This window comes from Rhinatrema bivittatum, chromosome 1, assembly GCF_901001135.1.
Source record: "Rhinatrema bivittatum chromosome 1, aRhiBiv1.1, whole genome shotgun sequence".
In the NCBI taxonomy this organism is placed as follows: domain Eukaryota; kingdom Metazoa; phylum Chordata; class Amphibia; order Gymnophiona; family Rhinatrematidae; genus Rhinatrema; species Rhinatrema bivittatum.
The window spans coordinates 796,384,402-797,537,834 of NC_042615.1; the positions used below are offsets into that span (position 1 = coordinate 796,384,402).

The 1,153,433-nt window shown below is 43.4% G+C and overlaps 1 protein-coding gene across 1 annotated transcript; it reads right to left on the bottom strand.

The window, feature by feature from the left end:
• Positions 1 to 231,248: 231,248 nt before the first annotated feature.
• On the bottom strand, positions 231,249 to 729,427 carry PIK3C3 (phosphatidylinositol 3-kinase catalytic subunit type 3). The gene is given in 26 exon segments (XM_029581010.1): positions 231,249 to 232,651; positions 256,810 to 256,935; positions 348,971 to 349,061; positions 392,689 to 392,857; positions 446,442 to 446,516; positions 454,520 to 454,604; positions 455,198 to 455,262; positions 455,683 to 455,752; positions 455,839 to 455,967; positions 467,730 to 467,861; positions 475,256 to 475,372; positions 485,481 to 485,586; positions 505,085 to 505,152; positions 529,475 to 529,513; positions 529,515 to 529,566; positions 535,274 to 535,428; positions 544,759 to 544,944; positions 561,910 to 562,002; positions 572,497 to 572,601; positions 573,416 to 573,487; positions 631,857 to 631,952; positions 641,904 to 641,990; positions 673,095 to 673,224; positions 706,969 to 707,112; positions 722,839 to 723,027; positions 729,217 to 729,427. Coding segments are annotated over 26 exon segments (2,664 nt in total). The 5' UTR covers positions 729,285 to 729,427; the 3' UTR covers positions 231,249 to 232,636.
• Positions 729,428 to 1,153,433: the final 424,006 nt, after the last annotated feature.

Below are 1,153,433 nucleotides of genomic sequence, written 5' to 3' on the forward strand. Positions count from 1 at the left end.
GCGGGCTACCCCCTTGGCCTGTTATAGCTTCAGCTGGCTGAGTAGATCTGGGAGGCCCCAGGAAAAAAGAAAAATAACTGAAGGGTTTTTTTTCTGCTGTTGCTGCTGTGGGTTCCTGCCTGTGCTTCCCGCTTAGGTAGGAGATTCCAATGCTGCCACCATAGGTAGTTACTTGGTCAATAGTAGCTTGGAAACAGCCAGAAGGAATAAGGAGACAGACTCTGGCTGTTTCCTTTTATGAAATTTATTTACAGTGAACAAATGAAGTGTAAAGCAAAACAAACATATGATGCAGCTCACTTTAAAGTTCAGGTAGCACAGAAACTTCACAACAAGCAGGTTTTAGTGTAGGCTGTCTTCCTGCCTGTTCCCTGGGGTCTCCCTAATCCTTCTGGGCCCTGTCTTCTAATGCTGAGATGGGACTTAAGGAGGACCAGACCAAACAGCTATGGCCGGTCTCTTTAGTTGGTCTGAGGGAATTTCCTGTAGACTCCTTCACAGGGATGCAAGGTACGGATATCTCCATCTTATCCTTCCCCCAACTGCAATTTGAATACTCACTCCCTTTGTTGATCTCGCATTTTATCCCTGTAACCTCCCTTTCTTCCTATTTTATCCTTCTCTCCAGTTCCGAGAACTTCGTGCCCCTAATCAAAGATCTCTCCATCTCTCCTTTTCTCCTTTTTCCCCATCCCTGTTTCCTGGTCCTCTTCCTCTTATTTCATTCCTTCTCAGTATTCCTCGTCTCCCATCCTTGCCATCCTCGGTCCTCTCTCCTTCTCCTCCTACATCCCCAGTCCTCCCACATCTATCCCCAATCCTCTCTCACTTTCATTTCCCCAATCCCCAGTCTTTCTTATCTTCTCCTCATCCTTGGTTCTCCCCCTCTCTCCTTTTCTTCTCTCGATCCCATATGTTTGTATAGCCATTCAACAAAAGGGCACCAGCCATTCCTGAGACATGTGACATTTTGAAGTTGCTATGGTGCCAGTCTCTGGGCCAATTGGCACCATTTAAAAGGTGAAGAGCAGGGACAGAAAGCAAGTAGGCATCCCTTCTACCCCTTTTACTGCATAGGACTCCCTCAGAAGGGATGGTTCCCAGCCCTCAGCACCTCTAAGAACATAAGAACATAAGAAATTGCCATACTGGGTCAGACCAAGGGACCGTCAAGCCCAGCATCCGGTTTCCAACAGTGTCCAATCCAAGCAACAATTACTTGGCAACTACCTAAACACTAAGTAGATCCCATGCTACTGATGCTAGTAATAGCAGTGGCTATTTTCTAAGTCAACTGATTAATAGCAGTTAATGGACTTCTCCTCCAAGAACTTATCCAAACATTTTTTAAACCCAGCTACATGAACTGCACTGTAGATTTACATATTGTTTCCCTTACAGACATAAGTTCAAATTTGATCATGTTATGATCACTATTGTCAAGTGGCCCCACCACTGTTACCTCTCTCACCAAATCCTGCATTTCACTAAGAATTAAATCTAAAATAGCTCCCTTTCTCATTGTTTCCTGAATCAATTGCTCCATGAAGCAATTGTTTATTCCATCCAGGAATTTTATGTCTCTAGAATGTCCTGATGTTACATTTACATTTACCCAGTCAATATTTGGGTAATTGAAATCTCCCATTCTTACCTGATTTCTCTTAGCATTTCATCATCTGTCTGATCGTTTTGGCCATGTGGATGGGAGTATACTCCTATCACTATACTCTTACCCAACACACATGGGATTTCTACCCATATAGATGCTACTGAGCATTTAGACTGCTATATGATCTTTATCCTGTTGGACTCTATACCCTCCCGGAAATAAAGTGCTACACCCCCACCAAGTTGATCCTCCCTATCATTGTGATATAATTTGTACCCTGATATAGCACTGTCCCATTGGTTATCCTCTTTCCACCAAATCTCTGAGATGCCAATTATGTCTAACTCATCATTCACTGCTATACACTCTAACTCTCCCATCTTACTTCTTAGACTTCTGGCATTGGGATACAGACATTTCAAAGTGTATTTTTTGTTTGTATTAACAACCTGCTTTTCACTTGATATGGATAATTTGGAATTCTTTAGCTCAGGTTATTCTTTACTTATAGGCACATGGACTATGTTTGTTTTTATTGGAACCTCTCTGTTGGGATGCCCTAACTCTCCTGTTTCATTAGTATCCTTCAAAGATACACTCCTGCTGAGTGATTGTCGGCTTTCCCCCTTGTTCTAGTTTAAAAGCTGCTTTTTTCGAGGGGCCCCAACAACTTATTTTTGAGTGGGTGAATGGAGGACCTTGGCATCACTTTTGCAATCTGTTTTGGGGCAGCTCCAGAGATGACCCAAGTCGAAGTGGACCCGGGCTGCAAAAAAAAAAGGAAATTAAAGTACCAGTAGGGAGGGAGGGTATAGGTTTTGAATGGAGGACCTTGGCATCACTTTTGCAATCTGTTTTGGGGCAGCTCCAGAGATGACCCAAGTCGAAGTGGACCCGGGCTGCAAAAAAAAAAAGGAAATTAAAGTACCAGTAGGGAGGGAGGGTATAGGTTTGTGTGGGGGCCCATGGAAAACATCAATATTTGGATTGTTTGATGTGACCTTGAACCGGGAGGAGGGGGGGGTGTTAGGTGGGGAAGGAGTGCAACTGGGACAGGCTGCGGCATGGGTTTCTAAACAAAAGGTTTCTAAACAATAGGGCCGAGCATTAGATCTCAGGGGTGGGATGTCAGGGAAAGTCGGCCCGCAATTTTTATTTTTATTTTTTTAAGTTTTACTACTCCTCTTAACCGACTACATTCTTTCTGAATAAGGCCGGTTAAGATTAAAGATATCCAGGAACATGTTCCCGGATAACTTCATACCTGCTCTCGGACACATCTAGATTTAGGCCAAAAACGTATCTGGGTAACTCTTAATATTGGAGTTAGCCAGATATATGTTATTTGCCTATCTCTGCCCCCCTCGATGCCTCTGACACTCCCCTTTCTTATTCGGCTAATTCTTAGCTGGATGAGCAAGGGAAATATTCAAATCAAGGCATTTTCGTTACTTGTAAACCGGAATGATTTGTATTGCATACAGGAATTCCGGTATATAAAAATTAAAAATAAATAAATAAATTTAGATGGATAACTTGTGAATTATCCATCTAAATGGCTTTGAATAGTGATTCCATACTTGAAATAATTAAGAAATGTATTAGATTCCCTTGGGTATTTGTTTAAGTTATATGCAGACGATGTGCAATTTTATATTCTGAGTCTGACTACTGGTGAGTTCCCATATGCTGCGTTTTCTCATAATATGTCTGTTATCAGTGATTGGATGAGTGAAAGCGGGCTTGCATTAAATCACGCTAAAACAATGATTTTATGGTTAGGTCAAAGGGTGGCACCTTTAAATTATAAGGTTATTCAGTAGCAATAAGCAACAAAGCCTGGAATTTAGGAATAATATGGGAAACCACTCTCTCTTTAAAGTTTCAAATTAATAATGTTGCTACGACATCATTTTTCAAACTGCAGATTACTGTGCACTAAGATCTAGTTTACTTATTGGTGGATTTTGATTAGTAGCTCAGGCTATCATATTAAACAATCTGAAGTACTTAAATTCATTTTATTTAGGATTGCCATATTGTTATCTATGAGTATTAGATTTAGTGCAAAAGGCTGCAGTTTGCATGATATATGGGTTCCGCTGGGGTACAAGTTTAACGTTCTATAAAAAAGAACCAGATTGGTTGCTAATGAAAGAAAGAATTCAGTTTAAAGTATTAGCTTTAGTGCACAAATCAGTTTTTTCAGAAGATTTTTGCCTTTCTAACTTCTTGGATTGGTAGATACCCTCATGTAGTTTGCGTTTGCTATCCCAGAATATGTTTGTTCTTCCTTCTGCTTCTCGATTTAATCTGCAAAGAAGAAGACAACAAGCATTTTCATTGGCTGTTCCATTTTTATAGAATTCATTACCTTTAGATATAAGGCAGGAGCAGGATTATCTAAAGTGTAGGAAGAATATCAAGGCTTTCTTTTCTTGTCTGGGCATGTTCTAACACTTCTGGTCATGTTTCACGAAAATCCTAGTAACGGAGTATTTGTACTGCTTGCGCAAGTATTTAAAATCTGCCCCTTAGGGCATTCTGGGGCAAGTTCTGAAAGTACTTATCCATTTACATATTTTATAAGACAAAAACAAAGAAATATGATGTCAGAAAAAGACTGGATGGCCTATCTAGTCTGCCCATCCACAGAACTGTTCAACTCGATAATCCCCATCATTTCCTCAGAGATCCCGTGTGCTTGCATTCCATGCTTTTGTGAACAGGGATGTGCAATTGTTTGAAATGAAATAGGAAACCAAAATGACATTTCCTATTTTGTTTCATTATTTTTTCAATTTGGAATGAAGGAAAAATCAATGAAATTTTGTTGGTTTCACTTTCATTTCAAATTTGTTTTTAACATTTTTTTAAAAAGCTGCAAACCCCTACCAGTTTGGGTCAATCCAGGGCCCTGGAGGCCCTGGATTGAACCAGAGACTTCACTGAGAGTCCCAAGGCCTCCTTGGGACTCTCAGTGAAGTCTCTGGTTCTCCCTCCCTACTGGTACTTTAATTTCCTTTTTTTTTTTTGCAGCCCGGGTCCACTTCGACTTGGGTTCCTGGCTTCTCATGTCACTTAGCAGCTACACTGGAAGCATAGGCTTCTCCGCGTAGGCATAGAAGCCACGGGCCCGGGTTACAGTAGGTCACTACCACGACCCAGGCTGAAAAAAAGAGGAAATGAAGGTACTGGAAGGATGAGAGCGTATAGGTTTGGGTTGGTGGGGGCCTAAGGAAGACATCAATATTTGGCTCAGTTATGGCTCAGCTAATGAGGTGAAATTTGGACTAGCCGGGGCATAGCTTTTTAAACAAAAGGGTGAAGCATTGAATCTTGGGTGGGGGATGATAGGGGAAGAAAGCTTGTCATCTTTTTTTTTTTTTAAAGCTTTTACTCTCCTCTTAACCGGCTATATTCTTTAGCTGGATAACTTATCTGTTCAACAACTTACTGAATATGCCCCCCCTCCCCCCATATGTTGAATAAAATAAATGACAATGATGAGCCCTGTGGCACACCTTTAGTTGTAAAATACCATGTCTGAAGTGAAGTAGCTCAGTCAAATGTGACCGGAAGCACTGCAACACCCCTCAACCCATATAAATGAGGGCATTAACTGGTACTCCCTGAAGCAGAGAGACTGTATTTCACCAGCGTACCTTTCTCAGTGCTGGAAACTTAACCCCTGGGTCAGAGCTGGAGTTAGGTTTCCAGTGATATGAAAAACATATGAAAAAAGTAAAAAAAAAAAAAAAAAAGTCAAGAACATTCCGGGTAAATGCTAGCTGCAGCTGCTGCTACTTAACTAGATACATACTGATTTATCCGTCTAACCCGTGCCAAATAGTCAGCTAAGTTCTGAGTTATCTAGCTATTTGGCAGCTGCTTCCCGCTGTCAGAGAGATGGATAAATCAATATTTATCCGGCTAAGTGGTGGTGGCAGCTGGTCACGTAGCCTGTCAGGCTTGCCTCCACCCCCTTCCCAAGTTAAAATGTGTGTTTGGCTTATTTATTTATTTATTTATTTATAACTTTTTCTATACCGAAGTTCAAAAAACAGAGTTAATTATCACTCCGGTTTACATATTAACCTTGAACGAACAGTGACAAAAATTGTCTTACATAGAACAGGAGGAGAAACTTGGATACAACATAAGTAAAGGGAAAATATAACAAATCGAACTGTTAAGAGCTAAATGAATTGTCTAGTTGGGGTGAAAAGGAGAAATCAAAGGGAAAAAGGAGAAATCTAAGGGAAGGGATGAAGAGATGGGGGATGGAAGGAATGTGGGTTAACATTGCTTTAATGAGACAAAAGTCAGTACTGGATATCTTAGGCAGAGTAAAAAGGTGAGCTTAGGATTCTCCGCTTGGGAGGTGCGTCCGTGAAGGAGGTGGCCTTGACAGTTATGAAAAGGCTTGTGCATATCGCACATTTTAAAGTTTATGTGAGTTTTTTAAACTCCCAATGTATTTGCATGGCATTAGCTTACTGCATCAGGAGTTAAAATATATTTTAAGCTGAGCCTTAAAACCGTGCGCTAAAATCAAGTGCACGACGTTTTAATGCTCAGCTATCTGCATCGGTCTGTTTGTACATAGGCTAAACTAGATGCACAACCTGACTTACAAACCCTGCTCTTGTGCATCTTCATGAAATAAACAAAACATCAAAATGTGCCTATTACCAGAAAAACTGAGATGGGAATAGAAATATCCACACTATCAAACTGAATGACCTACTTTATTGGTTCTCTGCTGCACAGATCTGGGGCTTTAACGTAAATGTCAAATATAATTTGGTTCTAGGATACATGATAAGATGTATAATTGTGCTTGGGAAAAACATTGCTAGGCTTGAGTTTAATGTGCATCTGTCTAAGAATACATTACATAAAAAAATAACTTCCTCATATGTTATAGGAAAAATCCACAGTTAGAAACAAAATGCTAACTCTTTTGGTACTGGATGAGAATCACTAGCAGCAAATGCTGGTTGTTTCTGACCATTGTTAATTCTACTAGGAATATTTTGTAACAGAACCTTCCCCTCTCACTGCCAGAAATAATATACAGACTAGTATTTCCTGCATGGCTTAAATGTATTTTCTCTTTCTTTCTTATTTAAATTTATAAGGTACCCTGTTTCCAAGCAGTTCACAGCAGTGTACATTGCTGCTCTGATCTTCAATTTTGTTTCTTAAACCTAGCTTGTTTGCTTTCATTTAATTCTTTACTACTAAATGCATCTATTTTTTCTTTCTTTCCCCACAGTATTTAATTTGTTGAATTATTTTCGCTCTCCAGACATATCTTTTTACTTTAGCAATTCTCTAATTTGGAGGCTGATATTCAAAAACCTGAGAGGTCAATTTAGGTTTTAGGTGCCTAACACTGGGGGCCATACTTCTAAAATGGCCATTTTAGTGTTTAAAATAGTGTACTCTTTGAACGGGCCAAGTGAATATTCTAAAGGATGACATTATGTGGATACTGCTGACGTCATGTGCAAATATAGCGCACAAACCCCTCCACCTGGTACTGGTACTGGGTATTCCCTGCCACTGGTTGGCAGAGAATACCCTATATAAAATATAAGTACCAGGTGGAGGGGTTTGTGCGGTATATTATACATACAGTTGGGGAGGATCTCGTTTTGAAACGTGCAAATATAGGGGCGGATTTTAAAACCCCTGTGCGCCGGCGCGCCTATTTTGCATAGGCCGCTGGCGCACGCAGAGCCCCGGGACACACGTAAGTCCCGGGGCTTCCTGTCGGGGGCGTGGTGGGGGGCGTGGTGGGATGACATGGCATTTAGGGGGCGGGGCGAGGCATTTCGGGGGCGGCGATGTGGGCATGGTTTCGGCCCAGGGGCGTTCCGGGGGCATGGCCGCGGCCTCCGGAACAGCCCCCGGGACCGAACCACGGAGCAGGGCAGCCGGCCGACGCGCGCAAAATTACGCCTGCTTTCAGCAGGCGTAACTTTGCCGACAAAGGTAAGGGGGGGGTTTAGATGGGGCCGGGGGGGTGGGTTAGGTAGGGGAAGGGAGGGGAAGGTGGGGGGAGGGCGAAGGAAAGTTCCCTCCGAGGCCGCTCCAAAATCGGAGCGGCCTCGGAGGGAACAGGCAGCGCACGCTGGGCTCGGCGCACGCAGGTTGCACAAATGTGCACCCCCTTGTGCGCGCCGACCCCGGATTTTATAAGATACGCGCGGCTACGGAGGCGTGGCCGCGGCCTCCGGAACAGCCCCCGGGACCGGACCATATGTATTTTGTTTTAAATAATTTATGATGTTTTGCTTTTGACTTGTTTTAATGAGGCTTATTTCATTTGTTTTCATTACATTGTTATGTTTTTATGTTTTATGTTATTATGTACGTACACATTGTGATCCGCATTGAACTAATAGGAATAATGGAATACAAAATGGTTTAAATAAATAAATAGTTACATAGTTTTCATAACTCTTCAGGCAATGAAAATTCCTGGGACTCACCCACCTAAAATATCTCGTACAACTAAAAGGGAAAAGGGCGTACATTCGAGGGTCTCCCCATAAGTGCATTAAGGATGGAAGACTTTGCACACATCCTCTGGTTTTTTTATGCACATTCTTAGCTTAAATTTTTACAGAATATCTTGGCTGTCGTCAGTCCAAATTCTGAGTATTGCAGAACGCTGCCAAAACAGAGGGGGCAAGTTTTAAACCATTGGGTCAAAGTCTGCGGGTGCTTTTAGCCTGCAAGCTTTGTACCAATCTTCAAAGTAAAAATATGCACGACCTCTTGTTTTGAAATTTGCTGCGACATTTGCACCTGCTTTGTCTGAGGGTGTGCGTTTCATGGAAAACAACACCTGTAGACTTGAAAAAGCAATCCTTAGACATTATTTTCCTCCCCCTGCCCAAATACCTCCCCACCCTTGGAATGCTTCCTCTCACTGCGAAAAAAAAGTGCACAGGTCATAGAAGAATGTGAGTGTTTTCAGCTGCAATGAAGGAGGGCAACTTGCAGAGAGTCAATTAACAGGGATAAAACACTCTATTCTCACGTAATATCATTTAGAAGATTGTTCTCCGAATGATCTGCTGCAACGTAAATTGGAACAGGAAGGTCACCAGATGGAATAAACTTCAGCCAGAATAGTTGTGGACACAGTTGGCTTGGGAGGCACTAGGAAGCAGAGCTCGGTTTTAAATGCTTGGGGGCGGATTTTAAAAGGGTTATGCGCGTAACCCCAAAAACCCACTTCTGTGTGCGCCGAGCCTATTTTGCATTGGCCTGGCGATGCGCGCAAACCCCGGGACGCGTATGTCCAGGGGCTTGGAAAAAAGGGTGGGAAGTGGGTGGGGCGGGGCGGGGCAGTCTGGGGGCGGGGAGTGAGCGTGGCCAGAGGTCTCTCCACTGCCGCTGGGCCCGGGGATCGCTCGCCGGCACTCGGCTGGCGCCCGTAACCTACGCCTGCCCGGAGGCAGGCATAAATAAAAAAATAAAGGTAGGGGGGGTTTAGGTAGGGCTGGGGGACGAGTTAGATAGGGGAAGGGAGGGGAAGGTGAGGGAGCGCGGAAGGAAAGTTCCCTCCGAGGCCGCTCTGCCGCGGAAGGAAAGTTCCCTCCGAGGCCGCTCCGCCTCAGAGGGAATGGGGAAAGCCATCGGGGCTCCCTTAGGGCTCAGCGCGCACAAGATTCACAAGTGTGCACCCCCTTGCGCGCACCGACTCCGGATTTTATAACATGCATGCGGCTGCACATGCATGTTATAAAACTGGGCATAGATTTATTTATTTATTTATTTATTTATTTATTTAACAGCTTTTTTATACCGACATTAAAATACACATCATATCGGTTTACATATTAACAAAAGGATGAAATTACAATAAACAGGGATGGGGGGGGGGGGTAACTGGATAACTGATATCATAGTATGTAGAAAAAAGGGAGGAAGAAAACTTAACAGAAAGGAACCAATAACTAGTGAAACGTTAAAGATGGGCGGGTTGGAGACCACGTGACCTGATGAGCGGGTAGGCAGCAAGCTCACCACGCTCCCGGCTCCCCCGTCGAAAACACCTCCTAAACCGGCGATTACAGCGTGCATCGTGGCGGCTCCTGTGGCTACAACACCACACCAAACCACCCTAGATTCTTTTTTCAGTGGCGGAGAACCCGGGATGGCGACCAAACCGCAACGCCGAGGCAAAATCTCGAGTAGGCAGGCCGAGGGGAAAATGGCCACCGGACCCCCGAGCCCCAGCCCGCCGGCTGAACCTGCTGATCTTGTGGGAGAGGTTGCAAAAGCGGTGGTCCATGCCCTGGAACCCCGTTTCACGGAGCTGGCCCAAAAAAATAAACTCAGGTAATGAAACTTTGCAAGAAATAAAAACTCTCAAGTTGCAGATACGCAGCAGCGTATAGCTGATGTGGAAACCGAAACTCAGAATATCCTGCAAAAGCAGGAAAAGCTTGTAAAACAAGTGCATTCCCTAGAAGAGAAGGTGGAGGACTTAGAAAATAGGTCAAGAAGAAATAATTTAAGATTCGTGGGCTTTCCAGAGACTGTTCCTGATAAAGACCTGGTAAAAATCTTAGAAACGTGGGTACTGACTGAGCTGGGCTTGACGGAGCTCTTGGGCAGAATCACAGTGGAAAGGGCACACAGAATCGGGCTTAAAAAATCTGACGCCATTAAACCTAGGGTGGTGATTGCGCGCTTTCTGAACTTTTGTCATAAGACTGCGATTCTTCAAGCCTTTCGGCGCAGTGCAAATCTTACGTATGATGGCTGTAAAATAATGATTTTCAAGGATTACTCGGCAGCTGTGTCTGCTAAACACCGAGAGTACTCGCCTCTCTGTGCCGATTTGGTAAATAGAAAAATCGGATTTATGCTACAATACCCGGCCAGACTCCGGATGGAACATAATGGGGCCTGGCACAGCTTCGAATCTGTGGAAGCAGCAAAACAGTTCCTGGCGAGCGACACCGCTCTGAAGTGAAAATAGCACTAATACTACTTAATGGCTTACTTTCTATTCTCTTTTTGGGATGGTTGAAGTTTCAGAGATGTCAATTTCACATTCCGTAATTATTGTCTTTGCACTATGTTTGTACCAGACGAATAATGCCATGCAGGTTACTTGTTGGGCTTTGTCCTAGTTGTTTACACTGAGCGCGACCAGTCGATGGGAGAGCCGATCAGGCAAATCTGTGGTCTTCTCCCTCCGTTTTTATGGAGGAGTTAGGTGTTCATATATATCTTGGGTTGGGAGTGGGTGGGGAGGGGGGGAAGGGAATTGGGGAAGCGCTATATACTCTTTAACTATGCCACGACAAAAGTTTTGTGCACATGGGGAATTGTTGGTCAGTCTATGTGAGTACCAGAGCAGGCTACTAGGAGCCCGGGCGGCGATACCTCTAGGCTGGGAGGGGTATGCTCCATGGGTTCAGATGTACGGTATACGGAGCATTTACGATGTTAGTTCAGGTATAACCTATGGTTGAAAAGCTCCGCTGTGTCTCCTGGAATGTAGCAGGTTTGGGATCGCCCATCAAGCGGGCTAAAATCTTACAAGCATTGCATCGACACACAGCAACAATTGCTTTCCTACAAGAGACACACCTGACTGCTTTAGAAAGCCAGAAATTGTCCCAGGACTGGGTAGGGAAGGTATTTTTCTCTCCTGCCCAGAACAGGAAAGGGGAAGTGGCGATATTAATTGGGAAAAATGCAGTGTTTGAGGAGGCTCAGGTACTTGCTGATGAGGAGGGCCGTTATGTGCTGGCTATAGGGCGCTTATATGGCGAGGAGGGTACGTTATGCAGTGTATATGCCCTGAACGTGTACCAGCACAGTTTCTTTACCTGTTTAACACAGGTCATCACACAGTATAGGAAAGGGCTAGTATTACTAGCAGGTGATTTCAACCAAGTGGCAGACCAGGCATTGGACCACTCCAATCCAACGCTACACACTAGGCCTCCCACTAGAAAAGGGATACCATTTCTTTGTAATCAATTACAGTTAGTTGACCCTTGGAGAATTTTGCATCCAGAAGAGAGAGACTACACTCACATCGCTCGAGCGCATAATTCAATGTCCAGAATAGATTATATCTTCACTACCCCACATGGTTTTACCAAAATAGCCACAGCAGAGATAGGCCCTGCTGAGTGCTCGGACCACGCTTTAATATGGGTAGATGCATTCATAGGAGGCCCGAAAGCTTCTAAGGCTAGGTGGCGCTTTCCTACTCACCTCTCTGAGGATAAAGATTTTAAAATCTTTATTAAGGAGAAATGGAATAATTATATGTATCACAATTCCCAACATCAAGGTACTCCAGCTTTATTGTGGGAGGCTGGGAAGGCGACTATGAGGGGAGAAATCATTGCCTATGTAATACGACAAAGGAAAGCCGCTAGTAAACAGTTAATAGATTTGGGTATAGCCGTTCAAGCGGCGAAGCGCACAATGATAGCACACCCCACTTCCAAATCTAAACAGAATTATAGAGACCTAGTGGTCACTTTAAAATGTTACATACACCAAAGGACACAACAGGATGTCCTTTTCCATTCACATAGGCTATATAGGTTTGGTAACAAGATGGGTAAACTGTTGGCTAATCAAGTCCGCGCCCATAGAGGTTCAGCTTTTATTGCGGCCCTTCAAGATCGACAAGGTCATAGACATACGTCAGGCCCTAAAATTTGTGACTTATTCAGAGAATTTTATGAAACTCTGTATTCAGAGGAACCTCGGCCCCAGGCAAAACAAATAGAGGAAAATTTTTTCCATTCTTTATCCTTGCCTACTCTTACTCTGGAACAATTGGAATCACTAAATGCTCCATTCACTGAGAGGGAAATCTGGGAGGGAATAGGGGCTAGCCAGTCTCACAAGACCCCAGGTCCAGATGGTCTTAATGCTGATTATTATAAGCTATTGAAATCCGACATTGCGGGTCCCTTACAACTTTACTTTTCCTCGGTAGCTCAAACAGGGTTTACTGCGGAAGCCACTATGGCTTACATCACAGTCCTCCCAAAAAGTGGTAAAGACCCACTATGCCCAGCTTCTTACCGCCCAATCTCACTCTTAAATTATGATGTCAAATTATTTGCAAGGATTCTAGCTACCAGGATGAGTGACATCCTTCCCCATTTAATATCCAGTAGCCAGGTGGGTTTTGTAAAGGGCCGGAAAGCCAGTAAACATATTCTAAGTCTGTGGGCTGCTATGATTCACTGGAAAACTCGGGCAATACCAGCATTGGCAGTGGGATTCGATGCTGAAAAAGCCTTTGACCGGGTAAACTGGGCTTACATGTTTTCTGTACTCCAAAGATTTGGCTTTCAAGGGTCGATCTTCCAAAATATTTCCCAACTATATCAGCAACCGCAATCCATTATTGTGGCCAATGGATTGTTGTCGTCCCCCTTTGCATTACATAGGGGAGTTTGACAGGGATGCCCACTTTCTCCTCTGTTATACATACTCACGTTAGATCCATTTCTCAGGGCGATAAATTTGGACCTGGAAATTGAGGGTCTACGAGTGGGGGGAACTTGTTTTAAGGTCACTGCGTTTGCCGATGATGTGCTTATATTTGTTGTAAATCCCTCAACCTCCTTACCCCGTGTATTGGAATTACAGACTCTATTTGGCCAATTCTCTGGTTTAAAAATTAATATAGACAAATCAGAGGCCATTGATGTTATGAATAAGGTACGTGGAAGCTGGCAAGGGACTTTTCCTTTGAGATGGGTAACGGTTACGATGAAGTACTTGGGAATTCACATCCCGACTGACATCAGTAATCTCTATGCTGCTAATATCCTCCCTCTACTCGTTAAGACCAAACAGAAGCTCAAGGATTGGATGGACCTGCCGCTATCTCTTTCTGGTAGGATACAACTTTTCAAAATGATTGAACTTCCAAAGTGGTTATATGTCATGCATATGCTGCTGTTATGGATAAAACGTCAACACATTTTGGAATTACATTAGGCTCTCCGCCGCTTTCTTTGGAATGGAAAAAAAGCCAGGATCAGTTTGGCACAGCTTATGCGCCCCTTGACAGAGGGTGGTTTGATGTGCCCAAATATCCACCTATATAATGTTGCTACCTTACTGTGTCAGCTACAGGACTGGATTGCAGATACGGAGATATTGATGCCAAGAAACCTCTTTCAGGACTGGTGTAAACCTTTTGAGTTGTGCAACATTCTGGTGGTTCCGCAATCATTACTACCTACCCATATTAAAGACTTTCCTTACTTTGGGGCTTGTCGTACAGCATGGAAGAGTTTATGGACACAGCTACACACCTCTTGGAAGACCCTGATGTTTGCCACCATTGTGGGTTTGCCGGCGTTCACACCTGGCTGGGAAACCTCTGCTTTTTCGCATTGGGCCGCAGCAGGGTTGCGACATGTGCACTAATTATTTGACCCGGTGGGTAGCCATCTTTATTCCTTTGCGGACTTACAATCCCGATTTGGCCTCCCTTCTGCTTCATTTTTTGCTTACTTGCAAATCAGGCACTTCTTGACGACTTGGGGCAGGCCAACCACTACTCCTGTTCCTATTCATGGGACCTTGCAAACGTTCCTCAACCTCAAACGCTCACCAGGAAATGCTCTACTATGATCAAAAAAACTTCACCTCTTGATCACCACGGATAGGACTACCAAACTGGCAGAACTATGGACTCAAGACCTACATAGTCCAGTCTCTCCATCTCATATAGCCAATGGATTCAAATATCTAGTCAAATATGCGGAAAACGTACAAATGAGGGAAATTCAGTACAAGCTATTGCATAGACTCTATATTTCGCCTAATCTCGCCTACAAATAGAAGATGACTGCATCATCCGCTTGTCTTAAATGTGATATGGAGCCTGCCACTTTGATTCACAATGTTTGGGAGTGTGCCGCAATTCAGAGATTCTGGGCCAAGATCATTCATTACCTGAGTGGCATCTTAGTCTTAAGCCTGCCCCTGAATCCGCAGCTTTGTTTACTACATCTCATCAAAAATACGCTTCCCGGACCGCCTAAATATCCTACGTGCCAATTCTTGTGCAAGGCCTTCTTGTTAGCTACACAGACAATACTTACTCAGTGGCTAGCGAAGGAATCTCCGTCCCTAACGCAGTGGTGATTAAGACTACATAGACTAGCCATCTTTGAGCATATGTCGGCCAGAACATCACCTTCTCAACGATGTTATGATCTTTACCTGGACATCTGGAACCCGTACTTACTATCCCTCAACGCTAGGGCTCGCAGCAAAATCCTGGCCTCTTCAGTTTGAATGTGCCACTACATCACCAGTGTATTTGGAGACTTTCCCCATTTATAAATATATGCTGCTCAAGCTCTTAATTGCAGGCAAGGCCCACTACAGAAACGGTCTATCACAGCGGCTCAGGAGGACACAGGTCGGCCTCTGCTTTTTCCTGGAGAATTCATGGAACGCAGACTATACAGTTCCCTTTGACTGATGACTGGTTACTCTGGGACTAAGGGGTTTACGTTCTGCATTCCTCTCTCTAACACTGTTCCACTTTACTACAATTCCACTCTAATGTTTGTGGTAATTATAATGTTTATTCTACACCATTTCGATAGCGCTTGGGGTAGGGGGGGATGGCTTGGGAGGGAGGGGGTGGGGTGGAGGGAGGGAAGGCAGATTGGCAAGTAGTACCATGATGTTATGTTACTTCAATGTGGATGGTTACAGGTGGCTCACTCTATCTCTGAGGTTTATCTTCGATTTATATCGGGCTGCTCTGGTTTCCTGTCCAAAGGGAATCTCCAACCTGTTTATTCGTATCTACGATTGTATGTGATCAGATTTTTGTTATTGAAAAATGTTATAAAGTTTTAAAAAAAAAAGATGGGCGGGTTGCACGCACAAATCTACACCCGCACGTAGGTTCGAATATCTGGCCCTTGGGGTTTAAATCAGGCTGCCCATAGGAATTTCCCTCTTTGCCCGATCCACCTGTCTCAAGGCTACTCATCCTCCCTCTTTTTGTTCTTGTGGATTGCTGAATCTTATATGATATGTTGTCTTGTCACAGTTTGGGGGTGGGAGACCTGAGCCACTTTTGCTGGTTGGTATTAAGGCTGTGGCACTGCTTAGGCAGGAAGCTAAACCTGATGATTTGGGGCTTGGTGGATGCCGATCGCATGCTGGGGGCTGTGTGCTGGACATGTGGCCGGGGGGGGGGGGGGGGGGGATGGCCATTGGCGGCTATTTCCCCAGGGAGCTTTCTCTGCTTATTCATGGCAGGGGAGGGCTGCAATGGAAGGTGATGGCTCACCGGAAATATTAGGTAGGTTGTTGGTGGCCAAGGCTGGGGAAGTGGTAGTGGGACACCCTGGCTTTGGGGTAGGGGTGCGTCAAAAGGTTACACAATAAAGCTGCGGCCATATCAAAATGTTGTCGATATTTTCTTAAGAGGTTGTAAGGGAATGGTGAGTGTGGATGGGTCAAGAGGTCTCCGCTACCCATTCAATGATTTTCTTCTTTGTTAATGAAAAAAAAAAAAGCAATGGCAGTATCAGTGATTATGAGAGGCTGAAAGAAGACCAGACATTCACAGAGTTCAAGCTTTTTCTAATGGACTAATACCTCTCCTTACGTGGTCATCTATAAGTAATCGGAAGACAATGTTAATCCTCAGAGCTCCTCTGAAAATGTGCCCAATTTGCTTTTTGTTTAGTGTTTTTGCATGATTGTCTTCTCTGGCAAAATGTTACATACTTTTACCTTTCGTTGGGGAAAATTTATCAAGGTTTTCCTACTGAGATCTATAGGGAAATAGGTGGATGAAATGCATCCAGTCTAGTTGACTTTTTTTACTTTCTGGTTTTCACCAAGTTTCAGTAGCAACTCGACTTTATTGCAATTTTTATTTTTATTTCATTTTGTAATTGTTCTTTAGCACCTATGGCTCTGTGTTCATGGCAATTACATAAAAATGTGGTATTTCACTCAGTTTTATATGTGGAAATCAAAATGTCATTGTGAAGATTCAGAACAGATGGGGAAAGGTCAAGGTTTCTTTGTTGCTAAGTGTGTTTCTATAGCAACTACAACATATGTGTGTGTGTGCGTGCAACTGTTAGCAGTGTGCAACTCTTTGTTCCAGTGGCTGCATCCTTAAACCAGCAAACACATCCCATGGCAATTTAGGGGAGGGGGTCCTCTGTGGGAGACTTAAGCAAGGAGCTCAAGCAGCAAGTAGGCTCCCTTGGTTTATTATCGTCCACGGAAAGCTTGGCTTCAGGGCTATGAGGGCAAGCACTAGTCTGCCCAGGGATATCAGTATCCGGCTGCTTCCCTTCCTGAGCAGCAGGTTGCAGCTCACCCTTCTCCATAGCTGCTATCAGTTCACCTCCTATAATAAAGACACAGGTTGAGCTTCCGATGTGTAGCTTTGTCTCTTTGGCCCAGCAGTGACCTTCAGTAACAGACAAGCCAGGATTCAAAAGTACCTCTCAGGGAAGTTTAGGGAAATAAGCATTCAGTTGCCCCAGGCACTTGTGCATGCCATCTCCTCCCGAGCCCAGGCTACTGCCGCACCAATGTTCAGCTCCCCTAAGTAGAGGAGGAGGTCTCAAAGGGAACTTGAGTCTGGACTGGATGATCAGCAACCTGCTGAGATCCAAAGTAACAGGACTGCATTCTGTGCACTCCCTTACAGGCTCATAACGATGGTTTGATTTCCGTAGATATAGGTAGTAAGCTTACCCGAGCCCCCCTTATGTTACTCTCATCCCTCTCCCTGGCATTCTTCCCCTTCAGCCTCATTGCTGATTAGAGGGCATCATGAAAATGTCCGGTCATCAGAAACATGCAAACATCCTCACGGATTCATGACTTGACAGCAGTTTTCCTGGTGCCTGAAATACTTGAAAGCTTTCTACAGGGTAGGGAGAGAAGGCACATTAAGATTAAATATATGGGACCCTGATCATCCTGTTTTATTTTAGCCATTTCCCATTCCAGCGCATTCTGTGTTTTATGGGTGAAATTCTCCAGTGCTTTTCCCACACGTTAAAGCACGGTTTTATGGGCAGAAATGGGGTTTCATAAATTTGCCCACTTGATGTGTGGATAAACTTGTGCTCATATGTCATGTTCAAGTGTAAGCTACCCCAGACTGCACGGAGGGACGCGTTCACTGAGGCAGAGCAGGGCGCACAGCGGGCATAGCATACGCAGCCACTGTTGGTGGGATAATTTATGAAAGCAAACATACACGCACATGTTCCCTTTGCAAAAAGTGGTAACGTATGTGTGCATTAGCCATGATGTTAAAAAAAAAAATTATCCTTGAGGAGGGCAACTTTCTAACTTTGGGCAGAAGTGTGAAATCTGCAGGTGAAAATGGAGAAAAGATTCCTTAGCAAATTGTGACCTAGATTCATCATTTTGCTGTAAATATAGCAGAAATAGCGCCCGTGATAAAAAAAAAAAAGGGGGCGTGGTCAGGGTAATTTTCCTTGTACCGCATACTTTTGTTTTGCAACGCGAGTTAAATTTATCACACCCACATTATTTTCACATCTCAAGCTGCAGAGGCTCACTTATAATTGAACTTTTTCTACCACTGTAAGAGGGGGCATTATGAACTCGGGGTGAGTTTGTGGGGTGAGTTGGGTTTTGATTGCACTATATCCCTAGCTGCAATCAAGCAAGGTAGAGAGTACATGGTACAAATCTACTCTTCTTTCACCTTTCATCCCTCCAAATCTTCACTGATGGTAACTGATGATAACTGTGCTGCTCGTACGTATGACTGTGCATGTTAAACTGCCCCCCTAAAACCGAACTCACCCCACAAACCTCACCCTGAGTTCATAATGCCCTCTCTTACAGTGGAATAAAAAGTTCAAATATCAGTGGGCCTCCAGAGAGGCGCTCTCTCTCTCTCTCTCCCCCCCCCCCTCTCCTTCTCCCTCTTCCTCTTCCTCCTCGCCTCTCCCTCCTCTCCCTCCCTGTCTTCCTCCTCCCTCTTCCCACTTTAATCTCCCTCTTCCTCCTCCCTTCCCTCTCCCTCTCCCTTCCCGAACCAAAAATTGCGATAAAAATGTGTTCTTCTGGAAACGCACAGCTAACGCAGGCACAACACATAGAAAAAAGGTGTCAATATTTCTAGCATTAAAGCCTGCATTGCTGTGCGTTATTCTAACACACGCCATGCTAACTGACCCTCATTTCCATTTTTTCTGCCCAAACTCCTCCCACTTGAATACAATTTTCAAATTTGCATACATGTTTTGCGATGCGGAATTTATCACATGCGTTATGGTGTTATCAACTGCATAAGGGCCTTAGTGCTAGCGTTTAGGCCCTAACACAATTTGATAAATGACCTTCTATGGGCCGATGTAATAAGGTGCTGCGGGTTTGTACGCACATTTTCCCATGCAAAGCCCTATATGGGGATATAATAAGGGTTTCTGCGTGGGAAAAAATTGCATACGATCGTGCTCACAGATCCATAGTTATTCCTGCCCAAATGCATGCTAACAGCATGCAAAGGAGGTGATTAGCTAATCAGGCAATGCAGGGAGCCGCGCTAGTGCTAGTTTGGGTTTTTTAATGCGGGCTTTTTACCTTCATGGTCAGGGCACAAGTTAAGTGTCATGGTCAGGGCACGAGTTAAGTGTCAGCGCCGACTCAGGGCGCCCGAGCATCCTGAAAACCATTTAGCTTAGCGTCTATCTCGGCATCCGAGTGGCCAGCTTAGCTAGGTGCTTTTCTGGGCATCGGAACACCACCTTAAGGTACATCCCTAGGCGCTTTTTTGGGCGCATGATTGTATAGATTCGCGACCAAGTAAGCACCAAGCTCAGTGCTCAAGTGGCAACAGTAGCTAGGCGCTCAGAAAGGCTAGGCGCTTTACTGGGACCCTACTAGGCGCCCAGAAAGGCACGTAGCTAATCTTGCCACTCAGGTGCTGAGCTAGGCGCTTACTTGGTCACGCCCGAGTGGCAATGGTAGCTAGGCGCCTTTCTGGGCATTCGATCATGCAGACATTTCTGCCACGAACAGGAGAGCACGAGCGGCCTGATAAGTGGCTGATAATCGCCTGGCTGAGCGCCTATCTTGGCTTCAGAGTGGTAGCTAGGCACCTTTCTGGGTGCCCGATCATATAGATTTGCGACCTATGCTTTTGTGATGTTTATATTATTAAATGGGGAATGTATACTTTCTATATTTTTATTCATTCAATTTTTCTCTACTAATTTTACCATGCTGATTATGGTCCTAGACTATTTTTGCCTTCTTTTGTTTTTGTTTCTGCAGAGATTCCTTTCAATGGTGTACTGCCAATGATGTTATATTACATGTCACTTGCTCCTCCCAATGCAGCCCTAGTGAAACTCAGTTCCTTGTCGGGGACTAATGTTTCAATAAATATTTGACTACTTGGAATTAATGTTTCTCTGCTATTTAATTGATTGTTTGAAAGTTACTTTTGGACCTTTTCTACCTTGTCGCAATACACCTGCTGGATTCATTAATATTTAGTGCGTTTGCTCGTTGTGCCACACCTTGTTGTGGCTTTTTCATCTATAACAGGGTACCATCAAGCTAGGGTTGTTAGGATCCTGCCTGTGGGCCTAGCCACAGGCAGTCCCACACCTGAAAGTCCGGGACCGCCCCCAACGCCTCCTCTCACGCGGCCCAGAGGCCGCCACCACCACGACCTCTTCCTGGTGCAGCCCAGAGGCTGCTGCTGATGCTCCACCCTCGTGGCAGGCAGAGCTGCGTTGCTGAGCCTTCCCGCAACAGGGAGCCGCTGCTGGCCTGCTCTCCCTTGCAGCAGGAAGCCACCGACATCAGGCCCTCCTTTCGTGGCCTAGTGCTGCTTGTCTGCTCCTCTTCACAGCATGGATGCCGCCGACGCTGTCCTTGGTTCTGCCTCTCTCTAGGCGCGCGGCCGCGCCTCTTCTCTTCTTTTAAAGGGCCAGTGGCGGGTAAAGCCCTGCGGCCCTCACAGGTGACATCATCCATCCTCGCCTGGACCAGCCCTATAAAAGGGCTCTGCTTCAGTCTCTCAAGGCCTTCGAATCTGGTGTGCACAGTGGTCAGTGGTCTTCCTGCCGGTCCAGGTCCTCCATGGTCATCCTGTGCCTTGATGGATCTTCGTTCCTTGTTCTTCATGTTCCTGGTCTCCTTCATCTTGATGTTCTTGGTCTCGTCCCTCGTTGGAGCTCCTTCGTCGCTTGTTCCTTATTCCTGATGTTCCAGATGTCCTGTTGTTCCAGTGTTCAGATGTTCCTGATGTCCGATGTTCCAGTACTGACTCCATCAGTCATCCTCGTCTTCAGCTCTTCATCCACTTCCCAGGTTCCTTGTCTGTCCACCTTTCCTGGCGTGCTACTGTCATGGTCCATGACCAGCCCATGGCGGGCTGTGTTGGGCGCCTCGTGGCAGTGCGCACATGTTATAAACTAAACTAAACCTTGCTTTTCCAGCAGTCACTAAAATCTTTTTTTCCCTTACTCTCTGACCTGTTACACTTTAAACTTTTAGACTGCTCCTGTAATAATTTAACTTTAAATTGCCCTTGCACCCAGGCCCAGGAAAATGTTCTTTTCTGTTTTCTCTCCCTGTGCTTCTCTTGCACAAATCAGACTCTGCCTCCTCTTTAATAACACGTTTCCAAACAATGAGAAAAATGTTTTCCTCTTCCTTTTTGTCTGTCTTCCTCCCTTAGAGGCTTGAGTGCTGCTCTGTAGAACCTTTAAAGCAATCAAGCTTTCAAAAACTTCCTGTCCTTTTCTTTTTTTTCCTGGAGGCATGGATCTCTGGCTGTACTTTGTTAAGTGCAGAAAATCCCCAAGCTGACACCATAAGTGGCACAACACATGAGCACTCAAGACTTTTTCAGTGCTTTAAATCTTCAGTATTCACAGAGAATTTTTAGTCACAAAACATTTAAGCATTCCTATTCTCCAGGCTGCTTCCTTTCTTTACTCACAGTTCTGTGAGCAGCTGGCTTCTCCTGCACTTCCGGTCCTCTGTCTGCTCTCCTCTGAGGCTATATTATATCCTGCTCTGGGAGCCATCTGGTACCCATAAGGTTCTGTCTTGAGGTGGACTGGGATGAGAGGCAACTGGGATTGCTCATTTACATTGTTCGGGGGGGGGGGGGGGGGGGGCAGGCATGCTCTTTCACAGAGCCAAACATTATTGCACTTTTCCTGGGTTGCCACATAACTGATCATCCCTTTTGGTGAGGCTCTTTCCTGGCCTTTTAGAAATCTATGGATGCCTCACCCTAGCTTTTGGAAAGAGACCTCATTTTTGAGGTAACTCTTTCCTTGGAAACCCCTTGCATAAGGCTCCCATCTTTGCATTAGACCATAGAGAGATACTAGGTGTTAGCAGTATATCACCATTTTGCTTCCTTCGGTTTGTGGAGCTGCAGTACTCTCTGTTATGCATCTCGACGAGATGCCAAGCACCATGTGGTCATGGGGCCAAAAGCTCCTTAACCCTGGTGGCCATTTTCCCTCCCTTCTTTGTATTCCAGCATGTGGGTGGAAAAGCCTTTTTAGTTACCCACTTTGTTTAACACCAGCAGTCACCTTTTCCTAACCTAAGGAGTAGCTTCTGAATCTAAGGCCGTCTAAGCACTTACCCCCATGGCAGTGATCTGCTTGCTGACTGTAGGTTCTTAGGCGTGCCTTCCAGGAAGCCTTCATCCTTCACAGGTCCTTTTGCACCCCACAGGTGGAGAAGAGCTCACCTTCACTTTCAATAACTAGTAGGGCAAGTTTCCTGATGACTCGATCCCGAAGTTGGGCTTGCAAGCAGGATATACGATTTTGTCTATATGCCCACCCTAGCAGAGCCATAAATAGCTTGTGCATGAAAGTATGCAGCATTTATATAAAAGCAAAAGTATGTGTATTCTCTAATGGATGTACTTTTGGAAGTGGAGATATGTGTATTTTTAAACGTGCATGGCTCCAGCCGCACAGGTTTTAAAATATTTGCTAATATCTCCACAAGCCCACTTAAGCATGCAAATGGTATACCTCACCATAAAGGATAGGATATGGACAGCCTCAGTTCTGTTCCTTCATCAGAATTAGTCTTAAGCCTTTAATAAGACCCTTTTCCCCTAACAAAATAAAAACATAATGGGCTGGATTTTCAAGGATTTACGCGTGTAAAGGGGGTTACGCGCTCCAGGCCTATTTTATAAAGGCCAGGCAATGAGCGTAAAGCCCCGGGATGCATCTAAGTCCTGGGGCTTCAAAAAAGGGGAAGGGAGGGGGAAGGGAGGAGGAAGGGAGGGGGCGGGGAGGGGCAGAGGCCTCCGGCACAGCGGCCATTTGCTGCTTTTTCGGAGGATTGTGTGCTGGCAGGCTGCCGGCAGGCGCAAAAGGTATGATAGAGGTCGGGGGGGGGGGGGGGTTGAATAGGGCTAGGGGGGTGGGAAGGTTAGGGGAAGGGGTGGAAACGATAGAGTAGGGGGAAGGGAAGTTCCCTCACAGGCCGCTCTGAAATCGGAGAAGCCTGGGAGGGAACGAGTGAAGGCCGCAGGCGTCGGTGTGCGCGCCGACTCCCGATTTTATAACATGCATCACTGCCTCCTCCAGTTTTGTATCTGGATATTCTCATCCCTTCAGAGAAAAAAATGGAAACAATTAAGTTCAAATATCATAGTCCCAAAAGGCCTGCTTACTATTAGCTTGGTTTGGACTTCTTTGAAGGCTTGCACACACTCTAAGCATCTTAAATGCAGCCTCCTGGTTTGTTTGGGTTTTTTTCTTGCAAGCTGTCTGTTTCTTTGACAGATGCTGCTAGTGCTGAGCTAGAGGCTCTTGTGTCCCCTTAAGTAAATTCACTAAGTGAAGCAGCAAATGCTTTCATTTGTGCTTAATCTCATTTTCAACTAGAGCAGGGCGTCTGAAACTCTGGCCCCTAAGGCCCGGAAGTGGTTCAGCTTTCAGGATAACCAAAATCTATAAACTGACCATAAAAGCAGAGCTGTTGCATGTGATGCATATTCATTCCAAAACAAATAGGTGCCGAACAATTATTGCAGATGTGCTAAAACTCCTGTTTGTGGCAATCAAGGCTCACGCCCTTTGATCCATGTGCTGACCTTTAAATAATCTCTCAGAGAGGGGAGAGTTGTGCTGGCTGTGGCTGGTTCCAGCCCTCCCTTTTGGCTGGGCAGACTGGATGGAACATTTTGGTCTCTGTCTGCTGTCATTTACTAGGTTACTGTGCACTGTTGCTTTTCATTAAATATTCCATTCCCAAAGCGATTTTCTATACAGAGCTGGCGTCATTGTTGTTTTTAAGCTGGGTGGTGTAGCTTTCCCCTACTCATGCTATAAATTTGTGTTAAGTCATACACGGAAGCTAAGATCTGGGAAGGGAATTTGCAAGCATGTAATTATCTTGTACAGTACTATGTGCATTAGCAGATTTAGCTAAGTAATAGTATAACTTATATTTGAAGAATTCAAAAAAATCATTTTAGAAACCAAAGAGTTTCTTATACAAAGTAGTTCATGCTATGGTATTTAATGAAATTTAAGTTTATTGTTGCTTTTCAAACTTTTCCTTTTCAGCTCTGACTAACTTGTTTACACCATTTTATTCATTAAAATGAAATAATAAGTGCAGCACATTTGCTATGAAGCTGCATGTTTAACTGTGCACTTACAGTAGCTTGGAAGAGAGAGTGGTTTAATATGGTTGACACCTGTATTTAATTAGAAAAATGCTGATCCTGAAATCATTTGTGTTAGTATGGGTCTTAATTAAAAAAATTAAAATTGAAAAAGTTGGGTGGGAGGAGGAGGAGGGGGTTCTATTGCTATTAATTTAAGACGCAAGCACTGTTGTTGTTTTCTTTTTAATCAACCAAGGAATGGATTTAATGAAGAACTTTCAGGGAAGCCCAAAATAAGCCGCCGAAGCTTATAACCAATCTGGCCATGCAGCAAATTAGGAGGAAGTATATTAATTAGAAGACAAAGGCATATTAAAAAGAGAAGAGTTCAGGAAAGTGCCAGTGTGAATCAGAAATAAGGAGTAATAATTCTAAGCAAAAAGGGTTGTTAAGCATTAGTTATCTAGTCATTCGAGCACTGAAATTATTTTTAAAGCATTGTTATTATATATACACATGCTATCACATTGTTACAGCACATATGAGGCACTTAACAATTGTTGTGAGATAATCTGACGTGTAGAGACCACTGTAAGAGGAGGCGGCATATTCTTGAATTGACTGGAATAGTGAGAAGTGACAGAACCTGCAAGAAGGTTGCCCACTCATGCAGGGAGAATAAGGGACCGGAAAGAGCCACGGTGTAGAAGTGGCAGTAGTGAAGCCTCCTTTGCAAATCTACAGTAGCTACAGCATCTTCAAGCATGGCAGAGTAAACCTGTCACAGTAGTCAAAGCAACTCTACTTGTCAACAAGAGATGCATGGGCTTTTCCTCCTTTGGTGTTAAAAGTGCTGTAGGTATTATTTATTTTATTATTTATTTATGTGTTTGTTTTTATATACCGATATTCATCCAAGAGTATCACATCGGTTTACATAATATCTAGTGAGATAGTGTGATTACAGGTCATACTATCTTTCCATTGAGACATTGTGAAACTACAGCAAAGTATAGTTTTGTAAGGAGAGAGATATAACATTGTGATAACAAAAACAGCTTAGTTCCTCAGGACATCCTGCTGTGATTTCTTTGCCACATAGGCATAAATGCAGAGATAAGAATCTCTCTTCATTTGCTGGATAGGATGGCTTTATTCACAGAAAGGCTGAGGCTAACTTTCAGGATGTAAATAAGGGGCAGTAAACAATGATACATTATTCAGTAGGGTACTGCTCACTCTTAGGCAGGTAGCAAACTACTTTCTAACTTTCGTTTCCACTGTCATTTAAAGTCATTTTCAATCAATGCCAGTATTGTCCATAGACATTGTTTTGTTTTAGCTTTTCACTCTGTAGATCTGGATATCCAATATATATGACCTGTTTTCAGCCCATCACATAACTGGTGCAGCTTTCTCAATGTCGCATCATCTTTTAATATGTCTGATACAGCTTTGCATATTAGTATCTTGTGCGCTCAGCACTTATTTTATTTATTTTAAAAAGCTTGTTATCTGCATACCCTTCACTGTTCAAAGCAGATTATACATATTACATTCAAATTGTAAAACACAAAAATATATAGCGATAAAAACATAAAATTACAATAAGCATCATACAGAATAATCATAACAATAGGACTATGACATAAAAGTAGATTTCTAAAAGAATATGCCAGAGTAAATCAATAAGACTTTAATTTTTTACAAAAAACTTGATAATCAGATTCAAGACACAGCTCTAAAGAGAGAATATTCTATTCTGTGGGACCTACAATGGAAAAAACTATTAATCTTGTGCATTGCAATCTAAACTCTTGAATGGAAGGAGTACACAATAACTTTTGAGCTTTTGAGTGGGTAAATGTATTGAAACCTTGTCAAATAAACAGCTATACTCATTTTAAATTGCTTCATGTACAAGAGAAAGTCGCTTGAATTGGGATGACTGCATAATTGGAAGCCAATGCAAAACCTGCATATGAGGTTTCACATCTTCTCCTTGTTTTAAACCAAAAATCATTCTTACAGCTGCATTCTGGACAAGTTGTAAAACCTTTAAAAAATATTTGGGCAAACCTATAAACAAAAAATTACAATAATCTACCATACTCAACACCAGAGCTTGACCCAGTAACTGAAAACCCATAGGTGATAAACAATTATATAGTGGCTTAACTAGGTAGCCTTTATAAAATGCTTGCTGGAAACACTTTTGAACTGATTGCAAAATGATAACATACCAACCACTATCACTCTTAAGTTCTGCATTTCTTCCACCAAACAAAAACTCTTTTCATTTAATAACCCAATAGTATTACAAGGGTGTTCTCTATGGCCTAACCAGAGTGTGGTAGTCTTATTTTCGTTTAACAACAGTTGGTTGCTTAAAAACAAAGTTTTAATGACCACATGACGTTATTTGAATTGATCTGTAGGGAAGACCCCATGGAATAAAAAATTGCACATCATCAGCATAAAGCTTATATACAACTCCCAAAGAATCTAACAAGGACCACAATTAAAGAGGGATGCCGATAAGACTGACCCTTGGGTAACTCCAGAGGTCACTGTGAACCAAGATGACTCTGAACCCTTATATACAACCTTCTGATGCCTATTTGTTAAAAAAGAAAGCCATTTTAATATGTTTTCTCCTACTCCAATTGCTTTAAGGTGTGCTAGTAACAGTGTATAAGAAATTATATCAAACACAGTTACTACATCCAATTGGATTAGCTACCTGGAACAATGTTTATCAAGCTTACACAAAATTTCATCAAATATTATGAAATTGATAATCTTTAGCTCCACAAGGGATCGTGCCATCTCTATTGCAGGTCCCTCATGATGGAACGCATTGCCCACAAATCTCCATCTTGAACCATGCACCTCCAAATTCAAAAAGAAATTCAAGACTTGGCTTTTTAAACAGGCCTAACCTGACTAACTTCCCCGTTTCACACCCACCTGAAGTGACCTCGTTTACTTGTCTTGAACCTGTGTATACAGTATTGATTCTGTATCCTGTTTACGTACATGGTTATTCTCGATAGTTAGTTCTGTTATTGACATTGTTTTTTACATATTTATTCTGTTGCACTGTATGCTACAAAATTTTGTAGCCTGTCCATCAGAATCTTGTTTAACATCTGATTCACTAAGGTGAAATGTAGAGTGTATGATGGCTATTAGGACTTCCGGTAGTGCCATCTAACTGAGCGGTCGCAGACACGGATAGCTCCGTGTGGGTCCACATTTCTCCTTCTTCTATTGTACTTTTTGATGACTTGAATGGCTTGAATTTTGGTGTAGGTCCTGCCTAGATAGTTGTACTTGTTGCGCTGCATGGACGAGAGCACCAGGGGGCGCTCTCCAGCACGGGATGAAATGTGTGCCCTTGCGGGAAAACGTCCTTACCCTGAGCCTTGACCAAATCTGCATGCTTCCTTGAGACCACGAACACAATGATGGTCTCTGCATGGTCTTCCGACCATTCTAAACCCTTTCGGACTGCCGCTAGGGAGTGGCGGGAAGCAGCAGGTCAGACAGAGAACAAGGCAGACGAGGACAAGACACAGGACAAGGATTCAGACAAAGACTCAAGGCAGGCGAAGACTCAGACATTGGACTAGATGAAGGTTCAGGCATTGAGGTAAACTTGGAAGGAGTGCTGCAATGCCACACACCCTACACACCCCAGCCGGGATGATCACGGACCACATTGGAGGCGAAGCAGCAAGGCTGGCATCAACTCAGGGTAGCATTCTCTGAAATGCTCCCTGTTCCACGCGCAGGTCACCAGAGGCAGGCAGGCAGAGCTCCGGAGTCTCAATGCGTGGATGAGACGATGGTGCAAGGAAGAGGGATTCAGTTTTGTTAGGAACTGGGGAACCTTTTGGGGAAGGGGGAGTCTCTTCCGAAGGGATGGGCTCCACCTTAACCAGGGTGGAACCAGACTGCTGGCGCTAACCTTTAAAAAGGAGATAGAGCAGCTTTTAAACTAGAACAAAGGGGAAAGCCGACAGTCGCTCAGCAGCGCATGGTTCGGAGAGAGGTATATTTAAAGAATACTAATGATGCATTAGAATTAGGGCATCCCGACAGTGAGGTTCCAATAATTAGAAAAGTAGTCCAAGTGCCTGTAACTAAAAACTCACCTGAGCTAAAAAATTCTAACATCCCTATCAATTAAAAAGCAGAATAAAAATACAAACAAAAAACAAACTTTGAAATGTTTATATGCTAATGCCAGAAGTCTAAGAAGTAAGATGGAAGAATTAGAATGTATAGCAGTAAATGATGACATAGACTTAATTGGCATCTCAGAGACATGGTGGAAAGAGGATAACCAATGGGACAGTGCTATACCGGGGTACAAATTATATCGCAATGACAGAAAGGAGCACTCGGGAGGAGGTGTGGCGCTTTATGTCCGGGATGGCATAGAGTCCAACAGGATAAACATCCTGCATGAGACTAAATACAAAATTGAATCTTTATGGGTAGAAATCCCTTGTGGGTCAGGGAAGACTACAGTGATAGGGGTATACTACCGTCCACCTGGTCAAGATGGTGAGATGGACAGTGAAATGCTAAGAGAAATTAGGGAAGCTAACCAAATTGGTAGTGCAGTAATAATGGGAGACTTCAATTACCCCAATATAGACTGGGTAAATGTATCATCGGGTCACGCTAGAGAGATAACGTTCCTGGATGGAATAAATGATAGCTTTATGGAGCAATTGGTTCAGGAACCGACGAGAGAGGGAGCAATTTTAGATCTAATTCTCAGTGGAGCACAGGACTTGGTGAGAGAGGTAACGGTGGTGGGGCCGCTTGGCAATAGTGATCATAATATGATCAAATTTGATTTAATGACTCGAAAAGGAACAGTGTGCAAATCCAAGGCTCTCGTGCTAAACTTTCAAAAGAGAAACTTTGATAAAATGAGAAAAATTGTTAGAAAAAAACTGAAAAGAGCAGCTACAAAAGTAAAAAATGTCCAAGAGGCGTGGTCATTGTTAAAAAATACCATTCTAGAAGCACAGACCAGATGTATTCCACACATTAAGAAAGGTGGAAAGAAGGCAAAACGATTACCGGCATGGTTAAAAGGGGAGGTGAAAGAAGCTATTTTAGCCAAAAGATCTTCATTCAAAAATTGGAAGAAGGATCCAACAGAAGAAAATAGGATAAAGCATAAACATTGGCAAGTTAAATGTAAGACATTGATAAGACAGGCTAAGAGAGAATTTGAAAAGAAGTTGGCTGTAGAGGCAAACACTCACAGTAAAAACTTTTTTAAATATATCCGAAGCAGAAAGCCTGTGAGGGAGTCAGTTGGACCATTAGATGATCGAGGGGTTAAAGGGGCACTTAGAGAAGATAAGGCCATCGCGGAAAGATTAAATGATTTCTTTGCTTCGGTGTTTACTGAAGAGGATGTTGGGGAGGTACCCGTAATGCAGAAGGTTTTCATGGGTAATGATTCAGATGGACTGAATCAAATCACGGTGAATCTAGAAGATGTGGTAGGGCTGACTGACAAACTGAAGAGTAGTAAATCACCTGGACCGGATGGTATACACCCCAGAGTTCTGAAGGAACTAAAAAATGAAATTTCAGACCTATTAGTAAAAATTTGTAACTTATCATTAAAATCATACATTGTACCTGAAGACTGGAGGATAGCAAATGTAACCCCAATATTTAAAAAGGGCTCCAGGGGCGATCCGGGAAACTACAGACCGGTTAGCCTGACTTCAGTGCCAGGAAAAATAGTGGAAAGTGTTCTAAACATCAAAATCACAGAACATATAGAAAGACATGGTTAATGGAACAAAGTCAGCATGGCTTTACCCAGGGCAAGTCTTGCCTCACAAATCTGCTTCACTTTTTGAAGGAGTTAATAAACATGTGGATAAAGGTGAACCGGTAGATATAGTATACTTGGATTTTCAGAAGGCGTTTGACAAAGTTCCTCATGAGAGGCTTCTAGGAAAAGTAAAAAGTCATGGGATAGGTGGCGATGTCCTTTCATGGATTGCAAACTGGCTAAAAGACAGGAAACAGAGAGTAGGATTAAATGGGCAATTTTCTCAGTGGAAGGGAGTGGACAGTGGAGTGCCTCAGGGATCTGTATTGGGACCCTTACTGTTCAATATATTTATAAATGATCTGGAAAGAAATACGACGAGTGAGATAATCAAATTTGCAGATGACACAAAATTGTTCAGAGTAGTTAAATCACAAGCAGATTGTGATAAATTGCAGGAAGACCTTGTGAGACTGGAAAATTGGGCATCCAAATGGCAGATGAAATTTAATGTGGATAAGTGCAAGGTGATGCATATAGGGAAAAATAACCCATGCTATAATTACACAATGTTGGGTTCCATATTAGGTGCTACAACCCAAGAAAGAGATCTAGGTGTCATAGTGGATAACACATTGAAATTGTCGGTGCAGTGTGCTGCGGCAGTCAAAAAAGCAAACAGAATGTTGGGAATTATTAGAAAAGGAATGGTGAATAAAACGGAAAATGTCATAATGCCTCTGTATCGCTCCATGGTGAGACCGCACCTTGAATACTGTGTACAATTCTGGTCACCGCATCTCAAAAAATATATAATTGCGATGGAGAAGGTACAGAGAAGGGCTACCAAAATGATAAAGGGAATGGAACAACTCCCCTATGAGGAAAGACTAAAGAGGTTAAGACTTTTCAGCTTGGAGAAGAGTCGACTGAGGGGGGATATGATAGAGGTGTTTAGAATCATGAGAGGTCTAGAACGGGTAGATGTGAATTGGTTATTTACTCTTTCGGATAGTAGAAAGACTAGGGGGCACTCCATGAAGTTAGCATGGGGCACATTTAAAACTAATCGGAGAAAGTTCTTTTTTACTCAACGCACAATTAAACTCTGGAATTTGTTGCCAGAGAATGTGGTTAGAGCAGTTAGTATAGCTGTGTTTAAAAAAGGATTGGATAAGTTCTTGGAGGAGAAGTCCATTACCTGCTATTAAGTTCACTTAGAGAATAGCCACTGCCATTAGCAATGGTTACATGGAATAGACTTAGTTTTTGGGTACTTGCCAGGTTCTTATGGCCTGGATTGGCCACTGTTAGAAACAGGATGCTGGGCTTGATGGACCCTTGGTCTGACCCAGTATGGCATTTTTTTTTATGTTCTTACGTTCTTATTAGAATTCAAGATGGCAATAGGTACTGAAGAGAAGAACATCAGGTCAGACAATGAAAGTAACCGGCCAAAACTCCAGGTGGCCCCATCCTGAACATGAGCCTCAGGAACCCGGAGTGATCAACGTATCAAGAAGGTCAACAACAGGAGGACAACCCCTCCGACCCGGCTTGGAAGACATATCATGAAGGTATCCCAAAGTTGGACTTGAAGACGGACCACAGGAGAGGAGCTCCGGAACCCTGAACATGAAGAATATCAGTTGAGAGTGAAGATCCAGTATGGTACACAGATGGACGAGGAAGATCTTCGATCCGAGATGAAAGAGACTCCAGATAGAGCACTAACACCCACAGCCGGGGAGGAGGCTGCGGTGGCCAGACCGGCCCTCAGGCTATCCACCGGAGCATTGCCCACTGGGGGCTAGGCATAGCCGGAGTCCAGAGCATCGAAGGAAGAAGATGAGTCTCCAAAGCAAGGATCAAGGACATCTGGAACAGACTCCCCGGACACTCGATGAGGAGCAGCTGGGACAGACGAAGCGGACATCCAGAAGACTCCAGAACCAGGAGGGACAGAGAAGAACATGGGTACCCTCGGCTCCAGAGATGGAAAAATCCCAACAATGCCGTACACTCCCCAGCAGGGGTGGTCACAGACCACTGGGCCACTATGCGCCCTACCAGTCCAGCCGGGCTGGTCGCAGACCACGAGGGATGGGAAGACGGAACCTCAGGAACCTCTGGATTGGAACTGAACATCAGGATACAGCTGGAATGGAAATATCAGGATAAAGCTGGAATGGAGACATCAGGGTACTGAAGACATCACGAAGACAAAAGACCAGGAACATAGAACATGAAGGGAGGAGGAATAGCCTAGTGGTTAGAGCAGTGGGCTACCAGGAGACCAGGGTTTGGGTCCTGCTGTCGCTCCTTGTGACCTTGGGCAAGTCACTTTACCCCTCCATTACCTCAGGTACAAAACTTAGATTATAAGCCCTCTGGGATAGGGAAATACCTACAGTACCTGAATGTAAACCAATGTGATATTTCAGATCGAATGTTGGTAAATAAAAACATCAAAGAAGTCAGGAACAAGAAATGGGATCCCAGGACAAGGATGCCAGGCAGGAGCTGGAAACAGAGATCCTCAGGAGACCAGCTCCAGGAAGGAATTTGCTCCTTGCAAAGGTGAGGAAGGACTGACAGTGGAACCCTTTTGTAGGCTGAAGCAGGAAACACCCTGGGAGGAGGTCAGGAAGGAACCACACCTGCACTGGCCCTTTAAGAAAGGCAGAAAGGCACAGCTTCGCCCCTAAGGAGGAAGCAGGAGTAGCAGCACAACCCTGGACAGTGGCCCTGCTATGACGCTGAAGGCTGCAGGAGAGGAACCAGGCCTCAGGACAGGCCCCGACGTAGGAGGTGGCTTCCTGCCGCAGAAGGTGGAGCAGGAACAGCTCCAGCTGCCAGGCGAGTCCGGGGATGCAGGCCTTCTTCCCATGGAGGGCCCAAGGTAGATTGGTGGCCTCCAGGACACATGGGAATGATGTAGGCAGCTCCATGCAGCAAGATAGACACAAGGACGGCCTCTGGGCCACAAGGGAGGTGGAGGCGTGGCTCCTGCTACGCAGGAATGGTGTCGGCAGTCACTGGACAGCTTGAGGAGCAGTAGCGCAGAACCATGCCGCAAGGGAGATCCCCGGCACGTCTCCTGCTGCGCCGGCATGAAGACAGGCTCCTGCTGCTGCAGGAAACCTCAGCGCAGCTCCAGCCGCAGAGGAAGGGAGGTGGAGAGCGGCCTGTGGCCCCTGCCACAGGCTGAATTGTAACAGTACTGTGAACTAGGTAATTTGGAATGTTGACACAAGCTTCTTGTATTACTACAGATAATGGGAAAGACGGTGAGAAAATTCTGTTGGTTGAACCTAAAATGATGACTTGCCCCTGAACTCTCTCTGGCAGAATTGAAAGAAGATATTATTTGAGATATCTCAAAGAATGTTTCTACTGCTCTGACTGATCAACTTAACACGCTATATTCGGCGATGGAAGACATGACAGAGAAAGTGAGTGGCCAAGCTATAAAGATTTCAGAGCTAGATAGAGTAGCTGCACAAGAAATAATCATGGATCAGCTCATTGCACAGTTGGCTGACCTTAAAAAAGAGAATGTGACTTTACAGGAAAGGATTAAAGAGCAAGAGAATAGAGCATGACAAATTAATACTCTTGTCATTGGTTTCTCAAAATCAGTCAAAGAACATCATCTTCTACAGTTTATTCAAGTATGGCTTCCTGAAACTCTCCCTTGAAACTGAGCCTATTGTGGTCAAATGGGCATATCTCGTTGAGAATGAGATATACAGAGAAGAAGATTTGAGACTTAGACCCATCACTGAATTATGCCGACAAGGTCAAAATTATGAAAGCCTATCAAAAATGCAATAACTACTTGGAGCAGGAAGAGGCTAAATTGCTTCTCTTTGGTGATTTTTCTGCAAAGGTTTCAGAGGATTGTCACAAAATAGCACTTATCTGTTCAACTCTACATCGAAAAGGAGTGAAATTTTCTTTTCAGTTCCCTGCAAAAATATGGGTGTTTACAGATGATAGCTATTAAAAAGTTACAAAGTGTGTTTAATGCAAACTAGTGGAAAATAGTGATTGCACTTTACTAGTTCTGTATGCTAGTAAAGTGCACCACTACATTATTTAGCCCATACATAGTGGGGAAAGTGAGGCCTTGGAGGTCCCTGGCCCAAGAAATATTTTAGAGGATTGAAGGAAACCCCAGCTGGGCCTGGCTCAGCATAGTCAGGTAATGGCTTAAGATTTACTCCAGGAGGTGGAATCAGAGGGACCCAGAGAGGCTCAGATGCGAAGCCCCTGGCCCAGACTTGGTTTCAAGGGGCAGGAGGGGGTTGGAGGTCCTCGAGTGGGCCACTTTGAAAAAAGAATTTCCACAAAAACAAAAATGCCTGAAAATTTGCAGATATTTTCATGAGAAGACATTTTTGGTCTATTCCACTTGGAACAAAGCGAAAAAGTCCTCATTTGTACCTTTTAGCATATTTCTCTAAAATGAATGCACATCCCTGTTTCACAGACAGTTTTGGCCATTTGACATTTGCTCAGAAGCATACATGTACCAAATTTCAGTGCTAGAGAACAATATTTTAAACATCATGGCGGTTGATTTTGGGCAGTCATTACCACTTTAAGTAGTGAACCCAATATAGCAACTGTAATGCTGACAGAAACTGTAGATCAGGTACATAGAACTGCCTTACTACTACTATTTATCATTTCTATAGTTCTACTAAACGTATGTAGTGTTGTACAAATAGACATAAGCGAAAGTCCCTTCTTCAAAGAACTTATAACCTAGTAAAGACTACCACAAAGGACAAAAAAGAGTGGTCATGTAGTCCCCTGGGCAGCACAGAAACTGAAGTACCTTGCAGTATCTTTCAAGTAAGACTGCTCTATCTGCTTCCTCTGCATAAACTCTTTGCAGGGTTAGGATACAGTGCATGATCATATCAAGAGTTATCCACTATGGGGATGCTGAGTTTTGAACTAAGGTCAGGCTTGGCGTTGTGTGTTTGCTCGGGGTCTGCTAGTATTTGTATTTGCCCTGTGGTCTGTATTACTGAACTGACTATGAAAAATGACAAGTCTCACTATGTCTTTTTGGGAAATAATGAAAAGCTATATTTTTCTGAATAATATATGGTATGAAAGAAAACTAGCGAAAATAGAGCAAACAAATTATAATATATACACAGCAGGTGTTTCTGAGAACACCTGAGACAAAATGACAAAACGCAAGATATACAGTATATCAGCACAATATGCAAAAGCAATTTCCCCAACTGATAGTGTGTAATGTTATACAAAACCTAGCAGAAACTGTCACCTTTATCTGAAAGGTGTCTCCTTACCCCCAGACAGGTGAATCAGCAAAGCAAGCTCTCTTCTTGGAGACAAATCAGCCCAGGAGGCCCCCCAACCTCGGTTGATGGTCTCAGATTTTATACCTCTTAGGATTATACATACTCAGAATGGATCTCTCTGTTCCCTTCTTTTGAAAAATTGCCAAGTTAGGAAATTTTACTATGCATGCATGTACCTTTCTGATCAACGTGCTGTCTTGCCCTGGGTAGTTGTTGCCAGCGGTGACCTTGACTAGGGCAGGGAAAGGGAAGAGAATCTACGGGTGAAGAAGGAGGGGGAGCTGTGCATCCAGGCTACTTCTAGCAAAGGGAGAGAAGGGAGGGAGAAAGAAAAGAGCAGGGGGGGCTACCCACAGCCCACAAGCTTGTGTGTTAACTTTTGCTATGCAGTTCTCCTTTCTTCCTGTAATAACAAGATGGACAAAGGTGGGGGGCCAGAGGAGACACAGAACTGCCTCACTATGACACAAAACTGTATGCAACCATTATAAAAACTATAATAGCATTTTTCTCCCAGAAAGAAAATTATTATACAAGATGATACACTAATACACTTGGGGGTAGATTTTATAAATGTACGCACGGACGTACTTTTGTTCGTGCACCAGGCACGAACAAAAGTACGCTGGATTTTATAAGATACGCGCGTAGCCGCGCGTATCTTATAAAATTCGGGGTCGGCGCGCGCAAGGGGTGCACATTTGTGCAACCTGCGCGCGCCGAGCCCAGCGTGCGCTGCCTGTTCCCTCCGAGGCCGCTCCGAAATCGGAGCGGCCTCGGAGGGAACTTTCCTTCCGCCTCCCCTCACCTTCCCCTCCTTCCCCTCCCTTCCCCTACCTAACCCACCCCCCCCCCCCCCGGCCCTATCTAAACCCCCCCTACCTTTGTTGGCAAATTTACGCCTGCGGAAAGCAGGCGTAAATCTGCGCGCGCCAGTGGGCTGCTGGCGCGCCATCACCCGACCCGGGGGCTGGTCCGGAGGCCTCAACCATGCCCCCGGGCCGGCGCCACACCCCCGGGGACGCCCCCGAAATGCCGCATCACTCGTGACACGCCCCCCGATACGTCCCTCCATGCAAGCCCCGGGACTTATGCGCGTGCAGGGGGGGTTTGGGGTAGATTTTCAAAGGGGTACATGCGTACCCCTTTGAAAATCTACCCCTTGGTGAGAAAGGTGGTTTGCACTACCTCTGCTCTACAATCACTGAGCGCGTGGCACACCTCTGTCATTAAACCTTTCAGGTGTTTTCTGTATATGCACCTATCTGTATTCTCTCCTGTATTGTCTGTAAATATTAGCTCATTCTGGGAACCCTGCTGTTTCTTTCCTCTTTCTTTATGGTGTATTTCACTCTACTGCCCAAGAGTGGGCAAATAAATTCACTCTCATTATTTCTGGCATTTTTCTAATGACAGATGAGTAACATATTCACTGTAATTGATTTTAAAAAGTTTTAAACCAGATCATTCAAGAGGAATTATCCTTTTTGATTCTGTTAACATGTAACTTATTAAATATGGGGGTCATTCATCAAATCACGTTAGGGGCCTTATCGCGGGTTTTAGGGCCTTAATACCCATGATAACACCATAAAGCATGTGATAACGCATTGCAATATGTGTATGCACATTTTTAAAATTTAGTCAAATGGGAAGAGTTTATGAAAATGAGGGGTGTTTAATGTTGAGTGGGATAGCATAATGCATGCTATCGCAGTATTTAACACCAGAAATAACTACACCTTTTTTCCTGGCATTATGCTGTGAGTTATGCCTGAAATGGGATTTGTGATAAACATCGCATATCCCATTTGGGGGGGGGGGGAGAGAGACTCTGGGGAGGCACACATATTAGGCAACCTTTTATACCACTGTAAGAGGGGCCATTCTGAACTCAGGATGAGGTTTTGGTGGTGGACTAGGTTGGGGGGTCAGTTTTACATGCACAGTCAGAGGTACGAACAGCACAGTAAACATCAGTGAAGAATTTATGTGATTTAGAGTGAAGAAAGGTATAAAAGGATTAAATTTGTACAATATGCTCTCGACCTAGCTTGATGCATTTTCTACCTAACTGCTATCAAGCTAGGTTGAGAGTACAATGTACAAATTACTAGTTGGCCCTCTTACAGTGCTATAAATAGTTCACTTATATGAGAGCCTTATAAAGAGCCTCAATCTCTCTCTCTCCCTCCTGCAGCCCAAAATATAATATCAAGTAAATTACCCTTACCTCACCCCTTTTTTATCGCAGGCACTATTTTTTGCAATTTATAGCAAAATAATGAATCTAGGCCTATTTGACATTCAATGGAATGGGGGGAGGGGTTCTTGAAAGATCGCATCTCTGATTTTACCTCTAATGCTAATAGTTGACTAGGACATTGAAGGCACACCCATAACCTAGTACCATGAGACTATCAAGAGGCTGGCATTGTCCTATATAAGTGCAATTACCAATAAGTATTCCTCAGTATTACAAATGGAAACTATTATATTCATCTAGTGAAGCTGGTTAGAGCAGTGGGCTACAAACCAGGAGACCAGGGTTCAAGTCCCACTGTCACTCCTTGTGAACTTGGGCTAGTCACTTTACCCTCCATTGCCTCAGGTACAAACTTGGGTTATGTATCAAGCTGTGCTGGTGTTCTAATGCAGGTTAAACAGCGTATATCATGAGATAGAGCAATATCACGTGATATATGCAATATTATGCATTTCTCCACCCAGACTGCCTCCCCTATTACAATGACCTTCTTTGCATGTAATTTGTATGCATGAATAATACAAATGCATGCAAAGGTGGTCATTAATAGGCAATTTGATGTTAATATTTGAGCACGGCCAACCGAGAAAGTTGTCAGCTGCGATAAAATAAAATCACTATCTGGGAATGCATTAAATGTGATGCAAGAGCCCAGGTCCCTAACACAGGTCCTGAGGCTCCCAAATTACACTTAAAGGGCCCAGAACCCCCCAAAAAAGCAAGCCACAGCTGAAATCCAGTTGAGCCGGGGTCAGGGCTAACCCACAGCTCAACTCAGGCTGCCAGTTGAGATGGCCTCAACACCCCAAAAAGTTCAAAAAGAAAAAAAAAAGAATAAGTGCCATGTGAATGACGGCTCCCCACCTCTTTCATCAATAAATGAAACTCCCACCCCCTTCCTATAGAATTATTGTAGGCAAGGATGCCCAACTCCCACCCCTGCCCCAAGAGCAGTCTAAGAGGTTGGGGTATAGGGGCCTTACTTCCCTCCCAGCTCCAAAAGATATATGAAACTCAAATGTGTTCAGTGTCCCCCCCAAAAGCCCCATTCTTCCGCACCCTTAATGCCCCCACGCCCCCTCCTGCACCCCGAAAACCTTAATAATTGGTCAGCAATCTCTCAAAGGGGTCCAGGGTGCTCCCTAGCCACAGACCCCACCAGACTTTGCCCTATCCATGTGATTGGGGAAAGGTCCAGGGGATTGGGCCCAGGCCACGTGGCCTAGCTTTGATCCCCAGACTTTGCCCTACTTACGTGACAGGGTTACGGTCTGGTTGGTGCCATTTTGAAAAAATAGCACCAATGGCTAGGGGATGCCCTAGGCTCCTTTGAGGGATTGCAAACCAGTTGTTAAGGTTTGGGGGTGCAAGTGGGGCAGAGGTTTGGGGGGGGGGGACACTGAACACAAATGAGTTTTCATTCATCCCACGGCCATCTGCCAGGACACCACAAGATGCCACCTTCTCCCTCAGTTTGTGCACATGCGCCCCTTTCAAAGCCCTGTGGTAGGACGGTCTCGGCAGCGCCGCCCTGATGTCAGCCCTGTCGAGTTATTTCAATTCAGAAGATTAGCAGCACAGCGCCTAAGCAACGGGTCGTCCTGCCTGTCACTGGTGTTGCTTGCTCCTGCCGCATTCCTGCCTTGCTCCTGTCCCTGCTGTGTTCCTGACTCAGCCATGCTCCTCCCTTGTTCCTAATCCTGCCTTGCTCCCTCCTCACCTGTTCCAGTCCAGCCTTGCCTCTTCCTGCCGGTTCCTACTCCCTGCTTTTGCTCCTGTTCTTTCTTGTCCTCGTTCCCTCTCCTCCTTGCCCCTATGCTTGATCTCTCTTTGCCTCACCCTTGTCTAGATACTGACTCTGCCTTGCTCTCCACCTGCCCTGGATAGTGAAATGCCTTGATCTCCACCTGCCTCAGCTCTTGCCTGGATATCAACACCATCTGACTGCTGCCTGCCCTGATCATCCTTGGACCACGCTGTGGACTTTTGCTTAAGTCCTGCCGGTCTCAGAACCCAAGGGCTTGACCTGAGGAGGGAAGAGGCTGATATATAGTGAAGACTTCTCTTAGTCCCAGCCAGTAGCGTGTCCGTCTGCTGTCAACGTGGACCTAGCCCATACCCCCGAGCTGGGTAGTACCAACCATGCTACAGCCCAAGGATTCACACTCCATGATAATGTTTAAACAATAATAAATCTACTATACAATTACTTGCTATGTTTTCCTGTTTAATTAGATGTAAGTTATTAAAACATTTCTTCTGACCAAGTGACCAGTTAATAAAATCCTGCTGTTACTGACTGTTGTACACGTGAGATTGTGCATGTGAGATGTACTGGCATGTTGCATGAAGCCATTTGTTGCATATGAAGGTACCTCCGTAAGGAGGTACAAATATGCCTGACATACTTTTGTAATGCGCTTACTTGGTTGCAAAAGAAAAGAGGCTTTCTTTTTTGGTGTGGGAGGTGGTGTTCTAGAAGCTTCTTTGGAAACTGCACATCTACATTTCAGGCTTAAAAAATGCATTTAAATGGTAGGCATACAGTTAAAATACATACTTGTAGAAAAACTGCCTCTCTCCCCAGTTTAGGGAAAATTATGCATGCTGTCCATAGTGCATTTTTTTCCATGGGGAAAGAGGGCGGTGCTGGGAGCAGGACTGGGGCTATCCTGCCATTTGCACAGGGTATTTTCAAAATGGGGATGACCATTGTGTATTCTTCCTGGTGAGGAGTTTACATCTGTAAACTGTTCAAGTACTTTGATGCCCATGATCCACACTGAAAAAGGCATTCTCAAAGAGAAACCCCAAGGGGAGTTTCCCTTTGAAAATTGGATTTTGTACCCATAGATCTGCAAGCTACGTGGGTGGGGAGAAGGTAAAAATAACCTTCCTCCTTTGCACATTTGCAAGTCTTCACCTCTTAACCAGGATAAAAGACCTGAGCTCAATCAAGACATGAATCAGAACGAGTTCTGAATGGTAAGGGTCTATAAAACTCAAGTCTCTTTTCAGCAGCCTGGGCAGGGTTATCAGGTTGGCCACAGCAAAAAAAAAATAATAATAATAATTTTTATATCTTAATCAAGTTCCATGACTTTTCTCACAATTCTTGTGCCCTTGGCTAATATCTTCAGCAAATAAGAGCAAAGCAAAGAAAGAATGGCCTCATATATTTCCCTGTTCTGGAAGTTTGCCACTTCTTTAAACATTAATGAAGGAAACAGAAGACTGTGAGAGGGCTGGTGTGAGGCTAGATTTATTAAAACTAATAAATAATCTTTAAGACTCCTAGAAGCTATCTATTACAGTTTATATCCGAATGACTTCAGAGATTAGAGACTATTATTTCATTGCTTTTGGAGAATGTGTATAACAGCTGCCGGGGCTCCTGTTCCAAAAGCAGTCAAACTGAAGAGCAACACTTCTCAATGCATGTAACTGTAAGGACCATTGCATTACGAGGAAACGGCCACATTCAGTTCTATGGAAAAAGAAAAGCCAATCACGGAAAAGTCGCAGGATGGGATGCCCGCAAACCCTGCCGACCCTGGAGAAAACGGAATACTTTGCTGATTGAAATAACTTCCTTCCTTCCTCATGGTCACATCTGAAGAAGGAATGTCCAATAAACAGCATCGACTTTGGTTTTTCAGAACAAAGGTATCAACAACCCACAGGCAAAAGTCAAAAAAGAGAAGAAACAGAAACACGAAAGACTTTAAAATCCTACAGCTGCCTCTTAATGACTCTGTTTTAAATATTTGTTGGATTTTGTGTCATTTTAGGTCATTTATTAAACTTGATGTACTGCCTTACTCCAAATAATCACAAGGTGGTTTACAATAAAATCATTTACAGAATGAAATACAATGCTAATTCTCATAACCCCTCCCCCATAGCCCCCCCATACCTCCCCTTCTCTATTCCCACACAATAAATCCCCATCCCCTACCCATCTGATGCTTAATTTTAGCAACATTAATTTAATCCTTTAAGCTCGTTCCCTCCTTCTTTTTTGCTTCCCAAGAGAAGCCACAACTAAATGACAGGTTGCCTTCAATGCCAAAAGAGCCTGAAAAGAAAAAAGGAGCCCTAATATTTCAAAAACTGGTTGCAAATTATTTAATTAATTTGATGGGGGGTTTAAACGGTGCCCTGACCAGGGTGCATTACAGAAAGGGAGCACAGTGCAGTAAACAGCCGAGCTCTGTAACAAGGGGTGTAACATCAGAGATTGGAAGGATAGATCGAGTCCTTGTTGATGTCCAGGAGAGAGAAGGGGGGAGGGGACCTGGTGCACAGGCATAGCTTGCTAACATTCATCTCCCGACTTAAGCCCACACCCAGGACAGCACAGAATTTAAGCAGTGAAATCTAGCTTCTCAGCGCTGATAAATTTCCAAAGATGTCAATCTAGCCACCTAACTGTATTTTTGAGCAGCTATTAATCTCTTTGAAAGTCTAGCCCTTGAGCCTGTACTCAACATATGTGGTTCATTGAGCTGCTTTCGCAGCAAGCCTCAAAAAGCAATATTTTCATATTATGCTCTCAAAACAGTACAGTTGCCAGTGAGAGATAATTTTATATCTTTATTTATAATAAGGTAATTCTCTCACTAGCATTCATTGGAGAAATTAAATAGGCAATGTCACTGGAGAGTCTCAGATAATGAATGGCTGTTAGCAGGGTGTTACAGCCATAAATGGGTAAAAAGGCAAGTAGCTTTGTTTTAGCCTTAACATGTATTGCTATATTTAATTAAATGCACAGTTAAATATACAACACCCTTACTCATTTATCCCCTTACCCACACATTCCAGATACATAGGTGAATAAATACAGAAACTTGATGAGCTCAGAAAAACAAGGGCGATAGTGTTGCACGGTGGACCCTTGGCCAAGACAAGGTTGGCACTACCTACAGGAGGGGACCTCCAGTAGATCCTCATAGTCGGAGGCAGGTATGCTCGGCGTGGAGATCCAAAAGGACCTTTGCAAATACCAGCCCTTGTTCCCCGCAGGTTGAGCCCTTGGGTACAAGGGTCGGCTGGACATAGGCGCGGGTCTCCAGATGATGATGAATGCCACGATGGCAGCAGGTGGAAATAGGCGTAGGGATGTGCATTCATTTGCGATGAAATAGGAAATAGAGACGATATTTCCTACTTTGTCACATTTCGGGGGGGGGGCGACGAAATGTTAAGAAAACCCACAAAATTTCGTGTAGTTTTCTTATCGTTTTCGGGGGGGAGAAAGGGAACATTAAAAAAACAACCCCAAACCCACCCCAACCCTTCAAATTTAATTAATTGCAACCCCCACCCTCCTGACACCCCCAAGACTTGCTCGACCCCCCTCAAGATGTACCGAAAGTCCCTGGTGGTCCAGCGGGGTCCTGGGAGCGATCTCCTCCTCTCGGGCCGTCGGCTGCCACTAATCAAAATGGCACCGATGGCCCTTTGCCCTAACCGTGTGACAGGGGCTATTGGTGCCATTGGCTGGCCTCTGTCACATGGTAGGAGCAATGGGTCCATCAAGCCCAGCATCCTGTTTCCAACAGTGGCCAATCCAAGCCATAAGAACCTGGCAAGTACCCAAAAACTAAGTCTATTCCATGTTACCATTGCTAATGGCAGTGGCTATTCCCTAAGTGAACTTAATAGCAGGTAATGGACTTCTCCTCCAAGAACTTATCCAATCCTTTTTTAAACACCCAAAGCCTTACAAACAATAACAAATTGGCATCGTTGGTCCCACTAGGTCAGCTGGATGGGTGGCCCAATCAATAAGGGAGGAGTGCGCCTGCAGCCACAGTAGTCCCAAGACGATGGGGTGAATTGATTTCTTGAGGATGAAAAATGGAATCATCTCATCATGCAGAACGCCGGTATGTAGTCAAACCGGGGTGGTGAATCATATAATCCGGCCCAGTAAGGGTTCTCCGTGGATCGAGGAGATCACAATGGGTGGAATCCTGGGTAGAGCAGGCAGACTTAGTTGAGTCACTAGTTCACTGGAGTTAGTTCCCACTGGAGCCTGGGTCCACCAGCGCCAGGGTAGGGTAGGTGCGCTGTGGAAGGATGAAGGAGACTGGCAATGTACATTGGAGAGCCAAAGAAGCACAGCCTAGGGTCGTCTCCCTGCTGACATCTAGGTTTGGTAATTTCCCTGCCACACTGGGCAGTGTGCCAAGAGATGACCCTTCCGACAACAATAAAGGCAGAGGCCCAGGATATGTCCATTCTTCTGGTGAAAGGCGGGTCCGACCCAACTGCATGGGCTCTTTGGAACATAGGGAGTTGAGTTTGGCTGCAGCACTCGGCACCAGGGGGCACGAGAAAGTTGGAGCCAGCTGGACTGTTCAGTGAGGTGTTCGAAGCTCTCGAAGCTGTTGCTGGTCAATTCTTCCCACCAGGTCTATTCAGGTCATTCCACCCATCAGGAAGATACTGGGCAGTGAGCTCATCCTTGATCCTAGGGGACAGGCCCTCTAATAAGATGCTTCAGAAGCTATTCTCCTGCCAGCCCAACTCAGTAGCCAGGGTAAGGACCTCGATAGTATATTCTGCCAGCATCCTGGAACCCTGCTGGAGGTGGAGAATGTCAGAGCCAGCCGCTGTTGGTTGTTCCGCGTTCCAACTCATCAAAGACCTGCTTGAAGATCTGCACAAAGCTTTGCAGGTCCTGTAATATTGGGTCATCATGCTCCCACAGAGGGGAGGCCCAGGCCAAGGCCTTCCCATCAAGCAAGGAGAGAATAAAGGTTATCTTGACACTGTTGCTGGAGAACTGAGATGGTTGAAGAGAGAAATGCATGAAGCATTGATTGAGAAAACCCCAACACTGCCTGGGATCTCCAGCGTACCAAGGAGGAGCTGGAAGACAGATGGTCGTAGCTGCTGCTGCAGTTGGAACTGGTACCGAGGACATGGAACCACTAGAGCCAACATAGGTTATAGCGTCCAAGCGGGCTATATTGTTTGGGCTAGGCCCGGAATGGCTTGCAGACCAGGAAGATCTACAGGAGGGGACCTCCAGTAGTTCCTCATCATCGGAGATGGGTACGCTTGGTGTGGAGCCCAAACAGGACCTTCACTAATACTAGCCCTCACTCCCCACAGGTTGAGCCCTTGGGAACCAGGGCCGGCTGAAGTTAGACTTGGGTTTCCAGAAGACAATCAATGCAGCAGGCAGAGGCAGGCATACTAGATGTCAAAGTAGGCGGCAAGCAGTGGTATCAGGAATGAGACCAAAGGTCAGGGCAAGCAGCAAGCGGAAGAACCGGAAAACAGGTAAATGGTTGGGGCAGGCGGGAGACAAGATAAAATCCAAGAACGTACCGAGGTCAGAACCAGAAGTGCAGTCACGGAGTGGAAAGAGTGAAGCAGGGACTAGGAACAGAGGCAAGGCAAGAAGTGGAACACGGAGGGAGGAACTGGAACATGGAGGCAGGAGCAACCAGCTACTCTGAAGCAGAGCGGGTCCTGTTGCTGAGGCAGGGAACTGATGGTCAGGAAGGGTTTAAACAGCCCCCTAGCCTGATGTCATCAGCCAGGGTCGCGGGAAGTTCCTCCGCTGCTAGCCCTTTAAATAGCAGTAGGAGCCACGCGCGCACCTAGAGTGGCTCGCAGCTGAATAGGCGGCAGCAGCATGCGAGGCTGCAGGCACTGAAGAGCAGGGCCGAGCAGCACAGGGACAACTGGGAACCAGTTTGGCCTTAGTCGGGGCAGGAGTGGGTCACCTGCTCCCAAAGGTGAGGGATGTCATCCGTGGACCTCCACGGCCGACAAACACATCACATAGTTTTATTGGCTACAAATAATGCACCTGAGTCCCAAAGCGTAACTGGGTGAAACTCCAAACACAAATGCCTTAGAAACCCATGTGACCTGATCCAGTGAGACAGACTACTTTCAACCCAGCTAGGCTTCAGACATCAACCAGCAGAGATCTACCACCAAACCAGTTCCCCCACCTAAATCCCACAAGAGGGCCCCCTTCCAGCATGGCTATCCAGCCAGGTCTAGCAGCCATTATTACATGCCTTTTGCAGCAGTGCTTACCAGAGCCTCCAGTGTGGTCCCACACCACTCCTAAAGACTTGGTACCCCATAGAACAGATGTTACAACAGAATGTCAACAGCAAAAATAGCAACAACAATCTTACAACAGATAATAATCAATGGCTGAGTAGGGGGGCAGGATCACTAACCTTGAGGCTGTGGAAATTATTACAAACTTTAATAGGACATGGAAACGGACTTGTAATGTGGGTGCTCATAGGCCCTTAGTTGAATTGAAACACTTTTTGATATGTCACACAAGAAGCCATTATCCCAGTTCTCCTAAGTTTTTGATTTTTGATCATAGACAGCCTTTAACATTATAACATGCCATTTGTGCTACGACCTTGTACTTGGGGGTGGGGGTGGGTGTGGGTGTGTGTGTGTGTGTAAGAATGGGAGCTTGTGTGTTTAAGGGAGTCTATGAGAGAAAGCATGAGCCTGTGTGTGTGTGAGAGAGAGAGGAAGGAAAAAAGAGAAAAGGACAGAGAAGAAACAGAAATAGAAGAATGACCCTGGAGAAGAAATTAGGAAAAGACTGACAAGGGAAAAATGGAAAAAAGAGATTGGAACCAACTGATTAGTAAAATAAAAATATCAGACAAGAAAGGTTTAAAAAAAATATTTTGAGTATTTAGTGATTGGAATATTCCATATTTGGGTATGTGCATTTCTTATATTTTTGTATTTTGCTCTTTAGATTTCTGATATTCAGCATTTGGTTTCTCAGGCTATTTTGGTTTTTTTTGCATGTTTATATTTCTAATTTATTTATTTATAAAATTTTATATACCGTAGTTTAGGGGGTTCCATCACAACAGATTACATAGATCCAAAAACAATATTCAAATAAAATCCACAATAAAAGACATATTGGGTTAATACATTGTTAACTGTCTAAAAATACATTAAAATAAATTAAATGTAAGTAAGTAAGTAAGCTTGCTATTTCATCTGGTCAATCTCATCATAGGCTTTGCAAAATAACCAAGTTTTTAATTCTCTTTTAAATGTTTTCAGGTTCTGCTGCAATCTTCAGTTTCCTGGTAATGTGTTCCAAATTTTTGGTCCCACAAGAGAGATAGCCCTGTTTCTAACCTGTGTTAGATGTGCTGGATCTAAGGTTTCTTTGTGGGGTATGTAATCTTCTGTTCCTTCCCCAAAAATTGTTCTGTGTAGGTTGCAGAGAGCTTTGTATTCTATGCAATATTCTTTCGGGAACCAATGTAATGAAATCAAGAGCGGTGAGATATGATCATATTTTTTTGTGTTGGTCAGAATCTGTGCTGCAGTAATTTGAAGTACTTGTAATATCCAAATTATCGATTGTGGAAGTCCTAAAAGAAGTGCATTGCAGTAGTCCAAGCTAGAGAACAGTAAAGCTTGAAGGACTGCTCTGAAATTATTTTGGTCTAATAATGGTTTTAAATGTTTGAGAGTCTGTAGTTTATTATAACCCTCTTTAATTTTGTTGTTAATATGTTTATTTAAGTTAAGTTCAGAATCTTATATCACGCCTAGGTTTCGTGCATTCTTTCCAATTACAAGACTCATTTTATTATCTTCTGCAGTCAGTAATGGGGTGATGGAGAAGGTACAGAGAAGGGCAACCAAAATGATAAAGGGGATGGAACAGCTTCCCTATGAGGAAAGGCTGAAGAGGTTAGGGCTGTTCAGCTTGGAGAAGAGATGGCTGAGGGGGGATATGATAGAGGTCTTTAAGATCATGAGAGGTCTTGAACGAGTAGATGTGACTCGGTTATTTACACTTTCGAATAATAGAAGGACTAGGGGGCATTCCATGAAGTTAGCAAGTAGCACATTTAAGACTAATCAGAGAAAATTCTTTTTCACTCAACGCACAATAAAGCTCTAGAATTTGTTGCCAGAGGATGTGGTTAGTGCAGTTAGTGTAGCTGGGTTCAAAAAAGATTTGGATAAGTTCTTGGAGAAGTCCATTAATGGCTATTAATCAATTTTACTTAGGGAATAGCCACTGCTATTAATTGCATCAGTAGCATGGGATCTTCTTAGTGTTTGGGTAATTGCCAGGTTCTTCTGGCCTGCTTTTGGCCTCTGTTGGAAACAGGATGCTGGTCTTGATGGACCCTTGGTCTGAGGCAGGTTGGCAATTTATTATGTTCTTATATCCTCTGACAACAAATTCCAGAGCTTTATTGTGCATTGAGTGAAAAAGAATTGTCTCCGATTAGTATGTCCCGGGGCTTTGCTAGGGGGCGTGTCAGGGGCGTGTCGGGGGGGGGGGGGCGGCACAATGTTCGGGGCGTTCCGGGGGGTGTGATACTGGCCCAGGGACGTTCCGGGGGGCAAGGCCAAGGCCTCCGGACCAGCCCCCGGGTCAGGTGATGGCGCGCCAGCGGGCCACCAGGGCAGGCATAACTTTTGCGATAAGGGTGGGGGGGGGGGTTTAGATAGGGCTGGTGGGGTGGGTTAGGTAGGGGAAGGTGGGGGGAGGCAGAAAGAAAGTTCCCTCCGAGGCTGCTCTTTGCACCGAGTGCACACATACAATCTCTTACCAGCGGGTAAAATATCATACATGTGACACTCAATGCAAAAGACTGGAAAGCCCCCCTCTTGCTGCTGGACTGCTGCCTTCATCTTAGTTTTATTGAGTTCCTAGTTAAGTTTAGGATACTAAGGGAGTTGGAATGAGAGTACTTTAAATTTACAGGTAAATTTACTAATTAATCAGCTAGTGTCCTACAAGGGATGATTAAACTTTCAATAAGGGCTGGTACAATAGTATGATTTAGATAAGACCCTGATTGATTTTTAATGAGAAAGTGTCTCATGCCTAAAAATCAAGGATTGAGTGATTGGGAAAGACAGATACTAGAATTAACTATCTCTAGCTTGCTTATTACCTCAGACACACACAAACTCTAAAGAATATATCCCTTAATTTCACCTTTCACTAAACTTTTATAAGCACAAACATTTCTGAAAGCTATACTTACTAATCCTCTTTAATCACTGTTAAATTAATCTTTACTCAGTTAATGGAAGGGTTTGAGATTCAGTGCGTGCTTCCGGTCCTCCTCTACTGCAAAGGGTGCAGGGCCTCTGGAAGCTGGGGCTGTGGAAGTCAATCCCTGGATCGCTTGTGGTGACCTCTGGACTCTTCTCCCGGGGCATGCTGGGAACAGTATGCAGATAAGCCTTCCGGTCCATGATCAGACCACGGTACTTCTGTATATGTTGTATTTGAGGGGCTAGCAATTTTAAAATTTATGACCAATAGTTCAATTATTGGAGAAATGTTATGTTCTAGTAAACCCAGCAGACAATACAGTAAACAAACTTGAAGATCATTAGAACTAAAAAAGGCAACTTCATAGGGCAGAGAGATATCCGTGGGTATTAATTTCAGTCCCCGATCTTTTTTGGCAATAAGCATTAAACCTCCTCCTTTACGATTTGGACGTGGGATTGAAAATACTGCATAGTCAGGAGGTGCAGTTTGATTTACTAGCACTGTATCAGTTTTTTACAGCCAAATTTCAGTTAAGGCAAAGATACGAGGCTTCATTTGCTCTAATAGGTCTGAAATTATTACAGTCTTTTTCATTGCATATTTATATGCATCAACATTAGTAATAGGCAGTTATTGACCATAATAGTATTCTGAGATTGAATATTTGTTAGAAATCTATTGCATGGTTTCCTTACATTGCTTCTTACACTCTGGGGCAGATTTTAAATACTTGCGCGAGCGCGTACTTTTGTTCGCGCAGCAGGCGTGAACAAAAGTACGCTGGATTTTATAAGATACGCGCGTAGCCGCGCGTATCTTATAAATCCGGGGTCGGCGCGCGGAACGGAGTGCACATTTGTGCAACCTGTGCGCGTCGAGCCCAGCGCGGCCTGCCTGTTCCCTCCGAGGCCGCTCCGATTTCGGAGCGGCCTCGGAGCGAACTTTTCTTCGCCCTCCCCCCACCTTCCCCTCCCTTCCCCTACCTAACCCACCCCCCCCTAACTTTTCGCGCGTCGGCCAGCAGCCCCGCTCCGTCCTCCGGTCCCGGGGGCTGGTCCGGAGGCCTCAACCATGCCCCCGGGCCAGCCCCCGAATCGCCACGTTGTTTCGGGAATGCCCCCGGACACGCCCCTGCCTCCCCTTTTCGAAAGCCCCGGGACATACGCGCATCCCGGGGCTTTACGCGCGCCGGCGGCCTATGCAAAATAGGCGTGCCGGCGCGCGCGGGCCTTTTAAAATCCGCTCCTCTATGATTTCCCTTATTCCTTATTAGGTAAGGGTCAGTCTGTGTTCTGCTTGTGTGTGACTGAGGTGCAGTATTGCTGCTAATGTGCAGTTTTTCTGTAGCAGTCCGGCTTGTTCTGTTACCCCAGTAGGTGGTGTATAAAGGTTCTAGGGCCTGGTGTAGTATTTGCATTGCTGCTTTTTCATAAGGTTGGTGTTGCTTGAGTCCTGAGAGTCAGTGCTGTATGCATTGTATGGCAAGGTTCTAGATGCCTCTTTTTTTTTGATGGGATTTGTGTTACTTCACAAAATGTTTATCAGTGGAGAGAGTCTTTTTGCTGAGGTGACACCAGCATTTTAATATATTTTTTTTCATGTTGGGTTGTAATATGCTAAATAGCTAGGGTAATTGTATGCACGTAGTTTTTTATTTAGTCACATGGCAACAGCAAATTTTCTGGTACACACCAGCTTCAGCAGTCACCTTATTCCCGTGCTCAAGGGGTCTGAGAAGCCATGGGATGGCAGGCCAAGTGCCATGTTATATTTGGTGGCTGCAGGCCCAGTAGTTGCCTCTCATTCCTGTGCCATTTTAGAAAGAATTCTGAAGAACAAAACAGTATACTGAGCAGCCAAGAAGCCAGACATATCTATGCAGCTCAGTTTGAGTGGCACTGGTTTTGAGTTAATTAACAAATCTACAGGTTTCTGATTTTTTTCTCCTTTGAAACCATCCCATTATTCATTGATGAGGGACATTAGAGTCTGAATTGCAAATCATAAATTACAAGAAACAAAATACCTGACTGGGCAGCTAATATGCTATTTGGAAAGCATATTTTTGTCAATATTTCCACAGGAGCACAAAGCAGATAATTTTAATTATTGACAGAAAATTCATTAGATGCATATATAGAAAAGAAACACACACACATACACTCTTATTAACTATATGCAACATGTACTCAGAGCTCATCTCTGGGTCTGCATTGTTTTCATTTCCCTTTGGCTCAGGAAAAAGCCAGAGACAAGGAGAAACAGTTAAATGTTTTAACTAAAGCTAGAACTGTATATTTATGTAATTTACACTTGAAAAACATTTTTCTTCATTAATTATGAAACTAACATTAAATCAAGTATGCATTAAAAGAATGCAATGATCATTTTTCTACAATTGTCCAAGTGATTTCTTTTCTTTTTGTAACTGCCCAGTCTCTTTCTTTAGAGTTCAGACTTTGTGTTACTTGTAACTTTCTTCCTTGATAGGGGGTCCAGTTCCTGAAGTAATCTTCTTTAGGAGTATTCTTCTGGTTCCACAGATTATAGGAGTCCATTATTACGTTTGACAGGAAAGTTTTCTCAACCTGAGTCCTGCAACCCACTCAGATTTGCACTGGCCTCTGACTCCCTGCTGGTAGTATAGGTTTGCTGCCTCCTTTAGGATCTGTGCAGGACTGAGAAAACCCCAGCTTCCTGCTGGTTCTATGCATTTATTCCACTGAGCATGTGCATTGCCCTTAAGCATGGCTGCTGTAAAGCAACAGCATCCAACTGAGCATGCTCTATTCCCTTCTCTCTCTCTCTCTCTCAAGGCTTCTTAAAGAGAAACTCGCTGTGTAAATACAGTCCATGTGGGTCTGCATATACAGCTGCTAAGTCTGTCCCATCATCCCTTGCTTAATTACACTGAACCACAGTCATTATTTGGAAAGTGATTTCATAATACAGAATAGACGTTTTTGTACACTTCTTTCATCTTAAGAAACTGAGATATATATGTACTTTGCCAGAGGGAAAAATTTCTATAACTCACAAGATAGCCTTCACCTTTCATTTCCAGACCTATGAAAATTCCCATTTAATGTAAATTCTGCTGACTGCATACAAATCTAAAATCCAGGTCTTTTAGTGTTTCTTAAACTAACAGTTCTTACAAAAATGTTTGCATCACTGACAAACAAAACTATTAAAGTTTCCCTTTTGCTCTAGTGTATTTCATTTCTGGAAATAAATTCTGTTTTAGAAATCAAGAAATCATGAGCAAAGCACAAAAGATCCTTAGTTGTAGGGAAGCAAGAGTAAAACTGGATTTCAAGTACGACCTTTGATTTTGCAGCAGGAAAGGAAAATGGCTAGCTGGCGATATACATCGCCATATGTACCTAAATTCTAGGAGCATAAACAGTTAGTCACATATTCGGAGTTAGCCGCTTAACCAATGTGACTAACTCTGGTTTGCCCATAGGGCTGTCCTAAAGTTGACCGGTTAGACATATTCGGCTAACTTTAAGATAGACAGGGATATTTGGTGACATGGCTGCGTCACTGAATATCTCCATTAATTTAGCCAGACAGCTATAGCCAGCTAACTTAACTAGCCACTCCGCAGCAGAAAATGTAATGTGCATGCTAAAAGGCCACTAATCAGGCCATGTACGAAACCGTACCATGTATACACAAAAATGTCTCCAAAGTGTGCACCCATATTAGCATGCATGTTAGCCCAAAAGTGTTGAACATCTCAGCAATTTTCTCTCCTGAGTACTAAATACCATGTTGAAGCTATGCAAATGATGCACACATACTAAACAGAGCTTACTCAGGCTTCTTTCCTTGTTCACTCCTCCTCCTTAGTGAAAACTTATTACAACAGGAAATTGGCAGAGGTGCTGGTATGAAGACATGGTTCAATGATTGGGATATGGCCATTCTGGGAAATAAATTATTAAGAAAGGACAGAGAGGAAAGAAAAGGGGTGTTATGGTTTTGAGGTGTTGAAGTGGATTCTTGGGTACTCCAGTGATGGCCACTCCTACGGGGAGGAGCCTCGTGAGGAACCTCAGTACTAGGCTAGACTCTATACAAGCAGACACAGAGAATTAGTATTTATTATACAGCTTGGTGGTACTGCCCAGGGAGCGGGCAGCAGTGAGGTAACTCAGTAGAAGTAGTCCAGGGGTCCTCAGGCGAGGAGACCAGTCCCACACTCGAGTAGATGGTAGTCAGCACAGGGTCCTAGAGGAAGGTCCTGGATGCAGACTCCGAGCACTGAAGCTGAAGGAGAGACAGACTGATAGAGTTAGTTACTCACTGAAGAAGATGTAGTTATTTATTTATTTAGAGAATTTTATATACCGACAGCCGTTTGCACATCGTATCGGTTTACATATAACTTATAACTATTTGGCAATGCCTTTACATTTTTTGAACATTTACATTTTTTGGCAATGCCTTTTGTTTTTGAACAAAGCGTACAAAAACAAAAAACAAAAACATATAACTTATAACTATTTGGCAATGCCTTTACATAGAACAGGAACAAAGCATACAAAAACAAAAAAGATAGCTGTATTGATGAAGATCCTGACAGGCAGTAGTAGATCAGTAGTAGGCAGGCACCAGAGTAGGAAGAGCAGGCCCTCAAAGAGCGAGTACCCGATATCCAAGATAGGGACCTGTAAGAGAGCATAAGGGCCCCCGAGGAGCGAGTACCCAGGTTAGTGATGAATTACCTCGAAGGGCAGAGAGAGAGCTTCCTGTGGCAGCTAGGAAGCGGAAGACCAGCTTAGTCCAGAAGCATTCCAATCCAATCCTTTAAAAACTCGTATAATTGAACACAAGAGTGCCCTTGTGCGCCAACGTATAGAAGCGCCGGTAGTGCAACACTGTTTACAGTTTTGTCATTCTTTTGAAACATTACATTTTGCGGTTATTGAACAATTGACACCTAGCAATAGAGGGGGGGGATTTTGACAATTATCTTTTGCGTAGGGAACAGAAATGGATTTATTATTTTGACACCGTTACTCCTAAGGGCTTAAATAGGGAAATTGATTGGTTTGTTTTTTGAGTTGTTACAGTGTGGGTCCACTAAGATTTAGTTTCTTTGGCATGAGTTCTGGCGATGGTAGTTGAATAAGGGCTGTGTTAAGCAAATGAAGCGCTTGTTCTTCGGATTTTGATGCACTATGGGGCGGATTTTCAGAGCCCTGCTCGCGTAAATCCGCCCAAAACCGGGCGGATTTACGCGAGCAGGGCCCTGCGCGCCGGTAAGCCTATTTTACATAGGCCTACCGGCGCGCGCAGACCCCGGGACTCGCGTACGTCCCGGGGTTTTCGGAGGGGGGCGTGTCGGCAGCGTTTTGGGGGCGGGTACGGGGGCGTGGCTACGGCCCGGGGCGGTCCGGGGGCGTGGCCGCGCCCTCCGTACCCGCCCCCAGGTCGCGGCCCGGCGCGCAGCAGGCCCGCTGGCGCGCGGGGATTTACGTCTCCCTCCGGGAGGCGTAAATCCCCCGAAAAAGGTAAGGGGGGGGTGTAGACAGGGCCGGGTGGGTGGGTTAGGTAGGGGAAGGGAGGGTAAGGTGAGGGGAGGACAAAGGAAAGTTCCCTCCGAGGCCGCTCCGATTTCGGAGCGGCCTTGGAGGGAACGGGGGGAGGCAGCGCGGCTCGGCGCGCGCAGGCTATACAAAATCGATAGCCTTGCGCGCGCCGATCCAGGATTTTAGTGGATACGCGCGGCTCCGCGCGTATCTACTAAAATCCAGCGTACTTTTGCTTGAGTCTGATGCGCAAGCAAAAGTAGGCTGATCGCGCTTCTTTTAAAATCTACCCCTATGGGTTTTGTAGTTCTCTAGTTTTCAGCGTTTCTCAGAGGATGTCCGGTGACGTAGTCATCGGAAGTGGGATTTAAATGTTAGCTAGATGAGGATGCCTTCAGAGACGCTTTGGCGCCATATTTGAAAGTGTTGGGTGAGACAGTGTTTGTCCGGGTAAGTGTTTTTTTCTGTGACGTTGACAATTATTCTTGAATCATTTTCTGGCGGGACAATATGCTGTGATTTTGTGGGTTTGTATAACTCAGACGATGTGCACTGTTTGAATATATGTTCGTTTGTGTTTAAAGGTATTGAAGAATATTGGCCGTTCTGATTAACTATTCTTGAGAAATTTCCCCTGATGAAGATTGTTCTCTGCAATCGAAACATGAATCATGTCGGGAGCACTTTAATCTAGACTTCATGTTGAACTGGCTAAGTATTCCTCTTTCCAACATTTGTTGTTACAAGTTTTTAATGTGGTGAGAAGCATTATGAGCTTTGTTCTATATTAATGGATATACCTTCTTCTGGGTGATTTGAAAAACGTTTTGGACAAAAAGATTAGATATTTAAATAAAGTTACTAACTGGGATGAACAAATGACAATAAATGATTGAATTTTACATTTTGCTTTGTAAGCTGATTGAAGCTTGCGGCCCATTGTGAGGCGAGAGGCTGCAGATTGAAACTCCAAAGCGAATATTTTATGATATTGTCATTTGTCATTATTTGGGTTTGATGGTATCCACTGGACTTTGATCCTTTTCCCTCTCTTTGTTCTATTTTTGAATCATATTAGAGAGGTGTTTTGCCTTTGTGGTTGTTTGATTATGTGTCATGGATATAGATGTGTCATGAGGACCTCCTAGGAGGACCCTAGGAGGTCCTCAGGAAAATCATGGCAAAAACCGTCGCTGTTGAATTGAATTATTTTATGTTTTCCCATCCTAGAAATTTTAATGGAAGATCACCTGTCCAAATCTGTGTCTAAGACACAATTAAGATTCCCTCCCAGAATCTCAGCTCTACCTCCTATCATGGAATACTCCATAACAATATTCGTGATAAAGGAATGATCGTGTTGCACTGGAGGTGGACCCTTGGCCTGGTGCAGGATTGGTATGGCCTTCTGGTCGGTCGCAGAGAGTGCCTGCCACCAGAATGCGGAGCACACAAGGAGACAGAGGCTAACTGGAGCTTTACCAAAAACAGTTCCAGGGTTTCCGCAGGTTGAGCCCTTGGGTACCTGGACCGCCTGGACTTAGGTGGGACTCTGGTGGTCTCCCAGAGAGGTAGCAGAGGGTTGTGCCCACCACGAGCAAGGGTGCATGGCTGATGCAGAGTGGATGGATTAGACCCGAACTGGAAGCTCTGGAGACCTCAGGGAAGCAACAGTTCAGGAAGGTTCTCCGAGTGAGACAGGCAGCGCCTGTGGGTCTAGCCAAGTGGAAGCCGCAGTTGGTTTCCTAGCAGGTTGGTCTAATGGTCACAGTAGGCCAAAAGAGAGTGCCAAGTGAAGCACAAGGGTCAGAGCCAGAGTATCAGTTCAGGAAAAGTCAGCCAAAGCAGGGGTCAATACCAGAATCAGTCCGGGCGTCGTCAAGGCAAGCGAGGATCGGTTCCAGGCGGCAGACAAGAGAATGGTCAGACAGGCAGAGGTCAGTACAAAAATTCAGTCCAAAGAGGTACTACCTGAGAAGGATACAGAAACACACGGAGCCACTGGGAATGGGAGCCACAGGAACATGGAGACGCTGGAACAGGAGATGCTGGAACAGGAGACACAGGAACATGAGAACACTTGGAACACAAAGGCAAACTAGCACACCAACAGTGTCGACCCAATTGCCAAGGCAAGGTCCTGGGGCAGGGCCTCGCCTTAAATAGTAAATCTATGTGACATCGTCAGGAGGTGCCCCCCCACGGGTTTTCCCGCCTTGGGCCCTTTAAAGGGCTGCACATCGGCTGCGCGTGTGCCTAGGGGCATGGTTGAGGACGCCGATGACACAGAGCCCCAACGGGAGCTCCACCGTGAGGCCTGTGAGCAGAATGGTGAGTGGAGAGCCCGAGGACGCCGTTAACTGGCTGTGGCAGCAAGGGAGGGGTGCCTGGAGATGGTGGAAGGAAGTGCGAGGTGAGCAGGCCTGGCCACAGTGCCAACGCGGCCGGGAGGCGCAACAGATCGTATAGATTGAGCGCATATGAGGAAATCAAAATCATCTCCTTTCCCAAAAGAGTACCCTTCACCTTGATAATTCTCCCCTCCTTATCACTCCAAGAATCCAGAAATAAAAAAGAGACCTGATTGTGTAATAAAATCGCCACCCCCTTTTTATTGGTAATGCCAGAAGCATAAAACACTTGGGAATAGCAACCCCTACGCAATTTACCATGCTCCTTGTCAGATATATGAGTCTCCTGAAGGAAGATAATTTCCCCTTGAAACCGTTGTATATGGGATCAAACCTTTTCCTATTTGATTGAGGATCCTAAACCAGCTACATTCCTACACATATAAGGGATCTGCTTATTTATTGAAAAACTTTTATATATCGACTTTCATAGACATATCACATCAGTTTACAGGTAACAGGGGAGTAATATTTGAACTGAGAGGGAAAGATAAAGTTACATGTAACAGGGAAATAGATGAACTTGGGAGAGTAGGAGAAAATAAATGGTCGAGACCTAGGAGAGGAGTGTTTGGAAATGGTAAACTGCAGATAGGAGTGTACACATAATGAAGAAAGGAAGAATATTCCTTGGAAGCCCCAGCTAAAAATAGTGAGACATCATGAGAGGTGAGAAAAGTAGTAATAATTAGTATTCCATACTGGCATAAAGGATGATGGAAACCACACCCAGGAGACCATGGGCAGCTGTGTCAAACCTAGCAAAGTTCACCTTGCTGAGTGTCAATTACAAAAATATAAGCACTGCAGTCCACTCCGATGACTGCCCTTCAGGGACCTGAAAATGGCGGTCCGAGCAAGGGTGCACTCAGATCGAGGCAGCCAACAAAATTTAAAAAGTCCAAGGGGAGAGCCACCCCAAAAACGTAAATGCAACTTGTCCGTGCAAGCAAACTGAAATATCAAGTAGTAAACAGCATCCTCAGGCTCGTTATCTTGCTATTAATAAGCAAACGATGAATTCAGCAAAAAAAAAAAAAAAAGACACATTCACACACCAGCTCCAGTCATACAAAACGAAACCTCAGGTAGACACCAATTGTTCCACAAATTGATTCACAGCAATGGGGGAATCGAATACATGTACCTTGCTGGTATATGAGACCAGAAGTGTCACTGGGTACTGTAGTGCAAATCACATTTGTTTAGACACCAGTTGGGAGCAAACAGAAGTGAATTCTTTTCTTTTGGAAGCCTTTCTGGTGGAAAAATCTTGAAGAATTTTAATAGAAGAATTCTTATATTGCAGTTGAGGTACCCGAAGCAAAGCAGACCAAATTTTCTGTTTGTGATCGTAATTTAGAAATCGAGCGATCACTATCCTCGGGCAAGAGTTGCCATTTTTCCTAGCTCCCATTCTATGTGCGCATTTCACCACCAAGACAGGAAGGAGTGATAGTAGATTCAGTGGCTCTGGAAACCATGATGTTAAGATGGAACCCAGCTCGGGAACCTCACAAAGCTTAAGTTATTGCGGTGCGATCTGTTTTCTAGATCGTCAATTTTCTCTTCCTGCATTATGACTAATTTCTTTAAAGTTTCTAACTGTCTCTTTGAGCCTGATTATCGTGCTCCACCAAAGACATGCGGCTCTCTAGAATCTCCATCCTAGGGCTAAATTCCAATAAGGAATTTTGCAGGTCAGATATTTGTGCTAATATTGTGTCTAACTTGACATTAAGAGCTGCAGTGACCACTTGCGTGATTGCACTCACCATTGATAAATCGAGGGCACCTGATTGGACCTTGTCCGTCGTCACCATGGCCATTTTGGAGTCCTCAAGATTAGCTTTTACTTTGTCCCATTTTGTGGCTTTCACCAGCATACCCGCTGGAGACTTTGACATCTACGTGTCGATGCTCATATGCTCTACAAGATAATGTGTTTTCCATAGCATTTAAAAGTTGAGATCAGCCAAGATATAGTAGATTGGGACAGGAACACCCGGAACCTACAAGAAACACGTCCTCACCAGAGCATCACGTCACGTGACCCCTATTGATGGTTTTGCATGCAGTCACCATAGGCAAAGATTAGCTTGTCATCCTCGGTATCTGGATCCTAAATGTCTGATGTCTGGTGCTAGGCATCTTTCATTGCTTACCCAGTTCATAGACATCTAATTAATTGGCCTACCAGATTTCTCATTAGGTATGATAATCAGATGGACAATTTGCAATTGGCCTTCCAAATATCTCATTAGCCTTATGATAATCAGAGGGTCACTCTGCAATGTCAGCAAGTAATCAATTGGCTAGAGTTCATTTCAAATCTGATTGATGGCAAGGCTGTCAATATCAGACCTGAATTGGTAATCATGTCCTGCTTAATAAAAGGCCCTCAGTTTTATATCTGTAGTTGCTTATTCAGACATCTTCCCATGCTGTGCTGAATTCAGATCTTGTCTCAGGTCCTTGTTTATTTCATGCTGGCAAGTCATGTCATGCTAAAATATATTTTTTGTGTGATAGCTGAAGCAGTTAAACTCAGATCTATCTTATTGACCCATTCCATTCCTCCCCTTTAGTTTCCTTCTTTTTCTTCTAACTTCTGAGTTAGGAAATGCCTTTGTGTATGTTTCTGCTGTACAGGATACATCTGTAAGGGCAGAAGTTAATTGCCTGCTCTATGAAATTAATTCACTCTAAGCTTAGAAAGAAAAAATACAATATAATAGAAACAGAAAGTGTATATCTTGTGAGGAGCCCCTTACATATATACCTTTATAGTGGCACCTTCCTCCATAGCACATGGTGCCAGACCATACAACAAAATGGCGCCATCTATTCTGGAGGAAAGCACCAAAGTAGCGTCACTGTGGCACATCCTCTGAGTAGAGGACATCATTTTTAGTCAAAAGAAGACAATGAAAGGCTTGGTCCTGGAACTCTGGGCTTAGGTCCAGGACCCTGCAACAGGACCCTGCTTCAGCAGGACCCCACTTCGGGACTAGGCCCAGGACCCAGTTCTTGAACCTGGTCTCAGGCAGGCCCCAGCATCAGGCCCAAGCCTGGGTCTAGGCCTAGGCCTCAGCAAAAGGACCTGGCTTCTGACCAGGCTCCAGTATTGGGCCTAGGCATAGGCCAAGGCCTGATCCCCAGTGATGGGACCTGACCTCAGGCCTGAGCCTCAGCAAATATAACCTGGCCTCAGGCAGAGTCGCAGCTTTGGGCCTAGACTTAATCCCAAGCCAGGACCTCAGTGACAGGACCCAGCCTCAGCCCAGTACCATTGTTGGACTCAGACCTAGGTATCAGACCAAGGAATAGGCCTCTGACATAGACTTCAGACCGGGTCTGGTATTGGGCCTAGGTCTAGACCCAGGCCCAGGCCTCTGACAGACCCCCCAAGCATTGGACCTATTCCTAGGCCTATAGCCTAGAATTGAGCTTGGCTGACTAGACCACACCTCAGGCCAGGTCATGACATTGTGCCTAGGCTGAGACAATGTCACCCAACCTCCACTGAGCACTGGTATCAGACCCGAGCCTAGGCAGGGGCCTCAACAATGGGATCTGGCCTCTGATGGGATCCAGCATCAAGCCTAGGCCTAGGTCCAAGATTAGGCCTTGGTGACAGGACTAGGCCCAGACCTGCTCCTGCCAGAGTCCCATTTTGGTAATAGGGTGCACTATTTCCTGAAAATTAAAAATTCCTGAATGTTTTGTTTTCGGCAAAAAATAATCAGTTGCCTGAAATAAAATGAAAACTGGCTCATTCATCCCCTACTTCATTTTTATTTCAAACTAATGCTGCTTGCACATCCCTAATCTTCAGGTGAAGATAACAACTCTGATGTAGCTATGGACCGGTTGTAAACTTGTTCAGGGAACCACAACAGCCAGAGACAGATCACAGAAACTAATGCAAAAATTAAGAGGATTATCTATAATCACATGGATTCCTGAAGATAAAAAGGATATAATTTACTGCTATTCTTATGCCAAACACACTATGCAGAAGTCTGGATGTAAGGTTCTCTGTTTTTCATTCTATACCCCAGACAGGCTGAAAAAGATGGGTCGTAAAAATTATGACAACTGTTGGCAAGAATGTGGAGAGAGGGGGAATTTTCTTTCATATTTGGTGGACTTGTCCCAAGATACATATCTACTGGACAGATGTTCTGTCATGGATTCATCACTTTATCTGAGTGCTTCTGCCGCTAGCCCCTTAGTTATTATTTTTAGGCAAGCCATAAGGGGAGTTTTGCTTATTAACCAAAAGGGTATAAGTTTAGCAAACCATTTCTTAGTGGCTGCCAGACACAATATTGCCTGTTATTGGAGATCATTTTCTTCTCCCTCAATATCTACATGGATTCAGTTACTGTGACCAACTTATACAATGGAGCTCATCACCTTTCAACTGTGGGATTTCCATCAAAATGTACCAAATTTAAAAATTAAAAATTAAAAAAAAGTACCAAAAATGTGGGCTCTGCCTCTGAGTAAGATGGGTTCTGTTATGGAAAATATTGAAAGATGACTTCATTGTTGGTGCAAAACACTTTTTTGTATCCTCCAGTAGTTCTAATACTCCTTGATAAATATCACTTTCTGTCAGACTGTCATAGTTGGTATATGTGTTAACATGTTTTCCTCGTTTTTTTTCTTGCCATATTATTAATTGCAAATTTCAATAAAGTGTTATTAATTTTAAAAGATTATTCCTTATCCAACACAGCTTTTCTTGTCTTCTTCGGATAATAGAAGGACTAGGGGGCATTCCATGAAGTTAGCAAGTAGCACATTTAAGACTAATCGGAGAAAATTCTTTTCCACTCAATGCACAATTAAGCTCTGGAATTTGTTGCCAGAGGATGTGGTTAGTGTAGCTGGGTTCAAAAAACGTTGGATAAGTTCTTGGAGGAGAAGTCCATTAACTGCTATTAATCAAGTTTACTTAGGTAATAGCCACTACTATTAATTGCATCAGTAGCATGGGATCTTCTTGGTGCTTGGGTAATTGCCAGGTTCTTGTGGCCTGGTTTGGCCTCTGTTGGAAACAGGATGCTGGGCTTGATGGACCCTTGGTCTGACCCAGCATGGCAATTTCTTATGTTCCTACATACTGTTACATAGAAACAAAGAACATAGAAACGACGGCAGAAGAAGACCGAATGGCCCATCCAGTCTGCCCAGCAAGCTACGCACTTTATCCTTTTTTTTTTTTTTTTTTTTAATCTTTTTCTATCACCCACCTGTTACTATTGGCTTCCAGTACCCTCCAGCCCTAATTCCCCTCCACCCCACCACCAATATAGAGAGCAGCACCGGATCTGCATCCAAGTGAACATCCAGCTCAATTAGGGGTAGCAACTGCTGCAACAAGCAGGCCACATCCCTGCCCCATACTCTTACCCACCCCTGGTTTTTTTTGTTTTGTTTTTTTTGGAGATGGCAGCCCTCCATCCTTCCGCTCCGTGAAGGTGGAACACCAACCACTGGCATCCTGCTCTGTGAATGCCTCTGTGGCTACTGGAGGTGGACCCTTGCGCTTAGAGGTGGACCCTTGTCCTGGAGCAGTGTAGAACGGCTCCCTGGTAGGAACCAGGAAGCACCTGCCCCAGGGGGCGGAGCACTGGAGGATACAGAGGCTAGGATGAGCTTCACCACTGATAGCCCGCGGTCCCCCCCCCCCCCCCCCCCCCCCCGGTGGAGCCCATAGGGACCTAGGCCGCTTGGACTTAGGTGGGTCTCGCAGGGTCTCCCGGAGAGGTAGTAGAGAGGCGTGCCACCGAGCAGCAAGGGAGCGCGGTCGGTCACTAGGCTGTAGGTCTGGAGAACCAAGGAAGGCCAGTACAGCGTAGACAATGACAAGGCAAGGGACAAAGCCAGAATCAGGAGACGTGGTCAATGGCAGCCGGGATAAGAATCCGAGGATCAGTCCGAGGAGTAGTCAACAAAGCAAGGGACAGGTTCCAGAGGTCAGACGAGGTCACAAGGCAGGCAGAAGTCAGGATCCAGGCAGCGAGCAGAATGGTAAAGGAACAGGCAGAGGTCAGTACCAGAGAGACAGTCCGAGGGTACTACCTGGAGAGATAGGACAGACAGACACTGGAACAGAAGGATGCTGGAACAGTAGGATGCTGTAACAGTAGGACACTGGAACAAGGCTGGAACAAGACTGTGAACACAGAGGCAAACTAGTACACTTACAGTGCCGACCCGATTGCCAAGGCAAGGAAGTACAGGCAGGGACTTCCTTATATCGTACGTTCAATCAGGGTGCGCCGCGGAGCTAGAACCTGCCCCTGGCCCTACAAGAGGCCAGGCAGTCCGTGCACGCGCACGTAGGGGTTTGGCCAACGCCACCGAGGGCACCGAACTCTGGCATGAGGCCTGGTGCTCAGTGGAAGACCCGGCAACTACCGCCATGGGACGCCAAGGCCTGGAGGTGCTCGCAGCTGCCGCTGGGGAGGCCGACCCATGACCTGCAGAAGAGCTAGCGAGGTGAGCAGGTCCGTGCGCGGACGGGGCGCGCAACACATACCCCACCATCACTCCTCTCTTTCCATGTCTAACCTAGGAATTCCAACTGGCTCCAGATTTTCAGGACAGGTTGATCCACTCCTGGTTTTACCCCATTGCGTGGAAGGACCTGTACTTCTGATTTCCCTATTGTACTCCTTAAGAAAAGCAAAACTGCATACAGTGGGGTAAAACCAGAACAGGATCAACTTGTCTTGAAAATCTGGAACCAGTTAGCAATCCAGTCTAACCAGCAAGCATTGTAATAATCTAAAGCTGCACACATCCAGCCTTCTTGGTCCCCATGGTCTTTTTAAACAATAACCTGTTACCATCACCTGTCACACAGGGGAGTTGAGCTTTATTTAAATAACTGCAAATTTAAGAATTTTCAATACAAATCATCTTACATGTCATGTTATATTTCAGTGTATGGTGGTCAGGACCCTAGCCTTTAAGGTGAATTTTAACATCCTGGCACATGCATTATTTAGGGCAGTGATGGCTAACCTGTGACACGCCGAGACGTTTTTGCTGACACGGGCAGCGTTTCAAGGACTATCGGGATTTTTTTTATTTTTTTTTTAATCGGCTGCGCCGAGCCTTTTCTTTTTCAGCTGCGCCAACCCTTTTAAATTTGTTTTTTTTAGTATCCCCCTACCCTCCGGACCCCTCCACCAATGCCCCCGGGCGCAGGGAGGCTCATGTGGCGCAGCGATGAGGCTCAAGACAAAGATCGCGTTTAAACGCGCTGATGCTCCTCCTCCATCCTGCCTGTGCGGCCCTGGAGGTAAACGTTGCCGGAGCCGCGCGGGCAGGAAGGAGGTGAAGCATCAGCGCGTGCAGAAGAGAAGCAGCATTTGCGTTTACGGGCCGCCGCGAATTCCAAGTCGCAGTGGCCCGAGAAGAGGAAGAGGCCCGGTAGCAGGGCCGCCGCGGCCCGAGAAGATCAGGGCCGCTGCAGAGCCCATCCTGCGGCGACCCGCGAAGAGGAGGCCCAGAGGTGAGAGAGAGGCTGAGGGTCTGTAGAAAAAAAGACAATATAAAAGGAATTGGCAAAAAAATAAGAAAGGGAAGGTGGAAAAAAAAGCCTGTGACCAACCAATTAGAAAATTAAGATCAGACAGCAAAGGCAAAAAAAAACAAAAAAAAACTTTTTAGTGATTGGCACATGTAATCTTTGGGAATGTGCAAGAATAGCACTTTCTCTATGGATCTCACAATGTACGAGATCAGCATGGAGAAAGTGGAAGCCCACGGCGCCTGCACAGAGGAGGCAGCAGAATGGGCTTCAGTGTCAGTAGCAGCAATCGGCACCTCCCCAATAGCCATGTGGCAGCAGTGACAGTGGCAGCAGAGGAATGAGAGAGGTTCCAAGATTGCTGGCAAAAGAAAGAGAGGGGGTCTGCCTTTAGTGTGTGCATGTGTATGAATGGGACTCTGCCTGGGGGTGTATGTGTGTGAATGCATGGGTGCCTGCCTGGGGGTCTGTGTGTGTGAGAATGAATGTGTGCATGCCTGGGGGATGGGGAGGGAGTGGTGTGAAAATGAATGGGAGCCAATAAAAGAAACCGACTGACAGATGAAGTTTGTAACGCTTGCTTGGACTTGAAGTGTACGAAATACCAACCTTCAATTGAAGATTTAGCCAATGAATTTCAGCAACAAAAAAGTCACTAAGCAGGTAAGGTAAAGAATTATTTGTTTTTGCTTTATTAATAAATACAGTACATATTAAAATTATAACTTTTTGTTATTGATTAGAGCTACAAATATCACAAAATTATGGATTTTTCTAGAAGTGACACACCACCCGAGTTATGCTCGGGTTTTTTTTATGAATTTTGACACACTGAGCTCAAAAGGTTGGCCATCACTGACTTAGGGTCTTATTTTCAAAAGGATGTTGCCTTTCACACGGAATGGAGGCACCCTTTTAAAAATACACTTGGTAACTAAAATGTTCTCTCTGCATTGTTCCTGACATTCATACATTGAGCCTCCTCCATCTCTACAGAGAGTTACATCAGTACATAAAATGCATAGGCATTTAGAAACAAAGGGAATCTCTATTCAGCCACTGTCTAGCCAAGCAAGTTAGCTGGATAAACTAGCCAGATAGGTTTATCTGACTAACTTTAAACCATCTGAATAGCAGGTCTAACTTATTTGGCTATCTTAGCCAAATAAAGCTGAACATTGACACTTATCCTTCAAAGTTTGCTCTGCTCCGGAATGCACCATTCCTTCCTAGAAGAGAGGCGGCCACTAAAAGTAGCTGAATATGAAACAGAATCACTTAGCGAGATAAGTCTGAACTTATCCAGCTAAGTGTCACTGAATATCAGCCTCAGAGAGGGAACTGGCTACCCTTATGCCCCATGGATCTTTAACTTTATAAAATTACGCATAAGTTACACCACTTGTCATAGTGGACCTACACGCATCAATTTACTTTGAAAATTATCCCAGTTTAGAGCTGAAATTAGTTTATACATGCATATAATGGAGCACTGCTCACAATGCTAAACAGTAAATAGTTATTATTGTATGACCATCATATCTATAGAGATGTCGATCATACTCATCATTACTGGAGTGTTCTCAGTCTGAATTAGAATGTGTCTGAGAATGAGATATAATCCTGGGTCATACGTATGACAATGTTTCAAATTTTTTAAATTTCTCATACAAACATGTCCATTCTTGGTACCGAGAACATTGACATCAATACAGACACCATTTTATATATATGTATAAATTAATCTCAACTCTACACAAGGTGAATCATTGATTATGTCCTTACATTTTTTCACCTTTTGTGGTTTATCATTAACAAGTTTTTTTTCATTATCTCTGCAAAACTATGCACATACAATTACACCTGCTATTTGGTGCATGCAAATTTGCTGAGAGAATCTACATGCATACATTTTAAAATCCAAAAGTGTGCAGATAAATCATAATCCAGCGCAGACTCCACCTACAGAATGCCTCTTCTCTATGTGCATACAGTATTTATAAGTCTAATTGTGTATCATTTGTGCATAAGGTAAACAACAGAGGGATGCAAAGAAGAGTTGCCCATTGGAGGTTGTAGAGTCAAACAGTAGCAGATTTCCAAACACCCGTGATAAGCACAGAGAATCCTTAGTTGTGAAAAAAATGAAGGAAAAGCCAGAGATCAACTGTTTTCTATGGCATTACACCAGGAAGTAGATTGGGCAGACTAGATGGGATGTATGGTCCTTATCTGCTGTTATATTCTTTGTTTCTATGTGAACAATGTACTCAGTTGTGTTAATGCTATTGTAAGGTTTAATATGTACAAAAGTGCTGTTAGCATGCACAGACTAGGTTATGTACATTGTCAACAGTCTTAATGTGTGTGAACTAGCTTGTGAAAGATTTAATATGAAATCTATGCTAATGAGGTTAAAATATGCAAAATGGCTTGTTATCTATTAGCGCAGTGAAAAAGTACGTACACAAACTGCTTTGCAGACATAGTTACACAGCTTAGCTACACCTCAGGAAGGTATAGCTATGTTTTTGTGATACTGTCCATATGTATGGATATACTTCACTGCCTGCCTCATTGGCAGGTCATAAATGTTGGCCATTAATAGCCAATGTAAGCGTCCTTTATTACATCTGTCCCTATGTTTGCAAGAGAATAGGGGTAATAAGAGAAGAGAACTTTAAAAAATGTGTGGCTATATCCCATGCATACTCTGAATACCTGGCAGATAAATTGGCACTGTGTTTGTGCAAAATGCCTCATTTCATTACGGTGTCTATCCAGAACAGCAGCGCTTTGGAACAAGGGGTGAACCATCTCAGTACACCATCTGTCTAAACAGAACATACTAATCTGTCACTTGCAAAGACTTCAGATCTATTTCATCTACCTGAAAATCACTGCATCTCAGAAAATTGTGTGCTCAATTCATCCAAAATCTTTTTTTGGCACTGGGAGAACCAATAGTGGAAAAAAACAACCCAAAAAACCTGGAGTAACATTTGTTGTAAAAGTTATTCAGCAGACAATATTCATCATGATCTGAAAAGTATATCTGAGGAATGCAAGAGGAAATGCCACAATAGGGCACTCTATTAACTCCCTCTATCTTGCCTGCAATCCACTATTCTCACCAATAAATGTGCACCTTTTAGTCACTAGGAGCAGTCTTCAGATATGAATATATTTATTCCTGTGCAATGCTGCCTTCAGTATGGGCTGGAGTACTGCTGCTGCCAACCCTCTACTATTACCGTTAACAGGAGAAATTTTGGCTCTTTTAAAACATTTTCACGTAAGGGGGAAACATAGGAAAGCTACCTGTAAGACATCCTTGTCTTTTACTCTTTCAAATAATACCGCAAACAGCATTTTAGAGAACCTTTCTCTGTTTTTACACGCTTTCTAATGTTGCATCTGGAGGGCCAGTGTCCGTTTTTCCCACCTAGGGATAATAGTGAATCCAGTAGTTGAAGGATTTTCTAACCCCACCCAAAAATAATCGTGTGGGAAAGCTAAATGTACAATATTGTGTGCATGAAACGACGTTTAATGAAACTGAATGGTGAAAGAGCAATGAAGGTTTCTCTGGCTGTGTATGGCATCCTTTCATCAAAACTCTCATCATGCTAATTATAAATATAATTTATTTTATGAATTATAAATATTATAATTAAAAAATAATTATAAATATTTTATTAATTATAAATCAACCTGTGTTTTGTAATAAAAACTTTGCGTTCATGTACAGAGAATTGTGCTATGTCTACAGGATCCTAACCTGACAGTCTGCCCGAACCTCTTTGCTCCATTCCCAGACTCACACTGGCTGGAGTTGCTGCAGGAAGCAGCCAAATAGGAAAAGTAAGACTTTTATGAGATTTATTTTTTTTTTGTTATGCTTTGAGGCTAAAGGACCTAGTTCTGTCTGTGTTAGACAGATTTTGCTCTGAGTTAGTCAGCACTCCAAAAAGGAGCTAGGTTTTTCTTTGATTGTTTTCTTTGGGGAAAAAAACAGAAAAATGTACCAGGTACTGGGAACAAGCAGCCGTTTGGCTACAATCCTCTGCAATAGCAAGTTGCCACACCCTACAACTTCTGTTCAAGTTCATGTTGCAAACCCAGTGTGCAACCCAGTCCTGAATCCTGGTTTTTGCACTCTGCCAGGAAGAGAAAGTGGATAGCACTTTCTCCCCAGTAATGGGATGAGTGTGCTCCATGGCATCAATTCCGTCTAAGACTATGCAAAGAAATGAAAGATGAGTTGGCCCGGGTAGAGCTGGAAGATCAGGTCAATGGCAGTATCCATATAGATGTGCAACAAAGAGAGTGACAAGGAGAGTGTATAGGTGTTTTTGTATGGCCATATCTTCCTACACCAAGCCCTCACTTGATAACTCCAATGAGAATCCCTTTGAACCATTGCAAGTAGATGCAACTCACTACTGGCAGCTGTGGTGTGGAGTCTTGGGCACTTCATGGCAGGGTTACCTGAAAGGTAAATGTTGTCTCAGCATCCTGTAAGCTGCACAAAAACATGCATGGCATGTTGAAAACGTCTCTTTTCAAGCTGGCATTTGATGAAACTATTTAATACAGTGACTATTATGATGGAAAAGCAGTATACATTTACTGGAATATCTTTATGTTATGTTTTAGTTTATGATGTGTTTTAAAGACTATGCATATTTTATTGTACACCACCTAGGTCTTTGCTATTGGCAGCTTAGAAATATGAATAAATAAAAAGCAAATAAATAATATCCTTGGCCCCAGGCAATAAAAAAAAACTAGAATGTGGACAAAGTTGATGAGGTAGGAAGAAAACATGGGGTCACTTCCAGGAACAGGAGTTTATGGAAAATCTCCACAGTACTGTTACTTCTTAAGAAACATTTATGGAAAAAACTTCATCATTCAGTTACCTCCCAAATGGGTGAGAGTGTAAGCCCTAAAACTTCCAAACTGGACATGGCAGTGATGCTTATAATACCTCAGCTGAGAGAGATAGTCATGCAACTTAAACGAGACTTGCGGTGTCAGAAGGAAACAGAACTAGACCTTTGGGAGGCGACTCAGGGATTAAGAGGAAGTAAGCACAGACCTCAAAGAAAGCTCAAATGTTTACAGCCTCAGAGAATTTTGTGTACCAGGAGTATTCCTTCTCAACGGAAGATGAGAAAAAGACACCGGCAGGAGGCGATCTTACACCATACGGAAACGCACAAGTGAACGTGGACAACTAAGCAGTAGCAGTTGCGACTTCATCTCAGAAAGAGCATGTTCCAGAAAAGATGAAGAACCATGACTATTAGGTGGCTTCTGTCCAGAGGCTGCTGCTAGGAAGTTTGAGTCATGCCAAATTGGAGAAAAGGGGCCCAAACATGGCTTCCTTAGATCGGGACCTCACAAAATCCAGAAGAGACTTGAACTTGTGGACTCAGAGGAGCTAGATCTGAGCATCTAGGAGCACAATTTCCCCCACATTAGACCAACACTGGGTTGTGCTTTGAAGTCAATAGGATAATTATCCCTAAGACCAGACTCAGAGGATTGAAACTCCATTTTCTCAGAACACAATTTCTCCAGTGTCCAACCAAAACTGGCTGGTGTCTATAGGTCAGCAAGCACACTAAAGCCGTTGAGGGCATTGGCTCACCAATCTCTGTGGTTTTAATATAAGATTTTAACCATGCCTAAGAACATAAGAAACTGCCATGCTGGGTCAGACCAAGGGTCCATCAAGAGCAGCATCCTGTTTCCAACAGAGGCCAAAACCAGGCCACAAGAACCTGGCAATTACCCAAACACCAAGAAGATCCCATGCTACTGATGCAATTAATAGCAGTGGCTATTCCCTAAGTAAACTTGATTAACAGCCGTTAATGGACTTCTCCTCCAAGAGCTTATCCAAACCTTTTTTGAACCCAGCTACACTAACCACATCCTCTGGCAACAAATTCCAGAGCTTAATTGTGCATTGAGTGAAAAATAATTTTCTCCGATTAGTCTTAAATGTGCTACTTGCTAACTTCATGGAATACCCCCTAGTCCTTCTATTATCCGAAAGTGTAAATAACCGATTCACATCTACTCCTTCAAGACCTCTCATGATTTTAAACACCTCTATCATATCCCCCCTCAGCTGTCTCTTCTCCAGGCTGAACAGCCCTAACCTCTTCAGCCTTTCCTCATAGGGGAGCTGTTTCATCCCCTTTATCATTTTGGTTGCCTTTCTCTGTACTTTCTCCATTGCAACTATATTTTTTTGAGATGCGGCGACCAGAATTCTACACAGTACACAGTCTCACCATGGAGCAATACAGAGGCATTATGATATTTTCCATTTTATTAACCATTCCCTTCCTAATAATTCCTAACATTCTGTTTGCTTTTTTGATTGCTGCAGCACACTAAGCCGATGATTTTAAAGTATTATCCACTATGATGCCTAGATCTTTTTCCAGGGTGGTAGCTCCTAATATGGAACTTAACATCATGTAACTACAGCAATGGTTATTTTTCCCTATATGCATCACCTTGCACTTATCCACATTAAATTTCATCTGCTATTTGAATACCCAATCTTCCAGTCTTGCAAGGTCCTCCTATAATGTATCACAATCCGCTTGTGATTTAACTGCTCTGAATAATTTTGTATTGTCCGCAAATTTGATAACCTCACTCATCGTATTTCTTTCCAGATCATGTATATATATATATTGAAAAGCACCGGTCCAAGTACAGATCCCTGAGGCACTCCACTGTTTACCCTTTATAATAACTTTGCTTTTTACAGGGATCCCTGGATTGGGTTATGATAAGGAAACTTCAAGTCGTTCTCTCAGGGAGGGGGAGAGGTGCTAAGGAAAAAACCTCTGAGAAAGGAGGTTCAGGACCCAAGGGGGGTTTCTGGAGTTAATCCTTGGAGAAAGGAGTTATACAAGAATTATAAAAAGATGGTCCTTGAACTGGGGTCTGTTCAGTTAAGGGCTAGTGCCCTGCTAATGAGGCCACAGAGTGTCTTAAATTGTGGCAGCCTCAAACCAGCGTTAGCCCAGGACACAGCTCCATCCTTGAGGATCAAGATTGGGTCTTGGAGGGATTAAGAAGGGGCTATAGCTAAAGGCCCCTTAATGGTTTTGGGCTGCATGGTGGAGCTGAATTCAGTTCTGGAATGCTCACGAAGCAATCTAATATGATCAAACCTGGACTATACATTCACAGTGAATAAATGGGTTGTTGGACCACGTTCAGTGCCAAATCTAAATAAACATGTGTCCTGCAAATAAAAACCCTTGCATTCAAATATAGAAGAGAACTATGTTGTATCCTTAGGATCCTAATCTGACAGACATGTGATGGAAGTTCACAAACTCAGGGAGGTTCAGTTCAGTAGATATTTAAGGTTATTATTAGAAAACTGCTCAGATGAACAAATAATAATGGTCACTACAGTTTTCTTGCCTTCTCTTTATTCCAGCCTCAAATTTTAAATTTAAAAACAACAGGTAAACTGTACCCTTCCAAACCTTAATACATCTTGAATGTTTTAGAGCGTTTTGGTCTGTAGATACTAGGGATGTGAATCGTTTTTTGACGATTTAAAATAATCGTCAGATATTTTTTAAATCATCAAAAATCATTAGAGTTGCGATACAATAGAAATTCCCCCGATTTATCGTGAAAAATCGTAAATCGGGGGAGGGCGGGAAACCCGGCACACCAAAACAACCCCTAAACCCACCTCGACCCTTTAAAACAAATCCCCCACCCTCCCAAACCCCCCCAAAATGTTTTAAATTACCTGGTGGTCCAGTGGGGGGGTCCTGGCGCGATCTCCTGCTCTCGGGCCATCGGCGCCATTTTGGCTGCCACTAATATAAATGGCGCCGATGGCCCGATAAAAAAAAAAAAACACCTGACCCTTTAAAATGACCCCCTTGACCCCCCCAACCTTTTAAAATTACCTGGTGGTCCAGCGGGGGCACGATCTCCCACTCTCGGGCCATCGGCTGCATTAATAAAAATGGCGCTGATGGCCCTTTGCCCTTACCCTGTGACAGGGCAAAGGTAGTGCCGGCGCCATTTTGAATATTGGCAATACGGTCTGAGTGCAGGAGATCGCTCCCGGACCCCCGCTGGACCCCCAGGGACTTTTGGCCAGCTTGGGGGGGCCTCCTGACCCCCCACAAGACTTGCCAAAAGTCTTGTCATACGGGCGACCGTCGCCCGTATGACATAGTGAGGGCAAAGGTAGCGCCGGCGCCATTTTGAAGATTGGCAATACGGCCCGCGCGCAGGAGGTCGCTCCCGGACCCCAGCTGGACTTTTGGCAAGTCTTGTGGGGGTCAGGAGGCCCCCCCAAGCTGGCCAAAAGTCCCTGGGGGTCCAGTGGGGGTCCGGGGGTGATCTCCTGCACGCGTGACGTCGGGACCCAGGAACCAAAATGGCGCCGGTGCTACCTTTGCCCTGTCACATGATAAGGGCAAAGGGCCACCGGCGCCATTTCTCTCAACGCAGTCGTGGCCAGACAGAGGGAGATCGCGCCGGGACCCCCCCCCCCCCCACTGGACCCCAGGTAATTTAAAACATTTTGGGGGGGTTCGGGAGGGTGGGGGATTTGTTCTAAAGGTTCGGGGTGGGTTTTAGGGTTGTTTTGGTGTGCCGGTTTTCCCGCGCCCTATTTAACGATACAATACAAATGCCCCTGACGATAAATCGGGGGCATTTGTATTGTATCGTGCACTCTAACGATTTTGGATGATTTTAAAATTATCTGACGATAATTTTAATCGTTCAAAAATTATTCACATCCCTATTAGATAGGGGAAGGGAGGGGAACGGAGGGAACTGAGGAAGGCTGTGCGGCTCAGCCCGCACAAGTTGCACAATTGTGCACCCCCTTGCGCGCGCAGACTGGATTTTATAACATGTGCGCATGTTATCAAATCGGGCGTAGATTTGTTTGCGCCGGGTTGCGCAAACAAATCTACGTCCGCACGCAGCTTTTAAGATCTGCCCCACTGTGCATTCACTTTTCTCATTCTTGTTTACCAATTTCCACACTTCAGGTAAATGCTTTCTTCAAATGCATTGAAAACAAGACACTTATTCCTCACTATCCCCTCTTTTGCAGAGTTACATACAAAATCAGAGAATTCACAGTTTGCTTCTTTACTATTTACTTAACACTGGATCATGATTATTCCCTATTATATTTTATGTCTTTTTGTTTTACACATTCTTTCCTCAGAAAGGTACTCAGATAAGTGTTTACATTTTCACATACAGAAGTTAAATATTATGGGCCAGATTTTAAAAGGGTTACGCGTGTAACGTGTCTTATGCGCGCCGGACCTATTTTAAAAAGGCCCGGTGACGCGCGTGAAGCCCCAGGATACGTGTAAGTCCCAGAGATTTACAAAAAGGGTGGTGCAGGGGCAGGGCGGGGCAGGCGGGGTCAGGCTCTCGGCACAGTGGCCATATTTGCCACTTGGCCGGCGCACACAACTTACTTCAGCCCCAGGGCTGAAGTAACTTTTGCAACAAAGAAAACAAAAAGGAAAAGGTAGGGGGGAAAGGGCGGGGGAGGTAGGGGAAAGAAAGGGAAGGTGGGGTGGGGGTAGGAAACGGGGGAAGACTGGGCGGCTTGGAGCGGGCTCGGCACGCGCAAGATGCACAATTGTGCACCCCCTTGCGCACGCCGACCTCCGATTGTATAACTTGCACACACAGTTATAGATTTGGCTGTACATCTCCCAAGCCAGGTGCCCACGCGCACCTTTTTAAAATCTACCCCTATATGTGTCTCGTATTTTACTTTTTTCTTTCAGAGCTCTGCTCTAGTAAAAATGCTCTGAGGGATTCTTCCTAATTCTGATCAGAATTTCAGTTATAATTGTGTTGCTCTGTCCGTATTTATGACAGTGAGGTCACAGTCTCAGCAGGAGTTTCTCAGTTCAAGCTGTGCTGCCGTCTTCTGGTTCTCTTGACTCATAATGTAAATCTCTCTTCCTATTCTTTAGATAAATCAAAAAACAAAACTATCTTTGCTGATACCAATTTATGACATCCGCAATATTAGGATTAGTGTGTTCCCTTAGGATCCTTAGTGTGACTGAATAAACTATCTAATGAAAATATTCTTAGTGTGATGGAATAATCTGTCCAATGGGAAAAAAAATGGTTTCCCTACCATCTAGATTTCCAATTTTACTTAAAGATCAGGTAAGTATCTTTTATACAACTATTGCATCACAATTCACTCATTTACCCTCACAGGGAAGTATGTCTGGCATTTCTGTCACTCCTATGATATTCCTTAAAATTATTCTTTAAATGTTTTTTTTCTGATGTTTTTTCATAAATCTGTCTCTCAGTCTGCACAGGCTGTCTTTGAGCAGGCTGACACTATCTTAAGGTGCCTCACGATGGTTAAGTGCACATTTTGATACCAAAGGTATGAATTTGCCGTATTTGGTCCAACAAAACTGATTTTTTATTCGTGCTCAGGGTTTGAGCACACGCTTGATGAGCCAGGGTTATCCATTCCACATCATTAAAAAAGCCTGTAAGAGGGCTGCACATGCATAGAGAATATGGTTGCTTTTAGATTTACAAGACAAATACTTCATCTATAGTATGTATATGTTCTGGATCCGAAGGAGGGAGCGCTAGGGGGCGCTCCCCATTGTGGAACGACTGGGGTGTGCCTTTGCGGTGAGTCAGAGCCTCATCTGGGAGAGACTGGAATTGAAGATGTGCCCAAGCCCCTGCCGACCTGCACAGCCTCAGTGAGGCCAACCACGCAAGGTTGGTCTCTGAGTAGTCCTCCTGTTGTGTTTGAGGCATTGTGGACCCTTGGTCGCAATGGAGATGACTCCACCCATGGGGAGGAGCTCCATGGGGAACTACTGCGATAGGCTGACACAGATAGCAGACACAGTAGGGATAGAGTCTTTATTGTACTGCTGTAAATAGATGGTCAAGCAGGAAGGTAAGGCACTGATCCACAAAGTGCCAATACGCTCAACGGGCTCAGAAGTATAGTCTCACCCAGATGTTCCATATAGGCAGGAGTCCGCAGTTCAGGTAATGCCATGGCTGGTGGGTGGAGTTGGAGCGCTGGATCGTAGAGGTACTCACAGAGTGAAGGCGTCTTCCTGATGGTAGAATGGTGGGACTGAAGGTCCTTGGTGCAGGATATGAAGTAGATAGGCCCTCGAGGAGCGAGTACCCAATGGTCCAATATCCTGGAAATGAATAAGAGAAAAGATCCCCCGAGGAGTGGTTGTCTTGGTTAGTGAGGACCCCGAAGGGAAGTTGGAAGCGAGAGACCCCTGAGGAGCGGGTGTCTAGAGCTTCTGCTGGAGCAAGACCCTTAGTGTGAAATTGGCATCTAAGCGTATAGCTTAGAGCAGGCAGAGTAGCAAAGCGAAGTCTTTGCTAACTCAAATTAGTAGCAGAAGCGGAGGCTAGATATACCCGGAGGAACTGACGTCATGCGGTGGGGCCGCCCATGGGTTTCCCGCCATGACGTGTATTTGAGCGTTGGAGATTTGTATTTATTTATTATTTTTATATACCGACATTCATCTGAGATATCACATCGGTTTACATTCAGGTACTGTAGGTATTTCCCTATCCCCAGAGGGCTTACAATCTAAGTTTTGTACCTGAGGCAATGGAGGGTAAAGTGACTTGCCCAAGGTCACAAGGAGCGACAGCAGGACTCAAACCCTGGTCTCCTGGTTTGTAGCCCACTGCTCTAACCACCAGGCTCACGCCCTAGGAGGCCACGGGAGTGAGCATGGCGGATGGGGACGCCCGTGCTGGTTTGGAAACACCAAGGCTCTTGGCACTCGGCACCAGAGACAGCCATTTGCCCAAAGAGAGAGAAAGGAGAGAAAAAGAGGTAAGGCAGAGCGGTCGCAGATGGCTGTGACCGACAGATGCAACACTTCCAACCACTCCAAGCTCTTTTGGACCTGCCACTGTGTAACGGCAAAGGCAGCAGGTCGGACAGGAGATAAGGGCGGATGAAGGCCATTGGCACAGGAATGCAGGTGCTGATGAAGACGAAGACACTGAGCTGAAGAAGACGAGGATGTGGAGCTTGGAACTCAGGAGACAAGACGTGGAGCTTGGAACTCAGGAGACAAGACGAGGCGAGCAGGGTCCCTCAGGCGCCCTACACAGCCGGACGGCTGGTCGCGGGCCACGCGGGGAGAGGGGCAAGCTCTGGACACACACACACACAGGTCAGCAACGAGGCAACCCCCTTGGATCCTCTGGAGTCAGAACAGGAACAGACTCAGAATTAAAACACGAAACTTGGAACCCAGAACTCGGACTTTAAAAACAAGGAACCTCCGGAAGCACGGGCTACTCAGGACTAGGGATGTGAATCATGTGCCCGATCGTTTTAACGATCGGGTTCGGCTGGGAGGGGGGGGGGGGAATCTGATCGTTACGAGATGTGAATTGGAATCGGTTCTGATTCCAATTCACATCACTAATTTTTTTTAGTGAGGCCCGCACCGATAAAAAAAACCCCACCCCGACCCTTTAAAATTACCCCCGTAGCCTCCCCCACTCTCCCGACCCCCCAAAAAACTTTTTACACATACCTGGTGGTCCAGGGGGGCCGCGGGCAGCGATCTCCCGTTCCCACGCTATCAGCTACGCTAAAAAAAATGGCGCCGATGGCCCTTTACCCTTACCATGTGACAGGGCAAAGGTAGTGCCAGCGCCATTTTGAATATTGGCAATACGGCCCGCGTGCAGGAGATCGCTCCCGGACCCCCGCTGGACTTTTGGCAAGTCTTGTGGGGGTCAGGAGGCCCCCCCAAGCTGGCCAAAAGTCCCTGGGGGTCCAGCTGGGGTCCGGGAGCGATCTCCTGCACTCAGGCCGTATTTATAATATATTCAAAATGGCACCGGCGCTACCTTTGCCCTGATACATGGTAAGGGCAAAGGGCCATCGGCGCCATTTTTTTGAGCGCAGCTGATAGTGTGGGAACGGGAGATCGCTGCCAGCGGCCCCCCTGGACCACCAGGTATGTGTAAAAAGTTTTGGGGGGGTGTCGGGAGAGTGGGGGAGGCTAAGGGGGTAATTTTAAAGGGTCGGGTGGGGTTTTTTTTTTTTTTTTATCGGGCCATCGGCGCCATTTATATTAGTGGCAGCCAAAATGGCGCTAATGGCCCGAGAGCAGGAGATCGCGCCGGGACCCCCCCCCCACTGGACCACCAGGTAATTTAAACATGTTGGGGGGGTTCGGGAGGGTGGGGGATTTGTTTTACAGGGTCGGGGTGGGTTTTAGGGTTTTTTGGTGTGCCGGTATTCCCGCCCTCCCTCTCCCCCCTCCCCCGATTTACGAGTTTTCACGATAAATCGGGGGAATTTCTATTGTATCGCGACTCTAACGATTTTTGACGATTTAAAATATATCTGACAATTTTTTTAAATCATCAAAAAACGATTCACATCCCTACTCAGGACCTGGAACATCAGGACTTGGAACATCGGGACTTGGACATCAGGACTGGAATACAGAACATCAGGTCAAGACAAGGACATCCAGTAGATATCAGGAATGAAGATGCCGAGCAGGATGCAGAGATGTCTTAAGGAGGAGAAGCTCCCAGGAGGACGGGCTCCTTGCCAAGGCGTGGAGTGAATGCAGGCAGAGCCCCACAGGTGAGGACTGGGGCATATCTGGCCACGGCCCTTTAAATGTAGGAAAAAGACGCAGCCACACCCCTTAGACAGAGAGGCAGGACCCTGGACAGTGGCAACCTGCTGCTGAGAGGAGCGGGAACAGGAAGCAGGCCTCAGCACAGGCCCCGATGAGGGAGGCGACTTTCCTGCCACACTAGGAGGGTCGAGGGTGGCTCCAGCCGCCAAAGAGGAGGCCTCCTGGCCTGCCGGGAGACAGCATTGGTGGTGGTCTGGGCCGTGGGAAAGGGCCGGCGACGGCAGCTTCCGCCGTGCTGGAGGGTCTGGGGGTGGCCTCCAGGCCACGGAGAAACAAAGAGCAGTGGCCTGCTGAGGAAGTGATTTTAAAATGCATATATACATGTGTACATGTTTTAAAATAAACTATTCGTGCGTACATGTGTGCACGATTTCATATTGATGTGCACACGTGTGTGCAAATGCCACCTTGCTGACACTAGAGCCCAATTTCCTTGTTTATTCCCATTTTGCCCACTTAACCAATCGGCCTTTCTAATCTCCCTTGTTACTTTGCCTACCTTTCACCCTGTTAGCCCAGACCACCTAAATCTTGCTAAGTAGGCAATATTTTTTTATTTTATTACTTAACTCCATCCTCAGCAGAAGTAAAGTTACACAGTAAAGGTCCCTGGCTTACGCTTATGAGTGTAAATAGGTACACACAGAAATCATGCCTCAGCCACTTCCCCCTCCCCCTCCCCCTCCCGACCATTCCCCACCCCCGCCCCTTATTCCCGAAAAAACTTTTGTGCACGCAACAGGAGATACACGCGTTGTTGTGGGCCTTTGAAAATCTGTGCGGCACGCACATCTGAGACACGTGCATATCTCCCAGTTTGGGCATGTGCAAGACTTTTAAAATCGACCAGGTTCTGTTTTACCTTTGGGACACAATCTACGTGGCAACTGTAATTTCTGGGTCTATCCAGGTGTATTTCTGCTTGTGGTAACTTGGGTGGTAATGGCTTAGAAACAGCCAGAGAAATAAGAAATAAGGGGACTGATTCTGGCTGTTCATTAAGTGCAATTTATTTGCAGTGGAAAAATCAAAAACAAAACCATCAGTGCAACTCACCTTAACTTCAGATAACATATATTCCTTGCACATAACAGGTCTTGGCATACGGTGAGTCTCTGCCTGCTCCACAGGCACTCCTTAACCCTTCTAGACCCTGCGTTCTTAAACTCTGGTGAAGGTCTCCTCCCTTCTCCCTGAATTTCCTATGGGTCTGGATCTTAAGCAGGGTGAGACAGCTGTGACTGGTCCCTTAAGGAAGTCTGAAGGAATTTCCTATAGATGCCCTCACAATTGGGCCGATACAGTAAAGTGCAGCCGTGGTTGCGCGGTTTTTAACCCGCTTTGGACGCACGTTTTGAGCGCATAAGACGGACGCGCGATTCAGTATCGGCTTTTACGCATCCTTAGCGCTTGCTGAAAAAGACCCATATCCATTTCCGCCTGCTGCATGTATATGTTATGTTAATGATCGGATAAGCTATTCCCCCTGATACAGTAACGCACACCCAAATTATCGTTTTTTTAACCAGCTTATTTACCGCATCTTTAATCTCTATATTTACCTCCTACCCTGATCCTGGTGTTAGTGTGGTGTTCAGTCAGCTTCGGACCGGACAGCGTAATGGACAACATGCATATATTGGCTCTGGCAATCTTTTTCATTCGCTCCGACCTTCACTCGACCTTTCATTCGCCCCGACCTTCATTTGCCCCAACCTTCACAGACGCCTGGATGTCCTTGTACATCCATGCTCGGAGGCCCCGACCTTGGACGTCCGGCCGGGCACTCAAAGCAGCCATGGACATTGTAAGGCAGCGGGGCCTCCCCTCCGATCATGGACGCCTGTAAAGAAGCGGGAACGTCCGTGAACAGAAGCTCCGACCTTGGAAGCCCAGGCGGGCGCTCAAGGCAGCGGCCATGGACGGAGGCCCCGACCTTCACAGACGCCCCAACCTTCACAGATGCACGGACGTCCTTGTACATCCATGCTCGGAGGCCCCGACCTTGGACGTCCGCCGGGCGCTCAAGGCAGCCATGGACGTTGTAAGGCAGCAGGGCTTCCCCTCCGATCATGGATGCCCGGAAAGAAGCGGGAACGTCCATGAACAGAAGCCACGACCTTGGACATCCAGCCGGGCGCTCAAGGCAGTGGCCATGGACATTTGGAAGACAGCGTTCCCGTCTCTTTCTGGGCGACCATGCTCGGAGGCCCCGACCTTCACAGACGCCCGAATGTCCATGCACGTCATTAAGCGCCCGGACGTGGAAGGTTGGGGGTGGCCTCCGATCAAGAACATTCGGATGCTCAGGGCAGCGGCCCCGGTGTTCATGCGGGGTCTGTAGAAAAGAACCATCCATTTACCTGCTGGAATGACATTTGAAATGACAGGCATGGCGCCAGCGAACCCTGGATACTGTTTAGCCGCTCTATACCGCTCTATACAGTAAAATGGATTGCAAATGCCTACCACTTCATAGGCGCGCTTTTGACACTCCTTTGCCGCCGCTTGGATTTGCATCTAATTTGAATACTGAATTGAGCAGCTTGCAAACTAAAATGTGCGTGCGTCAAAACGCGGGCACCCGGCTCTGCCGCACTTTTTTTTTATGCGTCGGTACTGCATCGGCCTGAATGCTATTTTGGAAACATTGTGACTTCACGCATACCTGCTGAGTCATGGGTAAATCTTAACAGGAAAAAAAGGGGGTGGTTTAGAGGTGTTCAGAGTTCAGAAGTAACTTGCTCATTAAATCACAGAAATGAAATAGCACTTGTCTTTTGTCTGTAGTTTTTGAGTGGAAGATCTGGATTAAATGGGGTGAGGTTAGGGTGGAGGGTCTGGGCAAAATGGTGGCGGTCTCAGCAAGCTGATGATTGCAAGAACGTGCACAAGTATTTTAAGAAGGGAAGTCTGCACATTCTTTATAAAATACGTCCCCACATATATAATTCAGAATTATTGCACATATATGTTATAGGGATGTGCATTCGTTTGCAACGCATTGGCAATCTGCAACGCATACTTCCCTATTCGTTGTATTCATGGGTTTGTGAAACGCATCGCGATCCCCCATGAATACAACATATCATATTAGTTTCATTCTTTTGGCTTGCAGTGATTTCTTAGCGGCCGTTTGAAATAGGAGATAACAAAAACCAGCCCTTTCCTGTGAAACATAAGTGACCTCACAGCCCTGTCACAGAGTGGGTCAGACAGGTTGGCAAGGAGACCAGAATGCATCATATCAGAGCTAAGCATTTTTTGTAATGCAGCCAATCGCCGCTCTTCCTCAGTGCTCTGTGAAGCTATTACTGATGATGCAGCATTTATACCTTAAGCACGTGGCGTGCCACGCACTTTCTTGGTAGGGATGGTCTGGGGAGGTGGTCCGGGGAGATGGCTGCACTCAGAACTAGTCTGAGTGTCTCAAATCTGTATTCAATTGCTAGCTACTTTGATAGAATTTTCCATTGAAAAAGATATTTGTTCAATATGGTTGCGGTGCTGCGCCAGCTAGCCATGCTTTTTCGACCACAATTTTTTTTATTGATCTGAGATGGTCTCGCTCTCTGTGCCACTGAGAGAAGCTGCTAGCAGTGGCATTTTTCTGCTTATTTTACCCCTTGGGGTAGGTTGCAAGCAGGATTTGGGTGTTGTGGGTGGGAGATATATTAAAATGCTAGCTACTTTGATAGAATTTTCCATTGAAAAATATATTTCTTCATTTTTGCTGCTGTGCCAAGCAAGCCATCCTTTTTATTTAACTGTAGTTTTTTTTTAAATTGAAAGACTGTTTCTTTGTGCTCTTTAAAGCCAAGAAGACATGCAGTGCATTCACTGGGCATCAGTGGGAACTGGGCAGTTTTTCAGACTCACATATATATTATTGGGACAGCAGTGCTCTCTGAAGTCAAATCTCCAGTGGGCCTCTTTTTTAGTTACAAACTTGGTGTGTGCATACAGCAGTCCCACTTTTAGTGTACATCCAGGCACAGCCTTGTGGACCTGGGGGCACTTTTGTAGATTCACTCTGAAGCCAAATCCCCAGTGGCTCTCTTTTGCAGTTACAAGCTTGGTGTATGCACACATACAGCCGTCCCACTTTTAGTGTACATCCAGGCAAAGCCTCATGGGCCTGGGGGCACTTTTGCAGACTCACATATATTGGGACAGGAGTGCTCTCTGAAGAGGCAACACCCAACAACAGTACTGCCATCTGGGGATGGTGGCAGTACCAGTCAGGGGACCCCTTTTTCCAGGCAGTGAAAAGTGGTTGAAAAGGAGCAGAGTCACCCCATACCCTCAGCCCCTTCTAGCAGTCAGGTGGTAGACCAGCAGCCACCTGCCATGTGGCAGAAGAGACAACCCACCATGGAGGAAATGGGGTGGTGTGCAGTAACACTATCCTGGGGTAGGAGGCAGGCAGCCTCAAATGTTGTAACCAGGAGCATTGAGGAAATGATTGACCTTGATGACCAGCCCTTGCAGATAGTGGAGAATGTGGGTTTCAAGCATTTGCTGAAGGTCATAGTTCCAAATTACAAAGTCCCTTCCAGAACTACATTTAGCAGAAAGGTCATCCCCAGCCTGTACAACCAGTGTCGCAGTCGCATCCAAGCACTGCTAGCTAAGGCACAGGGGAGTGTGCATTTCATCTGCGATATCTGGACCACCGTGAATGCTGCACACTCTTATCTCTCCCAGACAGCACACTGGTGGGACCTGGCTGAGGCAGGGGCAGGCAGCAGCTCTATTAGTGAACAAGTATTAGGGTGGAGGTGGGCTTTACTGCACACCCACCTGACGGACAAGGCCCATACATCAGCCAATATTCTAGCATGCATCAGACAGCTGCTGGAGGGCTGGAAGCTACACCAGCGAGGCAGGAATCCTCAGGCACAACAATGGTGCAATATCCTTTGTCACAAACAATGGTGCAATATCCAAAGGGTATTTTCAGAACATCCGATGTTTTGCACACACTCTGCACCTGGTAGTGAAGTCAGCTCTGGGGTTGGAGTCCAATCACCAAGAGAATGAATACCTGCATACGTTAATACAGAAGTGCAGGAACATAGCAGTGTACTTCCACAGAAGTGTGAAGGCGGGGCAGGTTCTCCGATAAAGGCAGACTGATTTGGGATGCCTCACCAGTGTCTCATTCAAGACATTGCCACACAGTGGAATTCCACCTTTATGATGCTGCAGAGGTTAGTGGAGCTGCAGACACCCCTTCATGAACATAGGTGTGAATAATCCCCTAGGGCATCATGATTGGTTAGTCATGAGTCAGCTGGTAAAAATCCTGCAGCCCTTCAAGGATGTCACGGAGGAACTGAGTTCCAGAAGTGCCACCTTGGCTGACATCATCCCTATAATTAATTTTCTGGAGGAAAATTTGGAGGGCTTTAAACAGGAAGAGGGAATGGCAGCTGAGGTGCTGCATTGTCTGGACATTTTTCAGGAGCAGGTGCAAGAGAGATTAGGGCCTTTAACAGAAGAGCACACATACATGCTCGCCACAGTCTGTGATCCCTATGTGAAAGAGAAACTTGTCCTCCAGTCCAATTGTCTCTCATTTGTGAAGGAACTGCTGTTAGCAAAGGTCCGTGATCAGGAGCACCATAGGCAGAGACAGATTAGGCATGAAGCAGAGGAAGAAACAGTGGCAGGCACTTCAGAGAGTTGTGCTAGCCCAAGCATGAGCAGCACTCTGACAGTAACAGCTAGTACCTCCTCCTCCTCCACTTCAGGACGCCAAAGGCAAGTTGCCCATAAAGAATTATCTGTTCTGCTATGGGCTAGAGAGAAAACAGCTGGCATGAATACTGTGCCTGTCCATCCAGGCCATATGTCCCTAAAAGGGCTTGACCTCTATCCTCGATTGCTGTGCCTTCCCATCCAGGCCTTATGTCCCTAAAAGGGCTTGACCTCTAATGGTATATGCCTGTCCATCCAGGCCTTATGACCATAAAAGGGCTTGACCTCTAATGCTGTGCCTGTCCGTCCAGGATTTATGTCCCTATGAGGGCTTGACCTCTATCCTCAAATGCTGTGCCTGCCTGACCGTCCAGACTTTATGTCCCTATGAGGGCTTGACCTCTATCCTCAAATGCTGTGCTTGCTTATCCATCCAGGCTTTACATTCCCACGAGGGCTTGACCTATATCCTCGAATGCTGTACCTGCCTGTCCGTCCAGGTTTTATGTCTCTACAAGGGTTTGACTTCGAATGCTGTGTCTGTCCGTCCAGGCCTTATGTCCCTAAAAGAGCTTGACCTCGAATGCTGTGCCTGTCCATCCAGGCCTTATGTCCCTAAAAGGGCTTGACATCAAATACTGTGCCTGCCCGTCCAGGCCTTATGTCCCTATAATGGTTTGACCTCGAATGCTGTGCCTGTCCATCCTGGCCTTACATCCCTAAAAGTTCTTGATCTTGAATGCTGTGCCTGACCATCCAGGCCTTATGTCCCTAAAAGGGCTTGACCTATGTGCCTGTCCGTCCAGGATTTACGTCTCTACAAGGGCCTGCCTGTCTGACCAGGCTTTACATCTGTTCAAGGGTTTGACTTCTAATGATGTGCCTGGCCGTCCAGGCCTTATGTCCCTAAAAGGGCTTGACCTGTAATGCTGTGCCTGTCCGTCCAGGCCTTATGTCCCTAAAAGGGCTTTACCTCTAATGCTGTGCCTGTCCATCCAGGCTTCTCGTCTCTATGAGGGCTTGACCTCTATCCTCGAATGCTGTGCCTGCCTGTCTATCCAGGCTTTACGTCTCTACAAGGGTTTGACCTCTAATGCTGTGCCTGTCCATCCAGGCCTTATGTCCCTCAAAGGGCTTGACCTCTATCCTCAATTTCTGTGCCTGCCTGTTCAGGCCTTATGTCCCTAAAAGGGCTTGACCTCTAATGCTGTACCTGTCTGTCCAGGTCTTATGTCCCTAAAAGGGCTTGACCTCTAACGCTGTGCCTGTCTGCCAGGCTTTATGTCCCTATGAGGGCTTGACCTCTATCCTCGAATGCTGTGCCAGTCCATCCAGGCCTTATGTCTTTAAAAGGGCTTGACCTCTATCTTCGATTGCTGTGCCTGCCCATCCAGGCCTTATGCCCCTAAAAAGGCTTGACCTCTAATGCTGTGCCTGTCCATCCATACTTCACGTCCCTACGAGGGCTTGACCTCTGTCCTCTGTCCTTGAATGCTGTGCCTGCCTGTCCATCCAGGCTTTACTTCCCTACAAGGGCTTGACCTCTGTCCTCTAATGCTGTGCCTGTCCATCAAGCCCTTATGACCCTACAAGGGCTTGACCTTTAATGCTGTGCCTGTCCATCCACATTTTGAATGTAAGAACATAAAAAGCTGACTTAATATGTTCGGAGCTTGCATATTTCATATGCTCAATAGTTTTCCTGTTTTTCATAATATGGGCCATGTTCCTTAAATCTTTCTTAGGTGCCAACAGTAATGTTTCTAGTTTTATAGAAAACTGGTGGTAGTTGCACTCTAGTTCATCCTCTGTCTTCCCATAGTTTACAGAGGCACTGTGTAAACTACAAAGTCAGCATAGGTTGATATTGTAGATTTTGGCGGGAGATGACGTTAGACTTCTTTTGGTACTAACGGCTGAACCCTCATTGCAAAGGGAACCCTCAGTCGCTGGCAAATCAAAATACTAATCCTTCACAGCAAGGATCCTTAATTAAAACAAACACACTTTGAAGTTTCGTGCTCCACTCTAGGGGCCAACCCATTCTGGGGAGCCCTTTCCTGCTCAAAGGAAAGGTACTCTCCCCGGGGTAGCTGGCCAGCCTATTTCTTAGTACCTGTTGACCCATGTTGAACCACAGTTCACATGGCACTCTGCTCCACATCTCCATGCTTTGAAGGCTCGTGCTCCCCTCTAGGGGCCAACACATTCTGGGGAGCCCTTTCCTGCTCAAAGGAAAGGGAACTCTCCCCGGGGTAGCCAGCCAGCCAGCCTCTCTTAGTACCTGTTGACCCATATTGAACCGCTGTTCACATGGCACCCTCCTCTGCCTCGGCCTTCAAGATTCTCGTTTGTATATCTGCTAACTCCAACAGATTTTAAAAGACCAGCGAGAGCTCACTAGATGCCAATGGAAACACCCCACTCTAGGGGTGAACCCATTCTAGGGAGCCCTTTCCTGCGCAAAGGAAAGGGAACTCTCCCTGGGGCCAGCCTGTCTTGCCTCTATCAAAACCACAGGGACCTGAGTTCCTCATCTCTACCAGCCTGTCTTGCCCCTATCAAAACTGCAGGGACCAGACTACCTCAGCTCTGCCAGCCCATCTTGCCCCTATCAGTTTTCTGCCACTCTATCTTGCTGCCATACACCAGATGACTCACTCAACTCCTTGTGGTGTTCTTGCCACTATCATGGTGCCTCAGTGTGTTGGTGCTGGTCTTTCTGCTGCTTTGTCCCTTTATCGGCTCCTTTGGTTTTTTCTGACACTGCTTCTGCTTGCTATGTTCCCCATTCTTTGTGCTGTAGGATGTTGATGCCACTTGTCTTGCCACTTTGCCTGTCGTGCTGCCTTCAAGGGTTCATGCATCTGTTATCGGTGCTCTCTTTTGAAACTGTGGTGTGTTTTTGACACTCTCGCTGCTGCTTTGCACCTCTGTTAAAGCACTCTTGCCACTCCTGGTACCCTTTTGTCCCTTTAAAGTGCCTTAGGGCTATTCATGTCACTTTGGTGCCACTTTGCCACAGTCTAAGTACCTTGGAGCTCTTTTCTCATTCTGATGATTGCTCCCCAGAAGTTTCATCAGAAATGATAAGAAAACTCCAATTCTGCAGCCAAAAATAGGCTGCAAATACTTTCCCTATTGACTTTAATGGGAAATTGGAAAACGAATAAAACTAAACAACAAATTGGTTTTCCTCCTATGAAACAAATGCAACGGATTTGGATCCCGGTGAAACAAATACCAAATCGAAACATATTTTTTCCTTCTGCACATCCCTAATATGTTATAATCATTATGGGTGTAAAATATATGTGGATAATGTTATAGAATAAACAGGGAAAGTATGTGTTTTCCTGCATTACAAATTTTACTCCTGGGGGAATTCTGCGCAAAATCATTTAAAATTTTGTGCAAAAAACTTAAAATTCTGTAAAATTCTGCGAACTTTATATTGATCAAAATAACACAATTTACCTGACAATCTTTAAGTAATTACATTTTAAATTAATACAGAGAAAAGGTATTACTTAAAGATGCAGAATTTTAAATATTTTGAGCAGAATTTCCCTAGAAATTCACTGTAAGAGTGTCCCTTCCACTCGTTCTCCCTACTCCCCTGGCCACTTTTCCCTCTCAAGCCCCAACTCCTCCACCTGCCAGTATCTCTCCCCTCCACCTCTAGGCTGAACTCCTTCCACTCTATTGCTAGTCCCAGAGTTTGACCCCATTCTCAGTGCTGCCCCTCACACAGGCTCCCTCTGTCGCTCCCTCTCTCACACACATGTTCCCTCTCTCCAGTACACATACACACACCCTCATACAGGCTCCCTCACTCTCTCTCACACACATGCTCCTTCTCTCTAATACACATACACCCATCCTCATATAGTCTCCCTCACTCTCTCGCACACACAAACACACACATCCTCTCATACAGGGCCCTCTTTCTTGCATACACACCCACATAAGCTCCCTTTCTCTCTCACGCATATATACTCACACAGGCTACCTATGTCTCTCTCTCACGCACCCCTTCACACAGGCTGTCTCACACATACACAATCCCTTTACACAGGCTAGCACCCTCACATACAAAAATCCCTTTTTCATAGACACAAGCTCCCAATATCTCACACACATACACACTCCTTCACAATCTCCTCATATAGGCTCCCTCTCTCTGAAACCCACACTCAAGCATCCCCCCCGCTCTCTTACCTCCCATGCTTTCTCACCCTCCCCTCCCCTCATATAGGCTCCCTCTCTCTGAAACCCACACTCAAGCATATCCCCACCCCCCTTTTACCAACCATGCTCTGTCTCACACTCTCCTGCTCTCTCTCACCCTCCCCTCCCCACACCCTCTCCCCTCTCTCACACACACATTGTGTGCTGTGGGACGAGCTCAATTCACGGTGAAGATGAAGGCACACGGGGGCCTTCCCTATTCGCCACGAGCAGCGCACCCAGGCCTTCATCTTCGCTGTGGCGTGCATCCCTGCGTGTGCCGCGGGATGCGCTCCATTCACGGCATGCTGGGGGGTCTCCTCTCCTATTTTCTGAAAATGGCAATTCTGTGCAGGGGCAGAATTCTGCGTTCTGCAGTAGCACAGAGTTCCCCCAGGGCTAAAATATATGCAAGTACTGCAATACAGGCATGTAACTTTTGGAGAAGAAATATGTGGCATTTTATAAATGATGTGGTTTACGCCACACAGTTGATAAAATACTAGAATAAATCTCTATGGGTCCACCTAATATGCAATTGGTAACTTAAGTAGACTATTAAAGTAGAACTAGAGCAGTTTAAAAATTGAAACTCCAGCAATTTTGCTCAATAATCAATTTTTTTTTACAAATTCCTTTTCAAACTACCTATTCCCAGCCAAATTTCTATACCTTTTGCATCAATCATGGCTATGATGCTGAATATGTAATATTCTAATTTTAAAAGGCACCATTCCTGTACATGTATTAGAGAAAACTTTCTCTCTTCAAACAAGCTCATTCACACCCACACACATTTTTCCAGCACCAGTGACAGCTCCCTGATTAATCTTGTTCCCATCTTAAACAAAACCTCTCTCTGTTATTTTATTTTACTGTTTCAATATGGAGCAACAGCCACATAAAGCTGTCGGCTGTTTTGTCTTCCTCAATCATGGTCTCACCCACTGGTTTCCCCCCACCCTGAGTTCAAGCTATTACCTTTACATCAGCTCTTGCGCTTAGAGCAGGGTCCCTCAAAAAACTTTCCCCATAACTGGGGAACCTCCAGCCACTGCATTTGTTTCTGGACCGGCTCAGTGAAGCTGTAACACCAGCAGTGATGCCAGAAAACTTCTGGCAATGTGTTTTTTTCAGCTGGCCATAGGATCTCCCTCCACAGCCCTCCTTGCAGCAGCAGGATTCTAGCCCGATGCTCCCCCATCCCTTCTCTGGCCTCTCAGCCTCTCCCACGGAGGCAATGCAGACTGCACAGCGACCTGGGTCTTGCTTCTGGGTGCGTGGCAGGATGTTGAAACAAGCAAGCCATATCCCCCAAGCCTGCGATCTGTTTTGTTTTGGGGGGTTTTTTTCCCCACCAAAGAAGCTGAACGGTGATGCTCTTCCTGTGCCTCCACCACCAGCCCAGCTGCCGCTGCCCATCTCATTGGGCAACAATAAACACACTGGGGCAACCTCGGTCCCAGCTATTGGGCTGTGCCCCCCCACCAGGACCTATGCTGGCACCTCAGGGCCATGAGAGCCCTGCGCCCAAATCACCACATTAGCATTCTTGGCACATAAGTAAAGGTGTACCTAGTCATCATATGGCGTCTAAAGGGCATCTAAGAGGCATTAATCCCAACTCACATATAAAAGAAAATTATTTTTATTTTCACAGTTATTCACAGAAGACCTATATATTTCTGACATTTCAAACAATGGCTACTATCTGGCTGATATTTAGAAGTGAAAGGATGTGTTATTGCTAAATTAATCAAGGATTCAGAGGTTAAGTTTATTGTACCATCAATAATATCATTTTCTGGAATCTACATTGCATTTTTACTACTTAGAATTCCAAGGGTGAAGCTCTCTAGTTTCTTTGTCTTCAGGTTTCTAATTGCTTTCTAGTTTGTAACTTTTAAGACTTCTTTTGTTCATGTACTTAAGGGTATGAAAGACTTTGGAAATTAATGCAAATAGATTTTAACTCTAATTTATTGGAATATTTTTGTCTGTAAGAGTTTTTATTTAATATTGAAGCATTTAATTTTTTTAACCAGTTTAGGTGCTAGAATGCATGGTGCAGCATTGCATCTTATTAACCTTACTTGCTATGGAGAACTGCTTTGTTACATAAAATAGCAAAGTATAATAGTATAAGTATAATTCTCAAAGGCTTTACAGGTTCTATGCAGGTGAAAAAAGGATTATAGACCAGCAGGGCAGGCCAGTCCTGCGCCACAGGGATAACATGGAAAAAATCGCGCAAAAGAAGGCAGGATGGGGGAGGGGGAGGGATGAAAGGGGCGAAGAGGAGGCAACGAGTGAATAGGAGGAGGAAGGGAAGGGGGGGACGAGTAACTGTGGCGGGGAAGCAGAGATTCAAACCTCGGCTTCCCATTGGTAGGTGCGGGCTGGTGACATGGCAGTGCTCCCTGCCACAACTACCAGGCTGAGCAAGGAAGAAGTGCGCTTGGCTAGTTGTCCTCAATCCTTGATATTAACGAGGAATTGGTTAGCTTTATTGGGTTCCAGTCCAGTCAGATATGAGGAGGGATCGAAAGCGAAGAGCGAGGCCTGATCCGAGCCAGGCTCCGCATGTAAAAGGTGGGCGTCTCGTGTCTGTAGCAGCGAGATTCTCGAGGCAGTTTTCCTGGGCGGCTGCACATGGCCCCCCTAGCTCCTTTAGTGTTCAGTTCCAGGCATCCAGCTCAGGCGAAAGTGGCCCCGAGGTAGGGCCTGACATCGGAGGAGAGCCATCCCTTAGCGAGGACCAGGCAGCGGCCGGGTTCCCGTTAGACCTATCCCCGAATGCATCAGGGCGGGAATTCCTATCTTCCCCTAGGCCCTCCAGAGTGCCGCCATCGCCGCTCCCCCATATCGGGTAGCAGCCAGCCGGAGGGGGAGGGCGACGTCGCAAGAAGTGCCAGCAGCAAGCAGGGCAAGGAGACCAATAAGGCTGAGGCCCTTACCCGTGGTAGTGGGGACACGGCTCCTGCTTTGAGACCGGTCAGAGGCCATGCGGTCCAGTGTGGTGCCAGCATCAGCAGTAGCAGGAGGAAAGCGTGCATGGTGGCGGAACCTGAGGACCAGGGAGGAGCCCGAACAGCCAGGGGTCAGAGCAGAGGCACTAACAGAGCAGGGATGTTTGGTGTGCGACAGGCCGCGTGGATCAGCCCAGCAGATATGCGGTGGGAGTGTGGTTGTCGGCCCCCAATTACTAGTTTGACGGGCGTTTGGGAGAGGGCTAGAGGGTCGGGTAATGGGGTTACGCCCTATAGACCCAGCGGCCCTATGGGGTTCGGGGGATGGCCAGATTGGTCCCCTGCTGTCCATGGGGGAGAAGTTGTTCCCAGAGCTCCAGGGAGAGTAGAGGACAGGCAGCTGCGATAGGAGCCTCCCAGAGTATATTAGGTATGAAGGCAGCCCGGGGGCTGAGGGGACCAGGGGACGTGTGAGGGCATGATTATAGGATGGATCCTGCGGCTGGTGCCTTTGTCTCCTCAGGTCATGCGGGCGTCGAGTATCCTGCCATGTCCAGAAGGGAAGCCTGGAGGGAGAAGCTGCCAGTTCGAACCCCAGATGGGAGGGACAGCAAGCAGCTCAAAAGGACAGAGAAGAGGGCGAAGTCACATTCGGGTTATATGGAGCGGCGGTGGCAGGTAAAGAGGGTGTGGGACAGAAACAGAGGGAAAAGAAAAAGGGCGTGAAGAGGAAGAGGGGTTCCTCCACAACTTTGAGTTCTGATTCTAGTTCCTCAGTGACTTCCTCCTCGGATACAAGTGCAGCAAGGGGTGGGGACGGTGGGTTAGGACCCAGTCAGGACATGGGGCATCCAGCCTTGGCATCCTTGATGGAGCTGTGGGAGGGGGTCCCTAAGAAATTGCGCAGAAGGATCAGGAAAAGGAAATATGTGAATATATTCCAGCTGCTGGAGGGCAGGAGAGGAGGCAGAAAAGGGAGGAAGAAGGGTAAGAAGAAGAAGAGTGGGAGCGGGGCGGGGCCCAAACTATCCAAGAATATCCTTAACCTGGTCAGGGAGTTCTTGAGACTAGCTAGCATGGTTGGGCATTACCAGCCCGGGCAGTATGGGGAACTTCTTCCATACGGGGACAGCATCCTAGGCGCTTTCAAGGATTACGAGGGTTGGGTTGGCTCAACTATAATGAAAAGTTCTGGGACAAGATGGCGGGGAATCGGTTCATGTCTTGGGGCACACAGGATATCAACCTCTGGCTTACACAGATGACTAACAAGAGTGCAGGGAACTTCAAGAGAATGGGGACTGGAGCGATGGGAGGGCCTGGAGCAGGAGCAAGCAATGCGAGTGGGAATGTCAGCTCCTTTCATGGAGCAGGGAACGCCATTAAGAGGAGCATGGCGCCGAAAGGGGTCGCCGGGTGCACGTATATGTGTTGGAGATTTAATAAGGCCACATGTTTGTTTCCTGATTGCAAGTTCCGGAATGCTTGATCCACTTGTAAAGGGGTGCACCCTGCGTCCAAGTGTGCCCAGCCGCTCGGGAGTGCCCCTACCAAAGGGGGCAAGCAGTAAGGGCACCTTAGAAAAAGCAGATTCCCTGGTAGTGTTTGCTCTGCTGGAGAGGTGGTTGCAGCGCTATCTGGATCGTCCGGCAGCGACGTTTCTTTATTTCGGTTTCAGGGATGGCTTCAGGATTCTAAATATAGGGCCTGGACATGGGGGGAGAGTGCGCAATGCCAGGTCAGCACTGTTGGAAGATGTGTCCGGGAACAAATTGAACGTGGAATTGAGAATGGGGAGGATTTCAGGGCCTTCTCATGAACCCCCTTTTCAGAAGATGCATTTATCCCCATTGGCGGTTATCCCCAAGAAGGCACTGGGAAAATTCAGGCTTATTTTGAATCTGTCTGACCCGAAGGGATCGTCGGTCAACGATTTCATTCCTAAGGATTGTTGTTCAGTGAAGTACACCTCATTCAATGTTGCCTTGGCTATGGTGAGATCTGCAGGGTATGGAGCAATGATTGCAAAGACGGACATTGAATCGGCATTTAGGTTGTTGCCTATCCATCCTAGCAGCATGCATTTGTTGGGTTTCTTTTTCGAGGGTCATTATTTCATGGATCGCTGTTTGCCTATCGGTTGTACGATGTCTTGTGCATTTTTTGAGAAGTTCAGTTCCTTTTTACAATGGGTTATGGAGCAGCACACGGGAAATCAACAAATGTTGCATTATCTGGATGACTTTCTGTTTATAGGAACCAGGGAGTCTCAAGGATGTAAGCAGTTGTTAGAGGGATTTTTGCAGGTGGCGGCACAGTTGGGCGAGCCAGTAGCGGCGGAAAAGACGGAAGGCCCCACTACCTGGATCACTTTCCTGGGAATAGAATTAGATATGGTAGAAATGGTATTGCGGTTGCCGGAAGAAAAAGTACAGTATAAACTAATCACCAACCAACCTCGTTCCCTTTATTCCAACGGTCTTCAACAACCAATCATCAAGGGAACCCCTTGATATGTGGTAATGTGTGGTAGCTATTTTTAAGAACAGCCACCATGTGACTGTTCCATTCAATAGCTCCCGTATTTTGCTCTTTAATTGCTTTATTCAAAAAATATTTTTTATTTATTTTGAATTTGTGTGCTTCGTGATTCTCCCCGGCGATCTGTCCGACCCACCCTGTGTGTTTCCACTTTTTTCAAGTACTTAGCTGGAAATGCTGATCAATTACTGCCCGCGCAAGTGGATCCGAACCCATAGAAACAGCAGTCATTGATCAGCATTTCCAGATAAGTACTTGAAAAAAGTGGAAACACACAGGGTGGGTCAGACAGATCGCCGGGGAGAATTACGAAGCACACAAATTAAAAATAAATAAAAAATATTTTTTGAATAAAGCAATTAAAGAGCCAAATACGGGAGCTATTGAATGGGACAGTCACATGGTGGCTGTTCTTAAAAATAGCTACCGCACATGACCACATATCAAGGGGTTCCTTTGATGATTGGTTGTTGAAGACCGTTGGAATAAAGGGAACGAGGTTGGTTGGTGATTAGTTTATACTGTACTTTTTCTTCCGGCAACCGCAGTCGTTGCTCGGGTCTTTGAATTTTGCTTGTAGGGTCATTCCCATGGGAAGAGCTTTCATTTGGCATTTGTCGGCAGCCACGGCAGGGGTAAGAGCGGGTCACCATTTCATTCACGTCACTAGGAAGATAAAGGAGGAATTGGCGGTATAGGAAGGTTTTTTGGAAACATTTAATGGAGTGTTGATGATCCTGGGCAGAAAAATTTTGAACCAAGATTTAGAGCTCTTCACAGATGCTGCAGGTTCCTCCGGATTCGGAATATATTTTCAGGGCCAATGGTGCGCGCAGCCTTCGCCAGAGGACTGGGTGCGGCGAGGCATGACAAAAAACATTACCTTTTTGGAATTATTCCCGATAGTGGTAGCATTAATAATTTGGGGGGATCAGTTGGCAAACCAAAGGGTGGTCGTCTGGTGTGACAACCTGGGAGTAGTGCAGGTAATCAATCGTTTATCGACGCAGTGCTTCAGGGTGTCAGAGCACTTATGAGAATTGGTCCAACTATCTCTGGCCGCCAACATAAGTATCAAGGCTAAACATGTCCTGGGCATGCAAAACATGGTAGCTGATGCACTTTCTCATTTTCAATGGAAGGTTTTCCGGCAGTGGGCTCTGAGAGCGAAGATAGAGGCGGAACCATTCCCGGAGTATTTATGGAACTTGGGGCGGATGAAGAATGGACATTGATCCAGCGTTCCGTGGCACCAGCCACTTGGATTGCTTACATAAAGGGAAGTAATGCAGTGACAGGTTTCATGCAAATGTACGGTTGGAACGGAGGGCCAGTACAAGAGTAGTTTGATTCAGTTTATAGTGTGGGCAAAACAAGCTGGCTATTCGTTGGTGATGGTGAGAACTCAGGTGGCAGGGTTTACTTTCTTCCAAAAGTTGAATGGTTGGGGGAACCAGATGTGCAGCTTTAGGGTGCGACGTGTGCTTGGGGGATGGCAGAGAGGAAGGGGAGAGTACTCTGATTCGAGGCGACCCATCCATTACGAGGACTTGATATGTTTGTCAGAACAGTTGGTAGGTGTGTGCTCATCCAGGTATGAGGAGGCGCTTTTTAGGGTGGCTTTCTTGTTGGCCTTTTTCGGAGTGCTGAGGATCAGTGAGCTGGTGGCGAAGTCTCAGTCAAGTGTAAGAGAGCTCGGGTTAAGAGTGCAGTGTGCACAAGTGTGCCAGGCATCAGTGACGTTGTTTCTCCCAAGATCAAAAACAGATAAAAAAGGGAGAGGGAAGTTTATTACACTCCTACCAGCACAGAGTGTCACGGTGTGTCTGGTCAGGGTGGCACAGGAGTACGAGGGGTTGTGTCCAGCAGTACCAGGTTCCATTTTGGTACACGAGGATGGCCTGCCTTTGGCCAGATTTCAGTTTGACAGGGTGTTAAGTTTGGCCATTGGCAGGCTGGGTTGGGATGCGAAGGGGTACAGCTCTCATTCTTTCAGGATTGGGGCGGTGACATCTGCGGCAGCAGCTGGTATATCAGACGCTGGGATTAAGAGCATTGGACGATGGCAGTCCAATGCATTCCGGGCATACGTACATTTGTAGGAGTGGTGCAGAGGGGTAGGGGAAGCGTAGGGAAGGGGATCGAGAGTTATGGGGATTATTAACAAGTGTGTCTTCTGTTGCAGAGTGCCTGGGGGTACAGCGTGATGCAGGGTGTGCCTGACTCGTGGGTCACTCATATATTCACAGGGCGCAGAGAAGAGCGCTAAAACACACTTACGGAGAACACCTCGACCTCGAGCTTGTGGGTTGCAGACTGGCATAGTTTAGTAGGAGGGGAATGGGTTGGGATGAACTCTTGCCCTACCTGCAGGAGCGAATGGACATGTGGGGAGTACCCAACCTTCTACTGATACACCTCGGGGGAAATGACAAAGGCTCCAAATCATTTCAGGATTTAATCAAGTGCATGAAAAAAGATTTGGCCCAAGTAATGATTCAATGGCCGCGGGTGCGGATAGGGTGGTCGAACATCATAGTCCATTTAAAGAATAAAGAGTAGGCACTGTGGAATAGCGGCATTAAGAACTTAAACCGGCAAATGGGAAAGTAGATGGGGTGGGAAGGGGGATTCTGGGTCAGGCATCAATGGGCATGGGAAGTGGAGGCTGAACTGTTTAGTGGGGATGGGGTCCATTTGTCAGATGTGGGGATGGACCTTTTTAATAACGCCCTGCAAAAGGGGTTAGAGAGGGAGATCAGCAGGTGGTAGGATGGCGCAGTGGGGGAACAAGTCTACATAGGTCGTCTTGTTTGTGGTGGAAACCCGAGCCCAAGTTATATTAGAATGCCTTGGTGAATTGGAGTGGGGGGGGGGGGGGTGTCTCGGCGCCCAGACCCGTCGGGGTAAGGCCTTTTTGTTCCCTTCCCCCCGGCGAGCCTGATCTGCGATCGCACAGACAGCATCACAGCACAACAGCTAAGTCCCTCCCTCCAGACTTACCATCCAATCGGGGAGACGAGAGGGATTTTAAATTTTACCTCTTTCCGGCGTCGCGCGCCTTTGGCGCGCGACAAAGGGGCTTGCCCCTTTGTGCGCCCCTTCGTGCAGCCCCTGAGATCATACTCTTTTTCATTATCTGCTTAATTCTCCTTTCATACCTTGATTAGAATTCAGCATATCATCTTTAAATCTATAAATTACATTGGCAACAAGATTCAAGTCAGCTGATTCGTGTAAGGGAGACGAGAATAGATCCCAAGCTTTATTCATCAACAGGAAAACAAATTGAAATTGTAATCCAAAATCTCCACAAACCCTGGAACCTCAACAGATAGTGTTCCCTGATCCTAAAGCCAGCTTCGGGTCAATAATAAGCCAGTTTACTGGCCCTTGAATCTTCATCTTCTTTGGAGCACTCGAGTAAGCCTCTAATATTCTCTCTATACCACACAAACAGATCAACATGCTTCTTGGTTTCCCTATCCCTATACATCACCATGTTTGCCATGGCGAATACTCCATACCAATCATCAAGAATCAACGTAAACATCAAACTAAGCCTCTCCCACAACACTACAACCGTCATCAAAGGCTAATTCCAATAATGATTTCACCAATCACACAATTCCTCGGCCTTTCTCTGTTATCTCTTACTCTATTCAATGCTCAATCACTTTAAAAAAAAACTCATATCTTAAACGACTACCTTACTGAAGTATACCCAGATATCTGTGCAATCACAGAAACGTGGTTTAAACCTTCAGATTTAGCTCTGTTAAATCAACTACCAACTCAGCTTTATGATTTTTTCTCCATACCTAGAACCAAAAGAAAGGGAGGAGGTCTGCTTCTCGCAGCCAAGAAAGGTCTAAGAATATCTTTACAACATTCATATACCACATCAAAATTAGAGCTCTCTTTCTTTAAATCTGATCATTTACAAATTGGCCTAATCTACGCTCCACCAGGATCTTTAGATTCTGACCCTTCACCAGTCATTGAACTCTCTGCCAAATACTTCAACCCAGACAAACCTGCCATCTTACTGGGTGATTTCAACCTACATGTCGATGCTTCACCACAATCCCCAAATTGTGTTACCCTACTCTCGGCTCTCAACTACATGGGCTTCACACAAATTATAAAAGCCCCTACCCACAAAGCAGGTCACACTTTAGACCTTATTTTCATTAATCAGTGCATCTCAAACACAAATACAATCACATGTTCACCTGTCCCTTGGTCGGACCATCAAATCATCAACACGACCTTCAAGCTTTTACAACATCCTCCACTTTCGTTCCCAAAAAACACTATTCAATTCAGGAAACCTTGTTCTACAGACCTTCTCATGAATCAGTTCACTAATGAATTATTACATCTCGATCTCTCCAACGCATCTACAGCCACCACCTCATGGTGCAACATCACCAAAAAGATCGCAGACATTACCTGCCTTTCCATCACAAAAGTAGTACAACCTTCGCCAGACAACAGGAAACCCTGGTTCACCCCAGAACTGAAGCTGCTTAAACAAGAGCTAAGAAATAAAGAACACACTTGGAGGAGAAACCCATCCCCCACAACATTAGCTATTTATAAAACCTCCCTCAATGCTTATAGGATCACCATACTGAGAACAAAGAGAGATTTTTTTCTCAAAAAAAATACATCATTTCATATTTGATTCAAAAGCACTTTTCTCCTACGTTTCAGCTCTCACTAAACCATCACCTCCTACCATTCCTGATGATCAAGCACTCAACAAAGCATCAGAACTAGCAGAATACTTTAAGGATAAAATTGACAAACTGACTATCTCTTTCTCATCATCTTTTTCATATCCCCCTTTCCCTCACATTACCTCACCTCAACTAAATACAACGCTGGAAACTTTCGAGACCACTTCAGCACTTGAGATAGAAAACATACTTAAAAAAATGAAACCGTCATCTCATCCCTTAGACACAATTCCTACTAACCTTCTCATCGCAATAAGAAACTCCATATCAAAACCAATTGCAGACATCATTAACTGCTCTCTCTCCCAGGGTCTAGTTCCTGACCAACTTAAATTAGCCATTCTCAAACCTCTACTTAAAAAACCTAACCTTCCAACCACAGATCCAGCTAACTTCCGCCCAATAGCTAATCTGCCATTGATCGCCAAAATTATGGAAAAGATAGTCAATAAACAACTATCTGAATATTTGGAAGAAAACAACATTCTTGTATCTTCCCAGTATGGCTTTCGGAAATCGTTAAGCACTGAATCTCTCCTTATCTCTCTTACCGATTCTATTCTATCTAATATGGACAAAAAACAACCACATCTTTTGATACTACTAGATCTCTCTGCAGCCTTTGACACTGTCAACCATTCATCTCTATTAAAATGTCTGGCAGATATAGGCATTAAAGGAACAGTCTTCAGCTGGTTCAAATCCTTCCTAGCAAATAGACAATTCAAAGTAAAGATTAACAACAAAGAATCACAACCGATCCCTTCCAACCGGGGGGTCCCTCAGGGTTCCTCCCTTTCCCCTACCCTCTTCAACATTTACCTCTTACCTCTATGTCATCTACTTACTAAACTAAACCTAACTCACTATCTCTACGCGGATGACATCCAGATACTCATCCCAATCTCAGAATCCTTACAAAAAACCTTGGCTCACTGGAACAATTGTTTGCAACAGATCAATCATCTTCTCTCCAGCCTTTGCCTCATTCTTAACAACAACAAAACTGAGATCCTAATCATCAATCAAGACATCAACATCAAACTTCTAAACCCAGCTGACCTACTCAACTCATCCACTCCCATATTAAATCACTCACCACATGTTCGAGATCTAGGTATCATGCTAGACAATCAGCTCAATTTAAAAAATTCATAAGCACAACCACCAAAGACTGTTTTTATAAGTTACAAGTCTTAAAAAAATTGAAGCCTCTTCTTTATTTCAACGATTTTCGGATGGTCCTACAAGCCATTATTCTATCAAAAGTCGACTATTGCAATTCGCTTCTCTTTGGCCTTCCATATTCATCCATCAAACCCCTCCAAATGCTACAGAACTCTGCAGCCAGAATCCTTACCAATACGAATAAAAGAGATCACATCACCCCCATTCTCAAGCTCCTCCACTGGCTGCCTATAAAGCAAAGGATCCTATATAAAGTACTCACCGTAATTCATAAATCCATTCACAATATCTCTCCTCTTCAATTATGTAACCAACTACGCCCTCACTCCTCCTCTAGACCCATCAGAGGAGCATATAAAGGCACACTCTATGTACCTTCAACAAAATCCTCGCATCATAAACGTGCCATATCTACAGCAGGCCCCATTCAATGGAATGCGCTCCCACCAGACATTCGGCTTGAGTTCTGCCACTCTTCATTCAAAAAAAACTTAAAACCTGGCTCTTTAGCCAAGCTTTTCCAGGACCATGATCATCATTTTTTCCCCTCCAACCAGCAAGAACATATCTTCTTCACAAACCCCCATTTTCCATACCACTACCTACTTCGGTATCTAATCTCTTGCTGCAGGACACTTGAGACTTTCTCACTTATACGTTATAATTTTTATGCTCAATAAGACCTGTCAACTTAATTGTTTAAGTCTTTTTTTTTTTTTTTTTTTTTTCTCCTTTATCTTTTGGTCATCAATGTTACAACGTTATTGTTAAATTTTGAACTTATGTACACTGTTCCAAGTTTCATAACCTTGTTCTATGTAATGCCTTTTGGCAATTTTCATGTTCTGTTTCAATGTAAACCGATGTGATCTTTATTTCATATAGGAACACCGGTATATAAAAATCTAAAAATAAATAAATAAATAAATAAATAGTTGGGGGGCTGCTACACGGGGTGGCCGGTGAACTACAGGGCTAAAGTTCATGGTCAGAGCTTGCTCTCGCTGGTTTGAGGTGGAGTAGGCGTAATTGGGGGAGGGGCAGCGCTTCACCACTGGGGAGAGGTGGTGGTGGAGGCCAAAGGGGAGGGAAAAGGGGGCGAATGGGGGAGGGGCATGTTGTTCATGTTAAGAAAGTTATTGTTTGTAAGGGCTCGGGTTAGGTTAATAAACTGCAGCCTATTTACAATGCCAAGTATTGTCTCCCCATGTTACATTTGTTTATGGTTTAATTAACATTGGTGTCTTCATATGTTTGGGCTTTTAGCTCATATTTGTTTATCTTGTTGATGTTTGCTGATTTACAGATATAATCACTTTCACTGATATTGTCTGTTGAATTGTGGTTAAGTCTATAAGGCTGAATTTTCAAAGCCATATATGTGACTAAACCTATGTCTTCCTACATAATTGCCCAGTGCCCACAGTTTAGGATAAGTAGCACTAATAACTTATCCAGCTACCTGACTTAATGGATCATTTATCATTTTGCGTTAGGGCATTATCACATGCGATAAGGCCATAATACGCATGATAAATAATGCAAAATGCATATGCAAATTAAATATTGAGTTCAAGTGGGAGGAGTTGGGCGGAGTAAATGGAAATGAGGTTCTGCTAGCGAGGAATGCGATAGAGTAACGCACACTATCATAGGATTTATCGTCGAAAATAACATCTTTTTTTTTGCGATACGGTGAAAATACCTTTTTATCGCATTCCAACGGCCGACATCACAGATCGTGGTGTTTATCACGCAAGATAAAAAGAGGTATTATAACAGACACCAGGCCTTCCTGGGACAATAAATCACCTCTTCTTACCTAGCCCAGCTTCCTAAAACTATAGGGGCAGATTTTAAAACCTGCGCGCTACCCGGCGTGCACAAATGTACGCCCGATTTTATAACATACGCACGCAGCCGCGCGCATGTTATAAAATCAGGGGTTGGAGCGCGAAAGGGGGTGCACACTAGTGCAACTTGCGCGTGCCGAGCCCTCGGGGAGACCAGCTAGCATTCCCCGTTCCCTCCAAGGCTGCTCCGAAATCAGAACAGCATTGGAGGGAACTTTCCTTTACCCCTCCCCACCTTCCCCTCCCTTTCCCTACCTGTCCCGCCCCCCAGCCTGAAAAACACCCCTCCCCCGGTACCTTTGTTGTGCAAGTTGGCAGGCGTAACTTGTGTGCGCCGGCCGAGTGCCGGCATGCGATCCCCTGGCCCAGCGGCCACACGGAGACCTCTGGCCACGCCCCTGCCCCTTTTTTCAAGCCCCGGGACATATGCGTGTCCTTTACGCGCACCACTGGGCCTATACAAAATAGGCTCGGTGCGCGTAACCCTTTTAAAATCCTCCCCAAAATGTTTGTGGAAAGTTTAATTGTTGGGGAATACTGGATGCTTCAGGAGGCTCGCCACAGACAACAACAAGAGGAACAACAACAACAACCTCAAGAACAGGCAAGGGCAGTTCCAAGCCCTCCTAGGGAAGTCCCTGCACCGGAGGCAGTGCCTGGTACACCAGTGGCCACAGCAGAGGAGATACAGGGAATGCATCTTTCCTCCACGAGCATCATTGCTGGGCATGCCAGAGGATTATGAGGTTTGCAGGTATTGCCTCAGCGCTCGGGCTGTCCTGGAATTATATGAAGAAATTCTAGGGGATTGAAAGGTCCCATGCTGTGTCTGGCCTCACCAAACTGTTGGTCACCCTCATGGCAACCGGCTCCTTCCAAATTACAGTAGGGGTCGTGGGGGGAATGTCCCAAACCACTTTTTCCTGCTGTCTGGACCAGATCATCACAGCTGTCTCCGACCACATTAATCACTTCATAGCATTTCCTCAGGACAGGCAGGACTTGATGGACTAGAAGAGAGGCTTTTATCCCTTCACAAACTTTCCCAGTGTACAGGGAGCTATCGACTGCATTCACGTGGCCATCATTCCACCCCGTGACGGGGAGGAGATGTATCGCAACAGAAAGCTCTTCCATTCCATCAACGTGCAAGGGTTCTGTGATGCTCAAATGCACATCCTTGATGTGGTGGCCAGGTACCCAGGAACCTCACACAATTCCTTTATACTTAGGCAATCGGGCCAGTGTGAAAATTTTGAGGACGGCCTGTACAGTGATGGTTGGCTCATAGGTAAGAGAGACGCTTCTTTGTCTATTCCATCTCTGGCTATCTCTTTGTGGCAAACGGCACGGACATGTGGTGGGGGACTGTGGGGGATGTATCAGCATCACTGCCATGACAAGTGGCTTGTACACTTATGTCTGCAGGCCATTGCCACAAGGCCTGCCTTTCTCTCCCCATGCTGCACAGGCCTGTTAATCTTGAGGTAAAACAATGCACTTGTCCTAAAGTTTTGTGTGTGGGCAGGCACTATACACTTTCTACATGTTCACTTTCAAAATTTCCCTGTTTCTATCGTTCCCTATTGGGAACAATGGAAATCTCACTGGTTAATCACAAGCTTGAAGTGTCCATACTGCTGGTACTGCAAGATCGCGTGTGGCCTGTTAGTGATGCGTCAGCAAGACTGACAGTTTTTGTTGAGCTTCACACAGCAGTATCCTGTGCATTTTGGGGCCAGGTATATTCCTTGTTTCAAGGCTCACAAATTGGTTTCTCTGGAGGACATAACTGCAGAGCAGGCAGGTAGCATTTTTTCTGCTCGCACAGGTGTGGCAGCTCTTATGTATAGCTTCATGGTTGGCTGACTGCTACACACCAGTAGCCTTAGCTCAGTTGCGAGGGCCTGGCACACATTTGTTGGAATCCCCAGACGTGATTTAGTAGTCAGGAAGAACAGAGCTATATTTGGCAACTTCTATCCTGTACATATACTGGCCCAGAACAATGTGACATGCACTTAGGTTAGGGAAATTGGACTTAAGGTTTTGGTAAAGCTACAGACTACCTTCTACCGTCTTATAGCAAGTAATGGCTAGTCTGCAAGTCACTGTAGTAGTAGTGATCTGCAAGTGACTGTGCTATGAATGATACCTTAAATCTGTCGTTGCCACAGGAGATTCTGGTTTTGGTTGCAGGACCTGGCTTCTCACCCCCATTCCATTCCCAACATGCAGGTCGAGCTACAATGAGGCCTTATATTCTACCCACTGTGTCATCAAATGCACCTTCGGAGTTCTCAAAGTCAATTTTGCTGTTTGGACAAGATTGATGGAGCTTTAATATATCCCCCACCCAAAGTTGGCAACATAGTGCTGCTCTGCTGTGTCTTCTATAATCTCGTTCTATGCCAATGGGGATATTTCTGGATCTTACATCGGATCCCTCCCCCCCCCCCGCACGAGCCGAGGACATCACGCTGAGAGGAAGCCAGCTTTGGCAAAACTTTATACAATGCTACTTTGCTTGATAGGCCTAACCTACCACATCCCCTTCCAGAGAAGGGAGGCCAGTTGAATGTTAGCTGCCACTCTCCTCTCTATCATATTTCTTTCTCTCACTGCTTCTCTGTCTGGGTCAGTGTGTAAGAGAAAACATGTATGCCTACTTAGGATTCCTCTTGACAATGGAGCAGTAGGCTGTACTTGAAAAACAGTAGTCAAAGTAAAGCTAACGTCAAAAACATGTGGCTGCCATAATGTGTTCTGCCTGATAGTGACACTAAAAGAGGCGAGTTTGTATATAAGAACATAAAAAAAAGTCCATGAAGCCCAGCATCCTGTTTTCAACAGAGGCCAAACCAGCCCACAAGAACCTGGCAATTACCCAAAACCAAGAAGATCCCATGCTACTGATGCAATTAATAGCAGTGGCGATTCCCTAAGTAAACTTGATTAATAGCATTTAATGGACTTCTCCTCCAAGAACTTATCCAAACCTTTTTTGAACCCAGCTACATTAACTGCACTAACCACATTCTCTGGCAACAAATTCTAGAGCTTAATTGTGCGTTGAGTGAAAAAGAATTTTCTCCGATTAATCTTAAATGTGCTACTTGCTAACTTTATGGAATGCCCCCCTAGTCCTTCTATTATCCAAAAGTGTAAATAACCGATTCACATCTACTCGTTCAAGACCTCTCATGATCTTAAAGACCTCTATCATATTTCCCCTCAGCCGTCTCTTCTCCAAGCTGAACAACCCTAACCTCTTCAGCCTTTCCTCATAGGGGAGCTGTTCCATCCCCTTTATCATTTTGGTTGCCCTTCTCTGTACCTTCTCCATCGCAACTATATCTTTTTTGAGATGCGGTGACCAGAATTGTACACAGAATTCAAGGTGTGGTCTCATCATGGAGCGATATAGAGGCATTATGACATTTTCTGTTTTATTAACCATTCCCTTCTAATAATTCGTAACATTCTGTTTGCTTTTTTGACTGCTGCAGTACACTGAGCTGACGATTTTAAAGTATTATCTACTATAATGCCTAGCTCTTTTTCCTGGGTGGTATTTCCTAATATGGAACCTAACATCATGTAACTACAGCAAGGGTTATTTTTCCCAATGTGCAACATCTTGCACTTGTCCACATTAAATTTCATCTGCCATACGGATGCCCAATCTTCCAGTCTTGCAAGGTCCTCCTGTAATGAATCACAATCCGCTTGTGATTTAACCACTCTGAATAATTTTGTATCGTCCGCAAATTTGATAACCTCACTCGTCGTATTCCTTTCCAATCATTTATATATATATTGAAAAGCACTGGTCCAAGTACAGATCCCTGAGGCACTCCACTATTTACCCTTTTCCACTGAGAAAATTGACCATTTAATCCTACTCTCTAATTCCAGTCTTTTAACCAGTTTGTAATTCATGAAAGGACATCGCCTACTAGGGATGTGAATCGTTTTTCAACGATTAAAATTATCGTCCGATAATGTTTATATCGTCTTAAATCGTTATAGAACACGATACAATAGAAATTCTAACGATTTATCGTTAAAAATCGTTAAATCGTGTTAGTGCGCACTAACTCGAGTTAGTGCGCACTAACTGAAAATGATACAAATAAACACTTTCCAGGTCACTGAAGGTCAGTTAGGAATGAATATGTGTTCCTATTGGCTGGCTGCCCTCTTATCTATTGATATTACCAAGGTTACCACTGAGGTGATGGTTGGGGGGATGGGAAATGGAACTGGAAACTAACGAACACCAACAGAAAATGAAACAAAGTGTTCACACTTCCCAGGTCAGTAAAGGTCACTTAGGAATGAATATGTATGTATGTATTCCTATTGGCTGGCTGTGCTCTTATCTATTGATGTTACCAATATGGTTGGGGGGATGTGAAATGGAAACAGTTGGAAGCTTGACAAAAAAAGTAATGTAATGATCAGCACTCACGTGACTAGAACTTGTTTGTTTATTATTTTTGTTAGCAGGCACCTGAAATGCTAGTGCATGTTGAATTTGCCAATCACTGTGCATTTTAGAAAGGTGGTCCTGGCTGGAACTGTACACAGTTCAAATATATGTAATTGATTGTTGGTAAGTGTATTTTTTAAGTAGCCACACTGGCACCAGTATGTTTACTTTTCCTCCTACTTAACTCACTAGCTCAGCTTTGTAAGAAGGGCTTCTCTGCTTGTGTGTTGTTTTTGTTTGGTGTGAGGAGAGCAGAAACATCAGATCTTTATTCAATCTACTATAGTCATCTCTTACAGTGCCCTATCCCTATTAATACCAGGAGTGTTGTGATCTTCCTGCACACAGTGCCCTAACCCTGATACCAGTCTGAGACAGCTCTCTCCCTGCATTACTAGTGAGAGGCTGGCTTCACAGACAGGGGGGAGCTGCCTGACCCTCACTCCTGACTTCCCCCATGTCCCAGCTAGTGAATGGTGTGTGGGTGAGGGGGGGGGGGGGGGAGGATGGTGAAGTCTGAGACAGCTCCCTCCCTGCATTACTAGTGAGAGGCTGGCTTCACAGACAGGGGGGAGCTGCCTGACCCTCACTCCTGACTTCCCCCATGTCCCAGCTAGTGAATGGTGTGTGGGTGAGGGGGGGGGAGGATGGTGAAGTCTGAGACAGCTCCCTCCCTGCATTACTAGTGAGAGGCTGGCTTCGCAGACAGGGGGGAGCTGCCTGACCCTCACTCCTGACTTCCCCATGTCCCAGCTAGTGAATGGTGTGTGGGTGAGGGGGGGGGGGGGGAGGATGGTGAAGTCTGAGACAGCTCCCTCCCTGCATTACTAGTGAGAGGCTGGCTTCACAGACAGGAGGGAGCTGCCTGACCCTCACTCCTGACTTCCCCCATGTCCCAGCTAGTGAATGGTGTGTGGGTGAGGGGGGGGGGGAGGATGGTGAAGTCTGAGACAGCTCCCTCCCTGCATTACTAGTGAGAGGCTGGCTTCACAGACAGGGGGGAGCTGCCTGACCCTCACTCCTGACTTCCCCCATGTCCCAGCTAGTGAATGGTGTGTGGGTGGGGGGGGGGGGGGAGGATGGTGAAGTCTGAGACAGCTCCCTCCCTGCATTACTAGTGAGAGGCTGGCTTCACAGACAGGGGGGAGCTGCCTGACCCTCACTCCTGACTTCCCCCATGTCCCAGCTAGTGAATGGTGTGTGGGTGAGGGGGGGGGGTGGATGGTGAAGTCTGAGACAGCTCCCTCCCTGCATTACTAGTGAGAGGCTGGCTTCACAGACAGGGGGGAGCTGCCTGACCCTCACTCCTGACTTCCCCCATGTCCCAGCTAGTGAATGGTGTGTGGGTGAGGGGGGGGGGGAGGATGGTGAAGTCTGAGACAGCTCCCTCCCTGCATTACTAGTGAGAGGCTGGCTTCGCAGACAGGGGGGAGCTGCCTGACCCTCACTCCTGACTTCCCCCATGTCCCAGCTAGTGAATGGTGTGTGGGTGGGGGGGGGGGGGGGGGGAGGATGGTGAAGTCTGAGACAGCTCCCTCCCTGCATTACTAGTGAGAGGCTGGCTTCACAGACAGGGGGGAGCTGCCTGTCCCTCACTCCTGACTTCCCCCATGTCCCAGCTAGTGAATGGTGTGTGGGTGAGGGGGGGGGGGGGTGGATGGTGAAGTCTGAGACAGCGCCCTCCCTGCATTACTAGTGAGAGGCTGGCTTCACAGACAGGGGGGAGCTGCCTGACCCTCACTCCTGACTTCCCCCATGTCCCAGCTAGTGAATGGTGTGTGGGTGAGGGGGGGGGGGGAGGATGGTGAAGTCTGAGACAGCTCCCTCCCTGCATTACTAGTGAGAGGCTGGCTTCGCAGACAGGGGGGAGCTGCCTGACCCTCACTCCTGACTTCCCCCATGTCCCAGCTAGTGAATGGTGTGTGGGTGAGGGGGGGGGGGAGGATGGTGAAGTCTGAGACAGCTCCCTCCCTGCATTACTAGTGAGAGGCTGGCTTCACAGACAGGGGGGAGCTGCCTGACCCTCACTCCTCCGGGGTATTGTGATCTTCCTGCACACAGTGCCCTATCCCTGATACCAGGGGTGTTGTGATCTTCCTGCATGCAGTGCCCTATCCCTATTAATACCAGGAGTGTTGTGATCTTCCTGCATGCAGTGCCCTATCCCTATTAATACCAGGAGTGTTGTGATCTTCCTGCATGCAGTGCCCTATCCCTGATATCGGGATGTGTGCAAGAAGATCACAACACCCCCGGTATCAGGAATAGGGCACTGTGTGCAGGAAGATCACAACACCCCCAGTATCAGGAATAGGGCACTGTGTGCAGGAAGATTACAACACCCCTGGTATTAGGGATAGGGCACTGTGTGCAGGAAGATCACAACACTCCTGGTATTAATAGGGATAGGGCACTGTGTGCAGGAAGATCACAATACCCCTGGTATCAGGGTTAGGGCACAAGTTCTAGTCACATTGACTGATCACATTACTTGTTTTGTCAAGCTACCAACTGTTTCCATTTCCCATCCCCCATATACTGTCAGTAGGAAACTTGGTAACATGAATAAATAAGAGGGCAGCCAATAGGAATACATATTCATTCCTAAACTGACCTTAACTGACCTGAAAAGTGTCAAATTGTATCATTTTCAGTTAGTGCGCACTAACTCCCAGTTAGTGCGCACTAACTCGAGTTAGTGAGCACTAATCGGAAAAAACGATTTTTAACGATTTTTTAACTAAAAAATCGTGCCTAAGACGATTTTCTTGCCCTGCCATACGATTTCTATCGTTAAGACGATATGGAAAACGATTCACATCCCTATCGCCTACTATCCCATGACTTTTCAGTTTTCTTAGAAGCCTCTCATGAGGGACTTTGTCAAACGCCTTCTGAAAATCCAAATACACTACATCTACCAGTTCACCTTTATCCACATGTTTATTACCCCTTCAAAAAAGTGAAGCAGATTTGTTAGGCAATACTTCCCTGGGGTAAATCCATGTTGACTGTGTTCCATTAAACCATGTCTTTCTATATGCTGTATGATTTTGATCTTTAGAATGTTTCCACTATTTTTCCCGGCACTGAAGTCAGGCTAACTGGTCTATAGTTACCCGAATCATCCCTGGAGCCCATTTTAAATATTGGGGTTACAGTGGCCACCCTCCAGTCTTCATGTACAATGGATGATTTTAATGATAGGTTACAAATTTTAACTAATAGATCAGATATTTCATTTTTTAGTTCCTTTAGTACCCTAGGATGCATACCATCCAGTCCAGGTGATTTGCTACTCTTTAGTTGTCAATCTGGCCTACTACATCTGGCCTACTACATCTTCCACATTCACAGTAATTTTATTCAGTTCGTCTGACTCATCACCCCTGAAAACCATTTCCGGAACTGGTATCTCCCCAACATCTTCATTAGTAAACGCGAAAGCAAATATTTCATTTACATTTAGTCTTTATTAGTAAACACGGAAGCCAACACTGTGTTCATAGCTTGGCCTGACTAGTGCCATTTGGCTTGCTGGTCCTCTACAACGGACTCCATGCTAGCTCTCACATGTGGATGAGATAGTGCCACAATTGTGATGCCACCCCAGCTGGCTCTCGAGCATGGAGAGTTACAGCTCTAGAAATGCTGTAAATATGAAATACCTCTGAAGCTTAAAGGCACAGCCTAAAGGTACAGATAGACACTTAAAGGTTTCAAAGACAGAGTTCCCATTTTACTGCTTCATTCTGTAGCTGAGAAACATGTGCATGTGAATTTATACACCTGTACTGGGGAGGCTGAGTGTCACATGGGCGTGCCAAGACACAGCTGATCCCACTGCCTCAGCAGTTTCAGAGCAACTGCTGAACACATTTTCCAACTGCATCCAGATTTACAGGACATGTTGATCCAGTCCTGGTCTTTCTCCCATGCATGCAGTCTTTGTTTTGCCTGGAAAAGCTATAGGGAAATCATATAAAATCACAGCATGTAATGGCTTCAAAACTAGGACTGGATCTTCTTGTCCTGAGAATAGGAGCCAGTTGCCAACCCTATTGCTGACATCAGAGTGCTCAAGTAGCAGGCCTTCACTTTAAGCCTTGGGTAAAGCACCTGTGCTACCTGGTGCCATTCCCACAATGCTCACAGGTCCTTCCAAGCTAGCATACCTCATGGTGGTTGCATGCACCCCTACACAGATGCACCCTACTACATCTAGCTAGACTATGTGTAAATGATAATGTTCAGAAGGTGAGGACCTTGACCACTGGGATGTCATGTAGGTTTAGTTAGGTTACATAAGAACATGCCATACTGGGTCAGACCAAGGGTCCAACAAGCCCAGCATCCTGTTTCCAACAGTGGCCAATCCAGGCCATAAGAACCTGGCAAGTACCCCAAAACTAAGTCTATTCCATGTTCCGTTGCTAGTAATAGCAATGGTTCTTTTCTAAGTCAACTTAATTAATAGCAGGTAATGGACTTCTCCTCCAAGAACTTATCCAATCCTTTTTTAAACACAGCTATACTAACTGCACTAACCACATCCTCTAGCAACAAATTCCAGAGTTAATTGTGCGTTGAGTAAAGAAATGCAATCTGGATATGTGGAGAGAAGAGGAACTCTGATCACGTATATGAAGAATCTCTGGAAGTCCATGAGTTGCTTGAAGAGGACTTGGTTGGTACTAGACATCACGCACCCCACACAACCCAGGCAGACTGGCCTCGGAACATGCAGGAAGTGCACCCTACACAGCCAGGGAAGGCTGGTCGCGGACCACGCTAGTGGTTCCTCACACAAGTTGACAGAGCTGAGTCGGTACTGCACATCACACGCCCATATACTCTGCCAATGAAGACAGGTCACAGACCACGCTGGTGGTTCCCCACACAGGGAGGAAAGGAAATGAAGTGAAGACTCTGACGAAGCCTGTTCCAAAATGCACCCTACACAGCTGATAAAGGCCAGGCAGGGCCACACCAGAACGGATCAGATAATAGAGTTCATTCGTGAAGTGGAGGCAGGGTGCAGACTCCAAGGATCCAGGCAAGGTTGAAGATTTGAGGTGATGCCTCTACGACGAAGGTTAAAATAAGAAGCTGGAACCTTTTGGAGACTTGTGCTGCCAGGATGAAGGTAAACAGATAAGGAAGACATCAAGACAAGGACCCAAAAAACAAAGCGGTAGCCGATCCAGTGAGCTGTGTAACAGTGATGACAATAGGAATCGGATGATAACAAGCCCTTTATTAAAATGCCCGACTCTGGCCGAGTTTCGCTCCCTTGCACAGAGCTGCCTCAGGGGCAATTCATTTTACCAGGACTTGATTTGATCAATGCGGAAAAATTGTATTGATTGTGCCTTCAGTGCCGATGTATTCTCAATCAAATAGACTTGATCTAATCAGCGTAGTGTTGCTACGTAGTAGCTGCTTTGAAGTAAAACCGTTCTATACTTGACAAATTTAAAATGACGAGCCGTAACTTAGCTGGTCAGCTGGTCAGCTAAGTTACGGCTCGTCATTTTAAATTTGTCAAGTATAGAACGGTTTTACTTCAAAGCAGCTACTACGTAGCAACACTACGCTGATTAGATCAAGTCTATTTGATTGAGAATACATCGGCACTGAAGGCACAATCAATACAATTTTTCCGCATTGATCAAATCAAGTCCTGGTAAAATGAATTGCCCCTGAGGCAGCTCTGTGCAAGGGAGCGAAACTCGGCCAGAGTCGGGCATTTTAATAAAGGGCTTGTTATCATCCGATTCCTATTGTCGTCACTGTTAGACATCAAGACAAGACATCTGGAGACCTTGAAACGAAGATAAAGACGTAGCGTGAGAACATCACAAAGACACGGGATTCTATATATAATGAAGTGCCTTGAGAAGCAGATGACGAGAAGTCCTAAGGAGGACTGGCTCCTTGCAAAGGCAAAGAAGGAATAAAGACAAGACCTTTTTATAGGCAGAAGAGGCGACTCCCTCAATGACATCACTGGTGGACTCCTCCCTTGCTATTCTTTTAAATGCTGAAGAGAAATCCGGCCTCGCCCCCTAGGAGGAAGCAGGAAGCAGTACAGGACCCTCAACAGTGGCCCTGCTGCGACACCAAATGCAGAAGAAGAGGAACTAGGCCTCAGGACAGGTCCCGGGATGGACGGCGGCTTCCCTGCCGCACAGGATGGACTGCTGGCGGCTCCATGCCACAGGAGATCCTGGGGATGCAGGCCCTCTTCCCCCGAAGGCGTGCAAGGTATGTCATGGCCTCCGGCCACATGAGGACGTTGTATGTGGCTCCATGCCCCAAGGGAAACAAGGATGGCCACAAGGGAAGTGGAAGCACAGCTCCTGCCGCGCAGGAAGCACGTTGGCGGTCTCCGGATCGCTTGCAGGGAAGCAGCGCGGCTCCGGTCACATGTAGGAGCTTCGGGGCCTCTGTGCCGCTTGCAGGTGAGACAGCATGGCACCAGCCGCATAAAGGAGCTTTGGCAGTCTCCAGACCGTGAGAGATAAAAATAGCGTGGCTTCCGTCGCATGGGAGAGACGTTGGCAGCCTCCGGACTGCGTAAGAAGAGAAAAGAAGGGGGATAACGTTCCCGGGAGGGCAGAATCGCAACACAATGTCATGGTGGAGATGGGAGCTAAATCCTTGACTGAGGTTTGAGTTGCTTCACTGCATAATGGATGGGTTCATGCAGCTCAGCCAGCAGAACTTCTCACTCAAGCAGCAGTCCAGTCTTCGACAGAATTCTAATAGCTGCTCATGTGGTCAGAACTGCGAAGAAACTTCTTAAATATTGGGATCAACTTTGTATGACAAGAAAATACAGCACAGTAGCCTGCTAAACTTTCTGAGTTACTTTCCCTTCCAGCCAGAACACTAAGTGAAAACAGACCTCGGCAGGTTGGAGAAAAGTTCAATTCGCAGTGTTCTTTATGTTTAGAAAAACAGCAAAGTCAATTTCCTCTTCTTACCTGGCCAGAAGTCAGAAGAAACTTATTTAAAGGCCTCGGAGAGGGAAACCCAAAGGGGAGGAGGAAATCCCACAACAAATTTCTCATGTTTAAAACCTCAAAAATATTATGATGCTTCTATTACTGGAGAGGGCATCTCTGGTCCTGGAGTGCAATGAAAGGGTCTGGTTTTCAGGATATCCCCAATGAATATGCATGAGGTATATCTGCATGCACTGCCTTATGTGCAATATTGGCCTCATGCTTACGCCTTGAGGATGTCCTGAAAACCAGACCCCCTTCGAGGCACTCCAGGACCAGAGTTGCCCACTCCTGTTCTATTACTAAACGTTCATATTGGGAAACTGAAATGTATGTTATGATTGTTATTCCTAAACTGCCTAGAACTGCAGATACAGAACTGCAAAAGGAGTAAGGGCTTCTGGCTGTTCACAGAGATGAATCAGTATCAGCAGCCTAACTCCCCTGCAATTTACACATCGAAAGGACCCAAAGCAGCTGAAAAGTGCATCCAAAGAAAATGCACTCAGAATTAAGACGAGGAAAAAAATCCAGCAGAAGACAGTTAATAGGGAAATTATTTTCTCATTTTATTTTAAAGCAAAGCTTTGAGTCCACCCAAAACCCAGGGAAGCTTGACCTAGGCCAGGATCGTTGACTGCTTGATAAGAAAAATGATCTGCCAGTGCAAAGCATGGTCAGATATGAAGATAAATTGCAGTACTGGGATTGAATGACTGATGGCATTGTTCCTATTCTGTTTAAATGCTAATATCTATTCTAAATAAAAATTGGAAGGTTAACTTGCCCCATGGCGTCAGGTTTGCTAAAAGCTATGCAAATATCTCACATTGTCATCCAGGCATCATCGATAACCCTGACATTTAAGAGAAAGGCTTTTGGCTTCTACTCACCCGGTGTGTCTCCAAGGATGTTAATATTTAGAAATTAAAAAAGTCAATGTTCAACAATTGTGTGCAAGAGCTTCTGACAGTAACAAATGTCAGCGGTTATTCCTGTCTGAAACGACTTCTTTGCATCATTGCAGGAAACGGGGAGAAAAGGCGGTACAGATCACTAAAGTAGATAGCACAAATTGCTTTGGCGAAGCCTACATTTGGGATATCATATGGTGCAAGACAGATATGCACAGAATCGAAAGCGAATCTATGCTCGCTCTCCTCGCAGTACAGATTCAGGATCGGCTTCCTTCTCCTTTTCCCTGAAAGTACTTGGAGCTGAGGAGTAGGAGCAGGAAACTGGGCAGAGAAAGCTATTAAGTCTGGGGGAAATTCCAAGGAGGGATTTCATAAGTTGATTGGACACAAGACACCCTTCCCCTTCCCCCCACCCCCATTCCCCATCCCCGCCAGCTGCAAAGCTGTTTACACAGACAGATCAGCCTGATATGATTTCAGCATAATTACCCTCATTATTTGATGGTAAATCCTTTTCAGTATTGATTAATGATCTCCTTTTTGTATGTTAGATAGCTTGGACTCAACAATCAGTGTTCTTCTAAGAAAGGTATTGTATCAGTAATATTATTCATTTTAATGTGTCGAAGGTACATCTTAGAACTGAAATTAAGTTGGCTGCCTTTAAAATGCAGAAATATACCTGAAAACAGATGGATTGGTACAGAAAACGTTTGTATCAATTTGCCAATAAGTTTAATGTAGCTTGTTTACTGTTTTTTATTTCATTAAAAGATTGTGTTCCCATCCTTTTGCAATCTAATTTTAACTCTGTTTAAAATAGAATCTGTTGGAAGGGCTTATCAATGCAGCAGTACTTGACAAATAATATTTAAATAACCAAGTTATCAGTTAAGACATATTCACTGCAATTTTTATTATTTTAATTTTTTTCTGAGGAGATGGCTGCAGTAATATTTTCTTTAAAAGCACATCCAGTTGTGCCATGCCTGGGATTGGAAATCTATTGTGAATCAAAATGATGATACGCTGCTCAACAGCACAACTCCCATGCACGGCGCACACCGATACATGGGTAAATCACACCCACAATTGAAAAGTGTATTCTACGAAGGTGGTCTTTAAAAACAGGAGGAACCGTCATAAAAGGCACTATGAGCTTGGGACACAGAAGGAGAGCTCACGGATGCAGAGGAGAGTTCCATTCATCACTCAAGAAGGACATCGACCGGCCAGACTCAAGGTGCACACTTAAGGGTTCTACAGGGAGTCATGGTTTGTGGCACCTGGCCAAGGATTGTAGGGATGTGAATCGTTTTAGGACGATTAAAATTATCGTCCGATAATTTTAATATCGTCTTAAACCGTTATGGAACACAATACAATAGAGATTCTAACGATTTATCGTTATAAATCGTTAGAATCGTGAGCCGGCACACTAAAACCCCCTAAAACCCACCCCCGACCCTTTAAATTAAATCCCCCACCCTCCCGAACCCCCCCCAAATGACTTAAATAACCTGCGGGTCCAGCGGCGGTCCGGATCGGCAGCGGTCCGGAACGGGCTCCTGCTCCTGAATCTTGTTGTCTTCAGCCGGCGCCATTTTCCAAAATGGCGCCGAAAAATGGCGGCGGCCATAGACGAACACGATTGGACGGCAGGAGGTCCTTCCGGACCCCCGCTGGACTTTTGGCAAGTCTCTTGGGGGTCAGGAGGCCCCCCACAAGCTGGCCAAAAGTTCCTGGAGGTCCAGCGGGGGTCAGGGAGCGATTTCCCGCCGCGAATCGTTTTCGTACGGAAAATGGCGCCGGCAGATCGACTGCAGGAGGTTGTTCAGCGAGGCGCCGGAACCCTCGCTGAATGACCTCCTGCAGTCGATCTCCTGCCGGCGCCATTTTCCGTACGAAAACGATTCGCGGCGGGAAATCGCTCCCTGACCCCCGCTGGACCTCCAGGAACTTTTGGCCAGCTTGTGGGGGGCCTCCTGACCCCCACGAGACTTGCCAAAAGTCCAGCGGGGGTCCGGAAGGACCTCCTGCCATCCAATCGTGTTCGTCTATGGCCGCCGCCATTTTTCGGCGCCATTTTGGAAAATGGCGCCGGCTGAAGACAACAAGATTCAGGAGCAGGAGCCCATTCCGGACCGCTGCCGTTCCGGACCGCCGCTGGACCCGCAGGTTATTTAAGTCATTTGGGGGGGGTTCGGGAGGGTGGGGGATTTAATTTAAAGGGTCGGGGGTGGGTTTTAATGTGCCGGTTTTGCGATTTTTCGATTTTTCACGATTTTTCACGATTTTTCACGATATTTTACCCCCCCAAACGGCAACAATACGATTCCCTCCCCCTCCCAGCCGAAATCGATCGTTAAGACGATCGAGGACACAATTCACATCCCTAAAGGATTGTCATTGTGATGGCTGACCTACAAAAGAGGGATGATACAAAATTATTCAGAGTAGTTAAATCACAAGCAGACTGTGATACATTACAGGAGGACCTTGCAAGACTGGAAGATTGGGCATCGAAATGGCAGATGAAATTTAATGTGGACAAGTGCAAGGTGTTGCATATAGGGAAAAAGAACCCTTGCTGTAGTTACACAATGTTAGGTTCCATATTAGGAGCTAACACCCTGGAAAAAGATCTAGGCATCATAGTGGATAATACTTTAAAATCGTCGGCTCAGTGTGCTGCAGCAATCAAAAAAGTAAATAGAATGTTAAGAATTATTAGGAAGGGAATGGTTAATAGAACGGAAAATATCATAATGCCTCTGTATCGCTCCATGGTGAGACCGCACCTTGAATACTGTGTACAATTCTGGTCGCCACATGGAAAAAGTTCTTTTTCACTCAACGCACAATTAAACTCTGGAATTTGTTGCCAGAGGATGTGGTTAGTGCAGTTAGTATAGCTGTGTTTAAAATAGGATTGGATAAGTTCTTGAAGGAGATGTCCATTATCTGCTATTAATTAAGTTTACTTAGAAAATAGCCACTGCTATTGCTAGCAACAGTAGAATAGAATAGACTTAGTTTTTGGGTACTTGCCAGGTTCTTATGGCCTGGATTGGCCACTATTGGAAACAGGATGCTGGGTTTGATGGACCCTTGGTCTGACCCAGCATGGCAATTTCTTATGTTCTTATGTTAACAACATACCAGGAACATAAGAACATATAATATATTATATTATATTGTTATTTAGTTAATCCCCAAGTTCCATGTAAACCGGTTTGATATGAATCTTGTCATGAAGATCGGTATAGAAAATGTCAAATAAAATAAATAAATAAAAATGTCCATCCAGGAACTTTATATCTCTAGCATGTCCTCATGATACATTTACCCAGTCAATATTGGGGTAATTGAAATCTTCAGGAACAATGGTGCAGGAAAGAGTTCTCACTTCCACAGAGTAGATAAAAATGTACACACATCAGGAATGGCTATTCACTGTCCCCTCTGTATCAGAGGATACGGCGAATAACTGTATTCTTCCTTTCTCTGTGGTGGGAAGCACGTTAGTGAAGATGATACGGCGTCACTGGTCCGCCCTTTCACCTACAGATTTATTTCAAGGTCCCCTGCGTTTTACTTTCAAGAGAGGGAGAAACTTACGGGATCGGCTGGTTCATACGGCTGCCTCTTGTTCAGCTGATCGGTCTAGTGCGCATGGGTTGCACAGACCCTGTGGGCGCTGCACAATGTGCAGTCATACTGAGACTCTGTCAGAATTTGTACACCCTATGACTGGACGGGTGTTTAAACTTTTTTCCTTTTCCGACTGTACCACAAGAGGGGTTATTTATGTCATTAAATGCCCCTGTGCCCTCCTTTACGTTGGAAAAACCTCCCGCATGATTAAGACACGCATGATCGAACATTGCTCGAACATCAGGTCCCTTAGAGTGGATGAACCCCTGGTCAATAATTGGTTACAATCCGGCCATTCCATCTCTGCTCTCTCTTTTCTAGTGCTAGAAGTTGTCCCGTGCCCCGATCGGGGAGGGGACTTCCCTGGCATACTGGGTCGGAGGGAGCAGCGATGGATTTTTACCCTCGATACTGTTTTTCCCAAAGGACTTAATAAAGACATAGAATGGCACCTGTTCTATTGAGAGAATAGTTCCGCCAGCAGTCACATCCCGCAAGAAGTTACACTTCGCGCCTTTTTTGTGTTTTAAATGGCTGTCAAGTTTGAGGGCGCTTGCGCTCCGGAGACTAACTTTAAAGGTATGTGATAGTCTGTGTAATGTTTTCACCGTAGTCTTTTGTTTCCACTATTTACCCACCTTGTTACTATGTTATATTGTAGACTGTTACTGCATATTGGTCCCTCCCGATGCAGCAAGTGCGAAACACGGGACCGTGTCGGGGGACTTCAAGAGATTTGTGTTATCACTGATGGAGTTGCCATAAATGAACTTTATCTATTGTGCGATTTTTGAATAAATATAACATTTTTATCTACTCTTTGGAAGTGAGAACTCTTTCCTGCACCATTGTTCCTGAGGATTTGTATATGTGCATGGTTTATGCTTCTTTGGATTATTGGGTAATTGAAATCTCCCATTATTATCGCACTACCAATTTGGTTAGCTTCCCTAATTTCTCTTAGCATTTCACTGTCCATCCTATCACTATAGTCTTCCCCGACACACAAGGGATTTCTACCCATAAGTCTCATGCGGGATGTTTATCCTGTTGGACTCTATGCCATCCCGGACATAAAGCACTACACCACCTCCTGGGTGCTCCTCTCTGTCATTGCGATATAATTTGCACCCCGATATAGCACTGTCCCATTGGTTGTCCTCCTTCCACCAGGTCTCTGAGATGCCAATTAAGTCTATGTCATCATTCACTGCTATACCTTCTAATTCTCCCATCTTACTTCTTAGACTTCTGGCATTAACATACAAACATTTCAAAGTGTGTTTTTTTGCCTTTGCCTGGATTAACCTACCAACTGAGGTTGTGGTAGCCAAAACAATGACAGAAATAGAGGGCAGTGGTAATAACAGTGTAGGGAAATTGCCATAGACTAACAGGCCGATTCACTAAACTTTGTGAGCATTAATTGTGCATATAAGTGGTTTTGTACACTGCACAAATTGGCACATTACTCAATAGAATCCACTAACATGTGCAAACACTTATGTGTTTTTACTCAGGAAACAACATTACCCAGTTTCAGGATTTTATGTAAGAAGGGGGAAGATCAATGTCTTCTACTAAGCTGCCCAGAGAAAACAATGATTGATACTGCTGCAAAAGTGTGTGTATATGGGGGGAGGCTGATGTCACCTACTTGTGTACCCTCGTATATTAGTCCTCCATAATCAAAGTGAAAGTATATCAAAAACAGAAAAAAAAAAGATATTTTGAAAACTTTTCACTGCTCAAACAAAATAAAAATAATTGATAGGGAGTATTTTTCATAATTGGCCACCACTCATGAAAGAACCATGTATCGATGCCACCATATCATCATCATCAAAGTCACCTTATCAAAAGTCCATGCATCCAGTTATTTTTATCTTTATCTGCACATAAAATTACTTAACTGATAACACTCAGTTATAAATGCTCTTCCAGAGTAATAAACAATACAATAGGCCAAGTTTTGAAGATGCTTCTTCCTCAGGGGAAGATATGTTCTCTCTCCCTCATCATAAGCAATATTCTTGCAGAAACGCAGCTGAGCTTAAGCAGATGAAAATCATGGTTACATGCTGGGAACACTATCCACCATTTTAAACATCAGCATGACTTGGAAAACATCCAATGAGGAAGCACAATTAGTTGGACCAATCAAAAATCAGCAATCAGATCAGGGAGAACAAATCCAGTGCTTCATTCAAACTAAAAGGAGCTGTAGTATTTAATTTAAAGATCCAAAAGTCCTCCCTAAGGTTGAGTTGTGTCACTTTATTGCCCTCACAATTCAGCATAGGGTCATAATTTCTATTATTTATTTTAGTTAATAATATTAATGTATCTGTTTACTTATTTAAAAAATCACCCAGACTTCCGGCGATGACGTGACGGAGGTGGAAGCAAAGTGGAAAAGCTCCGCGGCCCCGCTCCCTTGAATCACTAAAAAAAACGTTGTTTCAGTGCTTGTTTTTGCTGCCCTTACCTGGGGTAGGCTGTTGGAAAAGCTGCTGAGCACAGCCGCTGAGAGAAGTCGAGCAGGTAATGCGAAGGACCGGCGCCCGCTGTAAATTAGAGCGCCAACCAAATTGCCCACATGTAGCCAAGATGGTTGCTGCTGCCCCAACAGGGGAACCAGTGATGGCTTCGGTTACGGAGGAGGCCCTGCAAAAAATCTCATGAGTTACAGAGGCACTGGATGGCAGGCTATACAAACTCCAAACCGCAATGGAGGACATCAAGTCCACGGTAGAGGGGCATTCCAAGTGGCTAGACCTCACAGAAGGCACTCAGAGGCTTGGCAACCTCTGAGTGCCGTGTGGCGGATCTTCAGGGCCACCAATGCGAGCTGCTGGCCATGATGGAAGAGCAGGAGGATAGGGGCGGGTGAAACAACTTAAAAATTATCGGCCTCCCAGAAGAGGTGAAGGAAGGTGAGCTGAAAGACTTGAATGTAAAAGTGACTTCCGCAGCAAGTGGGCATAGAGTTAGCTGGTGAGCAACTTCAGTGTGAACGGGTACATCGAGTGGGCCCCGCCCATGATGGCCTGGGGAGGCCACAGCCTGTAATGGCCCGAATCATAAATTGGGGCCACAAGACGCAGTTATTGTGGGCGTACTGGCAGAAAGGGGCAGTGGAATATAAAGACAAGCGGCTGCTATTTGTTACAATCTCCTTCTCCAAAGGGGAGGAACTAACAATCTATTACGCTCGCCTCCTCCAGAGGGGAGGAGTTAGCAATCTGCTGTCGCTCACTCTGCCAGGAGGGCGGAGTTGGCAAACTGTTCTGCTGTGCTCCTGAAAGGGGAAGGAGTAGCGATATGACATGACCTGCTCCTCCAGAGGGGAGGAGATAGCTATCTGTAATTCTGTTAGCGAACAGCTGTTAGATGCTCCTGTAAGGAAAGGAAGTAGCAAGCTGTATCAATCTGCTAAGGAGTAGCAATCTGTTATGGATCAACTCTCCAAGGAAGAGGAGTTGGCAATAGGTATATAATACTTCGCTATTGAGATAGCAATCTATCATGCCCCCCGTTACGGAGTAGCAATCTGTATATCTAATACTTCCGTGAGCGGAGTCAGTGGTCTGTAGTGGTTGGCTCCCACAAGGTGACAATAGTGAAAGGAATGAGCACTTGGAGGAAATGGTGAATCCCTAGGCCGATGGCAGATGACAGCGCCCCCAGGAGGAGATCCTGAGAGGAAACACCAGCTAGGCTAGAATATGAGATAAACACAATAGTTCTTTATTAGACTGGAAGCTGGACCACCAGAGGTGGCAGTAGTGAGTCGCTGTGTCCGGCAAGGCTGAAGTCCTTCTGATACTGGAATATAATCTCTGGGTCGTGGAGCTGTAGAGAGAGACTAGAAGTAGTGAGTAGACAGGGTATACTGGATACAAGATGGTACACTCACAATAGTAGATGTCTGCAATGGTCTCTATGCCACAGAGAGTCTTCAGTATATTCAGGAACAGGAGCCGTAGGTGAACACTGGTTCCCACAAACAGTCTGTAATAAGAACTCACAATTGCTGTATATGAAATGGCTTCTAGAGTAGAATAGAGTCTGTATAAGATTCTAGGAACATGGACCCTTGTGGAGCGAGTACCGGTTCCTATCTGTAATCTTGCCAATGTAACTCTTGATCTCTGTACCTGCGATAACGTCTTGGACAGAAGGGAGTCTTCAGAGCAATAGGAATGTAGGCCCTCGTGGAATGAGTACCGATTCCTATGTAGTAGAACTCACTGTGTTCACGTCCACGATTGCTTCCAGGAAATGAGGAGTCTTCAGAGTGTTCTGGCAATCTTAAATCAAGAAGAGAGAGCGGAGCCCCCGTGAAGCGGGTACTCCTGGTAAGTTTGAAAAGGCCGAGCAGTGGGGACGGGTTCCCCGGCTAACTCAGATTGTTGTTGCAAGTATCATGGACTGCTGAAGCAAGTCCCGTTAGAGTTCCTTCCTAACTCGTTAGAGGTTAGCAAACAAAGACCTGTTAAAGTGCAGATGTATGACGTCACTACGGGGGGATGCCCCCGAGTTTCGTGCCCTTGCTGGTACAAAGTCTGGATCACGCGCTCGCCCTTACATCATCGGGAACATGGCGGATCCATAGCGTCAGGCCAGCCCGGGGGAACCGGGACCAAGAGGCGGAGAGAAGCCGCGGCTGCACTGTCCGTCAGAGCTGAAGGGAGTCAAGAAGAGGCTGAGAAGGGAGCTGAGAAGAGGCACGAACACAACACTATTGTTCACTGATTTCTCAGCCAGTACTGCGGCGCTGCGGAAAACGATGGCTCCAGCCTGTACAGCGCTCCACAAGCGGGGGATCAGGTTTGCCCTGCTGTACCCAGCAAAACTCTGGGTTCAACGTGAAAATAAGACTCTCTTTTTTGCCTCTAAGGAGGAGGCGGACGGGTTCTTGGAGGCCCTCCCGCAGATGGACTCAGTGTAAAAACTACTGGGGTAGATTTACAAAAACTGCGCGTTCGCGTACTTTTGTTGGCACACCAGTCGCAAACAAAAGTACGCTGGATTTTAGTAGATACGCGTGTAGTTGCGCGTATCTGCTAAAATCCAGGATCGGCGCGCGCAAGGCTGCCGGTTTTGTGCAGCCGGCGCGCGCCAAGCCGCGCAGCCTGCCTCCGTTCCCTCCAAGGCCGCTCCGAAATCGGAGCGGCCTCGGAGGGAACTCGCTTTCGCCCTCCCCTCACCTTCCCCTCCCTTCCTCTATCTAACCCACCCCCCCGGCCCTATCTAAACCCCCCCTACCTTTGGTGGGGGATTTACGCCTCCCAGAGGGAGAAGTAAATCCCCGCGCGCCAGCGGGCCGCTAGTGCGCCAAGACGCAACCCGGGGGCGGTTCCGGAAGGCGCGGCCATGCCCCCGAACTGCCCCGGCCCGAAACCACACCCCCGGGCCCGCCCCCAAAACGCCACGTCGATCGGCCCCGCCCCTGACACACCCCCAACACGCCCCCGACTGAAAACCCCGGGACTTACGCGAGTCCCGGGGATCTGCGCGCGCCGGCGCGCAAGGCCCTGCTCGCGTAAATCCGGGCGGATTTACGCGAGCAGGGCTTTTAAAATCCGCCCCATAGTGTTTCTCTGAGCAGGAACCTGCCTCTCAAAATTCAATATTTTTTTCAGTTCTTCTACGTTGTTGGACCATTGTGAGAAGTGTCCTCGCTGGGCCCCACCGCTAATCGTGGACCAGATTCACCTTCGCGTGGGCTCAGGAGGACATTGCTCCAAAAATTTCTTTTCTCTTCCTTTTTCACTGCTGGTGGCGGCTTGTTGGATGTGGAGGCGCAGGGCCAGTTAGGAGGCTGGTTCCATTGGCTGTGTTGATTACTCTTTTCCCTTCCATCTTCAGTTTGTAAAGTTTTCATGAGCTGGCTAGGAGAGCACAGTTGGTGGAGATCTGCTTTCATCATTTTATACCCAGGCAGACCTAACAGCACTCACTTATTGGGCTACTTCCACTACTCCCTGGGTCCTCTATTGACTTGTCCTCCGGCAGCTTTGGAGGAGTGTGGCAGCATAAATACAGGACCATGCAGCAACAAGGGATAGGGAGTGGAGCCAGAGAAGGGGGAGCCTAGTTCCTGATGGTTAGGATAGGGCCTACCCTGAGCCTCTGGGAACAGCGGGGGGTAACCGTTGGTGATGTGAGTTGTATGGTAGATTGATCTGATTGTAGGTATGTGTAGTAGCAGGGGGGGGGGGTTTTGGGGGGGAGGATGGGGCTTAATGGGATGGAATCTAGAGTTTAAGGTGACAAGTATGATAGTGTTTGCATCTTATTCCCCAGGGCCTAGGCTGGGGAGGCCTTGGGGATACTGTTGTAGGTGGGACATGGGGTCTCAGCAGGCTCTGGGTTGTCATTTTACTGCCTCCTCAACATTATTGCACAGGTTAAAATTGTTACTATGAATGTGGATGGCATTCATTCCCTGATTAAACAGGCCAAATTACATACCATGTTTAAGCGTATGAAAACGCAGGTGGCATTTTTACAAGAAACCCACCTGGGGGATGGTGAACATGCTAAGTTGCGGAGAGACTGGGTGGGCCAATGTTATTATTCCTCATATAACTGACGCCAGAGGGGGGTTGACATCCTTGTGCATAAAAGCTTGCCGTTTCAGCTTGCGTGAACATGTCGAGATGAAGAAGGCTGGTACGTTATAGCGGCGGGCGTATTATACCAGCACAAAATTGTTTTTTGTAACATCTATGCCCCTAACATATATTCCCATGGGTTCTTTGCTTCCCTGATAACTGTACTGGCTGACTTTTCGGATTATAGTCTGGTGTTGGGCGGAGATTTTAACACTGTTGCGAATAAGCTTTTGGATAATAACCCACCAAAACCTCCCAATGGGTCTGACGGTGCTGAGGGGATTAACTTCCTGTGCAAGGAATTACACTTGATAGACGCCTGGCGGGTACTAAACCCGCAGGATCGGGATTTTACCTTTTTTTCTAATCCCCACCACACCTACTCTAGGCTGGACTATTTGTTGGTCTTGGATCAGTGCTTCTCCAGAGTTAAGGGTGCCACTATAGGGACCATTTCCCTGTCAGACCACGCTTCTGTGACAATGGGTCCTTCAATGGGGTCTGGGGGCTAGACCCCCGTTCTCCTGGCGCATGCGGCCCGACCTCTATATAGATACAGGATTTCATGGGTATTTGCAGAAGTGCTGGAAGGAGTATGTTGACCGGAATGTTACTCCGGAGGTTTTCCCTGCGACAGTATGTGAGGCTGGGAAGGCGGTAATGCGAGGGGCTGTAATAGCTTATGTAGCCAAGAGAAACCGCCAATGTAATGCTGAAATTGTGAGACTTACTGAGGTTCTCAAGTTGGCCCAGAGTGCCCATATGATAGATATGTCGGCTGATGCTAAAGCTCATTTAGATAGAGCTCGAGAAGCGCTCAATAGTTTATTACATCAGAGAGCATCAAAATCTCTCAGATACTATCAGTACCAACTTTATAAGTACAGTAACAGGGCCAGTCTACTGATGTCTCATTTGGTCCGGCCTTGAGGACAATGGGCATCGGTGGTAGGTATCCGGGATAGGCATGGGATACACCAAGCCGCCCCTGATGCGATTGCGGCAAGGTTCATGGAGTACTATACGTTTCTATATGGCACCAAGCCTATGAGCTTTGAGACGGCGGAGGCGTTGTTTCACGGGCTTCCTTGGCCACGTTTGACGCAAGAGCACCTTACTGTCCTAAACCAGCCTATCACTACGCAGGAAATTTATGCTGTAATTCAGAAACTAAAGCTGGGTAAAGCAGCTGGGCAAGATGGGTTTGGGTCAGAATTTTATAAAATTTTGTGATTTAGTATTCTCTCCCCCCCTGCAGACCTATTATGAAGACCTACTGCACACTAATACCCTGACAGCACTCTCCAACCAATCTGTTATCGTTGTCCTACCAAAACTGGGCAAGTACCCCCCCTGGAGGTTGGGTCCTATTGCCCCATTTTGCTGCTAAACATGGATATCAAAATCATTGCCTCCGTCCTATCTGCTAGGCTAAATACTATTTTACTGTGCCTTATCCATGAGGACCAAACTGGGTTTGAGGTGGACCGCCAGGGGGTGTGGAACGTTCAACGCCTGCTGGCAGCGCTTAGCTACCAAGCAGAAGCGGAAGCACTGATCCTCAGCCTCGTCGCCGAAAAGGCTTTTGATTCTTTATCATGGGAGTATATATGTTGGGTGTTGCAGCAGTACGGTTTCACGGGTGTCTATCTGCAGTGGTTGAAAATTCTTTACAGTAACCCAAGTGCCACCATCTTGTTTAATGGAATGTCTACGGGGCCTTTTTCCCTACATTGTGGGGTCCGACAGGGCTGCCCCCTCCCTCCTTTACTGTTCATTTTGGCCTTGGAGCCTTTGGCCATCTGCCTTAGAAGGGAGCGGGCTATTAGCGGGATTAGCGTAGACGGCCACCCACTAAAAATGGCAATGTTTGCCGACGACATCCTACTCTTTGTTGGTAGGCCATGTACTAGTGTGCCTGCTATTATTACCCTGTTTGACCAATTTCATTTGGTTGTGGGCCTCAAAATCAACTACAATAAATAAGAGGCTTTGGCCTTAAATGCTACTCTCACGGACATGAGGGGTGGACCATTTCCCTTTCGGTGGGCTCCCGGTAAATTCAAGTATTTAGGGGTCTGGATCCCACGAGACTTGAAGCATTTATATATCCTAAACATCTCCCCCTGTATTGTTAAGCTGCAGTCCCAACTGGCAACCACTACTGCTCTCACTTTTTGGCAGATGTGCCTTAGTTAAGATGGTGTTGGTGCCTAAAATTCTCTACCTTCTACATATGGTTCCCTGCTGGTTGACGGTGGGTGATGTCCGGCGCCTGCACTCTAGCATACAGCACTTTCCATGGCGTGGACAATGAGTGCGACTTGCTTACACAGTACTGGAGCACTCTAGGGAGGAGCAGGGAGGGCTCAATGCATCAGACGTCCGGCTTTACAATGTAGTCTGCCAACTCCGGTTTTTAGGCTAGTGGCTTACGGGGTCTTATCATTATTGTGATGCAGGGATGTTGGCCCACATGATGGCCCTGGGGTCTCCTTTGAGTCTCCTTCAAGTCTGTGCGGGACAACGCCAAACTATGAATTACCCCAAAGTGTTGTTATACCCCTGTATAAGGGCCTGGTGGTGGGTGCGCAGGCTGAGTAACATGTCCGGGGTTAGGTCCTTGTTACTTCCCCTTTTGTGTAACCTAGAATTTTTGCCAGGCCGAGACAGTAGCCCAATATTTAAATCTTGGGCAGATAAAGGGGTAATGTTTGCCTTTCATTTGTTTGATCCTGAGTCTCATCTCCTGCTGGACTTTACACCTTTCAATTGCCCATTAAACAAATTTATGCCTTTCTCCAAGCCCGTCACTACCTGCAGTCTTTTGCTTGGACACCTGCTATGTTGGAGGCTGAGATGAAGTTTTCAACCACCATTTTTGACATCGCCTGCTTAGTGAACTCTATCACGAGCTGGAAAAAGCTGGGACAGCAGTATCGCACCATTGGCCATGCAGCCTGCTTGGCTACCCGATGGTCTGCAGCTCTGAGCTTTCCTGTTACTGTGCAACAGATCTTAGCCTGGTTTATGGCTCTCCATAAAATGCTGCCTGATCTTGGCCTCCGAGAAGTACAATTTAAAATTTTACACTGCCTTTACTATGATGATGTTAGGCAGTTTAAAATGCAGTTGGCTACGTCACCCCTGTGTAACAAGTGCGGTGTGCAGGATGGCACACTGCTCCACCGGCTGTTTGATGGTCAATTACTCCAGTCCTTTTGGGTGACCGTTTTGGAGGTGGTCGGTGCTTGTGTTGGAGTGTCCCCCGAAAATACAGGTCAAATGTTGTTAACCAGCGTATTGCCTAGGCTTCAGCCTGGGGGCCAATCGAAAGCTAAATTTGAACGTGTGGCTATCATGATGGCTTGTCGGACTGTCTTGGCTGAATGGACGAAGCTGCTGATAATGCCTTCGGTCGCTGCCTGGTTTGGCAGAATGGCTTCCTTAGCGCAACTGGAAAGATTGGACTTTCTGGCTGGCAAGCAGCAACCAGACAAAACCTGCTGGGCCAAGTGTTTCGATGCCATTCCTAAGGCTCTACAGGATGGACTGCGCATTAATGGTTACAGGTTGCACTGGTCCTCCAAAAGGGGGGGCAGGGAGGAGGGAGGTTAGGGTGTGAATGATGGTTGAATGAGGTATGCCTGTGGAGTGCATGGTCTGGGGTGGGAATGGGGGAGGGGACGGGTTTTGGGGGGAAAACAGAAAGTCAGGGATTGGTGGTATCGTGTGCCTTCTCTATTTGTTCTGTTTATATTGTTATATTTGTTTGTTACTTGTACTCTGGGTCCCGGTTGAGGATGTTTTTGCTGTCTCGGTGTACCACTTTCCCTGTTAATTTTGTTATTTTGACAAAAAAAAAAAATCACCCAAAGCGAATAATGTTAATATATATGTAATTCAATAAAGACACAGCGTGAATATCACTGGGAAATTACAGAAATCATCCAAAGAAAAAATGTCCCTTATGCCAAGATCTATGTGGGGAGAACCAAGAAGATGATTCGAACTCACCTCACTGAACACCGCAGTTGTTAAACTACCAAAAAGGAACAAGCCCCTTTTGTCTCACATTGCGTTGCTTTTCAACATTCGTTTGATGACCTACGGTGGGGTATCATTGAACAGAATGGTGAATTTCCCCGAAAAGAAGATCGTGTTAAAAAATTGAATCTATGCGAGCAATTTTGGATATTTTATTTAAATATCTATCACAAATATCACAAAAAAAAATATCTATCACAAATATCTATCACCTATCACAAACTTACACTCATTATTACCTTTTGAGTTTTTATCATATCATCACCATGCACTACTGTGTCATATTTATTCTCTTGGTTATTTATATTACCGCTCATATTTATGTACCGTCACATTCATTCAAATAGACTTATTTATTTACTCTGCTACACTATTACTTTAATTGTATGAAATGTATATTGCATTGTTTAACCTCTCCCCTCTTCCAGTTCCAAGTTAATTTTCCCTGTTTTATTGTAACTTTCTCACACCTTTTAATTGATTCTCTGTATTTAAAGTTCACAGTTGTATTGGAAATATTTATTACGTTACGCTATATTTTACACACATTGTTATTTGTAAACCGGGTTGATGTGATGCCTATCATGAAACTCGGTGCAACAAAAATAATTAATAAATAAATAAATAAATAAATAAATAAATAAATAAATAAATAAATATGGTAGCTCCCCGGGGCTTGAATTTAGAGATCGAGTGGTATTCATTAATTTGACAATTCATTTGTCAATCATTTCATCAGTTACGTCATTCTTCTGATGTTTCAAGAAATTCCCTATTTATCTGTCATTTAAACACATGCTCTTTCCAGTTGAGGATTTGCCACCATTTTAAGTGAACGCTGTCACTTCATGTGTGAGTAGAGATGAGAACAGTTTGTTTGCGATTGACATTGTTCTAAACTTTTAATTCATGTTTTTTCATTTTTGCAGACATGAAAGATATATCGTACAAAGAAATTATAATCAGATATATTTAATTTGAAGTTCCCCCTGATGCAGAAACAAAGGTTTCAAAACGTGGGATTTATGTTTGACCTATTAAGATAAGTTTTACTTGCAACTATAAAAATTGTCTCAAAAAAATGTTTGACAATTGCCAAATGATTTGATGTAAGACTATGAAGGTCAGTGGACCGGGAAAGTCTATTATGATGGTAACACATAGATCAGTGGTTCCCAAACCTATCCTATTGACCCCACAGTTGATCCGATTTTCAGGATATCCAAAACAAATATGCATGGACAAATATGCATACACTGGATCTTCAGGGAAAGCTATGAGAGTATCCCATTCTCCTAATAATACATCAGAGCTAATGGTTGGTAGAGGAAGAAGGCCATAGTGTGTAAAGATTTGCAGTGATTATGATTTCTGTTCTGTTCTGGACTGTGTACAGTTAAAATGCCTCGTATAAGTTTAGATCAACTGAAGAACATTAGTTCTAGGATACTGTCTTGTGAAAGACTTATCGGTTGTCACAGCATCACAAGGTCCATTTGCCACCAAAGTCCACATGGAATCGTCTGCTATCTAGTATGATATGTTTCATATTCATAAAGTTCTGTCATAAATCTTAATCTATTTTTTTCTCTTTTTTTTTTAATTCTTTATCATTTTTTTACATTACAAAAAACCAAATTTTTGCAAATAGGAAAAACTTCAGAAAGAAGAAATTAAATTTAAAAACACATTTTCAAAAAGTAAAAGTATATTAAATTCCTTACTTTCTTAATCCATAAATCAATATAGTAGTTAAACTGGATCTGAAAAACTTAGAGAGATATAAGTAACATCAAGTTAAATAGGTAATCACTGCACATCAATCAGTTATTTCTCAATTATTTTTTTACACATTCTTGGGAGATGAAGCAATTAAAAACTCCTATTTTTTCTCTTTTGTTTATTTCTCCTTCTGCTACCTCTTTCTTTTTTGTTCTTCCTTTTATCCTCTCTCAATTTTCTCTTTACCTCTTTCACCCTTTTAGATCATGGGATACTTTAGAGGTTGGTATTTTTTATAAGCCCAACAGAAATAAAATATATTATTGTACATTAGATTGTGTGGTCTTATAGGTCCCATCTTCATCTGCCTCCTACGTACAGTACTTTTACAATCATTTTATTTTATAATTTAAAGGCATATTCCTGAATAGTAGAGAATATTGCTGGCGTTATCTTTCTCCATGCTGTCTTTATGCCCAGAATATAACAGTATAGTATACATACAGTCTTTAGTGAAGCAATATAGTTATCCCAAGGTCAGTGCATCAGTTTACTGTCCTGTGTGTTTTGGAAGTGCTGCTTCGTCTTTAGCAGTCTGGAACAGTTTCATTTACCAAATTCCAGGATTAGAAATTATGGCCCTTGCAACCTCTCATGTTTAGAAAAGAAATTATTTACAGTTACAGGAAACTTCAATGAGATATCAAGGTTCATTTCCAATAGTATTAGCTAGAAATACTCCCAAGGCAATAAAATCAAAGATCAGTTTTAATAAGACAAGTGACCTTTTGTGCCTCTTCTCTCTGTCTCTTTTCCTCCCTTTCTCCTCACTGCTAGTGAAAACCTGAGAAGCATAATTAACACAGAACGTCCTCAGCTTCCTTTGAGAGCCGCAGACATCATAGGGAAAAGATATGACACTAATTTGAAGAAGACTGAAACTAAGATCACAGCAATGTCAAACAGAAGCTTAAAATTTTAACAAGACGTTTGCTCAGGTTTTCAAAAGAAACATCGGAGATCTGAATTGTTCTTACCAGGGCTCCTGGTAGCAGTGCAATGAATCTCATTTCTCTTTCAAGCTCTCCCCTCTTTGCCTCTCAACCTAACAGAGTTTCTCTAGAACTTTTCTTTATTCTCTCAAGTAAAAGATTACCTGCCAGGATTAGTAGAATTTCTTTTCCCTCTCTTTCTTCTCTTCATTTTGCGAGCAATTTTGAATTCCTTGCACTGCAACACAGACAATTCAAGCCAGCCCACACCGTGCTCTGTTTACAAAGGGAAATGGTTATTTCCTTTTGAAGATGGGCGGCCATAAAGCACACGTGCTAAAAGCGACCATTTTGCACCTTGTATTTGTATAGGCAGCCTGGTGAAGACGGAGGGATTAGGGATGAGAGAAGGGTGCAAAATAACATGCATACATTTGAAAATCCAATATGTATATATTGTTGTACTTCCTCGTCTTAACCATGCCCATGGGAGACCCATTTTTAGCCAGGCTGAAAAAATCCCCACATTCATTTAGGCAGGGAGGGGAGGGAAATGTTCAGCCAGGCCATGTTACCTGAATAAATGGCTTTAAAAATTTGCCAGTAGCATTCTATCTGGTCAAACAGGTACAGATAATACATCCTTATAGGTGTCCTCTAGCGGTAGCAGGCTCTTTCACAGGCTGTTGCCTCAGCTAATGACTGGTTGTTTCCAGGCAAGATAGTTATTTGAGTGTTCATCTAGGAGTCATCATAGCTTGTGCAGCTTAGGTGCTATCTTGTGGTTAATCTCCTTATTCTGGCAGGTGTGAATTGTACGCACCCTAGTCTAGTACCTAGCTTTAGAGGTCCTTGGTAAAGTGATCCTGTAATATTGTGGGCACTTAATCTCCCTAAGTTCACTGATGTGGCTATAAATTCTCTGCAAGCGCCCACGGCTCTTGAAACCTCACTCTATATGGTAGTTATTATTTTCTTATTGCAAGGTCTCCAGACCTAATTCTGTGCAATTTGGCAGATATATTCTTGAGAATCACATAATTTAATGTGGTCATTTCATTTCTCCTTACCAATGGGTTTTGTTTTCAATTTGAGTACCGTAGGCCATGGGCTGATAGAATTAATTTTGTTGTTTACTTGGCCAAAGTGGTTTTACTCTTTTCAGTGGTCTTCTGTTTAGCCTCTTGCCACTAATGGATGGCAGAGGTGCTATTTGGTAGTGGCTGATACCCTGTAGCAAAGTCTCAAGTCTTTAACCAACCCCATATTGCTTGTGCTTTGGTGTAACCAGGTATCTTGGGATGCCAGTCTTGAGTATGACTCTCGCCTATATTCATTTCTACAGGCAATTTTAGGTATGGTTAATCTGGGATCCTGTTCTTGTACTTGGGGTGGGTGGGCAAGCCTTGATGATGCTGAAGGAGTGATGTAGGAACATGGCAGTCCTATCACCATATCTCAGGCCTTCCACCATACATTTCAGGTCCTCTGCCAGGGATATCAGAGCTTGTCTTCTATGGCTCTGGCAACCTTGCACTCAAGGATGGACCCATCAATTTCTATTCTGAAATTCTATTCATGCATCCCACATGGGCTAAGCATCCTTATCTCAGAACTTGTGCTTCCGACAGGGGCCTGCCTTCATCTGTTTTTTTTGAAGTCTCCATGGCACATATAATTCTGCACGGGTTCACCTCAGCCCTTTAAGTGCCATATGCTATTCATCTGCTCCTCTCCAGTTATTATTTCTTACAGCACATTCCCACTTAATAAACCCTGTGGGTATCGGATGGAGGCCTTGACAGAAGTGTGGCAATATACAGACGTTTGGCAATATACAGCATGCACTACCATCCCTGAATGAAAGCAATCACATATATTGGTGCCAATCTTCAATATTCTCCATTGATTCCAGAGAGGCCGTGCTACCACCACAGGGGCAATATGCAGTATGTTTACAGCTTTATCAGGGCTTACCAAGTGTCTTCTCTCTGGTTAAGTCAAATTTGATCATATTGTCATTACTGTTGCCAACTAAAGATTAGTCTAAATAGGTTCTCCTCTTGTTAGTCCTTGTACCAGCTGCTCCATGAAGCAGTCATTTATTTCATCTAGGAACTTTGTCTTTCTAGCCTGTCCTGATGTGACATTCTCCCAGTCAATACTGGGGTAATTGAAATCTCCCATTATTACTGTGCTACTGATTTTGTTAGCTTTCCTAGTTTCTTTTAGCATTTCATTGTCTGTTTGTTTATTCTGGCCAAATGGATGGCAATACACTCCCACTACTATTTTATTCTCTTTTCACCTGGAATTTCTACCATTAAGATTCAACATTGTATTTTGTTTCTTGCAGAACTTGTATACTATTTAACTCATTGCTCTCTTTAATAGTGCCACCCTTCCACCTATTTGATCCAACCTATCATTTCAATATAATTTGTACCCTGGCATCACTGAGTTCTATTGGTTATTCTCCTTCCACTAATTATATCTACCTCTTCATTCAGTGCTATACACTATAACTCTCCCATCTTATTTTTAGACTTCTAGCATTTGTATACAGACATTCCAAAATATGTTTTTTTGTTTGTAACAACAATCTGTTTATCAGTTGACAAAGGTAATTTGGAATCTTTCTGCTTTGTCTGTTCTTTAATTAAAGTCACCTGAGCCACTTTAGCATTTATTGCAACCTCTCTACCGGGAGAGATTGCAAAGAGAGATAATATGGAGCACTATTTCCCCAGTAAACGTTTATTGAGCCTCAAACAAGGGCAGGTTGTAGTGCAGCTGGAGGGTCAATTTTGCAGAGTGCCCAGCCGACTGGTGGGGTTGGACATCTAATGTCATGAATACTGTGCTGTGCATTTTTGACCTATGACCACCTGACACAATATCAAAAACAACTAGCCTTCTACAAAAAAACAATTCTCGAAACCAAAAAAACATACTTTAGCACAAAGATAGAAAAACACATGAATAACCCCAGAACCCTGTTCAAAATAGTTGATAATCTTACCAAAGACAACGCAAACTCACCGGAGAATGTACCCGAAAACAGATGCAATGAAATAGCTAGATACTTCAATGATAAAATTGAGATCCTGAGAAACAAAATACCTATGACACCCAAACAAGAGATTAAAATGTGTAAGATATGTGACACCATGGTCCGAATTTGACGAAATAACCGACAACCAGCTTGAGAACATGATCAAGAAACTAAATCCCGCCCCACACCAAATAGATTCATTACCCAGAGTGGAAATTAAAAAGCTTACTGAAATCACCGCTCCAACTTTTGCAAAAATTATAAACTACTCCCTAGAAGAAGGATACGTGCCAGACACACTGAAAGGAGCAATCATCAAACCAATAATCAAAAAGAAAAACATGGACCCCCAAATACTAGCAAACTACAGACCAGTATCAAACTTACCTCTAATGGCCAAATTAATCGAAAAAACAGTACAAACACAGCTATCCGAGCACTTAGATAAAAACAATATCCTTTACCCGTCTCAGCACAGCTTCTGTAAGCACTATAGTACTGAAACACTCCTACTTGCTCTAACTGGTAATATACTAACGGAAAACAATATATTCTGATATTACTAGATTTATCAGCAGCATTTGACACAGTGAATCACATAATACTAATCAAAAGGCTTGAAGAAATAGGACTACAAGACAAAACAATCAAATGGTTCAGATCATATCTAAATAACAGAACATTTCAAGTTCAAATTAAAAACATGCTATCCGACAAGATTACCTTGAAAACAGGAGTCCCACAAGGGTCAGCACTATCCGCTATGCTGTTTAACATATATCTTCTGCCACTATGCCATCTCCTTGCTGGACTTGGAATCTTACACTACATCTACGCTGACGACATCCAGTTAATCCTACCAATTGATGAAACTATTGAAAAAAGAATAGGCCTAGCCATGATGTATCTGGAAATAATAAAACAACTACTAAACCAAATGGAGCTGATAATCAACATTGATAAAACCAAATTTATACACTTAGAAAGGAAAAGCATGAATATTACACAAACTCCAATATTTCTCAATAACAACCAACAAATTGACTTAGCAAAGAAAGTTTGCAATCTCAGAGTAATAATTGACAATGAACTAAACCTCAAACAACACATATCATTAAAAGTTAAGGAAGGATATGCTAAACTCATGATACTCAGAAAACTTAAACCATTACTATCCTTACCAAACTTTCGTACTGTACTTCAATCTCTGATATTTGCCAGCACAGACTATTGTAATGCCTTGCTACCAGGCCTACCCAACACTACAGTAAGACCTCTATAGATTTTACAAAATGCTGCAGCTAGAATTCTCACTGGAAAAACAAAAGAGATCACATAACAGATACACTCACCACCCTACATTGGCTTCCCATAGAACAAAGAATACAGTTCAAAGCACTGTGCTTAATACACAAACTTATCCACGACGATAAAGCAGAATGGCTGAACACAGCACTTAGAGTACATGTCCCACACAGAAATCTAAGGTCAGCAAACAGAGCACTCCTTCCCATCCCTTCTCTGAAAACCGCAAGACTTACCCAAGTGAGGGAGCGAGCATTGTCTCTAGTTGGTCCCATATTATGGAACTCCATGCCCCTTGACCTTAGACTCCAGAGCAATCATAAACTTTTCAAAACACATCTCAAAACCTGGCTTTTCATACAAGCCTTCAAGAAAGAAAATTGATGCAGGCAATTAATTAAGGATAAGCAGCATAAAGCACCGAATGCCTAATTTAATGCTCCTTACTGAATTAGTTCAACCTATTTCTTAACTGTAGTCAACCATCAGGACAAATTGCTATGAAACGCTCAGCCCCCCAAATAAATGCCTTTGGATATAAAACTCTTGTTTGTTACCGAAAACTAATGGCACCACCCATGTAATGTACGACCCATATTTTTTGATATAGGTGCCCTATTGTAAACCGTTATGATGGTGAATAACTTAATGACGGTATATAAAAACTCTTAAATAAATAAATAAATGACAGACTATCTAAAAGGTATGAGACACTTCAGCAGAGCTTCATGTGGCTGTAGTATGATCACCACCCTAGTGTCATCAGTGGAGTCAGAACCACAACAGTACCCACAATGGAAAGAAGCATGAAAAGAAGAAGAGGCTAATGCTAGAGGTTTAGGTGGACCACTACTAGTGATCACTGAGGGTAAAAGCACCATAAAATTCCTGGAAGAGGAGGACCGGCCTGCTGCAGTCATCAGTTTAGATTAATTGGATCTCTCTGGAGAGAAGAAAGTGATCTTGCCAGTAGCATGGGAGGTGGCTAGTGGATTACTCTGAGTTCTACAGGAGGCCCTGAGTAAGGTGGAGGCTGAGCTGCTGAAGACCATGAGTTCTCCATTGGAGACTATCACTCCAGTAAGTGTCAAAGAGTTGTTGGAATAGCTTATGGTGCTTGACATTAGCCTTCCAGTGAAGAAGGTAGCTAGGTTAATGGGCCCCGGGAAAGACAAAGGAGCAGACTCATTTGTGATTGTTGAGATGGAGCAGGACACAAGTGAACTGCCATCTGTTAGGATTTACTAGGGTCTGGGCCAGGAATCATTATTCAACCTCAACCAGTGCGGGCATGTCCACATGCAAGAAGGAAAAGTTCCTTGGAGGAGAATGAAGACTCTGGCTCAGACTTCCGCAGTTACAGGGTAAAGTACAGAAGAGGTTGTGGCATCTTATGAGCTTCCAAAGTAAGCTGGAATACAAGCAGCATCTACTACATAGACTCTGGTTCCTTACCATACCTATTACCAGGGAACCATGGAAGATCTGGGGCTGGAGCCAGGAAAGCCGTGTACGTTCAGCTTGGTGCAGCTCTGCAGAGCAGAGAGAGAAGTTGTGAAAATGTTGAAAACCTTTTGGGGGCTATAATATCCTTATGTCCCAAAGTGGGCAATGGACGAGGTGAAGAGAAATTGAGATCAATGGATTCACCAGAGGATTGTGGAAAAACTAGATGACAATCCCAAACTGGTTCATCTGAGTGAGGAAGCACCATTAATACCAGCAAGTGGTGGTTGGTGAGATTAAGAAATCTGGGCACATGAGAAGGCAGATACGGATGCACCATTTGGTGTATGTCTCTCCAGAAGGCAATGAGAGATATGCCATAATCACCAGAAGGCTGGGAGATGGGTTAGTTGAGGAGAAGCCAGACACTAATCATTATAAATGAGCACCTATATCAAGGACACTGCTGCTGAGCAGAACAAAAATAGCAATTGCTGCTGAGATATATTTATAGTTTGGTTCAAAGAAATTTTTTACTTGTTCTTGTTTTAAATAAGACCATGAGAACTACATGCAGTGAAGGGAACAAAGTATTTTCTGAGATGAAGCCAGCCTACCCAGTTGGACTTAGGTCCATAAAACAATTATGGCCTGCTTTTATTTCCTTACAGGTATAGAGCACCTGGTATTGGAACTATTTTAGCTAGCACAATGTCACTTATAGGTAGCCGAATAGGTTAAATTAGTTTCCCCAATTAATGATATTTGCAATAGTTCCTCTATCTCTTTGTTCTTATAATACCAGATACTCTCATAGAAAAGAATTAACTAAGGTAAATTTCAAGTGAATCAATGGTTTCTTTGTTACCAATTTTTAAATTAGTAAGGTGACATTAAGCATTACAATAATTCACTGTTTTCTCAACAATTAGTTATATTCTATTGCCAAAATAATTAAGACAATTTAAAACTCTTAAACAAATTTTCATTCAGTATTAAATATCTGCTTCTTTAAGATACTAAGCAAAAGAATGAACAATTCTGTATAGAATCAAATCTATGTCAGATAAGTATAATTTTCAAACACACCTTTAAATTTAACCATACATGCATGTATTTATGAACTATTATTTTTCTATGAATCAATTCTTTTAAAAAAAAATTTAGGTATACTGTGGACAGCACAAATATAAAACTTCAGGTAAGTATAGTTTTCTCTGAATTAATAAGATATCCTAGAGCTTGTATTTATGTGTCTTCTGTTATAATACGTATGCATTTAATTGCTACTGCTTAATGTGCTTAGTATCCTCTGTAGTTTTGCACATATACTTAGCTTATCTTCTCATGTATTTGGAGATGGAGCTTATGCATGTGGCTAGCGATCGTAGATTTAGTAGATAACCCGAGGCTGAGTTGCTTTAGATGTTGGTGGATTGCAACTAGCTAATTATGCTTGCATTCGCGGGCAAGATCTAATGTGAATGAATCTCTCATGGTGTTACTTCCCTCAGGATCAGTTGTTGGTTCAACTCTTGACCACGTCGTCTGTCACATTACCTACTATCTTTTCTTAAACAAATCAATAAGAGAAATCTATCTCCCTATTACTGACAGTGTTTTTCCTCTGACTAGAGTCTTGCTATGTGGGTTTGACTGGAACCTTAGAGGTAGATTTAAAAAGCCTTGCATGCACAAAAATGGCCACATACATGCGTAAGTGGGCCACATGGGAGCTTTGCAAATTTTAAATAGCCAGGAGCGGTGTGCATACATGAAATGTGCATGCGCCCAGAAAAAGTAGGCAGAAAAGGGACAGAGGATGGGCTTTCTACAGGCCAAACCAGCACTGACGCGCATAGCCCTTAATTTTCCTCAGCCAACATGTATTTGTTATGCACATAACTGCTACAGCTCCTCAGTAGGAGTAAGAGTCCAGTGAACATTGGGGGAGGGGGGTGAAAGAGAGAGACACACACACTCTTTCTAAGGTAAGTCTGATACTTTATATAAGGTCCATTGTAAGGGGCCCCTTTTTTTGGGGTAAGATTTCGAGAGGTGGGTTGGGGTTGGGGAGGGGTTATTGTAATAGAAACATTCAGAGGTATTCATTATAAAATTAACATTAAAGAATTTTAGACCTTATAAGTGAGGAAAAGGAGTTGATTTTTTCAATGCAGCTAGCAGAGACTGCAGTGTACAAATCAACCCCTCTTGTTAGAATTTTCATCACTTATAAGGTCTAAAATTCTTTAATGATATCAATTTTAGAATGAATACCTCTGAATGTGTCTGTAAGCACAGACGCCCAAACCCCAACCCATTTCCTGAAATCTTATCCTGAATCAAAGTACCCTTTACAATGGACCATATATAGAGCATTCAACTGAGCCTTAGATGAACGCTCCAGTCAGCCTGAATCTCTTCAGGCATAGCCTCTCGGTCAACTCTTCTAAGTCTGCCACTCTGGTACCAAATGTTCTGCTGTGGGTGGCACATTGTCTCCTGCTCCTAGAAATGATGATATGGCACCTCACGTGCATATCCATTTCAGGTAGACCATGTAGAAAGGAAACCACCACTCTGTGCCTCTGTTTGATGTAGAGTGCGCTGTTCTTCATCAGGCGCTATCTTTGAATTTTGGTTCTCATAGTGACTCTTAATCCTTACAATTTGTTCAAAACATGGGCTCGTGTCAGGCTGAAATGAGATGGGTGTTTTGAGTTGAGATGAGTTGGCGCTCCATGACAAAAAGGAACATTCGATAGAAACCAACTGGTGGTGTTTATTTGTCATTTATTCATAATGGATAAGTTGATGAACTATTACTACGACCATTTGGCCTGTAAAATAAAGGGCAGATTTTAAACTGCCCACATGCGTAAAACCCGGCCTTTATGCGGTTGGCCGGACCTGGCACATGGAGGGTGAATTTTCCAAAAGGCCCGGCCATGCACGTAAAAGCCGGTACGCACACAAGTGCCAGGCTTCCTGGAAGAGGCAGGCCGGGGGGGGTGTTCTGGGTGGGGGGGCAGGCCGGGACAGCACCATTGTTCGCTGTCCCGGAGACTCGCATGCTGGCAGTTGGCTGGTGTGCGCAACTTACTTCGGCTCAAGAGCTGAAGTAAGTTGCAAAACAAAGGAGAAAAAAAGAAAAAGGTAGGGTTTAGGGGGAGGAAAGGAGAGGAGAGGAGAGGAGAGGAGGGGGGAAGGGGAAGGGAGGTTAGGTAGGGGGTATGGAAGTTCCCTCTCAGTCCACTCCTTAATTGGAGCGGACTGGGAGGGAACTGGGAAAGGCCGGAATACGTTGCCGCCCAGAAATCACAAAAATCCTCCCCCCTGCGCACGCTACCCTCACATATGCGTGCGGACTATAAAATATGGCGCCCATGTGCGCACAGCCCACGGATTTTCCACGCATATGGTAGAAAATTGGTGCGTCCATGTGTGCGTACCGGGAAGCGCACACACATGGATGCAACGCGCACAAGTGGAAAATCTAGCCCTAAGTGTTTATTTGGTATAATTTTAAAAGTGTACAACAAAAAAGGAAAACAATATATGTGGGATATTACAGTAGACCAATGCATAAGGCAGAAGACAGTTAAAATGTTTAATTACATTTTCCTGATGACACCTATTATGATGGTCTAACTTACAATATTCAAACTTTTGGATGAGGTGAATTATTATGGTATCGTACTTTCTTCCACTCTCAATCCTTTTCATATTGGAACCATGGTTTCTGTATAAATGAAATAAAATAGTATATTCTCCGGTTATTTTGTTTAAATGAGAACACATAATTTAATTTTGACCCACCTGGATATGAGTATTAAGGCTAAAGATATTTTTGGTAACCTTTAATTTTTTTTATAACTCAACAAAATAAGTGGTTTTTAAAAGTGCTTTGGATACAGAAAAGTAAAGTTATGCTGACCTATCACCATAATAATTTCTCAACAGGGCTCTGTTGTCATGGAGTCTCCATGGAAACGGCTTCCCTAGTTACTTTATGCCCGATAGTAAGCAAACGGAACTCATTTTTCATGACTGGTAGGGAAGGTAATTTATAATAAAATTAAAACAATGTTCTCCCAATAAAATATGTGTTTCCACTAACACACAAAAGAAACACCTTAAACTCATCTATTCTTCATACATAATATCTCCAGAGCATTCATTCTCATGAGAACTCCTCAGAATTTTCTGTAATCCCATGTTTAAAGTACTGATTATTAAAGTTTTAATGGTCCTCTGGCCCCTCCTCACATCAGGTGTATTAATGTATGTCTTTAAAAATCATGTGGAAGCCTCTTGATAGCTGCCCATCAAAATTGCTAGGATTAGAAGCATTATAATTGGTCAAAACCATTGTTTTTAACTTTAAAAGTGCCTTCAGCACTCTGCTGGCCAACCGCTGATGTCAATGATGACATCATCAGGGCTTTAACACTAGAAATGAACCAGGAGCCTCCCCAAGGCTCCCAACTAGGAATGTGCATGGGAAAAATATTCATTTTCATTTTTGGGAGCTTTTGGGAATTTTTTCCCCACGGATTTCAGTTTGTGGATTGCTTGATTCATTTAATTTGCGAGAATAAAACTAATCAAACAATAACCCCCCCAAAAAAAGTGGCCAAAAAATGGCTCACGGGGGCTCCTGCCTGCCTGGAAAATTACCAGAGTCAGGATCCCCCCTGGCTCCCACTTACCCGGTCTGGAGTGGATCCGCTGCTGAGGCCTAGGCCCAGGCCGGAGCCTCGGCTTTGTGTAGGCCAATGTCACGGTGATCTACCATTCCCTCGGCCTACTTAAGGCTGACACCTCAGCTGAATCCAGATCAGACACCAGGGCCTGGCCCGGAGGCTGTGACCTGACACCTGAGCCTCATCCTATGCTGGAGTCCAGACACAGGCCCAAATCCTCGACCCAGCCCAGAGGTTGGGTCCCAACACCTATTACTCGGCATAGGCCAGAGCCTGGACCCAAGCTTGATGCCGTGACCCGGCCCAGAGGCTAGGTCCCGACGCTTGAGCCTTGGCATAGGCCAGAGTCCAGTCCCAGGCCCGACGCCAAGACCCGGCCTAGAGGTTGGTTCCTAATATCAGGTCCTAGGCCTGAACCTAGGCACGAAGCTGGGGTCTGGCCTATAGGCAGATCCCGACACCTAGCCCTCAGCCTCGGGTCAGATCCTGGCCCGAAGCCCAGCCTTCACCGCTTTTCTGTCATCATCCTCTTTTTTGTTCTGATGCCATCAGCTGGGCTAACTGTGGTGCATTCACCCTAGTGCACAGTGCTATTTTGATGTACAGCATTGTTGTACAATTGCCATACATGAAAATGGTGCCATCCATTGTGAATGTGCTGTAGTTAGTTTACTCCAGCGTAACCCCAGTGGACAGTGTCAGAAGAAAGAAGAGGACGACAAGGGAGCAATGGTGAAGCCTGGGCTCCGGGCCTGACCTGAGGCTGTTGTACCTGGACCCGGCCTCTGGGCTGGGTCATGGCAATGGGCCTCAGTCTGGGGTTCCGGCCTAGGCCGAGGACCAGGTATCAGAACTGGGGTCCAGGCATCGAGACCCGGCCTCCGGACTGGGTAGTGACATAGGGCTTGGGTCCGGGCCTACCGGCGCTCTGCGCGCGCCGGTAGGCCTATGTAAAATAGGTGCACCAGCTCGCAGGGCCCTGCTCGCGTAAATCTGGGCGGATTTACATGAGCAGGGCTCTTAAAATCCGCCCCCATGTTTTTAAAATTCATTTCAAATGAATGCACATCCCTACCCCTGGCACTGAGTGTACCTCCTCCATTGCGCTGTATGCAGCGGCAGATTTCTCAGGGCTGCCGCTGCCATTCTTGGCCATTTTGCATGATGGCCTGGTTTTTATTTATTTATTTTACATTTTTTTGGGCAGGGTCCAGCGCTGAACGGGAGATCCAGAGCGGTGACAGCCTAATAGGTTGCTCGTTCCGGCCCCTCCTGTGCAAGTGGCCGCTTTATTTTATTTTTTTCCTGTGCCAGCGGGAGTCTTCACTCTCCCGCGGCACTTCTACATACTGCCAAGCAGCTTGAAAGTCGCGTTGGGAGCCTCAGAGCGTCGTATTCCGGCTGTTCAAGCCGCTCACTCCAGCTCCCCGCTGTCTCTCACTCTGTCCTCTGTCTGCCTGACACGCCGTACTCTCCCTTCACTTGCGACAAATGCTGCTTTTAATTTACAATGCGGTCTTTGCCGACTGAGGCACCCGGCCTGTACTTAAAACCCCACCCCCACCTGCGGCCTGCGGAAGATGCCGCCTTTACATTTAAAAACACAGCGATTCAAGCCGCTGAGGCCAGACTTCTTCTGTCCGGCCCCTGGAGCTCCAAAAGAAATAAAATAATTTTAAAAAAACGTGACCATGTTCTCTCCAGCCCTGTATCAATGGGGCCTCTTCTCTTTATTTCTTAAATTGGGCCAGCGCTTCTTTGTGGTTCTCCTAAAACCCCAGCACAAACCAAGAAGGACAACGAAAACCCCAGGGACAGCACCGGAGCCAGGCAAATATTTATTTATTTGTTTGTTTGTTTGCCTTTCGACACTGGTGCGGTGCCTGAGTCCTGGAGTCTGCTTGGAATTGGTCTGGAATTCTACAAGATCAACCCTCAGAGCTCTGAAGAATTCTATTGACTGCACCTGCATTGAAGTCTCTCACTTATTACTTCCTGATAAGTATTATTGTTGCCCCGTTGGGTAAATAACTGGTTAATTCATTGGTTTTACAATATTAAATATTCATGGGAAAAAAATGAGACCAAACTGTTTGATTGTTTCTGCTATATTTTGTGCATTTAACTTTCTTTTCTTCCCAGTACAATAAGGAAAGACATACCAGTAGCCTCTGAAAGGGGATTTTCATCCCTGGACTAGTGTTCATTTTTTTTTTTTTTTTAATAAAATAATGACTACCTTCAAGATCTAGAACATGATACTGTTTCCTTTCCAGTAATATGCACCATTGTGATTGGACCAACTTTGCCCAGTGACAAAGATCTAATTATTGATATATATTTTAACGGCCTAGAGATTATTTTAGGATTTATATATGCAGTTTCACCTTAATTGGTGTATCCTGATGGATTTACCTTAAGGTATTACTTGCTTAAACATTCCTCTGTTGACTTGTTTAAAAGTTCCTCTATTGCACATTATTTCACAGAGTCTGTGCTTGTGTGTGTCACCGCCAAGTTGAAAGATGAAGCTAATTTCATCGTCTCACTGTCAGTGTCTTGTTTTGAGCAGTACCGGTATATTTGGTACAACTGCATCTGCTGCATGGCATCATTTATATGTGGACCTGGATATTGCCAGGGTTAGTTGGTTGCCATCGCAGTTGCTATTTTCTAACATAGAAAATAGTCTTAAGGTATGACTGTGGCCATAAATCGTTGTGTTGTGTTATGTGCATTAGGCGATGGCTTTATTTATTTATTTAAAGGCTTTTTTATCAGGGATGTGAATCATTTTTTGACAATTTAAAATAATCGTCAGATATATTTTAAATCGTCAAAAATCGTTAGAGCCGCGATACAATAACAATTCCCCCGATTTATCGTCAAAAAATCATAAATCGGGGGAGGGGGAGGGCAGGAAAACCGGCACACCAAAACAACCCTAAAACCCACCTGACCCTTTAAAACAAATCCCCCACCCTCCCGAACCCCCCCAAAATGTTTTAAATTACCTGGGGTCCAGGGGGGGGGGGGGGGGGTGTCCCGGCGCAATCTCCCGCTCTCGGGCCACGGCTGCGTTAATAGAAATGGCGCCGGTGGCCCTTTGCCGTTACCACATGACAGGGCAAAGGTAGCGCCGGCGCCATTTTGGTTCCTGTCACCCGACGTCACGAGTGCAGGAGATTGCTCCCGGACCTCCGCTGGACCCCCAGGGACTTTTGGCCAGCTTGGGGGGGCCTCCTGACCCCCACAAGACTTGCCAAAAGTCCAGCGGGGGTCCGGGAGCGACCTCCTGCACTCGGGCCGTATCGCCAATATTCAAAATGGCGCTGGCACTACCTTTGCCCTCACTATGTCATATGACCCCCACTCCCACTATGTCATACCCCCCCACCCATACGACCCGTATGACATAGTGAGGGCAAAAGTAGCGCCGGCGCCATTTTGAATATTGGCAATACGGTGCGAGTGCAGGAGGTCGCTCCCGGACCCCCGCTGGACTTTTGGCAAGTCTTGTGGGGGTCAGGAGGCCCCCCCCCCAAGCTGGCCAAAAGTCCCTGGGGGTACAGCAGGGGTCCGGGAGCGATCTCCTGCACTCGTGACGTTGGGTGACAGGAACCAAAATGGCGCCGGCGCTACCTTTGCCCTGTCATATGGTAAGGGCAAAGGGCCACCGGCGCCATTTCTATTAACGCAGCCGTGGCCTGAGAGCGGGAGATCATGCCGGGACCCCCCACTGGACCCCAGGTAATTTAAAACATTTTGGGGGGGTTCGGGAGGGTGGGGATTTGTTTTAAAGGGTCGGGGTGGGTTTTAGGGTTGTTTTGGTGTGCCGGTTTTCCCGCCCTCCCCCGATTTACGATTTTTTACGATTTAAAAAAAAAAAAAAACAACATGAAAATCAGATTTCCCTCCCCCCCAGCCAAAATCGATTGTTAAGACGATCGATCACATGATTCACATCCCTATTTTATATACCAATGTTCATGTAATACCGTGTTTCCCCGAATATAAGACAGCGTCTTACTTTCTTTTTACCCCCAAAAGTCCCACTATGTCTTACTTTCAGGGTATGTCTTATATTGGAAAAACAGTCGAATTTTTTAAATACCTGTTGGAGGGCCGCGTGGGTCCAGGCGGCTGGCGGCGGGAGCCGGGTGGTCGCGTGTTACCGTAAATCTAGGCCGCGGGCGGGTGGGCGCTTGTTCCAGGCGGCGGCGGCGGCAGGGGGGGGGGCGGATGGACGCGCGTTAAATCTAGGCCGCGGGCGGGTGGGCGCTTGTTCCAGGCGGCGGGTGGACGCGCGTTAGTTCGAGACGGCCGGCGGGCGGCGGGTGGTCGCATGTTAAATCTAGGCCGCGGGCGGGTGGGCGCTTGTTCCAGGCGGCGGCGGGGGGGGGGGGGGGGGCGGGTGGACGCGCGTTAGTTCGAGACGGCCGGCGGGCGGCGGGTGGTCGCATGTTAAAATCTAGGCCGGGTCGCACAGGCGCGCATTCATTCACTGCCGGTGGGCCCCCACCGGCAGTGAATGAATGCGCGCCTGTGCGACCCCTGCGATTCGATGCTCAAGGCAGTCACGTGCCGTGACGTCACGGCACGTGACTGCCTTGAGCATCGAATCGCAGGGGTCGCATTCATTCACTGCCGGTGGGGCTGCCCCACCGGCAGTGAATGAATGCGCGCCTGTGCGACCCGGCCTAGATTTAACACGCGACCACCCGCCGCCCGCCGGCCGTCTCGAACTAACGCACGTCCACCCGCCCCCCCCCCCGCCGCCGCCGCCTGGAACAAGCGCCCACCCGCCCGCGGCCTAGATTTAACACGCGACCACCCGCCGCCCGCCGGCCGTCTCGAACTAACGCGCGTCCACCCGCCGCCTGGAACAAGCGCCCACCCGCCCACGGCCTAGATTTACGGTAACACGCGACCACCTGACTCCCGCCGCCAGCCGCCTGGACCCACGCGGCCCTTCGACAGGTATTTAAAAATAATTTTTTTACTACGTCTTACTTTCGGGGGATGTCTTACATTAGCCGACCCCCCTAAAATTCCCACTACGTCTTACTATCAGGGGTGTCTTACTATCGGGGAAACTCGGTAGTACATATCGCGTCGGTTTACAGAGAACTAAAATTAGAAATACAACGAACATGAGAGATACATTGCACAAAGCGTACATAATAAGGATTGTAGAGAACCAAAGTTAGCATTACATAAAAAAACTTAAGAACTTAAGATTGTGCTATTTAAGATGATGCTATTTTAATTGGATTACAGCTAAATGTATTCAGTTGTCTATCATCAATTTACTTAACTGTTGTTAAATTGGTGTCAGGGACATGGGATTTTATGAGGGGTCTATGTAACCCATGGTTACTAGCTAAAGTGGTACTCCAATGCCGCTTGTGGAATTTTTAATGCTTATGTGCTGTTTCTTCTGAGCATGCTCCAATTTTAGTTGTGCTGCTCCTTGGAGAACATGGGACCAGGTGGTATCTCTGCCTCTGGCATGCAGCTCTAGAGGACCCAGCTCCCTGTAGAGCACTCATAAGCTCCAGGAAACAAATGCCAACCCTTTTGTTGTGACTCCTCTTGCTGAGGCATGTGGCAAATCATTCTGGTGTGAGCACCATGGAGTTGCGCTAGTTAGTGAAATCTCAGAGATATGAGCAGCATTGCCTAATGTGGATTGTCAAATTGCATCAGACAGCATTATTATCCATCGAGGCGCTGGCAGTTTTGGATATTTTATTTAATTGCAACAACAATCTCTGAATTGGGACCTCTGTTTCCTGTGTCATGTGTGTGAAAGAAAATACATGAGATGGACTCATCTGGAGTGAATCTTGTAGTTTTATTTTGGAGTTGCATGAGAGCATGAAGGGTAGAAGTGCCAGTGAGAAAGGTATACCCAAGGCCTTGAGAAATCCTGCTAATTATGAGAGACAGTACAGTGGCAGGTTACACCTCACCTGCATATAAATTCCATGCACGATTGGAGAATTAGTTATACATGTAAATTATACGCGCATACTTTTATAAAATGGAGGGTAAATGCATGAATGTGGCAGGCATGCATGTATATTCCATGAGCCTATGCATATACATTTCCCACCTCTGTCTGTACAATTTGTCATAGATAGAGAGTGGCATATGTTTAACTGTTTTGTACATATGCATTCTAGTTATGTATGTCTATTAATCTAAAGCCTTAGGCATCATGAGCTCAGGCCTAATACCATACAGCCACATTAAATACTTTTCTGTGATGTGATGACCTTTCCTTGTACAAAGAATATTTGTGCAGAGTATGTCATATGTGCAAAGAAGGTAAGAAAAATTACATCCAATGGCTTGTTCAAAGGGCTAATTACAAGGACCATTGTGGAAAACTCATTTTGCTTTGAAGTCTAAGTGCAGCACACATTAGCACCTTTGGGTAGTGCAAGCTGAAATTGCTTTTGAGATGTGGCTGCTTATATTAGTGAGGTATGTGTATGTGCTGTCTATTGTGTGCTATGCTCATACTTTGCACAATATATCTGGCAGGTTGTCAGGTACCTCAGAGCAATGTGATTGATTGCTTCCAGATGGAGCTCGGTGTTTTAGAAAGAGGATTGCTGATTGTTAATGTTGTACAAAGCACCAGACCCATGTGATCCTTCCAATATGATGAAAGAAGTTAGTCAGCTGCATGAAGAAAGACAATTGGTAAATGGCAAGCATCCTTAACCTCTACTTTATCAGTAATGCAATTGAGCAATCAGGTACAACAAAGGATTGCACATTGACTGAGGCATTAGGAAACAATAAGGGAAGGATATGGGATCACTCACTAGGAATTACTCGAAAGGGTCAGGCTCACTATAGGGCGTGTGGTGGTTTGGGTCCCCATTCTGTTGCTAAGCAGATTCTGGCTGAACAGACTGTCGGCTTTGTAGCAAGGACCAGGCTTCTGTGTGCTTCATGCATTACTGGGAAGAAAGAAAGAACTTTAATTTGTAGGACCAAAGACCGTAGCTGATGGGAACTTACTCCAAATCCCTGCATCAAGCTGTACAAGAATGTGTGGATTTACTATCCAAGAGTCACAGTGCAGCTGGGTTTTGTATGAGCAGATAATTAGTGGCCAAGCAATTATCCTACAATTCTGTGAAAGTTATGGAACTTTAGAGCGGCTTGTGAATAGTAAGCACAAACACATGCAAGCCAATAAAGCTGTTAACACGTTACCTCCTATGACAGGGATGTCTCTAGGTTAGAGGCAGGTGAGCTGGAGACAATGCAAACATGCCACAGGAGGAAAAAAGGAAACCCCCAGGGCACAACACACAGAGAAAGGAAAAGCTACAGCTTCCATCATGCCTAGAGATTGGGAAGCCGAACGAGGACCTGGGGGCAGGACCTCAGGGAACTGGGCAGGCCTAGATCCCAGCCCCTCAAGAAAAGATGGGGGCAATAAAGGGGAGGAAGAAAGCATGGTTCCTGCCCTTAGAGAGGCCACAGAGGAAGAGCCAGAGGCACAGTCAGCTGCAGCTGGAGAGGTTTCCAGAAGCAGAGGCTATGTGGAGATAAGCCTGTGAAAGTGAGAAGAGAAATTCATTTGATGAAAATGCTTCTTGTAAGGTAAGGTAGCTGAGTTATGAACGTCATACTGAGAGTGGTTATAAGACCACTGAAACACAAGATGGCCTTTGCAGGTAAGTGAGCCTGCAGTGTGGGGAAAAGGCACAGCAAATTGCTAAAGAAGTTTACTTCATGAAAGCAATAGGCAAAAAAAAATGAAAGAAAAAAAAAGTTATTAACATTGCGGCATGAGAGCTAGGGCAGTGTCACCCAGTTAAGGGAGGGATACCCGAGAGACTGTTTCATAGAAATGAGTAGGAATACGAATGTTACACTGAGAAAACAGATACAAAGTCCAGGACTGAGGTAAAACCGACAGAGATGCAAGACTTTAGCTTGGGGATTTCACTGTGGATGTATGAGAATGGACCAAAAAGGACTGTAATGGTTTTTTTCCCCCTCCCCTGGAGTGATATAACATTTTGATTTTAGAATAATGCAGAGCTACTTGAGAAAGATAAGTTGGAACTATGTTCTAAAGATTTGGGATTGCTTCACCCTTAGTGATACAACATGCTGATATCAGGATACGGCAGAGTTAACTAGGAAGAATAATTTAGAACTGTGTTCTAAAGATTTGGGCCCAGCTGAAGTCTACAGAAGTTCACACCTCTCTAATGGCTTGTGCAGACTTTATTTGCTAAACATGGAATTCAGTAAGGTGACCCGTTCAGGAAGATTGTTTCACTTGTGTCTTGCTGTGCCTGCTTTATACCATTTGAGGAATACATATATTTATTTTATATTTACTGTATTTAGCTCACACCTTTTCCTTGTAGCTCAAGGTGAGATACATTCAGGTACAATCTAAGTTTCTACCAGAGGCAATAGAAGATGAAGTGACTTACCCAAGGTCACCAGAAGCAGCAGTGGGATTTGAAGCCTGGCCTTCCTGATTCTCAGCTCGCTACTCTAACCACTAGGCTATTCCTGCAGATCAGCTGCCAACAGAGGAGATTGGGTAGGCCATGCTGCCTTACACCTTATGCATGCTCTCTGGGACAAATGGTATGCATAAGTAAGGACTGGTTTGGGAATGAGGTCCACCAGCTTTTCATGACACCTCCCGGTTGAGGGTTGACCCCGGACTTCTTTGTATAAGTGTGTGTATGTTATAGTAGCTCCTGAAACTGGGCTGAGTAAGGGGTTACATTATACCTTGTATGGAAAGAAAATGCAATAGGCCCAAATGTTTCAAAAATATAACACATTTTTGTATATAAACATGAATAAATAATTAGCCTTTCAATAAAACTATGGAGAAAGAGAAAGAATTAAGGATAGAAACTATTATAAAAGAAAAGGATCCCCAGGTTTCTGAGGAGGAGATGTCCTAATGGCACAAAGGGGCAGGGTATAACAATGCCGATTGCAGGACTACCAGCTCAAGACCAACTATTAGCCATTCCTGAATGGTAACCATGTGGCCATCCTCAGCAGCCAGCACCCTGAGGCCAGTTTGCATGACAGCCACATTCTGGCACAGACATTTCTAAGCTTCACCTATAGCTCCATGAAAGCTGAGTTCTGTTAGAGGAGCAGGTGCTTCTCCCTCAGAGCAGGCAATGGGAGGCTCCCAAATGGTTGTGCCTAGATGCGTCACTGCAATCTTGCCTTCCTTCTCCTCCTAGGAGTGGAGAGAAAAATGGGGGTTGACTCTACAGGAGGAAGAACCAAAGAGGGATAAAGGGGGTGTAGGATGAGCCTGGGCTACAGCCTCACCTTCTACTGGGGGTCTGGGATACAGACAGAGGCTTCTGGAAGGCGCTGTAGCTCAGGCTTGGTTCCCGCTGGTTGGGCTGGAAGCAGCAGAGAGGTGGAACCAGAAGCAGTTGGAGTGTCCTACTCCTTCTCCTCCTCCTCCAGAAGTATCTGTGAAAAGATAAAGATGTTGGAGTTCAGTATATGAAATAAAAAGTAGCAAGAGCCTCAGTTTGGTGAAAAAATGTGTGTTTTTCCAAAGTGTGATTTTGATATAGAGGGAGGGTTTGGGGAAGGGTAGGTGAATGAAGTAGTGATCGTGAGTTGCAAGCTTGTACCTGAGTAGTACAAGAGAATGAGGCTTGTATACGTCAGGGGAGAGCAGAATGGTCAGAGCACAAAAGGAGGCCCAAGTTGCATGAGCATGTAAAGGTGCCACTTTGAGAAGCAGCACACCCGGGAACTCTCTGAAATTGGCCTGGAGATTCTAGAATTTTAAAGTAATTGCCGTGTCTCCGGACCAACCTAAAAAAAACTCTGGAGCCTGCTGTAGAAGCAGAAATAACAAATCAGCTGGCCTGTACCAGCGGGAAGGGGGAGGAGACTGGACCTGCATTAATGGCTATTATTCAATTTTAATTAGGGAATAGCCACTGCTATTGATTGCATCATTAGCATGGGATCTTCTTAGTGTTTGGGTAATTGCCAGGTTCTTGTGGCCTGGTTCTGGCCTCTGTTGGAAACAGGATGCTGGGCTTGATGGACCCTTGGTCTGACCCAGCATGGCAATTTCTTATGTTCTTATGCAGAAAAGGAAACTGGCAGCATGGGACTTGCATAGTGGAAGGAAGGCAGTGTCGACCCCCAGCAGCTGAATTAGGAAGAAATCGGTCATTGCACAAGCCTGTTGTCCTGTGGGGGAAAGGAAGGAGAAGGCTGCAATCAGTGGACTCGGGGGAAGAAAGAGTAGGCTGCAATCAGTTGGATTTGGTGGAAAGAAGGTATGAGGAGGCTGCAATCACTGGTGGGTTCTGGAGAGATGAGGAAGAGGCTGCTACTGTTGGTTGGGAGGAGAGAATGATTGAATGTGTGTGGGTGTGAGAGAGGGGCAGAAGTGAAAGTATGAGTGTGCAAGAGGGAGCAGAGTGAATGAGCGTTTGAGGGAGTGTGCGTGGGGAGGAGAATGAAAGTATGAGAGAGAGTGAATGTGGGAGAATGAGCATGTATGTGCTTGAGAGTGAAAATGTGAATTAGTCTATACAAGAGGGAACCTTTATGTGCATACATATCCCCCTTCACGATAATTTCAGGGTGACCAGAAATCAAAGGTCCCCAGGTATGTGTGTGAAAATGAACATATGGGAGATAGTGTGTGTATATGAGAGAGAAAATAAAATCTGTGTGCAGCCCACCCCTCCCCCCAACTCCGCTTCACACTAATCCACGACAATCTCAGGGTGACTGCAAATCAAAAGTTCCCAGGTACGGGAAGCAGGCTTTGATAACTTTGAGTCTGTAGTGATTATTAGTACACAACAAAAAAACAGCCAGGCATACATATCTTAATTTATAAAAGAGATGCCACATAGTGGATAAAATTCTGAAAAGCAGCTTTCAGAGAAAACCACATAAAGTATAATCATAGTCCTATTTCCTAAATAGTACCCAACACACCCATTATGCAAGTAAAAAACTGAAATTTCATATAAATGTAAAACAAAACTTCCCTTATGCAGTCTTCAATCAATGCTCTTATACAGTCCACAGACAGTGCTCGATAGAGCCATGTTTTGATATTCTGCCTTAGCAGCACCAATCTGATAACACTTCAGCTGCATAAAATCAGGGGAGCAGCAGCCATTTTTGGTGTCCTTCATGAATAAGAAAAACACAGTATTTAAAAAGAAAAAACACATAAGAACTGTCCAATCAATTGGCAAAGAATTAGATGAGAATTGTAGATCAGCAGATTATAAATGATTTAAATAAATAAATTACATGATTATAATCAAAGAACTCTACTCTTATTCTCTATTCATCCCATGAGGCTCCACCATGCATAACTAAAAAACCCAGAATTGTTCTCTAAAATTCAAAAGACTCTGGATATCTCCCGGATCCTATTTCATTTGATCAAATGTATATGAATGTTCAAGACAATGTAACACCTGCAGAATGCATCTGTTTCTAACAACTGTGGTGCTTCATGAGTCTTATTTGAAATATCTTTGAGTACATCCAACTTACAAACATTGACAGGGACACAAAACAACATGTATTACATTCTTAGAAATACAATTAGTCAAATGCTGGAATTCAAAAACTTCCTCAGATATTGGATGTTGCTGCAAAGAACCTTGTTTGGTCTGTGAACAAAATTTACAGTTGCCACTGATATAATGGCCAACCTAAGAAATAACAAAATCCAGAAGATTAGGTAAGGCTGAATATACCAAGAGGTCACGTAAATTCCTTGCTCGAGAATAGGCAATACAAGAGGGATCCTTAAAAGTGGAGTAAAGAGTCATAATATGCCAATGCTTCAATATAATTTTCTCTCATGTGCTCTATTAGACAATTGTAAAACACAGGTCAGTTGCTCTTCAGAATTTTTATTCACAGACTGCACCTGTAGATCCCGACTGGAATACCTTGCACATAGGTCTGCCCATCTAAGGACACTTCTAGATATCCCCAGTCCAATAAATTGCATACAGAATAGCTGATTGATATTTAAACTCAAATCCGCCAGATTCAAAAATAATTGGCCAATAGGTAAACCCTTACACAATGATCTGGAATGACAAATCTTGTACTACAATAAATTATTTTTATCCAATGGCTTAGCATACAAGGTGGTCTTAATACAGTTGTCACTCTTGAAAAAAACATATCTAAATAATACATTTTCTGCTCATTCCAACAGATGTATAAGAGCATTGATTAAGGACTGCATAAGGGAAGTTTTGTTTTACATTTATATGAAATTTCAGGTTTTTTCTTGCATAATGGGTGTGTTGGATATTATTTAGAAAATGGGACTATGATTATACATTTTGTGGTTTTCTCTGATTGTGAAACATCCTAGATGTAACTTAGGTGTACGTACCTCTAACCTGCTCATGCTTCTCCCACAGCTGCTACAGCCAGTCCCCCTCAGTCTGTTAAGGTAGATAGATATGGAATGAGAACACATACGGAGGCACAAAAACCCAATCAGTTGTCCCATTTCCTTGCAGGAACCTAGCCTAGAAGCTAGTATCCAACTAACTTTAGACCTGTTCAACAGCATGTCTAACCTGTCTAGCCTAGTTATCTGGATAAGCAGCTCCACACTGGGACACCTCTGGCCCACTCCTTACTTAACCGGATAACTATTTAGCTGAATAACTTTATGCCCACTCACTTATGGGTGTATGTGCCAATTTATGTACACTATTGAAAATTATATTCAACATGCATCTCATCTCCCACAGAGCAATGTGTTCTCATCTCCCACAGACCGAAAAAAAAAAAAGTGAAATATATGGAAGGTCATGATACCACTGGCCTCAGACTTACAGAACAGAATAATGGTTCATAAGTCAGCTCTCAATAACCATGCTCTCTGCTGCTAAGTTTTATTATGACAAGAAGTACACACGAGCATTGTCTGCTAAGGTGCTATTATAGGACAATACTGTTGTAAAAGAGGAACTAATATAATGATTTCAGAGCTCATCTGTCCTGGGAGCATTGCCAAAAGCATGATCATAAATATCCAATAGTGAGGCCCTGCGTATGTAAACAACATATTCATAATTGGCTGTTTATTGTCATATTGCTTATGACTGATTGGCTGTGCCATATGGCATATATATGCTTGCAAATGATATACTAGGAAAATGACACATTGATGGAGAGGGCAATTTTCAAAAGCCATTTATGCATGTAAATGACTATTAAAAGCAGGGGAAAGGCAATCTGAACGATGCCCACCCTACATGCAGGTAAAAATAGCAGAGCTATCAACAACATGCCTACTTGTGCCCACAGGAAAAGTAGGTGGAATCAGAGGTTGAGTTAAGTTGGGGAAGGGAATGGTGATTGTAGTTTTTGCTTTTCAAATCTATGTGCATTTTTTTTCTGGGGCAAAGTTTTCATAGAAACAGGAAGTGTAAATGTCTGGAGGTATTTTTCCCATAGGCAATAAACAAAGAAAAAGTACCCGCAGACTTCACAATTATTCTCATAGTTTTGAAAATGGCCTCTATATGTCCTCATGCTTCATTGGCTGATTAATAAGGGATCATATTGTATAAACAGAACCCTTTTGCTGAGAAGAGGTAGAACTGGTCTCTTCTATGAAAGAGACCGGCATATTGCAAAGCCTTACTGATAAGCTTATCCAAATATTTTCATATATGTTTTTCACCTCCAGATGAGAGGAAAAATGAATCCTAGGCCCCACAAAATTTTGGACTCCTTGGAATCACTCAACTACTTCACAACCATAAGATTGATCCAGATAGTGCTGCCTTATCCACATCTGAAATATCTTACAGTTTGCACTCGATATCCTACAGTTTGCACTCGATAAGAGAGCTCCAAAAGCTTATTGAGGGGTTGAATGTTTGGCAGTTAAGATTCATTGCCAAAAAGTGCAGTGTCATGCATGTGGGTTGCAGAAATGCTAAGAAGCTGCACATGATTGAGGGGGTGGGAGTAAGAGACTGATATGCACTGAATGGGCAAAGAACTCTTGAAGGTAGTAAAGCAGTGAGACAAGGTGGTGACTAGGGCCAGAGTGATCCAGCAAGGAAATGTGAGTGATTATGACCCTGGTAGAGGTCATTGGTAGGCCTCACTTAGTGTACTATGTTTAGTTCTGGAGGCCATAGTTAAAAAAATAATAAAGATAGGATAGAAGTAGTCTAGTGAAACAGGCAACTAAAATGGTGCAGGGTATGCATCAAAAGACACATGAGATGAGACTTGAGGAAGATAAATATGTATAATTTAGAGGAGAGGAAAGATAGGAGGGATAAGATACAGACTTTTATATGCCTGAAAGGCATTAATAATCCATAGAAAGTAAACCTTTATCAATGGAAAGGAAGCTGTAGAACCTAGGGTCATGATATCTGCATATCCAGGGGCATAAGCTCATTAGAGTGTAAGAAGTGCCATGTTGGTCAGACCAAGTTTCACTGAGCCTAGCATTCTGTCACCTGGAGTGGCCAGTCCAGGCCAGAAGTACCCATCAGATCTCCAGCCTACCTGGAGATCAGATTGCATTTTCCCCTGGTTTTAATAGCCATTTACATGCATAAATGGCTTTTGAAAATTGCCCTCTCCATCAATGTGTCATTTTCCTAGTATATCATTTGCAAGCATATATATGCCATATGGCACAGCCAATCACTGGTTATGGACAGTTCCTTCAGAAACTTGTCTGATCCTCTTTTGAACCCCACCACGTTAGTTTCCTTAACCACATTCTATGACAACAGATTTCATAGCTTGATTGTGCGCTGATTGAAAAAATAGTTCCTATTATGATTTGTTTTAAATCTGCTGGTTGCTAATTTCAGGGAGTGTCCTCTACCTAGTGTTGTTTGAAAAGCTAAATAATTGTTCCCTATTTACCTGATCCACTCCACTCATAATTATATAAATCTCAATCATATCCACGTTGTCATCTAATTTCTAAGCTAAAGAGTCCGAATCTGTTTAGCCTTTCTCCATAAGGAGCTTTTTCATTACCTTTCTCTGTACCTTTTCTACATCTGCTATGTCTGTTTTGAGATGGAGTGACCAGAACTGCACACAATAATCAAGGTATGATCACACCATGGATCTATACGAAGGCTTTATGATATTCTCAGTATGGTTCTTTATTACTTTACAAATAATTCCTAACATTCTAATTGCCTTTTTGACCGCTGTCACACACTGGGGCAGATTTTTAAAAAATACGCGAGTGCGTACTTTTGTTCGCGCACCAGGCGCGAACAAAAGTAAGCTGGATTTTATAAGATACGCGCGTAGCCACGCGTATCTTATAAAATCCGGGGTCGGCGCGCGCAAGGGGGTGCACATTTGTGCAACCTGCGCACGCCGAGCCCAGCGCAAGCTGCATGTTCCCTCCGAGGCCGCTCCGATTTCGGAGCGGCCTCGGAGGGAACTTTTCTTCACCCTCCCCCCACCTTCCCCTCCCTAACCCACCCCCCCGGCCCTATCTAAACCCCCCCTTAACTTTGCGCGCGTTGCCGGCAGCCCCGCTCCGTCCTCCGGTCCCGGGGGCTGGTCCGGAGGCCTCGACCACGCCCCCGGGCCGGCGCCACGCCCGCCGGGACCCGCCCCCGAAACGCCACGTCATTTCAGGAATGCCCCCGGACATGCCCCCTCCCTCCCCTTTTCGAAAGCCCCGGGACTTACGCGCGTCCCGGGGCTATAGGCGCGCCCCTTTTAAAATCCGCCCCACTGAGCGAGAGATTTCAAGGTTTGCCCATAAGGATTCTAAGGTCTTTTCCCTAGGTGGTTACTCATAACAAGGAACCCAGAATCAAGTACCTGTAGCTGGGATTATTTTTTCCTATGTGCATTATTTTGTACTTGTCCATTTGCCATTTAGAAGCCTAGTCTCCTAGTTTCATAAGGTCCTTCTGCAGTTCTTAACAATCTGTTATTGTTTTAACGACTCAAAACAATTTTGCATCATTTGCAAATGTGGTCACCTCATTTGTCATTCCTTTCTCCAGATCATTTATAAATATGCTAAATAGCACAGGACACAATAAAGACCCCTGAATCACCCCCACTAATGATTTTGCTCCATTTGGAAATCTGACCATTTAGTCCTACCCTCTCTTTCCTGTCTTTTATCCAGTTAGCAATCCATAATAGGACACTGCCTCTGATCTCATGACCTATCAGTTTCCTAAGGAGTCTCTCATGAGGGACTTTATCAAATATATTCGGAAAATCCAAATACACTATATTAACCAGCTCACCTTTATCCACTTATTTACACCCTCCAAAAAATGTAGTAAATTGGTAAGGCAATTGGTTTCTCTTTGCAAAAACCATATTCACTCTCCCATAAAACCATATCTATTTATGTGGTCAGTAATTTTGCTTTTCCTGGCACAGATATCAGGCTCACCAGTCTGTAGTTTCTCGGATCACCCCTAGAATATCACCCTTAGAATATTTCTTATAAATTAGTGTCACACTGGCCACCCTCCAGTCTTCTTGGACTGTGGCTCTTTTAAATGATAGATGGAAAATGATCAGAACTAGGTCTGCAATTTCATTTTGGAGTTCCTTCAGAGTTCTTGGGTGAATGCCATCCAGCCCTGATGATTTATTATTCTTTAGTCTGTCAATCTGAGTTATTACCTCCTCCACTTTCACAATGATTTGATCTCATCGCTCAGATTCATCACTATCAAAATATGTTTCTGGTGTGGGTATAACCAAATGCATCTTGGTAAAGAAGAAGGTGAAGAATTCAATTATTTTTTTATGCTATTTCCTGGACTGTTCACTGAAAACCGTTTTTACCATGCTGCCCTTTTTCTAAGTGAGGTCCTAGTCACACCTCTGGACACGTAAATGTGCTGTACTGAACTGACCTTGTTTGGAGAACTCTATATTGTGTTATTTCAGGTCATTACATCTTGACATATGGACAGAGAATTTTCATTCTTCCTGGAACAATCAAGCAATCATGAGCAATGCACTTGGGTCTGCATATTAAATGTTACTTTAACTTTATATATTTACAGAAAGGAATATGTGTCAGATAAAGCATTAAGTTGGTAATATGTCTGTTATGTGGTTGAACAGATTGAAGGTTAACATTATGCGATTTGGAATGTTAACATGTTATAATTTTAATTTTTTTCATATAGTTTTCTTTGCTGTATGCTTTAAAAGAGTACATTTCAGCAGGGGGAATGCTAATACAAGTGCCAGTTAAAGAGAATTAAGGGTTGAGTTTAATAACATTTGGTTTATTTATTTGTTTGTTTGTTCAATTTTCAAAAGCTGGCAAATAGCAACAAATATTAGTTTTCTTTTTCCTGAATTTCAACTATTGTAAAAAGGGACATCTGTTCTGAAAGGAAGATCAAAGGGGTTAAGGAAAGTTAAAGAGAAATTAGCTCCAAGCTATGATGCATACTGGAGCACTTAAGGAGCTGGAAAGGCACTCACTAAAAGCCGAAGATACCTAAAATGGGAGAGAAATGTAGTAATGGTTCTTTTAAAAGCAGTTTGGTCAGGTTTTAACATTACAGAAAGTGTGTGAACATTTGTAAAATTGCTTTTTAGCTACAGAAAATGATAATACATGGGAGGGCAAAAGAAAAAGCATTTATCAAAATTCAGTGAACAATTTTAAAAGTATTAATAATACTTTTATTAATAATGCCATAGAAGTGAATAGATCTGCACGTCAGCAGCAGCCATCTGAATGGGATTTCCTCCCAGTATATCAAGGTCAGAGAGCTCCTGGGCCAGGTAAATGTTGCATTCTATACTGGTGAATTAGTTCCCAGGATGGAATCATCCATTTTGCTGGAGTGTCAATCAGGGCCTTTTTCTGCATAGCACGAGGTTTTTGGTTTTTTTTTTTAGGCCTTTGTGAATATTTGTTTTAAACTAATGCTCAATGCTTTGCAACTCCAAGTAAGGCCTCAACGGTTTTAACATTTTTCGTTTCAAAAAAGTATTTCAAGCATTTTGCCCACTATTTCTCTATCTTCAAGCTAACTTTGAGTGCATTTTTCTGAATTCCTCTTGCAGCTAAAGTAAGAAAAAAATCTTGAGTTATTATAGCTCTTCTAGCCATCTCTTTGCTTCTTCCCACTTTTCACCTTCTTTTTGGCATTCTTAAAGTGAACTTTCCACTTTCTTTTTGCTTTCTTCCCTGGGAGTTTCTAGAGCATGCCCCCTAGTGTTCTGGCTGTCTCTCTTCATCTGTTGCCTCCTGCATGGAGTCCAGACTCCATTACAGCTATATTGTACATACTGCTTCTCCCTTGCCTATCCTGGCCTGTTCTATTTTACTGTGCATTTCATGCATGCTATATGTGAGTTTGAAATAATTTGAGATGCATTTTTTTTTAGAAAGAAACTATATAAAAATGTAATTTCATTGTGGGGGCAATTTTCAGTAGACACACTGTTACAAATTATACACATGTGGACTTTGCTGCTAATTTTTAAAGGAAAACTACCCAAGTAATTTCCCTTTGAAAATTACCTGCAAGATGCATGCATAGAAAGTGCCCAGGTACTTTACACCTATTTCTGCAGGCAACTGATGGGGGAGGAAGGGATGACAGTCAAAAAGCACATGGTACCTAAGAAAACCAAATTTGCACAAGCTGTATTCCTCCTCCAGCCTAAACACATTCCCGGAAAGCCTCTTTTTTTTTTTTTTTAACCCAGCTAGAAGAATATATAACATAGTAATAAAGTAATGACAGAAGAAAAAGACTATATGGTCCATCCACGCTACCTGTTGCACTCCTGCTCGAGGGGCCAGCCACGAGCAGGCGCTTACCTCGGGGCCGGAGGCCGCTGCCATCCTCAGGCCTTCCAGTGCGGCAGGAGCTGCCACCGACGTCTTTCCTCAGCCAGGCAGCCGCCTTCGTGCTCGGCATGGCTGGGCCGTGCTGGTGCTCCGGAGTGGCAGGAGCCGCAGACGTCATTCCTGCTCCGCGGTCCGGAGGCCGCAGTCCCCGGTCTTCCTTGCGGATGGAGCCGCTCCTCAGCCTGCCTTCCGCGGCACTGAGAGCCACCTCCTCCGGGACCTGTGCCTCGGACGAGCCCTGCTCCTCAGCGGCAGCATTGTCGCTTTCCAGGGTCCTGCCCTTCTTCCTAAGGGGCGCGGCCGCGTCTTTCTCCTATATTTAAAGGGCCCACGGCCGGATATGCCCTGGGCCTCACCTGAACTCCTCCCAGGGCATCTCCTTATCTTCACCCTATTTAAGGGTCCTGTTTCCAGCCCTTAGTCGCCTTCGCAAGGGGTTAGTCCTCCCTAGGACTTCTTGTCTTCGCTCCTACTTGGCTTTCCTTGTTCTTCGTGAGATCCCTCGTCATTGTATGTTCCTGGTCTCTGCTGATATTCCATGCTCCAATCCTGATGTCCCAAGTCCTGATGATCCAGTCCTGATGTTTCGTGATCTAGTCCTGATGTTCCAGGTCCTGAGTAGCCCGTGACTCTGGAGGTTCCTTGTTTTTAAATTCCGAGTTCTGGGTTTCAAGTTCCGTGTTTTAATTCTCAGTCTGTATCCTGTTCCAACCTCGGAAGATCCAAGGGGTTGCTTCAATACAAGTCCCGTGTCTGATGTCCAGAGCTTGCCCCGCTCCCCTCGTGGTCTACGACCAACTGACCAGCCCGGCTGGGTTGTGTAAGGTGCCTGAGGGATCTTGCTCGTCCTCGTCTGAGTCTCCACATTCCAGAGTCTTCGTCCGCCCTTACATCCTGTCCAGACTGCCGCCTCTGCCGTTACCCAGTGGCAGGACCAAAAGGGCTTGGAGTGGTCGGAGGACCACTCAGAGACCAACCTTGCATGGTTGGCCTCACCGGGGCTGTGCAGGTCGGCAGGGGCCTGGGCTCCTGGTCTGCCCAGACGGGACTTCGTCTCACCTGCCTCGGCGCTTCCTTGGAACTCCTCTCCTGGTTCGCCGAGGTCCAAGGGCACACTTCTTCTCGGGATCGGGAGCACCCCCTAGCGCTCCCTCCTATGGATCCAGAACACTACCCAATAAGGAGACGATTTTTAAAAGCCGATGTGCGCCAATCCCGGGAGACATATGCGTGGCTGGGCTGCACGCGATGAGCGCATTTTCAGAGCAGCCTGGCCATGAGTGTATCTCCCGGTACGTGCGGACGTGCTGGGTTTTGAAAAGGGGGCAGGTTCTAGGCAGCATAGGGGCAGGGCAGGAGCTGGCTGGGACAGCGCCATTAGGTGCTGCCTCGGTGAAGCGCGTGCTGGGAACTTATTTCAGCTCCAGAGAGGAAGTAAGGTGGGGATTAGTGGTCAGGGCAGAGAGAGGAAAAGGGAGGAAGGGTAGTTAGGGGGTTAGGAAAGTTCCTTCCCAGTCCGCTCCTTTATTAGAGCGGATCAACACCCACACGTACAGATGTAAAATCAGGCGCGCATGTGTGCACGGGTATCAGATTTTATAACATGCGCATAGTGACACGTGCATGTTACAAATTGTCACTTGCATGTGTGCGCACCAGAAACCGCACGCACATGGACGCCCATCAGTTTCTTATGGTAGTAACTACCACTCCATACAGGTTACCCCCATGTTTCTATTCAGAGTAGTAACTGCCACTCTTTGCAGTTTCTCCCAAGTCTTATGGCAAGGGTAGTAATATTTACAATCAAAACCAATCAATTGTCAAACTCTTAACAAAATTACTACTAGCAACATTTTTACAGGGTGAGCAGCCTTCTTGATAATTCAGATGATGCTGCTTGAATATGCTTTGCTTTTAGACTTGGTCATAGAAGTAGTCCTGTCCTGTTTTTTTTTCCTAATGTCTGTGAATCAGTACCCTGGACCTTAAAAATCGGGGCCCAGTGTTTTCCAATTCCCCTTTTTCCATTTCCTCCACCGTCGAAGTGGAGAGTGATGCAGTTGCATCAAGAAAATCAAGACAACTTGGTTAAGGATGGTAATTCCTATGCCCTCTGCTAAGGGTAGTAACAGCTGCACCATGTAGGTTACCTCCATGCACCCTTTTCTTCATTTCTAACCACCAGCCTTTAGGGTCCACAGTATTTATCCCATGCCTGTTTGAATTAATTTACTGTTTTTATCCTCACCGAAAGGACATTCCAGGCATTTACCACCCTCTCATAGAAATATGGAAACATGACAGCAGAAAAAGTCCGTATGGCCCATCCAGTCTGCCCATCAGTACAATTCATTTAGCATTATAATTCTCATCACTTCCTTTGAGATCCCTGTAATTATCTCATGCTTTCTTGAATTCAGATTGGGGTAGATTTTAAAAATGTGCGCGATCGCGTACTTTTGTTCGCACATCAGGCGTGAACAAAAGTACGCTGGATTTTATAAGATACGCACGTAGCTTATAAAATCCGGGGTCAGCGCACGCAAGGGGGTGCACATTTGTGCAACCTGCGTGCGCCGAGCCCAGCGCGCGCTGACTGTTCCCTCCGAGGCCGCTCCGATTTTGGAGCGGCCTCGGAGGGAACTTTCCTTCGCCCTCCCCCCACCTTCCCCTCCCTTTCCCTACCTAACCCACCCCCCCGGCCCTATCTAAACCCCCCCTTACTTTTGTTGGCAGATTTACGCCTGCTAAAAGGAGATGTAAATCTGCGCGCGCCAGCGGGCTGCTGGCACGCCGTCACCCGACCCGGGGGCTGGTCCGGAGGCCTCGACCATGCCCCCGGGCCCGCCCCCGAAACACCGCGTTGTTTCGGGATCGCCCCCGACACGTCCCCTCCCCGCCCCTTTTACAAAGCCCCGGGACTTGCGCGCGCCGACAGCCTATGCAAAATAGGCGCGCCAGCGCGCGTAAATCCGGCCGGATTTACGTGTGCAGGGCATTTAAAATCCACCCCATACTGTTTTTGTCTCCACCACTTCCACTGGGAGGCTGTTCCACACATCCACCATCCTCTCAAAGAAATCTTTCCTAAGATTACTCCTGAGTCTATCCCTCTTTCAACCTCTTCTCATGACCCCGCAATTCTAGAGCCTCCTTTCCAATGAAGAAATATTTCCTGATGTTGGTTATGAGTTGTCTCCTCTGGAGTTTCATTTCATGAACCCTTGTTCTACTGTTTCTTTGCCAATGGAAAAGGTTCCAGCTGTGAAAGCCTATTATACTTGCAGCTTTTGTGAAAGGGACAATCTTCAGTCAGGGCGATCTATCCAGATACAGGCTTTGAAACTTGTTCTCCCAGTATAACGGTGAGTTTTAAGAGAGATGTGCATGCACAAAGTAGCAGATGTGTGCACAAATAGCGCATATTCATTTTGTAAACCTCACACATACATTCACAAGTACCGATGTGTGAATAAATGTGCTACCATAAACAAAGGGGTGAGCCAGGGGCATTCCTGGGTGGGGATAATGTTTACGTGCATTGATGCTATTTTATATCCAGCAAAAGTGACACATGCACAGCTGTTCCATGGGCATATTTATACCTGATAATTAACTGGTGTAACTCAGAATAAAAACTCTTTATAGCCAAATACTAAAAGGGTGAGAGGTCTGGGTGAACTGGGGGGAGTTCAGACTAAAGAACCAAAGTGGTCTTGATGACCTAGAGATAGACTGGGCAAACTAGTGGACTAATTGGTAAAACTGCTAATTTACTTTACATGTGAATGTTATAAAATTGGATGACTTGCAAGTGTAAAAGCCAACAAGTGCTAAGAAAAATACACAAATTACATTTCCTCATGTAAATGATTACAATTTAGAGCACAAATATGCATGCGTAACAGATGTCTGCCACTTATCCAGATAACGTTTTACTTACCTAGATAAGTAAAACCGCCACTTATCCGGATACGTCTTAAAAAGAGCTACGTAGCCCGATAAGTAAGATATATGAATAAGTCTTCAAACGCTAGTTATCCATCTATCTTACTTATCCGCCTATGTAGCTCTTTTATTTTACGTATCTGGCTATCTTACATAGCTGGATAAGTTGCCACAGGGCTAATTAGCTGGATATTTGTTGCCACTTAGCTGGACAAGTCAATTATGCAGGTATGTTTAAAATACATGCCATGAAGTTTTTGATATTCAAATATGTTGTTGGGCAGTCTATGCATATTTTATTATAGTGCAAACATTTGCACACATGATAGAAAATACATGTCCATAGGCATGCATGTCTATATACTCACTCGTGCATGTTTTAAAGTTACCTTCCCTGTTGGTAGAGTCTCCAATATCATGAAACTAAGTTCAATAGGTACAAGAATTGCTGATAGAAGGTGAAAATGGTATGAATATGTATTGGGGAGTAGGGAGTGATGGGTAGAAAAGCAGAATTCTAATTCCTGTATCCTTCTACGCTACAGATTATTCACTTATGTGGGTGTAATAAGCAAGATGAGGAGGCTCTACACAGTGTGCAATAAACACCCTTTAGTGTTACAACATAAGAACTACAAGTGGGAAAAGATCAACGAGTTGGCAATTTAAGCAATGGGTGGGCCTCCTTTGACTGATTGGTATAGCTCTTGCCTCTACACCAGAGAAAGTTTGTTGGTTCTAACAACAGCCAGTGGCATGTGGTAAGATTCAAAGAGGAGGAGTCAGGAAATCCCCATCCCATAGTTTCCCCCATATCTCCCCTCCTTTGCCCTGTTCAGCAATCTACCTTACCCTCACTAAGTCTCTCCACCCATCAATTTCCTGCTCTTTGGCTCCCGTCCCATCTCTGACTCTCTCTCAGCCACCTATATATTGCCTCCTTCCTGGCTTTCACTCCCAATCATCCCCCCTATGCGACCTCCCTATCATGCCAACATTTATTTAAAAATGTATAACCCACACATTTCAATACGGTTCATGGCAGCTTAAATAAATCACATTCTTAAATAGAAAAACAATGTAATACACCAAAAACGAGCAAGGAAAAGCATAAGACATCAAAGCAGATGCAGTCAGAAAGGCCAAATGGGAAAAATTAAAATGATTTAGAAGTGAATTTTAAAAGCTTGATGGGAAAATTAATTAGAAGCCAAGCTTGGGCATGCCAAGTGGATTTTAAAAGCTACTGAGATACATGTGTATCTTCCGCAGTGTGCACATACTGAAAGTTTGCAAAAAGGGGCAGGGCATGGGCATTTCAGGGTGTGAACCTAAGGTGTGCGTGTAAATACTGACGCGACCCTGCGTGCACCGAGGCCCCCTGCTATGGATACCATGTAAGTTAAAATGTATAGAAAACTAGGTGGACCTTGATAAAATGACCACGTACCTGGGCACAGGCCGATGTATGCGTGCAAATGTGCGCCGGTTTGAAAGTCACCGTCCCTCAGCACTGGGGTCCCCATATAATCTTTGAATGCCAAGGAAAACGGATGAGTTTTTAATGCTTTTTTTTGAAGGATTTCTGAGTTGAAGCAGTTTGTAATATCTCTGTTAAGCCCATCTATATTAAGCCCATGTATCTGATGATTTTAAGGTGCCCAAACAGGTGGATAAAGTGACGGTTAAAAGAGAGATGCTTGGCTGCAAAGGGAAAGGCATGCAGAAAAAAGGGAAATGATATTATCTCTGTATAAGTCCCTGGTCAGACCTCACTTGCAATATTCTGTACAATTCTGGAGTCTGCATCTTCAAAACGATAGAAACAGGATGGAGGGGGTCCAGAGGGCGGCTACTAAAATGGTCAGTGGTCTTCATTCTAAAGCATATGGGGATAGACTCAAAGATCTAAACATGTCTACTCTAGAAGAAAGTTGAGATATGATAGAGACATTCAAATATCTCAAAGGTTTTAATGCACAGGAGGTGAGCCTTTTTCATTGGAAAGGAGGCTCTAGAATAAGAGGTCATGAGATGAGGGTGAAAGGGGGTAGACTCAGGCGTAATCTTGGGAAATATTTCTTTACAGAGAGGGTGGTGGATGCATGGAGCAGCCTCCCAGTGGAAGCGGTGTTGACAAAAACAGCATCTGAATTCAATAAAACATGGGCTAAATACAGAGGATCTCTATGGAAGTGATGGGAGGAGTTGTGCTGGATTGCTTGGATGGATGGGCAGACTGGAAAAGCCATACGGTCTTTTTCTGCTGTCATGTTTCCATGCTTCTATGTCATGCTCTCGTCTCATCTCTTCTCGGGTGACCATTTTTATTGACCCCCATGGCTGCATTGTGCCCTCTTATTTTTTTATGGCCCTCTGGAAGTTTTTGAAGAATGAAGAGATGGGTCTTCCAACAATACTGGTCATCCTGCTCCCAGTCTGGCAAGCGGGGACACTTAGGTGCATGTGTGTTGGCACGCACCCAGATACATGGCCATTTTATAAAGTGCCCACCTTATAAAGTAGCCAGGACATGTGCATATGTGCACGCAATTTTAGTGGGCACTTGCCTAGCCACATAAATCCTGTTTCTACCACGTAAGACTTGGCTTTTCAAGCAGGCTTATACATGAACCGCCTGTTCCAACCCCCTCTCGCAAGGCACCCTACACATTCCCCCCCCCCACCTCCTTACCCTTCCCCGTCCCTCGTTACAGCACATGCCGCACCCTCCACCATGCTGACTTGTGTACAGCCCCTCACTCTTTCAGCATACTGTTCCCCTATACTATTTCCTTTTGTCTGTAAATACTTTGTCACTACATCTTTTTGACTGTAAATATTTTGTCACTGTATATAACTATATATGCCTTCATTTTCTTGACAAGCCTTCATTCGCTTACTGTTCTAAATTGCTAGTTCTAAGCTGTTTAAAATCCAGTTTCCAGTTCCCTGTAAAGCCTGTTTGCTGCATTTCGTTCTGTGTAAAGCGATGTGATGTTCCCAACGAATGTTGGTCTATAAAAATGTTTAAATAAATAAATAAAGACTTTGTTTTATTTTTTAAGTTTCACCTCGTCCATAGCAGAAGTAAACACATGCAGCAATGGGCCTGGGTGCGTACCTGGGCATATAAGTATTTACATGCACATCTCTTGGCCATGCCCTGAAATGCCCATGCCCCACCAAGACCCCACCCCTTTCTGAAATTGAATGAGATGTGCGCACAGCGGGAGATAAGCACTCATCTTTGTGGCTTTAAAAACTTCAGTGGGCACATACAAGTCCCAATTGTGCATGCATCTCCAATTTTGGTGTGCGCCAGGTTTTTAAAATTCACCATATAGTCTTTGGTTGCAGGCAGGAAGAGACACTGCAGGAGTCCTTGTGCTGCTTCAGCAAGTGGTGGGATGGTGTCCACAGTCACTAGATATTAATCCAAAAAAGTTAGCACATCGCATATTGGCTTTGTGTGATTGACTTGCACTACTGCAGTGCTTGCTACAAGATATCTTAGCAGACTAGAACTCTTTCCCTGAGCAACGGGAGGGCTTGCTGCTGTTGACGTATTTCTCCCAATTCTATGTTGTAGTTCAGTACATGGAACTTGTGAGAGTGTCCACATGTGTGAGTCCTGGGTCTCTTGGGGATTCACTGAATCCCTTTTTTATTATTTATTTTATTTAGTGCTTTTTTATACCGACATTCATGATACAGATCATATCATATCGGTTTACAAGGAACCAAGGGTAGTAACAATAACCTTAACATAGAAGAAGAGGCAAAAAGTTACAATAAACAAGGGTAATGGAACTTGGAAGATGAAGAGGCCAGAAGAAGAAAGGTAACTTGAAGGCTCTGACCAATGACCACATGTCATGAGTCTTAGCTGAATTTTCTCACAACTGATTCTCAGAGCTCAAATTCTTACTAAATCAGAGTCACTTTTGGAAACAGAATTGCCATTTTAGAGAGAGAACATTCTAGAGCAGTGGTTCACAACCAGGTACTCAAGAACCATCAATTCACTCTAGTTTTCAGGATATGTACAATGCACATACTTGAGATGCATTTGCATAAACAGGGGCAGACCAGACAAATATATCTGAAGTATATTTATTGTGGATTTCCTGAAAGCAGACTGGATGGATGGTCTCAGAGGACTAGGTTAAGAACCACTGATCGTTATAATGACTACACTAATTGTAAGGACGGATGAGAGAGGCCTGTAGAAGAGGTCTATGTTTCAACACCTAACGTCAACCAGGAGAGCCTATTGTCTTGCAAATTAAACTTCCATACCGATAAAGATAATAAATGATCATTTTATAAAAATAATGAAAAATTGTCACTGGATGTTTAATAATCAAGTGAACTTAACTCTCCTAAACTTAAGGAGAAAACCTGAGATCAACAGGGGTCTATGGCAATGCAGTTGGAATAAAAGTAAGCCGACTAGATGGGGCTAATGGTCCTTATCTGCTGTCATTTTCTGCATTTGTATGATTTATGAAACTGTATTATTACATGTACAAGAGTGACATCTTTAACAAATGCTCATGTTAACTCCCTTATAGTCTATGATCTCTGTGATTAATTTTCAGCCTCTGGGATAAAAGGCTAGAAATGAATATTCCTGTACATAAACTATAAAAAGTCAAAATGAAATGAGCCAGCAGTGTTTAAAGTCCCCAGAAATGGGACAATAAGAGGATTTATACTGCTTTTTAAAGCATTAATCATATTTTTTCTTCATAATGGAAAAGTCAGTCATTTATATTAAAATATCAACAGTCATTAAATTTTTATTTAATTATTACGAACCCTTTTTCTTCACATAAATAAAGTTTCAATTTACCTACTGAAGCTGGGTTTATATCCCACAAATAGGAAAAAAGAAAAAGATAACAGTATAGAGTGCTCTTGTTCTATCCCCAGTGAAGAAGGCAGAAGCACTAAAGGAAAGGAAATCCACACTGCAGAGGCAAGAATGATCCCTGGGGAAGAGCTCTGAAGAGCAGGAAGGCCAAACCTCCACCAAACTCACCTGTGAACTGCAGGAAGGGGAATGGCTGACTAAACTCTAGGGAGAAGGGATCTGTACAGTCCAGTAGTGCTATCAAGTAAGAGGAGAAGCCTGCCGTCCTACTGCCCTTCCCTCTCGATGTGAAAGGGTTGGGAAAACACATTTCTGGATCAACAAAGGTATCATGACCAAGGTAAAGGAATTTCTCTTATGTAATAGAGAGAACAGGGATACAGAAACTGGCAGGTAATGGCAGCCTAGCTAAAAACAGATGTATACTAAGGACTGGCATAGCTCACATGGAGAGTGGGCAGACACAAAGCTTTTGCCATGTTGATAAGACAAGCATGGGATGAAGAAGGGAGCCATTCTGAGAAGGGGCTATGCAAAGAAAGCTGTGCACCGGTCACAGACTCCTGGACAACACAGGACTGTCCATATTTAAAAGGGCCAGTGCACCCAACTTAATAATGCTGAGAATGAAAATTCATTAGGCAGAGGGCATGGGGAGTAATGAGATAGCAAATATTAGAAATACCCCGTGACACTACTAAAAAACAATTTTTCTTATAGTCCATTGTACTCTACAATGCACAATTCTCAAAGGTTTACAATAACTGAATCCCAGCAATAGGAGGACATGAATAAGCATGGCACTCATAAATAAAAAAGAATTGACATGCATAGAAAGATGTGAAAATTAACTGCTTGGTCCAATCTTAGCATAGCATTGCTATTGTGTGTGCTTCCATCGTTTGTTTGTTATCAGGCTTATGCTGTTGTGCTCCCCGGCCATGGCAGGCCCACAGCCGGGCTTACTCACCCTGACACCGGGCCTCTGGAGTTGGCCCGACCTCCTTGGCGGTGGTGGGCAGCCGCCTACATGCCCACTTTCCCTCTGTGGTCTCAGGACCCTCTTGTGCCACTGCGGCCTCCTCTGGGGCTGACTGGGCCTCCCCACATGCGCCGCAGGGAGACACCGCCACTTCTTCTTCCCTGGCTCATTAGCCTTAGGTGCGCGCGCGCGCGCCTCTATGGACTTTAAGGGGGCAGTGGTGGGAAAACCTCCCGTGGCCCCAGATGATGATGTCAATCAGCTTCCCTATATATGGCAGGCTCAGATGTTCAGAGCCTGCTTTGGCAACAGGTATCCACGCTTACCTGTTGTGCGCTTCATTGCTAATCTTGTTCCAGTACCTGCTCCAGTTCCAGCTCCAATTCCTGTTCCAGTACCTGCTCCAGTTCCAGCTCCTGCTACAGTTCCAGCTCCTGGTCCAATTCCTGTTCCAATTCCAGCCTCAGTTCCAGTTCCTGTTCCAGTACCCGTTTCAGCTCCAGTTCCTGTTCCTGCTTACCTTCTGATGGACCTCCTGTGCTTCCACCATCTGCTTGGACCTGACCTTGTCTCTAGCCGCCTGCCTCGACCCTCTGCTTGGACTTGACCTTGTCTTCTGCCGCCGTCCTCGACTCTCATCTGCACATCTCCGGGATCAACCATGCGGAGGCCCGCCTAAGTCCAGCCGGCCCCGGTACCCAAGGGCTCAACCTGCGGGGAACGAGGGCTGGTATTGGCGAAGCTCCAGTCGGCCTCCGCTCCATGCTTGGCCTCGCCTCCCGATGGTGGGGACCCATGGGTTCTTCCCCCATGGGTAGTGCCTACACCACCTCAGACCAGGAGTCCACCTCTACACCATATGTCTGTTGCATAGCAGCCATATTTATCTGGAGCCACAGCGTGACTCTGAGGTTGAGACTCAGCCAAGTTGTGCATGATGTATGCGACTTGGAGAACCTGAGGTGAGGTGTCACTGGATTTGTACTATGCATTGTTAATTCCATAGGCACCAGTGGTATACATTGGTTTAAGGTAATGCTATTGCTTGACAACATTTTTTATTTAGTTTGCCAAAGAAACCTGTGATTTGCTAACTTTGGATTCTCTCTTTCCAGTGTATATTTTTGTTGTTTTAAGCAGCTTTTAAAAATGTATTGTGTTGAAATTTTATGGAGGGAATTTAATTTGATTTAAAAATTAATATTCCACCTTTTCAGATTAAACTGAATCCAAGGCAGATCACAAGATTAAAATATAAACAATGTTTACAATTCCATCAGTACGAAATACAACACAAATACAAAACTGGCTGAAATATACCAAAGAGCACATATTATCTCATAGTATCAAGATTACTGTGCATGGTAAAAATACATATTACAAATCAGCAGAATACAGTATCATACACTCATAACCTATCAACAAACAATCTAAACTATGCCAAACGTTAACCACTATGTAGGCATAAAATTTGCCTACTCAACCCTGACCCAGTACCATAAGGACAAAACACAGACAAGGCCATCGGCCTGAGATAATAAGAACACTTAAATTCCTAAGAACATATAAAGCTAGTGAGCTGATATCAGACTGCAAGTGCACTATGGCATGCATTGGCCAAACATCCACATTTTTAATGCTCAGTGAAATACAGGTGTGGTTGTATTACATTGTTTCATTGTACTAGATATTATGCTGTATTTTGCTTTGGTATTTTTTTTTATGTAAAGTGGGAGTAATAAAATATTAATAAAAATAATACTTTCATTCCTTTAAATACAGTGGCAGCAAATTCCATATGCTAGAGGCCACAGCAGAGAAAGCCCTTTCCCTGGTTTTAACAAGATCCATATCTTTTAAAGAGGGTACTACAAGTCTTAAGTCATGACTAGATCTCAAGCATCGACACAGCTGATTCATAGAATGTTTGTCGCAGAGGTATTTAGGACTCATCTGATTAAAAGCACAGAATGTTAAACAATTAATTTGATACTTAAAGCTACTAGAAACCAATTTAAAGCCTAAAGCAATGGATTAGATTTCTCCCAGTGACAATGCCCATTCACGATCCTTGCAGCCAAGTTCTGGACCACTTGAAGTCTAGTTACTAGTTTCTTGGGCAACTCTATGTAAATAGAATTGCAGTAGTCTAGGTGACTGAGGATAATTGCCTGAATCACCCTTCTAAAATCCTCTGCTTGCAGTAACTCTCTTAGCTTCAGCTACCAAAAAGCTTTCATCATAATCAGGGATACCTCCAATATAAGAGCAAAGTCATGGACAATATCCAAATTTGATTTCTTTCTTTTTTTTTAATTTTATCATTTCAAACATTATAGCAAGATATACTTACAGAAAATGGGAATACAATAAATCATATACATATAAACACAAGATCCTAACTTTTAATCCTCCATTTTTACATTCCCCCTTAAAGAAAATTTTTAAGAAGGGAGCAGAATATAAAGGGAGTTTTACAAGTAACATATTTGCTAGAATCAGGCTTAACATTTAATAAAGACATTCATTCTTTATGATCCTCTCACTATGGCTAATTAACAGAGGGAATAATAACCCTCCTTGCATTTAGGAAGGATTTTAACTGCTCAGGGTAAAAGAAAATGAAACATTCTGTTGAAGACTTTACAACACACTTGCAAGGATATTTTAATACATATGAAAAACCCCAAAGCAGCTACTTGTGGCCTTAAGGCAAGAAATTCTCGACTCCTGTCCTGTGTGACAGGAGCAAAATCAGGAAAAACACGTATCTGAAGGCCTCTAAAGGGTAACTCAATATTCCTAAAATATCTTTTCATGGTTTCCGCTAAATCACTTTCTATTATAAAGGAGACCATTAATGTTGCACATTCATAGAATTCAGCTGATGAATCTTCCAAAAATTTGGTTAAATTCTCCTTATTTTCACTTCCTTGTAATATATCCCTATTTCTAAATGACACAGGGCCTCATTTTCCAAGCCGCTCACACGCGATAAGGGACCTTTCGCAAGCGAAAAGTCCCTTATCATGTGCGATACCAGGATGGGGGCGGAGTTGGCTCCGGAAGAGGAGGAGTCGAGGCATCACCAGGGCCGACTCTGCGCCAATGCTGCGTACAGTGAAAAGGTAAGGCCCTTTTCACGTCCACTTTCGCTCCCAATAGCTACACCTCCTATGGTGGCGCTATTGGGTGCGAAACCGGCAGCGATCGCACCGCGACGGTGCGATCGCTGCCAGCTAGCGCAGGCCCGCCCCCCGATTCGGCCCCCCCGCCCCTCATTTCCTAAAGTATCGCAGGCCTGTGATACTTTAGAAAATGAGGCCCACAGGTAGGTAATATATCTTATTCACTGAGGGACATTCACCTTCCTGAAATTTTAGACTTTTCATGAAATATTTTTTTTAAGTGATATAAGGGAGTTCGCCAATAATCTTTGAAAAATGTAAAAAAATCAGGTTTAAATGTCTACTTCTACTGCTCACTACTGCCACCTCTGGTGGCTTCATCACATTGTCTAATAAAAGATCAATCTCTGTGTTTGTGTATCCTAAGCTGAGCCTGACCTGTGGCCCCTCACGGGACTTCCCCCCCCTCCGTGGGCGTGGTCAGCTGCCACAGTGTCCAAGGGTCCACCCAAACCTCACTAACTATAACACCTATACATCCAACTTATGATTAACCATATCGTATCTGTCCTGAAACTCCCCGAGTGACTTCACTCATGCAGCCATAATGTCCCATGTCGCTTCCAGCGTGATCTTTTCTGGCTTATCGGGCATTTGAAAGCAGGGATGCTGAAAAACCTCACCCGCTTTCACCACAGGAGATATTCCAGCCAGCTGAAGTTCCTCCACCGATGGCAGCCGTCGCTCCTTCCAGAGACTCAGTCTCCCTCTCCCGTGTAGGAGTCGACATGGGAGACATAGAAGTTAAAACTTCCACTCTTGATACTCCGGAGCTCTCTGAGGACGGTAACAGAGCTTCGGCGTCCTCTGCCCTCTGACCTCCTCCTGCTGCTGTCACACTTGGCTCGTCATGGCTGTGCGATACAGCTGCCTGAGAGAAGCTGGGGATCGAAGCAATCGCGGGCAAATGATGATCCGGGGGGGCTCAAGGTGACTTCACCAGGTGAGAGACGCGCTCCCTCGCTAGCTCCCACAGCAGTTACTTCACTTCCCATTGAGAATGTCCTTGCAGGCGCAAAAGAAGTTATTAATCGCTGTGTTGTGGAAATCTCAGGTTCCGAAGGAAAGACACGGAGCTTTCCTTTTCACTTTGCAGGCATTTTATTGCTTGAAATAGTGCAGGTAATTGGAGCTCAGTGTGTCTGTGCCTGCTCACGCCGCCATCTTGCCCCTCTCAAATTTGATTTCTTTCTGGCACTGAAAAGTAATCTCATTAAGACCAAACCAGGGAGGACTTAGTAGGCAATGGATTGCCAATCCAAAGTACCTCAGTTTTTTCAGCATTAAATTTTAACCCATTAATGTTCATTCATGAAGTCACAGTAGTTAGTTGTTCAATAGATTCATGGACTTGGTATGCTCAGAATGCACTAGCAACAGAATCTGAATGTCATCAGCATATATGTATACCTTCAACTCAAGGCCACTAATTATAGCTCCCAAGCGCTGAAAGTATACATTAAATAAGATTGCTAACAAAGGTGATCCTGTGGGGTACCCAAAATAAGCAGATAGGGCAATGACAATTGACCCTCTGCTGCAATAATCTGAAACCTGTTAGATAGAAACGGCATGAAAGAGTGAGCTACAGTTCCCACACTAATAAGCCCCTTCACATGACTTTAATAAAATAACATGATCAACTATATCAAATGTGACTGATAGGTCAATGAGGACCTGCAAACCCAACCCGCCATCAGCTGCATTTCATTCAGCAATGAAATCAGTACTGGTCTCTGTACTAAATGATGGGCAAAATACAGACTGGGCTGGGCCTGAGAATCTTCTAGAAAATCATAAAACTGAATTGTTACATTTGCATCAGTCATCATGGCTATACTTCTTGCATATAGTAACATCCAGAGATTTTTTTTCAAAAGTGGCAAAGCATTAGCCAGCTTGAACAAATCTGTGGAGTTGTAGGCATTAATAATGATAATGATCCAGACCAGTGTGCATTCTGTAAGTGTCTCGAAAGCTACACTAGGCAGGGATCCAGTATGAATTACCTTTATCCAAATGAATAGTTAACTTGCGGATAAAAGCCTCCATCACCATATAAAAATGATCAAATGTGTTTGACTTTGAGTTCTTTATTTCTGTTTCTATTTATTCATTTGATTTCTCACCTTTCATAAAATATTAAAGCGAGTTATAATAATGCAATAACCATATTAAATTAATAATTTCTATACTCATAATGTAACCTTGGGATGGTTGAACCTGGATAGTGGTTCCAGAGGCAATATCTCAAATCACAGTTTCAAGTCATAAACATCCCATAATGTTAAAGTGTCTTACTTTAGCGTTCCTTGAGCTAGGGGAAATATAACATTCAAGGCCCTATGCATCGCAATGCTTAAGGCCCAGTTTCAAATTAATGTATACAGCAGCATTGATAACAGCACTGATAAGCATTAAAGTCACTTAGGCAGCAAGAAGCACACTGAAAGCTTACTTGGTTTCCAACTTTATTTTTAGTGAGATATTGTGAAATGTTGAAAATAGTCTTTACATCTGTTTATATTACTTATTAATGTTACAAGTTCTTCTAAATAAAATTTAACTTCTCAAATTTTGTTTAAAGTCTAAGATGGTAAAGTCAATTAATTCAGTCTTTAATTAGAGGGTTCTCCCATCCCATTGACATATGGCAAATTTAGTGCTTCCCTCCCAATGTAGTTGAAATATTAAAGACGAAATCCATTCGAATGCACAGTCATTTTTCTCTTACCTCTCCATACTGACTTTTCTCACTCTTTAGTCTCCTCACAACACTGGAATAGCACCATTATTCTTCTCTTTTTCCTTCTAGTATCAGAACCATACTCCTGATACTCCTGTGCTCTAAAAATCTTCAGTAGATATTCATGGGCCATATAGAGGCCCATCCAACTTCTTTCTACCTTTTCTTCTTCTTCCCCTTTGGATGGCTGTAAGTCATCCTTCCTCTGGATACTGATGATCCACCAGGTTCCATCAGACTGAAGCAACCTCTACCCACTATGGTTCAGGAATCTAAAAGTTGAATAGCTAGAGAGGATGGAATAAAACTCCCATATCTAAAAGTAACTGAAAATCTTCATAAAGGTTCAACAACGTAAATCAATTAGTAACACAGGGGACAGCCCTGAACATGCTACCCCTGAGAAGGGAAACAGAAAATTCACACCCTAAGATGATGGTCTAAGTATTTATTTATTTCAGAGGAAAATATATTTATAATACAGACAAACTCCTTTGAGGAATTGTTTTCATTTAGGATATAAGAAGTATGGTAATCTTTTTTCACATCCGAAGTGGCTTTTGTACTGTAACCCCCAGGCGGACAGTCCTGGATGAGGGCCCATAGGCAGACATCTTAATTCAGTTCTAAAGTGCTTAGTTCGGATAGTCCAAGACTTCCTGCAGGGGGAAGATTAACTTCAGGGCCTTTTTTTTGCAGTTCCTTAGCTCTTAACTGCCCCTTTAAACAGCACACACAATCTCATAGAGGTAGATAGCAGAAATAATCACTCTGGAAGTTGGAGTGCTTCCCAGCCAATCTTACTGAGATGGAATCAAAGCTCTTTACAGCTCATTGATGTTAGAGTCCAATTGATGTACACTCAATTTCCAATAAATATTTGACCTTCTACTTCCAGCAAATATTTATTTGAATCATACCAGTTTCTATGAGAATTTAACTCCTCCTCCTTCAAATTACACAAAGTTAAAGTTCAGCTCTTCCCATTAATCACCAGAATGATAAAATCCCAATCATCATGCCTCTCCTGTAGTCTTTTCTATTCACCTTTCCTCTCACCTGATCAACACCGGATTGGCACTGTGCTACTCCTCTCCTTCCAAGAGTGTTCTCACCTGGATCAGTAATGATGCACTCTGGATTGACACTCAACTCCTTCTCTCTGGTAATGAAGGGAATTCATTCCTCTTTGATAATACAGCTACTCCTCAGGTTCCTTCTAAGTAAAAGGCACCACTTTCTCAATATCTGAGCCCCTATGCCCTAGGGTTACTCAGGGAGCACACAAAAAAATCTCACTCAAAATGGAAATCAAATAAGAGGCAGGAAGGGTAGAAAAAAGCATCCTCCTCAGTTAAGAAAGGTCTGCAAAGCCTGGACATAAATTAGGGGTAAGGCACCCTTGTCCCTCATTCTTTAACCAGATCTCTGTCAAGAAAAATACCAAAGATCTTTCCTGGAAAAAAAATAATAATAAAAAATGGGGCTGACCCATAGCAAAGTAACTCAGGAAAATCAAACTAAGGATCCATGCCCTGAGATGGTAGCAGAGGTTTATATACAGTCAGAGCATACCATCTGCTTCTCTCCAAAACCCAAAACTATTACTAAAGTAACTACATCATTCTGCTCCCTTCCCAAAGAATTGGATCAGTCTTTCTAGCAGAGCATCCTTTAGGTCTACAACATTACTAAACCTGAGATACCAGAGATCCCAGGTCTTGATATTTCCTGTGCGACACCATGAACAAAGAAGCTGGTAGCGTTTCTTCTCAAATAATTTCAGTTCATTGGTAAATCATGGTGTAAGTACAAACCCTACTTAAAAGATCTTTCTTTTAAAGGATCCACCAGCTCCAATGTTCAACCCAGTGACTCACTGAAATTGCTGACCAGGGCCCCTACTGAATCATCCACCAGACTAAACAAAGAGCAGAGCATCCAAAAATTTACCCACATTTATTTTCCCCCTAGTTATTATTGTTAACAAAGCCACAGTTCCTACCTTTTTAACCTGCTGATAGTCAATGGAAAATCTGATCCAAATTGTGATTAGCTCCACCTACCATTCTGGTGTCAGGCGTTAACAAAAGATTTACGTGATCTGCCTCATGTGTAAGAAAATAATTTAACTGCAACAGATTCACTGCTGAAATTGCAACTAAAGAATTAACCAATTGCCATGTCTGAAATGTCTATTAAATTCCCCTAACATTAATAAATGGAGGTTGTTCAGAATTGCAATACAAGTGATGAGCCCCATAATAAAAAGATACTGCAATAGAAGGCAGAACTGTGGATATGACTTTTAGTAGCTGATATGAAACAATAGGATGGTCACAGTCTTATACAATCAGATTCAGAACGAATCATCCTGTGCTTTCTAATAAAAACCATAAATAAATAAATAAATAAATAAATAATAAATAATAGTTTTTATTCTTATAGAGTTCAAATGCTAGTAAAAAGTGATTTTTAAAGAAAAATATCTAAGCAAATTGGATCTTTATGAAAAGAAAAGGAGACTGGCTTCCAGAGATTACTGATTACAGCAATGTTCCCATCTCAGTATTTGGAACTTCTTATTGCCGTAATATTATTGACTACTTTGGGGAAACCTGAGAGCCTAACCACATATGGAAAGGACATTATGTGATGGACTACCTTTTACTGGGTTCAAACTCTGGTTCAATAACAAAGTAGCTTGTTTTATCTACTTTGAAACAAGGATTCGTGATATTGAATGTTGGTAGGACAATCCTTCATATTGTTAGGATATTGGGAGGCAGGGTTTGGGGAGAGGGGTATGAATGATGATAAATGCTCTAAAACACTTCTGGCAAGCTATATAGAGTTATATTTATAGAGTTACAAAGGTGCGGCTCCCGTTAGATGCCTCACAATTTCTTTTTGATGATCTTGGGGACCTATCTTTTCGGAACCCACATGCTAGACTCGGAAAGAAAGGCGCTAGTCTTGGCTAAAATGATAATTTAAAATAAAATTGGCTGTTGCCAGAAGCCCCAATGGCAATACAGTGGAGAAATGCTTTACATCAGATGTGCCTCATGGAAAATTACATAGAGGTAGTTTATACAACCATAAAGAGGAAAATGTTCTTGAAGGTTTGGGGTGCTTACTTACAGTGCTTGCCCCATAAGGCACAAATTCTAATATTGAATGATATCTCTTAATTCTCTTCCCTAAAATGCTGGTGTTAGTCCATCAAAGTTGTTGTTCTCTTCTTTGGGATTTTCTTTGATATCTGTAGGAGGGAGGGGAGGGAGGGGGATTAGGTTTAGAAATAGTGATTACAATGTACCTTTCTGATTGTAATTGTATGAGATTGTATGGCTGTTTTTTTACTTTATTGAATTTAAGTGTAACTTGAAAACTTAATAAAAAGATTTGAATATAAAGAAAGAAGTAAAAACGATTATCTTAGTTTCACTAAAAAAAAAAAATACTGTTTGCAAAGCAGCTGGGGGAATGTAATTCAGAAGTCTATTTCCATCCTTAGGCTTGTTTTCATCTGATCTACATTCCCCATGATGCAATGTTTACTACCAATGGAGGGAAAGAGCTCCAGTTTTTCAGTTTCATAAGAAATGCTGTTGGCCACTGAGCCTCATTTCACAGGACCAGGCCAGTAAGCCAGAACCACTAAAAGTACTGTTGATGCCAGTTGTAGAGATGGGAAATGTGGTGAATTGGTGGAAAACACTGAGAGGGAGGAAAAAGGGAGTAATAAGAGCTAGGAAGGAAGGATTGATGTAGATCATTTGGGTTGGAGAAGAAATACAAAATACTCTGTAGTGCACTGCTAATAAATGCAGCTAAAATAATTTGCTTAGGAAAATCGAAGAAAATTATTTTTCACTCAGCTCTGGAATTCATTGCCAGAGGATGTGGTTACTGCAGTTAGTGTAACTGGGTTTAAAAAAGGTTTGGATAAGTTCCTAGAGGATAAATCCATAAACTGCTATGACAGTCATAAATAAGCAACAGTAGCTTGTGATCTATCTAATGTTTGGATACTTGCCAGGTACTTGTGACTTCATTGGCCCCTGTTGGAAACAGGATACTGGGCTTGATGAATCCTTGGTCTGACACAGTATGGCATATCTTATGTTCTTATTTCTCTTTAATTTTTTAAATTATATCAATACTTAACTAAGGCGATACTCTGTTATCAATGTCACAATATGAATCCTATTTCATATTCATTTTTAATTGGTCTTGAGTGCTTGAACTATGTTCAAATGATGTGAGCATGAGCCCCTCCTGCCATGGTGTAACTGATGCAACCTCGTGGGTAAAACCCGAAGGTTTTTACTGACAGCAAGTGAATCAGTCTTTGCATGGACCAGACTATGACAGAGTCCAGGAAACTATGATTAGGGAAAAATCCAAAGACCACGCCTAAGCTGTAAATTAAGACAGACAAGGAGCAAGGTTGAGGTTGAAGCTGAAGATGGATATGGAGCGAGGCTGAGGTTGAGGCTGAAGCTGAAGACTTGGACAAAGACAAGATGGAGTTTTACAGGCTTCAAGAATGGAACAAGGCTGACAGGCGACGTTTGCTGAGGCAATGAAGAGATGGCAGGAGAGTCCTTATATAGGGCAAAATGTTGTGACATCGTCCAAGGGCGCCGTGGATTTTCCTGCCATGGGCCCTTTAAGATGGCTGACTTTGGGCACATGCATGCCTAAAAGAAAATCCAGGGGCGGTGACTATGGCATCATCCTGCCATGTATGCTGCTTTCTGGCATATTGTCATGGGAAGGCCCGCCAGTCAGAAAGTTTGTGCAACCACTCACGTACCACTCGCAGCAAAACGTAACAGTATCCTCAAGCCTCTTCTCTTCAGTTTCTGAGGAAACCTCAAAGGTACATCTTTACCATCAGAAAGCTCAGGGGATTTAATATGACATCTAGGGATTTTTTGGTGTTTGACTGGGCTGGAGAAACATACACTGGTTGATCCTGTTTTACAGACAAGGACCCTTTGGAGGGACAAAGACATGGCTTGTAGGTTCCAAGGTCATCATTTCGAAAGAGGACAGCCTCAGCAATGTAGGCAGTGGCCTCTACCCCCATGATGATGGACTTTAGAGGTTTGATGTGGTCAATATAATTGCAAGCCACCAGGGCTCCTGATCGTGTTTCACAGCATATGTTGGAACTTGATGTTTACTGGAGCAGTAGATTCAGTATTTGAGACAAGGTCATCTGGCATGGGTTCCCTGAGGATGAAGCAGCACAATGTTACTGGCAGGATGGCCCTCAGTGGTTCATCCATAAGGTACTCCAATCGATAGCTGGTTGATGGAGTCTAAGCCAGGGTAGTCATAAGAACATAAGAACATGCCATACTGGGTCAGACCAAGGGTCCATCAAGCCCAGCATCCTGTTTCCCACAGTGGCCAATCCAGGCCATAAGAACCTGGCAAGTACCCAAAAACTAAGTCAACTTAATTAATAGCAGGTAATGGACTTCTCCTCCAAGAACGTATCCAATCCTTCTTTAAACACAGCTATACTAACTGCACTAACCACATCTTCTGGCAACAAATTCCAGAGTTTAATTGTGTGCTGAGTGAAAAAGAACTTTATCTGATTAGTTTTAATTAGTCCAAGTACAAGAGGACCGAATGCCTTAGGTAACAAATAGAAATGGAGATTTTCTTGGTGAGACCCTAACTGCAAAGTGGTGGTCAAAGTGGCCACGGTCATATGACTGGGCAAGTGTTCTCCAAAAATAGATGAAATAGCACGAGGAATAGTCAGGCTAGTAGTTTTGGTTAGCCACATTGAAGTAACAATGAATCTTGAATAAAGTTGCCCCAGCTCTGGTATTAATTAAAGCTTTCATTTGAACTGAGTATCCCCCAAAGGTGAGGATGGTGAAGAACTGTCTTCCCAACAAGACTTGTTTCTTTGGAATTTCCCGGTCTCATGGGGTCGAGTCTGACAAAATGTCCCTAAACTGCACAGAAGAGGCAGAAAGAGTCATCTTCACCTTTGTTTTTCATCGACTGAAAGCCAGGTGTTGCTCAATTGCATGGGCTCCTTGAAGGCAATAAAATGTGGTGGTTCTGGGGTGGACTCTGAATGACTTAAAGGCTTGGGAGATACAGGGACAGCCAGATGGGAGCTCTTCCTCTCTTGAGCTTGTTCCTGAAATCTCAAATAAATTTGAATAGCCAAAGAAATAAGCACTTCTAGGTTCAGGGGAAGATCTGGAGTCTTTTAATCTCCAGGATAAATCTTGCAAAAAAAATGGTTTGGCTGTCTTCGCTCCAACCAAGTTTACAAGCTAGGGTATGAAATTCTACTGCATACTTGCTGACTGAGTGAGTGTCTTGATGAATACAAAGAAGCTCTGTGGCAGCAGACATCAGATGCCCAGGTTGGTCAAAGATTAGGTGAAATTGTTATGTGAAGTTTTACAAGTTCCTAAGGAGTAAGTCATCTTGTTCCCACAAGGGAGAAGCCCAGGCGAGAGTGGAACCATCTAATAGGGCCAGAAAAAACATAATTTTGACACGATCAGAAAAAAAATATATGCTGGCTGTAATTCAAAATGCATCTTGAAAACATTGAGGATACCTCTGAACTCCTTGGGGTTCCACTATACCACAGAGGTGGTGGAAGCTAATCATGGAGTCCACGGTCTGAATGGGTGCTGGTGCAGGGTTCTCCAGAGCTGGAATTAGGAATGAGGCTGGACGCTGAGCTTGTATCAACTTCTAAGCGCTGAGACATGTTCTGGAGTAGGCCATTTATCTGGTCGAGTTGCTGCAGGGCCTGTTGTATGAACCTGTTCAAGAGACCATTCAATTTGATATTTTGGTCCTGCATCTGGGTGGCCAAGGGAGCAATGGCCCGTTGCAGGGACGCATTCACCGAGCTCATGGCCTTAGCAACCTGTTGCAAAAGATGTGAGCGTGAGTCTCTCTTGCTGCAGTGCAATTGATGCAATCTCATGAGTAAAATCTGAAGGGTTGCACCGACGGCAGGCTATGACAAAGTCTAGGAAACTGTGACTACGGTTAGATCAAAAGACCAGGCCAAAGCTGAAGATGGACATGACGCAAGGCTGAGACTGAAGATGAAGACAGATGTGGAGCAAGGCTGAGGCTGAAGCTGAAGGCAGACATGGAGCAAGGCTGAGGCTGAAGTGAAGACCTATATGGAACAAGGCTGAAGCTGAAGATGGACATGGACATGGAGCAAGGTTAAAGCTGAAGCTACAGATTTTGATGAAGATAAAGCTGAAGACTTGGATGAAGGCAAGGTGAAGATTAGCAGCCTTGAAGAATGGAACAAGGCTGGCAGCTGAGGCAACAAAGAGATGTCCAGAAATCACTTATATAGGGCAAAACATCATGATATCATCCAAGGGCGCTGCGAAGTTTCCCACCATGGGTGATTTAAGACTCCTGACTTCGGGTGAGCACATCCATGCCTAAAGAAAAGTCTGGGAATGGTGACCTTGGTGGTGTCCTCCTGCATGTGCTACTCAGTGGCATCTCGTTGCGGAAAGGTCCGCCAGCCAGAAGATTTGTGTAGCCGCTCGTGTCCCATGAGTGGCAAAACATAATAAACTATAGAACTTAACTTTAAGGTATTTAAAAATTAAGCAGAAATTATACAGAATCTTTGTGCATTGTGCTCAAGAAAAAAGAAAGGCAGAAGTGCATGACGTATCAAGACCACATAGACAACTTTATCAGATAGATCTTTCCTGGAGTTTTGGGCATACAATGATGTCTTCTAATGTGCTTTAAATTTATTTGCTATTTATTGATTTATTTTATATCCAATCTTTGTGAGAACAGCCAGGACGGCTCAAAACATAATGATGGCGGCTTCTTAGAGGTCTGAAGCATCATATTTTTAATGTGGGAGTAAAATAAAGCACTTCAGTTTGCTACATCACCCAGAATACTGATTAGCCATTGCATCATTGTTTTGGGAAAAGGATCACATTTATAAGAGTATGTTTATGTGTAGTGAAAGCTCTTTGAAATCAGTCTGAGTGAGGCATTTAAACATTTAAACATTCTGCAGCACCCTCAGGCTTTTGCACTTGCATGTTTTGATTTTGACCTTGTGCTGAAGTTCAGAGGCAGTGAATTTATTAAACTAAATTGAGCTCAGAGACTGACAGATAATAAATAAGCCGGCATGCCATAATATATTTTAATATTCTCGTCTTCTCTCATTGTCATAGGGAATTTTCTCTTCTTTTCAACTATTTATTGATTTTGAACATTTTACCAAAAAAAAAAAAAAAAAATTAACAGACACAGTAGGATTTTTGGTTTTATTTCAGTTTTTTTTAACTTTTTATAGGGCATTTAATATTATGAGGTTGATGTTCAGCAGGCTGGTAAGCAGGAAAGTTACCTGGGTAATGTAATTTGGATATTCAGCAAGTGTCCAAAGGAATACACCTGGTTAAAGTTATCAGGGTAACTTTATGACAGCTATTGTTCTGACCAGATTTGCCCAGCTAACTTCAGTCAGGTAGTGCTATCTGCATGTATGGGTTTAAGATTAGCCTCACCCCCAGAATGTCCCCAGCACCACTTCTTTTCACCCAGCTAATTTTTTTTTGTAGGTAATGAGTTACCTAAACAAAATTTAGCAAGGGAATTGGGAGCAAAAATTATGAAATCTTGATTTTTATTAGGCATTACAAAAATTACCCAGACAAAGCCTTTGAATATATAATAGTGGAGCTATAAAATCAATGATTGCATCTTATCAATTAGGTTGCATTATTAAGGTCAGCTAGAAAGATTAGAGATGATTGTTCAATCTAACTTGCAGAGCAGAATCCATTTAAAAAATAAATGCTGCTACACCATTATTTGAACAATGTGATAAAAAAAAATATAGAGGTCAATACTGAAAGCCTTTGAATAGGCAACTTTTTGAGTAACATGAACAAAACCGAACTTTTAATATTTTCCCCTGCTAAGCATATTAATTGTATGCACTCAAAATGAGACATCAATAGTTGTATTCTGGTGGTGGGGCAATATTTTAGCCAGCAAGTGCACATATTCACTGCTCTCAAGGTAAAGTTATGCATGAAAGTCTGGTCAAAGAAATCAGCCTTACATTTCTCCAGGTAAAGATATGCACGGAACTTTATCCGTAAATACTCAGCAGGAGACTTATGTGCATGAATCCTGCTGAATATCCATGAAAAGTTACAAACGTAACCTTATGTGGATACATTTTTGTACCTTGCAGCACAAAGAATGCGTGGCAAAAAATGAATTACTGGTCAATACATCTCCAGAAATGTATTATTTTATATATATAACAAAACCACCTGAATAATTAATTATTACAGAACACTTCTGTAATTCAAAAAAACGAAAGCCCCGACACAGCCGTGTTTTGCCTCAAGCTACGTCAGGGGGTCAGACAGGCATTCACATCTATGGACAAAGAACAGGTTCAGTCAGTAATGAGCAGGAGGCTAACACAGAGATAACAATACCAATCATAAGAAATCTTTATAAAAACAAAGGATGAGGAAAGACTGACCAATTGAAGTAGAGACACAAGTATATGCACATATTAGAGCTCAAACTTTGTGAAAAACTAGAGCACTCAGTGCAGTTCAGATGTATTCCAAGCATTAAGAAAGGTGGAAGGACCGCAAAATGATTGCTGGCATGGTTAAAAGGCGAGGAGAAAAAAAGGCTATTTTAGCCAAAAGAACTTCCTTCAAAAATTGGATGAAGGATCCATCTGAAGAAAATAGGAAAAAGCATAAGCATTGGCAAGTTAAACGTAAAAAATTGATGACAGACTAAGAAACAATTGGAAAAGAAGTTGGCCGTAGAGGCATAATCTCATAATAAAAACTTTTTAAAAGTATATCCAAAGCAGGAAGCCTGCGAGGGAATCAGTTGTATCGTTAGATGATGGAGGAGTTAATGGGGCATTTAAGGAATATAAAGATTTCATGGAAAGACTAAATGAAGTCTTTGCTTTGGTGTCTATTAATAAAGATGTTGGAGAGATACCAGTTCCAGTAACATTTTTCAAGGGTGATGAGTCAGGTGAACCGAACCAAATCACTGTGAACCTGAAAGATGTGGTAGGCCAGATTGACAAAATGAAGAGTAGCAAATCACCTGGACTAGATGGTATGCATCCTAAGGTACTGAAAGAATTAAAAAATGAAATTTCATATCTATTAGTTAAAATTTGTAGCCTATCTTTAAAATCATCCATTGTACCTGAAGACTGGAGGGTGGCCAATGTAACCACAATATTTAAAAATGGCTCCAGGGGTGATCCGGGAAACTATAGACCAGTGAACCTGACTTCAGTTGCTTGGAAAAATCATGGAAACTATTAGAACAAAACCATGGAATAGATAGATAGATGGGATACAGCCAGCATGGATTTACCCAAATGAAGTCTTTCCTCACAAATCTGCAACATTTTTTTGTAGATAAAAATGAACCAGAAGATGTACGGTATTTGGGTTTTCAGAAAGTGTCTGACAAGATCCCTCATTGGAGGCTACTAAGAAAACTAAAAGGTCAAGGGATAGTATGCAATGTCCTTGTGCAAATTGGAAACTGGTTAAAAAACAGAAAACAGGGAGTAGGAATTAAATGGTCAGTTTTCTCAGTGCAAGGTGATGCATATATGGAAAAAAAACTCATGCTGTTGTTATACAATGTGAGGTTCCAAGTTAGGAGTTTCCACCCAGGAAAGAATTCCAGGCCAGTGGATAATACATTAAAACTGTCAGCAAACAGAATGTTAAGAATTATTAGGAAAGGAATGGTGAATAAAATGGAGAATGTCATAATTCCTCTGTATTGCTCCATGGTGAAACTACTAAAGATGTGAATCGGAACCAGAATCGGTTCTGATTCCGGTTCCGATTCACATTGTGAATTTTTTTTCGTGCGGTCCGACTGGGGTTTTTTTTTGTTTTGTTTTTCTTTTTAATCGGCTGCGCCCGAGCTGATAAACAAAAAACCCACCCCGACCCTTTAAAACATATCCCTTAGCTTCCCCCACCCTCCCGACCCCCAAAAAACTTTTTAAAATTACCTGATCCAGTGGAGGTCCTGGGAACGATCTCCTGCTCTTGGGCCGTCAGCTGCCACTAATAAAAATGGCGCTGATGGCCCTTTGCCCTTACCATGTGACAGGGTATCCGTGCCATTGGCAGGCCCCTGTCACATGGTAGGAGTAATGGACGGCTGGTGCCATAAAAAAAACGATTCACATCCCTAGAAACTACACCTTTAATACTGTGTGCAATTCTGGTTGCTGCAGCTCAAAAAATATATAACTTACAGAGAAAGGTGACAAAAATGATAAAGAGGATGGAATGGCTCCCCCATGAGGAAAGGTTAAAGAGGATAGGGCTGTTCAGCTTTTGAGACGAGATGGCTGAGGGGGGATTTAACAGAGATCTATAAAATCATGAAATGACCTGAATAAGTAAATAAAAATCGGTTATTTATTCTTTCAGATAATACAAGGACTAGGGGGGCACTCCATGAAGTTAGCAAGTAGCACATTTAAAACAAATCAGAGAAAATTATTTTTCACTCAACTCATAATTAAGCCCTGGAATTCATTGCCAGTGGTTGTGGTTAGTGCAGTTATTGTAGCTGGGTTTAAGAAAAGGTTTGGATGATTTCCTAGAGGAGAAGTCCATAAACTGCTATTAATAAAGTTGACTAAAGGAATAGCCACTGCTTATTACTAGTTCTTGCAGCATTGGATATATTTAATGTTTGGTTAGCTGCCAGATATTTGTAACCTGGATTGGCCAGTGTTGGAAATATGATGCTGGGATTGATGGACCCTCGGTCAGACCCAGTATGGCAACTTATGTTCTTCTAATGTACTGTTGAAGTACATTGATTAACCAATTGTTACCTTCATTTGCATGTTACCTCATTGACTATGTCATCACTGACTAATGAAATATTTGTGGCATCAGATTTGTTGGAGCCGTGCCTGGAACAGAATACTGAACAAACCACAGACTTTTAAGAGAATTGTTTAACCTGCTTATAGTTCCTGAATAGTACAAGCATCTAGAATCCCATCCTAGTTCTCCCACCTTGCTTCTTGTTTACACTGGAGTGTTTTGTCCCTAAAAGAAATAATGGAACAGAATGCTGAACAAACCACAGACTGTTAAGAATAGTGTTTAACTTGCATATAGTTTCCGAATAGTACAAGCTTCTAGGATCCCAGCCTAGTTCTCCCACTTTCCTTCTTTCTTGTTCATACTGGATTGCTTTCTCCCAAAAAGAAGTAATGTTGAAAAAAAATACAAGCTTCTCCTTTCATACCATCTCTTTTCTGGCTCTATGCCTTGCTGTCTAAATCTGTCCTTGTTACTGCCTGGCCTGATCCTGGCTCTCTAATGATGCCTTGGAGAATACCTGCCACTATGGATACTCTTTTGCCATCTTGCGATAGCATGGGATATCCATGCCACTGTTGGTGCTGCCTTTGTTGTTTTTTTAGTGCCTTAGGCTATTCATATAACTATCAAAGGTTCCTTTTGTCCCTCTCATGTTGCCTTGGGGATGTAGTTGTTTCCGTCATGTTTCTAATACACCATACTCTATACCTTGAGGGTTTTGATGCCGCTTTGCTGTTTTTAATAACCTGCAGTCTACACCCTGGAAGCCTTGATGCCGCTATGCTATTTGCCATATAATACACAATACACATTGGGGGTTTTCATACTTCTATGCTGTTTGCCGTACAATACACACTGCATCTTGGGGTTTTTGATGCCTTTCTGCTATTTTTCATACACTGAGCTTTATACCCTGGAGGTTTTGATGCCTCTATGAATTTTGCGAAACCCCACAATCTATGTCTTGTGAGTTTTGAGGCTGCTGTGCTATTTACTATGCCTTAGGGGTTTTCATGCCTCTGTGTTTTTCTTGATACCCACACTCTACACACTGGGGATTTGATACCTCTGTGCAGTTTGCCATTTAATACAAGCCACATCTTGTTGATGTTGTCAAACTGTTTTTGATACCATACAGTCTACACCCTGAGTTTTGATGCTGCTTCACCATTTGCAATACCTTGCACTCTATATCTTAGGGATTTGCTGCAACTCTGCCTTTCTGCCTCACTATGCTGCACTCATCTTCTAATCTGCAGCTACTATTAGCTTCGGAGACAAATTGCAGTGAACATCAACGTGAGCCTTATCTGTTTCTTCTTTATCTCACAGTTTGTGTGTGTATATAAGGAGTCAGTACACATATAGAGTGTGTAAAGTATTTTTGCAAACATCTTGAGAGCTGCTGGGTAAGGTATTGTACTGTATAACTGTAGTACATTGCAAAGGTATAGCCAGCAAGTAGACTGTGTGTGCCACTGTTAAACAGTCTAACTTCCTGCCTGGTAAACAGTGCCAAATTCCTTGCTGCATTGCTCTGCACCTACCATTTGTGATTTTAATTGCCACTGCCACTGATACTCTTGCTGCTGCTAATCCAAGCCAGTCTTTGTATCTTTGGGTGGTTCTCCTCTGCTCCAGCAGTCTTCAAAGTTCTTTTCAAATTCCCCTTCCCTTATGATACTTGCTGACTCTTGATTTTGCAATGGCAATCCAATACTTTACACAGATCTTAACCAACTAACTTTAACAGTTTTATACCTTCTTGTACTTGCAGCACCACTCATGGACCCTTGGGCCTTTCATGCAACACCTGATACCACTTTGCCCTTCTTGGTGCCTTGGGCTTTTGATGCCATGCTTTATTCCTGTCTGTATATCCTTGGCCTTGATGCTACTCTTCTTGTTGCATTCTGTACCTACCATTTGTGATTTTAAACATCAGCATTGCTGCTGCTCCAAACTTTTCTTGGTACCTTTGGTTGTTTCCTCCTCTGCTCTGTCTGTCTTTGAGATTCTTTCCAAATTCCTTTTCTACATGGTATTGTCAACTCTTGGTCTTGTCATTGCAATCCAATACATTACACAGACCTTTCTAACTTTCATTTAACAGTTTTATGCCCTCTTGGACTTTTTCTTCAAATTCTCTTCCCTTATGGTTCTTACTGAATATTGGTCTTATCAGGTATTTAGCCTTCAATGGATAATATCACAGCAAAATGCAGGGCATCAAAAGTGCTGTAACCAAAACTAGGACCATGCTCAATGATTATTGCTTCTCAGGTAATGGAGACAGCCTCCTTGTGTCATAGGTAAAAATACTGATAAACTTTAAGCTTCATTGGCAAACACCTTCCCTGTGGTATTCCAATAATTAGTTGTTGACTTCCATGATATCTTCCAATCATTTCAAATTAATGGTGTACAAAGAAAAACATGTTTTCTAAATTAAAATGATTGTGGGAAAGGTGAAAAGTGGATGTTATGTGAAAAGTGTACATGGAAATCTGTCCTGAGAAAGGATGCTTGGATAGCTTCTCTTCAAAGTGATTTAATAAGACTTTACCGCAAAATTAATTGGCGGTAAATAATAAAGAAATACATTTGATATGCTTATGGAAAAACAAAGGATTCTTTGTCTGAGCTATTAAACTGCAAAACAAAAGATTTTTCTATCAAAACCAAACATGCTTCCCCTCCCCTTCCCCTGTTCTCCCCAAACAAATCCACATTAGCTGGCCTTGAAAGGAAAGCAGCACTGAAAAAGAATATGCAAAGAGACGAGCTGAGGAACCATGTGAAGTATTGCAGAAACAGTGGTCCAGTGAAATGGAAAATTAAGTCTCCTCAGATATTAATCTGGGGTGAAAAGAACCAGTGGCTACATCTTATGAAGATTAAATTTAAACCCAAAAATAAAAAATAGAGATATCCATTCCTTCTTAAGGCAGTGTAAAAGCAAATGAATAGATATACGATGCTAGGAGTGTATGCCATATACATTTAGATTAGAACAGACCTCGTCAACTGTATAATCCAAGCTAATACTTAAGTCAAGGGGTCCATAATTAAAAGAAATCGTATAGGGAGGGAAAATCCACATAAAGTCCCCTTATGCAAATATAAAAAAATTGAGAAAATGCTCCATTAGCACAAACTGCTGCCTGAGGAGCACAGCATATGAACTGAAGCCAGTGAAGAAAATTAAAAAGGATTTCAAAGCCCTCAAGACAGCAAACAAAAAAAAGGTAATTAAACTCGGCCAAATGCCTTCTTTCTCTGCAGAGCTTTTTCATATCGTAATGCTTTATGGTTTTTTTCTCTCAGAAATCATTGTTTCATTAGATCTAGAAAAGTACTACTGAAAATCTTCTGTTTCTTCGAAGCCATACATTTTTCTTAATTTATTTTTTTTACAGAAAGTCTAAATAAACGTGCCTCGGCCTCAACTAGAACAGATAACCTTATCTAAAGGTCTAGTGACTGCTCAACAAAGGTCTTGCCAAAGGGCAAGGGAGGACCAGGGTCTCTTCTGAAAAAATTAATTGCCCATCCATTGCCTGCAGACCTACCACATACACAAGGGGCATATATGGCCCCTCCAGGCCCCAGCAGAGTGATTGTTGCACCTGCAGAACAATGGGAACAGGAAGCATATCAATGTGTTGCTGGTGCCTCTCCACTTTCTATGGCCTATTGACTCATCTTGCTGAGGAGAAGAAGTGGAAGAAGCAGCAGCAACAGCAGCATGCTGAGAATTGGTTCCTGACTTACAATGCCCTCTCTGAAAAGTTCCATGGCCCCCTGAATACCTTTCAGCTGCTGCCTTGTTGTCGAAGGCTATGATAGAAATGATTTCCAATCCAGAGGAATTTTATGGGGGGGCCATTTCTGATTCCACAAAGCTGGTGCCCCTTTCTCAACTACATGCATTATTCCAAAGGGTTGTATCTTCACCTCAATGTATATTTTTTAACAATATTAAATCTTCTTCAAATTTGGTTATTTTAAAAATGTTCCTTACATTGCTACTTAGTGATCATGGACCCTGAATTAGCATTTTCCTACCACATGGTGTGTTATCCACAAGGAAGGCTTGCTTTCTAAATTCAGAGTATTTAACTGTAGATTACTCCTTGCTCACTATTTGTGTCACTATTCTCTCTGATTTCACTGTGTGCCTTCATATTGCTTGTTCTGTGTTGTGATTTAGATATTTAATTGTTCCCTTAACATGGCAAATTGGTTGGATGTGTCCCTTCTTATTGCACGGCCTGCAGTTTGTCTCTTTAAACCAGTAGTCAAGGGGGCTGAAATGCCCCTTTCTAAACAGATAACATCTAGTACCCTGCTGAATAGGTTACTCCATGCCTTGATCTGCAGCTGGTTTATTCATGCCTACTTCTGTTCTAACTCTGGTTTGCCATTCACCTGCATCTTTAGGTACAGTATTCACAGTCATTGTACTTTGTACAGTATGAGGCTGACATTCAAATGCTACATAGCCACATAAGTACTAAGTAAGACGTATCAGGCTAAGTGCTGGGCTCTGAATACGCGATTACATTTAGCAATAGCCACTTAGCCAGATAACCAGTCAGTGAATGGGCAGTGGGCAATGGGTAAATTGAGCGACGCTACTTATCTGGCTAACTTAGGGGGCCATTTTCCAAAGGTATCGCTCGCGAAAAGGGGTTTTTCACGTGCGATATCTAAATCAGGGCGGAGTCCGCATCGGAAGGGGAGGAGTAGGAGCAGCCTCGGGGGCGGACTCCGCGACGACTTCACTGATGGCGAAAAGTAAGACTCCTTATCGCCGCCAGTATCGCGCCCAATAGTACCACCTTTCATGCCGGCTTTTGCAGGCCCGCCCCCCACTTTGCCCTCCCCCCCGCCCTCCGGTACTGGGCGATTCAGGAAGCCGGGCGAAGATAGAAAATCTAGGCCTTAGCCAGATAAGTAGCAATATTCAGATGTATGTGGGTTAAGTAAATAAAATAAAACACAAAGAACCGAAGCACTTGTTTTGTATGACAAACTCTTAAGCAACCAAAAAAACAAAGTATAGAACACTTTTTTGTGAGGTGCTAATATGCACACCAATTTTACAACTGATTCTAATAGAATTATATTTATCAGGAATGTTATATCTTTTTTATCTTTTTTATCTTTGTATATATAATAATATAATTTGAACCGCATCAGCAAGCCTGACAACGGCAGTGAACCCACTTGCCGTCCGGACTTCTCGTCATGTGCGGCAGATGTTGTTTGAATCTTATTAAAGTATGTCTGATAAGAGGCAACTCATTAGATATCCTCTGGATCCCGTTTTAAATGAAAAAAAGCATCAAGAAAGACCGCACTGTCCAAGCTAACACCCGACAACGGCCGGTGTTTCGCGATCACAATCGCTTCATCAGGAGTAAATATTCACAAATTCCTTCGTTGCGGCAGATGCTGTAAAAAGTCAAGAGGACACCATACTGTCAGTTCTGATAAATATAAAAAAATTTTACTTAGCTTAGTGTTGAATGTGGCACCGCCAACCTTTCTGTAGGACCTGATGGTCTCTCAGTATTTTCCAGCCATACGGGACAGGACACCCTAGGACGCCTTGGTCCTTTTAAAAAGCCCGCGCTTTTACGTATCTGATGACGTCATCACGAAGTTGACGTCCACGGATGATCATGTTAAAGAGTATTTGTCCAAATTAATCCAGAAGCAACTTAATGCTAATCAGTGGTAAAAAAAGAGATCAATCGAAGAAAAATCAAAGAAAAATCAAAGAAACACTTGCAGTTCTAATGCAGAGTTCAGCCCATCCGGTTCTACGGTCTGAAGTCGATGAATCCATCGCTGTTCCGCGCGTAGGAGGCGATTGTTAAAATTCCCGCCTCTCCAATTAGGAGACAATTGTTCCAGGACACACACTTTTAACTGTTCAAAAAGGTGTTGAAACGCCATACAATGTGCAGTTAATGGGGCAGTTATCCGACCGGTGGAGATACAGGAACGGTGTTCAATAAGCCTAGTCTTCAGGGCACGTTTCGTTTTGCCTATGTACATCTTATTGCAGGGGCACTGTATTACGTAAATCACCCCAATAGACCGGCAGTCCGTGAAATTTTTAAGGACAAAAGTAAAATTTGCACGAGTAAAATGTATCGCTGATGTTGTAATCATTACTGCACATACTGTGCATTTTCCACATGAAGTATGTGCTCCAATGGTTATTTTTGGTTGAGGCAACATAGTATCCGAATGTACTATTAAATCTTTTATGTTTGAACTCCTGGTAAATGCAAATCTCGGAAATTCATCAAATTCACGATGAGTCTGTAAAATATGCCAATTGGCAAACATAATCTGTTTCATTGTCTGGGTCATGGAAGAATACGGCAAAACAAAAGTGAGTGTTTCTGAGGTGTCTCTGTTTCGTGGCAGGAAAAGCCAATCTCTATTTGTAAATCGAGCGCGAGTGAAGGCTCGCTTCACACAGCGTGAGGGATAACCTCTGTTGATGAATCGTTCTGTAAGTGATGTGGCTTGATGCCGGAATTCATCTGTGGACGTACATAATCTTCGTAGTCTAAAAAATTGACTTACCGGCAGGTTTTCCTTCAGAGCGCGAGGATGTGCGCTACTAAAATGCAAAAAGGTGTTTGAAGCTATTGGTTTCCTATAAATTGAAGTATCAAAACCCAGATGTCTCTTCTGAATTTTTATATCCAAGAAATGTATCTCTGTGAAGCTTGTTTCAGAAGTAATTTTACCACCGAGGCTGTATACCAGTACTCTGTGTATGCTCCACAGTACTCACTATCTCAGTTTTCTGCACTACAGCACAGCCATAGAGGGAATCACTGTTCCAGTATCCTGAGGAACCCTAGCCCAGCTGGGCTTCATCTCTACTCACTACTGCCACCTCTAGTGGCTTCTCAACTCTGTCTAATAAAAGATATAACTCTGTGTTGTGTGTCCCAAAGCTGAGCCTGACCTGTGGCCCCTCACGGGACTTCCCCCCGTGGGCGTGGTCAGCTGCCACAGTGTCCAAGGGTCCACCCAAAACCTTACAAACAATAACAGTTTTTTAACCAATTTGTAATTCACTAAAGGACATTGCCTGCTATCCCATGACTTTTTAGTTTTATTAGAAGGCTCTCATAAGGGACTTTCTGGAATGCCTTCTGAAAATCCAAATACACCACATTTACCTTTAATTCATATGTTTATTTACTCCTTCCAAAAAATGTAGATTGGTGAGGCAAGACTTCCCTTGGGTAAATCCATGCTGGCTCTATCCCATTAAATGTCTATCTAAATGTTTTTTATTTTATTTTTTATAACAATTTCTATGATTTTTCTCAGCACTGAAGTCAGGCTCAACAACATTTTAAATATCGGGGTTACATTGGCCACCTTTTTAAATATCAGGGTTACTTTGGCCACCTTCCAGTCTTCAGGTACAATGGATGATTTTAATGATAGATTACAAATTAATTGAAATAGGTCTGAAATTTCATTTTTTAGTTCTTTCAGCACCCTGGGCTGTATACCATCCTGTCCAGGTGATTTACTACTCTTTAGTTTGTCAATCTGGCCTACCAAATCTTCCATGTTCACTGTGATTTGGTTCAGTTCTTCTGAATCGTTACCCTTAATAACCATCTCCAGAATGGGTATTTCCCCAACATCCTATTCAGTAAACACCGAAGCAAATAATTTGTTTAGTCTTTCCATGATGGCCTTATCTTCCCTAAGTCCCCTTTAACCCCTTGATTATCTAATGGTCCAACAGAGTCCCTCACAGACTTTCTTGTTCGGATATATTTTAAAAAGTTTTTATTATGAGTTTTTACCTCTATGCCCAACTTCTTTTCAAATTCTCTATCAGCCTGTCTTATCAATGTCTTACATTTAACTTGCCAGTGCTTATGCTTTATCCTAATTTCTTCTGATGGATCCTTCTTCCAATTTTTCAATTAAGATCTTTTGGCTAAAACAGCTTTTACCTCACTTTGTAGGCATGCTGGCAATCATTTGACCCTCCTTAATACGTGGAATACATCTGGATGGCACTTCTAAGATGGTATTTTTTTTAACAATGTGCATGCTTGTTGCACACTCTTAACCTTAGTAGCTGTACATTTCATGGTTTTTTTTAAAACTATTTTTCTCATTTTATCAAAGTTTTCCTTTCAAAAGTTTAGTGCTAGAGCCGTGGGTTTTACTTACTGTCCCCCTTTCTGTCATTAATTCAAATTTGATCATACTATGATCACTATTGTCAAGTAGCCCCACCACTGATACCTCTCTCACCAAATCCTGCGTTCCACTGAGAATTAGATCTAAAATTGCTTCCTCTCTCATCGGTTTCTGAACCAATTGCTTCATAAAACTGTAATTTATTCTATCCAGGAACTTTATCTCTCTAGCATGTCCTGAAGTTTCACTTACCGAATCAATATTACTGCACTACCAATTTGATTAGCGCCCCTAATTTCTCTTAGAATTTCACTGTCCATATCATGATTTTGGCCAGGTGGATGGTATTATACTCTTATTGCTATACTCTTCCCCAACACACAAGGGATTTCTACTCATAAAGATTCAATTGTGCATTTAGTCTCTTGCAGGATCTTTATCTTATTGGACTCTATGCCATCCTGGACAAAAAGCACCACTCTGCCACCAAGTTGCTTCTCTCTATCATTGAAATATAATTTTTACCCTGATATAACACTATCCCATTTGTTATCCTCTTTCCACCATGTCTCTGAGATGCCAATTAAGTCTATGTCATCATTCACTGCTAAAAATTTCAAAATAGCACCAAAATGTTCTGGGGAATTGGTCATATGATAATCAAAATATAAATGAATAACACCCCAGTAAATTTTAAGTTTTACAAATTATTAAATTATTAATAACAATTCTCTGCTCGCAACCAAGTCTTTGTTTGAATAACCACTAAAAAAGTTTTTTGAAAGGTCAACTGCAATGTGTAATGAAACACTTGCAAGCTGCCTGGATTGCTGAGACTGCAAAATTTTTAGACAAGTAGAGGAAGGGTTTCATATATAATTGTTTCAGCCCAACACAAGGTCTGATCGGTTTCCATGTATAATCATCAACCGATCCTCCTCCACCTGTTATGTCACCAAATATGAGGGTGGACCTAACCCTTTCCTTCTGAGCAGTAGCCCTGGAGACACATCCTCAGTGCAAGAGGACAATGCATCACCTAGAGGCGAGGTCCTTGCTCATTTTCTGCTGCATTAGGTTGATGCTTGCTGATCAAGAGTCCTTTCTCCTCTAAGGCAGCACCAGGGCTACCAGACTGGAGTTGGGACATGGCTTCTATGTCACTGAACGTCTCTTCTCTATACCTCTCTATCTGCTTCAGCTCCTCCAGGTCTGCCACCCTACCCTCCAGAGATCGGTCTCATTCTGTGAGAGACAGGAGCTCTTTGCACCGGGTACATACTTCTCACCAGCAGGTAAAAAAATCATACATGTGACACTTGATGCAAGACCGGGAGGCCCTCCTCTTGCTGCTGGACTGCTGCCTTCATCTTAAGTTTGTTCCATTCCTAGTTAAGTTTAGGTTGCTATGGGAGCAGGAATGTGTACAATTAGGCTCCATTAAATGTATTAGTATATTCACTATTTATCTGGGAGTGACCTGCAAGGGAATGAATAAACTCTTGATAAGGCGTGGGGAATTTCTGAATTTAAGTTAAAAGTCTGATTATTATTATTTTTTTTTTTATTGTGAAAGTGTCACTTGTCAATGATTTATGCAGAAGTTTTCAACTAGGATTGCCACTTCACACTAGATCATCTGAATAGGGATGTGCAGTCCAGAGGTTTTCATTTGGGTTGTGATTTCATGTGTTTTCATTGCATTATCATTTTTTCATTTTCAAAAGTTTGTGCATGCAATGTGTAGTTGCACGTACAAAATGCTTTTTGTGCCAGCTAGGGCCCAGAAGCAGCACTGGATCACCGGGAGCAGATGAGTATAGAATTCACTCCTGGCAGGGGGATGTTGTAGGGATTGGGCGGAGTGGGGGTGGTGTGGTGGATTTGGAGGGGTCAGGGAATGCAGTCTAAAATTTTGGAATGTGAGTGTGTGGGAAGGTCCAGGAGTGGAAAGCCAGATAAATGATGATTTTAAATGGGGAAGGGGATTAAAACAATTTTTTAAAATTAATGTACTAGGTGTTTGGGGGCTGGGGGATGCGTGGCCTGACAGAGCCAAATATGAAATGGGGGGGGGGGAGGGGGAGCCATGAGAATCGGGTCACAGGCCCATTTACTTTATTTTTTGTTTTGTTTTTGACAACATACTTACCCGGATATCTTTTAAAGATATCAGGATAATTAACAAGTTATCTGGCCACACAAGTCCAGGTAACCTGCTCTGATGCAGGTCTAAAGTTATCTGCCTAACTTAGACCTAGATTCATCATTCTGCTATAAATATAGCAGAATGACCGCCCGAGAGAAAAAAGGGGTGGGGCGATAGCGAGCAGATGGCCGTATCGCGGCAGTGCATTTTCGCCTGCCGTGGTTGCAGCCATGCTGCACACTATTGCCCGTGTAGCACTAATGAAATAGGTATTGCTATTTCTGGTGCTACTGCCGGCAATAGTGTGTGAAAAATTATTGCCCGCAGCACTACCAGCCCCTCATTATTCCTAACTCTGCCCAAACTCCTCCCTTTTTTACTTTAATTTACAATTTACATATTCAAAGCACTAGGCAGTAATGTCCCAGGCAATGACCCGGTTATGTTGTTGCAACTTAAAATTGGCTAAGTTAGCTGGATAACTTCTCCCCAAAATGCCCCTGGAATGCTTCTTTTTTATCCAGCTGGATTTTAGACTTATCTGACCAGATAAGGAGCTGAATATACAAAATTTTGCCATTTATATGGCCTTTGAATATTGACCTCTAATATGTTTCTATAAGTAGGTAACAGAAATAGAATGAGCAAACAGATTAGCATTAGGAAAATATCAAATAACATATGCAGATGAGGAAACACTGAATTTTCAGGATAAACAAAGAAGCACAGGGAGTATACTTAGAAGAACAAAGGCCTAACAGAAAATTGTACAATCAATAAAAAGATAGAAACTTCTTGAATGTACTAGAGAGAAGCAATAGGAGGAATAGTTAAGATAAAATGAGAAAGTGAATTTAGTGACAAGTAGGGATGTGCATTCGTTTTCAACTAATATGTCATCTGCAACGATCATTTGTGCGTCCGCGAAACGAATAGCAATCCCCCACGAATATATGAGAGAGAGAGAAAGAGAGATAGAGAGAGAAAAGAGAGCGAGCGAGAGAGAGCCTAGCCATAATGCCCTCATACTAGGTAGGTATTTATACCCCTATATGAGGCCCACCTAGTTACTCAAGGTAAGGTGCCGTTAAGTCCATTAAAATGGGTGAAGTATGCCGGCCAGAGCTGTCTATTCCATGCAGTCACAGCTGCTCATGGGCCCGTTAAAATGAGAGAGATGTTTGCGGCACGTCGGTCAGAGCTCTGGATGTTTGCGGCATGTCGGTCAGAGCTCTCGTCCACGCAGTCAGAGCTGCTCCCTTCTGCACGTTCGCAGCACAGGCGCAGCACATAGGTGAGAGCTGTCTCATCCACGCAAGCGTGGCACGTCGGTGAGAGCTGCTCTCTACTGCGCATTTGTGGCACGTTGGTCACCACTCAATTATATAGCTGATGGTTAGGTATGGGGTGCTTTTGTAAGGTTTGGAATACATTATGGAAAAATAGTCTTGACTTACAACCAACTTGTTACAACCAGCCCTTTGGAACCAATTGAGTTTGTAAGTCAAGGGTCCAGTGTATTTCTACCTTAAGCAAGCATAGCACACAGTGCACTTTCTTCTTGGGTTTGCTAGATTACCTCAGCTCTGCCAGCCTGTTTTGCACCTATCAACTTTCTGCCACTCTGCCTTGCTGCCATACACCAGACGATTCTACTCCTTGTGGTGTTCTTGCCACTATCATGGTTCCTCAGTGTGTTGATGCTAGTCTTTCTGCTGCTTTGTCCCTTTATCGGCACCTTGTGGTTTTTTTCTGACACCCTTTCTGCTTGCTATGTTCCCCCTTCATTGTACTGTAGGATGTTGATGCCACTTGCTTTCCACTTTGCCTGTCATGCTGCCTTCGAGGGTTCATGCGACTGTTATCGGTGTTCTCATTTGAAGCTGTGGTATGTTTTTGACACTCTCGCTGCTGCTTTGCACCTCTGTTAAAGCATTCTTGCCACTCCTGGTACCCCTTTTCCCCTTTACAGGCTATTCATGCCACTTTGCCACAGTCTAAGTACCTTTGAGCTCTTTTCTCGTTCTGATGATTGCTCTCCAGAAGTTTCATCAGAATTGATAAAAAAAACCCCCCCAATTCTGCAGCCAAAAATAGGCTGCAAATACTTCCCCCATTGACTTTAATGTCAAAATGAAAAGCGAATGAAACTAATAAACAAATTGTTTTTTCCCCCCTATGAAACTATTGAAACAAATATGGGCCCCGGCGAAACGAAAAACAAAACAAAACAAATTTTTTCCTTCTGCACATCCCTAGTGACAAGGACAAGCAGCAGGTGGACATCTTAAATTTATTTTGCTCAGTATTTATAGAGGAAGGGAACTGTGAAGTGCTTAAGGCAGGAAATGATCACAAAACAAAGGAGGAAGTACTTAAAAAGATAGACAAGGGAATGGGATCTGATGAGTACACCCCACAGAACTGAAGGACCTCAGGAAAATGCTGATGTCTCCCCTGTCAGGTTTGTTCAACCTGTCCTTACATAGTAGCATAGTAAATGATAGCAGAAAAAGACTAATTGGCTAATCCAATCTTCCCAGTTATCTTGGTTTATACTGCTAAGGAAATATCCCAGCTGTCAGCTATAAGAAGCTTGAGAGCCTATAGGATATTACTCCTTATCAAGTAATTTTCTGTTGTCTTCCCATTCTGGATAGATGAGCAAACAAGTTCTCATACTTAATCCAGCATCCAGGCCCTCCGCCACCCTCTCACACCCCAGCCCTCACCCAATATTATAATAATATAAACTACCAAAATTAATGAAGCTGCAGCCCAAACATTCAAATGCCTATGGTCTTACTGGCTGGCACCTGGCCATCATTGCAACAAATCAGGTACCTTTTGGGGACTTGTAGCTTGCTGTTTTCCACCTGACTAGACCAGGGCCTGCAGCATCATTTCCATTATCCATATCTCCTTATCTGTTTTTGAGGACTTGAAAAATGGGTTAGTTTGTGTCGGGAGTTGGGACCTTCCTTAGATTCCCCATTAATATAGGTGTCCTTGGGGGCGCTCCTGCACAGCATCTACGATGGCTGCCTAAACCCATCACTCCACCAGACCGTGTTCATTATACTGATGAACCCACTCTATTTTTGGTAGAAACTGTGCAGGGATTCTTTGTTCACATCAGGGACGATGTCCTCATCAAAATCGAGCAAAATCGAAGCCAGATTTGCAGCGGCAGCCGGGTCAAAACACGCTAAGCAGGACCCACCAACTCCAGAAAAAATCGCGGCAGCAAAAAACATGGCGTCGACGGAACTTGTTTTAGTGGAATTATAACAACTAAAAGATCTTATTCAGCATAATATTGAGGCCACCTCGGCGATTCGAACAGATCTGCAAGCGATGTCTCAACAAGTAGTGAGTTTTCAGAATCGATTGGAAGATGTCGAATCTCAAACCTCTTCTCTCTTGATTTCAGCCGCGTCTATACCAAAGATTAATAATGACCTAATGCAGTTTCAGAAGGAAGTTGAGGAACTCTCGAATAGAAACCACAGAAACAATCTATGATTGCTTGGAGTTCCAGAAGGTGCAGAAGGCACTGATGTACTCACCTTTCTGACTCAGATGATTCCGGCATGTTTGCAGGTAATGTTCACCCTTCCCATCTGAAATTGAGTGGGCCCATTGCTTACCTTCTAGGCCACAACACAATTCCAAATATCCAAGGCCTCTCATCTTTAAGGTATTAAGATACTGCCGCCACGAAACACCATTCACCCATTCAATACCAGGGACATACTATTATCATTGTTCCTGACTTCGCCAAGGCCACAGCAGAGAAGCGGAAGGCCTTCCTAGCTCTTCGCCCTAAACTGCGTGCCCTGGGGGCCCAATACGGCTTGCTTTACCCAGCCCAGATGAAAGTCACTTATAAGAATCGTACAGAACTCTTTCAGCAGCCGGAGAAGCTCGCAGAATTCTTACTCACTGTGGTGGAACCGGATGGAATGGTTACCTGAAATGGGTCTTATATTTTTTGTTTCTGATGTGATTTGAATACTGGAAGACCCACCACGGTCACAGTTTCCTTTTTTCTTGTTTTTCTTACTTCAACAGTGGGTTTATAGAATACTATATTCTTTCCATTCATATGGTGTAAAATGACAGTGATGGCAGCCTGGACCTGACAGGCGGCTCTTTTTGAGTTCCCACAGCCTTGGATGGCTTTCCTTTACCTCCCAGAGCAGCAGACTTATTTTATGTGAGCTCCTATCTCTTTCCTTTTTCTTATCCTCTAATTTTTACTGGTTCCTTTGGCTGACTAATTATATATTTTGATTCATGGCATCCAAGCATTCATGTTTTTTTTCCATTTCAGACTCTCACCATTCATTCATACCTACAAGTGTTCTCCCATGGCGACCACAAACCGGTTTCTTAACTTTACCTCCTTGAACGTTGGGGGTTTTCTCACCCTATCAAGAGAAAGAAAATTCTAACTTATTTGCAGTCCCTACATACTGAAGTCGCATATCTACAAGAGACACATCTCAACGCTGTCGAATCTGCCAATTAAAGCAACAGTGGGTTGGTCAAGTCCTTTTTGCCCCTGCTCAACAGAATAAGTGTGGCGTTGCTATTTTACTCCATAAAAATCTGGATGCTCAGATTGTACACCAGGCATCTGACCCAGAAGTTCGTTGGCTTCTGGCTCAAGTCACCATTGCGCAATCCACCTACATTATGCTTAATATTTATGCCCCGAATGTGGATGATCCTCTCTTTTTTCAATCTGTTTTCACCAATTTGTTATCGCTTGGCTCCGCTTCTTGTCTTCTTGGAGGAGATTTTAATCAACCTCTTGATCCCTTCCTAGACAAGAAGATGACTACCCGTCCTCATGTTTCTAAATCGTGCAACATTTAATGGAATCTTGTGGTCTTGCGGATCTTTGGAGGCTATCACATCCAACTACTAAAGACTATACTTTTTTTTCTTTTCCACATTCATCTTATTCAAGGATTGACTATTTCTTGTTATCAAGATCGTTACTTCCTACGGTGCACTCTGCATCTATTTGTCCAATCATAGTCTCAGATCATGCTGCTGTCACACTTCAACTTGAAATGTCATCGCCTCAGGTGATCGACCATCAATGGCGCATTAACTCCATCCTGTTAGCTAACATCTTTTATGGACTTCCTATGAGGCAAAATTACTGACTATTTTCAGCTCAATGAGTCCTCAGAGGTTTCCTCACTGGCTCTTTGAGATGCGTTTAAGGCCACCATACGGGGTGAAATTATTGGAGATACCATTCATACTTGAAGGGCTCAAACCGCTGTTACTAAACAACTGCAGGATGAAGTCGCAGTCCTGGAACAAGCTCATATCGCCTCCCCCACTTCATCATCGCTCTCTACTCTATTGAAAGCACGTTATCAATATAATATGCAAATGAGCTCCAGGTGAAGCCTGGTATGTTTCAGTCTAAAGCATACTATTATGCAGAAAACAACAAATGCGGCAAGCTGCTTGCTAATTATCTTAAAAAGAGGGAGGAGAAGAAACGCATCGCTACTATCAAGTCAACCTCAAATCAACTCTTAACAAAAGAAGAGGATATTCTTCAAGCTTTTAGCGACTTTTATGATCACTTATACCAGTATGAATCAACGGCCTCTTTGGAGGAAATTGATCGCTTTCTCTCTTCCATCCCATCCCGCACCCGGCATTGACTTCTGCACAAGCCTCAGCTTTGGATGCCCCAATAACATTGTCAGAAATAGAATCGGCCATCAGATCCCTGTCATGTGGCAAGGCGCCCAGTCCTGACGGCTTCACCATGGACTTCTTTCAAGCTTTTCGGAAGGACATTGTGTCGCATTTGCTTACCTATTTTTCGTCCTTGCTTGAGTATGCTGGTACTTCTACTGCCTTTTCTGATGCATGCATTGTAGTGCTTCCAAAGCTAGGGAGAGATGTTACTATGGTGTCTAATCATAGGCCCGTCTTCTAGTTAAATACTGATTATAAAATTTTCACTAAAATTTTGGCTACTAGGCTCTCCTTCACATTAAATTCCCTCATACACCCTGATCAATCTGGCTTTATAAAAAAATCGATTAATAGCCAATAATACTAGACTCTTTTTACACATACAATCTCGGGGCCTCCACTTTACCGACACCAGCCGTGGCCATTTCTCTTGATGCCGAGAAGGCTTTTGACAGGGTGAAATGGCCTTTTCTTTTTTCTGCCCTTTGATAGTTTGGGCTCAGGCCTGTATTTATCTCATGGATTCAGTTTCTCTACCACTCACCCTCTGCATATCAATATTAGAATATCCCCTCATTTCCACCTTCACCAGGGCACCAGGCAAGGTTGCCCTCTCTTTCCCCTTTTATTTAATTTGGCTTTGGAACCATTACTTATGGCAATCAGACAATCCTCTGACATTGAAGGTTTCACTATAGGCACTGAGACATACAAATTATCCGCCTATGCTAATGATGTTGTATTATTTCTTACTAACCCAGAATCTTCTATTCCGTCTCTTTTTCAACTAATCTCTGGCTATTCAGCAGTTTCTGGTTATAAAGTCAATTGGCACAAGACCAAGATGTTACCTCTTAACATGTTAGGTTCCACTATGGATTTTTCTACCCTTCCTGTGCAGAAAGTGTCCAAAGGTCTCAAATATCTGGGTGTTTATTTCTACACTGATTTTGTCACCACACTTAGTAACTGTGAATCCCAAATCTTGCAGCAAGCGCGTGACGCCTCGCTGCGCTGATCTCTTCTACACCTCTCTTGGTGGGGGCGATTGGACACAATTAAGATGGTACTAACCCCCAAAATAATGTATTTACTTTCCATGATTCCAGCCTTTTTTGCCTCGGATTTTTATTCTCATGTGGATCGATTGCTGGCACGATTCTTATGGAAGAATAAGTCCCCTAGAATAGCCTTATCCAAGCTGAAAAGAAATGCTCGGGAAGGAGGGGTTAACTTCCCGGATCTTTATTCTTACCATCAGGCTTTTATACTCGAACAGGGATACCATTTTTTCACCAAACATATCTCCCCATTTGAGATCTCCCGGTGGCTTCCCTTGGAATTGCATCTTAGGCACCCTTACCCTGCTGAATTTTTCCCTGTAGTCCCTCTCTCCCTTAAGCATGTGCTAAACTCTGTCCTACGTGCATCCCACCAGGCCTTTCAAGCCTTTGACAAGATACCGCATCCGGACACCAGTCCTTGGAACCTATCTTGTTTTGCACCGTTATGGGGCAACCCACACATTCATGTTGATGGGCACTCTATCTGGTGGCCATTATGGCAATCTCATGGCATTTTGTTTCTCCATTCTATTTTACAGGATAATGCCATATTGCCTTTTGCCAAGCTGTGCCAGCTTTTCTCTTTACCAACCACACAATTTTATGCTTGGTTGCAACTTAAACATGCTTTATCAGGCACCTCCACTATTGCCCCTTCCAGTCTGCAACTGCCTCCGGTCCTCAAAATATATAAGACTTATGGTAAACTAGGTCATTTAGCGTCCCACTTTTACAAAATTCTTCAGGCTTTCTCTGCAACTTCTCGCTCTCTTATTAGCCTATATTCAGTGTGGTCCTCTGAACTCTCCTGTACATTATCTCCAGCGAAATGGTCATATGTCTGGAAAGTGTCTAATCGCATCTCACTGTCTTCCAGTCTCACCCAAACAACTTTTTTTGTTTTACATCGAGCAGTCTGGACACCATGGAAGTTGTATCGTGCTGGATTACTAGCCTCTCATTATTGCTGGTCTTATCTAGCTGGTAACGGCACACTGTCTCACATGCTTTTTTATTGTCCTTTGGTCTCTTCATTTTGGAATCAAGTTTGGCACACTATTTCATTGGTATTAGGCCTTTCTCAGCCTATTACCTTTTCTTTAATCATTTTAAAAGGAGCAAATCCTTCCATTAACCTCCCCGCCTCTTCTTGCAAACTAGTTGATTTTTTATTACTAGTGGCCATACATAATATTCTATCTAACTGTAAACACAGTGACTTGCTTTCAGAACATTTGTGGTGGAACTCTGTATGTCTTTACAGTAAATACGAACAATCCATAGCTATTAAATATAATAGATTAACCTATTGGAGTAGGGTGTAGAAACCGCTCAATGATTACATGGTATCACAGCAACAGAATGAATGGTCTCTCTCCTTTTGTAATGTTTGTTTGGGGCCATATTTCCTTATTTTGTGTTTTTCAGTTAACCATTTGCATAATTACCTTCCTTTCTCTTTTCTACCTTCTTCTCTTTCTCTCTCTCTTCCTTCCTTCTCTCTCCCTCAGCTCTTATAATCCTATGTCCATTATTCTTATTTACTATGGTGCCCCTTTTCTTTTCTTTCCTTTTGTTTTTCTCCTTTTCATCTCGATTGTTCAAACAAAGACATTGTTTATCTTATGTATCCTGCAGAGAATTCAACTGTTATAGACTCATGGTTTGTTTTACAATCCAGGCTGTATATGTTAATGTATGTTTTTGTCTTTATTCAATAAATAAATTTAAACAAAAAAAAAAAATAAGTGTCCTTGGTACAAGGGCCTGTTTTGGAATAAGGCGTATATGATTTGTTCCATTCCTAAGAACATCCCTTTCTGAGTGCCTTAGAATGGCTATATATCCCCTAGTGATTCTAAAACGTTCAGGGAGTGAGTGTAAGTCTGTGTGCATACATGATTAAGTGAGGAACAGACGGAAGCTTTACATCCGAGAGGTACTTTGTAGAATCCAAACATCAAGAACAAGGGGAGAAGGAGTTTCCCAAGTGAAGAAGAATGCTCTTGCCTAGCAGTTTCAGGGAAGGACCCTATCCGTGAAAGAAGAATTCCAGTTAAGTTATTCAGCAGGAACCTAGAAACCAACACAGCGGTCTGCTGTTTTTCTAAGTGCAAAAAGAGGAGTTTACTGACTTACCCAGTCAGTATAAGCAGAAGCCAGCACAGTGCTTCACACTGGGAAGAGATGAGCTCTGTCAAAATCCTGACTGAGTGTACTAAATGTGTGAATGAAGCATAGATTCTTCATCACATAAATGCCCTTTATGTCAGATTATCACCACTGAAGACATTTTGCTTCATTAAATGTTTTATTTGAAACACAAACTCTGCACATGAAGAGTGGTTTTGTGGGTCTCCAAAGTCAAACTTGAAGCACCTAGAGTTAAGCTTTCTCTGCTTTGGCATGTGCCACACCTTGTCTCAGGCAAGAGTTGGAGGGAGGTACTGTTTGCAGTAATACAACCTTCTAAACCTCACTCCTTTCAGTGTCTTCTATATCTGCCCTAAGCAAGCTTGAATTCTGTCACAGTACTGGTTTCTACCACCTCTGCTGATTGTTCCAGGTATCTACCACCATCTCAGTAAAAAAAACGTTTCTCATGTTTCCTCTGAATCTTCCCCCCTACAACTTCAGATCAGGATCCCTTGTCTATGAATTTCATTTTCTTTCTGAACTTTATTGAATACTGTCATATATTTGTATATTTCTATCATATGTCCTCTTTCCCTTCTGTCAGCATGCGTCTTTAGAGTGTCTTCTATCTTTTTTTTTGTAGAGTTTGTCTGGTAGGCCTTGAATCATTTTAATAGTCCTTTCAGTACTGCTTCCGTCCTCTCAAAGTCCCTATGAAGGTATGGCTTCCAGAAAAGAACACAGTACTCAAGTTGAGGTCTCACTAGTGACCTATACTAAGGCAATGTTACCTCCTTTTTTTCCTGCTGATAACTATAGTTATGTATATTAGCAGACTGTTAACTTTCCCAGTTGCTTTATTGCTTTGAGTGACTACTTTTAGGCATCTGAGATGATTACTACTAGATCTTGTTCTTGTTTTAAACTTCCAATTCTTGACCTTCTAATTGATATGTGGATCAGTTTTGAACACTGAAGCTTATTCTCCAAAGTCTAGACCATTCTTTCCATTTTTTTCAAGTCAAAAGAGAACAGATATAATCCTATTCCACAAAAACTATGGAAATATTTAGTGGTAATATTTTACTGTGGCAGAATATGGGTGAATTCTGCACCAAGAAGTAGCACATTCAGTGGGAAATTTTTCAAAATTCAGCTACAGTTTCTGGTAAATTTGCATACTTTTCCATATAGTTTGACATGTCTAGAGGCCTGAATTACTAAGCTCTGACTCCATAGACACAGATGGGAGCAAGGGCTAATAATCAGGCCCTAATATGTACAGAAAAAGCCAATTTTATTGAAAATCTAACATTGTGCTTAAATATTTAAATATACAACTAAAGCAAAATTCGCCATGTATATGAAACCAATTAAACAAGTAGCGACCTTTAATAAGTTACATTCTAATTGTGAAATGTCGCTTTTGCCTTGAATTAAAACACAGTGCAACATTCTTTTTATATTTTCTTGAGAAATCTCATTTTATATCCAAGTATAAATGTATATTATGTATGATGAAGCTGCTTTCAGCATCAGCAGAATGTCACACTACATTGTAAATAACAAAAATTAATAAATAAAATGAATATGTTCTAAATTAATTAATTTTTAAATAGGATGAATAAATAAAAACTAGCATATCAGCAGCGGGAAAATACTTGTGTAAAAAATACCACACTGCAGGAAGACATCATTAAAGGCAGTAAGCCATGAAATAATTAATACTTTTAATAACTATATAAGATGCTATACATCAGAGGGCCAGCCCTTTGGCTCAGGCCACAGATCCTTCTGCTTCAGTGCAGGAGTTCCCAGAGTGTACTCAGAACCTGTGAGGGACACGATTAATTGATATGGAAAGTGGAGACAACCCTTGGCTATTTATTTATTTACTGCATTTATATGCTGCCTATACCAAGGCCCGAAGTGGCTCACAACAAAACATACAAAATAAAATGCATAAAAATATAAAACACTAACAATATTGAATCAGCAGTTACAAAATCTAAAAAATATAAAACACTAGTAATATCAAATCGACAGTTACAGAATCTAAAAATAGACAGCCTCATACTAAAAGTGATAATACCTGTTTAAATAACTCCATTTTTAAAAGGGTTTTAAACTTCTTTAGGCCCTCCACTTCTCTCTGCTCGTGAGTCAAAGAGTTCTACAAAGTGGATGTAGCAATTAAAAATGCAATGTCTCTGGTCTCAGATAACCTTGCCATTTTCATTGAGGGAACATTTAGAAGGGCTTTTTGTGAAGAGTGCAAAATTCTAACCGAGTTATGAACTCACAATATAGCATTCACCCAAGGTATTGACTCAATTGACAATTTTTGTGTCAACATTTCTACCTTATACTTGACTCTAGCCTGAACAGGTAGCCAATTCAAATCTTTAAGTAGTGATGAAATGTGTTCAATCTGCTTATTCCCAGTAATAAACATTGCTGGTGCATTTTGTAGCAGTTACAAGGACTTGATTCAGAAAGATGGAATCCCCAAGTACAAAGAGTTACAATAATCTAAAATTGCAAATAAATATGTTGTAGCTTGTAAAAGCTTGCTCTCACTGCCAATTTGATATGAGGGGCCCAGGATAGTCACGAGTCAATGATTATCCCTAAGCTATGTGCTTGTGGAGATTTCTGGATCATCACATCCTCTATTGAAATAGATTGTGGGATAATTATGGGATTACTGTGTGGAATCACAACAATTTCAGTTTTTGATATATTTAGAGAAAGTTTGTTATGCTGAAGCCCTTGTCTTATACTAATGATGCAAAGTGCGATCAGCCCAGAAATGTCTGACCAAGATTTTGCCAATGGGATATAAGAACATAAGGAATTGCTGTACTGGGTCAGATAAAGGGTCCATCAAGCCCAGCATCCTGTTTCCAACTGTGGCCAATCCAGGCTACAAGTACCTAAGTAGATCCATGCTACTGATGCCAGTATTAGTAATGGCTATTCCCTAAGTCAACTTGATTAATAGCAATTAATGGATTTCTCCTCCAAAAACTTATCCAAACCTTTTTTAAACCCAGCTACACTAAATTCACTAACCACATCCTCTGGCAACAAATTCCAGAGTTTAATTATGCATTGAGTGAAAAAGAATTTTCTCTGATTAATTTTAAAAGTGCTACTAGCTAATATCATGGAGTGCCCCCTAGTCCTTCTATTATTCAAAAAAGTAAATAACAGATTCACATTTACCCATTCTAGACCTCTCATGATTTTAAAGACCTCTATCATATCCCCCCTTAGCTGTCTCTTCTCCAAACTGAACAGCCCTAACCTCTTTAGCCTTTCCTCATAGGGGAGCTGTTCCATCCCTTTATCATTTTGGTCGCCCTTCTCTGTACCTTCTCCAGTGCAACTATATGTTTTTTGAGATGCGGCGATCAGATTTGTACACAGTATTCAAGGTACGGTCTCACCATGGAACGATACAGAGGCATTATGACATTTTACATTTTATTCATCATTCCCTTACTAATAATTCCTAACATTCTATTTGCTTTTTTGACTGCCACAGCTCACTCAGCTGATGATTTCAATACATTATCCACTATAATGTCTAGATCTTTCTCCTGGGTGGTAGTTCCTAATATGAAACCTAACCTCGTGTAACTACAGTATGGGTTATTTTTGACTATATGCATCACCTTGCACTTGTCCACATTAAATTTCATCTGCCATTTGTATGCCCAATCTTCCAGTCTTGCAAGGTCCTCCCTCAATTTATGACAATCCACTTGTGATTTAACTACTGTGAATAATTTTGTATCATCTGCAAATTTAATTACCTCGCTCGTCGTATTCCTTTCCAGATCATTTATAAATATATTAGAAAGCATCGGTCCAAGTACAGTTCCCTGAGGCACTCCACTGTTTACCCTTTTCCACTGAGAAAATTGACCATTTCATCCTCCTCTCTGTTTCCTGTCTTTTAACCAGTTTGTAATCCACGAAAGGACATCGCCTCCTATCCTATGACTTTTTAGTTTTCTTAGAAGCCTCTCTTGAGGGACTTTGTCAAACACCTTCTGAAAATCCAAATACACTACATCTACCGGTTCAACTTTATCCATGTTTATTAACCCCTTCAAAAAAAATGAAGATTTGTGAGGCAAGACTTCCCTTGGGTAAATCCATACTATGTTCCATTAAACCATGTCTTTCTATAAGCTCTTTGATTTTGATCTTTGCACGTCATCTATATAGATTCAGTAAACTATAGAAACATAGAAATGACGGCAGAAAAAGATCAATTGGCCCATCCAGTCTGCCGGGCAAGCTCCCACACTTATTTTCCCATACTTATCTGTTTCACCGACCACCAAGTTCAGGGCCCTTGTTGGTAACTGCTTGATTCAAATTTCCTGCCAGCCCCTGCCATTGATGCAGAGAGTAATGTTGGAGTTGCATCAAAGGTGAGCATAAGGCTTAATGGTTATGGGTAGTAACCATCACATCAAGCAAGTTACCCCTATGCTTGTTTACCCAGACTGCACAGATCAATGCCTTGTTGGATGTTGTCTGAATGTAAATCCTCTTTTACACATTTCTCCCTGCCGTTGAAGCAGAGAGCAACGCTGTATATGCATTCAAAGTGATGTATCAGGCTTAATTGGTTTAGGGTAGTAACCACCGCAATAAGCAAGTTATCCCCATACTTATTTGTTTACTCAGACTGTGTAATTCAGTCCTTGTTGGTTGTTGTCTGAATACAGATCCTCTTTTCCAAATTTCTCCTTGCCATTGAAGCAGAGAGCAATGTTGGAGTTGCATTAACCGTGTGAAGGCTTTTTGAGTAAGGGTAGTAATTACCAGATAATAGCCTCCATTCCAGCAAGCCACCCCCATGGCTCTTCTCTTCATTCCCATCTTCTAGCCTTTATGGATCCACAGTATTTATCCCATGCCCCTTTGAAATCCTTCACAGTTTTAGTCTTCACCACTTCCTCTGAAAGGGCATTCCAGGCATCCACCACCCTCTCCGTGAAGAAATACTTCCTGACATTGATTCTGAGTCTTCCTCCCTGGAGTTTCAAATTGTGACCCCTAGTTCTACTGATTTTTTCCAGCGGTAAAGGTTTGTTGTTGACCATGGATCATTAAAATCTTTCAAGTATATGAAAGTCTGTATCATATCACCCCTGCTCCTCCTCTCCTCCAGGGTATGCATATTTAGGTTCTTCAATCTCTCCTCATAAGTCATTTTATGAAGACCATCCACCTTTTTGGTTGCCCTTCTCTGGACCGCCTCAATCCTTTCTCTGTCCCTTTGGAGATACGGTCTCCAGAACTAAACACAGTACTCCAGGTGAGGCCTCACCAAGGCTCTGTTCAAGGGGAGCATCACTTCCTTTCTCTTACTAGATATTCCTCTCTCAATGCAGCCCAGCATTCTTCTGGCTTTAGCTATCACCTTGTCACATTGTTTCGCTGACTTCAGATCGTTAGACACTATCACCCCAAGGTCTCTCTCCTGCTCCGTGCACATCAGCCCTTCACCCCCATCAAAAACAGTTCTTTTGGATTTCCACACCCCAAATGCATGACTCTGCACTTCTTGGTATTGAATCTCAGCTGCCATATATTCGACCACTCTTCCAGCTTCCTTAAATCCCGTCTCATTCTCTCCACTCTTTCCGGCATGTCCATTCTGTTGCAGATCTTAGTATCATCCGCAAAAAAGACAAACCTTACCTTCTATCCTGTCCGCAATGTCACTCACAAATGTTGCATCCGTCGGTCACAGATGGCTGTGACCGCTCTGCCTTGCCTCTCTTTCTCCCCTTTCACTCTCTCTGGGTAAGATGGCTGCCTCCAGTGGTGAGTGCCGAGGGCCTCGGCATTTCCAGACCAGCATGGGCATCCCCATCCGCCATGCTCACTTCCATGGCCTCCTAGGGCAAGAGCGCGTACATCTCCTATGCTCAAATATACGTCATGGTGGGAACCTCGAGGCGGCCCCACCGCATGACATCAGTACCTCCGGGTATATCTAGCCTCCTCCTCCACTACCACTTTGAGTTAGCAAAGACTTTGCTTCGCTACTCTGACTGCTCTAAGCTGCTCGCTTAGACGATGCTTTCACTCTAATGGCCTCGCTCCAGTAAGAAGACTTAGACACCTGCTCCTCGGGGTCTCTCGCTTCAAACTTCCCTTCGGGGTTCCTCACTAACTAAGACAACCGCTCCTCGGGAGTCTCTCTCTCTATTCTATTTCAGGATATTGGACCATTGGGTATTCGCTCCTCGAGGGCCTATCTACTTTATATCCTGCACACGGTCCTTCAGTCCCACCATTCTATCACCAGGAAGACGCCTTCATTCAGTGAGTACCTCTACGATCTGGCGCTCCAACTCCACTCACCAGCCGCGGCATTACCCGCACTGTGGGCTCCCGCCTATTGTGAACATCTGGGTGAGACTATACTTCTGAGCCTGTTGAATGTTCTGGCACTTCGTGGATCAGTGCCTTACCTTCCTGCTTTCACCATCTATCTACAGCAGTACAATAAAGACTCTATCCATTCTTTGTCTGCTATCTGTGTCAGCCTATCGCAGTGGTTCCCCATGGGGCCCTTCCCCATGGGTGGAGTCATCTCCATTGCGACCAAGGATCCACAATGCCTCAAACATAACAGATTGCTAACTCCATAGATTCGGCTTAGCTCGCAGCCCTGCAGGCCATCCCTGGCCTAGCCCAGTGGATCACAGAACAACAAAAGTCTTTGGAAAGCCTAGCTACTGCCTTCAATCAGTTACACACTCAACTGAACTCTTCAGCTCCTCCTGTGAAGGAATTGCTGTCGCCAGTGGTAACCCTTAAGACCACTGTACCTTTATTCACACCTAACCGCTTCACGGGTGAAGCCAAGATGTGCAGAGGGTTCATTAATCAATGCAGCATGCATTTTTCATTACAGTCTACCCTCTTTCCCACTGAAGCTTCAAAGACCACCTACATCCTGTCGGTCCTTGAAGGATGAGCCCTGACATGGGCTTCACCGCTATGGGAACATGAAGATCCTATCCTGAATGACCTACCAGGATTTCTACAACTTTTTAAGTCTGTGTTTGATGACCTGGCTCACCAGACCATCGCTGGATCCGTCTTGCTCAACCTTCAGCAAGGTAACAAGCCACTTACAGACTTTGCTATTGAATTTAAGACTCTAGCATCCGAACTACATTGGGACACTGGATGCTTAAGAACATAAGAAATTGCCATACTGGGTCAGACCAAGGGTCCATCAAGCCCACCATCCTGTTTCCAACAGAGGCCAATCCAGGCCATAAGAACCTGGCAAGTACCCAAACACTAAGTCTATTCCCATGTTACCGTTGCTAGTAATAGCAGTGGCTATTTTCTAAGTGAACTTAATAGCAGGAAATGGACTTCTCCTCCAAGAACTTATCCAATCCTTTTTTAAACACAGCTATACTAACTGCACTAACCACATCCTCTGGCAACAAATTCCAGAGCTTAATTGTGCGTTGAGTGAAAAAGAGTTTTCTCCGATTAGTCTTAAATGTGTTACTTGCTAACTTCATAGAATGCCCCTAGTCCTTCTATTATCCGAAAGTGTAAATAAACGATTCACATCTACTCGTTCAAGACCTTTCATGATCTTAAAGACCTCTATCATATCCCCCCTTAGCCGTCTCTTCACCAGGCTCAACAGCCCTAATCTCTTCAGCCTTTCCTCATAGGGGAGCTGTTCATCCCCTTTATCATTTTGGTTGCCCTTCTGTGTACCTTCTTCATCATGTATATGGCTTACGTGCCATATACATGGAGGGTCTCAACTTTCGCATAAAGGACGAATTGGTGGCTCGTGATTTTCCTGATTCCCTTGAGTCCCTGATGGAACTGAATGAGATTACCATCAAGGACAGGTACCCCCTGCACTTAATATCTGAACTGTTTGAAGACTCCAAGGGGCCAAAATATTTTCCAAATTGGACCAAAAAGGAGCTTACATCATGGTGCGTATTCAAGAAGGAGACGAATGGAAGACTGCTTTTAACACCAGTGATGGACACTTTGAATACCTCGTCATGCCCTTCGGTTTAAGTAACACACATGCAGTCTTTCAAAATATGATGAACGACATCTTATGGGACTTACTGTATCAATATGTAGTTGTACATCTTGATGATATACTGATCTTTTCTCAGGATCTGCAAAGTCATCAGGAAGATATTAAGAAAGTCCTAAGACTCCTGTGTGAGTACCACCTTTATGCAAAGCTTGAAAAGTGCAAATTTCACAAAGAAGCTGTACCCTTCTTGGGATACATTGTTTCTAAGAATGGTTTTCAAATGGACCCCAAGAAACTTGAGAGTATCTGGGAATGGACTCAACCCACAGGCCTGAAGGCATTGCGTCACTTCTTAGGATTCACAATTACTACCGATCCTTTATTAAAAACTACTCATCATTGACAGTCTCTCTAACAGCTATGACCATGAAGGGAGCCAACCCTGCCAATTGGTCTCCAGAAGCTCTCTCAGCCTTCATGACGCTCAAAGAGGATTTTCAAAAGAAGCCATGTCCCCACTACCCTGATAGACACCGGCCTTTCATCGTGCAGGTCGACGCATCCAACGTTGGTGTGGGGGCGATACTAAGTCAGTACAGCGAATCTAATGTGCTCCATCCTTGCTCCTTCTTTTCTAGGCGATTCTCACCTGCTGAAACTATGGGATAGGAGACAAGGAGCTTCTCGTGATCAAGCTGGCTTTTGAAGAGTGGCGTCCCTGGCTAGAAGGCGCACAATACCAAATAGTATACACCGATCACAAGAATCTAGAGTACCTTCGACATGCTCAATGACGCAACCATCGTCAAGCAAGATGGTCTCTGTTTTTCAACAGGTTCGACTTCCTTCTGAAATACCGTCCGGGAGAGAAGAACACCCGGGCTGATGCCCTATCATGCTCCTTCTCACCACAGGACGTGCCAGATGAACCCCATCATGCCATCGATCCCGAAAGAGTGGCTCTCGCAGCTACCCACACTGTACCTGCCGGGAAGATGGTGGTGGCCAGAGGTTTAAGAAAAAGACTGTTGAAATGGGCACACGATTCCCGTGTGGTGGGCCATCCAGGACAGTCATACCTTAGCAATGTTGCAAAGATACTATTGGTGGCCAACCATGAAGAAGGACGTGCAAGCATACGTGGGTTCCTGCACTGTCTGTGCCAAGCAAAAGCTACCACCCGGGTGTCACTGGGGCTTATTACAGCCTCTACCATCACCGGATGAACCATGGACCCATATCAATACCGATTTCATAGTGGACCTGCCATCATCCAATGGCAATAACACCATATGGGTTACGGTTGACCGTTTCACTAAAATGACACACTTTGTAGCATTACCAGGATTACCCTCTGCTACTGAATTAGCAAAACTCTTCATTAAACACATCTTCCATCTTCATGGGATGCCCAAACATATCCTATCCGTCAGAGAAGTGCAATTTACTGCAAGGTTTTGGAGAGCATTATGTCAAAAATTTGACATTGCCTTGGACTTAACCTCTGCCTACCATCCTTAGTCTAACGGTCAGATGAAGAGGATGAATAGGACGCTGAAACAATTTCTGCAATCTTATGTCAACTCTAGACAGAACGACTGGGCTGAATTACTGCCTTGGGCAGATTTTGCCATCAATTCACATCCTGCTTCTGCAACGGGGTCTTCCACTTTCCAGCTTGTCTACGGGAGACAACCATTACCTCCACTGCCAATTCCATTGTCAGTAGCCTCTCCTGCTGCCCATGCTACTGCAGCAGAATTATCCCAACTTTAGAGACAGACGAAGGAGCTCCTCAGTAAAGCAGGACAAAAGGCAAAGAGAACCTATGATGCTTATCATCAAAAGGCACCCCAGTTCCAGCCTGGAGACAAGGTTGGTTAAGCACAAAGTACCTCAGACTTAAGCTTCCTTCTGCAAGATTTGCTCCTCACTTTGTGGGACCTTTCGCCATCATTCAGTGATTAGGAAATCTAATATACAGTCTAAAACTGCCTCCATCAATGAAGATACACAATGCATTTCATGTATCTCTACTAAAGCCAGTGATACTCTCCGAGTTCTCCAGGAAAGAACCAGAGCCTACCAGCCTGGACACAGAAGGTGACATTGAATATGCAGTAGATGACATCCTTGATATACGTAAAAGAGGCAAGACATGGGAGTACCTCAACTCTTGGGAGAATTATGGCCCAGAGGAAAACTCCTGGGAACCACTGGCCAATATTACAGACAAGGAGATGGTATGCCAATTCCTCCTGGCACACCCACGCAAGCCCAGACCACCTGGAAGAGGTCTTGGAGGGGGCCCTTTGAAGGTGGGTATCGTTGCGTCTGTCGGTCGCAGACGGCTGCGACCGCTCTGCCTTACCTCTTTTTCTCTCCTTTCACTCTCTCTGGGCAAGATGGCTGCCTCTGGTGCCGAGCGCCTAGGGCTTCGGCATTTCCAGACCAGCATGGGCATCCCCATCCGCCATGCTCACTCCCTTGGCCTCCTAGGGCGTGAGCGTGTACATCTCCTACGCTCAAATACACGTCATGGCGGGAACCTCGGGGGCGGCCCCACCGCATGACTTCAGTACCTCTGGGTATATCTAGCCTCCGCCTCCATACCACTTTGAATTAGCACAGACTTCGCTTTGCTACTCTTACTGCTCTAACCTGCTCGCTTAGATGCCGCTTTCACGCTAAGGGCCTCGCTCCAGTAAGAAGCTCTAGACACCCGCTCCTCGGGGGTCTCTCACTTCCAACTTCCCTTCGGGATACCTCACTAACTAAGGCAACCGCTCCTCAGAAGTCTCTCTCTATTCTATTTCAGGATATTGGACCATACTCGCTCCTCGAGGGCCTATCTACTTTATATCCTGCACCATGGACCTTCGGTCCCACCATTCTACCACCAGGAAGATGCTTTCATTCAGTGAGTACCTCTACGATCCGGCACTCCAACTCCACCCCCCAGCCACGGTGTTACCTGCACTGCGGGCTCCCGCCTACCGAGAACATCTGGGTGAGACTATACTTCTGGGCCTGTTGAACGTACTGGCACTTCGTGGATCAGTGCCTTTCCTTCCTGCTTTCACCATCTATCTACAGCAGTACAATAAAGACTCTATCCATTCTGTGTCTGCTATCTGTGTCAGCCTCTCACAGTGGTTCCCCACGGGTCTCCTCCTCTCCATTGCGACCAAGGGTCCACAATGCCTCAAACACAACAAAGATATTGAACAGGACCTGTCTCAACACTGATCCTTGCGGGACTCTGCTTAACACCGCTCTCTCTTCAGAGTAAGTTCCATTTACCATCACACATTGTCTTGGTTGCCCCCTGTAATGCACTATGAGTCAGCTGCCCAAACCTAGATAGCCCACTCCCTTTTTTGGTTGGGTTAAACAACACACAGCAATTTAATGCAGCAATATCAATATCTAGAAAAATATAGAGATAAGGTTAGCACTATACAAAAAAAACAGAAAAATATAACAAAGAAGCCCTCTAAAATAAGGAAAAATTAAACTTATTCCTTAGCTCTCCCCAAGAATCAGTAGTCAGAGCTGTCTCCTTGAAGTTCAAAGCAGACTGAGCAATGCACAATGTATTAAGTAATCAACATAGCAGAGATAAATAGATGTTAAATAAAAGGGCTGACCGTGCAGACACTTGAGGGACTTCAAAATGCATTGGGAACCAATCTGCAGCAGCACCATCAATGGTTGTGTGTCATTGCCTGCGTTAACCTGTACAGTAATATCTTGTGGTGGACAGCATCAAATACAGATGAAATGTTAAGCATTACAAGGATGTACGCCAAGAGAGATTCTAGTCCTCTCCTTATTGCATCAATTAGGGAGAGCAATAGTGTCTCAGTGCTCATGGAACTCCTAAATCCCACCTGAAATTGATCAAGTATGTTCTAAGTTTCAATTAGTTAAAAAAATTGCTTCAGAACAACAACTTCAACAAGTTTTGTAATAAAATTAGAAGAGGAAATACATCTTTAGTTTGCTAGTGAGAATGTATCCAAATTAGGTTTTTAAAAAAGTGGTCGCACAGAAGCCTTTTTTAGCGTATCCAGAACATGACCTTCTAAAAGTGAATACATTACTAATGTCACTAAATACAGGGCAATGCCATCGCTTATTGTTTTTAGCAGGGTAATGCTACGTACATTTAATGGGCAAAATGACACATTCATGTTGTTAATGATGGTTGTAACATCAAGTGTGCATACTTCTTGGAATGAATCCTATTTGACCTCAAAATTGTTAGAAATCAGATCATGCCAGTGTAGATTATTTGCAAAAGTGTCAGTAATTTTTAGAATCTAAAAAGTGCACAAAATTATTACTTGTGAATGGCCTTAGACAATCAGATCTTTTGGCAGATTTTCCATTATCAGCAATCAAATTCTGCACGATTCTATAAAGTGCTTTTATATCTTTTCCAGACTTTTCAATCACAGAATTGAAAACAAGGCATTTAACATTCTCAGTCTTCACCTTATATTGATTCAAAAGAGACTTATATGAGATCAGTAATTCAGCAAATCAAAATTTTCTCCAGGTATGGTCAACTCTTCTTACAGCTTGCCTACATTGCCTTTCATCTGGAGTCATCCATTTTTGGGTTAATGAAGCCTTTCTTTCACAAAAACACCAAACCCAACTACAACCTCATGGACTCAATTCGATACAGTTGCATCCACCGAAGTCAAGTCAATCATCCACAAACTAAACCTTGCAGCACACCCACTTGACCCGATCCCTATAAAACTCCTAAAACATATCCCCAACATCATTTCCAAAACTGTAGCAGACATAGTCAACCTGTCTCTCGAACAAGGTACCTTCCCGGACATGCTAAAATGCGCCATCATCAAACCATCCCTCAAAAAACCTCAACTTGATAAATCTGACCTATCAAACTACAGTCCCATCTCAAACCTACCATTTATAGTCAAGATCCTAGAAAAAAATTGTCAACAGACAACTCACTGAACACCTGGAAAGTCAGAACATCCTATCCCCAGCTCAACACAGGTTCAGAAAACATTACAGCACGGAAACTCTACTGCTCACCCTCACTGACTCCATCCTCAAAGGACTTGACAGCGGGCATTCCTTTCTACTGATCCTACTAGACATCTCGGCGCCATTTGACACTGTCAACCATGAAACCCTTCTAGACAGACTGAGTGAAATTGGCCTATGCAACTCCACACTTAAATGGTTTAAATCATACTTGTCAGGCAGATCATATAAAGTCAGAATAAATGCATCAGAATCCAAACCTACCCCCTTCCACATGGAGTACCACAAGGATCCTCTCTCTCCTCCACCCCTTACAACATTTACATCCTACCTCTCTGTACCCTCCTAACTGAATTAGGCCTAGCCTACTTCATCTACGCAGATGATGTACAAATCTTGCTCCCACTAAAATCATCACTTGAAAATACTCAAACTCTGGGACAGCCATCTACAAAAGATAACCGAACTGCTCTCACAAATGTCAATCTCGCTCAACCAGAAATTTTATACATAAAAACCAAACCACCACAACCCTCACCCAAAACCTCACAACACCCATTATGGACCATCATATAGTTCCCACAGCCAAGGACCTAGGCGTCATCTTAGATGAAGAACTAAGCCTTAAGAAACACATCAACACAATAATAAAAGATGGATTCTACAAACTGCAAATCCTAAAAAGAATCAAACCACTTCTCTACACCCATGACTTCAACAGTCCTTCAAGCATTATTATTCTCCAAACTTGACTACTGCAAATCCCTTCTTCTTGGCTCCCAACAACCTCCATCAGAATGCTGCAGCTCCTGCAGAACACAGCAGCAAGATTACTCACAAATACCAAAAGATTGGAACACATCACACCACTCCTTAAAAACTTACATTGGCTTCCCATTCCTCTCAGAATATAATATAAAGTTCTAACCCTCATCCTTAAAACACTTTACAACGATAAATGTAAATGGCTGACTACGATGATCCATTTTTACAACCCACAAAGGAACCTCCGCTCCACTAACACTGGACTCATACAGATACATTCACCAAAATCCACCCACCTGACCTCAACACGAGAATGTGCCCTATCCATGGCCGGTCCCTCGCTCTGGAACAACTTGCCAATGCAACTAAGAATGGACCCTACAATGCAATCCTTCAAAAAAAACCTCAAGACATGGCTTTTCCAAAAAGCCTTCCGATTAGCTACCTAATCGCCTATCTGCCATCCAACATAGAAGAACACCCCCCCCCTCCCCCCACGGCACCATCCACCTCACCCCCTCAAGACTTCCTGACCCCTCCTACAAAATTTCATTTACAAAGCACATTCCTACCTCTTCCCCACCTGAATGTCCGCTATGCTATCTCTAGAACTCATAAATCTTCACAAATATCACTATGCGATCCATAATATCAGTTCGATGCAATGACAAAATCGTTGTTTCCCTATGTTACTCCATACCAGCCAAGAGAAACAATGTTGACTCTGCCCTACTAGATAATCATATGTTATAGCTTATTCTAATCTATGTGCAGTTACAAGTTATACCACTACCTAATGATTATTATATACAATTACAAGTTATATCACTACCTAATGATAAGTTATTTTTTAACATGATTTATGTTGTTATACTGTAAATTACCTTGTAAATTACCTTGCATGATATACTTCTCCCCCTACTCTCATTTAAAAATAATGTAAGAAATCTTTAAGTTACCATATACTATGTTGTTAGAATGCTAGACAACCTACAGGATATATTATTGCCCCCTTGTTCAGTTGAAATATATTGTAAAAATATTATAAAGTTTCAATGTATAATAAGAAGCACCCATCTTCTTAAAACCTTAATTACTCTGTAAACTGAATTGATATTCCAGATTGAACACCGGTATAGGAAAATAAATAAATAAATGATATTTCAATGGAGCAAATGTATCAACCATCTCAATTAAGGATTCATTCCAGAGGTCAAGAGCATTATGTGTATGAAGTGGTTCAAATCGCCTTAACTGATTATACAGTATTTCTCTGAAAGAGTTAGAGTCAATAAAAACTCTTCTTATTGAGCCCTGTTCTGACTCAACAGAAACAGGAGTATGTTGATGCACTGGATGGTAAAATGAGACCAATTTATGATCTGACCCGGGTATATCTCTGACCCTTAAGTGAATTTCAAGGGGGAATGCTATCAAAGAATTCATAAAAACCAAGTCCAAAGTGTTTCAGCCTCTGTGAGTTGGGAGGTTGACTAAATGGTCCCATCCTAACATTTGCATACAATCTACAAAAAAGGTCACAATTGAGAGAGAAAGTTGCACTATTAACATGAAGGTTAAAATCTCCTTACACAATGGTGGTATTCAAATTGACATTTGACATAACCAAACATTCAATGAAGGGAGAACAGTTATGGTCCTGGAGGGACATAAGTTAAGCAGATATTAAGAAATTTCAAAAAAAGCATAAGTATGTCATAATGTGAGTTTCCGCTCAGAATTTCGTGGTGAAATTTCCAGTGCTCCTTACATATTGCTAGGATCCCACCACCCTAACCCTTAGCCTGTGGTAGCGATATAGTATTGTATCCTGGTGGGCTAATCTGGTTCAAAATAACCAAATCAGATGTTAACAGCCAGGATTCCTTAATAAATAGAATGTCTGGCATCTCTGCACTTAATAATTCATAGACCACTGGAATTTTCATCTGAATTGACTGGGCATTCACACAACAAGTTAGCAGCTCTCCTATGTACGGCAATAGGTGAGGCAACTTGATCAATCTACCTCAAACAAGATGATGGATGGATTACCTTGGAACGTCTGACAGCATGTAGCTCTCCATATCTTCCCCTCTCTTGAATTACCTATATGCTACTATTAAATTTGAGAGAAAAGTCATTACCAGTGGTGATGGTCCAGCATAGTTCCAAAGTCCTCACAGCACTCATCACATATGAAGAAGCACATAAAGCAGCTCTTTTGTTGCACTCCTTCATGCACGCCCTCTGGCGTCATGCTCCTGCTCTTCAATCCCCTCCACCCTGAGGTCATCAGGGGGTGGAGTTATGGCCCCTTGATGACAGCCAAGCCAACAGGAAACTCTCTGGAAATGCAGGAACTCGCCTGCACCTGGGGCAGCTGAACAACTCAGCCCCACTGGAATAAGGGTGTCGGGAGGAGATGACACTGTGGTAAGTACTGGCAGTCCGGTGTCCTGCTCCATGTACGCTGATGATGTTAGCAAGGGGATGGGGTTACAGCCCCCCAATGACAGCCAAGGTGGCAGGAAACTCTCCGGGAATAACAGGGACTCATCTGCAAGTAGGATGGCTAGGCAGCTCAGCCCTGCTGGATTGAGAGTGTCAGGAGCTGATATTGTGGTCAGTTGAAAATTTTTGGGTGAGTGGGAAGACCACTCGATCACAGAAAAAAATATCATATGCATGGCATCTAGCAAAGAGTAACCGGAAGTTCATAGATCCTTGCAGCTGAGGTAACCACTGTGAGGATCGCCACTTCCCAAGTCAAAACCAAAGAAAATTCTTCCTCAGTGAACAGAAGTGTGGCCACATGCTTTGAAGAAAAGACAACATTCAAGCCACATAGAAGGGGAAATAGTTCTGCCAAAGGTCAATGCGGTATAAGTCTTTTGCAAGGCCAGATATCGTGGATGAGTAAAGATGGATTTAATGTATACCTGAATGTGGAAGTCACTAAGATATTCAGATATAGTTTCACCAAGGGCGGGGGGGGGGGGGGGGGGGGAGGAGAACCTGAGACAGAGAGAGGGAGCAAGCATGCTAGCAAGTGCTTGATCCCACAAGAGAATGAGCCAAAGGGTTTCTGTTGGTACCATTTGGACTATACAATCTATGGGAAAGCATAATACTCCCCAGTGTTTGCAAGTGCTCTAGACAAGGAGCAAGAAGCAAGCACTCAGTGATCAACATTCAAACCTTCAGGTTGAGGTACGGAAAAGTGGATGATAGAGCAATTTTCCATTTTGATTTAAGATATGGCTTGTCCCCCTGGTATACAGGAACCCTGGTTAGAAAGTTGTACTAGATAGGCAATTATGGCTGTCCAGGTCACACTGAAGTTATAGGAAATAAAGAAACACGGATGTGAAGCAGTATCCACACTGACAAGGCAATCAGCAGTAGTGGTGGAAAAAACGTCCATGAGGCTTGAATACAGGAAGAAAACACTGAGAACATTGGGAAGAAATAGTTACAAACAGATATAGTTATATGCTCCATATCGTTGCCAACAAATGAAATGGCAGCCAACCTCTGAAAAAGAATAGCTCACTGATGGATGATTGATATAAGGCCCACACACGTGATCAGAACACTGCTGAGGTGAAGGATAACCTGCTGAGGTGAAGGATATCCAACGTGAGGGATAGCCTTGGGAGAGAGGAGGCTTGCAGAAGAGGCCAATATCCGATGCAAACTCCTCCACCTTGAATGCTTCCTGGCAGAGAAGTTATAATTCTGTGCCACCTTGTGTTTTGACATAATACATAACAACCTGGTAGTCTATCAGAAACAAGATGCTTTATTCTAGAAAAAATATGTGGGAAAAATTGAAGGAAAATATTGGGTCACACATAATTTGGCAGTGATCCATTCACAGCCCTAGGACCAAAATGATCCCGTGTGTGCACCCCTTCTCTAACAAGGTGGTATGCATTGTTAGTGAGAAATGATTAGGTAGAGCATGAGGTGGGCTCCTTATCTCGAATTACGAGGGGTGTTTACCACTAGAAAAACTTTCCTGGAACCCTGGACTCTGGTGAACAATAGTTGGGTCAGTTGAGACTCCTGTGTAGATAACAGAACATACACATACATACACATTTATTTATTCATTTTATTACTATTTTTTTAAATGAGTGATAACACTAGGTATACTTGATTAGATGAAAGAAACACTCTCTCCAGCCATAAGCAAATCTGTGGTTCACTGAATCTCATTCCTTGAGCAGGTATTAGGTCTGACATGTGACATCTGACCAGAAAGTTTAAATCTTGTAGAAAATGGAGCATCTTGTGCAGGGAAAAAAAACATGCTTATTCTTGAAATTGTACTGTAATTAGCCAGTCAGCAGGGAAAGGAAAGAACTTGAATCCCCTGCCAATGGAGTCATGTAGCTACCATCAAAAAGCAGTAAGTAAAGACTCATAGAGCTGCCAATAAGGCAGAAGGGAATACCCTATACTGGTAGTGGGAAGGCTCCACTTTGAAGCAAAGGTAGCGGCAATGTAGAGGATGGATAGGTATATGAGCATTTCCCTTCTTCCGTCCAAGAGTGCATATCCATTCCCCAGTTTGTATGTAAGGGGAAAGCATGCTGAGGGACGACATTTCGAATTCCCAATGATGCAGATGTTTGGTTCAGGATCCCCGATCCAGAACCGGGTCTCTACCCTCATGATTTCCTAGGGATTAGAAAATATGAGGGAGTAGAAACCTTGATCATGCTGTGATGCAGCGATTGACAGTGTTGTTTGATGATGAAGAAGTGACTGCGCTTCACGGTGAGACTGCTTTAAATGAGGCAATAATGGATCAAAATTCGCACAGCATGGAGGGGATGGTAGCCAGGAGAACTCAAATGGCATCCAGATTCCAGGATCTTCTGGATCTAGAGGTCCTTGGCTATTTGATGCCATGCCTCAAAAAGATTTTTCTCCTGTCCCATTCTGCAGCAGAGATTGGAGGGATGAAAAATTTGGGCCCGGGCAAGTTTTTTATTTATTTAGATTTTTATATTCTGCTTTTTGGCACTTCACAGTATATATCAAAGTGGATTACATTCAGGTACTATACGTATTTCCCTATCCTCACAGGGCTTACAATCTAATTTTGTATCTGAGAGGAGGGTAAAGTGACTTGCACAAGGCCACAAGGATTTGAACCCTGGTTTCCCTGGGTAGTATCCTGCTGCTCCAACCACTAAGCTACTCCTCCACTCTTGGTTGGGCAGTCTAAGGCTGATGGCATTCACACTGTTGGGGGGCGTGATTGGAAACTATTGCCAATGTTTGACTGGAAGGGGCAGTAGATGGTACTGCTGTAAAAGCCAGCCTGAATCTGATAAGAATGGCTTCTTAGGTTTGCCTAGAGACCAGGTACATCCTGCTACTTTTCGTGGGCAGGAACCTGAAAACCCTATGCTCTGAGCCGCATCATGCGCTGAGCTCCAATTGAAGCTGAGTAGTGAAAAGGGATGGAAAGTGTTGAGGTAGAATGGAGAAGGTGACAAATGCACTCTTCTGCCTTCAAATTTGATTGAAAGTAGAAAAGAAATCCCTCAGCAGTTGACCTAGAGTAGCCTGCATACAGCTTCTCCCAGAGCTTCGATGCGTGTGCCTCGATGCCTTCAGTACCTCAATGCTTCTGTGTGTAGAGTGCCTTGATGCCTCTCTGTATCTAGTACCCCGATGCCTCTATGCACTGAATGCCTCACTGTTTCCATGTGTTGAGTGTGTCGACACTTCCAGTGCCTCAATGCACTGTGCATCCAGAACATCCATCACTGCACTAGACGACTCTGGCTTACAGGTCCTCGACATGTGACTTTGATTTTGGCCGATGGGGGAGTTGAGTTGAGCAAAAGCTCCTCATTATTCCCGGTGAGGCAGTTGCTGCTGCCCTGTGGGTGGAGAATCCACTGCCACTCTTGAGGGCCTTATGCAGCTTCGCCCCTGTGTGGCATCCACAAACATATCTGGAGTAAATAGGGATAATGTGTTGTGCTGGGCTTCTTCTTCCCATCCTGAGGAGGTAGAAACAGGTTTTTTTTTTTTTGTACCATTGAAAAGTGCTATCAGAGGTGCTGCAGGGCAGCAAGGCAACTAAAGTGAAGAAAACTGAAGAGAAAAACAAAATCTTAAGGATTCTGGAAAAAAAGGATCTGGAGAGACTGAGTACATGTCCGGGCTGTGCTTGAACAAAAACTGACTGAGGTGGCTCTCAAGGCAATGCCCCTGCAGGAACTCCTGCACATGCTCAGTAGAGCTCAAAGCTCTACTAGCTTAGAGAGACAAGTCCACTCGGAATGACATCACCCAAAGATCATGTCTAATTCAGCCCTGCTTATCGACAGAAAATTATTTCTTCTATCTTTGCTGGTTGGTTCTCTTTACTACTGGTGGGAATCTGATTGGATGTGAGAGAGAGTAAATCAGCCTGCAGCATGAAATTGCTGCCAACAGAGTAGGGAAGTGGGAACAACTTTTTTCAGCACAATGCTAGCAGAAAATGTAATTGATCCTGTGCAGGGCTAACCGGCTAACTCTGCTCCTTCCGGGAATGACTATTGCCCACCCCTGGAATGCTCCCAACATAAATGGCTATATTCTAGCTGGATAACTCTTTATCCAGCTAGAATATAGTCGGTTAAGATTTTTAAAATAGCAGCTTAGGCATTTAGATGGATAACCTTTTAATTATCAGTCTAACTGGCTTTTGAATATCTACCCCCAGAAGTTCAAGCAGCATGGTATTTGATAAAGAAGATTCTATCAAATCTTGATTGAGTTCTTTGAGGTGACAAAAGTGGCGGATCAAGAGGTGCAGCGAATGCTACTGTTCCACACAGAAAACTTGTTAAGTAAGCTGAATGGTACGAAAGAAGGATAGAAAGTTGTAAATTGGGAGAGGAACCAGTTGAGTGGCAAGATGAAAATAGTGGCTGCAAATGGTGTCCACGATGATGAAGGCAAATTGATCAGTGGAGTTCCCCAGGACTGTTATTCTTGGCTGGCCATGGGGCCATCCCACGACTGGCCACATTTACCCCCAATATTCGCCAGCGCTGCAATCCTCTTCACAGTGGCAGGAACACCTCCATGCTGCCTCCAGGCTCTCCATAGGCATGTGCGCCTACTGTTAAAGGCCCCATGATGGGAACATCTGAAGCCGGTGCTCACAGATGATGTCACACAGCTGGGTATTTAAACTTCAGCTGTGCAACAAAGCGATGCCTCAGCAACAGATCCACCTACCCTTTGGTAGTACATGTTGCTATTTCCTTTTCGTATTCTCCAGTCTTGCCTCATCTCTCCACTTCATATCCAGCCTGCCTTGCCCTCCCAGCCTGCCCTGTTATGTCAGCCCCTCTTGCCTTGTCCCTATCTTCTCTGTGGACTGATTCCTGGATTTGACCCTTTGTTTGGACACTAACTACTCTTGCTTGCGCCTGCCTTTGGTCTATAGCCTGCACATTGACTACCCTTGTTGCCGCCTGCCTCTGACTCTTGCTGGCACTGAACATTTTTTCACACCGATTCCTGAATGACTCTCGCCTAATCAGCTGTAGAGTCAACAGGACAGGTTTGAAAAGTCGTGGGGTAGAGTTAGCAGTAACAGAAAGAAGCACTTTTTGCAGATAGACAGTTGAGACTGTGGAGAAAAGCATTGGAATTCAAGAGGGAATGAGACAGGAGCAGAGGATCCTGTTGTGCTCAGGCTTGTGAACCCTTGGACCAATGGGAGGATAGTATAGCTTAGGAAATGGATCCGTAGGTTCTCCTGTCGGGTGGCGAGGCAAAACAGAAAAAGTGACCAGCTGACCCTCGGCACTGGAGACTGAAGAGACTGTGGGGGCGGACGAAGAGGCGTGATGTCAAGGAGAGGAAGTGTGTCTTCGCCACTGGAAGCCCGCGGTCCCCCCAGGAGGAACCCATAGGGACCCGGGCCGCTGGGACTTAGGTAGACCTTTGAGAGGTCAAGGAGTCATGAGGTCAGTGCAAGGGCTAACTGGAGCTTCACCCCTGGAAGCCTGCGATCCTCCTGAGAGGAGCCCGTAGGGACCCAGGCCGCTGGGATGTAGGTGGGTCCTTGGAGACGATAGTCCAGAAGAAGTCCAAGGTCAAGTGCCAGACTGTTGTCGCTTACCAGTCCGAGGTCACACCCCAAGGGATTGCCGCTTGCCAGTCCGAAGACACACACCAGGAATCACCGCTTGCCAGTCTGAAGTCACACGCCAGGAATCACTGCTTGCCAATCCGAAGTCACATGCCAGGAATCACCGCTTGCCAATTCGAAGTCAGGAACACTAAGACGAGACAGAAACAAGGATCCAAAGCAGTAGAAGACTCACCGAAGCAAGCAGACTTAAACAGCGCTACAAGAGACGTTGCCAAGTCAAGGAATGAGCAGAGGAAGCCTCCATTTATACTTCCTCTACTCTGGCTCATTGGAAACAGCTGTAAGTAGTTAAAGGGGCCAGATTCCTTTAAATCTAGAGAGGGGGCGCGGCCTCGCAACTAAAGATGGTGGCGGTCATCTTGGATTTCCTCTGCGGAGGAAAGACTGCCCGACGCCGTGAGGGAGGAGCGGGGATGGTTCCCCACCCGGTATCCATCCCGGGGATCCACGCCGGAGCGACGGGCAGGCTCAGCAGTTTCCCTAGAAGCTGCTGCTGCGGGTCACTGCCGCGGGTAAGGTTGGGGTGTCGCGCCCGTGACCATCCACGGGCGCAGAACACAACAGATCCTTAGTAGTTAGAAAGTAAGTATAAAGTCTGAGATCAAGTATGGTCATGAAAGTGTCACCAGTGTCTGTTTTTCTACATATAGTACAACATGTTTGTCAATAATCCACAAACACTGGATTGTAACAGTGACCTCTAGGAATTTTGCTATTTTTTCATTAAAAAGTTTGATGAGATGTCAACAAAACAGAATGTATCAGTAAATAGTGTGCTAATTGATGAAAGTGTCATGGTTTCGCCTGCTTTGCAGCCTCCCTATGCCACAGTTCAGCCTGCTGTGCAGCGTGCTCCCAGTAGCACAATTTACTGCCTCACTGATCAACTGATGCTTCATCTCCAGCTCTACTTATTCCATTCTGTCCAGTCCTTCAGTGTCTCTTCATGGATTCATCTTGGCTCTTTGACCTGGCCAGCCTTATTTTGCTACACATTGTCTTGTGCCCTACCCAGGCCTTCTGAATTGCTTTGTGGCCTATTCAGGCCTTCTGCCTTACCTTGTGGCCTCTCTTGGCCTCTTAGCTTGCTCTTTAGCCTACCTTTGTTTCTTGCCTTGCTCTGGGGCCTTCTAGGCTCTTCTAATTGCTCTGTGGCCTTCTGGGCCTACGTATCCTACCTTGTGGCCTCTGGGTCTACTAAAATTTCCTTGCCCAATCTCGTGCCCTGTTGGGCCTTCTTGTTTCCTGTTGTCTGACTAGTCCTGTCCTTACCCTGCCCAGTCCAGTTCAGCCCCTTATCTATTTCCCAGGTCCTGCTCTTGTCCTTGGTTCCAGCTCTCAGCCCAGTACCTGTATCCAGCTTCCAGCTATGATGTTCATTAGGAGAAAAGTATTACCAGCTCCCAGAACCCAGGACTCAACCTGTGGGGGAGGAAGCTGATTAGGCAGGAGACCAGCTCCAGTCCTGCCTGGCGGTCCTGTACCACTTCTGCGGGGGTACTCCCTTACTCCAGCCTGCTAGTCTGTGACAAAGCTCATATAGAAAAATCTGATATTTGTATAAACTCAGATTTACCCCGTTACTGACACACAAATTCTATTTCCAGATTGATATGAACCAGTGGGACAGATAAAATGACGTAGCAAACAACAAAAATAAGTTAATAAAACAAAGATAAGGATTCAGCTAGACAACAATGGTAAACTTATGGCTATTACCTCTTGGTCATGCTTTTGCTTCTTGTTTGTTCAATATCCCTCCATAGCTATACAATCTAGAATGGAAAAATTATATGACCAAAAGTTCCATTAGGAAACCTCTAATAAAAATATGAAGGCAAAATACTTTAAAAAATATTTTTAGATTTTGTTCTCAATTTTTGATAGTATTAAAGACAGTGTATTGGATTACTTATGAGGTAGCTTTCTTTTCAGAGTATCAATACAATTTTATAAAACAGTTCACTTGTGTTGCAGTTAGTTTTTCAAAATAAATATCACCTTTGTAGGAATTCATCTATGTAGACAAGACAAAATGAAGTGGGTTTTTTTTTTAATATTCTGAGTAAAGATGAATAAAAAAAAGTATGAAACTTATGATTCCAGCTCTCACAGGCACACACTGTTAAGGTCTTAAAATCTTAAAACTCTCAAAACATTAACCACTTTAATTAAGGTATAATTTATTAAGAAAAGTACTACAGCTATATTTATACTGAAAAATGTCTTCATGTCAGATTTTCACACACATAACAGTTTCAATACTGAACCGACAAGCTCATCTTTTGGCTGGCTAGTCTGCTAGCTGTGTGTTTTAAGTGTTCTGACCACTGCATGGCTGGCTACAATTTGCAAGCAATAAAAAATAATCATTTTTCTTGAATGAAACCATTTCTAAAATGTAAAACTTGCCAGGTGAATGATCAGCTGGTAGGTGGAAATTGCAGATAACTCTAGCTAGTGTAACAGCCTTGTAAAAGAGCTAAGGCTCTCACTTGAGAGGCCTGGGTTTTAGAATAAATTGAGGCCTTTGGTGCTTCATTCTGCCTGTAGCTAGGAGTATTGTAGAAGGGAGGCAATGCACTAACACTCCACTGCCTGGGCAGAATGGATCTCCATTATCACCTCTTATCAGCCAGTAATGGCACTGCAGGTACTTCAGAGGCTACTCATCTTTATGCTACTGGCTTACACTTAAGAAGAAGTAATTGAGCTTATAAATAATCAATAGAGGCCTGTGTTAAAGTTCTGAATTTTCCAATGTCCAGATCAGTTTCTCACTTCACTTCAAAGAAGAAACGAACTATCTATACATGTATGCATATATTTTCCTAGAAATCAATAGCCTCTACTTAGCATATGCGGTAAACAGATTATATAGAGTATGTTTAAATGACCTGGCAGAACAATGTAAATATACAAGCTAGAGGCTGAAACACAATCACAGACCTGAGTTCCCCAAGACATACAAATAAGTGGGCATTTTACAAAGGCAAACAGGAGAATCGCTGTTGAATCCTGGCCATGGTTATTGACATCTCTTTCCTGTAACCAGTTCACAGAGTGAAATTAGTAGTGAGTGGGCAGGAAGCTGCCCTTTTACCTTCTCAACTTAAATTACAACCCCAGTGCATGGAATTACTGAATGTAGTTATGTCTAGGTCCACTGGGAAAAGTTAGAGAATGTTTGAGTAATGCTTGCAAAAGTAGAAGATGACATTTCTAATATAAGTGTAATGATGATGGCCTCCTAGTGATCAGCTGGTCTTCTTTTGATGGTAGGAAATACATAGTTCTTTCTCCTATGGAGGATGATCATGGAAACCTCTTGTAGCTCAGCTCGCTTCTTCAGGAAAGAGTCTCCCAGCCAAGGGCTCTTCCTGTGCTCCACTTCCAAAAGATTAAAGGGAGGATCTTGAAGGGTTTATTTTCTCCAGTACTAGAAAGAAACATAACATTACTTAGCTTGAATTTCACACTGACTCATGCAGTTGACTGATAACTGTAATTTAGGTTCAGGATTACTTTCATAGCTCTGTAAAATGTTCATGCGCAAATTAATTCCTTGATCATCAGCAGAGTAACTGTGAAACACTTTTTCACCTGTTTAATTTAGCTGTGCTATATGATAATCACAATTCAATAAGATACGCAAGCCAAGTTTGATTTTCTTCTGCTTACTTATTCAGCTTTGGAAACAAATAATTTAGCATTTCATATTTTAAGGAATGACACAAGTTCACTTTTTTTTACAATAACCTCCTGTTTTAAAAATCCTGTTGAAGCCATGGTTCAAAATGCACTATACCAGCACTGGCCAAAGTGTGATATACAGGATTCCAACTTAAAATCACCCAGAATACTGCAGGGATGACAGTGTTTAGGATTTTGTGGTCCTCTTGGTAAATCTGTTCACAACTGTCTAGCAGAAATGTAGTCAGCATGGTGGGGAATTCTAATGTAATGTTTCTTTAAAGCCTATCTTTCACTCCTATAAACAAAAAAAAGGGCCACAAAATCAAGAGACTTGCACAAACAAAGGGCTAAATATTTGAATTCCTATCTTTTTGTGTGGCATTGGTCACATTATTTTCCTCTGCTTTGGGTAGCCAGAAATAGCTCTATGTTTCTTTATTCAAGTTTTTTCACTACAATGCATTGTAACTAAGAGTCAGAATGTGGTTCAAAATGACTCACATTTGTTTTTCTTAAACATTAGGTTCTCTAGAAACCATAATTTACCCTTGTTGACCTTGTGATGTTTCTTCTTTACCTTGTGAGAATACCCCTGGGACTATAAACACACTGCAGAAGAACAGGCAGACCCTGGGAAATGGAAATGAACCAAGCCCAAGAACTGCCTCATAAGAATGGAACTGAAATCTCTCATTCAGCAATCAGGGCGGTGAATTTCTCGCTCATCACTGAAGGTGAACATGTGATTATTTTTTTCTTTAAAAAAAAATAAATTCATTTTTATCCTGCTTTCTTTATGCTTCATAATATGCTGTGATAAACTTAGAATATCATTTGAGGAAATGTTGCAAGCACAAGGTAGCTAACTACCTTGAATCTTACAGATCTCCAGAGAAACAAGAGTGAATGCCATGACATTTCTTGGTCACTTGCAATTCAATAATATTATTTTTATTGTTAAGATTAGGTTAGACTAATGGCTAAAGTCTACAGCTTTCAAACACAGAAACACTTGATCAAATTATATTTCCACTACTAGGTTACCGTGAGAAAGTTACTTAACTTTCTTTTGGATCACGGACTCTATAAATATCACATAAATTATCTTGCCTTGCACGGTATTCACTAACAATAATGCTATTTTAAAGAAAATTACAAAAAGGTTTGGCCCACAAAAGCTGGTTCAAAATAAATATTTCAGATTCATTATAGAAATGAAAGTTTTGCTCCAGAACTATTGGGATGTCACAGCAGACTGAACAGAAATACTTTGGCTATAATAATAACTAACCTTGTAGAAGTTATCAAAACAGGTACCAGAAACGACTGGCCTTCCAAAATGGTGTCTGCAGGTCTCTTTCAAGAGAGGCAATTTATTTTGCATATTTATAGCCTGCTTATAGTGAACCTGCCATTCTAGTCGGGTTACAACATATCAGAAAAAAACTTAAACAATTAGTTGGTTAATAACAATGAGGCAAAATAAAAACAATTTAGATTATAAGATACAACAAGTCAAATGCACTCAAACTGTCTAAAAGCAATTTAAATTACAGAATATAATAAATCAGATAAGTCAAATGAGCTCAAGTTACCAAATCAAGAATCTCCAAATGGTTCTAAAAATAAAATAGATTTTGTTTATGGAAATGTTTTATGTCATTGATTACTCGTAGCTCAGGTAGTAATGAGTTCCTCAGGGAAGGACCCACTATAGAGAATGCTCGACGTCTGATCTCTTTTAAGCGAGCATCCTTTGTAGGAGGGAACTGCTAAAAAACAAACCCCATGTCTTGCGACCAAAGGACTCTTGTAGGAATATATGAAATTAATAAACATGATAAACTAGGACCGTTCATCTTAATTGATTTAAAAATCACAGTTAAAATTTTAAAACAATATGTTGCGAATGGGGGCGAAGGCAGTGTAATGCTGGCAGGACAGTACTGACATTGTCCCATGGCAAACCTCTCATTACCAGACAAGTAGCTGAATTTTATATAATACTTAACGCACAGAGACGAGAAGCAGGAAGACCTATATATAACCTGTTGCAATAGTCATTCGGGGATAAGACATTGTGCGGAAATCACTGCGATCTAAAATGTTACGAACATGACGTCATGTATGTAATTTTTAAAAGTCTGTTTTTAGAACTGATTTAAGTTGAGGGGAAAAATGCAACTGAGGATCAAAAATAATTCCCACGTTTCTTACCACTGTTTTAACGGGAAGAATTACCCCATTAGCCGTCATGGGGTACTCTGATAAATCTGGTACAGTTACAGGTTTGGGGGAGAAACATAAGACCTCAGATTCAGGGCCAGTGCAACCCACTGTACAAACCATGCACTTGCACAAGGCAGCGGCCTGAGGGTCACCACCAAGTTGAAGGTGCTGCTGGCGCCGCAACAAGGAAGAGGATCCGCAAGGCCCTGAAAGGAAGAGGAGGGAGTTGCAGGGCTGGGCGGCAGTTCACCTGACGAAAATGAAGAGCTGCAAGGCTGTGGCGAAGAAGAGGAAGAGCCGTAAGGCTGCGTGGTGGTTCGCAACCCGTCACTCAGCAAAGATGAGAAAGTTGCAGGGCTGCGCGGTGGGTAAACATTTTTTTCATAAAAGGGGAAGGGCGTGGGAGTGGTCTGGGTGGGGCATGGGCATGCCAGGCAATATGAATGAAACCAGCGCGTAACTCTTATTGTGCCTATTGGGATTGCATGGCCTTCGCCACCTGGCATAACAACCCCAAGTCTGCTTCATTGACTTTGGTCCCAAGCTTGTCAAACTGTGCCTTAAATACTTGTAACAAAGTCAATTTCACCCTTTTCAACCCATCTGAATTCCTTGATAAATGGGGTAATGTTTTCGGTATCCGAATTCATGCCTCAGGAACTGATCCTGGAGGGCTCTTCTATATTCAGAAGGTTGTAACTCGTAAGAGTCCATTAGATCACTCTGCCATTTTTAAAGAATTTTATCAGCATGTTACTGAGCCCTTTCCCATATCCCAAACTGCACGAAATTTGTTTGTTGACCTTGCTAACGCCATTACTACTTCACTTAATGTTTCCAACTGTTATGTTTGTGGTGGTACCGATATGGGAGATAACTGGCCATGGGAAGCCAAAGAATGGAATTGGTCCATACCCTATAATGTTTCCTCTCTTGTTTTACCCCCACGATTTAACAAAGCCCGATGGATATTGGCTCACTCCATAATACCTACCTGGTGTATCCATAGACCTTATACCATGGATCATGTCACTGCAGTACGCAATTCTTCTTGCATGTCTCAGACTACCCTTAACTACACCTCCTCTACCACTATCCTGTACACCCATTGGCCTAACTCGTCTGTGATCCCAAACCTAACTCTTTGGACTACAGAACCCCTTCTTTCAATAGGTACCCGTAAGATCCCTACCCTTTGGCCTGCCCCACGAGGTCTGTACTGGATATGTGGACGATATGCACATGCCTCTTTACCGACTGATTGGTTTGGAACCTGTACTGTGGGTACTATACGCCCCTCATTTTTCCTAATCCCCCTACCGATGGGTCAACAATTAGGGATGCCCGTATATAGTACACATTCAGATGTACGTAAGAAGAGAGACCTTAAAATAGGTAACTGGAAAGATGACGAATGGCCCCCAGAACGTATTATAGCATATTATGATCCAGCCTCCTGGGCTCAGGATGGCTCTTGGGGTTATAGAACTCCAATTTATATGATAAATCATAGTATAAGATTGCAAGCTGTTGTTGAAATAATTACTAATGAAACTGCTAAAGCGCTGAGAATATTAGCCACTCAGCAAAAGGGTTTTCGGAATGCTATTTACCAGAATCGTCTTACATTAGATTACATACTAGCTGCAGAAGGAGGATTATGTGGTAAATTTAACCTCAGTAACTGTTGTCTTCAAATAGACGACAAGGGTGAAGTGATTGAGGAAATCACCCGCAACATGATGTCAATTGCACATGTACCAGTGCAAACCTGGAAAGGACTTGATGTCAGTGATCCATTTGGATCCCTTGGCTCATGGTTTTCTAGTTTAGGTTCAGGATTCAAAATTCTAATTGGCTCCATGTGTACAATTGCCTTACTTGGGCTAGTTGTCTGCCTCTGCTTACCATGCCTCTGTATCTGCCTACGAAGATGCCGTGATCAAGTCTCTGAAATGCTGATAACACAGACCAGCACTCGGATCATGCTCAATCAAGCTGAAACCTTGAACCTGCTGCTTCTGGATTCCAACGATGACACTGCACCATTCCCCACCACCTGTGACGACTATCTGTGAAAAATGAGCATATTGGCCCATGACGGGTAATGTCTCTAGCCAGTAAGGATTAGCCTTAACTAGGCTGGGCAACCTAAGACAGGCGATATGCGACACAGATAGGTGTGAAGGGCTCCTAGCCGTCACCCTTCAAAGGGGCGGATGTAAGAATACCTAGTGCTGAGTGGATTGATAGCACTATGAAGCACTATGATAATTAAACTTACAAGAGGATCATCCAGCACGGATGACATCATTCCTGGAAGGATGGAACTAACTTTGTTATTTTTCTGATAACAAGAGCCTAGCCTATAGTAAGAAGCACGCTAAGTACACATGCTAAAATATATATCGATTGGTTATTGAAGGTAATGGGTGTGGATTATGCAGATGTCTGGTATCAGCAATCCTAGGACCCTTATAAGTCTGAGCACACACGTTAGAGCACTGGGCAGATTCTGAATTATACACCATTTGCTTTGTATTCACTTCTTCCCCGGGGAAACCACGCCTTTCCCCTTTTCCCCATTAATAAACCTTTCACTGCATAACTTCTTTGGAGCTGGTATTCATTGAATTATTGGTCAGAGGTTATCGCCATTAACAGTATTTACGCAAACCAGTGTGCGCCAGGGTTCCTATCTGCGTTACTTTACTTCTGCTATGGACAGCGTATAAGTCATGGAACAAAAAAAAAAAAAAAAAACCAGACTAACCAGTGGGGTTTTAAGAGTCAAGGCTAAAAGGGAGGCAAGTTAGCTAAGGGGGTTAGGAATTCTCTCCTTTACAGGGTGAACTGGGAACAAACTGGGGAAAGAGGTAATTGCATCAGTGCACATATTTAATAAAATCCCTCACTTACATGATCAAGGCGGCATTTGCATGCGTCAATGTGAAATTGTGCGCTTATGTATGTGCGTATAGCCAATTTTAGAACAAGCGTGCATATACGTGCATATGTTATAAAATCGCTATGTCCATGTATGCGAGCCGGCAAACACAAACACATGTGCTCCCATATGCAGGTCTTAAAATTCACCTTTTAGGATCCACTGTTTCCAAACGATGCAATAAAATCTCATGGGCTACCATGTGATATGCTACGCTAATATTCAAATACACGGCAATCACTATGCCATTACTTTCTAACTGATGAAGAAGAAAATTACTGATTGACACAAGCAGTGTTCAGTGTTTTTAGAAAAACTACACTGGTGGCGACTTAGAATATTATCATGTAAAAAATCATTCAACTGTCGATATATAAGTTTATCTAAAATTTTTCCTAATATAGACAAAGTTGAAATAGGTCTATTATTTAATGGATTATCTGGTGTCAGATTATCTTTTTTTTAAGTACTGGACTAACAGAGGCAACCTTCAAATCCCTCTGGACTATACCCTCTGATAAAGATACATTAAAAATCTTAGTAAAAATACCAGAGAAAATGCCCTTTAACGCAGAGAATACAGGGGAAGGACAAAGTTCCAAATGACAGAATGAGGTTTTTAAAAATACCCATACACTTTTCCACTTCCATAAGACTTAATGAATCAAAATCATCCACCGTTATCAGTTGCTATCACCTCTGGGCAAGATGGATTTATAACAACTAGTGGTATTTTCAGCCGAGTTTGTGGAGAAGAAAGGGGGAGACTTGAATTTCTGATCAACCAATTAACCTTTTTAACACAGGAATTTGCAAATGCCTGGGGAGTAAAATAATCTACACTCTGTTCTGCCTGCACACCATTCACAAATTTGTTAACTATAGAGAATAATTCCTTTGGACAATTTAACAAATCAGTTAGATGTGAATTATAAAAAGCTTTTCTTGACACCATAAAACTTAATTTATAGTCACAGCGTGCAGTATTGAAAAGAGCGTGATTATTCTCAGAGCGATTTTTTGCCACTGTCTCTGCTTGCTGCAACCAGCACCTCTTTGCTGACAAATCTTCATTAAACCAAAGTACCCTAGGCCATTTCCTTTGGATAGTTTTACTTTTCATTGGCACAATTTCTTCAATATTACCATCTAAAGACTAGAGTAAACAAGCAATAAGGGAATTTGCTGAATCAGAAGGTACAAAATTACTATTAGCTTTGCTCTTATCTCGAAAGCGATCTGGATCTAATCGCTTTTTATAAATTTCTATTGACAGAAAGTAACATGGGTGCCAAGTTAGTCCATATAAATATGTGCAAACAAACATCAATAAATAAGTTATTACTGGAGTAACAATACAGTTGTGGCTAGCGCTTAAGAGTTATACTTCTTTAACTGGGTCAATGAAAATGAGCTAAGGTAGTAATTACTCTCTCTCCCTCCCAATCCTCTTCTTTTACAACTTTGAAAAAAAATATGATGCTGCTATCTAACATATGACTTACTTGTATATTATTATCTCAGAATTTGTACAGTGCATACCTGATACAGTCAGTGCTGAACAGAAACATAATGGGCGGTCCCTACTTTTTGGAACTTTAGTCAACCATCATTCTTGGCTCATTTTAGACTGACTTGAGGAAGGAAGCAGAATTCTCAAAAGCTAGTCACAAAATTAATTTGCTCCAGTAAAAAAGGTATCACGTGGGGTTGCTTTGTTTGAGAGCGTCTTGTACCGTTAACTTGGGTGGCACGACTGTTGAAGGTATCATTTTGTAAGAGTATGTGTAGAAATTGTTTGCTTATATATGAGTTGTTATTTTTGTTGTTTTTGTTTTTAGGATTTGTCCATTTTGGGGAAGTGGAGGCATCCACTAAAATGAATTACTGAATGTAAACCCCTGAGGAAGGCATGATTACCAAAACATGGTCCATGTCAGGTGGATTTATTGAATGCCTGTGAAGCTAAGTATTTGTTCTGGGTTAGCGACAATAGGTGGGAGATACAAAAGAATTTAAAATATTAACATTTTGGAGATATTAAATAATAAATAAAAAAATTTTTCAGTGAGAGATAAGATGGTAGATGATTACAACTATAAGGGTGGATTTTCAAAGGGTTACGCATGTATATTACATGTGTAACCCCAAAAACCCGCTCCTGCACGTGCCAAGCATAGGCCCGGCGACACTCGCAAGCCTCAGAGACAGGCATAAATAAAAAAATAAAGGTAGAGGGGGGATTTAGGTAGGGCTGGGGGATGGGGGCACATGTTATAAAATCAGGCGTAGATTTGTGCGCGCCGGGTTGCACGCACAAATCTACACCCGCGCGTAATTCTTAAAATACGGCCCATAGTGCTGATTGGGCTGATACTGCCTGAGGTCCATTGCGGGCGAGAGGCAGTGGATTAAATTAAAGGCACGGTTACCTAATACCGTCTTTCTCTTTTAAGTTTGCAGATATTTTTTGGTAATAGGGTTTGATATAGTTACTGATCTCTCTCTGACTTTTCTATTTTTCATTTATTATTTTCATCGCCAAAAACAAAGTACCTCCAGATGAGGAATATTTTTGATTTGCAGAACTCTAGATGTAATCATACCTCTCAATGCCCTGTTAATTACGCAAATCAGGAGAATCTATTACCTAACCCTAAATCATCAGAAACAGTTTCTGCTATACCTTGTCATCTCACTCAATGCTGGAATCCACACAATGCTGGAATCTACTTTTTTTTTAAACACAAGAAACATAAATGCAGAATGATTGGAGTTAGAGTTCACAGCTAATTTAAAGTGGGCATGATTCTCTGATAAAACTAGCAGGATTAGCTATTCTTTGCATGGGATGTGTGCATGTCTGTGTGTTAACTGTGTCTCTCTCTATGGAGGTCATTTTCAAAGGAGTTACGCGTGTAAATGTAACATTGTTGTAGCAATTTTCAAAAGCCATTTACTCAAATAAAGTAATTTGCATGTGTCAACCTCCATTTTAAGTGTGGAATTGCAGTTTTTAAAATCAGGCCCTATGTGTTTTGTGAGGGCAGAATGTGTTTGAGTGTGTGCATGTGTATGTCAGGGGATAGTGAGAAAGGGTCCATGGGGACTATGAGCTGGTTCTGGCTGGTGTTAAAAGTTTGCAACACTAAAGTGATGAAGGTTTTGACAATGGCTGTAAGGTTAGCTAAAACATATATACTATTATGTTGGAAGGAAGAAAAAACAACAACTTTATACATACTGGGAAGAGCAAATCAAACAATACTTGACACTCAATTAAATGTTATATAATGAGGGAATGAATAAAAAAGGAACAATATATAGTAAGTTGGGATAGATATGAAAGTGCTAGTTTCATCATTAATCAGGAAACAATATAACTTACAAGAAGGGAAGTGTTGAACAATGCTGCAGAAGAACGGAACTAAGAATGAGTGGGGATGAATGGGGAGTGAATGTGGGAACAGACGATGTGAAAGGAGGGAGGAAATAGTAAAATTAAAATACTGATCTATTTGATTAGACATAAGGTTGAATAGAACGTATAAATCAGAGTGCTAAAATTATCCATGTTATTGGCCAGAAGGAAATGGACTTGTTTCGATTTGATCAACAATGAGAAATATAAAAAAAGAAAAGTTAGCAATGCTACCTGTACTGCTCTGCTAGTGTCTTACTGACCAATCAATGTGAAGGGCCATCCACCACTTGAGCAGATTGATTGGCAGAACTTTATGACATTACAAACCCCTCCAGCCAGGAACCCAAAACCTTCTACCATTTTATAAACGGATGGGGAAAAAATGTACAAACACAATAGAAAATGATTCTCTCTTCTACACTTGTTTACAAAAAGAAAGTTACATTGCTGGTTTTTCAAAGATTTTGGCATTCTGCAGTCTGCCTGGCACACTTCTAATGAAGCCTATGGATTCAAAGTAGGTTGTTGTGGCAACCCATCCAGTTCTGGTTTTGCCCCATTGCATCTATGAACTTGTAGTCCTAATTTCCCTAGGACATGCAGGACAAGAGAACAGATGCAATGGGAAAAAAGGCACAGGAGTACCATGAATTATACAAGTAGTGAAATTGCCACTTCTAAGCATCAAACTTTAGGGATATTTGATTTAAATAGCTACCTGCCCATGTCTCTGCTCTAATACTTTCTTTGCATTTATACAATCTTGCTAGCTTAACTGAAAGAAGACACAAATCTAGCAAGCCTTTCCTTCTTGAATTCTCACTTGTTTAAGCAATTATTTGATTTTTGGTGTTTCAGAACAATGCAAGAAACTGCGGTAGTTGAGCTAACTATGCTCCTCAGATTAAAATAAAAATCCTTTCCATGCCAAGATGACCATCAGTACAAACACGTGGATCGGCAATATTGACTGGATTCTCAACAAAATATATAGCAATACAATTTCACAGCACAAATCACCTGCTGCTCCCACCCCCCTGAGCAACTCTTTTTCTGCCGTTTCCAGTGAAGCCACGGTTTCAGTTTCAGGTCTTTCTGGCAGGCAGAAGTTTATCTTTCTTGGTTATCAAATTCCCTAGACTTATTCATTTTATCAATTTTATGTAGGTTTCCATTGTGAACCACTGTGATTTAAGACTGAGTGGGAAATAAAGTTGTTAAATAAATAGATAAGTAAGCAAATATAAAAAATAAATGTGGAAAAACAAAAGCTTTGTCTTAATTTATTAATGTAACAAAAATATTGAAATTACAAATCTTAAGATAAATTTAGAAAGAAATTTTGTGAAAACCACAAATCATAATCAAGTCTCTTTCTTTCTTTTTCTGACTGCAGCTATGTATGTAAAGACAGTACCTGGAAACCATAGGCTTGGGAACCCTAACATTGTGCAAAGCGCTCAAATTTACAGTGATTGATTTTTAGTGGTAGACTTTGAATGCTCGGTAATATATATGCTCCTTCTAATATAATTATGTTTATGTTAATAATTTAACTTTTATTAATGTTATTTAGCTTTTTGCTTTGTTTAAAATTATTTCATTATTGATGTTTAAATGTATTAGACTAAGGAATTTTACTTCCTGCTCATTCTGTTTCATTGTAAACCGGTTTGATATGCATTTTATGCAGGAAAATCGGTATAAAAAAACTTAAAATAAATAAATAAATAAATAATATCATAAAATATCTGGCCTGCAGCGTTAAAGCTGTTGGTGAAAGGTATAAAGAGGTCAGGAGTCAGAACTGGTTTAATGGAGGAATGAGATGACCACGATGAACAATGAAAGCAGAGTAATTTATTAATGATGCTTGGCAAATGTGTTAGCAGGACCAGAGGTGGGTGTGGATTTGGCATGCATCTAAAAAAGTTAGTCTTTCGTCACAAAAAAGACCCAAAATACAGCTAACGCCACTTTATGACTTAAAAAAACAACCCATGTTCTATGATTCTAGTTACATCCACCTGGATACTGACTGGAGAAATTTTGCTATTCCTTTCAAGTCATCTTTAAAGGACTTATATCACACGTGATTAAACAAGTAAATACACCCTGTAACCATATATGGTGCCGGGATTACCAATTTATATTTTATCCATAATCAAGAGCCCCTGATGCAGCCATAAAAGGCGAAACTTTGGCCAGAGTCGGGCTGACTATTTCCAATTGATTAAATTCTCTTTCCAAGGCTCCGGTCTTGCTTTCACATCTGTGGCTTTTCTAGACCGTTTACCGTCCTGCTTTGTGGGTCCACATTTAGAAGGATAAATTAGGCATTCTCATCATTCTTACTAGCCCCTTTTCCTTCTGTTCTCCCCTATACCAACCTTTAACTTGTTGAACATTAGGAACTAGCTAAACCAACACCTGGTTTCCCTGCAATGTTTCACATGGGGAATCCACTGCTGCTTGGCATACAGTAATTACCACAGTTTCAAAAGCTTGCGTGGAATGTGGATCAGTGTTTTTCCAGCCTTTTCAAGCTCAAGACACACACACATTAACAAAAATGTGAGGCACACCAATCTCCACAGGCTAGGCACTGTGGACATAGAGAGGACTCGTATGATGGAAAGAAGAGCTAAGGACGCATTAAATGACCCACCAGACGCTCTTCAAAATTTTAAAATAAAGGGAGAGAGGGGGCAGACATACATTATGACCGTGTCACAATAGACCTGTTCCTTCTTAATACCAGTGCAGGAGAAGGGAGAAGTCAGTGTGACGTGGGCAGCTAGCTCAGCCCTGGATTCATCATTTTGCTATAAATATAGCAGAATGATCGCCCATGGTCAAAATAAGGGGCGGGGGAGCGAAAGTGTGCAGCCAGCCGCATCACAGCAGTGCAGTATTGCACGCCACAGTTTGTGGCCACGCTGAAAACTTTCACCCCCATAGACCCAGTAGAAAAGATGTAGTTATTTCCAGCGCTACTGCCGACGATAATGTGCTACCGGCCCCTCATTATTCAAAACCGCTCCCAAACTACTCCCTTTTTAATTCTAATTTCAAATTTAAACATTCAAATCGCGACGTGATCAGGCCCTAACGCGATCTGATGAATGATCCTCTCAGTTAGTTACTTCGGCTGCCGCATGTGGCTGCCAGAGCTCCTCCACTGCTACTAGTCCCAGAACTGAAAATGAATCACATGCAATGCTTAGTGCACATTCTCCCATCTCAGACATGCCTTGCATACTGCCCATTAATGCCACACTCCAGGGCTCCTACTATAGCTAGGAGGAACAGGCATACATGATTACATATGTTCTCAGAAAGGCGCTCCTTTATACTTAAGATGCACTACTGGTGATTGTTGTTGCTGTGAGGTGCAAGAGCAGAGGCTAGGTGCTGTGCTGGGCTGGTGACTTTTCTATGGCACATACTTGCTGAAGTCTGAAGGCATGCTGGTTGGGAAACACTGATTTAGAGGACTATAATCTGCACAAAATGGCTATCAATATAAATCAGACTTTTTAAAATGCCACTGATTGAGGGTCTAAGCATGTGAAATGTTTAACACTGGACGGTTGTTTAACTGGGTGGATTGGAAGCCTAGCTTTCCTTTAGGTGTTCAGATGAGGTTTTCAGAATACGGGACACGTGAATATAGTTCTATTTGGTATCTAATCCTACACCAATTTTTGGTCTAAGGCCTAGATTCATCAAAATGCTCTAAACTTTCGCATGAATAGCGCCCATAATAAAGAAAAGGGGTGTGGTTAGGGTAATTTTTCACTTACTGTAATGTGCGCTATTTTAGCGCTTCATATAGGTATTTTACTGCATCGTCCATTCAATTAATCGCACCTGCAATATTTCCACTTCGTAAGCTGAGAAGTGCCCAGGCAGGCATTTCCTTGTTTTGGGCTGGAGAGAGCGAGAGAGAGACTCCTTATAAGGCTCTCATAGAAACATAGAAATGACATAGAAATGATGGCAGAAGAAGACCAAACGGCCCATCCAGTCTGCCCAGCAAGCTTCACACTTTTTTTTTCTCATACTTATCTGTTTCTCTTGGCTCTTAGTAACTTTTTGGTTCTATTTCCCTTCCATCCCCACCATTAATGTAGAGAGCAGTGTTGGAACTGCATCTAAGTGAAATATCTAGCTTAATTAGTTAGGGGTAGTAACCGCTGCAATAAGCAAGCTACACCCATGCTTATTTGTTTACCCAGACTATGTAATTCAGTCCTTGTTGGTTGTTGCCTGAATATAGATCCACTTTTCTTCATTCCCCCTGCCATTGAAGCAGAGAGCTATGCTGGATGTGTGTGAAGTATCGGTCTTTCTACCCTGCCAATGAAGCAGAGAGCTATGCTGGATATGTGGGAAGTATCGGTCTTTCTCCCTTGCCGTTGAAGCAGAGAGCTATGCTGGATATGCGTGAAGTATCGGTCTTTCTCCCCTGCCATTGAAGCAGAGAGCTATGCTGGATATGCATTGAAAGTGAAGTATCAGGCTTATTTGGTTTGGGTTAGTAACCGCTGTAACAAGCAAGCTACTCCCCGCTTTTTTGTGAATGCAAATCCTTTTTTCCCACATTTCCTCTTGCCGTTGAAGCTTAGAGCAATGTTGGAGTCGCGTTAACCATGTATATGTTTATTGAATAAGGGTATTATCTCCAGGCAGTAGCCATCATTCCCGCGAGCCATCCACTCTTCATTCACATCCTCTAGACTTTATGGATCCTCAGTGTTTATCCCACACCCATTTGAAGTCCTTCACAGTTCTGGTCTTCATCACTTCCTCCGGAAGGGCATTCCAGGCATCTACCACCCTCTTTGTGAAGAAATACTTCCTGACATTGGTTCTGAGTCTTCCTCCCTGGAGCTTCAAATCGTGACCTCTGGTTCTGTTGATTTTTTTCCGACGGAAAAGGTTTGTCGTTGTCTTTGGATCATTAAAATCTTTCAAGTATCTGAAAGTCTGTATCATATCATCACCTCTGCTCCTTCTTTCCTCCAGGGTGTACATATTTAGATTCTTCAATCTCTCCTCATAAGTCATTCGATGAAGACCCTCCACCTTTTTGGTCGCCCTTCTCTGGACCGCCTCCATCTTGTCTCTGTCTCTTTGGAGATACGGTCTCCAGAACTGAACACAGTACTCCAACTGAGGCCTCACCAAGGACCTGTACAAGGGGATAATCACTTCCCTTTTCTTACTCAATATTCCTCTCTCTATGCAGCCCAGCATTCTTCTGGCTTTAGCTGTCGCCTTGTCACATTGTTTCGCCGACTTCAGATCATTAGACACCATCACCCCAAGGTCTCTCTCCTGCTCTGTGCACATCAGCCTTTCTCCCCCCATCAAATATGGTTCATTCGGATTTCCACTCTCCATATGCATGACTCTGCACTTCTCAGCATTGAATCTCAGCTGCCATATCATTGACCACTCTTCCAGCTTCCTTAAATCCAGTCTCATTCTCTCCACTCCTTCCAGCATGTCCACTCTGTTGCAGATCTTAGTGTCATCCGCAAAAAGACAAACCTTACCTTCTATCCCGTCCGCAATGTCGCTCACAAAGATATTGAACAGGACCGGTCCCAACACGGATCCTTGCGGTACACCGCTTAAAACCGCTCTCTCTTCAGAGAGAGTTCCATTTAGTAGTCAACTGTTTTTAGCACTATAGGAGGGTCATCTAGTAACTTGAGGTGATGGTGGTGGACTAGGGTTTTGGAGCCAGTTTTACATGCAGTGGCAGATGTATGAACAGCATAGTACACATCAGTGAACATTTGATGTGATTTGGAGTAAGGAAAGATACACAAAGATGAGATGTCTACAATCTTCTCTCGCCCTAGCTTGATGCATTTCTACTTGGGTTCTATCAAGCTAGGGCAAGAGAACATTGTAGAACTCTCATCTTTGTGTCTCTTTCCTCACTCTAAATCACATCAAATCTTCACTGATGTGTACTTTGCTGTTTGTACATCTACCAGTGCATGCAAAACTGGCCCAAAACCCTAGTCCACCACCAAAACATCACCTCAAGTTACTAATGACCCTCCTATAGAGGTATAAATAGATGACAAATATGTATGCCACCCCAGTCTCTCTCTCTCTCCCCCCCACTCTCCCCAAAATGGAATTATCGATAAATATCGCAAATTCCGTTTTGGGCATATCGCACAGCTTAACACCAGGAAAAAAGGTGTAGTTATTTCTGGCGTTAAAAACATGCTATAGCGTGCGTTATGCTATCGCATGCAGAGTTAATGCCCCTCATTTTCATAAACCCCACTCAAACTTCTCTCTTGACTAAAAACTAAAAATTTGCATTAACATCTCGCGATGCAATAAATAATGCATGCGTTATAGCGTTATCGCAGGTGTTAGGGCCCTATCGCCCATGATAATAGACTAACATATTTTGATGTAAGAAAGAAGACTTTTTGGACGGGAATATTACTAGAACCTATTTTCTAGCAAACATTTATGTGTGCTGTGTGTGATTCCTGCAAACCCCACTTTAAGACCTAATGCCGGTGAAGTATTGCCTACCAAGTTCAGCTGGTGGTTAATCGCTGGGTAGTGCTCCTCCCTCTTGGTTTTCGCATTGGTTTGAAGTCATCACAGAGCCTTCTGACTCTAACTTTGGAGTTGTGGTGTGTAGCCAAAGCCATGTGCCCATGGGCACACACCTTTGTGCCAAAATGGGGAGGAAAAGGAAGACTAAGGTGTTTGCTTAGTCTCCAGAAACTGGAGTTGTCGGGGGACATATGGACCATCATATTCTTTCCCTCGGGGAGCTGCCCAGTAGTGACTGTGATAGAGACTTAATTTTGGGGATCTCAAATCCGGGCTCCAGAAATCCTCCACCTCAACCAACAGGATTGCCCTCTAATAAGGGAATTTGTGGGTGGAAATAAATCAGGTGGAGGCCCTCTTATCTCGGTAGAAGCTATTGGTAATCTAAATATGGGACCTGTATCTATCTTTAATGTCCTCCTTAAGTTTGGACTCCCCTTACCATTGGTTGTATCTTTTACTTTGGATAAAGATCAAGAATATACTGAGCCTTCTAATGTGTCACTTTTAGATCTGTGAAGGATGATAGCAAAGATGTTAAAAATCTGACACGCTCGGTTTCTTGACTCTGTTGCTTCATTACAGAGACTAGATCTTCCATGGAGGCACATTCGAGTTAGACAAAGCAGCTCATTTAGATGTATCCTAGTTTGCATGAATGCATGCATCCATATTAATACCAGCCTTAATGGAGAACTTTAGCTTCATATCCAAAAACTGTTGCAGTTAGGTTCAGGCAAGAGAAAAACGTCTGACTTTATCTGTGAAAATTCTATGGGTTCCACTAGTAATAATCCAATTTCTTGATTCAAGTACTAATACTTTTTTTTTAGTAGTTCTAGGTTTATAATATTTATTTACATTTCACTACCTTCAATTATTTGTTCAGAGCAAATCACAATATTCATATCCATAAATAATAAATTCAAACATATAACTATTATGAAACAGCATTCATGTACATACATGAAACCCGAGTCTCACTGTCACAAAGTGACTTACAGGAGTACGGATATACTTTAGTATGCAGCTTAAGAAAAGGAGCCCCAAAATGATCTTTCATTACTAATTATCCACTCTTTCAACAAGGGTTATACTACTGTACACTGAAGTCATCAAGCCAGAATTTATTAGCTGTCCCAGCCTGTTATGAAAGTGGACCCTTATGCCTTAAGGAGGTGGGCACAGCCAGATGCACACTGACAGCTAGCGATGTACCCCGAGGCAGGACTGATAGGAGCTTCACCTATACCAACAGTCTCCCCCGCAGGATAAGCCCTTGGGTTCTGACAGCTGGCAGGTCTTAGGAGGATCCTGGCAGTGGTCAGAGAGGAGGCATGGAAGCATCTTGAGCTGCGCTGAATGGTGTGTGTAGAGAATGGGCATGTTAACATAGCCTTATGTGAAATATAGGCTTCAGCAAACATATTACAGAGCATTTTCGTATATAGGACCATTACTGTGGAACTCTCATCCTGTTGAGCTCAAGAATGAGAATTTAATGGGAGTATACGAACATACATACAATCTGTTTTGTTCCAAGTTACAACTCTCTGTGGCATGCTTTGAAAAGTGGCTATATTTATAATTTTCTTTACTATGGGTATTTTTTTCTGCACAGTCCCCACTTTAAAATCAATAAATATTTTCAAACATGCAATGATTGGTAGAATGGTATATTTTCTTTTTGGCAAAACCTACATTCCTCACTTATAATGGACCAATGTCTCAAAAAAGTTAATTTAAAATGGCAGAATCAAAGCCATTTTAAAGATCTTGAACCAGAGTAAAACCAATCACAACATGAGCTTATAATGCAGCAGCCAATCAAAAAGAGCTCCTAGTGACAGATAAATAAAACAATCGGTGTGATTTAAAATGCACTTGACATGAGCTTGAATATGTTTTATTTGACTATAAAGGTTCTTTTTGATTGGCTACATATTATAAATTTGTGTGATTATTGTTCTCTGATTCAAGGGCTTCAATAAAATGGCTTTGATTCCACCATTATTAATTAACACTTATTCACTTGCTCCTTTTAAGTGAGGAATGTACCCTGGGATTCCTTCTGTCTTCACTGGTAACACAAGCAGAGTTCTATGATTGCTGAGAATAAGAGCTTAATAGAGCTGTGGAGTCAAGCTGATTCATCATTGGACTTTTTTGAAAGATTAGTGAAACAGACTGACAAGAAAACACAAGCTTTCCTTGGTTTGGTTGTTTACTTTCAGCACTGTTGACTATATTTTCTTTGCAAAGTAAAATTCAAAAAATGACATTTAAATGAGGGGTATGTGGTTAAAAGATTGTTCCTTGGTATAGTCAAAACTGATACAGTATCAGTTTTGCACTAATGGTGATACTTTTTAATTGGGGACTTGGTACTTTTTCATATTGATCTCATCCTTTCTTCAATGTGACAAAATGAAAAAACGGTGGGCTAATTTAAGAGCTGTAATAATAGCAACATCTTTTTGTAAGAAAAGCAAATAAAAATAAGAAGAAAAGAAAACAGCAAATTTGCTTACACAAACGAGGTTCTTCATAGACAGCAGGATGAATTAGCTATGACATACGGATAACGTCACCCAATGGTGCTGAATAGCCCCTTCTCTCCTAGCTCATAGTTTTTATGCTCTATTCAGCAAGCACGGAAGGTTCCACGCATGTGGCCTCACAAGCCTCTCAGTTCCACACATGTGGCCTCAGTTCCACGCATGTGGCCTCACAAGCCTCTCAGCTTTAGCTAGGTAGTTGATTCTCCAAGGAGGTGGGCAGGCAATTCATCCTTTTGTCTACAGAGAAACCCATTAAGTAAGCAAACCTTCTCTATCGAGAAGCAGGGCTGAATTAGCCATGACATGTGAGAAGTTGCAAGCAGAAAGTTGAAAACAACCCGAATCCACCCACTGTGAAGATTGGAAAACTGGGTGAATAGGCTGTGCAAACTTGTTTGCTCTAAGTTACTGTCCCTTCTTTAAGGCCTGTCCAGACAATAATGGGATGTAAAGGTGTGAAATGATGACCAAGTTACTGCTTTGCAGATGTCTTCAAAAGAAACGGCCCTTAATTGAGTCTGTGAGATAGTAACCAGCCAGGACTCAGCAATGTGCGAACATGTGCTTGGCAACTGTTATTCTAGTGGTTAAAACAGTAGGCTGTGAACCAGAGAAACCAGGGTTCAAGTCCTTGGACAAATCACTTCACCTTCCATTGCCTCAGGGATAAACTTAGGGCCTAATTTTAAAAGCGTTGCTTGTGCTGAAAAGTCCAAATTTGTATCTGGGCTATATGCAAGCAATGAGTATTTTAAAAGTTAGAAATTACGCGCATATATACACGAGCGCTAGTAAAAAAAAAAAAAAAAAAAGGGGGGGGGGTGGAAAACCGGCAAAGTTGGGGCTGGGCATGAGCATTCTGGGGCAGGGCCAACAGTTACGTGCGTAACTCTGTATTTAAAACTATTAGCCGTATACATTTACTGCTGCTCCTGATGAGGTGCAAGTCTGTAGAAATCACGGTTTAGGACTAGCAACCCAGGGGGAGGGGTCTGGATCAACTGGGGGAATAGAGGATGAAGAGCCAGAGGGGTCTGGATGACCTTGAGACAGACTGGGCAAAGTGATGGACCAATTGGGAAAACTGGTTGTTCTTCATGCGAACATGTTTTAAAATTTGCTTACCTGTGTGTGTTAAGCCGACAATTTCTTAAGGAAGACACACAAAGTATATTGCTTTGACTAGCAGCTTAAAATTGGGAACACAGATATGCGTGCTAGGTGTATTTTAAATCTTATGCGTGTAAATGCGCGAATGATTTAAAATTCCAGTGGATGTTTGCTTATGTGCCCATTCATGCTTATATGGGTACCCGTGTGCTTGTTTTAAAGATGGTAAGCCCATTATGGAAAGAGAAATACCTACAGCACCCGAATATAATCTGCTCTGAAGTGCCTGAAAAGCAGAATATAAATAAATTAAATAAAAATAAATATTAGGATCATGAGAGACGAAAAGTTGGGAAGCCTAATGGTATAGTTGAGTTCTCTTCAGATAATGGAAAAATTACTTACCTGATAATTTCGTTTTCCTTAGTGTAGACAGATGTACTCAGTTCCAATGGGTATTGTGCTCTTCTGCTAGCAGATGGGAGACGGAGTCAGATTTCAAAGCTGACGTCACTGCAGATATACCCCTGCAGTAACCTCAGCTCTTCAGTATTCTCTTCGAAAAGCCATTGTGGATATATCCTGAACGAAAGCTTGCAGCCCTTTGAAAAATTCCAACCAGGAGAAGGTTCCTGGAACCATGTTAATCCCAGGGGGAGTCAGAGTAGGGGCCCCAGAGGTGCCCTCCTGTGGGGGAAGCCATCTCGGAGATGCAAAGGTCCGGGGAGCTATCTTCAGTAGTTCCGGAACCATCTCCCAACAGTAAGGGACCAGGCTTTGGCTCCCCCTGGGCTTCTTCGCAATGTTGACACAGGCAGGACTCCAATTCAGGCTGCGTGGCTCTTATGTGGCAGGCTGTGCAACGAGAGTGCCTTCTGGTCTTCTTGGGCCCCGGTGCCATTGTTTCTATGTGTTTTATTCATTTTAATTGTGTTATTTGTTATTGATGTATTTGCTTTACTGGTGAGTTTTACTGTTATTTGTAATTAATATTTGACTTAATTTTCAAATTAGAAAGGTGATTAAGTAAATAAGCTAAATGGAAGACCCTTTCCTCTTAATGTTCATGGGGTCTTGGAAAGAATGTGGGCAATACAATTAGCTTGATTTAGATTAAAAGGTGACACTCCTTTTGGCAGAAACTTGGGGTAACTGCAGAGTACTACTCTGTTTTGAAAAAGCTGCATGTATGGTGAGCAATGGACAAAACCCGAAGCTCACTGACTCTTCTAGATGAGGTAATCATGACTAGAAATACTACTTTCCAGGTAAGGAACTTTAAGGAAGCTAACTCTTAACAGTTTATAAGGTGGTTTCATGAGTTGTGCCAATACAACATTGTGATCGAATAGGAGTAGTGGTTTGGGGACGGGAGATTTTGTATGTCACAAGCCTTTCATGAATTTCAACACTAAAGGATGCATGGATATTGATTTGCCATCCACCTGAACATGGTAGGCTGCAATAGCAATGAGATGCACTTTGAGAAGGAAAATAAGTACTGAAGAAACTCCTTTGGTTATCAGGCAAACAGGTCTAGGGAGCTTGTTTGACACTAAGATGAAAATCTCTTCCATTTAAAACAGTAAACAATTCTAGTTGAAGGCTTCCTGGGAGAGATTACAATATCCTCAATTTTCTTGGATAATATCAGAAATGAGATTAGCAAGCATTCAACATCCATGCCGTCACATTGAGAGAAGGAAGGTTCAGATGACATATAACCCTCCTCTTGAGTCAGCAAAGTCAGAACGGATCCCTGAGCAATCAGAGGGCTGATTGACAATCAGACAACGAAAGAGGACCACATCTGTTTGCGCCATGCTGGAGCAATGAGGGTCAAGTGCACCCAGCCCTTGAGTGTTTTCTGCACTGTTCTTGCTACCAACGGAAGTGGTCGAAAAGCATAGAGCAGATTAGCATCCAGAGTGGATCTGAACTTGCTTTGAAGACTGGAGCAGAATCTTTCTACTTTCCTATTATCCTCTGATGCAAACAAATTGATTGACAGATGACCCAGAGATTAAACAACCTGTCTTCTGCGACATGTGCATGTTATAAAATTGGCGCGTCCATGTGCATGAACCTGGAATCACGTGCACCTCTTAAAATTGACCTTAATGGATCTACAGTGGCAAGAGAAAGGAAATGAAGCATTGAAATAGCCTGTGGGAACTTTTTTGAAGGTAGGGAGTAACCTGCACAGGATGGTAGTTACAACCCAAAAAAAGGTGGCGAGGAGATAACATGCACGGAATAGCAGATACAACCCTAAACACCTTACTGGTCTTTATCTGCCTTCATTTATGTTACTATGTTGGCTCCCCCCCTCCCCCTTTGTTTCCTATGGAGCAGGGGTGCATGCTTCCTAAGATATTTGAAAAGGAGGAGTGCTGTCTGAACTGTGGTAATACTTGCCAAAGTCATGCTGCGAGCAGTTGCACTACACTCCATCTACCCTATTCTAGATCCTGCTTACATCAGGAGAATCTCATATGCATTTCAATAAAGTTGACATTATATCATATTGGAGATTTGAGGACAGTCATAATACACTGAACTTGACTGTAAAATCTGAAAACAGAAAATACAGAATGTATGACAACAGCATGGTATTCTGATCAAATATTTGCTTGATATTCACCTTGGAATGGTGAAGACTCCTATATGTAACAGCAATGCAGTTTGAAATTATATTAACAAATTCCTATTTTTCATTCTGATTTATATTTCATTCCTGACCAGACTGTATTTAAAGTTTATTTAAACTCCACCTATTTAGTCATTCTCACCATTAAAAATCTAAGCAATGCACATTAATGGCTGTAGCTTTGGGGACACAAAGGGTACTATAGTACTCGAGTTATGCTTGGTTACAAAAATTTAAGTGATTTTACTTTCAAGGGCAGCAATGAAGTTATTTCAAATAAAAGCACAGTTTCATCATATGTTTGTTTTGAATCAGCGTGCAAAAGAAAAATAAATCCTCTCATATAAAGTTTGTACAGTTGCCTAGTGTTTTTGATATCAATGCTCTTCCATGTGTTTCCCTAGTTGGTTAATGCTTACAGCAAACAGTGTGCAATATCAGACATACCAACAGACACCAAGGAGAATACAATCCCAGAGTTTTAAATGGCATATTAATACAATCAATACATAAGCTGCTGTGACTGATTAGTACAGTAGTCTTATTTACAATTCAGTCAATAGTTAGAAAGAAATCTGCAAAACACACTTTTCTACTGGTTTTATTTCAGTATTAAGTCTAAATGTGTTTTAGAATGCACTTTCGATTGTAGTTAACCATTCCAAACATTATGGAACTGCATATACTAGGGATGTTGTTCTGATAATTACCAGCACTCTTAGTCAGTCAGATCACAATTCCGCTTTCTGCTGAGAAAACTCGTAGTGTTAGAGACCAGGCTGCTTATTCTTGGCTAGCCAATGAAAGGGAAAAGGGCTTCAGAGGTGACTCCCTTTCAGGTCCTTCATGCCAGTGTTTGAATAACTATCTTCTGTAATTCATATCTATCATCCTACAATCAGTTCAGGAGTATCCTAGAGGTTAGAGAGATAGGCTGCAGATCAAGGAAACCAAGGTTCAAATCCCACTGCTGCTCCTTGGACAAGTCACTTTACCTTTCACTTCCTCAGGTATTTATTTATTTTATGTTTTTATTTTATTTATATACCATTGTTCTGTATTCAATCACAGTGGTTTACAAAATAGAAAATAAATAATAATATAACACCAGGTACATAAAATAAAAATATAAAAAATAAATACATCAAGAGGCTAAAAGTATAATAAAATTAACAAAAACAAAAATGAAATTAAAGGTTAAAATTATAAAAAATAAAGTAAAATATACCTCACTCAAAATTTCTGTGTTTATACCAACCAGCCAGCGTAAAAAACTGCCTTAAATTATGCACTATTCTCATAAGCCAGTTTAAAAAGCCAAGTCTTCAATTCTTTCTTAAAAACAGAAGTCTTTTTGCAGCCTTAATTCCACTGGAAAAGAGTTCCACAGTTTAGGACCAGCAATTTAAATTGCTTTCTCTCTCACTTCACTCTAAGGTGCGGATTGAACTGAAGGAACTGTCAACAAGCCTTGGTTTGCAGATCTTAAATTCCATTGTGGAGCATTTATTTATTTAAAACTTTTTTATACCAGCATTAGTGGGTACATCATACAGGTTCACATTCGAACAAAAGCTGGAAAGTACATAGAACAGGGGACTAGGGGAGGCATCGATGAGCGAAAAGAAAGCCAAAAGATAGCATACAGAGCAACAAATTAATATGTAAATATTAAATTGTTCATTTGTAGCATGCAAATGAATAGCGGCAAACTTAGGGACTGATTTTAAAATGCATTTACAGGCTTAAAATTGGGTCTTACAATATATGCCATTGACTTGACTATAGGATTTACTGAAGTGATTTTAAAGGCTTTTGAAAATTGCCATGATAGCATGTTACATTTACGTGCGTAACTCCTTTGAAAACTACCTCCTTAGATTGTAAGCCCTTTGGGGATAGGGACATACCTATAGTACCTGAATGTAACTTGTTCTGAAATGTCTGAAAGCCAGAATATAAATCAGGTGCACCAAGGGACATGATGTTTAAAAAGAGGAGTGTGAAAGGTAAAAGGTAACAATATTGATTTTAAAAGTAAATATGCTCTTTGATGATTAAGAAGGGAGAATCAGGAATCAGAACTACAAAAAGAGGTACACAGCTAAGATGTAGTCAAGAAGTGCACCCAATAACTTATGTAAAAAATGTATCTCATCATATTCCACTTCTCATTTGGTTTGCCTCAAAACACTAATTTTTGAGTACTATACCTGATGCAGATAAAGAGACTCTACAAATTTTGAATGTTCTGTGGAGCACAAATAACTAATGTGCCAATAGAGATCATATGTTGGAGAGAACCGAGTATTTACTGTCACTGCTATTCTTCTACTGTTCTCGATGCAGTTCAATACAACACAAAACTATAGCATACCTGAGCAAACTTGTGTATTTGTTCCACCACAGCAGCAAAGAGAGCATTAACACTTTCATCAATGAGACTCTGCATGTAGTGAACCGCCTCTTCATCGGAGAGATCCAAACGGAACTTGTCCTGGACCTAGAAGTTGAAAAGAACCAGGTAAATACTGAAAAACACAAGTATGCCTACACAATAATACAGAGAAAATCAGAGAAAATGAGAGGTGTGATACATTATTTCAGCTATGGAGGGTACGGCCTAGAGTCTACCAAGGTACAAAGTCATGAATGAGCTACCACGATCATTTCCTTGAGTGTAGAAATTTACACCCCGATATTGTAGTCCATTTCCATTTATTTATTTATATTCCGCTTTTCGACACTTCTGTTTCCAATCACTTTAGATCAGGGCTTCCCAAATGTTTGCTAATGTGTTCCGCTTTTAGCGTTTAAAAATTCACAGGACCCCATTAGAACACCAAAACAAATTAGCAGTGGTGCAGATCCATCCAACAATAACTCCAATCTTACCCTCTACCCTCACCAGCTGGTCCTTTCATTCAACCTCCACCCTCTCCTGTTGATTCTCTCTCTCAACCTATACCGCCTCCAAAGGACCTCCTTTCTTAACCTCTTTTCTAGTGGACCCTCTCTTACACCTCCCAACTCCTTTTATCTTTCCACCCCATCCTTTTTCACCCTTTCCAGCCCTTTGTTCATCTCCACAGCTGATACTCTCTCACTTGCAAGTCCTTCTTAAAACCCCCAACTGATCATCATCCCCTCCCATCTCACCTTCACCTCCTCTCTTCCAAATCTTCTTTAACATTCCCCAACAGCTAATCCCCCTTACCTCATGTACATCTCTCACAGCTGATGTCAGTTCCCCATCCCTCACCATCCACAGCCAATCCTTCTTCACCTGATCCAATCCTCAAACCCCCTCCTACATCTGATCCCTTCCTTCAAACAGCTCCTCCTCCAAAATTCCTTCTGGCTAGGATCAGCAGCAACATTTGGACCATGGGCCAAAGGGAGATAACAATTGCTATGAAGAAAATGTAGGCTGATAACAGGGGCAACATTTTCCTCTGAGGTACGTTCAATGGTTGGTGAGAAGAGAGAAGCAGTGGCAATCTCCATCAGCCCACATAGACGAAGCCTCAAGTGGCAGCAGCATTAGTAATGAAAGTCAGCGTGGAGTCTCCAAACCATTGCAAGCTCACAAGCCCAGCAATGGCCCATATCCCTCTTCATGCTGGGCTTCCTGTTACCATAAACTCATGTGAGGGCAGGACCTGCATGCATGTGCTGGCTCCAAAGTCTCCATGCTGACTTCCACACTAATGCTACTGATGGCTGAAGCATTCCTCACCCCAGCTGAAGGTTTTGTGACACAATATGGGGTCCTGGCCCACAGTTTGCTGCTCTAGAAATCTCATTGTTTCTTTTTTCTCATGGAAAAGATTTGAAGAAACAATAGTAAACAGAAAAATGCCACACTAACCTGAGACCGGACATAAAAAAAACAAACCCTGGACAAGTTTATATAATTTACAGTATTGCGATGCATATAGGAATCTGTACAAGATCAAGGCTTTTCTTTAGATTTTTTTTTTATATTGAACTTCTAGATCATCTTTCTGAAAGAAAAATGTCTCAAGACAGTTTACAAAATACATTGGTGAAACATATTGGACCAGATTTTTAAATGTATGGGCGGGCGTAGATTTGTTCGTGCAACCCGGCGTGAAGAAAGCTATGCCTGATTTTATAACATGCGCGTGCTGCCGGGGTTACGCGCGTAACCCTTTGAAAATCTGCCCCATTATCTAATAAGAATTTAACCAAATTAAAGTTACAATTAATTATTTAAATTCTCTAAAAAAAAAAAGTTAACACAGCAATAAAATATTGAGTTTATATAGAAACAAAGTTTTCATTTTAACCTATAAAGCATTTCATGCTTTGTACATTTAGAAAGAAAACTATGCTTTATAGCAAGTTAATTGTTTTTTCTTTTGTTGATGACATCAAACTTTGAAAGCTGCATACTGAACGCTTAAACCTGAAGTGTTCATTCCATTATCTCCACTGTATTTCATAGCTAGCAATACAATGTCATGTAACAGAAGTGATTTCCATTTAGTAGAAAAGCTTGTCTTATTTTTACCATTCCATACCCACCAAAATTACAGATTTAGGAAGCAAAATAAGGTACAATTTATTCAAAGAATATCTTCCAGCAGCAATTGTACAGGATACCCAGTTGTAAATATGTTTTACTCCAAAACATCAAAATAAAATCAAAATCAAAGGAAAATGTTTTTCTGAGAAGCAGGAGCGCCTAAGAATTTTATCACTATTACAATGTTTTTTTAAATATTTAAAAAGCTTCATTTATTTATAGACATTTGATATTCTGCCTTTTACCACAAACAAACTCAAGGCAGATTACATCAATTTAAAGACAAATAAATTGCAACCGAGATAAATTAACAGTGGTGTCCATATTAGCCTTTGTTGGGATATTAAATTGGGATGTAAAGGTGACTCATTAATTTGCAAGCATAATATGTTTGCAAAATGAGAGCGATGTAGACAGTCAGAAGGCCAGTATTAAATAAGGCAGACTCCAATAAAGTTATGAAGATTTACTTGCACCTACCATGTGGATGAAATCAGTTTCCTCTGAAATCAATATGGTTTCTAGATCTCACATTCCATATACAAACACCAACACAGCACAAGCAAAAAGCTAATAGAAACGACGAAAACTTACTTTGCATTTTTTATTTTTTTAAACCAGGAAAAAGAAGAAACGGACACCCATGCAGATAACCAAATAAAATGGAACTTCAGGCAACCACAGCTGGGCATTATCTGAAGCAGGCTTTTAACATCAGCAATATCCATTTTAATGAGAAGCAGTGCCTGGAATATAGTGCATGGTGAAAGTACGAACTGAAGTTTTACAGCCTTGCAAATCCTGAAGCTGGCTATGATTACAGAGATCACCAAAACTACATAGGATTTGATGTGACTCTCCAGGTTCAATCTTGCTGGGATGTAAAAGTGACATAGAGAGAAGGGGAAGGATATGTTTGATCTTGCTATGAGGCCAGAAATGTAATACAAACAGACATAATACAGCATCACCAGAACCCTGGCATTATCTATTATTGTTTTCTCTGTACGGTATAATTCTATCCAATCATCACTTTAAGCATTATTTTGGCAATAATTCTTGAGATGCCTACCTCCTGATGTAACTATAGTTATTGTCTTGTTGAATTGTTGAGTTAATTCTTTACAATGTTCTCCTCTGTTAAAATGTAATTACATTAACTGTTGATTTGCCTCCGTTACCATGTAAAAATAATAAGACACGTTAGTCTTACTATTCTCAACGTTAACATGTAAACCGATGTGATATATCCCAATGAATGTCGGTATATAAAAGCAACTAAATAAATAAAATAAACATATACAAATTGTTATATCAATAAGGAGTCTTAACTTTTAAACCTATTAGCGGTACTGCATGTGCATGCATAAGTGGACGCATAGAGATTTATCCTAGTATTTATAAAGTGCGGAGTGGGAGCTGTGCAGTACCTAGCAAAGCTAGGTGGCAGAGAATAAAATCTAACAACAACAACAAATCCCATATGGGAAAACTGCTGTGATATAAAGTAATTCCATATAAAGTGATCATCATATTAAAAACCTCTTGCAAACGTGAATTGCTATGCAAAAATGTGTTATAATCACTGGTCAAATTCAGTTAAGCTGTGTGAAATAATAGTCCATTTTTTCAGTCTCAATTTTTCTCTCCCCAGGGGTAAAGACTCTAAGGGGGAGTGTTCCTCAGTAGGCCTCAACTTGGTCATACTCATAGTTCTCCAATGTCTCTCTCGTTTTCTCTATCTGGAATCCCATGATTGATTGCATCCTCTCAGGCACACACAGTTCTCAATGTTCGTCCTCAGGCATGAAGGGGGCAGCAAAACTCTTCCTCCTGGTTCTTATAACCAATAATCCTTCCCCCCCCCACCCCCATAAACGGAGTCCAAAACACCAGAATGTCCTTCCTTCAGGTTACCACTATTCCTGTCCTTACAGGAGCTGGGAGAGGGGCAGGTCTTCCTTACTCTGTGCCCTATACCCAGGCAATACCCAGGGGTCTCACAAAGTCTCCAACCACAAAAAAAACGCCTCTACCACAAAAAAAAAACCAACAAAAAAAAACTTGAGAACAACCCTGAAGGCAAACCTAAACAGCCACTTAGTGGACTGGGAGGGAAGCTTCCTAACCTTGCTCAGGATCACCATTTGAGATTTGCCTGGATTCTTCAAGAAGGCCCAAAATTCAATGAAGAAAAATGCTCCTGTACTTCCTCTTAATTTGCAAACTCAAAGGTACTACCTCCAGTCTCTCAGGAGAGAGCTGCTTTTATTACATCCCAGGGGAACAACAAACCCAGCTCCCTCAAAGGGAGGGGCTGCACAGAATGGTACCTCCCCACATCTCCATGAACGCCAGTGGGTCATTACAAGAAACGTGTTTGGTGGGCTTGGCTCATTAAAGAAGGCTGTGGCTCAGTAGAGTGCCAGGGGTTGGGTGTTGGTGTAAGTAGTTTGTGAGAGGGGGAAGGGGTGGTGCTATGTAGTACAGGGTAAGTATGTGTGAGTCTGGAGGGAATGAGTGGGCCTGTGTGTGTTTGGTAGGCACATTCTTTCCCCCTTGCACTCTTTACCTCCCTTCCCCCCTCTTCTCCCCTTCAATTTTCAGGACTTGGGCTCCCCTGCCAACCCTGCAGCTCAATCCAGTGGTGCCGGGTCTTCTTTGGTTGGTGGGACTTCGGCTCCCCGCCAATACCCCCAGCTCAATCTGGTGGCACTTGGTACCCTTCGGTTGACTGGATGTGCCAACTTCATGGCTCAGTCCGGTGATGTAGTGCTAACGTTTATGTTTTGGTTTTTGCTGGCCTGCCCAACCTATTATCTCTGTTATTAGTGTCATAGATAGGCTGGGTGCCAGCCAAAAAGCGAAAATGAGCATTTTTCTGATTTCATAAAACATGTTAAAAATACATACTTCCTCTCAAAAGCAGGCGCAAAAGGTAAAACAAAGATTTTGGGGGCGGTTAGAGTAGGGCTAGTGGGTGGGAAAGGTTAGGGGAAGGGGTGGGAAGGTCAGGTTAGGGGGGAGGGAACGGGGAAGGCAGTGTGGCTTGGCGCGCACAAGGTGCAAAATTGTGCACCCCCCTTGCGCTCGCCGACCCTTGATTTTATAACTTGCGTGAGCAAGTTATAAAATCGGGTGTACATGTGCGTGCTCACCTTTTTAAAATCTACTCCTTAGTGTCACAGTTTCATCAGAATTAACGTTGAAACCTGAAACTCTTCCATGACTCCATCTTTTTTAAAACATTTGAGAATGAGACATGATTAGGAAGAGATAATAAATCATCAGCAAACATGAACAAAAATTTAAAAATATCCATAAGTATACCTTTAAGATATGAATTTATCCTAATATTTTGGGCTAAGGGCTCTATAGCCATCATGAAAATCCAGGGACACAGAGAGCAAACCTACCTAGTTCAGACTCATCTTTGGGACCATATTACTCCAGTGTTAAAATCCTTGTACTGGCTTCCGATCATATGGTAAATAAAATTCAAGGTCACTACTACTGTACACAAAGCATTCAACAATCCAGCACCATATGTTGGCTCTTCCTTGAAAATATACAGATCAACATGTACCCTTTTATTCTAGCAATCTTGGCCTTCTGGAAGTACCATTTGATGACAGAGGCCTGTGAGAGGGCTTTTTTGGTTATGGTGCCTATTCTTTGGAACTCACTTCTAGTCCAGTTATACTTTATTTTATGTCATTAATTCTTTAAGAAACAATTGAAGGAATATTTATTCAGACAGGCATTTGAGTGCTCAGGATAGAAAATATCTCATTTATGGCTTCAGCTTCATTATATATGTTTTCTTTAGATGCTGCTCTGCTAATGGTTGATCATTGTTTTCTTATGGCTTTTATTTTAAATTTTGAATGCTTTTATCTAATTCACCACGAACGGTGGCATGCACGGATAATACATTTTTGATAATGATAGCTTATTGTTCATCTGCATTTCAATACACAAACTTAAGTTGACATGGTACATCATGAAATCAAACTGAAACACCTGTAGAGGAAAGTAGACAGCACAATAAAGTTATTGGGACTGTTCCTTTCTGAACAGAATTTGCACATCACAATGAACTTTAAAAAGTTATAAATAAGTACATTCAGGGGCTAGTTTAAACTTTATGCATTGAAAAATGTGGTCAATGTGTCAGGAAAATTTAGGGGAAATGATGGGATGGTTACACACGTATTTGTAACGACTGCGTCAAACCAGACAAATGGAATGCAGGTTAACTGGATTATTTGGAAGTGGGTAGGAAGAGAAGTTGCCTCTGTGTCACCCTATAGACTGCCTTGGTACCATTTTCATTATCTCATATAGAAACATATATAGAAACATAGAAATGACGGCAGAAGACGACCAAATGGCCCATCCAGTCTGCCCAGCAAGCTTCACACACTTTTTCTCTCATACTTATCTGTTTCTCTTAGCTCTTGGTTCTATTTCCTTTCCACCCCCACCATTAATGTAGAAAGCAGTGATGGAGCTGCATCCAAGTGAATATCTAGCTGATAAGTTAGGGTAGTAGGGGTAGTAACCGCCGCAATAAGCAAGCTACACCCATGCTTATTTGTTTTACTCAGACTATGTTATACAGCCCGTATTGGTTGTTTATCTTCTCCCCTGCCGTTGAAGCAGGGAGCTATGCTGGATATGCTTGAGGTATCAGTTTATTCTTCTCCCATGCTGTTGAAGCAGAGAGCCATGTTGGATATGCATCGAAAGTGAAGTATCAGGCACATTTGGTTTGGGGTAGTAACCGCCGTAACAAGCCAGCTACTCCCCGCTTTGTGAGTGTGAACCCTTTTTTTCCTTCTCCCCTGCCGTTGAAGCAGGGAGCTATGCTGGATATGCGTGAAGTATCAGTTTTTTCTTCTCCCCTGCCGTTGAAGCAGAGAACTATGCTGTATATGCATAGAAATAGAAGTAACAGGCTTATTTGGTTTGGGGTAGTAACCGCCGTAACAAGCCAGCTACTCCCCCCTTTGTGAGTGCAGATCCTTTATTCCACATTTCCTCTTGCTGTTGAAGCTAGAACGATGTTGGAGTCACAGTAAGCATGTGTACGTTTATTGAATAAGGGTATTGTCTCCAGGCAGTAGCCATCATTCTGGTGAGTGAGATCTCTAACATCAAGCTACTTTAAAACATGAGCTATAAGATTTAAGTGAACATGTACCACACTAATGTCACTTAAAGCAACCTATAAGACTTAAATGAACATGTGCCACACTAATGCCACCAAAAAGTGATAATTCTCACTCATTGGGTTGGCCTAAAACCAATACATCTGCATACACATGTAAGATAAAATACTCTACATACTTTTCATTGCACACCGCCAAAATCAACATTACAATTAAAAAACCCATCACGGTAGGGTTTTCGGATTTCACATGCTATAGCCTCAGGCAAATTCCTGGCTCAGACAAACTTCATAAATGCAAAAGAATCAATATTCTCTGAGGGCAGACAGGTTCTATAGCTATGTATCCTCCACTGCAGCATATCATGTCATAGGCAGCTACAAAGCAAGGCCATGTTTCGCATCTTCAAATACAAGATGTCACAGGGGTTGCAAAACCTAAAACACATTCACCGATAGAGTTCAAGCTGCCATCACCAAGGTTATCTATCACATTTCACATTTGTAATAAAGATGTTATGAAGCAGAGAATAATTTCTTTACTTAAACTTGAGAGAACGGACCTCATTTGCATATAGGGAGGGTACATTTAAAATAAGTGCACACGCGCCCACATACGCGTATATGTGGACACGCGTATTCAAACAACTGTAATCTGTTTTTAACTTTGTTTGCAAATTGATAAGATCATAAAAGAGGAACTTTAACTGGCCTCAGCTGATTGCATGGTATTATACATTTTTCTGTAAGCTTTTAAGCCTTCAGCTGAGATGTACAAAGCCAATTTAGAAGCCTCCGGGGAAATCCCGAGGGTCTTTCCCTGAGGATTTCCACAGCCTTCCACTGTGTCATGGAATCTCAGCATGGTGCTCGCCCAGTGGTTAAAAGCTCTTTCGTGCCTTTACACTCCTATTAGCATCATATTTGACGTGGGAAGTCAGGGTTTTACTAGTGGTCACTCGACAAGTAGAGTATGCCACAGACCCTAGTGCCTTTCTTATCTCCTTCAAAGTTGTTTCCTTGTACAATGTTTCTCTGCATGTATTCTAGTCACTGACTAATACTTTGCATAAGTCCACAAAGGCATTTTGTTGATACTCTTTGGATACGAGTAATCCGCAGTCTTCCATCTGGAGGGCTCTAGAGTCTCAGACAGCCTATTCAAGTTTCTTTAAAAAAAAAGAACAAGAAAAAGAATAATCTGTAATTCTCTAGCCAAGTGCTCTTTCCCGTGATTAATGATTCGTGCCCTCTCACCCAGGGGTACCTGGGTCTAGTGTGGCATGTTTTAGACTCTAAAATGTAGCTCAAATAAAACAGATTTGCACACAGCAGTTCTAATGAAGATATTAGGAGTAAGTTTGGCATATATTTCCTCAAGAGGGCATGTCCTTTCAACTTTTGCAAATAGTCTACTCTAGTTTAATGATAGTTATGTTATAAAATTTCATTTTTATATCTGGTACTCAATATTTGTCTCTCTAAGGGCTTGTGAGCCATTAACACAGTTTATTAAAATACACAGTAATGATGGCAGAAAAAGACTAGATGGTCCAGCAGGCTGCCCAGCAAGTTTCTTAGGGTAGTAACTGCTGCTCCATGCAAGTTATCCCCAAGCTTTATGTTAAGGGTATAGCAAATGTTGCTTACCTGTAACAGGTGTTCTCACAGGACAGCAGGATGTTAGTCCTCACATATGGGTGACATCACAGGATGGAACCCAATCACGGAACACTTTTGTCAAAGTTTCTAGAACTTGACTGGCCCCTACTGGGCATGCCCAGCATGGCACTAACCCTGCAGCCAGCAGGAGTCCCCCTTCGGTCTTGTTTAAAAAGCTACAGGAAGTGCCGAAAAATAAAATAAGAAACGTAACGAACCCAACACTGCGGGGCGGTGGGCGGATTTCGTGAGGACTAACATCCTGCTGTCCTGAGAGAACATCTGTTACAGGTAAGCAACATTTGCTTTCTCACAGGACAAGCAGGATGGTAGTCGTCACATTTGGGTGAGTACCTAGCTGAGGATGTCTGAGTATGCACCAAATGTACCCAAGACGTACAACAGGCACAACAACTGGTGTGGAATTTGGCTGAGGGCATCCTGAACCCTAATGGGCAGGCGGAAAGGTGTTGGCATGTCAAGTTGTGAATAGGTTACGCAGGACAGATTGGCCGAAGATGGAATCTTGTCTTCCGGCTTTGTCCAAGCAATAGTGGGCTGTAAAAGTAAGGAGAGAGCTCCAGGTGGCAGCCCTGCAAATGTCAGGAAGTGGCACCGATCGTAGGTGTGCTACTGAAGTCACCATGGCGCTCACAGAGTGTGCTTTAACATGGTCTTGAAGTGGAATGCCTGCTTGCTGATAGCAAAAGGATATGCAGTCCGCTAACCAGGAGGAGAGAGTCTGCTTACCCACAGGCTGCCTATTTTGATGGAATGGAAAAAGACAAACAATTGAGTGATTTTCCTTTGGGCAGCTGTACGGTCTAGGTAGAACGCTAGAGCCTGTTTACAGTCAAGGGTATGCAGAGCCTGCTCTCCTGGATTGGAATGGAGCCTGGGAAAAAAGGTAGATAGTATGATGGATTGATTGAGATGAAACTCTGACACTACCTTAGGCAAAAACTTAAGGTGAGTGCGGAGTACTGCTCGGTCTTGCAGAAGTTTAGTGTAAGGCGGATAGGTAATTAAGGCCTGTAAATCACTAACTCTGCGAGCCAAAGTGATTGCCAAAAGGAAAATCACTTTCCATGTGAGATAGCGAAGTTCACAGGAATGGAGAGGCTCGAATAGTGGTTTCATGAATCTTCCTAAAACCAGGTTGAGGTCCCAAGAAGGGGCCGGAGGACGCAGTGGAGGCTTGAGGTGAAGCAAGCCCTTCAGAAAACATGTTACAAGAGGTTGTACTGATATAGGAACATTCCCAGCACCTTTATGGAAGGCGGCCACCACACTAACATGCATTCTGATGGAGGAAGTTTTTAGATCTGACTCCGACAAGTGCCAGAGATAGTCCAGAAACTTAGTGATCGGACAGGTAAAGGAGTCAAGGGATTGAGAAGAGCACCATGACCGAAACCTGTTCATTTGTAAGAATAAGATTTTCTCGTGGAAGGCTTCCGTGAAGCAATCAGGACCATGGGAAACTGATTCAGAAAGGTTAAGTGGCTGAAGGATTAACCTTTCAACATCCATGCCGTCAGGGACAAGGCTTGCAGATTGGGGTGGCACAGGCACCCGTCGTTTTGCGTAATCAGAAGCGGGTCCTTTCCCAAGGGAATGTGCCTGCGATGGGGTGGCACAGGCACCCATCGTTTTGCGTAATCAGAAGCGGGTCCTTTCCCAAGGGAACGTGCCCGCGAATGGAGAGATCCTGAAGTATTGGAAACCACACTTGGCGAGGCCAGTGAGGTGCTATCAGGATCATGGTTCCTTTTCCTGATGTAACTTCACGGGAGTCTTCGAGAGAAGTGGAAGTGGAGGGAAGGCATATAAGAGACCTGTCGCCCACAAGAGGGAGAACGCATCTCTTGGTTGTGAGTGTTGGCTGCAAGTGAGAGAGCTAAAGTTCTGTACTTTGCGGTTTTGACATGTTGCAAAGAGATCTATATGAGGGTAACCTCATTTTTGGAAGATCGAGTCCGCCACCTCGGGGTTAAGAGACCACGCGTGTGGTTGAAAGGCGCGACTTAGCTTGTCTGCCAACACATTGCCCACTCCTGGCAAGTAGGTGGCCCTGAGATACATCGAGTGGGAGAGGGCCTCCGCCCATATCTGCGCAGCTTCCTGACACAGAAGGTAGGAGCCCGTCCCTCCCTGTTTGTTGACGTACCACATGGCCACCTGGTTGTCCGTCTGAATCAGAATGACCTGATTGGACAGGCGATCCTGAAATACCCTGAGAGCATATCTGATTGCTCGCAGCTCCAGGAAATTGATTTGGTGTTTAGCTTCCTCTGGAGACCAACTTCCTTGTGTCTGCAGATTGGCCACATGGGCTCCCCAGCCGAGATTGGAAGCATCGGTAGTGAGAATTATTTGAGGGTCTGGAGGTTGGAAGGACAAGCCTTGGAGGAGATTGATCTGATTTTTCCACCAGGCGAGAGACTGATAGAGTGAGTCGGTGACGTGGACAATGGTCGAAAAGGGCTGAATGCATTGAGTCCATTGTGACCTTAGAGTCCACTGCATGACTCTCATGGCTAGGCGGGCCATTGGGGTGACCTGAACTGAGGACGCCATGTGTCCCAGTAGGATGAGAAAGCAGCGTGCAATTGTGTAGCGCTGAGACTGCAGCTGGTGTGCAAGAGAGACGAGAGTGAGAGCTCGTTGTCGAGGTAGAAAAGCTTTTGCCTGCAAGGTGTCCAAGTCTGCCCCTATGAATGATAAGGTTTGATATGGGACTAAGTAGGATTGTCGTAGTTGACGAGAAATCCTAGCAAAATCAGGGTGTGTAAGGTAAAGATGCAGAGACGACAGAGCAATTTGCTGAGTGGGAGCCCTGATCAACCAATCGTCTGGATAGGGGTAGACGTGAACACCTTGAGTCCTGAGGAAGGCTGCAACTACTACGAGACATTTCGTGAAGACTCGTGGTGCAGACGCGAGGCCGAATGGAAGCACGCGGTACTGATAGTCCTTGGGGCCTACCAGAAATCTCAGGTATTTGCGATGAGATGAGTTATCGCAATATGAGTGTATGCGTCCTGGAGGTCTAGAGAACAGAGCCAGTCTCCTTTTTGCAGAAGAGGAAGGAGGGAACCCAAGGTTACCATCTTGAACTTTTCACGTTGGAGGTACTTGTTGAGGTCATGTAGGTCCAGAATTGGACGAACGCCGCCTGATTTTTTGGGGATTAGAAAGTACCAGGAATAGAATCCTAGGCCTCGTTGGGAAGAGGGTACTGGTTCTATTGCTCAGGACTGGAGGAGGAGGGAGACCTCCTGTTCCAGAAGTGATGAGTGGTCGGATGTTCCCCACGTCAGCCAAGGTGGGGAGTCCGATGGGATGGAGAGAAAGTTCAGGTGATAACCATGAGAGATATTGGCGAGGACCCACTGGTCTGAGGTGATTGTGTGCCACTTGCTGTGGAAATGGCACAATCGACCTCCCACTGCTATCTGAGGCAGTGGAAGCTGGCTGCTGCTCTCTATGGAGGAGTCAAAAACCAGAAGCAGGGCCCAGCTGAGGAGCTGCTTGTGGCTTTTGTTTTTGTGTCTGACGAGATTGGGCCTTATGGAAAGGTCTCGTGGAACGAGTCCTAGACAGTGTTGGATAGGACTTCTTTGGACGGAAGAATGACTTTTTAGTATCCTTCCTGAATGGCTGTTTGGAGGCATAATCAGAAGGCATCAGAGAGAGCTGTCTCAGGGTCTCATGATGGTCCTTGAGTTCCGCCACCATTTGTTGACTCTGTTCACCGAACAGATTGCCCCACATACAGGGCAGGTCAGACAATCTATCCTGTACTTCAGGGCGAAGGTCCGAAGACTTGAGCCAGGCCCATCTTCTCGCCGAGATAGCAGCTGCAGATACCCTGGTAGCAGTGTCAAAGATAATGTAAGATGATCTTATCTCATGCTTGTCCGCCTCAAACCCTTTGTTTACTAGGGTTTGAAGCTGTTCCTGGAATTGCTGCGGCAGGGACTCTGCAAAGTCCTGTATCTGCTTGAATAAGACCCTGTTGTACAGGGTCATATACAGCTATTAAGAGGCAATCCGAGAGATGAGCATTGAGCCCTGGAAGACCCGGCGTCCAATGGCATCTAGAAATTTTTGCTCCTTGCCTGGGGGAAAGGAAGTATGAGGTTTTGCTCTCTTTTGGGCAGATTCCACAACGACAGAGTGATGATCCAATTGAGATTTTTGAAAACCTGGGGCTGTCTGTACCAAATAAGTGGTGTCAGCCTTCCTTGTTGACTGGAGCAACAGAGCAATGGTGTTCCCAGTTCTTTTTGAGGAGATCCAGAAGAACTTGGTGAATGGGGATGGAGGTTATTTTCTTGGGAGCATCTAGGACCTGTCATCATGCTCGGTCTGTAATTGGAAGGGAACCAATTCAGACATTTCCTTCACAAAGTTTATGAAGGAAAGGTCCTCTGGAGGAGAACGCTTTCTGCTTTCAGAAGGAGAAGGTGGTGAAGGCAAGTCATCGGTGTCTGGTGAAGAATCATCTGTCTAGGTATCATAGGATCGGCATCTGCCCCTCTATGAGCCCTAGGGGGATGGGACAATAGAATCCCTGAAGGTCCTGGTCTAGGCTCCGAAGGAATCGAAGGAATAATTGGAGGCACCGATTAAGGCATCGAAGGCACCGGTGCAGGCATCAATGAATGGATCGGTGGCGCTGACGGACATATCGGCATCTATGGCTGAGGTTCGGTAGGACTCCCGATGGAGCGATGCGGAACGGTGTTTCTCCTCCCGATGACAAGGTAAGCGGAGAGGGCACGGAGCGATCGGTGACCCGGGATCCGTTGGTGGAAAAGCAGCGATGAGCACTTTCATCTTCGAGAGCAGCGGTGCCAACGCTGCTGGAATTGGGTTAGCAGTTGGTTCCATGATCGGTACCGGTGTTGGTGCCAGAGGAACTTGGAGTCGACGCATCGCCTTGTCGATGGCCTCCTGAACCAGCCGGTCCAGTTCTTCTCGGAGACCTGGAGCAAGCAGCCCCGGCTCCGGAACAGAAGGAGGCGGCAGAGGCATAGCCGGAGGGACCACCGTTAAAGGCAGAGTCGGGTGAGGGTTGCCTCGGTGACCCGGTCGCCGAAAAGGTCGGTGCCTTTTCTGGACGGGGTTTCTTCGACGGCGGCTCGGACGATGGCGAGGTCGATGATTTCGCTCCCTTGATGGTCCGAGGCTTCCAATGTCGATGTCGCTCTCCACGATCCCCTTGGTCCTGAGGGGGAGTAGAGGGAACTAAAGGCCAAGAAGTCGTCAATGCCGGACGGTCACCAGCCGGTGGTTGATACTGGCACGAAGTTGACGGTGTCAGTTCTGATGACATCGATGCAATAGATGGCGTCGGGTTTTGAGCACGGAAGAGAAGTTCCATCTTCTCCATTCTGGCCTTGTGACCTTTGGGTGTCATTAGGGCACATTTGGTGCAGGTCAGGATATCATGCTCACATCCAAGACACATTACACAGACTTTATGAGGGTCTGTGATGGACATGGTACGATTGCAGTCCGGGCACAGACGGAACCCCGACGCCAAGGTCACTCGAGCCGTGATACGGTCAATGGCCAGTAGGCAGCAAGGGCCAAACTCAACGGGAATCGACTGAAAACGGGTAAAAACTTACCGGAGTACCGCGGAGTCAAAAATTCGAAAGAGGGACCCCTGTGGGGTATGAAACTTTTTAGTAATTCCATGAGGAAAATTCCTGTCAGGAATCTCTGTGGAGCTCCTTAACTGCGTGGCTACTGCTGCGCGGAAAAAAGAAGACTGAAGGGGACCCCTGCTGGCTGCAGGGTTAGTGCCATGCTGGGCATGCCCAATAGGGGCCAGTCAAAGTTCTAGAAACTTTGACAAAAGTGTTCCGTGATTGGGCTCCATCCTGTGATGTCACCCATATGTGAGGACTACCATCCTGCTTGTCCTGTGAGAACAATATTTACAATCTAAATCAATCTAAACTGTCAAACCCATTACAAAAAGATAAATTATTACTTATTTGATAATTTCCTTTTCCTTAAGGTGGATAAATGGATTCAGGACCAGTGGGTTATGCACCTCTACTAGCAGATGGAGATGGAGCAAACTGACATCATAGTATATATAGTCCTGCAGTGACATTAGCCTGCCAGTATTCTCTTCAAAAGAGAATACTGGCAGGCTAATGTCAGACTAGGAAAAAAACTAGGACAGACTAGGAAAAAAACTTGATTAAAAACATACAAACATTTCTGTACTTAATCAACAAGAAACAATGAACTCAGGCAAGAACGTATGCATACTGTATGAATACTTACCAGTAATTCCCTGGAACATGTGGCCACCTTAAGGGAAAGGAAATTATCAGGTAAGTAGTAATTTCTCATTTCCTAGCATGTTAATAGATGGATTCAGTGCCAGTGGGATGTACCCAAGCTGCTCCTGAATAGGATGGGAGGCTGCCCGCAGTCCTGTCAACATCACAAATGCAAAGGCTGCATCTTCCAGAGCCTGCACATCCAGATGATAATACCTGGAAAAGGTGTATAAGAAGGACTATGTCGCAGCTCGGTAAATGTCAACGGGAGACAGCAATCTATCCTCCGCCTATTACACTGCCTGAACCCTAATGGAATGAGCCCTAACCCGAGTAGGCAATGGCTTTTCAGCATCCACATACTTGGCTATGACCACCTCCTTTATCCTGTATTTTTGAACAACTGGATATGAACCGTAGTAATAATATAACAATTCTAACAGAAAAAACCACGTTATTCTGAATGCCAATGATGTGTCATGTATTAACAACAACCCTCATTCGGGAGCCAAATGTTTACACTGTATCGTGTTGCATTTTATTCACTTAAATTGATATGGGATTTGTAACCCATTATAAAGTGAATTGCTCACGACCATTTATGTATAATCATCGGGTTTGTTGCTATCGGTTTTCTTATTTCTTTGAAAATAAATAAACCCAGTTGGTTCTATTTTTTTCTTTTTTGATATTTTCTTTCCTTTCTCTCTTAATATATTCTTTTTCTTTCAGTAATTTTCACTATTTGAACACTTTCATTCGCATCTATTATGTGCTTAACCGCATTGCAAAGTACGTCCACAGAAAAAAAGTAAACACTTATCGTTATGTGAAATTGCAGCAGCAACGGACTTCTGTGCCCTGCTTCAGAATGCCCGACTGTTTGCTGCAATTTGGATTTGAAACTGCTTGATCAACAACGTGTTGAAGCATTCTGAAGCAGGGCACAGAAGTCCGTTTGCATCACAAACATTAGGCTAATTGGTTAAGGGTAATAATCCTTGTGCCTTCTGTTAAGGGTAGTAACTGCCGCTTCGTGCAAATTACCCCCATTTCTTCATTTCCAGCTTCTAGTCTTTAGGGATCCACAGTGTTTATCCCATGCCCTTTTGAATTTGTTTTTGTCCTCACCACCTCTTCTGGGAGGGCATTCCAGGAATCCATCACCATCTCTGTGAAAAAGTATTTCCTGATATTGGTTCTGAGCTTTCCCCCCAGAGTTTCATTTCATGACCCCTAGTTCTCCAGTTTTCTTTCCAATGGAAAAGGTTCAAAGATCATACATCATTGAAACCTATCATATCTCCCCTGCACCTCTTCTCTTCCAAGGTCTACATATTTAGATCTTTCAGCCTCTCCTCATAAGTCTTCTGATACGGACCCCACACCATTTTTGTTGTCCTTCTTTGGACTGCCTCAGTCTTGTCCTTATCCTTTTTGAGATACAGGCTCCAGAACATAACACAACAGTCCAAATGAGGTCTCATCAAGGCCTGTAGAGGAGCATTATTACCTCGTTTTCCTGCTAGTTATTTCTCTCTCTATGCAGCCCAGCAATCTTCTGGCTTTAGCTATTGCCTTGTCACATTGCTTTGCCGCCTTCAGATCGCCAGAAACTATTATACCAAGAACCCTTTCCCAGTCCGTGCACATTAGCCATTAACCCCCATCACATACTGCTGTTTTGGATTACTACACCCCAGATGCATGATTCTGCACTTCTTGGCACTGAATCTTAGCTGTCAAGTCTTTAACCCCTCTTCAAAGTTTCTTAAATCACTTTTCATTCCCTCTACTCCTTTAGGCGTGTCCACTCTGTTTCAGATTTTAGTATCATCCACAAATAAAATTTAACTTCTATCCCTTCCACAATGTTGCTCAAAAAGATAAAAAACAGAACTGGTCCCAAAACCAATCCCTATGGCACTCAACACTATTTTCTCCTCAGAATAGGTTCCATTATTATTATCCTTTCAAAAACTCCTTTTTCCATCCATATAAAAATAAAACCCAAGAATCTAAGAGCATCAATATTCACCAACGATAGCAAAATATTGCCCTTTACTGAAAGGTTAAAATATAAGTAGTCAAGATAGAATGTACAGCATTTCAGTCTTAAAATATTGCTCAAACCTCTTCCCATAACCCTCTTATTTCATAGCATGTAGCATGTGGGATTTTAGTGCTGACTACTAAAGAAGAGCTGTTGGAATTAATTAGCAAGCTGTTCTTACATTCATTTTGGATTAATAAGACAATGTTATGTTGGCATTTTTATCACATTTCACATAAGATCTGTTACTTTTACATTTAAGAAGACAAAGTGCTACCTCCTAAATGCAACCTCCATCATTTTCATGTGAGAGCCGAATGGAATTTGTAAAATCAATTACAAGAAGATTGTTTATAATATACTAAGCTTTTGTCAACTCTAAATGCTTTATTAATATGACCAGGCTTATGGAACAAATAAACATAGACAACTATGCTTAGGTTCCTATCTAATACGTCCCACTATTGAAATAAATCATATTTGGAATAGCATCCAACTAGTTTGTAGATTCAGTAGGTGCATTAAGAGAATAAGTTGTTATTGAGCCTATTATTCTTGATATGTAGTATATTTAAATTTCTTTAGAAAATCATTTATAATTTACAAAATATTGCTTGGAAAGAGATTCAAGCTGCTACCAATGCATTTTTGTTTTTTTTTTTCTGTTAATATTTTGTTTCTTGTGAGGATTTTCCTTCATAAATTGAAAACTATAATAACTTTGCTGATTTTATATTTAATCATTTGAAACTAATGGTTAATAATCTTATCAACAGGACTAAAGAGCCAAAAAATGAGCTCATTTATACAGTACCTTTTATCCTACTATCTCCAGCTTTCTGACCCTAACATGTAACCATGACTAAGATATGTTTGCATATGATGGAAACACTGCATGGAGATCTCACCCATGCATATTCATTGTGGATATCTTGAAAACCAGACTTGTTTGTGACTCTTAAGGACCAGAACTGGCCGCCCATGTTATATGAACCAAATAGTTTACTGCTGTTTACGTTAACATTTCATTTTAAGAGTTCATAAACCAAAAACATGTCCCTTTACTGTTCTCCTTCCCATTTAAACAATCTCATATCCCAGTACATAATGATGTCATCTAGGGATTAAACTATAAAGAGGTAGGGGAGGTCTCCTGGAAGAGAGAAAATGTAATAGATAAAGGACAAAACTCCCCAGAAATTATTCGGGTACAGATACTCTGTGAAACAAGAGTTTGTATTTTTTTTTTTGGCAGGGGGATAGAGGCAGTATTTCCTCCATTCTAGCTTCCTGTCGTCTAGCTCAGCTGGAACGAGTGCTGGGATTCTGGCACCATGAGTCTTCTTTCCCAACTACCCAGGGACTTTTGTTCTCCCTCCCATTGCTCCTAATCTAATCATTGCTGCAACCTTTGAGATGCTGGGAGCCATGCACCAGAACCCTGTATCATGGTCACTCTTAACAATGTATAAATCCAACACAAATGCTGGTAGTGAGTAATACAGTCCCAACACTTCATTCAGGTATATAAATATTTAGTTTCATTTATTCAGAAATTGGCAACTCCATTGTTATAATGCATAGTTTTTCATGCACACGGGGTCCCCCGACACGGTCCCGTGTTTCGCCAGCGGCTGCGTCGGGAGGGATGCCCATAAACTTAAACAGGAAATTCTAAAAATAAATTACAAAGGACTGTATAAGAAATGGTAATGGTACAGAAACAGTACAAATTAGTGCACGCATACATTTTACCTTTAGACGGAGTTCTTAAGTTCCTGGCATGGAGTGCATTCAAGCAAAGTTCCGAACCAGCTTAAAAGCTGTCAAAACTCGCGCCAACCAGATTTTGCAAACCAATCAGAGAAGAGGAAAAGCCAACCAATCACAGATGGAAAAGCCAACCATCTGTGATTGGTTGGCTTTTCCTCTTCTCTGATTGGTTTGCAAAATCTGGTTGGCGCGAGTTTTGACAGCTTTTAAGCTGGTTCGGAACTTTGCTTGAATGCACTCCATGCCAGGAACTTAAGAACTCCGTCTAAAGGTAAAATGTATGCGTGCACTAATTTGTACTGTTTCTGTACCATTACCATTTCTTATACAGTCCTTTGTAATTTATTTTTAGAATTTCCTGTTTAAGTTTATGGGCATCCCTCCCGACGCAGCCGCTGGCGAAACACGGGACCGTGTCGGGGGACCCCGTGTGCATGAAAAACTATGCATTATAACAATGGAGTTGCCAATTTCTGAATAAATGAAACTAAATATTTATATACCTGAATGAAGTGTTGGGACTGTATTACTCACTACCAGCATTTGTGTTGGATTTATATATAACCAGTTTGAATGCTGGCCACGGCTCGGTTGTTTGTGGTTTGTTCTCACTCTTAACAATGAACATGACTCCCTCCCTTCACAGGCTGTGAACACTGCCTCTGCAGTGTCCCTGGCTGACCTTGGAGCTAGAAAACCCAATCCTATTAAAAGAAGTAATCACTGTTTGTGCAAGCTTGTTGTTAGCTCAGATGGCAAGTTTAATAGTGACACATGCAAACACAAGGTCTTAAGTTGCATGGGATTTCACTGAATGTCTTATTGGGCAGTAACAGATATGATTCATGGTCATCAAATTTTATTTATATATTTACATACATGGAAAATGCAAATAATCTGGCTTTTGAAATTGCCAATAGTGATGTGGTTTAATGACTAGAGCACAAAGATATCAAACTAAGAGGTTTAGGACTGATGCTCTCTTTTGCTCCTTAATCTGATGTTAAGCAAATTACTTACCCCTTCATTTGCTCAAAATGAAATCCTAACATATTTAAGAAGAGACTTTGCAATTATGTGAATTATCTTTATCATGCTTAAGTTACACCAATTTTCAAAGTGGACACAGGCGCATAAGTCCATGTTGATGATTTTCCCGGAAGAAATATGTACACCTGCTCGCTGGTGTGCTTAGTTTTGCCAAGAGAATTTAGATGCATAATTTCTTTAGATCAGAAGTGTGCGTATAAATCCCAAGTCCATCCTCTGGACTGCCTCTCCCTTATAAGCATTAAAGTACATGCATACAATGTATATGCATGTAATTTTACGTACAGATCAGTCGCACAGTTTTCTAAAGGACCATTTCCGTGAGCAAACCTGAACTTTGCCCACAGAAATCCCTTTGAAAATGACATTTTTAGAGGGTAATTTTCAGAATTTGAGGTGTTTGCAGGCCCACAGGTGCATGCCAATTATGAAAGGGAAAACTCTCCCCAAAGTTCCCTTTTGAAAATCCTGCAGGCCACAATGCTGTGGAGATTTATTTTTAACCCGCATGCTTTCCAGGTGCAAAGTTATGGGTTAAACAACGCAGTAGGGTTTGAAAATGAAATCCCCCGTGTATTCTGAGCCAGCCTGCTCCAGCATCATCCTTTTTCCCTATAAAGCGAGGACAGTTTTCAGTGAGGCCTTTTCTGTGGGTAAAACCTTGTTTCCCTCTGGAGAATTCTTTGGAAAATTGCCCCTTATTGTATATAGAAGGTCACTTCCTTTACTACTGTACTAATTGTCATTCGAGTCATACATGAATGAGATTTTGAACATTGGGATTTGTTACAACTTTTGAAATGATTGTCCATGGGAATGTGCCATGGAGATAGAGGAGATATAGATGTGAGACAACCACAAGGGATGTCATAGATTAGTGGAGGGGAAAAATGTAAAGAACCATATAAATATAGGGAGGTCAACATACAATGAGTTGTTCAAGTAAGTTTGGAAGTTGGCTGGACAAACCCTGAAATCTGAATTTCCTGCCCTTCTCACTTGCAAAAAAAATGTACTTGGCTAAAATTTCTCCATCTAGCACCAATATTCAGCACCAGCCAGATAAACTTAGCCAGGTAAGTTTAGTTGGAAAAATCACTGTTCTAAAGTTATCCAAGTTACTTTAGCTAGGTAAATTTAGTGGAACACTTACTCAGGTATATTCTCCTGAATATCTGGGAACTATTCCATTCCTCCCTCCCACCCCGGTTTACTCAATATGAACTTCAGGGAGAAAGATGTGGCAGAGAAAAACCATAGGCATAAGGGCCGAGGGTGGGAAAGGAAAGAAATGTAGAAACAAAGGATGGTGGATGCAGTGGAGGATGTGGCGACAGCATGGGACAAGCACAGGAGATCTCTGAGGGACTGGTAGGGATTGTAGAGCTGAGCAGTTTTGTGGATGGGCAAATAACATGGGCCATATGATCAGATGGCCCAGCCAGTCTGTTCATTCATATATAGTTCCTTCTTCTCCCTTAGAGATTCTACATGCATGTCCCTTGTTTTCTTGAATTCCCTTTTTTTTTAGTTCAAATATTTTTATTTTACCAACAAGAAGAATTACAGAACAAACAAAAGAAAAACAACACAGCAGAGCAAGGAACTGGCACAATAATACAGATATTTATGCACTGACGCAACTTCATTTCTATAAATCATAAACTACAGGGATGAAGCTTCTAAATAAATGTCTAATTGGTTTCCACATCACTGCCCACTTGGCTACACAATGAAATTTAATAGTGACAGCCTTCTCATATTTATAATAAATGCAAACCAAATTCCACCCAAAATGTTGGTTAAGTAAATCACTATTCTTCCAGTTAGAAAGAATCATTTTAATGACAATTATCCCAAGAAATTCAATGGCATAAATGTGGATTTTTGTCAGTTAACTCAATAACCTGAGACAAAAAAAAAAATCCAAAATAGTAGAAAGAAGTTCAGGGAGAGAAGTTCCGAGTTAGGGATCTATAACAAATCATCAGCATAGGCCGAGAGTTTGAACATCTCAATACTTGCAGAAATTCCAAAAACTGTAGGATTTTGTCTAATTGCAAGCAAAAGGTGTTCCAAACCTAATTTAAAAAGAAAAGGAGAAAGGGGACTGTCCTGTCACATGCTTCTAAATAAAGTGAATCTAGAAGAAAGTTTATTATTCACTAAAAAGCTTGCTTGAGGTTGAGAATGTAGAAGGCAAAAACAGGTTGAAAAGGTGCTACCAAAAGCAAAGCAGCACAGTGTAAAGAATAAATATGTCCACTCCACACAATCAAATGCCTTTTCAGCGACTAGACAGTAGGAGCATTTTGTTCTGAATGAAGCATATGAAAAAATAAATAAGCATTATTAGAGATATAGCACCTTTTAATGAATCTAGATTGGTCTGGGTACACCAAGTTGCACCTATCTTCCATATGGATAGCTAAGATCTTGGCAAATATTTTATAATCCATATTGAGTAAGGAAATAGATCTGTAGACGCTAATTTAGGGTCTCCTCACGGCTTTGGTAATAACCATTATGCAAGCTTCAGTAAATAATGGGTCTAAGTAGGGATTAAGTATCAAATCAGAAAAAAACATGTGAAGATGAGGGAACAATAAATCCAGAATGATTTGAAAAACTCATCTGAAAAACCGTTAGGGCCGGGAAGAGAGGGCTTTAGAAATCTCCTGAAGTTTGAGGACTATCCAACCTGCATTGTTTATCAACAGTAAGAGTTGGGTGGTCAAGGTGAGATGAAAAAAGCCTGAATTGTTCCAATATCTCAGATTCTTGTGTAACGATCTGTGAAGGAGATACGTGTATTGCCTGCATCCTTTTTCTCTCACTTCTTTTCTTAAGAAAATTTGCCAGCAAGTGACCACATTTATTAGCCTCAGAATAATATTGGGCCTTCTGTACAAATATGCCCTTCCCAGCTCGCTTACTCAAAAGACTATTATAATCATAATTGGCCTTATAAAGAAAGTGTAACAAGGAACTATCACCACTATCTACATGCATAGGTGCGCACCCAATGCTGCTATACCCAGGTATGTTGTCATCTTCTCAAACAGAAGTCCTTACCCTGCATCAGCAACAGGTCCTCCTACCTAGTGTAGTGCATGTTGCTTTTTGTCCAGCCTTGCCTCATCTTTCCAGCTTGCCCTGCTTTATCCTTGTCTTCTTTTTGGATTGACTACTGGATCTAACTTCTTGCCTGGACACTGAATACTCTGGATTGCCACCTGCCACTGACCCTTTGCCTGGACATCAACCTTGTTTGCTTCCTTGCCTGTCTCTGGCCCTAGACTACTAGCTACATCATTCTCTGAGAGATTATTGCCTAAGCCCTGCTGGCCCCCAGAACCCAAGGGTTCAACCTGTGGGGAAAGGGGATGGTAAAAGTGAAGCCCTAGCACAGTCTGCCACCAGAAAACCTCGGGCAACTGTCGGTGAGGGCTTATGGGGCCCGCCACATTGGCTGCATCAACCTCACCACAGCAGCAAGGAGGCCATAGACCCGGCAGACCCAACCTTGCTCTAAGCCATCCCTGGCTTGGCCCAACGTGCGCCACAGCAACAAGGAGTCGTCAGTCAAGTCACATGGTTTCTTGAGAGGCTTACCGACTGCATGGACCTTCTGATGCCAGCCACCACCACTCTACCACAGGGATCACAAGGAATGCTGTGGCTTTTTAAACTAGTGCTGCATGTACTTTGAATTCTAGATAAACTTGTTTCACACTGACCAGACCAAGGTCACTTACATCCTCTTGTTGCTTGGCAGCATGGCACTGATCTGGGTGTCCCCAATATGGGAGAAGGACAATCCTCTTCTTCAGAGTCTTCCAGAATTTTTGCGACAGTTCTGGCTCATCTTTGAGGAACCAGGCTGCATTTTCTCCATGGCAGCAGAGATTCTCCGGGTTCAGCAAGGCTCATGGACTGTAAGGGAGTACATCATTCAATGTCATACCCTTGCATCTGAACTCCAATGAGGAAAGGACAGTCTCACAGACATTTCTCATCAGGGTCTCTCCAGTAGGATCAAACATGAGTTGGCTGGTCATAACATCCCCACGACTTTGGAAATGTGCTAATTTCTCTGGAAATTGCATCAACCGATGCTTCCAGGAGCAGGCAAAGAAAAACTAAGTTTATCCGGTTGCCACTCCAGCTGGCACCATGTTTTTAGAAACCTCCACTGTCTCCAGATACCTCTGAACCATGGGTTCCTGAAGAGCCAATACAACTGGGCCGCACTACATTATCACCCGAAGAAAAACTCCGCAGGTGATGACTGGGCTTATGTCTTTACTGTGCTGGGCAAGAACATCTGGCATCCCACTGCCCTGAGAAATCAGGAAACTTCTGTGCCTAGAGTTGATTGGGGAGGCAACCCTAGGCCAGACCCTCTCCTCCTTGCAACTGCTAGTTACCGTCTTTCTCCGGAACACTGCCAGCTGTCCACAGTGGCCTTCCTTAATTCTAGAGCAGGCGGAAATTTCATCGATGAGGCCATGGTTCATCTACACTGGATTCCCACAATCCTTTTGGAACACACTGTAACCATCTCTTCCGTCTATGTGGACCCTCTCCCTGGATGTCTCATGGAGATGACTGTACCACTTATGCTCCAGACCAGTCTCCTCCATAAGGAGACAATATCCCTCCATGTAATACCTTGGGCAGTGAACCTAGTTATCCTAGGCTTGCTTACCTTGGTTTCAACTACATCAGCCAGTAATAAATTGGAAGTACTTGGAACTAGCATGTTGGGAGTCCCTTCCTGCGCTACTACCTATCTCTTTACTATTCTGCCTCCACCTGTCTTGATGGTGGCCACTATCACACCAGGGCTACCGCCCCACTATTTATTTATTTAAATCTTTTTCTATACCGTCGTTAAGGTGGGTACTGTCACAACGGTTTACAGTAAGGCACAAAAGTAATGCTATTAAAATCTATCAGTTTACACAGGTGCCATAAGGTTCGGTAACATAGTTTTTTAATCAAAGTTAGTTGTTAAATGAGTGTGAACACTATCATGTCCAGGTCAATTCTATAGCAGTTTTGAGTCAAGGACTCATTCTATAAATGTAACTTATCCTTTAGTGATGAATTCTATTAAAACATACACCCTTAGTGATTCCTGTTTGTGTGGGTGTTTTGTACCTTGCACTTCCCTGGTTTGAGTCTTGCATTTCCCTGGATTCTATTCTCCCTTCTCTTTTTGAAAGGCTTGTTTAAATAGCCAAGTTTTTAGATTTTTTCTAAATGTTTTGTTTTCTCTTTGTAGTCTTAATTCCAAGGGCATGGAGTTCCATAGTATGGGTCCCGCTAAGGATAACACCCTTTCTCTTACCTGGATTAGTCTATGCAGCTTATCAAGATGTCTTCTCAAAACAATGAGCTAAGAACCTGCCCTGCATTGGCCTTATGACTGTGGCATAGACCTATTACCAGACAGGATGCCTCCCCAGGGAAGAGTCTATCCCCATCAGTTCCAGAGACAGAGGCTATGAGCCAGTACATCAAAGAGAATCTGGACAGAGGCTTTATCCAGCCTTCGTCCTTCCCGGCAGGAGAAGGTTTCTTCTTTGTGGGCAAGAAGGATGGCTCTCTCAGGCCCTGTATTTTATTTATTTATTTATTTACGATTTTTATATACCGATGTTCATTTCAAAAAGAGATATCACATCAGTTTACAATAAGGTACAATAGGTCATTCACTATCCCCTAAAAGGGCTTACAATCTAAACTTTTTGTACCTGAGGCTAAGAGATTACAAAAATAAAACCATCAAAATCAAAGTTCTTAACAATTAAGCAAAAGGTATAACAAGGAGCATATTAAAGAAATAACACAAAGGGTTGCACGAAGGGGTGCTTGCTTGGTGCCTTTCAAACTGCCCGGCTCTGTTTGCGATGACGTCAGGGGAGGGGGCGGGTCTCAGAATCATGGTTTTCCCCACAGAAATCTCTTCTCAGTTTCAAAGACAGTTTTTTCAATTTTTTTTGTCTTTTTACCTTGGATGTTAGCTGCTACAAGGTGATCAGCACTGGTGGGTAGCCCTCCCCATCACAAGCGATTGATTACAGAGGCTTAAACGCTGTCACAAGGAAAAATTGGAACCCATTACCTTTCATCTCCGTGCTCTTTGACCGCCTACAAGGGCCAAACGTTTTCACAAAATTGGATCTATGGGGAGCGTACAATCTCATACTCATTTGCTAAGGAGATGATTGGAAAACCACATTTAACACCAAAGACTGGCACTACGAATACGTAGTAATGTTTTTTGGCCTGTGTAATGCTCCTGCAGTATTCCAGAACATGGTGAATGAAATATTAAGAAACTTTCTGTATTCCCACGTGGTGGTGTACCTCGATGATATCCTTATTTACTCTCAATCTCTGCACTAACACCGTACGCATGTTAACAGGTACAGAAGAGGTTAGGTGATCATTACCTCTATGCTAAGTTGAAAACGTGCTACCTCATTGAGCAAGAACAACTTACATTCTTGGGATACATCATCTCTAGCACTGGCTTCCAAATGGATCATGCGAAACACAAAGTCATCCTTGACTGGACCCAGCCAGTAGGCTTTCAGGGATTATAGTGTTTTCTAGGCTTTGCAACTACTACAGACAATTCATAACCAGAACCTCCACCCCTGCAGCTACACTTACAGCCCTAACCAAAAGGGGCACAAACTCCAGGAATTGGTCTGCAGAAGCCATTGCTGTATTTCAAGCCCTGAAGCAAGCATTCTCTCAGGGACCCTGATTATGGCACCCAGAACCCGATCAACCCTTTGTTTGGAGTAGGGGGCTGTCCTCAGTCAACATAACAAAGGATCACTATTGCCCTGTTTCTTCTTCTCCAGGAAGTTCTCCCTGGCAGAGAGAACTAGCCAAGTCCTTAAAACTTTCCCCAGACTATATGTCAATTACAGGTAAGACGATTGGACTCTTCTCTTTCCCTGGGCCGAGTTCCCTCAAAACAACCACGCAAGCACTTCCACTGCCTCCACGCTGTTCCAAGTGGTTTATAGCAAACATCCCTGGGTGCTGCTTCCTCTCCCTCGGGCAGTAATCTGTTGGCAGCCCATTTCACCTCTCAGGAGCTCCACGATATCTGGCAAAGGAATAATCAGTTGCTTACCCAGGCAGCAGCCCATTCCAAGAAGCAGGTAACAAAACGTGCAGGTCTACTCTGCAGTTTAGCACAGGCGACTTGGTATGTTTAAGAACACAGAATTTGCAACTCTGAATACCCCCATCAGACTGGCACCTCGATTCATTGGTCTCTTTCCTGTTTTGCAACAAATAGGCCCTATGAATAATCGGATCAAGCTACCACTTACATTATAAATACATGTCTTCCATGTGTTTCTCCTGAAACTACTGATCCTCTCCTAGCCTTCTCATCAACCATCTCAACTCACAGAAACAATCTCCAAAAAAGATATCAATTATGAGGTGCAAGAAATCCTAGACGTTTGCAGACATCGAAACAAGCTAGAGTAACTCATAGCCTGGAAAATTATGGACCTGAAGAGAACTCCTGGGAGTCTGTAACCAACCTTCAAGCTCCCCTGTTGCTCAAAGAATTTCATCATCACTTTGCCCAGAAGCCAAAGCCCAGGACCTTGAGGAGGGATTTTAAGGGGCAGGTACTGTTAAGTTTGGTGGCTTGTTGGACACCCACGCAGGCTGCCACACTCACCCTGATGCCACCAGCACCCTCCATGGCACATTCCGACCTTCCCATGCATGGCAGGATGCCGCTAGAACTGTCACTTCTAGCGTGCTCCTGACGCTTCAATATTTAAAAGGCCCATGGCAAGAAAATGCCGCAACACCCAGGGATGACATCATCTTCCCCAGTCCTATAAAAGGGCCTGCAGAAGTCCCTACCTTGCTTCAGCAACAGGTCCTTCTACCTAGTAGTGTGTTGCTTTTCATCCAGCCTTGCCTTGTTCTAACCTGATTGCCCTGTTTCGTCTCTCCAGCCTGCCCTATCTTTGTTTTCTCTTTGGATTGACTCCTGGAACGAACCCCTTGCCTGGATACTGACTATTCTGGATTGCTGCCTGCCACTGACTCTTTGCCTATACACTGACTAGGTTTACATTTATTGCCCTCCACTGAAGGAGAAAAGTGAAAGTCACTAAGCAGCCCTTCTTGGGTGTTGAGCCTCATATGCAAGCTTACAAAGCCAGTAGGCATGCAGCCATTAGAGATGTGAATCGGAACCGGAATCGGTTCAGATTCCAGTTCCGATTCACATGTGGGTTTTTTTCATTGGGCCAGATCGCGGTTTTATCGGCTGCGCCCGAGCTGATAAACAAAAAACCCACCTCGACCCTTTAAAACTAATGCCTTTGCTTCCTCTACCCTCCCTACCCCCCCAAAAACATTTTACAGGTACCTGGTGGTCCAGTGGGGGTCCCGGGAGCGATCGTCCGCTCTTGGGCCGTCGGCTGCCACTAATAAAAATGGCGCCGATGGCCTTTGCCCTTACCATGTGACAGGGTATCCGTGCCATTGGCCGGTCCCTGTCACATGGAGGGAGCACTGGATGGCCAGCGCCATCTTTAAAAATGGCGCGGGCCATCCAGTGTTCCTACCATGTGACAGGGGCCGGCCAATGGCACGGATACCCTGTCACAAGGTAAGGGCAAAGGGCCATCGGCGCCATTTTGATTAGTGGCAGCCGACGGCCCGGGAGCGGGAGATCACTCCCGGGACCTCCACTGGACCACCAGGTACCTGTAAAATGTTTTTGAGGGGGTCAGGAGGGTGGGGGAAGCAAAGGGATTAGTTTTAAAGGGTCGGGTTGGGTTTAGGGCTTATTTTTGTGCGCTGTTTTTTCCACCCTCCCCCAAAACGATGAGAACCCCCACGATCAATATCGTGGGGTTTTCCTATCATTTCGGGGGGAGCCCCCGATTTCTGATGATTTTGAAAATATCGACGATATTTTCAATCGTCCGAAGCCCGACTCACATCCCTAGCAGCCATAGCTAGGTTAAGCTATCTCTCATGGCGGAATAATTCATTTAAGATGTGGAGTGGATATAATCATTCATTCTCCAGGAATCACTGAACAACCAAACGTGACGCTGACTTGTCTGAAATGGTCACAAAGCAACAGGTTCCTGTTTTTCACAGCAGGTAATTGAAATACACTCCCTTTCTATGGGAAAACATCCTTAGCTGCTCCTTGGGAGGGGATTCCTACTAGAAAATATCCATTGCCAATATTGCAAGATGCCACATCATGCGACAAACCCCTGCATATTTTGCAATATCCAGGCTGCACACCTGCTCGAAGTAGCAGTGTGATATCTCTTCTCAAGAAGGGTCCCAGAATCCAGCAATATACTGAAAATAGCTCAGATAGAAAGTAGCCAACTAGAAGCAAATTCTCCAAGAGAATAAAAACATCCCCTTACCTAAGAAAGAAGTAAGACATTGCCCTGAGAAAGAAGTAAGACATTGAAGGGGGAACATATACTAAGGTTTCCCTTAGCAGGCTTTCTCTACCTGTGATGTAAGTTGTTTGATATGACAGGCGACGGTCAGAAGCTGCTAAATCATTTCTCAGAGCGCGATTGGGAAGAGTCTTGAATAGGGATACCCTGCTTTTGATAACCAAAGTATTCTGGATACTCTGAATATTTGGAGTTAACACAGTGGTGACAATGGGATCTGGGCAATAAACCTCTGATCCAGAGAGCCCTCTACTCCCTATATGAGAAAGAGGAACAGTTGCTGATGGGTAGCGAGATAGTGGGAGGACAGCCCTCCCTTCACTATAGCACTGGCAATGGAGGAAGCAGCTGGTGTTCCTAACACTATATCACCAAAGACACAAAGGAGTTCACCAATATTGGGAATAAAATTGATAGTAGTTTGGTTGCCCCTACTTTTCCATTCCCTAGCTCCATATAAGGAGCTGCTCTGATCTTGTAACTGAATGAAACAGCAGGCGAGAAAGTTTGACACTTCACGCATATCCAGCATAGCTCTCTGCTTCAACGGCAGGGGAGCAAGACTGATACTTCACTTTCAATGCAAAGCCAGCATAGAAAAAGTCTGACACTTCACGCATATCCAGCATAGCTCTCTGCTTCAACGGCAGGGGGCTTTAATTTACTTTGAATTATAACAGATTAACTAAACACAAAAATGTATAAGGCAGTATTGCTATAACATGGTTTTGGTGCTATTTATTTTATGTATTTAAAATATTTCTAAGTTGCACTATCCTTTCTTCTGGGTGGCTTGCAAAGTTTAACATACACAATTATAAAAACAATATTTAAAAAAATTCATCAATAAAATAGAAATATTATCTTTTTTCACAGTAAATAAATAAATCAGTGCTTGCTGGAAATACCATGACATCAAACGATGCTAAATATTAGTGCCATATTATCACAAGATCTACAGTATCAGCTTAAAGGCCTGGGGTTCTAAACTTCTGTAAGTTAGTTTCAGCAAAAAGCTTGAAAAAATGATGCACAATCGACAAACCTTTTCCATTGGAAAGAAATCAGTAGAACTAGTGGGGTCACATAATGAAATTCCAGGGAGGACGACGCAGAACCAACATCAGGAAATATTTCTTCACGGAGAGGGTGATGGAAGCCTGGAATGCCTTTCCAGAGGAGGTGGTGAAGACCAAAATGGTGAAAGATTTCAAAGGGCATGGGACAAACACTGTGGATCCCTAAAGGCTAGAGGATGGAAATGAAAAAATGAGTGTATGGGGTAACTTGCTTGAATGGGGGTTACTACCCTTAATCGATAAGCTTTCATACTATTAATGCAACTCCATTATTGCTCTCTGCTTTTACGGCAGGGGGGAAAGAGGAAAAGGGGAATTAGATTCAAGCAGCAAACAACAAGGACATTGGATTTTACGGTCTGGGAAAGCAAAAAAGCATGGGGGGGGGGGGGGAAACAAAAAGTACGGGGGTAACTTGCTGGTGTGGCGGTTACAACCTTTAACCAACATGCCTGATATTTTGGATGCAACTCTAACATTGCTCTCTGTTTCAACGGCAAGAGGTAACAGGGAATTGGACTCAGAAAGCAACCAACAAGTGCCCTGACTTTTACGGTTTGGGAAACAAAGTAAGGGGGTGACTTGTATAGCGCAGCAGATGCTACCATAAGCTTTCTGGGCAGACTGGATGGACCGTTTGGTCCTTTTTTGCATTCATTTTTCTCTGTTTCTATGTAAAACAATTGATCTTTGGTCTTACAGATGTCCATACAAGTGGGAAAATTATCAGGGTAAAGCTTATCCAGATAAGTGTTCTGCTGAATATGCACTGATAACTTTCTGCTGGCAGCATTGGATATCAGCACTACCTGGGCAAAGTGAAGCTGTGTTGTAGCAACACCCACCGTGGAAACTCTTTTCACCTGGGTAAATTTTGTCAGGGCAATTCTCTGCAGGATTGTGATAAGTGATTATTTATTGATCCTTTATCCAACCCCCTTCCCTCCTCCACTCCAAATAAGAGCCAGGTGGTTAATGACTATCCAAAAATGTCCATGGACACACCAGCCCTCACAAAGCTCTGACATCAGCATTTAACTCTACTGTAGCTTCTTTAGTCTGGCTACTCAAAACAGTAAGTTCTGCTTCACATGGAGGAAGGGGCATGTTTGGTTCAGGGACATGTGTCAAGCAGTTGGCACTATAAAGCAGAAAACTGTCCTTTACTTAGCCTCACGGGTTTTGCGTTTTAAAGTCTATGTCGCACTATGCTTTCTTCTGGGCGGCTTGCAAAGTTTAAAATACACAATTGTAAAAACAATACTTAAAAAAAATCATCAATAAACTGAACAAAACAGAACAGTCTATTGCACAGACTGTTGATTAATTTGAAAAACAAAGCCCAACAATTAACTATCACTGTGATGATTGTTATATCTTGGAAAGCAGAATAAGGAACTCCTGAGTCTGAACCAGCCTCTGCTGGGTAACTAAGTAACAATATCATATTGCCTCTGATCCATGGTGAGACCTTTACTTGAGCACTGTGTGCAGGTCTGGTCTCCTCATCATGGCTGAACTAGAAGAGGTGCAGAGGAGAGTGACAAAAATGATAAAGGGGATGGAGCAGCTTCTCTAGGATGAGAGATTATGCAGATTAGAGCTCTTCAGCTTGAAAAAGAGATGCTGAGAAGGGACATGATAGAAAATTATAAAATCATGAGTGGGGATGAACAGGTAAAAAGAAAAAAAAAAAAGACTGTCATTTACCCTTTCAAATAATACAAAAACAAGGGGACACTCCATGGAACTAACCACCAGCACATTTAAAACAAATTGTAGAAATTACTTTTTCACGCAGAGCACAATCAAGCTGTGGAATCTGTTGCAGAGGATGTAGTCAAGATGACTAACATTGTGGGATTTAAAAGTGGTTTGGACCAGTACCTGGAAGAAAGTCCACAAAACATTATTAGCCAGGTAGACTAATGAAAAGTAAGCAACAGGGCATAAATCTGCTTTATGGGATCTGCTACTTGCAACTCAGACTGGCCACTGTCAGAGTCAGGAATCCGGGCTTGATGGATCTTGGTCTGACCCAGCATGTACTTTATGCTATCATGTCCTTTAAGTTCACGCAATTATAATTGGGCAAGAATGCATGGATTATATTTTTTTAAAATTTGACTGGGAAAATTAGTTTAAGAAAATGGCTTGTTTTCAAATTGCTGTCACAGAGATACAGAGATTTGTTCAAGGTCTTGCTGAAAGTCAGTGGTAGAGGAAAGTCTTGAACTCAGTGTCTCAGGATTTTCCTGAATCACAGTCCAATCTCTAACCCATCAGATCATTTCTCCTTTGCTTAAATCAAGTATAGTGTTTATACTCCATAATGCTAATAATGATACACCGCAATTATGGTTATTTATTCTTATTTTTTTACATGTATATCAACTTTCCTCAAAAAGCTATACTACTGTTTAATGCACTATTATTATTATTATTCTGGCACTTTAAGTGTCAGATGGAGCCTCATGGCTCCTCTTCATGTTCCCTAGTGTTGCTAGTAATGTTGCCCAGGAGATAAATTTACTCCGCTGCATTATTGCTCTTCCTTCTGTTTCATAGTCCTCCTTTCTCTGTCTTATGAAAACATTATAGAAAACAGGGCTGATAAAATGGGCTGCATGCCAAACTACTGTCCTCAGTTCATGAAGCCAGCTGGATTGGGAGTACTGCAGAGAAAATGCACAGTGTCTCAGAGAAGGGAAAAACCTCAAAAGGGGACAGTTTTCTGCCTTTTCAGACACAGGAGCCTTCTGCAAATCCTGGTAGTGAGCAGCGGGGAAGAGGGAATATGGCAAAATATCATATAACACGTAGATAGCATGACATAAAAAAAAAATCCACTATTAGGTCGAAAAGACAAATTAAGGTCAAGCTATATGCAAGTGACAAAAAAAAAAACAGATAAACAGAGATGAGCTCCTAACACCCACGTTTATTAAATATAACGAATTGTCTAATTAGAGGCCCCAAATGAAGATACAAAGAGAAAAGAAAAAGACAGCCAAAACCTTTATTGAAAAACTTAAGTTTCAAACACAAACATGGAAACCCTTAAAAATCCCAACAAAAATATCATGTAGTACAGCCAAGCTTGTTCAGTCAGTGCTCTGAGTGACACTTGCTGTAAGAGAACAGATTGCCACACAAATGTTGAGTAGCTCAGCAATTTAGAAATGATTAAAGCCACATCAGTTATTATGAATTTTATATCCTGCTTTTCGACACCTCAAAGCCGATTGCATTCAGGTACAGTAAATAGTTCCCATCCCCGGAGGGCTCACAATCTAAGTTCATAGTTGAGAATGGGTCCAGATTAGGGCTGCACAAGAATGTAAGAATGGTTGTTTTCCTACACTGCAAAATAGAGTATGCAAAATAAATAAGTAAATGCACAAACGAAATGGCCAACCATGGGAAAGCTAGCCTTTGGTTCTATTAACCATACTAGCTGATTTTCAGGCTAATTGCATATCATGTCACTAAGGATTTACAGCTTTTGGGTAGATGGCTAGTTCATCAATTATACTCTATGCAACACAATGTTGTGATGGCTGAGATGGGACAATGTTTTAGCAAACTCAGGCCCTGCAAGGTTTATAGACACAATGCATTATTATTACCACAGCTGGCAGTGCAAATAGGATAACTCATCAATTTCCTTGTCTCAGTAGTGATTTGCATGCTGGAAATGAATCATGTAGTATTTGCAACCCCATTAATGTGTCATTTACGAACACCACTACAGTAATGTCCCAAAGCTTTATATGTCACTCATGAAAATCCAGCCAGGTGAACACACATCAACAAGAAAAGTGGTTTGTCTCATGAAGCCACACTTCATTGCCAGTGCCCAGTTTAATGTTGTAATAAATATTGAATTTATGACTGAATTGCAATGCTGTCAGCAATGATTAGCTATAGGGCTCAGCATCTGATAAAGAAAGTCTTGCACGATGAGCTAAACAATGACACAACATCCTTTTAAACATTTCTCAATTTTAAATCCTACAACCTAAAATTTTAGTATTTTCCCTCAAATTATTCATAAACTAGAAAAATAGAAAAAAAAAGCCTACAAGCTACTACATTTCATCACATTAATTGCTGGTGCTGTGTATACAGCAGATAACGAATAAATCACAGTAGTTCAATTAACATATGCTTTTTGTAAGACTTTAGAGCGTAATTTTCAAAAGTCATTTACCTGGTAAACAGGCAATCATGGTAAATGTACACTTGGGATTAACAGTACAAGTATTTTTACCCACAGGAAGAGTAGGCAGGCTTGGGTCAGGGGAAGCAACAACGCACATTGGGCCGGATTTTTAAATCTAGGTGCATGGGGTACATTTCTGTGCATTAACCGGCACGCACAAATGTACGCCCGATTTTATAACATCCGCGCGCATGTTATAAAATCCGGGGTCGGCGCCTGCAAGGGGGTGCACACTTGTGCACCTTGCGCGTGCCGAGCCTAGGGGAGCCCCGATGGCTTTCCCCATTCCCTCCGAGGCCGCTCTGAAATCAGAGCGGCCTCGGAGGGAACGTTCCTTCGGCCCCCTCCACCTAACCATACCCTCAGCCCGAAAATAAAAAAATCCCTTACCTTTGTTGCAGAGTTACGCCAGAGGCAGGTGTAACTTGCGCGCGCTGGCCAAGTGCTGGCGCGCAATCCCCTGGCTCAGCGGCCTAGCAGAGGCCTCTGGTCATGCCCCCACCACCGCTCCGCCCCCGCCCCGGGACATACGCGCGTCACCGGGCCTATGGAAAACAGGCTCTGTGCACACAGGAGCGGGTTTAAAAGGGTTACGCGCGTATATTATGTGCGTAACCCTTTTAAAATCCGCCCCATTATTTTGAATTTTCAAAACTATGATCATTGATTAGCAAGGAAAAACTATCCACAGATATCGCAGAGACAAATCTCTGCAAGTACTTTTTCCCTAGGCAGTTTTCAAAGGAAAAGTATATGGTTACTTTCCCTTTGAGAATGGGTGCTAAGTCCATGGGTAAAGTTACCTGCAAACTATGAGTCCTGAATGCGATTTAACATCCATGTAATTTTTTACCTTAAATATATGATTAAGTAAAAAAGAAACCCCATTGACTAGACCTGTTGCTTTAAATGTTATGGCATAAATAATATTTTAAAACTATCTGATTAGAATAAGAATCTGAAAAAGTTATTTTAACCATCTTAACAACCAGCCTGCTCCTCTCCTCCAGCCTTACCACTGAAAACATTATTTTCTGACTGCCTCTGTGGCCTCCTCGGGACATACACTACTTTTACAGTGCCATGTATTGCTCGTTATAATACAAATAATAACTTGGATTTAGAAAATGCCCTTGATCCAAATAAGATCTCAATGTTCTTTACAATTACAGCAACTCAAAAACATGCATATAGCTATCCTCGGTGTGAATAGTCAAACAAGAAAGGAAGAAAGGCATAATGAGGTCCATATTCAAAAGCCATGTGGGTAGGTAACTCAAACGTTACCTGTCCAAATGGCAAGTGTGGCAAATTTACCCACTTACTCGACTAAATTATAGCCAGATAAGTAGTTCTGTGGCTATAATTTAGCTGAATAAAAGAAGGGGCATTCCAGGGAAGGGGTGAGATATCTTAGACCTGCTTCAGGACAGGTTGAAAGTTATCCGGCCTAATATGGCCAGATAACTTTACACATAACTGGCTATATTCATAAGAATATAGCAGGTTAAATAGCGATCCAAATTAAAAAAAAATGATAGCAGGCATACAGGCTCTAACCAGACTCTCTCCTTCCTTCCACGCAAGCTCCAAAGGCTCAGTCCCGCTGGGCTGAGCCTGCTTCCCCCCCCTCTCAAATTAGCCACACCTTCATTTTAAAAAAATAAATAAATAAATAACAGGACTGGGGGTTGGTGCCTCATCCCCACCCCCATTCTCGGTTCCCATTTGTGTTTTTAAATATGTTTCTCTCCAGAGCTCCTCTCCACCTCGTACCTTAAACTGAAGTTTTGATGAAGCCCAGGCTGTGGCAGCGTCCTACCAGCGCTACTGCCTTTGCATTGCTGGGCAGCTAGGATGCTTCACGTAAGTTGTGAAGAAGCGAGGAGAAAACCTGAGATCCAATAGGATATATGGCATTGCACCAGGAATGAAATTAGGTACAATATATGGACCTAATGCTACTTACCTGCCAGCAAAGTTCTGTTTCTATGCATTGAATTGACTGAATTTGGCCTTTTTTTTTTTTTTTTTATTAAGAAAAATCCAAGATTCAAATATGCCCCATGGTGATTCTGACTATTCCAAAATGTGATTAAAATAGTTGCAGACTTGAACTTGGATATAAACTAAGTTGGAGGAGGTTCACCAGACGTTCATATCATTATCAGCCAATTAAGAATTCTATTAATTAAAGCAGATACAGTTTCTCTTCCAAGGGCATACAAAGAAAATTCTGCTAATGAATTACAGCTCAATGTGCTTGTGCTAACGTTTACACCAAATCTTTGGCTATTCAGATCATGAAGTAAAGGGGCACAAAATGGTTCACTGGAAAGAAGAGCAGTAGGGATGGTCTCAGCGTGGGTTATATGCTGTGGTATGGCTGACGGGATGGATTAATTTTATTTTGATTTATTTTATACATTTTATCCAGAGACTCAGTGGAACATGCCCAGATGAGTGCTCCCATGGCTAAAGTTACTCACCTAATTTTAGGGCAGCTATTTTTCCGGTCAGAATTACCAACGCTGAATATCCACGCTGAACAGGGTAAAGTTTAGCCCCTCTTCCCGCATGCCCTCAATATTGCCTCTTTTTCACCTGTCAAAATTTTGTGCAGGTAACAAATTACCCAGAAAAAATTAAGCCAGGAAGTGGGAAGAAATTCTGAAATCTCAGTTTTTGTTTGGGAAGCTCAAAGTTACCCAGACAAATAAATCAACCTCTATGAGTACTATGTATATTTTTTTGATGATTATATTGTAACCCACTTTTAAGTGCAAGGTAAAGTCTGAGACATAATTTATCAATTTGATAAAGACATTAAATTCCCTTAACTTATTATGAACACATTTTTCTCTTTTACCTTTAAGAACATAAGAACATAAGAAATTGCCATGCTGGGTCAGACCAAGGGTCCATCAAGCCCAGCATCCTGTTTCCAACAGAGGCCAAAAACCAGGCCACAAGAACCTGGCAATTACCCAAACACTAAGAAGAACCCATGCTACTGATGCAATTAATAGCAGTGGCTATTCCCTAAGTATAATTGATTAATAGCCATTAATGGACTTCTCCTCCAAGAACTTATCCAAACCTTTTTTGAACCCAGCTACACTAACTGCACTAACTACCTTCTCTGGCAACAAATTCCAGAGCTTAATTGTGCGTTGAGTGAAAAAGAATTTTCTCCGATTAGTCTTAAAACTGGATTAGTCTTAAAACTGAACTCAGGCTAGTATAACGAAAGAAAATGATACCTTTGATGTTTTTGACACCTGCATGTGCTCTCAATATTGGTCAGTATTAAGAAAACTGGAGTAAATGGTAAAAATGTTATTACTTTCACAAGAAAACAGGATTTTAAAATCATATGTGGAATAAGCAACCAAAACCATTTTTGACAAAAAATCAAAACAGCTCTTGAAAATGATTAAATATTACTTAAAATAATAGAGAAATTACTACTTACCTGATAATTTATTTTCCTTTAGTGATAGGTTAATTCCAACAAGTGGGTTATGCACCTCTGCCAGCAGATAGAGACAGAGCAAAAACTGACATCATGGCCATATAGTACCGCCTCAACATCAACCCACCAGTATTCTCTGGAAAAGCCAAACTGTGGACAGACTAATTATATTTGAACATTATTATCAACAGGCAAACATTCGTGTTTCTCAGCCAACAGCAACACTGAAGTCAATCAAGAAAGGAACATATCTAGCAAACTAAGGGCTAGAGACGTCACTTACCAGTTGACAATGAATAGCAGGAATCAGTCTGCATAGCTCATCCTAAGAAAGTCTAACCACCAATTCAAACAAAGGCAGCCAAGGGCAGGTCTGAGATTGACCTACCCATCACTAAAGGAAAGGAAATTATCAGATAAGTAGTAATTTCTCCTTCCTTATTCATTTGGGTAGGTCAATCCCAATGAGTGGGATGTACCAAAGCTAACCACGAAAATGGTGGGAGGCTACCAGCAGTCTAGTCAATACCGCCCACAAATACAGAGTGTCCTCCCTAGCACTAACATCCAAGTGGTAATGCTTGAAGAAGGTGTGCAAAGATGACCATGTTACCGCTCTGCAAATTTCAACAGGTGAAAAAAAACCCGAAGTTTCAACCACGATACCGCCTGACCCCGTGGAATGCAGTCTAATCTGTTTCAATAAGGCAACTTAAGCAGTCACATAGGCTATCGTAATGACTTCCTTCGCCGGTACTCCTTAGTTACCTCCCCCATGGAGCACAACCAGACAATCAGACTTCCAAACAGCCTTAGTCACCTTCTAACACTGCCGTAAGGAACACTTGACATCAAACAAACACAAAAGATGGTACTTAACTTTATCTCTGTTCCTGCAAGCAGAGAAAAGGATTGATTCAAATGAAAGTCCGAAACCACCTTGGGCCATAAAAGGAAGACAGTCCAAAGTTGGACCGCAGCCAGGTCATATAGAGAAAAGGCCAATGACAGGAAAAGCCTGCAGCTCAGAGACTGGACGTGCCAAACATATTGCTACCACAAAAAATTGTCTTTAATGTAAACAGCCACAAGGGAAAAGTATGCAGTGGTAGAAAAGTCGGACCTGCCAGAAACTTGAGGAACAAGATAAGGTCCCACAGATGTACTGGAAGCCACAACAAGGAGCAAAGATGTTTAACTCCCTGCAAGAAAAGGGGCACGTCCATATGGGAAGACAAATGACCTCTAATGAATCTCCCCCTAAAACAAGCAAGGGCTGCAACTTGAACCTTCAAGGTGCTAAGGGCCAAATCCTTAAGCAAGCCGGCCTGTAAAAGTTCCCAAATCAAAATTATATTCACCTCGAGCGGTTGAGTACCTCACTCAGAACTCTAGGTCTCAAGGACCCACCAAAGTCTAACATAGGCTAGAGAAGTAGAACATTTCTGGGCTCAAAGAAGAGTGGAAATTATAGCAGAATGAGCTCTTGATGTAACAGATGTGCCCAAGACTGCTACAAGAAAAAATTGTCTTCAATGTAAGCAGCCGCAAGAAAAAGTATGCAGTGGCAGGTAAGACGGACTAGAGGGGACTGTTCACCAGAAATCTCTGGAGATTGGTGTACCATGGCTTTCAAATCCAATCTGGAGCCAGTAAAAGGATGGTGTTGGTTTGACCTGTAAATCTTCTGGAAAAGCCTGCCTATCAGAGACCAGGGGAAACACATACAGCAGGATACCGTGTGGCCATTCCTGAAGAAGAGCATTGATGCTCATTGCTTTTGGGTTCCACATGCGACTGAAGAAGTGTGTAATCTTCACGTTGTTGAAGTTTGCCAACAGGGCCCAGTGGTTCACCAGGAATAGAAGACTTCATCTGCCAGCTCCCATTCTCCTAGGTCCAAGTCTCTCCTGATGAAGAAATCGGCTCTGATGATATTTCCAGCCATAACAAAGACGGTTATGCTTAGGAGAAGCTACTATAGCCGCTCGGCGAATCACCGGCATGTCAACATTACTGCTCGTGCTTCCAGTGTGTTGATGTTCCACCACCACTCTGCTGCATTCCAGTCCCCTTGCACTACCATCTTCTGACAGTGAACCCCCCCCAGTCCCAGAGGCTCGCATCTGTTGTGAGTACCAACCAATCCATCATTGTCAGGGAAATTCCTTTTGTAAGATGATCTGCCTGTAATCACCAGAACAATTTGGAGGAATAGCCTCATTGCATAGGTCTTCAACTGTGGATTCCAACAGGAGATCAATGGGCATTGAATAGGGGGCATATGTGCTCTCTCCTAGTGAATAACTTCTAATGCGGCAACCATTAACTCCCAGACCTGTAAATAAGACTCTTCAGTTGGACACACAGGGTTCCGCAGTGATCGAAGTCGCAGCATCAAGGTGCGGTTCTGAGACTGCAGCAGTAGTACTCTGCCCACCTTGTATCAAACTGAACATCGAGATACTCCAGGGTCTGAGAGAGCTGCAAATCACTCGAGTCCAGATTCACCACCAAGCTTAGTTTCTGTAGCAGGGAACCATCCTGCAGGAAGTGCGAAGACTCTCTTCATGGTTTTGGTATGAATCAACCAGCCATCTAGAGAGGGGAGAACTAGAATGTGGTCCTTGTGGAGAGCTGCCGCTACCGCCACCATGAGCTAGGAAAAAAGTCCCGGGTGCCACGGTTAGCCTGAAGGCAAGACCTGAAACTAGTAAAGACGATCCAGAATAGCAAATTGTACCACTGATGTTCCCAATGAATGGGAATATACATCCAAGATGGGAACAGGCCTTTCTTAGGCATGACCAAATAAATGTGTATCTCTGTGATTCGAGAACGGAAATCACCGCTCTCAGGTTCGATATCCATTGTAACGTCGCAGCCACTTCTACATTCTGCTGAAGGGAGCTAGCTAGAGAAATCATAAAGACACCCAGAGGAATGTGAAGAAATTCTAAAGCATACCAGTATCAAAAAGCTTCGAGAATACATTGATCTGAAGTAATCTGGAACCACTCATGGTAAAAATGGGATAGATGCTACCTATCTCCTAAACCAACAGGTTAGTCTGCAAACCTTCATTGGAAGACTGAGGGGCTTTACCACCGGAGTCCACATCCTTTCAAGGATCTCGGGAGCAAAGGGACTGAGATCTGCGGAATGGAAGGGACCTCTGGGAAGAATCTCCCCTATAAGGCTGAAAACGCCTCAAAGGCTTTGCTTTAGGATAGCCTCAAATCTCCTATCCTGAACATCTTTCAGTGCCGCATCTCCCTCTTCGGGGATGGTGGTATGGCTCATGACAGAACACACCAAGGCATCCACCCTAGGGAATTACAATTACTCTTTGCTCTGCTGTTCCATGGGGTATAAACCTCCCAAGTTGTGTCCTCCTTTAAAAGACGCCCCTGGTGCAGTGCATTCCAGAGGGGAAAGAAACAAGAAGGGTACCAAACAGGAACTTTCTTCTGCATTCTCAAGGAGCCAGTCCCAGGCACTCCGAGGGTCTTCAATGCTTGAGAGATCAAACCTGGCAACTAATTTTTAAGAAAGAAATGGAGTAGAGTTTGATTTGGCTCCTAAGGTGTGGAAATGTTCTCCATTACCATCAGCATCATTGGATTCATTTTGAGTCACCTGCATTCGAGCTTAGACAGGCAGCATTGTGTCACAGTGCTTGGCTGTGGAGCCAGGCTGGGAAGGACTTGGAATGCACAAACGAAGTTTAATAGGCAATGCTGATACAGAAGACTGGCCCTGGAAGAAACGTCTATTCCAGGCCCCACAAGCTTGAACCTGAAGTCCTGAGAACTAGTGGCTCGTGACGACTCGGACCGTGGAACAATCAAGGGACGGATACCCTCCAGAAGGGGGAAATCGTCCCAAACATCCATGCAACGCTCATGCAGGTTTAAAGAAGGCTGCAGCTGAATGCCCCTAAATTGGCATGCGGTGCAAACAGATAAGCGCTTAGGCTTCCTCACCATGGGCGCCATAGTTGTAAGCATGCATCATGGTCAAATCTCACACTTGGAATATGCGCTCAAAGTGGACGCTCAAAAAGTGTGCACACATGAATATGAATAAGTATATTCTGGGTACCCAGTACAGCAAGGCGCCTAAGCAAGGCAGACAAACAGGTACACAGGTGCGTGCTGAGTGCCCGACAGCACATAAATGCCCGACAGCACATAAATGCATTTATGTGCTGTCGGGCACTCCTGTGTTAAAAAAAGGAGAAGCTGCGAGCAGGACCTACCCAAAAGGCTACTCAACCCACCATGCCTGCACTACCTCCTCAGCTCACAGAACACCCAAAAGATGTGAGTGGGCTAGCCCTTGACTTTTATTTATTTAAATAAGCAAAACATTCACCTGAGCTCAGCCCTCCACTAAGCCTCTCTCAGCCTCCAACCGCTAATCGCACGCTAGGGCCAGGCACCTCAAGGCTACCGGACTGAAGCACTGTACTGAGGGAGAGACAGTACTGTTGTGGGTGAAAATATATGTGCCTAGGCGCTTGTCCAACAAGGCGCCCAAATGGGCGTCCAGCACTGCTTGATCGCACAACTGAGCACGCAAGGAAAGGAAAGAAATCCCCTCGCGGCCTATGCGCCAAAAAGGGAGAAGCCTGAAGCGGGGCCTAGCTATATGGCTGCTCAACCCGCTGAGCCTTCAATACCACCTCACTTCACAGAACTCCCTCGAGACTTGAGCGGGACATTTGAATGCTGAGGTAATGGACCCCTTTCTCTTGCTTTCCTCTCGCTGCTGTACTTTTTTTTTTTTTTTTTTAATAGCAAACATTTTTTACCTGAGCTCAGCCTTCCCTGGCTGAGAGCACAAATGGGTCCCGGCTCTGGGAGGGAGAGGGCAAAGGCCTTCACTGCTGAGCCTCTCTCGGCTTACAACTGCTATTGGAATTTCTGGTACACGGCAGTCAAGGCTACCGGACTGAGGGCACTCTACTGAGGGAGAAACCAAATGGTATCACCCCAGGAGGCAAGTGGTACTCTTGTCTTTCCATTATTTTCTTTCAATTCCTTCTCTCTTTTCTTCCTTTTTTTTTCTACTCACAGGCACTCCCCCAAAGTGAAATGTTTGTCCACTATCTACTGGAGATGGAGAATACTGGTGGGCTAAAGTCAGGGCAGGACAATATGGCCATGACTTCAGCATTTGCACCATCTTTCAGCTGGCAGAGGTGCATAATCTGTTGCGCCTGGAGGTGGACCCTTGTCCTGAGACAGTGAGGAGGGGCTTCCTGGTCGAGCCCAGGAAGCAACTGCCACCAGGAGGTGGAGCACAGGAGGAGACAGAGGCTAGCTGGAGCTTCACCACTGGAAGCCCGAGATCCCCCCAGGTGGAGCCCTTGGGGACCCGGGCCGCTTGGACTTAGGTGGGCCTCGTAGGGTCTCCCGGATAGGAAGTATAGAGGTGTGCCTACCAGGATCAAGGGTGCGCGATCAATGTCAGGACTGGAGTTCTTGGGGAATCAAGGAAGGCCAGAACAGCATCTGTGATGACAAGGCTAGGAGTAGGGCCAGGCTCAAGGAGACGTGGTCAGTGATAGTAGAGGTCAAGTTCCAGAGTTCAGTCCGAGAGTAGTCAGCCACAGCAGGGGTCAAGTTCCAGAGGTCCGTCCAAGAATAGTCAGCCAAAGCAGGGGTCAAGTTCCAAAGGTCAGTCCGAGAGTAGTCAGCCAAAGCAGGGGTCAAGTTCCAAAGGTCAGTCCGAGAGTAGTCAGCCAAAGCAGGGGTCAAGTTCCAAAGATCAGACGTGGTCAAGGAGGCAGGCGAGGGTCAGAGTCCAGGCAGCGATCAGTGTAGGCAAGAGCAGGCAGAGGTCAGTTTAGTCAAGAACAAGCAGAGGTCAGTACCAGAGAGTCAGTCCTAGAGGTACTACCTGAGGGAATGCAGGAACAGACAGATGCTGGGACAGGAGGACGTTGGAACAGGAGGATGCTGGAGGAACAAGACTGGAAAAAGACTGGAACAAGCAATGAGACACAGAGGCAAACTAGTACACACACGGTGTCAACCTGATTGCCAAGGCAAGGAAGTGAAGGCAGGAACTTCCTGATATACTGTGCTCAATCAGGGCGCGCCGCAAAACTAGGACCCGCCCCTGGCCCTATAAGGGATCGGGCGGTCCGCGCACGCCTAGGGCCGGGGCAGACACCACGGAGGACACTGAGCCCCGTGAGGCCTGGTGCGCTGAGGAAGGCCCAGCGGCCACCGCCGTGGAACGCCGAGGCCTCGAGGTCGCAGGAGAGGCTGACCCGGAACCTGCAGAGGAGTTGGGAAGGTAAGCAGGCCCATGCGCGGGCCATGCACGAATGGGGCGCGCAACATAATCCACTATTGGGATTGACCTACTCGAATGCTAAGGAATAACTAATTTATATTTTTTATTTTTCTTCCCTGCAACAGCTGGTGTAAAATTTAAATTCTAATACTTTTGTCTGAACATTTCTAGAGAACAACTAGAAATAGAAAAGCAGGGGAGCTTACCCGGAGAGACGCTCCGAAAGGAGGAAGGGCAGACGGGACTGAACGAGCCTCGGTGAGCGGAACAACGCCTCCCCTCCCACCCCTGACGTCACCAACAGCGATGCTTGCCTGTGCCGATTTAAGGAGAGGCACAGGACCAGAGAAGTGGGAGCTTACCCGGAGAGACGCTCCGAAAGGAGGAAGGGCAGACGGGACTGAACGAGCCTCGGTGAGCGGAACAATGCCTCCCCTCCCACCCCTGACGTCACCAACAGCGACGTTTGCCTGTGCCGATTTAAGGAGAGGCACAGCGGCACACAGCCGCCGGCGCGCTGCCGAAGCCGCGCGCCAAAGGGGCGCGCCAAAGGGGCGCGCCAAAGGGGCGCGCCAAAGGGGCGCGCCCCTGGGGAAAAATTTTTTCGTGAGTACCTTGAGGCAATATATATGGGAAAAAAAAGGAAAATCAAGATTTCAACATCAACTCCGTTGGGGAAGGAGATGAAGGGACCAATGGATACCCATATCGTTCGGAGCCAGATTACCAGAGAGGTGGCCCAGGAAATATCTTTCTCTTCGGGGACAACGGCGAGTCCTGCCCAGGACCAGAGATCCAATGGCCCCCCTGATCAAGAAGGGGTAAGTGTATTAAATACCCCCGAAGTAAGGGAGGGAACAACATCTAAAGAAAATGGACAAAAGTCTCTAGAGCAGGCCCCAGAAGAGATTATGGTGCCTGATAACATCTCCCTAGTGGACGTCTGGAAAGCCATCACTAAAGTGGAAAGGATGGTTTCCCAGTCCATAACTCAATCCACTGTCTTCTCTGCAGAAATTAATGTGAAAATGGAAAACTTTAACAAAAGAATGGAGCAGGTTGAGGCCTCCAATTCAGTAATGGGTACACAAATAGGATCCCTACAGACTACTGGGGCCACCTTCATAAAAGACACTGTGATATTATATAAAAATTTGGAAAATATGGAAAATTTATTACGCAATAAGAATCTGCGATTTTTAAATTTCCCATATACGAGGTTATTATCTCCTCAAGAACTCTTTAAAAAATATATAAATGAGATCTTACATATTACTAATGATATTTTGATATAAAAAATGTATTATGTATCAAATTATAAGAGAGAATTAACAGAACCTGAAGGAGGAATAGATGTTTTGTGTGAAAAAAGCCCAAATTTAACATCATTTTTAGAGGCCTCAACGGATGATATAGCCACAAGAGCCACATTAATAGTGGCTTTTTCCTTAGAACAAGATAAGAATCATGTTCTAATGAAATATTTTCAAAATAAAAGTTTTCTTTTTTGTGGCAAATTGGTGCAAGTATTTCCTGACGTGTCTAGGAATACCCAGAATAGAAGGAGACAATTTCTTTTGATGCGTCAAAGAGTGTTAGCCCTTGGGGCAACATTTTTTCTTAAGTTTCCCTGCAAATGTATTGTGATTTACCAGAAAAATAAGTTTGTTTTTCTTGAACCTTCTAATCTAGAGGTATTCCTTTCAGATAAAGGTGGTTAGAGATTGAGTTTTGTTGGAAATATAGCTGGTCAGTAAAAAAATTTTTCTCTCTTTAATATTCATGTAATGAATAATTTTCAGCAATTATTTTCTTTATATAAACTCCCCTATAAAGTGGACTTTCATGTAAAAGGAGGAAAGTATTTGTTTTATTTGATTTAAATGTGGTAGTATTTGCCTGTTCTTTTTACATTATACCTTTCTTTTCATTGTAAAAAATGATTGAGAAATTTAATAAAGTATAAATAAAAAAAAAAAAAAAGAAATAGAAAAGCAGAGGAATTCTTACTTTCCCCCTTGTCTTGCCACAAAAGCATGTCAAACACCGCAAATTTATACTTATTTTCTAGAATGCTGAACATGACATGGACTTAAATTTCAATTCTGTCTTCTCTATCCATATATTTCACTTAACACTTTTCATGGCTATCAGACAGCTGCAATATCTAAGCAATTTGCTTTCATTTAGATTTGAAATTAGATTACAAAATTACATTCTGCTACCCTGTTATCTTGCGATTCAAAAAGTTAATAAGGACATATTCTTCTTTAGAGAAGGACTCCATTAACAACCTATCTGATTTCAAGACTAATCTGAATTTCCTGATACAATTTTTTCTGTGCTTTTCTATAGTCCTGCTACTGAAAAGCAAAATATCTTATCTGTGGTGAGTCATACATTTGATCAGAATTATAATTTTTTGGCATGCATGTATTTAAAAGCAAGAAAAGACTCTCTCTATGTTCTGCATTATTTGTCTTACAACAAAGAAAAGAAATAATTCAGTCATATTGTTTATTCAGTTGTCTGTATACACTTAGCTGGACCATCTCAGTTTCACCATTTTCTTTCTTGTCATCGTTTAAGCCTAATTTACAAAGCTTTTTGTTCACATACAGACAGAATAGGAAAAAGCCTTAATAAATGTGGCCTTTTAAAACACACTTTGGTTGATAAATTGTTTAATCCATGCATGGCTGCAGTGAAACAGTGATTTCACTTCTTTCCAACTACCCTCAAGTTGAATTGCAGACAGAACAATACTATCATATTTATTATATAGATTTGAAACAGGGTTTGTACAGAAAATAACATGAGAACAAACTAGTAATAAAGATCAACAGACAGCCTCCTTTGCCTAGACAAAAAGCATGTGACTAATAAGCTATTGATGTGCTGAAGATGGAAAGGTGGCAGCATTAAGCAGAGTTGCTTACCTGTAACAGGTGTTCTCCTAGGACAGCAGGATGTTAGTCCTCACATGTGGGTGACATCATCAGATGCAGTCCGGCATGGAAAACTTATGTCAAAGTTTCTACAATTTTGAATAGGCACACTAAGCATGCTCAGCATGCTACTATCCATGCGTCCACGTGGGGTCCCTCTTCAATCTTGTACACAGAGTTTACGAAAAATAAAATAAGAACCATTAGAAACCCAACTCTGTGGGGTGGTGGGCGGATTTCCTGAGGACCAACTTCCTGCTGTCCTAGGAGAACATCTGTTACAGGTAAGCAACTTTGATCCTGTGTGCCCCTTATGCAATCAGGAGCAGCCTGTAGCTAGGTATTCACCCACATGAGAGGACTACCATCCTGCTTGTCCTAGGAGAAAGCAAGAAATCCTAGAGAGAGCAAAGTATGAATTGTTAAGGTCAGGGAGGACCGAGCTATTTGCTGGGTTGGGGCCCTGATTAACCAATCGTCCAGGTAGGGGTAGACGTGGACACCTTCCTCCCTGAGGAATGCTGCTACCACCACAAGGCATTTGGTAAAGACTTGTGGTGCGGATGCCAGGCCGAAAGGTAGTACTCGGTATTGGTAGTGGTTTCGGCCTACTAGAAAACGCAGGTATTTGCGATGAGATTCTGTGATCGCAATGTGGGTAATGCGTCTTTTAGGTCTAGAGAGCATAGCCAATCCCCTCTTTGCAGTAGAGGGAGCAACGAGCCCAGGGTTACCATCTTGAACTTCTCCTTGGAAAGGTACTTGTTGAGGGCCCGTAGGTCTAGGATTGGACGAAGTCCCCCTGACTTTTTTGGTATAAGGAAGTACCTGGAATAGAACTCGAGTCCCTGTTGTAAGGGAGGAACGGGTTCTATAGCGTTTGACTGTAGGAGAAGAGAAACTTCCTGCTCTAAAAGAACAGAGTGATCGGTTAGTGCCACGCCTGCAAAGGTGGGGAGTCGGCAGGAAGGGATAGGAAGTTGAGGTGGTAACCCTGTGCAATGATTGCTATCACCCATTGATCTGTGGTGATTTGATGCCACTTTTCTAGGAAGTGGCACAGCCGTCCTCCTACCGGTATAGCTGGAAGAGGGGTTTGGCAAAGTCAAAAACCCGCCGCAGGGCCCGGTTGTGGAGCTGCTGCAGGCTTTTGTTTACGAGTCTGGCGAGGCTGAGTCTTATGGTAAGACCGTGCAGGCCTAGGCTTGGTTGATGGGGGATAATACTTTTGTGGCCTAAAGAAAGACTTTTTGGAGTCCTTTCTAAAGGGCTGTTTAGAAGGCAAGTCAGGAGGAATGGATGAGAGCTGTTTAAGTGTCTCATGATGATCCTTCAATTCAGCAACAATTTGTTGAATTTGTTCACCAAACAAATTATCCCCTAGGCAGGGTAAATCAGAGAGCCTGTCCTGAACTTCTGGACGAAGGTCAGATGATTTAAGCCAAGCCCAACGTCTGGCAGAGATGGCCGTGGCAGAAATTCTAGTGGAAGCATCAAAGATGTCATAGGCTGTTCGTATTTCATGCTTCCCAGCTTCAAACCCTTTATTTAGAAGGGATTGAAGCTGAGGCTGGAACTGTTCAGGCAAGGCATCAATGTATTCCTGCATCTGTTTCAGGATGACCCTATTATATTGAGTCATATAAAGTTGATAAGAAGCTATTCTGGAAATCAACATAGCTCCATGATATACCTTCCTACCTATACTATCTAGGAATTTGTTTTCCTTAGTAGGAGGTATGGAAGAGTGTGGCTTTAGTCGCTTAGCTTTCTTTTGAGCTGATTCTACGACTACAGAATGATGGTCTAACTGAGGTTTTTGAAAACCAGGTGCTGACTGTACAAGATATGTAGAGTCAGCTTTTTTGTTGACCGGGGAAACAGATCCGAGAGATTCCCAATTCTTTTTAAGAAGGTCTAGAAAAACCTGATGAATGGGAATAGAAGTGATGACTTTCGGGGCATCCAAAAATTGGAGCAATTCCATCATCTGGTGCCTGTCTTCTTGTTCAGATTGAAGTTGGAATGGGACCAACTCTGACATTTCCTTCACAAAATTTATGAAAGAGAGGTCCTCAGGGGGAGAACGCTTTCTACTCTCCGCAGGAGAGGGCGGTGAAGGCAAATCATCGGTGTCAGTAGAGGTATCATCACCCCAAGTATCATAGGGATCTGGATGATGACCTGCAGGACCTCGAGGGGGCTGAACACCTGAAGGCCCAGGTTGAGGTTCTGAAATATCGGTTGGAATCACCGGGGGCATCGAGAAAAACCTCGATGGAATCGGTGCCGGTATCGGTGCCAGTGTAGGCATCGAGAGAACCGGTGTCGGTCTCGATGGGATCGGTGTCGGCATCGGAAACCTCGGTGGAGCAGAGCTGCGTATCGCCCCCGAAGAAGAAATCGGTGGCGAGGGACGACCTGGCATCGATTGAACAATTCCCGAAGGGGGAATTCGATACGGTGTTTCTCCACTTGATGATAAACCTGTCGGTGACAGCGGTCTTACCGGTGTTGGTGACGCAGGTATCACCGGTGGAAGGGCTGTCATGAGCGCCTCCATCCGGTGTAGCAGCGGTGCCAGTGCTGCTGCAATCGGCTCGGTGACCGGTTCCACTCTCGGTGCCGGAGTCGGTGCCGGAGGAGTCTGGAACCGTAGCATCGCCTTGTCGATGGCCCCCTGGACCAGCCGGTCCAGTTCTGCCCGGAGACCAGGGGTAACAAGACCCAGCTCGACGGGAGAGGGAGGCTGAGGCTGAGCCGGAGGGACCACCGTCACCGGTGGGGTCGTGGCTCCCAAACCCCGAGGGGGTGAGGGTTGCCTCGGTGCCTGCGAAACAGTAGTGGACGGTGCCACTTCTGATCGAGACTTTTTTGGCGGTGGCTCGGTCGGTACTGAGGTCGATGACGTCGATTCCTCGACAGGCCGAGACTTATGATGTCGATGGCGATGTTTTTCTTTCCGATCCCCTCGATCATCAGGGGAAGGAACGGGAGTCGATGGCTGCGAAGTCATCGATGGCGGACGGTCACCGAAGGGTTGTCGATGATTGATGAGACCTCGACGGTGCCGGTTCCGATGACGTCGATGCAATCGATGGTGTTGGGGTATGAGCTTGGAAAAGGAGCCCCATCTTCTCCATTCTAGCTTTGCGACCCTTTGGTGTCATTAGGGCACATTTGGTGCAAGTCAGAACATCATGCTCACTCCCTAAACACAAAACACAGACTCTATGAGGGTCTGTAATTGACATAGTTCGGGTACAGTCCGGACACCGACGGAACCCCGACGCCATGGCGAAAGGCCAAAAATTTAGCCGCGGGACTGTCGAATGCCAACGGGCCTCAAGGGCCAAACTCGACGGAAGTCGACCAAACGACGGCAAAAACTTACCGAAGTTCCGCGGACCGAAAAATTTGTCGAAGGGAGACCCCTGAGGGGGCAAATTTTTCTTCAGAATTAATTATTCGAAATTCCTGTCAGGAACGTGGTTAAGAGCTCTTCTACCGCGTGGCTACTGCTGTGTGGAAAAAAGAAGACTGAAGGGAGATCCCTGCTGGCTGCAGGGTTGGTGCCGTGCTGGGCATGCCCAGTAGGGGCCAGTCAAAGTTCCTGAAACTTTGACAGAAGTTTTCCATGGTTGGGGCTCCATCCTCGATGTCACCCATTTGTGAGGACAACCATCCTGCTTGTCCTGTGAGAACTGATGGATATACCGGTAGTTATATCTGGATTTTCAGAAGGCATTTGACAAAGTGACCCATGAGAGATTCCTGAGGAAAATAAAAAGTCATGAGATAGGGGGCAATGTCCTATTCTGGATTGCAAACTGGTTAATAGAAGGAAACAAATAAATGGTGAAGAAAAAAAATCAGTGGAGTGCCTCAGGTCAAGTGCTTTTTCATATATTCATAAATCCTCTGGAAAAGCGAATGACAAGTGAGGTGATCAGATTTGCAGATGATACAAAATTACTCCAAGTAGTGAAATCACAGCAAATTGTGAGAAATTGCAGTCAGACTTTGCAAGACTAAGAGATTGGGAATCTAAATGGCAGATGAAATTTAATATGGACAAGTGCAAAGTGATACACATAGGTGAAAGTAACTCACACAGCAGTTACATGATGTTAGATTCCATATTAGGAGTTGCCACCCAGGAAAAGGATCTAGGCATTGTTGTGGACAATACTTTGAAATCCTCAGCTCAGTGTGCAGTGGCGGTCAAAAAAAGCAAACAATGTTAGGAATTATTAGGACATGAATGGAGAATAATATGGAGAATGTCATAATACCTCTGTATTGCTCCATGGTTAGACCGTACTTAGAGTACTGTGTGCAATTCTGGTCTCTGCATCTAAAAAAAGATATAGTTGCACTGGAAAAGGATCAGAGAAGGGTGACCAAAATGATAAAGGGGATGGATTGGCTTCCCTATAAAATCAGGCCAAAGAGGTTAGGCTATTCCACTTGGAGAAGATAGCTGAAGAGGTCTATAAAATCACAAATGGAATAGAATGGGTAAATGTGAATTAGTTATTTACTCTTTCAAAAAATACAAAAACTAGGGGACACTCCATGAAATTAGTAAGAAGCACATTTAAAACAAATCAGAGAAAATTCTTTTTCACTTACGGCATCATTAAGCTCTGGAATTCATTGTCGGAGGATGTAATAAACATCAACAACCCACCGTTAAGGGAACTCCTTAATATGTGGTCAAATGTGCGGTGGCTTTTATCTAGGACAACCCTTTGTGTGGTTCTCCTGTTACTCAATTATTCTTCAATTATTTTATTTTAAAATACTTTTTTTTTATATATATATTTTTTAGATTTGTATAAGTTTTCTGTGCTTCCTTATTCTCTCTCTACCCCCGGCGTTTTATCCGACCCACCTAGTACTTGTCATTTGTTTTTTGGTATTTGTCTGAAGGCTTAAGATTTATTAATCACTTAATACCACTCACGTGGGTCCGGATCTGCCCGCCCGACATAGGCCATGTTTCGGCAGCGTACTGCCTGCTTCAGGGGCTGCAGGGGCAAATTGTAATGTGTCCGAAACTTGGGTCCACGTTTAATGAAGCACATCAATTTTCTTAAAAAGACATCAATAGTCAAAACAGAGTATGTAGACCATATTCTCAAACCAACTTACTATAAAATAGTTAATAAAATCCTATTATCACCACTATTTAGGTTTATATATACTCACTGTTTGTAACCTGTAACAGCGTTTATGTGAGCGGCGCCTTCATCCTGCATTCCGGCGTCTCTCTCTATTCAGCGGTTTTTAACTCTACTCCTGTCCAATCCCCATTGGCCTTTCCAGGACTAGACTGGGAGCACCCTAGGGTGCTTACTGTTCACGTTGGTGCACACCATCACCTGTTAAAACTTTATTGATAGCATATTCATACCGGTCCCTATTTTGTTCTTTGTTGTTCAAATCTTCAATCCATATGTATCTGTATAATGTTTCTCTATATTGCATATTTAAAAGGATCCATTCTCCTTTTTCTTATATTTTTTGTTTTTATTTTTTTTATTTTTTATGGCCGCAAATCTGCAGCAGCTAATTTTGTTTAAACTTGGACCTGATGGAGACCTATCAAGTAGGCCCCCATGATTATCTGTGGACCATATGGAGAGCTAATTTCCAATTATACCAAATATGTTTGAAGTGAATCCGATCTGATAGAGACCTGTCTTCACTATCCCTCGCGTAGTTTCTTTTTGTTATTACCCTACTCCCTATGTTAATATCTACCCACCCATTACATATCGTTTCCCTTGATCCATTGTTATTTCTGTGATCTCTCTGATATGAAATAGTAGTTGTCTCAAAAATCTTCGGCATTAATGTCCTGTACTATTGCATCTATCCCGCTTGTAATTTATTGCAAAGTTCCTGCATTTGCCCCTACTCCTATTACGGATTTTCCTCGTTCCAGTGACGCATTCATAACCATATTTTCTTTATGTGTATTGAGAAAGTCCCACTTCTTTCCCTAATGTCCATTGTCTAAATAGCTCCCTTAGGTTATATTGTCCTAGTGCCGCGGTGTCTACTGGCTCTTATTTACCCATTTGCGGAGCTTTTTATTTACCCATGCTCCTAAACCTTTACTGATCCAAAGTCCCTACTGATTGTTTGACTACTTGTTTTGTCGCATCTTGTGCCATCCTTTAGATATCACACATCATGCCTTTGCATCCATTGCAAATTTTTTAAGAAAATTGATGTGCTTCATTAAACGTGGACCCGAGTTTCGGACACATTACAATTTGCCCCCATGGCCCCTGAAGCAGGCAGTACACTGCCGAAACATGGCCAATGTTGGGCGGGCGGATCCGGACCCACGTGAGTGGTATTAAGTGATTAATAGCTCTTAAGCCTTCAGACAAATACCAAAAAAGAAATGACAAATACTAGGTGGGTCGGATAAAACGCCGGGGGGAGAGAGAGAATAAGGAAGCACAGAAAACTTATAAAAATCTAAAAAATATATATATAAAAAAAAGTATTTTGAAATAAAATAATTGAAGAATAAATTACAGTGGCTGAGTAACAGGACAACCACACAAAGGGTTGTCCTAAATAAAATCCACCACACATTTTAACACGTATTATGGAGTTCCCTTAATGGTGGGTTGTTGATGATTTCTGGATAGTGGGAACGAGGTCTGTTGATGCATAGTGTATACTGGAGGATGTAGTAAAGGCAGCTAGCGTAAATAGGTTTAAAAACGGAGGAGAAGTCCATAAACTGTTATTGACAGATAGACTTGGGAAAGCCATTACTTGTCCCTGGGTGTTAGCAGCATGGAATCTATCTACTGTTTGGGATTTTTCCCAGGTACTTGTTACATGGATTAACCAATGTTGGAAACAAGATACCTGGCTGGATGGACTCTCGGTCTGACCCAGTATGGCAATTATGTTCTTATAAATAATACAATATAAAATGTAAAACAGCATGAAGATTCCCCAGTCATCATCCCAAAAAAACATTCAATTAAAAGCTCAGTAAAAATTAATTTGGACAAGTAATCACAAGGCTATAATAAAATATTACAAATTAGCTGCCAAAACTCAAGTGCAATCATTAAAAGCTTGTGCAAATAAAAAAAACCCCTTCAACAGCTTCCTGATTCTTAGAAGTGATATGTTGGACTTTAGATCATTCAGCAAGGAGCTGCAGAGTTGAGGCCTGGCAAATGAAAACACCCGTTCTTTGGATTCAGCTAATTTAATCTGTTTAACAGAAGGGATATCTAAAAGATCTTGAGAGGAGGAGGATCTCAATAGACATGCGGGCTGAAAAACTTTTAAAATATTATTAAAACATCTGAGAGTCTGGCTATGCAAAGCCTTGTACCATAACATGATAGTTTTCAACTTAACACACCAACAGTTGGGAAGTCAATGAAGTGATAATAAAACAGGAGTGACGTGATCTCTTACCTGGGCCCCTGATGCAACCTTAGTGGCCACATTTTATACTGTTTGCAGTGCCTTCATGGTGGCAGCTGGTAGGCCGAGAAAGAATGCAATACAGTAATCAAAATTAGAAATGATTAAGGCCTGCACGACCATTACTATACAGAATCCTTAAGAACTGGTTTCACCTGTTGCACTAGATGCAATTTCAATTTAATTGTCCCTTCTCTAATTGGTAACCTAAATATTTCATTTCAGCCTTGTATACTACACACTTTGCTGGGTTTGCCATTAGCTGTCTCTATTTCAGTGACTGTAAGGCAGCTGTAGCTGTTATCCTCCGAGATGAGTTGGCTACATTACCAAATCATCCACAGAGCAGAGAATGTTTCATGTGTGTCTGTATGGAGCGACATACATCTGACAGCACTATATAAATGACTAATAGGAGCAGCAGTTTTGATATACGATTCATTGATTTCTGTAATTTAGAGGTGCCCAGTTGTGAATGGGAGGGAGGTGAGCTCATAAAATTCAAATGGAGTGGGAAAGGCAATTTTCTCCTATGACTCTAGAGTGAGTGGAATCTTCTAATATCCTTGAGTCAGATTTACGATTCAAATATACATTTACTCTTTCCAAGTAATTTATCTACTCTTGGAATTGGGTAAGGGCATCAAATTTATGTTTCTGAAGTCAACGCAGAATCTAATTGGCCCATGAAGTTTGGATACTAGGATTAGTGGGCTATACCACTCATTCCTGTACAAACCCCAACTGAAAAAAAATTCTATTTCTTTTATAACAATTTCTTTTGAAAAAAATTTTATGAGCGACACAATGGGCCTTCTGACATACCTGAAACACCTGATATCTTTTGATATGGTGGATCTCCAGGGGTATAGTCTACGGCCAGGTAGAGAAAATGTTTGCAAATAGTCAGATGAGGTTTGCTACCTCATGTTTTGGATACCAGAAAGCTGTGTCCCTTCTATGGGAGCTTCTCTTCCTGTCTCCAGATTTGCCCCTTCAGGGGTGAGAGACTGATCTCTCTTTTCCATGATTTCACTAAATATATGATCATTTTTTATTTTTCTATTTGTCAGGTTGACTGGTTTCATAAACAACTAGGTCTAGTTTGTGAATAAATTTATAGGACCTTTGCCATTTGACCATCAGCTTTCTGAGTCTGGGAAATGTACTCTATCCTCAGTCTAAAATTCTCTCAGTTTGGCCTGTTACTATTATTTCTGGAAAATGTGCACTTTTCTCAAATTTTCCTGCATAAAATTACCTCAGGTTTCCAGGTCCTCTCATAATTTTAGCACATTCTTAACCACATTGCTATCATTTGGGGCCTGCTCCTCCCACATTTCTTTTACTAGTTCTAAAATTCCCCAGAGTCAAACCCCATATAACAGCTCAAATGGAGAAAAACTCACTGAAAATTAGAGAACCTCTTGAATGGCAAACTTAAGTATCAGAAATCATTTTTTCCAAGTATTTTGCTTTATTTTATTTTTTTTTGAACTTTCTCAGCATACCCTTAAGGGTTGTGCTGAAATGGTAATTATTGTTCACAGAAGGTATATAAGTTCAGAATGACTTGGTTTTCCTATAGGAGCAGGGACATAAAATTGGTTCTTTGTTGTGTTAACATCTTCTAAAGGTACCTCATCTGTGAAAATAATTAAAGGAGGTTATTGGCAATGGCACTGGCTTAAATATATAAAGGTGCACTTTAAAAGCCTAGCGCATACCAAAACTGAGTGATACGCACACAAGTCGGGCTGGTGCACGCTGAGCGGAATTTAAAAGTCGCCTGGGCGTTCTTGCTGCTCCATGCATAAATACAAAGCATTAAAAAGGCATAGTCTGGGCATTCCTGGATTTTAATTTGAAATTAGCGCACAAATATTTATTTGCACAGGCGTGCACTGGGGTCCCATGCTGCAAAACTTTACTTCTGATATGGATGAATTAAGTTATAAAATAAAGATAACTAGACAGATTGGCGGGGTTTTAAGAGTCAGTGCTAACAGGGGAGAAGGGAGGTTTTTAAACTGGGGGGGGGGGGGGGGGGGGGGGGGTTGGAGGTCCTATTCCTTATCTGAGCGAACTGGGAATGAACTGATAAAACCGGTAACGGCATCGGCGCATGTATCTTTAAAAATCCCCCCACTTACAGGGTAGGAGCATCATTTTCACACAAAAGCCCGGATTTTAAAAGGGCTGCGCGTGTAAATTTTGATGGGATATGCGCGTGGCCGGGCCTTGCGCGCACTACAAACGCAAACATCTTACAAAGGGCCCGTTACGCGCCGAAGTGCTGAGCCTGCTGAAAGGGGCAGCCCGGGAGATGTGGTCGGAGCAGGGCGAACTGGGACAACACCATTAGCCACTGTCCCGGGGAAGCGAGTGCTGGCAGCTGGCCCAGCAGCCGTGCGGAGGCCTCTGGCCACGCCCCCTCCCCACCCCTTTTTGCAAGACCTGGGACTTACATGCGTCCCAGGGCTTTATGTGCGTCGCCGGGCCTTTTGAAAATAGGCCCGGCGCACGTAGGGCTTTTAAAATCTGTCCCTTGTGGTTTATGTACCCCACTACAGTATTACTTTGCTTGCTAGCAATTTCCTTTAAATATGTTACATTTGTATTAGCTTCTCTCTATCTGGCAGCTGCTGAAAATACTAATGTTGAAGATTCGGTTCTAGAGCCTATTGGAAAGTCAACAGTTGAAAAAACTAAAAAAGTGTTTGAACAGAAATTAATTTTTGTTTCCAAAAATAAAATGCTTCCCTACCATGATTGTAACCCAAAGTAAATCTATTTTTAATTTTGGCATTTTTATGTAGTTTAATCCACTTTAATGGATGATGAGCTGGATACCTAAGAAAACAGCCTTTTTTCATTAAAGTTGCTAAAGCATACTTAGTAATTGTTTTGATCTAAAATTCCTGAGTTCTTGGTGCTCATATTTCACACAGTTCCATTTGGTTTGAGCAAAGAATAACTGGAGCAAAGAACCATTTTCATCAATACTTAGGTTACAAGAAAATTAATCTAAAGCATTGATTTTTCATATCCCTAATTTAGTACTTCACCAATTGTGGAATGAGAGAAGAATTGCAACCTATAGTCTAAATGGAAGGATTATTTTTGTTTTTTGTAATTGCTTAACACTTTTCTTGGGATTTTCAGCTTTAAAAAATGTGACTACCACCCTACAAGGCCAAAGATCTAATTGGTTCTCTCTGATTTTTCTGACCTTTTGTGATCTATAAAACTGAGCAAATTTTCAAAGGGGTTACACAGAGAGAATTAGCATATATGAGTATAAGTAGCATGTATTCGTGTATATGCTACTTTATAAACAGTGAAGATGTACACATAGTTTTGGTTTTATGTGTACATTTATTTGTGCAAAAAAGGGTCAGCCTAGGGTGGTCCAGGGCAGGGGCCAAGAGGTACGCATAAAAATGTGCTATTTTAAAAGAGATTTACATGAATACATTAGAAAACTTATTCATGCTCAATTTTATACCTGTTAATGAATTAGTGCAATTGATACCAGACTCATCTGGGGGAACTGGGGGGAGTTCAGGGTGACATAATAGGTGGGCCTCGATGGACTGGGTAAACTGGGAAACATAGCAGCAAACAGATGATTTCAATTACGAACGCATTTTTTAAAAAGATACCTGCCTCCATGTATAAATCAGGGTTTTACACATATGTTTGTGCATAAAATATACACCTATGTTTATAAAATAGGTAAGAGGTAAAGTATGTTCTTTCAATGCATTACAAATATCTGTGTGTACTGAAACATCTGTGCTGGTAGCAGATATACATGTACTTTATATTCTGCATGGACCAGATACACGTAGATTATAAAATACCATAGTAGATATCCATGAGCTTATATATCTGCATATAGGGGGCCGTGCGGAGATCTTTGAACGTTATTCTCATTCGGGTAGATTTTGTAAGGTGCGCGCGCTTCTCGGCACGCACACATGGACTCGCCAATTTTATAATCTGAGCGCACATGTGCGTGGAGCGCGCAAGGAAGGGTACAATTCTGCAAATTTGTGCGGTAATGCATTGTGGCCTTCCCCAGTTCCCTCCAGTTCACTCCAATTAAGAAGCGGACTGGGAGGGAACTTCCCTGTCCCCTACCCTAACCTCCCTTCCCCTCTCCTCCCCAACCCCTAAATCCTACCGATTCAATTTTTTTTTCGTTTCAATACTTACTTCAGGGCCTAACCTTAAGTAAGTTGCGCGCGTTGGCAGCCAGCCGGTGCGTGAGGGGCCGGGACAGCGATGAATGGGCTGTCCCGGCCCGCCCGCCCCCCCCCCCCCCCTCTCCACACACGGGACCGCCCCCTTGGAAGAAGCCTGGATCTTGTGTGCGTAACGAGGGTTATGCACGCGGCCGGGCTTTTTCTAAAATATGCGCGGCACGTGCAGAGCCCAGTCGCGTGTGTAGTCCCCGTTTCCCCGCAGGCAGGGGATTAAAAATCAGGCCTAATGTGTGTTCTCTATACCAGGGGTGCTCAAACCCCTCTATACCAAAGGTGCTCAAACAGGAGGTAGTGATTGCAAATTAATTTTATGCATATTTATTAGGGATATCCTGAAAACCCAACTGGCTGGGGGGACACGTAGGACTGGTTTGAGCACCCTGCTCTATACAGAAGAATGCAAGTTATCACACCAAAAATAAAGTTAGTCAAAAAAATATCAACTATTACTAAATCCCCTTCTCTGTTTTTGCCTGAGGAAGGGACCCTCATAGTTAGAACTATTTGCACCTTTCAATATTAATTTATGTTTGCTGTATCTTGCCTTCAGCTTTCTTTTTTTAGTTAAGGCAATCATAAATGATTGAACATTCATCTGCCTAACAGAAGTATTGTTTTATCCTGACTTTTTTTTTTTTTTTTATTAACTTTGTTTTTCATATATAAAGTGTTCTTAAGGGAGGCACCTAAAAGGGTATTTGAGGTTTGTTTTAAAAATAAAATATTTCATATAAGAGAACATAAGTCATGCAATATTCTCAAAAAGTGCAGACCGTTATCAATAAATGAAAATAATTGCATTCTGTAAAATGAGGAACCATGGCTGAAGTTAGCCCTACGGAGCTGGACACTGGGAGTTGCACTTCAGCTACAGACACATTGATCCTTCACTGAAAAACAGAAGGAGCTGTGGGATTTTTCAATGTGGTTAGGATAACAGGTTCAAGTAATAAAGCTAGATTTCATTTCTTTATTTGATCAGTTTCAGGGGGTTTCAACTTAATGAAAATCGACAGATCTTTTGAACTAAACTATGTAGGTACAATTCTTAATATTATACTTAAATGTTTTCAACCACCACCACCACCAAGAAAGTTTGAGTGCTCACGCTGCAATTACGGTAACTGCACAATGTTGAATTTTGTGTTTCTTATGAAATGGTGTTCAACAAACATTTATTCCTTTAGCTCTCCACCCCCAGTTTTCAAGCTAGCGATATTATGACTCTAATAGCTATTGACTTTACTCAGATACCAAACATAATTTAATTTTACAGGTCAGTCCAAGCTGGATCTTTAGCTAATTTGAGTTTCTTGAAATATATATGGATTTTTTGTTTAAAGCTAACAAAATCAATGAGGTACTAGAAAAACATTACTTAATTCTCCTCCAACAAGGTACAGTATTATCTTGTTAAATGACTTTGAACAAACTTGTCACTCAACCTTAGAGGAAGAAAGTAGCTTGATGCCTTATTACATATATTAATAGGTCTCACTGATGCACTGTGTAGAATAGTAGTGGCTTTATGTATCCTTTGGGCAGTGACAGTCTTCAAATAAAGCTGAGTGGTTCTGACAATACTAAGATTGCAGGCAAAATTACTCTATAATAAGTGCAATGTTGAGACATTTATAGATTTTGAGGTCAATATTTGGCAGCATGGCGAGAAGACAATTTTTCTGGCTAAAGATAGATACATTGTCACAGATATTCAGCGGAGTGCTAACGATTAGGCACCCCACTGATTCTAACTAGATAAAGTCCTAGTTAGCAGGATAAACTAATTCAGCTAACTTTAGGACTGTTCTACAGTGTGATCAGACTTTGCTAAGTGACTTATCCAGGTTCGTCTGAATATTGGAGTTAGCTGGACAAATTATCCAACTAACTTAATTTTGCCCTGGAACGCTTCCAATTTATCTAGATAAATGTTATCTGGCTACATGGGAGCTGCTCAGAGCGGTCGGAAATGTAAAACCCACGATTTGTCTGGCTAAGTCTCAGACTTAGCCGGACAAACCATCTGAAAATTGCCCATTATAAATCTGCTGCCTATTGAGGGACTAAAACATGAAAGTAGCAGCAAAAAAGATCAAAGAAACCCATAGGGAGTCATGTGGCAAGCAGCAATTACAGTATTAGGCTGATTTCATTATTGTAGACTCTGATTATAGTGCAGGAAGAGATAATGACCTTTAAGAGTCTGAAGGTACGATTTTGATGAATGGCTTCTAATGAGGGATTTGCTAATTTATTTGTGAGGGTTAATATTATTGTATTCTATGGATTTTAAAAATTTGCTGTTTCAAATTATAGTGAACAAAATGGAAGTGCTATTATATATGAGATTTATGATTTTATTTTTTGGAAACAGTATGAATGTTTTTTTATGACTATTAAATTGCACTTTGAGTTGTTTGTAGACAAAGTGATGCATAAATTGAAAACTAAATAAAATGTATAAATAAGACCCAGATGAAATACCAATTGAGCATTCAAGTAGATGAAAGAAAAGAGACTGCACAGAGTAATCTGCAAAAAAGGAAAAATGCCAAATGTGTGAAGGAGAAGCATACTAGTCCTAATCCTTAAGAGGATAGATTGTAGTATTGCAATAATTACAGAGAATAACTCTGATGAACTACACCTGAATCTGTAGGAGAGAATTATAGAAAGGACGATACAGAACTTGGTAAAGATTAGTGAAAACAAGTTTGAATTCTGTCAAGGAAGACGGATCATGGATGTGGTTTTTCCACTGAAGGTTCAGCTGGAGAAGTATACAGAGCTGGTAAAGAACATATTCCAGGCTAGCAAGATCCAAGCGAGGAGTGGATTGTGGAACAACAGGAAGCTTTTTATTTGTAGGTGGATTAGGGCAAGTGACAACCCTAAGACCCTTTAAGGTGAATTTTAAAAGCCCGACGTGTGCCAAAACCAGAGATACACAAATATGTTGGGCCAGTGTGTGCGAGCGGATTTTAAAAGCAGCCAGAGTACACCCATATCTCCCGCTGCACGCACAAATGAAAAGTTCCCCAAAAGGGGTGTGGCATGGGTGTGGTCTGGGTGGGGCATGGGCGTTCCTGGATTTCAACTTCAAATTAGCGTGTATATCTTACGCCTACAGGCACGCACCAGGGACCCCTGCTGCATAACTTTACTTCTGCTATGGAAGACGTGTAAGTAATAGAATAAAGATGACTAGATAGATTGGCGGGGTTTTAAGGGTTGGGGCTATCAGAGTAGAAGGAAGGCTATTAAACAAGGAGGTCTGGAAGCCCTATCCCTTACCTGGGCAAACTGGAATAACTGGTAATAGCGTCAGTGCATGTTTATTAAAATCCCCCCCACTTACGCGGTAGAATCGGCATTTGCACGCATAGGTGCACGCCCACTTAAAATCGCATGCACATGTCTGTAAGTCCAGACTATTTTATGATATGCGTGCTTCTTGGGCTGAGTGCCAGCAGGGGTCGCCGCAGGAGATTTGCCGGGTGGGCACTTGGGAGTTGTTGCATGCTTTCGCTAGGCATTATCGCTTGGATATCCAAGCTCCAGAGACAGAAGGGGGGGCTGGAACAGGGATCAGAGGGTTTTCTCTGCTCATCCCAGATCTACCTCCATCCTCTCCTCCCTCATCTGCAATCAGCAGCAGTGGAAGATAGGAGGGGAGGGGGGTAAGGCTGGAGCGGACAAGACAACAAAGAAGAGCTAGTCAGCTCCCTGCCTCAGCTTTCACCATCCTTTCCAAACCCCATACCACCTGCTGCCTGGAGTAGAGCGCTCTTAACTGGTCTGCTGGGTGGAGGGGAAGGGCTGTAGTATATACAGCATCCAGCTCAGCAGCTCACTGCAGTCCCAAGACTTGGGATTCAGCTGACAGCAGAAGAGAGGAGATCTAGTCAAGCGAGAATAATTTGTGACAAGAGAAAAGGGGTCTGTGAATGCTGAAAGAGGGTAAGGGGAGAAAGGGGGAACAATGTCATTGATGAATACTTGAGGGAGCAGAGCATTAAATGAAATTTGGGAAGGTGGGGGATATGAATGCTTCAGAACATAAGCTTGCCATAATAGATAAGACCAAGAGTCCATCAAGCCCAGTATCCTGTTTCCAACAGTGGCCAATCCAGGTCACAAGTATCTGGCAGGATGCCAAGGGGTAGATAGTTTCCAAGTTGCTTATTCCAGGTACCTGTCCAAACCTTTTTGTATACTCAGCTACCTTAATAAATTTCACCACATCCTCTGGCAAATAATTCCAGAGCTTAATTATATGTTGTGTAGAAAAGACACAGCAGAAAGGAAGCTTATGCTGTATGGAATATTGAGGGGGGGGGGGAGGGGTGAATATTCTTTCCCTTCCCATCTCACTGAATTTAGCAATGCAAATTGTATTGTCTGGCACCTTCCTTCCCAAAGTCCATGCTGTAACAGGTGTAATGTGACCACCAGGACTTGGGTGAGCAAACCAGAGTGAGGGAGGGAGAGAGTGCTAGGACAGGGTGCTGTATGAGAGTTATGTTGGGGGTGTGGCGGGGGCATGAGACAGCTCTGCCTGGGGACAGGAGTTCAAAAGCACAGGGAAGAGTGTGTGAAACCCAGCAGGGAGGGTGTGTATGCAAGAAAGTCAGTGGTGGGGATGGGGGGAGGAGGAGGAGAGGGTGAAAAACTAGAAATGTCAGCATGGGGAAGCGGTGGTGATGGGGGAGCACTGAGGGGGTGAAAGAGCAGGGAAGGTGAGGATAGGTGACAGTCAGAGAAAGTGATGGTTTAAGGATAAGAGAAAGCTAGAGGGGAAATGGGGGAATGGGAAGATAACAGATTCACAAGGCATGAGAGAGCCAGAGATGTTGACTGGAGGGAGAAGGATTCGAGAGACACACATGGCAGGGGTGGGGAGCAGTGTAAGAGGGAGTGAATGCTTCTAGGTGAGTGACTTTAAAAGGGGGTGAATGTTGGGGGAGAGGGTGTGAGTGTGTGAGAGACAGAAGGGGTAATGGTGAAGGATGTATGCTGGAGGGGAGGGTTCAGAGGGAGAGAGCATGAGCAATGGGGGATAGAGCAGAGGAGAGAGTAAGAGAGGGGAGGGGAGAAACTGATGGTGGGCGGAGGGGGGGGGGGGGCAGAGAAGCACAAATGCAGAGGGAAATGTTAATGTTGGAGCCACAGGGGTTTGGCTGCCAATTAAAGAAAATATTCAGTTTAAGATCATGGAATTGATGTTTAGGGTGATGCAATAACCTAGTGCTGAATATTTATGGAATTTGATTAGGGGGTTATGCCCTAAACCGAAATGTATGTTCAACACAGAGGACATTGCTGCAAGATCCATCAACCAGAGAGGTTCGCACAGCGTCTTGCAGAAAGAGGGCATTTTTTGTGATTGGCCAAAAAATTTGGAATTCTGCTCCGCTTGATGTTAGGTGGAAACTAATTATTTGGTGTTCAGAACAAAATGTGAAGACGTGGTTGTTTCCCATTCTCGAGTTTCTGAGACTTTGGGGTTATGAATACTGTAGAAGGACCACTATTCTTTTAGTTATTCATTTTGACTCTCATTTTGTTATGTTTTTTGCTATTAAATGCATTATTGTTTTGTGTGTTGTACACTGCAATATATAGGAAAATGGAAATAAATAATTAAATGTATGTTATGATGGGGCTGTTAAGAGCTACATTCGTGAGAGGAGGATGGGGACTGATGGGGATATGAGAGAGAGAGAGAAAGAAACATTGGGCAGAGGATGGGGGAGATAAAGAGGGACTGGTGGGGACAGGGTGGGGAAACTGAGAAAGATTGGTGGGAGGACTGAGAAACTGTGAGGATAGGATGGGTTAGAGATGGGCCAATGAGAACAGAAAGTGATTCAGAGAGACTGACTGGTGGTGACAGGTTTGGGGGATTGAGAAAGAGAGAGATTGGTGGGAGGACTGAGAAACTGTGAGGATAGGATGGGTTAGAGATGGGCCAATGAGAACAGAAAGTGATTCAGAGAGACTGATTGGTGGTGACAGGTTTGGGGGACTGATAAAGAGACAGATTAGTGGGGGGATTGAAAGAGAATGTGGGAACAGAATCTGCTTAAGACAGAAACCAGTAGGGACAGGGTGGACGGATTGAGAGAGGGATAGATAATCCCCTCCCCCCATACCTCTTGTCTACAGAAAACCTGAGGATAGCTGGTTCTCTGCAGTCTAATTTCTTGGCTCCTGGTGCATAAAAGGTTGGCTGGCATTGCTAGACCATTATCTCAAAATGAGAGTTAGGGTGGGGTAAAAGTCTAAGATAATAAAAGAAAAAAGGAAAATTCCTCACATAAAGAGGGGAAAAAGAAAGGCTACTAAAGCCTAAAACCAATTGCATGGTTCCACTATTCATATCTCAAGATACTGAAGACTGAGAAGGCGCAATCGCAGAAGGGGAAAATATCACCTTTATCGTTCTCTCACACAGAAAAACAATAAGTTGAGGATCAGAAAAATCATATCATACATTTTGATAACCCACTATACATTTACAAGGAGATCTTCACACAAAAGTAGATTCAAGGGAAGTAATCTTCTGCCTTAAAGACAAGAATGTCTACTGCTTCTCTTGGATGGCTCTAGAAACATCAGGAAACATTCTTATTTTCTGATCTAGATATCAAGAAATCCAATTGCAAAAAATACTCTAAGACAGGGCTTCCCAAACTTGTCCTGGGGACCCCACAGCCAGTCGGGTTTTCAGGATCTCCACAATGAATATGCATGAGATAAATTTACATACCATTGAGACTCAGTATATGCAAATTTTACTCATGCATATTTCATTGTGGATATCCTGAAAACCCGACTGGCTGTGAGGTCCCCAGGACAGGTTTGGGAAGCTCTGCTCTAAGAAGTGGCAGAGCCCAAAAATACCCGCAAAGACTTATTTCATCTCAATGTCTTCATTATTTTTATCCTGCTGCTAGACTTTTCTTTTTTTTTTTTTTTGTCTTATTCTCAGAGATGCATCATATGTGGGCATCATTCAAACCCATTTTAAAAGCTGTTCTTTGATTGGTTACTAGATGCTACTGTAAAAGCGATACTTTTCCAAATCCTGTTTCCAGCCTCTGAAACATGCTTCAGCAATTACCCGTACCCCCGGTATGCTAAGATGCAGAGGCCTGAGTTAAGAATTAATTCTAGGTCTCTTGCTTACAAAGTAGAATACCAGTACTTGGCAAGAACTGGAACAGGGTTCTGGTACCATAAAAATAGCCTCAAGCCATTTTTCTAAGAGTAACCAGCAGCTGGAGAGAGATCATCCTTCTCTTCCACATACTCCCAATGAAGCTCTGACAACCCTGTCTCATTAGGGAGAAGGATCCTACTCTTCTCCCCCTCCCCTGCAGGTGCGAGGTAGGGTATATCCCTTTGCTTCTCCCATCCTACCAATCTATGTAGAAGATGCTGCAAAGAGGGTGGGTGGGAGGTGAGAGGGAAGAGAACAGGAGGCCCTTGAGAAAAGGGAGAGTTCAACAGGAGGCGGGTGAGAATAGAGTCAATATGAGAAGGGACGGGGAGAAGAGATAGCAAGATGGTAGACGAGGGAGAGAGAAAGCAGCAGGAGTAAGAGAAGAGATATTACAGGAAGAAATGGGGGCTGTGGGAGTTTATATGGATGAGTAGTGTAGAGTCCAAGCATGCCAATGAACAATCAAAGCTGATTTTATTTACATAGTTTTAAGAAGCAACAAAAACCATCTTCAGTATCAGAAAACAAATGCAAAAATACCAAAATACTTGTAAAACATAAGGAATCAAAGGAGCAGTGAGGTCAATATTAAAAAGAGGGTTTATCCAGGTTACTTTACAAGTTACCCAGGCAAATCTTGAATTTTAAATTTTTTGCCCTGATCAATGAAATTTAACCCAGATAAGCCATTACTTTGATAATTACCCCACTAAAATGGATAAGGAGTCCGGTTGGGGGAGGGGAGCAGGCTGGGGTTGGGACTTAACTTTAGCTTGCTAAGTCTGATGTTGTGGATCACTGTCCTAAATGGTCTTTACCCGGGTACGTCCTGCTGAATATCCTAACTAAAATTAGCCAGGTAACTTCAAGCTCGCTGCACTGCTCCTGAGTAACAGGATCAGGCTCTGGGAACAGAGGTTCAGCTTCATATACATAGGTTCCAATGTCATTCTGACTTCTAGGCCTCAATGGAGCTTCTTCAATCTGATGGAGCAGTTTCTTAAGGAGTAAGAGTGTAGGTACCAATCACTCATTTTTGTCAGCCATGCCTTGCAGACTATACCAGTTTTCCAGCTTCATAAGAGCTCGACAATGTAGTCTGGAATCAGACACAGGAAGGGCTATTTTCAAAGGCTTTGCCACAAAAAATGGCCAATTATAAAAGTGTTTGCCTGATATGTGAGTAACCTTATAGTACACAACTGTATTCTGTATGTTTACATTGACCCGCAGAGAACAGAAGCATTCACAGAGCAGATCTGGAGAGCAGTTTGTTCTTATGTGCACATTTCTGCATTTTCAAAAGTATGCTCGTGATTGATTGTGTGTGGGTAGTTTTAGTGGGGTAATTTTCACAGTGAATCCCATTTTAGTGGGGTAATTTTCAAAGTAAACCCAAAGTTCATTTTGAAAATTGTTGCATATTTCATTTAAAATATATGCGGTCTGGTATAAAATTACCCTCACAAAATCTGTCTGTAGAAATGCATAACAAATCTCTCTATTTTGTTACATATCACCTCATTTCAGGGTGCCGTGCAAGGAACCAGAGTGATTACCTTCCTGTAAGATATATATTTGAATTGTTGGAAGTCCCTTTTTTTATGGATGGTATAGTGGCTATTGTTTTATTATTTTATTTGTTATGGTATAATGTTTGCCTCATTTCATTAATGTTTATTGTTTATATTATGTATGTTTTACTGTACACTGCTTTGGCAGCCTTGACAGGTCAGGAAAGCAGTCAATAAGAATTTTTAAATAAAATCAAGATGAAGTCTGATTTTCTATAACCTTTCTGGAAAAGGAAATCAGCACTGGTATTTTCTTTTCCTGGATGGTACTGTATTTCAGATGAGTAGGGCTAGTGAACCAAATACTACATACTTACCCTAGAATTTACATCTTTTATTGTCTGCAATCATTTTAAAAGAGGGCTGGTCATTCAAAAGTCTAAATTTGGCTCCACCCTGGTCTAGTGTGGCATATTAAATCCCTATGAGGTACAACTTATAACATAGGGTAGACACAGAGGTATGCCCACTATTACATTGCTTCCCTTGCTTACTCCCGGTTTTACCTTCGCCTTGGGGTAAAAGTGAACATTTCCATGCATACAACCAATAGCTAAAGTCCTTGCTGACAGAGTCAATTAATCCTTTCAAGCTTACTCCACGCGTTCAGAAATGGACCTTTTAGCTCCCTAGGTTTCAGAGTCCTGAGATGGAAGCAAAACATATAGGAAAGCTCACTCCATAAAGGGACAATCCTTATCCACATGTCTTGCTTGTCCGCATTGCTCACACTTAAGAGTCTCAGGTGAGAGCTTGGAGTTTTGGGTCTCATGGAGACCCTGAATAGTGTATTTTTACCTGGAGATCCTTAGATATGATTCTGGCTTCTATTTCTGAAACAGATCAGCAAAACTTGACTGGTCTTTAGCTACCATGTTAACCTCTGTCTACTTTCTCATGTCACTGGAGGTCCTGAGTTGGAGATCCCCATCCCATTTGTATTTAGATAGCTGAGATATTATTAGAGTCAGAGCAGTGACCTTTTCATCTAAGAATCCTTCTAATAAGCATTGAGAAATTACTACTTACCTGATAATTTCCTTTTCTTTAATGCAGACAGGTCAATCCACACCAGTGGGTTGGGTTATGCACCTCTACCAGCAGATGGAAGTGCAGCAAAGCTGATGTCACGGTATATATACTCCTGCACAGACATTAGCTTACCAGCATTCTCTGCAAAAACCATCTGTGGACAACTAAAAAAATACATTTATTTATTTATTTATTTTGTATATCGACATTCGATCGAGATATCACATCGGTTTCCATATAACAGGTTGAATAGGGCGGGATCTGCCCTATTTTACATTTAACAAGATAACAATTAATTAAACTATAGCAGTAAAAACATTGTAACATATGAATACAAATGAATGTGAGTATAAATTTGTAGCATATATCCTATATACAATATATACAGTATGACTTGGTTACGATTAGATCTGGTGTCAGAGGCTATGGAGTGAGAGGGAGGGAGTGGGAATGGGGTAGGGGTGGGTTGGGGTGGTGAAGGGGGGGGGGTGTTATGCGTTAGTGCATGTTAGCAGTCATGTGGGAAGGTTTTCAAGAACATGCATTTGAGGAGGTTGGGAATCCGGAGGGAAGGCTTTCAAGAACAGCCATGTTTTTAGCTGTTTTTTAAAGACTTGTGGTGAGGGTTCGTTTCTGAGATGTGTGGGGAGGGAGTTCCATAGGGTAGGGCCAGCTATTGCAATGGCTCGTTTGCGTGTTGTATTGAGGTGAGCATTTTTGAGATTTGGGATGGAGAGAAGACCTGTGTTGGAGGATCTGAGATTTCTTTGTGTGGTGTATGGTTGGATACATGATCATTAACTAATAAGACAACCATTCAAACAGTCAGTTAACAGAAAAACATTGAGGTCAGACAAGGAGTGTAATACTACTAATCTAGGGACTGGATTTGACACTTACCAGTAATACCTGGAAACACAGCAATTCAGGGTGACCCACCACTAACCAGCAGCCAAAAGCGGGAAGGTGAATTAACCAGTCTTCATTAAAGAAAAGGAATTTATCAGGTAAGTAGTAATTTGTCCTTTCTTAGCATTCAGACAGGTTAATTCACACCAGTGGGATGTACCAAAGCTACTCCCGAACAGAGTGGGAGGCTGCCCATGGTCCGATCAACACCACACGTGCGAAGGCCGTGTCCTCCCAGGCTTGCTTTTCCAGGCAGTAATGCCTGGAAAAGGTGTGTAAGGAGGACCACGATGCAGCTCGGCAAAACTCGATGGGAGACAACAATCTAATCTCCAGCTACTGTACTGTCTAAGCCCTAGTGGAATGAGCCCTAACCTGACTGTCTGCTGAGAAAGTCAGCTCTTACAATGTCTTTTCCTGAAATGTGTAAGGCTGAGCTCGCCTGAAAATGTACTTCAGCCCATTCCATGGGTTGGGCAATTTCCTGCAACACTTGCTGGTTCTTGGTTCCTGCCTAGCGATGACATAAGCCACCATCGTTGTACTGTCCAACATCATTTGGAGCACTCAACCTGGCAAGTGGTCGATGAATCACAAGCATGCCAACCGAAAGGCACAGGCTTCCAGCCGATTGATGCTCCAGAGATACTCCTCTGTATTCTAGTGCTCCTGCGCTGACAACTCTTGACAGTGAACCTCCCAACCCTGGACGCTCGTATTCATCATGAGTAGTAGCCAGTTCAGTGGTTATAAGGGAATGCCTTTTGTTAGATGATCCACTTGCAACCACCACTACTGTGCTGATCTCCACTGGTAATTGAAGCTGTATCGAGTAGTCCTGAAACTGTGGACTCAAACGTGCAAGTAGTGTGCGCTGAGAAGGATGCATATGCACCCTTGCCCATGGAACCACTTCTAGGATGGCTGCCATCAACCCACTGGGCATATCTATAGCTAAGTCCACGCTGGAAAACTAGCTACCAGACTGAGGCACTCTACTGAGGGAGAGATCCACTGATATCACCTCAGGAAAACTCAACTGAGGGAGGGACCATAAGTTATCACCACATGAAAGCAGGGCAAATTAATTTCCTTCTTCTTTTCTCTTTTTATTATTATTATTATTTTTTTTTTTTTAAAGCAATCCCCAGTAGGGAGATGCACGTCCACCATCTTCTGAAGACAAGAGAATTCTGGTGGGATGATGTCAATGCAGGAGTATATATACCGTGACGTCAGATTCGGTCCATCTCCATCTGCTGGTGGAGTTGTATAACCAACTGGTGTGGATTAACCTGTCTGAATGCTAAGAAAGCAATCATTTCCAAGGTGCACACCTGATTGCATGCTAACCCACATGGCAGCAAAGAAGGGAAAATTCATAGAATTTGCTCATTCATAACAAGTTCTTCAATGATGGCAACTTCTTGGGGCATCTAAATGGCAGATGGAATTTAATGTGGATAAGTGCAAGGTGATGCATATAGGGAAAAATAACCCCTGCTATAGTTACAAAATGTTAGGTTCCATATTAGGAGCTACCACCCAAGAAAGAGATCTAGGCGTCATAGTGGATAACACATTGAAAATATCGGTTCAGTGTGCTGCAGCAGTCAAAAAGCAAACAGAATATTGGGAATTATTAGAAAGGGAATGGTGAATAAAATGGAAAATGTCATAATGCCTCTGGTGAGACTGCACCTTGAATACTGTGTACAATTCTGGTCGCCGCAGCTCAAAAAAGATATAGTTGTGATGGAGAAGGTACAGAGAAGGGCGACCAAAATGATAAAGGGAATGGAACAGCTCCCTTAATGAGAAAAGCCTAAAGAGGGTTGGACTTTTTAGTTTGGAGAAGAGACGGCTGAGGGGGGATATGATAGAGGTGTTTAAAATCACGAGAGGTCTAGATAAGGTTAATGTGAATCAGTTACTTACTCTTTCGGATAATAGAAAGGCTAGGGGGCACTCCATGAAGTTAGCATGTGGCACATTTAAAACTAATCGGAGAAAGTTCTTTTTCACTCAACGCACAATTAAACACTGGAATTTGTTGCCAGAGGATGTGGTTAGTGCAATTAGTGTAGCTGTGTTTAAAAAAGGATGGGATATGTTCTTGAAGGAGAAGTCCATTACTTGCTATTAAATAAAGTTGACTTAGAAAATAGCCACTGCTATTACTAGCAACAGTAGCATGAAATAGACTTAGTTTTTGGGTACTTGCCAGGTTCTTATGGCCTGGTTCTTATGACCCTTGGTCTGACCCAGTATGGCATGTTCTTATGTTCTTTCCTTAAGATTCAGCCAGTGCTTGCATAGTTCATGAAGCTACAATGTCAGAACCCTTGGATGGATCCCCAATCTTGAAGTACAACTCCCAGAATCTCTTCCTATAGCTGCTCTCTGTGAGGAATAGCCTATCCTGAATTGCAGCCTTTACTATGTGTCATACTCTATGCTTACCTCTGAGTTTAATGAAGCATACATTGCCTGAGCCACCCAGTTAGAAAGGGTGGCAAATACAAAAAGTACTATTTCTTGGGCCACTGAAGTTACTGATGTTCTCTCAAAAGATAGCAGGTAAACATCTGGGTCATCTGTGGGTACCAACATGTTTAGGAAAACCTGTGCCAGCACAGCCATAGGTCTGCCACTTCTGGATAACTGCTCCAGCAGATGGAGTTGGAATTACAATTGCTGTGCAGAAAACAGTTCATTTATGCAGCCTCTTGGTTCAATTTTGGGAATGGTGTAGCAAATCCACTATTACTACTTGGCATTTCTATAGGTACTCGACATACGCAGTGCTATACAACCAATACATAAGAAAGAATCCCTTCTCAATAGAGTTTACAATTTAATCAAAACAAACATGCATGGCAAAAGAGACTTGGGAGTTTCATATAGCAAGACAATGGTTTAAATTAGTTGAGGCTGAAAATGGAAAATCAGGCTTAAGATTTAAAAGCAGTCTCAAAAAGGTGGGTTTTTAGGTGGGATTTAAACAAGGCGAGAAAGGGAGCATGATGCATTAGCTCAGGAAATCTATTCCAAGCACATGATGCAGCCAGGCGGAAAACACGGAATTGGTAATTGGTGGTAGAGGAGAAGGACAGAGATAAGAGTGACTTGTGTGATGAGCGGAGTGCATGAGGAGAGCTGCAGAGAAAGAAGAGAGGAGAGGTAGTGAAGGCTCTTGTAGATGGAGTAAGAGGAGCTTGAACTGTATGTGGGAGCAGATAAGGAGCCAATGCAGCCAATGCAGCGACTTCAGATGAGGGGTTATATGGGTGTAGTGACTTTGGAAAGATAAGCTGAGTTTATGACAGATTATAGTGGAGAGAAATGGCTTGCTGTGAGAAGCAGGTTACAATAGTCTAAGTGGGAGGAGATGAGAGAGTGGATAAGGGTTCTGGTAGTGTGTTCAGAAAGGAAGGGATGGTTTTGGTGATCTTATTGACAAAGAAAGTAAAAAAAAAAAAAAAAAAAGACATCTCATACATAACACACACAAATTGTTAGTGCTCTTCCCTTCCTCCTTCCCTCTCCAGTCAGGAGGCATCATATACTGCTCCTGAGCAGCATATGTGGGAGCCTGGTAAGATGAGGCTAGCTCAGTCCAATCACACTAGAGAACAATCCAAGCTGGCATTATTTACAATTTTAGCTAGCAACAAAAAACAACTTCAGAGAAAAGAAAAAAGGAACAAAAAAATGCCAGCTTTGCTTCAGAACAGCAAAATGTTTACCTTGGGAAATAGGTTCATGCTCTGGAACAGATGCTCAGACTCACCTCTGTAATCATTTTGGCTTCTAGGCCTCCAAGGCAGCATTTTAAGCTGCTGCAGCAGCTCCTTAATGAGGAAAGAGCAAGCACCTGTTTCAATCAGCCATATTTTTCAGGCTTTATTCCTCTGGTGTTACAAATTGATGCTGGAAGGTTGGAAAACCTTGTCAGGAATCTGACACACAAAGTGTCTATAGAAATGGCTTATAATTCTCACTATTCCATTACAAGGGTGGGGACATTGAAAGAAGGAGAGGGAGTAAGGCGAGGAGAGTGCATGTGTAGGGAAAAAAAATGAAAGGAGGGCACACATGAGAAAAGGAGGAAAAGAAAGAACGCATTAGGGTAAGGCCAGGACAGGTATTGCGAGTGAGAGGAAGGGGAAAGAAGGCTTCTGTAGATGGTGAGGGGAGACTGAGGGTTGAGGATGGGATGAGATGGTAAGATGAAGGTCTGAGAAAGATTAGATAGAAGCCCTGAGAGCAGGTGACAGCAGCCAACCTGGCTTGGATGCACAAAAGAGGATTAAAGGAGGCAGCTGGTCTGATCCTGGCCCTATTGGGGCATCGGAAAGGGAGGTCTTGCCTGACCTACGTAGGAAGACGAGAAAGCTGACCTACTGTTGCTGCTACTGCTCTGCGGCTTCAGCAAGAAGGGGAGGGAGCTGGGTGTAGGATAACACGAGATAATGGAGAGTGGGGAAGTAGAGATACGGGGGGGGGGGGGGGGGATGAAGAGTTGTGATGGTTCAGGAAAAAAAAGGTCAGGGATGCAGGGCAGTCTCTGGGAACTCTTCCTGTATCGCCTGTTTTCCATGTTGAGCACAGCAAAATATTAGTGATTAGACAGAAACGCTCTACTTGGCTTCATTATTTAAGTCTTACTATGAAGTAGTCCTGAAATGTTTCCCCTTCCTTTTTAATTCATCACCATGATTTATATTAAGTTATATGATCAATTTACCTTAATAATTATTGAAATGAGAAAATGTTTATGTATACCTTTATTATACACGCTAGCATGTGATATATTTATGATAAAACTGGTTCAGTGGAAATATGATCCATTAAGGCGTAACCGGGATGTAAGATTAGTTTTTAAATTGATCAAACTTTCAAGACTGTTTTGTTAAGTGTATAGAATATTAAAAAATTAAAATGAATCAGTCTATTTGAAAACTAGAAAAATATTTACAAAATCAATGTCATTGTGGTCTTAGGTGAAGCAACAGATCTTTGTTTGGGCTATTAGGTTTGTAAAAGTTCATAGGTTCATAGTTTGCTCACAGACACATAACCTGAATCCACAACACAATACAGGATTTAGGTTTTTTTTCTATTTGCAAACTTAAGTACAAAACCCATATGCTTCCAGTTCATCAAGATCTTCCGGCGTTTCACAACTTTGTTTGTCACATTTTCATATGAAAATCCCCTGAGGAAGGAGCTTTTGATCTGAAACAAGGCCTTGTTGGGACAAAGAAAGACACTCCGATAAGTCCTGGAAAATTTTCTTTCTATGTAGTTTCAGTTGATATTCAACATCTGAACAATCAATGACTTTGGCGTTTGTAGAGCGGGTTAGGCGAAAGACAATTGTTAAAGTCATAAAATTGTGGAGACGACGTATAGACATAGACATGGATGACTGACTGCAAAGTTTTTTCAGAGGAAAGATGCATAAAAATTACTTTAAATTAAAAGAATGAAGTTGAATACACGCTACAGCATAGATATAGAAAAAAAATATCAGGCAGGAGGAGGTTGGTTAATGATTATATTGCATACACCACTGGATGTAGTGATATAGAAAATTGTATGAAACCTTCCTTAAAATTTTTTTTTGTTTTATGATTGCTATTAGTAGATCATTTCAAAAATATTCCCCTGTCTCAGAACATAGTAATATGGTACTGATGGCAGAAAAAGAGCAAATGGTCCATCTATTCTGCCCAGCAAGGTTCCTCCATGCAGGATACCCCATACTTCTGTTAAGGGTGGTAACTGCCACTCTGTGCAGTTTACCCCAACTTTTATACATCAACAAAGCAACATTTTTAATGGGTGAGGAGCCTTTTTGAAAATTCAGACAACGCTGCTTGACAGAGAAGCAGTTCTGTGCTTTTTCCCTTATGTCTGCATATCAGTACCCCAGATTGTAAAAGTCAGGGTCTGTGTTGGTTGCCCTCTGAATCTAATTCCCCTTTTCCCCCCATTCCATCAAAGCACAGAGGGGTAGATTTTAAAAGGGTTACGCGCATAAGGTACGCACGTAACCCTTTTAAAACGCTCCTGTGCGCGCCAAGCCTATTTTGCATAGGCTCGGCGGCATGTGCAAGCCCCGGGACGCGCGGAAGTCCCAGGGCTTCGTTAGGGGGGCGTGTTGGGTGGGCGGCGCGACGTTCGGGGCATTCCTGGGGCGTGTCGGGGGGGCTTGGTGCCGGCACGGGGGCGTTCCGGGGGCACGGCCGAGGTCTTCGGAACAGCCCCCGGGTCGGGAGATGGCGTGCCAGCAGCCCGCCTGCGCGCATGTTATAAAATCCAGGGTCGGCGCTCGCAAGGGGGTGCACACTTGTGCATGCCGAGCCCTAGGGGAGCCCCGATGGCTTTCCCTGTTCCCTCCGAGACCGCTCCAAAATCGGAGCAGCCTCAGAGGAAACTTTCCTTCTGTCCCCTCCCTACCTTCCCCTCCCTTCCCCTACCTAACCCGCCCCCCAGCCCTACCTAAATCCCCCCATACCTTTATTTTGGAAGTTGCGCCTGCCTTTGGGACATACACTAGTCCCAGGGCTTGCGCGCATCACTGGGCCTATGCAAAATAGGCTCAGCGCACGTAGGGCCCCATACTGTCCTAAAGTTAGCCAGCTATGTCTAATTAGCTAACTTTAGGACAGCTCTACGGCCCGACCAGAGCTAGTCGCATAAGTTAAGTGGCTAACCTCGAATATCGGAATTAGCCGTTAACTTATATGGTTAACTCTGCTCCTCCCTGGAACACCCTCTTTTTAACCGGCTAAATTTAGCCAGATAAGGGCTAAATATAACCATTTCAGCCATTTAGACGAATAACTATTACGTTATCCATCTAAACAGCTTCTTAAAATGCACTTCCCTTTGTCATTCTAGTCCAACTTTCCTGTTTATTCAGAAAATTACTTACAAATCAAGCTTTTATGCCTTTTCTAAAGGATAAGAAATCCAGTTCTAGACGCAAATCATTTGCGAGACTATTCCACAACCTGGGTGCAAATGCTGAAAGAACACACTCTGAGGTATGTTTTAGTTTCAATGGAACTGATAACTTCTATTGGGATGACTGAAGCTGAGGATTTGGCCTCTACTTGTTCGATTTATCTTAAGATAGCATCATCCCATGTACATTTTTAAAAATTAAAATACTAATTTTAAATAAAATTCTGGCTTTGACTGAGAGCCAGTGTAAACCTTTCAAAACCTGATTGGCAGTGTTTCTAGCCCTCAGCCCTGCAAAAACTCTGGCAGCTGCATTTTCGACTACCTGAAGTTATTTTAAGATTCTTTGTGGCAAATCAGCCAAGAGTGCAATGCATTAGTCAATTTATGGCAAAAGAAGAGCTACTGCTAATTTTACCAAATCTGGAGCTCAAAATAAGGCTAAAGTTAATGAATTAACTTAAAAATATTAAATGTAGATCTTGTTATTGATGTAACTTGATTCAGCAAAGTTAGTTTAGAATCTAATATGAATCCTGGGCTCTTTGCTGTATGAAACATTTATAAATCCGAATTGCAATTTTCAATCACCACTTACTGTACTATACCACTCAAGTAAGATTCAAAACAATGCAACACAATATCACACACTCAACCACCTTCAAATGATCAAGTAACACCGAATGACTTACAATGCTAAACATGGAAGACAGATCTAATAAGACCAGTAATGCACTTCCACCTTGATCAATTTGGTGCTGTAGATCATCCAAGAGAGAAATTAGCAATGTCTCAGTGCCTTGGCAAGAATGGAAACCTAAGTGATAATTATCAAAGTTTTCTCTCATATATAAAATGTAGTAACTGAATCGAGACTGCCTTCTCTATCAGCTTAACAATATAAAACAGATTAGAAATTGGTCTATAATTCTCTTTCTACGGGGGTTGAATGATTTATTTTTCCAAGGGGTGGATAAAGTAATTAAATAATTAAAGGAAAATCCTTTTATGAAGAAAATCTCTAATAAGGTGGGAGCACTGAGAAGAGAGGATCACCTTTCCCGTGGCTGAAAAGAATCGGTAAGTACTGCTTGGGGAAATTTTTGTAATTTAAAAGTATTGAGGAGAAGTAAACTATTGTGGTATATTATTTACTGTGTTTATGTGTCTGTATTAAATAGGTATTCAGAAAGGCAGGCAAAAAACAGAAGTTTGTGTGTTTGTATTTCCCACTCCTCCCACCTCCACACACCTACCCCTAGCTCATCATTTAATTTATAGGCAGGTGACACTTTCACACTAAAAAAAAAAAAAAAAAAAAAAAAGTAAATATATAAATAAATAATAATTTTCAAAAAATCTGCCTTTTAACAAATTCAGATATTCCCCACACCTTGTCAAGAGATTAATTATTCCCTTGTATGTAACTACCAGATATAAAGTGAATATACTAATACATTTAAAGGACCCTAATTGTATGCAGTAAATAATATACCACAATAGTACTCCTATAGCAACCTAAAATTTAATTAGGAACTGAACAAATTTAAGATGAAGGCAGCAGTCCAGCAGCAAGAGGGGGGCCTCTCAGTCTTCTGCATCAAGGGTCACATGTATGATTTTTTACTTGCCGGTGAGAAACAGGTGCAAAGAGCTCCTGTCTCTCAGAGAACAAATTCGATCTCTAGAGGCTAGAGTGGCAGACCTGGAGGAGCTGAGGCAGACAGAGAGGTATATAGATGAGACCTTCAGGGACATAGTAGCCAACTACCAACTTCAGACTGGCAGCCCTGGTGCTGCCTTGGAGGAAGAAGGTCGCATGACTGGAAAGCATCAACCTGGTGCAGCAGAAAATGATCCTGTAGCAAGGACTTGCTCTCCAGGTGATGCATTGTCCTCTCGCACCGAGGATGTGACTCCCAGAGCTATTGACCAGGAGGGAAGGGTTAAGTCAGCCATCTTAGCTGGTGATTCGATTATTAGAAATGTAGTCAGCTGGTAGGCATGAAGATCACCTCATAACATGCCTACCTGGTGCGAAGATGGTGGACCCCATGCGTCACTCAGATAGGAATTTAGACAGTGCTGGGGAGGAGCCGGCTGTCATGGTACAAGTGGGCAACAAAGACACAGGAAAATGTGGAAGGGAGGTTCAGGAAGCCAAATGTAGGCTCTTAGGTAGAAAGATGAAATCCAGAATCTCCAAGGTAGCATTCTCTGAAATGCTCCCTGTTCCATGTGCAGATCCCCCAGAGGTAGGCAGAGCTCTGGAGTCTCAATACGAGGATAAGACGATGGTGCAAGGAAGAAGGAATCAGTTTTGTAAGGAACTAGGTAACCTTTTCGGGAAAGGGGTCTTTTCCAAAGGGATGGACTCCACTTTAACCAGGGTGGAAGCAGACTGCTGGCGCTAACCTTTTAAAAAGGAGATAGAGCAGCTTTTAAACTAAATCAAAGGGGAAAGCCTATAGTTGCTCAGCAGCGCATGGTTCGGAGGGAGGTATCTTCAAAGGATTCTAATGAAGCATTCGAGTTAGGGAACCCCAACAGAGAGATTCCAAAATAAGAAAAGTAGTCCAAGTATCTATAATTAAAAAAATTACCTGACATAAAAGTTTCCAATTTATCCCTGTCAACTGAAGAGAAGAATGTTAATACAACAAAAAACACACTTTGAAATGTTTGTATGCTAATGCCAGAAGTCTAAGAAGTAAGACTGAAGAATTAGAGTGTATAGCAGTGAATGATGACATAGACTTAATTGGCATCTCAGAGACATGGTGAAAAGAGTTTAACCAGTGGGATAGTGCTATATCAGGGACAAATTATATCACAATTACAAAGAAGAGCATCTTGGTGGCAGGGTGGCGCTTTATGTCCGGGATAGCATAGAGTCCAAAAGGATAAAGATTCTGCATCAAAATAAATACACAATCAAATCTTTATGGGTAGAAATCCCTTGCATGTTGGGGAAGAGTATAGTGATAGGAGTATACTACTGTCTACGGACAGTGAAATGCTAAGAGAAATTAGGGAAGCTAACCAAATTGGTTGTGCAGTAATAATGGGAGATTTCTATTACCCGGGAACCCTGGTGCAGGTAAAAGAGTTCAATTCCATTCAACAGTTAAAGTTATTTTATTGTTGAGAGTCACAACTTTTTCAATACGGCAACTCCATTCATGGTAATAGTAAATAGTTTAAAGTCCCACGACACGGTCCCGTGTTTCACGGTGGCTGCATCGGGAGGGACCAGATCACATTTTAATCTGCAATATAACAAAGTATATAAGTAATGGAACACAGAGGCTGCTAAACGAAATATATAGTGACAATCACATACCTTTAAACATAACCTCAGGAGCGCAACCGCCCTCAAACTTTGACAGCCATTTAAAGAACAAAATGGCGCGAAAGAGGAGCTCTCGCGAGATGCTGTTACTAAGAGGACAACACATGTGAAACAAATGACATATTAATAGCACATTCAATAAAATAAATGCCATTCTATATCTTTATTGAGACCTTTAGGAGAAACTGTGTCAAGAGTGAAGATCCATCGTTGCTCCCTCCGTCCAAGTATACCGGTGAAATCGCCACCCCGAATGGGGCGCGAGACCACCTCTAACACTAGGAAGGAGAGAGCAGCGATGGAATGACCAGCCTGGAGCCAATGAGTAACTAAAGGCTCGTCTATTCTGGAAGACCTGATGTTGGAGCAGTGTTCAATAATGCGTGTTTTGATCATCCGTGAGGTCTTACCAATATATAGCAGTGAGCAGGGACATTTTTTTTTTAATTTTATTTTTATTGAAATTTCAATTCAAATTACATTGAAAAACATTCTCACAGAAAAAAAAAGAAATAAACAAGTATTTGCCCTTCATAATTACATCCCCAAAGAAAAACCATCCAGTTATATTAAAGGCAATATGGGGGGGAAACACATATTAAGCGGATAAACTGATTTGATAAGATATTTCCTTTAACTGTATCACCGTGTATGCTCCAGGTTACATTAACAAACACCACTTGGATTATTCAGGAGTGCGAGTCTAGGTAAACGCGCAATTGTTCCGGCTCTGAAAAAATATATCTATCATTATGAAACACTAAAATGCATCTACAGGGGAACCTTAAATAAAATTTGGCTCCCCGAGATATAACTTCACCCTTCATCATCAAGAAACTTTTTCTTTTCTCCTGCATTCTCTTAGTTATATCTGGGAACATCCTTATTTGTTGACCATAAAATAACAAAGGCTGCTTGCGAAAGGAGAGTCTTAAGATATTGTCTCTGTCTGACTGTTGTACAAAGGTCACCATCAGTGTAGCTCTGGAATCTATTTTGCATTCAAATGACTTTTCCAATATCTCAGTGAGGTTATCAGGGGAAATATTATGATTTTCCAATTTTTGTGAATTTTTCTCCTCTTCTTCCCGGTAAGTAGAATATTTTAGAAATCGATGGTAATAATGTCTCTGAGAGACCCAAAATATTTGTAAAATAACTCTTAAGCAAATCTTTCAATGTCATCCATCTAGTTCTGGGGAAATTAAGTAATCTTAGATTGTTTCTTCTTAAATCATTTTCTATTAGATCCATTTTTCTCAACATCATATTCTCAGATTTAATCAGGTTCACTTGAACCTCCTTTACTTTATTTATTTCAGTTTCTGCCTTTTTCACTGAGCTTTCCACCAATTGAATCTTACTGTCCAGCCTATATGTATTTTCCAGATTCTGTTTTACAGCATTTGTTAAATCATTAATAGCACTGTTCATATTCTTTAGCACCTTCCAGACCTCTTCTAAGGTGATCTTATCAGGAGTTTCCAATACCGGATTCAAAATTACACGTACCTCAGACTCTTTTTCTCCCTTCTCCAAGGAACCAGCCTCACCAGTTACCAAACGTTGAGCCTCCTCTTGCTTACCCTTGGAGCCTGAACTCGACAGGCTCACCGAAGACGACGGCTGCATTCCGTCTCCTCTCGGGGTTTCGCAAGCCATTAAGGCAGCTGGTATCGGAGGCATTAACGAAGGCTGTTGTCCCGGTCCCTCGATTTCAGAGGGCTTGTATTGGAAGGCTGGTACTATCGGTGCGCCGAGGCTGAGGGATGTCTCCTCGGCCATGGCGTCTGGCGACCGCTCTCCGCCATTAACGCCGGCGGCTCCTCCCTCCGGCCTCTGGGGCATATTCCCAAAAGCTTCGTCAATCCGTGGTTGGCGATTCGGAGTAGAAGTAAGATTTTCACGGATTCGCACCTTCCTTTTAGTGTGAGGCATCGAAGCAAAAATATTATTCAAGGAATTTAAGAATATTAGAAGGGCTACAAAGCGTTCACCACAGAGCCGAGTTGCTTTAGGTACTCAAGGTGTGGCAGCCATCTTGTTCCCCCCCAGCAGGGACATTTAACAACGTAAATAACTCCCCTGGAAGTGCAGTCTGACTGGGAGTACAATTTGAATACACGTCTTGTCCTAGGATGTATAAATTCTGTCAGTGGCTCCGTATGACTGCACATTGCACAATGGCCACAGGGTTTATGCTGACCAGGCGGACGTGAGTGATGCGAAGGAGATTGCAACGCTGTATGTACAAGTCTGTCCCGTAAATTAGTACCTCTTCTAAACGTGAAGCGTAAGGGACCATGGAACAAATCTGTAAGGGATAAAGCTGACCAGTGCTGTTTTATCATCCTTACTACAGTTTTCCCTACAATAGAAAAAGGGAGGATGCAATTATGGGTAATATCATCAGGGGCTGTTGGAGATGTAAAAAGCCATTCCCGGTGCGTGTATAAAGCACGTTTAAATGCCTTTTTAATTACCCTTGGTGGATAACCCCTTTCTGCAAAACGGGTAGACATACTCTGGGCTTGGTAAAGAAATTCCGTGCGAGTGGAACAAAGGCGACGGAGTCTTAAAAATTGCCCCGTGGGTATGTTATCTCGAAGTGCCCTGGGATGACAGCTGTGATAAGAGAGCAAGGTGATTCGGTCAGTCTTCTTACGGAACAGAGTGGTCTCAAAATGGTCCTCTACCCAAGCGATAGAGATGTCTAAAAAAGCTATATGGGTGGGGTGAATACAGAAGTTGAATTGAATGTGAGAATTAAGGGAATTGACCCAATCGAGGAACATAAAAAACTGAATGTCAGAACCTGTCCAAATGATAAAGACATCATCTATATAGCGTAGCCATACATGGATGAATTGAGACCAGTCTGAGGGATAAATGTGTGATGTTTCATAATCGTCCATGTATAGACACGCTAGGCTGGGGCCATCGTGGCCCCCATTGCGGTCCCTTTAATCTGTTGGTATATGATATCCTGAAATTGAAAAAAAAATTTTGTCAGTGCTATTTCTGAGACTTGAACAAGAAAGGATGTAGTGACCCTGTGTGGTAATGGGCGTGTATTCAAAAATTTCTCAACAACTATGAGAGCCTCGCTTTGCGGAATGTTGGAATAGAGTGCAACCACATCCAAGGTGATTAAAAACGTAATGGGCTAAGTGAGTTCTAGTTGTGACAGAATGGACATAAAATGGGAAGAATCCCTCACATAGGATCTGATCTGAGGTACCAATGGTTTGAGAAAAATATCCACAAATTGGGACAAGGGTTCAAGCAAGGATCCAATGCCGGATACAATGGGACGGCCCGGGGGCCGAACCAAGGATTTATGGACCTTTGGAAGGGTATAAAATAAAGGCATGATGGGATGAGTGGTAATCAAAAATTTAGCTTCTTTACTGGTTATAATGTGGGCATCTAAGGCCACCTGTGTCTTGGACTGATTTAATCAATACTCAAAAACGCCTCACAAGGGCGGAGTTGCACTCTGCCACACTGACTGAATATTGCCGGGTTCGCCGGATTCCTAGAGGGCTCCGCATCCAGAAAGAGCCGAGGTTGCATACTGACAACACTGCGTTCGTGAGTCGGTGGAATCAGATACTTAACAAGTGCTCTCTGGACCTTATGGTCCTGATTATTGAGACCAACAGAGAACTTCTCGATCTTTTGCGGGTCGAAGTAGCACAGAAATTAGACCTCATTAAACAATCCTGCTCGATTGAACTGTTTGACCAGCAGTTGGGAGAATTTCAAGATAACTTACAGAAATTCAGGTCTGACCTAAAAACGGTCAAGTTCAGTAAATTCCAGCGGGACGAAGCCGATTATAAAACAGGGTACGTTTACAAATGGATGGCACAGAAACCCACAAAGAAAGTGACTTTTGCAGACAGTTCCTCCTCTGGAGATTCATCCGGAGAGGATTTTCGCTCCCAACGTACCCGCGGTCAAGTTCGTCGCGCTCGTGGTGCCTCTACCGCTTTAGACTCCACGCACCCCGTTCTTTCTCAGCGGACCTGCACGTCTATACCAGCCGACTCCTCTCTAACTTTACCGGCACCATCCTCCTCTCGCTATTCCTCTATAGCGGCGTCTTTTTTAGACTCTGGCCAGCCACAACCGAAGCAGGATTCTCGACAACTTCGACCGCGAGGGGTCACCCCTTTACAGAACAGCTCGCAGAACTGCTCATCCCGTCCACCCCGGACCCAGGCGGACCTGTGGCAGTGACGGAGGAAACTGTATTTAACCTCTCATCCCGTCGTTTATCTCCCTCTGAGCTTCACTTATTACATAGGGGACTATCTTTTGTCCCCACGAATAAAGGGGATCCTTTTGACCTTCAAATACACTTGCACCGGTTTTTTCGGAGATTGAAACTTAAGCTGTTTTTTGAGGATTTTCCATCAACCTCCGATATGTCGGTGGTGCACATGAAGTCCAAATGGACCCCTCCGGGGGTAGGTGACGTGACCCTGGGTGCTTTTGAACGCCTTGTGTGTAAAGATGTCTCTGTGATTTGTTCACAAAAACAATATGTTAGATATAATCTTTCTAAAGATGAGGCCCGAGCCCTTGGGGACTTGACCAGGGACCCGTCCATTGTAATAAAACCAGCCGACAAGGGGGGTGGAATAGTGGTTCAAGATAGAATAGACTATGAGGCCGAGGCTTTAAGACAGCTTGGTGATACTTCTTTTTACATTCCGTTACCTCTTGACCCGACTGAATCATTGCTTCAGGACATTAAACACCTTGTCCAGTTGGCCTTAGATGCCCACATTATAACCAGTAAAGAAGCTAAATTTTTGATTACCACTCATCCCATCATGCCTTTATTTTATACCCTTCCAAAGGTCCATAAATCCTTGGTTCGGCCCCCGGGCCGTCCCATTGTATCCGGCATTGGATCCTCGCTGGAACCCTTGTCCCAATTCGTGGATATTTTTCTCAAACCATTGGTAGCTCAGATCAGATCCTATGTGAGGGATTCTTCCCATTTTATGTCCATTCTGTCACAACTAGAACTCACTCAGCCCATTACGTTTTTAATCACCTTGGATGTGGTTGCACTCTATTCCAACATTCCGCAAAGCGAGGCTCTCATAGTTGTTGAGAAATTTTTGAATACACGCCCATTACCACACAGGGTCACTACATCCTTTCTTGTTCAACTCGCAGAAATAGCACTGACAAAAAATATATTTCAATTTCAGGATATCATATACCAACAGATTAAAGGGACCGCAATGGGGGCCACGAGGCCCCCAGCCTAGCCTGTCTATACATGGACGATTATGAAACATCACACATTTATCCCTCAGACTGGTCTCAATTCATCCATGTATGGCTACGCTATATAGATGATGTCTTTATCATTTGGACAGGTTCTGACATTCAGTTTTTTATGTTCCTCGATTGGGTCAATTCCCTTAATTCTCACATTCAATTCAACTTCTGTATTCACCCCACCCATATAGCTTTTTTAGACATCTCTATCGCTTGGGTAGAGGACCATTTTGAGACCACTCTGTTCCGTAAGAAGACTGACCGGAACACCTTGCTCTCCTATCACAGCTGTCATCCCAGGGCACTTCGAGATAACATACCCACGGGCCAATTTTTAAGACTCCGTCGCCTTTGTTCCACTCGCACGGAATTTCTTTACCAAGCCCAGAGTATGTCTACCCGTTTTGCAGAAAGGGGTTATCCACCAAGGGTAATTAAAAAGACATTTAAACGTGCTTTATACACGCACCGGGAATGGCTTTTTACATCTCCAACAGCCCCTGATGATATTACCCATAATTGCATCCTCCCTTTTTCTATTGTAGGGAAAACTGTAGTAAGGATGATAAAACAGCACTGGTCAGCTTTATCCCTTACAGATTTGTTCCATGGTCCCTTACGCTTCACGTTTAGAAGAGGTACTAATTTACGGGACAGACTTGTACATACAGCGTTGCAATCTCCTTCTGATCACTCACGTCCGCCTGGTCAGCATAAACCCTGTGGCCGTTGTGCAATGTGCAGTCATACGGAGCCACTGACAGAATTTATACATCCTAGGACAAGACGTGTGTTCAAATTGTACTCCCAGTCAGACTGCACTTCCAGGGGAGTTATTTACGTTGTTAAATGTCCCTGCTCACTGCTATATATTGGTAAGACCTCACGGATGATCAAAACACGCATTATTGAACACTGCTCCAACATCATGTCTTCCAGAATAGACGAGCCTTTAGTTACTCATTGGCTCCAGGCCGGTCATTCCATCGCTGCTCTCTCCTTCCTAGTGTTAGAGGTGGTCTCGCGCCCCATTCGGGGTGGCGATTTCGCCGGTATACTTGGACGGAGGGAGCAACGATGGATCTTCACTCTTGACACAGTTTCTCCTAAAGGTCTCAATAAAGATATAGAATGGCATTTATTTTATTGAATGTGCTATTAATATGTCATTTGTTTCACATGTGTTGTCCTCTTAGTAACAGCATCTCGCGAGAGCTCCTCTTTCATGCCTTTTTGTTCTTTAAATGGCTGTCAAAGTTTGAGGGCGGTTGCACTCCTGAGGTTATGTTTAAAGGTATGTGATTGTCACTATATATTTCGTTTAGCAGCCTCTGTGTTCCATTACTTATATATGTTGTTATATTGCAGATTAAAATGTGATCTGGTCCCTCCCGATGCAGCCACCGCGAAACACGGGACTGTGTCGGGGGACTTTAAACTATTTACTATTACCATGAATGGAGTTGCCGTATTGAAAAAGTTGTGACTCTCAACAATAAAATAACTTTAACTGTTGAATGGAATTGAACTCTTTTACCTGCACCAGTGTTCCCGAGTACTTGCTTATGTGCAAGGTTTGCTTCTGTGGATTATCAGATTTCTATTACCCCAATATTGACTGGGTAAGTGAAACATCAAGACATGCTAGCGCGATAAAGTTCCTGGATGGAATAAATGACAGTTTTATTTAGAAACTGTTCAGGAACCAACAAGAGAGGGAGCAATTTTAGATCTAATTCTCAATGGAGCGCAGGATTTGGCGAGAGAGGTAACGGTGGTGGGGCTGCTTGGCAATAATGATCATAATATGATCAAATTTGAATTAATAACTGGAAGGGGAATAGTAAGTAAATCCACTGCTCTAGCACTAAACTTTCAAAAGGGAAAATTTGATAAAATGAGAAAAATAGTTAAAAAATAAAATAAAATAAAAATTGAAAGGTGCAGCTACAAAGGTAAAAAGTATGCACCATGCAAGGACATTGTTAAAAAATAGCATCCTAGAAGCACAGTCCATATGTATTCCTTGCATTAAGAAAAGTGGAAGGAAGATCAAATGATTGCCAGCATGGCTAAAAAGTGAGGTTAAAGAGGCTATTTTAGCCAAAACATCTTCATTCAAAAATTGGAAAAATGATCTCAGAAGAAAATAGGATTAAGCATAAAAATTGGCAAGTTAAATGTAAGACATTGATAAGACAGGCTAAGAGAGAATTTGAAAAGAATTTGGCCATAGAGGCAAAATCTCGCAATAAAAACTTTTAAAATATATCCGAAGCGGAAAGCCTACGAGAGAGTCAACTGCACCATTAGATGATCGAGGGGTTAAAGGGGAACTTAGGGAAGATAAGGCCATCGCTGAAAGATTAAACAATTTCTTTGCTTCAGTATTTACTGAAGAGGATGTTGGGGAGATACCTGTTCCAGAGATGGTTTTCAAGGGTGATGATTTAAATCACCCAAATCACAGTAAACCTGGAAGATGTGGTAGTCCATCCCTTTCTAGATGAAGGGGAGGATCATGTGGTTGGAATTCAGACTTCTTAAATTCAGGATTGATCTCAGGTCTCCAGATTTCTTGGGGATGAGGAAATAGCAGAAATAGAAATTCTGGCCATGGAGATGAGGAAGAACCATTTCTATTACTGACCACTCTAGGATAGAGGCTACCTTCCAATGGAACTGCATCGAAAGGGAGAGATCCAGTTTGAAGGCTGAGCGATGGGGAAGCATGGGAAGTTGGAAGAAAAGCAAGGGGTATCCAAACTCCACAATTTTAAGAAGTCAACAACCTTTGGTAATCTTGCACAATTCCTCTGGGTAGTAATGGATTATCCTACCTATCAGAGAATAGTTGCTGGGTCTGAAGGCTGGCAAAAATTTAGCCCAGGCTTGGGTTGCTCTACTTTAGATTGACATGCTGTTGAGCATGAGTAGGAAGTTGCTGTTGCTGCTGAAGAAGTAAGGATGGAATCCAGTTTCACAGGAATTGCTGGAAAGTGTATCTCTGGAAATAAGGTCTTTTGAAAGGATAGAATGAATGCCTTGCAGAAGACTGCTGTTACAATTCCACGGACAGGGAATGCTACTGTTTCTCTCAGCTTATCTCTGAAAAGGTTATCAACAAGGCAGGGCGCATGTGCTAACTTTTCGTCGCACAGAATACTAGTTCTCAAATAGGCCATGCAGTGAGCTGCAATGGAGTTCAATGAGGATTGTGAAGTGGTATAAAATGTCTTGTAAGTAGATTGAAGATGATGGCATATACATTCTTTGGCATCCAATAGTAGCTGAGGGTATGCAATTCCACCATCACTGGCTGGAAAAAAAAAGACTTCAGTTTTTTTAATACAGTTATGTAAGTACTGGACCACGTAGAATTTATGAACAGTGATCTGTGCATTAAGTATGGAACTTTAAACATCATTTTGTCAAAATTGTCTAATAACCTGGGATCTTTCCCTTGCCGTGTATTTGAATATTTTCTTGTTTTTTTTAAGTTGATTCTATTACTACTGATTGATGAGTAATTGTACTATTCTGAAGCTTGGGGATTTTTGAATTCTGTACTTTAGGTCAAGTTTCCTTGCTACTGGGGATCAGTACATGTGATTTTCCCACATTTTCATTTATAAATCTTGCAGGATATGATGACCGAATTAGCTGCTGGATCCACTGGAGCTTCCAGAACCTGGAGGAAGCCCAAGATGTCTACATGAGTCTCTTTGCCCTTATGCACACTTACTCCAAGGGCTTTTCCTGATTTGCTCAAAACGGAGTAGGAAAGGTCTTCCGGGGGAGATGAGTGTTCTGGAGGGAGGTCGGAAGGAATTCTCATTGATCCCTCTCTGGAGCCTAGAAGTGATGGAATACTGATCCAGGACATCAATGATGAAGCTGAAGACCAAGTAGGGATCCTTGGTCTCCTTATAGGAGGGAGCTCCTGGTGCATAACCTCAGGGATGCTAGAGACCACTGCACACAAATACTGTGGGCTAGAAGCACCTTGTGGGAAGCTCTGAAAGAGATTCCACATGTATTGTGGATTCTGGAACTCCCTTTCGTGCAAGTAATGATGATATCTTGAAAGGAAAGTTTGTATTGTAACCTCTTTATCCTTAGCCACCAAGAGGTATAGAAATCTTTCACTAGTTCCACAACTTGGTCAAGAGGCTGACGTGCCCTATAACTTGGTGTACATAATGGAAAATCTTCTGAAACTAGAATGGCGTGTTGGATGTCTTCTGGACTTTGATGTCCTGGAGATCAGTTAGAAATAAGAGGCACCAAAGAGCAAATAGGATCTGGTGTTTCTAGATGCAGTCCCTGTGACAGCAATTTTGTTGGCGAGAGTGCTCTAGTAACTGGGGGTGGACGGGGGATCATGTCCCGTTCTGCTCCTTTGAAGACCTTGTCTACCAGTATATAGCTGCGAAGAAAGATTTACAGTACAATATATCAATGTGTCCAATGGTTTAATGGGAAAAGCATTGAAGATAGATGCTCTGGGGCTTGATATGCGGTGAGATCTTTTGCATTGATGGCATCAGGGCCTTATGATTTGATAGTGTCAATATAGCCTTCATGGCACCAATTAAGTCTTGGCAAAAAAACAGAAGGGACTACCTTACACCGTGGAAAAACTTTTATTAGAAAAGCCCAAGTTTTTCCACGGTGTAAGTTTTTCCACGGTGTAAGGTAGTCCCTTCTGTTTTTTTGCCTTGGCTACGTGGGACCACCTTCCGGTTTGTTTCATTGGACCAATTAAGTCTTGTGCATCAATGGCACTGAAGGCATCGATGGGGCTCTGTACACCGACAGTGCCCATGGAGCCTTGTGCGTCAATGGCACCAATGCACTCCACCTTTGTGCTTTTTTGGCACTCGATGTTCCGGTGGTTTTGCAGAGTGGCATCTCCTTTTCTTTGATGGCAACTATGTTTACTTGACCCTGAGAATTTGGTCTGTTCTGCCTTCAGGGGAGATATATTAGAGGAGCTGGTGCTCAAGTGAGGCAGGCAAGGTTGTAGTTTGGGAAGAGGACCAACTGTGAATTCTCCAAGATTTATGAAATTCCTCCATTTTCTAGGCCCTGGACATTTGTAATCACGGGGACATCCATCAACAACTGTAATAACTAGCTTGGTCATAGTCTGGACACAGGCAGTGTTAACAGAGTTTGAATCCATCTGTCATGGTGATTTTCCTTCCACAAATAGTCTTTAAACCCACTTACAGTGGCTTTATTTTTTATAAACATTCTGATAAAATATATATTTTTTTTTTTATAAAGGTAGCATTGAAACGTGCTGTTAGGGAGCTGCTGAGACAGTGAGGGAAGTTTAAAGATAAAAGTTTTGAAGATTTCATAAGAAAAAGAGAGAGAAAATGTACATGTCCTTGCTAGTGATCAGACAAAAAATGTTGGAGGGAGCTCATGAGGCAATGCCCGAATGGGAATTCCTACACAAAAGCTCTACTAGTTATGAAAAAGAGGTAGGTTCGGTGCTGCTGGATGATGTTACCCCTTCTCCATGTTATCTCTATTTCAGCCCTGGTTATCAATGGAAAACCTTTGAAATGTTATGGAACATAACAAAAGTTATGGAACATAACAAATGTTAACATAACATATGGAAATGACAGACAGTACTAGTAAGTTTAATTTGGCAACGCATGTAAAACTGTCATGATAATAAAGTTATCTGAATCTGTAAAAAGAAATATTAAGGAAAAAATCATATTTTAAATTAGGACAAACGACTATATGTTGATGTAAAATTATGTTATGCTAGAGATGAATGAAAATGGCATTTAGTTAAATTGTATTTTGGACTGTGATTCACAAAATACAATTAAGGATTAAGATCATTAAGACGATTTGAAAACATGAAAATGTTAATATTATTGGAGCAATACTGTATATCACAACTGTATTCCAAACATGTCAGATGTTCATTTCTTACATTTTTATACTGTAATCAAAATCAGACTGGAGCGCTTGAGCTTCACCAATTTGCGGCAGCGAGTGCCTTGAAACGGTGAGTTCAAAAAGAGAATCTATCTAGGCTCACTTCAAAATGAAATATTCTATTTCACAGGACTTTATTAACCTTGATACCCCATGTTGGTTAGAAAAATCAATTAATATAAGGTTACTGGTTTTATAAGACATTCTATATGCCCACATAATTAGGTTTCAAATTGAGCCATTTGTTTAGGGATCTTAAGCTTCTTGTACTTGGTAAGTTTATGCTGTAACTTTCTCTACTTGTTTATCTGCTCCACATAAATTATCCAGTTACCTTTTTGACAGTCTTGTCTGGCTCCAGAGCAATATCTGGGATGTTGGCATCCACCATAAGGGAGAACAAGTTTAGAATCAAATTGGAATACCTAAGAAAATAGGAATACATAAATACATCAACACACATTAGTTTTGCTAGATATCTTTTAATCTGGCTCAAACTCTATATGTTCACAAATGACAATGATATAGCATTGCTTAATTAAAAAACCTGCAACAAACAGGGTGTTCAGGTCACTGAACACTCAGATCTAAAATTCAATGTAGTAACATTGTGGCCTATGTACTAAAAGCCTGTTAAATTAACATGTGTACTAATTAGCTAACACATTAATTAATGTGCTATGAATAAAGTCCTAACTCAGGAGAAAATGTGTGCTGTTTAGCGCATATACGAATGCTTTAAATTTTAACATGCTCACATAATGGTATAGTATATTGATTGTCTTATTAGCATGCTATGAACTATGGCTCCTTTACAAGGAGCTAAATCTAATGTTAAGAACATGCCATACTGGGTCAGAGCAAGGGTCCATCAAGCCCAGCATCCTGTCTCCAACAGTGGTCAATCCAGGCCATAAGAACCTGACAAGTACCCAAAAACTAAGTCTATTCCATGTTACTGTTGCTAGTAATAGCAGTGGCTATTTTCTAAGTCAATTAATAGCAGGTAATGGACTTCTCCAAGAACTTATCCAATCCTCTTTTAAACACAGCTATACTAACTGCACTAACCACATCCTCTGGCAACAAATTCCAGAGTTTAATTGTGCGTTGAGTAAAAAAGAACTTTCTCTGATTAGTTTTAAATGTGCTACATGCTAACTTCATGGAGTGTAGCTACTCTGGTCATACATCCTGACCTTTTCCTGAACAAGTTTCCACATCACAATCTGGATACACTTTTTGCACTAGATCAGCTGATAACCTACTCCTCACGCCCACCACCAACATATACAAATCAGACCATGTACCAGCTGTGGGGAATTTGCTTACAAAGCCTCCTCCAGTACTGAAGTGAACTGTCATATATATTAGTAGGATTACACAAATCATGACCTTTCATTAGGAAACAGTAACCTCACTGGAGATAGATTTATTCTTGGGACAGAAAATTAACCCACAACACCATTAGTGATAGCACAGTTGCTTACTTGTAACAGGTGCTCTCCTAGAACAGCAGGATGATGTTAGTCCTTACACATGGGTGACATCATTGGATGGAGCCTGGCATGGAAAATTTATGTCAAAGTTTTTAGAAACTTTGACTGGCACACTGAGCATGCCCTGTGTGCCAATCCCTCTTCAGTCCTGTATCACAGAATTAAGAAAAAATAAAATAATAAACATAGGAGAAACCCAACTCCACGGGATGGTGGGCAGGTTTCGTGAGGACTGACGCAAAAATTTCCTGGTGGAGAACAGAGGGTCCGATGTACTGGCTGAGATACTGAAGGGACTCATGGTGATCCTTCAACGGAGCCACCGCATCTCTCACCTTATCCCAATATAGGTTCTCACCAGTACAGGGCAGGTCCGTAAGCTTCTCTTGGATGTCTGGTCGAAGATTAGAGGCTCGAAGCCACACCATCCTACAGGTGTCAATGCCTGCTGCCGCTACCCTAGCTGCTGTCTCAAACACATTGTAGATGGACCGCACCTCGTGCTTTCCACATTCCAAGCCCTGCTGGTGACTGTCAAAAAGGCAGTCCTGCTGCTGCTGGGGGAGGCACTCAGACAACTCCTGAACCTACTTCCAAAGGTTCCGAGTATACTGGGTCATGCACAGCTGGTAGGGAGCGATACAGGTGATCAACATTGCACCCTGGAACACTTTCCTATCTAAGGCATCCAATGACCTATGCTCCCGACCCAGGGGCACAGATGCATGAGTGTGGGAATGCTTGGCTTTCTTGAAGGCCGACTCGACCACTACTGATTGATGTGGGAGCTGATGCCTCTCAAACCCAAAGCCCGCTGTACTAAACAGATCACACCTGTTTTCCGATTTACTGGAGGAACAGATATGGAGTGCTCACAGATCTGAAGGAGGAACTCCTTAATTATATCATGGACAGGAACAGCCACCACCTCCTTTGGGGCATCGACAAACTGAGGACCTCCAGCATCTTAGGTCAGGCACTTTCCGCTTCTGCCATGGCCTGGACAAAGCCCGCAAAGGTCAGATCCTTCATTGTGGACCAGCGCCTCCTCCTCAGGAGGGGACAGGTTCGAAAGCAGGTCCTCCGAGCCATCAGAGGAAGACTCAGAGGTATCATCCCCCCCACGGGTCATCCTCCTCATTAAAGTCCCCTGGAGATCCCCATGGTGGGCCCCTGTCCAGACCTCTCAGTTTGGGCACCAATAGCACCAAGGCCACTGAAAGACCAGGAAACACCAGATGTGGTACCAAGAACTCCGACGGTGCCATGGGCTGCAACAACTCAGCTTCCTCCTCAGAACCCACAATTTGAATCGCCCCAGATAGAGGAAGCACTGATGGCAGATGGGGTATTGATCAACCCCTGGGCACTGGCAGCTGCTGCATTATCAAGACACCCAGGAGGACATCATGGCGCTCCAGCAGAGGTTCTAACATTGCAGGTGCTGCTCCAGCACTGGTGGGGGCATCGGTGAAGCCGGTGGCTCGATGCCCTGGAGGGCTCGGATTATCACCAGTTGCACTCTACAGACCAGCTCCTCCTGAAAATCCGCCGAAGCAGAATGGATGAAGGAGGAGGAGGAGAAGATGCACCATAACTCCCTTGGAGCCCTGAGGAGATCGGTACCCTGCTCTGGTATTGGTGGGAAACGCCTGGGACTCCAGAGTTTGATGGAGGTCAATGCCTCCTCTCCGCGGGGTTGCTTTGGGAGCATCATGGCAGCCACTGGTGCCGACCCAAGCCTGACACCATGTGACAATGGCGACCGGTGTCAATGCTTGCAGGACTTCCCTCTGTGTTTGGCCTGTTCTTTGCGTGGGGCCGATGAAGATGGAAACGATACTGACATCCTGGAGTGCAACGACATCGACGATGGCCTATCCCGGCACCTCTCTCCTGAGAGGGCCCCGATGGAGGACTGGGCACTGAAGGTTCCGTGTCCACTGATTCCCCAGGGCCTATAGGCATTGATGCCTCCAACACTGGAGTCGATACATCAGATTGTTTGGACCTGAAAAGTTTCTTCATCTAATCTAGATGAGCACGACGGCCCTTCTGGGTCATTTGATCGCAAAACCGACACCCACAGACATCGTGCAATGCCCCCATACAGAGCAAACAGACCATGTGCGGATCCATGATAGACCTGGTCCGTGAGCACTGGGGGCATCGGTGAAAACTGGACAATGCCATAAAAAGAGCCGGCGAGCAGTCGATAATCGGCAGGAGTGACACAGCCAGGAATCAACCGCAAGGAAGGAGAAAATTTTACCATGCTGCCCTACTGACTGGGAAGAAGAGGGACCCCGGCGCAGGAAGTTGGTAATCTACAGGGAAAAAGAATGAAAGATACAATGAAAATACGATGAAAAGAGCAGAGCTCCACAACTGCAAAATGAAAGTTCCACGGAAAAATTGAGACTGAATGGGGACCCCGCATGGACACGTGGATAGTGGCATGCTAAGCATGCTCAGTGTGCCAATCAAAGTTTCTAGAAACTTTAATATAACTTTTCCATACCGGGCTCCACCCATGTGTGAGGACTACCATCCTGCTTGTCCTAGGAGAAAGATATTTATCTTCACAGTTTATGAAAGTTCATGTTTTTTTTTTTCTCATATATTGAGTACAAAACAAAGGCCAATATTGAAAATCCTGGAAAATGGAAAACCTATCCAGCTAAAGTTAGCTGGATAAGCTATCTGGGATATTCAGATTCACATTTTGTGTTTGGAAGCTGCGGATGATAAGTCATTAAATAAACGTCCCACTAAATATCTCAATGTTATCCAGTGAACTGTAGCCAGATAACTTTAAACGTAATTGAATATTTTTGGTTAGATGTAAAGTTATCTAGTATGAATAGCCAGATAAATTTAGCCTTACCTGGCTATATTCAAAAGAATATAGCTGGTTAAGAGGCAATGCAGCAGTAAAAAAAAAAAAAAAAAGTGGTTTGTAGGTCTGAATGAAAGTGTCTCCCCCTATTGCCCCCCACAAGCTATGGCAAGTGGTCCTACTGGGATTAGCATATTCAATCTCCCTAAACCCATCTAAAAAGAATGAAATAAATTTAAAAAAGAGGGGCCTATACTGGCCTGTCCCTGTTCTGCTCTGAGGTTTCACGTTTGTGATGTTTAAATACTCCTCTTCTCCCACCCCATCTCTAACTCTCCTACCACTTTCAATCTGTAAGCTTTTCAGCCCAGATTGCAATAGTCTACTGCGATCTGGGCCTGGTGCTTCTGCCGTTGCTAGGGAGCTTCCAGTTTATCTTTTATAGGGAGCTACACTGTCAGTGTCAGGGAGCTATACTGAAAGGCTACGCTTCTTCCAGTGTAGCTCCCTGGCACCAGTAGACGTGGTGACCTTGGATCGCTGTAAACTGCTGTTACAATCTGGGCTGAAGAACTGACAGACTGAAGGTAGTGGGAGAGTGGACAGGTTAGAGTTGCAAATTTTCAACTATAAAAATTCCGAACACTTGGACATGGTGAGTAATGATGCCCTTCCACACATGACTTTTATTCTCCTCCTGCTCCCCATTTTGGAAAATAAGCATTTGTTTTAAAGAAGAATAAAAAATATTTGTCATTTTTCGGCTCACACAAATTTTCTCATAACTCATTGTAAATGCAGCTATTTAAAAGAATATTCCTCAGTCTGGATGGATGTTTTCTATTTGATTATTGAAATTTCATATTAAGTGCAAATACATATCCTTCTGCTGGCAAAGTGGGGAAGAAAAAGAGGGAATTCAGAAGGGAGGTCCTTGAGAAATCCAAGAGGGGTTTTTCTTGACTCTGGATGTGTTTGGGCTAGGGGGCAACTCAGGTTCATGTGAAGGGTTGGGAGAAGAGGGCAATTCTGCTTTGTGTTGGGGAGCCGGGGGGAGGGACACACTTGTCTTTTTGTCAACCTGCAAGGTGGAGTTAATTTTCTTATATCCACATGGCTATGAGAAAGTTACTATAACCCATTTAGGGATCCATTTTCAAGAGTGCTGTGCACGCTGTATGACTTGGCTGCCATTTAGTTGGCCAAGTTAAGTCTATTTTCAGCTAAATTTTAGTTAGTTAAGTTGCCAGTGAAAATTATTGTACATTTAGACAGCTAATGCAAATCAGCACTAGCCAATTAAGTCCTTCCCAATCCTGAAAAATTAGATAAAAGGAAGATTTTGCAATTTGCAACATTTTCCCCTGTAAATTGTTTTAACCATAATCCCCCTTCAATTTATCATCATCGTTTGTTTCATGTTTTTCCAATCAAAGAGTTCAAAGGGTGTTAAAAGCAGTCAAGGGATTACATTCTAAGTCTTACATGTATGAAAAGAAGGCATTTTATTCTATTTTTTATTTTAAAAAAATTATATTCATCGGATTACATGAGATTAACATCAATAGGTTGTAGTTACACAGACACAAATTTTTAATAGCACAGCAATAACAATTATGTATATTGTCAGTTCTTCCAATGGGTGTTTATGGGGGAAGGGAGCGGGCAAGCGACTGCCAAGAGTTGGCCAGGATTGAGATCATAGTTCTGCTTGGGGAGATGAGTTGAATTTGGATTGAAAGAACCAGGTTTTTAGTGTCGTAAAAGTCAGCAGGTCTGGGGCTTTTTTGATGTTCAGTGGGAGAGAGTTCCATAAAATAGGTGCTGACCCTCAAAAGTCTTCTTTCGGGTACTTATGAGATGTATTTCCTTCAGAACTGGCACAGTTAACTAGGTTTGTGAGTACACAAGGCAGTGAGGTATACAAGGAGTGAGATAGCTGTTGTGGTACAGGCACTTCCATTGACTGTCTTGTAGGCCAGAGTCAAAATTTTGAATTTTATGGTAGAGAACTGTAAGTTAGTAGAGTTTTCAGGATTTCTGTGATTTTGTCAAATTTTCTCATGTTCATCGTCATTCAAACTGCAGCATTCTGGATGAATTGCAACTGTATATGCTGTCAATTACCTCATTCCTCTTCATTTGATAACATATTGTCATCGAATTACCTTGAGACTTGTATGGCACCACTACGGGTACTGTTTCAGTACTGTGATAGTGTCTAAAGCCTGACTGATACAGTTCTAGGACATTTGTGGTTTGTACGAACTCAGTCAATTGGAGTAAGACTGCATTTTCAATGTTTTTGCTTAGGAATGGGAGGCTGGAAAGTGGGCAGTAGTTGCTTAGGTCGGCTGGGTATAGATTGGGCTTCTATAGGTTTAGATTGATTATAGATTTTTTTGAGAACATCTGGTGGCACCCTCCAATAAAAATGTATTGATAACGGATTCCAGACAGTTAAGCAGACCAGAATTGGCTTAAGAATTACTGATGAAAAGTGCTATATCCTTTACTTCAGGTTGAGAGCTCATGGCTAAGAAAATCTTCTGAATGCAGAATCTCACACACTTTCCTTTATGCAGGTGCTAGAACAGCATATTTTTCAGACACTATATTTTCATGAAGCAAGTAACAAACACTCACCCACAGTGCATGAGGGTAGATACAATAAGCAGGAACAGAGTTGTAGATGCAAAAATATCACTTAAAATGTTGCACATCTCCAGACTCTCTCTGGTTACCCAGGTTTTTAAAAATATACAAAATAAAGCTCTAGTCTTCAGTTCAGTACTGTATTCCAGTATTTTGGATTTACCTTGGTTGAGTGCAGGATTGTTTGCTACTTGCTTCAATGATTATTTTTATACTGACTCCCAGCACTTCAGATGGAAGAGAGACAAAGTGTTGAGAGCTGCTATGACTTGTAAAGCAGAAAGTAAGTAATTATCCCACTGCAAGCCATATTTTTTGAAACCAGATAAAATGAGGGTTTCAGAGATGGGTGGCAATGATTTCCTCTACAAATTATTGTTATCCTTAGTGCCTGTAAAATGGAGTAGTATTAAGGCTGAAACTATGCTAACACTCTTATTCACAGCTTGGATCCCATTCAAGGGCAACTGTGGCTAAGAAGACAAATGGGGAAAATATATTTGCCATCTTTCAGTCTTTATTTAGTTTAATTTCAGAAAATATACCATTTGGCAAAATCTCTTATTGTTCAATTACAAGTCTGAAGGGAAAAGAGAGGCTGGGGGGGTCCCACAAAATCATCAGTGGCTTTTTATGTCAAAACTGTTTCTTCACAATAAGGAATATTTCTGAAACTAGATAAAATTACGATTTAACAAACTGCTGACACTTCTTCCTTCTACAAAATTGTTTTTTTTAATCAGAATCCCTCTTAAAACTGAAAAGTCTTTATTGAAAGGCACAGTAGCTCCATAGTTCCAATTCAAGGGGTTTTATGGGTAGGAAAGAGATTGCCTCTGCTTTTGAATTCTGCATTTGTGCCATTTCGGAAAATGTGCTATGTTAGGAGAGCTTATTGCTCAGACATTGAATATACAGAGGCAAGAGAAGGTGGTAACAGTTTGTATCAAAGTTGTGTGACATTCATTGCCTATCAGTAAGGAGGCAATTTTCAAAGGGGGTACGCTCGTAACTATAACGTACTATTGTAGAAAGTTTCAAAAGCTATTTCCCCGCATTAAGTGCACATAATGCGGGTAAAACCTATTGACACATTGTAACCAGTTTTAAAGTTTGAAGCATGTAAATGCTTTTGAAAATTACCCACTATCAACACAAGAAAACATTTTGTCACCAACTGTATTTTCTGAACACCAACAAAACAGTGTTTTAAAGATGAACAATAATTATTTTTTTTTGTAATGTTATATAATTCATGATTCCTTTTGAACTGGGGCATTGCTATTGAAAAATATAATTTCTCACGTTTGTTCCAGTTACGTAGGGATTATGGGTAAATGTGACAAGAATCCTACTGATTTTTTGCATAATGAAGAGCTAGCTGTGCTGAAAAAACTGATGCACTGTTTTCTTAAGCACATTTGAAAGGAAGATATATTATTGTACCTCAAAAGCACAAAATTCCTGTGCCCAACACCTTGGTCTTTTAGGAGTTAAAGAAAAGCAAGAAAAAATGCCATGGCTTACGCTTTCAAACTGTAACTATTACAAAACAAAAGAACAATAAAAATCGTGCAAGGTAATATGAGGTTCTTGTGAACTGGCACTTTCTATTTCTGGGAATGTTTTTACTGCACGCCACAAATAGATGCTCTTTAGCACTGTCTTCAGCATTTGGCAGCGGCTCTTCTAAGGTTCTTTCCTTATCTATTTTTAGAATGTTCTCTTCTAAGTAGAATTAATCATAATAAAAGGTGCTTGATTTTTATAACACTAGAAAAATTATAGCATCTCTTAGGCAAAACATAGAGCAAATGCAAGGTTGCTTGCACTTCCTTGACAATTTGTCCTTATCCTAGATTTGAAAAATGAGAAGAGAGCACAGGTCTTACACCCAGTTAGTTCGCAGACATCCAGCAACAACTACCAACTAGAATAACTGTGTTGGTGATCTGAATGACAACACAGTAGGTGATGGCAGAAAAAGATCAAGTGGCCCATCCAGTCTGCCCATTTTTTCCTGACTATTCTGCATGGATATATCCCAGCTGCCAATCACAAAAGCTAGGCTGCTTGTAAGGATATCATGCCTTAAACAAATCAATTTTGTTTTATTCCTCATTGGTTCTCTACCTTTCTGGCAAGATAACCATAAAAGATCCCATATTTAAGTTAATGCTCAGTGCCAGTCCTCCCCCCAGTGTCTTAGCTACCAAATATCCAACCCCTTGTGTTTTTGCTGGAAAATACCTGGGCATATAGATGGATATTGGATAGCTTAGACAGTCTGGACTTGACATCCCCCAAGCATAATATATACATGGAAACAATAATGGAATTACAGGCCACAACTTTATTAAAACAAAATATGCAAAAGAAATACATAACTACACCGACTCACATACTACTCTATATGGTGGCTACCAGCCCACTGTTCAAAAGCTTGGCTGGTTCACTGGACCCCTGTAACAATCAAGCCAAGGATCTCATACCAGCGAGAAAGCACCAAACTCTCTCTGCCTGTATAGTTCCTGGATGTGTGGCAGGCTGCTGGGGACGGGGAGAGTGGAAAAATTGTGCAACACCACTTGCAGCAGCTGCCCGATGCACACTTCTGTAGGTAGCTAGAGGGTTCCTGAGCTAGCCAGATAACTGGGAACCCCTCACCCTCCCAATATAAGGTGCTGTGCATAGTGATCATCCCTGTCTTATCCACTCCATGGCTCAAATACTCTTGCATTCACCTTACAGAACAGCTGTGACATTGGCTCACGGGTTTACAAAATATACAAATGTGAACATATTTATAATATATGAAACAAATATTAGTATTAGGGTGGATGGGGCACATCTTAAGAGTGCTTGTGAATAAGACCAGGAGCCCTCTTAAAGAGCTACCTCCCACATTGTACCATGTTGCAGCTGTCGGTTCAGTTCATAGCAGTCCTCCACAATGCAAACCTTAACTTTACATCCAAAAGGTACAGAGTTTCCTGATCTACTGACTTTCACTCACCAGTGACCTGGACCAGATATTGATTTCCAAAATAAAAAAGCACAATGGTAGCCAAACTAAGACAAAAAGAGGAAAAATAAAAAAATCTATGGCTGATTAATTTCCAAGCTAAATTTTGATTAAACTTCATTAAGACCTCAGCATTGATTCTTTTTCAAATAGGTATGTCTTATGGAAATGGAGAAATTACTACTTACTGGATAATTTCCATTCCTTTAGTGATAGGTCAATCCCAATAAGTGGGTTAGGCACCTCTGCCAGCAGATGGAGACGAAGCAAAAGCTAATGTCATGGCCAAATAGTCCTGCGCCGACATCAGCCCGCCAGTATTCTCTGGAAAAGCCAAACTCTAGCCAAACTGATTATATATGAACATTATTATCAACAAGCAAACATTCATGTTTCTCAACCAACAAGAACACTGAAGTCAGTCAAGAAAGGAACACATCTAGCAAATTAAGGGCTAGAGAAGTCACTTACCAGTTGACAATGAATAGCAGGAATCATACTCTGCATAGCTCGTCCTAAGAAAGACTAACCACCAATTCAAAAACTGGCAGCTGAGGATGGATCTGGGATTGATCTACCCATTATTAAAGGAAAGGAAATTATCAGATAAGTAGTAATTTTTCCTTCATTAGCGTTCGGGTAGGTCAATCCCAAGATGTGGGATGTATCAAAGCTAACCACAAAAGGGTGGGAGGCTGACAGCGGTCCAGACAATACTGCCCATGAAAACACAGTGTTCTCATTAGTTCTAACATCCAAGTGGTAATGCTTGAAAGAAGGTGAGCAAAGATGAGCATGTCACCGCTCGGCAAATTTCAACAGGCAACAAAAAACGACGTTTCACCCATGATACTGCCTGACCACACGTGGAATGTGGTCTAATCTGTTTTGGTAAGGCAACTTCAGCAGCCACACAGGCTATTGTAACAACTTCCTTAACCCAGCGAGCAATCATTGCTAGCATCACCAGTGCTCCTTAGTTACCAGCACCATAGAGCACAACTAGACGATCAGACTTCCAAATAGCGGTACTCAACTTCATCTCTGACTCTATCAAAGGCAGGCAGAGAAAAGGACTGATTCAAATGAAACTCCAAAACCACCTTGGGCCAAAAAAGGAAAGCACAGTCCAAAGTTGGACTGCATCCAGGTCATTCGGAGGAAAGGCCCACGACAGGAAGAGCCTGCAGTTCAGAGACCCGATGTGCCAAAAACAGCACAAATGGGTAGGCGATTAGGCTTCTTTGCTGCAGGTGCCATGGTTTTAAGCGCCTAGATTATGTGTGTATAAAATCCACGCCCAAAATGGACGCACACAATAAAGTGTGCACGAAAGTATATGTGCCTAGGTGCCCAGCACCGCTTGATCGCACAACTGAGCATGCAAGAACACTCTGACTGCCTGCCATGAGAAAAGCCGCAATACCCCCTTGTGGCCTACTACATGCCAAAAAGGGAGAAGCCTGAAGTGGGGTCTAGCCACATGGATGCTCAACCCACTGATCCTGCACTACCCCCTCACTTCACAGAAGTCCCTAGGCATGTAAGCGGGACAGTTGAATGCAGAGGTAACTCACCCTTTCTCCTGCTTTCTTCTCATTGCTGTACTATTTTTCTTTTTTATAGCAAAATACTTTTACCTGAGCTCAGTCTTCCCTGGCTGAGAGCAGAAATGGGTCCTGGCTAAGGGGTAGAAGGCTATAGCCTTCACCGCCGAGCCTCTCTTGGAAGCAGGTCCTGACTATGGGGGGGGGGGGGGGGGCAGGGGAGAGAGCTAAAGCCTTCACCTCCGAGTCTCTCTCGGCTTGCAACCACTTTTGGAATTTCTGGTTCACAGCAGTCAAGGCTACCGGGTTGAGGGCACTCTATTGAGGGAGGGACCAAACGGAATCACCTCAGCAGGCAAGCAGTGCTCTTGTCTTTCCATTATCTCTTTTCAATTCCTTCTTCTTTCTTCTCTCTCTCTTTTTTTTTTTTTTAATCATAGGCACTCCCCTGAAAGGAAATACACATCCACCACTGGAGATGGAGAATACTGGCGGGCTGATAATGGGGCAGGACTATAGGGCCGTGATGTCAGCTTTTGCTCCTTCTCCATCTGCTGGCAGAGGTGCATAATCCACTCGAACGCTAAGGAAACTTTCATTATTATGTATTTAATATTAATTATGTATTATATTATTATGACTTAAATGTATCTGACAAACAATTTTGTGAACAAACTCAATATTATAATTTTTCATGGATATTTATCATGTATCAAACGGCCTAATCCCCTCAAGATTATTATCTGAAGTAGGAGTTGTTCTTGCTGCAGACTAATAACTTGTCCTTGTTTTCTCATTCTGCTGCATTGTTGCTAATCCATTTTCATTGACAGGTGCTAAAAAGAAAAAGATATTTCTTTCCCCTTTGAATAAGACAAAGAACCCTTTTTACATGTCTCCAGAAAGTATTTCACTTTGGCTTGTAAACAAATATCTTGTTCAGCTTGTTTCTTAGGATTACCACTGTTCAATGCAATTCTATTAGGGATGTGCAGCAGGGACGGATTCATCCAATTCGGTATTCGTATTTGTCGGGATCCAAATCCGTTGCATCCGTTTTCAGGGGACCCCAATTCGTCCATTAGTTACATATGGTATTCGTTTCCCATTAAAGTTAAAAAAAAAAAACCCAACCCTTTAAATTTAATTAGCTATAAAATGGCTATCAGCGCCATTTTGAATACCGGCAACCAACGGCCCAAGTGCAGGAGATCGCTCCAGGACCTCCACTGGACCACCAGGGAGTTTTGGCAAGTCTTGGGGGGGGGTCAGGAGGGTGGGGGTTTTATTCGTTAATGATACTTTGCATTCGTGGGGTTTCGCCATACGTTTCGGAAACCCACGAATGCAACAAATAGGGACCCATATGTTGTGGATTGCGCATATGTTCAAAACGAATGCACATCCCTAAATTCTATCTCTCAGCTTTGGCAGTTTTGTATTTAATAGATTCAGATATTCAACTGGTACTCTTTCACAACACACTTGGAGGCAGAATCTGTGAAGCATTCAAATAGACTAGCATTAAAATAATAACCCCAGTCCCCTTCCACATACACTTTGTTGTTAAATGTCTACTAAATGATGGTAACTACAGATAATTCATTCTACTTAAGAATGTGTACAATCAACCTTGGAAATGGTAGAAACACCTTTATGAAAGGTCAAATGGCTTTTTCTCTTCATGGAGTCCTTTATTATGAATAGATAAGCATATATAAAACTATTTTTCTTGATAAAGTCTTATCTTCAGGGACACAGATATAGGTTGGGGCATGAATGTAGATCTGAGTGGGCTTGCATTGAGATAGATAACTTTCTCTCTCAGTCACAGCTATAAATGCAGGTCCATGCTAGATTACCAAATTGCTACAATCTGAAGGTCATTCATTATTCATTTGGAATGGATGTGTAGTCTCAGACTATTGAGGTCAGGTCTACACATACACATAAAAACACATCATCATAATAAGCATGAATCAGCAACTCAGCTGGCAGTTTCAGTAACACAGGACATGGCCTCATCCATAACAAAGTTAAAGCTTAAATGAAAGATTTCAGTTTCTAAACTGTCAATATGGAACCTCCATAAACAATCAAAATCACTTAGTGCATGCTATCATTATTCGGTACTTTTCAGTAGTCTTTACATCATATAAAAATATATATAATGGAGATCTCTATAGCACCAACAATATTTATACTATGCTGACAACTCTTTATTCAGTCTTCAATAGAAAAGTGGAAATATTGTTAACTGCTTGAGCGATAAAGAAAAATATAGTGTTACACAGAGGGGCACATTTTCAAAGGCTACGCGCGTAACCTGAGAAAATCTGCCCCTGCGCGCGCCGATCCTATTTTGCATAGGCATGGCGGCACGCGCAAGCCCCAGGACGCGCATATGTCCCGGGGCTTTGAAAAAGGGGCGGGGAAGGGGGAGGTCCCGAGGCCTCTTTCGTGCGGCCGTACCGGAGTTTCACGCGCCAGCAGCCAGCCGGCGCGAGCAAGATACGTCTGCTTTGGGCAGGCGTAAGAAATAAAATAAAGTAGGAGGGGGGGGATTTAGATAGGGCTGGGGGGTGGGTTAGATAGGGGAAAGGAGGGGAGGGTGGGGAGGGTGGGGAAGGTGGGGGGGGGGACCGAAAAAAAAGTTCCCTCCAAAGCTACTCCGATTTCGGAGTGGCCTTGGAGGGAACGGGGAAAGCCATCGGGGTTCCCCTCGGGCTCGGCGCGCAAGGTGCACGTGTGCACCCCCTTGCGTGCGCCGACCTCGGATTTTATAACATGCGCACGGCAGCGCGCGCATGTTATAAATAATACTTATAATAAATAATACTTATAATAAATGGGCCTTTCGTTCCCATGGGCTTCAATTAAAGTTATGAGGTAGAAAATATTCCTTACATCGGACTGAATATGCTACAGACACTTTGCTGGGAGACCATGGGATCATGAATTTCCAGGACTGGCTTTACTACAGATAGCAGGCCAATCCAAATAACTGGTGGTATTCTGCTTTTAAATATGAACTTGGTAATGTTAAGGACTTTTCCAAGTAGTTCTGTAGTTGTTGAATGATATATGAACATATGCCCTACAGAACACTGCTCAGTTCCTTTGTCACAATGTGTAGCCATTGCTGGCATAGTGATGGTCCTTCATGAACCTGTATGTTTAAATATTGTAAATCACTTTAAGTGGTTTGTTAAAGAAAAAGCAGTAAAGAAATTAAAGTAAACATTCTTCAAACCAGGGGAACAGGTAAAAGCCATAAGACAATTCAACTGGTAAACAGAATGGGCATTTGAGCAACATTATTTTTGTGCTTGATGAAAAAGTATTGATGGTGTAAACTAGTGCATTGTTGTACATAAAAAAAACAACTTCCTTGATAACATGGTGAGTCAGCAATGTTTCAAAATGTCTCAACACCATCTGATAGACTAGATGGAAAGGTTTGTCTTTTTTGAGGATTTACTAAGATCTGAATGGACACCCCTGAAGGAGCAGAGAGAAAGAAAGGTAATCTAAAAAAGCTTGAGGAGAAATCAAAGATTTACTAGCCAAGATTCAATGCCAAGAAGTGAAGATTTATGCATCTGTGGTATAGTAATGCAAAGGAGTTGTAAGTATTGGGATGCGAGAGACCCATATGCAAGGACTGGGAGACATACCCTCAGGGTGGTTATGTCTGAAGATCCGAAGGTAGCGAAACAAAATGACAAGGCAGTGACCCAGCCAGACTGAGCTGGGCTGCACAGAAACATAAGCAGCAGGAAAAAATAAAGGGGATTCTGATCCTGAAGAAGTCATTACTGAAGCCTCTTCACACAGTGACTGCAGAGTTCAGTTCTGGAGACTATATCTCAAAAAGAACAGAAGCGGGTCAGAGAAAGGCAACAAAAATGGTGTGGGTCTACACCGAAAAACCTAGGAAACTTGAGGAGCGATGAGGGAATACAATACAGACTTTTAAATACATGAAAGGTATCAGTGCACAAGGCTCAAAACTTTTCTGATGGAAAAGAAGCTGTAGAACCAAGGGTGATGATATGAAACTCAAAGAGGGTAGACACAGAAACATCAGGAAATAATTATTCACAGAGAGGGTGGTGGATGCTGAATGCCCTCACAAAGGAAATGGTAAAGACAAAAATGGTAAGGGAATTCTAAGGGGCATGGGATGAGCACAGAGAATCCCTAATGGCTAGACGATAGAAATGAAGAAATAGGGTAACCTGTGGTAACTTTTGGTGTAACATTTCTTTATGCGGGAAGTCTGCACTGAGTGGACATTACAACCCTAAACACTTTTCTGGGCAGACTGAATGGAGCATTTTGGTCTTTGTCATCTGTCATTTATCATGGTACTGTTAATAGTCAGTAGGGGTCATTTCTTTTTTTTTTTTTTTTTGGTGGTGGTGGTGGTGGTGGTGGGGGGGGGGGGGAGTCATTTTTATATGGAAAAAGATTTTTACATACCATTTAAAGAACAAAAAAGATTTGTTTTTGTTCTTTCTAGCAGCACAGTCATTTCCTGACTGTGATCCTTCTTATAAAACCTTAAGCCACAGAAGCAGGAAACCACAGAAATACTTGGTGGATGAGGGGAACATACATGAGCAATGAGATAGATCTGAATTTGAGAGAGTTATGGAAATTGTAAGGGCTACTTACATTGAATGGATGGGCAGACTAGATGGGCAATTGGAGAAATTACTAACCTGATACTTTCATTTTCCTTAGTGTAGACAGATGGACTCAGGACAATGGGATGTACCAAAGTTACTCCTGAAAAGGGTGGGAGGCTGCCCATGGTCTAGTCAACACCACAAATGAAAGGCTGCGTCCTCCCAGGCCTGCACATCCAGACGATAAAAACTGGAAAAAGTATGTAAGGAGGACCACATCACAGCTTGTCAGATATTGACAAGACACAACAATCTAACCTCCGCCCATGACACCACTTGAGCCATAGACCACTATGCTTAAAACATGTGCATGCAAAAGGTGCACCGAAAACTGAGCGCACAACATGTGCACAGAGCAGACGCACTGTGCACACTGACATTCTGCAGAGGGCAGTAGAGTACGCACAAAAACGTGCAAACAGGCTACTGTGGCCTACCATGCGGCATGCAGGCAAAAGGTCTAACTGCAGGCCCTAGCCCACCAGTGCTGCTCAACCCGCCAGGCTGCCCAGTTCACCTAACCCCCACAGGAGCGGGAACAAATGTCAGAATGGCATGTCGAGCATGTAGCCCAGAGAAAGACCTACAAACTCCTCTGTCTTTATTTCTTAAGGTAAAAAATCCCCCCCCCCCTTTTTTTTTTAAACCTTACCTGAGCTCAACCCTTACTGGCTGAGTATAGAGATGGTCTCCGACTGCGGGGGGAGAGGTCATCTGCCGTCACTGCCGTGCTCAGCCTCCTGCACCCACTGCCTTTAAGCTGTACAATCAGCTAAGTCCATGCCGGAAAAACCAGCTACTGGACTAAGGCACACATCTGAGTGACCACGGAAATCATCTCAGGAATTCTCAACTGGGGAAGGACCATCTGGCATCACTGCAGGAGAGCAGGGCTTTTCCTTCTTAATTTAAAATTTTCCTTCCAAAATCTGAAGCAAACCCCACAGTGAGATGCACGTCCATTATCTGCTGAAGATGGAGAATACTAGCAGGCTGGGGTGACCGCAGGAGTATATATACTGTGATGTCAGTTTGCTCAGTCTCCATCTGCGGCAGGGGAGCATAACCCACTGGTCCTGAGTCCATCTGTCTACACACTAGGAAAATGGTCTTTTCCTGCCATCATGTTTCTATGAATTTAGTTGCTTTCAAGTCATTGCTTAAAAAAAAAAAAAAGCAGAATGTGAGCTAACAGCACAAAGTGCTGGCAAAAGTACCTAAGACCAGACAGAACTTAGCACATTAAAGGAAAATGTCCAAATAATTATCTACAGATGAAAATAATGTTGCCTTTTTCCTGAATAGATCTGGATGACCAAATAAGGTCAGACACTGAAATGAGCTAATTAAAGCTTGACAAGGAACTCTGAAAAACAGGCATACCTTAAAAGAACCAATCTGAAATGCCTGGCCAAAAGATGGCAATCAATCCAGTGATATGAAATTGCTCCTAGCAACAAAGGCCAGCCATTCATGAATCTATGATGACAAGCTAAGCTCCGCCCATGACCACCATGTACAAAACCACTAGTACTGCTCAAACCAGGAAGATCACAACGGAAGTGCTGAGAGTCAGAGATGATCTTGGCAGCACAAATATATGCCTGCTAAAGACTTTTTCAATTGGCAATGACTTCTGAAGCAGTTAAACTTTAGGAGTTAAAAATCTCAGATGATAGTTATTTCTGTTTAGGGTTATCTGACCAGCTATATAGAATAAGCAATGAATGTGGTGAACCTGTATTGGTGCATTGGCTGGGAAATGATAAGGACAATATGGATTATGGTTTGAAATGACAGGTTCATGATTCTTTTAGTCTTCAGTACACAGGGTAGTGCATTAAAAAAAATAATTTTATCTTACGTTTGGCATGATGTGGTCTCAAAAGATGTCAAGGTGCTGAGGGTCAACAGGACAGTAAGAAAGATATTTTATCACAATTAAAATTAGAAACCAACAGAAATTTCATTCTAGAAATTGTGGCAGCAGGTAGAAAAAATCATGGGTTGTTTTTTTTTTTTTTTAATCTTGCAGCAGACAAATTAGTTTTTGGATGTACAAGATTCAGTTACTAAGTATACAGGCTTCACAGTCTCCAAGAATAGTAAAAAACAGATAGCAGCCACCATTTGGATTTTGATCAGGTCTCTAAAATTATAGACAGTGAGATTAATTCAGTTTCAACATGACATAAAAAACCAAGAAACAGATATATGAGGAGGAAATAAAAAAACAAAGACAGATATGATGGGCACATTCAAAACCAGAGACAAAAAACTAAGCAGATCAGAGACCAGCTGTATTCATTTAAAAAACAAGCTTCTATGATTTGCACACAGAGAGACATCTATATATCTAATAATGAAAGATGAACTCAATTACTTAAAGAAAATGTTAAATTGTATCTGGCACAAATGCAGGCTGCCAAGCTTCCGGGCCTTATAGAAGCATTACCCATTGCAGATAGCAGACCATCCTGCCCTTTTCTGGAACCCCAGCATCCAGTTGTTATCTCTCCAACATTAGCACCATTCCATAATGAACTGAAAATGTCTTTATTAATAAAGGTGCAGCTACAAAGGTAAAAAGTGTGCAATAGGCGTGGACATTGTTTAAAAATACCAACTTAGAAATGCAGTCGAGATGTATTTCATGCATTAAAAAAGGTAGAAGAAAGGCCAAACGATTGCCAGTATGGTTAAAAAGTGAGGTGAAAGAGGCTATTTTAGCCAAAAGATCTTCATTCAAAATTGGAAGGAACCACCAGAAGAAAATAGTATAAAGCATAAGTATTGGCAAGTTAAATGTAAGACATTGATAAGACAGGCTAAAAGAGAATTTGAAAAGACGTTGGCTGTAGAGGCAAAAACCTTTTACAATATATCTGGAGCAGAAACCTGTGAGGCAGTCAGTTGGACCATAAGATGATCGAGGGGTTAAAGGGACACTTAGTGAAGATAAGGCCATTGTGGAAAGACTAAACAAATTCTTTGCTTCTGTGTTTACTGAAGAGGATATTGGGGAGATACCCATTCCGGAGACAGTTTTCAAGAGTAATGATTCAGATGAAATGAACCAAATTATGGTGAACCTGGAAGACGTAGTAGGCCAGATTGACAAACTGAAGAGCATTAAATCACCTGGACTAGATGGTATACACCCCAGGGTTCTTTAAGACCTATAAGTAAAAATTTGTAGCCTGTCATTAAAATCATGCATTGTACCTGAAGACCCCAATATAGACCACCAATTTAACCCCAATATTTAAAAAGGGCTCCAGGGGAGATCAGGGAAACTATAGACCAATGAGCCTAACTTCAGTGCTGGGAAAAATTGTAGAAACTGTTATAAAGAATAAAATCACAGAATATTTAGATAGACATGGTTTAATAGGACACAGCCAGCATTGACCTACCCAAGGGAAGTCTTGCCTCACAAATATCCTACATTTTTATGAAGGGGTGAATAAACATGTGGATAAATGTGAACTGGTAGATGTGGTGTATTTGGTTTTTCAGAAGGCATTCGACAAAGTCCCAAATGAGAGACTTCAAAGAAAACTAAAAAGTCATGGGATAGGAGGTGATATCCATTTGTGGCCTGCAAATTGGTTAAAAGACAGGAAACAGAGAGTAGGATTAAATGATCTGTGGAAAACAGTAAACAGACGAGTGCCTCATGAATCTGCACTAAGACCGAAGCTTTTTAATATATTTAATCATGATCTGGAAAGGGGCATGATAAGTGAATTGCTTAAATTTGTGGATGACACAAAATTATGCAGAGCAGTTAAATCTCAAGTGGATTGTGAGACTGGAAGACTGGGTTTCCAAATGGCAGATTAAATTTAATGTGGAGTAGTGCAAGGTGATGCATATAGGGAAAAATAATCCTTACTTCGGTTACACAATGTTAGGTTCCAAATTAGAAGTTACCACCCAGGTAAGAGATCTAGGCATCATATTGGATAATACATTGTAATCATCGGCTCAATGTGCTTTGGCAGTCAAAAAACCAAACAGAATGTTAGGAATTATTAGGAAGGGAATGGTGAATAAAATGGTGGATGTCAATGTCTCTGTATCGCTCCATGGCAAGATCACATCTTGAATACTGTGTGCAGTTCTGGTTGCTGCATCTCAAAAATGATATAGTTGCACTGGAAAAAGTAGAGAGAACGGCGACCAAAATAATAAAGGGAATGGAACTGCTCCCCTATGAGGTAAGGCTAAAGAGGTTAGGCCTGTTCAGCATGGAGAAGAGACAACTGAGGGGGGATATAATAGAGGTCTACAAAATCATAAAAGGACAATGGGTAAATGTAAATTGGTTGCTTACTCTTTCAGATAATACAAGGACTAGGGGGCACTCCATGAAGTTAGCAAGTAGCTCATTTAAAACAAATTGGAGAAAATTCATTTTCACTCAATGCATAATTAAGCTCTGGAATTCATTGATAGAGGATGTGGTTATGGCAATTAGTGTAACTGGGTTTAAAAAATGTTTGGATAAGTTCCTAGAGCAGAAATCCATAAACTGCTATTAATCAATAAGGATTAGTAGCTTGGCATCTATTCATTTAATGCTTTGGTAATTGCCAGGTACTTATGACTTGGTTGGCCATTGCTGGACACAAGATACTGGGCTTCATGGACCCTTGGTCTGACCCAGTATGGCATATCTTATGTTATTTCTTTACTTTTATTCAACCTTTTCTAACACTTCAAAGCAGATTACAAGTGACAGGAGGTCCACTGCAGTTATAAAACGAGCAGAGACGGGAGAGAAAAATCAAGCTGAGAGACTGGAGCTGCAAACAAGAAACCTACACCATGCATCCATGACAGTACATTAAAAAGAGACAGACAGGAAGTACACCATGATCCCAGTATCAATATCCTAAATTCAAACAGGCAAGAATAAGTTCTGTGGTACTTTTTTTTTGTAAAAATGTAGGACATACAGCCAGGAAGTATCACATGGCACAGCAAAGCAAAGCCCTCCAGCCTTTATACTTTGTGCCCAATTTTACCAGAAGAGCTGGAAATTGCGCCTAGAATTTTACAGAAAATGGGGCTGGCTAACAATTTATTATATTATCTCTTTGGCAAACATATTACTAGTCTAAAAACTGTTGTGTCTGATTTTAGCTATATAGATGGAAATAACTATAGATCAGGAGAATATGTAAAGTTTAGCAATAAAATAAGAGCTGACAAATGTTTAGAAGGCTTGTTAAAAAGAAATTTCTCTCTTGCTCTTTCTCTGCTGACTATGCAATTTCCTGTTGTGTCTTTGGCTTTTAGGATATTTGCAGTGATAGCCATATAGTTAATTGTAGAGTTGCCATGTACTGGATGAACTGCAATAGGAAACTTGCTAATTAGTAAATCAGAAAGTCATGAGCCACAGAAGACAATGGGGTAGATTTTCAAAGGACCTTGGAGGGAACGGGGAAAGCCTTCGGGGCTCCCCTAGGGCTCGGCGTGCGCAAGGTGCACAAGTGTGCACCCCCTTGCGTGTGCCGACCCCGGATTTTATAAAGTGCATGTGGCAGCGTGCGCATGTTATAAAATCGGATGTACATTTGTGCATGCCAGGTAGCGTGCACAAATGTACCCCGCGCGCGCTTCTGTTAAAATCTACCCCAATGTATGTAGTTTTGCTAAAGTGATGCTACAATAAGACTTCGGTATATACAGTATGCTCGTTTTGTTGCTTTTCAATATGGTCTGTGTGATATGGTTACGTGAAAAAGCTTTTTGAAGAATAAATATGTTTCTAATTATTTGCTTAACTGAAATGTAAAGTGGCTTTTGCAGAATGAGAAAGTGGATGTAGCATATTCTCAAATGGAATAACTTGGTTAAAAATAAGAGTCATTGGAAATATAGGTTAAAAAAAAAAAAGGACAACTTTAGATTATTATAGAATAAAGAAAGCTGGCTAATGTTCTGTAACGTATGGCATAATTTTAAATCAGATAAGAAGTATTACTTTCGGACCCTTACTTATCTGAAAGATAGCATGCATTCAGAAAGAACAAGATTCATTATATGTAAAATACAGTGCCAGTTATTAAACTAGACAAGCCTTTCAGGCTTCAATTTAGTAGTCAAACTTGAGCAGATGTTATATAAATTAAAATAGTAGAAAAATGTAAATACAGTCCCTGTAATTTTAAAGATTTATTTCTCAATTGAGTATAGTGTGCTGGAAACTTATTAAAGGTTTAAAACTAGACATGTTTTTAAATCTTTTTTAGATAAAAGAAAGCAGTTTTTATTTTTAATGTGAATGGATTTAAAATAAATTAACTGATTTTTTTATGTGAGAATTGATGTTGCAGAAGAAAAGAAAGAAACATTATCCTTACTTTAATATTCCACTCTCTTTCTTCCACCATTTAGTGTATGGAAGTTATAAGAACAAAAAAGGGTTTTTTCTCCCCTTTTTTCAGAGATCTGTAAAGGATTGTCTTATTATATTTAAGTACCGTAATTTTTTTTTTTTTTTTACCAATAGACTTATCAGAAAAAGGATGTCTTACCAATTTGCTTCCCTATACCTTAGAAAGTGCCCGTTCTTGGTTATATGAACTTAAGTTTTTGCAAATGATCCAAAAAAGAGTGCCCTAACATTACAGTATTCATAATCTTCCCTAAACATTGTGCCTAAATGATTCCTTAGTCACTTATCCCATCTTCTCAGTTCAGACAACTGGAATGCCCATACTCTTTTCCCTAAATTTCTATGTGGGTAATTCCCAAATCATTCCCTACAATGATTTCAGTGTTTTCTCAGAATAAAATGGTATCTTTTACTTGGGCGTAAGGGATGCCAATATACCATCAGCCATGATGCATACAGTTCCCATATACCCAAGTTAAAGAAAATGAAGAAAGTGAATGGTTACAGAGTGCAATATGAAATTGCTATCTTGATATATCCAAGCAATTTCTTGCATCCCTGAAACACCTACTTCTTGTTCTGTTGATGGTACAAGCTATCCTGTTTTTCACATGGTTATGGCGAAAACTTTTACTTCTATATCAATGCAATTTCATTTTTCCATAATTGTCCTTTCCTGTATTGCAGGTTGAGTAGAAAGTAACATAGTAATGAGAGCAGAAAAAGACCAGATGGTCCATCCAGTCTGCCCAGCAATTTTCTTATGGTAGTTATTGCTGCTCCGTGCAGGTTACACTCATGGTTCTGCTGACGGCAATAACTGCCACTCCGTGCAGGTTATCCCCAAGCCTTATGTTAAGAGTTGCAATACTTACAATCTAAACCAAGCAACTGACAAAGCCATTATAAAATGTTTACATGTTGAGCTGCCTTCATGACAATACAGACAATGCTGCTTAAACGTAGCTTTGTTTTTTTTTTTTTTTTTTTTTAGAGATGGCCGTAGAAGCAGTTCAGCGCTTTATCTTTACTGTCTGCACATCAGTATCCCGGACTGTAAGAGTCAATTGGCTGTTGTCTGAATCTAATTCCTTTTCCCTCCTGCCATCGAAAAAGAGAGCGATGATGCAGTTGCGTCACAAACATCAGGCTAATTGGTTAGAAGTAGGGATGTGCAATCATTTTTCCCAAATTAGGCAACGATTGAATTTCAGAAAAAATTCATTTTTGAGTTAGTGCGCGCTAACTCTGCCAGGTTAGCGCACTAACTCCCGATAGTGCCCGCTAACCCGAAAATCGGGGCCCCCTAAAAAAAACCCAAACTGCGGGAAAAACAAAATTCCCATGGGGGCCCAAAACAAAGCCCGACACGAAATGTTTACCCAAAGCACAACTCTAGTTAGAAGTAGTAATCCCCATGCCTTCTGTTAAGGGTAGTAACTGCCACTCTGTGCACACTTTTCTTCATTTCCAACATCTGGTCCTGGAGATTTGCTACTTTTTAGTTTGTTAATTTGCCTTTGTACATCTTTGAGGTTCACTGAGATTTGTTTTGTTTTCTCTGAATCATCACCTTTGAATATTTCTGCACAGGTATCTCTGGCACATCTTCCTAAGTGAATACTGAAGCAAAGAATTAATTTAGTTTTTCTGCTATGCCTTTATCATTCCTATGTGCCCCTTTATCCCTTGATCATCTAATGGTCCAACTCACTCCCTCACAGGCTTTTTACCTTGAATGTACTAGAAAAATTTGTATTATGAGTTTTTGCTTCCATGGTAAGCTTCTTTAAAACCTGGAATAGACCTGTCTTTCCCTGAAGCTATGAAGCCTGCTATTCTACTCTACAAGGTATATTTTGGGTGTAAGAAAAGAAGAACATGGACTCTTATAGCCCCTCCTGGACGTTTCAATCTGAGGATAAAGACTTTTTAGTTATTCCTTTTATTAGGAAAGTATGTCTAAAGGGGACTAGAAGTCGCACATTCTCTGTTGGAGGGCCTACTATATGGAATACTCTGGCTAATTTTATGTGCTTGATAGAAGACAGTTGAAAGCTTTATTGTTCCAGGAAGCATTTGGAGGTTTACAAATTAAAGGTTTTTAGGTTTGGGTTTGTTATTATACAAGTTTGTAACTATGTGACTGTTACCAGGCTCTGAAGATACCTGTAGCACATTCACACAGGATATATGTGCAATAATGGGTTAATTTATAAATGGTGATAAGAACATAAGAACATAAGAAAATGCCATACTGGGTCAGACCAAGGGTCCATCAAGCCCAGCATCCTGTTTCCAACAGTGGCCAATCCAGGCCATAAGAACCTGGCAATTACCCAAAAACTAAGTCTATTCTATGTTACCATTGCTAATGGCAGTGGCTATTCTCTAAGTGAACTTAATAGCAGGTAATGGACTTCTCCTCCAAGAACTTATCCAATCCTTTTTTAAACACAGCTATACTAACTGCACTAACCACATCCTCTGGCAACAAATTCCAGAGTTTAATTGTGCGTTGAGTAAAAAAGAACTTTCTCCGATTAGTTTTAAATGTGCCCTATGCCCCATGATAACATAACGTTCCTATCTTATGTACTGCAAGTAAACGTAGGAGATAATTCACAATTGAGTAATGCTTATTTCCTGTCCAGATATTAATTCGGGATGATTTAACAGTAGTTCTCTTCATTAACAGCACATAACACAACTGAAGTCACAACTTCTGCTAATAGATATAATACAAGAATACAAGCTTTAACAGGACAATATATGGAGAAACATAGAAATGACGGCAGAAGAAGACCAAACGGCCCATCCAGTCTGCCCAGCAAGCTTCACACTTTTTTCTCATACTTATCGGTTTCTCTTGGCTCTTAGTAACCTTTGGTTCTATTTCCCTTCCATCCCCACCATTAATGTAGAGCGCAGTGATGGAGCTGCATCCAAGTGAAATATCAAGCTTGATTAGTTAGGGGTAGTAACCGCCACAATAAGCAAGCTACACCCATGCTTATTTGTTTTACCCAGACTATGTTATTCAGCCCTTATTGGTTGTTTTTCTTCTCCCCTGCCGTTGAAGCAGAGAGCTATGCTGGATATGCATTGAAAGTGAAGTATCAGGCTTATTTGGTTTGGGGTAGTAACCGCCGTAACAAGCCAGCTACTCCCCTCTTTGTGAGTGCAAATCCTTTTTTCCACATTTCCTCTTGCCATTGAAGCTTAGAGCGATGTTGGAGTCACAGTAACCGTGTGTATGTTTACTGAATAAGGGTATTATCTCCAGGCAGTAGCCGTCATTCTGGCGAGCCACCCACTCTTCATAACATTAATACACAAGGGGAAGAGGGAACTCATGGTCTAAGTCCAGGATCCCACACCTTCCTTTGGCCTCTGTGCTGTCTACATGCTGGGAACACCTTACTGATATTCCCACATTGCTTCTGAATCCCCTAAGTACCAATTCGGATCCTTAGAGGTGGGACCATACAGCAGACTATCTTTAGTCTGCAGTTGACTTTCTCTGAGCTATTATGAGGCTTTGTGCATGAAACACCAGACCTGAAACAAGCTGACCTGGTTCAAAACCAGGAAAACCAATATTTTTCCAGATAACTGTATGACATGTTTTTGTATCATGATCCACTTTGGAAGGCAGGTCCATTATAAGCAGGCTATAAATGTTTTTAAATAAAATAATATGCCTGGATGATATTTATATTTATTTATTTATTTATTTAAGGTTTTTTTATACCGGCATTCAAGAACTCGTTCTCATCATGTCGGTTTACAGAAAACAGGGGTGCAAAAATGTAACCAAAAACATAGATAAACATGGAGAAGAGAAGCAGTTACAATTAACAAGGGTTCATGAACTGGGACTATAAGAAATAAAAGAGATAGATGAGGATAATTATATACAAGTGTACAATGTAATAATGTAAATAAAGTGTACAATGTAAATAATGTAAATATTGGGCTTGGTCTTTATTTCTTTGAACCATTATTTCTCTTCATATGGAAAAAGACTTTATTATTGCCAGTATCAATCTCTCTGTTACTTATATATATATATCCGGTGTCTTACAATATATCAAGCTAAGAGTTTCTAATGGAACTCTGTTGCTTCTTTCAGCCTAACAATCCTTTATCTTGTAAATGTCTGGAAGGGAAACAGATGATGAAAAGGCAATTTCTGAGTCATCTTCAAGTGATAGACAAGCTTTGATGACTGGATGGAATACGTTTATTGTGGATTACTGATGGTAGAGGTGGGTCAGAGGGCATGGCCCTGGAAGCACCAAAGAGTCCCTGATTGCTCACAGCTGGGAGCTTTTATGTGAGAGTCTTCAAATAGCACATGATCCTGCATGTATTGTGCAACACAGGGCAATGCAGTCTATTTGCTGGAAGATCTTCATTTAAATGTAGGGCTTTAAGATACAGAAGTGCAGTTAATTCCATTAAGGGATTGACGTTGGGACCAGAGAGCCTTCTGGAAAGAAGCAGAAAACTACTTGCAAAGACAGCTAATGTGAGCATGGAGAAGGGTAGGCTTGGTGCCAATCATATATATTAAATACCAGTATTAATGCAGGCAGGCCTTCATCTCTGTAGTATAAGAAAGATTGTAGTTCTTTTAAGTGACATCTGAAACTTATGAGAGACAGTGAGTTGTCTTTGTAGACCTTGAAGCATCAGCCAGCTTCTGGTCAATACAACTCCTATTAGTACATCTACTGTGATACATCTTTTTTGTTGTTAAGTGTGCTCCCTGTCTCTCTATGCAATGCTTTTATTAAAGGAACACATGCAAGATTTTTCCCTGCATATACCTGTCCTCTGCTTGTGACTTGGAAGCACTTATGGGAAGGAAATGGTACACAGACTTATACCTCTGATATGTGGTCTCCCTTACTGGTTGGTCTTTCAGGGGTGCAAAGTACAGACAGCAGAATAAAAATACTGCTGTAAAGGCAGATAAGAGGATAAAAATTAGTGGACTAAACTGTCTGGTAAGCAACATATAGGCCTATGATTGAAGTCAGATATTTATGGCTAAAGGATGTCCTTAAAAAGACTTACCTGTTTAGGAAATAAACCATAGTATGCAGCAAATAACACAGAAATACACTCAAACTGATTTTATAAAATATACATTTTTATAAAACACATTGAAACTCTGTAAAACTTTTAAAACTATGTACAAAAAATGATACACAAAAAGGACAGGAATGAAAAAGCTAAGGATTACACTATTTAGAGAACCAAAGAATGACCTGGGGCCAGGGAAGGCTTGGTCTTGAAGGCCTGGGAGGCTGATGGTGGTAGCCTCATACCCATGAGGTAAAGAGCAGTCATATAGCTCTCTTGAGCCTTGGCTAGTTGCTCCATCACTGCAACCAGCCTTCTGAGGTCAGCTCTGACCCTTTGCAAATCCTCCACTATCATCCACATTCCTGGTCAAAAGCCTCTTGTGAGATTTACTCCTGGCCTGGAGCGGATACTCTGGCCACTGAGGCATTCCCCCAGCTCAGAACAGCATGGCAGGAAGAGGTGAGGAGGATCTTGATCTCCCTTGCCTGTGGACCTATGTCCCTAGTTCTAGGGACAGAATGGAAAGGAGTCCTATCAGGAAAGGTAGAGGGATGGCTGAAGGCTCAGGGCCTCTTCCCCTTCCCTTTATTATTTCCCCCCGCTAATTATCCTGATTGCCTTGTTTAACTCACTTGTTAAAACCAACATGTACATATGTATATAATTCTCGTACTATCATCCCCTGCCTTTGTTAACCCTCTCCCTGTTAATGTTATTATTGTAAAGCTTGTTGCTAAGTTATGTTACATTGTGAACCGAGGTGATGTTTTGCAAACGTGCCTCGGTATATAAAAAACCCTTAAATAAAATAAATAAATAAATAAATAATTAAATAAATGTGTCTGTCTGTGGTGGACATGATGTGCCCACAGGAGCAGTATTTGAAGCCCGGGGCCTTCTTTGTCGTCGACATTAATGATAAAGTGTGTGACTGAGGAGGAGAAAAAATTTCATGTCTGCTTGCAACGTGGAAAAAACCACAACTGAATAGAACCATTGACAATGACTGAGGAACACGTGCGGGAGCTACCGTGCATGAGCAGAGCAAAGCTTTGCTACTGAAGAAGGTTTGGACCACTTGCCGCCAGAGGACATCGCACCTATTCAGCATGGCTCATTCACTCGTTTATCGATGGAAAATCAGGAAAAACACTGATTCTGATAGCTGTTAGCTATCCCTCACAGAAATATTTTACTCCTATCTAAGCACTGGCCTTATACAAAAAATATGAAATACCTTTTATTTACTATTTTCCTTTCTTGTACTATGGATGTAATGCAATATTTACAGAGTTCAAGGAATTCAAGGACTAAGCAATGATTTGCCAACATTTCCAAAATGGCTACAAGTCAGAAATGTTATATACTAACCTTCTGGGGAGATTTTGAGAACAGCACAAGTTGAGTTCCCACGTAAATACATGAGATGCAGAGAGACATCAAGAGAGATATTGATAGAGATCTAGATATATATAAAAGCCTTCCAGCCTTCAAACCTAACTCCCCTACCTCAAAACAAAGGAGAAATGTCACAATCCCTATTTAACTCTAGACATGCCTGCGTACCTCAATAAGCCCCACCCTGCCTCCCATGTATAGACTCCCCCCCTCTGTAAATAACTAGAGATACCTACCTCCCTATGTAACCACAGTTATCAACCTACTGAGATGTTAAATCAAATCAACCTGAGATGTTAAATCAAATAGACTTTCAAAACATAATTGTACTAACTGTTGAGCTGTTTGAATCAACTCCGTTTCAATGTTCACCACGACTAAAATGTAATTGCACTAACTACTGATTTGCTGAAAGGCAGTTATACTGTTGATTCGCATAATGTAATGGTACTAACTGTTGATTTGCCTCCTCCATGTAAAATAGTAAGACACACTCGTCCTACTATTTCTCCACGCCAACATGTAAACTGATGTCATGCACCCCAACGAATGTTGGTATACAAAAGCAAATAAATAAATAAATATATATATATATAAGTACAGACAAAACCTGGGGAAGACAATTTTAAAAGCCATTTATGTGGGGACAAGTTGACAGCATGTACAAAGGAGCCTTTTTTTATTCAAGGGAGAGTTCAAGCCCATGATGTTCATATTCATGCCATCTTGAAGAGATATTATCCTCTCAGAAAAATTAAGCAGAAACATACTCTAAATAAAAGTGATTTTGTTCTTCAAAGGGAATATACCAGTATACAGTATAAAACATTACACATCATTAAATGAGCATTTCATAATAACAAGCTAAAAAAAAATCTAAAAGTATGTACTCATTGAAGATAAGCATACTTTTATAAACACATTATCACAGTAATTTAATAACCTTCAGGTGGCTATCAGCAAGCCTGGATCCTATGAAATTACCTCTGAAACAATCCATAGGCTGAGGTAAGAAGCAAACCAATGCATAGACTAGTAAAGAAAAATTAGAAGACTGGGGAAATCACAAAATAATACTATTATATATATTATTTGCCTTCAAAGGTATAAAATGTTATACAATAGCACTAATAAAATTATACAGAAACCAAATTCCCAAAATGAAAAGGATTGTGAGTGGAAGAAAGTACTATACCAGAATAATCCACCTCATCCAACAATTCAAATATTGTAAGTTAGACCATCATAAAAGGTGTCATCGGGAAAATGTAATTAAACATTTTGGGGCCGATGCAATATTTTGGCGCAGAAAGCGGGCGATGAACAGTCAGCATCCACTTTCTTAACACGCCCCAGGTGCCATGCAATATTTAAATTAGGGGGTCGCCATAGCAAGGAGGCACTAGGATTGCTTGCGTGCCCCTAGCACCTCCATACTAAGGAGAGCCTGAGTGTGTTGGGACTCTGCCGGTTAGGGAAACGGACGCCAAGTTTAACGGTGTCGGTTGTCCTAAACGCCGCACAGCCAGGGGTTCAGGAAACAGACACTTGTCAGATAAGCGTCCGTTTTCTGCACCCGACTGCCAGCGTTTTTATTTAAACCTTTTTTTTTTTTTTTACACTTTACTTTAGTTTTTCCTCCTACTTAATATCGCAACAATATTTAAGTAGGAGGCAGTAAAGAAAAGCAGTTTTTTCTGCTTTTCTGTACTGGTTTTAGGAGCGCTCAGTTATTAACGCCTGCTCCAGACAGATATTAATTTCTGATCGCTAAATGTGCATCCTAGACGCACATATTTTTTTGGCATAGGGAGTGAATAGCTAATAGCCTCATTCACATCCATTTGCATATGATGAGAGCTATTAAATTCACTCTGCATTGGACACAGGTTGTAGAGGCGCTAATCCCCTTATTGTGCTCGGCTGAGTGCACTGTATTGCATCAGTTCATTTAACTGCCTTCTGCCTTATGTATAATCATTGGTCTACTGCCATGTCCTACATGTATTTTTTTCTTTTTTTGTTATGCACTTTTTAAATTAAATCAAATAAACACTTATTTTATAGGCCAAATGGTCATAGTAAAAGTTCAGCAACTTATCTTATATGAATAAACGCCAAATTGCCACCATCAGTTGGGTTTTTATCAAATATTCCTTTTGTCACGGAGCACCAAGCATGCCTCAACACAAAACGCCGATCTCTTCTCAGCCCAAAAAGTGTATAACAAAAAAATAAAAAAAACATATATGGGACATTGCAGTAGACCAATGATTATACATAAGGCAGAAGACAGTTAAAATGTTTAATTACATTTTCCTGATGACGCCTATTATGATGGTCTAACTTACAATATTTGAACTATTGGATGAGGTGGATTATTCTGGTATAATACAATAGCACTATACACCACTAAAGAAAAAGCAAAATTGCTTGCCTTGTAATAGGTGTTATGCCAGGACAGCAGGATGTAGTCCTCACATATGGGTGACGTCACTGACGGAGCCCTATCACGGAAAACTTTCTGTCAAAGTTTCTAGAAACTTTTGACTGGCACACTGAGCATGCCCAGCATGCCATGATATTCTCAGCCTCAGGGGTCTCCCTTCAGTCTCATATGTAGCAATAAGCTTTAGCAAAAAATAAAATAATAAAACATATCGGACCCAACTCAGCGGGGTGGGTTTCGTGAGGACTACATCCTGCTGCCCTGGGATAACACCTATTACAAGGTAAGCAATTTTGCTTTATCCCAGGACAAGCATGATGCTAGTCCTCACATATGGGTGATTAGCAAGCTATAGGCTGAGTCATTTTGTAGTGAAGCAACATTGAAGTATTGTTGGTAAAAATGAGGCAGACAAAAATCACAGCAGGTTGGATGTAGAAGGAGTTGGGATTATACTAGAAACAAGTTCTTTAAGACAGATTGTCCGTAGGCTGAATCTTGTTGTCCTTTGTCCAAACAGTAATTTATTTATTTATTTATAATTTTTATATACCGAGGTTCCTGTATAATATACATATCACACCGGTTTACAAGGAAATATAACTGTTGCCTCGGGGGCAGCTTACATTGAAACACACAACAATAAATAATTTAGAGAATTTAAAGAATTTACAGAAAACAAACAAAGTCCTGATTAAACTGCAAAGTAGAACTAATAAGAAACATATGTACAGCAGGGATCGGGGTCTATAATGTATTCATATTCCTCAGGTCTAGGATTCTGGTAAACTTTGGGTGAAAAGCTAAGACTATTGTTACTTTTTGAGAGATCTATGGCAGGCGATCTAGATTTAGGCGAAAGGGATCGGGGTCTATAATGTCCTCGAAATCCTTGGGTCTTAGTTCTCCGGGAAAGCTTGGGTGAAAAGCCAAGTCTTTTAATGAGCTGCAAAGGTGTGAAGAGAACTCTATGTTGCCGCTTTGCATATGTCGAGGATTGGCACTGAACGATAGTGTGCTACTGAGGTTGACATTGCCATAAGAACATAAGAAAATGCCATACTGGGTCAGACCAAGGGTCCATCAAGCCCAGCATCCTGTTTCCAACAGTGGCAGATCCAGGCCATAAGAACCTGGCAAGTACCCAAAAACTAAGTCTATTCCATGTAACCATTGCTAATGGCAGTGGCTATTCTCTAAGTGAACTTAATAGCAGGTAATGGACTTCTCCTCCAAGAACTTATCCAATCCTTTTTTAAACACAGCTATACTAACTGCACTAACCACATTCTCTGGCAACAAATTCCAGAGTTTAATTGTGTGTTGAGTAAAAAAGAACTTTCTCCGATTAGTTTTAAATGTGCCCCATGCTAACTTCATAGAGTGCCCCCTAGTCTTTCTACTATCCGAAAGAGTAAATAACAGATTCACATCTACCCGTTCTAGACCTCTCATGATTTTAAACACCTCTATCATATCCCCCCTCAGTCGTCTCTTCTCCAAGCTGAAAAGTCCTAACCTCTTTAGTCTTTCCTCATAGGGGAGTTGTTCCATTCCCCTTATCATTTTGGTAGCCCTTCTCTGTACCTTCTCCATCGCAATTATATCTTTTTTGAGATGCGGCGACCAGAATTGTATACAGTATTCAAGGTGCGGTCTCACCATGGAGCGATACAGAGGCATTATGACATTTTCTGTTTTATTCACCTTACTGAATGCGCCTTTACTCGGCCTTGGAAAGGAAGGCCTGCTTTTTCATAACAGAATTCTATACAATCTGCTAGCCAGTTGGAGAGAGTGTGTTTGCCCACTGGATTACCCTGTTTGTTTGGATCAAAGATACAAAGAGTTGAGTGTATTTCCTATGGACTGCAGTGCGGTCTAAGTAATATGCTAGCACACGTTTACAGTCCAAGGTATGTAAGGCCCTTTCACCTTGGAGAGTGTGAGGTCTTGGAAAGAATGTGGGCAAAACTATGGATTGGTTCAAGTGGAATTCCGTAACTACCTTGGGGAGGAATTTTGGATGTGTCCGGAGAACCACTCTGTCATGTAGGAATTTTGTATAGGGTGAGTACGTGACAAGTGCTTGTAACTCACTAACCCTTCTAGCTGATGTAATGGCTATGAGGAAGATAGTCTTCCATGTGAGAAATTTAATATCACAGGAAGTCATGGGTTCAAAAGGAGAATGCATGAGCCTTGTTAAGACCAAATTCAGGTCCCATTCTGTGATAGGTGGCCAAATTGGTGGTTTAAGGTGAGTTAAACCTCTCATAAATCTACTGACAAGAGGTTGTATGGATATTGGTGCATCTCCCATTTTGTTATGGTAAGCCGAGATTGTACTTAAGTGTACTCTTACAGATGAGGTCTGGAGACCAGAGTCTGAAAGATGGCATAAATAGTCTAGCAGAGAAGGTGTGGGGCAGGAAAAAGGGTCAATGCTCTTTTGTGTGCACCACAAAGTAAATCCTTTCCAATTCAAAGAATAGTTCTTTCGTGTGGAAGGTTTACGTGAAGCTATAAGCACTTGAGAGACATTAGTTGAAAGATTGAGTGGTTGTAAGATCAAGCTTTTAACATCCATGCTGTCAGATATAGGGATTGAAGGTTGGGATGGCGCAACCTGTCCTGATCCTGAGTTATGAGATTGGGAGCTACACCCAGGCGAACTGGTTCTCTGATCGAGGAGTATGGGAAACCATACTTGTCGAGGCAAATACGGGGCTATGAGTAACATGGATCACTTGTCCTGTTGTAGCTTCACTAGAGTTTTGGTTATTAGCGGTATCGGAGGATACGCGTATAGAAGGCCTGGGTTGCAAGGGCAAGCAAAGGCGTCTTTGTCTGGCTAGTGTTTCTGCCTGTGCAGAGCGCAGAACCTGTCCACTTTGTGATTCAGGTGTGATGTAAAGAGGTCTATTGTTGGTTGTCCCCAATGTTGGAATATCCTGGTTGCTACTAAGGGATCCAGGGACCACTCGTGAGGTTGGAACTGACGACTGAGGTGATCTGCAACTACGTTGTGGATGCCTGCTAGATAAGTGGCCTGGAGAAATATGGAATGTGTCAGGGCCCAGTCCCAAATTTATGCGGCTTCTTGACAAAGGAGATACGAGCCCGTACCTCCCTGTTTGTTCAGGTACCACATGGCTACTGTATTGTCCGTTTGAATCAGAACAGTCTTGTGTGAAAGGCAGTCCTTGAACGCATGCAGAGCATAACATATAGCTTGAAGTTCCAGGAAATTGATTTGAAATGTTGCTTCGAGTTGTTTCTGCGAGTGTAGCGAGTTTGCCAATAGGGAGAGTGTGTCTGCCCGATCCTCGGGTAAAAAAGCTCTTGAAAGGATGGTGTTCAATTCTGTTCCGATGAATTGAAGTATGTGAGACGGAATGAGATGGGACTTTTGATAATTGATGAGAAACCTCATCGAGTGCAGCAGAGTGATTGTTCGTGTGAGAGAAACAAGAGCTCCTTGTTGAGATTGACTTCTGATGAGCCAGTTATCCAGGTATGGAAAAACGTGTACACTTTCCTTATGAAAATGTGCTGCTACTACTGCCAGGCATTTCGAGAACACTCTGGGAGCTGAGGCAAGTCCGAATGGTAGTACTCTGTAATTGGAAATGTTGATGACCCACCAGGAAACGCAGATACTTGCGATGAGGAAGGAATATTGGAATGTGAGTATAAGCGTCTTGTAGATCCAGAGAACAAATCAATCTCCTGTTTGAAGAAGGGGAAGCATGGTGCCTAGAGAAACCATCCTGAACTTTTCTTTCTTTAGAAATTTGTTGAGATTTCTGAGGTCTAGGATGGGACGAAGGCCTCTGGTTTTCTTTGGAATGAGGAAATAACGTGAGTAGAATCCTCTGCCCTGCTGAGTCTGGGGCACTGGTTCTACAGCTCTGGCTCTCAGAAGGGTGGATAATTCTGCTTGTAGATGAATTATTTGATTTTCGTTTAACGAAAGAGGTTTTGGAGGAGAGTATCTTGGAGTTGAGAGGAAATTGAGTTGGACCTCGTGATATTATTGAGAGTACCCATTGGTCTGTTGGTATCTGCAACCAATGGTTGCAGAAGGAGGAAACTCGGCCTCCTACTGGCAGGTTTGGTTTGGGATTGTGGAAATGGTTTTGCTTTCTGGTGGTGGCCTCAATAACCTGCAACCAGTCCCGTCTGCGGTGGCGGTTGAGGCCTAGTGGCTCTAGGCTGTCTGGGCTGAGATCTTTGTTGTAGATGAGAAGATCTGCCCCTGGATGCCGGTGGATAATATCGTCTCTGCCTGTAGAAAGGTTTTCTGGTTTCTTTCCTTAGTGGACGGTGAGACATCGATGAAGAGCCTTGCAGAACTGACAACAGTTGGCACAATGTCTCCATGTATTCATTTAGTTGGGCCACCGCATCCTGGACTTTGGACCAAAAAAGGTTGTCACCTACGCATGGCAAATCCACCAGCTTGTCATGTACCTCAGGCCTGAGGTCAGAGGCTTTTAGCCAGGCCCAGCGATGTGCACCGATTCCTGTGGCTGCCACCTTTGAAGCTGTTTCGAAGTTATCATAGGCAGCCCGGACTTCATGCTTTCCAGCTTCAAGTCCTTTATATATAATGGCCTGAGCTGCATCCTGGTACTGTTGAGGCAGGGAGTTAGAAAGTTCCTGCATCTGCTTCCATAGGTTCCTTTGGTATTGCATCATATAAAGTTGATAGGACGCTATCCTTGAGTTGAGCATAGCTCCTTGGAATACCTTTCTCCCGAAAGAGTCTAGGAACCTATGATCCTTGCCAGGTGGAGTGGAGGAATGAGGTCGTACTCTTTTTGACTTCTTTTGAGCCAACTCAACTACTACCGATTGATGTAGTAACTGTGGCTTTTGATAACCAGGCACATGTTGAACCAGATATGTAGAGTCCACTCGTTTATTAATAGGTGGAACGGAACATGGATGTTCCCAAAGCCTATGTTGTAACTCCAAAAGTACTTCGTGGCCAGGAATGGCCAGGACTTCTTTTGGAGGGTCAACAAATTGTAAGACTTCTAAAGTCTGCTGTCGTGTATCCTCCTCAGACACTACATTGAAGGGGATTGTGTCTTTTATAAAATTGGTGAAGGACAAGTCTTCTGGTGGAGACTTCTTCCTGCCTTCAGGATGAGACGGGTCAGACATGAAGCTTTCCAATGAAGAATCAGTGTGTTTCTCTTCCCATGAGTCATATGGCACTTGTCCGGAAGGAGAAGGAGGAGTAGACCTCGGTGGAAGTGATGGAATCAGTGGTCTATCGAGTCCTGAAGGCCCTGGTTGAGGTTCATCAACAGGTCCCTGTCCAGGAATATCCCCTAGTCCTCCAGGCTTAGCAGGGATAGGTTGTGGTGGAATGGCACCGATGAGGGCTTCAAATCTATTCATCAGCATCTGGAATAGTGCGAATTCTGGTTGTCCTGGAGCCCCAGGTAATAGCATCGGTGCTGGTCCTGGAGATGGCCCCGGAATCTGCGTGGGCACCGGCATAGGCGCCGGTGCTGGTATCGGCAAAGGCGCCGGCATCGTTGTGGGCACTGGCATTGACAGTGGTGTCGGCTTCAGCGAGGGCATCGGCATCGATGGTTGATGCTCCTGGAGTGCTTCTAACACTGCTTGGCGGATAAATCCACTCAATTCCTCCGTAATAGCTGGTGCAGGCAGAGCAGCTATACATGGTGGCAGTGGGGGCATTATCGGTCCTACCACAGGGCCCTGTGGAGGTTCGATGACTGGCACATCGAGAGAAGGTGAACGCCTCGGTGTCGAAGGCCTCTGTGTTTCCTGAAGGCGAGGCCGCTTAGCTGTCGACTTCTCCGGGGATAGTAGATTCCGGAATCGAAGGATGTCGATGTCGGTGCCGATGTTTTGACCGATGTTCCGATGCTGATTTTGTCGATGCCGCGGATGGGGTCGGTGATAAACGGTCCCCTGAACTTTCCAGTTGACGGTTTTTTTTTTAAGTATGATTCTTTTTGAAGCTCCGGCCGGAGACGACTGAGTGGACATCGATGGGGAAGGTAAGAGTTGAAGATGAAACATGTGTTCCATCTTTTCTTGTCCTGCTTTCCGACCTTTAGCAGTCATTTCTGACATTTCGGGCAGGATGAGACATCATGAATTTGGCCCAAAGTACACACTCGAGGTGCGGATCCGTAATTGACATGATCCGATTACATTTGGGACATTTTTTAAATCCCATGGCCATGATAACCTCGACAGCCGTCGATGGATATCTGAAGAAAAAAATCTTAAACTCAAATGAGTCAGAAGGGAATTTATGTACTCACCGGCCGGTGGTAACGAGGGAAACCCCGATTGTGGGAGAGAAAAAAAAAGAATTTTTATCTGATTTTCAGTCAGAATTGTGTGAGAAATCTCACACAGGCTCCTACTCTGTGATGCCAAAAGCAGCGTGGAAAAACGAAGACTGAAGGGAGACCCCTGTGGCTGAGAATATCATGGCATGCTGGGCATGCTCAGTGGGCTCAGTGTGCCAGTCAAAAGTTTCAAGAAACTTTGACAAAGGTTTCCATGATAGGGTTCCGTCAGTGACATCACCCATATGTGAGGACTAGCATCCTGCTTGTCCTGGGATAAAATTGAAATACAATATAAAGCAAAGCTGCTTACCTGTAACATGTGTTCTCCTAGGACAGCAGGATGTTAGTCCTTACATATGAGTGACATAATCAGATGGAAACTTTGACTTGCACACTGAGCATGTCCAGCATGTCAGTATCCACGCCTTCACATGGGGTCCCTCTTCAGTCTTTTAACATAGAATTATGAAAAAATAAAATAAACATAGGAGAAACCGAACTCTGCAGGGCGGCAGGCAGGTTTCATGAGGACTAACATCCTGCTGTCCTAGGAGAGCACCTGTTACTGGTAAGCAACTCTGCTTTCTCCTAGGATAAGCAGGAAGGTAGTCCTCACACACGGGTGAATCCATAGCTGCAGGCTGTTCCCAAACCACAAGGAAGACCAACAGGAACCCAACTAGGTGCCAGAGGGAACAACAACACAGGTGCTGTTGGTAACAGCCTGAACCCAAAAAAAGGGCCCTAGGCAGGAAGAGTTGGGTTCTACAGCTGAAAGAGATTCCGGGGGAGAGCCTGGCCAAAACAGCTATCGTTTCGGCCACCTCTGTCCAAACAGTAGTGAGCAGTGAAAGTGTGGAGGGAACTCCATGTTGCAGCCCTGCAGATCTCAGTTATGGGGACTGCTCTCAGGTGGTCCATTGAAGCCACCATGGCTCTGATGGAGTGATCTTTGACTTTGCCCCCAAGCTGCAGTCCTGCTTGTGCATAGCAGAAAGAAATGCAATCCGCCAGCCAGTTAGACAGGGTCTGCTTAGCAACCATAACTCCTAATCTATTTTTGTCAAAAGAGATGAAGAGTTGCATAGACTTCCTGTGGTCTGCTGTTTACTCAGGGTAGAATGCCAAGGCCTCTTGCAATCCAAGCTTTGCAGAGCCCGTTTGCCCTGGTGCGAATCAGGCTTGAGAAAAAAAGGTGGACAGGATGATTGACTGGTTAAGATGGAAATCAGTCACAACCTTAGGCGGGAATTCAGGGTGTGTACCCAGAATCACCCTATCATGAAAGAACTTTGTGTATGGAGGGTACGTAACCAATGCCTGAAGCTCACTGATCCTGTGCACAGAAGTGTCCGTGACCAAAAACATGACCTTCAAGGTTAGGTACTTCAGGTCACATGTGCACAGTGGCTCAAAAGGACCCTTCATGAATTGAGCCAATGCCACATTAAGGTCCCAGGACACAGCAGGAGGATGCAGAAGAGGCTTTAATTGAAACAGACCTAGCATGAAATGCCCCACCATAGGCTGCACAGAGATGGGCGAACCATCGACCCCCTGGTGGTAGGCCCCGATGGCGCTCAAGTGAACCCTGACTGAGGTGGTCTTCAAGCCAGTATTCGAAAGGTGTAGCAGATAGTCAAGCAATGTCAGTGTAGAGCAGGAGAATGGATCTAACCCATGATGCTCACACTACAAGGCAAACCTCCTCAACTTCAGGCCATAAGACTTCCAAGTGGAAGGCTTCCTGGAAGCTATCAGAACCTGAGATACACCATCCGACAGGTGAAGGGGCTGCAGAATTAGTATCCTAACATCCAGGCTGTCAGAGACAACGCCCTGAGGTTGGGATTAACAAAGCCTGCCATGATCCTGTGTGACAAGGTCGGGGCAAGTCCCCAGACCGATCGGGTCCCTGATAGAGAGATCCCACAGGAGCGAGAACAAGAACTGCCTTGGCCAATGAGGGGTTATGAGGATCATGGTTCCCCTGTCCTGCTGGAGCTTCAAGAGAGTCTTCATCACCAGAGGAAGCAGTGGATATGTGTACAGAAGTCTCCTGCCCCAATGGCGGGCAAAGGTGTCAATGGTTGGTTTGCCGTCCCTCCTGTAAAGGGAGCAGGAGTTTTTCACCTTGCTGTTGCAGGGGAAGGGGAGGATATCCACATGTAGAGATTCCCAGAGGTGGAAGGTCAAGTTCATCACTCCTGGATTCAGAGACCACTTGTGGGATCAGAAGGTCCAACTCAGTTGGTCCGCCACCACATTCTCTATCCCCACCAGGTATACCACTCAGAGAAGAATGCCCTGAGACTGAGCCCATGACCAAATCAGAATGATCTCGTACCTCCCTGTTTGATGATGTACCACATTGCCACCTGGTTATGGGTCTGGATCAGGACTGGCTTGTTTGACAAGCGATCCCAGAATGCCCAGAGTGTACAACGGATCGCTTGAAGCTCCAGGAAGTTAATCTGGTACTGAGCTTCCTGAGCAGACCACATACTCTGAGTGTGGAGGCCCTCCACATGGACACCCCACCCCAGAGTTAACGCATCCATGGTGAGCACAACCTGGGAAGGGGGAGACTGGAGAGGAACCCCCTGCTCCAAATTGGGCAGGCTCTCTCACCAAGGCAAGGAGGACCGGAGAAGCAGAGTAATGCGGATGCACAAAAGGAGGTCCTGGGTTGCCTGCTGCCTTTGAGACCACAGGGTCCAATGGGCCCTGCCCATATGCAAGCGAGCCAAGGGCGTAACATGGACAGTGGCAGCCATGTGACCCAGAGGATGGAGCATAAGGCGGGCTGAGACCTGCTGGCTTCGGTTAACCAGATCTGCAAGGCACACCAGTGCGAGTGCCCAATCGCGAGGCAGATAGCCTCTGGCCTGAGCTGTGTCCAGCCAGGCACCGATGACAAACCCGAGGGACTCCAACACTTGAATGGTCAAGTGCAGAGACTGAAGCACTCCCTCCTGCGTGGTGCTCTTAACCAGCCAGTCTTCCAAGTAGGGGAACACCTATACCCCTAGAGGTGGATGTGCGCTCCCACTGCTTCCAGGAACTTGGTGAAGACACGAGAGGCAGAGGTGAGGCCAAACGCAACACCATGTACTGGAAGTGCCTCTTGCCCACAACAAACTGAAGATACTTCCTGTGGCTGGGGAAGATCTTGATGTGGGCGTATGCATTTTTCAGATAGAAGACGCAAAGCCAGTCCCCTTTCTGCAGGAGGTGAATTAGGGTACCCAAAGAGACCATTTTGAACTTTTCTCGTTTTAGAAACTGTTTCAAGGCTCTCAGGGCATACATAGGCGACCCCCCCCCCCCCTTTTTTTTTTTCTCTTTGGAATCAGGAAATAGCGAGAATAGAACCCTCTCCCTTGCTGCTGCAGCGGGATGGGTTTGATTGCTCTGGCCGTTACAAGGGCAGAGAGCTCCATCAAGAGTATTTCCTGATGTGAGGACTGACCCCCAAGAAAGGCACGAGGGAGAGTCCACAGGAATACCCAGAAAGTTGAGTCGATATCCCCCACTGGCCAGAGGTGACACTGTGCCAGCAGTCTGCAAAGAACCACAGCCAACCTCCGAGATCAATTGGCTTATGTTCCCTCACAGTCAGTCAAAACTCTGTAGCGGTGCTTGGTTGGAGTGCCGGCTGGGGCTTGGGGGTCCGCTGCTGTCTAGGGTGTCTCCTAGAGTTCAAAGGTTGAGCACGGGTATGAGAGGCTGGAGGATAATATTTCCTTTGGTGGTAAAAAGACCTTTGCGAGCCCTGCCACGAGGATTTCCTGGCAGAGGATGTCAGGTCCGATGTACTGGCCAAAAGATGCTGAAGGGTCTCGTGGTGATACTTCAACTGAGCTACAGCATTCCCTTACCTTATCGCCAAAAGGGTTTCGCTCGTGAATGGGACATCCGTGAGCTTCTCCTAGACCTCCGGCTGGAGATCAGAGGCTCAAAACCAGGCCATCCTGCGGGCACCAATGCCAGCCGCAGCCACCCTTGTGGAAGTTTCGAACATGTCATAGGTGGAGCACACTTTGTGCTTGCTGCATTCCAAGCCCTGCTGGAAAAGAACCAAAAAAGCGACCTGTTGCTGCTGGGGCAGATGCTCGTATAACTCCTGGACCTGTTTTCAGAGGTTCCAGGAGTACTGCGTCATGTACAGCTGATAGGAAGCAATGAGGGCAATCAACATGGTGCCCTGAAACACCTTCCTGCCCATTGCATCCAGCGCTCTGTGCTCTCGACCTGAGTTGGAGGCATGGGTAAGGGAATGCTTGGCCTTCTTGAGGGCGGACACTACCATGACAAACTAATGTGAACGTTGACACTTCTCAAACCCCAAAGCCTGCTGTACCAGATAATACCATCAGCCTTCCTATTTACTGGAGGCACAGATTCTAAGGAGTAACTCCTTGAAGATCTCATGTTTGGGAACAGCCAACAGTTCCTTCGGGGCATCAACAAAATGGAGAACCTCTAGCATCTTATGCCTGGCATCCTCTCCCATCAGAAGCTGAAATGGAATGGTTTCTGCCATGGCCCAGACAAACCCCGCAAAGGTCAAGTCCTCTGGCAGGGACCGGCATTGCTTCTCCAGAGGAGATGAGTCTGAGGGAAGATCCTCCGAGTCATCAGATGAGAACCTGGAGGTATCATTCCTCCATGGGTCATACGGGACATCTTTCTCACTAAGATCACCCAACGTCACCAGTGGAGGGCCCCTACCCTGGCCCCTCGGCTTAGGCACCGAGGGCACCAAAGGTACTGAGGCCCCCCGAAGAACCCGGAACCGGACCAGGGAATGCCAGTCATGGAACCAAGAACCTCGGCAGTGCCACGGGCTGCACTGGCCCTTCCTCCTTGGAGGAACCCACAATTGAAATCGCACTGGTGGCTGCTGGGTTATCGATGGACCCCGGGCATTGGCAGCGGCTGCGTGGAGAGGACACCAAGAAGGATATTGAGGTGCTCCAGCAGCGGTGCCAACATCGAGGGTGCAGGCTTCGGCATCAGTGGAAGCACTGGCGAGGCCAGCAGCTTGATGCCCTGCAGGGCTCATATCACCGCCAATTGTACCCTGCGGTCCAACTCCTCTTGAAAGTCCACCGAGGACAAGATGGATGGAGGAGGCAGAGGCATCACCAGATCCCCAAGACAGATCAGTGCCTGGCACCAGTATCGGTGGGGAATACCTGAGATTCCCAGGTTTGATGGAAGACAGCACCTCCTCTTTGTGGAGTCACTTCGGGGGCATCACAACAGGCGCATGTGCTGACCCGAGCCCGGGGGCATGTGAAGACGGTGACTAGTGGCGATGCTTCCATGACTTTCCTCAGTGCTCAGCCTGGTCTTTCCCTGGTGCTGAGGATGGAGACGATCCCGATGTCCTGAGGTATGAAAACACCAATTACGGCCAATCCCCGGCCCCTCTTCTCCAGTGGGAGCCCTGGCAGGGGAGTGGACAACGAAGGCTCAGTTACCATTGGGTCCCCGCAGCCTCTCAGAGTTGATGCCCCCGTCGGAGTCAAAGGTTTATATTTTTGGAACCGAAGAGCTTCTCCATTTTGTTTAGACAGGCGCGACGGCCTTTGGGGGTCATCTGGTCACAAAAACGACACCCCCTAACATCGTAAGTTGCCCCCAGTGTCCATGGACACGGGGGGCATCGACAAAATCCCGACACAATTACAAAAGGACTCAGCGAACAGTCGGTGCCCAGCAGCCACCAAGAGCGAGACACTACTGGAATCGACTGCACAGAAGAGAGAAAAACTTATCGCGCTGCCCTACCAACTATGCCGGTAAGGAGAAGAGGGACCCCGGAGCAGAAAATGTTGGAACTGATCGGGACATTACTTGAACACACAAAAAAAGAGAGCAGAGCTCCACAACCGTGAGACAATAGCTCTGTGGAAAAGAAGAGAATGAAGAGGGACCCTACGTAGATACATGGATAGTGGCATGCTGGGCATGGTCAGTGTTTTCCATGCCGGATTTCATATGATGATGACACCTATGTGTGAGGACCACCATCCTGCTTGTCCTAGAAGAAACATATTTTTATATTTGTTTTGTTACCTGCGTAGATGCAGAAAAGCTGTATAGCATTGCTTCCGAAATGCCTGGTACTGTTCGCTCTGTGTGCCTCCCATCCCCTCTACCATTTCTTTGTTGAGTTTCATCGGGGGTGGCAGAGGTTTAGGATCCCGACCCAGAATGTAGCCAAAATCAATGTGAAAAAGTTTGCCTATATTAAAAGGAAGGAAGTTTCAGTTTAAAAAAATTTAAATAATAAAGGTCAAACTGCTATGAATCAAAACAAATGATTTTTTTTTAATTTTTTTTTTTATATTCTATCTTTTGTGACAATTCAAAGTGGAATACAATCAGGTACTGTAGGTGTTTCCTTATCCCCAGAGGGCTTTCAATCTAAGGGTCCCCCCTTGTACCTTTCAACATTTAAAATAATTTTTCTGTCCATATTAGACTACGTTTATTTCATTTTTACTTATAACAGACCTCTCTAGTAAATAGCAAGCAGAGCAAGGGCCATCAAAACTGTTTCAGAAAGTCTAGACAGAAACAACCAAAATGATAAAGAATATGGAACAGCTCCCCTGTGAGGAAAGCTAAAGAGGTTAGCTTGAAGATGAGATGGTTAAAAGGAGATATGATAAATGCCCATAAATTTATGAATGGAGTGGAAAAGGTAAATGGAAATTGATTTGCGCTTTAAAAAAATAAAAAGACTAGGGCACACTCCATGATGATATTAAGTAGCACATTTGTACCAAGTCAGAGATAATATTTTTTCACTTAATGCATAAATAAGGTCTGGAATTAATTGCCAAAGGATGTGGCAAAGGCAGTTAGTGTAGCTGGATTTAATACAGGTTTGGACAAATTTCTGGAGAAAAACACCACAAACTGTTATTAACCAGTTCCTGATCATCCTTGGGCATAAACAGAATGGAATCTATCTACTATATATATATACAAATATACTGCTTGTATATTTGTAGATATGTTTTACATTTTGCGTACTGTATTCTCTTTAGTTTTCATTTTTGCTAAATTTTGCCTCTCTGTGCTTCCTTTCGTATTTATCAGTTACCCCGTTCCCCCTTTCCCTGTTTATTGTAATTTTCTCCTTTTTTACGTTAAAATGTAAACCGATATGATGTGTATTTTAATGTCGGTATAGAAAAGCTGTTAAATAAATAAATACTATCTGGGATTGTACCAGGAACTTGTGACCTGGATTGGCCATTGCTGAAAGCAGAATACTGGGCTTGCAGACCATTGGGTCTGACTCAATATGGTGGTTCTTATATATTAGCTCTGACCAGGGTAGGAATATAAGCAACCATGCTAAAATAGTTAACTTTCCTTTACTAGCTCAGCTGACACCGCTGCTTCTTTAGCTTCATGGCAGAATGATAAGACAAATTTATGTATTTCTACTTGATACTGTATACTCAGGGGTGAGGGTGAGGGTGGGGGACCATGGTGACTGTCCTTATTCACCCTGAAGTCACTTCTGAATTTGACAACAGGCTGATGTAGTGAACATCCTTATTTACTCCCAAGTCCATACCTCATTATACCAAATACAATTAAAAACACACTAACAGGCAAGATAGATGAGAATGTACCCAAGCTTTATTATGGGACATTTCCTGTCTATGCTTCCTGCTGGTTCAAAACACAGTGAATCCTAACATAAAGCATCATACATAAGCAGACTACAAATTATAGTTATTTATTTATTTATTTTATAACTTTTATATACCAGCATTCGTAAAAAAAAAACATCATGTCGGTTTACATGTAACTGAGAAAGGAAATTACAATGATAGGTGGAGGAAAGATAGATAGTTAAGAGGTAAGTTAACTTTACTGTGGTGCCAACGTGCGTCACAGTTAAACGAGATTACATGTAATAAACCATATTAGACAAAAATTAGACATATACTAAATATAATAAACCATATAATAAACCATATTAGACATGTTAGACATATTAGACATATTAGACAGTATATATACATATAATAAACCATATTAGACAAAATTAGACAGTATTAGACAAAGTTAGACAGAAATTAATTATGTACAAGGGGAGGTGGTGCGAGGGGGTGGGGGGTGAAGCGCAGTGGGGAGGTCGGGGAGGAGGGGTTGAGGGAGGCGAAGGGTGGCAGGGGAATAAAGGGGCAAGATGGGGAGGGGGGATGGAGGGTAGGGTGGTGTAGGAGGGGGGTGTCATATACGTGATATGGCGATCATTATGAGTAATTGTACAAGAGGCGAGGGAGAGGGAAAAGTAAGAGGGGGAGGGGGAGGGGGTGGAACTGTACAAGGGAGCTGTGGGTAGAGGTGGGAAAGGTGCGTTGGTAACTGTAAAGGAAGCTGCTTAGAGGAAGGAAGGTGGTGGAGGTGGGTGGGGGGGAGGAGTATGGGGGGGCAGGGGGAGGTAAGAGTGTTGCGATAGAGTTAGAGTGTTGTGATAGAGTCACAGTGCTAGGGTTGTGAAGTGTTGGGATAGGCCTGTTTAAATAACCAGGTCTTGATTCCTTTTTTGAATTGATTAAGTGATGGTTCTAGTCGGAGCTCGGTGGGGAGGGAGTTCCAGAGGGTGGGGCCGGCAATGGAGAAGGCTCTCTCTCTGGTGGATGTGAGGTGAGCAATTTTGAGTGAAGGGGTGTAGAGGGTGCCAGCAAGGGAGTTTCTGGTGGGGCGGTTGGTCTGATGGAAGTGTGGCATATCTTCGATCCATGGGGAATTATTTTTGTAAAGTGTGTTATGTATGATAGTGAGTGTTTTGTATTGAGAGCGATAGGTGATTGGGAGCCAGTGGAGGTCTTGAAGTATGGGAGTGATATGATCAGTCTTTCTTTGAGTTAGTTAAAGAAACTAAACTAAACAAAAACATTTACATTTTGATCAGCAAAATATATTTAGGGGTAGATTTTAAAAGCTGCACGAGTGCGTCCTTGTGTGTGTGCTACCTGGCGTGCACACATCGACGCGCATGTTATAAAATGGTGGGTCAGCACGTGCAAGGGGGGTGCACAATTGTGCACCTTGCACGCGCCAAGCTGCGCTGCCTTCCCCCTAGCCTGACCTTCTCACCCCTAATCATTACCCCCCCCAGCCGTACTCTAACCCCCCCTGACTTTTATCTTACCTTTTGCACCTGCCTCCGGGCATGTGCAAGTTGTGCTCGACGGCAACACAGCGGCAATGGCCCCGCCCTCATCCTGCCCCCGGACCGCTCCTTTAGTAAAGCCCTGGGACTTACACGCGTCCCGGGCGCATCGCCGAACCTTTTAAAAATAGGACCAGCGCACGTAGAGCTTTTAAAATCCGGCCCTTAGTGAGGTCGATATTCAAAATATGTTTAGTTCTATTTAGCCGGATAAGTAGGACTTATGTGGATAAACAGTGGATGCTGAATATGTGCTTAGCCTGTAGAAGTCACTTATCTGGCTAAAGTTAGCCGCATAAATTGTGGGCATGTAGTAGGCGAATCGAGTTAGCTGCATAACTTATCTGGCTAACTAGCGCCTGATAGCAGTTTTAGACATAGCTGCTTAGGACTTATCCGGCTAGGTGCTTAGTTATATGCATATATTCAGCATCTTAGCCATATCACTGAATACACATCATAACTTAGCCAGATAATTTCTATCTGGCTAAGTTACTCAACTGGTCAATACCAATATCTGGCCCAGTTTATTTAAAAGACTTTTCAGTTGTTCTCCTGTTTAATGATTCAGGTATGAGCAAATGCACCTAAATCTCAATAAACACAAAATAAGCTAGTGTTGCTATTTTTTACTCAGAAAAAAGAAAACACAGCATAAATGTTTTATTCTAATACTTTATGGCTGAAAAAATCTCTTTACAGAACTTGTAAGGGGCTCTTTATTGCTAATCTTTCTCACTATTGTCCACTACTTTTCCCTTCTTCCTAGACAGCATTCAGAGGCATGCCTGCCTAAACTTAAGGTGTACAATCCTCTTTGCACAGGGTCCTTGTCCAACCCATAGCAAAGCAGGGATCATAAATCAGAAAACGAATCTCAAAATCTTGGATTCCTGTTGCCATGAATTTTTCTCCTGGCTGGTTATAATTGTAACATACAAGGCTGACCCTTTGTGGCTCCTTCCACCTCTGGGTTCCCAACTGGTTTATAGATGACCCTTAGTGGATCCCTTTACCTCCCAGGATCTATAACCAAGTACAAACTGATTATAATCTCGGGTAATACTGCCTGCTCCCCAGCTCCATATCCCAAAAAAACATACTAAGCACACTAACCAATAGACAAATAGGAATTCACCTAGAATGTATTAACAAAGCTCACTACCTTCATTGCTACCCTGTGAGGCTGGTTAGCTATCCTTAAAGAGAATATTTAACTAAGCTTTATATCACCTGAAGTTTAGCTGTTTCAGAAGATATTGGCCAAATCACAGTCTTTAGCAGGATCTGTCTCAGTGAACAAGGACCCTTTGTGATGACTCCTACTCCCAACAACTTCTGTTGTCTGTTGTGATCTTCCTGGTTGCAGCTCTTCTGCGTATAGATTTATGTGTGTTCATTGTAGGTAGAGCTTTAGCTTATCATTTTAAGTTTCTGGCTTATAAGGGTGCTAGGCATCTATCAATGTTTAGCAAATTCCTAGACATCTATTTGATTAGCATCTTGAGGTCGGGCCTTCCATATACAAGATTAGATATTACTGAGCTGCCTTCATATCCTGACTGGATCTGCAAATCATAGAGATACCCTGTAATGTCAACAGACCATTGTCAGGCCTTCAATTGGCTAGAGTTCATTACGAATCTGTTTGATTAGCAGGGACATTCTGCCCCCAGAATCGGTTTAGTATCATACCTTATTTGGTGGATGTCTGCAACTATGGTTAGCTGTCCAAAGTCTTCCTGCAATGTGTACCAAAAGTTCAGCTTGTCAGTGCCTTATGCTGGTGATTCACATCCTGCTTTCATATATATTAGCATGACATCTAAAGCAGTTAAATTTAAGCCTAATTCACTCATTTCTCCTCCTTCCACCAGGTATTTCCATTGCTTGTAACTTCTACAAAAGCAGGAAATGACTGCTAGCTAAATAAAATAGAAAGAAAACATACCTCTTGTATTTTAAAACCTATATGAAAAGTAACTAAAATATCTAAGACTGTTCGCTACTGACCAATAACAAGATTATGTATTAGGTCAAGAACATCAAATGCCAGTGTAAAAATTCATGCTTTAATCTGTCTTCCATTCTACAATCTTGCAGCAAACTCTTCCACAAATACAGGGCAAAACAGATACAAGTTTTCTGGTGAGTTGCCAGATAGTAAGGCCAGCAAAATGTGCTGGGATGATTTCCAGTATCTACTTGGTATACATAGCTGTTGGACTAAGTAAGTTGGTATCTTAGAATGAAGGCAGAGGAACACAATTGAAACAATTTTAAATGCACCCGAAATGTTATAGGCAGGCAGTACAATGCTTATAAGAGTAGAGATAAGAACATAAGAACATAAGAAATTGCCATGCTGGGACAGACCAAGGGTCCATCAAGCCCAGCATCCTGTTTCCAACAGAGGCCAAAAACCAGGCCACAAGAACCTGGCAATTACCCAAACACTAAGAAGATCCCATGCTACTGATGCAACTAATAGCAGTGGCTATTCCCTAAGTATAATTGATTAATAGCCATTAATGGACTTCTCCTCCAAGATATATGATCATTCAGTTTAATTTCAATTAGCAGCATGGCTGCCATATTTTGCAAGTGTTGTAAATGCTGCAATGTATATGCTGGTAAGCTTTGAAATAATGAATTGCAGTAGTCCAAGCAGCTGGTCACAAAGGCATGAATCACTGTGACCAGATTCTGCTGTCAATAAAAGGACAAATTTGTTGATTTGGAATAACTGACAAAACACATTTTACTACCACCAATATTTGTCCCTGTAAAGTTAATTTAGCAGCCAAAATGACCCCTAGGCTAAGTGCATCTTTTGGGATTAATTAAGGCTTTAGAAACCACAGGAGAAACCTCCAACTCCTTTCCACGTCTGCTTAACCATAAAGCTACTGATTTTGAAGGATTATGTTGAAGTTTGGCTTGCGATAGCCATTAGGCAGCCATTCTGATTACATATTTCTGATCAAATGTAAAATATGCTAGCATATGAATATCATCTGCATAAAAACCATATTCTTTTATTACAGATGCCAAGGAAACTAAAAACAAATTGAAAAGGAGCAGGGATCGCACTGAGCCATGCAAACGTCTTGCACAGATACTGTTGATTCTATAATATCCACAATACTGCTCATGTAAAAATGACTTCATCTACTTTAAAGTTATCCCCTGAAAGCCCACCTTCTTCAAACGTCACTCCAGTAAACCATGATGTATGGTGTCAAATGCTGCTAACAGGTCAAGTAACACAATTAGGGTATCCACTCCCCATCAGCCAGCAAGAGAACACTATTGGTTAAAGTCAACAACAATGTTTATATATTATGTCCTTTACAGAACCCTGATAGACAACTAAAGAGTCTTCCTACTTCTCCTATAAACTCCTGAATCTGTTGATATACTGTCTTCTCCAAAATCTTATTCAAGAATGGCAGGTGCAATATTGATCAATAATTCTGCATCATTAAGGGAACTACACTTGGTTTCTATAGTAAAGGGAATAGCATGGCTTCTTTCAGGGGCAGTAGCATAAAACCTTGGCTAGTTAAGATAGAAAATAAAGCTAATGCTTTTTTAATTAAAAATGAGACAATGGATCAAGTAAACATGTAGTCATCCTCATATTATACACAAATTAATTTCCTTTACTGATACTGCCCTAAACTCCTCAAATTTCTCCATCTATCCATAAATCCTTAAAAAGACTCAATCATAGTATTATCTTGCTTCTCTGGGAGCCTGTCTTTTCCTCACTACTGCTTTCTAAAATAATGCCAAACTGTCAACCCCTCCAGACTTCAAGTATGAATCATATTAGCCTCCTTCTGGGGTACCCATAGGACCCTCCCAACGTCGTGGAGAATAGTAACGTATCGCAGTCCTGCTGCTGATACACAAGTAATAATATTGGTGTTGAAACCATTGCTACACTAGTGTGGTTTCAAGCCATAAGCACAGTTCTGTTCAAATGTATGAAAAGATTCAACATTTAATATCTTGCATATATTAAAAAACAGTGTGCTCGTGGAAGAGCCAACAGTTGTGGTTGATAAGCCCCTGAGGCAGCTACTAGAAGAGCGAAACTCGGACAAGATTCAATAAAATTCCTTTTTCACCGATCCTTTCTTCGTGTTTATCGCTGCTAGCCATCTTGGATCGGCTTCCGCTTTGCTTTTTGGGACCTACTTTTCAGTTTGTCAACCTGGCCTACTACATCTTCCAGGTTCACAGTGATTTGGTTCAATTCATCTTAATCATCACCCTTGAAAATTGTCTCTGGAACAGGTATCTCCCCAACATCTTCAACTGCAATCACCAAAGCAAAAAATTAATTCAGTCTTTCTGCAATGACTTTATCTTCCCTAAGTGTCCCTTTGACCCATCAGTCATCTAACAATCTAACCAACTCTTTCACAAGCTTCCTGCTTCAGATATATTTTAAAACATTTTTATGATGAGATTTTGCCAGCTTCTTTTCACATTCTCTCTCAGCCTGTCTTATCAAGCTTTTACAATTAATTTGATATTGCTTATGTTTTTGTCTATTTTCTTTGGATGGATCCTTTGAAAGAAGTTATTTTGGCTAAAATAGCCTCTTTCACCTCACCTTTTAACCATGCCCGCAGTTGTTTAGCCTTCCTTCCACTTTTTTTTTTAATGTAAGGAATACATATGTTGTACACTCAACCTATGAAGCTGCACCTTTCAGTTTTTTTGTAAGGGCTAAAAGGTAAAGTTTATTTATTTGCGGAGGATACTAAGATCTGCAATAGAGTGGACAAGCCTGAAGGAATAGACAGAATGAAAAGTGATTTAAGAAAGCTTGATGAGTGGTCAAAGACTTGGCTGGGATTCAACGCCAAGAAGTGCAGATTCATTCATCTGAGGTATGGTAATCTAAACAAACAGTATGTGATGGAGGTGAATGGCTACTGTGCATGGACTGGGAGGGAGACTTTAGTGTAATGGTGATCTGAAGGTGGTGAAACAATGCGACAAGGTGTTAGCTAAAGCCAGAAGAATTCTGGGCTGCACAGAGAGGAATAGCTAGCAGGAAAAAGGAGGTGATAATGCCCTTGTAAAGACCTTGGTGAGCCCTCACATAGAGTCCTATGTTCAATTCTGTAGCCCATATCTCAAAAAAGAGAAGGATAGGACGGAGGCGGTCCAGAGAAGGGCGACCAAAATGGTGCAGGGTCAGTATTGGAAGACTTAATAGGAGAGGCTGAAGGATCTAAATATGTATACCCTGGAAGAAAAGAAGTGCAGGGGAGATATGATACAGACCTTCAGATACCTGAAAGGTTTTAATGATGCACAAACTTCAAACCTTTTCCATTGGAAGGAAATCAGTAGAACTAGGGTTAAGGAAACAAAACTGCAAGGAGAATGTCTCAGAACCAACACCAGAAAATATTTCTTCATGGAGAGGGTGGTGGAGGTCTGTAATGCACTTCCGGAGGCGGTGGTGAAGATGAAAAAGTCAAAGAACTCAGTGTCATGGGATAAACACTGTGGATCCCTAAAGACTACAGGATGGAAATGAAGACAGGGTACAAGGGAGTAACTTGTTAGTGTGGCGGTTACTATACCATAGATCCATATGACCAACCTGTGTGATTATCAATGTATATATCAAGCTACAATATGTATCTTGCCAAAGTTTATGTAATACAAAAATATGTATTTATACCAAAGTATGTGTTATACCTAAATGTGTTACACCAATGTAGGAAATGAACTAATAAATGAAATGTTACTTTTGTAAACCTTACACCAAAGCATATAACTACTAAAAATGAAGAATGTTAACCGTTTTGTAAACCGTTGTGATCTTCCCTTTCACTAGGAATGATGGTATATAAAATAACTAAAGAAATAAAAATAAATAAATAAAATACTACCCTTAACCAGTAAGCATTGATACTTTTGATGGAACTGCAAAATTGCTCTCCACTTCAATGGCAGGGGGAAAAGGGGAGTTGGATTCAGACAACAACCGAGGGCCCCAATTTTCACAAGAACTGATTGATAAGCATGGGGGTATTACCATAAGAAGTATGCTGGGCAGACTGGATGGACCATTTTGTCCTTTTCTGCCATCAATACTATATTACTATGGGTAAACTATACAGAGCAGCATTTACTACCCTTAAGAGAAGGCAAGGGATTGCTACCCTTAACTAATAAGCCTTGATGCTTTTGACCCAACTGCAATATCATTCTCTGCTTTGTCAGCAGTGGCTGGAAGAGGAATTGGAATCATACCAACCAATACGGGCCCTGACTTTTATGATCTGCGGTACTGATATGCATACATAAGTGAAAAAGTAGAGTTTCAAAGGCCAAGTGCATAAGCAAAACACATCAGCACTGTCTGAATTTTCATGAAGGCTCATCGAATAATTGTACGGAGTGGCAATGGTAACCCTTAAGAGAAACATGGGGTAACCTGCACAGCATGGTAAGGACTGGGATGTCAAATTACCCATAGTATAATGGCTATCAGAGCCATGCCACACCATACAACAGGGTTCTCCCCATTTGAGATGACAGGGAGAGAAATGACCTTACCTATGCATTTACTTTACATGATACAGGATGCTAATTTGGCTAGTGCTACTACTGCACATGAATATGTTAATTATCTGCAGGAAAAATTTGCAAAACACTTTTAAAAATTGCTACAATGCCATTGTCAGTAGATTGTGTTAAGTGCACTTAATACAGTTAAATAGCTTTTGTAAAGTGCTATGGTAGCATATCACATTTACGTGTGCACCTCCTCTGAAATTCACCTCTTATCGTTTAACTACTTATTTTACAAGCATACATCCAATTAAGCTTTTGAAAATGTATGATATCTAAAAACCGTCCCCTCTTTCCTGCTAATTTAAAGTTCTTTTATTTATTTCTAACCTCAGGTTGAATGGCTGACCCAATTCTCCAAACCACCGTGGCTATATCTAAGATTCTCTGGTTCACACATACAACATTTTTAAAGTATGCAAGACAAAACTTTTTGGTCAAGGAAAAGTGATGACAATCTTCCATCAAAATACTTTGGAGTAAATGATAGTAATTTAGTAAATTATAGCAGATGAAGACTAATTGATCAATCCAGATTTCCCATTTGAATATCTTCTTTTCTGATTCTGTACCATTTTAAGTTGATGAGCACATCTATTCCCATATTCAACCAGCACCAGTTCTCTCTGTCTTTTACCAGATGTTTCAATCATGTTCCTACCACTGCACTCTATATGTCACAAGCATGTTACATTATAGTGCTGGCCTCCCCACTTTCACTGGAAAACTATTCCAAGATTCCAAGCCTTAGCATATTTTGCTTTAGTTCTTAAAAGACCCATGTTTAACCCAACATCCAGACCTCCTTCCATGTCTTAGCACCAAGCTTTGTAATAATTCTCACAGCTAGCAAAACTAGTAAGGCTGGCTGTTCGCAATATCCAGACAACGTTTGCTGGTTAATATCATGGTTATAACTATTGCTGCTCCATACAGGGTACCACCGCATTCTTGAAGACCTGATCCAGCTGTAACAGTACTGTTGTGACTGTAACTCTAGCTGCTACTTGCAGGTTACCTTAGCCTTTTTGGAAGCCTAACATAGCCATAACACCCATTGATTTGTATTCTTCTCTCTCTAGCCCTCTAAAGTTTCATATGAGAGAGTGAATACTCCAACACCCTACTTCATTTCTTCTACCTATTGCTTCTCACCTGTCCTTATTACTATATTCTAAGTCTGTCACGACCATATTTGAATTCTATCACAGTTTTGGTTCCTGTTATTTCTAATAAGCTATTCTAGATATTTACCATTTTCTCAATAAAGAAGCATTTGTTTCCTCAGACCCTTTGTCTTTACATCTTCACATCATGATCCCTTGCATTTGAATGTCTTTTTCTATGGAATATTTCACTTTCCCATACTTAACTATATAAAGCCTATCAAATATTTATAAGTTTTTACCATGACTTTCTTTCCCTTCTTTCTTAAAGCAGTACATTTAGGGGCAGATTTTCCAAGGGTACGCGCGTAACCCGAGAAAATCTGCTCCTGCGCGCGCAGAGCCTATTTTGCATAGGCTCAGCGGTGCGTGCAAGCCCCGGGACCCGCGTATGTCCCGGGGCTTTCGAAAATGGGCAGATCGGGGCGGCGGTACGGGGGCAGTCCGGGGCGGGGCCAGGGGTGTGGCGACGTTTGGGGGCGGGCCGGGGGCGGTTCCAAGTCCTCCGGCACAGCAGCCGGCGCGCGCAAGTTACGCCTGCCGGGGGGGATTTAGGTAGGGCCGGGGGGTGGGGGGGATCAAAAAAAAAGTTCCCTCCAAGGCCGCTCCAATTTCGGAGCAGCCTTGGAGGGAATGGGGAAAGCCATCGGGGCTCCCCTTGGGCTCGGTGCACGCAAGGTGCACAATTGTGCACCCCCTTGCGTGCGCCGACCCCAGATTTTATAACATGCGCGCAGCTGCACGCGCATGTTATAAAATCGGGCGTAGATTTGTGAGCGCCAGGTTGCGCACACAAATCTACGCCCGCGCATACGTTTTAAAATCTGGCCATTTGAGTGTACTGTGGAACTTGTATTGTAGACTTTGTATCATGATTACACAGAGCACTGGAACCTTACCACCTCACTCCGGGAAGTTTCTGTTGTCCAGCCCGCAGGCTTGTGCTGCAGAAGTGGGCTCCTCTAAGGATCGGTTTGGCCGAATTGCGACTCTGTTGGCCTGCCGTACTATCTTGTCGGGATGGGCGGAACCGACGATGGCCCCTTCTTCAGTGGCGTGGTTTCAGCGTATGGCTTTGATTCTGCAGATGGAGCGCTTGGATTTTTTGAAAGGACATCGGAAACCTGATCGTATATATGGAGAGTGTTGGACTAAATGTGTATTACTGTTGCCAGAGTCTGTTCAAGCTGGTTTACGGGAGAGTGGGTATACTAATGATTGGGTACAATCTATGGTCCCTGGGGGGCAGGGTGGGGCTCAGGGGGGGAGGGGTGGAGCGGTGTGACTGAAGTGTGAATGGATATGTCTGTTGGCGGGCGGAGGGTGGGGGGAGGAGGGGTAGGTATGAGGAATTGCTGGGGAAGGCATATACCTGCTGGCTGTATCCGGCTACTCTTGTCTGGGATTGATACGGTATTGTAATTCCTAGTTGTCTGAGCTTGGTTTTGTTTAGTTTGTTCTAGGCTGGTTGGTTGTGTTTTTGCCAATAAAAAATATTCTGACAAAAAAAAAAAAAAAGACTTTGTATCATTTTAGTAGTTGTTCTCTGAACCACTTCCATCCTCTCAAAGGGATGGCCTCCAGAACTGAAGAAAATACTCAAGGTAAGGTCTCACTAGTGACTTATTCAAGGGTAATGTTGCCTCTGTTTCTGCTGACACCTCTGTTTATGCAACTTGTCATATTATTAGCCTCTCCAGCTGCATTATTACCATTGACTGGCTAACTTGAGGCCATCTAATAGTTTCCAGTTTGTATCCTGCTAATAATGTGTAGCTAAAGGAGTTTTGCATCCCATATGCATAGTTTTATACTTGTTGGCACTGAAATACATTTGGAAACAGAAGAAAAATATTTTTAACAAAATCTATTTTGTTCACCATGCTTCCATGTTACACCCCGGTTTCTCTCAAATTACTTGCTCACCCTATCATCCACAAATAATTAAAACTCTTGTCTTCCAACTATGCCTTCCATGGTCCCTAATTGCTCATCTCACTCTATACTCCTCATCATTGTCTATGCTTTAACCATAGGCATTGGAATGGGGGACTTGCAGGGGCCATGACCAACCCAAAAAAATTTCAATCGGCAATGGAAAAAGCCTTACTGGCGCTATTCCCCCTGGCGGCCACCACCACTGCTACTGCTGCCACGATCCTCTCACTCAGCTTCTATTCTCCTAAAAATCAGAGGATGGCATCCTTGCCTGAATGATATCATCAGGTGCCGACAGCAAGGCAGCAATCCTCTGACTTTTTAGGAGCATGGAGGGTAAGTGAGGGGATTGTGGCTGTGCAGAAAAGAAATAAGGCACCATCCCATCTACCACCAATAGGGCTTCTCTTCCAGGAGGGGCGGGGGGAGAAGAAAGTAGGTGAGTGGGGGGACAGATTGAGATGACGGGATCGTTGAAGGTGGGAGTTAAAAAGTGAGGGGCGGGAGTAAGTGATTGTAGGGGAGTGAAGGAGGTGAATGAATTGTGGGGTTGGAAGTGAAAGAGGTGAGGCATTTGCAGGAGGGAGGGAGAGTATGGTAGGGAGGCAAGAAGGAGGTAAGTGGGGGTCAGAGGGAAGGAGTGAGGGGATTGTGAAGAGGTGGCATTAAGGAGATGAGAGAACTGTGGGTGGTAAAGGGTGATGAGATTAGGAGGAAAGGAGGTGGGGTAGGTAGTGAGAGCAAGGTTGGAGTGAGAAGGGAGGTTGAAGGGAGAGGGGTGAGCAGGAGGGGTTGGGGGATAGGGTGAGAGAGAAAGGAATGAAAGAAAAAAGGGATGCCGGAGGAGGAGGGACTGGGGCAGGAAGAAAGCAGAGGCCACCAAAAAGAGAGGTCTGGTCATTGTTTTTATTGGGCAAGAGGTATTATATGTTGGGGTCACTGAGACTTTTTTGTTGTTGTTTTTGTTTGAGGGGCAGGACTCTCCTCCCCACTAGCATTTCACTTCTTTCTCCATCCACCTCTTCTCCCTTCAGCCTCATCTCTCTCCATCCTTGCTCCTTTCAACCTGCCCCATTCTCTCTCCTCTCCCTTCAGCCTCCCTTACCCATCTCCTCCCACCACCTTGGCCTTCCTCCTTTTCCTTTCCCCTGCTCCCGCCCCTCCTCTTGTTCTTTCTTCTCTCTCCTGCCACCACCCCTATCCCTAACCCCAACAAGAAAAAAAAACCAACAAAGGTTCAGGAAGTACCATATTAAGTTGGGACCACAGAGCTTTTGCTATTTTTCTTTGGAGCAGACCTCTCTTCCTGGGCCCCAGATGGCTTTTTCTGCTGCCTCCTCCTCTCTCTCTTCCTCAACCTATCTATATCCCCATTCCCCTTCTCTTCAGAATCCCATTTATCCTCCCCTATCCCCTCCCCTTGCTCCCTTCCCTTCTACCTCTTTAGCACCCTACATCTCTCTCCCATTCAGCACCCCACAACCCTCCCCCAATTCAACTCCTTCTAGCCCCTTGTGCCATCGCTCTCTTCTCCCATTGGCAGCTCTCCTCTCTTCTCCCACCCCTCTCTTTTTGCTTTTTTATCCCTGCTCCCATCCTTCTGTTGCTCGCTTTCCCTACCTTTCCCCAACTCCTACAAGAAAAACAACTAAAGCTCAGCGGACCCAATATAATACCAGATTGTAGGACGCCACAGAGACTTTGGCATTTTGTAAGAGTATGTGTGGGGGGTTGTTATGTAACATAACAGCCCACACTCCCTACAAGAACAATGACTGGGGCCTGGCTTAGTCTAGGAGGAAATTCTTGTCTGTTTCTAATGCCCCGGTGTTGAATTGCAAGTAGAGTCTGGCTTCTTGAGGTTTCTATTCTAGTTTTTGTCTGCATATTTCCGTTTTTAATTTGTGGTCACTTACTTTGTATTTGTTAATTTGCATGAGTGACTAAGGTAAGGTATTCTGCTGACATGTAGTTTCTGTATAGGGACCTCTAGCAGCCTTGTTCATTGTGTTTTCCCAATAGGAGGTGTACTGGTGTTCTAGGGCCTAGTGTAAAATTTGCAGTGCCTCCTAATCATAGATATAATTGTTGCTGCTGGAGTCTTGTGAGATAGAGTTGTTGTAGTATGGCAGGTTTGCTACATATGTGCTGAGTGCTTTTCCAAGGATTTTGTATTTCGCAATGTGCCTGGTAGTGGAGGAAATATTTGTTTCTGTTATTAAATTACGGCAAAATTGTTTTGCATGGTAAGGTATAGGGGAAACTATCTTGCTCTACCCCCCCCCCCCCCACGTTAGAGGGCTGCGTATATGTTGAGGGGAAGAGGGTCTATGATTGCAAAGAATATATTTACAAAACTTGAGGTATAGTGTTTATATTGGGTTTGTCTTGCACATACAATGACAAGTATGAACCTCTCTCAAACCAGGGTACTGTAGAATAGTGCACTGCATATATCCTGCACATATGTAGTTATAGCACTATGAAGCACTGATCACTGAACTTGCCAGAGAATTATCCAGCACAGATGACATCATTCCTGGAAGGATGGAACTAAGTTTGTTATTCTAACTGATAAGAAGAGGCCTGTGGCCTATAGTAAGAGCAAGCTAAAATACACATGTTAACATATATATTGATTGGTTATTAAAGGTAAAGGGTGTGGATTATGCAGATGACTGATAATAGCAGACCCCAGACCCTTTATAAGCTGATGCACACGTGAAGAACACTGAGCAGATTTTAAACAGACCTTGTACACCTTTGCTTGTACTAAATTCTTTCTGTATTTTTCTGCTCCTAGAGGAATTATCCGCCTTCCTCTATATAATTACCTGTATTAATAAACCCCTTTCTTTATTACCGTCTGAAGCTGGTATTTATTCTGTAATTAGACACAGGGTTCGCCCCTCTTTTAACATCTGGAGGCACCGCTGGGATTCACAGGAAAGGATTCGCGCCCTTTCCTGCGTCTCACAGGCTATAGCAGTGCGGAAACTGCTTAAGGCTTTTGACTAATTAACCAGTTCCACTTAGGGTGACCTGGGGTCATTAGCGTACTTTAGTACTGGCAAGATCGTGAAGTGAGTCCGGTGGCTGCCACGGAGGTCACGATTAAACTCTCCATCCTTCGGATCCAAGACGTTGGTCCCAGGGGGGAGTCGATTGGTTCATTGGGTATGTATGGGATTTAATTTTAATTTTTTAAGAAAAAGTGATTGATTTGATTAATGTTTCAGTTATCTATGTCTTCTCTTTTATTTTTTACTATAGTTTGTTAGTCTGCAAGACCTAGTTTAACTTGTAGTTCGTGCTTCTTTTGAATGACATTCCTTACTGTCTGTGGAATCTGCTTTCGAGTACTTTTTTTTTTTTTTTCCAGCTATGTGTGTGTTACCAACGAGCTAATTTAGCAGGTTTTGTTCTGTATTATTTCAACCTTTCAGACTTTCACTTCAGTTTGGTGTTTTCATGCAGATTTTCTACTCCCCCTCTCCCCCTCCCTTTTTTTTTCTCTCTGATGTTCCGTTTATTGTAGTTGTAAACCTTCTGCATTCTTTTCTCCTTTGCCTTCACTTTCTTCCCTCTCTCTCTGACTGTTTAATTTGCTCTGTTTAAATGCTGTATGTTTTTCTACTTTCTCGCTTGCACTTCCTTGCTTCTGCTTGCACTTTCTTTGTTTCTTGAGGCGGGAGACGCCTTCCCCCCCCCCTCTCCTTCCCCCCCACCTTTGCATTCCTTTGCATTCTTGTGCCAAGTGGCGACCGGTTTCTTTGTCTGGTGTTCATCCTTCTATCTGCCACCTCGCTTTCCCTCCTCGCCCCTCCCAACTCCCCCCTCCCTTGTCTCTTCTCTGTGCATGTTGGGTACTTGAGTTTTGCTTCCCCACCCTTTAGCTTTGTCCTTTTTTGGTGCTGTGCGTTGTCACGCCCCATCCCCCTGCACATTCCTTCCTGCTTACGTCAGAGCCTGCTCGTGTCTGGCTTTCTTTGTTTCTCTGCACTTTGGGCGTTGGCCCACACCTCCCCCCCCCCTCCCTGCCCTGCTTCATCCTCTGTAAACGCATTGCATTCTGGTTTTGTTAGTTTTTTTTTCTCTCTCTGTGTCTTTCTCTGCCTGTTTGTCTTCTCCTATTTTTTGCTGTGTTGATTTTCTTTCACTTTCGTTTTCTTTGTGTGACTGGCTTCCCTTGTTAGTTTAACTGCAGCTATTAAAGTTTTATGGCTTAATTGCTCATGCGTTTGTTCCTTCCCGTTTCTTGCACAGATTCTGAGTTCTTTTTTTTTTCTTTTCTTGCCTGCTCCCTTCCCCCTCTTTGTTCAGCGCTCACGGAGCGATAGGAGTGCATGAACGAGTTGGAGGTGGCCCCCACCTCCGTGTATCCCCTGTACATGTATTGAATTCTGGTCTTCTTAGTTTTTTCTCTCTCTGTTTTATTGTGCCTGTCTATCGCCTTTACTGCTGGCTGATTCCAGGTTTCTGGTTCCCCCCCCCCAGAGGCTGAGAGACCGCCTGCTGTGTTAATTGCTGTTCGCTTTGTATTTCCAAGGGGCTTTTATTCAGACCACTGCTCTGTTCTTCTTTTACTTGTGCTGTCTTTCCATCACAGGACTGACCATCATAACTCTGACATTAAAAGAAAAAACTGGGAGAAGTTACAGCATCAGAGATTATTTTAACTGATCTTCAATATGTTTTCCACGTACATCCAATGCTCAGCTTAGTTCTGACGCTGTTTCTACTGTTCTCTGTGATTCCCCTTCCGTAGTTTACGCTCTGCATTTCTTGCTGCTGAGTTAAGTGCCTGGGTTATTTGGACGTTAGTGCTCCTGCCCCACCCTTTGGAATTTCTTTCTTTGCTCAGAGAACGGAGGTGATCCCCCCTCCCCTTTTTCTGCTTGCTGTAATGTTCTGGCTTGTTAGCACACAGATACAGAACGCAGGGGGAGCTTCAGCCCCCCCTTCTCCTGCCACTGAATTGCTTACTTTCCTTTATATAACAGTTTATATGCCTTCCTGCCTGCAAATGTTCTGTTCCTTTTTTTAGCTCCTGTTAGTTTCTGAACCACTTTTGTGATTTACAGTTACTTTCCTTTAATTATCTGTTTGATTTCCTACCTTTGTGCTCCTCTGGGATTTTTTGGTGCATGATGGGAATTGCAGTTTTTGCATGGAAGTTGACTTGCCTACTTTTAGCATATGTTACTGAGCCCTGAATTCTTTTTTCTCTCTCAGGAGACGGACTCAATCACATGCATTTATCGCAACTTGAAATCTATGCGGCTGTCCTTCTTTCTTATTACACCCTTCCATTTCTTTGTTCTTTGTTTCAGATGAGAGGCGCAGGGCAACTCTCGCCTTTCCCATCCCCCCAGCCCCTCCCTCGCACATTCCTGTATCAAGGGGAGGGCAGACCCCATCAGTCTGCTTCGCCCCTATTCGCCCCCCCCTCTCTTCCTGTAGTGTTAAGTTGTGAATTGAGAGCCCCAGGTACTGGCCTTGCCTCCTGGGCTTGGTAGTCATTTTCTTGTGTCTCCTCCCACTCCCTTGTCCCCTTCCGTGGTGCTTGGTGGGAAGTGAAGTTTTGCTAACTGACTCCTTGCTCCTTATCTTAGTGCCTCTCCGTGCCTGTCTGTCCTGGCTCATGCTGCGTCCTCTGGCGGCTGACGTCATGACACCCCCTCCCTCTGCCATTCCCTTTATTCCTGTGTTCACTGCTTATTATTTTCTGCCTGCATTGCTCTGGCCCGTGCTCTGTCTTTACATGAAAATAAAAATACACAAATAAAAAACTCTTGAACCTTGTGAGCTCTCTCTTTTTCTGTTTAATATTGTCCTCTGTCCTGTGCTATCCTTTCCATTGCTCCCAGCTCTGCCTGCACAGCTGACTTTTATGGCATCCTCTGCTAGGACATATTTTCAGGATACTACACGCAGGTTATTTCTTGGTTTTAGGTATTATATAGTTCTTACATTTTATTTGCAACAGCTATATTTTCTAAGTTCCGCCCCCGCAGGGTTTTGGCCAGTGCTGAGGCCATCCCTAGTCTCCCTCTCTGGTGGGACAATTTACAGGGTGCCGCAGATTTCCAGCGTTTCCTTTCATCCTCCTTGCTCTATACATCCTGGACTTTTACTGTTTTTAGGTTTCATTAAATTCTTACCTTTCATTTGCCTATGGCCGAACAAAATACACATACACACAATACAAAGAGACTCCCTTTTAATACTTTGATCAGTTTAGTTTACTGGAAAGCGTACCCTCCCCTGCACTTTTAGTTTTCTCCTTTCTCTATTTATCCCTGCCCAATGTTTGTATATTACTATTTTCTACAGGAGTCTGTGATCAGTTGGCTTTGAGGGCATTATCTGATGCAGTTTGCAGGGATCTGCCTTCATGTTTCAAGCTCACCGCTTGTCTCGCTGTGCGGTGACAGAGATAGGGTTTCTCACAGGAAGGTGATAAAGGCTGTACGTGTGTTTAGTTTAACCATGGATTAGCAAGGAATTGAACGTTACTAAGATAATTCATAGTTCTTGGGACATTGAGTACAACTTGAATTCTTTAGCAGTCAGGATTCTGTCTCTTTCACGGTATACAGTGCTTTGGTCATTGCGCTGGCATACTTACAGTACAGCCCTAAGTCTTTTCTTGCGAATTGGGAAATTGCCTTTATGTATCAGTTACATGTTCTAATTAATGATGTTTCCTCATTTCACAGAGGTGAAGGTTTTCCCCGGCAGCGCAAGAGTTATCCCGGTAACAATGGTTTTGTCACAGGTCTGTCTTTCAGGAAAAAAAAAAAAGAGTGGAAGCTGAATATTAATGAGTACAGCGCCTCCTAGTGGCGCAGCCATATTAAAGAACCAACAGTAGCTTTATGACTGCAGTTTGCTGAATTCATATCAGGATATTTAGTTTCAATTGAGCTGTAATTCCTCTAACCTTTATCTGTTCTCAGATTTTATGTTTCCCCAGGTCAATAGTCGTTGGACCATTTGAAGATTACATTTTCTCCTTTTTCTCAGTTTTTCATTGTTTTTCATTTTTCAACTGATTGTTTTTTTTGCTTTTTCTTTTGTTTTTATTCTAGATCGATCTAGACATTTTCTCAGTACTTTTTCTCACTTTTTTTGGCCTACCTTTATTTTTGATTAAGGGTTTGAGCTCATCAGATGTAACCCATATGTTTCTTGTTGTTTGTTTTCTGTGTCATATGTCTTTGCACCTGCTGAATGAGTGACGTTGTATGTCAAAGTTTAATGTTCTTTGTGATGTGATGTCTGTGGTGAACTCTTCTCCCTAATTAATCTGAATTTGTTTTGCCCTTATGGTAGCTTCTGATCAAGTAACCTACCTACTGTCGAACTGCACGGCTCTGTCTCCTGTCCCTGAAGTGCACTAAGCTGAATGACCTGTTTTCCCCCATCTGCATCATTGAATTCAAAGATTATCCTGACTTGGACTGTGAACTGTTTTCAAAGACTGCCATCATACATCGTATTCATTGTTTTTGTCTTGCTCAGATGCTGTTTGGACCTATGTGTCAATTGCCATTATTTGGACAGAATTAATGCTGGTTTTTCTAAATTTTGTAGTATCTTCTCTTGTCTAACCCCAACCTCTTATATCTTTATATGATTATGTAATATGCTTTTCTTCACCCATTACCCTTGTCTATGAAAGCTGCCTTGATCACATTACCCACATACTATATCCCACTGATTGCTCTCTTAGAGCGAGATATGCCCCAGTATGGTCAAATGTTTTCTTGAATCTCTTATCCCTGGACAATGTTTTATCCACTATTGGGCCTACAGATGCTTTGTCACATGACTGCACTTGCCTGATGTTTCAACAGCCCTTTTTCTTTGCCTTCTTTTCTTTGTTACTATCAGTTTGCTTTTGTATTTTCAGTTTGGTATTCACTTTTTGCATTAACATGTTTATCCTTCTTTGTGCATTATACCTTTGGAATGGCATACTCCCTGTATGCACCACTGACCCAAATTGTAATGCTTGCATCACAGTAACTATAGATGGTACGACTAAAACTTCTACTCTGCTATACAAATTCCCTTATGATTGTGAAGGGACAGTTACATACCGTTCTCATAATTCCACACAATACAGTGTATGTGCATACAACCATTACCTGTTTTGACCCTACTGAAGTCCCTGCCCAACAATGGATACAAGTCCATAAATGAGACACTCCTCAAGATCTAGTTATGACATTTGCCCTTTGACTCCCTACCGAAAGGTCGGTTTCCCTCATTTTTAAGTATATTCCCTACCCGCATTCTGGGATGTGACCTATAGATGTGGTAATGATTTGGCTTGGCCATACACACCCTTATCCTTTAACTATCAGGTTTTTCTCTGGATCTCTCCTTTTCTTATGTGCATATATATTTCTGCTACATCAGAGTACGTTACATTCATGCTGTCCTATTTGCTGTAAGCTATTTCTAGCATTTTCCCACTCGTCTTACTGGTAGTACCTCTGCATCTCTTTGACTTATTCTTTCTTCTGCAGCCTGTACCTATAGTAATTACTTTGCTGGCTTTTTATATTCCAATATCCTATTCCCTTTATACTCTGATTTCTCTGTAACCTTTTTGAACATTTCTTCCTGTAACACTTCCTCTCAGATTTTACCTGGAGTTTGTTTACACCCTCTTACAAATATTTCTTAGTAGTTTTGTGGCCTTTGTCCTTATTCTGAGATTGATCTCCTTGTAGAAATTTACCCATTCTAACTGAGGCTTCCTCTCACAAGGATATGCAACTGTACCTACTCCTACCTATGACCAGAACATGCCTTATGTTTTTGTTGTTTTTCCTTCTCCTCCTTGCCCATTCCAATGGACTACCTCTTCATGTTTTCTCTGTACCTTTTGAGAATGATATCTAACTGCTCTGATAGGTTATCCCTCCTGATTGCTATATTTGTGACCCCCATGTGCAAAAGCACCGATCCTATCTCATGTAAAGCGCAGTGGATATTGGCCCACTCCATTGTTGCAACAAAGTGCATTCATAGACCTTACACAGTATTACACACTATAGCTATAGGCAATTCTTCTTGTTTATCTCAATCTTTTCTCAACTATACCATGTAAGCTCAAATGGTAAATTCTTATTGGCTCAATATTGTAACCTATTAGAAAGGCTCCTGGGGTTATGGAACTCCAATTTATATGTTGAATCTTATTATAAGATTGCAAGCTGTTGTTGAAATAATTACTAATGAAACTGCTAAAGCACTGAGAATATTAGCCACTCAGCAAAAGGGTTTTTGGAATGCTATTTATCAGACTCATCTAGCATTAGATTATATACTAGCTGTAGAAAGAGGATTATGTGGTAAATTTAACCTCAGTAACTGTTGTCTTCAAATAGACGACAAGGGTGAAGTGATTGAGGAAATCACTCGGAACATGATGTCTATAGCACATGTACCGGTGCAAACCTGGAAAGGTCTTGATGTCAGTGATCCATTTGGATCCCTTGGCTCATGGTTTTCTAGTTTAGGTTCAGGATTCAAAATTCTAATTGGCTCCATGTGTACAATTGCCTTACTTGGGCTAGTTGTTTGTCTTTGCTTACCATGTCTCTGTATCTGCCTACGAAGATGCCGTGATCAAGTTTCTGCAATGCTGGTAACATAGACTAGCACTCGGATCATGCTTAATCAAGCTGAAACCTTGAACCTGATGCTTTTGGATTCTCATGCTGACACTGCATCATTCCCCACCACCTGTAATGACTATCTGTGAAAAATGAGCATATCGGTACGAAGACGGGTAATGTCTCTCGCCAGTAAGGAGTAGCCTTAACTAGGCTGGGCAGCCTAAGACATGGCGATATGTGACTCAGATAGGTATGAAGGGTTCTTAGCCAATCACCCTTCACAGGGGGATATGTAGAATAGTGCACTGCATATATCCTGCACATATGTAGTTATAGCACTATGAAGCACTGATCACTGAACTTGCCAGAGAATTATCCAGCACAGATGACATCATTCCTGGAAGGATGGAACTAAGTTTGTTATTCTAACTGATAAGAAGAGGCCTGTGGCCTATAGTAAGAGCAAGCTAAAATACACATGTTAACATATATATTGATTGGTTATTAAAGGTAAAGGGTGTGGATTATGCAGATGACTGATAATAGCAGACCCCAGACCCTTTATAAGCTGATGCACACGTGAAGAACACTGAGCAGATTTTAAACAGACCTTGTACACCTTTGCTTGTACTAAATTCTTTCTGTATTTTTCTGCTCCTAGAGGAATTATCCGCCTTCCTCTATATAATTACCTGTATTAATAAACCCCTTTCTTTATTACCGTCTGAAGCTGGTATTTATTCTGTAATTAGACACAGGGTTCGCCCCTCTTTTAACAGTACAGTATTTAGGGGTATGCTTTCAATCTGTGAAATTTATTACTAGTGCTCTTCTTAATACTTCCATTGTACCAAATAGCTTCTTTCTGAAGTTTGTTAAGGTATTATATATACAGGCAACTTATTGAAGTGAGCTTGAAATTCTTTTAATAAGGTGAGTGAAGCCCAGACAAGACTGTTTCTGCGTCTTTAGGCCACATTTTTTTGGTCTTTGATTGAATCTCTTGGTACTTTATGATCTTCTCTCTCTTTCCATACATAGTACAGAATAGTCAGTTAAGTACTGACATTTCTATTAGTAATGCAGTTTTGTCATTTTCTCCTTTACCACTATATCTGGATTTCTAGCATCAAGCATTTAATTGGTTTGGGAATGAATAATTATATTCTATGATTTATACACAGATTGTCTGTAAGATAGAATGACATTAACTGCAAATGTAAAGTAATAAATTGGCAGTAGCAATATGGGCGGAGCTTAGGGACAGAGCTGGGACTGAGCTTGCTTGGCCTTCTCAATCAAAAATGTGTTCCAGTGCCCCTGGCTTTAACCTCTGTTTACCTCAGTCTCTTTCTCATGTTCCTTCCTTTTTTCATATTGCTCTTTCCTACAGAAGTTTCCCTTTATGTCCACATGGCAATTTGATTTACAGATCTTGGTTTTTGACAGTTTCTTCATCTCAACCTTTCAGCTATCTCATTTACTTCATACTACACAGCTAGTAAAGGCAATTTGTTAAAGTGAAGAATATACTTCTAATGAAGAAAAGGAATTTTAGGATGTTCCAATACTTAATGCAGCCAAAGCATGTTATTTGATATACAAAAGTCATGTCTGTCTTTTTTTTTTTTTTTTAATTCCAGTATGCACTTTGTGAACCTAAAAGGTGTAATAAGATTCATTATTAAAAGCAAATGTTTATTCTGATGTGTGCCTGCCTCCTATATAGGATACCTAGTAAATTTAGAATGAAAAGGAAGCAGGAGAAAGGTCAAAGGTAGACTTCCAATCAATGTCTTGAGCACATGAATTAAGACTGATAAAGAAGAAGGAGGGAAAGAGATAAGAATAAAATGGGAGAACAAGACAGAAACTGGAATGAGAGGATGATGCCCAGCCAGACAGAATTGACAAGCAAATATAAATTCCATATGACTAGACAGAGACAGAAAAACAAAGACAGGGGATTTAAAGTGCCTATCTGTGGGATCAAGCCCAAACGTGTGAGAAACAAAGATATATACTCTCATGAAATAAGAGAATATGATTCCATAAACCACTACAGTATATCCCAACAGGGTCAATTTTTGAGCTTTTTAAAAATGAATAGAAAGGATGTTTTAAGCTTATTAAACAAGTGGGGAAAGCATACAGAGGCAGGGCTTTGGGAATGCTTTCCAACACATTTGAAGATGGGAGTGTTAGTTGTTCTTACATCACATACTGAGTACATGCTAAGCTTCAGTGTGGTTTTTTTCCAGTAACACATGTTCCACTTGTAGCAACCATGAGTCAACTGGTGGATGGCAGGGGGAGAGAAGAGCGCAGCTCTGAGTGAGTGTGTGTGCGTGCGTGCTGTGATAGGTAAGGCCTGTGATGCTTACAGCAGGCAGTTAGATGCTGTAGAATGATGCTGAACCCTCCATTTCAAAAAGCACCAACCTCATTTTCAGCAGCATGGCCCACAGCTAAACTGAAACAGTACCTCAATCAGCTCAGCACCACATTCTGGTGCGAATTTAAACTTTAAAAAGCAAGGAAGGAAGAGTGGGTTACATACACAGACAGACTCACACAGACACGTGAACACCGATAAATCTCAGATGTGTCCACGGGTGTCTTTCTGTCATAAGGCTGTGTGTCTGTGTCTGAGCTTCTGCTTGTGCTGTCAATGTTGGGGTGAATGAGGTGGGGTGGGGGTGAATTTATTTGTGTGGAGGTACATGTGGAAGTATGTAGGTATGGGGTATGTGTGTAGGAGGGATTTATAGGTGTGCTGGTATGTGGGGGCATCAATAGGTTGTGAGGAGGTGATTTGTGTGTGTGCATTGGGGGAGGTGACATTCTTTAGCAGCTGCTTCTGTGTTCCCCCCCCCCCCCCCGTGTCAACATTCTGTAGCCGATGTTTCCTACAGAAAGCAATGGCGATACTTTGGGAAGATTTGTTCTCCGAACATAACGGACAATGATCCTGATTTTCAAACTCGTTCAACCAACACATTCCCATTTTCTTATAGTGAGCCAAATTTAATGACTTTCCATTCCTTCCTTGGAGAATTATTTTGCCCTAGACTGTCAGGGTCCCCCCTTCTATAACATTTGTCCCAACATTCCATATGCTGGAAAGTATAAAAAACATCCATGCATGTTAATATAGGTCGCAAAGAAGTGATTTTTATAGGAAGATGATGGACCATCCCTGCTTGGCTTTCCATCTCTTTTTTCTCCAGGTATAAAGAAAGAAAAATGTCTAGCTGAACATACGTACACAAGCAGGATTTTGTGGGTATTTCTGTCTTTCTAGAGATTGTACACATAATGTTCGGTGTGCACAAAGCAGAATTCAAGTGTGGATTTTTTAAATCTGGAAATAGCAGGAGTTTATGGAATTATTTTAGGTGGCTGAGCCTGCTGGCTGACTTTGATTGAAAGCATCATGTGCAACCAAGTAAAAGGTGTCATAGCCAGGGGTAGAAGGTTGCTTTCAAACTTTTAAGGCATTATAACCTAGAAATGGTGTTGGGTTGGGTTAAATATAATACTCACAATAATAAAAAAAAACCGAAAGGGATTATTCAGCCCGGCTGCTTTATCACATAGGGTTTGATTTCCCTCCCTCACTCCTCCAGGGGATGGATGACTCATGCTATTCAAGCTTTGCAGAATAGCAATTGTCATGAAAGAATGATGCCTGGAATGGCTCTTAAAGGTATCTGGAGTGTGCGAGAGGAAGAGTCATCATGAATGTTACATTAATGAGCTCTGCTCTAACTCCAAACTGGCTCACAAAGGGATATTCATCTTACAGAGTTATATGGCTTACTTTCTTCCCAAACGGTAACTCCTCTCTGCAGCTGGAATCTCTCCGGAACAGCGGTCCTCAATCTATTTCCCATTGTGACCCACCTGACAAATGATGTTCAAGTGCCGGAGAAGAGGAACTAAAAAAAAGTAATCCTAATTATAAGTTTACTTTTAAGAATGGCACAAAGGAAAGAAAATATTCTTAACCTTTTATTTTTATGAGCTGTTATTTAAATTAAAGTTTCATCTTTGCTTACTTCATCAGGAAAAAAAGTGGGACTGATGTGCTGCGAACAGTTTCCCCAATATGGGGTTGAAGGGCAGTTGAAGTCTCGTGCATCTCACATCAAACTAGTTTGGCCTGTTCTTGAGTTTATACAGAGCGGAATTAGGACGCTTCCGCTTTCAACTTGCCATACAAAGAATGTATATTCAAATTCTGGTATCACCTCCACAACAGCAGCTCAAAATCCCTCCACTGCCAAACTCTTTGTGAAGTAACCCAAAAACCTGGGAAAGACTCTCAGAAGCTATACACAAAGATGTAAGAAATATACATACCCAATTACTAAAATCCAAATATAAAGTCCTTTTCTCCCTTTGTTATATGGACATTTTGTTTCCCTAGTCGGGGTGGTCTGGGTCACTCATGTCCACATTCTTTTTGTTGGCCCTCGCCTAAGCCTTTTCACTGAGTGGAGGACTAGCGTAGTGGCTAGAGCAATGGGCTTATAAGTGAGGCTTCCCCACTTCCCTCACTCATACTCCTTGTGACTTTGGGTGAGTCACTTAACCCTCCATTACCTAACGTGCAAAGTAAAGGTTTTCTCCCATTCTGTGTCTATGGGAAAAATGCTTACAAATGACCCCCCTTAGATCATAAGCCATCGGAGGCAAGGAAATACCTCCTGTACCTGGTTATAACTTGCCTTGAACATGGATTTGGAAAGGCAAGTAATTAAATCTAAATCCACATCTCCTCCATCCCTTCTCTGTCCACTCCTGCTGGATGTCACCTTTCCTCTCAGTCTTAAAATTCTGTCTCTTTGTTTACATTTCAACTACCCATCAGCTTTCTATCTCCTACTGTGACTCCTCCCAGTCAACCCATTGCCCCTCCGCCTCTCACTGCTTCTCCAGCCTTCTATACTTTCTCTGTTTTTCACCCACTCTCCAGTCCCCCATTCCCACCCTCTTTTCTACCTTCCTCTGACTTTAATCCACTCCTCCTGGCATCCAGTCCCTTTCTTCTCTCTCTTACCCCCTCCTCAGTTTCCTCATTCTCCCCAGCCCTCATCTACTTTCCTCTGACTCTTATTTTCTCACCAGCCTCAGTTCCTTCGGTCCCCCATCCCCTCCTTGGCCTCCAGTCCTTACTGTCTGTCTCTTAACCACTTTCCTTCCTCCCCACTTCCCCCATTTTCACCTTATCTCACCCCCTTCCCAGCCCTTCCATGTCCATCCAACCTTTCTATCTCCTGTCTCACACACTGCAGCCCATCTAACACATTCTTACACAAACCGCCCACTCAATCACTAAGTAATAGGGATATGCATTCGTTTTCCATGAAGACAATTTCAGCGACATTGTCTAATTTGACCTGTTCAGGAGAACCGAAAAATGAAAGCAATTTTCCCAAAATTTCGGAAAACTTTGGTTTTCGAGTTAGTGTGTGCTAACTCCCGTTAGTACGCTAACTTTAAAATGGTAAAGCGCACTAACGGGAGTTAGCGCGCACTAACCCGAAAGTCAGGGTCCCCCGGAAAAAAAAGGTCCGAACCGTGGGAAAAATGAAATTTCCCACAGCGGGCCGAAACAAAGTACAAACCGAATCATTTTACCGCTGCAGATCTCTACTAAGTATCCACTGTCCCCCTAATTCCCACTCAGTCTCTCAGTTCCCATCCCCAAGTCTTCACTTAATCTCAAGCCATTGCTGGGGGAATGGCACTTACTAACCCTGCTCCCCCTTCCCCCAACAGCAACACCACCATACCAGGCTCATTCTCTTACTCTCATGCCCAGCCACAAGCTCATCATCTCTCTTGTTCCTCTTTCAATACCCCTCCCCCACCAGTTCCCTTTTTAAAACTCATCCCCTCTACGAGCCCATCAGAGATATCAGGAGGAAGAAAACGGAGGAGTGCCTTGAGCCATCTCCACTTCCCTCCATCACATACCACAAGAGAAAAATGTGAAAAAAAAATTTCAGTTCTGTAAACACAGGCTGTACTTTCTTATGGCTATAGCAACCTTTAAAGAAAGAGCAATGATTTCTATGCAAGAGACGGAGGCACATGGCTTTTTAAATACCATTTAGCCAGACCCTTCAGCCTTTGCAATCTTATAAGAGCGGACTACCTCTAACTCTTACCTTATATTACTCTCTCTTTATATTTCACTGTGCATCCTTCTCTAACACGCTGTTCACATACATGCAACCTTTTGCACACTGTAGCATGCATTCAGAATCATACACAATCTTATACATAGCATGGCTCCATGCTATCCAGAGACCTTATGAATACCAAAGTTCATGTACCTGAATATACTCGTTAATCCAATCTGAAGTTCCTGGAATATAAATAAATAAATAATGCTATCTAAACACACAGTGCAGCACTACTGCATATTTTTACGCTCTAACACGCTGTTTACTTAATCATATATCTCGTGGCCCCAGTCTCCTGCAATTCCATGGTTGCAATAAAGGCCACAAAATCTGGCGCTTTCTATAGAATTCCCTGTTCCCCACAGAAATGCCATGAGACACCAGGGGCCGAGTAGAAGAGGAAGTGGCAAGTCTATGCATCTCTCTCCTCGATTCCAGTGTGTTAGGGAGGATGACGACAGTAGGAGCACAACACCTCGGACTACATCTTCATCCTCTGTTGCCTGGGGCCGATGTTACACTTTGAACCATGTGGGACACCATAGTAGGATCCTTCCTATCTGGCTGAGCATGAGACATGTTTTTCTTTCGGATGTGTGAGCTTTTGCAGTCAGCTCGGATGCTTCTTTTGTTGTATCCTGCTCTGCAAGATTTGATGATTTGGAAAAGAGGAACTCTGAAATACCATAGTTTCATATTTTTACTAGCGATCCATCATTTTACTCTAGTGTGAAAATCAATGATGTGTAGCAAGCCTATTAAGCCACTATTCAGTCTGTGTAAGCCCAAGGCCTAAGATAGCCTGAAAGAGGGTATGCAGAGGGTCAAATTTTCACACTTGCCAAGAACAGCAAAAAATTTGCACTGGCTCTGCTTGTGTGATCATGGATTGCTCTGTTTAACAGGAGCTTGGGACACACCTAGCCAGCCAAGTCTTCGGGATATCCACAATGGATATGCATGAGATGGATTTGCATGCACTGCCTCCATTGTATGCAAACTGTGTCATGCAAAGCCATTGTGGCTATACTGAAAACCTGATGTATAAGACTGCTCTGAGCAGTCAGGGAATAAAAAGCACAAGAGAGGATGACTTTTGAATCTTCTAGGAAATCAGTGTTGCACCTTAATGGGCCAGAGTGTTTTTAAACAATTGAGAAGACAAAGTGCAAACATGGAAAAAAAGGATTTTGTTGTTTTATTATTTAGATACATGCTCGTAATTGATAAATGAGTTCTTAATTGTTCTATACCTTCCTAAAGCATGGACAATTTCCTTCTGACAGAAAACAAGACGTTTCTGTGTGTTTTCATGTTATCTTTTCTAACCACTATTTAATATAGAACAGGGCTACAAGGTAATTCATATGAGGCTAGGCAGTGACTGAAGTGCAAGCAAGAATTTGTAGCTTCCTGCATACACTGTGTGCCAACGATTCCAACCTCTGCCCTAAATCAATTGGTGTGCATGATTAAGATTTCAGGTTAAGAACATAAAAAATTGCCATACTGGGTCAGAACAAGGGTCCATCAAGCCCAGCATCCTGTTTCCAACAGTAGCCAATCCAGACAACAAGTACTTGGTAAGTACCCAAAAATTAAGTATATCCCATGCTACTGATGCTAGTAATAGCAGTGGCTATTTTCTAAGTCAGCTTGATTAACAGCAGGTAATGGACTTTTCCTCCAAGAACTTATCCAAACCTTTTTTAAACCCAGCTACACTAACTGCACTAACCATATCCCCTAGCAACAAATTCCAGAGTTTAATTGTGCGTTGAGTGAAAATAATTTTCTCCAATTAGTTTTAAATGTGCTACATGCTAACTTCATGGAGTGTCGCCTAGTCCTTCTATTATCTGAAAGAGTAAATAACCAATTCACATTCACCCGTTCTAGACCTCTCATGATTTTAAACACCTCTATTATATCTCCTCCAAGGTGAACAGCCCTAACCTCTTTAGTCTTTCCTCATAGGGGAGCTATTCCATCCCCTTTATCATTTTGGTTGCCCTTCTCTGAACCTTCTCCATTGCAACTATATCTTTGAGATGCGGCAACCAGAATTGTACACAGTATTCAAGTTGCGGTCTCACCATGGAGCGATACAGAGGCATTATGACATTTTCCGTTTTATTCACCATTCCTTTCCTAATAATTCCTAACATTGTTTGCATTTTTGACTGCTGCAGCACACTGAGCTGATGATTTCAATGTATTATCCACTATGACGCCTAGATCTCTTTCCTGTGTGGTACATCCTAATATGGAACCTAACATCGTGTAACTAGAGCATGGGTTATTTCTCCCTATAGGCATCACCTTGCACTTATCCACATTAAATTTCATCTGCCATTTGGATGCCTAATCTTCCAGTCTTGAAAGGTCCTCTTGCAATTTATCACAATCTGCTTGTGATTTAACTACTCTGAATAATTTTGTATCATCTGCAAATTTGATTACCTCATTCGTCATATTCCTTTCCAGATCATTTATAAATGAGATGTATTTGCAATATGCACTGCCTCTCCTTAATTCATTGTAGATATCCTGAAAACCTGACCTGCTGCTGGCACTCGAAGACCGAAGTTGCCTACCCTGCTCTAGAAGTTAAAGCCAGAAGAGTGATCTCACATATCTGAAACATGATAATGAGGCCCATGTGTATTGTGATCATTCTGATAATATATTACATATTGGAGAGAAGGTCCCAGCCTAAAACCCTGAAAAAAAGAAGGTTTATTCCAATATATATAGGGTCTTTTGGCAGTCATTTTGAACCTATGCAGCAAATAACTTTTGAGTGCACATTGTTCTGAGTCCTGACAGGATGATTTGTGCCCTACATCAGTAAATCCTGAGTGTGGGAAATGCAAACAACTTGCCAAATGACAGCGCAATGAGAACATAAACAATGAGCAGAAGAATAATTTAAAAAAATAAGAAAGGGAGTCTTTTACATGATTTATCACTCACTAGGAAAATCTGTATTCTCACAGGACAAGCAGGATGGTAGTCCTCACATATGGGTGACATCACAGGATGGAGTCCAATCACGGAACACTTTTATCAAAGTTTCTAGAACTTTGATTGGCCCCTAATGGGCATGTCCAGCATGGCACTAACCCTGCAGCCAGCAGGGGTCCCCCTTCAGTCTTCTTTTTTCCACGCAGCAGTAGCCACGCGGTTAAGGAGCTCCACAGAGATTACCGACAGGAATTTTCCTCACGGAATTACTAAAAGATTTCATACCCCTCAGGGGTCCCTCCTTCAAATTTTTGACTCCGCGGTACTCTGGTAAGTTTTTACCCGTTTTTGGTCGATTCCCGTTAAGTTTGGCCCTCGCGGCCTACTGGCTGTCAACTGTACCGTGGTTCGAATTTTTTCATGGCCACGGCGTCGGGGTTCTGTCGGTGACCGGACTGCAATCGCACCATGCCCATAACACACCCTCATAATGTCTGTGTAATGTGTCTCGGATGTGAGCACGATATCCTGACCTGCACCAAATGTGCCCTAATGACACCAAAAGGGAGAATGGAGAAGATGGAACTTCTCTTCCGTGCTCAAACCCCGATGCCGTCAATTGCATCGATGTCGTCAGACCCGGCACCGTCAACTTCACGCCAGTATCGACCACCGGCCGGTGACCGTCCCGCATCGACGACTTCTCGACCTTCAACTACCTCTACTCCCCCTCAGGATCAAGAGGATCGTAGAGAAAAACATCGCCATCGACATCGGAAGTCTCAGACCATCGAGGGAGCGAAATCATCGACCTCACCATCGTCCAAGCTGCCATCGAAGCAACCCTGTCCAGAAAAGGCACCGACCTTTTCAGAGACTGGGTCACCGAAGCAACCCTCACCCGAAAGGGGATTGGGAGCCGCGACTCCGCCTTTAACGGTAGTCCCTCCGGCTATGCCTCTGCCTCCTTCTTTTCCGGTGCCATGGCTGCTTGCTCCAGGTCTCCGAGAAGAACTGGACCAGCTGGTTCAGGAGGCCATCGACAAGGCGATGAATCGACTCCAAGTTCCTCCGGCACCGACACCACTACCGATCATGAAACCGCCCACTGATCCGATTCCGGCAGCGTTGGCACCGCTGCTCTCAAGGATGGAAGCACTCATCGCCGCTTTTCCACCGATGGATCCTGGATCACCGGTGGCTCCGGTGCCCTCTCCGCTTAACTTGTCATCGGGAGGCGAAACAGTTCCACATACCTCCATCGGTAGTCCTACGATGCCTCAGCCATCGATGCCAATACGGCCATCGATGCCGGTGTCCATTGGCACCACCGATCGATTCATCGATGCCCTCGATGCCTGCACCGGTGCCTCCAATTATTCCTACGGAGCCTAGACCAGGACCTTCAGGGATTCCGCTGTCCTGACCCCCTAGGGCTCCTAGAGGGGCAGATGCCGATCCCTATGATACCTGGACAGATGATTCTTCACCAGACACCGATGACCTGCCTTCATCAACTTCTCCCACCGAAAGCAGAAAGCGTTCTCCTCTAGAGGACCTTTCCTTCATAAACTTTGTGAAGGAGATGTCTGAATTGGTTCCTTTCCGATTACAGACCGAACATGATTACAGGCATCAAATAATGGAGCTGTTGTAATTCCTGGATGCTCCCAAGGAAATATTCATCAAGTTCTTTCTGGATCTCCTCAAAAAGAACTGGGAACACCCTGGCTCTGTTGCTCCAGTCAACAGGAAGGCTGACACCACTTATTTGTTACAGTCAGCCCTAGGTTTTCAAAAATCTCAAATGGATCACAGGGTCATTGAGGAATCTGCACAAAAGAGGGCAAAGAGATCAAAACCTCAAACTTCTTTTCCCCCAAGCAAGGAGCAAAAATTTCTAGATGGCATTGGTCGCCGGGTATTCCAGGGCTCAATGCTCATCTCTCGAATCGCCTCTTATCAGCTCTAAATGACCCAATACAACAGGGTCTTATTTAAGCAGATACAAGACTTAACAGACTCCCTGCCTCAACAATTTCAAGATCAGCTCCAAACCCTAGTAAACAAGGGTTTTAAGGCAGGCAAGCATGAGATCAGATCATCTTATGATATCTTTGACACTGCAACCAGGGTATGTGCAGCTGCTATCTCGGCGAGAAGATGGGCTTGGCTCAAGTCTTCGGATCTTCGCCCGGAAGTACAGGACAGATTATCCGACCTACCCTGTGTAGGGAACAATCTGTTCAGCAAACAGATTCAACGAACAGTGGTGCAACTCAAAGACCATCATGAGACCCTGAGACAGCTCTCTCTGATGCCTTCTGAGTATGCCTCTAGACAGCCATTCAGGAAGAACATAAGAATATAAGAAATTGCCATGCTGGGGCAGACCAAGGGTCCATCAAGCCCAGCATCGTGTTTCCAACAGAGGCCAAACCAGGCCATAAGAACCTGGCAATTACCCAAACACTAAGAAGATCCCATGCTACTGATGCAATTAATAGCAGTGGCTATTCCCTAAGTAAAATTGATTAATAGCCATTAATGGACTTCTCATCCAAGAACTTATCCAAACCTTTTTTAAACCCAGCTACACTAACTGCCCTAACCACATCCTCTGGCAACAAATTCCAGAGCTTTATTGTGCGTTGAGTGAAAAATAATTTTCTCCGATTAGTTTTAAATGTGCTACTTGCTAACTTCATGCAATGCCCCCTAGTCCTTCTATTATTCGAAAGTGTAAATAACCGAGACACATCTACTTGTTCAAGACCTCTCATGATCTTAAAGACCTCTATCATATCCCCCCTCAGCCATCTCTTCTCCAAGCTGAACAGCCCTAACCTCTTCAGCCTTTCCTCATAGGGGAGCTGTTCCATCCCCTTTATCATTTTGGTTGCCCTTCTCTGTACCTTCTCCATCGCAACTATATCTTTTTTGAGATGCAGCGACCAGAATTGTACACAGTATTCAAGGTGCAGTCTCATCATGGAGCGATATAGAGGCATTATGACATTTTCCGTTCTATTAACCATTCCCTTCCTAATAATTCCTAACATTCTGTTTGCTTTTTTGACTGCTGCAGCACACTGAGCCAACAATTTTAAAGTATTATCCACTATGATGCCTAGATCTTTTTCCTGGGTGGTAGCTCCTAATATGGAACCTAACTACAGCAAGGGTTATTTTTCCCTATATGCAACACCTTGCACTTGTCCACATTAAATTTCATCTGGATGCCCAATCTTCCAGTCTTGCAAGGTCCTCCTGTAATATATCACAGTCTGCTTGTGATTTAACTACTCTGAATAATTTTGTATCATCCGCAAATTTGATAACCTCACTCGTCGTATTCCTTTCCAGATCATTTATATATATATTGAAAAGCACTGGTTCAAGTACAGATCTCTGAGGCACTCCACTGTTTACCTTTTTCCACTGAGAAAATTGACCATTTAATCCTACTCTCTGTTTCCAGTCTTTTAACCAGTTTGTAAACCACAAAAGGACATCGCCTCCTATCCCATGACTTTTTAGTTTTCGTAGAAGCCTTTCATGAGGGACTTTGTCAAAAGCCTTCTGAAAATCCAAATACACTATATCTACCGGTTCACCTTTATCCACATGTTTATTAACCCCTTCAAAAAAATGAAGCAGATTTGTTAGGCAAGACTTCCCGTGGGTAAATCCATGTTGACTGTGTTCCATTAAATCATGTCTTTCTATATGCTCTCTGATTTTGTTCTTGAGAATAGTTTCCACTATTTTTCCAGGCACTGAAGTCAGTCTCAATGGTCTATAGTTACCCAGATCACCCCTGGAGCCTTTTTTAAATATTGGGGTTACATTGGCCACCCTCCAGTCTTCAGGTACAATAGATGATTTTAATGATAGGTTACAAATTTTAACTAATAGATCGAAATTTCATTTTTGAGTTCCTTCAGTAACCTAGGATGCATACTATCTGGTCCAGGTGATTTGCTACTCTTTAGTTTGTCAATCTGGCCTACTACATCTTCCAGGTTCACAGTGATTTTGTTCAGTTCGTCTGACTCATCACCCCTGAAAACCATCTCTGGAACTGGTATCTCCCTAACATCCTCATTAGTAAACATGTCAGCAGAGGTGGGAAGCCCGGTGGGATGGAAAGAAAGTTCAGGTGATAACCCTGAGAGATTATGGCAAGGACCCACTGGTCTCAGGTGATTGTGTGCCATTTGTGGCTCTTTCATTCTCATTCTGATGAAGATTCTTCAATTTACACATGTATACTTCCATTTTCTGCTGAAGCTCACACCATTTGTCAGTCTATTCTTAAAAACTGGCATGTTTTGCAGATGCAAGATATTTTTATTTCTCCACCATGGATCACCTTTTCCAGAGCTCCTAATTTGAGAAACTTAATGGTCCGTTCTGACTTTTCCAGCTTTCTTGATACTGACAATCTTTTAACTGGATCCCACCACCCATGTACCAACTGCTCTGTCTGCACATCCTCAATGACAATATCTAATAAATTTGTGTTGTCATCAGGTTACACAATTTTTTTTGAAGTACATGACATCATGTTTGTCCACAATGGTTGTTTATCTCATCCATTGCCCATGTGACCTATTATACATTGGAAAGACTAAGCGGGTCCTGAAGACACGCATGATCGAACATCGTTCTACGTGTTGATGAATCCCTGGTGACACATTGTATTGAACATGATCATCAGTTTGAAGACTTATCATTTTATGCTATTGACCATATACCGGAGCATTGGCGTGGTGGTGATCGCGAACTACAGCTTCTACGATCTGAGCAGAGATGGATTTACCCTCTTGATACTGTCAGCCTGAAAGGGCTAAATACTGAGCTTGATTTACGTGTGTTCCTTTGATATAATTTGACATATTGATTTTTTTCATCTGACATTCTGAAGGTAAATGATGTGTTTGAGATTTGCATTTTAGTGACATCATTGTATGACATCACACTGAGTATATAACGAGACGTTTCACTTCAGCCTTGTTTCCTCTCCTCTGAGAAGATGACTACAGAGACCTCGAGTCCATTTTGAAATCGGTTGCCTTCGGTGCTCAGATAAGTAATCTTTTGATTTTTCAACTTACAATAATTTACTGAGTGCACTATTCTTGATATTGTAGGCAAAGACTCTTGTAACAAAGTTTTCATACGCCCCTGAAGAAGCATTGTACTACGAAACACCGGCCGTGTAGGGCTGTGCTTACTATTCTGTCAGAGAGACTGCTGTTCATATATATCTCTCATGGATGAGAGTTGATTACATATTTTTAAGAAAAATTGAAAAATACATAACAAAAAGATTTTTTGAATTAATAATAAAAAATAATGATGGTGAATGATTGAGAAGACCGGTTGGGTTTCTCTGCAAAAACCACAACGACAGGCTTGCTGACACCGTCATTTAGGCTTTTTTTATATGTAAAATTTTGGCCCCTTTTCTTGCTAAAGGTAATTGAAATCTCCCATTATTATTCCACTGCCAAATTGGTTTGCTTCCCTGATTTCTCTTAGCATTTCATTCTCTGGCTGACCATTTTGTCCAGGTGGACGGTAGTATACTCCTATCACTATACTCTTACCCAACACACATGGGATTTCTATCCATATAGATTCTACTGAGCATTTAGTCTCTTGTTTGATCTTTATCCTGTTGGACTCTATACCCTCCTGGACATAAAGTGCCACCCCCCCCACCAAGTTGATCCTCCCTATCATTGCGATATAATTTGTTCCCTGATATAGCACTGTCCCATTGGTTATTCTCCTTCCACCAAGTCTCTTTGATGCCAATTATGTCAATCTCATCATTTGCTGCTATACACTCTAACTCTCCCATCTTACTTCTTAGACTTCTGGCATTGGCATACAGACATTTCAAAGTGTGTTTTTTGTTTGATTTAACAACCTGCTTTTCAGTTGTTTGGAATAATTCAGAAATCATTAGCTTTGGTGATTTTTTACATATAGGCATATGGACTATGTTTGCTTTTAATGGAACCTCTCTTTTGGGATACTAAAAAGTAATTCTTCCATCCAAAGAAGTCCTATCCACCACAGACTAGAACTCGTTCCATGAGACCCTTCCAAAAGGCCCAGTCTCGTCAGATACGCATACAGAAGCTGCAAGCAGCTCCTCAGCCGAGCCCTGCTTCCGGTTTTTTACTCCTGCATAGAAAGCAGCAGCCAGCTTCCACTGCCTCAGATACCAGTGGGAGGTCAATTGTGCCATTTCCTCCACAAATGGCACACAATCACCTCAGACCAGTAGGTCCTTGCCATAATCTCTTAGGGTTATCACCTGAACTTTCTCTCCATCCCACCGGGCTTCCCACCTCTGCTGACATGGGGAACATCCGACCACTGACCACTCCTGGAACAGGAGGTCTCCTTCCTCTTCCAGTCCAGAGCAATAGAACCAGTGCCCTATTCCCAACAGGGCACTGTTGGGAATAGGGCACTGGTTCCAACAGGGCACTGTTGGGAATAGGGCCCTGTTGGGAATCAGGCGGCGTTCGTCCAATTCTGGACCTACGTGCCCTCAACAACTACTTCCAACGAGAAAAGTTCAAGATGGTAGCCTTGGGTTCCCTCCTTCCTCTTTTGCAAAGAGGAGACTGGCTCTGTTTTCTCGATCTCCAGGACGCAAACACTCATATTGCGATAACTCCATCTCATCGCAAATACCTGAGATTTCTGGTAGGCCCCAAGCACTATGAGTACAGAGTGCTTCCATTCGGCCTCACATCTGCACCACGAGTCTTCACAAAATGTTTCGTAGTTGCAGCTTTCCTCAGGACTCAAGGTGCTCACGTCTACCCCTATCTAGATGATTGGTTGATCAGGGCTCCCACTCAGCAAACTGCTCAGTCGTCCCTACATCGTACTTTACACACTTTGATTTCGTTAGGATTTCTTGTCAACTACGACCAATCCTACTTAGTCCCATCTCAAACCTTATCATTCATAGGGCAGACTTGGACACCTTGCAGGCAAAAGCTTTTCTACCTCAACAACAAGCTCTCACTCTCGTCTCTCTCGCACACCAGCTGCAGTCTCAGCGCTACACGACTGCACACCGCTTTCTCATCCTACTGGGACACATGGCGTCCTCAGTTCAGGTCACCCAATGGCACGCCTAGCCATGAGAGTCATGCAGTGGACTCTAAGATCACAATGGACTCAATGCATTCAGCCCCTGTCGACCATTGTCCACGTCACCGACTCACTCCGTCAGTCTCTAGCCTGGTGGAAAAATCAGATCAATCTCCTCCAAGGCTTGCCCTTCCAGGCTCCAGACCCTCAAATAACTCTCACTACTGATGTTTCCAACCTCAGCTGGGAAGCCCATGTGGCCGATCTGCAGACACAAGGATCTTGGTCTCCAGAAGAAGCCAAACACCAAATAAATTTCCTGGAGCTTCGAGCAATCAGATATCCTCTCAGGGTATTTCAGGATCGCCTCTCCAATCAAGTCATCCTGATCCAGATGGACAACCAGGTGGCCATGTGATACATCAACAAACAGGGAGGGACGGGTTCCTACCTACTGTGTCAGGAAGCTGTGCAGTTATGGGCGGAGGCCCTCTCCCACATGATGTACCTCAGGGCCACTTCCTTGCCGGGAGTGGACAATGTGTTGGCAATCAAGCTAAGTTGCGCCTTTCAACCACACGAGTGGTCTCTCAACCCCTCAGTGGTGGACTCGATCTTCCAACAATGGGGTTACCCTCATATAGATCTCTTTGCAACATGTCAAAACCGCAAAGTAGAGAACTTTTGCTCTCTCACTCACAGCCAACACACACACAACCAAGAGATGCGTTCTCCCTCTTATGGGTGACCGGTCACCTATATGCATTCCCTCCACTTCCACTTCTCTCAAAGTCTCTCGTGAAGTTACGTCAGGACAAGGGAAGCATGATCCTGATAGCACCTCACTGGCTACATCAAGTGTGGTTTCCAATACTTCAGGATCTCTCCATTCGCAGGCACATTCCCTTGGGAAGGGACCGCTTCTGATTACGCAAAACGACGGGTGCCTGCGCCATCCCAACCTTCAAGCCTTGTCCCTGACGGCATGGATGTTGAGAGGTTAATCCTCCAACCACTTAACCTTTCTGAATCAGTTTCCCATGTCCTGATTGCTTCACGGAAGCCTTACACGAGAAAATCTTATTCTTATAAATGGAACAGGTTTCACTCATGGTGTTCTTCTCAATCCTTTGACCCCTTTACCTGTCCAATTTCGAAGTTTCTAGCCTATCTCTGGCACTTGTCAGAGTCAGGTCTAAAAACTTCCTCCATCATAATGCATGTTAGTGCGGTGGCCACCTTCCATAAAGGTGTTGGGAGTGTTCCCATATCAGTACAACCCCTTGTAACACAATTTCTGAAGGGCTTGCTTCACCTCAAGCCTCCACTGCGACCTCCGGCCCCTTTTTGGGACCTCAACCTGGTTTTGGGTAGGCTCATGAAACCATCATTCGAGCCTCTCCAATCCTGTGAACTTCGTTATCTTACATGGAAAGTGATTTTCCTTTTAGCAATCACTTCGGCTCGCAAAGTTAGTGAGTTACGGGCCCTAGTTACCTATCCGCCTTACATAAACTTATGCAGGACAGGGCAGTACTCCACACTCACCCTAAGTTCTTGCCTAAGGTAGTATCAGAGTTTCATCTCAATCAATCCATTATACTACCTACCTTTTTTCCCAGGCCCCATTCCAATCCAGGAGAGCAGGCTCTGCATACCCTTGACTGTAAACGGGCTCTAGCGTTCTACCTAGACCGTACAGCTGCCCACAGGAAAGGCACTCAATTGTTTGTCTCTTTCCATTCCATCATATTGGGGCAGCCTGAGGGTAAGTAGACTCTCTCCTCCTGGTTAGCGGATTGCATATCCTTTTGCTATCAGCAAGCAGGAATTCCACTGCAAGACCGTGTTAAAGCATACTCTGTGAGGGCTATGGCGACTTCAGTAGCGCACCTACGCTCAGTGCCGCTTCCTGACATTTGCAAGACTGCCACCTGGAGTTCTCTCCATACCTTTACAGCCCACTATTGTTTGGACAAAGCCAGAAGACAAGATTCCATCTTAGGCCAATTTGTCCTGCACAACCTATTCCCAACCTGACGTACCAACACCCGTCCGCCTGCCCGGTAGGGTTCAAGATGCCCTCGCCCAAATTTCACCCCAGTCCCAGTGCCTTGCACACCTGGGTACATTTGGTGCACTCTCGGACATCCTCAGCTCGGTACTCACCAATATGTGAGGACTACCATCCTGCTTGTCCTGTGAGAAAGCAAATGTTGCTTACCTGTATCAGGTGTTCTCACAGGACAGCAGGATGTTAGTCCTCACGAAACCCGCCCGCAGCCCCGCGGTGTTGGGTTCATTACGTTTCTTATTTTATTTTTCGGCACTTCCTGTAGCTTTTTAAACAAGACTGAAGAGGGACCCCTGCTGGCTGCAGGGTTAGTGCCATGCTGGGCATGCCCAGTAGGGGCCACTCAAAGTTCTAGAAACTTTGACAAAAGTGTTCCGTGATTGGGCTCCATCCTGTGATGTCACCCATAAGTGAGGACTAACATCCTGCTGTCCTGTGAGAACACCTGTCACAGGTAAGCAACATTTGCTTTACTCATAATTCATTCACAATTGATAGCTTGGGACCACTAACTTTTTAAACTATATTATTTGTTTGTACTATCTGTAAACTTGCAAATGGAGATATACAGCATTTCAACCTGCAAATATTTTGCAGGGAGGAATAATGGCTCATGGTATCTCAGCTCTGGGCCTCTCCTGTTGACATGATGGTGTGTAAAGTTGAGAAACAAGATTTTTTGTCTTGCTTCTCCTAGTAGCTCTCTATTACCTTCCTAAGGCCATGATGTGAACTTCAGCACACATTTCCTTTGCTCATGTATTAAAAACAGAGTTAACGTCTGATGATGTAAGCCAATAGTATGTTAGTACATCAGGAGATTAAAAAAAAAAAAAGTGTGCTAACTTACCATGTGCATAAAACACTTGTGCACAAAGTATATTCTCTGTACATAAAATAAGACTGATTTGCATAAATCATATTTTATGCGTACAAATGCTAAGTACAGGACCCTGGCACCACGAACTCCAGGTCCAGCCACCTAGACTAACACAGGCCCATAAACTTTACTCTGCCTCCAACCAGGAGTTACTTTTCCAGCATTAAGAGTAAACCCTATGCACTTTTCTGCACTGATTAACATGATATACGCATGAAGGAGCGCTAATTTGGGCACACAGTTTTATTCCTGTTCTTACTCACTTTTTGTACACTAAACTCTTCGGTAAGTAGGGAGTAACGCTGTATGCGCAAACATGTATGCACGGCTGAGTGCACCTTACATCAGGGCCCTCATTCTCATAACAGCTTATATTTTTTACCGCAGCTCATTTCTGCATAAGAAGCGCATAGCACACACTGCTCAGTAACACAAAATGCTCCCCAAGGCAAAACGAGGCCAACAGGGATTTCAGCGTTAAGCCTATGGTTTTGTTTTGTTTTTTTAAAGACTTAGCAAAACAATTTGCTAAGTTTAAAAGAATGTATTTGGAACTCTATAAAAGCTTTTCTCTTTATGCCTTCCGATTCAGCTCTCTTTAAGGCGCAATCATGATCTGCCCCTCTAGAAGTACTGAAATGACAGGCCCGTAGATTCCGCTGGTTCCAAGGTGAGAAATTAGCATCCTGTTTCAGCACAGATGAGAAGTAAAGCTTTGATAAACCAGACCCTGGCAGTCATCATAGAGGCCCAGCGGCTCTCTGTGAAACTTCAGCAGCATTCCCAGTCAAAGAGCTTCAGCATGAATCTGAATCCAGATTTTGGTTGCACAGAATGCAAACCACTTGCTAATGCTGGCCTGCACTGGAAGGTGGTTATTTTTCTACATATATCATAGTTCTGACTACTATCAACCTCTCCTCAGAGCGGTAAGATCATAAGTTAATTCAAAACATAATAAAGTTATACCATGAAGCCCCACTCCTAACAAACAGGAACAAACTGCTGCATGCTAATGAAATTGTTTATTTTACTCAGTGAAAAATAATGGTGTCATAAGTCATGTAATAGTTTATTATATTATGATAGTCTGTTTGTTTAGCTTGAAAACAAATAATACAAGATATGGTAATAGGACAAATGTGCATGTTTTGTGTGTCATTAATTCATGATAAATAGCTGTTTCTCACAGGTTAAAGGAAAGATCACAGCACTGATGTATTACAGATTTGTATGCTAGCCTGCAGCCCCCATATTATTTAGTAAAGGAGCGATAAATATGCCAGTACTGGTTTGTTTCATGAAGGCAGTCTCCACTGTGCTGAAGCACAGGATAAATCAGATGCAACCCTAAGAAAATCATAATGGGGTCCATATTCAGCCACCAAGTGGCTAGATAAGTTAGATGGATACACCTATCCGGCTAACTTAACTGGGGCTGAATATATCTCGCTAACTTTAGACCTGCCAGCACCATGGCCAGAGTTAGCCAATTAGGTTCACTGGCAAACTCCATTCCTCTCCAGAACACCACCTGTCCCAAGAACACGCCAAACATATCTGGCTAGAATTTAGCTGGATAAGTTGCCGAATATCACGCTAAGGCTATTTAGATGGATACAATGTATTTATTTATTTTAAGTTTTTCTATACCGGCATTCGCGATAAATATCGCATCATGTCGGTTTACAATTAACAAGTATAGAAGGAACAAAATAGGTAATAAATAACATTGATCCTCATAATAGTAATAGTAAACATTAAACAAATGAAAGCTAAGAGTTGCAGTTACAATTTTTCAGATATCTGGCCAGATAACTGGCCAGATATCTGGCCAGTTAGTTAGCCAGATAACTTTTCAGTTATCTGGCTAAACAGCTTTTGAACATCTGCCCCACTGCTGAGTTGAACCTTGTACCATCTGCTATAGACTGAAAGCTGAAGGGAAATTAATGCTCTCCTATCACGTTTTCTTTTCAAGTTTTTGCTACCTCAGTTTACTGAGTAGCTCACTGTCAGGGTATCTCATGCAAGCTGAGAAAGAAGCAACCTCTCCCTAAATGGCTGACAAGTCAGGATTTCAGACTAATTAAGGCAAAACCCTGCAATGCATGCTACTGTCAAACATAATAATTTCTGACACCATGAAAGCATTTTGGGACATAAACAGATCTTTACCAGAATATAAAACTACACCGCATAGGAACCCTTGTGTTAGTAAAAATGTGTCTCCATCTGCTACCATACAAAAGTAAGTTGGTTCAGTAAAGAGTTACTGGGACCAGAATCTGTTTCTTTAGTTCTGCAATGCAAAGAGAGCATGCAGACTCAACCCTCTGCCTATGGGTGGAACAGACTTTAATTGAAAAAAAATGGAAGAGAGCAGGGGCTCTGCAGTACAGGGGCCGAAACTCCTTTTAAAGATCTAATTCTAATCTGTTACATGCTAACAGTTTTCAGCACAGGTTTCCATACTGCGCTTCCCCGAAGCCATCAAAAGCAATCCAAGTAACAATTTCTAGACTAAACAAAGTTAATCTGAAAATAAACACCAGGCTGCAATTTCTTAGGGTCTAATTCATACACCTGTGTTTCCCCACAGCTAATATAACATTAATGAGTTTTTACTTTGTCTCAAGCAACGATTGTTAAATCATGTAAAGGGCAAGTTGAAGTAATGCATCTTGCCCTCAGAGCTATTCTCCTAATATTGTACTGAAGAGGAAAGAACTGCAAACTAGGGATATAGAGTGGATCTGTAGTGCCCTCTGCTGCAGCAGCTAGGTCTTTACACCTGTAAACGATAAAAGTATGAGAAGCCTAGAAGTGAACTAAAAATGCTATGAAACAGAAAAGGGACAGGAATAGAAACAAAATAGCCAAATTTGCCCTACCTGTGACTCAAAGCTCAGGGATCTGTAAATCTCCGTCATACTATTCTAGTTTTTGTTTGCTTTGCCACGCAGATGAAAGGCAGCCCCCACTTTGAGCATGACAGGAATGAATCTTCTCCAGTAATAGTATTAAAAGCATGGGAAAGGATATTCTTGCGTGAATATTGTGGGGTCTCTAAGGCAGGGCTCTCCAGGCAGACAAGCGGGTTCAGACTTCTTTCTGGAAATGGGCAGCTGCAAACATGTATTATTAAAAACATTTGAAGACAAGTCTGCGGACTGCCTGAGAGAGGGGAAGGAAGACCTATAGAAGGGGGCTGTATGGGTGAACGCTGATCAAGGCTGAAAGAGGTGAGAAGGGACAGCTTTGGGTGTGCTGTTAGCTGGGAATCTGCTGAAAAGAAGTCTAGCCCATACAGGAACAGTGGTCAATATATCAATCCAGAAAAAAATCATACAAAGCCCAAGGGGACACAAATCCCAATCTGCTGCAGAGAGAAAATGTGTGTCTGTCTTCTTTATACATACAGTATTATTTCACTTGTACAGAGACTGAATCCATGGTGTTATACATTTGGATACAGTACATACTAGAGGATGGCACAAAGATTGTTTATAAGCTTAATTTGATTTTTTCAACAGAGAGAATTTCAGCAGGCTAGGCTGTAGAAACCGTATTGGATCTCGGCCGTGATGCGGGGATTAGCATCTGTGCCACCTGTAAAACGTACCACAGAAAGTATAATAGCCATGCTTTAAAATAACATTGGAGCTGGACAGCTTTCTGCAATAGTCAGTGGATCCTTGGAGGTCCCCCTTCTATGAACTTGCCAGGTCCAACCCTGCTTAGCACGTGAAGCCTCTCAAGACCAGAGTTTACGATGGTAGGGCAGCAAGCTATTTATTAAATTCAAAAGGAGGCTAATTTTCTAAGCTGTTTCCCATGTGTAAACCAGTACTGAAAAGGGCTTTTGTCATTTCACCCTTCCTGTGCACGAGTTAATTTTCGCACTTAGTGCCTCTATATGCAATACCTTTATCCGCACTGAGGGGAGACGTTTCTGGGAGCAGGGTTTGGGAAGGACTTGCACTTAGAAACGATAGCAGAAAAAGACCATATGGCCTAGTCTGCCAAAAGCATGCATCAATTTTTCTAGGAAAAAAAAGTTACCTACTCCGATTAGCAGGTGTAAGTGTGTGCAGTTCGTTTTGCCGGGATAACTTTCAAAGGGAAAGTATAGGCGTACTTTCCCCTTGAAAATTAGTACAAAGTCCATGGGTAAAACGTATCTGCAGACTTCCTTTTTTTTTTTTTTTGCAGTGTAGGCAGTTATAAAATGATCCGCTATGGGGGGTTATTTATAACAGCCCATTTAAATTAGGCAGAATATATACATCAGCCCACTTTGAAAATGATTACACAAAATGTGCATACACAGTTACACTAGCTATTACGTGCATGGGAAATGTTCAAGAAAATCTAAGCACATCCTTTTAAAAATCCAAATGTAAGTATACAAGTCCAAATCCCGGCCCAACCCAGAACGACTCTGCTCAGTCTGGGTACACTTGTGCGCACACAAGACGTATGCACGTTAAATTTACCTGCATATTGCTTTCTGCAGGTAAAGCACACTGTTTAAAAATTACTCTCTTCGTGTATACTTTACACATATACAGCGTGATAAACTGAAGGCTTAACGGTCTGCATCCCAAAAAAGTAACTATACTTGTTTTGGCATTACAAGGGTTAATATAAGTTTATCGCTTTATAATGCAGCTCAGGCTGTGTAAAGAAGTTGGTAATCATTTGAAATGCCAGAGCACCGATTCAATTCATGTTTCTGCTTGCTCTGTCTGACAGCTTAATTAAAGTTTAGTAGTATGGCTAAAGAGCCACTGTGTAATTCAAGTTTTAGGTTTTGTGCTATAACTAATACTAGACAGCCATGGATTGTATATCTTGAGTTTGGGGGGTTATACAGCAATTGTCCCTTCTTGATTTGTCCAAGTATACAAAAAAGGTGGCACCAAGAAATCTAACTTGTACAATAAAACTTGATAATTTTTTCAAATAGCATCTTGAACTACAGTATGTATCTTTATTCGGTTACAAAATGAATCTTTATTTGGAAGATGGCTGAACTGCATAGGAGCCGACATGGCTGGATACATAAAGATCTTGAAATTGCTTTGAAATGTGGTGTCTTCAAAAGGTTCTGTGGAACCATACAATAGATTGAAATGAAAAATGGCATTGTATAAGACAATCATCTTTTGCTTCTTTTGACAGAGTGATGGATATCCCTGAATTCTGTACACAGACCTTTCTAAAGGTACAAGGAAAGAAACTAAAATTTTAGAAACTTGTTTTAACTGAAAAACATGACTGAATAACAGCCATATGTGCAGTCGACAACGCTTTCAGATGATGTTCCGCCCAATGGAATAACATCCCCACCTCCAAGGGAGACCGCTGGGCTTTTAAGTTCCTCCTTGCCCATTTATGTATACAACTGCTATTGTATTGTTTGACAATACTTTCACCGCCTGGTTTTTAACTAACTGCTGAAAGGCCTTCCTTATCACCCTCATCTCTAAACAATTAATGGACCAGGACGCCTCCTCCTCTGTACATAGGTCCTGTTCTATCTGATTGTGAGAGATGGCCCCCCAGCCACTCAGGCTGGCATCTATTGTCACCATTACCCAATCTGGGATTTCCAACTCCATCCCCTTCTATAAACTGTGCCGCGAGAGCCACCAGGAAAGACTTAATCTGGCTTCCCCAAGCACAGAGGCAGCTGGATTTCAAATTTCTCCGACTATGGGCTCCAGTGTGAGAGTAGGGCTTTCTGCAGCAGTCGAATAGGAGTTGTCGCCCAAGGAACCAGATCTAATGTAGATGCTATGTCTATACTGATATTCTTGATCTCCTTGTACCCTACCCCTCCTTGGAAGTATTGTTGAGTTTTATTGTGTATTATCCTAAAGTATTAGTTACGTTTTTATTGTTTACAAACTTGTTTCGCCTTAACTTAATTTTGATTGTAAAGCTCGTTGCTAATTTAATGTTCTCTGTGAACCGAGGTGATGTTTGCTAACGAACCGCGGTATATAAAAATCAATCAATCAATCAATCAATCAATCAATAAATAAATAAATAAACAGACACCATGATCCCAGTATCTGCAAATAATCCCAGGTTCTGGAAGATTTCATGCATAATAACTGACAGAACTGCTCATGCAGTTTCAACCTTCTGTCCGCTGTAAGAAACATCTTGCCTGTATCCGTCCCCAAACAAGCTCCAACATATTCCAGGTTCTGTGACAGGAATAATTTGCTCTTGGCAAATTTTACTAAGCTCTGTAACAGAACTATCCTATGTACAGACAATGGCAGTCTTCCTTCGACTTCATTCAAACCAACCAGTCATCCAAATAGGGATGCACTAGGATACCTTCTGCGTAAAGCTGATGCCACTACCACCATCACTTTGGAAGACATGCAAGAAGCCACTGCCAGTCTAAAAGGAAATGCCTGAAACTGGTAATGCTCCCCCCTTAGGACCGCAAACCTGAGGAACCTTTGATGACCTCTCTGAACAGGAATGTGAATTTAGGCCTTCAAGAGGTCCAAGGATGCCAGGAACTCCACTTTCTTGACTGCCGTGATTACCAAGTGTGGTGTTTCCATCCGAAAGTGAAGAATTCATATGAAGAAGTCACCTTCTTGAGGTCCAAGATAGGCCAAAAAGTGGCATCTCCATGGGTACAACATAGTAAATAGAATAACTTCCCAGACCTCTTTCTCCCTTAGAAACTGGAACCACTATCTCCAAAACAAGAAGATGCTCTAGCGTGGACTGCATTGCCAATTTCTTCATCTTTGAAGCACACAGAGACCATAAAGGCCTCTATCACTGGGCAAGAAAATTCTAAGGCATAGCTACCTCCATACAATCGAGCATAAGATGTGCCATTCTGGGTCAGACCAAGGGTCCATCAAGCACAGTAACCTCTCTCCACAGTCGTCAATCCAAGTCACAAGTACTCAAACCTTAAACAGATCTCATGCTACTAATGCTGGCAACAAGCAGTGGCTATTCCCTATTGATTAATACAAGTTTATGGACTTCTCATCCAGGAACTTATCAAAAGCTTTTATAAACTCAGCTACACTAACTTCCTTAACCAAATACTCTGAAAACAAATTCCAGAGCTTAACTGTGCGTTGAGTGAAAAAGAATTTTCGCTGATTTGTTTTAAATGTGCTACTTGCTAAGCTCATGGAATGCCCCCTAGTCCTTGTCTTATCTGAAAGAGTAAATAACTGTTTCACATTTAGCTGTTCAAGTCCTTTCATGATTTTGTAGACCTCTTTCATATCCCCTCTCAGCTATCTCTTCTCCAAGCTGAGCAGCTCTAACCTCTTTAGCCTTTTCTAATACAGGAGCCATTCCAAACACTTTATTATTTTAGTCACCCTTCTCTGTACTTTCTCCAGTGCAACTATATTTTTCTTGAGATACGGTGACCAGAATTGCACACAAATTCAAGGTGCGGTCTCGCCATGAGCGGTACAGAGGCATTATGACATTCTCCATTTTATTTGCCATTCCTTTCCTAATAATTCCTAACATTGTTTGCATTTTAAAATGCACACTGAGCCAATGATTTCAATGTAAAATCAACTTTGACCCCCCCCAGACTCCTAATATGGAGCCTAACAACGTGTAACTACAGCATGGGTTATTTTTCCATATGTGCATCACTTTGCACTTGTCCACCTTATATTTCATCTGTCATATGGATACCCAATCTTCCAGTCTCGCAAAGTCTGCCTACAATTAATCGCAATCCGCTTGTAACTTAACTACCGTATTTTCCGGCGTATAATACGACTAGGCGTATAAGACGACCCCCAACTTTTCCAGTTAAAATATAGAGTTTGGGATATACTCGCCGTATAAGACTACCCTTTCTGTGTCACTACATAACCATACTCCATAGTGTGTCTTATGGAGCGAAAAATACGGTAATTATTCGCCCTATAAGATGACCCCCGACTTTTGAGAAGATTTTCAGGGGTTAAAAACTCGTCTTATACGCCGGAAAATACGATACTCTGAATTTTTGTTATTTTGGATTTTCAGATTTCTCTATCTTCGGAATATTTTACCTGTCATTTTGAAAATAAACACTGCCATTTTTTATCTTAACAACTGTCTTTTAGCAGTAGCTCAGTGGCTCAGCAATTATAAATTAAAAATTAACCAATCCAAACCTGATCTTCTGTAGGTAAGCTGGTCTGAAGGACCTCTGTTTCTCCTAGTCACCATTTCAGAGATCCTCTAACCCTAAGACTCCATATCTTGACTATCTGAGCTGTAATGATGTCCACATTCTTCCAATTAGATCAACTTTGACAATTAACTTCTTCAAAAAAACAAAATCCAGCCACCATCATTCACTCCCTTATCACCAGCCACAATGACTATTGCAAATCCCTATACGACGAGAGGTTATCAAATTTGCGGCCAATACAAAATTATTCAGAGTAGTTAAATCACAAGCGGATTGTGATACATTACAGAAGGACCTTACAAGACTGGAAGATTGGGCATCCAAATGGCAGATGAAATTTAATGTGGACAAGTGCAAGGTGTTGCATATAGGGAAAAATAACCCTTGCTGTAGTTACACGATGTTAGGTTCCATATTAGGAGCTACTACCCAGGAAAAAGATCTAGTCATCATAGTGGATAATGCTTTAAAATCATCGGCTCAGTGTGCTGCAGCAGTCAAAAAATCAAACAGAATGTTAGGAATTATTAGGAAGGGAATGGTTAATAAAATGGAAAATGTCATAATGCCTCTATAATCGCTCCATGGTGAGACCACACCTTGAATACTGTGTACAATTCTGGTCGCCACATCTCAAAAAAGATATAGTTGCGATGGAGAAGGTACAGAGAAGGGCAACCAAAATGATAAAGGGGATGGAACAGCTCCCCTATGAGGAAAGGCTGAAGAGGTTAGGGCTGTTCAGCTTGGAGAAGAGACAGCTGAGGGGGGATATGATAGAGGTCTTTAAGATCATGAGAGGTCTTGAACGAGTAGATGTGAATTGGTTATTTACACTTTCGAATAATAGAAGAACTAGGGGGCATTCAATGAAGTTAGCAAGTAGCACATTTAAGACTAATCGGAGAAAATTATTTTTCACTCAATGTACAATAAAGCTCTGGAATTTGTTGCCAGAGGATGTGGTTAGTGCAGTTAGTGTAGCTGGGTTCAAAAAAGGTTTGGATACATTCTTTGCGGAGAAATCTATTAACGGCTATTAATCAAGTTATTTAGGGAATAGCCACTGCTATTAATTGCATCAGTAGCATGGGATCATCTTGGTGTTTGGGTACTTGCCATGTTCTTGTGGCCTGGTTTGGCCTCTGTTGGAAACAGGATGCTGGGCTTGATGGACCCTTGGTCTGATCCAGCTTGCCAATTTCTTATGTTCTTACACAGTATTCTATAGTACAGTCTCAAGAGCTTCCAACTGTTGCAAAACACAGCAGCAATCTTTTGGCAAGAGCCACATCCAGTAACCATGTATAAGCTCCACCAGCACCCCAATGAGAACAAGATAACACTTAAAGAATTCAAAAGCTTGAACCAAACAGCAGCAGCCTTGCTCATCTCCTGCCCACATCCACCCCAATGAGGGAACATCAGTCCTTCAAATAGCTTCTTTTATCTGCCCTTTCACTAGCTACAGCAAGGCTAGCCTGCATGAGGCTTTGTGCCTTCAGTTGCTTTGCACCCAACTTATGGAACAGTATCGCATAGGGCTTACGCAAGGAAAACTCTTACTTTTCCTTTCAAAAAAGAATGGCTATTCATCCAAGCTTTCTCCTGAAATCTTCATTTCCACCCATCTAATTGCACGGTATCATCCCCTAACTATGAAAACGGTATTCTACTTTTGTGCGTTGTGTTTATCTTATTGCTAGGTGCTCTTCCTATACTATGAAATCAGTATATACAGAATATTGCTATTATTCAGTTTTTTTCATTGTTCATATCTTAGCATTCTGTTTTTATATCCCCTTCTCCCACCCTAAGACATATGTACTGCAATTCACATCTTTGTAATCACTTTGTGCCTTTCCTAGGAAAAGGTGGAATATAAAATGGAAATAAATAAAATTAATTAAATTTCACAAACTATTTTTTTTAATCATGTGAAATATTTGCACAGTGTGGTTCAACCTCAATGGTGACCTAAATAAAGCTGAATTCCAATTCAGAATCCCTCATCTTAGATTTTAAAAATCTTTCATATCTCTAATGTAAGACAAGCCAGTGGAAAGGAGGTTCTGGAACAAGGGATCATAGGATGAGGGTGAAAGGAGGTAAACTCAGGAGTAATCAAAGGAAATATTTCTTTACAGAAAGCGTGGAGGATGCATGGAAACAAGGCCAGCATCTGAATTCAAGAAAGAATGAGACAATCATAGGGGATATCTAAGAGAATGGTAGGATTGTAGAGCTAGGCAGATGGTGTGGATAGTCAGACTAGATAGACCATATAGTCTTTTTCTGCCGTCTCGTTTTTTCGTTTCTAGATGTATAATCAAGGTTATCTTTCATACATTTTCAAATTCCCTTTTAACTAACTGACAATTACTTTTCTGTTAGGACACTCACACAGAAAGTGAGAATTTACAGCACCAGCTACCAGAAGGAAAAGGATGACAAAAAGATTTCGGAGCGGCCTCGGAGGGAACGGGGAAAGCCATCGGGGCTCCCCTAGGGCTCAGCGTGCTCAAGGTGCACAAGTGTGCAACCCCTTGTGTGCGCCGACCCCGGATTTTATAACATGTGCGCAGCTGCGCGAGCATGTTATAGAATCGAGCGTAGATTTGTGCGCACAAATCTACGCCCGCGCGTAGCTATTAAAATCCGGCCCATTGAGTAGAATTTTTTACTCTAAGTCCTGCACACTGGGCCTTGAATAACCACATGTAGCTTTTCTCAGGACTTTGGTATCATCAGACCCAACCCAACTTCTATACATACCAATACACACACACTTACACTGAGGAATTTGCTCAGAATTTAATAAATGGAATATATTTCAAAAATCTTACACAACATATCATTCAATTTATATATTGTATACAAATCACTGAAATAACACTAGCTCATACAAAGGGAACACATTTTTAAATGTTTAATTTCAATGATTCTGCATTTCTGTGCACTACTGTGCTGAGATAATTTCTTATGGTGCATTACTAGACATACTACCACACTTTTGCTGAAGGCACATTAGGTCCTTGTAGTGACATCCATCCTCTTACCAAGGAATACAGTATTTCAACTTTAGTGTATAAATATATGTATGTATGTCATATCTCCAACACTGAACTCTCTTTTTAACTTCTCTAAGCTATAATTTGTTACTAATTTTGGCTGGCCCCGTAGCTCATCTCTTGGCTCAAGTCTTCTGTTCTCTGGGTCGGCTGGGGGTGCCTAAGAGACAACGTACCCTGGAGGCGGTGGGCGACAGTTATAGTCATCACACAAAGGTGACACCTAGCGGCCAGATTTAGGGTCCATGATTTACAAATGTCTGTAAAGAGCACCTGGTGCACAGACCCTGGCCAAGGGCTGTTGCTGCAATTAGACAAACCTAAGTTGAGAGGGGATATAAAAAAGGGGAAAGAATTCCCAGCAGTTGCAAATGAAGGCAGCAGCACAAGATGCCTGGTTCCAACTGAGATAGAAGCCCAAAATAGAAAGAGGAAACTGCCAGTTAAAAAAAAACCAAACCCAAAAATGTGTCATTAGCCTGATTTTTTTCAAATTTTAAAATAAAAGATAAAAAGTATAAAGACCTAATTGGGCATAAACCAAGGTTTTATTGTATTTACTGTGTGGCAAGAGTGTGCACTGACTTACAAAATAAAGTGGCTCAGGAGAACTGAATCTATGCAAATTCATTATACAGTACATTATTATATTCCCATATACTAAATCTGAACGCATTAGCATGCTACATTGAAATTACTTGTTTTGCTTTAACGGCCATGGTAGGTAGGTGCAATTATGTTTGGTACTGTACCTGTTTTTGTCAATAAAAGGTTATCCAGATGTCTGTCTCCAACTCCCAGGATATAAGTAATCACACAATAACCAGCTGTAACAATACATGCAAAAATGGCATATTAAAAACGGATGATCTTCTTCTCTTGAAAAACAATTTCTTTGTCAATATCAAGTTCTGTATCTTTGTAGGTTTATTAAGGACGTGCTTTCATTTGAAAACAGCACAGAAACATTTGTTTTGTTTTATGTTTTCAGAATAAAGCAAAAGAAGAAAGTTTATTTTTTTTCTTTTGTAGGTGCATTAAGTGGTTTTCAGGCACACAAAAACCATTTACAATGCATTAAATAATTGTAATGCATGTTAAAACCAAGTGACATTAAACAAAGCCCCCATGAAACAAAACAAATATTAAAAAATCCCCTGCACATCCTTGTTTATTGGTGTGAACTTCAGCTTTAATCATTTATATTAAGTTGTTCAATTCAATAAGCTATTTTAAAACTACTGCACAGTAATTTCATCTTAAATGGCACACAAAGAGAATATGTAGTCAATAGATGGCTTCTTGCAGGCTTCTTCAAAATGCACGGTACTTTCAGTCATACCAGCACAGTGTGACCAAATGGTTTTATTCACAAATTAGCACCAAATTGAACACAGGTCAAGCAGTATTAACAAGAATATAGACTTTTAGAACTTCAGATGGTTGATTTCCAACAGTCCTGATGAGCATAAAAGTTCCTCAACCTTACCATCAGGCTGTTGGATTAAGTATGAGAGCTTGTATGTTTATTTGCTCAGAATGGAAGAATCCCTAAAAAGAAGTTAAGAAAAACAGACTTAGATAAGGAACAATATCCTACAAGTGGTCATGCTTCTATGGCTGGCAGCTGAGATACATCATTAGCAGTATAAACCCAGAAAAAATGGGCAAACTGGGTGAACCAATTGGCCTTTATCTGCTGCCATCTCCTGTGTTACAATATTACTATGAGTTTAATGAGAAGAAGGAAACAAAACTTTCTGCAATAAAGTAGATTTTTTAATGTGCACACACAAAATTTCAGAAGCTCTCAGGGATGTCAGTAAAAAGATGATGGAATGCTAGAATATTTCTGGCTGGATGACCAATCTTTTAAAAGCAGCTAGTCAATTTTACTCATGACTTTAAGGCAGGGGTAAACAACTCTGGTCCTCAAGTGCCACAAGCCAGTTGGGTTTTCTGGATATTCACAATGAATATGTATGAGATACACTTGCATGCCAAGGAGGCAGTGTATGCGTTGCTGACTCCTGTTTTAGAGATTCAGGCAATGCTATTTACAGGTCAAAGAGAAGGAATTCGTATTTGAACAATGGTTAACCATCGCAAAGTTATTGAGCACTGCCTATCTGTAGAAGTGGGGATGATAATCACATGTAGGTCAGACACATGATTGCTATAGCTCCTTGAGGCAAAGGATACACTAACACTAAGTTCTCTAGACCTTGACAGGGAATCCTATATCAATACTGCAGGAAACCAGAGTTCGGGACAGCTCCCCACATACCAGGAGGTATCTTGGCTGTGCGGTAGCACAAAGTGGTGGAGTGACTGCTCGGTGGGCTGCCGGATCCAGCAGGATATAGAGAATGGCTGAAAAAGAAAGCAGCCACTCAGAGACAAAGCCACCTGGAGAAGGGAGAGAGAAAGCAACCTCCTCCCTGAGCAGAAAACAAGATGACAAAAGGAAACCTACTAAAGTTGCCTTTCAGAAGCCAATAGTCATACCTCCTATATCTTGAGGGGGATGAAGATAGAAACTTTAACTGAGTCAACAGAATATATGTAGGGACCTTCATTTTCAGCTTTTATTTTATTTATCCTTGGGATTTCAATGCTATAACAAAAAAAAAAAATCATTGGTAAAAATAACTTTTCCCACTGATTTTTGTCCTGTGTTATAGTAAAGTCATTTTTCATTGACTTTTTGTTATAACATTGAAATTCCTAGGAAAAATAAAATGAAAACTGAAAATGAAAAAAAAAAAAAAATATATATATATATATATATATATATATATATATAGATATATATATCCAGATCCCTGCCCCATATTTGTGATCAACACAGTGGCACTATCAGGATCCAGCAACAAAGCCCTGATTATGGAACCCCCTACTTTCCATATGAGAGTGAGACATAGTTGCCGACTTATGGGGAGATGGTGGGGGGTCACCCACCCCTCACCACAGTATTCTATTGAAAACAGAGCAAATCAGTAGTGGCCGAACAGTCTAGCATTATGGATGTCAGCGAAAGTGGTTTAGTCAATCCTCACTGCTCCTTCCCCCTCTCAGTTCACCATAGAGTACCTGCTAGGAGCTACTCTGATTCCTGCTGTGCCATCAAGAGGCATAGCGCCTGCAACAGCAAAGAACTTGCAATGCTATGTGCTCTGGAAGCTTCCCAGTGAAGGGGATCCAGAGTATAAATCAATATATAAGGGGGATCAAAAAGGACTGTCCCTTCCCAATGGGGGAGATATCCAGATACTACAGTCCTGGTTACCACTCAAAAAAGATGGCCTCAGAGGGAAGAGTGCATTTTCACCTGAAAGGCCAGAGACATCTTAGTGCATTGACAACTGCAGTGTACTAGCCCGTAATGCCTTCTGTCACAAGATGACAAACACATATCAGAGGGCATGGGCTAACTGTGGTGCTTCTGCATGTAACCTCAGCACTACCTGCACCCAAGCAGCATTACTCCACCTTGCCATCCGTAGGACATATGCGCCTGATATTGCAGCTCCCACCCTGATTCCACATTGGCATTGCAGCCATGCCCATGCCCAGGCATGCTCTTTGCCACAGCATAGACCAGCAACTAATATGCCAGTACCTGCAGCAGTGCACTGCAAAGAAGCTGACCGTCGTAAGGTATGTGATGGCACCAATCTCACTGGTGCTGCAGTGTGCCCCATGATGCCAAGCACATGAGGGCACTGTCTGGCATCAGTGGCGCTACCTGACGATAACCCTTGATGGCGATCAGCAATCTGCGCTGGTGCATGGCCTGTGCAGCCCAACCACAATGTAAGACGTTCCATGGCACGTGAGCCAATGGTGTTCAATGCTCCTTCTGACGCCTACAGTATTCGATGGTATAAAAAGTGCCCCTGGTGTCGAAGGTGCCCTAGCACCCACCATAATATCAATGCTGACACAGATGTCATAGCACTCAGGCACGCTATGGTGCCAACGGTCTTGGAAGTGGCCATCGGTGTCCACAGTGCTTGGTGGTGTAGACAACTCCTACTGGAAACCATAGCACCTAATCACTTCAACTGCAGATGCAGCACTCCACTGCCTCAATGCCGTCCTACAGCATCTGCAACACCTTATGTCAATGACGCACAAAGATGTCTATTGCACTTGATGGTGTCCGTCGATGGTGTTGATGGCATCTGCACCATTCAATGGAGCTAATGGCACTCATCAACATCAATGGTGCTCACAGCGCTTGACAGTGCCCCGGCAGCACCAATGGCATCCACAGACCCCCATTGTCGATGACAAAGGCTGCCACAGTGCTCAACAATAATCAATTGTGCCACCAGCACCCAGAGCATCATCAAAGCCCATGGTACTCAACAGTTGTTGAAAGTATATCATCACAGTACTTGATGGAGTCAATGCGCTTGAGTACATCAATGGTGCCCAGTGTGCTGGGTAGCATCGATAGTTTTCAACAGTGTTGATAGTGCTCAATGAAGACCATGTCTGTCAACAGCACCTTTGGTGCTCGACAGTGCCTTCAGCAATCGATGGTGCTCTCAGCATTCGATAGCACTGATGGCACCCACGGAGAAGACACTGAGCAGCACTAGCACTCCTGGGCTATATGCCCAGCGTTGATCATCGATGCTCTGACACAAACATGCACGAGCAACTGATGTTGGGCATGGCATCAATGGTGCAACAGCAAAGCTGAATGCCTGGGCTCAAGCTCACGCTCTCTTCTAAGGAGACTACATAGCCTCTCCTCCTTATCAGCTTGCTCTGGCTATGTCACCCAGGGAACTAGTGGTGAAGATTAGCATGGGCCCATGGGAACTAGTTCCCAGGAGTGTAGAGAGGATGAGCTCTCCTTCCCATGGGAAAACTCTGGTCTTAGATTCCTTTGCTGTCTGTGCCTCCATTGATGCACAGTGATCAGACGAAGCTTTGTGGAACTCCTGCCTGGATGGATTCTCAGACAAGTCCCCAGGCTAGAGGCCTACCTGGACTCCACATGGAATGCAGACTGCAAGTTCCACGAGGCACCGGAAAAGGCACAAATAGTAGACATAATGAAGGAGAGGACAACACGAACAAGCTGAGAACATAGTATAATTTATTACAGAAAGAAGAAACCTCCGCTATGCTGCACTGGGTGCTAGATCCACCATATAGCTGGAAAAGAAAAGCTTGAAAAAGAAAACAAGACAGAAAAATAAACTACCAAAAGGTACATAAGGAAAAAACAAATCCTCTCAGGGTCCTACTAGAAAAAACTGCTTCTGCCATTCCAGAACTTTCAATGCAGTAGCTGTGAGGGGAGAACAAAGAACCATGTCTTACAGGCTCTGCAGGAAAAAAAAAAAAAGGCTGAGGGGTCCTTTTTGGGAGTCAGGGATATGACTACAATTGCACATGCTCAGTAGAGAATGATGAAAGATCTAGAATCTTTGACATCACAGTTCCGTGCCAGGCTTCATCAGATAATGCTACTCATGTGTGATGACTGCCATCCTGTTTGACCTCAGAGAAAAATAGTTCCTGATGTTGTTCCTGAATCTAATTCCCTGAAGCTTCATATTATGATCCCTAGTTCTAAAACTTTTTTTTCCATTGAAAAATGTTTAAATTTTGTACATTTAAGAAATTTTTAGAAATATTTATAAATCACCTTACAGAGCATAAAAAATCTCCCAAAGTGATGTTCATGATAAACAACACTAGATATCAAATCAATAGAACAATTGAACAAAAAAACAAGTAGAAACAAGAACAATAAACAGAACACTTTCAAATAAATTTTAAAAGCCCTGGGTATGTGAATTACAGGTGTTATGCGAGTGGCTGGGCCCTGCGCGCGCTGCACGCATTTTCAGAAGGGCCCAGCCATGCACGTAATCCCCGTTACACGCCGAAGTGCTGGGCCTTTCAAAGGGGAGGGGGGGGGCCGGCGAGCCGGGACAGCGCCATTAGATGCTGTCCCGGGGAAGTGCACACCGGCAGCCGGTTGGCGCACAGGGTATACTTCTGGTCCCGTGGAGCAGTAAGTATAAAAATAAAAAAATTGGGGCTAGGTAGGGTTAAGTTAGGGATCGGGGAGGAGAGGGGAAGAGGGAGGAAGGATAGGGTTAGGTTTAGGGACCTGGGAAAAAGGGCGATCACGTCACCGTGCGTAATTTGAAAATCCCCCCCCCCTGAACGTGTGATTCAAGGGCCATCCGCTTGCGGATGTTAAAATCCGGCACACATGTGCACGCGGCCATTGTATTTTACAAACAATGAGAGATCCAATAAAAGGCAAGTATCGACCAAATAAGCAAGGCGGCAATATCATCATAAACATACCTGAGATACAGTTCCAAAATGCAGACTCAAACAAACTTCAGAGATGAAAGCTATTTGAACCGTGTTAAAGTCAAATATACAGCCTTTTAAAACCACAAAGAACATTCAAAAAAGGCACTAAAGGGTCACATGACCTAGTGCAGCCAAACAGGACAACAACTCAAATGATTGCCAATGGGAACAAAGCAGGCAAAGGTTAGTGCAATTTCTGGCCAATATAAAAGAGACATAGAAACCATAGTGCATTTTAGAATGACAAAGCAATACAGATAGAAAGAGAAATCATGGTCAAAAAAACAATCAAAAAAGCAATTAGAAGATAGACCATTTGTTCTAATGGTTGAGATCTATCTGCTGGATGGAGTTTAATAAAATCTAAAAAAATCCAGCACTGTTTATATCTTGGAGCAAATGCAAAGAAAAATCACCACCCTGAGCGTGGGGTGTGCTAAGTTCTATACCAAAAAATCTAAGATCAGAAATTAAATGATGTGCAGCCAGCCAGTGCGTTATTATATTATGCTGTTGATATTGCTGTCTTGCCTATTTGGTCTGTACTAGCCTTTTGTTGGATCTGTCATTGTTTGTATTTATTGAACTGTTTTGTTTCTTAGGTTAAAATCCCTCCTGACACAGCCACAGTGAAAGACGACCTTTCCTATTTCATTTTTTGAGCTTCTTTTCCCCACAATGAACCACTAATTGTATCTCATCAGTTGATACTTAAATGACCTCTGCTCCTATTTAATAAACAAAGAATATAAGAATACAAATAATCCAGTTTTCTCCAAGAGCAATAAGGCTAGTAGAATATGTATGTAAGATTAAGAACATGCCATGCTGGATCAGACCAAGGGTCCATCAAGCCCAGCATCCTGTTTCGAACAGTGGCCAATCCAGGCCATAAGAACCTGGCAAGTACCCAAAACCTACATTTATTTATTTTTATTTATTTTGTGTTTTTCTATACCGGCATTCGCGATGGGAATCGCATCATGCCGGTTTACAATTAACAAAGGGGTGAGAAGGAAGAAACAATAAGAACATTAACAGGTGCTGAATGAAAGGTTGCAGTTACAATAAAACAGGGAATTACATAACTTGGAGCAGTGAAGAGGCGATAGGAAATTAACAAAGAGAACAAAATTACCAAATAATTGTATTTACTAAGTTATGGAATTTTGCAAAGTTATTATTTACCAGGTTAAAGGTAAAGTCTGAGGTAAAAAGGTAAAATCTAAAGGTAAAGTAAATCTAAAGTAAATCTAAAGGTAAAGTCTGAGGTAAAAAGGTAAAATCTATTCCATATTACCGTTGCTAGTAATAGCAGTGGCTATTTTCTAAGTCAACTTAATTAATAGCAGGTAATGGACTTCTCCTCCAAGAACTTATCCAATCCTTTTTTAAACACAGCTATAGTGTGTTTAAAAACCACATCCTCTGGCAACAAATTCCAGAGTTTAATTGTGCGTTGAGTAAAAAAGAACTTTCTCCGATTAGTTTTAAATGTGCCACATGCTAACTTCATGGAGTGCCCCCTAGTCTTTCTACTATCCGAAGGAGTAAATAACCGATTCACATCTACCCGTTCTAGACCTCTCATGATTTTAAACACCTCTATCAAATCCCCCCTCAGTCATCTCTTCTCCAAGCTGAAAAGTCCTAACCTCTTTAGTCTTTCCTCATAGGGGAGCAGTTCCATTCCCTTTATCATTTTGGTAGCCCTTCTCTGTACCTTCTTCATCACAACTATATCTTTTTTGAGATGCGGCTACCAGAATTGTACACAGTATTCAAGGTGCGGTCTCACCATGGAGCGATACAGAGGCATTATGACATTTTCCGTTTTATTCACCCTTCCCTTTCTAATAATTATCCAGGCGATACCATTATATAATGAATATTTTGTGGTCTGAGCGTCAGTTTCTACAAGAATCATCTGGAGCTTTGCATCATCTGTGCTATGGACATGATTTACTTTCAAGGTTTCATTCTATACATAGGGAAAAATGAATGAGAAATGTGACCCTATTGTAGCACAAGAGATATGACTGTCACAGCATGTTAAGTAAGAAGAAAATAATTTTGACCTGGCTGCACAAAATGAAGCTGAAATTCTGATTTGTGTAACTTCTAAAGAATTCCACAACTTGCTTGTGACTTGGCTATCCATCAGTTCTAGAGAAGGAGCTGCACTGAGGTAAGCCCAGGTGCTAAATATGTTTCCAGAGAAAGTCATCCTGATAGCATCTAGGCACATGTTTAAGAGGGAATTTTCGAGAGATAGGATGCTTAGATTTTAGATGCTGATAAAGGGAGATGCCATTTTTCTAATTTTTTTATTGGAAAAAAAAATGGCTATCCCAAATAACTGATTCATTTTAGCCTATCAATACGCTACTGCGATAGGAACAATTGAAGATTGGCCACATTGAACCTTCAACCTAACTTAATCTACTTTTATTAAGTAGATACCAAAACTTACCACAGCTTTTAACATAAGTATCCATAACTTCTGCACTTATTCCATAAGGTCCTTTTTCACTTGGTGCATATTTTCTAAAAAAGTTCTAGAACATAAAATGGATATTAAATTAATTATCTTATACCATACCAATAAAATAAAGGTGAATGTTCTATGATTAGTAGAACTGTATTTTAATAACACAGTTGGGTCAGACAGTGAGGTAACTTTCTTCATGTTGTAGTCTCAGTTTTTAATCTTTTTGCTTTTATTGTTCATATTTGATGTTAAATATTAATATTCATTATGACTATACTTATCAAATTTAAATCGAAGTATACCTTAAAAACTATTACATAAATTACATCTAAATTGCAGCAATTTGCCATAATTAGCATAGCAGTGTTTCATTTCAGGATGCCAACCTGAATTTTAAAAAAGTACTAATAACTCATTTGAAGTGAAATGTTTTATAGAAGATGCAAATTCGGAAGAAGTAACAAAAATAAATCAGAGTGTTTGTAGAACAAACTCATGATACCTGAGGTCTCCTCAGTTTACAATGCCATCTCTATCCTGTTGACTGTGTAACTCTGAGCCAGTGACACAACCCCATCCCCCTAAAGATATCCTATCATCAAACTTTGGTTTTACATAGGCCTCCAATCTATGGTGTTTACTAAAACAAAGAGCTCATACCTGTATACTTCCTTCAGTAGCTAGAACTTCAGCAACAGGAACTGACTGAATAAACTGCATGAAACCTAGAGAGAAATATATGAAATTACCAGCTGTTTACAGAGGATAGCCACAAGGCTAACAATATACTAGTTTATATGAAGGTGGTCAGTTCTGAACCAGTACAACTTTCAGCTTTTAGTTGCAAGATAGAGATGCTACTAATCAGTCAACTGTCTTGACAAAGCTTACATATTTGGTGAATGAAAAACCACCCCCAATATCGAATACAATCTGTGAGCCATTTTTGACTAATAGCTCAACCTGAATGCCCACTGTAGCACTGTGGCCAGGCATGGCTTTTTACATCTTCGTACAATAAGAAAAGTATACATTCTCCTGTGTTTTTAATGTAATTGTTGTAGAAATTGATTTGGATAGCTTAATTTCCTCCCTGCTGATTTCATATATTCTGTCTATGCTCCATAAATATCTAAAATACTTACCATGCTTTGTACTGGTAGCTAATACCTTATAAGGTGTCAGCTTCAAATCCAGATTCTCTTTCCGAAGAAGCTGAAATTAAAATGTAGGCAGGCAGTGAGATATAGCAGATTCCATTTAGAAGTAAACAGACACCTAAACATTGCGCATGTCTTTACCTTGTCCATAAGTGAAATGATCTGAAGAATAAGCTGATCCTGACGCAAATCATCTCCATTTTTAAATATAACTGGATATTTTCCTCCATCTTCTGTCTTGAAGAATAACTTGGCAGGCATCAGCGCACTCTGAAAAAGAATATCATTTCTTGTTCACTAGTGTTGAACAATGAACGTAGTAATGGCAATAGGCTTCTTGAAGAGCAACTTATCAAGGATTGTGAGAGTCCCACTCAAAGCACACTTTCCCCAAAGCCCCTTGACAATGGGGCCTGGACATCCAAATGATAATGCCATGCAAAAGTGTGCAAATTCTTCCAAGTAGCCACCCTACAAATCTCCTGGGGCAACACTTGACATTCAGCCCAGGACGCTGCCATAGAACGGGTCAAACGAGCCTGTAACCCCATCAGAACAGGACAACCCTGTACACCGAACCAACAGCATCCTTTAACCACCGTATAATTGTGGTTTTCAAAGCTTTACAAACCATTTTTTGCACCATTTTTTGCACCACTCCATAGCACAAAAAGGAGATCCGTTAGCAGAAAACTGTTAGTAACCTCAAGGTACCTCAACAAAGCACGCTTGACATCCAAGCTTCTGAACTCTCTAGCATGAGGCACCTTAGCATCCAAACTTGAAAAAGACGGTAGTTCCACTGACTGATTCAAGTGAAATGACAAAACCACCTTCATAAAAAAAAGAAGAAGGAACCATCCTTAAGGAAACCCTGGAATCCGAAATCCTCAAAAAGGGCTCTTTACAAGACAACATCTGCAATTCCGAAATCCTTCGGGTGGAACAAAAGGCCACCAAGAAAACCACCTTCAAAGTGAGATCCTTAATAGTGGCTCAAACTGCATGGCACAAACTCTTAAAGACTAAGTTAAGGTTCCAGGAAGGACATAACTTCTGAATCGGAGGATGTAAAATTTCCGCATGCCTGGAAAAAATGCATTACATCTGGATGCACCGCTAGAGTCGCTCCCTGTACCTTACCTTGGAGGCAGCTCAATGCTGCCCTGAATTCTGAGGGAGTTACAAGACAATCCCTTCAGCAAGCATTTCCACAAAATAGCCAAAATATGAGTCACAGAGGCTCGCATAGGATCCACTCCCTGCTCCACCCTTGAGACCTCAAAACTTTCCATATCCTCACAAATGCCAAAGAGGTGGATGTCTTTCTTGCTTGCAAAAGGATAGTAATAACGTTCTCAGAATGTCCTCTCTTCCTTCCTAAGATGGCTGCCGCATGAAACAGTCGTGAAGTTAGTCTCTCCTCGTATTCTTGGAAAATAAATTATTTTACTAATGCTGCATTCAAAAAGAAAGGCCAAACTCAGGGAATTAACTGCCTCATCATCGCCGGTGTCAGAGGATGGCCAGACGAGGATTGAAACATTCTTCGATACCACGGTAGCAAAAGAAAAGCCGGTGGAGAAGGCCACTGCAAGTCCCGACATAGGGCAGATGCCGGGCTTGCTGGCCGACAAGATCACGCTGAGTCCCGGTGCTCCAGTGACCCCCACCTCGGAAACCAACTGAAGCCGTTACTGCAGGGGTAAGTCCTTAAGGACTAAATTTTTCTTCTGAAGACGCTTTCTTAAATATTTCTAAAATGAGAGATTTGCCCAGGAGCAGTGAGGAGAAGGAGAGATGGGCTATTGAGGAGGTGGTGAGAGGAAATACTGTTGGAAGGGAGAAGCAGGCCCAGAAAACATTTTTGGAAATGTTTGCACCTATGGAGAAGCCGAAAACTATAACAATAGACTCACTCTGGCACGCAATAAAAGGACTTGAAAATGCTATATTTAGTTTGGCAAAAATAACAATAGAATCTAATAGCAGATTCTTGAATTTGGAGCAAGAAATTAACAAGCAATCATCTAAAATCCACCAGATCGCATCGCGTATGGAAAAGTTGGAGACTACCCAGCTAGAAATTTTGAGATTGGAAGATTTAAACCTGAAAAGAATTGAAAATATTGAAAACCAAACTAAGTATTTGAACTTGTGAATATTAAATTTTCCTTACATAAAAGAAATATCTGCATATGAGATGCTAAAAGAATATATGATAAGAATTCTGAAAATACCAGTGGAAGGACTCCATGTCTTTGCTAAAGTTTATTATCTGCCGAAACAAGGAGTAAAGGAGAAAATTAATTTGGAACAAGGAGAAAATAATGAACAGCAACTGAATTTGACCCAAATATTAGAACTCTCTGTGGAAACAGAGATTCAAAAGAGAAAGACATTATTCTTATCCTGCACATTTGTCTCAGACAGGGAAATGATTATGAAAAGATTCATGAGAAATCGCTTAGAGCTTTTCTATGGAAAAAAATATGGATGTATCCAGATATTTCTCATATAACACAGGAAAGACGAAAGAAGTTTATTTATTTATTTTATTTATTTAGGTTTTTTATATACCGGCATTCATGAACAGGTCACATCATGCTGGTTTACATAAAAACAAGGGGTGCATAGAACAGAAGAACTAAACTGGTGCAAAAGGGAAACAGTTACAAAAAACCAAGGGATAGAATAACTGGGAGAGAGAAAAAAGAGGATCAGTGGGGAGTAAAAAGAAATTGTATGGGGATAAGCTAAATAACTTATTATTAAGATCTAAATCCGTAGCTAGAGGGGCTAGTTTTAGTCTTAGGTATCCCTCGAAATGTGTTGTAAAACATTTGAATGCAAAATATATTTTTCTTGATCCTAACCATTTACAAAAGTTTCTGGAACCAGTCAACCCTGTAATCCCATAGTGATATCGTAGTAGAATAAATTTTTGCTACATTCATGCGACGTTCCTGTTAAATTAAGATTGTGTTTTTCTTTTTCTTATTTGACCGCTTGTTAAAACTCTCCCCAAGGATTTCTTGGAATAGTAGACAGGGGACTAATTTGTGATATTTGTGAATTAACAATTTCTTTGCTAAATGATGTTCAGATCTACGCAATGTATGATTACTTTTTGTAAATATTGAAAAAGTTGAATAAACAGTAAATTGCAAAAAAAAAAAAAAAAAATGAATATCCTCTCTTCCTTAAGTGCTTCCTCTCAAAAGCCAAGCCGTGAGACAGAAGCGAGCTGTCTGATCGGAATAAATGGGACTTAGCACAGAAGCTTCGGCAGATGGGCAAGTTTCACTGGACCATGCACCTCTAAGTTTATCAGGTCTGCAAACCAAGGTCACCTTGGCCACTCTGGTGCCACAGGACTACCTCGCAGTAATGCAGATGTCTATCCACTGCAAGATTTTGCCCAACAAAGGCCATGGGGGAAACACATACAGAAGAATGCCGACCGACCAAGGCAGAACTAAGGCATCAACCCCCTTCTGCTCCCTGCTCCCTTCTCTGGCTGAAAAACCCTGGGGCCTTGGCATTTTGGAAGGTCGCCATGAGATTCATGTGTGGCCTGACTCATCTTCGAATGATGAGATACATTGCCTCCTCAGAGTTCCCACTCTCTGGGATCCAACTGCTGATGGGCTGAGAAAATCTGCTCACACATTGTCCATTCTCGCTATGTGAGAAGTCGCTAACAGCACCAGATGCTGCTCCTCCCAGTGGAACAAATCCTGGCCTCTTGAGCTACCGCCCGACTCTTGGTTCCACCTTGTCAGTTGATGTAAGCCACCGTCTTTGCATTGTCCGACAGGACTCTCACAGGCTTGCCCCTCAACAGCAGCAGAAAATGCATGGAATGCCAACCTCATTGCCCTCTTTTCTAGGCAGTTGATGGACTACAACTCTTCCTCTGCCAACTACAGATCCTGAACAGATTGGTCCTGACACACTGCTCCCCACCCAGAAAGACTGGCATCAGCGGTAACAATTCTCCAGTCTGGAACCTTCAAATCCACTCCTCGACTCAATTAGTCTTGAACAAGCTACCACAAGACGCTGGATCTGGCCAACTCCATGAAAGGAAGTGGCAGATGAAACTGCTCTGACAACGGATTCCAGCAGGAAAACAATGCTGACTGTAAAGGTCGCATATGAGCAAATGCCCATGGAACCAACTCCAACGTGGAGGCCACAGAGCGCAGAACTTGCAAATAATCCCAGACCCTGGGGACCTGCTTCCGCAGCAAAGCTCAGACTTGTAGCTGTAATTTTGATATGCACTCTTCGATAAGAAAAACCTTCCCCACCTTGGTATCGAAATCAAGTCCCCAGAAATTCCAATACCTGAGAAGGGGAAAGATGGCTCTTGGCCTGATTGACAATCCATCCTAATGACTGCAGACGCTGAAGTACAACATTCACTGCCTGCCGGCAAAGGAGCTCCAACTTTGCCCGAAACAGCCAGTCATCCAGAAAAAGGGTGACTCAAGAAGTCCTCCCTCCGGAGAGCCACCACCACGACTATCATCACCTTGGTGAAAGTCCAGGGAGCCGTCGCCAGACCGAATGGAAGGGCACAAAACTGAAAATGCCATTCCAGGCATTTTATATACATCATCAGGATGTGGGCGATTAATAAAGTCAAATAAAAGATAAAGGATCATGAATCTGATATATCTTTGATGGTTGGTTCGGATTCCTATATACAAACATGCCTCGGTTAAGTCCAGAGCCAAAATAAATAAAACGGAATCACGGCCTTTCCCCTGCTCTTTCAGAGGTATATAAACAATGGCTCTCAGCAACCACAAACGGATGACCATTTGCTGTACTACAAGTTTCTCTCTCTCATATGAGCAGGGGGAGACTATGAACAAATCTCTTAGCGGATGAACAAACTCAAAAGTGATTCAATGTGATCTCTGCCCACTTCTCGCAAAAAAGAGTCAACCAACTCCCTACCGCTGGGACTGAGGAGTGAGCCGGCCTTGCATCATTGGGCGGACTTGGCTCCATCACTTCCCTGGCTAGAGTCAACCCTATCTGATCTGTGCCCGTGAAAGGACTGATTCCAGGATGAGGGTTGTCCAGCAGACTGCCTCTGGGTGCCACTGATAGCACTGCCGAGCTGGAAACATTTATTGCATCTGAAACAAGAGCGAGAAGGCAAAGACCCTTTCCTTTTAGGCTTTTCTTCAGGCAACTTATGATCTTTATTCTTACTGATAAGTTTGATCATCTACTCTAAGTCTTGTCGAAAAAGAAGCATCCCTTTAAAAGGTAAAGCTCCCAGCTGAGACTTAGATGACACATCTGCCGACCAGCTCCTCAACTAGAGGAGCCGAAAGCGCTGACATCATTGTCCTCGAAGAAGATCGAATGAGGTTGTTTAGTGCATCATTGTCCTCGAAGAAGATTGAATGAGGTTGTATAGTGCATCAGCTCCATAGGTACCACGGCTACCAGCCTGTTTAGCCTCAAAGTGAGATATGGCCCTGTCTGCCTGCAACTGCTGAACCCAATGGAGACCTACCCTTAGCATAAAACTGCTGCACATCGCAGATCGTATGCCAAGGGTGGACACCTCAAAAATCTTCTTGCAGCCTCGGCCACCGGAATGGTTGTCTTTTTTGTCACTGCCGACACTGAGGCATCCACCTTCGTCACACCTTCAAGAGCTCCAGAATATCCTCAGGCATAGGATATAACTTATCCATTGCTCTGCCAACTTTTCCATTGTTAGGAGTATCCCACTCTCTAAACACCAACTTCTTGACTGTCTTATGGAAAGGGAAAACCTCCGCCAGGCCCTGCAGACCATCCATAACAGGACCTGGACCATCCTGATCAGAGTCCTCCTATGGAACCTGTACGTCCAACTCCTCCAGAACATGGGACATCAGGGGAGCCAAATCCTCTTTGCGGAACAGTCAAACTACCTTTGGAGCATCCCCTTCTACAGTCGAGACCTTGCCCTGCGTTTCATCCAAGTTCTAGTCTGCCAGGGCTGGATCGGTACCATGCAGGTCCTGTGCTTGCGGATCAGTAGTCTCTGAACTTTCAGAAAGATCCTCTGCCACGTCTGCTGGCAAGTGCAACCCTGGGGGATGCTGACCCCTTGTAAACCTCGCAGCCCGGAAAGGTCTGGCCCTTTTTCCCGGCTGTGGACGTACCAATGCCCCCTGCTTGACCTTGCATCGCCCTGCAGCTTTTCTAGTCATGAAAGTCCTGGGGAGTAAAAGGACAAAGTCAGAAGAAAAGGTAGAGGAGACATCAGAAACCTCCTCCTCCTGAGAGCGAAGGAACTGGGACCACCAGCTTTAAGCCCTTCACCAGCGATCAAGGACTGAGCAATAAAGGGTTCCCAACCCCCTGCTCGTGTGCCTGGCTCCACCAGGACCTAGCAATCTCCAAAAGTCCAATTCTGTCTTTGTCTTTTTCTTCTGTTTTTTTTTTTGTTTGTTTGTTTTTTTTTAAACTAGTCTCAGACTGCAGGTTTTAAACCTTCACCATTTTCTGGAAACAGAAAAATACTGAAGGACTACAGGTGGCACTTCATGTTATGTTGCAGTGTCAGTAAAACTTTCTCTGTCTCCATATACTGGAGGGGAGGCAAATCCCAGGAGTCTGGACTGCTCTGGGTACATAAAGAGCATCAAAGTTACTGGTTTGGAAAATGTTATTCAAAAAATAAAGCTATGAATATCTCCCTGATTAAGGAACAGTTCGCTCTTTCCAGGCATTAGAATATTTGGTAAATAATTCCACGCATCTCAACATTCGTATTCATACTTTCCTAAAATTACTGGAGTGCAATCAATGACTTTGAGGAAATATATTTTGGAGGTGTTACATTGCAAGTCTGATTCTATTCCCTTGATAAATAAGTTGTTTTTTTGCCTGTTTCTCCTAACAATGTACCTGTGTTAAATATGCCTCTCTATTCTTCAACATTTAATTTGACAAACTATCTGGAGAATTCTGGACCTGAAAATCTAGAGAGGGGAATCTTATTAATTTCCTTTGTTTCTGAGGCTGATTTAACTAAGGTGATGCATCTTTATTTCACAAATTTGAATTCCCTTTTTTATGATCAGCCTGAGAGAATATTTTCGGACTAATTCACATTAACACAGGAAAGGCATAAAGGCTATCTTTATTTCTTTAAGATAAATAACTATCATTAGATCATTAGGAGCTTCATTCATGCTAACATATCCCTGTAAATGTGTCATCACATTTAATAATGATTGTTATATATATATATATATATATTTCTTTTTTTTTTTTTTAACAATGATTGTATTTTTTTTTTTGCTCCAGAACAGCTTCAGTCTTTTCTGAACTCCAAAAGATTAGTACCTACCTCTGTCCCTATTGAGAGTCACTGTGGAAAGCAGCATTACTTCCCTGTAACAGTTGTTATAAGAACATAAGAACATGCCATACTGGGTCAGACCAAGGGTCCATCAAGCCCAGCATCCTGTTTCCAATAGTGGCCAATCCAGGCCATAAGAACCTGGCAAGTACCCAAAAACTAAGTCTATTCCATGTTACCGTTGCTAGTAATAGCAGTTGCTATTTTCTAAGTCAACTTAATTAATAGTAGGTAATGAACTTCTCCTCCAACAACTTATCCAATCCTTTTTTAAACACAGCTACATTAAATGCACTAACCCCATCCTCTGGCAACAAATGCCAGAGTTTAATTGTGCGTTGAGTGAAAAATAACTTTTTCCGATTAGTTTTAAATGTGCCCCATGCTAACTTTATGGAGTGCCCCCTAGTCTTTCTGTTATCCAAAAGAGCAAATAACCAATTCATATTTACTTGTTCTAGACCTCTCATGATTTTAAAGACCTTTATCATATCCCCCTCAGCCGTCTCTTCTCCAAGCTGAAAAGTCCTAACCTCTTTAGTCTTTCCTCATAGGGGAGCCGTTCCATTCCCTTTATCATTTTGGTTGCCCCTCTCTGCACCTTCTCCATCGCAGCAGGATGTTAGTCCTCACGCATGAAAATCTTATGTCAAAGTTTTTGGACTTTGACTAGGCACACTGAGCATGCCCAGCATGCCCTGTACTATGCATCTATGTGGGGTCTCTCTCTTCAGTCTTATAACATAGAATTATAAAAAATTGAAAATATAAGGAGAAATCCAACTCCGCGGAGTGACGGGTGGGTTTCGTAACATCCTGCTGTCCTAGGAGAACACCTATTACAGGTAAGCAACTCTGCTTTTTCCTAGGACAAGCAGGATGGTAGTCCATACACATTTTCTCTTAAAATGGAATTATACTAAATTCATAATAAGAACCTGGCAAGTACCCAAAAATAAGTCTATTCCACGCTACTGTTGCCAGAATAGCAGTGGCTATTTTCTAAGTCAACTTAATTAATAGCAGGTAATGGACTTCTCCTCCAACAACTTATCCAATCCTTTTTTTAAACCAACTACATTAAATGCACTAACCACATCCTTTGGCAACAAATTCCAGAGTTTAATTGTGAAAAAGAACTTTCTCCGATTAGTTTTAAATGTACCACATGCTAACTTCATGGAGTGCCCCCTAGTCTGTTATCCAAAAGTGTAAATAACCGATTCCCATTTACCCGTTCTAGACCTCTCATGATTTTAAACACCTCTATCATATCCCCCCTCAGCCGTCTCTTCTCCAAGCTGAAAAGTCCTAACCTCTGTCTCCCCCTCTGTTACCTGGGCCAGGTGCCAATGGGCACAAAAACCACTGCTGTTGGTGACAGAGGGGGAGCCTGAACCCAAACAGTGGGCCCTAGGCAGGGAGAGTTGGGTTCTACACCTCAAAGAGATTCCTGAGGACAGATTGGCCGAACCTTCTGCCATGTCGGCCATCCTTATCCAGACAGTAATGGGATGAGAATGTGTGGAGAGAGAGCTCCAGGTCGTGGCCTCGCAGATCTTCTCCATGGCAACTGCTCACAAGTGGGCTGCCGATGTTGTCATGGCTCTGACAGAATGAGCTTTGACACCCAAGATGTAGTCTCACCTGGGCATAATAAAAGAAGATGCAATCTGCTAGCCAATTGGACAGTTTTTGTTTGGCAACGACAGCTCCCACCCTATTCCTATCAAAAGAAATAAAAAGTTGGATGGACTGTCTATGGGCTTCTGTCCACCCCAGGTAGAAGGCTAAGGCTCTCTTGCAGTCCAAACTGTGCAGTGCTCGTTCACCTTGGTGCAAATGGGGCTTGGGAAAGAATGTTGGCAGGACAACTGACTGGTTAGGATGAAAATCCATCACTACCTTAGGCAGAAACTTAGGGTGCGAATGCAAGACCACCTTCATGAAAAAATCTTAGTTTAAGATGGATAAGTCACAAAGGCCTGGAGCTCGCTGACTCTGTGCGCTGAGGTAACTGCCACCAAAAATATGACTTTCCAGGTGAGGTGAGGTCATAGGAGCACAGAGGCTTAAAAAGGAGCTTTCATCAGCTAGGCGAGCACCATGCTGAGGTCCAAAGACACAGTGAGAGACCATAGGAGAAGAGTCAATTGAAGCAGGCCCCACATGAAACATACAAATATAGGTTCAGAGATGGGCGTACCATCTATACCATGGTGGTGTGCACCAGTTGCACTCAGATTAACTCTAACAGATTTGCTTTTCAAACCAGCCTCCAAAAGATGAAGAAGGCAATCGAGCAGTTTTTGTGTGGGGCAGGAGAACAGATCCAGGGCCTTATGCTCACACCACACGGTAAACCTCCTCCACTTCAGTCCTTAGGACTTCCTAGTGGAAGGCTTTCTGGTAAACAGGACTATTATGAATTTAGTATAATTCCATTTTAAGGGAAAATATGGTCAGAATTTATATATGGCCAGATTATTTCCTAACTGATAATTTGTTTTTGTTACGCTCTTAATAATACAGAGTACAAAGGTAAACACGCTACGCATTCTTGATGATATACTAAATTTCTTATACAATCATACCAATATTTTAGGAGAAAGTGGTATATCTTCTGGCAACAGTGTGAAATCTACTAAGGAAGGGAAGGGAAAAAAGGAAAAGGAAAACCAATGAAAAGAAGACAGTTCAGGTTCTCCTAGAGAGGCACAGCAGGAATCAATAGGTAATTCACTCAAACCTGAAGAGAGGGGGGAATAAAATTGCCTTTCAAGCATAAGGGGCACAAAAGGTCCTAGCCTGTGAGAAGAAATCCTGTCTGTCCTTTGGGCATCTACGGAGATTTCAATCTTTCCAGTGTTAAATAGAAGAATACAAGTCAATTCTTCTTCTATTTTCAGGGTTGCCATCTGACCCCAGTTGCCCCATATGGCTCAGCTGGTTCGGTTGCTAGACCTTTATGGTCTGCAGTTCTTTCCTTAAGGAAATTCAATACAGCAGCTGTTACGCCTAGAACTGGCTCAGCTTCATCCACAGGACTAGAAACTTTCTGTGATCTCTGGTAACTTTTCTTTCTCAGCTATTTGTAGAAACAATAATTCTGGAATATATAAGAATTACTAGTCAGTTATGAAAATGTGCCTTTAGATACTGAACAGCAAGGCAGTTGTGGAGATTTGGTTGCCAAAAGCTATAAACCACTTTGGAGTGGATCATATCTAAGAAAGGCTATATAGAAATGTAATATAATGAACATTACATTTACATTACTTTCAAACTTCAAATGTGAAACTGAAACAAGTCTAGATTCCATGGCAACCTTAAAAAGTGCATAAATAACTCCATGATCTGCATGTGTGTGTATCTTGCAATTGCTCATGGATGGATGGCTAACTGTGTGTGGAGATGGAGCTGTGGGGGCAGTGTATGTTTGACAGCGTGTATGAGTGAGTGAGTGAGTGAGTGAGTGTGTTGAGGGCGGGGCTGGAACTGGCTGGATGTTTGAGGTCAAGTGTAAATGAAAGTGCAGGTGAGGGTGGTGGGAGTAGGTGGAATTTATAGAATGTCCCAATCTTGTACCCTCTTCATGCCACCCAATGAACTCTCACCAGCTCTGCAATCTCTCCTTTCTCTTCACCCCACCCCCCACTTAATGTCTCCTCCTGCTATCTCATTTCCACTTAATCTCACTTCGTCTCTCATACTCCCCAATTTGCTCTCCCATCTATTCATTCTCCCTCCCTCACTCTCTCGCTTATGTCTCTGATGCTGCGGATATAGCAGACAGTGCAGTCGGCAGCCGGAGAAGAGGCATCGTAGCAGGGGTCAGCAGCAACAAAAGGGCATGGAAGCCATGATTCTGCAGGGCTTCAGCTGACAGGGACCAGAGATCCCTGCCAACCACACTACTCTCACTTCCAGGCTCCTTTTCTTTCTCTTTAGCTAGCAAAGCCCCACCAGCACTGCTGTTCCAGTGCTTATAGCTTCACTTCGTTCAACTGCCTATTGGACTCACCATAATTGACATTAGCATCACTGATGGATGGACAAAACCAAAACTAGATTATAAAAAGCATTAGAAAAGGTACTGTTCATAACGTTAAATATTGAAAGTAACTGTACTGCATTAAAACAAAAATAAAAGGGAAATACCAAGGAATTAATTAGCATGACCCAGTTCTGGTTCTTTTTTTCAATGCCTAAGTGTTTTAACTTATGGTGACCCACACTCTCTCACTGTTTGGTCTGCTTATTTTTCTCTAGTATGGAACAGAATGTAAACATTGTGAAAGGAAGAAAAAGCTTAGATTTTGGCAAGATATAAATAATAGGCTTAAAAAAGACAGCACTAGAATATGATAAGTTACTCCTTTCTCTCCTCCATCAACTTTTCATTTCACCTGTTGGGAGGAGGAGGAGGGGCCACTTTGGGTAGAATGACCATAACATGTCTCTTATTTCTCTCAGCTTGTCAACGAATACCAGCCTATGCTAAATTACATCAGTGCCTGTACCATGAATAAAGCACTTTTAAGATAATTCCACTTTTGCTAATCTTCAGTACATTAAAATGAAATTGAACTCTGCAAGCCTGCTGAGAGGGAATAGGGGAAGGGGGAACAGATGTGCAAATTACCTTAAAGAGTGTGGCTTTCTCAGGCATAATTCCTCGAATTTTCACCTGTGGTTCTAAAGGTAGAGGGATCAGTTCCATATCAGACAAATTCATCTTTTCTTTGTCGCCTAACAATGTCTGAAGTCTTTCATTCTATCAGGAGAAGCAAATAAACTTTTATTAAGACATGAATAGTGAGAATCCATAATTCAAAAGCAGAGGGAAGTAAAAATCATAATATATAGTGAAATATTTAATTAATAGTGAAATATCAGCTGGAAAAGAAAAAAGATGCAAGTTAACAACAAATCTAAAAGTATAACTTCAACAATAATAAAGCAATTCTTTTATATGCATTTACCATCATAAAACAATTAATCCCATTTGCTTCCACAGATTTTTTGTACATTACACACATTAAATGGAACTCTCTAAAGGAAACTTGGTTCTTCTCTGCTAATTTTCATTCCTGAAGTATCACAGATCATTCCAGACAAGTGGGATTTGCATCCCTACCAGCAGATGGAGGCAGAGAATAAAAACTTTGAGGCACTTCTACAAAACTTAGAATGCCACCTGCAGGCCCCTCAGTACTGAACTGTTCCCAAGCCAAACTAGAGTGAAACACAACTATCCCCTGTGGAGCCCCCTGAACAGGAGCCCCACATCAACCCCATGAAACCAATCAAACCTGAATATATACATAATGAAATTCCTCAGATTGCATCCATGCAAGCTGAATGGTATTTGGTCTTTCATAAATAAGGAGCTGGGTCTATGGACTGATCTAGGATATTTCAGAAATTAAAATTAGCAGGTAAAAAACAATTTTCCTTTCCTGTTTGTAACCCAGATCAGTCCAGACAAGTAGGCTGTACCAGACCACTTCTACACTGGGCGGGCATGCGAAAGACCTGCTCAACACACATTAGCTAAAACTCAGTTCTGCTGGTGCCTGAACATCCAACCGGTAATGTCACAACAAAGTGTGCAACAAAAACCACATTGCTGCCTGACAAATCGCCTGTGGTGACACCAACTGACACTCAGCCCAAGAGGCTGCCTGCGCCCTCTGGAACCTTCTGACCATTGCTGAGAAAGGCTGAAAAAATAGCTTCCTTCAACTAATAAGCAAAAGTACTTAGAAGCCTTATATCCCCCCTTCTTTGCCCCGCCAAATAATACAAATATTTAATCTAGCCGCCGGAAACTGTTGGTGACATTCAGATGCCCAAGCTTGTTTCCTCGTTTTACCTTAACCAGATGGTGGAACTTCCCACATTTCTGAATTGGTCATTTGAGATGTCAGCGGCAAGGGAGCTTCATTTGTTGTATAAAGGACAAAATATGAGGGATCTCCACGTTCAATGGATCTAGATCTCCCTCTATACACCAAGACTCAAAGGCCCTCCACACCCAGTCATAAGCCATAAACATGGACCGTCTTCTGGCCTAATGCAAAGTGGCAATGATCGCCTCTGACATCACTGCTTAAAAGCCAAGCCATGAGGCAAAAGCGATCTGCCCAATCCAAGAAGATAGGTCCTTGTTTTAACAGGCCTGGAAGATGAGCCAATCTGAGGGGCCCATCTTCTGCAAGATGAATCAGATGTATGAACCACGGATAATGCAGCCATTCCAGCACCATGTGTACTACCAAACCTGGATGTTTCTCGATGCATCTCAACACTCAACCTATTAATGGCCACGAAGGAAACACAATGCCCTTGGCTCAGACTTCTCTTCTGCGACTGAAAAACTGTGGCATCTTGCCACTGCTCTGCAATGCCATCAGATCGAACTGGGGGTTGCTCCAGCGAACTCGAATCAGGTGAAAAGCCTCCATTGACAACGCCCATTTCCCTGGGTCTAGCTGTTGCCTGCTGAGATAGTCCGCTTGCACATTGTCCATTCTGGTCACATGTGAAGCTGCTATCCCTTCCAAGTGCCACTCCTGCCCAGACAAAAGGTTCTTGGGCTTCCCGAGCCACAACGAGTCTCTTCATGCCGCTCTGCTGACTGATATATAATCACCATCCTTGCATTGTCCGAGAAAACTCACCATATGTCCCCAGACCTAAGGGAGGAAAAACATCAATGCCCTGTGAACTACCCTCATTCCAAACAACTGATAGACCAGGCTGCTTCTGTAGGCAACCACTGATCTTGAGCCTTCCATCCAAGGCAGACTGCCCTCCAACCACTAAGGCTGGCATCCGTGGTCACCACTACCCAGTCCGGAGTCTCCAAATTTTGGCGAGACATGTACCACGAGAGACTGGATCTGGATTTCCCCTGTAGTGGTAAAGGCCACTGATATTCCTCTGAGTACGAAGTCCAATGGGACAACAGCACCTGTTGGAAAAGCCTCAGGTGTGCAAATACCCGTGGCACCAAACCTAGCATAGATGCCATAAAACCCAGCATCTGTAAATAATCCCAGGCCTTGGGAACTGGCAGTCTCAAGAAACATCGTATCTGACTCTGAATCTTTGTGATTCTCTCCGAGGTGAGAAAAACCCTGCCCACCCAAGTATCAAACTGTGCCCCCAGAAAGTCCAATGACTGGGTTGGCATAAAATGACTCTTGGTCAAATTTATCCCCCATCTGAGCGACTTTAACACTTCCATCACCCGGCTCACCGTCTGACAATATTCCCCTTCGGATTTTGCTTGAATGAGCCAGTAGTCCAGATAAGGGTGGACCAGAATCCTTTCCTTAACGCTGCCATTGCCACCACCAACATTATCTTTGTGAATGTTCGTGATGCTGTGGCATGTTGCTCTCCTTTTCCATATATTATCAATGTTTTTTACTTCCCGTTCCATGTAAATCTTTTAAAGTTATGTTACACCCGTTTCATGTAAACCGATGTGATGTGCAAACGAATGTCGGTATTAAAAAGTTTCAAATAAATAAATAAATGTCTCTTAATGGAGAAAAGTAAATAGTGGGGTGCTTCTGGGATCTGTACTGGGACTGGTGCTTTTTAATATATTTATAAATGATTGGGAAAAGTGAGTGACAAGTGAAATGATCAGATATGTAGAAGACATAACATTGTTCAAAGTTGTAAGATAACTAGCCATTTGTGAAAAATTGCAAAACGACCATGTGAGACTAGAGGATTGGGCATTTAAATGGCAGAAAAACTTATTGTGCACAAGTGCTTATGGATGTATCTAGAGAAAATTAATCCAAATTATAGGTACAAAATGATAGGATCTACCAAGGAAAAAGATCTTTGAATCACTGCAGTTAATACTTTGAAATCTTCGGCTCAGTGTGTGGTGGCAGTCAAAAAAAGCAAACAGAAAGTTAGGTATTATTAGGAAAGGAATGGAAAATATTAAATATCAAAATGCCTCTGTATCGATCCAAGGTGCGACCATACCTTGAGTACTGTGTACAGGTCTGATTGCTCAACCTCCAACAAAATAGAGTGGTACTAGAAAAGGTGTAGAGAAGGGTAGCCAAAATGAAAAAAGGGTCCCCTATGATATGAGACTAAATAGGTTAGGTTTTTTTCAGCCTGGAGAAGAAACAACTGAGAGGAGATATGATAGAAGTCTATAAAATCATGAGTAGAGTGGAGTGGTATGGGTAAACTGGGAATGGTTATTTACCCTTTCAAATTGTACTAGGACTAGGGGACACGTCATGAAGCTAATAGGTAACACATTTAAAACAAACTGTAGAAAGTATTTTTCCACTCAGGCACAATTAAACTATGGAATTTGTTGCCAGAAAAGTAGTGAAAGTAGTCATGACAGCTGAGTTAAAAAAAGGTTTGGATAAAGAAGCCCTGGAGTAAAAGTCCATAAACCATTAACAGCCATATAGACTTTGAAAAGCCACTACTTATGCCTGGTTTTGAGCAAGAGGAATAGGATCTATTCTTTTGGATTCTGCTGGGTATTTGTGACCTGGTTTGGCAGCTGACAGAGACAGAATGCTGAGCTTGATGGACCTTTTGTCTGACCCAGAATGGCATTTCTGATGTTCTTATGCAAACATGTAATAGATCAAACTGACAAGTAAAAGAATAACAAGTCACCATGAATGGATGGTATTCACTCCAAAATCCTGAAAGAACTCAAATATAAAACTGCAGATCAGCTACTTGTAATATGCAACCTATCATAAAAATCAGCCACTGTACCTTTAAAAAGAACTTCATGAGTGGAAAATTATAGACCAGTAAATCAGGTTTGTTGAAATTTGTGCAAATTAATTTAAAACAAAAAATTCAAATATCATATTTACATAAGTATTCAGATTCTTTGCTATGACACTCAAAGTCAAGATCACATGTATCCTAGGAGTAGCCTAGTGGTTAGAGCAGCGGGCTTTGAACCAGAAGACAAGATGAGTCCTGCTGTCGCTCCTTGTGACCTTGGGCAAGTCACTTTAACCTCCATTGCCTCAGGTACAAACTCAGATTGTAAACCCTCTGGGTACAGGGGGCTTACAGTACCTGAATGTAATCCACTTTGAAGTGCTGAAAAAAGTGCAAAAAGCAGAATATAAAAAACTAAAATAAATAAAATAAATCCTATTTCCATTGATCATCCTTGAGATGTTTCTCCAACTTGGAGCTCACCTGTGGTAAATTCAATTGATTGGACATGATTTCAAAAGGTTCCACAGTTGACAGTGCATGTCAGAGCAAAATGAAGGAATTGCCTGTGGACCTCCAAGATAGGATTGTGTCAAGGCACAGATCTGGGGAACGGTACAAAAAAATTGCTGCAGCATTGAAGACCTCGAAGAACACAGGGGCCTCCCATCATTCTGAAATGTAGAAGTTTGGAATAGCCATAGCTTTTCCTAGAGCTGGCTACCCGCCCAAACTGAGCAACTGGGGCAGAAAGGAGGTGACCAAGAACCCGATGGTCGCTCTGACAGAGCTCCAGACTTCTGCTGTAGAGATCCTTCTAGACTAGAGGCACAACCATCTCTGCAACACTCCACCTATCAGGTCTTTATGGTATAGTGGCAAGACAGAAGCCACTCCTCAGTAAAAGGCACATGGCAGCCTGCTTGGAGTTTCCCAAAAGGCACGTAAAGCACTCGCAGAGCATGAGAAACCAGATTCTCTTGTCTGATGAAATCAAGATTTGGCTTTAATGCCTATTATCTCTAGACAAAACCAGGCACTGCTCATCACCTAGCAAATATCAACCCTATTGTGTAGCATGGTGGTGGTGGTGGCAGAATTATGCTGTGGGATGTTTTTCAGCTGCAGGAACTGGGAGATTAGTCAGGCTCAAAGGAAAGATAAATGGAGAGATCTTTGTATTAAAATCTGCTCCAGAGCGCTCTGGTCTTCAGAGTGGGGCAACAATTCATTTTCCAACAGGGCAACGATTCACCTGCCAACAGGAAAACTCTAAGCACACAGCCAAAGCAATGTAGGAGTGGCTTCAGGACAAGTCTGTGAATGTCCCTGAATGGCCCAGCCAGAGCCTGGAATTTAACTCGATCGAACATCTCTGGAGAGACCTGAAAATAGCTGTGCATAGATGCTCCCCATCCAACCTGACAGAGCTTGAGAGGATCTGCAGAGAATAATGGGAACAAATCCCCAAATCCAGATGTGCCAAGACTGCAGCATCATACCCAAGTAGTCTTGAGGCTGTAATGCATACAGCCTGATGTAAATATTAACATGCTAATAACATCATTGTCAGAACCTAAGATTATGATAATAGATTAAGCATTTAGTATTGACTAATGTAAAGTGTTACAAGAAAACTTACTGAGTATAGCATGATTGATAATGAATTGAAAATTACAGGTTACAATCCATCACAGCACCCTAGTTAACTAGTATTCATTATTGTGTCGACCTAGAATATATGTCTTTGATTTTGTGATGAACTTGATTATGTAAAAATATGAAAGAGATCTAGGTGTCATAGTGGATAACACATTGAAATCGTAGGTACACTGTGCTGCGGCAGTCAAAAAAGCAAACAGAATGTTGGGAATTATTAGAAAGGGAATGGTGAATAAAACGGAAAATGTCATAATGCCTCTGTATCACTCCATGGTGAGACCGCACCTTGAATACCGTGTACAATTCTGGTCACTGCATCTCAAAAAAGATATAATTGCGATGGAGAAGGTACAGAGAAGAGCTACCAAAATGATAAGGGGAATGGAACAACTCCCCTATGAGGAAAGACTAAAGAGGTTAGGACTTTTCAGCTTGGAGAAGAGACGACTGAGGGGGGATATGATAGAGGTGTTTAAAATTATGAGAGGTCTAGAACGGATAGATGTGAATCGGTTATTTACTCTTTCGGATAGTAGAAAGACTAGGGGGCACTCCATGAAGTTAGCATGGGGCACATTTAAAACTAATCGGAGAAAGTTCTTTTTTACTCAACGCATAATTAAACTCTGGAACTTGTTGCCAGAGGATGTGGTTAGTGCAGTTAGTATAGCTGTGTTTAAAAAAGGATTGGATAAGTTCTTGGAGGAGAAGTCCATTACCTGTTATTAAGTTCACTTAGAGAATAGCCACTGCCATTAGCAATGGTAACATGGAATAGACTTAGTTTTTGGGTACTTGCCAGGTTCTTATGGCCTAGATTGGCCACTGTTGGAAACAGGATGCTGGGCTTGATGGACCCTTGGTCTGACCCAGTATGGCATTTTCTTATGTTCTTATGACCTCAAATATGTATCTGCCGCTATACTGTCTTATAACATGAATGCTGACCCATTAAGGGAATATTGTCCCAGAATCTGGACCCTGATTTTGTAAACCATTGTGATCTCATTTTGGAACGATGGTATATAAATCGCATAAATTAATTAATTGATAAATTAATTAAATAATCGCTGCAAAAGGTACCTCAAAGTACTGAGTAAAGGGTCTGAATACTTATGTAAATGTGATATTTCAGGGTTTTTTGTTGGGTTTTTTTTTTAATTAATTAGCATAAATTCTACAAACCTAATTTTGTTTTGTCATTATATGGTACTGTATGCAGACTGAGGAGGGAAAAATCCATGTTATCTGTTTTAGAATAAGGCTGTAATGTAACAAAATGTGGATGCACTGAATGTGTACAATACAAATTCTATGCAGTCTGCATCTGACCAAAGAAACTGTTTACTTACTACTACAGAACTCCTGACACTGTTTCCCCTCCACCACCACCTTGAAAAACAGGAGCCCCCTAAAAGGTCACTGCATATCATTTTTTTTTTTTTTTGCAAATTTTGACTTTTCTTTTTATTTCATGAGGGAGTCCATTCATTTTTTTCTGCCTCCAATTCAAATCTTTTCTTAGACACCAAGTTAACTCTGATCTGCTAATAAAGACTTAGGACTGGATTTATAGATAGCTTTTGTTTCCATTTTGTGCATATAGGGAAAAAATCTTTTACAAATCAGGTTCTGAGTGTGCTGCACTGGCATCCGCTATTAGAAAATGGTGATGTCTGAAAGTGAGAGCAAACGGAGTAGATGGAAATAAGGAAGCATGAAAGAAGATGATCATGAGGGAGAAAGTTTGATGGCTAGGCTTACCTTTTTTTTACGATTTCCACTTTCACGCTGCACTGCTTTCATTAGATAAACCAGTCGATCTACGAATGTCTGCTGAGCTGCCAGCAGGGAACGCATCACCCTGACAGACTTATCCCCCTGAGAGGAAAAAAAGAATAGATGATTAGTTCTTTATGCTATCATTATGCCCTTTTTTCAGAGCTTTTGTTTATTCTGCCAGGAGCTATGCATTTCTCAAGATAAAAGCAGAAGAGAAAACAAACAGATAAATAAAATATTACCATTATAGAACTTATATCTGGAGCTCATGAGAACAGATGGTATGGAATATAAAAGTTTATCAGTAGCAGTAAGGTAAGTCATTAACAAGTTGATCTTCCAGTCTGTTTCAACGGTATATAACAAAAATAATTCTCTGTAACACAGGGAAATGAGCATTATGTGACAAAAGATGTTCAGGATGTTTCTGCCAATCATATACCAGATTTCAAGGGCATCAACCTATTGTATGTGACATAGCATAGGAGTAATCCAAAGGCCAAAGGTAACCACAAACATAGCTCACCAGTTTTTCATCAGATGGTGGCCACATTGTTGTGAATCCCCGCCGCGGCAGTCCACGGCCGGGTCCCCACCTCACCTCCTGCCTTGCCTCTGTTGGTCGCGGCGTGCTCCGCAGTACTCTGGGCCAGGACTGGGCCTTCGCGCGCCGCTCTTCCCATGAGGGAGATGCCGCTGAGTTCCTGCATGTAACCCTACCCCTTAGGCAGGCGCGCGCAAGGGCTCGGGATTTAAAGGGGCCGTGGCGAGAAACCTCGGCCCAGCCCCTAAAGTGACATCAGACGCTACAGGGTATTTAAACCCAGTCTGCATTTCCAGTGTTTGCCTTAGCAACAGGTCCTTCTCCGCTGGAGTGCTAGTTGCTGTTCATGTGTTCCTGACCCTGCGTTCTTCTAGTTCCTATGTTCCAGATCCTGCCTTCTTCAGTTCCAGTTCCTCTCCTGCTCCGGTCCTGAGTTCCAGTTCTGCTCTGCTCCTGATCCTGCTCCCTTCTCGGCTTGCTTCTCTGGTTTGACTTCTGCTTGGCTTCCGGTTCGTCTTCATTTGCTGACTGCCCTGACTCTTGGTTCGTCCATCAACTCCGCTTGTCTTCAGCCTGCCCCGATCTCTGGCCTGGATCTTCGTCTTGCTCCGCTGCCGCCTGCCACAACCTCTGGACTGCTCCTGTTACTCCTATATTGCTGCCTGCCTCGACCTGGACTGTACTTGATATTCTCTGTGCCAGGAGACCCTCGCCTAAGTCCTGCCAGCCCCGGCACCCAAGGGCTTAACCTGCGGGGAACGAGGGCTGGTATAAGTGAAGGTCCTGTCCGGTCTCCTGGTCCTGCACCGCTTACCGGCTACGAGTCTGCTGCAGACCTTCCTCCATCGGATCCTCACCACACTCTACTCGGCCCAAAAGTCCACATCCATAACACACAATCATAAGCTTGAGAGGGATTTGTACTACTCCGATAATGCGAGACACCCCAAACTAAATACCTCTTTTTGCCAATCAGGTATTGTAAGACTAGAAGTTGAAAATCTTTTAAACTCATTTTAAAGGTACGTTAAACTAATCAAGTGTGGAAAAAGGATGGATGCAGATAAAAAGTAGACAAATCTGGTCATGACATATAAAGTAAAGTTGCTTAACAATAAGATGTGTTCTCTGAAGACACCAGTTCACCAAACACATGGGTCTCATGACCTTGCTTAGCATTAGACAGAAAGAACTAAAAACCTTTTATAACCTAAAATGAACAACCTAAAATGAACAAAATCCAATCCTTCAGGAGAAAAATAACTCACCACTCAAAAGCATTGCTCATTAACCTCAGTAGGTCTGTTTCTTCCCTCAGAGATATTGAAAGTCCATTCCATAAATTTGGAACCTTGTTTTTTCTGAAGACCAGCAATCGCCAGCTAAGGGCTGTCTTCACCAAAAAAGGGGAAAAAACAAACATTGCCAACTGGGTGTCTGGATTACGACAATTTAGTTGGTTACTTGATTTCTGAAAGTCCTAGATGCAAAGTCCTAGTAGGTGAGCTACTCAACCCAGGTTGGAAGCATCTGTAGTTAAGAAAATTTGGTGGGGAGAAACTTGGAAGGGTAAATACCAGGTCAAACTGTCTGTGCAAAGAAGGCCTTGGTAAAAGGTTAGTTGAGTATTTCTCATTGGAACAATACCACATTGACAGGTATACAGGCTCTCTGAATTCCTCCAATTCAAAACATATTTGCTGAATGGATGTCTGAGAATTCACCAACCCTGGTGCCAAATAACTCTGTGGTCTCAAAATCTTCTTCTAGGGCAACAGGACTAAGCAATGACAAATGGCAGGAGAGGTATCCCATTTAACCCATTGGAATCTGACGAGGCAAAATGGTGCTAACATAGGGCCAGATTTTCAAAAGCATTTACTCGAGCAAAACTGGTTTTTGCTCGAGTAAATACACTTTACTCAAGTAAGTGGGCTTTTCAAAATTGCTACAATATATGCCATTGAATTGTCCATAGAATTTACTCAAGTAAGTGCACTTTACTCGAGTAAATAGCTTTTGAAAATTGCTATGATAGTATGTCACATTTACATGCGTAACTCCTTTGAAAATTACCCCCATAGGCTTAAGGCGCCAGACCTACGTTGGTGCCAACACATTCATCACCAAGGGGGAGTCATTGACAAGAGGATTACTCATTACACCAAAAGTAGTTGAGGTGCTTGACACCAGGACTGACGTGCTTGGTGTGCTGAGAAAACATTTCAGGAGCGATTTTCTTATCAAACGCTTTTTCGTAAAGTGCTGAAGAAACACAAGAATCAGACTCATAGGGGACTGGACATCCTAAATGGCTCTCTGGAGGTCAATGTCAAAGGCTCTGGTCTCTTGTCTGTACCTGAGAGACAGAGTTCAAATTCAGATGCAGCTCGGAGCTGGGCATTAAAGAGATGATTCAAGGTTTCAGAGCATTCACTCAGAACCCACTCTCTCCAACTTCATATTCAAGAAATTGGAGCCATCATCTTGTCTCAAGCATGGAGAATGACATCTCTCTCAACTCCTGCGCCTGTGCTCTATCCAAAGATCATGAGGGCCTCTCCAGTGCAGCCTGGCCATCAGAGGCTGGTGCAGCTCCATGATCCTATCGTCAAGCTTTCAATATCAGCTTCAAACAGTTAGATTGGTTTTCACTGGAAAGGAAGGCAAGAATTCTAATCTTTCAAGCACAAATCACTCTCAGTAACATCCTTGTGCAAATGCCACAGCACATATTTTTATGGCCTTCTCTCAAACATTTGTAGCAAATATCTTGATGATCAGTGATGGACATTGTCTCTCAGCATCTGAGAGAGAATTTGAAGTCACTGGTCATCAAGATATTTGCTACAAGTGTTTTGGAGAAGGCCATAAGAAAGAAAATGTCCTATTTGTCCACAGAGAAATGTGGTATACTTGTTTTAAAAATAAAAGCATATTTGAAAGCTGACACCCTACCCCTCATGCACATAAAAGTATGTACAGTGGTCACAGCATGGATACTTTTACCCAAGAGGAAAAAGGGGCAGGGTTAGGCTGAGGTAGGGAAAGTACATGTGGAGAATTTCCCACATGATCTTTGCATCTGTTTCAAAGCAGGTACAAAATACCTGTCAGCCTGAATTTTTAAATTTACTTTTGAAATTTACTTTGCAGGTACTGTGGGTAGTATAAACAATACCCCCATAATGTGTCTGCACTGAAGAGGGCTAAGGTAGATGGTGGATGTGTAGGTGAATTGTTCAAGGGCATTTTGAGATGCACTAAGTGGGGGGAGACAATTTTCAAATGGGCAAAAGCCAGAAGGATGATTGGATGCATAGTGAAAGAAATGGTCAGCAAAAAAAAAGAAGGCAATATTGCTCCCCACTGGTGAAAAACTAATTTGGAATACTGTGTACCATTCTGGAAACCACATCTTCAAACCGATATAAACCAGTTAGAATCAGTCCAGAGGTGGTTTCTAAAATTGTCATTGATTTTAAACATAAAAGCATATGGGGACAGACTTAAAGATCAAAATATGTATACCGTAGAGAAAAGGCAGGTCAGGGGAGATATGATAGAGATATTTAAATACCTCCAAGATATAAATGCACAGGAGGTGGGAATCTTTCAAAGGAAACAAGGCTCTGGAATGAGGTATCATGAGATGAGGGTGAAAGGGGATAAGACTCAGGAGGTATTCTAAGGAAATCTTTCTTTATAGGAAGGGAGGTGGGTACATGGAATAGCCTCCCAGTAGAGGTGGCGGATATAAGGACACTATCTGAATTCAAGAAATCATGGAATTAGCACAAGGGTTTCTCAAAGACTGGAAGGGAGTGCGGAGCCAAGCAGTTGGTGTGATTGGGCAGACTATAAAAGCCGATTGTTTTTTTCCTGCCATCATGTTTCTAAGTTTGTGTGGCCATGGTTCAACCTATGTGTGTTAATCATTATTAATGTAGTTAGATGTTGCTGAAAATCTCATTTTGTGATTTAAATTGGATCTGGTCTTAGCTCTTTGTTCTGATCAGGGTTACACTATAATTATGCAATAATTTCTTATGGACAGGGCATTTGGGAAAATTAATGCCCTGTCATGAGAAAATCAAGGACTTTTAAACCAGAAAACAACATTCACAATAAATGCCAGGTTCACAAGGGATTACTGTTATTACATGCTAAAATGTTCTCTCTTCCCAATCAAACTACAGAAATTTTAGGAAAAATTAGTTCACTGACTTACTTCACACATTTGTTAGTGCCATCAGACCAGAAATTAGAAAAGTAAAAATAAACTAGTTGTTAAATGTATGTCTTCAAAGCTAAATTCCTACATTGTAGACTATCAGGTCTTCATGGTCAAGTTTCAGTTCACTTTGTGGAATAGCACATAGAAATCTGAAAAGTTTATTTTTCAGGATAGCTGAGAGGTGACTCTCAATAAACTATGCCCAAAAAGGGATTTGCAGTTTTCAAAAAAAGTTGTTCATCAAATGTAACAAAGCACAGAGCTTAAATGATCATAGAGATCAAAGGGATTTAATCAGCTAAGTAAAGACATAGCCACCTAGATCAATGCCTTTGAAAACTGATTGGGCTGAGCAAATTATCTTTCCAAATTATACCAGGCAGTTAAATTTAGCCATCGATTTCTGGATGTACCTGAGTATGGGGTTAGGTTGGAGAAAGAAAGTAAAATTGGTTCTTACTTGCTATTTTTCGTTCCTGGAATACGACAGATCAGTCCAGATGCATGGGTTTTATTCCCCCTACCAACATAGGGGAAAGAAGGAAAGCTTTACTGAGACTGAGTTAGTTAAGCCATAGTGCCACCAGCAGTCCCTCAGTATTTCCCTGTACCTAAGCCAAGATACAATGGAATTATAACAAACTCCCTTACTTCTAAATATGAGGGAAAAGGTATGCCCGTCAAACAGAGCCCCTTAGACTGTAAAGTAGATTGAAAAACTCTCCAACAACTTCAACTTCTACACTATATACATCCAGAGTTAAGTGGTCTTTCTAGAAAAGCTGGGTGTCTGGAATGAACTGTGGTATTCCAGCAATGAAAATTAGAAGGCAAGAACCAATTTTCCTTTCCTGTTCCTACCCCAGATCACTCCAGATGTATAGGATGTACCCAGGTTTCCCTAGACTGGGCGGGAACTCAAAAGACCTGCTCAAAACACACGCTCCTCAAAACCAGCTGCTTCCGGTGCCCAAACATCCAGCCAGTAATGCTTAGTAAAACAGTGTAGAGAAAACCAGGTCACCATCCGACAGATCTTCTGCAGGGAGATCAACTGATATTCATCCCAGGACGCCGCCTGAGCCCTAGTAGAATGGGCTCGGAGACCCACTGGGATTTAATGTCCCTTGCAAATATAAGTGGACATAATGGCCTCCTTTAGCCATTGTTCAATGGTGGCCTGAGAAGCGTTGTTCCCCTTACTCGTTTCTCCAAACAGCACAAATATAAGATCTGACCATCTGAACTGTTGATGACCGTCAAACAGTGTACTAAGGCCCACTGCACATCCAACCGGCAAAGTTCCTTTGCATACAGAGAAGCAGAATCCAAATTTCTAAAAGCAGGAAGCTCTACCATCTGACTCAGATGAAAAGAGGATACCACCTTTAGCAAAAAGGATGGTACCATGTGTAAAGACACCCCGTCTTCCAAAATCATAAGGCAAGGCTCTCTACATGACAACGCTTTGAGCTCTAAAATCCTCCTGGCTAAAAAAATTGTCATTAGGAAAATCAGCTTCAACGTAAGATCCTCTAGTGACACTTTCTACGACGACTCAACAGGAGGGCCCCAGAGACCCCACAAGAGCAAATTATGATTCCACGAGGGAAACACTCGCCTCAACTGAGGGCACAAATGTTTCACTCCTCGAAGAAAACAGAGAACATCCAGATGCAAACACAGGGACAACCCTTGCACCTTACCTCGAAAACAGCCCAAAGCTGCCACTTGGACTCTTAGAGAATTAAAGGCTTCCCTTACCTAAACCATTCTGTAGAAAAGCCAGAATGTGAGAAACCAATGCCCAAAGAGGAATCCCCTCCCCAAGAGACATCTTAAAAACTCTCCACACTGACAAAAGCCAAAGAAGTGGAAGGTCCCCTAGCTTCAAGCAAGCGATGTCTCTCAAAAGCTAAACCGCAAGACAAAAGCAAGCCACCTAATACAAGAAAATTGGTCCATGATGAAGTAATCTGGGAAGATGTCAGAGTCAGATTTATCAAATCCATAAACCATGGCTGATGCAGCCATTCTGGATCCACAAGGATCACCTTCGCTGGGTGAATCTAGATACACCATAGCACCCTTATTAGGGGCCATGGCGGAAACATAAATAGTATCCTGCACAGCCACAGAAGAACAAGAGTTTTGGCCCTCTGTCCCAACCTCCCTTCTGTAACTGAAAATAATTCATGCTCTGGCATTCAGGTTCGAAGCCATCAGATCCAGCTGAGGAACACCCCATCTGGACCAAATAAGAGCCACTGTCTCTTCCTCTAGCTCCCATTCTCTGGGATCTAGAATCTGTCGACTGTGCAAATCCGCTTGAACATTGTTCATCCCCATCTACATAAGATGCCACCAGAGTCACCAGATGCGGCTCTGCCCAGCAGAAGAGTTTGTTTGCTTCCTGAGACACCCCAAGATTTCTGGTCTCCCCTTGACGGTTGATGTAGGCCACCATCATCGCATTGCCTGAAGACCCGCACCACCTGTCCACACAACTGTAGCAGAAAGGAAAACAATACATCGTGAACTGCCCTCATTTCTAAATGAAAGACCACGAAGCCTCCTCAGCCATCCACCGACCTTGTGCCATCTGCCCCAGGCAGATGGCCCCCCAGCCTTTCAGACCAGTATCAGTGATTACTACCACCCACACTAAAGTTTCCAACTCTACACCCATCTCCAAGTTGTCCACAAAAGCCACCAGTAGAAATTGGACCTGAATTCCCCTTGCAGTGGTAGCTGAATCTGAAACTCCTCTGACTGAGAATTCCAGCGGGACAGAAATGCCTTGTGGAGCAGTCACATGTGTGTGAATGCCCATGGAACTAGATTGAGTGCAGAAGCCATAGAACCCATGTCCTGCAAATAGTCCCAGACTTTGGGTACTGGCAGATGCAACAACCTGAGGACTTGAACCTGCAACTTCAACACTCTCTCTTCTGTAAGGAGCACTTTGACCAGCCTGCTAGCGATACCCTAGCAATTAGGTTGGGACCAAATGGCTCTTTGTCAGATTAACTACCCAGCCCAGATTTCGCAACATGTGCAGGACACATTCATTTGAGTGCTGAAAGACTTTGCCTAAAAAAGTCAATCAGCCAGATAGGGATGCACCAAGATGCCTTTCTCTTCGAAGCGCTGCCGCCACAACCATCATCATGTGGTGAAAGTCTACAGTGCTGTTATGAGCCCAAAAGGAAGTGCCTGAAATTGGAAATGCTCCCCTAGCACAGCAAACCAAAGGAACTTCTGATGTGCCACCCAAATGAGAATATGCAGATACGCCTTCTTGAGACTGAGGGAAGCCAGGAACTCTCCATTGTGGAAGTCTACAATCACAGAGTGTAGGGTCTCCATCAGGAAAGGCAGAACCTTTAATGACATATTTATTCTCCGGAGGCCCAGAATGAGCCAAAGGTATCTTCCTTCTTCAGAACCATGAAGTAGATGGAATACCTTCCTAATCCCCGTTCACCTAAAGGCACAGGAACTATGGCCTGCAGATGCGTTAATCGACCTAGCATGGCACAAATCTCCTCTTGCTTGTGTCTGGAAGTGCAAGGGGTATGATATGTATGCTTTGCGGATCGGGAAAGTAAATTCTAAGGTGTACCCCTCTCTTATAACTATGAGAACCCACTGGTCTGTCGTTTTCTTGTTTATTTCTCGTAAAAGAACCAATCGCCCCTCCATGATTTCTGGGGAAGAGTTGACCAGACGCATCTCATTATGAGGACTTGCCTCCTTCAGCTCCTTAACTATAGGATTCCTGGACTGATTTACATGGCCCACAAAAGGACTGCATCTTTCAAGTCCCCTGCCTCTGGGAGGAGCCCATACCTGGGCAATATCTGCTTGTCTTCCTAAACTGCTGTCGCCCTGGGAAGCTCTTCTTGTTCCCTTTAGGCTTGTCCTCTGGCAATTTATGCACTTTGTACTCACCCAAGTGCTTCACTAGTTGCTCCAAGTCTTCACCAAAGAGAAGCTTTGCTTTCAAAGGAAGATTGCCCACCTGAGATTTGGACCAGACATCCACGGACAAGTTACGCAACCAAAGAAGGTGCCTGGACAACACCACCAACAATATATTCTAGGCCAATATGTACAGGAAGTCATACAAGGTGTTTGCAATATAAGCCATTCCAGTTTCCAATCACTCTGCTTGCTTAGTGGAGACATAAGGCCCTGCACTTGGCACCTGAAGCTACTGCACCCAGGGCAAACGGGCATGTGCCATAAGGCTATTGCAGACAGCTGACCATATGCCAATGTCGACATCTTGAACATCTTCTTGAGATGTACTTCCAATTTCTGGTCCTGAGCAACCTTGGGAGCTGCTGACTCCACCACTAGACTAGTCATCTTTTGGTCACAGCTGAGACAGAAAATTCCACCTTATTAAGGTTCAGAAACTCCAAAGTGTCCTCCAGCAAAGGTATAGCCTTGCCATCGCACTTCCATTGCTCTGCCGTACTTCAAACCAACCTCTGGAGTGTCCCACTCCCTGATGACATAAGAATATAAGAATATAAGTTATGTCATATTGGGTCAGACCAAGGATCCATCAAGCCCAGTACCTTGTCTCAACAGTGGCGAATCCAAGTGACAAGTACCTGGCATGTACCCAAACATTAACAGATCCCATGCTACTAATGCTGGCAACAAGCAGTGGCTATTCCCTATTGATCAATAGTAGTTTATGGACTTTTCCTCGAGGAACGTATCCAAACCTTTTTTAAACCCAGCTATACTAGCTGCCTTAACCACATCCTCTGACAATGAATTCCAGAACTTAATTGTGTGTTGAGTGAAAAAAATAATTCTACAATTTGTTTTAAATGTGCTACTTGCTAACTTCATGGCATCCCCCCCCAAGTCCTTGTATTACCCAAGCGTAAATAACCATTTCCCATTTACCCATTCAAGACCTTTCATGATTTTATAGACCTCTATCATATCCCCATTCAGTAGTCTCTTCTCCAAACTGAACAGCCGTAACCTCTGTTCAATGCTACCCACTTAACTTGGTCAGCCAAAGCAGGCCTAAATCTGTCCTGCGACATTCTGTCCCAACATTAAAGAAAAAACAATATCTGGTTCCCTAATGCCCTCCTAATCTATATACGAAAAATATAGTAGCTGTCACCGAAAGTCTTCCCCAGTCCCATTCTTCCAAAAAATACAAATAAAAAATACTAGATCCAAAGCCCCCATACCCAAACCACCTTCTTTAAAGAAAGTGCTGGTGCCACCAGAACTCCACCCCATCAAGCCTCAAAGCCCCACCAAGGATCTTAATTCCTCTTCTCTCAGGTGCATACTAAGTACCAGTAGTGCTAAGAGCCTACCAGCACTCAATATTCATTTATTCATCTTACTGTCAGTGAAGAGACCAATCCCTGTTCAGAACTCACTTTTAATAATGCTTGGCTGAACCTTCTCATGACATTCAGGTACATTTCATGGGTCTTTGGGTCTCTTTGTTGAGTATCATGGTCTTCACACTCTACTATGACATACCTTAAAAGTATAAGAAAAAACTCTGTTAGATGGCATAGCTTCTGTGAGGTTTCTATGAAATATACAGTAAATAACTATCCATGTACTTGAACAATTTCCCACTTCCTTGCAAATCCACATCTTTCTCACGCTTTCTCTGGACTTTCCACTTCTTGGATATACTTTTGTTCAGACAATCCAGTATTTCATCTTTGGTGAAAGACAAATCAAATAAGCTTCTAATGCTGACTTCTTAAAGAGCAAAATTTCAGGGCATTAGTTACTGTGTTGAATAAGATTAATCATTTCTCTAGAATTTGGTAAATCAAATGTGATTTTCTCTTACAAAAGACAATAAAGCTGTGTCCTTATTTTCTGCTGAGAATGGTGTATTTCTTATTTGACTGCTTAACTTATTTTCTCCCATGTATTGGATAGGTCTTCGGCATTTAGCACCTCATAGATATTAAAATACTCTAGAGCTGCTGTTCTGTACCTCTCTCTCTTATTCAAAGGAAGTAAAAAAAAGTGAAAATTAAAATAAAAGAAGGTAAGAATTCCTCTGAAATTTTTATCTTTGAGTGTGGCGTACTCAGATTAAAGATATCAGCATAACCGCTAATGCAATCCCTTCATCTTCCTCTGAATAGAGCGCTGTGTATTTGATTGTCCAACTTCTCTTCAACATGAAATCTGTTTCATTTAATCACATCATAAGAAAACTGCATCTACTGTAATGGGCTCTTACTAATGTATCATCAAAGATACTACTAGTAAACAAAATCATTCTCTCCACTGTATACGCATGATGTCAGAGTATGAATACTGTCAAATTTTACAAGCATTATTGCAGGGCTGGACAACTCTGGTTCTCAAACAGGCCTGGTTTTCAGGGCATCTATAATGAACATTCATGAGAAATATTTGCCTACAATGGAGGCAGTGCATGCACATTTATCCCATGTATATTCACTGTGGATATCCTGAAAACCAGACATGTTAGTGACTCTTGAGAACTGGAGTTGGCCAGCACTGAATTATTGTTTTAAGACTGACTTCTATAATTTCACATCACCTGGAAAACTTTATTACTTGATATATCTTGGTTTGTTTGAATAGGATTAATGGAGTTTATGGAATTTAAAAGGACTTCAATTCTGAAACATATTTGGATTAAGAACATAAGAAATTGCCATACTGGGTCAGACCAAGGGTCCATCAAGCCCAGCATCCTGTTTCCAACAGTGGCTAAACCAAGCTACAAGAACTGGCAAGTACCCAAACACTAAGAAGATCCCATGCTACTGATGCCAGTAGTAGCAGAGGTCATTCCCTAAATCAACTTGATTAATAGCAGGTAATGGTTTTCTCCTCCAAGAACTTATACAAACGTTATTTTAAACCCAGCTACACTAACTGCACTAACCACATCCACTGGCAAGAAATTCCAGAGCTTAATTGTGTATTGAGTGAAAAATAATTTTCTCAGATTAGTTTTAAATGTGCCACTTGCTAACTTCATGGAGTTCCCCCTAGTCCGTCTATTATCCAAAAGTGAAATAACCAATTCACATATACCCATTCTAGACCTCTCATGATTTTAAAGACCTCTATCATATCCCCCATCAGCAGTCTCTTCTCCAAGCTGAACAGCCCTAACCTCAGTAGATGTGGCCTATGTTGTGGAGTTAAGCATTAGGGAAAAAGAATACAGAGGCTCAGGATGCCCCTACATAAAACAGATCACAATGAATCACTGTCAAGGACCACATATATATGTACTGCTTGCTTATATATAGGGAAATATTATTGCTTATTGTTTTATTTAGTAAGAAACAGCATTTTGCAGAAAGAAACTTTGCTTGCATTAGGGTTTATATAGGATTATCAGACATATTATAGTTAGTGTTAGACATATGAAACTGCATTTGTGATCTTAGAATATTATGAAGGCACTTTCCCCTGACAGAAAAGACAAGTCTTATTATCTCTGCTACCAATTCAGAACTCTTAGAATAGACACATTATCATTAGAAACAGACAGCCATGTGATAGTTAGAAAGTATCAAGCATACAGAAGTGCATCTGTTTTGGTAAGATAATAAAGTCAGTCCCAGGAAGGTACATCTGTTACTATAAGATTAAGGAAGCAGACCATCCAGATTAGGGAAGTAGATCATCCCTGGCTGTTTACTCAGAACTGGACTGCTGCCCAGAACAGCCAAAGCTGCAAAAAAAAAAAAAAAACAAAAACAAAAACAAAACTACCAGTTTACAGTTGAACACATGCCAAGATTTGCGAGAAGATACTTTCTGTATCTTAAAATATACTGTTTTATAATATCTTCAGTTCAAATACAGAAACCATTCTGAGATCTTACTTTAAATGTTTTTCTTTCAAACATTTAACAAGAAACATTTCCCTTATAATAAGATACTAGAATATTTGCCTTATATTTAGAAGCTTTTACGGTACCCCAAAGAGGAAATAACTACAGTAATTCAAGTCAGTTAAGGAATGAGGAAGTACCTTTCAGTGAGAGATGAGGCACACGTGTTTGTGTGACATCTGACATACAACTTATGGACTCCACCTAGAATGATAGGAAAAACAGAGAGAACCAAACTCTGTTTACGCAGTCAGAGAACCCTGGACTCTGGGCCAAACTTGGCTGTCATCCCATCCTGGATACTAGCTAAGTACTAGGTCTGTAATTAGGTATATAAGAGGGAGGTTTGGAAGCAGTTCTTTTCACTGAGTGGACAACCAACCTGAGACTTTCTATGATGACAAACAGTGCCCGATGCACCATCATCTCCCCACCAAGACCCTTCTTCATAGACATTGCTGAGGATGAAATGGGGGAGACATCACTCAGAGAACTGCCTACTGTAAATATTCTTTTAGACCATTATCTTATATGGTCTTGTATATATGCTTTTTCATATGGTATTACATTTATATACTCAGTTATTTGCTGGGCTAAGATATAATCTAAATGCTTTGCTGCTACACTGCTGATTTCATTGTGAGTTATATTACTGCTGGTACTCGTGTAGGAATAAAGCTTGCATATATTCTTTTGCCAATTTCTCTCAGTGTCTGTGCCTTATTTCCACTGGGTAACACGGGGCAAACATCCCATCCCATGGCCATACCACAGGCTATAAGACCTACAATTTCAGGGTGGCAAGTCCTATAAATATGATTTTACTATTATTATACTCAAGTGTCTTTATACTTATACAATAGAAAAGGCTTTTAACAGGGATCCTAATGAATCAGGGAAAACAATAGCTTTTTCCTCTCCTCTTCTCTCCATTTTAACATGTTTTTCTACAGAGAAACATCGTAAATGATGGCACAAAAAGACCCAAGTGGGCCATTCAGTCTGCACAGCAAGCTTTTTTTTTTTTTAAGGTAGTAACTGCCGCTCTGTGCATGTTACCCCTCCCTCCCATGCCTTCTGTTAAGGGCAGTAACTGTTACTTCATGCAGGTTAAGCCTGTGCCTTCTGTTAAAGGCAGTAAATTAAAAAAATATTTTATGGCTTGACATAATTTCTGCACTTAGGGGTGGTTAAGACCATAATTTAACCTTAGATAATCAAGATTCCTTGATACATTTTGTTTTTCCTATATCAACTTAAGTTTTCCTCCCTTGCTGGACTTTTGTCCCCTAGACACGAAGACAGAATTTACTTTAGTGGTGAAAAACTAGAATTAATTGAACGTCGGCAAAAAGAAAGGAGAAAGTAAGACCTACACCTATCAACGAGCATTCAAAAAGTGAGCTAAAAATATATTTAAACAAACCAACTTTCACAATCAATTCTCAATTGGTTATCTGGTAAATTTGGTTATGTGGGAGTTGGTTTGTTTAAATATATTTTGAGCTCATTAATTGAACATTACCACGGAACAAAGGCATGTAAGGTTTGAAGGATGTAAAAATTGACTTATTACTACAGAACATTATTGGGTGAGTGATCAGGGCAATGGTGGTGCGACTGATAGAGTCTGATGCCCTGAAGTGAGATGCAAGGAGCCTGTGGAGACATGTGGTGCAAATGAGGCCTCATCAACCATAAATTAAATAGGCATCGAGCTTGATATAAGTGGAGGACTGCAAGATGGAAGAGGAATGGTGCAACGGATCAATCCAATTCATCTTTTATTTCTCCTCCCCATAACAGCAATCCTTGATAGAATCAAATGTGTCTAAATGGGAAGAGCAGAGAAACCGCGTATGGTGGGCTTATTTTATTTATTTATTTATTTGGCATTTTTATATACCGATATTCATGTAACAAGTTACAAATCACCTCGGTTTACATTCAAACAATAAATTTTGCACAAGTCTGCATTACATTGAACAGGGAACGAAACTTGGAATCAATAACTGTGGAAGAAACATTTAGATAACTTGGTTGGAGTATTACAGCTGATGAAGATTCATGCTAACAACGCTGCCTGAATATGAACTTGTATGGTCATTCGAACTGGGTGAAGGCTTCGCAGAACAGCCATGTCTTTAATCTTTTCTTGAAAGTGTTTGGGCATTGTTCTAGTCTGAGCTCCGGAGGGAGGGAGTTCCATTGCATCGGTCCTGAAGTGGAGAAGGCTCTTTTCCTTAAAGTGGATTTAATCGGGTGGGCCTGCAGGGTGACCCTGTACGCTGATCTCACTGGTCTGGAGGGCATGTGCTGGCAAAACTTTGCAGCCAGGTGCTCTGTTTGATGTGCTGCAGGAAACAAAGTCTGAAGTCTCAAACAGAAGCTTCTTAGAACAGAGCTGCAGGATGTTCAGGCTGCCCTGCTGCATTCTAAATACTGGTTGCATTCGATATCCCTGCTGCTAGGAAAGGATAAGCTCCTATCAATGAAAGCCTGGAAATAAATTGTCTCCCTGTTTTACCATATTTTCTATTTTTCTTCGATTTCAATTTTTGCATTCCTGACTACTTCCCCAGCTTCTCTTAGCTTTTCCAGATATTATTGCCTGTCTTCCTCTTTCTGTGATCTCTTGTAGTTTATGAGCAAAAAACTTTTTTCTTTTAATTTTTTTGTTACTTATTTAGAGAATCATTGGGCCTCACTTTCCTCAATATTTTATTTACTTTCCTAGCAAAAAGTTTAGTTGATCTTATTAGCTTTAAGTTTTGTCCACTGCTCTTCCACTTCCCCTAGATTTTCCCATCCAGCTAATGACTCCTTAAAGTACTCCCCCGCTTTAACAAAGTTAGATTTTCTGAAGTCTAGGGCCCTCACCTTGGAATGAACCTTCACCCCCTGTGCTCTAATACTGAACCACACCATTTTTGTTCACCGGATCCCAGATATTTGTCCACTACATCATTAGAAAAACTGCTCCCACTGTCAAGCACCACATAAAGTATCACCCCCCTCAAGGGTTCCTCTACCAGTTGACAAAACACTTCTCAATCCAGAATCTCCCTTCTTTTAGAAGGCACTACAGCCGGGATGTCCAATCAACATCCAGGAGATTGAAATTCACCACCTCTCCCTTTCATAGAAATTTTCTGCATATCCTCCATTAAATCTCTATCCATTTCTTCTGTGATGGAGAGCTGTATAAAACAAATATAAATAGATGTTCAATTCCTTACCTACAGTGCCTCCTCACTTCAGAAACCCTGCAATTCCATTGTTTTATTATTTTGGTATATATATCTTCTTTTTTTATATCTATAGTGCCATGCCTCCTCTCTTCCTTCCTATCCAATCCTTCCTGAATAGATTGCAGCTTGGTAAAACTATATTCAAGTTATGGTTTTCTATGTAGCACACCTCTGTGACAGCTACTACATGCAAGTCAGCTTCTTCCATGACTGACTCTAGATCTGGGACTTTATTTCCCATACTATGAACATTAACACATATAGCTTTCCAGATGTTGTCTTTTTTTTCCCATTTTATACAAGTATTTGTTTTACATAACTTAGGGCTTTGTTCATTCAGCCCTACTCAATAGGTTTGCCAGAATATGTCTGAAGATGCTGCACTCCTTCTTCAGCAGATGGACCCCCATCTCCACTCAGCTTTCCTTGAAACATCATCTCTTGTCAAGGAAGCCAAAGGCTCTGGTCAACACCATCTATGCAGCCATTCCTTCATCTCCAGAATGTGATTTTCCCTTTCTAAGTCTTTATCCTTGACTGAGAAGATGAAGAAGAATACCAACTGTTTACCAATCTGCTTTACCTTCTCTCCCAGAGCCATGGGAGAGAAGATATTTTGATAAGATTTGTGTGGTACATAGTATCATTTGTGCCAACATGGATGAGTAGCATCGGCTAGCACTCAATACGCTTGTGTATTTTTGGCAAACTCTCCTTAATATCTTGGATTTTGGCACCTGGCAGACAGCTCACTTCCCAAGTCAACATGTATGTTCAGCAGATGATGTCTCCATGCCTCTCAGAAGTGAGTCACTAATCACTACTACCCTCCGCCTACTAGATACATTTGGCTGTTCAGCCTGCAGTACTGTAGTTTGCATATTTCAGTAACTCCTCATACTAGTGCACGAGGATCATTAACAGTTAATGCAGCTCCTGGGTCCCTTGACATTGATGCTTTCAGTGCCAATGAGGGGTCATCAGACATAGAAGTTTGGCTGAAAATGTCAAAAAGTGACAATCTTTGGGTCCTGATAACTTGGGTGACATTTTTAAGCAGATGACACAGCCAATGAAATCAAATACTAGGTCCAAACAGCTCACATAAGTCATGTGAAAGTCAATTATGGACTTCATTTATTTTTTGACCTAGAAGTTTCCTCCCGCTTGTTTGGGTCTCCAGCTCATTTGTAACCAGGGCAGGGATCCTGTGCCATGAGTTTTAATTCACAACTACCCAAGGACTTTTCTCCCATTTTTTATTTCCCTCTTCATTCCAATCAGTGTATCTAGCATATTCATTGCAGTCACAGTCCTGAGCCAGGGACAGGGCTTCATCCAGATCCCTGCAATCATGGGTTCTGAATCTGGTAATTAGGTATCACTCTTGTGAAATGACCATGATGCCCTCCCCCCTGGAAACTGTGAATGGGTATTCCCAACTCCAGTCAAACCAGGGAGCAGATGACCTGACATGGAGATCAAACTAGTGACCTTACACATGGTAGTGCATACCATTGCTACTGAGCCAGCCTGGTTATGGACATCTGATGCAGCACAGGCAAGTTTGAAACCGCTGGACTTCTTAGACACTGAGCGAAACACAGATGCAGCAAAATCAAGAAATGAAACTGTTGGAGAAAGGCCAACCAAGGTTACTATACAGGTCTCATTGAGAATCGAAAAATCTCAGGGCCAAAAAATTGCACTGAAAAAGAAAATTCAACTTAAACATGTGTTGAAAACTTACTAAGAGGTAAAGAGAACTGAAGAACAAACAGAAACAGAGGAGACCAGATCATGAAGAAAAATAATGTTCTCTCTTAAAAGGAAAACCACATCTGATATCAACTACAAACAAAAAGGGATAACACACAACAGCAACTCAATGAGAATTCCTGTGAATGCCATGAAAAGCCTTCTAGACATTTCCAGAGCTCTCTAGGAAATGCTCTGGATTGATGTAGTCAGATAACATCACTCACTTGTATAGCTGATTATTTTGAGATACAGTAGCTTAGATAAAACTATACTCAGCAGCACCAAAGAAAATATTTAAAGGCTTCAGCAAGCTACACAAGTCCACCAGTAAAACCACTTGCTGAAAATGCCAGGTGTATTAATCCAGGTTATATGAGGTGAAGTTTAATAAAAGTGCAGTTTATATAGAGTACCACCACTGGTCACAGATTCACAAATCACAACAGTTGTGCTACAAAACAGGGCTTGAATATTTATCAGCTAAAAGAGCAAGTAACTAACAACTGCTGAAGTCAAACTGCTGAACTTTTGACATTAAATATCTCTAATGATAGTAAATCACCCTGATTTTATTTTTTACATATTTGGTGATAATTTAAGTATAGAGGAAATGGAAGCACAGTGAAGGAATATCTAGCCATGCAAATTAGTTGCTAGCATAGAGTTACACAATTACTTTAAATTGTAGGAGGTATCAGCTATTCATGTTTTTCTGACACAATACAGGGAATGGTACTTAAAGTTTGATTTCTCTTAGAAAAGGAGGCCTGCAATTCCACAGACTTAAAACTATAAAACCATAAGTGCTGCCATGCTGCATCAGATTAATGGACTACAGAGCCCAGCATCTTGTCTCCAAAATTGGCCAGCCCATGTCACTTGGGAATACTCAGTAGATCCCAATACTAAAGTTCATTCCATGTTGTTCACTTCCAGATAGATGTAAGAGATACAGACATCTAAGTCTACCGGGCTAATAATTGTTAATGGATCTGTTCCCCAGAAACTTGTCCAAATCTTTTTTAAACTCAGCTATACTACTAGCCTTGATCACATTCTCAGGCAACTAATTCTATAGCTTAATTTGAAAGGCATATAGTAGATCTGCATCCCATCTGAGGACAAAAGCATCAAGAGCAGACCTGAATTTGCTTTGAAGAATAAAGCAATATTTTTCAACTTTTCTATTTATCTAGGAACCACTCCTGGGGGACAAAAAAACTCTTCTGAGGCAATCCGCCAGCGTGCTGGAGATCCCAGGAAGGTAAGTAACTTGGAGAAAAGCTCTGTGACTGCGAGCCCAGTCCCAAATTAATTTGGTCTCATCTTTCCAAAAATGAGCTCAAGGCAATTTGAGTGTTGAAAAAAATATTTGAAATGTATTTATTTTATTTAAGTGTTTTTATATACCGTTGTTTGGAACTGGCCTTCACAACGGTTTACAAGAGAAAAAAACAGTACATAGAACAGCAAACAGGTGCACTGAACGAACGTAAATAAGATGCAATTTGAGAACGAATGTAAATAAGATACATTTTGTGATCAAAAACAGTGGCATACAAATTAGAGGCACTGTGGGATTACAAACTTTGGAAGAAGTAGTAGTGGACTATAGAATATTTAGAGAGGTATTAATAACTGTAAACATTTAGCGGGAAATTTAACTATCATAGGTATACTATACATAATGCTGGATTGACTTATTTAACAGGGTCGTGATTAAGTGTGTGTTGTGTGGTATCTGCTTGTTTAGCTTATCGGATGCCATCTTTGTAGGTTTGTTGAAACAACCAGGTTTTGAGGAGTTTTTTTGAACACTTTGATGTTACTCTGAAGTCTTAGATTTTCAGGGAGCTTATTCCAGAGGGTCGGCCCAGCTATTGAGAATGCTCTTTCGCGTACTGTAGTAAGTTTGGCTGCTGCAACTGTGGGAATTTCTAATAATGCCTTATTTGCAGATCGTGTGCTACGCCGTGATATTTGTGTGTGTATAACGTCGTTTATCCATTTGACTTCATTCCCGTGTATGGTTTTGTGGAGTATGGATAGTGTTTTGAATTCTATCCGATGGTCTATGGGAAGCCAGTAAAGTGATTTTAAGACAGGTGTGATGTGGTCTGCTTTTTTTTTTTTTACCGGTTAGAACTCTAGCTCCTGCATTCCGTAGGATTTGGAGAGGTCGGGTAGTTGATTTGGGTAGACCTAACATCAGAGAGTTATAATAGTCAAAGCTGGAGAAGATCAAGGATTGTAGAATGGTTCTGACGTCCGAATGATTTAGCAGAGGTTTTAGGCGTTTCATTATCATTAATTTGTTAAAGCCGTCTTTGACCTTGTTAGTGTTTGTGGTAGTTGTGGGTGGATCCTTGGGCCGGTGGCAGATGACTACACATCTGGGGGAAGATCTAGAGAGGGACCACCAGTCAGGCTCAGAGTATGGAGACAGATACACACTAGTTCTTTTATTAAACAGTATAAGGAACCACCAGAGGTGGCAGTAGTGAGCTGGAAGTGCCCAGCTGGGCTGCAGTCCCTCAGATACTGGAACAGCGATCCTGGATAACGGAGCTGTAGAGAAACTGAATACAGTGAGTAGGCACAGTATGCAGAGTTCAGGAACAGAACCTTGAGGGTAACACTCACACAATAGTCTCTTAGAAGCAGCCCAGGAGCTGGAATGAAGTAGGCCCTCGAGGAGCGAGTACCTGGTTCCAGGGAACACTCTAACAGAGTGATGGTAACTCATTGGTGTTGTAGGCAGCGATGACTTCCTGGCAGAAGTGATATTCAGTAGCAAATCCGGGAACGAGGGCCCTCGAGGAGCGAGTACCGATTCCAAACTGCAATCTGAAAAGCAAAGAGAAAGCGAGGCCCCCGAGGAGCGGGTACCCCTGGTAAGTCTGAGGAGGCAGAGTAGCAAGGTATGCGGAGAGCAAATCCCATCAGCTGATACCTGGAGGAAAGCCCTTGCTAACTCGATACGTTAGCGATTTCTGAGACCTTAATATTCGGTGAGGATGACGTCACCTCAGGGGGACGCCTCTGAGGATCGCGCCACTGCTGGTACTTGAGTCGGGGCCACGCCCCACGCGCGCCCTTAGGCTGCTGGGAAACATGGCGGTGTGCAGCGTCCAACCAGTCCAGGGACGCCGAATAAATGGCAAGATGACGCCGCGGCAGCCAAACTTCCAACACGCAAAGAGGGAGTCGCCAAAGAGGTAAGTTGGGCGTAGTGGAGATATCGGGCAGCGACGGTCGCAACAGACCTTTGCCGATACATGTTTCTTGAGATTCAGTTCTGTGTCTATCCAGATTCCTAGGTCCTTGACTTTGTCATTGAGTTTGATGGTGGTATTATTTGTTTGAATGGTGTTGTTTGAGATAGTTGTGGGAGTTTTTCTTTGGATGAGTATGTATTTCATCTTGTCCATGTTGAGACAGAGTTTCAATTGGTTTAGGAGATTTTTTTATTTTATTAAGGTATGAGGCAGCGAGATTGAAAGCATTCTCGAGTGTGTCAGTTACTGGTATGAGAAGTTGTATATCATTGACATAAATAAGGTAAGTGATGCCAAGACTCGAAAGGAGTTGACATAGTGGGAGAAGGTAGATATTAAATAGTGTGGCTGATAGTGTTGATCCTTGTGGGACTCCGGTCTCAAGAGGTAATGATTCAGATTTGGAATTATTGATCATTACTTGGAAAGATCTGTTGTGTAGAAAGGATTTGAACCAGTCTAGCGTTGTCCCTGCCAGGCCGTTTTCCACTAGTCTGTGTATCAAGCATTTATGGTCTACCGTGTCAAAGGCTGCGGATAGGATGAGCAATATGAGTATGTGGCTATGTCCTTTATCAAAGCTTCTTATAATTGTATCAGGCAAGGTGAGAAGTAAGGTCTGTGTGCTGTAGTGTTTCCTGAACCCGTGCTGTGATGGGTGAAGTATGTTGTTTTGTTCTAGGTGATCATTGAGTTATTTGAGGACTGCCTTTTCGGTTAGTTTGGTGAGGAGGGATAAATTAGAGATGGGCCTGTAGTTATTAAAGTCTAAAGGATCTAGATTCTTTTTTTTCAATATGGGTTTGGTTACAGCCATTTTCAGGTTGTCAGGTAGAGTTCCTTCTTCCAAAGATTTGTTTATGATGTTGGTGATTATTGGTGTGATAGCATGGGATATTTCTTTAAGGGTGCGTATTGGTATTTTGTCTAGAACATGGTTTGCAGGGTTTAAGGTTTTAATCAGTCTTTTGATTTCTGTGGTTGAGACATATTCGAAGGAGGACCATAGAGTTATGTCTTTCTTGTCTAGAGTTGTACTTTGGAGGGGGATATTATTAATGGTGTTGGTTATTTTATTGATTTTGTTTTTAAAGAATTTGTTATGGCTACTAGTTAGTTTCATGGACAATTCTAGGCAGGTTACAAAAAATTATCATAAAACATATAAAAACAAAATATAAAAGGCAAAAAAATAAAGTGTGTAGAAAAAGGTTTTCTTATATCTCAAGTGATTACAAGCTGATATTGCTTTCCTTCATGAAAGTCACTTAGACTATAAAGAAGCAATGAAACTGTCCATTGTGTGATTTGAAGTAATTGTGTTTTCTCCAGCAACAGGGAAGAAAAATGGGTGTGTGATACTTTTCTGGAAACCCGAATGGTAAGATACTTGCCCAAGAATAAGATAATGCTGGGAGATGGTTTTCCAATAAAATAAATAAATAAATAAATTCTAGAATGACTGATGAAGAGGAAATTAAAAAGTAAATTTGCAGTCTGAAGGATGCTGCAAATACCAGAGGTCAGACAAACCAAGTTCAGAAATCAAAGATTGTAAAACCAACTAAGACCTTGTTTTCCTTATCCAAAGTTAGGTCTAAAGGAAGATTAAAATAGAGGTAAATTTCCTTGTTCAGCCACAATTAAAACCAGATGTTTAAAAAAAAAAAAAAAAAAAAAAAAAAAGGATCATCTACAGTAATGGCAAGAACAAACAAAAAAAACTAGCTTAAAATCAATCAACTATACTAGGATGTTAACTCATCTCCCAGCATGTTGAATTAAAGAATAAAGAAATGAATGTTGTTGACATAAAGCCAATACTTGACACCAAGGGCCTCATTTTCTAAAGTATCGCAAGCCTGTGATACTTTAGAAGATGAGGGGCGGGGGGCGTGCGCTAGCCGGCAGCGATCGCACCGTCACGGTGCGATCGCTGCCGGTTTCGCATCCAATAGCACCACCATAGGAGGTGTAGCTTTTGGGAGCGAAAGCTGCAGTGAAAAGGCACTTACCTTTTCGCTGTCCGCGGTGTCAGCGCAGAGTCGGCCCCGGTGACGCCCCGACGACTCCTATTCCGGGGCCAACTCCGCCCCGACTCCACCCCCATCCTGGTATCGCACGTTATAAGGGACTTTTCGCGTGCGAAAGGTCCCTTGTCGCGTGTGAGCGGCGTGGAAAATGAGGCCCCAAGTCTTGCCAGCAACCTACAAACTGGACTAAAATAAATGCTAAAAAGAATGGCTGACAATGCTCAGCTTTGAGGTGCCCCTGTCATCAGGGGGTACCATGAAGAGACTGCATGATTCATCCTGACTTGTTGTACCTTATCAGAAAGATAAGAGCAGAACCATTCTAGTATTATCTCGATACCTATCGCCTCCAATCAAGACAAAATTGATCAAGGGTGTCAAATCCAGCAGGATTATCTAAAAAGGTCTATACATAATGGGGCAAATTTTAAAAGGGTTACATGCATAATATATAATTTGATAACTCTATATGATTCACTTTAGGATTCAACAAAAACACATAATTGGCTGGGGTTTTTTTGTTTTTTGTTTTTTCTATTTATCAGTTTTACAAATATATCAAGCATTTACTTGAACAGAAATACATGCTTAGTAACTCTTAAACAATCCTCAAGCAATATCACTATACTCATAGGAAGTGTTATCCCTACTCAACAAAACATTATAATACATAAACCAATCAATAAATTCCTCTGAGGGGGGGTTAATCACATTTTTAAGTTACAAAGCATTATTCAAGCCCACAAACGAAGATCCAAGATTAACTCAACCTTAGGAAATATAAATTAAACAACAATCATGGTAACATGGGATACAGCTATTCTTTATGGTAGATCTGAAGTTACATCTCTTAAAGTGAACATTCAGGTCACTGGAGAGGAAGAAACCACTGTATTCTTTTTACTAGATATAAATGAGATTAACTGGGATGGTTGAAAAAACAAAAAGAAATTACCTTGGTGCTTAATCAAGCACTTACAAGGGAATTTTAAAAGAAATAAACATCCCAGATCCAAAACTTGAAGTTTCAACAGAAGGAATTGTTGACACCTCTTCTGTGTCTACCTCGAGAAGTCAGGAAAAATCTGAACTCTATGATTGAGAAACAATTCTGTTTGATGGGAGAAATACCTTTTAAATACCCACTCTCTATCTGCTTCAAGTAAAAATACAACAATTAAAGTTGACGGTACAGCTATGTTTTCTTCCAAATGATCAAGAACTGCTGAAATGTCCAGCTTCAGAGATTCCCTTGGGACCAATACCTGAAAATTATCAGAATCAGTCTGGGTTTTCTTCATCGGGGGAATATAGTAAGCTTTAGAGATAATGGGCAAAGTTTCCTCAGAAATTTTTAAAGCCTCCAACATATATTTTCTCCAAAGCTCTTTTGGTGCCATGTAAGGTAGCTTAGGGAAATTAATACATCTTAAGTTCCTTGCCCAAATTTGATTGTCCAAATTCTCAAATTCCTGCTGCAAAATTTGGTTTTCTTTTATCAAATAATATTGGATGTTGCTTATGCTCTCTGTTTTTACCTCCAAGGAAAACAATTCTTGATTATTTTCAGCTAAGCCTTTTTCAGCTGTGAGCAATCTTCCGTCCAATTTCTCCACATTTTTAATGGTTTGTGAAATTTGCAGTGAGATGTTGTTGTTAGTCACTTTGATGACCTCCCAAATAGTTTTTAAAAGAAAAGATTTGCGGTCTTACCAGCTCAGAAAATTGTCCAATACTCTCGAGGTCTCCAGAAGTCTGCTCTGATGTCTCCCTTCTCCGCAGCTGCTGTTCCACTTCTGGTGTAGCTTCTCCTGCGTCCCGACCCGGATGGAGTAACTCTGAGATACTTTTCCCCATCAACACAGGCTCCGGGAGGGATTCTCGTGGGGCACTCAGTTCCAGTGCCTCCTGTTCCCCTTGTAGTTGACTGGCACGTCTCAGCACGGGATTCGCTGGCGGCGTTCTATCCTCCAGTGAAAAGGATGTTAATAGTTCAGGGCCGGATTCGGACTCCTCTTCCCTCCAAATTTCGGCCAGCAAACTCATAACCGGAGCTTCTGCTCCCCGGTGTATGTGGGCGTCCATAGGGCCTACTACCACATGGGTCAAGGGAGGCTCCGAAGCTATACGCTCCCTTGCCCTCCTTTTGCAGCTCGAATGTGGCATAGGAATTCAAGTTCAAGGCAAGTTGGAGAGAGACGCTCATGAACGTCTAACCACTCTGCCATCTTGGATCTACCATAATTGGCTGTTTTGACAGTGAAGTCACATATTCTTCAACTAATGACAAATTAATGATCTTAGCCAATGATCGCTTATTTTATTTCATAAAGCCTTCATGTTAGTCACTGAACAGAGATTAAGAGAACATGATGAAGCATTCATTGTATTTAAATGCTTAATACATTTTGAGCTATTAATTTCATCCAATTTCTCCCAGCATGCTGAGATTACATCATTTCTGAGATATGAAGATAGGAACTCCACACAGTAATCAAGGGGCAGTAGAGCAATAGATCGATACAGAGGCATATTATATAACCAATTTTGATTTTCTATTCCTTTCAGAATAACTCCTAGCATTCAATTTGCTTTTTTGGCTGCTGCTGCATACTGATCTGAGGATTTCTATGTATTGCTTCAATGATTCCAAGATCTTTTCGCTGAGTGGTCACTCCTGTGTGTACATATAGCTAGGATTAGATTTCCCACTGGGGTAGATTTTCAAAGGGGTATGCGTGTACGATACGCGCGTACCCCCTGAAAACCTACCCCAAACCCCCCCTGCGCGTGCCGAGCCTATTTTGCATAGGCTCGGCAGTGCGCGCAAGCCCCGGGACTTGCATGGAGGGGCGTGTTGGGGGGCGTGCTGCGAGTGACGCGGCGTTTCGGAGGCGGGCCCGGGGCCTCCGGATCAGTCCCTGGGTCGGGTGATGGCGCGCGCAGATTTACGCCTGATTTCCGCAGGCGTAAATCTGCCAACAAAGGTAGGGGGGGGTGTGGGTTAGGTAGGGGAAGGGAGGGGAAGGTGAGGGGAGGCAGAAGGAAAGTTCCCTCCGAGGCCGCTCCGATTTCGGAGCGGCCTCGGAGGGAACAGGCAGCACGCGCTGGGCTCGGCGCGCGCAGGTTGCACAAATGTGCACCCCCATGCGCGCGCCGACCCCAGATTTTAAAAGATACGCGCGTATCTTATAAAATCCAGCGTACTTTTGTTCGCCTGGTGCACGAACAAAAGTACGCCGGCGCGTACATTTATAAAATCTACCCCAGCGTGTATTACTTTGCACTTCTCCACATTAAATTTGTTAACTTGAGAAATTTTAAATTAGAGCTGTTTCGATCTATCCCTTATGAGTATAGAATTGTGTAGTGTAACCAACTAGTTAGAGAACACCTGGAAAGCAGAGTTGCTTATATGTAACAAGTGTTCTCCTAGCATCAATAGCATGGGATATTCTTCGTGTTTGGGTACTTGCCAGGTTCTTCTTAGTGTTTGGATACTTGCCAGTTTCTTGTAGCCTGGGACATCCTGGAAACAGGATGTTGGGCTTGATGGATCCTTGGTCTGGCCCAGTATGGCAATTTCTTATATTCTTATGTCCTCCATCAGGAGTTGGAAAGGAATTGCTTGAAATAATTCGCACAAAACTCACAAAGGTTAGATCCTCCGGCGGGGACCAGCGCCTCTCATCTGGAGGGAATGGGTCCAAGGGAAGATCCTCTGAGTCATCAGAAGACAACTCTGAGGTAGCATCCCCCCAGGGATAATATGGGCATTCACCTCACTTAAGTCCTCTAGGGATCCACGAGGAAGGCCCCTGCCCAAGCCTCTCGGTTCTGGTACTAAAGGCACCTAAGGGCATCAAGGGCACTGACGATACTGAGATCCCCAAGGGACCGGGGACTATACGTGGTACCAAGGCACCTGACATTGCCCCGGGCCGCAACCCATCATTCTCCTCAGAGGAACTCACAATGGGAATCACTCCAGAGGAAGGAGGTCCCAGTGGCCGCTGGGCTATCAATGGACACCCGGGCACCGGTAGCTGCTGCGTGGGCAAGACGGTCAGCAGGATGTCGAGGCGCTCCAGCAGCAGCAGTGCTAACAAAGCAGGTGCGGGCTCCAACACTGGTGGAGCCAGCGGCTCGATACCCTGCAGGGCTCAGAGCACCCCCCCAGTTGTACCCTGCGATCCAGCTCCTCCTGAAATTCCATCCAAGACAGAATGGATGGATGGAGGAGATGGTGTCACCAGAACTTCCTCAGAGCCCTGAGGGAGCTCGGTGCCCAGCACTGATATCGGTGGGGACCCGCTGAGACTCCCAGGTGCGATGGATGTCGATGCCTCCTCTCCACGGGGTTGCTTTGGAGGCATCACAGTAGCCGCCGGTGATGACCCGAGCTCGGTGCCGTACGATGACAGCGACCGGTGGCAATGTTTCCGAGATTTCCCTCGGTGTTCGGCCCGGTCTTTCCCCGCGCAAGGATGGAGACGATTCTGATGTCCTGGAGTGCGACAACACCGATGACGGCCTATTCCCGGCCCCTCTCTCCTGAGAGAGTCTGACAGAGGAATGGAGATCGAGGGGTCTGTAACCATAGGCCTTTGGGTGCTGAGGCACCAGACGCTGAATTTAAAGGATCACCAAAGACATTGCCAACAAAATCTGCCCCCTAACAACCAAAGAACTAAACCCCTCTCATAGCTCTAGAAAACCATGGTACACCCCCAAACTAAACTTAAACACGATCTAAGAAACATCGAAAAGAAATGGCACAGTAATCCATTCCCCACACTTCAGGCCTCATACAAAACAACCCTTGCCCTATACAGAACCTCTATCCTTAGCACCAAGCGCAACTTCTACGCTGTCAGAATTCACAACTTTCAATACAACGTCAAAGCCCTCTTCTCCTATATTTCCGACCTCACCAAGACTGCTCCCCCTTCCATCCCTGATAACGACACCAAATCCATGTGTGATGATCTTGCCCACTTTTTTCAGGACAAAATATCTAAGCTTATTTCCAGCTTTCCTCCCTCCTCCTCCTCCCTCCCAAACACCCCTGCTAAAATCCATCACGCAACCTTAGACTTCTTTGAGCCCACCTCTTCCACCAAAATAGAAACCCTCCTTAAGAAAATTAAACCCGCATCCCATCCCACTGTTACCATCCTCCCTAAATACCTCCTGACAATCCCCAACCTAATATCCAAGCCATTAACCAATATCATCAATTGTTCCATCTCTTCTGGTTATGTCCCCCTCCTCTTTACAGACTCTTTACAAGCCATTGTCAAACCTATCCTTAAGAAACCTAATCTCAACCCCTCCGAACTGTCCAACTATCAACCTATTTCAATCTTCCCCTTTCTAGCCAAACTAATGGAAAAAAATTATCAACATCCAACTCTCTGATCACCTTGAAGAATACAATATATTACACCCCTCTCAATTTGGCTTCCGCAAATTCCGCAGTACCCAAACTCTCCTAATCTCCCTCACTGACACCCTCCTTAAAGGTATGGATTACGGTCATTCCTACATCCTTGCCATGTTAGACATCTCCTCCACCTTTGACACTATCAGCCACAAGATTCTCCTAAACCACCTATCTGAAATTAGCATTGCTGGCACCGCCCTTCTCTAGCTTAAATCCTACCTCAATAATAGACTCTACACAGTCAAAATTGGTAACAGCGAATCTGAACCCATCAACCTAACCTAACCTATCTCATTCAGAATCCGCTATAAGAATCTCACCATCATACATAAGACACTACATAACCATGACGTTCACTGGCTTGACGACTCCCTTCACTTCCATTAGACCCACCAGATCCACATACAATGGCTCACTATACATCCCCCTCACTAACCCCCCCCCCCCCCACAAGAAAGAGCACTATCTATAGCAGGACCCTCGAACTGGAATGACATGCCTCCAGACCTGTGGCTGAAACCCTGTTCCCACAAATTAAAAAAAAACAAAACTAAACTAAAAACCTGGCTCTTCAAACAAGCTTACACATAACACCCCCCCCCCCCCCCCAGCTCTCTGCCCTTCCAACACAAAGCTGTATTTATTGACTCTGTAAATTCCTAGTTTATAATGTATATATTGACTCTGTAAATTCCTAGTTTATAATGTCATAATGATATAATGTTATATACCTATTTTCTCCTTATCCAGGTCTACCTTGTTAATTTTCCTTATGTTCCATTTTATGTACTGCACAGTTCTATTTTCACATATTGCTTCTTCACCTGTTACATGTAAACCGATATGATGTCCCTCGAACATCGGTATAAAAAAAGTTATAAATAAATAATGGTATAGAGTCAAATCTTCATTGAGGTTACTGTGCTGTTTGTACGTCTCACTCTGCATGAAAAACTGGCACCTAAACACTAAACCACCACCAACACCTCACCTCGAGCTTTTAGATGTTCTTCCTATAGAGGCAGAAATACTTGATATCTATGAGAGCCTTTTAGTCTCTCTCACTCAGCATGAGATGTGAAATAGGAATTAACACGGGGCGCAAAAAGTTTACCGCACCACGCAATACTACCAATGCGAGGCGCTATGTTATCAAGTGCTGTGGTAATTCTAAAATTTCCATAAACACTCCCCTTTTTCTTAAAGCTGGTGTTACCTAAGCATTATTATACCATTTTGAGGAATCTAGGGGTTAGATGTGTATACTTTTGCAAAAACAAATCCCTCCAACCATATGTTTTGACAACGTTATTAAACAGAAAGTAAATTTTTATATTTTTTTGAAGTTGCTTCAACATACCAATATAAATAATTGGCCAAAGTGGAATTCTTGCAGGCCCTTGATATCAGAAAGGTGCAGAGGTCTTGCTGAAGGGAACAGAAAAGATAAAGAGAAACAAACAGAAAAATTGAATATGGTACAATAAATTTTCGCTGTAAAAAAAAATGGTGATCTAGCTAAGTTAAACTGTTCTATGCCAGATTTCTAGAGCTACTACACAGCAGGCAGCACTACAAAGACTAATAAAAAAAAATGCACTAATAAAAAAAAATGTTAAAATGAACATATATAAAATGAGTATTATTCTAAGATATTTCACTGTAGCTTAGCTTTTATGCATCCAATCAGAGAGCATTTTTGGAGTGTACGTTCTGTGGCCTACTCTAATGAAGATAATGAATTCTGAATTACAATGTGACTATTAAAACTAAAGCATAGAAGTCTTTTTTTTTTTTTAACTTTTTAAATTTCCCTCTTCAAAGAGGTATACATATCAGCATAAACACCTAATATAGAGCACACTGATAAAAGTAACACCTACATTATTAAAAGATTGCTGTTAAGTCTGAGGATTTCCCCCATCACTTATGTAGGTTAAATATAACTAAAAATGATATGCTGTGGTTATTAAATCAGATCAACTTAACATAAACAAGCTTTGAACTAATCATTAAATAAAATGATTAGCACTAATAATTTAATCATTAATTTCTCCAAATTAATTAATTACTAAGGATTTTCTCCTGCTCCAGTTTTGCATCTTATACTTCATGCACAAGAACTAATAAATGTCAAATGACTCATTTATTCACGAATGGCTTTACACTCAATCACCTCTCAAAGGACAGGGCTAATAATGAAATATGTCTTAATAGCTTCTACCATTTCCTTTTAGTGCCTGCAGAGACTAGCATCTATTCTCGGTATAAGAAAAGATATATTATATTCTCAAGTATCTACTTACAACCATGTCTTCTCTAGTGCACAAGCTGCACCAAGACCTATATTGTGATCAAGTATAAGACATTTCAATATAATGAGGTTATATTTTCATATGCGGAAACAGGGAGCAAAGAAAACCAGATAAAAATTGGTTGTTAAAACAGTTTTTGATTAAAAAAAAAATTGTGTTTCCAAGTTATAAGCAAGAAGTTGTTCTCCAGCAATCTGTTCCTTTAGGCAGGCAGAACATGAACCCAGGTCAAGCTAAGATTAAAATAAGCCAATCCTTAGAAAGAATTTAAAACAGGAATGTAAAATCCGGACAAAAATAAATGGGAAATGACAAATCTTTAACAGACCATTCACAGGCTGATGCTTAGCAAACATTAGAAAGACAGATCCTCTGTATGCAGTGCACAATTTCAAAAGTATGTATCACAATTGGTAATATTTAGCCTTCAACATTCAAAATGTTACAAAGAGGTGGAAAGCAACTTTGCTTACCACAAACAAGGTTTTCCATAGGCAGCAGAATGAATTAGCCAAGACATGTGGGTAACGTCATCTGACATCTCTGAATGGACCCATCTCTCTAGTTTAGTAAAGTTTTACAACCGAATATGAGTGGGAATTCCTGTATGTGTGCTATGCTGCCTCTTGAGTACTTCAGTCAATTGTACAGCTTAGCTTTAGCTAGGTAGTCAATTCTCCAGGGAGACAGATGGGTATTAAGTGTAGCTAATTCATCCTGCTGTCTATGGAGAACCTCGTTTACAGCAAGCAAACTTGCTTTCTCTGTTGACAGAGTACTTACTGAAAAAGCAAGCCGGAACACTCATGGAGAGTGGACTACTGGGTGAACAGACTGAGCAAAACTGCTTGCCTAAAGCTACTGTTGCTTCTGGAGAGATTGACCAGACATTAATAGGACGTGAAGGGGTGAACTGATGACCAAACTGCTGCTTTTCAGATGTCTTCAGTAGACACAGCTCTTAGTGAGCCACTGAGATAGCCATAGTTCTTACTAGTTGAGCCTTGACACAATCTGGGATCTGGAGACCAGTCAGAGCACAACAATGTGCAATACTATCTGAGGTCGATGCAATACAGTGCGCTCACACGAGCACACTGTTTAACCCCGCTGACAGACATGTGTTAAATAGGCGCTAATTCACCCCTAATACAATAGGGGGATTAGCGTCTATTTAACCCGTGTCTAACGCAGAGTGAATGAGACAGCGCTCATCACATGCAAATGAGGCCGCATTCAAAAAAATAAATGTGCGTCTCAGATGCACATTTATCGCTCAGATATTAACGCCTGCCTAGAGCAGGCGTTAATAGCTGAGTGCATGTAAAAAGTACAGAAAAGCAGAAAAAACTGCTTTTCTGTACTTCTTCAGTAAAAAAACAAACAAAAAAAAAAACCTTGGCAGACCGCCGAGTTATGAATACCGACGCCGGTAAACTCGGCATTGGTTTTCATAACCAGCCATCTGCCAGAACTGAAAATGGAATTTAAAAAAGGCTTTGACAAGTACCTGGAGAAGTCCATAAACTGCTATTAAAAGAAAATTATTTCCTTACCTGCTAATTTTCATTCCTGTAGTACCAAGCATCAGTCCAGACGGTGGGTTACGTCCCCCATCCAGCAGATGGAGTCAGACAAAGCTTCGGAGGGTGCTGACATATCAACCAGTGCACCCTCCCTAGATCCTCAGTATATAGAATATCAAAGCCAGAATAACAAACTAGAAAGGATTGGATCAAGTGTATCTGAAAGTAGATCAAATGATACAAACAATTGCAACTTGCAAAGAGAACTGTCGAACAGCCTCGAGGAACGGAGGCGAAAGACCAACAGAAAACCAAAAATAGCAATGTAATGGCAGATCGAGCAGGCAAACCCCAGTATCCCAGCAGTAACCGGGAGGGCGTCTGGACTGATCCTTGGTACTACAGGAACGAAAATTAGCAGGTAAGGAAGTAATTTTCTTTTCCCTGTACGTATCATGATCAGTACAGACGGTGGGATGTACCAAAGCTTCCCTAAATCGGGTGGGCACCTGAAAGCCCTGCTCGAATGACCCGGTCGCCAAAGTATCCGGAGGTTGGCAACTGTAGATGCAGACGATAATGTCTTGCAAAGGTATGCAGTGTCTTCCAAGTCGCAGCCCGACAAATTTCCTGAGATGAGACGGACTGGGATTCCACCCAGGAGGTTGCTTGTGAACGGAGTGAATGGACCTTGACCCCCCACTGGAGGAGTCCGACCCGCACCGACATATGCAGTCACTATTGCTTCCTTGAGCCATCTCGTGATCATGGTTTTTGTGGCCTGTGACCCTTTTCGTGGCCCCGACCAGAGGACGAACAAGCGGTCGGAAGTCCTGAAGTCGTTAGTAACTTCCAAGTATCGGATTAGGCTGCGCTTGACGTCCAAATGTCGTAGAGATCTTGGCTCGCCGGCTGCAAAGGACGGGAGCTCTATCGTCTGATTCACATGGAAAGTTTGACACAACCTTGGGAAAGAAGGAAGGCACTGTACGTAAGGATACCCCGGTGTCCGTAAAATGGAGGAATGGTTCCCTGCACGAGAGTGCTTGGAGTTCCGAGATGTGGCATGCAGAGCTAATGGCCACCAGGAAGACTGTCTTCAGGGTGAGGTCCTTGATGGTGGTGTGGCGAAGGGACTCGAAAGGAGGACCTGCGAGAATCCTGGGGACCAGGTTAAGACTGCAAGAGGGGCAAGGGTCCCGGACGCCGTAGATATTTCGCCCCCTTGAGGAAACGGGTGATATCCGGATGAGACAAGAGAGAAGGGTGATCGGTTGACTGAATGAATGAACCCAACGCGAAAACTTGTACTCGCAGAGAATTGTAGGAGAGTCGTTTGCCCAGGTCGTCCTGTAGGAATGCGAGGACCTGGGGTATTAAAACCCTGCTAGTTTGAGTGTCGTGGTCAGTGCACCATGACTCAAAGACCTTCCAGACCCTCACATATGCGACCGAAGTGGAGGTCCTCCTAGCCTGTAGAAGGGTTGAGACTACCGCATCAGGGTAACCTTCAGGCCGCAAGACAGAAGCATTCTGCCTGGTCGAAAAATACCAGTCCTTGATGGAGTAGACGAGGAAGATGTCCGGAGCGCAGCGGGCTATCCTCTGCGAGGTTGAGCAAGTCCGCAAACCACGGTCGTCGCGGCCACCAGGATGACGGGCCCCCAATGTATCTCTGTTCTTCGTAGCACCTTGCCCACTAGAGGCCAGGGTGGGAACACGTAGAGGAGGAGATGACCCGGCCAGGGGAAAACCAGTGCGTCTACGCCCTCCGCCCCGTGTTCCCGCCTGCGACTGAAGAATCGTGGCGCCTTGGCGGTTTGAGGCGTTGCCATGAGCTCCAGGCAGGGTGTCCCCCAGCGACTGATGAGGAGCTACATTGTCTCGGAGAGAGACCACTCCCCGGGATCCAGAGTCTGTTGGCTCAAGTAGTCCGCCTGAATGTTGTCTACGCCTGTGATGTGGGAAGCTGCCAGGCGTGTGAGGAACCGCTCTGCCCACGCCATCAGGCGGGCTGCTTCGAGAGCCACATGTCGGCTCCTCGTTCCGCCTTGGCGGTTGATGTAGGCTACAGTGGTCGCGTTGTCCGACAGGATCTGCATTGCTCGATTTCTCACGAGAGGCAGGAAATGAATAAGCGCCAAACGCACCTCCCTCGTTTCCAGGCGATTGATTGGCCAGACGGCTTGCGCCTTTGTCCACTGCCCCTGGGCGGAGCTCCATTGACACACTGCTCCCCAACCCGTCAGGCTGGCGTCGGTGGTGACCACCACCCAATCCGGCATGTCGAGCGAGGTGCCTTGTGCAAGATGCAGTGGATCCAACCACCAAAGGAGGCTGGATCTGGCAATCGAGGGGAGAGGGAGGACGAGCTGGTAGTCCTGCGATATCGGTTTCCAGCACGAGAGTAGTGCTGCTTGTAAGGGATGCAGATGCGCGAATGCCCATGGAACTAGATCGATGGTGGAGGCCATGGATCCCAGGATCTGCAGATAATCCCAAGAGGTGGGCTCCAGAAGCGTGGTGAAGCCTTGGATCTGGTCTCGGAGAGATTGCGCTTTGTCCGGGCGTAGGAAACCTTGCCCTGAACTGTGTGTCGAAGCGCGCGCCCAAGAAATCCAAATGCTGCGAAGGCCTAAGACTGCTCTTGGTGAAGTTCACCACCCAGCCGAGAGATTGAAGGAGTTGAATGACCCGAGAGACTGTCCGCTGTCCCTGGGAGAAGGTCTTCACCCGGATGAGCCAATCGTCCAGGTAGGGATGGACTAGGACTCCCTCCCGTCGGAGAGCCGCTGCCACTACAATCATGATCTTTGTGAACGACCGCGGTGCAGTCGCCAATCCGAAGTGGAGAGCCTGGAATTGAATGTGCTGGTTGAGAATCTTGAAACGCAGAAATCTCTGATGAGCCTTGCGGATTGGAATGTGGAGATAGGCCTCTGTCAGGTCCAGAGAGGCGAGGAACTCTCCCTGATGCATCACCGCAATCACGGAGCACAGGGTCTCCATTCGGAAGCGAAGGACCCGGAGGGACTTGTTGACCTCCTTGACATCCAAGATTGGGCGGAAGGCTCCGTCCTTTTTGGGTACGATGAAGTAGATTGAATAATGGCCCGAATCTACCTCTCCGGAGGGGATGGGCGAGATGGCCCCGAGATCCAGGAGCCTGTCGAGGGTTTGCTGCACAACTTGTTGCTTGTGACTCGGACCGCACGGTGAGAAGAGAAATCTGTCCCTTGGGGTGCAAGCAAACTCCAATGCGTCACCGTTCCTTAGGATGTCTAGGACCCACTGGTCCGAGGTGATTTGAACCTACTCCTCATAGAAGAGGGATAGTCGTCCTCCGATCTGGGGGGGGGGGGGGGGGGCGAGGAGTGGGTGAGCCTGGCATCATTGGGGAGATTTGGAGGAAACCCCTTGCAGAGCCCCCTCCCTGGGTGGTCTGCGTCCACGAAAGGAATGGGGCTACGACTGTATTCTGGTGGATGGAGCCCGTGGCACCGTCTGCCGGGGTCCACGATAGCGGCGTTGAGTGTGGGGCCGACTCTGGAAAGAAGTGAACGATCGATTAGGCCGCTGGCAGTCCTCGGGCAGACGATGGAACACATTTTCCCCCAAAGACTTAATGATCTGGTCGAGGTCGTCTCTGAAGAGAAACTTGCCCTTGAAAGGAAGAGATCACAGGCTGGATTTGGAAGAGGACTCTGCCGACCAGTTGCGAAGCCAGAGGAGGCGCCTTGCCGAGACCACGGAGACCATGGACCATGCTAAGACCCGGAGCAGATCGTACAGAGCATCCGCTCCGTAGGCTATGATGCCCTCCAGGCGGTCCGCTTGGACTGCGTCCTCCGGCGGTCCGCTTGGACTACGTCCTCCGGCGGTAGTTCCTGGGAGGTGAGAAGTTGTTGGACCCAACGGAGTCCAGCCCTCTGTGCGAAAGAACTACAAATGGCAGTGCGAACACCCAGGGCCGAGACCTCAAAAACACTCTTTAGGTAGACTTCCAGCTTCCTATCCTGGAGGTCACGCAGGGCCGTCCCACCAGTGACCGGTATTGTAGTCCGTTTGGTCACCGCCGACACCACTGAATCCACCTTAGGAACCCTGAGGAGCTCCAGGAAGTCCTCTGGAAGCGGATAAAGTTTTTCCATCGCCCGGCCAACCCTGAGGGAGGCTTCGGGAGTATCCCATTCCCTGGCCAGGAGCTGTAGGAAGGTGGCATGGGTGGGAAAGGCCCGGGATGAGGGGCGCAGGCCAGCCTGAACTGGATCCCCTTTTTGTTAGAAGAGGCGACGACTGGTGCGGGGGGTCCTGGGGGTCTAGGGGAGGCTTGAGGTCCAGCTCCTGCAAGATATGAAGGATTAGGTCCTCTAGCTCATCCTTTTGAAAGATGTGAAGGACCCGCGAATCATCTCCATCCAGTTGCTTAGCGAGGAGCGGATCATCCCCAAGTGAAGACGGCGGATCTCCCCCCGGATCCGGGAGAGGGGCTGCCCCTCCCCCCGAGGGGAGGGCAAAATATATCCTGGGTGCCCCCTGGTCCGGCCCTGGTGCCCCCCCCCTGAAGTGCCCTGGGCCCCCCATGGGTGTCTCCGATAGCCGGGGAGCCTTGGCTGGTAGTGGCTCGAACCCGGAAACCCTAGGATTCTCCAAGCGCTGCAGGTAAGCATTGTGCATAAGCACAATGAACTCCGCCGAGAACGCGGGGGGGCCAGTAGGGGAGTCCCCCGGGGGTACCAGGAGAGCTAGCAAGGGAACCAGGGTAAGCATCAGCGGGGGTATGTCAAACATCCTCCCCTGCATCTCCTGATGGATGCTGCACGTTGTCCCCTGCTTCCAAAATGGCCACCGTTCCCGCTGAAAGCGGGGACGGGGCCGGCTCCTGCAGTCCACGGCGCGCTGGAGCGCGCGAAAAAGCTTTATCCCGTGGCAGGGAGGTGTCCTCCCCACCAGGGAGGCACCTTTCACAAAGACCCTCGTGTGACCCTCGCGACCCCGGGCCGCTGCACGCCGAGCAGCGGGCCTGCAGCATGCTCGGGGGCGACCGGGGGGGGGGAGGAAAAGGAGGGAAGTGAGCCGCTCGGAGCCGACAAACGAAGAGCACCGCGGGGAGCGGGAAAGACGCCTCCGCTGTACCCTTATCCCCGGCAAGTGACAGCAGAGGAATGTGCCTCTCTGCTGAGGCGGCCCCGAGGAATGCGCGTCTCGGGGCCACTAGGGAAAGCACGGCGAGGGGGGGAGGGGCTGGCACCACCAGCATCCACCGCCCTAACAGTAAAGAGGCTAGAACCTGTAGGAGAAAACAGGAAAAAAATAACAGAAAAGCCCGAAGGAGCCACTTACCCCACCAAAGGAGGGATGGGGGAAGGGAAGGTGCACACACAGCACTGCTTGCAAGCGATGAGAAAACTCCCACACAGAGCTTCTAACTTTCTTAAAACTCTTTTTTTTTTTTTTTTTTTTAAACAAACTTGATCCAACCTTGAGAACAGAAGAAGAAAAAATAGAATTGTGGAGAAAAGTCCATCAAACAGGGGAAGCACACGATTCCCCTACTCCTATCTGCTGGAGTCAGAAAGATACTGAGGATCTAGGGAGGGTGCACTGGTTGATATGTCAGCACCCTCCGAAGCTTTGTCTGACTCCATCTGCTGGACGGGGGACATAACCCACCGTCTGGACTGATCCTGGTACGTACAGGGAACCAAGTTTATTTAGGGAATAGCTCTTATTATTGGCCTTAGTAGCATGGGATGTATTTACTGTTTGGATACTTCCCAGGTACATGTATCTTAGATTTGCCACTGTTGGAAACAGAATACTGGGCTTGATGAATCTTTGGTCTGACCCAGTATAGCGACAACTTATGTTCTTCTGGGATCTGCTTTTCCCAAGCGCATGTTGTCCAACTAGCTAATAGAGGGGCCAAAGCAATAATTTTCGCGGAAAGCGGGCGCTGACTTTTCAGCACCCGCAAGGGAGATGCCATGCAATAGGCAAATTAGGGGGGTCACGCTAGCAAGGAGGCACTAGAGTAGCTTGTGCGACCTTAATGCCTCCTTGCTAACGTGACCCCGCGGTGGCTGCCAGTTATGAAGACTGACGCCGATAAACTCGGCATCGGCCATCTGCCAGTAATGAGTTTATCGGCGCCTCCTTGCTAGCGCGACCTCCTAATTTGCCTATTGCATAGCGCCCCCCTTGCGGGCGCCATGCGTGCGTTAAGAAAGCGGGTGCTGAAAAGTCAGCGCCCGCTTTCCGCGAAAATTATTGCATCGGCCCCTCTGTTAGCTAGTTGGACAACATGCGCTTGGCAAAAGCAGATCCCATAAAAACATAAGTTGTCACTATACTGGGTCAGACCAAGGATTCATCAAGCCCAGCATTCTGTTTCCAACAGTGGCAAATCTAAGATACAAGTACCTGGCAAGTATCCAAACAGTAAATAAATCCCATGCTACTAAGGCCAATAATAAGAAGAGCTATTCCTTAAGAAAACTTGGTTAATAGCAGTTTATGGACTTCTCCAGGTACTTGTCAAAGCCTTTTTTAAATTCAGCTATGCTACATCCTCTGGTGCACTGAGTGTTAAACAAAGTTGCTTATCTGTAATAGTTGTTCTCAGAGGACAGCAGGATGTTAGTCCTTACACATGGGTGACGACATTAGATGGAGCCCCAGCATGGAAAACATGTCAAAGTTTCTACAATATTGACTTGGCACACTGAGCATGCCCAGTATGCCCTATTCCCATGTGTCCATGTGGGGTCCCTCTCCAGTCTTATAACATATAATTTTATATATATATATATATATATATATATATATATGAAAAATTAGGAGAAAAACATGTGTAATCGTCCCAAGGGAGTGACATTGATGGTTGCGGAAATATGGCCCAACAGCCTCAACACATGCCAAGCTGACACCTGCTATCTCTCTGAATCTCTGCTGTGATGGTTGCCAAAGTGACGGCCCTTTGATGAGGAAGGAAAGCCTTGGCCTGAGCCACATCCAGCAGTGTTCCTATGAAGTCCAATTGAGGTGACGGGCCGAGATGAGACTTCGGGTAGTTGACAAACCCTAGCGACTCTAACACACGGATGGTCAAGCGCATGGACCTGATGGCTCCTGCCTGAGATGTGCTCTTGACCAGCCAATCATCCAGATAAGGGGAAACATACATCCCCAACCTGAGGAGGTGTCCCGCCACCATGGCCAGGCATTTTAGGAACAATTGTGGGGCTGACGCTAGCTTAAATGGCAACACACGGTACTGGAAATGCTGTTTTCTCATCACAAATCAGAGATAATTCCTGTGATGGGGGAAGATCTCAATGTGAGTTTATGCGTCCTTTAGATCGGGAGAGCATACCCAGTCCTCTTTTTGTAAAAGGAGGATTAAGGTGCCAAGGGAAACCATCTTGAACTTTTCTTTTTTTTAGAAATTTGTTCAAGGCCCTTAAGTCTCGGATGGGATGGAGTCTTCCTCTTCTCTTTGGAATTAGGAAGTACCTAGAATAGAATCCCCACCCTCTTTGCCCTGGTGGAACAGGTGGTCCAACCACTCTGACTGTTAAGAGGGAGGGGAACTCCGCTAGTAGTACCTCCAGATGCGCTACCAGCCCCCAAAACGGACCCGGAGGGCAATTTGGCGGGACACCCAATAACTTTTATTGATACCCTTGATGGACGATGGAGAGAACCCACTGATCCGAGGTTATACTGGGCCACTGGTTCGCGAAGAAATGCAGCCTGTCCCCAACCAGGGGTCCATTGTCCTTGTATGAGTAACTGGCCTACACTCCCTTATGACCTAGTCAAAAACCCCTCCCTGGAGTTGATTAAGGCGCTGGATGGGGACTGGGAAGCTCCCTGCTGCCTGGGATGGCAGCGGGAGCCCTGATGGTATTGATGGGAGTAAGGGGGTAGAAGATAGTACTTCCTCTGGTGAAAGAAAGGTTTCCTCTGTCCTGTTCTCGCTGGCCTTCTAGATAAGGAGGACAGGCCCAGAGTGCATCACCACCGCAGGAGAATCTACCGTGAAAGGAAAAACTTACCAGAATCATGGAAAACCCTGACTAAGAACTCTATGAGGAAGCCACTTCCTTTTCACTTTCTCCCCCCGTCCTTCACCTCTGTTTTTCCCCTCCCCCTTTTTTTTTTCTTTTGCCTTCCCTTTTTTCCTTTCCATTTACCCATCCTTGCCCTCCCCGTCTACCCTTCTTTTTGCTCTCCTTCCCCTCCCCCTCTTCCCATTACTGTACCCTTTTCTGAATGGCTTATTTACAGTCAAATGACAATCCCCTTTTGGCACGATTTTTCTCTATTTTTAGCATGACTGTACAGCTTTTCTTGCTACACCACCATTCTATATACTGTCGAACAGACCATGTAAGTATCGGTCTTTACACCGATTGCTGTTCAGCTTTTACCCTCTTGTCTCGAATATTTCCATGGATGTTCTTACTCTTGACAGTTCAAAGAATTAAACATACAACTTCAAAATCAGAGTCAGCGTTTTCATCCTTCCATTAAGCTTTCTCTGCCTCTCAATGGAATCCCGCTCTTTAAAGGTAACCATTTGAGCCATTTTTGTGTTTCCCTCCTGCTGGGCATGGCATTATTATTGTATTTGATATATTCTCTAACTTAGTTACCTTGTCGGACTTCCTTGCTAATACATCTAATCATAAATCGAGACCGGCACCCCTAGCCAACCCATGGCAATAACCCTCTTCTCTGTGTTTTTCAAGATTGTATTTGTTTCAATGCCGGTATCGGGTTCAACTTTCACATAACTGTCTCTTTTCTTGGTTTACCATTCATAAAGAGTTGACAGTTCATTTTTCTATTTCCTCTAATTTTAATCAATTTATTTTCTAGGGTTGATACCTCTTCCCTCATCTTGGTCAGCTCTTCCTTGTCGACCTGCAGCACACGTCCAACCCCTTATGATAATTCACTGGAAAATGTTTCCTCTGCGTCTCTTTTCTTCCCCCAAATACACTTTTGTTTTTGTTTCTGCCTTATCTTAATCTCCTCACCATCATGTTTGCCTTGCAGTATTTGCACATCAGAATTTCACTTTGAAGCAACCACGAAATTGCCGTCCTGCACAAGTACAGTGAAGATTTCGTAAGCTATTTTTAATTGTTTCACTGGTACTTTAGGACCCATCCCGCCATGCATCCTTTTTCATTTCCTTTTTGCTTTTCTTTTGTGCTCCCCAGATTATTTATAGTCACCTCAAAACGTTTGTTTACATTTGAGAGCTTCCACTTTAAGGTACATATATATATATATATATTTTCTCCTCCCCTCCCCCCTTTTCTTTCTTTTCTTTACCCTTCTCTTCCTTCCCTTCCCTCTTTCCCCCCTCCCCTACCTTCTATTTCCCTTTCTGTCTCTCTTTTGCTCTCCCCTTTTCCCCTTTTTTTTCCTTCCCCATAAGTTTTGAAAATTAATTAATATGTCATCCGCTTGATTTGTTGTTTCAAATGATGTTTTCTATTTACCCATTTCTCTCCCTCCGTCCCGTTCTTTTTCCATGCCTTTTTTTTCAGGGGGGGGGGGGGGGGCGGGAGGGTCTGTATACATGTGCTTTTAAGTAGTCTCTTTCCTCAGTTTGTTGTCTGTAAAGTTTTTTACCCTTACGTCTGGTGCTAGCCATCCTGTTCAATACCATATATTTTTTTCTTGTTTATAGATTTACACAGTGTTCGGTCCCCCTGACGCAGCCCTGATTCGAAACACAGCCGTATTGGGGTCCTCGCTTTCACACTACAAACCAAAATTTCCTTGACTAATGTACACCACTGATGTGATTGTATTTACAACAAAAGTTCTTCTTGCTGAAGTGTATTGACCAGTGATTTATGTCTGCCACGCATTAGTTACGTTGCATTTGCTCTATATGTGTGCTCTGTTTACTCCGCAGTTCTCGTGTGACTCTGTTTTTCTTCACCATTCCTTTCCTAATAAATCTTAACATTCTGTTTCAAACTCTTTATTTACAAACGGCATACAAAAGTAATGTATGAGCAAGTTTGCTTGCCGTAAACGGTGTTTTCCATAGATAGATGAATTAGCCATACTGTCTGGGTACGTCCTCCGTGCCACTAGGTGGCGGAGCACTCAAAGTCTAGCAAAGTCTTTTAGCCAGGTACTCCCTCCGTCCTGTATAGTGACAGGATCACCTCAGGCTCCTCAGTCAGTATCAAAGCAAGGTAGGTATGCTAGAACTGTCCGGGGAGGCGGGTGGGTCAGCATGGCTAATTCATCTATCTACGGAAAACACCGTTTACGGTAAGCAAACTTGCTCTTTTCTCGTAGATAAGCAGCTGAATTAGCCATGCTGTCTGGGAGTCCCCAGTTGACGTATTGAGCTGATAATTTGTGTAATTTGGTATATACGAGAGATTGAGGCAGACAGTTCCAATGAAGGTTGTGTATGTGTGGAACATGTGCTCTTCCGTAGGATAGTCCATCCCATTATTGCATCCTCCGCAGTTTGTTTATCAAAACAGCGATGGGATGTGAAAATGTGCAGCGATGTCCCTGCTGCCGCTGTATAGAGGCCCAGAACGGGAAACTGATGGAGATGGCCATCGGGTTGCAATGGCATCCTCTTGGTGTGCCTTTGGATTCGTAGGTAACTTTTGTGATCTTTGTTGATAGTAAATTTGTATACAGTTCGATAGGCACGTAGATAGTGTGTGTTTTGTCACTGGACGTCCTTTAGTGTTCGGGCTGAACGACAGAAGAGCTGTGAAGGTCTGACAGGTGAATGAGTGCACTGTTTGTAGTAGGTCTAGCATACGTTTATAGTGCAAAGTATGACATTTTTTGTCATTCTCAATTACATGAGGATTTGCATGGAATGTGGGCAAGGTGATGATTTGGTTGATATGGAAAACTGAAATTCACCCTTCCATGGCTGTACTGTTTATGAGCGATATCGAAAATGACGATTGACTATTGGTTGAAAAGGTAGAAGTATTAGGTGCATAATGATAATGTTTACGTCCCATGGCGCCAGTGGATTTTGTTAGGTGGACGTGGGCATAATAGTACCTTCACGAATTGGATATTATATTATAACATGAAATAGGTTTTCCATTGAGATGAACATGGCAGAGAAGCCGTTCAGGAGGGCAAGTTAATGGGTCAATACCCATTGTTGAAAATTAAGAAGTGTAGGTGACCACTTCCTGTTGTAAGAAAATCTGGTTGATTGGTGTCTCGAGGAACGCAACATATTTGAGATCAGGAGAAATGTTTAGGTGTTGGTATATGACCCATTCAATCCCCATGCCGTGAGGCGTAGGGAGAAGTGAAGAGGATGTAGGAGAGATTTCCTTGTCCTAGTTGAGTATGTGAGGACTGCTGCCCAGAGGAAAAGGGTCGCAGATTGATGGGTGTAGGAAGTAGCTGCCCCATAGTTACGTGGCTACACTGGCGCAATCAAGAGCAGATTTGCTTGGTCTTCGATGCGTATCTGGAACGTTCAAGGGATGAGTGGTAGCAGAGGGAACCCCTACCGTAGATTGTGAGACCAATTGACGAGAAAGTGTCTGAAACGATTTCCCATGGGCTTGTGTAAACCGAGTAGAAGGTGTCCAATCTCTCTCTCTTTTTTTTTTTTTTTTTTTTTTTGCAAGAGGGTAATGGAAGGATGACTCAATTGAGAGTATGTGCTGAGACACCTTCTGATGTATTTCCCAGTCGTGGGGATAAAATATTCTGTTGAGCTTGTCTACTCTGGAGTGTGAATCTCATCAGCTAAGTTTTCTGCAGAGAAATTGATCGTTGATGAGTCTAGTACAGTATATGGACTGTCTGCTTGTAGAGATTTCAAACCCTGAGCCTTCTTCCTTGCGATGTAGAATATTGCAATCTGGTTGTCTGTATGAATAATTATTATCATTCTTCGTAGGGAGCCTCCGAAGGATCGTAGGGTGTCTTTTTTTTTTTTTTTTTCAGTGCCCTGAGTTGTAGTAGGTATGTGTTGCGCATGGTTGTATGTGGCCCATAGAACCTGTGTCGCTAATTAGTGTAGTTGAGTTCTCCAATCCCCAGGAAACATGTTCTTGGTGATATGTGCTGATGTCGCAAGGGCATAGGAGCATTTGTAAGTTGTCGGGAGTAGCCCCCAGGTAAGGCCGTTGTTCATGCTGTTGGTGAGAGCAATGGGTAGAGAATGGATGGAGACATTGAATGCATTGGTTCCTTAGGTTCCATTGCAGGGGATGCATAAGCAGGTGTATCTGCAGGACCACATAAATGAATCTTGTCCTGTGGCCTTGGATGGGTAGGATTTGGCCAGCTGGTAAGGATTCAGGCAGAAAATGAAATGGATCGCAAAGGTACCTTGGCTAGCTGTTACAAACAGATGTCGGCCAAGCAGGAAAACAATCCCGATGCTATGCTGTCGAAAAGGGAGTAGCACCATGCCCTGCTTGGCAAGGATTCTGAAGCTAGTAGGGACTCTCTATGAGAGTTCCTATTCCGGTTGACGGAAGCTAAGTCCTGCATGTCAAGCGGAGTAGTGTTAATGAAGGTTAGAGCGGGGGAATGCAGCCAAAGTGCGGCGAAATGAACAATGGAACAAAATAAGTAGAAGACACTGCTTCGCACGAAGATGGTAGGATATGGGGAGTTTAACAAATCCCCCGATGGCCCGTGGAAGATGGCAGAAGTTCGAGAACATCCCCATTTTCCTTGCAAAATTTAAAGTTGAAGTCGACACAGGAAGTCCATGACATTGAACATGGTTAGTAGAACGATATAGATAAAAATTTGTTCAGGTGAAAGAAGGATGTCCCCTGCCCGTAACTGGCGATTGCATTGGGCAGTCGGAGAGAGGTAAAAGTTTGGATCATGTCTGATGGTGTGGTACACCTAAGAATGCAGGAAGACTGTGCTTTCCGTGGCAAGGATTGGCAGGATGCACAACTATGGATTTTCTTTTTCTTTTTTTTTAATAGAAAATAAAGAAGGTATTGTGAAGTCTCATGTTCTGGGAGAGAAACTGAAGAAGCTGGAGTACTGCATGCAAGACTTCATTCCATAACAAAAAACAACCCTTTCTCCAGTGACGTATATAGTAGTGGCCACTGGAGAGCCTTTTAGCGAAATGGTAAGACATGCAATGTCCGCTAGGCAGGGGGCTGGAAAAAGTGAGACCTCTGTTTTTTTTTAGTCTATGTGCAAGGAAGTTAGTCATCCATAGGCAGGAAATTCCTCCTTCCCGGTTTTTAATTTATTTCTTTTGAATTTTTTTTTTTTTTTTTAATATTCAGTGTGGGTCCTCAAGACGAATTCGCTGAAGGAGATATTTCTCACTCGCTGTAGTAGTTAGAGGAAGTATTACTCCAAAGAGGAGTACTTGAAGAAGATTTCTGTATGGAATGACAGCAGGAGGGACTTTTTAAGGCCATGTATACCGTCATAGCAGGGTCCTTAATTTTTTTTTTAACGAAGCATGCATCAGTAGCATGGATCTTCTTAGTGTTTGGGTAATTGCCAGGTTTTTGTGGCCTGGTTTGGCCTCTGTTGGAAACAGGATGCTGGGCTTGATGGACCCTTTGTCTGACCCAGCATGGCAATTTCTTATGTTCATCGACGGCACTGAAGGTCAGTACCATGATCTCTGGCGGCGCAGATGTATTGCGCGGGATGTAGCGAGGTACTTGACCACATTAGTACACGCTGGCTGGTGTTGCCATGTAGGTGTGATCTGTCGATGTCGCAGGATCACGCACCGGTGCGCCCCAATTGGTTTGGTAGGCAGGCGTGGCAGCAGGGTGGCGTGCTTGTGGGTGCGTCGCACTATTAAGGTGGACGCGTTGGTGAGCCTGTGAGCTTGTCCTCAAGTTTTGGAAGTGCTCATGGTTCCATAGAGACTGCGCTCCCATGTTTACTGGTTTGTTTGTTTTTTTCGTGCCCATGTCCTGGGCTTTCATCTGGTTGAGGTACGTGTCTGTTTTTTTTGAGTCGCACGTGCCTGTTATATATTGTAAGGTATGAGATCGCGTAGGTACTTTAGCGCGTCATGTATTTATTTATTTATTATAATTATTTTTTTTTTAAATCGGCATTCATATCGTGCTTTGGCACGCACTACGCTTTTGTACACTGGGCGCCTGGCGTCACTCTGAGTGCCTGGCATCCGTACTGGTGTGTTCGGCGCCCTTGTCCCCACTACCAATGGCGCATCTGAAGTCAGAGCTAATGGTCGGCGTGCTGTCAACGGAAGCCTTTTGCCTTGGGGAAAAAAAATAGCGGTGTGTCGCTGGTTAGGCTGATGTAGAATACCTGCGGGACAGCTTGGCGGCTGGACGAGATGAGGGAAGCGTCAATGCGCGGACCGACCTATTACGTCGACGCACCTCGAGTCGATAACCCAATGCACCGGCGCCTGCATTGATGGTTCGGTGCTGGCGCTTTTTGCGATGGCACCTATGGCAATGAACTGGCGCGTGCCGATATTATGTCGGGGCTCCAACGTCTGCATCGATGGGCTCAGAGTGCCGACGCCTGCAATGATGTGCTCGGTGTGCCGACGCCTGCTCCGGTGGGCTCGGCGCGCACGGTGCCTGTGCCGATGGCCGGCGCCCGCACCGATGAAAGGCGCGGACAGAGCCTGCACCTATTGTTGGCGTGCCCGGCATTTGTTTAGATGGTTGGCACGCCCAGCGTCTGATCAGATGGTCGGCGCGTCCTGTGGAGCACTTTCTGCTCTTTTCCACTGCATTCTCGAGACTCAACTCTGTGCCTGACCTGCCAAACGGAAGGCTACCGAGGAGATAGACAACCACAAAGGCAATGGCCCAATGATTCTTTGAAGATCGCTTCGTTGTGACTACTGTGCCGGTGAAAAGTCCGACCGTCGACATTTTGCCCCTCCCCCGGGCTCCAATCAGTACTGTCTCGGGGGAAAACCGGGAGGCCGAGGAGACTGAAGTTCTATCATTGTATCGGATGGGAGGGGGGGAGGGGGTACCCTGGGAGGTTTAGAATGGTCCCATGAGGGCAGGTCAGCTGAATCTGTTTATTTATTTATATTATCCTTTCTTTTATCTTTGATTTCTTTCTGTTTAATCTGTTATTTTATATATCTTGAAGAAAAGAATGAGGAAAGGAGAGAGCTCTGCGCACTCTGTTGCGTGGAAAAAATTGGACTGAGGAGCCTGAGGTGATCCTGTCACAATACAGGACGGAGGGAGTACCTGGCTAAAAGACTTTGCTAGACTTTGAGAGCTCCGCCACCTAGTGGCACAGAGGACGAACCTAGACAGCATGGCTAATTCAGCTGCTTATCTACAAGAAAAACAATAGTACGAAATCAGCAAACCACATGTACAGTACAGTAATTAGGACAGTAGGAGCAAAAAGACCAACTAATACATATTTCATACCAGACAAAATATGAACTATTGTGGCATACAGCTCTATGTTTAAACTGTTCATTTTTCAGAACACATTACTGCCAGTCAATATCAGCAATATTGCGAGCCTGAGCCTGCCAACGTGCCATATACGGGTTACGTGTCCATAAAATAGCAACAGTAAACCGGACTGCTAGCAACAGTTGACTAACGAGAAGTCAGGGTTTCCGAGGAATCAAAAACCCATCCCAATGGCCCAGCAGATACTTCAGTGGTGCTATGTGTACCGGAAAACCCAAAATGTCAGCAATCTCTTGAGTAACAGCCATCCAAAATTGCCTAATCCCTTGCCAATGCCACATGACATGAGGATAAACATGCCAATCTCACCATAGCCTGTCCAGCACAGAGTCAGCGCTTGGAGACAATTTTAGAGTAAAACACTGGCATGTGATATGTCCTGTGCAATAATCTAACCATCAACTCAAACCATCTCTGACAGAGGGAACTATAGTAAGCATTTGGCCAGATAGTCTTCCAGACAGAAGTATTCAGAGCTGTACTCAGGTTTGCATTCCATTTGTCAATTAAGTCTGAAGAAGTCACATTTCCAAATTTATTGGATAGGATTCCCCAATAAATTGCCGTAATCCTTTTAGAAAAGAAATCAGTATCATTCAAGAAGGTCTCCCTGCTTTCAAGGGAGAGTACAGATGTGGAGAGGCGAATAAATTACCAGTGCTTGTCAAAATTGCAAATAGCATGTGTATGAATAGGCAAGTCAAACACCTGATAAAGAGACTCAAAAGTGCGAAAGATCCCGTCCTCCAAGAGATGGACCAAACAGTACAGACCACATGATTTCCAATACCGACAAACTGCAGAAAAAGTTTGATCAGAGCAGCAGGGTTCCCATATACGGGAGCTAAGAGGGAGAGAGTTTCCTTGCCAAACCCAAGTCAGTCAATATCTGGCCCCACATACGTGGCATGTATGCCAGAATGGGACTATTTCTGGCCACCCTATGATGCAATGGGTCAGAAGAAGGAGAAAAGGCAACATAGCCAGGTCAACCTCATCAGCTTGCATGCACTCCAAATATTACCAGGATGCGCCCCAATGGCCAAATAAAATTTTAAGACAAGGCGGGCTGCCCAACAATAAACCTGAATATTAAGGAGGGTTATCCCACCTTGCCGCTTCGGCAGCCATAATTGACTAAGGCATATGTGTGCTGGTCTATGCCATCAAATACATTTGGAAAATGCGCTATGCAAAATATCAAATATCCGATTTGAAAATATTCCATGGGACATGCTGAAATCAATACAACTTACACAGAAACATAGAAATGACAGCAGAAGACGACCAATAGTCCCTTCCAGTCTGCCCAGTAAGCTTTCACACTTATTTTCTCATACTTATCTGTTACTCAGACCACTGAGGTCAAGGCCTTTATTGGTAGCTTTTTGATTCTAATTTCCTTCTACCCCCGCCATTGATGCAGAGAGCAGTATTGGAGCTGTATCAAAGTGAAGTATAAGGCTTAACGCTTGAGGGTAGTATCCGTCGTATCAAGCAAGTTACCCTGATGTTTGTATACTCATACTGCTCAGATCAATGCCTTGTCAGATGACAGCTGGATGTAATCCTATTTCTTCATCTCCCCCCTGCTGTTAAAGCAGTGAGCTGCGCTGGATATGAAAAGTGAAGTATCAGGCTTAATTTGTTAAGGGTAGTAACTGCCGCAATAAGCAAGCTACTCCCACGCTTATTTGTTTCCCCAGACTGTGCAATTCAGCCTTGTTGGTTGTTGTCTGAACATAAATCTTATCTTCATTCCTCCTGCCGTTGAAGCAGTGAGCTGCGCTGGATATGCTTTACAAGTGAAGTAACAGGCTTAATTGGTTCGGGGTAGTAACCGCTGCAACAAGCAAGCTACCCACTCACTTATTTGTTTACCCGGACTGTGCAATTCAGTCCTTGTTGGTTGTTCTCTGAATGTAAATCCTCTTATCTTCATTCCCCCTTGCTGTTGAAGCAGAGATTTATGCTGGATATGCATTGAAAGTGAAGTATCAGGCTTAATTGGTTTGGGGTAGTAACCGCCGCAAAAAAGCGAGCTACTCCCACGCTTGTTTACCCAGACTGTGCTTGTTGGTTTACCCAGACTGTGCTTATTGGTTGTTGCCTGAATGCAAATCCTCTTTTCCACATTTCCTCTTGCCGTTGAAGCATAGAGCAATGTTGGAGTCGCATTAACTGTGTGAATGTTTAGTGAATAAGGGTATTAATCACCAGGTAGTAGCAGTCATTCCCACAAGCCACCCCCATACCTCTTCTCTTCATTCCCATCCTCAAGGCTTTATGGATCCAGTGTTTATTCCATGCCCCTTTGAAATCCTTCACCATTTTGGTCTTCACCACTTCCTCCGGAAGGGCGTTCCAGGCATCCACCACCCTCTCCGTGAAGAAATACTTCCTGACATTTGTTCTGAGTCTTCCTCCCTGGAGTTTTAAATCATGAACCCTGGTTCTGCTGGTTTTTTTCCAACGGAAAAGGTTTGTCATTGACTTCGGATCATTAAAAACTTTCAAGTATCTTAACATCTGTATCATATCACCCCTGCTCCTCCTTTCCACCAGGGTATACATATTTAGATTCTTCAATCTCTCCTCATAAGTCATTCGATGAAGACCATCCACCTTTTTGGGCACCCTTCTCTAGACCGCCTCTATCCTGTCTCTGTCCCATCGGAGATACGGTCTCCATAACTGAGCACAGTACTCCAGGTGAGGCCTCACCAAGGACCTGAACAAGAGGATAATCACTTCCCTTTTCTTACTCGATATTCCTCTCTCTATGCTGCCCAGCATTCTTCTGGCTTTAGCTATCACCTTGTCACAGTGTCTACCAATCTGAAATCAGCAAAACAATATCACCCCAAGGTCTCTCTCCTGCTCCGTGCACATCAGCCCTTCACCTCCCATCGAATACATTTCTTTCGGATTTCCACACCCCATATGCATGACTCTGCACTTCTTGGCATTGAATCTCAGCTGCCATAACTTCGACCAGTCTTCCAGCTTCCTTAAATCCCGTCTCATTCTTTCCACTCCTTCCAGCGTGTCCACTCTGTTGCACATCTTAATATCATCTGCAGACAAACATTACCATCTATCCCGTCCATGATGTCGCTCACAAAGATATTGAACAGGACCAGTCCCAACACCGACCCTTGTGGTACTCTGCTCATCACCGCTCTTCTCTTTAGAGTTAGTTCCATTTACCATCACACATTGTCTTCTGTCCTTCAACCAGTTTGATATCCAGGTCACCACCTTGGCACTCACACCCAAGCTTCTCGTTTTATTAACAAGCCTCCTGTGTGGGACTGTATCAAAAGCTTTGTTAAAATCCAAGTAGATAATATCGAGCGCTCTTCCTCGATCCAATTCCTTAGTCACCCAATCAAAAAAGTCGATCAGATTTGACTGACAGGACCTTCCCTTGGTGAAACCATGCGGTCTCTGGGCCATCAATTCTGCTGCTTATAGATAGCTCACTATTCTTTCCTTCAGCAGCGACTCCAATACTTTTCCCACCACCGAGGTGAGGCTAACCGGCCTGTAGTTTCCAGCCTCCTCTCTGCTCCCACTCTTATTGAAACCGTTTATGAAGCAGGACCACGTCGCTCTTCCTCCAATCACTCGGCACCACTCCCGTTTTCAGGGATCTCTTGAACAGGTCACACAGCGGAACCAACAACACATCTCTGAGCTCCCTCTGTATCCTGGGATGAACCTCATCAGGCCCCATGGCTTTGTCCACCTTCAGTTTTCCTAGCTCTTCCCATACATTCTCTTCTGTAAACAAAGTTTCATCCATTCCGCTCCCCTCCGGGTTCTTGTTAACTAGTGACGGTCCTTCTCCGGGATCTTCTTTAGTGAACACTGAAGTATTTGTTTAATATTTCTGCCATTTCTTCATCTGTCTCCACCCATTGATCCTTTTCACCTTTCAATTTCAGTATACCACTTTGGACTTTTCTCCTTTCACTGATGTATCTGAAAAATGTTTTGTCACCTCGCTTTACCTCTTTGGCAATCCTTTCTTCCGCTTTACTTTTTGCTTTCTTTCTTTGTCTTCCTCAGTTCCACCAGATATTCTTCCTTGTGGTCCTCCCTTTGGGATCCTTTATATTTAATTTAGGGAGAATGTTCATTTTAATCAGATTTACATGGCCAGCCCACAAAATAGGAAGGTCCATCCACAAATGAAGATCTTGTCAGATCTTGCTCAAGAGAGAATCAAACAGATCATGAAAATATCGAGGTATAAAGATCCCTAGGTACTGAAATCCAACCTGAATGACCTTAAAGGCCAACAAACAGGCTAGATTTGCAACTCTAGAGCCAACTGAGAAGATTTCAGACTTGTCGTAGTTGACCTTATATTCAGACAAGCCTCTGCATCTCTCCAATAGTGACAGAAGTGGAGGACCAGAGACGAGAGGGTTAAAGAGAGAAATTAGAATATCATCGGCGTAAAGGGAAATTTTATGCTTTCAACTTACAAACTGCAAACCTGCAATATTGAGGTCCTATCTAATGGCCGCGGCTAATGGCTCTAAAGCTAGGTCAAACAACAAGGGGGACAATGGGCATCCTTGACGCGTGCCACGTCCAATGGGCAAGAATGGTGAAAGAGCCCCATTGATCAAGAGGTTAGCACAGGGTCAAGCATACATGGCCCTGACACAGGCCAAGAACCGCTCGGGCAGTTCTGCATTATGCAGAACTGCAAATAACAATGACCACGAGACACCATCAAAGGTTTCTTCTGAGTTTAGGGGTCTTGCCCCCTTGGCTAGCCATATGCAAGATATTAAGTAAATGTCCATTACCTGCCATTAATTAAGTTGACTTAGAAAATAGTCACTGCTATTACTAGCATCAGTAGCATGGGATAGACTTAGTTTTTGGGTACTTGCCAGGTTCTTACGGCCTGGATTGACCACTGTTGGAAACAGGATGCTGGGCTTGATGGACTCTTGTTCTGACTCAGTATGGCATGTTCTTATGTTAACACCTAGTATTAGACATAGAGAGTCTCCCTTTCACAAAGCCCATTTGATCTCTGTGCACAAGTTGGGATAAACACTGATCCAGGTGGAGCTGCAGGATTTTGGCCAGAATTTTAATATCAGAGTTTAATAAAGAAACTGGACAATGGGAACCGCAAGCCATTCCAACCGTCCCATTTTTAAGAATTAGAGAGATAGTGATATCTCCCATATCGCCCAGAGTGAATCCTACTTCCCCAGCAGTGTTATAAAGCAGAACTTCTTGAAAAACTCTATTGCATAACCAACTGGGTATGGACACTTCCCAACCAGCAAGGCTGAGATGACTGTCTGAATATCAAGTAAAGAAATAGGGGCAGACAAGAGATCACATTGTGCCTGCATTAACATCGGAAGGCCTAATTCAGTGATGGCAAATTCCAGTCCTCGGGTGCTACAAACAGGCCAGGTTTTCAGGATATCTACAATGAATATGCATGAGAAACATTTGAATGCATTGCCTCCACTGTATGCAAATGTATCTCATGCATATTCATTGTGGATATTCTGAAAACCTGGCCTGTTTGTGGCACTCAAGGACAGAATTTCGCCATCACTGGCCTAATTGATCCAAAAAATCTTGGATATCTGCTGAATGTTCCACAGTAGGAGAAGCGTTCAAATCAGAGTAGAACTGCATAAAAAGATGTTGAATCTCCTTAGGGTCTATTTGCACAATACAGAATATTAAAAAGGCGGTTAAGGTGGGTTTATGATTGAGAAGGTCAGCGGTCATCAGTTAGGGTCACACATGTACTGGCTTGTTGACACTATCATCACATCAATATAATTTTTCGGTGTGTTTACAATCTGTTTATCTGCAGCTCTGGTTATGATTAGATACTTTATAGTGCTTACATGTTTCTTACATATTTTATTCTGTTTAGATATAACCAGTAATAGTAATTGAAAAAAATTATACAAGCCAAACTTCTGAAAGGCAAATAAGAGCATGCATTCTCCAAAAATGCAAACATGCTTTACTGCAAATGTTTAGAGAAGTTCCCATATTTTGCAAATATAAGTGTTCATGTCCCAAATAAACTCTATATCTCTTTTTTCATATATTGCTAGACTAGTACTCTACTCCCAACAAAATATGCCACCCAGTTTTTTCATGTAAATATGGATATTGAAGACTGTCATTTCAGTTTGGTGTAAATGATACAATCATTTTGGAAAGCTGTTATTCCAAAATTATATGGTATGTAAGGAGAAATTCACTTTACCATTTTATATTATCCATTAGATCTCAAAAACAAGCTGAACAGTGAACTTGCTGTGGTTAGATTTATCAGAATTTCCTTCTCAAAAATATCCATACAAAGTACGGCAAATGTTTGAAACCTTATTTTGATAGCTATGTAAAAAACTGTGAAATCAATACTCACTTCCAGGTTTTCATTATCTGATGGTTCCTTCGTTTTAAACCGCTGGAGGTGGGGAAGATACTGTAGGAAGAGGGCTGGTTATGATCTGGGAGCTGTAATTATGGAAAGTAGAGCCACTGTTAGTAACAGCTGCAACAGAAGTGCTATTCTGCCTTGGACAGACTGGATGAACTGTATAGTCTTTATCTGCCATCATGTTCTATATTTCTAAAAAGAACCACAGAGTTGGGAAAAAGTTTAGATACCCCTGGGTCAATCTTTATTTCAATGACATCTGTAGATGAACAGAAGATGACAATCTCTACATGGTGCAAAGTTAAATGTAAATCGAAAGATATAAAAGGAACCAAAACAGAATTCCAAACGAGAAGCAGATCAATCAAACATAATAAGATTTTCAAAGTGAAGGTGTCAGTAAGCCTGAGGGCGTGTTCAAATTGAATGAACTGCCCAGACAGTTCAATCATCCACCTTATACAGTATCAAATCATGTACGAACAATGTGAAATAAGATGTTTGATTTTTATCTTTCAAGCCATAATTAATCCAAACATGCAAATCCTGCTGATGAAGATCTTAGAGGAAAAAACACGACATGGCCAGTGTTTCGCTTGGACAACTTTCATCAGGGGTAGAAAATATTCCAAGATTTATAACAACGTTCATCCGGACCTCTAGGTCTCAGCAATCCAAAGTACTACTTTTTTTCTCACAGATTTTCATCATCAGGATTTGCATGTTTGGATTAATTATAGCACAAAAGATAAAATGATAAAAATCAAACATCTTATTTCACATTGTTCGTACATGATTTGATACTGTATAAGGTGGATGACTGAACTGTCCAGGCGGTTCATTCAATTTGAACACGCCCTCAGGCTTGCTGACACCTTCACTTTCAAAACAAATTATGTTTGATTGACCCGCTTCTTGTTTGAAATTTTGTTTTGGTTCCCTTTATATCTTTGGATTTATCATTGTGGGTTCCCTATTGGCTCTTTAGTTTTTCTAATTAGCAAAGTTAAATATGATATATTACTACAATGTTTAAAACAAAATTACTATTTGCTGATTTTAACAGATTGAAAACAATAAAATAGTGAATATGGCATATGCTTATTTGTCTGAGCATTTGAAAATTAAAGTAATTCACTCTTACAAAGAAGGGGAAGGTTCTAAAAATCTCTCTAAACGTTTCCAGCTAGCTATTTCAACTTTTAGAAATTAAGAAATGGAAGTTAAATGGAACTGTTGATGTAGGAGCATGAGTTGGAAAACCAAAAATCTCTCTGATAGAACTGCTGGAAAACTGGTTAGATCTGCAAAACAGACCCCACAGATTATTGTAAACAACCTGCTGAAAAGTTTAGATGCCACTGGAGTAGTTGCCCATAGTACGGCATTGCTTACACAACAAGAATCTGCATGGAAGAGTTATCAGAAAGAAAGCTATTCTATGACCTCATCACAAAAGTCATCATCTAAACCTCAATAAGCCAAAATCTTTTTTAAATAAATTCTGCAGCCCATATATTAATAGGAACTAGCATAAGGGATCATATAGATCCAGTTCTCTGTTCACTCCACGAGCTTCCCATAAAATGTTGGGTGAAATTTAAAACAGTGATGCTTATACACGGCTAATTTACACCTCTTTTAGGTTAACTGTACCCCTCAGGCTATAAATTTGTTAAATAAATTCATTTGAACTGCTGAAACAAAAATTAAACTGTTCAGCCACAACTACACAAGAGCGCTTGATGTTATTTATTTATTTATTTATTGAAGGGATTTTTATATACTGCGGCACGTTTGCAACATCACCTCGGTTTACAGAAAAACAAAGCAGCATCATGTTTACAGAAAAACAAAAAAGCAGCAACATGTTATCCACTTGGATTTTAACAAAGCTTTTGATATGGTCCCGCACAGGAGGCTTAAGAACATAAGAACTTCCTATGCGTAACCAAGGGTCCATCAAGCCCAGCATCCTGTCTCCAACAGAGGCCAAACCAGGCCACAAGAACCTGGCAATTATCCAAACACTAAGAAGATCCCATGCTACTGATGCAATTAATAGCAGTGGCTATTCCCTAAGTAAACTTTATTAATAGCCGTTAATGGACTTCTCCTCCAAGAACTTATCCAAACCTTTTTTGAACCCAGCTACACTAACTGCACTAACCACATCCTCTGGCAACAAATTCCAGAGCTTTATTGTGCGTTGAGTGAAAACAAATTTTCTCCGATTAGTCTTAAATGTGCTACTTGCTAACTTCATGGAATGCCCCCTAGTCCTTCTATTATTCGAAAGTGTAAATAAACGAGTCACATCTACTCTTTCAAGACCTCTCATGATCTTAAAGACCTCTATCATATCCCCCCTCAACCGTCTCTTCTCCAAGCTGAACAGCCCTAACATCTTCAGCCTTTCCTCATAGAGGAGCTGTTCCATCCCCTTTATCATTTTGGTTGCCCTTCTCTGTACCTTCTCCATCGCAACTTGTGAATAAAACGAGAAAGGCTTACCATTCATTTGTCTTATATTAAAAAACGCCTTCCTAGTGTATGGGGAAGTGGCTTCAGCCTTGTTGTAAGTGTGTGATTGGGACAATGTTTTTCCTTCATATATTATAAAATCAACATTCTCCCAATCACACACTTACAACAAGGATGAAGCCACTTCCCCATACACTAGGAAGGTGTTTTTTAATATAGGACAAATGAATGGTAAGCCTTTTGGTTAATATAGGTTGAGTGATATTTAGAAGGTCTGCAGAGGTCTCTTGATGTTTTTTAGATGGTTTGTTTTTGAAGTTGTTTTTTTTATTTTATGTATAGTTCCCCTTGAAGCAGCCTTTTTTGTAAGAGGCAAAACATGGGATCTTATTGGAACATTATTTGAATTCAGAAGCCTGTTTGGAGTGACACCATTTGAGTTTAGAAGCCTGTTTGGAGATTAGAGATACTGGGGCAGATTTTGAAAGGCTACGCGCGTAACATACATGCGTAACCTGAGAAAATTTGCCCCTGCGCGCGCCAAGCCTATTTTGCATAGGTTCAGAGGCGCGCACAACCCCAGGGACACGCATAAGTCCCAGGGCTTTCAAAAGTGGGTGGTCCGGGGGAGTGACGACAGTCCTGGGGCGTACCCGGGGTGGTCCAGGGGCATGTCCCAATCCCTCCTCCATTCCGGCCATGCTGGAGGTTCACCCCCCGGCAGGCATAAGAAACAAAATAAGGTGGGGGGGATTTAGGTAGGGCTGGGGGGTGGGTTAGATAGGGGAAGGGAGAGGAAGGTGGGGGGGGGGGGCGGAAAAAAGTTCCCTCCAAGGCCACTCCAATTTCGGAGCGGCCTTGGAGGAACGGGGACAGCCATCGGGGCTCCCCTAGGGCTCATCGCGTGCAAGGTGCAAGAGTGTGCACCCCCTTGCGTGCGCCGAGCCTGGATTTTATAACATGCGCACGGCAGCGCTCGCATGTTATAAAATCGGGCGTAGATTTGTTCGCACCGGGTTGCATGAACAAATCTATGCCCGCGCATACGTTTTAAAATCTGCTCCTTTATGTGAACTTGGAAGCTTTCTTAGACATCATTCAAATCGGAGTCGAGCATTGGAAGTTATTTGAACACCATTTGAAGTTGTCCCATGGTTGAGATAGGGGCATTACTCCAATTTTGAAGTCTCAGACATTAACAGCCATACGAAATTGAAGATTATATATTAACAATTTTGGAATTTTAGAGTTGATTGTGGGAGATTAAAGGTGTATTACTGGTGTATGGGGGAGTGGCTTGAGCCCTGCTGTGAGTATGTAATTGGAAGAATGTTGATTTTCTTGCTTTTAGCAATAGGATTGTTAGTTGATCTGATAATGACTTTTGTATAAATGCTGTATTTGTTGCAATTTTTGAAATTAAATGAAAATACATTCATATTATATATGACCAATAAAAAATAGAAAGAGATTTATAAGGATATTAAATAGTGAACGAGATTAATAACCTTACTCCTGGTTTACATTGTATGTTTTAACTTTGTACCATGTCAAGTTTCTGTTCATTTAGAGAATCATTGAAACATACAATTTGACCAGAGTGCCTAAAATTTTAGACACAACTGTATATATGATGGGCTCAGGCCACAAGGAACCTGAATTTAAATACCTCATCTGTTGAAGCTAGTCTAGCCTTGCCATGTCATAGAGGTCATGTAATTAGACCCGAGGAGGGACGGAAGATAGCAGACACTACTCTGGCAATTTCTGATAGCTAATGAATAATGCTGATGGTGGATCTTGAAGGAGGTACTCCTCTAGTTCTCTGGTGCACAAGGACATGATGTTTGGGAAGGGATGAGCACAGCAGAGAGGAAAAAATGGAGGTATGTGAAATACAGTACACATGACTAATACGTTTTACAAACTTTAGAAAATGATTTTTACCTGCCTGTCAGACGTATATAGAAGAGGACATGTATACAATGGGACATGACCTAAAAGAAACTACTACTCTAAAGCAAGGTAAAATTTTACATTCAAAAAGTAAAAACAATACTGAAAATTACTTTAACTATTAACACTTTTTTAACAAGGCATGGTCCATCCCATATCCATTATGTATAGAATTCACAGACAGAGAAAAAAATAAATTGCACAATCAGAAGACTAGGAGCAATATGTGGCTATTTAGATTCTTTTGTAAATCTTTTTCAAGTCATAAATATATATTTTTTTTATTACAGCTAGCAGATACTCACTTTGGCCAGCACAATAGGCCAGCAGTTTAGACTCTTAACTGGTAGTAGTAGATCTGGCACTGATTCTTAGTTTTGGCTTACGTTACTCAGGCTAAGGGTTTAGGGGCAGGGAGAGCGAGTAGCCCAGGCAGTTTACTTACAAGCTGATGAAATATCAATCGCTGAGCCTAGTACACAGGTTAACGAGCACTTGGACTTGTGTTTTGGACATGCGCCCCTAACCCCCAATACTAAGTAGGAAGAACCACAGAAAGCAGCACTATGCAAAAAAAGTCGACATAAAAAAAAAGAAATTTCAGGGAGCACAATATACACCCATAATATACACACTCAGGGCCACGTATATTGTATGTGCATATTGTGCCAGTAAATCAGCTGCTGCGGGATAAAATGGACACTCATAAATTGAGCGTCCATTTTGGTAACCTGCACTGGCAGGAAACTTAATATTAATTTATTCACTGCTTCACTTACTGCCGACTGGTCCATTCACTGACACTTGTCAGTGAAAAGGACCAATTGGGAACAGCCCTGCTAAGGGGTGAGGAGGGAGCTTTGGCCAGACTGCTGTGGACGCACAACCACTTCTCCTGGGCGCCCGATACAGAGCGCTAGGGATGCACAAATTATCCACTGCATGTCCCTTTTAGTGCGGCAGCTCATTTTCGTATTGCATCGACCACCCAGAAGTGGATTTGCACACATTCAAAAACGTTCATCCACTTTGGACTCACGTTTTTTACGTGCATGATATTGCATCGGCCTGTTAGTGAGTAAATTCTCTGAATAGTCAAGAATCCTGCTCTCTGGTTGCAAGAGGAAGCTAAAGCAGTGGACCTTCATAATGAATGAGATGTGGGAAAGAGAAAAAAGCCCTTGCTTTAAGAGTGAATCAGTGATCAAAGATGTGTAAAACTGATAAACACACAAAACCACTTACCAAAAAAAAAAAAAAAAAAGTCATACACCCATGATCATTTTCCTTAACTGACATGGCTACTATCAGCACTAAAGAAAGCAAAGACAATTCAGTACTCACCTGTCTATTTCTGCAGGGTTAATCCCAGAAGTTGTCATGCTCTCCGACACTGAGCCCTGACTGTCTCTCTTGTTTGGCTCTAACCCATTCTTTATGTCATCAAAATTTTCGTATTTCAGGGCTTGAACCAGTTGCAGTAGATACATTAACAAATCCTTGGGAAACCAATAAAGTAGATAAGAGAAAGTACACATGATCGTACAGCACAGAGAGTATTTTTGGACAAAACTGATGGCATACAAAGATGTTAACAGACTGGGAGACCTGAGGGCTTGCATATCCAATGGACAAAAGCAAATGAGCTAGCGGGGTGAAGGTTTTGGCAACACAGCATTTCCCAACTATTATGATTCTGTTATTCTCTGTGGGAGCTTTTGAAGAGTGTAATTCCCAGTGAAACTCCACTGTTAATTGCTCCCTACATCACAGGTTTGTAATTTTTAAGTTATTTTTCTTCCTCCCGGTAGAGTATCATATCAAACAGCTAGTTTTCCAGCTAGATATGCTGATCTTGCTATAACTAAAGATCTAATAAAGTAAACCCTCATTGGCAGCAAATTCAATCAGACCATAAAAGAATGCGCAACACTCCTGTGAACCAAAGAGTGTCGCCTTTGAGTTACATATTTATCTTTTTTTTTAGTCTAATTTCCAATAGCACAGAATCTGAGCTTTATGCTGGACATCTTGAAAGCCACCCAGAATGAAAAGTGGCACACACTGTGCAAGCTAAACAGCTGCATCTTAATTAAATTCTGCAGGAAGGCAATGATTCACAAGAGCACTGAATCAGTAAACTCCTGCAGTTTGCAGAAGAGTTATATTTTTCTTGTTCTAGGACAGGTAAAGCAGTGCTACTTCAAGAATTATTTTGTCTAATCTTCCACAGGTTAACAGTACTTATCATATTCAATAATATTTTCTAAGTACAGCAAAATCTTTAAAGATTGCCTAGCTACTACAATATACTACTAACCAATTATAACCTAAAGTAGAATGTTCAGTTGCATTCTAAGTTGCCAGGTTCTTATGGCCTGGATTGGCCACTGTTGGAAACCGGATGCTGGGCTTGATGGACCCTTGGTCTGACCCAGTATGGCAATTTCTTATGTTCTTATTCAGATTATTTAGATGAACAGCACTAATTTCTCTAAATATAGTATTGTCCTGTATTAATCACATCAAATATTGTCTCTTCTACTTCTTTCATAAACTACATGACTCCCCCCCCCCCCCGTTCTTAAAATAAATTGCCAATGAAATGAAGAAAAAGCCAGAGATCAAGTAAACTCTCTGATATTGCAACAGGAAGTGGTTGGTAATGAGCAGGTTTTATGTTTCTGTGAATGCTCCAGCTACGTTCAAAGTCTAAAGGTCAACCAGCATGCCCAGATATGTATATCCTGAAGATTTCTTTCATTTTTTTAAAAATTGTATACCACCTTCTCAGTCTGAAAATAGCACCTGAAGGAGGACAGGGAATATAGGAAAATTAGTTTCTTACCTGATAATTTTCGTTCCTGTAGTACCAAGGATCAGTCCAGGACACCTGGGTTGTGACTCCGCACCAGTAGATGGAGACAGACTAAAACTTGTGGGCGGAGCCATATATGCCCCTGTGCCAGTCACAGCCCCTCAGTCATACGTAATGTCAAAGTAGAAACACAACCAGAGAACTAAACTCGCTATAAACCGCTTAAAAACCGGGGAAAGAAAAAAAACACCCCTCCTGGAAACGGACTCTCCAACCGAGAGAGCTAAACAAGCGGAACAGAATAATTCAGAACAAAGAGCGGACTCTCCATTACTTCAGCGCAGCACTGCGGGCAGGATCCTGGACTGATCCTTGGTACTACAGGAACGAAAATTATCAGGTAAGAAACTAATTTTCCTTTCCCTGTACGTACCAGGATCAGTCCAGGACACCTGGGATGTACCAGAGCAAACCTACCGAGGGTGGGAAGCAGAGAGTCCCGCTCGGAGTACCCTCTCTCCAAACCCCCGGAACCGGTAGCCCGGACATCCAACCGGTAATGCCTGATAAAGGTATGCAACGTCTGCCAGGTAGCCGCCCTGCAAATTTCCTGAGGCGACACCTGCGAAGCTTCCGCCCAGGACGCCGATTGAGAACGAGTCGAGAACGAGTCGAGTGAGCCTTCAGGCCCACGGGAAGTGGTTTTCCCCGCATCAAGTAAGCCGAACCAATGGCCTCCTTGAGCCAACGGGCGATCGTTGTGCGTGACGCTGCTGCCCCTGTCTTTGGACCAGAGAACAGGACAAACAGATGATCTGTGACCCGAAAAGGATTAGTAACCTCCAGATAGGGAAGGAGGGATCTCCGCACGTCAAGCTTCCGTAATTCCCTTTCTTCTGGAACGGAGGACTCCCTTCCCACAAAAGCTGGCAACTCCACCGATTGATTCACGTGAAAAAACGACACAACTTTCGGAAGAAAGGAGGGAACCGTCCGCAAAGAAACTCCGGAATCCGAAATACGCAAGAAAGGTTCTCTACAGGACAGGGCCTGTAACTCGGAAACACGCCGTGCCGAGGCAATCGCCACCAAGAACGCCGTTTTTAAAGTGAGATCCTTAAGAGTTGCGCGTTTCAAGGGCTCAAACGGCGCCGTGCAGAGAGCGGAGAGAACCCAATTGAGGTTCCAAGCCGGACAAGGGAGACGCAATGGAGGACGAAGGTGCTTAGCACCCTGAAGGAAACGAGAAATGTCCGGATGAAGTGCCAGGGACGTACCACGGACCTTACCTCGCAAACAACCAAGCGCCGCCACTTGGACCCGTAGCGAACTGCACGCCAGACCCTTGGCCAAACCTGCCTGGAGGAACGCCAGAATGTCGGAGACGGAAGCCGAAGTGGGGTCCACCCCACGCTGCACGCACCATTCCTCAAAGACCACCCAGACACGGACATACGCCAGAGACGTTGACTGCTTCCTGGAACGCAGCAGCATGGCTACCACCGCATCTGAGTAACCTTTCCACTTCAGCCGACTCCTCAAGCCATGCCGCGAGATAGAAGTGATCCGTATCCTCCAAACAGACGGGGCCCTGATGGAGCAGGCCCGCCATTCCTTGGAGCCGAAAGGGCGCTGATACCGCCAGCTGGGCGAGGTCTGCGAACCACGGCCGGCGCGGCCACTCCGGTGCCACCAAGATCACCTTGGCTGGGTGCAATTCTATGTGCCGTAGAATCTTGCCGAACATCGGCCACGGGGGAAACACGTAGAGCAGCACATCCGTCGGCCAGGGAAGCACCAACGCATCGACGCCTTCTGCCCCCCGTCCTCGAAGTCGACTGTAAAATCGCGGGGCCTTCGCGTCGTGCCACGTGGCCATGAGATCCATGTGGGGCACCCCCCCACGTTTTGCAAATGAGCAGAAATGCTTCGGCCACAACTCCCACTCTCCGGAATCCAGGCGATGACGGCCGAGAAAAATCCGCCTGCACGTTGTCAACTCCCGCAATGTGAGACGCTGCTATGTTGCTGAGATGTAGCTCCGACCAGGCCATCAAGCACTGAGCTTCCTCCGCCACCTGGGGGCTCCTTGTCCCGCCCTGGCGGTTGATGTATGCCACAGTGGTCACAGTGTCCGACAACACTCGAACTGCCTTCCCCCGCAGCAACGGCAGGAAGGCTTGCAGGCAGGGCCAGACGGACCGCTCCGGTCTCTAGGCGATGGCCAGACCCCTGGGCTGGCGACACGGACCATAGGCCTTGGACTGCGCTCCCCATGCAGACCGCTCCCCAACCGGAAAGGCTGGCATCCGTGGTCACCACTGTCCAGTTGGGCACCCGAAAAGAGACCCCAGACGACAGATGCTTGGGATCCAGCCACCAGAGCAGGCTGGACCTCGCGTGTTCCGTGAGCGGAAGCGGTAGATTGAGTTCCTCCGAGACCGGCTTCCAGCAGGATAGAAAGTAGGACTGTAATGGTCGCAGATGAGCGAATGCCCAGGGAATCAGCGCCAGCGTTGAAGCCATAGGCCCTAGGACCATAAAGTAATCGCAGACCCGCGGTTGGCGGAGAGACAATAGGCGTCGTACTTGAGCTTGCAGTTTGCACACCCGTTCATGCGACAGGAACACCTTGCCCAGCTTTGTGTCGAAAAGAGCTCCCAGATATTCCAAGGTCTGCGCGGGTGTCAGATGACTCTTGCTGCAGTTGATCACCCATCCTAGGGACTGCAGAAGGTGGAGGACCCTGGCTACCGCCATCCGACCCGAGCCTCGGACGTCGCCCGAATCAACCAATCATCCAGGTAAGAATGGACCAAGAGACCTTCTCGGCGCAGCTACGCCGCCATCACAACCATCAGCTTCGTGCATGTACGTGGGGCCGTCGCGAGCCCGAAGGGGAGCGCTCGGAACTGGTACTGCCGCCCTAGTATGCAGAACCTGAGGACGCATTGGAATGACGGATGAATGCCGATGTGAAGATATGCCTCCGTGAGATCCAGGGAGGCCAGGAACTTGGAGGCCAGGAACTCGCCGGGCCTTACCGCAGCGATGACTGAACGAATCGTCTCCATTTTGAAGTGAGGAATGCAAAGGCATCGACTTATCCCTTTGAGATCCAGAATCAGTGTGGACGTGCCGTCTTTCTTCGGGACGATGAAGTAGATGGAGTAACGGCCCTTGCCGTGTCGGCTGACCGTGATTGGGGAAAAAACCTCCCAAGCCGTCTAAGCGTCGGATGGTGTCGAGCACAGCAGCAGTCTTCTCGGGGCCTTGCAGGGCGAGATAAGGAACTTGTCCGCTGAAGTACGAGCACAATCTAACGCGTAGCCGTGTCCTATCACGTTGAGGACCGACTGGTTTGACGTTATGCCGGCCCAGTCCTCGAAAAATGACAACAACAGCGCCCTGACGTTAGGAACGGCGTGTTGAGGCTGCAGCAAGAGATGGACCGACCACATTTCGCTGTGAAGCCTTGGCCCCTGTGATCGCCAGGGCTCCCCTCAGTGGCCAGAAGCTGATGGGCTCATCCCAAGCCAGCCCGAAGTGCAAAATCACTCCAGACTGCAGCCCAAGCCCCGGGCGGAAGCCCCGAAGGCCTTCTTCAATTGCACCTCCAAATGTCAATCCTAGAGATCCCATAAGTCCGCGGTATCCCGCATCGGGATGGGAGTGCGCTTCGGGACTGCTGACGTGGAAGAGTCCACCTTAGGGACCCGCAACACCTCCAAGGCCTCCTCGTGCAGAGGGTGAAACTTGTCCATTGCCGGGGGAACCTTCAGCCCCAAGTCCAGGATGTCCCTGTCCCAATGCCGCAGGTCCATAGTCAAGAGCGGGACCGGGAACGTGGTAGAGGGCCACGCAGACCTGACCCACCCTGAATCCACGGAGCCTCCTCTAGCCTCCCCCGGAGGGGCGAGATCCCTAACTTTTCTAGAATGACGGGGAGGAGAACAGCTGGACAACCCTGGGAACTGGTAACTGCCCCTTCGGTGCTAATGCCTGGCTCTGGGCGAAGGGTGCCTGTCACTCTCTGCCCCCCTCGGGGGCGGGGACGAGTTCTCCGAGCCCTCCTGAGCCGAGGACGAGACCGAGGACTCCCAAACGTCCCGAGGTGGAATGGTCCTCAAAACCTTTTAACTCGCGGCCCTCCGGCCGGGGCCCACCGATTGCCGTTCCTGAGGCCTAGAAAACGGCGCTACGAGACCCCCAGCCGTTAAACCGCTGAACGTTTGCGCGCCCTATGGGCCCCAAAGGCCCCGCGCATGCCCAACGACTCCTGCCCCCTTTCCCGAGGGACCCGCGGGAACTGAGGGACGCAGAGGGAACCGTTGAGGAGAAGTGGAGGCGACGATTTCTGCCCCCCCTCCCGAAGGTTCCCGCCGCTATCGGGACCGCTGCCGACCAGGGCGGCAAAACGACTGCCCCTGCCGCGATCGGGACGCTGCCGCTGCGATTGGGACCGCTGTAGACCGTGGCGGCAAAATGGCTGCCCGAGCCGCGATTGGGACCGCTGCCGACTGCAGCGGCAAAATGGCTACCCTTACCGCCTCAGGGTCCCTGCGTGTCGCGATCGGGACCGCTGCCAACTGCAGCAGCAACAAATGCCGGTCAAGCCGTCCCAGTTCCACAGCACCAGGCGAATGACCCGCCGAGCCGACCGCCGAAGGAGGGGCCACCCGCCGCTCAGGCGCCCGCCGTGTCCCGCGCCATTTTGCGGCCGCCGAAGGGGGCCCCCCGCTTCTCAGGCGCCAGCCGCGGCCAAAATGGCCGCCACTGCCGCACGGAGCGGGAAGAGCTCGAGGCCTTTCTTTCACGCCCCCTCCCCCGCGCGGCGGCGATCGCGCGGGTTACGAACGAGCCCCCCCCCCCCCCCGAGGCGCCACGGACGATCCCTCACCGTCTGGGAAGCAGCGCGCGCGCCGAACCGCCAGCCCGGCAACCGAGCCACAAGTCAAGCCGGCGAAAGAAAAGGCGCGAAACGGGGACCAAGGACCGCCGTAGGGAAGAGACACCTCCAATAAAATGCAGCGAACGGCCGACCCCCCCCCCCACCAGCAGCTCCCCCACCGGAGAGCGGCGACGCTACGAGAGAGAGAGAGAGAGCCGGCACAAATAAAACAAACCCCTTTTTTTTTTTTTTTTTTTTTTTTTTTTACAACAAACAAACCTGTCGCTGTCCACAGTCCTGGAGCCCTAATCCAACAGGGGGAGTGAACCGGGCTCCCCGGTGTCACCCCTGACGCTGCTACTAAGAAAGCCGGGTCCTCGACCCTAGCAGCGGCCTCAACCAGGGGGGGTAGTCCCCTCAGGACCTCACAACCCCCTTGGGAGGCAGGGCGGACGGAACGTCAGTGACAATTTGGTAAACAGAAAAATTCAAAATTCAAAATTAAAGCACCCTAGCGAAACTGGCCTAAAACCCAAGAAAAAAGAACCGACCCTGACGGAGTACCAAAACCAGGGCAGGAAGGAGCTGTGACCGCACCTGCACCATCTACTGGAGACAGAGTAAGACTGAGGGGCTGTGACTGGCACAGGGGCATATATGGCTCCGCCCACAAGTTTTAGTCTGTCTCCATCTACTGGTGCGGAGTCACAACCCAGGTGTCCTGGACTGATCCTGGTACGTACAGGGAATGTTTCATTATTTTCCAACACAGTACACATGAGATGTGGCAAATAAGATCAGATGTCAATGCAAAGCAGACAAACATCATTGAAGAGATGGTCTAACATTTTAGTTGCTTTTACAGAGAACAGGATCCCCAAATCACTAATGGAGTTGAGATGGAGTCTAATTTTAAAAATCTTTTCATTATCATATCTGTTCACATGATGCAACAGAAAGGTTTAAAGCAATGTATTAATAAACAGCCTCCTGGAGATCTCTCCAAAACAGCTATTAAAACATCTCCTCGCATTCCAGAATACGTTTTTTGTTCTTTTCTCTTACAATTCTTGCCTGGTCTGACCTGCTAGGATCTGGGACCATTATACCTCTTTCCTTGTATCTGTCCAGTATAACTTCAATAGTAGCCCTCTTTCATCACCCTTGATTTTTATCAATAGAAACTTGCATTGTACATTATGGGAGAATGAGGCAAGACTAAAAACTGGAAAAATATGACAGGTGAAACTGCAGTCATATTTAAAATGGGTCCTTAACATTATTCATAAAATATTTCCTACCAATTCTTAAAAAAAATGCAGTAAACAACTTGTCTAGATTATGTAGACAGAAGGGTAGAATATAGCTGTTAATAGTCACACAAATTTGAATAGAATATAGGAGGCATTGTTTTAATGAGTATCATATTCTCATTGTGTGATACAAACAAACCAATTGATACAAATGTTTACATGGTTATACTATTGGTTAGGTTCAAAAAAAAAAAAAGACCAAAGATCTATTAAGTCCATTGAGCCTAACAACTGTCTCCACAGCAACAAAAGAAATTCTTTCTTGACCCCAGATATGACAACCATTTTAAGTCCTTGGTGCAGCACTTTTTCTTAGAGACATGATCATATCCACTGGTGTCTTTTTCCTTTAAACACTTGCCCAATTATGTAGTTACGGATCAGCATTCTAAGAGAGGATTTTGTATTCTAATTTCTCCTGTTGTGAGTTTCATGCTGGCCAAAAGTGTTGAATTGAGAGCACTGGAAACTAAAGCCCTCTCTTTATATGCAAAGTGAGTGCAGCTCAAGTTCTGGCAGTAGAAACTTCTCCACACTGCTCTGTCAATGTGCCTCAGCATTACGCTGGAGAGAAGGTGTGTAGGTGTGTGTGTGTGTGTGGAGCTTCCAATGCCCATTCAGTCCTTGGCCTCCTTGCTGAATTTAGTGTCTGCTGTGTTGGTAGTTTTAAAGTGATGTAGAATCTTCCCAATAAGAAATGGACTGAAATCACCAAGTTATGTCACCAGGATGGTAAAAGACTCTTAAGACTTGAGCTAGTTTTGCATTATGTAAGTCCTATACCAATGAAATTAACCAGCCAGCTCTCTCCCGAAGTGGTTTATTAACCTAGGGCTGAGTTTACTAACCATTTTCCAATTGACACAAAATAAGAAAATCGTTAGTGCATCTGGATTCTAATCAAGTGAAGAACCATACAGACTGCTTGCTAAATGTCTTGAAGATGGTTCTCCAGTGTTGATAGAAACATCAGTTTGATTCTATCAGAAACAAAGTAGTCAGTGATGTCAACAAGTTCCTACTTTTCGGTTTTCTGACATCACTACTTTCAAGCAGCAACACAAAATATGTATTCTCAGCAGCTGAAGAGTGCCTTCAACTACAAGAGGGTATGTAATGAAGCCCCAAGGGGGTAGACTTAGAACCAATATCAGAAAATATATTTTCTCGGAAAGGGCGGTGATGGAGGAAAAAGACATGGGATAAACACAAAGGATCCTTAGGATGGCAATAAAGGAATAGGGTAACATGCACGGAGTGGCAGTTACAACTCCAAATAGAAAGCATGGGGATAACCTGAGCAGAGCAGAAGTTACAACCCTAAAATAGCTTCCTGGGCAGACTGGCTGGGCCATTTGTGTCTTTTTGGCAGCATTTATTAGTTACTAATAAACTCAAAATCTGAGTCTAAAACATATCATTTAACCAAAAGTTGCTCTATTTAAAATTAACACCTTAAAAAAGAAGTTAAAGTAGATAGATTAAAAAAAAAATAAAAAAACATTCAGTTGAGTTCTTCAGCACTCTAATTTTGGCTATGACAAAAGGGGAGTTTATGACTTCTATTTGCATTTGGATTGGTATTTTCCACTATTGGTTCTTACTTCTCCTGCAAACAGTCCTCTTCATGAGGCTCTGAGCCCAGCCAGGTTAAGAGGCAAGAACTGGGCCCGGGACTTGAATTTGTATCTCTTATATAATAGCTCACAGGACTATTGCTGATCTAAAAGCAAAAGTTCAAAGAATCCATACTTATTTTGATTTCTTTGCCTTTTGATAGTTTAAATAAACAAAAACAATAATTCACCTCATCATCGGCCTGTTGTAATCTGGCAACTGCATACCGCCGTACTGTGGGATTGGTAAAATGAGATGACAGCAGCTCCAAAGAATCTTCTACGTCCATGGGCTTCCATTTCCCCAGTAATTCCAGAGCCTGCTTGGCCTCTTGCGGCAGATCCCAGTTAACACACTTTAGGAACTTTGTTAGTGCCTATAAAACCCAACAATATCACAACAGCAAATGAGTAAGGAGCAATCTCTAACACCATAACCCTATCAAGGAAAAGGTTTTAACTAAGTGCTCCCTCTAAATCACCTTTAAAAACATATAAACATATAGTATTTTATTTTCATTTTTCTTTGTAAGGCCAACTTTAATGAGCCTGTCAGGATACAGATAACACTGTCAAACCTAATCCATCCATGACCCTGTAAATGTAATTTGTGAATTAATTCTAACCAGCATTGAGATACAGCAGACAGTTCTGCATACACTGGATGTAAATGATTTCTCATCAGTGATTCCTGTAAGCAAACACCTGGACAATGGCCAACAAATAGACCATACAGGTTTACAGTGGATGGAATAGCTAAAATGGAAAATAATTTATGATCTTGAAATATTTATTTCTATTCAGGACAAAAACTAAAACAGGTCAACATAATTAATTTTGTTATAAAGTATGAGATAATTTACCGCTTGGTATTTATGTGTAAAGAAAATTCACGGCTATAAGAAAGTGAACATATTTTCTTTGAAATCATGGCACTGAACCAGCAAAAAATCTCTTTTACAAAATGCACATCAAAGCAAGCACTTTTTTGCAGTATGGAAAAGTGTTTTGCATTTAAATTTAATTAAAGCAACTTCAGGAATCTAACACTTAAGAAAAGCCCCTGTAGGAAGGATCAAAATAGCAAAAATAAGTTTGACTTTTGAAACAAGCACCTAGAGAACTTAGGATAAGAAGTAAGTTTTATTGAGGCTTTGAATGTTATCCAAAAGGGAGTTAAACATAGAACTTCAGTTCCTGATGCTGGTACAATAAAAGAACCCAATTCTTTAGATGTCCTGGTAAAACTAAACTAATGCTAACACTTGCTTGCCCTAAAGCTTTGCACTAGAGCTGGAAGGTTCTAGCACATTTAATGAACATCAAAAGTAAGCTTTAGCTCTGGCTGGTTTTCAATTTGATACCATTTGACCTACAGTATATGGACTGTTACAGGTCTCAATGTGTGGAGCGAGCTGCACTCTCTCTCCTCTACTTCCCCCTTCCCCAACAATAATTAAGCAGAAAAATGCAGTCAGAAGTAGCTAATCAGAGCTAGTCAGATTCTCAGGAAGTTTACAGTTTTTGATTTAAAGCCCTATAAGTTCCAAAGAACCCAGTTCTTCCATGCACACCAAAGAGGAGATGATCAAATGCAATGCGATCTATGAACCTTTCTCACTGCTGCACTTGTGAGCAAGACGGAAGGTTCAAGGGGGTAGGGGGCAACATTTATAGCTTATATATAAAGTATTTCTCTTCTGAAAAAAGCAAGTTCGCTTACCGAAAATGATGTTTTCTGTAGATAGCAGGATGAATTAGCCATGATCTGTGAGTGACATCATTCGGCGGCACTGAATGGAACTGTCTCTCCAAGCCAATAGAGCTGTATTGAGCATGTGCGGAGTTCCCACGTGCGTGCTGCCTCAAAATCTCCAGTGTCTGTTTCAAAGCTAGTGGGAGGATAGTCAAGTTTGGAGGGCATGGCTAATTCATCCTGCTATCTATGGAAAACACCATTTACAGTAAAGCAAACTACCTTTATTCCATCAATAAGCAGGGCTGAATTAGCCATGTTTAGTGGGGAATTCCAAGCAGTTTCAGCAGAATGTTTTCTTACAAGTAATCCGGACTCCACCATGGAGAGCGGACTATTTTTTAAGCAAATGCCTGTCCCGCTGCACTGTCTGAGGAAGCTAGGTTATCTAGGCAGTAATGTGATATGAAAGTATGGAACAGTAGCAGCCTTAAAAATGTCTTCAATTGGAACTTCGATGAGATGCACAACTGAGAAAGCTATTGTTCTAACCTGGTGAGCTCTGACTGGATTAATGAAATCAAGACCGATTGCAGCATAGCAAAGCTGAATGCAATTTGTAATCCATTGGGAAAGCATTCTTTTAGCTACTGCTGTGCCAAGTCTGTTTGGATCATATGAGATGAATAGCTGCTACGTTTTTCTGTGTGACTGTGTGCATCATTTATAGTAAGCCTGGCTCTTTGGCAGTCTAAAGTATGCAGCACTTTCTCACCATCATAAGCATGAGTTTGTGGAAAGAAAGTAGGTACTACTATTGACTGGTTTAAATAGAATGCAGATACCACTTTTGATAAGAATTTGGGATGTGTCCTGAGTACCACCTTATCATGAAAGAATTACATATATGATGGGTAATGTACCAGTGCTTGCAGTTCACTGACTAGTCGAGTAGAAGTAACAGCTACTAAGAAAAAAAACTTCCAGATTAAGTAATTTAGGGATGATGCCTCTAGAGATTTGAACAGAATTTTTATTAGGTGAGTTGAGATCCAAGGGATACTGGGGTTTGTGAATTGATGGTTGCAACTGTAAATTTGGAGACAAGAGGATACATGGAGATAGGTGCTCTGTTGTCAGGGGAATGATAAACTGCAATAGTGCTGAAATGCATGCATACAGACACTGTGACAAGTCCAAACAGAAAGAAAGTGAAGATAGGACAAAAGGTGTCTGGATTCTAAACTGTAAGAAGCACCATTTTGAATATATTTTACAAAACTAGGCATCACAGTGGATAACACATTAAAATCATCGGCTCAGTGTGCTGTGGCAGTCAAGGAAGCAAACAGAATGTTAGGAATTATTAGGAAAGGAATGGTGAATAAAACGAAAAGTGTCATAATGCCTCTGTATCGCTCCATGGCGAGACTGCAACTTGAGAACCATGAACAATTCTGGTTGCTGCATCTCAAAAAAGATATAGTTGCACTGGAGAAGGTACAGAGAAGGGCGACCAAAATGATAAAGGGGATGGAACAGCTCCCCTATGAGGAAAGGCTAAAGAGGTTAAGGCTGTTCAGCTGGGAGAAGAGATTGTTGGAAACCGGATGCTGGGCTTGATGGACCCTTGGTCTGACCCAGTATGGCAATTTCTTATGTTCTTACTTGAAAGAGTAACTTGTGGATTGTTTTCTCACTAAGAGGAATACGTGCTGAATTGATTCTGGTAAGGACCACTGTACTAGTATCAAGAGCTCAACATCCACGCCATAAGACAGAGTTGGATGGGCAGGGTGCAGAAGAGAACCCTTTTCTTGAGATAGGAGATATGGGTCGTCTCCTAGATGAATGGGAGGTCTCGTGGTCAGTTGCATCAGATTCGCATACCATGCTAGTCTTGGCCATGCTGGAGCAATCAAAAACATGATTGTTTGGTCCCAATTGAGCTTCTGTATGGTTCTCGCCATGAATGGTATAGAAGGAAGAGTGAACATGAGGCCTCTATTCAAGGGAATCAGGAAAGTGTCTTGAGTCTTGCGCAGACCATTGGGTAGTATGGAGCAGAATCAATTTAATTTTTGGTTCTGATCAGAACATAAGATATGTCATACTGGGTCAGACCAAGAGTCTATCAAGCCCAGTATCCTGTTTCCAACAGTGGCCATTCCAAGTCACAAGTACCTGGCAAGTACCCAAACATTAGATAGATCACAAGCTACTATTGCTTATTAATTACCATCATAGCAGTTTATGAATTTATCCTCTAGGAACTAATCTAAACCTTTTTTAAACCCAGTTACACTAACTGCTGTAACCACATCCTCTGGCAATGAATTTCAGAGCTTAACTATCTGCTGAGTGAAAAAGAATTTTCTTTGATTTATTTTAAATGAGCTATTTGCTAACTTCATGGAGCCGTTCCATGCCCCTTATCATTTTGGTTGCCCTTCTCTGCACTTTCTCCAGTGCAGCTATATCCTTTTTGAGAGGTTGATCCAAGGCTAACCCCAAACTTTGAGCAGACGATCAGCTATGGATTGTTGCAGGGTCCACTTATTTGGACAGAATATTCTGCTTGGCAGGTCCAACAAAGTGTTTGTTATACTCAGTTAGTAAGTGGCCTGAAGCATTGCTTCATTTTTTTTTAATTGGCCACTGCCATTTGAGTAGTGTTTCTTGGCAATACTCATGATCCAGTTCCTCCCCGTTTGTTTATGTAGAATACTGTTGCCTGGTTGCCTGTCTGAATCATGATGTCTTACCCTCAAAGGATGTGACTGAGGCATTTAAGGGTAGATTTTAAAAGACGTGCCGATTTTATAACATGCGCGCGTCATCACGTGCATGTTATAAAATACGATACCCACGCCCAGATGCATACCCGATTTTGTATAGGCGCATGCATGTGCGCATGGGTGCCCACTCATACATGTGGGGGGGGGGAAGGATTTTTTAAACTATTTAAATTATTTCTAGTCTGTCTATAATGGTACATGCTAAACTGATTACAAGCATAAAAAAAAACAAATATATTAAAAAACAAAACAAAATTATGGCATTACATTCTCTTAAAAATATTATTTGCACAAATTACATATTTAAATTTAACTCACAGTGAACAATAAAAATAAAACATTTAAATAATTATTCCATGCCATTATAACATAAAAGGCTTCCCCAAAGAGAACAGCTTTTAATGTGATTGTAATGTGAAGGAGGTATTTTCCATATTGCATTCTGTTTTACCTCATGTTGCAAAACTGGTATGTGAGGTAGGGTCGGACTGTGGGATAGCAGCATGTGGAATCACTGGTTGATGTTTGAAATGTAAGCGATAGCCATGCTGGACAATTCTCAGAACTCATTTGTCCAGTGATAATTGATTTCAAGGCCGTCATGAACAATTGAATTTTGTCCCCCTCCAGTCTGTGGAATTTGACACTGGATTCATCAAAAACTTTGACTTTGTTTTCCTGGCTGCTACTGCAGCTTTTGTTACTGGCGCTCACTTAGGTGATCTCTTGCTGGAGCTAGTTGTGATTGCTGGTACTGTATCGATAGAGGTGGTAGATGATATTGATGGTAAGATCTATACGATCTTCTCAGATAATAAGGACATTTATGAGAGAGAGATGGGTCTTCCACCAGAGTGGTTCAGCTGTTGTAGAAAACAATAGGACTGCTACAATTTGCTCCTTGATCTGGCATACAGTTTCTCTAAATTTTTCACGGAATAAATTGTCACCAAGGTAAATCAGCCAACTTTTCATGAACATCTTCTGGAATGCTGCTTGCTCTCAACCATGCCATGAAACATGCCCCAATAGAGGCAGAAGATTGCATTATGGTATGAAAAGGTTCATCTACAGAGTGAAGCATATGAACATAAGAAATTGCCATGCTGGGTCAGACCAAGGGTCCATCAAGCCCAGCATCCTGTTTCCAACAGAGGCCAAAACCAGGCCACAAGAACCTGGCAATTACCCAAACACTAAGAAGATCCCATGCTACTGATGCAATTAATAGCAGTGGCAATTCCCTAAGTATAATTGATTAATAGCCATTAATGGACTTCTCCTCCAAGAACTTATCCAAACCTTTTTTGAACCCAGCTACACTAACTGCACTAACCACCTCCTCTGGCAACAAATTCCAGAGCTTTATTGTGCGTTGAGTGAAAAAGAATTTTCTCCGATTAGTCTTAAATGTGTTACTTGCTAACTTCATGGAATGCCCCCTAGTCCCCTAGCAGATGGCAAATGGCTTCCTCTAAATCATAGAGGGATGCTGGTGAAATTTGTTCACCTGATTCTGAACGAATGAAGGGTTTTAAGTTTTGAACACACTCATAGAAATATTGGTGAACACCACAAAGCCAAGTGGAAAATAATGCAAACACAAGCAAAGTATGTTCATAAAAATGTGTTGCCAAAATATGTAGAGAGACTGTTAATAATCCCGTCAGAATTGAGGAGACCAGACGTCCTTACTTCAAAAAATATTTTTATTCACTGTCTTCAGTAAGTAGTTCACGACAGTTCAATACTATAAATCAGCACTGGCTATGAGTCAATTCCAAACCACCAAGTGGATGACAATAACTGTTCAATACTGTAAATTAGCACTGGTTATAAGATAATTTCAGTCCCCCACCATGGGACTGTGCTTCGCCAGAGGCTACATTAGGATGGACAGCTTTAACTAGACCAGAGTATTTTAATCTACAGAATGAACATAAATGTAGAATTAAAATAAATAAGACAAGGCAGATGATACTAAAGCAAAACTTACATACCATTCAGTGTAAGGAACCTTCGAATGTTGAAAGCAGCTTTGATAGGCAGAGAGCCGTGAAAAAGCTAAGCATTTTTAAAGGGGAAAAAGCTCACCAAAAAAAGGGGGAGGAGTCAAGTAAAAACAGCCAATGGGAGATTAGTAACATTGCAAGAAGGCCAACCACTCAATTTCTTTGTTTAAACCATCTGGGATTAGTGAACAGCTGCCGGGGAATTCCACTGGAGAGTGAATAGTGGACCAAGATGACTGTGGTGATGGCTGAAGACTGTGTATTGCAGAGGGGGTTATAACAGGTAGTGACAATTTACTTGATGTAAACTGCATAGACCAGAAAACGATGATAGTGGTAATGGCGGAGCACCTGGCATCACTTTCTCTGAGTATGCTTGGATAAGGGTTGGCCATGGAAAGGTTGATTATTCCTGTGCAAAGAAGTTGCGTACTATGTCGGTTATTTGTTCTTCGCCTGTTGAGATCGCAGAGCTGGTGGCAAGTAGCACAGTTTCCTCTTTGAAAACTAGACATTCTCATTCTGTTATGGGAGGTGGATTGGAGGCTAAGGGAAGAATGGAACATATGGGTTAAGGAGATTGCAGATGAAAACCTTGGATCAGTAGCTGGGAGACAGTAGGGCTCTACTAATGGGAGGTGGTAATTAGTCTAGCCTCCGCTACTAAAGTGCAATATACCGCATAGGTAGGGGAGTCTTTTAAAATTTCTTGCACATAGCTTTCACCTGGGAATACTGGAAGAACTGGACAAGGATTTGGATGTTCAGTAGTTTGATCATATTTAAGCTGTAGACTGATGTGACAGTGGAGACAAATTGGGGCTGTCATATGAAATTATGTGGCATATATCTCCTTACTATTGTTATGGCTGCATTTAGTTAGAGCAGCTTGCATCGATGCTTGCATCAAAATTCATTTTTAGTGCGTCAAGAGCTCTTTCTTATGTTCTGAGGTTTTCGATGTAGATTACATTGAAGATTTTTTCGATTTAACAAAGGCGAGCAGTGCTGTTCCGATACTGAGTGCTTTAATTGCTTTGATACATCTTGTGTCTATCACACCGATGCTTTAGGAATACCGATGCAGTATACGCTGGGTAGTTTGGTGGTGGTTGAGTCGATCCCTTTGGTGCATCAAGTGTCCCGATGCTTCGTATGGCGATTGCTTCGGTGGCATCAATGATCTTTGTATGTGATGCCATTTTCTCTCAATGCTGCACCACATCTTTCTTCTGTTTAGATAGCACTGGGGTGGAATGCACTGGGGTGGAATGCCTTAATAGGCATATCCACAATGAATATGCATGAGAGAAAATTTGCATACACTGCCTCCATAACATGCAAATTTTCTCTCATGCATATTCATTGTGGATATCCTGAAAACCCGACTGGCTGGGGGGGTCCCCAGGACAGGGTTGAGAACCACTGTTCTAGAGGATGATCTGCTTTTTCTTATTGTCTGTAAGTTAGCTATTTTTGCAGCTGCGGAAATTTGTGATCTCGGGGATATCCAAGCACCCACACGACATTTCAGTTGGACATGGTCTGGGTCCAGGCAGTTATAACAGATGTCATGACAATCTGTTATCGACATGATTTGACCACAAGTACCTGACTTGAAGCCACTCATTTTCTTCCTCGATGCCCAACTCTAGAATGTTGATCGAGTATTCCTCCCCTTTTTCTTTTTAATTTTTAGTTTTCTAAGCCCTGAGGCTGAATAGTACTGAAAAGTGCAATTGTGGGTCACTAGAGTCAGCGAGATAAGAAAAGTAGACTAAAGAGAAGAATTATGTGAAGGGTAGCGAACCTACGAGGCCTATGTCGGCAGCTGGCGAATGCCCCTGTAGCGGGAACAGACTGAAGCTTCATCTATTCCAGCCTGCAGGGGAGTGAAATTGCCTTATAACCAGTGCTGATTTACAGTATTGAACCATTGAAAACCTGCAGGGTTCTAGCGGCCAACAGGTCTTATATAAGTCCCTAAGGCGGTGGCTAGAGCAAGAGTTCAATGGCACGCTGAGGTCAGGACAAGCAGCAGGCTAACTGAATCAGAGTCAAGCCAAGGACAGGGGGCACACAAGAGTGGCAAGGTCCAGGCAAGAGGTCAGATGTGGAAGTCAGGCCAAAAGTGGACAAGGACACATGGAAGGCACTGGATGAGACGGGTATTACAAGGAAAGGCTGAATAAGGAAAGTTGGACGAGACAAGGCTGAAGAGACAAGGCAGGACAAAGAATCAGAAATGCAGGACACAGGAGCTCAAAGGCAACACACACTGCTAAGACAGGAGACCCGTTGCTGAGGCGAGGTAGTTCTGCGAGACCCTTACTTAAGCAGACCGGTCAGACTGATGTCATAGGAAGGTGTTGCTCAGCATTTCCCACCACAGAGCCTATGTAATGCACATATAGGTGTGTGCGCCTAAGGGACAGTGGCAAGAGCAGCAGTTGGCAGTGTCTCTGGCCATGTTCGGGGTGAGTGAGGCGACTTGCAGGGCCCTCCTGTGAGTCACCAAATATAACAAATTGTGACTATAACAAATTGTGCAAGGCACAGACAAAAAGAAATTGAGGAAACTCCGAGGCCACGTCCGTGCAAAAACTCCCGTACATGCTCAGTAGAGCTCAAAGCGCTACTAGCTTGGAGAGACAGTTCCGTTCAATGCCTTTGAATGATGTCACCCACAGATCATAGCTAATTCAGCCCTGTTTATCGATGGAAAATAATTTAAGAAAATTAAAGTTTTATAGCTGTATCAGATTAAATTATCCTCACTAACCCCTCTGTTCTAAACTGCATATTTAATATGAGAGAAAGTAAAGCACTACAGGTGAAATGATTATGCCTTGGTGGATTTATACGGCCAAATCCACAAAATTAAATGCATGAATAACTTTATTTCACTTTAAGAATCTATCACATGCATTTCCCTTCCCTCAACTTTTCTTCTAATTTGTCTTTTACTGCAAGTCACCCTCAAGGCATCAGTTAAACCCTTATCCAAGAAACAGAAACATAATTAGATATCAGGAAAAGAAAATAATATATATGAACAAAATATGATACGTAAGTTCCTTGTTTGACCACATGATTTAACGAATGGAAGGGCAGCTTTCAAAATGATCTTTGATCTCACAGTGTACTCTGACCTTCTTGAAACTTCAACTGAATGGAATTGAAATAAATTGTTTCCCTGTAAGAACCTTGCAAGGCTAGAGAACAGGTAGATGAAATTTAATGTAGACAAATGTAAAGTGATGTACATTTGGAAAAATAGCCCTGTTTAGATAAACAATGATGGGTTCAATATTGGGAATAACCACCCTGAAAAAGGATCTTGCATCATCGTAGACAATACGCTGAACTCCTCAGAGCAGTATGCAGAAGTAATCATAAAAGCAAACAGTATGCTAGGAATTATTCAGAAAGAAATGGAGATTAAAACAGATCCTAATGCCTCTGTACAGATTAATGATCTGACCACACCTTGATAGTATGTGCAATATTGGTCACCCCATCTCAAAAAGGTATAACAGAATTAGAAGAGGAACAGAGGATGGCAACAAAAATGGTTAATGGGTTGGAACAGCTCCCTTATGAAGAAAGGTTAAATAGACTCTGGATCCTTAGCTTGCAAAAGAGATGATTGAGAGGGAGATATGACAGATCTACAAAATCAGGAGAGGGGTGAAATGTGTAAATAGGGATCAGCTGTTTACCTTTTTAAATAACAATAGGGCTAGAGGACACTCCTTAAAGCTAACAGGTAGCAGACCTAAAACAACCTGAGAGAGTATTTTTTCACTAAAAGCACAAACTGTGGAATTGGTTTCCAAAGGATGTGGTCATGGCAACTAGCATAGCTGGGTTTAAAAAAAGGTTTGGACTAATTCCTGGAAGTCCATAAATAGTTATTATTCAGGTGACTCAGGGAGACCTATCACTTGTCCATAGGGATATAACAATAAGAAACTGAATCTATTTTTTGAGATTGGCCACTGTCAGAGCAGGATGCTGAGCTCAATGGACCTTCGGTCTGATCCAGTATCAGCTATATGAAGATTAATCAATCAATGACTACAGAGGTGTGTGAAGGGGTATACACAAGAAAACCCCAGAATACCTTAAGGGACTGGATCCAGAGACCTTAAGCCTCAAACAACAGGGAATCCTGATCTGGGAGGAGGCCCCTGAGAAGGTGTATACCTAGCCAGGCCCAGGAGGGAACAGGAAGCCCTAAGAAAATGAGGAACCTTAGCAAAGTCCCCAGACCAGGAGACTGCAAGTTGTTATACTGCTTCTTTGGTTATAAGCTGCGAAGGTATGTAAAGCTGTTTTTCTGTTGCTAATTAATAAAAGATAATGAATATCCAAGCTAGAGCCTAGCCTGAGACTATTCTCTGGCCATTCTAACTGCACCCAGTGCAATAAGGTGTTTATAATAAATCAACAATGGCAAAGCAAGGCTTCTATAGACACCCCAAGTCTCTTGGTTCTTCGAGGAGGACTCTCTCTTTCGCTAGTTTTCCTAGCATTATAAAGAGGGAAGGAGTGCAGAAGGAATGCAGAAGCAGCCAGCTGCACAGAGAGTTGTGCTGTGTGTTTATGTTTCAAAGGCAGCCCCTTCCACCTCCCAGTGTGCAATCTGAAGCCTACCAGGGAGAGAAGGGGTACAGAAACATCAGTGCTATTTGAGACAGGGTGATTGCAACCATCTCCACTTTCCACCAGTGGTGCAGAAACTAGGGAGGCATTGCATGCGGCCTCCATCCCTTAAATGTAATAATGGAAATGGTGCTCATGCTGACATTCCAACCCTCTATCACTCTAGGCCCCCACTGCAATATTCTTCCTATAGCAGATTAGAGAAGAGCTGTCCTGGAAGGGCTCACAATGGCTGTGGGAAAAAAGTGCTTCTGAGCAGGTAGCTGCTTTTTCCTACTCTCCCCTGCACTTAGAAACTCATTCTGCTCTGGAGAACAAATGAGCAGCCTTAGAAAGGACAAGACTGGCAGATGGGTACTGGTGTATTGCTTCTGCAGAATCTGAAACAAGCAGAGAGATTATGGATGGCTTTCAAGGGACTCTACTCAAATCAATGGTGATGGAACCCACGAGGGGAGAGGTAATACTGAACTTGGAACTCACAAATGGAGACAGCATCTCTAATGCCCAAGTTAGTGTCCAGCTAAGCACCAGTGAGTATCGGACAGTATGGTTTGCTATAGAAGCCAAGGCAGAGAGAAGTCATACAAAGATCAAAGTCCTGTATTTCAAAAATACTGATGATGGTAAAATGATAGTTATCTTGAGAGAGAGCTGGAAGGCTGGGAGAAGATAGGTAAAGTGAAACAACAGTGAGTCAAACTAAACAAAGCTATATTAATGGTAGCAAATCTTTATGTAAGAAAATTAAATAAAATCAAGAGGAAAAGAAAATAGAGATGGTTCCGCAAAGAGTTGTCTAAAATAATAAAGGTAAAAAATCAGCATTCAAAAAGTATAAAGGATCTCAAATAGAACACAGGGAAGACTATCTCGAGGGAAAAATCAGGATCGCAAAAGCTCAAGTGGAAGAAATGGATTACTAAAGAAATAAAGCAAGGAGACAAAACATTTTTCAGGAATGTCAGAGAAAGAAAGAAAGCAGAGGTGGAATTATAAAATGGAAAGGTGACAAGAATCAAGGATGATTAAAAAAATGCCATACTGGTTGGATCATAAGTCTATTTATCCTAGCATCCTGTCTCTGGCACTGGCCAATCCAGGTCACAAGTACCTGGCAGGATATCAAAGAACAGATCCAATCCTGTAGAAAGAGATGAGGAAAAAGCAGAAACAGTAAACAAATACTCCAGTTTGGTGTTCTCTAAAAAGACTTTGTAGAAGCACCAATGCTGGTTGGCAAGAGTGCCGATGGGTGTGGGGTTACCACCCTTTTAGAAAAGACAGTGTTTGGGTAAAACTGGCAAAACTGAAAGTGGACAAGACTATGGGGTTGGATGAGATACATCATAGATACTAAGGGAACTCAGAGAGGTGCTGGCGTGTTCACCGAGACCTCTTATAAAGTTAGGCAACTTGAAAGCTAACAGCCAGGCTGTAGTTCTTAGTCACTCTTTATCAGCACCTCCAACTGATCCAAAATACAGCTGATTCTGGGTCACCCCAAATCTGACAGTGGGGTTGAAGAGCAGAGATCATGTCTCTCCTGCACCTTCTAGCCTTTATTGGCTGCTGGCTGTCCAGAAAGTAAAACTCAATTAATCTGTTTTAGAAATGCTTACACAGTGAGAGCCTAGAGCACTTATCATTGTTAGTCCCATATGTTCTTGGGAAGCCAGATTAGTAGTGATGACAAATTCTGCTTTTTCTTGTACAGCGTCATCTCTGTGGAAAAAAGTGCTAGTGGATTTGCGGCAGGAAGGTAATTACTTTAAGTTTTGAAAATTAGTGAATACTTGGCTGTTTGCAAAGGTTTTTGAAGTTGGCTTGGTTGAGTTGGTTTGTATGAAAAGATCATGAATGGAGATCAGGGAGAGTATCTGAGGTAGTAATGTTATCTATTGAACTAGGGATTATTGGTCAAGTGGGGTAGTGATAGAGTTAGGAAGTAGTTATGAGGGATTTGGGTTAATAGTTATTTGTTGGGTGACTGTGATAAGGGATTCCGGGCAGGTGAAAGGGTTTGATATGGGTTGGGTTAATTATTGATTGTATATTCTATTGAGGGTTAGGTGGGGTGGATGAGGTAGAGGGTGGATGCAGGCTGCAGGTAATTTTTAATGTAATTATAAACATCTTAGTAAAGATTTGATTTAGGCAGTATATTAAACATTATAATAATAATACATTTGTATTACCTATCTTGAGAAAAGGTTATAGATAGCCATCTCCAAAGTATACTATTTACAATTAGGAATCTGAAGATTTTACATTATGTCTTTCACACAAGTAACTGAATTTTGGCATGCTATCAATAACTAGTGTCTTTCTTTCTAAACAGTAGTTCTGTGGGTTTTTCTCTTATTCTGTATAGTAGAAGCATTCCAAATGTCTTTAAAATTCACACAGTTACAATTTAGAAGTATTAATACTAATAGCATGTTGAAGCCAACAGCCAATTTTCATTCCATTTTAGTATGCCAAGCATATACAGCATGGCTGTTACTTGTCTGCCAGTAAAGCCCACTGAGAGGCACAAGGTAAAAGACCACAAAATACAAAGAACAAATCTGATAAAGGCTGTGGACAGGACAGAGTATCTCTATCAGAGAATCCTAGGCAAACACGCACGGATAAATCCTTTTGCTAATGCCAAAAAAATCTATTTGTTGCCAGTTGTTCTGTTCTTTACCAGACCAATATAATCATTATACATACATTCTTATCAGGCACCAAGGTGACTAAGGAGCTGATATACTAAGCATTATCCCATCAGCACAAAATAGGAAAACCCTTTAGTACATCTGGCTCTAAATGGCTCATCTTTCCCAGAATATTTGAATGCAAACCCTTTTGAGTGGTCAGTCACCTTCCAGGTCAAATGATTTTGGGACAGTGCAGCATACCATGACAAAGAACCCAACGATAAAGCTTGCGTTTGGCTTTCCCAGTTGTTGCAGTGTGATACTTTCATACCTTGGGTGTGGGGTTTGTATGTGTGGACAGGAAGAGACTGGTTTTCATATCCGGTTTATCCCCTAGATGCCTGAAGGAGCAGATTTAAGACTTAGCAATAGCTTCCATTCTGACTGGCGTTATAAAGGGAAAGAGGGGGAAGCAGGGAAAGAAGGAAGAAAATTCCAGCCTAATCATAATTTATTATACCTTTATTTAAAGAAACACGTGGGCCTGGGCACCCTGCCTGGACCCACAAGTACCCGGGTGCCGTGCGGGGGAGGCTCAGTATGGCCTGATTGCAGAGGAGACTCCGATGGCAACGAATGCTGCCTCCTCCGGCCAACTGGCTCCTTCGCCGTTTCTCCTCCCCCTCCCTTCCGGTTCCTGCCACAGCGATGAAGTGGTCGGGGGAGGGGGGGGAGAGGGAGAAGCCTGCAGTCTGATTACATGGGAGGAGTGGTCGTGGACTGACTACAACACGGCCAGCTTAAAGTGCCGGGACCAGGGCGCAGTCGCCCTCTTTGATCCCAGCCTGCTCGGCAGCATCAGGCGTCTCAAGGGTCCTGACTCGATCACAGCTCCCTGTAGCTGTTCAGCAGTCACCAGTAGCCAGCGCAATGCCGTGTCCTGCTCACTCCTGCCTTTGACCAGCAGCCAACGGCTGTATAACACTTTTCCTGCTGATCAGCGTCATCCACATGGTCGGGCTGTGGTAAGCCAGGATCAGGCTGCTTCTCGGAAAGACCATATTGCTCCAATCTTATACTCTTTACATTGGCTTCCCATTTGCTACAGAATACAATATTAAATTCTTTCCATTATACACAACTTAATACCTGGATATGTTCACTACTTCGCATTTATCAACCCAACAGGCATTTACACTCCTTACATAAAAATCTCCTGGAAGACCCTACTGTTCATCTTGCCAGACTTGACATCACCAGAAGACGCGCTTCTTCAGTCACTGGCCCCTCACTCTGGAACTCCATCCCAGTCTAAGGCAGATAACATCCCGCAAAGAATTCAAGAAGGATCTAACGACATATCTATTTTCTTTAGCCTTTAGATCACTTTCCACCTTCCATTAGGTCTCCATGTTTAACTTCAGCGTTCACTAGTGCATATACATATATACATTCCTATCTCTAGGTTTCTAAGGCACCAGACTGTTATTGTATACTTTTTGTCTTTGATATTTACTTTATTGTTATATATTAAATTTATTTTTATATTTTATAATGTATGTTTAACAATTGTAAACCGTTTTGACCAACCCAGAGGACCGGTGCGATAGAGGGACCTCATCCCGGGACGCATTCAGCAGTTGACAGTGTACTAACCCAGCACATTGTATATAACAGCTGAAGTGGCATGTTGCTAGCAGCAGGAACCCCTCCACGAGGGCATCAGTTTCTTTGAACACTCAACAAAGCTTCCCGCCCCTCCCCCCCCCCGAAGTAGCATCCTGGTTCCCACACATTCATTTTATGGACAGATATCATTCCATGCCCAAAATTGAGCAGTTCAAGCAGTGGAGAAGGGGGCACAAGAAGGTGAAACACCAGATATCGGCTACGACCAGTTCAACAATGCTCTGCAGGAGGCTTTGGGGTGGGGGCATTAGCCGCAACTAATTGGTGGAGGGCATGAGGCAAATGCAGGCCCTACCTCATGCTTAGGGTGGGTAACCAAGCCGATGGGGGCTTTCGGATGTGGTGCAGAGGGCATCGTGATCCAGAGGGCATCATGGTCCAGGACAACAGTAGTCTGGCGCCTTGGGCGGTAAATATCAGGGCACTGTTACGCCGTAGGAGGCCCACTTGCTTGGGGACAAGGCGGGGGATGGGGGGAGGCTGGGCTAAGATTCTGCCTTGCTTGGTATTACGGCAGGTGCCAGAACTGGGGGTGTAGCTCATTTTTTGGTGATTACCAGCTCGGCTTAGGTAAAGGTTTTTGAATAAAGCTGTTGCCATTTTACTTCCACCTGGCATGCCTCTATTGTAATTTCATTGCTGTGGTGTCTTATGTAATGGTTCTGGTGGATGAGGGGTGGAAAGGACATATCCAGGCTGACACTTGTCGCAGCTGTTAGAGTTAATACATGGGTCTGTGCACATATTAACTCTAGCACGTAACCGGGTGACGCGCATCGATGCAGCCTGATGGCAGGGGATACACTGGTGGTGATAAATGTTTCCTCCTCCAGCCGATTCGCTCCTTCAACGTTCCTCCTCCCTTTCTTTCCTTCACAGTAGATGAAGTGGTTTGGGGGAAGGAAGGGGAGGAGCCCATGGTTCGATGATGGAGAAGCAGTCACAGACTGATGACATTGAGGCAGACTTAAAGGATCAGGACCAGGGTGTAGTCACCCTCGTGGATCCCGGCCAGCCTGCCCACACTCCCTTCCTAGCAACCACTCCTCAAGGCGTTTTTGCCATTATTGCTAATGACCACAAAACATTTTTACTTTTAAACACTATAGGCAGGTTGTTTTGGTATACATGCAATTGGTTAATTTCATGCCTACTATTTTGTATATATTAGACCTCCTGCAGTGTTAGTTAGTCGATGAATGCTTCTGGTGTATGTTATATAGAAGTGGCACAGTCAGTAGTGAATGTTAGTTAACTCGACTGTTTTTTATCTCACAGCTGTGGGGAAAGGCGGGTATCCGAGCCGATAGGAGGTTTTGGACGTGGTGCTCGAGGTTTCACAGTACAGGTCAGCAGTAGACTGGCATCTTGGGTGGCACACTGTTATGCCTCAGGAGGCCCCCCCTTGCTTGGGAACAAGGCGGGGAACTAGGTTAAGATGTTTAGCTTGCTTGGTATTATGGCGGGTGGCAGAGTGGGGGTGTAGTCCATTTTTTTTTATTACCACCATCCTGGCTCGGGTACAGGCTGTCTAAGCCGACATGATGTGTACTTTAATGTCGGTATAGAAAAGCTGTTAAATAAATAAATAAATAAATGTTGTTGAAAAAAGCTGTGGCTTTTTTTTTTTACTTCCACCTGGCATGCCTCTGTTGCAATTTCATTGCTGTGGTGTCTTATGTAATGGTTCTGGCGGGTGGGGAGGAGGGGAAGGGACAAAGCTTGGATGACACTTGTGGCTGCTAGAGTTATAATCTTTCAAACTTTAAGAAAAAAAGTTCAACTCTCCAAAAATGCATTCAATTGGAGTGGCCTGGATAGTTAAACAGCTTACCTTCTCTTGGTTAGTCAGGTAGTATCTAAACTTCCACACCAAGTCCTGTTCCTCAGATGTCAGTTGCTTTGTAGGTGGATAACTCACTATAATCTAACAAAAAAAGAGCAAAATGTCTTATATAAACCATTTATAATGAAGTAAAACAAGAAAAAATTTCAAATCGGACAGATGGGAAAGCAGACTACTGATTTTCCTTTGCAAAATCCAGAAAGAAGAACTTGCATACACAAAAGAGTGATATCGGGCAATAAAAGAAACTGGTTCTGGGGAAATAAGCTAAGTATTGATGGTCAATACACTGTTTTGACTGTTTTGACCTTAACAAAAATTAATGTACTCCTTTTTATTATATTTTTATTTTTTTACACTGTTTTGCTTCTTTCATATTTTCCCTTTTTTTGGGCAGTGTTTATTTTATTTTATTTTATATTATTTTACTATACCAATACTCAAGACCAGGTCTTATCGTACCAGTTTACAATGGAACTGGGGAAAACCAATTAACAACTATATAGAAGGTAAAGTTACATTAAACATGGAGCAAAAACATGGGAGATGGAAGACAGGAAAGATTTTAAACGATTACAACTGGAGAGTGATAAATTAGTCAACGAAAAACAATAGAGTAGCGAGACAAACAGATTGTTGAGTTCGGCTGGAGATTTATCTTAGGCAATTATTAACATAATATTTTATATTTTATGTTAATAATTAGGGGGAGGACAAGGAAAAGGAAGAATTAGGGGTTAATAATTAGGGGGAGGACAAGGAAAAGGACAAGTAGGGGGAGGACAAGGAAAGGAGGGAGTAGGAAATGATCTAAAGCACTGATTTTTTGTCTGTACAAAACAATTCTGCAGAACCTAAATATGAAACAATCCTGTTTGTGCCAAACTACTAAGGATCAAGATACATAGACAAGACAAACTAAAGGCTTCAGGAAAGGTATTTATTACAGTAAATATGGCTAAATTCAATATGGCTATGTTCACCAAGAACCAGGGATTTAGATTTAAAAATCAACCTAATTTTTTATTTTTTTTTAGGTGGGTTTGGAATATGCACAGAATAGTATATAATTGGTTACAAGTACACATGTACCTAAATGATAATCTACTAACTAAGAAAGATGCAAACATACATCTAGATACAATGAAAACTCTTTAATAGACTTCCTAAACCACAACCTAAAAAAAGCATTGTAACGAACAACATTATTATATAATAGAGTTTTTAAGTCACCCTTTAACTTCAGAAAAATATACAGTAGGGCCCATAAGAACTACATAAAACACAGACAAAACTGAACAAAATAAACATACAACAATATACATCAATTTCATAAAGTATACTTTAAACCACACTTCATACAACAAATTGTCATTAAATCATAGTGTCCATATACAACTCTGGAAAATCACATTTCACAATGGTGCTTACAATCCAAATGTCCATCAGCTTAAAAAAACAAACTTGATTTACACACACACACACTTTTTTTTACAGTATATACTGTATTTGCCGGCGTATAGGATGCGGTGGCGTATAAGACACACCCCTTTTGTCTACACATTTTTAAGGAAAAAATAATTTTCTAACTTGGCTGGTGCAAGCCCCTTTTGCCCAGCACCAGCCAAGTTAGAAAATTATTTTTTCCTTAAAATTGTATAGACAATCACAATTCCCTGCCTTGTGCATCATTCTCCAGTGCTGGGCAATCGGGGAGCAAGGGCGCAGAGAATCAACATTTACAGTGTGACCGGCGAGCGAGGTGAGGGGAGTGACGCAGGGAGCAAGGGCGCAGAGAATCAACTTTTACAGCGTCTGGAGGTGAGGGGAGTGACTCGGGGAGAGAGGGAGCATTGGGGAGCGAGGGCACAGAGAAACAACTTTTACAGCGTGACTCGGTGTGAGAGAGGTGAGAGGAGTGACTCGGGGAGCGGGTGAGGGGAGTGACTCGGGGAGCGAGGGCACATCGGGGAGTGAGGGCACAGAGAAACAACTTTTACAGCTTCCAGAGGTGAGGGGAGTGACTCGGGGAGCAAGGGCGCAGAGAATCAACTTTTACAGCATCTGGAAGTGAGGGGAGTGACTCGGGGAGCGAGGGCGCATCAGCGAATCGGGGAGCGATTCGCTGATGCGCCCTCGAATCCAAATTTACAGCGTCGGGGGTGGGGGGGGGGAGTGACGCGGTGGCGTTGGAGACAACAGGAGGCGTTGAATACAACAGGAGGCCACAGGGGAGACTTCAGCTGAAGGAGGCCCCTCATGAACAGGCCCACTGGGCTGTATGGAGGTCGACGAGCTGTCAACACTTTGGTGGTAGACCCCGATGGCACTCGGGTATACTTTGACCAAGTTGGTCTTCAGACCAGCGTCTGAAAGATGCAGCAAGTAGTAAAGAAACCTCAGAGTGGGACAAGAAAACAGATCCAAGCCGTGACTCATATCAGATGGAAAACCTCTTCCACTTCAGGTTATAAGACTTCCTGGTAGGCCACTTAGTTGTCAGTCTGTACCAAGACCACTTGGTTTGACAAGCGATCTCAGAACGCCCAGAATGTGTACCTGATCCGAAGCTCCAAGAAGTTGATTTGGCACTGAGCTTCATCAGCAGACCACAGATCCTTCATGCGGAGGCCGTCCATTTGTGCACCCCAACCCAAGGAGGAAGCACAACCTGGGTCGCGGTGGGGGGGGAAGACCTGAAAGATTGGGCAGACTTTCCCACCATGACAAGGTAGTCTAGAGAGGTGGCACGATGTGACTGCGTGAACTGAGGTCCTGGGTGGCTTACTGCCACTAAGACCGCAGAGTCAATACCTTGGTAGTAGCCCCGATGGCACTCAGGTGTACTCTGACCAAGTTGGTCTTCAGACCAGCATCTGAAAGGTGCAGCAAGTAGTCAAGAAACCTCAGAGTGGGACAAGAAAACAGATCCAAGCCGTGACTCTCACATCAGACGGAAAACCTCAGAGTGGCTCAATCTGAGCCCTCTGCATATGCAAGTGAGCCCAGGGAGCAACATGGACAGACACGGCCAGGTGACCCAGCAAGCGAAGCAGAAGCCTTAAAGCATGCTGTAATAATCAGAAGATATGCTGAGCACTGACCACACTGTATACAAATTAAATGAGACTAGTTTATTTAGTTTATGAGTAAAATGACTGGGTGAAAGTCTCCTGAAATATTAGAAAATGCTATAAATTGTTATGTACCATTCACAAAGAAGCTGCAAAACATGCATATGTGATATGTGATTTAGAGAATGATAAACATGTGGTAAACAGTTTTCTGTGAAACACACATCCAGTTCTAACTGAATCTCATGGGTTGCACAATCTGAATGTGGAATGGAAGAGTGGCCTAATTGTTAGAAAAGTGGCCAGAGAACCAGAGGTTCAAATCCCACTGATGCAGTGTGCATTGAAACTTAATGCATGCATATTCATTAGGGACATCCTGAAAACCAAACCTGTTTGTGGCCCTTGAGGACCAGTTTTATATAATTTCTTTAAATGTTGCTTAATTCTGTTTATTTTAATGTTATAATGCATACCACCTTAGTAAGATTAATTTGCTTTAAGAGGGTTACAAGAATTTTTAAATATAAATAAATAAGGAGCAAATATTTTTCAGTGAAAAGAGACTCAAAAAGTGCAGGCTGAAAAGTAACCTTTGAAAATACTGTTTTCACAGAGAGGGTGGTGGATGCATAGAACAACCTGATAGGTTTCATAGTGGAAAGCGCAGTTGCTTACCTGTAACAGGTGTTCTCCTAGGACAGCAGGATGTTAGTCCTCACGTGGGTGACATCATCCGATGAAGACTGGCACGGAAAACTTATGTCAAAGTTTCTATAAACTTTGGCCAACAGACTGAGCATGCCCAGCCTGCATCCATGTGAGGTCCCCCTTCAGTCTCATAACATAGCAAAGCAGATGAGCGAAAAAATAAATCAAACTGAAGGTGAACCCAACATCGTGGGGAGGTGGAAGGGATTCCTGAGGACTAACATCCTGCTGTCCTTGGAGAACATCTGTTACAGGTAAGCAACTCTGCTTTCTCCAAGGACAAGCAGGATGGTAGTCCTAACATATGGGTGAATAGCAAGCTACAGGGTGACTCATAATGAAGTAGGCCAACCAGCACTCAACATGTGCAACAAGCACAACAACTGGGGTGCTGTTGGCAATGATGAGGCAGCCTGAAATTCACAGCGGGTCGAGGTAGGACGAGTTGGGTTTTTACACTGGAATAAGTTCCGTAGGAAAGACTGGCCAAAGACAGAGCCTTGTCGCCCAGGCTTGTCAAGACAGTAGTGGGCTGTGAAGGTGTGGAGAGAGCTCCATGTCGCAGCCCTGCAGATGTCAGAAATTGGTACTGAACGTGTGCTGCTGAAGTTGCCATGGCCCTGACTGAGTGCACCTTCACTTGTCCCTGAAGTGGAAGGCTTGCTTGTTGGTAGCAGAATTCACTGCAGTCTGCCAACCAGTTGCAGACAGTTTGCTTGCCCATCGCAACTCCAAGTTTGTTTTTGTTAAAAGAAACAAAGAGTTGGGTGGACTTCCTGTGGGCCATAGTGCGCTCTAAATAAAATGCCAGTGCACGCTTAGGTGTGCAGAGCTCGCTCACCGGGATGAGCTTGAGGCCTTGGAAAGAAAGTGGGCAAGACTATGGACTGATTTAAGTGGAAATCTGTTACCACCTTAAGAAGGAATTTAGGGTGAGTTCGGAGAACCACCCAGACATGGAGGAACCTTGTGTAGGGTGAGTAGGTCACAAGGGCTTGTAACTCACTTACCCTGCGAGCAGATGTGATTGCGACTAGGAAAATTACTTTCCATGTAAGATATCTGAGTTTGCAGGAGTGCAGGGACTTAAAAGGAGGACGCATGAGCCGTGCAAGTACCATACTGAGCTCCCATGCCACAACCAGTGGTCGTAGAGGCGGTTTAAGCTGTATTAAGCCTCTCATGAAGTGACTTACAAGGGATTGAGCCATTATTGGGGCATCTCCTACTCCTTGATGGTAAACAGAGATGGCACTGAGGTGTACTCATATGGAGGAAGTCTGTAGGCCAGATTCCGAGAGGTGCCAGAGATAATCCAAGAGTGGTGGTATGGGGGCAAGAAAAGGGATCAAGGTCCTTCTGTGTGCACCACATGGTAAACCTCTTCCATTTAGAGCAGTAAGACTTCCGCGTGGAAGACTTTCATGAAGCTACGAGGACTTGAGAGACTTTACTGGAAAGGTTGAGGGACTGTAGTATCAACCTTTCGACATCCAGGCCATCAGGGATAGAGTCTGGAGGTTCGGGTGGCACAACTTGCCGTGATTCTGTGTTATGAGGTTGGGCGTTGTGCCCAGGCGAATGGGTTCCTGAACAGAAAGGTCGAGAAGTATGGGAAACCAGACTTGGCGTGGTCAATACGGAACTATGAGTATCATTAAGCCTCGGTCCTGTTGTAGATTCACGAGATTCTTGCTTATTAGCGGAATTGGAGGGTACGCATATAGCAGGCCTGTGTTCCAGGGATGGGCGAAGGCATCCATGGTTGGTGCTCTTCGGTCCTTGAGTAGAGAGCAGAATCAGTCCACTTTGCGGTTCTGGCTGGATGCAAAGAGGCCGTTATCCGGCTGACCCCACCAGTGGAAGATTCTGCTCGCAACAGATGAATCCAGAGACCACTCGTGGGGCTGGAAACTTTAGCTGAGGCGGCCCATCATTGCATTCTGTGTGCCTGCCAGGTAAGTGGCTCGCAGAAGAATTGAGTGTGACAGGGCCCACGCCCAAATCTGCGCCACTTCTTGGCAGAGCAGATAAGAGCCCATGCCACCCTGTTTGTTCAGGTACCACATTGCTACTTGGTTGTCTGTTTGAATTAAGATGACCTTGTTGGATAGGCAGTCCCTGAATGCATAAAGGGCGTACCACGTCGCTCAAAGCTCTAGAAAGTTGATTTGATAGGCTGCTTCGGCTTTTGTCCAAGTCCCTTGGGTTTGAAGGCCTTGGACATGGGCTCCCCAACCTAGGGTGGAGGTGTCCGTAGTTAAGGTCACCTGAGGAGCCGGTTGCTTGAAGGGAAGACCTGTTTGTAGGTTGGCTTTGTGTGTCCACTAAGCAAGGGACAGACGAAGCCGGCTGGTTATACGGACAAGGGACGAAAGTGGTTGAGTGGCTTGGTGCCACTGAGTTAGTCTCATGGTTAATCGTTCCATTGGAGTGACGTGGACTGTTGATGCCATGTGGTCTAGTAATATGAGCAATTGTTGAGCCGAGGCTGTTTGTCAACTGTGGATAAAGCTGGCAAGATTGGAAAGTGTGGTTGCGCGGTCATTGGGTAAGAACCCTTTGGCCACTTCAGTGTCTAGTTCTGCTCCTATAAAGGAGAGATGGTGAGACGGTGTCAAGTGGGATTTTGGATAGTTTATCAGAAACCCCAATGAGTGCAGAAGGCGGATAGTGAGATCGAGTGAGTTGAGAGCTCCTTGCCTGAAATTGCTTTTTATGAGCCAGTCATCAAGATATGGATGCCCTTGCGGCATAGGTGTGCAGCCACGACTGCTAGACACTTCGGGGTAGATTTTCAGACGAGCGCGAACAGCCTACTTTTGTTTGCGCTCCAGGCGCAAACAAAAGTACGCTGGATTTTAGTAGATACGCGCGTAGTCGCGCGTATCGGCTAAAATCCTGGATCGGCGCGCGCAAAGCTATCGATTTCGTATAGCCTGCGCGCGCCGAGCCGCACAGCCTACCCCCGTTCCCTCCTAGGCCGCTCCGAAATCGGAGCGGCCTAGAAGGGAACTTTCCTTTGCCCTCCCCTCACCTTCCCCTCCCTTCCCCTACCTAACCCACCCGCCCGGCCCTGTCTAAACCCCCATCCTACCTTTGTCGGGGGATTTACGCCTCCCAGAGGGAGGCGTAAATCCCCGCGCGCCAGCGGGCCTCCTGCGCACCGGGCCTGGGGGCGGGTACGGAGGGCGCGGCCACGCCCCCGGGCCGTAGCCACGCCCCCGTACCCGCCCCCAAAACGCTGCTGACACGCCCCCGCAACGCCGCGCGCTCCGGCCCCGCCCACTCCGAAAACCCCGGGACTTACGCGAGTCCCGGGGTTCTGCGCGCGCCGGTGAGCCTATGTAAAATAGGCTCACCGGCGCGCAGGGCCCTGCTCGCGTAAATCCGCCCGGTTTTGGGCGGATTTACGCGAGCAGGGCTCTGAAAATCCGCCCCTTCATGAACACTCGGGGCGCTGAGGCCAGGCCGAATGGCTGTACCCTGTATTGGCAGTGCCCGTGACCTACTACAAATCACAGGTATTTACAATGAGGGGGGAAGATGGCTATGTGGGCGTAAGCATCCTGAAGGTCCAGAGAGCAGAGCCAATCCCCCCTGTTGTAGGAGGGGGAGCATGGTGCCGAGAGACACCATTCTGAATCATTCTTTGTGAAGAAAGATGTTTAAGGAATGGAGGTTCAGAATAGGGTGGAGGCCTCCGGTCTTTTTTGGGATTAGGAAGTAGGAGTAGAACCCTCTCCTTTGCTGAGTCAAGGGAACTAGTTCTATGGCCCTGGCATACAGAAGGATTGAGAGTTCTGACTTGAGAAGGGTTATGTGATCATCCCGGCTCCACGCTGGACTGGGTGGAGAGTGCAGGGGTACCGCTAAAAAATTCAGACGGTAACCGTGGGTTATGATGGACAGTACCCATTGGTCAGTTATAATCGGTTGCCACTTGGTTATGAAGTGGCAGTGGCGGCCTCCCACCAGTAAACTGGGTTGTGGGATCAGGGGAAGGCGGCTGCTGCTCTCTGGAAAGGAGTCAAAATCCAGTTGCAGGACCAGCTTGTGGAGCTGGTTGTGCTCTAGAAGTTCTTGTTTGTCGTGCATGTCCCTCTTTGAGGGGCCTGAGCAGGTCATGCCCAGGAAGTGGGAGGATAATACCTACATGGTCTATAAAATTGTTTCCTGGTGTCCCTAAGTATGGCCCTGCAGGCTGCAGAGGGTACCTCTGAAGTGACAGTGGACAGATGATGCAGGATTTCATGGTGGTCCTTTAACTGGGCCACTGTGTCTTGAATTTTGACTCCAAACAGGTTTTTTCCTGTGCATGGTAGATCTGCAAGCTTGTCCTGCACTTCCGAGTGTGGGTCTGAGGCCTTAAGCCAGGCCCAGTGTCTAGCACTGATACCCACTGCCAAGACTCTGGAAGCTGTTTCAAAAGAGTCGTAAGCAGCTCTCACCTCATGTTTACCTACTTCCAAACCCTTTTGTAGGATGGAAGTTAAGGTTTCTTGATGTTGTTGAGGTAACGTGTCAGCGAATTCCTGGACTTGTTTCCAGAGATTTCTATTATATTGGGTCATGTATAATTGGTATGCAGCTATTCACGCTATTAACATGGACCCTTGAAAGTCTCTGCGCCCCAATGCATCCAGTGACTTCTGTTCCTTTATCAGGAGGAGCAGAGGAGTGTGGATGGGATCTCTTAGCCTTCTTTTGGGCTGATTCCACTACTACAGAATGATGGGGCAATTGGCTTTTCTGAAATCCTGGGGCTTGCTGGACCAGGTATGTAGCATCCATCTTTCTATTGACTGGAGGAACAGTACCTGCACCCACAGGTGGTGCAAAAGATCAAGAAGAACTTCATGCACTAGTATTGCTATTACCTCTTTTGGAGCATCTACGAATTGTAAGACCTCCAGCATCTTGTGGCGTGCGTTTTCCTCCGTCACCAATGGAAATGGGATAGTTTCAGACATCTCCTTGACAAAGCTAGCAAAGGAGAGGTCTTCAGGAGGAGATAGACACCTTTCTTCTGGGGTTGAAGGCTCTGAGAGCAACTCATCGGAAGCTTGTGAGTCCGAAGATGCCTCCTCCCAAGGATCATAGGGAGTTTCTTCCTCACTTGCCGGTATTCTGAGGGAAGAAGGATTCCAGAGCCAAGAAGGCATTGATGGATGTCGAGGTGGTATCGATAGATGCGGCACTGGCTTTGAGGGCACCGAGGCAAATGAGGTGCGCTTAGGCACCGACAGTCCAGATGGCCCTGGAATGGGCTCCGGCATCTGTGGATCCCATGCCGGGATTGGGCCGGAAGTCCCCTCTTCGTCCTCCAAGGAACCCGGTATGGGAAGCTGGACCTGCGGAGGTCTCGATTGTTGACTCTATGCCAGCGTGTCCGATGGCACGGGCTGAGTTGGCAGGGCACCAATGAGGGTGTCCAGGCGCTCGAGAAGCGGTGTAAACATCGAGGGAGCTGGTTCTGGCGCTGGAATGGGGGTCAGCACCAGTGGTGACTTGAAGCTCCGGAGGGCACTGAGCACTGCCTTTTGGACCAGTCTATCCAATTCCTCCCTGAAGGTTGGCATGGATAACATTGTGCCTGGGGTAGGAGGCAGGCTAGGTGTTACTGGAGGCTCAACAGCGATTTGTGGAGGCTCAGTACCCGGCACCGATATCGGTGGGGGAACGCCTCAGGGTCCTGGGTCCAGAGGAGGACTGGGGGCTCCTCTCCCCGGGCCCTATTCGCAGGCGGCTCGATGGAAGTCGATGCCGCTGCAGTATAGGTGCCGGTGACAATGTTTCCCTCTGTGCTCGGTTCGGTCCTTCTCTGGCACTGAGGACGATGATGCCGATGCCTTCGAGGGTGTTGGTGACGGACGGTCACCCGCTCCACGATGATCCTGGCGGAGCGTCTCCGAGGTTGATGGATCCTCTCCGGTCGATGCCACTTGAACTGGAGTTGATGGAGCGGAACATTTTGACGCAAACAAATGCTCCATCTTGTCCAGTCGAGCGCGCCAGCCTTTGGAGGTCATTTGTGCGCAAGTGGGGCATCGACGAACGTCGTGCGAGCAACCTAAGCACAAAATGCAAGCATTGTGCGGGTCCGTTATAGACATGGTCCTCGGATATTCGGGGCATTTTCTAAACCCGGTCACCATGCCGAAAAAAATGGCAGGCGCACGGTCAGTCCGTCTGGCACCGAGAGGTAAATCGCCGGGAACCGACCGCAAACCACTGGAAAAACACTTACCGAGCGCCAGAGGGAACGGAGAGCGATGGGGGACCCTGGTGAGGGTGATTTTAAGAAGGTAAACTTCAAATATTTCCGTGAGGAAAGTTGTGAGGAATTTCTCACAGAGCTCCTAACCGCGAGGCAACTTGCTGCACAGAAAAAAAAGAGACTGAAGGGGGACCCCGTGTGGCCACAGGGTTAGTGGCATGCTGGGCATGCTTAGTGTGCCAGTCAAAGTTCTAGAATCTTTGACAAAAGTATTCCGTGACAGGGCTCCAACTGATGATGTCACCTATATGTGAGGACTAACATCCTGCTTGTCCTGGGAGAAAGGATCTTTGGCAGAAAATGATGGAAAACCAGAAATAAAATGGGGAATATAGTATTGCACTAGGAGGCTATTTAGGCAGCCAGTATGGGGTCTTACAGTCCTTATTCTGCTGCCATATTTGGTGTTTCTATGTATTTTTCAAGGATAACATAAATATACACACACACAGGTTCAAAACAAAAATCAATCAACTAACCTAAACAATGACAGAAAAGGGAATAACTTACATTGAGTTGATCTCGGGTAGCAGCATTAGGTTTGAGATCATGATCAGAAGGCCCACTCCTTAAGCTACGAGCCAGTTTGTGATGTTTACTTTCTACTAAATTCTCCTACAAACCAACAAGAAAAAAGCTCACCAATGCTACAATTTTAAAAGTATCTTAGCCTCATTATTTTTTTTTTTTGCAATAGATTAAGCATAACAGACTCTTCCAACTCAAAACTCTCCAAAAAAATGTTACAAAATTTCACAATACAGTAGAAAACATTCGTGGTGGCATGAAAACACGATGAGTTAAGACACAAAGGAAGAAAGACTGTCATATAACAGGATCCCTCAAAATCTAAAATCTTTTTACAAAATTGGTGCAAGAAAGCTTAATTAACTTCAGCAAGTGTTCTCTTCTTATAAAGATACACTAACTCCCATGCTAAATCTATATATTAACTGTACAGTGAGAACAGTGCTCAATTATATGCAGTTCTTCAAACTTAATTCAACTTGAACCAAAAGCTCCTTTGAAGTATCTACTACTTAACATTGCTATAGTGCTAGACGACATACGCAGCGCTATATGTACTTTCTTTTATTACTACTATTGACTTTTTTGCTGTTTAAAATCAATGCAAAAATGTTAAAGCTTCCATTGTTCTCACAAAATTTTCATACCTAAAAAATGCTTTTTCTTCTCGTCCTAAAAGTAAATTCAACTCACAGGTTGCCAGTGTGCCACTTATTAGGTTAGGCAAAAATTCTACCACAAACGTCACCTCTCCTGAATGATTTAGACTAAATATCATTAGCATATGAAACGCAGAGCGTAATAAGAGCTTGATTTTTTTTTCATGGCACGAAGATGTGAATCAAAGGAAAAGAACAGAAAATTGAAGGGTATGAATGGTTTTGAGCTGAAAATTACTCACCATAGACATCTGAGGGTCTGGAACTTTGACAATCTCAGAGCTTGTTAAAATGTGAGATGACTCATCGCCGTCCTTGAAGATATTAAAATTCAAAAGCATATTAATGCTTTGCAAATTGTTAAGAACAGTATGAGATTTATGTCAGAACAATGTATTCCTGCTCCACACTCTAGGGTAGATAAACAATATCATTTAGCCGTTCAGTAAAAAAAAAAAAAAAAAAAAAAACAAACATGAAGTTGAAGAAAATACCAAAAGATAAAGAAATGTTTTTAAAACTTTTTAAATACTCTAAAACAGTATTTAATTATTAAAAATAAACAAACATCTACCCATTTTATATACATAGAAGCATGAAGTCTACATTGGTTGAAATTTTACAGGTCATGAGAAAAAAATCTGTTTTCTAGATTTTCAGTAACATTTTAAGGCATTATCCAGCTGAAGCAAAGAAAGTGTTCTCTAAAAGGCAGCAACGTTTGGTCCTCTCACTGAGGCTGGAAGTGCTAGTCAAAGTCTTGATAATTACAAGACCCAGACTTCTACACTTCTGCCCTAGAACTGCACAGAAATATTCTTTAAAAAAATGCATCTGAGAACTAGGAAAACCTAGGTGTTGAGTCCTTCAGTAATGGCTACAATTCATGTGAATTACTTAAAGCCTTTGTATAAAGTAAAAGTAATCAATCCGTTTGAAAATCTTTATTCTTTCAACGATGGCAAGTAAATAAAATGATACACAATTTTGCACATATGAAGATACAGATATCAGAAATAGGCAATTTTTCCAAACACACATAAAAGAAAGGTGATATTCTCAATTTATGATCGTTTGACCAACACAACAACATTCCTTGCACCCACCCTCCCAAAGAAGAATTGCTTACCTGTATTAGGGGTTCTCTAAGGACAGCAGGATGTCAGTCCTCACATGGGTGATGCTATCTGATGGAGCTTGGCACAGAAAATTATATCAAAGTTTCTAGAACTCATTTAGCCTCACTGGCACGTCCACAGCATGCAGCTGTACCACACATCCATGCGGGATCCCTTCAGACATCTTAGACAAAAACTTAGGATGGGTGCTCAAGACCACCCTATCAAGGAAAAACTTGGTATAAGATGGATAAGTTAGGAGAGCCTGAAGCTCACTTAGCCTGCGCATCAAATGCCCACACCAAAAAAAAAAATATGACTTTCCAGGTTAAGTAATATCGGTCACAGGAATGCAGTGGCTCAGCTGAGACACAGCCACACTGAGGTCCTTTGATAGAGCAGGAGAGGCTTCAAATGAAGCAGACCCACATTAACCATACAACAGATGGACTTACTTTCTACATAATGATGGTATGCACCAATTGCACTAAGGTGAAACCTTACTGAGTTGGTTTTCAGACCAGTGTCAGTCAAATGTAGAAGATAATCAAGTAGTTTTTGTGTAGAGCCGGATAAAGGTTCTAGGACTTTTTGCTTTTGGTCACACCTCAACAAACCTCCTTTACTTTAGTCCATAGGACTTTCTAGTGGAAGCCTTTCTTGAAGCTAAAAGAATATATGACATCTTCCAAGAGATCAAGGGGTTGCAGAATCAACCTCTCCACATTTAAGCAGCAAGTAACAGGTATTTGAAGTTAGAATGGCATAATCTGCCTTGATCCTGAGAGATGAGATCTGTGGAAAAACCCCATCTGAAGAGTTCATGGATGGACATCTTCCACAGGAGTTGAAACCAGATCTGTCTAGACCAAAAGGGGGCTATGAGAATCATGACCCCCTTGTTTTCTTTGAGCTTCAACAAAACCTTTGCCACTAGTGGTATCAGGGTGCACAGGAGGCCCCTGCCCCAATGCAGGGCAAAAGCATCTGAAGCTAGCTTTACATGTACGCTCAATCTAGAGCAGAAGAGTGGGACCTTCCTGTTTCAATGACATGTGAAGAGATGCAACACTGGAGTTCTCCAGTGGTTGAAATTCTGTTTGTTTCCCCCTGGTTCATGAACCACTCATGTGGTTGCAAGGACCGATTCAGTCTGTCCATTAACACGTTCTCCACTCCGGCCAGGAAAGTGGTGTTGAGAACCATCCACTGAGAGATGGCCAAGACTCACAACTGACCAGCATCCTGAAACAGAAGGTACGAGACTGTACCTAGTTGCTCGATATAATACATCACTTGGTTGTCCATCTGGACAAGAATAACTTTGTTGGACAACTAATATCTGAAAGCCAAGAGAACATATTAAATCACCCATAGCTCCATGAAGTTTACCCAATGTAGCTTTTCCTGGGCAGACTAAGAGCTATGGGTGCAGAGTCCATCTGCATGAGCTCCCCAACCCAGGTTGGACACATTCAACATGAGGACAATTTTGATTAGAGAAATTTGGAAAGGGATTCCTTTGGCCACATTGGAATTGTCATGCCACCAGGACAGTGAGTCCTTGAGCAGTTGGGTGATCCAGATGCTGTCCTGAAGATTGTGCAAGGCCTGTGGCCATCGAAACCTCAAGGTCCATTGAGTGCTTTACATGTATAGACGTTCCATTGGAATTACATGCACCATTGATGCCATGAAGTACAACAGCCTCAACATGTGCCAGATTGATTTCTGCTAACTCATTCAAATCTCCTCTGCTGCAGCCATCAAAGTGATGGCCCTTTGATGCAGAAGGAAGGCCTTTGCCTGAGTCATGTCTAGCAGAGCTCTGATAAAATCCAATTGAGGTGATGGGCCGATGTGAGTTTTGGGGTAGTTGATGACAAACCCTGGTAAATCCAACACTTGGATGGTTATGCACATTGATTCCTCGACTCTGGCCCAAGAAGTGCTCTTCACCTGACAATTATCCAGATAAAGAAACATTTGTGCTCCAGTTTGCTTAAGTGCACAACCACCACTGCTAGGCATTTTGTAAAAACACATGGAACAGACAGTGACCCAAATGGCAGAACTTGATACTGAAAATGTTAGTTTCCAACTACAAATCAGAGATATTTCCTGTGTGTGTAAGCATCCTTCTGATCAAGAGAGCACAGCCAGTCCCCTTTTTGAAGCATGGGTATTAAAGAGACCAGGGAAACCATCTTGAACGTTTCTTTTGTTGAACTTGTTCAAGGCCCTTAGGTCTAGGATTTATATACCTATTTACAATAATGTATATGCCACCTATTTCTAAACACTGTTCTAGGCGGATTCCAGGAAATATCAAAACCTATGAAAGCAGAAAAAAATCAATAAAACTGAACAACGTAAAATAATAAAATAGTGTGCAAACCAATATAAAATAGTCACAGCCAGCAAATGTCTCTTAAAATAGATGTTTTCAAAAGCTTTCTAAACATCTTATAATCACCTTCTTGGTACAGTTTCAGGGGTAAACTATTCCATAATCCAGGGGCAGCTCCAGAGAAGGCTTGATTACATGTTTCCTTAGACAGATCCTCTTTATACTAGGAGCATCTAATAGAAACACTGCTCAGAGCATAGCTCTCTGGAAGGAAGATACCAGAGTCCCCCTGTTTTCTTTGGAATCAGGAAATACTTGAAATAAAATCCCTGCTCGTTTGCCTTGGTGGATTAGGCTCAACCACTTTGGCCATCAAGGAGGAGAGCTCAGAGTGAAGAACTTTCTGACCCCAAGATTGTTTTGAGGGTAGATTTGGAAGGAAGCCCAACAGGGTCAGTTTCTACCCTCTTTTGATGATGTTGAAGACCCATATGTCCAAGGTTATATTGGGCTACTGGTTTACATAAAACTATAATCTTCTCTTGACTAGAAGATCCTCTGGCACACGTATTGGGATTCTAGCCATGCTCTCGGCAGTCCAGTTAAAACCCCGCCCCAAGAATTGACTAGGATTCCGGATGAGACTTAGGCACCCTCTGCTGCTTTGGATGGATGTGATGAGCTGGGACTATGGCAGCAGAAGATAGTGTCTCCTCTGCCCAGACCTTGGGAGCTTCCTGGAGGCCAGGTGTAGAATAGCAGTAGAGAGCTGCTGAAGCACACAGTTCTTTGCCACCATATCCTTGACCTTATCTCTAAAGAGTTTCTCTCCAGTACATGATACATCAGCAAGTCTTTCCGGCACTTCCAGACAGAGATCAGAGGCATACAGCCAGGTGAGTCTTTGTGCTCCGATCCTACAGCAGAGACTCTCAATACCACTTCGAAAACCTCATAGGTCAAACAAATTTTGTTCACTAGTGACTGGAGGATGTCCTGTTGAGAAAGCTGCTTGGTCACCTCCTGAACCTAATTCAGAATGTTCCACATATACTGGCTCATGAAGAGCTGGTAGGCCACTAAGCGGGAAATTAGCACAGCACCCTAAAACACCTTACTCTCAATAGTATCCATGGCTCTAGAGTCCCTCCCTGAGTTCACTGATGAGTGGATTCTTGGCTTTTTTAAGAGTGGATGTGACTACCAGACTGGTACAGCAGCTGACACTTCTTGAATCTGGGAGCCTTTTGGACAAGATAGCCTGTGTACACTTTCTTGTTGATGGGAGCCTCTATGAAGAGACATGAAGGGGTTTTTCCATATCCTCAATAGTACCTCCCGAAGGATCTCATGAACTAAGACTACCATGATTTCCTTAGGGGTAGATGTCCAGCATCTTATTCCTGGACTCTTCCTCTTTCTGTAATGTAAATGAAATATCAGCCATTTCCTTATAAAGCCTGAAAAGGAGAAGCCCTCAGGAGGGGGACTTCCTTCTATCTGGTGGAGGAGAAAGTTTGGAATGGAGACCCATGGATATTTCCTCTTCAGAGACATCTGCAGAATGGTAGCCATTCTCCCAGAAATACTGAGAGTCTGACAAATTCAGCAGGGAAAGGAACTCATGGCACTCTGTCCTTAGCCAGCGGCTCATGGACCAGTGGAAGTGGCAGTTGGGACCTGAACCCCAAGAAACCCTAATGCTATTGGCAAACTTCTTTCCTCAAGGAGCCAGAAATCAACAATGGGTCAGCAGACACAGTCTACGATGCCCCTCTGGGCACCAGTGACGAGATGGACATCAGTGACAATACAACACTGATGAGCAGATAAAGGAAGTCAAACAGTTGTTCAAGAATCAACGTTCTCAGTGCCTTCCATGCCCTGGCACCAAGGCCTTGCAGTGCCTTTTTCATGGCCTGCTGGATCCTTTTCTCCAGTTGTTACTCAAAAATCACCAATACTAACAGCAATTGGGAGACAGGAGGAGTGGTCACATCCTGGTTCTGGTGTTTTCCAGAGAAAGATCGCTGGCAAACACCAGAACCAGTGGAGATTGTCAAGAACCTCCAGCATTTGCAGAGAATGAGCTCTCCTTGCTGTGGAGCCACTTAAGGGAGAATCAGCAGGCACCAGACCATTCCCACTCCTGGCATCATGCATCGATGGGAAGTGATGCTGATGTATTTTCGGCTTTCCTTGATGCTCAGTCTGAGTCTTCCTCAATGCAGAAGTCCAAGAGGTAGAACCAGACATCCTCTTCGAACAAGAGAAGTCAGACAATAGTTTGTTTCCAGATTCCCTACTGGTCTCTGGTCACCTGATGGCACCCTCAATGTCGAAGGCCCTCCTACTATCAGTGCAACTCCAGGGTCCTTCAATGTCAATGCCTCTGATGCAGATAAGATTTATCGTCTGGTGCTCAAATAGATGTTCCATGAGATCCAACCAGGACCATTGTCCTTTTGAGGTCATTTCTCTGCACTAGCAGCAACACCAGACATTGTGCGATACTCCTAAGTACAGGATACACCTAACAAGGCGGTCTGCGATAAGATATGGTTCTGTCACAGAGGGTACCGCTGTAGCCCCCTAGATGAGTCAGCGTGAAACAAAAGGAACACAAATTTGAACTCTATGAACGGAAGGTACTGATAGTCCCACAGGCCTGGAGAATGACAGGAAACAGAAACTTAGCAAATAAGCAGAAAAGCTTAATTAAGTTTACTTAGGGAATAGCAACTGCTATTAATTGCATCAGTAGCATGGGATCTTCTTAGTGTTTGGGTAATTGCCAGGTTCTTGTGGCCTGCTTTGGCTTCTGTTGGAAACAAGATGCTGGGCTTGATGGACCCTTGGTCTGATCCAGCATGGCAATTTCTTATGTTCTTAAGTCCGCAAAACCTCACGACAAACAGCCAAAAAGTAAGAATAATATGAAAAAATTTGAACTTCAGTGAAAAAAAAAAGATATAAGTGCTCAACTATGATCTATAGGCTTCATGGAAAAAGAGAGAGTGAAAGGACCCCATGGAAGAAACTTTAACAAAGGTTTTCCATACCAGGCTCCATCTGATATCACCCATATGAGGACTTCCAACCTGGTTGTCCTCTACGAAATATTTTATTTAAAAAAAAGTTTGTAACCTGCACTATCGATATTTCTAGGTGGGTTACACTTCAGTCACTGAGATATAGACTGCACAGCAAGGCTAATTTTTTAAGTTTCCAGCATCTTATCAAATTTTTTTTTGTCTGATAGCTTTTACAGTTTCATGGGACTTATAGATATTTTTATGAGACTTATCTTTAGACATCTTATTGTATTTTGGTTTAAAGAGTATTTATTAAGAAATTGTATGGCTATTCTGGATAAAAGTTCAGATTTTTAAAGCCATTTTTCTTGACTTGAGTTTAATTTATGATTTTTTATATGACTTTTAATTGTGATTTTCTTTTCTATTTATTGCATTTTTTATTATAGTACTGTGATCATTTATGTTTGATAATATATTCTACACCACTTTCAGCAAGTTTTCCATTAAAAAGCGACAATAATTTATCAATGGTGCTTCTGATTTTAGGTTTTACCTAATAAACACTGATAAAACATCCCAAAACAAAAAATATAGGTGATTATCTCATAAACACGGAACAAACACCACTTCCTCTAGGTATTCTCGCTGCTCTCTTTTGCCTACCCTAGGATCCTCTGCTGTGTTTGCTTTTTACATACTGACTCCTCAGATGCACAAATGTTTAATTTATATTTTGCCTTTTGGTACTTCAAACTAGATTATATTCAGCTATTGTATGTATTTCCCTATCCCCAAAGGGCTTACAATCTAAGGAGTACATTTACTAAGGCATGATAAGCGATTAAAATGCAAAAAATAGTCTTCATCATGCATAAAATGCCGTTTATCATGCAATATTCGCAATATCTCATGGTATTTTGTCCTAAAAACTGCCGCCATTGAAATTAGGTGCTTTGCATGCATAAAATTTAGTAATGCATGCAAAGCAGGTAATGCATGCAAAGCAGGTAATGTATAGGTAATTCTATGTAAATAAAATAATGTGCAGAAGTATATAAGGAGTGACATCAGCAAGCTTGTTGATCTCTGTCACCATCTGCTGGTTGGCATGCACTGGTCTGGCCTGTCTGACTTGTTTCAATAGGCTTAAACTGAAGTAAGACATAATGGACATCAACTGATATATTCAAGTGAATTATTGTATAAATCCTTGAAAGATGAAAATAAAGTACATAGTTATCCTGAAATTGCTTCTACAAGTATACATGATTTCATGTCAGGGCTGCTGGTAGTTTTCCCTTAAATCATAATATACATCTTGATTGAAAGTTGCTCCCCGGGGTGGAGCAGTATCTGGAAAATACACACAAAGTGTATCTCAAGTACACTTTTCCCTGATAGATTTATGCAGTGTGCATGACGTAATTGATCATCTCAAAGTCAATGGGGACCAATTCAGTTCTGCATGCATGAGAAACTGCAACGCTCATCCAGCTGCTCCAAAAGACAGAGTTATTCAAAGACTGCAGTTTAAAGCATTTCAAAAATAATAACCTTAGAAAATAGAATATCTAGCAATTAGTGTATTTTAAGATGCAAGTTTTAAAGATTACAAAAGTACTTTCTTCAGATGGAAGAGTATGTCAGGGAGGGTACTGGCGAGGAGGGAAGAAAGGTCTAAGTGGAGTTTAGGAGCACTGGTTAAAACAAATCAGAGACTCCATAAGGGAAGTAGACATCTATATCAGAAAGGTGAACAATAGCAAGACTAAAAAGTGACCAGAATGGTTTTCAGTAAAGATAGTTTAAGAACTGCATTAAGATTAGAATTTAAAAGGTAAAAAATGATCAGAGAGAAATGAGAACAGGAAAGAAGAAATGGGAAAACCAAGCATTAGCAGATAGAAAAACAAAAGCACAAACAATAAAAAAAATAGGTAGGCAAAAAGCAAGGAGACCAAATCTTTATGTGTTAGCCGAGAAGAAAGTGTAGAGGTGGAAATGTAAGACAGTGTGGGGTAGGCAAGGAATGCATGAAGAGATACCTCGAAAAAAAAAAAAAAAAAAGAATGGAAATATATATTATTGCTGTACAATATTCACAGAGCAGTGCACCAGATAAGTAGCATGAATAGAATTGGAAGAGAGGAGAACTTTAGTACATTTATATTGGAAAAAAAAAGCTCAGATAAAACTCAAAAAACAAAGTAAATTAGGCAACAGAGTCAGGTGGGATATATTTTATAGGATATTAAAAGTAACACAACAAGAGGTGTCTCTAGGCACCCGCACATGATGCTCACGCTGTGATTCTACTTGCATGTTTGCTTTCTTTACTGAACTTTAAATAAAACAAGCATAAAAAAGAATGCACAAAATGCACAAAAAGGTCATACATATCAGGATTAATAAAAAAAAATAAAATAAGAACTTCTATATGATAATGCAAATTGTTTCTTCCTCAGTAACACTGAAAAAATGTATCCCTTCCTTTCTGAACATGCTATCAAGACTCTCATCCACTCCCTTTTCACCGAGCGGGACAAAGCGGTAAACCGCACAGTGCTGGAGCACCTCCGTCCTTTGCCTGAAAGGCAGCTGACCCACCGGGCTGGAGAAGAGTTGGGTTCTGCAAAGAAAGTCAAGAAAATAACAGACACAAATCCCCAAGCGTAGCAGGGATGCCTGAAGCAGGGGAGTGATGTGAGTGCAAACAGAAGCAACTGCGCATCGCGGAAGACAGTACAAGAAGGGTTTCTGACAAAAACCGTGGATCTCGATCCTCCTGGAAACACAGAGGAGGGTTTTGCAGGCAAAAATGACTGACAATAGCGATCCTTAAGGAGGATGCTCACCAAGCCCAGCAGATTCCAAAGTGATTCCTGAACAGGAGGAAACCTGGAGGTTCACTGGGGAGCAACAATGGACAGGTTCCCTCATAGATAGACCTGCTACATCTTAGAGAGCCCAAGGAGAGTGCTATTCTCAATTATTCTCGGACTGGTGCCAGTCAGAGCAGTGCCATCCCTTGTCCGGGAATGGAGAATGAGGGACACCTCTCGAAGGGGTGCACAGTTGGGCGTCAAAAGGGGAACCAAAAGGATTGTCCTGGAACCCAGGCAAGTCTCCCAGATGGGAAAAGGAAGCAGTGGGATTGGGATCTAGAAACCCACCCAAAGGAGAGTGGAGGCACGATGACTGATCGCTAAGGCACCGACGCGACCAACTCAGCACAAGCTGCCTGCCTCAGTTAGGGGAGGTCCCCACTGCAATCTCCAGAGGGGCCCCAGCTGAGGACAGTCCAATGACCACCGATGCCGCTTCCCGGCCCTGTCTTCCAAGGAGTCGTGCCAATTCAAATGCATGGGGTGCCAGATCAGAGAAAAAACATTTATCAGGGACAGAGCCCCAGGGACTGTTCCACAAGAACATGATAGAGGGCAAAGACATATGCCTCTGCTGAGAAAGGAGAGGATGCTGAAGCCACTCTCACAATGTCCACTCACCCCAGAATCTGACCAGGCATGCAGTCCTAAGCCAATCCTAAGGCTGTGGAACACAACCTGTTGTGACCGCCCGGAGGGAACAATCCACACACACACACACACCCCCCAACGCCCAGGTGAAAGAGGGCAATTGGAAGTCCTCCAATGCGAAAGTGCACTGAGCGGACTCATGCCATGGTAACCCATCCACGGATGGTGGCACACCCATGATCCTGAGTGCCGAGCTTATGGAAGAAATCCCACGCCCCAGCGAGGACTGAGAACTACGTGCCTGAGTCGGTGGCTACACGCCGCTCCACAACCAAGCACAGAGTGTGTAATGACCCCTCACCCACCAGTGCTCCTCAGGACTATGCAGTATGGGCTGACATGGAGGCTGAGACCATGCCGAAAGATGGCAGAACTCTAGTGTGGCTGAGTACTGCATAGCCAGAGAGAATGCCGCCTGGCAGCGACTGAGGCCCTTGGAACAGATGCCTAATTTGTCCCAACCGCGCAAGCTGCATGTCAACGTCACAGTAAATCCAGTGAAGTGGAGAGGACAGTGTGACAATGGTGTCCCCAGCATCACTGGCACTCTGGGTAAGGCATAGTGGAGGGTGGCAGCCTATGGTGTTGCCCCCTTCAGTACCAGAGAGCACTACGGGAGGCGGGCCATCAAAGCTGAGGCAGAACCAGCTTACCTGCGAGACCTACAGAGAACGACAGCAGCGAAGTCCCTGGCAAGCACAGGGGCTTAGAGAAGACTGCGGACATGTCCTGTGATCAATAAGCAGTTTGCCGGTAAATAGCGCCATTCCTGGCACCACTGGTGCCCACAGACTTCGATCGCCCGAGGACATTGACGCCCAAGGAAGCCGACAGCAATTTCCCTCAGCTCACCGATTCATCCAGTGGTGTCAATGCTGCAAGCTCGATGAGTCCCGAAAGCATTACAGCTGAGAGTCTCACTAGCGAACATTAATATTGATGGTGTGCATATCTTGGCGGGCCCCCAACACTGGGATCAGTGGGTTAAGAAGAGGATCAAACTTCAGAGAAAAGGATCCTGAATCTTTAAGTACTTAATGCCTCTGAACACAACTGACAACCTTGTTCACTTATTCATTAGAGTCAAAAGCATTTCAAAAGTTATCATCTACCTCCTTAAAAGTGGGAATAGGGAGGACACTGCCAGACTGTGTACTGGCAGATGGATAACCTGACCTCAGTAGTGGGGAAAAATGCAGTTATAATGAAAGGAAAAGATTCATAGCAGTTGATAATCAGCACCACTTAGCAGGATAAGTAAGGATTTATCAGGCTAAGTGGTGGTGGCTGAATATCCACCTGCATTTAGGAGGCCGCCACTTACCTGCATAAGTGGTGGGTGAGAAATGGGCATTTTGGGAAAGAGCTACTTATCCCGTGCTGCTGAATAACTCTTGTAAGTTAGCCGGATACATTTTATTCAGCTAACTTACTTAGATGGCTATCTTTGAATATCTACCCTATAGTATTTTGATTCTGGTATATTATAGGACTCAAAAAAGCAAAACTTCACCAGTGGTGATAACAAATTTAACTATTATTTTTATTGAGTGGCCAAGAAAATGTATGAGGGGATACTGGATGTTGTCACTTACAATTTTAGTAAGGCCCATGCCATTGTTTCACACAGCCAACTCTTAGATACAAATTAAAGTGACATCTTTCCAGAAGTTTTTTGAAAAAACTTTTTATTAAACTTAAGCACACAACAGTCAGAATCTCTACTCTACTTACAAGTTAATACTTTGATTTAACATCACAATTAAATAACTAGTATACTCCAATAACATAATATGAAATTTGCATGCAATATTGGACAATAACAAAGCCTCAACCGCAACCATATTTAGACAGTAAAAGAGAGCTTAGATATTGGAGGACTCTGTTATGGCATTAACTTGCTTTCCCCTAAACAGTTAACATTCCACCTCACCCACCCAAATCCAAAACCCTGAAAACCATTCCTGAAAACCCGACTGACTGGAGGTCCTCCAAGACAGGTCTGGGAACCAATAGAAGGGGAAAGGAATAAGTCGTCAAAAAACAAAAAGGTAAGAACTCTGTAAAAATCACTGGTAAAGGAGTGGTAGTGCTGAGCATTGCCATCCCAGAGTCTTGGATTTGATTCCTTAGGCAGGCTTCTGTTACTTGGGCCGGCTGCGGATGCTGCAGACGCAGAGTTTGCAGTACCAGGGGGGAGGAAATTTCAGCCATCACTTCACAGTGACGCCTAGAGGCCAGATTCAGCTGTTTGAGGGAACTGCAGTTTGCAGCACCTGGCTGAGGACAGTCAATGCAATGGCTGAGCTGAACTGTGAGCAGAATGTAATGAACATAAGGAAGCAGGTGTAAACTTTAAGCCATTCAAAATCATTGGTAAAAGCTGGGTCCAATTATTATGGAATTCAGTTCTGGAAGCCGTATCTCCAGAAGGACATACACAGAGTAGAAGGAATCCAAAGGATATTACTAAAATGATACCAAAGGTGCAGTATGAACTCTAAGCGATAAGATTCAAATACCTAAATATGTAAACCATAAACCAGAAAAGAAAGTAGGTGATGTTCTTACGTTCTTAAGCATCACTAGAGAGTCTGTAGCATTGATCAAAAGATTCCAAATTACACACTGAACAATATGGATTTGTGGATACAAAATGTATAATAAATAAGCTGGAAAAACACAATAGTCATTAAAAAAAAAAGCCAGCAATGCTGGGAGCGATACAGCTATGTGTGAATATGGAGTTCACATACAACAGTGAGCAGTGAGTGTGGACCATTTCAATAAGATCAAAATCATAGAGCATATAGAACAACATGGTTTAATGGAACACAGTCAACATGGATTTACCCAAGGGAAGTCTTGCCTAACAAATCTGCTTCACCCCACCTACCTCTCACTACTTGCGGCTCCTCCCGCTCACCTTGGACTACTGGCTGCCGCGGTGGCTGTTTGCCGTCCCCTCCGGCGTCCCCGGACAGACTTTGGTGCTGCCTCCCGCCATGCTCCTCCAAGGTACACCTTAGGGCGCGCGCATGCTGCCCTCATCTTTATTTCCACGTTGGCGCGAACCTCAGGGGCGTCCCCCTGATATGACATCACGCTGCCCGGATATTTAAGCCTACAGTATTTGCTAGCTCATCGAGTTAGCAACGGAACTCTATGGATGGGATTTGCTCTCCGTACCGAAGCTGCTCTGCCACTCCTGCGCTATCTGGAACTCTTACACCCTTTGGGGTTGCTAACGGGGTATCCACTCCTCAGGGGCCTCTTCTGCTTCTTTCAGGTGCTATCAGGAAACCGGTACTCGCTCCTCGAGGGCCCATGTTCCCTGAGTCGCTGCCTGCATCTTCAAACCTTTCTGCTTGGAAGACTTCACTAACAGTTTCCATCTATGAGTACAACTACCATCTATTCCACAGTACTGCTTCACTGGAACCAGGTACTCGCTCCTCGAGGGCCTGCCCTCTGTTCTGGTGCCAGACCTCTCGTCTAGTGGAATCTTTGTTATTGCTACGCGAGTACAATACAACTGAGTCTCTCTGCTCTAAGGGATCAGGTACTCACTCCTTGAGGGCCTGCTTTCCCTGTCTCGGAGCTTCTCCTAATTCTACCTGGGACTCTGAATGCTTCTCATTGTGTACTCATAACTCTCAGTCTCTTTCCACTACAGCACAGCCTAGCAGAGGATTTGCTGTTCCAGCGTTCTGTGGGAGACCTGCCCAGCCGGGCTCAACATCCACTACTCACTACTGCCACCTCTGGTGGTTTCCAAAACTGTTTAATAAAAGATTCAAATCTGTGTTTGTGTGTCCAGAGTCTAGCCTGACACTGTGGTCCCTCATGGGACTGCCCCCCATGAGCGTGGTCAGCTGCCACAGTTTCCAAGGATCCACCCACGTGGAAATCCTACCGCTCTAAATGGAAGAGATTTACCTTGTGGTGCACACAAAAGTTTTTGGATCCTTTTTCTTGCCCCTCATCGAGTCTGTTGGATAATCTCTGGCACCTCTCGGATCCTGGTCTCCAGACATCATTATTTATTTATTTATTTATTTTATAACTTTTATATACCGGCATTCGTAAAAAACATCATGTCGGTTTACATGTAACTGAGAAAGGAAATTACAATGATAGGTGGAAGAAAGATAAATAGTTAAAAGGTAGGTTAACTTTACTGTGGTGCCAACATGCATCACAGTTAAAACGCGATTATATATGATACATCATCTATCCGAGCACACCTTAGTGCCATCTCTGATTACCATCAAGGAACAGGGGATGACACGATAATGGCTCAACCCCTGGTGAGTCGCTTCATGAGAGGCTTAGAACAGCTTAAGCCTCCTGTACGGCCACCGGTCGTGGCAGGGGACCTCAGTGTTGTACTTGCACGGCTCATGCACACTCCTTTTGAGGCCTTGCACTCCTGCGAACTCCGATACCTTACATGGAAAGATCTTTCCCTAGTAGCCATCACATCTGCTCGCACAGTGAGTGAGTTACAGGCCCTTGTGACCTACTCACCCTACACAAGGTTCTGCACTCACCCTAAATTCCTTCCTAAGGTGGTAACTGATTTCCATTTAAATCAGTCCATAGTCTTGCCCACTTTCTTTCCAAGACCTCATGCTCACCCAGGTGAGCGAGCTCTGCACACCTTGGACTGTAAGCGTTCTCTTGCATTTTACTTAGACTGCACTACAGCCCACCCAACTCTTTGTCTCTTTTGATAAGAACAAACTTGGGAATGCGGTGGGCAAGCAAACACTGTCAAACTGGTTGGCAGACTGCATTGCATTCTGTTACCAGCAAGCAGGCTTTCCACTACAGGGACGAGTGAAGGCACACTCAGTCAGAGCAATGGCGACGTCAGTAGCACACTACCGTTCAGTATCGATTGCTGACATCTGCAGGGCTGCGATCAAAATCTCAGAGCATATAGAAAGACATGGTTTACTGGAACAGAGTCAGCATGGCTTTACCCAGGGCAAGTCTTGCCTCACAAATCTCCTTCATTTTGTTGAAGGGGTTAATAAATATGTGGATAAAGGTGAGCCAGTATATATAGTGTATTTGGATTTTCAGAAGGCGTTTGACAATGTCCCTCATGAGAGGCTTCTAAGGAAACTAAAATGTCATGGGATAGGAGGCGGTGTCCTTTCATGGATTACAAACTGATTAAAAGACAGGAAACAGAGAGGATTAAATGGTCAATTTTCTCACTGGAAAAGGATAAACAGTGGAGTGCCTCAGGAATCTGTACTTGGACCGGTGCTTTTCAATACATTCTTAAATAATCTGGAAAGGAATACGAGTGAGGTAATCAAATTTGCAGATAATACAAAATTATTCAGAGTACTTAAATCACAAGTGGATTGTGATAAATTGCAGGAGGACCTTGTGAGCCTGGAAGATGAAATTTAATGTGGACAAGTGCGAGGTGATGCATATAGGGAAAAATAATCCATGCTGTAGTTACACGATGTTAGGTTCCATATTAGGAGCTACCACCCAGGAAAAAGATCTAGGCATCATAGTGGATAATACTTTAAAATCGTCAGCTCAGTGTACTGCAGCAGTCAAAAAAGCAAACAGAATGTTAGGAATTATTAGGAAGGGAATAGTGAATAAAATGGAAAATGTTGCAATGCCTCTGTATCGCTCCATGGTGAGACCGCATCTAGCGTACTGTGTACATTTATAGTTGCCGCATCTCAAAAAAGATATGATTGCGATGGAGAAGGTGCAGAGAAGGGCGACCAAAATGATAACTGGGATGGAACAGCTTCCCTATAAGGAAAGGCTAAAGACATTAGGGTTGTTCAGCTTGGAGAAGAGACTGCTGAGGGTGGATATGATGAAAGGTCTAGAACGGGTAAATCATGAGAGGTCTAGAACAGGTAAATGTGAATCAGTTATTTACTCTTTCGGATAATAGAAGGACCAGGGGGCACCCCATGAAGTTAGCAAATAGCACATTTAAAACTAATTGAAGAAAATTATTTTTCACTCAATGCACAATTAAACTCTGGAATTTGTTGCCAAAGGATGTGGTTAGTGCATTTAATGTAGCTGGGTTTAAAAAAAGGTTTGGATAAGTTCATGGAGGAGAAGTCCATTAACTGCTATTAATCAAGTTGTCTTAGAGAATAGCTACTTCTATAACTGGCATCAGTAGCATGGGATCTTCTTATTGTTTGGGTACTTGCCAGGTTCTTGTAGCCTGGATTGGCCACTGTTGGAAACAGGATGCTGGGCTTGATGGACCCTTGGTCTGACCCAGTATGGCAATTTCTTATGTTCTTATGACAGCACAGCAAACAAACTAATGTTATTAACAAAACAAAGTTCCCGTCCTCCTGTTCTGTGGCTTCTGCTTCTTCTTTATCAAGTGGCTACAAATCCTAGGACTCCCCGTCACATTTTAAGGAAGCTATCTGTGTACACATTCACCTCGCACTACACAAGTGCAAAACGTGTGCCATTTGCCATCATTGCTGCCACAAAATTTCCTCTCTCCTGCATATGCCACTACTGTGGCCAAATGTGCAGGCCTGCCCCCAGAGGCTGAATGTAGTCGCTGCTCTAGCTTTGTCACCAGGGTCGTGCAACTGAAACTGACCTTGCAGCACCACCCCTGCTGGTGTCCATGCAATCTACCTAGAAATGGTCCATCAAGTCTATCTCTGATGCGTGCCACTGGAGAAATGAAGATGAGCTGTCCACAACCGCCCCCTTCAGATGAAAGCTGCTGACGGAGATTTGATTGAGACCAGCGAGGTTGAAGTAGGAGGAAGAAAATGACTGAGGATGTTTGTGGGGAGGAAGGAGCAAGGGGACTACTTGAGGAAGAAAGTGGCTGAGGACATGCTCAATGTAAAGAATGCCTTTGAAAATTGGTACTATGATGGGATGTGAGTTATCTCCATGTTTCCGTTTCTCGAAGTTACAGAAACTGTTCTGTCAATGTGCTGTTTTGGGACTCTGAAGAGAAAGGCAATGCAAACATACAGGGGAAGAAATACACTATATATCCTCTGTGAGATGAATGTGAAGCTCAATAGGACATATGGAATATATTACTAAGCAACAAAGGAGTGAATTAATTGGCTACCTGCTGTCAATTTAGAAACTCATCTATAAAAAAAAATATATTAAGGATAATTTATGAACCAGATGACCAAGTTCTGAGTACTTTGTAAATATTTATGAGCAATTATAAATTCAATTCTATTTGAACAACCTTGAATTAGATGCAGCACATGCTAGAAATGGGAGGACAATATTTGGGTATGCAACAGGGCTGCAAATACTTCAGGCAGGATGTGAATCAATTCACATAACAGATTTATGATTTCTATTTCCAGAGCATTAGACAGTTGCAAAGAACCCTCAAAGTCAGGCTCTGCCTAAACTATGTAAGCACTCTGCTGTTCACCAACATGCAAACGGATGCTTAACTTGGTCATTATAAGTATCCACATATACTGCAGATCCCACCAAGAATGAACTCTTTAAAAGCATTTCAGCATTTGAACGGCACACTAAAGGACTGTACAGATATGACTCAAGGAACTAAACAGTTTATCTTGGGGGTATATATTTACTGAGCTGCCGGGCATTTACCGTGTAGTAAACGCCTTAATGCAGCAATAACTTTAAAATTCCGCACATTATTTTACCCCACATAAAGAGAAAAAGGTAATAAGCTCTTTTGCATTCAAATGTGTTGCAGATACATGCAAAGCAGCACATTCCTAGGCAATTTTATGGTAATAAAATAACGGCATTTGCCTGAAAAAACACACACTATTATTTTCATGAAAATCTGCTAGAATTCTGGAGTTGTAGCTAGTTTTTCCTGAAAGCATCGGAAGGCTAATGCAGGTCTCGATGCTCCCAGGCTACTAAGTTAAAGGGGCCTGAGTGAGCCGAAGAAAGCTCCTTTCCCCTGGGGTTCTCGTGAGACCCCATCCTAAACCACCACCATCTTTTGTGGTGGCCCCAGTAACAGATACAAAAAAAGATAAAAGTAATTACATGAAGAAAAGACCCTTCCCCATTCCCAACCCTGTGCCTTTGAAAATATCCCCCCCCCCCCCCAACACACATACCCCACCTCTGGAACTCTGTGATTCCCTGCTCCAAGCATACCTAGCAATTCCTGGCGGCTAGAGGGGCCCAGAGTGTCCATTAGGCTCTGGACCGTGCACGGTCTGAGAAAAAATGGCAGCAGCCAGCCCTTTATCGATAGAGGCATAAGTAAATAAACAGCCTGCTGGTGTCTTTTTTTTTTTTTTTTTAAAGATGGCACAAGGGGCGCTTTTGTCCCCACTAACCGCCAGGGATTCCCAAGTATGCCTGGAGGGCTTTAGGGGGTTCTGGGGGCTGGGGTGGAGGGGGAGGACACATTTTTCAAAGAGGCGGGATTGAGAAGGGCCTTCGCTATGTGTAATAATAATTATTTTTTCTTCTATTGGGCACTGGGGTCACCTCTAGGGGCAGTGGGAGGGCTGGCAAAGGGGTCACACAAGACCTCCGGGGAAGTTGCACATGTTGTGGGAGGGGAAAGGTTTGACTCAGACCGATCAGGCCCTTTAACATGATGGCGACCCCAGGTAAAAGCACCATCATCATACATGATTTTGAGGGAGGGGGGGAAACAAAGAAGTGGTATTTCTTCTAATGGCATTTTACCATCAAGAAGATACCGTGGGGTTTACTAAACTGCGATAGCGAACACCACAGTTTAGTAAATACCTGCGGTATTTTGCCTGTGGAATTTGAACCCCGCTCCTCTCAGTCTTAACCCAAGACATTTCATTAAGAAAAAACAAAACTCATTAACGTAACATTAATGAAAGGAAACAAAAAAATGTAGAAAAATACAGCAGAAGCAGAGAATAAAGCTGATATGCATATCTGTATGTTGTAGAGATGTGAATCGGAACCAGAATCGGATCCGATATCAGTTCCGATTCACATCTCTATAGATGTGAATCGGAACCAGAATCGGATCAGATATCATCAGTTCCGATTCACATCTCTAGTATGTTATGTTCTTGGTTTCAGGCATTATGGTAAATTAGAACCTAAAATACTTTTTTTTTTAAAAAAATATTTAATCTTTATTGCATTTTACTTTAATTAGAAAGAAATATTTTCAATGTTTCCCATATTCCAGCCAGGTAACAAAAAAAGGGAACTTGTCCATTCACTCTGGAAGAATCAAATAATATAAAGATAACTTATACATTATGTCACCTGGTCATATGTACATTGAACCATTATTAATATTAAGAAATATTGGGAGATCAAGGGTGACTATAGCAGATAATAATATAGGAAATTAAACAAAAATATAAGGCTGATTAACTGTGATTTACACCAACAATATACCTATCTCCAGCACTTTAGGATTTTCTCTAGGACTGCGATGAAAAATCAAGATGTATACGTAATTGCTCCAGATCTGTAAATACAAACTTTACATCTCCACGAAATATTAAACAACAGGGAAATCGCAGTAAAAAATGTGCTCCTCTCTCCACTACCTCCTTCCTCATTTCTAAAAACTTTTTTCGCTTTATTTGTGTCATCCTGGCTATGTCTAGGAAGATACGAATAGGCTGACCAAAAAATTTCACATTTTGAAATCTAAAATACTGTTTCAGGACATTATCCCTATCTAATCTCGATGTGAACTGAACCAATAAAGTGGCTCGCAGAGCAATATCCATTTCAAATGACTTTTCCAAAAAGTTAGTTATATCTAAAGTATCTTCCTCTTGTTTTTCTTGCTGCTTAGAGTTTTCACTCTCACCAGATCGCAATACTTGATAGTAGGCTGTTGCAATTAATGGAATTTTTTCCAATGGAAACTTTAATATGTTCACAAAATAACTCTTCAATAAGTCTATAGGCGACTGTAGTTTAGTTTTAGGGAAGTTCAAAAAACGCAGGTTTGCTCTCTTAGATAGGTTTTCCTGAAACTCCATTTTATTCTGAATCATTTTCTCTGATCTTATAAGGTTTCCTTGTACTTTCTCCATTTCTTTCACTTTACCTTCCAAGATTACCATTCTTTTATCAAACAATATCACCTTTTCTTCCACTTTACTAGTTTTATTCATGGCTTCTTTCACCGTTAAGGTTAATGGATTAATGGATTTTTGCATTACAATAAAGATGTTTTTTATTTCCTCCAAAGAAGGAGCTAGGACTGAGGTAGTATTGAGAAGAGATATGTTGCTCATCGCAACTCCTACCTCCAAAAGTCCTTCACCACTCGTCTTTCGGTCTTCTGGGCGTTGTTGTTGAGCCTCTTTCTCGCGGCCCCTGGAACCCGTTTCAGTCGGGCTCACCAAGGAGAGATTTTCTTCTCCTCTCGGGGTACCATTTTTTGAAAATAAAATTTTCTCAATAGGATCCACTATATAAGTTGTTCTCATTGGTGGGTCCGGAATCGCTGGATATCCCAGGCTCAGCGGTGTTTCAAAAGTCAAGGGGCTACGCTGCTGCTCCACACCTGCCCCAGCGACAACAGCTTCCGGGTCTAAAGTCGGCGTTTTTGCGAAGGCAGCTTCAATCTTAGTCTGTCTCATGGACTCCGGCGTAGAGGTAATTTCTCACACCCAAGCTTTCCTCTTGGTGTGAGGCATGTTCAGAATGAATTCAAAAAAAATTTCTGAGGTTTAGCTAGGAGGAAATATTCATAGGTCAGGAGCTGCGATCCGCGCGTCCTCACAGGTCGGCGGCCATCTTGATCCCTAAAAGACATTTCTGATGTCATAAGAGCATAAGAAATTGCCATGCTGGGTCAGACCAAGGGTCCATCAAGCCCAGCATCCTGTTTCCAACAGAGGCCAAACCAGGCCACAAGAGCCTGTCAATTACCCATACACTAAGAAGATCCCATTCTACAGATGCAATTAATAGCAGTGGCCATTCCCTAAGTAAACTTGATTAATAGCAGATAATGGACTTTTCCTCCAAGAATTTATCCAAACCATTTTTGAACTCAGCTACACTAACTGCACTAAATCACATCCTCTGGCAACAAAGAGAGAAGCCACTCCTCACTAAAAAGGCACATGACAGCCTGCTTGGAGTTTGACCAAAAAGCCAGGACTCTCAGAGCGTGAGAAACAAGATTTGCTGGTCTGATGAAACCAGGATTGAACTATTTGGCTTGAATGCCAAGTGTCATGTGTGGAGGAAACCATGCACTGCTCATCACCAAGCAAATATCATCCATATGGTGAAGCATGGTGGTAGCAGCATCATGCTGTTGGGATGTTTTTCCGCTGCAGGAACTAGGAGACCATCAGGACTGAAGGAAAGATGAATGAAGCAAAGCACAGAGAGATCCTTGATGAAAACCTGCTCCAGAGGGTTCTAGACCTCAGATACACCTTCTAACAGGACAACAACCCCATCGCAGGAGTGACTTCGGGGTAAGTCTGTGAATGTCCTTGAGTGGCCCAGTCAGAGCCCGGACTTGAATCTGATTGAACATTTCTAGAGAGATTTGAAAATAGCTATGTTTTGAAGCTCCCCATCAAACCTGACATAGCTTAAAAGGATCTGCAGAGAAGAATGGGAGAAAATTGACAAATCCAGATGGGCCAAGATTGTAGAGTCATATCCAAGATGGCTTGAGGCTTTAATCGCTGCAAAATGTGGCTCAACAAAGTACTGACTAATGGATCTGAATACTTAAGTAAATGAAATATTTCAGGGGGGGGTTAATTAATTTGCACAAATTTCTACAAACCTGAGCTTGTTATTATGGAGTATTGTCTGTAGATTGACGAGGGGGAAAAAACATTATCTATTTTATAACAGGCTATGACGTAACAAAATGTGGAAAAAGTGAAGGGGTCTGAATACTTTCTGAATGCACTATAAAAGTTTCATTACCTTTTCAACACTTTCCCTCCTAAATAACCTTTTAGACACACAGAGACTAAACAAAGGAGCCACAACTAACTGAAGAAAAACACAACCCAGAGGCATCCTCTCATTTGCTGTTACTTGACTGAAGGGAAAAAAAATATTTTCCTTGTTATTATTTCCATGCCCATTTATTACCATATCCTCACATAAATCTGCTCTTGCTTAAAACACATGCTGGCACACACCTAGCTCCAATTTTCTTTCTCAATTGAGCATAGAACTCACATTCAGATGCGTGCTAGTGATCTGGAAAGAGATGTACCACCTGTATAATTATCTTTTATAACTTGGACCCTGGATTCCTGTTGCTTTACTTGGCATCAAGGCATATCAGCTGTAATGTAGGAGACTTATTACTAACTCTCTTTCAGAACATGAAGAATCTGCAAAATTGTAACAGCATAGGTTCTCAAAGTGTGACTCAATTCTGTAAAGAGACATATTTCCTTAAAAAAAAAAAACAACCACCAAAACTTATGTTTTATCTGTTTTGTTCAGCAATCCTACTTTACATTGTTTTATGATATGTGGTGTGGCAGCCATGTTAGTTCACTTGACTCCATGGATATAAAGGTTAACTAACAAAATAATAAAAGGTGAAACCTTTTTCTTGGAGTAAATAGATTTGTTTAGCTTTTAGAAGTTAGCACTCTCTTCCTCAGGATTGAACGAATAAGCAGAAAATGAAATTGCACTTCTGCTCAAACCTGAGAAAGGAGTGTTAAACATCCTAAAGCTAATCAAGAAAGGTAGTAAGCCTGTTGAATAGAAAAGGTTTTACTTTTCATGATTTAGTTGGTTAATCTTTATTTGCATACACTATGATATATAAAACCTAGGAGGACTGCAGTGATTTTGTAATGAATGATGGATTCTGGATCATGCTATCTTTGAAAATTGACAGCATTGTATCATTTGTTTTCATAACTTATTCTCCATAAAGTTAAGAACATAAGAATTGCCATATTGGGTCAGATCGAGGTCCATCAAGCTCAATATCCTGTTTCCAACAGTGGTCAATCCAGGTCACAAGTACTTGGCAGAATCCCAAACAGTAGATAGATCTCATTCTGCTAAAACCCAAGTAATGGCTTTCTCAAAGTCTACCTGGTTAACAGTATTTTATGGACTTCTCCAGTAAATTGTCCATACATTTTTGAAAACCAGATATGCTAGCTGCCTTTACCATATCCTCCGGCAATAAATTTCAGAGCTTAATTGTGTACTGAATGAAAAAAAAAAGATCTGATTTGTTATAAATGTGCTACTCACTAGCTTCATGGAGTGTCCCCTAGTATTTGTATTTTTGAAAGAGTAAATAACAGACTCACATTTACCCAATTCTATTCCATTCATGATTTTATAGACCTCTATCATATCCCCTTCAGCCATCTCTTCATCAAACTGAACAGTCCTAAACTCTATAGTCTTTCCTCATAGGGGAGCCATTCTATCAACTTTATCATTTTGGTCACATTTCTCTGTATATTTTCCTATTCATCTATATTTTTATTGAGATGTGGCGACCAGAACTGCACATGATACTCTAGGTCTGGTTTTACCATGGAACGATACATAGGTATTATGACATTCCCCATTTTATTCTCCATTTCTTTCCTAATAATTTCTAATATTCTGTTTGCTTTTATGAATGCTGAATTCACTGAGCCAAGGATTTCAAAAATTTGTCCACAATGATGTTCAGATCCTTTTCCTGGGTGGTATCTCCTAATAAAGAACCTAACCTAATATCATGTTACTGGTATAGGTTACTTTTCCCTATGTGCATCATTTTGCACTTGTCCATATTAAATTTCATCAGACATTTAAATGCCCAGTCTCACAATGTCACAAGCTCTTCCTGCAATTTCTCACAATCTACTTGTGATTCAACAACTTGGAATAATTTTGTGTCATCTGCAAATCTGATCACCTCACTAGTTGTTCTCTTTTCCAGATCATTTAAAAAGAACTGGTTACAATATAGATCCCTGAGGCAAGTCCTCAACATCCTCGTCAATAAACACCAAAGCAAATAATGAATTTAATCTTTCCGCTATGACCTCGTCATCCATAAATGCCCCTTTAACTCCTCGATCATCTAACACTGCAACAGACTCCCTCACAAGTGATATATTTTTAAATGTTTTTATTATGAGTTTTTGCCTCTACGCCAGCTTCCTTTCAAATTCTCTTTTTGCCTGTCTTACCTAATTTGCCAATGCTTATCTTTTCTCCTTTCTTCAGATGGGTCCTTCTCTCCAATTTTTGAAAGAAGTTCTTTCAATTAAAATAGCCTCTTTCTGTTGCAGTGATGGTGGACCCTTGGCCCGAGGTGGCACTGACACTACCCGCAGGGCAAGCCCTAAGGGTCCCCACCGTCGAGTGGCAGAGCAGGCTAGGAGATGGAGGCTGACTGGAGCTTTGCCAATACCAGCCCACATTCCCCTTAGGTTGAGCCCTTGGGTGCCGGGGCTGGCTGGACTTAGGCGGGCCTCCGTGTGACGACTCCCAGTTGATGTACACAAGGGTATGCCAGGAACCAGCAGAGGTACTGGAGGGCCAAGGACAGTCTGGGCGAGGCAGAGTTCCAAAGACCCAGACGCCAACAGGAACAAAGGAGAGCAGGGAGGCGTCCAGGTAAAGATAGGCCGAAGCCTGAGAGGCCAGGTTCGTAGGATACAAGGAGAGTCCAAGGCAAGCTGGAGTCAGGGCAGGGAGGCACAGTACCCGAAGCAGAGCTGAGGTCAGAGCCAGGAGATCAGATCAAGTGTAGTCCAGGCGAAGCAGGGATCAAAACCAGAGAATCAGTCCAAGCGTACGTGGAACAAACGAAGGGACAAGCAGGAACAGGAACCAGGAACAACGACAAGAACAGGAGGCAGGAACTATGATAGGAACAGGAACCAGGAACAAGCAACGAGCACACGAGCAATCGTGAAGACCTTTTGCCAAGGCAGGGAACGAGTGGCTGAGCCCTGCCTTTTATAGAGGCCCAGTGATGTCATCATCCGGGGCTGCGGGTTACTTTTCCGCTGGAGCCCCTTTAAGAGTGTGAGAGTCGCACGCACCTAAGCCAGGGCCTGGAAGAAGCAGGGCGGTGACGTCACTCTGCGGCCCACGCAGGGAGACCCACCGGGCGCAAGGAGGAACCATGCAGGAGTCAGAAGCAGCAGAGGTGGATGTAGCGCGAGTGAAGGTGAACCGGAGCTGGCAGCTGGATTCATGGGATGATTAAGCCCAGGCGTGGGTCTAGCATAGCCGGGACACATAACAGTACCCCCTCACGCCCCCCTCTTGAAGGTCTGGGCTTGCCCAGATGGGCATGGTGGAACTGGAGGAAGAGTCCCTTGTCCAAGATGTTACTGGCTGGTTCCTAGGAGTTTTCCTCTGGTCCATAGCCTTCCTATGAGAGAAGGTACTCCCAACGACAACCTCTTCTCTGGATATCGAGTACCTCTGGAACCAGATAGGTATCAGTCTTGGTGGAAACTGGAGATGGAACAAGGGTTCTACATGATGGCCAAAAAAGTATAGCTTGCTTGAGTAGAGACACATGGAAAGAATTATGAATATCCAAGGTGGGTGGTAACTGAAGTTGGTAGGTGACTGGTCCAATACGCCGGGTCACAGGACCAATGTACCTAGGAGCAAACCTTTGAGAAGGTAAATTTAGCCAAATGAAATGGGTGCTGAACCAGATCTTTTGGCCTGGCTAGAATTCTGGGGCTGGGTGACAATGTGAATCAGTGGCTTTCTTGGCTTGAATGGCTGCTTGACAAAGATGTTTATTCATCTGATTCCAGAGGACTTGCAGAGCATTGGCAGTGGCCTGAGCTGCCGGGGAAGGCACAGACAGTGGAACTGGTAAGGGGAGCTGCAGTTGTTTGCCATAGACTATGGAAAAAGGTGACACTCTGGTTGCTGCTGCCACATGGGAATTGTGAGAGAATTCTGCCCAATTATCCTGTTGATAATTGGAGTAGGACCGCAGGAAATTCTTCACAGAGCGATTGGTAGCCTTGGCCTGGCCTTTGGCTTGTGGATGGTATGCAGTGGTTAGGCTGATGTTTATACCACATTTCCTGCAAAGGAAGCGCCAGTAGCGAGTGAAGAATTGCGGTCCTCCATCTGAGGCGATATCTGTGGGCAAGCCATGGAGACGAAACGTGTTGAAAAAAAAGAGATGTGCAAGCTCTGAAGCTGAGGGCAAGGCAAGCAGAGGTACAAAATGGGCCATCTTGAAGAAGCGCCATCTTGGAGAATCTGACCCAGATTACAGTGTTTCCCTTAGATGGTGGTAGGTCTACGACAAAATCCATAGATAGATGAGTCCACGGCTCTTCAAGTGCAGGCAACAGCTGGAGAAGGCCCCAAGGTTGGCCAGAAGGAGACTTCTGCTGGGCACAGGTGACACATGAATCCACATAGGCACGGGTGTCAGAAACCATGGTGGGCCACCAATAAAAACGTTGTAGTAGCCTTAAGGTCCGGGCTCGACCAGGGTGACCAGCAAGTTTGGAGTCGTATGCCCATCGTAGGACCCTCTCTCGAAGCCAACGAGGCACAATGGTTTTTCCGGCTGGAACGGTGAAGGTGGCAGAAAGGCAGATGCAAGCAGGATCAATGATATGGCCAGGTTCTTCTTGAATGCCATCAGGGTCAAAAAAACGAGATAGGGTGTCCGCTCGGAGATTCTTCTCCGCCAGATGGTATCGGAGCTCAAAATCAAATCGAGAGAAGAATAAAGCCCAGTGGGCCTGGTGAGTATTGAGACGGTGGGCATGCCGAAGGTGTTCGAGGTTCTTGTGGTCAGTATAGATGGTAAATTTTTGCTGAGCGCCCTCCAACCAAGGGCGCCATTCCTCGAGGGCAAGCTTAATGGCCAGCAGTTCCCGGTCTCCAATGCTGTAATTTTGTTCTGTACTGGAGAACTTGTGGGAAAAGAAGGAAAAAGGAAGGAGAATCCCTCGAGTGGAGTGCTGACTTAGAACTGCCCCAGCTCCAATAGCTGAGGCATCTACCTCGACGATGAAGGGGCAGCTAGGTTCCAGGTGGCGCAGGTGACCAGGTGACCATACTGATGCTGCAGCCGGAGTACCTCTGGTAAAGAAGACGTGGGTTGAGTGAGATAGACCAAGATGTCATCTGCAAAGGCCGCAAGCTTGAAGTCATGTCGCGGTCCACCAAACCCTTTAATCTACCTGGAGGAATTGTTTAGTTTTCTTTCTTTCATTTACTGAAGGTCACTTTGTCATTTTAATTTTACATAGCTGGTTGCTAATGTGGGACAGTAATGATAACCAAACACTGTATTTGTATTCTGATTTGTATTCTGATGCGCCCTCTGTCATCCTCCTAGTATGTTATGTTATATCATCTGTCTACAACGTAGTCTACTTTTCATGCTTATTTTGTTATTGTATTTGATATTCCTGTTTTCAAAAATTAATAAAACACAGTTTCAAAAAAAAAAAAAAGAAGGCGTTCTTAAGGTCTTGGAAGGCAGCCACGGCTTCAGGGAAAATCTCAGCAGAAAATGCTATAAAGAAGTTTAACTTTTGTTCCTGCATCACTACATGATCTTTTTCATGAATAGATATTTTTAGGTTTGCTCTAAAATTGCAAGTGAAGCTCTTTCACACAAACGGATTTTTCCAGCATAGATTTATCTGTTACGCCTAAATCCAAATGGTTTCCACCAGGGCCTTTGTGATCCATACATTGCTATATTTAAGAATCTAGTAATACAAGATGTCACGAAAATAAGAATATAAGAAATGTCATACTGGGTCAGACCAAGGGTCCATCAAGCCCAGTTTCCTGTTTCCAACAGTGGCCAATCCAAATCATAAGTACCTGGCAAGTACCCAAACATTAGATAAGATCACAAGCTACTATTGCTTATTAAATTACCATAATAGCAGTTTATGGATTTTACCTCTAGGACAGAGCTTTCCAAAGTGTGTGTCGCGACACTTTAGTGTGTCACCTGCAGTGTGCCGGTGTGTCGCGCAAGCCCGGTGCACTTGACACACCGGCAAGTGGGAGCCAATGCTGCCGCCGGTGGACCTCATCCTACTGGTGGCTGAGCAGTAAAGAATCGCTGTGCTGTGTGCCGGAGACACAGCTGGAAGATCGGCAGGACCGTGGTGGAGCTCACCTCACCACGGCCCGAAGAACAAGGTCACGTCGAAACGTGCAGGTGCTCCACCTCCTTCCTGCCCATGCGGCCCCGGAAGGAAAATGTTGCCAGAGCCGCACGGGCAGAAACGGGAAGGAGCATCAGCCGCATGCAGAAGAGGAGCAGCGTTGTTACAGCGTGCGAGGAGGCGGCCCAGTAGCAGGGCCCCCACCGCGGATCGGTCCGAAAAGATCAGGGCCGCCGCCGCGATCGGCCCGAGAAGATCAGGGCCGCTACAGAGTCCGTCCTGCAGCGACCCGTGAAGAGGAGGCCCAGAGGTAAGAGAGAGGCTGAGGGCCCGTAAAGTGCGTGTATGAGGTGAGTTGAGAGATTGTGTGCGTGTATGAGGTGAGTTGAGAGATTGGGTGCGGGAGTGAGGACCTGAATGTTTGCAGAGACAGCATGTGAGAACCTGTATGTGTGTGAGAGAGACAGCATGTGATAGTGAGAGCCTGTGCTTGAGCAAGACAACATGTGGGAGTGAGAGAAAGCCTGGGTGTGTGAGAGTCAGACAGCATGTGCAAGAGAGAGACTGTGTATGAATGATTGTATGAGAGAGAGCATATGACAGTGAGAGCCTGTGCTTGAGCAAGACAGCATGTGGGAGTGAGAGAGCGCCTGGGTGTGTGAGAGTCAGACAGCATGTGCAAGAGAGAGACTGTGTATGAATGATTGTATGAGAGAGAGCATGTGACAGTGAGAGACTGTATGAATGATTGTATGAGAGAGAGCATGTGAGAGTGATAGCCTGTGTGTGTGTGTGTGTGTGTGTGAGTGAGAGAGAGAGAGAGAAAAAGCATGTGAGAATGAGAACCTGACAATGTTTCAGGGAAGAAGATAGATGGAGAGAAAAGAAATAGAAAAAAAGACAATATGAAAGGAATTGGCATAAAAATAAGAAAGGGGAGGTGGAACAAAAAAGCCTGTGACCAACCGATTAGAAAACTAAGATCAGACAGCAAAGGAAAAAAAAAGAAATAAATTACTTTTTACTGATTGGCACATGTAATCTTTGGTAATGTGCAAGAGTAGCACTTTCTCTATGCGGATCTCACAATGTACGAGATCAACATGGAGGAAGTGGAAACCCACAGGGCCTGCACAGAGGAGGCAGCAAAATGGGCTTCAGTGCCAATAGCAGCAATCAGCGCCTCCCCAATAGCCATGCGGCATCAGTGACAGTGGCAGCAGAGGAATGAGAGAGGCTCAGAGGTTGCTGGCAAAAGAAAGAAAGGGGGTCTGCCTTTAGTGTGTGCATGTGTATGAATGGGAGTCTGCCTGGGGGTGTATGTGTGTGAATGCATGGGTGCCTGCCTGAGGGTGTGTCTGTGTATGAGAATGTATGGGTGTCTTCCTGGGGTTTGTATGTGTGAGAATAGGTGCCGGCCTGTGTGTAGTATATGTGTGTGTGTGAGAATGAATTGGTGCCTGCCAGGGGGTCTGTGTGTGTGAGAATGAATGTGTGCATACCTGGGGGATGGTGAGGGAGTGGTTTGAAAATGAATGGGAGCCTGCCTGGGGGTCAGTTTCAGTGTGTGAGAATGACTGGAAGCTTGCCTGTGTGTGTGTGTTTGTGTGAGAATGATTGGGAACTTGCCTGGGTGTGTGTGTTTGTGAGGGAGCCAGAGAGAGTGTGTATGAGAAAATCCAGGGGAGTAAGAGTTTGTGTGGGGGGGGGGGGTGTGGAGGGGGAGAGAGTGTCTTAGAGCCTGAGAGTGTGTCAGTGTCTGTGAGAGCGAGAGGTTATGGTGGGTATAAGAGCATGAATGTGTATGTATGTGACAGTGTATGTGTGAGAGAGAATGGACATGTGAGTCTGTGTGAGAGAGGATAGCCTCCTAATCCTGGACAATATCAGGGTGACTGGAAATCAAGAGCTCCCATGTATGGACAAGCAGGGGCTTTTTAAAATCCTTATTAGTTTTAATTATTGGGTGTTATTTGATATATGTGCTGTTTTGAAATATTTTATTGGTGTTTGGGAAATTGTAAAAAATGTATATGATTTTAATTAATAGAAATTCTATTTATCAGTAGTTTTAAAATATTTTTTATTAGTATAGTTTTACTATTATAACTGATGCTTTATGTTTCTTGATTTTATTTGTTTTATGAGGAATGGTGGTTCTGTTTTTCCATTGTTAATACACAGAGTCTGGCTTCTTGGGGTTTCCATTTCAGTTTTTTTTTTTGTTTTTTTTTTGTTGAAATATGTTTATTGGCATATAGAAGAAAGTTACAGGTAAACAACACTCGCCTAATAGGGACATAATAATAATAATACCTGTTAACAAAAAAAGATAGGTCGAACAATTTCAATGCTCATTTTCCCAAACATAAAAGAAAATACAGTATTTTACAGTTATCGTACGACGGAAGGCATGCATAAGGAATACATATAGAGTACATAGAGAAATGCAACACAGGGGAGAAAAGGAAAAAGGAAGAGAAAGGGAAAGGGTTAAGAAGAAAGAAAAGAAAGTAATCACCCGTTGGGTGAAAAGAAGAGAGGGAGAGAGAGAAAAAGAGAAAAGAGAAAAGGAAAAAAGAGAGGGGTTATGCCATTAACCCAGGCTATCAAATCTATCATGTTAGCAAAGTATGAAGAAGAAGGGCAGAAGAGCTTCACCGCACCTTATCGGAGTTGTATGTATTCGTTAAGAGGCTTCCACACCCTGCACCACTTGCCCAAACGATGTGATTTGACTGCCATGGCCTGTTCATATTTACTAAACATGCAAACAGAATTCCACCAAAGGTGTTCAGACAAACGTTCACTATGCTTCCAGTTGGCCATTATGTTATGAATAGCCACCAAAAGCAAAAAGTCAAGTAGCTTACGGGACTCAAGGGTAAGGTGTAAAGAATTATCTGCGCCCCGTAAAATAATGATTGAATAAGAGAGTGGTTGAGAAATTTGGAGAATGGCAGACGTGGTTTTCCATATTTGTTCCCAAAATAAGAGAACGGATGGGCAGTAATAGAGCATATGTGAAAGAGAGCCAGAGACTCCATTACATGACCAACAATTGTTAGAAGAAAGGAGGCCTGCTCTATGGAGTTTCCACGGGGTCCAGGCTGCTCGGTGTAAAAGAAAAAAAGAAGTTTGGGTCAGACTAGAGGATAGAGAAATGCGGGTAGATACGCGCCAAACATAATTCCAAGCAGAATGACTCGGATGGTAGGGAAAGTCTGCTGTCCAAACCGAGTACAGACCTGTAAGTGAACTGGGATAAGAGTGAGCCTTAATGAGCTTATATATATGTGAGGCCAAATGACCAATCAATCGATATTTTTTATATATTTTTAAAAGATAAGGAATAGGATTGTCCAGCAGTATTGGAAGGTGGACAGTTTTCAACGAAGTACGTAATTGGAGCCAAGAATAAAATTGAGAATTAGGGAGACTAAAGCGATCTTGAAGAGTTGAAAAAGATATAATGTTCATATCCTGGAGAATGGAGGAAAGAAACCAAATCCCTTTAGACTGCCACAACGGCCAGTTCACAGGCTGTCCGTCAATAGTAATCAATGGATTCCTCCAAATAGGAGCATATCTGGAGGATACCCAGGAGCAATGATTTGAGGTTCGGAGTTTATCGAAGGCTAAGAAAGCTTTATGAGTGGATTTAAGGATGGGATTATTAGCATGTTTATGTAATAAGGGAACCACTGGGAAAAAAGTCGAAGGATAAGGATATAAGAGCTGATGTTCCATATCCATCCATCTGGGTGAATCGGAGTTGTCTGCGTGGGGGGGAAAATAATACTGTCCCTGTTGAAGGATAAAGGCTAAGTGATATGAGTAAAAATCGGGGAAATTTACACCTCCATCAGTAGGGATAGATTTCAGTTTTGCAAGAGCTATCCGTGCTGACTTATTGTTCCATAAAAAGCGAGTAAGAATCTGATCTACTTGCTTATAAAAGGCTGTGGAAAAAAAAATTGGAATCATGGAGAGTACATACGTGATTTTAGGAGCTAAGACCATTTTTATAGTATCTAATCTGCCCCACCATGATAAGTGTAGTGGAGACCACTTGAGCGAGGCATCTCTCAACTGTTGTAATATGATATTTTCACTACTAGTTACCGTGGACTCTAGAGAATTCTGAAACTTGATACCCAAATATTTAAGCCCGTTTTTGACCTTGGTTAAAGAAAAAGGGGAGAGATCAAAAGTGGAGCCCAGCAAATTAAGCGGCATAACTTCGGTTTTATGCCAGTTGACTTTATAGCCGGAGACATCTGAATAGCGAGAAATAAGAGCAAAAAGAGAGGGTATAGAAGTCTCAGGATGGAGTAAAAATAACAGAACGTCATCAGCGTAAGCAGACAATTTAAAGGTTTCAGAGCGAATCGTTATCCCTTGTATGGAGTCTGTCTGCCTAATGGCCAATAAGAGGGGTTCCAAAGCCAGGTTAAATAGGAGCGGAGAGAGGGGCAGCCTTGTCTCGTACCTCTCTGGAGTGGGAAAATTGGGGATTTCAAATTATTAATGTATAAATAAGCCGAGGGAGAGGAATACAAAAATGAAATCCAGGATTGAAAAATGGGGCCAAAACCAAACCAATTAAGAGTCGAAAGTAAAAAGGGCCACTCCACCCGATCGAAGGCTTTTTCTGCGTCTAATGAAATAGCCACTGCTGGATCCGAAAGGGTGGAGGAATAGTCTTGAATTTGTAGAAACAGTCGAGCATTATTAGAAATCAATCTGTTTCTTATAAAGCCCGATTGATCGGAATGTATCAAGGTGTTCATTAATAAAGATAGTCTTGTGGCAAGAATTTTCGCAAAAATCTTATAATCAGTATTCAAAAGGGAGATTGGTCGATAATTGGCCACGTCAGTAATATCCCGCCCTGGCTTTGGTAACACTACAACACAGGCATCTGTAAAATGCGAGGGTACAGAGGATGAAATAAGTAAGGCAGAGAAGTAAGTATGTAACGATGGAGTAATGTCTTTTTGGAAAACTTGGTAGAAATTAGTGGTCAGCCCATCCGGACCCGGTGCTTTCCCTTTAGATAGCGCGTTGATGGCTGAAACAATGTCACTAGGTGAAATTGGCGCATCCAAAGTTGCAGCTTGCTCCGGTGTCAAGGAAGGGTGAGTAAGCGATGTTAAGAAATGTCGAATATCCTTTGGAGAGGCAGAGGTTTCAGATTGGTACAGTTGAGCGTAGAAGTCTTGAAAGGCTTTTAAAATGTCTGTGTCCGAAGTGAATATCTGAGAAGTTGAAGATCGTATAGAGGTGATGCGTTTCTTTTCAGTCCTCTTCTTCAGGTAGGAAGCCAAAAGATGCCTACATTTGTTGTTTTCAGCATAATATGTTGCTTTGGAACGAGTAAGACTAAGCTGTACTTGCGAACTGAGCAAAAGATTGTATTGGCACTTGGCCTTCATAAGGGATGTTAGCGTCAGTGAGGAAGATGAGGCCAAATGAGCTTTGGTTAAAGCGGCAACTTCATCAGAGAGAGAGGTGAGCTTGGCTTTTTGTAGCTTGCGAGTGTGGGCAGTGTAGCTAATAATTTCACCCCGAATCGTTGCCTTGAAGGCCTCCCAGATCGTGGTAGCAGCCATATCAGGAGAAGAGTTAAACTGAAAAAACTCTTGTATTTTAGTTTGAAGAGTAGTCAGAAAAGTAGAATCCTGTAATAAAGAAGAGTTGAAACGCCATTGATGGTCGACGGCAATCGGATTAGTTAGAGCCATCTGAATTGTGACCGCTGCATGATCCGAGATCAATATAGGGCAGATGCTGGCTTGCATGACAGATGAAATGAGAGATCCAGAAACCAGAAAAAAATCGATTCTGGAGTACGAAGCGTGGGGAGATGAATAAAATGTATAGTCCTTTTCTGTCGGGTGAAGAAGACGCCAGGGATCTGATAGACCATAGGTGGTGATAAGGTGTTGTAGAAGCTTATTAGACCTAGTAAAATGTAGACGAGCAGTAGTTTTCTTATCCATAATTGGGTCCAATGGTTGATTGAAGTCCCCACCTATAATGTGGACCGCTGAAGGTAAAGCAAGAAGTTGAGCAAAGGCTGTGGAGAAAAAGCCAGGTTCGTCGGAGTTGGGTGCATAAATGTTAAGGATATTGAAGACTTGTTGAGATATTTTAATTTGGGTTACAACCCACCGTCCTTCAGTGTCAGATAGCTGATGTAGGATTTGTGCATCAAGACGTTTGTGAAGAAGTATCAAGACTCCTCTTTTTTTTTGAACTGCAGGGCTATGAATGACTGAGCCTACCCATTGTTGTTTTAGCTTCAGGGCTTCAGTCGTTGTGAGATGTGACTCCTGTAACAGAGCAATGTCCGTATGCAGCGATTGTAAGTAGCATAGTATCTTTTTACGCTTAATAGGGTGTGAGAAGCCTCCTACATTTAAGGAGGTAATGATAATATCATTAATCTTAGCCGCCATCGTGTCATGTCCTCCGGAAGGTATGGTGAGCTCAAGAGGAGAGAAAAAAAGAGATATAGTCCTATATGTTGCATACGGAGGGAAAGAAGGGTAAGCATGCCTTCAGGGTCCAAGAAAAAAATAAGGAAAAAACATAAAAGAAGCCAAAAAAAAGGACCATCTGGTATCTGAGCCATTTGTTTGCCGAAATGGCTAATAGCCATCTTAGCACGGGCAAACAGAAAAGAAGGCTCTTAAGGGAATAGATGAGCCATTGCCCACCGCAGCAGTGCCGGAAAATGTGATCATACAATCAGGGAACCATCTTATCCATTGTTAGCATGGAAGGAGGCATGTTATAGCTTTAAAAATATTGATAAAAGAAATATAAGCATAATAATATAACCTCCAGTGTATGAATAAAAATTATAGTAATAAAAATAAAAATTAATTAAATAAAAATCGATCGCAAGATGACTCATGAGGCCACCGGGAGCGCCTTCGGCAGAAGCCATGAAACAACTATGGTTATTCCGCCGTTCCAGTAGAAGGAGAGGGTCAAATAAAGACCAAACTAGAGGTCATCAACATAATTATATGAAAGAGTCCTGAATAAGGACATCTGTTGCCGAAAATCAGGTTACCATATTAGTAGCGGGTTCCACAGAGAGGAGAAAATCTTCCAATTTTGCAGGTTGTAAGAAGAGTTGCGTCTGGTTTTGGTAAGTGATTTTCATTTGTGCCGGATATAAAAGCCCGTATTGAGCTCCAATTCCCCTCAGCCGAGGTCTGTAAGCTAAAAAGGCTTTCCTCTTTTGTGCCGTCGCCTTAGCGAAGTCCGGAACAAAAAGTATATCCTTGCCTTGATATTGAATCGGCGCTTTCAATTTAGCTGCTGCCAAAATTTCCATTACTTGAGGATAGCGGAGGATTTTGAAAATAATCGGTCTGGGGAACTGAGCATTTCTAAGTGGCCTAGCAGGGATCCTGTGGGCACGCTCAATTTCAAAAGCATGTGTAAATTTGATATGTAAGCATACTGGGATCAAATCACTCAAAAATGCAATCGGATCCGTACCTTCAGCCCCTTCTGGTATCCCCAGAACTCGTAAGTTGTTTCGACGGTTCCTATTAGCTAAATCTTCCATAGCTTGCTGAAGTTGTTCCATGTCTGTTGTCAATCGGGGGAGTGACGCAGTCGATATTAATAGCGAGGATGTCTGCGATTCCACATCATCCAATCTAGTGTGAAAGTTAGCGATTTGTTGAGCCATATTTTGTAAATCGCCCCGAATCGCCGTGGTTGCCTCAATATTGTGCTGGATTAAGTCCTTAAGTTGTTTTATCTCTTGTAAGACCATATCAGCGGACGCCATGCTTTTGGAGGCCATAGATTTCTCCGGTGAGATCGGGTCTTGTTTTGCCCGTTTTGAGCCGGCAGAAGCCGCAAATGCCGCTTCGATTTTGCCCGATTTGGCAGTGGACATCTTCTAGTATTTGGCACTCGACAGAAAGCGCGATCCAAAGCAAAAAAAAGGTGGGTTCCCTTAAGATCAGAGATACTATCCGGCGGAGCTGTGGAGTCAAGCAGCCATCTTTGTCGCGGCTCAAGAGCGCCCCCCCTCCATTTCAGTTTTTGTTTAATTTGTGCTCCTTTATTTTGTATTCTGTATTTGGTGAGGGTCTGTCTCTGCTCTGTGTGTGTGACCATGATGAGAAATTCTGCTAGCATAGGGATCTATAGCAATCTGGTTTGTTTTGTTTCCTCAGTAGGTGGTGTATTGGTATTCTAGGACCCAGTGTAATATTTACCCTTGCTTTTTCACAGGTAGGGTTATTGTTGTTTGAGTCCTTGGTGTTATTACTGTTATGTTATGATGGGATTGCAGTATAGATTTTGAGTGTCTTTTTTTTTGCGAGGTTTTATTTTCGTTCACAATGTGCCTGGCAGTGGAAGGTGTTTGTGCTGCTGTTACTGTGAGGTGACACCAGCATTTGAAAATATCTTTTAGTATGATGAGCTGTAAGGGAAACATCCAAGCTCCATTGTTTGGGGGAATTTCAGTGGATGCACAGAGTTACAGAACTGGAGGTGCAGGATTTATATTGACATTCTGTCCCTTCCTATAAATTCCAGGCTTCACTCTCATAGCCATATAGAATTAGTTGAATGAGGCTATCAAATAATTTTATAGTGTGAAACTGGCCAGCTTTTTAAAATTACGCAGAAGACCCTTTGGACTTTAACACCAAATATTCAAAAGCTGTGTTCATCTCATCAAGCTCATATATCTCATTAAAGAGGTAAATTGAATAACACAATAACTTTGTTTTATTATTGTTATTCATAAATTATAACAATAATATTAATCTTGGAACATTATACATTTTTAATATAAATGAAAGATTTTCACAAGATAGGTTGTGTTGTGAAACATTTTATTATGTATATATTTAAGGAAACATACATAAATTGTCGAAATACATTTCGTTCGTTTAACCTTTAACCTCTGGTTTACTAGTAGACTGAATTACTGTGTCCAGAAATTATGTTTGTCTAAAAAGTGTGTCACCAATATGAAAAGTTTGGAAAGCTCTGCTCTAGGAACTTATCCAAATCTTTTTTAAATCCAGTAACACTAACTGCTGAAACCACATCCCCTGACAATGAATTCCAGAGTTTATCTATGTGCTTAGAGGTAGATCTTTAAAAAGTATGCGCGCGTGTACTTTTGTTCACGCAACCGGCGCGAACAAAAGTACGCCGGATTTTATAAGATATTCGCGTAGCCACGCGTATCTTATAAAATCCGGGGTCGGCGCGCGCAAGGCTGCGTAAAATCAGCAGCCTGCTCGTGCCGAGCGGCCTCGGAGGGAACTTTCCTTCCGCGTCCCCCCACCTTACCCTCCCTTCCCCTACCTAACCCACCCCCCGGCCCTACCTAAATCCCCCCCCTACCTTTGTTGGGCAAGTTACGCCTGCTTGAAGGCGGCGAAACTTGCGCACGCCGCCTCGCATCCCCCGGCATAGGCCGCAGTGCCAGGGGACTCAGGACCGCCCTCCCGGCCCGCCCCTGAACCGTCACCACGCCCCGGACACGCTCCCTCCCGCCCCTTTTACGAAGCCCCGGGACTTATGTGCGTCCCGGGGCTTGCGCGCGCCAGCAGCCTATGCAAAATAGGCGCGCCGGCGCAGGGCTTTTAAAATCTAGCCCTTAGTGAAAAAGAATTTGATTTGATTTGATTTAAATGAGCTACTTGCTAACTTTATGGAGTGCCCCCCTGGAACATAAACAGTTGAAGAGATTGTTCAATTTTAATAAACAAGAAACTGTGGCTTTGAAACAGCTCAAAATAATGAGAACATAATAAACCTGCTGGTAAGGGAGGGGGACAGTTTGTAGAGACATGACTGCAGTATGTGAGAGATACAGAGATAATTAAAAAAACATGGATTATTATAGACTATTATCCAAAGATATGACAAATCAGATTAAGTAGAACATATAAGAGACCTTAGAAGTTTCATGGGTTGTTTTTTTCTAGCATCAAAGGAATAATTTTTTGTGGTCTATCTCAGGATGGGTCATTTATACAGTATCAAAGCTTCACAAATCTTTAACCTAACCACCAAGAAGACCTATCGTTTTTGTTAAATACTGGAACCTTTATATTTGTGGACCGATTCTTTACTAAATCTGTATCATCGGCTCAGTCATGCATTCAGGATACCATATATGTACTCAATATTTTGCAAAACTTTCAGGATAATGTGCAATCTATTATTTTGTGACCATGGACATAGAGTCCTTACTTACTAATTTTCCCCAAAATCAGGCATTGAAGATTATAGCTTAAGTTATCTAACAGCGACCTTTACCTCAACATATTCCTATTGAATTTGTTTTTAAGCTCTTTATTTTAGCTTTTGCCATAAATGTATCCAGTTAACAACAAATACTGTTGAACAAAGGCATATCGAATGCACACCGAATGAACACCCCATACACCTCCCCAATCCCAACTCCCCCCGCCCCTACAGGAACTCTTTTTCATTATTTTTGGGACTGTGCTGTTACATGATCGTTCTGGGAATCTTTACTGTTTTGTTTTTTTTTAGCAAATTGCTTCACACATCCATATTCTGGAGTCTTCGCATTTTTGTTTATTTGATTGTTTGGACGATATCTACCCTTCCACCACAAAGCTACAACAGTTGTTTTCCTATTGAATTTTTATTGTAATTGGTGGAATTGGTTTTGTGCAACAATTATTTTTCATTTTAATGATCTTTTTATTTACAAACACAGGGAGTAGCTATGGGTGCTACCATGGCATCAGATATAGCAAATTTAAGTGTTTCTAATTTTGAAGAAACAGTGTTGTCAAGGTAGATGGAGCATATTATTCTTTGGAGAAGATTAATAGATGATATATTTTGGAATAAATCTATGTCACAATTACAAGAGTTTTATCAGTGGCTGAATGCACAGAAACCACATTTGAAGTTTATTATGACTTTGAATCATAAGCAGGTTTCTTTTTTGGATATGAATATTTTAAGAACTGTGGGAGTTTAAAAACCACAGTGTATAGGAAACCTTCAAATCAGAATAATCTTTTGCGTTATCAAAAATCGACATCCTAAGGCATTGTATAGAGGTCTTCACTTTTGACAGTTCTTAAGGATTAAAGGGATCTATACTGACATCAAGGATTTTAATATTCAAGCAAAGTTTCTAATGGGGAGAGTTCTAGAAGGATATCCTATTGGTATTATAAAACAATCGCATTTACGAACCCTGTATGCTAACAGAGATTTATTACTATTGGATCAGAAAAAGAAGAATAAAGATAAACTGGCATATGCTCTCAGGTTCTCCATTTACTTCATAGCATAATAATGAAACAGTCATAATTACTTATGCATCCAATTTTTAAAGAACCTCCCTAAATAGCCTATTTGAGGGTTAGGAATATCTAAGATAGGGTCGTACAAACAGAAATTAAAAGTGGAAACAAGGGGCAAGATCAATGCAGCAACTATTCTTTTTGTTTTCAAACTATAGAAGGTACAAAATGGAAACATTCTTTTTCACAACAGAATACAGTTTTACATCGGTCAACAGATTGTACATCTAAAAACATTTACATTATAATGTGTCCCTGTCCTCTGTTATATGTGGGAAAAATGAAAAGAATGGTGAAAACATTTAATAGAACATCAAAGTTGTTTTAACAACAAACATGAGGAAGAGCCAATGGTTAAAGATTGTTTACAAAATTGACACAAACTTGAAAAGTTAAGATGGTTGGTTACTTAACAAGTTGAACATTGGTGAGGTGGGGCGTTAAAATAACACTGAATTATAAAGAACTCTGGATCTTTAAATTAAATATTATGGAACCACTGGGTATGAATGTAGAGCTTGAATGGAATACATTGATTTAATTTGGAGACATTTTTCACTGCTCAGAATACATTGAATGACTTGCGAGCTCAAGGATTATTGGTGGAGCAAACATTTAAATTTGATTGGTTCTTAAGGAATGCAGGGCTTGTTCATTGGATTTGATGTGTACTCAGTAGCATATGAAATACATTGAGTGTTTCTCCGTTTTTACAACTGATGAGAGAGTTTGGGACAAATCACTGGCACACAGACAGAACCCCTGGAACAGACTACAAAACACGGCACTGTGTCAGGTGCATTTGAAGAATTTTGGAGAAGGGAAGTAATGTGTGCTTTTATATTTATTTATTTTTATTTATTTATTTAAATGCTTTTAAAATATACCGACATTCATAGGATATATCATGCCGGTTTACAATCAACATTGAAGCAGTGAAAGAGAAATTACAAATAACAGGGAGGAGGAGGGGGAGCAGGATTGGAAAAAGGAGAAGATGGGGGCCAGGTGACAGCAAGCGCACTTTATATATAAAAAAGCTTTATATATAAAAGCGCACTTTATATATAAAAGCGCATTTTATATATAAAATGGTCACAAAACATTTTTAAAAAAAAGTTAGGACTATGATTATAATGAATTAAAGACTATTCAGATTTTTTATTAGTCCTGATATATGATTGTCCCATTATAAATATAATCACAGCTGAAGTATATTTACAAAAATGTTACTGGTGAATGTTTTAGTTGGTATTTAGGATTTTTTTACTAGTTAATGGAAATACAGAATTTGGATTTCTGTGATACTTTCAATTTCAGAACAAATCCTTCTAGCTAATCTTCAGGATCATATTTTCTAACTTCTGAGATCCAACCAGTTTCATTCCTTAAGCAAATATTTCTACAGCATTGTATTCTTTAGGCAGATCATTTTCATCTCTTTGCAATGCCATAAATCTTTGTCATCTCTGTCTTTCACTTCACTTCCTTTCAAATGAGGATCCTTTGTGCTTATCCCAGGCTTTTTTCAATTTTGTTACTGCTTTTGCCTTCATCACTATTTCTGGGAGAGTGATCTTTGATGAAACATGTTTTGTTACTCCTGAGACTCATATCAAGATCTGGAGGCTATGTTTGAGAAACGACAGAAATAAACTAGAGATGGTCCAAAGGAAGGCAACTAAAGTCTGCACCAAAAGTCATATCAGATAAGCCTGAAGGATGTAATATGTATACCCTAGAGGACAAGAGGGAGAAGGGGAGGGAACAGAGGGAAAAAGATTCTTAAATTCCAGAAATGTATTAATAGTGCACAATAGGCAAAACCTTTTTTGACGGAAGGGAAGCTGTAAAACTAAAGGTCAGGATATGAAGCTCCAAGTAGGAAGACTCAGGAACACCAGGAAATATTTTTTCAAGGAAAATGTTGTGCATGTCTGAAATGTCCTTCTGGAGAAGGTGGCGGAGACAGAAACACCAATGGAATTCAGAAAAGCATGGGATAAACAAAAAGGATCTCCAGTAGAAGAAGATACTAATGAAGTATTGCATGGCGTGGCCATTACAACCCTAAACCTAAACAGCAGTTGTATAGATTATATTAGGGATGTGAATCGTTTTTCAACGATTAAAATTATCGTCCGATAATGTTTATATCGTCTTAAATCGTTATAGAACACGATACACTAGAAATTCTAACGATTTATCGTTAAAAATCGTTAAATCGTGTTAGTGCGCACTAACTCGAGTTAGTGCGCACTAACTCCCCGTTAGTGCGCACTAACTCGATTTAGTGCGCACTAACTGAAAATGATACAAATAAACACTTTCCAGGTCACTGAAGGTCAGTTAGGAATGAATATGTGTTCCTATTGGCTGGCTGCCCTCTTATCTATTGATATTACCAAGGTTACCACTGAGGTGATGGTTGGGGGGATGGGAAATGGAACTGGAAACTAACAAACACCAACAGAAAATGAAACAAAGTGTTCACACTTCCCAGGTCAGTAAAGGTCACTTAGGAATGAATATGTATGTATGTATTCCTATTGGCTGGCTGTGCTCTTATCTATTGATGTTACCAATATGGTTGGGGGGATGTGAAATGGAAACAGTTGGAAGCTTGACAAAAAAAGTAATGTAATGATCAGCACTCACGTGACTAGAACTTGTTTGTTTATTATTTTTGTTAGCAGGCACCTGAAATGCTAGTGCATGTTGAATTTGCCAATCACTGTGCATTTTAGAAAGGTGGTCCTGGCTGGAACTGTACACAGTTCAAATATATGTAATTGATTGTTGGTAAGTGTATTTTTTAAGTAGCCACACTGGCACCAGTATGTTTACTTTTCCTCCTACTTAACTCACTAGCTCAGCTTTGTAAGAAGGGCTTCTCTGCTTGTGTGTTGTTTTTGTTTGGTGTGAGGAGAGCAGAAACATCAGATCTTTATTCAATCTACTACAGTCATCTCTTACAGTGCCCTATCCCTATTAATACCAGGAGTGTTGTGATCTTCCTGCACACAGTGCCCTAACCCTGATACCAGTCTGAGACAGCTCCCTCCCTGCATTACTAGTGAGAGGCTGGCTTCACAGACAGGGGGGAGCTGCCTGACCCTCACTCCTGACTTCCCCCATGTCCCAGCTAGTGAATGGTGTGTGGGTGAGGGGGGGGGAGGATGGTGAAGTCTGAGACAGCTCCCTCCCTGCATTACTAGTGAGAGGCTGGCTTCACAGACAGGGGGGAGCTGCCTGACCCTCACTCCTGACTTCCCCCATGTCCCAGCTAGTGAATGGTGTGTGGGTGAGGGGGGGGGGGGGGGAGGATGGTGAAGTCTGAGACAGCTCCCTCCCTGCATTACTAGTGAGAGGCTGGCTTCACAGACAGGGGGGAGCTGCCTGTCCCTCACTCCTGACTTCCCCCATGTCCCAGCTAGTGAATGGTGTGTGGGTGAGGGGGGGGGGGTGGATGGTGAAGTCTGAGACAGCTCCCTCCCTGCATTACTAGTGAGAGGCTGGCTTCACAGACAGGGGGGAGCTGCCTGACCCTCACTCCTGACTTCCCCCATGTCCCAGCTAGTGAATGGTGTGTGGGTAAGGGGGGGGGGGGGAGGATGGTGAAGTCTGAGACAGCTCCCTCCCTGCATTACTAGTGAGAGGCTGGCTTCGCAGACAGGGGGGAGCTGCCTGACCCTCACTCCTGACTTCCCCCATGTCCCAGCTAGTGAATGGTGTGTGGGGTGAGGGGGGGGGGGGGGGGGAGGATGGTGAAGTCTGAGACAGCTCCCTCCCTGCATTACTAGTGAGAGGCTGGCTTCACAGACAGGGGGGAGCTGCCTGACCCTCACTCCTGACTTCCCCCATGTCCCAGCTAGTGAATGGTGTGTGGGTGAGGGGGGGGGGAGGATGGTGAAGTCTGAGACAGCTCCCTCCCTGCATTACTAGTGAGAGGCTGGCTTCACAGGCAGGGGGGAGCTGCCTGTCCCTCACTCCTGACTTCCCCCATGTCCCAGCTAGTGAATGGTGTGTGGGTGAGGGGGGGGGTGGATGGTGAAGTCTGAGACAGCTCCCTCCCTGCATTACTAGTGAGAGGCTGGCTTCACAGACAGGGGGGAGCTGCCTGACCCTCACTCCTGACTTCCCCCATGTCCCAGCTAGTGAATGGTGTGTGGGTAAGGGGGGGGGGGAGGATGGTGAAGTCTGAGACAGCTCCCTCCCTGCATTACTAGTGAGAGGCTGGCTTCACAGACAGGGGGGAGCTGCCTGACCCTCACTCCTCCGGGGTATTGTGATCTTCCTGCACACAGTGCCCTATCCCTGATACCAGGGGTGTTGTGATCTTCCTGCATGCAGTGCCCTATCCCTATTAATACCAGGAGTGTTGTGATCTTCCTGCATGCAGTGCCCTATCCCTGATATCGGGATGTGTGCAAGAAGATCACAACACCCCCGGTATCAGGAATAGGGCACTGTGTGCAGGAAGATCACAACACCCCCAGTATCAGGAATAGGGCACTGTGTGCAGGAAGATCACAACACCCCTGGTATTAGGGATAGGGCACTGTGTGCAGGAAGATCACAACACTCCTGGTATTAATAGGGATAGGGCACTGTGTGCAGGAAGATCACAACACTCCTGGTATTAATAGGGATAGGGCACTGTGTGCAGGAAGATCACAATACCCCTGGTATCAGGGTTAGGGCACAAGTTCTAGTCACATTGACTGATCACATTACTTGTTTTGTCAAGCTACCAACTGTTTCCATTTCCCATCCCCCATATACTGTCAGTAGGAAACTTGGTAACATGAATAAATAAGAGGGCAGCCAATAGGAATACATATTCATTCCGAAACTGACCTTAACTGACCTGAAAAGTGTCAAATTGTATCATTTTCAGTTAGTGCGCACTAACTCCCAGTTAGTGCGCACTAACTCCCGTTAGTGCGCACTAACTCGAGTTAGTGCGCACTAATCGGAAAAAACGATTTTTAACGATTTTTTAACTAAAAAATCGTGCCTAAGACGATTTTCTTGCCCTGCCACACGATTTCTATCGTTAAGACGATATGGAAAACGATTCACATCCCTAGATTATATTGCGTCTCTAATGTAGACTTCCCACAGACTCGCTTGTAATATATTGTTGTCTTGACTAGATTATAAGCTCCATGAGCAGGAACTGTCTTTTTTGGGTTTCTTTACAGCACTATATATATCTGTCTAATAGTGCTTTAGAAATGAAATAATAGTAGTAATAATAGCAGTGGAAGTAGCAGCAGTAATAGCCAAGGAAGCATGGGGATAACCTAAATGCAGCAGCAGCAGTTACAGCCCTAAACAGCAGTGGTACAAATGTATCAGGGCTCCACAAAAGCATTGGCCATCATTAAACAGATTTTAGGTATGCTTGGGACAGAGATGAGAAAAAGGTTGCGAGCTCAGGTGGGTGACATGGCGATAGAGGAGATGGTGTTGAACTGAATTTGGAAATTTATATGTGCATCTACCCAAAATGAACAAAGCTCAATGGGGCAGAATGAATGGGCTATTTGGTCTATACCTGCTGCCATTTACAATGTTACAGAGCAGAGATAGCCATTAATTGATATTTTCAGACAGGCAAATCTTTAGAATCTGTTTTGGAATGTTGCCCAGATACTAGCATTGTGCTTTAGTATCTTTAAATCCCCAAAAGAGAGTGTGTATTCTAGTAATCAGAATTTAGTAAAATATTTGAATTTGGGGCAAAATCCTTTCTACCACTCAGACTGTGTATAATCTTGGAAAAGGTACTTTGCCTAAGTCTAATTTTAATTGGGCTATGCTGATAAGAACACTGTTGCTTATATTCTCTACAAGATACAACCCCACTGGCAAATCAATAATACATCACAAAAATCCGAACACAAAAAACATATAGTGACATAATATATTATAATCTTTATTAATATTACAGAGAAAATGTTTCCCAACATGTTGGAGGTTTATGATCAGCAGAAAAAAAATCCTCAATGCTCTCCTGAAGAAGTCTGTATAAAGGCGAAACATGTTGAGAGGATGAAGAGGATATAGAAAGATCGGGAAGATGAAGAAAATATGAGAAAAATACAATTGTTGATACAAAGTGATTATGTATCAGTTAATGAGAAATTTTTTCTGCTTGTGAAAAATTTGTTTTGAAATTATGAGAATATTTGAAAGAATTTAATATAGAAGATAAGAGGTTGGGGTAATAAGGTTTTTAGTGGATATGTATGTGAAGGGAAGTGTGAATGGTATGAATGTATTGGTTGGGAATTTTAGGCAGGTATTCCTTGGGTTTGTCTTTTGAAAAAATTTTAGATAAAAGTGTTTAGGAAACATTTTCTCTGTAATATTATTAAAGATTATAATATATATGTCACTATATTTTTTTTTTTGTATATTCTCTACAATGCATTCATGCCAAAAAATATGCCATAAAGCCATCTCTTTCTCCAGAAGAAGCTACATCTATGTTTCTGAAGTATTAATTGTAAAGCACATTTATATCCTATAAGAGATGCTATATAATTTTCATCATAATGCCTACAGAATAGACAAAACCTTGGTTTAAAGTCTGATTTTAAAGATGAGAAGAGCTGTTTGCAGAAGCAAAGTAGAAGTTATCAGCTCATTGCTTTTGCCCTGGTACTTCGCTGACCTGAAGTCCTGTATCATGAAAAAACGTCAGCAGAGACAGCCAAGACATTAAGAGCCACTGCAGCAAATACAGCCGTGCACAATCTCTTTCTCAGAGAAAAATCACGGTTTCCCACACCTGATGTTTAACAGGCTTGTTCTCTGTCACAACGCTAAAACACAAAATTTATCAACCCAAGCATGACAAGTAATCTTCACTTGGACTATCCGTCACCAGTGGCAGGTGACAAGAGCCTGTTCCTATTATGCTGTACACCGGACTGGTGACTGGAAGCATGACAAGTCTCAATAGGCGGGTGGTAATTTATGAACTATTTTCTAGCAGCAGACTTAATATATAAGTGGACTAACATGGCAACTACATTATTTCATTCTAAGATCAGCAGAAACAGGGTCAAGAATGTGTTTATACAAAGTAGCTATTTAACAAGTCTACAATTTTTCTTCTGAAGATTTCACATTCCAAAGTTATTACGTCGTTTTATAACAGAGGCCAACCCAAAATGGCAAGGGGCTTGTTTCATGCTGCCTAGTTCAGTTCATGACTACAGACTGATTAACTGTACATTCTGTTTTAGCCACTGATGTGTATTAGGAATATTTCACATAAAGAAGGTATTTAGAAAAGTTTACAATATTAAAATTTAATTTTAAAGATATCACTCAGTCTGGAACTTGTGTCCAGCTGTAGGTGCATTTCACTACTAAAACAAGAGAGGGTTTAGAAGTAATTTAGATACACATATGTCTGGGATACCTTAGGTGCAGGTGGACAGATAAGATGACCTCTCGAGGTTCTTGGAGTCCCACCATTTTATGATTCTATAACACCTTGAAACATTAAAATACAGAGTTCTATTACCTCCCACTGAAAATAATTCAACAAAGTACCATTTCTGTAAAATGTTTCTCTACTTCTCTTTTTAATTTTATAGATACTACAACCCACTACAGATAAATATAAATATATAGCGATGCAGAACATTGAATGAAAATCCAACAATGACCAATGCTTTAGGATTGCATATTTAACAGACTACAATAGCACTTAAAACAATTTAAATCTGTCCATTTACAGAGTATTGTTGCTGAATATGTAAAGAAAAGAAAACAACTGAAGCTGGTAAATCGGTAAGTATAAATGTAAAAAAATTACAGACAATACATGAAATCCATTCGATGCCTTTTAAAAGTAATTTTGCATGGACAATTCAGACGGTTGTCTACTTTGAATAGGGACTTTGTACCTTGGCTCCAACTCACTGATTCCAATTAATATATCTTCATGCAGTGTGGCATGACAAATTCTATTACTGCCAACAGCTGAAGAAAAGAAATCACACGTTCTGCTACACCGCTCATAAACAAAGAATGAATCCTGTTCATTATCTTGATCCCCTGAATAACCTCCAGCAGCCAAAACTAGAAGAGAATGTAACAAAGCAAATCAAGAGCCAAAGAACGAAATGATGTACTTGTAATGTGTATTCTCTGAAGCTCTACTGCAGGGACGAACGCTGTCCCTTAAGTGCCAACAGATATGGTTTTCAGAATTTCAACCACAAACACTGAATTGTATTACTTTTATATAAGTTGTATACTTATTTTTTTTAATTGTCAACTGCTTTGATTTGTATCCTCAGAATTCCAGGTTATCCAGTATATAAATACACTAAACAAGATATATTTGCATGCATTTAATTGAAGTGCAAAGCTAATTTGCTTCATTTGGATATTCTAACAATCTTAACTGTTTATGGTGCTCAAGTACCAAAATGAGTCATCCCTGCTCTTTGAGCCATATAAATGGGGCAAGATCTTGCCAGAAAAAGCTTCTTAATATGTATGGAAGAGAACCCATGCAATACTGGACCAATAGCCAATTAACAAAATTGTGATGTGACAAATAACTCCCAATGGTTCAGTCGGGGCTAGTTCTGCTGAAAAAGCAATGATCATAGCCCTCAAGGGAGACAACGTCCCAGCAACTACACAACAGCAACAGTTAGTGACAGGAGTCAGAGGCACGGAAGGAACCGTGTGTCTGTAGGTCCCTGCTGAGGACAACTCTTAGCTAACTTTTCCTATATGTTTACCTTCACTAAGTCTGTTTGTTGTCAGAGAATGTGAAATTTCTTACTTATGTTTATTCTCCGTTGACAGCAACTTAAGTCACTTTTCTGCTTCTCCTTTGGAATTATATCTCAATTAGAACTGACATCTGTGTTTCCTATTTTTATTTCATATTTAAACCCTCTTCCCAACTAGCCCATTTAGTACAAATAATCTTCAATAAAGAACTACAGGCACGGACTCCAGCCAGTAAGTGTTGCTGTGGTGCAGTCACTGGCACTTCGTCCCCCTTGAGGGCTATGAGCGCTGCCTTTTCAGCATTCCCAGCACCGAATGATACATCCAGAGTTATTTATCACATCACAATTTTGCTAACCACATTTTTTTTGTCACACTTTCAGGATGTTGGTTATCTTTTATCATCATAAAAGTGTGACAAAATAAAAATACATGGTTTTTTTTTATTAGAAAAACCTGTTTTCCCACTTTCCCCTTTATTTTCTGGATGTCCAGCTTTGTACTGCTGTATTAGTGATTTTATTTGTTTTACACATGTATTTCTCTTATGCTATTTTATAGTTTCATATATTATGTTTTTATTTTGTGTTACTTGATTAGATTTTGCATTTTTTGTACACTTCCTCTTTGTATCAAGGATGTGGTTAACAACTAATTTTAAATAAAAATGAATGAATGAAAATCAAACTAGAAACATAGAAGACAAAAAAAAGAAGAAAACCCTGAAAGCCAACAGAGAAGGTAGAAGCTGAGCTTTATCCTGAAAAAAGATTTTTAGCTTCAGTAAGTCAAATCTCAAATTCCAATGAGAGGCAGTATCAAGGCAATAATACCTAATGAATGTATAGACTCAACTCCATGCTGCAGCTTTGCAAAGCTCTTCTAAGATTAACTTTAGATTGACGATTGATGTTGCTATTGCCCAAACAACATGGACTTCAACTTACAGTCAATTCTGCAGTGAGCAAACAATGAGAAAACCCATCTAATAGTAAAATAGAGCCAGTGGATTTTCCCATAGAAAATCCATAAATCTTGGTGATAAAACAATTAAAATACTTTTGGAGGGCTTTAGTCTGCTTCAAATAGTGGGACAGCATTCTCTAGCAAACAGTGTATATAGTGCAGCTTCTCCCTCATGTAAGAGTAAAAAAAAAAAACAATGATGAAAGGACTGTGGCTGATTACACTGAAAGTTCAACCCCTTTGGCTGAAATCTGGAACAACTGCAAAATACCATCTTGTTATGTTTGGTATAAGATGGATTAACCATTCAGATCTCTAGATCAGTCATTCTGTAGGCCAGGAGACCCCCCAAACTTGATGCTCAAGGGCGCAACCCAGTCGACTGCTCAGGATTTCCACAATGAATATGCATGAGATCTGAACTAGAAAAGATACAAAGAAGAGCAACAGAAATAATAAAGGGGGATGGAAAAGCTCCCTTATGAAGAAAGGCCAAAAAAAAAAAAAAGCCTGGAAAAAGAGATGACAGAGGGGATATAATTAAGATTTATAAAATCATGAATGAGATGGAATGGGTAGATATTTGAATGAGTAAATAACCATTCCCTAACACTAGGGATTGGGAGACACTCAATGAAACTAGTATCCAGCAAATTTTAAATAAATAGGAAACATTTTCTAACTCAGCATATGATCCAGCTATGGAATCTGTAGCTAGAGGACTTTGCCAAGGCAATTCACATAAAGGGGTTCAGATGAGGGGTTCAGCTTCAGCTACACCTTCTGTTCCGGTCTAGCTCGTCTGTTCACCGTCAGCCGCGCACCTCTACTCCTTGTGGGCACACCTCTCCACCATCTCTCCGGGAGACCCCCCAGAGGTCCACCTAAGCCCAGGCAGCCCGGGAATCCAAGCTCCAGCTTGCCTCTGTCTCCTTGTGTGCTCTGCATCCTGGCGGCAGGCGCCCTCTGGGATCCCTCAGAGAGGCGTATCAATCCTGCGCCAGGCCAAGAGTCCACCTCCAGCGCAACAGATAATTTGTTGGATCTTCATGATCGAACTTACCTTTCCCAGCGCTATGTAATATTCTCAACCTACTTGGTGATTACATTTTCAGGTTAATGTGCATGCTAATGGTGTGGCGTGCTATCAGGTAAAAGTTTTACCATACACAGGCTAAAATTTTTTGCATTAGACATTAATTGACATTTTAGCGTGCACATTACATTTTACCGACTCGCATGCTAAACCATTTCTAGCATGAGTTTTTTTGGATAGGCCCCATAGTCTTCATATTTCTGACAGATTAATCTAGGAACTACTCACTCCTGACAAAGAAGGTCACTATATCATGAAAAAAAAATGGAGTTTGTTTATAAGCAATTCTGTCATTCTCCTGCTCTTTTTTCTGTTAGTTTACAGCAATTAAATATTTTCTTTTTCCATTCTATCTAAATCTGTGCATGCTTATACCAATGCAACAAACTTAGGAGCCTACTTACTAAGCAGGGCTAAGGTAAATACCGCATGTTAACCAGCGATTCTGCACATTTGCTTTACTGCAAATAAAATCAGGCATATGAATTTTTAAAAAAATGAGCTGGCTCACTTGCAAATACACACAAAGTAGTATGGTTCATGAAATTCTTCAGGAGCTGCACTACTCCTGAAAGTTAACTACAACTTAAGCATAGCTAAATTTCTAGCAAGATCATCAACAAGCTATCGCGCCTGACAATGCTCTCAGACCACCCCAGGGCACTAAACGTAAAGGGGCATGTAGCCCCTCACCCTGTAACCAAATTTATTAAATTCAAAAAAGTCTCTGGTCTATTGTTGCCCTACCCCTCCACCCCGCAACAGACTCAAACTAATGTCCCACCCCCCTCCTAAAGCCCACCACGCCCTACCCCATTTCTTCAAAATCAGGCCCTTCCTCAGGCGCTCCTACTCCTCCCAGATTCGAGCACACCGCCTCACCTATATGCGAGAAATGTATCGTCTCACCAGGCACACTGCTGCCCTAAAGTCCAGAGCTTTTGGCACGCAGCTATCGCCTATATTTTCCAAGAGACCAAGATAACAGTTAACCTAGTCAAACTCACGCCCTCCTTTTTGACCACCTGCGTGGGGTAGCATTGGGGCAGAAACACAAACGACTGTGGATTCGGAAAGTTTTACTTTTAAGCTAAGAAATCCATACTCCTCACCTGGCTGCCTAATTTGACATACTGGAAAAACCAAACCCACCTCCTCTGCCTGACCAAAAAAAAAAAAAAAGAAGAGGCGGAACGCAGAGATAGAGCTCACAAAACTCGGCCCTTCCTTTCCGTTTGGGCTGCCTAGATCCAATCGCTGCCTCACAGGACGCGTAGTTTAATACTCAATGACATATCCCTGCCCCGTAATTTGCTTTTCTTATGCTGCGTCCCTTTACTAAGGCCTAGGGGAGGGGGGGGTGTTTGTTGTACTAGGGGATGCTGAGAAGACCCCAGCAGCCTCCTCTTAGTGTTCTCTGTTCAGGATCCTGTGCCCCGTCATGCGAGGAGGGGGAGGGGAGAGAGGGGAGGCTCGTGGGCTTCGGGGAATGCAATGTTTCGTGTTTATAATCTGCTGTCACTATAAGAAAATTATTCCTTACCTGCTAATTTTCGTTCCTGTAGTACTTAGGATCAGTCCAGACCGTGGGTTATGTCCCCAGTCCAGCAGATGGAGTCAGAGCAAACTTCCAGGGGTGCTGACATATAAGCCTGTGCACCCCCTAGGGATCCTCAGTATCGAGAATATCAAAGCCCAGAGCCAGAAATACTGGACAGGAAAGTAGGATGGATCAAGCACCAAACAAATTGTAACCACAGAACACAAGTAACCAATGCAACTTGCAATGCGAACTGTGAAAGAACGGAGTAACAAACACAAACATCAGGATGTAGAAATATGAGAGACAGAGGGTAAAAAACGTACACGAGCAGGCGTCTGACCAGCACTTAGCAACCCCGGGCGGGCGTCTGGACTGATCCTAAGTACTACAGGAACGAAAATTAGCAGGTAAGGAATAATTTTCTTTTCCCTGTACGTACTAGGATCAGTCCAGACCGTGGGATGTACCAAAGCTTCCCTAAACCGGGTGGGTCCCTGAAGACCCTGCTCGAAGAACCCTGTCTCCAAAGGAACCCGAATCACCTACCGGTAGTTGCAACCGGTAATGCTTCGAGAAGGTATGCAGCGACTTCCATGTCGCCGCGCGACAGATTTCCTGAATGGGAACATGTTGAGACTCTGCCCGGGACGTGGCCAGAGCACGCAACGAATGAGCCCGGACACCCTCCGGGGGCGCCTTCCCGGCACCGATGTAGGCCGAGGAAACTGCATCCTTGAGCCAGCGTGCAATAGTCGTCTTAGACGCTTGCCGTCCTTTCTTATTGCCGGACCAAAGCACAAAGAGATGGTCGGAAGCCCGGAACTCATTGGTCACTTCCAAGTAGTGTAGCAGAGAGCGCTTCACATCGAGACGCCGGAGGGCCTGAGGCGCATCCGACGGGAAGGCCGGCAACTCCACCCACTGGTTCAAGTGGAAGGACGACACCACTTTAGGTAGGAAAGAAGGCACCGAACGAATAGAAACTCCCGAATCCGTGAAGCGTAGAAACGGTTCCCGGCACGAGAGCGCCTGAAGCTCGGAGATGCGTCTCGCCGAGGCTATGGCGACCAGGAACACCGTCTTAAGTGTGACATCTTTGAGGGAGGCCTGCCGCAGTGGTTCGTAGGGAGCCTGCCCAAGGAGGCGGAGAACCAGGTTGAGATTCCAGGAGGGATAGGGATGCCGCACCGGCGGCCGCAGGTGTTTGACTCCCTTGAGGAAGCGCGAGACGTCCGGATGAGACGAAAGGTCAGGATGCCCCGTGGTACGAGCCAGAGAAGCTAGAGCCGAGACTTGCACACGCAGGGAGTTGTAGGAAAGGCCCTTCTCCAAGCCCTCCTGAAGAAAGGCTAGGACCTGACGGAGAGAAGGTGTGGTCGCGGATGCTCCGTGCCCGGCACACCAGATCTCAAACACCTTCCAGACCCGTACATAGGCGACTGAAGTGGAGGTCTTACGTGCCTTAAGCAGCGTGTCTACCACGGTTACCGTGTATCCTTTGCGCAGGAGACTCTGCCTCTCAAAAGCCAAGCCGCGAGACAAAAGTGTTCCGCCTGGTCCGAAAATACCGGACCCTGATGGAGCAGTCGCGGAAGGTGTGACAATCGCAGGGGTCCGTCCACTACCAAGTTGAGTAGATCCGCAAACCACGGACGCCGCGGCCACTCTGGCGCCACCAGGATGACCTGTCCTGGATGATCTTCGATCTTCCGCACCACCTTGCCCACCAGAGGCCATGGAGGAAAGACGTACAGCCGAAGACGAGGGGGCCAAGGTAGAACCAGGGCGTCCACTCCTTCCGCCCCGTGGTCCCTTCTGCGACTGTAGAACCGCGGGGCCTTTGTATTGCCCGCCGTCGCCATGAGATCCATGGCGGGCGTTCCCCAGCGCCGAGTGATGAGCGACATTGCCTCGTCGGAGAGAGCCCATTCCCCTGGGTCCAGCGTCTGCCGACTCAGGTAGTCTGCCTGAATATTGTCCACGCCTGCGATGTGGGAGGCCGCTAGACGGTCGAGGAACTGCTCCGCCCAGGCCATGAGACGGGCCGCTTCGACGGCCACACCCGGGCTCTTGGTGCCTCCCTGACGGTTGATGTAGGCTACCGTGGTCGCATTGTCCGAGAGAACGCGGACCGCCCGCTGTCGGATGAGGGGCAGGAATTGAATGAGAGCCAACCGGACTGCCCTGGTCTCCAGGCGGTTGATCGACCAGGTCTTCTGTTCCTGTGTCCACTGCCCCTGGGCCGAGCTTCGGAGACACACGGCCCCCCAGCCGGTCAAACTGGCATCGGTAGTGACCACGATCCACTCCGGCGACTCCAGGGGGCACCCCTGTGCCAAGTTCCTGGGGTCCAGCCACCAACGAAGGCTGAGTCTGGCCGCCGGCGGAAGGGGTAGTATCGCCTGATAGTCCTGCGAGACAGGTTTCCACCGCGAGAGTAGCGCCATCTGCAGGGGCCTCAGGTGTGCAAAGGCCCACGGCACTAGGTTGATGGCGAAAGCCATTGATCCCAGGATCTGCAGATAATCCCTCGCTGTTGGAACCGGGAGAGCGGCAAAGTTGCAAATTTGCTCTCTGAGCGTCTGGGCCTTGTCCGGCCGCAAGAAGACCTTGCCTTGAGCGGTGTCGAAGCGCGCGCCCAGGAAGTCCAACTGCTGCGACGGAAGGAGACTGCTCTTGCCGAAGTTGACTACCCAGCCAAGAGACTGAAGAAAGCCGACCACCCTGTCGACTGCTTGCTGCCCTTGAGAGAAGGTCTTCGCTCGGATGAGCCAGTCGTCCAGGTATGGATGTACTAAAATCCCCTCTCTTCGGAGCGCGGCCGCCACAACCACCATTATCTTGGTGAACGTCCTGGGCGCCGTTGCCAACCCGAAAGGGAGGGCCTGGAACTGGAAGTGTTGATCCAGTATCTTGAAGCGGAGGAGCCGGTGATGGACCGGGTGGATCGGAATGTGTAAGTAAGCCTCCGTCAGATCCAGGGAGGCCAGAAACTCTCCCTGATGAACCGCCGCGATGACGGACCGAAGAGTTTCCATACGGAACCGGGGTATCCGGAGGGCCTTGTTGACCTCCTTGAGGTCTAAGATGGGACGAAAGGATCCATCTTTCTTGGGCACCACGAAGTAAATGGAATAATGACCCAAGCCCACTTCTCCGGAGGGGACGGGTGAGATGGCCCCCAGGGCTAGGAGACGGTGCAGTGTGCTTTGTACTCCCACACGCTTGTGACTTGCTCCGCAGGGTGAGAAGACGAATCTTTCTTTGGGGGGATACCGCAAATCCAAAGCGTAGCCTCGCCTTAGAATGTCTAGGACCCATTGGTCCGTGGTGATGTTGGCCCACTCCCCGTAAAACCAGGCTAGTCGTCCTCCGATTCTCGGGAGGGGGGAGTGAGCCGGCCTGACATCATTGGGTAGACTTGCCGGAGGAGCCCGGAGCCGAGGAGTCCCTGGGTGGTCTGCGGCCCCGAAAGGACCGAGTCCATGACTGCGACCTGTTCGAGGGATTTCTCGGCCCCTGAGACCTGGAACCCCGAAATCGCCGTTGAGAGCGGGACCGATTCCTGGAGAAGGAAGTAGACGGACGATACGACCGCTGGCGGTCCTCGGGCAACCTGTGTACGGAATTTTCCCCCAGGGATTTGATGATCTGGTCAAGATCCTCACCGAAGAGGAACCTACCCTTGAAAGGTAGAGACCCTAGGCTGGATTTGGACGAAGCGTCCGCCGCCCAATTACGAAGCCACAGCAGGCGCCTGGCGGAAACAGCCGAAACCATGGTCCTTGCCAGGACTCGTAGTAAATCGTGGAGGGCATCAGCCCCGTAGGCAATGACGGCCTCCAGCCGGTCCGCTTGCGCCGCTTCTTCCGGTGGTAGTTGCTGTGAAGTCAGTAGCTGCTGCACCCACCGAAGCCCGGCTCGCTGGGTAAGGGAGCCACAGATAGCAGCACGGACCCCCAGCGCCGAGACCTCGAAAATCTTTTTGAGGCAGACTTCCAGCTTTCTGTCCTGTACATCCCGGAGGGCCGTTCCCCCTGTCACGGGAATTGTGGTTCTCTTAGTGACGGCAGAGACTGCCGAGTCGACCTTGGGTACCTTAAGCAGATCCAAAAAGTCGCCGGGAAGAGGGTAGAGTTTGTCCATCGCTCTGCCCACTCTGAGAGAGGCCTCCGGCGTGTCCCACTCCCGCACCAAGAGATGGAGGAACGACTCATGAATCAGTAACGTTCGCTCCAGAGGACGTAAGCCCGCCAGGACCGGGTCCCCTTTTGAGCTAGCGGAGGCTACGGAGGGGGCTGGGGGCCCCGGCGGTTCGACGGGCGGATCGAGATCCAATTCCTGGAGGACGTGTGGGATGAGGTCCGACAGCTCCTCCTTACGGAAGATCCGGAGCACCCGTGGGTCGTCACACTCCAGGTGCGCTGCCAGGAGCGAGTCATCGTCAGCCGTGGAGGCCGGATCGTTCCCAGGGTCCTGCGTGGGATCCACTCCGCTGGGTGGGAGAGCCAGGAGCGTCTTATGGCCACTCCCAGATGGCGCTGGGTTGGCCCCCCCCCCCATCAGTCGGGGAATCTTCGCGGGCGTGGGGTTCGCTGGAGCACCCCCTGGGGGTCCCCCCGCCGGCTGCAGGCTTTGGAGGTACGCCTGGTGCATCAAAAGGACAAAGTCCGCCGTAAACCCCCCTGCCGGTGGAGGGACTGCGAGCGAGAGGTCCGTGGAGGGGCCCGCAGCGATGGAGGGAGACGATGGCGCTGGTATCGGCCTGAAACGCGGTGAAAAACCATGTGTGGACTCCTCCGCCTCTGAATCAGCCGCGCTTTCCAGCTCTAAGATGGCCGCCGCTCCCGCCAAAGAAGGGGGCGGGGCCTTTCCCCTGGAGCCGCGGCGATCGGAGTTGGACGGCGAAAAAGTCGGGGAAGCCGATCCGGTCTCTCCCCCGGGGAGGCCAACCCCGGGGGGCCCGTCTCGCGATCCGCCCTGCCCCGGGTCGGGGCCGGGAGACCCCTTAAAGCGCTGCATGGCGCGCGGCCGGAGCGAAGAGTCCCCTCAGCGACCTCCCCTAGGCCGGAGCTGAGCACTGCGCGCCGCGGAGGGAGCGAGCTCGTCCACCCAGGCTCAACCAGGCACCCTCCCCGCAGGAGCAGCAGGGGAATGAGACTTCCCTGCTGCCGCGGCCCCGGGGAATGAAACGTCGCGGGGCCGAGGGGAAGAGAGTGCGAATCGCGGCGCGCCGAAGGGGAGAGGCTGGCCCCACCAGCATCCACCTAAGCCGTCCGACGGCGACCCTGTAAAGAAAATTTCACAAAAAAAAACTCACCGCCGGAAGGGAGGAGAAGAGGGAGAAACAGGTAGGCAAGAAAACATACCCAGTCCCGCTGGCAAGCTGCCTAGGACAGGGAGGCCCGGGCAGGGCTCCAGGCTCCCTGAAGTGAGAGGAAAATTTTCCCTTTCTTTTTTTTTTTTTTTTATTTAATAAATTTAGCAGCCCAGGTCCGCTTGATCCAGTCAAAGAAGAAATAGGAGAGAGTAAGAAATGTAGCAAAGGCCACACACTGGGGAAGCAAAGGTTCCCCCACTCACATCTGCTGGAGTCAGAGAGATACTGAGGATCCCTAGGGGGTGCACAGGCTTATATGTCAGCACCCCTGGAAGTTTGCTCTGACTCCATCTGCTGGACGGGGGACATAACCCACGGTCTGGACTGATCCTAGTACGTACAGGGAACGCTCATTCATTCAACTACTGTTTAATTATTGTTCAACTCTGTGACAATGTTGGTTTTATGTGAAAATGAATAAAGGTACTTATAAATAAAATCAGGCCCTTCCATGGCACCTCCACCACCCATCTAAAATGAAGTCCCTAGGTCTTCGGGGGGCAGAAGCAATGCTCAGGTGGTCCAGCCCTGTCAGTGGCAAATTTAAAAATGGCACTGGCCCAGGGAACATGCTTAACTTGGCCATAGAGGGGAGTGATTGGGCAGGGACTCTGATTTTCTAGCAACATGGGTGGGAGCAGGATTATACTCAGAGTCTGTTGGCGAGCTGCTGGAGACGGGAGAGGGTGGGGGAGGGGGCAGGTCAGTGACGGACCAAGGCTTTTTCTTTAATGCAATTACATTTGCTAGAGCAGGCCACCCTGGGCACTGCCAGAGCCAGGAGCACATGATTTTCCGTGCCACGGTAATGTGAAGAAACTTTCTGTGGTCTTTCCTAAACTGCTGTACTCGGGTCCTGGAGTTTAGTAAATCCCGCTGGAACTTCCTCATCGTGAGACAGCACAGAAAGAGGCTGCTTTTCTACGGCTTAGGAAACCGCTTTCTTCCCCACTCCTCTCCACACCGGAGTCGGGTGATTTCCTACTTCATAATGTCTGAACCCAAGGATAGTGAATCTCTACATTCTGAGCACACACAAAATGCAAATATCAAAACAATATATAACTTTGTAAAAGTTCTCTTTATTGTTCCTCCACTATCATCATAACATAGCAAAAGAATTAGTTCCGACTAACTTAACTGTATAAAACTTTATAATTGCTTGGAGTATCATTAAATTCTGTGATCTTGAACTGCACTGCTTGACTGAGTGGTTTCTGTAATCTTATAGCTGTACTGTTTTGATTTGTACTTTATGTGTAAAAGCATCTGCTGGTGACAGCTGTCTGTCGTAATCTCACTACGAAATGCTTCTTCTCAGCAGGGAACCCTGCCATTTTGGGGGTGAGAACTTTTTTTTTTTATTATTATTTTTAGTAAGAACTTAAAAAAAAAAAAAAACACAACTTACCTTCTCATAGTAAACTATTCCATATTCTTTATCATCACACTTGACACAAGGAAACTCTACCATCAGGTACATAAAATTAGAACTCCTTTTTTCGCTCTGTAATGAAAGAGTCAAGAATGTAGTCTGCACATTAAAGGGCAGGGAAGTCAATCACACATATTCTCTTAACTGAGTAATAACCATACTTTAATGCCATGACAAAAACATCAGATCACTGAATGTTGCAGCGATTTCTAGTGGTTAGAGCAGTGGGCTACGAACCAGGAGACCACGGTTCGAGTCCCGCTGTCGCTCCTTGTGACCTTGGGCAAGTCACTTTACCCTCCATTGCCTCAGGTACAAAAACTTAGATTGTGAGCCCTCTGGGGATAGAGAAATGCCTACAGTACCTGAATGTAAACCAATGTGATATCTCAGATCTAATGTCGGTATATTAAAAAAATAATAATTAAATAAATAATGGGAAATAATTAAACGCTATTTTTATCCTCTTAAATGAGGGTCAGAGAGAAGTGGTCATAACCCTAAAGGAAGAGTCTCATCAAGTGAATTATGTATTTCCTGCCACCACAAGCAAGCAGATGTTATCAATAGAGAGTTCCATTTCCTACCCTCCATCATCAGCTATCTCTCCCAGAAGGTATCAATACAAAAAAAGTAGAATTAAACCCTTAATGCAGTAGCTGAATTTTAAACTTGCCAATACCTTCCCTCAACTGCATGATCCTCCACTTTTGTAAGGACAAACAAAAGCAAACAATCCATCTGGGACTCCCTGACCTCTGTTCCAACTGGGCTACTGAGTCGGGCGACAAAGCGAGGAATCAGCACAGCCACTTCAGTGCTCTGACCTTGCCGTCACGCATGCTCTCTCTTTCATGCCCCTCTGGCCCCAATCCACAAAACGTAATTTAAAAATGCTCGCAGCAAGTGATCTTCCCAGTTTGTTTTTAAGTTTAAAAGCAGGTTTTCCTAAACTCGGTCCTCAGAGGCCACAACCCAGTTGGGTTCTCAGGATTTCCACAACAGATATGCATGAGATTCTAGTTGCATAATAATGGAGGCAGGGCATGCAACTTGATATTGTGTATATTCAGTGTGGCAATTCTGAAAACCCAACTGGGTTGCAGCCTCAGAGGACAGCATTTAGGAGACCCCACTGCTTTAGAGTATGGATTCTTAAACCCAGTCCTAAAGATCCACAAAGCAACCTGAATATTCTTCAGCCAAAAGGGTGTACAGCTGGATGAAGAACAGAGTTAATTTCCATATCTTGGTTACTCTGAAATTTAAAAAATGTTTTCAGTCCTTGAGGACCAGATTTGAGCCTTCTTGCTTTGACAGCATTGACTAAATGTGTCTGAAGGGATTTGTTACGCTTGAAGACATGGCAGGTTCCAGAGGTACATAGGAATTTCAGGATTTAAGCTAAAAGTGAATAAAAATGTCTTGTCAATTATTTAATTGATACAAAGTGAACATTATTTTTTGCATAATTTTAAAAAAAACTGTATAGAACACAGGAGGTAATTTTCAAAGGAATTACGCACACAAAAATAGCATATATCTTAGAAATTTTTAAAAATCCATTTACGCATTTAAAACCTTCTGAAACTTCAGCCCTACAGAGTGAATTTTCAAAGGAGTTAAGTGCGTAAAAGTAGCAATTTTCAAAAACCCATTTTTACGCATGTAAATCCTTACTTTCATACAGCCCGATCCAGTAAAGTCCGTGGGAGAGCGGACTAACGCCCGCTCTCCCGGCGCGCGCACCGGCCCCTCGCCGGTGCGTGCGATCCAGTATTTAAATTAGGCAACGCGGTGCAAACGAGGAAAAGGAGGCGCTAGGGACACTAGCGTGTCCCTAGCGCCTCCTTTTGGCCTGGAGCGGCGGCTGTCAGCGGGTTTGACAGCCGACGCTCAATTTTGCCGGCGTCGGTTCTCGAGCCCGCTGACAGCCACGGGCTCGGAAACCGGACGCCGGCAAAATTGAGCATCCGGTTTTCGGCCCGACAGCTGCGGGCCGAATTCAAAATTTTTTATTTTTTTTTTTTTTACTTTTTTATACTTTTGGGGACCTCCGACTTAATATCGCTATGATATTAAGTCGGAGGGTGCACAGAAAAGCAGTTTTTACTGCTTTTCTGTGCACTTCCCTGGCGCCGGAAGAAATTAGCGCCGACCTTTGGGCGGCGCTAATTTCTTAGAGTAAAATGTGCGGCTTGGCTGCACATTTTACTTACTGGATCGCTCGGGAATACCTAATAGGGCCCTCAACATGCATTTGCATGTTGAGGGCGCTATTAGGTGCCACGGGTGGGCCGCGTGTTTTCCTCCCCTTACTGAATAAGGGGTAAGGGAAAACACGCGTCCAGAGCAGGGTGACAGTGCGCTCCGATGGAGCACACTTTACTGGATCGACCTGATAGGGTGCAGCTTACTAGTAAAGAGAAAGTACCGTCACTGCAGAATTTACACTGTGCTCCTTACCTTAGTAGAAGTTGCAACGACAGGAGATTTATTTGCTTGCAAGGCAGTTTAATTTGTAAAAATATTTCTTAGTTTCTCAGCTCCAAGGTCAGCATAGTTGCGACAGTCCTGACTTTTCTCTGCCAGTGTCAGGATGCATCCCCAAGATGCACTTCTAACCAGGGGCAGATTTACCAGTAGGCAGAGTAGGCGAGTACCTATAGGCAGCCACCCTGCCTGTGAGACTCACTTGTTTTGTATCATCAGCTACAGTGCCAAAGTTGTGGGAATTGCAGGGAGAGGGGGAAGGAAAAGGAGTCAGCTGTCCAAAGGACTAAGGGTAGCCATTGTGTCTGCCAATGACATCAGACTGTGACTTCATCTGAGAGCCAGTGCTCGTCAAGAAAATGTTATTGGTGCTAACTTAGCCCCTACTCTTTAGTACTCTGCATATATTATTATATTGTTGGGGGGACTCCTTGATCACCTTGTTCAAATTAGAATTCCAGGGGAAACAGTACACAGACAGACTGAGGAAATGAGGAAAACTGATCACTCTCAAACCAAAAAAACACAATTAAAAACAACTTCAATCAAGTAGGTTTCTCCACAGCAGCAACAAAAAAATCCCCATATAATCAGTATTAATCTGTCTCTCTCATATCTTGTAGGCTCATAACCTGGGCCCTCCTCACAGCTCTTATAAGAATTCCACACAGAAAACCAGCAGTAGCATGTACAGACTCACTATGGTATCAGATTGCAATCAAGTGCTTTTGCTGTACTGGGCAGTTTAACCCCTTAATAACTACATTAACTGATCATATTAGGAACTGTCTACAACCCATTGCTCCTCCATCAATCCTGCTCCTCCAGCTCCCCTCCCACCTCCATCTGCTTCACTTCTTGTCTTCCCTCCCCTTCCTCATCTTGTGTCACTGCTTGTTTACACCTCATCACCTCCTCTCTGCTGCCATACCTTGCACCACTCTTCTGGTCTCTTCCCATCCCTATTGCTCCTTGAGGTCTTCCCCCACCTCCTGCCACTGCTCCATAAAATATACATACATAGCACTCACAGTTTTTTACTAATCCTTTCCCATTAGCCTGGCTAAGGTCTCGTTTCCTCCAGGAGGCTCCCCAATAAAGCCAGAGTACACCCAAGTGTATTAATTCCCCACAGCAGTAATACATCAGTTTTACCCAACAATCCTTACAACAGAAACACAAAGAAACAAAGATGATGATTCAAAGGGAAAACAGGAAAGAACATATACTAGCAAATTAAAAATACAAAAAGAGTTGACAGTACTTTCTCTTCAGGAAAATATCTGCCAGTATGTGGGCAGGGTAGGAGAGTGAGTTTTTTATTTATTTTTTTCCTAGTCCTTATTGCTTCTTCCCACTGTATACAAAAGCAGGTGTGCAGAACACTAGAAGAGAATATTTCTACATTAAATTCGGTCACACAACGTTAAAACAAAATGCAAAAATATCAAGTGGTTGAGCATGAAAGAAAACCTTATGTCATCACTGAAACAGCAGAGTTGCTTACCTGTAACAGGTGTTCTCACAGGACAGCAGGATGTTAGTCCTCACACATGGGTGACATCATCAGGATGGAGCCCAATCACGGAACACTTTTGTCAAAGTTTCTAGAACTTTGACTGGCACCTACTGCGCATGCCTAGCATAGCACCAACCCTGCATCCAGCAGGGGTCCCCCTTCAGTCTGGTAATATAGCAAAGGTACGTGCGAAAAATAAAATAAGAAAACATAAACGAACCCAACTCTGCGGGGTGGCAGGTAGGTTTCGTGAGGACTAACATCCTGCTGTCCTCTGAGAACACCTGTTACAGGTAAGCAACTCTGCTTTCTCACAGGACAAGCAGGATGGTAGTCCTCACACATGGGCGAGTACCGAGCTGAGGATGCCCGAGCAAAGCACCAAATGCACCCAAGACGTGCAACAGGCACAACAACAGGGGTGGAAATGTGGTTAGGAGGGCATCCTGAACTCTGAACGGGTCGGGGGAAGGATGTTGGGTAGTTAAACTGAAAAGAAGTTGCGTAGAACAGACTGGCCAAAGATGGAATCTTGCCTGCCAGCCTTATCTAAACAATAATGTACTGCGAATGTATGGAGAGAACTCCAGGTAGCAGCCTTACAAATATCAACAAGCGGCACCAAACGGAGGTGCGCTACTGATATCGCCATGGCCCTGACCGAGTGTGCTTTTACACGGTCTTGCAGTGGAATGCCTGCTTGCTGGTAGCCAAAAGAAATGCAGTCCTCTAACCAGGAGGAGAGGATCTGCTTACCCACAGGATTTCCCAATTTGATGGTATCAAAAGAAGCAAACAATTGAGTGGATTTCCTGTGGGCGGTCGTGCGGTCCAGATAGAAAGCTAGAGCACGTTTGCATTCCAGGGAATGCACAGCCTGTTCTCCTGGGTTGGAATGGGGCCTGGGAAAAGAAGGTAGGTAGGATAATAAATTGGTTAATATGAAATTCCGACACTACCTTCGGCAAAAATTTAGGGTGCATGCAGAGCACTACCCTGTCATGTAGAATCTTAGTGTAAAGCGGGTAGGTAACTAATGCCTGAAATTCACTAATTCTTCGAGTGGACGTGATTGCAAGAAGAAAAACTACCTTCCAGGTGAGATAGTGGAGATCACAGGAGTGGAGAGGCTCAAACGGAGGTTTCAAGAGCCGTCCCAAAACCACATTAAGGTCCCAAGCAGGGGCAGGAGGGCACAGTGAACGTTTTAAATGGAGCAAGCCTCTCATGAAACGTGATACTAGTGGTTGTGTGGAAATTGAAACATTATCTATACCCTTATGGTACGCAGACACTGCACTAACATACACCCTGATAGAGGAAGTTTTTAGGCCTAACTCTGACAGGTGCCAGAGACAGTCCAGGAACCTCACAGTGGAACAAGTGAAGGGGCTTATGGACATGGAAGAGCACCAGACCGTAAATCTCTTCCTTTTAGAGCGATAAGATCTTCTCGTTGAAGGCTTTCATGAAGCCACCAGGACTCGGGATACAGACTCTGAAAGGTTAAAAGGTTGGAGTATTAACCTTTCAACATCTAGGCCTTCAGAGACAGAGCTTGGAGGTTGGGGTATCGTAGATGCCCTTTGTTCTGAGTTATAAGAAGGGGATCCTTCCCCAGAAAAACGTGTCGGCGTACTGATAGGTCCTGGAGGATTGGAAACCATACCTGGTGTGGCCAGTGGGGAGCTATCAGAATCATTAATCCCTTGTCTTGCCGGAGCTTCACGAGAGTCTTTGAAATGAGAGGAAGTGGAGGGTATGCATAAAGGAGACCGCTGGCCCAGGAGAGGGCGAAGGCATCTCTTGGTTGCGAGTGGTGACTGCGAATGAGAGAGCAGAAGTTGTCTACTTTGTGGCTGTGGACCGACGCAAAGAGGTCTATGCGAGGGTAACCCCAACGTTGGAATATCGTGTCCGCTACTGCGGGGTTGAAAGACCACTCATGCAGATGGAAACTGCGACTCAGCTTGTCTGCCAACACATTGTTCACTCCCGGCAAGTAGGTTGCTTTGAGGGACATCGAGCAGGAAAGGGCCCATGCCCATATCATGTTAAGTTACCCGAGTTCCATGTAAACCGATTTGATATTTTATATGAATGTCGGTATAGAAAAGTTCTAAATAAATAAATAAATAAATGTGCAGCTTCCTGACACAGTTTAATAGGCAGTCCTGAAAGGCCTTGAGGACATATCTGATCACCTGTAGCTCCAGGAAATGTATTTGGTTTTTGGAGACCAGGTTCCCAGAGTCTGCAGGCTGCCTACATGTGCACCCCACCCGAGGTTGGATGCATCTGTTAAGGTAATTTGAGGATCTGAAGCCTGAAATGGAAGGCCTTGAATGAGATTGGAATGGTGCATCCACCAGGCTAGTGACAGACGGAGCTGTTTGGTAACCTGGACAATGCTGGACATTGGCTGACAAGCTTGAATCCACTGGCACTTTAAGGTCCACTGCATTACTCTCATGGCGAGGCGAGCCATCGGAATGACATGCACCTAGGACGCCATGTGACCCAGCAGTATGAGGAAATGACAAGCAGTTGAAGACACTCGAGTCTGCAGTTGATGAGCCAGAGATGTTATGGCGAAAGCGCGATCCTGGGGGAGGAAGGCTTTAGCCTGTACAGTGTTTAGGTCGGCCCCTATAAAGGATAGGGCTTGAGATGGAACTATCTTGGATTTGGGATAGTTGATTAGAAACCCTAAGGAAATCATTGTGTTGATAGTGAGATGCTGAGTTGGAGCCCTTATCAACCAATTGTCGAGATAAGGGTAGACATGGACACCCTGATTCCTGAGGAAGGCTGCGACCACCACCAGGCACTTGGTGAATACTCGTGGAGTGGACGCCAGGCCGAATGGTAATACACGGTACTGGAAATGAAAGGGGCTGACCAGGAATCGCAAGTATTTGCGATGACATGTGTGTGTAAGCGTCTTGGAGATCTAGAGAGCATAGCCAATCTCCTCTTTGTAGAAGAGGCAGTAGAGAACCCAAGGTTACCATTTTGAATTTTTCTCTCTGCAAACATTTGTTTAGGGCATGGAGGTCCAGTATCTGGCGTATGCCACCTGACTTTTTTGGTATTAGAAAATACCGGGAATAAAACCCTTGCCCTGCTGGGAGAGGGGCACCGGTTCTATTGCTCGGGACTTGAGCAGGAGTGAGACCTCCTGTTTGAGTGACGGAGAGTGGTCGGACGTTCCTCATGTTAGCCGAGGCGGAGAGTCCGCTGGAATAGTCAGGAAATTTAGGTGGTAACCCTGAGTGACTACTGCCAGTACCCACTGGTCTGTGCTGACTGTATGCTAAGCGCTATTGAAGTGGTAGAGCCGACTTCTGACCGGTATGGATGGAAGAGGAGGTTGGCTTACACTCTCTAGAAAAGAGTCAAAACCCTGACGCTGGTCCAGGCTGAGAAGCTGGCTGAGACTTTTGAGGCAGAGTCTGCCTGGATTGACCTTTTTGGTAAGGTCTAGAAGGGCGTCCTCTAGAAGCCGGAGGATAAAACTTCCTTGGCTTGTAGGCCGGCCACTTAGAGTCACGTCTGAGAGCTCTCTTAGGGGCAGACGGGAACGCAGACGGAACAGAAGAAAACTGGCGCAGAGTATCATGGTGATCCTTCAACTGCGTCACAGTCTCTCGAATCTTTTCCCCCAAAGAGATTATCGCTCACACAGGGTAGATCTGCTAACCTGTCTTGGACTTCTGGTCTTAAGTCTGATGATTTGAGCCAGGCCCATCTTCTGGCACTAATTCCCGCTGCAGACACTCTAGGGGCCGAGTCAAAGATATCATATGTAGCGCAGACCTCATGCTTTCCCGCATCTAGACCTTTCTGAGCCAGAGCATGAAGTTGAGTCTGGAGTTGCTCTGGTAAAGAATCAGAGAAGTCATGGATTCTTTTAAAAAGATCTCTGTTATACTGTGTCATGTATAACTGGTAAGATGCGATGCGAGATATGAGCATGGAGCCATGGAAGACATGCCTGCCAAAAGCATCCAGGGATTTTTGTTCCTTCCCTGGAGGAATGAGGTTTTGAATGCTGTGCCTTCTTCTGGGCTGATTCAACAACCACAGAGTGATGATCCAACTGTGATTTTTGGAACCCCGAAGCTGACTGTATCAGATAAGTGGCATCTGTCTTGCGGTTGACTGGTGGGACCGAACATGGATGTTCCCAGTTTCTCTTTAGGAGATCAAGCAGGATTTCATGAATGGGTATGGACATGATTTTCTTAGGGGCATCTAGAAATTGGAGTACTTCCAGCATCTTATGCCTAGACTCCTCTTCCATCTGAAGCTGAAAAGGAATGGTTTCAGACATTTGCTTGATGAAATTAATAAAAGACAGATCTTCTGGTGGAGAGCATCATCTTTCATATGGGGGAGAGGGCTCTGATGGTAAATCATTCGAATCCTGGGACGAATCATCGGTCCAAGGATTGTAGGGCTGATCTCCAGCACATAGTGGGTCTCCAGTAGGGAGAAATGGTGCTAATCCTGAAGGACCAGGTCAAGGCACAGACGGCATTGATGGAGGCATCGATGGAGGAACCGATGGCACCGGTGACATCAATGGACGAATCGGTGGTAAAATTCCAGACGGTGGAATGGGTAACTGTGTTTCCTCATCATCCGATAATGGAATCGGTGTGGAAGGAACTGGACCCACCGGTGCTCTTGGTTCCATCGGAGGCAGGGCACTGATCAACGCATCCAATCTACCCAGTAGCGGTGCGAGCGCTACGAGAATCGGATCGGTGACCGGCTCGGGGACCGGTACTGGCGTCGATGGAGGTTGGAAGCCCTGAAGCGCTTTACCGATGGCCTCTTAGATCATCCGATCCAATTTCTCATGGAAGCCTGGGGCATGGAACCCCAGCACTGGAGTAGGAGGCAGCACTGGCGTAGCCGGAGGGTCCACCGGTGAAGGTGGAATCGCATATCCCGACACCACTGAAGGAGGGGAACGCCTCGGTGACCCGGTCACAGAAGAGGATGGGGCCTTTTCTGGACGGGGCTTCTTTGTTGGTGGCTCTGTCAACGTCGATGCCGAGGATGTGCCGGGATCGACGGACTGAGCCTTCCGATGGCGGTGTTGACACTTTTTACGGTGTTCTCCTCGGTCCTTTTCTTGAGGAGGCAATTGACACCTTTGTAATCGTCGACACCGGTTGAACAGCAGCAGTGTCCCGGTGCTGGCGAGAAGCCAATGGCACCAGCTCGGACAACGCCGAAGCTATCGATGGAGTCAAGGTTTTTAACTGAAAGAGAAAGTCCATCTTCTCTAAACGAGTCTTACGGCCCTTAGGTATCATTTGGGCACATTTGGTGCAAATAAGGACATCGTGGCCAGACCCGAAACACATAACACAGACCCCATGCAGGTCAGTTTTGGACATTGTTTGAGTACAGTTGGGGCATGGACAAAAACCCAATGCCATGACTCAGACAAAAATTTAGCCGCAGTGCGGTCGATGGCCAGTAGGCCCCGAAGGGATAACTCGACGGGAATCGAACGCAACAAGGGTAAAACCTTACCTTTCGACCACGGACTATGGATATCAATAGGGAGACCCCTATGGGGTAGAAGGTTTTGAAAATTTTTGAATGAAGTTCCGTGAGGACAATTCCTGTCAGGAATCTCCAGAGAGCTCCTTAGCCTGTGTGGCTTCTGCTGCGCGGAAAAAAGAAGACTGAAGGGGGACCCCTGCTGGATGCAAGGTTGGTGCTATGCTGGGCATGCCCAGTAGGTACCAGTCAAAGTTCTAGAAACTTTGACAAAAGTGTTCCATGATTGGGCTCCATCCTGATGATGTCATCCATATGTGAGAACTACCATCCTGCTTGTCCTGTGAGAATAATATTTTCATCCTAGCTGAAATCATCACCAAGGTAATCTGTCCAGTGCTCAACATGGAAGATAAAAGACAGCAAAATCATCTGCACTGTATCTACACCAAAGACTTGGCAACTCTGAAATAGGCATGACAACCTACCTCATTGATCATTTCAATTTCTCTAAAGGTCAGTCGGTCCAGCCAGTCAACTTTTACCATGTGGCCTTGACGATGAGCCTTCGTGAGCTACAAAGCAAAACAACAACAAAAATATACTATTAAAAATCCAGTTGGTAAAAATGGGGGGCTTACTATGATGCCAAACAAACACTCCAAAATTGAAAATAAAGCTACATTAGTTATTATAGGATCTGGACAATTGTACCAAAATGCATTGAAAGCTTCTGCCACCTCTCAAAGCTTGTCCATTCTAAAGGGCCATAAAGAATAATGCACACCTGAATTTGAAATGCACTGTTAGCATGAATGTTATTGCCTATCTAGGATACCATATTCTAAGGTGATTCTACTTTTTTTTTTTTTTTTAAGACAAAATTAATCCTTGTAAACCTCAAGTCATTCATGCTAATTGCAAAGAAAATTAACCGAAGACAACTAACATCTTTTAATAGAAGATATTTCTGATTAAAAATAAGAAAAATATCAGTCTGCACACAAAATTGTAATCGTTCAAATATCTGGTTTCAGTTTATTGTGCTGTTTCATTTTCCTTCACCCAGACCCACCGATAATAAAAGTCAGTATGAAAAACAGCCAAGAAGCCTATATGTGGCTGAGACTTTCAGGTCACCTCTGCTTACTTGGCAGACTAAATCACATTTCCCCCTTGTCTTTTTACAGTGCAGTGAAAATAAAATAGGATGTGTGTTTTCTTATATAGACAATTACCTACTGAAGGACAGAAAAACCACACAATGAACCTCAGCAACATAACACCACAATGTACTGTTTATACTGAAATATAAAAAAGCAGTACATCAAGGTGTCAATCTCCAGAAATCTGAGTTTTGACAAATAGCAACTGTTCTAACCAAGTATATCTGGCACCTATTTAGGGTGATCAAAAAGATATTTGCCAAGATAAAATAAAAGATACTCAGGGCAGGCAAGGTATAGAGCCAGTGTAGAAACTCCCATTAAAACCTCTGCTCTGCTTAAGGATCATCTCAGATAGGGTTATTCACCCACACACAAGACTTGTTTCCCTGGGTTCTCAGACCTGTCTCAGGCTGATCTACGTCCAGTACCGAGCACTGCTGAGGCTGCACCATTCCCACTATAACCAATGAAGCAATTTTACATCTTTTCCTTTTTCCCTTCCACGACAAAATCTGAATCAGCTTCCTGCTATGTTAAACACTGCCTACCATGTCCAATAGTAAAGCAGCTGTTAAATGAACAGCTAGCACATTTACATTTCTTTTTCATTCATCTCTACTGCTCTTGACTTTTCTCATGTTTCTTGTAGATCAGGGACAGGCAATTTTTTTAAAGTAGTGTGCCAAGATTTAAAGCGGGGCTAGGTAACTCTGGTCCTCGATGGCACAAACCACTCAGCACCCTGTTCCCCAAAGTCATTTCACACAATTCTTGAATATTCATTTTAATTGACATTTTTAGTTAAAATATTAAGAGTTTTATAAAAAAAAAAAAAGAACAGAGAAAAATCTCTCATTCTCTACCCCCCTCCTTGCCAATACATCCACTCTTAGGAAAACATAATAGGCCAGGCTGTTATAGATCCTTACACAAACTTCACACTGGCTAGCAGAATACCTCACTTCAGTCACACATGCAAAACCTCACCAAATACAACCATAAAAAAGTATAAATGGAAACAAGCAGACAAAAACTGAACTGGAAACTTTGAATGCAGTGCAACGATGGAAATATCACCATGCCTCATAAAAAAATCAAACACAATTAAGAAATATAAATCAGAATAGTAAAACCATACCAATAAAAAAATAAATATTTGACGGAAAGAATAACATCCAATAATTAGAAATGTGTACACTAATTTTTTTTTATTTTCCAAACACTAATAAAATAATTAAAAACAGCAGGCACATCAAATAATACCCAATGAATAAAGCGTATAATGATAAAAAAAAAAAAAAACGAAAAAAAAAACCTGTTCCCCGTAACTGGAAACTTTTCATTTCCGGTCACTCTGACATTGTCATTAATTAGTTGGGGTGGGAGAAGTTGCCACAAACTTTCTCCTCTCTTTCAGACATGCACACACTCCAACACACACATACAATCACACACACACTCGCTCTCTCTCCCACATGCAATCACACACTCTCCCCTCTCTCTCTCCCACATGCATTCACATACTCCCTTCCTTCTCTCACTCCTACATGCAATCACACATATTCCTTCTCTCGCCCCTAAATGCAATCACACAAGCTCTCTCTCCAGCAATCATACATGCTCGATCTAACTCTCTCCCACATGCAATCACACACACTCTCGCTCTCCCACATGCAATCACACACTTGTTCACTTTCTCTCCCTCATGCAATCACACATACTCCCTTCTCTTCCACATGCACTCACACATACTCCAACACTCCCACATGCAATCACACTCACCTTCTATCTCTCCCCCAAATGCAATCACACAAGTTCTCTCTCCCACATGCTCTATTTCTCCCAAATTCAATCTCAAACATGCAATAACACGTACTCTCGCTCTCTCCAATACAATCACACATACTCGCCCTCTCCCATATGCATTAGCATATGCTCTCACTCTCTTCAACATGCAATCACAAATTTCCTCTCCCTCCCAAATTCAGTCACACATGCTCTTTCCCCCACAGGCAATCACGTATGCTCAATCTCACTCTCTCACAAGCAATCACACAGACTCTCTAGCTCTCCTAAATGCAATCACACATATATATACTCTCTCCCACATGCAACCACACACGCTCTCTCTCTCCCACATGCAACCACACACGCTCTCTCTCTCCCACATGCAACCACACATGCTCTTGCTCTCTCTCTCTCCCACATGCAGTCACACATGCTCTCGCTCTCTCTCTCCCCCACGTGCAATCACACTTGCTCTCGCTCTCTCTCTCTCCCACGTGCAGTCACACATGCTCTCGCTCTCTCTCTTTCCCACATGCAATAACACACTTTCGCTCTTTCCAACGTGCAATCACGCACACTTTCTTGCTCTTCCCACGTGCAATCACGCACACTTTCTCTTTCCCACGTGCAATCACGCACAAACACCTTCTCTCTCTTTCCCACGTGCAATCACGCACAAACACCTTCTCTCTCTTTCCCACGTGCAATCACGCACAAACACCTTCTCTCTCTTTCCCACGTGCAATCACGCACACTTTCTCTCTCTTTCCCACGTGCAATCACGCACAAACACTTTCTCTCTCTTTCCCACGTGCAATCACGCACAAACACTTTCTCTCTCTTTCCCACATGCAATCACGCACAAACACTTTCTCTCTCCCATATGCAATCACACACATGCTCTCTCTCACCCACATGCAATCATACAAATGGACATAATGGCAGGCACTGGAAGTTCAGGAGAACAGCCTGAGCATTGGTCACATATGGGGTGAAGTGGAATTTTGGGCCCTCTCATGGCAATGCCCTGTTCATTCACTCCCTCCCAAAGTAATCTACAGTTCATTCACTCCTTCTCTCCCTCCCCAGTGATCACTAGTCCTTTCACGGCTTCCCTCCCCCCCCTCCCTCCATAGTGATCCCTGGTCTGTTCCCTTCTTCCTCAGCATGATCCCCCAGTCTGTTTACTCCTTTTCTTCCCCTACACCCATGGCGATCTCTGATCTGTTCACTCCTTCCTCCTTCCCCCCCCTCAGCGATCCCCAATCCATTCACCCCTCCTCTTCCCTCCCATGGCAATCCCCGGTCTGTTCATTCCATTCTCCTCCCCACAGTGAACCCTAGTCCATTCACTCCTTTCCTCCCCCCAAAATGGTGATCCCCAGTCCACCGACTCCTTTCTTTCCTCCCCATAGCAATCCCCAGACTGTTCACCCCTCCTCCCACACCCCATAGCGATCACTGATCCTTTTGTCCCTCCTCCTCCTCCCATGGAGATCCCGGATCTATTCACACCTCCTTCTCCACTCCTCCCCCCATAGCAGTCCTCAGTCTGTTCACCCCTTCCCATCCTACCCCTTGGCAATCCCCAGTCGTTCACCTCTTCTCCTCCCTACTCCCCATGGTGAACCCTGGTCTGTTCATCTTCCTCCTCCCTTTCCAATTGTGATCCCCTGTCCACTCAACTCTCCTCTGCATCCCCAGCCTGTTCACTCCTCTTCCACCCCATTCATTAACTACCTCACCACGGTTTCACACACCCCTATCCAAGGCTTTTCTTTTATTGGCAGCAGCAAGACAATAGAGACTTGCAGCTCCTCAGGTGCATCCTCCCGCCTCCCCACAGGGTCCCAGTGTCACAGTGTCACACTCTGAACCACGAGGTTCTAAGCACCAATCAGACCCTGGCAGGGGAAGAGGGAGGATGCTCCTGGACAGCTGCAAGTCCCCATCATCCTCATGCTGTTTTAGGATAGTGGGTGAGTTAAGGTATTGGGAGGGGGTGCAGGGGAGAAGCTGTCTTACTGCCACCAATGTTTTTTAATGCTGAGGGTCCCCAATGTCTTTCATGCTGCTACAATTGTTTCTTCAGCCTGCAGGGATTGGGAATACCACAGACACATTATATTGCATCACCACAGTTATGCCTGAGATGCAACAACTCTACTGCTGCGTGCTGATAAAAATGCTTTGGCGTGCCACTTGTAGCATGTGTACCATAGGCTGCCGACCCCTGTTGTAGATCCTCAATTTAACTCATCTGTTCCATACCTCCTGTAGAAAGCCTTTAACAGTTTTTCAGCATTATTCTGTCATTCAATAATTGACTAAACATTTTTTGCACTGGATTCCTTGTTTTCTTTCCTGAATTAACTGGATTCCAAAATCATGAATAGTAAGCCGAAAGTTATCCAGCAATTTCTGACAAGCTAAAGAATATATAGACCCAATGAATATGAAGTTGTCAACAAAACCCATTCACTATCATTAACTGATGTTCATGCCAGACCCAACTAATAAGCACACTAAACTTCTCAAACTTTATGCAGGACATAGCACACCAGTACACACATCAAAAAAATAATGTCATTCAAATTTGAAACCTGACAGGCTAGACAGACAGGGTAAAAGAGAAGAAATCCAAATACTGATTCAATCTCAACTTTCACTGATCATGCTAATTGCCTGGTCAAGTGATGAAGGAAAAGGCAAATAGCAGGGTTAAAGAATGCATTCACTCCTTGCCCAAATGGGTGGAATACGTTACACTGTATCCTAAATTTAACTATTTTCCTTAGGTACCAGATCGAAGTTACAACTCTCCGAACCTGCAATTCTTCCCAACTCCTTTATTTATAGACTAACATGGTGCCTTCATTACCAAGGCTCCTGATGGAAACTGCAGGATCCTCCTATGGAAACTAAAAGTCAAATGTAAAACCCTCTCTTAAAATCTAATAGCCTGGGATGCTGTTTCAAATAAGGTGTCATAGCAATTTTTTTTCCAGAACTTTTCCTCATTAAGCCAAGCCCAGTCCCCGTGGGTTTTTTGGGGTTTTTTTTAGTTCCTATTACTATATCAGAATATTTCATTAAAGCAGGCTACAAATTCACTTTTTTCTCCCTTAAGATATTAAAACATGAAAGGACAGGATCCAATTATGAAGTGATTTCCAAATGTGTGTTTCTTTCCTTTTCATTCTTACTCTTGCCTAATTCATCCATATCTCTGAGGAAGACTGAAAATGTTTACATATTTACATTTCCACATATTTTATTTTTTCTAGTAACATACAGCCCTAAAAGGACACCCCTGCGCCATGCACAACTGGAGTTAATAAGTGACTATTTAAAATCTGTTATATACCGCCTCCTGCGAATGACTTTTCAGTGCTCCCTCCCCATGGCTCTTGCCTGTCTCTGGACTCACTCTCGAATGCAGTCGCGGATTAATCGTCCAATTCAAAGCTAGATTTTCCCCATGCCTCTGCTAGGTCGTGGTTTTTCTGTCCCCCCTCACCTCCTTTTTCATTACTGAACTCACCAGTGCTACAAATATAATTTGAAACTTGAATCCCCAATCGTTTCCTTCCTAGAACTCCTTTTTCCCTTTATTATCCCAAATTTCCTTCCACACTGCTTACTTTCCTGGGACCTCCTGACCACCTTAGTGACTTCTGCACTGCTCGATGCCCTTTCCTGCTGCCCTAGCAGACTTTCCTTAATGCAAGCTCTAGTCACTCTTCTGTTTTAAGCAAAGGGCATACTTCTCTCTTGCCCCAAACAATGGGGGTCATTCACGATAACGCCCTAACGCACGCGAAAACTACCGCATCACGATGGTAATATTTAAATTAGGGAAAGGGGCGGGGTTAAAAAACTTTCTGCTGGTACCACTGCGGGCGATAATGTTTTAGACTTTATCACCAGCACTGGAAATAACACCACTTTTTTCAGTGGTGCTATGGGGGCGATAGTGTGCGGAATGGCCGCAACTGCGGTGGGCAAACACGCACCACTGCCATGTGGCCGGCTGCACGCTATCGCCTGCCCCTTTTTTTTTTTTCGCGGTCCCGTCTTACAATCGCCTCTTCCCTTATTTATTATTTATTTATTTACAGATTTTTATATACCGGGGTACGTAGGTAACATCACCTCGGTTTACATTCAACATTCCCTTGCCATTTACTGTCAGTCACCAGCTTCCACGATATGTTTGCCACCCTTCCCAGCCTGCAGCTCACTTTGTTGGGTGTTTCTGGGGTGGGCTCAGGCTTTTTCCCCACACAGCGGTCAAGTTGCGTATGGTGAGAACAGAGCTTTTTCCAAACCCTCTTGTAAAGTTCCAAGCAAAAATACGGCCATGACAGAGCAAGAAAGAACTTAATCCAGAATTATATAGATGAAAATTATTAAAAAAAAAAACAAAAACTGTCAGATTAACAGTAAAGACATACCAAGACCAAATACATGTAACAAAAAGTAAGAAATGGATGTCAAAGTGCTCAGACAAACATAGTATTTTTCCTGCATCATGGAAGCTTTAGTTCCAGCCAGGCAATGTGTTTTACAAAAGCAGAATATCTTCAAAGATCACGCACAGGAGTCAACAAAATGCTAATTTATATTTCTTTCTATTACGGGACACAAGAATTGGGAAATGAGTTTATTTTAAATGTTACCTCTCATTAAACATCATCAAGGCCTGTTTTGCTTCAGATAAATAGTGCACAAGTATAGCAACATATGCAACAAAATAAACAAAGCTATTTTTCATTAGCAATGAATTATTTAAAATGCAGCACAACTTTTTCCATTAATATAAAAAAAATGAGAAATATCTGTGGAAAAAATAGCAATTTAATTTTTAATAGAACAGAAAATAAAAGATTTGCACTTATCAAAACACGAGTTATTTTAGCACTCATTATTTTGTTCATATGCATCACAGATCACGTTCTCAAAGCCTACATGAGATTAGAAGCTGTTAATAACAATTCAGAATTTTACATGAAAACGGATTTTCATGAAAGCAAACGTGTTTGGTTACAACTTTGCAAGCCTTCGCTGACTGTCAATCACATCAGTTCCTCCTTTTTCCTCCAACACTAACAGAATGGGGTTGGTGTGGGCTGGCCTGCTGGCTCACTTCCATGTGGAAGGTTCCGGGTTCGATTCCCAAAGTGGGTCTTCCAAACCTTGGGTCAAGCTGGGGTGGAGGATGCTGTGGAGCACATAAGACTGGGCTCCTGGCCTCAGGACCGTTGCTGCAATGACCAGACCACGAACAGTGGGAAAAATAGGAGTAAAATACAACCAGGTGGTTGTGAATGAAAACTCACTGGAGCCAAGATCCCAAGACTAGTTCCCCTTTCAGCTGGAACAATGGATAAAAGGTAGAGCAAAAGATTCACACATGAAACTAGCAAAGATGTGTGAAATAGAATAAAATCCTGTTCAATCTTTAAACCGTCAAAACACACTACTGAAAACTTAAAAATGCTGGCTGAATTAATTTATTGTAAAAGATATCCACATCGATACAATCCCCCGATACAGCCATGTTTCCCCGGTGGGGCTGCATCAGGAGGAACCCGCAAATAAAAGGCAACTGACTACAAGGCAGAAAGCCAGGGGTCAGCCAGGGCGGTGCGAAGGCGCTAGTGGAGAAACGGCTGATTGAAGGCAAAAAACTTTAATCCTAAAGGAATAAAGACAGTGAAATAACAGCACGAGTCATTCATGCCACTCATAAAACATCTGAATCCTCTGCAAGGGACATGCACCACGGCAGATTCAAACGCTGGCAGGCAAGTAGGAGCTATGTTCCCCATTGTTTTGTAATCTGGCACAGGAAAGAGATTTCGGTTGGCCATTTTTAATCAGAAATAATTAAAAAGCAATCTGAAATGAAGATCCAGAGTACTGTAGCAGCAATTGAACTGTGATTTAGTGCTGTCCTAGTTAGTATTAAAAGAAGCAGCCAATGTGAAAAACTGTTAATTATACCGAAGGTTTCACAAAACTGCAATGAGGAAAAAGCTGTTCAGTGAGAGTTTGCAAGTCCAATCAAAACTTGCCATTCAGGTCTTATCCAAGGTTAGAATGTGTTATGTGAAGAACATGCAAGTTTCCACAATTCAGCACCGAGAGGCCTTATCCCATGTTACTTACTTCCTCCAAACGCTCCTTGTCTGGCTCCTATATCAAAGAGAGTTTAACAAGCTATAACATGGCAAATTCCAAATAGTGTATTAGAGAACTCCTTTGATGCAATTTAATAAAGCTGATTTCAATGTACAGACTTAATATTTTCCATAACATGCACACAATGTTCAACATTTATATGAAATCCAAATGAAACAAATTACTCTGGATTATGCATTGACAATAAAAGTATACAAATATGGCCTGGTGTGGAAGCATACAGTAGAAAATTAATTTCCTAAACCACAGACACAGTGAATAGCAGAGGATTACATGGGCATCAAGCATTATCGTCGTCATAAAGACCCTTTCCAAAAGACTCTGCATACCTGAAGATAACAAAATGGCCTGTTGAAAAATCATTTCATAAAAATAACGACTGTTACGTTTTCTTAGTATTCAATGGCTATCTCAAAGTCTGAATTTGCTCATCAAGATCAAATGTGAAGAGGCTTGTCTAAATAATTTAGCCAATCGACTGCAAATGAGAAGTAAATCACGTGACTGATCACTGTTCATAAACTTTTCAAGATTTCCAGATCTTGGAATAGAAATTGGTTAAATAAATAATTTATATTCAAGAGGAACTCAGTTATACTTATATCCTATTTGACAGAAGAAGAATGAAAAACTTTTCTTAAATGATTAGGTTTAGCAAATCAGAGTACTATGCATCTCTATTTGGTTCCTGAATGTGTATCGAAATGTTGTAGCCCCACTCTTTCCAACTCTAGGTAAACTACATAGAATGAGACCTCTTTCAGTTTGCCTATAACTCTCCAGCTCTCATCCCAAACTACAGAACACACCAATCAATTGACCAAATAAGGAGGCGCCGGCTTCCCATAAGAAAGGGCTCCTGATTTATTTATTTTATTTATTTATAAATTTTTATATACCGCCACTCAAAGATATCACGTCGGTGTACAGTAAACAGGAACTTACGCCAAAGCGTTATACATTTAACAGAGTTAACTGATGTGAAGTATTCCACACATTATCCTTTATAGCAATATGAATGATCCTAAAATCATTTCAGAACATGGCTCCATGCTCAGATTTGGATCCCTGTACTATAAGCATATGCCTTTAGTATTTTAAACTCTGCAGTCCGACCGTTTCCAGCTCCGTGCTAGCTCCAGGTTGATCATGGTAGAATGATATACCTGTTATTTCTTTTGTGTGTGATCAGGTTTCTTATTAGGAAAGGTGAAGAACACAATGATATCCCTAGAAAAATATTTATAAAGTCACAACTCACCGAGACACCATAAGAATTATATGCCAAGCTTAACTTAGAAAACTATATATGTTTCCTTAGCATAATAATGAGAACCCAGCTCTGTGTGTATAAGGGAACAAAAAGAAAAACCCAAAAGAATTAAAACCTCCAGCATGATTTTCTCTCACCCAAATTGGACCATGAATTTCTCTCCAGTCTGGAAAATCTCCAATGGCTAGTCAAACGTCTCCCAGCGTGGATGCCGATACTTGGCAGAGTCTCCCCCTCTTTCTCTCCTGAACACGCCGTTCTCTGCTTCAGGAAGGCTAACAGCTCAAGAGGCTGCAAAGAGAAAGTCTCTCTCCTTTCTGGTGCTTGTGGTATCTTTTTCTATCAGAGCGACCTTTTCCATCTAACATGCTGTTCTCGGCCAGATAGGCTCTGCGGTCACTTCACTCATGACGTCAGGTTTTTCAAGAGGCCGCAAGGTTATCCTATGTTCATCAGTTTATCACCTGGTTCTGAAAGGTCACATGTGCCCAGGTGTTTCACTTTCAGTCTGTTGCAAAAGTTGTGGTTTTGTGCTGTCTGCCCAGTTCTTCTTGCTACTTGGCTGGAGATGCTCATTGGTGTAAGGTTGACCAGGCCAGGCAGTGATTTTCCAACCTTTGACATTTCCATAGTTCAATCTTATCGGATCTGACCTCACTTATCACCTTATTCTGTCTGCTACCCCCACCCACCTGCACGCCAGTAAAAGGCCTGCTGCTTTTTGCATCTTGCTCATTACAAAGCTTCTGCACAAGAGACTGGTTTGTCTCGGTACAAGAAAACTGTAAAGAAATTCTATAACTGACTTTTTAATTCTATTACTGCCTCCACACTGCATTTTATGAAAATATATTAAAAAAATTAGGAAAAATGACCAATATAGCTACTATTAATAAATGTGCATCCAGTTCCATAGGCCAATCCAGCTTGTGAAAACAAAACTCAAGATAGCAGAGAAGAAAGGTTGCTAAGCCACACTCAAAGGCGGTGTCCACTGTCTAGTTCAAGTGCTGTATCAGACACGGCCTCTGGGAACACTGGAGTTTCTCCTTTCAGCCACAAGAAGTTGTGAAACTGGTCAAATTATGGGAAAGAAGAGAGAAACTTGGGGGAAAAGAAGTCATAGGCTTACATAAGGGCACTATTGTGTTCTGTTTTGAGTTTCCCTAGAAATATAGCTAAAGAGTATGTCACTGTCATAGCCTTGTCATGTATCCAGCCTGTGATGCAAATCCACAGAAAACAACCCAATCCTATGGTGCAAAACAAAGGCTAGAGTCCTCTATAGGATGCCATATGGTAAAGAAGTCATAAGACCCAGGAGGAAGATACAGCACAAAAAGGTGTAATTCCTTGGCATACTAACATCTTTGTAACAAATATGGCCCAAAAAAAAAAAACCCACCTGAAAGAGGTCATTTCTGAATCTGAGTTTGCAACATTAGTGACAAGAGACATCTTAGAACTAAAAACATGAACAAGTCTGAATATCAAGCATTCTTAAGGGCAAATGAAAACCCAAAAAATAGAAGTCAGCAAAATGCAAACTCCTCAGAACAGCTGACAATAATATAAAGGGGTAGGGGTGTGCATTCGTTTTGAACTTAAATGGAAAACGCAACTTTTTTTTTTTTTAACTTAAAAAAATGATGAGGCGTAAACGATCGGATTTCCAACTTATTCAACATAGCTATGTTGAATACGTTGGAAATCGCGATTTTATTTTATTTATTTATTTATTTGATTTTATATACCGACAACCGTTTGCACATCGTGCCGGTTTACAGATAACTTATAACAAATAATATATAGGCAAAGCCTTTACAAGGAACGGTTTGTAACATAAATGCAGTAACATGGCAATTAACTAGATAAATAAGTAGGGAGGGAAGGGTAGGGATATACGAGACAAAGGGAGGAGGGAGGGGGGAGGGGGAAGGGTGAAAATGGAAGAACATAGGGAAAAGATATGTACAGGGGTTCGAGGAACAATTAATATGTACATAGGTTATATACAAAGTTTTTGTTTAGGTTTAATCACGTGACGCCGACGTCACGTGATTCCCCTCGGGTTCGCTCCCGGACCCCTCGTTGGGCCCAAAAGGAACTTTTGGCCAGCTTGGAGGGGCCTCCTGACCCCCCCAAGCTGGCCAAAAGTGCCTTTTGGGCCCAACGAGGGTTCCGGGAGCGAACCCGAGGGGAATCACGTGACGCCGCTTCACTCCGACGTGACGCCGACGTCACGTGCTCCTTGCAAAGGAGTTCAGGAATGGCGTCCTGACCCCGCTGGACCACCAGGGAGTTTTGGTAAGTCTTGGGGGGGGGGGGGGGGGGCGGGATTAAGGCGGGGTGAGGGGTTTAAATTTTTATTTGCACATATGGACATAGACTCAACTTATGGAATTCTCCATATGTCCATATTGACCGCAAATGGGACCCCCTTTCGACTTATGGACTTAAACTTTTGGTCTGCACATCCCTATAAAGGGGATACAGGAGCCCTGAGGTTGGATTATAAAGCAGTCATAAGTAACAATTTCTTTGCCAGTCTCTTTACATTTTGGCAACAGCCTGCTAATTACCCAATAACCATCCAACCATCAATAACAAGACTAGACTGCAGGGAGGAAACAAGCATCCTTTCAGATAAACCAAAAACTGTTAACCCATTTAAAAGAACACAACACACATGGGGAGAGATTTTTCAGATCCCTTCTTTTTCTTAAAGCTAATGGTTTTAACATTTTGAAGAAATCTTTGATTCCTACCAGTAACGGGCAGAGAAGGCAAAGCATGGAACCGTACTGAATTGCTTTGACTTTAAAATAACCACACACAGCACTATATACGTCTCAGATGCAAAAGAACAAACATGATAAAACTACTAGCAATGTGCTCTGAACAATTCCATAATACAGCACATCCCACTTTCATACACTGTCAGGATGCTATTCATTGACCCTCTGCAACACAAAAGTAGGCAGAAAATAGCAGCAGTGAGGAGGGTAAAAAAAATAATAATAATAAACACTGCATATTGCTAGAGATGAGGCATTGTCTATGCAGCAACAATACCATCCTGTTGAGAAAGCATCAGAAAAGGGGTAACATATGGACCCCACTATAAAGGAGTCCTGATTTCAGAGAAAAGCATAACTCTGATATGAGGTGCAATGCTCCCTCCAAGAAGTGACTAGGCATGTGCACATTGTTTTGTGTGTGAGCAACAATTTTTTTTAAACGACCAATTTTGAGCACCAATATTAGCATAGCATTTCTGTATACAGCACAAAGAAAAATGTATATGAACGATCATGTAAATCCTGTGGGCGATGCTCTGAAACATATGAGCAATCGCTCACGTGCTCAGCTTAGAGGGAACTTATGAGGAGGAACATGGATAGTACTGCACAATAAGTACTTTTAAATGGTTTATACACAGACTAGATGCATGGAGGATTGTTTACAAAATGGCAAAAGCACGATATTGCAGAGTGCTGCACCATGATTTTACTTGGTGCACAGCACAGCAATATATTAACTCTTTGAAATGAAATGACCAGGAGGAGAACATATACCATCTCTGATAGGTGTTTCTGTAGATAAAAAGCGAGATGGATTAAGGTAGAGGAAAACTTGTATAGTTCCTGTGGTGCTCTGTTGCGATCTAGCCAATTTCAATACTTCAAATACAGATGTGCAAGTTCTCAAAAAAGTGACAAAAAATGAATACATTTAGTAAACTTGCATTTATTAAGGCTGTGACTAATGCAGGGGTAGATAACTCCAATCCTTGAGTACTGTAGACATGTCTGCTTTTAGGATATCCACAATGAATAGGCAATGGATATATCTGCATACATTATAGGCAGTGTATGCAAATATATCTCAGGCCTATTCATTGTGGATATCCTGAAAATCAAATCCGTTTTCAGCACTTGAGGACCAGAGTTGCCTATCCGCGATCTAGTTATATTATTCAAATTTGCTTTCGAAAACTCACTTCACAAACTCAGGCCCAGAGGTAATAAGGTGCTTTAGGATGTGTACAATTTTACTCCCGATGTATTAAGGAATTTTCAGGCCGATGCAATATCGTGTGCTCAGGTTGACACATGTCCATAACCCCTGATGCAATAAGATCAGCGAATCCAAAACACGCGTCCAAACCAGCGCATAGCTAATAGCACGCATCACATTTAAATGCCATGTTGATGAGGCTATTAGCCAGTACTCCCGATGTAAAAAATAACTATGTGCCTGATGCGCACATTTAAACCCTTGAAAATTAACGCCAGCCCCGGAGCTGGCGTTAAGACTTGAGGAGCCCCAAACCCTGAACAGAAAAGCAGAAAATACTTCTCATAAAATTGAGCGTCCATTTTCCTCCGCCATGCACAGCCACTTCCTCCTGGGCTCCTAATGCCAAGGAGGCACTAGGGATGCACAATTTCCCCTAGCGCCTCCTTTTTAACACCACAGCTCATCACCCGGGAGAGGTGGATGGGCACACATTAGGAAAGCTCAATCATGAGCGTCCGTTTTTCGCGTGCCAATAATGCATCAACCTAGTTGTACACAAACCTGAGTAAAAATTTACGCACAGCTTAAAGATCCTCTATAAAAATTTCATGTTAATCAAGGAATTAGCTATTACTCCCTGATTCAAAGAGGTGGGTAGGATTAGCTCATATTTTCTTAACACGTGAAATTTCACTCCTGGGCAGAAGCAGAGTAAGTTTCTGGTGCTAGTGCTAGTCCTTAAATACCTTAATGATGTTTAGTTACTTGTGACAGTTCCTATGTAGTGTTGGTGTATTGGGTTGAACCTGGAATTTATGGTGCCAGGGTTCTGTACTCAGGATTTTTGTTGATTTTCTGCGCACAGCCTATGAGCATAGATTTTATACTCTTGATTGTGTTTTATGCACAGGGTCCTATATATGGGGAAACACCATTCATTGTGCTTCCTATAGGCAAGAAGACAGGCACTAAGTACCATGTTCAAGAATCTCCTGGTTTCAGCAAAGTCCAGCTACCACATCAATCTATGGCCTGCACTAAATATCACCTGCGATAGAAAAAGGGGTGTGTTTTATGGTAATAGGCAGTTTATCGCAATTTGCGCTACTGCCTATGCGAAGAGCTAAGTTATCTCTTGTGAAGATTTGATGACACTCGGAGTGAGGAAACTCACCCAAAGATGAGATTTGTGCAATGTTCTCTCAACCTAGCTTACCCAGGTAGAGCATCCATCAAGCTAGGTTGAGAGAACATTGCACAAATATCATCTTTGAGGGAGTTTCCTCACTCCGAGATTCATCAAATCTTCACAAGAGAGCACTGTTCTGTTCCTACGTCTCACTTTGAATGTCAGTGGCCCCTAACCCCTAACCCCTACACTAATACCTAAACCTCACCTCGAGTTACTAAGTGGGCCTCCCATAGAGATATAAATACCTATCTAGGGTTAGGGCATTATGGCTTGTCTGTCTCTCTCTCTCTCCCCTAACTCCTCCTCTTTTTCGGATTTGCATCGCACCATACGTTATGGTGCTATCACATGCGTTAAAGGCGTTTTCGCATGCATTAAGGGCTTATCGCATGCATTAACGGTGCTTTTCGCATGCGATAAGCCCTTAATGCATGCGAAAACGCCTTATAGCATTTTGATAAATGACCCCCTATGTTAGTTGAATCCGTCCTAGAAAGGTCTAAGAAATCTATGGCTCATTCTTAAGTGTCCTCAAACTATTCGACAAAGACCTTACACTTTTACAGCAGAACGTAGCAGGGCGTCGCGCCAAAGTGCGAGACAGCCCGTAATGACAGCGAGGACGTCCCGCCTCCCCGTCCTCCTTAATGGGCGGTCGGCACAGGTGTGTGATGCCAGGGGAGGGAAGGGGCGATGCACACTTGCGTTCGGCCCCTTCCTCGGACACCAGGGCGCCTGAGGGGCGACGTCATCGGCCGGGGATGGGCGCACGATGACGACACGGCCGGTCCCATTTAAACGGCCAGCACGTGCCAGACAGCCCGCATGACGTCAGTACCTCTGGGTATATCAAGCCTCCGCTTCCGCTACCACCTTGAGTTAGCAAGAACTTCGGTTTAAATACTCTGACCACGCTAAGCTGCACGCTTAGACGATGCTTTCAGTCTAAGGACCTCGCTCCTCTAGAAGCTCTAGACACCCGCTCCTTGGGGGTCTCTCTCTTCCAACTACCCTTTGGGGTCCTCACTAACTAAGACCTCCTCGGAGGTCTTTCTCTTCTACTTTTCAGGATATCGGACCATCAGGTACTCGCTCCTCGAGGGCCTACCAGCCATTATATCCTGCACCATGGACCTTCGGTCCCACCATTCCATCATCAGGAAGATGCCTTCATTCCTGTGAGTACCTCTACGATCCTGTGCTCCAGCTCCACCCACCAGCTGCGGCGCTACCCGCACTGCGGGCTCCTGCCTATCGTGAACATCTGGGTGAGAATATCATCTGAGCCTGTTGAACATACTGGCACTTTGTGGATCCGTGCCTTACCTTCCTGCTTTCACCATCTACCTACAGCAGTACAATAAAGCCTCTATTCATACTGTGTCTGAGTTCAGCCTATCGTAGTGGTTCCCCACAGGGCCCCTCCGCTTGGGAAGAGTCATCTCCACTGCGACTAAGGGTCCACAATGCCACAAACACAACACTTTGGATTACCTTTAAGTCTTTTCTCAGCAATGCCACCATTTGCAGAACATAAAGCAATTTAAGAATCAGAATCATTTTGACCAAGGCCAATCTGCTTCGGTAAGGTAACTTCAGCAGCCACAGAGGCTGCCATAATGATCTTCTTAATCCAGCAGGCAATTGTTGCCCATGTCACTGGAGCTCCCTGCTTACCTCCACCATAGAGCACAAACAGGACATGAGACTTCTGAACAATCTTGGTCACTTCCAAACAGCACAGTAAATGACACGTGACATCCAAGGAACCAAAAGGTAATACTCAGGTTCATCTCTGTCCCAGGCAGACAGAGAAAAGGACTAATTCAAATGAAAGTCTGAAACCACTTTGAGCAAAAAAGAAAGCACAGTCCAAAGCTGAACAGCATGCGGAGTCACACAGAGAAAAGGCTCACAGAGGGAAAGAGCCTGCATCTCAGAGATCTGACAGGCCGAACAGATTGCTACCAGAAAAACTGTCTTCAAAGTCAGCAGTCACAAGGAAAGAGTACGCTGCAGTCAAAAAGGAAGACCTGCCAAGAACTCGAGGACCAAGTTAAGCTCCCACAAAGGCAACAGAAGCCACAACAAGGGACAAAGATGTTTAACTCCCCTCAAGAACTGGAACACGTCCAGATGTGAAGAGACTCTTCTCCTGTATCAAGCCGGTGCTGTAACTTGAACCTTCAAAGTATTAAGGGCCAAACCCTTAAGCAAGGCATCCTGTAAAAATTCCAAAATCAAAGGAATATTCACCTTGAGTGGTTGAGGACCTCGCTCAGAGCACCAGGCCACAAAAGACCCTCCAAACTCTAACATAAGCTAGAGAAGTAGAAAATTTCCAGGCCTGAAGAAGAGTGGAAATTACAGAAGGTGAATATCCGTGCTTCAATAGCCGAGCCCGAGCCCTTTCAGTGGCCAAACCTTAAGAGAGAAGCAACTCAGATCTTCGTGTAGAATGGGCCCCTGTCGTAACAGATCCATCTGAGCCAGTAGCTGGAAGGGACTGCCTACCAAAAGAGTCTGGATATCGGCATATAATGACCTTCAAGCCTAATCCAGAGCCACAAAAAGGATGGTGTTTGTTAGGGAAGCTAGTACAGAAGATTGCAAGTCTATCAAAGACTAAGGTGGGAATGCATACAGCAGTGCACCATGTTGCCAATCCTGAACAAGAGCATCTAAGCCCATCGCTTTTGAGGCCTGCCTGAGACTGAAGAATCGGGGAACTTTCATGTTGTTGAATTTTGCCAACAAGTCTAGATCCGATAAGTACCAGCGGTCCACCAGGAGCTGAAAGGTCTTGTCTGCCAGATCTCATTTCTCCTGGGTCCAAGCTTCTCCTGCTGAGGAAATAGTCTCTGATATTGTCCTATCCGGCAATATGATTAGAAGATTCTGCTCCGCCCATACCATGAGCACATCTATCTCTTCCAACACCTGTTGACTTTTGGTTCCACCCTGATTGATGTAAGCCACTGATGTCACATTGTCGGACATTATCCGGACCACCTGAAGCTCTAGCTGCTCAGCAAATCGCAGGCATGCCTACTGAACCACTTGTGCCTTCAGTTCGAGAATGTTCCACTGCCATACCACTGAATTCCAGCACCTGACAGTGAGCATCCCAGCCCTGGTGGCTCGCATTTATCGTGAGTACCAACCAATCCGGTGTCATCAGGGAAATTCCCTTCCTGAGGTGATCCGCATGTAACCACCAGTCCAACTGGGGTTTCAACTCAAACAGAAGAAGTAGCCTCACTGCATAGTTCTGCGACTGTGGACTCCAGTGGGAGAGCAAGGCATGCTGAAGAGGGCTCATATGTGTCCTCGCCCAGGAAACCACTTCTAATGAGACAGCCATCAACCCCAGGACCCTTAGATAAGACCACACGGTCGGACAAACAGAATTCCACAGGAATCGGACTTGCAGCATCAACGAGTGGATACGAGACTCTAGCAGAAACCCTCTGCCCTGCCTTGTAATGAATTGAATCCCGAGATACTCCAGGGTCTGAGATGGCTGTAAATTGCTCTTGGCCAATTTCACCACCCAGCCTAGTTCCTGTAGAAAGGAAACCACCCTGCAGGATACATGAAGACTCTCTTCCAATGTCTTGGCTCGAATCAACCAGTTGTCTAGATAGGGGTGACCTAGAATACCCTCTTTACAAAGGGCTGCCATGACCTCGGAAAAGATCCTGGACCTTTGTCCAAAAGACAAGACCTGAAACTGTTGATGACAATCTAGGATTGCAAATGTTCCTGCCGGATGGGAATATGCACATACTCCTCAATTAGATCCAGAGATGTAAGAATGTAAGAGAGTAAGATGTAAGAGAGAATGAGACAGGATTTAAGGAAGATGGAAGAGTGGTCGAAGATATGGCAGCTGACATTCAATGCCAAGAAGTGCAGAGTCATGCATATGGGGAGTGGAAATCCGAATGAACTGTATTCAATGGGGGGAGAAAGGCTGATGTGCACAGAGCAGGAGAGAGACCTTGGGGTGATGGTGTCTAATGATCTGAAGTCGGCGAAACAATGTGACAAGGCGATAGCTAAAGCCAGAAGAATGCTGGGCTGCATAGAGAGAGGAATATCAAGTAAGAAAAGGGAAGTGGTTATCCCCTTGTACAGGTCCTTGGTGAGACCTCACCTGGAGTATTGTGTTCAGTTCTGGAGACCGTATCTCCGAAGAGACAGAGACAAGACGGAGGCGGTCCAGAGAAGGGAGACCAAAAAGGTGGAAGGTCTTCATCAAATGACTTATGAGGAGAGATTGAAGAATCTAAATATGTACACCCTGGAGGAAAGGAGGAGCAGAGGTGATATGATACAGACTTTCAGATACTTGAAAGGTTTTAATGATCCAAAGACAACGACAAACCTTTTCCGTAGGAAAAAAATCAGCAGAACCAGGGGTCACGATTTGAAGCTCCAGGGAGGAAGATTCAGAACCAATGTCAGGAAGTATTTCTTCACGGAGAGGGTGGTGGATGCCTGGAATGCCCTTCTGAAGGAAGTGGTGAAGACCAGAACTGTGAAGGACTTCAAAGGGGCGTGGGATAAACACTGTGGATCCATAAAGTCAAGAGGCCGTCAATAAAGAGTGGGTGGCTCGCCAGAATGACGACTACTGCCTGGAGATAATACCCTTATTCAATAAACATACACATGGTTACTGTGACTCCAACATCGCTCTAAGCTTCAACAGCAAGAGGAAATGTGGAAAAAAGGATTTGCACTCACAAAGCGGGGAGTAGCTGGTTTGTTACGGCGGTTACTACCCCAAACCAAATAAGCCTGATACTTCACTTTCAATGCATATCCAGCATAGCTCTCTGCTTCAACGGCAGGGGAGAAGAAAAACTGATACTTCACGCATATCCAGCATAGCTCTCTGCTTCAACGGCAGGGGAGAAGAAAAACTGATACTTCACGCATATCCAGCATAGCTCCCTGCTTCAACAGCAGGGGAGAAGAAAAACAACCAATAAGGGCTGAATAACATAGTCTGGGTAAAACAAATAAGCATGGGTGTAGCTTGCTTATTGTGGCGGTTACTACCCCTACTACCCCTAACTAATCAAGCTTGATATTTCACTTCACTGCTCTCTACATTAATGGTGGGGGTGGAAGGGAAATAGAACCAAAGAGCTAAGAGAAACAGATAAGTATGAGAAAAAAAATGTGTGAAGCTTGCTGTGCAGACTGGATGGGCCGTTTGGTCTTCTTCTGCTGTCATTTCTATGTTTCTATGTAAGGTACTCCGCTGGTTGAACCACCATTAAGACAGAGCGCACCATTTCCATCCTGAAATGCGTGAATTGTAGATGTTGGTTGATGCCCTTATGATCAAGTATGGGCCAAAACGACCTTTCCTTCTTGGGCACGACAAAATGAATGGAAAATCGGCCTGTATTTTGCTGCAATTCAGGAACAGGTATCACCACTTTCAGAATCAATTGCCATTGTAATGTCACTATACCTCTACCATCTTCTGAGGGGAATTGCATGAAGAGACCATGAAGGCATCCAGCAGAATGTGAAGAAATTCTAGAATATAGCTGTTCTGAACCACTTTCGAGAACCCACTGATCTGAATTGAACCACCTATGATAAAACCAGGGTAGACAACCACCTATCTCCCGCACCACCATGTGAACCCGCAAACTTCACTGGGAAGACCAAGGGGCTCCGCCTCCGGAGCCTGTACCCTTTTGAGGACCTCGAGGGGAAAGGACTGAGATCTGTAGAAGGGATGGGATCTCTGCAAAGAACCTCCCCTATAAGGTTGAAAACGCCAGTAGTCTTGAGAGCTGCCACTTGCCTGAGAAGACCGGGAAACTGGTTTGTTATTCTCCAGCAAATGCGTCTCTCCCCATTCACTTGCCATTTTTTCCCAATTCACTGCCAAACCAAAGTGAGTCTTTGAAAGACAGCTTAGTCAAATTGGACTTTGAAATGGTATCTGCGGACCAGTTGTGCAGCCCCATCTGTCGCCTGACTGCAATAACTGAAGCAGCTCCTCTGGCGGCTGTGCATACTAAGTCACAGCCCGTATCAGCCAAGGTGACCCCCAGTTCTACCATAGGCCCAAGATCAGATGCAATACTATAAGACTCTTGACAAAGCTGCTAAGGTGCAATAAGAAGCAATTTCCAAGTTCATTGTCACTAACTCAAAGGCTTGCTTCAGGATAGCCTCAAACCTCCTATTCTGAGCATCCTTCAGAGCCACACCTCCCTCTACCAGGATGGTGTTACGTTTTGTGACGAACACACCAAGACATGCAACTCTCTCTGGCTTGCAGATTCAAGAAGTATAAACCCACTAAGACATGTCCTCCTTTAAAGGACGCTTCTGGAGCATTCCATTCCAGATCAATCAACTTCTGGATTGTACCCAAGAGAGGAAGAAACAAGAAGCATTGCACAGGGTGACCAATTAGGATCCTTCACCTGCATCCCCAAGGAGTCAGGCCCAGCCACTCCAAGGGTCTTCAGGGTCTGAGATATCAGACCCAGCAACTCCTCTCTCTGAAAAACGTAAAAGAGTTCTATATGGCTCAAAATCTAGGGGAATATCCCCCTTCCTCACCAGGATAGCCCCATGTCATCATCAGTATCATCCTGATCCACCTGCATTCGAGCTCTATCAGACTGCACTGAGCTACAGTGCTTGACAGTGGAGACAGGCGGAGGAGCACTTGGAGCACCTGGACCTACTTTAGTAGGAACTGTCATTTCAGGAGACCAGCCCTGTAAAATGTCTGCCATCCCTGGAAGATTTCCACCCAGAAAAAGTAAGTCGGTGACATTCCAGGCACCAGAGGCCCAAAGTTTACGTCCTGCGAGCCAGTGTCCCCTGAGGACTCAATCCGCACACCAATCAGAGGAGGAAACACATCTGCAGTGTCTCCTTTGGTCCCAACTCCCCACAGACCGAGGAGATGGACTGTGGTCAGCAAAATCAGGAGGCGGCAAATCTCCTGATGGTTGACTCCCTTTAGATCCAGAATGGGGCGAAAGAAACCCCCCTTCTTGGGTACAACGGAATGAATGCAATATAGGCCCGTGTTTTCTTGTGACAAGGGCACTGTGATCACAGCCCGCAGGGTGAAGAGCCTTGAAACGTTCACTCCACTGCCTGTCTCTTCTACGGAGAGCTGCAGGGAGACACCATGAAAACGTCTTGAGGAACATGAGAAAACTCCAGAGCATAGCAGTCTCTTAACACCTCCATAACCCACTGGTCTGACATGATCTCAATCCACCTCCGATAAAAAGGAGAGGTAGACAACCCCTTATCTCCTGTTCCCGGGGGTGGGAAGGCACACTATCACTGAGGGGACATTGCCGATCGAGCTTTCACCCCATCTGGACTGCCTGGGAGGAAGGCCTGAGACCTACCAAAGGTTGAGCCCTCTGAGACACCACTCCTCTGTAGGGTCAACAATGTTTGAAACCCCAAGAACGACCTCTTCCACAGAACGAGCATGGCACCTTTTTTTTTATTCTCTGGTAAACGAGGAACCTGGGACTCACCCTACTTATTGGCCATTTTGTTTTCCAACTCACTTCCAAATATGAGTGATACTTTAAAAGGTAATTTCATAAAATCAAACTTTGAAATTGTATTGGCAACCAATTCCTCAGCCATAGCTGACAACTGGCCAATATTACCAAAGCCACCCCTTCAGGCAGAAGTGCAGATCAGGTCATAGCCCGCGACTTAAAACAGACTCACTGACTTCCTGCGAGAAAGGCACGCAAGAGCAAGCCATCAGGGAGCAGCAAAAGGATATCTACAAATTTATTGCCACCGTATCAAGACTTGCTTAAGGATAGCTTCAATTCAACTATCCTGTACATCCTTCAATGCCACTCCCCCTTCTACAGGGATACTCGTCTGCTTGGCGACGGCACACACCAGTGCATCCACTTTCAGAAGGCACAATTGCTCTCTTGCCAGCCAGATCCAGGGGGTACAGTGCTTCCAAGGCTTGTCCTCCTTTTAAAATTAGCTTCCGGGTCACCCTATTCAAGAACAATCATTTCTTGAATAGCCACTGCTATTACTAGCAACGGTAACATGGAATAGACTTAGTTTTTGAGTACTTGCCAGGTTCTTATGGCCTAGATTGGCCACTGTTGGAAACAGGATGCTGGGCTTGATGGACCCTTGGTCTGACCCAGTATGGCATGTTCTTATCCATAATGCTTTATGCAAAGAAGCTAAAATGGGATTCTTCTTTGGCTGAGACATGGAATCAGCAACCGGCACCCCAGCATCTTCAGTGTGTGGGAGATTAGAGCCAGCAACTTATTTCTATGAAAGAAATATAATGTTCTATACGGCTCCAACCCTGGAGGAATTTCCCCATCCTTCTGAGAGTAAGGATCACCTTCATCATCCGTGGCATCTGGGTCCCTATCAGCGTGACCTGCGGCAGGTATAGATGCACTCAGACACTTACCTGCAGCACCAGGCATGCAGGATCCACAGTCTGTGATCCTGAACTATTAGGTTTGGCCGGCTCCGCCGACTATGTCTGAAAAAAAAAAAAAAAAGACTGCAGCCCTTGAAAATACCCCACCCAAGAAGGGCAGAAGGATCCATACCAAAGCCAGGGGGCATTGGTCCTGCGCCCACTGAGTTGCCTTCCCCTGCTGACGAACCAGTTAGGGGGGGCTCCAAAATCAGGCGAAACTTCTGACAGGTCCCATTCCCGCATCATGCTGGGAAGGGCCGGACTCAGAAAAATCAGCCGGAGACAACTCTCTCTGAGACTCCAAGTTAAAAGGGATGCTAGGCTGAGATGCTTGAAAATGGCAAGCAGGACAAAGGGTAAGGTGCTTAGACTTCTTTGCTACCGGCGCCATGCTCACTAGCAGCATGCTCCCAAAGGGGTCTGACAATTGTGCGCCCAAATGCGCACCCACACAAGTGAGCCTAGACAGGGCGCCCAAGAACAAGCTCTGACCAATAATTGCACACTACAGATGCCCAAAATTTAGGCACTCAGTACATGGTCCAAGATATGTGTCCCCCTGAGTGCACAATCACGAACCATCAGACACGGTTTCACGACAGACCTGCGCATAGAAATGCATGCGAATGCCACCGCAGCCTACCATACAGTGTCTGAGCAAAGCCCGAGAGCGGGACTTAGTCAAAAGGCAGATCAACCCACCAAGCTGCCATGAATCCCCAAGCTCCCCTGGAGCTGGGAACGGACATCAGATTGGTGCACCGAGGCTCGGAAACCAGAAGGGGAATGGAATCCCTAAAATTATCTCCCCCTTTTATTTATTTACTCTTTACCTGAGCTGAGCCCGTCCTGGCCAAGTATGAAGTCAGTTTCCAGGTACAGAGGGAGAGGGCAAAGGCCTTCACTGCCGAGCCCAGTTTCCTGCACCTGCTAGCCTCTGCTGTCTCTCTCTCTCTACAGCAAAGTCCACGCCAGAAAGCCAGCTACCAGTCAAAGGCATTCTACTGAGGGAGCTATCCGCAGATATCACCTCAGGAAAACTTGACTGAGGGAGGGACTATAAGGTATCACCACAGGAGCAGGGCAAATAATTTCCTTCTTCTTTTCTCTTTTTTTTCTAAGCAATCCCTAGTAGGGAGATGCACGTTCACCATCTGCTGGAGACAGAATACTGGCGGGCTGATGTCAGTGCTGGGTTTTTTATATTTATTTATTTATTTAAATGATTTATATACCGGAGGTTCCTGTATAATATACATATCACCCCGGTTCACAAGGAACAATAACTGTCGCTACATTTAGCGGTTTACATAGAACAGAATAAGAATAAAACAGGAGTTTTTACAATTGAACATTGAAAATTAAGTAAACAAGTTTTAACATTGTACAGATTAATCGAAGTAGGTTACATTTTTTTTTCAACGTGTTCTTAGCTCTAGGGGAAAGCTTGTTTGAACAGCCAAGTCTTAAGTTTCTTTTTAAATGTAGGGTGGCATGGTTCAAGACGAAGGTCTGGAGGTAGCGAGTTCCAAAGTGAAGGGCCTGCTGTGGATAATGCACGTTTCCTCAGAACGGATTTCGCCGGTTGAGTGATTAGTCTGTTCTGATAGGCGCTTCTGGTTGGTTTCACGGATGTGTGTAGTTGAATTTGAAATGTTAGGTTGAGAGGTGCGATGTTGTGTAAGGCCTTATGTATCATCATTAAAGACTTGAACTGGATCCTGAATTTAATCGGAAGCCAGTGGAGATGGTGGAGGATTGGGGTGATATGATCTCTTTTTTTGGCATTTGATAGAATTCTTGCAGAGGCGTTCAGGACCATCTGAAGTGGTTTGATGGTGCATGCTGGTAGGCCTAGGAGGAGAGAATTACAGTAATCCAGCTTAGTGAGAATGATGGCTTGTAGAACCATGCGGAAGTCTCTGTATAGGAGGAGTGGTTTAAGTTTCTTTAATGTTTGAAGTTTAAAGAAACATTCTTTTGTTGTGTTGTTGACGAATTTGTTGAAATTGAGTCTGCTGTCTATGATGACTCCCAGGTCTCTAACTTGTTGCGTGGTGGAGAGCCCTGCAGTGTCCGGATGTTGATTAGTGTTATAATGTGAGGAGGGGGTATAGTTTTCCGGTGCTATAATGAGGATTTCAGTTTTGTTTTTGTTTAGAACCAGGTTGATGCTGGCGAGTAGATTGTTGATAGCTGATAGACATTTATTCCAGTATAATAAACCTTTGTGTAGGGAATCTTCTATAGGGATGAGGATTTGAATATCATCCGCGTATAGGTAATGTCTTAGCTTAAGGTTGGTGAGAAGTTGACAGAGTGGGAGCAGATAAATGTTGAAAAGAGTCGGGGAGAGGGATGATCCTTGTGGTACCCCCCTCTTGGATTCGATGGTATGAGACTCTTTGTTATTTATCTTGACCTTGTATGATCTGTTCTCCAAAAACGATTTGAACCAGTTAAAAGCTACTCCTGTAATGCCGATGTCTATTAGGCGTTGCAGGAGGCATGAGTGGTTTACGGTATCAAACGCTGATGAGAGATCCAAGAGAGCGAGGAGGCAAGGTTGGCCCTTTTCTAGGTTGAAAATGATAGTGTCGGATAATGATGTTAATAATGATTCGGTGTTCATAGTTTTACGAAAGCCAAATTGGTTTGAGGCGAGGATGTTGTTTTCGTTAAGGTATTCAGTAAGTTGTTTGTTTACAACTTTCTCCATGACTTTGGAAATGAAAGGGAGGTTTGCTATGGGTCTAAAGTTAGCTGGGTCTGTGGTAGGTAAGTTAGGTTTTTTGAGGATCGGCTTGAGCATGGCTAACTTGAGTTGGTTCGGGACATGTCCTTGGGTGAAGGAGCAGTTAATGATGTCTGCTAAAGGTTTGGCTATGGTGTTGGTGATCAGACTCAATTTGTTGGATGGAATATGGTCTGATGGATGGGAGGATGGTTTTATCTTTTTGAGAATATTCTCTATTTCTAAAGAGGATGTGAGTTCAAAAGTGTTGAGCACTGGTAGTGAAGTGTTGGGTTGTTTGACATTTGGGTGTGATGGTTGTTGATCTGTTGGGAGTGGTGGTTGTTGAGGAGTTGAGTGTGGTGTTTGTTGGGCGGTTGGTAGCGATGATTGGGGGCTGAGGTTGATTACATGTATTGGATGTGTAGATGGTCCCTTGAGAGGGGCTAGGAGTGAGGTGATTTTGTTGTCGAAGAAGTCTGCCAGTTCGTTCGCTTTATTGAGTGCTTGATCGTCTGGAATGGTAGGTGCCGGGGGTTTTGTGAGGGTTGATACAAAGGAGAAAAGAGCTCTTGAATCAAAAATGAGGTGGTGGATTTTTTTGGAGAAGAATATTCTCTTTGTTGTGTTGATGTTGTTTCTGTATGAGTTAAGGCATGATTTGTAGATGAGGAGGGTGGTTGAAGATGGGTTTTTTCGCCAGTTTTGTTCCTTGCATCTCAACTCGTGTTTATGATTTTTTAGCTCCGGTGTGAACCAGTGTCTCCTGTTGTCTTTGTTTGGATTGATGGATTTAGTTGTCATGGGGCAAATTTGATCTGCAACCTTTTTAGTGATGTTGGTCCATGATGAAGTTGCTGAATTTATGTCGGAAAGGTCTAGGTGTTCAAGTTCCTTGGCCAGGTGTTCACTGAGTTGGTCTCCTGAGCATTGTTTCCTAAACGATATAGTTATTGGTTGTGTGGATTGTGGTGGAAGATCTTTTATTTTTAATACCGATGATATAATTCTATGGTCTGACCAAGGTATTGGAGTGCAAGTTGGAGTGGTGTGGGTTGTGATACCTTCATTTATGAATATAAGGTCCAGCGTATGGCCTGCTTTGTGGGTAGGTTCAGTCACTATTTGTCTGAAACCCATATTGTTGAGAGAGGAGAGAAGAGTTTTACAGTTGGTAGAATGAGGTTGGATATCAACGTGCAGATTAAAATCTCCCATGAGGATGGTAGGTTTTCTGGAATTTAGGTGTTTTGCTGTAAGTTCTATGATGGATGATGGGTCTGCTTCCAGTATTCCGGGGGGAGCATAAATTAGGCCGACAGTCAGATGTTTTGAGTTGAATAGGGCAAATTCAATCTTTGATATGTTGTTGGAAGTCTGTAATGTCAGACCCAGTGTTTTTTTGGCTGCGAGGAGAAGTCCACCTCCTCTTTTTTTAGGTCTGGGAATAGAGAGAACATCGTATTCCTGTATGGGTAGCTGATTTATTAGTGCAGTGTCGGAGGGTTTTAACCAGGTTTCTGTGATAGCACAGATGTCAGGTTTTGTATCGGATAGGTAGTCGTTGAATATATGACTTTTCTTGGCGATTGATTGTGCATTAATCAAAGTGAGTGAGAAAAGAGTTAGTCCAAGGAATTGAGTGACAGGTGTCAGCAAGATGGGCCTGAGCCTCTGTTGACGATTGTGATGAGGGGGGGTAGGGGGCTTTGGTATTCTCCATTTGGGATTGTGGATGATGGGAATTGTGAGGGGGTGCATGTTGGGATGTAATTGGTTGAGTGGCAGACTGTAGGAATTGTTACGGTCAGAAAGGAGTGTTAGGAGAATGTTGACTGGAGAGAGCTGGACGAATGCGGTTTGAAGAGTGCTGGGCGAATAATGTTAGAAGCGTGCTGGATGTATGATGGGCGTGTGTTGGGCGAGTGCAGTCCAGAGAGTGATGGGCGAGTGCAGTCCGGAGAATGATGGGCGAATGTTAAGCGGCAGCAGACCTGGTGGCGTTGGGAGGATGTATAATAAGATGTTTTAAAATTCCTCAGAGAGGTTTGCTGGCAATTCTGGAAATGCCACGAGCTTTCGTTGTAAAGTTGGCTTGGTAACTGGGGTTTGAATATTAAAGCCGTTCTTTGGTGATGTTTGTGTTTTGAATTATTGGTGCTGATGCTATGTTGTATGAACTGGTAGGTGGGCAGTGAAAGATGGTAAGGAATTTATAGACTCAGGCCAAAGATCAAGATGTAGACTCGGGGCTGCGCCGAAGGGGCGAGACAAAGGGGCAGGCCCCTTTGTCGCGCTCCTTCGGCGCGCGACGCTCGGTGCGCGGCGTCGAAGGTGTGTCTAAATTTAAAGCCCCACAGGGCTGGTACCTGATTGGAGGCGCTGTTGTAGTAGGCGGGGCTTAGCGTTTTCGGCGCGATTCGCTTATTTTCCGCTTTTAGCTTTTCTTTAGGAAGCAATTTAAAGCCCCACAGGGCTGGTACCTGATTGGAGGCGCTGTTGTAGTAGGCGGGGCTTAGCGTTTTCGGCGCGATTCGCTTATTTTCCGCTTTTAGCTTTTCTTTTAGGAAGCTTTCAGTTTTCACTTTTTTTTTAATGTCTGCCGCGTTATCGGCGTCGAGGCCGGCTGGGAGGGGAGAGATTTCACAGAGACCTTCCCCCGGCGGGGCTCGGCGCCGATCGCGCAGGCCTTCCCCTTCACAGCAGCAGAGAAGCGGAAAAGAGATGGCGCCGCAAGTGAGTTTAAATTTAAAGCCCCACAGGGCTGGTACCTGATTGGAGGCGCTGTTGTAGTAGGCGGGGCTTAGCGTTTTCGGCGCGATTCGCTTATTTTCCGCTTTTAGCTTTTCTTTTAGGAAGCTTTCAGTTTTCACTTTTTTTTTAATGTCTGCCGCGTTATCGGCGTCGAGGCCGGCTGGGAGGGGAGAGATTTCACAGAGACCTTCCCCCGGCGGGGCTCGGCGCCAATCGCGCAGGCCTTCCCCTTCACAGCAGCAGAGAAGCGGAAAAAAAAAAAAATATATATATATATATATATATATCATGACATCAACTTTGCTCTGTCTCCATCTGCTGGTAGAGGTGCATATCCCATTGATTTTTATTAACCTGTACGAATGCTAAAAAAAACATGTAAAGTGATATCAAAAGACAAAATGGGCTGACTAAGGTCGCCATAAAGGTCTCACCAGGAAGGAACAAAATGATCCTGGAGCTCAGCACCTGCCACCGAAAAAATCATGTAATTTACTAAACACCGAGAAACCTGTTCTAAGGATATAAGGAAGGAGGAGATTTTTCTACTTATCAGATTTATAACCTGTCTTCCCATGTAAAAATCTTGCCCAAAGCGGAGTATAATAAAACACAAAGCAGTAAAATAGTTATAACATAAAATGAAAACCATTTAAAAGCTACAATAAATTTATGACAAAAAATAAGACTTGAACAGAAATTCTCAATAAATATTACAAATAACCACTGCTAACAGGAGCTAGACGAAAGTAAAACAGAAAACAAAATGCACTGTGGAATCCTTACACAAGTAAAAGTATAGCAGTGTTCACCTGGCCAAGACTGTGAAATGACAGCTGAAATTAGAAAAGCAAATAAATTTGGCAACACAAAAATAATGGAAGATATCAATTATCCCAGTGACAATTAGGAAAGGAATTGGGATTGAGAGAGGAGGATCTGATTTATTCTAATGCTGCTGTGCTTCGCACTAATAAAGAAAATAAATCTTTACCAAACTTCTTTATCTGTCTGTATTACTTAAACTGTTTAAGACAATCAAAAGTGGACCACATAGGAATTTAAAATTACTGAGAGAGTTGTAGGGAACATGGAGGGGAGATAGAAGTCCTCTTTAGAGTTTGCTGAGCCAAGGGGAAAGAAGGGGTTCCCCTGAGAGTTTTTGCTAAGAATGGTTTGAGGGAGGAATCTCGTCCGACCCTTTCAATGATTTCAAGTGCTGGGGAAGTGGGAGGCAGTGGTAGGACTCTCAGAAGTTTTTCAGATAAGAGTGTAGTAATGATCTTTCTAGATTTTTCCCAAAAGTGGCAACGCTGCCATACCCCAGCACCAGAATAATGGCTGCAAGGTTGGGAGCTCCAGGAACCATCATCCTTACCTGGCTGTCCCTGGCAGCTACACAAAACTCACTGCTCGGTACTGTCAGTGCCTTCCTACTTGGGGCCTGCTCTGGCCTCCATAGCAGCTAAAAACTCCTTATGGCTATGTTGCAGCCTCTCTCCCTGTCTTTGGCCCCAGTGGCTCCACTTTCGCAAGCAACATTAACACCAGCAAAGCATAATGCAGCCAGTTAACGACTGCCTTGCACCAGCATGCCTCACTCACGCTGCTCTGGCGTCCTGCCACTTTGACTTCTGACTTCAAGCACCTGAACTGGTAGCGGAAGAATGTGATCTCTCCACCACAGGCCAGACCAAGATCACCAAGTCACTGCTGCAGGCTGAATCAAATTCCTTCTGCCATTGCTGCTGGGGGCAGATGAAATTCAGCCAAGGGCCCCATCCAGCTTATGAGTCATAGTTTGGGGACCACTGATTTTAAGAATGAACTAAGCACACTCCAGAGAAAGAAAACTGAAAATACAGAGGATGGCACAATGAAAGGTGCCTAGCTTACACTACAAAAACACAGAAATATTAATAAAACACAATAAAACAGAAAAGAAAAATAGACCTATGAATAAAAGCAAAAGAGAAAGTCATACAGCCAGGAAACCAGTAATTTCATATTGTCAAGAATTATAGCTAGAACTGGTTCTCTACCTTTGCCAATCGGCTCATCTGATCTTCAGAGAAAATACTGCTGGTCCTGCCAGGAGTTTTGGTTGGCTCCATTCCGTCAGCTTCCATGTTTGGCCAGACTTTTAGGTCATGCATTCCCTGACGGAACATGCTGAGGGAAAAAGAAGAATGGATCAGGGTATGTGCCTTAGAAAAACAAGTTCTGGAGTTCACGGAAGCTCAACAACTGTAACAGTGCAAGCAAACACTACACCACCCCAAAGAGAGGCCTTGGAATAGCATGGTTTTCCAAATCAATTAAGAATTAACCATCCCAACAAGATCTGCACCCATTTTAAATGTATCCTTTACAACTAGAGAAGCATTTCCTTGAGAGGTAATACCCCCTCAGCTTGTCTCTTGATCAGGGGTTCTCAATCCAGTCCACGTGACACACCTAGAAAGTCATGTTTCCAGGATATTCACAATGAATATTCATGAGATGAATTTGCAGATAATGAAGGCAGTACATGCACATCTATCTCAGGCGTATTTATTATGGATATCCTGGAAACTTGACTGGGTTGAGAACCCCTGTTCTAGATCAAAGCTTCAGCTTTGGAACTAACCAATTATATTTGGATAAGCTAATAAATTAACTTTCGAAAATTTTCAAAGACGTTTGGTATAGAGGTCCCAGTTGCTAGTCCTTTGCTGAAAAAAAAAAAAAAAAAAAGATATCTTTAAATTCTATGTCCAACTGCCTCAAAGACAAGAGAATAGAAATTAGGCTTACAGTTAACCTGTCAGGTTGGAGTCAGGTTTATGGGGCCTGGGAATGGGGGTCACTATTTATTATCTAAATGACTTTTGACATGTATTGTTTTCTCATTTCAAGCTAGATATTAAATAAAAAAAAAACAGAAGCCTTAGGGGTAGATTTTAAAAAAGTGAGCCTTCGCGTACTTTTGTTGGCGCACCAGGCGCAAACAAAAGTACGCTGGATTTTAGCAGATACGCGCGTAGCCGCACGTATCTGCTAAAATCCAGGATCGGCGCACGCAAGGCTGCCGATTTTGTGCAGCCGGCGCGCGCCAAGCCGCGCAGCCTGCCTCCATTCCCTCCAAGGCCGCTCCAAAATCAGAGCGGCCTCGGAGGGAACTTGCTTTCGCCCTCCCCTCACCTTCCCCTCCCTTCCTCTATCTAACCCACCCCCCCGGCCCTATCTAAACCACCCCCTACCTTTGTCGGGGGATTTATGCCTCCCGGAGGGAGACGTAAATCCCCGCGCGCCAGCGGGCCGCTAGCGCGCCGAGACGCAACCTGGGGGCGGTTCCAGAGGGCGCGGCCACGCCCCCGGACCGCCCTGGGCCGAAACCACGCCCCCGGGCCCGCCCCAAAACGCCGCGCCGATCGGCCCCGCCCCCGACACGCCCCCTCGAAAAACCCCGGGACTTACGCGAGTCCCAGGGCTCTGCGCACGCCGGCAGGCCTATAGAAAATAGGCGCGCTGGCGCGCAAGGCCCTGCTCGCATAAATCTGGGCACATTTACGCGAGCAGGGCTCTTAAAATCCGCCCCTAAGTCTTTAACATGAACCTGCCCCCAAATACATACAAACCTCATTAGAAACCATCTGGATTTAATTTTATTTTTACTGAAAAGAATCAACAAGAAAGTTTTAGATGGCATGAATACAATTACTTCATTTACTCTTGGGTTTTTTTTTCTAAAGCAATAGTAGTACCAAGATTTTCAGAATACCAAGTTCTATTTCTGTCTCTCTCATTTCTAGTTTGCATTTGGTGGTTTTGCTGTTCTAATATTGTGTTCCTTATACATTTGTACATTTCCTTTAAATACATGTTTGTAACTTTCCTTTTTAGAAATCTCCTTCTGAGTCCACACTCCAGCAATGGGTACTGTACTCATGTTTTACGGATATCAGGGCACAATGACTACTCAGGTGCCTGGTAAAGAACAGCACTTCAGTATCCTGCTTTTCTAGGATTCAACATAGGGGTCATGGCTAAACAGGAAGAGCTCTATATTGGCTTAAAACTAATATATTTATTTACTTATTTCCAAAAACTGGATGCACAATTTGGACGCACTTGCATGAACCGACAGTCCTGAAGAGGGCAGCTTAACACGCCTACTACACTGCACACAGAGAAAAGCCTAAGACTGGGGCCTAGCCCGAAAAGGCTGCTCAACCCGCCAGGCTGCCCACGTCCCTTAACCTCCCTCAGGGGCAGGAACAAACATCGGATTGGTGCGCCAAGCATGGAGACTGAAAGAAGCCCTACAATAACCCTCTTTCGCAGCTGGTTTTTTTTTTTGTTTGTTTTTTTTTAAAGCTTTACCTAAGCTCAGCCCGTCCCAGCTAAGTACACAGTCGGTCTCCAGCTGCAGAGGGAGAGGGCATATACCATCACCATCATGCTCAGCTTCTTGCACCAACTGCCTTTCAGCAGTTTCAACAGCTCAGTCCACGCTGGCTGAAAAAAAAAAAAAACAGCTACCAGACCAAAGCACTCATCTGAGGGACCATGGAAATCACTTCAGAAATTCTCAACTGGGGGAGGGATAATTTGGTATCACCACAGGAGAGCGGGAAGAATTACATTTCCTTCTTTCTTTCTCATTCTAAAACTTGAAGCAATCCCTGTAGGGAGTTGCACATCCACCATCTGCTGGAGATGACGAATACTGGCAGGCTGATATCTCTGCAGGAGTATATATACTGTGATGTCAGCTTTGCTCTGCTCCACCTGCTGGTAGAGATGCATAACTCAATGGTTCTGAATTCATCTGTCATCTGACACTAAGAAATATGTTTCGCCAAAAGTAATGCAAATTCAATTTAAATGAAATATTTTTCTTATATTATAAAATCTTGGAAAGTAACCAAACATTGCAGTTTATTTAATCATAATCTTGATAAACTACTATAAACAATTAGAAAACTGGATACTTTTTATTCCAATATTTTTATCATATATTTTGATCCAAGATAACTTTCAATTTTCCTTATAATGTCTGGCCAGTCTATAGACTGTATGAACATATTTAAAGGTTCAGCACTGATAATATTATGTGAGAATGGACAGAAACCCATATTAAAGAAACTCAGTGCAATAATAAAAAAAAAAAGCTTTATTGACCAACTGGAGGTTAAACAATATTGGCTTACCCTTCTTAAAAGATAAAGAAACAAGATTGTTCTGCTTTGCTAAATAATATTAAGACATTAAATCTGAATCTATTTGAAGTAATTTTGGAAACCCATGATAATATGACACCAAAGCTCGAAACATGAACCTGATTAAATGTGATTTGTTTTACTCAACAAACTGTCATAGTTTTGCCTGCTGTGCAGCTTCACCACAGCTGACTGCAATGTTGCCTCCCCACCAGAAAGAGTCCTAAATGAGCCTTGCCTATAGAATCGCCAAGCATCTCCTCACTGGTTACAATATGCTCAAGCCTCAGCTCTGTTTTCTCCAGCCTTACCATTACCTCAATGCCTCTTCATGGAGTCACCCTGGGTTCTTTGACCTGACCACTCTTGTCTTGCCTTGTGGCCTCTGGGCCTGTTCTTACCTTATACCTTGGCCTTGCAGCCTATTGAAGATTTTCCTACCTGCCCAGCAAAGCCTTGTCTTCGTGTCCAGTCCTGCAGTCCTATACCGCTCCTGTAGGGGTATATCCTGATTTCAGCCCAGAACCCCATGATACAGACTTAATTTCACATTATGGAGTACCCTTTTATCAGATCTATACTGTAATGCCAGGAACACAAGTTAATGTCAAGTATTACTTTCCACACCTGCTGCCAAAGAAGCCATGAAGAAAAGCCAAGATCTAACACTCACCCACTAAACTTTGCACCTCAGCAATATGAGCAGACAACTACATTGAATCCAGATGCCCAAAATATCAAGCTGTTCAATTGTTCCTGCAATAATACAACAACCTACATTCTTGTATCCAGCTGCACAGCAACAAAGATTTGACCATTAGATTCACACCACTACTGAAGTTACAGATGAGGCCTGTTGTAAAGTAAGAGGTCGTGAACTCTGTTTTTGAACCTGCAAAGGATGATACATATCTGAAACCACTAAATACATTTTCAAGGTGAATCGGCCATGAAAATCCTTCATTAGCAGAATTCTTCATTCTTCAAGTCTACTGGGTTCTAATGGAGCCCCACAATAGACATGTGCTTGCCTACTATGCCTGATAAAGACTTTTTCTTTATCCTGACTCACAGTGATTCCTGTTCCTGAAAGAAATGTTCACCTGATCTTACCAGCTGCTGAACTTCTCAGCTATTCCAGACTACCTTACCTCCAGAATGGACTCTGACTGACCACTGAACTGCCTCTCACCCTCAGTCCAGCTGAATATTTCCAGTAATCCAGGTGGAACACCATGACTTCATTACCGGCAATTGAAATGCCTTTACCTTACTGAAGTTTAATCTTGCAAAACCTTCATCCTTCTTCTTGACTGAAAGAATTACAACCTATGCCAAGTGCGTCTCCAGTCTACAAGTGGCACTGTGAACTGCATTTTCCATCTGACAGCCACTGCCAATTCCTGCAATTTGTACTTATTGCCCAGCAATCCATGCCTTGGCAATAGGTTGACTCCCTCTAGGTAGTGCTAATTACCTCTGTATGTTCCTGCATCCCTGATCTTTGTTCCTGTGTTCCTGGTCCTCATCTCGTCAGTGCTGGTCTGTGCGCCTGAGTTCCTTGTCATCTTCCTGTGGTCAGTCTTCAGTCTTCTGCGAAACCATCTTGAAAACATCAAAGTTGATCGGATAATTTGTTTTCCATACTCCATTCCCTTCTCCACCAGTGACTGAAGGTCATTTCATTGTTTGGCCACCTCCAGCATGTCCCACATGTATTGGTCCATACAGAGTTGGTAAGAGGCTATGTGGGCATTCAGCATAGCTCCCTGAAACACCTTTCTCCCAAGAGTATCCAAAGTTTTGAAATCCTTTCTCAGGGACATTGAGGAATGGGTTCTAGTCCTTTTGGTTCACTTGAGAGTAGATTCATCTACCTCAGCTTGGTGCAGTACCTGCCAATTTCTGAATGCAAGAGCCTTCTAGACAAGATAAATCACATCTACCTTTTTGTTTATGGGAGCCATAGAGAGGGTTTTTTCCCCACACCCTCATCTATTTTTCCTGAAGAACATCGTACTCTGGGACTGCTACAATCTCCACTAACTGAAGGAAGTCAAGCATCTTGTTTCTGGTCCCATCTTCCTTCAACAAAAGATATGGAATGACCTCTGCCATTCTCTGGACAAGTCTGACAAAGGAGAGATCCTTGAAGGGATTTCCTTCTCCCTGGTGCAAGAGAGGGGTCAGAGAAATCACCAGATCTGTAGCCGCTCCAAGACTACTTTGAGTCACAACCCGACTAATATGCCAGTGGCAAAGATCCAGACAGTACCCATCCTGCTGACAAGATCTCAGAAAGGGGAGCACTTGTCCATTGGAGTCTGAATCTCTAGAAATTCCTGCATTTAAGGGAAGCTTCCTCACCCAATGGACTGGAGATCACCATTGGTGCAGCTATCATCCATGCTGATTCACCTCCAGGAACCAATATCACTATAGATGCCGGCACAAGACTGCCAGGCAGTTGCAAGGATTCTAGCAGCTGTTGGACATTGGCTTGTATTGAATCATTTCTCTCGTTGCCAGGGTGCCAATGCTGCTCATTGCTTTGTCCAAGGCCTGCTAGATCTCTCTGTCCAACTCCTCCTCAAAGACTGCCAATGCCAACATTGACTGCTAAGCAGAAGGGGTGGCCATATATTCCTGGTAAATAAGAGATGTATAGATGACCGGCCCCTGGATCCCTGGAGACAGATACAGTTCCCAGGACTGCATCAATGATGAGCTCTCCTCTCCTCAGGACCACTTTGCATGGAACAGACTCCCAGTGAAAGTGGTTGAGACAAAAACAGTATATCAATTTAAGAAAGCATGGAATAAATACAGGGGATCTCTAAGGGAGTGACAGAAATTATAAAGCTACATTAATTTGTGTTAACAATTGTTCTCTTTTTGATGCTGCCTGTTACTCAGTGGAAATAAGACAGAAACACATACAGTACTAAATAAATATATGTATATATGTACGTATTCTGGTAAAAGCAATGGTTATAATAAATGCAATATTTCAAAGGTAATATTCTGATAAGCGTACTTATGATTAGGGCCATTTATGAGAATGGCTGAAAGAGAAAGAGAGAGAAACAAAACAGAGAAAATATTTACAAGGATATATATATTAGGGATGTGAATCGTTTTTCTAACTAATTAAAATATCGTACGATATTTCTAAATTCGTTAATATACTGGGTAAAAAAAGGAAACGATCACTTTTCCCCCCAAATTTTCGTATAAATTGTTTTTCGGGTTAGCGCGCACTAACAAAAAAACATTTACTTTTGTTATTTCTGGTTACTTTTTGCTATCTTTGCTAGTGCGCGCTAACTCCTGTTAGCGCGCACTAGCACTAACCTGAAAAACGATTTTTCACTTAAAAAAAAAAAAGATTTTCCCGCGGCCAGACGAACCCGAAAGCGGGAACGATCGGGCACCCGATTCACATCCGTAATATATTTATTTATTTATTTATTATACCGGCTTTCATGACAAGAATCACATCATAACCCGGTTTACATTTAACAATGTGAATAAGGCAGGGAGTAACATAGTAATCAATCTTCAAAGTTCAAACATCTTAAACAATAGTTTCTAAAGAAACTACCTAGATACTAAAAGGCTAATACTGGAAATAAAGAGAAAAGGGACTAATTATAGCCTTTGTCTAACAAAGGTTAAAACTAACATGAACAATCACTAAATAAGAAGGCCAAAGCATGTTTCCTTCAAGTTAAGATATTCTCTCTTATATCTCATCCCTTTTAGATTACATCACAGAACCATCTCAGACTGTTAAAAAGAAACATTTGCATATGCACACACAGCCTGTGCCTATCTCATCACACCTTCCCCCTTTTCTCTTTCTGGATAATAGCTGCATAATTATTTGTAATATAAACTAACAACAAGCTTATATAATTATACAAATACCTGCCTTTGTGTCTCCTCTCCTCTGCTGAACCCACTGCACTGGGAAAGTAAACTCACGGTCCTTGCATGAACATGAGTAATAACAATCAGATTACAATTATGCAATGTCCCTGGGCCCAGGACACAGCTGTCATGCAAAAATAAAATGCTCCTCGATGCAACGATACCTACTGGTGCACAGTTTGGGTACAACAATGATGGGAAACTTAAAAAAATTACTGAAAAGCCTACCTAAGGACACTAAAAGGAATAGAAAAAGACTGTGGTGTCCTGCCCAAAACTAGAACTGGAAATTCTGAAAAAAGAGTGAACATCTGCGATTGGTGGGCTCTGCAAAGAAAGAGAGTCTGAAGAGGCACTTGCATGTACATGTGGCATAATGGCATGCTGCACATGTCCAGTGAATGACAAACTTCTAGAAACTATGAAATAAAAGTTACAGGCTCAGCTCTATCAGATGTCACCCACTTGTGAGCTCTACCAACAACTTGTTTTTTTGCTCTTCTTTGTTTTGTTTGAAGTGTTTTTACTGTTTAGCTTTTCTTGATTTTTTTTTCTTTTGGCTTTTATGTTTGGTTCTATTGAGATTCACCATTTTCTTTTTTGCTTTGCATTTCCAGATTTTGGTTTTCTTTTGCCTAATATAATTTGGGAATTTTATTTTATTTTTTTCGGGCAGGGAGGGCTTACATCTTTTTGTCTCCCCGTCCTTAATGAAACCTCGCTTCTGTGAGGGCAAGGAGCAATCACAGTTAGTGATAGCTCCTCCAGTATAGTCCAAGCGTGCTGAAGAGACAGCAGCTCCATGAGATCCAAACCCACTGTGGTAACAGTGGCTTCTTCTGTGGGTCCCAGGCCAGTGGCAGGCACCAGGCACCAATTTTTGGGCACCCACACAACCTTTTAAGCTACTGGAATGTGTCTACCATATCCCCATCTCTACTCTTGCGTATTCATATTTCGGTCTTTAAGTCTCAAATAATAGTGCATTTGGTATAGACTGGGCAGCATTTTGGTAGACATTTTTTGGACTGCCTTGACCTTGTTTATGTTATTAGTATTCACTTCTAGTTCTCAAGGGCTGTAAATGTATCAGGGTTTCAGGATATTTATACAGATGAAGTTTCAAAGGAGTTATGCATATAAATGTAACATTATCATATTTTCAAAAGCCATTTACTCATATTAAGTGCACTTAGTGCAAATAAAACCTATTGACAATTTAATGGTATATATTGTAGCAATTTTCAAAAGCCCACTTACATGGGTAAAATGCATTTACACTTGTAAAACCCAGTTTTAAGCAAGCAAATGCTTTTCAAAATCAGGCCTAGCATGAATATTTCTGAGATAGAGTTGTAAACCATTGAGGTAGGATGCAAGGATTTGGATTTTCGATTTAGTATCTCACCTTTTCAAAACCTACCTTAAGGCAAGATAAAGTTCAAGTACTCTAATTATTTCGCCTCCCCAAGAAGACTTACACTACTGAGGCAATCAAGGGTGAAGTGGCTTACCTAAGTTACAAGGACTATCAGTGGGAGAAGCAGGATTTGAAACCTGGCTTCCCTGGTTCACAGTCTGCTGCCCTAACCACTAGCAGGCCGATACAGTACATTTGGACGCGCATTTTCGATGAGCTAGCTTTACCCCTTATTCAGTAAGGGGTAATAGCGCGTCCAAAACGCGCGTCCAACCCCCCCCCCCCCCCCCCACCCCCGAATCTAATAGCACCGGCAACATGCAAATGCATGTTGATGGCCCTATTAGGTATTCCAGCGCGATACAGTAAGTAAAATGTGCAGCCAAGTCGCACATTTTACTTTCAGAAATTAGTGCCTACCCAAAGGTAAGCGTTAATTTCTGACAGAAAAGCAGTAAAAACTGCTTTTCTGTGCACCCTCCGACTTAATACCATGGCGATATTAAGTTGGAGGTCCCGAAAGTTAAAAAAAGTGAAAATTTTTTTTTTTAAATGGGCCAGCAGCTCGCAGGTCGAAAACTGGACGCTCAGCGTCCAGTTTCCAAACCTGTGGCTGTCAGCGGGCTCGAGAACAGACGCCGGCAAAATTGAGCGTCGGCTGTCAAACCCGCTGACAGCCGCCGCGCCTGTCAAAAAGTAGGCGCTAGGGACGCGCTAGTGTCTCTCGCGCCTCTTTTTACCGCCGGCCCTAATTTTAATAAATTAAAATACTGTATCGCGCGCACAGGAGAGTGGCCTGTGCGCTCGCCCGCTCTCCCGCAATTTCACTGTATCGGCCCGTAGTTTAACTTAATGATTTATACCCCATTTATTATATATAGTTTATCTATATTATCTCTGCCCTTTCTGTTCTGCACTTTTACTATTTAAATTTGTTAGTAATTAATCTGCTACATTATTGTTTTTATTAGTTTATTGTGAAACTTTGTATTTTCTTCTTTTCATTTTAATTTTGGAAATGCAAATATTTTTAAATGAATATTTGTTAACTAATGTAAACCAGTGTGATATGTTCTCATGAAACATTGGTATATAAAAATCAATAAATCAATACATTTTCCACTTCATGCAAATCTGTCACATGCATATTCATTAGGGGTATCCATTTGTGGTCCTCGAGGACCATCAGTAAGTAGCACTGGTTTACTTTCGGAGGTACAGCCAGGTATGGTCACTTCCTTTTCTTCTACTAGTTGTGCTTCTCTGTATGCACCCTAGCATTTCTCTGGTTCTAGCCACCACCTTGTCTCACTATCTTGAGATCAACAGATATGATCATTCCAAGGTCTTTCCAGTTTGGTGGACCAACAGTATTTTACCATCACCCCATCATATACTGCTCCCTTGGATTTATGCACCACAAATGCATGACCCTGCACTTTTTTGTATTGAAATTTACCTACCAAGCACTTGACCACTCTTCATGCTCTCTTACTTAACATCTCATTACATCTACTTCTTCAGAGTTGTCCACCCTGCTGCAGATCTTAGTGACATTTGCAAATTGACAATCTTTTCAACTCACCCCTCCACAACATTATTCACTAAGATATTGAACAGAACTAGCTTTTGAACAGAACCTACTCAGAGGAAAAACACATTTACAGGGGAGGTAACAGAGAGAGAAACATGACAACTTTATAAGGCTAGTTTTCTGTAGAAAACTAGGCTACTAATATTGCTGTGAGCATTTTACCTGTTTAAATGATACCTGGAGGCGGGAACTGCACAGACAACCTAGGGATCTCTTCTGTCCCACTCCCCCACCACCACACACACTCCTAGACATGCTAGTCAATAGTGCCCAACATGAGGGCAGTGTCATGGGGTATGAGGGTGAGGAGCAGACGGAGCAAGTACCAACAGCCATTCCCATAGGGCGTTGTGCTATCCAGCGACAGTCCTTTTGTAAGAATGGTGTAGAACTGAAAGGTGTCCACTGTAGTCTGCTGTACAATCTCTAGATCCTGTACTGTTCAACAGGAAGCTCAGTATATCCAAAACAGTCTCATCAATATCAAAGCCTGCTTCTTATCTAATGTTAAAACATGAATTAGCTATCAGCAAAAGCCGACTAGGCAGCAATGCAAAAGTATAGATGCATATCATTTTAGTATATAGTTGTATATCATTCAAATGAACACACAGCTTTAAGGTATTTTGCCACACAATTGTCAGAATTTTCCTTGGAGTTCCTAATTAAGAACATAAGAAAATGCCATACTGGATCAGACCAAGGGTCCATCAAGCCCAGCATCCTGTTTGCAACAGTGGCCAATCCAGGCCACAAGAACCTGGCAAGTACCCAAAAACTAAGTCTATTCCATGTTACCATTGCTAATGGCAATGGTAACATGGAATAGAACATGGAATAGTTGACTCCTTGTTGGGGCCCATAAAAGAGCAGAGGCAGAGATGATGAACTCCAGTCCCTGAGTGCCACAAACAAATCTGGCTTTCACAGTTTCCACAATGATTATTCATGAGATATATATTTTTATGCATGTAATCCAAGAACCTGAAAATTTGCATAATCTTGCTATCCCGAAAACCAGACTTGTTTGCAGCTCCTTGAGGTCTGGAGTTTCACATTTAAATTTTTAGACAAATGTCAAACAAATCCAATATAATAGGTTAATTCAATATAAATAGCTCTAAAATAGTTACAAATATATAAAAAAATATCAAAGTAACTAAAACAGTAAAAGCTAAAAATAAATATATAAAATCATCTTACAAAATAGCCCAGCAAATGGATTCAATCCCTGGGTTGAAGGCTATGTTTGACTGAAACTGTTTTCTTACTCGTGTGCAGCTTACCATTACCACGGAACTGCAAGTTCATTTCCACTGGAAAAGGCTGTATAACAGGCCCAGCAGGAGGCAGACATGTCCCCCTTATATTACAGCATTACCTGTACGGGTATTTCAGACCATCAACTATAATGTGAGCTATGCTGGAGGAGGGCTTTTCAGCTTAATTTTTAAAGTAAATAAAGTAGGCTTATGAGATCACCAAATCGCCCATCCCCCCCAATAATTTATATGATTGATATCCTATCCTCATCAAATTTTCAAGACAGGAAATTCCAGAGGATCACAATTGGGTATTTTTTCTTTTTTGGATGGGTGGGAAACGAGGTGTGGGAGGAGGGGAAATGATCCCCTATATGCATGGATGCACTCACATGCCAGACTGTAGGCTTCAGTAGTTCCATGTGGAACTCTTTGTTTTTAATAAATGATAGTATTTTAATAATATTTTATTGTACGTTGCCATCATTCTCTCAACATGATTACTTCCTAGAGGTGAGGGAAGGCAGGGGAAAATATGATGTAGATTTTAAAATATCTAAAAAGGTATTAAAAGGCAATGTCAGGAAATATTTTGTAATGGAAAGTGTGGTGGATGCTTGGAAAATCCTCCAGAAGGAATCATTAAAGACAAACAGTGACAGAAATCAAACTGGTATGGGATAAATACAGAATACCCTCCCCCCCTCCAAAGAGGATGGAAACGGTAACTTTTCTGAATGGAGATAACCTGCACAGAGCAACAGTTACGACCTTAAGCATCTTGCTGAATAGGCTGAATGAGCCAGTTTGGTCGTCATCTGCCATCATTTACTTTACTACAGCCTAAGTTAGGGGCCTATTTTCAGCTGAAAATTGACCTAAGTTAGGCCTGCTTTTCATTGATTTAGCATCTTAGAGGTTAGGTGTCCAATGCTGAAAATAAGTATTAAGCAGCTAACTTTTCCCCCACCCCTGAGTGTAGTGAAACTAGGAGCCTATATTTAGAGACTTAGTCCTAACAAATATTCAAAAGAGCCAACTTAGGGGCCTAAATACCAACAGGTCAATACAGTAAAGTGCGGCCATGGTTACCCTGTTTCTAATCCACCTTTTACTTACAATTTGGCCGCGTTAGCCCAACCTGCGATTCACTATCCCCTTTAACTCATTCTTACCGCCTCTTTAAATCAACGAGTAACCCCTTCCGCCCGCGGCATGTATATGAGATGTAAACGATCGGATTAGCTATTCCCCCTCATTCAGTAACGCGCGCCCCGACTATCGCCTTTTTAACCTGCAGTTTAGCCGCGCGTTTAACCTGCTAATTTACCGCCTACCCCTGCATTAGAGGCAGGGGTAAGGGTAGACGGCAAACTTTCCCCCAAAAAGAAACCTAAAATCCCCTCCTCCCAAAGCGACTCGACATGTTACCAACTTACTTTTTGTTGCTTTCAGCCCCTTCAACCTTCTCTGCCGTCCTCCGGAGGGGGCAGCCGGTGGCGAAAGTGGCTTGCAGCGGTCTCCCCCGCGCAGGTCCCGGTTCTCCTGGCTCAGCCCTCATCTGCTTAAGGAAGATTATGAAGTCAGGTAAGAGCCAACTGTCCTGTGCCTTCTCCAGTCACGGCGTGAGTGGAGCGAAGCGTACTTTCATTGGCTTGAGCGCCCGTCAATTTGGGCGCTCAAGCCAATGAAAGCACATGAACGCGCGTGCGTGACGTCACGGCGTGCGTCACGCACGCCCGTCCATGTGATTTCATTGGCTTGAGCACCCATCAATTTGGGCGCTTAAGTCAATGAAAGCACATGAATGCCCGTCCATGTGCTTTCATTGGCTTGAGCGCCCAAATTGACAGAAGCTCAAGACAATGAAAGTATGCTTCGCTTCGCTCCGCTCGCGCCGTGACTGGAGAGGGCACAGAACAGTGGGCTCTTACCTGACTTCACAATCTTCCTTAAGCAGATGAGGGCTGAGCCAGGAGAACCGGGACCTGCGCGGGGACCGCTGCAAGCCACTTTCGCCGCCGAATGCCCCCTCCAGAGGACGGCAGAGAAGGTAGAAGGGGCTGAAAGCAACAAAAAGTAAGTTGGTAACATGTCGAGTCGCTTCGGGAGGAGGGGTTTTTAGGTTTTCTTGGGTTAAAGTTGGGATCCACTTCCTGGTGCCTGTCATTTCAAATGTCATTTGAAATGACATTTGAAATGACAGGTACCAGCGCACCCAGGATACTGTATAGGCGCTGAATAAAGCGCCTATACAGTAAAATGGGGTGCGCGGGCCTAACGCTTCACGGACGCGGCTTGCATTTGCAAGCTATTTAAATACAGTATCGAGCGGTAGGTGAGCAGGACTGTGCGTGCGGCAAACGCGGGTACGCCAGGCACTAACGCAGCTCTTCCTACCGCTCCTTACTGTATCGGCCTGAAAGTTAGGCACCTAAATACTTATAAAATCAGCCTCCATATTATACAGCTATAATTTTATTGAGAATTAGCTTTGATTAAAAACAGAAATAAGAAAAATAAAATATAAAAGTATTCAGGAGACCAAACCGCTACAAGTTAATTTTGAGTCTAAATAAATCTAAAGAATTGTCAGATTGATATTTCATCCATCACTGGCACCTAAAGGATCTAAAACTTTGAAAGGATAAAAATCCATCCTTAGAATGGATTTACCATGAGATTTCACGTTTCAAGAAGTGTCTGAATGATTTATAAAGAGCCACAGTCCTTCCATTTACACTGCAAAAGATAATACAAATGAATTTGAGCATTTCAGAAAGAAAAAATAGTAATTTTCTTCAAGACTGTTTTTCACTTAGCAACTATGATAGAAGGTAGGAAAAAAGAGATAAAATGTGTGACTCGCATTTCCCAAAACTCAAATGAAAATTAAATTGAATTGTAGTCTTTATCTCACTGCATTGTTCCATGAGTGACAGCAGTATGGCATTGAAAAACAGCAAAACCTATACAAAAAATATTGTTCTAATTTATCAATGTAGTCTCACATGCCTTTTTCCAAGCCAATATATACATTTAAAGAATCAGTAAGAGGCAATCATAACATAACAAATTATTTGCAGGTTGTGATACCTTTCACTAAAGCAGCAGCAGAATTATTCAGCGATGATAACTTGCACAAACTTTCAAGGCCACCAGTTCATGTAAATCCTCTCTGAATAGCTCCTAGGTTGATCCAACAAAGGTATCAAAACCTGTAAAGAATTCAACTATTCTCCAAATCAAGCATGGAGAGAAGTCAGAGTCAGGTAAAGTGATATTTTACCAATCACCATGGGAGCCAACTTTTCTAAGTGATGGGAGGACACTAGACACAATACAAACTACCCCTCCATAGACCCAATACTGGGGAAGTCAAGCACCCAAAGAGCTGGGATCCATCTCAGTGACAATTAAGAGACAAGGGACACAGTGAGTTATAAAAGGTAATTGCTTCAACCACAGGATAACAGAAGCATGGAAGCAGCATCAAGGGAAGATTTGGGGGAAGAGGCAAAAAGAAATGGAGAATTAACTGGTATGAGAAAAAGAACAGGTAAGTCATGGACCGAATTCTAAAGTTTGCCACGACTCTTCCACAAGGCGTTGGATTTGGATTTTCCAAACCTATGCTCAAGGCAAGTTACATTTCAGGTACGAAGGGCTTACAATCAGGTTGGAACTTGAGGCAATGGAAAGTGAATTGGTTTGCCCAAGGTCACAAGGGGATCAAAACATGAAGTGGGATTTTGACCTGGCTTCCCTGATTCTCAGACCACTACTCAAATCTCCAGGTTACATCTCCACTTCACTGAAGATGCTAACAATCGGGCCAATACAGTAAAGTCCGTGGGAGAGCGGGCATTCACCCGCTCTCCCGGCACACGCACAGGCCACTCTCCTCTGCGCGCGATGCAGTATTCAAATTAGGGTCGGCAGTAAAAAGAGGTAAAAAAAAAGATGCTAGGGACACTAGCGCGACCCTAGCACCTCTTTTTGGACAGGAGCGGCGGCTGTCAGTGGGTTTGACAGCCGACGCTCAATTTTACCGGCGTCGGTTCTCAAACCCGCTGACAGCCATGGGTTCGGAAACCGGACGCCAGCAAAATTGAGCGTCTGGTTTTCAATCCATGAGCCGCAGGCAGACTTCAAATTTTTTTTTTTTTTTTTTTTTTTTTTTACCTTTTTGTAACTTTTGGGACCTCCGACTTAATATCGCCATGATATTAAGTCGGAGGGTGCACAGAAAAGCAGTTTTTACTGCTTTTCTGTGCACTTTCCTGGTGCCCGTAGAACTTAGCGCCGACCTTTGGGTAGGCGCTAATTTCTGAAAGTAAAATGTGCGGCTTGGCTGCACATTTTACTTACTGTATCCCGCGCGCATACCTAATAGCGCCCGCAACATGCATTTGCATGTTGCGGGCGCTATTAGGTACGGGGGGGGGGGGGGGGGGGGGTTGGACGCGCGTTTTCGACCCCTTACTGAATAAGGGGTAACGCTAGCGTGTCAAACGCGCGTCCAATCACGGGTTACCAGTGCGCTCCACCAGAGCGCACTGTACTGTATCGGCCTGTCTGGGAGTCAAGGAGGTACTGCTTTGTGCTGCACTTTCAGAAACAATGGTTACTTTTTCCCATCTCTATTTACTGTTCTCAGTAAGACAATGAGATTTCTTGTACCTCCCATTCCCTGCAAAAGTATCCTAACCCACTAATGGACCTTTAAATATCCTCCATTCTTCACAAAACAGCAAATGCTACATTGCAAGACTTCTAAATCTATAATCTCTAGCAAACAAAGGCATTCATTTTAAGTCCTGAGTGATAATTTGGCAATACAAACAGGAAGGAGAATCTGGGAAGCTGAGGTGTCAGAGTGTAAAGAAAAAAGCACCAGAGGGTCTTAAATTGGGGCCTTTACTGTTAGAGAGTTTGTACTCCGCCCCTGAGCCATATGGTGGGGCTGTTTACTTGTAACCAAAATAAAAGGTGTTTAAAGTACTATGTTTGATGTTTAAAACTTTAGCTAAGGCTCAGGCTGATTACCTGTTAAGACTTAATTCCGTTATCAGCCTTTGAGGAAGTTACATTCTAGTAATCAGGCACTTTTAAAAATTCCTGCACCAACTGAGATTCGGTTTGAAAACGCCAGACTGAGCTCATTTTTATACCCGGTGCCCTTCCTTTCTAATCCTCTGCCTTTGGATTTGAGATTAGAATCCAATTATGGTAAATTTAGAAAGCTGGTAAAAACCTGGCTGTTTTAGCAAGCTTATGAGGATATGGAGTAATATATACCTATGCTTGAGGATAGAATCGGTTGTGTGAACTGGCTTAGGCAGCATTATGATGAATTTTTTTATTTTATTATTGCATTTTATATTGAACTTTTATTTATTTTTTTATTGGGCATTATATTTTGTTTATATTTAACATGAGCAATGGGGAATGATTTGGATCCGTCAACGTGGTACTTGTCTGTTAATGTTACCTGAGATGTTTGATGTTTATATTAGTTCATATTTTTTATGTCTGATACTTTATTTTGTGAACCGCTTTGTTTTAATGAAGTAAAGTGGTATATCAAGAGAACTGAATAAACTAGCACAAACCAGATCTGTAATCCCAACCTGGAGAACTCCGCTTGGTCCTTGAGGGTTCATATGGGATCACTGGGGATATCCCAGTGTTCACAACAATTTGAGGGCCGTGAGCTGTGCAACTGTGAACCTGCTGTTAGACAGTTATATTTATGTTAATGACGGTGGAGAACCGGTTATCCTTTGTGATAGGAATAAACCCAACATTGCACAAGGTCTCTCATACCATGTGGCTAACAACCTGCCACTAAGCAAAGAATAAGGAGCCTAATAAAATATAATCATTTACCTACTGCAGAGTACGGTCTTACGTCAGCCACCCAAGTCTCTGTTAAATCCTCTAAAATTAATACAGTCCATTCCAGAAATGTGCTGCCACACTGTCTACCACGCAAATGCCTGCCTAAATGATTATGAACAGAGTATCAAACCGTGCTGCTCACTGCGATCCTAATTGCATGACAGCCATGATGCAGATATGAATGATTATTAGGATGAAAACAGGTTATCTGACCAATGGTCTGATTCACAAACTTCTCCCCACCCCTGCAAAAACAGACTTAGAGAATCAGGCCCTTAGCCTGGATGCTGGTCTCCATTACAGAAATAAAGTATTATGTCTTTTCACTTGGCTAAAGCCAGGATGAGGAAACATCACATCGACCAATAACAAACAATGCCACATTTTCTGGCCTCAGAATGTCTCTCAGTTCCAGAAGACAGGCAGACGTTCATCAACAAGCAAGCTACGCTCTCCAGATGAATACTGCCAAAATGTTATAAATAATGAGCTTGCCTGTTCCCTGGACTTGCTGCTTATTCTCCTAGTTTTGTTCCTGGGTAAACTTTGGCTTATGATAATTCTGACATATTATACAATTTTGTTTGGTTTTTTTTAAAGATGGACAACCTTAGGCAGAGCTGTCAGCTGTACATACTAATTCCCCATAGTACATGGCTCAATGGACATCTACACTTGGTTCTGAAAAAAAGAGTAGCACAAAACTATCCACGTGAATTAACAATGGTGAGCATGGGCATTAGAGATGTCTAAATCTCTATATGTCCATTCTTCCTTCCAAATTAAAAATCCAAACAATAAATGGAGGGGAAAACATGAATGTCTTTTTATTATTATTGAAAACTAAATTACCTAAGTACATTTTCTAAGTTAACATGGCTAATCTAGAAGAGTAGGATCTCATTATTAAAGCAAATGTACTTTCATACCTTGCAGAGCAGATAAACATTGCAGTCTCCTGGTTCCAGACAAAAAAGCCTACTTTCACCCTGCTCCTTTCTCCCAATCTCAAAGGCACCATGGCGGCATCTGTGAGATATGTAAAGATACGCAGCCATGCTCCACACCGTGGGGTCATGCAGAACTGGCACAATGAAGCAGAGCAGGGCTGGAGAGGAAGCGAGATGAAAACAGAGGAAGTGAGAGGGGAGAGAAGATGGGAAGAGGGCTAAAAGGGGGATGGATAAAGAGGAAAGGAGAGAAAGGTCATCAGGAGAGAGAGCGCTGAAGATTCCAAAAGCAGCAGCAAATTGTAAAAAAAAAAAAAAAAGTGGGAGATATACAAAGGAGAGAGGATAAAAGAAAGAAAGACAAAACCAAGAGAAAAATTGAAATAAAAGAATAAAACTGAAACAGAAAGAAGAAATCAGTCAGATGCATACAAGAAAGAATGGAAGACAATTTTACTTTGAAAGGGAAGATTTAAGAATTCAAAATTGGTTAATATGGCTGACCAAAAAACTATATTTCTGTAAATTCCAAAAGAGACTTCAATCATACTGTACGCAAGATGAAAATATGTGAACACAAACTAAATCACTGTCGGGCCGTTACAGAAAACTTTGCGGGAGAGCGGGCAAGCGCCTGCTCTCCTGGGCGCGCGATCCAATAAATACATTTATGTACATGAGGGCCCGCGGTAAAAGGAGGCGCTAGGGACACTAGCACATCCCTGGCGCCTCCTTTTTGACAGAAGCGGCAGCTGTCAGCGGGTTTGACAGCCAACGCTCAATTTTACCGGTGTCGGTTCTCGAACCCACTGACAACCACGGGTTTGGAAAATGGAAGCTGGCTAAAATTGAGTGTCTGTTTTTTTGGTTTTTTTTTTACTTTTGGGGCCTCCAACTTAATATCGCTATGATATTAAGTCGGAGGGTGTACAGAAAAGCTGTTTTTTCGGCTTTTCTGTACACTTTCCCAGTGCTGGCCGTAATTAATGCCTGCCTTTGGGCAGGCGTTAATTTCTTTTTTTTTTAATTCTTTATCAATTTTCAAATAATATACAACATACAAGAATCTCTTGCATTCAGAATTAATACAGAATATTGTAATAAAAGAAAAGAAAAGAATAGAATAGATATTCAAATGCTACTACTAATAATATTCTGTATATCGAAAGGGAAAATAAGAAAAGCACTGTTATCTAGTGAGCGCTGACAAACTTGCAATAAGACTAAACATCCAAATAAGAAAAGTAAGGTTCCCCCCCTTTTACTTTCCTACTGCCTGCTCTTCAATCCCCAACAAAGTTCTAAGTTGTTCAGGATTAGTGAACTGATACTTTTGCCCTTTAAATTTCACAGCACATTTGCAAGGAAATTTTAGAAAAAATTGTCCCCCACTATCAATTACATTTTTCCTGAAGGCTAAAAATCTCTCTCCTCATTTGTGTGGACCTAACCAGATCTGGATATATCCAGAGCTTTTGTCCATAGAAAGTTTTTCCTCTATTCCTGAAAAAGTACTTTAGGACATTCTCTCTGAGACAAATGCAAAAGTTATTAACAATATACCATGATTTTCAACATGCATTTCTTCTTGTGATTTCATTAAGAAATCTGATATATTCATAGATGATTCAATATTTGTCTTATGCTCATTTGAATCCCTATCTTTAGCTTCCTTATGACAACTCTTTTTCTCTATCTTTTCCTTTTGCTATCACCTTTGTATTCAAAAAGAAAGCTTTCATTATTGTAGGCAAACATTGTTCTGGCAATTTCAATACTTGCATAGCATAAGACCTAAACAATTCTGCAGGACTTATTTTTTCAATTTTGGGAAAATTTATAACCCTTAAATTCAAAGCACGTGTATGATTTTCTAAACTCTCAATCTTCCTTTGAATTTCTCCATTTGCTTTAATTTGTAGATTTTGTATTTTTTCAACCTGTTCCACTCGTTTTTCTATACTAAGAATCTGATTTTGTTGAGTTTCTAACACATCAGAATTTCTTTTCACTACTACATTTGTTTCATGAACCACATCGGCAAGTTTCATGATAGATGAGTCAAGTTTAGCAATATAGTTCCAAAGAGTTTCCATAGTAATAGTTCCAGGCTTTATGATTATATTCTGAACATTATCTTCCAAACTTTTCTCTGCAAGATGTTGTGAACTCTGTTCTAATCTCTTTTCATTCTTTGGTGTGCTGCCTTGTTTAGGTGTAAACACTTGGGCACCAAAACCTCCAGTTCAGAAGAAATAGTTGATGTTTGTAATCCTTCTTGAATCTCTCGATCTTGTTGGGCAATGCTTGGTAATTCTTGGGGTCCTTCCCCATTTTTACCAGGCGGAGATGGTATCTCAGGCGCCCCCAGACTAAGGGGTAGATCTTTAAAAAATACACGATCGCGTGCTTTTGTTCACGCACCAGGCGCGAACAAAAGTACGCTGGATTTTATAAGATACGCGCGTATCTTATAAAATCCGGGGTCGGCGCGCGCAAGGGGGTGCACATTTGTGCAACCTGCGCGCGCCGAGCCCAGCGTGTGCTGCCTGTTCCCTCCGAGGCCGCTCCGAAATCGGAGCGGCCTCGGAGGGAACTTTCCTTCGCCCTCCCCCCACCTTCCCCTCCCTTCCCCTACCTAACCCACCTCCCCCCAGCCCTATCTAACCCCACTCCCCTACCTTTGTCGGCAAAGTTACGCCTGCTGAAAGCAGGCGTAACTTTGCGCGCGCCGGCTGGCAGCCCCGCTCCGTCCTCTGGTCCCGGGGGCTGGTCCGGAGGCCTCGACCACGCCCCCGGACGGGCAACATACCCCCGGGCCCGCCCCCGAAACGCCGCGTCGTTTTGGGAACGCCCCCGGACACACCCCCTCCCACCCCTTTTCGAAAGCCCCGGGACTTACACGCATCCCGGGGCTTTACGCGCGCAGGGCTTTTAAAATCCGCCCAAGTGTGATGCCATCGGCCATAAGTGGAAATTTCCGCTCAAAATACCCCAAAATACCCCCTTCCACGGGGGTATTTTGGGGTGAGTTTAACCACTCTGACACAGTCCTCTGAAGTGAATCTACATTTATACCCGGAGAAGGCTTGATCTTTGCCTTTCTCTTGGTATGAGGCATACTACTTTTGTAATTTAATTTTAAGGCAATAGAGAGTCAAATTCTGAGGGGACAGGTGGTTTCCTTACTCAATTAAATCAATGCTTTACTTAGGAGGTTTAAAGAGAGTATACAACTGTAGCCTACCTGAGGGGATGTCAATATTCACTTCAATTAGCTCAAACTCTTCGAATAACCCAGGCAAATCCAACAAATCCAGCAAATCTGGTCGAAGCCAGTCAGAGTCGCGCGCGCCCCTTAGGCACGCGGCTTCGGCAGCTACGCGCTGAAGGAGAGCCCTTTTACCCTCCACTTCCGGCTCCTCCTTCTGACGAGGTTGCTGTGGGTTGGTGGATACACCGTCGGGGCAGTCTCGCGTCTACCCCCGGAATTTCTCAGCAAGGCAATCAATAAAGAAGGAAAAATCCCGATTCAAATCAAAGATGTAATACCTCCTCAGGCAGGTAAGCTCTCTCTCTTTGCCTCGGGAGAAAGAACTGAAGGAGAGCCCTTTTACGCTCCACTTCCGGCTCCTCCTTCTGACATGGTTGCTGTGGGTTGGTGGATACACCGTCAGGGCAGTCTCGCGTCTACCCCTGGAATTTCTCAGCAAGGCAATCAATAAAGAAGGAAAAGTCCCGATTCAAATCAAAGATGTAATACCTCCTCAGGCAGGTAAGCTCTCTCTCTTTGCCTCCGGGCAGGCGTTAATTTCTGAAAGTAAAATGTGCGGCTCGGCTGCACATTTTACTTTGTGGATCGTGCGGAAATGATTAATAGGCCCATCAACATGCATCTGCATGTTGCGGGTGCTATTAGTTTCGGGGGGTTGGCCGCATATTTTCGACACGCTATTACCGCTTACTGTATAAGAGGTAAAAATAGTGCATCGAAAACGCGAGGCCAAACGCGGGCTAACAGTGCGCTCCGCTGGAGCGCACTTTACTGTATCGGCCCATCCGTATGCTAAGTAAAACCTTAGAGAAACATACATATGCTTTTATTACATGAACTCTCAAGCCATCATACCAAGGGCAGCTATATTCAGCAGATATTCCATTATACTGTTACTATGTAAAATACCCCCCAGCTAAATGCACACCTCTGTTTTGTCAGACAATTTCCCTGTCTAGGTAAATTATGCAAAGCTAGCTCAAGCATTCTGCTGTGGCCTACTATTGTATCCATATGAGCAGAGATGGCAATGCCAAGTGAAAATCAGAAAGTAAGCTGCCTCAAGAAATGTGTCTTCTCTCCTAACTGCCTTGCAACATCCCGGTTTGCATTACATATGTGATAACAGATACCTCCTTCTCAAGGTAAGGCCTCCGTGAGGATGCAAAACCTGACCAACATAGTGGAACCAAGACAGGCAGTTGAGGAATACACGTATTGTTCTGATCTTTCTCTCCTTGTGTAATTTCAGCTCCCTGTAGGTTTCAATGTGATTGGCTGCTGATGAATCACAACTGGAAAGCGAAGTGAGTTTTTTGAAATATTTTCAGAAACTGCTTGCGTGCTCTTTTATTGATTCGCATCTTTTGCCTTCCTAGATGTGAAAGCACTTCTGTGGGGAGCAGCCAAGCCCATGCCCCATCAGTGTCACCAAAACTGCATCACAGTTGGAGAACAACCGCCTTAAGAAAGAAAGCATCCGGCATGTCTTAACAGGAGAAGCAGAACGGCAAGCTGGTTTCATATTAGTAACAACACAGAGCATGGGCGGAGTAGACAGCTCAAAATACAACAACAAAAATAATGTGTGGCGAACAATGTACTGGACAATAACCATTAACAAAAAGAATGTTATTTATAAATACGTGCACATCAGTTGTGCATAGTTCTAGACATACAGTTTCAATTGTAGTAACACAACATGCCATACGGTTCCGATACCCACAAAAGCTATATGCCTTTCAACCGTGAAGACTTTTCCTCAGTAGCATGAATCAGAAGTGGCAGATATTCTTTTAAATAGTACCTTCAATGTTCACACTCAGGACCCGATTCATCAAGTTCTTTTCCCCACAGATTCAAAATGGGAGAAAATCTGAATTAATCAGGCCCTGAGTGTGGTCAACAATAAAAAATGGGCACTGAACTACTTTTCCCGTGTGAGAAATGTTCTAGATTTTTTTTTCAAGTGAGGAACAATTTTTTGGTATGTAAATATCTCATATTTCATTAAAACTGAGGAAAGACTTGCTCAGTACTAACAACCAGGAACAGAAATCAAGGGCATGTCTTATTATTTTCAAGAAATCATTTTATTTCATCTTTCTTGGGATCTGTTTGTTGCTCCAATGTATAGATGGACGTACAGATATCTGTATCCTTCAGTAACATTGTTGTTACTGTACTCAAAACATTTAATAAAAAACTAAATTCTAATGAAGCTCATGAGCGTATTTTAGGAATTTCTGTGTGCAGCTAAAGCTGTCAGGCAACTATGCATGTTCTGTCTGAATTAATATACAAGAAAATATTTCAGTCATTTGATTGTTTTGTGCCTGCTGGGCCTCTCTTTATTGAACTGAAAGAAAGTCCACCATATGGGGCATAGTCTGGAAAGTAAACTGTACCAAACCGGCTGAGAAGGCCTCTATAGAATTTCACAGTGAAGTTTCTGATGAGTGCTTTATTTGCTGCAGGAAGTAGATGAGGGAGCAATAAAGAGAAATATAAACTTATCTGTAAATTCCCTTTCCTTTATTCCTGTTACACTAATCCAGAACATTTGGGTTGTGTTCCCCTTCCAGCAGATGAAGGCAGAGCACATAACTTTTTCTGTGATATCATCACTTCTTACGTGATAAATAAAACCAAAGTTCCCATGGCAAAGCAGATTTAAAACTACATAAAAATTATCACTTTTAAAAAGCATAACAAAATTACCAACTCTTTTTTAGATGAAGATCCTCTTTAATATTGTTACATAATAAGATTTAACTATATAGAAAAAAACATTTAAAAAAATACTTTTACATATCTCTATCTTTTTTTATATGTTTTAACTTCCTGGGTGGGATTCTGGACTGGTGTAGCAGGAATAAAGGAATGGAAATCCTGCTAAATTCTCATCCTGCTATACCAGTCCAGAACATTTGAGAAGTACCAAAGCCCAATTATTATGGGAGGGTGGATGTTAAACTCGCTTTGAGGACACTTGCTTCAAAAGCTGTGCCTTCTTCTGTGACAGCATCCAATCTATAATGCTTTGTAAAAGAATAGAAAGTTGATCATGCGCTGCCTTACAAATACCTATAGGATTGTACAGTCCCAGCCTCTGCTCATGAACAAGATTGTGCTCTTGTGGAATGGACTCTAATGACACCAGGAATCTTACCACCCCTCAATGCATATGATGTAGTAATCTTTTCCTTAATCTATCTTGCTAAAGTAGATTTATTTATTTATTTAGAGTTTTTATATACCGACATTCAAATAAATATCACATCGGTTTACATATAACCGGGGTAAGAATTTAACATTTGGAAAGGAAAATAATAGTTACATGTAACAGGGGATTCATGAGGAACGGGGTAGAGAGAAAATCGGTCAGAGAGACCTAGAGAGAGAGGAGAATTAAGGATAGATTAAGAGGAACTATATTACATTAACATTATGATGCATTACAATTGCAGTATATTGTGTTACATTATCCATAGGTATATTACATTATATTACATTATTTTACAACCTCAGTTACCAGGCTAAGTGGTCCGGGGTTGTGATAGATTAAGTGAATGCCTGTTTGAACAACCAGGTTTTTAACTTTTTTTTTAAAGTTGTTGTGCAATGCTCTACGCGTAGGTCAGGTGGCATCGAGTTCCATAGGGATGGTCCTGTTATGGAAAGGGCTCTTTCTCGGGTGGAGACGAGCTGAGTGAGCTTGTGTGAAGGGGTTGACATGGTTCCTAGGTAGGCGGATCTGGTTGGTCTGTAGGGGGTGTGATATTGGAGTGAACCATTAATCCAATGCATCTCTTTATTGTGTAGGGTTTTGTGGATAATTGTTAGGCATTTGTGAAGGATTCTGCTTCAGTGTGAAGGATGCTGCTTCACTTTTACATAGTTCTCCAAATGTATCTGTTTTTTCAAAAGAATTTATTACTTCTTAGAACATGCCGTAGGGCCAGATAAAGGCCTATTCTTTCTTTCACATTCTTCTTTTGACAAAGCTTGTAATGTAAATGTCTTGTTTAGATGAAAACTAGAGCCATTGGTATAAATGAAGGAGCTGGACAAACAAGTTACTGTATTTGATGTAATGTTTAAGAAAGGGTCTGTGAATGCGTGCCCCTAAAACCCCTCCTTAACCAGTGTAGGACCAGGTTTGATGCCTGAGAGAGCTCTGTGGGTGGGACCCTGCTGGAGGGGAATAAAGGTTTGAGTCCAGCTGGGATCAGCAGCTCATGACCCTCTCTGGGAAGTTGTATTATGAGTACACTGCAAAGGTATGCAGTCTGCTGGTCTGTTTTGCTGTTTACATGAATAATAGTTAAAGTGCACAAAAAACGGCTGGAGTTCCTGCTCCAGCCTATATAGATTTCACTCAGGTACCCTTACAGGGTATCTACAAGAGCTTTCTAACTTTTCAGGGATCGTCTAGTCATAAATCTTTTTCAAAGTTACATTTCACCAGGCTATTGCTTCATCTAGTGAACTCAATACAGCCTCATTCTTAACTTTAACTCATACAGATATCAATAAATCCACATCTGGTTTCCCTCTTACCCTTTTATAAACAAAATCACACTTAGCATGAAAAACTTCCCTTCCTAATTCAAATATTAAAAAAGACGATCTGTCTAAGGGATATCTATATTTGCTGTTAAAACATCCAACATCATAATCTGGACCAAATGCAAAACAGGTCTACGCCGATGTGCAGCCAAACACAATAACTGGCTAAAACCTGATACAGTCAAAAAATTCATAAACTCTCTAACTAATAGTAATGTATCATCTTCAAAACATAGGTTACAATCTCCTATTATCAACTGCCCATGTCTGAAATGTAACAAACATATCCATTATAGAATGCATCACTCCAACTGGCAATCCTGGAGAAATATAGGGAAGACAACCAACCAAAGAATACATTTTAATTAAAAGTCCATCACATTTTTTAGGGCAAACTAAAGGCAGCTGTTCAACAGGAACACTATCCTTATGTAGTACTGAAATGCTCTCTCCCTATTTAAACTCTCATAACTTTCTTACAAATGTATACCCAGGAGGACATAAATTTCTTAACAGAAATGATGGCAGAAAAGGACCAATGGTCCACCCAGTCTGCCCAGCAAGCTTCCTATGGTAGCATCTGCTACAGTTTTGCTTGATGTGCTTTACTTATGGACTTGGCCGTAGAACAGTCCTTTGTTGTTTTTTTGTTTTGTTTTTTTATTATTGTCTGAGCATCAGTACCCCAGACTGTAAAAAAGTCATGGCTCGTGTTAGTTGTTTCTGAATCCAAATTTAACTTTCCTTTCTGCCTCCAGCGAAGCAGAAAGTGATGTTGCAGTTGCATCAAAAGCATCAAGGATTATTGGTTAAGGGTAGTAATCTCATGCCTCCCGTTCAGGGTAGTAACTGCTGCTCTGTGCTGGTTACTCCCATGCTCATCACTTCCGCAGACCGTTAAGCGTCAGGGCCCTCGTTGCTGTCTAAATCCAATTCCCCTTTTCCCCTGCCGTTGAAGCAGAGAGCAATATTGGAGTTGCATCAACATTATCAAGAATTATTAGTTACGGGCAGTAACCACACCAGCAGGTTACCCCAATGCACACTTTTTTCATTTCCTTTAGGACTTGGCCGTAGAAGCAGCCCTATGCCTATTCCCTTATGACCGCGTAATAGTATCCCAGACCATGGAAGACAGGGCACTCTGTTATCTGAATCCAATTCCTCTTATCCCCCTGAGCAATGTTGCAGTTGCATTAAAAGCATCAAAGCATATTTGTTAAGTGTAGCAATCTCCATGCCTCCTGCTAAAGATAGTAACCGCTGTAGCAGCAAGTTATTCCCTCTGCACCCTTATCTCATTTTCACCCTCTAGCCTTTAGAGATCCACAGAGTTTATCCCATGCCTCTTTGAATTCTGTGTGTTTTCTTCTTCACCACCTCCTACAGAAGGTAATTCCAGGCCTCCACCACCCTCTCAATGAAGAAATATTTCCTGATGTTAGTTCTGAGTCATCCCCCCTGGAGTTTCATTTCATGACCCCTAGCTCTATCATTTTCTTTCCAACGGAAATGGTCTGAAGACCATACATTATTGAAACCTTTTAGGTATGTGAAGGTCTGTATCATATCTCCTCTGCACCTCCTCCTCTTCTAGAGTATACATATTCAGATCCTTCAGCCTCTCCTCATAGTTCTTCCAATACAGACCCCACACCATTTTCATCACTCTTCTCTGGACCGCCTCCATCCTGTCTCTACCCTTTTTGAGATACGAGCTCAAGAACTGAATACAATACTCCAGGTGAGGCCTCACCAAGAACATGAACAAGGGTATCATCATCTCTTTTTTCTTACTGGTCATTCCTCTCTCTATGCAGCCCAGCATTCTTCTAGCTTTAGCTATCGCTATGTCACATTGCTTTGTCATATTCACACTATCACTGCAAGATCCCTCTCTTGGTCTGTGCACATCAGCATTTCACCCCCCATCACATACAGCTCTTTTGGATTACCGCATCCCAGATGCATAACTCTGCACTTCTTGGCATTGAATCCCAGCTGCCAAATCTTCAACCACTCTTCCAGCTTTCTTAAATCACTTTTCATTCTCCCTACTCCATTCTGTTGCAGATCTTAGTATCATCCACAAATAGACATACTTTACCTTTTATACCTTCTGCAATGATGTTCAAAGATACTAAACAGTACCAGTCCCAACACTGATCCCTGTGACACTTTGCTTACCACAGCTCTCTCTTCAGAGTAAGTCCCATTTACCATTACACAATGTCTCCTATCAGTCAACCAGTTTGTAATCCAAGCCACCACCTTGGTGCTTACTCCAAAGCTTCCCATTTTATTCACAAGCCTCCTGTGTGGGACCATATCAAAAGCTTTGCTGAAGTCCAAGTAAATCATATTAATCCAATTCTCTAGTCACCCAATCAAAAAAAATCAATCAGATTTGTCTGACAGGGTGAATCTATGCTGCCTCGCTTCCAGCAACCTACCAGATTTTAGATAGTTCATTATCCTTTCCTTCAGCAGCATCTCCAATAATTTTCCCACAACTGATGTGAGGCCAACTGGCCTGTAGTTTCCAGCCTCCTCTCTGCTCCCACTCTTGTGAAGCGGGAACACCACCGCTCTTCTCTAATCCCACGGCACCACTCCCATTTCCAGAGATCTATTGAAAAGGTCTTTAAGTGGACCCGCCAGCACATCTTTGAGCTTCTTCAGTATCCTGGGATGTACCTCATCCGGCCCCGTGGCCTTGTCCACTTTGTTTGCCTAGTCCTTCCCATATATTCTGTTCTATAAACAGAGCTTCGTCTACTCCATCCCCTTCTACAATCTTATCTACCATGAACAGTCCTACCACAGGTTCTTCTTTAATGAACACCAAACTGAAGTATGTTTAATATTTCTCTCATTTCTTTGTCTCTCTCCACACATTGTTCCTCATCAGCTTTCAATTTCACTATACCAGTATGGACCCTCCTTCCTTCTTTCTCTATCTTGCTTTACCTCTTTGGCAATCCTTTCTTCCACTTGAATTTTTGCTTTCCTGATACTTTGTCTCCCTCAGTTTCACCAGGTATTCTTCCTTCTGTTCCTCTTTTTTGGGATCCAATATGCTTTAACATTGTTATTTTTGCCTTTATTTTTTCAGTCGCTTCCTTTGAGAACCAAATCGGGTTTTTTTTCCTCTTACTTTTGTTTACTTTTCTTACATATAGATTTGTTGCCTTTGTAATAGCTCCTTTCAGTTTGGCCCACTGTTGTTCCACCTCACCCATTTTCTCCCAGGCTTCCAATTCCTCTTCTAGGAACATTCAGATTTTGGCAAAGTCTGTACTTGTGAAATTCAAAACTTGTGTCTTTGTGTGTGTTCTCAGTATCCTGTTTGTGATATCACACCATACCACCTGATGGTCACTGGTGCTCAGGTGGGCACCTACTCGGACATTTGAGACAGCCCCATTTGTGAGCACCAGGTCAAGTATCACACTCTCCCCTCATGGGTTCCATTACCATCTGTTTGACAGAGCCCCTTGAAAAGCATCCACTATCTCTTCTTCTTGTAGATTCTGCAGATAGGATGTGCCTATCCACATCCAGCGGATTAAAATCTCCAACCTGAACATTTCTCCCTTCTTTCCCACCTTTTGGATGTCTTCGACCAGTTTGCTGTTCAGTTCTCATGCTTGAGTCAGAGGCCTGTAGACCTCAGCAATATAAATGGAAGCACCATCTTCTTTTATTAGGACAGCCCATAATGCTTCTTCCTTACCCCATGTCCCTTGCATTTCAGTTGCTTGGATATTGTTTCTGACATAAAGAGCTGCTACTCCACCTTTTCAGTACTCTCTGTCCTTCCTAAACAAGTTATAGCCAGGGATGGCCGTAGACCAATCATGAGACTCTGTGAACCATGTCTCTAACAGTAACGATATCCAAATCCGCTTCTATCATTAGAGCCAGCAGATATTTAATTTAACAGTTTTATATACCGACCTTCATAGTAAATAACCATATCGGATCGGTTTACATTTAACAAGGGGTATAAATGGAGTAACAATTCAAGTGAACGAAGATAACCATAGGTAGGAATAAGTCAAAGTTACAATCAACAGGGGAGGAGAACTTGGAAGCTTGCAACAAGCTGGAAGGAAGATAAGGCAGGAAGAAATTATAATGTATTACAACGTATTACCAAAGAGCGTACGGGTTAAAGCTTAAAAAGGTGCTTTAACCTGGAAGTTTAACCTAGAAGTTTCAGAGTCCATTGTTCATGAGTATAAATGCCAGGCTGGGTTAGATTGAAGGACAACTAGTGAAAGACTGGTGGATCGGCGAAGGCTTGGTAAAAGAGCCAGGTTTTAAGTCTTTTTCTGAAAGTTAAAAGGCATGGCTCTAATCTGAGATTTGATGGGATGCTATTCCAGATAGATGGGCCTGCTATCGAAAAAGCTCTGTCTTTGGTCGTAGAGAGGCGTGAGGCTTTAGTGGGGGGATATTTCAGAGTGCCTTTGTGAATATCTCTAGTAGGTCTGTTAGAGGAGTGGAGTTTGAATGGGATTTCCAGGTTGAGTTGAAGTTGATGATGGATGGTTTTGTGGATTAAGGTGATTGATTTGTATAGAATCCTGAAATTCACTGGTAGCCAATGTAAGTTCTTGAGGATGGGTGAGATGTGTTCGCCGCGGCTTGTACTGGTCAACAATCTCGCTGCCGCATTTTGTATCATCTGCAGTGGTTTGGTCGTGGATTTGGGATTTTATTGCCCAGACTATGGGCATTTGTGCTCATAGCTTTCCAGCTTCTCTCCTTGGACATCTTTTCTGCCCTATTCAGCTGATTTTTGTTAATTTCTTTACCCACTTCTTAGATATGTTGGAGGTGACATTTCAATTTCCTTTTGTCATCCCCATCCTCTAGTTTAAATGCCTTATGGTATAGGATTTGAATTTTTCACTTAAGATCTTTTTTCCAGCCACAGACAGATGTAAGCCATCTTTGACAAAGAGCCTCTTACTATTCCATACATGGCCCTATCCACCAGGTAACACTTCTGAAAAGGCAAAGTGTTCACCATGTGCCTAATCTGCTTGCCCAGAGTCTGGAAATCTCTCTGTATGGCTTGGATGTTGTTTCTAGCAATGATCAAAATATTTCTGAACATGCACTTATTCTGAGCTTATCTAATCCACTGAAAGTTGGGTATTTTGTTTTTTGATTTTTTCTCGAACCCAGAAAAGCAGTCTAGATTGCACACTTTTTGGTTTCAATTAAAATCTGCAGTCAGAAGACTCTGTTCTTCCTCAAAACACTAGTCTTATGGCCAGGTAATTCAATTAACCCCACCCCCACTAGATGATTGTTCCTGCTTCTTTCTCTGCTTTCTTGGTTTAACGAACCCCTTCCCCTCTCCCTGTTTATTGTAATTTTCCACGCTGTTGTTTTGCTATAAACCGATATGATGTCCCTACGAATATCGGTATAGAAGACTCTTCAAATAAATAAAGAAAGAAAGAAAGAAAGAAAGAAAGAAAGAAAGAAAGAAAGATCAAAAGTAAAGGATTTTTTTTTCCTCGAATCCAGACAAGCAGTCTAGATTGCACATATTTTTGGTTTCAGTTAAAATCTGGCCCTTGCTAAAACCAAAGCAAATTATGCAATTATACCCAACTTCTATACTAGGCTCAAAGATTAATATATATATATATTAAACAGTAAAAATTAATATAGCGATTCTGGAAGCCTTGTGAATCCAGGAATGCCTGCAGTCAGAAGACTCGGTTCTTCCTCAACACACTAGTCTTATGGATAGGTAATTCAATTAGCCCCATCCCCACACCAGGTACAAAGCCTGAAATAAGCGGTTCATTTTTTTTTTCTCAAATCCAAAAAAGCCATCTAGATTGCATACTTTTTGATTTCAGTTAAAATCTGCCCCCTCCTAAGATCAAGGCTCACAATTATGCAATTATGCACAACTTCTTTACTAGGCTCAAAGATATATTAAACAGTAAAAATTCACTTGCAATTCTGGAAACCTTGGGAATCCAAGAATATGTCTGTTTCCATATGCCAGGATTCAGCAATAAATAAAATATTCAATTTATTGTGTGATTGCTTCAGATATTTCAATATCCTTTTTTCTAGCTGATCGTGCAATAGTATATGCTTCACAGAAACAAACCTTTAGAGCCTACACCCCCAGTGAGCTTATCTAGATAGATAAATTAAACATTTCTCTCTATTACTATTGAAAGAAGGCCTACATAGTCTGTCATATCTACCCTGCCCTACTATTACTGGAATCTGTACCTCCTCCATACTATTTCCTAACCACTGTCCAAACAATAAAATAAGGCCACAAACTTTTTATCTGAGGCAAAACTCATGATGCCTCTAATAGTCCCATGAAGAAGTGGACTCTTTGGCAAAGGCCTGCCAGTGGTGGTCCGCCTACAGGTCTCCCCTTTAAACATGAGGCCCCGTGACACTCCCTGATGTCACGTGATGGGGGCACTGCTATCCTTGTTGCCAGCAGCTGATCAGGAGGCAGCCTTTCACAGCAGGCAGACAGGCAGGTTGCATTAGCAAGGAGCTCTAGGACAGAACAGTAGCAATGGTTAAACTTTCAAGTGCCTGGTGCAGCAATAAAAAATGCCTCAGGGTAGGGCCTCCTCTTTTAACTTGGGCCCGCCTGATGCTCCTTGACATCACATGTAGCAAAAGCCTGAGGGAGTAATTCTGACTCTGTGGAGTCTACCTGGAAAGCAACATTCCTTGAAGAGGCCCTCATGCAAGACCTTGCCCAGGACAGCAAGTCCACTGCTGCTGCCATGGACCTGAAGAACCATAGGTAATTCCACATGCTCGATCACTTGCCCAAGATCAAGCAATGAACCTGAAGGTTCAGCTTCGAATCCTCCAACTTGTAAACCTAACACATCCTCTCTCTAACACACACAGCTCCCAACCTCTCCGATCTCTGAGATGGAACAAACCTGCTCTCCCCCTAAATCTTGCAACCAATGCCCCACCGAATGGGTGGTCTGCATACTCTCGTACGCCAATTTCGATCTGCTTAGCTAATCAACCAGGCAGGGGTGAACTGGAATTCCTTGTTTCCTTAGTACTGCAGCCACCATTACCATCACCTCTGAGAAGGTCTATGGCATTTCTCTTCCCTACATTGCTATGTAGTAATAGATTTTGAAGTAGGATAATGCTAAATTATCATTATTATTTTTATTTGGCACTGCTCAAAAGTTTTATACAATATCTTTCTTCTTTCCCCATCATAAACACATCTACAGATCTCATTATGCACTTCAAATATTTTTTTTTCCCCCAGCAGAAGTCTCTCCTACCAGAATTGTCCATGAAGCAGTAGCTTGGCTGATACACTCAAAAATCTTAAGACAACTTTGCTAATAAGCTTAGTTTTTATACTCAAAACACCAATGAAGCTTTCACGTGGACCATCCATGTTAAGGTGGGCTAGACCAGTGGCTCTTAAATCCTCACCCCTAACAGGATTTATAAAATTAATATTGATGATATACTTGCAAACATTTGTCCAAAAGGAAGGCTAATTTGCACACTGTTTACAGAGAAAATTGGACATGTTTAGGGGACCTAAAAGATTGGATTTCAGAATCACTGTCTAGATGTAGTGCTGCTCATCTTCCTGTGTTCCTCCCTCTCCAAGATGGAGGCTCATATTCTCTTCAGCTCAAGGCTCAACCCCACATTCTTCTTTTGTTGCCCAAAATTCTGCATAAACTGAATAAAACCAAACTATTTTGGCAAGTGTGGGTAAAAGGAAAAAAAAAAAAAACTTACCCATATTTTCCAAAGAGTGAGACTGTTGTTCCTCCTACAGGAACTGCTGTACCAGGTCCATAGACATCCCAAATTGTCAGTGCAACTTGGGAACTTCTTGGCAAGTCAGGGTATTTCACAGGCAGTTTCAACCATTCATTCCAACTACGTTGAAACAAAAAAAGGATTATTAAGGACATAGGCACTTTTAATGTGCCCAATTTACATTCTGCTATTTCTATAATGTTCAGATTACAATAATACATATGCAATTAAAACAAATAAAACAAAAACATACAACAAACAAAAAACATATGATACACCTCTCAGACCATCACGGACTCAGCAATGTTATCTATCCTTGACTAATTTGAGTAAGCCTTTGTAAACAGCAAAGTTTTGAGTCTTTTTCAAAGCTCTAAATACTCTATGGAAATACTCTGCTAGTGTATTTCCTGCATGCAAAATACACTAACAGAGCGTACTGAAAGCAATCGTTAGAGGAGCGCAAAGCCCAAGATGGAACACACCAGATCACTATCTTTTAAACAAAAAGAATCCAGATATTCCACTTTGTGGATAATAGTAAGTAATTTAAAAATAATTATTTGGGAGACTGGCAGCCAAGGAAGTTCTTTTATGAATGAAGATATACTTGTACCCCAATGCATGACTGAGTTTTGAACTAACTGCAACACGTGAAGTAGGGATACCCAAAAATAAAGAATTACATTAACCTAGATTACTGAGGAAAGCCACTTGCAATACTAATCTGAAATCCTGTGTAGACAATAACATACAAAGAGGTTGATCAATCTCAATTTATAGAAGGCAGTTCTTGCAACTTTTTCCACAAGACTTAAGTGAAAGATGGAAGTCAATTATAACAAAATAAAGCACAGAGGATTGTCAAAATTCTTCAAAGTCCACAAAGATATTTTTATAAATCTTTACAAGGTTTAATAATCTCGAAAGCAGTTTGAGCAGTGCAGATTATAATCCATTTGACCCGGTTCCCCCGACACGGAACGGTGTCAAAGTGACTGCTCGGGAGTGTCCTTGAACTAAATATATAAAAAGATGAATGTGTGTTCATTCTCTTCATTCTCTTTTCCCACCCTCTCCTCTCTCTCCTTACTGTTCAGCTCGCTTATATTCCCTATTTCCTCAATTCTCTCTTTCCCCACCTTCCACTACACTCCACCCTCCCTTCCTTCCCCTCCCCCCCCCACCCCTTCCCTCTACCCCCACATCTCATTCAATCCCTACACATTCTACCTTCCTTCCCTCTCCCTCCCCCTAGGTTCCTCTGCCCCCTTCTCTTTTCAAACTCTACTCAAATTTATTTAATATGTCATCGCCTCATATTGGATATGTATATACTGTTATAATATTATTTTATTTTATATATATTAGTAAAGCTTATTCTTAACATTTAACATTCAATGTTACTTTCCCTCCTTATATCCACCCACTTACCCCCCCCCCCTCAATTGTTCTTTTGTTAATTTGTTATAAATTGTCGATATAACTCTGTTCGATGTAAAACGCCTCCCCAGGCGTCTGTTTGCGTTACAATGTGAACCGATGTGATATCCCTTGATGAATGTCGGTCTATAAAAATTTTTAATAAATAAATAAAATAAATAAATAGTGGACAACAAAGCATCAAAGACAACACCCACACAGTATATAAACATGTAGCACTCACCCGGAGAAGACCCGTTTCACACTAAGCTTGAACGGCATATCACAGCAGAACTTCCGGGATGAAGTTTAAATAAAGTACAAAAAAAGGGGGGGCAGAGGAACCGTGTCAAATAGATTATAATTTACAAATATCTTTGTGGACTTGAAGTATTTTGGCAATTCTCCGTGCTTTATTTTGAACTCCCCCCCCCCCCCCCCCCCCCCCTCGGATTGGTCTCTCACCACTTTGGTTTGCTGTAATCAATTATAACACCCAGATTCCTCGCTTTACTACTTAAGATATTCAAAGATCCGTCAAAAACTGAATTTATCTAGACTACAGAGGATTCTTTTTCTACAATCTAAAGGAATATGGTCTAGTCATAGTTTAAAAACAAACCATACCTTCCAATCCTGTCTTTAACAAGACAAATGGATTTCTGGAAAGTTTAAAATGGAAATTCACCAACCTTTTCACTAGGTATATAAAAGTTTACATCATCTGCATATAATTTATAAATTAATCCTAATTATGCCAAAATACTACCCAGAGGTTACATATAAATATTAAAAAGAGCAGCCGAGGGTGCCAATCCCTGAGGTACTCCTATAGAGCTCCTATACCATTTAGATGTACCTCTGAATGCAAATATGACTGAAACCACTGAAGTACTGTTTCACCTACACCTGTATCCTACAATGGTAAAATCAACTTATGACGCATGGTATTGACCGTGGAAGATATATCCAGCAGCATAGATCTCTAAATTACAATGCACATCATCAGCAGAGAAAGCAGTACAGTTTGTGTCCATGATACGTTTGCAAGGCAACTTAAGTCAGATTTTGAAAAATTAAGATATTATGGTTACCCAGACATAAAAGGAGTAGGAAGTAAAATGTCACCTGCCATTCACCAAGGAACATTGCCCCATTATGCATTGGGGCTGATTCAATACCCAGGTACCATCCTCTTGAACATACTTGGCAAACTGTTTCCTTTTTCTCTCCTTTGCCTGGCAGTTTGGCTTTCCATCTTAAGTGGAACCAGTCCCTACTGAGGTAGTCATTCTAAGAGCCTCCATTCACAACCCCTCCCCCATCAGCTTCCTGCAACAAACTAGATAGGGCTGTAACAGGTGATAAATGTTGTATATCACACAATATAGCCATATCATGGCAATATTGTGCATTTTTTTCAACTCAACTTTATTACAATAAACTGCTTTGCATGCACCTGCATGCATAAAATTGCATAATGTCCCCACTACGGCTGGTGTCATTTTGGAAAAGAGCCAACTGGGCCTAGAGATAGGAGGTGCCTCAGGCCTCCACTGACTACCAATGAGATATTTTTTATGCGGGGGGGGGGGGGGGGGGGAGGAACTCTACCACAATTACCATTTCTTGGAAAGGGGTTGCTGGGTGAGGCGGTTTTATTTAAGGGGAGATGTTGTATAGGACCATGGAGGAAATCTGCTTTAATGGGGAGGGGCAGCAGCACATAGTTGATTTTCTCAACTTTTTTTTTTTTTTTGGCGGGGCCATCTCAAATGGTGGCCCCAGGGTGGTCAGGAGGTCTAATAAGACCCCTGGTGGCTTTTTTTTTTTTTAACACTTTTTAGGGAGGGGGCTCATGTCAGGCTGTAAGGCCCTTTAAAGTGGTAACAGCCCCGTGTTTTATAGACCACAGCTGCGTTCCTTTGCCTTGTGGACTTTTTCCCTGTGAGACAAAAGAATGCAGCCATACTGCCACGATATTTTGTCAGGTAGGGACAAAACATTGTGGGACTGCCCCCCACAATTTTAGGCCCTTCTCGTGATTAAAAAAACGTGCAGGTTGGTAAATCCAGACCTAGATCGGCCATCACAATGACAGTCCTTGATCAAAGGACAGACAGTAGCTCCCTCTAGAACCCGGTATGGGTGTACTTCAAGTCTTGCCAGTAGGTGTCATCATTGCGCGATACATGTCTCGGGGCTGTGAAGAACCCTACTTCCACAGCATATCCACACCTGGCAAACTTGCTGAAATAGTGATTAGCTATTTTCATTGTGCTAATACATTGCTTGAAAAAAGGATAGCAACACATATCCTTTAAGAATAAATCTTTTTTTTAAAGGCTACAGAGAAAAGTACAGAAAGGACTGACTCCCCTATATAGCTGGTGGTCCAATTTAATTTCCTACATACTATTCATTTTTGGGGGAAGTAATATCTCAGATATCATTACACAGGAGGTCAGAGATAATCTGGACCCACTTCCAGACAAAATATGACAAATGGACACCTGGAAAGTTGGGTCCCTAATCCATCATTGGGAACCATGAATGCTCCAGGTGCCTCCCAAGTTTCCATCTCTGCCAACTTTCCTGCCATCCTGAAAGGGCTGAACCTTAAGAAAAGACAGCTACGCTGAGAAACTGACACTTTCCCCGGCTGATAACATCTCGCATCCCAGAAGAAATACCAAGCCTTCGAGGAGTTCCTCTAGATTTGTCCTCAGGAAGCCTTGGATACAAACTCTCCCAATCAGCTCCTCTCCAAAAATAGTTTTTCCCTTAAAGGAGAACTTTGTCAGCTGTAACATGGATGCTGAATCCGCCACACAGTTTCTCAACCACAGTAAATGGCAAGCTGCTACCACAGAAGCCATACTCCAAGCTTGAATAAAATCATTAGAGGCATCCGTCAAAAAAGCCGTATCTGGCTCAAGTGGGCTGCCTCCTTGAACTCCACCCCAGCCAACTCCATCGAACCTTTCGGAAGCTGCTGAATCCAATGTAGGCACAAACAGACTATGCACCATCACTTGTTGCACTAGACCAGAGGTCTCAAAGGCCTGTTTGAGCAAGGACTCAGTCTTTCCATCTTCAGCATACTTGAGGACCATGCTCCTCATCAACAGAGATCGTGGTCTTCCATTTGACTTTGCAAACCAATGTGCCTACCCAAAGGGGCATCAACTTCTCCTTTTCTTATGCAGAGAATAAAACTTCTCCAGTGCTTTTCCAATCTTTAAGTTGGCATCTGAAATATCCCACTCTTCATGAATTAACTCACTGATCACCTAATGCATGTGTAAAGCCTTTGTGAGTCCCCTGCCCCTTGCTTTCTTCACCCTTATCCTCTCATGTGTTCAATACAACAAAACTTCAACAATCAGGGAAGGTAGTTCCTCCTTCCAAAACAAATGGACACCGAGGCCTCTTTTTACCTGGTGGAAAATTTACCACCTTCAAGGTTTTTCTCAAAATCACTCCTCTGGCTCTCCCTAATTGACACCATTAACATGCCGGAGGAGGCATCCTCTAAGTCAAAGTCACAATCCTCCTCTCCCAAGGACCTTTATCTGGCCAGCCCATTGGGAAAAAACCCAAGCAGCGGCGAAGGACCAGAAGACAACCCACTCCTGAAATCTGCCTCCAACAAAATGTTTGGCACAACAAAACATAGAAACTTTGTTAACAGGGAAGACAGACACTCAGGGAGCAAAGGCTGCAGTATTAGTAGCACCCATCCCCCACCCAAACAACCATGGTCCTAAGCCAAAAGAACCTAGCCACTCTGCAGGGACAGTAGACAGCAGCACCAGAGGAATCATTTCAGACTCCCCAACAATGACATATGGCTCCAAAATGGCTGCCATTCCCACTGTGATAGCCGGTGTGCCAGCAGAAACCTCTCTCAGAGCCAGTCCCACCACAGACAAACCATCCCAAACAGCCCCCCCGGCAGCATGCATTGCCATTTCCAGCACTGGGGTGGTGAACCCTGCACACTTTACAAGAAACATCACGCTTGGTGTGCTCCATTAGTTCTAACATCTTTCACCACATTAGGTATTCATGCTTAGCTCTGGGTGGCCATAGCTGCAGCACAAAAATCAGTCCGGCTCTTTTCTGCCAGCTTCTTTCCACTACTCTGATATTCCTTATTTTTTTCAGACTTTAAATAAAACTGCTCCAGATGAGAGGGAAGCAGCAAAATAAGGAGAGAGCCGGGGGTGGGTTGGGCGGGGGGAGGAGAAACTGAGGGATGAGGGAAAGTATGTGCACATAAATCAGAGCAGAGAGTTTCACAGCCAGCCAACCCCCTCCTAGAAGAACCTAAATGCTTTCTGGAAGGCACCTGAATTAGGTTACGTTCAACCAGAGGAGTACAGGCTTAAAAGGCCTGTCACCCCAAGGGGCAACCAAGTGCTCTTCAAAATACCTCTTTACCCGGCCTAGGCCTGGCTCCAGCTCTTAGCAAGGGACTCTTGCCTACCATCTGCAGAGATAGTGAATACAAGCAGATGAGGTTAGCATAGGACATCAGCAAAACTGTTGTTCTTTGTCTCCATCTGTTAGTAGGGGAGCATAAACCTATGCACCTGGAATGGTCTGGCCAAATGAAGAAGAAATTGCAATAAAACTGTTGCAGTTGAGCAGGCCTGGTGGCTCAATGGCGGTGCTGTGCACTGACATGCAGAAGGTCCACAATTAAAATCCTTATGTTGGATCTTCTGCACCTCGGGTCGGCTGGGAAAGCTACAGAAGCAACATTCAGAACCCCTGGAGGGGAAGAAGTCATAATCATCACTAAGGACAACATCTAGTGGTCAAATTTACAGCCTATGATATAGGGTTCCGGAAAGAGCCCTGACACATGGCTCATGTCCTCAGGACCATTGTTGTAATGACCAGACTAGGAATAGTAGGACGATGAGACTCCTGTTAAAATAGAGAGAAAAAGCTCCAGGTAATATAGTAATGGTGGCAGATAAAGGCCAGAGGGTCCTTCCAGTCTGCCCAGCAGTTTGCTTATGGTAGTAATTGCCGCTCCAAACAGGTAACCCCCATGTATTCTGTTAAAGGTAGTAATTACCACTCTGTGCAGATTTCCCCCATGCCTTCTGTTAAGGGTATTAACTGCTGTGCCACACAGGTTACCCCATACGTTGTGTTAAAGGTAGTAATTGCTGTTCCATGTAGGGTTCCCCCATGCATTCTTTTAAAAGTAGTAATTACTTCTCCATGAAGGCTACCCCATGCATTCTGAAAAGTGTAGTAACTACTGTTCCACACAGGTTACCCCTGTGTTGATTTACACACACACACACACACAATACTAAGACCATATAGCGCAGTCCCTGTGACTTATACGAGGATCTGCTTCTTGGGCCAATACAATAAGGCTGATCTGTACTATGGGACATTCTTTATTCAACACCTTGTTCTTTGACCTGTTAATCCTTTTCCAAAATAATTGTTACTAAAATATTTATAAATAAATATATAGATAGATATAGATATATGCACACACACGGACAATGTATACATTTATACACATACATGGATACGCATTATAGTGAAACAATAACAGCACTTTTATATTAATAGAGATGGTCACAGTTTTGCTAAGAAAAAAAAGTCTGTAGCTCCTTAAATTTGGCACACATAATAAAATAGACCAAAAAAAATCTAAAGAATTTGTCATGCTTATCTAGTTCAAAATATGACTAGGAACTTAATTTTGCACACAATTTAGGGTTGCCTTAGGCAGTGGTATTTTCAAATTGCTAAGTTTTTGAGTCTCCCAGAAAAAAGGGTGTAACAACTGCTTCATGAACAGATACATGTGAACATTTCATGATGCCAGGTTTCTGTGTTTAACCACAGTCACTAACCAATGGCAGGACCACTTTCAAAATGCTTGACATCTGTGTATTCTGACCTGTCTGAGATTTCAAATGAACTGGCCTATTTCCCTCTAATAAAGGAAAGGAAACCAGGGGTCACTGAATGTACTAATATCTGACAATGTGAAGGAAACTGGATGAAAGTTTAAAAGTTATTAGGGTGGGAAATACACAGAGTGGAGAAGCAGACACACAGACAAGATAAGTTCTTGGAGGAGAAGTCCATTAACGGCTATTAATCAAGTTTACTTAGGGAATAGCCACTGCTATTAATTGCATCAGTAGCATGGGATCTTCTTAGTGTTTGGGTAATTGCCAGGTCCATCAAGCCCCAGATGCTGGGCTTGATGGACCCTTGGTCTGACCCAGCATGGCAATTTCTTATGTTCTAATTTCATACGGTCATTTTTCCTGTAAGAAAGTAGGCTAAAAAGCAGAGTATTCAATTATATTGGCAGTGTATCACCATGGAGAGCATTGCATCAGTATACTCAAGCATAATACTGCCATGGACATCTATATCTAGCGGTTATGTCTCCAAACAGATGTATATGAAGGATGTCCATCTTGCATAAGCTTTGATAGTAAGACAACATCACTACAGACATAGGCAGTAATTCCTGCAGCTATGTATAGTTCTAAGATGTGCACAGATTCATACAGTGCATGAGACATATATATATGTGTATATTTATTTATTTATTTATTTAATGTTTTTGTTATACCGAGTTTCATGACAGGCATCACATCAACCCGGTTTACAATTAACAAAGTGTGAAAGCATAACGTAGCGTAATAAACAATATTCTCAATAAGAACCTTGAACTTTTAAATACAGGGAATCAGAAAAAGGATGTGAGAAAGTTACAATAAAACAGGGAAAAATTAACTTGGAACTGGAAGAGGGGAGAGAAAGAACAGAGCAATATTTACATTTCAGACACTTAATGTAATTACATTTCAGACAATTAATGTAATAGAGTAGCAAGATGAGTAAATAAGACTATGCGAATAAATGTGGCGGTACATCACTATGAAACGGAACATAAGTAACCGGATGGCTAAATATGCCACAGAATATGAATAAATATGACACAGTATATAGATCCAATTGTGCTGTTGCGTGAAGGTTTTATTCAGGGCTTGGAAATGCTTTTTTGAAAAGCCAAGTTTTTAGTCTTTTCCTAAATGTTAGCGAGCATGGCTCCTGTCTCAAATCTGGTGGGATAGAGTTCCAGAGGGCTGGACCTGCTGAAGAGAAGGCTCTGAGACTCAAGGATTTATGTTGGAAGGTTTTGGCCTTTGGAATTTGGAGTGACTCTTTGTAGTATTCCCTGATGGGTCTGACGGAAGTGTATTTTTTAAGTGGAATTTGTAGGTCGATTTGCGTGTGTTGGTTGATAGTTTTGTAAATGATGTTGATGGTTTTGTACATGATTCTATAGTGGATTGGTAGCCAATGGAGGTTTTTGAGGATAGGGGAAATATGGTCAATTTTCCTGGAATTTGTAAGGACTCTGGCTGCAGAGTTCTGAACCATTTGTAGAGGTTTGGTATAAGAAGCTGGGAGGCCTAGTAGTAACGAGTTGCAATAATCTAGTTTGGAAAAGATTATTGCTTGCAAGATTGTTCTAAAGTCCTGAGCGTGGAAAAGTGGTTTAATTCTTTTCAGAATATGCAATTTGTAGAAGCAATCCTTGGTGGTTTGGTTAATGAATGGTTTGAGGTTGAGACGATTGTCTAGGATGGCTCCTAGATCTCTTACATGGGCTGTTTGAAGGAGTGTGGGTGGTTTTGGAAGTGTGTTATTGTTGTCCGGTGATATGAGCAGGAATTCTGTTTTCGAAGCATTGAGCACAAGATTTAGACTGTTGAGGAGAAGTTTAATTTCTAAAAAGCAAGTGTCCCAGTATTCCATTGTTTTTGAGATTGATTCTTTTATGGGGATCACGATCTGTACGTCGTCTGCGAAAAGGAAGTGTTTCAGGCTTAATTTTGTAAGTAGTTGACATAGTGGTAGCAGGTAGACATTGAAGAGCTTGGGTGAAAGTGATGAACCTTGCGGCACCCCTCTATTAGAAGGGTGGTATTGGGATTCTTTATTGTGAATTTTGACTTTGTATCCTCTGTTTTCTAGAAATGTTTTGAACCAGTTTAATGTGGTACCTGTTAAACCAATGTTTGCCAGTTGTTTTAGAAGGAGGGCGTGGTTGACGGTGTCGAAGGCCGCCGAGAAGTCGAGGAGGATTAGTAAATATGCTTGGCCTTTATCAATACCAGAGAGGAGGAAGTCCGTGAGTGATAGTAGAAGCGTTTCTGTGCTTGCTGCTTTGCGAAAACCATATTGGTTTGGGGACAGAATATTATGGTCTTCTAAGTAGTTGGATAGTTGGGTGTTTACCAATTTTTCCATGATTTTGGCTATTAGAGGGAGTATATAAATACATGCACATATATATATACAAAACACAACCCTCAAAAAACCCACTCCTGTGCGTGCTAAATGCAAGCAGCCTTTAGAGCACTTGAAGCCTAATAAAGCTAGGAGAAGTAGGCTGCCACTGTGGTTCAGATGGCCACCAGAGAGAAGCTACTATTGCGATTCAGGCCACAGGGGACAGAATTTGCTGCTGCTGAAGGGAAGGATGCAAGGAAGAGGCTGGAGAGAGAAGAAAGGGCAGGAAAAGGCTGGAGAGAAAGCTGAAGAGATAGCAAGAGAAAGGGGTTCAGGAAAGGGAGCAAAGAAACAAAAGATATCAGAACAAAATAAGAAAAAGGTGGGTAGCACACTGGGGTGTGAAGGGGGGAGCCTGAACAGCAGCTGTTACAACTTGTCATCATAGCAGGCAATGTTTGAGGTATGCATTCACATATACATTTTAGAAAGATTTATGAACAAATAAAACTTTTTCAAAAGAGTTCTATAGTTTGCAAGGCTTTTAATTGTTTTCCTGAAACTTCTGGGCAACAATTTAAAGAACATCCATGTTGTGTTCACTTTATTGCACAGCATAAAGTAAAAGGCCTGTCCTCTGCTATCAAATTCCACCTACACAGCTGTCAGGGCAGCCCAGCTTCTGCCATCTGTCAGAATGAGCAAAAAACAGCCAGACAGCTTCACCTGAAAAAAGTCAAGAACAAGCTGGACCACTACATCGGGTTAAATGTACTTTAAAAGTCAACATTTTCTATGCCAAATCTCCTGTAGTAACTTGTTGTTCAAGTAACTTCCAGTGGAAAAATAAATAGTAACAAAATGAAAACTGATGTTAAATAATACAAGAACATAAGATGTGCCATACTGGGTCAGATCAAGGGTCCAGCAAGCCCAGTATCATGTGTCCAACAGAGGCCAATCCAAGTCACAAGTACCTGGCAAGTACCCAACCATTAAATGAATAGATGGACTTCTGCTCTACAAACTTATCCAACCCTTTTTTAAACCCAGTTACACTAACTGCCGTAACCACAGCCTCTGGCAATGAATTCCAGAGCTTTATTATGCACTGAGTGAAAAAGACATATGCTTTGGAACCAATGCGTGTAGGGTCAAAATAAACAAGAACCACCTTTTCAGAAATACACCACAAGGTACACAAATATTGATTATTCCATGTGTACGCATGTGTAGAATTCACAAAAGGCCATCTACCAAATTGTTTTTGGACATTTCTAGATGAAAGTAAGGGCTGAACTGTTGTACATATATAGAATATCCAGCAGTAACTAATGATCATCTAAAAACTTAACAAAACTGCCTGGTAATTTCCCCTTCAGTATCTCCCCATCAACAATAAATAATAATCAGAAAACACCATCAGGTAGATCAATGAAAAGGGGAGCTCTGAGCCCAATCACAACTGCCAGGGAAAGGAAAACATGACAGAGATCAAACGAAGATGATCAAAAAGAAGAACAAAGAAACACTTAAGCGCATAAGAGTCGCAGGTGTAATAGAAGAGCACAGAAGTGAAAAACAACAGAGAGTCATGAACGCACAAATGGTTATTATTTATTATTTATTTACTTTTATATACCGGTGTTCGATTTTACATATCACATCGATTTACATTTAAACAAAATTTGCAGGAACTTATGCGTTACCTTTGTCAAATACATTAAACATTTAAATATGGGGATTGTTAACAAGGGATATAAAAGAACATGGGGAATGGCTAACACTACGGGATGCATGAAGGGATGCACAAAGGGGAATGCCCCTTCAGCTCGCGACGCCTGGTGTTCTGGCACAGTTTAACGTCCGTCACAGTCCTCAGTGACATCAGAAGGGGCGGGTCTCCCAATCAAGGATCACACACCGCCCCTCCCCTCTCAGTTCCAGATGGATTCTTTCACTTTTTTTTTTTTTTCTTTCTTTCTGTCTTTCTCATCACTGTTAGTTATTTCAGGGAGCCCGGTGGTGATGGTGTGTAGCATCCCTGTGCGCAGGCACCCGGTGTTCTGGCGCCGTTTAATGGTTAGAGAGCAAGGGCAAAGCTGCCATCGGAGGGGGGGGGGGTATCTGTGTTCCACTAGAGGCTGCTGGACTGGTTTATTCCTACCTGTATAAGTGAGTGATCCTGAGCACAGCCCACTCTCTCTGGGCTATGCTAGGGATCAACTATCATTGGAGATGCGCTATCACAGTGTATTTTCACTTACACCACTTAATAAGAATACCTGGGTCAGCGAAGATGAGAAACAGAGGGAAAAAGAAAAAAACCCCCACAACCTCTCTGTGGGGTCGATGTAATAAGGTGTGCTAAAGCTGCCGAGCATTTTCTCGCACTAAACCCTATACGGGGATGTAATAAAAGGTTTTGTGCGCGGGGAAAAAAAAAGCTTACAACGAACGAGCTTACTGATCCGTGATTTTGTTCTGCGCGAATGCATGTTAATGGCATGCAAAGAAGGCGACTATATAATCGTGGGCAATGCAGGGCACGGCGCTAATTCTAGTGCGGGTTTTTTACCGCCACGGTCAGGGCACACATTAAGTGACAGCGCCGACTCGGGGGCCATTTTATTCCATTGGTGTGGTATAATGTGATTTCTCTAATGGAGATTTCTGGTTGTGTCCAGCCGTTCCTGATGCTGTGGTACATCCTGCAGCTTCGCCAACGGATGACAGCAGCAGAAGGCTTGGCAGGTGACAGAGGTCGTGGCAGGAGAGAGAGGATCCGGAGGGATCGTGAGGAGCAGACTGTTCCGGCTGGAACAGACCACAGAAGGTTACGGAGAGAGCGGATATTTCGCTTCAGGGCCAAGCTGCTGGGGATGCTGGAGTCGGATGAGGTGAGGACCTACAGACTGAGCTCCAGAGCTTTCATGGGCCTGTATGAAGAGCTTAGATAGGCCATTCATCCTCTCGCAGCACGTGGACAAGCCATCCCAGGCCTGGAGAAGCTGCTCAGAGCCCTTCATTATTTTCTGGCCACCGGTTCTTCCAGAACACAGTGGCGATGGTGGCTGGCGTGGAGCAATTCACGTTCTCCCGTCACTTCACCCAGGTACTGAGGGCCATGCTGAAGAGAGTAAAGAACTGCATCCCATATCCACAGCAGCTTCGGGAGTGGCAGCAAATGGAGAGAGCGTTTTTCGACATAGCCGGTATGCCAAATGTGACGGGAGCTATCGACTGTACCCATGTGGCTCTCACCCTTGCTCATGGAAGAGAGATGGCATACCGGAATCAAAAGCATTACCACTCCCTCCACGTGCAAGAAGTGTGTAATGGTGACCAGAGGATTCTCAGCACGGTGGCAAAATTCCCTGCTAGCAGTCATGATTCTTTCATCCTGGCGCAGTCAGCACCGGCACAGCAATTCACTGAAGGGAAATGTGGTGAAGGCTTATTGCTGGGTAAGTATGAAAAAAATAGCTGGTACAAGTACTTAGAATAAGTTTCAAACAGCTCTGTGCAATACAGGGTATGCACAAACAATTTAAAAAAAATAAGTGTGACAGGCTGGAAATCTAAGGCATAGTCGTTAAGTGCTTTCTCGTACATTGGTGCCAAAGAGCTTATTAATCTGTGATCTCACATTTTTTATAAATTATTAATACTTTTTTTTTTTTTTTTTTTTTTTAAATCCGTGGTTTGGGGTAAAAAGGGGTAATATAAAGTTCAACTTTTTATGTTAGCTGTGTTTTGGAAAGTAGGGGGATTACTCTGCAGTTTGCAATTATTCTTTGTGGATGGCATTCGTGGAGGGGGAGAGGATAATAGTTTTGTACTTATTTTTTTTTCCCCAAATTGGACTTGAAGGGGTTGTCCTCATTGGTAGCACCATGTTTTGAGGGTGGGTAAGGTGGAGAGCCAGGAAACGTTTTTTATTGGATAATATGGCCTTTAAAGGGTATGGAGGTTTGTGAGTTAAAGACCAAATGGTAAAGAATGGGCCACATTTTGCTGGCAAACATGAATCAGATAAGTAATGGCAGTATTGTACGTGCAATCTTGTAGCAGCTTAAAGGAATCTAGTTAATTTTATGCAAAATATTTATTTTGTACATGCTATGCGGGCAAATCATGGCTGGTAACACCACTTGCAGTTCCTAGGGTGGCTGCTGAATTGAAGTACCAAGAGGCACATGGCAGGACACAGACTGTCAAAGGGAGAACATTTGGTCACCTCAAGAGTCGTTTCTGCTACCTGGATCACTCAGGAGGGGCACTACAGTACTCTCCTGAGAAGGCAGCAGACACTGTGAAGCATGCAGCAGGCCACCACAACCTCGCTCTGCAGCTTGGTCTTCCGCAGGACATTAATCCTGACCTGGAGGGAGAGCCGGATGTGAGCTCTGCAGATCCTGGGGAGAACGCAGCCAGGGGAAATGAGACCGGGAGGCATGTCATACAAGACATTTTTGGAGACTGACAATAAGGACTGTGCCTTAATGAGTACCTCTTCTTCAGCTGGTTATTTGTCTTTGTACGTACTTGATACTATTGTTAATAAAGGTTTATTTCTTCACAAAAAAACTTGTTTTAAAATGTTTTCCCTCTCTGTTGGATGCTGTCCTTGGTCTGGATGGTCTTTGGGAGTTGATGAACTTTTGGGAGGATGGGAAAGGGGTGGGTGGAGGCTATTTGGAAGTGGGGATAAGGTGTTAGGCACATGCATAGGTTTCTCCTATCTCAGCGCCAGTGGGTTTGGAAACCTTCACTGGCGGAGGCTCCAGCGACTGAAAATCAGCCTCTACCTCCAGATACGCTTTGTGCAGTAAAAGCACAAACTGCAATGAAAAGGGGTGCTGTCTCTTTAAGGCCCCCCCCCCCGGGGGCAAACGCGAACCGGGGGGGGGGGGGGGCGGGGGAAGCAGGCACAGAGGCCTGGGGCCTCTCAGGACTCAGATTCGGTGGGGAAAGGTGCAGAGGGAAATCCCCTCCCCCCAAGCACAGCACTGAATCGTAGTGAGGAGGCTCCAAAATGGCCGCCGTTCCCACGCTGATCTGGAACGGAGCAGGCAGAGGCCTCCAAATGTGCAGTTTCTTCCCTGCACCTCAGGACCGTGAAACAGATGCTCCACTGCCGCTCCCAGATGCCACCGACGGGCCCTTACCGCCGGGAAGGCATCGGGAGCAGAGGCCAACACGGGAGAGCAGCATGATGATTTTAATTATTCTGTGCTCAAATTGTGCTTCAGCCTTGGAAAGACATGATACAAATTTAATTACATATACGTGTGTGAACTCAATCAAGCTCAATCTGGTGGCACAGTGACAGTGTTTTGCACTGGGTTTGATTACTGGCTCAGGTCTTCTGCTCCCCAGATAAGCTGGGAACGCAACAGAGGCAGCATTCACAGCCCTGGCAGGGAGAGAATTATCGTCACTATGCAATGATGCCGCCCAGTGGTCAAATTTGAGAACCAGGAATGCAGTGGATGATGGGGGAGCCCTGGTGCAGGGCTCCTGATCACAGCTATACTAAAGCAAATCAAAAGGATATAAAACAGGGGGAAAGTATCACCAGATGGTTGTGAATAAAGATTTATAGAACCATATTAATAAAACAAACAAAAAAAAAAAAAAACCACAACAAATGAGGGGGTGGGGGGTGGTAATCAAATTGGCAGAGATTACTGCCTCCCTCACCACAGTCTCATTTGCACAGAAGGAAAAAAGCTTAACAGGTTTGGCATCTAGGCCTTCTTTTACATTCCTTTGTAATGACTATCAGGTTTCCTCAAGTTAAACTCTAGCTTTCATACAGACATTACCACAGCTCCATGTTTAACAGGTTTTTAATTTTCACGTATGTAGGGCCATCCGTGTGGCGGAGGAATAGGGGTGACCACCCATGGCCCTCGCCACCTTGGAAGCCCTATCCCCAACTATTTCAGCCCTTCCAGAGCACCGCTGCAGCTGATACATGCAGGGCCAACCTTAGGAGGGTGCAGGGCCCAGCGTGTATGTTACCTCAAACCTGGATTCCCTGTGAATAAACAGTAATATCAGGAATATGTTCTGTCCATCTTACACAGCATGGAAAAAAAAAATATGTTCACTTACTTCCACCTTGTACTAAAAGCTTTGTAGGACGTCCTCACTGGGAGAGCAAGAGGCTTTTCTTCTGCAAAAACTTGGCAAGTGACATAAAGGTCAGAACAGGTCTCCTGATACAAGCCTGAGAACTTCAACATCGGGTCTTCCAGGACGGCTTTATAACTCTTCTGTTCTCTCTTCCCCTCCAAGCTTCCTCTGAAACACAGAAAACAAGAATGCTCTATAGAACGTCCCTTCAAAAACTAACAAGTCTACAGTTACCAATGCTTACCCATAAAATGCAGGGCAAAATACAACAGCTGTTTCCCCCCATTCTCACAATCACATCATACAATTACTTTGTAATACTCAAGAACAAGTTGAAAAGTGCATGCGAGCAGTCTGACACAAAAGTGACTTTCCCTTCCACCAAGCCAGTGAAAGTCAGCACAGGGGAGTGACAAAAAAAAGTCAGGGAATTGAAACTGTACGGATTCCTAACAAAATCAAAATTGCCCGTTAACCTGCAGTCGATTTCCCCTTACTGAATTTCATTCTAGTCCCTTCATTAGTTTGAGTTGTGTCATGCGCACAAACAGAAAGATAGACGACATGATAACAATACGCCCTCTTGCAAAACACCTAAAATACTGCTTTAAACAATCAATTCAGTTTGAAAGAACAGATATTCATTACGGATTTTTACTATTACTACTAAGTGGGGTGGCAGAAACTAGCTGAAATGAAGGCTCCTTTCAAAAATAAAGGTGAGGTGAACAGCAAAGGGGAAGGGAATGCTTTCTTCTCAGCTAGGTAATAACAAGAAGATGAAGGAATGGGAAGTTCAGAATAAATATGAAACACATGGACCTTGTCAACACTTGATATTAAAATACAATTTAATCAATCTATAATTTCCTTGCAAAGTTTAGAAAGTTTCAGCTTTATTACAGCTCAGCACAGATATCCCAACAGACAAGGACATCAGGTTTGGAATATAATTATTGGAACGGAGAATCAAAGAGATGTGTGAGCATTTCATGATGCCTTGCTTCTTTCTCTGAAACAGAACCTGCATGTGAATAAGATTGTGATTATGTGAACATCTGTATACTGAGGTTATCGTATATTAGACTTTTTCCCTAGAGGAAACTAAGCAAGAAATGGAGTCATTTGGTCAGCACAGGCACTAACCAAATGGCAGGATATTTGAAAATGCTAGATGACATCACAATATGCTCTGACCTTCCTGCGATTTCAAACTAGCCGGCTTGTTTACCTATAAGTAATTCAGGTAACAAAAACAGTGATTCTAAGTGAGGGAGTGGCAGGGGCAGATGAACAGTGAAGGCCAGGAGTCAAAGGGTGTTCTACTATAAGAAAGCCAAATGAAACTGGATGAATGGTTCAAATATTATGGAGAAGGAGAACAAAGACCTTATAAAGCCAATTTTCCTAAATAAAATTAGGTTAAAAAGGGTAAAGGTTAAGGCATATATAAGAAGTTGAAATGGACATTTAGTAAGATGCCAAAGGTAAAAAAAAAAACAAAAAAAACTTGTGAGACAAAAAAGATTTGGGATCTTAACTTTTGGAATTAGGCTCTTAATGTTGCCCTTTTGAAAATTCACTAGGGCTGTGTCTAAATTTAGGCACCTACATTTTGGAACTTATGTCAGTCAAAAACAGATACCAAATTTAGTTGCTCAGCATTTTTTAAATATCGGCCTTGACATTTTCTCCAGAATCCAGTTAACTGTGTTGCTTCCTTTTATTTAAACATTTTTCCACATACTTAAAAAAACAAAAAGACACAGATGAGAGAAATATAAACAAGCCATATACAGCCCTCCCAGTTCTGCCTGCAAAATGTTTAACGTGCAGCCAGACAGAAAGTGTACTAGTGCTGCATGGAATATCCCAAAAGGCAATTTGCATTAAAGGATTAAGGCTCTGGTTCTTTACAGCCTGTAAAATGCAAAACTGAAAGCTCAGTGAGTTCAACACCCTAAAGCGTTTCACTATGCTACTGCAATGTCCTGGGAAATAAAAAAAAAATTTAAAAAATGAAATTTTTTTCTCCCTTTTCAATATTCATTGACAGAATTTCAATTAGCATGATGGTAGAACACAGCCACAGAGTTGAAACTGATGGACTTCTGGAATTTCTTCAATCTAACCAACTGTGCCACTATGTAATACTGGGATGTCATCATGCTGTGTTAAAGGTTTCTTGCAAATATTACACATCTCAGGGCAACTGGTAAGAACATAAGAAGTTGCCATACTGGGTCCTTCAAGCCCAGCATCAAGTTCCCAACAGTGGCCAATCCAGGATACAATCACCTGGCAGGTATCCTAACATTAGAGATGTCCTTCGGGTTAGAATTTTGTTTTGGGGCCCCCCTGCGGGAATTTCATTTTTCCCTCAGTTCGGTGGGGGGGGGGGGGTTTCGGGGGCCTCGATTTTCGGGTTAGTGTGCACTAACCCGAAAATGAATTTTTTCCAAAATTTCAGAAAAAATGCAATCGTTTTTTGGTTCTCCTGAACGATTGCACATCCCTATTAAATAGATCCCATACTACTTGTGCCCGTAATAGCCATGGCTATTCACTAAGTCAACTTGTTTAACAGCTGTTTATAGACTTCTCCTTCAGGAACTTATCCAAACCTGTTTTTAAACCCAGCTACACCAATTGACCTAACCACATCCTGCGGCAATTAATTCCAGAGCTTAACTGTGCATTGAGTGAAAAAGTATTTCTCAGATTTCTTTTAAATGTGCTACTTGATGACTTCAAGGAGTTCCCCCTATTCCTTCTATTATCAGAAAGAGTAAATAATAGAGTCACATTTATCCATTCTAGTCCTCTCATGATTTTATAGATCTCTATCATATGCGAACCCCCCCCCCCCCCCCAGCCATTTCTTCTCCAAGCTAAACAACCCTAAGTTCTTTAGTCTTTCCTCATAGGGGAGCTGTTCCATCTCCTTTATCATTTTGATCACTTTTCTCTGTACCTGCTCTACTGCAACTATATCTTTTTTGAGATGCAGTGACCGGAATTGTACACAGTATTCAAGGTGCGGTATCAACATGGAGCAATACAGAGCATTATGACATTCTCCGTTTTGCTTATCATTCCCTTCCTAATAATTCCTATCATTTGCTTTTTTGACCGCCACAGCACACTGAGCCTATGATTTCAATGTGATGCCTAAATCTCTTTCCTGGGTGGTAACTCCTAATGTGGAACCTAACATCGTGTAACTACAGCATGGATTATCTTTCCCAATAAGCATCACCTAGCACTTGTCCACATTAAATTTCAGCTGCCATCTGTACATCCAATCTTCCAGTCTCGCAAGGTCCTCCTGCGATTTATTACAATCTGCACGTAATTTAAGGATTCTGAATAATTGTGTCATATGCAAATTTGATCACCTCACTTGTATTCCTTTCCAAATCATATATAAAAATATTGAAAAACACCAGTCCAAGTACAGATCCCTGAGGAACTGAGAAAACTGACCATTTAATCCTACTGTTTTGTGTCTTTTAACCAGTCTGCAATCCATGAAAGGACATCACCTCCTATCCCATGATGATTTAATATTCTTAGAAGCCTCTCATGAGGGATTTTATCAAATGCCTTCTGAAAATCCAAATACACCATATCTATTCGTTCATCTTTATTCACTTCTATTAACCTCTTCAAAAAAAGTAGCAGATATGAGAGGCAAGAATTCCCTTGGGTAAATCCATGCTGGCTGTGTTTCATTAAACCATGTCTTTCTATATATTCTGTGATTTTGCTCTTTAGAATAGTTTCTACTATTTGTCCTAGAACTGAAGCAAGACTTAAGGGTCTATTGTTTCCTGGATCACCCCTCAAACCCTTTCCAAAAATGTGGGTTGCATTGGCCACCCTCTAGTCTTCAGGTACAGACCCCTGGGCCTGTGCTTGTATCACTGGGGGTCTCAGACAAGCCCCCAGTGATACAAGCACAGGCCCAGGGGTCATCAAAGACATCAGGGAGGAGTTGGCCAGCCCTATAGGCACTTTTTAAGTGGGTAAAAATTAAAATAAATTCATTTTAAAATTTCAGACCCTGGCATTTTTGATGGGCAGCCAGTGAAGAGGCAGCCACATGAGTTTCCACACCCGGGAATCACCATGGCATACCCGATGCCAGCTTATTGACATAACTTTCTCAAATTAATAAAAGTCCAACTTTTCACAGTGGTGGTCAGGTGGAGATGATATACTTGATGATATATTACAAATTTTTACTAACGGATCTGAAATTTCATTTTTTTTGTTCTTTCAGAACCCTGGGGTGTAATAGCTTTGGAATTTAGTCAATAGCACTGGGGTGAGATTCGTAGAGCTGAGGGGGTAAGGTTCAATGAAAAAATACATTCACAGACTTCGCTCATGATTATTTGCTTTTTTTTTTATTACTATTTCTCTGCAAGCATTATATAAAAGAGATGCACTTGTGTGTGACCTCTATTTCTGTTAATCTGTTATATAAACTAATATCAAAGGTCAAAAAAGAAAATGGAAAATTACATGCATTATTGCTCACCCGACTTAACCCATCAACATTTTATACAGGCAAAGTATGCACATTGTTGATCCCGCACATACCTACAGAAAGAGCAACCAATTTTCAGATAGCCCATTCTGCTTAGGTAAACAGCTTTTGAAAATTTCCTTCCTTCTGTAGAATTATTCTGACATAATTTAGTAAAAAAATGTTTAAATATTTTACAAATTTAATCATTCCATTGTCCTCATTTCATCACAGTTCTGTCACGCAAGCACAGGAGGCAATATTTCTCTTGCATAGGTCATTAGTGAAACCACACCTTGAGTATTGTGTTCAGTTCTAGCGATTATATCTTCGTAAGGACATTCCGAAAATGGCAACAGTTCAAAAAAAGGGCACTACAATGATACAAGGCCTGCAAAACACTCTAAAAAGAAAAGCTTAAAACACTCAAAATGTACTCACTGAAGGAAAGAAGGGATGTGAGATATGATTCAAATATTTGATAAGCTACAATTAAGTGCTGAAAGGTGAAATTTCTTTTAGAAAAGTAGATTTAAAGACAAAAGATATAAAGTTGCAAGAAAGAAGATTCAAAGGAAATATGATAGGTTACTACTGTTCTGAAAGTAATGCTGAATATCTGGAATAGCTCACCAGCAGTTAGTGGTAACCAAGACAATTTAAATATACTTGAAATAGACATAGAACACAAGGTGTAAAAGCAGGAGAGGGAGAACAAGTACAAGAAATGAGAGAGGCAATTTCAGTGTTTGCTCGTCATATGAACTTTAGAAAGCCAAAGAGGGGAGAATACAAATAAATGGGAAAAGAGAGCCAATAAAGCTACATCAAGCTTCCAAGGTGGTTGATGTAATCTACACAGAACAGATAGCACTGTCACCCTATCAACAGTGGTGACTGAGGCAAGCTTCCAACAAAAAGCTAGGATAATTTGCACAGAGGGTGGCCTAATATTTCAGATAACAGCCTCATTAGTTTGGGTAACTTTTTGGATTATTAAAAATCTTCTTAGATATGGGAAGGGGCCTGGCTGTAACCTTAAGCATAGGACTTGTAAGAACAAGGAAACCACAATGCCCAGGATGACTTACCACGAGCAGGGCCTGTAAAGGACACCACTGTAACAAAATTTAAACATACTTCAGACAGACAACAGGGTTGGCAGGTCAGGCCAAAATTATGGGGGAAACTGGTGTAGATATAAACATGGGAATTTATATGATCATCTTTCCAAAGGGGTACCTAAACAGAGAGGAAGACAACTGGGCAGACTTCAGCTATCTAGCGTGATAAAGGATGGATTCATTTGCTAGTACAATTCACAGCATGAACCTGCCTCAAGACGCGGACGTCATCCTAAAACATTTCACACTTCTCTCTCCCTCTTTCAAGAGGAGACTCTCTCACACATGCTGAAAATAAATCCCGTCAGGGAATCCAGAATAACCAATACAGATCCTGTTGCTGTCATTTGCCATCACTGATTACACTCATACCAGGCTTAAGTTCGCAGCTCCTGAAGGTAGTTCAACAGCTACCGTTATGACGTTCAAGTTTGTACCCGCTTCACCATTTCCCCCCCCCCCGCACATTCTCACCGCAGCACATAAAAATAAATTTTTAGAAAGCACTTTTCTACAGCACTTCAAAATAACATACAAATTAAAATAAAAAAAAAACTCCGTACACATAAAATATCACCCAACACCACAGTCATCCCTCTCCTTCCCCAGCCTGGGCTTTAATTCAGCACAGACACAGTTCCTTCCCCCCCCCCTTCTCACGGATGCAGGGAACAAAGCCGCCCCCGAGCCAGCTCTCACATTTTCAGCTGAACGTTAATGTCCAGGTCGCAGCTGTAAACATAATAAAACTTATCTGCCTCCCCCATGACAGCGCAGTGAAACTGCTCCTCACAGCCCGGGAGCCGGACGAGAAATCACAACTGCACCGGCGACAGCGGCGGAAGCCGCCGAACTACCCAGCAGTCAGCTGCAGGGCACTTCCGCTTCCGGCTCCTGTCAACCTTCGAGCCGCACGCCACCAGCACGGGGATTAGCGGCACAGCAGTAGGACGTCAGCGGCGCGTCTGTGCCTACGTCACACACGGCCATCTTGCTTATGTAAAGGGTTTAGATGGGTGGGTTGGAGTTTGCTGCCGTGCTGAGTGGTCTACTAGTTATTATGTGTGCGTATTCATTGGAAAAGGGCGTTTTCCCTTTTTGTGGAAATTATATTTTTTTTCCTCCTTCTAGACTGGTCGTTTACTTACAGAGAGTTCACTGATAGTTTTTCTGTCCTTTATTGATAGGTTGCCTATACTTACTGCATCTTATGAACTCCGGATGGGGCCGTTCTTTGGTAAAATGCAATTATTAAGAAGGGTAGTATCAGTATATTTGCGATCATATACCCAACGGACCCTGGCTTATGAGTGACGTTCATTGCAGATAGCCATAAAAGTAATGTGTAACGAAAGAATTACTGTTTCAAAAGGTCACAAAGCCATATAAGTCAGTTGAATATTTTATTCAAAGGTGCCAAATAGGTAAATGTTCAATCAAAGGCACAGTCCAAATGGGGACATTGCCAACATTTAGATCACTGGACAGTTCTTACTATACACAATCCAGAATCTACCTCTAGTATCATCTAGAAACAGTAAGTTCCTGTACATTCCTAGATCAGTGTAAACAATACCAACGAATTAATGTACTGGTCTCTTTTTTATACAGTACTCTGTCACCGAAATACTTATGTAAGACCCTCTATTCACGAGTAGGCATATATCCTACCATCTCGTTTGTCATAGGGGTCAGGACTGATCTGTTGCCAGATCAGTCCAGACCAGTTTGTTATGCACTCCCCAGCAGATGGAGTCAGAGCAAAGCTTCGATGCACTGCTATCCCAAGTGTGCTACCTGAAGCTCAGTATTTCTCTGACTCCAGCAGATGGTGGTTGTGTAAACCTGTAGCTCTATATGAGAGTGATGTTTCTTGCTCCCTAAGGTGCTAGGTTCAATGTCTGGGCCATCCCCCTGGTGGTGCTAGCCCTTGTGGTTCCAGATCCCCTGATAGCCAGGGGACTGGCTTCCTCAGCGACCCGAAGGCTCACCCTCAGTATCTGTGGTACAGAGAAATAGCCTCTTTGGGGATTTTTTTCAGTTATTCTTAGCTTAGGCTTTAGTTTTTTCTGTTACTAGAAGTTAAAGATTTTGTGTTAAAAAAAAAAAAATCAGCTCCAAGTTCCCTGTTCACTGTGGCTCCCAGGGTAAATCAGTCTGCCCGGTGGTGCAGAGCCAGGCAGTAGGAGAATGACTCCACTTCGCCTCTGAGGGACACCGCTGCAGATCAGGGTGAGGTCCCTCCAAAAGTAGATAAGGGCGACGACGATCAGGATCCGTTAGAACCTAGTGCTGAGGGGGACGACCCCCACGTAGTCCGGTTCTTTAAGAGGGAATTGCACCCCCTTATTCCCCAGGTGCTTGAGGAATTAGTGAGACCCTCGCTGGAAGATTCTGACAGTGAGGGAGCAAACCCAGTCTTGGACGGTCTCCGGGGTCCTCCTAGTACTTTTCTCATCTCAAAGAAGATTCAAAAGCTCATCAGCCAGGAGTGGGAATCCCCGGAGGTGAGACTTAAGGTCAGCCGAGCGATGCAAAAACTCTACCCGCTAATGGAGGATCATTTAGAACACCTCAGGTGGATGCGGCTATATCAGCGGTGACCAAGAAGATGACCATTCCATTGGCGGGAGCGGCTGCTGTCAGAGATGTACAGGACCACAAGCTGGAACTGCATCTGAAGTGCGTGTTCGAGGTCTCCTCCTTAGGGCTTCGGGCGGCGGTGTGTGCCAGCATGATGCAAAGAGCGTGTTTATGTTGGATTCAAAAACCGCAGGACCCATCGTCTTCTAGGATTTTGTCAGCTTCTCAGGCAGCTCATCTGGAGGCGGCTGTAGCATATGTGGCGGATGCCTTATAGGGTGCGTTCAGTGGCCGTGACTATGGTCTCCTCGGTGGCGGCTCGGCGACTCCTATGGCTCTGCAATTGGGCAGTGGATGCTTCCTCCAAGTTGTACATAATACAACGGGACAATCTGCCTTTTCGAGGGAAGCTGCTGTTTGGAGAGGTTTTGGATCAGCTGATGAAATCTCTGGAGTATTCCAAGGGCAATAAGCTGCCAGAAGATAGAAAGCCCTACAGAAATCATTCGGTCCTCAATCCCGTTTTCGGGATTTCCAAAAAAGCAGGTCGGGGAGGAGTGTTCCACCTTCTGGTTCCAGACAGACCTCTTCCCGTACACAGTCCTTTCGCGGCTCCAGTCGTCCTGCCAGAGGTGGTTTCGGTCAGGGAACCAGAACTGGGAAGCCTGCCCAATGAAATCAGGCCCACCCACTCATCGGATGGGATGATCGGGGGCAGGTTGTCCCAATTTTTCGAGGAATGGGCCAGGATCACCTCCGAACGCTGGGTGTTGGAGGTGGTAAAAGAAGGTTACGCCTTTGAATTTTCTCGGCCTCTCATGCCGGCCTTTGTAGAATCTCGATGCGTTTCCCGCAACAAGCGAGCCGTGGTAGAAGACACTCTACAAAGATTGCTGGCCCTGAAGGTGATCGTCCCTGTGCTGTCTGAGGAACGGGGAAGGGGACGGTACTCCATTTATTTTGTGGTTCCCAAAAAGGAGGGCACTTTCCGACCCATCTGGACCTACAAAAGGTGAATCGCTGCTTGAAGGTGCCCCGTTTTCGAATGGAAACACTTCGAACAGCACTCATCAGAGATTCCTACGATTCAAGATCCTGGGTCAGCATTTTTCAGTTCCGGGTGCTGCCATTTGGACTGGCGACGGCCCCGCACACTTTTCCAAGGTGATGGTTGTGGAGGCGATGACCCTCCGGAAGGAGGGGATAATGGTCCATCCGTACCTCGACAATTGGCTGATTTGAGCCAAGTCGGAAGAGGAAGGCAAGCGGATGGTTCTTCGTGTGATCCATTGTCTCCAGTCCCTAAGCTGGGTAATCAGCGAAGCAAAAAGTCATCTGATTCCATCTCAGTGTCTGGAGTATTTGAGAGCTCGTTTTCGACACCCTCCAGGGCAGGGTGTTTCTCACGAATGACAGGATGTACAAATTACTTCAACAAGTGTGTCTCTTGTTACAGCTTCCAAATCCCAGAGTGTTACGCGTGCTGTCCGCAGCAGACCTGCGGCACGGCCCCCTCACCTCTCCCCAAGGACTCCAGCTTCTGGTTCCTCCTCACTAGCGGTGGTGGGCTGCCAGCTCCGACCTCGGGTTCGCTCCGGTGCCCCCGGCTCTGCCACAGTCCCCAGCGTTCCAGGTCATGATGCTACTCGTGACCCCACTGCTCGTGACCCCACTATGGGACTATGCTATTGACTTTTCCGTGATCAGACCTCAGCTTCGATTGACTACGCTATTAACTATCTCCGTGATCATAGAAACATAGAAATGATGGCAGAAGAAGTCCAAATGGCCCATCCAGTCTGCCCAGCAAGCTTTCACACTTATTTTTCTCATACTTATCTGTTACTCTTGGCCCTTATTGGTAACTTTTTGGTTCTAATTTCCTTCCCCCCTGCCATTGATGCAGAGAGCAATGCTGGAGCTGCATCAAAGTAAAGTATACAACTTGATTGGTTAGGGGTAGTAATTGCCACAATAAGCAAGCCACTCCCACTCGTATTTGTTTACCCAACCTGTTCAATTCAGTCCTTGTTGGTTGTTGTCTGAATATAAATCCTCTTTCCTTCATTCCCCCCTGCCGTTGAAGCAGTGAGCTGCGCTGGATATGTATTCCAAGTGAAGTATCAGGCTTAATTGATTCAGGGAAATAACCGCAGCAATAAACAAGCTACGCCCACTCTTATTTGTTTATCCAGCCTGTGCAATTCAGTCCTTGTTGGTTGTTCTCTGAATATAAATCCTCTTTTCTTCATTCCCCCGGCCATTGAAGCAGTGAGCTGCGCTGGACCTCAGCATCGCTTGCCACAGCCCCTGGATTGCCACCGGCCCTGACTCTAGCCTACCATTGGATACCTCTCCTGCCTACTCTCTGGACGTGGACTTATTAGGCTTTGGCCTACCTTTACTCGAGCGCCCTCAGTCTGCCTTTGTTTCATTGGTGCCCGAGTTTCCAGAACCTTACCCAGTCCAGAGTAGGACTGCACCTTCCCTTGTCTGCTGTCTCTGGGCTGAACAAACTTCTCTTGCTATTCTATCTCAAGGCCCACCTAAGTCTGCCAACCCCGGCACCCAAAAGCTCAACCTGCGAGGAACGAGGGCTGGTATAGGTGAAGCTCCAGCAGCCTCTGCCTATCAGCCCACTCCATCTGCCGACGGTGGGGACCCATAGGTCCTTACATATGGGTTGCGTCAACCCCACCTCGGCCCAAGGGTCCACCTCTGACGCAACATAACAGTGAGGGATTACCTACAAGTTCTGGGGTTCATGGCTTCGACATTGGAATTGGTGCCTTGGGCCTTCGCTCATTTGAGACCGTTGCAGAGAGATCTACTATCGCGGTGGGACCCAGTGTCAGAGCAATACTGGTTGCCCCTGCCTTTGTCGCAGCGAATCAAGTCCAGCCTGCAATGTTGGCTGTCGGAAGACAACTTACTGAAGGGGATGCCCCTCGAAGTCCCGGATTGGGTGATCGTGACAACGGATGCGAGCCTTCAAGGCTGGGGAGTAGTGTGCCTCAGTCATGCGGCGCAGGGAACCTGGTCCTTACCTGAACAGTCGTGGTCTATCAATCGCCTAGAGATAAGGACAGTCCGCAAAGAGTTGTTGGCATTCCAGTCCCTGGTGCAGGGGAGAATGGTTCGAGTCTTCTCGGACAATGCCACCATGTGGCATATCTCAGTTACCAGGGAGAAACCAGGAGTCCGACCGTGGCACAGGAAGCACACCTCCTCTTCGCTTGGGCCGAGCTTCATTTGGAAGGCATCGCAACCTCTCATGTGGCAGGCATGGACAACGTGACGGCGAACTTTCTCAGTCATCAACAGCTGGATCCCAGGGAGTGGGAACTATCCCGGGAGGGTTGGAATCACATTTGTGCGTCCTCCTGTTCCTGTGTTTGTCTGTCCATCTCCCCGGGTAGTACCTCCGGACTGTCTCACTGGTACTGACCTTGTCTTGCTCCTTGACCTGCCTGCCTGCTGCCTTCCTTCTGACCTCAGCTTGCTCCTTCACCTGCCTGCCTTCTGACCTTGGCCTGCCTGTGACCTCGTCTGACCTCTGGAACCTGACCCGTGCTTTGTTGACCACTCCTCGGACTGACCCCCGGATTCTGACCTCTGCCTGCTTGACCACGTCTCCAGATTCTGGCTCTGTTCCTAGCTTTGTCATCACCTACGCTGTTCTGGTCCTCCTTGCTCCATCTCACCTCCAGTCTCGAACCTGACCGTGCTCCTCTCCTGTCTGTGGGCACGCCTGTCTACCATCTCTCCAGGAGACCCTGCGAGGTCCACCTAAGTCCAAGCAGCCCAGGTCCCTATGGGCTCCTCCTGGGGGGGACCTCGGACTTCCAGTGGTAAAACTCATCCTAGCCTCTGTCTCCTTCAGTGCTCTGTCCCCTGGGGGCAGGTGCTTCCTGGGCCCTACCAGGGAGCCGTTCTCCACTGCTCCAGGACAAAGGTCCACCCCCAAGTGCAACAGAAATGAGGTATTTTTATATAAAAGTTGACCATCATAAAATTCCTTAACAAGCCTAAACTCTAAGCTCTGTAGTACACTGACTGAATTTGAAACAAATATTTTTTAAAAACAGGTTGCAAATCTACTCACTTTATTTCATTATCAAATGTATGAACTCTGATAAAAAAAAAAAAGTTACCAGTAACCTATGGACACACTGTTGCTTAAAACTGACATCAGCCAATCAGTGTTCACTTCTGGTCTAAGCCCCACCCACTCCCATAGAAGTGAATGGATGAAGCCCTGCCCAGACCCCACCCCCCAAACCCCACCCTTCCTACCCCTGCCTATACCCCTGACCATGCCCATAGCTCTGGCCCTGCCCATGCTGCTCCTATCCCTTATAAGTGAATGGAGTGGCATCTCCCATGCCCCACCCCAAACCAAACCCACTATAATGTCACTGGTATGTCCAGCAGAAGGCCAACCCTCACCACAGCCCTAAAAATATGTCCCCTAGAACGTCATCAGAAAAGGCACTGTTACTTTTTAATGATGACAGAATTAATGGACTCTGGCCCTTTTTGAGGATCTCACTGGAAGTGCAACACAAATCCAACCCACACCCAAAAATGTGCATCCATGTGCACACCCCGGGAAGCGCGCACAAACATTTTAAAATCTATCCCCCAGTAAATCTACAGCTCTAACATTTAATTTTCAAAAGGGAGAATGAGAAAATGAGAAAAATAGAAAATAAAAGTTGCAGTTACAAAGGTAAAGAGCTTACATCAGGTGTGGACATTATTTAAAAATACCATCATGGAAGCTCAAACCAGATGTATTCCATGCATTAGAAAAGTCTAATTATCTAAAATTATCATTATCTAAAAGTCCTTGTATAAAGTTTATCTCCCACTAACATTACTACTCTACATATGTTAAAACTGCCCTCAGTTGATTCTCTCTCTCTGCCTGCCTTGAAGGTGCACCCTGTGTCCTGTAATTAATCTGCCCTAAAAGTTTAGACTTTTGAAATTTTTGATATGTAGCTTTTTACCTTATGCCAATTCTATGTTTTTATACTTGTTTTCTACTTGTTTCATTGTAAACCGATGTGATGTGCAAACGAACATCGGTATAGAAAAACAACAACAAACAAATAAAAGATGGAAAGAAGACCAAACAATAGTCAGCATGGTTAAAAAGTGAGGTGAAAGAGGCTATTAAAAAAATAGCATCTTTCAAAAATTGGAAAATGGATCCGAAATAAAGAAAATAGGAAACATCATAAGCATTGGCAAGTTAGATGAAAAACATTGATAAGGCCAGCAAAAAGAAAATTTGAAAAGATGACTGTAGATGCAAATATTCATAATAAGACTTTTTAAAAATATATCCACACCTGAAAGTCTGTGATGGAGTCAGTTGGACCATTAGATAATCAAGGGGTTAAAGGAGCATTTAGGGAAGAAAAGGCCATAGTGGAAAGACTAAATTAATTTTTTAGTGTTTACTGAAGAGGATGTTGGCATACCTGTGTTGAAAATAGTATTTAATGGTGATGATTTGGAAGAAACAAATCACGGTGAACCTGAAAAATTAATAGGGCAGATTGACAAACTAAAGAATAGCAAATTATATTGATCAGATAATTTGCACACCAAAGTTCTGAAAGAACTAAAAAATGAAATTGCAGATCTACTGCTATATAACCTATAATTAAAATCATCTATTGTACATGATAATTGGAGAGTAGCCGATCTTCAAAAAGGGCTCCAGGATTGGTCTGGGAAATTATCTGTTAGGAACCCCCGGCCGTGCTGGCCTGCAACCGGGTCCCCTCACCTGCGCCAGCTGGAGGCCCGGCTCTGCCGCTGCTGCTTCTGGCCACCGACTCTGCCTGCGGCCTGTTCATGCGTCGCCCCAAACACCACCAACTCCAGCTCCTCGTGGTCTCCTCTCTAGGCGCGCATGCGCACCGAGTCACGGGATTTAAAGGGCCAGTGGCCCTGCGGCCCGGGCTGATGACGTCAGGCTAGGCGGGTATTTAAACCCTGCCTGTCTGCTTCCAATTCGCCTCAGCAACGGGTCCTGCTCTCCTGAGAGTGTGAGCTGTCTGCATTCCTGATACCTGCGTTCCTGACTGCCTTGCCTTGTTCCTGATCCCTGGTTCCAGCATTCCTGTTCCTTGCCTCCGGTTCCTGCCTTGCTTCTCATCCCTTGGATTGCTTTCTCGGTTCTGACTCCTTGCCTGGTACTTGATTCTGCTTGATCTCTGCCTGCCCTGACTCCTTGCCTGGTACTTGACTCTGCTTGATCTCCGCTTGCCCTGATTCCTTGCCTGGCACTTAACTCTGCTTGATCTCCGCCTGCCCTGACTCCCTACCTGGTACTCGACTCTGCTCGATTGCCGCCGGCCTTTACACCTGGACTCTTCCGATGCTGCCTCTATCCTCTCCTACTGGTTCCACGCCTGGGAAGACCCGTGCCTAAGTCCTGCCGGCCCCGGTACCCAAGGACTCAACTTGTGGGGAACGAGGGCTGGTATAGGCCCCTGGACAACGAGGGGCTCCAGGGGCCAACCCTTTGGGTAGCAACAACCTCATCTCGGCTCAAGGGTCCACTTTCCCAACACTATCGACTAGTAATCCTGACTTCAGTGGCAAGAAAAATCATAGAAACTATTCTAAACAAATAAAATAACAGAACATATAGAAAGACATTTTTATTTTATTTTATTTATTTAAGTTTTTTATATACCAACATTCAAGACGATAGTCCCATCATGCTGGTTCACAAGAAACAGGGGTGCAATTATAATAAACTTAACAACTTGAACAATAGTGCAGAAAAAAGCAGTTACATGTAACAAGGAAATATAGAACTTGGAGAAAGAGGGAAAATGAAGATCAGATAATTACATATAATAACATTTTAAGAGGTGGCTGATAATGATATTGCTTGCGAAGTGTGTTGATTGATGGAAGTTAAATAATGTTGGAGTTAGGAAAGGCCTGCGTGAACAGCCAAGTCTTAAGTCTTTTCTTGAAGGTTGAGATGCTGGGTTCCATTCTAAGATCTGGGGGAATGGAGTTCCATAATGTAGGACCGGCTGTGGAGAAGGCCCGATCTCTTAGCGTAATGAGTCTGGTAGTTTTGGCTGGGGGTACTTGAAGTGATCCTTTGTAAGCATCTCTTGTCGGTCTTGTTGAGTTGTGTAATCGGAGGGGGATGTGAAGATCAATTGGGGCTAATTGATGGATGTTTTTGAATATGGTGAGAATGGCCTTGTAGATTATTCTGAAGTGGATGGGCAGCCAGTGAAGGCCCATCAGGATAGGGGTTATGTGTTCTCTTCTCCTGGTGTTAGTGAGTATACGGGCGGAGGCATTTTGGACCATTTGCAGTGGTTTGGTGTGTGATGAGGGGAGACCAAGCAAGATGGTGTTACAATAGTCCAGCTTTGCGAAGATGATTGATTGTAGAATCATTCTAAAGTCATGTGTGTGGAACAGAGGTCTTATTCTTTTCAGCACTTGGAGTTTATAAAAGCAGTCTCTGGTGGTTTTGTTGATGTTAGCTTTCAGGTTCAGGCGATTGTCAATTAGAACTCCTAGGTCTCTCACTTGTGTAGTATTTGGTATGGCTGGATGAGTGATTTGTATGACATGGTATGGCTGGATGAGTGATTTGATGACATGATTTAATAGCACACGTCCAGCATGGATTTACAAAGGAAGTCTTGTTTTACCAATCTCTTACTTTTTTTTGAAGGTGTTTTTTAAATGTGGATAATGGTGAGCCAGTGGATATAGTGTATTTGGATTTTTAGAAGGAGTTTGGCAAAAGTCCCCTATGAGAAATTCCTAAGAAAACTAAAATGTCATGGGATAGGAAGCAATAGCCTGTTGTGGATTGCAAACTGGTTAAAAGGAAACATAGTGAAGGAATAAATGTTCAGTTTTTTCAGGGTACATTGCAGTACAACAATAATCTGTACTAGGACCACTAGGGATGTGCATTTGTTGTTCCATTTGTTTCATTCGTTGCAGCAGCCTGCACATACCTCACAGATTTAGAGTACATGTGTAAAATGGATACTATGCGTGTATGTTTATTAATAAGTTCCACTCGTACCAACTGTTCTTATGCGCGTACTATAAATTTGCGAGGTACATGTGTATTGTCACAACAAAAGAAACAAATTGAGCAATGAATGCACATTCCTGGGGGGATCAGTGTTTTTTAATATATTTATAAATGATTTAGAAAAGGGAACAACAAGTGAAGTGATCAAATTTCCAGATGACACAACATTGTTGTGAGTAGTGAAATCACAAGCAGATTGTGAGAAATTGGACAATCTATCGACACTAGGAGACTGGGCATCCAAATAGCAGATCAAATTTGATGTAGACAAGTGCAAAGTAATACAAGCCGATTTTAAAAGTCCTATGGGCGCTAAAGTCAGAAGATAAGCGAGTATCTCGGGCCAACTCGCTCTGCACGGATTTTAAGAGGCACCTCAGGACTCTGGTATCTCCCAGTACGTGCACAAATCGGGAAGTCAAAAAGGGGTGGGGCATAGGCAGGACATGGGACTTCTGGGTCAGTAACCTGAAGTATGCGTGCAAGTATTTACATGCACAAGCGAGCACCTGGGTCCCCTACCACATAATTTTGCTTCTGCTATGGATGGCGTGTAAATTTTAAAATAAAAAAATCAGGGCTAGTTAGCAGGTTGGGAGGGTCGGGGCTAATAGGGTAAAAAAGAGGCCATATAGCTAGGGGAATTAGGAAGACCTATCCTTTAGCAGGGTGAACTGGGAAAAGGGTATTTGCGTTGCTGTGCATGCTTATCAAAATCCCCCTACTTATGCAGTAGAGGCGGCCTTTCCATGCACATTTACGTGTCCGTATCAATTGTTCACACATGTATGCACTTACAGCCAATTTTATAACATGCATGCATATACACACATATGCTATAAAATGGCCGTGCCCATTTGTAAGAGCCAGCATATGCACATACATGTTTTGCATCTGTCGGTCTCAGACGGCTTTGACCTCTGTGCCTCACCTTTCTTCCTGCTCTCTACTCTAGCCTTGAGAGGATGGCTGCTGCCGCATCTTCATGCCGCTCTCTCCGGCGTCCCCGTCAATAAATAAATACATGTTTCTCCTGAGGGCCTCCTAGGGTGCGCGCGCATGCCCAAGTCTTTATCCATGTCATAGCGGGAACCTCGGGGGCATCCCCCTCGAGTGACGTCACGCCATCCAGGTATTTAGCCTGCCCTTCGTTTGCTAACAATTTGAGTTAGCAAGGATTGGAATGCCTCCGGTCTAAGCTGCTCTGCCGCTTCCTTGCTGCCGCTGGAAGCTCTCTCTGCCCTTTGGGGTCATTCATCTAACCTGGGTACCCGCTCCTCGTGGGCCCTATGCCTTCTTTCAGGTGCCTATCTGGGATACCAGGTACTCGTTCCTCGATGGCCTGCTCTCCCTGCTTTGGTACCTGCAATCCAACTTCTTCTGCCTGCTGGGATCTCCATCAATACAGCTACCAACTTAGTGAGTAATCTGACCTTTGTCAGTCTGTCTCATCTACAGATCAACACTGGGAACCTGCATCCGGGACTCACTCTACTACCGTGTGCTGCTTACATCTACCATTGTGGGATGGGTCTCCTCTGCTGTGGGCCCCTGGACTGCTTCTACCAGATCACCTCACTACTCCCACCTCTGGTGGTATCATCTAGCTGTATAATAAAGACAAAATTTTCTGTGTTTGCGTGTCTTGAGTCTAGCCTAGTACTGCGGTTCCTCACGGGGCTCCAACTTGTGGGAGTGGCCATCACCGCAGGACCCAAGAATCCACTCCAACACCTCAAAACCATAACAGATTGCTAACTCCATGTATTCAGCTCAGCTCACCACGTTGCAGGCAATTCCAGGCCTGGCCCAGCGAATCTCCGAACAACAGAACTCGCTGAATAACCCGACTGTTGCCTTTAACCAGTTGCATGCACAGATGAATACATCGACCACCACAAGTAAAGAAATTACACCGCCAGAAGTGAGAGTCAAGACTACTGTACCTCCATCTCTCCAACACGCTTCTCCAGTGAAGTTTGGAAATGTAGAGGATTTATCAATCAATGTTGCATGCACTTTTCAACCTAATCATTTCCCTACAGACCACCTATATCCTGTCTTATCTGGTTGGAAGAGTGTTGGCTAGGGCCTCTCCGCTGTGGGAGCACAATGACCCTATCCTGAATGATCTTACCGGGTTCCTTGAACTGTTCAGATCAGTATTCAATGACCTTGCCCGGTATATGTCAGTAGGATCTACGTTGGTTCATCTAAAACAAGGTAATAAATCTTTGCCAGACATCACCATAGAATTCAAGACGTTGGCCTCAGAATTACATTGAGACCCTAGATTCCTGAAGACCCTCTTCTTTGAAGGCCTGAACTCCCAGTTAAAAGATGAGCTGGCGACTCAAGAAATGCCTGAGACCTTAGCTGAACTAATGAAGTTGGCAACAAGGATTGATCACCGACTTCATGACTAGGTTCAAGAGGTCAAGAGTCCCAGAAAACCACTTCAGGGAGAGACTTGAGTCAAGTCTGTACCCAGGCCTATTCCCTCAGGTCCTGTTGCTGGCGAAGAAGAACCAATGCAATTAGGCTGCAGTCATTTGACTTCTAAAAAGAGAAGAACGCGAAAGAGGTTGGGACTATGCATGTATTGTGGACAAGCTGGTCATGCTGTACAAACATGCCCTATATATCTGGGAAACTGGAAGACCTAAATCCTGTGGGAGTTCTCTTCTTAACATAGAAACATAGAAACATAGAAATGACGGCAGAAGAAGACCAAATGGCCCATCCAGTCTGCCCAGCAAGCTTCACACACTTTTTTCTCTCATACTTATCTGTTTCTCTTAGCTCTTGGTTCTATTTCCTTTCCACCCCCACCATTAATGTAGAAAGCAGTGATGGAGCTGCATCCAAGTGAATATCTAGCTGATAAGTTAGGGGTAGTAGGGGTAGTAACCGCCGCAATAAGGAAGCTACACCCATGCTTATTTGTTCTACTCAGACTATGTTATACAGCCCTTATTGGTTGTTTATCTTCTCCCCTGCCGTTGAAGCAGGGAGCTATGCTGGATATGCTTGAGGTATCAGTTTATTCTTCTCCCATGCTGTTGAAGCAGAGAGCCATGCTGGATATGCATCGAAAGTGAAGTATCAGGCACATTTGGTTTGGGGTAACAAGCCAGCTACTCCCCGCTTTGTGAGTGTGAACCCTTTTTTCTTCTCCCCTGCCGTTGAAGCAGGGAGCTATGCTGGATATGCGTGAAGTATCAGTTTTTTCTTCTCCCCTGCCGTTGAAGCAGAGAACTATGCTGTATATGCATAGGTCTAACTGCATCCTTTCCTCCACTCTCTTCATGTATCCTTAATCTGTGGACCTCTAGAATATCAGACCCTTGCCTTAGTGGATTCTGGGGCAGGGGGAAATTTCATTTTGAAATGTCTAGTGGAACATTTGCGGATCTCTACCACTACAATAACGTCTCCACTACTTTTGTCTTCTATTCCTGGAGAGCCCTTACAGGGTAAAGTAACCCTGCTCACAGAACCAGTGAGCTTACGTACCAGTGCTCTTCATACAGAGACTATTTCCTTCTTTGTGCTAGAGAAGGCCATGCACCCCTTAGTACTTGGGCTACCGTGGCTGAAGAAATGTATGCCACAATTCAACTGGGCCACTTTGGAGCTTTCACGTTGGAGTCCAGATTGCCGTGGCAAATGCCTGATGGAAGTTTCTCCAATACCCTGCATGCCAACTATTCCCATTGTTGCCTGGGTTGCCACCTCAATATGCATCTTTTCAAGATGTATTTTCCAAAGAAGCCACTGATGTATTGCCTCCACACAGATCATGCGACTGCGTCATCAATTTGAAGCCTAACATAGAACCACCTAAAGGAAGGGTTTACCCTCTCTCCGTAGTAGAAAATAAAGTGATGTCAGAGTATATCCAGGAGAATCTTCAGAAAGGCTTCATAAGACCCTCCAAGTCTCCTGCCGGTGCAGGCTTCTTCTTCGTGGGGAAGAAGGACGGAACATTGCGTCCATGCATTGACTACAGAGATCTAAATGAGATCACTATAAAGGATCTGTTATGGTTTAGTGGTGTTTGGGTGGATTCTTGGGTACTGTGGCAGATGACCATGCACACGGGAGGAGCCCCGTGGGGAGCCACAGTACTGGGCTAGACTCAGGACGCACAAACACAGAGTTAGATCTTTTATTGTACAGCTGATGTATTCCACCAGAGGTGGCAATAGTGAGTTGATCCAGAGGTAGCAGTCCAGGGACCCTCGGCAGAGGGAACCCGTCTCACCAAGTTGATAGGTATAGGTTTCCCAGCACGGCAAAGCTGTAGATGAGACAAACTAAGAATTAGATTACCCACTAGATGGTAGCTGTAAGTTTGGCTATTCCACCAGGCTGAAGTAGATAGTAACAGGCACCTAGGCAGGGAGAGCAGGCCCTCGAGGATCGAGTACCTGATCCCAGTAAGGCACCTGAAAGGAAAGCAGAGGGCCCCCGAGGAGTGAGTACCCAGGTTAGAGAATACCCCGAAGGGCAGAGAGGGCTTCCAGCAGCAGCAAGGAAGCAACAGAGTAGCTTAGACTAGACGAGTCAAATCCTTGCTAACTCAATGAGCTAGCAAACAAGCGTAGGCATGATGTCACATGAGGGGGACGCCCCAGAGGTTCGCGTCTTAGCTGGAATAAAGACGTGGGTAGCACACGCACCCTAGGAGGCCCTTGGGAGAAACATGGCGGGAGGCAACGCCATAGCAGTTCCGGGGTCGCTGGAGAGCGCAGCTTGCAGACGTGGCAGTAGCCATCTTCCCAAGGCTAGCGGGGAGAGCAGAGAAAAAGGTGAGGCACAAGGTTCAAAGCCGTCTGAGACCGACGGACGCAACAGGATCACTATCCCTTACCACTCATCTCGGAGCTATTCGATAGACTACAGGGAGCCAAGATATTCTCCAAGTTTTATCTTAAAGGAGCCTATAATCTAGTTCGCATCCGCTCTGGCGATGAATGGAAGACGGCTTATAATACCCGGGTTGGGCACTTTGAATACCTGGTGATGCCCTTCTGCCTGTGCAATGCCCCAGCTATCTTCCAAAACATGATGAACGACTTTCTGCATGATCTACTCTACCAATGTGTTGTTGTGTACTTAGACAAGATTTTGATATTTTCCCAGGACTTGAATACCTATCAGGAAGATGTCAAAAGAGTACTGCAGAGACTTCGCGAGAACCACTTATACTAAATGTGAATTCCACAAGGAATCTGTGCCCTTCTTAGGGTACATTGTTTCAATCAAAGGTTTCCAGATGGACCCTCAGAAGCTTGAGTATTCAAAAATGGACTCAACCCACTGGTCTAAAAGCTCTTAGACGATTTCTGGGATTTACCAACTAGTACAGAACCTTCATCAAGAATTACTCTTCACTGACTGTTCCATTAATAGCGATGACTAAGAAATGTGCCGCCACCAATTGGTCTATGAAAGCTGTGACAGCATTTCAGAAGCTAAAAGACGCCTTCTCAAGTAAGCCATGTCTCCGCCATCTGGACCCTACACGTCCCTTCATTGTGGAAGTTGATGCCTCCGATGTAGGCATAGGGGCCGTGCTAAGCCAGACCAGTGACTCTAAAATCTTGTATCCATGTTCTTTCTTCTCCTGACATTGCTCGCCAGCGGAGAAGAACTACAGCTTTGGGGATAAAGAACTACTGGCAATAAAGATGGCATTTGAAGAGTGGCGCCCCTGGCTTGAAGGTGCACAACATCAGATCATTGTTTACACTGATCACAAAAATCTGGAGTACCAATGTCACGCCCAGTGCCTTAACCATAGACAGGCGAGGTGGTCCCTGTTCTTCAACAGATTTGACTTTGTGCTGAAATATCTCCCTGGAGATAAGAATGTCAGAGCAGATGCCCTATCTCGCTCAAGACTTACCTGATGAACCCCCAGCATATCATCGACCTGAAGAGAGTTATTCTGACAGCTACACATCCGGTACCCCCAGGCAAGACCATTGTACCCTGCAATCTAAGAAAGAAATTGATAGTATGGGCTCACGATTCAAAACTGGCTGGACATCCTGGTCAACAAAGAACTCTGGCTAAGCTACAGAAGTATTATTGTGGCCCACCATGAAGGAAGACACTTTTGCGTATGTAGCTTCCTGTTCCAGTTGTGCCAGACAGAAACCTCCGCCCGGACGTCCTTGGGGCCTGCTTCTTCCCTTGCCAGTAGCAGATGAGCCATGGACCCACATTGCTTCAGACTTTGTGGTAGACTTACCACTTTCTGGAGGTAACAATACCATCTGGGTTACAGTGGATCCATTCTCGAAGATGGCTCACTTCGTGGCTCTCCCTGGCTTGCCTTCAGCCATGGAGCTTGCTAAACTATTCATCAGCCACATTTTTTCGCCTACACGGCATGCCTAAACACATTGTTTCTGACAAAGGAGCTCATTTTACAGCAAAGTTTTGGAAAGTTTTGTGCAAGAAGTTCGACATCACACATGACTTCACCTCTGCATACCATCCTCAGTCGAATGGCCAAACTGAGAGAATGAATAGAACTCTCAAGCAGTTCCTTCGTGCCTATGTTGGTTCACGTCAGAATGACGTGAACCAACATAGGCTGAACCAACTGGGCTGAACTGTTGCCCTGGGCTGAACTGTTGCCCTGGGCTGAATTCACTATCAATTCACATCCAGCATCATCTACTGGATCTACACCTTTTGAAGTGGTCTACGGAAGACAATCCTTACCACTTCCAATTTCAGTGTCATCCTCGGAAGCTCAATCTACTGCCAAAGATATACAACAACTCTGGAGAAAGACTAAAGAGATGCTCCAAAAAGCTGGACAAAGAGCTAAGAAGGGCTATGACGCTCACCATAGCAAGGCTCCTGAATTCCAGTCTGGTGACAAGGTCTGGCTGTCTACCAAACATCTGAGACTCAAGCTACCATCAGCTCGATTTGCTCCACGCTTTGTTGGACCCTTTCCTATCCACTGACGATTGGGTACACTCACTTATAGTCTGAAACTTCCTCCAGTAATGAAGATTCATTCGTTCCATGTTTCGCTACTGAAACTGCTTGATGTTAGCGAGTTTTCCACCAAGACACCTGAACCTACTCCTGTTGATGCAGAAGAAGACATTGAGTACAAGGTTGATGCCATCCTTGATGTAAGAAAGAGAGGCAGAGTTTTGAAATACCTCCTGTCATGGGAGGGATACGGACCTGAAGAAAAGTCTTGGGAACCTTTGGCTAATATCTTGGACAAAGAGATGCTTCATCAATTCCACCGATCACATCCTCAAAAACCAAGACCAGGTAGGGGGCCTGGAGGGGGCACTTTGAAGGGAGGTACTGTTGCGTCCGTCGGTCTCAGATGGCTTCGACCTCTGTGCCTCACCTTTATTCCTGCTCTCTCCTCTAGCCCTGGGAGGGTGGCTACCACCGCATCTTCATGCCACTCTCTCCGGTGTCCCCAGAACGGCAATGGCAAGGCTATCCGCCATGTTTCTCCTGAGGGCCTCCTAGGGTGTACGTGCACATGCCACCCACGTCTTTATCCATGTCATGGTGGGAACCTCGGGGGCATCCCCCTCAAGTGACGTCACTCCATCCGGGTATTTAGCCTGCCCTTCGTTTGCTAACAATTCGAGTTAGCAAGGATTGGAATGCCTCTGGTCTAAGCTGCTCTGCTGCTTTGCTGCCGCTGGAAGCTCTCTCTGCCCTTTGGGGTCATTCATCTAACCTGGGTACTCGCTCCTCAGGGGCTCTATGCTTTCTTTCAGGTGCCTATCTGGGATACCAGGTACTCGCTCCTCGAGGGCCTGTTCTCCCTGCCTTGGTGCCTGCAATCCAACTACTTCTGCCTGCTGGGATCTCCATCAATACAGCTACCAACTTACAGGTCGATACAGTAAAGTGTGCTCCGTCGGAGCGCACTGTCAGCCTGCTGTGGACGCGTGTTTTCCCTTACCCCTTATTCAGTAAGGGGAGGAAAACACGCGGCCCACCCGCGGCACCTAATAGCGCCCTCAACATGCAAATGCATGTTGAGGGCCCTATTAGGTATGCGCGCGGGACCCAGTAAGTAAAATGTGCAGCCAAGCCGCACATTTTACTCTAAGAAATTAGCGCCGACCCAAAGGTCGGCGCTAATTTCTTCCGGCGCCAGGAAAGTGCACAGAAAAGCAGTAAAAACTGCTTTTCTGTGCACCCTCCGACTTAATATCATATTAAGTCGGAGGTCCCCAAAAGTAAAAAAAAAAAAAATTTGAATTCGGCCCGCGGCTGTCGGGCCGAAAACCGGACGCTCAATTTTGCCGGCGTCCGGTTTCCGAGCCCGTGGCTGTCAGCGGGCTCGAGAACCGACGCCGGCAAAATTGAGCGTCGGCTGTCAAACCCGCTGACAGCCGCCGCTTCAGGCCAAAAGGAGGCGCTAGGGACGCGCTAGTGTCCCTAGCGCCTCCTTTCCCTTGTTTGCACCGCGTCGCCTAATTTGCATACTGGATAGCTCGCACCGGCGAAGGGTCGGTGCGTGCGCCGGGAGAGCGGGCGTTCGTCCGCTCTCCCGCGGTTTTACAGTATCGGGCTGTTAGTGAGTAATCTAACCTTTGTCAGTCTGTCTCATCTACAGCTCAGCACTGGGAACCTGCATCCGGGACTCCTTCTACTACCGTGTGCTGCTAACATCTACCATTGTGGGACAGGTCTCCTCTGCTGAGGGCCCCTGGACTGCTTCTATTGGATCACCTCACTACTGCCACCTCTGGTGGTATCATCCAGCTGTATAATAAAGACAAAATCTTCTGTGTTTGCGTGTTTCTAGTCTAGCCTAGTACTGCGGTTCCTCATGGGGCTCCTTCCCGTGGGAGTGGCCATCACCGCAGGACCCAAGAATCCACTCCAACACCTCAAAACCATAACACATGTACTCCCACATGGTTGTTTAAAAGATACCATCCCGGGGAAAAGTAACTCACATTGTAGTTACACAAAGTTATGCTCCATAATAAGAATTACAGCCTGGAACAAGGATCTGGAGATCATCATGTGAGCTCAGCGTGTGACAGCAGTCAAAAAAGCAAACAGAGTTTTAGGAATTATTAGGAAAGGAATGGAGAATAAAATATAGACTATCATAATACCTCTGTATCACTCCATGATGAGACCGCATTTAGAGTAGTGTGTGCCACATGTCAAAAAAGATTTAGCTGAACTGGAAAACAGAGAGAGAAAGGCAACCAAAATAATAAATGGGATGGAAGGTCTTCCCTGTGAGGAAAAGCTAAAGAGGGTAGGGCTGTGTTGCATATGGTGGTCTGCAGGGCAGGCCCTCCTGCTCCAAGCTCGAAACAACACCCTCCGACACCGGGGCTGGTCCCCGAACAGACACGTAGCAGACCATTGCACTCAATCTGCCTCGCTACTTCCTTCAGGCCCTCCTAAGGCGCGCATGCGCCCGACGTTGCTCCTCTTAAATGTTCCTTGGTGGGAAAATTCTAGCGGCACCCAATGATATCACCAAAAAGGACCTATATGAGGCCAGCTCAGCAGCATCTCCTTGCCTCGGCAATAGGTCGACCACTGTTTAGTAGAGCAAGTTGCCTCCGTGTTTCTGTCTTTGTTCCTGAGTTCTTGGTCTGTGCTCCTGAGTTCATGATCTTCGTTCCTGAGTGCTTGATCTTTGTTCCTGAGTTCTTGGTCTTCATTCCTGAATATCATTTTTTAGTTTCTGAGTTTTTTTGTTGAGTCTTCGTCCTGTGGTCAGTCTTCTGTTCTTCAGTGTCTTCTCCTGCTGTCTGTGCTACTCCTCACCTCCCTGCCTAACTATCCGTTTTCCTTTGGATGGATCTTTGGCTTTGACTTCGGCTTGACACTCTTCTATGCTTGAACTCCGCCAGCCACTGACCACTGCCTGACTCTTAACCACACCAGAATGCTGCCTACCTCGACCACCACCAGTCTCTGAGTACGCCTGTAAACAGCCTGCTCTGGACCCTGGCCTGTGAGACAACTTTCTCGACAGACCTCCAGTTCATCAGCAGAGGCCCCCACCTAAGACCTGCCTGTCCCGGCACCCAAGGGTTCAACCTAAGGGGAATGAGGGCTTGTATAGGTGAAGCTCCAGTTGACCTTCTGCCACAGCCAGCTCTATCAGCCAATGGTGGGGCCCTGCAGGGCTCCTCCCTGCAGGTTGTGCCAACTTCCCCTCGGCCCAAGGGTCTACGCCCATAACAGGCTGTTCAACTTGAAGAAAAGATGACTGAGGGGGGATATAATAGAGGTCTATAAAGTCATGAGTGGAATAGAATGTGTACATATGAATCAGTTAGTTACCCTTTCAAATAATACAAAAACTAATGGACACTCTATGAAGTAAGTAAGTAGTACATTTAATATAAATCAGAGAAAATTATTTTTCACTCAACACAAAATTAAACTCTGGAATTCATTGCCAGAGAATGTGGTAAATGCAGCTAACATAGCTGGGTTTTTTAAAAAGTTTGGACAAATTCCTGGAGATATCTATAAATGTTAATAACCTAATACACTTGGGAAAAGCCACTACTTATCTTTGAACTTCAACGGCATGGGATCTAGTTAACCTTTGGGATCCTGCCAGGTACTTGTGACCTGGAATGTCCACTGTTGGAAATAGTAAACTGGGCTTGATGGACCCTTGATCTGACCCAATATGGCAATTCTGGGTTATAATCTCTAACCCCTGAAGCTGGCGGTTCTCATTGAAACTCTGTCAGTGTCGAGCATGGAATAATGAGTTTTTCCTCTCTCTCTCTCACATACACACTCACATGTACATTCTCTCTCAACATACATAGTCATATACACATAAATGTTCTCATACACACCCACACCCCACATCTTCTCTGTTTCACGGACACACACACAGTCATACACAGTAGGGATGTGAATCGTTTTAGGACGATTAAAATTATCGTCCGATAATTTTAATATCGTCTTAAACCGTTATGGAACACAATACAATACAGATTCTAACGATTTATCGTTATAAATCGTTAGAATCGTGAGCCGGCACACTAAAACCCCCTAAAACCCACCCCCGACCCTTTAAATTAAATCCCCCACCCTCCCGAACCCCCCCCAAATAACTTAAATAACCTGCGGGTCCAGCAGCGGTCCGGAACGGCAGCGGTCCGGAACGGGCTCCTGCTCTGAATCTTGTCGTCTTCAGCCGGCGCCATTTTCCAAAATGGCGCCGAAAAATGGCGGCGGCCATAGACGAAAAAGATTGGACGGCAGGAGGTCCTTCCGGACCCCCGCTGGACTTTTGGCAAGTCTCGTGGGGGTCAGGAGGCCCCCCACAAGCTGGCCAAAAGTTCCTGGAGGTCTAGCGGGGGTCAGGGAGCGATTTCCCGCCGCGAATCGTTTTCGTACGGAAAATGGCGCCGGCAGGAGATCGACTGCAGGAGGTCGTTCAGCGAGGGTTCCGGCGCCTCACTGAACAACCTCCTGCAGTCGATCTCCTGCCGGCGCCATTTTCCGTACGAAAACGATTCGCGGCGGGAAATCGCTCCCTGACCCCCGCTGGACCTCCAGGAACTTTTGGCCAGCTTGTGGGGGGCCTCCTGACCCCCACGAGACTTGCCAAAAGTCCAGCGGGGGTCCGGAAGGACCTCCTGCCGTCCAATCTTTTTCGTCTATGGCCGCCGCCATTTTTCGGCGCCATTTTGGAAAATGGCGCCGGCTGAAGACGACAAGATTCAGAGCAGGAGCCCGTTCCGGACCGCTGCCGTTCCGGACCGCCGCTGGACCCGCAGGTTATTTAAGTTATTTGGGGGGGGGTTCGGGAGGGTGGGGGATTTAATTTAAAGGGTCGGGGGTGGGTTTTAGGGGGTTTTAATGTGCCGGTTTTTCGATTTTTCGATTTTTAACGATTTTTCACGATATTTTACCCCCCCAAACGGCAACAATACGATTCCCTCCCCCTCCCAGCCGAAATCGATCGTTAAGACGATCGAGGACACGATTCACATCCCTAGTCTCTCAGACCTTCTCTGATCCCTACTACCACACACACAGAGGATCTTATTCCCACAGATTCCCTCCTACACACACAGACTCTTACTCTCATTGGCTTCCTCATATACATACATGCACTCACGCTCACTGGCTCTCTCACATACATACGCATTCACTCTCACTGGCTCCCTCAGACACACATACATCTAGGCAGACTCTCACACACAGACCACCAGGCAGATTCCCATTCATTCTCTCACACACACACATACACACCCCCCAGTCAGACACCCATTCATTCTCTCACACACACCCCCAAGCAGGCACTCATTCATTCTCCTTCCCTCTCCCAGGCAGGCTTCCTTCCATTCATTCTCTCATACACACATTCAAGGCAGGCTCCCTTCTCTTTTTTTTGCCAGCAGCCTCGGAGCCTCTTTCACTCCTTTGCTGCCACTGTCATTGCCACCGTGTGCCTATTGGAGAAGAGCCGATCATTGCTACAGAAGCCTGTTCTGCTGCTCCTCCTCTGCGCAGGCCCCGTAGTATTAAAAATTCATGGGGTTAGCACTTCTTCAATGCTGATCTCATGCATTGCTTTCTACTCTTGCAAATTTTTAATATTGCGGGGCCAGCAGAGATAACAAGATGTGATCAGTTCTCTGCTGATGTGCATCCTCTTATTTCTTCAGCTGCCAGTAGGATCAGGGCCACTGGTGGTCACATGGGCCTCTCTCCCTGTTTTTCAGCCATCAGGAGAGGAGCTTGTGTGCAGGCTGCTCTGCTGTGCACACACACATGTACATATCTTAGAAGGAACAGTACTCACTTGTTCCCATCACAATAGATATCCTGGAATCCTGAAATCTAGATATTGTCTTTTATGTCTATGGTTCTAACCTGGATCTCACCTTAAAGAGGTAAGTCTGACTGAGGAATTAATAACCAAGCTATGCAAATTAACCAAGTTCTTTGACCAAATGGTTGCAAATATGACTGATGCATATTCATTGAGGATATCCTAAAAATTCGACCTATTTGTGACTTTCAAAGTGAAGAGGTGTCCACCTGTGCACTAGTGCTTAATTTTTACTGTTATAAACTGTTCTATTCATAACAGAGTTAGAGTCAACCTGGGTCTTAATCCCATTACATCATGTAATGAAACCTCTAAGAACATGCCCAGTTGGACTTGGCTAACCTAACATCAAATCAACAGTTCCAAAGGAAAGATTCAAAGACTCTCTTCATATCCTAGTCCTCCCCACTATATCAAAGGACAAGGATTTAAGATTGTTCTTTTAGCCACAAAATGAACTTTCAACTAATATGGATAGGACTTAAAATGAACTTGAAACTCAAATGCATTGCAGAGAAAGTGAAATTTGGACTGCACTGTACAGAACACTGTTCCCTCTTTCTTTTTTTTTTCAATTTTCTGTGTTTCTTCATTCATGTTATGTATGGAGAAATTAATCACTTCTCTATTTCCACCTCAGATAAGCACTATCTATTGCACTCTATTAACCCCACGGTGGCAAATGATGGTTCTTCTCTAGCAAGAGAATTGCTACCGGATGCCATTACTGCAAATGCCAAACTATTAAACTTGTAATTTGAATTTTTTGCTATCTTAACTTCTGTACGATATGAAGGGAAAAAAAATCTTTCGCTGCAGCAGAATCTAAGCCCTTCATAATTTGCCTTTTAATAAAGTGCACAAAAAATTCTCAGCATCGTCTGAAAAATCTCTGGCTTGCCATTTTCAATTATTTCTTCAACTGACAGTGCCCCAGCCTGTTAAGACTTATTATACACCATGCTGTTAATGTCTTTAAATCAGGCAGGTACTAGCTGCTCCCTGTTTCATTATAATGCAATTAAGCTGTTCTTGTAATGGAAAGTGTTCCCTGGGAAAAAAAAAAAGATACACCATGAATAACTACTTGGCTCTGGAATGTGCCTTTCTAAAAGAAACAAAAAAAAAACCCAGTTTGGGCTAGATTTTAAAAAGGTTACATGCATAAATGCGAGGAATTATGCGCGTAACCAGTCTTACGTGCGCCGGGCCTATTTTAAAAAGGCCCAGTGATACATGTAAAGCCCCGGGACATGTGTAAATCCAGGGGCTTTACTAAAGGGGTGATCCGGGGGTGGGTTGTGGGCGGGATGTGGGCCGGGAGTGGGCAGGACCAGAGGCCTGCAACACAGCGGCCATTGCCGCTGTGTTGAGGGATTATGTGCCGGCAACCTGCAATGTGTGCAAAAGGTAAAATAAAAATTTTGGTGGTGTTAGAGTAGGCCTAGGGGAAGGAAAAGTTAGGGGAAGAGGTGGGAAGGTCAAGTTAGGGGGAATGGGGGAAGGCAGTGTAGCTCGCCATGCGCAAGGTGCATAATTGTGCACCCCCCCTGCTCACGCTGACCCTTGATTTTATAACTTGCGTGTGTCTGCATGTGCAAGTTATAAAATCGGGTGTACATGTGGGCGCGCCGTGTAGAGCGCACATGTACGCCCGCGTGCATCTTTTTAAAATCTACACCAATATGTGGCTTTCTATTCAATACCAATCCACCATAATCTTTTAAAAGGCTGTGGGGCTGATTCACTAAAGTTTGTTTGTTTGTTTATTTATTTATTTATTTATTTATTTAAAAGGTTTTGTATACCATCGTTCATAATGCATCACAACGGTTTACATAAAACAGTTCAAGATAAAATCATTTTTACGTGCACTCTCAAGCTGCACTTAACATCACATTCACTAGGATAATAAAATGCAGAGCATATGTTCTCCCCAAAAAAATGTGCCAGCACATTTTAACACACCCACCAAAAGTTTAAAATGCTGGGAAATAGTGAATGTATGGTAATAAATCTGCATTCTACATTTTTTAGTGCCGGTGTCATACTGTCCAAATGCTCAGTGCTGCTTTCCTCTCAGTTATTACTACTAATAGTACTACTTAACATTTCTATAACACTACTAGGCATATTCAGCGCTGTACAGATGCATAAAATCAAGACCCTGCTCCATGGGCTGCAATCTAGTTGAGACACAAAGACAAGACAAATACTTTCTAGTAATCACATAAGTATTACAGTGAAATCTGATTAACATAAGAGAATCAAGATCAGGAAGAGTCAGGGTTTTGGTTTTTTTTTAAAAGCAGTCTCAGTGAAGAGGGCCTTTAAATGGTACTTGAACCCAGCACACCAACTCAGAAAGGCTGTTCCAGGCACATGGTGCTGAAAGAAGGAAAACATAGTCTGGAGTTAGCAATGGAAAAGAAGGGCACAGACAGGAGCATCTTGCCCAATAAATAGAGGTCACAAGGTGGGATGTGGGAGGAGATAAGAGAGGAGAGATAGCACATAGGGATGTGTATTTGTTTGAAACAAATGCATAAAACATGATGAATGAGGCCATTTTTGGTTTGTTCCAAATGAAATGAACCAAAAATAGCCTCAGATGAAAATACCCAAAGGTTTTCTGGTATTTTCATTTGTGAATATTTAATTAAAAAAAAAAAGTCTGCCTGAGAGACCTGCCGTCGAGCCCCACTTTCCAACAGGTAGGTGGAGGATAGCCGAGACCCGGGGTCATACACATATTCTCCTTAACCCAGCGCCCTGCGATGAAGGGGTGAGTCTGCCTACAAGACCTGCCGTTGATCCCCGTGTTCTAGTAGGCAGATGGAGGACAGCCGAGACCTAGGGTCTTATGCTGACTCTCCTTAGCCTGGCACATTGCTGTGTGCTGCTGCCAGTGCGCCAAAACAGTGCGCTTAAGGGGTGTGCCTCTTAGGGAGAATTTTGGCAAGAAGAAATGGAGAAAAAAAAAAGAAAGGGAAGATCTTAGCCTCCCCAGATGTCCATGCATCAGTGAGAGGGCCACTAGACAACCACCTGATTCACCTCATTGGACAACTTGAAAGATATATTGAGGGACTCTACAGGTGAGGCCTCTCTGAGCTTTGTAGCTCCTTCAGCACCACCTTGGCCTACTTCCTTATCCAATGGCCAAGGAGGAGATAGTACTGGGAACTGCGGAACTTTTAAAAACATCTTTAACATCTTCTGAGATACTCTCAGAAACACCATTACCCAGAGCTTTTGACAGTGGTATGACTCAGTCTTCCACTCTTGCCCTGGCTTTATTGGACCCCTCTTATGAGGGTGTCGATATATTTAGTTCTACATCAACAGAAGAGGAGTTATTAACAACAGTGCCTATTCCTGTTCCAGTCAGGGTGATTTCACCCTTGGGCGAAGCTGGAATGGGGGTCAATGACTTGGTGGCTGAACCAGCTAAAATTACTTTAAAAGACATCTGGAGAGCTGTAACCAGAGTTGAACCTAATTTGAGTAAATCCATTGCTCAATTATCTGTTTTCTCAGAAGGAGCAGCATCTAAATTAAAAAAGTTAAATATAGAGTTTCAAATATTGAGAAGCAAAGTGTCATCTTCTCTGAATCTAAGTACATCTAAAATACAGGCATCACTAATTGCTAATATGAAAGACTGTCTTCATATTTATTCTAGCATGAAATCATTTGAAAATACATTGAGGGCAAACAATCTCCATATTTTAAAATTTTCAAAGACTAGACTGTTGTCTCCCATGGAATTATTTAAGAAATACATAAGAGAAACCTTGCAAATTGTGCAAGATAAAGAAATTGGCCTGTTGAGATGCTTTTATGTACCTGAAGTAAAGAAACAAGTTTTCAGAGGAAAGGGGTATATATGTCTCTACATCCGTTAATAGTTCTAATGTGTAAGCTTTTTTATTTGATTCCCAAGGGACAATAAGAACAAGAGCCACATTAACTGTTACTTTTGTGGCTGAGTTAGAGAACTTGTACTCTAGCAATATTTTAGGTGTAAGACAGAAATGTTTTGTGGAATAACAATAACAATATTCCCAGATGTCTCGTGTGAGACAGTTATGAAGATAATCTTTTTTTTATCATTAAGATCAGTCTATAGAGTGTGTATTTTTTTTTTAATTTCCTTTTAAATGCTTAATTACCCTCCAGGGGCATAGATACACTTTCATAGACCTCTCCCGTCAGGAAATGTTTATTAGGGATACATCTTTGGATTCTTTTCTTGCTATTTAGGAAGTACGAATTTCAGGAGGTATATTATATTGTTCCATTTTTGATCACAGGTTTTTGCATTAATTATATTTCTTTTTTGTTTTAATTTTACTTGGGAGACTCCAATATTGTGGACTTTGAGGGAATTAAGTATATGTAACATTTTTCTTTTTTAATTTGTTTCTTCTTGACGTAAATTTCTTTCTCAGTTATCCCTGACTTATTATGGTTATATGCAATGTTTTTGTTTAAAACCCAATAAAGAATGAATTACAAAAAAAAAAGGGCCACCGGTGGGACAAGGCCTTGAGACTAAGGCTCAACGATGGAGCTCAGGTCCCATTACCAAGGCCCAGGCCTAGTCCTGCTTCCCAGGCCTAGCCTCCTTTTTAGGCCCAAGCCCGATGCTGATTCTTGGCCTGAGACCGCATCCTATTGCCAAGGCCTAAATCTGATGCCAGGGCCTGTCCTGAGGTCAGGTCCCATTGCCTAGGCCTGAGCCCGAGGTCAGGTCCTGTTGCCTAAGACCAGGCCCAATGCCAGGAATCAGCCAGAGGCCAGGTCCTGTCATCAAGGCCTGGCTTGAGGCCAGGTCCCATCTCCAAGGCCCAGACCTAGGCCCAAACCTAATACCAGGGCCTGTCCCAAGACCAGGTCTCATTGTCAAGAACTAGGATCAGGCCTTCCGATGTCTTCTTTTGGATTTCCAAAAAAGACATATCCTGCGGAAGGATGAGCTGCCAATGACTACACTGGGACACCTTTCTCCTGAGCGAATGGCCCCTTTTGATTTTGGCCATTGCCTTGGCAACTGGAGCCAGCCTCAGGTCAGGCCCTGGTGTTGGGCCTGGACCTTGGAAATGGGACACAGATTCAAGGCAGGCCCAGGCCTCCATGGCAAACTGGCCCCAGCATAGGGTCTGAGTCCAGGCCAGGTCCAAGCCCTTTTTTTAAATTTTTTTTATAGTGAGGTCAATGGCACCTAAATATTGACTTCAATATAAAATCATTGAAGAAACAAAACCTGGACTCCAATGATGTTAGCAACAACAGGCCTGACTCTAACATACCATTCCTCAGCAAAATCATTGAAAAAAGCAGTTTTGAATCAACTCAATGAGCTCCTCCAGGCCACTAACTTTCTATACCCCTGGTCTCAGACCATCTCAGAGAACTAAAACAGTTGTAAGTCTGGAGGAAGATCTTTGTCTGTACTTGGATCAAGGCAACAGGCCTTTCTCATGCTCCAGGAACTATCTGCAGTCTTTGATACACTGAACCATGAGATTCTCGTCTCCTGACTACTGCATCTGGGTCTTTCAGGTTCTGCATTAGATTACTTTAAATCCTTCCTCCAGGACCATGCTCAAACTATTTCCATGGGACTGGCCTCCTCACACCCTCAACCCCTCATCTGTTATGTACCACAACACTCCATATTAGCACCTACTTTTTTCAACATCTATCTAGCCCCACTTGGTAAGCTAATTGGGAAACACCACACCCCATTCCATGCCTATGCAGATGACATCTAACTACTGTGCCCCTTAAACATCAATCCTGACCAAGTTATTTCTAACCTAAACCTCTGCCTCAAGAAGACTGCAAGTTGGCTTTACTGCAACATACTACAACTAAACCTCCCAATAAAACAGAAGTTCTTTGGATTGAAAAATCAACCATTCACACCTCCATTCCAGAGTAACACTAGAAGAATCCACTTTGCTCTCAAACTTGAAGTCAGGAGCCTTGGTATCATTCTGGACTCTAATCTCCCCTTTGAGGCCCACATCTGATCTGTCACAAAATCAGCCTTCTTCCATCTACGACAACTTTGACTCCTCTACTCCATTTTGGATTATTTCTCCAGCAGTCTATGCTTCCAAGTTCTCTATCCTTGTTGTATGTAACTTTGTTATTCCGGTTAAATCTACTGTTTTTGTTACTGTTTCCCCAATTCGATGTAAACTGATCTGATATGGTCTTTAACTATGAAGGTCGGTATAGAAAAGTGTTAAATAAATAAATAAATTTTGCCTATGTGGCAGTCATTGAGGCCTGGGTTATCTCCGGCCTAGACTACTGTAACTTCCTTTATGTGCACCTATAAAAAAACTGATTCTACAGTTACAACTCACACAAAATGCAGCTCTACAATCCCTGCTCAATGACATCAAATTTGATCAGATCACTCCTCTTGAAAATTCCCTTCACTGGCTCCCTATCGCTTCTCACACTTCATTCAAACAACTGATCCTAGCTTTTAAGGGAATCAAGCAGCTGGCCCTCACCTAACTTTGTGGCCAGCTCTCACTTTACTCTCAAACTCATCCCTTTCACACTCTACCTAATACCTACCCCTAAGGAAATATTGGTTGCTAGCACAAGGAAGAAATCATTTGCTAGCTCTGTTCCTTCCCTCTGGAACTCCTCGCCATTGGACATTAGGCTGATACCAGACCTCAGTACTTTCAGGAAAAAACTGAAAACCTAGTTGTTTCTCCAGGCTTCTGGCCCTGTGAACACTTTTCACTAGCTCTCCTCTCAAATCTGCACTGCTTGTTTTGCTTTGTTACATAATTGCTGTCATTTGCTTTCCTTCCCCTCTTTTTATAATTTCTGTGTTTTAGGTTTTTATATTCTATGTAAGTTGTTAAATTTGCCTCCCTGGCCTGTTTGTCTGTAATTCCCTTTGAGTTCATATATTAGAAGAGCTTGTAATAAATAAACAATGATGATAATGATGATGATGATGATGATGATGATGAAAACAAAAAGAGAGACAAACCTAATGAATGAACCAAAAAAAAATGTTTTGACTCTGCACATCGCTAGTAGCATGGAGCTTCAGATTAAATGTAGGTGAGAAGTAGTAGTCTGAACTGAATGTGGAAGCAGATAGAGAGCTAATTCAGTGGCAGACCCATGAGAAGGAGGTTGAAGTTGTCCCAGTGGGAGGTAAAAATAGAGTGGATAAGAGTTTTCTGAGTATGCTTAGAAAGGAAATAGTGGATTTTGGTGATATTATATAGAAAGAAATGATACATTTTAGCAATCTTTTGAATGTTAGCAGAGAAGGAGAGGGAGAAGTCAAACACAACCCCAAGGTTGTGTGCTGAGAAGACAGGGAGGGTGACGGTGTTAACCACCAAAATACAAAAATGTGTAAGGGGGGGGGGGCGGTTTGATGAGTTTGGGAGGAAATATATGACATTCAGTCTTGATCATGTTAAGGTGATAGTGGGATATCCAAATAGCTATGTCAGACAAACAAGCTGAGATCTGAGACTGGGAGTCATTGGCATAAAGATAGTATTGAAAGCCATGGGAGGAGATCTGATCACTAAGAGAAATTTAAAAAAGAGATAAATTGGCCCAGTGCAGAGAATATGGGGCATGTTGACCAATAATGGGATAGTGGTGGAGGATGATCTACCAAGAGCTATACTAAAGGAGCAGATGGCAAGAGGAGAACCAAGATAGAGCGGAGTCTCAGAATCCAAGTGAGGACAGATTATTTTTATTTATTTATTTAAAAAGTTTTCTATACCGTCGTTTAGTGATATACCATTACAACGGTTTACAAATAGGCACATAAATAAATTTGAAATGGATTGTACTTTAACTACGGGGTGCCGCAGTTGTTCAGATACATGATTCAATATTATAAGCTATATGTAAAGTGTATTAAAATTCCCTTTATGGGCTAACCGTAGATGCGGTATACTGTAATTCTTTAACTTAATACTTAAGTGTGATAAAATAAAAATAAAAACACAAGGAGTAGACTGTAAGGAACAGCATCAAAAGCAGCAGACATCAAGGAGAATGAAGATATTACTGACCTCTATTTTAAACCATGCAGAAATCACTAAAAAGTACTTTGGCAAAAGTCATCTCTCTTGAATGGAGAGGATAAAAGCCAGATTGGAGTGGCTCAGGAACAGTTTGGAATTCAAGAAACTCAAAGCTATAAAGTTTGGCTGTTTGTGAGATGGCCCCAAAACCAGCCGCATGCACCCTGGTCGCTACCAACCCTTTCTGACACTACCTGGACCATGCAGCAGCAGGGATGCTGCCATCGCTTCTGCCTATGGCCGTGCCATGCTGCTCCCTAAGGTGTGCGTGTGTACACCTCAGCCCTTCTCTTAAAGGCCCTGCAGCGGGAAACAGAACTCGGCACCTCTTGATCCCTAGATCTTTGCCTTAACAACAGGTCCTCCTGCCTAGTCTGCATCGCATGTTGCTATCCTTCGTGCCTCATCATCCTGCTTGTCTTCATGCCCTGTTGTATCTCCTTGCCATGCTCCAGCCTTGCTGTTACACCTGTCGGTCGCAGACGGCTGCGAGCTCTCATGCTCACCTCTTTTCTCCCTGCACCATCAATCCTAGGAAGAATGCTGCCTTTACCAATCAATGCCAACCTCCCCAGCATCCCCGGGATGGCATGGGCGCTGACGACTGCCATCTTTTTTATAGAATCACCTAAGGCACGCACGTGCGCCTGCGTGCATGGGCCTCTTTTGTACACGTCATGGCAGGAATCTCGGGGGCATCCACTCCGGATGACGTCAACTCGCTGCTGTACTTAAGCTGACTGGCCCGTTGCTTCAACGAGTTAGCAAGGAGTTCCCTCGTTCCTGAATCCACTCCATTCTTGGACTTCAGTTCCAGATTTTCTCTCGGCATGTGGACGCTCTGGGTACCCGCTCCTCGGGGGCTCTTCCATGTTCCTGGCTATCCGCTCCTCGGAGGGCCTTTCTGCCTTGGACTTCTTCTTGTCCCACTTCTCGGGACACTCTTCCTGGGACTTCTACGATACCAGCTTTACTGAAGCTTCTCTACGGTGTACCCCATGCCTCGGGCTACTACTGTTCCCTCTTCAGAAAACGTTGTTCCAATAAACCCTGTGCTGCAGGGTAGTGTCGTTCCAGCTACGAGATTCACTTCCAGGTTCCTGCATCTCTGACTACTTCACTATCTCCATAGATATACCCTCTACCCCCTCTGCGGCTTCCTTTTTCTATAATAAACGTACAAACACCCCCAAACCAACCCCCCTACCTCCCATCCCCAACACCGAGCAAACAGTCCACACACATTCCACATTTGCACCTTACTATTTACCCCCTCCCCCCCCCTTTAACAGCCCAATCAGATGTGTAACTATTGGATCTAAGATCATCTTGCAGCTCCTTGGGAAAGGCCAAGAGACACAAGAGGGGATCCAGTGTAAGCACAAAAAGCAAAGGGAATAAGGGGCACCCCTGCCTTGTTCCCCGAGAAAGAGGAAAGTCCAGAGAGAAATCACCATTAACCCAAATATTAGCCTGTGGAGCTTTATAAATAGTCTGGAGAAAAGAAAGAAAGGGGCCCTGAAAACCATAATGGCGGAGAGACTCAAATAAAAAGGTCCAGTTAACTCTATCAAAGGCCTTTTCGGCATCGAAGCTTACTAGGAGGGTATTGAGTTTATGAGAGGTGGAGTGAGCTAAAGAGGCTAAAACCCTCCATACATTTGTGACCGCTTGTCTTCCTCTGACAAAGCCCACCTGTGGGGCTGAGATAAGTTTGTACAAAAAAGACGCCAAGCGGTCAGCCATAATCTTGGCCATCAACTTAAGATCGCAATTAATAAGTGAAATAGACCTATAGGAACCCGGGAGTTCAGGATCCCTGCCCGGTTTAGGCAGAACAACTATAGTGGCACGATTCGCTTGCCACCCTGGGCAATTTTCCTGGGATAACGAATCAAAGACCCTTTGGATGGGGGTACTAATATGATCACTCAGAATTATAAACAGCTCATTGGTGAGACCATCAGGTCCTGGGGATTTACCTAATGCAGTGACTTTTATTGTCCCTTCCACTTCAAGTTGACTGATGGGTGCATTGAGCATCCGTAAATCTGCACTACTAACTTGGGGAAGGTGAAGTGCAGCTAAATATGCTTGAACATCTGCCCGGTTGACTGGCTCTGCCGTATATAACTCTTGATAGTACCGAGTAAAAATTTCACCAATGTCCCGGGCAGACGTTTTAAGGTGCCCCCTATCGTTTTTTAAGGCTTTAACATAGGACGTTCCCTCCCATGATTTAACGAGACCCGCCAGGAGTTTGCCAGCTTTATTACCAAAACGAAAAAACTTGTATTTATAATATAAAAGACTTTTCTGGGTCTTTTGTTGAATATAGTCAAGTAGAATATTCTGTACAGAGTAAAAGACTGCACGGTTCTCCCAAGTGGGTTGAGAATTAAGTTTCTGCTTAGCCTGTTTCAGTTATTTTTCCAAATGAAGTATAGAGGCCGCTAATTTCTTATTTTTCTGGGCCACATAGGCTATTACGTCCCCCCTTAAAACAGCTTTAGCTGTATCCCAATATAATAGGGGCTCCGCAATATGTTGACGATTAAAGTGGGCAAACTCCTTCCACTTTTCTCGAATGTAGACTTTTCTCGAATGTAGACCTAATCATAATACAAACGAGCGGGGAATGTAGACTTTTCTCGAATGTAGACCTCATCATAATACAAATGAGCGGGGAATCTCCACCGCCGTTGGCCATCGGGAGGTGCAAAACCCGAAAGGTCCATCCACACCGGGGCGTGATCAGAGATAATAAGCGGGCCTATCTCAACATGGGATATTTGAGAAAAATAGTGTTGGCTCACCAAAAGATAATCCAATCTGGATTGAGACCCATGAGCTCGAGAGATATGTGTGAACTCAGTATCTAGTGGGTGAAAGGCTCTCCATGTATCTATAAGGCCAAAGTACTGACACAAAAAAGGAAGACCCCCTCGATAAATCCAAATGGGACATGGGTCTGGATGGTTGCCTGTCCAGGGTAGAGTCTAAAACCATATTAAAATCCCCTCCAATAAAAATGGACACATGAGAGTGAGATTGAAAGAGATTGAAAATCTGAGTATAAAAACTGTGGGAATAGGTGTTCGGTGCATAAACATTACCCAAAAAAATAGCACGGCCGTATAACTCAAGTTCTAAAAAAATATACCGCCCCTCAGGGTCTACAAAAGATTGCTTCAAAGCAAACGGGAGTGCCTTATGCAGTAATATAGCCACCCCCGCCTTTTTACCTCTGGACGTGGCATAAAAAACCCCACCCACCCACTGTTTCTGTAGCTTTTTGTGTTCCACGTCAGTGAGTCTAGTTTCTTGCAAAAGAGCTATCTGGACCCTTCGTCTCTGTAAGGCTTGCAGAATCTTATAACGTTTAGTGACTGAGCCTATACCACATACGTTCCAAGTACAACAGTGTGTAATCACCATTTGTCAGTGACAGAATTCAATTTGTATGTAACAGATCCTCGAACCAATAGTAAAATAGGCCAGGGTCCCCCAGCTCAGACCCCCGCCTCGCCCATAGTCAATATCCTGACCAACCCTTAGCCAACAATCGGCACAGTTCCCTGTGATATTAGAAAAACCCTCAAAAAAACCCGCATACACAGTGCTTTCCCCAACAAATTTCCAATCTAATCGTCCCACAGGAGAGAGAAAGGCGCCCATACCTCTCCTTTATCTCTCCTAGGTCCGGCAGATCACGTGCGCTGAGAGGACCCCCCCTCCCACAGCAAACAAAAGAATATCATAGTAATGCCAGTATCAAACTAGAATACTTATATATAAATGCAAAGTAGCCTGTGACAAAGATGTAGGCCTAGGAACATAGAATATAACGCCCCACCTGGGGGACTCTGGTCCCTTCATCCAGGGTGAAGCTTCTGTACAAATGCTGCAGCTGCTTTAGGATCCGTGAAGAACTTTGTCTCTCCCTCGTGAGCAATCCAAAGCTTAGCAGGGAAATGTAGCGTTGAGCGTATATTAAGATTCGCTAACTGAGAGCATGTAGGCTCGAAGGCCCTCCTCTGCGAGGCTACTGACGCAGAATAATCTTGGAACAAAAGGACCTTCCCTCGATCAAATGTTAGATCCTTCTGTTGTCTATAAGGTCTTAAAATCTGAACTTTGTGGGCGAAATTCAGAACTTTAAAGATCACCACTCGTGGACGCTTATGGGTTTGAGTTCCATATGAGGGTGCCCCTAAGCGGTGTGCCCTCTCAATATGTAGAACGCCATGTTGCGTACCCAGGGACAGTTCTTGTGTTAACCAGGTTTCCAAGCACGCCCCTAAGGCTGACTCCGGAATATTCTCAGGAATACCTACTATTCGGATATTGTTTCGCCTGTAGCGATTCTCCAGGTCATCCAGTTTAGCCTGCACTTCCAGGTATGAAGCCTGAAGGCCCTGGATCGCAGCCAATTTTGTCTCCATTTTGTCTTCCAGGTTAGAGATTTGTTGCTCCGCTGCAAACATCTGATTTTTTATAGCTGCAAGCTGTTCGCTTACCCCGGTCAGTTGTGAAGAGATATGAGTGAAGTGGCCCTCCAACGCGGCTATGACCGATGCAGCGATATCAGTCCCTGCCGGATCCAGACCGTCAGGGACCACGTTTTGCTCTGCGGCGTCGGCCATTTTCAGCTTGGGCCCTTTCGCCTTCTCCTTCTTCCCGGCTTTAGCCGCCATCGCGGCAATTAATATATTTTATTTATTTATTTATGTAGAGTCTTTTATATACCGAGGTATAGCAGGCTGCCTTCACTCCGGTTTACATTTTAACAACTTGTTACAGAAAGAAATATTAAAAACCGAGCAACTTGTTAACGCAATTAGAACCATTCTATATATAAGCGAATACAGCCAATGTATGGATAGATATTACAGTTAATAACCATAGTACAGGTAGAGACAAAAAACAGGTCATACAGTGAAAATATATTGTCTAAGCAGTATATAATAGGGTGATGATACATATGTTATGAAAGGAAACTCGAGAATGTCTTCGAGTCACCAGAGTGTGAGCGATCGGCTTATCCAACACCATCTGTGAATGTCTGTCGGAATATCCAAGTTTTGAGTTCCTTTTTGAATGTTTTGATGTCATTGAGTGTGCATAGGTAGTCTGGTAAGGAGTTCCATGATTTTGGCCCCGCAATAGAAAAGGCTCTGTTCCTAGTGTTGGAAAGCTTTGCTGACGGGAGAGGGGGTATGGCTAGATGCAGTTTGCTGGTTGTTTAGTTCTGCTGTGAGGCACCACAGGGTCACGGAACTTAGAAGACTCCCTGGGCACCATTTGTAAGGAAGATCGTGGGGTTGAGAGCAAGTATACCAGCGTTTTGCGGAGGGGGGGGGGGGGTCCCCAGAGCCCTCAGGTCTTGTGTCCAATCACGCAGCCAGCATCACGTGATCTCCATCTACTGTTGGCATTTATATTGTACAGCATATAATGCATAATCAGATCTTGGGTAAATCCTGTAGGATGAGAGTCACTACACTGTTTTTAGAGCTCTACTGGCTGACCATTTCTGCCAAGGCAAGATTTAAAATACCTACAGTGTCCTTTAAGGCTATGAGAGAGTTTGTTTCCCCCCCCCCCCCCCAACCTGCGCCTCCTCCATTACCTAAATGGGAACTTAGCCTGGCGTGATCCTGCACATAGCCTTAGGTCAAGTCAGTAATAGGTCAATTTTAAAATGAGTTCACAGGCACCCATGCACACACCTATCGGTGCATGAGTGAGAATAAGCTATCATTTTTATTATGTGCGCCCTTATATGCGTATGTTTTAAAATGCACCAACTGTACAAAAATATTTGCTCCTAATTTTAAGAGGTTACTCGAGCACAGCTAGCGCAGGTGTATCATCAATAGGTCCATGTCGGCTTTTACACGCCTTTGTTGTTACGCGCCCTGCCCATCAGCCGTCCCACGCGTGGTCCTGCTCACCTTCGTGGTTCCACAGCAGGTCCTGGGACGACCTCCTTCGCGGTAGTTGCCAGTCCTGCCAGGCCCCGGCATCCCGTGGCGGTGGTCGCCGGGCCTTCCACTGCGCGCCAGGCCTCACACCGAGGCTCAGCGTCTTCGGCCATGTTAGCTATGCCCTTACGCGCACGCACATGGACTTCCGGACTCATGTAGGGCCAAGGGCATGTCCTAACTCCGTGGCGCGCCCTGATTGATCCCTCGATATAAGGAAATTCTTGACACTGCTTTCTTGCCTTGGCAATCAGGTCGATTTGTTCTGAGATTGCCTCTGTCCTTGTACTTGTTCCTTCTTGTTCCTAGTCTCATTCCAGGATCCTTCTGTTCCAGTTCTGTTCCTGCATCCTAGTTCCTGAGTCCTGCTTGTTCCTGTGTTCGTCTGTCTGTCTACCCAGGTAGAACCTTCGGACTGTCTTACTGGTACTGACCTCAGCTTGTTCCTAACCTGCCTGCCTGCCACCTGCCTCAAAGACCACAGCTTGTTCCTGACCTGCTTGCCGCCTACCTCAAGACTCCAGCCTGCCTTTGACCTCATCTGACCTCCGGTACCTGACCTCTGCATTACTGACCATTCCTCGGACTGACCTCTGGACATTGACCTTTGCCTGCCTGACCTCATCTCCAGATTCTGGCTCTATTCCTCACCTTGTCATCACCAACTCTGTTCTTGTTCTCCCTGTTTCATCCAGCAGCCACCTTTGAACCCTATTGCGCTCCCCCTGTGTCCGTGGGCACACCGGACATTCACTCACTTAGGAGACCCTGCGAAGCCCACCTAAGTCCAAGCAGCCCGGGTCCCTACGGGCTCCTCCTGGGGGGTCCTTGGGCTTCCAGTGGTGAAGCTCTTCCTAGCCTCTGTCTCCTCCAGTGCTCTGCCCCCTGGGGGCAGTTACCTCCTGTTCCCTTTCAGGAGGACTTCCACCTCTGCCCCAGGACAAGGGTCCACCCCCGAGCGCAACATATGTCAGTGAATTTTAAAACATACTCGCACAAGGCACATTCCCAGTTTTTCAAATAGTCCACAGTTTGTCCAGTTAATAACGAAATCTTTCAGACCCATCTGGTTGTTCATCCTGCATGCTGCCCAGATGACATGGACCCCTCACCCTTTCTTATAAGCCCTAAAACATGAGTTCTACTGGCTTGCTTCTCATCAGGAACAGCAGTAAAGTTGGCTGGATATCTAGTGTATGTGTGCGGTAGGTTTCATTTTCAAAATTTGGAGCTATGCGTGTATGTCTTGGCCCCGCCCCGGAATGCCCATGCCCCACCCCTTTTCGGCCCCTTTTTCCTCACGCCTGTATATATTTTGCAGCTTTTTAAAATACACATCACTCATGTGTGGCCCACATATATATGTATGCGGGCATTTTTGCGAAGGCAACGCTCTTTTGCATATTCCATTTGGCAATTTTTTAGGCATTCAATCCACAAATGAGGGACAGCTAGTGTCAATTATATCTAGGACCAATAACTAGCTGTGTTTATAATTGTCTGGATATATCCTGAAATGTTAAAAATTCTAATCTTTATTATAACTTGAATAAACTAAAGAGTTACACTTTTGAATATTTCTTTTTTGCGTTTTTAAATTTTTTATAAATGAGAGAAAAGACCTCAGAACTGGCACAGTGTCTGTTCAAAACAGATGCTTGTAAGCCAGTAAATTCAGTCACCGGTCTCATTCATCTCTCTTTTTTCATTTTGTTAAAACCACTGTTGTTTTTCTTCATATTGAAAAAGTCTTATACTTTTGTCTTTATGACTTAATTCAATTAAAATTCTTCAACAATATTTGTAAATGACTTGAAGATAATTCAAACAACTATATTCAAAATTGCCCGATTCTATCTTGAAATGGGTATATTGCGTGTGTACAAGTTTCAGAACTGCATTATCTCATATGTTGAAAAATTCTGAAACATTCCCTACATCTCAAGGGAAGGAAAGGCACTTATCTGACTGCTTGTTTCAGATTATTCCTTTACAAAACAAAAGTGTGCCAGCGTGGACTCTGTCAGTCTCTGTCAATCACCGCCAACGTTAACATTTCGCGAAAAAATGCTGCATCAAGGCAGAATCTGAAATATAACAGTCCATATTATATATCTTTTCGTACTAAACTTTTTCCACATTTTAGACATTTCGTCGGTTTTTACTCACAATACTCTCTTCTCCTTTTGTCTTGATGTTTGGGCTCAATTCAAACATTTAAACATGGCAGCTTCTTTTTAAGCTCCGCTCTCTCTTGCAAAGTGACCAATTACTAAACACATATTGATGTCTACTTGCATTCTGACGTAGAAGTTTAAAGGGCTATTATTACTATTGAGCTGAACAGACTTGGATATGCACCTGTGCTTAGCAACGTGGTGATGTATGATGGTATTCTAACCACTATTTTGTTAGCTGTCATTATGACATCCATTTAAAGATAGTGAAATATATAAATCCCCTTAAGGATCTCTAGTGAATCAAGCTGTTCCATTCTATTTTGCTGTTAAGACCATCAGGTTCCTCTGAATGCAATCTAAAAATCCATTCTTGTTCTTTCCGGTAAAGCTGTTTTTCTTGGTTGCCTCCTCTGGAATTCATTTTAATATGGTCCAATACAAACCAATGCAATTCTCGAACGATGATTTTTAAGACAGTGTTTTAAGACAGTTTTTAAGACAGCACTATGGGTGCTGATGTTCTTTTGTTTCTTAAACAACTTTTATGTTCACCGATGTGAGATCTTAGCGATCTCGTAGTTTGACCCACATAGTACCGCACGGTACTCCAATCCATAATTTTCTCAAAAATTGATTACTGTAACGCTCTCCTACTTGGACTCCCTTCTAGCCACATCAAACCTCTACAACTCCTCCAAAACGCTACTGCACGCATCCTCACCAATGTCAATAAGAAAGACCACATCACTCCCACCCTCATTGATCTCCACTGGCTTCCCATTCACTCACGAATTATTTACAAGACCCTCACCCTCATCCACAAAAGTATTACTAATGAACACTGCAACTGGCTAAACCCACCCTTCCTCCCTCGTACCTCCACAAGACCCACCCGTGCTTCCCTCCGTGGAACCCTTATCCCTCCCTCCATAAGATCCACTAGACTCATCTCCACCACCAATAGAGCCCTTTCCCTTGCAGGCCCCTCCCTCTGGAACTCTATGCCTCTTAATCTACGTACCGAAACCTCCACACCTACTTTCAAGAAGAAACTCAAAACCTGGCTTTTCCTCCAAGCATACCCCCATTCTTCATCATCTTCACCAACTAACACGCTAGCCCAACCATCATTCCTCTCCAACACCCCCCTTTCAGAACCTACACCCAACCCCCTCCCCCTCTAAAGTTTCCTACATCTCCTGTATATAACCAGTGTACAACATCTGTATATATATCCAGTGTACAACTTCTGTATATAACCATTGTACATATTTCTTCCTCGAATCCCTATTCACATTTTATCCCCATGTATCTGTTTGCACCCTCCCCCTTCCCCCCCTTTGTATCGACCCCCCCCCCCCCCTCATCCCTCCCCAGTCACTTAGTTATTTGTTCTGTTACTGCGTTTTACGTTATACACCGTTCTCTGTAAAGGCTATGCCTATATACTTTTTGTTGTAAGTTACTTGTGAACCGGCACGATGTGCAAACGGTTGCCGGTATATAAAATTAAATAAATAAATAAATAAATAAATAAATAATAGATCTTCTTGCATGGGCAAACTATAATGTAAATTACAAAGTTCGTCTGACATGTGGAAAATTGCCTAAGCTTGTACACATATCCTGTACGTGAACACTTATACTCCTTGAGCTCTAAAGTTTGGTCACAAATTTTACAGTGGCCACACTTATAATGACCCTGTAGCCAATTTCCCTCAAGAGTTCTCATATTGTCAGTTGTGTCATATAAGGTCGATGGACAAAGAATTTCTCTTAGATTCTTCTGGAAAATGCAGCTCTAAATTTGAGGTCTTCCAATCTTGGGATCATCTGAATGAGGGACCAGTGATTTCTCATACAATTGATGATTTTACAGGACATTGAAGAATATTTAGGAGCGGATTTTAAACCCCCTGCTCGCGTAAATCCGGCCGGATTTACGCGAGCAGGGCCCTCCCGTGCCGGCGCGCCTATTTTGCATAGGCCGCCGGTGCGTGCAGAGCCCCGGGACTCGCGTAAGTCCCGGGGTTTTTTTAAAAGGGGCGTGTCGGGGTGGGGCCTAATGACACGGCGTTTCGGGGGCGGGACGTGGCGTTTCAAGGGCAGGGCCAGGGTTATGGCGCCGGCCCGGGGGCATGGTCGAGGCCTCCGGACCAGCCCCCAGGTCGGATGACGGCGCGCCAGCAGTCCGCTGGCGTGCGTAGATATACGTCTGCTTCTAGCAGGCGTAAATCACGAAATAAAGGTAAGGGGGGGGGTTTAGATAGGGCTGGGGGGGGGTTAGGCAAGGGAAGGGAGGGGAAGGGGAGGGCAGGCGAAAAGAAAGTTCCCTCCGAGGCCGCTCCGATTTCGGAGCGGCCTCGGAGGGAATGGAGGCAGGCTATGCGGCTCGGCGTGCGCAGGCTGCCCAAAATTGGCAGCCTTGTGTGCGCCGAGCCAGGATTTTATAAGATACGCGCGGCTATGCGCGTATCTTATAAAATCCAGCGTACTTTTGTTTGCGCCTGGTGCGCCAACAAAAGTACGCGATCGCATATTGTTTAAAGATCTACCTCTTAGTAACAGAAGTTATTACTGTTGGATCTTCTGATTTAGATTGCGGAGTTAACAATGCATCTCTGTCATAATACAGTGCTCTTTTAAAGCCTGTACTGATGCACTTTTTCGGATAACCCCTAAGTTTCAACTCTTGTGTTACTTGTACGTTGTCTAAAAATGTCGGTATTTGAGCAGTTTCTCTTGTACCTCAAAAATTGTGAAAATGGTAAACTGTTCTTTAGAGGTAAAGGGTGAGCGCTGTTGTAGTGAAACATGGTGTTTCTATCAGTGCTTTTTTGAACAGACACTGTGCCAGTTCTGAGGTCTTTTCTCTCATTTATAAAACATTTAAAAACGCAAAAAAGAAATATTCAGAAGTTTAACTCTTTAGTTTATTCAAGTTATAATAAAGATTAGAATTTTTAACATTTCAGGATACATCCAGACAACAGTATATTCTATAATCACAGCAAAATGTTTTAGGCATGCCAGAATTATGTTCAGGGCTTTCACCATCATAGCCCCCACATTGTGGAACAAATGACTGTACCCCCTGAGTCAGAAGCTGAATTATCCTGCATTTGGAAAGGGCCTAAAGACCTTTAGTACCCTCGTATAATGCTTTGTTCGTTCCAGCCACTCTTCTCTGGTCTGTTTTTAACTGAATTATATGTTTTGATTTTTTAATGTCTGAGCTATGTTTTTTATGTATCAATGTGTGTTTTCATTTATATTTTTATTCTGCTCAATCACTTTGTTGTGGCATTACGCAGGAAGAGTGGCTTATAAATTATTAAATTATTGCCATGATTGTATGGTTGCGGTACAGTATTTCAATACAAGTTCTTTTGGTTTGGAACACATCTGGGATTTGTTTCTATTGAGTGGGTCTGCATGCTAGGAATAAGGACCTTTCTTATACATCTTCCTTCTCTCAGAGGTTACTGAAAGGTGGTAAGAGAGAAGATGGATTTGAAACTTAGAGGTGCAACAGAGGGAAGGTTTCCTCCCCTCTCTTCCATCTTACTATCCCTCTTCCCTGCACTCCATGGCTCATGCCACTTGTGGTCAATTGCCTCCAGCCTTCTAACCTAGTATTGGCCTTACTTCCTTTCACCTGAGATCTGGTTCTTGACTCCTTTTACCCAACAATTGCCTGATGAGTTAGAAAGGGCAAATACAAGGTGTATTACTAGGACTGGCATTAGAGAAGAAAACAGATGGCATTGTTGCCAGCAGGTTATTTTGGGTCTGAAAATCCAGGGATATGGCTACCTTTTTGCTCTCTTCTAGTGTCTGTGCCTCAGCTCCTCTCACCCTCCTTTCCTTCTCCTATTTTTCTCCTCATTCTCCTTACCTTCTGTCTCACTCACTCCCCTCATCATTACCTCTTTCTCCTTTACTTTCTCTTTACTGTTCTTTTCCTCTGTCTGTCTCTTCTCCATGCTTCCTGAAGAATTTTCTGCTGCAGCAAATAAAATGCCTCCATTTTCTCCTACAAATTTCCTCTGGCCAGCTGGTGGTTTTTATCGTGTATGAAATCAGTAGCCAACATCTGATCCAGAGTGGGTGATATATTTTTGGCATTAGCAGATGATGTAAATTAGTGCATGTTTTGGTGATTAGGGTGATAATTTTAGCATTCTCATTATGCATTAATTTGCATGTCCTTTTGCTCACTAACATTAAGGATCTGCACTCGTTTCTAAATCAAATAAAAAAATCCATCGAATCACCCACATTTCCTTTTGTTTCATTTAAAAAAGAAATATATCCGAAGTTCTTTTTTTTTTTTTCACTGATTTTATTTTGGAATCTCAAAAATAACAAACTGAGAGCCACCTTAAGAGCTAAATTAGCACCATTCCCTCGCTCCCTCCTTGGGCCTTGCCCTTTGTTTTTAATTTATATTGGTTCAGTAAATGAAACGAAACACAAATTATAAAGCACCCAAAAAATAAATAAATAAATACAATATTTTCCCCGCACAGCCCTAATTAGCATTGCACATAGACAGTACAAACACAAAAGTGTTTGTATATAATTGCAATTGGGTGGGCTATTAAAAAAATGCCCCCATAAGGACCACAAAATCAGAGGTTTTCAGTCAGTAGACTGAAAAATATGGTCCATGAAAAACTTGAACAGGTCATAGGCCTCAGTAAAGGAAATGAAGAGAAAAAAAACTGGGAATTCAGACCAATAGAAGTCTAAAGACGAAAGAGGTTTCATTTGTCAACATTCACAATAGTGTAGAAAAGAAACTGTTGAAATGTATTGTATTGTGGTCTGATTTAGTTTTGGGTTCCATCACAAAGCTAAATGGAATTCTACATTAAAAATCAAACACAGGGGCCTTTTGTCACGCCTCTTATTTCCATAACTGCCATGATCTACAGAGTAGCAATGCTGTATAGAAGTGTTTTTTTAAAATAAATACATGAACTGGTACCTGGTACCTTGAAAAAAAATGTTCAGGCTCCTTTTGGAAAAAAAAAGTCATCTGATATCCCAGGCTCTTAGTGTGAAGTTTCATGGCTATGATACTGTGATCTTTCAATTTTGCTCTTTCCTAGGCTTTTGTTAGTGTAGATAGGGTAAAATAATTTTTTTTTACCTTCTCCCATGTCTGGTGGGGCTTGGGAGCCCATGGAAAAGGGTCCTGAGCTTTTCTCATGTAGAGTGAGATGTATGAACAGCACAGTACACCTTGGTGAAGATTTGACGTCATATGGAGTGAGGAAAGTCTCTCAAACATGAAATTTTGTACTATGTTCTCTCACCCTAGCTTGATGGGTGAGAGAACCTAGGTATACTGTGCTGTTTGTACGCCTCATTCTACATGAGAAACTGGCCCCTAAATCCTAAACAACCCCAGCACCTCTCCGTGAGCTATTAGATGGCCCTCCTATAGAGATATAAATACTTGCCTTTGAGTTCATTTTTCTATTTTAACTTTTTACCATGAAAATACTCTGGGTGTTCAAACTATTTCCATTACATCTTTTGAAAGAGGAAACCCCATTTTCCATCAATAAGCAGGCTGAATAAGACCCTGCTGAGTGGTGATGTCATCTGGGCAGAACTAGGCAGAAACTGACTCTCAAAGCTAAGACTTTTGACCCCCTGGGCATGTGCAGTCCTTTCTGTGCTAACCAGCCTTCCAGAAGTTACTTCAGTCTTTTTTCAGCCATACTTACATGGCTGCAGATCATCATCTGTCTCTCACTCCTCGGTTTTTCTCTTCTTAATCATTAATTAATCATTAAACTTAATCATTAGTAACATCCTATTGTTTCAATGTTATACTGTTATATTGTTATATTGTTATACTGTATTTCCCAATTGAGTTCTATGTAAACCGGCATGATGTGTTTCACGAATGTCGGTAAATAAAAGTTAATAATAAAATAAATAAATTAATTAATGCTATCCCCAAACAGCACTTTTAAGTGCTACCATGGCTCAAAAGAAACAGGAGGTTTCAAATATTGTAGCTGTGTCCACATCATGTCTATAACCAATGGCCACAACTACTGCTTCCTCTGCTTAGGCCTGGAGCATGATCAGGCCAATTGTAGAGACTGTGGCAGGATGTCTGTTGCATAGGAGGTGGATCCTTGGGCTGAGGTGGGGCTGACGCAACCCGTAGGCGAGGGCCTATGGGTCCCCACCATCAGTAGGCGGAGTGGGCTGAAGCTGGAGGCCAATGGAGCTTCACCTATACCAGCCCACGTTCCCTTTGGGTTGACCCTTCGGGTGCCGGGGACGGCAGGACTTAGGTGGGCCTCGAGGTTGGGTATCAGTAGTAGTTGGTTCAGCCCAGAGACAGCAGCCAGCAGGTGGTGTGATCCTATCCCGGACAGGATGCAGAACGGAAACCCAAGCACCAGGGAACAGGAGGATACTGAAGGTGAGTGAGCAAAGGGAGGCCGAAGCCTAAATAGTCCGTGTCCAGAGGATAGGGACAGAGGCATCACTGTCAAGCTTGAATGGAAGCTGGCGGCACTTGGAAGATGTAGCAAGCAACGTAGAACTCTGGACTCAAGAAAGTCTGAGGCGAAGTCATTCGTAACAATGGTCAAGGCATGGAGAAGGCAGGCATGGTCAGATGTAGAAATGGTCAAGGTAGGAGGCAGTGACATCACTCCACTGAATGGCAGCCTAGGAGACGAGCTCCCAAGCCCGATCCTTAAAATAGCAGTGCTTTAAGAGCAGGACCTTCAAAATTATAGCGAAACGAGTGGAAAAGCTGAGTGAGACATAAAGGATGTCGCCGAGGAAGAAGATAAGTGATTTAAAACTTTTCTCCTTCGACCCGGCGAAATCGCAGCCTCCAGGTGTTGTACCAGAGAAGGGGGAAGCCCACGAAGATAGCGGTGAGTCGCAGCGGGAGGAGGCAAGCACCATACGCAAACCCTCGGCCCCGGTAGCGGAGCAGCTCCCACTTACTTGAGGGGACTTTCAGGCGTGGTTTGGCGACATGAAGGAGGAGATGGGCGCAATGAGAGAGGAAATTAAAGCGATGATTGGGGAGCTGTGCCATGACCACGAGGCGCTAGGAGACCGCATGGGAGAGGCGGAATAGAGGGTCAGAGAACTGGAGGAACACCAGGAGTCCTTTCAGCGGAAAGTGAAATCATTACAGGAATCCAACTGCAAATTGAGGTCCTGGGTTGATGATTTGGAAAATCGTTCTAGAAGAGGGAACCTGAGATTCAGGGAGATTTCCGAAGAATCTGCCTATGTAGATTGCACTGCGGTCATAAAAGACATTTGCGAGCTCATCTTATATGATAATAATCCCCCTGAAGGAAGTATGGCGATCATCTTTTTTTTTTTATTTTATTTTTATTGAATTTTCAACAAATGTTTACATTTATTTTTAAAGTCTCCAGAAAAAATACAGAATAGGGGAAAGACAAAACAAAATTTTACCATACATTCTGGCATATTACCTTTTCAAAAGCAAATGAAAATAACTTTCCCTCCTGTATATCATAGGTAAAAAGAGATCCAAGATGTTTAAGAAGCAGATATTACAGGAAATTACAAATAATAAGAATTAGCCTTAGCATAGACTGACCCATTACCATCTCTATATATACCCTTATTTCCCCTGGAGACAATTTTAGGAGTGAGTGTCCAGATATTCCCGAAGATGCGATGGTTCTGTAAAAATATATTTAGCATTTTGGAACAATAGAACACATTTACAAGGAAAACGTAAGTTAAATTTCGCCCCTCTAGTTACAACCTCATTTCTCATAATAAGAATTTTTTTTTCTTTTCTCCTGCGTTGTTTTTATAATGTCAGGAAAAACATGTACACGTTGACCATGAAAGTGTTGGTCTGAATTTCGAAAAAAAAGTCTAAGTACAGTATCTCTTTCTGAAATATATGTAAACGTCACTAATAAGGTTGCCCTAGATGTAATAAGAGTCTCTGTAGATTTTTCCAGTAACTCAGTCAGATTCAATGATGATATTTCCTCAATCTCTTGAGTTTCCTTTTTTCCCTTGTCCTTAGCTGATGGTATATAAAATGCTTTTGATATAGTTGGAATGTCTGTTTCTTGGAGCCTCAAAATCTTTAAGAAATAACTTTTAAGCATTTCTTTAGGTGGAATAATACGTGATTTAGGAAAGTTCAAAAATCTCAGGTTAGCTCTCCTCATTGTGTTTTCAATCACTTCCATTTTGTTTAACTGCTGGGTTTCTGATTTGATTAGATTAACCCGGATTTCTTGAATTTTCTTTATTTCTTTATCCATTTCTAATATAGAGTTTTCCATTTGAGTTGACTTTTCCTCAATACATTGCACTTTATTTGTCTGTTCTTTCAACATAATAAAGATAGACTTGATAGATTTATCCATGCCCAAGAGTAACTTCCACACTTCTTGTAAAGTAATTTTTTCTGGCACAGTCATCAACATCTCACTAGTATCTGGCATAATCACTCCTACCTCCAAGAGACTTCCTCCGTCTGCTGCTGGCTTCCTTCCCTTCTGATCCACAACTATCCGGCCCTTGGAACCCTTCTCAGGGCTCTCCGAGTCGGTCAGTACTTCACTACCGACTCTCAGGGTCGGCGGGATCTCGGGGGTAGCTGGGCCAGTTGGAATCCCAGATTTCTCCTCCGTTCTCTTAGGAGGTCCTAGCGGCGGACTAGGAGTCCTGGGTGCACCGGGGCTGAGGGATGTTTCCTCGGCCATCGCGGTCGACGTCTGCTTCTCGTCGATCCCGCCAGCGGCTCCTCCCTCCGGTCTCTCGGTATTAGGCCTTGCAAATTCCTCTTCGATCCATGGCTGTCTGTCTTTGGATATAGGCGTAGAGGTAATTGTATCACGAACTCGTGCTTTTCTTTTAGTATGCGGCATCGCATCAATGGCAATATTTTATAAGGGAAAAAGAAATTAAGAAACTCAGTAAAGCTCGAAGAAATTCTTGCCGCGGAGCAGGGAGCATTTGCGTGCGTCTATGCAGGCGCCATCTTGGATCTCCTTTTCATGGCGATCATCTTTGATAGGGCCCACAGAGCCCTGGCTAAACCCCGGGGCAATCAACCCCGGGATATAGTAGTGTGCTTTCACTCCTACCAAGTTAAAGAAAAGGTATTGGCACAAGCAAGGAAAAGGAAAGATATCATTTGGCAGGGATACGCCATAGAAGTTTTTCAAGATTTATCTGCATATACTATCCGGAAGCGACAGGCGTTCAAGGACATAGTCACTACTCTGCGGAAGGGAGAGGTTCGCTATAAGTGGCTTTTCCCATTCGGACTATCTTTCACCATTAAAGGATCTACAACAAGGGTGCAGACTGTGGAGGAAGCCAGGAAAGTACTGACTGCAGCTGGGATGTTATCCTCCATCGGCACTGATGATACACAGCATGAGGAGCAGGACAAGCGGGATCAACCTCAGAGATGGCAGAGAGTTCAATCAGGAGGAAAGAGACTGCACAGGAATTCAGGGGGATCTGCTACATCATTGGATCCCAATCGCTGAAGTTCTACAATTCGGGCTTCATCAACTTCATGTTCGCTTTCTTCTAGCATTGGACATCCATGGACATCTGGACATTTGAAAATATTCAACTCAGTGATCTAGTTGAGGTTATGGACGAAGTTTGAGAGTTGATTTATTAATGCTGCATATGCTGTAGTAGTTTGGGGTTTTTTTAGTTTATATGAGGTCGGTTTCGGGTTCCTGGGGGATCCTCAGAGTGGTCATTCCTTCTATAAATAAGATGGGAGGGGAGGGAGGGGAGGGAAGGGAGGGAGGGGAAGGGGGAAATCGGGAGAGGGTCTGTAAGGGACCTGTACTATACAGTCTGGGGGCAATGGGATGGATATGGAAAAAGGGTGGACTTCCTTTTTTGCTTGACTGGGGTACTGAGGTAAGGGAGAACAGGGATATCTTATCCAATGGCGGGTACAATTAAAGTGCTTGCTATCCTGGAATGTGAAGGGGTTACAGACACATTATAAACGTAAAAGTCTGTTTCAAGATGTCATCCAAGCTAAAACAGATATTCTGTTTTGCCAGGAGACACATCTAAGGAAGAGGCATGAGAAACTAATGCTTTCGCACCATTTCCCAGTTCAGTATTATGCAGCGGCTACGGTCAAAGGGAAATATAGAGGAGTCGGTATCCTCTTCTCAAAGAATATGACTGTCATACAAACTGTGATTCGGGACACGGAAGGCAGATACCTTCTTTTGAAACTAAAAATTGGACATCAAGTGTACACGATAGTAAATATTTATGCACCTAATGCAGGCCAAGGTCTCTTTATAGATAAGATAGCAGCAGTGTTGAGGCAGTGGGCGGAGGGCATGGTGCTCATTGGGGGAGACTTCAACTTGCCCTGCTATCTGTATCTGGACACGAGCATGGGTGGTTTGGCCTACTCTAAAACACATAGGAAATGCCTAAATTACTTCATGAAGGAATAAGATTTAGTAGACATCTGGCGTCATATTCATACCTCCGAGAGGGACTATACTTTCTTCTCGGCAGCTCATGGTTCATATTCTAGGATAGACATGTTTTTAATTGACAAAAGCTTGGTTAACTTTGTAAAAGATGCTAGTATTGATGTACTCACTTGGTCGGACAATGCAGCGATTCGTCTTATTTTTTTATTTATTTTTTATTTAGCATATTTTACATACCGAAGTATAGCAGAGTTGCCTTCACTCCAGTTTACAGTTACAACAACTTGATACACTTACATTACAAGGCTTAGGAGATCAGGGGGGGGGGGGGGGGGAACGATTTTGGAAACTCAATGAGAGCTTATTGCCTTAAAGAGGTAGCAAGGGGTAAGCTGATTGCGTGCACTACTCATGTTAAGCGGGATAGAGAGAGTCAGAGATTCACTATTTTTCATCGAATAGGGAAATTGGAAATTCGGAATAAGAGGCATCCTGAACCTCAAATTAGCTCCCAATTAAAACCTTTGCGGAAAGACCTCGAGCAATTAGATATGCGCTCTATTGAACACCAACTAGACAAAGTGAAACAGGAATACTTCGAGGGGGGTAACAAAGCGGGCAGGCTGTTAGCTAGGAGTCTTAAGGCACAGATGAGTCTCAAGCAGATCCTCAAGATTCAAGAGGAAAAGGGAGACATGCTGTCAGAGAATGCGGCCATCAGAGACCGCTTCACCCGGTTCTATCAACAGTTGTATTCTAGACAATAGGATATCTCGCAGAAAGATATTCAGACATATTTGTCTGACATTAATCTTCCGCAACTGGGGGATTTACAGCAGGAGATGGTTAATAAGGAAATAATGGAGTTTGAGGTTGGACAAGCTATTAAGGGCCTAAAAATGGGTAAGTCACCAGGGGTGGATGGGTTTTCAGCGGGCTTTTACAAAAAATTGAGTAATATTATATCTGGACCTCTAACTAGAGCTTTTAATCACTTGTTACATGGTGGAATGATTTCAGATCAGGCTAATAAAGCGGGAATCACGATCTTGGTTAAACCAGGCAAAGATCCGATGCAGTGCGGGTCATATAGGCCTATCTCGTTAATTAACTTGGATTTAAAACTCTTAGCCAATGTCTTAGCTAATCGTTCGGGGGCCGTGGCCATAATCTTACTTGTTGTTTTAGATTCCGTTCACAATCGATAATGACTCTGAGGTCACAGATGTGTTTGGCTGTGTTCATTGGATCTCAAGGATGCATATGTAAACATTCCTATGCACTCCTCATCTTGGCACTACCTCTGCTTCCAATTGGGGGACAAACATTACCAGTACAAAGTACTCCCATTTGGACTTTCATCAACCCCAATAATTTTAACAAAATGTCTAGCTGTGGCAGTAGAGCACCTAAGCAGAACAGGAATACAGTTATTTCCATACCTGGACTACTGGTTGATTATAGCTCCTTCCCAGGGAGCTTTTACATTCAGCATGATATAGACAATCTGATGTCTAGATCATTTAATATTTATAATCAGCTACGAGAAGTCCAATCTCCATCCCACACAACAGATTCAATTCATCAGGGCCCGGATAGTTTCCACAATATCCAAGGTCTTCCTTCCCCAAGACTGAGCTATCAAGCTGCACACCTCAGCAGCGACTTTATAGATGCTAAATAAATGCCAGCCCGTCTCATTCTGACCCTTCTGGGTCACACTGCGGCATCTATCTGTATGGTTCCCTTCATTCTTCTACACATGCAGTGTCTTCAGTTGGGACTGTGATCTCGATGGAATCAGTACCTACAACTCTGTCCAAAAAGATAACATTGACCAGCTTCATGAAAACCAATTTCAAATGTGTTATGGTTTTGATGAAGTTGTGAACCCCGGGCCAAGATGAGAGATGTCTCCACCCACAGGGAGGAGCCCCGTGGGCCTCACCATTGGTGGGCATGGTCTCAGCAATGTAGGACACAGCTGTGAGAGAGACTTTATTAGGGAGAAAAGATAATGCATAAACCAAGAAGCGGGAAATGCAACAAACACAGACTCCTGGTGGAAGGCACACTTTTCTAATTTGGCGTATCGATGGTTATCTCTGAGTCTCTGAAGAACCTTGGAAACTTCCAAATGGTGAGTCTGGAGATCCCGAGAAAAGACTAGTATATCGTCCAAATATACTACTATGCAGTCTTATAACATGTCTCTGAAGATTTCATTCATCATGTTTTGGAATACTGCCGGGGCATTACAAAGGCCGAAGGGCATGACCAAGTATTCAAAATGGCTGTCACGGGTATTGAAAGCTGTTTTCCATTTGTCACCCCAGCGTATGCGAACAAGATTATATGCTCCTCTGAGAATCCAGCTTTGTGAATACTCTGGCTCCCTGGAGCCGATCAAAAAGTTTGGAGATCAACGGCAGTGGATAGCAGTCCTTCATGATGATCTCATTCAATTCACGGTAGTCTATACATGGGCAAATGGATCCGTCCTTCTTGCCCACAAAAAAGAATCTAGCTCCAGCCGGAGACTTTGAAGGCCATATGAAACCCTTTGCCAAGTTCTCCTGGATGTAGGTAGACATAGCCTTTGTATCAGATAAAGAAAGGGGGTACACCATTCCTTTAGGAGGTTTGAAACCCAACACTAAGTTGATGGTGCAGTCAAAGGATAGGTGAGGTGGCAAAGTATCCACCGCTTGTTTAGAAAGCATGTCCTGGTAGGACTAGTACTGAGAGGTAGTAGTAGTAGTAGTAGTAGTAGTAGTCAGGTAAGGCATGGGAGTCACTGTCTTTAGACATCTTCCATGGCAGGCTTTTCCCCATTGAGAAAGTTCCAGGGTACTCCAATCGAATTGAGGTGAGTGAACTTGAAGCCATGGTATTTTTCCGAATACCACTAGATGTATAGCTTTATCCAGGACTAGAAATGTAATGGTCTCAGAATGCAGAGACCCTGTGCAGAGGCGAAGCGGCTGAGTAGTAAAAGAGACCTCACCAGGCAAAGGCTCGTCGTGTATAGATGACAGTAGTAGTGGAGTGGGTGTCCAAACTGTAGGGATTCATAGGTGCTCTACGAGTTGGCAGAGTATGAATTTCCCACCAGCCCTATCTACGAGGGCTAGCATGTAGAATTCGAGGCCATCCGAAATAATAGAAACTGGAAGTGTCAGTGGAGGAGACAGAGAAGTTAGACCTAGGAAGAGTCCTCCGGCAGATCCTAGGTCTGCAAGTTTCCCAGGCAGGTAGAGCAGGAAGGTATCGCGTGGCCTGGTTGTCCACAGTACATGCAGAGGCAAAGTCTCTTTCAATAACGTCTCTCTTTCGACGTAAGGTGGCTCCGTCCTAGCTGCATTGGCTCCTCCTTCTCATTATTGGGTGTAGGAGTGGTCTGAGTAACTGCTGTTGGACGAGGGCGAGAAACTCCTGATGACATTTTCCTAGAACTCTTTATCTCTTGTGAGCGTTAGCGCAGGCGATGATCGATTCTTCCAATGAGACCAATGAGAGAGTCCAGAGTATCAGGGAGTTCCCGTGCCACCAGTTCATCTTTGATGCGAGGTTTGAGACCCTCCAAGAAGATGGCCCGTAGGCAACTCAGGTCCCAATGTAGTTTCAAGGACAAGGTTTTAAACTCAATAGCATAAGTAGTCAAAGATTTGGTGCCTTGCTGTAAGTGCAGGAGAACAGATCCAGTGACAGTCTTGCGGGCAGGATTGTCGAATACTGAGTGTGAGAAATCCTGTCAAGTCCTGGAGAATAGGGTCATTATGTTCCCAGAGAGGTGAAGCCCAGACCAGGGCTTTTCCATCTAGCAGAGATAGAATGTATGTAGTTTTGGAGACTACATCTGGGAAATAGGTAGGTTGAAATGGAAAGTGCACACAGCACTGATTTAGAAAGCCCCTACATAACAGGGGATCACCTGTAAAGCATGTAGGTGCTGGCAAGGGTACGGAGAGACGTGTAGGCATTGTCAGGCGTTCCTGTAGAGTTCAGCCGAGAGGTTAGCTGATTAAAGGTGTTAGCCAAAGTCTCTAGTGTCCTTCGTTGTTTGGCAATATGTTGGGCCAGGCCAGAGATGGCCTGAAGGGCTGAGAGCTGAGCCGGGTCCATGGAGTTAGCAATCTGTTATGGTTTTGATGAAGTTGTGAACCCCGGGCTAAGGTGAGAAAAGTCTTGCCCACAGAGAGGAGCCCCATGGGCCTCACCGTTGGTGGGCATGGTCTCAGCAACGTAGGACACAGCTGTGAGAGAGACTTTATTAGGGAAAAAAGATAATGCATAACCCGAGGAGCGGGAAATGCAACAAACACAGCTCTTAAGCAAATAAAGTAGTCAAGATGATATTGATGATGAGAAGATCTGGTAGAGGCCCGCAGCACGGGGTACAGCAGGATATTCCTGCAAGCTGATGGAGATACCTCTGAGAGCAGATCTGGTAGTGGCCCGCAGCATGGGGTATGCCAAGGAAATTGTATTGTGGGTGCCAAGGAGGCAGATGTCTGTGATACAGGAACCAAGCCGTAAATCTTGCATAGATGAAGCAATACCCTGAGGCACAGGGTGAGTAGAGTAGAGACGCTGAAGAATGGTAGTGGCCCAAGGCACGGGGTACACTGTGAAGGCTTCAGCAGTGTTGGAGAAGATGAAGAAGGTACTCACACAAGGAAGTTCCAGCAAAGATACCAAAGGATCAGGTCAGCATAAGTCCAAGGCAGATAGACCCTCCGAGGAACGGATAGCCAAGACGCGGAGGAACCCCCATGGATTGGGTTCTCAGAGCGTCCGAATGCCACGAGGAGATTCTGGAACAGAAGATCCAAGTTAGAGCGGATTTAACAATGAGAGGACTTCTTGCTAACTCGTCTTAGCAGTGGGCCAGTTAGTTTAAGTACACTAGCGGGCTGACGTAATCAGGAGGGTACGCCACCGAGGTTCCCGCCATGACATATACATAAGGTGACCCTGTGTGCACCCGCGCACCTATGTGATGCCAGAAGTAAGATGGCGGTCGCAGCGCCCACACCGTCCTGGGGATGCCGGGGAGGTCGACGTTGGTTGGTGGAGACCGCCATTCTCCCAATGATTGACGGTGCAGGGAAAAAAGAGGTGAGCATGAGAGGTTGCAGCCATCTGCGACCGATGGGCACAACAAAATGGTGGCTTCATTATTGAGTATTAGAGGAGGGCTTCCTTTTCAACCCTTCCCACATCACGTAATCCTAATCACAGATGCTCCACTAAGGGCAGGGGAGCTCACCTATGTAATTCAAATCGCAAGAACTTTGGTCCCTCCAAGAGTCAACATACCAGATAAATCTCTTGGAGTTCAGAGCTGTACACCATGCTTTCAGGGTGTGTCAAAACTTTCTTTGCTCATGATATGTGATGATTCATAGCCCAGTTTCTAAGTACTATCTAAACAAACAAGGAGGCACAGGCTTCTGGATTCTTGGCCATAAGGGATTGGTCATAACTTTACAAAATTACCCTCCAGTCTGAATATCTCCTGGGCATTGCAAACACAGAGGCTGATTAACTCAGCAGAGTTTTCCAATCACATGAATGGTCCCTCTCTCAGTCAGTGGTGGAAGTTCTGTTCAGAGAATGGGGCCGACCATGGATAGATCATTTTGCAATAGAAAAGAATAGGACGTTAACTCGCTTCTGCTCTCTTTACCTGAGTCAGGACAGGGAAGCACCAAATGCCTTCCTGATATCTTAGTCCCAGGACTACTCTACACTTTTCCACCGATCCAGCTCATAGCAATGACAGCACAAAAATGCTTACAGGACAGAATCAAGATGATTTTAATAGCTTCCACATGGCCAAGATAGCCATGGTATGCATAACTCATTAAACTTTCAGTAGCTCCTCAGGGCAGTTTTGGTCCAACCCTTCTTTGTTAACACAGTGCCTTGCTCCACCCCCTACCACCCTCTTTCAATCTGACAGCTTGGAGGTTGAACGTTCGAAGCTAGCATGCTTCCATCTCTCCATCTCAGTAGAAGATGTCACAGTATCAGTAAGAAAACTTTCTACTCATTGGAACTACTCCTTTAAATGGAGGCCATACACCACCTGGTATGAACAAAAATCCATTGATCCTTTCACTTGTGAACCTAGTCAATTGTAGGATGACCTAATTGACTTATCCCTAACGGGCCTCGCAACCTCTTTGAGTCATGTACACTTAAGTGCCATAGTTACTTGCCACATTTTGGACAGTGGAAGCTCAATATCACAGAATCCACTGGTGTCAAGATTCTTGAAAAGACTATTACATCTACATCCCCTGGTGCAAACCCCCCCCCCCCCCCCCCCACACACCATGAGGCATTAACATCTTCCATATTCTCATGCAACCAACTTTCTGCATGAGGCCCTGTTAAAGTTTTTAACTTGGATAGTTCTCTTCCTAGTAGCAGTTACATCTGCAAGGAGAGTTAGCAATCTACAAGCATTAGTTCACTTTTCTCCTTACCTACAATTCTTCCATGACAAAGTGGTGTTATGAACTCACCCAAACTTTTTTCCAAAAGTGGTTTCTGTGTTCCACATTAACCAATCCATACTACTTCCCACATTTTTTCCAAAACCACTCAAACCCATAGGAAGTCATCACAGCTCTTCGTGTCATATGATCCAAACAGATTGGGCATTCTTGTCATTAAGAACATTCTTTCAAATTGGATTACAAACTGTATACAGTGTTACAGCCCCGGTCGCTTGCACTGCGATCGGGTCCTTACCTTCCCCGCGGGTCTCCCCTCAGTGCCGCGAGCCGCCCGATTCCGGGCTGGCCTGGCCGCATGGCAGTGGCGTCCTCCTCGTGGGGACGCCGGCAAGGCCCGACGATAGCTCCGCCCCCTGCAGGGGAACGCGCGCGCGCGCGAGGGCAGTCCTTTTAAGGACCCAACACCCGGAAGTGCCGATCCGCCCTCTCCCTGACGTCAGCCCCAGCGGGGGATTTAAACCCGCAGCTTGCTTCCTTGCCTTGCCTTGCAACGAGGTCGCTCCTAGGAGGATTAGTTGCAGTTCCTGATTCCGGTTACCAGTTCCAGTGTTCCTGTCTTCACGCTTCTGATTCTTGCTGCCTGCCTTGACCACGGTTTGTCTTCACGCTTCTGTATCGCTCCATGGTGAGACCGCACCTTGAATACTGTGTACAATTCTGGTCGCCGCATCTCAAAAAAGATATAATTGCGATGGAGAAGGTACAGAGAAGAGCTACCAAAATGATAAGGGGAATGGAACAACTCCTCTATGAGGAAAGACTAAAGAGGTTAGGACTTTTCAGCTTGGAGAAGAGACGACTGAGGGGGGATATGATAGAGGTGTTTAAAATCATGAGAGGTCTAGAACGGGTAGATGTGAATCGGTTATTTACTCTTTCGGATAGTAGAAAGACTAGGGGGCACTCCATGAAGTTAGCATGGGGCACATTTAAAACTAATCGGAGAAAGTTCTTTTTTACTCAACGCACAATTAAACTCTGGAATTTGTTGCCAGAGAATGTGGTTCGTGCAGTTAGTATAGCTGTGTTTAAAAAGGATTGGATAAGTTCTTGGAGGAGAAGTCCATTACCTGCTATTAAGTTCACTTAGAGAATAGCCACTGCCATTAGCAATGGTTACATGGAATAGACTTAGTTTTTGGGTACTTGCCAGGTTCTTATGGCCTGGATTGGCCACTGTTGGAAACAGGATGCTGGGCTTGATGGACCCTTGATCTGACCCAGTATGGCATTTTCTTATGTTCTTATGTTCTTATGATTCTTGCTGCCTGCCTTGACCACGGTTTGTCTTCTCACTTCTGATCCCTGCTGCCTGCCTTGACTACGGTTTGCCTTCACGTTCCTGATTCCTGCTGCCACCCTGATCCTTGCTCCGTTCCGGGTTTTCCATCTCATCTACGACTCTCCTAAGTCCCAGCGGTCCGGGTTCCTACGGGCTCCACCTGGGGGAACCTCGGGCTTCCAGGGCGAAGCCACCTAAGCCCTAGCGACCCGGGCCTCAACAGCTCCTCTGGTGAGGTCTCGGGTTTCCAGGTGAAGATCCGGTTTCTACGGTGTGTGTCTGCCTTCCAACCAATCCTCTTCACCGGTCGGTCCAAGGATCCACTTTGACGCTAACAGTTTGCAAGGCCATGGATCCGGCAGACCTCGCCGGCCTGCAGGCCATTCCCGGACTTGCCCAGCGCTTGGTGCAACAACAGCAGGTACTGGACTCTTTGGCCGCCACCGTGGAATGGTTGGCAACTCGCATGGACGTTGAACCCGCGGCAGCGGCTCCGGTTTCGGTACCCGCACCAGCACCTGTGGTGACACTCCACACCCCCACGCAGCTCCCGGCTCCGTCACGTTTTGCAGGGGATTCTAAGGCCTGTCGCGGCTTACTGAATCAATGCTTCGTACGGTTTGCCCTGCTGCCCAATCAATTCCCTTTGGATGGGGTTAAGGTGGCCTACATATTTTCGTTGCTCGATGGCCGAGCTTTGAATTGGGCGTCTCCTATGTGGGACAAGAATGATCCTGCTCTAAGTGACCTGAACAGATTCGTGGAGGAATTCAAAGCAGCATTCGACGAACCTGCACGCCAAGCCTCCGCAACCTCAGAGCTGCTCCAACTCCGGCAGGGTACGCGAACCCTAGCTGACTATGCCTTGGAATTCCGCACACTTGCCCTAGAGGTTGGTTGGGGCGACGATGCTCTCCGAGGTGTTTTCCTGGAAGGTCTAGCAGCTAGAATTAAGGATGAGTTGGCGGCTCGCGACCTCCCGGAGGACCTTAATTCTCTTATTGAAGTGGCAGGTCGTATCGATCGACGTCTTCAACAAAGAGCTAAGGAGGGGCGTCCTCCCCGTCGCTTGCCTCCCTTATCCTCGGCCATCTCTAGACCATCGAATTCTGGATCGCGCACCTCCAGTACCCCTGCGGAATCCTTAACGGAGGAACCCATGCACTTAGGAAGATCCGCCTTATCCCCTGAAGAGAGGCAACGCCGAACGCCGCCGGGACTTGAAGTTATGCCTTTACTGCGGAGGGAAAGGTCATTTCTTGGCCCAATGCAAGGAACGGGCGGAAAACTCCCGCGCCTAGGGATAAGAGAGGAGGTTTCCCTAGGTTGTCTAAATGCAACTCCTCAATGTACGGTTCCAGTAACCTTGAGGTACCCGGGCGGTTCATTCAGAACACAAGCCCTCATTGACTCCGGGGCAGGAGGGAACTTTATCACTAAGGACTTGGTGCAGCAACTCCAACTCTCCACACAACGTCGGGAACCGCCCTTACGGGTTACTTCTATCCAGGGTACACCCCTTTCTGGCAGCATCTCCACTGTTACCACACCCCTCATCCTCCAGACGGGGCTGCTCCATACGGAGAGGATTTCGTTTCTGATTTTGGAGAAGTCCGTACACCCTGTAGTCCTCGGATTGCCCTGGCTCCAATTACACTCCCCGGAGATCCGATGGGATGATTTTCAGATCGCTCGATGGAGCCCACAGTGTTTCCGCTCCTGCATCCGATCCTGTAAGGGGCAACAGATACCCCTAGCACATATAGAAATCAAACTGCAGCTTCCGTCCCCGTATCAAGTTTTCGCCGATGTGTTCTCTAAGGAAAAAGCGGAATTACTGCCGCAACATCGGCCTTTTGATTGTGCAATCAAACTGCTTCCTGGCTCTACCCCTCCTCGGGGAAGAGTGTATCCTCTCTCTCAACCTGAAATTCGGGCCATGTCAGAGTACATCACCGAGAACCTCGCTAAAGGCTTTATTCGTCCTTCGAAGTCTCCTGCAGGGGCAGGCTTCTTCTTTGTGGCTAAAAAGGATGGGTCCTTGAGGCCATGCATAGACTATCGCGGACTCAATGCCATAACCAAGAAGAATCGCTACCCACTACCTTTGATCCCGGAGCTGTTGGACAAACTCCAGGGAGCACAAGTCTTTACAAAACTGGACTTACGGGGAGCCTACAACTTGGTCTGTATCTGTCCCGGGGATGAGTGGAAGACCGCCTTCAACACCCGGGACGGACATTACGAGTACTTAGTAATGCCATTCGGACTATGTAACGCCCCCGCTGTGTTCCAACATTTAATGAACGAGATCCTTCGGGAATTTCTGCATTCCTGCGTCATAGTATACTTGGATGACGTTCTCATCTATTCTCCAGATCTGATCTCTCACCGGCGACACGTTCGACAGGTACTCCAGATTCTTTGAAATCATCGCCTGTTTGCTAAACTTGAAAAATGTCTCTTCGAACAAGACTCTTTGCCCTTCTTAGAGTATATCGTTTCAGCGACCGGTTTCCGAATGGATCCCAGCAAAGTCTCCGCCATCCGGAATTGGCCTCGGCCGGTAGGCCTGAAGGCTTTGCAACGTTTTTTAGGTTTTGCAAACTTCTACCGGCACTTCATCCCACAGTATTCCCGAATGGTGGCACCACTCACCTCACTGACCAAGAAGGGCGCGTACACTCGAGTCTGGCCTTCCGTGGCTTGTAAAGCTTTTGAGGACTTAAAGGAAGCCTTCCTCCTAGACACCTGTTTGAAACATCCGGACCCCACACAGCCTTTCTTCGTGGAGGTGGATGCCTCCAACATAGCTGTAGGAGCGATCCTTTCCCAAAAGTCCAATTCCGGTCATCTATTCCCGTGCTCCTACTTCTCCAAGAAGTTTACCCCAGCCGAAAACAACTATGGAATAGGAGACAAGGAGTTACTTGCGATCAAATTAGCGCTGGAGGAGTGGAGGCAATGGCTAGAGGGAGTTCTTCATCTAGTGACGGTCTACACCGACCATAAAAATTTGGAGTTCCTGAATCAAGCTCAGCGTCTTAACCCCAGACAGGCGCGATGGTCACTGTTTTTTAGTCGGTTCGACTTCATCCTCAAGTATCGATCAGCTACAAAGAACATCCGGGCGGATGCCTTGTCTCGCAACAGTATTCCGGAGGAGAGAGAAGAGTCACCTCAGCACATCATCGATCCTGCCAAGATCCAGTTAGCTAGTACCGTTGTGTCCTCTCTTGAGCGGATAGTTGTTCCCTGCAGGGACCGCAGGAGGGTTCTCGCTTGGGCTCATGACTCCCTCTCCGGGGGCCACGCCGGCAGGGAGAGGACACTTGACCTTCTGAATCGCTATTACTGGTGGCCTAAGGTGCGCCAGGACGTACGTCTGTACGTGGACTCTTGCCCCGTCTGTGCTAGGCAGAAGCCCCTCAGCGGCCGACCGTGGGGTCTCCTTCAGCCACTACCAATACCCACTGAGCCATGGACTCATATCGCCACTGATTTCGTGGTGGATCTACCTCCTTCCGACGGCAACACCGTGATATGGGTAACAGTGGATCGATTCTCCAAAATGGTTCATCTCGTACCGCTACCGAAACTACCTTCAGCACCTGAGCTGGCCCTCCTATTCACACAACACATCTTTCGGGCTCACGGACTCCCGCAAAGTATCGTTTCTGACAGGGGCCCTCAATTCACCGCTCGGTTTTGGCGAGCCATCTGCAAGAAGTTCGGGGTGCAGTTGAATCTGTCCACTGAGTAATGGACAAACTGAACGTATGAATAGGTCTTTGAAGACCTTCCTCCGAAGCTTTATCTCCGAGAAAGGGAACAACTGGGTTTCCCTTCTTCCCTGGGCCGAGTTTGCCTACAGTAATCACACTCACTCTGTAACCGGACAATCACCTTTCCAGACGGTATTTGGATGCCACCCGAGACCGCCGGTTCCTATCCCTATTACAGTGCCTTCACCGGCGGCACTGTCGGTGGCTCATCAGATTCATCATCTCTGGAAGACTATTCAGCAGCGACTCGCATCCTCCACAGAGAAAGCACAAAAATGTGCTAATCGACATCGACGACCAGCACCAGTACTCTTACCTGGTACCAAGGTCTGGTTAAGTACTAAGAATCTTCACCTGCCGGGCCGCTCTCGGAAATTGGCATCTAGATACTGTGGCCCTTTCACCATAGCGGAGCGTATAGGGTTAGTCTCCTATAGGCTTCGTCTGCCCTCATCTCTACGTATACACAACGTGATCCATGTGTCTCTACTGAAGCCTGTGGTACTCTCCCGTTTTCATCACCCTGCTACAGATGACGTATCCTCCCTCTCCGGTGAAGAACCTACTTATCAGGTACGAGAGGTTCTGGATGTCCGTTTCCACGCTCGTCGTTGGGAATATCTACTGGCATGGGAGGGGTGTGGGCCTGAGGAAGATTCCTGGGAGCCTGCCCGAAACATTTTAGACAAGTCTCTGTTACTTCAGTTCCATCAAGACAATCCTGGGAAACCGGGACCTCTGAAGAGGGGGCGTAAGAGAGGGAGTACTGTTACAGCCCCGGTCGCTTGCACTGCGATCGGGTCCTTACCTTCCCCACGGGTCTCCCCTCAGCGCCGCGAGCCACGCGATTCCGGGCTGGCCTGGCCGCATGGCAGCGGCGTCCTCCTCGTGGGGACGCCGGCAAGGCCCGATGATAGCTCCGCCCCCTGCAGGGGAACGCGCGCGAGGGCAGTCCTTTTAAGGACCCAACACCCGGAAGTGCCGATCCGCCCTCTCCCTGACGTCAGCCCCGGCGGGGGATTTAAACCCGCAGCTTGCTTCCTTGCCTTGCCTTGCAACGAGGTCGCTCCTAGGAGGATTAGTTGCAGTTCCTGATTCCGGTTACCAGTTCCAGTGTTCCTGTCTTCACGCTTCTGATTCTTGCTGCCTGCCTTGACCACGGTTTGTCTTCACGCTTCTGATTCTTGCTGCCTGCCTTGACCACGGTTTGTCTTCACGCTTCTGATTCTTGCTGCCTGCCTTGACCACGGTTTGTCTTCTCGCTTCTGATCCCTGCTGCCTGCCTTGACTACGGTTTGCCTTCACGTTCCTGATTCCTGCTGCCGCCCTGATCCTTGCTCCGTTCCGGGTTTTCCATCTCATCTACGACTCTCCTAAGTCCCAGCGATCCGGGTTCCTACGGGCTCCTCCTGGGGGAACCTCGGGCTTCCAGGGCGAAGCCACCTAAGCCCTAGCGACCCGGGCCTCAACAGCTCCTCTGGTGAGGTCTCGGGTTTCCAGGTGAAGATCCGGTTTCTACGGTGTGTGTCTGCCTTCCGACCAATCCTCTTCACCGGTCAGTCCAAGGATCCACTTTGACGCTAACATACAGCATTGTTACACATCATAAGCATTGCACTAACTCAGCCAGTCAAAGCTCACCAAGTCAGAGCAACTGTGGCTTCCTTAGCACATTAACTGAATGTTCCAATTGTGGACATTTTCAGAGCAGCCACTTGGTCCTCCCGTCATACTTTCACAGCACACTATTGCTTGGATGAACAGACCAAGTCAGATGGTTCCATGGGAAGAGCAGTTCTGAGTCAAATATCATCCAGTATCAAGTTGTCCACAGAGGAGTCTGGGTTGTAAAAAAAAAAAAAAAGAAAAAGAAAGAAAGAAAATGTTTTTTCTCAAATACAACCCTCACCTTTGGACACCCCACTCAGCATGGTTAATTCAGCCTAATTATCGACGGAAAAAAAGGAAGCTTCCCTACCCCTAAACGGTGTTTTCCATACATAGCAGGATGAATTAGCCATGTGTTCCCGCCCATCATTCCTGGACGCATTACTATGTATCAAGATGAACATTTAGTTTGCTTTAATAAGGACCAAAGAGACTTCTGGAAAGCTGGATACCTCAGGAAGGACCATATATGTCCAGTATGGCAAAAGCCTTAGCTTTGAGAGAAGGTTTCTGCCTAGTGCCAGCCATATGATATCACCACTCATCATGGCTAATTCATCATGCTATCTATGGAAGACACTGTTTACAGTAAGCAAACTTGCTTCATAGCCTAACCATCTGGTTTCCAACATGACAATGCTTGAAGTAGTTTTGTGCCCAGGGGTGTTTATATTAACTGACCGTAAGCTATGCTGGGATGTGTAAACATTAAAGATGTGATTCGGCCGAACCTTTCGGTTTGGCCTTCATTATCGGCCCACTGCGGGAAATTTCATTTTCCCGTGGATTGGACTCATTTTTTTCGGCTGCCCTGAAAAAAAAACCCAAACCCACCCCAACCTTTCACATTCAATTAACTACAACCGCCCCACCCTCATGACCCTCCCCAAAACTTGCCAAAAGTCCCTGGTGGTCCAGATGGGGTCCCAGGAGCGATCTCCTGCTCTCGGGCCGTTGGCTGCCAGTAATCAAAATGGCGCCGGTGGCCTTTTGCCCTTACCATGTGACAGGGGCTATCGGTGCCATTGGCCGGCCTCTGTGACATGGTAGGAGCAATGGACGGCCGGTGCCATCTTAACAAATGACGCGGGCCATCCATTGCTCCTACCATGTGACAAGGGCCGACCAATGGCACCGGTAGCCCCTGTCAAATGGTAAGGGCAAAAAGCCACCAGCGCCATTTTGACTACTGGCAGCCGACGGCCTGAGAGGGGAAAATCATTCCCAGGACCCCCGCAGGACCACCAGGGACTTTTGGCAAATCTTGTGGGGGCAGGTCGGACAAGTCTTGGGGGGGTTGGGGCGGTGGGGGTTTGCAATTAATTAAATTTGAAGAGTTGGGGTGGGTTTGGTTTTTTTTTTTTTAATGTGCCCTTTCTTCCCCCCCAAAATGATAAGAAAACCACATGAAATTTTGTGGGTTTTCCTTTTGTTTCGTCAGCCCTACGAAATACAATGAAATAAGAAGAAGAGAACACATATCTCCGATTCTCAAAGACCTACATTGGCTGCCAGTACACTATAGAATCTTATACAAGTCCATCACCATCATCTACAAAGCATTCCATCTACTCTCTCCGCTTAACCTCCAAATACCATTTAAAAAACATACCTCTACCAGACCTATCAGAGAGTCATACAGAGATTCACTACAGGTTCCACCTGCCAAAACCTTTCACCATACAACGCTCAGAGACAGGGCTTTCTCTGCAGCAGGACCTACCTTGTGGAACTCCATCCCACCAGAACTGAGACAGGAACCCTGCCTTCCTACATTCAGAAAAAGACTCAAAACCTGGTTATTTATGAAAGCCTTTCCAGACACAAATTGAACTTTCTCTCAACCAAATCAACTAAGACCTCCCCTCTGGGTAAACATAAACGCTAACAACTCCATAATGTTATTTCTCATTAAATGAGCAGGTTTTTTATGTTGCTTTTATTATATACGGTATATTATATACGGTATATTATATATGCGGTATGTTATATATTATATATTATATTATATTATATTATATAAATTTATTATATACGGTATATTACCTTGTTACTCTTTTTATCACATTGTTAATTTTCTATCGCTTTCCTTACTTTCCAAGTTGCATTAGGTCCCTGTTTTATTGTAACTGCTATTTCTTCTTATATCACATGTTAATGTTCTAAGTTTTTCTCCTCTTGTCACACCCTGTTAATTGTAAACCGACATGATGCGACTCCCATCGCGAATGCCGGTATATAAAAAATTAAAATAAATAAATAAATAAATAAATAGGAAATATCTTTATTTCCTATTTGTTTGCAAGCGAAAGCATATCCCTAGTAAATATGTAAGGATACCCCTAGCCAGAGTGTGTTGCTGCTATATATTATCTTGTGGATTATTATTAACACTTTGTATTGAATACGAAAGTGAATGGGTAATCAGTGCAGCATGGATAGAATTGGAGAAATATGATGGTAACTTTTAAACAGGCAAGCAGGTGCACATGTGAGCACATTTACCAGCCTGTGACCACGGACACAGCCATTTTGTAACATATGTGTTTATATTATAAACACATATAAAATAGACTGAACGCTCACATATGTAACCATCCCTTCGGTTAAAACAGCCAGACTGACCCAAGCTAGGGAACGGGCTCTATCCTTAGCTGTACCAGTACTGTGGAACACCATGCCCTTAGAAATTAGACTACAGAGAGATTTTAAACTATTCAAAAAGAGTTTAAAAACCTGGGTTTTCAAGCAAGCATTTTACAAAGAGAGCAGTAAATAGTGGTATATGAAATCTGGCAGCAGAACACCGGAACGCAGCACCTTTTTCTGTTCAATAAGCGTGTTTTTTTTATTAAGCAAAACATACATTCCGATAGAGTTAGATATACAATTGAAACTGAGAAAATGTAGAAAAAAGGAAAAGATCTTTAACTTTTTGCAAAATAGTCTTTATTACGAAACTATGTTACCGGACTTCAAATGGCACCTTCTAGAGATAGTATTAAATTATACATCTTTCATAAATGTATATATGTGCCTCTATGTAAACCGTTGTGATGGTATACTACTTAACGACGGTATAGAAAAGCTTTGAAATAAATTAAATAAATAAATATGTGCACACAATTTTAAGTGGACTCGCACCTGTGTGTGCAAATGCTGTTTCTACCCGTGTAAGTGGGGAAATTTTAAAAGACATGCATGCTGTGATGCCACTACCAATTTTACCAATTCATTCCCAGTTCATCCAGGTAAGGATTAGGATTTCCACTAGTTTAATAGCCTACCTTCTCCCCTGTTAGACCCTACCCTTAAAACCCCACTGATGTGTTTATTGTTTTTTGTTGTTGTTGTTTTTTACGACTTACATGCCATCCATAGCAGACGTAAAGTTACACAGCAAGGGATGCCAGCATGCGCCTGTGGCACATAAGTATTTACGTGCAAATTTCAAGGTGAAATCCCGGAACTACCATGGTGCACCCGGACCACACCCGTGCCGCCCCCCCTTTTCAGAAATTTTCATTTGTGCATGTAGCGGGAGATGTGCATGCACACAGGTGGCTTGGCACGCATCTGTTCGACTTGTGTGTGTATCTCTCGCTTTTTGCATGCGCCGGGCTTTTAAAATTCACCTTTAAGAGTGAACCTTGGGTTTCCGGTCAATACACTTGCAGCTTTTGTATTGGTGAATTTTCTTGCAATTTTTTCTTTGTTGTTTCATTTTTACCTTTGTTTTATTTCATGTAAATGATTTAATGCAAATAAAAATAAATACAACCAGATCTAGAAAACTGAATTTGGCCTTTCTCTTTTTATAGCTTTCAGCATCCTTGTACTTCTTGTCTTAGCATTAGGAAAACATTATGGATATTTTTCCCCATAAGAAATAGTAATATAAAGTCATCACTGTTCGTTAGAGGACACTCTATAAAGAAGAGACATATCAGTCTTTTAGCATGTATGATTCTTTTAGAAACAAAGCCAGTGAAAACAAAGAATCATTCATCCATACAATACTAACTATATGGAGACTATGGACCTACTTCTGCAATAAATATAGTAAGGGCTTTTGTCTGAAAGTGCTAAATTTAAGAACAGGGCAAAAAATTCCATTGTGCTTTTTGCAGAAACTTTTGCTTGCACTAATTTCTGTGTGAATTTCTTTTCTATGTTGACCAAATATCTCTGTTTCTTTTTTTTAGACCATAAGGTTCCAGTCCTGTCATTGCAGAAATCAAAACTACAAGTCCGAGCATTCAGTGGGGTTCAAGTGGGACTGGGTCTTCCTGTTGTGAAAAAAACACTAGTTGGTCATTCTTATGTTTTCCTTCCTGGAGCTGCAGGAAATAACAGTTTTGAAGCCAAAAGTGCAATTTAAAAATTATGCAAACAAATTGACTTGTAGACCCTTTTTGCTTAGATCTGATCCTTGGAATCCAAAGTTTTTTTTCATTGTCACAATGTGGCTTTCAGTCCCCTATTTCTTTTTCCCATATTGCTAAAATAACCGGATAGGTCTTTGTTATAAAGGAAAGCTTGAACACTGCCTTGTTTTACCCTTTTTGCATTTATGTAATATGTAGCCTTGCTTTTCTTAAAGATGCAATGGGGATAAAACCTGGACTGGTACAGCCTATCCCTTATGACATGGAGCTGCATGGTCACCCCACTTTCATGGCTTTCCAAATTTTACTCCATTAGTCTCTTCTGCTCCCATTAAGGTTCCCTTTTCTTCAGTTCTTACTGCCCTGACTTGTAGCCTGCCTATCCCAATCTCATTTTACTGGGAAATCAATTTCACACTTTCACCCGATAAAACCAGAGGTACACCTTGAGAGGAAATATCCTAAATATTTTCCAGACAGGTCCAGCATGTCTCAATAGGCGGTCGTCTAGGGCTCCAGCCATTAGGGGCTCAGCAAAGAGCAATCATATGGGGCCGCGAGCGGAGCCCCTCCCACTTGCAGATGAGAAAAACAGAGATTTAGCGGGCCATGAGCAGCACCTGTGTGTGTGTGTGTGAGTGAGAGGGATTGTGTGTGTATGAAAGAGCAATGGTGTTAGTGAGAGAGAGGGAGGGAGTCTGTGTAAGGGTGTGAGTGTGAATGAGACAAGGAACCTAAGTGTGTGTGTGTAAGAGAGGGGGCCTGCTTGAGGGAATGAGGTCGGGGCTGGAGCCGGGGCCTGGAAGACCTTTGCACCGGCCCTGTTTCCAAGGCACATTCAACTGTAACACTTTTAAATGGAAAAATCAATGCTGCTTCGTCAATAACCAGCCCATCTACCAAAGCCTGTCTCTCTCAGCATGACGTTCACATCAAGTCAAAGCTTTGTGCTATATTAAACTGAGTTACTGCTCATTTTTCATGCTTTTCTTCTATCCCCTACAGACTTCTCTGCCGTAGTCATATTCCCCATCCTCCCTCTCCCTGCACTCTTTTAAATTATAAGACACAGGGCCATATCAACAAGTACTTTTTCCCATTGTTTGCCTATGGAAACATTTTTCATTGGTTAAATCCAATAAAGTCTTTATAGATTGTGATACATTTTAAAGACCAACAACAAAACTATCATAGCAATTGAACTTTCAAGACCACACAGGCCTCTTCTTCATTCACATCTGAAGAAGGGATTAGCTTGTATGTTGGTTCTGTAAAATGTATCAATACCTAAAAAGACTCTGTTTTTGTCCAGGGCCAAAGTGGCTACAAGAACTCTGCACTGATTCACAAGTTATTATGTTAAAATTATGTTATGTATTATTTTTTCACAGTCATGTGTTTGTTTTGACATTTTACTTTGAATTCTTGGATATTGCTAATGCAATCTGCTTTGAACAAGTCTATTTTACGCATGTATAATATAAACACTTTTAAATTTAAAAAAAAAAAATATAAATAAAATATTATCTATCTTTCCTCCTAAGAAGGAAAATCTCTGGTTGGGAATGCTCAGATAGCTAGCAGCCACTAGATGGTACTAGAGGTACAGCACACAAACTAATTTCTGAAATACACAGATTTAGACTCACTGCCAGAATCTTATCCTGTGGATTCAGAGTCAGGATTTTCTGTGTCAAGAAAAGACTAAAGCATGTATGGTGTATTTTTGACTTCAGAAAGAAAAATGGAAATGGCAGGAATGTACGTGATCAGCTTAGTAATATTATATATATATATATATATATATATATATATATATATATATATTCTTTTTCTGGTCACATTGTTATTGATATAAAATCATAACATGAAATCTATGGGACACATAAAATCAATAACAATTATAGCCTTCAAAACTTGGGGTAAACTAAGGCAGATTAGACCATATTCAATAAATATCTATTAAGTAGTCATTTTTGAATAAGGACCATCGAGTTAAAGGTTAACCCAATGCGTTAAGTGTTAGTGCAGCAGTGTGTTGATGTTTCACAGTTAGCACTAGGGGGTGGTGCTATGCATATTTCTGTGGGAGGGAGAGATCGCTGTGACAGAGTTCTTTCACCTGCTGCCAATCACAATTTCCAAATCCCGTACTCAGTTACTTTGTTTGAACAATATCATTAAAAAAATACATATAAAATAAACACTTCTCTATCATTCTGATCTCAGTCCAGACTTGACCCCCAACGCTGGCAGCACCATCTCTAATTCCGGTGATGAAAACCCGCCCGAGCGACGATAGTTCATCAAACGGCAGAATGGGAGCAGTTTCCCCCTCCAGAGAGCTGATAAGAGACTCAGCAGAGTTCCTGCTTTTTCATTTCTGTTGTCAGAGCAGCATAAGCAGAACAGACTGTGCATATTTTGGTAGCACATCCTTATCTAAAAAAAAAAACCCCAAACCAAAACATTTTATTTAATTTCTGCTTCTTAAAACATGCTGATAGGGCAGACCCAAGATGAGATTTTTAAAAAGTTGAACTCAATGACAGTTTAAATTCTTTTGCATGGTCTGAACTCTGTAAACAGAAACACAAGGGAAAATTTGAGATGGTTTCCCCATTTTCCCAGCCGTCAAAACTCCTTGAATCTCAAAGATGTTGGGTGCAAAAGTATTCTTAAAGGTTTTTAATCAGTAATTCTCATCAGGTGGGTTGAGGCCTAAAACAGGTCACAGAAATCTTAAACCACCTGAGGCTTAAGAACATAAGAACATGCCATACTGGGTTAGACCAAGGGTCCATCAAGCCCAGCATCCTGTTTCCAACAGTGGCCAATCCAGGCCACAAGAACCTGGCAAGTACCCAAACACTAAGTAGATCCCACGCTACTGATGCCAGTAATAGCAGTGGCTATTTTCTAAGTCAACTTGATTAATAGCAGGTAATAGACTTCTCCTCCAAGAACTCATCCAAACCTTTTTTAAACCCAGCTACACTAACTGCACTAACCACATCCTCTGGCAACAAATTTAATTGTGCGTTGAGTGAAAAAGAACTTTCTCTAGTTAGTTTTAAATGTGCTACATGCAAAATTCTTGGAGTGCCCCCTAGTCCTTCTATTATCCTAAAGAGTAAATAACCGATTCACATCTACCCATTCTAGACCTCTCATGATTTTAAACACCTCTATCATATCCCCCCTCAGCTGTCTCTTCTTTAGTCTTTCCTCATAGGGAAGCTGATCCATCCCCTTTATCATTTTGGTTGCCCTTCTCTGTACTTTCTCCATCGTAACTATATCTTTTTTGAGATGCAGCGACCAGAATTGTACACAGTATCATGGAACGATACAGAGGCATTATAACATTTTCCATTTTTTCACCATTCCCTTCCTAATAATTCCTAATATTCTGTTTGCTATTTTGACTGCCCCAGTACACTGAGCCGATGATTTCAATGTGTTATCCACTATGACGCCTCTTTCCTGGGTGGTGGCTCCTATATGGAACTTTACATTATGTAACTATAGCATGGATTATTTTTCCCTATATGCATCACCTTGTACTTATCCACATTAAATTTCACCTGCCATTTGGATGCCCAATTTTCCAGTCTCACAAGGACTTCCTGCAATTTATCACAATCCGCTTATGATTTAACTATTCTGAATAATTTTGTATCATCTGCAAATTTGATTACCTCACTCGTCATACTCCTTTCCAGATCATTTATAAATATATTGAAAAGCACAGGTCCCAGTACAGGTCCCAGAACAGATCCCTGAGGCATCTACTGCCCACTCCCTTCCACTGAGAAAATTGTCCATTTAATCCTACTCTCTGTTTGCTGTATTTTAACCAGTTTGTAATCCACGAAAGGACATCACCTCCTATTCCATGACTTTTTACTTTTCCTAGAAGCCTCTCATGAGGAACTTTGTCAAATGCCTTCTGAAAATCCAAACACACTAAATCTACCGGTTCACCTATATCTATATATTTATTAACCCCTTCAAAAAATTGAAGCAGATTTGTTAGGCAAGACTTGCCTTGGGTAAAGCCATGCTGACTTTGTTCCATTAAACCATACCTTTCTATATGTTCTGTGATTTTGATCTTAAGCACACTTTCCACTAATTTTCCTGGCACTGAAATCAGGCTAATTGGTCTGTAGTTTCCCGGATTGCCCTTGGAACGGGCATTTAACCAGTGACTTAATTGTATACACTATTCAATACATATACATGATTGTTCTATTTGTTATTATATATTTTCTGCAAAATTCTGTTTGAGCATCATACCCAGCAGCTGATCTGTTGATGGCCCTTCATTTAGTGAATCTTTAAACAAATAAGCTATAGGATGCCTTCCCAAGTGCCTTGCAAATTTATTTTTATATAATTATTTGTAAGGATCCACTCGGAAAATGCGTTCTAGAAAGCACGTTATTGTCAGAGTAGGCAGGTGGTCTAAACCATTTGCCACAGCATTCTCATGGGAGACGCCACAGTGGTTCACCCAGAGAGTTTTAGTAACACCGTAGCATTGTAGTTGATGGCAGGAAAAGATCAAGTGGCCCATCCAGTCTGCCCACAGCAGAGCAGGCAGACGAGATGAGAGTCTGAGAGATATAGAGGGAGAAAGCTGGTCTCTGTATTCTGCTGATCTTTATCCCCTGCAGTGAGCTGCATGATGGGATAACAACAGTATGTTATCCAGGGTGTTCTGGGAAAACCTCTTGGTCATGGAGAAGATACATGCAGATTCTTTCCCTTTTTGGTCTAATCTGGAGTAGGGAGTTTCCTCCTTGCCTTGGAAGATAACGCTCACTCTCAGGGTTGGACTCCATTTAGAAAGAAATCCTGTTTTGTTGTTTTCCTAATCTGTGGATTCACTACCTGGAATAGTTAGTGTTATTTCCTGAGGAGCCAAAGGGAAAAGAAACAGCACATACCGATGAATAAAAAGAGACAGAATTATAGGGACAACGAGTGTCCTAGAAAGGAAAGGAAGCCTTTAGAGAACATTCTCCAAGGATTGCTTTTAGTAAAGAGAGTGTTGGGAACCTGGAAATATTAAGAATATATGGTTTATCTTATGGAAAATGTCTTTGTGTCAGAATGTCACTATTGGAGAGGTTTTGCTGCAGAAAACTTTTATTTGAAGAATAATTATTGTGGAGACTGTTGGTTCTGTTCTTAAGAGCCTGGAAGCTTGGACTTCCTTCCTCTTCAAAATGGACCTCAGACTGGGACCCAATTATACGACCTCAGCTTCCCCCAGTTAGCCCCCCCTGTGGTAAGGGCATAGGAGCAGAGTTACACAAAATAGTGCTTGACTTGTGGCCTTAGCACATTAAGAACTTTATTTCATATATTTCAGCATAGAAATTGAAAACTATTTGCCCTCTGAATTTGTCAAGCCCTTTTGGAGGAGAAACCATGAAGCTGTTGCACAAAATGGTCATCGTTCCCACCATTGATACAAGATGGGGATGATAGCAAAGATGCCAAGAAGAAAGAAGCTCTGCACATGCTTGTTGCATTTGGCAGTCCGTGGGGGAGCCCAAGAACTGCCATTCTTACCTCCAGCTCCCAGCCACCATCGTAGGTTTCCAACACAGAGGAGACAGCAGGACACTATGCAGCAGGCCACCGCAGTCAGACAAGCCTGACGCCAAATGCGGCAGGATGCCACCTACTCTCCACAGTCCTGTCCTTAGGCACGAGTGTGCACAACATCCCTAAACTTAAAGGGCCTGCGTTGGGAAATTCCCTATGATGCCTAAGTATGATATCACAAGCCTTGGCCTATATATGGCCCTCTCTCCCTGCAGTCCTCACCTTGGCAACAGGTTTCTTTATGATCTGTAGTGTGAGTTGCCTCAGTGTTCCTTGTCTTCATTCTCCAGTTCCTGCATTCCTGTTCCAGTGGTCCTTGTTCTCCAGTTCCTGTGTTATGTTCCAGTGGTTCTTTTCTTCATCTTCAGTTCTAGAAGTCCTTGTCTTTGTCTTCTATATCTATGGCCCTCCTTTGGTTCTTTTGTGTGTCCTTACCTGCCGTTTTGCTCCTTGTCTTCCTGCCCTACCTTTCTGACCCTTCTTCCCTACGAACAGATACCCAGTATTGACCTTGGTCTAACTCTTGGGCTTTCCTTCATGCTGCCTGCCACTGACCACTGCCTGACTCTTAGACCTTCCTACTTGCCATCTGCCTCCAACCATAGCCTGGCTACAGATTCACCTCATCCACTTCTGCTCCAACCCAATGACCTCGATGGATTTCTCCACCTGCAAAGACCTCCACCTAAGACCTGCCAGGCCCAGCACCTGAAGGCTCAACCTGAGGAGAATGTGGGCTGGTATAGGTGAAGTTCCAGCCAGGTCTCTGCCTCCCTGCAGGTTGCATCAACTCTACCTCGGCCCTAAGTTCCACGTCTGCAACAATGCTCTTGATATTACTTCATACGCCATTATTACACAGTCAAAGGGAGCTCACAAAAACCAGAGCAACATACAAATAAGACTTGTGCATTGTTAACGGGCAGAAGAAGGGAGCATGCTTTCAACATTGAAGCTTATCACATACCACTGCAGTGTCAATGTGAGGAACCAAGAAAATGGCCTGCTGCCTAGAAAAAAACCATTCTAAAATGATCAGATATTTCTTTGTTTTTTTATTATTATGATTTAAATTGCTGTAGTATTTTCAGTTCCCTAAAAAAAAAAATTACAAAATATGGAATATTAAAAAAGCAATAGAAACCTAAAAGTGAATGCTACAGAACTATAAGATAAACAGGAATACAATACATTTATTTTCACTTATATAAATATATATAATACAAAAGACAGGGACTCTGGATATAGGGCACAGAAAAGCATTTGTGAAACAGATAGCAAAGCTAATTCTGGTCTTAATATAGTCCGTCACTGAAATAATTGGTAATTCTAGACAAATCCTGGGGGGCATTGACCTTCAACATTCTTGATTGACCCAATATAGTGAAAGAGCTCAAAATGCATGATTACTTAGAGCCACCACTTACATAAGGTCAACCTTGATTGGCTGATTCAGTCCTTGCTTTCCTAAATTCTCATTTGGTTGTATTCTTCGAGTGGAGTCCTATTGCTTTGAAAAGCAGAAGTCCATGGATTCAGTGGGACAGTGGGTTGTAATAATATCAGGAGTAGATCAGCAAAGTCTAAGGTAACCTTTGTCAGGTGACAAAACTAATTATCATCTGTATAAAATTTAGGTTAGTAGCTGTCTGATTTTACACACAGTAATTTGCCCTGTGTACTCTCATGAGGCTCTCTTTACAGCATGCAACCACTCATATTCTAAGGCAGATGCTAATGGTGTTGTGATTGTTTTACAGCACCAGTTGGTGGGGCCCACAGAGACTACTCTGCAATAACATTAGAAATGGCAGCTACTTGCCGGATTAATCAATATCAACAGACAAACAATTATTTTCAACTTGCTTTTCGCTACTTGCCACCTTTTAGATTTTATCCCTGACAAAGTTCTGTCCCAGTAGCATATGGATATTAGCATGCAGATAAGCACACAGCAGTACTAACAGTTCCATCAGGGGGATTGTCTTATCCTTGGCGATCAGTATCATAGCTACAGAAATATATTGAATGCCTTGAATCAGCTGGGTCTTAACATTTCTGAAGCTAACTCAAACTACCAGCCCATACTTCTTACTTAATTCATTGGACTGTACTCCAGCAGATCGGGAATAATTTAACCCAGATTTTTTGGAAGTCGATTACTGCTATTCTATTTTGAGTAATGGTCACTAAGAGATATCCAGCATTTCCATACCCTGCCAATTCTGCTGCCAGAGAGACAAATCAATGGAGAAACAGGCAGAAACAGCGGTAAGGGGGCAGCATTTCTTCACAAATTTGTGGAGAAATAAGAACGTGCAAGTGGCAAGATTGGAATGATGAATCATGAGAAGGAAAGTTAACAATGAGAAAAGTTTCCATTTTGAGAAAGACACACCCAATCCAAGATTACAAGCAGAAGAGTGCAAGTTAAGCAAAGAGATGAGGAAAAGATGGGAAGAGCTCTAGGAAAGAGAGGGACAGAAAATCTACCCTCTGCCAGTCTCTGCCAGTCTCTGCCCATCTCCCCCCCCACAAGAGAATGAACTATAAGAGGAAGAGAGGAAAGGGAAAGGGATGTACAGACCTGGTCACTGGGCTGAGGTAGAAGGAGACGAGAAGAAGTAACCTGAGCTAGGAGGAGGTGAGAAACTCTGGAGAATCTACCAGTAGGCCACAGATGACCCTTCTAAACAGTCTGCTGAAACAGCTGAAGAAGTAGCCAAAGAACCACCTCTGTTGTGTTTATCTGACAAACTAGCAGCAGGAGTTAAAACTAGAACAGGAACCACACTTAAATGCAGGGATATAAATGGACAATTGTTTTATTGCAGAGAGCTAAACAGAAATACAACTGAACCTGTGACTACCTGGCTAACAAAGTCCCAATCTGAACATAAGAATTGCCATACTGGGTCAGACCGAAGGTCCATGAAGCCCAGTAACCTGTTTCCAATAGTGGCCAATCGAGGTCACAAGCATCTTGTATGATCCCAAACAGTAAATAGATCCCGTGCTGCTATTGTGTAGAGATCATTAGTGGCTATTCCCTCACAATCGAATTTTAAAAGGAGCTACACAGGTAAATGTAACATACCATCATACTAATTGTCAAAAGCCATTTACTTGCATTAAGTGTGTGCAACACAAGTAAAACCTATGGACAATTCAATAGCATATAGTGTAGCAACTTTCAAAAGTTATGCAAGGAAGCCAGACTCAGACCTAGATTTATCAATTTGCTATAAATATCGGGGAAATAGCTCCCGTGATAAAAAGGGGCATGGTTAGGCTAATTTTCCTGCTACTGCATCACATAAGTATTTTCCTTCAATGCATGATACATTTATTGCACCCCTTATTATTTTCACATGGCACGCTGAGTAATCCACTGCAGGCATGTTACCAACTGCAAATTGCAGTTTGGAGAGGGAGAGGGAGAGAGAGAGGTTTGGGGGGGGGGGGGTAGGTTTCGGGGTGCAGTTTAACGTACACAGTCTGAGGTATGAACAACACAGTTGCTATCAGTGAAGATTTTCTGTGATATGGAGTGATAAAAGGTCAAAGAAGAGTTGATATGTCCAATGTACTCTCTACCTAGCTTGATGTATTCTCTACCTAGCTCTACCTCTACCCAGTGACGCTGTCCGTGAAAATTACTACAGAATAAATAAAATATTGCTCTGTCCCTCCCGATGCAGCCTCGCGGCGAAACACGGGTCCATGTCGGGGGACCCCTTTTTGAACTATTGTATTGTACAACACTGTGGAGCTTGCCGTCTTAAAATTATAATTCTTCTCATTTCAAATCCTGTGTGGACATTGAATTCTTCTGCACATTTTGCTTGTTTGATTTGATTGATTGTGTGCAGTTGCACTCCTTCTTTTGTTTTTTGGATTCTCTACCTAGCTGCAATCAAGCTAGGTAGAGAGAACATGGTACAAATCTACTCTTCTTTTACTAGTGCCCCCTCTTACGGTGGTATAAATAGCTAACTTATATGTGGGCTTCTACAGAGGCTTTCTCTCTCTCTCACTCTCTCTCTCTCTCTCTCTCTAACCAGCAGCCCAAACTCCAGCTACATTAACTGCCTTTACCACATCCTTTGGCAATTAATTCCAGAATTTAATTATGCATTGAGTGAAAAATAATTTTCTCTGATTTGTTTTGAATGTGCTGCATACTAATGTCATGGAGTTTCCCCTCATCTTTGTATTTTTTGAAAGAGTAAATAACCAGTTTACATTTGCCAGTTCTATTCCACTCATAAATTTATAGACCTCTATCACATCTCACCTCAGTCATCATTTCTCCAAGCTAAATAGCCCTAGCCTCTTTACCTTTGCTCATAAAGTGTCCTATCCCCTTTATCATTTTTGTTCTCCCTTCTCGGTATCTTTTCTAATACAACTATATCTTTTTTGGGATGTGGCGACCAAAACGGCACTCAGTATTCCAGGTGCTGCCTCTCCATGGAGCGATACATTATGACATTCTCCATTTTATTCGCCATTCCTTTCCTAATAATTCCTAACATTTTGTTTTCTTTTTTGACTGTCTCTACATATTGAGCTGATGATTTCAAAGTATTGTCCACTATGATGCCCAGATCCTTTTCCTGAGTAGTAAATCCTAATATGGAAGCTAACATTGTGTAACTACAGTGCATATGCATCACCTTCCACTTGTCCACATTAAATTTCATCTTCCACTTGGATGCCCAATCTTCCAGTCTTGCAAGGTCCTCCTGCAGTTTTTCCCTATCTACATGTTATTTAACAACTTGGAATAATTTTGTGTCACCTGCAAATCTAATCACCTCACATATGGTTTCTCTTTCCTGATCATTTATAAATATAGTAAAAAGCACCAGTCCTAGTACAGATCCCTGAGGCACTCCACTGTTTCCTCTTCTCCACTGAGAAAACTGACCATTTAGTCCTAATTTATGTTTCCTATATTTTAACCACTTTGTAATCCATAACAGGACATTGCCTCCTATCCTGTTAATTTTTAAATTTTCTCAGGAGTCTGTCATAGGGCACTTTATCAAACAACTTCTGGAAATCCAAATACACTATAACCACTGGCTCACCATTATCCATGTGTTTATTAGCCCCTTCAAAAAAATGTAGCAGATTGGTTAGGCAAGATTTCCCTTATATAAATCCATGCTGGCTGTGTCTTATTAAACTATGACTTCTTAAATGTTCTGGAATTTTATTCTTTAGAATAGTTTCCATGATTTTTCCCAGCACTGAAGTTAGATTCGCCAGCCTATAGTTTTCCAGATTACCTCCATTATTAAAGATCGAGGGTTACACTGGCCACCCTCCAGTCTTCGGGTACAATGTATGATTTTAATGATAGGTTACAAATTACTAATAATAGATCTGCAATTTCATTTTTTAGTTCTTTCAGCTCTGGAGTGTACACCATCTGGTCTAGGCAATTTGTTACTCTCTAGTTTGTCAATGTGCATTATTTGTTTCAATTCTACTGAATATAGTTTCCGGCACAGGTATTTCCCCTACATTCTCTTCAGTCAACACCAAAGCAAAGAATTTGTTTAGCCTTTCCGTGATGGTCTTATCCTCCCTAAGTGCCCCTTTAACCCCTTAATCATCTAATGGCCCAACCGACTCCCTCACAGGCTTCCTGCTTCAGATATATTAAAAAAATGTTTTATGATGAGTTTTTGCCTTTATGGCCAGCTTCTTTTCTAATTTACTTTTAGTCTGCTTTATCAATGTTTTACATCTAATTTGCCCATGCTTATGCTTTTTCCTATTTTCTTCACATAGATCTTTTTTCCAGATTTTGAAAGAAGTTTTTTTGACTAAAATAGCCTTTCACCTCACCTTTTCACTATTTGGACATTTGTTTGGCCTTTCTTCCACTTTTTTTAATGCATAGAATACATCTGGACTGGGTTTCCAAGAAGTAGTTTTAAATAATGACCACACATGATGTAAACATTTAACCTTTGTAGCTGCATCTTTCAGGTTTTTTTTTAACTATTTTCCTCATTTTATCAGTCTCCCTTTTGAAAGTTTAATGCTAACACTGTAGCTTTATTTAATGTCCTCCTTTCAATCATTAAGTCAAATTTGATTGCAGTTTGATCATTGTTGCGAAACAGCCTCACCACTGTCACCTCTCACACCAAATCCTGCATTCCACTAAGAATTAGGCCTAAAATGGCTCCTCCCTCTCTCTGGTTCCCTGACTAACTGCTCCATGACGCAATCATATATTTCATCTAGAAACTTTACCTCCCTGGAATATCCTCATGTTACATTTACTTAGTCAATACTGGGGTAGTTGAAGTCTCCCGTTATTTATGTGCTACCAAATTCGTTAGCTTCACTAATTTCTGTTAGCATTTCTTCATCTGCTATTCATTTTGGCCAGGTGGACAGTAGATACCCCCACCGCTATACTCTTCCCTGATCACATTGTCACAGTTTTGCCTGCTATGCAGTCTTCCTGTGCCAATGTTCAGCCTGCTGTGCAGTCTTCCATCCACCAGTAGTCCTCAGTGAGTCTTGCTCACTACCTTTCCAGTTATCTCCTTGCTGATGACACTATGCCCAAACCTCAGCCCTACTTAATCCAGCCTGTCCTGCACCTCAGTTCCTCTTCATTGAGTCACTTTGGCTCTCTGATCTGGTCACAGTACCTTGCTGTTCTTCCCTGTAATGAATAAGGTGAGCAAGAAGCAGAACATTGAATCTGGATGGGAGGTATGTAGTTGCCAACCAGGGTGAGGATAGAAATCAGTGTGAAATGGGGAGGGGGGCATAATTGGTTTTCAGAATGATGTATGGAAAGGTGGATGTAAATAGCCAGGCCTTGCAGTGTTTTCTGAACCCTGGGTAGTCCTTGATGGCTCTTATGTTCTTTGGGATGATGTTCCTTAGTTTGGGGCCCAGGAAGAAGAAGAAGGCCCTGTTATTAGTTTTAGTTAATTTTGCCTTGGTTATGGATGAGATGTGCAGGCAGATCGCTTGTGATGATTGGAGAGTTTTGGCTGTGGTATATTTAGAACTCTTATTAAATAAATAAAATAGATGTCTTGTAGATCAGGGAGAGAATTTTGTCTTCAGCCTTGCTGGCAACAGGCAGTCAGCATAGGCTGTGCAACCCATCTCCTTTCAAGACTATTTAGATTTTCCCTTTCCCCTGTACAAGAAAACTGACCCGTTGGTAGTTCTTCCAGTCTGTGTTTGGAGCCTTCTCCTGGAGGCTTGGTTCTCCAGTTACTGCTAGGTAAACTTGCTACTGTTAAGTCACATCTCTGAAACCATGTCATATTTGTTATCCTACAAACTAGCAGCCAAAGGGAACATGATAAAGAAACTGATAAAGACCTGGTTATTCCAACAGGCGTTTATTTAAGGTAATTGATCGGTTACCAGAAATATAAAGTTGAGGAGGGCTGAAGGAATAATTACAACATCAAAATGGTTTCAAGGGTACATAAAGAGGAATAGGGATAACAGAGGTTGGATAAGTTTAGCTAAGGGCTTGAACGTAGATGGGTTCTTATATACTCTTTAGAATTATTTTAAATTTAATTATATTTTTTAAAGTGGTTTTTTTTTTAGTGTTTTAATTGTATATTTTATATTATTTTTCAGATTAATAGAGTATTGTAAGAATGTAAAAGTTAAATTGACAAGTTGCTTATATATATTTTTTGAATTTGCTACTGCAAACTCTATGAATGTAAACCGCCTTGACATGTATTTGAAAGTCGGTATATAAAGTTGAATAAATAAATAAAATAAATAAAATAAATAAATAACATGAACCAGAGTCAGTTGCAGAAATATAAATGGACAATCAGGTTTTTTTTGCAGGATTTAAACAGAAGTACAACTGAACCCGTGGCTGCGCAGTTAACTATGTCGCTAGGTGTCTTTCTGCCAGGAAGTGAATCTCAAACCAAAACCAATATTTTACTCAAATTAGCAATGCAGCACAATGGTATTTAAATATATATTAAAGCACTTTGCATAGATGGACCTCATATAAAGGCATTAAGACTGCACCATTGTTTGTGGTGTCTTAAGTCTTGTAAACTGGACTAGTGCCTGTGTGGCATTTATAATCACGGGACCATAGTAAGCACAACCATAAATCCCAAGTGTGTGTGTTTTTTTGAAGGGTTTTTTTTTTTTTTTAAATGTACTTAAAATAATCTTCTAAACACTAGTGAACAATCCTCAAGTCACTAGTAATAGCAAAGGCAAAGTGACCCAAAACTTATCTTAAAGCTCCAGAAGAAATGGAAGACTGAACTTGTTAAAACAGTGAAGTCCACAGGCACCGGGCAGATATTAGAGCGCTGTCAGCTCAATTCCCACACTGAATCCTTTTGATACTGCAGCGTTTCAAATTATTATATCTTCATCAGGGGTGAAGATGAATTTTCACTAACGGACAAAAGTCAGTGCTCAACTTGTTCCCTGGAGCAAGGAAACAATCAATGAACAGCATTGCACAGTAAGCCTCTGGATTGATAAATTTCTAAAGCGTACATACAGTGCAACAAACATAAGAACATAAGAACATGCCATACTGGGTCAGACCAAGGTTCCATCAAACCCAGCATCCTGTTTCCAACAGAAGCCAATCCAGGCCATAAGAACCTGGCAAGTACCCAAAAACCAAGTCTATTCCATGTTACCATTGCTAGTAATAGCAGTGGCTATTTTCTAAGTCAACTCAATTAATAGCAGGTAATGGACTTCTCCTCCAAGAACTTATCCAATTCTTTTTTAAACACAGCTATACTAACTGCACTAACCACATCCTCTGGCAACAAATTCCAGAGTTTAATTGTGCATTGAGTGAAAAAGAACTTTCTCCGATTAGTTTTAAATGTGCCACATGCTAACTTCATGGAGTGCCCCCTAGTCTTTCTATTATCTGAAAGAGTAAATAACCGATTCACATCTACCCATTCTAGACCTCTCATGATTTTAAACACCTCTATCATATCCCCCCTCAGCCGTCACTTCTCCAAGCTGAAAAGTCCTAACCTCTTTAGTCTTTCCTCATAGGGGAGCTGTTCCATTCCCCTTATCATTTTGGTAGCCCTTCTCTGTACCTTCTCCATTGCAATTATATCTTTTTTGAGATTCGGCGATCAGAATTGTACACAGTATTCAAGGTGGGGTCTCACCATGGAGCGATACAGAGGTATTATGACATTTTCTGTTTTATTCACCATTCCCTTTCTAATAATTCCCAACATTCTGTTTGCTTTTTTGACTGCCGCAGCACACTAAACCGATGATTTCAAGGTGTTATCCACTATGACACCTAGATCTTTTTCTTGGGTCGTAGCACCTAATATGGAACCTAACATTGTGTTACTATAGCATGGGTTATTTTTCCCTATATGCATCACCTTGCACTTATCCACATTAAATTTCATCTGCCATTTTGATGCCCAATTTTTCAGTCTCACAAGGTCTTTTTGCAATTTATCACAATCTGCTTGTGATTTAACTACTCTGAACAATTTTGTATCATCTGCAAATTTGATTATCTCACGTGTCGTATTTCTTTCCAGATCATTTATAAATATATTGAAAAGTAAGGGACCCAATACAGATCCCTGAGGCAATCCACTGCCCACTCCCTTTCTACTGAGAAAATTGTCCATTTAATCCTACTCTCTGTTTCCTGTCTTTTAGCCAGTTTGTAATCCACGAAAGGACATCGCCACCTATCCCATGACTTTTTACTTTTCCCAGAAGCCTCTCATGAGGAACTTTGTCAAACGCCTTCTGAAAATCCAAGTATACTACATCTACCGGTTCACCTTTATCCACATGTTTATTAACTCCTTCAAAAAAGTGAAGCAGATTTGTGAGGCAAGACTTGCCTTGGGTAAAGCCATGTTGACTTAGTTCCATTAAAATATGTCTTTCTATATGTTCTGTTATTTTGATGTTTAGAACACTTTCCACTATTTTTCCTGGCACTGAAGTCAGGCTAACCGGTCTGTAGTTTCCTGGATCGCCACTGGAGCCCTTTTTAAATATTGGGGTTTCATTAGCCATCCTCCAGTGTAAAGGTACAATGGATGATTTTAATGATAGGTTACAAATTTTTACTAATAGGTCTGAAATTTCATTTTTTAGTTCCTTCTGAACTCTGGGGTGTATACCATCTGGTCCAGGTGATTTACTACTCTTCAGTTTGTCAATCAGATCTACCACATCTTCTGGGTTTACCGTGATTTGGTTCAGTCCATCTGAATCATTACCCATGAACTCTAAAATACTTTGTTTACTTAAAATAGCTTAATCAAGATAATAAAAAGGAGATGAAATCACTTAAAAAAGACTCTTAATGAATTTGAAAAAATAAAACTGAAGGTCAGCATTAGTCCCAGCAGCATCCTTCTTACAGGCTGTAAAGCCGATGTCAGATGCCATTTTAAAGGGACATGCATGGGAAAAGAGATGTGTCAATCATATAATGCAAAATAAAGACGAATTGTGAGCAAACAAATTTAAATAAAAATAAGTCATTCTATTTTTCAAATCGTACAGAGCTGCTGAATTTAGAAAAAACTAAAAAAAAATGTGCATGTATTTACAGAAAGCAACACCACCACAGGTTGGGGCTCAATCTTGCACCAACCTGGGTCAGTGTATAAGCAACTCACTCACTACAGTCCAATGTGCCATAGAAAGGGACAACATTGCTAGCTGACATCCAGCTTATAATATTTACAATTTGATCTTGTCTGCTCGTGTGCTCTGTATTAGGGATGTGCATTCGTCATGGCTCAGTAGTGCTGATATATGAAGCGATTTTTGCCGAAATTTCCGCAAAATTCGTATTTCGTGTTAGTGCGCACTATTTTTCCAACTAACAAACTTTTCTGAATTGATACTTTTTAATTTTTAAGTAGCATTGTTGCCTTGATTTAATTAATTATTCAGCCATGCAACAATGCTCAGTCTATGCTGGTGCATAGCTATTTAAAAGCACAGTTAAGTTACCACAAAAAAGTGGGGAATTGAACCTGCTTCAGATTAAATCTGCTAGGGTCAGCAAAAAACACAATCCTTACTACTGCAATGTGCCACATAAGGAGCAGAGCAATGCCTCACTGTTGATGCAGCTATTATATTCAAAGGAACCAATTGAATCTTGCAACATATGCACTCAGTGTTCATAAGAGTACCAAACAGAGCTGTGACAAGAGGATATTACAAAGAATGCCATTCTATTTTTTCATTAAGTCTATGTGGAGCTACTGAGTCCAAGGACAAAATCCAGTGCGGGAATTACATTGACAGTTTTCTAATATCTGGCCGGTTCCTGTGAACTTCACTGATTTAAGAAGTTCAGTCTTCCATTTCTTCTGGAGCTTTAAGATAAGTTTTGGGTCACTTTGCCTTTGCTATTACTTGTGACTTGAGGATTGTTCACTAGTGTTTAGATTATTTTAAGTGCATTTGAAAACAAACCCCTCAAAAAATACACACTCTTGGGATTTATGGTTGTGCTTACTCTGGACACGTGATTATAAATACCACACAGGCACTAGTCCAGTTTACAAGATTTAAGACACTGCAACCAATGGTGCAGCCTTAGTGACTTTTTATGAGGTCCATCTATGCAGAGTTCTTTAAAATATATTTAAATATCATTGTGCTGCATTGCTAATTTGAGTAAAATTTTGTTTTTGATATTTGACTTTTTCACTCCGTGGGTTCTTTTACTTAGGAAGTGAATCTCAGCAGCATGTTTCAGAAGCAGATTGGCCACAACCATGTACTGAGATGGGTTTTACATGCATGATACTCCTTGAATACATAACAATTGATGCAATGCGTTGTGGTTGGAGGATGTCTGAAATTTATCGAAAGCATATGGCAGTGTAAGGGGAGATGGAGTGCAATTGGCTAGACAAGGCACTGACCAAATTATTATTGTATTTCATGAAACTTTGGGATGTCATAGAAATCATTTTGATCTCATTTGGGATGCAGAGTCAGTGCAAGAAAATACAGAGCTATGGGGGAACACATTTCTACCCTAAATTGTATTATGATGTCACAAGAGACTATTTGTCATGTAACAACAACATAGATGTGCTGTTACAAGCTATGGTGGCTAGAGAATCAATAACTCCAAATGTCCCGTCTTCTTAGTGAATTTACATTAAAACCACAAGAATTTCCTAGCAGGGTTTTTTTTTAAAGTAAAGAATATACTTTATACTGAAGTGTTACTCTGTATGTGCTTAATTAGTACAATAAACCATGTTTTGGCTGCCCATTGTTGCCTTAAAGAAACAAAATTCAGTGATAGGATCTTAAGATCAGATTATGTTAAATTGAAATATGAATGTGTATTCATGAAGAAAAGCTTACTTTTATGTCCAAGAACCACATCGTTCACTCTCAGACAGGCCTGCACAGCCTTTGTGCTTCTGTTAAAGTTCACAGAATCTATGTTGCGAATCCAAGCCATATTTTTCAAGATCAGGATAAGGAATGCAGATTTGCAAGCTGTTCTCATTTGTTATTAAATGTAAGAAAAAAACATGCAAATCTATGTCTCGAGCTTTTATCTGCCAGCTTGCTTTTCTGAAAGCAGGGACAAACAATATCCTCTCCAGGCACCTGAATCATTCGTTCTCCACAAGAGATAAAATCACACTTGTCTGTTGTCCTTTTACTTGTAATTCACATGTGGAACCCCATGTCCCGATCTGGTCCAGGGAAGCTTATGGCCCAGTGCAGGCCCCGGGGTCTCCTGGGATTCCTACACAGGGGCAAAAGAAGTCTCTTTTTCAAGTTCCTTAGTGTGTTTGCTCACTGGGGCTCTTCTGCTAATCAGCCCAGTACAGGTGCAAAAAGCACCATGGAGACTGCAGGGCTGTTCTTCAAAAATCAAAGTTTTTTTACTGGCACCCATGGCAGGAAAAACAAAGTCCAAAAACAATGATGCATCAATGGCCAGTGCATCAGAAAGTAACACAAAGTCCAAGCATCGCAAAATCCAAGCATCAGCAGCAGTAACACAACTACCTTCCCAAACAGGTCTGCTCCACAGGACAGGAACCCTGCTCCCTCAGGTTCCTCCCAGGTGCCTGCTTTGAAGGCAGCTCTCTTTTCTCTCAGCGTCTTTTTGAACACTGGAGAGCTTCTAGCTGATTCCTGTTCAATCAGAACTCCTTAGAAGTCCTTCCTCAGATAGGCAGTTTCTTCCTTTCTCAAAACTCCCACCAAGGACAAAATCCTAGCTAGGGGGATCCACTTGGTATTGCGATCCGCTTGGTATTTTATTTAAAAGATTTTATATCCCGCAAATTGGGCAGAGACCTGACCGTCTAAGCAGTTTACAATAAAAGCATACATAATTAAAATGACAATACAATCAATGCACAATATACATCATAAAACTACATTGGCTAGCGCATGAATACATGGCACTCCACTTCCCATTGTGGAGTGTCTAAAAACAATTGTACCACGTGATTGTACAATTGTACCACGCGATACCAAGATGGGGGCGGCATCAGCCCCGGAAGAGGAGGAGTTGGAGTTGGGGCAGCACCGGGGCTGACGCCGTAAAGACTTCGCTGACAGCGAAAGGTACACTTCTTTACCGCTGTCAGTTTTGCGCCGAATAACTACACCTTTTATGGTGAGTTATTTGGCATGATGCCGGCAGCGATCGCACCGGGGAGGTGCGATCGCTGCCGGCTATCGCAGGATCATCCACCCGTTTCGCCCCCCGGCCCCCCATTCCCGTGGGATACACTGTGCCTTGTGGCATTAGTAAATCCAGCCCTTAATGAGCATGTCACCAAAACTTCTCCCAGACAGATGAGGAATTCCAAACATCTTTGCTTCCTGGTAACCTCATCTTCTCTTTTCCTTCTTGGAGACCACTTTTTCTTCTTGGAGATAATAGGTACCCCTCCCTTGGGTCTCTTTCATTGGATAGAAATTCTTCTTTTTCCAGTCACTCGGATATCAGAAGTTCAATTATACGTATTCATATAGTACCTGAAAGTAATGCACTTTGAAGTGTTTGAAAGGTGGAATATAAATCAAATAAATAAATAAACTCGTTATAAAAGTACTTTCCCTGTGAAAGAAAAGACTCCAATAGCAGCACTCTGTGGCACCCTCAGGCTGCAGGTGGCAGACTGGCTTCCCCTGACTCCAATCTCTTAGGATTGCTGCAAACATTCCCTGCATCACACAAGTGCAGGGGTTTCATGACACAATGACCCCTCCCACTGGGAGTGTCAAACCTCCTTAAACACTCTTACTTTTACATTTATGTCCATGATTGATCCCTCCATTAGGAGGGATTAGTTGTTTCACTGATCTAAAACAGACCCTTTAACAGGTGGAGTTGTGATCCAATGGGAAGAGCACCAATTGATAGTGGGATAGTAGGGGAGGAAGATTTGCCATCTCATACATTGACAGTGCAAAAGGAGAGGTAAGACAGAATGGAATCTTAAAATCTAAGGGGTAGATTTTAAAAAAGAACGCACGCGCGTCCCTGTGCGCGTGCTACCTGGTGCTATAAAATCCTAGTCGGCGTGCGCAAGGGGGGGGGGTAGAATTTTGTGAATTTGCACAGCGACGCATCATCAGGCTGTGTAAGTTGCGGCGCGTGATCCCCCTGGCACAGCAGCAAATGGCCGCTGTACCGGGTCCCTCTAGCCCCAACCCGCCCCCCCCCTCTGCCAAAGCAGAGCTCTTGTGCGTGTAACATGGGGTTACGTGCGTGGCCGAGCCCCTTTTAAAATGCGTGCAGAGCGCACAAGGCCCGGCCACGCACGTAACCCCTGTGTTTTACGCGTGCGGGCCATTAAAAATCCGCCCGTAAGGGAGGACAGAGTATCAAAAAGTAAGTAGTGATCACTGATCAATACTGTCAAAAGCAGTAGATAGGCCAAGGAGGATGAGGATTGAGAATGAGAAATGACCCTTGGATATGGCAAGGAACAAGTCACTAGAGATTTTATCAAGGGCTGTTCCTGTGGAAAGTAGAGGGTGAAAGCCAGATTGATATGGATGGGATGAAAGAAAATCAAGACAGCAGAGATGATCAGGATGTTTGAATAGTTTGATGTAAAAGGGAGGAGGAAGGGATGAATGTTAGCAGGGCTGGTTGGGTCCAGTAAGGGATTTTTTGAGGAGTGGTGTGACAGTGACAACAACAATGTGTATATTTACAGATGGGCATCATTTATTTTATTTATTTAAAATTTTTATATTCTGCCCTATGAAACAATTTCAATCATACAAAAAACAATCATAAAAACAAACCACATATCATCAACCATTATCAAGTTAAAATATTAAGAATATTCTAAGCTATGTAAAACTTATGAACAAGTTATTTCTCATGTTTTAAAAATATTGTGTTATGCTCAGGCTTGTGAACCCTTGGGCCAACGGGAGGATGGTATACCGTAGGAGGAAGATCCGTAGGTTCTTCCGTCGGGTGGCGAGGCAGAGCAGAAGATGCGACCAGCTGACCCTCGGCACTGGAGACTGAGGTGACTGTGGAAGCAGACGAAGAGTCGTGACGTCAAGGAGAAGAATGGAGTCTTCACCACTGGAAGTCCGCGGTCCCCCCAAGAGGAGCCTGTAGGGACCCATACCGCTGGGACTTAGGTGGACCTTTGAGAGGTCAAGGAGTTGAGGGTTCGGTGCAAGGGCTAACTGGAGCTTTACCCCTGGAAGCCCGTGGTCCCCCCGGGAGGAGCCCGTAGGGACCCGGGCCACTGGGACTTAGGTGGGCCCTTGGGATCACTGCTTGCCAGTCCGAAGTCACACACCAGGAATCACTGCTAGCCAATCCAGAGTCAGGAACCAGGAACCAGGAACACCAAGACAAGACAGGAACAAGGATCCGAAGTAGAAGAACTCACCAAAGCAAGCAGACCTGACTATGTGGGATGTTGCCAAGTCAAGGAATGTGCAGAGGAAACCTCCTTTTATACTTCCTCTGCTCTGGCTCATAGGGAACAGCTGTGGGTAGTTTAAATGGATCAGGTCCCTTTAAATTTGATGAGGAGGTGTGGCCTCGCGCCTAAAGATGGCGGCGGCCATCTTGGATTTCCTCCGTGGAGGAAACGCTGCTGGACGCCGCAAGGGAGGAGCAGGGACGGCTCCCCCAGCCATCACTGGGGCCCATGCCGGAGCGACGGGCACTGGATTAGGGACTTTCCCCGGAGCTCCCGCGGCGGATTGCTGTCGCGGGCAAGGGAGGGGGCCACGGTCGTGGCCTTCCACAGCCACGGAACACAACATATTGGAATCCCTTTTGATCCAGGGTTTTGTGAGATAACAATAAAAATGATGTAGAAGAAGTTTACTGGAAATTTCAGCCATGAGCCAAGAGCCTGGTTCAGTTCTTTTATGAAGGTTACCCCAAAATATCATTAGCATGACCTCTTCTGGTTATGCCCATGGGCAGTGGCAAACATTTCACTCAAGCAGTTCCTGTAGTTTGCAAAGTTTGTGGGGGAGGGACAAGGAAAGGCAATCACAATGGTGTCCCTATGGCCCATCACCCTGGACACTTGACCAGGGCCTGTGGTGATCTTCAGGTAAAAGAGGCAGCAATAACATAAAAAATCAGAATGGGGGGGGGGGCCTGTGAGCCAGCACATGTTAAACTTGACCCTGCAATGACCCCCACCCCTCCTCTAGCATTGGCATTCTGGTACCAACTAAATCTGCGTGAGGGGCGAGGTCACTGCGGGAAATCTATGTTGCACGTGTCCCACGTACTTTTGCTTTGAAACTTGCCTTAGATAGAGCATAGATAACTGGAGGGAGGACGCTAATGAAATCTACTGCAATAGCATTTAACTTTCAAAAGGGAGATTATGAGAAAATGAGACAAATGGTTAGGAAAAACTGAAAGGAGCAACTGCAAAGGTCAAGATTTATTACCTTTATTAAAATGAATGAATCACCTATATAGATATACTAAGCAATGTACAGATATACAATTATAAAAGCATGAGACTCATAAAACATAAGAAACAGCTAAATAGAATAGCAATTTTTATATACTGTTCATGCTCTAGAAATACCGAAGGTTAGCAAGAAAAATGGTAATAATATGCCTGTTTGAATAGTCAAGTTTTTTTAAATATCTTTTTTATTATTTTATAAATGTCTTGAAGGTCTTCATGACCTGGGTAAGTCACTTCACTCTCCATTACCTCAGGAACAAATCTGGGTCTCGTTTACTAAGCATTTTTCCCATTGACACAAACATTTATTTATTTATATAGTTATTTATTTGATTTATGTTCCACTTTTCAGCACTGCAAAGTGAATTGCATTCAGGTACTGTAGGTGGGAAAAAAAAAAAAGGCTTAGTAAATCAAGTCTTTGGATCGTATACCCTCTGGGGATAGGGTAAATAAAATAATAAATAGACTGCGAGTAATTTTTGGAGTATCTTGAACCGTGTGGAGACTGTTGTATGATCTTTTTGAGATTTCCCGTATTATCTTCTTGCTATTTCTCTGGCCTTAACCTTTTTGAATTTTTAGTAAATTCTTTCTCTGTTTTGGAACAGGATCCTGATTTTCTTTTCGGGTGCAAGTGTCCCCTTGGGTCTTACAGTTTTGCCGGGGCTGCAGAAAGGTATTTTCTCAACCTTGCAGTTGCCAAAGGTGACCCCCGGCAAAGGAAGAGTTACATATTGTACTTATGCAGCAGGCAATGTCAGCGGTCCTACAGTGAGATGGCTACTTTAGAGCGGATGCTCACAGCACCAAAAAAAAAAAAATTGGTAGGGACGTTCACATTAATATGGTATGATTACAGAGATTTATCTGAATTGTAAACAAAGCATTTTTAAAAATTCTAAAATTTAATAAAAGCAACGTGTTGCAGAATCTTTAGAGTTGTAATGTAAATGCAGAGAGATGGGTGAAGTTCAGAGCTAGGCCGCCTTGGTAAACAAAGATCATTAAACTTTGCTCTGATATTCCATTACTAATCATTTTTTCAATGACATCATCCCACAGTGAGGAGACATACAGAATGTTAGGATTCTATTTTGGGTGGGTTTTTTTTCCCATTTATAAATATAATGCATCACCTCGTTCCGGAATCCTGATCAATACAAAATACCATTGGGAGGCGCTTCTTCTCAAACAGGTACTGAAATAAGTAGGTAGAGAGAAGCTGCATAGAATTTGATACGAACTATACTGCTTCTTAAAAAAAAAAAAAAAGATTGCCAAACTGATTTGAGGCTCACATTTTTTGCACCAGTTTGTAAAGCTGTGTCTTTGACCCTGTTTTCATATTTTGTGCATCTCTACCCCTAGGGTGGGCTCGGCCTTCCTCCCCCGGAGAAAATAGCTCTGAATAAACTTTTCCTTGATGCAGCTTTTCCATCAACACATTCAGGCTTAAAGAAACCCACCAGATTTGCTGTACTGAGCAGAGGTGAAGAAGAGTGTGCCTTTCTTGTGTTAGCTTCTATAATATAGCTTACGTAACAGAAATGTATTTCATCCCGGAGAGTTCCATTTCTGCAAGATGAAGCCTGGGTTGATAATGAGCCCTTTCCTTGTGTCCCGTATTCGTTGGCAGCAATATTCAGGTATACAAAATAGCATGCTTTGGATTTAAAAATAGCCTGCTGTTTCCATTTACCTTTCATGTATGAAAGGAGATTTGTAAATTGTCAAGTAGACACACATTTTTTTTTTTCTTCTGCTTTTACAACTACAAGCTATTAGAAGCCTTTCCCTCCCAGGCTGCACTCATCTGTGTGATAAGAGGTGGATTAGGTTTCTGTTGTCTTGGTTTCTTTTTTTTTTTTTTTCAGAACCTGTAGGAGCTATGGCCCACTGGCATCATACAAAGGGTTTCTATTCAATGAACTTATGGATTTGCAGTGCTGGGTAATGGATTCTTTACACTGCACCTCTTAGCTTTTCCATAACCCGTTTATTTATTATTTTTTAAAATAATTTTAATACATCTCCATCCCTGCTGGATAGGAAAGTAATCCCGGGGTAATTATATTCCAATGCTTTTGGACCCATTCCAAGATTTCCGTATTTTAGAATAAAAGAAAAAAGACACGATTTCTCCTGCATGTACAGTTGGCCATTATGCTCTTACTTGGGTAGATCTTCCGATGTCAAAATGCTGCCTCAGGTTTATTCCAGGATATATATTTTTTTCCTTGTGTTTTGTTTCCCATGAAGCCTTGAAGGGGTAATTTGCAAGTCATATTCATGCATAAAACCTGGTTTTATGTACGTAGATGAAACTAACCTGGGCTCAGGGTGCGGTAAGGTATGTGCGTGGCCTGGTTTCGTTTATGCTCTTACATGCAGAGAGGAGAGTCACTCCAGGGTGTGGAGTCGAGGCTGAGTCAGTACTTAACGCCCATACATTTTGCATGCAAACTATTTGCATATAAGTGTACATGTGTAAGTTATGCTTTCCGAAAAGGAGGTGTAACTTTGTGCAAGCAAATGTGTGCGTGTTCTTAGCCAACTACCCAAGTACTTTCAAAACGAACTTACCGCCTCACTGATGTCAGCTCCGAGCACCTGCCTCCCCCTTCAGGACCCTCACTACTTCAGCAGCTGCTCAACGCCGGTGTCACTATTTGACTTCTTCCTCCTCTATTTCTCATGCTCTTCATCTTCTCACCTTGATTGAGATGTGGCTATCCCTGACTCCCTTGTCAGAGAGCAACAAACGAAGCAATCTTTTCTCCCATACATCTTGCACAGTAGGCTCCGGTGGTGATGTTGAACTGCTGTTCTCCTCCTGTAGGTTTCAACCCTTTTCTCCAGTTCAATCACACTTCTTCTTCCTTGGAGGCCCACTCCATCTGCCTATTTACCCACTACCTCTTTGTGTACCTGTCATTTTCTGTCCCCCTAATATATCCCCTCTTCCTTTCTCTCCAACTCCTGGTGGTTTCTCTTCCATGAGTCATGTTCTCCTTCCCTCATTCTTGGGTACCTTAACCTTCAAACTGATGATCTCTGTGACTCTTGGACTTCTGTCCTCCTTGCCTTAACCTCCTCATTTGACCTCCAGCTCTGTTTTACCGTCCCTACCCACACAGCATGGCCACTGCCTTCCTTCCGCACTCCTCCATGTGAACTCTGCTTGTCAGGCGAGCCACTCCTATCTATATCCTTTCCCACTGCCAACTCGTGACTCTGTGCTTTCCACTTTTCTGCACAGCATGCTTGGAATAGATTTCCTTAGTTGGTGCATCACGCTGCTTCTGTGGCCTTTTTCAATCCCAGTGTAAAACCTTACCGGTTTGAGGCTGCTTTTAAATCTTAATGAGGTAGTCAATTAAAAATAAATAAATACTCACCAGTGGTGGATTGGGAGATGCACACTGTGAGAGCTGGCAGTCACATGAGCTATGTTTTGGGGCTGGCCACCTCTTGTTTTCGCTTGGTAGTGCAGTGGCTGCTTTTGAGAGGATAGACAGGCCGAAGCTGATAAGGAAGCAGTCATAAAGTGATGGGCAGCAGGTAGCCTCCCACCGTGCCTGCGATGTCCCTCCTGGGGTGCCACTGCTGATTTAAAGAGCTGAGGGGAAAGGCAGAGAAGGATGGACCCAGTGAGCAGGTTCCAGCAAGCACTGCAAGTGAGCAGGAGCTCCCACCGATGTATTAAAAATGAGGCTAGGAGGAGGGGGAGCAGCAAGAGCACTGGGATTGTCTCACTGCTGTTAAAGCGAACTGGTCCAGGCTGGCTGTGAAAAAAGAAAAAAAAAAAAAAAGAAGTGACATCCCAATATTGAAATTGTTGTGGGGAAAGCTAAATTAAATGAAAATAAATTGAAGCAATTGTGAGAGGGCATTGGGTAAGTCCCTCACATCACTTTAAAAGGATTTAAAAATATACGTTTTCTGGTGCCCGTTTTTGAAATTCCCTATGCTATTGAACTCTATGGAAAAAGGGGAAACAAGCCAAGCAGTACAAAAGTTCTACATATATTGAAGTCCCTTGGAGAGACCTAATTTACATTTTCACTGATACCAGTTTACCACTCTTGAGAAGCCTTGAGCTGCAGGGACAAAAACAGTATACTGACAGGACAGTTTGGGGAATGATGCAAGGAGAGTGAAGTAATCAGCTTCCCTATGAGGGTCATTCATCCAACTGCATTAGGGCGTTATCGAGGGCATTAGGGCCATAACGCATGCAGTAAATATCACATTGCAAAATACGTATGCAAATTTGAAAAATGTATTCAAGTGGGAAGAGTTTGGGCAGAGTAAATAGAAATGAGGGCTGTTTAACGTTGCGTGCGATAACATAACATGCATTATCATGGGATTTAACTACCTTTTTTTCTGAGTATTATGCCTGTGATAGCTGAGTGTTACATTATCGCAAATCCCGTTCAGGGAGGGGGAGAGCGAGAGGGAGCCTCTGCAGACACCCACTGATTTTTGAATTCTTATATCATTGTAAGAGGGGGCATTATGAACTCGAGGTGAGGTCTGTGGGGTGAGTTAGGGTTTAGGGGAAATTTTACATGCACAGTCATACGTACGAACAGCACAAGCTTGCAATCAAGCCAGGTAGAGGGAACATGGAACAAATCTTCTCTTCTTTCGACTTTCATCACTCCAAGCCCCATTAAATCTTCATTGCTGGTAACTGTGCTGTTCATGCACGTACTGCCATTACATAATTACATGCCAATCATCCCTTTCACATTTGGAAATTTAAGAGGTTGAAGTAACAAGGTATAAAAACACAGCCAAAAGGTTGAAAGTTAAAAGGAAAAATTCCTTTACTTCTGGAAAGCTAGAAATTTGAAAACCCAAGAGGAAACTTATTTTAACAGGTGAAACCTTCAAGCTGTTAATATAGGGGCAGATTTAAAAACCTGCGCGTGGGTGCAGATTTGTTCGCGCAACCCGGCGCGAACAAACCTACGCCCGATTTTATAACATGCGCTCGCAGCCGCGCGCATGTTATAAAATCCAGGGTCAGCTGGCGCAAGGGGGTGCACAATTGTGCAACTTGCGTGCGCCGAGCTGCGCAGCCTGCCTCCGTTCCCTCCGAGGCTGCCTTCCGCCCCCCCCCCCGCACCTTCCCCTCCCTTCCCCTCCCTAACCCGCCCCCCAGCCCTACCTAGAACCCCCCTTACCATTGTTGAAGAAGTTACGCGCGCCGGCCAACGGCAGGGCCCGCGATCCCGGGCACAGCGGCAAATGGATGCTGTGCCTGGAGACTCAGGCCCTGCTTAGCCCTGCCCCACCCCACCCCAGACCGCCCACACCCCACCCCTTTTAGCAAGCCCCAGGACATACGTGCATAACCCTTTTAAAATCTGCCCCATAGGGTAAGAGAAGTGAGAGCACTGTGCCAAAGAATATCTGTTCCCATTTTCTAAAGAGAATTCAAATAGGGATTATTGCTTATCCTTTTATTTATTAATAGATAGGAAATCCAGTTCACAAGGTTTGTATGGCACATACACCAAGGCCTCAATAAATTCTGGAAGATAGAATAGTGAATGGGAGTTAATTTCTCTTCTTTTTAATTTTTATAAGGTATAGTAGTAGGTTTAGATCCTGGAGAAAGAAAGACAGAGGAAGGAGAGAGAAGAAGAAAAAAACCATGCACAAAAGTCATGTCCTCAAGCCATGATTTCAAACAACAAAACAACAAAACAACAAACCCCAGCACAGAAAAGATAACAGTGCACTCCATTACTAAAGACTGGTCCTTTAGAGACACTATACACTAAAATACAAGTATAGAAAGAAAGAAAAGCCAGTGACAACACGCTGACAAGCAAAAATCTAGAAAGAAACACAAGGAAAAGTAAGTTATACTTACCAAAAGACAGATCAAATTCTTCAGAGCTGTAAAACAAAAGGTTTTATTGTAAGACATTAGTAATCTAAATTGAACAGTTTTTATAAAATTGAAAAAGATAAGATCATTACTTATCTGAAACCTCAGCACTGTTGTTTGATTCCTTTTAAGGGAAAGAAAAGTTACTAGAAACGTAAGAGGATAAATAAGTGTATTTTTTTCAAGCAGATTTCAAATATTCTATAGTACCTGAATGTAATCCACTTTGATGCACACTTTGAAGTGCTGAAAAGCGGAATATAAAATTCAAAATAAATAAAAAATAAATAAAAAAAGTAAGGGATTTTTAATTTGAAAGTGAACTTTAACTATAGTTTTAATTGTTACTGCACAAATTTTACCTGCTTTAGAATCTGTTTGTAAAATATTTATTATTGTCAGCTGACACTTTAATTGTTTATTCATAAACATCTTAGTTAACAATAAAGAGCACCATTGATCAGGTGAGTATAGTAATATAATAACATAGTAGATTACCCAAATGGTCTATCCAGTCTGCCGAGCAAGCTTTTATCTATCTATTTATTTGTTTGTTTTTATTTTATTCTCAGAGTAGTTGATGCTTTGTGCAGGTTACCCAGTCAACTTGGGTTATCCTTTTATTCATCTCCATCATTCAGTCACTAGGAATCCTCTATGTTTAGCTCTTTTGAATTCCATTACCATCTTTGTCCTCACTACCTCCTCTGGGAGGGCATTCTGTGCATCTATCACCCTTTTGCTGAAGAGCTTCATATTATGACCTCTTGTTCTCTAGTTTTCTTTCCATCAAAAAAAAGGTTTGATTCCTATGCATTATTAATACCTTTCAGGGATTTTAAAGTCTGTAACTTATCACCCATGTCAGTAATCTGCTCCGGTGAGTACATATGTAGCTCCTTCAGTCTCACCTTATAACTCTTTTGGTGCAAACCCCACACCATTTTGGTTGCTTTTCTCTGAACCACTTCATCCTGTCTCTATCCTTTTTAAAATATGGTCTCTAGAACTGAGCACAGTACCACAGTACCTCAATCTTTGGTGATTCTTTCTTCCACTCAAGCTTTTGCTTTCCTGATTTCTTTTCTTGTCTCTTTTAGCTTCACCAGATATTCATCCATCTGACCTTCTTTTTGTAATCCTTTGAATGTTTTGAATTATCTTTTTGCTTTTATTTTTCTCAGCGACCACCATATTGATTTCCTTTTTTTCTTACTTGTTTTCATTTTTCTTACATAAAGATTTATTGCCTTTGTTACAGCAACTTTTAATTTAGCCCACTGTTTATTCACCTCTCCCATTGCCTCCCAGCCTTCTAACTCCTCCTCCTCAATGTACATCTCCATTTTAACGAAGTCTGCATTTCATGACTTTGATCTTCGTATGACTTATCTCCGTCTTCGCTGCTGCATCAAACCATACTGGCTGATGATCACTGGTGCTTAGATGGGCACCTGTCTGGATATTAGAGATACTATCTCCATTCGTGAGCAGCTGGACCAGTATCGCTCCTCCCCTCATGCGTTCTGACTCCATTTATCTAAGCAGAGCCCCTTGAAATGTGTCCCCCATCTCCCTACTTCTGACAGATTCCGCAGCAGGGATGTTCCATTCCACATCCTGCAGTGATCTTTGGAGAATTAAATTCTCCAAAGAGCCACACTTCTCCCTTCTTTCTCACCTTTTGAATGCCTTTGGCCAAATCTCTGTCCAGTTCTTATGTCTGATTTTGTGGCCTGTAGACCACACCAGTGTGGTCATCATATCTTCTTTAAGCCAGCCCACAGCACTTCTTTCTTCTCTCACATCACCTGCATTTCAGTTACTAAAATATTATTTTTGACATAAAGAGCTGCTGCTCCTTTGTTGTAGTCTCTGTCTTTCCTCAACAGGTTATATATATCCTGGGATGGCTGTATCCAATTCTTGAGACTCATTGAACCATATCTTCATGATAGCTACAATATCTAAGTTTGCCTCTACTATTAGGGCCTGCAAATTTTGAACTTTTGTTACTCAGATTGTGAGCACTCATGCATCTATCTTTCCAGCTTTTTCCCCTTGGCTTACTGCTCTTTCCAGAAATCTTTTCTACACTTTTTCCTAAAAGTGAACTAATTTTGTTCTTTTCCCCAACCACTTCTTATATTTGTATGCACTGGGGGGTGACATTTCAATTCCATTGACTTCCTTAGACCATCCCCGTCATTTAGTTTAAATGCGTGATGAGCTATATTTTGAGTTTCTCATTTAGCCTCCTTTTTCCTGCCAAGACAGATGCAGGCCATCTTTGCTGGAGGCTATGGCTGGCCTAGGTTGGGAGCAACAGATCCATGAATGAACACAGAGGCATGGTCATACTCTTGACTTTATTTTCTGTAATTTTCAGTGTGTATGTCCTCCCTCTGTAAATTTAAAGTTAGAAATAATTCCTGGTGTGACCACTTCTTAATTTCCATTCAATGTGAAATAAGGCAAAGGCAATGACAAAGGCAAAAGTCTGGATGACTACAAAACACAGGCAAGGAAAGGTTGGAGTCAGAATGCCCAAAGGCTGTGAGGCAAACAAAGAAAAGGACTGAGAAGGCTGCAAGGCAGATGTGGCTAGAGCAAGGAGCTGCAAGGAAATCAATGCCGAATCACTGAGACAAGGGACAGACTGGGTTAAGTAGTGCTGGAGTCTGGGTGTGGTGCAGGCAGGCAAGAGGAGCTTGGCCAGACAGGGGAGTGATCTCGTGGAGATCCCTTGCTGGAACTGAGGCTGTAGGACCAGCTGAGGCATGAAACTAGGGACATACCGGAGAGTACAGTTCAGAGAGGTGCTCACTGAGGGGCCCCTGATGGAAGAGAGCAGCCGGAACCATAATAGTCTAAACAGGGACAATGACTTCATGGCACACTACAACTCTCTATGAACTGAACTGTTCTCAGATCATTCTGTCTTTTCACACTCACCTCAATTGTCAGTAACCTGGACTATAATGCCATTAACATTTTCTTCTCTTTGTTCTGTATCCCCCCATTTCCCCATCCTGTACTACACTTCATGCATCTGCTTTTTTAAAATATTTTTTATGAAATGGACTCTGTCCTCGAAAGTGCATGTGTCAATAAATTGGTTCTATGTCACAGATGTGGATGAACAAAGCCCTCTATACTTTAACTTCTAAACATTTTATTCTCAAGATATTACTTTAGTTCCTGTAAGCGGCTTCCCTGCAATTCTGTTTACGTACCTAACCCATATACTACTTGAGCAATAGTGATAATTCTTCCAAGTACCATGTCCCATGTACTAATATCTAATTAATTAATGTTCTCAAATTCAATATAAGTGTTTACACTACCATGCCATTATTGTAACGCAAATGTATTTTACTTGTCTAATCAGGTGATATCATCTATAGCTTATTTTGCATTGACCCAATTAAGGGACCATAGCTTTTGAAAGCGAGTCACAATTGTATTAAGTTAGTCCTTTAAAAAGGTGTTATCTACAGCATGATTATTGACCTTTGTTTCTACATATCTAAGTGAACTATTTCATTTTATTTTATTTTATTTCTAAATATTTCTAAATATTGAATGATTCCATTTAGTTGGCTCTTGATGTCTGTTTCATGCATATGTCTTATGTATTGATATATATATATATATATATATATATATATATATATATATATATATCAGATGCGATTTGAGTGATGAGCTGTTAAGTATATGTATGTATGTATGAAAGAGTGAGGGGAACTGAAAATATGCTTAGCTGAGGATGGTAGAAGTAGTGTCCTTGGTATGAGAGGTACTCAGGCATTCGGGTTAAGACAAAGTTATTTCTAAGAGCTGTCTGCTAAAACACCTCAGTTTAAAAAGCTGCGCTGTCCTTTACCTTTGCCATAGGGAAAAGGTAATCACAGACTTTTTCTGATTCGCTTCTGCTGCCATGAGATATTTATTTTTTATTTTTGAGATCTACATGCCACTATATCCACCATCCTATGCGGCATGCAGTAAAAACATGCCTAATAAAACAAACAGGTTAACATAACAAGATAAAATAAGTTAAACAATGTAAAACGAGCATGAACAGAGCACTGTATCACAGGAGCTGCAAGTCATACGAATAATAATTCCATCAAAATATCTCCTTGGATTAAATGCTCCCTAGGAGGCAAGTTGAAGTCTTTTTTTTGGTTAGAAGATTCTTCAGCAATTTTTTGAAGATCTTAAAGCATGCTTCTATGCATAGTGAATCTTGGAGCTGGTTCCACCACATTGGGCCCATCACATAAAGCAGTCTTTCCTTTGATTCTACCAGCCTTACTACATGTAAAATGATTGGTATATCACGTAAACACTAGATTGCTGATCTTAGGTTCTTATAAGTCGATAGATCTTAAACAGAGAGCTAAAACTAACACGGGCATCATTACTTATGGCTTTAAATATCAAGATTGAAATTGCACCCTCCATTCAACTGAGAGGCAGTGCAAAGAATACAGCAAAGAAGAGATGTGCTCATACCTGAAGGAGTCCAAAAGCGCCCTAGCTGTTGAGTTCTGGATAATTTGTAAAGTCTTAAAATCCTTTTAGGTAGCCCAAGGTAAACTGAGTTGCAATAGTCTACATATAATTAGACTGTAAAACTGTTCTAAATACTTTAAGCTCCAAATATGGTTTTAAATTACATAATATTCAAACTTTCCAGACCAGTTGTTAAAAAAGCCATCTTAATGTGAGATCTGAATGAAAGATCTGGATAAAATGTCACCCCCAAGTTTCTTAATTTCTTACACAAACAGAATTATACAACCCTGAAATGTGATAGGTAAAGGATAATTGACAGATGATGAACTACTAAGGTAGATGATTTCTATTCTGGACTAATATAGTGACAGTCTATTGCAGCTCAGCCAATATTTTTTTTATGGCAGACATATAAATGGAGATTAAGCCAAGGGTGGTTTGCGCATCGGTTGGCACAGGAAAAAAAAGAATTGTATGTCATCTGCTTATAGAGCATAATATAAACCCAAACCTGACAGAAGTTTGTAAATTGGTCTCAAATATATATTGAATCGTGTGGCTGACAAAGAACAACCTTAAGGCACTTTAGTTATTAAATGATACCAGCAGGGCTGGTGCTAGCTGGTAGCTGTTGTGATCCTGCGAGCGGTCTCACTCACCTCCCTGGATGCAGCCTATGCCACCGAGCCATGCTGCCACTCCCATGCAGTGCTGAGTCACCTCACTGCCGGCCGGATGCCATCGACTCCAGCTCTCCCCAATGTCCCTTAGGCGCGCACATCCACCTCTGCCGGTAATTTAAAGGGACTGTGGAGGGAAAAGTCCGGCAGCTCCTCTTGATGATGTCGAGCCTGCAGCACTATAAAAGGCTCCTCGATCACTTCCTGGTTGCCTTTGCAAGGTCCTTCTTGTTCTTCGATGGAGGTCCTTAGAAACATAGAAATGATGGCAGAAAAGGACCAAATGGTCCATCCAGTCTGCCCAGCAAGCTTATGGTAGTAATTACTGGCTATACAAGCTAAATTTATAATTATCAGTTTTCCACACTGTCAAATTGAGGATCCTTGTTGGTTGCTGTTTGAGTCCAATTCCCCATTCCCTCTTGCCATTGAAGCAGAGAGCAATGTTGGAGTTGCATCAACAGCATAAAGGCTTCTTAATTAAGGGTAGAAACCGCCATATCAGCAAGTTACTCCCATGCTTATTTGTTTTCCCAGACTGTGCAATTCAATGTCCTAGTTGGTTGCTTTTTGAATCTAATTCCCCTTTTCCTCTTTTTCCCTTGCCGTTGAAGCAGAGAGCAATGATGGAGTTGCATCAATAGCATAACGGCTTATTGGTTAAGGGTAACTGCTACACTAGCAAGATGGAGAAACTGTTTTGTTTTGTTTTTTATTGCTTTGACTTGATACAGTGGAAATTGGGCTGTTCCCCTTTAAGAGCGGGCCTGGACCAACTTACTGATTTCTTGTCGTCGAAAAGGAGCCGCAGAATTGGCAGCATGGCACAAGCTGAGTTGCATCTCGTGAAGGCCTGCTCCAGGGATCATCAGCTGCATCGGAGGCAGCATTTTTTTGTTTTTGCCACAGCCTCCTGACAGCGAGAATGTGGCAGCGGAACCGGCAGCGCCGTGGTGAGCATCGGAGGTCGCACTGAGATAAAAAGCGGAGCTGAGATGATGGGGGAAGCTGCGCTATTGGTTCTCATTAAGACAACAACGCTGCAGCGTGAAACAGACAGAGAACCTTTCCCCAATGGCTGCTGCCACTGCAGGCTGCGGCCTTACTAAAGGGGCTCGGCGCCCTCCCTGGAGCGGCCAAGCCGCAGATCCAGGAAGAGGAAACAGGGTGTAAAGCTTCGCTGCTTTAAAATCTCCCATAGGAAAAATAATTTTTTGTTTAAATTTACAAGAGTGGGAGTGCTGATTCTGCACTACTCACCAGTGGACTCGAACCCTCGGCCTGCAGGGATGGAGCCGGCAAGCTCTGAAATAGCTCTGCTTGGGGCCAACAAGGAAGAGGCTGAGCCAAGGAGAGCCAGAGCGTGCATCGCCGATGATGGGGAGGAATGGCCCCATCATCGGCGATGCTTGGGGCCAACAAGGAAGAGGCTGAGCCAAGGAGAGCCAGAGCGTGCATCGCCGATGATGGGGAGGAATGGCCCCATCATCGGCGATGCACGCTCTTCCCAACCAATCGGGTGATCCGGTGTCAGGGTGTATCTTGATGACATCACCGCTCCCGACACCAGGTCAATCGGGGGGAAGCGACATCATCGGCGGTGCCGCCATGCCTCGGAGCTCCACGGCGCTGGCAGCACGATGCCGGTGCCATTCTGAACAGCACGCGGCGGGATGGGGGTCAGACCCTCCTCTTAACGGCGATAAGGCACCAGCACGCCGGGGATGGCCGCCAACTTGGGTGCATCGGGTGCCCGGTTATTCACAGTGCCCACACATCTGTGCTGGGGGAGGGCACCCATGTGTAAGCAGTGCAGTACAGAAACACATAAAAGACAGTTCTTTCTCTATGGAACTTAACATCTAATCAAAAAAGACATACAGTACATAAAAAATAAGAGTCTATGAGAAATGTATTTATTATAGAGAAGTGGTTTCAATTTAAAAGCAGTCTCAAGTTTTTGAAGTTGATTTGAATACAGCCAGAAAGGAAGCTTGATGCACCAACTCAGGAAGTCTATTCCAGGCATAAGGCGTAGGGAAGGTGGAAATCGTGGAGTCAGGAGTTGGCAATGGAGGAGAAGGGCACAGATAAGACCCAACTTGCCTGATGAATGAAGAATACAAGGAAGGGTGTATAGGGAGAGAGAAAAGAAGACAGGTAATGAGAATCTGCAAAGCGAAAGCATTTGAACGTGAGTAGGAGAAGCTTGAACTGTATGCAGAAATGGATTAGGAGCCACTGCAGTGACTTGAGAAGGGGAGTTATATGGGTGTGGAGACATTGGCAAAAGATAAACCAGACAGCCAAATTACGAAGAGGTTGAAGTGGTGAGAGATGGTTCAGTGGGAGACCCGTGAAGAACAGGTTGCAGTAGTCTACGCAGAAAATGACAAGAGAGTGGGTGAGCACGGTGGTAGCATGCTCAGAAAGGAAGGGTGAAGCTATAGAGGAAACATCCCTTTTTCCAAACTGCAAAATATCTTTTGGCCACCCAGGAATGTCCCAGCATTTTTACACCGGTTGTTATTTGGGAAACCTGGAACATCTGGAAGTATTTGCCCTACACAACTTAAAAAGACAAGAGAGGCAAGGAGTCCCTAGTTCTTTATTAGCAATTCCCACAGTTTACAAAGATATTATTGGTTAGGGATGTGTGCATTCGATTTACTCACATGGGTAAAACACGACCAATCAGTCGATTTTCAGTTTGGTTCGTTGGAAATGAACCATTGACCCAGCTGAAGATATTCGCAAATTCTTTGCATGTTTTTGGCAAATAGCGCTTGCTATTAGCAGGCAAAGAAAATGCTCCCCTCCCAGCCCCCGCACCCCCTGCTTACCCCCTTCCTCAGGGGTCTCTCCAAAGTAGAAAGGTGCAGAAATGAAATGATCCCCATCACTTCTGCCCCATTGGCTGCTCGTTCCCAAATGGTACAGGCTGGCTCCGAAGCAATATCCTCTACCGCCTTAAAACCCGAAGGCACCCGTTTGGGGGCCAGCGGGCCCCATTGTCTGATCAGGGGCTGGCAGGACAGGAGCAATTGGGAATCGATCCTACCCTTTCTCTTTTGGAGACCCACACAGTAAGGCTAAGGGTGGGTGAATGAGAGTGGGAATGGGAATGGGGGAGGAGTCATTTCTGGGTTTTTTTTTGTTTTTTTCATTATTTAACATGTATTTTTTTTATTTCTGTTCAGCAAATGAATCGATCTGAAATAAACATTTAACAAATTGACATCCAAAGGAAACAAAAAAGAAATAAAGTAACTAACAGGATATTTTTTCCCCATGCAATCCCCTCCTATGGTACAATGATGGATAATTCTGAAAAGGTAAAATACCGTATTAATTCATTATAGCAAACTATGGGGGGGTCATTTACTATGCTGCAGTATTTTTTTCTCAGAGGGGAAACATAGCACAGAAAAATAGCACGGTGGCGTTCCCCTGGCATTTTTCCATGACCAGCAGTATTTTACCCCTCTGTGAAAAAGTACCGTGCTGCCATTTTTTTTCTCATGGAAATTTTCTATGGGAAAACATATTGTGGGGGAAAACGCGACAAAAATCAGGTGACGACGCCCCCTTCGCCCGGGACTGCCATCTTATCAAAGAACAACACCGGCGTAAAATGTCAGATCAGGGGGCTGGCAGGGCATCTAGAGGCAGGGCATCTAAAGGCGGGGCATCTAGAGGCAGGCTACAGGGCTCAAAGCTAAAAAAAAAAAAAAAAAAGGTGCCAAAGATGTGCGGTGATGACCCCCCCATCTCTACCCCCATCCTCACCGCAACCTCGTCCTCTTACCCATCAAGCTCCCTTCCCCAAGCCATAACCCTCCCTGGCTGTCACCCACTCGATCAAATCCCCCCCTCTCATCAGCACCTCCCCAGTCATTCCCCCCTCCCCAGTAGCACCAGAAGCCCCCAGCATTTTCTGAAGCATAATACAGCTGCCATTAGGGTCGTAATCACTCCCGCTCTGTGAAGGTTATCCCAGCCTACTTGGAAGCTGGATGCAGCCATTTCTTCCATTATGTTACAGCTAGGTTCTGCGGAAAGAAACAGCATTTGGTTTCGGTAGGATCAAAGCACGGTGAGAATGAAATGCAGGAAAACTGCAGACCTCTGTCAGGATGCTAGGACCATTAGCTATCTGAAAGCTTTCTGTTATAATGTGTTAAGAGGATTTTTTTTTTTTTTTTTACTTTCATACTGGATGGAATTGTGTAAATTTTAGAGCAGAGATAGCACCTGCCAAGCAATGAGTGAAATGCTTTTTGGTAGCACATTTTGTGCTGTTAAAAGTTTTTGAAAAAAATAAAAAAAAGGTACTGCTAGATAGCTGGGCCATACTTGCAAAAGATTTTTTTTTTCCTACTACATCACCAGAATGCCTGTTCTTACTGGGAGTAGTTCTAAACTGTAAACAAAAGATATTCTTTGCAAATAAGGAAATTGAGATTCCTTAACAACCTAATCTTGTTCTTAGGTGAGCTGTCAAATTGAGAATCAACTGCAGTCATCCCTTAGGCTAGCTTTCCCCAAACTGATGTCCTCAGGACCCTCTTCAACTTCTGGTTTTCAGGGTATCTAGAATGAATTTCATGAGCTATGTTTGCATATATTTGGTCTAAGAACCAAGTCGGCTTTCATGTTTTTATTTATCCTGAAAATAAGATCTGGCCAAGTTTCCAGAAGGCCAAGTTTGATAAACCCTGTTTTACAGATATCCTGGACAAACTATTATTGAATCCTGCAGTATATGAGTATTTTTAATAAATCAATCAATATTTAATTCCAGCAAAATCCTATCTACAACCATTCATATTATGGATACCTCTGTTTAGCCAATAACAGAAAACTTTCAGTAGTGAATTCCAATAGGCCTTTAATAGATACACGTCAATCACAAAATGCTTTTTTACAAATTTCTCTAAATTGGAACTTGACAATCAAGAAATCTTAAACTAGAAACAGAGAACCATAGGGGTAGAGTTTTAAACATACGCGCGTGCGTCCATGTGCGTGCGCTACCCGTCGCGCGTACATGGACGCACAATTTCATAACGTGTGTGCGCTGGCGTGCGCAGGTAGTAAAATTCATGGCAGCGCGCACAAGGGGGGGGGGATGTGGATATTGCAATTTTCGCGTGGCGACGCATCACGGCAGCCCTCAGTTCCCTCCCAGTCCGCTCCAAATAATGGATCTGGGTAAAGCTTCCCGTGGTGATTTTAAAGCGCACAAAAGCTTTTTCCAGTGGCCAAACGGGAATCCTATTGAAGGGGTCCCCTCTAAACATGGAAATGTCCCACCTGGGTCCAGTAATTTTAGAACCAATAATTTTCAGAACTTATACAACCTGCCACATGTAAAAGTTGGGGGGTTATGCACTTGACTGGGCCCTGCGTTCGCTGCATGCGTTTTCTAAAGGGCCCGGCCACGCATGGATCCCCCCATACGCGCCGAAGTGCCGGGTCTGAATAAAGGGACGGGCAGGGGGCTGACCGGGACAGCGCCATTAGATGCTGCCCGTTGAAGCGCGCACCGGCAGCTGGCTGGCTTGCGGAAGATACTTCTGCTCTGGAGGAGCAGTAAATATTAACAATAACAAATTTGGGGATAGTTAGGATAGGTTTAGGGATTGGGGAGGAGAGGGGAAGAGGGAGAAAGGATAAGGTTAGGGTTAGGGACGTTCCCTCCCAGTCCTCTCTCCTTTATTGGAGCACACAAGCGACCCTGGAATCTCCTTGCTAACGTGACCCCCTAATTTAAATATTGCACGGCGCCCCCCCCCCCCCTTGGGGGCACCTGGTGCACGTTAAGAAAGCAGGCGCTGACCGTTCAGCGCCCGCTTTCTATGCATATTTATTGCATCGGCCCCCTAGGGTGTAGAGTGGGCTCACGGCTCTTCAGGGGGCTGGTTGAGAGCACTTTTTCCCCAAAGGGAATTCAGCAAAAATCCATTTCACTGCAACTAAATACCCACCTATGGCAGGGTGTGTACCTCTTCAAAAATACAGTTCATGATGAGGCTGGGAATATTTAAAAGCCATTTTCCTGCTTTACATGCACTTAACATAGATAAAACCTATTGACAATTCAATGGCCTATATTGTAGCAATTTTCAAAAGCCCACATGTACGGGTAAAGTGCATTTACACATAAAATACAGTTTTAGGTGTGTAAATGCTTTTGAAAATCAGGCCCTTTGTCTGCTTACCATGATTCAAAGAAACTCTCACATTTGGTTTTAACTTCCAAAACAGAGATTTAGAAAAATTGCTAACTTGTACTCTACTAAAAAATTGTTTTGATTAAGAAACAATGCTATAATACCAGAAATGTGCAATAAGTCAACAGTTAAGAACATAAGAACATTCCATACTGAGTCAGACCAAGGGTCCATCAAGCCCAGCACCCTGTTTCCAACAGTGGCCAATCCAGGCCATAAGAACCTGGCAAGTACCCAAAAACTAAGTCTATCCCATGTTACCGTTGCTAATAATAACAGTGGCTATTTTCTAAGTCAACTTAATTAATAGCAGGTAATGGACTTCTCCTCCAAGAACCTATTCAATCCTTTTTTAAACACAGCTATACTAACTGCACTAACCAAATCCGCTGGCAATAAATTCCAGAGTTTAATTGTGCATTGAGTAAAAAAGAACTTTCTCCGATTTGTTTTAAATGTGCCACATGCTAACTTCATGGAGTGCCCCCTAGTCTTTCTATTATCCAAAAGTGTAAAAAACCGATTCATATCTACCCGTTCTAGACCTCTCATGATTTTAAATACCTCTATCATATCCCCCCTCAGCTATCTCTTCTCCAAGCTGAAAAGTCCTAACCTCTTTAGTCTTTCCTCATAGGGGAGCTGTTCCATTCCCCTTATTATTTTGGTAGCCCTTCTCTGTACCTTCTCCATCACAATTATATCTTTTTTGAGATGCGGCGACCAGAATTGTACACAGTATTCAAGGTGCAGTCTCACCATGGAGCGATACAGAGGCATTATGACTTTTTCTGTTTTATTCACCATTCCCTTTCTAATAATTTCCAACATTCTGTTTGCTTTTTTGACTGCCGCAGCACACTGAACCGATGATTTCAATGTGTTATCCACTATGACGCCTAGATCTCTTTCTTGGGTTGTAGCAACTAATATGGAACCTAACATTGTGTAACTATAGCATGGATTATTTTTCCCTATATGCATCACCTTGCACATCCACATTAAATTTCATCTGCCATTTTGATGCCCAATTTTCCAGTCTCACAAGGTCTTCCTGAAATTTATCACAATCTGCTTGTGATTTAACTGCTCTGAACAATTTTGTATCATCTGCAAATCTGATTATCTCACTCGTCGTATTTCTTTCCAGATCATTTATAAATATATTGAAAAGTAAGGGTCCCAATACAGATCCCTGAGGCACTCCACTGCCCACTCCCTTCCACTGAGAAAATTGTCCATTTAATCCTACTCTCTGTTTCCTGTCTTTTAGCCAGTTTGCAATCCACAAAAAGACATCGCCACCTATCCCATGACTTTTTACTTTTCCTAGAAGCCTCTCATGAGGAACTTTGTCAAACGCCTTCTGAAAATCCAAGTATACTACACTTGGATTTTCAGAAGGCGTTTGTTAACTCCTTCAAAAAAGTGAAGCAGATTTGTGAGGCAAGGCTTGCCTTGGGTAAAGCCATGCTGACTTTGTTCCATTAAATCATGTCTTTCTATATGTTCTGTGATTTTGATCTTTAGAACACTTTCCACTATTTTTCCTGGCACTGAAGTCAGGCTAACCGGTCTGTTGTTTCCAGGATCGCCCCTGGAGCCCTTTTTAAATATTGGGGTTACATTTGCTATCCTCCAGTCTTCAGGTACAATGGATGATTTTAATGATAAGTTACACATTTTTACTAATAGGTCTGAAATTTCATTTTTTAGTTCCTTCAGAACTCTGGGATATATACCATCCAGTCCAGGTGATTTACTACTCTTCAGTTTGTCAATCAGGTCTACCACATCTTCTAGGTTCACCGTGATTTGATTCAGTCCATCTGAATCATTACCCATGAAAACCTTCTTTTCATTTTGTTTTGGAAATAAAACAAAGTTCATCTGGGACTTTTCTCCAAACTATTACTCACCCAGACTCTCACTCCCCACAACTTGCCTGTAATTGTTAAGTGTCTTCCTGGGGCAGGAAGGATCCCCAGATGCTCCTGCCCCGATGCCGCTCTATTCAAAATGGCACCGGTGGGCCCTGAGGCTGGCGCCATTTTGTTGTACCTCAACAAAATGATGCTGGGCTCCATTCCCGGGGTGGCATTACGAATAGAGCATTGGCCGGGCAGAAGCATCTGGGGATCGCTGCTGTCCTGTGAGGATGGGGGAGGGGGATGTTTGGGAACCAGGTGGGCAGGTGGAATAGGACTTTGTTTTTCATTTTTTACAATCACACTTTTTGCAGCAGGGAGAAAGCGTCAGGGCTAGCTGCTACTGCCATTTTTTAAAACACAAAACAAAATGAAAATTAAATTAAAATATCTGAAAGGAAAATCCCCCACCAATTAAACAAAACAAAACTAAAAAGCCCTTGCACACCTCTGTGTTGCTTCCTACCAAAAGTCAGGTTAACTGGTATCAATTTTATGAAGAGAATTGTAGCGTTAAACAGACAGAACCCCAATAGGTGGTGCCTTAGGACTGGTAGATGTAATAAAACCCAAGTGCAGTGAGAAGTGAATTTGCAAAGGAATTACATGTACAAAAGAAGTAGTACATATTGTAGCAATTTTCAAAAGCCACTTATGTGCGTAGAACCTTTTTGAAAATTCAGTCCTATAGAGTGAATTTTCAAAGGAATTACATGCATAAAAGTAGCAATTTTCAAAAGCCCATTTATGAGCGTAAAGTCTTTTGAGAATTACCTCTAGAAGGTTCCAGGTTCTCTTTTCTGCAGTGAGTCCAGGGCACAAGGTCTGCATCTCTGAGTCTCAAGAGGGTGCGTGTCTGAAGCAGCCATGAAGAGCTTCTGGTAGGAATCTAAGGAGGATGCCTCATGTTCCATGCTCTGCTGGGAGTCGTTCTATAAGTTTTGTAATAGACACACAGGAATAGATCACATTCCAGAGTATCTGAGTCAGTTTAGGAAATAGTGCAGCAGGGCCTTCTCCAGTGCTACTTCAACTCAAGAAGGGAAGAGAAGAGCATAGAGCCTGACACAACTGGCAGGATCTGAGGCGGAGCTTCACTTGGCGATCCATTCCTGGGAACCAAACCTTTTCCCTGAGCAATCGCTCTGTTTTCACAATTAGCAAAATAACGACTGGCTACTAAATAACCTACCGCAAAAGAGAAAATACCATAAAAAAAACCAGTGGTAAGGGCATAAATAGTTAAATTAACACAAACATATGCATAAGACATTTAATATCATGCTGTCAAAAATAAATACACACATAGATATGAAAACATGAATTAGTAAAGACTCATAATCAAAGCCAGATACCTGTCCCGCTGGAATTCACTGCAGAAGAGCTGTAAGAAATACAGAGCTACAAGCAGTTCAGAAAGCAGCGAAAGGCCTGGCTCTTCTATCAGGCTTTTGCTGCCTAACCTGAAGTGCAGAGACTTTAAATGACTCTTCCTGGCATTCTACCTCAAACGCATTGCTGAAATCGAACATTCTTGCCAAAGCAGTTGCTTTACGAGTAAATCATTAATATTCCCCACTATACTGCTGAGCTTTCGTTAGTGTTTCTTCTATAAAACCTAGTTCTAAGGTGCACCTTTCAATTGCATAGTTACAAAGTCCAGTCGTAGGTACGAAGGATCCAACAAGACACTTCTTGTACACTCGTGAAAAGGTTTGAAATATATGCAAATGTTTTGTCTGTATTTACACATCAGCCCCGAACAGAGGGACGGTAACTTTCAAACCGGCGTGCAGATGCACATTTGGGCACCTGCACTGGCCCGCTCCCAGGGATGTGGCTATTTTATAACATGCACGTTTATGCCCGCATGTTAGAAAATAGCCTGGGCACAGGCACATCTGCACCACATTTTAAGTGGGTGCGCAAATTCCGTTTCTACCATATACGTCAGGGGATTCTAAAAGGGTGCGCGCTGCTGCCATTCTCAGTTTACCAGTTCATCCACCAGTTCACCTACTTAACAGCTTGGTCCTCCCGACCCCCCTGAATTGCTAGCCAGTACTCCCCCCAGTTACCCCAGACCCTTTAAACCCCTCAGAAATGGATCGATCTTTCTGTTTTTTAACCATAGCAGAAGGAAAATGACATGGCAGGCCCCGATACGCCCATGTTCCGCCCCTTTTTGAAATGTTTTGACGTGTGCGCACTGCGGGAGATAAACGTATGTATAAGGATGTTTTTTAATTTACGCTCAGCATGCACAAGTCTGACTTATTTGCTCATCCCCTAATTAATCAGTGCATCAGGCTTTTCAAATTCACCTTTATGTGCATATTCGAATGACATTCCCAGAAATATTTTCATACGATCCAAGTGCAATGTCAGATGTATATAAACAACTAATTCATGCTTGCACCATAGTGAATCCTGTTGTTCAAACAACAATCCTGACGTGGACCATGCTTTGCTGAGTCAATAGCTGCAGCAGTGGAAATGCAGTAGTCAATCCAATGCTTCACACAAGAGAATGACTGCAGTACCAAGGCTTGCAAAAAGCTCATTGCAATTTAAAATCCAAAAGGCCTTTTTGCAAACCTTGGCAAAAAATAGAAACATAAAATGCACTGCTTGAGATAGAGCAAACCATCAATTTATTCTGTGCTGCCTCCATCTTGGATGCCGCCAAACGCATCCTGTCCAAGATCACTGGGACATGTTTTACCAGATGATTACACTCAACCAAGCAGGAGGACAGAGTACAGTAGAGGAAGGTGATAAACGCTGTCTTGGATAAGGATTGATATTCTTGGGTGGGACACTTTATGGCCGGCTGCTGAGATATATCCTTGGCAGTGTGGACAGAATGAATGGGCAGACTGAATGGTCCATTTTTTTATTTATTTTTTTTATTTAAGTTTTTTATATACCAACATTCAAGACAATAGTCCCATCATGCTGGTTCACATGAAACAGGAGTGCAAAATAAACTTAAACTTGAACAATAGTGCGGAAAAAGCAGTTACATGTAACAAGGAAAATTGAACTTGGAGTGAGAAGGAAAAAGGAAAAGGAAAACCAGCTAATTACATATAATTACATTGTAAGAGGTAGCTAATAGTGATATTGATGGTGATGTGTGTTGATTGTTAGGAGTTAAATAATATTGGAGTTAGGAAAAGCCTGCCTTCCATAGAGGATGATGATAGGAATGCATTTGGTGCATTCCTATCATCATCCTCTATGGAAGTCCATCCTCAGCAACACAGGAAGCGGGAAGTTACCCTGGTGAGTCTGCTGCTTCCCTTACGTTACCTGATAACATTTACCCTGGTAACTTTAGGGCAGCAATTTTCCCTGCCAGACTTACCCAGGTTGGGTTTAGCTGGCTAGTGCTCAGTATTGATGCTACCCAGCTCAACTGGATTTCTTCCTCCCGAAACTCCACTGCCCTCCCTCTTCTTGCCTGGTAAAAAGTTACCCACGTAAAATATAGCCAACGAGAGGGTTGAGGAGTTGGGGGAAGAATGTTCAATTAAAGGTTTTTGTCTGGGTCACTGACAAGTTACCTGGACTAAACCTCTTTGCGTTAATGGGAATATACAGGTAGTAGAGAACCGATGAGTAAGGCAATAAATACTGACTTGGAATAAGGACAGATGTCATCCACGTGTTCCCGCTCTATATATCCTTAGCTGTGAAAACCAGAATAGACTGGATAGGCAAATTGGTCTTTTTCTGCTGTCATCTACTATGGTCCTATATTACTATGCTTCTTAAAAAAAAAAAAAAAGTAAAACATCTTTTTCCCTGCAACTATATTAATTCTTAATATTTTCCTTCATTGTAGGGATATTATCAGTCAGGTAAGGTCTGTATAAATACCAATTTACTCTTTAGTACCTTTCTACCCCATTAAGATTTTATCTGATCAGATGAGAAGAAACAGAAAACAATTGTCAAAAAAAGGAGCCATCTATGCTCTCCGTAAAAATTAAATAAATATATACTAGCACACATTATTTTTTTTTTTGAAAGAGATGAAGATTTTATAGTAGACAAGAGACTAGGAAGCACAAGCCTGAAAACAGAGCACAGCAGGATTAGCATCAAAATTGATATAAAATAAAATCTGGCAGCGCTTTAAATCTGTCTCTACGTGTGGCCCACTTCAGAACCATCAAATACAAACATGCACAATGTGAAAAATTGCCGCGTGTAACCATTGCTATGGGTATGCTTTTGGGAAATTGGCTGCTTCTAAATGGTTCTCTCTCTTAACACAATTGTCGGGAGCTCTGCCCTTCCTGTGACTTAAGTAGGGTCGTTCTTGTAATGCAACATCATTTGCAAAATGACAGTGTAAAGCAGGCCTCAGTGAAGGGCATGATAAAAAGAGCGAGTGAAAATAGCAGAGGTGCCATTATTAAACTCAATGGATCTTTTCCTTGCCCATGTACAGGATATTTTGTATTAATAAAGCCTGGATTTCTGGAACCTCCTGTGGCGACTCTTCATAATCCTTGTCTATGTGATACAGGGCTCCCTCCGGACTGAGACAACATATAAAATTGGCCCCCCCTCCCTACAGGATATGGCATCAGCTCCAAGAAAGTTATTATCAGATCTCAAGTCAGTTCTGAAACAGGCATTATACGATGACATTAGCATTGAGATACAGATTAGAAGATCAGCTATCAGCTATGAGAAAATAATGATCAATTCTGAGACCAAAGCTGAGTATAAAATATGTCCTCAGGAAGGACATGATTCTAAGATCCAGTATCAGAATGGACAGTGATCCCACGATCCTAATTTCAGCATTGATACAGTGATTCTGTGATCCGATAGCAACGCTGACAGAGTGATTCTAAGATTTTGATTCCCACACTGATACAGTGATTTAAAGATCTGAAATCAGTGCAGTACTGATATCATTACTGATAGATTCTAAGATCATATATTAGCATCAGTGTCTCTATGATGCAATAGCAGGGCAGACAGAGTGATTCTAGAATCTAATGTCAGCTCTGACAGCTTGATTCTATGATCCAGTTTCATGACTGATACAGGGATTCTATGATCGGACACTAGCTCTGACACTGATTCTAATATCTGGTGTCAGCTCTGACAGCATGATTCTAGGATCCGATTTCAGGACTGATATAGTGATTGCTTTATCTGGTGGCAGCACCGACAGAGTGATTCTGTGATCTGATATCTGTGCTGGCACGGCGATACTTTGATGCAGTATGAAGGCCGACAGCATTCTTGTAGACTGATCCTCTGTTATGGGACTCTGTTCTTGATGATATTAGAACATTGCCTAATTTCATGGAGGTCCATATTCAAAAGCTTTTAGCTGTATAACTCAGACGTTATTCAGCTAAATGAAGATTTGGGAACTTATTAGAGATGTGAATCGTGTCCTCGATCGTCTTAACGATCGATTTCGGCTGGGAGGGGGAGGGAATCGTATTGTTGCCGTTTGGGTGTGTAAAGTATCGTGAAAATCATTAAAATCGTGAGCCGGCACACTAAAATCTCCTAAAACCCACCCCCGACCCTTTAAATTAAATCCCCCACCCTCCCGAACCCCCCCCAAATGCCTTAAATTACCTGGGGGTCGAGCGGCACACTAAATCACGGCAACTAAAACCCCCTAAAACCCACCCCGACCCTTTAAATTAAATCCCCCCCATCCCGAACCCCCCCCAAATGCCTTAAATTACCTGGGGGTCCGTAGCGGCGGTCCATAGCTTAAATTACCTCTGTAGCAGCGGTCCGTAGCTAAATCGGGAGAAGGGGAGAGCAGGAAAACCGGCACACTAAATCGTGTAGTCTTCAGCCGGCGCCATTTTGCAAAATGGCCGCCGCAAAATGGCGGCGGCCATAGACCAAAACGATTCGACGCAGGAGGTCATTCCAGACCCCCGCTGGACTTTTGGCAAGTCTTGTGGGGGTCAGGAGGCCCCCCCAAGCTGGCCAAAAGTTCCTGGGTGTCCAGCGGGGGTCAAGGAGCGATTTCCTGCCGCGAATCGTTTTCCGTACGGAAAATGGCGCCGGCAGGAGATCGACTGCAGGAGGTCATTCAGCGGGGGTCAGGAACCCTCGCTGAACGACCTCCTGCAGTCGATCTCCTGCCGGTGCCATTTTCCGTACGGAAAATGATTTGCGGCAGGAAATCGCTCCTTGACCCCCGCTGGACCCCCAGGAACTTTTGGCCAGCTTGGGGGGGGCTCCTGACCCCCACAAGACTTGCCAAAAGTCCAGCGGGTGTCCGGAACGACCTCCTGCATCGAATCGTTTTGGTCTATGGCCGCCGCCATTTTGCGGCAGCCATTTTGCAAAATGGTGCCGGCTGAAGACTACACGATGTAGTGTGCCGGTTTTCCCGCTCTCCCCCTTCCCCCAATTTAGCTACAGACTGCCGCTATGGAGGTAATTTAAGCTATGGACCGCCGCTACGGACCCCCAGGTAATTTAATGCATTTGGGGGGGGATTTAATTTAAAGGGTCGGGGTGGGTTTTAGGGGGTTTTAGTGTGCCGTGTTTTAGTGTGCCACTGGACCCCCAGGTAAGTTAAGGCATTTGGAGGGGGGGTTCGGGAGGGTGGGGGATTTAATTTAAAGGGTCGGGGGTGGGTTTTAGGGTGTTTTAGTGTGCCGGTTTTCCTGCCCTCCCCCTTCCCCCGATTTACGATTTTTTGACGATAAATCGGGGGAATTGGTATTGTATCGTGGCCCTAACGATTTTTGACGATTTAAAATATATCGGACGATATTTTAAATCGTCAAAAAACGATTCACATCCCTAGAACTTATCTGGCTAAATTCTAGCCAAGTGATAAGTTAGCTATCTAGAATTTAGCTGGCCAAGTTAGGTGCGTTTCAGTGAGGAGCTGAGTTAGCAGCATAAGTTATCTGGTTAACTCTGATATTCAACGTTAGCCGGCTAACTTAGGCCTAGATTTATCAAAATGCTATAAATATAGTGGAAATAGCTTCAAACAAGGTAGGGAGAGAGTGCAACAGGCTAGGTAGAGAGTTCATTGTTCAAATCAACTCCTGTTGTACCTTTCTTCGATTCAAACAGCAGAAATTCTTCAGTGATGCCAGCCTTTGCTGTTTGTACCTCCTACTGTGTATGTAAAACTGCCCCCCAAAACTTACCCCAACCCCCCCCCCCCAAACCCCACTCTGAGTTAAAAGTGTCCCCCCTCTTACAGTGTAATAAAAACCTTTTCCCAGTAACGCACAACTAACACGGGCACAATGCACAGGAAAAATGTATATTTATTTCTGGTGCTAAAACCTGTGTTGATGTGCATTACTCTATAGCATTTGACGTTAGGAGCTGCTCAATAGCATTAACTCCACCCAAACTCCTCCCACTTGCATAACAAATGCGATATTTGCATACTAACGCTCGTGCTATTTAACACATGCGTTACGGCATTATCGCAAATTGATAAAATCCCCTGTTAGCTAGTTAAATCTAGTCAGGCTAAAGAGCTGTCCTAAAGTTAGCTGGATAATGTTAGCCGGCTAACTTTAAGATAGCCGGCTATATTCAATGGTGTTGCTACACTATTGAATATACCTCCAAAGTTAGCCGGATAAATTTATCCGGCTAACTTTGCTATCCGGACTGTGATTGAATATGGACCTCATAATTCTCAGAAAGAGTGTGAAATCATGGCTGTTTTACAGGTGTTAGGTAGGGAGGGCGTAGGAAACTAGTTAAACATGTGTTTATTTGCGTGTTTGCTGGAGAGGGGTAATATTTTATAATAATGAAAGTGGTGATGAGAGTGGTTTTGGTTTATGTTCAAAATTGTATTTTAGAGATTTTAAATTGGGGAGGGTTAGGATTCAAGGGAGATTTCTTTGAGATTTTGAGTGTGGGAGGGTCATGTGAGTTTAGATTCTCTGTATTATGTGTTGATGCAAGATTGTGTTTTAATGATGTCATACACTGCAGTGGGCAGGTCTTTGTTGCTGGTCTTGCAGTATAAAAGCAATAAATGAAATAAAATAAAATAAAAGCTTTGTCTTGGTGTATACTTTGTCTGCTTATTGTATATCTTTTAATACAAATCCATTCTGAAATTTATTATGGCTTTAAATCTTTTACTGATTTTCTGCATTAAAAATGTAAAAGAAAATATATATTTACTGACTCAGACCATTCTGCCTTAGACTTTTTTTTTTTAAAATAACTGCTTATTTAGCATGCCCAAGAATATTATGCACCGTGATTGCATATTTCATTTTCATGATATCATTTTTGCAACAAAGAAATATAATACTTGCTACCTGGGATTTAGTGTGTGCAGAGAAGAGGGAGAAGCCAAAGATGACCCCAAATTTATGCATTGAGGGGACTGTAATGGTGATAGGGTAATACATAGAAACAGAGAGAGGGGGAAGCACTTCCATAATCTGCCTGTAACTTTCCACCTCATTCATCAAGAGACAATCTCATTTTTACCCAAACCCAGGATGCCTTCACCTCCAGCAGCACAGAGAAAACCTTCCTTCAGGGAAACAAAAATGGTTGGATGCTGCAGAGTTGCCAAGTAAATTCACAGCTTCAGATGTGAGGGGAAAGTTGAGTAGGGATTGTGTTCCCAGGGACTCAGCACAACATCTGGGTCTGGAACCAGGGGAGATCTGGCTCCAAGCACTGTGTGGGAGCAATGCTCATGGTCTGCTTCACATAATGGTCCACAGGCCACTCCTTACAAAAAAGAAAAAAAAAACAAACCCTTTAATGTGGTGGAAGGAGACATCACTAATATAACTGTACTAAAATCAGACCTTAAACTGGTAACCCTTGAATCCTGAGGCAGGAAGTTTATTAACCTCAATTCTGGGTGCTTGCTGAATTCTGAAGGTGCCATACAAAAAAAATCACAGGGCTAAGTCCCAATTTTACTGTCACCAGTCTTATTGCCCCAAGGTGTGGGTTCTTGATGTCTGGGGGGAAGGTCATCCTTCTAGACCCAGGGCAAGTGAGTGGAATCCCTTCCCTTAGTGTTACTATTATCTCCTCAGGGCAGGTACACTGAAAAGAGCAGGCTGGACTCACTATGATTGGGTTCTACATAATCAAGTTGCATAAACAAAGTGGTTTCCAGATACATCCAGCTTCAAACTGTTCTCACTGAGTACAGATTTGGTGTTTATCTCTCTGGGTAATCCAATCTTAGTACTATATCCTGAGACTTGCTTATCCTCCAGGGAGTGGAAAGATAAGTGTCCCAGGTGTGTTGGGGTATCCTAAATGTGGAGTGATTCCATTCCCTATAGTACCCGAAGCCCAGATGCATTCCAGATCTTCAAAATCTGCCAGGGTCCTCTGTGTCAGGGTGAAGACTCCTTCAGAGGTCTCCAGATATCTTGATTCCTTTCTTGGGATCTCCTCTCCAAAACTGCTGTAGTAGACTTCTCTGGAGGAAAAGCCTCACACTGGAAAGATAATTCTTAAATTTTCCCAGCCTTAGGGTAAGGAAGGGTGGCTTAAAACTTCCTTCCTAAAACCAAGATAGAAAAAAGGTAAAACTTTGTATATATACTCCTGGTATCTCTTTGCACACTTCAGGTCACTGTTTTCCCCTCTTGAACTGGGTGAAGGGATTCATAGGACCCTCCTGGTCTTCGAAGGCAGGAGAATCAGACCCCAGGATAGGCACAGGTCTTTAATGACAAAAAACTCACAAAACTCTTCTCCTCTTCCAATTATTGTCCTCCGGACATGTTTAGGAGCTGCCGAGGACAGTGTTACTCCAGAGTTCTAGGCTGGGAGATCAAAAATGGGGAGAACACATGAAAACACTTCTGAATCTCTCAACTGGAACTCAAGACAGCCATGCTATTCCTTATTCACAAGAGCTCACCATTCCAACAAGCCTCAGGGCAGGTGCTGTTCTGAATGGTACACCCCTCTTGTACACTCTCTAACCTCAAGATTAAACTAGGGCCATCTAGTGGAGACCTAGAAGGTCTCTCTACACTTAGCTCTGAAACATTGATCAGAAAATATTTGACAACTATTACCTAGTCTCCAGCCTTCCCTTTTTGTCCAAATTCCTCAACTTCATAGAGGAATGCAACATCTTACACAGCCACCACCAGATTCAGGAAAGGACATGGTACTAAATCCATCCTATTAGCCATCTCAAATAGTATCCACCTATCTGTTGACTTAAGCAGCAACTCCCTCCTTGTCCAATTCGATCTATCTGCTGCCTTTGATACCAAGTCCTGCTTTGATGCTTAAAACACATTGGAGCCGAACACATTGGAGCCGAACAAATTGGAGCCGAACCTGCGGGGAATCACGTGACGTCGGCGCCACGTCGCAGTGACGTGGCGTCACGTGATTCCCCACGGGTCCGCTCCTGGACTCCTCGTTGGGCCCAAAAGGCACTTTTGGCCAGCTTGGGGGGGTCAGGAGGCCCCCCCAAGCTGGCCAAAAGTGCCGTTTGGGTCCAACGAGGGGTCCGGGAGCGGAACCGCGATGGACCACGTGACGTCGGCATCACGTCGGAGTGACGCGGACGTCACGTGATTCCCCGCGCGTCCGCTCCTGGACCCTCACGGAACTTTTGGCCAGCTTGGGGAGTTTTGGTAAGTCTTGGGGGGGGATTAAGGAGGGTGAGGGGTTTAAATTTTTATTTAGATCAACAATCGCGATTTCCAACGTATTCAACATAGCTATGTTGAATAAGTTGGAAATCCGATCGTTTACGCCTCATCACTTTTTTAAGTTAAAAAAAAAAAATAAGTTGCGTTTTACATTTAAGTTCAAAACGAATGCACACCCCTACTGTTAAGTACCTCACTGCAACCCAAAGGATCAGATCAATATGAAGCCTATAGTTTCAACTAAATCTAAACTTCAATATGGAATGTCATTTATACATCTGCATCAGATCCACCAATTGTGTGACTCTCTTGATAAAGACAATCTTGTCACTGTGATCTATGCATCAATCACCAGCAGAGTCAACTATTGCAGCTCTCTATTCAACTGCATCTCACAATATAGTATGAAATTCCTCCAGCTCCTAAAGAGTACAGCCACAAGAATTCTGGTAGGAGCTAAAGCAACAGACCACATAAAACTACTACTACTGACTCCCAGTTGAAAGCAAGATAAAATTCAAAACCCTCTGTTTCATATTCAATTGAGTGAAGAAACAAGCCTCAAAGTACATATCTCAACCTTTTCCCACTTACACCATAAGAGAACTCCGATCCCCCCCAATTTGATCTTCTTTTTTTCCCTCCTCTGGCCCCTGCCAGATTATCCTGTACTAGACTCTGAGCCTTCGGCAGCCTTGAACCCTCCTACCTCACTTTCAGAAAAAAAAAAAAACTAAAGCAAGACCTGCTCAGCAGAAATCTCCAGTTCACTGACCTAACCACCTGAACCGTACCTATCTGAAAGACCATAAGTTCCCCACCAATGGATTCTTACTGCTATGCCAACTATGAAGAAGCCAATATTTACTCACGCCCAAATTTTCGATGCTCGGCCCACGTAAAGTCCGGGGGGAGACACACTTGGCCGGGACGTGTGCGCGCTGAGCACATTTTAGAAATGACCCAGCCTTGCGCATATCCCCCAGTTTGCACAGAAGTGCCGGGCCAGCGAAAAGGGGTGGGCCGGGGAGGTCAGGGTATGGGCAGGGAGGGGTGGAGACCAACTGGGACAGCAGCCATTAGGCCCTGTCCCACGGAAGCTCATACTGGCAGCCGGCTGGTGCACTGAAGTTACTTCTGCTCGGACGGAGCGGTAAGTAACAAAACAAAAAAAGTTTGCCTAGCTAGTTGGGGTTAGGGGTCGGGAAAGAGAGGAGAGGAGAAGAGGTAGAAAGGTTAGGTAGGGGGATAGGAAAGTTCCCTCCCAGTCTGCTCCTTAATTACAGCGGACTGGGAGGGAACTGGGTTAGGCCTACCCGCGTTGCCGTGTGTTGATTTTTAAAATTCCCTTCCCCGCGCACGTGAGTCGAGCCCAACCCGCACATGCGTGCGCAGATATTAAAATCCGGTGCGCTGCGCATGTGGGTGCAAGAATCGGAATTTATTACATGCGGGCAGCGCATGTTCCAGTACTGCTCTGTGGCTCTTTAGGTCTTTTGTCTTCCTTGTCTGGCCCAGTCTTTGTCTTGTCGGTCCTGTCCTGCTCCAGTGTTCCAGGTCCCAGCCTGTTCCAGTGCCCTAGCCTGCTTCAGTCTGCTATCCCTCCTTGCCTCCGGTTCCAGACTCCAGCTCCATGCCTGCCTTTGGTTCCAGCCTTGCCTTGGCTCCAGTCTGCAGTCCAGTGCTAGCCTCAGTCCAGCCAAGCCCCTGACTAAGTCCTGCCAATCATCAGAACCCAAGGACTCGACCTGCGGGGGAGGTGGCTGGTATAGGTCGAAGATTCCCTAGCTTACTTCGTTCTTGCCCTGCAGCCCTGGACTGTTTCTGTGGGGTGTTCCAGCCTAGCTGGGTCCTCAATTACAACATCTATCTCTAACTCTAATCTCTAATTTTCAGCCAGCTCCTGGTACTGTAGGGCTGACTAATGAGAACATCTTGGTCATAAGAAGGAGAGCATATTTAGTTTTGTTTTTTTTTTACTTTATCTATAATCTGAACTGTGATTTCAATGCTTTGGAGCAGTTAAAAGAAAAATGTACTAATATGTATGTTTCACTTTTTGTTATTTTAGTAGAACGCCATTGTTTTTGAAGTAGAAAATCCTTAGGTTTTGAAGTTAAGAGTCTGGAGAATAAATGTCGTCCTGAGCCACCTTACTGGCTTATTCAGACCTGTACCTTATAGCCACGCACACTTGGATATGGGAGAATATCACCACATTCAGACTCACAGAGTAAAATCTTAGCCTTACACTTCCATTTAACCATAGCAGAAAAGTAGGCGTTGCAAGGCAGAAACCTTCAGAACAGGAAAATAGGACCTGTCCTTGTCTCCACTATCTCCATGTGAATGCTGTTCCATGCATCCACTACCTCTCTGTGAAGAAGATTTTCCTTAGATTACTCCTGAGTCCATCCCCTTTCATTCTCACCCCATTTAACCCCTTATTCTAGAGCCTCCTTTTCTTTAAAAGAACCTTACCTCCTCTGCATGCAGACCTTGGCTTTATCTAAATGAGAGCTCAGATAATCAATAGCAACAGGGATTAACCATTTTGAACCTCCTCCCAAAAATCTTTTTATAAAGGCCATAAAATCTGCTGAAAAGGAAATATATTTTCTTCTAGATAACCTAATCCACAAAAGTATATTTTATCGGGGCCAGTGCAACTCACTGGCAGAGGGCGGTGACCCAAAGTGGGTGGTGGCATTGCCCAGCTGAGCATGGTGGAGTCAGCAGCAGTGCAGAGCTCTCGCTGCAGGAGGAGTAGGCAGTCCCAAGTCCAATTTATTGTCTGCCTTTCCCCCTTCCCCCGGCCAGCAGCAGGAGCGGGCGGGATGGGGGGGAGGGGAAACATCATAGCATCAACTTCTGCTGGCCTGGGGGAAAGGGGAAAACAGTGTTGCAAAATTGGGCTGGTTTAGAAAAATTGTGGTGGTGGTGGTGGGTGGGGTTTGCAATTATTTTTTTGAGCAACTATTCAACTCCATTTGAAATCAGCTGGACCTAGGATGAAACAACAAGTAAGGCTGCACAGCCACTGAGGAAACAGGAAGCACTTCTGAACATGTTGTGGCATCTCCTGTCCTCCTGCAGCTTAGTGGTTTACACTGCTGTGAAGAAACAATGATTTGCAGGAGATGGGAGAAGTCTGAAGGTGCTCAGAAGCACTGTTTCATGCTCCTCTATACTGCAGCCCTAGAGCTGAGATAGAGATCTTTTAAGTAAAAAAATATATTGAAGTGGATCAGGAAATAAAAAGAGACACTGTTGCTTGACTCCTGTTCATGCTGGTCTGAATAGATCAAACAACATATGGTGACATATATAATATTACAATCTTTATTAAGTTCAAACAAGAAATTTCCTAGCAACTTAATGCTCAAAACTTCACAACATCACCCCAAGGAATATCCATCTAAAAATCCCAACCCATTATCATACAATAATCATACACTATTCATACCACTTACTCACACACATCCTTCATATCTCCTATCATTAAAATTCCTCCATTTTTCCAAATGAATTATTTACACACAAGTGAAAATCCTCTTCACAATACAGTACTAATCCTTCAAAAACAATTTGTTCACAAGCAGAGAGAATTCTATTTCACAAATTTTTCTTCGTTCTTGGAACGAATGTCCTTCAATTCCTCTTCATCTTCTCAACATGTTTCGCCTTCCCGCAGGCTTCTTCAGGAGAACTTCGAAGAATTTCCTACTGCTTATACACCTTCAACATATTCCCGTACAGGTTTCATATACAGATATGTTCCCCGACTCTTACTTTTCAGCGCCTCTTGAATGAAATTTCACAAAATACCCACTCTTATATAATGGCGATCACTTCCTTTGTATGTTACCTCTCCAATTTTTCACAAAAATGCCGCCACCTCCGTAGCGTTCAAAAACGCCGCCATCGAGCGAATAAAATAAAAAGCAGAAAAAAAAGAAGACAATGTAGCTATGTAACATTGTTGCGACTGTTGGTCTTCGACGTCTTCGCCCCGCCTACCTCTCACTACTTGTGGCTTCTCCCGCTCACCTCGGACTACTGGCTGCCACGGTGTCTGTTTGCCGTCCTTTCCGGCATCCCTGGACCGGCTTTGGTGTTGCCTCCTGCCATGCTCCTCCAAGGTACCTTAGGGCGCACGCGCGCACGCCGCGCTCATCTTTATTTCCACGTTGGCGTGAACCTCAGGGGCATCCCTCTGATATGATGTCACACTGCCCGGATATTTAAGCCTACAGTATTTGCTAGCTCATCGTTAGCAACAGAAACTCTACGGATGGGATTTGCTCTCCGTACCGAAGCTGCTCTGCCACTCCTGCACTATCTGGAACTCTTACACCCTTCGGGGATGCTAACGGGGTACCCGCTCCTCGGGGACCTCTTCTGCTTCTTTCAGGTGCTATCAGGAAACCGGTACTCGCTCCTCGAGGGCTCATGTTCCCTGAGTCGCTGCCTGCATCTTCAAACCTTTCTACTTGGAAGACTTCACTAACAGTTTCCATCTGAGAGTACAACTACCATCTATTCTACAGTACTGCTTCACTGGAACCAGGGTACTCGCTCCTTGAGGGCCTGCCCTCTGTTCCGGTGCCACACCTCTCATCTAGTGGGATCTCTGTTACTGCTACGTGAGTACAATACAACTGAGTCTCCCTGCTCTAAGGGATCAGGTACTCGCTCCTCGAGGGCCTGCTCTCCCTGTCTCGGAGCTTCTCCTAATTGTACCTGGGACTCTGAATGCTTCTCATTGTGTACTCATAACTCTCAGTCTCTTTCCACTACAGCACAGCCTAGCAGAGGATTTGCTGTTCCAATGTTCTGTGGGAGACCTGCCCAGCCGGGCTCAACATCCACTACTCACTACAGACACCTCTGGTGGTTTTCAAAACTGTTTAATAAAAGATTCAAATCTGTGTTTGTGTATCCAGAGTCTAGCCTGATACTGTGTTCCCTCATGAAACTGCCTCCCCGTGGGCATGGTCAGCTGTCACAGTGTCCAAGGATCCACCCAAACATTAATAACCATATCACACATGAGTCACTGGCCCAGGAAATCCAGAATGAGATTGAAAAGGTTGCCAGATCCCTTACTGTGAAGGTGCTTAAATGACAATTGAATAGACGAGTCAGCTACTTTAGTAGGGGATTTACATGTCACAGTCCCCTGGTAACTTGCAGTGAAATATTGCTTTAAATCAAAGGATAGCAAAATCCTAAATTACAGAAGTATGAGTGGAAAAGTCCTACATTGGAGAATTCTGAATGAAGAAGGGATTTATAAGAGAAATGTACTGAAAAACAGCCTGACTAACAAACAGACAACCGAAAAGAAGCCAGGCAGAATGGAAGGGTGTGCACATATTATTTTTCATGGTACTGCCTATGTCTTGGCCTTTTGGCTGAGAGAAGATGACCTATCCAGGCTGAGTAACAGCAAATGACTGGCCATGAGCATAGCGGAGCTAAAATCACTTAAAGGTAAGAATTAGAGGGCTTGAATCACTGAACACTAAACAAGCCATGAGCCTAGAAGAGCTGAAAATCCAAGCCAGGGAAAGCCCTCCTACCAAGAGAGAAGAACCAAAGTACAGCGGCAGATCAGGAGATGGAGCAGTCCCCCAGGAAGAAGGGTAACCCAGTGTCATATTGAGAGGTGATCCTGGGTCCCCCTTGAGCAAGGCACAGCAGCAGATTGAGCAGTCCCCCAGGAGGATGTGGACCGCAGTGGCAGATTGAGCGGTCCCCCAGGAACATGTGGAACCCAGAAGCAGATTGAGTGGTTCCTGAGGAGGGTGTGGACCCCAGTGGCAGATTGAGCAGTCCCCCAGGTGGGTGTGGACAGCAACAGCAGATTGAGCAGTCCCCCAGGAGGATGTGGACCGCAGTGGCAGATTGAGCGGTCCCCCAGGAACATGTGGACCCCAGAAGCAGATTGAGTGGTTCCTGAGGAGGGAGAGGACCCCAGTGGCAGAATGAGCAGTTCCCCAGGAGGGTGTGGACAGCAACAGCAGATTGAGCAGTCCCCAAGGAGGGTGTGGACCCCAGCAACAGATTGAGTGGTCCCCCAGGAGGATGTGCACCACAGTGGCATATTGAACGGTTCCCTAGGAGGAAGAGGACCCCAGCAACTGATAAGCAAGGGGACCTCACCGGCAGATCGAACAGTCACCCAGGAGGGTGTGGACCCAGTGGCAGATCAGGCAGTCCCCAGGAGGAAGGGGACTCCAGCAGCAGATTGAGCAATCCCTGAGAAGGGTACGTCCCTAGCACCAGATCGAGTGGTCCCCCAGGAGGGTGTGGACCCCAGTGGCAGATCGAGCGGTCCCCTAGGAAAAAGGGGACACCAGTGGCAGGTCCAGAGGTATGGTTGGGCTTCGCAGGAGGGCATGGACCCCAGAAGCATTCCAGGTGGTGAAGTCAGGTGTCAGGTCCCCCAGGAGGTATGATCCCCAGCAACAGATCAGGAGGTGGAGTTGGATCACCAGGAGGGCATGGACACTAGCATTGGCATGGACCTTTCAGTGGAGCAGAATTGGCACTGAGGAGATAGCAGCAGTTTAGATACAATGGACCCCCCAGGCCAAAACTGCCTACCAGCCCAGTTGCATCTTTTCACATGGGTGAGACTGTGGATAAAAGGGGGAGGATAATAGTAATACTTAACAAAATGGAAACTCAAGAGCTCCCTTCTGTTCTATAGGGTGGCATATTGTGGGAGCCAACAACCCCAAATTGCCTAATATTAAATATTCTTGCTACCTTGTAGAAATGTATATAGTTGGGTGGCCTGAGACTATTAACCATGAGTAGATAAGTTTGCTGTTTGACATCCTATTAGCGATGTACATAGTCTTGAAGAAATGTATATACTTGTATAGTGCAATAAACCTGTACATATTTATACATACTGCCAGCCTTGTTCACAGTCCCATTTGTTTTCCAGGGGTGAAGGGAGGGAAATCCCTCCCACTAACACCGTCTTCCCCAGGTGGAGGCACCAGGACTGATGGAGTCTTCCCTGGGGGGCTCCCACCAGGTTGGTCCCAGACCCAGGAATGCCCAGGCAATCTAAGTGGTAAAGGGAGCATTACATATGGGTTTGGCAGCAAGGGGAGAAAGGCTTAACATGAGGCTTTAACTTTGAATTTTTGGCCCACAAAGGGTGTGATGGTACAAGTGGGAGGGCCACTAAATCCACCAGAGACTTTTAGTGAAACTTTGGGGAGGGGGACCTCACATAGGCCATGAGGCCCCTTTAAATTCCTGCTGTAGTTCATGTATAATCACTTCTTCCTGGGTATACTGGGCTGTTTTGTGGACATTTTATTTGCAAAACACCCACACGTTTGCACATTTGTGGGGATTTTGCAAACCTTTTCACAGGAACCTTTTTATGAAAACATTTTGCAGTTTCGTACATTGGCCTCTTAGTTAAAAAAAAAAGAGAAGCTTGGCTCTGAAAAGCTGTACTGAGATCACTGTAATAATAATTTCCTGTCCTTATGGGTCTGGACCAGACTGGATCCTGTGATTTCCCCTGGAGACTACCAGGAAGCAATAGGCAAGCATCGCTACGTTTTATGTGAAGCTGACAACTGATTGCCTCTGAAGTTCAGACTTTTAAGTATTCTCTCCACTTTTCAAGGGAAAAGAAATCTTCAGTTTCCACTTCCAGCAAACTGCTAGCTGTAATCGCGGATGGTATTTCAGATGCTATGGGGTTGACAGAATTAACTCCTTGTTACCATGTAATTCATTTTAATTATTTGCCAGCAATAACGACATAAGCATAGGAAACTAAAAACAATGGGCCTCATTTTCAAAAGCATTTACACACCTTAAACTGGATAATACACGAGTAAATGTGCTTTACCTGTGGAAGTGGGCATTTGAACATTGCTACCGTATATGCCATTGAATTGTCTATTGGTTTTACCCACATTAAGTGCACTTAAGATGCGTAAATAAATGGCTTTTGGAAATTGCTAGGATAGTATGTTACATTTGCATGCATAATTCCTTTGAAAATTCACCTGCGCTTCCCAGTTGATGTCGGAAAAGTCCAACGACACTGAAAACTGGTCTGATAAGCTTCCGGACTCTGATTCACTGATCTGTGCCCCTCATCTAATCTCTATCTGCTGCTGTGAATGACCATCAATCTTTCAAGTCCAAAAACTCCGCAACTGCATTTTACCTTCTTTTTAACCTTTTCTGCGTTTGCTGCCTCTTCAGTTTGCGCCAAACCTAATTAGATGGCAGGCCCTGTATTTAGTTTCCTGCAGCTCAAAGCTGCTAAGAAAGCAGAAGGAGAACTGTTTGAAAATGAATCTTGCTCCCCCCACTGAGCTATCAGGCGTACACTCGAGGTTCACGTTACCTGCCCAATTTTCATTCTCATTTAGCGCACGCTCACTTTCATGGCAGGCACTCGGCGCCATTCTTCCTTTGACATCCAAAACAATCGCGGGTGGTTACAGCCAAACAGGGCAGATGTTGTTCTGATGATTTCTGAAACATTGTTTTTTTAAATTTGTTTTTGTTTTAATAACACCTGATATCGTACAATAAATATAAACGTATAGAGGAGGGAGGGGAACCTTCTCTTAAATATGCAACCACTCAGGTTTATCTTTTCACCTCAGGGCATTCTCTCCTTTTGTTGTTTTCATCCCATTCTGACAACCAAAGGCTTTAAAAAAAAAAAATGACTGGGGCTTGGAACAAAGCCTGTTGTTGCAGGTAATTGTCAAAATATCAAGGGTATTGCGTCCTCCATTACTTAAGCTTTCATTTGTGGCTTTCATGGTTTTGAGGAATGTTTATGGCTGGCAAATCCTTTTCTTTACGGCTCTATCCTTCAAGCTCTGGCTGATACCTCCGAGAATGACCGCTTGAGTGACTGATAAAATGTCAAGGCACCATTATTTCCAGGAGAGTGTTTGGGAGCAATAAGATCCGTTTCAATTTATTTCACCCATCTGACTTTAAGTCTCCAGGTTCAACTTTCTTGCTACCAGGAAAATTGCCTTCCGTTTTCAGTCTATCAGCATGAATGCTATGCAGAGTAGGGGCATGATGACAGGAGTGCCATGCTGTTTGTGCTATATTTCACTAAGTGAATCAATGCAATATCTATTGCCTTAATTAATAGCGTCTCGGAACACTGGGATGTGGATTATGATAACCATATATTTTAAAAAGGTATGAAACACTGCAATAGGAATCCGTTCCAGAGAGGATGGCAAGGGCTTGTTTGTAGAACAACATCATATTAAGATTTACATTTAGCTTTAGACTTCTTAACCTGTTGTTCTACCCTCCTCGATACCTTTTATCATGCCAAAGGAAATAGCAGCCTTACAGGGTAATTACAGATTCCATCAACATCATGAATAATTCATGCAAGCAAAATTAAAAAAAAAACTTGATTGCTTTTAATAAGATTGCCTTAAAAAAATGCTCTAGACCATCACCTTGACTCAGTGCTTTTGTGCGGGGGATCTGGATTCTGATCTCCTGTCCATTGGCACTAGTCAGGCTGGAATAATCTGCAGAAGTGATGTCCAAGGTCTGGGGAGGGACAGTGGTTGCCACTACTGCTACGACCCCTGTAGGCCAACAAGTAACACTGAGAGTACCCCTCGATGGAAGTGCCCCTCAGGCAGCCAAGGATCTCTGAAGCTGCTTGGGTATCTCGCCTGGGAGAGGGGGATTCAGATGAAGGCATAAAGAGGAAAAAGTCAAACTTCCCCTTCCCCCAGCTTTGTACATGAACCACTCTATTTGCATATAACTATCTTTGCCCAATAATTTTGAAAAACAATTTAAAATTGCTAGATGCTCAGCCTTTTCAATTTTGGAACTTATATTTGTGTTGTTTATTTTTTGTATGTTTATTTTTTAATTCTTTTTTTTTGTGTATATACTGCTACAAGTAACTGTTAGAGCAGCAGTTTAGAAATTTGATATTATATAACAAGTTTAAAAAATAAAAAATTAATTGTCTGGGCCCCTGAAGAATGGTCCTGGGAGAAAAAGAGAGAGTCAGAGCTGCAATAGCTCTAACAGAGAGAGCCTGTGGGGTTTTTTTTTTTATTTGTTTTGAAACTAACTTCTGCAGAAAGGAAATATAAACAAGGAAGAACGCAACCAGCAGAGAAAAAAAAATCACATGAATGGGGGGAAAAGTAAATAAGTGGTTGAGTTGGGAGATAGTTTACCTTTGAAAAAATGTATCCAGAGGCATGAAGGAGCAGAAAGTCTTAGGAGACTATTGAGAGCAGACAGAGCAAGACACTCAGAGGGCCAGATTTTCTAACCTACGCGCGGGCGTAGATTTGGGCGCTCAACCTGGCGCACACAAATCTACACCCGATTTTATAACATGCATGCGCAGCCGTGCGCATGTTATAAAATCTGGGGTCGATGCGTGCAATGGGGTGCACACTTGTGCACCTTGCGCGTGCTGAGCCCCAATGGCTTTCCCCGTTCCCTCCGAGGCCATTCCGAAATTGTAGCGGCCTCAGAAGGAACTTTCCTTTCGCCCCCTGCACCTTCTCTTCCCTTCCCCTATCTAACCCGCCCCCCAGCCCTACGTAAATCTCCCCCTACCTTTATTATTTAAGTTACGCCTGCCTCGGAGGCCTCTGGCCACTCCCCGCCCCTCCCCAGACCGCCTACACTCCGCCCCTTTTTTCAAGCCCTGGTACGTACGTGCATCCTGGGGCTAGCGCGCGTCACCGAGCCTCTACAAAATAGGCTCGGCACGCGCAGAAGCGGCTTTTCGGGGTTATGCGCATAATATACGCGTGTGACCCTTTGAAAATCTGCCCCAGAGGGAAGAAGAAGCATACCAGCGTGGCTGCTGCAGTGTGATAGAAAAAAGTCGTTTTGGGTCAGAGAAAAAATGAAATTCTTGGAAAGAGGAAAAACCCCTTTAACCTTGGCAGATGTGGGTTGTATTCTAGAAAAAGGCTTTGAGAGAGGGTAAGCAAAAGAGAAATTTGTGTGAAAGGAAATTTAGTTAAAATTAATTTATTAGCAAAGACATGTGTAGCAATAAACTTCTGCTGTAGATAAAAATCTGAATGAAGGAAGGTGTGCATTGATTCTGATGGATTATGAATTTGGAAACTAGATCAAAGGCTCTGTTTAGTCAGAAGCTGGCTGGAACAGAGTATTCAAGTACCTGCTTTGCACAAGTGCCCTGGCAGAGTGAACTGCTGTTATAAAGGTCAGTTTTGAGACCTGTACCATTTTTGATTGGAATTAAATCTCCAAATCAGTACTTGGGGAGGTAAGAAAAATTAAGAAAAATGTCTCCATTAACTAAAACCCTTCGCTATTGTAGCTCTGTACCAGTGAGGCTGGCATACATATACTCAGAGAAAGAAAAGTAAATATGAGCAAGTGGCAAAACCTGAGAAGGATGCACGTTTATTTATTGTTTATTTTTATTAGCTAGCAGACAACTCAGTACAGTGGTTCCAATGAACATGATATACACATTCTTAGACTCTCTAGTGGAAAATACAATAACTCACATAAAGCTCTTTCGGATTACCGCACCCTAAATGCACGACTGCACATCTTGGCATTGAATCCCAGATGCCGTATCCTCGACCAGACTTCAAGCTTTCTTTTCATTCTCTCTACTCCTTCAGGGATGTCCACCCTGTTGCAAATGTTAACTTGTCTTTTTCCGGATGATATGAAGATCTGCAACAGGGTGGACACGCCTGAAGGAGTAGAGGGAATGAAAAGAGATTTAAGAAAGCTTGAAGTCTGGTCGAGGATACGGCAGCTGGGATTCAATGCCAAAAAGTGCAGAGTCGTGCATCTGGGGTGCAGTATTGTTCCAGGTGTTCCTAAAAGTACTTAAAGAAATGCTAATCGTTTATCACAAAGTGTCATCAATAATAAACACTCTTATATTTCATAATTTGAGTCAAGGTATTTATTACTGAAAGTTAACATCTATTTGTTTAAACAAAATATTATCATTGAATATTTTCCTAACCCACACTTATGGCCCTGACAGCTCTCCCCTGTCTCCAGGGAAACCACTTATCTTGTTAATAGGCACAGTAGAGGGAATTGTTCTTTTATATTGGACTGCCATTGGAGGAAAAGTGAGGGAGAGAGGTTGTCTACTTCGGCCCCTTGACAATTTCAGAGTTCTTCCTTTTCTCTTCCACCCATGGAGTTCGCAATAATAATCGTAAGTTAGCTTTTAACCAGTTTCAGAAAGTTAAATGTAGACTTTACTTGCAGTAATGCTACATAAACATAGGAACAGATTTTGAAAGCTTTATTTCCCCCCATAAATATAGGAACCTTCATTTTCAGTTTTTATTTATCTTGGGAATTTCAATGTTGTAACAAAATAAAATCAGTGGAAACATGACTTTTCCACTGATTTTTCTCTTGTTTGTTATGACAGTCATGTTTCCACTGATTTGTTTTTTTGTTATAACATTGACATTCCCAGGAAAAATAAAATAAAAAATAAAATCGAAGGTCCCTACATGTACATAATGGGAGAAAGCCATAGTGAATTGACTCCGTAGAATACTATGGCTGGCAATGGCTGCAAGGCACTTCAAGTCTACTCCATTCCCTTCCAACTGTAAACCTTCCTACTCTACTTAATCTCTGACTTCGACTGGATCTAAGTATTCGCCTTTCTAAACCCGGGCTCAAGGCAAGTCATAATTCAAGTGCAGTGGGTAGGTCCCTGGCCCAAAGCACTACTAACCTATATTGATACTTGGGACAATGGAGGGCAAAATGATTTGCCCAAGGTCACAATGAGCATCAGTCGAAAAAGTGGGATTTGAAGGCTTTCTTGGTTCTCCACCCTCCCTTTTACACAAGTAAGGGTCCTTAAATTTTGATACTGTTTTTGCTTCTAACATTGTCTACTGAGATTCTGTTTTCTGTTTCCATCACCTCTTCTGTTACTTGAACCTACCTTCTTCTGGTCTCATACCATGATCCCTTGTCCTAGAATTATTTCCCCTGAAAACATGGGGTCTTTTGTATACTATTTATGCATCCAGTGAGTAATTTTGTAAGAAGCAGGGTAGGAGATTTCCTAATTTTCCTAACAAATTTATGCATGTGTATTGGCTTTTAAAATGATTCCACCAAAACTGCCTGCACCCATTTAAGTCTGCTAATTTGTGTGCCGGACATTATTTTTGGAAAAATGTTCACGCCTCTTTCTGAAAATCAAAAAGTAGGTGCATATTAAGTGGAAGCCCCTCTCCATCTCAGCCCCTGGGGACTCCTCCATTCAGTCCAGATAAGGTTACGTATGTACATGACACAAACACGTAGGTTTAGCCACAGACCTTGTGGCCAATTTTACAGCAGGCTTTTCCCCTGTTTCACTCGCAGGAATGCCTTTGAAAATTAACTTCTCAAAGGGTATTTGGATGTCTCTATTATTTTCCCTTTTACTTCTTTCCTGCTTTATGATCTGCAGCGCATATTTATATCCGTTAAGCCTCCTCATAGTGTTTATGGTGAAAGCTGCTCCGTTTTTTGCAGTCTTTCTCTGATTTTTTTCCACTTCTGTGTATTTGGAGTTATTTCAACTATTTATTTACAAACTTTAAGTAAAGAAAAGGAACATTATAACATAGGAAACCACTCAACTTTTCACTCGCATACACACAAAAAAAAATCCATTTATACTCTGAGGTTCTTGTCACAGGGGCTCTCTGGTAAAAGTAATTGCTTTCTCCTGTCTGTTCCTGCTTTAAAATAACATGCTTAGCACCAGTATTCTCTCTTTCCTGAAGAAATCTTTCGGAATAATGACAGTGCACATTCCAGGCTCCATTCTCTGCTCCTACAGAGACAGGGCAGGATGAGATCACAGAAGAGCACAAGCAGCTTATCTAATGGCTATTACTCATGGCACCGCAGGCAGGCGGCTTTCTTCGGCAACATCCGCTGCCGGAGACTTTGGAAGTTAGAACTATCTTTGTTTGCTTTAACTTCTCCCTGCTCTGCTTCAGTTCTCACTGAAATTTTACTTTCTTTCTGGCTTTCAAAGAGCTTGATTTACTTGAGAATGCTATCCAGTTTTAGGAATAACCCCCTTCACTTCAGTACCAGAACGTCTTCCTTCCTGGATTCCTACATTGTCAATCTTAGTGCCTTTTTGTTGGAGAACCTCACACTGCCATGAGGCCCATGCCAGGACTCTCTTCGGCTGCAGCAGGATGGGATCCACCACGTGTCCTAGGTCTGATTTTCAAACCTTGCTCCTATCATGTGATAGGAGCAAAATCAGGTTGATCCAATTTTATAAAGTAGCGCCAATGGGCCTAGAACTAGGGGCTACTCTGGGCCCTCACTGAACCCCAATGACTTCTTTTTGAGGTACTGTGTGGTTCATGGGGATGGGAAGTAGAAGTCTGGCTTCCCTCCCCAGAATACTCGGCTACGTTTTTGGGTTTGGAGGTGGGGAACTACTAGAACCCAGGGATTTATTTTTATTTGGATGGGAGTGGAGAGGTAGGCTTGGGGGGGGGGGGATTTTATGGCTAAGGGAACATTTTGTCATTTAAGGGGAGAGTGTGGGGAAGAAAATAGGCTGTCACCATATGGGTGGCCTCATTCTTTTTTTTTTTTTTTTTACTTTGGAGAGGCCAGTTCCACCTCAGATGGTGGCAGGGGTGGGCAGGGGGGTCTCCTTTGACCCCCAAAGACATTTGTGGCCTTTGAGAAGTATATTTTTGGACCTTGAGCTCTTTTATTTTCTTGTGGGACCAATGTTAGTGTCCTGATGCTCCCATGGGAAAATACTTACAGCTACCTCAAATGCTCAAATATAACAGGGCTGACTTTTTTCTAAGACAGACATGTTATTTTATTAACATAGCATTGCTTATGCAGAAGTTACTTTGCATGTATTAGGCAATTTTATGCATGCAAATACAAGTAAAGCAGCTTTTTCTATAGGATGAAGGAATCTTGCACTATATCACTTGATACTGCCATATCAAGTGATAAACAGCATTTAATACTCGTTACATGCTGTTTAGCATGAGATATCACCTTATTGCAACTTAGTAAATGCAGCTCTAAGATGAATGAGGCTGAAGGATATAGAACGCTGATGACTGAGTCAAGCTGCATCAATAGCATCTGTAGCCTGCTTGCAGGTTCACATCTTAGCAGTATCAGAAAAGGTTCCAAAAAGGAAGAGGCATTATGATTGGAGAGTGAAGGCTACAATCTTCTGTGTGGGTGCAAGGGAGCTTTGAAAGGTTCTTTCCTATAAAGCTAGACTAGAAATCTACCTCACAAACGTAATTGTAAACACTATATATATGATTTTTACCTGTGAACAGTACCTTACAGGTACACCTGGTCATGACCTACTTCACTAAACAAGTGATTGTCTTTAATGATTTATTGTAACTGAACCTTTTGTGGCACCTGTTAGAATGTATGATAGTATGCACCCACTTACATTAATTTATGTACCTACATGTAAACCGTTGCGATGGTATATCACTTAGCAAAGGTATACAAAAGATTTTAATTAAATAAATAAATAAATAAATAGATAGAAAATCCTTACTTCACTGTGAAATTACATTGGCCAGACTTGAAAAAAGCTATTCAAGGTTGCTGACCTGCAAGAATATGCTGAAATACTAGAATGTATGCTAAAAGTAAAAACGTATGTCATATTCAGCCTTAAGTTTTATTCCTGCCTTCTGATCTCCATTTACAAGAAATCACATGACTTACAAGAATCCCAGTCCCACCCACCTCTTATCATTTTAGTACCATTTATGCTGAAGACACCAAATACCTCTAATCAAAAGACACCCTAAAAATACTTTAAACCAAAAACCAATATAAAGGGTGTAAATATCTTTCTTGCTATATGGTTTGTCCGGTATCTGATTAGAGAGACATTTGTCACCTCTTAGGCTACGTCTTAACTCAAAGTATATACCATTTTTAATTTTTTGTTGTATTTTTGTGATGCAATTTAAAAAGACAGTCTTGGGCAAGTGCAAGAAAATTCTTAAGCCTTCGCCAAAAATGTAGTGCAGTTAAAAGTCCAAAACAAATGCAAAAGAGTTCTTAAACTCTCTCCAAGATCAATATTACTGGTGGCTAGGAAACATTTAGTCAAAGATTTAAGCTCAAAGGCAGCACAAATGGCTTAAAGTTATATACAAATTCTATGCCAATGCTGACTTCATGCACCCGATGCTGGCAGCATTTCAACAATGATGTCTGGCTGCTTCTGGGACTAGAGAGAGTTTGTACAGAAAATGGAAAAGTCAGCACTGGTAATTCCTAGTCAAAAACATAGCAATTAAAATCACTTACTTTCTATATTGAAGAGGTCTCATCCCTTCCAACCTGCTGTCATTTTTTCAACATCTGACAGCGTTTCCTCATTCCTCCCAATTTAAAGGGAGAATCACCCTGCTCCATCCAGGGTATGACATTAAACTTTATTGAATTTAACAAGGTTATACCCTATTTATTGCAATGCAAAACTACACAAAACACATTTCCCTTTCTAAAGAGGAAAATGTCTTTTAAATGTAAAAAAGTAATTGGAAAAATTTATGTGGTTGTTATAAGGATAAATAAATGACAAAATAATTGAGATTATGGTTTGAATAATAAAATTAAATTTTTTGAAAAAATGATGAAAAAATAGAAAATGAAAAAATGGAACCTAAGTCCAGTTAATATCCATGTATTAACCAACCAAGACGGACCTACTATATAATTGCTGTAGCAATGAAATTATGATGAAATATTTAAAATATTGGATTAATAAAAAACAGACTAATCGATCTCTTTGTTCAGCCCATGTGGGATGACAGTATTCCAATTAAAGATGAAATGCTGTTCCAACTGAAGGAGATTAAAATCAAAATCTCCACCTCTGATGGGAAGTTGTACCTGTTACAAGAATAGCTGCTTGTACTTCCTCAATGGTGTGGGATGCTTCAATCCAATGTGTGACGAAGGGAGCCTCTATTGTTGAATGATGTAAACAACTGAAATATTATTGAATCCTTGTTTTAAACATTCATGTCATCTTCCCAATATAAATTAAATTACAGGGGCACCACAATACATAGACCATCTCTTCGGTGGTACATGTCAAATGTTGGCGGAACTTGTAGTGTTTATGATGTGGTAATATAAGTTCCTGTCCCTGAATCACAAATTTACAAATATTGCACTGCCCACAGACAAAGTGTCCCTGAGGAGGGGAATCCAGATCTGCAGACTCCAATGTGTTATGTGTAGAGTGTACCAGCTGGTCTCATAAATTCCTAGCCCTCGTCATGGCAAACAGGGGAGGTGCTTGAAATATCTCATACACACTCCACACTTGCCAGTACTTCCTAATACAACTTGAGTTGATTAGTAAAAGGTGTGAAGGGTAAGACACAGATTAATTTTGGATCTGTGTCCTTAGATGAGGTTTGAAGAAGGAGCTGGCGATTAACCCACCGAGCTCTTATAAGGTCCGGGTATCCTCTTTCTGCAAATCTACATTTCATATCAATAGCTTGTTTCTTAATTTCATCCAGTGAGGAACATAAGTGTCTAAGTCTAAGAAATTGATGTTTTGGATGGCAGCTGGTGTAATACAATAACATATTGTGATCTGTTCCTTTGTGATAAATGCTGAATTCAAAACTACTCTCTAGTAGAGTAATTTGTATGTCTAAAAAAACTACTGTTCTTGTACTGTGAACAGAAGTGAAGTGCAAGTTCGCATCGCAGGTGTTCAACCAAGCTAAGAATTCCTCTAGTTCTTCCATGGTCCCACTCCATAACATAAAAGTGCAATCAATTTAGTGCTTCTATTGTCTGATATGCATTTGAAATGGTCAAGAATAAAACCACTTTTGTTCAAAATGTCCTACATAAAGATTTGCTAGATCTGGGGCCATGAAGGCTCCCATCACTGTTCCCTTTATTTGTTGGTAAAATTCACCATTGAAGGAGAAACAATTCTCTTGTAATGCAATGGTAGCAATTAATTGGGTACCCTGCTGTGTGCTTCTCTCTGTAGGAGGGTGTTTGCTACTATTTCTAAGGCCTCTTGTTGCAGAATGTTAGTATACAATGCAGCTATATCTATAGTTACCAGTATCAGATTTTCTAGGGACCCTCTATATACATCTCCAATATAGAAATTATGGGGTAGATTTTCAGACCGCGCGAATAGGCGTACTTTTGCTGGCGCATCAGGCGCAAGCAAAAGTACGCGGGATTTTAGTAGATACGCGCGTAGCCGCGCGTATCCGCTAAAATCCTGGATCGGCGCGCGCAAGGTTATCGATTCTGTATAGCCGGCGCGCGCCGAGCCGCGCAGCCTACCCCCGTTCCCTCCGAGGCCGCTCCGAAATCGGAACGACCTCGGAGGGAATCTTCTAACGCCCTCCCCTCATCTTCCCCTCCCTTCTTCTACCTAACCCACCCGCCCGGCCGTGTCTAAACCCCCTCCTTACCTTTGTCGGGGGATTTACGCCTCCCGGAGGGAGGCGTAAATCCCCGCGCGCCAGCTGGCCGCTAGCACGCCGGGACACGACCTGGGGGCGGGTCCGGAGGGCGCGGCCACGCTCCCGGACCGCCCCGGGCCATAACCACGCCCCCGGGCCAGCCCCCAAAACGCTGCCGACACGCCCCCAAAACGCCGCGCGGCTCGGTCACGCCCCGGCACGCCCCCGACACGCCCCCTTGGAAAACCCCGGGACTTACGCGAGTCCCGGGGTCTGCGCGCGCCGGTAGGCCTATTGAACATAGGCGCACCGGCGCGCAGGGCCCTGCTCGCCTAAATCCGCCCAGATTTAGGCGGATTTAGGCGAGCAGGGCTCTGAAAATCCGCCCCCATATGTGCAGAATCACAAATGTATGCCAGAGGGAGAGGAATAAAGTCTCTAAAAAAATGTCTATAAATTGAGACAAAGGTTCCAACAAAGATCTGTTAGAGGACACTATAGGATGATCTGTAGGATTTTGAAGTGACTTATGGATCATCGGCACCGTATAAAGAACTGAACAGACTGTAAGGTTAACTTTCAAAAATTGATGTTCTTTTTTGGTAATCCAGTCTGCCTCTACTGCTGATTTCAAAAGCTCATCAATATGATGCTTAACATCACTAGTAGGGTCACGAGGGAACTTACTATAAAATGTATGGTCTGACATCTGATGCATTATTTCATTGACTGTATCCAAAATGACTATAGCTCCACTTTTGTCTGCTGGGTTGATGGTTATGGTACGTTCATTTCTAAGCTCTTGTAATGCCAGGTTTTACGGCCATGAGAGATTTTTCCATCTATATGAATGTTGTTTCTGAATTGGAGAAAAATCCTTTTTCACTAATTGCGCAAAAGTAGCAATGGCCACATCTGTTGCTCCTGGGGGGACCCACTTGGAAGGTTCAGATACTATTGACTGATAGAAAGAAGTAGATTGTTCTGCAAAGAACAATTTAACCCTTAGTGTTTGAATATATCTCTGGAGAGTTTTTTCTCCTTCAAATGGAGAATACGAATTAGTAGGGGCAAAAGAAAGTCCTTTATCCAAAAGAGTTGTGCTGGAGTAAACATTTTTCATGACAAGTTGATAATGGTACATGAAATAGTCAAAGGGAATATCTCGGATGCTTTCAACGATGTCTGCATTGACGCGGTCTTAATTGGGGTTTCCAGTTCAAACCCAGATTTCCTAATGTACTTCGATTGGTGCCCAATTGATAATCTTGCTCCTAGAAAGATTGATTTTTAAAAGAGGTAGAAGCTAAAGAAGGTTGATCTTTGGAACCCCGTTTCTCAGTGCCTGTAGAGAGCTCTTCCCCTGAAGAATCATCTGATGATCCTGCAAAAGTTACTTTTTTAAAATGGTTTTTGGAAGGATTAGAGGAAGACCAGGGATAAACATTACCATGTTTGTAGTCTGCTTCATCTCTTACAAATTTTGTTAATCTCGTTTGTCTAAACTCTTCCCAAAAAATATCCATCTGTTTTTGTAAATGACTTAAACGGCATGCATGTTGGTCTTCTGTCTCCTTTTGTTGTCATTCCAAAAGTGTCATTTTATTCTCTTCTTTCAAAGATACAGACACTGTCGGTGCTTTTTCTATAATGAGGTTCATCAAATCCAATGAGCATTTATTAAAACTTTTATTCCAATTTTGAAAATATTCTTGATCTTCACTGTACAGATGAATTTCTTTCTGCATTCTCAGTCCCCTTGGTATTCTTTGTGCCCAGCAATATTCAATTAAAGTCCCTTCATGGAGGCCAGTTCTAATACATCATTTTTGCAGAGCAATGAAAGTGTTCCATTGTGCTTGAAAACCCTCCTTAGTGGATGAGAATATCAATGGAGCAGACCATATTGCTTGTAAGCATGCTTCCAACTGCAGGTATTTATTTATAGTGCTTCAAAGATACAGGAATCATAAGAGTAGCTCACTTTGCGTCAGGCACAATTAACAGGTATATATGCACTGCCATAAGTGCCCAGGCCTAGAGAACTTGAGAAGGCCCCAGGAAGCTGGAGGACCTCATGATATACTCAGAGAGTGCATGTATACCTGTTAGTTGTGCCTGACGCAAAGTGAACTACTCTTATGATTGTTGTATCTTTGAAGCACTATAAATAAATATCTGTTCCATAACTAAGCTAGTCCAGACTTATTGTATTCCTGAACTATTCCTGTGGCTGCAGCAGGCCTGAATATGCTACACATGGACAAATACTTATTTAAAGATGAATCAAACAGCTGGGTGGCTCCTCTACCATTTCGGATTCCCAGACCTCAGCTCCCAAATGATAAAGATCAAGGTCTTTCATAACTTGCTTCATTACATAATACCTTAAAAAGAAAACCAGAGACAAAACAATACTTTGTAAACTTCATGCAAGACATGTTGACCAATGGTCAGGCAGAGCTAGTGCCACCTTTGAAAAAGGATGAAGAATGTTGGTACCAACCTATTTTAGGGGTGTATTACCCTCAGAAATCATATTCTGAGTCAGATTCAAATCATATTCTACTCTAGCACTCAATTCCAAAGGGTCTCACTTAACAATATATTCCTCTCTGGGTCTGATAATATCAACAGCCTTCTGGGGATCTTTGATGCACTTCAGGAAAGAGCCCATTGCCATAACAGCTTAAATCCAGCAGATGTTCTATAGTTTCATTGTACACCCAGACTACAGAAGTTACCTATGATTCTTGTGGTATTGTGATGACATTAACAAAGGAATTGTGGAGTATGGAATTTGAGTCTTTAATAATTGTCTATTGCCTGCAGTAGCCACCTATGGGCTCAGAAGGACAGCCTAAGAAGGAGGAAAGGAGTATGCCACAGATGCTAGATATTTTGTAGAAAGAGACTTTTGTGGATGATGATTGAAGTCCTTATCCACTGAGAAGGAAGCCATTGATTTGTTAAAAAGAACACAAGCAATGCTAGCGGAGACCAACTTGATACTCCACAAAAAAGCCTCCAATAGTGCTGAAGTGATGATAGCATTTAATTCAGAGAACCATGCAAATGTTCTAAAGGATTTAGACCTTAAAGTAAACATATCTCAATTTCAGCGTAGCCTCAGTTTAAGTTGGGATCTAAAGAGAGATGTCTTTACTTTCCAAGTCTCAACACAAGCAGAACCATACACTCATCAAGGTGTCATGTCCAGTCAACAGCCTCTTTGATCCATTGTGGTTTTGTCTACAGTCACTATCCAAGGCAGATCTCTACTAAAAGAATGTTCATTAGTTACAGATGAGTAGGATGCCCCACTACCTACAGAACTGAGACAAGAATGAAAAAATTGGAAGGATTCTCTAAAACCTCTTGAGCAGCTCTGCATTCAATATACATTTGTTTCTATACCACTCAGTGTTGCCTGCTGCAAAGAGCTTTGAAGCTTCTCAGAAGCACCTGTAAAAGCAATATCCACAGTGGCTTACTTGAAAGAAACAGAGGCAGAAGGAACACCTCAAGTGGGATTCATCTTCAGCAAGGCCAATTTCGCACCAAAACCAAATCACACCATTCTACACTTAGACTTGTGTGGAACAGTATTAGCAGTAGAGGTGGCAGAGCTGATAAGCAAAATTAATATTCTAGTAGATATAGACAACGTCTACACTGACGGTAAAGTAGCACTGGGCTACATTCACAACCAGACCATGAGATTTTATTTATATGTCAGTAACACAGCTGAGCACATTTGAAAGTCAGTACTTCCAAAACAATGCCATTATGTATTAGGGATGTGCAGACAAAAAGTTTGCGTTGATAAGTTGATAAGTTGAAGTTGAGGGTCGATTTCGTTCAATATGGACATATGGAGAATTCCATAAGTTGAGGGTCTGTCCATACGTTCACCGGTTCCCTAAATAAAAATTTAAACCCCTCACCCTCCTTAATCCCCCCCCAAGACTTACCAAAACTCCCTGGTGGTCCAGCAGGGAGTCAGGAAGCCATCCCTGTATTCCTTTGCGAGGAGCACGTGACGTCGGCGTCACGTCGGAGTGACGCTGACGTCACGTGCTCCTCCGTGCCTCCGCTCTGGGACCCCCGTTGGACCCAACCTGAACTTTTGGCCAGCTTGGGGGGGCCTCCTGACCCCCCCAAGCTGGCCAAAAGTTCCGGTTGGGTCCAGTGGGGGTCCGGTAGTGGAGGCGCAGAGGAGCACGTGACGTCCGCGTCACTCCGACGTGACGCCGACGTCACGTGCTCCTCGCAAAGGAATACAGGGATGGCTTCCTGACTCCCCGCTGGACCACCAGGGAGTTTTGGTAAGTCTTGGGGGGGTCAGGAGGGTGGGGGGGTTTAAGTGTTTATTTAGGTTCAACGTATTCAACATAGCTATGTTGAATAAGTTGAAAATCGCGATGCGTTGCGCATCATCACTTTTTTAAGTTTAAAAAAAAATAAGTTGTGTTTTACATATGTGTTCAAAACGAATGCACACCCCTATTATGTATATATTAACCAGAACCCAGCAGATCAAGCCAAAAGAAGTATACCAGCATCCCATTTAACAAAGACGACATCTTTGACAGGGCCAGGGTTTCTTTTAAAGCCTGTTCATAAAACTTCAGGAAACTACTTTGAGCTTGTGGATCCTGATTCTGAAGTAGAAGTTCATGCAGGAATGACTGCTCTTGCCATCAGTGTTGTTTATGAGAGTAATTTGGGAGGTCATCACTTCTCATGCTTCTCAACATGGATAGCACTAAGGAGATATTTTTTATCTATTTTGTTTTTGTAGGACCTTCAAGTACTCAGAATGTCCAAAACATCCTGTTTTCACTCATAAGTCCGATTTTATATTTTATTCATCATTTTCTTTTTCTTCAAAAAATCACTTAAAAATCACACCTCTAGAAAGTTCAATATGAATTCAGAATCTTTTCTATTGAAGGTCCTTTGTTAAAGCAGTCTCTGTTTCTCATATCAAAATCAGTCTACATTTCATGAAGACAATATAAGAACACGCCACTTATCTTGGTACTCAGTTCTACTGCAGTGGAATACACTGCAGTAGAAGTGTGAGAGACACATTGTGGTTTGGTATTAATATTTGGTCCTCAGATTACGTTGATTTTGGGCTTTGGTGATTGGATTTAGCACTAAGGTGAGCCATAGCACGCCTCATCTATATCACACTTTCATTTCATCAACCAGTTAATAGGAAACCAGACACCTACCATCACTGACATTGTTGTAGGAAGCTTCTTTCAGTCAATGAACTTACCCAAGCAGAAAGTACCATCCTACGCTGTACACGAGAAGAAGTATAAACAGAGGAATTTAAATTCATAAGCAAAGCGGTGAACCTTCCTGAGGAAGTTGAACTCCTTAATTGATAAGGATGGCCTGTTGATAATAGGTGGCCAACTCATCCATGCTGAATTAGGTAAGAGAGAGAAAAATCCTCTCATTGTTCCAGGTCGACACCACGCTTGTGTGTCATTACCAAGAGCAAGTCAAACATGAAGGCTGACATTTCACATATGGAGACCTTGTCTTACGACAATCATGCACAATGCAACCATTGGCCTCCGACATTGGTTACCAAAACCATTTCCAGCAAGGATGAGAAAATATGAAAAGTCAAGGTCAAGACTGCAAATAAAGGGACAGCAAAGAATTCAATTTCCACAGACCCATTAGTTGAGATTCTGGTCTATGCCTGCTGGGAGGCTTTCAGTGTGCATGTGATCTTCTAAGAGAAAAAAAGAAAGAAGCAAGATGCCTTTCATCTTTCCTATTCCTTAGGAATGCATTTCCTTTTTACCAGACATACACATACATAGAATAAGTGCACATAATAGGTGTACTTGAATCTCCAGTACAATTCCTAAACAGCTATTTCAACTCTGGAGTTAGTGCCCTAAACCTGAGATCACTCTCTCCTCTTCCCTCCCCTTCAAGGCTACAACCAGTAAGTTATGTTTTGATTTCCTATTGAAATAAACACTGTTGGAATTTAGACAAGGTGTCTTCATTCGAGATCCAGAATTTGGTTTGGCTGACTGATTAGCATTGCATGGATGCTGTGAGATCAGAACAGCTATCATTTTATTCATTCATGTCCACTCACATTTTTTTGGTTCTGCATCAACCTCCAGAGGGTCTGATGAGGTGAGAAGTCCACATCAAGCCATGGAAAAGACATGCAGAACCTTAACAGATGAATGTAAAAAGTCATGTCCTCTGTTAGTGGTACCAGCATATTGCATGATCTTATTGTTGAAAGCTCCCCAGTGATGTATCAACACATTGGAATCCATCTATAAAAAATGGGCCTTGATATTTTTAATAGTAGCATGCAAGAAAGCATAGAAAGCTTATATGTTTGCCATGACCACAGCAGTTGTTTTGGAGAGCCCTTGGCAAGCAACGTTATCACTGCCGAGGTCTGTGGTGGGGGGAGCCTCACCCTAAACACTAAAGTCTGGTGAGCCAGCCACCAATGCCTGGAAAAATTGTAGAAACTGTTCAAAGAAAATTACAGAGAATATAGATCAACATGTTTTGACGGGACACAGCCAACACGGATTTACCCAAGAAAGTCTCGATTCACCAGTCTGTTTCATTTTTGAAGGGATTAACAAATGTGGATAATTGTGAACTGGTGGAAATAATGTATCTGGATTTTCTGAAGGCATCTGACAAAGTCCCCTCTTTAATGACTCATTAGGAAGTTAAAAAGCCATGGGAAAGGAGGAAATGTCTTGTTTTGGATTGTAAACTGGTTAAAAGATAGGAAATAGGGAGTTGGAGTAAATGGTCAGTTTTCTCAATGGAGGGTGCTAAATAGTAGGGTGCCCCAGGGATCTATAGTAGGACTGGAATATTTTAATGATTTTAGTAATGATCTGGAAAAGGTAACAATGAGTGATGACATCAAAACTGCAGATGACACAACACGCAAGCAGATTGTGAGAAATTTCAGGAGGACCTTGTGAGACTGGGATACTGGGTATACAAATGGGAAATGAAATTTATTGTGGACAAGTGCAAGGTAATGCACATAGGGAAACTTAATCCAAACTTTTAGGATCATTTCTCATTTTGCCATAATGATTCCTGCATTGTGGCCATGATAGGACCAAAAATGCTGAGACAGAGAGAGTAAGAGAGAGAGAGACTCAATATAGCAAAGTAGGGTCCTGTTCTCTCTCTCATATATCACAGATTGGCCGGTACCGCAGATTGCGATTACAATTTGCAGTAAGATAATTATGTGTTGAAGTAAATGGAAACTTTGCCTAGCCACAGCCTTTTTTTTTTCTAACGTAGGTGTTAGGCTTGCTATAAATATAGAAAAATGATAAATCTAGGCCCTTATTTGCATGATTTATGTTCCATATTAGGAATCTCCACCCAGGAAAAGGATTTAGTTTTATCATGGACAATACTTTGAAATCCTCGGCTCAGTGTGCAGCAGTGTCCAAAAAAGCAAAAAGAGTGTTAGGAATTATTAAGAAAGTAATGGAGAATAAAATGGAGAATACTTTATGTAGAGACCCTTTGGGTCTCCACTAGCTGGCCCTCGTTACATCTTGGGGTAGAGATCTTAGGAGAAGAGGTGTACTATGCAAAGCAACACCTCTCCTGAATGATGAGCTCCTGTAGCATAAGGGAGGAGGAGTTTACATAATAGTTTGGCAGTCTGGAATTTTAGTTCTGAGAGATCGGCGTTTCTTGGTGTTCTCTTCTATTTTTGGCCCCAGCCTACATCAGGGAATAAGAGGCACTACCCAGCCAGTTCCTTAATAGGACTGGAAGGGAGAATTGCTAGAGGGAGAGTTTTTTGTCCTTTTCTCAGAAGTGTTGAGAGATTTTTGTCTGAGACCTATACCTTTTTGGGAGGCTGATTTTCCCTCTTAAGGAGGGCCGGAGGAGGGGGGGGGGTGTCCTGCATATCTCATTGCCCAGACCAAGAGGAGGTTGCAGTGATGTAGAGGAAAAGGAAGACATTTTTCTGCTATTTATTAGGGATGTGAATCGTTTTCCATATCGTCTTAACGATAGAAATCGTGTGGCAGGGCAAGAAAATCGTCTTAGGCACGATTTTTTAGTTAAAAAATCGTTAAAAATCGTTTTTTCCGATTAGTGCGCACTAACTCGAGTTAGTGCGCACTAACGGGAGTTAGTGCGCACTAACTGGGAGTTAGTGCGCACTAACTGAAAATGATACAATTTGACACTTTTCAGGTCAGTTAAGGTCAGTTTAGGAATGAATATGTATTCCTATTGGCTGCCCTCTTATTTATTCATGTTACCAAGTTTCCTACTGACAGTATATGGGGGATGGGAAATGGAAACAGTTGGTAGCTTGACAAAACAAGTAATGTGATCAGTCAATGTGACTAGAACTTGTGCCCTAACCCTGATACCAGGGGTATTGTGATCTTCCTGCACACAGTGCCCTATCCCTATTAATACCAGGAGTGTTGTGATCTTCCTGAACACAGTGCCCTATCCCTAATACCAGGGGTGTTGTGATCTTCCTGCACACAGTGCCCTATTCCTGATACTGGGGGTGTTGTGATCTTCCTGCACACAGTGCCCTATTCCTGATACCGGGGGTGTTGTGATCTTCTTGCACACATCCCGATATCAGGGATAGGGCACTGCATGCAGGAAGATCACAACACTCCTGGTATTAATAGGGATAGGGCACTGCATGCAGGAAGATCACAACACTCCTGGTATTAATAGGGATAGGGCACTGCATGCAGGAAGATCACAACACCCCTGGTATCAGGGATAGGGCACTGTGTGCAGGAAGATCACAATACCCCGGAGGAGTGAGGGTCAGGCAGCTCCCCCCTGTCTGTGAAGCCAGCCTCTCACTAGTAATGCAGGGAGGGAGCTGTCTCAGACTTCACCATCCTCCCCCCCCCCCCCCTTACCCACACACCATTCACTAGCTGGGACATGGGGGAAGTCAGGAGTGAGGGTAAGGCAGCTCCCCCCTGTCTGTGAAGCCAGCCTCTCACTAGTAATGCAGGGAGGGAGCTGTCTCAGACTTCACCATCCACCCCCCCCCTCACCCACACACCATTCACTAGCTGGGACATGGGGGAAGTCAGGAGTGAGGGACAGGCAGCTCCCCCCTGTCTGTGAAGCCAGCCTCTCACTAGTAATGCAGGGAGGGAGCTGTCTCAGACTTCACCATCCTCCCCCCCCCTCACCCACACACCATTCACTAGCTGGGACATGGGGGAAGTCAGGAGTGAGGGTCAGGCAGCTCCCCCCTGTCTGTGAAGCCAGCCTCTCACTAGTAATGCAGGGAGGGAGCTGTCTCAGACTTCACCATCCTCCCCCCCCCCCCCTCACCCACACACCATTCACTAGCTGGGACATGGGGGAAGTCAGGAGTGAGGGTCAGGCAGCTCCCCCCTGTCTGCGAAGCCAGCCTCTCACTAGTAATGCAGGGAGGGAGCTGTCTCAGACTTCACCATCCTCCCCCCCCCCCCTCACCCACACACCATTCACTAGCTGGGACATGGGGGAAGTCAGGAGTGAGGGTCAGGCAGCCCCCCCCTGTCTGTGAAGCCAGCCTCTCACTAGTAATGCAGGGAGGGAGCTGTCTCAGACTTCACCATCCTCCCCCCCCCCCTCACCCACACACCATTCACTAACTGGGACATGGGGGAAGTCAGGAGTGAGGGTCAGGCAGCTCCCCCCTGTCTGCGAAGCCAGCCTCTCACTAGTAATGCAGGGAGGGAGCTGTCTCAGACTTCACCATCCTCCCCCCCCCTCACCCACACACCATTCACTAGCTGGGACATGGGGGAAGTCAGGAGTGAGGGTCAGGCAGCTCCCCCCTGTCTGCGAAGCCAGCCTCTCACTAGTAATGCAGGGAGGGAGCTGTCTCAGACTTCACCATCCTCCCCCCCCCCCTCACCCACACACCATTCACTAGCTGGGACATGGGGGAAGTCAGGAGTGAGGGTCAGGCAGCTCCCCCCTGTCTGTGAAGCCAGCCTCTCACTAGTAATGCAGGGAGGGAGCTGTCTCAGACTTCACCATCCTCCCCCCCCCCCTCACCCACACACCATTCACTAGCTGGGACATGGGGGAAGTCAGGAGTGAGGGTCAGGCAGCTCCCCCCTGTCTGTGAAGCCAGCCTCTCACTAGTAATGCAGGGAGGGAGCTGTCTCAGACTTCACCATCCTCCCCCCCCCCCTCACCCACACACCATTCACTAGCTGGGACATGGGGGAAGTCAGGAGTGAGGGTCAGGCAGCTCCCCCCTGTCTGTGAAGCCAGCCTCTCACTAGTAATGCAGGGAGGGAGCTGTCTCAGACTTCACCATCCTCCCCCCCCTCCTCACCCACACACCATTCACTAGCTGGGACATGGGGGAAGTCAGGAGTGAGGGTCAGGCAGCTCCCCCCTGTCTGTGAAGCCAGCCTCTCACTAATAATGCAGGGAGGGAGCTGTCTCAGACTTCACCATCCTCCCCCCCCCCCCCCTCACCCACACACCATTCACTAGCTGGGTCATGGGGGAAGTCAGGAGTGAGGGTCAGGCAGCTCCCCCCTGTCTGTGAAGCCAGCCTCTCACTAGTAATGCAGGGAGGGAGCTGTCTCAGACTTCACCATCCTCCCCCCCCCCCCTCACCCACACACCATTCACTAGCTGGGACATGGGGGAAGTCAGGAGTGAGGGTCAGGCAGCTCCCCCCTGTCTGCGAAGCCAGCCTCTCACTAGTAATGCAGGGAGGGAGCTGTCTCAGACTTCACCATCCTCCCCCCCCCCTCACCCACACACCATTCACTAGCTGGGACATGGGGGAAGTCAGGAGTGAGGGTCAGGCAGCTCCCCCCTGTCTGTGAAGCCAGCCTCTCACTAGTAATGCAGGGAGGGAGCTGTCTCAGACTTCACCATCCTCCCCCCCCCCCTCACCCACACACCATTCACTAGCTGGGACATGGGGGAAGTCAGGAGTGAGGGTCAGGCAGCTCCCCCCTGTCTGTGAAGCCAGCCTCTCACTAGTAATGCAGGGAGGGAGCTGTCTCAGACTGGTATCAGGGTTAGGGCACTGTGTGCAGGAAGATCACAACACTCCTGGTATTAATAGGGATAGGGCACTGTAAGAGATGACTGTAGTAGATTGAATAAAGATCTGATGTTTCTGCTCTCCTCACACCAAACAAAAACAACACACAAGCAGAGAAGCCCTTCTTACAAAGCTGAGCTAGTGAGTTAAGTAGGAGGAAAAGTAAACATACTGGTGCCAGTGTGGCTACTTAAAAAATACACTTACCAACAATCAATTACATATATTTGAACTGTGTACAGTTCCAGCCAGGACCACCTTTCTAAAATGCACAGTGATTGGCAAATTCAACATGCACTAGCATTTCAGGTGCCTGCTAACAAAAATAATAAACAAACAAGTTCTAGTCACGTGAGTGCTGATCATTACATTACTTTTTTTGTCAAGCTTCCAACTGTTTCCATTTCACATCCCCCCAACCATATTGGTAACATCAATAGATAAGAGCACAGCCAGCCAATAGGAATACATACATACATATTCATTCCTAAGTGACCTTTACTGACCTGGGAAGTGTGAACACTTTGTTTCATTTTCTGTTGGTGTTCGTTAGTTTCCAGTTCCATTTCCCATCCCCCCAACCATCACCTCAGTGGTAACCTTGGTAATATCAATAGATAAGAGGGCAGCCAGCCAATAGGAACACATATTCATTCCTAACTGACCTTCAGTGACCTGGAAAGTGTTTATTTGTATCATTTTCAGTTAGTGCGCACTAAATCGAGTTAGTGCGCACTAACGGGGAGTTAGTGCGCACTAACACGATTTAACGATTTTTAACGATAAATCGTTAGAATTTCTATTGTATCGTGTTCTATAACGATTTAAGACGATATAAACATTATCGGACGATAATTTTAATCGTTGAAAAACGATTCACATCCCTACTATTTATCTGCTTGAGTTTAGGGAAGAATATCCTTTTTCCTGCTACCCTTCCATACCCTACCACTGGGAAGTATTCTGATGCCTTTCTCTCAAGGAGGTCTTCTTCAATCTGCTTCTGGAGAGGAGTTTAAGACTGAGAAGAATGAGTTTTGTCATCTGGAGACCCCTCCCCCTCCCCCCCAAGATAGTTTCCACCCAGGACACAGGTTTTGAAGCTCAGGAGATGTGGGACAGGGGATCCATCCACATCTAGGACATCCCAATCACCTTGGGACATTTATTCCTTCCATGGAAGGTAAGCCAGTCTGAGAACCCCACACTGAGGGACACTTGTACGGAAGTAGAGTGACTTTAATCTTTACTCCAACATGACAAATAAACCTGAAAGTAACTGGGCATCATATTGTTTATGCTTCTTAATAATTTTGCAACAGATCACAGTAAACCTATACTTGAACACCCAACCAGTGAGTCCAGCCTGTTCTTTCAGTGTACCCTCCCGAAAGAGCCATATTAATAAAGCAGGAAGGAATTTCACTTATGCCCTGGACCCATAATGATATCCTTCCCTTAAGAGATCAAGAACCCATACCCCGGGGGCAACAGGACTGGTGAAAATTATATTGGGATTTGGCCCCGGGGTTTTTATGGCCATCAAGATTCAGCCCTTACCCTGAATTGGGGTTGGATATAATATCTCTGTATCGCTCCATACTATATCTGTGTATAATTCCTGTCACAGATTCTCAAAACAGCTACAGGGAAGGATGACCGCAATGAAACAAGGAATGGAACATCTCTCCTACTAGGAAAGGCTAAAGAGGTTAGGGCTCTTCAGCTTCGAGAAGAGATGGTTGAAGTGAGATATGATGGAGGTCTATAAAATGAGTGAAGTGGAAAGGCTAAATGTAAACTCGTTGTTAAGTCTAACAAAAAATAAAAAGACTAAGAGAAACTCCATGAAGTTACTATGTTGCACAATTAAAATAAATAGGAGAAAATATTTTTTTCACTCAATGCACAATTAAGCTCTGGAATTCATTGCTAGAGGATGTGGTAAAAGCAATTAGCATAGCTTGGGTTAAAAAAGGTTTGGACAAGTTCCTGGAAGAAAAGTCCATAAAATGTTATTTACCAGGTAGACTTGGGAAAAGCCACTGCTTACTCATGGAATATATCTTTAGACTATTTGGCTTTCTGCCAGGTACTTGTGAACTGGATTGGCCACTGCTGGAAACAGGATACTGATCTTGATGTACTCTTACTCTTAGGATTTTGAGAGTCAGATCAATCGGTGCCATTTTCCTCATTGCAGTGAGCAGGGCAAGGGAGTGGTGGGATCTTTCCTGTCCTGCTGTGTTAGATAGGATAGGTGGAGAAGACCTGTTAATGAGTGGGAGGCAGGGCATCAGGATTTGAAGCCCTTGACTGATCTTGTTTGGGAGTGGCAGAATCAAGGTTTGGGATGCTATGGATGATCTGTGAGGGGGCCAACTGGAGCAGGGAAAGTTTGGAGTACAGTGTGTGTATAGGGGAATTGCTCAACCCACAACAGGGCCTTTATTCACCCAGGGGGATAAATCAAGCCTCAGACAACCCTTTTTGCATTCTTGGTGGGGGGGGGGGGGTGAACAAGGTCAGGACATTGGCGGGGAGGTTAGCTTGCAGATGGTCTCACCAAAACATAACTACATTTTATGAGGTACAGTAAATGTTTGCCATTATCCAATAGACTACCACTAATTGCATGGTTTCTCGTGACTTCTGGTAATCCATTTTAACATTAATAAGCGGCTCTGTATTAATTTACATGTGATGCAGCTGATTAAAATTGTTCCTACATTATGGTAAATTTTTCTACATTAATTCTAATCCGCTAGGCAAATTTGTTTGTACTGGTATGAACTATATGTGGCTAAAGAAATAAGTAATGGTAGTGGAAACACATGCGTTACCGTTAACACTCTAATGGATTACAAAGCTACCTGGATAAACTTATCTGGATAACTTTGGAGGGATATTCAGAGTTACATTGCACAATTGAATATAGATGTCTATCTTAAAGATAGCCAGATAAGTTTCTCTGGCTAACTTTAGGGCAGTTCTACAGCATGACCAGAGTTAGCTGGATATGTTATCTGGTCAATTCTGAATATCAAAGTTAGCTGGATAACTTACTATATCCGGCCATAAACACCTCCAATACGCCCCTAAGTTATCTGGCTAAATTTTAGATGGATAATGAGATATCCAGCGAAACCTTGGCTAGATAAGTGCCCAAATATTCAATATTCTGAATATGGACCTCTTAATGCACATGAATGTATTTTAGTAAATAAGTTCCTTATTATGACATACAGATCATGACCTATTTAGGACTTGAGAAACAAAGTATAACCCTCCTTTTTACAAAAATATGTGGAGGTTGATATTCAAAAGCCATTTAGTTGGATAACAGAAAGATAATCCGTCTAAATGGCTAGCCCACTATATTTAAAGCCGAATGCGGCTAAATTCTAGCCAAATAAGTCGGGGATGTTTCAGGGCTGGGTGGGAGGCTTTTCTAGGCAGGCCAGAGTTAGCCACTTAATACCTCCATTAAGTTGGCTGGATAGCTATATCTGGCTCCATGGGTGAATATTCGCCCCAACATGTATTTCTTTTCTGTATGTTCATAAAGAGAAAATTAGATTATAAAAAGAGACAAAAGGTTGGATTGTCTTCATTGGATACAACAGAGACCATAGCTAAGAGCTATCAATTGCTTTGCAACAGGGCGTATTTTGTACCTCAGTGAATCTAAAATTATCTTGGAGTCAAACATAGATGACTTCAGTCTGTCCACATGAGTTCGCTTCTCATATGTGCATTATATATTTATTTGGAGAAGAGAGAAGCATGAGGGGTTTGCAAAAGTTCAAAATGTAAGGGTCTTTAGTTTTTTAGATTGTGCGAAAGTTAACAGCATTCTAGCTCTAAATATTCTTTTTCCTTTTTACAATATCCTTATAAAGAATTAGAAGATTATAGACCTTAGGTATCACTTCTATATTCCTTTGCTTTTCAGGACCTTGTATTAAAATTGCTGAGGACTTTTCTGAATCTCCCTTGACATGCGCCATCCTTAGTGCCTCTCATCAACAGTACTTTATCAAAGGATTGCAGTGTGACAGTGTTTCAATCATTTGATGAATCTGGATAGACCTTATTTTCAGTGTGGTAAGTGCTATAATAAATGATCCCACAGGACTTCTAAATCACAAACCCTATTGAAGAAGGTTTACGCTGTTGTAAACCTTTGATCAATTGTGCCCTAAAAGAGGTAAATGGAGATATATGGTGGAAGATTAGTGGCTGCTAAATTGACTTCATGAGGCACAAAACCCTTAGCACACCAAATGATTTGGAAGATATTATTGTTTTACAAAAATGTGCAATTATTTGACATATTAGAAGTATAGCCTACCTGGGGCTGAGCACAGGTCAGTGCTGAATACATGTATCTAAAGGTGATATTCAATGTGCTGGGCACATTCAATGAGAAGTTTGAAAAGAACAGACTTTTAATACAATTGTTCACAGTTTAAAATACATCTATTTTAATCTTTTTTTTTCTCATTAATTTTTTTAATTTGCGAGACAAGCAATTGAGGGCTACTTGAAGTTCATACTACATGCCTCAGAGGAGGGCCACCAGAAAGTAAGAGAGCTTCTTAAAAGACAAGCTTTCTCTGTGAAATCCAACATAGAAAAAGGAGTTTCTTTGCACATGTTCAGGCCTTTAAGTGGGAGAACATCAGCATCACTTAATCCAGATGGCAGCTATAGGCTATTTAAAAAACAAAGTTTCACATTTATTGATCCTCCATCCTATCTACTTGTCTACTTCTTCCACCTCAGCTCTGGCCCAGCTGCTACCTCACACTGGCAATGTTTGGTTGCTATAATTACCAGTCTCACTGCAGCTTTCTCAATGCAACATTTTTCAATGTTCCATAGATTGAATGGGAAACATCAATGAATGAAACAACAATTTTGTTTAAATTGATAGGCACCCGCCAATCTTTTTGGGGTCTATGAATGAAATGAATATGGTCTCAATCATTGCATTTTACCCATTTGTTTCAAATCAATGCATATCCCTAGTGCTAGGGCCTGTGAAATATATCAAATGAACATAAGAAGTTGCCATATTGGGTCAGCCCAAAGGTCCATTAAACCCAACATCCTGTTTTCAACAATGACCAATCCAGGATACAAGCACCTAGCAAGTACCCAAACATTAAATATATTCCATGCTAGTCATGTGCACATAGACGCGTGTGCGCGTCTATGTGCACATGATTCCCAGTATGCACACATAGATGCACTGATTTTAAAACATGTGCACTTCAGCGCGTGCATGTTATAAAATATGGGTCCTGCGTGCACAGGCGCGCCGGACTTTCAGGTCCATGGGCGCATGTGCAGGCGGGTGGCCTGCTCCGCTTGCGGGGGGGGGGGGGGGGCAATAGAAAAATATGTGCGGTGATGCAATTGGACCTCCCCCAGTTCCCTCCAATTAAAGAGCGGACTGGGAGGGAACTTTCCTATCCCTAGCCCTACCCTTTCTACCTCTTCCCCTCTCCGCCCCGACCCCTAAACTAACCCTTCCTATCCCAGGAGCATAAGCAATCTTTGCACTTCTCTGGGACAGCGGCTAAAGGTGCAGTCGCAGCCCACCCCCGCCCCGCCCCGCCCCACCCAGCCCATGCCCCCCCGGCCCGCCCCTTTTTCAGAGCCCGGAACTCGGGGGTTACATACGTGGCTGGGCTTATTATAAAATGCATGCGGCACACGCAAGGCCTGGCCAAGTGCATAACCCCTGGTTTTTTTTACACGCGTGGCCCTTTTAAAATCGGGCCGTATGTCAACTGGACTAATAGCACTTTATGGACTTCTTCTCCAGGAACTTGTATATACCTTTCTTAAACCCATATAAGCTAATTACCATATTCACTTCCTCTGGCATAGAATTACAGAGCTTAATTGTGCATTGAGTGAAAAACAATGTTCTCTGTTTTGTTTTGAATGTGCTACTTGTAATTCCATGGAGTGCCCCCTAATCCTTTTATTATCTGAAAGAGTAAACAACCAGTTTCCATTTACCCATTCTATTCCTCTCATGATTTTGTAGACCTCTATTGTATCCGCCCTCAGCCATCTCTTCTCCAAGCTGAATAGCCCTAACCTCTTTAGCCTTTCCTCACAGGGGAGCATGTTAATAACATCATAAAGCTTTCAGAACTATATATATATATTTCAGAGTTCTTCACCATCATAAACAAGTGTGAAAAGCCTCCAAAATATATTCAGAAAGTCTTTTCCCCACCCAACCCCAAGGGCAAAAGCTTATCTGCCAGCACAGCTGTTTATGTGTCTCCTCAAGACCCAGCTCCCGCCATAGAGACTTCTCCACAGGGGTCAGAGTGATAGGACAAGGCACTCTTCCTACAGTCTCTGGTATTTTTAATTTTCACCACCTTGTCTTTGAGACAAGTCTTCAGGTCCTAAAAGATCTGTGCCACCTGATTGCTGCTGTGTTTCCCTCTACCTCTTCCTCTCCCCAATCCTCTGCTAAATCAGACTCTTAGCTGCCTTTGAGATCTTGGATGCCTGCTGTTGCAGTTGTCTAGCTCTCTCTCCATGAGCATCTCATGCCCCTAATGTGAGAATTTTCAGACCTGCAGCCACTGCCTGCCTTCCAGTGTGCTGCCTCCATGCTGGGTTGCTTCTTCCGCAGTGGTCAAAGGAGAGACCCTCCCTTCTTACCACTCAATTTAAGAACATAAGAACATGCCATACTAGGTCAGACCAAGGGTCCATCCAGCCCAGCATCCTGTTTCCAACAGTGGCCAATCCAGGCCACAAGAACCTGGCAAGTACCCAAAAACTAAGTCTATTCCATGTTACCGTTGCTAGTAATAGCAGTGGCTATTTTCTAAGTCAACTTAAGGCTCAGGGATTTTCAGATTTTTCTTCATATAAACTTTAAATAGTTCCAGCAGAGAGATAGATTTTATTACTGGGAAATTAAGTATGCACAAATTGTGAGCTCTTAAAGCATTTTCAACTAGAGATGTGAATCGTGTCCTCGATCGTCTTAACGATCGATTTCGGCTGGGAGGGGGAGGGAATCGTATTGTTGCCGTTTGGGTGTGTAAACTATCGTGAAAAATCGTTAAAATCGTGAGCCGGCACACTAAACCCCCCTAAAACCCACCCCGACCCTTTAAATTAAATCCCCCACCCTCCCGAACCCCCCCCAAATGCTTTAAATTACCTGGGGATCCGGCGGTGGTTCAGAACGGCGGCGGTCCGGAACGGTCCCCTCAATAGAATCGTGTTGTCTTCAGCCGGCGCCATTTTTCAAAATGGCCACCGCAAAATGGCGGCGGCCATAGACAAAAACGATTCGACGGAGGAGGTCGTTCCGGACCCCCGCTGGACTTTTGGCAAGTCTTGTGGGGGTCAGGAGGCCCCCCCAAGCTGGCCAAAAGTTTCCTGGGAGTCCAGCGGGGTTCCGGGAGCGATTTCTTGCCGCAAATCGTTTTCGTACGGAAAATGGCGCCGGCAGGAGATCGACTGCAGGAGGTCGTTCAGCGGGGGTTCCGGACCGCCGCTGAACGACCTCCTGCAGTCGATCTCCTGCCGGCGCCATTTTCCGTACGAAAACGATTCGTGGCAAGAAATCGCTCCCGGAACCCCGCTGGACTCCCAGGAAACTTTTGGCCAGCTTGGGGGGGCCTCCTGACCCCCACAAGACTTGCCAAAAGTCCAGCGGGGGTCCGGAACGACCTCCTCCGTCGAATCGTTTTTGTCTATGGCCGCCGCCATTTTGCGGCGGCCATTTTGAAAAATGGCGCCGGCTGAAGACAACACGATTCTATTGAGGGGGCCGTTCCGGACCATCGCCGTTCTGGACCACCGCCGGATCCCCAGGTAATTTAAAGCATTGGGGGGGGGGGGTTCGGGAGGGTGGGGGATTTAATTTAAAGGGTCGGGGGTGGGTTTTAGGGGGTTTTAGTGTGCCGGTTTTCCTGCCCTCCCCCTTCCCCCGATTTATGATTTTTTAACGATAAATCGGGGGAATTGGTATTGTATCGTGGCCCTAACGATTTTTTGACGATTTAAAATATATCGGACGATATTTTAAATCGTCAAAAAACGATTCACATCCCTATTTTCAACAGATTCAAATCTTTTAGAGGTTATACGTTCAGAATCAATTAATTTATCTTGCTTGACTTCCACTGCAACTATTCTTCTTTTCAAGTCTTCTGCTTTATTTGTAAAATTTGTTATTAAATTATTATTTTTGACTGCTTGATTTTGAATTTCGACTGTTGCTTTAGATAAAGTTTTAATGGAGCTTTCAATTGTACTTAGCACCATCCATATCTCTTCCAAAAATATTTCATCAGGTCTTGCAGTAGAGGGACATACTGAAAGCACTCTGAGCTGCCTCATTCCCTCATCTTCAACAGTTCCCCCGCTCAATCCCGTACCTTGAGCAGATAACAGTCTGGCTGCTTCCTGAACCAGCGGTGTAAAAGCCCTCAGGGGGTTCTCCATTCCTCCTATACTACTTTCCTCCAATAGATGTTTCTCTCTTTCCTCTCCCGAGGCTTCAACTTGCCAGTTTCCGATGCCTCTGTCCCTGGCCATAACCATGGCCGCTCCTGCTTCTACCGAAGCAGAGCTAGGTAATTCAATATTTCTGGGGTGAGCGGGTTTGCATGGTAATCCAGGGCTCAGAGTCGTTTCCAGGGTCAAGGGGTACGGCTCATGCTCCTGAGCCATTCCCCCAGTGACCAAGCTCTCCGGTATTAAAGATGCAGTTCCCGTAAAGAAACCGGGGATTGTAGGCTGTCGGGGGTCAACTATGGGTGAGCTAATACTCTCACCTCTTAGCCGCCCCTTTCATTTAGTATGTGGCATAGTTTAATAAATATTAGAAAAGAAAGACCCAAGAAATTTTACAGCGTTTCCTCCGGCATCTCAAACAGGTCTAAGCCTCAGCGGCCATCTTGCCTTTGGACCAGTGCTTTTTAATATATTCATAAATGATCAGGAAAGGGGAATGGCAAATGCGGTGATCAAATTTTCATACAACAGAAAATTATTCTGAACTGTTAAATCACATTCAAATTGTGAAACATTACAGAAGGATCTTTCTAGACTGGAAGACTGGGCATTTAAATGGCAGATACAATTTTATTTGGACTATACAAAGTGATGCATAGAGAAAAGTAATCCACACTGTAGGTTCCATATTCGGAGTTACCGCCCAGAAAAAGTATCTGGACGTCATAGTGGACAATACTTTGAAATCCTTGATTCAGTGTGCAGCAATGGTCAAAAAAAGCAAACAGAATGTTAGAAATTATTAAGAAATGAATGGAGAATAAAATGGAAAATGTCATAATGCCCTTATATTACTCCATGATGTGCCCACACATGGAGTACTGTGAATGTGTGTAGATCTGGTCGCTGCATCACAAAAAAGATACTCAAAAAATGAAACTCCAGGGAGGATGTCTTAGAACCAATGTCAGAAAATATTTTTTCACAGAGAGGGTAGTGAATGCCTGGAATGCCCTTCCAGAGGAGGAGGTGAAAACCAAAACAGCGAAAGAATTCAAAAGGGCATGGGATAAATATTGTGGATCCCTAAAGGCTGAAGGATGGAAAAGAAAAAAAGAGTGCATGGAGTAACTTGATGGTGTGGCGGTTACTCCCCTTTAACCAATATGCCTCGATACTGTTGATGAAACTCCATCATTGATCTCTGCTTCAATGGCAGGGGGAAAAGGGAAATTGGATTCATACAGCGACCAACAGGGCCACAACTTTTATGGTCTGAGGGAACAAGTATGGGGGTAACTTGTTGATGCGGCGGTTACTACCCTTAACCAATAAGCCTTGATACTGTTGATGTAACTCAAACATTGCTTTCTACTTCAATGACAAGGCATAACAGGGAATTGGATTCAAACTGCAACCAACGAGGGCCCTGGCTTTACAGTGTGGGAAACTGATAAGCATGGGGTAACCTACAAGGCACAGCAAATATTATCATAAGCTTACTGGGCAGACTGGTTGGACCATTTGGTCCTTTTCTGCCATCATTTCTATGTTTCTATACTTCTATAGTTGCATTAGACAAGTATAGAAAAGGGCAACCAAAATGGTAAAGGGGATGGAATAGCTCCCCTATGAGGAAAGTCCAAAGAGGTTAGGGCTGTTCCACTTCTAGAGACAGCTGAAGGGGGATGTAATGGAGGTCTATAAAATCATGCGTGAAATAGATCAGGTAAATGTAAATCAGTTATTTGCTCTTTCAAAAAATACAATACTAGGGGACAGTCCATGAAGATAATAAATAGTACATTCAAAACAAATTAGAGAAAATTATTTTTCACTCAATGCACAATTAAGCTCCAAAATTAATTGTAGGAGAATGTAGTTAAGGCAGTTAGCATAGCTGGGTTTAAAAAAGATTTGGACAAGTTTCTGGAGGAAAAGTCCATGAACTGTTATTAACCAAGTGGAATTAAGGAATAGCCACTACTTATCACTGTGCGATAGCAGCATGGGATCTATTTATTGTTTGGGATCTTGCCAGGTACTTGTGACCTGGTTTAGGCCACTGTTGGAAAAAGGATACTGGGCTTAATGGACTGATGGTCTGACACACTATGGCAAATATTATGTTCTTATCTGCTCCCATGCAATCCCTTTTGGGAGTTACCATATCAGATTAGGTCACGACTTACTTTGCATGGTTTGGCATTTGCCTAGTTTGTGTTGTCATTTGTAACATCAAAGAAATTGATTGGCTCTAGTAAATTAGAGGTAATTTGGGACTCCCTTGCTAACCTGGCTGCTAGGGACAGAAGTAAATTACTGGGAGTTTCTTAAAGAAATTGAAAAATAAGATTGTAAAAAGTTAGGGGCTAGATCTTCAAAGAGACACAAAATGACAACATTAACTGGTTATTAACTTTGGATATTCAGCTGCAGCTAACTGGCTAAAGCTGCAGCTAAATACCTGCTTAATTTTTTCCCAGTTTTATGTTGTTGGTTTTTTTACATTTTGAAATTACTTCACATTATTTCTGAAATAAATATTTTTCAATTAGTGCACACTATCCAGAAATAATATAAAGTAAAAATGATGTAAGAAAAACAAAAAATCCCCTCTATGTTGTTTCAAATGAATGCACATTGCTAGCGCTTAATATTAGGGATGTGAATCGTGTCCTCGATCGTCTTAACGATCGATTTCGGCTGGGAGGGGGAGGGAATCGTATTGTTGCCGTTTGGGGGGGTAAAATATCGTGAAAAATCGTGAAAAATCTAAAAATCGCAAAACCGGCACATTAAAACCCCCTAAAACCCACCCCCGACCCTTTAAATTAAATCCCCCACCCTCCCGAACCCCCCCCAAATGAGTTAAATAACCTGCGGGTCCAGCGGCGGTCCGGAACGGCAGCGGTCCGGAACGGGCTCCTGCTCCTGAATCTTGTTGTCTTCAGCCGGCGCCATTTTCCAAAATGGCGCCGAAAAATGGCGGCGGCCATAGACGAACACGATTGGACGGCAGGAGGTCCTTCCGGACCCCCGCTGGACTTTTGGCAAGTCTCGTGGGGGTCAGGAGGCCCCCCACAAGCTGGCCAAAAGTTCCTGGAGGTCCAGCGGGGGTCAGGGAGCGATTTCCCGCCGCGAATCGTTTTCGTACGGAAAATGGCGCCGGCAGGAGATCGACTGCAGGAGGTCGTTCAGCGAGGGTTCCGGCGCCTCGCTGAACGACCTCCTGCAGTCGATCTCCTGCCGGCGCCATTTTCCGTACGAAAACGATTCGCGGCGGGAAATCGCTCCCTGACCCCCGCTGGACCTCCAGGAACTTTTGGCCAGCTTGTGGGGGGCCTCCTGACCCCCACGAGACTTGCCAAAAGTCCAGCGGGGGTCCGGAAGGACCTCCTGCCGTCCAATCGTGTTCGTCTATGGCCGCCGCCATTTTTCGGCGCCATTTTGGAAAATGGCGCCGGCTGAAGACAACAAGATTCAGGAGCAGGAGCCCGTTCCGGACCGCTGCCGTTCCGGACCGCCGCTGGACCCGCAGGTTATTTAACTCATTTGGGGGGGGTTCGGGAGGGTGGGGGATTTAATTTAAAGGGTCGGGGGTGGGTTTTAGGGGGTTTTAGTGTGCCGGCTCACGATTCTAACGATTTATAACGATAAATCGTTAGAATCTCTATTGTATTGTGTTCCATAACGGTTTAAGACGATATTAAAATTATCGGACGATAATTTTAATCGTCCTAAAACGATTCACATCCCTACTTAATATCACATTAACTGGCTAAGGGGATCATTTTCTATCTCTATCACGGGCGATAGCTAGATAGGGGTGGAGTTGGGGTGGCATTGGGACTGGAAGAGAAGGAGTCGGGGCAGCGTCGGGGCAGACGCCACGGAAACTTCGCTGGCGGCGAAAAAGTAAGACCCCTTATCGCCGCCAGTAGCGCGCCCAATAGCGCCACCTTTCATGGTAGCGCTATTGGGTGCGAAAGCCGGCAACGATAACACTGCGGTGGTGCGATCGCTGCTGGCTTTCGCAGACCCGCCCCCCGCTTCCCCCCCCCCCCCCCCCCCCGTTACCACTCGATTCAGAAAACCTTGCGAAGATAGAAAATCCAGGTCTAAATGTGAAAATCCCATCCTGGACCTTTCCAGACTTTATTTTGTCCTATTACATCTGTGTGCACAGCAGTTTTGTGTGGACAGATTTTAGCTATATGGGGGAGGCTGATTTATTAACCAATTATATTTATGCAGTTAAGGCAGATTTAACCACATAAATCTTTTGAATATACTGCAGACTCCAAAGTTTTTAGTTGCAACCGGGTGAATAAGCAGGACCACTCACCATGTGTATTTTAAAAGACTGCACAGAAGGCAATAGGCTCAGCTTTCTTTTTAAGAATATCCTAAAGCAGGGCTTACCTTTCATATGAAAACTTGGCCAAAGCTCTTTCCAAAGATAAAAGATAAATGGTAAACACCAAAAAGAATTGAAAATGACTATTTTTTAAATACTTGTCACAGCAGTCTCAGAACACAGCCGTGTTGCTTCTGGGCGGCAGGAGAGGGGGAGGAGAAAGAGCAGGAAGGGGTAGAGCATTACATAACACCATTTAAAAGCAGTATGGTGAAAATAGAGAGTCTTTCATTTTAAACCGTTTTGGTGCATCCCCTTTATACAGATTTTTGTTTATGAATTGATTTGAATGAAGGCCACAGTGCAAAACTATTTCAGATTATAAATTCTGGAAGAAGTTGAAGGGTTTGTTAGCACACGAGTAGACATTTGCATCAGCAGCCTGAGCCCTTGATGGATTTAGAGGCAAATGTGATATTGCCAACAAGGGGGCCGATGCAATAATCTTTGCGGAAAGCGGGCGCTGACATTTCAGCGCCCGCTTTCTTTTTTTTTTTTATAGATTTCTTTATTGAAAGTTTTTTGTTATGTGAAATACAACCGTATATCAAACAATGTCCTTGAACATGTAATGAAAAACAGTTTCCTTGAACATGTAATGAAAAACAGTGACACCCACCCACCCTTCCCCCCTCCCTCCCTGTGTCCTGAATGGATGAATAAATTGAGTCCCAGCTAGTACGCCCATGGTCCACAGTCTATATATAAGGAAATACTGAAGACTAATAGTCCAGGATTGGAGATTGTCCTTCTTAGGATGCCTCAGGCCTGCTCGCTTCTCTAGAAGATTCCCTATAGTCCATGTACAGTTGAAGCTTAAGTGTTGCCTGTATGTTTGATGGGAGATTGTTCCAAAATCTCAGCCAGGTCGCCTCCCAAAGGGCCACCCTCTTCGTGGTCGAACGTCGGGCTGACAAATATTCAAAGCACATAAAGTTAATCATCCTCGAGCGCCAGAGTGCCTTTTCCGGTGCCTCCTCTGTAATCCACGTAGCCATGATAGTCTGGAGCCCTATCAATACAGCTTTCTGTACAAAAAGACACCCCTCATTATCTAACTCTGCCAAGTCCCTGTGTGTCATCCCTAGTAAACATAATAAAGGTTCTCTGGAAATGGTAAGCCCCAAAATCCCCCCCACCTCCATTAATAACGCACGCCAAAATTGTACGATCACCTCACAGTCCCACAACATGTGAATCAGGGTTCCATCATACGTGCCACATTTTACACACTTAGCAGAGTCACAAATTTTTGCTGCATACATCTGGGTTCGGGACATGTACATACAGTGCAGTATTTTATATCGAACTTCCCGAAGAATTACATTTTCAGTCAATTTATGGCTGTGTTGGAGACATTCTTTTATGTCATCTACCCTTAGCTTATTACTTGCCCGGACTTCCCATTTAGCCTGTATGCCCTCAATGGCGCTGTTATTCTCTAGCCCCTTCAGTAGTCTTGAAAAGGCCCCACTCGAATTGGATTTCCGCCCCATAGGAAGAAAGAACACCCGTAGATCCTGACTCTTAAGAAAATCTTCCTTAATATATTTAAGAGAAAATATATAATGCCTAATCTGCAGGTAAGCAAAGAAATCGTGAGAGCCTAATCCATACTGCTCCCGCAGTTCTTGGAAGCTTTTCAGGCTTAGGGATTTTAAGTCCAAGCAGCAGTATACATTATCTAGGCCCTTACCCTCCCAGGTCCGAAACACCCGTGTCATCAAGCCACTGGGGAATTGTGGATTTCCCACAAAGGAGAGATATGCAGAAACAATACCGGCCATTTTCAATTTCGTCCGGCACAAGTATCTCCAAGCGCCCCTACCGGAGAATAGTATCAAGCTCTGTTTGAATCTATCTGGCACCATCTTTCCCGGTATCTGTAAAAGATTCACAGGACGATATGGAGACATCCAGTCAAGTAGAAACGGGGTCGGGGAGTATATACTAGTGCCATTTATCCAATCATATATATGGCGGAGGATACAGGTAAGATTGTAGTCCCTCCAGTTTGGACAAGCCAAACCCCCCTGCAGTTTGGGCAACATCAGCATTGATAACGGTAGACGGGGTCTTTGCGACCCCCATAAGAATTGCCGCACAAGTCTATGTATGCGTAGTACCTCCGCCCTTGTTAACCAAAGCGGAAGTTGTTGTAGGACATAGATCCATTTCGGCAGTTCCATCATTTTCAACAAGAAAATTTTCCCTGTAAGGGACAGCGGCAAACTCCCCCACCCCTTCAGCTTATGGGCCATGTTTTGATACAGGGGCTCAATATTAGCCTTATGCAGTTGGTGCACCTCCCTAGTCAAACAAATCCCAAGATATCGCATATCATTATCTACCCACTTCAAGGGGAAATCACCAACCCACGCCCTCCTTAAGTTATTTCCCAGCGCCATGGCCTCAGATTTTTCCGTATTAATTTTCAAGCCTGCAAAGGCCCCAAACTCCTTCTGGTACTGGAGGACTTTGGCCAAGTCCTGTTGGGGAGAGGTAAGGAATACCAAGACATCATCGGCAAACGCGGAGATGTTAAAATGATGTACCCCCCCTCCATATCCTCGAACCTGGCGATCCCCGGCTATCTTCCTCAGTAAAGGGTCAATCGACAAAATATATAACAGAGGAGACAATGGGCACCCTTGGCGAGTGCCGCGATGTAAACAAAAATCTGCAGAAGGCCGGCCATTCACCAGAATCGCCGAAGTTGGGTGATGATACAACAGTGATATACAGTTAAGAATTTCCCCTCTAAGGCCATAGCGCTGTAACACAGAGAAGAGGTACGCCCACGACACTCGATCGAAGGCCTTCTCCGAGTCGAATGTGACCAGCATTGCCTCAATGCCTTTGTTTTGGCATTCGGCCATAGACACCAGCAATTTCGTCATGTTAATACTGATTGCCCTTCCTTTAACGAAACCAGCTTGATGTTCCATTATCAGATAAGGAAAAACCACACTCAGTCTGTCTGCAATTATTTTAGCAAAGAGTTTCGCCTCGCAATTTAGCAATGAAATGGGTCGGTAAGCCGCTGGGTTCGAGAGGTCTTTACCAGGCTTTTCCAACACCGTTATGTAGGCTTTTGTCACGCCATCTGGGAAACACCCCTTCAGCTGGGCGTTATGAAAAAAAGCAAGCAACGCTTCCGAGGCAATATTCTTGAGGATCTTATAGTATTCAGCGCTCAAGCCATCAGGTCCTGGCGCCTTGTTCCGTTTGCTTGAACTAATCACCCCCTGAAGTTCCTCCAGAGAAATAGGTTCGTTCAGTTTCCGCAAATGGTCCTCTGTGACTTGGGGTAAAACTAGATCACGGAAAAACAGGTTTTCTTCCGCAACTCCTCCCTCTCTGTCCTCTTGGTAGAGGTCCATATAAAAGCGTCGAAATTCTGCACCAATCCCCTCCGCTGACGTGAGAGGTTTCCCATGTTTGTCTTTCAATTTGTCTATAAACGTTTTCCCCCTCTGCACCTTAACTAGCTTGGCTAATAGGCGGCCTGCCTTGTTCCCGTATTGGAAGAGCTTATGTTTCCCAGCTAGCAGAGTTCGTTGCGCCTGGCGATGTAAGGCATCATTTAGGGCCTTAAGACATTCATGATATGCTTCCAGGGTCTCTCTATTCCTGCGCCAACTCAGGGCTTTGGCTAGTTTGTGCTCCAAATCCAGGATATTCTTATGCAAACATTTAGCTTGTGCTATCACATAGGAAGTAATCTCACCTCTCATGACCGCCTTGCCGGCCTGCCAGTACAACTCTGGATTCTGCACATGTTCCTTATTATGGGCCGCATATTCTTTCCATTTAGCCACCAGAAAGTCCCCAAACTTCAAATCGTCCGCTAAATGGCTGGAAATTTCCATAATTTAGGGTAATCCGAACCACCTCCTTCCCGGATTTTCACCCCTATCAAGGCATGGTCTGATACTGCGACATCCCCTATGGTCACCCCCTGCACCCTGGGAAACAATGTTTCCGATATCAAAATATAGTCTATCCGGGACATTGTCGCATGTGCCCTGGACACATGGGTATAATCCCGCTCTGTAGGATGCAAGGTGCGCCAAATGTCAATCAATGTAAGTTCCTTGCAGAGATAAGCAATCCCCTTCCTGTCAGTGAAGCTGGCACGTGCTCCAGGTTGGGATCTATCCAGAGCTGCATCATGTACACAATTAAAGTCTCCCATGAGAAACAACTGCCCTCTTTGAAATTGTAACAATTTTCCCACCAAACTTTGAAAAAATTTATGTGAATATTGATTGGGCGCATAAACAGAACATAGTGTTACCTCCTGGCCTTGTAATTTACCAACTACAATTAGCACCCGCCCTTCAGTGTCTGTGTACTGTTGTAACAGTTCAAACCGCAACTGCTTATGAATCAGTATTGCCGTACCAGCTTTTTTTTTTACCGCTGGATTATAAAAGCAATGCCCAATCCATCCCCTTTTCAATTTTTTACACTCCACCTCACTTAAATGAGGTGGAGCCCCTGAAGCCCCACTACATCCACCTTCATACGCTGTAATGTGCTTAAAATTTTCTGTCTCTTAACAGGGGAGCCAAGGCCCCCTACATTCCAGGAATGTATCCTCAAATTACTCATGTGAACCCAAATATCCTTTGTCTGCTTAACACACTAAACAGCAGTCCTAAACCGGTGAGCCCCCCAGCCTGGACCCCCTGGCGATTCCGTACCAGACGCACCCTTGTGACAATGGCGTGGAATAGCAGCATTTCCCCCTTCCTAATTTCCCGAGCAGGAACTTTATAGTCTATGACCCTTCTTTCGCACCCCCTAGTTAGGTACAACCCCTGTGTCCCTTCCCTTCCCCCTCCCTTCCCCCTTCCCTTCCCTGTATCTACCCCCACCCTGATTACTCCTTCTGAGTACCACCCCTCAATTCGTCTGAATATGCGCCCCACTCTCTATGGGGTTTGAGGTCCGTGTCTATGTGACCAGGTTCTGCCCTCCCCGTTCTACTACTAAACTTCCCCTGACTAGCTAGACAAAATCCCACTAAAACTTTTACATAATGTACTTATTACCCCACTTTAGCAAAACATATAACAGGTTGTCGTAACTGGGATCCCTCCCAACATGGCAGACAAGGCATATTGTCCAGCTCAGTTTCACTCACTGTTATGCCCCTTGGCTGAGAAAAAAAAAAAACCAACGCAGTTAAGGAAAAATAGAGGTTATCTTCTGCACCGGCCCCGGAATTTCATGAACCGGTCCCTTGATTGGTAAGCCAAGTCGCCGCTTTGTCTGGAGCGTCAAAGGAGACTATCTGTCCCGCGCTCCAAATTTTTAGGACGGCCGGGAACTGTAGGGCGAATCGAATATTTTTATTGAAAAGGGTGCTGCATGTTGGCGAGAATAATTTTCGTTTGGCCACCACCGCGGCAGAAAAGTCCTGAAACATTATGATTTTCTCCTCTTTATACCGCAGCTCCTTCATCTTTTTAAAGGCTGTGATTAATGCAGTTTTTTGGGCCCAATCAAGAAATTTGGCTATTACAAGCCGTGGGCATCTGTCCGAATCCCGCCTGGGTCCCAAGCGGTGAGCTCTCTCGATGGTCAGCTTGCCTTCTAGATCCGGTAAGTTCAGAGCTCTCGGCAGCCAGCCCTCCAGTATGGTTTTGAGTTCCATCTCCGCGATGTTTTCTGGGAAGCCCATAAATTTCAAGTTGTTTCTTCTCGCCCGATTCTCAAGGTCCTCGAGCTTTTGTTCCGCAGTTTTGACACTCCGCTCCAATGCTGTTAACCGCGTGGCCGCCGCCATGATGTCTTCTTCGGCCACAGACACCCTGCCTTCAGCTATCTCGATCCGTCGTCCCACATCACTCAGCGCCTCCTTCAAAGCCCCAAACCTCTCGGAAAGGTCGTCAAATTTCGGCGTTAAGCCTGTAATGACTGCTTCCGTAATCTTGGTGACAGTCTGCTCTTCTACTGCCATTAGATCTCAGCTGGCAGTGGCGTCCGCCATTTTGAGCTCTGTCTCCGCCGCTTTTAATTTTTCTTTTCATACCGGTTTGGCACTCATCTCCGCTTTCCTTCGTCTCTGATGGTGCTGGCAACAAGTACCTTTATCTCCCGGGGCAGGTGAACCAAAACTTCGGTTGTTTTTTAGCTCGCTAGTTAGGTTTTGGGGAGCGCAGAACCCGGAGCAAGGAGAGATAACCTCCTTCCTCGCTCACCACATCACGTGATCTCCTCAGCGCCCGCTTTCTTAAAGCATGCATGGTGCCCGCAAGGGGGACACCATGCAATATGTAAATTAGGGGGTCGAGCTAGGAAGGCGGCGCTAGGGTCGCTTGTGCGACCTTAGTGCCTCCTTGCTAACACGACCGGCCGTGGCTGCCGGTTATGAAGACCGACGCCGGTAAACTTGGCCTCAGTTTTCATAACCTGCCTGTCTGCCAGTAATGAAGGTAAGCCCTGCTTCATTACTGGCAGATGGCCGGTTATGGAAACCAATACCAAGTTTACCGGCGTCGGTCTTCATAACTCGGCGGTCTGCTGAGTTATTTTATTTTATTTTTTTACATTAAAAAAGAAATACAGAAAAGCAGTTTTTTCTGCTTTTCTGTACTTCTTTTCAATGCGCTCAGCTATTAACGCCTGCTCCAGTCACACATTTAGCTTTTTGCAATTGGAGTGAATGAGTAGTAGCTCATTCATATTCACGTGCTTTAAATAGGCACTAATCCCCCTATTGCATAAGGGGGTGGATTAGCGCCTATCTAACCAACATCTGACAGCGGGTTAAACAGTGTGCTCAGCTGAGTGCACTGTATTGCATCGGCCCCAAGACCTGCCTGAACTTAGTGTCTGCCAATGAGTTAATGATGCTCTATCTTGGCAATTATCAAATCCATGGCTCTAGTGCTAAACTTTCAACAGGGAAACTTTGATAAAATGAGAAAAATAGTTAGAAAAAAACTGAAAGGAGCAGCTACAAAGGTAAAAGTGTGCAAGATGCGTTGACTTTGTTAAAAAATACCATCCTAGAAGCACAGTCCAGATGTACTCCACACATTAAGAAAGGTGGAAGGAAGGCAAAAGGATTACTGGCATTGTTAAAAGGTAAGGTGAAAGAGGCTATTTTAGCCAAAAGATCTTCATTCAGAAATTGGAAGAAGGATCCCACAGAAGAAAATAGAATAAAGCATAAGTGCTGGCAAGTTAATTGTAAGACATTGATAAGACAGGCTAAGAGAGAATTTGAAAAGAAGTTGGCTGTAGAGGCAAAAATTCACAGTAAAAACTTTTAAAAATATATACGAAGCAGAAAGTCTGCAAGGGAGTCAGTTGGACTGTTAGATGATCAAGGGGTTAAAGGGGCACTTAGAGAAGATAAGGACATCACAGAAAGATTAAACAATTTCTTTGCTTCGGTGGTTACTGAAGAGGATGTTGGGAGATATCTGTTTTGGAAAAGGTTTTCATGGGTAATGATTCAGATGGACTGAACCAAATCACGGTGAACCTAGAAGATGTGGTAGGCCTGATTGACAAACTGAAAAATAGTAAATCACCTGGACCAGATGGTACACACCCCATGGTTCTGAAGGAACTAAAAAATGAAATGTCAGATCTGTTAGTAAAAACTTGTAACCTATCATTAAAATCATCCATTGTACCTGAAGACTGGAGGGTAGCTAATGTAACCCCAATATTTAAAAAGGGCTCCAGAGGCGATCCAGGAAACTACAGACCAGTTAGCCTGTCTTCAGTGGCAGGAAAAATAGTGGAAAGTGTTCTAAGGATCAAAATCACAGAACATATAGAAAGACATGGTTTAATGGAACAAAGTCATCATGGCTTTCCCCAAGGCAAGTCTTGCCTCACAAATAGGGATGTGCAGCCACAAAATTTTCCTTGCATTCATGATACGTATTCATCGGTGGTCATTTCTGTTGAATTCGGAAGTATGGCGCGCCCGATACGTTGATATGTGAATTCGTTTTCCGGTTCCCATTAAAGTCAATGGGGGAAGGATTCCCAGCCTATTTTTGGCTGCAGAATTGGGGTTTTATTATCAATTTTGATGAAACTTCTGGGGATCAATCATCACAACAACAAAAGAGCTCCAAGGTACTTAGACTGTGGCAAAGTGGCACCAAAGTGGCATGAATAGCCCAAGGCACTGTAAAGGTGCAAAGGGGTACCAGAAGTGGCAAGAGTGCAGCGAGAGTGTCAAAAAACACACCACAGCTTCAATAGAGAGCACCGATAACAGATAACAGAGCACCGATAGCAGATGCATGAACCCTCGAAGGCAGCACGACAGGCAAAGCGGCAAAACAAGTGGTATTGACATCCTACAGCACAATGAAGGGGGAACATAGCAAGCAGAAAGACTAGCACCAACACACTGAGGAACCATGATAGTGGCAATAACACCACAAGGAGTTGAGTGAGTCATCTGGTGATTGGCAGCAAGGCAGAGTGGCAGAAACTTGATAGGCGCAAGAAGGCTGGCAGAGACGAGGTAGTCAGTTCCCTGTGGTTTGATAAGGGAAAGACAAGGAGGCAAGACAAGACAAGGCTCAGCATGTGGTGGGACTGTCAACTGTGCATACTGTGCACCCGATCCATCTTGAAACAGGGACCAGGGAGTCTAACACGAGTGCTAGGACCTGAAACATGATGAACTATGCTTGAGTGGAGTGGAGTATCTGCGGGTGCCGATTTTGGTGGTAGTATCAAATATTCAAACAAGAGCCCCAGGGAGAGTTCCCTTTCCTATGAGCAGGAAATGGCTCCCTAGAATGGGTTCGCCCCTAAAGTGGGGGGTTTCCATTGGGTTCCAGTGGGCTCTCGCTGATCTTTTAAAATCAGGCTGGCTGCAACCGGGATTCCCAGGGACTATAGTGTGAGAATATCCTTGACAAAAGACAGGTAGGCCAGAAAGCAGTCAGAGTACAGCTTGGCATAGAAAGAGGCTGATTTCAAAATGGAACAGCGGTTCAACATGGGTCAAAGGGTAGAAACAGGCAGGCTACACCCGGGGAGAGTTCCCTTTCCTACGAGCAAGAAAGGGCTCCCTAGAATGGGTTCACCCCTAAACAGCGGTTCAACATGGGTCGGAGAGGAGAAACAGGCAGGCTACACCCGGGGAGAGTTCCCTTTCCTACGAGCAGGAAAGGGCTCCCTAGAATGGGTTCGCTCCTAAACAGCGGTTCAACATGGGACAGAGGGGAGAAACAGGCAGGCTACACCTGGGGAGAGTTCCCTTTCCTACGAGCAGGAAAGGGCTCCCTAGAATGGGTTCGCCCCTAAACAGCGGTTCAACATGGGACAGAGGGGAGAAACAGGCAGGCTACACCCAGGGAGAGTTCCCTTTCCTAAGAGCAGGAAAGGACTTTCTTGGAATGGGTTGGCCCCTAGAGTTGAGCACAAGCCTTCAAAGCATGGCGACAGGGAGCAGGGTGCCATTTGAACAGCGGTTAAAAATGGGTAAACAGGTCCTAAGAGATAGGCTGCAACACCGGGGAGAGTTCCGTTTCCTAAGAGCAGGAAAGGGCTTCCTTGGAATGGGTTGGCCCCTAGAGTGGAGCACGAGCCTTCAAAGCGTGGCAACAGGGAGCAGGGTGCCATGTGAACAGCAGTTAAACATGGGTCAACAGGTCCTAAGAGATAGGCTGCAACGCCGGGGAGAGTTCCCTTTCCTAAGAGCAGGAAAGGGCTTCCTTGGAATGGATTGCCCACTAGAGTGTATAATGGTACAAATTGTTCGGATTTAATCATTTGCAAACAGATCATGACTTCATAAGCAAGTCGAAGGAAGTTCTCTTCTCTGCCCTGAAACTAAAGAAAACTCTTTGTTTTATTTAAGGATCCATGCTGTGAAGGATTACTAGTTTTAATTGCCAGAGACTGAGGTTTCCTTTGCAACGAGGGTTCAGCCGTTAGGACTGGACATTAGGGATGTGAATCGTTTTTTGACGATTTAAAAAAATCGTCAGATATATTTTAAATCATCAAAAATTGTTAGAGTCGCGATACAATAGAAATTCCCCCGATTATCATGAAAAATCATAAATCGGGGGGAGGGGGAGGGTGGGAAAACCGGCACACCAAAACAACCCTAAAACCCACCCCGACCCTTTAAAACAAATCCCCCACTCTCCTGAACCCCCCCAACATGTTTTAAATTACCTGGTGGTCCAGTGGGGGGGGGGGGGGTCCCGGCGCGATCTCCCGCTCTCGGGCCATCGGCGCCATTTTGGCTGCCACTAATATAAATGGCGCCGATGGCCTGATAAAAAAAAACCCCACCCGACCCTTTAAAATTACCACCTTAGCTTCCCCCACTCTCCCGACACCCCCCAAAAACTTTTTACACATACCTGGTGGTCCAGGGGGGCCGCGGACAGCGATCTCCCATTCCCATGCTATCAGCTGCACTAAAACAAATGGCACCGATGGCCCTTTGCCCTTACCATGTGACAGGGCAAAGGTAGCGCCGGCGCCATTTTGAATATTGGCAATACGGCCCGCGTGCAGGAGATCGCTCCCAGACCCCTGCTGGACCCCCAGGAACTTTTGGCCAGCTTGGGGGGGCCTCCTGATCCCCACAAGACTTGCCAAAAGTCCAGCGGGGGTCCAGGAGCGACCTCCTGCACTCCGGCCGTATTGCCAGTATTCAAAATGGCGCCAGCGCTACCTTTGCCCTCACTATGTCATAGGGACCGATGGTCGGCCGACGGTTGGCCCCTGACCATGTCCCACCAGTGTGCTGTCAGAGCACACTGGTGGGACATGGCTGAGGCAGGGGCAGCCAGCAGCTCTATTACTGAAGATGTATCAGGGTGGAGGTGGGTTTTACTGCACACCCACCTGACGGACCAGGCCCATACCGCAGCCAATATTCTAGCATGCATCAGACAGATGCTGGAGGGCTGGCAACTATACCAGCAAGACAGGAAAACTCAGGCAGGGTTCTTTGTCACAGACAATGGTGCAAACATGGTTAAGGCAATAACTGACGGGTGCTTTAAGAACATCCGATGTTTTGCACACACTCTGCACCTGGTAGTGAAGTCAGCTCTGGGCTTGGAGTCCAATGACAAAGAGAATGAATACCTGCATAGGTTAATACAGAAGTGCAGGAACATAGCAGCACACTTCCACAGAAGTGTCAAGGCGGGGCAGGTTCTCCGACAAAAGCAGACTGATTTGGATATGCCTCACAAGCGTCTCATTCAAGACATTGCCACCGGTGGAATTCCATCTTTATGATGCTGGAGAAGTTACTGGAGCTGCAGACACCCCTTCATGAACTTTCTGGTATAATGGACATAGGTGTGCAGAATCCCCTAGCCAAAGTGGCTCAGCGATATCTGTTATGTCCACCAACCAGTGTGCCCAGTGAATGTGTCTTTTCAATGACAGGAGATATCATGAGCCCTCACCGCTCATGGTAAGAGTGTGCAGCATTCATGGCGGTCCATATATCACCATGAATGCAGAGGGAAGAGTGCAGGTGAAATGCACTCTTCCCTCTGCCTTAGCTAGCAGTACTTGCATGCGACCACGACACTGCTTGTACAGGCTAGGGATGACCTTTCTACTAAATGTGGTTCTGGAGGGGATTTTGTAATTTGGAAGTATGACCTTCAAAAAACTCTCGAAACCCACATTCTCCACTAACTGCAAGGGCTGGTCATCAAGGGCAATCATTTCCCCAATGGTCCTGGTTACAACTTTTGAGGCTGCCTGCTTCCTACCCCAGGATAGCATTACCGCACTCCACCCCATTTCCTCCATGGTGGGTTGTCGCTTCTGCCACATGTCAGGGGGTTGCTGGCCTGTCACCTGACTGCTAGAAGGGGATGAGGGCATGGGCTGACTCTGCTGCTTTCCTACCATTGCACACTGGTTGGAAGGGGTCCCCTGACAGGTACTGCCACCATCCCCAGATGGCAGTAATCTTGTTAGGTGTTGCCTCTTCATATGCTGGTTCATGCCAAAATGAGATAGATGTCCCATTTGCTTGCCTCTGCTAATATCCCTGGCACAGTAATAACACCGAACATAACGTGGGTCTTCCATCACTTTAAAGTGGCTCCAGATTGCAGATGTCTTTCGTGATCCTCTCCTCTATAAAGCCTTGGGGGTGGATGCTGGCACTGGAGCTGAGGTAGTTGGTGCACCCTAAGAAGCAATGCCAGGAGGGCCTCAGTCACCCTCTGTGCCTGTGCTGTGCTGACTACTGTGCTGACTCTGTGCCTGTGCTGACTCTGTGCCTGTGCCTGTGCTGACTACTCTTCCTCCTCCTCCTTATCACTTTTATCTCCTCTGCAGCCTATACTATGCCCCCTCCCAATACCCCTGTTCATTGTATTTCCTTTCCTCCTTTTTAGTTCCAATGTAAACCGGCATGATGTTTGCATACTAATGCCGGTATATAAAAACCTTAAATAAATCTCTCCCCTGCTGCACATTTGTGGAGGCTAAGACAGGACTAACTGATCCTACTGAAGATTTGTCAGCTATTACTTCTTCCGTTTCTGATGAGAATCCCAAACAAGAAGATTCTTCATCTGAATCAGAAGCCAACAGTGACTGTGCTACCTTGTCAACGCTAAGTGTTAGTTAAGACTTCTGTCCCCCTGCTGCTTTTGGGTGTCTACATTTTGTCTGGCATGACTCTGCCTCCCCTCACCTCCAAAACTACAGGGTTAGAAACATGTGGTGGCGATGACGATGCATCATGGTCAGATTTCATTTTTTTCGGCATGGAACTGCCAGCCACTACAAAGAGTTTAGATTGCGACAGGTGCCTTTTTAGCTGTACTGGTGGTGTTGCACTAGTGTCTTTTGAGGTGCCTCCTCTGCCAGTCCCAGTCACTTGACTACATCTCTCTTTCCCTGACATTATGGATTTACTGTCACTGAGTAGTACCACTGCCCACTGCCATGGTGCCTGGCTGTGCACTGATGTGTGTGGTGTGCACACAGACACTGCTTGCTTGTAAGCACAAAAGAGGCACACTCCCTGGGCACTTGACTGCACAGACCCACTCAATAATAAGGTTCAGTCTGTTAAAACTGCCCATTGCCCACTATCACGGTGTCTGGCTGTGCACTAATATGTGTGGTGTGCACACAGACGCTGCTTGCTTGTAAGCACAAAAGAGGCACACTCCCTGGGCATTTGACTGCACAGACCCATTCAATAATAAAGCTCAGTCTGTTAAAAATACCCACTGTCCACTATCATGGTGCCTGGCTGTGCACTAATGTGTGTGGTGTGTACACAGAGACGATGCTTGCTTGTAAGCACAAAAGAGGTACACTCCCTGGGAACTTGACTGTACAGACCCACCCAATAGTTAGGTTCAGTCTGTTAAACTGCCCAGTAAAGCCCAGTGCACAGAGAGACTAAGTGATTTGAATTAAAAAAAAATCAGTTTAAAAAAGCTGGAATTTTTGTCACTCCAGAAAAATGGATGAAATTGAAAATAATATATCTCTCAAGCCAGCCCAACACCCTAAATGGTGGTCAGTGCTAGCTGACCTAGCACAGCTTCTCTTCTCAGTCAGAGATCACCAAAATAAACAGCTTGAAAGAAACAGGACTAGCTGGCCCTGGCACTGCAGCAAAGCAAAGAATAATTAGCTTTTTCTTTCCTTAACTAGCTTAACTAGCCTATCTCTCTTAGTGCAGCCTCCTCCCTCTTCCACCAAGCCCACCTCCCCACAGCATCGCTGGAAATAAAATGCGTGTTTTTCCTCGTGCTCATCTTTATATAGTGCTGGATCATCAGTAAAATCAAACAGAGCACTGAATGACAATGCAATTGGCTGCATTCAGTGGATGTCACAAAATTTCAGCGCGGATACGCTGCATTCCAGTATCCATGCCGACCTGTCCGACGCTTTCCTGTGAGTCACTGTGACTCACAGAAAAGGGTCAGACAGGTCGGCATGGATACCGGAATGTAGGGCATGGGCGCAGCCATTTTGTGAAAATCATAGGTAGCTAGTAGCTAATGGGGGTGAAGAAAAGCACGCGCCTTGGGGCGCACCGAATTACATGGATAATAAGTTAAATACGTGGGGAGTCGCGATGCATTTTGCCTCCCCACGTATTTAACGGATATGACAAAATACGTTGCGGATCGCCAATACGTCAAAAACGAATGCACACCCCTACTCACAAATCTGCTTTACTTTTTTGAAGGGGTTAATAAACATGTAGATATAGGTGAACCAGTAGATGTAGTGTATTTGGATTTTCAGAAGGCATTTGACAAAGTTCCTTATGAGAGGCTTCTAGGAAAAGTAAAAAGTCATGGGATAGGTGGTGATGTCCTTTCATGGATTACAAACTGATTAAAAGACAGTAAACAGGGAGTAGGACTAAATAGACAATTTTCTCAGTGGAGGGGGGTGGGCAGTGGAGTACCTCAGGGATCTGTTTTGGGACCCATGCTTTTCAATATATTTATAAATGATCTGGAAAGGAATACGATGAGTACGGTAATCAAATTTGCAGATGATACAAAATTATTCAGAGTAGTTAAATCACAAGCGGATTGTGATAACTTGCAGGAAGTCCTTGTGAGACTGGAAAATTGGGCATCAAAATGGCAGATGAAATCTAATATGGATAAGTGCAAGGTGATACATATAGGGAAAAATAACCCATGCTATACTTACACGATGTTAGGTTCCATATTAGGAGCTACCACCCAGGACAGAAATGTAAGCATCATAGTGGATAATACAATGAAATCATTAGTTCAGTGTGCTGCAGCAGTCAAAAAAGGAAACAGAATGTTAGAAATTATTAGAAATGGAATTGTGAATAAAACGAAAAATGTCATAATGCCTCTGTATCACTTCATGGTGAGACCACACCTTGAATACTGTGTACAATTCTGTTTGCCACATCTCAAAAAGATATAGTTGCGATGGAGAAGGTACAGAGAAGTGCGACCAAAATGATAAAGGGGATGGGACAGCTCCCCTATGAGGAAAGGCTAAAGAGGTTAGGGCTGTTCAGCTTGGAGAAAAGATGGCTGAGGGGGGACATGATAGAGGTGTTTAAAATCATGAGAGGTCTAGAACAGGTAAATGTGAATCGGTTATTTACTCTTTCGGATAATAGAAAGACTAGGGGGCACTCCATGAAGTTAGCATGTGGCACATTTAAAATTAATAGGAGAAAGTTCTTTTTCACTCAACGTACAATTAAACTCTGGAATTTGTTGCCAGAGGATGTGGTTAGTGCAGTTAGTATAGCTGTGTTTAAAAAAGGATTGGGTAAGTTCTTGGAAGAGAAGTTCATTATCTGCTATTAATCAAGTTTACTTAGGGAATAGCCATTGCTATTAATTGCATCAGTAGCATGGGATCTTCTTAATGTTTGGGTACTTGCCAGGTTCTTATGGCCTGGATTGGCCACTGTTGGAAACAGGATGCTGGGCTTGATGGACCCTTGGTCTGACCCAGTATGGCATTTTCTTATGTTCTTATGTTCTTCTACAGCCTGCTATCTGTATTTCCCACAGCTTCTAAAATGGGGGGAGGGGGGGAATGACTATGTCACCAAAAATTTGTACAAAAAAGACTCAGTGGGACATTTGCAGTATTCTTGAATTTCACAGTTAGGGCAAAAGTCTCACAACACTCTTTCTGCAACATATATAAGACACAATGAAGGGGGAGGGGTTTCGGGGAGGGGGGGTTCGAGGGTACCCGTGAGGATTCCCTCTAACTCATAAAAAAACGCAAAATGGTTGGGAGTGTTGGGTGGTAACCATACCGGTCACCATACCGGCGACTTCCATGGTTGCTACTGTTTCCCCTAGTTGGAACCGGTTTATACTGAGTATATTGTTTCACTGTTCTGTGTGTTTTGCGGTTGTTACTCACCTGATACTCCCAATAAAAAAGATTTTGACAAAAGACACAAACCATAGGGGAGGATCATATTATCTATAAAGAAACAGACAATTTTCCTTAAGAGAACATTTTAGTAATAAATTTCAGTGGATTTAACCACCAATAAAGAAACAGAAACATTTTTTCCGTAAGGAAACATTGCATTAATAAAAGAAAGACAAAAAAAGTATAAAGTAAAAAGAAAACTGATCATTTTGAACTGTGAATAAAATTATTAATTTGGTGCTTCTTTTGGGTTGTAACTGAAAAGTGATTTTGTGGTTGCATCCCTTATTCATAGCACCACACAAAACCTTTTTTTTTGCCACATAAAATATTCCCCCCCCCCCCCCCTATGGTTTTTGTCTTATATATGTTGTTGTCATTTGACAGAAAGATGTGCAACAGAAGTTACACTTAAGACACAACATCGTTTTAACTCATTGTTTTGTCAAGGAGCTGGTGTATCAAATGATTGGTTGTAATATGTAGTCAAAAGAAATTTACCATAAATCATTTTCCCATCAACTGTCATCCCACTGGCTTTTGTTATAGTAATAAGCTCAATATTCCTCCCTTTGCACCACTTTCTACAATATGGTTTGTCTGACAGTTCAAGGACACAAGTTTACATATAAGATTTTCTCATGGTGTTTTATTCTTCACCAGTATGTCTATAATCTTGAGTGTTCTACTTTTTCTTTACCATATAGGTTCTGATTATCAGAACATATTTCACTGGGTAACTATTGGAAACCTTTTATTTTATTTTTTATACTTTTCATTTATAATAATTTAATGTTAAGTTTGCAATATATCCAACAGATGCATCAGAAAATTAGAGAAAAAACAGAACAACCTGAAATAACCAACCTGTGCCAGTCCACAAAATAAAGGGTGTGTGTGTGTGTGAAGCTATTTCAATGTCAGAGGAATACAAACATCTCAATAGAAGATCTAGATGATAAACCTGCTGAAGACACCTCTAGCTAAATACATGAAACAGATCTTAAAGGATCTTCTTAGGCAAAAGATGTCGGTTCAAGCAGGGGAGAAATCTGTAGATCATGTATAAACGGAGTCAACTGAGTAGGATCGTAGAAAGCATAATTTATATCTGCCAACTTAAGAAAATATTTGCAAAGAAAATTTCACAATAAAAACCCCATAGCTGTAAAACCCCTGGTCTCAGGAGGAGGAATATCTTCCTCCTAATTTGTGTGGACTTAGCCTCATTTAGAAACATGGAGACATTGAAATTGTAAAATAACACATCTCTCTTACAAAACCAAATAATCCCTATTAAAGTCCTGAATTAAGTAACAATCAAAGTTTAAGGACAATATCTTCATCTCCATATTTCTCCAATATGGCAGTCAAATTAACTAGGTCTAGTGCATTGTGTTCATTCCCATTAGACTTTTTAAAGGGAAGCATATCGTATGCCCTAGAAACCAATGGAAATAGATTGCATGGAATGATAAGAGCTTCCATCAGATATTTCTTAAAATCTCCATAGGTGACACTAACTTCTATTTAGGGCAATTTATAAGCCTCACAACCTTCTCAATTCCTTCCACCTTATTTTGTATCATGGACTATCTTTTCACCACCAAGTTCTCAAGTTCTTGTACATCCACTCCAAACTGTCCACTGTCTGCTTAATAACAGATAGTTCCTTCTGATAAAAAGAAACATTAGCTGATACAGATTGAAACTGCAGCAAAAACTGTGCCTTCTGCTTAGATAACTCAGCAATATCGTCCCATATGTCTTTCATAGTTACCACTTGGGGATGAATAGTCAAAGCCTTAAAGGGAGTTTGAAGGGGTGGACTCACCACAACCAAGTTCCAATCTTCAACACCAGGAAACAGTGGAGCAGAAGTCACAAGAGAAGCTTCCAATAGCCCCTCTTCAACATATCTCATAATGGCAGTCTTCATTCCAACATCCCCATGATTTCTCAGCCAAAAAGGCCCCATCTCTTCATCTAGAGCATTGATGTCATGAGTCCATGACTGATAACTAGCAAGTTCTCACTGCAAATTGTGTAGCTCCCTTGGTGGGGTTCAAGCTGCTCTGGGGAGAGAGAGTCCTCGGTGTTTAGGGGAGCCACAAGAGAGACCTCCTCACCTGTGATAGCCAATGATGTGCAATCAGAGTCTTCCCACAGTGTCAACAATCCCAATTGTTACACAAAAGAATCCATAGGACATGTGGGGGGATCCCTGAAGACTCTATAGGATATGACCGAGTCTTTCCCTTCCTCTTCTCCAGTTAACAAATGAAACAAACACAACTGAAAAGAATCAGCCAGAGGTACTCAGCAGTCTTCTGTCATCTTTTTTTTATCAACACAAAAAAAAGTTTAATATTTATTAAAGAACTCAAAATACTAAGATAACAGGCTTTCACTCTTAAGGGGGCAAGTATATTCATTCTTTACAAACTTAGAAAGATACTGTACCCATTCCAGACTCGTTAAACCTTACAAATTGTTGTGCTGCAGATGGAAGGGAGCACCAGGGGGCGAGATGGTCCAAGTCTGGGAACCGGAGAACCAGGAACCTCTTACTGAACCTGCACACCCAGGTGAGACCATCAACGCAATGATGGTCTCTGAACAGTCCTCCGACCTTTCCAAGCCCTTTCGGACTGCCACTGGGTAACTGTAAGGGCGGCAGGCCGGACAGAGGTCAAGGGCAGATGGAGACATCTGGCACGGGACAAGACTCATGTAGGAAGACGAATACTCAGGCGATGAGATAGATGAAGACTTGGAAGGAGTGTTGCAATGCCACACACTCTACACACCCCAGCCGAGATGGTCATGGACCACAATAGAGGCGAAGCAGCAAGCTGACTTCGACTCAAATACATTAGAGTTCAAGATGGCAATGAGTACTGAAGAGAAGGACTGGAAATCCAAGATGAAGGACGTTAGGAGAGATGGATGAATGTAGAAACAGGCACAAGTACTCCAAAGACCCGGGCAGGATATGAGAAGAAGGATGAAGCACCACTATGCACCCTACGGGTCCAGCTGGCCTGGTCGCAATCATGAGGGATGGGTCAGAATGGAGCTGAAGACATTTGGATGACGACATCAGGAACAGATGGACACCTGGAACAGGTGAAGACGTCAGGACAGGAACGGAACTTCAGGAGAACATCTGGAACAAGGACGAAGACAAGATACCAAGGAACGAAGAACATCCCACATGGAACATAGTGCCTTGGAGAAGCTGGAAGATGTGGAGTCCTAAGGAGGACTAACTCCTTGCAAAGGCAACTTGGGAATGAAGCCAGGCCCTCTTTATAGGGCTAAAGAGGTGGATCCAGGAAGTGATGTCATCTGGATGGATCAGGGAGCCATTCCCTCACTGGCTCTTTAAATCAAGGAAGGAGGCCCCGTGCCTAAGGAAGGGAAATAGGGAGTCTGCAGGACCCTGGACAGTAGCCCTGCAGATGTTGATGCTGAGGAGCAGGAGCCTGAGGAGAGCAGAGATTGCGGCCTCCCAGCCGCGGAAAAGATGGTGGAATCCTGCTGCGGAGGGAAGGCCTCCTGGCCTGCTGGGGACGACATGGGCAGTGGCTCCATGCCGCTCAGAAGGGCCCTGAAGTCTGCAGCTCCTGCCGTGGTTAAGGAGGAGTCAGCAGCAGCCTCCTGCCACGTGGGAGGACCCCAACGTGGCTCCAGCCATGCCGGCATGCTGGTGTCCCAGGCCACGAGGTAAGAGGCCTCCTGTGACTCCGGCCATGGGAGGAATCGCAACAAAATGTTCACCTTATACCTTTAAAGGATGTAATGCTGTCACATGTCCTTTTTTTTTTTTCAAACTGTTTAGATTTCAGGATAAAGGTATTTTTGTCTGCTGTAAAACAAAGGTCACATTAGATGATATTGGAAAAAGCAATCAATTTATCACCTATCGAGTCAATCCAATAATAGAACACCTTGAAACCAAGGTCCATCATACCCATAAATTTGTTAAGCACTCATGTCAATCTGTGTGCCAAAAAACCTTTGGTATAATCAAAGGTCTCTTAAATTGTTTCAATGTTTTTAAAAAGAATCTGTGCTACTTACATGTGGAAATTCCAGCATTAACATGTTAAACTTAAATTCTCCCTATCAACTGAAAAGCAGGATATTAATACAAAAAAAACCCACTTTGAAATATCTGTATGCCAATGCCAAAAGTCTCAGAAGTAAGATTGGAGAGTTAGAGTGTATAGCAGTAACTTGATGGAAGGAGGATAATCAATGGGACAGTGCTGTACCAGGGTACAATTTTTATAGCAACGATAGGGAGGATCAACTTAGTGGGGAGGTGGCAATTTTTGTCCAGGATCGTATAGAGTCCAACAGGATAAAGATCATACAAGAGACTAGCAGTTAAATTTTCAAAACCCGGTGCGTGCAAATACCGGGAGATACGCGCATGGCTGGGCTGAGGGTGCACCAAGCATATTTTCAAAATGGCCCGGTCACGCGCGTATTTCCCAGTACACGCGGAGGTACCGGGATGTTTAAAAGGGGCGGGCAGGGGCAGTGTCTGGGCAGGGCAGGGGAGGGGCAGGCCGGCTGGGACAGCACCATTTTGCTCTGTCTCGATGAAGCGCACGCCAGGGAGTAAACTAGTAGGGAATTGAGGATGGCTCGATCATATTTCTGCACATTTTTTATAAAATACCCTCCCCCCCCTTGCGTGTGCAGGTCGGAACCTGCGTGCACATGTGCACATCGATATAAGATCATGTGGGAGATTTCAATTACCCTAATATTGACCGGGAAAATCTAACATCAGCTCATTCTAGAGAGGTAAAGTTCCTGGATGGAATAAATGATTGCTTCATGGAGCAATTGGTTCAGGAACCAACAAGAGAGGGAGCTATTTTAGATTTAATTCTTAGTGGAACGCAGGATTTGGTGAGAGAGGTAACGGTGGTGGGGCCACTTGGCAATAGTGATCATAACATGATCAGATTTAAACTAATAACTAGAAGGGGGACAATAAGTAAATCTGCAGCTCTAGCACTAAACTTTCAAAAGGGAAACTTTGATAAAATGAGGAAAATAGAAAAAAAAACCTGAAATGTGAAACTGGAAAGGTTAAGAGTGTACAACAGGCTTGGACATTGTTTAAAAGTACAATCCTAGAAGCGCAGTCCAGATGTATTCCACACATTAAGAAAGGTGGAAAGAACACCAAACAATTACCAGCATGGTGAAAAGGTGAGGTGAAAGAGGCTATCTTAGCCCATAAAAGTTCTTCAAAAATTGGAAGAAGGATCCATCTGAAGAAAATAGGATAAAGCATAAGCACTGTCAAGTTAAATGTAAAATATTGATAAGACAGGCGAAGAGAGAATTTAAAATGAAGTTGGCCATAGAGCAAAAACTCATAATAAAACTTTTTTACATATATATGAAGGAGGTCATCTCTGAGGGTTCTGAAAGAACTAAAAAATCCTTCATTGTGCCTGAAGACTAGAGGGTGGCCAATGTAACCCCAATATTTAAAAAGGCTCCAGGGGTGATACAGGAAACTATAGACCAGTGAGCCTGATTTCAGTACAGGGAAAAATAGTAGAAACTATTCTAAAGATCAAAATCACAGAGCATATAGAAAGACATGTTTAATGGAACACAGCCAGCATGGATTTACCCAAAGGAGGTTATGCCTCACAAATCTACTTCATTTTTTGAAGGAGTTAATAAACACGTGGATAAAGGTGAACCAAGTAGATGTAGTGTATTTGGACTTTCAGAAGGCGTTTGACAAAGTCCCTCATGAGAGGCTTCTAAAACAACTAAAAAGTTATGGAATAGGAGGTGATGTCCTTTTGTGGATTACAAACTGGTTAAAAGACAGGAACATAAGAAATTGCCATGCTGGGTCAGACCAATGGTCCATCAAGCCCAGCATCCTGTTTCCAACAGAGGCCAAAACCAGGCCACAAGAACCTGGCAATTACCCAAACACTAAGAAGAACCCATGCTACTGAGTAAGATTAAATGGATAAAGGTAAACAGTAGAGTGCCTCAGTGATCTGTATTTGGACGTGCTTTTCAATATATTATAAATGATCTGGAAAGGGAGAAGACAATGAGGTGATCAGATTTGCAGATGACACAAAATTATTCAGATTAGTTAAATCACATGTGGATTGTGATAAATTGCAGGAGGATCTGAAGGTTGGGTGTCCAAATTGACAAGTACAAAATCGACAAGTACAAAAATAACCCATACTGTAGTCACACAACGTTAAGTTCTATTTTAGGAGTTACCACCCCAGAAAAAGATCTAGTATCATAACAGATAATACATTGAAATCATCAGCTCAGTGTGCTGTGGCAGTCAAAAAAGCAAACAGAATGTTAGAGATTATTAGGCAGGGAATGATGAATAAAACATAGACTGTCATAATGTCTCCGTATCACTCCATGGTGAGACTGCATCTAGAGTACTGTGTGCAATTCTGGTCACCACATCTCAAAAAAAGATATAGTTGCACTGGAGAAGGTACAGAGAAGGACAACAAAAATGATAAAGAGGATGGAATAGCTCCTTTATGAGGAAAGTGTTGTGGATGTGGACCCTTAGGCAGAGATGGGGTTGATGCAACCTTAGGGAGGAGCCTTGCTGGTCCCCACAGTCAGCAAGCAGACTCAGACAGTCAAAGGCCCAACTTGAGCTTCGCCTTTACTAGCCCTTATTCCCCCCAGGTTGAGCCTTCAGGTGCCAGGGCTGGCAGGTCTTAGGAGGGGGCATCTGTGGACAATGGAGATTCTTTGACGTAGCAGGGTTGGAGCAGACTGAACCATGCATATTTTGAGACAGACCGGGGTCAGTGATGGGTGGGCTATAGATTGTCCAGAAGTCAGGCTGAGGTCAATTATCAGGTATCCATACGTGGGAAAGGCTGGACAGTGAGGAAGCCAGGATGGCAATTAGCAGCACAGGCGGGCAGATGAGAAGATGTGGAACATAGGATAATTGAAGAACTGACCAAAAGAACCTTAAAGGAACCGAAGATGAAGATGAGGACCACTGACACTAGAGACAAAGACAAATCCCACTGACGCTGGACAAGAAGACAAAGACTACTGAAGCTGGATACAAGACAAGCACCAGGAACTGAAGACAAGATGAAGACTAGGAACTGAAGATGAGATAAACACCAGGAACTTAGGAAAAACTGCAGGAACTTGGGAAGCCTGAGGCAACTCATTTGGATGGGACAAGTGCAGAAGTGGCGGTGTCTGCCACATGTCAGCAGTGTCTTGCTGCAATGAGCAGCTAGCTTGGCTGGTTTTGCTATCAGCATCCTTCCACATGCTGGGACTAGCCTGCAGGTAGGAGCAGCGATCCATAGGGCAACCTATGGGCCACCGATCATAACAGAATGGCTAAAGGGGTTAGGGTTATTCAGCTTGAAGAAGAGACAACTGAGGGGGGATATGATAGAGGTCTATAAAATCATGAGAGGACTAGAATGGTTAAATGTGAATAGGTTATTTACTCTTTCAGATAATAGAAGGACTATGGGGCACTCCATGAAGTTAGCAAGTAGCACACTTAAAAAAAATCAGAGAAAATTATTTTTCACTCAATGCACAAATAAGCTCTGGAATTTGTTGCTAGAGGTTGTAGTTAGGGCAGTTAGTGTAGATGGGTTTAAAAAAAGGTTTGGATAAGTTCCCGGAGGAGAAGTCCATTACCTGCTATTAATCAAGCTGAATTAGGGAATAGCTATTGCTATTACTGGCATTAGCAGCAAGGGATATATTTAATGTTTGGGTACTTGCAAGGTACTTGTAACCTGCATTGACCATTGTTGGAAACAGGATGCTTGGCTTGATGGACCTTTGGTCTGGACCATAATGGCAACATCTTAGGTTCTTAGCTAAATAAGTCAGACTTTTCTAGCTAAGTGGCACCATTGTATATCTGGCTACAGCCAACGGGCATCACTTAGCCGGTTAAGTCATTAATCCAGCTACATTAAGCTGGAGAACTCAGGGACATGAATAGGTGGATCATGGAGAAGTCGTTAACCAGCTAACTTATCCTGCTATCTCTGGGTGGACCATCCGCCTGTCCCAAAGTTAGCCAGACAAACGTATCTGGCTCCCCTTAAGATAGCTGGTTATATTCAGTGGTGTGATTAAATATTCCGGCTAGGTTAGCCAGATAAATGTATTTGGCTAACCTGCCAAGCCGCTCAGTGGCTCAAAATGGATCCTGAGATAGGAGGATGGAGAGTGAATGAAGGGATTGGGGGCAAGAATGAGTGAAGGGATTGGGGGAGGGGATGCAGAGAGAGCAAGGCAATCAGGAGGAGGAGCTGTAAATGAGAGGAGCAGGGGGATGTGAATGAAGGGGCAAGTTTTGAGTGAATCATCCTTCCTTCTGAACCTGGGTCCATTTCCCCAGTCCAGGATTCAGGTTTTCTCTTTATCCTTCTTTGATCCTCCTTACTTCTCTTCCATCCATTCTCTTTCCCTCCGATCCCCTGTCCTCCCCTTCTCCTGTTCCTCTATCCTCCCCCCATCCTCTTCCTTTCTTCCCCTCCGGCCTAAGATTCCTTCTCTGAAATCCCCTCCCTCTCCCCAACCCCAGATTCCCCTTTTCTCTATTCCCTTTTCTCAATGCTATCACTAAGATTCCTCCCCACTCCCCCCCCCCCCCAAAAAAAAAGAAACACTTAAATTAAGTGGACACAGAAGTCATTGATGCTCTATAGCTGCGCATACGGTGCACATTCTCTTTCTGGCTAGTGCTCACAGGACTGGGCGGTTTCACTCATGTTTTGTGAAAACTGGCCATGCTTTTTAGTCAAACTATCTGGAAGTGTTACAGGTGCACTAGGTGAATGATTCAATAGCCTGGTTACATCTGGGAAATGTGATTTTGCTAATGGCTGTCACATGGTCATGCCTGCAATGCTGTGGAACTTTATAAGTAAGTTTAAAAACTCTGTCACTTGCAATAGTTGCCATTGCAGCTCAGCAATGTGGCACAGCTGGGCTATGTTGCTTATGAAGTGCAATTGAGTGGGGAGGTGACTGAAGGTGACCCCCCCCCCCCCAACTTCAGCCTTGTGCCTGAAAACTTCGCCCCAGGGAGGGTGCAGCAGTCCCTCATTAACGCAAGTGCTCTCTTATTTTATTGCCTAATTATGCAGAAATTGCGATCATCACAAAACAAAGATGAGCCACCCAGGACCCCTTACAGCTTGCTGCCCCAGGCAGCACCCAGAGCACTGAATAGGGAAACAACCTGTGTCGGTTTCAAAAGTGTAATAAAGTTCTCTCTCTATAAATCAGAGCACAAACAGCTTTTTCCATTATATCAGGGTTTTCCTTTTATTTATTTTTTCTTTTATCACTGACATTCTTTGATCTGCTATACTCCTGTTGATATAGCTTTATTTATACTCGGAGAAAAGTAGGCTGTGGCAAATACAATGAAATTGTTTTTCCATTTATCCATGGCTCACAGAGTGCATAATTTAGCCTTATCAGTATAATTGTATGTCACAAAGTTTCATTTGATATTTAAATGTATTGCACTAACCTACTTTAGAAAACATTAAATAAATTCATCGCCTATACACGTGCCCTATTGTTAGAGGAGACAGATGTGTAGGGATGTGCAGAGCAAAATTTTATGTTCATATTTTTTATGTCCGAAAGGGGGTCCCACTTGCGGCCAATATGGACATAAAAAAAATCCAATGAGTTGGGTATATGTACATATGTGCAAAAAAAAATTTTAAACCCCCTCACCCTCCTTAATCCCCCCCCCAGACTTACCACAACTCCCTGGTGATCGAGCGAGGAGTGAGGACGTCATTTCTGCAATCCTTGGCGAGAAGCATGTGACGTCGGTGGCACGTCGAGTGACGCGGCGTCACGTGATTCCCGGCTCGTTCGCGCCGGACGGCTCGTTCGGCCCAAAAAGAACTTTTGGCCAGCTTGGGGGGGCCTCCTGACCCCCCCAAGCTGGCCAAAAGTTCTTTTTGGGCCGAACGAGCCGTCCGGCGCGAACGAGCCGGGAATCACGTGACGCCGACGTCACGTGATTCCTGGCAAGTTCGCGCCGGACGGCTCGTTCGGCCCAAAAAGAACTTTTGGCCAGCTTGGGGGGGCCTCCTGACCCCCTCAAGCTGGCCAAAAGTTCTTTTTGGGCCGAACGAGCCGTCCGGCGCGAACTTGCCGGGAATCACGTGACGTCGCGTCTGAGTGACGCGGCGCCACGTGATTCCCGGCGAGTTTGCGCCGGACGGCTCGTTCGGCCCAAAAAGAACTTTTGGCCAGCTTGGGGGGGGGCCTCCTGACCCCCTCAAGCTGGCCAAAAGTTCTTTTTGGGCCGAACGAGCCGTCCGGCGCGAACTTGCCGGGAATCACGTGACGTCGCGTCTGAGTGACGCGGCGCCACGTGATTCCCGGCGAGTTTGCGCCGGACGGCTCGTTCGGCCCAAAAAGAACTTTTGGCCAGCTTGGGGGGGTCAGGAGGCCCCCCCAAGCTGGCCAAAAGTTCTTTTTGGGCCGAACGAGCCGTCCGGCGCGAACGAGCCGGGAATCACGTGACGCCGGCGTCACTCGACGTGCCGCCGACGTCACATGCTTCTCGCCAAGGATTGCAGAAATGGCGTCCTCACTCCTCGCTCCATCACCAGGGAGTTGTGGTAAGTCGGGGGGGGATTAAGGAGGGTGAGGGGGTTTATATTTTTATTTTGGCTCAACAATCGCGATTTCCAACATATCGAACATATCTATGTTCGATATGTGGGAAATCCGATCGTTTATGTCGAATCAATTTTTTAAGTAAAAAAAAAATATGAGTTGCGTTTTACTAATGCGGTCAATCCGAATGCACACCCCTACAGATGTGTACAGAAGGCAAAATAAGTCCTTTTAGCACAGAGATACTCTGAGTTACTGGATATGTTTTTGTCCACCTTAGCTCAGATTGTATATGGGAAATGGCCTTTGTAATTACTAAAATGAGTGCAAGAATATTGGCCTTGATGTAGTCTAGGCTCAGGAAATCAACAGGTGTTAATGGTTCTAGGTGCAAAAGATACGCGGCTTAAAGTAACTTTGAATTGTGCATTCGCACAGATAGCTCCTGTTTTATGGAATAAGCTACCTTCATAAATACTTTCAATATCAGACTACAAGTATTTTAAGGAAGGTCTGAAAACCTTTTGTAAAAATGTTTTTCTATAATGTTTTTTAAGATACTGTGATATTTATTTATGTTTGTATGATAGATGCTGTCAACTGCTTTCAACACATGTGTGGTAAGATTGCGCTATAAAAAGATAAGCAAGCAAGCAAATAAATAAGTAAATAAATAAAGAAGTAGATTATGTCCAATTTTGTATTTCCTATGGAGTGAATTTTCAAAGGCATTACAGTTAGGGAAAAACTGTGAATAAAACAGACTAGACCCCGGTAGATGCAGGAAAGAGGAAACATTTTATTATTGTGAAAAGTTTTTTTTACAGAGATAGTGGAAAAACTGCATGTAGATACAAAAAGAACATCTCTGAAATTGCATCTGCTTCTAGTTTGAATATATAGAACTAGCCGTTAAGTCCGTAACAACGGGCAACATTTAAAAAAAAATTTTCGGTCCATTTCCTTCCCACACGCTCCCCCTCCTTCTCCCCCCCCCCTCACCTCTCCCCTCTAGTCTCCCTCCCCTCACCTCACTTTCTCCTCCCTCTATTCTCAATCCCTCTCACCTTCCCCCTCCGCTCACCCTGTCCTCCCACCCCCCCTCCGCTCACCCTCTCCTCCTCCCCTCCCCCCCTCCCTCCCCCTCTCTCCCTCTCACCTCCCCCCTCTAGTCTCCCTCCGCTCACCTCACTCTCTCCTCCCTCTATTCTCCCTCCCTCTCACCTTCCCCCCTCCGCTCACCCTGTCCTCCCACCCCCTCCCCCCTCTCCTCCCCCCTTACTCTCTCCCCCCCTCCTCCCCTCACTCTCTCCTCCCCTCAGCTCTGCTCACTCTTTCCTCCCTCCCCCTCTTTCAATCCCCTCCCCTTTCAGCTCATCCATAACCGGCAGACGTGGGGTGTCCCTCCCTCGCGCGCGTCGTCGTCGCCGCTCCTGCTCCTGCTTGTCGCCGCCGGTACTGCTTCTCCCGCTCTTGCTCCTCGCTGCCGCCGCTCCTGCTCGTCATCGTCGTCGCCGCTCCTGCTCCTGGACCCAGCGCCATTTTTTTTTTGATACGCTGCGCTCTGACCGACGTGCTCGCATGCGCGGTAGAGTTGCTCTCTACTGCGCATTTGTGGCACGTTGGTCCGGGCTCCTAGATATCTGTCTCATATACATTTGCTTGGGAACACCCCCCCCCCCCCTACAGTTTTACCTTTTTCTTATCAAAAACTTAACTCCACTTATTTCTTCTAAATCATACTTTGTAATAGGAAAAAAACTTAAGTATTCATTGTGGATGCCCACATGTTAACATCCTCTAGTTTGTTTTGCTCGCAGCCGTTTTGTGTCGCTAACATGTCCTTCTATATTGCACATGTAAAAGTAGCATTCATTGTAGCAATTTTCAAAAGCCCATTTATGAGTGTAAAGTCTTTTAAAAATTCAACCCTCTGGAGTGAGTTTTCAAAGGAGCAACAGTTGTGAAAATCATTTTGAAAAGCCCATTTATGCATGTGAAACTTTTTGAAAATTACCTTCTATTTATTTATTTTCTTGGCTCTTGCATTTCTATTTGGATTGCCAGCTGGCCCCAGGTGATCACAGATGGACTGGGTCAAAATCCAAACATGCAAAAGGCAAAACTAGGACTCAATCAGCTTGTCTTTGATGACTTGACCATCATATTGAATTGTATATCCAATAGGGGTGGGAAGGGGGAGAAATTTTGTTTCATTTTTCTGGGAACTTTTTGCCTATGAATTAAATTTCATGTAATGTTTATTTTGTTTATTTAGTTTAAAAAAAAACTGAAATAAACAATGAAAAAAAAATGGAAAAAAAAAAAAAGCAATGGGACCTCCCATGTGCCCCCCACCAATCCCTCCCACTTGGAAAAATTATGGGGCCAGGATCAACCCCGGGCCTCACTTACCTGGTCTGGGGGGATCTGAAGACAAGACCTAGGCCCTGGCCCAAGCCAAGGCCTTGCTGAGGACACATTGTTACTTGTTCTCTGTAAAGCTCCTTGCTGTTTTGAGTTACCTGTTACCTGTAAATCGAGATGATGTTCCCAACGTATCCCGGTATATAAAAACACTTAAATAAAAATAAAAATAATACATCAAGGTCACAGCAACCTACCATGGCCTAAGCCTAAGCAAGGCCGAGACTTTGGCCTGGGCCTAGGCATCAGGGTCATGGTAGGTTACCACCACCTTGGCCTAGGCCCTATGCAAGGTTCAGGCTTGGAGCCCTGGATCTGACACCTGGGCCTTGGCCTAGGCCAGGGCCTGGACCCAGGCCTGATGTTGCAGCCTGGCTCAGAGTCTGGATCCTGATGCCGGGGCCTCAGCCCTGACCTAGGCCTGATGTTGGAGGCCGGGTCCCAATGCTTCGGCTTTTGCTTAGGCCAAGGACCAGAAACAGGCAAGTCACTGTGGCCTGGCCTGGAAACCAGATCCCAACACTTGGGCTTCAGCCTGAAACCAGGCCCAACGCTAGGGCTCAGCCTAGAGGCCATGTCCCAGGTATGTCCCCAGGCCTCAGAGCTCCTTTTTGGTGTCTTCTTTCTTTGGTTCTTCTTCACCAACTGACGCCATCTGCTAGGGTCATTAAGTCGGAGATAATTAACTCAAACACATCTTCCCCAGCAGAGGCTGCTATTTTGATGTACAGCAGCTAAATGGACAGAGATAGGATGGAGGCGGTCCAGAGAAGGGTGACAAAAATAGTGGAGAGTCTCCGTTAAATGACTTATGAGGAGAGGTTGAAGGACCTAAATATGTATACCCTGGAGGAGAGGAGCTGCGGGGGAGATATGAATTAGACCTTCAGATACCTGAAAGGTTTTAATGATGCACAATTGTCAAACCTTTTCCATTGGAAAGAAATCAATAGAACTAGGAGTCATGATATGAAACTCCAGGGAGAAAGCCTCAGAACTAACATCAGGAAATATTTCTTCATGGAGAGGGTGGTGAATGTTTGGATTGCCCTTCCGGAAGAGGTGGTGAAGGCAAAAACAGTGAAAGATTTCAAAGGGGCATGGAATAATTTCTGTGGATCCCTAGGGACAAAAGGATGGAAATGAAGAGGGAAGTGCATGGGGGTAACTTGCTGTGTGGCGGTTGCTACCCTTAACCAATAGGCCTTCATGCTGTTGCTGCAACTCCAACATTGCTCTCTGCTCCAATAGTAGTCTTTGCTTTATTGGGGGTGGGGGGGGGGGGATTGGACTCAGATAGCAACCAATGAGGACACTAACTTTTAAGGTCTGGGAAAATAAGTAGGAGTGGGAGAAACTTGCTGATGCAGCTGTTACTACCCTTAACCTATAAGCCTGATACTTTTGATGCTACCACAAGCTTGCTGGGCAGACTGGATGGACCATTTGGTCCTTTTCTGCTGTCATTTCTATGTTTCTCTCTCTCTCTCACAGACAGACACACATTCTTATACAGTTGTTGTTGTTGTTGGTGGTGCTCCACCACCACCTGCACCACATTTTCGTCCAGGACACCATTTGCCCTATAGCCAGCCACAGAGAATTGCACCTGCTTATTCTGTGGGTCGTTTTTCAGCACAAAACACCGAGTATAGGTTTGCGTAATCAAACCTATGTAACCTGCTCTTTCTACTGCCTCCCTATCCCCAGGACCGCGTTCCAAGTCAATAGATTATGGATGTATGTTGTGGAGCAGGTTGGGAAATATTCAAATACACTCCCCCCCCATTCCAGTCTTTTTCATCAGCAGAAATGGCTCAAAAAATTGCTCCCATAACATTTAATGAAAACCAGCGAGATCAGTTTGGTTGCAGAGACTCCAGCAACATGAGCTTGTGTTATCATTAAAACAAATGCGATCTTTTTTTTCTGCCTGACTGAAATGTGATGCCAGAATGCTTTCTCTCCATTTTGGTGCAGGTGGTGAGAGGAACGGAGGGGGGGGGTTGGGGGGAAAGATGTTATTTATGCTCACAAGCTTCAAAAACTGAAACTTTCAGGATCGGGAAGAGATTCGGGTCACATTTGTCCCCCCCCATAATCCTGGGATCAAGTTGATTATAAAATAAGTATTTAATGAACTCTCACAGGGGCAGTGCTTGCAGAAATTGTATTTATTTAGTCATGTTGCATGTTATATAGTTAGCTGGTTAGTTTTTTAGTTAAACCGTTAACACTTTTTTTTTTTTTCAGTTTCCACACAGTTCACAGAACAGTGTGAGGTTGATAGTTATTGCAATGATGTGGGACAAAAGTGTACAATTATTTTCGCCTGAGTGCTACAACGCACCTTTCCCTGCTTTTACGAACAACCAGCAGGTAAGAACCGCAGCTATTAATTTTGTGCCCAAGTTCATAAAGGAAACAGATAAAAAAACAGGAAAGAAAAAGTACAGTGAGAAATAATAGATTGTCAGTTATGTTAGAGGCACAGTTCACAAAACAGAAAAAAAAAAAAAAACCCCACAAGATTTTTTTTTTTTTATGCCCCTTTAGTGCCTGGAAAGGAGAACATCAGAAGCTTTCCGGTAATAGTTATGTCTGCTTTAATGATTCCATTTAAACTGTCATTTCTCGTGTTTAGCATGGCAGCATTCAAAAGCAGCTCCACTTATATGTGCTGTACCATAGAGCTTAGTGATAACCGAACAAAAGAATATGAGAACAGAACAGCGCGCCTCAAAGAACAAGTTTAGAAGGTGAAATTAGTGATCATTTTGGACCACCGCTGAACTGAATTTCCAGGAGATGAGAATATTTCCCTCTTTATAAAAGAATAATAATAATAATAAACCATAGAGAGAAGTTAAAAGGAAGACACGTCAGTTTACCCGGCCAACACTTCAACCTCCTGGCTGACATTTCCTGACCTGCAGGAGGAGTTACCTTTTAATAGGGGGCCTGGCATCACTTTCTGAACTGAATAATAGAAGCAAAAAAAAAAAAAATCCACCTTCCCCCCCTCCCTCCAGCTTTTCACTCATTGTGACAGTTCTGGATTATAGATAAATGGCACCTCACAGTGTCCCCATCCAGGAAGGCTGTGTGCACAAATGGATGTACCAGTGATCCTCCGAGGAGTAAAATTGTGCTATCACAAGATGCCATGCTGAGGAAAATGGCCATCAGACTGAAAAAATAAAAGAGACGGTTTATGACAGGACACGAAAGAATCCCACAGATGTTAAAAGTAGCACACATTCTCTCACACACCAGTGATGAGTCACCTCTCCACAGTAACTGTGTTTCTGTTCCTCTCTCCTTTCCCTCCCCTTCCCACAGAGTTCATTTGCATTTCTGGGTGGTAAAATACCAAACAGAATTTAGGGGGCTGAGAAGGATGTTGCTGGCTCGGTTAGGGAACAGAACACTGGAAAGCACAAGGGTAGAACAACAGATCTTCAGCCTGGTCTTCCTCTGAAGAGCTGCATTTGTGCACAATCTCCTCCAGATCTTTCTATAGGGATAGCATTTGTTTGAAATGAATTGGCAATATAACACAAAACAGGAGCATTTTCGTTTCGTGTTGTCAAAAATGAAACTACTGGACAGGGCACCTGAAGCTAACAAAACGTTTTGTTGTCTTTCATTTTCAGATCCCAGGCAAGTCTTTGGGGGCAAGCAAAACTGCAGTTTTTTTCCTGTACTCAAGACAAGCAACTGAAGCTAGACTGAATGAAGACAGGATGGGAAGGGATGAGGAAGAAGCAAGACCAATCAAGATCAAGCATTTTTTTAACCAGCCTATCCCAACTGGCACCTGCATGGACTGATAATCATTTTCTCATTTTATTTCAATTTGAAACTGAAAAAAGCTATACATTTAAAAGTAGCCCCCATTGTCCACACTAAATAGGTGGGCTGTTCTGCACATCCAGGTGATAAATATCAGCCATGCCTTGGTCAATGTCTTAGGCGCAATAAGGAAGGCTGCTGGCTAGACTGGTGAGACAGGACTGTTGATCCTGCTTTTTTTTGTTATAGACAGTGGTGCTAATACGAAAAAGGCAGTGGAAGATGGGGATTATGAGGGGATACATTGCTTTACCTCTGGTACTAAAGGATGCTTAGGGACTATGGAGAAATATGGCAACTTACTCCTGAAGAAACTGACAGAGAAGTACATGAAAATAATGGGGCATTTTCACTGGATTGTGAAGGGTTGGCAGCAGCTCTATGAGAAGCAGGAAGCAGTGGCATCTCTTACAAATCAGTCAAGATGTAGGCACCAGCTGGAATTTCACCTATCTAATACTACAGTGGTTAGTGGAGAAATGGACAGTCCTTCATGACTTATCTATGCAAAGCAAGACAGGTGTGCATCATCCGTGGAGCATTATGATTCACTATAGATGATGCACATGATATGAGTGCTGAAAGGATGCCATGGAAGATCTCAAATCCAAAAGAGTCACCATGGGTGAGGTCATTTTCATAATCAATATCCTTAAGCAGGAATTAGAGAGTTTCCGGGACAACAGGGACTGCCTCTAGAGGTGTTGCTCTTCATTGATTCCTTGCAACAGTTGGTGCAAGATAGGCTCAAACTGTTGTACCCTTTTGCACAGGAGGTGGACCCTTGGCTGAGGTGGAGTTGGTGCTACCCACTGGGCAAGCCCTACAGTGGCCCCACCATCGGTAGGTGGAGCTGACTGACTGATGGAGGCCGGCTGGAGCTTCACCAATACCAGCCCTCATTCCCCGCAGGTTGAGCCCTTGGGTGCCAGGGCCGGCTGGAGTTAGGTGGGCCTCCGTCCGAAGTCTTCTGAAGGATGAGGAGGAAGTCAGCCAGGAACCAGCAGTGGTAAGAGTAGCAGTTTTGATCTGACGAGGCAGAGTACCAGAGACCCGGGCACCAAGTGGAACGAGAGGCAGACGGGGGGCACCCGAGTATGAACAGGCCGAAGCCTGATAAGCCAAGTCCAGAATAAGTATAGCAGAGGCATTGTTGGACAAGCTGGAGTCAGGGCAGGTGGCAAGCAAGGTAAAGTGGAGAGACAAGGCAAAGGTCAAGTCCAGGAGATAATCAATGACATAGTCAAGCAAAGCGGAGGTCAAGTTCAGGAGAAGATCAATAGCGAGGTCAGGCAAAGCAGAGGTCGGGTCCAGGAGATGATCAGTAGCGTGATCAGGCAAAGCAGAGGTCAGGTCCAGGAGATGATCAGTAGTGTGATCAGGCAAAGCAGAGGTCGGGTCTGGGAGTCAATCCATAGAACAAGTAGAGTAACATAGGAACACAAGAACAAAGGAGAATACTGGAACTAGGGACAAGAACATGAACAAGTCAGCAACCATGAACACAGGCATCACCAAGAGAAGCAACGAAGTACACGACCAGCTTGGAGACTTGTTGCAAAGGCAACTAACTGAAGCTGGATCCAGCCTTATATACCGGGACCCAGTGACGTCATCATCCGGGGCCGTGGATTAGATTCCCTCTGCGGCCCCTTTAAAAGATCAGGAGATGCGACCACGTGTGCCTAGGGAGAGGCACAGGGAGAGAATCACCGCCTAGGGAACGGCGGTGATTCCCCGCAGTCCAAGCAGGGAGGCCTGCCGCGGAGCATGGACGTTCGTAGCAGAGGCAGGAGCATCACGGTTGGCCCGAGGTCATAGGCGGCGGCCCACGGCCGCAAGGGAAGTGGAGCCAGACGGTGGAGCAGGCAGAAGAGGGTAAGAGGGCCTGGCCATGGGCCTGCCGTGGCCGGCATATGCCACATCAACCCCTATCCAAGAAGGAAAATTACAGACTAACCATGCTGTGCTACCCAAGGTGAAAGGGAGTTTCCTCCTTTGGTTCAACAGTCTAAATCACTGGAAGGAAATTCTGGAGTGTGTGGGAACAGGAACACCAGAGGCAGAGGGACAGCAGGGATGCAGCACAAGAAAGAGTGAGTACCCCACAGACTACTATTAGTATGAGCAGCATCCTGTCAGATAACACGTCCTCCCCATATTTATCTGCCTCCAGCTAGAACAAGCTGTACTGACACCAAACCTAACTACAGCAGTTTCAAGCAGAAGAAATTGACTTCTCCCAGCAAAGGAGATCCCAGCACAAATTTCAGTTATATGCTATCTTTATAAGCCCATCAAGGACATGGCGACAGATATATTGGACACAGAAGGCTGAGATCTGGCTAGACCTTGCCAAGGTAACCTATCATTTCCTCTTCTACCCACCAATGTTGTGCACAGTGAATAGTATTCTCAATTGCAGGGGACATTTATTTATTTATTTATTTAAATTATTTTACTATACCGATACTCAAGACGAATGTCTTATCGTACCGGTTTACAATGGAACAGGGGGGAAACCAAATTAACAATTTAAGAAGAAGGTAAAGTTACATTAAACAGGGAGCGAAAACCTGGAAGATGGAAGACAGGAAAGATTTTAAAAGATAACAACTGGAGAGTGATAAAAAATCAACGAAGAACAGTAGAGTAGTGAGACAGCAACATAGATTTATCTTTGGCGATTATAAACATTATAATCGTGACATCATGATTTCACATCTTTTGCAGCTGTCAGAGTTGGTGGAAAATGTGTATTACTTAAAATAAACCTCTTTTGGTGTTCTTGAAGTATACTTTTCTCTGCTACTGCTATCTGCTATCTGCCTACATGTTTCACAAAACTCGAATAGAAAATACCCATTTTTGAACTCAAAATACTATGCATTGCTTACCCCATTGCCTTTTATGGGAAAAAATGAATGAATGACATGAAAAAATAAATAATTTTTTGGGCACCAAACACATGCAATGTGAGGGTGTATGAACGCTGGAGTAGCAAGAGGACAGTCCAGGTCATTGGGTTTTTCCTCTCCTGGCAAAAGTGGGGTCACTCAGTTCCCTGTTTCTTCTCCTGTTGATACAGATGATTTTTTTTAGGCAAGAAGGAGCAGCAGCGCACAACTTATTGTAGTCTTTTGAAGTGATTTCTGCAGGATGCCTGCCAGTAGTTCATTCTAGCCTGTCTGCAGACTTAAAATTGGTTCTTGAGGAGCAGCTCCAGAAACCAGGCTACTATTTTCCTGTGGATTTATCTACCTCTAATAAGAACATAAGAACATAAGAAATTGCCATGCTGGGTCAGACCAAGGGTCCATCAAGCCCAGCATCCTGTTTCCAATAGAGGCCAAACCAGGCCACAAGAACTTGGCAATTACCCAAACACTAAAAAGATCCCATGCTACTGATGCAATTAATAGCTGTGGCTATTCCCTAAGTAATCTTGATTAATAGCAGTTAATGGACTTCTCCTCCAAGAACTTATCCAAACCTTTTTTGAACCCAGCTACACTAACTGTACTAACCACATCCTCTGGCAACAAATACCAGAGCTTTATTGTGCATTGAGTGAAAAAGAATTTTCTCCGATTAGTCTTAAATGTGCTACTTGCTAACTTCATGGAATACCCCCTAGTCCTTCTATTATTCGAAAGTGTAAATAACCGATTCACATCTACTCGTTCAAGACCTCTCATGATCTTAAAGACCTCTATCATATCTCCTCTCAGCCATCTCTTCTCCAAGCTGAACAGCCCTAACCTCTTATACATTTCATAAGATAAAAAGCAGGTTTTTCTTCATCTGGAAAATATCCTTTTTATTTTATTTTCATTTATTTTTTACATTGATCATCAGGGGCCTGTTTATTGCCAAAACCAAAGGTCTTTACTCAATCCTTATTCTCCTTGACCTATCTGCTGCTTTTGACACTGTTGATTACTACCTATTTTTTGATTCACTCTCCTCACTTCAATTTTGGGACTCTGTCCTGTCTTGGTTCTCTTTTTAATTTTACCATCATACTTTTAGTATTTCTCTGGAAGATCACCTACTGCCATGCCATTATCAATTGGAGTGCCTTAGGGTTCTATCCTGGGTTCTCTTCTCTTTTCTCTGTATACTGTACACGTCCCGAACAGAAACCTGAGATCTGCCAACAAAGCACTTCTTTCTATTCCATCAATCAAAACAGCAAGACTAACACAAGTAAGAGAGAGAGGACTATTATTGTCAGGACCCATACTATGGAACACCATGCCCTTGGAGTTAAGATTACAAAGTAACAACAAAACCTTTAGAAAAAAATTAAAAACCTGGCTCTTTAAACAAGCTTATCAAAAAGAGAAAGGAGAATAGCTTATCAAAAAGAGAAAGGAGAAAGCAGGAACGAACAATGGAACAACAAACACATAACCAAAATCATTATGTGTATAATTTTATTTGATATTTAAGTTTCATTTTTGAGTTCATCTATAAAGGATAAAAGTACAATGATAAAGCTAATCTCATATCCTAAAATGTTACGAGGAGAACTGGACATGATTCATTACACTTACCAATTAGTATTATTTACAAACTATGCTACCGATCCTGAAGGGCACCTATGTAACTTGATATACTTTAGCATCATTTTTATGTACCAATGGCACGAGCCATCCAGTGGATGGCTAGCGCCATCTTTAAAAATGGCGCCAGCCGTCCAGTGCTCCTACCATGTGACAGGGGCCGGCCAATGGCGCGGTTACCTTGTCACATGGTAAGGGCAAAGGGCCATTGGTGCCATTTTTATTAGTGGCAGCCGACGGCCCGAGAGCGGGAGATCGCTCCCGGGGCCTAGTGGACCACCAGGTAATTTCAAAACGTTTTTGGGGGGTGGTGGACGCTAAGAGAGTGGTTTTAAAGGGTCGGGTGGGTTTTTTGTTTATCGGCCGACAGCCCGAGAGCGAGAGAACGCTCCCAGGACCCCTGCTGGACCACCAGGTGATTTTAAAATGTTTTTGGGGGGTCAGGAGGATGGTGGAGGCTAAGGGAGTGGTTTTAAAGGGTCGGGGTGGGGTTTTTAGGTTGTGTCCTAACTCCTGTTCGTGTGCACTAACCCAATTAACAATTTTTTCATGATAAATCGGTGGAATTTCTATTGTATCACACTCTTTAACGATTAATGATGATTTCAAAAATATCGGATGATATTTTAAATCGTCAAAAAACGATTCACATCCCTACATACTACCAGAACTCTTGTCTACTCTCATCTCCTGCTTAGACTATTGCAGCCTGGTCCTCACTGGTTTCCCAGGGAGCCATGTCTTCTAGACTCCATCCAAAATTCAGTTTTATGACTTATCTTTCACAACAGTTTCTTTATCCATATAACTCCTCTTCTCAGGTCACTACATTGGCTCCCTATCCATTCCCACATACAGTTCAAGTTCATCTTATTCACCTACAAAAGCCTTCACTCTGCAGCTCCTCACTATTATCGCTCTCTCCCTTTACACCCCTCCTCAAGCACTCTGCTCAACAAGTAAGTCACTCCTATCTATGCCCTTCTCCTCTACTACCAGCTCCTGACTTTGTGCTTTCCACTTGGCTGCACCATTTGCTTGAAATAAACTTCCTGAGCTGATGCAACATGCTCCCTCTCTTGCCTTATTTAAATCTAAACCCCACCTTTTTGAAGCTGCCTTGCAATCTTAACCCCTGACTGACCCGTTTACAATTTCATTAATTTTGAATCATTTTCTTAACCAATGAAATTCCTAAAGTCTCTTTTGCCCTTATGTTTGTCTTGATTAGATTGTAAGCTCTAAGGAGTAGGGCTGTCTCTTATATGATTTTTTAACAGCACTGCATATGTTGATTACCTCTATAGTAGTACTAAGAAGTAGTAGTAGTATTAGTAGTAGGGGCTATCCTTGGATTCAAATTCACATGCTTCTCTGTGATGTGTAGGGGATATGTTTGCTTTGAGCCCTGAACTAGATAAAAGGCCTACAAGTCAGATAAATGAAAAAAAAAATAAAAATAGGATTTTCTTCAGTATTTCTTCTTATAGAAAGTTTAGAGTAGGGATTCTTCTGGATCCACATATCCCAGCACAGGTGCTTCCTGTTTCTCTTTCCCCTGATAAATAATCCATGAAAGGGGGTTCCAAAGAAGCCTTTAAGTAGTTCCAGCTGCTATTTGGTCTATCTCTACTCTCAGATACTTCATCTCTAATCCTAGAGTAAGAACTGAGGGCCCGAGGGAGTACTAGCATGATGTTGGAAAATAGCTGCCTGAGTCACTTGCTCTGCTTGATCAACACCACAAAATTGTTGCTTTACTGGTGATGCTTGCAATATTTTTATGTGATATTTTTATGTTCCGTTAAGAGTGGGAAACTAGAGGCTACTTTTACACTTGCTTCTGGCACTAAAAGAACCAAAATAGATCCAACCTCACCAGCAAAGGTCTCTTCCTCCCATTCAGAAATGCAATTGCTGCATGTCGCTGTGTTAGCTGAAATCCTCCAGTTGAAAGAGATGCTGAAAATTAATATTACACTGCGACAAGTGAAATTAAAATGGACATCGCTGAGCTTTCAGCAAAAGTAACTACTTACTCGCAGTGTCTAGTGGCATGCCTCAGGGATCTGTACTTGGATCAGTGCTTTTTAATATATTTATAAATAATCTGGAAAAGGGTACAATGAGTGAGGTGATCAAACGTATGCAGAGTAGTTAAATCTCAACCGGATTCCGATGAATTGCAGGAAGACATTGCGAGACTAGAAGATTGGGCTTCCAAATGGCAGATGAAATTTAATGTGGATAAGTGCAAAGTGATGCATATAGGGAAAAATAATCCTCGCTGTAATTACACAATGTTAGGTTCTATCTTAGGAGCTACTGTTGTGCAAGGAGGTGGACCCTTGGCCTAGTGCAGGATTGGTAGGCTCCCTGGTCGTACCCAGAGAGTGCCTGCCACCAGGAGGCGGAGCACAAGAGGAGACAGAGGCTAGCTGGAGCTTCGCCACTAGCAACCCTAGGTACCCCCGGGTTGAGCCCTTGGGTACCTGGGCCGCCTGGTCTTAGGTGGGCCTCGCAGGATCTCCTTGATAGGAAGTTCAGGGGTGTGCCCACCATGATTAAGGGTGCGCGGTCGATACTAAGGCCGGAAGTCCTGGGTGCCTGAGAAGGCCAGAAGAGAGTCTCTGAATGTATAGCAAGGATCAAGGCCAGATTCAAGGAAGCGTGGTCAGCCAATGCAAGGGTCAAGTTCCAGGAGGCAGTCAGACGTGGTCGAGTTTTGGCAGAGGTCAGTTCCAAGCAGCGTGCAGACGTGATTGGTAATCAGGCAGAGGTCAGTTCTAGGTAGTGTGCAAACGTGATCGTAGAAGTAGGCAGAAGTTCAGAGGAAGGCAGCGATCAAACGTAGTCAAGGGAAGCCGAGGTCAGTACCGAGAAGACAGTCCAAAAGGTACTACCTGGGGAGACGATGAGACAGAAGGACGCTGGAACAGGAGGACACTGGAACGCAGACTGGAACGCAGAGGCAAACTAGAAATAACAAGGATCGACTCAATTGCCAAGGCAAGGAAGTCAGGGCAGGAGCTTCCTGATATAGTTCCCTCAATCAGGGCACACCCCGGAGCTGAGACACTCCCCTGGCCCTATAAGGTGCCGGGCGGTCCGCGCATGCATGCGCCTAGGGGTGGGGCCGACGCCACAGAGGATGCTGAGCCCTACTGTAAGGCCTGGCTGGAGGATGAAGGTCCAGCGACCGCTACCGCGGCACGCTGAGGCCTAGCCATGCTTGCCACCGCTGCAGTGGAGGATGACTCAGGACCCCCGGAGGAGCTGAAGAGGTGAGCAGGCCTGTGCTTGGGCCGAGCACGGATGGGACGCACAACAGTTACTACCCAGGAAAAAGATCTAGGCATCATAGTGGATAATACATTGAAATCAGCTCAGTGTGTTGTGGCGATCAAAAAAGCAAACAGAATATTAGGAATTATTAGGAAGGAAATGGCAAATAAAATGATGGATGTCATAATGCCTCTGCTTCGCTCCTTGGTGAGACCACATATTGAATACTGTGTGCAGAGTGTTGCGCCTAGTGCAGGATTGGTAGGCTCCCTGGTCAGACCCAGAGAGTGCCTGCCACCAGGAGGTGGAGCACAAGAGGAGACAGAGGTTAGCTAGAGCTTCACCACTAGAAACCCTAGGTACCCCCGTGTTGAGCCCTTGGGTACCCATGACCGCCTGGTCTTAGGTGGGCCTCGTAGGATCTCCTTGATAGGAAGTTCAGGGGTGTGCCCATCACGATCAAGGGTGCACGGTCGACACTCAGGCCAGAAGTCCTGGGTGCCTGAGAAGGCCAGAAGAAAGTCTCTGAATGTATTGCAAGGATCAAGGCCAGAATCAAGGAAGCATGGTCAGCCAATGCAAGGGTCAAAGCCAGTAGTCAGTCCATGGATAGTCAGGCAAAGCAGAGGTCAGTTACCTGAAGTCAGTCCGAGGGTAGTCAGCCAAAGCAGAGGTCAAGTTCCAGTAGACAGTCAGACGTGGTCGAGTTCAGGCAGAGGTCAGTTCCAGGCAGTGTGCAGACGTGGTTGGTAATCAGGCAGAGGTCAGTTCCAGGCAGCATGCAGACTTGGTCGAAGAAACAGGCAGAAGGTCAGAGGCAGGCAGTGATCAAACGCAGTCAAAGGGAAGCCGAGGTCAGTACCGAGAAGACAGTCCGAAAGGTACTACCTGGGGAGACGAGGAGACAGAAGAACCCTGGGACAGAAGGAGGCTGGAACAGCAGGACGCTGGAACAGGAGGACACTGGAACCGAAGGATGCTGGAACAGGACTGGAACGAGACTGGAATAGGACTGGAACGAGGCTGGAAGAAAGGCTGGAACGAGACTGGAACATAGACTGGAATTCAGAGGCAAACTATAAATCACAAGGATCGACCTGATTGCCAAGGCAAGGAAGTGATGGCAGGAACTTCCTTTTAAGCTGGAGGTAATCAGGGCGCACCTTGGAGCTAGGATCCACCCCTGGCCCTTTAAGGGGTTGGGTAGTCTGCTCGCACGCACCTAGGGGTGGGACTGACACCATGGAGGACGCCGAGCCACACCGTGCGGACTGACTGGAGAAGGAAGGCCCAGCGACCACCGCCGCAGGATGCAGAGGCCTGGCTCGATGCGCTGCCACTGCTGGGGAGGCCAACACGGGACTCACGGAGGTCTTTGAGAGATGAGCAGGCCTGGGCGTGGGCCGAGCACGGATGGGATGCGCAACAGTACCCCCCTTTCTAGGCCTCCCGCTCCTCAGGTGAGGCTTGTCAGGGTGCGCCTTATGGAAGGCCCTGAGAAGGCCCTACCACTCCCCCATAGTTTGTGCAAAAATACTTACCTCGCGCCTCCTCCTCATTACCCCTCTCTCTCTCCCCCTGCCACCCCTACCTTAACTCTCCCACTACATCCAGCAACTTCCAAAAACCCTCTGGGTCACTGGGATAGTGAGAAATACATGGCACATTTTTCAAAGCAATGCTGGAAGTTGCTAGGAATGGAAAAGTGTACCACGATCCTGGCAACCCAGAGAGTTTTGCAAGCTGCCTGGTAAGATGGGCAGTTTTGGGTTCTGTGATGGGGAGGAGGGGAAATGAGGAGGCAGCCGGAAGTAACTATTTTTGTACAAACTATAGGGGGCGGGGCGAGGAGGGACAGAGAAACTGCAGCTTCTTTCACTATAGCCAATTAAAGTTATGCAGGATTACATTCCCAGATACCTCTGCTTTTGACTACATCTAGAGTTAAGTGGCTAAATTATTCTGCTAACTTGACTCCACCCTGGAAGGCCCCCAAAATTCCTCCCAAGTATCTCAATAAATTTGATCTGGATAATCACTTATGCAGCTATAGATTATCCAGATAACTGGCAACGATATTCAAAACTCTGTATTTATCTGGGTAACTCAAAAGTTATCCTGATATATGCTTTTGAATATTAATCGCTAAGTGCCTATGCTTCAGGATCCCCAAGCAGTTGGGCTTTCAGCATAACCATTAATGAACATGCATGAAATACATTTGCATGTACTGCCTCCATGGTATGTAAATACAGTATATCTCATAAATATTCATTGTGGGTCTCCTATACAGCTGACCAGCTGGGAGACCCTGAGGACAGGTTTAGGAACCATTGAATCTATCCCGCTTCTGATATCGAACCTGTTTGTTGCCTCTGCAAAATGCAGTCCAGAGACACCTTTCCTTTGGCAGTAGGAAAAATGTATTCTAAATTCAAATTGGATCCAAAACACACATTGACTGTATCTGCAGAAGAGCGTTCACACTTACCTCATATTTCACCATGCTTTTATTTTCTAGGCCAGGAGGCCAGTTTACAAGAAAGCCATGTTGTCATGTGAATAAAATCTGCCTGCAGTATATATGAGTCTTCTCAGCCAGTAAGACGCTAGGATTAAGTGCTTTCCACCTTAATGAAGCTTAAGCTTGGTATAATGGAAGGGCTGGGAGCTTGCAAGCACAGCTGTCTTACAGTGCCTGATCTCTTTTCTGGGTCCATACTCAAATGGAGCAAAAGATAATTTAGTTTTCCTCCTTCAAGCTACGCTCTCCCTCAAGTAGAAAATGTGCATGCTACTAGTCAGCTGTGGATTAAGCCAGCTGCAAATTATTCTAAATATATGTTTGCAGAACATTTAACTCTGATTGCATTGCAGACCGAGGTTGGTTTTTTTTTTTTTCAGTGATAAAACATTGCTTATTCATTCTCAGAAATGTTGTTTACTTGAAATGGTTACCTACCATGTTGTATTATGCAAATATGCTCTCTGCTGGTAACCCATTGAGTATGCTTTGTCTTTTATGAAATGAGTAGACATTTCTACATCAGGAGCATAAGGTGGTGATTTTGTACTGGGTCGCCCTGGGCCACAAACCTAAACTGTTATGGCTGAGTCAGTGACCCACTTGGGGAGAAGGAAAGGAGGAGGTATTATGCTATGTTATACTTTTATATTGTTTGCTTACTACTATTATTACTATACTCTATCATTTCCAAAATGCTACTAAACATACGGCTTCCTCAAAACAAGTTTGACCCATTTTTCTCACTGGCCTGGGCTCTCGAGGAGGAGGAGAACTGGTGCCTGCTCTTAAAGGGGTGAATTTTCAAAGCCATTTGCACACATGAAACACAGTTTTTTAATGCATGGAAATGGCTGTTCTAAAATAGCTCAGGGCTCAGAACATGGGGACTCGTGCACAACCTGATTTCCCCGCCTACTTTTATGCGCACAAGGGAGAGTTGTTTCTGGGGGGCGGAGTTGAGGCTTACATACATACTTTTTAATTTTTTTTTTAAAAGCACGCATGCAAGTTAATCTGCACAAGTTAAGAACTCAATAGAGCAGATGCAACTTTGTGCACATCCCAGGGCACTTAAGCAGGAATTTTCCAAGTCAATTTATGTGCACAAGTTTGTATTGAAAATGTGGGGCAAAAGTCTGCATGTAAAAGTTACTTGCAAACTTTACCTCTACTTGCACAGTTGTACTATTACCCTAGAGAAAAGGGGGTTGAGAGAGATTCACAGCTGTACTGGGGAATGAAGTGGGTTGTTGAGAGAGAGAGAGAGAGAGAGAGAGAGAGAGCGACTGCTGAGGACAGAGGGAATCAGTCTGAGATGGGCTTGCATCAGTATAGCTTGTTGGTTAGGTGCTGGTGGGATATGTATGCATGTATTGTTGGTGCATCTTCCCCTCCTTCCAATTGCCCCATCATCTCCTGATTCGGTAGTTTATTGTTGTTGTTTTCAAGAAATCACCTTAGCCATTTCTGTTAGTTCTTCTCTGTACCACAATGACAGCAATCTGGTGGATATGACCGCTTGCTTTTTAAAAGTACAAGCTGTCTGAGGTTTGTTTTGTACTTTCGTTAAGAAAGACCTTAGCTCAATGTGCTTGGCTAGAAGGTATATTTGTGTGGCTCTGCAGTGTAACTGACTGGGTCATTTCCTGTCTCTCTTAGGGTAGCCAAGGTAGAGTAGTTTATAAGCATTTGACCAGTGAGATCCAGACCTAAGTGTTCATTTGTTTTCAAACCTCTGAGGATAATTGTGCTCCAATTGACCTGTGGCTAAGTCCTTGCTTGTTTTTCTAAAGTTCTTGGGGGAAAGTGTTTTAAGGCTTGTAACTATGTACATTGTGCTTTTTGTGGGGTTGGCTTAAAAGCAAAATAAGCTTACCTCAAAGTGCTTGGCTAGAAAGTATATTTGTGCAGTGTAACTTCTTGAATAGGAAGGGGCATAGGACATTGAACTAGACCCCTTAAGTTTTTTTTCCTGCAAGTAATCTCAACTGTTTATTGTTAGGGTTAAGCAGTGTTTGGGTGGATTCTTGGGTACTGTGGCAGATGACCACGCCTACGGGGAGGAGCCCCATGGGGAGCCACAGTACTGGGCTAGACTCAGGACGCACAAACACAGAATTTGATCTTTTATTGTACAGCTTGATGAATACCACCAGAGGTGGCAGTAGTGAGGTAGTCTGGATGTAGCAGTCTCGGGACCCTCGGCAGAGGGGACCCTTCTCACCCCGTTGGTATAAGGGAATTCTGGTGTAGGTTTCCCAGCAAGGCAACGCTGTAGGTGAGACAGACTGATAGATTATTCACTAGTTGGTAGCTGTAGGTATGCGATTCCACCAGGCTGAAGTAGATGGTACTGGCACCGAGGCAGGGAGAGCAGGCCCTCAAGGAGCGAGTACCTGATCCCTGTAAGGCACCTGAAATAAAGCAGAGGGCCCCCAAGGAGTGGGTACCCAGGTTAGTCAGTACCCCGAAGGGCAGAGAGAGAGCTTCCTGTGGCAGCAAGGAAGCGACAGAGTAGCATTGACCAGCCGAGACCAATCGATGCTAACTCAACTAGCTAGCAAGTAAGGGCAGGCTGAATACCCAATGGCATGACGTCACATGAGGGGAATGCCCCTGAGGTTCACGCCAATGTTGGAATAAAGATGAGGGTAGCGCGTTCACGTGCACCCTAGTAGGCTCTTGGGAGGAGCATGGCGGGATGCAGCACCATAGCCGTTCTGGGGACGCCGGAGAGGGCAGCTTGCAGACGCGATGGTAGCCATTTTCCCAAGGTAAGCGGGAGGAGCTGTGAACAAGGTGAGGCAAACGGGGCGAAGCCGTCTAGGACAGATGGACGCAACATTTATTTCCCTCCCTCCCTATTTTTCTACCTACCCACCCCTGAGACTACTTTTCTTATATATTGTTCCCAGGACTAACTAATTGTCTAATTGTCTTCTTTTACATCTTCTCCCATTACATTGTTGCTCCTTGCAGTTCAGATAATAAAAACTTATACTGAGAAATTGCTTGTAAAATTTGGCATTTATAGTCTGCATATTGTTGTTACTGGCTTGTTTTTAATATTTTTACTTCTTTATTTCAAATACATGTTCAAAATCTTTTGCTACAGCCTAAATCTTACATTAGATTAATCATAGGATTTTAAAGGATTATTCAGTCATTATTAGCAAAATGCATTTCATTCAGTGAACAATTGTGGAGCTTATGTCCCAAGGCCTATCATTTGGAGAATCAAGACTTATCCATTTTGCCTTCAGCTGTCTGCAATGAAAAAGGTGCTGACTCATCTGAGAGAGGATTTGTCCAGGTTTCAATTAACCTCCCCTTCCTTGCAGCATCCATTATCTCTCTCCCAACTCTTACAGAGGATTTAGACTCCCAAGAATAACTGGTTAACAGTGAGGTCTGACAGAATAAGGCCTGTGATGAAGAGACACTTACTCTCTCCAATTTTACCTTTACATAATGCCTTTTCTGTATTGGAAAATAAGGAAGCCCCAGCAATAGAATATGAGGCGATATCTCAAAGCAAAGCAGTCACAGAATGCAACCAGAAACCCTTCAACATGATCAAATGTCATAAAATAAAACTTCTTCTGCTGGGAGACTTTATCATCAGAGGAACCAATATGGGAGCTCATTTTGATGGGGACACAACCATTAAATACCTTCTAGGATCCTCAGCTAATAGAAATGAAAACTAGGTAGTCAAGGCTATTATAGAAGAAAATAGGAACTGTGAAATCAATATTATCATCCATCTGGGGACCAATGACCTTGAAAGACATGGTATCCTTGAAATACAGAAATTTATTTATTTATTTATTTATTTAAGGGTTTTTTATATACCGAGGCACGTTTGCAAAACATCACCTCGGTTCACAATGTAACATAACTTAGCAACTAGCTTTACAATAAAAAACATTAACAGGGAGAGGGTTAACAAGGGCAGGAGATGATAAAACGAGAATTATATACATATGTACAAGTTAGATTTAACAAGAGAGTTAAACAAAGCAGTCAGGATAATTAGGAGGGTGAAGTAATGAAGGGAAGGGGACGGGGGGGAAGGAAGTGGGGAGTATACCCACAGAGGGTGGGAGGTAGGGAGGGAGAATAGAGAGGGTGAGTGTCAGAAGGGCAGTTATGTCGCATCTTTGGGGAGAGTCAGTTCGTTAGTCAGGGTACGCTAGTTTGAAATATTTCCAAAACTTAGGGAAGAAGATAAGACATATGGCAAAGACTATTGACTTTTCGTAAGTATTACCTGTTCATGGAAAGGGAATGGAAAGGCTATGCCATATAGACAAAATCAAGTCCTGGGTCAAAATCTGGTGTACAGAAAGTGGTTTTGGATACTTTGGAGGTTGGGGCCATGTATGGAGCAATAAAAGATTATATAGTAAGGATGGCCTTTATTTCTCTGTAGTAGGAAAAAAGATGCTACGTGAGAAATTAATGTAATATATTATCAGGCATTTAAACTAGAGAATGACAGTGGCAGGAAGTGGCTAATGAATTTGTCATGTCACCCCCAAGCAATATAGGAAATGGGAGGAGAAAATAACAAAATCAATCAGGTCAAATTAGCAGAAAGTAACTAGGAAGAGCAGCAAATTAAGGGCTCATTGGTCTGCAGATCTGGGCAATAAAATCCCAGACCTGCAGACCCCAGTGATGGAGGCAGACTTGGACATTGTTGCTGTTATGGAAACATGGTTCATGGAGCCTAATGATTGAGATATGGCCATCCAGGGCTATAACTTGTTAAGGAAGGACAGAGAAGACAGACAAGGGAGAGGACTAATTCTTTATGTCAAAAACAATTTCAAGTGACTGAACTGCAAGGGACATGGGGTAGAGAAGAAGCATTTATGACAGTCCTAAAAAAAGAAGATGGGGCTTCCATTGTTACTGGTGTGGTCTACCGGCCTCTATCTCAAACAGAAGATGTATTGCTTGTTGGAGATTTTAATCTACTGGATGCAACCTGTAGAGAGAATACCTTCTGCAGAATCTACAAGAAGTAGAGAGATAGTGGATGCCTTTTAAGGGGTTCTGTTCAAACAAATGGTAATGGAACCCATTAGAGAGGGAGTTACTCTCAATCGAATGCTCACTAATGGGGATAATGTCTGCAATGTATGGGTGGGTGCCCACCTGAGCACCAGCAGCCATCAAATGGTATGATTTGATACTGCAAAAAGGATACAGAGAGGTCACATGAAGACTCGAGTTTTGAATTTCAAAAATACTGACTTTATTGAAATGGGGTCATACCTGGAGGAAGAACTTGAAGACTGGGAGAAAATGGGGGAGATGGAACAACAGTGGTCCAAATTAAAAGAAACAATTACAAAGGCAACAAATCTATATGTTATAAAAGTAAACAAAAGTAAGAGGAATAAGAAACCAATCTGGATCTAAAAGCAGGTGACTGAAATAATAAAGGCAAAAAGAACAACATTCAAGAAGTATAAAGCATCCCAAAAAGAGGAACACAGGGAAGAATATCTTGTGAAACTAAGGGAGATGAAGAAAGAAATCAGGAAAGCAAAAGGTCAAGCAGAAGAAAGAATTGCCGGAGGTATAGTGAGGTGCCAAAACATTTTTCAGATATGTCAGAGAAAGAAAGAATGCTCGAAGTGATATAGAGAAATTGAAAGGTGACGAGGAGCAGTGTGTAGAGAGAGATGAAGAAATGGTGGAAATATTAAACAAATGCTTTAGTTCAGTCTTCACTAAAGAAAACCCTGGAGAAGGACCATCACTGGTTGATATAAAATTTTAGATGGAGGTGGAGTAGACAAAACTCCATTTACAAAAGAGAATGTAGGGGAAGAGCTAGGAAAATTGAAAGTGGACAAGACCATGAAAGAGCACAAATATGAATGGTGGGTCTGCTGAAAGACCTGTTCAATAGATCCCTGGAAATGAGATTAATGCCATGAGATTGGAGAAGATTGGTGGGCCTGCTCACAAGAGTAGGAGCAGAGAGGAGGCTGGAAATTACAGGCTGGTTAGCCTCACCTCGGTGGTGGGAAAATTAATGGAGATTCTACAGAAGAAAAGGATAGTGAACTGTCTACAATCCAATGGATTGCTTGACCCAAGGCAGCATGGATTTATCAGGGGAAGGTCCTGTCAGACAAATCTGATTGATTTTTTTGATTGGGTGACTAGAGAATTGGATTAGGGAAAAGCACTCAGTATGATTTACTTGGATTTCAATAAAGCTTTTGGTATGGGCCCGCATAGGAAATTCATGAACAAAATTAGAAGCTTGGGAGTGGGTGCAAGATAGTGGTATGGTTTATAAACTGGTTGACTGACAAAGACAGTATGCAATGGTAAATGGAAACTACTCTGAAGAAAGAACTGTGTTAAATGGATTGGTCTTGGGACCAGTTCTGTTCAATATCTTTGTGATTTACATTGTGGGAGGGTTGAAGGTAAAATCTGTCCATTTGTGGATGATACTAAAATCTGCAACAGAGTGGAAATGCCTGAAGGAGTAGAGAGAATGAAAAGTGATTTAAGAAAGCTTGCAGATTGAGGATTTGGCAGCTGGGATGTCAAAAAGTGCAGAAACAAGCATATAGGGTGTGGAGATCCAAAAGAGCTGTATGTGATAGGGATGTGAATCGTTTTTGAACGATTAAAATTATCGTCAGATAATTTTAAAATCGTCCTAAATCATTAGAGTGCATGATACAATAAAAATGCCCCCGATTTATCGTCATAAATAGTCCTAAATCGTTAAATAGGGCACGGGAATTATTTGGGGGAGGGCGGGAAAACCGGCACACCAAAACAACCCCTAAACCCACCCCGACCCTTTAAAACCAATTCCTTACCCTCCCCCACCCTCCCGAACCCCCCCCAAAATGTTAAATTACCTGGTGGTCCAGTGGGGTGGGGGGGGGGGTGTCCCGGCGCGATCTCCTGCTCTCGGGCCATCGGCGCCATTTTGGCTGCCACTAATTAAAATGGCGCCGATGGCCCGATAAAAAAAAAACCCACCCGACCCTTTAAATAGACCCCCCTTAGCCTCCCCCACCCTCCCGACCCTTTTTTTTTAGGGAGGCCCACCTGACCCTTTAAATCGACCCCACCCTCCCGACCCCCCCAAAACCTTTTAAAATTACCTGGTGGTCCAGGGGGGCCTCGGGGAGTGATCCAGGGGGGCCTCGGGGAGAGGAGAGATCCAGGGGTGCCTCGGGGAGAGATTTCTCGTTCCCAGGCATCAGCTGTTCTAAAAAAAAATGACGCCGATGCCCCTTTGCCCTTACCATGTGACAGGGTATCCTTGCCATTGGCCGGCCCCTGTCACATGGTAGGAGCACTGGATGGCCGGCACCATATTTAAAGATTTAAAGGATCAGGTGGGTTGGTTTTTTTTTTTAGCGGCGCGGGCCTCCCTAAAAAAAAATTAGCGTTGTGAATTGTAATCGGAAACGATTCCAATTCACATATCTTAACGATCAGATTTCCCCCCCTCCCCCCCCCCCCCCCCCCCCCCCCAGCCGAATCTGATCGTTAAGACGATCTGGCACACGATTCACATCTCTAGTATGTGATGGGTGGGGAAAGACTTATGTGCATGGAGTGCGAGAGGAACCTTGGGGTGATAGTGTCTGGAGATCTGAAGGCAGCAAAGTAATGACAAGGTGACAGCTAAAACCAGAAGAATGCTGCGCTGCATAGAGAGAAGAATAACCAATAAGAAAAAGGAGCTGTTGATGCCTTTGTACAAGTGCTTAGTGAGGCCTCACCTGGAGCACTGCAACCAGTACTGGAGCCCGTACCTCAAAATGGATAGAAACAGGATGGATCCCACAAAACAGACTAGAAAGTGGTCTGTCAAAGCCAGAAGGCAAATAGTAAGCAAGACAGACCAGTTGCCTTAGATAAAGATTATTTATTCTCACATATATCTTGATAAAAGAGCCAACTCTGGCCGAGTTTCACACTGGCTGCTTCAGGGGCTAAAAAATACAAACAGTAAGGTAAATCTAAATAAATAAATAATAAATAAAAAACACGATTAATAACACTGAAAATCAATAAGAATATATATGTATAAAAACACATAAACCACAGGACATGCATAAAAGGACATAATTGAAAATGGGTGGAAAAGAATTAATACATTTAAATACATAAATATAAACAAGGACTGTAAAAATTAATGAATGAGAGAATAAAAACAAAACATTTTTCTGTACATTTATTTATATTCCTTTCTGTATATTTAATCATTTTTATGTGTCATTTATTTATAATTTTATATGGATATCTAAGTATTTATGTGCACTCATGGTTATAATTTATTGCTTCTATTCTTTCTCATTTATTCATTTTTGCAGTCCTTGTATATATAATATTTATTTATTTATTTACTTATTTATTTATATTTGCCTTACTGTTTGTATTTTTTAGCCCCTGAAGCAGCCTATTGCAAAACTTGGCCAGAGTTGGACTCTTTTATCTAGATATAAGTGTGAATAAATAATCTTTACCCAAGGCGACTGGCCTGTCTTGCTTACTATTTGCCTAGAAACAGAATGGGAGGCAGTCCAAAGAAGGGCAACCAAAATGGTGTGGGGTCTGAATTGGAAGACTTATGAGGAGAGGCTAAAGGATTTGAATTTATACACCCTGGAAGAGAAGAGATGCAAAGAAGATATGATACAAATCTTCAGATTTGTATCATATCTTCAATTCAAAGGGGCATGGGATAGACACTGTGGATCCCTAAAGGCTGGAAGATGAAAATGAAGAAAAGGGTGCATAGGGATAACCTGTTTGTTGGGGGTTATTACTCTTAACAGTTTGCATGGGGATAAGATAACTACTCTTAACAAATAAACCTTGATGCTTTTGAATCAACTGTAATATCGCTCTCCGCATTAACGGCAGGTGGATGGGAATTGGATTCAGACATCAACTTACTTGGGCCTCGAATATTTACAGTATAGGGTACTGATAGGCAGACATAAGGGAAAAAGAACAGGATTGCTTTCTATGGCCAAGTCGAAAAGAAAAGCACATCAAGCAACATTGTATGAATTTTCAAGAAGGTTCCTCACCTAGTAAAAATGTTGCTATGTTGCAGATGAAAGATTTCAAAGGGCCATGAGATAAACACTGTGGACTCTAAAGGCTAGAGGATGGAGATAAGAAAAAGAGCTCAAGGGGGTAACTTGCTGGTGTGGCGGTTATTACCCTTAACCAACAAGCCTTCATACTATTGATGCAACTCATTACTGTTCTCTGCATTAATGGCAGGGGGAAAAGAGATAAAGGGGAAATAGTTTCACACAGCAACCAACAAGGACAATGAATTTTACGGTCTGGGAAAACAAATAAGCATGGGGGTAACTTGCTGATGCAGCTGTTACTACCCTTAAACAATAAGCCTTATAATTGTGATGTAACTTCAACATTGCTCTCTGCTTCAATGGCAAGAGATAACAGGGAACTGAACTCAGACAGCAACCAACAAGGACCCTGACTTTTATGGACTGGGAAACTAAGTAAGAAGGGAACTTGTACAGCATGGCAGATGCCACCCCTGATGCTATCATTATGAGGGAGACCTGTGATGTTATCATTATGTATGTGGCGGCGGATGCTACCCTAAGCTTGCTGGGCAGACTGGATGGACCATTTGGTCCTTTTCTGCCATCATTTCTATGTTTCTATGATCCTATATAAGACTTGGGGGTAATCCTCACAGGGTGTTGGTTACTACCATAAAAAACTTGTGGGCAGACTAGATGGACCATTTAGCCTTTTCTGTCTTCAGTTCTGTTACTATGTTATGTTATAGGAGTGACATAGTAAAATGATATGAAAGGGGGAGTATTTGAGAAGCAAAAGTACCATTTACTGGCTGTGAGCAGAGGGGGTTGGGTGAAAAACAGAAATTTCTCCTGAAATGCTGGTCTATAGCCAAAATGTTTCTGAAATGAATTTAGTCAAACTTTACTAAATCTGGGTCAGTGAGAATGAAAATAATGCTTAAAATTGATGATTGGCTTTAATTTTCAAGATATGCTACTGGGTCAGTGTATACAACCTTTGACTTGGGAATTGAGGAGGATAAGTGAGTTAAGAAGGGAAAGGATCTCAAATTAAACCAGAAATACTAATATATATCTTTGACTGAATCTATGAATAAATCTATGACTAGGTTTGGACAGTACTTATTTTGTAGGCACAACAATGAGTAATGCAATCTGAAGCTCATATTGTGTCATTCATGATATGAATTAAATTATGTTATTCCTAGAAGTCATGGATGATGGAATCATAATTCAGTTTACATCATTCTGCTGAACAAATTGCCCTAGATCAGCTCTAGATATCATACAGTGTCATTTGTCAGTGTTTGATTTTGATTTCTGTCTGAACAGGATCAGAGTTGCCTTGTACTTATGTGAACAATGCAGATAACTTCTGCTATCTTTGTTGTGAAGTGAGTAGTTTAGCATTGCATAAGTGCAATAAAACTGCTGTGGTTAAGAAAGTCTGCAACGTGTATTTTGGCTGCAAAATTGGAGATCAGGACAAGAGTTGGGCACTACAAATATGCTGCAACACTTGTGCAACAAATCATTGCCAGTAGTTGAACAGGAAAAGGAAATCCATGCCTTTTACGGTGCCAATGATTTGGAGAGGTCCAACAGATCATATCATCAATTGTATACCAGTGAAATCAGTGGAAAATCGCCTGCTTGAAAGCAGAGTTTCAAGACTCTGAAGGGATGCTGGCTGCCTGACTTTACATTAATCAAGAAACTGGATAAATGCATGAACATTATGGGGGATAATTTTCACAGCTTAATGGTGGGGGGGGGGGGGGGGGTTGCATGTGTAAAATTAGCATATGTATAAGTATATAGCACATACTGGGGTAGATTTTTCAACTTGCGTGAGCGCGTCCATGTGCTGCCAGGTATTCATCCTTTCAGTGTGTGCTGCATCACATCTTTGCAATATAAAGCATGTTAGAGTGCTTCCATGGCTTGATGCATGACTCAGGCTTTTCCATTAGGGATGTGCAGCAAAAAAAAAAATGTGTTTAGTTTAGTTCATTCATTTTTCAGGGACCTAAATTTGTTTCATTAGCTACAAACAAAAAAATATTCATTTGTTTTATCTGTTTATACATTTGTCATTAAAATCAATAGGGGAAGTATTGCAGCCTATATTGGGGTCCATAATTGGGATTTTCTCATCAATTCTCATGGTTCTTGTGGTAATAAATCATCAGAAGGGGGAAAAAATGCCAAGGTACCTAGTTTGTGGCAAAGTGGCACCAAAAGTGTTTTGAATAGTCTAAGGCTCCGCATAAGGGCAAAGGAGTACCAGCATTGTCATGAGTTTTCCAAGGCATCATCAGAGGAGCAAAGAAGAAATCTAGTGTGGGAAGAATATCCCAAGGCTCCAAAAAAGGGCACCAGCAACAGAGACATGAACTCTTGATGGCAGCAAGAGAAGCAAACTGGCACCCAAATTGGCATTAGCATCTTAAGGGCCCAAGAAGGGGGAGAAAAGAAGAAAGGTGGCAAGAAAACCACCAAAGCACTTATAAAGGGACAAAGCAGCACAAAGAGTGGCATCAAGTCACCAAAGAAATATGAGAGGTTCAAAGCAGCTTCTCAGAGTATCAGAAACATCTCAAGGGGTAAGGTCTGGCATTTGGCAGCAAAGCACAGTGGCAGAAAGATCTCCAAGGTATAAAGTCTGGGCCTGATAGCAAAACTGAATTGTATAAAGACCCAGCAGGTATAGCATGAGAGGCATAGCAGCAAGGCAGAGTGACATTGAAGGTATCAATCATTCTGTTGAAGCATACTTACCAATTGTCAGCTTCAGCAGAAGAAAATGAATCGTGATAAGTATCATTTCCTTGACATACGCTTTTATTACATTCTCTGCTTGTACTTAATCTAGCTGCTGAGTGGAATTTTTATTTTCTTCTGAAATGGGCTTTTTGAATGACACTTTTACGAAAATGAGAACATATGAATGGTTTCGTTAATGAGTGTGGTTTGGTTTTCTGGTAAGTTGTGAGGGTTGCTTTATTTTGAAAGTTTTTCTCATATTCTGTAGCTGTATTCTGGTTGTTCCTTTTTCTGATTTTCTGGTTTTGCAAAACTTCTCTCTCACTACTGCAACTTTTATAACATTCAGGAAATCAAAACGGTTTCTTTTGAGTATCTTTTCTCTTGTGCCTGTATTTCTTCCTTCTGACTGAAGACATATGCACAAACCAAGCCAGTATAATCAGCTATCAAACAAGGTGGGAGAACTAGGCTGGGATCGTGGAAGGGTAAGAGAAAAAGAAGAGCTTTAGAACAGTGCTATGGTAGTAGAAACCTGTATCTTTTGCCTTTTTTTCACATTTTTGTTGTAGGTACAAAACACCCCAGTATAGCAAAGCAAGAAGAAAGCTAGTGTAGAAAGAACACCCCAAGGCTCCAAAAGAGGGCACCAGCAATAGTGGCATGGACCCTTAATTGCATCATAAGAGGCAAACTAGCATCTAAAGTGGTATCAGCATTCTAAGGGACCAAGAAGGGGGAGCGAAGCAGAAAAGGTGGGAATAAAACACCAAGGCACCAATAAAGGAATAAAGCAGCACAAAAAGTAGAATCAAGACACCAAAGCAACACAAGAGATTCAAAGCAGCCCTCCAGCGAGGCAGCGACATCTCAAGATGTAAGGTCTGGAGTTTGGTCACAAGCCAAAGTGGAAGAAAGAACTCCAAGGTAATCTTACCTTTTCAGATCAAGTAAGTGATCTTTGTAAACTCACAATTCTGATCCTTAAAAATATTAACTTTTACTAATTCATGAACTTAATCTATTCTCCCTAAACACCCACAATTCTTAACATTTATAAATACTAACTTTACTAACTCACAAAATTAATCCAAAGTCTATTCTTCCTAAACACATACAATTCTTAACACTTGCAAATACTAATCTTAAAAACGAATGCACAATATACACAGCCAGTAATAGTTTATTGCTTTAAAATTTTTTCTTTTTAAGATTTTATGTGTTTTCTCTCAACAAGTCCAATTTGTCACCAGCAGAAGAAGGTTCTGAAGTCAACATTCCCTCTGGACTGAGGTTTACTCATTTTTCGCTTTCCTATATATCTGTACTTCTAAGGCAATTAATTCAAACAAAAATGTTTCCAAAGACAATCTCTTCTGAGGGATTCACACTACAAGCTGATTAACAATTGACCTTATTTGCTAATCTCTCTTCCTGTTTTTAATAACACTTGCCTTTAACAACCTTTCACATCAAACACTAGTGATTAGTTGCCCAGAAACCAGTAATCTCACATTACCAGATCAGATAAGTAAGTACTACCACTATTACACTTTTGTATGTTCTCTATGATGGCAGGTAGCTAAGACAACATGAGAGGGCTTGTTGCCAGTGCCTTATTTTATTGTAGGTATGCATAGTGTCAATCGCTACAGCTCTGCATTTGGGACCACTTGGACTACTAAATGCAGTCTTATGTGTGCCATGCTCCTAACTTTCATTCCAGAAGAGTGATGTAGTGAGCGACTTGTGTGTGGTAGCTGACAGATGCAGCTCACTTTCTTTGGAAGACACCCGCTATCAATGTATGAGGGAGAGAAACCTACATTTTGGACAATTTAGAATATGCACCCAATAAGTGGTCCTTCTTATGTTAGAGGTTAGTCAGCAGCAAGAACTGAGATAGCTGCTGAGATACAAGCTACCTGAGCCTCCACTTTATCTTTTAGCCTAGCTAGTTTATCCTGAGAAAGCATTACAGAAAGTCTTTGTGAAATCTAAAAGGTAGGATATGGGAAAACTCTTATGAAACTTACTTAGGGCTGTCAAACAACTTGTGGGATATGGAGGCCTCTGTCCGTCATATATGTTTAAAGATATTTGCTTTGAATTTAGCTGCGCTGAGCTGGCATTTAACTAATTTGTAATACTGTGATAGTAGAATAACAGTTGTTATGCTTGCAAGCTGTGCCTAGGTTTTGCAAAGTAGGGATGAGATAGTTCATATTACCACTTGTTTGACATTTGGAGATGGGGTGGATGATCAAAACTTGTGGCAGAGTGCATTTGTATACACGATAGCATTTACCTGCACTACTATGTGACTCCTCTTGTTTCCCTAAATGTGTTTGGATTGCGATTAAACCACTTGGTTGACCATTTGTGATCGAAAGGAATAATGGAAATGTTACAAGAAGCTTCTGGATCAGTACATTTGAAAATTCAAGCCAATGTTCATTCATTCAATAAACTTTTAATGAAAACTCCAACAGAATGGGAAGCCACAAGTGTAATAAAAATTCAGTGCCCTAACACAGCCTGTGTTTTGCATGGACCTGCATTGAGAGGGACAGTGTGACCATCACAAAAAGATCCACCATTATTCAGGTTTATGCTTGTTGTCCTTCACTCTGTGCTGATCACATCCAAACTGCTATGTATGTAAAGAAAAGTTCAGCATCCAACTTTTCTAACTTGAATTTTTGTTTAGCTCGTCTAGCATCGTGGCTTTCAGATTATCATTTGCAGGTCAGTTCTGAAAAATCCAAAGCTCTCTGGTTTAGTCTCAGACCTACTCCTCTAGTATTAACTCCTGTAATGGCTGAACCATTATTTCTTTGAAAAGTTCAACTACTTTGGGTTTCATACTCAATCCTCAGTTATCAATGGTTCAGTATGTTTCTTCTGTTATACAAAAGCCTTTTTTTTTGTAACTTGTATTTATTGGTTTTTTCATTACAGAACATATTCGGGTTATGCCCCGAGGAACAATACACAATGAACAAGTAACATCATTTACAAGTTACTAAATGTTAGCGAAAGAAACCCAAGTATACAAAAGCCTTTTATTTACATTCGTCACCTTCGTCCATTTCTTGGGCTCCATGATTTAAGAACTTTAGTTCATGCTTTTATTATGTCAAAGATCAATTACCGTAGCTCTCTAATGCTTGGTATTATGAATTATCAATTAAAAAGTTTTCAGCTTGTTTAAAGTACAGCTGCGAAAATTGTTTATGGCCTTAAAAAATATGATCATATTACTCCTGTCTCGCAACAGCTTTACTGGCTTCCCATTAGTTACAATATACACTTAGGGGCGGTAACGTTTAAACAGGCGTGCAGGCACACGTGTGTGTGTTCGTTGGCCGGTACCGAGGGACTCGGCCATTGTATAACATATGCGCACATGTTAAAAAATAGTCTGACCGCGCTCAAAAATTGCGTGCAATTTTAAGTGGACGTGTGCCTATGTGCGTAAATACCACTTCTACCACGTAAGTGGGGGATTTTAAAAGACGTGCAAGCTGACACCAGTACTGGTTTTATTAGTTTGTTCCCAGTTCACCCAGGTAAGGGATAGGACTTCCAAATCTCCCTAGTTTAATAGCCTCCCTTCTCCCCTGCTAACCCCAACTCTTAAAACCCCACTGATCTATTTGTCTTTATTTTATTACTCACACGTCATCCATAGCAGAAGTAAAGTTACATGGCAGGGGACCCCGATGCGTGCCTGTGCATGTAAGTATTTACACGCAGGCCTCAATGTGAAATCCAGGAATGCCCATGGCCCGCCCAGACCAGTCCCCACCTCTTTTTTGGAACTTTTCATTTGTGCACATAGAGGCAAGATTGCACATAAGCGGCCTGCTTTTAAAATCCGCTTGGCTTGCGCTGGCCCTTCTTGGGCACATATCTCCTGGATTTGGCACACTCCAGATTTTTAAAATTCACCTTTAAGATTTTGTGTCTCACTTTCCGTGCTGTATATTCTGGTTTTCCACTATATTTTGCACGTAATTTGGTTCTCTTTGTCCCTGGGCAATCTATCCGTTCCTCCAAGAACATTTTATTGTCTCTTCCATCTTTATCAGTGGTTCATCTGGAGTGTTTTAGAGATTCACCTTTTAGTTATCAAGCTTCCTTGTCATGGAATGCTTTGCTCCCAGATATCTATTCTGAAAACAATTCTCTTAAGTTTAGGAAGGCAGTTAAAGCCTGCTTTTTAACTCAGGCATATGATTAATATTCTCCAGCACTTTTCCAGTTGCTGTCCTTTATTATGATTTGTCTTAACATTTTATATATGATTTATTCATATAACGCATGATTGTTTGATTTGATTATGTTTTATTTAATTATTGTGTTTTATTATTTTAGTAATTTTCCATTATATAAGATTTATTTATTTAATAACACTTTTTATACCTCTCGTAAATCATGTTACCCATGTGGGAGTACATAAAAAAATATATAAAATTTAACATTAACAGATTACATTTTATGTATGTTACCCACTTGGGTAACATGATTTACAAGTGGTAATTAAAGTTTTATTAAATAAATAAAGCCAATCATATAGTCTATAGAGCAAACATAGAGAAAAGCATTAAAAAAATCTGATCAAAACACAGGATAGATATCAGGATTGCATACCATATAGGTTCACAAGCTTCACATAAAATAGAGGGATTTCCGCAATGATAAATTGCAGTGTATAAGTACTATATTCTATAGTAAAAAAATTGCACCAAAAACATAGATAACCAATTAAATGTGATTCTGCCTGTTTGCTGCCTTCCCACCACCAGAGGCCCTCGGGGAGCTCCTTTTACCCTCTTTCTCCAGTCATAGACACCATGATTCCATGACTCATCAAGTCTAGGCTATTTAACCCTGTCCCTGGTTATTCTCAGGGTCATGTCATTAAGTCTACTTGGCTCTATGCTTGACCCCAGGTCTCTGAATGCTTTGTGGCTTTCCTAAGCCTTCTGCTCCAGTTTTGTTCTGTGACTTTCTTAAGCCTTCTCCTCCAGTTTTGCAGTGTGGCTTTTCTAAGCCTTTTGCTCTAGCCCTGTCTTGTGGCCTCTGGCTTTCAGCCTAGATCTGCAGCCTTCTCAGGCCTTTTTCCTAAATGGCCTTTGTGTCTTCTGTGCATGGCCTCAGGGCCTTCACTGTTATCTGTCTGGTCTAGTCTCTGTCTTGTCTTTGTCTTGCCCTGACTGGTCCTGTGCTGTTTCTGAACCTAGCCATTGTCCTAACCTTAGTCTTTTTGCAGCTTCCAGCCCTGCAGCCTGCATCTCCAGTCCTGCCTGAACTCAGCCTTCAGTCCTGCCCAGCCTCAGTCTACAATCTGGCCTGACCTCAACCTCCAGTTCTGCAATCTGCATCTCCAGTCTTGACTGGCCTCAGTCTCCACCCTGCCTGGCCTCAGGTTCCTAGCCTGTACCTCAAGTCCTGCTCAGCTTCATCTGTGCCAGTTCCAGTCTAGCACTACTCTCAATACCAGCCCCTATCTAAGTCCTGCTGGCCACCAGAACTCAAGAGCTAAACCTGCAGGGAGGTGGCTGGTATAGGCTGAAGATTCACTAGCTTAGTTCTGTCTTGTCCTGTAGCCCTGGACTATTCCCATGGGGGTTTCTCAGCCTGGCTGGGTCCTCAATCATAACATTAAAACCTACTCTCAACTTCATTAAAACAGAAGATCCAATCAAAGAATGAACTCCAGAAGAAAGTGTCTGCTTGCATGAAGTCATGTAGTTAAAAATATCGAATCAGAAGAGTAAAATACAATAAATGGAGTCATATGACTTTAAACAGCCAATCAAAGAAAAACAAGGGAAGAATAGTGGAAAAATCAAATGTCCTTACTCAGTTTTGGGTTATACAATTAACAAGGGGATAATAATATCTGAGATGGTATGCTCCTTGCCAATCCAATGTGAGACAAGAGGGCTATCACACTTTGAAAGGCATATACATGAACAGTGCTCAAAATTTCAGTTTTTAAGCATCTGACTGAGATAACTACGACATGGCCCAAGTTCTCAAAAATATTTAGGATATGTATTAGAGATAGGCAGAGGAGGGAGCAATGTATCATTTCTGAATAGCATCTCCACTGAAGTTGCTGGAATGGTAGCCCTATGCCTGCATAAAAGCAGGTTGCATCAGAGAATTGGTTTTGGCAGTGCAAATTTGGTTTAGAGTTAAGGGAAACCTCCTGCTTCCTCTCATTTGTAATTATAGCATACTCCAGGGACCAAGCCCCCATGCTCTCTAATTAAGGTTAGATGGGAGCCAAACCCTTTCCAGTAAACAACCTATCTGATTGGGTTGTCACCAGTGTTGGGTTCCTGGAATTTTTGCTGAGTTTTTGGCATTCTTGGCACAAACCCTGGTTTTTGGCCTTTCAGGAGTGGCAAGGATAGGAAAGACTTTGTCCACTCCAGCCCACAAACTGAGGTTGGTAGCCAGTGTTGAGCTTGCAAGAGAACTTCAGAGTTTGGATGTTTAAGTGAAGAACTTGTTTTGAGAATCTGGGAGGAAGATTTTGCTGCCGTCTTTCCTGTGCCCTAGAGTGGGGAAAATTAGAAGAGCTGCTTGTTCCCTGCTGCCTGAACCTTTCCTCTGAAAGATCCCATATTTTGGGAAATCCCCCTTCAAATTCTTCAACCTGGGGAGAAGAGGAACAAGTGGAAGTTGTGCAGTGTGGAAGCCTTGTTTTGTTTGCCGGTGTTTTGGAAGGGGTTTTTTTCTGACCAGACTGTGGTGACCTACTGTGCCTTCAGCTTATGTAAGGCCAAAGCCGGTGGAGCCCCACCAGACTGGGTAAGTGTGGGCCAGGGGGATCCCAGCCCTGGCATTTTTTTGGGCGGGTGAGCGGGAGGCCCCAGGAGGCCTCATTTTCATTTTTTGGTCTTTTTTTATTTGTTTTTTTTATTTAATTGTTTGATTCATTTTTTTTTCTCATGAATCAAACAATCCACGAACTGAAATGCATGGAAAAAAAAACCTCCTGAAAATGAACCGAAAACGAAAACAATTTTTTTTCTTCCTGCACATGCCTAGTGTGCATTCCTGAAACTGACAAATCTATGGAAGAGTCAGAAGGTATAGTTTGTCTTTTTGCAGATGACACAAAGATCTGCAACAGAATGCGCACACCGGAAGAAATAGGGAAATGTGAAGTGTTCTAAGAAAGCTCAAGAAGTAATCAAAGGTTGGCAGCTGGGATTCAATGCCAAAAAGTCCAGAGTCATGGATCTGGGGTGTAGAAATCCAAAGGAGCTTTAGGGGTGGGGGGGAGGGGAGGGTTTGAAAGACTGATGTGCATGGCCCAGGAAAGAGACCTTGGGGTAATAATGTCTGACAATATGAAGGCAGCGAAGCAATATGACACGGCAGTGGCTAAAGCCAGAGGGATGCTGTGCTGCATAAAGAGAGGCATAACTAGCAGGAAAAAGGAGGTGATAATGTTTTTTTTTTGTTATAGATCCTGGGGTGCTGTGTTTAGCTCTGGAGACTCTGTGTAAAAAAAAAATAGAAATAGGATGGAAGCAATCCAGAAAAAGGCAACCAAAATGGTGTGGGGTCTGCACCAGAAGACTTATGAGAAGAGACTAAAGGACCTGACTATGTATACCCTGAAAGACAGGGGAGATATGAAACAGACTTTTAAATACCTGAAAGGTATTAATGATGCACAAGAATCAAACCTTTTCCAGTGTAAAGAAAGTTGTGGAAGTACGGGGTCATGACATGAAACGCCAATAGGGTAGACTCAGGAACAATGTCAGGAAATCTTTCTTCATGGGAAATGGTGGTGGATGCATGGAATAGCCTCCCAGAAGAGGAGGTGAAGAAAAGAACAGTAATGGGATTCAAAAGGGCATGGGACAAACACAGAGGATCCTTTGTGGCTAAAGGATGGAAATAAAGAAAAGGGGTAACCTACGTTAGCGAGGTAAATTCCACAGAACAGCAGTTACTACCCTAAAAAAACAACAACTTGCTGAGCAGCCTGGATAGACTGCTTGGGTCTTTTTCTGTCATCATTTACCATTTACTGTACCTGGGTTCATACGATTTCTTTGAGTTTCTGGATCCACAGTAGTCAGACATAATGTAGATTCCCTCTAAATGGGAAATCTGTGGTAACAGGGACAGCTCCAGGCTAATTCTAATTAGCACTCTGTGCAAAGTCTGTACCAAGAGAGGGGAGGGGAGGGAATCCACCAGCAACCCCATCTCTGTGCTCTTCATCCCTCCCCCCTCCCTCCTGTGTGAAAAAAAAATGATGCGCTGGGCGAGCACAAGCTCTTGGAGAGTGGAAACACGACAGCAAGCTTAAAACTCAGGATGAGGTAGAATCTCGACGACACACATAGCAGGTTCCAGCCGGAGTGGAGGCTACAGTGACCTAGCATGGCAGGTCCACTGATAGCGTAATCCACTGGGGGGAGGCTAGGGCAAAGCCAGAACCAAGGACATCCGAGAACAAGGCTTCCAAAGAGAGGAGCTAGAAGGAATGGATGCCTGGAGTTGGAACATCTGTCGGCAAAGACATCAGGGACATCTGAAGATGAGGACATTTGAAGGCAGGATCATCTGGAACATCTAGAGACAAGAACATCAGGGACATCTGAAGGCGAAGACATCAGGGACATCTAACGATGAAGACACGGGATCTGATGAAAGACCAGGAACCAGAGAAGGTGATGACAAGGGAATTCCCATGAAGAATGTAGTGCCTTGAAGAAGCTGGAAATGAAGAGAAGTCCAGGAGTGGACTGGCTCCTTGCAAAGGCGCTGGAGAACTGGCAAAGCATCCTTTTATAGGGCTGAAGAGGAAACACCCTGGTGACATCATCATACAGGGCCGTAGGGCCTTTGCCACTGCGGGCCCTTTAAATAAGCAGGAGAGGCATGGCCGTGTGCCTAGGAGGCAGGTCCATGGAGAGCGGCGTCCATGCCGCGAAGAAGCAGGAGCAGAATGGCAGCTGCGGCGGACTCCAGGCCGCATGGAGGCACGGCGGCGGCTCCCTGCCACTGCATTGAGAGAGGAGGATGTCGGCAGCCACCGGGCCCTGAAGGCAGACAACAGCAGTGGCTCTGACCGCTGTGAAGATGAGCAGGAGCGGCACTAGGCCACAAGGCCAGGATCCGGTGACAGTGGCTCCATGCCGCAAAGGTGACTGAGTCAGCGGGAGCCCCGCCGCACAGGAACGGTGTCGGCTGCAGCCTAGGAGAGAAGCTGAGAGGCTGCTTGCGGCTAGGCCTGCGATCAGCATCGCAACATTTTCTTTTCACTAAATACTGTGCCCGTTTTATAATTTTATAATTTATAAATCCTTTTTGCCTGTCATCTTTCTGCTCGCCCTCATTGCCTCATGGGGCCATGTTTCCTCATTCAAATCAGAACTGAATTAAGTGCTATAGTATCGGTAAAGGGGGTGGACAGAATAAGTAATTAGTTTTACTATCTCTGGTACTGGGTTATTCCCAGGCAAAGCGGTGGGACTGCAGATTGGTTTGCAGTTAAGGCTTGACTTTAAGTGTGTGAGCTAAAGACAGAGCACATCCATCTCCAGGTCGGACGTATCGTTTAATACCAAAGAGAGCCCTCCTTCTTTTCTAACAGTGCATGTGAATGAGAAAATAGAATGGGCAGCATGGAAGAAGTTCACTTCAATTGACTCTGACAGAGGAAAAACCTGTTTAGCTCTAATAGCCAAGTTTTCTGATAAGTTAAGGAAATAAACTGTGTAAAATTCAGAATAGTGAAATTTTTACATGTGTGCCTTTTACTCAGAAAAAAACCAAACACCTCTTTCTTTGGATTATTATTAAGTCCTTTAGAACTTTCTAAGAACAATGATGTAGTTGGCATGGTGCCCTTTTCACAGAAACTATTATTTGCCTAATGGGTCGTAATTGTTACAGATTCCTCAGATACTGTTTCCGGCAGGCTTTACACCACTTTTCAAAGTTAAATTATGAGCATACGTTCCATTTGAAACTTTCCTAGGGAAAAAGTAACCCCCTGCTTTCTCTGTGGGTACTTTTCCCATGGAAAACCGCACATTGCTTCGAAAATGCAAAATGACGTGCATTGCTGCCTTCTGCGACCGATCCTGGCCCCGAGCCCATCTACCTTTTGCCGGGGTAAACGTGCATGCGTTGTTGATCTCTGTCCATATGTTTATCTGCTGAAAGGGCAGGCAATATACAGACAGCCAGTTTACCTGCATAAATAGTCATTAACTTGGGTAAATGGTTTTTGAAAATTGCCCTGCCTATGTCTCACTCCAATTGGAAAAATTGGGTGGGAGGTACCTGTGTTAACCCCCTACCCAGTGATTTTAATCAAGCACTTTCTTAAAGATCCCACATCGCTGTCAGGTACAGAGGGGGTTAAACCTGAAACCCTCAGTGTTTAAGGATAGAGGATCTTGCAGTGGAGTCGCAGGGCAAGACTCGTATAGGAACCATCAAACTCAACAGAAGTATGGAGAGCTACCTCCAGAGGCTCCCTATTGCATCCGGAATAGATGTGAACCAAATTGAAAGCTGCATATAAGGAGGCCTAGCCTGGCACAAATATGCTGGTCACAATAATCCTCACAGAGAGTTTGCTCCCTGTTCAGATCCAGGTACTTGCTAATTTGATCCTGGTCCTCTGCTCCTTTCTGGCAGCTGCTTCCACTTGTTAAGTCCCAGCAGCCGCCTGTACCCACAGGCCCAACCCACAGGGGAATGGCTGCTTCAGGCAGGAAAACGTCTGCTCCAGTATACCTGGCCTCTCTAAGTTACCCTCCTGCCCAAGCGCAGCACTTCCTCCCTGTCCTCAGGGGAGCAGGCTGTGACAGCCCCACCTGGCTTTGTTTTTAATAGAGCTATGGTGGAGGAAAGGAATGGAAGGCTGATCTGTCCCAGGTCCAGGTCTGCCATTTGGGGAGGGAGGGTCAGCTACTGTGCTGCTGCAGGTGGTGGTGATGGGCAGCTGCCAGCACCTGCAACCAACATTGCTGCTGCATCAGAAGGAGGAGCCAAGTGCTAGTTCTCTTCCTCCTTCTCCTCCTCTTACTCATCTGGGGAGGAGATGGTGGTGTCTGAAAAAAAGAGAAATGTGGGAACACAGGGCTGGAAGTGCTGCTATAACCCATCACGCTGAGCCTTGCCAGTTACCATTGGGCTGGTTGATTTTCACCACCAAGGTGATGTCATCAGCTAGCGCCAGATCCTTCTCTATTTCAGCAGTGTCCTGCAGCACACGCCTTAGAACAGACCTTTTGTCGTCCTCCACTCCGATTCTATACTTTCGTCATGGTTAAGAAGAAGAAGGGAACTATTCAATCTTTCCCAAATTCTGCTGCAGCTCCAACTCATTCAACTAGTTGAGGATGGATGTTTTTCCTGTGTCTACCCCAGGTATGTCATCACTGGGTAGTGAGCTTGAAGCTGTGACCTCTGCTCTGAATGTTTCACTCAACTCATATACGCAGCTTCCTCCGGGATTGGGACATTCGACAGAGATATCTGGAGAAGGAAGAGTACTGGAAAATGTTTCCATTCCACTCAGATTGTTGGAGTTAGCTCGGTGGCAGCTGGAGACTCTGGGGATAAGCATCACTTGGTGTTGAAAACCCCTAAGAGAGTTCAAAGTGCACCCTTGGATCCCACCCTATCCCAGCTACCCCTTATTACATTAGAAACATTGTGGATGGCTATTAAAAGTTTGAAATCTTCTCTGGGTGTCAAAATAAGACGTATCTGTTATGGATGAGATACGGTTGCAAGTAAGTTCCCATTCAGTAACATGGAGAGAACATTATGGAGCTTTAGAAAAATGACTCTACTATGAAGAATTAAAATTTAAAGTTAGTTAAGGACAGTATGTTATTGCATCATGTTACTGGAAAATATAGAAAATACTCCAGGATTTTTGAATTTCTCAAAAGTATCTAAGGTTTACCCAATGGACTTGCTAAGGAAATTCTATATAGACTTGTTGAAAGTTTTACCTGATTGGATTCCATTATTAAGGGGTGACAATATTCAGCTGCTGAACAGCTCGGCTAGTTAGCCAGATAAACATATCTGACTAACTAGCAGGGTATATTTAACTGTGCAGTCACACCACTGACTATACCTGACTATCTTAAAGTTAGCCGGATATGTTTATCTGGCTAACTTTAGGACAGGTCAATGGTAAGACTAGAGTTAGCTGCATAACTTAACCTCTAACTCCAAATATTGGAGATAGCCAGTTAAGAACATAAGAACATGCCATACTGGGTCAGACCAAGATTATAAGAACATAAGAACATGCCATACTGGGTCAGACCAAGGGTCCATCAAGCCCAGCATCATGTTTCCAACAGTGGTCAATCCAGGCCATAAGAACCTGGCAAGTACCCAAAAACTAAGTCTATTCCATGTTACTGATGCTAGTAATAGCAGTGGCTATTTTCTAAGTCAACTTAATAGCAGTTATTAATGGACTTCTCCAAGAACTTATCCAAACCTTTTTTGAACCCAGCTACACTAACTGCACTAACCACATCCTCTGGCAACAAATTCCAGAGCTTAATTGTGCTTAACTTATGTGGCTAACCCTGCTGCTCCCACCCACCCCCAGAATACCCCAACATGTGCAGCTACATTCTAGCCAGATAAGTCTTTAAAAATGGTGGTTTAGCTGTTTATTTTATTTTATTTATTTAGTGCTTTTTTATACCGGCATTCATGACACAATCATATCATGTCGGTTTACAGGGAACCAGGGTAAAAACAACATAACCTTAAATATTAAACCAGAGAAGAGAGGCAAAAGTTACAATAAAACAGGGGAATGGAACTGGGGGAAGAAGAAGAAGACAAAGCAGAAAGTAACTCAATGACAGAAGCAAATATTTACAGTGTGCTGAATGATCTGTGCTGATAGCTTTGTTTAGACGGATAATTTTTCAGTTGTCCATCTAACTGGCTTTTGAATATTGGCTTCAAGATTATTTTTAATTCTCTGTTACTGGGATGGAGGAACCCAGAGACAATTTCCATGGAAGACCTGCTTTTTCCTCACTAACAGGGTAATTCATCAAAACGTGGTATGGCATTATCGTGGTTGTTAGGGCCCTAACGCCTGTGATAACACCATAACCTGTGCGATATTTATCGCAACATGCATGCACATTTTTTAAATTTATTCAAAAGTGTGGGATTGGGGAAGGGTTTGGGTGGGATTAATGAAAAAGAGGGGCAGTGGTAACACACGCTTTTAATGCTAAAAATAGCTACACCTTTTTTCCTGCTGTTAAACTGTATGATATGCCTGAAGTGGGATTTGTGATAAATATTGCAAGTTCTATTTTGGGCATTTTTGGGCAGGGAGAGAGAGAAGGGGCATAGAGTGGAATGGAGTAGGGAGAGAGAGAGAGAGAGCCCTGGGATGGGACACATAGTAGTCAACTCTTTATACCACTTTAGGAGAGCCAGCTAGTAACTCGAGGTGAGGTTTTGGTGGTGGCCTAGGTTTTTGGGGCCACTTTTACTTGCACAGTGAGATGTACGAACCACATAATACATATCAGTGAAGATTTGACATGATTTGGAGTGAGGAAAGTCACTCAAAGATAAGATTTCTACAATGTAGCTTGATGGACTTTCTACCAGGGTACTAACAAGCTAGGGCAAGAGAAAACTGTAGAAATCTCATCTTTGTGTGACTTTCCTCACGCCACATCATGTCAAATCTTCACTGATGTGTATTATGTGGTTCGTACATCTCACTGTGCAAGTAAAAGTGGCCCCAAAACCCTAGACCACCACCAAAACCTCACCACGAGTTACTAGCTGGCTCTCCTAAAGTGGTATAAAGAGTTGACCTAACAGAATCAGTTTCTCTCGCTCTCATATCATGGGGTATGTTAAAGTTCCTATGCAAAGCAGACAGTAACTCTTAAATTATCATAACCACACCCTTTTTCCATATTGCAGGCATTATTCTTGTAAAATTAATCACATTTTGATGAATCTAGGCCAAAGTTTGGACTTAACTGTTTTTCTTCAAGAATATCAGAGCAAGAAAACAACTAGGGTTACCATGTTGGTTACCTTTGCACTTGAACCTGATCAAATTTGGAATTTAAAATTATTTTTTTGGTGAAAAAATAATAATTTCTTTGGGTCCAAAATTATCTATTTTTCCTGACGAAGTTAAGTCCACACAGAAAAGTGTAAATTGTTTCTTATGCAATAACAAAATGAATTATCTTTTGGAGTTTCTTTTTTATTAAAATTTCCTTGCAATACCAGGTTACATTTGCCAATGATAAATATGCCTTTTTTTGATCCGGAACAGCTTGAAAGATTCCTTCAGAATAAGTCAGTATAGGGGGTGCCCGGACGTACAAAGTTTTATTCAGAAGATGGTGGGTTGCTGTTTCTGGTCTTATTTCTTGCTGTTGTCCCCCTCTTGTGGTCTACATATGGAAATGATGCACTTTTAGTTTTTCCTTAATTTTAATGTAGTTCCTTAAGCATTTTTTCATTGTGAGATTTCTAATCTGTTTCTGAAGTCAACTTCTGAAGATAAATGTAGTTTGAAATGTCAATAAAAAGATAATTGATATAAAAACAGAGAGAAAACAGTATATGGCAAGCCATCAGCTGGTGTACACGACGGTGGTATGTGCAGCATCATACAAATTGTAGTCCATTTATGTGGGACACCCTTCTGCTAGAGGAGTAAGAAAATAATTCTCAAAAATGCTGGCCCTTTACAACATGCTGCCTCCTTAGTGATAAGGGCTCTGAAGTAGGCCCACTGGCAAGGAGGTAAATGTTGGAGTGCGCCTTGGTTTCCAACCCAATCCTCACTACAGGAGTGCAGGCATTTCTGCTTCTGTGCTGTCGTACTGATAATGGGTGACCTCTGAAGAAAAAATACCTGAAAATGCAGCCAAATTGGGTTCCTGGATTTAAGATATACTATTTCTGTCCCTGCAGCCCTATCAGCTAAGCATTTTTCAATTGCATTATATTTAAAAAAAGAAAGAAAAAAGTGGACAATGTTTTGGACCTGGTGATAAGGAAGAGTCAATGATTAAAATGGGGGCGCCATTGCTTTGAACATTTTCATGGCAGCTGTATATGAAAAGTCCCCCTTATCTTTACGTAATTTTTAGTATTTATTGGAGGGGGCAGACATTTATAACATTGGAGTTTGTTTTTGGTTGTGCACATTGGCTTTCAACCGATCGACGACCATGATGCTTCCACAAGGGCAAAAAGGCCTTGTTGGAAGGGAGGTAAACAGATTCCAATGTAAAAATAGTTGGAAGAGGTTCTAATACCCTACTTACCTCTATAGTTGGCCTGTGAGTACAGTAAAGGTTATGCTCCATGACATGGCAGGGATTGTGCTGTGTCCACTATACCGCTGGATGGAGACTTATGGCCTCTAGATGGAAGAAGCTTTATGTGTTTGAGGGTTACGTCTAGCTATTGGCTGGGACAGGGTACAACTGATGGAAGCAGCCTGTGAGGAAACAACAGACAGGCTATGTTGACATTTCCCTGATGTGTATTTAAGGAACTTCCCTCTATCCTCCTCCTGCCTGGCATTCAGCGAATGCAACCAGTCCCCTTACAAGTAGCACAACTCCCTGGACTTCTCCTTAAGATCTTCAATCTAAGTAGATGAGAAGTTAGAATAAAATGCTTAGTTGTTTGATAAGAACATAAGATATGCCATACTGGGCCAGACCAAGTGTCCATCAAGCCCAGTCTCCTGTGTCCAAAAGTGGTCAACCAAGTCACAAGTACCCAAACATTAAAGGGTAGATTTTAAAAGGCCCATGTGTACAAATACCGGGGGTTACACACGTAGCCAGGCCTTGCATGTGCCGCGTTCATTAGCTGCTGTCCTAGGGAAACACACGCCAGGAGCCAACCAGCACACGGGGTTCACGTCCGCTCCCGAGGAGCAGTAAGTATAAAAATAAAAAAATTGGGGATAGGAAGCATTAGTTTAGGGATCGGGGAGGAGAGGGGAAGAGGAATAAGGACAGGGTTAGGGGTTGGAAGTTCTCTCCCAGCCCGCTCCTGAATTGGAGTGGACTGGTAGGGAACTGGGGAAGGCCTTGGTCGCATCACCATGCGTTTCTTTCAAATACTCCCCCCCTGTTGCGCACGTTAGAGGAAACCTGCCCACACATGCGCTCGCAGATTTTAAAATCTGGCGTGCGTGTGCACGCGGGAATTGTGTTTTATAGCATGTGAGGCCGACTCACGTATGTTCTGAAATAGCCGCGTCCGTGTGCACGCACCAGGACCCACAGGCACATGGACGCCTGCGCTCGCATGTTTTAAAATCTACCCTTAAAAGAATAGATCCTAAGCTCCTAATACTTATTGATTAATAGCAGTTTATGGACTTCTGCTCTAGGAACTTATCCAAACCTTTTTTAAACTCAGTTACACTAACTGCACTAACCACATCCTCTGGTAATGAATTCCAGAGCTTAACTATGCGCTGAGTGAAAAATAATTTTCTTCGATTTGTTTTAAATGAGCTGCTTGCTAACTTCATGGAGTATCCACTACTCCTTGTATTATCTGAAAGAGTAAATAACCAATTCACATCAATTCAAGTCCTTTCATGATTTTGTAGACCTCTATCTTATCCCCCCTTAGCCATCTTTTCTCCACACTGAACAGCCCTAACCTCTTTAGCCTTTCCTCATAGGGGAGCTGTTCCATTCCCTTTATCATTTTAGTCACTCTTCTCTGTATTTTCTCCAGTGTATCTATACCTTTTTTGAGATGGGACGACAAGAACTACACACAGTATTCAAGGTGCGGTCTCACCATGGAGCGATACAGAGGCATTATGACATCCACCATTTTATTTGCCATTGCCTTCCTAATAATTCCTAACATTCTGTTTGCTTTTTTGACTGCAACAGCACACTGAGCTGACAATTTCAATGTATTATCCACTATGATGCCTGGGTGCTAACTCCTAATGTGAAACCTAACATTGTCTAACCATAGCAAGGGATAATTTTCCCTGTGTGCATCATCTTGGACTTGTCCACATTACATTTCATCTGCCATTTGGAAGCTCAATCTTCCAGTCTCACAAGTTCCTCCTGCAATTTATCACAATCCGCTTGAAATTTAATTACTCTGCATAATTTTGTGTCATCCACAAATTTAAGAACCTCACTCATCGTGCACTTTTCCAGATCATTTATAAATATATTAAAAAGCACCAGTCCTACTACAGATCCCTGAGGTACTCCATTGTTTTCCTTTTTCCATTGTGAAAACAGACCATTCAATCCTACTCTCTCTGTTTTCTGTCTTTTAACCAGTTTGCAATCCATAAAAGGATATTGGTTCCTATCCCATGACTTTTTAGTTTTTCTTAGAAGCCTCTCATGAGGGACCTTGATGAACGCCTTCTGAAAATCCAAATACAACCACATCTACTGGTTCACCTTTTTCCACATGTTTATTCACTTCTGTGAGGCAAGATTTCCCTTGGGTAAATCCATGCTGGTGGTGTCTCATTAAAACCATGTCTGTCTAAATGTTCTGTGATTTTATTCTTTGTAACAGTTTCCATGATTTTTCTTTCCCGGCACTGAAGTCAGGCTCACCAGTTTATAATTTCCTGAATCACCCCTGGGGCCCTTTTAAAATATTGGGGTTTACATTGACAACCCTCCAGTCTTCAGGTACAATGGACGACTTTAATGATAGGTTACACATTTTTATTAATAGGTCTGAAATTTCATTTTGAGTTTTTTCAGAACCCTGGGGTGTATACCATCCAGTCCAGGTGATTTACTATTCTTCAATTTATCAGTCTGGCCCTCTACATATTCCAGGATCACCATTTATTTATTTGATTTATATTCTGCCTATATTGATAACTATCATGCTGAGTGGATTACAGAAGTAAAAAATGCAACACATCACTACATAAAATAAAATATAAAATATAAAACATACATCACAATCTGAATTCAAATTAACAATTTTTTAAATGCCTCAGTGAACAAAAAGTTTTTACAGCCTTTTGAAATAGTTTAAGATCAGTTAACCCACGAATATCATCAGGCAAATTATTCCAAAGTAGAAATACCCCCAATTGATAGAGACCTCTGTCTAGTATTTTGAAAGTGCACAGTTGTTAATGATGGCATTTCTAAAAGTTTTTTTATCACTCGATAGAAGGGCCATATTAGGAACATACAATTTAAATAAGTCAGATAAAAATATAGAGGCAATTCCATGTAAAGCTTTCAACATGAGAGTCAGAATCTTGAATTTAGCCTTCTGCTCTATAGGAAGCCAATGAAGCCTGTGGAGCAGAAGATTCACGTGATTCTAATGTGCTGATTTGGTTCAGTTCATCTGAATCATCACCCTTGAAAACCATCTTTGGAATGGGTATCTCCCCAACATCCTCTTCAGCAAACATCGAAGTAAAGAATTAATTCTATCTTTCCACAATGGCCTTACTTTCCTAAGTGCCCTTTAATCCTTAGATCAACTCCTTCACAGGCTTTTTGCTTCAGATTATTTTAAAAAGTTTGTTATTATGAGCTTTTGCCTCTGAGTCTAATTTCTTTTCAAATTCTCTCTTCCGCCTGTCTTATCGATGTCTTATATTTAACTTGCCAATGCTTATGCTTTATCCTATTTTCTTCTGATGGATCCTTCTTCCAATTTTTGAATGAAAATCTTTTGTCTAAAATAGTCTCTCAGTCATTGGTATATAATTTGTACCCTGGTATAGCACTATCCCATTGGTTATCCTCCTTTCACCATGTCTCTGAGATGTCAATTAAGCCTATGTCATCATTCACTGCCATACATTAACTCTCCCGTCTTACTTCTTAGACTTCTGGCATTAGCATACATATATTTCAAAGTGTGATTTCCGTTTGTACTAACATTCCACATTTCAGTAGTTAGGGATAATTTGGACTCTTTTAGCTCAGGTGATTCTTTACTTATAAGCACATAGACTACTTTTCTTATTATTGAAACCTTTGTGTTGGGAAGCCCTAACTCTAAGAACATAAGAAATTGCCATGTTGGGTCAGAACAAGGGTCCATCAAGTCCAGCATCCTGTTTCCAACAGAGGCCAAACCAGGCCACAAGAACCTGCCAATTACCCAAACACCAAGAAGATTAATAGCAGTTAATGGACTTCTCCTCCAATAACTTATCCAAATCTTTTTTGAATCCAGCCACACTAACTGCACTAACCACATCCTCTGGCAACAAATTCCAGAGATTAATTGTGCAATGACTGAAAAAGAATTTTCTCCAATTAGTCTTAAATGTGCTACTTGCTAACTTCATGGAATGCTCCCCTAGTCCTTCTATTATCTGAAAGTGTAAATAATAGCTTCACATCTACTCGTTCAAAACCTCTCATGATCTTAAAGACCTCTATCATATCCCCCGCTCAGCCGTCTCTTTTCCAAGCTGAACAGCCCTAACCTCTTCAGCCTTTCCTCATAGGGGAGCTGTTCCATCCCCTTTATCATTTTGGTTGCCCTTCTCTGCACCTTCTCCATTGCAACTATATCTTTTTTGAGATGCGGCAACCAGAATTTGTACACAGTGTTCAAGGTGCAGTCTCCCATGGAGCGATACAGAGGCATTATGTCATTTTCAATTTTATAACCATTCCTTCCTAATAATTCTTAACATTCTGTTTGCTTTTTTGACTGCTGCAGCACAACTGAGCTGACAATTTCAAAGTATATCCAGTATGATGCCTAGATCTTTTTTCCTGGGTGGTTAGCTCCTAATATGGACACACCTTGTAACTACATGAAGGGTTATTTTTCCCTATATGCAACACCTTGCACTTGTCCACATTAAATTTCATCTGCCATTTGGATGCCCAATCTACCAGTCTTGCAAGGTCCTCCTGTAATGGATCACAATCCGCTTGTGATTTAAATACTCTGAATAATTTTGTATCATCTGCAAATTTGATAACCTCACTCGTATTCCTTTCCAGATCATTTATAAATATATTGAAAAGCACCAGGTCCAAGTACAGATCCCTGAGGCACTCCAGTGCTTCATTGGTATCATTCAAAGATACCTCCCTCTGAACCATGCGCTGCTGAGTGACTGTTGGCTTTCTCCTTTGTTCTAATTTAAAAGCTGCTCTATCTCCTTTTTTAAAGGTTAGCACCAGCAGTCTGGTTCCACCCTGGTTAAGGTGGAGCCCATCCCTTCAGAAAAGACTCCCCCTTCCCCAAAAGGTTCCTCAGTTTCTTTCAAACTGAATCCCTCTTCCTTGCACCATCGTCTCATCCACGCATTGAGACTAAGGAGCTCTGCCTGCCTCTGGGTACCTGCGCGTGGAACAGGAAGCATTTCAGAGAATGCTACCCTGGAGGTTCTGGTTTTCAGCTTTCTACCTAAGAGCCTAAATTTGGCTTTCAGAACCTCTCTCCCATATTTTGCTGTGTCATTGGTGCCCACATGTACCACGACAAGCCGGCTCCTCCCCAGCCTGTCTAAACTCCTATCTATGGTGACTCATGAGGTCCACCACCTTCGCACCAGGTAGGCATGGAACCTGGTGCCAACCGAGCTATGTATTCCTAATAAATGAATCACCAATTGTGATGGCCGACCCTAACCCTTCCCTCCTGGGCAGTAAGCCCTAGGAGATACATTGTCACTGCGAGAGGACAATGTATCTCCTGCAGAGCAGATCCTTGCTACAGGATCATTTCATAAGAACATAGAACATCCTATACTGGGTCAGACCAAGGGTCCATCAAGCCCAGCATCCTGTTTCCAACAGTGGCCAATCCAGGCCATAAGAACCTGGCAAGTTCCTACTGTACCAGGTTGATGCTCTCTGACCAGGAGATCTTCCTCCTCCAAGGTAGCACCAGGACTGCAGACTGGAATTAGGACTTGGCCACTAAGTCCCTGCAGGTCTTATCTATATACCTCTTTGTCTGCCTCAGCTCCCCAATTCTGCCACTCTAGCCTCCAGAGATTGGACTTGTTTCTCTGAGAGACAGGAGTTTTTTGCATGGGTGCACACATTACAACTTCTCACCGTGGGTAAAGAAATCATACATGTAACACTCAGTGCAAAAGACTGGAAGTCCCCCCCACTTGTTGCAGGTTCTGTGACATCCTCAATGGCATGTTTCCATTCTACCAGCTAACCCTTGACTCACTGTTACAGAGGCTCTTTGCTGTCCCTTCTGGCATCACTGTGTGCAATTCTACTTTTGGCCCTTCTCCTCCCAAATCCTCTTACAGCTTAGGGGCCATCCATAAAGTTACATCACACTCCAAACGGGGGAGAGAGGGTTACCACTTTTGTGAAAGGAGGGGGGTTCTAAGTTAAAGGGATTTGGAGATTTGAAACAAAATGTGAGAGGCAGAATGGGGGATAATTAATGCCAAAATAAAGTGACATATTTATGGATGGCCCATTATGACAATTAAATGCTAAGAGGTGCAACATTGGCTGCACTATGCCTGTGTCACCACTCCTGGAACTTCTCCTAGTGCTATAAATGCCTTGGTGCTGTTCTTTTAAAGTTCCTTGCAGGGCTATGCTGCTCCAATCAGCTGTGGCGATGCCAAAAGTGTGCCCATGGGTAAGGATACACCTTTTCATATGCACTCTTTTCCCAGGCTTCTGTGCAAAACTGCACGCAGAGTGCAAAAGCCTGCAGTAAATTAATGTGGTTTTGCACATCCACCCTGGTTGCTTGTGGGGTTTTTGTTTGATCCTCTAATTCCATTAAGGAACTAATGTCTCAGAGGTAGGAGGCCCCAAGGTTGAACTCGCTCCGTAGACCCTGCCAGGCTTGCCTCATGGTGTGGGCATGCCTTCTGACCCCAGATAGGAAATTGCATGTCCTCATTTGCCAGTGCCATGAAAGCCCGCCTGGCCGCATTCCTGGCGGTGATGTTAGACTGTCTAACAGAGGGGGAGGGGGTGCATTTTGGAATGAGTCTGCCCAGAGAAAAACCAGAAGTGCATGTGTGTGAAAAAGTACAAGCATGGTAAAATTCCTGAGTATGCCCGGAATATTACCTGTACTGAAAAGTATGCGCATACTTTAGGGGACATAGATACGTATACTTTAAAACCTGCTAAAGTTCCAGAATATTAGAGTAATTCTTCAGGGACTCATATGTAGCTTGCCCGGAGATGTTTGAAAGTTGGGCTCTATGGATATTTTCAGCAAAGAAAACCACAAGGATTATGCAACAACAAAGAAACACAGAGCTCTGCATCCTATGACAGACCACAATTAAGGGAAAAGAAAACCCCCAGAGAAAGAAAACTCTGATTGTGGAATACATAACAAATACAAAAAAAACTGGGGGGAAACATTTAACCCAAGATTTCTCCAGTTAAATTTGGAACTTAGTCAAGCAATGCTTTTGAATATTGAACTCAATAAATTCTAATGAATCAATCAATAAATAACTAAATAAAAATCCCATGATGTACCTTACACCATTTTCTATTGTAGTCCCACCCCATATTTATACAAATATCTTTTCCTGAGTCCATTTTCTAGCAATTGCTGATATGCTTATGCTTCAAATGCATCAGGAAGATGCCTGCATAGGTTTGATGAGGGCCAACATAGCAGCACACCAATTACTATATTATAGCAGTGGGGATGGTTATATAGGAAGAGCTGTCAAAATCTGCAGACACTAACAGCTCCTCCAGCATGAAATAAACTTAGGATGGGAAAGGGGAGTCATAATTTCTCTAGCTCCAAGTAGAACCCATACGGCTAATATAACAATGCCTCCAATGACATGACTTCAGACAGAATAAGTAAGGGCATTTTTAATTTAAGCTTGTTTTATTCAAGCAAGGCAAGGTAAGAAGCTGAAAACCCGACTGACGACATATTTTTCCTACAGACACAACATGGAGAAGCTTTTAGCACTGCAGTCGGTCTAATGTGTGTCAGCACCAGCTTGCTCAGATCCACTAGATGGCAGGCATCTCGTTCACAAGCAGGGAAGCAACAACTGTTGGAGTGGAAAAGTCATTCCGAGTTGGGGTTTTTTTTTTTTTTAACAATTTAGAAAGTACAGAGATTGAGACTGCTTACTTCTCACTTTAGAAAGATACTAGATAACCTGCTAAACAACATTTTTTCTGAACAACCGCAAGCATCCCTGCCACCTCCTGCTGCCTGCTGGAATTGTCCTACAGTGCAAACTTCCTGTTTCCTGGTAATCTGGAATTTGACAGGGACGGTGACAGTCAGGAAGCAGCTGGAAGCCAGAGGGTAAATATAGGAGACAGGAAGATAATGGCAGCGGACAGTCGCTTTTCACTGCTGAAAGCAATAGCAGCATTTCAAGTGGAAACCAATAAGCACGTATGGAAGAGCGCTTAGCATAATTAGTGCACAATTAGAACCAAGTTTAATTATGCTCTAAAGTACTTAACGGTATGAAATGAAACCTGATTTGTTTGCTTAGATTAGAAGTTATTAGAGAAATACGTGCTTCAGTCGGCTGATCAGCTGCATGCTCCAGTAGGTTATAATAGGAAAAAGTTAGGGGAATTTGCCAGTTGAAAAGGTGATTTAAACAAATACTAAAACAGCAATGAACATTGTTTAAAAACTATTTTGAATAATTAAGGGCTTGATTCACCCATTTAAAGGCCAGAAACAAGGCGGGGGCAAATAGTTATTCAGGTGGGTTGAATAAATATCACATATATTATCCAATATTTTAAAAAATGACTCGTTGAAAAGCTGAATAGCAGTAAAAAGACCATAGTTGGACATGCAGTGATGGATTGTGGACAGGCCACTCCCCAGCTGTGGAATGCAGTATCTTCCTCATTAAAATATGCACGAACCTCATTATTCCTTTCCGGACATGCAAAGGTATTACTCTAGCATCAATAACATCTGCAATTGGATGATAGAAGTGTATGGAGCATGCTCAAGCAGTGATATTAACAAGAAATATGAGTATGAAGCCAACTACAACCATCACCCGCATTGAGAAAGTGTGTGCTAGCAAACCCTTCTCTTTCAGCTATTTCACTTCTGTACAGTGATATTGAGTCTTTAGACGTATAGGCACCATGACATGCACAACGATTTAACACATCTGGAGTCTGAGGAGTGAGTGCTGCCACTCACACTTCCTGTTCCTTTTCTGAAGGCTGCTGTTCAATGAGCAGCAAAGGGTCTGGTATGTCTTGCTTCTGTGCCAAGTGAGCACAAACAAGATCATTTAACATGACTTTGATATGACAACCTAGTGGTGTGGTGGCTGTGTTAGTTCACTTGAATTCATGGAAATAAAAAAAAAAACAGGAAAAGAGAACCAGGACACACCTATAAGAGACCAATAATCCTGTAAGTAGTAACAAATGTAAGGGGGGGGGGTGTGTGTGTCCCATATTTACCTTTTATTAGTGTGCATCAGTGGTCTCAACAGACCTGCATGTGAATGATTGCCAGAGCAGGAGTGGTATGTAGTCGGCCACTCACCTGTGGGAAGTCATGGAGGAAGAGTCCTTCTCTCATCAGAGAGGCGCTGAAGGAGCTTCCTGTCCTAGGAGGGTGGCCTGGGTCTCTAGGACTAAGAGGGGTTCTACTGAGGAGTCCAAAGGAGGATTCCTATGTTTCCTGAAGATCCATGCCGGAAGAATTTCTTCAGGACGGGAAACGTTTTGAGAAGGCACTGAGGTAGTCTCAAGGAAGAGAGGTGTAAATTCCAACTCCTCATTTGTCCATAGAGATTGCTTCTAAGTTGAGAAAAGAGAGGAGTTTCCAGCGAAGACCGCCAGACTTAGGGGTCTGATTCATTGCTTCTGCCTAGGGGGGAAGCACCAGCTCTGGAGCTCCTGAATTGTTTGGACAGAGCTATAGCTTGTTCTTGGAGTAAAGAGGAAGCTGTGTTCAAAGAAGCAGGTACCGGGGAAAAGCCTAGAGGGAGGGAGTCTTGCCCCATGGATCTTACTGACCCAGAGTGTGCAGCATTTGCTACCATGAGACGGAGTTTACACTGCTTTGTGCTACAGGACTTTATTGTCTGCAATGACTGGAACACTAAACCATAATGTGCTAGATGTGGATTTGATTTTCCTACGATCAGTGACCAATAAAGGACTTTATTTTTGGACAACATTTACTGTGCGACTTGTGCTTTTTGTTGTGCCTTGCTGGACCAATTTGCGAAAGAGCTCTAGGAGGGAAGAAAACCCCTAATGGCCTTGAGAAATTGACTCTTTCCACCCTGTGCAGGAGGAACCTGGGGAGGCCAGGGCCTTTTCCTTGCCCCTGACCTGTGCCCAGCAAGAAGTCAGAGCTGAAGTTACACACACGCATTTGTTTGTTTTTCAGAAAAATAGATGCTTTGCATAAATATTTTCTCTGATGTCATTTTCTTGAAGATCATGTGGTAGGCAAGCATATGTGATGCGTTTGAGTACAGAAGCATGTATGCTAGTGCTACGTGTGACTGCAGGGAGTGCTTATGAGAGTTTATCTAGGGAGGAGATAGGCAAGAACATGTCGCCCCTGTTATGGCAGAACCCGAATAACAGTCCCTGAGACCATATTTCACACTTCTATTTAGATGAACTAGGGAGAAGGAAATTTGACTACATCGCCCCATCGCTGATAGATCTATACTGGCTGCCAGTGCAACCAAGAATCCACTATAAAGTATTAACACTAATTTTCAACATAATCAAGTGGCAGAAATGCCTGCTTTATTAGGCGTGACTCTCCAACCACATACCGCAACGAACAATAGGATCACAAAACAGAGGCCTATTAACCAAACCTACACCGCGGCGCGGAGCATTCATCTAACACAAATAAGAAACCAAATGTTTTCTATAGCGGGCTCCAAGTTGTGGAACGCACTACCAGAGTCGCTACATCTGATTACAGAAAGAAAGAACTTGAAAAGTGAGCTGAAAACATGGCTTTTCAAAAATGCGTATAATTTAACATGAAAAATCTCGCAGGAAATTACATAGATATTGTTTGATGAACAAGTGACAATTATTAAGAGATGTAAAAAGTATTAAGACAACTCGCTGACTACCTCATGAAGGTCATTTAAAATGAACTAATCACGAACTACAAATTTAACAATCTAGTTAACATGTTTGGATGTTGCATTGACCAATAAAGTGAATGTTGCTAGTGTAAACTGTTGTGATCTTCTCATGGAATTACGATGTATAAAATGCCAAATTAAATAAATAAATAAATAAATAAATAATAATAAAAAAAAAAAAAACATGGACACTTTAGCTATTCCACAATATATTGTCCCAGGGTTACCTGCATGGGGGGGGGGGGGGGGGGGGGGGTGCTTTCAGGCCTCATATTACTCTTATGTTTTCCACTTTCAAGTCTCTTGCACACATCATCGATAACCACAGCATAGATAATCAGTAAGTCACATGAGAGGATATTTGCTGGTTTCCAACATTTCTTTTTTACTGATAATTTGCAAATGATGAGATTTAAAGTCTTTACAGCTGGGTACTTCATTTGCAAGATGGTACAAAGGCTTTTAGTAAGTTTGTGGCTTCTTACAGTCTCTTTTAATATCAGATATTACTCCAATTGATGTAATTCTTTTAGTTATTTGATCTTTTCCCTCCTATTAGGTTCTAGGCAAAGCTGCTGTGCTTCCCTCCCATAGTAGCATGAAGTATCAAAGATGCACTTAAAAATGTTTAGTCTTTTATCTCCTGCCTTTTCTTGTAGTATCAATGTGATACCTTTTCTCTCCTCTTTCTCCCAGTCTTCAGTAGATATTTATGGGCCATTGAAATACTTCCTATCCTCTTCTTCTCTCCCCTTTCTCTTTCTTTCTTTTACAGGATGGCTGGAAGTCATCCTTTCCTTGGGTCTTGCTGATCACAGGGCCATCTTGCAGGATGTGAATCTCTCCCATTTGATAGAAGAGCACAATTAAGTAAGTTTAACCGAGTTGAAAATAGTTTAGCACTCCAAACTTAATGAAAGATCAAAGAATGGAATGAGAGGGTGTCTCCTCAAAAGCAAGAGAGATCCACGAGGATTAAACGGTGACCTCCCTGGAAAAAGAATGGGCCTGCTCCTTTGCCAGCTTCCACGTAGGGGAGCCGTGAGCACAATATTGTTCCTGAGTCTCTCCCCAGACCAGTTGTTATGTGCCTTTACCTAGCTATAATAGGGAACTAATAGGATCCCAACCAACAGAAAATACTTTTTTTTTTTAATAAGGGGAGCATATTCTAAAAATGGGGAAGGGTGGAACTCAGCAGCTGACAGTGAAAGGGAGCTAGAACAGCTTTTAAAGAAATCATGGCACACAACTGACAGTCACTCAGGAGCACATGGTTCAGCATAAGGCATCCACAAAGGATACTGGTATAATGGGAGAGTTAGAATATCCCGATGCAAAGTTTGTGATAGAGGCAGAAGTAGCCCAGGTGCATTTAAATAAAGAGCACACAGAGATAAATGAGTCCAAACTACCCATTTCAATTGCTATGCAGGATGTGAATACAATTTAAAAAAATACTTTGAATTTTCTGTATGTGAATGCCAGGAGTCTACAAAATAAGATTGGAAAGTTGGAATGTATGTATGGCACTGAACGTAGATGTAGACATAATTGGCATAATGGCATAGTTAATTAAGGCAGATAAAGTTCCAAATGGTCCATCCTGTCAGACCTGCAAGTTGCTTAGGGTAGTAACTGCCGCTCCGTGCAAGTTACTCCCATGCAGAAATGTTACACCTAAAGTTAACCTCATTCCTTCATTTCCATCCTCTAGGCACTTGGGATCCTGTGTGCGTTTATCCCATGCACTTTTGATTTCCATCACTCTAACTATCTTGACCACCTTTTCTGAGGGGGCATTCCAGTCATCCACCACCCTTTCGTAAAGACATGTTTCCTGTTATTATTCCTGAGTCTACCCCCTTGGAGTTTCCTAACTTTCAGGACAAGAAGGTGAATTGTTACATTTAAACCTAGGTCTGCCTAAGAAAAGGCGTGCCCTGCTGATGAGGCCGCAGGATGGATTTAACTGAGGAAACCTCAGACTAGTGTTAGCCTGAAACCCAGCCATATCCTGAGGATCTGGATTGGTCCTCAGGTAATTCAAAAAGAGATTGCTGGGAAAAAACTCAGCATTCAGGCAACTCGATAGTTGAGGACTCTTATCAGAATGCTGATGATGTAACCTAGCATGATCAGATCTGGACAAAATATTCACAAGTGGGTGAATTTGGACCAAGTTTAGTGTTGCACAGGAGATGGACCCTTGGGCCGAGGTGGGGTTGATGCTACACGCAGGGCAAGCCCTACGGGTCCCCACTAGGGCAGGTGGAGCTGGATGATTGAAGGAGGCCAGCTGGAGCTTCGCCAATACCAGCCCTCGTTCCCCGCAGGTTGAGCCCTTGGGTACCGGGGCCAGCCGGACTTAGGTGGGCCTCCATCCGAGGTATTCTTAGGGATGACGAGGGAGTCAGCCAGGGGCCAGCAGTGGTGGTAGAAGTAAGTGATCGGGTCTGGATGAGGCAGAGTCCCAGAGACCCGGGCGCCAATGAGAACAGGAGACCGACAGAGGGGGCCCGAGTAAGAACAGGCCGAAGTTTGAGAGGCCAAGTCCAGAGTAGGTTCAACGGGAGCGTCGTAGAGCAGGCTGAAGTCAGGGCAGGTGGCAGGCAAGGAAGAGTGGCAAGGCAAGCACGGATCAAACTAGGAATCAGATGGAGAATGGTCAGGCAAGGCAAAGGTCGAACCAGGAGACGGGCAGGAGCGTAGTCAGATGTAGCGGAGATCAAGCCAGATATCAATCAGTAGCATGGTCAGATGAAGCAGAGGTCAAGCCAGGTATCAGTCAGTAGCGTGGTCAGACGATGCAGAGGTCAAGCCAGGTATCAATCAGTAGCATGGTCAGACGAAGCAGAGGTCAAGCCAGGAATCAGTCAGAGGAAGATAAGCAGGGTAGACACGGAACACAGGAGCAAGAACAGATACCAGGATCAGGAACAGGAACACAGATGATGCAGGAACAAACCAGGAACCAGGAACATGGAGGATACACAGGAAAAAGCAACTAAGCACACGACAAGCGTGGAGACCTGTTGCCAAGGCAAGGAAGCACTGGCTGGGCCCGGCCTTAAGAACGAAGACCCAGCGACATCATCATCCAGGGCTGTGGGGTGGTTTCCCGCCACAGCCCCTTTAAAAGCAGAGCCGATACGCGCACACCTGGGGTGGGGGTGGGGGGTGCAGCACAAGATATCAGCATCTCCTCGCGGGCCACGCGGGGAGGCCTGCCACGGAGCTGAGACATCCGCGGAGGAACTGGGAGCATGGGGAGCGGCCCGGACACGGAGGCGGCAGCCCACGGCCGCCAGAGAGACAGAACCAGGCGCTGGAGGAGGCAAACGGGGGTAAGTGGGCCCGGCCGCGGGCCTGCCTTAGCCGGCACACGCAACATTTAGTACTAATTGTAAATAAACCTGTATCTTGTGAATAAAACCCTTGCATTCAAATATGAAAGAGAACTGTGTTTTGTTTAAAGGGCCCTAACTTGACAGTTTGCCTGCTCCCTTTTGCTCTGTTCCCAGACTCATACTACCTGGAGTTGCTGCTAGGAGCAGCAAAAGAGAAACAATTCAACTTTCTGAATGTGTGAGGTTTTTTTTCTTTTCTATTGGTTATACCAAGGAAGTAAAGGGCCTAGCTCCACCTCTGTTATGAGAGATTTTGGTTTTAATTTAATCAGCACTCCAAAACAGAGTTAGGATAATTTATTTTTTATGGTTTCCTTGAGAAAAAGGAAGAGAGTTCACCAAGTGCTGGAAATAAGCAGCAGCTTGGTTACAGCCCTTTATCTTGGCAAGATACCAAATCCTAACATTTGTGTTTATTCCAAGCTCATGTTACAAACCCGGTGCACAATTCAGTCCTAAATCCTAATTTTACACCTTACCAAGAAGAGCAAAGTGTATATTACTTTCTCCCCAGTAAACTGCACCAAGTGTATACAGAAAAGGCTATTCTCGGGGACTGTATGTCTGTATATAACCTCCTACAATGGTTGCCCGGGAGCATATACAAGAGCTACTGCAACAGAATTAGCTCCTGCAGATACAGCAGCAGGAGAGATACCAAGCCCAGAAACAGGCAATTGAAAACCTGGCCCAGAGATGTCTGCGGCTGAAGGACGTGGTTCAGAGGAACTACCTTGCTCCTAGCCCACCACCACCACCAGAACACTTTGATGAAAATAGAGGATGTTGCCAAGGTTTCCTATGCCAATGTGACCTACAATTCAAGCTATATCCAGAATACTTTGGGAAGGAATTACGAGGATGTATTGAGTAGTAACCTTATTTAGAGGAAATGCCCTGAAGTGGGCTACTGCTTTAATAGAACAAATTGAGGACTTGACCTGGAAGCAATTTCAGGAAGAGCTTAAGCAAATGTTCTCGGATCCTCATCAGATAAGCTCCACAGATTGGGTCCTCCTACAGTGAAAACAAGACAAAAGTTCAGTTCTCTCATATGCAACCGGGTTTTGTTAACCTAGAGAGACATCAGATGGAATGAGTGAACCCTGTGGCATTCATTTTGTTTAGGATTACGCAAAGAAATAAAAGATGAGTTAGTCCAGAGAGAGCTGCCCACATCTCTTGAATAGTAGCTCTATAACTTGCAATGGAGAAGGTACAGAGAAGGGCGACCAAATGACCATAGCCTGTCCTAAAAAATGGAACTCCTTACCACCTTATTTAAGAACTCAAATGAATATCAAAACTTTCAAAAAAGATCTAAAGACTTTTCTTTTTCATAAAGTCTACGTTAATGATCATTTATTTCAACAATCTAATTTTAACCAAGACTACCAACCATACTCATGCAAAAGAGATAATGAAATATCGTCTGGCACGACCATCATAATAGCAATATGAACTTATAATTAACAACACCAGAAGACCATCCTGAATATGTTTAAATACCAATACTGTTACCACTATCCTTTTCCCTTCTTTTCATTATGCTCCCTTTTTCACACCAACCACTCCCCGATCCCTTCTTCTTTTCCACTATTAATTTATGCATCAATGTTTTTAATGGTTTATTCTCTGTTTGATTTTTGTAAACCGTTATGATGGCTGAACCGAATGACGGTATATAAAACTAAACAAATAAATAAATAAAATAAATAAAGGGGATGGAACCGCTCCCCTGTTCCAGATCTTAGTGACATCCACAAAAGACAAACGTTGGGCCTCATTTACTAAGCATTTTTACCATAGATACAGAATGGGAGAAACATTTTAGTAAATCAACCCTTTATCTTCTAATCCCAGCACAAAATTACTCACAAAGAAATTGAACAGAAGCAGCTCCAGAATCAATCCTTGAGGCACTTGACTCAAGTATGTTCCATTGACCACTACTTGCTAACGTCTTGTCAGTCAATTTCATCACCTTGAGATTCACTCCCAGGCTTTTCATTTTGTTCATGAATCTTCTGTGTGGAACGATATCAAAAGCCTTGCTGAAATCCAAGTAAACCATATCGAATGTTCCTTCTTAATCTTATTCTTTAGTTGCCCAATCAAAATACTCAAATCAGATTTGTTTGACACGACTTTCTTCTGGTGAAACAATATTACCTTGCATCCTTGGATCTAATGTTGCCTTCTTTAGCTTTTATGTATTGTAACTTAACGGTTTAATTTTGTACATTGCTTTGTGTGATTAGTTGAAATCTATAAAGTGATTAACAAATATTTTTAAATAAATAAATACATAACTCATGTAACCCATTGGATTTTAGATAGTTCACCATCCTTTCTTTTAGCAGGAACTCCATTATGTTTTCCACCACTAAGATCAAAGTAACTGCTCTGTATTTTCCAGCCTTCTCCTTGTTGCCACTTTTGTGAAGCAGGACCACAGCTTCCCTTCTCCAGTTTTGTGACACAACTCCAGTCGCTATGGATTTCTTGAACAGTTCCTTCAGCAGACCCACCGGCACTTCTCTGAGCTCCCTGCACATCCTGGGTACCTTGGAGCTAAAACTCTAAGCCATGGTAGAAAACATAGCATTCTGTTTTTCATTTTTTTTTTTTTTAAATCTAGCTCGTTCATTCTGCAGAAAACTTCTTTAAACTGTGGTTCATAAAATAAAACTGACAAGGGAACAGGAGGCAGGGCAACCTTTAGGATGCTATGCAGAAGAGTTGCTGTTATAGGCCATTAACTAATTGGGACAACTATCATGTTGCTATTAGGTAAAAATATGTTTTTTTCAGCATGACTCCCTGAAGTAGTGCTATATACATACATATATATATATATATATATATAAGTAAATGTGTACAAACATATAGATACAAACAATCCAAAAGCTCCAGTTCATTCAGACTGGTAGACTATTGCAAACTTTGGTTTCTGGATTGCTGGCTTGGGTTCCTCCTCCTTGGGAGGTGGATGTGAATGGCCTTACCAACCGCAGTATAAACATAACCAAAATCTTTCTCGCATCATAGCTACAGGCTCTCGCTGGGGCAGCATGCATGGGAACTGGCTCTGATATGCCCATAAGTCCTCCAGTCCATACATGAAGCAGAGTCTGAGCTGCCACAGGGCTGAAGCAGACAAATGTGAACAGTGCTCTTTCGCTAGGCAGTGAGGCAAGAAGGAAAGAGAGAGAGAGAGGGAGGGTTGACACCGGATAGCAGTCACCCACAGCTCTAATCCCTAGTTAGTGGCTGCCCATAGCTCCTGCCAGGAAAGTAGCTGCCTAGATTTAGATCCCCAAAACCTACTGGAGATGACAATGGAGGAGCAGCATACAGGTGAGACACCTGCAGGTGTTGTAACGTTCACCAGACAAGGGTGCGGATGGCTGCTCCACAGCTCCTGGGCCCTACCTTCTCCCCTCTCGGGCCATGACACAGCTATGCTGGGAGGTTTCTGCCACTGAAAGGGGTGCCACAGCCTGGGTCAGAGCAGGAGGAGGAGGTAGCCTATCATCAATAGCTCGAATAATGTGCTGACATTTCATGGATGATGACGTCAGGCCATTGCATCAGTGGCTGGCTACAATAGCGATCAGTGCAAAATAGATGGACTACAGTAAAGGGGGAGCTGAGCGGTAGTTTGCCCACTCCTGATATAGTATTTGATAGCAAAATAGCATGCACTATAAACCAAATAGAATGCAAAGCTCCATAAAGCTCAGCACACTTAATAATTTGGCCTCGGCCACTGTTACTTGACAAAATACAACTGCATATTACATCCACAAGTCATGTTCAGTTTATTGCCTGTATTTTTTGAGAACTGCCTTGTTCATTGTGCAGTATGCAGCACTGTTACATTGTGCAGTAAGAGGCCAGAAGCAAAGCCTGTTAGTTCTAATTAAACTGATTACACCCCTTCCACATTGGTGTGTTTATTGCTGTCCCTCCTACAAACCGGAGGACATTTTTCGTCTTCAGTGGAGGAGGGGAGTTTCTTCTCTCTAGAAAGCATGGTTTAAAGTGACTTATAAATTCAATTGCAAAAGGCAAAACGGTTGACTCTGAATAATGGGCTGTAGGAGGCAGAAGTGGTTAAAGAAAAGATGCAAGCAGTGCATTTGCCAAACATAAGGAATACATATTCATTGCATTGTATTATTAAAGAGAACAGCAAAACATATGAGTGCCTGGCAGTAATGTACATAAACCGCTGGCAAAATAACTCAATATTAAAAAGTTGGTGGCAAAAACAAATGACCCTCACAGGGCAAGCAGGCAAGGAAGCAGTTACTATTTTCTTTGTACACCTTAGGGATGATAAATTAGTTTTATGCTCTGTATGGGGCCTCTTCGCATTATGGCAGAAAGTGTTTGATAAAGAAAAAATGCCTCAGCTAAAAATCGAACAAGAATTTGGAGTCCTAAGGGACTTCATTTTTTAAATCTAAGGAATTCCAACCACCTTTTTTCTTTTTTTTTGCAAGATTTATTGCTATAAAGAGAAATGATTTCATCTTCTCTGTTGCTGGCTTTTGCTAAATCTCTCTCTCTCTCTCTAGCTCCTTTTTTTTCTTTTGCTATGAATAGATAAGAGAGCAATCTGTCTTGTTTTTCATCTATCTTTAAGCATGAGGAAAGGCATATTTAGCAGAAAGCATCATTAAAAAATACTTAAGAAATATTATCCATTAAGGGGAAGCAAAAGTTAATGCTCAAGAATTAGAGATGTAGAAGACATAAATGAATCCACTAAAGAATAAGGGATAAAAGCGACTAACTACTGCACACTCGACGGTTATTTATTTATTTATCTTGTGTATGTCAGCCGCCGTGATCCAGCTCCACAGAATTCAGTAAGGGAACTCCCGTTACTGATGGAATAACCCTACCATAATTAGAAGGACCATACCTAAGGTTATGCGGGATTAAGGAAGGCTCACATGCATGCAGAAATCCAAAAAACTGGAACTAAAACGACTCATCCCGTTTGTATGTGTGTTAGGCCTTGCCCTCATTGTCCGTCGGCAGCAAAGCACATCAAGAAGGAACTGTTCCTTACCAAGGACTGCATTCCCACGTTATAGTACCGTGAATTTTCCATCTCTACACTGCCCTTCTTGGGACAGCTCAGAGCGGCGTGATACGGAGCAACCCGGCACAAGGAGAATAGGAGGATAAAGAAAGGATTGCTCATTGTCAGCCTTCAGCACTCTAGGACCTGAAACAGAAAATGATACAGGAGAGGAACATTGCACATTGCACAACTAGAACAGCCCCATCTGTCACCCGAAATAATTAAGCAAATCCAATCAAACTTCACAGCTACCTTCTGGGACTCTGGGAAGGATTGGCTCACTCTCCAATCTGTCTGAATAGTTGCCACGGCAAAGGTTCTACTTTCTCTTTTGTCTGCTGCAGTCTTCTCAGGCTCTTCCTGCAGCCAAGACAGAGGTTGAGGGCATACACTGCATGTAGCACACTACAAATACCTTGTGCCCTTTTTAACTGGCGTTTGGAGCAAATACATTCCAGTATGTTCTAAACACTAAAAGTGAGTTTTCCAGAAGTCAAATGTCTGCACAGGTATGATATAATAGTGTTCTTCAGAGCCTGCAGATAGATGCAGAAACTGAGTTAACAGACATGGCAAGAGATATTCAGTATCACCTACAAAAAAACCCCCAAAAAAACCCCAACAATAAAACAATCAATTTTGAAGGACTTGCAGAATTGGAGCAATACTAGCATTTCAGGCAGGGGCTGATAGCTACCATGAAAATGAATGCTTTGCCATGTTTGGATTATTTATTTCAAATGCTTCCTATAGCTATCCCTGAGATAATGTTAAATACGATTCAGAAGCAATTTTTTGATTTTGTTTGGAGACAAATCTCAACTAAGGTTTCAAAGAGAATAATGAACCTATCAAGAGGAATGGGTAGGCTGGGGTCCCAAATGTGGAAATGCACTAAAAGGTATCACCACTTCGGGCTATGTTACAGTGGCATGGAGACACAAAAAAAAAATAAATTGGTAAATATAGAACAGCATACATCTTTTTGCCTGGATATTATAAGGGGGATGCCATCCCTGACATACAGAAGAGATTTGGGTCTCTTCATGTGGAAAATACTGTCCACTCATGTCACTTCATTTTAATGATGACTTTGTAGCTGGAAAGGAAGGAAGTAGTTTTAAGTTCTAGGAAATGGCAGGGTTGACCCATATAAGCCAACTATTGAACTCTTAGGGCTGGTTGGATAAAGGTGAACCTGTAGATGTAGTGTATTTGGATTTTCAGAAGGCATTTGACAAAGTCATGGGATAGGAGGCGACGTCCTTTCGTGGATTACAAACTGGTTAAAATACAGGAAACAGAGAGTAGGATAAAATGGTCAATTTTCTCAGTGGAAAAGGGTAAACAGTGGAGTGCCTCAGGGATCTGTACTTGGACTGTTGCTTTTCAATATATATATATATATATATATATATAAATGATCTGGAAAGGAATACGACGAGTGAGGTTATCAAATTTGCAGATGATAGAAAATTATTTAGAATAGTTAAATCACAAGTAGATTGTGATACATTACAGGAGGACCTTGCAAGACTGGAGATTGGGCATCCAAATGGCAGATGAAATTTAATGTGGACAAGTGCAAGGTGTTGCATATAGGGAAAGATAACCCTTGCTGTAGTTACATGATGTTAGGTTCCGTTTTAGGAGCTACTATCCAGGAAACTGATATAGGCATCATAGTGGATAATACTTTAAAATCATCGGCACAGTGTGCTGCAGCAGTCAAAAAAGCAAACAGAATGTTAGGAATTATTAGGAAGGGAATGGTTAATAAAACGTAAAATGTAATAATGCTTCTGTATCGCTCCATGGTGAGACCACTCATGAATATTGTGTACAATTCTGGTTGCCGCATCTCAAAAAAGATATAGTTGTGATGGAGACGGTACAGAGAAGGGCAACCAAAATGATAAAGGGGATGGAACAGTTCCCCTATGAGGAAAGGCTGAAGAGGTTAGGGTTGTTCAGCTTGGAGAAGAGACGGCCGAGCGGGGATATGCTAGATGTCTTTAAGATCATGAGAGGTCTTGAACAAGTAATGTGAATCGGTTATTTACACTTTTGAATAATAGAAGGACTAGGGAGCATTCCATGAAGTTAGCAAGTAGCACATTTAAGACTAATCGGAGAAAATTATTTTTCACTCAACGCACAATAAAGCTCTGGAATTTGTTGCCAGAGGATGTGGTTAGTGCAGTTAGTGTAGCTGGGTTCTAAAAAGGTTTGGATGGGTTCTTGGAGGAAAAGTCCATTGACTGCTATTAATCAAGTTTACTTAGGGAATAGCCACTGCTATTAATTGCATCAGAATCATGGGATCTTCTTGGTGTTTGGGTAGTTCCCAGGTTCTTGTGGCCTGATTTGGCCTCTGTTGGAAACTGGATGCTGGGCTTGATGTACCCTTGGTCTGACCCAGCATGGCAATTTCTTATGTTCTTATGTTCTTAAAGATAAGTATAAATATTATACATTATTATTAATAATGAAATATATATTATAAAGTGCAATGTAGAATGATTGACTAACAATTCTGGACATTACAGTGCTAAAAACAATGGAATCTATACTAAAACATTTTATTCAGCTACTTTCTAGACTTATCCAGACAAACTGTGGGATTTGAAAATCCTGCTGATTTCACCATCTTTGACTTCTCCTGCTGAGTTTTTAGCTGGCTAAAAGTTTAGCCAGATAAGTTAGGGGCAGTGAGGGACATTCAAGGGCAGACCAGATTTATTCAGCCAGGTTAGCCAGATATTCAATGCTATGCAGCTAAGATAGGCCTGGATTCATCATTCTTCACAGAATGATGAATCCTGTGAAAACGGGAGGCGGGGCGAAGGGGGGGGGGGTGGGCCTGCGAAAGCCTGCAGCCTTTGCACCACGGCGGTGCGATTTTTGCGGCTGCGGTGTGCTGGCTGCCGGCTTTCGCACCGAATAGCGCCACCGTGAAAGGTGGTGCTATTTGGCACACTACTGCTGACGATAACGTTAGTAACATTATCGCCGGCAGCGAAGCCACTGCCGACTCCATCCCCTCCCTGCCACGATTCCGCCCCTCCCCACCCCGACTCTGCCCCCAATCTAATTTGCATGCTATTGCATGCGAAAAGGGCCTTTTCGCATGCGATAAACCTTTGGAAAATAGCCCCCATAGTCAGATAACTTTAGGACTTCCTGAAAGCAACCCTAAAGTTAGCCAGACAAACTTTTCCAGTTAACTTTGAGAGAGCTGAGTACATTCAGTGATGCACTTGCAGTACTGAATATTCAGTGCAAGTTAGCTGGATTCCTATATCCGGCTAGCTTTACTGGATGCCCTGTTTCTCAATATCGCACCTTGTATGTACATTTACAAACATGTATTCTGAAATTTTTTTAAACAATATTGGTATCATTGTATCATGACTCCATAAGTGAATCCATTAAATGAGATTTTGCTCCTAGAGAATTTGCTTTTTTCAGAGTTGATCCTCATTTAAAGGATTCCAGCTCCCGCTCAATCATCTGCATAGTCTTCCAATGAAGAAATCCCCTCTTTTTTAAGAGGCAGAAAACTCAAAGTCAAAGGACTGATTATATTGACACTCAATATATTTTCAAATTACAATGTTCACAGTGCTTGCAGTATTGAAAAAATTTAATTAATTCCCTATTGATCTTAATTTAATTTCAATTAATTTTCTCTTTATATTACAGATAAACCAGGGTGTCATAGTATCGTCTGCCAATAATTTAGCTGTTTCCTATATTTATGCATGAAGATTGATTCTTGGATTCCATTTTTTTAACAAACTTATCAATTAGATAATAATAAAAGTTGCAACAATAATTTCAGAATTTTTGAATGGTCCATTGCAATCCAATTTCATTTTAAAGAAGTTTCATTGTTTTAATGAAATTCTATTTCTAAAAGTGTAACTCGTTCACTGTAATGAAGATCATTCATTTAAATGGCACATATTCATTAAAATGAAGCGCATGTACTTTAATGGAGCTAATTCATTTTAATGAGGTCAATTTATTTTTAATGAGAGCCCATTCACTTCAATGGGATCCCATTCACTTCAGTAGATCAGCAGAAAATAGAGATATTATATGGGTTTTTTTTGCTCAATATTTACAGAAGAAGGGGAAGGCAATGAGCCTAAAAGAGGAAACAGAAGCATACAAGATTATGAAATTATCACAAACCTATTAACAGTTGAGGGAGTACAAATGAGAGTGGACGAGGCAATGAGACCTGATGAGTACATCCCAGGATACAGAAAGAGAGCACTGACAGGGCCCCTCACTCCTCTATTCACCTTGTCTTTAGAGATGGGGAGATTACCAGAGATTGAACAAGAGCAGATGGAGTCCCTTGGTACAAAAGTGGGAGCAAAGGGAAAGCAGGTTGCGACTAACCTATCAATTTAATTTTGATAGTGGGCAAAGCTATGAGAACAATACTAAAGGCAAAGATAGTACAAAAGCATGAATCAAGTATCCCATGACCTCGGAAAATAGTTTTATACCAAGGAAGGAACCTGTAAGACAAACTTGATTGATTTTTATTAAGGGTGTGACAAAAGTAGTGGATTGAGAGGGTGCCTACCTATCTGGAATTCAAGAAGGCTTTTGACACTGTTCCACGTAGAAGAATGTTAACCAAACTCTAGTCAGCATGGGGGTAATGTAAGGATTTTTAAGCGTAAGCCCTGGATACTAACCTCTCCCATCCCCCACTCTTGGGACAGACAGTGCTATAGAAAATGACCACTTATGTTACCATTATATGCAACCTGATAAGCCCAGGAATTCACACCTGTTTGCCTCAGAATAGAGTTTTTAATTGGAAGGCATTAGGTTACCAGAGAAAACATTAATAACTTAGTGATCTTAGAAATTTATAGTAAATCCTTAGCGCAGAATGCACTTCTGATGATTACCTTAGCATATATGAATAAATTAGCAGAAATATAACACATCACCTTAGCTGGAACTTGCTTATAAATTATAAACAGTTCTAACTTACTAGACCCCAAACAAGACCCTGGAATCGAACCCTACTTTCACCACTTTGATTCTTGGTCTCTGAGCTGTGAGAGAAGCTGGGAGTCCCAAACACTGTCTATGTCACTGTCACAGTGAAGCAGGCGGTGGATCTCTGCACCTGGATGAAGGGCAGAGGACTCTCCTAGTTCCTTGTGAAGAAAGAGGCAAGTTCATTGCTAGCTAAAATATCAGGACTTGAGACGCTCCAGGATACTGGATCTCATCTGTCAGTTTAGTTCCAGGACGAGACAGAGAGTGAGGACTTATGTCTTCTCGATGGTGTGGATGGAATCTTCTTAGCCAAGCCCCAAATGCCTTTTCCAAGCTGATTTTAAGAGTTAGGATATGCACATTCAGTGACTTCATGCATATGAAAAACAGGAACATGAGTCAAGTTCTGATTGATTCACCTTCTTCACTTAAGACTATTTGACCCCTCCCCCCCCCAGCTTGACCCCCCCCCCCGCACCAAGGGGGGGCCATCATTCTGTCTTGTGGCAAAGGGCTGTCCAGAGAGTTGACTTGAATCTGATAAGGGCTCCTCTCGGGATTGGAGGATATGTGGCTAGCTGCTAGGTACTTCTGAGCGTTCTTGAAGGCTTCATGTCTGTCTCTTCTCACGTACACACAGGCCTTGTCTTAGCTCCCTTCTGGGTTTGCTGAGACCAGACTTCTTTCTTTCAAAGAGGCCTAGGTAAAGAGTGCCTGCTTCAAAGCAGATCCGTAGTCATGCACTGCAGTCTGTCAGAAATTCATCATCTCCGCATCTCTCTGAAATATAGGCCAGTGTACATTTTGAAGTCAGAATTCATTTTGCTGCATGGTCAGTAGTGAAAATTTGGGATTTTTTTATTCCTGCAATAGGATGAAAAACTGTTAAGTGGATGAGACACTGATTAAGCAAGAACTAACAAGTGTCACGTTCAAAGGAGTCAAATTCTGGTGAAAATAAAGTATCCAGAGTGTGGTGTTAGGCCAGTCGCAGAGGGATCTGAGGGGAAAAAAATCTGTTTTTTGCAGATGATACAAAAATCTTTAGCAGAGTAGACAAACCAGGAGACATGAAAACCATTAAAAGGAACTTGAAAGGGATTTGATTCCAAAGAACACAGCATGCAAATGAGAAGGCCCTTTTCCTTGTTGTAACTGGTTCAACTACTGCTAAAATGCGTTTATCAATATTTAAAAGATTTACCTGGCTAAAACTGGATTTTAGCCAGGTAAATCTACCCATTTAAAAATGTATTCTTTTTAACTGGCCAAATTTGCATATATAAAATCACAAGCCACAGGAATTTAGTTAAAAATCATTGAGTTATCCTGCTACACTTATAGGGTTACACACGTAATATACATGCGTAACCCTTTAAAACCCCTACTGCGCGCGCCGAGCCTATTTTGCATAGGCTCGGCGACACACGCAAGCCCTGGGACGCGCGTATGTCCTGGGGTGTGGGCGTAGCCAGAGGCCTCGCCACTGCCACTGGGCCCGGGTATCGCGTGCCGGTACTCGGACAGCGCACGCAACCTACGCCTGCCTTGAGGCAGGTGTAAATAATAAAACAAAGGTAGGGGGGATTTAGATAGGGCTGGGGAGCAGGTTAGATAGGGCAAAGGAGGTGAAGGTGGGGGGAGGCGGAAGGAAAGTTCCCTCCGAGGCCGCTCTGATTTCAGAGCGGCCTCGGAGGGAACGGGGAAAGCCATCGGGGCTCCCCTAGGGCTCGGCGCACGCAAGGTGCACAAGTGTGCACCCTCTTATGTGCGCCGACCCCGGATTTTATAACATGCGCGCGGCTGTGAGCGCATGTTATAAAATCGGGCGTAGATTTGTCTGCAACCGGTTGCGCGCACAAAATCTGGCCCATAGTATCCTTTCTTATGGAATCTGATAAGGAATGGATTTTAAAGATGTTTTTCCGCCATCGACAAGAATCCTTTATGGATTATAAAGTTTCCACTTATCCTGATTTGGCTAGATCAACTCAAAGAAGAAGGAGACAGTTTCTATTGCTTAGGCCTAGAGTATTAGAGACGGGTTCCTTTTTCTTACTTAAGTTTCTTTTCACCATCTCAACTTTCCTCTTTTCTGTCTGAAAAAATGTCTAAAGTGTTAACTTCTTCTACCCTTGCTGACCGAGTGAAGATTTTGGCATTGGTCTGTTTAATATAGATGCTGACTCTCGTATCTAGATCCTTATTTTTCTTCTTTATTGGATTATTCCTGTGGTTGTGAAATTGGATCCTCCTTTTGAGGACTTTGATAGAGATATGTATGTATATTTGTTATTATTTATTTTGATTTATTTTCTTTTGTTATATTTTTTTTCCTTGTTTCTGAAATTGCAATTCAAGTATGTTTTCTTGAATTATACATTTGGCAAATGCATAAATAGTAAAAAAAAAAAAAGTATCGAGTTAGATGCATTTCTAGGGCAGTCTTTCAAACTGATCAATTTATTATAATAATCAGCAATAATTAGATAATTTTATTTAAGCAAACCTGGCCACGCAAATAATAGGTTTAAACCTACTCGTTCAAGTTTTAAGCAGGTAGATTTAGCTGGACATACATCTGAACAACTTGATAGGTAAGTGTGTTTGTCTCCAAATGACAAATCATGATGAATGAGTAGATTTTTGGCTTGGTTTATTGCAACTCAACTGAAATAATGAAGCACCCAGAAAATAGAATCTTTTTCAGTTCATTTTGTCTGGTGCCATTAAACTCTATAGGGAAGGCAAACATTGACTTTTTTTTTTTTAATCTTCAAGGCAGACAGAGCGGAGTTGGTTGGGAATGGGAAAAGGAAGGAGCAGGACCAATCTTGATGAAGCACTTTTTCACCCAATCGAAGTGCAAAAAAGCATGCCTCATTATTAAATCAAACTCAAGTAAAATAGCAGTGTGCAAACAAAATGAATAATATTTGAAAAAAGGTGTCATATAATTGGTGCATTATCTTTCAAGGTCACACTTTTTCAAGCACCATGGTTATAGGCGCACACTTTAAAAACGTTTCAAATGTGCTTCAAACTTACTTTAAATAAGTATTGCCCAGAACTCAGATACTTTTCTTGTGAAGTGTCTCTTCTCAGCAGGCATTCTCTTTCATCAAAACAATTTCAAATTATCTAAGACTCCAACAGGCACAGTCCTGACACAAGTGTTTTGGTGTGTACAGCCTAGCTTGGGGGGAAACAACTGAAGGATCTCCAACAAGTTCAAACAAAAATTCAAAAGGGATGAGGCATCGTTACTCCAAAGAAGGCTTTACCTGGGAATAGAAAAAAACGCTTTCTTCAAAGCTTAAGAAAATGGCTACAAAAGACATGTGAAGACCTCATTGGTCAATGCATCTGCCAATCATTAATCAGATCAAAGAAACACAGAAAACTATATATCAATGTTAAGTTCTGATGGAGCAACTGTCTGAAGTCTGTATATCCATTTGAGTTCATGTTGCAGAATATGATGGTAATTAATTACCCCCAGGTATAGGAGGATGACTCTTGTCAATAATTGCAAAAATAAGATATGAAAATGTATGACCAATTGCTGTACAATAGGCTACCAAAGTAGCTTTGAGACATATCTTTCAAATCAGTGTGACACTGAAAGATATTGCTCAGACTGTATGATACCCTTTCTCAAATTTTATAGATTTTGTTTGCACCCTGCTATTTTTGTTCAGTTTTTATAATTGAGTTTAAATCAGTTTTTTTATCCAGTTTCTCCCAACTGGCATGTCATGACTTCATCAATTTTTTTTTAGGTGAAAGTGAAACTATCAGTAATCACTATTATTTTCAGCTATTTCTCTATTGGATCTCAGAAAGAGAATTTCCATGCAAGTGGCAGAAGGATTGACGGGCAGATTTTCAAAGATTTACGCGTGTAGGGGGGTTACACGCGCCAGGCCTATTATCAAAAAGCCCGGCGGTGCGCGTAAAGCCCTGGGACACGTGTAAGTCCGGGAGCTAGAAAAAAGGGGTGGGGCGGGGGCGGGGGCGGGGTCAGTGGTCAGAGATCGTGCGCCTGCCTGGAAGCAGGCGCAAAATGTAAAATAAAGATCAGGGGAGGGTTAGAGTAGGGCTAGGGAGGGGAAAGGTTAGGGTAAGGGGTGGGAAGGTCAGGCTAGGGGGAAGGGAAGTTCCCTCTCAAGCAGCTCCGATTTTGGAGTGGCCTGGGAGGGAACGGAGGAAGCCAGCGCGGCTCAGCTCGTGCAAGGTGCACAATTGTGTACCCCCTTGCGCGTGCCGACCCTGAATTTTATAACATGCGTGCACAGGCACATATAGGCCACATGCACTCCTTTTAAAATCTACCTCTGAGTGCACAGCTCCACTGAACCAATGCCCAGACTTTTTCTACTTAGCACCTAGTTGTGTTGATATCAGTTGCCACTCTTGCTGCTCAGTCTACTACTTCTTCCCTGTGTCATGGTTCAAAGCCTTACTGTGTTGTCATGCCACTGTTTTCTGAGCTGCCTACTAAATAATGTTCTAGACTGGGTACTTTGTAATTGCAGGGGGGGGGGGGGGTGGAAGCAGCCACTTCAATTCAAGTTATGGAGGCCCCTGCACTTTTAGCTGGACTGAGTGAGTGCTTTATTTAGATGGCCAGTTTACCAAGGGAAAAGGCTTTGAAAATTGCCTTCTACTTAATGTCCTGCTTTTTTATCTGTTGGTTTGATGTTATTTTAATTTTAGTAAATTATTTCACTTGGTGCAGGTGTTTGCTGAAATATCCAACTTACTTATTTTTATTAAATTATTTTTTTATGTTGTTAAATATGATTTTATTACCCACTTTGTCCTAGTAATTCAGTTTTCAGCATGCATTCTCTCCTAATACCATACCTTGCTTTGTTTTAATTTTGGAGAAGATTCTCCAATCAGCATCAAGAATCTCTGCAAGTGGTATGAGTGATAAACTCCCCTAACACTAGCACTAATAGAAAAATACTATTTACTCACTTTTACAGAAATATTATTTTATTAGAAATAGTAATTGATAGAGATATTAATAATTTTCATGCTAAAGATCATAAGGCCAATATTAAAAAATTCAGAAAATAGATAATGTATCTGGCTAAAGTTAGCCAGATAAGTTATCGGTAACATTCAATGGGATATATATCCTGGCATGTCTAGCAATACTTTGATAGCAACACTGGCATCATAAGCCATCAGTACTCCAGTCAGAATATTATTTTATTATGGTTGCTTCATCTCAAAAAAGATATAGTTGCACCGGAAAAAGTTCAAAGAAGGGCAACCAAAATGATAATGGGCATGGGAGATGGCTTCTCTATGAGGAAAGGCTAAAGAGGTTAGGGCTGTTCAGCTTGGAGAGGAGACAGCTGAAGGGGGATAAGATAGCGGTTGACAAAATCATGAAAGGACTTGAAAGGGTAAATGTGAATGGGTTATTTACTCTTTTGGATAATACAAGGACTAGGGAGCACTCCATGAACTTAGCAAGTAGCACATTTAAAACAAATCAGAGAAAATTCTTTCACTCAATGCACAATTAAGCTCTGGAATTCATTGCCAGAAGATGTGATTAAGGCACCTAGTATAGATGGGTTCCTGGAGGAGAAGTCCATAAACTGCTGTTAAATAACAGGAAATTGCCACTGCATGTTGCTGGTCCCAGTAGCATGGGATCTATTTAATGTTTGGGTACTTGCCAGGTAGTTGCTTGTGACTTGGATTGGCAACTATTGGATACAGGAGACTGGGCTTGATGGACCCTTGGTCTGACCCACTATGGCATATCTTATATTCTTATGTTCTTATGATAAACCACCTTGAATATCGACCTCCTTATTTTCCTCATAAGAAAGAAATGTTATCATGTGATTGATGTGATACATTTTATCAAACTCATTTTATGTAGTTTAGAGAGCAACTATGAAAGTGATTTATGGAAGGAAAAAGTTTTACACATGTTAATTGTTTCTCTGAAAACTGCCTTCCCTCAATGTGGCTAAATGGGAATTCTTCCACAATGCACATACTTTTAGTCACATCAAGAGAAGGCATTCTGGGGATGAATTTAAGCCAAGGAAAGAAAATAACAAGCATAGATCACATGATAGGGGTGTTGCGGTTCTCTGAATATAGATGCTTAGAGCCAAAAGCTGTAGAAAAAACCTTTTTATTTCAATGCTATAAAATAATAAAATTTTTAAATATTATATAAATAATAATAATAATGCATCTTATGGAGAGGCAGAATGCCATGCAAGGTGCCAGTATAAATTTCATCTCAAATAATTGTAATGATAACACAACTTTATATTGAATGTTTACTTATACATTTTCATCTCCAAACTATGTTAATTAATTGTCAATATTTCTGTGATTGGCTTTCTATTATAAACAAATAATCTGAATGGCCATATGGTAATTTGCTCTTGGTCTTTATGCTAAATATTCTTGCCTTATAAATGATGTTATCTATGATGCAATTAGTTGGAATGCCAACTGGCCTTGTATCTATTGAAAATGTTCTATAATCTTAGATGGAATGTCAACTGACCTTATTTCTTTCTATAACCTTGTATCTCAGCATCTTTATCTGACTTACAATGTCTGTGTATTGAAGACAGGGCTTCCCAAACCTGTCCTGGGGACCCCACAGCAAGTCGGGTTTTCAGTATATCCACAATGAATATACATGAGATCAATTTGCATATCATGGAGACTCAGTATAAATAAATTGATCTCATGTATATTCATTGTGGATATCCTGAAAACCCAACTGGCTGTGGGGTCCACAGGACAGGTTTGGGAAGCCCTGCTCTAAGAAAACAAGTTCAAAGCTGAAGCATAAATGTCATGCTTAAAATGTTGTTAGTAATTATAAAACTGCCTATGATTGTTATGGTTATGAGGTGTTGAAGTGGATTCTTGGGTACTGCGGTGATGGCCACTCCCACAGGGAGGAGCCCTGTGAGGAACCGCAGTACTAGGCTAGACTATATACACGCAGACACAGAGAAGTTGTATTTATTGTACAGCTTGATGGTAGTGCTTGGGGAGCGGGTAGCAGTGAAGGTAACCCAGCAGAAGTAGTCCAGGGGTCCTCAGTAGAGGAGACCAGTCTCACACTCGGATGTAGACACAGAATGCTGAGATGAAGGTGAGACAGACTGAAAGGGTTAGTACTCAGTGAAGCAGAAGCTGTATTGTTGCAGGTCCTGGCAGGCAGAAGTTGTTCAGTGGCAGGCACCAGATTAGGGAGAGCAGGCCCTTGAGGAGCGAGTACCTGGTATCCCAAGATAGGTACCTGAAATAGAGCAGAAGGGCTCCCGAGGAGCGGGTACCTAGGTTAGTGAAGAAATACCTCGAAGGGCAGAGAGAGCTTCCTACGGCAGCTGGGAAGCAGCAGAGCAGCTTAGACCGGAGGCAATCCAATCCTTGCTAACTCAGTTTCTTAGCAAACGAAGGGCAGGCTAAATACCAGGATGTGATGATGTCACTTGGAGGAGACACCCCCGAGGTTCTCGCCATGACATGGATATAGATGTGGGTGGTGTGCGCACGCACCCTAGGAGACCCTCAGGAAAATCATGGCGAACACCGTCACTGTTGCCGATCTGGGGACACTGGAGAGAGCGTCATGAAGACGCAGCAGCAGCCAACTTCCCAAGGCTTGAGGAGAGAGAAGGAAGAAAGGTGAGGCACAGAGGTCGAAGATGTTTGAGACCGATGGATGCAACAATGATCAAAAATCAAAAACCTAGGAGAACCTGAATAATGACTTCATATGTGACATGTCAAAAATTATTTCACTGCCTCTTCACTGCTTACCTTTACAAGCCATGTATGTATGTAATGTGGGCTATAAGAACCACAATAGAGCATAAGTTGATAAGCATCTAGTCTGCATGATTTTTATTCAGATGGCACAGGGCCTGAAGTCTAGATCCTAGGGGGCACTCCAGGCCTCACTAGCCCACCAGAGATTGCAAGGTATGATCAAGGGAAAGGTGAAAGGGATGATACAGAGGCCTGAGGATGGTGTTTGGAGGCTGGAAATGGTACTTTTTAGAAAGGGTTAGGGTTGGTAAGGGAGAAAAGAGGCTTTTTATTTTATATTTATTGCTCTGGGGCTGCCTCTAGAGGTCATAGGGGTGTGGGACGGGGGGGGGGGGGGGTCTCATAAGACCCACTGGGTTGGGGATTGGGCCCCTCAGGCCCTTTAAGCAGATCGTAGCCCTGCAGTGTGAGGCAGCCATCATGTGTTATTTCTTGGGCCAGCTAAGCTTGTGGTGTGGTTGGCACAGATCAGTAAGCCCACACCGAAAGCTGGCAGATGTGCCCTGGGCTATGACAAAGCTGGGTGTTTACCTGTACCAGCCCCATTCCCCAATGGTAGCCTTTGGGTTCCAGGAGCCAGAAGGACTTAGGCGATGGTGCAACAGGGCAAAGATGGAAAAAGTCTGGGGTCGAGCTGAGGTCAGGGCAGGCAGCAATCGGAAAATCACCAGATATAAGCCAAGGGTTGGGGCAGGCAACAAGAATGGTGTAGTCCAGGTCCAAAGCAACAGTCAGTGGCAGGCGGCAGGCAAGAGAGTAGTCCATGGTCAAAGCAATGGTTAGTGGCAGGTGGAAGGCAGGAGAGCGGTCCATGTCCGAAGCAATGGTCAAAACCAGGAATCAGGCCAAGACATGCAAGACGGGGAGAAGGCAGGACATGGAAGTGCAGGAGAAAGTAGGACGTATATAGCAAGACAACAGAGGCAGGGCAAGGCAGGTACCAGGCATGGCAGGCTGGACAATAAGGCAAGGAAATTGAGACAAGGCAAAGGAGAAGCAACACACATTGCAACATGCAAGAGGACCGGTTGCTGAGTGTCTGCTGGTAGTCCAAGGAAGCCTTAAGAAGGCAGGAAGTGATGACATCCTCTCTGCATGCTGGGAAGCCTTTCCCACCAAGGGTCCTTTAAGAGTTGAAGCATCAGGATTTGGCAGTTTTCTTGCCTTGGAGAATAAGTCGACAGCAGAGCAGAGTAAGTGCAGCCAGTTGCAGGACTGATCCACAACCAATCAAACATTACAGTTATTTTTCACGGTGGTACTTTATTGTCCGGGGAAATACTATGGGATTTATTTAACTGCAGTATTTACTAAATTGCAGTATTTTCTCCCTGGCTTAATAAATAACCCTGTGGTAACTCAAGAGGTAGTGGCTTGGGGACAGCCAAAGGAAAACAGGAGGCAGACTCTGGATGCTCCTTAAGTGCTAGTTTATTTACAGTAAAAACAAAGGACAGTGCAGTGCACGGCCAAACAAAACAACTTGGGAAGTTGACCTTGGCTTCAGATAGTTCACAAATAACAAAGGAATAGTGCAAAACAAAACAATCACTGGTAGGCAGTTCACCTTGATTTTAGGCAAGTTACAAACTTACAGTTAGCAGGTCTTAACAGCTGTCAGTCTCAAACACTAAATGATGTAGCAGATCTTCTCATACCCTGGGACTCTCTCTCTTCCCTGGGAGAAAAGTAACCCTTCTAAGCCCTGAGGTCTTACACTCTGGTGAAGGGCTCCTCCCTTCACCCAGGATTCCCTCTGGCTCTCAATCTTAAGGAGGACCTGGTGAGACTGGTATGCCCGGTCCCTTAAGGTGGTCTGAGGGAGTTTTCCCTATACTCCTCACAGTCTCCTTTTAACTGAGGTTTTGCTTCTATCTATTATACCTGAATGTAACTGCCCTTGAGCTACTGAAGAAAAGGCGTGATCAAAATCGCCTTCATAATAGGAGTTTGTGAAAACTGCACTTACTGCATCTAATTTTAGGAGGTTTTTATATAAGATTTTAGCAATGCACTCACAAAGCATTGTATTTACAAATGAATAATCATTTAACCCTTCTAAATATTTTTAAATGCAAAAATGTGCAAATACTGATAACTCATATTCAACAATACATCGCCCCATTGCAGTCTGTGCTTTGCGAAAAGCTATTTCAGAGAATAGCTCTTCAAATACTGCCACAGATTACATTGGACATTAAAGTATTACACAGTGATTTCAAAGAATAAGCTGACAAGCTGTTTTAAAAAGTCAGCTTAACACTAAAAAGATGATCATATGAAGAAACTGAGATGTTCAGCTGGAATGAGTGTCATGTGTTATAATCTGCCAATCAAATAAATAAAAATGATCTAATATCACCCAAAAGTATATCAGTTAACACTTTTTGCACATTTTCACATTTAAATTTGTATTTGGTTTCAAGTCCATTGATTTTTCATACTGGGCCTGTTTTCACAAAGTATTTACATGCTTAAAATGGGGGGTTTTCAGGTGTCAATGCACTTTTCCCACGTAAGTCAGCTTTTGAAAATTGCTGCAGTATATACCATTGGATTGCCATCAGGTTTTACTCATACAAAGTGCAGTTAATGCGAGTAAATAGCTTTTGAAAATTGGTATGATAATGTTACATTTACATGCGAAACTCCTTAGAAAATTCACTTGTAATGACATCAATAGGTTTGACAAACATCTTATGTGATTAATGATACTTCCAGTGTGACTGCATTTAAAAATGGTATCTTACCGTGTGCTAACACCAATTCATTTTAAATGTTTATAGAGTAGCAGGAAACATAGTGGTATTCATAGCAGACCTTGGGAGATCAGATGAGTATAAGGTCTACCTTAGAGCAGTAGGCAACACTGTCCTCCATGTTGATGAATTGCAGATCTGCACTGTTACTTATGGGCAGCCAGCCGCCTCTCCCGACATGACCTGTGGCGGGTGGGCGGGTGTTGACGGTAATGGGGAGACCGGTGTGCCTCCCCCTCCTGCGGGCGGCACTCCTTCTGCCCTGGCTTGCTTCTGCCCCTCCACCACACACATCGGGTGGGTCGCCTGGCCACTCACTGGCAGTGTGTGTGTGTGTGTGGGGGGGGGGGGGGGTGGGGGGTTTGTACCTCCTTGTGTTTAATTTGGGCTCAAGTCACTGCCGTGGGCTTAGGGGGCAGCATTTTTTGGGGGCTGCATGCTGGTTCCTTATCCCCCTTGCCACATGATCCGGAGTCATGGCAGCTGCCCTGCATGGAGCATAGTAATTATGGTATATCTCCCTGCAGCCCGCATGGCTGCGCAACGACACCGGCACTGACGGTGAGAGATGGGCTGCGTCAGGGGCTGGACATGAGAGGGACTTTTAAACTCAGGTACAGGCTGTGATTGGCCCTTTTGCAATCACTCCTGCCAGCTGGGTGCTCGCTTCCGGCCAGCTCTGCCCTTCACATGTATTATCATGGATGAAATTTATATTAGTGATAAGTCTCTTCTGTTGCAGCGAGTGTCTGAGCCTCAAAATGGGGGTAGGATCATTTGGTCAGACCAGTGATGGAGCACAAAGGCAAGCTAGAGCTTGGCAATCCACTGGCAAGGCCTTGGAAGTTCTGCCTAGGGGCAAGTTCTGCCTCATCACTGGGCGTGGGGCAGGGAGCAGTGCAAATAGTGGCCCTGGTAGTGGCTCTAAGAGATGGGACAGGAGACTCTGGCTGGTCCGGCACAGTCCGGGGGGGGGGGGGGGAGGGGAGGAATAGTAGTTGGTAGGGGTGGAGAAAAAAGGGGGCATTTGTTGAGGCTCAGTACCTGATTTATAGTTTTCCTTCTGTTGTTAAGTTAATAAAGCTGCAGCCATACTTTTTGAAAGTGAATTCTATGTCTGCCCCTTCTTGGTGTCTCCTTGTATCTTGGGGCTAAGTGGGGGCCAGGTCCACGGGGAAGGGAGGCATTCACAATGCCCCCGTTACTGAAGTAACAGGAATTTGGTGATCTTGTTCACAAAGATTTCATAGTTAAGTGTATCTTAAGGGGGACATCCATGAGAAGTGCAGCAGTTTGTTCCACCTTTCTGATAGTCCCTGAGCCCTGAAACATCCTCAGTAGTACTGACATCATCGTTCTAGGGCTACTTCTACCATCTGCAGTGGCCCACCACCGCCGAAGCCACACATGTCTGTGGCCCCCTTGGGCTGAGGCAGGATTGGTGCAACCTGCAAGGAGGAGCCCTGCAGATTCCCACCATCGGAAGGCAGACCCAGGCAAAGCAGATACCCAGTGGGACCTTCACCTATACCAGCCCTCGTTCCACTCAGGTTGAGCTTTTGGGTGCTGGGGCCGGCAGGTGTTAGGTGGGGAGCTCTGATGATGGCTTGGGTGATAATCAGAAAGAGGTCAGGTGAGTCCAAGGTCCGAGCAATGGTCAAAGGCAGGTAGTACTCAGGTGTAACTGAGATCAGGCAGTGTCAGAGGCAGGCAGTGGTTAGGCGTATCCTAGATCAAGCAGTGGTCAGTGGAAGGCAGTAGTCAGGTGTATTCGAGGTCAGGCAGTGGTCAGGTGTATCTGAGGTCAGGCTGAGGTCATACCAGGTATCCGTCTGAGAGGAGAGGAGGGGCAGATAGGTAGGGTAGGTAGGCAAGGAGAGGAACAGGCGAGAAACGAAGAAGGAGATGAAGACTGACGACAAGGCTGGAACTGAAAAGAGGATGTTGGAAAAACACATTCTACTCTGGAGTTGGTGGACCTGTTCCTGAGGCATCGAATTAGAGCCAGCAAGGACCTTTTATAGGCCTCAGCATCTGACATTATCCAGGGGCACCGCTAGGCTTTTACCACCATGGGCCTTTTAAATCAGGCAACATAGGATACTTGCGTGCCTAAGGGGAAATGCCAGTGGTTGCGGTTGGCAGCTTCCTGCCATGTGGCGGTCGGGTGGTGTTTTGTTGCATCAGAGCACTGCTGTTGTCCACCATGGGAAGAGCAGGAGGGCCTCAGGTACATCGGAAGCATGAGGCCCAACCAGGAAGATGAGGTGCGGTGGTCTGCAGGAGCAGCCTGCAGACCACCAAATGCAACAGCATGCCAAAAGGGCATGCCCCTTAGGAAGAATTTTGGGAGAAATAAGGGGAAGATAAGTGGTACTTCTGCAAACTCTACCCAGTCAGAGGCCCTCTAGATGATCATCTAGTGCGGGTAAGCAGTGGCATTATCAGCAATACAAGTGAGGAGGCCATTGAAGCTTCGCTGAGTCCTGGAGGTAGGGCTATCCTACTTCCATTTTCATCCACTGTGGAATGGATGAGTCTATGTGTTCCAGTTTAAGGAGCAGCCAGAGTCCCACAGATTGAAGTATGTGTTTCTATTGTACAATTGCAAGACCTGGAGACTCTTTCCCCTTTAAACCCAGTGAGTCAATATCTGCTGAAGGTTCTGATTCCAACATAACTGTGATACCAGCTGCGGTTATCCTGCCTTTAGATTTTGGTGGAGGTAATATGGAAGGCATTGTTCCTGATTCTTGGGATGTGAATGTTAAAGATATATGGACAGTAGTCAAGTGTAGTCAAGTTTTGTCCAAGCCTTCAGTAGTCAAGACAGTAGTCAAGTTTTGTCCAAGCCTTCCCTCAAACATAACATCGCAACAGAGCTTTTATTTAGCTCAATAGACTAAATGTCCAACCCTGTAATTACATATCCATTCATGTTTATTCTCCAGTTTTTTCTGTCCTTTATTTCCTGGCTATTCTAGCCTCCAAGTTCATTCCCCCTGTTATTTGTACCTGTGCTTCGGCCTTCTTGTTATATGGTTTTTTGTTAAGTTAACCCTCAAGTTTGATGTAAACTGGCCTGATATGAAGCTTGTCATGAAGTTTGGTATAGAAAAATGTTAAATAAATAAATAAATAAATAAAGTGTACCGAGAGCTCTCTTGCTGGTAATGGATGTACTTGCCTCTACTGAGAGTCCTAATCTTTTCCACTTTTTACAAGACTCTTCAGATTTAATCAAAACTAGAGCTAACCTATTGGTCACTTTCTTGACTGAGACAGATAAGGAAGTGGTACTCAGGCAGTATTTCAAATATAAAAGTGAATTGTTTTGGGGGCAAAAGGTACTGGTATTACTATTTCCTGATGTTGTAAAGATTATTTTTGCAGTTAAAGCAATGGGTTATGGATTTGGGTGGTTCTTTGTTTAAGTTCCCGTGTAAATACAATACCATATATCAGGGGAATAAGTTCTTCTTTGTTGATCCTACTCACTTAGCAACTTTGCTTGCTGATAAATCTGGATAAATGTCTAGGCATGGGTGGGATAGAAGTTGATTTTTGATATGATACTGTAACTGCTTTTTGCCTCTCATTATTTTATTATATGAATGTTTTAGTTTTCCTTTTCTTTTCCCTCTTACCCCCCGTGACGAGGACTGTAATAACTCACAAAATGGAATTTTCCTTAATCGTCTTCTTTTCTTCTTCTTGTTTAGGTGGCTGCTTTGTGTTTTCTCAGAGGACTGTTCACTAAGTAAATTTTGAATTGTTAAGATTCATTCCTGAAGAGTCTACCTAAAGTTGTTTTTTAAAAAAGCATTTTAACATTTAAAGTAGGTTTATCTATTCATTCTGACATGGGATCTTAGAATATGACCGTGAAGAAGAAAAGCCCAGAAAAGCAGTTCAGCATAACAAGGATACATTTTACAAGTTCATTGCCTAAAGGAGAGCAACCTCATAAAAACAGCAGGATAATAATAATAATTAATGTATAATATAATAGAATAATAAAAATGCAAAAAAACCTAGTCTGACTATCTCTGTATGCCAAGGGCAATCTGAAATTCCTTTCTGCTTCTTTTAGCTCTGTGTTATCACCATGGGGCCACATCATATTTAACATTTTTGGGACCCTTTCACCTTTCATGAAAGAAGTGGCAAGAATCTGTCAGAATGGCAGGAAATTAAAGGCCTTTGCATCCCACACTATAGGGAATAGAGTTAGGGCCAGATTTTAATAAGCATTTACATGAACAAAACTGGGTTTTAAATATGTAAATGCACTTTATTTGAGTAAGCGGGCTTTTGAAAATTGCTATGATAGTATATTACATTTACACGTGTAACTCCTTTGAAAATTACCTCCTATGATTGCAGTACGCAGTAGAACAAAACATACTCATTCTTGAATATAAGAATATTGGAAAAGAATTCTCTATTATCCGACCAAAAGATTGAACAGTTTTTCATTTTATCACCTTTTAAAGTTTCCTACCCCCAACTGCATTTCAAGACTATCTCCCTCTTCATTCTTCTGGCTCTTTTAAACACTTTTAATTGCTGGCATACACATTTTTTTCTGGCAGGATGGTAAATCACGGGCTTGTATCAGGTATGTGATAAGTCCATGTGATATTGGCTGAAAGATATCATTCTTAAAGAATTTTAAATGAGTGAACCATTAACTCTGAAAAAGAACTTAGAAGTAAATGAAGTAATTCTAATCTTTTTAAACTGGTAATGATCTAAACTTAATTCCCTCTCCCAGCCCACACTGAGCAAATGCTCATCATCTAATAAGACTTAGGCTAGCTTCATCAAAGCTTTAATTCATATTTGACCAGTGAACAGCATGGGGCTAGCTTCTTGAGTGTAATTTTTGAACAGTGCCAGTTCAAGTCTCGACTCTACCAGCTGCAAAATATTTGGCAACCTGACTCATCTTCTGTCTTAACCACCACTCCCCTTTCTTCCTCCCTCCCTGCTACCATCCTAATCCCCATCCCCATCAAAGAAATCCAAGTAGACAAGTTTTTTTTCTGAATGAATATTATTTGTTGGAAATGCATGATTACAGCATATTTGCACAACATCTCAATAAAAGAAGAGAAATAAATTAAGTTATAATTTGACAAAACCATCACAACAGACCTAACAGATTTTGTATTATTATGGCATCCTTTGTTTAACCTTGACCAAGGGCATGCAGTAGCCTCCTCTAAATTCACCATGAATGATCATGTCAGCTGCAGGAAGGTGGAAGTAAGCTGTTGAAACCTAGGCCTTCCTATAGGTGTATAGTGAGTGGTTATCAAAAGTCACCCAATATCTCCTCCTCATCATGGCTATGAACCAGTTCCTGATTCAGGTGGCATCTCATGCAGTCTATTGAAATGCTGTATGACCTCACTGAGGTGATACACTTGGCCCATTTTAAAGGGAAGATTCCATCCTGCCTAGTATAGTATACACAGAGTCCTCTCTCCCAAAACCAAAATTCACAAAATGACCAAACTTCGATCAATGAAAAGTCAAAAAGAGCCAACTAGGGTGATTAGAGTCCTTGCCCTCTCACCACTTGCCTTTAGATTCTGCTGTCTGATTAATTGGAGGCACACAAAACTGCTTGTTGCTATATTATGACAAATGAAAAAGGAAACCTCCTTGATCCACCAGGAAATTTTGAAGCCCCCAGGGGAATACTAGGACAGAGGTCATGTTGGATAAAAAAAAACAAAACTCTGCTGCTACAAAGAAGGGAGAAGATGGTGGAGGCAGACAGAAACAGGTAAAAAAAAAGTTGGTTTTGTTATTTATTTAATTTCATTTGGGTCTGTAATTCTTTTAATTTGGTTTGGGCAAACATTTTATTTGTTTATTTTTATCATTAGTTAATTTGTTTTCATTAAAGACAACACAGCCTATTTTGGGTTCTAAAACTGGGATTTTTCTATTCAATTTTAATGAAAGTAGAAGGTGGATATCAGCAATTTCCAAGATACCAAGAGTGAGGAAAGTGGCACCATATGTGGCATGAATAGCCTAAGGGACCATGACAAGGCAAAGCAGAACAGCCAGGGTCATGAACAGCACAAGGCACCATGAGAGGGACAAAGCATCACAAACAATGGATAGAACATTCCAATGCACCATAAAGGAACAAAGCATCACATACAATGAATAGAACATTCCAAAGCACCATAAAGGAACAAAGCATCACAAACAATGGATAGAACATTCCAAAGCACCATGAGAGGGACAAAGCATCACAAACAATGGATAGAACATTCCAAAGCACCATAAAGGAACAAAGCATCACAAACAATGGATAGAACATTCCAAAGCACCATAAAGGAACAAAACAATACCAACCAACAGTGGCATGAAAGCCCTGAGGCAATGTAAGAGTGAGGAGTGAGGTAATCAGATTAGCAAATGACACAAAATTATTCAAAGCTGGTAGATTTTGGACTGATTGTGAGAAATTTCAAGAGGACCTTGTGAGACTGGGGGACTGAGCATCTAAATGGCAGATGAATTTTAATGTGAAAATCAGGTGTAAGTATGGCTATGCAATGCTTCGATGTTACTCAATTATGATATAAGGGATGCCTATTGAAGAAGAGATGGTTGGGGATTTATGTGATTGTAGATTGCCGAAGTTTATTATATATTGTTTTAAATTATTTTATGTTATTTGTCTGCCACTGCAATCAGTGGAGTGTGCATCTAACGCATTTTTAAATAACTAATGGGTCCATTTTCAGCTGCTGTGCGGCTCACGGTCATGCTGCTGAATATACCCAGCTGTCTTAAAGTTAGCCAGTTATGTCTAACAGGCTAACTTTAGGACAGCCCTACAGCCCGACCAGTGTTAGCCTCATAAATTAAGTGACTAACTCCGCTCCTCCTTGGTACATCTCTTGTCTGCCCACTATTACATTATCCGTCTAATTGGCTTTTGAATATGGACCTCTAACTAAATAAATGTGTAACATGCAAAGTGATGCATATAGGAAAGAATAATCCAAGTTCTAGGTACACAATGCTTGGTTTCATCTTAGGCATCATCACTCAGCAAAAGGATCTTGAAGTCATGGTGGATAATATTTTGAAATCCTTCGCCCAATGCATGGCAGCATTCAAAAAAGCAAATAGAATGTTAGGTATTATTATGAAATGAATGGAAAATAAAACAGAGAATATCATAATGTCTCTGTATTGATCCATGGTGCATCTTCACCTTGAATAATGTGTGCAGTTATGGTCACCCACGGCTTTAAAAAAGATATAGCAGAACTAGAAAAGGTACAGAGAAGGGTGACCAAAATGATAAAGGGGATGGGATGGCTCCCCTATGAGGAAAGGCTAAAGAGCTCTTCAGAAAATAGACAACTGAGAGGAGATATGATAGAGATGTATAAAACCTGGAGTGGGGTGGATTGGGTAAACAGGGAATAGTTATTTCCTTTTCAGATATTACTAATACTAGGAGAAATTCCATGAAGCTATTAGGTAACACATTTGAAACAAATTGGAGAAAGTATTTTTTCACTCAGTGCATAATTAAACTGTGGAACTTGTTGCCAGAGGATTTTGTGAAAGCAATTATAGCAGCTAGATTTAAAACAGGTTTAGACAAGTTCATGAAGGAAAACTTTTATAAAATTATTGGCCATGTATACCTGGGAAAGCCATTGCTTATCCCTGGTTATAAGCAATAAGAACTGGATCTATTATTTGGAATCTTGATGGGTACTTGTGTTAGTGGTGTGCATTCGTTTTGAACGCATATGTAAAACGCAACTTATTTTTTTTCTTTAACTTAAAAAAGTGATGAGGCGCAATGATCGCGATTTCCAACGTATTCAACATATTCAACATAGCGTCACGTGCTCCTCGCAAAGGAATACAGGAATGGCTTCCTGACTCCCCGCTGGACCACCAGGGAGTTTTGGTAAGTCTTGGGGGGGGGGGGGATTAAGGAGGGTGAGGGGTTTAAATTTTTATTTAGGGAACCGGTGAACATATAGACATAGCCTCAACTTATGGAATTCTCCATATGTCCATATTGACCGAAATTGACCCTCACCTTCAACTTATGGACTTATCAACATAAACTTTTTGTCTGCACATCCCTAACTTGTGTCCTGGAAGGCTACTGTCAGAGACAGGATGCTGGGCTTGATGTATTTTTGGTTTGACACAGTATGGCGCTTCTTATGTTTCTTTTAAGAAGGGCAAGGCACACCAAAACAGTGACATAAACATCCCAAGATACCAAAAGAGGAGCAAAGGGCCCCAATAACATGGCATGAACAGCCCAAGATACAAAAAAGAGGAGCAGGCAGCACTAACATTTGCATGAACATTGTAAGACACCATGAAAGACACAAAGCAGGCTGGTAATCCAGAGTAATAATCTCTCCAATGCATCATTGAGGCAAGAGTGCCTAAAAGGTATTACGAGAGGAGCATAGGATCAAGCACAGAATTCAGAGGGAGCTCTGGAGGTCGTTAGTAGTGGTTCTGAAATCGTTTCCCTAACACATCAATGGGGGAAGGGACCAGAGTGTGTGTGTGGGGGGGCTGATTGACTCCCCCTATTCTGTGCCTTTTCCCATGCTAAGTCACTAACCAAATAAAATTGATCCAGATAAATTAGAGGTGTTCCAGTGGTATATTGGGGCAAAGTTAACTTAGCCAGATTACTTAACCAGTTAACTCTCATGTTCGAAATTGGCTGAACAAGTTATTTGGCTAAGTCTGGATGTCAAATATATATACTTCAAGGATTACAAACACAGGTAAATACAGCGATAAACAATATAAACACTCCTGTGTATATAGTATTTATAAAGATTTATTTTAACAATGAAAATGTTATTAAAAATTCATTACAATCTACCTTATAAATGGGCCATGACCGACCGCCCGCAAATGCGCAGTAGAGCACAGCTCTACTGCGCATGTGCGGGCAAGGACATCGGTCTTAGCCAGCGTAAAAAAAAAACAAAAACATGGCGGTGTCGGGTGGCAGCGGCAACGGCGATGGCGGCGTCGGGTGGCAGCGGCAGCGGCGATGGTGGCGCCGGGTGGCAGCGGCGGCGATGGCGGTGTCAGGTGGCAGTGGCGGCGGCGGGTGGCAGCGGCGGCGGGTGGCAGCGGCAGCGGTGTCGAGCGGCGGCGGCAGCGATGGCAGCGAACGACGACGAGGAGCAGCGGCGGCCAGTAGCGAGGGAGGGAGGAGAGAGAGAGAGGGAGGGAGGAGAGAGAGAGAGGGAGGGGAGAGAGGGAGGGACTAAGTGAGAGGGAGGGAGGGAGGGGACTGAGTGAGAGGGAGGGAGGGACTGAGTAGGAGGGAGGGAGGGATTGAGTGAGGGGGAGGGACTGAGTGGGAGGGAGGGACTGAGGGAGGGGGAGGGAGGGGGAGGGACTGAGTGAGAGGGAGGGAGAGGGACTGAGTGGGAGGGAGGGAGGGACTGAGTGAGAGGGAGGGAGGGATTGAGTGAGGGGAGGGACTGAGTGGGAGGGAGGGGACTGAGGGAGGGGGAGGGACTGAGTGAGAGGGAGGGAGGGGGTGGGGAAGAGTGAGGAAAGAGGGAGAATGAGGGAGAGGTGAGAGACAGGGATGTGAGTAAGTGGAAGGGTAAGAAGTTGTGGAGCAGAGAAAAAGGGAGTGGAGGAGGGCTGAGGGAGAGGGGATGGGATTGAGACAGGGTGGGGAGTGACTGAGGGAAGGGGAGAGAGGTGGGAGTGACTGAGGGAAGGGGAGGGAGGTGAGAGTGAGGGGAAGGAGCCAGTGGGAGACAGAGAGTGAGTAAGACTGAGGGGTGGGAAGGGGGTGAGTGACTGAGGGGAAGGGGGAATGAGGGAGAAAAAGTGTAGGAGGGTGCTGTTTTCGAAAATGGACCGAAAACTAAAATGTAATGTAGCCCGTTGTGACGGGCTTAACGGCTTGTTGTTAATAAACAACACCATACAAGACAATATACATTATTCATATAAATCATTCACTCATCACATCCAAACCCAATATAATACAATACATAACAAATATGTCGCATACAAATGTTAAATCATATACAAAAACAGTATATCAAAACAATTAATTAAACACTCTCCCAAATTTTCAAATATTTTTATTTCATGTTTTTATCTGATATTCTTCAAAGTGATATGATCCTTCCATATCTTCTTATTCAATTCACATCTTCAATGTCCTTACAACATATTCCTCTTCCCATTTCACTCAAGGTTTCATCAGGGGATGTAACAATCACTTCACAACGGATCACCACTAATATGCCAGGGAGCCACACGTTTCAAATCTTCACATCTATAAAATCCTGAAAACAGCTTCAACCCTTATTACCACCCACGCACAAAAAATTCTGGTCAAAACGTGTCCACAGCACAAATGCCGGCACATTTCTCAATCATATTTCAGGGTTTCCTCGGCAAAACAACCTTCAAAGATTTTGACATATTCTTCCCATGCCACCAGCTTTCATCATCATCATTGAAACAGACCAACCCTCATACTCATCTGCGGCATTTTCGGAAGCGTATGAGGGATGGTCTGTTTCAATGATGATGATGAAAGCTGGCGGCATGGGAAGAATATGTCAAAATCTTTGAAGGTTGTTTTGCCGAGGAAACCCTGAAATATGATTGAGAAATGTGCCGGCATTTGTGCTGTGGACACGTTTTGACAAGAATCTTTTGTGCGTGGGTGGTAATAAGGGTTGAAGCTGTTTTCAGGATTTTATAGATGTGAAGATTTGAAACATGTGGCTCCCTGGCATATTAGTGGTGATCCGTTGTGAAGTGATTGTTACATCCCCTGATGAAACCTTGGATGAAATGGGAAGAGGAATATGTTGTAATAAATAGGAAATATGTTGTAATAAATAGGAAATTGAAGATGTGAATTGAATAAGAAGAGATGGAAGGATCATATCACCTTGAAGAATATCAGATAAAAACATGAAATAAAAATATTTAAAATTTGGGGGAGTGTTTAATTAATTGTTTTGATATACTGTTTTTGTACATGATTTAATATTTGTATATGACATATTTGTTATGTATTATATTATATTGGATTTGGATGTGATGGGTGAATGATTTATATGAATAATGTATATTGTCTTGTATGGTGTTGTTTATTAACAATTTTAATGCATTTTTGATAAAATTTTCATTGTTAAAATAAATCTTTATAAATACTATGTATACAGGTGTGTTTATATTGCTTAAGTCTGGATGTGCCACAGAGCAGGCTGAATGTTTTTTGGGCACATGTATCTGGATAACTTTAACCTTAACTGGATATATTGAAAGATTTATGGTTAAGGGGCTGAACATATTTTTAAAATCCTTACAGGACTACAGATGCAACACCCCTTCCAAACCTCTCTAAAAAAGTAAAACTAATATGAACTATAAAGTTTAAACCCCCTCCCAAGCCCCTCAAATGTTTTAAGAGCCTAATTTAAAAAAAAAATTCTCATTTAAAAAGTGACAATTTTATACCATAAAAATCTAAAAAAAACAATCATCTCTTGCACAAAATAAATTCAGTTGATCCAATGGTTTAAAACTGCTTTATTTTTATTCTTGAAAAAATTGTTGAAATGTAGAGAATGGTAGTTGCATACTCGAGCATTTATTGGTACCATCCAGGTTACCACAACTCTAATAGTGTAATCATTAACTGACAACCGAGCCACCTTTTGTTTTAGTAGCAATGCCAATAGAGCATAACATTTTTAATTTAAATGTTCACTTTTTTAAGGTTATTTTTATTGCAAATAATATTAAACATTTTTATGCATTTTATCTTCAGACTAAACTCAGTCCCAATGAAACATTACTTCGAAAGTGTCTTTCAAAGCAATGAGCTAACATGAAAGTTTCCCTTATTTAATGATCCCAAAAATGAGTAGATATGTATTTTATATTGGGACCATTTTTGGAGCTGCCCGAGGCTGAATCCTTTTTTTAAGCTTTCTAAAAACATTGCTGATGAAATGTTGACTTACTTGCCTTTTCACAGCAGCTGCTGATATTTGGACAACCAATAAGAAAGGCTGTGAAGGAAAGACAGAAAGTCCATCTAGTCAAGTACCCTCTAGCAACAGCTAAGCAAACCATTAGGTGCACAAGAGAGGAAGGAAGAGCTGTGTCACAGCTCTTCAAAACCCCACTCTGCTAGTCGCCTTGATCATGTTCTCCGGCAACAGATTCCACAGCTTGATTATGCACTGAGGGGAAAAAAAGTACTTTCTATGATTTGTTACTTTCATGGAGTGTCGACTTGTTTTAGTATTTTTGAAAGGGTAAACAAACATCCTTTATTTACCCATTCCACCCTACTCATGATTTTATAAACTGCTATCATGCCACCCTCAGTTGTCTCTTTTCCAGACTGGAGCACCCAAGCCTGATTAGCCTCTCATCATAGGAGAGCCATTATATCCCCTTTGTCACCCTGCCTTGCATCTTTTCTAGTTCTGCTATGTCTTTTTTGAGATGGGACGACCAGAACTCCACACAATACTCGAAGAGCCGTCTCACCTTGAATTAGGATATTTTCATTATTATTCTCCGTTCCTTTTCAGGTCTTTCTTAAAATTCTATTTGCTTCTTTAACTGCCACACACGCTGAACTGAGGATTTGAAAGTACTGTCTATGAGGTCTCCAAGGTTCTTTTCCTGAGAGGTAAGACCCAATACAGAACACAATATTCTGTACCTCTATTGGGATTATTTTTCCCCATGTGCATCTCTTTGCATTTTTCCGCATTAAATTTCATCTGCCATGCAGTTGTCCAGTCTCCCAGTCTTCCAGGGTCCCTAGGCAGTGCCTCACAATCTGTAGCTGTTTTACAGCTTTGAACAATTTTGTGCCACCTGCAAATGTAATCACCTCACTCGCTTTTGCAGATCATTTATGAATATGTTAAACATTACAGGTCCCAGTACCGATCCCTAATGACCTTTCTCCATTGGGAAAGCTGACTATTTAGTCCTTCCTTCTGTTTCCTGTCTTAACGAGTTACTAAAGAGACCAGAGTGGATGTTGCAGTAATCAAGATGAAAGAAAATAAATAGTTGACTGTGAGAATTTTTGTTGGAAAAATAGAGAAGATGGGTGTCAATTGATTCTTACAGAACCATTAACTAGCAGGAAGAAAAAGGAAAGTAGAATATTTTCTCCCGCCCTATCTTCTCAAGGCAGGTTGCCGCATTCATTTGTCGACTACTATATGTGAGTGGGGAGGTCTGGTTCCATAAGCAGTGTAGCATATACTGACTGAATATGAGAGTGCACATAGTTCTCATTTCATCACAAGACCACATAACTTTCAAAGAAATTCACTGTATATCAGCAACAACTTCCTTCTACACTCTTCGCTTTAGTTTGTTTTCAAGGTCATTGGTTTGTGTGACAAAGATGTATTACCCTCAGGCTAACAAAATGGTGTCATACCCCTGTCATATAGATTCCAAATCTCTGACCTGCATCACTCATACCATGGGCTATTTTTAAATCTTGTAGACCCAATTTAAAAAATGACTGGATCTCTTTTTTTTCCAAGAGCAACCAAACTTTGTAATATAATACATTTGGTTTAAGTCTTTCTTATGAATTTTAAACTCATGGGTGATTTTGTTTGAATTTTATGTTTTATCCTCACGTAAAAGACATTCCTGCTTTCCAGTCTGGCACTTTGCCCCCTAGAGAGATTAGCCCCCTTTCCCAATCTCTCCCTTTTCGTCATATTAACCCTGATCAATAGATTGATAGGTTTTCATGTTTAAAAGCTTTTTCTCTAGGTCCAAAGTATGGGCAAACCATTTATAAATCAAACCATAATGTCATCCACACAGATTTATACATACATATGTGTATGGCTATTTTTCTAAAGGTATTGTATTAATTCCATTAAATGGTGATTTACTGTTCTAAACTTCATGCAGCTATTCACCATAGCCCGGATAATGAGATATGTAACATATGATGTATGAACATATGTTCGCTGCAAGCCCTTGTGGTCAACAACAACTCAACTGTAAAACGCATTTCTGCTTTTCTGTGAATGTGAGATCTTCAATTCACAGTGGTCTATTAGTATACTGTAGTTCTTTTCCTAGAAATACTGAATTGTGAAACAGGTTCAGAATTTGTGAAAGAAACCTGCTTCCCGGCTGGGTACAGCAGAAACCATTCTTAAATACATTCAGATAAATGCATGACAAACTGTAGAGGTTGAGAAATATGCCATCAAGAACACGGCTTTTGTCATTTTCAATATTTTATCTCAGTCTTTATCAGTGAAAACACATCCAGTATTTATTTCCTTTCTCTTTTTAAGCACCAAGTATGTGTCTCATGTTTTGGTAATAAACTTATAAATAACCAAGAGATTCATTTCATTGGTGCAGTATCTAAACGCAGCGATCTCTCAACAGATAATCGGAGATACTGTTATGCACCTGTAAAAAAGCGTGAGAATTGAGGATTAGGCATTTCATATTTACCTGCAATTTGTTGAAACGTGAGTGGAAAACTCAGCAGGATTTGCAGAGTATAGCCAGAAAAGCAAGCTTGAGCAACATGGCCTGATTCTATATGCCAGATTTTGTATGTATGCAGCATATCAAATAATCTCAACTTATTAACTCTGGTAGAGTAAAATATAAAACCTCCCTGAGATCCAGCAGCTCAGAAAGAGTGGGTTCAATATGAGCGGAAAGGTAATAATGTATAATGCTTGGGCACCTCTTATGGCTGTGTAGCACCTCCCTTCTCCCACAGAGTAGTACACTCGGTATGTGTATCCATCGTGGGGGATGGTGAACCACCGCTCAGCCTCCTCCTGGCCCTTCGGCAACTGAAGTGTCCCTCTCACCTGTAAGACTGGATCCGGTGGAAGGCGCGGTCTTTGTACCCCATGGGAAGACCTAAGATGGGTGATCTCAGTTTCCCCAGGGCACGAAGGTGCAACTCCAGAGCATGCGTGGCAGGAAGGGGGGGACATTAGAGAGGATGACCCAGGTACCCAGGCCATCCAGGGGTTCAAGGGAATGGCAGAGCCCCTTAAGCACCAGCCCTTTCGTGAGCGCTTGGAGGGCGACTGACAGGGAAGACAGGAATAAGACAGCTTTCCCATACATCTTTCCACGGGCGATGCTGTTCTGTACCCCCACCAACTTCGCCATGGCCGAGGTGTAATCCTGCGGTCCTTACCAGGGAACATGGGGCAGCCGACTCCGTGTTTACGGGTCAAATTGGCTCCCACTCCACTAGGAATAACACCATTAGGTTGATGGCGGGATGCAGCTATGCCATTAGCCGCCACCACCACATATGAGGGCTTGGGGGCGGTCGGGTGTGGAGGCACCTGGCTAGAACTTGGAGGAGTGTCCTTTTCTGAGCTGAAGATCAGGTGGGATAGGAGGCGATGTCCTTTCCTGGATTACAAACTGGTTAAACGACAGGAAACAGAGAGTAGGATTAAATGGTCAATTTTCTCAGTGGAAAAGGGTAAACAGTGGAGTGCCTCAGGGATCTGTACTTGGACCAGTGCTTTTCAATATATATATATAAATGATCTGGAAAGGAATACGACGAGTGAGGTTTTCAAATTCGCGGACGATACAAAATTATTCAGAATAGTTAAATCACAAGTGGATTGTGATACATTACAGGAGGACCTTGCAAGACTTGAAGATTGGGCATCCAAATGGCAGATGAAATTTAATGTGGAGAAGTGCAAGGTGTTGCATATAGGGAAAAATAACCCTTCCTGTAGTTACACGATGTTAGGTTCCATATTAGGAGCTACCACCCAGGAAAAAGATCTAGGCATCATAGTGGATAATACTTTAAAATCGTCAGTTCAGTGTGCTGCAGCAGTCAAAAAAGCAAATAGAATATTAGGAATTATTAGGAAGGGAATGGTTAATAGAACGGAAAATGTCATAATGCCTCTATATCGCTCCATGGTGAGACCACACCTTGAATACTGTGTACAATTCTGGTTGCTGCATTTCAAAAAAGATATAGTTGCGATGGAGAAGGTACAGAGAAGGGCAACCAAAATGATAAAGGGGATGGAACAGCTTCCCTATGAGGATAGGCTGAAGAGAATAGGGCTGATTAGCTTGGAGAAGAGACGGCTGAGGGGGGATATGATAGAGGTCTTTAAGATCATGAGAGGTCTTGAACGAGTAGATGTGACTCGGTTATTTTCACTTTCGAATAATAGAAGGACTAGGGGGCATTCCATGAAGTTAGCAAGTTGCACATTTAAGACTAATTGGAGAAAATTCTTTTTCACGCAACGCACAATAAAGCTCTGGAATTTTTTGCCAGAGGATGTGGTTAGTGCAGTTAGTGTAGCTGGGTTCAAAAAAGGTTTGGATAAGTTCTTGGAGGAGAAGTCCATTAATGGCTATTAATCAATTTTACTTAGGGAATAGCCACTGCTATTAATTGCATCAGTAGCATGGGATCTTCTTGGTGTTTGGGTAATTGCCAGGTTCTTGTGGCCTGGTATTGGCCTCTGTTGGAAACAGGATGCTGGGCTTGATGGACCCTTGGTCTGACCCAGCAGGGCAATTTCTTATGTTCTTACATGTTCTGCTTCTCTTTGCATTTGCCACCAGGTCAGCAAATCTCTTCCTCTAAGGATGGAGCTCTAGCTGGGGGCACAATACGGTCACCGGACGTGGTATTGTGCTTGCTGGACACGGGCGGATTTGGTCTTTTGGATGGAATTTCATTGATTCTATTTCCACCCGGTTTCAGCAGGGTAAGCACCATTCCTTCTTGGGGTGTGGCAGGCTCATCTACCTTTTCCCCCTTGGCTGTGCTCACCCTGCTTTCCTCGCTCACCCTTTTCAGCGAGACTGGGCTGAGGAACGAGTTCTTCTGTGGTGATGACATATGCTTGGGGTTCCTTTATGATAACTTGTGACTGGGATCCCATCCCACCCCTGACCATGGTGGGCAGCGCTGAAGCTGCCCCCAGGTTGAGTCCCACCCACTGTGGCACCAGGATGTGTCTTATTTCCTTGTGAGATAGTGCCGGATGAAGTTGTGTTCTCTCCCAGGATGGCGCACTGTTGACCCAAAGGACCCTCCTGATCTCTGGCAGGGCAGCGCGATGACTCCTCCCTGTCCAGTATTTATCTCCCCTGTGGTAACAGAGCCACATGGGGTCTGTTTGTTCTCTGCCGGGGCTATGATGACATAATCCTGCTTTGCAGATGTCCCTTGGGGGAGGGATGAAAGCAATTGTGCAAGGGGCAGATGTTACAGTCCCTCTCTGAAAATGAGGGATGTCCATGGGCACTAGAGTGTATTCAATGTTCTGCTTGCTGGAGATGAAAATTGCGGCTTGGTGGTAGTCAGAATTGGATTGCTGGGCCCAGATGGAGTAGTTGAAATTGTGTTTGCATAATTGGTAGGGGGTTGAAACCCCCCGAGAGCTGGGGGAACTAGTTGTATTTGGATAGGCTGTGGCATTGATACTGTGGCTGACTGAATGGTTGGTGTGGCTGGTGTCTCATCTACTGTGTAGCCGCAGGCCTTCAAAACGTCATTGACCGGTGGGAATGTGGATATATCTGGCTCAGCTTGCTTGCCCTTTTTTGTTATTTTTGGCCATGTTTCTGAAATGGTAACATGCTAGAGAAAACCTTGAAAAATATTTGAAAAATGGAGGCGTGTGTGTGTGTTGTGTGTGTGTGTGTGTGTGTGTGTGTGTGTGCAAAGCCAGTAATGGCTGTAAGGTGGAAAAATGTATGAGAGCTGTAGAGAGAAGGGATAAAATAAGCAAAAACAAAAGAAAAAAGGAAAACCTGACTTAACTGCAGTCAGTCGTCTATGGAGCCCTGTGTTAAACTGCACACAGGCAGTGTGGCAAATAGAGGGAGAGGGAAAAAATAATAATTACTGCCTAGAACCTTTAGGCTTTTAAAAAAGGGGAAAAATTCCTAAAAAAAACAAACTTTTACACGCACCCGGGGACCTAATAGAGAAGGAGAATCCTTTTCCAGGCAAGTAAAAACTCACCCTTTAGGTTAAACGGATACAAGAGGAAGGAAGATAAATGGAAAAAAAAAGCTTTAACTGCTCCAGAACTAACAAGAGAAGCCAACTGTGATTCCTTCAGCTGCAAGCACCCCAGCCCCACTGCTTCAATATCCAAAGAAAACCCCAAAGCTGTTTTACCTGGTGGGCTTGCAGCAGGGAGGGTGCTTGCTTCTGAAGGAATCAGCCGTAGCTGCAGGAGCATCGGGGAGAAGGGGAGCTGTGCAGGGGTTTGCAAGGAAAAAGAAGGGGAAGGGGAGGAGAGAAGCTGCTGGGGGGGGGGGGGGAGAAAGGAGCCCCTTGCTTCCCTTCCTCCTAAAAAGTCCTTCCGTCTCCTTGCAACTTCTCCCGTTTCCCCTGCATCCTATTGGTTGGCAGCCATCGGCCGCCCCCACCCCCCGACCCGGGCTAGAAAATAGGCCCCGCCCCCGGACCATGCTTTGAATAGAGCAGACTATTGGCTGGCTGCAGGGGAAGGCAGCCTAATCCCCCACCTCTGGTACTGTATGACTCTCCCCCTCTCGGTGGCTAAGGTGGCAATTGTTGTGATGGGGCTCCAGAGGTTAACTGGATGAGTCACCACTACACCTTAAAGGGAGGGGTAGAAGAAACAAAACTCTCCTTTCAGCCCGGTCTCCTTTTTAGGGAAAAAGGGGTTCAGAACCCACCCAGACAGTCCTCCAGGGACAGAGAGGAAAGGCAGAGTTTAAGATACAATTCAGATGAAATCAAAATACGATCACTGCTTAGAGTCACAGACAAAGTGTAAAAAAAAACCCTTTATTGAACACCTCTGTGGTATTGTAATAGCGATTATTAGCTTGGCACTCTCAGTTTAAGCATACATTAAATGACACAGTCCTTTCTGATATTTCTTATAGGTTTAAACCTCCAATCTACAATGCAATAACAAATTACAATATAATCTGCTAATGTTTAGCTTTATTAAATGTTAGTCCGTAAACAGTGTTATTAAAGAATTTGAATCTTTGCGGCTATATTCTTTTTCAGTGATCCCAGAATACTGGAAGCAAATTCAGCGTGTAAGTGTGAGCTTTTTTTTGTTTATTTAAGTGTCTCTGCTGTATAAACTCCCTTCCTTTTCTCTCTGTCTCTCTTTCTGTTTTTATTCTTTGTATTTCTGGTCTTCCTATTTGCAGTGCCCGTTTTATTAAGGACGTCCCTTCTATGATATTCACAATGTTCCTGTGTTCTCTCTGTATAACTGTTTTTCTCCGTTCCTACGTATTTGTACAGTCACTTTAGGAGTTGTCTAATGTTGACTTGTTGATTGTGTTGGTGCATGCACTCATCCATTGTCCTGTGGGCCTACGCGCTGTTAATTCCTTCACCCCGCTGCTGTATCTGAGGTGCATAGCTAGGGTTCCTGTGGCTTGTGATTGTGGCCTGCGTCACCAGAGGGTACACTCTGAAGAAGCCAGTCCTGGAGACAGCTATCTCCCTTCAGGATTATCGACCTTGGAGGATAAAAGTGCGACCTGGGTTTAAATAAAGAAACAGCGTGTACACTGACTACACCGACCCCAGTGATATTCCGCAATGTGTGCACTATTAACTTGCTATATGCTGTCCTTGCAGGCTAACTGAACATTATTACTCTTAGTGAGAAAAAAAATGATACTCAATAATTTCCTGGCTACTGTGATACAGATGGAAAATGTCTGCTCTCTCTCTCTCTCCCGCAACATATATATCACACATTCACTCTCAGAATTTATTTTGTTACACACATACCCTGTCTGGAGGAGAATATCTGACTTCTTTCCTCTCTTTATTAAAGTGTGATGCTATTATGATTATTTGAAATGAGAAAATCACCTCTTATTATCAGATTATTCATTCACTTATTCACCACAGATTGCCTAGCAGTTAATAATTTCACTGTCCAGATGCTGCATTCAAATATTCATTCTGATGCAGTAATTTAACCCTGTTCATCTGGAGACCTTGGTCCACATTTACCCTGTATCTTTGCATGACCCATAAGAGCGCTCTTATTTTCTCCTCCCTTTCTATCTCTCTTTTCTTCTGGCTCGGGGTGCCAAAGAAGGAACAATCTCCCTTCACTTGAGTAACAGGAACGTGTGTAGGCCAATTTTAAGAACAGTCGCAGGATTCTGGCAGACGTGCTCAGTCTGGTAACAACAATATCTGCCAGTATTTTATAATGAAGACTGTTCTAAAGGTGAGCCGCTGTACCATGATACATTTCACATGAAAGACATTTTCTGTCCAGATGTGAATTTTTTCCCCCACACACACAATTTATAGCCTTTCTCACCACAACTGAGGTAAACAACTGTGGTTTAGCATGTTTAAAGGCTGATTCTGTCTTGACACCTTACTTTGGATCCTTGGCACTAAAATCTCAATCACACCACATCATTCACTCACAAAAGTGCATAAAAATATTCCCTTTGTTTTATACTAATTAAAGACACTTAGGGAAGTCTCAGAAAAGCACCTCTGCTTTAACTGTGCCAACTGTCATGCTCTCGCTCTCTCTCACAGAGTGGATTCCAACTGAAGAAATCTTTGAGAGATTCCTACACCGCTGATGTCATCAGTGCAAATAGTCCATCGCTAAACTATTGAGAGACTTGTTCTCGATGGATTCCCCCTTCTTTGATTTAAGCTATAGTAATGAATGTTTGGAAATTTTAAAACTTTATTAGAAACTTGGCTGCGATCGGAGTTACTTGAGCAGTGGGGAACTCAAAGGTGTAACTCTGCCAGCCTCTTCGCAGCACTCTCCTTGACTCGGACCCACAAAATGGCGAGGCTAGCTCATTTGCACGGATGCTGACACCACTTTCCAGCAGCGCCGTCCCAAAATGGAGCCTGCTTCTTCAAGTCCTGAGCTGCCTCAGAGATTTTAATTGACTGAAATCCAAGTTTTCCTTAAAAATTTGATTTTATGACCAGGAAAATGTTTCCTAATTAGGGATTTTGGCCAGTTTAAAGTGGTTTACAGTCTTTCTCAGGTCCACAGACCAGCATTCACAGTCAAAAGTAGAATTAACAGGCATTACAATAAAATTAAAAGCTTCCCCATAATTTTCTCTCAATCCAGCATGTGATTCTCAGATAATTTTTTCTGGTAAAACTGTGTGGGAGTTGTATTTTTCACCCCAGATTCAACATATTTAATTTGAGCCTATTTAAACACTTCATCCAAGATCTCTTTGGGAGACCTTACTTGACCACCATCATCAATTTGAAACTTGTTTGAGCTATTTAAAGGACAGTAAACCCATTTTCTTTTTATTGGAGTCATTAAAATCCCTCCGTGGCCATAAATCCCACAGGGACTACCTAAGGACGTCCCTGTGACTTGCACACTACTTTTGCTTGGATACTTTTTAGAGTTTTAAGTGAGTTCTGGGCATTTTCAAATGTTGGGTCAGGTGACCTTCACATGGAGCCTTCAAAATGATGTCAGGGCTCAGGGAAGGTCCCCCCCCCCCAGAATCGCTATATATTTAATGAGTTTGCCAAGTGCTTTTTTATTGAATTTAAATTTGAAATTTCCCTGATTCAATTGTGAAACTGGAAGGGGCTGCCTGGGTCAGTTCTGGGTCACAGACCATCTCTTCTTGGCACTGGCATTTTCCCACTTGTCCCTGACACACGATACTGCCTCACAACGGCAGCGACAGCGGCTTCAGCACTGCTGCTGCTGCTGCTAAACTGACAGCACCAGGGCAGTTTTACTCAGGCAAGTTCATTGCGGCTCCATGTCTTGCCTCCTCTGATGTCAGTCACTAGCCCGGGAGGGAAGGATGCTGCTAGCTCACTTCCTAATGCAGCCGTGGGGCAGGAAACCATAAAAGACATAAGAAATTGCCATACTGGGTCAGGCCAAGGGTCCATCAAGCCCAGCATCCTGTCCCCAACAGTGGCCAATCCGAGTCACAAGTACCTGGCGAGTACTCAAACATTAGATAGATGTCATGCTTTCCAGACTGTTTTCACAACCTACTTTCCTTCTGATCACAGCCGCAGGGCAGGAGGCCCTTCAAGGGTTCCGAACTGCTGCCTTATTTCCTTAGGGACCAAAAGAGCCTCCCTATCTACCAACAGCTTTAGCCAGTAAGTCCAGCATAAGTCTGGATCACTCTAGGATTTCCTAACATGTGCTACAACATCTCCACACCTCGGCCCAGGTCAATTCTTAATTTTAATTAAAAAACAAAACACTAATTTTAAGTTTAAACCCAGGGGTTACACTAGGTAGTACATTTCCGTCTTCGAGCTACTGTTCCCACCTTCCCCTGCAGCCTATTGTCTGACTTGTGGAATGAGTGCCCAATGGCGGACCAGAAAGTAGGAGCAGTCTAAGTCAGACAGGCTTCATGAGGTTAAGTGGAGACGGAGAAAGCTGCTGATAGAGCGGCTAAAAAAAGGAAAAGAGGGACACATGAGTTATAATGAGGGAGAGAAAAAGGCTGAGGGGATTGCTGGGAGATGGTTTTAAAAGGGGATACTGGTTGGGAGACGAACTGAAAGAAGGAATTTGGCTGGGAGAGGAGGAGGTGAGGGTGAATGTTAGTTGAAGGGAACTTAAAAGGAAGAAAGAGTTGGAAAGGAGCTGTGTTGAAATGGGGAAACAGATAGTGGGGGTAAACCAAGAGAAGAGAGGGGGCCATGATGGAGGGAAGAGGCAAGAAAAGGTGAAGAAGAGGTGAAGAAAGAGATGGAAGTTGCAGGAGAGGTGAGACTAGGAGGAGGAGAGAAAAGATAATGAGCTGTGGAGAGACAGTCAGTGGATAGAAAGTTTTACACACAAGGAGGAAAAATAACAAATGATAAAAATGAGGGGAAGAGCAGAAAATAAGCTTTAAAAAGAAAAAGAAAGGAGTAAGGCAGAGAGAAAATTGAGAAAAATGCAAGAGCCAGCAGAGACAGAGGATCGATTCAAACTTCAGACACAAAGATTGGGAAATTGAGGTTTGGTGACGATTTCTGTGACAGCTGGATAGGGTCAAGAGTGGAGCACAGGTGGTATCTGCCCCTTTCTTCCAGCCCTGCAGTCACCAGGGTAAATAAAGTATTTTACTGAAAGTATGAGGACGGAGGGGGAGGTTGTGTTGGCGTGCAATATCATAGGCTCAAATTCTCTTTTAAAACTCAACAGCTGCAGTATCAAGAGGGACTTTTGTTAAGGTATTAATTGAGATGAATTCCCCTTGTTACAAAAATAAATAAAACATTTCCCCTGTTAAAACCACAGGAGACAACAGTTATTTCTGGGGTCAAATACAGCTAAGTTTTCAGCTGAAAATTCACATAAATTTAGGGGCCTAAAGTTTAGGACTAAACTTTGGTAGCTATTCACTTGTCTAGATTTAGGTCCCTAAGTTGGGTGCCTAGTTCTGAAAATCAGTGCTAAACCCCTAACTTTGTTTCCCCACTAACTCCACCCAATAGCCACCCACTTTTTTAGTATCCTAAATTTAGGATCCTTATGAAACAAGGAACATAATTTTAGACACTCAGCCCTAGTAGATTTTCAAAATGGCTAAGTTAGAAGTCTAACTCCAAAAGTTAGGAGCCTAAATTCTTTGAAAATTGGCCCCAGGGTTTTTTTTTAGCTGTAGAAAGGCAGAAATGAAGGCTCAAGCCATCAATATTTAAATTTGGAGAGCATATACCCTTGACACTTGTTCCTCTCTCTCTCTCTCATGCTTTGAAGAAGGGAAAAAGTAAGCCGAGCCACTGGAGACTATCAAGAGAAGGGCAGGGGTAGGACCAAGTGCAGCAGAACTGCAGCACCCAAAAGCAGCACTACATTAGTCCATCATTCCTGCTTTTCAGGTAATGGAGGGAAGCGATATTTGCAAAAACAGATTCAGAAGACTCACAGGATATGGCACAGCTTGTGGTTGAAGAGAACTTGAGGTCCTCCATCATTTGCCTCCTCCACCTCCTTCAGCAAGGAGGTAGAGGAGGCAGATGATACTGAGGGATCTGAGATTATATCACAGCAAAGGAGAAGACCAACTCAAGCCTGAATTCCAGTCCCTTCCCCAAATGATGCCATAGGGAAACTACATCAGGCCTCTTCCAGAGATTTCCTCTGGTTTCTCCTTGCCCGGGGATAATAAATTTCCTATCATCTCAGAATTTTAGATGGTTTTTGATTAGTCTTTTGTCCTATATAGATGCAAGTCTGAAATCCAATTTGCACACCAAGGCCTCATCCAAAGATTTCCTCTGGCTTTCACACCGATTTGGTTGGTGCTCCAGGCCTTCTTTTCGCCCAATCATTTGAGACAGGGACTTCTACCAACCCTTAATGGGCTTTTCCTGGAGGAGTAGGGACAGGGGCAATCTTGGGGAGGGGCTAGGCCATTTGAGTCTGGCCCATGGTAATCGTGGTGGTGGTAGGAGGAGGAGAGGGCCCTGGGGAGAGTGATGGATCTCCACACTTTACCTTTCAGAGGAGACAGCACTTTTGAGATGGATGCTGGTCTAGTGGAAAGAAGAACACCAAGGAGATGTAGGATGGACAAGGAGACCATGCTTTTTCTGTCTTTGGTTTTCCTAATACTGTTATTGGTTTTCTTCATTCTTGCAAGGATTTTAAACTGAAATTCTTTTTTTTTTTTTAACATCAAGCTGAGCTCAAACTCTTTCTTTCATTAAGATGATAACACTAGTGAGTGGAGAGTGTGCTGGTATTTTCTTTTATTTTCCTTGGTGTCTCTTTTGGCCCTCCTGACGACCTCTTGCACAGCAAAGAAAAGCTGTGATTTGGTGCCTGGACTGAAGCATCCATGGACATGTCTATCATCATCAAGGGCCCAGGAAGTTAAGCTTGCCCTCCCCCCTCACCACCAGATGGACCCTGGCATTGCAGCTCCCCGGATGCAGCACTCCAGCCAAATGGGGGGGGGGGGGGAGGGAGGAGTTCCCACTACACTACAAGCATACAATTTTTAAAAATAGGGAGGGCAATTTTCAATCAGCTCGCACAAGACTAAATTATGTAGGTACTTTGTGCCTGCAGAGTTCAGCCTGAATTTTCAAAGCTGACATGTGTACATAAATCAGCTTTGAAAATGTGCAGGTTTGTCCATTACATGCGCAGACTTACACACAGGAAGGTGCACTGTGCTAAAGCTAGATGTAACTTTCTATGTGTAGAGGAAACTTGAAAGTATGTGCTTAAATCTTTTCCCTGACCCCAAATCTGTCCCCGGGAAAGCCTGCTTGTGGTACAAGTAAAAGTACATATGATGTAAGGCAGAGTTTCATGCTTGTAAAGTGCTTTGAAAATCAGGTCCTAAATGTAGACAAGTAGCTTTCAACTATGCCTTTGAAGCATTGCCCTGGAATGACTCTTTGTAATGAGGCCAACATACGTATGTACACTGAAAATCGACTTGTAACTCTTCTTTTTACCTGCAAGATGACTTACTTGGTTCTGTGTGGTAAAGCACAGCCCTCTTTTATGAGCAATCATGTATCTATAAAGGTTTGCAGTGCCATGACGTATTTTCCCAAGTGGGAATCTTGGCATTTGAACCTCAAACTCTCTGACTTCCAAATAGGAAAGATCAGCTTTCCTAGGCGAGCTTGTAGGAGAATTCTATCTCTTCTGGACAAGTTGCTCATGTGAATCCCCTTATTCTATCCTGTCGCAATGCCTCATTACATTTATATTGCCAGCTTTGGTCAGTGTGTCAAGAAGTGCTTGATACAGCAAGGAGTCAATGTGCCGCAGAGTCAGCATGTCCGCAGCCAGTAAGAAGCAAATGCACACCTTTCCAATCATGCTCCTTTCAAGGATGGCACCATCATTTAAAGGCACATAACCCTCTTCCCCGTTTCATTCATCTGCACAGGCATCAATGGTAGCACCCCCCCTCATCAATACTGAAGTGAAAACATTAAGGCAATGATATGTTTGCAATGCCTATTAGTTTCATCCAGCTCTGAACTCCAACGCGTTGTGCTGAAGTAATTACTGTACCTTTAAGAAAAAGAAATAGCTGCGTTGAGAATGGTTTCCTTCTGTATCTATGCTGTTGGGAAGGAAGAGGTCTCCTCCTCCTTCTCTGTGACTTGCTTGACCTTGAGAATCATAATGGCATCTCAGACAAGATGAACATAATCTAATGGACAGCAGGAAAGAGGGAACGGCTGGGTACATCTGTCGTATTACTGGGCTGTCTGAACAGTCAATGAAGCAGGTCCAAACCATAAGAGGCCTGTGCAGTTTAGCTCCAGGGTTCGCAGACAAGGAGCACAATCATTTATCTTTATTTACTGAACTCTGCTTTCTTTTTCTTCTTTTTTTTTTTTTGGAGGCTGAGAGGTTGACAAAACCTCGAAATGGCAATGCCCACTACACTGAGATAAATGCTCTGCAGAGGCAGGGACAGCTTTCCATGCCCTTTCGCCTATTCCAGCAGGCATCTATTAAGTGGAAAACAAAAATACTGTCACAAGAAAGTGAAATACACTTTTTATATACCAACAGCATGTATACTTATTGCGGTTCCCTCATCATCTCTAGAGACTCATAGGATTCAGCCAAATGTGTAGAAGTCCCAAGTGAATACACAGGCACGGTGGTAGCTGCAATAGAATTAAAACATTCTGAATATTTGTTTCATTACTACACAGATAGGAATATGGACAGAAATTATATATCTATCTATCTATTACATATATCTCTAGCTATATTTTCTCTAGAGAAAGAACAAAAATTAACCCGGGTTTGTACATTCATGAAAATCTGCTACAAGAATGATGATAATAGTAATAATTAGCATTTTCCTTATATGCTTCACAAACCCTTCTGAAATATACATGCTGCCACCTACTCCACTCGCTGAGTTGTTTGGCAGTTTCTAATGGGGTATGTATGTGTGGAGGGCAGGAAGAGAGGGCAGAGGGAGTTACAAAGTAATTATTATAATTAACAAGGCACAGCTGGGTACATCGAGATGAAAGTGACATGCCAAAGACCAAGTCTTGAGCCCATGAATACGAGAGGGCTGCAAAATAACAATTCCATGCAATAATAATAAAGAGCATATTGTGAGCGCTGCACATGGAAGCTTTATTACAGCTCCGTATTATTGTCAAGGCATATTGTGAAATCAGAATTTGAACTGTTAGCTCTCCGAGGACCTTTGGGAATGCTCCCTATTATTGAATAGAGTGACCGAATCAAAGGCCATCTCACGAAGACGTTCCATCGGAGCTGAGTTTCAGTACGTACTGTTCTTTTGTTCCTGAGGAAGTATTGGGAACGGAAAAGGCTTATGCTGGTGGATGAAGAGGATTGGTGAATATTGCTTTGCTGGGTAATTTAAGCACTTAAAGTTTGGGGGAGAAGTGAAATTGTGGGTAAATGAATCTTTAGTTTGTGTGCTTGATTAGAAAAGAAAGCTAGATAATTTTAAGTGGGTGTGTGCCTGGCTAAAAGAAAGGAAAGGCAGGCAATTTTTAGTGTGTCTTTCTTTCCCTCTCATACCAATTCCTACCCACCCTTAAGCATATTCTTTGATTTATAGACTCTTAGCCTATTTAAGAGGACATGAGACATTTTCACATCAAATATCAATCATGAATATGACAATAAGAACCTAAGAACATAACATTTACCATGCTGGGTCAGATCAAGGGTCCATCAAGCCCAATATCCTGCTCCAAAAGTGGTCAGGTCACAAGTACCTGGCAGGATCCCAAGGAGTAGATAGATTCCAATCTGGTTATCCCAAGAATCCTAACTTATCACTACTTAGCTGGATAAATTAGGATTTAGCTGGCTAAGTAGCGGTGACTGAATATCTGACCCTGCTGAATAGCCACCACTTATTTAGCAGTTTTCTATACCGACCTTCATAGTAGATAACCATATCGGATCGGTTTACATTTTAACAAAGGGTAAAACTGAGGTAACAATTCTGGTAAATAATAGATAACAAAGGAAAAGGAATAAGTCAAAGTTACAATCAACAAGGTATGGAAAACTTGGAGGCTTAAAGACAAGCTGGAAGGAAGATAGAGGCAGGTAGAATAAATATAACATGATACGAATAATTTAACGGGTTAGAGCATATGCTTTAACCAGGAAATGCCAGTGTCCATTGTTCAGGAGGAAGTGTGTCAAGGTCCTTGTAAGAAGTGAGGCTCAAATTAGCTGGATAACTAGCTTTCCAGCTAAATACTTAGTAAGTGGTGATTGGGGTGAGGGCGTTCTGTAGAGGAGCTGACTTAGCCAGATAAGTTATCTAACTAACTTGGATATTCAGAGATAGCAATATAACTTATCTGGCTAAGTCTAGTCAGCCCATAGGACTGTCCTAAAATTAGCCAGATAAATGTATCCGGCTAACTTTAACATAGCTGGATATATTCAGCGAAGTGGCTGTACCACTGAATATATGGGTTGTTGGTCAGATAAACTTATCTGGCTAACTAGCAGAGGTGCACAGCAGCTCAATATTTACCTCCAGGGATTTATCTAAAACAAGGAAGTGACCTAGCCTTTATCAACAGAGTTATTAATTTATTAATTAATAAACTTTATTATTATTATTATTATTTGTAAGCTTTAATATACTGTAGTTTGAATTATTGTCCCCTAGCAGGTCATTGCCAAATTAACACTAAATACACAACATAAATTTAAAGGACTTTAATATACACATCTCTACTTCCATTAGCAACCTAAATCAACTAAGAACTCAACAATATGAAGATGCAGGCAACAGTCCAGTGAGATGGGGGCTTTTTAGTCTTTTGCACGGAGTGCCACATGTATGGTTCTGTAATAGTTGGTGAGAGGTTGTTTGTGTGTGCCTGGTGCAAAGAAACCCTGACTCTTAGAGAATATTTATAATCTCTGGAAGCTAGAGTGACAGATCTGCAGGAGCTAAGGGAGACAGAGAGGTATATAGAGACGTCCTTAAGGGAAATAGTAGGTAGGTCCCAACTCCAATCTGGCAACCCCTGTGCTGCCTTGGAGAAGCAAGGTCACCTGGATGGACAGAATCACCTTGGTATAGCAGGAACTGATCCTGTAATTGTACCTGCTCTCAAGGTGATGCATTATCCTCTCGAACTGAGAATGGGTCTCCAAGGGCTTAACATAGAAACAAGGAAACATGATGGCCCATCCAACCAATTAATTTAGCATTATAATTCTCATCACATCCCTGAAAGCCCCTGTATTTATCCCATGCTTTCTTGAATTCAGATACTGTTTTTGTCACCACCACTTCCACTGGGAGGCTGTTCCATACATCCACCACCCTTTCTGAAAATAAATATTTCCTAAGATTACTCCTGAGTCTACTCCCTTTCAACCTCATCTCATGACTCCCTCGTTCAAAGGCATCCTTTCCACTGAAAAAGGCTCATCACACCAGTGTCGCCACGCACTGGCAGGTATGTCACGTGCTACTCGCAGCCGGAGGGGGCCAAAGAAATGAAGACTGGTGCTACTAGCAGCCGCCGGAGACCAGGCCGGTGAGGCTGAAGAAAAGAAGATGGCGCAGCTAGCTGCTGCCGGAGACCAGGCCAGCGGAGCCAAAGAAATGAAGACCGGCGCAGCCAGCCGCCATTGGAGACCAGGCTGGCAGGGCCGAAGAAATGAAGACAGGCGCTGCCAGCTGCCGCCAGAGACCAGGCTGACAAGGCCAAAGAAATGAAGACTGTCACTGCTAGCTGCTGCTGTAGACCAGGCCGGCGGGCAGAAGATGAGCTGTTCAGCTGGAGGCCTTTGTGTGTGTGTATGTGTGTGTGTATTTGAGATCGGAAGGGTGCTTCTGTGTGTGGGTGGTGTGTATGTGAGAAAGGGAGGGTGCTTCTGTGTGTGTGTGTGTGTGTGTGTGGTGAGTATGTGAGAAAGGAATGGTGCTTCTGTGTGTGTGTGATGTGAGACAGAGAGGGTGCTTCATGTTATGAAACAGGGAGGGTGCTTCTGTGTGTGTGGTGAGTATGTGAGAAAGGAAGGATGCTTCTGTGTATGTGGTGAGTATGTGAGAAAGGAATGGTGCTTCTGTATGTGTGTGTTTGTGTGGTGTGAGGCAGGGTGTGTGCTTCATGTATGTGAGACAGAGAAGGTGCTTCTGTGAGAGTGTAATGTGTATGTGAGACAGGGAGGGTGCGTCTGTATGTGGGTGGTATATATGTGAGACAGGGAGGGTGCTTGTGTGTGCGAAAGAGAGATGGAGCATGTTTTTGGCTGGCTGTGGCTGTGAGAGAGAGAGGGCATGTGTGTGATTGTTTGTAAGTGAGATAGAACATGTATGTGATTGAGAGCTTGTGTGTAAGTAAAATAGAGAGAGCATGTGTGTGATTGAAAGACTGTATGTAAGTAAGAGAGAGTGAGAGCATTGTGTGATTGAGAGAGACTGGTCAGAGAGGTGATGTGTGTATGTTTGAGAAAGACTGTTCAGGGAGATGGCTGGTATGTGTGTACTTGTGTGTGTGTGTGTGTGTGTGTGTGTGTGTGCGTGTGTGTGAGAGGGAGATTGGGGAGATGATTGGTATGTGAGAGACAGAAACTGGTCCTGTGGGTGTATGTGTGTGTGTGAGAGAGAGAAGAGACTGGTTGTGGTCCTTAAGGAAGAGGACTGTGAGGACAGTTTCAGCAGCTACTGCTGCATCTAGTGTGGCCTGCAAGGGAAAGGAGTAGGAAAACTGCTAGAGAGGGTAAGTAAAGGTGGCTTTTTAAGTTCATTTTTCTTGATTGACTGCCATTTTTTTTTAATTTATATTTTTATTGAAATAATCAAGTATATAACATTGATTATTGGGTAGTATGTGATGTGTTTGCTGTTTTGAAATATTTTATTGGTGTTTGAAGAATTTTTAATAATTTGAAAAAGTTTTTAATTGTTAGATGATGTTCTGTTCATCAGCTGTTTTGAAACATTTTTTCATATAGTTTTACAATTATTTCTGTGTGGGAATCTTTTTATAAGTAGGGCTATTGTGCCGGGTAGTAGAGGGAGTTTGTGTTGCTGTTATTGAGATAACACAGGTATATCTTTTTTGTATGGTGAGTTGTACGGGGAATGTTCTAGTTCTGCTTTATACCCATTACTGAGGGTCGGGGGTGGGGGTGGGGTTAGCTAGCCCTGTGACTGTCATGTGTTCAGTGTGTCTCGCATGTGAGGACCATCTATGAGGTTTGTCCCGACAGAAAAAAGGTTGAGAACCACTGCTCTAGGGTATACATGTTTAAATCTTTAAATCTATCCCCATATGTTTTAGAAAGAAGATCACTGACCATTTTAGTAGCCACCCTCTGCTTAGACAACATCCTGTTTATATTTTGTAAATATTTATATTTTGTAAATACTAGAGATGTCAATCGGAACCAGAATCGGTTCCGATTCCGGTTCCGATTCACATGTGGGCTTTTTTCCATCGGGCCCGATCGCGTTTTGTTTATTGGCTGCACCCCAGCCAATAAACAAAAAACCCACCCTGACCCTTTTTACAGGTACCTGGTGGTCCAGTGGGGATCCAGGAGCGATCTCCCGCGATCGCCCATTCTGGGCCGTCCTCCCGCTCCCAGGCCGTCGGCTGCCACTAATCAAAATGGCACCGATGGCCCTTTGCCCTTACCATGTGACAGGGTATCCATGACATCTCTAGTATTTAGTTTACAAAAACCCAAGGAAAAGGTACAGTAGGAGGTAAAATTCTTCTAAGCACAAAGGAAGAGTGGGATCTGAGGGTATTTGTAGCTGATGACCTTAAGGTGGCCAACCAGGTGGCTAAATTGACGGTAAAAGCCAGCAAGATGCTTGGCTGCATAAAGAGAGAAATGGTCAACAAAAATATAAAAGGAAGTTGATTTTACCCCTGAATAGTTTCCTGGTAAGACCTCTCTTAGAATACTGTGCACAGTTCTGGATATAAACAGGATGTTGTCTAAGCAGAGGGTGGCTACTAAAATGGTCAGTGATCTTCTTTCTAAAACATATGGGGATAGATTTAAAGATTTAAACATGTATACCCTAGAGCAGTGGTTCTCAACCTTTTTTCTGTCGGGACACACCTCATAGATGGTCCTCACATGCGAGACACACTGAACACATGACAGTCACAGGGCTAGCTAACCCCACCCCCACCCCTGACCCTCAGTAATGGGTATAAAGCAGAACTAGAACATTCCCCATACAACTCACCATACAAAAAAGATATACCTGTGTTATCTCAATAACAGCAACACTAACTCCCTCTACTACCTGAAGTCAGCTGAGCTTAGTAAAGGTTTCAGTCTGCTCAGGATTCGTAGATTGTGGAAACCAGATTTGATCAGTTTGCTAATGTGGGTCTTCAAAGTTAAGTTTTCGCCGACTTGGACACGAAGATCTCTTACCTGAGTTGGCAATTAGTTGGCAATTTCCAAGATCAATGCCAGGTGGAATAGATTTTGGAGGGTTTCAGCTCAACCAAATTAGTTCTTTTTTTTTTTGGGTTTATTAATAGTTTCAATTGTGCAAGTTTTTCTTTTATGGTGATCATATATCCAGCAATAAGTGATGCTGTTTTCTCAAATGTTCTTGTTAGAGGGATATAGAATTGTAGATCGTCTGCATATAGAACGAAGTTTATTCCAAGGTCAGTTAATAATTTGCACAATGGCGGCAGGTAGATATTAAATAGGGTTGCTGATAGCGCAGAACCCTGCGGAACACCAGTTGTGCACTGGAATGTGTAAGATACGTGATTATCTAGTCTTACTTGGAAAGATCTGACAGCAAGGAAAGAGACAAACCATTTTAGTACATGTCCATCAGTCCCTATGTTATGGTCGTGTTGAAGGCAGCTGTTAAGTCAATCAGAACTAGGCAGTATGATTTATTTGAGTTGAATCCCCACAGTATAGGGTCTATTATGGATTGTAGAAGGATTTCTGTTGAACGATTCTTCCTGAAGCCAAATTGGTTAGAGTAAAGGGTTTTTTTGTCTTCTAGATGAGACTTTAATTGGGAAAGAACTATCTTTCCAAGAATTTCCACAAGGAAGGTTAGGTTGGAGATTGGTTTGTAGTTATCCCAATCATCAGATCTTCTTGATTTATTTTTCAAAATTGGTTTTATAGCTGCCTGTTTTAGATTTTGGGGCACATATCCTTCTGTGAGGGCAAGGTTGACAATCATTGTGATTGTGGGGTTTATTGTTTGATGTACCTGCTTCAGTGAAGAGGCTGGGATCAGATCAAGAGGGTGAGTAACTGGTTTTAGTTTTGTTATGATTTTGCGTATTTCTAGTTTTGAGACTGGATCAAAGGATGATCATTTATCATTTGAATGAATAACTTCCAAATTGTAAGGGAGATGATGTAGGCAATTTGTTGTTTCAGCCTCTGGATTTTTTTGGTTAAGATCAGTTGTGAAGTCATTACATGATGTTTTAGTGAATGAATTGTTAGTTGTTTGGAGTGATGAAGGCTCTTTAATCAGATTCTTCGCTGTCTTGAATAGAAGTTTTGAGTTGAAAATTACCCCATGTATCTCTTTTGTGTAGTAGCCTTTTTTTGATTTGTTTGTTAGGGTTTAGTATTGAGATAGGTGAGATTTTTATTTTTTAGTGATTCTTCAGAAGAATTTTTTTTCGCCAGTGTTTTTCAATTTTTCTTAGGTGCTTTTTTGATTCTTTCAATACTTCATTATACCAGGAGTTCATTTTTTTTGTGATTATTTTTTTTTCTGTTTTTGGTTTGGATTGGGCTTTATTTGTCTGCTATTTTCTTAAGCAATTTTTTCCACGAATCAAATGCTTCATTGCAATTGTTTCAGTTTAGGTCGCAGATTCTGGTCTCAAGAGCATTAGTTAGCATTTTAGATTTTATTTTTCTTCTGAATGTTTGGATGGATATATTTTCAGAGTTTTTCATTATTTGTTTTTTGTATATAAAATCTGCCCTGATTAGTTGGTGGTCGGACTAGGGAATTGTTGTTTGTTTAGTCTTTATACAATAATTATTGGTATTTGTGAAAATGAGATTGAGCATATTGCCAGCTTTGTGGGTGGCTTCAGAGATATGTTGAGTCCATCCTAAGGCTTCCTTTGCTTCTAGGAACATATTACATGAGACGGATCATGGTGACTCATTTACATGATGATTAAAGTCTCCTAAGATTATTGTTGTCTCTGGGTTAGGGAATTCTTTAGTGAAAAGTTCAATTATTGGTGAGCAGTCTTTAAGGAGAAGGCTAGGAGGGCAGTACACTAGTCTGATATTTATTTGTTTTGATTTTAATATGGCAACTTAATATGAAGGGTAGATATCAGTTTTCTTTAGTGTTAAATTGAGTTCTTTTTTTGCAGATTATTGGAAAGCCTCCACCTTTTCTTTTTTGTCTTGGTATGTGGAGTAGATTATAGTTTGGATGTGAAAGCTAGTTTAATAGTACATTATCCTTGTCATTTAGCCAGGTTTCAATTATACAGAATATAGTTGGTTGTTGGTCATTAATAATATCATTTATTAGCAGGATTTTTCATGAAATAGATTGCATGTTTAGCAGTAGAAGAGTGAATAAAAGACCTTTTCTGATTGCTTTGATATTTGATGTTTGTAGAATTCTGTAGAGATTTATTAGCTTTGGAAGGAGTTTTGTTTTTGTTGCTCAATATGTTACAGATCCTTCAGCCTCTCCTCATAGGTCTTCTTAAAACAGTGCCCACATCATTTTGGTTGCCTTCCTCTGCACCGCTTGCATTCTGTCTCTATCCTGTTTGAGATATGGTCTCCAGAACTGAACACAGTACTCCAGGTGAAGCCTTAACAAGCACCCATACAAATGCATTATCACTTTTTTCTTACTGGTTATTCATCTCTCTGTGAAGTCCAGCATCCTTCTGTCTTTAGCTCCAAGTTGGTGCCCACACTAAACTTCTCATTTAATTCACAAGCCTCCTATGCAGGACTGTATCAGAAGCTTTAGTGAAATCCAAGTGAAATCACATCAAGTGCTTCTCCTGATCCAATTTTCTAGTCACCCAATAATAAAAAAAAAATCTTCAGATAGGTTTCATTTACCATCACACACTGTCTTCTATCTGTCAACAGTTTGTAATTCAGGCCAGCACCTTGGCGCTCACTCCCAAGCTTCTCATTTTATTCACAAACCTCCTATGTGGGACCATATCAAAAGCTTTGCTGAAATCCAGGTAGATCACATTGAGCACTCTTCCTCGATCCAATTTCTTAGTCTCCCAATCAAAAAAGTCAATCAGGTTTGTCTGACAGGACCTTCCCCTAGTGAATCCATGCTGCCTCTGGTCCCGCAATCCTCCTGACTGTAGATAGTTCACTATTATTTCCTTCAGCAGCATCTTTATTACTTTTCCCACCACCGAGGTGAGGCCAAGTGGCCTGTAGTTTCCAGCTTCCTCTCTGCTCCCATTTTTGTAAAGTGGGACCACCATCACTCTTCTCCGATCACTCAGCACCTCACCCATTCAGGGATCTATTGAGCAGCAGGTCATGCAGCGGAAGCACCAGCACATCTCTGAGCTCCCTCAGTATCCTGGGATGAACCTCATTAGGTCCCATGGCTTTGTCCACTTTCAGTTTTCCTAGCTCTTCCCATACATTCTCTGCTGTAAATGGAGTTTCATCTATTCCACCCCCCACCTTTATTTTCTTGTTAACTAGCGATGGTCCTTCTCCAGGGTCTTCCTTGTTTAATATTTCTGCCATTTCTTCATCTTGATCCAAACATTGATTCTTTTCATCTTTCAATTTCATTATACTACTTTGGACCTTTCTCCTTTCTCTAATGTATCTGAAAAATGTTTTATGATCTCGCTTTACCTCTTTGTCAATTCTTTCTTCCTCTTGACTTTTTGCTTTCTTGATTACTTTCTTCATCTCCCTCAGTTTCATCAGATATTCTTCCTTGTATTCCTCCCTTTGAGATCCTTTATATTTTCTGAATGCTGTTCTTTTTGTTTTATTTTATCAGCCACCTCCTTTGAGAACCAGAATAGGTTTCTTATATCCCTTGCTTTGTTTTTTTTTTACTTTTCTAACATATAGATTAGTTGCCTTTGTAATTGCTCCTTTTAGTTTGGCCCACTGTTGTTCCACCTCTCTCATTTTCTCCCAGTCTTCTAATTCTCCCTCCAGTTACTTCCCCATTTCAACAAACTCCGTATTTTTGAAATGCAAAACTTGGGTCTTTGTGTGACTTCTCTGTTACCTATTTGCGATATCAAACCATACCGTTTGATGATCACCAAAGTCTGTATTTTTGAAATTCAAAACTTGAATGTTCATGTGACTTTTCTCTATCCTGGCTATCATATCAAACCATACTGTCTAAAGATCACTAGTGCTCAAGTGCACACATACTTGGACACTAGAGACACTAAGTAAGTACTAGAACAAGTATCACTCCCTCCCTCGTAGTTTCCATGACCATTAGTCTGAGTAAGGCCCCCTTCAAGGGCATCCCCAGTCTCTCTCCTTCTTGCAGAGCCTGCAGCAGGCATACTCCATTCCACATCTGGCTGATTAAAATTTCCAACAAGCAGCACTTCTCCCTTCCTTCCTACTTTTTGGATGTCTTGAGCCAGATCTCTGTCCAGTTCCATCTGATTCAGAGGCCTGAGACAACACCGGTGTAAATTGAAGTGCCATTGTCTCATTTTAAGATGGCCCACAGTGCTTCTGCCTTTTCCCACACCCCCTGCCTTGCTGTTGCTCGGATATTGTTTTTGACATAAAGAGCTACTCCTCCCCCATATCTGCCTGCTCTATCTTTTCTGAACACATGGCCATATCCCATTCATGAGACTTACTGAACCATGTTTCTGTAATAGCAACAATGTCCAAGTCCACCTCCACCATTAGGGCCTGCAGATCTGGAATTTTATTGCCCAAAATACAAGCATTTGTGTTCATAGCTTTCCAGCTTTTCTCCTTCAGTTTGTTGCTCTTCCTGGACACCTTTTCTGTCCTATTGAACTAATCTTCGTTAATTTCTCCACCCACTTCCTGTATTCATTGGGAGTGACATTCCACATTTCTTCTGCCACTCCCATCTTCTAGTTTCTTCTGCCACTCCCATCTTCTAGTTTAAATGCCTTATGACACATGGGTTGAATTTCTCACTTAGAATCCTTTTTCCTGCCTCAGACACATGTAAGCCATCTTTATTAAAACACCTTTTACTTTTCCATACATGATCCCAGCCCCCAATATATCTAACACAGTATTTATTTCTTACATCATAATTGAGCCATGTATTGAAGAGGTCTCTATGGCTTAGCATTTCCTTCCCCTTTCTGTGAAAAGATTACACTTCTGAATAGGCAATAGTCTTTGCTTGTACCCAGTCTGCTTTGCTGGAAATCTCTCTATACTGTTTGGATGCTTACTGTAGCTAGGTCATTGGTTCCTAGATAGATGGTAATATTGGGGTAGATTTTAAAAAAGTGCGCCTTCGCGTACTTTTGTTGGCGCACCAGGCGCAAACAAAAGTACGCTGGATTTTAGTAGATACGCACGTAGCCGCGCGTATCTGCTAAAATCCAGGATCGGCGCGCGCAAGGCTGCCGATTTTGTGCAGCCAGCGTGCCCCGAGCCACGCAGCCTGCCTCCGTTCCCTCCAAGGCCGCTCCGAAATCGGAGCGGCCTCGGAGGGAACTCGCTTTCGCCCTCCCCTCACCTTCCCCTCCCTTCCTCTATCTAACCCACCCCCCCAGCCCTATCAAAACCCCCCCCCTACCTTTGTCGGGGGATTTACGCCTCTCAGAGGGAGAAGTAAATCCCCGCGCATCAGCGGGCCGCTAGCGTGCCGAGATGCGACCTGGGGGCGGTTCTGGAGGGCGCGGCCATGCCCCCGGACCGCCCTGGGCTGAAACCACGCCCCCAGGCCCGCCCACGAAATGCCGCATCCCGCCCCCAAAACGCCGCGCCAATCGGCCCCGCCCCCGACACACCCCCAACACGCCCCCCTCGAAAAACCCCGGGACTTACGCGAGTCCCGGGGCTCTGCGCGCGCCGGCAGGCCTATGGAAAATAGGCGCGCCGGCGCGCAAGGCCCTGCTTGCGTAAATCCGCCCCATTGATTTTAGGGTCTTTACATTATTCTTTAATTGTATTGACAGTCTGGTTTCAATGTCTACCAGTTGAAGATCCTGGAAGGCGTTTGTTTTTGTTCCCCTCAAACTGCACCAAAGAAACAAAACACCATCTAAGCAAACTGACCAATGGCCAGTGTAGTAAAGTTGCATTAGTTTCATTGGTCATTGAATACAAGGGAGGTTCATGGCTATTACCATACCTGACTATCCTTGATCTTCTCTCACTTAAGGAGCCAAGTACCCATTTGCAACTGGTTGAACTATGTGATGTCAGACAGCCCTGAAAGCATACCTCTGGTTTGTATTCATGCACTTTAACCTCTTTGTCACTATGTTGAGAAGGTGTTGAAAAAGGAGTGGCTATGTTCGTACTCTATGTGCGCTTATAGGATCGACAGAGGAGATGTTGGCTGGAACGCTGAATTGTGTGGTTTGTCAGCAGCGTAGCTATAATAGAGAGCTGTGCTGTTGAAAATATGCCTGCTGTGTTGTCTCTCTGCTTAAGGGATATTTTCCATTTCTCAAAAAGCTTTTGCAATGTTCTGGCAGGCTTTGCATAGTATTAGGAATTGAGCTGTCAGCAGATCATTGTTTTGAGAGATTCATGATGGTTCACATTTATGATGTGGCCTGCTGTTGTACTTCTAATTTCCTGATGAGTCTTATCATTCGAAATGATTAAATTTAATATGACATACATATTACTTTATGCAGATATAAACATTGAAATTAGGTATATTGCATTGATTTAAAAAGTGGTGGTAGCCATAGGAGGTACTATTCAACTCCATATGATTTGAATTTTTCACACAGGTATATCCACAGTTGCCTAATATTTTCATTGAATATAACAGGGATGAAGAATGTAGTCAGTGAATATCCAAACTAGCATTCATGATCATTTCTATTGGCATTCAAGAGGCACTAACTCCATAAAGTCCCTCTAACACTGGGGCTCATCAATCTGGTTATTCTCTATATCTTCACCATAAACTATAACTCATCAATGCTCTAATTCTTGATGTCTGCACTGTAAACTGTTTGAAGTAAAACTTAAGAAGCTAAACATGTAATTCTTAGAGGAACGAGAGAGATGTGAAGTCACGATAGAGACATTTGAACACCTTAAAGATGTAAATAATGCAGAAGAGGAAAATATTTTTTTCGAGTGGAAAAGAGCAAATGATCATGATATGAAATTAGAAAAAGACTCAGAAGTAATACAAGGAAGATTTTCAGCAATTTGAAAAGGTCTCTTAGTAGGGATGATGGGATGCAAAACAGAACTGGAATTTGAGAATGCATGAGACAAGCACAGAGGATAGTTAGTTGTGAGGAAGCTAAGGTAAACCTACAGATCAGTAAGGGTCTGGATATTGCAGCAGGAAGGGAAAATGGGCTGAGCAGAATGGACCTTGAGGTAGTCAGTTGATGCCGTATCAATGTTTAGTATTCTAGAGATTATAGATACAGTAAATATTTTTAAAAATACATTTTATAATTTGCTTAAGTTTTAGTTAATTCTTTCATTTTAGATCGGATTATGTGAGTTTTTTCTTTACTATGACATGCTTATTTACTAAATTTGCTCCAATGAATCATTAACACAGATAATAATACAATGTCAGACTTCCTCCAGTTGAAAACATTCTACTTGTTCAGGCATAGTTTATTGTCATTGGCTATGGAAACATTTTCTTGCTACAGTATGAAGTATGCAGATATATGCAGCAGAATTTTTTTTTTTCACCAAGTAATTAATTTGGACCCCAGCAGCGTGAAGATGGAAAGAAAGAGACCCTATTAAGACACAATATTAACTTAATAGCAGGTGACAGTGACTTCATCAAAAACCCTGTGCAAAACACCAAATAGAAGGATATTTCAGTTCTGCTACATTACTCGGCTGTGTATTATCAGACCTACACACCAGGGTCACAAAGATTTGTACATTAGAAGGAAACTATTCATTAAACTCAGTAACTGAGGAAGCAACTACTTGCTTTCTCACATTCACACATAGGCTGTCTTCAATTTAATAATTTTACTAGGGCAGGAAAAGAGGAGAAGTGAAGGGAGCTGGTGGTGATAAGCTTGGGTCCCAGGTCAACTGTTCATTGTGCACAGCGCCAGGGTGGGCTCAGCTGGGCTCTGCTGGGAGATGCCGCTGCGCTGCCAGGAGGAGCCAGCCTGCACTTCCACCAATGGTCAGTAACAGGTGGCCTGCTCTGGTGCACCTGAAAGAGATGCACGTCTGCGCTATCCTGGAGAGCTTTGACTATGGAGCAGACATATGCTTCCAGTGCCTGAAGGTGGACATTGGCCTCCCCACCACCATCCCGAGGAGAAGCAGCTGCAGCACAGCCAGGCTCCATCCCCAATAAAAGATCAGATGAACTAGGTATGTCGATGGGAGGGGAGGTAGAAAGGGAATTCAGGCAGTGCAAGTTATGAGGGGAGAGAGAGTGATCGAAGGGAAGGTGCAGGGCCACTTTTACCTATAGGCAAAAAGGACATCTGCTCCAGGCCCTGCATAGTAGAGGGCTTTGCTCCTATGATTCTCTTGGCTAGTGCCCCTAATCTCAAGTAACGGAGAAAGTCCTCTGCTTCCTGATCCAATCACTAGCCTTGCCCTCCCAAGGAACAGGAGGGGTCAGTGATTCTGGAGAAGAGAGAATGAACAGCATAAGAACATAAGAACATGCCATACTGGGTCAGACCAAGGATCCATCAAGCCCAGCATCCTGTTTCCAACAGTGGCCAATCCAGGCCATAAGAACCTGGCAAGTACCCAAAAACTAAGTCTATTCCATGTTACTTATAGCAGTGGCTATTCTCTAAGTCAACTTAATTAATAGCAGGTAATGGACTTCTCCTCCAAGAACTTATCCAATCCTTTTTTAAACACAGCTATACTAACTGCACTAACCACATCCTCTGGCAACAAATTCCAGAGTTTAATTGTGCGTTGAGTGAAAAAGAACTTTCTCCGGTTAGTTTTAAATGTGTCACATGCTAACATCATGGAGTGCTCCCTAGTCTTTCTATTATCTGAAAGAGTAAATAACCGATTCACATCTACCTGTTCTAGACCTCTCATGATTTTAAACACTTCTATCATATCCCCCCTCAGCCATCTCTTCTCCAAGCTGAAAAGTCCTAACCTCCTTAGTCTTTCCTCATAGGGGAGCTGTTCCATTCCCCTTATCATTTTGGTCGCCCTTCTCTGTACCTTCTCCATTGCAACTATATCTTTATTGAGATGCGGGGACCAGAATTGTACATAGTATTCAAGGTGCAGTCTCACCATGGAGCGATACAGAGGCATTATGACATTTTCCGTTTTATTCAGCATTCCCTTTCTAATAATTCCCAACATTCTGTTTACTTTTTTGACTGCCATAGCACACTGAAGTGATGATTTCAATGTGTTTTCCACTATGAAGTAGAGATGTGAATCGTGTCCTCGATCGTCTTAACGATCGATTTCGGCTGGGAGGGGGAGGGAATCGTATTGTTGCCGTTTTGGGGGGGGGTAAAATATCATGAAAAATCATGAAAAATCGTGAAAAATCGAAAAAACGTAAAATCGCAAAACCGGCACATTAAAACCCCCTAAAACCCACCCCCGACCCTTTAAATTAAATCCCCCACCCAAATGACTTAAATAACCTGCGGGTCCAGTGGCGGTCCGGAACGGCAGCGGTCCGGAACGGGCTCCTGCTACTGAATCTTGTTGTCTTCAGCCGGCGCCATTTTCCAAAATGGCGCTGAAAAATGGCGGTGGCCATAGACGAACACGATTGGACGGCAGGAGGTCCTTCCGGACCCCCGCTGGACTTTTGGCAAGTCTTGTGGGGGTCAGGAGGCCCCCCCAAGCTGGCCAAAAGTTCCTGGAGGGCCAGCGGGGGTCAGGGAGCGATTTCCCGCCGCGAATCGTTTTCGTACGGAAAATGGCGCCGGCAGGAGATCGACTGCAGGAGGTCGTTCAGCGAGGCGAGGCGAGGGTTCCGGCGCCTCGCTGAACGACCTCCTGCAGTCGATCTCCTGCCGGCTCCATTTTCCGTACGGAAAACGATTCGCGGCGGGAAATCGCTCCCTGACCCCCGCTGGACCTCCAGGAACTTTTGGCCAGCTTGTGGGGGGCCTCCTGACCCCCACGAGACTTGCCAAAAGTCCAGCGGGGGTCCGGAAGGACCTCCTGCCGTGGAATCATGTTGGTCTATGGCCGCCGCTATTTTTCAGCGCCATTTTGGAAAATGGCGCCGGCTGAAGACAACAAGATTCAGTAGCAGGAGCCCGTTCCGGACCGCTGCCGTTCCGGACCGCCGCTGGACACCCAGGTTATTTAAGTCATTGGGGGGGGGTTCGGGAGGGTGGGGGATTTAATTTAAAGGGTCGGGGGTGGGTTTTAGGGGGTTTTAGTGTGCCGGCTCACGATTCTAACGATTTATAACGATAAATCGTTAGAATCTCTATTGTATTGTGTTCCATAACGGTTTAAGACGATATTAAAATTATCGGACGATAATTTTAATCGTCAAAAAACGATTCACATCCCTAGTACCTCAGCTTTGTGAATTTACTAAGATGGCTTCAAAAACGTTTCTTCTAAAGATACAATTTTGATTAAGCAAGGCAAAGGCCTTATCAATTGTGAGAACAATATTGAAACTTTGGTTGCTTTAAATTCAGCACTTACCCATGATAATTAGCTTTTACATATATAATGACCCTTTGGGATTCATTACTAATATTACTCTAGTTTAACTTCTTCAGACTAGATTATTAGGGGAGGTCACATTCATTTCAGCCCCTCCATTTGAGGGTGCTAGAATTGCCGTCCCTTTTGGAGTTAATAGAAGCAGCTCTTTCCCTTAGAGAGTGGGGCAGTACAGCTTTGATTTTGGAGTTAGAAGGAGTCAGTTGTTCTTTGGGCCTACCTCTGGGCTCAGGCACCACCTGCCTGAAGTCCTGGGAAAAGACAACTGCCTCTGCAGTCCACATCTTGGCTGCTGGGTAGCTTCCAGATTGTTTTGTAATTTTTCAAGATTTTCTTTGTACGAAGCCTTGTGAAACTCCTGGGTGTTGCCTGGGGAAAAGCTATGGGGAAACCTCTTCCTAGGGGCCCCAGGATAGGATAGACCTGCCCCTTCGTATCATCTTGAAGGATGGAGGTGACCCAATGCAAGGGCCTTCTAGTGATTTTGTGGACTCCGTTTTGGGAAGATACTTTTTGGTTGAAAGAGCTGGGAGGAAGAGTTTTGCTGCCCCCTTCCTGCCCCGAAGAGGAATATCTGAGAGCTGTGTTCCTGTGTGCATTGTTTGCAACTATGGATCCTGAGCAAGCCTAGACATCTGGAGAACTGGAGTAATAATAATAAAAAAAACAACCTAATTCTGAACTCCTCCACTTGGAGTTTTCACCCCTGAGGAAAGAGAAAATTGGGACTCTGTGCATAGATTGTTATCTTTTTTTCTAAGCAGCTTGGAGGGGATTTTCAGCTCAAACAAGAGTTCTCCTGCCCACTTGGGAACCTCATCCTTATAAGACCTGGAAGGTGAGTATTTTCCTTTGCCCTAGCAGAGATTTTTGTACAGATAAAGGTTGAGAATTGTAACTATCACTTTGGAAAAAGAACCGATAACTGTGCCATTGACTTAACCAAGATACCAAGAGTAAAGTTTAATTCTGGATACCCCATCCGAGTATCCAGCAATGTTTGTTGGCACTCACATCCCTCGAAGGGAAAGAGAAAGCATTCCAGATACAAGAAACAGTGCCACTCCTGCCACCCAGAGGGTCTTGGAGGAGAAATTCTCCCCCCCCCCCCCAATCCAATCTTTTATATCCCTGTTGGTGTTAAGTCATCACCCACAGATGGGGTTACACATAACAGACTGGAGATTCTGGAAAGTCAAAACAGAAGGGAGAATTTGTGTTTTACTAATTTTCCTCAGTCTTCAGCTGGATATGTTGAAAAAAATATTTTATTGAAGCTTTGAAATATCCCTCTGAGGTTTTTCCAATTATAGCTCAGGTTTATTATCTCCCTATTGGGAAGAAGAAAACCAAAATGAAAGAGAATTTTGAAAGGAATATTTGACGTTTGATATTCTTGAACTAACTACAATGTTGGAATCATGTTGAGATCTGATTGCAAGAGCAACTTCGTTTGTTTCTTTTGTCTTAGAACCAGATCAGGACTGGGCCCAAAAGCCTTTTTTTTTCAGAATAGAGAGGATGAATTTTATGTTGTAAAGATTAGAGTTTTCCCTGATCATAACAGGTGGACTCGGGATAAACGTAAAGCTTTTTTGGGACTTAAGCAATCTGTTCTTGGATTTGACATTTCCTATTAAATGTTTGGTTAAGTATCAGGGAACCATCTATATATTTTAAGATCCTGTTTAACTCCAGATTCTGGTGGAAAGTAGAGCAGCTGCTGGAGTTAAGACTACATCAGAGGAGGGTTGTAGTTACTTAATTATTTATTTATTTATGATGCTTTGCCTGAATTGATTAATTGTTTTCATGTTCCGAATCCTTTATTCTTTCCTTCCATCCCCCTTCTCCCCCTTCCAAGTTGTAGACTAGACTTTTCTTTCCAGATCATTTTCCTTAAGGTATAATTATATATTTTAATTTTGTTTTTGGAAAGATGTAGATTTTTTCAAGAATAAGTTTGGTTTCTTCTGTAAATAATATAATAATTACATAAACAAAGAATTTAAATAAATTAAAAGTTCATTTATTTGTAAGACAAAAGATAGCTTTGGGGACAAGATTTTAAATACCTACAGTACCTGAATGTAATCCAGTTTGAAGTGTTGAAAAAAAGTGTGAAAAGCAGAATATAAATATAAATAAAAAATTTAAAAAAATACTTGGGTTTTGGTTCATTTACTGTTTATTTTGGTTTTCTTGCTGCATCAAAATAAACATTTAATTGAAAAAAAAAAAAAAAAAAGCAAAACAAAAACCAAAAAAGAAACAGTTGCCTTACACTCCCCCCCCCTCCCCACTCCACCTCTCCCCAGACCATGGATACCCCTTCCACAGGGGTCTCTGATGTAGAAAGAGATAAAAGTGAGCTCTAGTCACTCCTGTCCTGCTGGTTCTTGGGTCTGAAATGGTGCTAACTGGCTCTGAGGCCAGGCCCATTTTGTTACATGACTGTACAGCATAAGGGGTGCAGGGACTTGTCTGCTACAGGACTTGTCTGCTACAGGACTCTTTCAGTTGCCTTCCCACCATACTTCACAATCCTAAGCTCAGGAAAAAGACAACGTGTTCTCCTCAGAAATAGACTTTTATTTATTAGATGTGGCAGGATGTAGTATTTAGAAAATAACCAGAATTCCTGTCTCCAACATCCTGGCCACTAAGCACCAGTTTTCCTTAAAGAGAGTTCTGTACCAAGGCTAACTTATTTACCCCTGGTCTGGACTTCAGGTGATCTCCCCTGTTTACCTCTTAATCAGGCTCCAGCTGGAGAGCTGGAGAATGTGGGTAGGTGAGGAGACTTGACTCTGGGCAGGTTCTGGCAGAGCTATCAGCCGTCTTGTGGCTTGCTTCTGCTTCCCTTCCTATACTGGCAGATCTGTCAGCCTGCTCTCAGCTCCCTGTCACATCAGACTGCTCGCCACCATCTCTCATCAGGGTGTCTCCTCTCTCCGGTCTCCTGGACACACCTAGTCTTCTCCCTCCTTGAAAGCCGGGGATGCGGGTTGCTTCGGACTCCCCTTTTACTCTTCCTTTCTGGGTTACTTTTCTGGTTTCAACTTCAGGGCTGCGCTCAGGGTCTCTCTTGGGGTTCACTCCCCTGACTCCTTATTTGCCCCCCTGTCATATACTTTCCAGCTAATAAATATGCATAAGCTCATGCATAATTACATGGTAGGTGAAGGGCCTTTGCCACATTGCAGGTATTTTCTCCCTCCCCATTATTTGGAGGGGTGGTCCTGCCATGTTGCAGGCCTTTTTCCCTCTCTCCATTTCATTGTGGGAAATACTGCCATGTCTGTATGCCAAGCTGTTATGCCAGAGTGTTTTTCTCTGTCTCCAACTGCCCCCCCTTTCTTCCAAGGGTAGGGGGTTTTCTGACCTCTGGACTTGGCCGATTCATGACTCCTGCTTAGGGGCTTAGTTGCTTATTGTCCTTCTGTCTTCTTTTTAATTTAAATAGGCACTTACAAACAAGCAGATCCAGGTAAAGTATCCTTCAGTGTATCAGGGCAAGGTCTCTTGTTTTTCTACTGAGACAGTGTTTTTAGGGCCTGTCAGTATTTGACTGCAAATTTCTTAGTTATTATGATTCATATGTGTTGTTTTCAGTGGTAAAACATGGGATTTCTCCCTAGAGCCATACAAGAAAATGACATCATCATTGACCTCAGGTCCGCCTGAAACCATTTTGGAACCAGGCGTTGACAGGTCAGAACAACAGGGAAGTACTCCTGCCCTTTTCTATATCAGAAACTCTTACAGAAGAATTAAGTGTGGTCTAGAGGGAGGGAGTAAATTTTGGATCTTTAATTTTTTTTTAATTTAGATGCCGCTTTTCAGCACTTCAAAGATATTTCCCTATCCCCAGAGGGCTCACAATCTAAGGACCTGATTTGCTAATGCTTTCTTCCCATTCTCTGTTTATTGAGAAAATGCTAGTAAATGAGGCCCTACGTTTGTGACAGAGGCAATGGAGTGGAAAGTCACAAGGAGCAGCAATGGGATTTGAACCCTGGTTTCTCACTGCTCTAACTACTAAGCTAGTCCCCACTTTTTGGAGTTTGTTTTACCAGTGAAAAGAATTATATGTTTTGTGTGTATGGAGTTGTTTCACTTTTAAACAAACAAAATACAAATATTTCATCTTAATTTTTCATTTTATTTAAATATAAGAAATGCAATTGTTGTGAATGTGGGGATGCATCACTTAGTCTGGAGGGATGTGAGCCCTTGGACCATGCCACGGTTCAGGGAGGAGCCCCAAGACACACACCATGGGAGGTAAGAGTGTCCAAGCACAGGCTGGAGCTGAAACAAGGTGGGACCAGGGTCAAGCCAAGGAACATCTGAAGAACTGGAACAAGGCATGCTCAGACCTCCACTGGACCTGCACACAAAGGTGAGTCCCAGCAATGCAATGCTGGTCTGAAGAGTAGCCCTCCGGCCATTTGGTAGCCCTTCCGGACCTGCCACTTGGGAATGACAAGTGCTTGAGGCCAGGTGGAGGCTGAGGGCAGAAACATGACGAGTCAAGGAACTTGGAAGACTCAGATGACGTCTCAAGGAACTTGGAAGACTCAGACAAAGACTCGAGGAACTTGGAAGACTCAGACGAGGACTCGAAGAACTTGGAAGACTCAGGTTCGGATTCAGGATTCGGGCACTTGTACAGGGTGAGTACTGCACTGCAGCGCGCCCTACACAGCCATCTGTGGCTGGTCACGGATTATGCCAGAAGTGAAGCAGGCTCCAGAAATGAAGATGGAAAGTTGACGCTGGGAACATGACAAAGATTCAGGAGAGGCATGCACTGAGGCATGCCCTACATAGCCGCCCATGGCTGGTCATATACCACCCTGAAGTGGAGCAGGCTCTGGCTTGAGTCTAGGGCATGGATGCAAATAGAAACAAGGAACTCTGAAGACCAGGAACAGGATTCAAGGATTCAAGAGGATTCAAGACTCAGGATTCAATAACAGACCTTGGCATTAAAAGTAAGGGCCTTCTGGTGATTTGCGCTGCAGATATGAAGACAGACCTTGTGCCACGAGGCACCCTACACATCCCCCATGGACTGGTCACAGACCACAACAGTGGCACACCGGGAAGGTGGACCAGAGGGAAACCTGGAAGCAGGATGAAGAGCCGGAAGTGGGAACATCATGACCAGGACTGGAACACGGAACATCAGGAACACAGAACATCAGGACAGGCGACAAGGGAGCTCCGATGAGGAATAAAACCAGGAACATTAGGAACATCCAAAGAACATCCAGCAAAGAGCCATCTAGACACGTGGAGACCAAGAGGACCTTGACCAGAGAAGAAACTATAGACAACTGTGAAGACCCGGTGAGAAGGCCCCAAGGAAGTGAAAGAGAGCCCTTTTATAGGGTTGAAGGTGGCACAGGCTGATGATATCATCTGTTGGGGCCGCAGGGCTTTTCCCACTGCTGGCCCTTTAAAAGTTAAACAGAGGCACACGCGCATACCTAGAGGAACTATGTGGTGATGCAGGATCTGGGACAGGCAGACATTAGGCAGTAGCATCGACGATATTCCTACTGCATAGCTGGAGGCAATGGCGGCAGCATTCCTGCCGCGAGATGAGCAGAGATGGCACCAGGGCTGTGAAGAGGAGATCCCGGCAGTGGCTCCAAGCCACAAAAAGTGAAGACTGCAGTGGCCCTTCCTAGCTGCAAAGAGAGAAACAGCAGCAGGAGTAGCAGCAGCAGCAGCCCAGGCAACAGCCCAGGACTGCGAAGACAGCAATGGCAATGCAGCAGCCCTGCCGCATGACAGGCAGCATCAGCGGCACTGGGCTGCGAGATGGAAGCGGCATGAGAAGTGGCTCCCAGTTGCGGAAGGAAAGCAGGAGTGGGAGCAGCTGACAGCAGTGTCGGGCAGGTGAGAGGCTGCTCATGGGATGGGCTCCACGAGCAGCATCGTAACAGCAATGCAGGATCAGACAATTGAGCCCAGCATCCTGTCTCTGGCCAATCTAGATCACAAGCATCTGACAGATCTCATTAAGTAGATCTAATTCCTATTACTCACTCCCAGGTGTAACCCTTGCTGGGGGGTTTTAAAACCCAAGGGCACACAAACATATTTGTTTTCTTCAGGGCTGCTCCAGCTAGCAATTTACATTCCATGCTTGACTCTCTATCTCATGGTAGATTCTTTTTATGTGAGGAAGCTGTCACTTATGCCGCAGATGTTAGTGTTTTGCTTCCAGTGTGTGTAGATAGAGATGCATCCCAAAGGGTGAGATTCTGTGACAAATTAGACAAAACCAGGCTCTGGGTGTTAAAATAAAGTTTGCTGATTTGGCAATGATTAAATAAAGGTCAATTTGTCCATAATGTTGAAGTTACACCTATATGTTGGTACATCTGTAGGTATGTGTTCTTTTGTTTCAGGTATCTAGATAGAGCTCCCATGATAGTTTGAATTGTACAAAGCTCACCCAGAGGCTAAGCAGGAATCCTATTGGACAGATCCCCTCAATCACAGCAAACACTACCTGATTCCTACCTGAATCCATATCCTTCCTGGACACCCAGCCCATCCTGGTTTCATGAGTGGAGATCCAGTTGGCATCTTCTGATCTTGCATATCCTAATTAATTCAATTGTTGGGGACTTTTCTTGTAGAAAAAGTCAAAGGGGATCAAGCTACCTCAGCTCTCCATTCCTGTGGGAGGGGTGAATCAGGAAAACCCCCCTCCCCCACAGTGAATGTCCAAAAAAATACTTCTGAAGGTACAGCTGGATACATATTGAGCCATCACTGTCTCTCTCAGTAGTATCTGTCACTGGTGCTTCCTTCATTTAGGATATCGATTGGGCTCACAGGTCTTCAGTCCTCTAGGTCAGTGGTCCCCAACCCTGTCCTGGGGGCCCACCAGCCAGTCAGGTTTTAAGGATATCCACAATGAATATGCATGAGAGAAAATGCATGTTATGGAGGCAGTGCATGCAGATAATTGGTGAGACCCCCTATCCCAATGATTTGGGGTGACCTTTGGGGGGGAGGAGGGAAGCCAGTGCCTGCATTTATTTATTAGGAAAGGGGGTGGGACACATTCTTAATTTTATTCAGACAGGGTTGGGGGGGGGGGCAATATCACCTAATCCTTTTTATTATTTTTTTACATTTGGTATGTCAGGGCCCTGCTCATCTTTTTTCTTTTTGGGATGGTTTTTACAGTTTGGCATGGCCCTTTAAAACGAATTCAGGAGCCTTAGGACCCAAATCTCCTGTGTTAGATTGCTGATTTCTCAGGAGGTGTTGTTAACTTATCATGGCTGACAACGTTTTAGATTGGCCACAATAAGTTATTAATATCAAGTTGTCTATTAAAGAGCTGCTTTGCATGAATTTGCAAAATTCATGCATGCAAATCACATGCAAATCAGCTCATTGTAATGGGGGAGAGAGTCTGGGCAGCTCTATGCAAATTATCACGTATATTGCACAACATTGTCGTGATAGGGCTATATCATGGTATAAACTTTGTTTAATGTGTATTACAGCCCTATCACAGCATGATACATCTCCCATAGAAAGATAGAAACAGAGAAATGACGACAGAAGAAGACCAAATGGCCCATCCAATCTGCCCAGCAAGCTTTCACACTTTTTTTTCCCCTCACTCTCTCATACTTATCTGTTACTCTTGGCCTTTAGTACAGTTTTGGTTCTATTTCCTTTCCACCCCCACTGTTAATGTAACCTTTTGGTTCTATTTCCCTTCCACCCCCGCCGTTAATGTAACTTTTTGGTTCTATTTCCCATCCACCCCTGCCATTAATGTAGAGAGTAGGAGTGTGCATTTGTTGTCGACGTATTGGCAATCCACAACGTATATGCCCCTATTCGTTGTATTCGTGGGGTCACGAAACATATGGCGAACCCCCACAACTACAATGTATCTAATGAATAAACCCCCCACCCTCCTGACCCCCCCAAGACTTACCAAAAGTCCCTGGTGGTCCAGCAGAGTCCTGGAGTGATCTCCTGCACTCGGGCCATTGGCTGCTGGTATTCAAAATGGCAACGATAGCCTTTGCCCTCACTATGTCACAGGGGCTACTGGTGCCATTGGTTGGCCCCTGTCACATAGTAAGGGCAAAGGCTATCGGTGCCATTTTGAATACCGGCAGCCGACAGCCCGAGTGGAGGAGATCGCGCCAGGACCCCCGCTGGACCACCAGGGACTTTTGGTAAGTCTTGGGGGGGTCAGGAGGGTGGGGGGGGGGTTGTAGTTAATTAAATTTAAAGGGTTGGGATGGTGTTTTATTTGGAAAACAAATACATACGTAACTAATGAACGGATCGGGGTCCCCCGAGAACGGATGCAACGGATTTGGCTCCCCACGAATTCGAATACCGAATGGGACGAATCCGTCCCTGCTGCACATCCCTAGTAGAGAGCAGTGCTGGAACTGCTTCTAAGTAAAGTATCTAGCTTAATTGGTTAGGGGTAGTAACCACCGCAATAAGCAAGCTACTCCCACGCTTATTTGTTTACCCAGCCTGTGCCATTCAGTCCTTGTTGGTTGTTATCTGTTACTCTTGGCCTTTAGTACCCTTTTGGTTCTATTTCCCTTCTACCCCCGCCAATTATTTAATGTTTTGGTTCTATTTCCCTTCCACCCCTGCCATTAATGTAGAGAGCAGTGCTGGAACTTCTTCTAAGTGACGTATCTAGCTTAATTGGTTAGGGGTAGTAACCGCTGCAATAAGCAAGCTACTCCCACGCTCCCAGTAAGCCAGTTAATTTTTTAGCAGTTTAAAAAGTTAGCCGGCGACTGCAGCCAGAAAATCAAATTGCACCATTTATCCAGTTAAGTCCAAACTTAGCTGGCTAAATGGCACTGAATATTGGACCCAAGATATCTAGTTTTATTTTTGTTGTATTTTATTTTTATTTATTTTTTTATTCTTTATGTTTGAGGATTTTTTGGGGAGGGCTATAGAAATCTAAGAGGATAAATGGCACTTAAAAGCTTCCAAGACTATCTAGTCTGTGTATATGCTATGAACTTAAGAACATAAGATGTGTCATACTGGGTCAGACCAAGGGTCCATCAAACCCAGTATCCTGTTTCCCAACAGTGGCCAATCCAAGTCACAAGGACCTGGCAAGTACCCAAGCTACTACTGCTTATTAATTAATAGCAGTTTATGGATTTTTCCTCTAGGAACTTATCTAAACCTTTTTTAAAACCAGTTACACTAACTGCTGTAACCACATCCTCTGGCAATGAATTCCAGAGCTTAACTGTGCACTGAGTGAAAAAGAATTTTCTTTGATTTGTTTTAAATGAGCTACTTGCTAACTTCATGAAGTGGTGCCTAGTCCTTCTATTATCTGAGAGAGTAAAAAATCAATTTACATTAACTTGTTCAAGTCCTTTCATGATTTTGTAGACTTCTATCATATCTCCCCTTAGTCATCCCTTCTCCAAACTGGACAGTCCTAACTTCTTTAGCCTTTCCTCATAAGGCAGCCATTCCATGCCCCTTATCATTTTGGTCACCCTTCTCTGCACTTTCTTCAGTGCAGCTGTATCCTTTTTGAGATGTGGTGACCAGAATTGCACACAGTATTCAAGGTGCAGTTTCACCATGGAGCAACATAGAGGCATTATGACATCCTCCATTTTATTTTCCATTTCCTTCCTAATAATTCCTAACATTCTGTTTGCTCTTTTGATCGCCACACCATACTGGGCTGACGATTTCAATGTATTATCCACTATGACACCTAGATCTCTTTCCTGGGTGGTAACTCCTAAGATAGAACCTAACCCATTGTGTAACTACAGCAAAGGTTATTTTCCCTAAATGCATCACTTTGCACTTGTCCACGATCTGCCCTGATCTACCAGATGCAGATGCAAACATTGGTATTTATGTCCAAGCTGGAGTGTTGTGAGAAAACCTGATGCTTACAATTTATCCATTCGTAGTTTGCCTTCATAGAGCAATAGTAAAGAAAAACCTGAGTTGATGGCGTAATGTTCCTAAGTTTTGAGCTAGCAGGAATGCAGGGGAGAGATTCAATTTGTGCTAGCAGTAAATATTCAAATAAAAACTATGGAAGCCTTCTGAAAAAAGTATTCAAGAGACCATTAGATGCACAAGTACCCTTATTCACAAAGGTGTAAAATGTGCATTCTTAAAGGTGAATTTCCAAAAGTTGCATACATAAAAATCAGTTGATATTCATGTAAAATAGCATATACTTGTGTACATGCTATTTGAGTACCTTAAAATACATGTACAAGTAAGGTGCATGATTAAATTATGTGAGTGTAAAAAAAGGGTGGGCCAGGGGCACTTTGGGGAAGGAAGAACGTTTACTTGAGTAAGTTGCTATTTTATAAGCATTTTGTGCATGTAAATTTGGCAGCTTACTACTGTATATTTACACCTGCTCTATCTTAACAGTGAAATTCTGACTGGGAGGGAGATCTGAGTAAAATGGGGGGAGATGAGGCTGAAGAATCAGGAGGGTCTCAATGACCTGCAGTTGGACTTGGAGAATCGGTAGACTAATTGGTAAAACTGGTAATTTCATTGCCATATGTATATTACAAAGTCTCTGAACTCACACGCATAATAGCCTCCTTTTTGACAGAAGCGGCGGCTGTCAGCGGGTTTGACAGCCGATGCTCAATTTTACCGGCTTCGGTTCTCGAACCCGCTGACAGCCACGGGTTCAGAAAAAGGACACCGGCAAAATTGAGCGTCCATCTTCCAACCTGTAGGCCGCGGGCAGATTCTTAATTTTTTTTTTTTAATTTTTGATTTGTTTTTAATTTTGGGGCCTCCAACTTAATATCGCTATGATATTAAGTCGGAGGGTGTACAGAAAAGCAGTTTTTTCTGCTTTTCTGTACACTTTCCCGGTGCTGGCTGAAATTAACTCCTGTCTTTGGCAGGCGTTACTTTCTGTATCGTGCGGGAATGACTAAAAGGCCCATCAACATGCATTTGCATGTTGTGGGCGCTTTTACTTTCGGGGGGGGGGGGGGGGGGGGGGTTTGGCCGCGTGTTTTCCACGCGCTATTACCCCTTACTGTATAAGGGGTAAAAATAGCGCCCTGAAAACGCGTGGCCAAACAGGGACTAACAATGCGCTCAGCCTGAGTGCACTTTACTGCTTCGGCCCATTACCCAGATAAATATCGTTTTAAGACTTATCTGCATATGTAGCCACTTTGCTGCTACTTAGCCAGATAAGTAGCAGTGCCTCAGGGAACTGTTCTTGGACCAGTGCTTTTCAATATATTTATAAACAATCTGGAAAGGAATACTACGAGTGAGGTTATAAAATTTGCGGACGATACAAAATTATTCAGAGTAGTTAAATCACAAGCGGATTGTGATACATTACAGGAGGACATTGTAAGACTGGAAGATTGGGCATCCAAATGGCAGATGAAATTTAATGTGGACAAGTGCAAGGTGTTGCATATAGGGAAAAACCTTGCTGTAGTTACACGATCTTAGGTCCCATATTAGGAGCTACCACCCAGGAAAAAGATCTAGGCATCATAGTGGGTAACACATTGAAATCGGTGGCTCAGTGTGCTGCAGCAGTCAAAAAAGCAAACAGAATATTAGGAATTATTATAAAGGGAATGGTTAATAAAATGGAAAATGTCATAATGCCTCTATATCACTCCATGGTGAGACCGCACCTTGAATACCGTGTACAATTCTCCGCCGCATCTCAAAAAGGATATAGTTGCGATGGAGAAGGTTCAGAGAAGGGCTACCAAAATGATAAAGGGGATGGAACAGCTCCCCTATGAGGAAAGGCTGAAGAGGTTAGGGCTGTTCAGCTTGAAGAAGAGATGGCTGAGGGGGGATAAGATAGAGGTCTTTGAGTGGTCTTGAACGAGTAGATGTGAATCAGTTATTTACACTTTTGGATAATAGAAGGACTAGGGTGCATTCCATGAAGTTAGCAAATAGCACATTTAAGACTAATCAGAGAAAATTCTTTTTCACTCAACGCTCAATTAAGCTCTGGAATTTGTTGCCAGAGGATGTGGCTAGTGCAGTTAGTGTAGCTGGGTTCAAAAAAGGTTTGGATAAGTTCTTGGAGGAGAAGTCCATTAACTGCTATTAATCACGCTTCACGGGGCAAGAGCCCACCGAGAACAGTGAGTCTCTCCACAGCCCCGGCCCGCGACCACGTGACCCGCACGGACGTGCCCGGACAAAACCCCTCCCTGAGCTCTCCTAGCCCAATCGCAGGGCGAGAGCTGCGCTGCCAATCAGCGCCTGGGAAACAGTGCCAGCCCTCCTTTAAATCGGGGCTCCGATCGTCGAAAATCCCTCTCTGCAGACGCCTGCCTACCTGCCTGACCTTCCAGCCCGGCTCGCGCGATCGGCGCTGCCTTCACGGGGCAAGAGCCCACCGAGAACAGTGAGTCTCTCCACAGCCCCGGCCCGCGACCACGTGACCCGCACGGACGTGCCCGGACAAAACCCCTCCCTGAGCTCTCCTAGCCCAATCGCAGGGCGAGAGCTGCGCTGCCAATCAGCGCCTGGGAAACAGTGCCAGCCATCCTTTAAATCGGGGCTCCGATCGTCGAAATCCCTCTCTGCGGACGCCTGCCTACCTGCCTGACCTTCCAGCCCGGCTCGCGCGATCGGCGCTGCCTTCACGGGGCAAGAGCCCACCGAGAACAGTGAGTCTCTCCACAGCCCCAGCCCGCGACCACGTGACCCGCACGGACGTGCCCGGACAAAACCCCTCCCTGAGCTCTCCTAGCCCAATCGCAGGGTGAGAGCTGCGCTGCCAATCAGCGCCTGGGAAACAGTGCCAGCCCTCCTTTAAATCCAGGCTCCGCTCCGCGGCGCCGCGCGCCCAAAGGAGCGCAACCTAAGGGGCTTGCCCCTTGGTGCGCCCCTTAGTGTGCCCCCTGCCACCGAAACCGACTGAATCAGAACCCTGTTACCCAACGGACTCTGGCTCCACAGACAACCCTGCCTGCTAAGCTTATCTGCCGCGTACCGTCTCCGCTTACCTCGCTACCGTGGCAATCGGCCTAGGAGAACCATCGGGGTCCGAGCTGGAGCTGAAGCCGTCTCCTGCCCGAGCACACCGCAGACAGACGCCAGCGGACCCGCCCACCCGACTGACCTCACTTCCTGCCAAGCAAGTTCATAAAACTGATGCCGCTCTACTTTGTGTCTCTGTGATTAACTCTCTTCAATCCCTCTTTTACTTCCCCCTGCAACTACCCACCCTCTATTACCCTCGTATACCCCGGCCACACACTCCAAATGCACTCCACTGCACACCCTTTTATCTCCAATCCTGACAACTTCCCACCTACCCGCCATTCTAATAGCACAACCTGCCCTCCTCCTCCCTCCCATCTCCTCTCCCCCAACCTCTCAACCGGCCTCCACCCACCCGTCTGTCTACCTCCCGTCTGTCCCCTCCCAAAATGTGCTTCCCCACTATTCCCATCATACACCACCCCCCACCGGCGGACGCTCCGCCCAGCACACCTTCACTCCCTTCCCCAGCACAAATCCCTAGTGCCCATCATGATCTCACCCTTCACCCAACTGCTAGGCCTAGCAACACTTACCATCTCCCTTTTCAACGCACAATCCATCCTAAAGAAAGCCCCCATACTTCAAGACTTACTCACTGACACAAACCCAGACATCTGTGCTATCACAGAATCCTGGCTAAAGAACTCAGACCACGTTTTCATCAACCAACTCCCAACACAGACATACGACATCTTCTCTATTCCTAGGCCCAGAAAAAGAGGAGGAGGCATACTCCTAGCTACCAAGAAACACCTTAACCTTAAGCTACAGACCATCTCCCCCCCCACAAAACTTGAAATTGGGCTTTTTAAATCCAAATCCCTGCAAGTCTGCCTTGTCTACGCCCCCCCTGGTATACTTGAACAGGACCCATCCCCCTTCATTGAATACATCACCAACAACATAAAACCAGACATACCAGCAGTAATACTCGGAGACTTCAATCTCCATGTAGACACCCACCCCAATACGCCTGCTTGTGAAACTCTTCTTCTCACCCCCAAAGCCCTGGGCTTCAGACAGCTAATCTCCGAGCCCACACACAAAGCTGGCCACACCCTCGACCTCCTCTTTGTCAACACATGCATCTCAGTACCCCAATCACCCATTACCACCCCCATCCCCTGGTCAGACCATTTCTCATCAACGCCCACCTCACCATCAATACCGATACACCGACCACAAGTTCACATAAAAAAACAATTTCTTTCCGTAAACAATGTTCCGCGGAGGAACTCTCCTTAGCTCTCAGCAAAGTAAGTGAAAATCTTGACTTATCTAACCCAGACACTGCCCTTCTATCCTGGAATAAGTCCTTATCCAACATAGCCAATGATCTCTGCCCCACCATCCACAAAACAATAACCCCCACACGCACCGAGAGAAAGCCATGGTACACCACTGGACTAAGAAAACTAAAGCAAGACCTTAGAACCAAGGAACGTACCTGGCGCAAACAACCAACACCCACACACAAAATGGACTACAAACACACATTGCATACATACCGACAAGCAACCATCCACGCCAAACGCGACTTCTACGCATCAAAAATCCACAGCTTTAAATTCAATCCAAACGCCCTATTTAGCCTCGCTGCAGAACTCACAAAATCCCCCATTCCCTCCCCCCAAGAAATAAACAGCATAGAGAAATGCGAGAAACTAGCCGACTACTTTCAAAGTAAAATCTCCAAAATTCTTACATGTCTACCCCCCAACCCCGCACCCACAGACCCACTACCGATCGACAACAACTCCAACCTCGACTCCCTCGACACTACCTCCGTGAAGGAAGTTGAATCCATATTAAAAAAGATGCGACCATCCACCCACATCTCAGACACCATACCATCAAAAATTCTCCTCCCCATTCCCTCTGCCATTGCAAAACCAATAGCAGAAATCATAAACTGCTCCATCACCTCCGGGAAAGTCCCCGACCCACTTAAACTCGCCATCGTGAAACCACTACTAAAGAAACCCACTCTGGATCACAATGACCCTGCAAATTACAGGCCCATTTCCAATCTGCCCTTCATATCCAAAATCATGGAAAAAGTGGTAAACTCCCAACTCACCGATTTCCTAGAAGATAACAATATTCTACACCCCCCACTCAATACGGTTTTCGTAAAGACCGTAGCACCCGAAAAACTCCTACTCGCAATAACGGACACCATCCTTAAAGGCATGGACCACGGCCAATCATATATACTTGCCCTTCTCGATATCTCAGCCGCCTTTGATACCGTGAATCATCAAATCCTAATATCACGTTTAGCGGAGATAGGCATCTCAAACACAGCCCTATCCTGGTTCTCCTCATACCTTGACCACCGTAAATACCTAGTAAAGCTTGATACTTTTGAATCCGCACACATTCCCCTCACACAAGGGGTTCCACAAGGCTCTTCTCTATCCTCCACCCTCTTCAATATATACTTACTCCCTCTCTGCCACCTCCTCTCTAAACTAGGACTAAAATTCTTCTTGTACGCAGATGACGTACAAATACTTATTCCAATTCAAAAACCCATCAACGAAACCCTTCAATACTGGGAAACATGCCTGACATCCATCAATTCTCTCCTCTCCAATCTCCACCTAGCACTTAACACCTCGAAAACTGAAATCCTCATCCTCACAAACCAATCACTCAACTCACCCCACCAAATGACTCTCAACGCCTCACAAGCTCATACACTACCGCCCAGCGTCAGAGATTTAGGAGTCACCCTAGACAATCAACTCAGCTTCAAAACCCACATTAAATCACTTCTAAAAGGGGGCTTCTACAAATTACAAATCCTCAAAAAATTGAAGCCCCTTCTCCACGCCTGTGACTTCCGCACAGTTATGCAAACCACCATACTCACCAAACTCGACTACTGCAACTCCCTTCTCTTAGGCCTCCCTTCCTCTACCACTAAACCCCTTCAAATCCTACAAAATGCCATGGCAAGAATCTTAACAAACACCAGAAAAACTGACCACATCACTCCCATACTCCAAGATCTCCATTGGCTCCCCATCACCTTCCGCTCCCAATATAAAACACTTACCATCCTCCATAACACATTATACAACAACAATTCACCCTGGCTTGAAGACATGCCACAATTCTGTCAAGCCAATCGCCCCACTAGAAACTCCCTTGCCGGCACTCTCCAAACCCCTTCACTTAAAGTTGGGCACCTTACCGCTACCAGGGATAGAGCCTTCTCCATTGCGGGCCCTACCCTCTGGAACTCCCTACCTGTCAAACTCCGCTTAGAACCGTCCCTGAGCCATTTCAAAAAAGGAATCAAGACATGGCTCTTTAAACAAGCATACCCCAATACCACCCAATCCTAACCAATGTCATCCTGAACCACCCGATCCCAACCTAACCCACTACCTTTCTCCCACTCCCCTTTCTCCTACCTCACTCCACCTCTCCTTTATCCTATTGCCTATACCCCCACACCACTATCAACTTCTCCCTTAAAACTATCACCGTTTGTACCCGGTTCCCACCCCCCACCTCCCCTCCCCCACTACCCCCCCCTTTAATCATTCTCACGTGCACCTGCCCCTGTCCTACTGTAAATAAGTTTCATATACCAAATATCTCAAGTGCACATGCCAAATAACCTTGTATATTGGTTCTTTTTGTAACGCTGCCTGTTTGACTCTCCTCTCCCCCTCACCACCATCAACCTCGCCCTGGAAACTATCACCGTTTGTACCCGGTTCCCACCACCCCCACCTCCCCCCGCCTCCCCTCCCTCCCCCCCCCCCCCTTAATCATTCTTATGTGCACCTGCCCCTGTCCTACTGTAAATAAGTTTCATATACCAAATATCTCAAATGCACATGCCAACTAACCTTGTATATTGGTTCTTTTTGTAACGCTGCCTGTTTGATTCTCCTCTCCTCTTCTTTGTATATCACCCAGTTAACCCCTCCCCTGTTCATTGTAATTTCCTTTCCTCTCTCAGTTATTTGTAAACCGACATGATGTGTCCTACGAATGCCGGTATAAAAAAGTTTTTAAATAAATAAATAAATAAATAAATAAAATCAAGTTGACTTAGGGAATAGCCACTGCTATTAATTGCATCAGTAGCATGGGATCTTCTTAGTGTTTGGGTAATTGCCAGGTTCTTGTGACCTGGTTTGGCCTCTGTTGGAAACAGGATGCTGGGCTTGATGGACCCTTGGTCTGACCCAGCATGGCAATTTCTTACGTTCTTATGTTCTAAGTAAAATAATGTATTTAGGTGGTTTTATTTACATGTGCACGCATGCTCCCAGGTATATTTATACACATTTTATAACCTGCATATATCGTATATGTGTAGGTTATAAAATACTGGATTAGATTTGCACACGCTCAAATACACATATATATGGGCATGTGCAGTCGTATGGAGTGTCCAGGCCCCTTTAAAAATAACGAGAGTTGCAGTAAATAACACACATTTCCACATGTGGGAATGCACCTTTCCAAACAGGGTTGAAAATGTAACATGATTTTTGAGTCAATGGACCATTATTCCTTTCATTTTAGATGAAAAGCTGATGAGTTCAAATGCAAGAGCATGCAAATGAGTAGCCTTGTTTTGTATCTCTTTCTAAGAGGATTTGGTTAGAAATGTTATCAAAGGTACATAAGATCAGTATAAAAAGGTGTTAATTGTGTTATTACACCAGAAAAGTCAAATTGGCTTGGAAAGGAAATCAAAATCCTCATTGGCCAAATAACAGAGCTTTCCAGTATTTAAACGGATGACCTTGTCTTCTTTTATACCTGATATGTAGTAAATAACATTTGATAAGTATGAACATTAGCAGAACAGTTACTCTTTCTAATGAAACCCATTTGGTCTGGATAGAATAGATCTAACAGAAGAGATTCTGCCCTGTGTCTAATAGTTCAACATTAATTTAAATTTTTGTGTTAAGTAGAGCCATAGGATGATAGAAGGTGCATAAAAAAGGGTTTTTATTTTTGTCTGGAATAACAGCTGGCAGCTATCTTATCAAGTTTGGGATGTTACTTGCCTTCATTTTCTCAGCTGGCATGAGCTGCAAGATCAGAGGAATGACATTAATCAGCCTTTGATTAAAGTCAGCTTGTACCACATCTGGTCCTGGAGATTTGTTAGGTTTCATGGATTTTATAGTTATTAAAGCTTTGTTTCCCAAACCTGTCCTATTGACTCCATAGTCAGTCAGGTTATTCACAATGAATAAGTATGAGAGAAATTTGTACACATTGGAGTTCACAGTATATACAAACTTACTTCATGCATATTCTGGGGAATCTTTAGTACTGGCCATATCAGACCCATGGCCTCAAGTGTCCTCCTCAGTGCACTGAGTCTCCTTCAGTGGCTGTCAGACCATAAAGAAAAGGAAAGTCCTGATAGTCCACTGTGGACCCCATCCTGTGGCGGCCAAAGAGGAAGTCTAACAGGATACTGCAAATCCCATCCCATGGTGGCCAAAGAAGAGATTCAGTAGAGAGGGTGAGGCCCAGAGTGAAATACTGTGTGTGTGTGTGTGTGTGTGTGTGTGTGTGTGCGCAAGGGAGCATGTAGAAATGAGTGTGTCTGTGTATGTGTTAGGGAGCCTACAAGAGTGAGAATGTGAGTATGTGTGACAAAGTGTGTGTGAGAGTAAGTGCATATATATGAGGCAAATTGTGGGAATGTATGCAGTGTCAGCATGTGGGTATCAGAGGGAGTCTATGGGTATCTGAGAAAGAGTCTGTGGAGTTTAAATCAAGTGTCTGTATGTGACACAGAGTGTGTTTGTGTGAGAAAGTGTATATATGAGAGTAGAAATCTGTGGGGATGAGAACCAGTGTGTATGAGAAAGGGAGCTTGTGGGGGTTGAGAGTTTATGGGTGTGTGGAGTTGAGAGGGAGCCTGTGGATTTGAGAGCATGTACGTATGAGTGAGAGCCTGAGGGAAGGAGAGCTGATATGTGTGTGAGAGACAGAGCAGGGGGATTGAGATCATGTATGTGTATATGTGTATGTGTGAGAGATAGATAGATATGAATTGTATATGAGAGTATGTGTGTGTTTGTGTGGATAGATGTGTGTGAGAAAGAGGGGAGGTATGAATGAGAACATAAGTGTGTGTGTGTGTGAGAAAGAGAATCTATGTGAGAGGGTGTGTGTGTGTGTGTGGCAGAGAGAAAGGGAGTATGTGTGAGAAAATGAATATTATTGTGCCTCAGAATGGGCCTGATTTTTAGAGGAGCACGCGCGGGGTACATTTGTGCTCGCTACCGCACTCATGTTATAAAATCCGGGGTCGGTGTGCGCAAGGGGTGCACACTTGTGCACCATGCGTGCGCCGAGCCCTAGGGGAGGCCCAATGGCTTTCCCCGTTCCCTCCGAGGCCACTCTGAAATCAGAGCGGCCTCGGAGGGAACTTTCCTTTCGCTCCCCCCCCCACCTTCACCTCCCTTCCCCTATCTAACCCGCCCCCCCACCCTACCTAAATCCCCCCCATCTTTGTTGTCTATGTTACGCCTGCCTAAGGCAGGCATAACTTGCGCATGCTGGCCGGCTGCCGGTGTGCCGGAGGACTCGGGACCGCCCGCGGACTGCCACCTCACCCCCAGCCCGCCCCCTTCCCACCCCTTTTTCAAAGCCCTGGGACATATGCGCGTCCCGGGGCTTGTGCGCGCCACCGAGCCTATGCAAAATAGGCTCGGCGCGTGCAGGGGGTGTTTTAAAGGGTTATGCGCGTATATTACGTGCATAACAATTTGAATATCTACCCCAATGTGTGTATATAAAAGAGAGGGGGATACAGTGTGTTTGCCCCACCCCACTAATCCAAGACATCATAGGGTGACTGGAAATCAAAAGTTGCCAGGTATGAACAATGAGGGATTTTTATTCTTATGAGTTTTAATTATTGGGCGTTATTTGATGTTTCTGCTGTTTTGAAATATTTTATTGGTGTTTGGTAAATTTTTAAAAATATTTATCCATTTTTAATTATTGGAGGTTATTCTTTTTATTAATATGGATTTATTATATAATTGATGTTTTATATTTCTTGATTTTATTGTTTGATATTGTATGAGGAATGATGATGCTTCTATTTTTCCATTATTGCACTGCATAAAAAGTCTGGCTTCAAATGGTTTCCAGTTCAGTTTCTGTTTGCATTTTTGTATTTCTACTTTACAGTTTCTTTATTCTGTATTTGGTGAGGGTCTGTCTGTGTTCTGCATGCATGACTGAGGTGAAGTGTTCGGCTATCTTTAGTTTCTGTGACTGAAGAAGACTGGTAAGTATTGCTTTGGGAAATCTTAAGACTTAAAAAAGTTTAGAGAGAAGAGAAATAGTGGGGTATATTCTTTAGTGTGTGTGTGTGTATGTGTCTGAGATAAAAAGCTGGCCTCTGTCACATGTTAGGAGCAATGGATGGCCGGCGCCATCTTAAAAAATAGGGAAAAATAACCTATGCTATAGTTACACGATGTGAGGTTCCATATTAGGGGTTATCACCCAGGAAAAAGATGTCAGCGTCATAGTAGAGATAATACATTGAGATCAGCAGTTCTGTGTGCTGCGGGGGTGAAAAAAGCAAACAAAATGATAATTGTCCTGTTTCAAAGAAAAATCACCTGGTTCCTAAGGTTTCTGAAAACTATCACCCCGTTTCCAATCTTCCTACCTTTGCTAAAGTTATTGAGAAAGCAGTTGAATCTCAATTTTCAGCATTTCCCTCTAAAACTATGGTTGTTTGTTCCAAGTAATCTGCCTACAGGAAGGGTCATAGTACAGAAACAGCTCTTCCTTACTTAGGTTTAACAATTTGTATTGCTTTTTCCAAAATAACGCCAATAACAATACAACATGCTGGACACATAGTCCCTTCAGCATCCAACATCGGAAAGCAATACCGGATACAATATCGGTGTAGCAAAGCCCCAGTTCTTCACCCTCCCCCTACCCAAACAAGCAAACAAAGTCATGCTGTGACGTGAGAGCAGTAATCACCGCGGCCAAACCTGAGACAGACTAGAAACAGAGGAGGTGAGCCATTCAAAAGCCTGAAGATAAGGATCCCAGATCTGCAAGAAGTTACGACGGGTGCCATGGGGAAGCTCGAGCCGACAGCTGCTCCATCTGCATCAGACGGTGCCAATGGTTCCGCCAAGCCCAAAAGGATGGTGCCGTCGTTTCCTTCCAATGGAGAAGTATTCGTTTTTTTTTTACCACAAAACAAGCTTTCATAAATAACATGCGAGGCCCCACTTCCCGAATGTGCAAGGGGGGGGGATACATTCGAAAAGTATCAAGAAGGGAGACGCTTGCAAGGGGATACCCAGCAAACTAGCCAGATAGCAGACAATGCGCCTCCAAAACCGCGTAATAAAAAAACCAACCTCAAAACAGGTGTGAGAGGGTGACAACTGCCCGGTTACACTTCCCACATGTTTCTGCCGGTACCAGGGCAGAATGAAAGTCCACCTGCGTGGAAACATATGCCCTCCAGAGAAATTGATATTGCCTTTCTCGGTAATAGGAATTTGGGTAGATCCTTGCTATACGCCAAAAGCAGGCACCCAATTGAGTATCCGTTACTCGGAACACACCATCCAGCAAGAGAGTATATTTTCCCCCTCTCTTGTTTTTTTATCTACTCTTCCTTATGCTAATCCTCCCCAGTCTCATTCCCTACTGGATATTACCACTAACATCAAATACACTATATCTGTTTTCTACTTAATTCACGTCATAAGCCATTCTGTCTTCTGCTCTGTGCACTGCTTCTAAGATTCAAAGTTTTCTTCCTCTCAGTCATCTCCACTCTCCTTGAGAGAATCTCATCTTTCTCATTGTTATCTCATCTTTACTGCTCTTCTCCATATTCTCCTGCTTCTCCTTTTCTCAGTTTGGGATGTCAATCCTGGTCTTGGTCCTCTAAGACCACTCTTACTCCACATCAAACCTTTATCTTACCATTCTTATCCCTATTCCCCTCCTTCTTTTCTCATATTCCCTGAAGAATATCTGCTCTATTTCCAAAAAGCTTGCCTAAATTCATGACCTCTTTATCTTTCATACTCTATACTTTCTTGTATTGACAAAGACTTGGCTTATCCCTGAGGACTCTGCTCTGTTGCTGTTCATAGTTATGGAGATTGTTTGTTTTATCCACTCACAAATTTTTTTGGTTTAAACCCTTTCCTTAATAAAATTCCCAGTGTCTCGTTTGGCCTGTATGTTTGTAAGGTCTACATCAGGGCTTCCCAAACCTGTCCTGGGGACCCCACATCTAGTCGGGTTTTCAGGATATCCACATGGAGACTCATTATATGCAAATTTATCTCATGCATATTCAAGACAAATGAGACAATAGGAAGCCCTGGTCTACAGAGCCTCTTATGTGCACTTGTAAAGTGCTGTTTGTTGAATAGTGCTAGTAAAGTGATAAGTAGTAGTAGTCCTGGGATCAAAGACACTTTCATGTCCTGTATATGCAAGTAGTTTGTGATGCACACACCAAAATACTGAATGTGAAGTACAAGTTTTCTGGGTCCTGCTTCTGCTTTCTTTGTGCAATTTAAGGAAGGCAAGGATGGCCATGGATGATTGCTCTTTGAGTTTATTAACACTTCATTTCAAAGAGCAATCATCTTTAACACTTCATTTCAAAGAGCTAGCCTTAGGGGTATAAAATTGGTGGGCTTGTTGTTTGAAAGGGTGCCAGAGCTTGTGTATCAAATGTTGCGTACATCAGTGTTTGCTAATTTTTAGAAATTTCAATATCGCCTCTCCAGTCCAATTTAGAATGTATGACGTGACAACAATCACAAACAAAATGACATCAATCAATAATAACATTAGGGATATGCGTGGGAAATATTTTGGTTTGATTTGTACATTCAGTTTGTTTGGCTCAGTGATTCTTTTGGTTCACTTTTGGACCAAAAATTTGATGTTTTTTTTCTTTTTGAGTGTTATTTATTTATTTCCCACTAAACTCAAAGGGGAAGCAATGAATAGAATTTGGGGTTCAATAACTGGCTTTTTTTTTTTAACCAAGCTTACTGAAATTTGCAGGTAGTTACCAACAGAGAGAAGAGCACTTCAAGACAACAAGAGTGGGGCCAAGCAGCACCAAGAGGGGCATGAAGAGCTGAGGTCACAATGAGAGGGGCAATGCAGCACCAACAGTGCACTGGGAGAGGGGCAAATGGCACAAAAAAAGTGCCACCAAGTCCCAAAGGCACATAAAGAGGGGCAAATGCCACCAAGCATAGTGTTATGAACTCCCTGACAACTGAAGGAGGACAATGGACAGCAACAACACTGGCATAAACTGCTCAAGGCACCCAAACAGGAGGAAAGCAGCACCAAGAGGGGCATGAACACTCCAGGGTAGCATCAGAAGTGGCAGAAACATCCCGAGGAACCGATAAAAAGTCAAAGCAGCACAAATCTTGGCATGAATACATGAAGACACCCTGAGGGAGGCAAAGGGCATCTACAGCAGTGGCGTGGAGACATCGAGGCAGTGAAAGAAGGGCAAAGAGTGCCAGCAACACTGGCATGAAAAGCCCAAGGCAACATGAGAGGGGGATAGCAGCACCAAAAGTAGCAGAAACTCACCAGGCGACTGCTGAATGGTCAAAACAGCACAAACAGTGGCATGAACATCCCTAGCCTCCAGGAGAGGAGCAAAGGCAACCAAGAAAAGTGGCACGAACACCTTAAGGCACCAAGAAAACGGCAAAGCAGCACTCACAGTGGCAAGAACAGCCTAAGGCTCTAAACGGGGGGCAATGTGCATCAACAAAAATGGCATAAACACCCCAAGGGGCCATGAATGGTGCAGCAAGTGCATAAAGCATTGCATCAAGATGGAAAGGCAATGTGTGCCATAAAGGAATTTGAACAGAGCTTTGACTGTAGCAGGAGCAGAGGCTAAAACACATAAGGCACCAAAAGGGATTCAGAGCAGCAGGGGCAAAATAGCAAGAAGAGTGGTATCAATGACCAAGGAATGTGGAAGGCAGCAAAAGCAGCACAAACAGAGGCACGAACAGCTCAAAGCATCAAAAGAGGAACAAAGGAGCACCAACATCATCAACAGAGGCATGAACACCCCAAAGCACCTAGAAGGGCAAGGAGCACTACCAACAGTGGCAAATACATACTAAGGATCATGATCATCCCAAGGCATGGCAAGACAACGAAGTGTACAAAATATGCAAAACTGAGGCCTGAATACCTACGGCATGTAAGAGGGGCAAAGCAGCATTAACAGTAGCATGAGCACACCAAAGCTTGGAGTGAGCAGTATAGCAGCAAGCTAGAAGATTTTAGTGTTACAATGCACCCAGTATTGTTAACTCATATACACACATAGCAGTCAATGTTAGAAAAAAAGCACAGAGCGGTATCAAACCCCCCCCCCAGAAATTGAGAGAATAATATGGCAGAAAAGACAGGGGTCATTATTCCAAGGAGTAGAAGAGGATAGGGCAGGAAATAAGAGTGGTATCAACACCTTGAGGCACAGAGTTCAGAGCAGGGCAGCAAACACAGTGGCTTAAATTCCACAGAGCTTAGACTGAGTGATAAGACAGCAAGTGCACTGACGTAAACACCACAAGGTATAGAGTGAGGTGTAAGACAGTGAATTCAGTGGCCTCAACGACCCCAAAACACAGAGAGTAGAGTGGAGCAGCAAACATAATGACATCAAAACTTCAAGGCCTGGAAAGGCAGCAAGCACAGTGGCATAAACACCCCAAGTATTATGAAAGGGATAAAGGGCACGAACAACAGTGGCCTGAATATTCCAAGCACTGTGAGAAGCACCAACAGTGGCAGGAGTTCTGTTATGGTTTTGAGGTGTTTGGTGGATTCTCAGGTGCTGCAGTGATGGCTTCTCCCATGGGGAGGAGCCCCGCGGGGAACTGCAGTACCAGGCTAGACTCAGATGCACAATCACAGAGATAATCTTTTATTGTACAGCTTGTAGAGTTCACCAGAGGTGGCAGTAGTGAGTAGATTCCTGCAGCAGCAGTCTGGAGTCCTCGGCTGAGGAGACCCATCCCACAATGGTGGTGTAGGGAGCTCCGATGCAGATCTTCAATGAGGAGCTGTAGGCGAGACAGACTGATAGATGTTAAATTACTCACACTCTTTGTAGCTGTAATGGTGGATTTCCCAACAGGTAGAAGTAATAGTAGCAGGCACCAAAGTAGACAGCTCAGGTCCTCGAGGAGCGAGTACCTGGATATTGGATAGGCACCTGGAAAGAAGCATAGGACCCCCGAGGAGCGGGTACCCAAGTTAGTAAAACCCCGCCGGCCGTCCATTGCTCCTACCATGTGACAGAGGCCAGCCAATAGCACTGATAGCCCCTGTCACACGGTAAGGGCAAAGGGCCATTGGCACCATTTTGATTACTGGCAGCCGATGGCCCGAGAGCGGGAGATCACTTCTGGGACCCCCGCTGGACCATCAGGGAATATTCGGCAAGTTTTGGGGAGTCAGGAGATTGGGGGGGGGGGGGGGGTTTGCAATTAATTAAATTTGAAGGGTTGGGGTGGGTTTGGTTTTTTGGGGTTTTTTTTTATAACTCCCTGTTGTAATTAATTAAATTTGAAGGGTTGGGGTGGGTTTTGGGTTTCATTTCGGGGGGGGGGGGGGGGGGGGGCGGGCAACCGAAATAAAATTGGCCCAAACTGCATGAAAATGAAATTTCCCGTGGCAGACCAATAACGAAGGCCAAACCAAAAGATTCGGCCGAATCACATCTCTAATGTTCATTGATCTATTAACGTCTGTAGCACCAGATAGGTAGATGAGAATTCCATCTGGTGCCAACATCCTGAATGAGCCCATGCAGAGGGAAGCCCACTGCTTCTTGCTTCTTATAGAACTACTGTCCAACCTTTACCCTCGAGTGAAAATTCTCCACTATTTTTCTTCATCTCTCTATATTTCTGTTCCTTCTGGACTATACTGTCATATTGATATTTGGTCCCCCAGGGCATTCTTAACTCCCAGGTGCAGCAAATGTGCAAAGCAATGGAACCCCTCATAGCCCCCATTTTCCATTGCCTTTTCATGTTAGCGCCACTGTTGTAACAAATAAATCTGGTCCTAGCTGCTACCGCTCCATCATATTCCATGCACCTCACCTGGGCATGCAGCAGAACACATCTGTACCCTGCTGATCCGCCCTGCCACAGCTGATGCATAGATTAGCTGCCACCAGTGTACTGTCAGAAAAAGGCAGGCACATGTAGCATTCTGGCTGGTCCAGATATTGCCGGCAGAATGGATGTTACCTCTCTCCATCTTGGCCAGCTGCCGCTGCATGCAAACACAGCACTGAGTGAACGGTGTGTGCGAATAATCTGCCTACTGAAGGTTGTCCAGAAGGAAACTATGTGATTGGGGAGTCAGACGTGCAGCAGCTGCCTAAATTCCATGCCCTTCCTAATCTGATCATCCAGCGCAATCTTTTCCCAGATGAACTCTTGTCACTACCCTTGATGCTGCCTGCCTCTTACTGTGGCACTGCAGTGTGGTAAAAGAACCTAGCTATTCCATGATGGCTTGCTGCTCATCTGGGTTTGGAGGCTACCTGCCTATCATCTCTCACTGGAGGATGGGGCAGAGGGTTTAGTTTCGGAGGCCAGATTCCACTTTTCTCTGCCTTTCCTGCTGTTTTGAGTGGTAGATGTGGTCCTCAGGCTAGCACTCGTTGCCTCCCCCTGAAACCAATGCTAACAGGTATTTTTTTTTTCTAATGACACTGCATGCTACTAATTGTAAGATGGCCCATCATGTTTTCTCTACTGATGGCCTTACAGCAGTGAATGCATTCTATACATCATTGCTCCCATCTAACTCCACTTCTCTGATCTGATGTGAGATATTCTCTCTCTCTCTCTCTCTCTCAGAATGCTTGAGTGCTGCTGCTGCTGGGGCTGGAGTTCAGTATGGAACGGCAGGGAAAAGGCCAGGGGCATCTCTCACACTCTCCACCAGCTGCTTTTCCTGGTTAGGGCTCTTTGCCCCAGCAGCAGCAGCAGCAGCAGCAGCACATTTTACCTCCTATAGCTGCTCCCTGGAGGACAGAACTGTAGTAACTAGATTTCCCAAATCCTCCTGAGCTAGTAGAAGTTCAATATCCTCTTGAGTTGGAGAATCCCAGACATGATTCATCTGAAACTGTATTTTCTCCAGGTATTTGCTGCAGACTCTGCTCTGGAGGAATTGGTTGGCATGGATGTGTGTGTGTGCGAGGCTGTGTGTGTACTGCGTAGGGATGTGAATCGTGTCCTCGATCGTCTTAACGATCGATTTCGGCTGGGAGGGGGAGGGAATCGTATTGTTGCCGTTTGGGGGGGGTAAAATATCGTGAAAAATCGTTAAAAATCGAAAAATCGAAAAACCGGCACATTAAAACCCCCTAAAACCCACCCCCGACCCTTTAAATTAAATCCCCCACCCTCCTGAACCCCCCCCAAATAACTTAAATAACCTGCGGGTCCAGCGGCGGTCCGGAACGGCAGCGGTCCGGAACGGGCTCCTGCTCTGAATCTTGTCGTCTTCAGCCGGCGCCATTTTCCAAAATGGCGCCGAAAAATGGCGGCGGCCATAGACGAAAAAGATTGGACGGCAGGAGGTCCTTCCGGACCCCCGCTGGACTTTTGGCAAGTCTCGTGGGGGTCAGGAGGCCCCCCACAAGCTGGCCAAAAGTTCCTGGAGGTCCAGCGGGGGTCAGGGAGCGATTTCCCGCCGCGAATCGTTTTCGTACGGAAAATGGCGCCGGCAGGAGATCGACTGCAGGAGGTCGTTCAGCGAGGCACCGGAACCCTCTCTGAACGACCTCCTGCAGTCGATCTCCTGCCGGCGCCATTTTCCGTACGAAAACGATTCACGGCGGGAGGGGGGGCAAGGTTAACATGGGTGGGCAGTAGATATACAGATCTGGGCCCTACCAGTTGTACTCTTATCGATAAATAATGCCTTAGCATGCACCCTACAATAGATTTCTGAGTAGTTTGCAACAGCCATCATGCATGAGTGACATTTTAAAATATTTTAATTCTATTACTTCAAACACTTACCAATATTAAATATGCCTTATTATAATGGCCTAGTAATATGGTTAGTTATGTGGGCTGCTATCCATGAGTTTGATGTTGATTGTGAGCTGATTTTGAGTTGGAGCTGGCAATACGAAAAATAGAGAAGAGGATTTAAAAGAATAGCTGTTCATGAAAGAGCAGGAATGTCTGTCCTGTGGATGCCTGCTTACTGTGGTATAACAATTCTATGATTTCTATGCCTGGCTGAAGTTGTATTGTTGTGATGTATGTTGAAATTCAATAAAAAAAAGTATTACAAACAAAAAATATGCCTTATTAATCTTTTGATCTAACTGGATTCCTAGAAAATTCAGATTTTGTTATTGCTGATAGAGCTACTCTATTAGTGGAATTTTAAAAAGAATTTGATAAAAAACTTATAATGAAACTTTTCTTTAATCTAAAAGAATGTATGTTTTTTAGTTATACAGTTTCCATTTTTTGTGATGTTACTCGAGATACCCAAGTGCGTCGTAAAGCATTTCTTGCTAGAAAACAGAAGATTTTGGAATTAGGGGGGTCATTTCAATTGAAATTTCCCTGTAAATGTATTCTTAAATATCATGGTAATAGATATGTATTTCACGATGTAGCTCAGCTGGACAGTTTCCTGAATAATAAGGAGGTCGCCAACATTAGTAGTGGTAACTGTTAATAGTCATGTAACAACTTTAAATGGCAAACTTTAAATTACAAAGGCTTATTGTGAAGTTAATCTATTTCTTCTGTTTTCTCTCCCCATTTGTAGTTTTGATCTGGATCCTAGAGTTAATAATATTTAAGTATATATTTGTTTTTCTTGATATATTTGAGACTAAAGGATTCTTTTTTTTGTAACCAAGGATGATATTTGCATGATTTGATTTTAAAACTCAATAAAGAAATAATTGAGAAAATGCCTTATTAATCTATATTAATGTATTTTATATTTATTGCAGTTTATAAATACACAATATCATGTAAAAATTAAACAAGAACATTTCAGAAACACATATCAATATATTCTTCATATATATGAATCCTCTTTCAAAAAATGCATAAAACTATAATAAAACAACAATAATCATAATTATCATCATAAAAATATTTGCAACATTATAAACAGAAACATGCAGACAAAACTAAAATGGAAAGCCTGAAAAACCAGACTCTGTAAGAACTGGAATACTGAAGAAAAAACAAAATACAAATATATAAGAAATGCACATTCCCAAAGATGGCATATTCCAGTTGCTGAAAGGCAAAATATATATATTTCTACCTTTATTGTCTGATCTTATTTTTCTAATCAGTTTGTCCCTGTCTCTTTTTCTCCCTTCTATGTCTTTTCCTTGTTTCTTTTTCATGGTCTCTTTTATTCTGTTTTCTTTCATTCCTTATTCATACACACATATACAGATTCTCTCTCACATGTTCTCTTACACACACACAAACACACACTTTCTCTCACAGAGGAACCAACTCTTCCATGATCTAATTCATATATACACAGGATCCCACTTCCACACATACAGGCTCTCACACTTACATGCTCTCTTCCACACAGGTTTCTACTCACAGAAACATACATTCAGGCCTTATTCTCACATGATGTTTCTCACATGCAGGCTCCTGCTCCCACTTCCATACATACATACATACACACACAGGCTCTCACTCTCATATGCAGGATCCCACTCTCATATACACAAATTCTCACTTCCACATGCTCTCTTTCTCTCTCTCACACACACCCTCAGGTAGGTTCTCATTCACATTCTCTCAAGCAGGTTCCCATTCACACACACATATATACACATACCCACCCAGGCAGGCTCCCATTCATAATCTCCAGCCCCCCAAGCTCCCATGCATGCACTCCACAACCCCCCCAGACAGGCTCTCATTCACACATGTGATCAGCATAGAGCACTTACTGACCGCACGGGTTTTGAATGCGCAGGGCCGGCACACATGGAGGCACAGGAGAACGGGTACTTTCCGGTTTTGTTTTTATTCTTTAACTGCTGACTTCCCAGTCCTACTCCTCTTCTCGGGAGCATCTCGGGCCTCCTCCTCTTCTTGGCTACCCGTGGGATGGGGTCGACTGGCAGCCTCGCGGACCTCTTCCTCCTCTTGCCCGGCATGTCCTGCTACGGTCTTGTGACAGGGCCTTTCTTCTTGGGCTGCCAGGCAACACTGAATGGGCGGGCCTGAGCCCAAAGTGGGTGGGCCATAGGCCCACCTGTGGCTATGCCCCTGCACCAGTTTAATTTATCCTGCTATTCATTAAGTTGGAAAGAGGAATATCATAACTCTTATGAAATGTATAAAAATTCAGTTCCAATTACAGGCAAACTGTTACATAGAACCAGTGCGGCTATTTAAAATGTTCCAGCTCTATTTTGAGACAGTTTTATCTGTTTCAGAGGACATTCTCAATAAATACCCTAACCGGGGCAGTGCATGTACATCTATATTCATAGAGACAGCACTTTGCATTTTTCCATTTTTGTTCACTAGGGTTGTGCAGGGAATGAAAAATGTGTTTTCATTTTTTGATTCATTTTCAGGAGGTTTTTTCCCCATGAATTTCAGTTTGTGGAATGTTTGATTCATTTCATTTGTGTAAAAAAAAAACCAAAATCAAACATTAAAAAAAAAGACAATGAGGCCTCCCAAGGCCTTCCATCCCATTCCCAGCACCCATCCTTCCCACCCAGAATCCCCCAGGGACCCCACTTATCTGGTCTGGTAGGGATCTGCTGGTGAAGCCGAGGCAGATCGCCGCAACACCGGTCTTGGCCTAGGCTGGAGACTGGGCCCAGGTCCGACACCACAGCTCAGCCTGGATGCCAGGTCCCAATGCAGGGGCCTTGGCTTGGATGCAGGCTCAACTCTGGGGCCTCTGCCTAGGGTCAGGGCCCAGGACCGGAGCCCAGACCCCACAGGTCCATCAATGCCATCTTCTTTACATGGATGCCATGCACTGGGGTACACCAGAATGAATTAATTCCGGCATATTCAGCTATTTGCTGGGGAGTTAACAAAGAAATCAGATATAGCCTTGATCTGGATATTGCAACTAACACACTACAGAGCTTAAGATAAAACAAGAACAAATTAACAGTAGGCTTACTCTGGAATTAGCTGAAGGGATTGAACACAAAGAAAGGAAGATATTTAGGCTACAGGTCATGTATACAAAAACATGATTAACATGTTCCATATTGCTAGGCAACTCCCCCCCCCCCCTATCCTTTAGGGATAATTGTTAACCCTTCTGCTGCAATTTTTCCAGAGAAGGTGTAGAGACAAAACACTAATGGAATTCAAAAAATTGTTGGATAAGTACAGAGGATCTCTAGTGGCAAAAAAAATGGCAATGAAGCACTGGAACAGAACAGTGATTACATCCCACAACATCAGTGGTATCATTCAATCGAGGTAACCTGCATATAGTGGCAGTTACAAATCAAAATGGCATTGGTAGGACTGCGTCAGGTTTCTAGGTTGGCATTAGGTAACTTGCAGGGAGCAGTGAAGCCTAAACATCAGTTATATGAATGCATAGGATTCCAAGAAGGTTGGGGTAATCTGCATAGAGGGTCCCTGGTTAAAACCCAAACTTCAATGAGCATGGGGAGGCTAGACTTTTTTTGGGACAACACTCTCACTAATTTTGGTTGTTGTAAGGATTATTGTAAAACTTGGTAATAAGTTATGGAAACAAACCTGAGGGTTGGATTAAGTATTGGTCTTCTAAGAAACAAATTTAAGGATGGCAAGGCCTGGAGTGGTTTGCCTGCCAAGGGGGTGGAGACCAACACCTTTGACAGATTTTATCATCATCATCATCATTATTTATGAACATTTGATATTCTGCCTTTTCTCAAAGTTATCTCAAGTCAGATTACAATTAATTTAAATGAACAGAGGCAATAGAACAGCTTACAGTTAAAAGCAGAGTTTGCAATTAATGAAGCACTAGTACCTAGTATAGGAAATAGTTTCAAGACCCAGTTGTGTACCTGTTCTGTATAACGCAGATCTTTGTAGAGGGTTCAGGAAGATGGGTCCAAGTTGTGGATCTTAGAGGAAGATCTGGGCATTCTTGAGGAGGGCCGTAACAGATAAAGGGTTGAAATGCCAGATAATAAGACAATTTGAAGGCAAGGTGGGTGTTTAGTGTTGGACTGTATATAGGAATTTATATATTGATCTACTCAGTGCAGAAGAATCGTAATTGGACAGACTAGATGTGCAAATTTAGCCTTTATCTACTATATTACTATGCATCCTCTCCTCTCCTCAGTCTACTGTTCCTTGATCACTTCATGGATGTGAAGGTTGACATCTTCAAATTATTGGCTAGTGTGTTTTGGCATAAACTATAGCTTGGTGTTAGTAAGCCAAGTCATGACAAATGAATCTCTAAGGTTTACCAGGTTTATAGGGTGGAAGAGTCATTCCTATTCATTTCAAAGCTGTATCTCCCCTGAGCCTTCAGAGTAATCATAAAACATATGCCCTTACACAATCGTCATCTTTTATTGCACAACATAAATGCAGAATGGTGGTGGCAAAGGTCATACAAATGAAATGTACATTAAGGAGGCTATGCAATAAAACTCCTGCTCAAAAAGGTTTTAGTGTACAACTTAGTACAATTTTTATGTGCACCCTAAGGCTGCACTTAACATACTACGTAAAATTTTAACAAGGGCAGGGAGGTTGCTGTCAGCTTCGGGTCTTTGGAAAAGAGGGAGGATATCTGATTGTGATGGTCAGGTGGGAGGTTGCTAGCAGCACTGGGTCTTTTGGATGAGGGAGGGAAAATGTTGGAGGAGTTTGCAGTTGACTATTGGTGGCATCTTCTCTTTGGTCAGGTGGGGGGAAGAGGAGAGCTGGTGCAGGGAGTTTGGGTTTAGGGATGGCAGCTAGATTTAAGCCAACTATCCCTAAGCCTTGATTTGGTCAGCTGTATTAGCTCGCTAGCAATGAAAATAAGTGTTAACCAGCTGACTTCTTTTTTCCTGCCCTAAGCCTGCCAGTGTGATTGCACAGCCCCAGTAAATATTCAAAGGCTTTGGTCTAGCTTGCTAAGTTCCCAACTAGCTGGATAGAGCCCTTTGAAAACAGAGCCCCTAGTGCACTGCCCTCCTTTATGGAATTTATGGACCTTTTCTCTAGAAACGGTTTGCTTCTTGTGCCAAATTTATACCTACTGAATGCATATTTAGTTCTTGAAGTTTTACTTCCTAGGAATTATGGTGCAGACACCAAACGATTTTTCTGGACTGTCTCTGCCCTCTCCGTATCCTTTTAGTTTTACACAACAGCAGTTATCAGGGCACGAGAATCGGTTGTTCCACCCAAACTGTTCAGGTGTCACTCCCTACTGTATCAGAGCAGATTCTAGTCAATGTCAAAGCTGCTCCCTCCCTTGTACTTAACACCCAGCTCTGGATTTGTTCCAGATGTGCTTATTTTGTCTCTCACCGTTTTAATTACCGCCTTTGCTAGTAGACAATTTCAGGCAACTACCTCTTTTCTAACATAAGCAAATATAATGCAATGCAATATAGAATTTTGCAAAAATTGTATTATAAAATAGATGACCATAACATTGACAATTAGTACGTAAGCAATAGAGTTTTCTGCTTGCGTACCAATACATTCTTTTCTGATAAGTTTTACTACTTTCTTGTTATGGCTCTGTTTCAAATCACTTTCCCCATCACAGCGGTAAAAGGAGACTTTACAGCTCAAAGTATTTTTCACTGCTGCTGCTGCTATCGGTCATCACCGGAAAAATGTCCTCGTTCATTTATCACCCTCATCTTTCTGTGGACTTTGTTAAATTAGTTTCAGCTCATTTGCTGAACATCAGTTACTAGTTCTGACAGCTGTCTGTTTTAGCACCATAAAATCTTTTTGGTTAAACAGAAAATGAATTGTTGGTCTAATTTACTGCCCGTGCTGTCTGTAATTTCCAGAGGAATGATCCATGCACCTGTTTTGTCTGTTATGGCCATTGTTCCCTTGCAGCATTAATGAAGCGACTGCAATATGACTCACACGTTTCGCGGGTACGTTTCTTTCTAAATTTGTCTTGCTTGGATAAAAGGTACAGTGTAAGGTTTGATGCAAACCTTTCATTCTCTGCACACATAGAAATTAATGCTTAAAGAAAAAAAAAAAAAGACCATTTGATTTGCTTCTTTCAATTAAGACAAACTAATTATACCCATCTGCTTTGAAAGTATTTGCTGTAAGTTACTGGAAATCCTCTTACGATGAGTGTATTTTAAGAGCAAAATTTCAGATGACACTCGTATCCCAAGCTATGGTTGAAATAAAAATATCACTCTCAAACTTTTTTTCCTTATACTAAAATTGTTTTACATTTTACGTACAAAATGCTTTACTCTTTGGAGTCCCTTTGATTTCTCTGCCTGCTCTGTAAAGCTCTTCAGGGTGGGGATCTTCTTGTACCACAGAGCTTGTCAGATTTTTTTTTTTACTCGACTAGAGGTCAGTTGGAGTTGTGAAATAGGTATAAATTCACTTTTTGACAGAGTTTGGAAACACAATACGAATCCATAAATGTATGTGTTGTTATAAAGCTACCACAGAGTGCTCAGTTTGTTTCTAAGCAATGTGACTGATTGAGACACAGAGAATCAATTCCCTAGAAATTCTCCATTTCACTGGTTTAATGGTCAAATGTTTGTCGAGGATTCTTTGCCTCAAGCCTTTAAAAAAAAGAGGAGGAGGAGGTAGTAAGCCAGGAGGCTGCTGCATAGTGAGAGAAATATTTACAGTGATCTTGTTCCTGAATAGTAAGGACCAAAGGAGAGCCCATTATTATGTAGGTGACGTTTGCATTGCTTCTTTCTTTTCCATGTGCATTACTTAGCGCTTCTGTGTTAAAACTGTTTCCCCTTTTTAGTTCCCACTCTCTAGGCTTACTGAGGTTTCTCTGCAACTCTTCACCATCATGTCAGATTTGCCTTTCTCAAATTTTGTAAGCTACACATTTTTCCACCTTACAGCACAGTCTCTTTTTTTTTCAGATTGTCTCTAAATATATTCAACAATACTGTTTTATGTTCCTCCACTTTGAAAAGGGATCTTTTAATTCTACCCTCCGTTTTCCTATTTTCCAGCCCATTTTTCTTGCATAACTTGGCTATTCTTGCACCATAAGCCCTATGAATTAAAGACATAGGGTTTGATTTGCTAACCTTTTTTTCCCCCATAGACACAGAAGGGGAAGAAAGCTTTAAAGAATCAGCCCCTTCAAGAGAGCAGGGGGGAGTTAGGTGATTTGATACTAGAGACGTTTAAGTACCTAGAAGACATTAAGAATGTAGAAGAAGCAAAGCACTTTTCAAAGGACAGAAATACTAGAGTGATGGGTTGCTCAGAGAGGAGTAGACGGAGGAGTAAGATTAACAGAAAACAAAAATGGTGGATTGATCGAAAGTGGGAATTTAGGAAAGCTTGGGATAAGCACAAAGCATACACAGACTTTAGAAGGCCAATATGCAGCCACATTCTGGCTGAGCAAGTTAGTGGGATAAAGATCTCTGGCTAACCTGGCTAGAATATTCAGCAGTGCAGCCGTGCCGCTGAATATGTCTGGCTATCTAGTAGCTAGCTAGATAAGTTCATCCGGCTATCTTTAGACCTGCTCAATAGCAGGTCTAACCTATCCGGCTAACTTGGGTGGATAAAGCAGAATATTGGCACTTCTTCTGCTAAGTTAGCCAGGTAGGCAGTTATTGCACTCTAGTTTGTGAAGGTAATACTTGAGATCGGGTAGGATCTGTGATATTGTGTCAGGAATGGGCAGAGTAGGTGGGCCTTTCAGTCCTTATTTTTTCTGTTTCTCTTTTTCCTACAAGAGAGACTTTTTTTTTTTTTTTGCTTGGAATTCATGTTTGCATGTTTCTAGGAAATAAAAAGAAAAAAAATTTCCCAACTAAAGGGAAAGCTCTGTTCAGCTTTCTCTATTTTGAGCATTATGCACAATAAAATATGGTTGATTTTATTTATCTTTTGCATTGCTGATTCACCCTAATCCTTTTTAACTCCTTGATGGTATGTGTATTTTCAATTACATGTGTGTGTGTGATGAGGGGGATTCCTAATTATTACTAAATTACACTTCTTCTAAGGAAGACTGACACACAGACATTGGGCAGATGTTTATAAATCCACAGCAAACAATTACAAAAACGAATTATTATAGTTAAAATAATAATAATAAACCTCATGGTACCCCGCCACCCCATTATGATCTCTTATAATTCCATTTCAACAGAGTGCTTGAAGATTTGTTCAGAATCAAGCAAGAGACAAACTAATCGCTGTCCCTCATGTGATGGCTGGTGTTGTATCCTGCACACTTTTCTCTCACAGACAGGTCTGTCATTGGGACCGTTTTTCAGCTTTAGTGCTCCCACGACTCTGTCACCTTCTTACTTACAGAGGCCCAAAATGGAAACTATTTTTCTTTTCATTATGAGCTGTCACTTTTTCATCTTGGCACTGCAATGATAGACTTTCATTCATCTTGTATATTACCTTTCTTGAAACCTCTGACCCCTGTCTGACACAATGCAAAATGTAGGACATTTCTAAGCATATGCTGCCGGTCCATGGTTGGGGCATAGGGGAAGGAAGAAAGTTGCTATCTGGCCTGGTTATTTTTTTGGATATATATTCAAAGTGTTAAAACATATGGGGGAGGTGTTGTCGGAGCTTTGTTTGATCAGCATAAAAATAAAATATGGTTGCATACCTGATGCTCAAGTGAACTGCCTGGATGTGGTATGTAGCTTATCTTTCCTTCTGGTAGGGACAAAAGTATAATGTTAGAAAATGTGCAGCAGTTTAAAACTGTCTTGATTACATAGAAACATAGAAACATAGAAACATAGAAATGACGGCAGAAGAAGACCAAACGGCCCATCCAGTCTGCCCAGCAAGCTTCCCTCATTTCTTCTCTCATACTTATCTGTTTCTCTTAGCTCTTGGTTCTAATTCCCTTCCACCCCCACCATTAATGTAGAGAGCGGTGATGGAGCTGCATCCAAGTGAAATATCTAGCTTGAGTAGTTAGAGGTAGTAGGGGTAGTAACCGCCGCAATAAGCAAGCTACACCCATGCTTATTTGTTTTTACCCAGATTATGTTATACAGCCCTTATTGGTTGTTTATCTTCTCCCCTGCCGTTGAAGCAGGGAGCTATGCTGGATATGCGTGAGGTATCAGTTTTTTTCTTCTCCCCTGCCGTTGAAGCAGAGAGCCATGCTGGATATGCATTGAAAGTGAAGTATCAGGCACATTTGGTTTGGGGTAGTAACCGCCGTAACAAGCCAGCTACTCCCCGCTTTGTGAGTGTGAATCCTTTTTTCTTCTCCCCTGCCGTTTAAGCAGAGAGCTCTGCTGGATGTGTGTGTCATTGATTTAAATACTACTGCAGTTGTAAACCATTGAACTGATTAAAAAAAAAAAAAAAAAAAAACAACAAAAAAACCCACAACAAAACCCAGAGGAATTCTGCAAATCCAACCTGCACTTGGCTAAGCATTTCTGGGTTTATAGAAGTGGAGCTTTGCCTCTCTGTTAATTAGCAGTGGGAAAGGTGCTTACCCTGTGCTTACTCTTTATAGTAATGCACGCAGTGTTCTGAAACGTGAAGTGTTAAGTAGAAGAAAATCATTTTTTCTCAAAAGTAACAATGACATCCAGTAGAGTTTATTTGAATTATATGGAAAGCCTGTCACAAAGCATGACAGATTCGCAATTAAATTGTGCTGCTGCTCTCTCCTTTGTTAAGCCTATTTCTTATACGATGCTAGTAGTTCTCAATCCTTGACCTTGTGCCCTCCAAACAGGGCTGATATTCAGTGTAACTGTGGCATACACAGCAACCCTGGTCTTGGACCAAATGTGTGCAGATTATTCATGCATTTCAGTTGTAGATATTCTCAAAACCAGACCTGTTTGAGGGCTATGAGAGCAAGGGCTGAGAAGCTATTATACAATGAATCACTATGAAAGGGGTGATGTGCTTATGTATCTGTTAGTTGTCAGGGAAACAATAAAGGTAATGAATCAATCAGGCACAAAACCCTTTAATTAAATTAGCCCTAATGACTTTCAACAAAGGTAAGATCTTGTAATGTTATGAGTTCTGTTTGTTTTATTTCTAATTCAAGGTGTTCAGGGAATTGTGGTTCTGTTTTCCCTTAAAATGGAATTCTGTCAAGGGCACAACATGCAGAATCCCAACTCGTCTATTTGATAGCAAAGGCAATTTAATATAGTATTGTTTTGGAAAGATGAAAATGTATATAGCTAGACAATACTAAAGCAGCTTTAATGTCTATGAGTTCAAATAGACACCATTTTCAGTAATAAACTTAGGCCTGGATTCTCTAAGGTGACAGACCTTAGAAAATCCGGTGGTAACGGGGGGCGGGGGGGGGGGGGTGAAGCGGGGGGTGGGCCTGCGAAAGCCGGCAGCCATTGCACCACTGAAGTGTGCTGGCTGCCGGCTTTTGCATTGAATAACTACACCATAAAAGGTAGTTATTCGGGGCGAAACTGGCGGAGATAAGAGTCCTTACCTTTTGCCACAAGTGATGTCTCCGCAGAGTCGGCTCCAGTGCCACCCCAACTCCTCCTCTTCTGGGGCCGACTCTGCCCCGACTCCGACCCCATTTAGTGAATGCACATGAAAAAGGGAATTTTCGCATGCGATTGCTTTTGAAAATGACCCCCTTATTTATTATTTTTATGCTTTGATTTTTTGGAACTTCAAAGTGAATTACATTTAGGTACTGTGGGGACAATATTCAACTAATGAGCGGCTTGGCCAGTTAGCCGGATAAACTTATCCAGCTAACTAGCAGGGTGTAGCCAGTGGCGCGGTCACACCACCGAATATACTTGGCTTTCTTAAATTAAGCTGCTTAACTTATGTGGTTAATTCCACTCTTCCCCGAAATGCCTCTCACCCGCTCCAGAAACCCTTGATTCATGTTCCTAAATTCTAGCCCTTTAACTAGCTAGACTATGGCATAAGTCTCTTAATATGACAGCTTTGCCTTTCAGTCAGATTAGCATTTCAGTTGGCATTTGTCAGGCTTCAGAATGACTGGAATCTGTGACTATATCTCAGGAGTCACAGAATAGTGGACGTGGGAATGGCAACATTTGTAAAAGGGAAGCAAAGAAAAGATGTTTACCATTGATACAAAAAGTGTCCTTTGCACGCAACACCCCTACAAAGAAGGTTGACTTGAAAGAGACTTTAGTTGTAAAGATAATATTGTGCGTGGTGCCCTTCAGCGAGCAGTGAAAGCTTCTTATAAGAAAGAGAACCTGTGAGAGAACTTGGGCCAGTTAAGGAAGTAACCCAGTGAGGAAAAGGCACACTAGCCCACACCACTGGAGGCAGTTCTTCTTCGGTTATACAACCTCCTCTAATAAAGTGGTCCTCACTCTTGCCTCCAAAGTCACCCTGAGTAGATGACGGCAAAGAAAGGAGTGAAAGGGTAGGGCTGATAGAGTGATCCGCTATCCTTGTTCAATTAGGGAATTCAATTATCATTTGTTTTCGTTAGACAGCTGCACAGTTTCACTTAAGCCATCGGAGGCATACCTTGTTAGGGAACATACTGACGAGCTGGCAGAAGATCTCCAATGCAGGGAGCTCGACTTTTTTTTTTTTGTGTTAATTTGCTAAAGCATAGGCTAGGAGGGAGAAGAGGAAGATGTTACCAAAGCAAGAGCTCCGGACTACACTTCCCCAACTTCTAACCCCAGCAGGGCCAGCCAGCCCCAGAAAAATACTAGCGCTAAGGGTGTGCAGACGCCACCACCATTGCAATTAATGGAACAAAAGAGAATGCACTGAAGGAGACAAATACTCACCAAAGCAATGCAGCCGAGACAGCAAGAGAAGGAGAAATAGAGGGCAAATCAGAAAATACAGACACAATACAGTCAAAGTCAGACACAAAAATAAAGAGAAAAGAATAAAATCTTACCTTAATAGAAGATTGACTGCAGCGTCCTTACTTCACACATTGGAGCTCCTCTGTAAGACATAAATAATATCACACAAAGACTCACTTTCTAAGAAAAAGAGATATATAGTAGAATACACTGTAACTAGGAAAAGTTGTAAACTGAAAATTATCTGAACATTTTAGTTATATTATTGAACCAGTATTTTATCCTTCTTTTATGATAAACTAAAATAAATGGAAAAGTACACACTGTTAACAATTGTTATTTTTAAAGAAGAATGAAATTATTGAAGTATATTCCTTTTTCCTATCCTTGCCTCTGCTCCATTTCCAGAGAGACAGGGTCAGGTAGAGATGTGTATTTGTATAAAATGATTTTGCAAAACACCATGAATAAGGTTGATTTATTTCATTTAGGGGGGCTCTGAAATGAATCGAGGGCCTCTGACTGAAATGAACCTTATCTGTTGCATTTCAAATGAATGCTTTTGGCCTACACCTATGCCTGAGGCTGGGGCCTCACCTAGGACATAGGCTGAGGCAAAAAGCAGGGGCCGCAGCCTATACCCAAATGTGAGCCGGTACCTTGGTCTAGGCCTCAATTTTGGCCCAAAGTCAGTGCCTTCTGGCTGGGTTGCAGCATCAGGCTTGGGTCCATATATCAGCTTTGAGTAGGCCAAGGTCATGTGACCTACTTCAGCCTTGACCTATGCAAGGCTGAGGCTTCCACCTGGACCCAGGCTGAGATCAAGGCATCGGGTCCTGGCCTTAGTTCTGGGCCCCAGCATCGGGCCTCATCCAGGTTGAGGCCCTTGTGTCGGGACCTGGTCTTCAGTCCAGGATGTGGTGTTGGGCCTGAGCCTGTACTCTGGCACAGACCAAGGCGGTAGCCTTGCGCATGCCAAGGCAAAGGTCAAGGCGACCTATCGCATCCTTGGCCTATGCAAGGCCAAGTCTTCAGCCTGGGCCTAAGCCTGACCCACTGATCCCCACAGGACATGGTAAGTGAGGGCCAGGGGGGATCCTGGCCTCAGCATTTTTCCAGGAGGGTCAGAGGCTATGGGAGGCCCCATTTTTGTTTTTTTAAATGTTTGATTCATTTTTTTTCATACAAATAAAATTAATCAAACATTCCATGAGTTGAAATTAGAGGGAAAGAAATCTCCAGATAATGAACCGAAAAACAAAAACACATTTCTTTCCCTGCACATCCCTAGTGCCAAGTGGGTTGTGTGCCCCTATCCCTTTTGGATACCTGGTTGGGAGAAGGACATTGTACTGCATGCTGTGTGGGACAGCATCAAAGTCCTGCAGGGGTTCGGCGGGGCTGCTGCTGGAGGAGTGGGGAACATTTGAATTTGGGGGCATCTTTTGATAAAAGGGAGGAGTTTCAGAAGTCACTGTGCAACTATTAGATCTATTTTTAAAAAATGTCATCTGCTGATCCATTTCTAAAGTGACGGGGTAGGGTGGGCAAGGATCTACCAAGATCTCCAGGGGGATTTTGGCACAATAGAAGTAGGAAGGTTTTCTGAGGTGTGTGGCCTTTTAAGATGATGGCACCTCCAGGCGAAGTAGGCCACCATTGTATGTCTTTGCCTCTTTTCCTTTAATATTTTACCTCATGGGATTTTTCCATGAGAAAAAACATTGCGGTGAAGCTGCTATAATATTTTACCATGGAGGGAGTCAAATATTGAGGGAATGTCCCCTCCATGATAAAATATTATGGCATAGCAAATGATCTCCTAAATTTGAACCTGAAGCAATAGAGAGTAACATGAGTGCTACTTGGCTGGATAAATCTTTAATCACTACTTATCCAGTTAAGTCAGATAGCCAGATAAGTAGAGATTTTAGACTCATCTGGCTATCTGACTTAGCCAGATAAGTAATGATTTAAGACTTATCCAGCTAATTAGTGCATTTTGTTTTTACACTTATCTGGCTATCCCACAAACCCAGATTCTTAGGTGGACAAGTAGCACTTTTCAGATGTATCCAGCTAAGTAGCATCTGCTGCTACTTGGCTGGAGAAATTGGAAAATTGCTGGATAAGTTTAAATTTTTCCAAGTAGGAACAAAGGTGATACTTAGCCGGTTAAGTGTGTGCAAATGATCTACCCATTTATTTGTATATCAGTTTATAAAGGGATACATGAGTAGATTTTACTTACGTTATTTGGATGCATTTATCCATGTAAATCGGTTTTTACTCGTTTAAGATGGGATTTTCTAGTATGCGTGCGGCAATGAAATCACCAGTTTTACCAATTAGTATACCAGTCCACCTGCATCTTGTGAAAACCCTCCTGGCTCTTCAGCCTAAAGTCCCCCCATTTTACCCAGGTCCCCACCCAGTCATTTTTTCACTTAAGATGTTTACAGTCACTTATGCCAGATAATGACCAGATGTAAATATAAGGCAAATAAAAAAGACTTACATGCATCACTTTGGAAGGTTGTGAAATAGCAACTTACTCACATAAATCTGGCTCCTTCCTGGAATGCTCCTGGCCTGCCCATTTTTTACACATGTAAATTTATTCACAGACCCTGATTTACGCATTTATGTTGCGGGTTTTAAAATGGCATCTACTTGTGTATTTGCTATTTCACACATGCAAGTGCTATATTTTATTCACACAAATTTTGAAAATTCACCCATATTGTGTTATTTCCATTGGAAGGTGGTAAGTCTACCATGAAGTTGATCGTGATATGTGTCCATTGTTCTTAGGGTACTGGCAAGGGTTGAAGAAGGCCCCAGGGTCGTCCGGCCAGAGGTTTCTGTCTCGTGCAGGTAGCGCATGAGACTACGTAAGCTTGTACATCTGCCTTCATTGTGGGCCACTAATAGAAGCGCTGAAGCATGGCTAGCGTGCGTTGACCAGGGTGACCGGCCAATCGAGAGTCAAGTGCCCACCTTAATAGCTTTTTCCTCATACCTCGAGCCACCAAAGTCTTACCAGCTGGCACCGCATGGGTGGCAGCCAAGACCACTTTCTCAGGGCTGATGATGTGGCAAGGCTCGTCAGGCACATCTTCTGGTAGAAATGAACGCGAGAAGTGTCCGCCCGAACATTCTTCTCCGCAGGACAGTATTTGAGCAGAAAGTCAAATCGGTTGAAGAATAATGACCACCTGGCTTGCCGATGATTAAGTCGCTGTGCATGGCATAGATATTCCAGATTCTTGTGATCCGTATACACCATTATTTGGTGTTGGGCCCCTTCCAACCATGGACGCCACTCCTCAAAGTCTAGCTTAATAGATAACAGCTCTTTATCTCCTATTCCATAATTTCTCTTGGCTGGAGTAAAACGTCGAGAGAAAAATGAGCATGGATGTAGAGAGTGTTGGTATTGTTGTTCTGGCTTAGCACAGCTCCCATGCCGACATCGGAGGCATCAACTTCGATGAATGGGCGATAGGGATCGGGGTGGTGAAGACAAGGTCTTTTTAAGAAGCCCGCTTTGAGAGTCTGAAAGGCTGCCACTGCCTCAGGAGACCATTTAGAAGGGTTGCCCCTTTTCTAGTTATGGCAGTGAGTGGAGCAGTTAAGGTGGAGTAATGCTTAATAAATGTACGGTAATAATTTGTAAATCCAAGAAAACAGCATAGTGCCTTTAATCCAGTGGGTTGGGGCCAGTCTTGGATGCTTTTTGTTTTTTTGAGGGTCCATCTGGAATCCTTCTTTGGAAACAATCTAACCAAGGAAAGGCACAGATTATTGGTGAAAGGCACACTTCTCAAGCTTTGCATAGAGGTGGTTGTCACGTAATCTTCGTAGTATCTTGACCACATCTGCCTGATGCATCTGAATATCTTTAGAGAAGATTAAGATGTCATCTAAATATACCACCATGCACTGGTACAGCAGGTCTCACAGAATTTCATTCATCATATTTTGAAATACCGCTGGTGCATTGCACAAGCCGAAAGGCATGACTGAATACTCGAAGTGTTCATCACGGGTGGATACTTGCTGCGATAGGCTGGCCCTTAGGGTACACATACAGGAGTATGTGTTTGTGTGTTTGTGCCTTTAATAGTCAGGCAGTGAATAAACAATAGTCAGGCAGTGAATAAACAAGTTAGACTGTTTGCATTTTTAAATAGTCAGTCAATAAGGTAGCAGTAGGTAGGCAGTGAATACACAAGTTAGACTGTTTGTATTTTTAGTCAGTCAATAAGGTAGCAGTAGGTTGGCAGTGAATAAACAAGTTAGACTGTTTGTATTTAGTCAGTCAATAAGGTAGCAGTAGGTAGTGTGTTTATTTTTTAAAAGTCTGCCTGACTATTAAAGTGTCCTCCAGACTTTTAAAGAGCTAAGTGTTTTATTTAATAATAACTGAGTGCATTGTATTGAAAAACAAACAAAAAAAAAAAAAACCCACAAAAAAGTAGCCAGAAGCTAGAAATAAGCTAGGAGCAGTATATACCAAAGTAAAAAAGTTGAATAGTTCAGCTCAGTTACTCACCTTGGAAAGGTGTTGAGGTAGTGTGATTAGGTTTGAATAGGGAACAACATTTGTTAATCAAGGGAGCTGTGAGTCACTCAGGCTGACTAACTAAAGTTAGACTGTTTGTAATTCCCAACCCTCCCACCCCTCGCCCACCCACCCCAAGCTCATCCCTTAATTTATAGGCAGGTGCCACTTGCACAAAAAAAAAAAAAAAACATCAAAAAAAACTTTATTGAGAATTCGATCAGACCCCAGTAGGCCACTACCAGACATATAGTGAATTCACTAATACATTTAAAGGAACTTAGACACATTCCTACTCCCATAGCAACCTAAAACTTAACTAGGAACTGATCAAAATTGAGATGAAGGCAGCAGTCCAGCAGCAAGAGGGGGGCTTCCCAGTCTTTTGCATCGAGTGTCACATGTATGATTTTTTACCCACCGGTGAGAAGTTGTACATGTGCATGCGATGCAAAGAGCTCCTGGCTCTCAGAGAACGAGGTCCGATCTCTGGAGGCTAGAGTGGCAGACCTGGAGGAGCTGAGGGAGACAGAGAGGTATATAGATGAGACCTTCAGGGACATAGTAGTCCAGTCCCAACTTCAGACTGGCAGCCCTGGTGCTGCCTTGGAGGAAGAAGGTCTCATAATGGGAGAGCACCAACCAGGTGTAGCAGGAAAGGATCCTGTAGCAAGGACCTGCTCTCTAGGTGATGCATTGTCCTTTCGCACTGAGGATATCTCCCCAAGGCCTACTGCCCAGGAGGGAAGGGTTAGGTCGGCCGTCATAGTTGGTGATTCGATTATTAGGAATGTAGATAGCTGGGTGGCGGGTGGGCGTGAGGATCGCCTGGTAACATGCCTACCTGGTGCGAAGGTGGCGGACCTCACGCGTCACCTAGATAGGATTTTAGACAGTGCTGGGGAGGAGCCGGCTGTCGTGGTACACGTGGGCACCAACAACATAGGAAAATGTGGGGAGGGAGGTTCTGGAAGCCAAATTTAGGCTCTTAGGTAGAAAGATTAAATCCAGAACCTCCAGGGTAGCATTCTCTGAAATGCTCCCTGTTCCACGCGCAGGTCACCAGAGGCAGGCAGAGCTCTGGAGTCTCAATGCGTGGATAAGACGATAGTGCAAGGAAGAGGGATTCAGTTTTGTTAGGAACTGGGGAACCTTTTGGGGAAGGGGGAGTCTCTTCCGAAGGGATGGGCTCCACCTTAACCAGGGTGGAACTAGACTGCTGGCGCTAACCTTTAAAAAGGAGATAGAGCAGCTTTTAAACTAGAACAAAGGGGAAAGCCGACAGTCGCTCAGCAGCGCATGGTTCGGAGAGATGTATCTTTAAAGGATACTAATGATGCATTAGAATTAGGGCATCCCGACAGTGAGGTTCCAATAATTAGAAAAGTAGTCCAAGTGCCTGTAACTAAAAACTCACCTGAGCTAAAAAATTCTAACTTATCACTATCAATTAAAAAGCAGAATAAAAATACAAACAAAAAACAAACTTTGAAATGTTTGTATGCTAATGCCAGAAGTCTAAGAAGTAAGATGGGAGAATTAGAATGTATAGCAGTAAATGATGACATAGACTTAATTGGCATCTCAGAGACATGGTTGAAAGAGGATAACCAATGGGACAGTGCTATACCGGGGTACAAATTATATCGCAATGACAGAGAGGAGCAGTCGGGAGGAGGTGTGGCGCTTTATGTCCGGGATGGCATAGAGTCCAACAGGATAAACATCCTGCATGAGACTAAATACAAAATTGAATCTTTATGGGTAGAAATCCCTTGTGTATCAGGGAAGACTACAGTGATAGGGGTATACTACCGTCCACCTGGTCAAGATGGTGAGATGGACAGTGAAATGCTAAGAGAAATTAGGGAAGCTAACCAAATTGGTAGTGCAGTAATAATGGGAGACTTCAATTACCCCAATATAGACTGGGTAAAGGTATCATCGGGTCACGCTAGAGAGATAACGTTCCTGGATGGAATAAATGATAGCTTTATGGAGCAATTGGTTCAGGAACCGACGAGAGAGGGAGCAATTTTAGATCTAATTCTCAGTGGAGCACAGGACTTGGTGAGAGAGGTAACAGTGGTGGGGCCGCTTGGCAATAGTGATCATAATATGATCAAATTTGATTTAATGACTGGAAAAGGAACAGTGTGCAAATCCAAGGCTCTCGTGCTAAACTTTCAAAAGGGAAACTTTGATAAAATGAGAAAAATTGTTAGAAAAAAACTGAAAGGAGCAGCTACAAAAGTAAAAAATGTCCAAGAGGCGTGGTCATTGTTAAAAAATACCATTCTAGAAGCACAGTCCAGATGTATTCCACACATTAAGAAAGGTGGAAAGAAGGCAAAACGATTACCGGCATGGTTAAAAGGGGAGGTGAAGAAGCTATTTTAGCCAAAAGATCTTCATTCAAAAATTGGAAGAAGGATCCAACAGAAGAAAATAGGATAAGCATAAACATTGCAAGTTAAATGTAAGACATTGATAAGACAGACTAAGAGAGAATTTGAAAAGAAGTTGGCTGTAGAGGCAAAAACTCACAGTAAAAACTTTTTAAAATATATCCGAAGCAGAAAGCCTGTGAGGGAGTCAGTTGGACCGTTAGATGATCGAGGGGTTAAAGGGGCACTTAGAGAAGATAAGGCCATCGCGGAAAGATTAAATGATTTCTTTGCTTCGGTGTTTACTGAAGAGGATGTTGGGGAGGTACCCGTAATGGAGTAGGTTTTCATGGGTAATGATTCAGATGGACTGAATCAAATCACGGTGAACCTAGAAGATGTGGTAGGCCTGATTGACAAACTGAAGAGTAGTAAATCACCTGGACCGGATGGTATACACCCCAGAGTTCTGAAGGAACTAAAAAATGAAATTTCAGACCTATTAGTATAAATTTGTAACTTATCATTAAAATCATCCATTGTACCTGAAGACTGGAGGATAGCAAATGTAACCCCAATATTTAAAAAGGGCTCCAGGGGCGATCCGGGAAACTACAGACCGGTTAGCCTGACTTCAGTGCCAGGAAAAATAGTGGAAAGTGTCCTAAACATCAAAATCACAGAACATATAGAAAGACATGGTTTAATGGAACAAAGTCAGCATGGCTTACCCAGGGCAAGTCTTGCTCACAAATCTGCTTCACTTTTTTGAAGGAGTTAATAAACATGTGGATAAAGGTGAACCGGTAGATATAGTATACTTGGATTTTCAGAAGGCGTTTGACAAGTTCCTCATGAGAGCTTCTAGGAAAAGTAAAAGTCATGGGATAGGTGGCGATGTCCTTTCGTGGATTGCAAACTGGCTAAAAGACAGGAAACAGAGAGTAGGATTAAATGGGCAATTTTCTCAGTGGAAGGGAGTGGACAGTGGAGTGCCTCAGGGATCTGTATTGGGACCCTTACTGTTCAATATATTTATAAATGATCTGGAAAGAAATACGACGAGTGAGATAATCAAATTTGCAGATGACACAAAATTGTTCAGAGTAGTTAAATCACAAGCAGATTGTGATAAATTGCAGGAAGACCTTGTGAGACTGGAAAATTGGGCATCCAAATGGCAGATGAAATTTAATGTGGATAAGTGCAAGGTGATGCATATAGGGAAAAATAACCCATGCTATAATTACACGATGTTGGGTTCCATATTAGGTGCTACAACCCAAGAAAGAGATCTAGGTGTCATAGTGGATAACACATTGAAATCGTTGGTTCAGTGTGCTGCGGCAGTCAAAAAAGCAAACAGAATGTTGGGAATTATTAGAAAAGGAATGATGAATAAAACGGAAAATGTCATAATGCCTCTGTATCGCTCCATGGTGAGACCGCACCTTGAATACTGTGTACAATTCTGGTCGCCGCATCTCAAAAAAGATATAATTGCGATGGGACGAAGGTACAGAGAAGGGCTACCAAAATGATAAGGGGAATGGAACAACTCCCCTATGAGGAAAGACTAAAGAGGTTAGGACTTTTCAGCTTGGAGAAGAGACGACTGAGGGGGGATATGATAGAGGTGTTTAAAATCATGAGAGGTCTAGAACGGGTAGATGTGAATCGGTTATTTACTCTTTCGGATAGTAGAAAGACTAGGGACACTCCATGAAGTTAGCTTGGGGCACATTTAAAACTAATCGGAGAAAGTTCTTTTTTACTCAACGCACAATTAAACTCTGGAATTTGTTGCCAGAGAATGTGGTTCGTGCAGTTAGTATAGCTGTGTTTAAAAAAGGATTGGATAAGTTCTTGGAGGAGAAGTCCATTACCTGCTATTAAGTTCACTTAGAGAATAGCCACTGCCATTAGCAATGGTTACATGGAATAGACTTAGTTTTTGGGTACTTGCCAGGTTCTTATGGCCTGGATTGGCCACTGTTGGAAACAGGATGCTGGGCTTGATGGACCCTTGGTCTGACCCAGTATGGCATTTTCTTATGTTCTTATTGTACAGCCGATGATGGAAATAGCCCGAGGAATGGGCAGGGAGCATCTGCACAAAGGAGGGTAGTCCCAGAGGAGTGGTCCCATAGATATTCCGCAGCGTGATCCGCAGAGATGTATTCCCACCAATAGATGGTAACTGTAGATCTGGTAGTGGTCCACAGAGCGGGGTACGCCATGAATCCACACTGTAGATGGTAGGCCTGAGAGGTAGATCCGGTAGTGGTCCGCAGAGCAGGGTACGCCATGAATCCACCCTATAGTAGGTGAGAGAGACAAGCTGGAAAGCTGGGGTACTCATTCTGTAGTAGTAGGCTGAAGAAGAGAGAGACATCTGAGGGGCGGAGGCCCAGGACGAGGCAAGGGCCCCGAGGAGCGGGTACCTTAGGCATCCTAAGCTGGAGCAAGCTGACCCCAAATGGTAACGCCGGAACGTGGCAAGGCCCCCGAGGAGCGGGTACCTGGGTCGTCCGAGGTAGACTATAGAGCAAAGGCATCTGTAACATGAGCGAAATCAGCAGGAAGGGAATCCTTACTAACTCGTAGCTGGAATGGAAAATGGAGTTTAAATACCTGGAGGTAGTGATGTCATGCGGAGGGGACGCACCCGAGTCTCCCGCCATGACTTACATAAAAGAATGGCCAGCATGCGCAATGCGTGCCCATGCCCTAGTTGATCCCAGAAGGAAAATGGCGAACGCAATCGCTCTTTACTGGTCCGGAGATGCCGGGCAGGTTGGCTTGCAAATGTGGAGGCAGCCAGCTTGCCAACTGGAGCAGAGAAAGGCAAAAAAGAGAGGTGAGAGAGAGGGCGCGCTATCTGCGGCCGACGGACGCAACAGAGGGTGAGCAGTGTCAGGTCCAGAAGGCCCATTGAGTTTGTGTGTATGTTATTGTGAGTAGAGAAGGTGGGTCAGAAGGCTTATTGTTGGTTTGAGGGATGAGGGAAGCATCTAGAAGTCTCATTGAGTTTTGGGGATGGAGGTGGGCTCAAAATGCCCTGTTTTTGTTTTGGGGGCTTTAGCTGACATGAGGAATGCAAGCAATATTACCATGACTATGCTGTCTTTAATTCAGCCATGATATTGCAGTTGCCTTCTGCATATCATTAGTTTGGTATATCAGGCATAAAATCACAATATGCTGTCAGGGTTAAAAGTGGTAGATTATGCTGATTTTAATGTGATTATTACTTAGTTCCCCCCCCAAACTTAGCTTCTAAGGCCTTGACCCCCAAGGCCTTAGAAGCCTTGGGTGTCTTAAAATATACAATCCCCATCCAACCCCACCGCACCCCTAAATCACAGACTGGATTTCAGAGTGCTCCCAAACCTAATCCTCAACCATTTAAAAACACAAATTTAGTCCGGTAGCACCCAGAGACCTGAGATGGGCTTGTGGTTCTTTTCAGTAGGAGGGAAACATGTTTCATGGTCATATTGATGGGACATTGGTATAACGGGGTCATCACATAAAATGTTGAGAGGGTCTGGCACTGGTGTGGGCCATGTGCTAGTTTCTGAAGATAGGGTTCACAGGAATTTTGAGTCAAACAGATGTTGTAGTGGACCTGTCACCTTGGCCCAGAGACTACGAGGTTGTGCAGGTGTCCTTAACTGGGTAGGGCTCTCTGTCACTGAGACTCCCTTCTATGACCCTCCCTCACTGCTGGATTCTTCTTGCTTCTATCCTCCAGTTACCGGAAGAATGGGACTCACTCCAATGCATATTCCAGAAAACAGAACTTTTATTTTCTGGTAATACTAGCAGACAGAGTATCAAATAAAGTAGTAGAGGATACTGATTAGATGAGGGTACATTTATTATTTATTTATTTAAAGAATTTATATACCGGGGTTCCTGTATAGTATACATATCACCCCGGTTTACAAGGAACCATAACTATCGCTAAGGAACCGTAACTATCGCTTCATTTAGCGGTTTACATTGAACATTTAGCGGTTTACATTGAACATAGTTAATTTGAGAAAACATAGACTAACACAGCTAGACTGAAGTGATTATAAAGGATCCAAGGTATGAATGCTTCCACACTATATACTTTTATCTCATTGGTTAAGAGAACCATTTGCAAACTTTTTCTCCCCACTCCCCTATTGAACAGCTCAAAGTCCTATCAATTCACACAATTCTCATTACTTCTCACCCTCCACTATTGCACCTTCTCACTGAGAGGCAAAGAATACCACAGCCTCACATCCAAGTCTACATCAAACATTTCAGTACTCACTACTTGATACAGTGCACCTCTTCTTTAAGAATCAAGAAATTATGTTCTTCCCCGACTTTCATTTTCCCATCTCTCATACAGGCAATTGTCATGAACTTCCTGTTTCCAAGCTCTCAGCTTTTGAGTTTCTATAGTTCAAAGCTCTTTCTCATCATTAATTTCTCTCCAGAACTCCACCTCCACTTTTGGGGGCTCAGGAAGGGTCCTGGTTCTCTCTTCTTGAGAAGGCACACCATTTCTTGACCAATTCCCATGAGGAGAACTGTGTGATGAGTAGCGTGAGTGTAAGCCCTTAGTGCTGTGGCATAGTTGACACAGCCTCGTACACCAAACTATAAAGCCTATACCGACAGCTGTCAAGCATGCCTGCAGAACCCTCTCAAAGACAGGGTGCACCAGGATAAACCCACTCTCCTAATCGGTTCCCTCTTCAACTCTCTTAATTCATGATGACAACATTTGCCAACATCTCATGCACCCAGTCTATATACTGAATGACAACGGTCCTTCTCCAGGATCTTGAGTCCAACCTTCTTAAAGGAACCAAGGTGAGTTAGAAGTGTATTCTTGGATACTATGAAAGTTGACTTTCTGGGTAATCCTTAAGAGAAGGCAGGCACTGTGATGGCATGGACAAGTAATTAAGCATTTACCAAAAAAAAAAATGTGTTGAGTCAGGAACACCTTACTTAGGGCAAGTTGCTCGTGATCCCACTCAGTACATGGACTGGCTGTGGTCAGGGCTGAATCTGGAGTCACTTCTGACCCTGGACCAAATATCTTCCAGTACTTCTTATTTCTTCATTATTAGCCAGTGGACTTGACCCTTAATCTGCAGTCATCCTGCTCTAACAGACACTAAGCATTTTTATATATAATTACAGAAGTGCCCAACTCTGTTAGCTACCTAACTTCAGGCAAAAAAGGTCACTTTAAATCCCTTCACTGTGGTTTTAGTTCACCAACAATATTCAGTGTGGCTGAGTTTGTTCTATAGTAACTTCAATCACATTAAAGTCTCAAATCCCAGTCTTATTCAGTCTGCAATCAACTACTGTTTCTCCAGCACCAGAAAACTTCATATCTATCTATCTGCTAAGCACAGTCATTCAGGTTTTTTTTTAAGTCAAAAACAGCAGGGCTTCCAATAACAGCAGCTTTTATTGTTAGGGGTTTGCAGATAAGCAACTCTCCACTTAAGCAGAGATTCATATCTCTTCTCACAGAGAGGCAGGAACAGATTTCTCAAGATGATGATTGTAATACACTTTCCAGTGCTCAACAAAACAAACTGTAGTATCCCAACTGACTGTTCAGCTGGATTAACCCAAGACTGCTGATATTCAATTAGTGCTGGGTGCATTCTCTACTTATCCACTGCAGTCCCTTATCCTTAGTCACCTTCTACTAAAACAGCTATATCAAACAATCTTCCACCACCCCTGAGCTTTACTCTGTCCCAACTTTAGTTCTGTATGGTTGGAGCTCTTATCTTGACAATTAGTTTTGAATCCTGCTTAAGCTGCATCAGGTCCTGCCTCTTAATAAACATATAGCCCTTTACCTCAGCTCATGCTAATTCTTCAAAACAAAACAAGAAAACCACCTCAAGAGCAAAGGTCAGCATTGTTCCACTATATTCTCAAGCATTTAGTTCTATCTGGCTTCCCACAGGACCTCTAAGAAGCCTTTCCTTTCCTTATCCCTCATAAGAAAACTCTCAAAGATTAAAGATACAAGCTTTCTCTCTTGGAAAAAAAATAAACCCAAAACTTCACTTAACCTGATCTTGTGGGCTGCTTGCTAAGTCCTGCTTCTGGATCTGGGTCCTCTGGCTCTTCCTCTAACTTACCAAGCTCTTGGGTTGTGCTGTCTATCTGGTCTTGAGGTGAAATCTGTGCTGTTCCTACTACACCCACTCCTCCTGCTTCCCCCCGTTGCTGGCAGAACTCTGCCTTTAAACAGGTGCTACTTACTACTGCAGGCCTGGGGGAGTCCATCCTATCTGCAATAGCTGCCTACTCAAAACCTCCTAGAAACTGGTTCCTAGGACTCGTGGGCAGTTTAGCTCCTTATGGCGGCCATCTTATTGCATGCAGTTTCAAACACCCCCCCCCCCCCCAAAGGTTCCTATTGTAGGAAATCTAGGGATTCCGCTTCTTCTTCTTCTTTTTTTTTTTTAAAGCACAGGGACTAAAGCAAACCAAGTGAATCATCAAAGGACCAAATACCCTTAAGCCTAAAACACTTAGATGTCAACATTTTACAGAAGATAGAAAGGCCAAATCCAAGTAGTCAGCTGGAGGTGCAGTCAGGTTCAAGCTGGAGTCAGGGCAGGTGACTGGAGATGAGGTCAGGTGCGAGCAAGGGTCAGAGCCAAGAATCCGTCCAAAGCATGGTCAGGAACAAGCAAGGGGAAAAGCCAGGAATCCGTCCAAAGTGAGTGCAAGGGTCAAAGCGGGAATCTGTCCAGGTAACAGGTACTGGAACTCAGGAACTGGAAACAGGAATGCAGGACTAGAACGAACAAGCACAGGATCAGGAATAGGAACAAAGGAGTAGCAACTAAGCACACAACAAACGTGGAGACCTAATGCCAAGGCAAAGACCAAAAGGGGGGGCCCCCAGCAATGTTATCATCCAGGGCCATGGGAAGGTTTCCCGCCGCGGCTCCTTTAATGTTGGGAAAGGCGTGTGCATGAGCCTAAGGCAAATGACTGGGATTATATGGTGGTGGCGTCTCCCCTATGTGCACATGGGGAGAACTGACTGGAACCAGAGGAGGCTGCGGAGCAGCTGGACGAATCGGGGGAATTGGTGGGAGCGCGGGTGCGTAGGCTGCTGCCTACCACTGCTAGAAAGCAAGCGCCAGGTCCGGGACCCAGGTGCCAGGGGTGAGTAGGGCCGGTTGCGGGCCTGCCGCAGCCAGGACATGCAACACAGGTTGCTTAATATTTTCAACCAACTTAAATAGCTAATGTTACCTATTGAAAGGAACAGATCATAAATAAATGAAACAGTGTTCAGTAGCTCAGCATGTGTAATATTCAGCCAGAGACTGTGTTAATAAGGGGATCAATATTTACCAAAGCAGTGAGTGGCCAATTTATCCACGGAAAGCTATACACGTAGTGATATTTAGCGAGACTTAACGTGCACAAATCTCCCACTGAACATTCTCAGATGAAGGTATGACTGTGATTTTTCTGACCAGACATGCAGGTAATTTTACCAGGTCAGTGTGTTCACCTGGAAAAGTTAAGCCCCACCCTGGAATGCCTCTACTGATGCCCTTTCTTGTCCAGGTCAGTTTTGTGTATATAAAAGGTATGCACACCAAATTTATGCATTCAGCAGGGGTTAATATTCAAAGTTCAGTTTTTGTGCAAGGGACTAAAAAAAGTTATGCATGCAAAGGTTTTGAATATTGACCTCAAATTTGTTAGGATTCGTTCTTTCATGTATTTATAAACATTTGATAGTCTGCCTTTTCCTAAAGGTAGGCAAAAGGTGGGTTACATAAAATTTAGGGAGAGTACTGTATAAGAAAGCATATACAGGTGTAAATGATACAAGGTGGGTGGCATTTTAAGTACTAACCAATTTCTTGAGACATGAGCTTTCAAGGATAGAGTCCCTATTGAGGTAAGAGCTTTCAAGGACAGAGTCCCTATATCTGTATCTCATACACCTTATGAGCTTGATGTAGCGGATCCTTAGGAGGGAGCGCTAGGGGGAGCTCCCGATTCTGGGGAGAAGTGAGCCCTTGGACCTCAGCGAACCAGGAGAGGAGCTCCAAGGAAACGCTGAGGCAGGTGAAACAGATCTTCCTCTGGGTGGAGATCAGAAGCCCAAGCCCCCGCCAACCTACATGGCCTCGGTGAGGCCAACCACGCAAGGTTGGTCTCTGAGTAGTCCTCTGACCACTCCAAGCCCTTTTGGACCTGCCGCTGGGTAACGGCAGAGGTGGCAGGCCGGACAGGAGACAAGGGTGGAAGAAGATTCTGGAGCATGGAGACTCAGATGAGGAACTTGCAACGTGGAACGTGGATACTCAGACTTGGAATGTGGAGACTCAGATGAGGAATTTGAGATGTGAAGACTCAGACGCAGGTGAGCAAGGTCTCTCAGGCGCCTTACACAGCCCAGCTGAGCTGGTCGTGGACTACACTGTCTCCTACTTGCCCTACACAGCCGGTCGGCTGGTCATGGACCACCAGGGAATGGGGCAAGCTCTGGACATCAACATGGGTCAAGGAAGGAAGGTACCCCTTGGATCCTCTGGGGTCGGAACAGGAGACTAGACTCAGGATAAAACTCGGAACCCAGAACTCAGAACTTGGAAGTTTAAAAACAAGGAACCTCTGGAGGCAAAGGCTACTCAGGACCTGGAACATCAGGATTTGGAACATCGGACTAGGAACATCAGGACTAGATCACAGAACATCAGGACTAGGATAATAAGAACTGGATCACAGAACATCAGGACTGGGTCACGAACATCAAGGCTAGGAACATCAGGACTTGAAACACAGAACATCAGGACTGGATCATCAGGATTTGGAACATCAGGACTGGATCACAGAACATCAGGAACAGACAAGACATCAGATATCAGGAACATGGATGATGAGGGATCCTACGAAGAACAAGAAAGCCAAGTAGGAGCAGGAAGCAGAGAAGTCCTCAGGAGGACTAGCCCCTTGTGAAGGCAACTAAGGACTGGAAGCAGAGCTCTTAAATAGGGCTGAAGATGAGGAGACACTCAGGGAGGAGTTCAGGTGGGGCCTGGGGCATATCCGGCCACGGGCCCTTTAAATCAGGCATAAAGATGCAGCCTCGCCCCTTAGGAGGAAGGGACTAGATCATGGACAGAGGCCATGCTGCTGCTGAGGAGTGCAGGAGCCGGAGCTGGGCCATGAGCAGGCCCCGACATCAGAGGTGGCTTCCTGCCATGGAAGGCAGGCTGAGGAGCGGCTCCTGCCGCAAGGAAGGCAGGGGACTGTGGCCTCTGGGCCGCGAAGCGAAGATGGCGTCGGCATCATCTCCAGCCACATTGAAGCACGGAGGCAGGGCCCGCCGTGCAGGAGAAGGACACTGGTGGTCTCCGGGCCGCGTGGGAGCGACGAACGTCGGTGGCCTCCAGGCCGTGAAGGTTAGCACCTGCTCACGGCACAGCCCGCAAGCAGTAGCACAACACTTGATTGGAGTATAATGATTTATACAGGTATGACATAGATGTAAGGTAGATTGCATCTAAGGTACATTTGGGATACGTGAAGCATTAAATAAGATGTAAGTGGGGTGTTGTGGATTCTAGGTGAAGGCTTGGCTAAACACTATAGCTTTAACTTTTTTCCGGACTGAAAATAAGTTGCTAACCATAACATTAGAGGTAATTTCTTCCATATATTAGGGCAGAGCAGACTGGTGTGCAGTCTCGTGCATGCTAGTCTTGTCGAACACAGTGAAGGAGAGCCTAAAATGGCCTTTTGAGAGGATCAATGTTCCCTCTTGGGAATGTCAGAGAACACAAGATGAGGAAGATATTCAGGGGCAAATTGATTTGAGTATTTGAAGGCTAAGCAAAATGTTTAGAATTTTATCCTGCTCTCAACTGGGAACCAGTGTAGATAATGCAAAGTTGCTATTACATGATTTACCACCTACCAAAAGTTTAGATGTCATTCTCTGCAACAGTTGCTGGTCTTTGAGGTTGTATTGTGGGATGCATTAGAAAAGGGAGTTACATGAGAGTCAAGATGGCTGCCATCCGTGAAGCACGCTGAAGAGTTCTCTCTGCCTTTTCATTTTCCTCTGAGTTATTTTACTTTTTCTGATGCCTCATACAAAAAGAAAAGCTAAGATAAGGGAGAACTTACTCTCTTCTCCCATATTTTATGATCATCAGCCGCGGATTGATAGCTTTTTCGCGGCCCCACCAACAACGCTGTTGGAAGGAGCAGCTGCTGCAACTGCTGATGCAGAGCAGACATTGGTGTTGCTGGCTGAAGGAGTGTCGTTGAGTCCCAGCACACTTTTAATACCCTTCTCACCATTTGATACTCTATAGTTTGGGCTAACGATCCAATCTTACAACCTTGACCAGAGTCCTGCCCCGAGGTCAGGGAAAGATCTCGAGCTGGAAGGCCCTGGAGGTGGAAGGGTGGAGCCTCCAGCGACGCTGCCTGAGAACCCTGGCTGGGCCTCAGGTGTGACCGGCTTAGTTGGCCTCTCTGGAGCTGGGGACAGTGATACCATCTCCCCAGGAGCAGGCAATATTGTCTTGAAGGTATGTTCTGTGCCTAGAATATCCTTGAAAAAATCTCCAGAGATTACTTTGGATTCTTTGTGTACTGCTTTGGTCTAACAAATATAGCTTTGGATATTAACCAATGGATACCAACTATGGATAAAGCTGTTAATATTCTTGAAGAAAAAGTGGGACAGATAGATACTCATTTAACATCTGTGGAGAGTCTTCAGCATAGTTTAGTACAATGAAATCTGAACTGATTCATGGAAGGAAGATAGAGAATTTTGAAAATGCTCTGAAAACTTTAAATCTTTGTGTATACATCATTTTCCATATGTTAAAATCATTTCACCTACTGACATGTTTAAATCTTACTTAACTCGAGGATTGGGATTTCCTCTAAATAATAAATAAAATGTTATTATTTACCTATAAACCAAAAGAATCAAGTGCCACTTGCTGATCAACAACAATCTGAACTGTTTTTAAATCTTTCTGATATTTCAGAAATGTCTCTAGATATTGTGGTTACTAATCACACTACTTTGTTAGTTTCATTTACCTTTATGTCTGATAAAAATGCTGTACTAAGGTATTTCTTGTAGAAGCATTCTTTGTTTTATGGCCAAAAAATATGGATCTATCCTAACTTAGCAAGGGCCACTCAGTTACAGAAGAAAAGGAAATGGTGAATAAAATGGAAAATGTCATAATGCCTATGTATTGCTCCATGGTGAGACCGCACCTTGAATACTGTGTACAATTCTGGTTGCCACATCTCAAAAAAGATATAGTTGCGATGGAGAAGGTACAGAGAAGGGCGACCAAAATGATAAAGGGAATGGAACAGCTCCCATATGAGGAAAAACTAAAGAGGTTAGGACTTTTCAGCTTGGAGAAGAGACGGCTGAGGGGGGATATGATAGAGGTGATTAAAATCATGAGAGGTCTAGAATGGGTTAATGTGAATCAGTTATTTACTTTTTCAGATAATAGAAAGACTAGGGGGCATTCCATGAAGTTAGCATGTGGCACATTTAAAACTAATCGGAGAAAGTTCTTTTTCACTCAATGCACAATTAAACTCTGGAATTTTTTGCCAGAGGATGCGGTTAGTGCAGTTACGGGCGGATTTTCAAAGCCCTGCTCGAGTAAATCCGCCCGGATTTACGCGAGCAGGGCCTTGAGCGCCGGCGCACCTATTTTCCATAGGCCTGCCGGCGCGTGCAGAGCCCCGGGACTCGCGTAAGTCCCGGGGTTTTTTGTCGGGGGCGTGTCAGGGGCGTGTCGGGGGCGGGGCCGATCGACGCGGCATTTTAGGGGTGGGACGCGGCGTTTCGGGGGCAGGCCCGGGAGGCGTGGTTTCGGCCTGGGGCGGTCTGGGGGCATGGTCGCGCCCTCCGGAACCGCCCCCGGGTTGCGTCTCGGCGCACCAGCGGCGTGGATTTACTTCTCCCTCCGGGAGGCCTAAATCCGTGGACAAAGGTAGGGGGGGGGGTTAGATAGGGCCGGGGGGTGGGTTAGGTAGAGGAAGGGAGGGGAAGGTGAGGGGAGGGCGAAAGAGAGTTCCCTCCGAGGCCGCTCCGATTTCGGAGCGGCCTCGGAGGGAACGGAGGCAGGCTGTGCGGCTCGGCGCGCGCCAGCTGCCCAAAATCAGCAGCCTTGCGCACGCCGATCCTGGATTTTAGAAGATACGCGCGGCTACGCGCGTATCTACTAAAATCCAGCATACTTTTGTTTGCGACTGGTGCGCCAACAAAAGTATGCGAACGCGCATTTTTTTTAAATCTACCCCTTAGTGTAGCTGTTTTTAAGAAAGGATTGGATAAGTTTTTGGAGGAGAAGTCCATTACCTGCTATTAATTAAGTTGACTTAGAGAATAGCCACTGCTATTACTAGCAACAGTAGCATGGAATAGACTTAGTTTTTGGGTACTTGCCAGGTTCTTATGGCCTGGATTGGCCACTGTTGGAAAAAGGATGCTGGGCTTGATGGACCCTTGGTCTGACCCAGTATGGCATGCTCTTATGTTCTTAAAAAGTTTCTTGAAATGAGATTGGAGGCTTTATCTTGAGGAGCTAAGTGTCTGTTGAGATATCCATGTGAATGTTTAGTTTATTATTCAGATTTGAAATATGTGTTTTTTAAACCTACACAATTACGAGCATTCCTTGATGCTCATTCCTGAAGTTCCCCCTTATATTTGGGCTAGGTGCTAGAATTATGTGGTGGGGTACTCACGGGATAGTTTCTTTTTTTCCTGTACATTGTAACTGCTATGATTACACTTGTCTCTCCCTTTTGCTTTCTTTACTTGGAGAATGTTTCCTATAATTTTGTTATGGTATGTGATTTAAAGATGTGTATTTCTATATGATATTCTCCTTATTGCTGTACAAGAGGATTCTTGTGATTTTTGTGAAAATTATAAAAAGAAAAGAAAAGGGAGTTACAGGAAATGTCATGGGGCATCAGAGGACATTCTGGGATTGGCAGCCCTCCATCCTTCACGGAGCGGAAGGATGGAGGGCTGCCATCTCCAAAAAAAAAAGTAAAGGGGTGGGTAAGAGTATGTAAAATTACCGGTGAGGACATAGGCTATAGGTATTGCCAATTATTAGGCTTGTTCAATATTTGTTGATTGTTAATGTGGCTCGCGAGAATGAGCGCTACTACCTGGAGATAATACCCTTGTTCAATGTACATACACACGGTTAATGAGACTCCATCATTGCTCTAGGCTTCAATAGCAAGAGGAAATGTGGAAGAAAAAAAAAAGGATTTGCATTCACAAAAAAGCAAGGTGTAGCTTGCTTGTTATTGCGGTTACTTCCCCCAAACCAAATAAGCCGATACTTTACTTTCAATACATATCCAGCATAGTTCTCTGCTTCAACGGCAGGGGAGAAAGTCTAATACTTCACTTTCAATGCACAGCTCTCTGCTTCAACGGCAGGGGGAATGTGGAAAAGAGGATCTGTATATGGACAACAACCAACAAGGTCTGAATTACATAGTCTGGGTGGACAAAGGCATGGGTGTAGCCTGCTTATTGCTGCGATTACTACCCCTAATTAAGCTAGATATTCACTTGGATGTGGTTTCGGCACTGCTCTCTATATTGGTGGTGGGTTGGAGGGGAAATGGAACTAAGGGGTACTAAAAGCCAGGCATAACAAGTATGAAAAAAAAAAAAAAAAAAAGAGTGCATGGCTTGCTGGGCAGACTGGATGGGCCATTTGGTCTTCTTCTGCCGTCATTTCTATGTTTCTATAATAAAGACGTTCACTGTTCCTGTTCAGATTGTGTGGTGGTCTCTTTGTGATGGGGCCTAGCTATGCCTAAATCACCTCTCTATAACATAACAAAACCTTCTTCAGCTCCTCTTCTCCATGGCCTCTTTCACCTTTGGCAGTGGTGAAATGGATGTTTTCTTCTTCTCTTGCAGTTGGGCAAGTGGCTGACCTCTCTGGCTCCCCTGTACTTCCTCTTGATGACTGGTGGCAGTGATGCAGTTGGCTCCTCTCTTTTTTTGGCTTCTCTCTGCTTTACAGATGCAAGAGTGGGGGATAGAGGCAGCTGACTCAGCTTGTTCCTGACTCTTTACTGCTGCAGCAGGTGGACAGGGAGGATACAGATAGTACCTCCAAGCCCTGGCTTCTCTGTCCTTCATTGGGCAGGGAGGAGGCAGCAGATGGCCCTGTTGGCTCCCTGCTCCTCTCTCTTTTGACAGTCAAGCTGAAGAGGCAGAAGATGCAGACAGCAGGCTCCTTCTTTTGATGAAAGTGCCAGGGCAATGTTGGCTGTCTCACCCTTCTCCTTCCCCTATGATGCTCCCATGGTCCCCAACTTGAAACCATGGTCTTATATTTTTCTGTAGTGAGATAATTTTGCAGGTGATTTTTCTTCTGAGAAGAAAATTTATAACAAAATGTAAATTAAATACAACAAAAGAGAACCACTTGAAGTCATGTAGACTGTTTCCATTTGTTAGTCTAAGAGGGAACACAGAAAAAAAAATAGCGCTTGCAAACTTTGAGAAAAATAAATGCACGAAAGAGAGCCGTCGGAGCATAGCATCATTTCAGAAAAGTCCACCTGAGAAATTCAACTTCAGTAAAGCCAGAAGAGTTGACGGAATAAATGAAAAGATTTGAAAGATTTCGAATAGCATCAGGCCAAGATGAGTAAGGAGAAGTGAATCAGATAAATACGTTGATGCACGCGATGATGGATGAGGCAGATGACATTTTCTGCTCCTATAAACTGACTGATGAAGATCAGAGAAATTAGAGTGGCAATGGACATGCTCGAGAGCATCTCTGCCAAGCACAGAGAAATCCAATCTGTAAGAAAGAAAATATAATCACGAAGGAAAAGGAGGAGAGTAGAATTCTGAAGAGAATAGTCTTGCAGAAGCAACAGCATCCCAACATTTATACAGTGCCCTTCACAATGTCATCACAGGGCATTTAAAAAAAAAAAAAAAGTTGATAGAATGGATTATAAAGAAAAATTTAAGTATAGAATAGAATGAAAGGCCATAAAAAAAAAAAAAAACAAATCTAGGGGAAAGGTCAGTTTGCAGTGGTGTTTGTTGCCCATTGTGTGTGGAGTTGCTCAAAGCAACAGGGAGGGATTTTAAAATGCAACATAACTTGTGTGTTAACAGTCTACTTTTTTTTTTGAGGGGGGAGGTAATTCCCGCCCCTTGTTTTAAAGATGTCCTTAACTAGGAAGAAATGCTACATGCAATATCATTGCCAAGAACCATCAACTGTGTAGTAAAACCTGCTGGCTGGGTGTAATAGCTTTGGCAAAGAAAGGACATATCCCTTTAAAAGCCAGAGATCGCAAAGCAGGGGTATCTGCTGTAGAACAACCTTCAAGCACTAGAGCTCCACTAGCATGCTGCATGGCACAGCATCCCCATCAATATATTTCCCCCTGGGAAAATCCAGCATACTCCAAAGCAAAATAAAAAAAACAAAAAAAAACTTTTCTCTTTAAAATTTAAACTGTTTTTTTTTAAAGCAGGACGTACCCTTAACAAATCAATCAACCAATTCATATAAATGAACACCTCAAATACAAGTTTTATCAGTTTTCAGTTTTTTTTTCTTTCTGTACTGGACTTTAGAAGGCCATAGTCAGGGACAGAGAACTCAAGCTTTTAAAAGTCACAAATGGTGTTCAGTAGGGATGTGAATCGTTTTCCATATCGTCTTAACGATAGAAATCGTGTGGCAGGGCAAGAAAATCGTCTTAGGCACGATTATTTAGTTAAAAAATCGTTAAAAATCGTTTTTTCCGATTAGTGCGCACTAACTCGAGTTAGTGCGCACTAACTGGGAGTTAGTGCGCACTAACTGGGAGTTAGTGCGCACTAACTGAAAATGATACAATTTGACACTTTTCAGGTCAGTTAAGGTCAGTTTAGGAATGAATATGTATTCCTATTGGCTGCCCTCTTATTTATTCATGTTACCAAGTTTCCTACTGACAGTATATGGGGGATGGGAAATGGAAACAGTTGGTAGCTTGACAAAACAAGTAATGTGATCAGTCAATGTGACTAGAACTTGTGCCCTAACCCTGATACCAGGGGTATTGTGATCTTCCTGCACACAGTGCCCTATCCCTATTAATACCAGGAGTGTTGTGATCTTCCTGCACACAGTGCCCTATCCCTAATACCAGGGGTGTTGTGATCTTCCTGCACACAGTGCCCTATTCCTGATACTGGGGGTGTTGTGATCTTCCTGCACACAGTGCCCTATTCCTGATACCGGGGGTGTTGTGATCTTCTTGCACACATCCCGATATCAGGGATAGGGCACTGCATGCAGGAAGATCACAACACTCCTGGTATTAATAGGGATAGGGCACTGCATGCAGGAAGATCACAACACTCCTGGTATTAATAGGGATAGGGCACTGCATGCAGGAAGATCACAACACCCCTGGTATCAGGGATAGGGCACTGTGTGCAGGAAGATCACAATACCCCGGAGGAGTGAGGGTCAGGCAGCTCCCCCCTGTCTGTGAAGCCAGCCTCTCACTAGTAATGCAGGGAGGGAGCTGTCTCAGACTTCACCATCCTCCCCCCCCCCCCTTACCCACACACCATTCACTAGCTGGGACATGGGGGAAGTCAGGAGTGAGGGTCAGGCAGCTCCCCCCTGTCTGTGAAGCCAGCCTCTCACTAGTAATGCAGGGAGGGAGCTGTCTCAGACTTCACCATCCACCCCCCCCCCCCCTCACCCACACACCATTCACTAGCTGGGACATGGGGGAAGTCAGGAGTGAGGGACAGGCAGCTCCCCCCTGTCTGTGAAGCCAGCCTCTCACTAGTAATGCAGGGAGGGAGCTGTCTCAGACTTCACCATCCTCCCCCCCCCCTCACCCACACACCATTCACTAGCTGGGACATGGGGGAAGTCAGGAGTGAGGGTCAGGCAGCTCCCCCCTGTCTGTGAAGCCAGCCTCTCACTAGTAATGCAGGGAGGGAGCTGTCTCAGACTTCACCATCCTCCCCCCCCCCTCACCCACACACCATTCACTAGCTGGGACATGGGGGAAGTCAGGAGTGAGGGTCAGGCAGCCCCCCCCTGTCTGCGAAGCCAGCCTCTCACTAGTAATGCAGGGAGGGAGCTGTCTCAGACTTCACCATCCTCCCCCCCCCCCTCACCCACACACCATTCACTAGCTGGGACATGGGGGAAGTCAGGAGTGAGGGTCAGGCAGCTCCCCCCTGTCTGTGAAGCCAGCCTCTTACTAGTAATGCAGGGAGGGAGCTGTCTCAGACTTCACCATCCTCCCCCCCCCCCCTCACCCACACACCATTCACTAGCTGGGCCATGGGGGAAGTCAGGAGTGAGGGTCAGGCAGCTCCCCCCTGTCTGCGAAGCCAGCCTCTCACTAGTAATGCAGGGAGGGAGCTGTCTCAGACTTCACCATCCTCCCCCCCCCCCTCACCCACACACCATTCACTAGCTGGGACATGGGGGAAGTCAGGAGTGAGGGTCAGGCAGCTCCCCCCTGTCTGTGAAGCCAGCCTCTCACTAGTAATGCAGGGAGGGAGCTGTCTCAGACTTCACCATCCACCCCCCCCCCCCTCACCCACACACCATTCACTAGCTGGGACATGGGGGAAGTCAGGAGTGAGGGACAGGCAGCTCCCCCCTGTCTGTGAAGCCAGCCTCTCACTAGTAATGCAGGGAAGGAGCTGTCTCAGACTTCACCATCCTCCCCCCCCTCACCCACACACCATTCACTAGCTGGGGCATGGGGGAAGTCAGGAGTGAGGGTCAGGCAGCTCCCCCCTGTCTGTGAAGCCAGCCTCTCACTTGTAATGCAGGGAGGGAGCTGTCTCAGACTGGTATCAGGGTTAGGGCACTGTGTGCAGGAAGATCACAACACTCCTGGTATTAATAGGGATAGGGCACTGTAAGAGATGACTGTAGTAGATTGAATAAAGATCTGATGTTTCTGCTCTCCTCACACCAAACAAAAACAACACACAAGCAGAGAAGCCCTTCTTACAAAGCTGAGCTAGTGAGTTAAGTAGGAGGAAAAGTAAACATACTGGTGCCAGTGTGGCTACTTAAAAAATACACTTACCAACAATCAATTACATATATTTGAACTGTGTACAGTTCCAGCCAGGACCACCTTTCTAAAATGCACAGTGATTGGCAAATTCAACATGCACTAGCATTTCAGGTGCCTGCTAACAAAAATAATAAACAAACAAGTTCTAGTCACGTGAGTGCTGATCATTACATTACTTTTTTTGTCAAGCTTCCAACTGTTTCCATTTCACATCCCCCCAACCATATTGGTAACATCAATAGATAAGAGCACAGCCAGCCAATAGGAATACATACATACATATTCATTCCTAAGTGACCTTTACTGACCTGGGAAGTGTGAACACTTTGTTTCATTTTCTGTTGGTGTTCGTTAGTTTCCAGTTCCATTTCCCATCCCCCCAACCATCACCTCAGTGGTAACCTTGGTAATATCAATAGATAAGAGGGCAGCCAGCCAATAGGAACACATATTCATTCCTAACTGACCTTCAGTGACCTGGAAAGTGTTTATTTGTATCATTTTCAGTTAGTGCGCACTAAATCGAGTTAGTGCGCACTAACGGGGAGTTAGTGCGCACTAACTCGAGTTAGTGCGCACTAACACGATTTAACGATTTTTAACGATAAATTGTTAGAATTTCTATTGTATCGTGTTCTATAACGATTTAAGACGATATAAACATTATCGGACGATAATTTTAATCGTTGAAAAACGATTCACATCCCTAGTGTTCAGGACATCTAGGAGCTATATCTACAGGCAACGTTTGTTTATGGTTAATTCATATATTTTGGAGACTTACTAGGGTCAATTGAGAAGTGGATTTTATCAATCCAGGTTCCTGCTCTCGTTCAAAGAAACACAAAAATCAAAAAGAGACATACCCACTAAAACATTTGCCAGCGGAAACAGTCTAGAGGCATTAATATTATTGCAATTTACCTTAGTGTAGACAGACATGCATACTAGTGAGAAAGGAACATCAATACAAATCTAATATTTTAGGGAGCAACTCTTCTTTAGTGGAATGTCTGATTTTTAGGCATTTTTCTTAAAAAAAAAAAGTTTAAAAAATGCATTATAGCCTGATCCTGTCTGTCTGTGACTCTTTATGGTGCAACACTCTTGTGTGGGGGCACTGTGCCAGGGTAGAAAGTGATGGCAGCCAGAGTCCTGGGGCCTCTGCTTGGCCGCGCACATCTAGCCAACCTAGGAGAGCTGCCAGAACAGAAGTCAGTGGCAGGGGAAAGAAAGACACTCTACACTTGGTTATAATCATCTGGCTAATGCTGGACATGATACTGCCAGAGTTGGAGACAACATGGCTTGAAGGGAAGAGCACAAATTCCCGCTGAACAACCCCTGGGAGCACAATGTATTATTTTATTCATCTACGTTAGGCAGCCTGAGATTTTTACCTGCATCTCACCTCTTAGCTTTAATACTTATTGACTGATGTAATTTGAATTACCAACAGCAGGGAGCAAACTTGTGTTTCCATAGCTGGTAGTGCCCAACACCTCTCTGTGTTTATGCTTGTTTCTCTATCTCCCTACAGCCCAGCATTTCATGGTGTTTTGGACATGCCATGTTGAATATGTGGCATAATATGGAAATATATGGTAAAGCACAGCCAGTTTACTGTATACTCAGCCTTGAAAAGTGACCAGATGACTCTATGACATAAGGGACAGGCTTAGCCAATTCTTGTTTTGTTCCTCTTCATCAGTGGGCTTACAGTCCTGCCTTTCTTGAGAAAAACGAGTTTTTGAGTTGGGTTTTCATTTTGGCTTATTGATTGCAGGTTTTGATTATTTTATATCGTTTGCTATTTATAATATTCATCGCCTTGAGCAATTGTTGGAAAGGTAATTCATAAAAGGAGTAGGTAAATAAGTAAATAAATAAGCCAGGGCTGACTCGGGCTGTCCATTATGCAATGGAGGTATCTGGTCATCTTTCCTGACGTAATGCAGAGATTGCTAAGAAGTTGCAGATTTCAGCAAAATTGGTGTCGCATCATGTTAAAATAATATTCTATGTGGGAGGAAGTGACGTCAGCGAGCTACATGGCTGCCTGAAAAGGGAGCTCCTCGGCAAGCCGCTTCAAATAGCTTTTTTCTGGGCACCCCTGCGAGCTACAACGTGTTCTGCAGCTCTTTGAACAACCTAATAAGGTCAGGATGGCTTCCAAAAAGAAATGTATTGACTTACAGTCCTTTTCGTATCGTAAAGACGATATGTCCGGGAGCGCCCACGAGGTAGGAGACCAAGATGGCGCGGCCTCGGCAGAGATGGCCGGCGGGCTCGAGGGCGATGCGGCGCCCCTAAGCGCTGATGATGTCCCGACTCGAAAGGAATTTCGGGAATGGTTTGGGGAGTTACGGAAGGATTTAAAAACGTATAAAAAAGAAATTGCGGCGATTATTAGTGACTTTCAGGAAGAGCTCTCCTCCGTGGGCAGAAGGGTGGACGATATTGACATGAGGCTAGATTACCAAGAAGAGTCCTCTAAACAACAATCTGAGCTCCTGGTCGATTTACAGGAGGAGAACTCGGTCATGAAAGCCAAACTTGCCGACCTTGAAAATAGGGCTCGCAGGGGAAACCTTAGGTTCCGTGGCTTTGCGGACAATGCTGAAAATACTGATTGCACTGCCCTGATACAGCGTTTCAGTTTATTCTTATTGCACTCCACCACGGAGCATAAAGATGTCACTCTGGATAGTATCAAATTGGATCGTGCCCATAGAGCGCTCCGGGCGCCGGGATCCAATCAGACACGTGATATTATTGTTTGCTATCATGACTATGCCATGAAGGAAAAGATAGCAAATATTGCTAGAAAACAAATCAGATGGGCCTGGGAAGAGCAAGAAATCTCTGTCTACGCTGATCTGTCTCAGGCTACTCTCCTAAACAGGCAAGAACTACGGGAAGCCACCGCGTTTCTGAGAAGGGAGAATGTCAAGTACAGATGGCTGCATCCTTTTGGCCTACAATATACTTGGGAGGGCAAGTCCTTCCGCCTTCTCACTGCAGTGGAGGCGGCCACTCAGCTTAAAGATCGTGGCTTTTCTCCAACTGTTGCCCAACAGGAGGGTCGCAGAAAGCAGCTGGCTAAGCCTCAACCCCCCCGATGGCAACGGGTGAGAGCCAGAAACAGCCGTCTGAAAAGAAATTCAGATCCGCGCAGGCCTATGGATGCTGCCTCCTGACATTCTGTTATGAGTCCCATTGGCCTCGCAGTTTATTCACAGTCCTAATCCGGTGGACCGGATTCAGTGTGCAAGTTCTTTTCCTACTGTTTTCTATCTATATTGTACTTATAATAGTGGCACTTTTTGCAGGTTTGATGTACATTAGCCCACTTTGATATTTATAATATTCGATGGCTTGCTGGAGCGTACAGCTCTTGATTGTTTTTTCCTCCTAGAAAGGGTTCTAGATGAGCCTGCATGGAGCTATTAGCAGGCTCAGACAGGGGGATGGGGAGGGGGGGGAGGGGGGGGAGGGGATTTTGGGAAGTTCATGTTTTGTTACCAGTATCTGTAAGGGGTGGGGTTGCTTGATGTTCCCACGGGTGAAGTTTTTGTTTGCCTTCGGTGAGGGAATTGGATTCGTTCTCAGATCCGGGAGTGGTGGTCCCCACAGGTGTGTGCAGCAAAGTGTGATGGGGGCTGGGGTGGACATGGGCAGTCTACAGAATGGGTATTTTGTGGTGTGTCTTGGTGGATGTTGCTGGCTACTTTTATCTTTTAATTGGTAGCTATGGCCACATTTCGTTTAGTCTCCCTTAATGTTAAGGGCTTAAATTCCCCATACAAACGTCATAGTTTGTTTAAAGAATTAAACCAGCTCAAAGCGGATGTAGCATTCATCCAAGAATCTCATTTGAAGCACAAATATGAGCATCTGCTCAAAAACTCTCAATATCCGTATCAATTTTTTACCCCTAGCAAAACTTCTACCAAGTACACAGGGGTTTGTATTCTGATTGCCCAACATTTGGTGTTTGAATATCGAGCTTGTCTTGCCGACCCGCAGGGTCGCTATCTATTACTGCAGATCGCCATCGATGGAATAGATTATACTTTGGTTAACCTATATGCCCCCAACCAAGAGCAGGGGAAATTTTTTGCCGCAATAAATAACCTTCTCCTGTTACACGGCAAAGGGAACATAATACTGGGGGGTGATCTCAATGTGGCTAGGAACCCAGGGCTGGACACATCTAGGGGGAGTGCGACTCTGGCCCCGATTCACAGGAAACAATTGCAGACCTTGATGGGGGATTGCCAATTAGTGGACGTGTGGAGAATGCATTTTCCCAAATCGCGCTCCTACACGTACTATTCGGCCCCACATGCCACTTATTCTAGAATTGACTATTTTTTGGTTGATAAGGCGTTACTTTCTTACATATCCAAGCCAGATATCAGCCCAGTGGCATGGTCCGACCACGCAGCGGTCATGCTGGATATCTGTATACCTCACTATGCAAAAGGTATAAGGTTTTGGCGCTTGAATGAATCCCTGTTGTCCGATGATGATTTTAACAAATCCCTGATTTCCCAGATTCAGGATTATATTAGTTTAAATGACACTGGGGAAGTGAACCCGACTGTGGTCTGGGACTCCCTCAAGGCCTACATTCGGGGCCTTTTAATTTCCAGGGCCTCATTCCTTAAGAAACGGGACACTCAGAAAGCATTTGAGCTCCGACAGCACCTTACCCGCCTTACCCATATTCATCAAACTACTGGGGCCAAGGGAATTTGGCAACAGATATTAAAGACTAGAGAGGAACTGGCCCGATTGGGAGCGGATTCTCTGGCGCATTCTTTGAACATTGCCAAACAGACATATTTCGAAGGGGGAAATAAGGCGGGCCGTGTTTTAGCCCGTAAGCTTAAGCAGATCACTCACCAGAATACTATTGCAAAGATAAAGAATGATAAGGGGGAGATTCTCACCAATAATACTGATATTAGAGGTCGATTCTTGGAATTTTATGGCAAATTATACGCTTCGGCTGACAGTATTAACAATTGTGATATTGGTTCATATTTGGATGGAATCCGTATACCACAATTGTCAGCCGCAGCACGGGAGCGGTTGGATGAGGAAATATCGTCAGCTGAAATCCTTTATGCTATTAAGACCCTAAAGAATGGAAAATCACCGGGACCTGATGGTCTTACGGCCAAATTTTATAAAATATTTGCTCCATATATTGTAGCTTCCCTTCAAAAGGTTTATAATCACCTGAGAGGTGGGGGGTATCTGGCCCATAATTCTAATATGGCAGGGATTACTATCTTGTTGAAACCTGGGCGGGATCCTACAGCCTGCGGATCATATAGGCCCATCTCCTTAATAAATCTCGATTTAAAAATATTAGCCAAAATTATAGCAGCCCGAATGAACTGTTTCATAACAACGCTGGTCCATCAAGATCAGGCGGGCTTCATGCCTGGGCGCCTGGCTGGAGATAATCTGCGTAAACTGGTTGATTTGATGTGGTGGGCGCACCAACAAAGACAGGAGACCATTTTTCTCTCAATAGACGCGGAAAAGGCGTTCGATATGGTACACTGGCCATATCTTTTTCAAGTCCTGCAGAAGATGGGGTTTGGCCCTTATTTTTGTGCCTGGATTACTAGTTTGTATACTAATCCTAAGGCGTGTTTAAAAATTAATGGGGGATACTCAGATACCTTTTCAGTGGGCAGAGGTACGAGGCAAGGGTGCCCCCTGTCGCCGTTGCTGTTTGCTCTTTTCCTTGAGCCCTTGGCAATTGTCATCAGAGAGAATGTTGCGATAACAGGCTTTACTTTTGGCCAACAGTCCTTTAAAATCACATTGTTTGCGGACGATATTATGTTCACGCTGACCAATCCGCATGAATCCCTTACGGCCATAGAGAATGAAATCCGACGTTTCAGTTCTGTCTCAGGTTTCAAGGTGAACTGGGATAAATCCGAAGTCCTTAATATCACCTGCAGTCCCGCCACGGTCCAGGTAACACAACCTTTACACCCGTTTCGATGGGCAAAACATACTATTAAGTACCTTGGGGTTCATATTGGCCCTCATCCCCAGGATCTTTATAAATTAAATTATGTCCCCTTAATCCAGAAGATAGTGAAGGATATGGACACTTGGAGTCGGTTGCCAATATCATGGCTGGGTCGCGTGGCGATATCCAAAATGAATGTTCTCCCACGGCTGCTATATCTATTTCAATCCTTGCCAGTTCCGATTCCGCCAGAGTTACTAAAACAATGGCAGGGCAAATTATTGGGCTTTTTGTGGAAAAGAAGGCCACCTAGGGTAGCGCGCAGGGTGTTATATCAATCTAAGCTAGAGGGTGGTCTTGGGGTGCCGAATCTTACCTGGTATTATGTGGCCGCGCAATTACGCCCACTGATAATCTGGCATCAGTCAGATGCTCCTAAACATTGGGCGATCATAGAGCAATCACAAATCCCTATGATGCCACTAGCAGCCTTGGTGTGGCAAGACCATAAGACTTGGCGACCCACGGGTCGCATGTTACCTACCACCAGACTCACGCTAAATATCTGGAAGCGCTGGCGGTCTAATCTGGTGGGAGGCAAGACTTGTTACCATCTTACACACTTGTTTAACAATACTACTTTCCCGCCGGGTTTACCTCACAACGGTTTTACCCAATGGAAAACTAAAAACATTCTTAAGTTTGAAGATATCTGGGGGGGAGAGGACCTTCTGCCATTTGAATCGATAAGAGATAAACATACATTGCCCTCCAGTGAGTACTTAGCCTATCTCCAGCTTCGCCATTTTTGCCATAGCGTTCAGGTTAAGGAGCATTTATCAAGGGGAAAGTCCTTGTTCGAAGGCTATTGTTCTGTTCCGAGCCAATATAAAGGCCTTATTGCTAAAGTGTATAAATTATTGAATAGAAAACTTCATGATGTTGCTGCACATGTATCGGCCTGGCAGAAGGACTTACACAAAGAATATTTGGACTCCGATTGGGAAGCTCTCTTCGGATGTCTGAGGAAAGCTTCCATTTCATCGGCATTGGTCGAAAATGGGTATAAACAATTGTATCGCTGGTATCTCACACCGGAACGTATGGCCAAGATTTCTAAGAGTACTTCTAATCAATGTTGGAGAGGGTGCGCAGCCATTGGAACTTACATTCACATGTGGTGGTCGGGTGCTTGCATAAAACCTCTATGGAAGCAGATTGAGGACCATTTATCTACGATATTGTATACCCCGATCCGTTTTCACGTGGATACGGCCCTTCTAAATATGCCGGACGATGCACACCCACATTCCCACCAAGCACTGATCGTACAGACCTGTATTGCAGCACGACTCGAGATTGCTAAGGCATGGAAGGCTCGTCAGGGCCCATCATTGGCTGCAGTTTTGACACGTTTGAACCATGTTTGCACACTTAATCGACTAACCGCAGCAAAACATCATACCATGCCACGCTTTCAGAAGACCTGGGCACCTCATCTAGCGTGGCTCTCTCGTCTGACTATACCCACGACCGCCACTTAACCTGTACTGTTTTTCTACAAACTTGGGATGCCAGGACCACACCGTTCCCGAAGTGTATGGATGCACACAGGGTTACGCATGCACCAGTTTACTCCCAGGGCATGTGTGGCTGAGAAGCGACTGGGGACATTAGCGACTCTTGCACTCTGAGTCTTTACTTCGGGGGCGCGGGGAGGTGGGAGGGGAGAAGGGGGGGGGGGGGGGGGTAATGCAATATGACCAAAAGTGTTCATATGTTTGTGTTTGTATTTGAATCTATGTCAATAAACTACAAATAAAAAAAAAAAAGATAGTGAAAAAAAAAAAATATTCTATGTGGCTAAGTACAGATCAGTTGAAGAAATAAGCAACTTTTCAGTAGCCTGCCCCGTAACTGACCATTTCCATGTGGTATCAGAGGACTTCTTCTCTGTCCACTGCGGGGAGCTCCTCCACATTTCAAAAAGCAGCTTTCTCAGTGATCCCAACTGGATTAGTAAACGGGTAAAATGATCAGGCAGCAGCTGAAGAAAGGACCTTCACATTTCTAAAACAGAAAGGTCTAATCACCACTTTGCATGCTCTGAAGTTGACTCATGCTACTCACTGAATTTGCCTTTCACTTTCTCTGTGCAGCTATACTTCCTTCATGCTGAGTCTTGCTTTAAGATGAGTTTTCTGTTTGAATTCACCCTGTTTACCAAATGTGATAATGGATGTAAAGTGAACCATGAAGAGTTGCAGATGCAAAGATTTCATAAGCTTTAATTTGCCTGACTCTAATACATTTATGTATTTGACTTACAAATTCAGAAGCTCCTCGCAAAGTGCAATACCATTTTATTTCTATTACTGTAACTCAGTATTACTTCTGCCTGCTTTGTGCTGCATTTAGGGGCTTATATTCCTTCTCAGCTGCATGGCTGCCCAGCTGGGAAATCTCCTGCACCACGAGTGACTAAACCACTCATAAGTTTCAGATGCCAAGGTGATGTGCTGAGGGGCAGTACAATTAAAAATATCAGGCATATGCGTGTAGAATAGGGTGGCAGATACAGACGGAAGAGTCACCTACTCTATTCATGTTCCCCACCTAATGTAATATTGCAGATTTTACTTGTTCAATGTTTGCTAATTTTATCCTCACTCACCACTAAAGAACACGTGCTTTTTTGATGCTTTCTTCAGTCCCATTACTTTATTTGCCTTGATGCCTTCTATGTTTATTGAAAGGCACCTAGCAATCTTTCTGTGGAAAATGCTTCCTTATATTATCCCTGAGTCCACCCTCTCCAGCCTCATTTCAGGATGCCAACCCAGCATGGCATATCTAGAGAGTGCATCCACATAGATCACAGCTTTTCTTGAGGGAGTCGTGCTGATGGTATTACTAGCCTTCAGAACTGTAATAATAATAAATTCATCAGCCTTTTCCATCTGTTTTTCTTGCAGCTTCCTAATGGCGATACAGGAGAAGGTTAAAAACAAAACAAAACACTGTTTTGTCACTTTTAGTGCTAGTGGACGAATTGTCTTCATGATCCACACAAGAGCATCTCCTTGAATCAGCATCTAAAACGAAATATTTCATATGAAAGAGAAATAGAAATCACAGATTCTTCCTTGCTCTTCTAATACAGGAAAAACAGAAGTGTGACATTAAGTCCATATTGATATCCAATTGACAGGAGTTTGATTTAATTGAAATTGACTCTTTAAATGCCCAATCCTACTTATCATGTTGCTATCAATTTAACTAATTTGGTAAAAATAGTAGTCGATGCTAATTAATAATAGATCCAACCCTGGACTAGGATAACTTTCTGATCTAAAGACAGATCACCCAAAAGTAGTCACCTTACTGACCAAGAAGCATTGGCTGTTAGCTTCCCTTTACCTGTAATACTCACTGATTACCCATAGATGGTGCCCTTAGTTTTTTGAACTGTGGTTCAATTGGCATATACTGTTAACTGCTTCCCTTTGAATAAAATTATCAACTTTTCAAATATGGGCAACTCTTCCAACAAAGTATAAACAAATTTGATTATGAGAAAGAAAAAGGTGACTGTATTGTAGAGATACTACATTATAATGTTTTAAAAAGTTGGATATACCCGTTCTCTATTTCTTTAACCCCCATCCTCACTTATTGCCAAGACTGGAGAGGAAGTCTCCTCTGAAACTGAAACCCTTAGCATCCTCGTTTAACCAATAAGGTTTGCCACCAGTAACAGACTTTGCCACCTTGAGGCACTGCTGATTTTGTTGCAAGTCCCTTCCTCACCACCTTAGCAGAGAACAGCCCTCCCCTTCCTGATCCAGTGCCTCCCTTCCAGGCAGCATGTAGGGAACAGGACAACCTGTAGCAGAGAACAAAAGGGGATCATTCTGGGAAGATTAGGAGGGGCTGAGTAGAGATCATTGGAAGTTGGGATGAGAGGGGTATCAGCTGGGGGTGGGGGTATATGTTTGTGTGTGAGATAGAGGGGAACAAGGGTAGGAGGGCAGAGAATGTGTGTGTGAGAGAGGAGGGATTGGTACCAAATTTGTGTGTATGCCATATTGGGATGTTAGAGAAGGGAGGTAAGGAGAAGCAGATGAGCATGGTAGAGATACCTCCCTCCTCTCCTCTCCATCCACTTCCATTCAAATCCTTCCTTCATTGATCTTGGATTCTGTCCCCAGATCTTGGAACCTCATTCCTTCCTTCCTTCCTCTCCCTTCTCCCCAGATCCTGGAACCCACTCCCTAACTCATGATACTCCCTCTTCCCTCAATTCAAGAATATCCTTCTGCCTTCCTCCTCCATCCCAGATTCCTAATCTTTTCAGTCCTCCCTATCCCTAGTTCTCTTTCCTTCTCTTACTCCTCCCTCTTTCTTCTCACCTCATTCCTGATCCTCTTCCCTTCGTCTCCCCATCCCTGAGGTCTTCTCCCTGTACTGATACCTGAGATCACCTTTCTTCACCCAATAAAAATAAATTAACTAGTAATTGTAGTGTAAAATAACTTTATTTTTATAATGTAATATAAAATATATTTAATTTTTGCCACAGGATCTACTTCAAGCACCACAGGAAACTATAGGACTTAGATTTTCTGTTCCCTGTTGTCCAACCTTGGTGGGTGGGGGTAGGGAGGGAAGTGGGAGAGGAGGTAACATGGGGGGAGGGGGGGGGGAACAGCAACAGTGCCTAGGGTACCAAAATCCTAAATTTGTCACTGCCCTTCCCCCCTCCCATGACCTGTCAGGTCAGTCAATAGAGAGTAGTAGGTTCGAGGGACAGATTATTTGGTAAAAAATGTAAAATTCTAACACATGTTGATAAACATTTTCATCTTTTATTTTGCATTATATAATAAAGTTGTCTTGCTTGTGTATGTATAAGTCGATGTAGAAAAAATAAACAATTAGTAACCATAGCAACCAGCTTTTGCCTATGTGACTTCAATACCTTGTCAGAGCCTTGTCAGATCCAAGGCAGGGCAAATTGTCAAGGACTTCGTGGACCATGTAAGTGGTGTCAGACTCTATAACCAGCTGAGAAGGTTCAGGAACATTACGAGAAGGCCAGGAGAGAATTACTGGCTTCAGAAGCGACTCGTGGAATGTGTTGTGAATTCCCATAGTTGGTGGCAGCTGGTAGGTAGCAGGTCCAACACGACGAATAATTGGAAATGGTCCGATATAACTTGGTACGAACCTTTGAGAAGGATTCTTAAGACGGATGTATCATGTACTTAACCAGACTTTTTGACCAGGAAGAAACTCAGGAGCAGAGCGTCGATGAGTGTCCACAGACTGCTTGGTCTGATCGCGGCTTGGCGCAGACGAAGGTCTGTCTGATTCCAGAGAGCCTTGAGGGAATCCGCAGTAGCTTGTGCAGCTGGAGAAGGTACAGACAGTGGTATAGGTATTGGAGGCCGGGGCTGCTTAACATAGACAATGGAGAATGGTGATGTACCTGTGGCAGCGGCAATATGGGAGTTGGGGGAGAACACCGCCCAAGGAAGAAGTTCTGATCAGTTGTCCTGCTGATCGTTTATGTAGGCGCAGAGAAAGGCCTTTAGGGAATGATTCATATGTTCAGCTTGACCGTTGACCTGCAGATGCTAAGCTGTGGTGAGGCTGATGTTGATGCCAAATTTGCAACATAAGGCGCGCCAATAGCGGGTGAAAACTATGTCCGAGACTATATCCTTGGGTAAGCCATACAGATGAAATATATGAAGGAAGAACAGGAGTGCCAATTCTGGAGCAGAAGGTAAGCCCGTCAATCGAACAAAATGGTCCATTTTTGAAAACCTATTGATGGTAACCCATATAACTGTGTGACCTTTGTACGGTGACAAATCCACAATGAAATCCGTGGAAAGATTTGTCCACGGCTCTTCTGGAGCAGGAAGTGGTTGAAACAGGCCGCAAGGTCGACTGACCGGGGGCTTTTGTTGAGCACAGGTATTTCAGGAATCGACGTATGCTCTGGCATCAGAGACCATAGTGGGCCAACAGAAGAATCGCTGGAGTAAAGCAAGAGTTTGCACCCATCCTGGTGGCAAGCAAACTTGGAATCATGTGCCCATCAAAGAACTCTTTCACGGAGGTGACGAGGCACAATAGTTTTCCCAGCAGGGACTGGGAGAGTCGCAGCAAGCAAATACAGGCAAGGTAGATGATGTGGCTTGGTTCTTCAGGAACATCTTCGGGTTTGAAGGAATGAGATAAGGCATCCGCCCTGGATTCTTTTCTGCGGGGCGATATCGGAGTTCAAAATTGAACCTGTAAAAGAACAGGGCCCATTTGGCCTGACAGGTGTTGAGACGCTGGGCATAACTCAAGTGTTCAAGATTCTTATGATCGGTGAGAATCGTAAATTTGTGCTGGGGGCCCTCTAACCAAGGGCACCATTCCTCCAAGGCCAGCTTAATTGCGAGTAATTCTCAGTCTCCAATACTGTAATTCTGTTCTTCAGGGGAGAACTTACAAGAAAAGAAGGAACATGGGATCAGGGACCCGGATGTCAAATGTTGGTTCAGGACCACCCCGGCCCCAATAGCAGAGGCATCCACTTCAACTAGGAAGGGGTGGTTTGGATCTGGGTGATGAAGGCATGGTCCAGCAAGGAAGGCCTCTTTAAGATGCTGAAAGACTGTAAGGGCTTCTGGAGTCCAATTCCGAGTGTCTCGGCCCTTACGGGTCATGGCTGTGAGGGGAGCTTCCATGGTCGAATAGTTGGAGATGAAATGGCGGTAGTAATTTGTAAATCTGAGAAACCATTGCAAAGCTAGGAGGCCCACAGGCCGAGGCCAGTCTTGGATTCCCTTGAGTTTCTCTGGGTTCATGGAAAACCCTTGTTGTGAGATAATGTATCCCAGAAATGGCAAACTAGATTGTTCAAAGAGGCACTTTTCCAACTTTGCGAAGAGATGGCTCTCACAGAGATGTTGGAAGACCGTGTGCACATCTGCACGGTGCGTAGCGAGGTCCTTTGAAAAGACAAGAATATCATGGAGGTATGCCACTACCTTTATGTACAAAAGGTCTCTGAAGATCTTGTTGATCATTCATTGAAATACAGCCGGGGCATTATAGAGGCCGAAAGGCTTACCAGGTATTTGTAATGCCCATCCCTGGTATTAAAGGCCATTTTCCAGATGTCTTCAGGGCGAATGCGTACCAAGTTTTAGACCCCACGTATGTCTAATTTAGTAAAGATGGAGGCCCCTTGGAGGTGGTCGAACAGTTCAGAGATCACAGGAGGAGGATACTTGTCTTTACGAGTGATGGCATTTAAGCCACAGTAATAGATACACGGCCTTAAGGATCTGTCTTTCTTTGTGACGAAGAAAAATAACGCTCCAGCAGGAGAAGTTGATGGTCGAATGAACCCTTTAGCCAGGTTCTCTCGGATATACTCCTTCATGGCTCGGGTCTCCGGTAGTGACAGAGGATAGGTCCACCCTTGAGAGGGCGTAGTTCCAGGCAAAAGCTCGATGGGATAGTCAAACCTCCGAAGAGGCGGAAGGATATCAGCCTTCTGCTTTGAGAATACATCTTTGAAGTCTGCATATGGAGCTGGGATGCCAGAGGAAGTGGTTGCTAGAGCAACTGTAGGAGGCAGTACCACCTTTTTCAAGCAGGACTGATGACAAGCTGGACTCCATTCAATCAGCTGGAGAGACCCTCAGTCAAACTGTGGAGAATGACGTTGGAGCCAAGGTAGTCCCAAGACTACTGGATGAATCGATTTTTCTAGGACGAGAAGTTTGATTTCTTCAACATGAAGTGTGCCAGTAAGGAGGCGAACTGGCTTTGTGGTCAAGGAGATCTGGCTGGGTATTGGCTCACCATAAAAAGAAGCAATAAACAGGGAAGTTTCCTAGGGATGGGTATCAATAACCAACAGCTGTACTAGGTCTTTGAGAATAAAATTTCCCCCTGCTCCGGAATCAGAGCAAGGACTGGGAAGGAACAAGAGTCCCAGGTCAGTGTAACTGGTAACGATAACTGAGGGGCCGGAGAGGTAGTGCCCAAGTTCAGGACCCCTACTGAACTTAGGCCCGGAAGTTTCCCACACGGATTGGACAGGTCTGAAGATGATGGCCTAACGCTCCACAATACAGACATAGGCCTGATTGCCTCCGCTGGAGGCGCTCTTCTGGGGACAGCCGCCCATGACCAAACTGCATGGGTTCTTCTGCTTTAGCCAAAGGAGGAACCCTGCCGGTGGCAGGGCTGGTGGCCAGTGGTGAGCGGGAGCGTTCCAAGGTGGACCTTCTTGGCATCCGATTCTCCCAATGCCGATTCTGCCAATGCCACTCTTGGAGGCGATAATCATTTCGGCCAGTCAAATCAATAAGGTCCTCAAGTGAGGATGGGAGCTCCCGAGCTGCCAGTTCATCTTTTAACTGAGGAGATAGTCCGTCCAGGTAGATAGCTTGTAGGCAATCTTCTTGCCAGGAAAGCTCTGTAGCTAATGTCCGAAATTCTGTAGTATAGTCAAGCAGGCTTCATTGGCCTTGCCGCAAATGAAGAAGATTAGCACTTGCCACAGCATGCCGCGCTGGGTCGTTGAAGGTCTGACAGAAGACAGTCACAAAATGAGATAATTCTTACAGGAGCAAGTTTGAGCGCTCCCATAGAGGTGAGACCCAGGGCAATGCCTTCCCCTTCAATCGTGACAGGATAAAGGTGACCTTCGTGAGTTCATCTTGGAAGATGGAGGGCTGCAAAGTGAACTGCATATAGCATTGGTTGATAAACCCTCTGCAGAGCTTGGAGTCACCATTGAAATGAGATGGAGCCGGTGGGGCCAGCAAGGCCCTGGAGGTGGAGGGAGATGGCTGTTGGTTGGAGGAAACCAGTGCTGGAACTGAGTGACTGGATTTGGCATCAAGCCGAGCGTGCAGATGCTCGATGGAGAAGGCCAATGCCTCGAGGAATCATTGCTATTCTTGTACTTTAGAAGCCAGGCCAGGAATGGCCTGGAGGGCACATGGCTCTGCCACATCCATGGCCTTTGCAACCTGTTGCACAGGAGGTGGACCCTTAGGTCAAGTTGGGGTTGATGCTATCTGTAGGGGAGGCCCTACGGGTCCCCATCGTCGGTAGGTGGAGCTGGCTGACTGAAGGAGGTTGGTTGGAGCTTCGCCAATACCAGCCCTTGTTCCCTGCGGGTTGAGCCCTTGGGTGCCGGGGCTGGCTGGAGTTAGGTGGGCCTCCATCCAAGTTCTTCTGGGAGATGATGGGAAAGTCAGCCAGGGGCCAGCAATGGTGGAAATGGAGAGTCTGTACTGGACAAGGTGGAGTCCCAGAGACCCGAGCGCCAATGGGAACAAGGGAGACAGGGTGTGCCCGGGTAAAAGCAGCCCAAAGCCTGAAAGGCCAAGTCCAGGGTTGAGACTGTAGAGATGTCATAGAATAGGCTGAAATCAGGACAGGTGGTAAGCAGGGATCAGTGGCAAGGCAGAGGTCAGGTCCAAGAGATGAACAGTAGTGTGATCGAGCAAAGCAGAGGTCAGGACTAGGAGATGATCCGTAGCATGGTCAGGCAAAGCAGAGGTCAGGACTAGGAGATGATCAGTATCATAGTTAGGCAAAGCAGAGGTCAGGACCAGGAGAAGATCAGTGGCATGGTCAGACAAAGCAGAGGTCGGGTCCAGGAGAAGATCAATGGTGTGGTCAGGCAAAGCAGAGGTTGGGTCCAGGAGAAGATCTATGTCGTGGTCAGACAAAGCAGAGGTCACGTCCAGGAGAAGATCAGTCCGTAAACTAGTAGAGTAAGACAAAGCACAGGAACCTGGAGAAGATGAAACCAGGATCAGGAACATGGAAGGAACAGGTACCAGGAACATGAGGAAATCACCAGAGAAGGCAAGAAAGTATATGTCCAGTGTGGAGACTTGTTGCAAATGTGAAAAACAGGAGCTAGGGCCGGCCTTATATACTGGAGCCCAGTGACATCATCATCCGGGGCCACGGCTTGGATTCCTGCCACGGCTCCCTTAAAAGGAACAAAGATGCATGCACACCTGGGGAGGGGCGTGGCATAGGATGGCAGCATCTCTCCACAGACCATATGGGGAGGCCCGCCACTGATCACAGGTGTCTGCCGTGGAGACATGAGCGCCGGGGACTGCTCGAGGTCGGAAGCGGCGGCCCTCCGCCATGAGGGAAGTGGAGCCAGATGCTGGATCAGGCAGAAGAGGGTAAGAGGGTCTGGCTGTGGGCCTGCCACGGCCAGCACTCCCAACAATTTCCTTGGCTCTACATAGTGAAGTGACCACAGCGCAGAAGAGAAGAGTCTTACTAGGCTGCCAGTCTTTTTTGCCTGTTAGTATTTAATAGGGATGTGAATCGTTTTTTGACGATTTAAAATATCGTCAGATATATTTTAAATCATCAAAAATCGTTAGAGGCGTTATACAATAGGAATTCCCCTGATTTATCGCCAAAAATCGTAAATCGGGGGAAGGGGGTGGGGAAGGGGGAGGGCAGGAAAACCGGCACACTAAAACAACCCTAAAACCCACCCCGACCCTTTAAAATAAATCCCCCACCCTCCCAAACCCCCCCAAAATGTCTTAAATTACCTGGGGTCCAGTGGGGGGGTCCCGGTGTGATCTTCCACTCTCTTCCATTCTCGGGCCACGGGTAGCGCCCTGTCATATGACAGGGCAAAGGTAGCACCGGCGCCATTTTGGTTCCTGTCCCCCGACATCACGAGCGCAGGAGATCGCTCCTGGACCCCCACTGGACCCCCAGGGACTTTTGGCCAGCTTGGGGGGGCCTCCTGACCCCCACAAGACTTGCCAAAAGTCCAGCGGGGGTCCGGGAGCGACCTCCTGCACTCGAATCGTATTGCCGTATTGCAAAATGGTGCCGGCCATACGGCCATACGGCCGGCGCCATTTTGCAATATGGCAATATGGTCATACGGCCGGCGCCATTTTGTATTGCAAAATGGCGCCGGAGCCGAAACCCTTTGAAAATTGACCCCACACTGTATATATGTGGGTGTATGAGACACAGTTCTCCATACATTGAGTGGTATTGTGAGTAGGGGGTGCAGTTAAAGTTTCAATAAATTCATTTGTAATATCCAAACTCCCAATAGCAGAGCACTTCAGCAAATTCTGTCATGTCAGGAAAGGACAATGGGATCTTGGTAGGTTTGGTAGTATTTATTTAATAGTATTTATGAATTGCTTTACAGATGGGCAGCAATAAAAAAGGACAGTCTAACACCTAAATTAAAAAGGGACATATTTATGTCCAGAAATGCAAGAGAAGAAGGCAGCTCAACACAGAAAAAATTGAAAGTTGGAGAATAATGTGCCACTGCCACTTGTTTTTCTCCCTCTGTTTTGGAGTGGAGGGAAAAAGATGGGAGAGTCATCCAAGACTGGAATTAGAAGGGCAGCAGTAGCAGAAGTACAGTTCCCAAAAACAGCAGTGCACTCCTCTTTGGTTCCTGCTTCTGAAATAGTCAAAGCAGTATTTGCACCAACTGATTCAGAGGAAGAATCTTGTCTGGGATTCTCTGAATCAGAAGATATTGAAGAGATAATAGCCAAAGAGAATTTTAGATGTTTAATCAGTAGCATTTTAACCTCTATTTCAGTGATATGAGAAAGAGATAATACAGAGGATGCTGAGATCAACCCCAGGAAGAGAATGCAGTGCAGGTAGAGAGCATGAGTAATGCCCCTAGCATTTTTCCTAAGATTCCATCCTTTATATCAACTCCAAGACGTCGAAAATGAATCGCGGAAGAATTCCTCAATCTGAAGCACTTTAAAGTGAGTGAGTACCCTCGTTTTCCTCAGTGTATTCACTGCAGGAAGGTTATAAGTTGAAGGAAGCACATGAGGCATTTGAAAAATGCTGATATGCAACATAACCTGCAGAAGCAGCACCTGCTAGCATTAGCATCAGGGGAGGGTGGCCTTACTACCCTGGGGGCCCCTCCTGTCACGCCATTAGAAAGGGGTTGAAAAGGGGAAGCCTTTTCCCCAGGTTGATCCCATGGCCCCTTCTATCAGTCAGGTGGCAGGCCAACAGCCCCCTGCAATGCATCTGAAGAGGCAACCCATAATAGAGGAAATGGGGTTGTGTTCCATAGCACTGTCCTGGGCCAAGAGGCAGGCAAATGATTGACCTTAATGTTCAGCCCCTGCAGGTATTGGGGAAGGGATATTTAAGCATATGTTGCTTGTTTTATTTCCCAAGTAAAAAGTACCTGTTGCAACCATCCCTTCCCGACAGCTACACTCTGCCTACCTTTCTCTCTTTGCACCTCCTCTCACTATGGATGGACGCTTGGCTGCCGCGGTGTCTGCCTGTCATCTTCTCCGGTGTCCCCAGACCGGCTTGGGTGCTACCTCCCTTCATGCTCCGCTGGTACCTTAGGGTGCGCGTGCCGCGTGGCCCTCACTCTTATTTCCTACTTGGTGTGAACCTCAGGGACATCCCCCTGTGATGACATCACGCTGCCTGGATATTTAAAGCCTACGATGCTTGCTAGCCTTTGAGTTAGCAAGGAGGATTCTTAAGGATGGGATTCGCTCTCTGTACCCAGCTACTCTGCCTCTCCAATCTTCCATTGGACTCTTAACACTAACGGAGTACCTGCTCCTAGGGGGCCTCACTTGCTTTTCAGGTCGCTATCAGGAAACCGGTACTCGCTCCTCGAGGGCCCATGTTCCCTGACTCGCTGCCTGCTCCTACCTTCTCTTCTGCCTGGAAGGATTCGCTATCTTCAACACCAGTGAGTACTACCATCTTCACCTCAGAGCTGTTCCCTGGAACCAGGTACTCGCTCCTCGAGGGCCTGCCTCCGTTCCAGCCCTAGTGCCATCTCCTACGTGGAACCGCTATTGGGCCAATACAGTAAAGTCTGCGGGAGAGCGGACAAATGCCCGCTCTCCCGGTGTGCGCACCGGCTACTTGCCGGTGCGCGCGATTCAGTATTTAAATTAGGTCCGGCGGTAGATCTGGGTAAAAGGAGGCACTAGGGACACTAGCGCGTCCCTAGCGCCTACTTTTTGACAGGAGCGGCGGCTGTCAGCAGGTTTGACAGCCGAAGCTCAATTTTGCCGGCATCGGTTCTCGAGCCTGCTGACAGCCATGGACTCAGAAACCGGACGCCGGCAAAATTGAGCGTCCGGTTTTCGACCTGACAGCTGCGGGCCGAATTCAAAATTTTTATTTTTTTTTTACTTTTTTTTACTCTTCGGGACCTCCGACTTAATATCGCCATGATATTAAGTCGGAGGGTGCACAGAAAAGCAGTTTTCACTGCTTTTCTGTGCACTTTCCCGGTGCCGGAAGAAATTAGCGCTTGGCTGCACATTTTACTTTCTGTATCCCATGCGCATACCTAATAGGGCCATCAACATGCATTTGCATATTGAGGGCACTATTAGGTGCCACGTGTTGGACGCGCATTTTCCTCCCCTTACTGAATAAGGGGTAAGGAAAATGCGCGTCCAATAGCAGGCTAACAGTGCGCTTCATCGAAGCGTGGTCAGCTGCCACAGTGTCCAAGGGTCCACCCAAACCTCACTAATTATAACAGTGCCTTCCAGTACTAAATATATTTATTTATTTATTTTTAACTTATAAACAGCTCGATCCAGTATCGTCCGCTCGAGGATTGCCCGTCTGTAACGTGCTCGTAGCGCACAATTCGGGCGCGCAAGGCAGTTCGGCGATACAGTGTCCAGTTTCACGCGTCCGTATCGCTTCTGAAAACAGACGCATAACCCTTTCCGCACCCGGCATGTAAATGAACGAAAAAGCTGTATAATGAAGGAATTAGCTATTCCCCTGCGATACTGTAACGGGCGCTGATATTATCTCCTCCGTAACCCGCTGTTCTGCCGCGGCCTTAACCTGCTAGTTTACCGCCTCCCCCTAGTAGGAGTTAGTGTAGTGTAGTGTAGGGTAAAAAACATTGCTTACCCGCCCTGGTCCCGTCCGGTCTCCTGCAGCCCCGTCCGGACCGGACGGGGCTGCAGGAGACCGGACGGGACCAGGGCAAAAAAAAACAAACGAAAAAGTAGCAAGGCTCGGGCCTGCTATGGTAAGTGTAAAAAGTGTAAAAAACAAAAAACCTGTGTGTTATATAAAAAAATAAAACAATTTTAAATACCTGTCGGAGGGCCGTGGGTCCAGGCGGCCGGTGGGCGGCGGGCAGCCATCAGCGGCATCCGGTAGTCCCTTCTCCCTTCCTCCCCTGCCTGGATGAGCGCCAAAATCGCACGGGCGGGTCGGCAGCGGGGGGGGGCGGCAGCAGGATCCGGGAGCGGCGGGTAGGCAGCAGCGGGGTCCGGGGGGTCCGGGGGGTCCGGGGCAGCGGCAGCGGGGGGGGGGGGTGGCAGCGGGGGGGCGGCAGCAGGATCCGGGAGCGGCGGGTAGGCAGCAGCGGGGTCCGGGGGTGGCAGCGAGATCCGGGGAGCCAGCAGCGGCAGCATGTTCGATCGCGCAGGCAGGTAGGTGGCAAAGTAAAGATGGCCGCCTGCACGGGAAAATCGTGCAATTGGCCGCTGAAGACGTGACGTCACGACGTTTGGCGTCACGGGGTGTGACGTCACGTCTTCAGCGGCCAATTGCACGATTTTCCCGTGCAGGCGGCCATCTTTACTTTGCCACCTACCTGCCTGCGCGATCGAACATGCTGCCGCTGCTGGCTCCCCGGATCTCGCTGCCACCCCCGGACCCCGCTGCTGCCTACCCGCCGCTCCCGGATCCTGCTGCCGCCCCCCTGCTGCTGCCCCCCCCCCCCCCCCGCTGCCGCTGCCCCTGCCCCCCCGGACCCCGCTGCTGCCTACCCGCCGCTCCCGGATCCTGCTGCGGCCCCCCCCCCCCGCTGCCGACCCGCCCGTGCGATTTTGGCGCTCATCCAGGCAGGGGAGGGAGGGAGGAAGGGAGAAGGGACTACCGGATGCCGCTGATGGCTGCCCGCTGCCCACCGGCCGCCTGGACCCACGGCCCTCCGACAGGTATTTAAAATTGTTTTATTTTTTTATATAACACACAGGTTTTTTGTTTTTTACACTTTTTAAACTTTTTTACACTTCCTGGTGCCTGTCATTTCAAATGTCATTTGAAATGACAGGTACCAGCGCACCCAGGTTACTGTATAGGCGCTGTTACAGCGCCTATACAGTAAAATGGGTTGCGCGGGCATAACCCTTCCCTAACGCTTCACAGCCGCGGCATGCATTTGCATGCGATTAGAGGAGAGTATCGGGGAGTTAGTGAAGAGAACTGTGCGTGCGGGGAGGAAGGGTGCGCCTGACACTACCTCACTGTTTTTACCGCGGCCTTACTGGATCGAGCCGAAAGGTTGTATAATCACACTTTACAGTGGAATGCCTGAGGTAGTTCACATAAAAGGAAACATGTATTTATAGTAGGAAGGTCATTCACATCCTGTACAACCAGTGCTGCAGCTGTATACCGGTGCAGCTGACTAAGGCAGAGGAGAGTGGCATGCATTTCACCAGCAATACTTGGACCAGCACGATCACTATGCAACTCTTACCTATCCTTTACAGCACTGACTGAGGCAGAGGCTGGAAGCAGCTCTAGCAGGGCAGAGCATCAGAGTACAGGTGTGCTTTGCTGCATACCCAGTTGATCCATAGCTCCAATACATTGTGTCATATCAGCCATAAGAAAAATACTTGATGGATGGCAGCTAGACTGGGGAGGCACAATTTTTCAGGCAGGTTTCTTTGTGACAGACCATGGTTCAAATATGGTAAAGGCAATAGAAGATAGGGACTTTCAGGATATCAGTTGCTTTGCACATTTGCTGCATCTGGCAGTAAGGGATGCCCTGTGGCCATGTCTCCTAACACAGGCCATAGCTACATCAGATAACAGGAGAGACTCTTGGTTCACCCCATCAAAGGAGACTCCAGCTCAAATTTCTATGATATGCTATCTCACAGATACCATTGAGTACATGGACACAGATGTTCTGGAAAAATGGGCACACAAGTCTGCAGTCTGACCAGACCTAGCATTATCCTTTCTGCCCACCAATCAATGTACCCAGTAAATGTGTCTTCTCAATGACAGGGAACATCATGAGCACTCATCATTCAAGACTGGCATCAGAATTGATGGAAAAGCTGGCCTTTTTGAAAATCAATCTGCCTTTGCCAGGGTTTCCAGAATTTCCATGTGAGTGGCAAGATGACTGAAAGCACCTTGAAGTTCTTGCTGCCACTTTGCCTACATGCTATGCCATAAATTTGCCACCTTAGGGGTCTTGCTGCTCCATGCCTACCTGCCAGAAACAGATGTACCACTCTAGGGGCAAGCTGCCACATACCTACCTGCATGCCCTAGATATTTCACCTTAGAATCTTGCTGCTATATTGTTCTGTCTACCTTAGAGTTCTCCTTAATTAATTAATTAATTAATTAATTAATCAATTAATTTATTTATCTATTTATTTATTTATTTAAAATATTTATATTCTGCCTGTATTGATATTGTCATACTAGGTGGATAACAGCAAAAACATAAAACATCAAGATAAAACATAAAACAATTCACAAACACATTTTTAAATTAATAATCAACAAGTGAGAAGCTATTCCAACATATACTGAAATGCTTCTTTGAATGCCTTCCAATGTATTTATTTATATATTTATTTATTTATTTCATATATTTAGAAGTGCTTATTACTCACACCATGCAGTACAGCTCATGCAAGGTACAATTAAACATACACATTCATTAAAACAAAAATACATTAAAAGACAAATAAATAAACATTAAGCACCACTTAAGAATTCTAAATAGTTTATAGTTAGTCAAGGCTCAAACCTCTTCTGTCAAACTATTTCAGAGAATAGGTGTGCAACTCTTACTGGTGGCACCTCAAGATAATGTCTGTCAGTAAAGTGCTGCTTCCATGCTGCCTACTTACAATGCCTAAAATGTACCACTTTAGGGGTCTTGCTGCCACATGCCTACCTGACAAGCGCTTTATAAGCCACCTTTGAGGTCTTGCTGCTACCTACCCCTGCCTACCTGCCATACTCCAAATGTACCACCTTAAGGGTATTATTGCTACTGCTCTGCCTACCTGGCATACCTATTTTGTACCAGCATGGGAGTTTGGCATCTCCATTAGAGATGTGATTCGGCCGAACCTTTTGGTTCGGCCTTCGTTATCAGCCCACCGTGGGAAATTTCATTTTCCCGCGGTTCGGGCCAATTTTTTTTCAGCTGTCCCAAAACAAAAAACCCAAATCCACCCCAACCCTTCAAATTTAATTAATTACAACCCCCCACCTTCCCGACCCTCCCAAAATGTGCCTAAAGTCCCTAGTGGTCCAATGGGGTCCCAGGAGCGATCTCCCCCTCTTGGGCTGTAGACTGCCAGTAATCAAAATGGTGCCGTGGCCCTTTTGCCCTTACCATGTGACAGGGGCTACCAGTGCCATTAGCCGACCTCTGTCACATGGTAGAAGTAATGGATGGCTGGCATCATCTTAAAAAATGGTGTGGGCCATCCATTGCTCTTACCATGTGACAGGGGCCGATCAATGGCACCAGTAGCCCCTGTCACATGGTAAGGGCAAAGAGCCACTGGTACCATTTTGATTAATGGAAGCCAATGGCCCGAGAGGGAGAGATCATTCCCGGGACCCCGCTGGACCACCAGGGACTTTCGGCAAATCTTGGAGGGGGGGGGGTGGTCGGCAAGTCTTGGGGGACCGGGTGGGTGGGGGTTGCAATTAATTAAATTTGAAGGGTTGGGGTGGGTTTGGGTTTTTTTCCCAATGTGCCCTTTCTCCCCCCCAAAAAAACAATAAGAAAACCACATGAAATATCTGGGGTTTTCTCTATTGTTTCATCAGCCCCCCAAAATGCAATGAACTAGGAAATATCGTCTTTATTTCCTATTTCATTGCAAACAAATGCACATCCCTAATCTCCATATTGATTGCTGTTTGGAATTCAGCTTACTTCTCCCACCCTATTTGTTTGTTCATTGGTTATACTGGGGTGATTTGTCCCAAGAAACACATTTCTCCTCCCATCCCAACTATTTTCTGATTCTTTCTTTGCTTGTGACTCTCTTCAATCCCATTCTATTTCTCCTATCCTGTTTCTTTATTGGTTAATACCATGATGCTTTGACTCCAGAAAAAATACTTGGAAAAAAAATTCAAGTTATTCTTCCCAGCCCATCTCTTTTCTGGTTCTCTACCTTACTGTCTTGCTGTACAAAGCTAGGATCCTAGCCTAGTTCTCCCACCCTTCTTCTTTCTTGTTCATACTCCAAAAACTTTCAGTAAGAAGCAAGAAATGCAGTTACAAGAGGAAAGATGCACAGATGAAACCTTTTGTAAATTCTAAATGTGATAAAGCTTTCAGTAGGTAGAGGGAACTATTGCAACACCAGAAATAAACAAAGGGAAGAGACTGTGTTTGGGTAGAGCATATTGGAAAAGCTTTCTTAATAAAGCAAACCTCACAAATTACCAGGAAAGCCACACTGATGAGAGATCATTGTCATGTGCTGATTGTGACAAGTTTCAATCAGAAAGCAAATTCCACAAAAAACAGAAAATTCCATCTAGCACCAAGATCAATTTCAAGTAGGTAATAAATGTTTATGTCACAAAAGTAATACTGATAACAGATCATTCTCTTATACTAAATCTGAGAAGTGGCAATTGCTTCAACAGGAAGACAGACATCTCCCATGCCTTTCTGCCTTGCTGTTATACCTCTCTTGCTATACCTTGGTAGTCTTTCTGCCAGTCAGCTTTGTTGCCATATTCCGGCTTTACACCTTGAGGTTTTTATGCCACACTGTAGGGATGTGCAGCAGGGATGGGTTCATCCCATTCGGTATTCGGATTTGTCAGTACCCAAATCCATTGTATCCGTTCTCAGGGGACCCCAATCCGTTCATTAGTTACATATGTATTCATTTCCCATATTCCTAACCCTTTAAATTTAATTTACAACAACCCCCACCCTTCTGACACCCCCCCCCCAAGACTTGCCAAAAGTCCCTGGTGGTCCAGCGGGGGTCCTGGAGCAATCTCCTGCAATCAGGCCATCGGCTGCCAGGATTCAAAATGGTGCCGATAGCCTTTGCCCTTACTATGTCACAGGGGCTACTGGTGCCATTGGTTGGCCCCTGTCACATGGTAGGAGCACAAGATGGTGCCGGCTGTCCATTGCTCCTACCATGTGACAATTTGTGAGGTCAGAAGTCCTACATGTGGTAATTTGTGAGGTCAGGAGTCCACCCCAAGACTTGCCAAAAGTCCCTGGTGGTCCAGCAGGGGTCCTGGCGTGATCTCCTGCACTCGGGCTGTTGGATGCCAGTATTCAAAATGGCACCGATAGCCTTTGCCCTTACTATGTCACAGGGGCTACTGGTGCCATTGGTTGGCCCCTGTGTCATAGTAAGGGCAATGGCTATTGGCGCCATTTTGAATACTGGCAGCCGATGGCCCGAGTGAAGGAGATCGCTCCAGGACCCCTGCTGGACCACCAGGGACTTTTGGCAAGTCTTGGGGAGGTCAGGAGGGTGGGGGGTTATTTGTTAGTGATACATTGTATTCGTGGGGGTTCTCCATATGTTTCGTGACCCCCATGAATACAACGAATATGGTATATACGTTGCAGATTGCCAATACGTTGCAAACGAATGCACACCCCTACCACACTGTCTTGCTGCCATATCCCAGACTCTACTCCGTGGATTATTCTTGCCACTGTTGGGGGTTGCTTTGCATCTCTTGTGGTGCATTAGTGTGTTGCTCCCACTCTTTATTCTGGTTTGTCCCATTATTATTGCCTTCGGGTTTTCCTGGCACCTTTTTGCTTTGTTCCCCTTTCATGATGCCTTAGGATGTTGATGGCACTCTTGGTGCCACTTTGCCTCTTGTGCTGCCTTTGAGGGTTCATACCACTGTTGTTGGTACCCTCTTTTAAAGCCTTGATGTTCTTCCCTCTCTTGCTGCTGCTTTCTTCCTTTGATGGTACCTTGGAGAACTCCTGCCTCTGCTGATACCCCTTTGCCTCTTTATGGCGCCTTAGGCTATTCATGTCGCTTTTTGTGAAACATTGACCAAATCTTGGTGTGTGGCATACCTTCACTCGTTTGATGATGTCTATCCACCAGTTTCATTAGAATTGATGAGAAATTCCCAATAAGCTGGATAACTGTTGTGGGTGTGGATTCTTGGGCTGAGGTAGAATTGGTGCAGCCTGCAGGGTGGAGTCCTGCATGTCCCCACAATCCACTGGTAGATCTGACTGAAACAGAGGCCCAACTGCAGCTTCACCTATACCAGCCCTTGTTCCCCTTAGGTTAAGTCCTTCGGTGCTTGGATCAGCAGGTCTTAGGCGAGGCCTCTGCTGACAAGCTGGAGATCAGTAGTGATGATCAGGTCAAAGGCTGGAGTCAGGGACACAGTAGGTATGAGTGTAGTCGAAGAGCAGGTGAAGGTTGATGGCAGGCAAAGGTCAAACATGAGCAAGAATCAGGCAGTGGTCAGTGGCAGGGGGAGATCAGGTGTAGTCATGAGTGAGGCTGAGGTCAGAACCAGAGAACCATCCAAGGAATTGCATTATGGAGAGGCAGGCAGGGAGGCAAGGAGCAGCACAGGTGGGCAGGCAAGACACAAAAGACACTGAAGAACTGAAAACTGACCACAAGACAAAGACCTGATGAAGAACTGAAGACTGACCACAAAAAGAAGACCAGGAACTGAGGAATAAGGATCAGGACTGAAGAGACGAAGATTGGGAACACAGGAATGAAGACCAGGAACACAGGCAGAAATGTTGAGGTAACTTGCTCAACTTTGTAGTAATGGACCTATTGCCGAGGCACTGACATCAGTGCCTTAGAGTCAGACATCATCTTCAGGGCTGTGGGGCTTTTCCTGCTGTGGCCCCTGTAAGGCCCGGGGAGAACCCTGTGGGTGCACCTAGGGAAGTCGCGCAAGGGGCATCAGTGGCATCTCGCCTTGACAGAGAAGGGCAGCTTGTATGGGGAAAATCGGTGGCGGCAGCATCCCATTGCATGGGATGGAGGTAAGAATGGCGGTCCTTGGAGAAGCCCATGGACTGCCGATCGCAACAATAACTTGACATGGATATTCAGTCTTTAGTTGACAGTAGTGTTAGTAATGTATGCTACCAGTGTTACTGTTAGAACAACAGAGGACACCTCTGGGATAACAGCAAAAATGCTACTGGGCTAGCACTCGACGTGGCCTGAGGAGTTTGGTGGAGGTGTTCTGGGTGGGGGTAGGGGTGGGGGGTAGGGGTAGGGGTGCCAGTATGATGGAAGGGTGGGGCAAAAGAGGAGGAGCCCATAACCATTCCTTTAATTTAAATAAATTGGTGGGAGGTCATTGGGCCACTAGGGCCTACAATGTTTATTAATTATTTTGGGGTGGTGCAGGATCAGGCCCTGTATCCTCACATGTTTTTAATTCTTTGGGGGATGAAGGGGATTTTGTGGTAAATACTATCCTGAATAATTTAGGACTGCTTTCCTCCACATCCAAACTTACCCAGCTAAACTTAGTTGGGAAATCCTAATCCCCAATATCCCGACACTTACCTGATTAAGAGTTAGCCAGTTAATAACTTACCTTCAAAAATATAGCCAGCCATTGTCCTGAGCTGGACAAATTCTTTTTAATATTGACCTTCTAGATGTCATCTTATTGTAATAAAAAGTTACACAAAAAATGTAAAAGCCTTCAGTGCACAGAAGTAAACAGAGTAAATGCTGCTGATGGAAAAAGCTAGCTTTGTCTCTGTCCTTAAGTAAATGAATGGCAAATCCATTAATGTCACATCTAACTTACTGTCAAATTTACTGTTGACAAATAGCATGTCATGTTAGCAAGGCTTCATTGTAATAAAATATCAGCACTCCCTTTACGCCGTCAAACACCCCTCTATTGAGAAATCATAATATCTTGTAACTATCTGCTGCATTCCTTCTCAGAAGGCAATCATTCTATACTCTCTTTACAAGCTTTTCCCATTCACCACAGGAAGAAGAAACAGATCTGTGAGAATCTGTGTAGCAGGATCTCTGAGAATTTACCATTCTTTCTTAAGCAAGCATGCTTTCATGTGCTTACACTAATCATAGGAATACAACTACCACCTCTCCTAACCACAAGCCTCAAACGTTTGTTAGTGACACTCATTTTCTATGTGAACTCTCTTGCATGTTTGCATTGATGTGCATAGGTGGTTGTTAAGGTTGCCACCAAATCATGTAGTAGGTAAGAGCATGGAAAACAAATTGTGGTGTAGTTCATTCATTTGGTTTGTTTGGCTCAGTGATTCATTTTATTTGGTTTGGGACCAAAAAAATGTCATTCTTTTTTTGTGTCATTCAGTCATTGATATTTCATTGGTTAACAGGGGAAGCAACTATCCTATTTTGCCTCCAAGACAGCAAGAATGGGGTAAAATCACCCCAAGAGTGGCATGAATATAGCATTAGACTCCGTGACAGGGCAAAGCAGCTGAAATAAATAGCCCAAGGCACCGAGAGATGGACAAAGCAGCAACAACCATGGGAAGAACACTTAAAATCAACAAAAGAGGGGCAAATGGCATCAATAAAATTGGAATAAAGACCCCTAATGAACCAACAAACGGGCAAAGAGAGCACCACTGCAGCGGCATGAAAAGCCGAAGGCACCATGAGAGGAGAAAGCAGCACCAAAAGTGTCAGGAACACTCCAGGCATGGGTAAATGGTAAAAGCTGCATAGACAGTAGCAGGAAAACCTCAAGGCATTGTAACAGTGGCACGGCGACTCAAAAGAGGGGCAAGGGACACCATAGACACACAGAAATATGACAGCAGAGAAACACAGCACGGCCCATCCAGTCTGCTCCTCCGTCCAATTAATTTAGCATTATAATTCTCATCACTTCCTTAGAGATGCCTTGTATTTATCCCATGCTTTCTTGAATTCAGATATTGTTTTGTCTCCACTACTTGCACTGGGAGGCTGTTCTACACATTCACCACCTTCTCTGTAAAGAAACATTTCCTAAGATTACTCCTGAGTCTACTCCCTTTCAATCTCATCTTCTGAAATCTCATTCTAGAGTCTCCTTTCCATTGTAAAAGGCTCACCTCTTGTGCATGGAAACCTTAGAGTTATTTGAATGTCTCTATCAAATATCCCTTATCTTGTCTTTCCTCGAGGGCAAATATGTTTAGATCTTTATGTCTATCCTCATATGCTCTAGAATGAAGACCACTAACTATTTTAGTAGCCATCCTCTGGACCGATTCCATCCTGTTTATATCCTTTTGAAGGTGCGGTCTCTAGAATTGTACACAGTATTCCAAGTGAGGACTCACCAGGGAGCTATTCAGGGGGATTATCACTTCCCTTTTTCTGCTGACCATTAGGGATGTGCATTTGTTTTGAACGAACGCGCAATCCTCAACGTATAGGTCCCTATTCGTTGCATTTGTAGGTTCCCGAAACATATGGCAAACCCCCACGAATGCAACGTATCATTAACGAATAAAACCCCCACCCTCCTGACCCCCCCAAGACTTGACACGTGGTGCGCGAACAAAAGTACGCGCGCGCGCACTGTTTTTGAAAATGTACCCCTTGGGTTTTTGCATCTTAAATGCATTACTCTGTATTTTTTTAGCATTAAATCTTAGCTGCCAGACCTTAAACAATTCCTTGAGCAAAACTAGCTCCCTCCTCATGTTTTCTACTCCTTCCTGGTAGTCCACCCTTTTACAGATTTTGGTATAATCAGCAAAAAGGCAAACCTTTCCTAACAACCCCTCTGTTATGTCACTCACAAACATTTTAAAAAGAACTGATCTCTGTGACACACTGCTAGTAACAACCCCCTTCCCAGAGAAAATTCCATTTACCACTTTGGGCTTGTAAAATCTGTGATTCAGGCAATGGGTTTCTTTGAAGAGTTTCTGTAACTGCCCCCCACCATCACCTTGCCTCATTTGTTTTGGTAAGGACAGTAGGCAAAGTTCTAATTCTGTAGCAGATTTGATGGAACTGAGGGGAATTGGTGTCAGAAAGTGTTACAGGAGAGGTGTCTGAATGGGTGGTATAAAGATGTTTAGGGGTTCAGGGCCCTGTCTGCTACAGGACACTTCTAATTGCCCTCCCACCTTACTTGCAATCCTAAGTCAGGAAAATACTATATGTATTCTTCTCAGAAACAAACTTTTATTGATCAGATTTGGCATGATATAGCATTTAGAAAATAACAGCAATTCCTGTCTCTAACATTCTGGCCAGTAAACACCAGTTTTCCCCAAAGAAAGTTCTGTATCATGGGTGGTAGCTGCCATAAACCTTAGCCTGCTTAATATATTAATACTTATGGCTAACTTACTTACCCCTGGTCAGACTTCAGGTGATGTCCCTCTGTTTATCTCTGAAGCAGATGCTGGCTGGAGGTCTGGAGAATATGTGCAGGGAAGGGCTTTCTTCCTGGGCTTGGTACTGGCAGAGCAGGCCTGTGGTCCCAGAAGGAGACTTGCTTCTGGCTCTGGTACTTGCCGGGCTGTCCGGGCTTGCTGTTGCTCCTCACCTTCTCAGACTCTGTCCCACTCTCCACACATGAGCAGGCACCTCCTCTCTCTAATCTCCATACCACACCTAGTCTTCTCCCTTCTCGATAGCAGGGAGTGCTGGTCTGCTTCTGACTCCCCTTTTGCTATCAGTGATGCTCTCTGGATTCCCTCCCCTCAGGGATTGCTTCCCCAGGGTCCCTACCTTTTAGGGTTTATGCTCCTTTTTTTTTCTTCTTTGCCCCCCTATCTTATACTTCCCAGCTGATGAATATGCATAATCTCATGCATAACCAAGTGGTGGCTGGAGAGCCTTTTTCCAAATTGCAGGTCTTTCCCCCTCCTCACAAACTTCAGGGGGAAGGGTCCTGCTACTTTGCAGGTCTTCTTCCCCCTCTCCATTTCTTTGGGGGGAGAACTGCCACATCTGTATGCCAAGCTGTGGGCCACTGTCAGCATTTTTCTCCATCTCTGACTGCCCTTGCCCCCAAGGGTGGGGGTCTTTCTGATGTTTGCTTGCTTGGCTGGTCCATTGCTCCTGCTAATGAGCTTAAGTCATATTGTCTCTCTATCTGTTATTTTATTTAGACAGACATTCGCAAACAGGCACATCTTGATAAGGTATCCTTCAGTGTATCAGGGCAAGCCCTCTTGTTTCCACTGAGACAATGTTCAATTTCACCTCAGCAAAAGTTCTTTCTCTTGCTGTAACAGTGTCTGGGGCCTGGCCTGTATACTTCTTTGGCCATTATGATTCATTTTTGGTGATTCAGTGGTAAAACATGAGATCTCCCTACAGTGGCACTTTCTAAGGGTCACCTAGGCAATAGTTGAATATGATCATACAGAAAAACTTTACTGACCATACAGAAAGTTGGCTTGCTATTGAAAGTTTAGCAAACATTTCTATCTGATATCTCTGTATGGCTCAAATATCATTTTTCCATATCTGTTTGCTATTATTGATCATTTCCTTACCATCAATGACATAGAAAATATTTATATTATTTATTTATTTAACAAATTTCTATTCTGCTGATCTGGAAATCTCAGCAGATTATAGTTTCACATACATAATTACACAACAACAAAACATGACAATTCAAACAACACAAAACAATAATAATAAAGTGATTGATCCCATACATCACCAATCTAGGAAACTATATTTTAAAAACTCTAGGATTATAGTAGTAATGGTTAAACCTATGGGAGGTTGGGGAGGGGGGAACAAAATTAACCAATTCACCATTAAAGTGGAGGATGTAGATTTACCACTCTTTATGGAAATATAGAAGATGTCGACAGAAAACAACCACTTGGCTCACCCAATCTGCAAATTTGTGCCTGCCCACTGTGCTGACAAAGATCTTATTCTGTCATCATCTCCATCCTGTCTCTTACTACTAAGGTCCATGTATATCTATCCAATGCATGCTTGAATTCTGGCACTTTTTAAAACTTCCACAGTATAATTTCTGCTGGAAGTCTATTGCCTGCACCTCTCCCGTCATTTAGCGGCACAAATCGCTGTGAGGCTGCACCCCCTTTGTGCACGTAAGTACTCACTACAATGAAGCAATTTATTACCATGCCGACTTTTTCTTGAAAGTACAGATTGAAGGTTGGGCATTCACTGTTCATTTTTTGCTCCTAGCGATATTTCACAAGCAGTTTTGTAGCTGCTTAGCATGACTGCAATCAACTGGCTCAGTAAGTTTTAATCCATCAGCCCGATTTTTAGTCTTGTTGCTTTAGCCCCACAGGCATATTTAAGAACTTTTTTCTTTCCACATAGAATCGTCAGTATAAATTTTACCTGAAGGGCCCCTGAGGAAGGAGTCAAAATCTCCGAAACACCGCAGTGTTGGAGCATCTCTTCAGGACCACACACACTACTCTGGTATCCTGTGGAATAAGATAAGTGCTTACACAGTAGTTGATTTACACAGTGTCTGCACAGTTTGTCTTTACGCAACCTATGATTAGACAAGCCCAGTGTCTTATGGGCTTCATAATATAAGCCACAGAGCTCACTGTGGCAATATATGACGGTTGCCAGACTTCATCACACATTAAGTTCTCTTCCCTAGCCAAATCTTTATTATTTTGATTGTTCATACTTTTTGGCTATTATTGAGTAATACTTTATTACTACGGAAGTCTATTGCAGGCATCCAGCCTCCTCTCAGTGAAAGTCTTTTCTCATATTCCTTTTGAGTTTTTATTCCTTCATCTTCTTATAATGACCCTTTGTTCTTGAGTTTTTAATTCTAAGAGAAAAGCTATTTTACAATATTTTATTGAAGCCAGTTAGATATTTGAAGTGTGCATCATATCTTCTTTTTCTCTTCTTTATTCTAGAAAGTACATTAGTTCCTTTAGTCTCTCTATGTTTGGCTCATAGTGCCCCTCTTTTGAAATACCTCTACCTTGTTGATGACTTTTGTAGATGTGATGGCCAGTTCTAAGTTGGGAGTTTACCAGTGACCTGTACGGAGATAATATTATGGCCTTCTTTTTACACTCAAGTATGCTATTAGCCTTCCAAACTGTTTTGTTACACTGACTACCTTGAGGGTAACAAAAATGATAAAAACCCCCTCCCCAGATCTCTTTCTTGCTAGTTTTTTTTAACCTCCAAAAGATATATGGTCCTTGGTTTTCTGCTTCAGAAATGCATGATTTTGCAATTTCTTAAAGCAACAATGCCATTCATTTGACAATGTTCCCATTTTTTATTCATGTTTCATTATATCTTCTGATATTTCTACTCTGTTGCAAATTTTCATATCATATGCAAACAGGCTCATTTTACTATTGTCACTTATAAAGATGTTGAAGAGGACTGGGTCTAGTATCAACCTTTGTGGCACATTCTGGCAGGGACAGATTTAATATTATGGACTGAGGGCAGGGGCTCTTCTTCCATAAATCATAGAGCAGTCAGGAGAGTTCTAATGTTTTTGGGCACCTTCAGAATTTGCTGCCCTAAGCACATGCCTATGTTGTCTATGCCTAAATGCCACCCTGCCTTCTGGTCAATTTCTTTTCACCAGAGTGCACTGCACCGACAACCACTCTCTAAGTTCTGCTGCTCAACCATCTTCTCCCCCAGCTTATAATTATTTTAATTCCAATTTCTAAACTGGTTAGCTTGCTTATCAGTCTTCTCTGTGGAATGGTATCAAAGAAGAAGTGGGCAAACATTTTGACCCAAGGACCTCATTGGTAGCCCATGAAGATCTGAAGGGCTGACAGTTCCCCTCATCTGAATTCTCCCTTCATCTGATGGGAGAGGGGAGATGCATTTGAACTTTCTCTCCCTCTTCCCTCACTCTTACATTGGAGTGGATTTGTTGAGGGAGTGAGAACGTCCAGTCTAAAAGGGCCGATACAACCTCCTTCTTATTCATTGCCATAGGCCGAATGAATTGCTCCCACAGGCAAGAGTTTGTCCACCTCTATGTCAAAAGCTTTACTGAAATCTAGATAGGCAGAATTCACTGTCATAGAGATTTCATAAGAATAAATTATTTTCTGATCTTTGGGAATCTGATAATAAAATGATCAAAGGCATAGATTTATGCTGTCAGAATTTTAGATCACTTTCTTGAAGAATTTATTGAAAAGATTATAATCTCTAGTAAATTGGCCACTAGGTGGGGACTTAATACCAGTTTATTAAAGAGCTTTGGTTTCCAAAAGACAATTAGAGGTCGGCAAAAATCACTATTTGGATAGTGATCCTTATTTTGGAACTAAATGTATAGCATGCTGGACAAGCAGCAATTAGGAGAATTCTGATCTGCCATAATATGCAGCACAAAAAAAAAAAAAAACCTAAGCAGAAAATTACAAAAATGGAAGAAGAAATTGGTCTTGGAGAAAGGGGCTCATTTACAATGTGTTAATGCTGCTGCTAAGCCCTTAATGCTGATATTAACATGGTGATCATACTTACAAAACAACATTTTCGCCATTAACACTGAAAATAGAGTTGTCTTTTCAAGTGAAAGCTAATAGCTAGCTTTATCAACTGAATACTATGTTCTAGAAATGAAGGCACATAATATTCTAATGCAGCGTAGTTACCATTTTAGTCCACTTCTGACTGTCACCTTCTGATTGACCATGAACACCCTCCCCCACAAACCCTTTTATCATTATCATTGGAATGCCTTTTATGATCCACTTATATATACTTATAATGCATCTTTGGCTCATTTTATTCTGACCTGAGGAAGGGAGTGTTAGCTAGTCAAGAAATGTATTAGATTAGTCCAATAAAAAATTATCACCTCATTTTTAGATTTTTGTTTTTTTAATTCTTATTTTTGAATATTCTAATGTTAAGAATTGACTTGTGAAGGGGAGCACAATTCAATTAGATTTACAAATAATAAAGACACAGCTAGCATTTGTGACAGAGCAACCAGGGATGCTAAATTGGAGTGGAGGGGTAGCCTAGTGGTTAGGAACCAGCGTTCAAATCTCCCTGTTGCTTCTTGTAACCTTGGGCAAGTCACTTTACCCTCCCTTTAGGGAAATGCCTCAATGTAATCTGCTTTGAAGTACACATATAAATAAAGCCCCAGAACGTTGAGTGAATCCTCACTCTGGATCCAGTGAAAGTAAGCGTTGGAGAGTTCAAGGGGATTGGTTTCAATAAGGGCCTATATTTGTTTGATATGGGAAGGGGGGAGAATGACTCTCCCTCTATTTCTGTTTTTTTATCTGGAGCTAACAGGGAAGGAAATTGGAGGATTGGGCACTGGGAAGAAATTAATCTTTTTTTTTTTTTTTTAAATCGGGTAACATTTTGGCGAGAAGTAGGAAAGTGGATCGGGGTGGGAGGTGGGGCACCCCTTTTTTTTTTACTTCCATGCTGATGAGGAATGAAGGGAGATCAGGGATATTGTTGATTTTATTTTTAATAGAGTGTGAGGCAGTGCCTCTATGATTCACCTTAAACTACTGCATGGCCAGGCTAGGTCCCTGGTCCCTTTTAATTCCCTTTGCAAAAGACAGCTCTATGGGTGGGGCACAACAGGGGAGGAATAAGAGCTGGGACCCAGGTGGGTTAGTCAGACCAGGCCCGGTTCTCCAGAAGGAAGGCAACTCCTGTTGAGTAATACCGTTCAAACACTGAGCTGTGCAGAAGCTGAGATGTGAGTACTGAGGGAAGCAGTTCTGAACTGTGAGTAACTAAAGTACACTAGTCTGAAGGCAAAAGACTTCTAATTTTGTTTATTTGTGAAGCTGAATGAAGATATAGGCCTGGATTTTCTAAGCTCGCAGAACTTAGAAATCTGGCAGTAACGGGGGTGCGGAGGCGAAGCAGGGGTGGGCCTGTGAAAGCCAGCAGCAATCGTACCTCCGCGGTAACCAATGCTGCCAGCTTCACACCCATAGCGCCACCATGAAAGGTGATGTAATTGGGCGCGATACTGGCGGCAATAAGGAGTCTTACCATTTGCCGTCAGCGACGACATCGCGGAGTCCCGCCCCGATGCCGCCCTGAGGCCGCCCCGACTCCTCCCCTTCCGGTGCGGACTCCAACCATGACTCCGCCCCTATTTAAAATATCGCACGCGAAAAGTCCCTTTTCACATTTTATATCTTTGGAAAATGACCCCCATAGTGTTTTAAGAAAGGCTGGAGACAAGCTACATTTATGTCTCCAGGCTGGAGGGATCACAGTTCGGTCCCACATATGGTATCATGAATGGGATTTTTTTCTAAAGCATCACATAGAGAAAGAACCCAAAGCCTTCAGAAGGAATGAAGAAAAATGTTGTGTATGTAGTGTAGCCTGCTAAATGTTGGAGGCCAAACAGTTTGCAGAAGTGAGAGGGAAGTGTCTATTTAGAATACAGAAAGTAATGAAGAGGGCCTATCATTAGAATGTTAGGAATTATTAGGAAGGGAATGGTTAATAAAATGGAAAATGTCATAATGCCTCTGTATCGCTCCATGGTGAGATCGCACCTTGAATTCTGTGTACAATTCTGGTCACCGCATCTGAAAAAAGATATAGTTGTGATGGAGAAGTTATAGAGATTGGAGAAGAGACAGCTGAGGGGGGGATATGATAGAGGTCTTTAAGATTATGAGAGGTCCTGAATGAGTAGATGTGAATTGGTTATTTACACTTTCAAATAATAGAAGGACTAGGGGGCATTCAATTAAGTTAGTAAGTAGCCCATTTAGACTACTCAGATAAAATTCTTTTTCACTCAATGCACAATAAAGCTCTGGAATTTGTTATCAGAGGATGTGGTTAGTGCAGTTAGTGTAGCTGGGTTTAAAAAAGGTTTGAAATAAGTTCTTGAAGGAGAAGACCATTATCTGCTATTAATCACATTTACTTAGGGAATAGCCACTGTTATTATTGCATCAGTAGCATGGGATCTTCTTAGTGTTTGGGTAATTGCCAGGTTCTTGTGGCCTGGTTTGGCCTCTGTTGAAAACAGAATGCTGGGTTTGATGGACCCTTGGTCTGACCCAGCATGGCAATTTCTTATGTTCTTATAATGAAGTATAAAACTCAGGGGGCCTATGGCTTTAAAACAAGGATAAAGCGCAGGAGTGCACAGAGCATGGTAGATTGTGAAAGGATGTGGTCCAGAAGCTGCACTGAAGAAAAAAAAAAGTTTCAGGTAGAGAGGAAACTGTGAGTGGGCCAGGTTGAAGAGACAGCCATAAAGTGGTAGCTTGAAGAGAGAAGCTCTGCTGGAGGTAGATAATGATTTAATAATTATCAGGAAATGCTGGTCATACAGATTTTTTTTTTTTACCTTTTTTTCCTTTGAAAAGAAAATGGAGTGAACCACTGGTGCAGCAAGGCTGGAAAAGCTGCTGGAATGGGCAGAGTGTGGTGAATGGGAAAAGGGTGGGGTCCTCTTCGAAGAAGCAATCTATTCTGCAGTTCAAGGAGTGCATCCACAGGGTTGGAGAGCATGGTAGATTGTGAAAGGATGTGGTCCACAAGCTGCACTGAAGGGTGCCTGTTGCTGCAGGGTACTGCAGCAACAGGTGAAGTGAAAGCAGCCAGAGGGCTTGAAGAAAGAACAGCCCTGCATTTCTGTTTAGTAGGAGTTCCCCATTCCAAGAGTCAGGTCAGAGGAGAACCTGAGGTTCGAGGTTTGGGCAGCTGGAAAGGCCATCCAGGGTAATGGAGCAAGGGAACCTCTCTCAAGAGTCCAGGCCACACAAGATAGTGAATACCTAGACTAGCTGGACAAGGAGTGCCACCAATTCCTGAGAAACTGGATAAGTTGCTGGCAGAGATGTGACTGAATGGTGGCAACAGCCTAAGATTGGCGCTACAGGAGTGCCCTGTAGGGTAACCCAAAATAACTACCAAGAGTCCAGAAACAGCTCCCAAGAAAAGGTCCAGAGAAGGCGTTGGTGATGAGCACAGAAGGAGGGAACACAGAAAGCCCTAGGGAGGGTGAGAAGGTGAGCCAGTTGATATAGTGTATCTGGATTTCCAGAAAGCATTTGACAAAGTCCCCTCATGAAGAGACTTCTTAGGTAATTAGAAAGTCATGGGATAAGTGGCACTGTCCTATTGTGGATTGCAAACTGGTTAAAAGAATAGAAAACAGAGAGTAAGGCTAAATGATAAATTTTCCCAAAGAAAAAGGTGAAGAGTGGAGTGCCCCAGGGATCTATTCTGTGACTGATGCTTTTAAATATATTTATAAACAAGCGGTGGCCCGCCACGCGTTGCAGTGGCAGAGTCAGGTTCTTTCCCCCTCCCCCTCCCCTTCCCTTGCCTATATACCTCAGTCACACATCGTCCTCCCCTTGGTCACTCACCCCCCCTTTCCTCCCCCTGTCCCCACTCCAACTCTCTCCCCTCACATTCACCTCCTCCCCCTTTGTTCACTAACCCCCCTTCACTCCCCTGTCCCCCAACTCCAACTCTCACCCCTCACACTCACCTCTCCCTTCTGTGTCACGGTGGCCCACCACGCATTGCAGTGGCAGAGTCAGGTTCTTCCCCCCCCCCCTTCCCCTTGCTCATATACCTCAGTCACACCTCGTCCGTCCCCCCCCCCCTTGGTCACTCACCTCCGTTTCCTCCCCTGTCCTCACTCCAACTCTCTCCACTCACACTCACCCCTCCCCCTTTGGTCACTAACCCCCCCTTCACTCCCCTGTCCCCACTCCAAGTCTCACCCTCACACTCACCTCCCTCCCCTCTCTGTCTCTCCCTGACACTCACCACCCCTTCCTTCTCCCTCCCCTCACTGTCACCTCTCCCCGCCTACTCCCTACCCTTTCGTCATGACAGTACACCTCTCTGAATCTCCTTCCCTGACTCTGATCCCCTCCCACTCGCAATGCCCTCCCAGCTGATCCCCCCCCTCCCTCTCCCTCTTGTGCGGTTCTGCGCGGCCCGCTCCCGAAGACGCGAGGTCAGGAGGATCCCTCCCTGTCATGCACGTGAGCCGTACCAGATCGCCGCTGCAGCTCCTCCCAGGTGTTTGAAGTTCGGCCCGGCCGATACCACTAACACGCCTATATCGCCAACCGGTCCGCCGCTGCTGCGCCTCCCAGCGCCAATGTTGGTCCCGCTGTGGCCCGACGTGCACCTCTGCTGCTCCTCCCAGCGCCATGTTGGTCGCACTGTGCCCGACGTGTGCTCCACACCCGCACATGCACAAACAGCAGCCTTCATTTCCCAAGGTAGAAGCGTGTATTCAATGTCTGTCCACCAGATGTCGCTGTTTTCCTCCCACACCAGGTAAAAACATGTTTTTATCTGTAAGTGTGTGACATCTATGTAATCTAGATAGAGAAGAACTTGCCGAAAGTGAAAGCAAGTTTGTGTCCAAATTTGAAAGCATTGGTGCAGTAGTTTCTGAGATTATCAATTACGTCCAAACTATTTTAACATTTTTATTTAGATAGATGATATGAATTGGGGAACAAGTGAGATGATCAAATTTGCCGTTGACACAAAATCAGTCAAAGTTGTCAAATCATAAGAGGATTGTGAGAATTTGGTCAAGAGGAAATTGTGAAACTGGGAGACGGAGCAAGCAAATGGCAAATTAAAATTTAATATAGAAAAGTGGCAAAGTGATACACTTAGGGAAGATTAACCCAAATTACAGTTACAAAATGCAAGGTTCCACATAAGGAGTTACCACTCAGGAAAAAGGATCTAGGTGTCATTGTTAAAAATTACATTGAAATATTCTGCCCAGTGTTCAGCAACAGCCAAGAAAGCAAATAGAAGGCTAGGGATCATTAGGAAAGGAATGGAGAATAAAACAGAGAATATCATAATGCCTCTGCATCGCTCCATGGTGCGACATCATCTTGAGTATTGAGTTCAGTTCTGGTCACCACATCTCAAGAAGAATAGCAGAATTAGAAAAGATACAGAGAAGGGCAACCAAGATGATAAAGTGAATGGAAACATTCCCCTATGAAGAAAGGCTAAAGAGGTTTAGGGCTCTTCACTTGGAGAGAGATGGCTGAGGGGAGGTATGATAGAGGACTATAAAATAATTAGTAGTGTTGTGCTGCTATGGGAGAGAGCACCAGGGGGCGCTCCCCAGTGCGGGACGAGAGTTGTGTGCCCTTGTGGAGAGACGGGTCCTTGTCTGGGAAATGGAGAACCGGGGTCCTCCACTGGACCTGCATGCTTCCGTGAGGGCCACCAATGCAATGGTGGTCTCTGAGTTGTCCTCCGACCACTCGAAGCCCTTTTGGACCTGCCGCTGGGTAACAGCAAGAAGCAGCAGGCCAGACAGAGGTCAAGGGTAGACAGAGACATCTGACACAGGACAAGACTCAGGCGTTGAGGAAGATGGACTCTGATGAGACACAGACTAGGAACTGGAACACAGGTGATGAAGACCCTAGAGCCTGTGCCAAAGCGAACTAAGGCCAGGCATGGACCATGCCATGGACAGGTAAAGGAGAGTTCATTTGAGAACAGAGGCAAGGGTTGAAGCAGGCGCAAGGACTCCAAAGACCCGGAGAGGGTCAGAATCCAAAGCAGAAATCCAGGCTCCAAGGCTCGGCGTGCAGAACTTGGAGCAGACTCAGAGACAGACCAGAACCAAGGCTGGAACCTGAATCTAGAAGAAGGTCCCAGAGGATTGCGCTGCCAATCAGGAGAGGACATCAGGGGAGAGGTCAGGAACAACAAGAACAAGGCAGACGAGAGACGAGATGACTCCTTGGTGCCGTCAGATGGAAAGACCCATCAGCACCCTACACACCCTACACACCTCGGTGTGAATTTTCATATGTAGGTGATAACCGCATGGCAGCCAGATAGGTGCTCAGCTGGGCACCAATCTAGAAGCTTGGGTGCCAACATAGGCGCTGAGCCAGGAGCGAATCCTGATGCTAAGGCGCCGAGATAGGCACTCCGATGGCTGCATATCTAGCCACTCAGATGCAGAGATAGCCCAGACAGGTGCCTAGCTAATTACCAATATGGATGCTTGGGCACCCAGAAAAGTGCCTAGCTAATCAAAAATTAGGCCAGTTCAGTAAAAGCATGACCCTGGAATTATTTTTATTAACTGCACCAATGCAAGCAATCAATAAAATGGCCCCCAGTCAGCGCTGACACTTAACTCGTGCCCTGACCGTGGCAGTAAAAAACCCGCACTAGCATTAGTGCGGCTCTCTGCATTGCAACTGATTAGGTAATTGCCTCCTTTGAGGCATGCATTCATGCATGTATTTGTGCAGGAAAACACGCGTTTGAACCCGCTATTTTCTGCGCGCAAAATCCTTATTACATCCCCGTATCGGTTTTGCGCAGGAAAACGCACGTACGCATGTACATATAGGCACACAAATGTGGCAGCAGCTTCGGCACACTTTATTACATCAGCCCCACAGTGTTTTAAGAAAGGCTGGAGTCAGGCTACATTCATGTTTTCAGGCCCTGGGGATCACCACTCAGTCCCACATAGGGGTCCAGGGAGGACTGGCCTGCTCTTACAGAGCCTAGATTTGTGAATAGTCGATACTAGGACAGTTTCAAATGCTTGCTATCTTATTAGCAATTGGTGTGGGGGGTAGAAACTTCTAATCAATCAGTCTCAAACCATCAGCGTTGAGACCAATGCCAATACTATTTATAGTGCGAGCATTGGGGGCCCACTTCTTTTTAAATAGTGCAATGAATTATGCTGTGAATCACTATCTTTCTGCTAGAATGCAAATTCCTCTGGTGGTAAGATTTGTGCTCCAGCATAGCATAGTGCACTTAGTTCCCATACTAACATGAACAGAGCTGTAGTTTATAAATGAGCCCCAGAGATCAAGCTATACCCCTGTAATAATATTACCATAAACACTTAAAAATTAAAATATGAGCAGAGCATCCTGAAAATTCTAAATCCTTTTTTTTTTTTGCGCAAATATAAATGGGAAGGGGAGAATGCCTGGCAAGTTTTATTAAGAATAGATTGAATAAGAGAATCATAATGCAGTCAATTAAAGACCAACTAGGAGGTATAAGCTTCAAGTCCCTTAGGAAAAGAGCAAGGAATTTATAGAGTATTATAAAGATTTATATTGTTCTGAACAGGCTAGTACAGGGGCAGGCAATTCCAGTCCTCGAGTGCCACACAAACAGGTCTGGTTTTCAAGATATCCCAATGAATATGCATGAAATGTATTTGCATGCACTGCCTCCATTGTATGCGATAGATATCTCATGCATATTCATTGAGAATATCCTAAAAAAACCAGACCTGTTTGTGGCACTCGAGGATCTACGTTGCCTATGCCTGGGCTAGCATCTTAAATTCTGAGCTTTATTGGAAAACTGCCATTTCTTACATATTGAAGAGTGATAAATCAAAGCTAGAAACACAACCATCACTTGAACGTAGATCAAAAGTCTACTAAATTTCAAGACAGCAGGAGATGGACTGCCCTCTTTTCTATAAAACTTTCAAAACGGCTCTCATTCCTTATTTGGTTTTGGTATGTAATAAATGTGTGTGAAAGGAACTTTGGCTAGCTCTAGGCACACATTCAGATTATAACCACTTTGGGACAGAGAAATACCTACTTTACCTTTATGCAATTGACTTTGAACTTGGATTTAGAAAGGTGAATAATTAAATCTAAAATCCAAATCCAGATTGACCTCATTAGTCAATATTTTTTTTAACCCTAAGTAAAATGATTTCTTGAATTTTCAAGTTATCAATCTTTTCTTTTTGCTTAATATGTATCTGAACAAAAAAAAATCAAAATTTGAATGCTTAAGCTAAAAAAATAAAAAGATTATAAAAACTGACCAAATGTGCATTATAAATGGGCATTCATAGGGGGGTTTGGGGAGGGTAGAATGTATTGATTTTTATTGCATTGAGATAAAGTCTGCATCGTGGAGTTGTAGTAGGTTTCATTGCTGATCTATATGGTGGGATATATGGGAAGTGGATGTTTTCTCATCTCCCTTTTTGTCATTTTGTTTCATTCTTATAATGTTTAGCAATATGTTCACTCTTCGTTTGGCTGGGTGTGCATCAGAGTCCAATGTATGCTGAGAGTTGATATATTTGTTTTCTCAATAAAAATTACTGAACATAAATGGGCATTCAATAACAAGACCATATTCATAAAAAATGCATTTTATATAAATACCTGGCAGGATCCCGAAGAGTAGATAGATCTCCTGCTGCTAATGCCCAGTGATAAGTAGTTGCTTTTCCCAAGTCTGCCTGGTTAATAAGTGTTTATGGCCTTCTCTTCCAAAAACTTGTTGAATCCTTTTTTTTAAAGCCCAGCTATGCTAAATGCCTTTACCACATCCTCTGGCAATGAATTCCAGAGCTTAATTTTCTCCAATTTGTTTGAAATGTGTTACTTACTAATTTCATGGAGTGTGCCCTAGTTTTTGTATTATTTGAAAGAGTAAATAACCAATTCACATTTACCCATTCTATTCTACTCAATCATTTTATTGACTTATATTAGGGATGTGCAGAGGGACCGCATACGTTACATTCGGTATTCGTATTCATCGGGGGGCAGATATGTTGCATTCGGCAAGGGGGGCCCCCGATCCGTTCATGCGTTCCATTCTTATTCGTTTTCCGGCTAACATTTAATTAACTACAACCCCCCACCCTCCTGACCCCCCAAGATGTGCCAAAACTCCCTGGTGGTCCAGTGGGGGTCCGGGAGCCATCTACTGCACTCACACCGTCGGCTACCGGTATTCAAAAAGGCGCCGATAGCCTTTGCCCTTACTATGTCACAGGGGCTACTGGTGCCATTGGTCAGCCCCTGACACATGGTAGGAGCAATGGACGGCCGGGAAATTGCGATACATTTCGCGATGCAACGAATACAACGAATATGGCCCTATACATTGCGGATTGCCAATACGTTGCAAATGAATGCACATCCCTAACTTTAATCATATCCCCCCTCAGCCATCTCTTCTTCAAGCTAAACAGCCCTAATTTCTTTGGCCTTTCCTCATAGGGGAGCCATTCCATCCCCTTTATCATTTCGGTTGCCTTCTCTGAACCTTTTCCAGTTTATCTATATCTTTTTTGAGATGCAGTTACCAGAACTGTGGTCTCAGCATGGAGCAATATAGAGATAATTATAACATTCTCTGTTTTATTTACCCCCACCTTTCCTAATAATTCCTAACATTCTGTTTACTTCATTGACTGCCACTGTACACTGAACTGAGGATTTCAAAGGATTGTCCACGATGACATTCAGATCCTTTTCCTTGGCGGTAACTCCTAATATGGAACCTAACATCGTGTGACTATAGTATGAGTTACTTTTTCCTATGTCCATCACTTTGTACCTGTCTGCTTTAAATTTAATCAGCCATTTGGATGCCCAATCTCCCAGTCTAGCAAGTTTTTCCTGCAATTTCTCACAATCTGCTTATGATTTCACTACTTGGAATAATTTTTTTGTCATCTGCAAATTTGATTACTTCACTACCCTTTTCCAAATCATTTATAAATATATTGGAAAGCATCAGTCCTAGAACCAATTCCTCAGGCACTCTACTGTTTACCTTACTCCATTGAGAAAACTGACTCTTTATTCCTATTCTCTGTTTCCTAGTTTTTAACCAGTTTGCAAGCCACAAAAAGACATTGCCTCCTATCCCATGACTTTTTATTTTTCTCAGGAGTTTCTCATGGAGGATTTTATTAAATGCCTTCTAAAAATCCAAATACTCTACATCCCCCAGCTCAATATTATCCATGTGTTTATTAACCCTTTAAAAAAAAATGTAGCAAACTGGTGAGGCAAGATTTCCTTTCCATGCTAGCTGTGCCCCTTTAAACCATTCCTTTCTATAAGTTTTGTGATTTTTTTTTCTGTAGAATAGTTTCAATGATTTTTCAAGGCACTGAAGTCAGGTTCATCGGTTTGTAGTTTCCTGGATCACCCCTGGAGCACCTTTGAAAGATCGGCGTCACATTGGTCACACTCCAAACTTCAGGTGCAATTTGGAAAGCTTCTTGAAATACGCAGTTGTCTTGACATTGACACCACAGTAGAATCTGACAGTGTAGAATGGACATTGCATGGTCTCATTTGGAGTTTCAGAGAATATTTAGGAGCTAGATTTAAATTAGTTATACATTTCCATAGGCAAAATTTATTTTGCATTGTTATCTCAAACTCATTTTCATTAAATGACAAATAATCAGATTGCCCATTGTCACCCTTGTTGCTTGCCAAACCATTAAAACCTTTGGCAGTTTTGCAAAGGTAAACATCAAGGTAGCCAACAAGGATAATTGAATTAAACCAGTTATAGCCTGCTGATTCACAAATGTTTGTTAGCATGTCAGGGCACACAGGTATTTGAAAGAGACTCAGAATGCTAGGTTTGGGCTTGGAATTAGGTGATCGCATCATGCCCAAAGACAAAATGAAAATTAAATATTTAGGTATCTCTCTAGCTAGAGCTGATGTGTTGCCTTTCAAATTAGATCATCTGGTTGAGACACTACAATCAGCCCAGGCAAGGTAGGAGGCCCACATGGTACTCTCCAGTCTGGGTAGAACTGTGCTGAACAGGCTCAGCTGAATTATATAGTTGCCAGAACACCAGACACTTTGTGAAGTAAGGAAGTCTATGCTTTGACTTCATCTTGAGCAATAAAACTGCCAAGAATCACAAGACAAATGCTACATTTGTAAAAGAACAAAAGAGGGCTCAATGTTTCTAATCTAAGGTACTATATTTATTCACCTTTCAACATAGCTCGGTATGCTTGACTGGATGTTAGAGGGCTTAACGTTCATAAGTCCAGCAGAGGTGGAAATATTGGTGTTTTACTCACTCAGGGCCTGATTTACTAAAGCTTTTCTCCTATTCTGTGTCAATGGGGAAATAAATGCTGAGTAAACCAGGCCCTGACTGCTTTCAAAATAGGTCTGTGAATGAAAATCTCCACTTGCTAAGATTGTGGTTGATGTGGTCCCAAACCTCAAATGGTTTATGTTTACCGCGGGTTTTCCCTGAAATGCTGCAGGAAAAAACATAGTAAACTTGAAGGTCAAGCCAGTTATTGGAGAAATGAGAATAACTGTTAAAATTAAATAATTTCACCATATTACACCTTCTCTTATTAACGTTTTATTATAATTCACATGTTCATATACTACAGAAGTTAAGCAGTTTTCGCCAATTTATATGAAAGTCATTTTAATTTAATACAATTCAACTGAATTAAGGAAGTATGCTAGTGAAAAACTATGAAGAACTTATCAGCTCTAAAAGAAACATTACAATTATATATGCTCCTGAGCATTTAATAGCTTCCAGTACTGTGCTAGTCTGCAGTAGCAAAAAAACCCAAAAAACCAAAACACACAGTAGCCAGGGGTACCTTATTGACTAATAGATTAATTGAAGCATAATTTTTTGAAGAGGCCACTTTGTGTGAGATGTAGTCATTCTTAAATCAATCAGGTAATATTATCCACAGGAATCACTCCAATGTCCACTAATTAAGAAAATATTAACAATCAACTTCATTATTGAATTGAATCTGTCAGAAATATTTAAGAAGCTGAGGAGACAACATTCCGACTTAGGCTATCATCTTTATTCATAACATTTATAATATTTCTTTTATAGTAACACTTTTGGATCATCAAAATAAAACATATTGAAGTCCATATTCAAAAGCTATTTAGACGGATAACTCAAAAGCTCTCTCTCTCCATAGCAAAATAGGAATATTCAAAACTCATCTGGCTACATTATAGCCAGATAAGTAGTTCTCCAGCAGTAATTTAGCTGGATAAAAATGGGGCATTCTGCGGAAGGGTTGAGGTATCCGGCTAACTTAGCCAAATATCACATATATCCAGCTAAGTTATCAGATAATGTGCTACTTAATTGGATATCTTTAAAAGATACCCCGCTAAGTAGCGCGGTCATAACCAAACAAAACAAAAGAAATAAAAAGGCCAGGATGAGGAAAGTGGGCCGGAATCACATATCATCCTTGAGGGAGTGGGGGCAGGCCGGTCGTGTATAATTAACATGTAAATGTGTAAGTAGCTTCTACTTGTTCACATGTTATTTTCTAAGCATCAAAAGTAGGCGCACATTTTTGGTTTCGCATGTACATTTACATGCACAAACAATGGGTGGTCTAGGGGATGGACTAAGAGTTATGCATCTAAGTTGCAATTTTAAAAGAGACTTATGCAAGTACATTTGGCAACTTCTTTGCACTATTTTGCTAATTATCTCATGCAATTGATAACTGATTCACCTGTTGTCTGCAACTGTTTGGGTTGGAGGTCTGGATGACCTGGGAGGAGCTCACATTGAAGAAGTAGAAGGTCATCAAGGACCTGGAGAAGGACTGGGTGAATTGGTAGAGGTATTGGCAAATTGGTGATTTCAGTTATGTGCGCATGTTTTCAAACATACCGACTTCTGTACGCAAATCAGGGTTTTTTACGAGTACGTTATATTTTTTTACACGTATGTTTATAAAACAGATAGAAAAAATATGCACTTTGAATGCGTAACCCAGCATATACATGTATGTTGAAGGCAGGCATACATGTATTTTATAACCTGCACATACATGATATGTGCAGGTCATAAAATACTGTAGTAGGTCTCCGTGTAACCATACACATGTGTATATGGGGCTGCGTGCAGTTGTTTGAAAGCTATCCTCATAGGCGTATCAGATGTCAGGCAGCTTCCATTAACATTTCTGTGCTATATACAGAGCTGTAGTACAGGTTGTCCTGTCTCCACGGGTGTTTTACTGTTTGCTTGCTGTTGCCCTCCTTTCACAGTACCCTGCTTCCTTAGCACCTTTTCTGTGTCTGCTTGCTATTACAATTGTTCACGCTGTTTCTCTGCCAATTTGTAGTCAGCCTGCACATTCTCTGCCTTCTGCAGTACTGAGAGTTAACCTCTGACTCAG